Source organism: Osmia lignaria, chromosome 2 (assembly GCF_051020975.1).
Source record: "Osmia lignaria lignaria isolate PbOS001 chromosome 2, iyOsmLign1, whole genome shotgun sequence".
Taxonomy (NCBI): Eukaryota; Metazoa; Arthropoda; class Insecta; order Hymenoptera; family Megachilidae; genus Osmia; species Osmia lignaria.
In genome coordinates this window covers 2,896,065-3,884,247 of record NC_135033.1, presented here as the reverse complement: position 1 = coordinate 3,884,247, position 988,183 = coordinate 2,896,065, and the positions used below count along the sequence as shown (strand labels likewise).

Here is a 988,183-nt window from a genome sequence, read left to right as displayed (position 1 = left end):
GTTCCGACTACCATCTCTCCGTCTTTCCTAGCGGCGGTATTGTCTCCTCGGAAACATGTATTCCAAGAGTGGATTCCCTTACTTGGACAGGCCTGGCTTACGGGAAATGACGGGGGTGAGGCTCGAGGATTCGTTGGCGATGAATATTTCAAAAGTCGCGGTCGAGTAAGAAGGTCGTTTTCGATAATTGAACAAAAATGTCTGGTGGGAATCAAGATAAAGAACCCGCCCCATAGTCACTGGTCACCTCCAAGTACCAAGAATACCCTCAGGTGATCTGCTTGAGGCATTCCGCATGCAGGTAAGAACTTTATGAACCCCTTTGTTCTCACTAAATGGTGGTAAACATATTGTTTCATGAATGAAAAGATATAATCCGAAAAACCGTTTATCTTCTAACCGTCTGTCTTGTAACCGTGATTGTTTAGTGACTTTATTTTTACTTATTTTGGCTTATTTTTGTGATCGCGATTTTTTTATTGTATTTTAATTTAATTTATAATTTAATACTAATTTAATAATGTATTCGATCGAACAACGTATTTTTCTCGTTAGGGAATATTATAAAACCAGCTCCTTCACTGAAGCTAAAATTAATTTTACACGAGTATATACACAAATTAGTGCACCGTCAATAACATCAATTTCGAATCTTATAGAGAAATTTGAAAAAACCGGGAGTGCCGTGCCACAACACGGGGGAGGCCGGAAGACGTCCGATGAAACGGTTCAGAATGTGCGGGATCATTAATTAGCAGAGCCATCGACATCGTTGAGGCACCTCTCTCAACAGATTCAGGTGCCTTATTCAACGTGTCAAAGAGCTGCAAAAAAGGCAAAGCTGCATGCGTATTGCGTTACAGCGATGCAAGAGTTACTTCTGCCTGACCATTCGAAACGGGTGCAGTTTTGCCAGTGGTTCCAGCAGCTTATTGAAAATTTTTTCACGTATGAAGCTTGGTTCCATGTAAATGGATATTTAAACTCCCAAAATACACGAATATGGGCTGAAACAAACCCCCATGAAATTTTCACCGCGCCTTTACATTCGAGAAAAGTCGGGATATGATGCGTCATTTCTCGTCAGCGGATTATCGGTCCGATATTTTTCCGATATGTTGGTGAAGAGATGCTTCAAGATGTTTCAAAAAATTTAGAAAAGCCCATTCAAAGATGTCTGGAAGCCAAAGGTGAGCATTTTCAGCATACGTTGTAAAGATAGATATTTATAAATATTCACATTAATAACTATATAAACAATCCGTAAATATAAAAATTCACGTTAATTCACATAAAATTTTCTGGCTGAAATCGAGGTGGGTTTTTTAGTGGGTAAACCAAATTGGGAGTCCCACAGTACCGGATTACACAACAGCTAATCCGGTCTGCGTAAGGCATTTTTCCCCCTCGTTATAAACAAAAAAAATAAAAATAAAGTGATGAAAAATAAAAAGTGGCTGAAATCGAGGTGGGTGAAATCGTCCTGTGCGCACATTCTCAGGATGTTTTCTGAACGTCCGAAAGTAACATTCTCTGAACATTGTGTGAACGTTTATAAAACTTTGCAGAACGCTATGCTAACGTCTTGAAAGCCATATAAGGAATGTTTTCCGAGCATTTAAAATTACAAAACGTTTTCTGTACTTTTTTTTATAATTTTTATTTTTATTACATTTTCATTTTATTATTTGTACTATAAATCTTTTACGATGATTTTGTTGCGTTCCGCAGCTCTCCTTAGCCAAGACTGTATTTTTGCACACTTTTGATGTTTCTGCTGCGTCTAAACAACAGAAATTCAGAATAAGACTTAGCTTCCGGGATGGAGCCGCGTTGTTTGACGGTTTGTTGCCGACGTTTCGCAAACATTACAGTATGCTTCAACAGGGCGAGATACAACCTGATACTGGTTGCTCCCGTACAGGGTGTCCCTATTTAACTGAACCGGAGTCGCTGTAGCGTGACGTTCCAGTTAAGTGGATTTGACCAATCGGGTGGCTGTTTTTAATTGAATGGCCAGTCAATTAAAAAACCGGGAGGATGCTATTCCAAATTGGGTGTGTTTGGTATCCGGAGTCTCTATTGATGTTGTTGGGATGTTTGTGGATTTCAAGTGCTTCTCTATATTTACGTGGGAAGTATTGTTTTGAGTTCGCCAGGCTGGTGGTCTGGTCGAACCGGATTTGGTGACCTGTTTCTATTTGGTGTTCTGTTAGCGCTGAGATGGAGACATGTTTCAGTCTGACGCATCTTATGTGTTCCTTTAAGCGAGTGCTGATCTTTCTCCCGGTTTCTCCGATGTAGACTTTTCCACAGGAACACGGGATCCTGTATACCCCAGAAGAGCTGAGAGGAGAGCGTTGGTCTTTTGGAGATTTTAGGAATTGACCGATTTTTTGAGGTGGTTTGAAAATCGGTTTGATTTTGTTTTTGCGGAGAATTCTCCCTATGGAATCGGTAACTCCTTGAACATATGGGAGGAAGGCAGTTTTAACGAAGTTTTCGGTTGATGTTCCGTCTTGGGAGGTGTTTGGAGTTTTTTGATGGTGCGATTGATTTGTTGAGATGTGTATCCATTGGATCGGAGCGTCTGGTATAGAGTGGATAGTTCTTGGTTGAGGTTAGTTGAGTCAGAAACTGTAAGTGCTCTGAGTGCAAGGGAATTGATCACTGATTCTTTTTGTGAAGGGTGGTGGTGTGAATCTGCGTGTAAGTATCTGTTGGTGTGTGTGGGTTTGCGGTATACTCCGTATCCTAATTGTCCATTGGGTTTTTTGGTAACCAGAACATCTAATTGTAAGAATGGGAGTTGGTTATGGTGTTCAGTTTCCATTGTGAAGCGTATGTTGGGATGACAGAAATTCAGTTGAATAATATATTCAATTCGATACAAATAAATATAAAAAATAACATATGATGGATACCCAGATAGCACAGAAACATCGTTAAAACATCTTAAAGATATCTGTTCAAGATATTGAAGATATCTTATGAATATCCGAAAGGTCCTGCGAATGCCTGAAATACGTCCTGTAAATATCCTATGTTAGAAAACAGGTTGTCTTAAAGATGTCGTACAAACGTCACAGAAACGCCTTTAAAACACTTTAAAGATATCTGTTTCAGATATTGAGGATATCTTACGAATATCCGAAAGGTCCTGCGAATGCCTGAAATACGTACTGTAAATATCCTATGTTAGAAAACGGGATGTCTTAAAGATGTCCTACTGATATCCGACAGATGTCTTACAGACGTTTTAAAATTGTCTTATGAATGCCCTAAAGATATCTTATATATACCCTACAGATGTCATAAATATGGTTTAATGAAAGTATAATCGTTTTCAGTATAATAATATTTTATTTAAACGTAGTCCGTTGATAATATACAATGTTCGTTAAAAATTGTTTTGGGGTTACATGATTTCTGTCAAACGTTCTCCTCAGCCAATTTTGAATTGACAATGAGACCTCCGTTGTCCTTTTACTATCCCCAAGGTTTGCCGTTTCAGCAAAATCTTACCGTACCCATACTGCTATGCCACTTTCGAGCCGCTCTTGATCTGATAGTCAATTATAAAAAGTCTTTTCCGATTGTACTTTTGGCATTAGTAGATGCAAATTATAAATTTACTGCTGTAGATATAGGTTCATATGGAAAAAAAAAAAATATATATATACTGATCGAATTGAGTAACCTTCTCCTTTTTCAAAGTCGGTTAAAAAATAATGATATTAAAGAATTTCCATTAAAGAAATATTTAATGCGGCCTTATCTAGGATCAAAAAGTATAGAAGATATTAAAAAAAAAAATTTAATTATCGATTATGTAAAGGAAGAAGATTAATCGAGTATGCATTTGGGATTTTATCACAAACCTTCAAAGTTTATTGTAGAAAACTCATAGCTAATTCTGAAAATGCCACTACAAGGTGGAAATCAAACGAGGGAGCGCAGTCCCGTCCCAGGAAAATATTCTTCGTGAGAAATCGAGACCGGACCGGGACTGGAGCGTAATCGAACCGGAACTGGAGCGGACGCATATTGTGTATGCTCTCATAAGATTTACATTGGAGTATATTTTACCGGACCAAGAACGGACCGGGACCGAACCGCTAGTGTGTATGCGTCACCGGACTGCTGCTGGCGTTGCCCGGGCCAGTCAGTCTATCGTGATCCTTCAGAGTAAAAGGATGTATCTTACATGTATTCGTTTCTTTTTCTTATAATTGAATGTATATACTTTCATTTCCTTTTTATATCAAACCATTTGCGATTCATTCATTTAATATACCCTAACCACAACAGTTGCATTAAGTGGTAATAAAACTGTTGGACAGTGTTATTCAAGTAAGTCTGTTTGACACAAGTTGCAAGTAAAACTGATAACGTAGAAGTTTTGAAATCGAACGCGTGTTCTAGCGTGTAACGGGTACCTATAGAAAGCTCATATTTAATAGATTATTCTACACCTTTCCGCTCGATAGGCGTTATACTTGACACGAAAACAAACAGTTGTTACTTTTTCACGAATAAATCTATAACGCTAATCTATAAGTATGTATGTATACCTATATATGTATATCTATAATATAAAGCAATATTTACTAATTTCTAGAATAATGGAAGGGACTTGAAAATTAGTCCCCTTGTCAATTTGTTCTTTGCTCTCTTCTTCGTTGTAGAAGAATAGATCCCTAGTCGTCTAGACTCTAGATCACTGGTTCTTAACCGGTGTTCCGCGAGCTTTTTACAAGTGTTCCGCGAAATTATGAAAGCCGATATAATATAAGTATTAATTTAATAAAACGTGGATTCGTTCGAGACGAATACCCAGTTCTCTCCATAAGAGCACTGAAAATCTTGCTACAGTTTTCAACTTCATATTTGTGCGAGCTCGGTTTCTCGACAATTACAAATACAAAAACTAAGAAGACTTACCAATTTAAACGAAGAATTAAGAGTAGCTATATCAAATATTAGACCTAATATCGCAGAAATCTGCAGAAGCTCAGGTATGACATTAAACGACTTTAGCCTGAAATTTAAAATTTAAATTTAATTCGAGAATATATGTATATGTATATATTTTTAATTAATTTTATTTTTTCTGTTATGTAATAATCAGTTTAATTTCCATCTCAATGAGAAATAAACCACTAATAGAGATATTAAAGACAAATACGGAGAAGCAAACATGGGAACTAGGGAACTTCATAAAAAATGCTATAAGACTAACTAAGAGCATTCTGTTTAGAAGGAGACTGAATAGGAAAGGAAAAGAAGAATAGATACCAGCCAAAAATTGAAGATGTGATAAAAATAAAAAAAATAAAAAAAGAGAAATGAGTAAAGTAATATATTTTATATACATAATAGACAGTACTACAATAAACGTATTGTAGTAATGTATTATATTACAATATAGTAACTAAAATATATTATAGCAATCTAGATATATAAGTTAAATAAGTAACGTGCAAGAAAAATAAGAACAAAATTGTAATGGACATCAAGTCCCCATGCAATAAACTATTAACTAACTAACTCATCAGTTTAATTTTTAATAAAAGTCATGTCTGCATATTTTATTTCTGTTTATAAAATATATTATTTTTCTATTTCATCAAATATATAAACTATATATATTGTAAAATGTATTAAATATATTTAATAATATATTTTATAAAATATATTTATTTCTACGTGGGATGTTTTTGTTTGTTTTTTGAATCATTAATTCTGGTATTCCGCAAATTTTTCATATAATCAAATGTGTTCCCTGACTTCAAAAATGTTAAGAACCACTGCTCTAGACTATGGGCTCTATGAGACTTGACAACTCCAAAGGATTATTCTAACTCTACGTCAAAATACGACAATTTATTATTTATTTTATAAATTCACTTCTCATCTTATACGTAGATATCAAGGATCCAGCTTGACTTATACTTTCCTATTCAATTCCAAGTATCACGAATCATCCTTCCAGCTTGATCGTGAACGTGGTCACGCAAAAGTTGAGGGGAAAAAATTGACGATACGTGGTAACGCAGGAATGGACGCGTAAGGTCGTGGTCGTCGGTTAGCGACATTGACGCTCCTCGAGACGAAACAGTTCTTCTTCGCGAATACTCGACGACCGTCGACAACGACGACGATCCATCAGGACGAAAGTGTGCCGGGTCGCATCGCGAAATAAAATTCAGATCGTTTATCAACGATCTCTACATCGTAGATCACCGGTGATTCTTGAGATCTCAAGGTATGATCGCTCGATGATATTTCTCATCATCCTCCTATCGAAAAGTGAAAACTAAAGAGGATTCTATCTAATAGCGTCGCGATGATTACGCCAGGCTAATTACAGTGGAAATGAAATGAATATCAAACAACTAATTTATAAATCATTTACACGTATTTTTCATTGATACCTCGATCTTACGTACACGTTCATTTCAAGCTGGTTATCGTATTTAACGAAAAGCCGAAATACTCTTCGTACTTTGAACAGATGCAAGGTATTCAGAGTTTGATCGTCGTATATTTGATTTATCGTCAAACGATCCTGGATATTTTCTGGCGTTACATTTTTTATCAAATTACCTTTTTAGTTTCTATCAAGTTCCCAATGCTGCTTGGTTTAATATTAATTTCTTTTTCTATTTTTTTCCTTTTTCTCCACTTAACGTTATCTCCTCCTTGATCGTACGAATTCTGCTTTCGGAATTTCAGTTTGACTTTGACTTTGATTTTGACTTTGTTAAAGGAGTGGTGAAAGTTGGTTAGTATTTCTCATTAATTGTGATCTTTCTAGGGTGTTAATATGAGACCGAAAATATTAGGAATTGTCGGTGGTTCGATGCTTAGCTTTGGAATTTTCGTTTGTGCGGTAATTTTTCCTGCATTTCTAAGATCACAAATTAGGAAGGTAAGTTAGATTTTTCTTTCCCTCCCTCTCCATGTCGTCTTACAGATTTATTCGATATTCAGCAAAATATTTTTTTATTGATTTACATATTAAACTGGTTTGTTTCATAAATATTCATATTTAGCTCGTCATTATTTAAATATTAGTAATGCAAATAATTAGCACTTTGTGTGGTTGTCGTCCATCATCAGACGCGTTAATTCCGACTTTATATAATTGTTTCATTTTACATTTCATCGTGCCAGAATCTGCTATTTATTCGTTGCAAGTATGTAGATTTTTATTTTATTGTTTTATATTTTCATCCAATTAGAATAGGTGATACTGAAAGTATTGAAGAATCGTAACTCTACAAATAACCATTTTCATACAGTGATCGTTGAATTATTAACGAGTCGATGTTTGCATTTTGAAATAAATAATTATAAAATATGAAAAATTTTAGCAAGCGGCGCTAAAACCTGGCGCGGATATTCGCGAACTATGGGCCACTTTCCCGCTTCCGTTAGATTTCAAAATTTATATTTTTAACGTAACCAATCCTACGGAAATATTGGCAGGAGCTAAGCCAATTGTTCAAGAAGTGGGACCATTTTTTTACGAGTAAGCATGGAGCAAGCAGAAGAGAAAGGAATGACGAATAACTATTTATTATGAAATTTTATAGCGAATACAAGCATAAAGTAAATCTAGAAGATCGAGAAGAAGACGACACTGTCGAGTACAATTTCAAATCGACCTGATACTTTAATCCATCGCTAAGTAACGGTTTAACCGGCGAAGAAGAAGTGGTTGTGCCTCATCTTTTTATACTGGGCATCTTTAAAATAACGCTAATCGAACAACCAAGCGCAGTAGGAATCGTCGGTGAGTGTACCATTATCTTGTGTTTTTTCTTTTTCTTTAAAAAGACAAGAAAAAGAAATAGAAAAAGAGAAAAATTCAAATTTCCGAAAATCGCGACTTGTCATCTAAGAACGTGACCAGTTACGTTCTTATATAGTATGAAAAGTCGCGATTTTCGGAAATTTTAATTACTTGTAACTTCAAAGTGCATTTACCGATCTCGATGAAATTTTCAGTGTACTCATAATATTATTTGAATCTACGAAAGACATATTTTAAATTTTCATTATAGGCTCACATAAAAAAGATGAAAAATTACCCTTCACTATTTTCTTTCACGATTTCAACAAATAGTAATTTTTTAAAACGACATAAGCACATGTCTTAGTAAATTAATTTGTATAACTGCTCAAAAAACCTGAAGTCGTTTGGTCCAATTTTAAATGAGGTATTCTGTTTTAAACGGTGTCCAAACACTTATTACACTCACTGTATACTCGTTACGGTAATTATTTAGAAGTTTGCCCTCCTCACCGATTTTCGTGACCTTGAAATATGTTGTCAAAGTCATCATTCTGAACAACTTTTCCCTATACATGTTACCGCCGCTCGGCCTTAGTTTCCGAGATATTCGTCAAAAACTGTAGTTATACTTATGTCACCAGTACACTGTATTCCGGGAAAGATGGAGACTGAATAGTGATTGAAAGAGTGATTGAAGTGGTTTGAGGTTAGGGTTAGAATTAGGATTAAGTGTAGGTTAGGTTTAATTTTAGAGCGTACATGGCGTGATACGAGAGCTAATATTCCTCGTTATGAAACTCGTATCTCGTATGTCTCATTACGTGGGATATATAGCTTAATTTTTATTCTGACGTCAACATGATGTGAATGAACGTATAATGGCATTTTTTGACATGATGGTCGAAATGTTTTCGATTTCTGACGAAACACAAAATGAATAACAGGTATACAATGTATAAAAGGTGAAAGAAAGAATAATTATAACGTGAAAAAATCAAAAACAAAACCCTAACCCTAACCCTAACCTCAAACCACTTCAATCACTCCTTCAATCACCATTCAGTCTCCATTTTTCCCGGAATACAGTGTACTCATAATCTAAGTATAACTAAAGATTTTTGCAAATATCTCGGAAACTAAGGCCGAGCGGCGGTAACTTGTATTATATAAGGAAAAGTTGTTCAGAATGATGACCTTGACAACATATTTCAAGGTCACGAAAATCGGTGAGGAGGGCAAACTTCTCAATAATTACCCTCGTTAACTATTCATTCATTTCTGCGTCAACTTAATATTGCTGCTGATGTTTAATTAATTGCACTTTATAGGTAAAGCGGTGGATAGTATTTTCAAGAAACCCGGCACCGTGTTTGTCAGAGCGAAAGCGGAGGATATACTTTTCGATGGTTTGCCTATCGATTGTACAGTGAAAGACTTTGCCGGAACTGCGACTTGTAAGGTTTTAAAAGAAAAAGGTGAAAACAATGGGTTAATATCGGACGGCGAGGGACGTTACCGCTTCTCTTTACTTGGTTCTGTAAGAGTAATTACTATTTCTTGCTTAGTTCTGCTCTCCTGTCCGTGTAGGTAGGTGGTAAGTTCGACAAGATTAACCCTTTAATTAGCCTTAATTTATTGGCATAGAGAAATGGCTCGGCGGCACCGAAGCGCATTAGGGTTTTGCGCGGAATAAAGAATTATCGGGACGTGGGACGGGTGGTCGAGTACGATGGAAAAGCAGAGTTGTTGATTTGGAGCGAGAAACATTGTAATCGGTACAATGGCACGGATACCACGATTTTTCCACCGTTGATCAAAGAAGGACAGGAACTTATGACGTTCGCGGCGGATCTTTGCAGGAACTTAGGCGTTCAGTACAGTCACAGAACCACTGTTAAAGGTAAAAGCTAATTTTCCTTTCAAATTTTTTTATAATAGTTTGTTTGTTTCATAGGTATCAACGCGTACCATTATACAGCCGGTTTAGGAGATATGAGTACAAATCCAGAAGAGAAATGTTATTGCCCTACACCGGATACCTGCTTAACAAAGAATTTGATGGATTTGTACAAATGCCTAGGCTTGCCTATCGTTGCTTCTCTACCACACTTTTATGGCTCGAACAAAAAGTATCTGGAAATGGTCGAAGGACTTGATCCGCACAAGGCAAACTTTTCTTCATTTATACAATCTACCGTTTGAAAGGCAGCTACATACATAAAGCCTAGTAGCTAGGCCAGTACCCTAACAATAAGTTCAGTTTCTTTTTGCAGGAGAAACACGAGATTGCTATTGATCTCGAACCAATGACAGCCGCTCCGTTACAGGCAGCGCAAAAATTGCAATTTAATATGTTCCTTCATCCGATGGAAAAAGTGAAATTAATGAAACATTTCCCGGAATGTTTGTTGCCCTTATTTTGGATAGAAGAAGGTATATTGCTTGACGACGAGTACGTGAAAGTAGTAAAGACCTTACTCAAAGTGATAAGTATAGTTGGGTGAGTAGTTGCTTTGAAAAAAGAAAGTAGTTACTTTGATTTACGTTCATCGTTTACCGAATAGATTTTTAAAATGGTTAACGATATTCGTCGGCGCTTGTGCAACTGGAGCAGCTGGTGTTTTATATTTGAAGAACAAGGATAAGAATAAGTTGAATATCATCAAACTGACACCACAGTTTCAGAATGGCAAAGACGATGAGCAGAAAAAATGGCCACCTACCATGAATATTAGCACGATACGAAGTGTTACGGTACTGCCCAAACTAGACAACAATTAAGTAGGCCTTCCACCGTTGGTTCCCCGAAACTAGACAATTACTACGTATGTCTAATCGCAAGGGGGTGGATCTACGTTATCAGGTACGCATGTATGTACAGTGTACTTACATGTAGTTTCCGACTAATCGGGTCCGTTCGGAAAAAATCGGGCGGGCTCGGGCGGGTGTCCGATACACGCGTGACCCGTTTCGGGTTAGGTCGGATACTGTCGGGCAGATTCGGACGAGCTCCCGCGGGCCGCGGCCTAATTCTTATGCACTTGTTAATACTTGCAATAAGCATGTACAAAATCTGTTTCATGGGAAATTTTGAAATAAGATAATTTTTATGTGGAAAAATAATACTTGTTATTTGAAATGAATTTTATTCCATGCCACCTGTATGTTCATTTTATACAAAATAGATTTTGAACATGCTTATTGCAAACATTAACAAGTACATGAGAGTTGGGTTACGTGCCGCGGCCCGCGAGAGCTCATCCGAACCTGCCCGACTGTATCCGACCTGACCCGAAACAGTCGGGCCACCCGACTGCACGCATGTATGTATTAGATACCCGCCCGAGCCCGCCCGATCTTTTGCGAGTGTACCCGAACCCTTAATATCGGGTACTGGTATATCCCTAATGTATGTACATACATATGTATGTATAATAGAGCACAGATCCACGGTCTTTGGTCTTCGGTCTTCGCTCAAAACTTAATGCCGACGTAATACACTATATACAATACAATAATAATATATAAGTTGCTCAATCTGTTGAAATTTATTTAATTGAGATCACAGAATATTGAAATAGATTGTTAAAAGCAGTTTGTAAATTACGTATATACAGTTTTCTTTTTTTTCAGTTCTCTTTACTATCTAATAATAAGTAATTTTTCGCTTATTTTTGTAAACAATTTTACTAGTTTGCATATAGTGTTTTCTGTTATTGTTATTGTCGTCGTTACTGTTAAATAACATTTTATTTAAGTGCGTCTTGTTATTCATGTTTTTAAGGATTATTACAAAATAATATGTAATTAACTTATAAATTAGTTTGTAATTAGAAATGAGTAATATATTCTATATTTTCAACGTTCTCAACGTTACATTCAGATCGCATTGTTTATGAAATCTGTTAAGTTAACAAAGTATTGTGCGCTTATCAGCTGTGTGTACATATTTCATACATACATGAAATTACCAATAGCTTTAGTTATGGAATGTGCCGATTCAAATCCTAATTATTTAATATTAACGAAGAATATTAATGAGCTCTCTATCTAGTAATTTTCTTCAAATTCGAAGCAATTACATCAATTGATGTGGTAACATAAATACTATTTCATCATACTTACCTATATACGTAGGGACATACCATACATACATAGTAGCTGAAATAAAATGAAAAAGCAGCTGTCTTTTTTTATTCCAACGATTTCCGAGCCTCCTTCCTAACTTCATTTCTGCAAAATAACACATTTTTATAAGCACTTCTGTACTCGGAGCTCATTACCACGTAAACAACAGGATTTATACAGGTGGTTAAATAAATTAATATATAGCTAGCTATATTTAATCCTCTCCAATCGATAGCATCTTTAAAGGTTTTCGTAATAGTGATCGGTAAATAACAGATGAGAAACGATGAAAATATCACAAGAATCATTTTCAACAGCTTTCTATCTTTGTTACTCATCTTTACTGGACCGTCATGCTTTTTCCGTCTTCTTACGCTCTTAAATGTTGATTCCCTTGGAATAATCGTAGCTTGTTTTTTTGTTAAACGATCAGGGGAGTTTGTTCTCGAGCTTTCCAGCCTTTCAACCCAAATGCTTGACTCGATTATAAAAGAAGCTCTACTCGCTATTCTTTCCAATTTATTTCCCCTCTTACCAAACGATTCTTTCATTTTATTGTTAATCGCAAAAATTTCACTTTCCATTACTTCGCTTTCATCGTAACGTTCATCCGCGTATGGTATATCATCAATTTTTTCCAAAACATTTTCATCATTTTTCCAAAATTCTCTTTCCTTCTTTTCTGTATAATTCGATGAATGTTGTTGCATTTTGGATTCTTCCTCATTTTCAGAATTATTTAATTGATTTGACGTAGTCAGCTGTTTCAAGCAAACATCATAAGGAACAGTTGATGTGTAATTTGATTTGAATGTTGACGGAACTTCTTGCTTTCTGCCCGACGCAGATCGTCGCTGTAACAAATAACACGGATATATGGAATCGAATTACTTTATATTTGTGTATAGTGTATAGTTTATAGTGTACTGTACACTGAGTTACATTGAACTTGTCGCAGTGAAGTTGGCTACAAATTCACTAACGCATTCACGCCGCGTCGGTGAGTGAATGCGTAGCCAACTTCACTACGACAAGTTCATTGCAACTCACAAGGGAACATCGGGAACTGATACACTCCGATTTTGATGAAACTTTGCATAAATATTTATTAGACCTGTTTATGAAGATAACTGTAATTCGTTGGTGCCCGTTTTTCACTTTGAGGGAGATATCAACCCTTTTATCCGAACCGCCCTTTTTATATACGTGCTTATAAATCGTAAACAACAAAAGATATAAAAAAATAGTTGAAGTAAAAGTTATACCGTTTCTTGAGGACTATAAAGCTGTGTGTAAGTTTTTTTCTTAAATCATCCTTTTTGCAAAATTGAATTCCTCCTCCCCCTCCGTTTTGAAAAACTTTACGCAGCTTTATAGACCTCAAAAAACGGTATAACTTTTATTTCAACTATTTTTTTATATCTTTTGTTGTTTACGATTTATAAGCACGTATATAGAAAGGGCGTTTCGGATAAAAGGGTTGATATCTCCCTCAAAGTGAAAAACGGGCACCAACGAATTACAGTTATCTTCATAAACAGGTCTAAGAAATATTTATGCAAAGTTTCATCAAAATCGGAGTGTATCAGTCCCCGATGTTCCCTTGTCAGTGTACAGGATAGAATAGTATCATAGTAAGGTGAATAAATTTGCAATGTTCAACGACAAATATTAAAAATGATCATTTTTACCTCCTGACTAATATCGATAACGTCGGTATTGACATTATCGGCGGTAACATGTGGTTTCCTACTTTTAAATGCTGCTTTCCGAACGATACAAAAGATTCTTGCGTAACAAACGACGATAGCGATGCAAGGTATGAGAAAAGCAACGACGAAAAGAAATTCCTTTGGACTTCGACCGTTCGCATCTGGAAGAATGGAACAGGAACCGATTGCTATGTCCAATCCGAAACGACCCCAGCTACCAAACCATGTTACGATCAGTACACCAAACGCGATTATCCATGTACTCAGAACCATTGGAATTAAATACTTTCCTTTATATACTCTGAAAATAACAGCTGCTATAATATACATGCATACACTAGTGGAATTAATTCTGAACACTTTTTCGCATTTATTTAAATTATTTAATATATAATCCATTTATATTTTATATTCTAATCATTGCTTTCTAATTTTAGGGCGTTGCTTATATAAAAAAATCAGTAAAAAGACCATTTACAGCCAGTGCTGGTTTTAGGGATATTGGCGCCCTGGGCAAGATTATCTTGGCGCTCATTCAGGGGCTCAAAAGTTTTAAGAAAAAAAGCCAAGGTAATAATATGAAATGATGAATCTGTAGTTAGATTGTAAAAATTGTTAAAATACTAGGAACACCGGGCCGCGGCGCCCCCTATAGATCTAGCGCCCTGGACGATTGCCCCCCCCCCCCCCCCCCCCCCCCCCCCCTCCCAACGCCGGCCCTGTTTACAGCCATATTATTAATATAGAATAAAAATTATAATTCCAACATATCAAAGGAGGTGGAAAAAAAAAATATTTCGTTGGATATCCTTTCATCCTGTGACTGGCTATTTCACACCATCCGTCGTTTCGTGTTGCCAGACGCAAAAATAAAAATAACAACACAGTTTAGATTTTTTTAAATTACAATTTTAAAACATTTACAAACCAAATCATGTGAAAATATTAAGTATAAACATTATAGATTACAATAAAAATATTACGGTACCAATTTAGCATAGCAGAATATACATTTACTGCACAAATATGAAATAAAGAATATTTTTATGCAAAGTGTCCAGCATTACTTTCACCAGTGTATATTCGACTAACCATTATAAATTGTAATTATTCGAATAATTTCGAATAATAGAAAGATGTAACGTTTAGCTACTTACGTACGATAAAGTTTCGGATGACCTATCATAACGTAACGATTAATTGTGATTGATAATATTGTGAAGAGGCTGACTGCTACCAGGCCGTATCTTAATAAAGGAAATAATTGACACAAGAGTGCTCCATGATTCCAAGAACTATGCCAGAATGTTGATGTAGCAAGAGGAAGATTGAAACAGCAGAACATTAAATCTGAGATGGATAGGTTGATTATGAAGATCGCTGTTGCATTCCTTAGCTGTCAAATGATAATTAACACGGTAAATATATCATAATAATTGTTTACAATTATTTTTATAAACTTTGCCACATATATTCAATTGTAAAAATTAAAACAACCAAAAGAAAAAAAAAAGAAAAACTATTCTACTTACTGTATAATTACACACTTCAATGTCAATGTCAATTTTAATTTCATTTTCAATTCTAATTTTAAATAAATAAGTACTATACACAGATCACAAGAAGTCTCGCGTGACAGCATAGGGACAAGGGGATACTACGCACACATCGACTAACCCCCTAGTTTTACACGAATCTACATAGTAGACCACTTTAACCAATCATACATTGGGACTGAAAGCACGTGTGAGTTGAGGTGGGATGGGACCAATCAGATTACGTTATTCTCATGGGAGTTCTTGTGATCGGTGAACAATATTCTTTTTTAACACCTAATCCTGTAAGGTATGCAGTTTGATATACAGGAATACAAGTTTGGTTGCCTACCTACAGGCTCCCATAGCAGCTACTGTGCACCGATGGATTCATGAAAAGGCCACAGTCCGATTGGTTGCGCCCCACCTCAGCTCACACGTACTTTCGTTCGTGACGTATGATTGGTCGAAGTGATCACATCTACTAATCAAACTCGTGTAAAACTAGGGAGTCAGTCGATGTGTGCGTAGTATCCCTCTTGCCCCTATGTCGTCCCGCAAGACTTTTGTTCATCGGTGCACAGTACATATCTCTTTATTAACAAATTTATTATAATGTACTACACTGTTAGCAATAGATTTAATTAGAAATATAATTTCGATGATAAAATGAAATGGAAATGGGAATGGAAATGGAAATGGAAATGGAAATGTGAAATCGATCGGAATTTCGAATTTCAAATTTCGTATTGATCAACAAAATTCACCATTGTGCAATAAAACACAAAGATATTATGTTTCTTTCTGGTTTAATTCTAGTTCATCGATTGCATCAACTATCGGAGTTGGCACGAATATGTTTGTTGGATCTTTGAAATTTAGGAAAACAAAGTTGTGCATGAGATTTCCAAAGTTAACTTCTCAACGAGCAACGTCGGAATCGAAAGCCTGGATTTGTGAGAAATGAAATCGTGCGAGGTATCATGGTGAAAGAACAACTTATCAGTTATCAGACGAGCGAACGGTAAATATACTTTTTCAAAAGATAAATACCTGTGTGTCTGTAACTTATACTATATCATGCGTTTTGCAGAAATGTAAAATTCCATAAATTTAGTTTTTCTACCATTAAACGTTGTTTGTGCGAGTATTTCCAATATAATTAATTAAATAAAGATTTTTAATTGAAAATGGAAATTATTTTAGAAAAAAGTTTTATAAAAATAAAGAGTTACAGTAGATTTTAAGAAATAATACATTTATTTATAGAAATAGTAATGTAAATGAAATTTTAAGATTTTTATAAATAAAGTAAAGTTTTATCAGGGTTAATTAAAAAATTTTTCGAAATTAAGAGAGCTAGATACATAATATTTTTTTTGTAGAATTAAAATTATTAATATATATTTAGAAATTAAATGTTATTCAATTTTAATGATATCTACTTTTTTTGAATTAAATTTAATTAAAATTATTAGTTATTGTAGAAATTCGAAATTCAAGGTAAACCACTTATTCAGCTATTGTTTGGTATTAGAATTAAATCCCAAGAAGCTGGTTGCGCTAGAAACTCAAGCAACCACGACGCGGCGTGTAATCTATCTCGTTCCGCGTAAAAATATTTCAATGCTTTTATTTGCAAAACAAAAAGTTATATTGATTTTTCAGTAAAACATTAGCAACAGACGTATCGTAGCATGCAAATTGGGTGAAAGTAAAGAAACTAAAAAATAAAAGGAATGGAAAATATAATAATGTTATGCTGACCTTTTTAGTTCTACAGAGGGCAATAATGGTGAAGAGATTTCCAGGAATACCGACAAGCATGAATAGTATGCAACAGCTGGCGGCAAAGTGTAAAAGCCATGGTGGATAACCGAGGAAAAGGATAGCCGATCCGGGGTGTTTGAGGACCTCCTGGATTGTCTCTTCTCGGGCATTGTGACCGGTCTCGTTGCTCGCCATCCAGTACTCCATCTGCGAACAGCATGGTAGACAAGACAGGTGTCGTTTTGCGCAGGAGCGTAAAAAACTGGCGGAGACGAGTTACGAAATTTCATTAGCCAACCCATATTTAAGATTGAAAATCTTGAGAAGGGGGCTAAAACATTTAGATTTTCTGTCACTTTTGTACAGGACAAAAGCGTTATCGAAAAAATTCTTGGGTCAAAATTTCAAGGAATGGCCGAAAAAGTTTTTTTTGCCACTTCCGGTCTGTTCGGGGTTGGCTTTAGAGCGAATCTCGCTCTACTTCTACTATTGAATGGATATATTGGTCTATGGGAAGGGATCGATATGGTATAATCAATCTAATATTGAAACATATGGGAAGAAATCAATATAGTATTGAAATACATAGGTAACAGTATTGTTGAATAGATATATTGACTAGTTCTAATTATTCAAATATCTGAACCAACTTAATCCTTCTGACCGCGCCTCGCTTTACACGCGGTAAATACCAATTTCCTTCAATCATACTACGAATAAGCATAACTTTCAAAATATACTTGAAATGCTTCTTAAAATACTTGCAACAATTATCACGTGTATGGAGGAATCGCTATGAGATTAGCAATTAGGAAAAATTGAAAATGTCACTGCCATCGTTTCGAATCGAAATAATTCAACTTCTTTCATCCGATATCGAGTAGATTACATTACTTCCGTACGTTCGTTGCCATATTCCATGATATTTTCATTATTCAAACGTTTACATACTCTTGGATATTCATAGAATGTTACAAGAGGAGAAAAACTTTCATTTTGCTTAAAATTCTCATTTCATTTCAGTATTTTTTCTCGATTCTCATCCGTACGTTGCTTTCACCTTTCACCTTTATTTGCAGACCGCGAAAATGCATCGGAAATTCTTTTATTTTTTCACCGCAGGGCGTCGAAGAGGAAGACAGAAATCTATTTTCGTCACTCGAAACGATAAACTCTTTCGGGCGAAAGTAAACTTCAACGAGATACTCTATGTACAATGTATCTTCTTATGTATTCTGACTTTTCTCTTTTGATTTTCTTCTTTTCTCTCGTCTGTCGATTGCATTCTTCGGAAATTACGGATTCACTGCAATTTCTTTGATCGTTGTTCACGTAGATGGTGCACATCTACGCTTAACTCTTATACTGTATGTATACTTTCAGTTGGGAAAGTTTTGTTCGTTACTCACCTTCGTGAGAAGTAGACACTGTTGCTCCTCGATTCATTGATGCGACTCATTTACGGAATTTCACTTAATACCTTCACTTTTCTTCTCTTAATAACTCCACTATCCGCTTGCAGGGGAAAACTTGTGAAAAATTGAAAAAGTTTGTTATTTCCAAAAATAAATAGGATATTCTCTGTTTTCTGTTACTTTTTTTCGAAGCGACAAATAAATTACTAATTAAGCGTCGAATTGTATTTTACTTTTCGGAAAAGGAAAAAGAAGAAAAAAAAAGAGGAAAGAGAACTGTATTGTGATTGAAGAAGTTTGAATAATTAAAAGAATCGAAAGAAGAACGAAACGTTGCTCCGAAACTGACTAATTCCGCAAGTCAACTGACTGGAGCACCGAATTCACTCGTGGAAATTAGTTTTCCAAATATAAAGAGAGCGCAAGCGTGAATATACTGTTCTTGGTCAACAAGAGAACCTCAGGAAATCTATTTTATCGGTTTTAACAGAAGTATATTGAGTTCACGTAGAAATGTACTTTTCTGTATATCCACACATTTTATTATAATACATTTCATATTTGAATAACCACTTGCATCGTTTCTTTTCTTTTACTTTCATTTACGCTCTTCGTATAAATGAAACTATTAACATTCCTTGTACCATTGGCTAGCAGATTTCTTAATGCGAATTATAATGGCTCTGTTTCGTTGTTCAAGCGTCGTTAAGAAAATCCGAGGGCGGTAAAACCTTCCATGATGAAATCAGTGAACTCGCTTGACAAACGACGTTTAACATGCCACGCTACGGATGCATTTATGCTTAGAATGCATTACCAGTCTCTTAGCAGCTATAATTATGCACTATGCAAACATTTCTTTCGCTCATTGTCAATTGTTCACTTTAAAAGTGACGAAAGTAACGGAAAACTCTTTTCTTCGTTCGATCGTTTCTTTGCTTTTAAAATAACAATCATTCGTATATTCTTTTTCTTGAAAAGTTTAACCTTAAAATTGATGTAGTATAAATGGTATTGCATGTCATGAAATTCTGTCAGAGGTTCAACGATTTGAGAATCAATCGTGCGATGTGAAAGAATCCAATGGTTTGAGAAAAGATCCAAGTAGTCAATTTTTAACGACAACTTTCAATTTGAAACAGACTGTAGGTGTACGATTGCACGCAGAGAATGATTTATAGAAACAGCGATCGGACATATCCCCGGTCACTTACTTTTCAAGCACCTACGCTCGATTTGAACGACGCTGAAAACACGAACGGTCCCTACATCCTTTTTAAAAATAATTACATTTCGTTACCAAGCTACTGTACACCGTAGAAGGGGAGTAAGCAGCAGCTGGATACAAGCGTCCATACAGGAAGAGCGTACACCGCGCCCTTAATAAATCGGAAGTGGCACCGTACCTCTTCTTGTTTCTTTTTTCTTTTTTTCTTTCTTCTTTTTCATTTCCTTTTTCCTTTGGTTTTGAAATTTCACAACGATTTATAACTAATCTAATTTAAAATTTTCAAAATTTTCAAAATTCAATAGCAAAATAAAAAAAGTATTACTTTTCTGTTGAATAAAACATTATTTTAAATATTAACAATGACCTTGGCGGAAAGCATAGTCCACATCGATGATAATTTGAAGTGTAATTAATTAAAAAAGTATGTATGTACTTTCAAATTCGTTTGGGTCTTACCGCGCGCCCCTGTGAGCCGACGTTTACCTTATTGCGCATGCGCGAGTTTACGTTCGTGTCTATTCGTCCAGTTCCGCGGGCTGACCCCCCTCCCTTCGGCAACCGCCGGGCCCAGAACTAACGCGGTAAGGCAGTCTAGTCACGGCGACGGTGAAGCATGGATTGTTGCCGAATCGTTTCGCGTTACGGTTCGATTTGCTTGGGAATATTGTTGTTTCTTCTTGGATCGTTATCGACATCGACATCAACGAGCGGAGTATCAGGAAACTGAAAATTAAAAATCGATTCGTTAAAAATAAACCGTGATCGAAACCGTCAACGTGAAAATGAAGGAAAAGTGCGCCTCGTTAAACGTATTCGAAGTGACGATTTTTTGCTTAATACGATTATTGTAAATTTGATGAATTTTTGTGCAATAAAACTGACCTGTACGGATCGAAGCGTTTGGAGTATCATTCGATGAGTCAAAAGTCAAGAGGAATCGAAAGTACAATTTTCCCGTGTTTTCCTCTATCGCCGATGTCCCGGTGGTCACGATACGCAATGACGAATGAATCGTGAAAGGAATTAATGCGGTAAGTCGAAAACAAAAATGGCATATCATATATTCCATCCACGCATTCATCTCATACAAATGACACCGTTAGGTACATACTTTTATTTCAAACGAAACACGAACAAGGATCGGGCGCATTTGACATGCATTTTTATTTTACTTTTGTCAAATGTCGAGTGTTGGTTCTCGAGAACGAGCATTATCTCGACGACCGATGCCAAGATGAAAGCAAAAAATGTTCACATGGCTTTCGTACGACGCCGAACGTTTCTCGGCGGAGTCGAATGCATGTAACACGTGGTGTCTCGTGTCTCGTGGCTGAGAATTGGGAATTAAGAATTATGTATATCTACTAAGAGCCACCGACTCTTGAGAGCACGCGATATCGCGTGATTGGACGTTTCACGTTAACGATTGCTTTTAGCAGTTGTGAAAGTACGTTATTACGTTTCGTTTTTCCTTGAATGTTTGGAAAGTGCCAAGAAACGCGCTCCTTTATCTTATTTTATTTTATTTCATTTTATCCTAATGTTCATTATACAAATTGGTTAATAAAGTTGCAGCTCCAACTGGTACAAGTTTTTCAATGACTCAAATAGTTATTTAAATGAGTGGAAAAGGGTTCATGTATTGTATCTTATTTATTCTCATCTTATTCGGTGTGTCTAATCTGTCCATTTGCATAAGTCTCTTGTAATCCTCAGAAAAACCCACGTTGAAGTGTTCATAGCAAATAGACACTATTATTAGTATTCGAAATAATTGACACTATGTACACTTGATTAAAGTCAATCTAGAATTCTTGGAAACTGGTGGGAATGTTCAATTATAACAAAAAATTGTTGCATTTTCAAAATCAGTCTATTGTCCATTGCCTCCTACCTCGGTATATTAACCCTTTATATCGTCTAATAATAATTTAATAATAAGTCGTAAGTAGCTTAAGAGTACTCAACGAGTTATTAATAATGAAGAAATTTGCTATCAAATAAAAATAAAAAGACAATCGTTATCATTGTTTCTATGAATGAAAGCACCAAGAGATCGTAAATGATGGTAAAAGTACATTATGTACACAACGAAGTGGCAAGTCTATCGGTGCATAGTGCCGCGAATTGGCTTAGGGCTTAGGAACTTTCACTGTGAGTCAGGTTGAGTCATTCATTGACATTCGCCGTGTGATTAACTCGGAAATCATTCGGTGACGTCAGACGTTCACATTGGATTCTATGAAAGACGACGTGACACGTCTCTCGAAGGTTTTGTCATACTCCAGGATGCATCGTTCAAACTGCAACAATAGGTACTAGGGATGTGCGGGTACACGATATTGCGGGCTCGGACGGGCTCGAGAAAAATCGGGCGGACTCGGGCGGGTGTCCGATACATACGTGCAGTCGGGTAGCCCGACTTATTCGAGTCGGTTCGGAAAAAATCGGGCAGACTCGGGCGGGCGTCCGATAGATGCGCGCAGTCGAGTAGCCCGACTATGTCGGGCCAGGTCGGATAAAGTCGGGCAGGTCCGGACGAGCTCCCGCGGGCCGCGGCCTGCGACCCAACTCTCGTGTACTTGTTAATGCTTGCAACAAGCATGTTCAAAATCTATTTTGTATAAAATGAACATACAGGTGGCATGGAATGAAATTCATTTCAAATAAATTCGTTACAAGTATTATTTTTTCACATAAAATTTATCTTATTCCAAAATTCCACATAAAACAGATTTTGCATCTGATCTGATCTGATCTGATCTGATCTGATCTCTTTCGAACACTCTATGTCAAGAGGAAGAACAGAAGAGTATCATTGATAATCTTCTATAGGACTGCTATCAGAGAATAAGATTATCATTTATACGAAAGAAAGATTACTTGGTAGATAGAAAGATGAGAATCTGACGTATCCGGTTTTCGATTAGCGTTATTATCATTTTCTTATCTTATATGATGTTAGCCTATTTTATACGCCCTCTCTCACGTGATATCGTATACTTTTATGCGATGAAATCCATGTTTTCTACTAGATGTACCACCTTATTGTTTCTCTGATTGAATTACCCAACTACTCGTTAGTATGGTATCGATAAAAAGGACAACGCTATTAATTTATTTCGTTGCTACGAGAACACACTTGGATTCACCCTTGACGCTTTACGCGTCATTAATACGATTATGGGTCAGTATTATACCCATGTGATATATCATTTATTAGTCGAACAAGCTTCTTTTAATTTTTCCTTTCCTTTCTTCATTTATTAAAAAATGTAACTATGAATTATCAGGGCCGGCCGTGAGATTTCGGGACCCCTTCACATATATGACATCAAAAAAAATACCTCAAATAAAATTTATAAAATTAACGTTAAAGCTTGTATAACTAATTTAGATTTCCATTTACATCGATTAACATTCAAGTAAACATTATTCTTCTTGATGACACAAAATCGTCTTATGGGGACCCTGGACCTTGCGGGGCCCTAGGCGGCCGATCTGCTTAGGCCCAGGGCCGGCTCTGCAAATTATAACAAAATTATACCTATTTATTGTTGTCGTTGTTATTATCATTAAAAAGTCGAATAACAAATGGTAAATATGAAATTTTCTTATCATTTAAAAAATACTACAACTACTTGTAAGAATAATTAAGAAGGAATATAAATGATGTTTATTTTATTATAATAGTTATAAGTGGTTTTATAAGTGTGTCAAATAGTACTAATAGTAGAATTATAGTAAAAAAATTTTAAAAATAAGACAGCTGGTGTCGCAAAGCATATATTCAAGAAGATAACTGAACAAAGAGTTGAGTGTGAAAAGAAGAGATAGGGCAAACGAGGCGACATCATCCCATAATGCGCTGCTTCCCATGTCTCCCATGTCTCCCATCACTTTTGACGAGTTTTTTGTTACAGGGGACGCCTAGTACCGGGTATCCGTTAATTTCTCTTAATTAAGCTCAATCGAGGTTAATGCACCACAGTTTGACCCTAGTTTATCATCAAATCCAACATAGCCTGCACCGAGGATATCATTTCTTCATCGATATCTTCGTTTACCCACTTATCCTGTATTTTTTGTTTCAGCCATCGGAAGTGGAAATCTGAATGAATCACTGGAAAGCAATAAAAAAGAATTCGTCATCATCGAAATGGAGAATTTAACCACTTCCGAGAACGATGCGGAAAGCACGATCATCGATGGCGAACTATCTAGGTGAAATTCGGATGATTAACTTGAAAACTTTGAAATATTACGGAGCAAAAAATGACTTGTATCGTTATTTATTATTTTGCAGGTTTCCGAAGCAGCTAAGGACATTTGCAGCTGTAGTTGCCATTATAATCATGATCGTTGGTCTCGCCGGTAATTTACTCACTATCATTGCTTTATGCAAATACCCGAAAGTTCGTAACGTTGCCGCAGCTTTTATTATAAGGTAATTTATCTCGTTGACGATGCTCTACCTCGTCAATTTTCTACAAAAATGCAACAATCATAAAAGGAGTGTTTTTATCTCTTTTCCTTTTTCTATTATATTGCAGCCTCTGCGTGGCGGACTTTGTATTCTGCCTTCTAGTGTTGCCATTCGATTCCATCAGGTTCGTGGACGCGAGTTGGGCGAACGTACGATTTCTTTGTGTCCTTGTACCTTTCTTAAGGTACGGAAACGTTGGAGTGAGTCTTCTGTCTGTTGCAGCCATAACTATCAACAGGTGTCTATTCAATTTCTTAAACATTTCCTTTTTAATACTTTCTTTCCTATTGTTTTATGAATATTTGATATAAATCATTTGTTTCAGGTATATCATGATAGCTCATCACGGTTTATATAGTAAAGTTTATAAAAAATATTGGATAGCTTTCATGATAGTATTCTGTTGGATTTTCTCTTATGGAATGCAAGTACCCACCCTGTTAGGAGTTTGGGGTAAGATTGAATCGGAAAGAAAAGCGAAGAAATATTAAAACCATTTATCTGTTGTTTTCTTCATCTTTAGGCAGATTTGACTACGATTCAAACCTTGAAACTTGTTCCATAGTGAAGGATAATAATGGTCACACGTCGAAAACATTCCTTTTTGTGATGGGTTTTGTGATACCTTGCGTTATAATCGTTGGATGCTATACCAAAATATTTTGGGTGGTGCACAGGTTATTTGATATACTATACATATTAATCATACGGCAGCTCCATTTATCGTAATTTAGTTTTTCGATTTTTAATTATTTTACTTAATCCTGATAATTGATAGATCGGAGTCGAGAATGCGAAAACACGCAACCCCTACGATCAAATCGCCCCATACACCGAGAAGAGATGTCAGAGAGATTAAACAAAGACGCAGCGAATGGCGAATCACAAAAATGGTCCTTGCCATTTTTCTCAGCTTTGTTGCTTGTTACTTTCCGATTACTATTGTTAAGGTTATCGACGTTGAAGTTAAATATCCAGGTAACGTATCTCCAACTACATAATATTTTATATCATTTTGATACGTTGCCGTTTCAATTCAAGTCGAAAATTAATTGAATAATAATAACCACCGAGTATTTCTCGTTTAGAGTTTCACGTTTTGGGCTATCTACTATTGTACTTTGCCTCCTGCGTGAATCCAATAATTTACGTGATCATGAACAAACAGTACAGACAAGCGTACGCCGGTGTGATTAGTTGTTCACGGATAAGGACCAGTTTAACGCCTTACGGTAGCAGCGCGCCGGGACAACAACATCAACAGGACTACGGCCAAGGTAACTTCGAGCACCGTCGCGCGGTAACGCTCACCAAGCTCTGATCGAACGCGAGTTAAGCGACCACACTTGGCTCACTTCGTAAGTTAAGGGCACAAATTCGCTGCTTTCTAAGAATGTAATCGTGTAACACCTTCGCCCTCGCCGGCATATCCATGTTCTCGACAAACGTAACATTTTAACACTTTAACAATTTACTAATTCTGTAGGAACCCTTACTTCTGCTGTAGTATGTGCAACCTCATCTACTTTTTTTTTTTCTTTTATCACGAGATATTTATGTTAAAATAATCTTTTATTTGATATTTAATGTGAAATAGCTTATTCCACGATATTCTATGCTTTTAATTCATTTTCTGTACTTGCTTTTTGTTTTGTTTTATTTTCTATTCTTTTGTAAATGTCCATTCAGTGTACTCGGGAGGATTATCTCTGATTATTTTTCTTTTTTTTTTGTTACAGTTTTCAATCCTGTCACTAGATCAAATTGGAATAGATAAATGTTAATATATGTATTATACGTTTCCATAAGACTGTGCAAGGTGTTGAAACATTCTATCATTCGATTCACTGTGTTGGTATATAATAAATTTATTTTTTAAATATCTATGTAATATCGTCAGTCGATTTCAGAAGGTAAAATTAAACGTATATTGTCTGGAGAAAAATTACAAAGTTATTATAAAAAGAAAAAAAAAATGATTCAAAAATACAATGAGAATTGTATATTTATTAATTTTACAATATCTAATATTTTAACAGAAATAAATGAAAGAAACTTTTTTAATTGAAATGTATTCTGATTTATGAAAAGAATTGTAATTTATTTCTATTTAAAGTTTGATTTCAAACGACAGCAGAATAAAAGGTGTATCCTGATAGTAAGCTAATTATAATGATGAATCATCCGATTTAGCCGGATTTTCCTCGTTAATAATTTCCTGCTTGCTAATATGCGACTCATCGATTCTTTAAGCACGCGTTCGAAGGAGAACTTGTATTATAAATTATTCACCGTTTTGTGTAATTTCATTTTCAGATTATTCGAAGGATTTTAGTAGGACCATGGTGTCAACGGTATCCATCGCGATGAATCCTGTAAGAAATTCTCAATTCGAGGAAAGTCTCTGAATATTCGAATAACCACTGCCCAAGCATGCAATAAATAATATGTATCAAAATTATAATCAATGGTTAAAGTATGAAGGAAGGAAGAAAGGAAGAAAGAAAGACAATGACTGATAAGTGGTTGGGAGAAAACCAAAAATATGAATGTAAATATAATAAAATAAACATTAATCTTATCGTTAGTGAGGCACAGCAGAGCTATGCTCTTAGGTTCATCTCTCAGTAATTTACAGGTATGACTAAGTATTGTATAAATTATTTGTCGAATTAAGGGTTGTATAATAATATAAGAGAATTTTATCGTGTAGGTATAGAAAATGTTTGTACAAGACGTTTTTGTAAATTTTCAAACTTACTCGAGCAACGAATCACTATTTGTCGATAGACAAATTAAACGTTAAAGTATTATTTAATCCTTTAGTCTAGAGCAGTGGCAGCTCATAGCTAAAATTAGTTGGGGTGCTGCTCCAGAAAATTGTTAGTCTTTGTTTTAAAAAAAACCGGCACTGCGGGAGCGACAGTGCTCTTTCTCCCGCGCAGCCTCGCGCGCAGCTTCCTATGTGCGCATGCGTGCACAGTCAAACACCACGCTGCTGGAACTGTGAAGCGCACAATTCCATACAAAGATTTTTGTATCTTTTTCATAAACTGGGAGATGGTTACTGACATTAAGCTTAAGGATTATATATTGTACAAGTATAAAGAAAAAGGGACTCATTATATTAAATGTTATCGATAATATCAAGTGGAAATAGGGGGTGCTGCAGTTCCACAGTGCCTATACGCGAGCCGCCACTGGACTAGAATCTAGGTTCGACATTCTACCAAAGGTTAAACAGTAAAATGCATTTGTACATAAAAAAATAAATTATATATCGATTGTTGAAGACGTTTATAGTTTGGAGTTATGAAATCGTTTCATATTTATTTAATATTCTTTTAAATTAATCAATAAGCGAAGATAGTATTATAAGTGTATCTTGTGTTCTTAGGAATAAACGAAGTCACACTTTCTTTTCCTTTTTTAACTGACTTCGAAAAGGAGGAGGGTATTCAATTCGATCAGTATTTTTTTTTTTTTTTTTTAATGTGTGTTCACCGATTACTCCAAGATGGATGGACCAATCGGAACGAAACCTTTTGCATCTTGTAGGGTATGTCTTCCGATTGGTCCCATTCAAAAAAAATTTTTCATTTTTTCATTGTTATTGCAAAATACAGGAAGTTTTTAATCTCAAGATTGGACGATTTCAATGACCTTTTAATATGTTGTCAGGGGCATGATTCTAAACAACTTTTTCATTATGCATAATTAACGGAAAGCTTTACTTTCCAAGATCTTCGTGAAAAACTATTGTTACTACTACATTGAATTCTACGTATGCCTACGTGTCTCTACCGGTGTATGAGTCAGCATGCAGTCGCCGATTCTTTACTGTTTTTATACATGTATATTCTGCAATACCGATTGCGATGAAACCTTTCACATCTGATAGGAGATATTTCCGCGATATCTCACTTGCAAAAATTTATGCAATTTGTTATTGTTAATAACTATTGTTATAACCAAAACCCTATTCCTTGGTGTTATTTTGCACGGGATGTACCGATCGCGATGAAACCTTTCGCATTTAATAAGAGATACATATTTCCGCGATGATCCCTCTTGCAAAATTAAAAATACCCGAATATACGATGCTGCCAATAACGATTTGATAGGTTGCCGACGCCTGAACTAGGATCTTCCTAGTAAAAGAAAAGTTTTTAATTTTGCGCCGCCTCCGAAAAGGTTGAAATGTATTTAGTATACTATTTAACGAGTAAATAGGTTTAATTAATAGCTGTTGGGTATTTATATAAATGAAATAGAAATTATTTCATACTTTTTAGTGCATTTCGAAATCGGTTGTATTTTTTGTTAAAAATTATTTTATTTTAGTTAATTATTCTATATAAAATAAGGTACAGTCTCAGTTCCACGTATAAAAATTTGATAATTTTGTTAAAATACAATGAATACGCTAAGATGAATAGTAAAACAGCAAGTCTTTTGTGCGTGTATTTTTTAATAAAAATTATTTTAGTTACTTTAGTTGTTGGAAAAAATGAAGAAGATGAAGAAGAAGAATAAGAAAGAAAAACGAAAAGAAAGGTTTATGATTTGCAACATCCGTTCTTCTCTCGAATCATAGGTTTGTTTCGCAGTCTGACGGAATCTCGCATTCCCCCGTCGATTTTAGTTTTAAGAACATTTTCTACTAAATACCGCATCGCTACATCTATAACAAATTGAAAATAAAAAGTTGTATACATTGTAAATTCTGTAAAACTTAGAGTAGGAAAAGATTTTGTATCTTGAATTGTAGGTAACTTTCTAAAATTCGAAGGTTTCAAAATTGTAATACCTACCAACATTTGTATTTTCTTTAGCAGAAGTTATATACCAAGCACCGATATTATTCTCTTTACAAAATCTAGCTATTTGTTCAGTCGGAACTACAGGACAAGGTATATCACATTTGTTTGCCAAAAGAACCACAGGTATATTAGAACCATCTGGAAGTGTAACTTTTTCTCGGAGATCGTACAACCATTTTTTAATCGATTGAAAGGTTGCTATCCGTGAAATGTCGAAAACCAAAGCAGCAGCCACTCTGAAAATTATATAGAAAGCTATTAATTGACAAGAATAGAAATGCTATATTTATTAAATATGTAAGTACTCACGCGTATTTATAATAAACCCTTGTCATATATCCGAATCTCTCATGACCAGCTACATCCCTAAATTATCAGTTCAAAGTAATTTATTATACTATCCAAATACATACGTACTAGCAGGGTGCCGAAAGTGTTCGTTCGGGACTGAGATCAAGCCCAGTTTTTGTAGTTAAGGGTGCCGTCCCTGAGCCAGTGTTTTTCCTTTATAATTTAAAAACAAAGCTTCAAACAACATTTTCGCAAAGAAAAATGTTGTTCAGTATCACCCCAGCTACCACCCCCTTAAAGCAGGCCTGTCCAAGTAGGGGAATTCACTCCTGGAACACATGTTTTGGGTCTCTTTCCAACGCTGCTTCTTCAAGTAAAATGGGACGGTTCCGACTACCATCTCTCCGAGGAGACAATACCGCCGCTGGGAAAGACGGAGAGATGGTAGACGGAACGGTCCCATCTTACTTTAAGCAGCAGCGTTGGAAGGGGACCCAAAACATGTGTTCCAGGAGTGGATTCCCCTACTTGGACAGGTCTGCCTTAAAGGACTAACACTCTTTCTGGGACACCCTGTATACCTAAGTATCGTAAAAATTATTTTTCCATAATATACATGTACCATAATTGTAGATTGATTTTAGTATGCGGATCCCAATCGAGCGTTTTTATCGCAAAATCCGCTCCTATGGTAATTTTGTAATTCGACGTAAATTTTCCTGTAAACAAAGAAGAAAAAAAAAATTTACTCGTTTAATCACAATTCACGGTATTATTGACACAAAACGATTGCGATAATTAAAAAAAAATTTTTCTTTTCTCTTTTAATTTAATTACAAAGTTTCATTTACAAAGATAACGTGTTTTCTTTTACGTCAAGAGTGATTCGTTTGAAAGAGATTAATCAAATCAGATCAGGAATAAAAATAGAGGAGCGATTATTTCTGTTCGTTAATTACTACAGGTGTAGATGATACTGAAAATGAATCAAGCAACTTTTATACTTATTACGTGTCTTTCTTATTAAAACATTCTTCTATCGAGCAAATTTCAATTTTCAAATGTTAATTCAATGATCTTTGAAAAAATACTAGTACCTTCTGTATATCTTCTAACTAGCGCAGTTTTCCCTGAAAATAGTAAACAGAGAATTATTATTATTATGCAAAGTCAACTTTCGACAAGTTGGATGACAAACAGATGTACAATACTCAATTGTAAAAATAAAAAGCCGGTGAAACGATTAATGGTGAGCTACTATACAGGGTATCCAACGACTACGTCAACAACCGAAGAAGGATGATTAACAAGGTGATTCTAAACAACTTTTTCCTTTGCCAAAATGTTGATTAAGGCTTCGTTTTCGAGTTATTAACAAAATGACACTGGCCAATCAGAGCGAGCGTTTAGCGAGGGCCGAACTACGAGTGTTGAGTTTGCTCTGCGTTCAAGCCGTTCGGTCCGCGCTAAAGGCACGCTCTGATTGGCCAGTGTTTTTTGATAATAACTCGAAAACGAAGCCTTAATCAACATTTTGGTAAAGGAAAAAGTTGTTTAGAATCACCTTGTCAATCATCCCTCTTCGGGTATTGATGTAGTCGTTTTTCTCGTCCCCCGGAAAATTCGCGTTTTTGAAATATAGATCGTCAAAGTCTGAAAAAGCTACTGTTAGGCGCGCATGCGCCGCATAGTACCGACGCAACCCTTTCCAAAGACATTACGTACTGTTGGGGGCATGCGCGCGCAGCTAAAACGTGCGATCCATAGACTTTCTACAGGAAATGGAAACCCCTATAACTTTTCACTCCGGCCACTTAGCCGCACAAACGCAACGGTTTTGAATTAGTTTCGGTAAGACCTTTCTAACGACGCACAGTGGGGTATTTACCTCTCAAACGCGGTAAAAAGTCATTTTTAGAAAATTATCTCTAAAGTCAAAAAGTACTATGAAAATAGTTAATTGAATATTTGGCCCACTATGTAGTATACTTGTTTTTCACATTTATTAATTTTCAACGTGGGTACAGAGGTTTAAAGAAGGCAACTCCGAAATTCTTAAAAACTACAACTATTATTTATGCTTTTAATTGTAACTCAATTTAATTAATCTATGATGGGTTTAAACGTGCCAGGTATATATTTTAATTGTATCAAATTTCATTTTATTATCATTAATATTTTTGGAATTATACCGTATTGAATATTTTCCATCTTTATTGTTTATTTTAAAAAAAGTCCCGTGGAATCCCGCGTTCTGTTTGGTATTATTTGAAAGAGCAAAGTTTGGATGAAATTTAGCAATGTTATGACAGTGTGAAGATTGAGCAAATTTTAAAGTAGTTTTTACCGCGTTTGAGAGGCAAATACCCCACTGTGCAACGTGTATCTCTAACCTCAGTAGTTCTCGAGTTGAAAAGTGACACGGACAGACGTCTTTGCACTTTATACATATATGTATTTAGATACTTATGTACGTGAAAACGATTCACACGATATTGAATATAGATCTATATTAACAGGTCGAAAGAGAGTTGAATTTCACGTAGTTGACGATGACGAATGTTTTGAATAGGAAATTTTATTTAAAACAGCCTGGACGCACCCACGCCATAGTCACCGATAACGAGGAACTTGAAGAGAAGCTCCTTGTGACCAAATTTCGACAATAGAACGTCCGAGTCTCTCCTCGGTTTTCTTGAATTCATTCTTCCTCTTCTTCTTATTTCTTCAAGAGTTATTTAACGTTTGTATATTGTATAGCAACTGCCGCTTTACCGCTACTTGTTGTTCGTTGGTAAACTGTCAGTGTAAACCGGGACAAAAGGCTCGACCTCTGAGGTCGACTTGTGACTCGTGTCACCTCCTCTTATTCCCCCTCGGTTCCCCATATATCACTCTCTTGCTATCTTTCCTCCAATATTCGTGGTAAACACTGGGTCAAATATGGCCAAATCGTCTTACTTGAAACTTTCCCTTCTTCCACTTTATTCTTACTTTTGTTGAGTAGATTTTCATCTGGATTCGATACTTGGGCTATTGATTATCGACAGATACGATTTCTTCTAAGTTTGGAACGTTACAACGTTATATTTGTACATATACGTTAGTGACGTTTAATCTGCCTCTGGCACACAAGTGTTGTTCGTGTACGTAATTAATCCATCGCACCGGTTTCACGTATACACATAGTACGTTAATTTATTCAAAGTGTTTTTCACTACTTTTCTTACATTTGGTTGCCTTAAAAATTTCAAACTTAATTGAACGATTGACGATAACACAATGATAACATAAGAAAAAGGAGATAGGAGGGGTTTGTGTGCGTGGAATGTATAAAAAATAAAGATGAGGTTGTATATTTTAATATACATACAATAGTTATCATATAGGTAATATATGTATATATTTATAAATCGTCTGTTGATGTAAAGTAATACATAGATTATTATATTTCTGTTCAAAATGTACTTTATTTCTTGGAAAACTAAGAAATTACTTGTTCGTCTGACGATTTGTCGATTTAGGACCGCGTCGCAATTTCATATTTTAATCAACTTAGGGAAAATAAATCGATCAAAATTTTTATTTTTATATTGATCATAAAATAATTTTTACGATATTTGAATAGAATTTAATCTATTTTAATAATATTGACGTGTCGCCAGTAACTAAAAAGTTAACTAAAAAAGTTGATTTATAGTTTGCGAGTTTCATATTTAATAAGCCGATATTTACAAAAGTGTAAAATGTAAAATAAGATTTAAAACACTCTTGACGCTCTTTATTAACGATAAGAGATCATTAAAATGACAACCATGTCTTTGGATTATGAATCGTTATCGTATCAATTTCTTCTTGAGTAAAACCTTTTAGTATCATTTTTGGTAAAACGTTATTTAATATGTGAGAAAATCCATGACCACCAAATTTTATCTAAAAAAAGAAGAATGGTGAAACCTGTTTAATTAGAATACACTATGTATACATATGTTACGGTAAATGTGATTAATCCGGTGATTATGTATAATTGCCGGTTATTATATATAATTATCACTAAATTTGGTAAATGTGATAAACTGTTGAATATTTATCAAATTAACCGACGAGTTTATATAATTCCCAACTTGTAATGGCGAATGTGATAAAAGTCCATAACTTTAAGAAATTTCACCCAGTTAGTGCAGCTACTACGATTTGTAAAAATTAAGGTGCAAGTGTCCATTAAAACTCAATTAAAAGTGAATATTATTGATGTATTAGGGTAGGTTAAATAATATATTTAAATCCGGTTATTATTTAAACAACACTATTATTTTAGAAAAGCGTTGTCGGTCGCTTCGCGGTCGTATGTATATAATAATAATTAATAATAATAATAATAATAATAATAATAATAATAAGTTTAATATTTTATCTCCTACTGAACCCGAGGCGATTGAAGGTGGGTACGTTAATCTAAATATTTACCAACGATAATAATTACTATAACATTTATTCATTTATATTTTCTGTTAAAGGATACATAATAAACATTATTTCGAAAAATCATCCATGTGATTTAAAATAATCATTTATTGAATTTTTAATTGTAAATTGTAAAATATTGTTATTCACAGCCTCTCGCGCCATAGTGTCCAACAAAAAACTATCCTTCTGACTAATAACTACTCAAAATACTGCACTCCCGAGTTGGGAATTATATAAACTCGCCGATTAATTTGATAAATATTCAATAATTTATCATATTTACCAAATTTAGTGGTGATTATATATAATAACCGGCAATTATACATAATCACCAGTTTGTTACATTTACCGTAACATATATATACTTATGCATTAGATTTCTTCAATTGAAAATACATACCAATCTGTGCTTAGTATGAATATCCTGACTGAGAAGCACGCGATTTAATTTTCCATCATCCCGAAGAAGTTTTACGCGATCTATACGTTGTGCATCCGATTGCATATCGATCAGTGGATTCAACTGATAAAAGGAACATTCACTTCCAAATAGATCAAACTGACAATAACATTTGGTCGTGTCGGCAAACTCCAAAAGCTGTTGTTCGTCATGAATAGTTCCTATCAATGATACATTTCAAACAATTTTCTTGAATAATAGTTAACTTTAACGAAATAATAGCCGCTCTGCGTCGGGTCTATTTCTTGAAATAAAGTTAATTTTCGCTCTTCTCTTGATTTTTTCCCGAAAAAATCAGATAAAGGCTATAATATATCCGACGCGTTCGGGAAGACTCATCGAATCGTGACGAAACTTGGTATGGTGATAGACCTTGACCTCCACAGTAACCATCTTGAATATTATTCGGTGCACGCTTTTGGTTTCCGAGATATGAGGTTCGAAAGTTGGGTTTTGGACTTAGTCAAAATTCGATTTCATGGGAAATCTAGCACGACACCATGTATATCGGGTCTTGTTGCCATAGCGACTCTTCGGAGGAGATCACTGCGAACTTTTGAATCAAGAGAAGAGCGTTTTTTTCCTATCGGAAATGTAACTGGTTATCTACTTTTTACTTGACGCCCCCCTCTGATTGATTTCCTTTCAGAGGAAGAATATCTTTTGAAATCGCTCAATGAAACGTACGATCTAAATGAGAGAGAATCGCTTTACTGCCATCACCGCCTGCTTCTTGATAAAGCCTCATTATTTCGTAGGGTGCCGCACAATTTCTTCCAGGATGAAAACTCACGGGACATTTTAATTGCGCTTCAAGTTCTCCTGTTGCTTCGATTGCTCTTTTCTCAAACTCTGTTCGAAGAAATAACCGAAAAATAAAACAAAATTACAGAAACATTTTCATGTTTCACCAAAAATAAGTGCTATACGATGAAACGAAACAAAAGTTAACCTTCGATCGGCCAAGTACTTCCAACTTCTCCGATAAATCCTGTTTTCACGTCGGGACATTGTTCGCAACCAACGGTCATCTCTTTCAACATTATATTGTACATTTCTTCTTTGGATAAATTCAGATCACTTGCACTTTGAGTGGCAGCAACGTAATAGCCTTTCGTTTGTCAATAATAAAGAAAAAAAGGAATAGAATAAGAAAGAAACGAATCGAATGTATTATTGACATGTTTCTGATCATTTTACTTTACATTATTATGCTTAATAAAAAAATAAAAGACTGACTTTCACAAATGAAAATATACCTGTTCCAGCAATCACGTTAACTCCACTTTCTTTGCTAACTCTTTTCATCATTGGAATATCACGATTCAAACCGTAATTGCTATTTTCTACGATGCTACCACCGCCAAATTCGCGATATAACTTCACATCTTCCAAAATAGCATCAATTGTATCCGTATCGTTAAACGTTAAATTATACAAACTACTGTAACTGTAAATAACAATTACCTTTATCATTCCTACATACAGGGTGTTAAAAAATACCCTGAAGACCTCTACACCGCTGGATAGATCATGAAAAATCGAAGTGAAAAGTTCTGTAGCATTTTTCGATGGGCTCAATAGTTTAGTCATAATTCGCTGTTGAAAATTGAAAAATTGACCAATCAGCGCGCAGTTTGAGTGGCAAGACCCGCGGAGTAGGAGACCGCGTCGACGAGCTGCGCCGCTGAGCGTCGCGCTTACGCATGCGCCGAGAGCAAATAATTTGTCTGTTTGCTTGCTTAATCTTTTTTTTTTCGTTTATGGAAGAGGAAATACATTTACGTACGCGCGGTTGACCCCCTGTCGCACTATTCGGCTAAGGGAGGACTCATACCACCCAGAAGGGATGATACACTACCCACTAAAACCTCTCCCCTTAGTGTGAGCCGCCGGCACCTTTCACCGCTTCAGGTACCCCAGGACGCCACGCAAGCGTGAGGGATTACGCATCCACGTCGTTGTACCTCCGATCGAGCGGTTAGGACATTTTCAACCTGCACAGGCTGCGCACAGGACTTTTTCCTCGGCCACGGTCAGGCACGGGACATCTCATTTCCACGATGACCGGGCCATGTTTTCATCCACCTGGTAGGTTGCTATTATCCCTGATGTCACCACTGCCACCTGTCCTATTCAAGGATAGGCTTTTTCTTCGACACGGTCAGGCACGGGAGATCTCATTTCCACGGTAACCGAGCCGTGTCCTTGTCCACTTGGTGGGTTGTTTGTTTGTTTAATCTATTAGTGGGTCATACCCAGTTGTTTCAATTTATTAAACGGTTTGATAAATTGTACACGTACAATTTTCGGCTGTATCCTGTAGTAAATATTGCTATCAAACATATCCAAAAAACCATAAAATTGCTATCTTTACAATAGCAAACAACTCGACTCTCGGCGCTCCCCCTGTGGCTCGGGGGGGCTTAGAATACGGCCACGGTATCCCCTGCCTGTCGTAAGAGGCGACTAAAAGGGGTCACACAAACACATACACACACGAACGCATGCACGAGCACACACACACACACACATCGGCTCAGACAATTAAAAGTATGGAACTGATGATAGATGGAAAATGTACAAAGAAAAAGATAAGGTAATTCAAAAAATGCGCGGGGTTTGGTGCTGGCGGGGCTGCCAGCACATCCCCGAAGGCGCGTGGCCGATAAAGTTCATTGAGCAAAAAGGGGACAGATTAGTCCCCAAAAGCGCCGGCCCTTTAGGGGCGAAACGAAATGGAATGGAATGGACTCTCGGCGCATGCGTAAGCGCGACGCTCAGCGGCGCGGCTCGTCGGCGGCAGAGGCTAGTCTCCTACTCCGCGGATCTTGCCACTCGAGCTGCGCGCTGATTGGTCAATTTTTCAATTTTCAACAACGAAATGTGGCTAAACTACTGATCCCATCGAAAAATGCTACAGAACTTTTCACTTCGATTTTCCGTGATCTATCCAGCGGTGTAAAGGTCTCCAGGGTATTTTTTAACACCCTGTATATCTATACCGCATAGTTGAATCAAACGTTTCGAAATTAATGAATTTATTTAGTTTCTTTTCACGTTCACCCAAAAGTGTATTACTGTTTAAAGAGTTCACTATCATTTTATCGTATCTGAATTGTATAAGTAAAATATAGTAAAAAACAAATATATTGAATTTCTTCTACTTACGGATATTGTTTCAAAATTCCAACATTTCGAAGCTCGATTTTATCATTAAGAAATCGTTTTAAATGATTAGGCGGTTCAACATAGAAAGAGGTAAAAGACAAGGCCAGATGCTCGTGCGTAAGCGTTCTACCAAGCTTATTTGCATCTTTTTCACCAAGCACTAAGCAAAATAATAAGAAATATTAAATATCTACAATTATTCAAAGAACGAAAGTTTCAATACTATTGGAAAATACAATGATGCTCGTACAATGTTTAAACAAAAATTAACTCTTTATTATTTGTTAAATAATGTTCCCAATTGCTATGTGTACACAATTACGATATTACAATATTACATTTTAATTAAATGGAGAAAAATTATATGTAACTATTCATTTACAGAATTAAATACTTACCAGTTTGTACACAATTAGTTACACGTTCCATATTTCACAGGCGTACGTTCAATTTCACTTAATATTTCAAAAAAGAACTATAAGATATATTGACACTTGATATCCTTGATAAAAACACTCCTGTTACTCTTCATATAATCTCGTGCAACCTAGACTTCCTTTAATTAAGGGCACGCCCAGAAGAACAAATATTCCCTTTTTTATTTCTTTATATTCTTTATCTTAAGACAGGAGATTTTACATTAGTCTCTTTTATGGTTGAAAAGAAATTGAGAAGCCTATGTTGCACTGAAGTATACGATTAAAAGCATTAAATTTAATATATCTATTACGCTTATTAATCAGTATGTATGATCAAAATTTATAAGAAAGAAATGAACATCAAAGTGAAAAATCTAGAGGGAAATAAATACATTTCTTTTCCTAATTACTACAATTCACACAGAAATGTCGCAAAACGTCCACCTTTTACTTCCATCGAGCAAACACTGACTTAAATAGCATCCATGATAACGACAGTTACATAACAAAAATATGAATACACATCGTGCTAATGATATTTGAACAAGTTATGAAATATTAAACTTACATGGCTCAAATAAATAACATTAAACTAAAAAAGAAGAAAGAAAACAAGGATGTAAAATGAAAGAAAGAAAAAGCGTATCTTTACTTAAACCCATATAATTATTCAATTCTTTGGAAAAAATTATTAAAAGTCTACTTATCAGCCTTATTAAATACACATTTCTCTGATTAAATACCTCTGACCAGACTTTCTGTAAGACAAAAAACAAAATTCTGATCTCTCTACTTACAGAAATCTTAAAAGAAAATACAGCTCGTTTTCAGTTCTTCAAATATCAATAAATTATCATTTATAGTTTAAATTAAATTTAAATTATTCGAAATTTCATAGCAGGTGTAAAACCAAAGAACGTGTTAAGAACTCATAAGGAAATCAATCCTTATAAACAATATATAAAGTTTGAACAGTTAAAATACGCTTTAATTAAAGAAAAAATATATACCGTATATATATTATACACACATAAAATTTTAAATCAGCCATTTCGTCTCTGTTCTTTTCATCATCTTTTTCTTTCCTTTCTTATGCAATATAAAATGCTACCTTCCCGATAAAACAATTTCTTGCAACGTTATCATTCTACCAAGAGAATAATATAAGTCTAAGTATAAATTCTGGTAACACGTTAACGCATTTAGTATTTTCATGAACATTGTGCAACGATACAGAGATTTTTGGTCGCATGCAGTACGAAATAATTCGATGAACAATGGGGTCTCAAATAAAGTCTATAGCAGAAATTTATTGAATCGCCCAAACGAAAAAGTAGATATATTATAAAGAAGGAAAGAAAGAAAACATTTGAATGATTATCAGAAAAAAGATTGTCAAACTATGTGATAAGAGAGGAGATAATGTTGGACAATGTAAAGTTAAATTAATAGAAATAATTGATCAATTATTATACAGCGAATTCATAATTGTAGAATACATTTATTTAGAACAATAGCAGGGTTTCATCGATAAAGATATGCGATAGACTTTTGAGACACTTTGCTCAACAGTTTCGAATATGAATTAATTTTTTCCACTCGTCCATGGTATGTTTTTTCCCAGTGAGATAACGCGTACAATTTTTATATGATATCAGTTCCGATCAAGATTGACCCATCAATGAGTGTATACTTCATGACGAGAATTGCACGATCGTCCAATGGCCATCCACATGGCCAAAAATAGTTTTCGTAATCACTAAATCAACAACGGTAATTAGATGGATAATAGTACTGATAGCACTAATGATAATAACATTGATAATACAATAATAATAATAATATTAATAATAATTTACATTTACACTTTCTTCTTACTTATTTCACTTAATTAATTAATTATATTTCCTATCTACTTACGACATGCTTATGTGTTTACACTCATTCATACAATACAGTCTGTACTGAACCGTAAATCCTTAACGAAAGTGTGACTAAACACTATTATTTATGTATGTATGTGTATGGATGTATGTATATATATATATATAAAAAAATAAGATAAATAATCATAAAAAAATATACAGAGAAACGCGTAATGTACAAATCGATGAAACGGATGTTTCGCGGAATTTCTCTTTCTTTTAGAGAACACCGATCGTTTTGAAAGTATTTCCCTCTTTTCTTTTCTTTTTAAAAAAGAGTAATTCAGAAAAACGTGAAAAAAATAGAGTTCTAAATTTTTCAAAGGATGCAACTATGAGATTAAGAAAGATACGAATATCAAAAAAAGTCTAACGAGAAAGCGGTAATTCAAATGAAATTGTCGAGTGCACGCGAAAAGTATGAATCGAAGAAGTGGATCAAACCGATCAATACGAATAGCAACGCGCAATAATGCTTCATTTTATAGCAATTTTGCACACAGTTGGATATCTTCATAAACTATCGTCGCTATCGTCGGCATGAGCTTCCACTGATGCATTTGCGGCCAAGCCAGCGGCACTTCCTTCTCTATTAGTTTCAATCTCTTGTTCCATTGAATTATTTTGCAACTGTTGTTCGTCTATATGCGCATAATGAAAACCGTTGTGAACAATCACTGATAGATATTTCAACGAAAAGTTTCGTTTACAGAAAATTACCTGATTGAGGAGTCGGAGATTCTTCGTCACCTTGACCCGGACTCGATATAGCTTCTTTAATTTGACTGTTAACACCTTTTGGGTCCAGATCTGTCGCCCAACTAAAATACATTAACGCAAGATGCGTATTACCCAACTTTTTATGTACCTGTAAGAGAAACACGCGTAAGTAAAAGATAAAAAATAAGAAATTTAGAAATAATAAAATAAAATCATCAAGACGTTTACCTTTCCTATCGAATAATAGACTAGAGACTCTTTGGGTACAATATTTTTTAATTCTTCAAATTCCCTAAGCGCTTCGGTGTGCCGACCAATTGAAAAGTTTATAGTCGCACGATGAAATTTGCATAAAGTATTGTCGGGATCGTTTGCAATTGCGGTATTCAAAGTCTTTAAAGCTTGGTCAGTTTTCTTTAATGCATGTTGTACAACACCTATGTGGCACATTATCGCTGAATTTTGTGGATTTATTTGTAATGCACGTTTAAAATGCAATTCTGCCAAACTGTATTGTTCCTGTTTCGAGAATATTGTTCCCAATCCAAACCTAAAGCAAATATCGTAGAATATTTTACGATTATCTTAAATACCAAATGACTTTTCTCTAATTAGTGAATGATTTACCATGCATTGTAATGCCTAGGATCGAGCCTAATGGCATTGCGAAACGCAGTAATGGCCTTATCCAATTCTTCTGTCATCACATATTCATGGCCAAGTAGCGTATAGGCATACGGGAAGTTTGGATCTACCTAAACGTTTAAAACACACAATTTTCATCTGAAATATAACTGAAAAACAAAACTAGAATTTCTATCCATCTTAAAAGTATACATACCTGAATAGCTCTTTGGAAGAATTTAATTGCTGTCTCGTGTTCTGTTTGTGCAGAAAATAAATTTCCCGTTGAACACCAAGCAGCCGGTGAATTACGATCCTCGGAAACAAGTTCTTGTGCAAGAGTGGATAATTGCACTTCAGCATGTAAATGCCACAAAACAGTGCTATAAATTTCCATAAGTTCAGTCCTTTGAGGTTCCAAATGTCTCACTTCAGAAAAATAACTGTTGAAAAAAATATCAGGCTATAAATTCGTACCAACCAATTTTATAGGGTTCTATACATATTATATTAGTAGGACATTTATGTACCTAGCAGCTTTCTTATAATCTACCATTTCAAAGTGTGCACGAGCTAACATGGAAAGTACCCAGCCTGTGTTATAATGTTGTGCTGGAAGAACACTTAGTATCTCGACAGCTTGGGTACAATTAAATTGACTCAAGTGTTGATACGCCATTCCTAACTCACGTAACAGTGACATTAAACCTTCTAAAAAAAAAAAAAAATACACAAGATATTATAAAGAAGAATTTATCTCTTTATTCCAAAATAAAGTTAAGTTAACAACTTACCAGCACATTGTTTTTGAAGCGTTACCGCACAAATATTAGCATTGCTTTGATTATTTAAAGCATTTACACTAGCTACAGCCTTTTCTGATGTAATAGTTTCACTTTTCTCTTTCTCGTTTCGATTTCTCTCATTTAATTCGTTAAAATTAGTTTTGTTTAAATTAGTTTTCGAAAGTCTGGCTTTCGTCTTCCGAGATGGAGACTTAGGAGTGGCAAATTTATTTCTGTTTGGAGATTTATTATTTTCCTAAAATAACGAAACAATACATTTGGCAGACTAATACCTGTATAATCAAAAATTAAATGTTTATGAAATATAAAATTGAAAAACAATTAACTACCTTAACCGAGTAGCTATGGCTGAAGAGTCGGGATGAACGTCTGACGTTAGTACCTTGTAGTGTTGGTGGTGTCGGTGTTGGGGTAGTAGGCGTTACTGTTACAATATTCGCGCTGTTACTGGTATTTCCAGATTGTGAAAATACTGGTTTTCCTTGTTGCAAAGGTGTATCTTTCCTTGACATTAATTGCTATAAATTAAACAAATTACGCTGTATACTGTACGATACGTATACATATTTAAAAATATTATCATTACTACTCAAATCTTACCCCAACATGAGCCCTTAAACTACTAACACGTTTCGCTAAACTTTTCTGATCGTTAGCTTCTGTAAGAGTCGTATGCGAAGGTAAAACTGTTGGTTCAGGTGTATTGCTTTCCAGTGGTAAGATACCAAAACTCGGAGTAAGAGGACTCATCGTGTTACTAAACATACTACGGTATCGTGGAAGTTTAGCCCTTGGTGATATCGAAGAGCAATTACTATAATGTAAACTTTGGGGACTTTCATCTATGGAAGAATATAACCGTATACCAGAACCTATGCCATTTATTATAGTCGATGCTGTTGTCATTTGTCCAGGAGTTCTGTAAAATATTATTATAACAACAACAACAACAACATGATATATAAACCTAATTACATATAAACTTGTTATAATATACTTACACATTAATGCCATTTATCGTAGGTGTGCCATTCGAATTATTAATAGGTAGAATGAGATCAGATTCGGTCGCGTAATTAGGAGTAGGTGTACTACCATGGCACATGGCAAAATTGTCTAACTTATCTAACTGAAAAACTTTAGCAGGATCTACCACTTCGCCGACGTTGCATAATTCTTCAAACGAATGCCAAAGAAATGGATTTAACTTTAAAGCCAATTTATGGGCATCATTTCCCTTTGAGGTACGCATCATTTTATAATAAATTTTTGCTATAATCTGAAGAGAAAAACAAGCATGTTCGCCGAACTGAGTGGAAATTTCCTCTAAATTTTTCAACTGTTTATAATATCCCCCTATTATGGCTGCTTCCGCCTCTGCATATCTACAAATTTTAACATCAAATTATGTACATAATTAAACATACAAAACAATTTCATACTTACTTTTCTAAATCGTAACAACATTTCGCTAACAGAAATCTGCACTGCGCAGAGCTTGGAGCTTTTTTAGAAAGTAACGCATAAGCTTGCCTAATTCGACCTGATCGATAATAACAAGTCGCCAAAAGGAATAAAGTTTCTTCTGTATCAACTGTAAAATATTTCAAATGATCTTATAACTATGATTAAAGGATATGAAGGTAAATTAAAAAATCATAATTAGAAAAAATTCAAACTTGCCTTCTGCACATAATCTTTCTGCTAAAAATATTGCATCTGGATAAGCATAATGATTTAAACAATGCCATATGGCTGCCTGTAATTATATATGTACAAATATATATTATAGCATATTAAAAAATACATAATAAAATGACTCAGTTATAAAAACGTTTAATCACGTTTTTATAAACAAGAATATATATATATATATATACACACAGCACGTACACATAGTATTTGTGTAATTATCCGTCCAAACAGCAACTTATTAAACATTGTTAAAATTTAATAAAATAAGAAAGATTATAAATGTTACTTATATCTATTTAGTTATAACTCCTTCCATTTACCGTCCATTTCGCAAAAGCAAACAACCCTAAATAAGTTCACCCTCGAATAAATGTATTTAATGTAATATTGGATAAAACTTCGGTAAACTGATAAAATGAATGAAGCATCATAAATTATTGTAGAAAATTGGAAATCAATTTTCCGTTAAAGAAGAAACAAATGTATAAACGAGTTCGATTTCTCATGTCAGTATCAATAAGTGTGGATGCGCCCGGACAGAAAATTGCACGTCACTGGCAGTCCCTTTTCGTACTTCATTTACTTTACCTGCACTGGCTCCTGTACAATCATCCTTCACACTGCAAGCTTGGTCATATAAGAAAAATCTCGAACGTTTTAAGAAAATTTAACGTAGAAAATCCAAAGTCGAATGACTGCTGTGTATAAAAATTGCTTAGGAGTCCATCTTGCTCTGATTCTTTTGAAGTGAATGACTAACTTCAGAACGGAGGTTTACCAACATCGTGGAAACGTCAATTTAACGCGTCAATTTTATGCGTGAAATTGATAAAATTATCTTTTATACGTATACAATTATTTATATTTTTGCTACAAATAGAAGGTTTAATATTTTATTAAAATTTTGTAAGCTTATAAAAGTTCAAGTTTATTGTCTGTCTATTTACATAAACGTTTTTCATTCATATTATATACACTTTTATTTTGAAAAGAATAAAATTCAGTATGTATGTATTTATGTATGTACATACACGATTATTTAAATAGTAATTGCAAATTTATTTAGCAATTTTGCAAGATCTATAACTTTAGAAATTCAAATATATGTATACCGCAATTCACCAGAGTCCATAACTGCGACGCGCAGGTTGGAAAATGGTGGGGGAACGCAGCGAGCTCTTTGCTAATCGCTTTCCACTTCGTTTGGGAGTATCGCCAATCAGGGCGAAGATGCGTACTGGAGATGCGCGAAGAACGAAAACTGGTCTTTTCGCAGTTATGGACTCTGGTGAACTGCGGTATATGTATGTATGTAGGTACAACAGTTTACTGTTTGGTTGGTAACATGCAAAGACTAAGTAAGTAAAATTCTACCGGCAAGGTATGTGTAATGACAAATTAAATTATAAATTTTTTGATAATTGTGTATAAATGTTTAACGATGAAAATATACATTCCATCGAATATTTGACAAGTATTATCAATATAAAAATTACATATCAAATAGTGATCAAATAATATACGAGGTATCAATTATACAAAGTACTAAAAACAGTACTTTATATGTATAAAATGTATTATCAGTATCAATTGATAAAATGTATTATCAGTATCTTAAAAGAAGAGACTGAACTACTAATAAAAATATGAGTAAAATAAAATATATTTTAACAGTTAATTTATAAACTATATATGTAAGTGTTTATTCATATTTGTAAGTAATGTAAAAACCTACGAAAACGTAATATAAATATGTATATATACTGTTATTTTGCAGATTTTTATAAATAACAAAACATAAATTATGTGATTCTATTTTGCAAGGATGTATTGTTTATTACGTTCTTGTTTTCAAACGTGCGTTCGATTAATAAGAAAAATCAGATTAAAATATATCTGCATTTGTATCGGTTTTATCGCGCTGCTTGATTTTTTTGGTGTATTCACACATATTTTTGAAATCACGTACGATTCAAATTTTGTTTATCCATACGAAGGCGATGTACACGAATTCGTAAATGCATTAAGACATAACGAAAAACCCGTCGTCGATCCTATAAACGATTATAATTATACATTCTTGATTGATAACCAACAAAAATGCCTAGATCCGCCTTACAATACTTTTCGTGTTGTATACATAGTGAAATCTGCAATGGAAAATTTTGAAAGGAGATTGGCAATCAGAAGCTCTTGGGGTTTCGAGAAAAGATTCTTCGATGTACCATCAAGAACAATTTTTATGCTGGGCATGCATCCCCATGATGATGAGGTTCAAGCAAAGGTAAAAATTGAGGCTGCAAAGTATAAAGATATCGTGCAAGCAAACTTTGTAGATACATATTATAACAATACTTCAAAAACTATGATGAGTATTAAATGGCTAATCAAATATTGCTCTAATTCAAAATTCTATATGTTTGTTGACGATGATATATATGTTTCGGTAAAAAATGTTTTAAGATTTATAAGAAATCCAACTAATTATCCAAGTTACTTGAAAGAACCCAAGAAATTTGAAGCTCAAAAAAGAGAAATTAAGGATACCGATAATGAAGAAGGACCGCATGTTAATGATAACATTACAGAAAGAAATATTCGTACATTAAATGAGAAAGAAAATTTGAATGAAAATTTTACTATGGAAGAAATTACTCATGGATCAAAAGAAAAATTTCATAGTAAAATTCTATCCACAGTTATTACTGATTTTACACAAAAATATGAAGATAATAATAATACATTAAGATCTATTTACAATAAAGCTGTAAAAAATGAACTTCTATCGAACAGATTAAAAAGGCAAATTTTTGATTTTGAACTTCCAACAGATGTTAGATTATTTGCAGGATTCGTATTTTTATCTTCACCTCATCGTCATAAATCTTCTAAATGGTATGTTCCTCTTAGTGAGTATCCATACCACTTATGGCCACCATACGTTACAGCAGGAGCATACATATTGTCTAAAGAAGCCCTTTTAGATATGTATTATATTAGTCTTTATACAAAATATTTTAGATTTGATGATATTTATCTAGGCTTAGTTGCCAAAAAGGCAAATATTGAACCTTTTCATTGTGAAGAATTTCATTTTTATAAGAAAGATTATACAAAATTTAATTATAAATATGTAATTACTTCTCATGGATACGGAAATCCAAATGAATTATTAACAGTATGGAATGAGCAGAAAGCGCTTGGTAATGCCTAATTGTTTAATCGTTTTTACGAAATTTTATTTTAATGAACGAAATTTATGTTATACAAGAACAAAATTTAAGCCTTTGTAATTCTGTATTATTTATAAAACAAAATAAGAGAAGAATTTTTATTTTCATTTATCATATATATGTATATTAATTGTTTTTAAATCGTGAATTCAAGTAATGTAATAAATACGAATTATTAAAAAATAATAAACAGGGCGATTAAATGTAACATTGAAAAATTGATTTATTACAAAATACATTTAAAAACAGTTTGTTATTGAAAATGGACTTAAACACATTAGTCAGTCTTTATGTACATAACAAGTTATAATACCAAATATAATTTATTATGGTATTTTTATATAAATAATGCATGATACTGCTAACTGGAACAATCGATCGTAATTATTACTAATGTAAACATTGAATATCTTTATCAACGTATGACAAGAATTATTGTTTCATAAATCTTATTTGTAAGAAAAAATTATTACATCATAAGGTCAATTCTATTATAAAAATACCAGTATTTATAAGTGTACAGATTAAGAAAGAAGAAACTATGTTGGTATGTAAATATGATTCAAAGAATAAGTAGTTTACAAGTAGTGACTTTAAGAAATATTTACAATTTTGTAATTTTAGGATTGTTACTAATTACTTTGTTATTGAATATATAAGTTCAATAAACACTTTTCTTCAATTTATTTATGATATGATCAATATTGTTGTTTATCCATATTTGCTTTAAGTAATGTCTGGTCTAAATTTGTGGCTTCTTTTTTTATCATGTTTAGTAATAACTGTGAACTTTCCAAAATCTGAAATGATATTGAGATTTTTATACATTCATTACATAAAATTACAGGAATAGAATTGTATCGTAGTAATGATGTAAATAATAAATTAATATTTACAAGAAACGTTAGTTATAAATCGATATACCTTGATATAAGCTGTTTCTGTATCAGCAATGGTTCTGTCATATTCATTTCTAACAGCTATTCTTTTAGTTAGGCTATCATTTAAACGTGTCAATTTATATGATAATTTTTCTATTTCTGTTTGCAAACTATTTTTTTCATCTTCTTGAGCCTCAATCTGAGTTTGTAATTCCATACGTCTTAATTTCATTTCTTCTAAACCTGAAATGATAATACTGTATAATTAATCTTGCAAATAGATAACCTACAAATAAATTCATTAACAAAACAAGAAAGAATAGAATAGAAAACACTTAACGATTAAAATTTACTTTCTTATTATTATTTAGTATGAAATAATTAACAATTAACCAATATCTTTTGTAAAGTTCTATAAATTATAGGTTAGATACAAATTATTTACACTTTACAAGTTCTTGATTGTACGCTTGTAAAGCCGCACCGTGTTGAGACATTTCAAACCCTCCATACACAAACAATAGAATCACAGTATTTTCGTAACAATAAAAAAAATATTTTTTCGATATTGGAATGATTCACTTAAAATTTAATTTAAATCATTGTTACAGCTACACTCAAACCTAAACAAACGGTTCAGTTTTGGCGCGAGATTCAGAAAAACTTTTTTCTTTTGACGCATGCGCAATCGTTGATATAAAATTATAATTTAAAAATTCATAGTGAAAAATACTACTAATAAAAATATTTAGATATTTAGGTACATTACTTGGAATATGTACATATAAAGTATTTTAAAGAGAACGAACATCTTAGTAGGTATATTGTCCGAGCTATAATGTATACCCATTTATTATATCCAGATATATGTATTTAAACAATGTTTAATCATCATTTCGTAATATACGAATTTATATTAAAAAAATTGCTTAAGCAAACGATCCAACCAATGTCGTAATATTGTTAATAAAAACTACTTATGTATAAAACAATCATCTAATGAATACATATTTACTTTTATAAATTATTAAGTAATTAATATTTAAAGTACAATTTTTTTCACAACGATAAAATATGTTTCTAGAAACATGTAGCTCGTTGCCTTGCCTTGCCTTTTAAAGGCGTCACGAATCGTTTTCGTTCAGCAAGGTGCAATAAATGCACCTTTCCCTCGGAATCTTTCCGCCAACGTGAAAGCCTTCGAAACGCAGTTGTATTCTATACGCATTCATCGATCGAACGTGAATAAATCAGTATCTCTTGTTTTGCGTGTATCTTTCAAATTAAAAAACAGCAGTTTCTTTTGTTACATTGTATAATATACCGAATATTGTAGACATATTTTAAAAATTAAGTGACCATTATGTTCCAGTATTATTTTCTGTTTAGTCAACATTTTGCAACAAGAAAAAGACATTTCATGTATGAATTCATAAGTATCAGCACATAAAAAGTTACAAATAAAATTTACATAGTACTTTCAACAAGTTTCTTCAACATGGATATATTTTAGGTATGATTAATCATATTTAATATTATTATTTAATAACAGCATGCGAGATTATGTTGTCATTTGTGTATGCGATTTTCTCGTTCAAGTTATTGAATTTAATTTTTCAATTAAAGATAAATTTTCCACTTTTCTGGTCTATTAAAATAAATAATTGGAAGGAAAAATAAATTAAAAGCAGTATACATTTGGTTCTGTATAAGTTGACACGATTTATGGCGCTTGCGTAGGTAAAACTTTTAACATTATCCTTTCATGTTTTCATAATATGTTCATTGAATAATAGAATGAAAATGAAAAAAAAAAATAGAAATTATTAAAAATAAGAAAAATAAAAGAAAGCATTAAATTCTTTGATTTTGATCTTGATCTTGATCTCTTACATGCTTACATATAAGTATATACATACATCGTACGTTTAACGAGCTTTTATTCGTATAGAAATCAAACTTTCATTACAAATAAAATACAAATTCATCATATAATATATTAAAAATATGTAATTGTTAAAATTTAAGCAATTCAAGTGTAACAAGAAGAAAAAAATGATATAAGAATTAAGAAGGATGCATTTAGAATGATCCTGTTTTCGATTGAAGATGCATTCGACCTTCGTATTTAAATGACATCATGTCACCAAATTAGGATTTCTTTGCTGATATAAGCGTATTTCAATTAGGACGTATGACTAAAAGATTCTATGCTAATTAAATGTTTTACGATTCATTTTCAAAGAAGGTCACTTCTGCTGTGTTACTCTTATAAAATTTTAAACAGCAGTTTATACGTTTATTTTGTCAAATAGTAATTATAATTAATAAATCCCATTTGCGAATTAAACATATATTAAACATTACTGTTCATAAAAATAAATTTATAATATTCATCTTATGAATATCTATGCTATAAATACGTTTATTTGTTAATGTTTAAACTTTAATTTATTTATTTTTTATTTTTAGATTTTTAATTTCCTGTAGTTAATATGTATACAAGTATGTGTTTGTGTATAATATGTGATTTTTTTAAACAAAATATCTAAGCATAAGTATTATAATGACAAGTATTTCAAGATACCCTGGATATCATAATAGTATAAGTCAAGACTATTTAACAGATGGAAATGAAAGTCATTGTGCTCCATCAGATCGTACTATATCTGAATATATTGTATCCAATGAGCATACTACAATGGTAATTTGAAAAAAACATACTTATGTATAATAATTGTAAATCTGTGTATAATATATTTCTATTATATCTTAAGAATGATGAAAGCTTTTATGCTTATAATGTTTAAATCTAAACATGATTAACTTCAAGGTAAAACCAATGAAAAAGGATCATCCAGAAAGATATGAGAAAGAAAGAAGACAGTTGCAAAATATACCGAATAGTCGTGGTTCAGTATTATCTGGATCTTCAAGACATAGTCTTCATCCTCTCAATAAAAGTACTTCACACGGTAGTATATGTGACAATGGTTCAGATATATATGTTACAAGCGCTGCATACAGAACAACTTCAGACATAAGGTTGAAAATATGAAATAAAGTATAACAGTCTTTGCATATGCATTATGATACGTAAATAATAATTTTATAAACATTATTTTACACGTATGTTCATAGCCATATGTCACCTCACAGTTTAACTCCAAGTTCAAGATTGGGTCATCGAGCAGCTAGTCATTGTAGTTATGGTTCTGCAAAATCAGTAAAATCTCATACGTCTAAAAAAAATGGTATAATTATAGAAACTATGTCAACGCCTAATCCTTTTTGTCCAAACACCAAGGGGGTTTGCTGCCTTATGTTACTGATCAATCTTGGTTTAATTCTTGTCGCGTTAGGATTTGTTATAGTCATTCAATTTTTTCAACCATTAATAGTTTGGTAAGTATACTTTCTATTGAAACGTTATTGATTGTACATTATCAATATGAACAATTTATACTTCACATTCAATTCATATTCATGTTTAATTAAAATTAATCATTTTTAGGATTTTGGGAATAGTGTTTCTGGTATTTGGATTTTTAACTTTAGTAGGGAGTCTTGTATACTGTGTACATGTATTTCGAAATGCAAAGCATCCACATGATATTAATCCAGAAGATCTTTACTGGACAAGATATTGGCAAGGACACGTAGGTTCAACACCAGAAGTATATTATAAAGCAGAAGATAAATATCACGATGATGGATATAGCGATCGTTTGAGCAAGTATTCTAGTAAATATTACGACCGTCAAAAATATTAAAACTAATAACGTGTATTTAATGCAATATTCAGGGTGTTTAAATTATCTACCTAACTTTTGTACAAATTAATTTCAAAGTAAAAAAGGAAAAAAGGAAAATACATAACTGTACCTATAAATATTACTAACTTAGCAGTATAACATAAAAATATATTTTATATGAAATTATAACTGTTATTTATTTCATATACTTACAACAAATATTATTTGTATGATATATTTTTAATCATAATACAATCACATTTTTAGTTTATATACAAGTAATGGCAAAAATAAAACAATTATTGAATAAATGTCAGTTACTTAGAATTTATTCATACAAATTCTGCATAACATATATGTATTATATCTACCACCGTTTTTGCATACCAATTGTATGATCAAATAATTCTGGATTTAAGAATTTTCCGTCAGCATCGAGTAAGTAATAAAGCCATCTACCTTTAACTTTTATTGGTAAGTAATCTTTCATTTTGTTTCGTGAAGTAATAGCTGTTACCTGGAAAAAGATACATAAAAATTATAAAGAATATAAAATATTTGAATTGTAAAACCACCATATAGCGAGTAATATATTCATATTGTATTTATTATTATTATTAACAATATGTGTATTTAAGAATAGACTTACTTCCTCAATAGGAAATTTAGCCACATCTTGACTTTTAAATAAATGATGAGTGATTATAGATACATCTTTACCACCTTTGTGCAAAATGATATATTTTATAAATTTTTTATGTGCTGTGTATAGTAACCAAAAGGCAGATGGTCCTAAGCATCAAAATACAAATATCAGAAAAGAATATATTATAATATTAATTTAAAACATGGCACATTTTATAAGTGATTTTTAATATAGAATTAGGAAAGGGAAAATTGAATTTAAACATCCAAGATATGATATTAATATTTGGAAATGAAACAGATTATATTTTACCTATTATTAGTGCATATACAAAGTACAATAATTTTGTTCCATTTTCTTTTATATAATCCATCCAAGATATATTTTTTGAAAATGTTGATACAAATTTTGAATCATATGTATAATATGATATTATTGAGGCAAATAATATCCATCCAAAACAGAAAACTTTAAAGAGAATAAAATATCGAACATTTACATATTTATACAACAACACGTTATTTTGTATATTTGTATTTACATATAATGAATTTGACTTTACATTCTGGCTGTATTCCCTGTACAGGAATACAAAATATAAATAGTATAACAATTTGAAAATAATAACATGTTTAGGAAAATTTTTATTTATAGTAGTACCTTATGTTTTTTACTTTAAATGTATACTTAGAACGTACAAAATTTTTATGAATGGCATTATTAGCTAACAATTTATAAAAAGGGTATAATTTATTGGCATAATTTGTTGTACCCCTACAACACAAAGAACTAAACATTTTATGAGGTTATCGTATATAACATGTAAATATATTTTTATCTCAAAGTAAAGTTTATAGCATTTCCATTTTATTTCATACTTTAATCAAATTTAGAAATGAAAACAGGACGTATATTTTATATAGTGTTTATATTGCAACTTAAAAACACCACAATGTATAATAACATAATCTAATACGTTTATTTCATAAAATGAAATCAGTGACTACAGATACAACAAGACTATCTACTATCACCCCACAAAAATTCGACTCCTCCGCCATCTATGCAATAACGGTAGAAACTACTCAACAATTTACCGGTCGATCGATAAGCCGGCAACTTACCGACTGCGGAAGGTTGACCGATAAGCCGGCAACTTACCGACTGCGAAATGGTCGATCGATAAGTCGGCAACTTACCGACTGTCGGAGTAAGTTGTCGAATAGTTTAGTGTGTTTTTGTATAGATGGTACTGGAAGCAAATTTTAGAAATACGTAACTTATGACATGGTGTGTTCTACGTTTCTAGGGATTTTTCTAGGGACTGTCGGTAAAGTTTTCAACGTAGGAATGAGATCAACCCTTTCTGATCAATCTCCCTCCCCAAAATAGCGCTTTGTTGGGACGTTAGCCCCTCTTTTTGCCCAACGAACTTTTTGTCAATCATTTGCATTACTTTTTACATCACATTGCCTTATTCGTATTCATTATTCATTTTATTCGTCATTCCCTTTCCACTATTCGTTGCCAACAGTACACGGTCACCCATCTTTGGCGAGAACATTTTTATACTAGATAGAGCAGATGGCGCTTGTTTTCAAGGCACAATTTCAAGAGCCCTTGAAATAAAGCCGTATTCAGACTTGTTGGAACTGTAGCTACTTCGTGAAAATAGTACTTACACACAACAACATAGAAAATCCATAGAATGCATATTCAAGAGATGAAATATCTAATCTAAAATATTTAAACTTATTTCTTCTGTAATATATATACTTGTGTAAATTCGAATTTAACTTGAATTCATTCAATTTATAATTACATTTTAAAAAGCAGTATAATAACTAAAATTTGTATAATTTCTTTGAATTCATTTTATGCATATATAACACATTTACCTTTATCTTTTTTAAATGTTAGTAAGTATAATTTAAACGTTATGAATAATATTTTTATAAGTTTGTACTTTTAATTACATATATAAATTGTTAATATATCAATTTTTACAGGAAATCCAAATCTTTAAAATTTCTATTTTATGACCGACGCTTGCGCTGTACTGTTCTTTATGTGAAAGCACAGTTCTTTCACTCATAAACTTCTGCTTTGTACCTTTGTGTACTTAAAAAGCAGTGTGTTAAATTGTTTATATTTTGTGTGAAATAGATTATAAGCAATAAAACATTAGAGTGATTTTCTTAACAACAATTACTAGTACTAATTTACAAAAAGAAATATTAAAATAGTTTTCTATTCGTATTGCTGCTTCATGTTCCACCATGAGTGACTATTCAGCGGTTGCTCCGCCTCAGAATTTTAGCCAAAGCTCTGCATTTGCAGCAGCTTTGCAACGTGCGAAACAGGTAAGCAAATCAGTAAAAATTAATGTAATATAAATTTCAGTTAAATAAAAATTTCGTAAGTAGACTATAATGTACTTTGTACCTTTATAAAACCATATAATTTAGATTATTAATAAATAAATCATTTTCAGTAGTATTAATAATTTTAGTTTACACTTTTTTCTAATAGTAAACGTATACTTGAGTCATTATCTCATTTATTTGCGAAGTACTCTAAACTGTAACTTTCACTTCAGTGTTTATGGTAATATTTTACTATGCTAGAAAATCTTGAATTATCATTACTCTAATTATATATAATATATTTGTGTGGAAATACACATTATTTATCCTCTAAATTAACGAAGAAATGATATAAGCAATAAAATTACATTTTAATTGTTAAAACATTATGTAATATGTGATAATATCTATTAATTTAATGAAAGTATATTTTGCTAATATTTTATAACATTTTAATAACATTTCTATTTGTTGTTGAAATAACATTATTATTTCTTAGATCGCTGCTAAGATTAATCCAGCTGGTGCTCAAAATAATCAAGACACTAAATTGAAACGTCCCCTCGAGGATGGATCAGGTAATTGTATACATTCAAATAAAACTATTACTTACAGCTAATTTCTTTTATTCCTGTTAAATTAAAATGATAATAGCATAATATTATTATAAAGTAACAAATATGTTTATGTGGTATTTATATTATTTTTATAGAACCAGAAGCAAAGAAAATGGCGTCATTAGTAACAGATCCATTAATAGGACTTCGTGGCCCAGCAGGAAGTAATTCGTTAGGAGATTCAAATAGTCAAACTGGACGAACAGGGCAAACAGGATCTTCGTCTGGACCGATTGGAAATGTAGGAGGTATTTGTAATGAAGATATCAGAGTTCCAGATAAGATGGTTGGTTTAAGTAAGTAAATATGAATTTATAGATATTATTTTTGTTAAACAGGAATTATTATATACAAATGAATGTATTTGTTATGTTAAATATTTAAAAAAAAAAAATTATCTATACTTTATCTTGTAATTTAGCATTACATTTCATATTTATACTTTTGTCCAAACAATTTTACAACCAAATTAGTTTTATGTTGCGAAACAATTCATCAGCATTACAAATAATAAAATGAATTGTAAATTAAAAATAAATTATTGCATTTTCTTAAATTGATTATTGTAATTAATAATAATATATTTACAGTAATTGGCAGAGGCGGAGAACAAATAACAAGATTACAAAGTGAAACAGGATGTAAGATACAGATGGCACCAGAAAGTGGGCTACCTGAACGTGTTTGCACATTAACTGGCTCACGAGAAGCTGTCAAGTAACTTATTTTTCCCTTCTTATTTTGTTAATTTTAACTATTTTGTATGCAATGCAATTCTCCACTTTACAAACTTTTGCCTAGAAGAAAGGATTACTTCATGGTGTTATATCAACTGGCACTTACTGATTACACTCATAATGCAATATATATATATATATTCTACATCTGTACATATACTTATGTATATATATATATACGTAGAGTGATATGTGCATACATATAAATATATATTTACATATACGTGTGTACATATCTATTTATAAACACATATACAGGAAAACAAGCTGCTATCCTCCTTGTATTTGGTATATAGGAAATTGATTAGATTCTAATTTACTTAAATAACAAATTGACCACCTAGTTCCATTATAAAATCTCCTAGAAACACCTGAAAGTATCAACTATTTCATTCTGACAAAATGGTTTTGAAAATCACATTGTGGTGTTGTAGTATAAGATTATGATGCTTTTATATACATTGATTGTATTCATTTGAAAATGTGCTTGGAGCACACATAGTACTGGTGAAATATAGTTTGTGTGTGTTTAGTATACTCCATATGCTATCAATTCATGTTAACATGCATTTCTTAAGTGTAGGTTACATGCTTTTGCAAATTGAAATTGTCAAATGTTTTACAGAATCTTTATTTAGCTCCTGGATGCGAATAGCGGGCTCATACTTTATACATGCTTCAGAATATTTTTTCATTAAGAATTTATCAATAAGTTGTGGCTTTTACTTTAATAATTTTGTACTTACTAATAGTTTTTTGCTTTCAATAGGATATGGAGAGAAAGAAGGAAGGAAGGAGGATAGGATATGCATGGGGACGTGTTATTCGCAACAAGAAGAACATTGAATTTTTTATTTATTTGAATCTGCTTATAATTAAGTGTACAACATTTTAACATGAAATTTAATTTTATTATACACTTATGAAATAACTTCGTTGAACAAAAGAAATAATGTAACATTCATGATTTTTTATATTTTGGCACACAGTAGACATCACATTATGTGTTGCAAACAAATTACATTACCGTACATCAATAGATTATATTTATGTTACAGTCTATTCAAAATCACATTGCACGTTTAAATTATATATGTTTCAGTCGAGCTAAAGAATTGGTATTATCAATTGTAAATCAAAGAAGTAGAACCGAAGGAATTGGTGATATGAACATGAGCGGTGGGAGTAGCGGTGGAATGATGGGGCACCCAGGATTTGTCGAAATAATGATTCCTGGACCTAAAGTTGGCTTAATTATTGGAAAAGGTGGAGAAACGATAAAACAACTTCAGGAGAAGTCTGGAGCCAAAATGGTCGTTATTCAAGAAGGACCTTCACAGGAACAAGAAAAACCTTTAAGGTAATAACTGATACTATTTTTACTTCGTTATTTACTTCAAATAAATTTACTATTGAAATCTAAAAGAGTAGAAAGTAGCAAAAGCTATAGATGCATTTTTTTTTAAATAGGATAACTGGTGATCCACAAAAAGTTGAATATGCCAAACAATTAGTGTATGAATTAATAGCTGAAAAAGAAATGCAAATGTTTCATAGAGGTGCAAGGGGTAATGATAGGAGTGGAAGTTACTCGAGTGATAGTAGTTTTAATCATGGTTCTGGAACCACTGATGGAGTAGAGGTATAATATACCTTTTATAAATATGTCGACGATACGTGTTTAGGAAAATATTCAAGCATTTATGTCCTCTTATAAGTACATATTCATATCAGTAAATATTTTTATAAGGTACTCGTTCCAAGAGCAGCAGTGGGTGTTGTTATTGGTAAGGGAGGAGATATGATTAAAAAAATACAAGCGGAAACTGGCGCTAGAGTTCAGTTTCAACAGGGAAGAGAAGATGGTCCTGGTGATAGAAAATGCATATTATCTGGAAAACATCAAGCTGTAGAACAAGTTCGTCAGCGTATTCAAGAACTTATTGATAGTGTAATGGTAAATGATAAATTTGATGTTAGTTTATACTATCATATTTTATAAATACATAAGATTATTCTTTATCTTTGATTATTTTTTCTTTTGCAGAGAAGAGACGATGGTAGAAGTCCTATGGGGACAAGAAGTGGTCCTCGAGGAAACGGTTTCGGTAACAATCGAAATCCAAATGAATATGGTGGATGGGATAGACGTCAAGGAGGACCGATGCAAGATAAAATAGAAACGACGTTTACAGTTCCGTCATCAAAATGTGGTATTATTATTGGAAAAGGTAAAATTCGATTAATTCATAATTATGAAAACAATGTTTTAACAAGTATGTTTTAATTATTTTAGGCGGCGAAACTATTAAACAAATAAATCAACAAACTGGAGCACATTGTGAATTAGACAGGAGAAATCAGAGCAATGAAAATGAGAAAATTTTCATAATTCGTGGCAATCCCGAGCAAGTAGAGCATGCGAAAAGAATATTTAGTGAAAAATTAGGCATGGTAAATATTTTCATAATATAACATTTAACAATGTTAATTTCTCGGTTATTTATCGATCTTAATAAATTAAAGGCTCCAGCTAACACATCATTTAGTGGTACACAAGGGGCAATTGGATATAATCCAACATGGAATGCTGGAACAGCATATCAAGCGTGGCCAAGTCAACCACAAACTACTGATACAAGTAAATATATTGTTTATATGTGCAAACAAAAAAATACAGGTATTCTAACATTACGTATCGTATTTTAAACCTTATTTTAGATAATGCAAATCAAGCACCTGTTCAAGTAAATCCACAAACAGGACAACCAGATTATAGTGCACAGTGGGCAGAGTATTACCGATCACTTGGTATGCATAGGGAAGCTGACATGATTGAACAACAAGCAAAACAAGGCAAACAAGATCACAGTCAGCAATCAGGTTAAATATTCAAACCATATGCGATAAGCATAAGACTTGATCATGCGTTTCTTTAAAAATTTATAATTATCAATTTACATTTGTAGGAAATACGCAAAATCAATCTAACACATCGACAGCTGGTGCCGCTGGACCAACTCCACAACAACAACAACAACAAACACAGCAACAGCAGCAACAAAGTGGAGCTACTCAAAATGGAGGCCAAGCTGATTATAGTGCACAATGGGCAGAGTATTATAGGAGTATTGGTAAAATAAAAGAAGCCGAAGCTATAGAAGCTCAAATGAAAGCAGGGAAAGTATGTTCGTGATTAAAAAAAAACAATCTTCAACAAAATAGAAGAAATATTAATTCGACATGCCCGTTTGTTTTTAGTTGGGAATGCAAAACAATCAAATGGCTCAACAGCAAATGCAACAGAGTATGCAAGGTCAATCAGGTCCAGGAGGTGGAACTCCGAACGCATTTCCACAAGCTTATGGTAGTTATCCAACGATAAACGCTGGTTCAACGCCGACGGGTTATTATGCAGCGGGGGCTGGTTCTACCACACAACCACAAGCGGGTCAACAAAATCCATCGTTCCCAGCGGGCTATCAGAACTATCCATATTCACAGGCGAATACAGAAAGTTAAACTTCCATCATGAAAAACTAGCTGTAAGTATTTATGTTCATGTTTCATACTTGGATACGTAATTAAAAACTTGTATGATGTAAAAGGTTTTGTTTCAATTCCATATAACTTTTAATATCATTTTATATACTAAAAGATTAAATATTAATTATGTCTCTTTTACATCATGCAGTTTTTTTAAAAATCACTTACATTAAGTCAATATAAAATTGAGTGGAACAGAAACCATTTCTGAATATATTTTTGCATAAAAATAGATAAATATAATTTTTTACATGTAAACATTATAGAATAAAATAAATTAAAATTATATAAAATATTTTTTTGTAATTTAATATTAATAAATTTTTGTTTTGTCAAATCACTTATATTTATATTGACTTGATATTTGTTATTTATTTTGAAAATCAATGGTGTAAGAGTAGGGGAATGCCATATATGTGCTGATAACTGTTGATACTTTCAGGGAGTTAAATATTAATAAAAATAATAAATTTATTTTTTGATATACTTATATATATATACATATATATATCTGGATATTCAAATGATATATTTTACACCTTTGAAAGTATATTTACATTTATATCTGGTTCATATGTTTTATCATAATTATTTGTTTATTTCAGATAGTTTTCAGATAGTTTCCCATCAGGATGCGGTTAAATGCCTGCTGTAACTTCATATACTGTTTACGATAAATTACGATAGTTGATCGCTTCGCAACACCCATTAACTTTCAAAAATACCACTAGGCTCGACTATGTTCTATTTATACTATAATATTTTGTGTTTTTTATATACATAGATAATATACATATTGTAGGATACTCATGGTTTTTAATTTTAAGTAACGAGAAATGCCAGAAATTTATCATTATAATATAATATCATATGATGTCTACTTGTGTTCTACTTATATTATTGTATGTATTTTTGTTCCATAACGCCTGATTGTAACATAAATTGAAACTGGCAGGTGAGAAGCAGCAGGTCAGAAACAGGGACGAGGAATCTACAACAGTATATCCATATTATGCTTCCCATTTATCATTAAAAATACTAAAAGTTATCCTTACAAATGTATTGATAAGAAAAACATTTAGATACTTATTTCGAAATATCATTATTTATATTTCACTGGGTTATTCATGAAACATTTGTCTTTAGTAAATTAGGAAACGTTATAGTATAAATGGCTGGTGAAAACAGCTAGAATTCGTTTTTATTGTCGATCAATTGTTTTATCTATTATGTATGCAAGAGAATATGATACACGTATGATGGTCTACATATACATATATACTATTATAACAATACTAAATACAATTTTACCTTGGTTCCTTTGCTTTTTCTTGTCAAATACCACTACTATTTTAGATTTTTGGAGCTGCCAATTGTAGGAAACGTTTACCTGCTCTACGATTAATTTCATCAAGGGGACCTACAATTTTCAATCTTTCATTCAGCATTCTGTGTGTTTACATTCAAAGGAATTAGGACCTGCAAAACCGGAGAATAATGGATGGCATATCAAATCACTATATTCTATATAACTTACATAGTTATATGTATGTATGTATATTGTTTTTTATTTTATTAAATAGTTATTTACACAGATGTATTAATCACTAACAGATTCTACTAGTCATATATCAAATTTCCATTTCAAATCATTTAAAAATTGATCGGAATTACAATTTTAAATATTCAATTATATTAAAATCATAAGATCAGAAAACAAAACATCAAGGTATTATTTGTATGGTGTTAATATTTAAAAAGTATAATCTACAGATTTTTATGTATAATTTTAACATTTTTTTACATTGTCATATCATATTAGTAAGAAAAGATATACTTGCAGAAATGTTTAAAAATCTTATGTTACATTTTTGTTTTAATATTTTATGTAATAACTGAAACAAATCTAGGTTTCTTGTATAATTCAATTTTAAGTAGTGTGAGTAAAAGAAGACATTATTTTTTTTCTTATTGACTAATGCAATTTTATTGCTGAATATTATGATCAAGATGTAGGCAAAGTACAATAAAAATAGTTATTCATGATTTTTACATTGTTATTTGTAACTGAACAGTAATGAATTTACATTTTCATGACAGAAAAAGGTATTACGTTTTGTTCAAAGGTAAATCATAGTTATACATATCAGATATGTATGAATTTATAGAGAAATCATTTATTTTTTACTCATAAAATATTTTAGTGTATATTAATATTATGTTCTGTTAAAAATTAACATTTTGTTAAACACGTTTAATTTTTAGGATAAAAGGCTTGTTTATATTATATAATTATTTAGCTATAAACTTATTTAGTATATTTTATATGTTATACAAATACCTTTTTATTTATGTATTTCTGATAATCAATATATAAGTTTAATATTACTTCACATTTATTATAAAATTGAATATAAATAATAGAAAGAAAAATTATTCATATTATGATTTATCCTTTTTGTTTCAGTTATAGTTTTGACATTATTTTTGTTTATTATATATTTCTGCGTGTTGTCATTTAAGATTTAAATGAATGCAATTAAAAAATGTATGATTAAAATGTCAATATGATACTTGAATGTTAAAAAAAATTATTTTCATTTTATATTACAGCAACTGTACTTATTTTTTGTGTGTCAATTGCAGTTTATAATTACAGTAAGTAAAGATAAATACTTGTTATCAAATATTTCAATCAATTATAAATTTACCCTGTGTACTAACAAAAACATAAGATTATATTTGTAAAAACTAAATCTTATACAGGAACCTGTTAGAAATAAAATATATTTCTTATAATTGAAATAACAACTAAAATCTAATGAAAATGTTTCAGGAACAAGGATGATAAACTTTCTAATATTCTTAATGAAGAAAGTCAAGCAGTAGGTACAAATTAAATTTTTGTGAAGTACTGACTTCTATGATTTGTAGAAGAAAACAAATACAATTGTAGTGCAAGGTTGGTAAAACTATTACTTTCTGACTAAATCATATACGAATTGAAAAAAATTAATTAGTAATTATTTTTTAATACGCATAAAGAAATGGTCAGATTATTTCCAGAGTTCCAGCTTTAATATGTTTTAGTTTAAACATTTTAAATGGCATACATTTTTTTAATACACATATTTAAAATAACTTGTACTACACACATGAATTATTTGAAAATTCACTTTATACATATATACATATTTCATTAACTAATTAAAAGCTACATGCACATGTGTATGAAACAGTTGGTTTTACAGAATCATTTTTAAAAATGCATTTGCAGTTGTTGTAGAATAAATAATTTAATTTAACATTAGTAGATTCTACTTATATGTTTAATAAAATAGAACAATATACATGTATGTATATATGTATGTACAGTTAAACATGAAAAATTTGTAAAAAGAATATATAAATATAAGAACACGAAAATATATTTGTGCTTTTAAACTTTACCTTTCAGAACTCATTAAATTTAATACAATTTCAAGCTATCATTGAAATGTATACAATACATGTATGTTAGTTACAGCTTTTAAATTTTTTCATAAACATTATTTGCCAGCAAATAATAGTATTTGTTAATTGACTGAATAAGTAAATATTTCTTTCTAAAATTCTACTACATCAAATTAGATGATTAAAATAAATTCAGATTTCTGGAGGTGGACCATACATTGGATTTAACTGTTGTGTACAACGTATAAATGTAGCCCGACGCGGTAATTCACGCAATTTTTGAGCTCCTGTATAGGTGCAAGCAGAACGTAAACCACCAAGTATGTCTAATATAGTGTTTTCCACAAATCCTTTATAAGGTACTTCCACCGTTTTACCTTCGGACGATCTAAAAAAATTATAAGCTTGGAATTAAAAATATAAAATCACGCTGTATATGTGTGTACAGCATCAAGCAAAGTAGGCTTCCGCAGGGGAAATGGCGATCATACAGATTACAGATAATATTATATCGCATTATTTCTCTCATATAACTATCATATCTCTTTGTTGTACAAATATACATATATATATATAATAGAGAAAGAGAGAGGTATGTGGCTCCTCACTACTTATGCCTAAACGTTTACGCGGGAAAATTTGAATTAATATTTACTTTGTTATTTGTAAGTACTTTTCAGTTATATACTAAATTTTATAATACAATTAATAATACAATTAAAAATTGTTACTTTTTTTCTAAATCACATTTAATATTAATATCATCAAAATTAAGGTTTTTAGAATTTTTGTTTTCCCTGTAACGCCATTTTCCTTAGAAAAGCCTACTGTGCTCTAGATATACTGTATATACATGTACAGGGTGTCACAGAAAAAGTGGTAGCGCTTGTTTATGACTATATACATTTCGAACGTAAACAGTAACCAACGTCTTCACAGTTAAGTGCGCGCTTCACACACATTCTAATTGGACAGTGTCTTTCGTTAATAATTCAAAAATGAAGCTTTAAACAACCACGGAATTATCGTTTTTTCTGAGATACTCTGTATAAATACCAACCTGTACTCAGCAACACCTCCCGCATGTTTCTTCATTGCTGTACTTGAAGCCATACCATAGAAAAGTTTAACTTTTCTCCCATTCTTCTCTATAATTTCTCCTCCACATTCATCATGTCCAGCAAACATACCACCTGCCATTACAAAATCTGCCCCTGCACCAAAAGCCTTTGCTAAATCACCTGGACAAGTGCAACCTCCATCCTTAAGCAAAATGATAAAATATACATTATTTGTCTTTTTGTAAAAAGTTAGTATAGAAATATTTAATGCAGTCTTTTGATTCCTTACGGAAATGATGTGTCCTTTCAAGCCATGAGCAGCATCCGCACATTCAATCACAGCACTTACTTGTGGGTACCCTACACCAGTTTTCATTCTCGTAGTGCATACAGATCCAGGACCAATTCCTACTTTAATCACATCTGCTCCAGATAGTATTAGCTCTTCTACCATTTCACCTGTTACCACATTTCCTGCCTGCAATGGCGGTAATTAATCTTTACTCTTAAATAGAAGGCATATTAGTACTAAAAATTGAACAGTATTCTCTTTGTCTTCTGTTAACAAATTTTTTAAATAAACAACTACTTACGATTATTGTGTGCCTAGGATATTCTGATCTCACTTTTCTAACATATTCAACAAAATGTTGCGAATATCCATTGGCAACATCTAAACAAATAAAAGATAATTCAGGAACAGCTGCTAGAATGTTTGATAATCGTTCGAAATCTTCTTTCCCTGTGCCAGAACTTGCGGCTACATTTTTAAGACAGTCAGAATTTTTGGCAGCAAACTCTTTCCACTCTTCTGCCGTGTAATATTTGTGAACAGTAGTGAACAAGCCATGCTAAAATATAAAAATATGAATTTTATCAACATTCTATAAATTTAAAAAAATATAAGATTGTACTTAATTTAAATATAAATATTATATACCTTTGATAAAACTTTTGCCATTTCAAATGTTCCTACTGTATCCATATTTGAAGCCATTACAGGTATTCCTCTATAAGTTTGTTTTGAATTACGAAATGTAATTTCTCTATATAAATCAACCTAAAATTATAAATCATCATTTATTAAAAAATATTAGTAAATCTACTTAATTAACTTTTAGATAAAAATGTATATAGAATTATATGTGCTTGATCACTTATTACAAGATAAAGTGTGTAATAAACATGATATTAATTTAATTGTTACAAGTCTATGTTAATAATACAATTTTTAAAATAAGAAGGAACAGTTGCCAAAATGAATTATGCTAATTTTAGTAATTTCTATTAAAACAATATTGTTAATGTGGGCTGTGAATCTATGAGCTTTAATTATTACTTACTTCAGATCTACTTTTTAATGTACTTCTTTTAGGACGTAATAAAACATCTTTAAAATCCAATTTAATATCATTTATAATGTTAGGCATCTTGACAATAGATTATTTTTGCACTTCACTTCCAACAATTATTGTCGATTTCGAATGATTCCTACAAGCAATAAAGATCGTGTGAATGTGTTGTATCGCGATGATCTCCTTAAGTATATACGCGTATACTCTTGATCTGTTTGTATTAGTAATGCCATGGAAAGATACTATTGGTTTAAATATGTTAAATAACAAAAATTACCAATAAGGTGTATTTCAGTATTTATTAAATAATGTAAAACATCCAATAGTAAAACCGGCGTAAATAATACTGAACTACAGTTTAAACAATAATAGGCATTGTTTGTTTTAAATGGGTTCAATTAAACTATTCCGTAATCTTTAAAATTTAAACATTATACAACTTCACATTATCTATTTTTTAAATTCTCTATAAAGCAACTTAATAACAAAAGAAAAATTCTGTTACCTGCTGCGATAGTAGAGTTTAAATTAACTAAAATTATTACATACTTTCTTTGTCGTATCTTATTGCTGCATCGACATTTAACTGTTGCTAAGCGAGTTAGCAGAAATTGCTTACTGCTTAGGATACTCCTATTTATATCTTTATCTTACATTTGCAAAAATTAAACAGCAAATGTAAATATTCAACCGGTACATATATACATAAAGAAATATGGAAATTAATCTTTCTAGAAAAAAATGAATAGAATGTCGTTTACGCAAAACATAACATTACACCCCTACGCGAATATTAAAACAGATTTTTCATAATTGATTCCTGATTCTATTTAAAAATTTTTAATTATAAAAACTGATTGGGATAAGTAACTTTAATGTTAATAAAATAGTTACATTAAAGGAAGGTGTATGAGATTTATGTACTTAAAAGAAATTTATTTGTTGTAAAATAAAGGAGTCGATATTTAACAATAAACTTAATTTCCACAATTTTTAATAATATAATGTTTACAAAAATATTCTATTTTTATTATATGATAATGATACAGTTGCGTACAATATCATTTATGTACAGGGAAATGAAAGCAAGGAATATCATATGGTCAAGAATTATATATTATTAAGCTTTGTCATACTGTATTTACAATTGCATGAAATAAATCACATGTAGTATTACGAATGTAAACATCATGATTTAGAGAATTTATGAATTAATGCTACTGACACTAACCAAAACTATAAAATAAACATGAAATGAAATATTATATCACAATTAATGTTATTATGGTTTCAACAAAAGATAAACATGATAAATAATAAAATTTTATTTATTAATTATGTTAAGTATAAAATTTGTCGACTAGGTTGTATCATATATCATAAAATACTAATAAAAGTTATGAGATGCACTTTTATATACTGAGAAAATAATTACTTGGAAGGCATTGAAACTCGGTAGTTAACAGAATTTCAAATTGCTGGCAGTTAAGAGTAGGGCACTGTAAGCAGAGGAAAGGAGAATCTTTACATGTTTTGAAATTCACCAGTACCATTAGCGTTGAGCATGAGTATGTTAGGATTCTCCTTTTCAAAGGCAGTTGCATCCCTGCCGCCAGGTCGCTCTTCTTGACCCCATTCACCTAGAGCCCCACGCATCACATCTGGTTGTTCTCGCAGCTTCTCCTCCTCCTTCTATGACATTACTAAGAATTTATGGTGAAACGTATCAATATAAATATGGAATAAAAATTTTAAGTACATACTGGCTATCATATAAAGTTTAATCAACAATACTGTACATTAAATATCTTCTTTATTATAAATTATAAACAAAAGACACCTTGTTACCAATTATTAACATTACACATATGGAAATTAAATAGAGCTTATATAAGTAACAGTACAAAATTAAACACTTGTATTCCATATTAAATCGTAACATTATGGTTCTTTTTCACAAACCTGTTTATCCTCTTGAGCAAATTTGTCAAACATATTGGCATATAATTTTTTCTCTTTTACTAATTGTTTTTTAATCAAATTATTACAAACGCCAATTTGTTTTACAGCTGCTGTATTTTTTGGTTCAATCTTAAAAACTTCTTGGAAATCTTTAATTGCAATTTCAGGTGATGCCAGTGCAAGATAAGCTTGTCCTCTTCTAAACAGTGCTTTCTCGTTTTGTGGACTTAATTTCAAAGCTTCACTGCAGGCATCCTTCGCTTCAACGTTCTGATCTGTTTTTAAGTAACATAGTGCCAGATTCAAGTGAGCGGATAAAAGAAGGTTATTTCTTTCTGTTTTCAGATCCCCTTCAAAGCCTTCTGCGTATTCCAAGAACGAAATGACCTTTTTATACATTTTAATAGCTAAATTGTACTTATTTGCTTTGAAATATGCAGTTCCTTTTTCTTTGAAAATTTTAGCTTGCTCTATTTTTTCGTGAGTCTTTAAGGACCAGATTTCTACAGCCTGCAATGTGTATGTTAATCGTTATAATTTATTTCAAACTTATATTATAATATTTTAATAAAATAATTACCTTTTCAAAACTTTTCAATTCTACAATGTATTCTACAGTTGCATTTGGTGGAATGTCAAATGCTGGATTTCCGACATTTTTAAATGCATATTTACTCTTAATTTTAAGTCTTGATTTCTCTCCACTTTTAAAACTTTCTAGGGCTTTTTCTACTCCTTCTATAACACCATAATCTTCTCCTTCTCCAAGAGAAAATTGGACATCTCTATCTTCAAATACTCTATCATTATACATTCCAGTTAAATGTACTGGAAAAGAACGAATTCATTATTAATTTGCTATTTTCAAATCTGTTAAAAATAATATTCAAATAAATAGTTATATTTACCATTTACTAAAGCTCCTTCTTGTGGCGTAACATAGTCTTTTCCTTGTATCATCTGATATCTTTCGATGTTGCCATCTTTATCAGGACTCAAGTCTTCTCCTTTCCAATCAATCATTTCAATCTAAAAAATATTTATAATATTAAACAACATAAGTAAACATGAATTAAACATTTAAAATACTGAATATTTTTAATTAATTAAACAATTTATTATTGTAACTTTGAAAAACAACTTACTTCAAATTTAAGCGTTGCATTTGGAGGGATTTTAGGTGGACTGCCATTTTTTCCATATGCATATTCAGGAGCACAGGTCAATATCGCAATTTCACCTTTTTTCATAGTAGCTACTCCAATGTCCCAAGCTTTAATAACACTTCCTTTCTTTAATTCAAACTGAAATGGTTCATTGCGGTCCTTGCTTGAATCAAACTTTGTTCCATCCAGAAGAGTGCCAGTATAGTGGACTGTTACATTACTTCCGGGTGCTGGAGTTTCATCTCCAACACCTTCTTTAATTATTTCTTTCAGAACACCACCATCCTTATTAGGTGAAATGTCTACTGCAGCCATTCTAACATAAAACAAATATATTTTATAAATAGTACTTAATTTTTATTTTAATATTTTAATCTATCACAAATAACACGTTTCAAGATAACTATACAATAAATGATAATTTAAAACAAATTTATTTAGACATAACAACAAAATAAAGTGATCACAAAAAATAAGTAATTATGTTTTTTAATAGTAACGTGATTAGTGATCGTAATGATGAGAAGTAAAAATATAGGGCACATTTCTATTCCAAAATTTAAATGAAAATATTCAAACCTTACTGACAAAATTATGAAACACTCACATTTTTTATTTCCTCGTGTAATACTTTAGCAATAAGATGCACTTTATTAGTATTTTTCAAATACTCCGTCTAAGGATAGACGATTCCAGAAACCATCCACTCTTTTACCTCGTTTGAAGTAATCAATTTTATAGAAGTTACTAGAAACTCTATACTTGTGTATACTTCCATATCGAGATATCGATTATCAACTTCTGGTTATTATATCTCGATTTTAATATCGATATTATTCTTCTCGATTTATCGATAACATATTCAAAAAAATAATTTAAACCCGTAAGGGAAAGCATGTAATACATAATTTTACTTATAATTTTATATACAGCTTTTTCTAATAAATATCCTGTACAAAGTAATTTACATCGTATTTGTAACACAAATTATAAGTAATGAATAATAATCAATATATATTAGAATATTTAAACAGCAAAGAAATTTATTCATATCCTGTGTCAACCAAATATTTTGTAATATTTATTTAGTATAAAAGTTCTATAAAATAATGAAATTGGATTGTTAGTAACGAATTTTGAAATAACAGTTATAAAATATATTTTGTTAAAATACATCGATCGATAAAGAAAGTTTATAAATATTTCCCTTTCCCACCTATGTTTCCCGTTTAAAACAGAATAAATTGCGAACTTTTGCGTGAAAGTATTATTTGAATTCAATATGAAATATTATAAATTGTAGATACATATTAATAAATAATTGTATCTATAAGTTTAATAAATAAATTTTTGTTAATACTCGAGCACAAATTTACGTTAAAAGAATGTTGAAACTTATAAAAATAATTCGGATGAGAGAAACAAATTATATAATACACATTTAAGTTTTAAAAATTGTTCTTTATTTATTTCATGCTTTTTTATTTCCTTCCGGTGTACTCAAAATTGTATACCTTTATTTTGATTATTTCTACGAGATAAGGTGCAGTTTAATTGGTGTACAATAGTAAAGCACAAATAAAAAATATGTTACTTCATGTAGAAAATTACAGGAAATGTCACTACACTAACATAAGTACTTTTTTGATGAAAGATAAACATTATAATGGTACTATGCAATAAGTATAAATAGAGGTACGATCAAGCTATGACAGTCTTTTTAAATTCAACTATTTTGAGATGAAGTTGTTTAACATACATTTGTTTCTTTTTATATTGCTCTGCACGGTATATTATTAATATTATATGAACTTTTACTTTCATTTTTCTTATAAAAAATATTTGTTATAATTACTTTGTTTGAGTTTTATTGATTGATATTGAAAGTAGAAACTATTGATAAACGGTATAATTTTCAAAATTATCAATAGCGTTGAGGGCGTTCCTTTATCTACTGATATGATTGTATTGATACATTCATGAAATATTTTATTGTTTCAATAATTCAAATTTTATTACTATAGTAATCATTGCACGTTTTTTTTCTTTTTTATTAAACACAAATACAATTATTCATATGGTTCTTTATGTAATATTTTTATTCTCTACTAATAGACATGTGCAATATCTACAAATCTTCAACCTTCTGCGGTTGCACATCATGGTGATAAAGTAGGCTGCAGAGGAGGTCGTAGACAATGGCCAAATAATGGAAATCAGGGTGGAACTACTAACAATAGTACAGCTGGAGGTAATTCAGATGCATTAATACACCTGAAATTTGAAGCTGATTTATGTTATAAAATTATTAAATTTAAAAATACTTATGTTATATTGAATATTTAGTATTTAAGATATATATATATATTTTTTAGGATTTAGATGAAGTACTATTTTAATCATTTTATTTATTTACAGGTGGAGAGGCTACTGATCAGGCATAATATTTTGATACAAAAATAATAACGAGTAGAAAATGAGAAACAAATGAGTTTAGTAGAACAGAAATATGTTAATGAAAATATTATATTAGAGAAATGATAGTTTTAGGCAAAAATAAAGCATCATCATAAATGTGAATAAACTTTATAATTTTCAGTACCTTATCAGACAATTATATATAAATTTATTACATTTGTACATACATCTATATGTATAATAATATAACATTAACATTGTGTATAAAGATTCATATCATGAAATGTATTTATATCAAGAAATATTGAAGATATATAGATATATAATATAATCTTCCATATTCGTTGCTTATGCTTTAATAACTATAATATACACATATATATATTTAAAATACGTTGAATAACAGTGGCAGTGGGTTTAATAAGTTTTACTTATATAAGTTCTATATACTTTTCTTCTACATATAACTTACCATACAATTGCATTACAATTTCTGAATATATAAAACAATTATCAAATGTTTAAATGGAACTTTTTCATTGGTAGTATGTGTATGCATTTATATTTTTAAAATTATACAATGTATCTTATATTTAAGTTCACATTATTATTAAAATTTATGGTATCATTACTTTACAACTATGTATTGCAGATTATTTAATTTATAATAACAAAAATAATAAAAAGTAGATTTTCATAAACAACAATTATAATCTGTATAAATGTTTGTACATTTCTTATTACAATTAATCATTTTCAGGGAAATATATGTATAGGCCAAATAAGTTATGTTTGTATGTGTAATTACATTAATTTAAACTAAAACAAATATATATATAATTTTTCTGAATACATTTACTTAAAAAATTTGGTTTATCAAGTATAATTACATTTTTTAATATTAAGATATTTATAAAATAAATTGATCTGTTGTAATACACTTTATTGTAAATGATATAAAATGCATAGCAAAAATATCATATTAAATCATTACAATCAAAGTAATTTTTAAATAAAAAAAGCATTACTTTTAAAATCATATATATGTATATATTTATTCCTACAGTGGGAAACGTTTACTTATTATAATTCGAATAAACTATATTTTAAAAAATATAAAATTCTAGTTTTTATATGAAGTTTTTCCAATTTAAATGTTATTCAGAGTAATTTTCAATTTTTCAGTAACTTTGTTAAAATTCAATAATGACATCGAATTGTCATAAAATACCAATATTATTTATTTTTTACATCTGAATTTTTATCACAGTATCTTTTATAATTCTGGGTCCACTTAACAAAAAATTTATTTTAAACTTTAACAAAAATATATTGTTAAGATATCACTTCAGCAATTTTCATAGGAAAGTTGGAAATAAATTGACTTGATGCAAGCAAAGAAAACGATTTGCATGACAAATTCAACTTAAAATTTAAATATTTCATGTCATACGTAGTAGGTACAAAAGAAATGGATACTTGAATGAGTATGTAAGTGCATTATTTCTTTTGTGTTTTTTGCTGTAATATTTTACATCATTATAAATTATATTTTACAAAACAATACGAAATAAACACTATGTGTAATATTTTCCAGACTTAACTAAGGAAAGTAATGTTTTTCATACGATTACACAGAAGTTTACAGCTTTCGAATATGTGAAATTCATAATTATTTTCATTACAAATGTAGGATATTTATTTATTTTTTCAATAAATGTGTAAGATCTTTGTTTTGTTTCTGAAGCGTTATATCAGTATTTTCTGCTTTATCTGTTATATTATCAATTAAGTCATTTTGTAAATCTATTTCTTCAGATAGTCCTATTGCTAACCCTTTCAATCTAGCTAACGAACCACTCATTTCATCTAAATTCTTTTCCAAAACCTTGCTTACATTATTGCTGGGTGAATTAGTACCTTCAAAATCGTCATCTATGCCACGTAATTTCAACGCTGGACTTGTATTAGCTATATTAGTCTGTACTTGTTCCAAAGAATTAGATAAAGCAGGCGATGCCATAGATTCAGAGCTAGAAGATTCCGACAATATAGTTGACGGTATAGGTGCATCCAATGATTTACCGCTAAGATAGTTCTTAAGACTTCCAAAAACACTTTTTATTCCTTGAATATGTTTCTGACTAAATCTTAAGGTACTATTAATATCATCCAATCTTTTTTCTGTTCTTTCTAATTGTTCTCTCTGTCTAATAAGCTCCTGAAATAAAATCATTAATATTTATAGTAAGTAAAATAACTCTGTCAATAAACCAGAAATGCGCAAATTTTATAAAAATACTGTTTGATTATCAACTAAAATTAAATGAAAACAATTCTCTTACATTCATTAAACTGATAATTACGCGCGATATGACACAAGACAAAAGATTGCTTCAATTAGGAGTTATTACTGCAATTAAATTGTGATTTTTGGAATTACCTCAGCAGTGGCAGCTCCAATCTGTTCAGAATCTCTTAACAATGAAATAGACCTTTCTGAGGAATGTATTGTGCGTTCTTCTATTTCCTTTTTCCTTTGAAGTAATTGTTGATGCTTTTGTTCCAGATCATTATCGAAATTGTTATAATGATTGAAACCACGACCAGAAGACCTTGGAGGTGCACTGTTTAAAAACGTTTCGTCGTCGATATCATCCTCGAGAGAAAAAAATGGATTTTTTGGATCGCTTAAGTAATTTTGACTGGCCATTTCTCAGTGTAGCTTGCACTTAACGATCTTTGGATCAAAACTATTTCAACGTCTGGTTAAATCATCCGACACTGTGACATTTATAGATACATACTATCTCGTATTTCGTATGGAATGTATGAATGTATGTATATGCATAAGTGTTACAAGATATTCCGTCAATGGTTCTCAAGCTCAATACGTATAAGGTTGTTCTAAAAATTCCAATTGTGATTTTATTTCAATTACATAAAGAAACTTATTTATTTTAAATTGTTTTAAGTTACTAATTTAAATTGTCATTCTGGTCGATTATAACTTCTAAACAAATGAAACTGGTTTGAAAATATATTACTGAGATAATTGTAAATTGCGTGTAGCTTAATTTTAAAGTTGAGAGATGCTGTTCGGTGCAACAGTTGGTAAAACAGTTTCTATTCAGTTGTATATGATTGTAAGGTGCTGCCACCGAGTGACAAAATATTTAAATAAAATTTCTATCCACCTTTCAACGCTTTTCAAACTTCTCAGTAAGCGCATATCGATTCAAGCGCGAAGAAAGTAACCGTCGGTTTTCCACGAGCGTCCTATTAGTTACGGCTTTTTTCGTTTAAAATAATTTGTTATTTATAACAATTAGTATGGAATCTGCTATCGGTCATCTCGAACAAAGTGTAAGTGTAATTTTAGAATTAGTTTTAAAATATATACTGGAAATAGTCATTCATAATTTTAACGAATTACGTATCTGGTTAATTTGTAAATGTCAAGTGCGAAACGACGTTCATTGATGAATAGTAATTTAATTATTTTGAATTTGTTCAATGTTACAGGTTCAGAAAGCGGATGGAAAGTTAGATATGATTGCATGGCAAATTGATGCTTTTGAAAAAGAATTTGAAAATCCCGAGAACGAGGTATGTTTTGATTAGTACACTATTAAAAAATAAAGTGTAAATTAAACTTTCATTTCATTTGTTTATTATTCATTATTAATTTTTATCATCGGCTATTTAAAAGACAAACATATTTATACAAAAAATTATAATTTAATTTATTTGATGGATTTATGTTTTTTCTCAATTTAGCTTTTAAGTTATTTGTTTTCTTCAACTTTTAACAGATTTCTGTGCTTCGTCTGTTACGGTCTGTTCATCAAGTTACAAAAGATTATCAAAATCTTCGTCAAGAAATATTGGAGGTTCAACAATTGCAAAAGCAACTTTCAGATTCCCTTAAAGTGCAATTATCTCAGGTGCATGGACATTTTAATTTACTGCGCAATAAAATAGTAGGACAAAACAAAAATCCACAGTTAAAACAAAATTAGAGTACTTCATCATTTTTTATCTGATGCACTTTTTATTTCTGGTTAAATTATTTTTATAATTTTTAGGATATTTTGCAATTAGCAATTATTTGCAGTTACATGACTTTAAGAGGTTTAGAGATTTAAAAGAGGAAGTAGGTATCAGTAACAAGAGAAAAATTTTAAGTTTTTTACTTTCTTACTAAATAAAAAATTAGCTTTTCTGACCTTAAATTATTTAATTGATCTTTATTTCATAATGCAATAACAAGCATGATAAGTTATACATATATTCATAAAAGATATATAGTTTAATAGAAATAAAATAATTATAACTGTAAATATAGAATTTCTTGCAATTTAAAGATAGCTAATGCTATTGTATTTTTCAGTGTTTAGTCGCATCATATCATAAACATTTCTGAATTAGTGGGTTACAAAGTATATTAAAACAATTTTATAAATTATTTTCATCTCTGTTTTTGACAATAGTTAACAGGTAGTAATCACAAAACAATATATTTATAATTGTTAATTACTACTATTATGATTTATTTTTATTTGATTTATAAATAGCATATATAGGGATCAACAGGTATTATTGATAAATAATTTATTTGACTTCCTCTGTAAGTGCGATATTTGGGGCCAATCTATATGCTTGTACGTCCACCCAATAAGAGGACAAGTAAGATTTAAAGAGAGACAATTTAGTTTAACGTAGAAATGATTTATTTTAAATTCAAAACTTATTAAAAAATTATTTTAAAGTTATGAGAAAATCAAAATAACGTTAGTGTTCAAACATTAATTAACAAAATCAAAATTTCAGTATAATTTTGGGATATTTATTTAAATGTGTAAAATATATAATTACAGTACCAAATATGATATGTAATTTTCTTTTGTCCTATTGTATGGGTTAATAAGAGTTGAATATATATATCTATAATAGTAATATACTGGGTGACATTATGATAATATCTGTTTAAAAAGAAATTTTATTAATTGAATTTTATGATAATGGTTTATACTTTTAATTCAATATACGTAATTCATTAGTAAACTTATATATGTTTCATATGATCAAGTTATATCAATTAATAAAAGAAAGTCATAGTTTTGGATAAAAATTTAAAATTTAAGTAAGATTCTAATAGTATTTCATTACATACAGATCATAGTTTTCATCTATTAAGTAATATACAGTTATGTTGGAATAATTATCCGGTATGTAGATGGAATGTATTAATGCATACTAAACCATTTTCACTTTAATGAATGATTTTTGCATTCAATTTGTACAACTGAGAATTATTCTTTATAATCAGTAATTGAACCTTCTGACTTTTAGCATTTTAAAGAATGATTATCTATACAGAAGCGAACGTTGTTATAATTATATAGTTTTCTTTATACCACATAAAGTTTATTATATGTATGTACATCTGTAAAGTAGTAAAAATGGCAGGCATATTTTATGAGGTAAGGGTAAAGATAAAAGTGTGCCAAAGGGTGGCATAAATTAGAGTATGAAAAATAATATTGCCTTAAGACACAGGAGTGCATTTAACAAGCTATGTAAACTATGTTGGAGTTATACTCTACTATAATATATGTAAGTTGAAAGGTTCATTAATGATGTATATGACATCGTACTTTAAATTGGTCAATTACGTGCTTTTCAAGAAAATGTTTTTTTGACTTTAATCACATAAATTTATTTGATTTACCATTGTATTTGTAAATTGATATTTACAGTGGAATATATGATTTACGTTCTATATATTAAATCTTTTGATTTTTAGCATTTATATTAAATTCAAGAAAGGAAGTCAGAATTAAAACTTATGCTAAATGTATATTCTCAGACTTACACCTTTATTTTTTCACCTGTTCTACTTTCCATAAAAACAGGTAAAGACAGAAAGGTAGACGTGGGTTTGTGTGGCATTTTCTTGAACGGAGTAACTGAGTTTCATAATTGTAAACTTGTTAGATGTTTTCTTCGAACTTGAACAAGTTCACTTACCTATTAAATGTAATCACTCTTTGCGAGAAACTCCTTTAAGTCAATACTAATAATTCAGGAAAGAAAATATTTGTGATACTCAGTGACTCACACGTTTATTAGAGCTAATTTATATCTCAGTTAATTAGTGGTGTGTGTAATTAATGAGACACAAGTTTTGAACAGTCGCATAAAATGTGTTGTTAACTGAAAATATAAATTAGCTCATAGATTGACCTCTAGCCTTTATCTAAGCAATTAGATCTGGTCTATATGAAACTGTATCAGCGCATACAATACATACTTACGTGTATGGTAGTGACGTCAGTCACAGTCACGTGTATTTATTTTTTATTGCAGCAATACACGATAACGAACAATCTTTCTTTTTTATAGGATTGAAGGGTGTATTATGTAAATTCTTACCCAGCATCACGAACTATTGTGAATCTTAAATTCATTTCATTCGTACAAGGTCTTTTTGAATTAGCATTTTTGTCGATATGAATATTTGGTTAATTCCGACGCCATTTAATATTAATATTTTTTAATGACACAAGATATTTTTTAGTTAGTTACTTATCTTAATTGGCACCAACAATTATTATCGACAAATTTATAATTTATGCAAAGAAATACCTACGTGTATTTTTTAAAATTTTCAGATACACGTGACCCTGATTGTACGACAAATAGTGTTAATGCTCGTTAAAATTGTTTTTTAGAATAGTTGTAGATGATAAGCTAAGAGAAAAATGGTCTGGAACACATTTAAAACGTGCCAAAAATTTTGGTCAATTAGTATTAAATATACCACGTGTTTTATTTCTATAGAATTGAACGCAGATCCTTGGATGTCTGCTTTTACTGTCTACATATCACGTTCCCGCGTTTTTCGAACGCCTATTTCATCTTTTTACATGTGATACTTCTACAAATACTCACTGATCCTTTGTTCACTGAAAATCAATAGCAATTGCATATAAAAACAAAAAAAAAAGAATTAATAAAAACGAAGACTACAGTTGTTTAAAAATGTGGCGATCTTGTATCATTATTCTTGATATACATAGGATTTATTCAATTTGCAATATAATTTATTTCATTTCTTTATTATTCCAAACACTTCGTGTAATTAATTTATATAATATTTCAAATGTCTATAATGAAAACAATGAAATTAATTATCGCAGAAAATATAAAACAGATAAAAGTTGGAGAACTAGCTTCGTTTTTAATTGAAATTCTTGCATACTTCTTTTTACAAATGTTATCGATAAAACTTTAATGCATGTTGCACGCTTAAACACAATATAAATGCAAAAAATGTATCAAACATTACTTTACACAAATTTTTCATTGTTCATTCGTAATAAGCGTTCAAGTGGTTCGCAAAATTGTATCATTTTGATTCCAGTTTGAATTATTAACGATCAATTACAATATGATTAATTACCATTAATATAATTACGTTAATTGAAATTCGTGAAACAGAATATCTATCAATGAAACATAGTATAGATATATTTATTTGTTCCATTGTATTCCATTTAGATATTTTTGGGTTAATATGTTTTCCAAACATTCAGTGAAATATTTATGGAAGCATTCGTAGATTTGTTCAAATTGGAATTCATCCAGGACAATGTTCGTATCGAGCGTTGAAATTTACCAAATTGTTTACCATTGTATTATACACGATTGCTCAAATATTTCGATGTACATTATACAGAAATTATATGACACGATAAAAGAAATTGTATCTTTTTAGATATTTATCACACTATTATGTAATAAATTGTTAACTCTGTAGCAAATCATTAACGAGCATTTCTTCTTTGTCCCAATTAATTATCCCTGACGATGAGTATAATTAAACGATTTAACCCTTGCATGATTTCAGGGTTATTTTTACCTGGCTATAGAAAATAAATATGCAAAATATAGGAAGTTTATTAGTAAAGCTTATTAAATTTTTTACACAGTTCTTTATTTTATATTTTCGTTTGTTTTAAATGTTCTATGCAAGTAATTTAGAAAAATTAATATAATTTTTAATGATTACATATCAAATTCATTATATAATTACGACATTTGGATAATAAAATAAATATCGATTTAAATTCTCCCGCGTAAACGCTTATGCGCAAGTGGTGGGAGGTCACTGCCCTATATATATGAGGCTTTCTCTCTTACATCGTCATTCTTTCCGAGGCCTCCTATGGAGAGGGGTGGGAGTCTGTCGAATGAGAAGCCTACGGGGAGGCATTGTTATTTTCTCTGGGGAAGCCTACCATGCTCAGGACTGTACATGGTTACTCATTATCAATGGATTTAGTTTATGGTGTTATCTGGCGACTTTTACGAAATTTTTTTAAAATATTGCGACTAGACCGTATTAGGAAGTAGGCCACAATGAGAGCACTTACCTTATTATATATATATATCATTGTGTTGTTCTAGATTGTTATATTTAAATAATAAAATTATATATGTATATTACTGTGATTCTTTATGTTTCACTGTGGTATGTTAATTATTATGAAGTAGATTCTCAGAACGAACGCGTGTCCATGAGCTGTCCACTCTTGAATATCGAGACTATGAATCATACACAAATATCTTTATCATCAAACCGTTTTTATGATGAACGCTAATCTGATCAATAAAATAGATAGTGTTTAAATTTTTACTTTCAATTTTGGTAGATTAGATAAATTGTTAATGTAATTACTGTCCAATAGCTTTCAGTTCTTACAAGTGAGGTGCGGTCTGACATATCCCAATGATTTTATTAATCCACTTAACTATTACATAAAAATAAAATTACTCTATAAATGCAAATACGTAGTTATCAGCTAAAAATATTCTACAGAATATAATTAAACAGATATTTGATTGTTCTTTTTGTTTAAAAATCTTGTTCTTTAAATACCTCCTCGCTAGTTAAGGGGTAATTTATGGATACTAGGATGAGTTTTAATCCTTCGCGCACCATGCGGGATTAAATTAACTCCAGTGATTTATAGATTTGGATCTGACCTTATTATAAAATTGATGAAACATGATTTAAAAGTGCATTTTCATTCAAATGGTGTATTTGTAAATGAATAATTTTGGGAAGAAAATTAACCCCACATGGTCTGGATTATAACTTTTATACATCTGGTTCGTGAATGGTTAATGATTTCATTTAAGAATGAATATAAAACAAGGATACTATCCTAAACAGTTTGTAATTATGCAATTTATAATATTTTAAATAAAGGGTTCTAAAAAAATTAAGTGTTTTGTTTTTGTTTAGAAGAAAATTTATTATCCTTCGTCATTAACCCCTTTCGGTTAAAGTTTATTAAATTGATGAACGACGTAGTAAAAAAATTCTTATATAAAATTAATAAACGATTTAGCTGTTTAAAAAACAATGTATTAATATTGATATTATTAAACAGGTTGAATTTATGGCATTTGAATTCGAATGCGTCTTATGAAATGACTGAAAGGGGTTAAACCGTAGCAGAAAAGCGAAAGATCAAGCATTATCTTCACCTCCATTTTCATGGCAAGGAAAACCAAGGTTATTCATTCGAAAACCGCGTTTCAAACGCCAGCTACGAGGTCGAATAAAGCAACCTAATCAATTACTCATTTCCTCTTAACATACTCCGCAACGCGGTAGCCTTAAAGGCTTTTGATTAGCCTAGAAAAGCCACCCCATTTCCTTGATGAGAAATCTTTGGAATCATCTATTTACCAGGTCGGTATCGTGAATTAATATCGTTGCGAGTATTTTGCTGAAATAAAACGTTCGATTTTTCTGAAAAATTTAGCAAGTTTATAGGTCACAAAACGTTCTAGTAAAGCAGAAAGAAGCTCGAGGGATTTGAGAAAATTATCGTGTACTATCTGGGTTTTGTTTATTATAAAAAGTTCATGACAAAGAGAATGAAAGTTCTTGAATGATAATGTGATTGTAATGCAACAATCATTGTTCCTTGAGCACATAAATATATGCAATTATGTGACTAGAAATACTATCTAGTTTCGAGGATGAATAATCGTAATGTTTTTTATGTAAACAAAGACTTATACTCTTGTAATATGTATTTTACTCTAATACTCTAGTATTCTAGTACTTCGATACTCTGATATTCTAATACTCTAACACTTTAATGCTTTAATACCCTAATACTCTAATGCTCTAATGCTTTAATATCCTAATACTCTGATATTCTGGTATTCAAAGATCCTCAGTGGCAGATCAAGTCAAACGGGGGCCCCAAGCCATTGGGGCCCAAATGTCGGGGCCTTCAAACTCAAGATAGAAAAAAAAAGTTTAAAGAAAACTCAGATTAAGTTATCAACAAAAAAGAAAAGTAATTGGTGGGTATATGTATATCATTATGTTGACTATAATATTATGTGCAATAACAGAGTTTATGGTGAAACCTTCTTATTATTACGATATTTGGACAAACAAAAAAAAAAAAGAAAAAAAAAACGTAATTTTCCTCGAACCCTAATGAAAGAACATTATAAGACCTCAGGGCCGCTTCGGGGCCCTTTGGTATTCCGGGGCCCTTCGCGGCTACTTAGTCTGCTTACCGTTTAATCCGCCACTGAAGACCCTGATGTTCTAATGTTTTAATACTCTAATACCTCGCTACTAATACCTTAATACCATGGTACTCCTATACTCTGGTGTTCTAATATTCTAAGATTCTCTTATAAAATCTTGCGAAATGTATTTTTTATTTTGCATACAGCTAGATGCTATATCTTTATCAAACCATCGAAAGGAATTCTCCAAAATCAATTGCAATTTCTCAGAAAATGAAAATCTTAAGAAAGACAAAATTTATAAAAAAAATATTATGTGCATCTATGCGTTTCTACTTTCTGCACAATAACTTCTGAAATTTGAATTTTTGTACTTATTTGGAATGTGTGGGTACGGTGTAGTTATAGAATTTGTTTGAATTATTTATTTCAAAAGGAAATATATGCCATACTATACTCACAATCAGTATGACAACTAAAGTTAAATGTATCATTTTTAAACGAGGTTTCATATTTCGGAAGAATAATTTTTAAAGGAACAGTGTAAAATTTATAAAATGAAAATAATATGATATGGGCCCTCTCCATGGTCCGCCGTCCGAGGGTTTAAGTGTCGAAGACATAATTAAGATTAGAATAAAATAAATCACCGAAAGATTGATCTAAGATAAAAAAATGCAAAAAGTTAAAAAAAGTAAAAGATAATACTGTTGTGCTTTTTACAACGACACGAGTAACGGAAGGTTAAGGTAGTAAGATTATCATCACTGAACCGTTGCTCTACCGGCCAATTTTTACTTTCATCGAACAATATGGTCACCGCACGCTTTTCCTTTTAACCAGACGGAATGATTCAACCGGATGATCGGTTCGGAAGAGTCACGAGGATAGTGCATCCACAACCATAAATGCAGCACTCGGCCAACACCCTCTAGGCAAAGACCGTCCAATCGATTCCTTGCTCAAACCCTACTTTCTGTGGCTTTACCGTGCATCCGCTTTTGCATTTCGTCTCCATCGTTTCCGGGCCAACTTAAAGCTAAAGCCTCCAAAGAAATCGTCGACCGTTGATAATGTGAAAGCGGTTCTCTCACTGTGACATTTCCCAACGAAAGCGTTCAAATTGTACTATAAAAAAGTTTAATTTAATAAAACGTTGTTTTATTTCATTTGTTTGTTTTTTTACAGTTCAGATACTTTTGATTAACATGTAATAGGGTTAATATTTTTGTTATTAATTTTGCATGTGTCCATATAATGGCTTTGATTATTTAATGTTTAATATAATTAGAGATTTTCTATAGATTTATTATTATTTAATTATTTCAATATTTTGAATAATTTGTGTAAAATAAATTGCCTTTGTTCTAATTTTGTAACGTTTTGATCTTCTTTTGAGGCTCCTTTCAGGCTTTTACTATAAAAATATGTGTTAGTTGTATTATATTATGGTAAAAATAATAATCTTTTTAATACAAAAATATTAATGCTAATGTAAAAATAAGTAGTTTTATATTAATTTTAGCATGCAATAATAGAAGTCTGAAGAGGGCTTAAAAAAGAAGTCAAAAATTATACAAATATGTATTAGTTTTATTATGTTATTGTCATAATATTAATTACATTACATATTATATAAAATATTAATAAGATAATAAAAATCTGAAGAGAATCTTACAAAAAGTACAAAACATTGCAAAATTACAAAGGAAGGTGATTACCCAAAACTTTTGAAAAATTAAATAATAATTATATGAAAAATCTTAAATAATATTATTGTAGGGAGAGAAAAAGTTGTTTCGTCTCGGGATCGTCTGCCAGACTCGTCAGTGGGGCTGACGACAGACGATCCCTGCTCCAGACGCCTATAACACCTCTTTTCGGAACTCCTGCACGTGGCCGATACATTTCGTTGGGCAACATGGGGACAGTAAAGTTCCCAAAGAATGCCAACCTTTACAGATAAGGGATGCTAAAGCATCCCATTATCTAAAATTGGGTGAAATTTGAAGGAAGGAAGGAAATCCTGCATATTCGAATCGCATGCCGGGGGACTGCCAGCGAGAACAGAGTCCATCCCGCTGCCACCTGGCGGTCGCTGACCCGAGTTAAGGGCGTCCGGGGAGAGCCTTTCCACTCCACTAAACGCCTGCTCCCACTCTTACCGCTTCAGACTTCCCTCACCATCCAATAGTGTCAGTAGTGGGGCGGTCAGCGGTTTCTACATAGCTGCTTGGACTAGGAATACGCGTCAAATATTGGAAGAGTCCGGAAATCAACTGGAAGAGTGGGGGGAGCCGAGCGCGAGCTGCGTGGCAGGGGAAGGAGCCACGAGTGGCCCGCGGGCAGCAGATTAGACAGGCCTAGCCTACATTATATTACTTTTCCAATAATTTGTAATAATTTTAGTGTACAGTTAGAGGTTTCGTTTATTTCAATTGTTATTTTTAAAGAAGTTTAAACAAATTTTAATCATTGCAATCCTTTTGATTAACATCCTACCTTCGGACGGCGGGTCATAGAGAGAGCCCTAATTTTAATTTAATTTTGTACTTCATATTATTTTCATTTTCTAAATTGTACACTATTCCTCTAGAAATTATTTTTCAAAACTCTTGTTTAAAAGTTAGGTATATATTTAACTTTAGATTTATATATTTTATGTTTTGTAAGTTGAGTAATTATTTTTTAAATAAAAGAAGGAGAGTAATGTAACTTCTTTGGCAAAATACCATTTTCTTTTCAAACAATTGATGACTTGGAGACAGACCAAGAATCGAAATGAAATGGGGGAGAGTAAACATTTGAACGTATCTCTTGCACGTGTTTTAAGAGAGACTACTTTTCTGTGCAGCTGGAAAAAGAAATAAGGTCAATCTATCTGTTTAATGCAAAATCATGATCAGTCTGATAAGCAAATGCGGAAACTCTTGACCGAAATTCAAAACAGCTAATGATTTAGTAATAAAGATAACAGAGAATTTTCTACAGAAATCATACGAATATCTTTTTCAATATTAAAGGAGTGTATAAGTAAATACTGCTATTTCTAATTTGCAGATTGTAATAAAGAAATAAAATTTTATACCTTTTTGAAATAATTAAACAGATAAAAAATATTAATAGAAAAATTCATAACAATTAAATAATTAGAAAATATGTATATTCAAATGTAAAGGTGAATTTTAAAAAAGATTGAAAATAAAGAATAAAAATTTAGAAAGTCATTGTTAGTTATATTAAAAAAATCTGATTGTTATTTCAATATTTAATAAGTATACATAATGACTGATTTATATTTAATATAAATTTTAGAGAAATTTAATCTTTTTCCACAAGTCAAATATGTAGTATTATGCAAATTCAGGCTGTTGGGCTAAAATAAGCTGCACATTGATCTGAATCAACAAAAGACGAATATTTCGAAAAATTCCATCAATTCGAAGCCAAGAACGATAAATTATTGGTTCTCGAACGAGTATCGAGAACGCGATAAGTGCTCTCAACGATGGGGCTGCTTTTAACAGGGTTAACAAGTTAGCACAAGTTCCACAGAGCATAATTCAATATCGGAGGCTATATTTAGCAATAGTAAAATTTCACGAACTATTTCTTAGAAAATTTCTTAGAAATTCTTTAAACTTGAATTTTCTGTATTTAAAAAAAAAAATCGTTTGCAGCAAGAAAGAAATAAAACTATTAGCAAAGAAGGTTCTACGTATTCTAAATTAAAGTACCTCAATAATAATAATTAAATGCATTAAATAAAATATCAACAGAAATTTTATTGTTGGTAAACAGAAATTTCAAAATTTGTCAATTTTACTGCTTTTAAATAAGTGAAGATATAAAACTCCAATACAATTTTTTTAAAACGAAATTTTGTATTTTGCTATACATCAATCGAAGTATTTTTTGATTCTCTACAAAAAAGTATTAAGATACGTAGGTCAAAATTGATTAGTTCAAAAGATATATTAGGGAGACATTCAGGATCTCTTAATTTGAGAAAATTATTTTTTAATTTTGTATTTCCTTCGATGCCGATCTCTGCGTTTTGATATTTTCTACAAAAAATTACTAAATTACTTGGGTCAAAAATTTATTAGTTTAAAAGATATTTGAAGGAGAGACAAGGAGAGCCTATTAAACGAATCAGTATTTTACCCAAGTAGTTTAGTAATTTTTTGTAGGGAATAGAAAGATGATTAGATCATTTTTTAATATAGTTTCATTAAAAAAAATGAAGATGCATAAATTTTTTCTTCGTAATATTTATTATATTCGATATTTTTCAACTGGCATTTGAAAATAATCTCACGAAATTGAAACTTCAAAAACACGTTTCATCAATTCTCAATTTAATAACTTTCGGAAAGCAACTAATTGAAACGACGAAAAAAATTTTTAATTTTCACGAGAAAAATTCTAAAAATAGTTCGCTTCTAAATTTCCTATTCTAAATTGAAATTTTTTCATAGACTGGTAGCGGAACGCAATTAATTGAGTGCATCCATGTGGCTGTGCCGCGGAGTGCAACGACCTAGGAGCGTATCATCGACAAATCGAGCGGATCCGCGTCGATTAGAAATTCGCGAGAAATTGTGCAGAGAGGACCAACCTCCGAGACGCTTGCAATTTCCTTTTCACAGCGTCTGCTCAAGAGCAAAGTACTTTCCGTCCAATTTCCATCGCGTGAAGCGCGAAAGTGCCACACCATTATAAAATAAAATGTCAATGTGTGGTTGCCTGGTCAGGTTTGGGTGCATCAACCATCAGAAGCTGTAAACACGCTACTACCTAACACTTTCGTGCTCCATAATTGTTTCACTTTCCTAAAACCGGAAGTGAGCTGCAATCAATTTAAAATAGCTGGATGCTGTAATGTCCTGTCATTAAAATAAAAAGAACTATAAATTTTTCTTTGAAATATGCTTGTAATTATTTATTAAAAACGTCTAACAATAATTATCCAGTGATACATATTGTATTATACTTTTGAAGTCATTTTGGCAGTGCCGGATCAACGGAGGATTTAAGGAGGGTTACAGTCCCGGGCTTTATTTTTCAGGGGAGGTTCGTTCTAAGCCTTCCATTTACTATGTCAAAAAACATTAAATGAAATTTCTTTTACTGCTAACCTTTCGAAATAATTAGAAATTGCATCCAATGTAAAAGTAAATCGGCCTGGTATCTTTTCGATATTTATATTTTAATATTATTAACCTTTATCACTCCAAGAATATTATAGACTGATTTTTAACCAACTCCAAACAAACTTTATTAATTTCAAAATGATGAAAAAAAAAAAACGCTGCATACGTTTTATGAGGTAGTTCTTTATTTGTAAGAATATTTATTAAATGTTGGGTAAACATAAAGTAGTGATAAGGGTTAATTCGTAGATAATTATTTTTGGCTGTAGTTCCGAATACGACCGGTCGCCGATCAAGATGAAATTTTGAGGGGCAGAGGGGACCCCAAATACATATAAAGTGGTATCTTCGGCTTCCTATTAGTTTCCGAGATATTATATGTATTGTATATATATGTATTGTACGAAAGTTTTTAATTAATATCTCGGAAACTAATAGGAAGCCGAAGATACCACTTTATATTTGGGGTCCCTTCCTCCCTCTCCCCTCCCCCTCAAAATTTCATCTTAATCGGCGACCGGTCGTATTCGGAACTTCATCTTTATTTTTTTACGATTAAATGTTATTTAATTTTAATTTTGAACTAAGTTTATCAATCAAGGGGACTCTCAAAGGTTTGATAGCCCGGGGTCCCACAAATTTTTATCCGGTCCTGCATTTGCGTGTTGTTAAACGGTTTTGTTACAACATGCAATTCATCTTTATTTACAGATAACTAATTTGTGAACGTGGACCGTTCATAAACGTCGGATGAATATTCAATGCGGAGATTCCGTTTCGCGAGCTATAGAAAGAAATTCAAAGATATGGAATTAATGGAAGATCCAAGAGAATTACTAGGGACTCGCGATTCTTCTTTGACAAATGTTTGCGCTGTACTTTCGTTCACTTCCACGAGCTTTTAATAGCTTTTTGTTAACGGAAGCGAACGATGTATACGGAATCGTTTCGTTTTCATTCGAATGCAAGTTAACAAGTGAACCACAAATCTTTCAAACGCAATCACTGTGAATTTCATTTCGTCCATGAATTTTCCACTCGGCTATTCATTCGATAATATTTCAAAAGATAATTGGAAAAAAAGTTAAAAATCTTGAATGAAAATTAGAATATTCTAATAGATATCTTTTATTAAAATATTATGCAGAGTGCCTCAGATCGGGCAGTACTCCAGTCTATCCTTGATTCAGATGTAATTAGTTATGGATTTTATTTAAGTACGTAATCAGTTATACGTAATTAGCACCAGCTCTACAAATTCAATATAATGAAATAATTGAAGGGAAAAAATTAAAAAAAATAGTTAAGTAATATTAATATTATATTTTACATACAGAAGATAATAGACAATATGGACAACTGTAAATTAGTTAATAAAACGGGAATATAATTATTTTCGTTAAACTTTAAGTTTCAAACTAATACACTGTAAGTCTTATTTTGCGACACTTTCATGTCATTAAATCATGATAGATTTTACACTTTTCGAAATCAGTTATTGTTTGCTACAACTGTTGATTAGTTATTTTATATTAAGAATATTAATAAAAGGTTTTTGAAATCATTTTCATCAAACTTGAAACTATAAATTGATACATGTGTCACAAGTGTTATATCGATGCTTTTGTGTCATCAAATTATGTCAGACTTTCTATGTTTCGAAATTTGGCATTTAATATGCAACAACCAAATAATTAATATGTGATGCAGCAAATAGAAACAGAGTAAAGAGTGATGACCTCAAATATGTAGTTATGTATTATGAATATACAGGGTGTCTTAGATCGAGTAGTATAACTCGGCAGGGGGTGATTTTATAACCAAAAATAAACAAAAAAGAAGGGATAATATTCTTTTCTACATATCTCAAGAATGAATTGAAATTGTTTAATTAAATTAACAGCAAATTATTTATTATAAAAGGACTATATTATGGGCATTATTTTTATTCTAAAGAGTTGCATTTTCTATCTTATATGTAGGCGTTTAGTGGAAGGAGAAGGCGATGAGTCTCCCCGGACGCCCTTAGCTCGGGTCGGCGACCGCCAGGTGGCAGCGGGATTGGGTCTGTTCTCGTTAGCGGTCTCCCGGCATGCGGTTCGGATATACAGGGTGTTCGACAATAGGTGAGAGATTTTTTAAGGGGTGATTCTAGGGATCAAAATAAGACGAAGTAGCGTTTGCGGCTTTGTTTTTCAGTAATTAACATTTAAAAATTCGAGTAAAAAGCGCCTAAAACCTGCAATCTGCCCAGCACCGACTGAACGTCAGGTCAGCAAGGGTGGGTACAGTCATAATCACTGCGTCTTTTTGAAAAATAAAAAATGAGTATTTAATATCCTTTCTTTCGCAATCCATTTATATTATATAATAAGTGAAAAATGTGAAATTATCCAATTCAATGGTATTATAATTCAATTATTCATAAATATTATGTAAAATATGCGTAACAATTCCATTAATACCCACACCACATAACGTAGTAAATCAATTTAAATGGTGAATTTCGAAGCATAAAATTTTGACATAATTTGGATTTGAGATATATCAATTTAAAGCTTATAATTTGATAAAAGTAATTTCAAATTATAACTAAAACTTCTAGAGGTGATTAAAGCAAAAGTTTTAATTGATCAAAATTGAATTTTTACAGTCTCATATGGTCTATGATAAATTTTCTAACAGCAAAAATAATGATCTCATGTAATTTTCTTAAAATCACTGAAAATTTTGTTAAAATAGTCTTTTTAAATAAAGGGAATTTAGAATATCTTATTCTTATCAATATTCAACTGTGATCAAGAATTTTATTAAATTACATCTTTCAAATTTTAAAAGGAAACATTTTAGAACAAATAGTAGTCGGATGTAAATTAATGATAAATTCCATGAGATTTTTGTTAATTAAAGTTTCCATTACTGTTTTGTTTATTGATGTCCATTGGTGGTTTATAATTATGTTAAATAAATATGAACGTTTTTAATTAGTTATTTAATGTTGCATCAATATCATAAATAAATAATTGGTACCTACTTATTAAATAAATTAAAGATAACAAAATACAGAAAAAACATTACAATTCTTTTTTATCATTTCACTGATTTTCTTGGAAATAAATAATAGGAAAGTTATTGAAGGCTAAAATTAACACCTTTAATAAATTGATTGTATTTTATTATACACTCAAGTTATCATATTAAAAGATTTACAAACACCACTGATTACGTAATCATTATTATTGACCTACATATTTCCATAATTCTTTACAAATTTCAATTTTCTCTTTTTGTCCACTTTATTTAAATAATATTTTTTACGTGGTACTGTACCATGGTGTAAACAATTATACGATATATAATACCTGCTGATTGATGTATGGATATCACTATTATTTTTAAACTCTTTTTCATGAATTATTATTTTCGCAGATTTCATGTGGAACTTGTTTTTTAGAAACTGCAGTTCTTTCACTGCTCTACCATTTATTAACAGTCACTGCGAAAGCGAAACGAAATGATGGAAGTGACTAGAGTGTTCTATTCAAACGGAGAAAACTGATTGCTTTCTTTTCTTATGACAATTAACTCGTCATTATTATTCGTGTAACTTTGACATTGATAAATTATTCATTGCAAGTGTGTATACAGTAATTTATCTGATTTGAGAAATTGTAAAAATTGTATTCAATTAGCTACTTATCAAATCATTAACGTGCTATATATTAACAACACTAATTTCATTTTGCATAACTAAAACTCTTTATGATTTGTTAATTTATTGACAGTTTTCAATTATTAAGTATCAAGTGTTAAATCAATTATTAATTATCAGAGTAATTAATACACTACTGAAGGCAGCTATAGCCATCTATTACAAAATATATTTTTAAAAATACAAATATTTGAGCAATAAACTAATTGCAAATTCAGAGATACAAATATATCGCCACTTCGAAGGAATAATAGTATATTTAACTGCAAAATTGCAAATTTTAAGTTAAATGCATCACTGGTCCAAGGAGTACTTTCCCCTTCGGGCGGCAGACCATAAAGAGAGCCCCAATTTTAATTTAATTTTGTATTTCATATTATTTTTATTTTAAAAATTTTACATTATTTCTTTAAAAATTATTTTTCTAATCAGTGGCGGCTCGTAGCTAAAATTAGTGGGAGTGCTGCTTCAGAAAATTTCTAGCCTTTGTTTCAAAAAATCGGCACTGGGGGAACGACAGCGTTTTCTCTCCCGCGCAGCCTCGTGCGCAGCTTCCTATGTGCGCATGCGCACACGGTCAAACACTACACCGCTGGAACTGTGAAGCACAGAGTTCCATATAAAGATTTTTGTATCTTTTTCATAAACTGGGGGATGGCTACTGATATTAAGCTTAAGGATTATATATTGTACAAGTATAAATAAAGAATTAAAGTAAATAGGACTCATTATATTAAATGTTAGCGATAATATCAGGTGGAAACAGGAGATGCTGCAGTTCCACAGTGCTATACACAAACCGCCCTGTTTCTAATATATGAAACTCTTTCATTAAAAAATTATATATTTATTTTTAGGTTAATATTCTTGTATACTTATGGTAAGTTTCAGCCACGATTGACCCAGACTCCGCTGTTCATGGGTTAATCCCACTACTGCCACCCTAAAAGGGTTTGTCGTAAAGGACAGCTGACGCCCTATTAGGAAGTAAGAAACTTGTTTTTAAGAAATATTAGAATATTTTCGAAAATTTGATAGCATGAAAAAAGGAAAATTAGATTTAATATTATCATGATGCTAATAAGGTATGAAAACAAATTTGACCCCTCTATTAGATAATTCTGAGTAAGTTGTTACGTGGTCGACGGCTTGGCAGCGCGCGTGGCTATCAGAGGCTTTCTGATTGGCGGCCGCGTAACTTATTTTATTATCAATACAACCCGAGCGGTAAGATTGTATTGTGGTAGGAACCGTCACAAGGTTTCACTGGGTTTAAAGGAGAATGCTAATGTGGGTTTGACACAGCAATGTATATATTCTACAATCTTGGTCTATTACAGATGTTGTTGTCGCGAATATAGGTGTATAATGTGATATATTACCTATTTCCACTATGCTCGGTGTTCACGCACTGGCAATGCGGGGGTGTTGTGTGTGGTTGATTGTAATGCCAAATAGAAACACGACTCGCGGATTCTATAAGGTGAATGTTGCTCGAAGGGGACTTCAACCCGATCTCACTAATAGTAACCAACTCACTACCGTACACGATGTGCTCGACACGAGATGAACTCTGGTACTGCCCCCGATCGTTGGTACGAACGGGTTTATATACTAATTAAGAAGGGTGGTCTGGTTACTATTCGAGTGATTAGGCTGGGTCCACCTGCCTCTGCGACAGTTTAGAGTGGTTGCATCTGCTATTTGATTACGGCGGACCCATTGCTTTCCCAAGTGTTTGGTTCTGCTATCGGTGGGCCTTCTGTTTATTACGAGAGTAAATGGTCGGTTTGCCCGAGAGTTTTCCTTTCCAGATGTTTAAGCTTATTTGAAAGGAGACACGTTTGATAAAAACGGTCTGTCTACGTGACAAAGTAACTGTTTAGTTCATCAAATATAACAATTCTATAATTGTAATAATATACTTAGAATATAAATTTCCAATTTTAGGAGAAAAATAACATAATTATAAACAGGGGAAACATTAAAGGGTAAGGAATAAAAGTATTGTAATTAAAATAGGCTATTCATTGCTTTGTTTCCAACACTATCAAATATTTTTTTCATTATTTAATTATAAATGTAATCATAAATGAAGCATTCAGAACCAAAAGGATGCAAGCAACATTTTTTAACACATTTTAATTATGAACGGGAATAATTAGTTAAATCTAATTCTAAGTGTCTCAAGCGAAATTGATTTTTTTCAGTTCCGTAAAAATGAGTTTTTTGCAGATGTGTCATTATTTATCCGGACCAATAATACATCAGAACTAATTAAATTACATTTGTAACACCTTTCAATCAAAATCTGCTATAACGAAAAAATCAATATTTTGTTTTCAAGTAACACCAAGTGTAGCAAATAAAAGAATTGAAGAAGAATTTATATGCTGAATAATCACTTTCACATCCGGAATCGCGGACAAAATTTTTCACACAATTTCCATCTGGTCGTATCGAGAAAGTGCGATCGTTGAACCAATAAAAGAGACATAGTGATTCTGTAGAATGCAGTGCTATAGAATGTACATATCTGCATAAAACTGTGCAACACATTTCAACATTTTTTCGTATTTTGATGTTCCTTGTGTGTTTCGCACAGAACTTTGTACGTTGATTACGATTCTGTAAACATTTTTTCATTAGTTTCAATTATGGAACAATTCGGATTTGAAAAAATTTCGTATTTTCTGTATGTTGTGACGTAAATATAAAAAAATACTCAATTTTTATTTACACAAAAAAATTGTATAAATTTTTTTGAATATTTAAACAATTAATAAATGTGGGATAACACTGATCTTGTATAAATTTTGTTGGTATTACTGTAGGTATTTCACATTGCTGTGATTAAATAATATTTAATCACTTAAATAATATTTTATATTAATAATAATTTTTTTAGTAGTGTATTAATATTTTTTAATATTTTTGCACAGAAACTTTATCATACCTTATAATTGTATGTTTCTATATTTCTATCTATGTGTTTTCTAATTGGTCTTTGTTCATTATAACTGGAAATTAGTCATTTTGTCTTCACCCTTGAACTGCAGAGACTGGGTTAATCGAGAAACTTATCAAACATATCAAAAGTTGAATGTATAATTTTTAAGGGAAAGAGTTACATACGTTGGAAAGATAATTTTTAAAGAAATAGTGTAAAATTTAGAAAATGAAAATTATATGAAATACAAAATTACATTAAAATGGTGGCTCTCTCCATGGTCCGCCATTCGAGGGTTAAAAATTTCGGTAATTATAGAAAAAAATTTTATCTTTCATAAGGTATATTACACAGCATTGTTTGTTTAAATAATTTACTTTTAAAACTAATTATTATTAACAGACGAAATGATTGTTTATTGCGCTTTAATGAATATCCTGATGCATAATTCCTTTGATACCATATGTAAACTGAACCAGGATCATTTATTATTTCCGGTCAAATCACCGAGGGACTTAATAGAAGATCAATACAGACATATTCTCAATACTGTGTTGCTAATCCTGCCCATATTTAAGAACAAATTGTATTTGCATGATACCGGTTCAATATTTATTAACAATACATTCAGTTTAATGTTGATGTCTAACGATATTAAATTAATAGAAACTTTTATTAATATTTTAATTTTCATAAAAATATCTTTTCAAAATGAGTATGCAATGCAATGTGAAAATGTAGTCCATTTTGAACCATTTATTTTTTTCTAACGTCAATCAAAGAAAAGATATGGTTTATACCTTTTCAATTAGTTAGTTATTAAAAAAAAACTACATACACAGCAATAAAATAGGATAATATACTGTATATTGCTCCAGAGACTATCACTTTTTACTTGGACTTTTATGTGATTGGAGTTCGTAAATACTATTTCCGCAGTAATATTCATATTTTCGCCTCTGCATATCAAATTAATTATCACGGAAACACTGATGAGATGTTTATGCAATTTTTCTGTTATCGTTCATGTGTATTTTCTAATGTAATTTAAAAAAAATATGTATAAGAAAAATTTAATCTATTAAATGAAATCTTCAGTGAAATTCGAGGAAACTAGATATTAAATTTAAAATAAGTCATAAAATGAGTGAAAGTATGTTCTTAAGCCTTAATGAGACGGAGAAGTTTTCATCGAGCATGTGTATGTACAGACTGATAGGAGATATTTCAGTGAAATTTGTATCATGTTTTTATTTAATAGTTAATTTTGTTCAATTTGCATAAAACATGACATGATTAACTTTTGAACAGCAGAGTCTGGGTCAATCGAGATCCAAACTTACAAAGATATTAACATAAAGTTAAATTTATAATTTTTAAATGGAAGAATTTCATATGTTTAAAGAATAATTTTTAATGGAACAGTATAAAATTAATAAAATGAAAATAATGTAAAGTACAAAATTAAATTAAAATTGGAGCTCTCTTTATGGTCCGTCGTCTGATAGTTAACAAAATCAATAAGTTTATTATTTTTATTTCTACATTTAAATATGTAAAAATGTATCAAATGTTATAAAAAAAAAAATTGTTCTCGTTAAATATATTTACACTCGGCACGTTTTTCTTTTAAGCCTCATCCTTTACGCTTCGCTGCTTCAAATCGTTTCGATTACGGTCTGTTTCGCTACAACCGCGATTTTCCAGGTTTCTTTGCAGGTAGTCATTTCAATTTCCGCATAAACGTTTTAATCATTTGGACGAGCAAACAAAGCATTCTTTTTGAAACCGTGTAATACGGTCTGAAATACTTCTACACCGTCACTATTTAATTGTTACATTTATAATAATTGTTATTTTATTTATTCAAATTTTAAATATATTCTGCAATTTTTCAGAATGTTTTACACAGAAACGGACGTTATTGAAATAAATTTTTATGAAAGAAAAAAAAAGTAATTAAATTCGTAATATTCATTTTACAGAAAAGAATCCATTTATATACTTTTTTATTTGTATTCCTTTAAAGTACTGCTTCGTTCATTAATGTATATAGGTCGAATAAAAAATTAATTAAAACCCAACGTTTTACATACTCTGTTATACCGTTTGAATCTGTCCGCTCCAGAAACGCTTCTTCAGAACATTAATTTTTCATTAAAGAGTCTTAGAAGTGATTAGAAATCAAAGTAATTGTATAAACGTTTACAGTTATATTACAGTTCTTTTTTATTTTTTGAAAGAAGCGAATCAAATGCTTTTAGCACACTGATTGCAACCATTGGCGTAACTAGGACGTTTGTCTGGGGTGGATCGGGTCTTTTAACAATTTCAAGCATTCAACATTTTGCAATTCTAGAATTTTAGACTTTCAGAATTTTAGAATTTTAGAATTTTAGAAAGGGCTAATCAACTTTTTGGATGGGTCAGTGTTCTCCTTGGTTCCTATTTAGTTGCGCCACAGATTGCAACGCGAAATTTGTTGAAAGTACCTAATATGAATATTTTTAATTAATTAGTAAATAAAAACAGCTATTAAATTAATTTAAAAAATGTTTTCTTAGTAAAGAATTTCTAAGTACGTAAAATGAACCATTCACAGACCAAACTGATGAACTCCATTTTTTTAATTTTTTAACATTTAAATACAAATTAAGTTAAAATTTTAAATCCGCTACCCTACTTTTTATTGGCAAATGAGCGGATCATACGGGTGACGGATTCCTATGGAAATTCAAGCGTCACCCAGATATGAATGACATGGCAGTTAACATTTTTCTCGAACATTTTATATTCGTCATCGTCTATAATTTGAAAATTACTTGGAAAGTGCTTATTCGAGATATCGATGTACTTTTACAAGTATTTAAGAAATAATTAGAAATTTTCTTATAATATTAAAATATAATCCAAATTCATGAAAAATATGGTTAAATATTCTCAACATTTCACACTTTATTTGCAATCGTTTTTATTTCTATAATAAAAATTTTATCCACCGAAAGAATATTCAAGAAGGAATTGAAAATGTATTTTAATATATTAATTTTAAAGTGGATATTACAGTAAAAAAATTATCGTTTTGTCTTCGATATTTTATATTTTGTCCACCAGTATGCTTTTACAACCATTGTTCTGACAGTTCGAAGAATTGAACTTTTCTTACAACTGTCTAGGAAGATATTGGAAAACGATAGGATCCCAGTTTTACACACATTGGGCAGAACTCCAACTTTGAAGGAACGATTGAATGCCTTTAATATCTTATAGTTAACCTACATTTCTTGTTATCTACAGTACTGTTGCAGTACTGTTACCTCAAAGTACTTATATTGACAGCTTCGATTGTCCCAGGAGATATTAAAAATGTATCTGTGTGCTTGTTATTTAATATATTACAAATTCAAGTAGTTGTTAATATAGGTGTGATAATGTTAATTCAGAAGAGGTTAGGGTTTGCTTGTTGCAGTGAAAACAATAGTGTAATACATAATAATAAAATTACTCAACATGTATTATTTCATATTATAGTACAATATGAATAATATTTAAAAATTCCTTTCCTACTCTTTCCCATGCTTTTAATTATTCGCCTAAATTAAGTTTCCTACGTCAGTCACCAGAGGTAACTGTTAGGTTAGGTCGCTAGAATAACCATAGCTGGATAAAGTTATTACACCCTGAAAATTACCGAGACTGGTGCTTAATATTGTATTTATATTAAACATCTTCATAAATTGAATGAATAATGGAAGAAATTCTCAATTTAATAAAGAATAGCACCATATAATGTACTTGAACAAAATTATAAAATATTTTTTAACATTACTGATGAATGGACACTTCTTTATTTTGTTTTTATTTAATTTTTCAGTTCCTTCTCTTATGCGCACGTAAAAACTTTTAAATAACACACCAATTTTTTGTCATTTTGATTGCAATCTTTTAAAATATGTTCCTTCGCACCTTTCAATTGTTTAAATTATTTACTATAGCAAAATTGGGTACTTTATGGTATAGAATACAACCAGATGGTTAAAATTTGGCTCGTAATAAATAAATGCTCATCTATTTAGTTTGTTTTATTCTCATTATTAGATTTCCAATGTTGCAAACACAGTAGGTATGAATAAAGACAAAGCTAGAGCGAGCATTGGTTGGTGCGATTACAGACATATTTTAGAAGAAAATATGAGAACATCCCTATCATGCAATGTTTCACAATCTACTTTGGAAGATAGCGTAAAAATGGATGAATCGTGTATAACATTCATTCTCAGTCTTTTTATACTAAAAAAAGAATTTAAGAAAAGAAAACCATAAAATTAAGAAAGAATAAAAAACTTTGCATCCTAAAGAAAATTGATAAACATCTACACCCTTTTTCATTAAAATGATATTAGATCAAAGTCTGGCCTATTAAAAACAAATGTTATTTTTTTTTAAATTTACAAATGCATACCAGAACCCTATTGTAAAAAACAAGAATATTTTAAATTTTAAATTGCATATAGTTGAAGGAAGGTCACAAAGTTTGTTTTTCAAATATTGCAAATTTGCCTTTTTGTGACTATGATCATTTTTCCTTTGTACACTCGCGATTAAATCAGGTTTCTCCAGAAGAAATGGTCTTGTGTTCCCATCCTTCACTGTCAGCTTCCTCAGGTTCCCGAATTGGAGTTCTTCCTGTAGGCGTTGCTTTCCGCGGGATACAGGCCTTCCCCTAATGCGTTTCCGAGGAGAATGACCAAGAATGACGTTGGAACGCAGGAGGACCCATGGCGGCTCCACAGCCTACGTATATCTTTTGCGCGGGAAAATTTGAATTGAGATTTATTTATTATTCATATTTCTCAGTTATACATAAACTTATAATATATTTAATAATTAAAAATTATGTTATTTTGTTTCTAAATCATTTTCAACATCAATATCGTCAAAATTAAGATTTTGAAAATTCTTGCTTCCTCTATACCTACCGTCATTTTCTTCAGGGAAACCTGATTTGATCGCGAGTTCAATTATTATTATATTCTATAATTTATCCACATACCAGCTAACTGTCTGTTGCGACGACCAGCCTCCCAATCATTTTGGCTATACTAGTTTTGCTACATTTTCAACTCCAGGCTCGGACACTTGAACAGTTCAGGAAGTTGAAGACGCGTGTCAAAGTGATTTCACTGAAAGCCAAGCAGCAGGCGTGTTTTACCGTATAATCGAGGCGAGTCGTGCCGGGAATACGGGCGAATGCCTCGTTCTAATGACCTACTCCCACGACGAGTGGAGGGTCCGTGGTCGGCTTCGAGCGGAGCCGAGTTCAGTCGGTGCCTGACCGGGGTCTGGGCCTTTTCCGTGGGTCTGATACGTTCACGTCCGATGCCAGAGACTTGCACAGTCCTGTGAAAGCTGGGCCTTCGTTCCTTTCGCGCACACGGTACGTGTTCCTTTCATGCACACCTTTCGACCCTGAATACTGGTTCAGTGCCGGCTTTCCGGACACCTTAAGGTCTTCGCACAACTGTTCCTCTTCGTTACTTTCAATGTGATAGCGAACGCGGATGTTTCGATGGAAAGTGCGTCCTGGATTGAATCAGTGTATGGATTATCATCTGTTTCTGTATGTATAATACTTTTTTTTAAATAGAAGGGAAAGAGTGTGAGGAGACCTAAGGATAAAATGTTTAGACCTTGAACAGCGGAGCCTGGGTCAATCGTAAGGTTAAATATATCATTTTTAAGTGAAAAGGTTTCGTATATTAAAAGAATAATTTTTACAACAAATTCAAAAAATTTAAATACAAAATTAAATTCAAATTGGGACTCTCTCCATGGTCCCCTGTCCAAAGATTAATTGTTTGATTCAGGACCAGAAGATGTACAGAGTGTTAAGAAAGTAATGGTTATTGCTCATTTAGATGATTGTCTATATTAATCCTTCCTTGCATCGTGTTACAAATATGTAATTAATGTTACAGAAAATTACCAAAAACACAATAGTGCAAATTTGCGATATTAAAAATTTCACAAAATTATCCGATATCCTTTTATTATTACCGTTCGTAAGAATTAAATAATTATATATTTCTTTAATAAAAATTTAAAAAATTATTTGTAATGAATCATTAGTCTCGGGATTGAAGGAGACATGCTAATTAGCATAAAATAGGGTGAATAGGAACAACTGTGTATATATACAGAAACAAAACTTCATAAATTATCGTTAAATAGATGTCATCTATTTTTATGTTTTTGAAATTGCCTTAACCCTTTCACTTTAACGCGTTTGTAATAAAATACGTCGCTGACGACTCAGCAATAACATATGGAGTGCTGACATACTGTACTTCATGATTGGGTTATTACAATAATTAGAATATTACTATTGTTAGAAATATTATATTTTTTATATATGATGTCCACTCATAGATGACGTATGTCTATAGAGCGAAAGGGTTAAGACTACCTAAAAAAGTACAATTCAATATTTAATTAATAGCTGCTGTTGTTCTTGAATTTTCGGGTATCCGAGGCTCGGGTAATGACCGAGTCAGATCAGGTGGGGTCGGGTAGGGTTGGATACAGTTTCGTCTTCCGAGGTGAAGGCAAATCTCAAGTTGATATTCGGGTCCCAAAACTACGGGTACCCGAACAAAACGTGGTGAACAAACTTTCGAGAACTCAAAAAACTTTTTAACTCGACTCCAACTCGAATTTTCGGATACCCGCACATACCTAGTTGTCATTTATTACTTTCTAAAACTTGATGTTCTATTTCTGTAATTATCTCTAATATAATTGTGGTAAATAGTAATTGTACCAATTTGATAGATATTCTTAGTGAAATAATTAGGTATAAAAATTAATTCGGTGCCTTTAACATCACGTATTCATAATTATTTAGATTCTAATATTTTTCCATCCCTTCTATGAATTTCAGTTTATTAAAGTTCATTAATTTAATTTTTTAATTTTACTAAATTTTAGTTGGAGCTACTAGGATTAAATAATTTCATTTTCTCCATTTTGCAATGTTTATTATTAGTTGCAACTCGCCTGTGGCAGTTGTTTAATAGAATTCTCTTCAATAAATTAAAAAAATTGTTGCCTTTAGCACAGTTCATAAAACTAAAAAATAATCCAACATCAAAATCAGAAATATTAATATCCTTCATTTTTATTATGAGTGATCTTCCATCAGAAAAATTTCCATTGCTGATTAATGTTTCAAAAATGTGAATTATAAAAAGCAGCTACTGATATTATAAGTAATTGAAAGATGTTTTGGGACTAATGAACTGAAAGAAATTTAAATTCCAGGTGAAGCAGCTGTTTTGACAGCATGATTTTTCACAGTTCATTAAGTTCAAATATTTCTTATATATCTACATATGAAATAAAAAATAGATAGAAATATTAGGTTTATTATGCTAGCTGTTATTAATTATATTTTGAGTTACATCAAATGTGCTGTGTTGATTTTTCATGGTCTTCATCCTTAGTCTTTGGACTTAAATCTATTTATGATTATGATATGAATTAAAATTAATAGAAATTGGAACACACACGTGTGCTTTGAAAGATATGAGAACGTGTAGTACTTCATTTTTTAACCCTTTAACGCACGACTTTGTTTTACAACAGATCAAAAATTATTAATTTTTGTAATGTATGGAAATCAGCCCCGGATTAAAGAAAGGAATAAGCTGGGACAGAGGGCTCCATGTTCTACGGAATCTTGTTATAAGCCTTCCATTTATTACATTAAAAAACACTGAATGACATTTTTTTTTCAGTGTTTCAATTTTCAATTTTTGAATCAAGTTTATCAATCAAGGGTGCCCTCGTAGGTTTGAAAGCCCTGAACCTAAAAACCTTAAACCGATCCTGACGGATATTAATAATTGAAAATAATACGTATAATGTCAACAAAATATAATAATCTAATTAATTAACTAACTTTCATGCGAGAACATTGTAACAATTTATGTAGAACTTCTTATGTCTTGTATATTAATTACTTGAATTTGCTTTAATTGTTCTAATTATTCTCAATGGCTTATTATATTACAACTGAATATTCTTGACAAAATGTTTATTTAACACTTATGGATATCTGCATATAAATATGTCTAATGTAATTATTTTCTAATATAAAGTTATTACCTCTGACGTTTTGCATTCTTTTTAATATTTAAATTTTTTAACATTTAAACCTTAGGTAGATAAATAGTTTTCGAATTATAAATTTGTAAATAAATTACTACAAAACTTAATCAATTTATCTAAATTAACTACAGCCTGTATAATAAATTTTGTCAATGTAGAATTACCGGCTTGAGGAGTTAATAGGAGGGTCTAAATCAATTTAAGATTGCACATTAAGGGATTACTACAGGGTGCCTCGAAAGATAGATAGGAATCCTCTGATAGAAAGCGTGTATGTTTCAAAATAGCGGAAATACAATACTATAGATATTAAAATAAATAATCTTATTGCAAATAAGATTTGACTAACAAAATTATTTTATTCGTGTTTATGTATTTATATATTATTATTATTTTTATGCTTATATTTAAATTGAGCAATTTAACATATGAACGTATGGAAGCGTACAGAGGGGTTAAGCAACTGTGCAAAGAGCTCATTACAAGGTTGCAGATACCTATATGTACTTACACTTACACAAACGAATATATATGGATACGTATACTTAGCAAACACTATCGAACAGTAAGAGATTATTTACACTAGCCTTTGTTGCGTTACGAAAAAGGCCAAGAGTGAATGACCTCTTATCGTTTGGTAGTATTTGCTGCGTATGTGAAGGCGTATCTGTGTATATGAAATTCTATGTCTCACGTTAGTGTAAATTTCAAAGTTCGGGTGTGAGCTGATTGCTCAGTCGTAAGTACATGGGAGCACTCTGATTATTGGGCTGCAAAAATTAGGCCATATTTAGTGGAGTAACTAGTTAGGGGCCAGAGTGGGCCTGCCCCCTCCCCCCAAATGTGGACTTAAGAACCTTTACCATTTTAAAGTTAAAAAGTTCTAAGATTCCACAACTCCAATATTCTGTATATACATATAATCTAAAATTATATAGGTATACATTATCGTCTATGTATTTAATAATACAGTAAAAGCTGGATATATGCAACAAACATTGGGACCCAGACGTTGCATATATCTAGCCGAGGTGTCGATTCTGGGCATTTAAACGTTGCATATATCCAGTCGAGGTGTCGATCCTGCGTCCGTACACATCGTTTGTATTCAGCCGCAATACCTATTCTACAGCGGAGTTCACCAGAGTCCATAACTGCGAAAAGACCAGTTTTCGTTCTTCGCGCTTCTCCAGTGCGCATCTTCGCCCTGATTGGCGGTACTCCCAAACGAAGTAGAAAGCGATTAGCGGAGAGCTCGCTGCGTTCCCCCACCATCTTTCAACCAGCGCGTCGCAGTTATGGACTCTGGTGAACTCCGCTATATGTTCGTACACAACATGCGACGTGTTGCATGTTGCATGTTGCGTCTTTGATGCATCTTTGGTGTACGGCCTGCCTTATGTTTGGTATCATTTTAATCAGAAAAATCTCACAAATGCGTTAGTAAAAGTTTCATTAAGAAAAAGTTAAAAATAAAAAAGTTTTATCGTTGAATTAGTATTAGTCACACCGATATAACGGTTCGGATCGTACTACACGGCTTCCTCGTCGAGCGGCTCGGTTCGCTTAGGGCAGGCCTGTCCAAGTAGGGGAAATTACTCCTGGAACACATGTTTTTGGTCCCCTTCCAACGCTGCTCCTTCAAGTAAGGTGGGACGGTTCCGACTACCGTCTCTCCGTCTTTCCTACCGTCTTTGGTAGTCGGAACCGTCCCATCTTACTTGAAGGAGCAGCGTTGGAAGGGGACCCAAAACATGTGTTCCAGGAGTGGATTCTCCTACTTGGACAGGCCTGGCTTAGGGGGATCCCCCCAAGTGGAGGGGATAGCGATGTTGCATATATCCAGCTTTTACTGTAATAATTTGGGCAGTCAAAGACAATGTGCCATTTATGAAACAGTGTTGTACTCAGGAATATAAAATTTTTTTTTATGGACCTAATTCAATTTTGCTTATGTTAAATTAAATTTCATTGCACTTTCGTCTAATTTCTTAAATATGTTATTAATTTTCATGATCAAATTAATTTTAGCCACCTTTTTGTATTATTTAGATGTAGATATACATATACAGCCTATACATCGTGTTTCAGTTTTGTTATAACTTTATAATAAATTATTTATGAACTTTTTGACATTTTAGTCTTATTTTTACTCGCCATACGCAGTGGTAAAGTTTGTACGAAAAAACCTGAGACACCCTATATGGATCAGAATCAAATTAAAAATTTTGTAATTAAAAGTCGCAGATCAAATATCTGAACTGAGTAATTAAAAAAATTAAAACAATTTTGTTATGTATTGTGTACATACGGTGTAAAAGTTGGCTATAAAAATATGATTGCTGCTATAAAAAATTTTTAATCATAGTACTGTTACGTGCGGCCCGCGCGCGCGTGCGATTGTGACGCTACTGTGTGGAAGTGTAAGCTGATGTATGAGTGCGAGAGTATGAAATGTGGTAGTGTGTTAGTCGAGCAATGCAACTATCGATAACGTAACGCGCGTGTGACGCCGTAAAGCCGGAAAATTATACTAAATGTTTGTGAGTTCGGAGATACGCTAGTCCCATACGGGCCCTTTCATCAGATCGCTAATGTAATAGGATTTATGAAGGAGGCTAACAAAAGGTTATGTTAAGAAATATTAGATTTGATTAAAATGAATCAAAAATGGTAACGTCAAAATTGACTACCTGAAATTCCTTGATAAAATATTCATAAAATAGCCGGAAGAGTAATGGAAACGACTCACCGGATTATGTGGGAAAACTGCGTGTATGAGTCCCGATTTCTATTGCTGCTATTTCCTTTGACTGGTTTCTGGAGGAAGGAGAGTAGGACGCACACACCTTGAACTTGTTGCACCGGAAAACGATTTTTGAACACCCGAACTGTTGCGAAGTCTGTTAAACTAACTATCTGATTATATATATTTATTAAGAAATAAAATTAACTGGAAAATTAATAAAATGAGTAAAATAATAATCAAGATAAAATAAAATAAAATGGATACACGAAGATAGAGTCTTTTGCCCTATTTGCTACTTTGAACAACTAAGAACAAAACCCGTCTCTGAACCACTTCGCGGACCCGCCGACACGCTGCTCGCGATTGTACGTCGAAGAGTGTCGCAATCTGTACCTCTCGGAGAAGACCAGAGCGGGCCTCGTCCGAAATTGTTTACATTGCGTTATTGCGCGCCTAACGAATTAGGCGGCGGTGTCGATGCGTAAGGAGGCAGGATTCGCTTATCGGTGGTGTAGCCGGGATATGTGCGCTCCTCTCTCTGTTTTAATCTTTCTCTTTCTAATTCGAGTATATTCCTTCACTCTTCCTGCCATACTAAGGACTTTGATATTCATTAAAATATAATACATTTTACAAAATTGTTTCGATCTTAACGTTATAAGAAGAAAACATGTCTTTCAATATTAATACAGATTACTGAATTTGAACGAATGCTAAATAAAAGTTTGAATTCGCATCTTGGGCTGACCGGTGTGGAGGAAACACAATATTACAGTATTTAATGAGTTAATAGAAAATTCGGTTTATTATAATGTATGTATAAGGAATTTCGATCATCTTTGCGGAGCCGATAAGGAACGTTCTAGAGTGGTCAGGATTATCGGACCACACGAATGATGTTTCGGGTTTACATCCGGCGATACTCAGAACCAAAGACGACACGTGATTTTGAACCGTGGGATCACGCTGATTTCGAGGAAGAAATTTGTTACGCTAACAATCGGAATTATGCCTGGAAAAGATAGACTATCTCGAAATATCAAAGATCATTTCTGCGTTCAATCAGGGGAGGTCCAGAATGTAAAACAATCTATCGATGTTCGTGGTTTCCGTTTATACCTCCAACCAAGGTCAAAGGTACAACGGATCAAGATGACGGGGGTAGACCCATCAAAAAGAGGACAAAAAGAGGGAGGGGGGGGGAACACAAGGTGAATGTGTAAAAATTCCTGTTCGGAACGTAACAGTACCAAGAGTATAGAGAAGAAGTTAATTAAATCTGTATATTAAGGCCACGTATTGCTAATCTGACGCTCTAGAATTGATCCAGTTTCAACGTCCTTGTTTATGGAAAATAAGTTCTTTCATTCATGTCCATGGAGATATCTCGTTTTATGCAAATGGAGCTTGCTAGTTTCCTAGTTCATTAATTAAAACAGCTACATTTTTATAGATTCGCTAGATATTGCACAGTTAAATACATTTAAACGCCTCTTATAGATTTTTATTCGCTAAATATTAATCCATAACAATTTTTGCTTTATCATTTTCAGTTTTTGAAAAGTTCAATAAAAAAAAAAATGCAATTTTCAATTTGGAAAGTGCTTTGTGCTTTAAAAATAATACAGTGCTCTTTAAAATTATAGGTGCACCCCAAATTTTGAAATTTTAATATGTTTGACTGAATTTAAGGCTTAGCAAGAATTATTTTAGGAAAGGTGAACATTTAAAAGGAAAAAAGTACAATAATCTTTCAATATGTTGTTAAAGTCATCACCTTGAGTAGCGTTATGAAGGTTTCACTTGGTGATCGTTGTTTATTAATGAATTATGAATAAAGAAAATTTAAAAAATAGAATATTAATGATGGTATTGAAAGATGTACAGTACTGAGCATGGTAGTCTTTCCCAGGGAAAATGGCGATGTCCCAGGTTTCCCCCACACGTAAGCATAACCCCCCCCCAAGCACATATTTCCAAGATGAATGACGATGTAGGGTAGGAGGCCTCATATAAATACTGTTCGCCGGTGATAAGAAGTCCCGCGGGACGGCACAGGGGCGAGAGGGGATACTACGCGCACATCGACTGACCCCCTAGTTACACACGAGCCTAATTAGTAGATGTGATTACTTCGACCAATCATGCATCACGACTGAAAGTACGCGTGAACTGACGTGGAGCGCGACCAATCACGTTGCGTTATACTCATGGGATTTCTTGTGATCGGTGGACAGTAGGTACGTAACTTCACACCACTTGCGTCTAAACGTTTACGCGGGAGAATTTGAATTAATATTCATATTATTATTCATATTTCTTGAAGATAACATTATTTTATTTCTAAATCACTTTTAATATTAATATTGTCAAAATTAAAGTTTTGAGAATTTCTACTTACCCTATAACACTATTTTCCCTAGTGAAGCTTACTATGTCCGATATTGTAGTATTTAAGAACAACGCTATATACTTCTTATAAATATTGTGTTTATCTTTACCAACAATTTTGACGGACAAATTGTATTAACCTAACAAGTTGTGAAAATTGTAGAATTCTAAATATTTACCTAAAAAATGTTAACTGAATGTTACAAGCGTTAAAATCTTAGAATTTATTAAACAGTATTATCAACGAATTTATGTTTTTAAACTGAGGTTTAACCTAATTTAACCTAACCTAACAAGTTGTGGAATCTGTGGAAGCTGTGAAATTCTAAATATTTATTTAAAATCGTCAATGAATGTTATTAAACAATATCGCTACAATTTCATCATGTTGTTTCATTGTTCTTCGTTATTTATACTAAAAACATTTACACCACGGAATAAAGTATGTTCTAAACCAGCTTTTGCTCTCGTCTAAATGATATTCAAAGTGTTTTTTTAATTAACTCCAACCTATTCTGAATTTGAGACAGAGTCGGGTTGCTTTACATTATCGATCCTCTCTACTTCTCTCTTTATCTCATTTTCAGCGGGGATGGAAAGTTTGGTTTGCTTGTTTTCACTGGAACCTAGTTCGCTACTAAATTTCCATTTTCCTGGCACGCGCTGAATTTTCCCGCGAATTCAACGCAAACTCCCAGCACGGCTTTGACTCGTTCTCTGTTCGGGTTCGTTTACCTGCCACTGTTTGCAGCCACGATCTACAATTTCTCGTCGAGGAGATATCACGACAGACGTTTCGTTACGTTTAACTTATTGCGAATACTTTTCTTCGCGCAGTGCTTTCCACACTGTTAATTTTGTATTAAGATTGCGAATAGAATTCTTTCGCTGTTTCTCTTGTTCATTTCATTGAATAACATTTTAACTCCGCTGTTCTTTTTACATTCACGCTTTCATTTTATGTTGTTTGAAACATGTTATGATTGTATAATACATTTTTTGGAAATTTTTTAAATGACAAAAATATGTTTTCAATATTTTATAACTGGTGGGCTTGACGAGTCACCTCATTGATCTTTTTAAGGTTAAAAAACACAATTCATATACATATATAGAAATGTAATTTTCATTATGGCCGAAAGAACAGCAAAATTAACTGATCATTATTTATTAATATTAAAATAAACCCCTAGCTAAGTATTAACCTAAATATTAATACATATAACCTAAACATCTATTTTAAAAATATTTACCATCACTTCTAATTTTTTTACTAAAGTGCAACCATTATGGACCATTTAAGCTTCCATTATTTTTCTCTAACTTAAAAAATATCCTTTTAATTGTAAAAAGTAACTAAGAGGTTAACACCAGTTAACCCTTGCATGATGAATGCAGGTACATATTGACACAGCTGTAGAAATAAAATATACAAAATATGAAAAATGTATTTATGGAGATGTTGCAAAAAATATAATATTTACGCGTGAAGGTATATTTTAAATTTTCTGCATAATTTATTGTCTTTAAATCTGCATACTGTATATAGGTCTAAAATACCATAACCTAAAAGCTATCTAGTTTTTATTAATATTACTCTTTTTAAATGACTATAACTTTACTTTACTTTTCAATAAACCATTATTATTTTAATATTCCTTTATTATTGTTAGTCGCGATGAATGATCCTATTGTCCTGTTGCATTTGTTTCACGTCAAGGCAATAGATTTTACGAGTGAACTGTATTGTATGTATGTGAATTATGAGTTTTATTACACAGGCATCTGTGCTATTTCGCAATATTAATTTTTGCCATGGTGCAGTCTATACTCACATAGTTTCCCTAGTGGTTCTGATAAGGTGTTTATAGTAGTGGAGAACCTTGTAGCAACCGGTTTGCGAGTTTCTCCTTTGTGGCTGGTACTTTTCGTTGCCGTCTAGACCTGGAATGTCGCCGGGTTCAAGCTCAAACCTTTGTTAAAATTACGTTTTCGAATAATATTGTCTCTTGATGTTTGTCATTGTTCCATTTACATACGTACCCTGTTTTCTTGTGAATCTCTTGACGATATAACAGAAAGTATTTGAAGTGACTTTTATTTAAAGTAACAATACAGGATTTGAACAATGGAATGTAGACACTGAACGGACAATAATAGTATCAATAGTAAATAATAATTGAATCTTCTTGCTATAACCATTTGTACAACATTTAATTGTTAATCGTAAACAAAACTATTTAATTTTCTTTATTAAATTGTACTTGCAATGTAGCATTTTTCAGCATAAATACCTTTATTAATTGTTATTCTAAAATTTCCATATCTCCACGGTTTTGAAACATATACGCTTTGTATTACGTGTACAAATTAATTCGGTGCTTCTAGTATTACGCTTTCCTAATTACAATTTTAGATTTGGATATTTTCCCGCGGTTCCGTATATTTAAAAAGTGGCGCGAAAATATAATAATTAAAATTGCTTGAATAATTGAAGTTACCAAGATTTTTTTTAAATTAATCTGCAATTAATAAAGGAAGCGTGCAGAATTAATTTGTACACTTAATATTTAAAGGGTTAATAAAGATAAAATCTTAAAGTTAGTAATAAAAATATTATAATCAATCCTTTTTCAATCGTAAATATTACTTTATTCCAGGGGCTAGATAAGTGTCTTGGAACTATCTGATATATTCGAAAATTTCACTAAAAGAATATTTAAAAAAATTATAGTGTTCTAACCACTTTTACATAAATTTAGTTGAAATATAAATTAAATAAAATTATAAATTCGCTGCTTAGAAAATGAATTACTTTTTATTATATTTTAATATTTTATTACAAGATTAATTATTTACATTTATTTTAATTTTTTTATAGATTCATTATTTTTGTTATTATTAATTATTTTTATGAGATGTTCAATGAATAACATGCAAAATTATTTGAATTAAAAAAATGTTTTTTATGGAATGCTACATTTTAAATTGTCCCATCTCTGTTAATGTTAATTGTAACGGTAATTATTTGTCCTGTTATACCAGCGAGTTTCGAGTTGTGCCACTCTTACGTCATTATACTCAAATGCTTTATCATATTCACCTCACCAGTTCCTAAAAACTTTTTATACGTTCGTAGAAAACATTTAGTCACGTTAAAGGCGTCACTAAGGTGACTAACATTAGCAAAAAATAAAGAAAATGTGAAGGACCTTTGATACGTTCAAGAAAAGTCTATGGATTCGACTTTGCATAGAACTGCTTATAAAATATAACAAAATTTTCAAACAAATTATATGATACATAAAAAATAAAAAGTACTTTCCATTACAATCTGTTTATAACAAAAATCTCGAATTATCATGAAATGAAAATTTGAAGTTATCCTAATTTTTGGCTTTTTGTATACTTAACATTTTTTTGATACAGGGTAATTCTGATTATTCGACCAGGCTACTGTTCTAACTGAAATTGAAAATGAATTTAAAAAATAAATTTGTAATGATAGCTAAACGGTATCTACTAAATTTTCTTCTGTGATTTCTTCTTTTAAGTCATTTGAAATAGAGCTACATATAATTTGGTCGAGTAACTAGAATTATCTTATATAAACAGAAAATAGTTGTATTCACTGTTGTTATTCATACATGCCAATTATAAAAATTTGAAACTATAAGAGGACTTTTTCTTTCTTTTATTGTAGCACTCTTGGAAATGAATGGCCAATTAACTTAAAGGGAGATGGTTGCTTAAATAGCTGGTCGAGTTCTGCAATTTGAGCTATGAATTATTAAAAGAACGCGTTTCTACTTTTAGTTTTCTCCTCGTTAAATGTCAAGAGTTTTTCTTAAATTTTCTAGACGTTAAAATTAAACGTATCTGTAGTACATATTTCAATGTTTTGAAAAAGAAAATGGACAGACACTTAAGTGTTTTGGTACTTATACAAAATTATTACAATTTTTTTTTATTAAAAAATTAAAAATGTGGAACAAATTAAATTTGGACTATGATATAATGTAAAATTTATTTAAAAAAGTGTACAACAAAACACGATATCAATAAACTTTGAAATAATTAGATTTTTTACTGTTTAAATTTTTAATTATGTGGAGATAACCAAATACAATTTTTAGGTAATCGTTTACAGTAAAATAAATTTAAATACAAAATAAGTGTACAAAAAATGTAAAAGAAATCAGTATTTTTAGTTTCGAGATAAATCATTGAAATATATTATAGTAAATGGCTCTGAAAAGATAGTGGGGTAATTTTTATTATTGATAAAAATTATAATTATTGCAAACTTCTTTACGTACTTTACATTTATTAATCGTTTAATAATATTAAATAAATATATAATTTTAGATTCAATAAAAGCTTATCAGAGTTGCATGACATACTGAGAATATTCGTTAATTTTGGTGACACATAATTTCCTCATTAAGTACTTATGTAATTACACTAATTCAACTAATTAGATTCAGAGAATTAAACCCTTTTTGTTATTCACTTTTGTCCACGATTTCAGGAAAACGTTGCAGTATATGTACACCTTATGTGTATTTATGAACATTTATCAAAAATTTAGTTACAAAATTAATTAAATTTCTAAATTGATATTTTTAAATTTTGTACATTAAATAAACGAATAATTTAAAATTTTGTCAAATGGTCTTGTTTCAAGCTCTGCAAAACTAGAATCATGAGATTCACAGTGTCATTGACCTGGAAAGGACCGTACATATAAAATCGTAGTTTAATACGTGTGTCAGCTTCTAACATTTATTTTCTAAAAAACATCGCTGTTTGTTCAATTTACAGCCAGTCATATTGACATTCGATAGCTTCGTATCGCCTTTTTCAGGTCAATGGGGATAGTATTTATTTTGGCGGAGTTTCTTTGTTACTTATTGTAAGCCCTTTATGGCTCCATTAAATCGAATCTATTTTATCATAATATAGTGTACAGTACAAAGCAGCGATGGTTATTGAGTTTTGTGAAAACAACTTAATACACACCTGATCAATAGAGGTGTACCAAAACCCCAAAATAATCCTCACTGGGTCGAGAATTTTTTTAAATTGGGTCAATAATTGTGAACAATTGAAAAAACAAATTTCGGAGAACATGTTTCGAATCAGAGCCGTCCATAGCACCGTTCAAATGGGACACTTGTCCCGATACTTTCAAAATATTGATATTATCAAATTTCACAATAAATCATAAATATAAAACACATGTGTTATGTTAAATTTTATTACAGTAGATTTTTAAATAATTTATTTCTAATTAAATATTTTCAATAATCTCGACTTTTGACCAGGGCTCTGCACTCTTTAGGGACAGTTTTGTTTGGAATAGCTGGCTGCACAAACATGTGACCAAAAACATGTTATTTTAGGTCAGTATTCAGATACGGAGGCGTGTATAAAGATAAGGATGTATGGATGCTTATTGCTAGTCCTTTGTTCGAATAAAGCGATCATTGACCTCAGTCCTTTTTCATACTCTAGAAACACGTGAATAGAATCTTTCTATTCATTATCAAAATTGCCATTGTTAGAAATTTATTTTACCATTAATGTCTCAATGACATGTACAGCTTTTGAATTTTGCAATATATTGTAATTGAAAACAATTTTATTTTATACTACAAATTATTAAAATAAAATTACCTTATTTATTGAAATTCTACTCCCATTTGAAATATAATTTTATTTGCACTTTATACCATTTGATATTATAAATACTTTTTTGACAATGAACGTAAATTGTGAAACGAAATACATGGTATTATAATTAAAGAAATCACAATACATACAGGGTGTTCAGGGAGGGCATCCTTTGAAGGGGTGATAGCTGGAATGATTCTGAACAATTTTTTCCTTTACAAAAAATATTCGTTAAGGCTTAGTTTTTGAATTATTAACGAAAAACACTGACCAATCAGAGCGCGTAAGCTCAGCTGCGGGAGTGTTGGCTACGAGAACCGGTCTCGACCGCAGTCGCGAACAAACTATTCGACAGCGCCTCGGTGACTAGCTCAGTTCGTAACCTACACTCCCGCGGCTGACAATAAGTTCGTGCGCTATGCACGCTTTGACTGGTCAGTGTTCGCCATTAATAATTTTCCAATATTATTATTATTATAAACAGTATTGTTTATTAGTTTCTTCATGAAGAAGATAAAATCTATTATTATATAACTTTAAAAATAAAATGTTTCATTTTATGAAATAAGTTTTAAAAATGGTATCTAATAATAGTATTTTTTTTTTTAAATAGTATTTTAATAGCATTTTATAATAATAAAATTATTACCAATAATATTTTGTGGTAATTACTATTATATAATAATAGTGTTTTAAAAAATTACAGTTTAAAAATTGTAACTATTAAATAATAGTGTTTTAAAAAATTACAGTTTAAAAATTGTAACTATTAAATAATAGTGTTTTAAAAAATTACAGTTTAAAAACTGTAACTATTAAATAATAGTGTTATTTAATAGTAAACATATTAGGTGTTGCTATTATTTAATAATAGTATTTTTTTTTTTAACTTATTCCCATACATGAAACACTTTATTTCTCCAGTAATGTACATAAGTTACAATAAAATAAATTAGTTACTATTCACTTTTTAAATAATATATGCCCAGTACAGAATACAATATTGAAAATCATTTCTATTATTCGTGACTATTACTTGTTTAACATCCTGTACAAAAACTCACCCTCCGTGCCATCGATTTGACCGTAAGAAAATGGCTAAACCGCAAGTCCTCATAAAATCTACATAGCAATGTACCTACTAATGGACAGGTAATACAAAATTACAGAGGCCAAGTTTCATCGCTACAAACATGCATCCACGGATTATTAGCTTAATGTTCATTGCGAGTGTGCTAGTCGTAAAGGAAGTTTCATCTCATGGAAGACTGATAGAACCACCATCGAGGGCCTCCATGTGGAGGTATGGCTTCGATACTCCGCATGATTACAACGACCACGAATGTTACTGCGGAGGATTCACCAGACAATGGCAACGAAATAAGGGAAAATGTGGAATCTGCGGGGATGCTTGGGATATGCCAACGGTAAGATAACTTTTCTGCAATACTATTATTGTTACAAATGAATGTGCACATACAGGGTGGCCTGAAAGGAGCTTCAATTTTGATTTTAGCGCCATCTTTCTATTTTTATAGATATTCAAGTTATTATTTGATAAACAAGTAGACCAAAGTTGGAAATCTTCTCTACACATGTTTTTCAGTTTTAAAATGGCTACTATTATCATCGCTTAGCGATCAATGATTTCTTTCTTTGGGGTTATGTCAAGGATAAAGTGTGCGAAGTGAAGATCAGAGACATGGAACACCCCAAAGAAAGAATCGCTGAAGTCATGCAAGTGAAAAATTGAAAAAAGGATGAGTTGTATTCACACTAGGAGTGTGCAGGTACCCAATATTACGGGTTCGTACGGGTTCGGGCGGGTGTCCTATATATGTATACCGCAGTTCACCAGTTGGGAGATGGTGGGGGAACGCAGCGAGCTCTCTGCTAATCGCTTTCCACTTCGTTTGGGAGTATCGCTAATCAGGGCGAAGGTGCGCACTGGAGAAGCGCGAAGAACGAAAACAGGTCTTTTCGCAGTTATGGACTCTGGTGAACTGCGGTATATGTGTGCAGTCGGGTAGTCCAACTATTTCGGGTCAGGTCGGATAAAGTCGGGCAGACTCGGACGAGCTCCCGCAGGCCGCGGGCTGCGGTCCGGTATTATTTTATTGGTATTAAGGTGCTTGGGTCGAAAATTGATTAGTTCAAAAAATATCTTGAATGCATAAAAAATGTAAATAATATAATGATTTACGAAATTTTCAACAGATATGATTTCGTTAAAAATTATATTAAAGGACCAAAGTATGCTTCAAAAATTTTCTAAAGTTTTAAATTGTACAAAATTACGTATGCAATTTAATTGGATGAAAATTTAATTAGAATGAAAGCCTTTTATAGTGATTTGAATGAAAGTTTAAGCTTCAAATTAATGTATAATTAAAGTACCATTTTATCAAATTCTATCAGATGTTTTATAAGCATTTCAACATCCATCATTTTATAATATATTTGGATACAAAAATTGCAACTTCAATTGATTTTAATTAATTTAACCAATCAAAGATAAAATAAACAGCCTAAAAACATGGATATTAAATAATTGAATTTAAGTGACTGGAAAATTGAAATTTTACCAGTACAGTGATTTTTATTTTAAAACGGGATGAAAATCAGACTTTTTTACAAATATAAAACATTTCCTCTATTATTTAATAAAAAGTTGTATTAAATAAAATTGGCTTTCTTTGCCTTCTGAAAAATTACTTTTATCGCAGTTGTGTCATTGTTGCATTGGAACGGCGATGCGTAATTTAAAAGGAGGCGGAATATTAAATTGGAAACTTCAGAATATAAAATCTTTCGTTCTCATTGTCAGTCTCCCTATAGAATATTGAAATTCCTCATTGGGAATTTGCTAACGGTACATGATCACTCAAGAAACCTTAAACTCCTACGTAAATCAAGATCCGCTATATTAAATTCGAAGCACCTGAAATTTTTCGAAGGAAACGTAGCATAAAATGGAAAGAATAAATGACCTGAATCGCAACTCATAGAATATTTAACACCTTAAATTCATCGAGAGGATGAAAGACCCTAGCCCCAAGTTTGACCTGAAATGAGTGTTAAAAATTTCCTCAATTTAAACCTTTTAATTTAATCTCCTTTAATCTCAATTATTCTACTTGAAAGTATAAATATTGAACTTCAAAAGATGTTTGTATAACCTTTTTCGAAAGATCAATAGTTTTGGAGATACTTTGACTTTTAAATGAAACATTCAGAACCAAAGGGATGCAGTAACATTTTTTAACATTGTTAAATTAAGAATAGAAATGGTTAATAAATAAAAAAAATAAAATAAAAATGAAAATGTCACTTGCATCACTTGCCTCAAATCACTTGTTCTCTCTCTCCATTTTCCATTCTAAGAGATTATAGAAAGCGTATACTTAAAGGGTTAACAGAATTAAATTATTAAAAAAAATTATTTATGAAAACTATCATGTAGCATCTTTTTGCAGTAAACCTACATTTGCTGTTTTAGTTTTTGTTTGGAACAATAAAAGAAATAAAAAAGGAGATACTGAAGAGAAAACTTTAGAACATTCCAACTTTCATTTTAATTATTTCACTGTAGTCTATTTAATCCAGATCACATCTACTATCTCACAGTAATTTATTTTGTGAAATCTGTGTGTTTGTACTTGTTTCAAGTTTCGAAATTTAACAGTACAGCTTATGTATATATATAGATATCATTTAATTAAATAATTAATTATGTTTGCTGTAGTATCGGGGAAAATAACTTGTAATACTGTAATTGTAATTAATTAATTAGTTAGTGACTTTATGACCAGAGAGAGTCAAATGAAGTACTGCAAGTTGTTTTCTCTGAAATCATAGCAAACATCCCTTTAACTTACGTATTTAGTTTTATTAATTAAATAAAACAGATGGGTCTACATGCTTTCCTGCGGCAATTCACTTCTATAAAAACTATTTAAATAAAATAAAAAATTAATGTCTCATATTAAAAAAGTGAGGAGCCTTCTTTCGTTCTCTTAGCAGTAGTTTCAAAAAAATTTATTGTATACCAAATAATCAGTTCATCTATTCTATTAAATAGGAAACAAAATGATAAATTGTTTATAAATAAAAAAGGTCGCATTAAAGTATATGTAAATTCATTATTTTCTTAATTTTGGACTTATATCATTTTCAAAATAAATAATTTTAATTAATTAAACAAAAACAACAACAACAACAACAATAACAACAACAGAGAAAACATGAAATTGACATCTATTGTGATTTTGGAGATAACTACTTTTAATACTTTATTTGTACCACCGTATAATATTATAATGTAATAATGATACCTCCACATATGGATCGTGACTCATGGAGTTAGTCACACAGTTGAGGAAAGTCATATACCTTTGGTTATAAAAAGAAAAACATGAAGGAAAAAGTCAAATTTCTTTGGACTTATTTTATATTCTGTAAAAGGATATAACTGAAGATCTTCCCCTTTAATAAAGAAAGACAGATTTTTTGTATTATAGCTCTGTAGCTCTTTACTATAGCTATCATTGAATTGCAAAATTAGCACAATTTATGCTTTGCTTCCTCAGAATTTATTCATAATAATATAAAAAGAATTTAAAATATCCCGTATTATATTAATAAAACATGTTACTTCACAAATAGTGTTTTTATTCAACTATACAATTTTGGTTCAATTATAATTCATATATTTTTACCAAATTTGATTCAAACAAAAAAAAATAAAATCACCACTTTGAATGTTTTAAGGCACAACACGAAATTGAATGTGATCTAATAACTGAAGAAAATTAAAGCAAAATGAAATTGAGGAAAATTTGTAAGATATTAAGTGAAAAATTTAAATTGGAAATGGAGCAATCATAACTTTTCCTGTAAAACAATAATTTTCACTGTAGCATTCAATACTACAACATGTTTCTTTATTTATTTCATTAGTATTTATTTTTTCCCAAGATCTGTTTAATTTCCTTAAATTGTCCAATGTAAGTTGAATTTACTATAAAAACTTCTTAACTAAGTTCAAATTTGTACAGTGTTCTTGCAATTCAGTCTTATGACTTGTTAATTTAGCCCAGAATTAAGCGCAGTTGCCTGTTTAATTAACTACACTGTGTAATCTTTGTATATTTTGACTATTAACAACCATCTAATAAAACTTTTATCGCGAAAGTAAACCACAGTTTGAATTAATAAAAGTAACGCCTAACGAGAAGAAAGAAAAATGGTCAGATGGGTGAACCACGGCATCATCGCAAAGTTCGTTTAATTATCCCCCAGTGGTGTTCTTGCAACACGGAATAAATTACTGTTTGCGGCTTTCTGGTCTGTCAAGCAGATACACGTATACTCATATACACATGTGTTGTAACAATACCACCTGTTTCAACACCCCTTGGAAAATGTATCCTATTGCAGCTTAATTTTCAGAAATTTTAATTTTCCCGGTTAATTAATATAGAAATTATTTACAATCGTTCAGATATTAAAAATATAAAATGATTTATTCAGATTGGAGACGAACTGAGAACTAAATTTTTACTGAAAATTAATGACATGACGGGCTCCCTTGTAACGAATTTTAATTAATTAGATTCATTCTCATAACTATAATACGTAAGGGTCAGGGCGGGCCTTACCATTTTACAATTCTAAAATTCTAAAATTCCACAATTTGAAAATTTAAGTTTTATAAAATTTCAGATTTCCAACATTCTAAAATTACAGAATTCAAAAATTCGAAAACTCTGGAACTTCCAAATTTTCAGATTTCCTAAATTTAAAATTTATTAAAAAGTTAAATATAGAAATTGTTTTTATTTTTTCAATTACTTAGTTCAAATATTTAAGCCATAACTTTTAATTAGAACTTTTTTAATTTGATTATGGCTTACCGTTAAAAAGAGATTCGCCACCATTGTTCTACTGTATCATCATTTATTGCTGATATAATTAAATAATTTGTATTCTGTATCTTAAATATACATCAGTATGTATTTATTTCATTTCTGGTTTTTATGTTAAGCATGACCTGTTTTATAATTATTTTCCTCGTTTCTACCGTCTTACAGATAGCATGCCGGATTATTGGAATTCTACTGTAATTCATTTCTTCCGATCTTATTTTATCAGATTGCCCGCTTACATTCGTAACGAGAGTCTAACAATGTCTTTTTTGCACATGCAGCAATTGCTAAAGGAAATCATTGTTAGACAAGATTTTGTACTTGTTACGACGTAATAAAAGGCTTTAAAAATATAGAAAACAAATCTACTGTTGTTATTATTTTAATAAATATGAATCATTTTAAAGTTATATCAAAGACTTCATTACTGTTATCCACGTATTGCCAAATAATGTTATTTGTAATACCTTCATCTCCGCTTTCTGCAATCTACGGAGTTGATCCCGGATAAATACCCTCAATGGTTTGACCCCAAAACAAGGATAACACAAAACCAATATACAGGGTGTCCCAATTAAATGAACCAAGTTATGTTTTTTAAAAAGTAGTAGATGGAAAAAATATCATTAGGAAAAATTAAGTGATGTCCAATAGAGCATAAGGTGATATGTGTGTTCGTTTTGGAAGTGGAGGTGTTAAAAAGATTTCAAAGTCATCCACACTTTTTTAAATGGAATTTTATATTTTCTTAAATGTCATTATATAAATACTTATTAAAGCAATTTGGTCAAAAATTCATCAGTTCAAAAGATATCTTAGGGAGAGATTTAGGCTTTGCCAATTTGAAAAATTTTTTGGGGAATTTTATACTTTCCTTGGCGCTCTACAAAAAATTATTCTCTACAAAAAATTACTAACAATAAGGCACTTCGGCCAAAAAATAATTAGTTTAAAAGATATCTTAGGGAGAGGCAAGAAGAGTCTATACCGCAGTGCATCAGAGTCCATAACTGCGACGCGCAGGTTGGAAGATGGTGGGGGAACGCAGCGAGCTCTCTGCTAATCGCTTTCCACTTCGTTTGGGAGTATCGCCAATCAGGACGAAGATGCGCATTGGAGAAGCGCAAAGAACGAAAACTGATCTTTTCGCAGTTATGGGCTCTGGTGAACTGCGGTATAGTGGTCTCTCCCTGATGTTGATGATCTTTTGAATTAATCAATCTTCGACCTAAGCGTCTTAATACTTTTTTGTACGAAATGAAAAGATGCTTTGATTGACGTATATAAAAGTACACACTGACCTTGAAATCTTTAGAATATCTCCACTTCCGGAACCAATGGACACACCAGATGATGCTCCATTTGACACCACTTAATTTTGCTTTATAAAATTTTTCCCTATCTTCTATCATTTTAGAAATATAAACTACCTCAATTGCGTGGGACACCTTGTACACACCGCTTGATCCCCGGAAAACGGATAGATCATTCGAGTACATTCAAGAGGAACGTAGCTAGAAATCCTTTGGCTAAGGATTAGAATAGGAGGAGTATCTCATCATTTGTTCCTGATTTTGGATAAATTTACGGAAAACCTATAAGAATAGGTTCTCTTATCCTAACGAGAGAAATAAAGATGAAATAAGAACAGGGGTTTGGATATTCCTCTACAGTTTCAGTTATCAGGTCGTGCCCGAAGGCGCTCACTCTGTGAAATGGACCATAAATTTTGACAACGTATATTTACCCCTTTAAACACCCCGTATATATTTACCCTGTTACCAATTTTACAGTTTCAAGAACCCACGATAGACTCAGTGTATTAAAGATCGCTCGCTCTCTGATAAGGGTACAACTAGCCGAATAGGTTAGAACGTATTAACCAAAGAAAGGTTAGCCGGGTTACACAGCACAATATTTTTGGAAACTCGACTCAACTAGACTCGACATTCTTGAATTCTTTTATATTTCTATCTCGGATCTTAATAGACCATACGACAGTCACGCGACTGTTTTGATAACTCTTACCTTAATCCGTTTTCAGCCACGACCGCACGAGACTGGTGGGAAGTATGGAAACAGCGTGATAGTAAGGAAATACCGAACTGGATCGGTAATACCGGTCCACGTGGAGCTCACAGCGAATCATCATGGTTACTTTGAATTTCGTACGTGTTCGATGACCTACAAAGACAAAGAAGTTGACCAGAAGTGCTTGGATCAGCATCTGCTTCGTATGGAGAACGGATCGAGCAGATATTACCCTGGACCAGGGAACAGGATTTTTGAGGCATTTTACAAATTACCTGATGACCTGACCTGTGCTCAATGCGTTTTCCAGTGGAAATACGTGGCTGGGAATAATTGGGGCGATTGTGGAAATGGAACAGGTACTGTCTATTACACTTGAACGTATTTACGGTGCGGATGAAATGGGGCAACGATGTTATTTGAAGTTTTTGTTTATTCATTTCGATTTAGTATATTTTTCTTTTAGTATTTGATGTGCTATTCAAATCGCAACCTTTTTTTAGTAATTCATACATCCGAAGGCATCCTACGGGGAATATCTGAAAATAAAGATTGTTTGTTCAAATCCTACAGGAATTAGGAATCTGTCGTAAATATTCAGTTAAATTTTCAATATAGAAATATTTTAGAAGAATTTTTTAGATCTGGTGTTAATATTATTGTATTTTATTATGTACCTAATACCTTTTATGGCCATTGGTTTAAAAAATAACAAAGTTTAGTCATTGCATTAGTATTACTTTACTGATATACACCTATACCTCGCTATACGGCCGCTCTTTATACGGTCTTTTTTAATTATGGCACTTTTTCGATTTACGGCCCACAATGTTTCGTTATACAACCAAAAAAAATGCTGTACTTTAATTTTATGTAAGCATTTTTATAGGAAATAGAAAGAATAAAATGCTTTATGAACTAAAAACTATATTATTTTATACAAAATTGGTCCAATAAAAAAACAGATTTTATAAAAAACAGTTGAACTTGTATGGGTTTGTATCAAAATAATTGATTCGTTATACGGCTTTCCGCTTTACGGCCAACTTTTCCGGAACGTATGTAGGCCGTAAAGCGAGATATGGGTGTATCCGATCCCAGATCATGTTACATTACTCGACGAGCGAACTTTTTGGCATCTCAAGGGATATACCCCTCCAGTGGTGGAGCTGTAATCGAATCTTTACTGTAGTTATTTCTAAGAAATGTAAAATATAAAATTAAAATTCATTTTAAAGAAAAATATCTAAAAATCTAGTACGTATGGAAATGTAATTTTCATTGTGAATCATATCGACCCAAAAGAAGACAGAAGGGTTAATGATATTGAGAAGATTTTTCTTTCAAACTTCATCCTATAAAGAGGTCTTTTGTGTGTATTGAAATGTTGCGGATGCCAATGTGTCGTAATAAGACTCAAATATTGCAATATAATGAAAGACAATACTCTATTCAGAATCAATTAAGACGTGGGCATAAATAGAACAAGCAGTACCTATATTAATAAGAACGTGGACTTGGAGCTTTTTACTGATCGTGAAACTTATCAATTAAAATGCGTTTTATGTTCAATACAAGGTGTCCCATGCAATTGAAGCAGTTTATATTTCTAAAATGGTAGAAAATAGAGAAAAATTTCATAAGACAAAATTAAATGGTGTCGAATGGAGCATCATCTGATGTGTCCGTCGGTTCCGGAAGAGGAGACGTTCCAAAGATTTCAAGGTCACCTTCACTGTTTTAAATAGAACTATATACTTTTCTATACATCAATCGAAACGATTTTTTATTTCCTACAAAAAATTATTAGGACACTTGGTGTACACTATAAACTAGACTTTGGGTACTTGGTTATTGGTCGAAAACTAATTAATTCAAAAGATATCCTAGGGAGAGACGTAGGATCTTCCAACGTGAAAAATATTTTTGGAAATTTTGTATTTCGTTTGATGTCAATTGCTGCATTTTGTTATTCTCTACAAAAAAGTACTAAAGTGCTTGAATCGAAAATTAATTAGTTTAAAAGATTTTAGGGTGAGGCCAGGGGAGCTTAGTGGTCTCTCCCTAAGATATCTTTTGAATTGATCAATTTTCGGTATAAGCACCTTAATACTTTTTTGTAGAGAATAACAAGATGTAATAAATAACATTTAGAAAAATATATAATTCCATTTAAAAAAGTGAAGGAGATCTTGAAATCTTTAAAATCCCTCCACTTTCGGAACCGACACATACATATGTATATCACCTGATGCTCTACTGGACACCACTTAATTTTGTCTATTGAAATCTGTTTTCTATCTTATACCACTTTAGAGTTATAATTCGACCCAGTTGCATGGGATACCCTGTATAATATGAAAAGAGGTATTCTTCAGCATCTTGGTGCTTACTGATTCTGAAATTTCACCGGAAGCTTTAGATAAAGAATCTTGAGCACTTTGAATATTGCATTTCACTGCTATTTAACTTTAGACGAGCGTACTTCGCTTTTGTTCAACCAACGTTGGATGGATGAAAGGGGGTGTTTAAAATGAAAGATTTATTCCATACAAACATAAGTCAAAGTGAAGATTGTTGTTAGAAATTGAACGAATATTAAATGATTTATAAAAGAAGGGGAAAAAACTACATCCTGATTTACTTTCAAGGTTTAAAAACCATGGTTAATATTTAAATAAATTTAATGAATCTTAAGAGGAACAGTTACCAAATTACAATCCAATTAAACATTCTTTTGATTTGTCTAGTAGAACATAAGGAATTTTTGACAGTAGCTTTTGGATTATGTAATTTTATTAATTAGGACAACTTCTACCACAACAAAATAAAATAGTATTAGTATTCCACAAGTGAATGGATAGAAAGTTTTGTTGGCTTTTTGTATGGAATAATCATTACTCAATTTATGCAACTATTGCATGATTGCTTCATAATTATCAGTATTCTATAACAGTCATTAACTGACAGTCTATCATTACTTTCAAATCTTATGTACAAACATTGAAGAATAAACAATGCCTATTATTCTTAGCAATGCAATATTAATTTACAACTTACTGAAAATGCTTTTATAATAATAATCGTAAAATATTTACCCAAATAAATAATTTAAAAACAGCACTGTAAAAACTGCACTGTAGTAAAGGTAATACAATGGAATAAAATTTCATTCTACAATCTTTCTTGGTGTTCTTAAATTCAAACAATTTATTTACTGTTACTTTGTACAAAGTACACTCTAAGTAAACTATATGAGTAATAAAAATCATTAGTTAAATGCTATATAAAATATCAAATTCCAATCGCTTTCTCATTTTCAACTTTATATTATTTTACATCTTAAAGAATTGTGTATTGTAGTATTTAGTACATTGATTGAAAACAAACTGAATCTAATACGAAGAACTTATGCACTATATGCAATCAAATTAGACGTACTTACAGTATTAAATACAATTTTTCAAATATGTACTTTCCAGGGGCTGTAGGTTGTGGTCCTCAAGAAGAGTTTCGTGGTTGTGCAGACATCACCATAGGAGACGAGGTTGAACCTCTACCACCAAAGCCACCAGTGAAACCTACAACATCTGTACCTGGAGAAAAATCACCCACAGAACCAACTTTGGTACCAGAGCCCAGTCCTTATTGGTTATTCAGTATCGTTATCGCTGGTACGTGCCTGCTGGTTGTGCTGGCGGCTATGGCATTGCTTTACTCGTATTACTATCACGCTGGCAGAGCCAAAAAGTGGCTTATGACGAGTCGATTGTTGTCACCTGAAAGTCCACCTGTCGCTCCACCCAGGCATAAAAAACACAACGCGTTCAATGCACCACTGCAGCTATAGACAAGCGTTTGAAATTTAACGTAGGGTGACCAAATACGTGTGAAATAAAAAAAGAAAAAACATGGAATTTTGTGACAATCATTCTGTGGAAACTATTTCTATATATATTTTGATACATGAAAAGCAAATAATACAAATGGTCACCCTGATTTAGTGTTATGATTTCCTTAAAATAAAATTTTTCTCATTCGTTCTATTAAAAATATTTTAGATCAATTTTTCATATTATGTTTTGAGTACATGAGAGAAGTACCTTGTGATAAATGTATGACAGAGAAAGTTGCCTCTATTTACGTTTAGAATAAGGAGTGTTCGCATTTGTCGCACACGCATACACTCTTCTTTGCATTCTGTGTATATATAAATTGTTTTACATTAAACGTATTTATTTTCTACGAACTCGTGGTTCCTGGTTTATCCATCGTCGCTTTTAAAAAGATAACAGTCTTGTAAATATATATACAAGTGAAAGAAATCACATGATGGTGAGAATTCTCTAATAGACGTGCTTTAAGTGTAAGGAAACTTTGTTTAACCTTGTTACTTTTATGCTATACACACTGCTTTGAAATAAATAAGGTTTCAAAAAGAACCAGCTACCTTGTAGTCAGTTATTTTTTATTTAATAACATATTCCTAAAATCTTGATTACTCATCTTTTGAGGAACACTGTTTCCAGTCACACTTGCACTACCGTTTGAAGTAGCGGCTTTAACAGTACGTGGTACCATAGACAATAAGGTTCTAGGCATACCAAACGTAGTTCTGCTTACTGTACTACCACCTAAAGACTTAACCAAAGATGTTTCTTCGATCCCTTGAGTTTTCTTGCGTTCAGGTGGTTGACTTATAGCCACACTAATAACTTTGTCGTCGATTTTCATTCCATCGGTTGCCAGGAGAGCCTTTGCGGCGCTGTTTTCGTCTTGATATTCAACGTAAGCCAATCCTTTCGAATGACCATTACGGTAAGTAACTATACGAACCTCTTTCAATATTCCATGAACTTTGAAGATTTCTTCTAGTTCTTCCTTTGTTGTTGTTACTGGCAATCCTGTTTATTTTGGAAAAATAAAAATTGTTGAAGATAAATATTCAAATTTACATTTCTATAGCTCACAAGGGGAGTGCGCGGTAGTGGAAATCGCTTTATGTAAAATAATCTATAACGTATACTATATAATATGTATAATATGGAAGTATATTTTCACAACAAAAATTAGTAAAAAAAAAAGAAAAAAAAAATATTATTCACAAGTTTGAATTCGAACCCCAGTCGTTTCATCGTCACTAATAGGCTAGCGCTCTATCACTTCAGCCATGGAACCGTCTTTGAAACAAAATTTACCTACATGACATACCAGTTACGTGAGAATACCAGAAACTTTACATTAAAATATCTCAAAAACGAAGGCCCATTCTGAAGAAACCCATTAGGGTTTTGTAACCCTATATGTATACTACAACTTCCACCTAGTGTCATTCCAAAAGCGATTTCCACTACCGTGCACTCCCTTCGTCAGTTACCTTTAACGAAAAGTTTATTTTTCTCGAGAGAACAACTGTATTTGAATCCTGATCCTCGTATTCTGTTTGGATCGCATCGCGAAACAAACATTGGTCGTCCCCTTATAGGTGTTCTGTCCAACTGCAAAGCTTTCTCCACTGCTTCCTGTATAAATTTTTTTTATGCACGCATACTTATTTATATAATTTTAGTTTTAATTAAGAAAAAAGTGTTTCTTACCGCACTGCTCAGCTGTACGTAACAGAATCCTTTACTGCGACCTTTGTAATCTCGTATCATTTTAAACAACGTAATCGGTCCAGCCGCTTGTAAAGCATTCCTAACTTCTTCCTCCGTTGCAGTATAGTCTAAATTACTTATGAACACTGTGATTTTATCATCAACCTCATGTACATTATCTACGTCCATTTTGTCACTCTCTGGTGCCTTGAAACCAGGTGGTGGAGCAACTTTAGATTGCTGTTCTTTGCCATCACTGTCAAGTTTCGTTTCTAGATTCAGTTTAGCTTCTTTTGCTTTTGGTTTCACTTGGGTTTCAACTTTTGTAATTTTTGCTGGGGAAGTATTTAAATTTTTCCATTTACCGCTATCCTCTGTTTTTCTCTTGTGAGCTTTTTTGTTCTGCAATGGGGATGATTCATGATTCGAAGTTTGTTGGTTTTTCTGCCTTTCCTCGGCTACTTTATCTAATTTTTCCTTCGTCCGTGCTTCGCAAAATTCCATCTGTTCCAGCGTACCTTCGTCTCGTTCAAAGTCTAACCAAGCGTTTGCTATACTTTCTGGCCAGTCTTTTACTGAAGTTAAAGCTTTTTGATACAATTTTCTTAAATGCTTTGTATCACCGTAACATCTACATAGAGAAATAAAAATATATAATTCCAAATTATAAGTTGACGTAAGGTGACATGAGATAATATAATTACCTTTCTAATGAAATATATTCTAACCAGTAAGATGCTATTGAGGAATGTCCTTGGGATAATATATCTGCCCACAGTGATCTAGCTTTTTCCATATTATTAGCATGTACAGCTTCGGTTCTTGCCCAATATTGTAATATAACGCAATTGGGATCTCCTTCTAAGCCAAAATATTTTGCCAAGTGTTCGCAAGCTCTGTTGAAAGTGTTATGCAATATTTCTATTTGCTTTTCTTCTTCGCTGGAATCTCGGTCAATTTTGCGCCGTAAATATTCTAAATACGTCATCCACAAATTTCGGTAATCTTCTGCGGTAGAAAACCCAGCCGCTAAACCATTCTCTAACAATGCTTGAATGTCCAATGTTGGTTTCCCCCATTTCTCATACGACCTCATCCATTTCTGCCATACTTTTACACACCATGGGACATTTCTGGAAGCTCTCTGATATATCTGATCTAAGACAGATTCCATTTTGATACTTTCTTCTAAATATGTAAGATAATCAAACCAAAGTGACATTTCCAAGCTAAGATCACTGATTGCTCTTTCATACAAAACAGTTACTCGCCCTGGATCTCCATTTTGTTTTTCATACAGTAAATATGCTTTGTACGAATCCAAAAGTTCATTTTCAGCTTGCGAGGAAACAATCTTTTCTTCAAAGGGTAAACGACTATTAAGTTTTGCAAGTGCCCTTTCATATCCTCCAGCAACAATTTTATCATCAATAACAGCATCTGCGCCATCTCCACGACACCATGCTTCATACTCTTCATACGTTTTCTCCATATCTAACAGAGGACAAGCTAATTGTCTTTTGAATAAGTTTCCAATACGTTCTAATTGCTCTTTCCTTTCGGCTTGGTTTGAAGGATCAATCTAAATATTTAAAATTTGAGTATAAAAATATGATCAAAAGAAAATATAAAATAATTTTGAGTCTTTAATACCTACTAATGCATACAAAACAGCTTCAAACTCTCTGAATGCTTCCCATATTATTGCACCTTTAATAGTATGCAATCCGACATCTGTTAATGCTCTTTCAAATAATTGCCGGACCTGTTTTGCTGCATCTTTCTCAGTGCCCATATTACCAATACTAAATTGTAGATATTCTAACCATACTTCTACAGCTGTAACATAAAATTAAATTTATAATATGTAAATTGGTCAGTTTCTATGCTTTACAGTCGATATATATATAGTATAAGTGAATCTTACACAGATAATCTTTGACAGCTCGTTCACATAACTTCACTACTTCGGCTTTTTGTTCTGATGTGGTAGCTAATTTAATTTCATCGCGCATCCATGAGAGCCAGAGTTCAGGACTCAAAGGATACTTGGAACTCATATTTTCTCTAGCAGCACGCAATCGTTCTAATTCACCCATTCTTTGCAATTTGGTAATGAGAGCTACGTGACTAGCATAATCATATGGATTCTGTACAAGAGTGGTTTCTATAATTTTGACCTCTGCTTCGTCGGCATCTTCCTCCTCTTCTTCCTCGTCTTCTTCACCTTCATCATCTATCGGCTCATCGTCTCCACTTTCTTCATTTTCATTTTTAATCAATTCTGATTCTTCATCTTTATTGTTTGTTGAATTTTCGTGCAAACTATTATCGTTACTTTTATCACTTCCTGTATCCATCTCTTCCATTTTAATTCGAAATGAACTGTATGGTGATTCACTAAAACAAAGTTTAACCTAAGAAGTTTTCAGTAATCTATATTTACAAAAACTTGCAAAAACTAAGAAAAGACAATGTAACGTCAACAACTTTCAAACGTTGAAGGTTATGTTTAGATGTTTTTGTGTAATATTTATCCGATAAATCTCTGTGTTACGCATGCGCATTAATAGCAGCATACAATTAAAATTAAATGTAGTACTGCTTAGGTTTTAAAAAAAATTAAAGACGTTTCGATTTAAAGTCGATTTATATTATCCGTTTATTTCGGTTCAGAGTCTGAAGTTCAGACAAATATTGTTTTGTGTTATTAAACGCGAGTGCTTATATGTATCTACCGTGGTGGATCGGTTCAAACACGTTCCGTTTCAACATATGACCACCGACATTCTCGAAAAGAATAATTTGAAACAATCGAAACGCAACCAAACGGATGCTGTCGTATAATATGCATTCATTTCAGACAAAATCTTGCAACAGAACAGACATGTGAGCAATTTATTATAATGCAAAACGAAAAACTGATAAAGTTAGTGAGAAACTATACTTTTTTATTCCATCAATAGGATAAGAATTCGAATATTCTCCACAAATCTTTCTTTTCTTTAACATTTTATGAGCCTCAAAACGTCGTTTTCTTTTCTTATCCTCTTTCTCTTTATCTAATAATAATGCTATGATGCACAGTTCTTTTAAAGAAAAATGTAAAGACATTTTCGAACGATAACCATTAATGTTCGTTGCCTGTCGTTGTCGAACGTGAACTGATGGTAGGTATAAATACTACATTGCTTATGTCTGAACCGAACTGAATGGAAACGCTCCGTGTCTGAATAATATAAATCGACCTTTAAAGTCTATAAGCCACTTTAGGAATTAAAATAGAAAAAATTATAGAAGTTTATTAAAGATGTTTTAAACTATAGTGATTTATACATACTTTTTTAAATTCAATATCACGAATGTTTTCGTTTAAGGAGCATGTTGTGAAAAATGTAAATGAAATGAAAAACTTATATATACAAGGTATTTTTCCTGCAATCAAAGAGAAATGGTATAATTAATAGCAAGAATCTTTCGGTACATAGGTGTTGAATGTCTTTAAAAAGGAAACAGGGATTCTTAAAATTTTAATTTTATGGATATTAATGTTAGAAGTGGTTTAGAAATAAAATAATGTAATTTTTACTTATTAAATATTACAAAATTTAGTGTATATACAATTAAGAAATTTAAATAATAATATGAATATCAATTCAAATTCTCCCGCGTAAATGTTTGTACGCAATTGGTGGGGGGACACAGATCTACATATGTATATACCGCAGTTCACCAGAGTCCATAACTGCGAAAAGACCAGTTTTCGTTCTTCGCGCTTCTCCAGTGCGCATCTTTGCCCTGATTGGCGATACTCCCAAACGAAGTGGAAAGCGATTAGCAGAGAGCTCGCTGCGTTCCCCCACCATCTTCCAACCTGCGCGTCGCAGTTATGGACTCTGGTGAACTGCGGTATACATATAACGGGACCCTCTCCTATACATGTATTGTCATTCTCTCTGGGCCATCTGTGGGGTGGGGCGGGAGTCCCTGGGAAGGGGAAGTCTACAATAGCGAGGTATCGTCATCTTCCCGGGGAAAGCCTACCATGCTCGATACTGTACAATAAAATATTTCACCCAAGGGACTCTATTAGTTTCTTATAAGCAGTATTCCATGCAATCTCATATTTAATTGTCAAACTGTAATATAGATTGCGACACTGAAATTTAACACTTTGAATGGTGCACAAAATTTACAACAAAAAAATTAAATTGTAATGTTTAATTATGCTATATTTATTACATTTTTGTTTTACTTTTTTTCTGTATTACTTTACATTTTACAGCTTAACCCAAGAATATTTTTCCCCTTAATTAAAGATGTGTATTTAGTGAACATTGATAATTCAATGAACTCTGATTGATCAATCAGCACTGTTACGTACATAATACAAATTCAAACGACCTATTGGTACCTGTTCAATTTACAATTAGAAATCCAAACCCGAATTTACCATTGGCTCATCACAATACCGTTCTATATCCTTCGTTCCGTTTCATCGTTGAAAATTGACCGCAACTCATATTTGTGAAAATCAGTCATGTGTAATAAAAGTACAGACAGTCTCAGGTAGTTAATGATGTTGTTCTCAGAAACGGGGGAAAAGGGTCGCAAGAAAGGAAAACGGAAGTTCGTCAAGTATTCTGGGAACTGTATAAACAAGAAGACACCATTAAAATATGTTCACAAATATGGTACAGGTACTCAGGTGAGCCTCGAACGTGAGTCTTCATGTATAAATGATATTTCACGAGCTGTAACGACGATATTTACTTTGTGCTTCTCCCGTAGGTTGTGTTCAAAAGATGTCCAAATCTCGTAAAGTAACCTCTTCGATACGGTGCAAATATTATTTAGATGTTAGCAGAATTAATGGTAGCTACGATGAGGTGAGTATTTTGAAATATTTTATCTTAACCACGTTTACTTTTATATTGATCATTGATGAATAACACATGGCGTCGCGACGCCTCAAATGTAAGAAAATTAAGTAAATAGAAAAAGAAAAGAAGAGAGAAAAATTGATTATTATTATTATATTAATATTCTAAAATAGAAGATTGAGATCTTAAATTTGAAAATTAATTATATTTGTATTCTTAATAATTAGAGCTTCAATGTTTTAAATATTTTTAAATATTTCTCAATTCGTCTTATATAATATTATCAGACGCGTCGCGACGCGACGCCTCAACTGTGGGATACCGTTCAAATTAGAATTACCCTCAAATTGAAACCTAATATTTAATAATTCTTTAGAATATTCTATTTATGAAAAACGTACTGTGTTTTTGTTGAAGTTATTCAAAGAATACATTCATCGAATAGAATATTAATTAGCATTTGTTAATTATGTGCAGGAGGGTTCAATGTAATGTAATCGAATACTTAGAAAAGGAAAGAATAAAGAAAGATTAAATAGTAGGTATTTCTATTGTATTAATAAAATTAAATAAATTAGAAAATTAACTACACAATACTATACTCTGTAGTAATATACAGGGTGATCCTCTCGCTAGTGGACACAAAGGAACTGGCGACAATGAACCCCTTGATCGCACCATGAAGACACACAGAGTTGTCTCGGTCCGGGTAGGTCCCAGCTGGCACGTGGCAATACGAACCTCTTTATGGTGCGGCCAAGGGGTCCATTGTCGCCAGTGTTCCTTTGTGTCCTCTAACGAGAGGATCACCCTGTATAAGTAGTATAAAATAGGTATACACTGTACACATATACTATATTATAATTATATGTAAACTAATGAACTCTATTATACTGTATTCATATCCTTGATAATTAAAGCTTCATGCTAAGTATTTTGCAAGAAGAACAATTGACCATTTACTTAACCCTCGAGAGCTATAATTTTACTGACTGCCGTTCGAGGGTTAATTAATTCTTCATAATCTTTAACTGGTTTTCATATAATTTTATAAATTTTAATTGTAAGTCTACACGTTTAATTTAATTTAAATTAATTTTTCATTAATTCCTGACATTATCAAAAACAAACAGTTATAGTAATAAATATTTGACGGATTACTAACACATTTTCAGATCTTTTGAAACTGTGTAAAAATTATTTATTAGAATTTCTGATAGTAACCTACCAATATCATTAATGAAACGTGTTTTATTAGTAATGAATGAAAGGCAAAATGCTTGCTGTAAAGGAGCACACCTATTTTTTTTTAATAATGTACGTAACGTAATCGTATCGCAGATGCACGCAAGTTGGTGAACTAAGCATCGCGCACAAAGAATTTCAAAAGAATCGATTGAAATGCGGTGAACGTGTGTTTAACGTTAGCAGGAAATCTTGTTTGCTACTGTATCGCTTAAACAAAGAATCCTTGGCAATTTTTATCGCGATACCAACGCACGCGACATTTTCACGCAAGCGTGTAGAATCTATGCTAACTCGCATTTATATTCGTATTAGGTACAAGGGGGAAAAAGGAAACGGTAAGAACATTTGCGTGAAGATTAGGAATTTAGAAGAATAGGTACAGTTGCTCTAAAAACATTTCAGTAATTATTTTTTCCATTTAGAGGTTCCGAGTATTTTATAAATTAAAAATTTAATATTTTGTTTTAAATGTAATTTAATATTTTTTAAAATAGGATATCAAATATTTTATAAACTGAATTCTCTAAAAAACGCAGAACGAGATGCTTAAAATTCAAAATCGCAGTAATGAGAGGCATAAAAAGTTGCCAGTTTTACAATATGCGAGGTGGTTGTTTTGATATATTATACAATTTTTATTTCACAATTAATTAATTTTCTATATTTTATTATGTTTTCTTTATAATATAAAATATAAAACACAACACTCATGATACAGCTGTATTCAAATATATAAAAATTTCTTCAGTTAATCATCAACTACTTCCTGCATATTCACAGAAACTAGAATGATCAGATCCCAAGTTATTTCTATCATACCACTTGCGTCAATGAGCGTAGATGGTAATTTTAGATAAATTCATAGTTTTGTAAAGATTTATATAAAATTTTATAAACTGTACACTACTTGTTCAACCAACTCCAAATTTTTAAGAAAAATAAATGGAAACCATTATAAGCAATTACTTAATGCCGACGTATTGACAATTTATAATCTGCCTCGGACGGCGGACCATGGAGAAAACCCTAATTCAATATTATTTTCATTTCCTAAATTTTACACCATTTCTTTAAAAATTATTTTTTCAACATATGAAACCCTTTCAATTAAAAATTATACATTTAACTTTAAGTTAATACCCTTGATACGTTTTGTAAGTTTAGGTCACGATTGACCCAGGCTCCGTTCTTCCAGGGTTAATTACCTGCATGTATTTAATTTTGATTGGTTCAAGCAAATATCACCTAATTATATGAAATTATAAATTCATATTCAATCATGGGTAGTGAAAAGTTTGAATAGTTAAATTAATCACTGTGCTATTTTCATACTATGATTTGATCCATTATTTTTGGATCGACCTCGGTACTCTCCGGTAAACCTCTTCATGTTCATTTCCCATCTTCATTTGTTCATTTTGACGTTCATTTTGACCGTCATACTGACGTAGGTATTTATTACGTGCGTTCAAGAGTTGAATAAACTATATCACACAATGGGGTTTTCCCGTAAAGAGTGAGGTTCCCCAGTGATAGCATTCTTTATTAAAAACCGTATAACCTTAACCTCAATCTGGGGAAACTCCAGCGATAACATTTGGGGAACCTCAAAAACACCAAATTATAGCGGAGTTCACCAGAGTCCATAACTGCGACGCGCAGATTGAAAGATGGTGGGGGAACGCAGCGAGCTCTCCGCTAATCGCTTTCTACTTCGTTTGGGAGTACCGCCAATCAGGGCGAAGATGCGCACGAAAGAACGAAAACTGGTCTTTCGCTTATGGACTTTGGTGAACTCCGCTGTACATGAAAGTTTACGAGTACTTTCCTCACAAATTATATCTTAGATTCATTTGAAACTTTGAAAGTATTTTTTAATACTTATAAACAAAAGAAAGAAACAAAATAACAATTATTCGAATAATTATGTAAATAAATATCAGGCAGTTAGTTTAAAAAGTTGCTTATTTATTTAAAACTTTTTCCTGTTTCGGGAGGTACACAGATAATGAATCTTAAATAAGAAGAAAAATTGTAAAATTAACAAAATAGTGGCGGTTTGTAGGAAAAGTATGCCTTTTGACGAAGATTTCATTACTTTATAATTAAGTTAAATAATATCATTGTTTTTGGGACTTCATTACCTAAAGAAAATATTTATTTAAATTTCAAGATTGGTAGTGATGATTATTGGTTCAATATTCTTAGAAATATGTTGCACGCCAATTTGGAAAAAATTGCTTTTGAGAAAAACCAGTTTGGATAACTTAAATGTAGTCTTTCTCATTTTAATTTTCTAAACATTTAATTATTTCTTAATATATTCATTTTTTAATATATAAAGGTCTTTTGTTGAAAAATTCCAGCACTTAATTTTAATCGAAGAATTTTTATATGTGTAATAATATTTCATAGGTCTGGGTCACAACTGATCCAGTATTCGTCGCTCCACTATTAACACATTGAATGCCGTGGAGGTTATTATGCAAATTACATATATTCAGATAATTACAAGAAAAAACAGCAAAATATAATATTATTTTGAACAGCGTTCCTGTCCTTAATAATTAGAACTGATCATAGGGAGTTCGGAAAAACTGCCGATGGGCCGGTAGGGATTTAGGGCCCAATTAATTAAAATGAGGGCCCGTCAAAAGGGCCCTAATTTCTTGGTAAAAATTTAAGTTTCTATCCGCAACAAATGTCCATTTTCACTAAGAAAGTTAACGAATTAATAAAAATTTCAATAAACATACTTTTCAAAGGTCACAGTAGCTTTAAAATATTCTCCCATTTTCGTAGATAGTTTAATTTTATTGGTAGTGGTATAGAATAAACCGCAATGGTAAAAAAATGTGCTAACTTATTGATATTGACTTTTTTTGTTTTACTTGTGATTACTAAGATTTATGGTTTCCGGGTTCCGGGTGAGTTCAGGAATTCCCGACGTACTCGTTCAATTATCCAAATAAGAATTCTTCTGATGTAATCAATTATTCAATACTGAGAAATATTATCTTGAGTTTACGCTAAGAGTTTGATGACACATAAAGGTCAATTGGGCGATTGTTAATCGCTTATTATATCCTTATTATACATAACGAACGAATAATTACAAAATTTGTTGCATGAATAATTAGGAATTTAATAATTAATACTGAAATGATGAAACCACAATTTTTAATCGCGTAAATAAATTCATTTTGCAGATACAATTAATCTTCGAATCAACGCCAAATTAAAGGGGGGTCTAAAGGCCCCATTTTGTAGGGGGTCCCGTTCCAAGTCTTCCATTTAGGTACTATGCCAAGAAATATTGACCAAAATTCTTTGTTCTATCGTTCTTTTCCTTTACGGTTAAATATTATTTAATTTTATTTAGAATAAATTTCAATTTTTGAACCAAGTTTATCAAGCAAGCAGGCTCTCAAAGGTTTGACAGCCCTGGGGCCCAAAAATCTTGATATGGTTGTGCTTCAAATGGCAGTGGCTAAGCCAATAGAGATTCAAACTTTTCCCCAGATATGTAAGCAGCGTTACATTCACAAAAATTAAGCACTCAATTTTTTAAGCATTAAATTATACAAATCACCGAGAGATTAAAACAATTAGTCAAGAACGATATAAAAAATAAAAATCCTGTTGATTTATTCTAATTGTGTACACGTGTGCGCCGTCGTAATTACACCATGACGATGTGACATCCGTCCAGAATGTGACTCATTGGAACCGGGTCTCGGTAAAGTCGCACGGGGAGGGCCATAGTGGCAAACTCGTCAAACCGTGTCTTTTTCTTCGTCCTGGCTCGCGGTCATTACGCGGGATAGAGGTTCGGATCATACGAATGAAGCGTTCAAAAAGGAGGCCTCACCGGGGATGCCCCACTACCATGAAAGCCTGCGTCGCGAAGAAGCAATGAAGCGTTGAGACGCGAACACCGACAGTGTCGGGTAGTTTTTATTACGACTAAGATCATTTACGTTTGAAAAGGTGATTGACTAATAACGTAAATAAATTCACGTGAGTAGAATTTGTCGGCTGACCGGACCAAAAGGATCCGAGGAATTCCTCTGTGGTTTTCCGTCAGTTGAAGCGTAAATAACGATGAACGTACGCCGTTTCCTCGCAGTGAACACAGGAACGGTATCGAGAGAATCGTTCGGTGATTCGATTAGGTCGAGAGGGTTTCGTGTGTTCCGCACGTTAGAGTCAAGGCTCGTGCGATAATTGTGACAGTGATTGATTCGTGCAGTTCCGAAGAATCTACGAGGCTGCGAAGATTCGTCGGTTATGGGAACGGGAAAACCGGTTGACATGATCGTGCACGTTGAAGTACCTTGGTTATATCAGAGAAAGTCGGACAAAATGTGAAGAGAAAGCGATTGTAATTTTACCGATCGAGGAAAACGATGAATTGTGCCGATTTTCCTTTAAACGCGATTATTCATACTACGACGTTCGATCTTTGACAGAGGTTATCGTTTGTGAGGTAAGCATCGTCACATTTTTACGTGACACTTGGACCTGAAGATTCTTGACACTCCACCGTTCGCAGTCCATCGTCAATGACTCTTTGTTCTTATGTCAGTTTACACTGCGTTCTCTGCAGTTCCTATTTGAAGAAGAATTGTTAAGTGTTTGTTCAGAGCTTAAGAGAAGTACTTTATTTCGTTGGTTTTGCAAAAATTTTAATAAATTTTTGGAATATGTGGGAAGATACTATTCTTTTTTAAATAATTCAGGAAATCTTTGGGTATCCATGTTAATATCTAGATTATATAATTTAAAAATCATGAATTCTATAAAAAATTATATAGTTTCAAGGGGGGTTGTTACGTTCACTTTACTTGCAGTTGGAGGTACTTCAGAAATTTGAAGGTCAGCTTCTTTTTTAAGTACAAGTTTAAGGTCACATGCACCATTTGAGGCTATTAATGGGACAAATGTATATTTATATTATTATAGGTAATTAATTCGATTGTTTTTTTTTGCATGGTACTTTTTTGTTGTATATTTAGTGAATAATGAAAGTCAATTATATTTTAAGAATTCAGAAGTTGATCTTCAAATTTTCAAAATATCTTCATTTATAAATAAAGTTGATACTGCATATAATATGCCCTTTGAAACCAAGCAATTTTTCACATACTGCATAATATAAAAATTATACAATTTTAGGTGTCAATCTGCATATTAAATTTGAAAATTAAATTTTCAATTTATAATCGATAAAATGAAGCTTTAATGTAAAGCACTTATGAAGAATAGTTAACTTTGAAAAATGGATTTGTATTGTTAATTTAATTTGAAAATTATTCATTTATGTCACAGGGTACCAAGATGATCAGCGTAATCGTTCAGGTGGCGCTGTTGGTGCATTTTCTTCAGCTGATCGTCCAGGTAACGGGTCAATCGCCGTGTCCTAACTACTTCCGGTACATTCAGGATGATCATACAAACGAAGTGATTGGTTATATTGAGATACCATCGCCTCCGAAAGGAGTTGCTTTGCAATTAAGTGTCACTTTAAGCATCGCCGTTGCATTACCATCGGTAAATGAACTTTATTTTATGAAAATTATTTCTTATTTATTAAGTAGACTAAGTAATGATAATACATAAAGGGTATTCATATGACTAATGTATCTATTGTCAATATTATAAAATGTGTGAGAGAAAAAGTCAAAGTACTGACAATATTTAGAATATTGACAAAGTGGTACGATGAAAACAGGAAAATTTTCAACGGAAAAGTATTCTAAATTTTTAATTGAAAAATTCTAATAAGAAAAGAAAAAAATTTTGAATAGGAGAATGGGAAATTTTCAACGTAAAATTATTCCAAATTTCTAATTAAAAAATTCTAATAGGAAAAGAGGAAAATTTTGAATGGGAGAATAGGGAAATTTCTAGTAGATAAATATTCTAAATCTTCGATAGGGAAAATAGGAAAATTACTAATAGAAAAATAGGAAAAGTACTAATAGAAAAAATTTTCAAATTTCTGATAGGTAAATAGAAAAATTTCCAATAGAGAAATGTTCTAAATTTTCGATGCGAAAACATCTCCTATTTCCAAAAGTAGAATTATAAATTAACAGAAAAACAGAAAACAGAGAAATTATAATATTTCAGATTTTTAATACATAAATAGTAATAGTTATCGATAATGTTAAGATAATAGCTGCACGAGCTTTAGTTTGGCTATACTTCGTTGAATGCTAAATACATTTACCAATAAAATGTTAACAAGGTGCTGGATTAAGGGGAAGATCTAAGGGGGGCTGCACTTCCGGGCCCCATTTTGCGGGAGGTTCCATTATAATCCTTCCATTTATGATTTAATTTTATTTAGAATAAATTTCAATTTTTGACCCTTTATCAACCAAAGGGGCTTCCAAAGGTTTAATAGTCCTTCGCTTAAGGCGAAGCGCTAGGCCCCAGATTTTTTAATCCGGTCTTCTATTAATAGTAATTGATAATATTGTATTGATAATATATAATAATCATTTAGAGGTTTCTTGAAACATTTTCTCAGCATCATCGTTTTATTTTTAAATCTGATTTCAACTCAATACTTTGAAATGATAGTTCGTTGAAAATAGGTACAATAGAGATTCAACAAAGGATAAGACAGTTTTTGTTTGTTTAGTAAAATTTATTGCTATTTTTCCATTGATAATTGTTTTCAAGAAAATTCATTACTTTATAAATACAAAGAGTCTCTTAGACATCCGTGGGATTATAAGAATTGTAACATCATCGTAAGTACATGTGACGAACATAAGCTATTTTTCATTCAAACCACAAATGAAACTGTAATAAAGATGATCTTATTGTTGAAATTTTCCCAAAAGGAAGGTAAAACCACAACGGAAACCCAGAATGTACGTCAAACCGAGAGCAATATTTGCTTTATATAGTACAATGCAGTTTCCGTGTTTTGCTTAAAATAGAAAAACCAAAGAGGGGCTCAGTGAATACATCATTTAGAAAGTATTGAAACTTCTTTCATTTAAAAAATTGTTGACTGCGACGTCACCTATATTTAGGCGACATTTGAATTTTCATAGGAAATTATTACCGATATTATTAGGAATTATTTGGTTTATCGGGAATATTCGTATTAAACATTTGAAATCATGGCTTATTGGAATGCGGAAATATTCTGAAAATGGTAAATAAGATTTATTAAAAATTAAAATACTGTAATGAAATTTTCAATAACATTGGCGTGGCAGTCAACGCGTTAATACTGAAGAAGTGATTGGGATTAAGAATATAAAATACAAAATAAAATTAAAATTGGAGCTTCCTCCATGGTCCGTCGTCCGAGGATTAAAAAGTGTTAAAGAATTAAAAGACATCTATTGAATAAATATGTAAAATTTCAAATCAATTGATTTATTAGTTTTTGGGTGAGATTATTATTTCTCTCGTTTTTTGATAAAATGTCACAGTGACCAAATGTTCTGCTTTTCAAGTCTTTTCTGAAAAAAAAAATATCTATGAAAGCAGTGATGCTTATTAATTCTAATTCAGAATTTATAATTTTTATTTTAAGTGGAATTTATGTTAGTCAATGAGTGTGTTTTTATACCAGTACTTTATTCAAAGTGCAACATATAATACACAGTGTGAACCATTTAAATGAGAACACCTAAATATATCCATTATTTATAGTTTTGTGGAGAAAGTTTTCCGGAAAAAAATCCTACTATTACATCTGTCCTCGAAGTAGTATAATTTTGCCTTCGTGATTTTCTCTATAAAACCATAAATAGCAGAGATATTTAGGTGTTTCTATTTAAATGGATCACCCTATATAATAAATTTCTTCTTGGTCTTCTTGATTTTAAACATGTCCCAGGTATTTTAAGTAACAATTTGGAAATTACTCAGTTTTTAATAAAATTATTGTGAGAACCTTATTTTTGAATTTTTATGGCTACCAATTGGAAAAATACTGATTCTAGGAAATTGCATTTAAAGTTCTGAGCAGGTACTGTTTAATTGAATAAAAAAAAATATTCATCATGTTTGCAACTAATCAGCTATTCCAAGGCCATACAACACATCATCTATCTCTTAGAACTGCGAGGCAGCATTTGTATTTCTTTGAGTTTTTAGCGCCTCTTTTAACGCCTCATTATGTCTTCTCGGCAACCCTCAATCGTAGATTTTCTCGTCTGTCGGCAAATCCTTTTCATTTTTTATTTCTTTCAATAAAAGTTTAACATAGACTACTAATTTATCAACGAAGAGATTCTGTTTAAAGAGCGTTAAATTTTATGGTGTAAGTTTGTCTCGATTAAGTATTTCGTGGTATTCTTTATGTGTGAGTGGGAGATCAGGTTACTCAGACTTTATCTCCATAATCTGACACATTTCCAGGATCTGTAATTTCAACAATTTTTACTCCGCGATAGAATTTACTTTTTGTTATTTATTGGTGTAATATTGACGCTGTTCAAAATTTTCATTTTCTTCTCTTTTATTAATTATTCAATTGTTAAAAATTTTAAGCGTTGCTAACCGGTGACCACTACAGCAGTCAGGTGTTAACTAGGGATGTGCAGGTACCCGAAATTACGGGCTCGGGATCACTCGGAAAAGTTCGTGTTGGTCCCCGAACTAAACGAATGTTCAGGTAGCGCGATATTTTCCGGCTCTCTCGGAAGAAGTCGGGTAGATTCGGTTCAAGGTGTTGTCCAGCTACGATTTCGTTGCACCAGTACCCGTAATTTCGGGTACCCGCTCCTACTTACAAGGAGAACTACCCAAGTGTTACACTCACTTATTAATGAAACTTTGCCAGCCTGTAGAGCTAGTCGAGCTGAACACGCCTATACCCCCTTTTGGGGGCAGACGGCTAATTGTTTAAAAGATAATAACAATTACAGTTAGTTACTACTTACATTGAGAAGCATGACAGACTCACACATACAACTCGCAATCTAGAGATCCACGGTTCAAATCACTGGTTCCCAACATTTTTTTCTTTTTTTTAATGATAATTTTTTTTTCTGAATAACTATTACATGAAAATTATCATTAATAAAAAAAAAAAAAAAAAAAAAAAAAAAAATAGAAACCCAGGATTTGAACCGAGGACCTTTAGATTACGAATCATGTGTTTAACCACCGAGCAGATCCGTGACTTCTAAGTTAAAGGTTCTCGGTTTAAATCCTTGGTTCCTAAAAAAAATTTTTTTTTATGATAATTTTTATGTAATAGTTATTCAAAAAGAGACAAAATATCATTAAAAAAAGAAAAAAAAAATATTGGGAAAGGAAGGATTTGAACCGTGGATCTCTAGATTGCGAGTTGTATGTGTGAGTCTGTCATGCTTCTCAATGTAAGTAGTAACTAACTTTAATTATTAATATCTTTTAAACAATTAGTCGTCTGCCCGCAAAACGGGGTATAGGCGTGTTCAGCTCGACGAGCTCTACAAGCTGGCAAAGTTTTATTAATAAGTGAGTGTAACACTTGGGTAGTTCCCCTTGTTAGACTTAACACAATCTGAACTGGACCGTGAAAATTTATTTATACTTCTAATACTTTTAATATTAACCCCTTCCGCTACGCGAGAATGTCGTCCGCGAAACAGAACATTTACAAATAAAATAGTATTGTATATATTTTTTGCCATACCATTTTGCAAAGATATTTAAACATTCATTAAAGTTTTTACGTGTATTTAGTAATTTCTACCACGAATCAGAATCGTTTTTTTCACGTTTAACCCATAATCGGTCCCACAAGTCAGACTGGTGGTAATATCAAAAGGGGTTAATTAATTATATTCATTGTGTTTCAGAAATATGTTGGTCGACTTGAATTAGCGAAGTCGAGGGAGGAGTCGGTTAGAGCTGTAAGGCAGGGCAGGCCCCTGATGTACAAAATCCATTTCCCTCTTCGTCGACCAATTCCCGTCTTAACTGGTTTATGGTTCAATAATCAGTTGATCTGTTCCGGTCAACGTGGTACGTAGTTTCTTATTCATCATTACGAATAATAATTTTTCAATATTGCTCATTTTTAATTTTTACCAGCGTATAATATGTTGACTGTTATATTAGAAATAAAGAAATTAATTTTATTTAGAATAACTTTCAATTTTTAAACCAAGTTTATGAACCAAGAGGACCCTCGAAAGTTTGATAATCCCGGGCCCCAGAAATCTTAACGCGGTTCTGCATAAATTAAAAAAAAAATATTGCAAAAACTACGTACTACAGAGTGATCCTCTCGCTATGGGACACAAAGGAACACTGGCGACAATGGACCCTTTGACCGCACCATAAAGAGGTCCGTATTGTCACGTGCCAGCGGGGACTTACCCGGGAGACAACTCTGTGTGTCTTTATGGTGCGGTCAAGGGATTCATTGTCGCCAGTTTCTTTGTGTCCCCTAGCGAGAGAATCACCCTTATAGGTATAGCAAGCCTGTCTAACCTGCGGCCCGCGGGCCACTCGTGGCTCCTTCCCCTACCACGCTGCTAGAAACCTAGCTACTATACCTAGTTGACCGTACTGCACTGGACCTTCCTCTTTCGAATAAGCCCTCACCCAGCCCGAAATTCTCTCATATAAGGACGAAAAGTTGAATCCCGTAAACCCATGTTTAGGCCCATTTTTGCCGGTAAAGTCAACGCGCTACTATTACCCGTGTCTACCCCCTTAAGCGAATGTTCGTCACATCAGGGAAACATATTCTATTTTCTATGAATTCTCCTTCAGATTGACACTTGGTGCAAGAAAAATAGCCTGTATGCCCTTTCACGCATTTAATAGAGGCTTTAGCAGGGGCATCACATATGAAAGATTTAATTTTTAAACGATGTAATTTTCCATTTATTAAGAATCCGTTATTAATGACATCTACTGCCTCCTGCACAAAATCATTTAAAAAACTATTTATATTTTTGGGTTTCTCATAACCATGATAAATACCAACCATATCTACTACATTTTTATGCCCTGCAACGCTACATAAAATCGAATAAACTTGACTACTTGAACTTTTACATAATGGCAATCCGTCAATATTAATATTAATTTGAATTATATTGTTAATAATAGAAGACCTAACTATGGTTTTCACGAGATTTAAAATACTATTTTTTAATCCGAAATGGTAATACTGTCCCGGTTCAACAGACGTTGTATTTATTTTTCTTGTTGCTTTTAATAGTGTCCTGGCATCTGAAGGTAAATTTTGTGGAACTGGGTTTTTTAAAATGGAAAGTAAATCATTTACTTTCCATTAGGAATGTTATATTGTAAAATCCACTCCACTAACGAATATTGAAAACTATCATCTAATGTTTCTTCTGAGGCAAGTATATTATAGGTGTGGAGGTGTTCAAAGTCTTAAAATTTATTTTATTAAATATTGAAAATGTCGACTGTTTATTTGTAAACATATATTAATTCTTTTCATAATGTTCTGACGTACATCAGCCAATATTGTTGCATTTACTGACTGACAAGCATTTTTTATTCGAGTTTTCATATCTTCTTTTGTGGTTGGCAGAGTTTCTATTACTTCATGCTTCAAATATCCCCACAAGAAAAAATCGAATGCAGAATGCTTGTAAGCCAGTACCTGCAATAATGTTGTTCGATACACGATATTATAAAAGTTATAATATTGAAAAAAGAAGAAATGCCTGTTTACAAGTAAATTGTCGATATTTTCAATATTTAATAAAATTAATTTTAAAACCAAATAGTCTATTTAAATTCTTCTTCGATGCCTCCGTGTATTTGCTTCTTCAATATTCCCTTTGCCATAAATCGTTAACTATTAGGAATATCAAAAAATGGTTCCAGTAAATGTTATCCAGTTTGATAAAAGCTATTTAAATAAAAACAAATTAGTATAACATCTCATTTCAAAAAGGCGACGTCGAATATTCTATCCAGGTGGTAGCCATTTTAGAACAAATTTTTATACACCACATTGTCACGTCCGGAAAATTTTGCAAATTTGTCCACCTCACGTTCCCTTATTAAGCCTTCGGGTTATAGGGGTCTCCTCATGTAAGGAGCGTGAGGGGGATAAATCACTTCTACATAATTTCGATTTTCTCCTCAACTCTGTGCTTTCCCATCAAGCCTTCGGGTTGTGAGAGTCTTCTTCACGTGGGAAATGCGCAGGGAAGAGTTTGAGTTTACAATTATTCTACCTTTGTCTTTTCTATCCTTTCATTCTTTTCATATCTCTCAATTCTTTTCTTCAGTTAATACCCCTCCTTGAAACTATCGTCGTGCTCAGCTGCGCAGTAACAGAATTCGGGATAGAAAAACTCAGTTTCGACCGAGGAGAGGTATCGTAAACAGCGTTCGCTGCGCAGTTAGCCAGTGCTTCGCATTATAGGGGTCTCCTTAGGTTAACTGCGCAAAAGCGTAAAGATCAATTTATCTTTTAGATTTTCAACCGATACTCTCCTCTTTTTCACGCGTAGGCGCCAGTCGGTCCCAAACCCGATCGTATGTGCGAATTGAGTGTTGGAATGATAGTATGAAATAGCATGAAATTCAAATATTCGAATGAGTGCAAAGGGCGAGGATAGAGAACCCTCACCAGCGAACGTTAGCAACATGCGAGAACTGTTTAGAGACGAAGGGTCACACAGGGGAATAAAAGTCATTGTATCGAATTCCAAGAATTACCTGAAACTAAGACCCAACGGTACGATTTTGAACAGAAAGAACGTTCTCGAACAAAGTTCGCTGCGAGTACAGGAATGAATATTCGAATATCGAACAATTGAATACTATTGAAATTATCAGTTGAATCATCGCATGCTATTAGGATTTTTAACGAACAACTTGCGCTACCACCGCAATTCGTATTGTTGATCGATTTCTTGGCGAACAAAATGATTATGGACAAGCCAATTGTTAATTAGGGAACCCCGTGCTAGCCGGTCCATTATTCATACATAATAATATAGTTCAGGTTATAATTACTCGCATATTATTGTTCAATAATTCTGATTTAAACTATTAATTGATAATCGCAGCATTTTATATCTAATATTGGAATTATCGATGAGAATAGAACATTCCAGGAAATCTACGACGTAGAAACATCGAAAAGCCGTTAGACAGAGATGGAACACCAGAAAGAGAGAGAGAAAATGATCTAGAGGATTTCGTCTGGCACGCGCCCTTAACCAATAGCGACGTACGTGACGCTACCGTCGCACGCTTTGATTTGCCGAAATGTCCCCACGCAGGACATCGTCCTCGCGACGGGCCCTTCCGGCTAGGATCGCGATCGATTCTGATCACTCTTCGTCGAACAATCGAGTAAGTCGTGACGGGAGCCCGTGCGTTTAGAGATAGAGTTGTCGATTGTACTTCGTTGTAATTTAGCTGCGCGGCAAGTCCTAATCGTAGGCAGAGTGTCGCGAGGGTGAAATCTCGAATACGCGGCAAAGACTCAGAGACACGCACGTTAAACTCATTTTCATACTATTAAATCTCTATCATTTTTCTTTCTTTTTAATCCGTTTGATCGCGTGATTTCCGTATTAAATTCAAAATTGTAATCGTCTTGTGATACGTCTACTTAATTTTTGCAATAAACGACAACCGGGTGCGCGACAAGTGTTAGTGCGACATCAGCCTTCAACGATATCATAGCGAACCTCAGAGCGATTTTTGTCGTATATTACATTCTATAGTCACACGGTAAGCCTGTTCTGTACTAATTTGTCGAGCACGGCATTATTATTCAATTTCGACGAGGCAAAACGGGCGATTTATTAAGCCCTTTCGGGGGTTGTAAGAGTCTCTTCATTTTAGATCGTCTCGTTTCCACATTCAGGTACTGATTATAATTTATTTCGCTATCTTAATATTCCGAATTTTGAATCATCGCGAATTTGTGTGTGACGATTGTTTCGACTACGATACTTTATCAGGGACGACATGTAAAGCCCTTTCGGGGGTTGTAGGAGTCTTTTCGTTTAGGTCGTTACCTTGCAGATAGAAACCGCCAAAACCCTTAATTTTCTATTATATTTGGTCGAGGCAGTCGTCCTACATTAAAAACATATACAGTATAGACTCGTTATAAGCTAAAAAGATCTCTACGCTATTTGCAAAGAAACCATCCCCATCACTGGGGGGTATACCCCTCGAGACGCTGCGAAGCTCACTCGCGGAGTAGCGTAACATGACCTGGGATCAGATATCGGTGAGGCAACACTAATGTAATAACCTAACTTCGTTATTTTTCATTTTTTTTTTATAAAACTTTTTCCATGATATTTCTGAGATTTTTCTAATTGCAATGATACCAAACACGATATAATTCGGACCATATTTACTTGAAACAACTTATTATGTATCATCATTTCTATTACAGTAAAACCTGGATAAATGCAACCAAGATTGGGACCCAGTGGTTGCATTTATCCAAGCGAGGTGTCAAATCTCGGGTTACACGCGACGACCAGCCAAGCGTGAACGTAGAAAGGGAGAGACAGTGGCGGAAAGAGAGATGTCCGATGATCAAAGGAAAGAGCCGAAACGTATCGGTGTGACTAATACTAATTCAACTATAAAACTTTTTTATTTTTGACTTTTTTTTATTGAAACTTTTATTAGCGCATAGGTTAAATTTTTCTGATTAAAATGGTACCAAACACGATATATAGTTTCAATTATAATTACTTGCTAAAATTGATGTTAAAGGTTGGCGAAAAGGAACAGAGATCGAAAACAAAACCAGTCGCGGTGTCGGCTCTGGTTTCAAAGGTTTCATTTATCCAGGCAAGGTGGCGATTCTGGGCATTTAATGTTGCATTTATCCAAGCGAGGTGTCGATTCTGGGCATTTAATGTTGCATTTATCCAAGCGAGATGTCGATTCTGCGTCCGTACACATCTTTTGTATTCATCCAACATCATTTATATTCAGTCGTGGTGTCAATTCTATGTTGTTTATTCTATTACTATTGTTTATAAATATAATTCAAACTATATCGTGTTTGGTGTCATTTTAATCAGAAACATCTCACAAATGCGTTAGTAAAAGTTTCATTAGGAAAAAGTTAAAAATAAAAAAGTTTTATCGTTCAATTAGTATTAGTCACACCGATATTACGGTCGGATCATATTACACGGTTTCCTCGTCGAGTGGCTCGGTTCGTCTAGGGGGATCCCCCCAAGTGGAGGGGATAGCGATGTTGCACTTATCCAAGCATTCTTTCGTTGCATTTATCTAGGTTTTACTGTAAATTAGACATAAGTTTTATCTGAAGTATCTGTTCAATCAGCTACCGTATCACAATAACCAGTTTTTATTAGATTATATAAATATTTGCATTTCATTATAAAATGATAGTTTCATTTTATTGGATTAACCGACATAGAGCGATTTGTTTTCGCTCCGTTCTCTTTTTCACTCGCTGTCCTTTTCTACGTTCGAAGCAGTCGGCAAAATATCAAACAATGGTGGAACTACACGTTATAAGCAAAAATCCGGTCCCGAGCGTTTTGCTTATAACGAGTCTATACTGTCATTTTTACATTCCAAATCCGGTTAATATTATATTAGAAGGTCTCATTGTAAACCAAAGGCTAAACATCTTTTTCCGATTTCAATCACATTTATATCAAACAATAGGTTAAGCATCTTTACCCTTGTAAATCAGTATTGTTTTAATTGAATTCATTTAATAGTAACTAACAGTATTCAAACAGAATCTATTCAGTATGTATTCAGACAATAGTCGTTTGGAATTCAGTTTTCTGCTAGCTTCAATAATTATTTTGAATTAAATTTACTTTCTTTTTGCACACTAAACTGTATTAATATTTCTTTCAAATTCCGTTTTGTATCATTTCTTGTATCATTCTATATTTCAAATCTACGCACCCCAACACAAAGTTTCAAGGAGGGACCCATATGGGACCCAGAACACTGACGAACCCAACGGAAATAATTACTATCTAAATTTCCGTCTTTTAATTTGTTCTGACCGTAGAGGGCGCTTCCGCGTCATACGCGGTCAGAACTGGTGGCAGCGATACCTTTCTCATCGCCCAAAAATAAGAAGAATCAAGTTCAATATTTTCTATCTTAACATCTTACATAAAAATATACATTTTGCTTCTTTTACGTTGCGCGCTTGCCACGCGCAACGTAACAACATGATCGGGCACTTCGTACCATTTAATTGAAAAAGAGAATTAGGTCGATAACTGCTATATTTTCCAAGATAATAGTTTGTAACACTTTATGCAACTCGCCTAGTATTTATTTCATAAATCTGTATATTTTTCGAAAATGCAAATATTAACTGTAAAAATTTGCTACTAACTAAATATGTTCTATAAAATGTTAAATTTTGTTTTTGTTCCAGCAACCGGACCAATTGTAACATCTATCGTCTTGAACCACACCCTGTATCCACCGGGGGTATTGCCCCTTTCCGAGGATCAAGGGAATATGATTCCAAATTATCCAAAGATAGATAACGTATCTCAAAATTATCCGAAAGTAAATAACGTATCATCAGATTATCCCAAGGTAGACAATATACCTCCAAATTATCCAAAAATAGATACGTCACCTTCTCCGCCTGTTTCGCCTGAAACGCCAATTTTTGAACCCTTTTTACCGCCGAACACAGTGGTACCAAATGGTACACCTAAGCCACCTCCCAGCAACGGAAACAATAATTTCGAATGTGGACGTAGCAGTAACACGATCAAGATTAACCCTTTAGTTGCCGGAGGTGTGAAAGCATCCCCTGGTCATTGGCCCTGGCTGGTTGCAATTTTTATTGTGAAATTCGACTTTATGTTCCAGTGCGCGGGCACATTGGTGACTAATACTCATATTATTACAGGTAAGTTAATTATATTACAACATAGTGTAATTTTTTTTGGCATCTCTAAGGTTACCATTTGTTAAGTTTTCCTTGAATGGTGGAGTCAATCGTGACTCACAAGGAAATTCAAAAAATTATGAAACATTGTAAATATGTAGGGGATATCCTACTGATTAAAATGCAATTTTCGTTTACTGTCTGTTTTCAATCTAAGGGGATGAAAATCACCCTTAAAATTTCGGCCGTTTTACGTTTTTTCTTCTTTTCTCCAAAACCATTAAAGATATTAAAAAACTTTATCAACAAAAACTGTTCGTCTTAATGTATAATATTTTTTCATGTTGAAACAAGAAATTATTTAAACAATTACAAACAGTTATAAACACAAATGTTTAAGAATGATTACTTGTTTCAACATAAAAAATACTATACATTAAGACGAATAATCTTATTATTAACGACAATCAGTTTGAAAGACTTACCGACAGCATTTTTAGATATATCCTTTTTTTTCAGCTGCGCACTGTTTTCAATTAGATGACACGAACCTACCTTCTGGAACATTGTTGGTGTCCTTGGGTCGGTATCGTCTTCGAGATTGGAGAGAGAAGGGTTCAGTAAACCGGGAAGTCGCCGAATACAGGCTTCATCCTGATTATAATACCAGTGGTAACGCGGATGCTGACCTAGCCGTGTTGATTCTACGAGAAAGGGTGGAATACAGCGCGGTGATTAAGCCAATTTGTCTTTGGTCAGGAGCCATCAATCTGGAGAGCGTTGTGGGGAAGTATGGATACGTGGTGGGCTGGGGACGTGATGAATTGGGGAATCCTTATGTTCAAGAACCTCGGCAGACCAGATCACCGATAGTATCTCAGGTAAAGTTAGCTTCTGAATCAGTAGTACACTTATGATTAGGTTGATTAAAGGGGCAGCTGACCTCTCTATTACAAAATGAAAACAGTTTTTTTTAATAAAAAAGTATAGACATATGAGATACCAAGGTTTTATCCAGTACGCAGTACATTGAAATTTTACCAATGATTGAATATTAAGAGTAAAATACTCTCCCATAACAACGATCCTTGATAGGTACCACTGTTTTGTTTAACAAACGTGTTAAAACATAGTTTAGAACTTTGTAATTTGGCTCAACAAATTTTATTTTATAGCTTATCAGCATTATGATAATATTGAGAATATTTTCTTGATTTTTGTTTATTTCTAACAATGATATTTATTAACAAAAAAAATTAATTTCTTAAGAGAGAGATCAGCTGACTCCTCCACCAAAAATATTTTATTTATATTAAAATATCGAGTCAGATGGAAAATGGAATATAATTTTTGGAGTATAAACAAACATTTCTTTATAACCATCATTCATGTTCAAAATATTTTTCATTTTTTGAAATTTTCTTTTATCAAAGTAATAACTGCCTAAAATATTTTACTTATTTATTTTTAAAATCTGTCATAAAATAAGTTTCATGAAGTAAGTACATTTTAATTTTGGCATCCCATTCAGGTTAAATCGATCCAAGTTGAAAGTTCAATATATATTTAGTAACTTCTTAATAAGACTTATTTATTTAGGATTAAGTACTTCCGAAAGCCTCTCCCCCCCCCCCCGGGGGGGGGGGGCAGCCAAACATCGGATTTATGGTAATTGAGGGACGAGAAATCGAATGAGACCATTTTCAAGTCCGGCAAATAAACCGTTCTCGAGATATACATATAAACTATAGTCACATTCGGCTTGAAAATCAAACTGCGCATGCGCAGGAGGGAGTGAGTCTGCGTAGTGGCACTCGTGCTCCCTCGGAGAGTCCTTTGCTTTCTCACGTGCTCTCTCAGCAGAACCAGAATGCTCACTCATCAGTCTTCCACCGCTCAACGATTCAAATTTTAAAACTTTTATTCTTTGATTTTGAGTTTAGTTTTTCTCGTCCCTCTATTACTATAAATCCGAACTTTGGCTGCCGGGGGAGGGGGCTTTCGGAAGTTTCCCCTTTATTTATTAAGTTTTACTGAAGTTACTTGAAACATGTGTTCATTGAATAAAATATTTGATACACACAGATTATAATTAAATTTCGAATTGCGCGCAGAGGTAAAAAGAAAACTGATTTAAACATTGATTTATTACTGAATTTTTATATTCCTGTTTCCATCAAATTAGCATTCCTTTTGACTTATTTGTTAACGACGCAAAATCGTGAAAAGGCTTAAAAAGAGCCGAATCTCGTGCAGAATGAAATTATATAAATAACTTCGTAGTATAAATGTTGAATTTGAATATAAATAACTCAACATCCTAATGTTGAAACCATTCGACCGAAATGATTCATATGTAAATATAAGAAAGGAAAAATACAATATTCATATTAACATATGTACATGTGTATAATTGCGGAGAAGAAGTATTGTATGATTCATTCTATTATAAATATGTAGAAATCCTGTTTCGTTCATTTTAAGTAACGGAAAAAGTAAATTTAACTTCATTTATAAATCTACCTAGGATCGCGTTACGTGTAAGCAACTTTCAAAGATAGAGATACAACGCGTTTTAAATTGTGCTATGTTCATTGCTCTATATGTGCGTATACAAATGCGTTTTGTCGCACGAATGTGCTTCAAAATTGAAATTCTAATGATGAGATAATAAATGTTTAATAGGATATTCAATGTTTAACTTCTTCTTTTATTTCTTCTTAATGTTAGATACAGATTTGTAATAGCGTTCTTTTTATGTATAATAATTTTAAATTGAAACGCGTTTTATTTATCCGCACAGCTTGGCCAGGATTTTATTGGCATAGTATGACTGGTATTTAGTGACTACATATGCAAAAAGACTGGATATCCCTTTGTTTTCGATGGATCATGATTGTGAGAGTTCTAGTGATTTCCAGGCAATAGGTATGCTTGTTTTATCAGCCCCTTTTTTATCATACCTTGCACTGACAACTGAAAAGACACAATTTCGACTCCCTTTGATTCTATTTTTTGACAAATAAGACAAAATCAGCACAAGACCGAAAAATTATTAGAATAATTATTTGACAAACTTATATTTTAAGACCGCCTAGAATTAAGTATTTTTTAAGTTCCACCACTGCGCCATCTATACAAAAGCGGCGGAAACTACTCAATAACTTACCGACTTATCGACTGAATTTCCGACAGTCGGTAATCGACCCTTTGGCAGTCGGTAAGTTAAAGAATAGTTTGCACTACTTTTATATAAATGGCGCAATAACCGATGGCTTGGGGGTGTTAGGGACCCCCTAAATTATGACCCATCGGGAACAATGACATGTCCAGTCTTTTACATATGTAGTCACTGGTATATGTATAGAATATGGTATGTACACTGAGTTGCATTGAATTTGTCGCAATGAAGTTGGCTACAAATTCACTAACACATCCACGCTGCGTTGGTGAGACGATGGACGAGATCGACTCACCGACGCGGCGTGAATGTGTTAGTAAATTTGTAGCCAACTTCACTGCGACAAGTTCAATGCAACTCAGAGTACATACCAAAGTTCATCCATTTTCCAATTACTCTCTATAATGCTTTATCTTTAAATGGAATGATAATTCCAATTACAACTCAAATTAAATTGACATTTTTACGAACAAAATTACAGGAAGTTTGCCTCTGGAGCAACGAAAATTTCGTTTCATTTACCTCGAACCGGACGTTTTGCGCCGGTTTACGAAACGGAAGTGGTCCCTGCAACGGCGACAGCGGAAGTGGCTTCGTGATGTTCGATAGCAAAACGGAACGTTTTTATCTTCGAGGGGTCGTCTCGAGATCACTTTTGGACAGCAGTACTATGTCCTGCGATCTAAAGCAATACGTTGTCTATGTGGACGTCGCCAAACATTTGGACTGGATACGAAACCAGACCACCACGTAGATTAACGATCTGTAACAATAAATATGCTAGTCGACCAGCTTTTTTGTATAAATTATTTTAACGATATCAAAATCTTTGAATAGTTGATTGTAATTTGTAAGATACTGAATCGATAGGTCGATTAATTGACGATATTGTTATTCCTTTCTGTACCGGTGTCTTTAAATATATTTTGTCATATTAATGGAAGGATCGAAATAACTGCAACTCTTCTCGTAATATTAAACATTCTTGTTTTAATCATATTTCAATGGTGCTGAATTAATTGCTTTTCGTATCAGTATTTACGATATCGATGATCTAATTTGTACAAAGATCAAATTAATCTGTAAGAATAATGTAATTTAATAGTGCTTATATTTTATTCGCAAACGTACTATTTATTATTGACATAGTTTTCATTCATTACATTTTGTAAAATAAATTGATCACATTTGCATATAGTCAAACCGTTTCTCCTTCTCCACTTTAATAGTTATCCCATGTATCATTAAGTAATATTGTACATAGTTTTAAATAGAAATTTGTAAGTCATACTTTGTTACTTTATAATAAACATTTGTATTTTTTTTTTTTACGTTCATTTGATTTATTGTACAATAAAGTAATTCTGTTAAGTATGAATAAACCATATTTATACAATTCACATGATGTACAAACATTCTTACAAATGATTCCGATGATTTGTTCGCGAACAGTAAGAGGACACAATGATACGTATTTCTGGTTTTATTTGCAATTATACACTCTTACACATAAATCATTTTCTAAAGTGTAAGTGGAACATATAAAATGGAAGAAAATAAGTGTACAACAATACAAACTAGAATGATATGTGTATATTATATATTTGATAAAAGATGAGAAGTATATTCAGCTAAAGGGAGACAGTATTGTAGAAAAAAATAATTACAAAATTCTAAAATATTATATCTTGATTGATAATGATTGATAAGAGTATATCCATATGTTGAAAAACAATCCTATTAAATTGTTTGATTTCAAGCAGCTATAAAATATGTTATGTTGAAAAGTGAATCATGAAAGGACAGGTTTGGAATGTTATTAGTGAAAATATCTCTTCCTATATCATAAAATTATGCTCTTTATTGTCCCATTGAAGAAGGTAAGCAAAAATTTGTCATCTCCAAAATAGCTCACTAAGAATTTAGTAAGCTCGTATCAGGAATTAAAATGCAGTGTTTTGAAAACTGCTCTCTGTTTAGACTTGTTCTGCTTGGAAGTATTGTCGTGCAACTGCTCCTAATACAATTTCTGCACTGAACACACCTACAAATATTGTTAACGTAAGAAGATAAATGTCATTTTTCATATACACTATCGCTCAAAAGTATCTACTCATCACCACTCATGTACAATATTGTGAAAAACATCAAACAGGCAATATTTGTTTGTCACAGTAACAAAGTGTCTAAAGCTAATCAAAAAGACTAATGTTTTTTTATATAGTTTCTTAAATAATGTTTAAAATATTCATCAGTATTCATTGTGCATAATGTCTTACACCATCAAAATATATTGATAAATAATGAGAATGGAAATTACAGGTTAAAGAAACTTTATCAGGCCCCTTCCCTTGAATGGTAGAGCTCTGTATTCTTAACATTTTTCTAATTTAACAAATTGCATAAAAAACATCACTGGTTTTCATGAAACAGCATTCAAAGATTTCTAATAATTTATACCAAAAATTAGAAATCTTAAAGCATGGATGCGCAAATACTTCTGAACAATGATACAGTTGTGTTTTTCTTGGAAGATCAATTGGAAGGTTGACAAGGAACCACTTACTGATATTTGCACGTAAAACATCGGATAGGAGATAAAGATCGTTTTCGTGAGTGACGATGACATAAGTTAGTTTATTACTATTCAATTCTTGAATCTGTGAGATTGCTCTTCGTGTTTTCTCCATCGTTCCACCCGCACTTTCAATTATTTCTGCCATCGCCGGTGGCGAGGGTATTACACTTGGTGTAACATAAAATATTTTACCCTATTCAATAAAGAAAACTTATCAAATTAATAACCTTGCATTATTAACACCTTATATACCAATTGCAGATAACATAGATGAATATGTTTTATAATTAAATAAATAAACTTAGATCAATCATTAACGATCGAAGACTTATTAAATATTTGTCACTCAATAACTGTTAATGACCAAAAGTTCATTAGTAAATTTTCGGTCGATAAGGTATTAAGATAATGTTTTTAAATTTCAACATTTACAGTACTGGAAATTTTATTGCATCATTTGAATATTAAGCACATATCTTTTTTATTATTAGTACTAAAGAAATGTATTTTTGAGCAATTCAATACACTTGTTATATTTTTTGGAAAAATAGTTATACATCTTTCCAAAATAAATTAAAACATATTTATTACAAAAATGAATAGCTTATTATCTTGAACAAAAGAAGTATGAGTAATATTGCTATTAAAATTATTTGTACCATGTATATAAATTTAAAGGTGATGAAATAAATATTTTCAGTACTGTATTCGTGTTTCGTTGACATCTGATAATATTTATGATTAACTAATTAAGTTAACTCGTAACTACCATGGCTTAGAAATATGTATGCAATATCAGTTTTGAATGTATAAATAACAGTGTTTTATCATTTTTACTTTAAAGTTAAGAAAATATCATTTTTTAAAAGTATTTAAATATTCTAAAATATTTTAGTTGAAGTACTACTAATATCAAAGAATAGTAAATAATTCTTTGAATAACGTTTATCGTTACCTAGCTTTGAAGTTTAATTTTGACAAGGTCAAATCTGACCATGGTACTTAAGGGTTAAACAAGTATTATTACCTTAAGTACTGTTCCTCGGTTGGGACTCGCCAAAGCCTTTTCAATATTACAACCAAAATTCTTCTCGAACTCTGGATTCCCAAGCGTGTAACCGCTTTCTTCTAAAAACGTGTTCCTTGCGGAACAATCTAGTAACCACTGTAACGTGACAATATATTTACAACGTGACAGACAACACAATAATTTTACAGTTCTCATTGGTGTTGACATCACGAGATGTGTCGCATCTCGCCAACTGGCTGCCAGCGCACCACCTAATTCTCGAATTCTCTGTTAAACGAATAAATCATGTTAGTAAATCATACTGCTTCAGTCATTTTTATTATTTACATAAAAAATAATATACAGTCTCATCCAAATAAGTGTGCATTTGCATATTTTCTACACCGGTACAGTTATTAAAAAATTGAAGTCATAGAAAGATAAATCTTCTTATACCACTGAACTTTAATTGTTTTAAAACTATAGCCAATTCCAGTTATTAAAATCTTCCTGTATACTAAAAATGCAGCAAATAGTAATTTTTAGTCAAAACAAAACAGATAACTTTAGTTGACAGCTTGATATAATTTTGTTGGAAGTTTACCCAAAACTGAGGCTTGCAAGGCTTGTACGACATCAGCATATTGAACATTACCTTTGCATGTTTCCTAGGATTAATGCCAGAGAATAATATTCTCGGTTGTTTATCTGGAGCTGGTGGATCAGGATTGCTAACAACTATTGGTTCCTCTAATCCCAACAAATGTAGGTCTTTGTTTAGCAACGGTACATCTAATCGTGGCTTCTTGTATTTTCGTATCGAATTTGGACCCTGACCAACCTGTTTCACTTTATCATACGACTCCTGAGTAATATTTATCGGCATTTTCCATGCACCTGAAAGAAACATCATTTTAATACAATGGAATTAATCAATTTAAAATATTTGAGAGAAGATAAAGAAAAATGATTTGGCAAAGACTACTATACCCATTAAATGAGGTACTAGGGAATAATCCAATCTGAAAGGATTGCTCAGGCTGTACTGTTGATATTTTGGATTTTCGGTTTGATGGATAGCGTTTATTTGTCCGCATAACAAATCCGTTAACCATTGAGCATTCACCACTCCAGTTTGCCATTCTCGAGCTTTTTTATATTTCTGACCGTCTAGGCTGAAATGTTTATTGTTGAATCAGAAGACATTGGTTAATAAATAATCAGACTAGTTAACAGAGATGTAGGAGAACCCAAAAATATCGTATATAAAATTTAGTATTATAACTGAAAAGTACGAAAAACAAAGTAAATATCAATTTAAATTTTGCCGCGTAAACGTTTATACCGAAATGGTGGGCTGCCACCGACCTATATGTATGGGCCTCCTCCCCTACATCGTCATTCTTCTGGGGAGCGTCTACAGGGAGAGGCGGAAGTTCGGGGAAGGGAAAGCCCACAATGGGGGCCAGAAATCCCGGAACCCGGGAACCTGAGGGAGCCTACGGGAGAGGCCGAGAACCCGGAAATTTGGGGAGGCCTGATTTCATTGTGAATGTATACACGTGAATTTCTGAAAAAATGAGTATCCATTTTGGATGTTCATGATCCCCTCGTAAAAAGTAAAATCTGCTGATTATAATATTATTTTAATTAGTTTAAAAACAGAGGGTTAGGATAATGCATTCTAAATGTGAGGGATTTAGCGGAGTAATATCAGTTTACTACTTTATGAAGATGGATCGAAACGTAATATCTCTGCTCCTCTAAGATTAATAAATAAAATTAATTGGAAAACGTAAAAAGATATTTTATAAATTTTTTAATCACTTTTTAACGTAATCCTCATTTATTGCAATATGTTTACAATCGTTCGATCTTTTTAAATTTCATTGAAACAGAGTTTCTTACCTTGGTGCCGCAACCACATACAATTTAAATAGCAAGAAGCCATCAATGGAGTCTCTTGTACGTTACGATATTAAAAAAATATCCAGGGAATCAGATAAAGAAATAAAACATGTAGTTGTGGTATGTTGCAATATTAAGGCAAGAAATTCTTTTCCAACAAAATTTAAAAATATACTGTGTCATTAGAGTATATAAGGATTACATTAAAAAGTGATTAATAAATTTATAAAGTATATTTTTTTTCATATTTCTCAATGGATTTATTTACTTATCTATTCTAACCGGTTTTAAAGAAGAGGCAGGGATACTGTTTAATTCACCCTTGAATTAATAAATAGAAGAAGAAACTGTCGATTATTTTTCATAAGTTCTATGTAACTAACAATATGATACAAATTTTTTAAAAATAATTACTTATTCAATATGTTCATTAAGTATTTTCAGTCATGAGGAGAACAGCCTATACAAGTCTCCGCTTTCAGATTTTAACAAGCTTTTATAGGTTAATGGGTTATGTTATGGCAAATCTTCCTATATATGATTTTGAGCTAATAGTTTGAAAAAGATTTATGTCAATTATGTAGTACATTGCGACGTGTTCACAATTATATTGATCTTTTACTTAACACTTTGACGATGGCTATCACATATTCGTGACTTTGATACATAACCTTCTATCCTAGTATTTTTTTAATATTGTTTATTTACAACTTGAATACTGTTAATTAATTCTCTTAGTAATCTTTATTTTGACACAAAAAAAATATAAAAGTATAAGAATTACTAATTCCATAAAATACACTACCATCAAAGTGTTTAGAGCATTTTTTACAATGAAGCAGATACACCCATTGAAACTTTAATATTAACCCTTAGTTGATATGGTAACGTTTCGCTGAAATATCAAAAAAGTATTATATTTTTAATTATATAAAATTACATGAAACGAATAACAAGTTCAGTAACCATAGAACCAGCAAGTGAAGCAGTTGCAGGTCATTAAAGATCCAATAATATCAACTAAGGATTAAATACCTTTTAAACCATTGGCCATCTAGGCCAACAACCATACATATACATGTAATCTATTAACATACTAAAGCTTATTAAAATCAGTGGGAGACATTTAAACAGTTCCCGCCATTTTTGTACCATTTATGTACACTTAATCCTAGAACAGTAACATAAGTTTTTTATGTATTAACATGGTGTTGATTATTTGAATGATAACATATAAAATTAAATGTAACATCACCAATGAATTTACTGCAAGTGGTGTCACCAGCGATACCATGTTACTGTCCTAGAGTTAAAGTACCCTGAATTCTTTCCCTCGAGACTTCTGTATGTAATAAAAAATACTTTAAACGTAAATCAAGAAATAAAGACAGGTGCATAACTAACGTCTCTACCTTCTGCAAACGAGGAGAGTGTTGTGCCTGGTGAAGTAATTGGTAACCTTAGCTCCCAACGCTTCCAGCATATACTTCACTTTCGCGCGTTCCTCCCCTTCAAATCCAGACAACGATACAATTTGTTTCGCGCACGGAAGCTCTGTCAAGCTGAATGGCGTTGGAAAATGCAGCGCGTGCCAAGGTGGTAGTACCTGCTGTTTATTGACAACATCTGATAGCCAGTGAGCACTGACGCAACGTTTTCCTTCGCGTAGTGCCTGCACCACCGTCGGATGTTTCTGTGTGATCGCAAGCACGTGGGTCGCTCGGGTGCAGTACTGAGGCTCCACTTCTCCCCCGTGTCTTTCGATCACTTGCTTCCAAACGGACACGTCGTTCGGACGTTGCACGTCGTATTCGACGATGACAAAGATACAACCTAGCAAAAACAGATCTGGTGGCACTGGAAACACAAGTAACGAATCCAGTTATTTGTGAATGAGAAGAGGATGTCGAACAATGAACATGAGGAATGAACAGGACAGGAGTTTGTTTTATAGGACATTTGATAACCTACTGAAAGTTTGATTTACAAGCGAACTGTACAAAGTGTTGTACAATAATTTTAATGAAACTTATTTGATTTACCTTCAATAGTTAAAGCAACTCATTAATCTTGTAAGGAAAAATAACATGAAAGTACATCATCAATACTTCACAAGACAGAGTTAGACGGTTAATCCTGCCTCAGCCTTTTTTCAACTTTCAACTACAAAGTTTCATTCAAATTAGTACATAGCATTTATAAAAAACTGTTCAGATTAGGCAAGTAACTTAAAAGGGGGTTAGTCCAATACCAATAGCTTGCCAGGAGAAATTTTTCCCTCTTTCCTCGCTCTTGGATCTGAGCCCATCCCCCCTTTCCAAGTAACTTTCTTAGTCTGAATGGTATTTAATAACTCCTTAGATCAGTGATGGGCAGATCAAGTGTCTGCCAAAAAGTTCACAAGCTAGGCCAATCAGACAAATACAGCGCCTGCATCGGTGCCCGCGAGTGCAAATGTTGCCCATCACTGCCTTAGAATCTGTAGGGCCTAAAAGAGATACAGAGAAAGGATAAAGCAACAGCTTTGAAAAAACTGTATAAAAGCGTACGTTTTAGGTTTGGATTGTGACCGTAGAACTGGGCCTTAGCTTGAGGCATCACCGGAGCGTACTGCATCTTTATCGGGGCTCCCGGTGATGTCCCATTTGCGATGTTTCCAACAGCTCTCCGTTGGTAGGCAGCAAGGAGCTGCGGGTCCTGAGACGGTGGGGGTGGTGGTCTGTGTTGGGCAGTCATTAGTCTTAACTGGCCGGCTGCGCTACCTTCGGTCGCACTACCTTGTAATCTATTCGTCAGCATGTTTGCCAAGGCGGTTTTCGTTTTTGCATTTACGACCAACTGTTGATCCGGTGGTATCTGAGCGTTATTTGGCAAAGAAGTCAATGGTGGCTCTGGTTGCGCACCCTGTTGCTGTTGTTGCTGTTGTTGCTGCTGCTGTTGCTGTAGGTGTTGCAACTGTTGTAGCCTGGCCATTTGTTGCTGCTTCTGCATATGTAATTGCGCTATATGCTGCGGTGTTAAAGGTTGAGCTTGCTGGAACGGCTGGCCAGGTTGACCGGTTTGAGGACCCTGCACGTTTTGCCTGGTCTGCACGATCACCTGATTAGAAGAATTGATTGGCGTTAAAGCTGGTGGCTGAACTCCTGGATGTACCGGTTTCTGGCCCGGCGTTTGGGCAATTTGTGGCCCTATCATTGGCAACTGCGGTTGCTGGACCCACTGTAAACCACCCGGCTGTACGGGCTTCCCTGGGCTTCTTATAACAGCGATATGCGCTCCCTGCTGTGCTTGGCGATTTTGCATTTGTCTCTGTAGCAATAAGTTTCTTTGTTTCTGAATCTTTTGAATAAACTGAGCCCTCTGTTGAGGATCCATTTGCTGCAGTTGTTGATGAGTCTGAGCATCTAACTGAATCAATTGTCTCGGTGGTTGGGGCGGCTGTTGGGTCCATTGTCCACTCGGTCTTTGTTGCTGCTGTTGTCGTTGTACCTGCATATGATACTGTTGCTGTTGCCACTGAGAATCTCTTTGTACGATAAAACCTTGTTGATTCGGTCCCATTAGTTGTTGATTTTGAGGCTGCTGCTGTAATTGACCGTCTCTTATAACGAACTGCTGTGAACCCTGAGGTGCGGATTGTTGCAACTGCTGTGAAATCTGTTGAATTTTTTGTTGCTGCTGTTGTTGCTGTTGTAATAAGATGAGCTGTCGTTGTTCAGATGTAAGTTGCTGCGGGGGAGCTTGTTGTTGATTTAATTGATGCGGTTGTGCTCCAATCTGTTGCTGTGTAGGAAGTTGTTGCTGCTGCAAAACTATCTGTTGTTGTTGCTGTGGCGTTAATTGCACTTGTTGTTGTTGAACTAATTGTTGTTGAGTAGTAATCTGTTGTGGTTGTGGTAAATGTTGTGGTTGATTGATTTGTTGCTGTGTAAGTATCTGATGTTGATTTAATTGTTTTTGTTGTGTTAGTAGTTGTTGAGGAGATGATATTTGATGTTGAGGTATTTGTGAGTTGATTTGTTGTTGTTGTTGTTGTGGCATGAGTGACTGCTGTGTGAGTGGCTGTTGTGTATTTATGAGCTGTTGTTGAGACGCTAATTGTGGAGATTGTTGTTGACTTATAAGTTGTTGCTGAGTGTATGTTTGTTGTTGTAATTGTTGATGTTGCGTGAGTTGTTGTGATAGTTGCTGTTGCTGCTGTTGGTTTAATTGCTGCTGCTGCTGTTGTTGCAGTAATGAATGTTGTTGTACGTTTATTTGTTGCTGCTGTGGCGGTTGTTGGGGAGATAATTCGGATTGTTGTTGTTGTTGCTGTTGCAACTGTGTTGGCACAGGTTTCATTTGAGTAACATTATTTTGCTGAGAAGTTTGTGGCAGCCAATTAGTCTGATTAACATTTTGCTCAGATGCAGAAGACGAGACTGTAGATGAATTAGATAAACCAGTGGTTGCAATTGGTCGTAAAACATGCTGTTGTTGGGTATTAACACTATTTGGAGCATTAGTTGGATAAGGAACGGTCGTAACGGTTGCATTAGCAGTGTTCAAATTATGTGAGGTATTGGAAGATACAGGTGGACTTGGTTGATTCCAGGGCATGCGTTGTTTAAGTTGTTCCAACATAGCTTTAGTTCTATCTTGTTCTTCTTGTGCAGTACTATTTTCTGTATCTTCATCCATAAAACCAGTAATCAAAGCTGTTGAACTATTCGAATATATTAAAAGTCTTGGGTGGTATTCCACTTCATTTACGATTGTTCCTTTCCTACAACATTCTGTTACCCAATCTGGTGTTACAATTTGAATAGGATGCCTTATTGCAGTTTCATATTTCAATCCAGTAGCTTTTCCGGTAATTAAATGTGTACAATACCGGTCTAACTGTAATTGACATTTACCACCCTGCAAGGTGATCATTGCCCACAAGCTTTTACTATCTGCACGGCTTATCTGAGATATGCATGCTCTTACATTTGAAAATAACTGTGAATCTTCAGGTGAAAAATAGTGTGGTCTATATTAGTAATATTGCTAAGGAAATCAATCAGTTTATACTCTGAAAATAATACGAATACAAAAGCTAAATATTTCTATTAAAAAAAAAAAATTAATTGATTATATTGAAATAATAATGTTTTCAATAAATTAAAAATTGTATAGATTAGGATACGGTAAAAGTTTATTGCATCTGACAGAATATAAAATCCAATTCTGCGTAACTGCTGGTATTTCATATATATCCTTTGCAGCAGATATATCATTTTCCAATGCATCATAGCCTGCTATTAAATGTGTAACAAAATCACTAAAATAATTTGATCTTTCTGCTCCTCCTTCTTGTAGTAAATTTAAGATCTGTAAACAGTTAAAAAAATATTTGTTCCGATATTGTTCTTTGCTCAGGAATTATAGGCATGGATTAACACGATTATCAATAATTTCCTATTTTTAAAAGTTATGTCGATATATACAAAATTGTAATACATCCAGTAATTATTTATGTATTTAAAAATCATTAATTACTTAAAATTCTCAAATCTTTTATATTTTAATTACTCATTATAAATAATATTCAACTGTAATTAATCAATTACACGGATACATTATGTATTAAAACATAAGTATTATTATTCAAATTTTTAAAAGATTTCAGATTATCTTTACACAGCAGCTACAGTCTGTTAAATTTGACTCCATTTTATAACCTCTTTCGCATGTATCACGATTAAATTCAAATAATCGTGAACAAATTATAATTTCTAATAGCTGTATTATAATAACATCAGTTAAAAAATTAATGACATTATATTAGCGACAAAAGAAAAAACGCGGGAAACGGTAAAGTGCCATACCTTGGGATCACCTTCGCCGCTGACGTAGTATTTAACATCGGCGAAAAGGGCCCCGTCGAATTTTAATTCCTCGAGGCCGGCCCTTATGTCGCCCATCCTTTGAAAATTATAGACAAAATCACGTTTTCCACATCACAACAGAACAGTGTGTTTATTGGAACAGAACTTTAGCACACACAATATTTGATAACAAAACTCAGCCGCGACGCTTTTGTTATTATTATGATCGCAAGGTTATGTAGCTACTTCATAGCTAAACGATTGCACAGTGCGCTCGATATATATCGAAAGCTTCGAGTGCGCTCGATTTAAACGTCGAAAACGGTTGGAATAATTCATAGAATATTCATGGAACATTCCCGTTAAAAAAGTTTAAAAATATATTAAAATAATTATAATATAACTGTAATTTTATTACTAAACCTGAAAATATAGTATAATTGAAATGAAATGTGCAAAACAAATGTTTGTTAATTGTATTTTATTTAATTATGAATTAGTTTAAAAATTACTTTGAGTTATTTAAAGATCAACCGTTTTAGTGTCATTGATCTTGACATTTCTTAATACAAATATTAAAAGCACAATGCAAAAATATAAGGTGATAAATAACTTTAACAAGAAAGGAAAATTAAAATAAAATTTTTTACTTCCCTTAAGTTGAATTTTAAATAAAATATTAATTAAAATTATAAATTTTTGAAAATTGGAGAAATAAAGGAAACTGGTGATGAGGACGTTGTAATAAAATTTTACTTAAGTTAAATGCTTTAATCGAAGTTGATTAATTTGGTTTCGAAAAATTCCGAATAAAATACAAATTTCATTATTTTTTTTTCACTTAATTAACGTGAAATAATCAGTATATGAATTCGCATAAAGAAAAAAAATGATACGGGATTTGAAAACATTGTTTACTTTATTGTATACTCTTTCCATTCGCGTAGTAGGTACATATCAGCATCTAAAATGCTTTTCACTGTATATTCCATCGAAATCTACGCATTTCTTGAATTTCCTTCTCTCACTCTCTTTCACTCTTTTCGTCCCTTTCATTCGCACTCGCTCTCTATCTCTTTGTCTCTCCTTTCCGTTCTTCTTCTCTTTCTCTCTCTTACTTCCTGGCGTTCTCACGTTCTCTCTCTCTCTATCACACACACCACGTATCATTTCATTTCCCTATATCTTTCCTCGTCGTAGACATTCGCGCTATGTATCTCTCTCTCCCTCTCATTCATAGATAAATAAATTATAGGCTAGTATGTACAAGTTTTCTAAATAGATTTCCTCTCTTGTATTAATAGTTCATTTGTCACTTAACAGATTTATTTATCTTGTAAAGACTCTAGAAATATTGAGCTTGGTCTGGTCAGTATACGTTATATATTTCCATTAACTTTTTCTCGTTTTTTAATTAAATTATTATTATTATGTGTACATGTGTATGTATGTTTTGTTTATTTATTCGTCGAAATTGTTTCGTGGTGCAGGTTCTTGTAAATGAAAATGATCACATAAATGAAGGCAGATGGAAGAGGTTGGAAGGGATAAATCGCAGGCAGGTGGAATTCGAGGAATTAAAAATTGCGCCAAACCTTAGATCTAAAGATAATTTGTAACGTTCTTAAATTAATCTGTCGATATAGTACAATTAAAATCCTCGACTTACATGTACATATTTAATGTGTATGTGTACGCGTGTCTGTGTAGTCTCGTGACATATGTATATGCATATAGCTATAGTATATCTCATCGTAACAACAGATTTATAATTTATTTTATTATTTGTTATTTAACAAATATCTCATGAAACGATAGTAAAGGTACAATGGCGGCTGGTTAATTATGGCTGTTTTATAGATTGAGAAATAAACGTGGCTAACATTTTATGTACTCAACTGTTTGTATGGTAAAGTTGTAATTAACCCTTGAACAACGAATCAGGACCAATCGTGACCCAAACATGCAAAACGTATACAGGGTGTTCGACAACAGTTGGGCAAAATTTTAAGGGGTGATTCTAGGGATCAAAATAAGACGAAAATCAAGAATAACGAAATAGTGTTTACGGCTTTGTTTTCCAATAATTAACGTCTAAAAATTCGAGTAAAAAGCGCCTGAAACCTGCAACCCGCCCAGCACCGACGACTGAACGTCAGGTCAGCAGGGGTCGGTACAGTCATAACTAAGAATCGAAGCCGAATACCGCAGTACCGAGAAACAGAATAGCACGAGGTAAGTTTCTACTATTCAACGATTCTTGGTTATGACTGTACCTTCCCCTGCTGACCTGACGTTCAGTCGTCAGTGCTGGGCGGATTGCAGGTTTCAGGCGCTTTTTATTCGAATTTTTAAACGTTAATAACTGGAAAACAAAGCTGCAAACGCTATTTCATTATTCTTGATTTTCGTCTTATTTTGATTCCTAGAATCACCCCTTAAAATTTTGCCCACCTGTTGTCGAACAACCTGTATAATTAACCTAACGGTAAATGTATAATTTTTAAAGTTTTGTATAATGAAAGAATAATTTATAGAGGAACAGTTGTTTAGAAAATGAAAATAATATGAAGTACAAAATTAAATTGAAATCAAGACTCTATCCATGGTCGAGGCGTTCGAGGTTAAGAGATATTGACAATTTTTTAACATAATAAAAACATAATTCTATTGTAAATTTATAAGTCATGAATACTTTCCATATGTTTTTATACTGTTATGTAGCAAGTTGAAAAACAATGAAAAACTAATGTATATTGCATTTCATCAGGTAAAATTAAATGGTGTTGAATGGAGCATCACCTAATGTGTCTGTCGATTCCGGAAGAGGAGACGTTCCAAAGATTTCAAGGTCACCTTCATTTTTTTAAATGAAACTGTATACTTCTCTATACGTTAATCGAAGCGTCTTTTTATTCCCTATAAAAACGCACTAAGGCATTTGGATCGAAAATTGATTATTTTAAAGGATATCTTAGGGAGAGACTACTGGGCTTTCCCTAATTCTCCCTAAGATATCTTCTGAACTGATGATTTTTCGACTAAAGCACCTTAATACTTTTTTGTAGAGAATTAAAAATCGCTTCAAATGATAGGTAACACAGTACAAAATTCCAATAAAATTTCTTAAAATGTAATTAGACTAGCGGGCTTTCCCTGTCTAACCCTAAGATATCTCTTGAACTAATCAATTTTCGATCGAAGCGTTTTAATGACTTTTTATAGAAAATAAAACGATTCATCAAATGAAAACTAGAAAAGTATATAATTCCATTTAAAAAAGTAAAGGTGACCTTGAAATCTTTGAAACGCCTTCATTTCCGAAATCGACACACACAACACCTGATACTCTTTTGGACACTATTTAATTCCTTCTAATGGCATTTTTTTTACCTTATACCATTTTAAAAATACATCTTAACTTAGTTGCTGGGGACACCATAAGAGAAGACATAACTTCTAAACCCAAATAAATAACTTAAATAAAATTGTTGAGGACTAACGATAAAAAAATAATACATATTAATTTTGACAGACAGTACATATTACATTTTGACAGATGCGATTAAATTTTCGAGCAGTAATGTATACTTCCAAGTAATGTTTATACCATTTGATTCGTTAAATTAATCCCCCTTGATAACAATAATTTGATTTAGTCTTGTGAAATTTGTCATGTGAAAAGCCGTATTTTTAAAAAGACAGCCATGTCTGTTTCTTAAATTACAAAACAGTCTTAAGTAACTGGTCGCCATTGTACGTAGAGGTATAAGTTGATCTGTAACAAAAAAAAAAGGAAAACGTTCATTCGCTTTGGAAATTCATAACAAGTGGCTCGCAATTGGCTAAGGCAGATAATTGAAAAGGATAATCGCAGAAATATTCGAGAAACCCGATATTATCGTTAAGAATTAATTATCGTCCGTCCGGTGTACACAGTTACACATTTAGGTAGGTGCTTACTCATTAATTCTAATTACCCCAAGTATAATATCCTCTCAGGCACCTGTGATTATTTACAATGCAACGACAGTATATTTTAACTGAAAAATACATTTCGAGTAAGAAAATCAGGATAAATGGAATAAAATTTAATTTAAATTAATTTTGGCAGATGCAGGGTCATTTGGAATCAGCTGCAGGAATAAAATATGCAAAATGTAACAGATTTATTTATGAAACAAATGTACGTAAATGTACGTACCTATATGTTTATATTTGTTTCTTTATACAGGAAATACTCGGAAATAGGGGGTTGCTGGAGCGATTCTGAACAATTTTTTCCTTTACCAAACTGTTGGTTGAAGCTTCGTTTTTGAATTATTAATGAAAAACACTGGCCAATGAGAGTGTTGGCTCTCGACCGCGCTCAGTCCTGGTCGTGAACGATCGCATTGGCAGGGCTGGCCCTGAGATTTCGGGGCCCGAGGCGAGCTCCGAAAAAGGGCCCCTTCACAAAATTAACATTAAAGCTTGTATAACTAATTTAGATTTGCATTTACATCGATTAATATTCAAGTAAACATTACTCTTCTTGCATTCTTAGATGGAAAATCGTCTTATGGGGGCCCTAGGCGGCCGCCTACTCTGCCTAGACCCAGGGCCGACCCTGCGCATTGGCACAGCGTGGGTTATTCATGAATACCGAATAATGCCACATTGTTCTTAATTTAATACGATGTAACTTTTGTCACACGCTTCCCTCGATATCCACGCTATGCCAATGCGTTTGTTCACGACCACGACCGAGCGCGGTTGAGAGCCTACACTCTCGTGGTTGAGCGCGCCCTCTACGCCCGCTCTCATTGGCCAGTGCTCTTCGTTAATAATTCAAAAACAAATTATCAATCAACATTTTGGTAAAGGAAAAAGTTGTACAGAATCAACCGACCAATCCCTATTTTCGGGTGTAACGGGAGTTCTGAGACACCCTGTATACAGGGTGTTCGACAACAGTTGGGCAAAATTTTAAGGGATGATTCTAGGGATCAAAATAAGACGAAAATCAAGAATAACGAAATAGCGTTTGCGGCTCTGTTTTCCAGTAATTAAAGTTTAAAAATTCGAGTAAAAGGCGCCTGAAACCTGCAATCCGCCCAGCACCCACGACTGAACGTCAGGTCAGCAGGGGTCGGTACGTTTCTGCTACACGAGGTAAGTTTCTACTATTCAACGATTCTTGGTTATGACTGTACCAACCCCTGCCGACCTGACGTTCATTCGTCGGTGCTGGGCGGGTTGCAGATTTCAGGCGCATTTTATTCGAATTTTTAAACGTTAATTACTGGAAAATAAAGCCGCAAACGCTATTTCGTTATTCTTGATTTTCGTCTTATTTTGATCCCTAGAATCACTTCTTAAAATTTTGCCCACCTGTTGTCGAACACCCTGTATAATCAATTATATTTAAACGTAATATAATATTTACACACGGAAATGTATTGTAAATTTTGTACAAACCTCAACTTTCAAATTAGTGCATAATAATAATGTTTCAAGTTCAGTTATGGGTAAAAATGACGTTGCATCTGTTTGAGAGTTTAATTTAAAATAATAATTAAAAGTCTTGTCTTTAGTTGAAAGGAATATAATAAACGCTGAAATGAGAAACTTAATACATTAACGTTAATTAAACGTAATGGACCACTTCTGGAAACACGATCTATTTCTATAATGACTTTTTGTAATCAAGAGGATACTCATACTTAGCCACTTATTGTTTCTATCAGATGATAAAGTAAGTTGATCGAAACTGTAGTCTATTTGCGCGTGGACAAAGAGAAACTTTATTGGAGCTTAGGAAAATTGGATTTTATGAATTTATGGAAACGGAGAGAGAGAGAAGTTGTGTGTAACGTGAAAATATTAAGTCGGTGCACATAAAATGTTCATCCTGAAACAGTGGCGCAACTATAATTATTCGATAGGAGGGACTGAAGAATGTTTTCGATAACGTGATTTTCTCGAAGATTTTTTATTCCCCAAATCAGGTGATTTTTATTAAAATAAAACTGGTCGGTTAAGAACATGTAAAAAATTGAATGGAAATTATTTTGATTAAAAATTATAACACTTTATGTGCACCAACTTAACATAATTGCTCGACCCTTAAAAATAATATAATTGCACTTCTTATACTCTTTCAAGATATTTGGCTCCACGAGCGAACCTCTTCGTAGAAATGAAACTTTCACAGAGGTTTGCCAACACTGTTGCTGCTTTTACAGTATACGTACATTGTGAAAGTTACAAACTCCAAACTTTATAAATTATAATGGAATTATTACTTCATCGTGTGGACTGTTGTGGGAGACCATTAATGGTCGTCACCACAAATTGAATATATTCAAATAATTAAAAAAGGAGAAAATAAAAGATAATTTTGTATAATATTAATATCATGCTAACAATATAAGATGTTGAAAGCTTAAATTTAAAATTAGAATAATTATACAGGGTGCTCACTGTAATTGTGTGCATGATTTTTGAAACACTTTTGATAATGTAAGAGAAAAATCTTTCAAATAAAATTTTATCTGTTTCAGATCAACTACGAATTGCTGTATTCAAAATTCTCAAATAATGCTATTTTCAATAAAAAGTCAAGGTCACCTTGGTTTTCTTAAATAACATTATGCATTTTTGATTTCATAACATTGCAACTTATGTCAAGATGAATTCAACGATCTATAATACTGTGATCTTCAGATGACCTTGACGTCAGAAGAAAGGGTTAGATTCACAGAATGTCAAATGGTGAAATTTGGTTTAATAGGGTGTTAAATCAGATTCACAATTCAATATTTCTGTGAATCTAATCCGTTCTTCTGAAGTCAAGATCATCCGAAGGTTAGGATGTTTTAGGCCGCTGAACTCGTCCTGACATCAGTTGCAATGTTACTTAAAACATGCATTATGCTACTTAAAAAAGCCAAGGTGACCTTGACTTTTTATAGAAAAAAAGCATTATTTGGGAATTTTGAATACTGCAATTTGTAGTTGATCTGAAACAGATAAAATTTTATTTGAAAGATTCTTCTCTTACATTATCGAAAGTGCTTCAAAAATCGTGTACACAATTACGGTGAACACCTTGTGTATTGTACTATAGCAGGTGATTAAGTTATTAGAGGTAAAATAGGAAGAGTGTGCTTTTGATAGAAAATAATATCCATGGGGTTGCAAATTTGCAATTTGCGAATGTTAATACTTCGAAAGAAAAAAATAATAATAAAACTTAAGTGCAATTTTTAATTAAAAAAATTAAATTATGGAGGTAGCTCTAATAATTTCATCACCTACTGTACGTACTGTGGCAACTATCACGTTTTCTTGACACAATCAGGCTTCGGAATGATAATTAGACGAATACAAGATAAAATAATCGAAATTTGTACCATATACGCGATATTTCACCGAGGTAACATTGTTTAATCAAAGATGGCCATCCGGAGTAGAATTTGCATCCACTCCATGGTCATTCCTCTGGATGTCGGTAACAGTCGGTAAGTACGATTTCTCAAAAAAACAGTCAAGTAATAAGAATAATTACTTTTTACATACAATATCAGTTTTACATCTACTTTGATATACAGTCGTAGACACAATTAAATGGTTCATTGTAAAAGTCAAATTCAAATCTAAATTTTGATTGTAAAATACATAATTTTAATATAATATTGATGCAAAATGCTACAAAATAAATAAGAAATAAAAATTTATTCTATCAATCATTGGTTACGAGCTATTAACAAGCAGTGTACTTGAATTTTACAAGACTGCGGACCATGGAGAGAATCAAAATTTTAATTTAACTTTGTAGTTATTACTAAGGTATAATCAGAACTCAGTATTTAAGTTTATTCATATAAACTTAAGTTTAAATTATTATAAATTCTCTTAATGTTACATAAATAACTGAGGTTAGTGTCAATATTATAGCATTAATAAATAATGTTAAATCGACAATGTAACCAATGGAGAAAATTACATATAAAATTGAAACAGTTGAATAACGCAATACTTAAAAACAAACAAATGGAAAAGACATCGACAGTCCGGTACTCGAGAATTAGAAAATTATTTATGAAAAAATATGGTAGTAACAAAAAGAGAAATTTTAGAATAAATTCGAAATTTAATCCTATCTAGTTGCTGTAACGATTTGAATTACCGTAGAACAGCTCAAAAGTATAGAATATCAAAAAGGGCAGCTGAAAATATGTGGCCGTGACAAACATTTGATATCTAATACTTATTGAAAATTTGAGAATGACAACAATATCTGATGACTTTGTCTTCGACTGTACATCATTTGTTATATACAAACTTAATGAACATCATATACAATCACCAATTTAGATACATATACAATAATCATTCTTGTTACATAACTATATCTTGAGAAATCTTTGAGAAATACTTACTGACGATTATTAGTGTCGTATCCAGATCACAAGTCACCTGAGGGTATAAATACAGAGTAAGAACAAGCCAGATTTGATTCCGGATGCCCATTTTTACTTTATACAGGGTATTTAGTTACAAAGTGCGAGAGTATATTCTGTAGATCAAAAAAGAAGAAAAGTGTTACATAAACGTTTAATTAGCGAGTTAAGCAGGAAGTTATGCTGAATTTTCCATTGCAACGTATAAAAACTCGACTGTGTTTGCCTTGATTGCATTATTAGTATTATCAAAAACGATTATTTGCAAATAGTATTGTTAATTTTTCATTTCAAAAAGTTCGGGTGCAACATAGGCTTCCCAATCTTAGAAGAATCTAGGGAGAACCTAGAGATAAACTGGGGAGAGCCTCAGCTCTAAGACTTAGGGAAAACCAAGAATAACCTAGGGAAAAACTGAGAAGGGCCTCAGCTCTATGATTTAGAGGAGCCCAGGGATAATCAAGAGAGAAATTGAGGAGGGCTTCAGCTCTAAAATTTAGGAAGAACTTAGGGAGAACCTAGGGAAAAACTGAAGAGGTCCTCAGCTTTAAGACTTAGGAGAATCCATGGATAACCTAGAGAAAAATTGAAGAGGTCCTCAGCTCTAAAATTTAGGAAGAACTTAGGGAGAACCTAGGGAAAAACTGAAGAGGTCCTCAGCTCTAAGACTTAGGAAGAACTTAGGGAGAACCTAGGAAAAAAGTGGGGAGAGCTTAAGTTCTAGGACTGAGAGGGAGCCTAAGGAGAACCTGATCTAACCTCTCGTTTTGGCAAATAGAAAATATGGAGAAACAAGTAAAATGAAAAGAAGTCTAAGCTGCGAGAATGTACTTAAGTGCAATGGAGGTTTCCTTTGGCTAAGGGAAAAGATTGGAAGAGAAACCTTCCACCTTGGGAGGTTCACACATTTTCCCCTATTCATCTTCCTAATTAAGAGAAGCCTACTAACTGCACCCGACATTATTATGGAATTTATTATACTGCAAAGTTCCTGAGAATTTTGCTGAGTGTCAGTAATTGTGTTATTAATTACTTTTTTAAGAAATAAAACTAGAGATGTGTAATTTTTTTTTTTAAATGTTTACCTATAAAATAAACCAACGCACTTTGTCAAGACACCCTGTATAATCGTGAGGTCGTTTGAGAACTTCGGGAAGCTGTATAACCCAATGATATCCGTACGTCTGAAGCGAATCGACTAACTTCGAAATTCAGATGAAAACTTAAGAAACTGACTGCGACCTTATGAATAAATTAACCTTAACCATGAATATAATTCCGCTAACACATTTGGTGTAACATTCAAGAAATATTCGCATCTTCGCTCTTATTAACATAGCACGCAAAACATTACTTTTTAGTTTAAGTCTTTATCTTAGATATGAATATCTAAATACAGGATTAAATCACTATGAACTTGGAATTTGAAAAAGAACTTATATTGTAACTTTTTAGACACGTACAGCTATGTGTACTCTCCATTCCATTCCCTCGTAAAACCATGTCCATTATGATCTATTCGATCTAGAATAACGAATATAAAATTTTAGTAACATGCTAATGATCAAACCAATGATCATTATACAGCGTGTCATATAGTTCCAGGTACAAGCGGAACGTATAAGATGTATAAATCAATTCAGTACTTTTTAAAAATTTTAATAAGAAATATATTTTTCAAAAGTCACAGTAATTTCAATTTTTGAAATAATCATTATAGTTATCGATATTTTTGTAGTATTTAAAATCTGTGAAATATTCAAATCTAAAATAGTAATTAGCAAAGGTATCGAAATAATTTGTACACTTAATAAAAGTAAGTTGAAAATGTGTAATGAAATTTTTTCATACAATGTTTCGTTTCCAAGAAAATTATTTAAAAAAATTCAAATAAGCATTTAAGATTGTAAAATTCAAATTGAAAAACTAGGATATTAGTAGATAACTAATTATCATTAATTAAAGATGTAAAAAAAAAACTTCTATGAAGGTCTCCGTTGGTAATGTTGGCTAACACCTGATGTCAAAGATTGAAAAAAAAAAAAACAAAAAAGAAAATAAATTGTTATTTAATTAATAATTAGTTACAGTTAAACAATCTGATTGTAGAGAATATTATTTTTAATAAAATAATAATTAAAAATAGGTAAAACATTGTCCCAACAATATAAAATACTCAGGTAAGAAATAATTATAATAAAAAATTATAAGCATTTCGGATGTGGACTGATACCTAATACATATATTGGATCACTTCGACATTTTTTAAATTTTTTGAAGGAAAGCATTCTCCATGATGAAGTCAATATACCTGAAGAGATTCGAAGCAGTTTCCTTGTGTCGCTATCTAAAAGAACCTAAAATGTATTTTGCAACGGTCGGAAAATATATGCAAAAATCAAAGTATTTTATGCAAAACTGGGTTCAAGGATTCAAGGATTCAAGGATTCAAGGATTTAAGGATTTAAGGATTTGAGAAAAAACTGATGGAGGCTTAACAAGGGACACTACTGAAAGGGGATTACAAGCAATATCCTACTTTATCTTTGCAAAAGACCCAGGTTTATTTTTTGAATAAAAAAAGAAGAAAAATCTAGATATAAGTATTATGATAGTAAAAGTAATTTATAATAGGAGAATATTGGGTTATGCAATATGAATTTCTGCTTTTTCAAAAAAGAAAATAAAATTGCCTTGGGGATTTCATAAAATTGTTAATATATTAATATATTAAATTATTTAATCTTAATCAGGAGCTTTTTGGTGTTTTGCTCAGTTTTCATTTCGTGGGTAAAAAAATCGATATCTCAACTTTCAGCTGCCATCACTTCTTTCCAATTTAATTTTTCAAAGTACCGATTCAATAAGAACTATATAATTTAATATATTATCTAAAAATTCTTGAATTTTTTATTTCTGATAACCCAATTTCAGTTAACAATGGTCATTATAAAACGTCTTCAAAAAAACATCTCGTAAAAAATGAAGCAATATCTTTTAAATTTTTGATTATTTCTACATTAAAAAATGACTAGAAATTTCTAAAGATGTACTTAATAAAATAAAAAATAAAAAAATTTCAAATTCTTTTTTTCCTACCTAAAGGCATATCTCCTACAACTTTCAAAGTATATTTTCTTGAAAACGAAGTGTTGGATGATAAAATTAAATCCCATATTTTTACCTTACCTATGCACAAGAAATATTCTCTCCGCTTGTACCAGCAGTAACGCGACACCCTGCATATCAATAAATAAAATACATATGTCGCTCTTTTAAAGAGTTTCACTCGAAGGTGAAGAAAAATGAGACGAAAGGAACGAACAGGCATCTTTTGTTGGTGAAAGTGAAGAATAAACCTGGCGGACAAGCACTGGACGTCCATAGAGAGAGAGTGCGACTAAAACGTAAAGAGGTGACGATTTAACGGGCGAACACTTAACCTTAGTCCAGGCTTTAGAAACAAGCGTACACTCCCGCGGAGATGATACGTTTTGGCCCACGAATCTCGACACAGAAGCTCAGGATCATAATTAGAAAAGGAACGATCCCCCCCCCCCCCTCGACTAGAATTACTTCAGGATTACATCATAGTCTCCCTACAGCTGGTCATGCTCTCGAAGTCTAACTGTAAGTAAGGACAATCGTTCTCGCAGAAAGCTGCACTCCCAGCTGCAGCTGGTTCGTTGCACCAGCCTTCGGGATGCAACGTGCTCGTGAGGTAACACAGTACATCTAGAATCTCGTTAATGCGCTAGGAACCCGGGTTCGCGTTTTCGCTGCTCCTCCGTCTGGCCTCAAGTTCCTGAGCTAGCATCGCCACTTCCCAGTTATTGTGACCATGTCGACGCACATCACCCTCATCCTCGTCTTCGTCGTTATCGCTGTCGGTTCTGCAGCTAGCTCGCTCGTCGAATTCGTCGTCGGATCTGCTGCTATCGCTGTTCGACTCCAGATTGATCGCCACCTCGTCCTTCCACAAACTGTGAGGAACGATCGAGCTGGGTAACTCCTGAAGCTCCAGCGTCTCCTCCTCGGAATGCTCCTCCCAGGACCTTCTGTTGTGCGAGCCGGAGGGGGAGGAACGTTTGTAGGGTGGTCGAGTGGTCAGAACAGTGTCCACCGAGCCGTCCCTCATGAAAGGATGATCCTCCCGATCGTCGTCCAAATCCTCTTCGAACGAGGCGTCGTGCTCCGTGCTGTCCCCGGGGGAATCGTCTCCGTTATGCAGCTCTCGGTGCTCCAGCTCCTGTATCCTTGCCTGCAGCTGCGATATTATCTCGTCCCTTTTGCGGATTTCCAGCTCTAACGACGTAAACTGCCGTTCGAATTTCGTCTGGATGTCCTCCTGAAAGAGCGTCGGTATAGGTGAATCAACTGTTGGGCGGATGACTAGTAAACCAAGAGGCGGTAGTTTTGTTTTGGTTCAGACTTGGGGTACACGATGATTGGACTGGTTCTTTTAATTATAATCGTGCGGATATTGTTTAGAATTAGTCTGTTTGAATTATTATTAATCGTAAGCTGGGTAGAGAATGTAAGTACCGTTAGGGAGCTATAAAGATGTTACTCTGATGTTCCACTTCAGGTCAAGCGGTAATATCTACTAATTAGGCTTGTGTAATTTTAGAGAGCCGGCCAGTATATGCGGAGTACCAGGCGAAATCTTTATACAGCTTGATTCTCTTACCAGTGTACTCAAAGGAAATGCCGCAACACCAGTATGAATGGGCCCAAGCCCTTTTCTGTCATCGGTATCACGACGGGGGTGTATACTGCATTTGTGTGCGTGAAAATGTGTGTAACAAGAAGGAAAGTCCCATTTAAATGTTTCCTTTTCATTACACACATTTTCACGCACACAGCTGCAGTATGCACCCCTGTCGAGATACCGATAACAGAAAAGAGCTTGGGCCCATTCATACTGGTGTAGCGGAATTTCCTTTCAGTACACTTGGGAGAGAATCATATAGTACTCCACTCACAAGAAATATTGCGGGATGGCAGAGGGGCAAGAGGGGGTACTGTGTACAGATCGACTAATTGCAGTTCTACATAGATGAACCTAATTAGTAGATGTAACAACTTCAACCAATTCTACGTTACATCTGATTGTGTTATTTCCATGGGATTTCTTGTCAGCGAACGACAGTATTTTCCTTTTTAATTAAAGTATCCTATTTGCCCTTTTCTCATTATTTAAGATATTTTCAAATATTTGAAATTCTATATGTCTAAAGTTAAAATTTTCTATGTGGTTTGTAAAAATTTAGAAATAGTTTAATAAGTATACCGAATAGGGCACTCTCTCCAATGACCTTGACCGTAATATATAATATGGAGTTACCCTCCTGAGTAACTTTTCTTATGGCATAACCATCGGTCATTGTTTATACAAGAATTAGAAACAAAAAAAAAAGTTTAATTCAGAAAAATATAAAATCTAACTTGACTCAAAGTCGAAATGCTGTGATATTAGTTATATATTTTAGTACTGAAGTTGATGTATGGCCTCTAGAAACACCCTAACATAACTTAACCGTAACCACGTTTTTATTTCCCACGAGTATGATAACAAAATAGAAATCAGGTTAAGTTAGATTAGGTTAGGGTTTCATTACAGTTGGGTGTAATGGGTTAATAACGCGATAAAAGTGTTAATAACTTTTTAATAAACAACGACCGCCGGTGAAGTTGTAAGGAAAAGTTATTCAATAGGGTATTCTCCATAACGTATATCAAAGTCAAGGATTGGCGGGGTGGGTCCTATTCGGTACTTTCACCAATAGTTTAATAGTTTAACCTATCCCTAATGGTATTTCAAATGATTTTACAATAAGACCTCTCGGATCAGAATTTGGTAAATTGGATTAGTATTTCGTTGCTCTTTTTTGAATAGATTTAAATTGTTGACGGAAACCGGATAATATATGTATAATAATATGAAGAGGAAACGAAGTTATTGTCAGCTCTGGCAATCAGCCCCTTCTTATTCCAAACTACCTCTTCATCAGTAGAAGAGGGTTTCAGATATTTAATTAAAGAAATGGATTAGAATGGACTTCTCTTGAATAAATTTTAAATTAAATTTGAACATAATTGTTAATCTATTGAAGTATTTTATTAATCAAATTAAAATACTTTCAACCTTTTATAATTTTTCTTTGTTATGCTTTTGAATTCAATCCTTTCCATTTTCTGAACTATGTTACTTCTAATGCATCTATTTGCTAATTAAAATGAAAAATTTTGTATGCTATAGATCACAATTTACGATGTTAATTTGAATATCATAATTAGTGGATATAGTTTAAATTGGTGAATTTGTAAGTTAACAGGATTTGGATGTCGTTGGTTAGAGCAGGCAACCGAGTAATATATTAGTGATTTGTAAACAGGGAATAATATGCAAATAGAACGACGTTATAAGCGGTTTCGAAGCAAACTTGTTGTGAGTAAGGCGTGCAGAAACCTCATGTGAGCCACTAACTTCGGAATTGCTAACTTGGAAGCCAATATCTTTGAAGGAAATTACTTTAAATTAACTGTAAAGAATCTTGAAGAACTTTTTCTAGAGTGCGCTTCTTTTTAAAAAATATTTCACGATATCGGTGAAGTTTTGAAGAATTGCACATTTTCATCTTCGTAAATTTTAGTATAGATTTTGTGAGATGAAAAATATTATTCACTGTTAAATAAAAGATTATTTATATACAGAAATAAGGGTTTATGCAAAAATGTAATTTAATATTTGTGATTATTTTGGAATTTTTTGATTGCTACCTTTTTTGTAAAATTAACGAGGTATAAGTATTATTTTAAAAAATACCACGATATTTGTGATAATTCTAATACTCCTTGTTTTGTGCGCTGTATAAGAAATTATATAATTGTCAATTCTTTATGTCGTATCCATTTATAAAAAATTGTAAAAATTGATAAAAACGGTCAGTATTATTATTGATGTTTTCAGTTATTTTACTCATTTATGTGTGAGTATATTTTCATTGATTTCTCCGTGAATAATAAAATATGTAAAAACCGTTTATCTCAATGATATAGAAATTATGTGCAATAATAATAATGTCAGTTCGTAAAATATTCTATAAAATGATTATACACACACCTTAATTTTCGAGGAAAAGTGACATTATATTTTAAAGTATAAATTTTCAGTGGCGTACATACTATAACAAATATAATATTTTATATTATATTCTTTGATGTAATTAACATTTTTTGGTATCTAACTATTTTGACTTATACCACTTGACTTACACCTCAATTATTCCCTTGTATACTATAAAAGAGAAATTTATCTAAATAATTTTTTATTTATCTCTGTGAGTGAAAAATGAAAAAAATTTTGGAAAAGAGGACGAAAAGAATTTTGCTTATCATTGCACGCCAAAAGAGCGCCCGAATATTCAGCTGCACAATAGATAACTATGAAAGCATCTGTTTCACGCAGAGTTTTAATCTTTTCGTGACCAGTCGAACATATATGTTCCAGTTAATTTTTTTGCCGTTGCACCTAAAGGGACCATCAAATCCAATTCTTGTGTGATGCTATTTGGTAGAATGTTTAGGTAAATGGGGATTGTGAAATTTGGAATAGCTGGACTATTCGAATATGAATTCTTTATTTGAATAATTCTAATATCCCAAGTGTTTGCATTTCCAATTGTACCGAATATTTTATGCACTTCAAATATTTAAATATTTAAAATAATTTTGGAAAGGCAGGCCACATTCAATGTAATTCAATGTAATCTTATAGGATTCATGTTTATTCAAATGAATTTATTCCTAAGGATTATATATTCGAATATTCCAAATATAACAAAATACACATTTGGTATAATTCAAAATTGAAACACTTCGTGTATTAAAATGTCCATATTATTGAAGTAATTTAAAGGTCAACAAGACTTCCACTAGCACCTCTAGTGGAGTAATTGTGGAATACGAAAAAGTAATTCACTTTCTGAAAGAAACGTGTAATAATTATGATATTCATATTCAGGAGAAGTATACAGAGATTATTAGAATCTATTAGAAAAAAAAGTAAAAAAAAATTTGTCCTCTATGAAAATGCATCTTTTATAAGGTTTTAAAAATCAAATTGGAAAATTGGGTTCTGTAAGCCGCTATATAATTGTACAAAAAGTATTTTGAAAAAAGGAATCATCAGAAAATATTGCTTCTTAGCCTCAAAATCTTTGAACTACGAAACCGCTAAATTTCAGTCGTGTTATGTCAACATGACTGATTAATTATCGATCAATTTCGACTTGGCTCGTCACACCTGTTGAGCTTTAATTATTCAAAGATAAAATCGAAATTTCACTGGTAGCATTGGTGTAACTTGGACCCCTTTATGGGGCGGGTCAGGTCCCATAGAAATTTTAAAATTTTTACATTTTGAAAATTTGGAATTTTATAGTTCTGAAATTTTAGAATTTTAGAATTTTAGAATCACAGAATCGCAGAATCTTAGAATTTTGCAAGTTTAAAATCTTAAAATTTTAAAATACTGTAGGTTTTAATTTTTGGGCAGGTGTCAGTCTAGATTTCTAGAGGGCTCAAGTCCACCCTAGCCATCCTAGTTACGCCAATAACTGGTATTTAAATATCCATCTATTTGAACAAATACTATATAAAATATTAGGGGATTTTTGTATGAAAATATACTTGGAAGAAATCGAAATTCAGCTCAAACGTCGCTAAAGAGCCTGCAGTCTACGCCAGATTAAAGATAATAAAAAGAGAATGTTTTTAATATTTGACATCTATTTTAAACGCGATAGCCAGCAAATGAATTACAACTTCTTTAAGAAAGTTAATTTAGTTACGAAAGGGTTAAACTATCTATAAAGTGATTTACGAGGAAGAACTTACCAGACGACCTTTAACGATTTCTCTGATACCAGACACCAACTCTCCCAAGTATTCCTCTTCTCGTGGCCGAGATGATACCATTTGCAGCATACCTCCGCTGCCCAAAGGACGGAAACTGAGTTTATTGGGCGGTGGCAGTGAGGCCTGCTCTTGGGAGTCGGGCAACTGAGATCCAACCGGATAATTCCCTGGGATCTGCTCGGACGGTGGACTTTGCAACGTATACTTGTTAAACGTGACACTTTTCGACAGTTTCGAATGCCTCGCGGCGTAACCCTCAATAGTTGGTGCTCTCATTAATTTTCGAAATTCGGCAGTGGCCGCTTCCCGATCTGGAGTACTGGTTGCCGAAGTTTCTGAACTTCCCGTTCGACTTCCTGCCGACAATTTCTTTAGAATGCTCTTCAGGTTCCGCCTTTCTAACGTCTCGTTCTCAGGCGATAATGGATCCGTTGGTGATGTCGAACTTCGTCGACTCTAAAGGTGAAAAAGTTTCAAAGTAATTGTAATAAAAATTCAGTCGGGTTATGGTCAGAATTTTGAATATAACAAAAATAATTAAGCATAACGAATTACTTTTAATTTGGATAGATTTTTATTTCAATAAAAATTATTCGACATTTTTTTATTGTTGTATTATTAAAAGGAGTTTATGAAATTTTACTTCAATGAAACATGTAGAAAATATTTACAAATATAATACACCATACACAAAAAATTGAAACTAAATTTCTGGTTTTTTTTTTAATTAAAAAATTTGTATTTTAGGCATAAATGGTCTAGTTCATTCGAATTTCCTCATCTAACCTTGCACAGGTACATATATGAAGTTTGGAAGGATTAAGAATTAGTATTAATTATCATATTAGTTAAACACGATAACTCCTTGTCTGTTAGGTACACTGTTGTGGAATCATAATACATTGTATATGTATATGTATACAGGGTGTTCCATAAAGAGTGTTAGTCCTTTAAGGGGATGGTAGCTGGGGTGAAAAACACCGGCCAATCAGAACACGTATAGCGCGCGGGCTCAGGGACAGCAGGGTGCTGAAAGTGTTCGTTCGGGACTAAAGGCTGGTTCAGACACGGCTAGTAATTTAGTCGAGTGGGGAGTAGCTACTTGCTACTAAACCGTTTAGCGCATAGAAAAGTGCCCGGACTAGTACAGCTGAGCTTTGGAAATCGAGAGTACAAGATATATCGCTTGACTAAAGAAATGGGTCTGGACAGGTCGGTTCGGAAACCTAGTTAATGGTGGGGCAAGCCTAGTTAGTGGTGGGGGAAGCCTACCCGACCAGAAAAATCCAATGAAACGGATCGACTCGACTAAACCGTTTTACTAAACTACTCGACTAAACTCTAGTGTCCATACACTAAACTACTCGCCACTCGACTAAACTACCAGCCGTGTCTGAACCAGCCTTAAGGTCAAGCCCAACTTTCGCAGTCGAGCCCGCGCGCCATGCGCGCTTTGATTGGCCAGTGGTTTTCCTTAATAATTCAAAACCGAAGCTTCAAACAACATTTTTGCGAAGGGAAATGTTGTTCAGAATCATCCCAGCTACCACCCCCTTAAAGGACTAATACTTTTTCTGGGACACCCTGTATGTTAACGTCAATTGGCATAACAGTTCCATGTACATTACTGTTTCAATGCAAATTATTAAACTAACTTTACTTTTTTAGAATAAATAAAAAAGAATCTATAATTCCATAATTCAATAATTTCAAAATTTTAGAATCTCAGAATTTCAGAATTCCACAAATTAAAAAAAAAATTCTGTTAAAATCCTAGTTAGATCAATGCAAAGATGTATTGACTCGATCATTTACCTTGCTAATGTAAATAAATCAAAGCGCTGAATGCTAATATATGATGTATAATCATTAAAGTCATTATTTTTTTCCAATTGTTTCTACTTTTCTCTTTCTACAGTTATAATGATCATAAGCGACAACCGGGTGAACATCTCTGACGGCTCGAAGATTCGACGAAAACTTTGCCTACCTGATTCAGTTTCTTCAATTTCCTGGCATACTCGATAGCGCACGCTTCCGAATGACTTCTGGTTAGGTTGCCATCAAACTCGAGTTCGGTATTTTCGCCGCAGTCGAGGCTCGAACTTCTAACCGCTTTCTCGAGTTCCGCCAACTTCTGTCTCTCGTTCAATATCTTCAGCTTCTTGACGAATGGCAGACCGCAGTATTCAGGCGACAGGTCGTCTACAGACGCGTACATCTTCGTCTGCTGTCTGAGGTGTACCAGACTTTGCTTCAGCTGTAGCCTCCTTACAGGCGGGCTCCTCTGCGGTGAATTCTCTTTGTTGGTTATCGAAGCATCCTTCAGCATGGCCCATGGCTTCTTCGCGTTTGTACCATTGGAAACATCCACGTTGGAACTGGTGGATGGGGATTTAACCATCTGATCCACCGGGCTCTGTATGGGAAGTTGTTTGATGGCCTGTTTCCTTCTTTGGAAGAAAGGCAAATTCGGAATCGCTGGTGGCTGCTGCTGCTGTTGCTGTGGTGGGGGTTGCTGCTGCGGCGGTGGCTGCTGTGAGGGCTGCTGAGAGGGCTGCGGCAGCTGCTGCTGCTGGGGAGGCTGTGGTTGCTGTTGCGGTTCCGGAGAGTGTACCTGTGTTTCCATCAAGTTTCGACGTTCCTCGCGTTCTTCTTTCTCTTTCAACAATCTCAGTCTAGCTAGCAGAGGTAGCCCAGCACCGAGAGGTGATACAGGTGGTTCTTGGGTGTTCGATGCGGATGCAACCTGACCATCGTCGACCTTTTGCTGTCTCTTTAATGTATGCGTCTTTGACGTCAGCGGCTGAAGCTCCAAGCTCTCTTCCGATCTGGTGTTTCTTCTGCTTTTCCTTAAGGCATTCTTTAGACCTTTCACGTCGCTCTTCAGTTTGTCCACGATCCTTTTACCAGTGCTATTATCCGAGGAATCGTGACCCGGGGATGTTGGCTGCCGCGTTGTCCTCGTCACCCTCTGCGCCTCCATCAGTCGTTTCTTACCAAGGTTCTGCAGGATCTCCTGCGCTTCCGGGTAGTCCTTCATCGCGGCTAGGACGTCCTCGCGAGAAAGGCTGAATAGCTCGGAATAACCTACCGAACGAACGTCGGCTGTGCGTCTGGAATTGAAAGTTTACTCATCAGATGTTTTCTGGAAATTCTTTTTTCTTTAAGGTTGTATGGTTTGAAAATCAGTTTGACAGGGTTCTCGGCGACAGATGTAGGTGATTGATGCTACACTCGTTGCGTCTTCGGTGATTGATCGTTTCGCTATTTTTTCCTCGTTTGGTTTTATTGAAACCCTTCTAGTGTTATTACTAGCAAGTGTAACATTAATTTTGCGATTAATAATAAAAACGAGGTAGTGAATGGATTGATATAAAATTGATTATTTATATCAATATTATAAATGTTTCGAAAGTAGTTGTAATTTTATTGCCATCTTTTCATCTTTTAAAGAATAAGAATTAAGAATATTGTAATTCTTAAGCAAATTAGTCCTGCCAGTGAATAACTTAATTAATATTTCGGTAAAAGTGATTTAACATTCATTTATTAAAAATTTTTTTTTTCACTGTACTCTTCTCGGATCTTAAAACGTTTTTAAAATATTTTTCCTTTTAGGAAAATTTCAAATTGAAAGATTGTTAATATTTGAAAATATATTTTTTATTAACAAATTGTTTTGATTTTTTGAAAGAAATAAAAGTAATTATTTATACATAATTCAATGATAAAAACTGATAGAAAGAATAACAGAGGAAATTTGTATTGAAACTGCTAGACATAATTTTGAGCACTTGCTACAATAAAATTTCCTCTGTTAATCTTTCTATGAGTTATTTCACTCTGTCCGTCGATTATCTAGTTTTTATGAATTTTTTGCACTCAAAGTCACATAAAAGTCATAGTACTAGGTTGTTAGATTCGTCTTGAGCTCAGTAATCATACTATGATGATGAAAATATGTTGTCCCATTTAAAAAAACTTCAATGATTTTGAAATCTTGGATGAAACGAAAAGATTTCATAACCATCAAAATATTTGTCCCTTCGAACAAAATAATGTTTCTCTCTGACATTTTTCTCTATCATAAAAAATAAGCAAGATACAGTAAAAGCTGGATATATGCAACAAACATTGGGACCCAGACGTTGCATATATCCAGCCGAGGTGTCGATTCTGGGCATTTAAACGTTGCATATATCCAGCCGTGGTGTCGATTCTAGGCATTCAATGTTTCATATATCCAGCCGAGGTGTCGATTCTGGGCATTTAATGTTACATATATCCAGTCGAGGTGTCTATTCTGCGTCCGTACACATCGTTTGTATTCAGCCGCGATACCTATTTTACAGCGGAATTCACCAGAGTCCATAACTGCGACGCGCAGGTTGAAAGATGGTGGGGGAACGCAGCGAGCTCTCCGCTAATCGCTTTTTACTTCGTTTGGAAGTACCGCCAATCAGGGCGAAGATGCGCACGAAAGAACGAAAACTGGTCTTTTCGCAGTTATGGACTCTGGTGAACTCCGCTATACGTTCGTACACAACATGCGACGTGTTGCATGTTGCATGTTGCGTGTTTGATGTATCTTTGGTGTACGGACTGCCTTATACATATGTAACCGAGGTGTCATTTCTATGTTGTTTATTCTATTATTATTGTTTATTTATTCTATTATCATTCTCTTATTATTGTTAGCTTGTAAATTACTTTAATTTCCAATAGGAAGAAACTGTCCGGTTTCATGGAAATCACGGGCTGTTCCTAACATCATAAAGCACCTAATTTGCAGTCAATAGTTCAGCAGCATATTCAGAATTAATAAATAAATAAATGAATATAATTCAAACTATATCGTGTTTGGTATCATTTTAATCAGAAAAATCTCACAAATGCGTTAGTAAAAATTTCATTAAGAAAAAGTTATAAAATAAAAAAGTTTTATCGTTGAATTAGTATTAGTCACACCGATATAACAGTTCGGATAGTATTACACGGCTTCCGCGTCGAGCGCCTCGGTTCACTTAGGGGGATCCCTCCAAGTGGAGGGGATAGCGATGTTGCATATATCCAGCCAATCTTTCGTTGCATATATCCAGCTTTTACTGTATGTACTCAACGTGCTTGAGTTAGCATGGGAGCCTCTTCCATATATCGTCATTTGCCTCGAAGCCCCCCATGGGGCAGGATGGGAGTACGGGGAAAGGGAAACCTTCGAGGGGCGACGTCGTCATATTCCCTAGGAAAGTCTACCATGCTCGATACTATACAGGGAGGGAGAATTTAAGAGAATTGATTTTCAATTTATACGATTGCAGTAAAAATCAGTACTATGGACTTAACCAATATTATTTTATACTCGTGTTTTTCGAAAAACAAATAAAGAAAATTCCCATTAAATTAATTGTCAGAATATTGAATAAAAATTCACTCTTTTCTATCTTCAATAACATTTACATCATCGCACAAGAAATAAATTGCCATCGTTCTTTCGCTTACGAATGTTATCGAGTAACAATAACTTCAACGATTTTGAAAATTAAATTCTTCAGTATCGCCATAAATCTTCAAACAGCAAACAATATTTCAAGTGGATATACTCCAGAGGTGAGAAACAATAATATAAAAGAAAATCGAGGAAGTGGAACGAGTAAATATGTGTGTCAGGGTCAGGAAGCACGGAAAAACAAAAAGGGGGCAGGAATGAAATGTGACTTCATCGATTTCACTTTTCGTTCCATTGCCGCATATTCCGTCGTGTCCGATATTTCAACTATACGCTTTCTGCGTACAATTTTTCGCATTTTGAATCAGTGCACCAAATAAAACGATTGCAGAACTTGTAGCGGGCTCGCTCGCTGGAAACCAAAACAACCAGCCGGAACAAAAAAGTTTCCTGGAACTTTTATCATTTCGTTGGAATTCAGATTATTTTTGAAGTATGTGTGATCGAGCGTGAATTATGCTGAAAATTTTATATTAAGTTCAGACAAGGGGAGATCGGGATCCAAAGTAATAAGGGAAGAAAGTAAATTATAAATACTTCAAAATCTATTATAACCATTATTGCAAATATTCAATATTTGTAATGTAAAGTTGTAATTAAGCTACATACACCTACGTCCTAACCATATACAGGATGTCCCATACAACTGAGCCAAGTTCTGTTTCTACAAGGTGTTAAAAAATACTCTGAAGACCTTTCCATCGCTGGATAGATCACGAAAAATCGAAGTGAAAAGTTCTGTAGCATTTTTCGGGATCAGTAGTTTAGCCACATTTCGCTGTTGAAAATTGAAAAATTGACCAATCAGCGCGCAGCTTCAGTTGCAAGATCCGCGGAGTAGGAGACTAGCCCCCTCTGCCGCCGACGAACCGCGCAGCTGAGCGTCGCACTTACGGGTTCCGGACACTGATATATATACTATGGATACGAGATTCCCATAAGCCAGCTGTACAGCGGTTGAAGCGAATTGAAGGAGACTTTACTCGCCAAAGCCGCCACCGTTCGACCGATGTATTAAAGGAAATAGCCAATCAGCGGTAAGATTTTGAGTACCGCCACCGACGAGAGACTGTCGAAAGACAAGACAGAGTACCGCGGGCGGTCGCGGGGTGAGGGGAAGTAAAGTACACCGGTCGAACGATGGTGGCGCATCACACCAAAACCACCTTCAAATCGCTTCAAGCATCTCCAATCCATAGTATACATAACAGTGGTACCGGATCCCCACATCGCATCGGAAGATAAGCCCGACCTTGCATGTAAGAGCCCTCGGCAAGGAATCACCATAACTTGGCCCTGAGTTGTAACATGTGTCAGCCAATGACCGCAGTCGCAGAGTCGATCATATTGAAAGCGAGGGAGTTGTTTGATTTGACTTGGTGATTCGTCTCGGAGTCACGAAGACGTTGACACCATACTTCGTTGACCTGAGTATAAACCCGAGGTGCCTTCGTCGCCATTCTTTTTATACCCAAAAATTGTGGAGTAGAAAGAGCAGGGGGACGGACGTTACGTGGTCCCGAGGGATCGCGACCTTGCTGACTATGCTCGCTGTATACATCCAACTTCGAATAAGGAAATTTTCAAAGTCGGGAACGTAACACCCTACGTTGCAATTCTCCCTAGGGAAACCAACTTTGCTTGGAACTGTACTTTCTTGACAAGCGACTGTGAGTTTGAGACTGAATGTAGCACAGTAGATAGCTAAAGTTACTTACTTGTTTAAACCGTCGAGGTTCAGAATGCCAATCTCTCCGAAGAAGTCCCCGGCTTCCATGGTAGTTAGAACTCTTCCTGTTTCGCTAATCACTTCCAAAATTCCGTCGGCTATTATGAACATCTCTCTTGCCACTTCACCTTTGCGACAGATGGAATCACCGGGCGTGAATATGTAGGCTTTCATTTTTAAGACGAGGTCGTGCAGGAATTCTGGTTGACATTCCTAAAAATATAGAGTGAAAGATAGGTGTGAATGAAATCGTTCGAAAATAATTAACTTTATTGCTTGTTAATCTTTTGCTTCATGATTTTCTTGGCTGTTATATCTATTTGTAAGAACTATTCACTGCTATAATGTTAATTGCGCACGGGTTCCGAGATAAATGGTAGACCCTGTATGTACATACATACATACTGTGCACCGATTACATAAAGTCTCATGGGACGACATAGGGACAAGAAAACGTACTACGCACACATCGATTAATCCCCTAGTTTTACACGAGTCCACAGCCGACTCTAGTACTAGCCATGCTGAACAACGTGGCAACACCGCCCACGTGACAATCGGGAGTCCTATTTTCAAAAACAGAGTCCTGTGCTCGGAATTGTAATTAACGTCTCTTTTAATTAAAAGCTGTAGTAATATACACTATTTTGTGTTAATTATGTATAAACAATACATAAACGTTGCAACTATGGCAAGTAGAAGTGATGTGGTAGTATAAAATTGTTATAAATGTGATATATATTTTGTGTACTCTCGAAGTAGTTTGGTGTTGTGAAGCATGATATTTAAAATATTTACAGTGGTTTCAAGAAAATTTAGGTATGAAACAAAATGAAACCATCTTTGGATCAAATTGAAACATTTAAGAATTGATAAACGTGTATATAAGTTAATAAAAACCTTGAAACAAGCGAAATTATTGGAACGAAACCAAAGAGGTTATGTGAAGTCCAGAGAGTAGTCGGGAGTCTGACGACGTTGACTGGCTGAGAGGCTGGGAGTCCGGGAGGCAGATAGAGTAGGGTAGATGTTGATATATTCAGACCGGACTCCCGCGGTGTTGCCATTTTTACTTCAGCACGGCTAGTACTAGAGTCGGCTGTGACGAGTCCAACGAGTCTAAATAGTAGTTGTGACCGCTTCGAATTATACGTCAGGACTGAAAATACGTGTGAGCTGAGGTGGGGAGCGACCAATCAGATTGCGACTTCTTGCGATCGGTGAACAGTATATATAGGTTCGCGACTCCCCACCATTTGCGTATAAACGTTTACGCGGCAAATTTGAATTGATACTTATTTTATTATTCATATTTCTTAGTTATACACTAAATTTTATAGTATTTAATAATTAAAAATTATATTATTTTTCTTAGCAATATTAATATCGTCAAAATTAACGTTACGAGAATTCCTGCTTCCTCTGTAACTTCATTTTCTCTAGGGAAATCTACTCGATGCTGTACATTACATTTAATAGTCGTGGATTTATTCTTTAATTGTTATTCTAATTTTATCTTTTTAAATTATTAACATCCTGATATTAAAAATTTATCTATCAGATTTTGTGTATCTACAGACATTTTATTTACAAAATGGAAACCTAATTTTTTACGTTTTACGCCGTATATCTTAAAGTGCCTGTGTATTCTGAAAACTATAACCATGTTTCATTGGTGTTTGATCAAAGAAACTCGTGGATCGAACCGGAGATTCAACGGGCCTATAATTTCCTGTTTCGTCGAGCGATTTCTCTTTGTTCCCACGATTTACAATAGGCTTCGTTAAAATACGATCAAGGAAACCACATAGATTCACGTAAATACACGGTGGATGAGTATGGTACGGTAATAAAAGGACATTAAAAGATTCGATGTCGACCGATTTTTATTGAGGCGAATAGTAGCCGTAATTAAAAGTCGCATAAACGTGCCAATTACAGAGCATCGTAATGATAGGTTGGAAAAATTATTCTTCCTCTTTTTATTGCGGACATTTCACTTTGCGAATTTCATTTCTGCAAATGAAGAACTTGCAGCAATGAGACAGTTCCACCTTTTACATATTTTCTGTTATATACAAATTTTATTTTGTAAATAAATGTAACCTTCCCGTCGACGCAAGAAGGAGTAAACTTAATGTAAATATGTTTAGCAACAAATGGAGCTACGAAATTGAACTCATTAGAAGTTTTAGAATTTTGGAATTTAAAAATTTTTAAACGTTTGATTAATAGAATTTTTGAATTTTGAAATTTTGGAATTTTGTAATAGGGGATCTTCGAAATTATGATATTTTGATATTTCGAAATTCAGGAATTATAGAATTTTGGAATTTTGAAATTATTTTAAATCTATAGAATTCTGAAATTTTTACGATTTATAATTTTTGAATTATTTAGTCTCGGAATTCTGAAATATTGGAATTTTAAAGTTATAAAATGGTGAAGGACCACATTTTTGAGACCAGTCCAAATGTTTAGGGGGGCCAGGACCACTCTAGTTAATAAGGCCAGTGATAATTCTGAAAAATTGCATTTATTTTCATAATCTGTTATCAAATTTTGCCATGGAAAATATATTTATAGTTGCGGAAGCGTTATTAACAAAATATTAGTGTTTTTATGAAATAAAATTCTTGAATTATTTAAGGTGATAGACGAAGTTTAGAATTTTTCTGACGTTTAATACAATCTTTTGTGTCATATTTATCAAAGCACATGGTTTTAATTAATTAAAAGCGTCGGTGCTTTAATTAACTCATTAGGCGTGGCATCATGAAGCACTATGACATACGAAGAACATCTACTACCCGTACAAAATTTCATTACTTATACCTTCATGGTGTTTTTAATTGGATAAAAATATTACAGCTTACAATGCAACCTGCAAATTACATTTTAAGAAGCGAGAATTTTTATTTAGGACTGCAATAAATATGAAATTAATCATAAGAAAAGCACAAACATTATACTCTCAACTTTTTGAAAAATATTTTCTCATATTTACAATATATTGTAGTATAGAAAATTTTTCAGCCCAGGATTATAAACTTAATAATTCATAATAAGTTATTTTAAACAATTAGTTCAGCAACTTGAATTTTCAACGAAATACATGCATTATAATAAAACACTGCATTATATTAATAATGCCATTACAAATATAATTGCAAAATATGCAATTAAATTTATGATTGAAAAAACAACGGAACAAAAATCACAACAATTAAATATGTAGAAGCAATGTTAGGTGCATAAAATACACTATTTCAATTGTATTACAAATGAATCAAATCTTTTACTTTTTTTCAATGAATAATTCTTGATTGTTCAATAATGACCTAAAATAATATCACAATTAGTTTCTATGTCATACAATTTCAGTTTGAAACGGCAGAACACAGAATAAAAAGTGCTATTGTATTATATATACAAAAGAATTATCTTTAAAGTATTACGAGAAAAAAAATAAAATAATACCGCGAGCTCTATACAATTCTTTTCAATATTTTAACTACAGAATACATAATTAAAACTGCTATTATAATGTTACACAAAAGAATGAAGTTAAGAATATATTTTGAAATTATTATATTTGACATGAAGAAGGAATTATTCATTATGGACTTCATACTTATTAGGTCATTGCATATCAAATGATCAAAGGAGACATAAAAACTCTGACACGGTTTGATAACATAAAAGTACTGCAAAGTAGCATTTATGGCACATTAATTTGAAGCTTAACCCTTGGACAATGGAGTTTAGGTCAATCGTGACCCAAACTTTCAAAACATATACAAGGATTTTAATCCAAAGTTCAATGCATAATTTTTGAACGAAAATAATATGAAATACAAAATTAAATTAAAATTGGGGCTCTCCCCATGGTCCACCGTCTGAGGGTTAGGGATTGATAAAAATGGCTACATAGACTTCTCGTTAATATTCTTAATACAGAACAGTTGATTCTTCGCTAAAATGAACAGTGAATTATACAATTTACAGCTTGGAATTAATATTTTTTATTAGTTAACAAAAAAAAGGAAATGTTAATTTTTTTAAATTCCCAATCGGTTATGTGCGTAAAATGGTAATGGACTTTTCAGTTTTTGTGGTATAAAAAAGACTGCAATGTCATCTTATATGAATGATGCTTGAATTTCCATAGGATTCCATTACCCATATTACAGTAGGCTCTTGATAAGTAAGCGTCAATTTTCTATATGAAAAATTTTCCTTGATGGAAGTGAGTCATATTACATATCATATTGAAGCTCTTAATGAGTACTTCAAGAATATACATATGTATATATAGTTTATGGTGGGCTCTCTCGACTCATACAGGTGCATTGGTCAGTCGAAGTGGCGATATGGGGGATATGCTTAGGCCTATAGTATATGGGGGATATGCTATATCCCTATAGTGAGTATATCATTAAAAAAGTTGTTTTATCTTTAATCTTACATATTTTACATATTGTTCTTTATACAATTTCTATTTTATTGGGATATTATTTGCCAAGTGGAGCTAGCGAACAGGACTTGAAAGAAGAGGATGAAGAAGTTGGAAGTCAACAGGAAAGAATACCAATGTCCCAATAAAATAGAAATTATATTGTGGCGGACTATCGTATCATTTAAGGGCCTTTGTGTGTAGAAAGGCTATGTTTATACCGTGTATGACCGAACTCGAGGGCTGGCAATAAAAGTGACGATTGCCAGAACCGACGTCACATCTTAAAATATAAAGGGCAACATGTAAAATATGTAATACTGAAAGATTGAAAATAGAAGAACTTTTTTGAATAATATACTCATTATAGGACACCCCAAGCATATCCCCCATATCGCCACTTCAACTGACCAATGCACCTGTATGGGTCGAGAGCCCACCATAAACTATACATATTCTTAAAGTACTCATTAAGTGCTTCTTATTAAATGCTTAAGTTGCCGCATACTTTCTGTAAAGGCTTATTGCCATTCACACCTACTTTCACTAATACTATTCACGTATTCCCAGCACCTCGTTTTTCACGCGTGTGATTTGTTTGAAAATTCAATTGTTTTGGAAGTATTACGTTATACTTGCCTTTACCTCTTGCCCCTTAGCTGTTTCGCTAACTATCTAGTTGTCAGAAATTTCCTCTCCTACAGCCCCGAATGTGAACGGTTATCAAGTCTACTGTACCTACAACGAATTCTCTACTTATCTAATTAGAAATACTCTTATTATCTAATAAAAGAAATTATGAGAAGTATAGAATAATTTCATAAAAATTATGGACAGTAAAAGCAATGAAACATTGTAGAAATAATAAATTTGTTTAAATTAAAAATACTACTCCATGAAGCTTTCAATATTTTCAATGTAACTGGCGGTGAGTGTTCACTGTAGTTATTGTTGCTTCTTCTATTTTCTTGTGCCTATCGAACCTAATCTAATCTAATCTAACCTCCGACATACTAAATCTTTATATTTTGCTTTATCAGATGTTGCAAAAAAAAAACGCATGTTAAATTGTTCATATAGAATATTTGGCTCGAAGTCTTCATTACTGGATGAATCAGTGAAAGAGAAGCGAAGGTACCATCCACTTTATTTTCCAGAGGATGAGAGAATATCTCCACGTATATTAGCTGGTATGATCGCATACACAAAGTGGCTGAAATTAGCAACCCTCTTATTGATTCCTTGAGGACGACCTTGCGCTTTCTGCTCTCACACACGATATTGAGAGGAAGGTTTCTCAGTGCATATTACCGGATGCTTGGCGTCGCTGAAGCTGCACAGAAGCATTCGTCCATACTTGTTAACCATAAATAAATATTGGAAAAGTGAGCTCATGACGTAATTCATTCAGACACTCTTCCCTTTCATTCTCTTATTTTATATTGTGTTTTCTATTTTCTGCTTTACGGATTCATCTGATGTATACATTAAGCTTTACAATTACCATTTTAATTGGGAAATTAAATACACAATACAGGAATCATTATACTGTAATAAAATTATTATATGTATTTAATTTTTGCAAAAGATTATTTTTTCACAATTTTTCCTACGGATATGGAAACCTTCAAACACGGTTTAAAATTTATGTAAATAGCCACTTACGCAGTTATTTTATTATATTTTTATTATTAACAAATCTGTGGAGTAATTTTTGTAAAACAATGATTTTTTCACAAATTTTTTCTTAGATATATAAATTATTAAGAATGGTCTAAAATTTATGTCATTAATTACTTATGCAGTTGTTCCATTATATTTTTATTATTAACAAATCCATTAAATTATTAGTTTGTCATTAAATCACCAATTTAAGGTGAATGGTGATGTCTACTTTGAATGCAGCGGAAAAGAAAAATTTAGCATACTATCATTCAGATTAAGTAGATTAAACCTTTAGAAAATAAACTTTTTCGTTGAAAGAGACGTCCTTGAATAAATCAGGAACGAAAATGGTTTCAAATGATATTCATGAAGGAATTTATGAAATTCAGTAGCAAAGATCAATAGCGGAAGCGAAAGGTAATAAAAATAATGTATGTCTGATAACCACGAGAAAATTATTCATCATTGAATATTTATGGCAACTGTCATTACTTCATCGAAAATAAATCTTCATGTAGAAAATCCACGATATTTCTTACACTTTTGGACAACGTTCAATTTTTCTTGATTCTTTTCCAAACGAAGTTACCAGAAGCTCTGTATAATATTTTTGTTACAATGAAAATAATGATTAGGTATGTGTAAAAGGGATAAACATAATTATATGTTACAAACATAATTGTGCAATGAATTAAGTTATTAATCATCGACAGGTAATTTGGATAAAAGTGTAATTTGAATTTCTTCCTTTATTCTTATAGAAAGGAGTTTCAAACATTTGACGTAAAAAATGATTGTACTTTGATAAATATTCCGGAATTTTTTATTATGTACTTCATCTTCCTCGACTCGAATAATTTTGTATATGTGTTATAATATAGAGTAATATTATAATATAATATGCATTTCATAATATTACATATTTATAATAATATTACAGTATATTACACTGTAATATGTTATGATGTACTGTATTGGGAAAAGCAGTTCTCAATATTTCAACTTTCTAGGTTCAGGGGTTTCGGCTGGGCATTGATTGTTTCTAATTGTAAATTAATGAGTCAGTTAGGAATTTACATACGTATAGAGATTATGATCACAATTTAAATTGCAATAAATTAGAAGTCTCCTTTCCATATTAATTACAGTTAATTAATACTGTTTATACGTTAACCCTCGCACGGCGGACCATGGAGAGAGCCCCAATTTCAATTTAATTTTGTATTTCATATTATTTTCATGTTCTAAATTTAACACTGTTCCTTGAAAAATTGTTCTTCCAATATATGAAACTCTTTCGTTTAAAAGTAATGCATTTAACTTTAGGTTAATATCCTTGTATATGTTTCGTAAGTTGGGGTCTCGATTGACCCAGACTTCGCTGTTCAGGGATTGAAATCATTTTATATGAACAGAAGGTGCATCTGATTTTTCATGGAACATTTCTCAATTTTCAAATAGAATGAATTTTTAATCTTTCTCTTTGATATCCATAACGAGACTTTATGAAGTTTTAAATTTCTTTCTCTGCAAAATTACACTGAAAAGTCTCGCTACTTTTATTCCAGAACTTTTAACCGATTATCAGCAGCGAAAAATCACGTAATGCTTTGTCTTTTCACCATGTGCAGGAATTTACGAGGCGTTTGGGATTGCTCGTAGCAAACTTTATCGTTTCAACGTAATTCGCCTTTCCAAAAGCATATTTTATGTTTTCACCTTTGGCTTTAAATCTCTGGAACGTTGAAATTCGAAGATACGTCGAGCAGTTTTCTTTTTAGAATCTTTTATGCGATCTCGTGGATATCAAATGACAAATGTCTCCGCTTCCTTTGAAATCTTATTCAAGTCTTGCTTCTGATTTTGATACATTATAAGTATCGGAAAAAAATTTGGTACCTATAGGAATTTTATATTTTCATCTGGTGTCAAAAAACTCAACAGGGGTAATAATCTAATTATGAATCTAATATCATGATAAATATTGGACTATTGATACTTAATACCGATTTTATCAGTTGCCATTTATATTAATAAACGAATATATAAGTTAATCTTTCATTGTACAATTTTCTTAATTTTGATTTAAAAAAATACATTTTTAAATTCTTATGTATGCTAACATGTAATAAGAAAATAAGAACTAAATTGTTGCTATTTCAAGGACATATTTAAAGTAAAATCTCTTAATATTGCAAATTTGCATCTTGTGTTTTCTACAATTTTATCAAACCCATGTTGTTTTGAGACTAATTCTTGAAAAGCCTATCTTTCAGTTGAGAAAATGAATTTTTGTATTTAAATTATATTTAACCTTTCTTTTTTAATAGAAAAAAATTTTAGTGTCAAAGCATTTAATCAATGCTTAATTTGTAGTTATCACTTTATCAATTTCTCTACTTTTTGTTTTGTGGAATCAATCAATTCTGTAAATGATTGATTCCATAAAACAAAAAGTAGAGAAATTGATAAAGTGATAACTACAAATTAAGCATTGATTAAATGCTTTGACACTAAAATTCTTTTCTATTAAAAAAGAAAGGTTAAATATAATTTAAATACAAAAGTTCATTTTTCAAATATGTCAAATTTGGTTAGTAATTTTCAGTATGGTTGAATTTTGAGTTTAATTCATCAGTTAAGAATGGTTGAATGCTAACTATGCATGATATTTAACTTTTCTTTATTTGTTTTAATATTGAAGCAATGAATAGTTAACTCTGATTCACGCAACTATCAAAAGAATCATAGGCGAAGGGGTTAAATCAGCCATGATCCACGCAGCATTAAATTAAATTGAGCTATTTGAGCTTCTCTTCAAACTTCTCATTTAATAGAGCTAGAGGAAGAAGAAAGCACAGGCTTTATCATCGCATTATGAGAATCATGAACAGAGAATTCTTGGTTCACGACTCGTGTCTTCTTTCTTCCTCTATACGTCTCTGTTTCTTCCTTCGTTCCCCCCATAAATCGCTCCTGCAAGTGTGAGGATTATAGCACAGTCCTGGAAATTAGGCTATATATCTTGTTTCGTGCGTCTAAACGTACTTCCTGTAATGTGTTTCTAAGGATGAAGAAATAAGAGCTTACACCTTGAATATGATACTCAAAATAGTGAACATTTAAATTACTCTATTTACTTTTAATAAGAGTTTAATTAAATTGTTAACTTAATTTTCTAGATATTATATTAAAATCATATTCGGTATTTTATTCTTGGTTTTTGTACGTGTAGAGTTATTTAGTGTTACTACTAGATTTCTTCAACGTTCTACATCATTTTTCATTTTTTGAATGAGATACTTTGAATACTGTGGAGGCTATTGGTGACTACCACTACAAATTTAATATATGTAATATAATAATTGAAAGAAAATTCTAAGTAATTGGGGGATGCTTAGAAGGAGAAATTCTGCCTATCCGTCGATTTTCCTGAGTAGCATCGGATTACAAAATTTTAACGATAAAGAGGTAATAAGTAATATCACATTAATTTTACAAGGTGCCAAACAGAAATTTAAACTGAAAAATAAAATAGTTACAATTTGAATAATTATAATATTTATTCCTTTTGGAGTCCCCGCAGACTGCAGACTTTCTATCGGCCGATAGTTTGGTCGGGTTCTGAAGATATATGCAAGTGCGCATATTACAACGATTCGGTATCGGCCGATAAATAAAGTTTGATGGGCTACACACGATTGCATTCAAACTAAACTATCCCCCCAATATCTCTCTTTCCACCCTTTTTTTCTTTTTTCACCAACCCGAGATATTTTAGTTGGCCCAGTGTGCGCGTTAACAAGGCAACCCGACCAAACTATCGGCCGATAGAAAATGTCTGCTGCACAGCACAGTCTGCGGGGGATGATTATCTTTTTACTCTACCTCTCAAATTAAGCATAACACATTCCTATATTAATGTATTGATGCCGGCGGAAAAAGGCGTTTCTCGTCTTGGGATCGTCTGTCAGCTTCGTCAGTGGAGCTGATAACAGACGATCCCTGCCCCAGATACCTATCATACCGGAATTCGGAACTTCTATATATTCGAACCGCATGCCAGGCGACTGCTTGCGAGAACACTGTCACCGATCCTCTCGCCGCCACCTAGCGGTCCCCGGCCCGAACTACAGGCGTCCGGGGAGACGTAACCCTCTCGCCCCTCCACTCAACGTCCACATTAATATTTGTTATTTGAGATCAAAAGCTATCGGTTTAATGGTATCGAATAAATATGAACTTGCGTTTACATTGAGTTACAATGATAGAACTAAATGTAAACTTCTAACTTGCTCTAATAATGTCATATCGATGCACTGCTACTGACTATGCGTTTATAAGGCTCGATGGAGGCCGGCAACTTTATGTTATATATCTGCGATTGTACTTATATCGTTCTTTTTTTGTTCAATATCGCATGACAAAAAGTCGCTTGTCTGCATCGAGCCTAAGGTCACAAAGTTAATGAAATTTTTCTCTTCTAATCTTCATTAATTGACTACGTTGTAATTAGTACTGCATCATTAATATAATTTTAAAGGGAAAGATTTGAATACGTAAGAACATATGAGAAGGCCCCACAAACATATTGAAATTCTGGAACTCTACAATTTTGGAGTTCTGAAATTTTGGATACCTGAAATTTCAAAAATTTATAATTTTAGAATTTATGAATTTTGTAATTTTGTCATATTGTAATTTTAGAACTTCAGAATTTCAGAATTCTAAAATTTGATAACTGTGGAATTTTTAAATTTAGGAATCGTGGAATTTTAGGAATTTAGTATTTTTGAATTTTGATATTCGGGAATTATGGGATTTAGAATTTTTGAATTTTGAAATGTTAGAATCGTGAAAGATTTGCATTTTGAAATTTGGAAATTGAGAAATCTTGGTAATCTAGTACTTTGGAATTTTGAAATTTTAAAATTTTTATACGATGAGAGAATCAGTCTAGGCAGTCCACACATCTTTTACGAGTGCAAGCCAATTTCAAATACGACTTAAATGCAATTATTCACTACACTGCGTAAATTGCGAGATTGGAATGACTGTCAGTGCCATATATAGTATCAAACAGAGGCATAGTGAAGTGTTGAAAATAGATACATTCTAGACGGAAGATATTGTGTACATTCTACGACTCATCGCGATAAATAACACAGATGTAATAGCGATTAAATGCAAAAACACTGCACCTCTTGAAAGATCAAGGCAAGAGATTGTAAACAGGGAGTGCTAGATCTGGTACCTTACTCATGTATCAACCGAGATCGTAAATCATTAGCAAGTAGACAGCGTAACAGAAATGACGTGTTTTATGTAGCTGATTGTCAGTGTTGAATTTGAATTTAAATCTACAACAATGATGTGGTCAGTTTTAGAGATTGTTGGATTCCTTGTTGCAATATTGATTTTGCTGTACTATTATTCCACATCGATTTTGGAGTACTGGAAGAAACGAGGCGTGAAAGGACCGAAACCTATCCCATTTTTGGGAAACTTTAAGGATGTGTATCTTGGAAGGATTTCAATGAACGACTGTTTCGTGAAAGCTTATCGCGAGTTCAAGGGTGAACCGATGGTCGGAGTGTTTAGTGGTCACATCCCACATTTAGTTCTAAGGGACCCGGATTTAATAAAAGATGTTCTTATTAAAGATTTCCCTAACTTCGTGGAGAGAATGGTTGTCCCTAACGAGGTATGTTGTGATCACGACTTTGTCATAAATCGAGAAAATTGATTTCTCAGGAAAGTAGTTTGAATTTTATTTTAAAACAAAATAATTAGGTATATCCGATGAAGAACTATAAATATTATATTGAACACCCTTTATTCTTTTTCTACTGGGAAATTTATTTTCACAATCACTTTCAGTGTTAAAGCGTCATTTGTTAACATTTAATTCTGTAACATCTATTTTACCCCGTATACATTTTTTGTTTAATATAAATAAAACTAATTTTTATATCGTAACAGTTATAACAGTTTGCACAAGGAATATATTGTATGAACATATACCGTGTAATATATGTATGTATTTATGTAAGTAAAATGAGGGTTAAACTTTACTTTAGGGGACATCACTTTCTTTTGGATATGGGTTCCATCACTAGCTGAATTTAAATTACTCATAAAATTGATACAGTAGAAGCAATAAGCAAATGCATGGGCTGTACCCTCTCTCTCTAAGGTAAATATGTATAAACCTAACTAACTAAGCCAGTATCAAAGGGTCTAGCCGTATAAGCATAGTGAATCGGCCCCAGCAACAATTTCGGTTAATATTTATACCACATAATGCTCTTTACCTAAACAACAATTGTGTGCAATTTCAACCCCCTACCCTCTCTGATAAAGGAGATATGAGAGTAAAATCCCAAAACTTTACTATTTTTTTTCTCGGAAACTATTTAAGATATTTGAACACATTAAAGTGCAAATAGTAGGTATTCATTAGCTGTATTTCAAATGCACTGAAAGTGTCAAACTTTACATGCTCATAACTTTTTAACCACTGGATTCCTAAAGTTAACACATCAAAAACTATAAATTAAAGAGAAATGGTCCAAAATTTTGGGTACCCTAAAGTAAAGTTCAGCCAAAATGAGAATCTGCATTTCATAAGCTTGCACTTGCACTATTATATCAGGCACAATTGCTGCGTTGTGTCAACATGTTGATGAGAAATAATCAATTTCTAATCTAATGGTTTTTTCATACAAATGATAGAAAATAGAAAGCCACACGTACAGCAAAACCAATTACACCAAATTATGTTCCCTCCGAAAGAACTGAATTTCTTTCTAACGATCTTTTGTACATACACTATACAGGCACTAATATATCTACGTTATATTTTACAGGTTGAACCATTAGCAGATGAACTATTCAGCATTGAAGCAAAAAGATGGAAACCCTTAAGAGCCCGTCTCTCGCCTGTTTTCACTTCAGGAAAGCTGAAAGAAATGTTCGGTTTACTGGTAGAATGTGGAAATCATTTTGAAGAGTACTTAAAGAAACTGGTTGAGAAGAGCGAATATATTGCGACCCGTGAGATATCTGCAAAATATACTACCGATGTGATCGGTTCCTGTGGGTTCGGGATAGAAATGAACGCGTTAGCAGTAGAAGACAGCGAATTTCGTAAAATGGGCAGAGCAATCGTCCGAACAAGTGTGAAATCTGTTATTAAAGACAGACTGCGGGAATATCCGTTCCTATTTAAGATCTTCGGACGATTCCTTCTCGATTCTGAAGTCGATGACTTTTTCATAAGAATCACCAAAGAAAGTATAGATTATAGGATAAAGCACAATTTTCATAGACATGATTTCATTGAGACTTTGGTAAACATGAGAAAGGATCCTGGAGATATTAGTGATAAACGTAAGTCCTTATCCCTTTGACTACGAAAGACGTATATTTACGCTCTCATAGATCAATTAATATATACGAAAGGCGTATTTATACGCTTCACATTTCTATTAATATACAGGGTGTTCTACAACAGGTGGGAGATTTTTTAAGGGGTGATTCTAGGGATCAAAATAAGATGAAAATCAAGAATGACGAAATAACGTTTGCGGCTTTGCTTTTAGTAATTAACGTTTAAAAATTCGAGTAATTAAAAAAAAATTTTTGTTGAAAAGTTTAATTATTGTAATATTTATAAAAATTCAAACTTCTACCATACTTAAAAAAACACCCTGCATAACACATTTACTGTTTTACTAAATTGATCCAACACAGAATGTATTATTTTATGTAACATAGTAACTGCAAATAGTTAAATATCTGCAACTGTTTTGATATTTTGAATGTGCATTTTGGTCAATAAACATAATGATGTGCGAGAGCCAGTTATAGCGGGCATCGCGCCGTATATGTGGTTTGTTCCGTGGGGGGTGCGTCGCAATCAAAGGGTTACATTGCAGGCCTTAGTAATTTACTTATTAGCAACTGATAGATAAGCTGAATTTCTTGCAACATTTTACATCCTTCCTTTAAAACATAATTTCATTTATTTGTAGAGTTGAGCGACGCCTTCTTGGCTGCACAAGCCTTCGTCTTCTTTATTGCTGGTTTCGAAACTTCTTCGTTAACTATCACTCATGCTTTATACGAGTTAGCATTTAATCAGTCGATTCAAGACACAGTTCGAGCAGAAATTAAGGATGTTCTAAAACGCAACAATGGAGAGATCACATATGACAGTATAAGTGAACTGAAATATTTAGATGCAGTCTTTAAAGGTATGTATAGATTTTGCATTTAGTTTGTTGCTTAAATTAATATGTGCATATATTGACTAATGGTCATTGTTCCGTACCAAGGAACACGTTTAGAAGCATTTCGTAAGACAGTTTATGACGTTTTCTCGAGGAAAATAGCGATTTTTGAGTTTCAAAATTTTTAGTAATGCCGGCAATAGTAATTTCCCTTTTTCGTACCATGCACTTAGAATTTTCAATTTTCGCTTCGTTTTCAATAGCCACAATCATAAACTTGGTCTTTCGAAGGGTAAGTTCGAAAATGATCGACTAGCGGTGCTTGGCCTTCGAGGATCAATCTCGATGGAAAAACCGTGGCAATACCGAACTTTCGCAGTCCTCACGTACGTTTAGGTATTGCCCCATCCTCTTCAGACGAAGTCGCGCTAAGGGCGCAAGGAAGGGCGGTTGCAATACCAAGAAACACGCTGATTGGTAAATTAACTTCTCGTCTGAAACCAATCAGCGTGTTTTCTCCGGACACCAAAAATCGAGAAGGCGAGGACGACGCGACGGCGCGTCACTCAATTCAATTCGGCCAACGACAACGTTTCGTATTATCGTTCCACAACTTAACGTTCGATACCATATACTGCTGTCAAAATTAATTTCGCGAGACAACGCGTCCCGACGAACGCGTTGGTCATTGATGGCTACTCCGAGCTTTACAACCTCAGAAAGGAATATTACCTCGAAATAAGCAACTCGCTCGGGACAGAACATTGCTTATTACGAAGCAGGTAGAGCGGAGTTCACCAGAGTCCATAACTACGAAAAGACCAGTTTTCGTTCTTTCGTGCGCATCTTCGCCCTGATTGGTGGTACTCCCAAACGAAGTAGAAAGCGATTAGCGGAGAGCTCGCTGCGTTCCCCCACCATCTTTCAACCTGCGCGTCGCAGTTATGGACTCTGGTGAACTCCGCTATATGCTAATCGGCTTGACGAATGAGAGATCGTCAAGATACGTCACTCGTAGAAACGAGTAAGAGATGTAAGGTAGCGGCAAACGGATCTTTCACTCGTTTCTCGGACCTCTCACTTTGCGGGCCACTTCAAACAAAGAAGAGCGGGTAGCGAGTTGCTTATTTCGAGGCAATTGTATAATATTTACAAAATTGGCGGTTAGTCGCGACGCGGTGCGAACAGTATCGGTTCGTCACCATTTATGTTTATCGTCTTTTATAGAAACATTACGAAAATATCCGGTAGTATTATGGTTATCCAGAACAGCAATGACTAATTACACGTTTTCGGGTACAAAAGTCACCATTCCGAAGGGTCAACACGTAGTCGTGCCCGTTGATGCTATTCAGAATGATCCAGATATTTTTCCAGAACCGGAAGTCTTTGATCCTAACAGATTTCTTGACGATAATGCTAAGGGCAGACATCCAATGTTTTATATACCGTTCGGAGATGGCCCAAGAAATTGCATTGGTAAGATATTGTTTAATTAGAATTCAAATATGAATTAAAAAGTTCTAAAATAAATTTAATTTACTTTTTTTTTAGGCGCAAGGTTTGCTAAGATTCAAACCAAGGTAGCGATGATCAAAATTTTATCAAATTTTAAAGTAGATCCATGTGAGAAGACTTCTAAGTACAACAGAGATCCAAAATCACTGATGCTTTTGCAACCAGGGCATGGAATATATCTAAAAATGACAAAGATTTAAGCATAGAGTAAGAGGAATCATTTAGCACTAAGCTGCGGTAGATTTGAAAATTTGTTTTAGGGACTTCATATATTGGAGGTATATGAAATAGAATACATAGTTATTATAGTTACATTATTCTTAACCAATTAACCCTTGAACAACGACGCCTGGGTCAATCGATATCCAAACTTACAAAATGTATACAAGGATATTAACCTAAAGTTAAATATATAATTTTTAAACGAAAGAGTTTCATATGTTGAAAGAATAATTTTTAAATGAACAGTATAAAATTAAAAAATGGAAAATAATATGAAGTGCAAAAAATAAAAATTGAGGGTCTCCATGGTTCGCCGTCCGAAGATTAACAGTGCAGTAAAGATTCGATGAAAGCGAAACAGATCTGTTCGATGAAAGTGAAGAACTCGACCCTACAACTGAGGGGGGGGGGGGGGGGGGTCTTTTCTCGCTGGTGGTGCCCCGGCATACGATTCTATAGGAGTTCCGAACAACGGTGTTATACGTGTCTGAGGCAGGGATCGTCTGTTGTCAGCCCCACTGACGAGTCTGGCAGATAATCCCAAGACGAAACACCTTTTTCTCCCCTCTACTATAATAGTTTATCGCAGACAATGTAATATGTACATACACAGATGTGTAACGCTATGATTGTCACGACAAGGAAGAAGAGCCGCAGGGGGCTGTGAAATTCTGCGAATCATTTGTACATACACAATTTGTAAATACAGTAGATATGTAGTTGTAAATATAGTCTTCCCCTCTAAACGAGAGTTTAGAAGCTTGACAAATTTTTCACTTCTTTGGAAGTGGAAAATTGTCGTCTGTGGCAATGTAACAAGAGTCTACTGTAGGTCAACAAGTTCTGCAATTAGATATTATGCAACAGATCGTTCCTGAAATACAATTTCCCACGAAGCACTTTTTGTACCTTTACAAAGAAGAAGATAATTAAGGATCTTTCCTAGTATCTTATTAAGTGAAGGGGGGATCCTGTAAAAATGAACAAAATTTGTAGGATACAATTTTGAAAATACGTATTTTTATAGCATTTTTTACGCAGAATTCAAATACGCAGAAATTAATCTGTAACCTTTTTTTTACGTATCGGAGCGTGAAATCCATAACCTTACTTTTTCAGTGCCCTGAACATATGCTGCAAAAAAATGTTCAGCTCAGAACCTTTATTTTTGTGGAAGTTATAACGTTTTTTATATTGCCATGTTACCTGAAATGTTCCTGTTGCATATATTGAATCTTCTTCTTCCTGTAAAGTCTTTTCTATTATGATTTTGTATCATTTTCAATGGTTGTTTGCTTATTTCTATTGCTAGGGAGAGCTTTCACTGATTTAGTAAAAGAGGAACGTAAAAAAAGCGTTTCTTTAGGCGGTAAAGGACACGGTAGACTAAAAGATGTTACACTTAGAAAATTAGCAGATTATTATTGTGGGGGTTATAAGTGAAGCATAGCGCCTTAGGTGCTTTGGGCCTCTCTTTCCCGTGATGGCCGCAAGGTGTCGCGCGAGTAACACTCCATCCTTTCTCGCAAGTGCTCCATCACGGCGCTTGTCGATATATATAGGGTGATCCTCTCGCAGCCGGACACCAAGGAACTGGCGACAATGAACCCCTTGACCGCACCATGAAGACACACAAAGTCGTCTCGGCCCGGGTAGGTCCCCGCTGGCACGTGACAATGCGGACCTCTTGATGGGGCGGTCAAGGGGTTCTCTTTGTCGCCAGTGTTCCCTGTGTGTCCGGCTGTGAGAGGATCACCCTGTACATGTACAGGGTGATTCTCTCGGCGCGCAACACAATAGCCGTGCCGTACAATAGAACCCCTGCTGTTCCGTTTCTTGTCTTCGTCTCAGCCATAAACACACACAGAGCAGTCTTGGGTCCGGCGATATGGCCCCTGGGTCTCTTTACCCGCAACAACCGCAGGGTTCCATTGTGCGGGACGGCTATTGTGTTGTGCGCCGAGAGAATCACACTGTATAAGATCTGAGAATATACAGGGTGATTCTCACGCTACGCAAGACAAAAGCCGTACCGCACAATCGAACCTTGCTGTTTTTGTGGGTAAAAAGATCTAGGGGCCATATCGCCGGACCCAAAACTGCTTTGTGTGTGTTTATGGCTGAGACGAAGACAAGAAACAGAACAGTAGGGAGGGATTCTATTGTGCGGCACGACTTTTGTCTTGCGTAGTGAGAGAATCACCCTGTATGTAGAACCCAGGCGTCTGGGACAGGGACCGTCTACGTCAGCCCCACTGACGAATCTAGTGCCCGACGAAAAGCCATAAATTTTCCATCGACATCCTACATTATAAAAAAGCTATATTGCGAAATAAGAGCTATGAAATGTGTCATATACGCTACAATATACCATTCAATTTCAACGCATAAAAAATCATAATATGATAAATGTTCAGCAGGTGAAAATTCTTGGTGCTTTTTTCAATCTGCTGTTGGCTATTGCAAGAGCTAAAGAAGCTGGTTCTAAATAAAATAAGCAATGAAAATTTGCTTTGTCTGCGTGTACGATGTCTAACTTAAAATGCGAATAAAAGCTTACACAGCATGACATGGCGTAACTATCGAAAATATTTATTCTCATCAAAACATCATGTAGGATCTTCAGTTACACAGGCTATCAATTGCACAATGAATATAATAACAGATGCACCAACACCAATATTATACTCATTCAAAGATAACGCAATAGAAATAAGCAGACAGTCATTGAAAATCATTGAAACATGCGATAAAACTTCGGAACGTTATAAGCGTGCTAGAAAAATTATTTGAACAGCACACAATTATCAAGAGAACACGGTTTACAAGAAGAAAAAGGTTCAACGAACGCAGCAGAAAAGCATTTTAAATAACATAGCAATATAAAAAGCGTTATAATTTCCACAAAAATGAAGTTTTTGAGCTGAAATTTTTTTTGCAATTCATGTTCACAGCACTGAAAAAATAAGGGTATGGATTTCACGCTCCGATGATTTTTTTTTGAAACAAATTTTTCTTCTTACGTAAAAAATGCTATAAAAATATATATTTTCAAAATTTTATCCTACGAATTACTGGTTGTTTATTTTTACAGGATTGCCCCCCTCCCCCCCCCCATAAGTGAAATATTCTATATATGTAATTGATGAAATTTCACACATAGTAAATTTTAAATAGTTATAAATTTCAATAATTTGATTATTTAATTAACGTACCTTATTTTCGAGATGAAATTTGTAGAACCAATCCTGATAGTTTAATATATTCAGTACTTACGGATCGTGAATTTTATCAATGCTATCAATCTAGGTATCAATATTTGTTGTCTGAGATTAAAACTATCAGTTCAATGGAGTTAGACAAATATAAACATCAATACACGTGCTTAACTGATAATGAGTTAGAGACACTTCTTTTAATTTGTTTTGATGATGTTATATCAAAGCTTTCTTGCTGACTGTCTATTTGCAAAATCATCAGGTTTACATATTTCTTCGTTTATAATCTTTGTTTGTCGACTAAATTGCAAGCATTGGGTTATAGTGATTCAAATAAACACATTAGACTTCAGTATCTATAGTTATCAAATGAAGATAAGTATGTATTATCAGATTAATAATAAAAATACATAACGCTGACAATTGTATGTTTCTTTTATATTTTTGTAGTGTGATATCTAAATATACTTCAGTAACTACCATTGGCATAACTAGGATTTTTTGGGGGCTGAGACAGGTCTCACAGACATTTTAAAGCATTCAAATATTGAAATTTTGGGATTCTAAAATTCTAGAAGTTTTGGAAATCTGAAATTTTTGAATTTTACAATCTATAAATTTTAAAATGATGATAAGATCACTTTCACATTTACATATAAGGGGGGCGGGCGAAGTAAGTTCACCCAGGCCACTATCTAGTTGCGTCAATGGTATCTACATTATTGGATTACGAATAAAAATACATAACTTCTGTCATTGTATGTTCCTTTTGTCTCAATGTGATACTTATCTGAAAATTATTAATGAAGTTATGTTTGAAAATATCATTCCACATACGTTTTAAAGTTATTAATTTGTAAGTAATTTCTGATAAAATAAATAAACTGTAGAGGTAAATGTTCGGAATTGTCACTCCTGTCAACTAAAACAATGTCAATAAATATTTTTTTAAAGATTTTTTTTTTATCGCCCACGAGTTAAACAGTAACATTTAATTCGTTTTCCTGATTGCGGGGTTGAGCCCCCCAGACCCCCCCTAAATACTACACTAACTAATACCGATACCCATTTTTAATATAAGGGAATAATAAACACAGTTTACAAAGTAACATATTTATCGGTATTAGTTAGTGTAGCTATTAGGGGGGTTTGGGGGGCACAGCTCCCCAGTCAGCAAAACGAATTTAATATGTTACTGTTCAACTCGTGGGGGATAAAAAAAAATCTTTAAAAAAATATTTATTGACATTGTTTTTATTGATGCGCTGCCATAATAATATTAAATATGATGTTTTTTAACTGTAAGAAACTACACAAAAAAAAATCAGCTCGATTCTGACAGCAGTGACACTTCCGAACATTTACCACTGTAGAAAAGAATAATGGCTTTAAAAGCTAAGCATATATTAAAATCAAGAGTATTAAGAGTACAAGTGAGAGTGCAAGGGGGATGAAATTATACACAGCTTAAATTGAATGATTCTAACAATTGTTTGTTACGGCAAACAGTGACATGGCAGTAAAGGAACGAGATAATTTTTAAGAGTAAATTAAGAGTACGTAGATCTATAAACAGTTTCTTAAAAGTCATCCTGATAAACAAGAAGGTTATATCAAGAAATTGCAGATCATGCTATCAGGTCAGCTGATAGAATATGGGAAGCGATAATGTGGAAGCTAATACACATTTCACTCCAGACCGTTGAACACTCCAAAATAGAGCAGCGTGACAAGTAGAAGTGTTTTAGTCAACTCAATACTGAAATTGAATTTATAACTATGTCTTGGTCAATGTTTGAGACTGTTGGATTTTTTGTTGGGATACTGGTTCTACTGTATTATTATTCTACATCGGTTTTGGAGTTCTGGCAGAAACGAGGCGTGAAAGGACCAAAACCTATTCCATTTTTGGGCAACTTTACGAATGTGTTTCTTGGAAGGAGTTCAGTGAATGATTGTTTCGTGAAAGCTTACTACCAGTTCAAAGATGAACCGATGGTCGGAGTATTTGGTGGCCACATCCCACATTTAATTATAAGGGACCCGGATTTAATAAAGGATGTTCTTATTAAAGACTTTTCAACGTTCGTTAATAGGATAACTGTTCCTAATGAGGTATGTTGTGATAAAATAGGTTTAACTTATTCGCGATAAAATCAGGCTTTCCTGCAGAAAATGGCAATATAGGAGAAGTAGGAATTCCCAAAATCTTCATTTTCACAGTATTAACCCTTGACGCAAGTCACAGTTTCAATTTAATTTTCTGTTTCACATTATTTTTAGTTTCTAAATTTGACATTATTTTTATCTATATGTTTTCTAAATTTGGAACGCGATTGACCCAGACTCCGCTGTTCAAGAGTTAGTATTAAAGGTAATTTAGGAAAAAGATAATATAATTTTTAATTATTAAATATTGTAAAATTTAGTGTAAAATTCAGAAACACGAATAGTAGATAATTATCAATTCAAATTTTTCTACGTGTGCGATAGGTCCAGATTCCTATAATGGAGAGGATACGAATATCGGATACCTATTTTATTTTTAGTTGCAGAGAGTTTCAGAATAGAAAAATCGATATAAATAGAAAAATCCAACATAGAAATTTGGGAAATTTTATAGAGAATGTGCTGTATAAATATAAATATAATAGACTTTACGAAACTTCCGTTTTTTTCAATTTTTCTAGTTGATAGCAAATTCGGGCTAATAGAAATTCTGGTAGTGATATGAGACAGCGTTACTTTGGAGAAAAATAAAGTTATAACACTAACATATAACATTAATAATGATAAATTAAACATGTAGAGCATCAAATATAATTAGACAACCACAATTAAACTAGGTAAAAGTAGAGCGAGATTCGCTCTAAAGCCAACCCTTGGAAGTAAACTAAAACTTTTCATTAACTTATTTTGAAGTGACGAAAAAAAAAAAATTTTTGGCCATTCGTTGAAATTTTGACCCATTAAACACTTACCGTCTGGCCTATACAAAAGTGACAGAAAGTCTAAATGCTTTAGTCCCCTTCTCAAGATTTTCAATATTTAGATAATACTTTTATCTTTAATAAGAACGGAAGAATTTAACATACATAACAGTGGTACTCAATAGATCAATTAAATTAAGGGCATCATAAATTAAAGCTTAATTTATTATTAAGGCATAAATAGTTCTTGATATAAATACCACAATACCATTTGATAACAAAGTTATTTATATAAATTAAATTATTATTTATATAAATAATCTCCCTATTGAAATTATTCAATTTTTGTGTGATTCACAGTTATGAATTAAAATTGGACACCTTACATGTAATGCTGATATCAACCGTGATATCTATGTTATATGTTTACAGCTCGAGCCATTATCAGTACACCTGTTCAGTCTTGAAGCAAAAAGATGGAAGCCTTTAAGAGCCCGACTCTCGCCTGTTTTCACTTCAGGAAAACTGAAAGAAATGTTCGGTTTACTGGTAGAATGTGGAAATCATTTTGAAGAGTACTTGAAGAAACTGGTTGAGAAGGGCGAATATATCGCCACCCGTGAGATATCTGCAAAATATACTACCGATGTGATCGGTTCCTGTGCGTTCGGGATAGAAATGAACGCGTTAGCAGCAGAAGACAGCGAATTCCGTAAAATGGGCAGAGAAATCTTCAAAACAAACGTGAAAACTGTCACGAAGGATAGATTGAGGGAATATCCATTGCTATTTAACATCTTCGGACGATTCCTCCTCGATTCTGAAGTCGATAACTTTTTCATAAGAATCACCAAAGAGAGTATAGATTATAGGATAAAGCATAATTTTCATAGACATGATTTCATTGAGACTTTGGTAGATCTGAAGAAGAATCCTGGAAACATTAGTGATAAACGTATGTGCATACAGTAAAACCTGGATAAATGCAACCAAGATTGGGGCCCAGTGGTTGCATTTATCCAAGCGAGATGTCGAATCTCGAGTTACACGCGATAACCAGCCAAGCGTGAACGTAGAAAGGGACAGACAGTGGCGGAAAGAGAGAGGTCCGATGATGAAAGGAAAGAGCCGAAACATATCGGTGTGACTAATACTAATTCAACTATAAAACTTTTTTATTTTTGACTTTTTTTTATTGAAACTTTTACTAACGCATTGGTGAAATTTTTCTGATTAAAATGGTACCAAACACGATATAGTTTCAATTATAATTACTTGCTAAAATTGATGTTAAAGGTTGGCGAAAAGCAACAGAGATCGAAATCAAAACCAGTCGCGGTGTTGGCTCTGGTTTCAAAGGTTTCATTTATCCAGGCAAGGTGGCGATTCTGGGCATTTAATGTTGCATTTATCCAAGCGTGGTGTCGATTCTGGGCATTTAATGTTGCATTTATCCAAGCGAGGTGTCGATTCTGCGTCCGTACACATGTTTTGTATTTAGCCGACATGCCGATTCTGTGTCCGTACACATCTTTTGTATTCAGCCGACATCATTTATATTCAGTCGTGGTGTCAATTCTATGTTGTTTATTCTATTACTATTGTTTATAAATATAATTCAAATTATATCATGTTTGGTGTCATTTTAATCAGAAAAATCTCACAAATGCGTTAGTAAAAGTTTCATTAAGAAAAGGTTAAAAATAAAAAAGTTTTATCGTTCAATTAGTATTAGTCACACCGATATTACGGTCGGATCATATTACATGGTTTTCTCGTCGAGCGGCTCGGTTCGTCTAGGGGGATCCCCCCAAGTGGAGGGAATAGCGATGTTGCACTTATCCAAGCATTCTTTCGTTGCATTTATCCAGGTTTTACTGTACTATGCTCACTGTATCTTAAGGCTGGTTCAGACACGGCTAGTAATTTAGTCGAATGGCGAGTGATTTAGTAATTTAGTGTGCATGGACAGGTTATTGTGAAATTGCAGCCTTGTGGGGTTTCAAACCCGTTCTGCAGTTCCTAAGTAAATAAATAAATAATTCCGCTGCCACCAGGGATACTCGATATCCCTGTCTTACTTTGTCGCATTTAGTTTCGTTCGCGTATTTCGTCAGGCGGTGCGAACGCACGATTCCCCTTGGCCCTGTGACTTTTAAGCTTAATGGAGCTGTGCCTTCTTCTGGTGTATGGACAGTATTTTCACGCATGCGCCGTTACGGGCTCGAGGTGCGTAGTTGTTTCGGGCTAGAGTCGTTGGGAGTGTGCGGGTACTCGAAATTACGAGTAGGGTAGACTTGGGCAGGTTTCCAAACTATAATACTCGGGTATCCGATTTTCTGGCTCGCTCGAAAGAAGTCGAGCAGGTTCGTTCCAAAGTGTTGCCGGGCTACCCGAACATTCGTATGGTCCGGAAACCTGCCCGAGTCCGCCCGACTTCTTCCGACCTGACCCGAAATAGTCGGGCTACCCGACTGCACGCATTACGACTGAAAAAAGGTGTGTTCTCGTTTCTAGGGATTTTTCTAGAGACCGTCGGTCAAGTTTTCAACGCTTGCATCGCCTTAAGTAGAGAGGTTGCTTTCGTTTTATAGTATTCTTCGCTTATTGTTTGCTCGATCGGGTCCGCGCAATGAATATTATCCGGGGAGGTAGGTGTTTTGAAAACTGCTCTCGTCGATTCGCTTGTCTCAAAGAGCGAGCCAGAGAGATTACGAGTCGAGTTAAACAGATTTAAAATAAACGAGATGCGCTCGTTCGGCGGCGGCAATTTCAAGAAGTGGCCAGGGATGACTCAGCGAATAATAACCGGGGCAGAAAACCGAATAATAAACGGGAAATACTTTACATACCTCCTCCATTACCGATCGCTGATCGATAAATCGCACCAACACAGACATCGATGCCTGTAACAAATCTGATGACACTCGAGCGTCCGTGCGAGCAATTTTTTGAAAAGAGATAGCACTTGTAAAATAGACGGAAAAAGTTAACTTTGACTGCCGAATAATCTAAGCTTGAACGATCAATAACACTTACCACTTTATCTTTGACACAACAGTTTATCTTTTCATTTTTTGTTTTCTTTATCAGTATTTTTCTCATCATTGTAATCTGATCACATACGGTGTGTAATTAGTAATATGAGTTAATAACTTTTATTTGATTATAATTAGGATATATAAAAAGCATATCTGCGTCCATAGTAGTCAAAGGGTTAAATAAAAATCCTACAGGCTTGTGTAACTTACCTATTAACTGCTGTAAGATAGACTGCATTTTTTGTGATGCTTTATATATTTTTTTCAAACATAATTTCATTTCCTTGCACAGAATTGAGTGACAGTTTCTTGGCTGCACAATCCTTTGTCTTCTTTGCTGCTGGTTTCGAAACTTCCTCTGTAACGATCACTCATGCTTTATACGAGCTAGCATATAATCATTCGATTCAAGACACTCTTCGATCAGAAATTAAGGATGTTCTACAACGTAGTAATGGAGAGATCACATATGATAATATAAAGGAAATGAAATATTTGGACGCAGTCCTCCAAGGTATACCATTTGCGTTTAGTTTTTGAATACACTCTTTAACAAATTAATATGTGCATACATTGACTAATCGTTTTTTTTATAGAAACATTACGAAAATATCCGGTAGTATTATGGTTATCCAGAACAGCAATGACTAATTACACGTTTTCGGGTACAAAAGTCACCATTCCGAAGGGTCAACACGTAGTCGTGCCCGTTGATGCTATTCAGAATGATCCAGATATTTTTCCAGAACCGGAAGTCTTTGATCCTAACAGATTTCTTGACGATAATGCTAAGGGCAGACATCCAATGTTTTATATGCCATTCGGAGATGGCCCAAGAAATTGCATTGGTAAGATATTGTAGAATTAGGATTCGATCATAAATTAAAAAGTTCTAAAGTAAATTTGATCTAATTTTTTTTTAGGCGCAAGGTTTGCTAAGATTCAATCCAAGGTAGCGTTGATTAAAATTTTATCAAACTTTAAAGTGGATGTATGTGAAAAAACTGTTACCGGGTACAAGAGGGATATAAAATCATTCCTTCTTTTGCAACCAACGCACGAAGTATATTTAAAAATGACAAAAGCTTAAATATATAGGACAGGAGCAAACAAGTATATGTTAATCAATTTCTTATTGATTATTTTCTATTTATATTTAAGCAAAAATAAGATACTTAATATAAATGACATCAGCAGGCGTTATTTGTGGTAAAAGAGTTAATTGTTTCACTAAATATATTCATAACTGTTTTAAAGATTATTTCTATTACTGATATTATAATAGTGAAATTTTTTTTAGTTATACATCCATTTCAATAATTAATAGTAAATGTAATAATTAATAAAACAAAGAAATGCAAATTCAATAATTAATTATTTTCCCTTTTTTATTAATTACCTTAAAATACTCAATTCCGTATACTGATCAATAAATTATTTAAAATTCATACTTTAATTGATTTTACAAAATTTTATCTTTTACCTTTTTTTTGTTCTCTATCGTTCAATTCACTTCTACTCTTGAGATTATATAATATTATTACAAATAATCATATCAGTGTGTGCACAAAATTATAATTACATTAGGTGTAGAAATTAATTTTATACCCCCCGCCCCCTTCCCATTTTTAAATTGAAGATTTATTTTTAAAAAGCCATGATGACTTCAATTATTCAAGTAATGTTTACTATCATATTTTCGGGCAATTTTTCAGATACACAGAAGCACGAGAAAATATTCATATTTAATTAAGAAGTAACTAAGTAGACATAATACCAGAAGTATCGAATTAGTTTGTACACCTAATAATTTTCATTAATCTTGCATTTAAAAAAAATATATATTATCATCATACACTGTTTAAAATTATTTAAAAATGTATATTAGTTTACTTTCTCTTATTATTCCAGTTTTGTTTAGATTTAATAAAATGCAAAATTACACTTCTACTGTTTATCCTATTTCAATGAGTAACATTAAACTTTGAAAAAAAATGAAAACTACTGAATATCAATTCTTTTGATTTTCTACTTTAATTTATAAAATAGGTGAATTTCTTGTAACATTTAACTCTATTAGCATCAAAATAGATTTGTGTCAAAGCAGGAGATTCTTTCAAGACCCTTCTGCATCTTCATTGAAATTCTAATTTCCTTCTTTGAAACTATAGGAACGATGTTTTCGTTCAATTCAGATTACTGAGAAGATTCTTGTCGGATTTCTTTGCTGCAAAAGCACTTTATCTTAAATTTCTTTTTCAATTCAGTGTTAATTTGAAAATTTTCAAATGCATGTTTAATTTGATTCTAATTGTAACTTAAATTAACAGCTAATTTAACATCTTCTTATTATAAGAATTCACCCAGATTTATACATTCAAAATATTTGAATAATGATAGAAAACAGCGTTGATCCTTCTTTGAAATGCCAAAAAGGTAGCTCATATTCTCTTTTAAAAAGAAGCTTTTTAATTTAATATTTAATTATAACCATTTAAATTTCTTAATATTTATTGAAATTAATATTATAATGATTTTCCTTATCTGACAAACATTTGTTTTTTCAAAAAAATTTGAATTTTTCATTTTTACGTTATTTCAGTCTTATTGGGACTAAAAAAAATATTTTAATTTCAAAATTCAAAAACTTCAGAGTTTCCAAATTTTTAAAGAACTTGGCTCGTTCTGGAAAAATTCTGATTACGCTAACGTGTAGTCCAATATTTATCAATAACCGTTTAAATTTCTTATTATAACATTTATAGAAAATAATATTAGACCAACCTGTTTCTTTTTACTTTCAAAATAGATTGCTATTAAAAAATTGCTTTAGCTTAATATTCAACGACGAAAATTTAAACCTCTTTGTTATTGATAAAAAATTAATAACATAAAAAGCATATTTAATTGTTCATTTTAGCCATATAAATTGATATCACAATAGCAAAATTATAAAACAAAAAAATAAGAATTTTATTATATTACATTTAATTGAATGTGTAATTATTACAATTTTCAATCTATTATTATTTATCAATGTCAGTAACATAGAAGACTGGAAATTAATCCTATTCAAGTGACTTTTTCTGTACCTTTGGTTTACAGTATGCTATGAAATTGAGAAACAAATTAAAAAGCAAACGTGTATCTACGTCCCAGGTTAATTGCATCAGTGACTGGCACGAAACGATTGAGTTCGTGATCTGTCATTGCTCGAAGCTGAATAGAGCTCGCGTTAAATCGATTTTACAGTTTGGTTCGTTTGCCTCGAAAAGTTATTGGTTCACGATCATACACCATTTCATTTTTCAATCAATCTTTATCAACTTAACAAGATATTCATGTTAACGTTACGCATCATTTTTCATGTATTTACAATGTAATAAAAAAAGTTTTTATTCAATATTTACTTCGGTTGTATATGCAACGTGCAGCAATGATATATGTAGCAAAAATATATACCTTTTTTTGGTAAATATGCACATATTTCATTATGTTAAATTAGTAATTTTAACTATTTATTAAATGTAAATCATTAAACGTGCGAAATGAGTCGGTTATATGAATTTTTAGGGAATTTGTTAATTAATTTAATGATAAAAATTTGGTATTAATATTAAAGATGAAATATTATTTAATAAAAATTAAGGTAAAAGTAATTCAAATCAAAATACATCAAGCATTTATTATGTGTACGAATTAATTCTGTGCCTTTTCTTCTTTCTTTTTTTAGTTGAAGATTTATTTTTAAAAAGTTATAGTAGCTCCAATTATCGAAGTAATTTTTATTGTTATTACATTCTTGCGCCACTTCTCAAATACACAGAAGCGCCGAAAAATATTTGAAAAAATAATTATTAAGAAAGTGTTAATGGTAGAAGCATCGAATTAATTTGTTCGGCTAATATTAGGTTATCATGAATTACATTAACCCTTGGACCGCGTGGCGGACCATGGAGAGGACCCTTGTATGTTCTATGGAGATTTATTAATAGTTTAATCTACATATTTGGGCAAAATGATGTTTGGATGATTTTGTTATTTTTCTAGGATGTTTTGAAATATTAATTAGGATAATTAAGCTACGAAGGCGTCAACAAAAAATTTCGAGGTTCTTTCAGAATAGATCCTTCAGAATTATTTAATTTTATAACAACCCTCCTTTGGTCGTTCACTCTTCTGGAATCTCCTTTGTGAGTCGAATTTTTCATCGTTCTGGAAAATAATCCCCCTGCTTTGTCATGCAAGAAACCATAAACAAGAATATGACGAAATTATCCAAATTTAACTTAAATGCTTTAAGATCGTTTTACGACTTTATCATAGACACGAATTTAAGTTATCCTTCAAACTTTGTACACCCGAAAGCGATCTCGTGATCACGGAACAATTTTATCGATAAAACGAGATCAATTTTTTATCTTTTTCTTTTCCAAAGAATTTCCGTAACATCTTGGATCATGGAAGAAGTTTTCCTTCATCTATATCAAACTAGTTGCTGTGGGATTTCGTTCCTATTGTTAATAAAGTAAACTTTTCAAACTTTTCTTATCTAATTATTGCAACTTGCTCTTACTTCTTCTCGACTTTTTATTGATTAATCAGCAGAATATATAATTTTACAACAAAGTATTGAAAGCTTTCTCCGTTTTTTTTTTTTTTATAATTATTGGAAAATGTCAGTTATCTGGATAATGTAACGTGCAAATTGTTCATTTGCAATTATTTATTCGTGTTATTCTTTCCTACTTATTCGTATGCATCGGATGCACCGTGTAATGTGAAATAAAAGATGATAAAATGATAAAATGAGATTTTCATCTGCCACTTCGTGCACTCGCTTGGAGGGTTTATCGGGACACACTATATGCAATTTTATGAAAATCGTTTATACGTGGAATATGTACTCGATATTTCTCTCGAAAAAATTCTATATTCGTGTACCTATACATAGATTATTACAAGAGTTTCGGGAATTCATGTTCGAATATTCCCAATTGAACTGAAATTGCTACTAATGAATATAGATGAGATCTTCAAATTGCTTCATATTTCAGCATCGATCTTATCTACAGTAAAATGCCATTCCGGCCAGATAAATCCTCTGAGATGAGCATCGGGAATAATTGGTTTCTACGAAGGGATACACGCGCTTGTTCTTACCAACTGAAATTCGAGTAATTTTCTTACCGAAGTCTTTAGTTTGTTAATTGTTTCAAGAAATTAAAGTAGAAATAATTTACCACTGAACTTTTTCTTATTTTGTACCTTTCCATTATTCCCTATGTCCACTTTCAAAATTTCAAATTATTTTTATTATAAATTAATTAATATCTTATGTTACAGTATCGCAGATAAAAATTCATTATTATTAATTGTTATATGCCTCGGACAGCAGACCATGGAGAGAGTCCAACTTTAATTATTTTATCTCCCATACTATTTTCATTTTTTTAATTTTAAACTGTTTCTTTAAACATTATTTTTACAGCACATAGAACTCTTTCGTTTAAAAATTATACATTCAATTTTAGATTAATATCCTTTTGTTTGTTTTGTAAACTTGGGTCATACCTGACTCAGACTCCGTTGTACTAGGGTTAATAAGTGAGGGTAACACGTGGGGTGGTCGTGGAGTGATACTTTAATAGAACTCGAACTCTTTGTAAAATTTTTAAATTTTAACAAAAAAAAGAAAAGAAATTTCTCGGCTCTCAATAAAATATCTTTTTCAGATACTTATTTGAATTACAAATTTTTAATATTGAGAACTTTCAACCTTATATTTTCTATAATTTAGTTTTTTATTATTTTCAACAGAATACAATGAAGAGTTAAATACTGAAACGTGGGATAAATCTCAACAGTAGGCACGCCCTATAATATAAATTGTGCTGTATGTCACATACGGGTATGTATCGACCGGCTCGGCGCATTGTCAGTACAGCGGTGAAAAATGGACGGGAAGAAAGGAAGTAAAAGAAAAAGAAAAAAAGGTATGAGATGTACGTCTTCATGGAGTTGAAATATCCTCTTATTTCGCCGCCTACTTTCTCTGATCGGAGAAGGTGTATCATTGAAACGATCTGTGAGAGGTTGCTGATGTATCTTTCATTATCGAATTTCTAAGCCAACGAAAATGACTTTCCAGTCAATTTTACAGACACTTTGGGAGAAAATGATCATTTCGAACCATTACCTTTTCTTATATATTTTTCTGTATATATTTAAAAAATATTATATATATATATATAGTACTGAGAATAAATTAAAGAAAATTATCCAATATATTGGATATCTTTCTTTAATTTATTAAATTAACACATCATATACCGGCCATAAATAAAATATAATAGATACACACTACTACCTTATAATTAACAATAACTAAAGGTTAAAACCTGTATCCTGTCTTCTCAATTTTCTCTTAATTGAAGTACATCTAATTTTCATTACTTCACCTGAGTTATATGTGAATTTGTAGTACTGACAAGAAGCCTATTAACCTTTAGACATAATCACATAAGGTTTTTTATTCATCACATAAGATGTCCATATATGTGGTTCATAAGTGCCACACATTTTTTTTTGTGTCACAATACTTTTTTTTTTAAAGTAAAATTCCAGCCCTTTTTCTTATGCCCTGCTTAAGAGGGGGCGCCTCCTATTGTAAACAATAGAGGGGGTCATGGGGGACACAGTGGTGGTGGCTTCACTTGTAAGAGGCGTTGGAGTCAGGAGCTATGGTGGGATAAAAGATCAGAACATTCAAAATTTGTGAATGAAGCATTGATCTTCTTTTTTAATATAATAAGCAACCTTTCTTACAACTTTCTTGCAACTTTTTCTTTTTGTTTTACTGAAGATTCAAACGCGTGGGCGGGGGAGGGGCGCTGCACCCCCACCCCACAGGATATACCCTAACCTAACCCAATTATCCTTGTGAACAATTGTGGAAGAACATCAAAACTGTGTAAAAAAAAGGAAAGTTGTGAGAAAGTTGTAAGAAAGGTTGTTTATTATGTTAAAAAAAAGATCAATGCTTCATTCACAAATTTTGTATGTTCTGATCATTTACCTCCCCATAACTTCCGACTTCCACGCCTCCTACAAGTGAAACCACCACCACTGTGTTCCCCATGATCCCCTCTATTGTTTACAATAGGAGGCGCCCCCCTCTTAAGCAGGGCACATGAGAAAGGGCTGAAATTTTACTTTAAAAAAAAAAAGTATTGTGTCACAAAAAAAAAGATTTGTGGCACTTACGAACCACATATATGAACACCTTATGTGATAAACTACAAAAAGATACAGGATACACCCCTGCGGGGCATGTCCCATATTCTAAACTTGTGCCTTAACTACATCATCTTCATAGTCCCCGGAAGGTTTAGCAATAATAAAATCGACCGATTTTCCATTAAAATATTATTATGCTATCAAAAAAGTGATTTATATGTGAATCCCGGTCTCGTATGCGCTTTTACCGCCTGCAGCTGCGCACGCGCTCTTGCACCGCTGAAATGTAGTTTGAGAATCACCCACTAGATAGCGAGCGGTATTCCAGAAGAGAGTAGGCGAGTTCAGGCTATAAGATGAGCTTACCTGCTCGCCACATCAATTATTACTTCAAATTCTCGAAGTTTTCATTTATGAGAACGAGTGATGCCACGATAGAGATGCTAGTATGGCATAAAGGTAGTAGAGCGGATCTGAGAGATTAGAATCGTCATCTTTCAACAGTTTCTATCACGTATTTGTGATTTTAACGTTTAACTTTTTACGTCATTTATCTTTACATACCTTTGCATTCTATCAAATATTAATTACAATTTAAAGATTAATAATCCACTTTACTCTATCAAATACTAATTAGAATTGAAAATTAGTAATTTTGCAGCATACATTATATAAAATTTTGGAACATAATGATATTCAGTAGCACAACCATAATTATTTGATAGAGGGGTCAGCTAACTCTTTTGACTCCTCTCTCTTTTCAATTGTGCTACTACTGTTATCAATAATGTTCCCAATAAAAAAGAAGGTAAAGTTGCAAAAGTCATAGAGTTCACAGAACGTGCACTCATTAAAGTGTTAAGATGGTATAATTATCTGCCATCAAAATAGTTCAAAAGGAAATCCAAAAAAAGCTCACCTGAAAGATGGTAACTTTCTTCAAAACTGCTAGGTTCACGTGCAGAGCCAGCTCCGTCTTCAGTTTGTCGGGAAGTAATCCTAGAGCGGTATTGATATCACCACCACCTTGTATCCTTCCACGTGACCAGCTGTAGTCGTACCACCTGAGCACGCGTCTCTTCATGCCGCCGGGAACTTTATGATGCCTCATGTAGGTTTTCGCTCCGTCTAGAAGTCTCTCAAATTCCAGACGATTCGCGTTTCGATTGGTGATCACGTTGCCCACCTGGCCGACGATAGTGGCGAATATGAAGACACCGATTAGGTAGCTGACTATCGTGAAGACGTACCTACGGATCAGTAAGCGAGAAAAAGAGCCAATCAGTTCAAGGAGGATGTGATCAGTGTCCTCGGTTCATGGACGAGCGGCCCCCGCCGGAGCCTTTCTCTCTTTTTATTTCCCTGCTTTCTTATCCCTTTCGTTCTTTCCTTCTTACTTGCCTCCTCCTCATCCTTCTCCCTTTCTTTCCTTTGTTTCTGCTCCATCGCCTCCAGCCTCTCCTTCCTTTCAGCTTACTCCAACGATTACACACTGCTTCGACTCTATGCTCGTCCGTTCGTTTGTTCGTGATATTCATTCGCTCTGATTTGCATTAGCGTAATTTGAACTTTTTTTGGGGGTGGGCCAGGTCCCTTAGAAATTAAAAAATTTTGAAATACTGAAATTTTGGGATTTTAATATTTTAGAAACGTGAAGGTCCGCATATTTTGGGAGGTGCCAGTCCAAAGTTTTAGGAGCCAAGGCCGTCCTGGCCCTTACCTAGTTACGCTAATGCTTGTTCGGCTCAGAAAAATGTAAGATTTTTAAAAATCTGTTAAGCCCAGTGCTAACACCTATTATAATCGTTATTTGCCATTGTCAACTATAATCGGTCACGTCGTGAGAATTTATTGCACGTATAAACCCTCCGTTACGAGCGCTTTTGCCGGGAACTGTACTCGTACAATACCAGTACAGTACGCGGCAATGACGCCAGAATCGTGGAACGTGGGACCCCCACCATGACTGATCGTCATCTCCCACTTCACTCCTGTCGTGCTCACGCACAAGTACTGTTCGTTGCAGCTAAGTAGCCGAACACCGAAAAACTGAACCGACAGGGGGGCAAGGGGACTGTGCGTTTGCTCCACCTAATCTCCTCCAGGAACCCGTAACTTGAGAAGTCAGCGGTCACATTGCATAGGCGTAAAATTTCTATATTCGCGGAAGATACATTTAACTATATAAACATGCGATTTTTTCGGCGTATTAATGGATTTTTTATAATACTCGTTCTTGACAACAGTTGTTATTATGCAAAATTTATGGAAATTACATTATGGAAAGTGTAAAAACTCTCCTGTTTTCTTAATAATGTAAACCCCGAATCTACGTCTACGTTAATGCGTCCAAATCGCCGCCTGCTATCGCTTCATCTCATTCTGTTTCAATGTCTGTCCTTGGCGACGTTCGTCACGCGATGGATTTGTGGATGTAAAGGCTGGTTCAGACACGGCTAGTAATTTAGTCGAGTGGTGAGTAGTTTAGTGTATGAACACTACAGTTTAGTCGAGTAGTTTAGTAAAACCATTTAGTCGAGTAGATTCGTTTCATTGGATTTTTCTGGTCGAGTAGGATTCCCCCACCACCAACTAGGCTTACGAACAGACCTGTCCGGACGCATTTCTTTAGTCAAGCGATATATCTTGTACTCTCGATTTTCAAAGCTCAACTGTACTAGTTCGGACATTTTTCTATGCGCTAAACGGTTTAGTAGTAAGTAGCTACTCCCCACTCGACTAAATTATTAACCGTATCTGAACCAGCCTTAAAGGCCTCAGCCAATAAACATAATACGTGTGACTGGAGGCAGGTCAACGAATTTGATTGGACGGCAACTTAGCTGCAACGAACAGTACAAGTTTTCCTGTGCACTATTTGTTGACTTACCGAGTATTCAGCAAAAAGTTTTCATAAAATAATCTTATTTAACAAACTTATGTTTTTTTTCTTTTGTAGAAACATACAAATCACATGAATTTCAATTTTCTCTTTTGGTATTAGAAAATAAATTTGAAACAACAGATCGGAAATTATTTGAATATGAATTTTTTAACCTATCTTTTTTAGTGTTAATATCTTTATTTTTTAAATACTGAGACTGGTACTTTTTGCACCAAGCCACAGAATTAACAAATAAATGATGAAATCTTAATTTTTAGCCACGTAAATAAATTTATTTTGTAGGTAATTGACCTTCGAAGGCAGTAGCTGGATCAATAGAATATTATTTGATTTTATATTCAACAAATTTCGTTAGCAAATACAATCTGAAAACTATAATTATATTCAGGTAATTAATTTATTATTTGCTCGCCATCTCCGATGTTTTTCAAACTTTGATATATTCAAAAGGATTATTTAAAAAAGTAGAATATCATTTTAAAAAGTGTCGCAACTAAATCTATGTACTTTTAATACCATATTAAAACTGAACGTAAACCTAACCTAAAACTGTAGATCTGTAACGCAAAGTAATCGAAATACTGTTTGTAACACAAGTTTTAATAATATTTTTCTTTTTTAAATAGCGAAATTAACACTAGTTTTTACACTAAACAAGTTTTCAAATCAAAATGACATGTACTACTGGAGAAAATCAGAAAAGAATATTTCAATCTCAAACTTCCCCTCCTTTTCTTATTTCGCACGCGATTGACTAGCTGGCTTCCTCTCCTTCACAAGGCTTTATTTTTAAGTTAGGTTCGAGTCTAGTTTTAATATAATATTAAAAATACTTGGAATTGTTTGCGACACATTTTTTAACCCTCAAACGGCGGATCATGAAGAGAGTCACAACTTTAATTTAATTTTACATTTCATATTATTTTCATTTTCTAAATTTTACATTGTTCCTTTAAAAATTATCCTTCCAATATATGAATGTGGTTAAGATTCTTGTAAATATTTTGTAAATTTGGGTTTGCTGTTTAAGGGTTAATCACATTTTACGTTTTTAAGTAACCCTTTTCAACATATCCATTGAAAAAAGTCAGAGATAAATAGTAGACAATTACCCATAATTCAAGTTCCGTCAGAAAACGAAGAACCGTTTCAATCGTCTCCTACAATAAATAATCTCGAAAAGGTGCCGCAGACGAGCATTCGCCTATAACGGCGACGATATTTTGATAAATCTGATCGCGTCGCTGCCAAAGATCCTAACAAATCGAACCGTCTCACACGAACGAGACTCACAACAGCTCTATTCACGTTCTTTGTGTTCAAACCTTTCATCCTGATGTTCTCGCTTCTGCTTCGTGTTGATGTACATTTTTCTGAGCGATTTGTCTCCCTTTCCATTTCACCCTCGCCCTCTTCTCTCATTTCGATCAGGCATAACCATTTACACCTTACCCCAGACACACCCCAATGCACATACACTCGTACATAAGATACAGATCTATTCACATACTGGATTCGTTCGTTGATCAATGAAAATTCTCAGTCATTCATTTTCCTTTTCTTCCTTTCAACAATCTTGGAGGGTGGTCTTTATACCCTGCTTCTTTGTTTTTATATTTTTCAGCCATTCAGATTTTATTTTGATTAATTTTAGCATAGAGAGACACTTTTTTGATTCGGAGATTCATATTTAGATTCATATTAGGCACTAAGAAAGGGATGCAAGTGACATTTTTTGAAATTATTGAATTAGGTGCAGAAATGGTTAGTTGAATTATTAAATATAGTGTTGTAAATAAATAAGGAAAAATGTCGCTTTCTTCCCTTTGGTTCTAAGTGCCTCATATAATATTACGGTGGATACAAAAGGATATCCATAATACAATAATTCTTATTCAATTTAAAATTTAAAATATTGAAAAATAAAAAGGTATAATATACAAATTTAGTTGTGGATATTTATAAAAAGAATTTTACTATTAAATCACTTTTGACCCAGTATCCAGTGCGTGCACCTATCGCGCCATCCGTTATCCGATTGTTAATTCATCAGTGACCGTTGCATGCTTGCAGAATAATAGTGCGGTATGGAATTTGGGCGGGAATGGCGATTAAATCTTACTCTCTGAATATGGCGTAACCGATCGACAGGGTCGCCAATACGGTGACATAATGCAGAGGCCCGGGCATATCGCCTCACTAGTATATTGACACAGCGCATGCGCGATATTGATATAAACAGCGCATGCGCAAGTGTTCCCCTCCGCGGCCGGAAATTCTGAGCGAGGTGTGTGCCGATCCGCAGAACGGGCACTTGTCGAGTCTTCAATGCGACTAGACGTTCTTTCAGTTCAGAGTAAACGCTTGCGGTGTTTGCACAATTCGCAAGCTATCTACGAGCTACGGGTATCCCGTGCTCCGGAGTCGCTTTCGAAACTGTTCGTCTTTCCTAGATGCAACTTGGAGGCTTTTCTCGTATCTACCGGATTCTGTGAGTTTCCGCGAGAGCAGAGAATTTGTCAAAGCAAGCCAATGGGAAAGGAGACACGGTTGTGCGTCGCAAGAAAGATTTTTTAGAATTTTCTCCGCGTAAATTCCGTTGAAATTCGAAACTGGCGTTGCGGCGTGAGAGCGACGTACATACATATATCGCGTTACCGCGGATATGTTTTCGGTAGCGAACGTCGCGAGCTGGGGCCGAGAAGGTTATTCTACCTAGATGTCTCTATATCCCGTTTCTGCGAGCTCAGCCATGTTATCATACTGAATCTAGTCGACGAGTCCCTCTCTAACTGTGTAATTGATCCTTCGGCACCGTATTGAATAAGAAGACTCTGTCAACTCATTTGCCATTATCATTCTGAATCGTATCATTTCTTTCTGATTCTCACATAACGTAATTGCACCCACCTCTTGTGTAAGGAGGACGGTTACAATGGATTGCTGGAAATTTCACTAATTTACTCAGTGAACCATCTTTCTATTGGGTACATATTCAGTGGTTTTAATTGTTAAATTAGCAAGTTCTCTGTCGAATCGATGACGATCGCTAGATCACCGAGGAATCAGGGAAAGATATGCTTGTGATTTGAAAAAAAAAAAAAAAATTAGTATCATGAATAAAATATTTCATTAACACTGCAATGGCATACTTATTATTTGTTAGCTGTGTTTCCGAATGGCCCCACCAAAATTAAGAACTCAGGTTCGGTATATAACCTAAATTGACTACAAGAAACCGATTAAAGTTGGTTTCAGAGCTGGATATTTAACGTTTTCGAGATCTTGTGGTTAGGTTAGATTAGGTTAGGTTCTGTATATGCGCAGTATCGAATAGCATATGTTCAGTATCGAATAGCGCATGCCTGGTATTGAATAGCGCATGCCCGGTATTGAATAGTGCATACGTAGTCCTAAAATTGTACAAAAATTTCTTACCACAATATCTCAGAAACGGCAAGACATCCAGCTCTGAAACTAATTTTAATCGGTTTCTGGTAGTGAGTTTAGGTTATATACCGAACCTGAGTTCTCAATTTTGATGAGGCCATTCAGAAACTTATCCCATTTGTTAAAACAGTAAGTATTCACTAATGATCAGCTGAAGACATCTATCACTATTAGTAACGATTGTTACAACACCACCATCAAGAACTTCCTGTCACCTCAATTAAGTGAAGTGCATTTGGAAAACATATGCTTTTTTAAGAAAATGGTGCTACTATGTAATACTATGCTGTGGAATACTGGCATAAATGAAACAGAAATTATTTCATACGTTTTAGCGCATTTTGAAGTCGGTAATTTTTGTTAAAAATTATTTTGTTTTATATTCATATTACAAAATACATTTACTTTCTCAAATTTTAATTGAAGTGATATTTGTTTCCAGCTCACCATAAAAAACCCTACACTTATAATACTATAATTATGATAAAATCTATAAGTATTTTTTTAAAATAAATAAATAAAAGAAATTTTGAATAACGAAGAATACACTACAATGTTGCAAATATACAACTTTGGGTATTAATGGGTTAATTAGGAGATTATAGACTTTTGTCTTCTACTCATGGTGTTGATGTACACACAATGATTGATTAAAGTGTTCAGTATATTGTATATGTATATTGATTCTTTCTATTGTATTCCAAATTTTATTCCATAATGTTTCTGACCGATTAATCTCCACAAGCTGATGAGGTCTTTAGATTTAACCCAGGGATTGTAACCCTAATCTGAATGGGATACGATTCCCTAATATGCAAGATAATCTACCTAACCCGATTGTCGATGTTCTGTAACATTACGAGTAATCTAGTTAACCCTTTACCTCACAAGTTACAGCAGTGCTATGAACCTTAACCCTTGAACAGCGGAACTTCGGTCAATCGTGGCTCTTTACAAAATATATTCAAAAGTATTAATCTAAAGTCAAATGTACAATTTTTAAACAATATACCTTTAACATGGACAGCGGAAATTGTAGAAGATGAAAGTAATATGAAATACAATATTGAATTAAAATTGAGGTTCTCTCCATGGTCCGCCGTCCGGGGGTTAATAAATACTTCCATTGCATTTTGTGTTTGAAAAACATTTCGAATTCCAGTATTTACAGCTACACGCTATTTCAGCTTTTATTTTTTCAACTGAGCTACAGATCAATTGGTAATAATTGAATGAATTACTCATTGGGTTTTTGTCAACAATTAATGGTGTTGAAAAGCCTATTAACTCTGTACGAACTATATAGAATTAAATTAACCTCAGAGGTTTTGATACTGTTATATTTCAAAATTTGCGGAATTATTATGTTTGTGGTTTTAAATAAATCCCACATAAATTAATCCCACATGATTCAACGTGTGACTTTTATTCACCTGGTTCGCGGAGGTTAATAGATTTCCGGTACACATGACAGTTTCTTATATTTTGCAAAAATTTCAAAAGTTAATTCCTTATGCATTTTATCCTACTGACTTTAAAGAAAACTTAAAAAATTTCCATAATTATTGAACATCTGAATTGAAATTCCTTTCCACAAATAAATCCCAATGATTGAACAATTTAGAATACAATCGCCACGTCGATCGAACTTAAGCGATTCGAAGCGGCAATTTTCGGTAACAATTTCCTCGGACAGAGAAGTTGACAAACTATCATAGGAATCGCCCAGAGGCTTAAGGTTGCCTACGAACGAACAAGGAAATTCGATTTGAGATTCGTCGAGGATGCTCTCTGGCCAACGACAGATTAAATTTCACCCACCCTCCCAAGATCGTGATTTCAAACTGTCGATCGTACTCTCCCGCGTGCCCTCGATCGACCACCGCTCTCTGCCTTCTTGCACTTTAAGTTTCCTCGAGTGCAACTGCATTTCTGGTCATTAAGCCACCGCGTCGTTAGGCGTACTGCCAGAACTCGAATAACTGGAAATACGCGCTGGGTCAGCTGGATCTTTGTGCGGCTATGGAGTGCCACGAGATTCTGAGAGAAAAAAATCGATCTATGAAGATTATTTTGCTTTCCCAACCTGTTCCCGGTTCAACCTTCTTTCATTTTAATGATCGTGGCTACGAAACGAAGGGAGTCGGACCTGTTTTCGCCACGTGAAAAAGAAGAGGAAATATTGTTCAGATTATAATTCAATTTTTCGTTGATTATATTGTTGTATATTAATCCTTGAATAGCGGAGCCTGGGTCAATCGTGGCTCAAAATTACAAAACATATACAAAAATATTGACCTAAAGTTGGATGTATAATTTTTAAACGAAAGAGTTTCATATATTGGAAGAATAATTTTTAAAAGAACAGTGTGGAATTTGGAAAATTCCATGGTTCGCTGTCCAAGGGTTAAATGGCCGATTTTGGTCGATATAAAAATATTGAAAAGTATCACTTAAAGCACATCAAATCGTAACTTGTAAAATTTACTGAAAATAACTCCATTTTCTCATAGTTATCTTTAATACGAACTGTATGTAATTATGATTATCTCGCAATGAATAATTTTACATTAGGAATATGAATAAAAAGTTCATATGGTAATTTTCAAGTTTATCGTTTAAAACTTAAGCTTTAAATTGACATAAATGCTATTTTATGATAATTTTATAATATTATAATTTGTATCATATTCCATAGGTTCTGAATTTAATCAGTGTTTGTTATAATTATTTACTAATTATTTTCTATACTAAATATCAATGAAACGTTTACACAGTCATTTTCGTTATACTTTAAACTACAAATTAATGTATCATAAGTATATGATTTCAATATATTTATGTCATGAATTGCCTTAGACATTTTACGTTATGAAACTAAGAACTTGATATAGTACGAAAACATTGTTCGTTGCAATTCACAAACAGTCATCTTGTATTAAGAATATTAATGAAGTGTTTATATAAACATTTTCAGCAAACTTTAAGCTTTAAAGTGATGTATCATAAGCGCTATTTTGCAATACTTTTTGTCATCAAATTGGGCCGGACTTGCATGTTTCAAAATCAATCATTGTTTGCTATTACTGGCAACCAATCGTTTTATGTAATAAAAAATATTGATAAATCGTTTTATAATAATTTTCAGCAAACTTAAAATTTCAAATCAATGTAATTGGTTACATTAAATCAACATTGTTAAAAGAACGATTAAGTTATTAAAACAACATTGTGTACTGTACTTTGATTGCTTATAAGAAATTTGGAAGTGGTAATAAAATTTGTGCAGGGAATCAAAATCCTTTTTTAAGCAAAAAAATGTTTATTAATGGAGGAATATTCTATACGGTAATAGTGTTTGAGGTAAGATTGAATAGTTCATGACCACATTCTCTTGCTTAATTTAGCGTTGCCCAAAGGAAATTCATTTACCTAGAGTTGGTGTATGGTAATGGTGTGGGCGGTAACACTTAACACTGACTGCTTAAACATTTACAGTATTATAGTTCAAATATATGGTACATTTGCACCGTGTGCAAATTAAGCTGTAGTGGTTTTATGGTTCAATCTGTTAAATGACTGTCCACCCGTATAATCTTTAGTGTTCGTGAATTATTAACGCTTTATTTGCCGGAAGGATGCTTTTAGTAGCGTGTTTTGTACATACAATATTATTCTTTTATAATTTTTAATTTCTTCTTCATTGTAAATATTTTTAATATGCTATACAGGGTGTCTCAGTCGATTTTGACATCTTGATTTCCTCGGTATTGTGGCACGTAGTGAAAAGTGTTTCATAGGGAACTTAAATGGTATCGAGTGGGGCATATTCTGGTGTTATTAGTTTTTTCGTACGTAGACGCGTCAAGGATATATGAAGGTCAACTTTGTTTTTTTAAATGGAATGGGGTACTTTTTTATGCATTAAACGATGCAGCCAGACATTCTTGTGAGACACCCTGTATATGGCAATAATCAATAAATGAGTGTATTGGTATAATTAAGGTACCATTTAATAAGTTTATTTATAAAAGCAAATTTTAAATTATTCTAATACCTTTAGGTGCATAAATATTTCTGCTCATAAACAATTTTTGTATTGTTCTAAAAACGTTAAGTTACTAATTCTCCTTTTTTTCTCTTTATTAAGTTTTCATTTGTGGACATTTTTTCATGATATGAATTTATAATGTAATGATTCAGATTGAGAGAAGTGAAGAAATATTAATATTATTAATAAATTACAAAATTAAAATAAAATTGAAAATTATTATTAAAATATCAAAAAAGAACACTATTGATATTAATAATTGTGGATTTTTTATATAGATGTTATTTTATCAACAAATATTTTACCATAATTTCACTAAGGAATTCATTGTTTTGTTCAGTATATGAAATTTGCAATGTTTTATTATAAATGTTGAACAATTTTATTGAACCACCTGCCCTACAATTAAGAATATCCAAACTACAATTAATATTCATCAGTCTTAATTAATTACAGCTTCTTTCTGTAATTTCCTATGATTCATTAATGTTCACAAAAATAAATATTCTCTCACATTATCTTTCAAAAACAACCCCTAAAAGTATTAATCAACGAACATTCTGAAACTGACAATTCTATATATTTTTCCAGAGGATCTCTCATTTCCTCGAACGTTTTAATCAACAAAGAAAATATGTCATCATCAGAATTCTTGCTAATGAAACGTAACCATTTTACACAAAGGCGAGCCTGGAGAGAAACAATGTCAATCCTATGTAATCCTAATTTTATTCTCGTCCATCGCGAACGACAAGGATTAAGACGGAAGATTTAGCGAATCGTTAAGTTTTCATTCTCATTCAATTCGAGGCACAATATCCTGACCAACCTTGACCGAAGGAGATTCGTGCCAGATCTTCGATATTTTAATCCAAGCAATTTCCTCGGCTTCATTCCGCTGAAATTATTTTTCCAAGTGCAATGACGCGGAGAGTTTCGAAAGTAAGAAACCTCTCGAGGAACTCTTCCGTGGTTAAATAGTCGGACTTAAATTCTCCGAAGATCGGCCTTTTATAGGCTAGATCTACAGTGCTGATCTCATACAGTGCATTTCTATTCTTCATTTATACAGGGTGTACGACAACAGATGGGAGATTTTTTAAGGGGTGATTCTAGGGATCAAAATAAAACGAAAATCACGAATGACGAAATAGCGTTTGCGGCTTTGTTTTCCAATAATTAACGTTTAATAATTGGAATAAAAAGCGCCTGAAAGCTGCAATCTGCCCAGCACCGACGACTGAACGTCAGGTCAGTAGGGGTAGGTACAGTCATAACCAAGAAGAGAAAGCCGAATGCTGTTGTACCGAGAAACAGAATACAGTAAAAGCTAGATATATGCAACAAACATTGGGACCCAGACGTTGCATATATCCAGTCGAGGTGTCGATTCTGGGCATTTAATGTTGCATATATCCAGCCGAGGTGTCGATTCTGGGCATTTAAACGTTGCATATATCCAGCCGAGGTGTCGATTCTGGGCATTTAATGTTGCATATATCCAGCCGAGGTGTCGATTTTGGGCATTTAAACGTTGCATATATCCAGTCTTGGTGTCGATTCTGGGTCCGTACAAATCGTTTGTACCGTGCCGCGATACCTATTCTACGTTCGTACACAACATGCGACGTGTTGCATGTTGCATGTTGCGTGTTTAATGTATGTTTGGTGTTCGGCCTGCCTTATACATATGTACAGTTTTATTATTATTTTAATAAATAAATATAATTCAAATCATATCGTGTTTGGTACCATTTTAATCAGAAAAATCTCACAAATGCGTTAGTAAAAGTTTCATTATGAAAAAAGTTAAAAATAAAAAAGTTTTATCGTTCAATTAGTATTAGTCACACCGATATTACGGTCGGATCATATTACACGGTTTCCTCGCCAAGAGGCTCGGTTCGGCTTAGGGGGATCCCCCCAAGTGGAGGGGATAGCGATGTTGCATATATCCAGCCAAACTTTTGTTGCATATATCCAGCTTTTACTGTAGCACAAATTAAGTTTCTACTATTCAATGATTCTTGGTTATGACTGTACCCACCCCTGCTAACCTGACGTTGAGTCATCGGTGCTGGGCAGATTTCAGCTTTCAGGTGCGTTTTATTTGAATTTTTAAACGTTAATTACCAGAAAACAAAACCGCAAACGCTATTTCGTCATTCTTCATTTTCATCTTATTTTGATCCCTAGAATCACCCCTTAAAAAATCTCCCACCTGTTGTCAAACAGTGTATATCAGTAAAATCAGATTTATTCAAAGAATCGATATAAAATTTAAACGTTAGATCAATAAAAATCGAGTTTCGCCATCTTAAAGTTAATGTATCACAGGCTCAACCTTACAACAGGATAGATCGTAATATAGTACAGGATTAGTGAGTTGATCCTACTTTAATCCTTAATTCATTAAGTAGAATTGTATAACACGAGTAGCATTTGTTCGAGATTATAACTAAATTCAATTATAAGTAGCCCAAATTTACATTGGGATTTTCTGAACAATTACCCACGCAATTCTATTGGTACTAAAAACTTGTGTTTAATTTAAAAATTCTAATCCTTCATTAGAATAATATTGTCATTAATCCGAATGTTTCAAACTTGCTATATAAATGTGAAAATAGTAATTTTCATGTGAACATTGTAATTATATTTTTAAAAATATTTGAGTTTCTTAATCCTCGGACGGCGGACCAAGAAGAGAGCCACAATTTTAATGTAACTTCGTATTTTATATTATCTCAAAAATTATTCTTCTGGTGTATCAAACTTTTGGTTAATATTTTTTAAGTTTGGGTCACAATTGACCTACGCTCCGCAGTTCAAGGGTTGATGCATATCTTTCCTTTCTGTATTTACAAGAATTATTAGATAATATTTTGTATCGTAAAGTTAAATTCAAATCTTGTATAATAAAAATTTAGTTATGGATCAAAAGTGACCCGGTACTGTCCGCTCTTTGAAGGTTAACAACATATTAAAAAGTCATCAACATTTGAGAGTGCTGCGTATTTTCTAAATGTTTACCACGATGTGTAACAATTAGTATTTTAATTTGAGATCCAACAACTTAGCATTTATAATCAACTTGGTTTAATTTCACAAGTGGCACGAGCAAACGTTGTTAAAATCTCGGCGCGCTTTGTTCGCGGAAAATTCAGCAACGCGTGTTTTTCCACGTGTTATTAATTCGGTTGATGCGTCAGTCCAGTCGGCGAAACCGTAACTTCTCCGTTCGAATCTCGCTGGAAATTGTGGAAAGTTACACAAAACGGAAGTCGGTCGAAAGTTACGGCGGTAAAACTGGAAGTTACATGCTCGATTAATTTTATTTCTCTCTTGGCGAGGATTCGTACGCGCCAGTTTCTCACCGTTGAGATTTTTATTAAAACCGAACGCGATATATTGGACGGGACTGTCAATGGTTCGCTGATTCATTTTCTCCGCTTTTCGAAATTTTCTACGGAAAGAGGTTATTGGTTATCAAGATTGAACCAGCTTTATAGCAGGAACGTAACTAGTCCTTGTGTGGAGATTCTAAACTTTTAGAGGGTTTTATTTTGATATATTTAATTTACTTGTTTATTGGTTTAAAGTACAGAATATTTATTTATTGCTCTTTGAATAAGTGACATATTTATTATATTGACACTGGTAATTTTAAATTCAATTTTGACCCTATGTGATTTTAATTTTATAAATTTTATATTATTACTTCATATATTATCTATTATATGTATTTATTATATAATTTATTATATTGACAGTATCAATTTAAATTTCATTTTACACCTTATATTATTTCCATTTTCTAAATATTACGTTATTTCTAATAACCCTCGATTAGCAGGTCGTGAAGAGAGTCTCAATTTGAATTTAAGACTGGGTCTCGATTAACCCAGACTCCACTGTTCAAGAATTAAATATTATTCATTATATTTATTATGTAATATAATCTTGTAACAACGGTAACAAAAAGCTTCGCGAAAGCGACGCGGTCCGGAAGCGTCCAGACAATTTCGAGAAAAGTCGATGATAGGGTATCGCGGGAAGCAGAGACGCGAGGCGCGAGCGGAGACGCGGAACGCGAGCGCGAAAAACGCCAAATTCATTCTTGACGACGAGATCGTTGATTTCGGCGGCGGCGGATAGCAACGAGCGGATATAAATTAAGGGGCTTCGCAACTGCTAAGGCCTATTTTGCCTGCTGTTATCCGAGAGAGAGGACGAGGTAAGACCATCGGCCGCTCTTGGTCGGCAGGTTAGCGACTCCGACAGGAGAGTACGGCGATAATACCTGGACGCCTGTCGGAGAAGAGAGAGAGATATCCCGGTAGGAGAGTTCGGCGACAATACTTGGACGCATACCGGAAGAAGGGAGAGTGCGAGAGAACTGTTCCTGGACGCTCGACCGATACGGAGAGTACGGCGATAATACCTGGACGCCTGTCGGTCGAGAGAGTACAAAGCATCACCTGGACGCCCTAGTAGAGTTAGTTTTCTAGACGCCCGTTCGATATGGAGAGTTCGGCGATAATACCTGGATGCCTATCGAACGGGAAAAGTATAAACATGGCGCTCACTGTAGAATGTCTTGTACAAATAAATAAAAGAGAAAACTGTATCCTACACCTTGTAACCTCACCTAATCCAATAAATCCTATCTATTCAACAGATTTCCTTGTACAGGATTGCCTCGAAATAAGCAAGTGGTCTCTGCTTCAAAATAAGCAACTCGCAATCCCCTCTTCTTTGTTTGAAGTCGTCCGCAAAGTGAAAGGCACGAAAATGAGTGAGAGATCCGTTTGCTGCTACCTCGGATCTCTTACTCGTTTCTACGAGTGACGTATGTTGGACGATCTCTCATTCGTCAAGCCAAATAGCATACCTGCTTCGTAATAAGCAACTGTTCGGTCCCGAGTGAGTTGCTTATTTCGAGGCAATCCTGTATTTTCGCTTAACGATGGCTTCAATCTATTATATTGACAGTACCAATTTCAATTGCATTTTACACTCTATATTAGTTTCATTGGTAATTATTTAGAACTTTGCCCTTTTCACCGATTTTCGTGACCTTGAAATATGTTGTCAAGGTCATCATTCTGAACAACTTTTTCCTATACATGTTACCGCCGCTCGGTCTTAGTTTCCGAGATACATTTGCAAAAATCTTTAGTTAAACTTATTGTTAGATTACGAGTACACTGCATTTCGGGAAAAATGGAGACTGAATGGTGATTGAAAGAGTGATTGAAGTGGTTTGAGGTTAGGGTTAGGGTTAGGGTTTTGTTTTTGATTTTTTCATGTTATAATTACTCTTTCTTTCATCTTTTATATATTGTATACCTGTTATTCATTTTATGTTTCGTCAGAAATCGGAAACATTTCGGCCATCATGTCGAGAAATGCCATTATACGCTCATTAACATCATGTTGACGTCGGAATAAAAACTCAGCTATATACATATCCCACGTAATAAGACGTACGAGTTCCATAACGGGGAATATTAGATCTCGTATCACGCCATGTACGCTCTAAACCTAAACCTAACCTAACCCTAACCCTAACCTCAAACCACTTCAATCACTCTTTCAATCACCATTCAGTATCCATTTTTCTCGGAATACAGTGGACTGGTGACATAAGTATAACTACAGTTTTTTACGAATATCTCGGAAACTAAGGCCGAGCGGCGGTAACATGTATAGGGAAAAGTTGTTCAGAACGATGACCTTGACAACATATTTCAAGGTCACGAAAATTGGTGAGGAGGGCAAACTTCTAAATAATTACCGTTTCATTTTCTAAATATTATATTATTCCTTTGAATATTATTTATCATATATATTATTGACAGTGCCAATTGAAATTTTATTTTATATCCCATATTATTTTCATATTATTTTTACGAATGATACAGCTGTTTGACTATTAATAAGAAATGAAGTGTAATAATTATGAAATAATAAAAAGGTATTGCAATTTGCAGTTGTTGAGAAAATTTCAAGCAGTAACAAATAAAATGACTGAAATATTTATCAAATTGATAAACATGATATTGAAACAATTGTTGAAATTATTAATACTTAACAAGTCATGTTCAAGTTAGTTACATGATTCTCATCAGAATCGTAATAATCACTTTGTATTTTCAGCTAGATTGCGTGTAAGACTCTTAGAACTGAGACCAAGAACAATTTTTACCTAGTATCTAACTTTACTTGGTTCGGTGTAATAGCCTGCTTAACCATTTCCGCTCTTGAATGAACCTATCAAGCAGCAGAGATTGAAACGATTTTCATAGTTTCACGAGATTCCGTGATAACGGTGTGCTTACCTACGTTAATCGAGTCGGAGAGAATATTAACAATGCCGTGTACAGTTCACCCAAAGGTAGATTGAATTATTCAATTTAACAACTTGCACTTGTTTTAAAAGGAGGGATGGATATCGTTAAGCTAAGAAAATTGTCTACTGTTTGAAGCAAAAACATTAGTTTACGTTTGTATTTTGATCATTTCAAGAAACTATAGAAGGTATGGAAACTATATTTATTGTTAGTAAAATTGTTGGAAAAAATTGTGGACAGAATATTTTCAAAATAATTTACAGAGGTAACTATAGAGGTAACTGTAGAAAAATATAGAACATTGTTTTAAATTAGAATTATGACTTATGGAAGAATACATTGCATGACAGCTCTTGTGAAACCAGATTTACTCACTTAGGGATATAAAACCACACCTTACAATCGAGAATTAAAAATCACAACAAATTAATAAAGAATTTGTAACAAATCTTGGGTCTGTGGTGTACAGTAGGGAACATGATAGGCTTTCCTAGGGAAGATAGTGATGTTCCGACCCACTCCAAAGGCCATCCAGTAACTAGAATTTTTGGGATTGAACCAGGCCTAGTGGCTTTATTAATACTGTCAAATAAAGAGATTTTTAGAATTCTGGGATTTGAAAATTTAGAATATTAGCACTTTAGAACCTTGGAATCTTAGAATTTTGAAATTTTAGAACCTTAGAATGGTGAGAGGGCTAGTCCACACTTTTAGGTTGCCTCCTTGCACCCCTTCTTAATTACGCCAATGTCCAGCAGTAGTATTAATCTTCAATTTTTCAATTTTTAACAATTTTAATAACCATTCAATTTTTTCATACCTATCTTCTTTTCATTACTATATACCTATCTAATTTCATAAATATTTATGCAAGCAAAGTGTCTTTTTTACATTTTGCACTGAAAATGCATGGGATGCAATTACACCCCTGTAGTTTCTTTGAAATTTTGGCACAAATAAAAACTGCAGTATAGACATTAAAAATTTCCAATGTATGCTTCGGAGTGAAAAAATATTATTTAATTTATTATAAATAAAAATATTCCATGTGTAGACAGTATCAAGTTTATAAGTGTTTCCGTCTTCAAATGGTTAAAAGCGAAATTTGATTGCTCGTATCAGGAATTCTGCAATCAGGAACAGTGCGCTTCTCCAGAAAACTTTTGATAGCAGAAGACGACGATCTTCGCAAATCTCTTAGCGAAGATCCTTCCTCTCGGATTCCGTTAGTTCTTGAATTCGGTTAGATTAAATTTCGCCCTTTCCTCATTTATGCCGGAAAATTTTGAAACGTCTCACGGTTTTAGCGGCAAGGACAGCGGCACGTTCAATTTCTAGCTCGATACGTATCCCCTTTATCGTTAGGGGTTAGGACAATAAGGACGGTTCCTCGTCTAGGGTGAAATTATTATGTTCGTGCAGTAAATTTCTGAAGAAGCAGCAAAAAGCACAGTCGACACAATTCGACTAGCTATAGAATACTTTAGCCAGTTTTGCTTCTTCCGAACTTCCTTCAATTCTGAAAACAAATTACCTAAGCCAGCTTTTATTTAGCCGGTGAATTTTCCTGCCAGAACTGTGCCCGTTCTACGATTGCGGATTGATGAAAGATAAGGTTAACGATGTCAAAGATGTCCGGTATCGACGAACAGTCGAATGGTTCGTCGACGATAAATTACCCGTATCGGAGGTGTACGTTGTATTTCATCCAGAATTGAGTGGAGATTTCAGTTGGTTCAGGGCTCCATTAGTGATCTGTCCCAATTTTCATTCAACAATCTTCTCATATCTTTTCGTAATTCTTTCCAGAAGAATTTTTTGTTTGCATCTGTATTGGGTAGTAACAGTGCCTGTTTTAGCAATATTGGCGCCCTGGGCAAGATTATCGTGGCGCCCATTCAGGGGCTCAAAATTTTTAAGAAAAAAAGGCAAGGTAATAATACGAAACGATGAATCTGTAGTTAGATTGTAAAAATTGTTAAACTACATAGCAGCTTTACTAATCTAAACGGATATAAATGATTAAACGCATACGACACCGGGCTGCGGCGCCCCCTACAGATTTACCGCCCTGGACGATTGCCCCCCCCCCCCGAACGCCAGCACTGGGTAGTAGCCATTAGTAGCACAATTGAAAGAGCAGTAGACGAGTCAATTGACTCCCTATTAAGAAACAAAAAACTTTTTTTTTATAAGCAGTGAAATATTTTTGAAAATTTCAGAAAACATTATCAGAAATAAACCAAACTGAAGAAAACTAAAGTAAAAATGATCAAAATACTAATACATAGAGGTGTGCAGGTATCCTAAAGTACGGGCTCGAGTTATCTTGAGAAAATTAAAGGAAGTTCAGCAAAATTTGGGCGGGTGGGCTTGCGAAAATTCAGGTGAGTGCCCTTACTTTCGAGTACCCGTACATCTTTATTAATAAGGTATAAACAATTTTTTTTATCCCTCTATTAAACAATTATGGTTACGCCATTGGTATGGGGAAAAAGTTTTGTATCAGGTTGATGTACATATATTCAATTTCGCAAAATAGAATATTTGACATAATTTGATAAAAGCACTGTAAAATGGTGTAAATCAATTTGCAATTTAAGGTTTGATGCAAATAACTGAGGTAGGTGTGCAGAATTTAGACATTTTTAAAATAAGATAAAAATTACAATTACTAAACAACATTAATGTATAGCAGAAATGCAGTTTGATTTAAAACTTTATTTACTTGTAAATTTACTTGTTCGAATTTTACTTGTAAAGTAGAGTTGTTTCCATTAGGAAATTTTACATTATTCCATCATATATTTTCTGTAAAAACGAATTCTTCGGAAAAGATTAATCTTCTTTTGTGACTTACTTTGTCAATATGCAGTTTTCACTAAGCTGTTGTATCACCGAATTCATTTTCTTCTTAGGATTTAACATACAGTATCATGATATATTTTATTTACAGATTCTTGAAATAACTTAGCTATCAAATTGGTAAAATTCATTCCTGGGACTTCTTTTACCTTTTTAAACAAATTTTTATTGATCTCATAAACATATGTAGTCGTCCGTTTGTGATATAAAGTATAATGTGTTTTTTGCAATTGTACCTTTTAACAAATGTTGTATTGAAATTGGGATAAGATTGCGAATGTGCTGATTACACCATAATGAAAAAATATTTCTTTCAAATTGAAAACTTTTTTTATTTTTCCAAATTATTGTATTCTTATCCTCTTCCAATTTGTTACATTGAAAACGTTAATGCAGCATAAATTTTTATTAAGATAATTTCTCTAATTCTTCTTTGTGTTCGAGCCATTGATTTCTAGGAATATTTTTTGTTGCCTGTAAGTACTACTTGTGGTGGGATAAAAGTTTTGTACCTAGTTTGTGAAAAGTTGGCAATTTAATTAAATTTACATCGACGAAACGTTACAGAAACATTGTTTTTAAATTAAAACTCCTTTTCCTTTTTGCAAATTGAATCAAAAGGATTAATAGTCTGAATAAATTGATTCAGTTCGAATTTTGTTTTTAAATTAAAACCCTTTTTTCCTTTGCAAATTGAATCAGACGGATTAATAGTCTGAATAAATTGATTCAGTTCGAATTTTCACTGAGGAACGTTTTGTTTCATTTCTGTATTTATTTTGTTTTATTTATTTTTAACAATATTTTAACAATATTATTCCAATAGAACCTTCGTATCAAATTTGTAAAAAATTACATAGTATTTTTTAAACTGTATCTGCATTCAAGAAAAGTTACTTATAATATTACTTTCGAATTAAAAGCTATTGTTTTATTATATTGAATTAAAATGATATATTAGCATCTTGCAACTAATTCTTTTTATAAACATTTTTTCTTTTAATTTTAATGCTTTTCAAACGTTCTGTTGGAATACAAATTTTATATTGAATTTGTGGAAGGTTTGCAAATAATAAGTACCACTCATAGTATTCTGTGTTAATTATTATATCATCATTGTAAATTTTTCTGAAATCATCATCATTCTAAAAATATTATATTATGATTTTGGTTTTGTATTAATAATCTATTTCATATAAGGTATTTACTTTCAGTATTGCCTAATTTTATGAAGCCTACAATTCTATCACATGTTTTTTATGTTCTTTTTCTATTAGTTTATTTTTTACTTTAATTAATTTCTTTCAGAAATGCTTGGACTTTTAAACCGTTTTCAATTATTTTTATGTCAAATTGTATCAACCTGTTAACATTTCAAAATTAATCATTTAAGGGAGTGAAACTATCTTCCAAAGATTAGCACACCCTAAACCAGTGCTTCTCAAAGTGGCCGATCCCTCCCCCCCCCTTCCCCCTCTTGTGGGCGGTGGAACAATTCAAGGGAGGCGGTAGTAACCTGAGGCACAATTGGGGCCGTAAATTTTTTACTGCATTTTTCTGTCAGTTCACTTAAAGAAAGTAGATTTTCACAAAGGCGTTGAGTAAATTTTTATCTGAAAAAAAAAAATATATACTGATCGAATTGAGTAACCTCCTCCTTTTTCAAATAAGTTTGGGAATTTCTGCTATAGATCGTCTCAGAATCTATTAAAAATAGAAATATACTTTAAATTGCCAAATTGTATGTATAACAGTGAGTAAGATCTTCTAGAAAATAAAAAATACGTAAAAGATAACGAGGATAACTACCCTTATATAAAAGTCCACTTCTTTGTTAACAACTAAGAATTATTAAGTCATTGCATATTAAATTTCCTTAAGTAAAAAGGGACGTACCATCTCTTATTTTTGCCTGTTCTACAAACTTGCAAAGTTTCATCAAAATTGATAGGAGATGGTTCTATGTCATCCCTTATTAGTCGCTACTCTAATGATATTCGTTCTAAATGTTTTCTCTGATTAAGTTTCGTAATTTATCTACCTTCAAAATTGTGATTGCTCTGGGAAAGAAATTGGCAGGGCAGTGAATTTATATCACGCTGGTTATTAGAACGATAACACTGATCCCATTAACCTAGGCGGCCATTGGGCTATTCTGCGCTAAATTATCACGACTACATTTATTCGCTAATTTCTAGCAAGATTTACGATGCTGTTAACACAGCTGCTGTGTACCAGCTGATTCTACCCGCCAACACGAAAATATCAATTAACATGGATTTCATTCAGTAGTAATGTAAATAATCCATGTAAAAATGATGTATAAAAGAAACCTTTAAAGCTGAAGAGAATGTTGGAAAAGTTCTCAGAGGAATCGAAAGTAACACACTGTTATAACACTTTATATAAGAAATGCAATACATATTTAGGTGTATAGAAAGTTTGTAGCAAGATTTAATGATAATATTAACGTAAAACTTTTGTGTAATCAAATGTAGTGCTGTGTAATGTTTATGGAACTTGATAGAATTCAGAAATTTCTGTTTGTCCCATACACATATATAGGTTCGTGACTCCCCACTACTTGCGTATAAAAAGTTAGGCGGGAAAATTTGAATTACTATCTTCTTTGTTTTTCGTACTTTCCATTTATACATGAAATTTTATAATATTTCATAATTAAAGATTATGTTATTTTTTTGCTAAATCACTTTTAATATTGATATCGTCAAAATTAAGATTTTGGGAATTTCTGCATTCTTTATATTGCCAATTTCCTTAGGGAAGCTTAGTGTGCTCTATACTATATACAGTACATAAATTTGTAGCTGACTTGTAAGATTAATTATCTTATAAGATAATTCTTGAAATTCATTATACGAAACATAAGATATTCCAATTTTTAATTGTTTATATCTCGAAGACACAAGATATGTCGAGAGTGTAAAATAAATTTTTGCTTAACCTATATCGCCATATGTTTTGTTGAAAAGCCTACTTCGTTCTATACCGCAGTTCACCAGAGTCCATAACTGCGACGCGCAGGTTGGAAGATGGTGGGGGAACGCAGCGAGCTCTCTGCTAATCGCTTTCGTTTCGTTTGGAAGTATCGCCAATCAGGGCGAAGATGCGCACTGGAGAAGTGCGAAGAACGAAAACTGGTCTTTTCGCAGTTATGGACTTTGGTGAACTGCGGTATATATTGTACATGGTGGAAACTACATACATAACCTATAAATAACCTAAAAGTTTCTTACAAATTCACAAATATAATTGGAATTTATAATTGTAAATATTAATTAATTTTATCATTAAAAAAAAATATAGTATGTATATTTGTCATAGCTAATATTCAAAATTAAACCTGCTAAATAAATAAAAACATGTATGTTTGTTATTAAAGTAGTAAATTATGTTGTTCATTTATAACATCTATTACCTAATATTATAACAATTAAACGATCTTTGTATATTGTTATTTTAAAAGCCTCGTGAAGCTTTTAAAGCAAATTTTCTCATAAAATTATTAAATGCACCTAATTTGTTCCTTCGTTGAATTTATTATCATACTTAAACTCCCACCCTAAATTGCTTTTAAAATATATAATTTCACTACTAACTACATAGCAAAAAATTTTTAATTACTTTATTCTACATTTTATGACACGAAGCAATTGCATAAAAATGTCAGTGTCACAATTATACTGCAGATGTTTATATCTGCAATTAGCAAAAATTATAAAAATTATATCATAAATTGTTCATAACCTACAAAGTATATAAAATGTGCAAACGAAAATAATACTCTGAATCATTTGAAAAAAGAAAATAGTTTATGAAAACCTCTATTTGCATAAATATCCAAAGTTCAGACATAACATAAAAAACCATGACTTTCAATGTCGCACAAAGACATGACTTTTTTGACAAGACATTTTATGCTATGATAGTAATTTACTGTCAAGTGAAAAAGTACTTTCAAGATAGGCATACTACAAATGAGCTTAAACGAAGAATACACCGATCTTGTAATACAGCTTTGGGGAAAAGGGCTTGGACTTATCCAACTTGTCGGACTTAATACGATCCATTGAAGAATGGAAGAAAATTCCGTGACAAAGGGGGAGACTTTCTTCGACCTGGCTCACAATCAGTCCCCTTCCCTCACGCGACAGAATATTCGCCGGGGTATTATTGAAATTAGGTTGAACCGACTGTCGTCGTACGAGGGGCAGACCGTTTGTAATAGAGATATAGGCTGGAATTCCAAATGTCACAGACAAAGCAATGTTTCAGCTATGCATTTTCTGGTCAAGACGTTGTTCATACACGTTTATTACTATTATTAATACGGAAATTTTTGTGCAGAGAATTTCATTTTAGTTTAAGATAATGTAAATTTGTCAAATCGATTACCTTCACAAAACAAACAGAAATGAATGAAAGTTAAGCATCAATGAATTATTTTGGCATTGAAATTTTAAAAAATTTAGAAAGAGAAGTAAATCACGCTGATCTGTGAATAGCTTATACCTTAAATCGTAAAAAATTTGTGTTATATTAGATTGGCAAGAAAGTTTTGTAGTTTTGGAGAAAATTCAGTTCTTTATATTTCAGTCTTGAATGAAAATTAATTAATGAGGTATTAATCAGTCATGACTAAAATTTGAAAAATATAAACAGAATTATTAATATAAAGTTAAATATATAATTTTTTAACAAAACGGTTTCATATATTGAAAGAAACATTTTTAAAGGAACAGTACAAAATTTAACAAATGAAAATAACGTAAAACACAAGATTGAATTAAAGTTGTCTCTCTAATCTATCGCGTCGTTCGAGGGCTAAAGAAAGCCTTATCCTTTGAAATCAGAAAGAAGCTTCTTACCAATCTAATATTTAGTATGAATAAGTGTGAATATTTTACTATGAAATTCTTGTATTTCTTGCTTTTGTAATCACACATTTTATTTTATATCAATGTTGACGATTATTAATATTAGGTATATTATTTTTTTTCAAAAAAAAAACGTTTAAAATAGAAAAGTATTTTTTATTATCTAAAACTGTACTTCTATCGAAATTAGAAATAATATCATGCAACGAAGGGTTAAATAAATATCTTCATTAAAGCTATTTAAAAACTAAACGCATGTTTTACAAATTTTATAAAAAAGTTCAAAGAACAGATATAAAAAAAAAATTAATGCACCTGTGAAATGTACGAATATAATTGCGCTCGTAAAAAAATATGATTTGGAAAATGTAATTCATATTTCTTTTTTAACATTTTTTCTAAGTGCAACCATAGAAGAGCTATAGGGAAGGTGGTACATAGTAACATGGAACGGTGCGGCGTAGTGATATATGTTGTCATAATTTTCAGCTAAATACAGACATTGATGTGAAACTTTTGTGAAGTACATGTTGTAATGCTTACAACGTTTCAAAATAACTGCTGGCTATTCTTGTTGTTTCGGTGTAGCGTAATTAATGTCTGTTGTTAACATTGCAGTAAAAGTTTGCGTACACTTCTGTTGAACAGTGATATACAACGGTTTATATTGTTTTTCTTGGGAAATTCAGAAGCTCTTATAATTGCTATTATAATTTCAAATTTCAAGGGCAGTGGTTCAAATTTTAAACCACCTACATTAAATTTCTCAATTAAAGCACTCACAACCACAAGGATGAAACTGACATTTTTTATATTTTTGTATTAGGAACAGAAATGGTTAGTTAAATGGTTAAATATAATATAAATAAATAAAAATAAAAATGAAAATGTCACTTGCATTCCTTTAGTTCTACATGTCTCAATTCTAAATTACCTTTATTAGTTATAATTATGTAATCAACATTAAAAGTTTTTCTCCTAGCAAACTTCTTTAAATAACAGTAGTATTGGAAAATTCATTGCTTAAAAATGAATTTCAACTGAAGCTTCTTTCCCTTCTAAGGATATTTCTGCATCAATTTTCTTGCCTTTTGATTTTAATTTTAATTTGTACTAATTGAGTGAAAATCGAATTTTATTTAACATTAAATAATTAATTAAACCAATAAAATTAAATCTTCAAACAATTATCTTTCATTGCAATAATTTCAATGTTCTAAAATTTGATACTGAAATAAATTAAACAAGGTTTTTGCCACATAATTATTTAATTTTATAGTCAGTTCAATTAAATAGTAAATATTGATATTTTCAATGCAACATTTAAAATCAAAATATTCTATTGAACGATATATCTAAGATGATGTAGCCACTACCGCCATTTCAACTGATAGCGATATTGAAAACGTGATTACTAAGGTGTTAGGATGTCACGTATCAGCCTGGAATCACGGAACAAACAGTAATTAACTATACTAGTGTCTCTGGTTGATTCACGAGCTATTGAGGTATTCATGACTAGCAGTGATGAATAATGCTCCATTGATTCGTTATCTCTCCATGTTGTCAAGTTGGATGTTCAATGAATCCATTATTGCATTAAATACCCTATTATTCTATAACAACGTGCTGGAAATGTCACTAAAATATCAATTAATAATTTGTCGCGTTTATCTACGTTGTATTATATAAATACAGGGTGTTCGACAACAGGTGGGCAAAATCTTAAGGGGCGATTCTAGAGATCAAAATAAGACGAAAATCAAGAATAACGAAATAGCGTTTGCGGCTTTGTTTTCCAGTAATTAACGTTTAAAAATTCGAGTAAAAAGCGCCTGAAACCTGCAATCCGCCCAGCACCGACGATTGAATGTCAGGTCAGCAGGAGTCGGTACAGTCATAACCAAGAATCGAAGCCAAATACAGCAGTACCGAGAAACAGAACAGCAAGAGGTAAGTTTCTACTATTCAACGATTCTTGGTTATGACTGTACGTTCCCCTGCTGACCTGTCGTTCAGTCGTCGGTGCTGGGCGGATTGCAGGTTTCAGGCGCTTTTTACTCGAATTTTTAAACGTTAATTACTGGAAAACAAAGCCGCAAACGCTATTTCGTTATTCTTGATTTTCGTCTTATCTTGATCCCTAGAATCGCCCCTTAAAATTTTGCCCACCTGTTGTCGAACACCCTGTATATGTAGGATCGGGAAATCGAGGACGAAGCAATTGGAACAACCCTTGATCTTTAAGAATGTTTAAGAATTTAATAATGCGTGCATAGAAAAAAAAATATAATCGATCAACGTTCCACCGACCTTGTCGCACGGCGGCTCTCTCCAGATTAAAAACAAAAAATTGACGTCGATCGTAACCGACGCGATCGCTCGAGACGCGACATTCCCCGCGATACGTCTCCTTCGGCCCCTTCAAATAAATTATGAAAATAAAATGTGTAGGCGTTTAAATGGAGGGGGAGAGGAGGGTTTCGTATCCCGGGTCGCCTTTAGTTCGGGTCGGGGACCGCTAGGTGGCGGGGAGATGATCGGTGACAGTGTTCTCGCAAGCGGTCGCCCGGCATGCAGTTAGAATGTAATAGAAATTCCGAATTGCGGTATGATAGGTGTTTAGGGCAGGGATCATCATTTGTCAGCCCCACTGACGAGTCTGTCAGACGATCCCGAGACGAAACGCCTTTTTCTCTTCTACAATTGACAGTACCAATTTAAATTTCAGTGTACACCTTATATTATTTCCATTTTCTAAATATTACGTTATTTCTAATAACCCTCGATTAGCAGGCCGTGAAGAAAGTTTCAATTTGAATTTAAGACCGGGTCTCGATTGACCCAGACTCCACTGTTTAAGAGTTAAATATTATTCATTATATTTATTAAAAATGCCTTTTTCTCTTCTCTCCTACAAATGTAAGTATTTTTCTATTAAACAATTTCTTTTAGCTTTTCATAAATTGATAATTTTTCATAATATTCAAAGTCTGAATATTCTCCAGTCTGATTATACGAATCTTCTTGATATTTCCATCCATTTCCTGTACTTATTACTTGACATTCGCCCGTATAATCTATCATTTCCAAAACAAACCATCTTCCATTATCCACATCCCCTCGTAAGGTTCCTTGCTGCAAAGCAGAGGCAGAATTGCGTATTTATTCGTGAATTTCATTCAACTTGAGCAGCCTTCGCTCGAATCAAATTTCTTGGGAACTTAATCACAGTTCTGAGCATCTGCTTACTCTATTATGTGTTTGTGAAACAAGACGATTGTCACGAGAATGACAAGGGATGTTAATCACGTGTCATCCTTCCATTTTTATGAGACTTGGATATGAAATAATCAATATTTGATAGATATTTCTTTTTAGAAAAAGAGGTTAACATTTAGGGGGTAAGAGTAGCGAAATTAGTGAAAATTGAGGAGGAGGAAAAATAAAATATTTTTACAATTTTATTTTGCAACATGGTATTCCATTTTTTAAAATTCAAATATTACGCAAATTATAAATTAAGGTCCTCTAAGACCATTTTACCTAACTGATAAATGCAACAAATATTTAAAATCTTGTGAAAATAATAAAAAGTTACATAAATTCAACGTTTAGATTTGGATTTAGTTTTAAGATCGAATTAAAAGTATTTACAATTGTTTGAGACATTTTTCTCAATAATATCGTACGTTTTTAAATATATTTAAATTTAAAAAAAAATGTAGATACCGACTAGATAGTAAACAATTATCAAAGCGAAAGCAGTTACGGTTTAATTCCACGCATGAGATTATGCCAAATTAATTTGTACTAATTGACTGACAAGTAGAATAGTTCATATGTGAGCTCAGGATACATGTATTACAGAAGTCCCCTTTATGCGATGAAATTAGAAAAAGAGGATCATCTCATTAACATTAATAAATTCTTAGATATTATAGGTTATAAAAGGTTTACCGACACACCCTGTAGATTATGAAAGTTCCTGATGAAATTCTTTCAGAACTTGTTCCAAGACGTGTTTTTAGTAAGGACTCCTCCATTATCATCGAATATCATCTACCAACTCTGCTCCACTTTCCGCGTATCTCGTCAAGGAACCCTCGTTTTTCTCATCGAGGGATGCGCAAAAAGTGTTTTCATCTAGAAGAGATTGACGTATACGGTTGCTTGCTTACCTTTCCTTCTGTCTTACACAGACACGGTATCTCTACCTCTCGGGGAGTCTCGTGGCTTTGCGTAATTTTTTCTACCCTCGTGGCTAGAATGACCGTTACTACTTTTTCACGTGAGGGTAGACGTTCATCGATCACGAGGAAGAGGATTCCACACTTGTCACCGCAGGATCGACACCTATTTACCGATACCTCTTTCGACAAAGAGTAATTGCCAGCTCTGGAACCTCCTGTCTTATCATCAAAGGCTTCCTCTATCATGAATACTCTGATTTGCAGGCGCGTGCCTCGCATAAATTCTCCAATGTAATCTCAGAATGGACTGGAGGTTCGTTTTAGATAATATGATTGGAAATTTTTCGTACACTTGTTATCCAATTATTTTGGCTAAGGAATGGCTGAACCAGGAATTCACCAGGCTCTGGCGCGACCACAGTCGACTCTATACTCCGTTCAACGAGACGAGTCACTAAGCACGTGAATAGGTCAGGGCCGACTTACGGGTTCCGAATCCCCACATCACATCGAAAGATAAGCCTGACCTTGCATGCAAGAGCCCTCGGCAAGGGACCATCATAACTTGGCCCTGAGTTGTAACATGTGGCAGCCAATGACCGCAGTCGTAGAGCCGATCACGTGAGTTGTGTGTTTTGACTTGGTGACTCGTCTCGATGAACGGAGTATAGTACTAGCCGTGCTGAAGTAAAAATGGCAACACCGCGGGAGTCCGGTCTGAATATATCAACACCTATCCTACTCTATCTGCCTCCCGGACTCCCGGACTCTCAGCCAATCAACGTCGTCAGACTCCCGACTACTCTCTGGACTTCACATAACCTCTTTGGTTTCGTTCCAATAATTTCGCTTATTTCAAGGTTTTTATTAACTTATATACACGTTCATCAATTCTTAAATGTTTCAATTTGATCCAAAGATGGTTTCATTTTGTTTCATACCTAAATTTTCTTGAAACCACTGTAAATATTTCAAATATCGTGCTTCACAACACCAAACTACTTTGAGAGTACACAAAATATATATCACATTTATAACAATTTTATACTACCACATCACTTCTATTTGCCATAGTTGCAACGTTTATATATTGTTTATACATAATTAACACAAAATAGTGTATTTTACTACAGCTTTTAATTAAAAAAGACGTTAATTACAATTCCGAGTACAGGACTCTGTTTTTGAAAATAGGACTCCCGATTGTCACGTGAGCGGTGTTGCCACGTTGTTCAGCATGGCTAGTACTAGAGTCGGCTGTGGCGCGACATAAACGGTATGGAACACACGAGGTCCCTTTTTGAGGGACCGTCGCAGAAGCTGGGTGATACATTAATTCACCTGGACAAGACGCAGTTGCGCTTGCTCGGGGGACTGGTGACAGGACACTGGTATACGAGGAAACACCTTGCACGCATGGGGCTCACTGTTGAGTCGGTATGCCCCAGGTGTGAGGAGGAGGATGAGATACCCCTCTACGCGCTCTTAAGATGCAGGAAGCTAGGGGCCTTTAGGGGATCAATCCTGGGGACCGTAGAGCTCTCATCGTTAAGCATCTTGGCTAGCCTGGTGCCGGTGCTTTTGCAATTTGCAACGGAAGCCCAGCTGCCAAGGCACAGCCAGTAAAGGGCTGTCTCGTGGCCCGGGTATAATGGTTCCTAAGGACTGAGTGCCTGGTTAGCCTCAAATTCCAGTAATAATAATCATTTGAACGTTATGGGTACTTTGTAAGGATTAATTAAATTATCCTGGTCTCTAATCTTGATACGTTTCATCCTTCCTTTGTAGCCCTTTTTAGACTTTTATCATAGAAATGTATATATTAAATATTTTACATAATTTCAATAGTAAAAAAATATTGTTATTTAATTCTTAATTACCGTGGCTTAAAAATGAGGCACTTAAAACCAAAGGGATGCAAGCAATATTCTGAACAATTTTTTAATTAACCTTTTCTCCTATGATTTATTTTATAGTTGCATCAATCAAAGCTAACTATTCATTGCTTGAATTTTGAAATAAGTAAAGAAAATTTAAATATCGTGTATACATGGCATTCAACGATCCTTGATTAGGCAAATTAGAATTAGAATTAAAATTCAGCCATACTAAAACTACCAGCCAACTTTGACACATTTGAAGTACAAGTTACGTCGTAAGTGTGACTTGATATTATATACTTTCCAATAAACAAACTACAGAATTTTGACAGAATCAAATGTGACCCTACCCTGACACTTCAGTTTTAATAAATTTAAATTTATCTTGATATTTATGAGAATACAAAATTGAAAAAAAGAAAACAAAATATAATGTTTCTATTCCTCAACCCTTGAACAGCGGACCCTTGATCAATCATGATCCAATTTTTCGAAACATACCCAGATATTAACTAAAAATTAAATGTATCATTTTTAAAGAAAAGATTTTCATGTATCAGAAGAATAGCTTTTAAAGGAACAATGTAAAGTTTAGAAAATGAAAGTAATATGAAAGAAAATAAATTAAATTAAAATTAGGCCCTTCTCCATGGTCCACCGTCTCAGTTCTATCCAATATAAGGTATTTTTATGATTTAAAATATTTATACAAAAATTAAAAAAATAATAGTTAGTAATAATCTATCAATGTAGAAGGATATATTATGTTTGATTCGAGGGATTAAAATGTGATGAAGTGGTAAGAAGTGATCGGTAGTGTGATGCTAGAGCTCTTTCGTGTTCTCCATTTTTGGTTCAACACATAACACTGATTTGAAAGAGATTATAATAGTAGTGATGGAGATTCGAAACTTCCTCTTACAAGTTTTCAAGAAACTCAAGCACGTTCGAGCTACAAATCACTTTGAATTTTATTCGAATCCTAAAAGTCTTGAAAGTCTGAAAGTCCCGATGATATCGAAAGTCTTGAAGAGTTTATCTTAGATTGCATTTGTCTATATTAGCTGTGCATTTGATTGCATAAATGCTTTAAAACCTTTTAATATCAAGCCATATTCAAAATCATTCAAATCTACGAAATGGGAAAAAGAAATGAAATGAAATATTTAAAAAATTAATAAAATGAAAATGTTTTTTCATAATTAATACAAAATTTGTGAAAAAAAACAGATTCTATTTTGTATTACATTTATTTAAAACTGTTCCTTTTAATCCATTTCTTGGTTTTGTTTTATTATTAATCGTATTACCTATCTTAAAAGAAAATGTATTTTCAGAGCAAGACTTTCTTAAGTCTTTAAATTTAGCGAAAATGTCAATGTCTTATATAATTAATAAAATTTTCACACACTAAATATTAATTATATTTTCTCAAATTTTGTTTGCAAACTTTTTTCTTGTATTCTTTGTTAAAACAGACTGTAAATCCTTGGAGTCTATTAGCATTAGGTATTATAGAATCAGAATAGAACTACTATTTTCACATAAATATGTATTGCAAAGATTTTAATGTATTTCAGATGCTTGAAAATTTAACCGAGGAAAGATTATGAATGTTCTAGTAATTTCAGTATAGAAGACCTAGATCTAAGGCTTTTCTTATGACATATTACTTGGCTTAATTATGGTTTCAAATTGATAATCTTGAATTGTAAATTTTTAGCTGTTTTAGATCAGTTGTTGAATTTAACTACTAATTTACTTATTTTATTCAATTTTTTTCTTCTTTTCAATTAAATGTTAAATTAAAATTAGAATTTGTCATTACTTAAGAAAAATGTTTTGTAGAAGAACATTTATGCATTTCCAATTTTATTTTAGCACCATGAAACTTATTTTCCCACAAACTTCCATAAGGCCATGAAAAATTTCAAGTATTAATTTTTCTAAATAAAATCAATTATATTGATATATTAAATTTAGAAGTCGTGGCTGTAATCTTTGTTCTGCTCTATAATAATATTAAAATACGAACAGAACATTTTATGTATTATAGAAAATACAAAGTAACTTAAGTAATCCTTCGTATTATAAAATTGTGTACCTAAAGATTCAAAAATTACCCAGCAATCAAACCATAGATCGCTATATTTTCATCAACCACCTATAAGTCCAAAATGTTAATATCTACCACACGATGCACATGCATTTCAAGCTACAAAATAAGAAAAAGCAAAACGACCTATCCGTGATACCAGATATTTCCCATCAATTAATATCAACTTTTCCGCAGCAACATTTCACCTAGGTATTTCGTTTAATCCTCGGATGGCGGACCATGGAGAGAGTCCCAATCTTACAAGTTTAATCTTGTATTTCATATTATTATCATTTTTTAAATTCCACACTGTTCCTTTAAAAATTATTCTTCCGATATATGAATTAAGATATTATTCTTGTACATATTTGTAAGTTTAGGTCTCAATTGACCCAGGGTCCGCTGTTGAAGGGTTGATACGAGAAAGTGGCAAACACCGTAAACAACACGTATCTAAAACGTACACAAATTCCACGTATCTTGAGCTTCGTTTCCCTACTGCGAACATATTGGAATCCCCTCCGAGGTATTAGCGCTGTAGATTGAATTTATTCCACCTATAGGTATGCAAATTTTTCTAGCTCTCGTCTCGACCGAGTTCGACGCGGGAAAGTCGTAATTTGTCGGTAGTACGCGACCAATAGCTTTCTTGCTCGTTCTTTTGCCTCCTAACCCCTAACCACCCTCTGCTACGAAATTTCATTCACCCTCGCTCGCACTCTACTCTTTGTCTTCGTTCATCGGTTCAACCTTTCTCCTCACGTTCTCGGCCGATCGCTCTTCCGTCACTTTCATCCCCAATTGCTTCCCTCTTTTTCTCCTCTTCTTTCATCCCTCCCAGCATTCACTTGTTATATCGTTCAATCTCAATTTGAATCGCAAGCCCAGTCTCGCTCTCGTCACATTTTCCTTCTCATTCGCGCCCAGAGAAACTGCACCCGTTCCTTTTTATCTCTCTCTCTCTCTCTCTCTCTTTTAGTCTGCTCTTTCGTAATTTCATTCTCTTTCGTTCGTCCCTTTATTCTGGAAACGATACAGATACCCTCCGTTATGCTTGAACTGCAGAAGCCGGGACAGTCGGCCGCGACGAGCGAGGCTCCGGGGATTGCCGCCCGCTACGACTCTGCCAACACAACAACAACAAGGCCGCTTCACGAGTCTAATTCCTAGGCATCTAGTTCGCTAGAGACTCGAGAGAAAATGGAAATTCGAGTACGCGAATGTTCTCGCCTTTCAACACCTTCTTTATAGCATATATTCTTTTTCAACTTTTTTTCGCTGGTCGATTGCGTGACTGTGTATCCTCGCTTTTTTATTTGCATTGAAACGCAGAGGTATAACACCGAGTATGGTAGGTTCTTTAAAGGAAAATACACTTTAACGGGAAAAGGCTTCTCCTTTCGCTAATAATACTGGGCAGTTATCACCTATTATGCCTGCAAAATTTAATATATAACTAAAGAAATATTAAATAAAATTTTCTTGAGTAAATGTTGATACAGGAATAACAAGGCTTCCTTACAGAGGTACAGAATTGAGTATGGAAGGCTTCCCTAAGGAAAATAGCGATGCAGAGGAATAAGGACCCTTCACTTGTTATAAAACTCGAGTTACCACTTACTATGTTTAATTTGTACTTATATAAATAAACAAGATTACCTAAATAAAATTTTGTAGAGTAAATTATTTATAGGCGAATGATGAAGTCTTCTTCCACTATATGTATCAAGTCTGGGTGACTTGCGGCTCGAGAACCAAATGCGACTATTGTAAGTACTTTCCCCACTTCTCAGAGACTCTCGCCATACGTGTGTACAGCGTGGTAGGAGAGAAGGAACTAGAAATTCATACTTACTTACATATAGGAGGTACGTTAATAGTGGGGGAATCGGCAAACTAGTGGCGGGGGTCGCGTATAGACAGCGGAGAAGGTGTTGCCCCCGACTGCACTATATCAGTATTTTCCTTACAGAAGCCTAACATACTCGGTGCTGTACAACAGACCTATCTAACCTGCGGCCCGCGGGCCACTCGTGGCTCTTTCCCCTACCACCGAGCTCGCGTTCGGCTACCCCCACTTTTCCAGTTGGTTTCCTGACTCTTCCAATATTTGACGCGTATTCCTAGTGCTAGTTACTAGAAACCGCTGTCCCACTACTGACACTACTGAATGATGGGGGAAGTCTGAAGCGGTAAGAATGGGAGCAGTGGCTCTTTCGTTTCTAGCAGTTAGACAAGCCTGCTGTATAGTATTTAAGTATCCTAAGATGGCGTTCTGTAGAGGGGCTCCCCCCTATATTGCCCTTGGAACCCGTGCTTGCGCAAACTCATGAATGTGGCAACAGCGCTAAAATTCAATAAATGCGCCCTCTGCAAACCATTGCTGAAAGTATAATGTCATGTAGATAGCTGTGGGGAGCGATGTAAAAATCCCTAGAGCTAAGTTGGTAATCGACCGAACTCTGGTCCGAGATTCGATTCGGGATACAAGTACAGTAAAAGCTGGATATATGCAACAAACATTGGGACCCAGACGTTGCATATATCCAGCCGAGGTGTCGATTCTGTATTAGGTGTCGAGGTGTATTCAGCCGCGATACCTATTCTATGTTCGTACACAACATGCGACGTGTTGCATGTTGCATGTTGCGTGTTTGATGCATCTTTGGTGTACACTGAGTTGCATTGAACTTGTCGCAGTGAAGTTGGCCACGCATTCACTTACCGACGCGGTGTGAATGTGTTGGTGCGCCAACTTCACTGCGACAACTTCGATGGAACTCACGAGGGGAACTACCCAAGTGTTACGCTCACTTATTAATGAAACTTTGCCACCTTGTAGAGCTCGTCGCCCTGAACACGCCTATACCCCCTTTTGGGGGCAGACGGCTAATTGTTTAAAAGATATTAACAATTAAAGTTAGTTACTACTTACATTGAGAAGCATGGCAGACTAACACATATAAATGCTTAGCTCCGCGGTAAAACGCTTGACTCACAATCTAACTGTCCACGGTTCAAGTCCATGGTTCCGAACTTTTTTTTTCTTTTTCTTTTTAATGATAATTTGTCTCTTTTTGAATAACTATTACAACTGTGCTATAATCATTGCATTTATTAATAGGTAATTAATTACATGTGCTGAAATTTTTATAGAATTTAAGTTATCTTTTCTATCCAATACGTACATTAACACCCTTACCGGATTCAGAATTTACACGCGTTTATTTGTTATTATTTGTTTTTACAAGTTCAATTTATTTAATTATATTTATTTAGTTACATTCATTTATACTACTGTGCAAATTTATAATTTATATTTACAACATTAGAAGAAGACGCAGAAGACATTAGTGAAAAATCCAAAACAATAGGACAGAAATTATATTCGTATTTTATGGAAATTAATTGTGTGTGTATAATAACAAATAAACGCTAGTAAATTTTGAATGCGGTAAGGGTGTTAATGTACGCATTGGATAGAAAAGATAACTTAAATTCTATAAAAATTTCAGTACATGTAATTAATTACCTATTAATAAATGCAATGATTATAGCACAGTTGTAATAGTTATTCAAAAAGAGACAAATTATCATTAAAAAGAAAAAGAAAAAAAAAGTTCGGAACCATGGACTTAAACCGTGGACAGTTAGATTGTGAGTCAAGCGTTTTACCGCGGAGCTAAGCATTTATGTGTGTTAGTTTGTCATGCTTCTCAATGTAAGTAGTAACTAACTTTAATTGTTAATATCTTTTAAACAATTAGCCGTCTGCCCCCAAAAGGGGGTATAGGCGTGTTCAGGGCGACGAGCTCTACAAGGTGGCAAAGTTTCATTAATAAGTGAGCGTAACACTTGGGTAGTTCCCCTCGTCAGTGTACGGCCTGCCTTATGTTTGGTATCATTTTAATCAGAAAAATCTCACACATGCGTTAGTAAAAGTTTCATTAAGAAAAAGTTAAAAATAAAGAGGTTTTATCGTTGAATTAGTATTAGTCACACCGATATAACAGTTCCGATCGTATTACACGGCTTCCTCGTCGAGCATCTCGGTTCGCTTAGGGGGATCCCCCCAAGTGGAGGGGATAGCGATGTTGCATATATCCAGCCAATCTTTCGTTACATATATCCAGCTTTTACTGTGTGCACGACGAGCAGTGGAACTTCGAGTTGGCTCGGCTCGGCAAAACTCGGGCGTGATCGGCAAAGAGGCAAACATACTCGTATCCTGGATCGAACCTCGGACCAGAGTATCGCCGATCATGCCAAATGTTGCCCTGTTGCCACATTGATGAGTTCACGCGTGCACGGGTTCCGAGATAAATGGTAGAGATTCGATAAAAGCCAAACGATCGGGACCAAACTTTCGTTTACATCGTGCAGATCTTTTTCGCTTTCATCGAATCTTTACTGTATATTGGTCAGTGATCCCCCAACACTTTTACGCGGGAAAATTTGAATTAATATTTATGTTATTAGTTATAATTACACAATATTCTGTATTTTGTTAACTATATATATTGAAAATAGAGGTTGCAAATATCCTTTAACATTTCATTTCTACACTGCTGCCTTAATGACTCTTTTCAACAGAAACGTGTAAACGCGTATATTTTATTAAATTTTTTATCAATTCGCTTCGTTACATTATTCTCTGCTGAAAGCTATAAAACATTTGTCGAATAACTCTTTTCTCTCTACAATAGTCATTGAGATATCATCAGAGGGGTGAAACTTTTCTGAGGGTGGTCATTTTAGCCAAGAATAATGCGTGTTCTCATACTTTTAGCTGTTCCATAAACTTATACGATGATAATATTCAAAAATTATGCATTTTACTAATGCTCTCTGCAAACAATCTTTTCAAATTTCAAAAATTATTGTAAAAGTTCAATTCTTTTTAGAACAACTTCAATTCTATTATCATTTTCTTATGCAATAAATTGGATTTTACTTCCTTTTACGCATAAGGATACGTACCGGAGTGCCCGTCTTCAATTTTGATAAAACTTGGCAGATATATTGAGCAGGTGAAAATAAAAGACATGTAATTTTTTGTAGGCGCCAAATTACAAGTTTAAGAGTTGCAACTTTTTTAAACTACAAGAATACGTCATCTCGTAAACTAATCCTTTTGACTGTTCAAAAAAATTCAAATCATGTAGTTCAAATTAAAAAAATTATTCTCTTTCAAAAGAAATGTTGATAGTTTTCAGACGTATTTTATCTATTATGATGTAAGATCAGTTTTAAGCATCGGTCAATAAAAATCTTTAATTTGGTTGATTGATTAACATCTACGATTAAGAAAACTTATTATGCTGAGAATCGCAATTGATTTAATCAGTTGATTGAATTAGTCGTCAATCATTAATTATAAATATTAATGGTTAATCAACAATCATTTATTACAAATATTAATTACTAATTATGTACACATTGTTAGTTTTTAATTGAAACTTAATTATGATTCTATTTAATGTGTGCGTCTTGTAAATCTTGGTTATCCTAGTTACTAGGACCTAGTAAAAATAATATTTAGGTAAAAACAAGTTTTTTTTATTATAATTCTATTATTAGTTTCATCCCTCAATATCCCTTTTTCAAAGTTAGATAGTTTCAAAGGTATTTGAAAATGAACGACAATTTGTATTTGAATATTAATTTCACGACTAAGAAAATTTTAATAATTAATTGTTACTTTAACTAACGATGAAACACCTACTACTTTAATCATTTATCCAATTCTGCACGAAATCTTTACTTTAATCGTTAATTAAATATTTAAATATCAACGTAATAGTTGATAATTAATTGTATTAATTATTACGCAACACTGTCTATTGAAAATAAAAAATAGAAAGGATGGTATCGTACTAATAATATAATGTGCGGTACCAAATTCAAAGCTTGATTTGGATAATTAATTAATAATTAACACGTTGATTACCATAATGATCACCGGTGATCAGTGTCTCAGATTTCATGTAATTGAATCATTAGACAATAAGAAAAAGAAAAACAAATCGTAAATATCATTACCATTATTCTAATATGTAATACAAAATACCAAACTGAAATTTTTAATTTAAAAATTCACCCATTTAGAGCGTAACACTTGAGCTATCGGCGTTCAATGTACATTGAATTTAAATTGAAAGTAAAGTAGAAAAATAAATAAATAAAAAATGCAACCTAAACTAGCATGTACAATAATTCTTTATCTTAACAAAAGTCGACGTAGATTTAAAAAAAAAACAGAAACATTTTAATAAATTCCACAATTTAAAATAAGAAACTTAAAACCTGTTATTTTGATCTCGTTGGTAGTTCTAATTTTTAATAATTAATGTTTTAATGCGTCTGACCTGAACACGTCCATTTCTACTATGGTAGTCAACGTGTTAATAATTTAATGTCTTAGGTACAGATGTCCACCTTTACCTTCAACGTCTTAAACACGACGTTATTTTAAAAAATTTATACGTCTGACCCAAATAAACTATAACGCTTACTTGAAAATATTGAAAAAACATAAATTTTGTATAGCCCATTTTGAATAACAAATATCACTTATAACGAATTTATAGCTGATATAGCTTCATGAATAAATTGCCTATTCCATCGGTAATAACCTAATACGTATGAGTTATTTGTTCTTCAACGGTTTCGTTCTTTTTTTTTTCATCACACTGTCCTGCAACTTCAGGGATTGATTAATGGAAAATTTGAACGCGTGGCGTTATTAAAGTGCCTTCCTGTTATCAAATTTATCGGAAAAACCATTTGGACCGGTGACCAGCAAACAAAGGACCTCGAAAAAAAGCTGGTAGCTGGATTTACTTTTCCATATTCATTAGTTCTATCCGATTGTTCCAGCTTATTCGAGCTTGTTTGCTTTTTCACGATTCTACAGCGGGCTAACTTTTCAGCTTCAGGAAATATATTCCAGGTAGCATCGAACGTTTTCTGCGATACTTTGCAGAAGATTGTCCTTTCAGCGAATAATACTCATCGTGATCTATTATCGTGTAAATCTGTTCGATAGCCGTTTTATAAAAACGAACGCTAATAACGCTATTATCATCGACAATGAATTTTGATTTCACGCAGGAAACAGGAAACCGGCGAAGAATTTTAAACAGACAGATATTTTATCGTTAGAAACCTCGACACAAATGGGCAATAATCTTTATTCATTTTATATTGTGTTGAGAAGAGCGAATTTATATTGACTTTGTTAAACATTTAATGCAGAAATTGAAAATATTGTTAACCCTCGGACAGCAGTCCATGAAGAGAGCTCCAATTTTAATTTAATTTTTTATTTTATATCGAAGCTAATGTAATACTATTAGCAATTATAATTTCAAAATTATTATTTTTTAAAAATTATTATCTCTTTTTTAAATTGTTGGGTTACATATCATGAAGTGTTGAATTTTTTAAAAAGGAATGAAAATTGTTCTTTTTTTTTTTATTCAAGCTAATATTGTAGGATGCCGGGGGAAAAATTATGACGTTTCGTCTCAGGAACCGTCCACTAGAACTCGTCAGTGGGGCTGACGTGGACTGTCCATGCTCCAGACGCCTGGATTCTATATTCTCAGATGTTATAAGGCCCGTGATGGAGCGCTTGCAAGAAAGGATGGAGTGTTACTCGCGCGACACCTTGCGGCCATCACGGGAAAAAGGTCCATATTTCGCTTATAACTCCACAATATTTTATTTCATTGTATGACTCTTTTCTTAACGCGATTTCAACAAAAAGTTTCTTCCACAAAGAAGATTTGAATCTTTTAAAGACACAACGTTTTCGCATTGCAAAATGTTTTATTTAGTCTGCAAAATTTCAAACTGCCGTTCAAGTGATAATTCATCGGCCATTTCTCAGTCCAAATCATTTAATTTTTGCAAGATCATACTAGCTGTATTTGTATTAATTAATGTAATATCCGTTATGGTAAATTCATAATTTATAACTAATAATATTAATGCGTATTCGTATTGCGATATTGTAAAAATCAATAGAGAACTATTCTGACCTAACCCAATATTTCACTAAACTTTAGTGACTAAGGTAAACCACTAGGTGCTAGACAGTAAAGAACACCATTTATGGGTGTCTTACTCGTTAAAAGTATTTAGCGCCGAAAGGATTAAGTCCGTGTCATCATTTGTCAGCGATAACGGCAGTAAACGTTTCGAGGATGAAAAATTTAAAAGGCTGTAATCTTCCTTTAATAAACTGTTATAAATATTCCTAGTTACTCTTATCTCTAATGCTGGGGCCACATCTGCGTTAACGTTCAACAGCCATAAACATTTATGCAGTAACTACAACAACGCGACGCAATATGCGTGAAGTCTCTATTAATATTAACGAAAAATTTTGCATAATAAAATTTCCGCAAAATCAGAATCGTAAAGACGCGTCGTCATTCCATTCTCTCTCAAGTCTCCGCGTATCGATAGGTGAGATCTAGCTAGAGGTGTCCGCCGGCCTGGCGAGCGCGCCATTTATCCGTCGAGCAACCGAACTAGAAGAAATGCGCGGGAAGAGGGAAAAACAGAAGCAAGAAAAGTGTGCAAAGAGAAATTATGCGATGGTAGAGATGGTATTATCACTCACTCGGCGTTGGTTTCCGGCGTGGGTAGATCGCCGATGGTGGTGAGGGTTAGGGTAGACCAGTACAGCGAGCCGAGGTACTTCCTGGTGAGTGTGGCGTACTCGCCCGGTCGGTACGGGTAGACCCAGTCTCCTTGGAATCCTTCCGCTTCGCTGAGCAAGTAGTAAAAGCAACCGAACCAATGGGCCAGTATCAACAGTATGTGTATCAAGTTCAGCACGCGCCACAGGTTCGGATAAACAGTTCGCGACTCGACCATGTAATAGTAATTGTACACACGGTAGATCTTCAAGAACCTGGGGAACCGTAGCATGGGATTGCTGCCCAGGTTGACTTGAAGCAGATCGAGCGGCAACAACGCGAGCAAGTCCAGAATGAACGACTTGGACTTGAGGTAATGGCCGGCCAGCTTCTTGCTGTCGTAGACCATCAAACCTTGCTCGAGGTATCCGGTACGGAATTGCACAGCCACGTCGAGGAAGAACACCAGGTCCGTGAAGCCGTCGCACGCGAGCCAACCGGCCGGCGCCAGCGCCTGTAGTTCCGGCAGGCTCTGTCGCACGATCAGCGTCCACAGATTGTATAGCACGCAAGCGGACAGAAGCATCAGCCAGTAATAATAGAAATTCTCGTCCGGATTCACCACGGTCTTCGGTGGTTTCTGAGGTCTCCTCGATCGTCTACGACGACGACCATTCGAGTCCTTATCGTCAGCCGCGTCACCTTCGCCCTCGCCAGTGTCCAACGTCTCCTGGCTCTCCGGGATCTGCCTGGTGGAGAATCGTTTTAGAAACGAGTCTTCGCGTTTCAGGGGTGGCTTCTTCTGAATCGTCGAGATCGCGGACGATAGCTGCACCGTAGTGCGCAGCTTCATCCAACGCTGGTTGCTCTTCGTTCTGCGAACAGAAAGAAGAATAGATCGCCAGTGAAGGACGGAATGGACGGTGGTGAATCGATGTCCTTACGAGGTCAGAGAAGTTGCCCTCGATTCTGGCTCGAAGAGATTACAAAGGACGTGTTTACGGTTGTTTAACGAGAAACGGACTCGTTACTTTTTGGATAACGCTAACATTACTTGGAGAAAGTTCGCGTCTCCTGGCGCTGATCGATTCGGGGATTGTCCCTGTTAGGTTTGTTGGAAAGTTCTATTTGTTTTCTAACAGGAATTGGAAACCAAGTTTCCAATCCTTTTTCTGGTTTCACAACTACTACAGAGTAGTAGTTAAGAAAATATTTTTTTAGCCACCGAGTTCATAACTTGGTGGGAGGATAGACCATTAAGTTGAAAATCAAGAAATATCTGTATGGTTCATTTAAATTCATTTAAATTTAAAAGTATGGTTCATTTAAATTGATTCAAAGTTTGTTTAAATAGAAAACATTTTATAACATCAATTTAAATTAAATTCTGGAATTGAAAGAGAAACAATGTTTGGAGGAATAGAAAAAGGAAAATCTATTTGGTAAATAGGAAATAAAAGAAGAATATAGAAGAATAAAAGAAATTATATTGTTATTATTAAGAACAGATAGAACTTTCCAATGAGCCTATCAGTTTTCAATGAAAATTGAACAAAATTACTTGCTTCACCCATTAAAAAATTTAAACCATTTGCACCGTTCCATTTTCAAATAATCACGTGCATTCTAATGACGTAAAAAAAAAGCAACAGTAGAGTAAAATAAAAATGAAATTCAAAATTGTTTATAACTGAGATTCAACATCGCGAGCCGCATATTTAATTTCCACTTTAATGGTTTTAAAAAATTGTATTTACGAACGTAAATTAGAGTTCACAACGAAAAAAATTTGTCTTTAAACGTGGTAAATTTCGGTTGGAAGAAAGAAATAATGTATGATCAAAGAAATTTCAAATTCTGCAGTGTTCTCGAGCACAAAGACGCATATAATACATGTACTATCTCCAGAGAGTTGTCGCAAATGCTCAATATTCACCATTCTGGTAAATAGCGATTGTGTGCTGGCCGAATTTCCAGTTTATCGTTGTTCATGTTGCAATCGAGGATTCAACTTGGAATCCTCGTGTTTTGCGTAATATCAGATCATGTATACGCAATGCTAGGTCATATATTATTTGAAGCATTTAGAACCAAATGGATACAAGTGACATCTGTTTATTTATTTGCGATATTATATAATGTCGACATGCGATATGCGATAATCTTTTCTATTTTTTACCAAAAATTTACAAAAAATGTCACTTGCATCCCTTTGGTTCTAACAAGGGACATTACCCAATCGACACACGCCGATTTTGATGCCCTTTGAGTATGACATAGAACTCAAAAAAATATTTGACACGTATTTTTTTTATCCTCAATCGTCCATGCTGAAGGGGTGAAAAAATGACAAAAATAGATTATTTTTCAATATATTTTTTAAACAAATAAATGTATCAAAAAGGTGGCTACATAGAAAAATTTGCTGTTCAAAAACACACAAATTCCATCTTGAATTTTTCGCGTACACCTAATAGTTCCTGAGATATTCAAGAAAATATGTTTTGCAACCCCAACTTTGAGGGCTATTTTCACCCCTTCAGCATGGACGATTGCCGATAAAAAAAATACGTGTCAAATATTTTTTTGAGTTTTATATCATACTCAAAGGGCATCAAAATCGGCGTGTGTCGATTGGGTAATGTCCTTTGTAAGTGCCTCTTTTCAAATTTCTAGCAAATAGTAAATAGTTTATTTTATTTCAAATCTTGTCTATAAGTTTGAAAATAAAATATGTAGTTTTCACAATTATGCAGACATTTTATTTGTACAGTGGACTCTCGTTATATTGCCACGTGAACGAGCTGACTTTCACACAGATTTTCAAGCATTTTATAATGCTACTCTTTCACCATCATAGCCTATGAACAATTTAATCCCTCTTTACCACTCCAACTAAAAGTTTGAAAATTTTCCGCCCCTATGGTCCCGTCCGCGACAATGTAACGAGAGTCTACTGTAGTGCTCAAATATGTATGTGTTAGGTATATGTATACTTTTTTTTCTTTCTGAAAAAATCAACAGATGGTACAATTACTTGCAATAATAGTAATATTGTGGAATTAGAATTAGTGCAATATTTAGGCAATAAATAGTGTTTTGACTTTGTTTCTCTGCATGTTTTCTTGCATGTGAGTTCTGATAGTGGATACAAAATTTATGAAAAGTAGGAAATATGCAACGAAATTATGCGGAAATATTAAGAAATTAACCCTTCAACAGCGGAACTGGGATCAATCGTTATCCAATCTTATCAAACAAGGATATTAACCTAAAGTTAAATGTATAATTTTTAAACGAAAGACTTTCATATATTAGAAGAATAATTTTGAAACGAACAGTTTAGAAAAAGAAATTAATATGAAATACAAAAATAAATTAAAATTGAGGATCTTTCTGTGGTCCACCGTCCAAGGGTTATAAATGGCGTACATGTATGTATACGTGTAAGCGTATAACATATGTAAGCAAGGCATCAGGCCCGCGATATCGCGTGCTGAACAGTGAACGTGTTACAAATACTGATTAGCTATAATTGTACGGAATCGGTTTGATATTTTAAATCAATTCTTTAACTGTACAACGGCATAAAAAGAACTCTATGCAAAATCAATTATTATAGGTACATCATTTTATTATTTTGATTACTTATAACATGATCTGATACAACGCTATTTAATGCAATTCAAAATTGTTGGAATTGAATTTGATAATATGTATTTGATAGATCCAATATTGATATCCCAAGAGGTATTGCAAACCTACCTTCCATTTTTATTAACAGTTTTTCATCGAGCTGTTCTTTTTTTGTGGTAAAAATACAAGCTGGTGAAATGTGTATTTTAAAACAATATAGTGAATTTTTATTTAAATGATTTAATTGTTTATGTGAAAATATAATTTATTGCTTTTTTTTGTATGTACAGAAGGAAACATCTAAAAGTTTTATTTCAATTTATAATTTCAAAGGAAAAACAAATTTGTTTATAAGTATAGTTTCCGATATTCTCAAAGCTCTCAGTATTCTTTTTTCTTGAGCTATAAAAAATGTATATTAAAAGTGATATTTAATATAATTTTAGTGTAATTTTAAGTTTCTTTGTACATACTACTCAAAGTAAAGAAAAACAAAAAAAATATAGTAAGTAAAAATTAATATCTAATATATTAGACATAAAGTATATATACTTACATATATAGAATGCAATAATATTCTAATTTAATTATTTACTGAAATTCAGTGTTCTAATTTTCACCTGATTTCAATATAAAAATAAAAAATAAGGATAAGTTGGTGTACGAATCTAATAATTAAAAATTGGACTGTTTTAGTATTCTTGGTGTCATATTTTTGTACCAATAAGTTAACCATAACAATCATTCAATCTATTTTCCATATTTTTCCTTTCTTTTTTTAATTTTAATAAGCAATCTCAAAGATTTTGTCATGCAAATTTTTACAAAAATATTTAAACGCTTGCATTCTACATTATTAACAAACAAAACACACACGTTGAATCATATTAAAAAATAATACCATAACCAGTGGCGGCTCGCGTATAGGCACTGTGGAACTGCAGCACCCCTTATTTCCACTTGATATTATCGATAGCATTTAATATAATGAGTTCATTTTTCTTTAATTCTTTCTTTGTACTTGTACAATATATAATCCTTAAGCTTAATGTCAGTAGTCATCCCCCAGTTTATGAAAAAGATACAAAAATCTTTGTATGGAACTGCGCACTTCACAGTTCCAGCGGCTCGGCGTGGTGTTAGACTGTGTACGCATGCGCACATAGGAAGCTGCGCGCGAGGCTGCGCGGGAGAGAGAGAGAGCACTGTCGCTCCCGCAATGCCGGTTTTTTAAAACAAAGGCTAAAAATTATCTAAAGCAATACCCTCACTAATTTTAACCACGAGCCGCCACTCACCATAATCAAAGTAATATACGAGTCTTGCGAAGGTGAAGAATTAGTAGAATATTGTATGTGAAGATACTATTCACGAAAGCTACAAATGTCTGCATTGGTTCATGTTCATATTTATGATTAGTTGAATCCCCTTTGAGATTAATCATCGTCTAAACTGACTATTTGTCTTATGAACAGTATCAAGCAAATCAGGCTTCCCTAGGAGAAATAATGGCGTTAGAGGAATAGTAGGAGCCCTCAAAATCTTAATTTTGACGATATTAATATTAAAAGTGATTTAGAAACAAAATAATGTAACTTCTAATTATTAAATATTATAAAATCTAGTATATAATTAAGAAATATTAATAATAATATAAATGTAAAAAATTCTTCTGCGTAAATGTTCTTACGCAAGCGGGAGGGAGCCACAGACTATCTTCCTCACATTGCCATTCTCCCTACGGCTATGCATGGGGAGAGGCGGGAGTTCTGGGAAGGGCTGGGTACCTTTTTCTGTAAGGTCCTTTAGGAAAAGTGGCTTTTATTACCAATATTTTTGATTTATATAGTAAATTTTATAACATCTCAAATTAGTAATTATATTAATTTTTCTAAATTAATCTTTATACAATAATAATAAATATTTTCAAAATTAGGATTTTGAGAATTTCCTCTTCCTGTTATTTTCTACAGGGAGCCTACCATGCTCGGTATTGTACATACCACAACTTTTTTTATTTGCAACCATATACTTACATACTGTAATTACAATTTATTTTTGAAATGTGAGCACAATGTGTACACTCCATTTGTTAGCAATTCAGAATGCAAACTACTACAATTCTTTTATAAACGACATTTAAATATCTTCTCGTATACACACAATTAAACACGTCCAATGCACTATTGTACCACTGTTCTAAGGAGCTTTCGAGACAATTTATAGGTGTCTTTGTAGGTCTCAAGAATTTCAAAGCTCGCTTAATGTAACCAAGATAAATTGGTCCAAATCAATTCACCAGCTTCATGAAAATAATTTTTCATAGAAAGAAAAAGAGAATGTTAGATCACGTATGTTCATTAGACAAGAAGATTAACTAATAGAGATTCTAGTCAAAAATCAGTTTCATTTGCATTTTAGTAAAACGCATTCCACACTGGGTTCCTTCGCTCGGTGCATCGTGCAATCCGTAATTGACACATTAAAATAAATAAGAAAAAACATAAAAATGGTTCACGTTCGCTTGAGTGGCCGAATCGTTGTCAAACCATACCCATGCATTTCATAGGATTCGTAGTCAAAGGGGCCATGTCTCTTTGAAATATCTCGTTGCACACTTTTCGCTATCAAAAAAACGTGTAACTATGATAATCGTTTGCAAGCAGACATATCAATCCTAATTTCGTTCCATTCGCTAAACCCAGTGAAATGACAATCTGTTCGCGCGATAGACAATCAACGATCTCTTCTTTCCAATTCACTTAATTAGTTCTCTAATTCTATGAAAAGACAGTAGTAGTAGACAGTGAGTGATTCTTGCTTGAAAAAGTAAGAAGTGAGCGAGAATTCGAATAGATTCAGTTGAAGTAATCAGAGCATCAGATGGATGAGAGGCAGACAGACAGACAGACAGACAGACAGACAGATATAAACAAACAGACAGAGACAGAAACATCGAGAGAGTTGTCAAGTTAGACAGAGGTAAGAATGAAACTAAAGGTAAAATTTTATTATGCCACTACGCATTCTTTAATCGTTAATACACCCATGTTTAGTGTACATATTGTGATGTATAGTTTGCACGTGTGTGTTTGAGAGCATACAGAGTGTCAGGAAAAGGGTTCATGGTGTATCAGTTAGATAATAATGTTTAATAAATGTGTGTCGATAAATAAAACCTTCCAAAGTCGTCTGTGAACTTTTATTTTTTCTTTTATTTTTAAACAAATTTTATCTTATAATAAATGATGCTTAAAATGTTCTATATTCAAATTCAACATTTTAAGCACCACCTAATCTAATATTTTTATGATACTTATATAGGCTTATTTATTATCTATGTTTTCAAATTTTTGGTAAAACTATTAATAGTTTAATAGGTAATACTGTCAAATAGAGGTGAAATGACAGTCAGAGTGTTCAAGGATATTTGTTTAATAATATCAGATTATTTTTATTAGAATAGTATTAGATAGTTTACTAATACTGTTTTAATTGGTAACATTACTATTAATACTATTCTATAGTAATATTATTAGTTAATGATATTAGATGTTATTTAACGCTAATATTACTTAAAAGTAGTATATTCTAACTAAAAATATGTATTACTTAATATTAGTACTATCTGATAGTAATATTTAAAATAGTATTACCATTAAGTAAGCCTAGTATTAAGTAACAGTATAGTTTAAAGTTTAAAATAATATTACTATTAATTAATACTAGCAATAAACAGTATAGTTATTACTTAGTATAGTATAAATAATAATATTACTTATTATTGTAATTATCCTAATCAGAAAGTGGTGGATCAATAACTTTGTTCACCTCAAACATTTACATTATTTGTTAGAACATGGATAAATGTTAAACATCAAAGTTGTATAGAATAGATTAAAGAAAATATTCTTTGTGGTGAGTGATCAATTCTATTTTCTCAGTTGGAGTAATATACCTGTTATTTTACATTTAAAGCAATGGCTATTACTTTGGAAGCACTGTAGTCGCTACTGACGCAACTAGGTAGGAGTCAAAGTGGGTCAAAAGTGGGACCTTATCAAAACTTTAAGATTCTAAAAATCCACAATTCCAAAATTCCAGACTTCTACAATTTCAAAATGAAATTTTAAAATTTCTATGGAACCTGCTCCACTCCGAAAAAATCCTGGTTACGTTAATGGTAATCGCCTAAATATAGGGCTACCTTTGAGAATATTTGGTAAACATACAATCCAAACAAATCAATTCATTATTTATTATTGTTCTTATGAATGTATTTAAAATTTTAAACGAAAGCCTGCAGCTAAATTTTAATAAATTTTTAGTAGACCCCTCGCTGAAATGTGTTACGGTACGTTCATTGTTACAACATTGACAATGTTTATACTGTACAATTAATCTAGAGTCAAATTAGAAAACTGTTTAATATCTAGAAACTTATGTCTATTATGGTAACAGAAAAAGGTAGATATTTCAAAAAACATGGACTGCTAAAAAGTTCACAAAAAAACGCAGATATGAGGTTCTACACAGTAGAACAGATTTTTAGGTTCTAAATATTTTGATCTAGATTACAAATCAATCATATAATATGATCACTGTTAACGTTATTAATCAATTAGTGAATTTGATTCAAAATTTTTGTTCCCATTTTTCAATATTCTACATACATCAACCATAATAAATAATAGATTGATTTATTGGCATTATTTGTTTGAGAAAAATTCTTAAAAATGTCCCTACTTTTCAGACCTTTATTTCCAAAATAATAGTTACTGCGCTAAATATAAATAATATATCACTCCACTAAAAAAAATTCAATTGACCAACTCAAAAAAATTATTTTCATTACTTTATGTAATATAAGTTTCATGTACGAAATTTTTCCATATTATCACAAATAACATAAATATTTCAAGTTCCAAACGAACAAAATTATTTTCCCTCCCTCTATAAGTAAGATCATAATAGAACACTATTTTTTATAGCTCTGAAAACGTTCCTTTTCTCGACACACGTTCAATAAATATTGCACATCCAATTCAGCAATTGTGTGCCCTAAACCCTTCGTTTGAACACTCTGTATAGGTGTGATAGTTTATACGCAGTGTGTGCAGGCGTTTAGTACATAGTCGCTCTAAACACGGTACACTTGAAAATCAGTTGTTCTTCTCTAATCATTCAAAAGATAGCAGTTAGAGAAGGGGCGCTCAAACACGTTGCATACACGGGCGTCTGACTTGTTGCGGGTATCGTGTCTACTACTGCCATTTATCGATCGGCGATTGGCAGTGGGAAGGGAAGCAACGCGAAAGAAGCCCTCCCCACTCTTAAAGATCCTAGCCTGGGACGAGGACGTACTGTGCGCTCGTGAAGAGATGGTCCGCACTTGGAATGTGGGTCATATTACGAGTCATCCTTTTCTAATACAGGTTCTACCATTTATCTCGGAACCCGTGCACGCGTGAACTCAGGAATGTGGCAACAGCCCAACATTTGGCATGATCGGCGATACTCTAGTCCAAGATTCGATTCGGGATACGAGTATGTTTGTCTCTCTGCCGATCGCGCCCGAGTTTTGCCGAGCCGAGCCGACTCGAAATTCCACTGCTCGTCGTGCATACTCGTATCCCGAATCGAATCTCGGACCAGAGTTCGGTCGATTATCAATTTAACTCTAGGGATTTTTACATCGCTCCCCACAGCTCTCTACATGACAGTATACTTTCAGCAATGGTTTGCAGAGGGCGCATCTATCGAATTTTAGCGCTGTTGCCACATTCATGAGTTTGCGCGCGCATGGGTTCCGAGATAAATGGTAGACCCTGTATAACTGCGGAACACATGATTCATGCAGTCCTGACATTTGCCGAAATGATCATATCTACGAATAAATTGATGCATATATAGTGGAAATCTCCTCTTTCTTCTCCCAGAATGATCCCGTATGCCATCTCGTCGCGAGCGGACAGTAGATTAATTTCATACTGATTGGGCTAACTTTACACGATCACAATTTTTCTACAAGCTTCGGTGATCCACGGTATAGGACACGGCTTGCCAGTAGTTTGACAATAGGCACTAAATCTTGATTCACGAAATCATAGAAACGTTCGTTAAAAAACCTGTGGTCATGTAAAGTCAGTCACTAGCTGAAGGTGCCCAGTCGAAATCGTTACAGCTAGGAGTACCTAACGCTAAAGCTACCTCCCCACTCTTAATTACTCTCACACGAAGCAACTTGTACAGTCCACCGATCACAAGAAGTCTCGCAGGACTGCACATCGACTGACCTCCTAGTTTTACACGAACCTAATTAGTAGATGTGACCGCTTCGACCAATCATATGTCACGACCGAAAGTACGTGTGAACTGAGGTGGGGCGCGAACAATCAAATTGCGTTATTATCATGAGACTTGTTGTGATCGGTAGATAGTATGCACTTCGAGCCCGTAACATGCACGCGTCCAAATATGGGCGTAGACGGGCACCCGTGCCCAGCGCCCGCGCCCAGCGCCCGCGCCTGGCTTACCACTTGCTGAGCGCCCCTGGGTCAGAGAGTGAGAACAGTGTTAAGCATCAGCATTAGAGGTGGGCGAGTACTCGATTTATTCGAGTACTCGAATTTCGAGTCACACAATGATCGGTCGGACGAGCCGAGTCAAGCGCTTGAATTTGCCGAATTACTCGAAATCGACGAACTGCTTGAAACAAAAGCGAGCTACTCGAAAAAATCGAACTACTCGAATATTCGAGCTGAAAACTCATCTTCAAGTAAATCGAAGTTTTACGACCAGTTCGTCGATTTTGATTAATTCGGCAAATTCAAGCGCTCGGCTGAATCGAAGCGAATTCAGCTCGGTTTGTAAATTACGAGTACTTGCACACCTCTAATCAGCATACGTTGAAAAATAAACATTATTATTACTCCGTATCACCAAATAGAACTTCTAATCTAAAATAACACTTACGATTACATAGTCACCGATATTTTCACTCGTTCTCTTCACTACTTATTGAGATCCAACGTTTCGCCTTCGCTGTTTTAGTTTCGCAAGATTCCTAGCAGCTACATTCTCAGAAAGAGAATTCTACGTTTCTTGCATTCTAACGTCTCATGCAAAAGGTATTTGTGCAACGAGGACGATTCGAAACGAAAGCTTTCAATACATTACCGATAACGTTGGCTTCTTTCGCTTGCTACGAATTGCGAAAAGTACGTAAGTCGATCAAATACAAACGAGACTCTTTGCAAATATCCTTATTCGATTGCATTTACTAAAGAACTTCATGGCAATTTTCTCCCTAGCTTTTACTACCAAATTGAATATGTTGATTCATCTTTGATTTAACTCTTCATGGGCAAACATATTTTTCCACATTTGTAGGAAAATTTTTACTATTTTAAATTTCAAAAATATTTCAAAAAATTCTTCAATATTTATCAAAGTTACTACAACATTATACAATCATTTATTGCTTTAAATGTTCAAAATGTTTTTATTAATAAAATATATTTTATAAAGTAGTTTAGTTTAATAAAATATATTAAAAATAATTTTAGTCTTTTTTAATAAAAATAAAAATTCGAGGGAAGGTTAACTTTTGTTTGTAGTACCAATAACCCAAATTGTCTATTTTTTTTTTAAGTTTTTCTATTTGACCATCATTTAAAAATTTTTGTTCCTGTTTAATACCAAAAATTATAAGAATGTACAACGTTCAATAAATATTACAGCATCGAACTAATGAATTAGAGTGAACTGCTTTCTTAGTTTAAATTGTATAAACTCGTCATCAAATTATTAATTACTATAATTATTTGTAACTGAATTATTATGATAATAGGGACAGAAGAAAAAATACCTTGCAACTCGTATGGAAAGAGTTACATGGTCCAAATAAATTATAGTGTCAAGGTGATAAATCTGGGTCATCAGGAGAATGTGAAGTAAAGTTTTGACAGTGATTGAATAGTTCTCCCAACGTCTATTGCATTATGCCGGCGATATAGATCCGCACAAATGCACCAGGCACTTTCCGTTCTACCATCCTACTTGTTATAAGAAGAAAATTGGTGTTCAACGAATTTAATCCATTAATACTCTAAGTTGCATCTACAAAACATTTTGCTGTGCCTTTTGCAGTTGCAACTACAAATGATTTACATGCAGTTCAACACCTTTATCAGCATGCTCATTTGACTTTTATATTTTTTATTTATTTTTAAAGTTCAATTTAACCCTTTGCCTTTGAATTTTTGCAACATTTGCATCAGTGATAGCTAACTGCTGCAAGGTTAAATAACAAAATTGAAATATTATGGATACTTTGCATTTAATGATGCTTGATTGTAAATCTTATAATTAAATTTAGAATTCATCTAATATACTAAAGAATCCAACTAAATTTGTATATGCATTCTTTTATTTCAGTAAAAGACTTGAAACAAAGAAATGAGGTAAGATATTTGAATTTAACTAATGTCTCCTCTAATTCTTCAATTTAAAAAAAAAACATAAAGAAACGGTTTGTTAATTGTGTATTATGTCAAAGTGGAATATTTAAAATAATTTGTGATGTATAGCATCAGGCAAAGTATGCTTCCTTAGGGAAAATGGTGATGCAGAGTAATAGGCACATTTAATTTTGGCGATATTGATATTTAGAGTGATTTAGGAAAGAAAATAGTAAAATTTTTAATTACTATGCACAAATGGTGGAGAGTCACAGATCTATACAGGGTGTCCCAGAACTGGGGTAGGATCCGTGGAGGAATGATTGCCGAGGTCATTCTAAACAACCTTTCCCTTTGCCAAAATGTTGGTTAAGTCTTCCTTTTCGCGTTATTAACGAAATCCTATTACACCGACGTGGTGCCGATGCACTTGATCACGACCACGGTTTGAACGCAGAGCATACGCAACACTCTTGCGGTTCGGCCCGCGCTAATGGCGCGCTCTGATTGGCCAGTGTTTTTCGTTAAAGGAAATACATTTTGGCAAAGGAAAAAGTTGTTTAGAATGGCCTCAGCAATCATCCCTCCACGGGTCCTACCCCAGTTCTGGGACATCCTATACATATATGTCTATAAGTGGGGTCTTCTGGGAAGCTCTGGGAAAGGGAGGCTTATGAAATTGCCATTTTTTTTGCGAAAGTCTACCATGCCTCGTACTGTACAATTCATTTTCTTAATACCTTATTCTAATACGTTATGAATAAATCAATTTATGTGAAAAGAAAAACTGCGCTTTTCTGCTGTATTATTGCACTTCTGGAAAAAGTACGATCGCAGAAACATACACATTGTTATTAACTAACTAGCCTAATTGGGTGACACTCTGTATCACAGAGTTGGGCATTATTCAAATAATTTTCAAATTACACAAAATTACTAAAAAATAATAAATAATTGTAACGAAAGCTGATTGAAATTAAGAATTATTTGATATTCTCGAATATTTTTGTTTCATTCGAAATTCGTATTCAAGTATTACCCATTTTATAATAATTTACTAATTAATTTAATTTATGTTTTCTAAAAATTTTTTCATTTTTTCTGTCATTGACTCAAAATCAAAGAAATATTTAACAAAACCAAATAATAATTACCATTTAAAAAAGAGAGACTTATGTCTATAACAAGAGCATTTCAATTATTTTGTCCATTCGTTGCAGGTCCTATATGATTACTCAAAGCAATTACATCCATGTGTGTTTCCATGATTAGCAGTTTACACAAAAGGTCGCGTTTATATTTGATCAATCGTTGTAAAAGCAGTTTCCTTTGCCAATAATTCCGTGACATTTGTTTTCCATTCTACCGTAAACATTCTCTCGAACCCGTGCAATCGTCCTCGATTCGTTGGTCGATAATGCGTTAAGAGTTGAGCAGTGAAACACAGTTTCTAAAATTCTCTCGCGTGTCGGATGCAAGTGAAACGGAAGTAAAAGGAACATTCTCGTTGTCGAATAGTACGATCTCTTATATCGAGTTCCATCTCCTTCGTTTCCTCTCCTTTCCCGCAGCGATAGCGAACCGTTTCTTAGAAAAGTAGGTCATAAATTCGATAGATACGAATAATTCGGGATAAGAAGAAGAAACGAACGAGAATTTATTAACACATGCCAAATGCTAGGGAATGCTGCAATCTAATATTATTCAACATAATAATATTTTTCTATTGTTTTCTTTGAATTATTCGAGGATGTATAATTAATGATGGTGGTTACCGGCAACCCCCGGGACATTCAACGTCTTACGATTAATGTATCAATATGTAGCGCAATTAACCCTTTCGGTACTAACGTCGCTTATAGTCGGCATCCACGAAACGTTCTCTAGGTACGACCGCCGCCTATAGTCGGCATCCACGAAACGTTCTCTGGGCACGACTGCCGCCTAAAGACGGTATCCACGAAACATAGTACATATATAGACAGTGCCGGTTTTAGCAATATTGGCGCCCTGGGCAAGATTATCATGGCGCCCATTCAGGAACTCAACATTTTTAAGAAAAAAAGCCAAGGTACTAGGGACACCGGGCTGCGGCGCCCCCTACGGATCTACCGCCCTGGACGATTGCCCCCCCAATGCCGGCACTATATATAGATAAGCTACGGAAAAGAAATTGGTATGTTTGCTTATATCGTAAATGTTTTGAATGTTTTACTTAAAAGTTGGTTTAGGTCTCCTTTTGCGGCTTTCACTGCCGTATAGTGCAACCACTCTCGTGGAAAACTTTCTCGTACAGCTCTTCCGTACCGAAAGGGTTAAGGGAGTCGGAAAGGTCGACTAACCCTTTCTAAGCAACTATAATATATTTCCAAATTGTTTATTTAGTATGCAACAATCCTCATTTAACTTGACCAATTTTTTATGATAATCTATTTTTGATGATGACCAATGATAATCTATCGAAATGCAGTTTGAAAAAAAAAAGTAAACAAACATAATTTTTATATTAAACGAACGATGAAAGCATTTTAAGCAAAATCTCTAAGTAACACGATCATTGGAGATTTTCTCATCTACCAGTGATTTTCAATTGCGCAAAAAGCGGACATATTCAGAGCTGTTAAAAGTAGATACAGCGATCGGCCATCAGCCGTGTCATCTAATACAACGTCTGCAGTAAAGTCGATGGTTACAGACTAAAATAGAGTGAGAAAAGAGGATAGAATTGCGGTGACCAGTATGTACATAGCCAATACATTGCAATTGATGACATGTTCACGAGGTAAAAGGAACAAAATCAAAGTCAAATAGCATTCTTGAACTTCTGCTTATTCTTTAACCAGGAGCAGACTGGAATTGAAATTTTTACCAAAAATTATAATGAATAAATTTAATTAAACTATTTTGACAGCCATATATTTTATAAAATTGATGACTTTTCAATTTCACGCTTTTTTTATATCTAATAGAAATTATTGATAAAAACTTATATTTGAAAGCTTCATTTTATGCTGGGAAATTAGAGTAGATAAAATTAAGGCAATTTATTAATTATTAATTTATTAATTAGATCTTAAATTCCTATTGGTCCACAAGGAATTTTTCCAAACTTTTTGCACTCCCAACAAAGGGTGGATGGCCAGTTCATTTCTGTCGTTAACCCTTTCGATGACAAAAGTGATTCTCCTTCTCCCCCCTCTCCAGTTCCTCAACTTTCTTCCATATCATTTCTATTTTCTATTCCATATCTTTTTTCTATTCTATCCATTTATCTTCTCTTCTTTTTATTTCTTCTTTTAACTTTTCTATCTCCCCTCTTATTTCTCCTTTTAGATTTTTCCCTAGTACCCTCATGTTTGATTCCATCCTCTTTCCTAATTTTTTAATCAGCTATTTTATTTCCCCTATTCCTCCTTCTTCCTTTTTCTCTTTCTTCTTTTCTGGGGATCTCCCTACTACGTTGCTTTCTCTGAACATCCACCCCCGCATTTGACTTTTCCCTCTCTTCCCCCTCTCCTCCCCCTCTTCTCCCCCTCTTCTCCCCCTGCTTTTCTCTTCCTTTTCCATATTTCCTCCAAGTTTGACATACTTCCTACACTCATGCTCCTTTCTTTTCTCAGTATCCCCACATTCGTCGGTCTACCTCTTCTTCCACACTCGTCCAGTCACCCTGTTTCATCCCTCCCTTCCTCAGCTTTCTTTTCCTCCCTCATGTCTTCCGTCTTTTGTTATTAGTTCCTTTTCTCTTTTTCCCTATCTCTTCTTTACCGACTTTCCATCCTCTTCTATGCTCTTCTCCCCCTCTTTTCTAGATGTCTCTCCCTTCGTTCTCTTTCTTCCCGTTAGCCGCGTCTTCCTTTCTTTCGTTTCTCACCTAACCTCAAACTGTCTCGTCTTCTTCACACTCCCTTTTGTCCTCCTAATGTCCTTTCCTCAACTTCACCTATTACTTCCCACCTTTTCCGGGCTTTTCAGTCTCTTTCTGTTACTATCCTTAACTCACTCTAACTCCTTCTTTATACTTTTCTACACCAGAATACATACTCAATCTCTCACACGCTTTGCCATGACCATTTCCACAGCGGGAGTCAATAATAAACATGTATTTGAATATATCTTGAATATATCATAAATTTGACTGTACCATTTTTTATTTAATCACTTCTGGGTACTATGAATATATCTGCTCAATCATTGCATGCTTATAAGCAGAATTATTTTCCACATATCAATGCAATAAATAATATCAATAGTTTAGAAATCATTTCTAATTAAAGTTCTAGCTAGAAACAATAAAATTTTAATTCTAATTCTAATTTATCAAACAAATAATAATCAGCTGTGATAATAGCAATAATTATCTACATTTTATACAATTCCTCTCAATACTATTTTTCAAATACATACGTAAAATCATTCCTTGAAAAATCCTAATTATATTCAAGATATTATTGCAAATATTTAGTACGTCTCTGTTACTGTTGGACATCAACTGATTAAAATTCTTAATTTGGATGTATGATTAATGTTTACAATTAAAATTAATTAATTGTCTGGAAAAAACGTGGCTGATATAATCGACTGATAAAATTAGTTATCAATCACTAATTATAAATGTTAATCGTTAACGTAAATATTAATCATTAATCGGTTGTCATGTTTTAATGAAGATTTAATTAAAACTTTCATTGTTAGTTTCAGAAAACATTCGAAAGCAAAAGACATATTTAATTGTTAGGGATTTAAATACTAATTTCATGATAACGAAAATTGTAATAGTAGTTAAAGATTAGTCCAATTAATTCTTTATTTGCAATTGATAATTTCATATTTCGTTTGTGATCATTAATCAGCACCCACATTATCCATTAATTTCGTCCATAATTGACCCGATTTTGTTGTTTCTCAAGATTAATAAAGCACTACAAATAATACTGAAAGTTGAAGAAAGCAATCTCAGAATGGTTCTTTAGAAATCTTTCCTTAAGTCTCTTTGGAAAGCTTCCCTCAAGTTTGAATGAAAGGGAAATTCCACGGCCTTTTGGCCAGAGTTTAAATATCAACCACGAAGCAACGCGACTGCAGATCAGAGGGAAAACAAAATACCCTAAGGCTGGCTGTTCCTGGTTCCTTTTATGAGGTAAGTGACCCGTATCGTTGGTCGGGTTCACTGGCTTCCACGCCGGTGAATCTTAGCCTAGTTTTACCTCGTGAACGAGGCCAAGTGGAACATGTAGGTATGCGTATGTGATTTGGTAAGAGAGAGAAAGAACTGTGTATATACAGGCGTCTTTCTATACGTCACAGTTATTGCGTGAATTTTCATCTGGATATTAACCTGTTAACCGAGTCATTTTTTAACCAGAAAAGGAAAGTCGTGCCAGTGATTCTACAAGTAAATGCTTTTTTATTATGATATAGTACACATTGGCGAAGCTTGATAGAGGCCAGGAACGCTTTGCCCCGTTAAAAATGCAGATTCACCCTCCTTCATTCTAAAATTCCACAATTCCAAAATTCAGATTTTCAGAATTCTAGAAGCCTATAATTTCAGATTTAAAAAATTTTGGAATTTCAAAATTTCTAGGAGATCTGACATTTATTTTCCGACCCTCTTTTTCTATTAGCAAGCATTTATTCTGATGGGAAGAAAATAGTTCTTGAAATTGGTGTTGCAAAATCATGTTTAATTGATTATTTTGAAAAGTGTTTAATTGTATTTAAATAGTTTAAAATGATTTATATACTGACAAGTTTATTTATGAGAATAGATTTTTAGAAAAACAATTTGTTTTTAAAAACAACACATTTTGGAAAATTTCTGGAGTAAAGTGTTGAGTAATTTTCAGGGAAATTTGTGTCAGTGTCTGAAATATTAATAAATTAATAGATTTGTATAAATGTGTATCTTTTAAATATATTTTTAAGTGAACTACGTTTTTTGAAATCTGTTTATTTATGCGAATTTGTCATTTAAAAATATATAAACCATTTTTCTACAATAAATAATTTTCAGGATATTCGACAAAATACGTTTTATAATCTGAATTTAAAAGGCTGTTTTCATTCTTAAAGGGAGGTCTAAGAGAAGCTACTGCTCTGGACCCCACTTTCCAGGTAGTGGAATAAATTCTTTTTACTATTGCCCTTTTTTTACAATTAAATGTTTTTATCCAATTTCATTTAGAATAAATTTGAATTTTTGAGCCAAGTTGATCAACGAAGGATCTCGAACGTTTGAAAGCCTTTGAGCTCAAAAAATTTAAATCCAGTCCCGATTTAAAGTAGTACTGATATACATTTTTTTTTTTTTTTTGAGTAATGAACTATACTGAAAAAGGATAAAAGTCAGTTTCATTCACGTGCATAACAATCAACCTATTTGAATTGTATAACACAAAAAGTGTATTAAAGATTGGTGATATATAAGATGTTTGAAATAAGTAGGTCTTATCAAGCAATTTCAGGACTTTTTAATAATTTATAAAAAATTGTATGAAATTGATAAAAGTTGAACTATATATTTACATCTGCATATATACGTATGTATGTGAATTATTCATGCGACAAAATGATTAACGCGACTATTTAAATTTTCTAAAATTTTAGTGTCAAAGCACTTAATATTTCTCTTTTTATACTTAATCAATTTCTCTATTTTCTTTTCTTTTTGATTAATTGATTTGGCAAATAGAAGGATTATAATAAGGTTGGTCTCTGCTCTTTTCAAAGATGTGGATATTGTGTTTTACTTTTTAACTGAAATTATACCATGGTTTAAATATTTGTTATCAGAACATTTTTATGAAGTCTTTAAATGTATTGGAATGTATAATATTTGCTGAATTTCGAGATGTTACATTATCAGCAGCATCAGGATAAATGGAAATAATTAGATTTGGTTTATTTGTTTTCTGTAAAATTTCCAAGAGCTTTTAAATTATTTTCAATTTTGTAAATCCTTTTTGTATACAGGAAGTGTTTCTCGGATATTCATCAAATATATGTATACATGTAGCACATGAATCGATTTAGTATGTATACTAACACATTCCGGCTGTGCACGGAAACATTTTCAGCTAGTGTTGTTAAAATAAGCTGCGTCTTGAGCTTTGAAAGCTCGAGCTTCAGTTGAAACCGTACAGACTGAAACCGTCTAAATTCGAAGCTAAAGCCGGCAGAGCTAGAGTCCTTAACGCTCGAGCCTTTAAGCTCCAAGACTCTTCTTTCTATAGGATCTTTGATTTTCGGTATTTTTCTTATATCTAAATTTTTTTGTATTATTTTTATGCTTGGGAAAATATTTAAATGCACTTAGAACAATATACTAATTAGGAAATTTCAATGTTAAAGATCATCTTAAAATTTTAGATCTTAACACATATCGTCGATTTGCAAAATCAGTGACAATTATGGAATACTTGGAAAAATAAACTCTAACAACCCTTTTTATTTGGAAAAGTGTTATTAAAATTAATCTACAAAATAATAAAAATTAATTATGTCCTTTTTATTATTATTTTTTTTATACATTAACTGTAGTTAATTAATATTTTAATAAATAAAAGCAAGGCTGAAGACCCTTAATACAATTACCTGAACAGAAAGACAATAAAATAGTAAATTTATTGACAAATAAAAATTCAAACTACTTTACTGAAAAATTAACTTTTTCGACTGAAGTCACTTTTCTTGCAAAACGAGGACCTACGTCTTTAGTTATATGAACGTTTTGCATAAAATGCATATCTGTGTTTGTAGTACCAAATAGGCTAAAATTATAGTTACGGTTTTCAGAAAATAAGTAATACATAGTACCATATAAAATTAGTGTTAACTTCAAAGCTTGTGTTTTATATCGACACCTGATATGAACAACATTGTAACTTTTGCTATAGTCTTTCATAACTATAATATAAACGTATTAAAAAAATAACATCTTTCCTGTCTAGGAATCATACTTTTATTATAACTATTTTTAACAATCAAAAATGAAACACTGTAACTCTGCATTTTCTAACTTTTGATCTCAAAACCACTATATTTTGAATTAGAGAAAACATGAATCATTCAAAAGTACTCTAAAAACAAGCTATACTTCAGTTCTTGTTACACTATCGGAGACAAATAGCAGATGTAAAAAATAGAGTCAGCAAATTGTAAAATGCTCTCCTGTAAAGCTAGCATAAACTAGTTACGATGTTGTTCGTATGAGGTGTCGATATGGTGTTAGTTTTAAAAGCTTAGCTTTTAAGGTTTAGCTATAAACTTTCGCTTTATACACCATTGGTTTTAGTGTCATGATAGATGCAGTTGTTTATTGTCACCTAACTAATTAAATCATTTGTTCTCTCAATGGTATATAAAGCAAAATCTTTCTTTCGCACTATGTGTGTGGTTATTAAATTTTCCATGGAAAATTTGAAACATGAATTTAAAGGATTTAGTTTCATCTAAATAACAAAACGCTGCTCGTTAATGATAGTGACACAAATAAAAAAATTTCAAATTTGTTTTAATTGCGTTTCTATTTTTATCATGTAAAACGGTGTATTTGTTATAACACCAGTTTTCTAATAATAATAATTAATAAGACCTGTATTTAGTATTTTCAAAAATATAAATTTTAAAGTCTTTCTTGTTTAAGTTTACACTTTTTTAGTTATACCACCATCATTGCTAAGCAGTAAAAAGGTAACATCCATATCCTTGCAGAAAAATGTAAATATAAGGATTTTGATTTACAAAAATGATGAAAACTTACAATTAGATGTAGTTCAACTTTTTTCTGACACAATTTTTTACCAAATTCATGGAAAATTTTAAAATTTTGTGATGGCATTTAAACAGAACACCTTATGTTTGTGTTTTGGTAAAAGTGCAGATCAAAAAGTAAAATTGAAAAATTTTTCTGGGAAAGAACAAATTGGAACGAATATATAATATTATTGCCATGTTTGTAGCAATGGCAAACATTTTCTTGCAAATAAGAAAAAGACTGGTGTTATGCTTTGTTGGGTTTCCATCGTGTTGTAGTTTTTTATGTTTTTATCGACGTTTCGTAAGCATTGCAATTTATTACAGCGCTGACCTAAAAAACACTGACACAATGGAAATTTGAAAAGTTATAACGAAGGATTCAAATCATCGTGAAAGTCTCAAAAATGAAAAAAAAGTTATTCGTTATCAGCGAAGGAAGCGGAAGTTTCATTCGTGAAGGTTTGTTAACTTATACATATAGTGCATAATGTGACTTTTAGATGAATAATTAAAAGCATCATTATTGTATCATTTATCAAGATTTATTGAACGTTTATAGGTAATTAACTCGTTATACATAGGCACTATTACCATATAATTTAACATAACTTCAGATTAAAAAGTTTAACCCTTACTTTTAACTTTTATTATTTTAACTGAAGGAATTATAGGCCAATTTGTAATAAGTAGAAGATTGTTCATTGAATTTTCGTTAACAACTGATAGTGTCGAAAGGCCTATTAATAAATTCCCGGTAGGTAAAGTGTTAATTATTTTTTTGTATTTATACTGGATTGTTAATACTTAAATAAGATGAATTATTTTTTCAAAAACTGAAATAGATGAAGTTGAGTTTAAAGACTGTACTTGAAGTTGAACTTAAAGGTTATTTTTCTTATACATATTTTAATATTTTATAGTTTTAATATATTATTTTATTCATTCGTACTCAATCCTAACAATTTTTCGCAGCAATAATTCCTTTATATTTTTAATAATTTAAGAAATGTACATTGAATATATAAATATCTATTGATGCTAAATGTAAGATATTTACATTTTAATTACATTTTAATTGGGAATCTTTTCATTTAATACCAAAATAATTTTAATTCTTTATCGATAATAAACTTAAAATCATGCCAACGTTGATTGGTTTCCTATTGCAGAAGGAGGTCCAATTATTTATATTTAAATTTTCAACACATATGTGTATTAGCATTTTGATAACAAATGCCGTGTGCGAGTTAATTATTCCAAAGAACTTCAAAAACTTGTACCATTTTAATTTATGTCCCTAAATATGCGCGTTTACTACGATCTCCTTAAAACGAAAATTGATTATCAAGAAAATCAGTCGAACAACAATTTATGCCATCAAATGTTTGGGTTCACTAAATTCTATTTAAAATTAGCATTAGCAATTCTAATGCCTTAATAAATAATCATCTCATTTATCTTGGAGCATGCACCGCTCGTAAATCTGCTCTGTCTTTTCTAGTTTGTAAAGCAAACAATTGATCACCACGGACCAAACAAAAATTACTAAAACGGGTACTTTATAATAATAAGGCACCGTATCAAAGGCCACAGACTTTCCACAAAAATTCCACACTTTTACCAAAACCTTGTGTAAATCTATAAATTCCCCAGACAGCTCACGCTATAACCGTAACGCACGCCTGTTCCAGAACATCAGACAGATAATATTCTCTTTCTAAATTGCAAGATTTTATCTTTTTATGTGGCAGGGTTTCTATCTCTGTAACAAGTGTAACTCGTCATTTCCACTAGATTCTACAAAAGTCTTTAATATTCATAGTTATACTAGACTCTCGTTATAATATATTGTCGGTAGGGTGAAAAATTTATCAAGTTTTCCTAGTTTTCTCTTGGAAGGGAAAAGGGAGATAAAATTATGATAGTGGCAGAGTAGCATCACAAACAGTATTCACTTTCGTCCAGCAGTTACTTTCTATGTATTTACACTTGTAATAAAATCAGATTTCCCCAGGGAAAATGGCGATATAAGGGAAGCAGGAATTCTCAAAAGCTTGATTTAGACGATATTAATATTACAAATAATTTAGAAACAAAATAATATAATTTTCAATCTTTAAATATTATACAGGGAGATTCTCTCGGCGCGCAACACAATAGCCGCCCCGCACAATGTAACCCTGCTGTGTTTGCGGGCAAAAAGCCCAGGAGGTCAAGTCGCCGGACCCAAGACTGTTCTGTGTGTTTTGGGTCTGGCGACTTGACCTGGGCTTTTTGCCCGCAAACACAGCAGGGTTCCATTGTGCGGGGCGGCTATTGTGTTGCGCGCCGAGAGAATCTCCCTGTAGTTGAATTAGTATATAATTGTGAAATATGAATCACAGATAAATATTAATTAAAACTTCCCTGCGTAAACGTTTACATGCAAATGATAGGGCAGACTTCTACAAAAGCAGCCTTATTGTTGTGGTAAGTGCCACAGCGGGGTCTCGCTAGGAACGGCGGACCCAAAGATTAACCGTTGTGGCACTTACCGCAACGATAGGGCCGCTTTTACGAATAGCCATTCAAACCGAGACGTATCCACTGAAAATCGGGAAATTTGTAAACGTTATATCTTGAAAACTAATTAAACTCGGGTGTATACATTATAGCTTAATGGATTCGCCTTGAAAAGCACTATCACATGATCTGAAAGAAAATATGGGTGTGTTTCCGAATGGCCCCGTTAGAATTGAGAACTCGGGTTCGGCATATAACCTAAATTGACTACCAGAAACCGATTAAAATTGGTTTCAGAGCTGGATGTCTTACCGTTTTTGAGATATCGTGGTAACAAGTTTTGTAAAATTCTGGGACTAAGTATGCGCTATTCGATACTGACCATGCGCAATTCACTACTGCGCATTCGGGGAACGTTAGGCGCATGCGTATTGAGGCTAATAAAATCATATAGACGATTCTCGCGCATTTTCTGATCATTACACTTCAAACTTTGAAGTGAATTTTAAAGCTTCAATTATCTTTCCGTATTTTCTTAAATTTTTCTTATAACTCCACTGTAGGTTTATTAACGGGGCCATTCCGAAACTTATCCGAAAATATATAGTTCCATTTATAAAAATAAAATTTGATCATCATATCTCTTAAACTAATAATGCAAAATATTTTCACTTCAGCCAAAACAGAGGCCCTCTTTTTCCATGCAATTTTCATATCAATATTTTTTTGTATCATTAATAGTTACGGAATAAGAGCTCTGCAACAGTTTGGTTGGAACATTCTGTATGTATGTATATTGGGCCCTGTATTACCATTTTGCCCAGAGATGCTTATGGAAAGAGCGAGAACCCAAGAGATTACTATTTTCCCTGGGGAAACCTGATTTGATTGCGACCGTCCACGTTTATTGCACTGAGGTTAACAGATCCCACCAGTAGCATAACTAGAGGTGATCAGAAGGTTCAATTTATCCTCATATTAGCAAATTAAAAACGGTGTTTCTCGATGTTTGTTAAAAACAAAAAAAAAGGAAATTACCCTTACTGATTATAGGGATAAGAATTTGTTTTTGCAATTTATTACATATACTAGTTTCACAAAGTTAGTTGTTTCAAATAGCGTTAAAATAAAAAAGATAAATTTTCCACACTATTTGCTATAAAAAAAAAGAAAGAAAGGGAACAAATTTTGGAATCTTTAAAGTAAAAAATAAGTGTAAGTTTAGGGGGTTATATTTTTTGAATTTCTGGAATAAAGACAACTTATTACCAGAATATATTTAAAACGTACCCACGTTGACAGTTTTGATTTAGAATGGCTGTTATCACATATTGCTTCCTTAATTCGAAAGGCAGATGCTATTTAAAGGACATTATATTCCCATTAGAGTGTTGGCTTGTTCCTGCACAGAACATTACCCCTTGTTATTATTATTTCGTTTGATCTTACTACTTCGCAATGCAAACAGGTAATCTGTATCAACATTTTAGTTTTATTTTTAGTAACAATGAGATATATCGAGAAAGACATTGAAACTTCTAGGAACAGTAATGTAATATCTTGTAACTTAAATAAACTAGTTCGAGATGCAACATGTTACCTCAACCCTTAATTACCATGACTTAGAAATATAACATACAGATGTATAATTGATTTTTAACCCTTGATCAGCGAAGCCTAAGTCAATCGTGATCCAAACTTCAAAACATATACAAGGGTATTAACGTAAAGTTAAATGTATAATTTTTAAACGAAAAAGTTTCACATATTAGAAGAGTAACTGTAAAATTTAGAAAATTAAAATAATTAGTAATAATAATTAGTTCGGGTATTAATCTAAAGTTGAATATATAATTTTTAAACTAAAGAGTTTCATATATAAGAAGAATAACTGTAAAATTTAGAAAATTAAAATAATATAACACAAAATTAAATTACAATTGGGGTTCTCTACATGGTCCGTCATCTGTGAGTTAATCCATAAATACCCCTGTTTTATAATTTTTATCTTACTTTAAAAAATCATAAACAGTGTTCTAAATAACATATAGGTGTTATCTATATTTGAATAAAGAAATTATAGATTTAACATTAAGTACCTCAAATTAATGTCAGGTATCGAACTTATTTATTTGAGCTACAATATTCGCTTATTAAATTTATTAACCCTTCGTTGTATTATGTTGCAGATCTGTTACATAAAATAATATATTGTGAAATTCTTATATTTTTTAAACATTTGTAGTCCAAAATTGTTTTTATATAATGTTGAAAATTTTTAATGTTATATTTTTTTTCAAATAAGTTTTTAAGATTGAGATATACTTTTTATTGTTTAAAACTGTATTTCTTTTTAAAATTAAAGAAAAGTTACAAAACGATGGGATAATTTTAATTTCATCAGTAAGAGCGCTAACTTTCAAGTTAAAACGTATTACAGTTTTATCACTGTTTTAGTAAAATAAATAATAAGAATAACTTTTCTATGAGACCAAAGGATATATAGCAACAACTGGTAACATTCCGTTTCAAACCATATTGTTGCGTGTATGAAAGTGCTTTCTAGTTTCTACCTAACTGGTAACCAATGTGTGCCTTGAAATGAGTACTTTTAGTGGAAACGAAATCTCTCCACTAACTGCCGCAAGCAGCTTGTTTCTAGCAACAATTCGCAATAAATACACGTATGTACTTTCATGTTCATTATACATCTCGGACTCCTCGGTTACTTTTAGTTAGGACGTTGTCTAAAACTGTTTGTCGAATTATGTTAATTTGTTTTGCGTTGTAAATTAAATAAAAATCAAAATTCTAAATCTTAGATTAAACAACGAAAAAATTTGTCACACCTTACAGCACACGTGCCTCAATATATACACCCTATACTTCTCATTGCTTACAGAAAGTCCAATGTGAAATACTTTGTAGAATTTGTAGAAATGACGGATATTTTTTCAATAAATAATGTAAAAATTATTTCTTGTTAAAACCTGTATTTAAAAAAGTTAAGATGTAGAAACAGGAGTTATAGCATTAGTGTAAACCTGATCCAGGAAGTATATCGGTGAGATCAGACAGTTCCACCTATAACTTAGAGAGAAAACACTCGAATACTCAAAAGTGCCAATAGCACTGAAAGGGTTAAGGGTAGTTTACATCGGTAGAGTAAATGGTTGACTACCTGGACGTTAGTATCCAAGGACAAAAGTAAAACTCTTCTTCCTAAGCATGTTTTTTGCCTTTGGATACCCGTAACTCTAGCTATTCTGTCACTTACTTTACCCATGTAAACTTAGCCTAACCACAAGAAGTAAGATATGGATCCGACATGCTCGTGTTACTTAGAGAGGTAATAGAATAATAGAAAAGAAAGATAGCCTAATAGATAAGAGAAATAGCTTTCTCTTTATTTTTCTTTTCCTTGAATCTTGGACAACAGGGCTAGCTACTACTCCATTTACTTTACTAATGTACAGTATTTTTCACGAGAGAGTAGTACCATCGGATGAACGAATTTTGGTTTTGTTTGCGCATGTTGGCTCTGATTGGTTCTGCCACGCTCCGCTAGCAAGGTAACTCGCATGCGCCGTACAGCTGTATGTTGTAAGCCACGCTGGGCAGAAAGTATATCCGGTGATCATAAACTTGTGAATTATGATTCACTTATTCACTACCTCTGTCCTATAATAAGCTGTTCCTATATTAGTATATTTTGTCCATCGTGTATATAGCGGATGCAATGGAAAGTAAATCATGGTGGGGTAGCAGTCGAACTGCGCGAAATGCTACTACTCTCTCGTGAAAAATACTATATACTTGACCTAAGAGACAGGATATATGTAGATCCTAGGAGCTTGTATCACTTAGAGAGGTAATAGAACAATAGGCAAGAAAGATAGGTTGATAGATCAGAAAATTAGCCTCTCTCTATTTTTCTTATTCTTCGACGCTACATCTAGCTACTCGATGACTTATTTTATTAATCTAAACCTAACCTAAAAAGCTAGGTATAGATTCTACGATCTTATGTCACAGAGAGGTAATAGAACGATAAACAAACAAATAGGGTTATAGATAAGAAAATTAACCATCTATCCATCTTTCTTGCTCTTACAATTAGACAGTCACTCTACCTACTTTATCTCTTATTTTATTAATTTAAAGCTAACCTAAAAAGCTAGGTATGGATTGTATGAGCTCGTGTCATATAGAAAGTTAATAGAACAATAGACAAGATAAATAGCTTTATAGATAAGAAAATTAACCATCGATCTATCTTTCTTGCTCTTACAATTAGACAGTCACTCTACCTACTTTATCACTTATTTCATTAATTTAAAGCTAACCTAAAAAGCTAGGTATGAATTCTATGAGCTCGTGTCATACAAAGAGGTAATAGGACAATAGACAAGAAAGACAGTTTAATAGATGAGAAAAATAGTCTTCTCTTTATTTTTCTTGCTCTTGGATACTAGCCTAATCTAAGCCTGACCTAAGAAGCAAGGTATACATCCAACGAACTTGTGTCATTTAGAGAGATAATAGATATACTGTAGCATATGTCTATGTGTAACCATTGTGTATGAGTGTACGCGATGTACGAGTGAGAGTGCAGTTTCGAGGTTACGGGGGTACCTCTTGATCTTGCGTAGAGAGGAATATAGCGCCATGACGGCGCGTACGTTACTCCACTTTTGCGAGCCCCTCGTACTACGAGGTCTCCTGGCTGCAGCTGGTATCTCGGTATCGAGGCCATTGCTCTCCAAGGATTCCGAGGTCGTTGAGGTTGCGCTGAGCCGTTGGACATCCTCCTCCAAGGATCCTGCGTGGCTCGAGGAGGTGCCTCGATGGTACAGCTCCGATAACCTGCGAAGAAGACAGAACCCCGACGGGTTGCCTCTCTCACTCTCTTTCTCCCCCTCTCGTTTAACCCATTTCCTCGACCCTCCGGGAATTCCTTTTTCTCTTTTTCCCTTTTCCTTTTTCTATTTCTCCCCTGTATCTTAACACCTCTTTCAACGCTATATCCGCACACACGCTTTGAATCTGCCTATTGTTCCTACCGAAGAGAACATACCTTTACTCATTCATTCTGGCTTCTTAAATGCAGGCCTGCACAAATGGTGCCCTTCTTTATACCTACTACATCTATAAATGATAAATAATATAATTTAGAAGTAAATATGTACAAATACTTCTAAAGCTATTCAATTTTCCTTTCCTCTTCGCTTTTTTTTCCTATCCTTTTGATTTCACATTATTTTTATAAAAATTCCATATTCTATTAGATTTTGATATCTATTGAAAGTAATTACTATTCTTTTATTGAAGCAATACCCTATCATATAATTGTCTTTCAAGGTGTGCTTTAATTGCTCAGGCAGCATCAAGTTGTGCAAGCCTGCTTGAGTGTAATTGAAGACTTAGCTGTTCATAGTTAATTAAGTACTTGATTCAAAATTTGGGTCGAATGCGACCTCTACTTTTACGAAGCTGTTTAAAATTTGTGAGACCTTATAATCCTTCGTTGTAAATATTAAAACAATTTGGGGTTAATAGGGATCAATCACTACTATGTAATGAATTTCATACTTTTCTATTTCTTGTTTTCTACAATAAAATGCAAGTACGTTTCTTAAAAAGATATTGTAAAGGCAGACTTTCTAAATGGAATCTCAATTCTAAAGGGTTTTAGTATCAGCTCATCCCATAAACAAGTGTAATTATTGATCAGTGGTATTTTCAAATTTGATACAAAGTTACTGTGAATAATTTAAAAATCATCCATATTTTCAAAAAATATACTGTAAAATACCTAATCCCATTACAAATCTTAGTGTATTATTATGTTGTTTCGTTATTATCCCCTTATTATATATATATATTTTTCTTTATTACTTTATTCGAATACTGCATGTAAAATCTATAAAAATGTTTCTCAATAAATTTGTCTATTTTTACAACTGTATACTGACATCTCAAAAGAATTGGAAAATTCAGCAAACTGAAATATGTAATGGGTACAGTATGAGTTACAATGTCCAAAGGACATTATAAACAGAGAGAACAGAAGTGTTACGTTTTCCTTTTTTTCTTTAAAATAGGAACCATACCTGGATAGCATGGTTAAGGGAAATGAAAAATGGGTCTTCTAGTGTAATATCAAACGTCGAAAACAGTGATTGACCCTCTAAAGACTGATTCTCTGAAACTGACACGGCAAACCAGAGATACCATTTAAAAAACGATGCAACTGCACTTTTTTGATGCACCCGTGCAAGTGATTAGTCAATCACTGAATTCTTTTCATTTCTAATGATTTTAAAAATATAATTTGTCCTAAACATATATTTTTAATTTAATTTCTTCAAAGTTATCGAAAAAAAAAAAAAAAAATAAGATAGAAGACAATTGTTTTTCTATAAATATCATATCTTCTGCTTTCCTATCTTTTTTTTTATTAAGGTCTGAAATTTCAGATCAGATCAAAAAGTTTAGTTTAGAAATACATTATTTTTTACCAATAAGGAGAGTTGTTAATAAATTATATCGAAAATATTAAAATCTTCATCATTTTACACTTTGCAACTCCGTTTCCAGGATTAAAAATAAACAAAATTGACTTTCACTGAATACTCACATTGCTTATGGGATGACCTGATAACATTCAACAAAATTATTTAACAAACTACTGTCTTTTGGTATATTATAATTAATTGGTAACTAATTTAATTTCTGCTTGATACTTTAAACACATGCATGTTGGTATTTTACATAAATAAAACGTTTCTTCTACAGAATGTAAAATTATTTTTTCTTACCAATAAATTCCAGCAAAAGATCCTTAAATGTTCGAACATATGTATATCACATTGGGATACGAATTTTAATACAGAATGGCAATGAAAATAATTCTATTTGAATGCAAGATAAACGAGGGTCAACTAATTACTACTAATTTTATTTAATAAAGTTATTTTTTGGTTTCAATTATTATTTGTGCCATTACTGTAAATTGGTGTACCTAACATGCTATTAAAAATTCATTTATTATTCAAAACACTATGTATATAGTTTGAATGTGTTTTCTTAATTTAAAATATTTATTAATAAGAGGTGCATTTATTTCTCAAAGTCATCTGCACGGAAATTAGAAAATCAAACTCTATTAAAAATAATTTTATAATATGAAAATACTTCCTCATTTATTATATGATTACTTGCACAGTATCGTGCACATCAAAGGATCCATCCTTTAAACTCTAAAGTACTTACATACTTCGCTTCGTGATATCACTATCTTACGAAACCATAATCGAATTGCTCCCTTTCCAAGCGGATTCTAAACCATCCCGATGAAAAATTTCCTATTCTCATCTAGTTTCAAATATTACAAATAAAACGAAAGCTATTGATTTAACTTTCCTGTAATATATATTTCTCATTAATTTTTGATTCTTCAACTTAACCCAGTAAGTCCCAAGTAGTGAAATAGGGTGATTTTAATACATATAATTATTTAACACTCATAGAAGTATATAAAAAATAATAGAAATGCTGTCAAAAAAAATGATTAAATATGTGACTTTTGTGTAATGGAATCAGAGGCGGATTGGGATTTAAATTATTGGGGGTTTAACGACAGAACGGGCCCTAATTTTTACCTTTAACTTCTACAGAGGAGTCCTGCAATACTCCATACAATCAGGTAACAGATGATACTATGTACCTTAATAATCGAAATAGGTGTTGACCAAGACTTTTTTTGGTAATTAAGAAAAGACTTAAAATATCCCATCAGAATTTAATTAAATTTTGCCTTTGCAATTGTTCAAATAGTGTCTGTAATTAACCGTACCAATTAAAGGTTAATTAATTAGACCTCAAATTCTTACTGCTCCCCAGGGAATTTTCCGGAACTCCCAATGGCCGGCCAGTCCGCCTCTGAATAAAATGTTATGTTTACGCAATTTTGGGCCTTAATGGGTTAACATAATCTATCATTTTCATTTTCTCCTCTCATTCCTACTTCTATTACTTTTTTCATTTATTGAAACGCACACACACACACACACACACATACACATTTATGATCTCTGTGTCCGTCTGTCCATCTCCATCGCATTATATAATATTGAGTTTCCTTTGTTATGGTAATGAGACTTTTGTAAAGTTATTGTAAATAGCGACATCAATGGTGGATCGCAATGAACGAAACCAAAAGAAGTTCTTCATTTTTTCCATACAGCTTGAAGAGTGTAATTCTGTAGGCTGTATTTTAACTGCACTTTCTTTACTGATATTCTAAATCCAAAGAATATAGAGAAAAACGAACATTTCTCGTGAATCTTGATGAAAAATTGAGGCAGTTGCAAAATAACTGCAAAATAATTATTCTTGCTGAAGAAAAATAATGATGTAATTTAGATTTGGAGTAGCTTTTAGTGATTCATAATTGTTAATAAGAATGTTGTAAAGTGATAAATAAAGATGGGAATTTCAGAGATACATAAATATTCCTTTAAATTTGAATAAATGTTGAATACAGGAAGAGTATTTTATAAAGTGTGACTATAATTTGTGGAATAAATATGGAATGTACAAAGAAGAAGAAAATATTATGAAATTACTACAATTATTTTTGTATTAAATTGAATCCTGGATTAGTTTTATTCATTTGAAATCAGTGGTACATATGTAATCTGTGAATGCTTTTGTAGTATTTCATAAATTATTTTAATTAATTTCATTAATTTAATAAAGAATATTAATAAAGCATAGCAATAAAGCATAGCTGATCTTTAATAATTGAAAAGCTCTGTAAATAATTACGTTTATTTAAATTGTTTAGCAATTTTCTTACCACTAAATTTGAGAAATATAGTAAAAAAAACAAACAAATAATCTGTTTTTAGTAAATCAATACAAAAGCTTTATTTTTGTAAGCAACAAGAGTTCCACAAATTATAATCCACTTTTCAAGAAAGTGACTTAAAAAAAGGAATATTTGACTATTGCATAGTTGTCCTTCTTCGTATTTTTGGAAATATTTTAAAATCGATTGAAGAAGCAAAGTATAATCATATTGATAATAACTTTATAAGAACTTAAAATGAGCATGTCGCAGTGGATACTATAATACAGGGTGTCCCGTAACTCCGGAAATGAGGGGTTGCTAGGGTAACCCTGAACAATTTTTCTCTTTGCCAAAATGTTGGTTGAAGCTTCGTTTTTGAATTATTGACGAAAAACGCTGTCCAATTATAGCGCGGACTGAATCGCGAGAGTGTTGGGTATTGATTACGTTCGAACGGTTGTCATGAACAAGTGCGACGACACCACGTCGGCACAATCTGCGGCTTCGTTTTCGAGATATAAGCAATTGAAAATTGGAATATCAACTTCCAAAGAGCGTGTTTCGCTTTCCAACAGCTAACAGCTGAGCAAATCCTAGGCAGATGTGCAACTTTGTCTTTTTACATCTCCGTTTGGCCGGACGCTGACCCCGGACACTAAAGAATGGGCTACTTGCTCAGCTGTCAGCTGTTCGAAAGCAAAACACACGCTTCGGAAATTGACATTCCAATTTTCAATTGCTTATATCTCGAAAACGAAGCTGCAGATTGTGCCGATGTAGCGTCGTCGCGCTTGTTCACGATCACCGTTCGAGCGTAATCAATAGCCAACACTCGCGATTCAGTCCGCGCGACAGTATTTTTCGTTAATAATTCAAAAATGAAGCTTTAACCAACATTTCGGTAAAGGAAAAAGTTGTTCACTGTCATCCCAGCAACCTCCTATTTCCGGGAGAAATGGGAGTTACACTCTGTATATTACCTTTTAAAATATTATTCTAGTTCTGCTCTTTGGACTCGACGTGACATCCTAGTCCTGGTGACATCATAAGACGCCTCACTCAACAGGGAAAGTTTCGGTAAAAATATTAACCAGCCATTATACCCATTTGATCTGAAATTCTAAACTAGAACAACAGTTTAACCCTTTCGACTCCGGTAGAGCACATATGCCCCATCGAATGTTTCTGACCCTCTGTGGGCCAATCTGCGTCACACGTATGCGTTATTTTGTATTTTGTTTAAATTTATATAAATATACACTTACTACTATGTTTAATTGACAACAATAACAATAAACAACATAGAAACGTGCAGGGTAATCTTTATTTAAATAATAAAAAATTAAGATACAAATAGGAAATAGTCGAGTCAAAAAGGTTAACTATACATGGATACTGAAGGGTCCTCCTAGTGACCAAGGCCACGTTTATCCCTAGCAAAATAGACTGGTGTCTAGGGTTCGGTGAACAGAGGTGTTTTTCATTACTGCACGCAATAAATAAATCCCCTGGCTCTGACTTCAAAATCCAATAAAAATTCAATTAGTTCGATTCATTTATTTTTTCAACGCGCAACGTCTCCTGCTATACCGGCAGGGTGCCGAAAGTGTTCGTTTCGGTAGTCGAGGCTGCCGTCCCTGAGTCTGCGCGCTCTGATTGGCCAGTTTTTCCTTAATAATTCAAAAACGAGGTTTCAAACAACATTTTCGCAAAGGAAAATGTTGTTCAGAATCACTCCAGCTACCATCTTCTTAAAGGACTAACACTCTTTCTGGGACACCCTGTATATGTATAATATAAAAGGACTCCAATTTACGTTCATATGTCTAATGTCCGAAAAGCACTAGACATAGTCCTGCTAACGACTTATAGTTTACCCGTGACAATTTAGGTTTCAGATCCTTCGTTTATGTGCTAAATGTGTTTAACAGATGTGATCGTTTTTTAGGTATCCTTTGATCACGTTTAATTTTCACATCTTCCTGACACAATTCGAGGAATAGCCAATTTCAATTTCTTTGCAGCAGAAATTCTGTTGTCACGTATCGTGGCTTTCTCGCGATTCGTTATCATTTATCGGGCAATAAATTGCAAATGCATTTAGATATATCGCACGGTAGGGAAAAACGCACAAGCAACCGATGCGTCGCACGAAGCACGGAAATGGAACATTCCTGGGTAGTAAATTCAATTTGCTTTTGGATAACCGGAAGTCTTATTTCCTTCCCTTCGATCTTCGTTCCTCTAAATCAAGCATCAAGAAGGAAACTCGGAAAGTACGAGGAATAATTTTCTTTGAGTTCATCTGCCTTCAGGTGTACTTTTACTCTTTGAAGTGTCCCACTTTTTTGGTGAAATATTTTTCATATCTCTGAAAAATTAGAATTATTCGAAGCATAGAAATTTATTATATGCATATTTCATTAGTTTAGTTTAATTAAAAAAAATTCTTCGTATACTTTTACATTCCTAATAATTAGAATCTTCATAAATAATAAAGAATAATAATAAAGAATCTTAATAATAAATAAAATCTTATATATATAAAGCGCAAAGACATCCGTCAAATACGCTCTATAGGTCGTTAGAAAGGTCTCATCGAACTAGCTCAAAACCGTTGTGTTTGTTGACCTTAAGAAACGGTATAACTTTTATTTCAACTATTTTTTGATATCTTTTGTTGTTTACGATTTATAAGCACGTATATAGAAAGGCCGGTTCGGATAAAAGGGTTGATATCTCCCTCAAAGTGAAAAACAGGTACCAACGAATTACAGTTATCTTCATAAACAGGTCTAATAAATATTTATGCAAAGTTTCATCAAAATCGGAGTGTATCAATCCCCGATGTTCCCTTGTTAGTGCGTTTGTTTTCATTCTAGCTAAGGTTTATTGAAGTCCATAGAATAATTATAGAGTATAGATATAATATTTATATAATATTCCATATAATAATAGATATAAGTTTTATAACAAAGAAAGAGCATAAGAAATGCTTTAACTGCGATGAGAAATGTAGTGTAAATCATATTCTATTGCGATGCCCAAAATACATATTAGATTAGAGCAACTATGCCTTACTTGTGGCTATATTCGCGTAGCCGTTGGTGGTGTCAAATTAGAATTTACATTTATCGACTGATTTGTGCTTTTATCGACCTTGATGATAACGTTGTCAAATATACCATAAATGCCTCTGACGGAGAATCATTGAACTATTATTATGTCTATTTTACGTCTGATGCGTGCAAATCGTAGAATCGATTTTACGTCTTCCAGAAGTGATAAATTGTGAAAAATCGAATTTCAGTGATACATATTGTGCTAGTTCAAGGAAGGTCGGTCTGGTGTGCTATCGGTGAAAAAACCATTAAATCGTCCAATATTTGCTAAAATGCAGCCGAACGCAGCATTCGGCAGCCATGTTGTTTGCTTACAACAGCGTCTGTCTCAATCTTACAATTTCAAAAATACAATTTTTCTCAATATAAAGTGTTTATTAGCGTTCAAGCGGAACAGACCGACCTGTACCGAAGTCTACCCGTGTGTGCTGTACTCGCGAAAATTACCTCGCACATGGCGTATACGTGCATGCTTTCCGTTGATTGTGTGAGTGCACGCATACAGGACATGGCACAAGGAGTCTGTGCCCTGCTCATACAACACGTGTGTGATAGCCGGAACAACTGTTAGTGGCCGATCACACATGTGTGTGATGCTACCGCCGACGGTTATTGGCCGGTAACATACTCTCTGTGTGATGATTTCTCTAAACGTTATATACGGATAACATAATACATATAATATAATTTTTATTTAAGCCATAAAATGTTCTCCCTCTTCTTCCTCTCTTGCAAATGTTTTTATATTATTGGCAGCATAAGTTCATATTGATGATATAATTTCTATTGTTTTTTTTATTGAAAATGTGTGTGTTCGCACATGTTGAATTATTTCGTGAATTTATATAAGTTTTTTTAAATTAATTCTTTAAAAATATTGCCGGACCCTGGCAAAATTTAACTGCGTACACGTGCGGCCATTAAAGTGTTAATTGGTTATGTAAGTAAGTATGTTGTTAGAACATATTTGTACATACTTTAATTGTAATTTCGCATTGTATTATATCTATAATTTGCGATAATAGTTATAATAGATTTTGAGTTATCTACAACGGCGAGAGCCCCCGCACTCCCCTGCACTAGTTATAACATACCATAATTCGTAACTGATAACATAAATCTTATAATAAGTAATAAATTAATGAAAGTACATATTTCGCATCCACGAGTAACAAATTGCAGCAAAACAATTAACCATAGATTTTCAAACGGTATTATGTTACAATCGATAAATACAATTATTGCTGGGCCTACATTGGTAATTCAATAATAACAGAGTTAAGTAATAAAATAACCATTTCATTTGATTTCGCGTGTAACGCTCGTTACACAAATATATTCAACAAGGAAATAAAGATGATTGATAATAAAAATAACTTTTTATTGAACGAAGAGTAATAGCGCATGGTAATTCATTAGGCTAATGTAGAAATTATTAGCGCCCTTCATTAATGGCCAGACGAGTATCGATTCGGAGAACGGCTTTTAATTTATCTTACGTGTACAATAATTTGTATCAATTATAATATATTCATTATTAGGAATGAATATATTTTTATTATGTCATGAAAGCTAACAAATTTTCTAATTTTCGGATTTTTGTTTAAATTTTCATTCAAAAAAGTTAAATAATAACAGTATTGTGCAATACTGTCATTTTCCAATATACATCGTTTTTTTATAACAGTAATTGTAACCTGAAGAAGACCAAAATTATGGTCAAAATATCTTTTAAATAAAATAAATAATTTGACAATCACAGCTGTTTGTTTAAAACTTGATAGGACGAAAAAAAAAATATACACATCGAATTAAGTATCCTCCTCCTTTTCGAAGTCGGATAAAAAAGGAATTCTTATTGTAATCTGTATTTTAACTAGCAATCAACATCGAATTTTAAAATGATCATTAAATAAAAACTGAAATAAAAAGAATAAATTCTGCTACACAATATTAACAGTTTTGGAAAAATTGGGAATTGTTTTTAACAATGCTGAACGCAGAATTCATAGTAGTATAAATTTCATAAAAATTTGTATTTCTATGGAAATTGTAAATGATATGGAATAGTAATAATTCTAACAAAATAAAATTGAATAAATAAATTATTTGTTGTTTAATATACTAAACTTCATCCTGTTGAGATTTTGAATTTTCTAAGAATTCTGTAGGAACTTTTTAAAAAATATAGTACGTCGTTTAGAAAGTTACACAAAGCAGAAACTTTCAGTGTAAAAGAAAGAACCTCTTGCATAGCTGAAGTAGTTGAATTAAGAAACGGTGTGTAAATAAAAAGGTAAAATAAACAGAAACATAAAAGCCAAATGAGACTTGCACAGAAACGTAAAGTTCTGATATAACATAGTCAAAGAAAAGTTTCATTAAGCCTTGAGAATGAAAGAAACTAACTTTTGATGAAATATGTAAAACCCTGTTACTTAAAAAGTTTATCCCGATGTTAAAATTACTTTAGAATGTTTAATATCAAAGTAAAGAATTTTTTAAATACTTCAAAGGGTAATAATTTTTATTTGCTATCCAGACTTTAAATTACGAGGAAATTTTATAAAATGTTTAATTGGTAACTGTATTTACACTTTACAAACTTTTTAATTTTAATAAGATAAATTATATATTGATACTTTTAGATCTGCATTTTTTTTTTATATCGAAGCAAAGGGCTTCTTTCAAGGGTTATTTTTATTGTTATTTATAGTTTACATTTTATAAGCTTCTTAATTTTTGTACCATATTGATAATTTTGTTGTTGATAATTGATAATTTTATGTTTTTAATTATTTCTTTTTCAATATCAGAACAAAAAGCTTTCTTTAAATGCTTTAAAGTATAATAATTTTATTTACTAGTAAAAATTTAAATTATTAAGCAACATTACAAATTTATGTACCTAATTGTATCTTGTATTTAACAAATTTCTTCATTTGTTACAAAATAAGTTCTATTTGATGATTTTATGCTTTCATCTTTAAATTTATTTTTCGTCTAATAATAACATACTATTCTGCTGTTTACTTTTTAATACTTTTAATCTTGTCAAAATATGCTTTTATTTTGAATTTCTTGTACTTCATACGTCAGTTATTAAATTGCAATTTACTGTCATCTTGGCTCGTTCATTTAACAAACTTTAATTTTCCTAAGTTCCACTGTGTTTTGATCTCATCGTCCATTTGTCAAACTTTTTAATCTGACCGTGCTACATCTTATTTTAATCGCACTGCACATCCATCAAACTTTTTAATCTCGACAAATTGCATTATACTTCGATCATCTTCAGTGCCTTAAACACTTTCTATACTCTACAACCGTAACCACATTTCACGTCAATTATACCGTACACTTGATAAATTATTTGCAATTTGTCAACATAATAATTGCGTTCCACTTCAATCGTACCTTCTACCGTACAAACTTTCCGCAATCTACAAAATATTCGTGCTGTTTCAACAGCGACTAATACAATAGACACTCGACATTATGATGATACAAAGTTATATTACACTTATAATTGAAGAAAAGGTGGAATATTAATTGGAAGACGTCTAAAATATATGAAAGAGAAGATCGATTTTTTCATTAACTATATAAAAATAATTTTAAGCACACAAAAGAGGTAGAATTTTTCAGTCAAAATTAGGCGCAAGCACTAATTAATTTCTCAGAATTGTGTGTTTGTAAAATAATTCTTTTTTTAATATTAAGGCACCTGTTCTTGGCAATAAAAATTTGTAGCCACATTGAATGTGTAGTTTAAATTGAGTTACTTACTCAGAAAAGGTTTGAACACTTTTTCAACATTTCAGCAAATCTTGAGAATGTTGAGAATATTGAAAATTTCATTAGTTAATATACATTTTATTTTAAATAAGTCTTGTCTATAATTTTCACAATATTTCATTGTATCCACAACCTGCAACTTCGTATATGTAATAGGACTATTTCTATTGTAATTAGATAAATCAAAGAATTTCTAATAAAATGGATGATGGATTCGTTGAAGGTTCAAAATTTTAACAGTAAGTTTAAAGACTCTATTCTATTAAAGATTCTAAGGCTGTGTTTCCGAATGGTCCCACCGAAATTGAGAACTCAGGTTCGGTATATAACCTGACTACAAGAAACCGATTAAAGTTGGTTTTAGAGCTGGATGTTTTACCGTTTTCGAGATGTCGTGGTAATGTTAGGTTAGGTTAGATTAGGTTATGTACTGTGCATGCGCAGTATCGAATAGCGCATACGTAGTCCCAAAATTGTACAAAAATTTCTTACCACGATATCTCAAAAACGGTATGACATCCAGCTCTGAAACCAATTTTAATCGGTTTCTGGTACTCAATTTAGGTACCGAACCTCAGTTCTCAATTTTGGTCGGGCCATTCGGAAACTTATCCCATTCTAATCCTCAAGTATCAATACGTGTATACATCCTTGCCCCTGTGGCTCGGGGGGTTTAGAATACGGCCACGGTATCCTCTGCCTGTTGTAAGAGGCGACTAAAAGGGGTCACACAGCACATACATATACACATGCACGCACACACACACACACACCGATTAAGATGAGCGGACACTAAAAGTATGGATTGAGTATAGGATCTAAAAGTATAGACAAGTATATAGAAGTAAAAGTATCGAGAGAAAAAGAGGGAGAAATTTAAACAATGCGCGGGGTTTGGGGTTGGCGGGGCTGCCAGCCCATCCCCGATGCGCGTGGACGATAGCGTTCATTGGGCAATATTGGGACAGATAAGTCCCCAAAAGCGCCGGCCCTTAAGGGCGAAATTAGTGAGAGAGTATACATCCTCTTAAAAATATTCTTTGTGAATCAGTGTACGTTATCCAATACTCCACACTCTTTAGTACATTTTCCAATTTGGAGAAAATCAACACAGCTCGGAAGTAAAATTCTGGCAAATACAGTGAATTTATCTAAGCCTTATCCGGATAGCAAAGATACATTGCATCTAGGTCGGTGGAAAATTCTTTTTTTGGGTGTGCTGACTATACATAGTGGCATAGATGTAGACTTTCTGAGTCTCTTTTGTCAGGATGAGATTACACTTCGCTCAAGCAGTCCGGGTGAGAAATGTCTTAGGTACGAGGAGCACGTAAGACTTCAGGTCAGCAATTTCGTTGCAATTTTGAACACTGGTGAATTTTATCATTGTGTTTACAAATATATCCTACTATAAAAATAGATATACGATATTTCTTGAAATATTTATGATGCAGATTTCGGTGCATTTCCATTTAAATAACTCATTGACAAATTAGTCAGCTGTGATTCAGGACAACATGGTTAAAATTGTGAACAGTTCAAAATTTCTGAAAGACAAAAAGATTTCAATTTCTAGAAAGCAAATTAAACGACAGAAAACCCTGTCAAAGTGGTGCAGAGATTGCACTGAAAAACCAACTTTACGTACCTATAGCATCAGGTATTGAAAACTGGTACAATAACCAGTAGAAAATCAAATATACGATAATTAGATTCTGGATATTTATACAAATACATTTCTATAAAATATTTTCTCATTTCATATTTTTGAAAGTGTTACTTTAATTCATATGTTTTGTATTTTATAAATATTCTGAACAATTTAATTGATTCTCTTCTACATGTTATGTATGTAGTTTACATATTTATTATATAATCTGTTATTATCTAATATTATAAATGCATAAATGTCCACAATCTAATGGTACTATGGCAGGATTTTCTTTTTATCTAAAACACTTTTTTTTGGAATATGAGTTGCTAGGGTTTGTTTTCTTTTGTTATGTCAAATAATGATAATTTATCAAAATCTTCGACAATCACAAAGGTTTGGTATAGTCAAATACCATATTCATCTGATGGAGTAAATGTGTTCTGTTAAAAAGAAATACAGTAGACCCAAATTCGACACAAATTTTCAAGCACACTAGTGGTGCTCTTGCATCATTATAGACTACAAAGGTGATACACTTCTATCTCTTTTCCCTCCTTTGGAAGCTTGAAAAATTGTCCGTTCTTACAATCCCCTTCGCGGTAATATTTAATAACTAAAACCTGTGCTATTAATTTTTAAATCATTTTTTGTATTAAAATCGTCAAAATTAAGATTTATAGAATTTCTGCTTCCCCTGTAACACCATTTTCCTTAGGGACGATTAATGTGCTCAAAACTATACAATAGGTCGATAATGGGTCCGTTTACTAAATTATGTTAAAGTCAATGCCGATTTTAGCAATATTGGCGCCCTGGGCAAGATTATCGTGGCGCCCATTCAGGGGCTCAAAATTTTTAAGAAAAAAAGACAAGGTAATATGAAACGATGAATCTGTAGTTAAATTGTGAAAATTGTTAAACTACATAGCAACTTTACTAATCTAAACGGATATAAATGAATAAACGCATACGACACCGGGCTGCGGCGCCCTCTACAAATCTAGCGCCCTGGACGATTGCCCGACCGCGCCCCCCCTAACGCCGGCACTGGTTAAAGTCAAACAAAGTTTTTATAAAATCTGTAAAATTAAACTATCATAAAGAGGAATATGAATGTTTTGCAGGAATTATAAAATCATCCAACCGAAAGAAAGATGACTCAATATGAAACAGTGAGAGCAATGGAAATCTCGAGGAGACAAGTAGTCCTTGTTACGCCTATGCACCAGTTTCAATCGACTTTCCACTTCAACATCGAGAGAGCTTGTTAAATCGAAGTTCGAAGAATTGTTGCGAGGTCTTTCGAGAGGTCGACTTTTGATTAAGGATCCCAGATCCCAGATGGTATGTCCTTATTGCGTCTGACTGGGAAACGTAACAACCCCCACCAGGTAATTAAACCCTTTGTCCGGATAATAGCTACCAATCCTCTCTTGATTACAGCGTTATTTAATACATTTAATGCAATCTGATTTTGACCGTTTATTTTTCTACTTTTGTTACTTTTATCTTGAAATAAACAGATTCTTTATAGGAGCAAAAGAAAGGTTTATAGATGTTGGAAATTTCAAGATACAGAATTTAATTTGTAACTGATTGTTGATTATTAAGATAGAGTTACAATGAGTTACGTAGATTTACGGGATATAATAAACCTCGAGATTTCTGGAGAACAGGAACATTTATAATAGATTCCGACGATTATAAATCACCCAACTTTTTCCAATTTAAAATTAAAAGTCAATGTAAGAAGCATTGAAAAATTTATTATTGGTGTAGCATGAAATTAAATGATATGGATATAGAGATATAAATATTGTAATTATTTTACAATTGTATTATATTGTAACTACTTTTATAGGTGTAATAGTTGTAATAGGTATTACGAAAATTGGAGACGGTTTACTTCGTAAGAAATAGTTAGTTTTTGAGAAATGTACATATTTAAGTTTTACTAGTTAAAAAGATTTTTTATTGCTATTATTCTAAACAATTAAAAATATTATTAAGTTTCAGTCTTTAAATCTCAATTTAAAGCATTCGATATTACAATGAAAAAAGTTAGTCTTGAAATTTTTTTAATTTAATAACCGATGCAACACATGTCTTGGAAAAATTTCAGAAAAATTGACCATATCGTTTTCGAAGTGAAAAAAAGACCAAATCTTTGCCTTTTACACATGAAATTTGTAACAAATTACATGTAACTTTCGTAAAATAAATTACAATGATTCAAAAAAACTTTGTACTCGGTAGATGAAATATTGTAGAATATTAATATCCGAAGAAATACATGCACTGATCGTACTGTTTCTTATACAAATGAATGGAAAGAAAATAAAACATGCATTTGTAATAATATTAAATTAAAGAAGCTTAATTTATTTTTTTGATAATTCCAGAAAATTTTCAGGAATATTTTTTTGTAATGATTAACATCGATTCGGTTTTATCGTCTTGGTCAAGCCGTAATTTCGTTATCTTTTTCGCATTATGGTATGCTGGTCAAGTCGTTTTAATGCCATTAACGGGATCTAATAACGTCAATTCTGTGTCGCCCCCGCAACGGCTCGCTAATTACTTTCAAGCCAATTACATTTTGCATTCGAGTGCGGCGAGATACGCGGTTTGTCTGCGCTTTGATGCAAAGCAGTCTTTTGACATCAAATCAGTAGCTATTTGGAAAATCCTTCGATCTTCTTGGTAAACAATTTTGTAGTATTTCTCAATTATTATGCATAATAGTTCCTCCAATTCCGAAAACTGCACGCGTAGCAAGTGATATAACATTCGACGGTATTAAATTTTTCTTAACATTTTTCTCTATCCTATACCATTTTAGAAATATATCTTGGCCCCGTTTTAGGTGATACCCTGTATAATAGTAAGACCACTTCATTGCACAATTATCACTCAAAAAAATAGACAGAGGATCTCCAGTAAAGGAAGTAGAAAAGAACAAATTAGTTGCTTCGCAATGCGCAATCTTTGAAACTCAATTTGAAACCCGTTGGAAATTATCCAGACGTTAAATTTATTTCTATAATAAAAATTTTTCTACGTTACACTTTTATAAATCAAAGTGGTCTCTTTTAAAGTAATTCCTGCTTCTTGAAGCGATGCTGGAAGTTCTTGTTCGTAAGAGTATCCACTTGATTGATTACGACCTTTTGAACGCTTTCCATTGCATGAAAATGATGACCCTTAGGATCATTTTCAATATTGGAAAATAAAAAGAAGTCAAGAGAACTGACATCTGTAGAATATGAGAATTGCAGAACCACTGCAATTTGTTTGGCTACAAATTCGTTGATCATTTTCAACCGCAAAGGGTTAATAATCTTTTTAATATAAAATAATCATCATTTTGTCATATTTGGTTGTTTTAGTGAGCATGTACAAAAATCACATCAGTAAGTCCTGATAGATTTCTTACTCCCATTCGTCTCACTTATACTGAAAATTGGAATCTGTGCCTTTTACAAAGTTAGAAAGGTACACTAAAAGTAAGTATAAAAGGTGTAGTTAAAGAGATGCGCGATACGAAAATGGTGATACAGAGAAAATAAAAATTCTCAAAATTTTAATTTTGACGATATTAATATTTAAAGTGATTTAGAAACAAAATAATATGTTTTAATTGTTGAATATTATAAAATTTCGTATGTCGGGTAACCATCCCCACCCTCGAGTTCAATCAAATGATTATTTGTACTAAATATAATTTTTAAATTTTGAAATATATGAAGTTTCGAGTTTTTTATTTATACATGCTTTCTATTTTACGATAATGAATGCAATGAATTTTAATAGTCTTTCGTTGAATGTTTTCAGAGTATTTTTCTATAGTTTTATCCAAGATCTCCCAAAATATATTCACAAATTTTGTTTTGACGTGGAGTGCTGTTTTCCTTGATTTATCTAAAAATTTCTCAGTAGAGATCTAACAATTGAAATAACCATCATTAGTAATGTAATGGGTATTTAATAATTAGTACTTAATAATTAGTAATTGGTGATTAATTAGTCATTTTCGTTAGTTAATAATTTCAATAACTAATATTCTTTCTTGATAATATTTAATCCTTCCTATTAAATAAAATTTTAAATGCATAACAAAATTATTTGTAATTGCTGCGTAATAGATTTTCCACCAGAACAGACGACAGATCTCTTTGTGAAAATTTATATACATATAATTCACGGACGAGTAATAATTTAATCCCTCCATTTTATTATAATTGTTTTGGATAATTTTGATATTATAATGCATAAGTTCAAAATAATTGTTAATACATAGTGTGAAATAGGTTACTAAATATGTAACATAATTCAATTGTTATTTTAAAATAGTAAAGTGTCCTACAACTTACGGACAGAAGTGTACGTAACGTGACTTTTTACCTCGAACCTTAGCCCTCGTTACGTTGCTTTTCAGCTTTCTGGCTGATGGAACGAGCTTTGCACCTGCAAACACGTAACCTCCGATACGTGATACGTATAAAACGCGTTACTAACCTTGACAAGTTTCTTCAAAGCTTTTTGTTCCTCTACCTGACTGAAAATCTTGTTTCTCTGAGGCTGTGACAACAAGCGGACTTGCAACCAGCCAACTTCCAACGAAAACACGTTAATTCGATGTTGGATACGTGATAGGAAAGACATTTGGAATATTGGTTTTTGAAAGGAGGTATAACAAGGTAAGAAAGACATAACTTTGCTCGCATTTTGACATGGTGATTCGACTTGGTTGTAAAATTTTTGTAAAGAAAATATGACATATCCTCTGCAGGAACAACTTGAGATCTGCACAACTTGAGTTGGTAAAAATGGAAATGGAGGAAACGGAAGAAAAATCAAATTATATGTAAATATTAAATATGTTTTATAAAGGTTTTTTTTATCTCATTTGACAATAATATGAAGCAAATAAATGTTTAAACCTCGATCGGCGGACCATGGGGAGAGCCACAATTTTAATGTAATTTTGTATTTCATATTATTTTCACTTTCTAAAAACATTATTCCTTTAAAGATTATTCTTCCAGTATCAAAAACTCTTTTGTTTAAAAGTTATACATTTAACTTTAGGTTAATAGTTTTAATTTGGGTCAGGATTGACCTAGATTCCGCTGTTCAAGGGTTAATCATTTCTATATTTTGTTTATATTATAAAAATGCGAAGAGCAATATCTATGTATATAGACTGTGCATAATAATAATAATGGGCACAATAATTTTATATTAATTTTATAAACAAAGTATGAAATTTTTAACAAATATAAAAAACATATTCTTCTTTCTTGTTAATACTGTCAATTGAAATCAATTAACCAAATTTCAATTAACCTAAAAATATTTTTAACTTATTCTTTACAATTATTGCTAAATTTGAAAGTGCCAGAAGCAAAAAAAATTCTTTTATTAGTATAATAAATTTTTAGACTGCAATTATTTTGAAAATTAATAAAATTAAAACAATTAACCAACTAATGAAAGAATCTTAAAAGTGAAAATAAATAATTCCTTTGTTTCATTTTGTGGTTGGAATACAAATTCAAACGACGAGACCTTGGAACAAATACAAAACAAATTGGCGTGCGTTGGCAATATTGAAATTGGTTCTTCATTGAAAAATCTGGCCTAACGAAAATTCGATTACAGAGCATTCTATTGCTCATGAATGTATTAAAATATTGCGCGTCGAACCGTGACCCGGTATCGAACAGCTTTTGAATATTTAACATTAAAATTAAAATTCATAAGACTGTGAGCTTAAATCGTTGCTACGGTTAGTGACAACTAAACCAAGAATATCTTAAATTAAGAATTTCCACGTTGAAAGGGTTGCTCGTTAGCCCAGGCATCCCCTTCAATTTAATAACGTTTATCTTTAAAAGTTGTACAATAATTAAGTTACTGTTAATTTCTTGTTTTCTAGCAAACTTTTATTCTGACAATGAGTGATAATTGCGTTTATTTTTATTCATTTAGAAATCCCAAGTTTCATACGTTAATTACATGGAACATTGATAATTGTAGATCTTGAGTCGAAGATGATTAATCATAATTCAAGAACACATATTATTATCACTTATGACTCTAATGTTTATTAATAAATGAAATTGCATAACAGAACACATTTAATGCGTTTGATTTTTCTTCTTACTCTATTAATCTACTAATTAAAAACTTTATATGAAAATTAATACCAAAATAATAAAAAAATTTCAAAATCTAATGTTACTGTTTCGAATAAAAATATCTCTACAATAATTATGAAATAAAATATCACAGAATTACAAATTTCCATTTATAAAATACCTGAATACTTTTGTTATTAAATTACAATTTCTTAATTTATCTAAATCTTTGTTCCCCTAGTTTTAAATGTTTCTGTTAAAAAACAAAAACAAAAACAAAAAAAATACCACTAACAGCATAACTGTAATTTGTAATACCATGATGAAAAATATCCTCTGCATACAGAGATTCAAACTTAAAGATCTTATAAATTAAAAATTTAATAACTACCCATTTCCATCATTTATACAATTTTTAGTCATTATCGACCTAATTCTCAATCTAATTTAAAAATTCTAGTTTTTAAATATCACTGTCAAATAATAGAAAATATATTTGCAGTTACAAATTTACGAAATATGCTCTGAAATATTGTTTAATATAGCTTAATAAAAAATATTCTCAGGACACAAGGACTGAAATTTAAAAATGCTATAAATCAATGAAAAATTCAATAACACCAGACTATTAGCTTATGTTGCGTTTACCATCGTCTTGAAAGTACATTTCGATTCGTTGGCTAACAGTTCGTGGTTTAGAATTAAAATTCACCGAAGTGTTCCGTGCTTCGTGCGGATCATCGTTTAGCTGGTTGGGTCAAATAATTCGATACACGTATTTCCTAAGGAATTCACTTTTACCCCCCCCACTTTCAAACTGCTGTTTTCTTTATTTCAACTTTTCTCAATAACACAGAAGAAGGAACAACTATGCTCAATATAAAAACAAAAGGAAATCTGAAAATTGTATTATGAACGTAATCCATTACAGGAAAGACGAGTTTACTCGTTTCTCCAGATTTATCTTAAAATCTTGTTCCCTCCAGTTATACCACTTATTTTTATTACAGAAAGAAAATACCATAACTCGTCTTTACTCATGGAAAATAGGAATTTTTTGGGTGGAAAATGATTAAATTACATGAACACAATTAGCCTCATTAACAAACTGTCGCTAATGACAATGGGGTAAATGATATTTGTCAGGATGATAGATTTATAATAAACATAATTGTAATTTGAATTACAGATAGTCAGCAAATTTGAAGAAAAATGTGTTTAAAATTGGCAGAAACCCACAATTGGGTATATCCAATAATTACAGTGGCGTAGCAGTAAAGGTAAATTTCAAATTTTTGGTCTCGGATTCAAATTTGGTTAGGTAAACATTTTTTTCTTTTTAGTTTATGTAACTGGAAATTTGATTAAAAAATTTTGAAATCTACGCTTTCTGTGAGCATTGCGCCATAGCCACTTTGGGATGAAACCAGGGGCAGACTGAAGATTAGTGACACAATGGGCTCTCTTATAGCATACGGCCTCTAATTTTAATTAATTAGGCCCTAAATCCCATCTGACCCACCAGTAATTTTCTCGTGCTCTCGATGGTCAGTCCACCCCTGGATGAAAGGATCTATTACCTAAATATACCCGATAGTGCTGTTTCCTAAATTCTAAACGTATTCTTCATAAAATTGATTTGGCATCTGTGGCTTACAATTAGTATAAATGCTGGTCCATCATCCTACCAAATTTTATTAAGATCAGTGAGAACCACATTTGAAGCATCCTTTGTAAGACATTCATATTCATAAATGATAAAACTGGGTACTTGAAATTGCATTCTTGTAGATCAAATACAACTTTTATTTTTCATTTCTTTTTTTTTTGAAGATACAATGTGTGGCTAGTAAGTAACAAGACTAGAATTCTGTGGACTAATTACGTTGCATATATTTTAATAAAGCGAATAAATATTGTTATTAGATAAACAGAAACATTCCTTATGAATTTTAAGAAGGTTAAGTTATAATTTCACTGGTCCACATTGTTGGAACTTATTACTGACTTGAAATTTTTACTGAAAATATCTCTTATGCTCATCAGATTTTTTATTTTTTTTCGTCTCTATTGAGTTTTTTTATTATTGTAGACAAAAAACATTAACAATGTTTTGAAAATAAAAAGGAATCTTTACACAATTTTGTATACATATTTCTAACGAATCTGTACTACACATTTTATAGTTATCTAAAATTTTCTAATTTCATACACGTGATAGAATTAAAAAATATTAACTGAGATACTTTCAGACTTTTACTTTAAACAGCAGTTTTTATATTGGGAATGTTAATGAAATGTCTGTGTAATCATTTTTATCAAACTTTACAGTACTCTTATGTTATCCAATCATGTCAGATCTTCTCTGATTAGTCGATGTGTTTTATTAATAATTTGAAAATTAAGCTTTAACTAGCATTTTGGTAAAAGAAAATTTTGTTCAGAATCACCCCAGTTACTACCCCTTGGAAGAATACCCACCCGTAACAGAACACCCTGTATATGTATGTACATACAACACCCTAATACTTGCCCCTAAAAAGATTCAAAATAATACAGTAATGCCCTGATAGTAAATGTAGTTTTATCTCCGTAGGACAGGCCTGTCCAACCTGCGGCCCGCGGGCCACTCGTGGCTTCTTCCCCTACCACGCAGCTCGTGCTCGGCTCCCCCCACTCTTCCAATAGAGGGTCTACCATTTATCTCGGAACCCATGTGCGCGTGAACTCATGAATGTGGCAATAGTGCAACGTTTGGCATGATCGGCGATACTTTGGTCAGAGATTCAATTCGGGATACGAGTATGTTTGTCTCTCTGCCGATCGCATCCGAGTTTTGTTGTGCCGAGCCGAGCCGAGCCGACTCGAAGTTCCACTGCTCGTCGTGCATACTCGTATCCCGAATCGAATCTCGGACTAGAGTTCGGTCGATTACCAAATTAACTCTAGGGATTTTTACATCGCTCCCCACAGCTCTCTACATCACATTATACTTTCAGCAATGGTTTGCAGAGGGCGCATCTATCGAACTTTAGCGCTATTGCCACATTCATGAGTTCGCGCGCGTACGAGTTCCGAGGTAAATGGTAGACCCTGTATTTGACGCGTATTCCTAGTCGTAGCTGTTAGAAACCGCTGCCCCAATACTGACACTACTAGATGGTGGGAGAAGTTTGAAGCGGTAAGAGTGGGAGCAGTGACTTTTTCGCTTTTAGCAGTTAGACAGGCCTGCCGTAGGAGACGGAGGGTAATTTTATCATTTTTGAAACTGCTTTGGACGAGCGAACTTCCATGGTTACTTTTTTACACTTCACTGACGACGAGTCACCAACAGTCGAACATCGACGTTATTTCTTTCACATTCCTTAAGCTTATTGTTTTTTATTTTTGCTAAAGAACGAACCGGCAATTCCTAGAACACCTACGTCTCCCGTTAGTAGACGCGATGTGGTTCCAACAGGCGTCTATTATAGGGGCATTACTGTAGTACTTAAATTTAATCTAGACAAATGCAACAAAAGTCGATTTTCAATGAAAGGTGTATAAATATTAAGACTGTGATAAACTTGAAATAAATTTTCTTATTGAAATCAACAGTATCAGTCTCGTTATCTACTAGTCATACTTCATGTACCTAAATATCTTCATTTTAATGTTCTGAGTATAAATCAGTCCAACTACAATTGTATAGGTACCACACAAACGTTTCATAGTTCTAGTTTATTGTAGACCCAGTTTCGTTCAATCAATAATTAATTATCCTATCGGGATATAATAGACATCAAACGAAACGAATAAAGACCTATGAGGAAGTATAAATCGAACCTATGTACCAACTTCCAACGTGAATCAACACGTGGAATCCACACCGAATGACACATAATCTCGAGAGACGTGCGGGTACCCATAAGGGTTGAGCACTCGTATCGAGTTGGGTAAAGTCGAAATGTATCGAGCACCCGAACAGGCAAGTATCCGAGCCCCTTCGACTTTACCAAACTCGAATCGAACCCGAAATTTCGGGTACTCACATATCCCTAATAATCTCCTTATACAGGGTCTACTATTTATCTCGGAACCCGTGCGCGCGTGAACTCATGAATGTGGCAACAACGCAACGTTTGGCACGATCGGCGATACTTTGGTCCGAGATTCGATTCGGGATACGAGTATGTTTGTCTCTCTGCCGATCGCGCCCGAGTTTTGCCGAGCCGAGCCGACTCGAAGTTCCACTGCTCGTCGTGCATACTCGGATCCCGAATCGAATCTCGGACCAGAATTCGGTCGATTACACAGCCGACTCTAGTACTAGCCGTGCTGAAGTAAAAATGGCAACACCGCGGGAATCCGGTCTGAATATATCAACACCTACCCTACTCTATCTGCCTCCCGGACTCCCAGACTCTCAGCCAATCAACGTCGTCAGACTCCCGACTACTCTCTGGACTTCACATAACCTCTTTGGTTTCGTTCCAATAATTTCGCTTGTTTCAAGGTTTTCATTAACTTATATACACGTTCATCAATTCTTAAATGTTTCAATTTGATCCAAAGATGGTTTCATTTTGCTTCATACCTAAATTTTCTTGAAACCACTGTAAATATTTCAAATATCATGCTTCACAACACCAAACTACTTTGAGAGTACACAAAATATATATCACATTTATAACAATTTTATACTACCACATCACTTCTATTTGCCATAGTTGCAACGTTTATATATTGTTTATACATAATTAACACAAAATAGTGTATATTACTACAGCTTTTAATTAAAAAAAGACGTTAATTACAATTCCGAGCACAGGACTCTGTTTTTGAAAATAGGACTTCCGATTGTCACGTGAGCGGTGTTGCCACGTTGTTCAGCATGGCTAGTACTAGAGTCGGCTGTGTCGATTATTAACTCTAGGGATTTTTATATCGCGCCCCACAGCTCTCTAGATAACATTATACTTTCAGCAATGGTTTGCAGAGGGCGCATCTATCGAATTTTAACGCTGTTGCCACATTCATGAGTTCGCAGGCACACGGGTTCCGAGATAAATGGTAGACCCTGTAGAGTCGTCGACTCTCTTTGTGCTGACACACAGAAAAACTATGAAGTAATTATCTTGATGAGTGTAGTGCTCATCACTCGACGTACAAGGAAGCGTGCTGTGCCGGTTAAAAAGGATTGTCTAGGGTACACGAATGTCCATCAAAAGGAAGAAATCGAATTCACTCACCGCGATCCTGTGTGACCATTGGAACGTCTGCCACTACTTTCTTTGTCTTCGTCGTCTTCCTCGTCTCTCGAGGTAGCCAGCGAGTGGGGAGCGGAAGAGGGAGCACTGCTACCGGAATCGGGCCCAGGGCCCATCCTCGAACCGGAAGCACCGCTGCAGCCCGCCGAAGACGTCGACAGACCACCCCCTCCCTGGCCCTCCTCGTTCTCCGCACGATCCACCTGGAAAATCATTTAATTATCATTTAAAAAGTGAGTAGATAAACACGTTGACATCTGTAATAGGCTCAATCAGATTTAATAAAAATGTACAATAGAGGGTAAAAATTTAAGAGGATTACAACAAAATTTCAATATAATAGTGAAATATGACAATGTATTCAGTGATGAATATTTCGCACCTTCTATTGCAAATTTTTTAATACAATAATTCAAGCAGGAGCGGATTTAGATTTCTGAGACCTGAGACTACAAAACTATCGAGGAGCCTCTTGATTAACAAGCTTGGTTCGAAAATTAAAATTTATTCCAAGTAAAACATTTAATTTAAAAAAAAAATAATAACCTATAATTAAATAACATTGCAGGAGAAATATCGAAAAGAAATATTTTAATAATTTAATGATTTAAAAGTTTAAAAATAGTTTTATTTTTGTAATAACAATTAGATTCAAAATTTTCAAAATTGTGGTGGATTTCAAAGTTTGAAATTTTCTAAATCATCATCATAAAACAATGGAAAAATTATTATATCGTCAAATCTTCATTATGAAAAAGCATTACATTATCATTATATAATTATACAAATCTCCATTAGCTATATAGTTATAGGCACTTATATCACTGTACATATAATGATGATTCATAAAAATTAAGAGAAAAGAATTTATTTTTGCAATAGCAATTGTCCACACAATTTGCAAACTTATAATAGAATGCAAACTCTGGAACTTTTGGGTGTAATAGATGGAAAATCCCCCACCCCCGAAAGTTTGCCCAATGTTGTAGCCACCCTTACACCGTTTTTGAAAATTTTCAAAAATATTAAAAAATACGATTTAAATTTCTTTAAGGAATAGGGAGTCAACCCGCACTTGTGATTCCCAAAGGAAATGGTCAATTACATAACTAAAATGTAATTAAAATATAACAATAATTTTCACCAATTTTTTAGTAAAATATTACACCATTAAATGTTAAGCGAGAAGTAGGAGAAATTTTTATTAATCATTGAATATTCTGTTAACTAGAAATGATGTAAATCTTTTGCGATGTTACAGTTAATTGTTGGTAGTCTTAATTAACACTTCTAGATACCAATAGCACGCCAGTTCAACCACCTGAATGACCGATTTACCACGAAACATCCATCCAAACTATCGTAACTTTAATCGAATTCATTGTGTTGGATAGGAAAACGTATTGTTGTATGTGGTTAGATGGTTAACCACATCACGAATGAAATTCATCTCATTCGGTAGATACTAAATATTGTTCGAAACGCATCACAAACTTGATGTATACAAATTATTATATTTACTCGATAAATAGTTCTCTCCGCTGAATTCGAATCGGAGTTTCTCTTCATAGTTCTCAACTCTTTAGAAATTTAATTCTAAAAAAGAAAATTAATATTTTACGCGGTTAAATAAATTTTATGCTGTATTTATACAAACTTTTGACATTGTAAATTGCCTATTTACAGGAAAAATTTGTATAAAATTTAAAAATTCATGAAACTGATATAACTATTAAATAAATCAATATTTTTATTCGAATCAAAAAAATTTTGAATATTTGTAAAATGCATTAGAACATATTTATGAAGTTCAATAATTAAAAAGCTGCATTAATTTCTTTTAAAAAATTTCAAAAAATTACTCTTTTTGAGGGTCATTACACAATGAAGACTCTTCAAGAACTCGTATCATTAATTTTTCAAGCTTTACGTATACACCGACGTATTCTAAGTAGAGATAAAAAATATAACAGAAGATGCGCTGTTCGACAAGAATGATGTTGCAATTTAATTGTCGCTCTTTCAGATCGCACAAAACGCTCGAAACAAAACACGCTTGGCTCGTGTTCTCCGCAAGCTTCTTTCCTTTGTCTTGTGTCTCCGGTTCCCCGTCGTTCAGTGAATTAATTATTCCTAGCAGATGCTGATAATGGTCAGGAACTAATAGAAACAGGATGCTGCCTGAACTTCTAATGTGTTCAATTAATAGCCTCGCATAAATTGGGTCAACGGGTTAAAGCAATTTAATTGTTCCGGTCAACTATCAAGGAGACTCGCTTTTCATCGAAACTCCACCACCCGTCGATCCTCTCGGGACTAATGACAATATCGGTACGAGAGTAGTAGCCGAATAATCAGGCACGATAGAACCTACCGAATATTCTACTATGTAAACATTCTGCTACTAAAATATGCAGCACCAAATATGCATCGACGCTAGTAGTGTGGAATATGCATCGTCGTTAGTGGATCCTAGAGCCCCTTGGGCTCGTAAAGTCCAAGATACATTTCGAATAGGACCCCCACTAGACAAATTAACATAAAGCGACTGAGTTTCAGAATGTTAGAACATCAGAACTTTAGAATTTCAAAGTTAGAACTGTGGAATTTAGAAATTTGAAAATTAGATTTTCAGGATTAAAAATTTTCCAGAATTTTAGAATGTTAGAATTTTGGAATTCTGAAACTTTGGAATATGGAATTTTGAGATTTGGAATCTTGGAATTTTGGAAATTTTAAATTTTAAAACTGAAATTTGTAAATTTTTGAACTTTGGAATTTCGAAATTTTTGAACTATGGAACTTTGGAATTTTGGAATCTCAAAACATTGGAAATTCCAAAATTTTTGAATTTTGGAAGGTACTATTTTCAACATAATATATTTTCCATCTCTAACAAATAATAGGTTAATAGTAATACTAAAACTGAACTCCATTTTTGAGGTCAACTGTATGTATTAACATATATACAGGGTATTCGAGAACAGGTAGGCAATATTTTAAGGGGTGATTCTAGGGATCAAAATAAGACGAAAATCAAGAATAACGAAATAGCATTTACGGCTTTGTTTTCCAGTTATTAACGTTTAAAAATTCGAGTAAAAAGCGCCAGAAACCTGCAATCCGCTCAGCACCGACGACCGAACGTCACGTCGGCAGGGGTCGGTACAGTCATAACCAAGAATCGTTGAATAGTAGAAACTTACCTCGTGCTATTCTGTTTCTCGGTACTGCAGATTCTTGGTTATGACTGTACCGACCCCTGCCGACGTGACGTTTGGTCGTCGGTGCTGAGCGGATTGCAGGTTTCTGGCGCTTTTTACTCGAATTTTTAAACGTTAATAACTGGAAAACAAAGCCGTAAACGCTATTTTGTTATTCTTGATTTTCGTCTTATTTTAATCCCTAGAATCACTCCTTAAAATATTGTCCACCAGTTGTTGAACAACCTGTACATACAGGGTCTACCATTTATCTAGGAACCCGTGCGCGCGTGAACTCATGAATGTGGCAACAGCACAACGTTTGGCATGATCGGCGATACCCTGGTCCGAGATTCGATTCGGGATACGAGTATGTTTGTTTCTCTGTCGATCGCGTCCGAGTTTTGCCGAGCCGAGCCGAGCCGACTCGAAGTTCCACTGCTCGTCGTGCATACTCGTATCCCTAATCGAATCTCGGACCAGAGTTCGGTCGATTACCAACTTAACTCTAGGGATTTTTACATCGCTCCCCAGAGCAATCTACATGACATTATACTTTCAGCAATGGTTTACAGAAGGCGCATCTATCAAATTTTAGCGCTGTTGCCACATTCATGAGTTCGCGCGCACACGGGTCCCGAGATAAATGGTAGACCCTGTATATCGGTAACTGTCTCTTGACTGTACCCGGATTATGGGGATACAAACGATCGCATGGCGTTTGAAACGAGATTGTCCGAAGTTTCAACTGTGAGATCTCTCCGAAGGAAATCCAAGATTCAAACGGCTCAACAGACGGAAGAGAGATGTTACCTTCAAATAATCCAAAAGATCTGAGAACTAGTTCAATGTTAGATACGTTCGACGTATCACTAATGGATGCAAATCGAAAGCAATTCGATTCGACAAGCACAAACAACCACAACTGTTCAAAGATACGTCGCGTCAGGGCAAATAAATCTGTGGATGAATATTCAAGTTTTTCTTGCTCAAAGGAATCGTTTCACCTGACAATTGCTTTACAATTCAAAACGAGTCTTCATGGTACCTTTCAACGTAGATTCAAACAAAAATATGGATTTGTTGACTTGCCTTTTAATTCTTTTTGGTTCACTGAATATCTGTGTTAACTTGTAAGAGGTAAAGCTTTTCCTTTGTCAGACAATATTTCTTTTTACAATCGTTTAAATTTTATATAAAGAAGTGTACATACACCCGTGATCAAATCAAGCTTTCCTGGGAAAAATAGCGATGGAGGGGAAGCAAGGACATGCAAAATCTTGATTTCCACGATACTGATTTTAAAAGTAATTTAGAAAGAAAGTATGAATAATAAATAAATATCAGTTCAAATTTCTTCCGCGTAAGAGATAAAGCTACCCTCCCATGTGTATGAGGTCTCCTCCCCCTGCATTGTTATTTTTCCCGGGAATGTCTACGGGGAAAGATGAGAACCAGGCACATCACCATTTTTCCTGGGAAAGCATTATTTCATCGCGAGTCTGCATTACATACAGGGTGTCTTAGGTCAAGTAGTACAATTGGGCAGGGGGTGATTCTACAAAAATAAATGAGCCAAAAAAGGAATACATTTTTTTTGTTTGAACTTTTGTTTTCGAGTAAATTGAATTTGAAAAGTCGACGAGTGTACGTGCACTAATAAGAAAAGTATCCGAGGTATTCCTCACCAATTTTCTTCATTCTGTGATATGTATTTTTTTATACGTGCTAATTCGTTCATTTAAGGTTCATTTAAGGCCCGAAAAACCTTTTTTTTTACATATCTCGAGAATGAATAGAAATCTTTTAATGAAGTCAACGGAAAATTATTTGTCATAAAAGGGCGATATTATAGGCATTCCTTTGATCTTAAAGGGTTGCATCCCCTAACTTATATAAAGAAAAACAACCATTTATAAGAAAAAGTTTAATCCATATTTTAAGTAGTTTATAGAAAAAGAATTTTCTTCTGATCTCGTTTTTTTAAAATTATTTTTAGTAGAAACAAATCGTTTGCCAACTAATGCCACACAACTTTAAAATTATTTCAAAGCAGGATAGAAAAATTTAGATAAAGAGTACATATGTTAAAAAATTAATAAACAAAATAGACATTTCAATGCGGCTAAAATACAGTAATAATTAAAATCTAATAGTTTTAATCAATTTAATTACTTTCAAGTATTTGAATAAAGCAGTGTACAAACTTGTGGTATTATAGAATAACGAAATTTTAGATGTTTGAAAATGTTAGATTGTAGCATTAGGAAACCGTAAAACTGAAACTTGGAAGAATCGTGCAATCTGGAAAATGTAAAACCATAATACTGTAGATTTACAAAGCTATAAATTCTTGAACCGCAGAACTATCAGATTGCAGAATTGTAAAATCGCTAAACTGAGGTATAACCATAAAACTGTACAGTTATGGTAGCACAGAATTATTACAACGCTATAAAATTACGCATTTGTTGAACTATACAATTTTTGTTAACATAGAACTACAGATCGATGTAATATAAAGATTGCGAGATTGGAGAGTAATAGCAGCATAAACTGAAATAGTGGTGAGGAATATTTAAGCAGTAATTCACTAAAGTAGCTATACAGCGAGTTGCATATGTAGATTAAAACAGTGATAGTAAAAGAAAGATGGTAGAATACAGACACTACAATATCAGTAAAATAATAGTAATGTGTAGTATTTTTCACGAGAGAGTACGAGTGTTTCGCGCAGCTCGACTGACTAGGGAACATCGGGGACTGATACATTCCGATTTTTATGAAACTTTGCATAAATATTTATTAGACCTGTTTATGAAGATAACTGTAATTCGTTGGTGCCCGTTTTTCACTTTGAGGGAGATATCAACCCTTTTATCCGAACTGCCCTTTCTATATACGTGCTTATAAATCGTAAACAACAAAAGATATCAAAAAATAGTTGAAATAAAAGTTATATCGTTTTTTGAGGTCTATAAAACTGTGTGAAGTTTTTCAAAACAGAGGGGGAGGGGGAATTCAATTTTACAAAAAGGATGATTTACAAAAAAAACTTACACGCAGCTTTATAGACCTCAAGAAACGGTATAACTTTTATTTCAATTATTTTTTGATATCTTTTGTTGTTTACGATTTATAAGCACGTATATAGAAAGGGCGGTTCGGATAAAAGGGTTGATATCTCCCTCAAAGTGAAAAACGGGCACCAACGAATTACAGTTATCTTCATAAACAGGTCTAATAAATATTTATGCAAAGTTTCATCAAAATCGGAGTGTATCAGTCCCCGATGTTCCCTTGTGAGCTCAAAAAGTTCCCCCACCACTAGCGCTACCCCACCATGATTTACTTCCATTGCGATCCGCGATATACACGGTGGACAAAATGTACTAATATAGGAACGGCTTATTATAGGACAGAGTTAGTGAATAATCCATAAATTTCTAATCACCCGATATACCCCCTGTCTAGCGTGGCTCACGACATACAGCCGTACGGCGCTTGCGCGTTACCTTGGTAGCGGAGCGTGGCAGAACCAATCAGAGCCAACATGCGCAGACGAGACCAAAATTCGTTCATCCGTACTAGTACTCTCTCGTGAAAAATACTATAAGTACATGTGACTTATGCAGGATCAGATTAAGATTTCTAGGAGACAGGACTTTCAAGTCTTTTAAGGCCCTCTTGGTTGACAAACTTGGTTCAAAAATTGAAATTTATTCTAAATAATATAATATTTAATTATAAAGAAGTAAGACAATAGTAAAAGCAAAATTTCATCCAATATTTTTTGACATAATAAATGAAAGGCTTAGAACGGGATCCGGAGCTGTAGTCTTCCCTAGGCCTCCCCTTGATCCGGCACTGCTTTCGACATTGTACCTCAATATTTTTTTACGTAGAATATTCTGAAGAAAGGAATCAAAAGTGACTTAGAAATCTCTAAAAATCTTCCAACTAAAAAAAAAGTGATTACTACCATGTTTGTGATTTTTTGTTGGAATATAGATTTTTCGAACTTTTGATAGAAGATATTTAGTTATTTTGTTTTTTGTAAATCACCATAACATATTTAGATTTCATAACACGAAACAAATTCAAAATTTCATAAGCTGAGTTTTATTTTTATTGTTTTAGATTTTGGAAAATTATTTCACAGAAAACATATTGTAACAAACTAATTAAAAAAAATAGGATACTCTAAGTAATGTAATTTCAAATAAAGTATACAAGAAAACAATTGTAGCATAAAAGTCTTCTGAAAATGTTGAAAGGACGAATAGCATTGAGAAAGCTGAACACGAATTTCAAATATTTGATAGTTCGTTATCTTACTGCGTTGAAATTGTCGCAGAAGTGCTCTCGCAAATTCCACGATTCACAAGAATAGCGAGCGACGATGAAATTGGCCGCAGTGGCCCTTAGAATCTAGGATCCAGCTTTAGAGCCACTTCTAGAAATGATACGACTTCGAAACCTTGAATACGTATGTATGTATATGTTAGAAAAGAAAATCCTTCGATCAATTTAATTTTTTATCTTCGAACTGTCTCCAATTTTAGAAGTAATGCTTTTAATGCTTCGAAAGAAAATGGTTCATCTATTAACCCTTGAACAGCGGAGACTGGGTCAATCGAAATCAAAACTTACAAAACATATATAAGGGTATTATAATATTTAAACGAAAGAATTTCACATATTGGAAGAATAATTTTTAGAGAAGCAGAGTAAAATTTAAATTCGGCCTCTCTCCATGGTCCGTAGTCCGAACTACAGTATATAACGTTGTTTGAAAAATATTGTAAAAGTAATAGTAAGTCAAATATATTTTATCGAAAAATTTTAATGAATTTGTGTTCTGAATAGTAAATAAAAATATACCAAAATATAAGTTTAAGATAACACATAAAAATATTAAACTAAAATAAATAATTAAACGAAATTGATGAACCTCCTAAAAAATGTAATTATTTTTATCCACTGAAAATTAATTCATTTGCATTTAACTGAAAATATACTGTGTTCTCTAATTAAGAAGTTCTAATTATGATACATTGTTTGAAAAACAGATATTTCAAATTCTAATTAAACGTACCATTCTAATATTAGATTTAATTTTCGCAATTAAAAATGAAAATTTTTCAAATTTAATTGAGCCATGCGATAATTTCGGACGTTATTTCATTTATGATCTACTTGAACTACTTCCTGCGAAGGTCTACTCATTTACCTATACTACTCAGAAATAACAGATTTGCCGTTGTTACAACGAAATTAGGACACCCTATGCATACTAATAACTACCATTATGAAATCCAGACAAATTCCCAGCTGTACTAATTCTGTGTACACATTAGAAACTTAAGACTCATTAGAAACTATAAAATTGAAACGTATTACGTATTCCAAACACGAGTTAGTTGTTTCACGGAATTATGATTCGGTTCAAATAACATTAAATATCGATATTACGAATTGAACAAACACTGCGAACGCTAATACGAAATTAAGATGTATCATAAATCATGATAATTATTCAGTTTATCGCGCCAAATGATTGATTTTGGAATCTAGAGTGTCTGACGTGATTCGACAAAATAAAATTATTGCAAATCTTTTATGAGTTTCAGAAAAGGAGCAACTAGACTAATTTGAAAAGGATTCTTTCGTACAAGAGGTTCAAAAAGTTTCAGTTAAGTGTACACAAAATTTTCAATACTGTCGGGTCTCAAGCTCGCTCTAAATGGCAATTTATTTTTGGCTACCCAATTATTTTCTTCGCAACAGTGCATTTGCACAAAATACTGCGCATACATATAATGGCACAGAGAAATCTCGTTATATTACTGATTTACTGTGTTCATTTCTCATATAAATTAATAGCAGGAACTGGTATATAATAATGTTATATATCGTGGTCGCTAATGAGCTTGCTGTTCATGCGACCATTATAAATAAACAATATAAAAAAAAAACATTATCCATTCATATTACACGTATCGGCACATAAAAATATTTATATACAGTGTATCAGAATAGTAAGTATATGGACATAAGTAGTAAATTCAGTATACATAAATAATTAAAAACACATTTCATGTGAATATGCATTCCATCTGACCTTATTTCTGAGTTACAGGTGTTTCAGTCTTTCAATCACATTTATGATAATCTGAACTTTTCAATCAATTGTTACTTTTACACTGATTATTATACACTGATTACACTGATTATTATTTAAACATTGTTTCTTTGAACGAAAAATTAATTGGAGAGCCACATACAATTTAACACATTAATTTCTTCGTATGCCTGAATTAACCCTTTGATTGCTATAGACGCACGTATGCGTCAGGTGAAAGCTGTCGGTGCCGCATATCTACATCCGTAATTTGTTTCTTCTATATATTCATCAAATAAAAGTTATCAACGTATATTACTATTTACACGTCATATGTTATCAGATTATGTAACGGGGCGGTCTGATCGGTGCGCACGGTGTTGCGCACCGCAGTCGGTTTCCCCGTGCCAGGGTTCGCAGGGTGGTCGGGTTCGTGAAATAACGAGGCAGGTTTATAGCAGGTTTACAGTAAAAGCTGGATATATGCAACAAACATTGGGACCCAGACGTTGCATATATCCAACCGAGGTGTCGATTCTGGGCATTTAATGTTGCATGTTGCATGTTGCGTGTTTAATGCATCTTTGGTGTACGGCCTGCTTTGTACATATGTAGCTGAGGTGTCAATTCTATGTTGTTTATTCTATTATTATTGTATATTTATTCTATTATCATTCTGTTATTACTGTTAACTTGTAAATTACTTTAATTTTCAATAGGAAGAAACTGTCCGGTTTCATGGAAATCTCGGGCTGTTCCTAACATCATAAAGCACCTAATTTGCAGTCAATACTTCAGCAGCATATTCTGAATAAATAAATAAATAAATGAATATAATTCAAACTATATCGTGTTTGGTATTATTTTAATCAGAAAAATCTCACAAATGCGTTAGTAAAAGTTTCATTAAGAAAAAGTTAAAAATAAAAAAGTTTTATCGTTGAATTAGTATTAGTCACACCGATATAACGGTTCGGATCGTATTACACGGCTTCCTCGTCGAGCGTCTCGGTTCGCTTAGGGGGATCCCCCCAAGTGGAGGGGATAGCGATGTTGCATATATCCTATATTTATATTTATATATACATGGTGCGGCCACCTGCCGCAGCCCCTCGGGCTGTTGTCTAGGATGGCGGTGTCTCCTGCCGGGGTCGCTACAACAAAATATGTCTGACGATGAGCTGGCGATGGAGCCGTGTCGCACTTCGCCTAAGTTTACGGGACTTATATACTACGGTCGGAACCCGGTCAGTTACAGGAGGTTCGCGGAACTTACAAACTAACCAGTCTTACGAATTAGCGCGGTTCTTATACTTTACTACCGCCTTACAAACTAATGCGTGAGCGCGGAGTGAGAGCGCGAACGCGAGCAAACGAGAATCTAACGAAAGTGACGAGAAACCGTCGCGGGTGTCGAGGTACCGGATGCAAGCGCCGGGAGGTCAGGAAGGTATCTAACCCATTCGAGCCGGTGTTCGTTTATTGAAAACGTCGCGCTGCTGTTGAGTTGCTGCCCGCTTGCCTTGCGCGGCTGCCTCCTCGTACGCCGAGGTAGAACCGAGCAGTGAACGCGGCGACGACCAATCCTGGCCGACCCTGAGACAAATCTCGGGATTGAACGGAATCGGTTGCTAAAGGCCGGGTGCGGTGCTGTGCGGGATAGCATTCGGAACCCCGCAGTCAAACCTGCGGATGTTACAAACGCTCACTAGTTTCGTCATCCCGGGACAAACCTCGGAGACGGCGAAACTAGGCTCCCGCGGCTGCTGGACCTACTGGGAGCTGCCAGATCGTGACGTAGTGCAATGCCACGTTCCGACGGCCGGTGATCTCTTCGCCAGGTCAAACCATAGCGTCGAACTATCGGCGCTCCGGTCCGGACCTCCTAGGAGGTCTACTCGGGGCCGAGGCCCCGAGGCAACTCGTCGATCCTCGCGGCGATCGGTCCTACTTATAGTCTCGTTCGCGGGAGTGGGAATGCCGCCGTGGTGGGGGTTCGCGATGCGCGGCTGTCGTCGCAATTGTAATAATGTAATAAAATAATGGAAAAAACCTGAAAAATAAATTGAGAAATGGAATGAAATAAAAAAAAAAGAATGATAGATGTTATTGACTAAATTATTATTTCGTACACACACAACGTTTAAGTTTAGAGTACTTAGCAATCAAAGGGTTAAGATTTTTGGAGCTCAGGGCTATTAAACCTTGAAAGGGCCCTCTTGATTGATAAACTTGATTCAAAAACTGTCAAAAGTTCTAAATAAAATGAAATCAGATTTAATCGTGAAGAAAAAGGACTATAGTAAAAACAAACATTCCCTTCAACATTTTTTGACATAGTAAGCGGAAGGCTTGTAACTATAGCTCCCCTTACACCTCCCTTATCATATTCTCACGTCACTTTACAGATACACAGAAGGGAGAGAAAATATTCAACTTTAAAATAGTAATTAAGAAGGTGTAATACCAAAGGCAACGAATTAATCTGTGTATCTAATAAATTAGAATAATAGTATTTAAAAAGAATAATGCAAAAATTAGAGAATGAAAGTTACAAAGAAACTTTTTAGTTAAAATTTGGTTAAAACTGACTTTAAATTACTAAAGCCATTTGAAACAAATTTTCATTGACATTATTTAACGTAAAAATGAAAATATTAAAAGGTATTCAATTTCCACTTGTCAATCAGTGAAGAAACATTCTTTTATCAGTAACAGTAAAGGAATCATCGCTACATAACGTGGGAGTTGGACAGTCTCTGTCCTCTGTTTTTTATGGAACTGTATACCATGTGAAAGTTATTTTGTTGTACAAGTTCGTTTTAATTTTCTTCATGTATTTCTGTTTTTGAAATGAAGCTTTTACATGTTTCTGTTTTATAACGTGTATACGCGTTTTATAAATTGGAGTTAACGTGTAGATTGATATTTGAAATTTTGTTGAAGAGAAATGTGTAAACTAGTTTATGCAATTAATACATGTCAAACGGTGCAAAGGGAATATGTTAAATATGTAAAGAGAATATGTCAAACATGCACACGTAATATATGAATATATATTGAAATATCATGTGTATTTAAGAAATATGTGATATGCAATTATTAAAAACTGCAATGTATGATAAGTATTTGTTTCATGATAATTATAGTTGAATTACAGCTACTATTTATCTGTTAACATGTTAACGTTTCTAAGATGAATTTTCAATACTAATGTTATTCGCATCATCTGTACATTTTTATAATCCACACAAGTATAATATTAGAAGCCTGACTAATTGTAAGTTTTTTTTAAATTCTGGAACTTGAAAATTAAAAAGTTAGAAAATTGAAAAGCTAGGAAACGTGGAAATTAGAAAACTATAAAATTAGAATTATCTAAAACCTTTTATTATTTTTAATTTTTGTACCATCAATCTTAAGAAAAAAAATATTAGTGTTGGAGAGATCAGTGTCAATACACATATGTACCAGGAGGTTTCAAAGAGTTAAATGACGTAGAGCCATTGGTGGACAGCGTTTTAAATTCAATATTTTCAAAATTTTCACCAAGATATTCTAAATAATTATAATGTCAATGCGTGTTATAATAACTTGAAAACATATCTACTGTTTGTAATAAATTTATCAGTATGAAGACATTCGAATATTTAATAACCATTACCAAATTGTATAAAATAAATATAATAGAAGCATATAAAATATGTAACATATTTTTAAATATGTAGCATACAGGGTGAATCGCCTTAGGCAAGCCACCTGAATAACTTCTACATTTTTGGAGATAGAAACAAATGTTTCAGACAAAAGTTGTTTGGTTTCGATGAGCTCATTACGTGATGTACATAACTTTTCTTCAGATGGAGGCGCTTAGGAGATTTGAAGGTTAACTTAGTTTCTTTAAATGGAATGGGGTAATTTTTTATGCATCAAACGATGCAGCTAGACATTCTTTATGAAAAAGTGCTGACCTATGTATGTCGAAAAGCTGGTAGTTTAGGAGATATTTCAATTTAAATAATTCTAAAATTCGTACTGACATTAGCGTTTATTTACAAGTATGGTTCAACATAACGACCATTTGCATCACAGCATTTTTTAAATCGATGAAGTAAGGACTGCCCTACGTTGTTTGATGTAACAGCTGATATTTTGCTACATTCGTCAATAATACGCTGCTTCATATCAGTCACTATAGTTGAATCTTTCGCGTAAACTTTAATCTTTAAATAGCCAGTCCTTACTTTATCGATTTCAAAAATGTTGTGATGCAAATGATCGTTATGTTCAACCATAGTTGTAAATAAATGCTAATGTCAGTACTAGTTTTAGAATTATTTAAACTGAAATATCTCCTGAACTACCAGCTTTTCGACATACATAGGTCAGTACTTTTTTATACTGACTTTTATAAAGAATGTCTAGCTGCATCGTTTGATGCATAAAAAAGTACCCCATTCTATTTAAAAAAACTAAGTTGACCTTCAAATCTCCTAAGCGCCTCCATCTGAAGAAAAATTATGTACACCACGAAACCAAATAACTTTTGTCTGAAACTTTTGTTTCTATCTTCAAAAATGTAGAAGTTATTCAGGTGGCTTGCCTTAGATAACTCACCCTGTATATTAAAAAACGAAAAATACGAAAACAATACGAAAAAAATATTGTAAAAACATCATACATATTAAAAATCCTTTAAAGGAGAAATAAATTTTCTAATTAGGCCTAATTACCAAGTTTCTAGAAAAATATAGGTGTAGCAATTATACCAATATTTTCAGTCTGGACTTTAGAGACAGTATTAATATGCAGACATGTCGTATCATTGAGATTCCATATGAAACCGAGTTCGAATGAAGTTTCACTGACATCAATTTCCATGTTCTCACTTAGCCCTTGTTTCTTTTCACTGCACTTCAGTTTACCATTAGTGGTGCAGGTGCAACACTGCTATATACTCTATACAGCTACTGTGTAAGTGAATGGCGTGCTTTAATTAATTTACGATCAACTCTAAAGATATCAGTTCGTTTATTTGCGAGTTTCTGATTCTACTTAACTTCCGAATACAGGGTTACTTTGACCCATAACAATGGCATCATAATTGTATGCAAGGTTTGAAATATATTTCAGTGAAAAAAGAAAGAAGGGTCAACAAAGATTATACACTTTGTATTATGCAAAATTTAGTTTTTTTAAAGGAAAACATTGAAATTTCGTTTGTAACATTAAAATTGCTAAAACATCTTATAGAAAATATATTTTGAAGTGCGTACATTCTTCACATTTATGCATTTTATGCAATTTTATGCATTTCCATTCTTTTTAATGTTAAATTATTTAGTTATAAAATTTATTTTATTTTAATATTAAATACAAAAGTGTTGTCATTCACATAATGAAATATTTATTGAAAATTTATTACTTTAAATTAATTTTTATTTGTTTAATAAAATTCATAATAAAGGTAAACTGTTAGTATTAATTAATACAGAGATCATTCTAACGAAAACCAAATGTAATAAAATATATTACAATTTTCCAGTACAACAATTTCATTTGTTACTTTTTATTATTTAGTATAATAGTAACGTTATGTATAACTTTTATTTTTTATTTTTGCTAATATTCGGTTGTAGGTATATTATATCAGTGACTGGTGGTCCCTGTGACAATCAATGCGTTAAGTATGCATTGATTAGTAAATTTTATGAATTTCTAATTAATCATTACCGGTAAAATTAGAGAAAATTTTGCAAGCTTCTAAACTTTCAGTTGGAAGGTAAATGCGAGGTAAAATTGTATCATTTTCGTAGGCTATGGTGGTGAAAAAGTAGCACTATCATGCTTGAAATTCTGTGAGAAAGTCAAATCGCTCATGTGGCAATAAAACGGGAGGCTACTATATTAGCAAAAAATTAACTATTAATGCTATTAGGTCGTTGTAGATCAAATAGCCTATTCTGAATTATATGTAGAAATTCTGATACTATTTCATGCAAGTGAAGTATGTACCGTCAAATAATACTTATGCCATATCAGTGAGAAGTTTAAATTCTGATGAAAATTACTGCAAATTGTAAGTATGAAATATTTTATTCAAATTCTTGATACAAAGTGGCTGATTACTGCTTAATGGAACTGAGCGGAACGCATTTAAACCAGGATATTCCGCAGCGCAGGCTATTAGTAATTCAATAGATTTAGAGAAATTACAGTTAATTAACGCATAATGCAGCATTAATTTGACAACTTTCGATCAGGAAATTTGAATCACCAAACGAGTCGTATGATCGACATAAACAAATAACGACGATTAACTAAAGTGTATAATTTTGAATATTTGCAGAAAATGGATGATTTAGAACACGTTTTAATCAGTAAATATTATTTTTAACAAGACTATAGTAGTTAAGAAGTTGATAAATATATTCACAATTTTATCTACAATAACTATTATATTTTTAATATTATTTTTTTAAAAGAAAGTATTGTATGCAAAAACTATAATCTAAAAAATGTTATCACATTCTAATCCACCACTGAAACATAATAATAGATCATAATTCTATTGCTACAGGGGTTTTGGTGAATTTAGATAACGCAAAGGACGATATAATTAAAATTTTAATTAACATCAAACAAACATAAGTATAATACAAATGTTTTGAAAATGCATATGCAACCTATATTTTAAAATATTGCATATAACATATTATTATTACATCACAATGCTTTAGAATAATATTTCATGTTATTTTAATTATTAGAACAAGTTGCATATTAAATGGCCAATTTAAAAACATAAACATTTAACACAATTGGATGATATAACGGTACTTCGATACTATAAAAGACCGAGTTGAAATTTATGGGGCTCCGGGTCTATTAAACCTTTAAGTACACTTTAATTGATAAACTTGATTCAAAAATTAAAATTTATTCTGTGGTGATGGACCGATGTTCGTCACTGCGTCGCGAATGATTGCCGATGGATTTCACGTGTCCTTCCGAGGTTGTAAATCTCAGAACAGCCCTCATGGCTAGCAGTCCGTCGCGACGCGTTGTTTCGTCAAATTAATTTTGAAACAATATTTTGAATTTACGATAACTGAATTTCTACTACTTCTTGTATGTAACGTATGACTTCGAATCATTGTCGCTGATTGAAACGTAAAAAAAAAAAGTGTTCCTCGGTACGGAACATTCTGAATAAAATTAAATAATATTTAATCGCAAAGAAAAAGAACAACAGTAAAAAAATTTGCATTTCATATTTTTTGATATAGTAAATGGAAAACTTATAAGGGGTTGTGCAATGTGGAGCTCGGGGCAGTAATCTCCCTTGATTTAGCGCTGGTACTACAAAACAACACTTGTATTGTGTATATCAAGGCAAAGCTTAAAATTTGCCTAAACTGCTGGCGCTTCTGAATGATTTTAATACATTAATTTTTATTCTCGATCAATTAAGTAACATTTTTTCAAGTAAAGATTCATTTACCCCAAATTTTAAAAATCGTAAGAATTTTGACTATATGAAACACTGAAAATTTCACTAAATATATATTTAAAAACTATTCCTTTGTTGTATAATTTTCTCAATTTTAAATTTCAAAAAAATACACTTTCACATTCCTGCACCTACTAAAACAATAACAATAATTAAATGTTTGTCTATTTTAGAGACTTTCATTGAATATTACAAATTTGCAATCCTATGTTCTTTATAACTTCATTAATACTAGAATGTATACATTTATTTATTATTTTATGAAGCATATTGGCAACAGAATGTAACAAAGGTTATAAAATATTGTAAATGTTAATATAGCAAAATAGCGCACATATTCTTTAGAAGAAGTGTTAATCTATGTCATTCAAAAGCTGCCATTTAATATACAATACTTTAATAATCATTTAAAACAATACAACATCAGTAATTAAAAATTTCATAATTACGTTTTCAAACATGAAATCAAACCTGTAATGTTTATTTTTCTCCCAATCAATTGTTATTGCTCAGCAACATTAATTTGTAACATAGTGCAACATTAAAACAGAATTAATAAAAGTTTTGAGCAAGCGGTGCAATTTGCACATGTTTGCAGATGTAAATCTCGCGGCTGAAGCGAGCAGTCGTGTGAAATGGGCCACAATGGCTGGCGAATTACCGATTAGCCAGGATTATAGACAGTTCTCGAGACGATACGATTCTGAGCCATCTCTGGAATACGCTTCGGCGCGTATACGCTAAAAAAGAAACATTGTGTTTCCTGTGTCAGCGAGAGAGAAGATTTAAAACCGTGCCTCATTGTTCGAACAAAGCCTACATGCTATTTATCCCTGGATAGCGAGGACGAAATCCTCGTGTTTTTCTTTTTGTGAGTACATATGTAACAGTTCCAAGTCTCTGCTGCCGGAAAATTATGTTCTGTAAAACAACTTTTCTGTCAACGAATGGACATTTCTTAAAAAGAGAAAAAGAAAATACACGTAAGGTGCAAAGGTATAACGAATGAAGGTCAGAAAATAAAAATGAACACGGATTTTTAGTAGAATCACTGTAATGTAAGAAGTAGACATTTTTAATGTCACTGGGGGGGGGTTAAAAAAGTTTATTTTTCACCTTATTAGTGTCGTGTCTAATTACTTCCCACAACGTTATATGAAATTTTTGTAAACATTTCAATATTTATTAAAAGAAAAGATTAAAATTTTTTTAATAGGGAGTTACTCTTTACCTCCTCACTCCACATGCACACACTTCCACCACTGGTTTGTATACTATTAGAATTTCAATAAAATTTTGTTTCTTTTAACTAGACTTAAGATATTCCTTAAAAATAAGCTATTAATTAAATGGAACAAATGGATATTTATTAGGTGAACTTTTCAATAATACCAGGACAAGCGAAACGAAAATATGGTAAATATGCATATGTTGGCACGAGATTTCGATAGGCCGTGCTTTGCAGTGGAGTTGGCCACCCTTTTGTTTTTTTGGTAGTTGATCAGTTATGGCAAATCGCAATGCGTTGCACGCGTCCTCGTTTTTTTCTTTTTTTTATTTAAATTATCGTTAGTATTGTAATATTAGTATATAAGACAATTCAACGCATCAATTTTATACTCATTCATGTAATCTTTTAAATTAAACTTTATTTTGCATAACTCTGTCAATATAGCATAATCACGGTTTTGTATAATTGAATGTGCGACGACAGCCGCGGATCGGTGTCGCGCATCGCAGGCTCCCACCAGGCCGGTACCCCGACTCCCGCAAGCGATGGTATAAGTAGAACCGATTGTTGCGATAAGACTAAAGTCGCCTCGGGGCCTCAGCCCCGAGAAGATCTCCTAGGAGATCCGGACCGGAGCACCGGTAGCTCTGCGCCATGACTCTCTCATGGCATAGAGATCACCGGCTGTCGGACCGTTGGCATTGCACTACGCCACGGGCTGGCAGCTCCCAGAAGGTCCATCTGCCGTAGGCGACTGGCTTTGTCATCCCCGTAGCTCTTTCCGGGAATGGACAAGCTAGTGCGTGTTCATAATGACCGCCGATTTTGCGGGCAGCGATTCCACACCGCAGCGCGTAATAAAACACATCGGCCCGAACGGGCCACGTACCCTCCTGATTCTCGACTCTTACGTCCGAGATCGCGATGTCTCGTGATCATTCTCGGTCTCGCGCCACCCGATGTCTCTCTTCTCGGTCGCGCGCTCCCGCGTTTATAGTTTGTAAGACCGCGTTAGTATGTAAGACCCGTGTTAATTTGTGAGACCTGTCTTAGTATGTAAGGACCGCGTATCGCCTGTAAAGGCCCGGGTTTCTGCTGTAGTCAGTAAGTCTAAATTGTAATCTAGGTTAAGTGCGATACGGCTCCACACGTCATTTCACATCCCGGTTATATTCTGTTGTATCGTTCCCGGCAGGAGACTCCGCCGCAGCCAGGAGTAGAGACTTAGGAGACTTAATTAATAAACATTCCTATTTTTCACCTAAAACCGACTCATTATTTACGAGACCTTTCCAGCTTGCGAACCCTGTTACGGGGAACACTGCCGAGGTGCGCAACGCCGTGCGCACCGACCAAACCACCCCGTTACAAACGTTAGAATTTAATTTTCTGACTTGTTTTTAATATAACATTTAAAGTTTTAAAAAATTAATTATGCGACTTTAAATTAAAAATGTACTTCAAGAGACTCTCGTTGTTCATGCAACGAAAAACTATAATATAATATTCTACATTTTATTTTATGTAGGAATAAATATCAGATAATTACGTTATATAATTATTAACGTCATATAATTATTACAATTTAAAATTCGATACACGGAAGCTGCCAGTAAATAAAATATAGGTAAATGTTAAATACATTAACAAATGAACTAATTGACAAATTTAGCATCAATTATTTATTATTATTTTCCTCACATACCATAAATATTCTTATTGAATTTTCGCAATTATAACTGGATTTATAGTAACTGGTTATTAGAGGAATGAATACAAGCTCCAAGTGCTAATAATCACAAAATCGATAAAGATTTCGTGAAATACACGACAATCTCGTGAAATACAAAATTATATGCTGCAATATGAGAAAGCAGTTTGTAAATCTCTTTTAGATCTCTTTTGAATGTGCTCCAATGCATTTTCTTTTCGTTATTTTTTTCCAATTATATAAATGTACCTTGTACGCTTATTTCTTTCCTTTTAAAAGTAACACCTGCGTTCCTTTTTTTTCGCAAATATGTTCGTTACTTTTTTCTTTTATTCACCGTTCACGATTTTTTTTTCTACTTAACGTATTTTATACGTTTTTCCCTTTTTGTCTTTTGAAGGTAATGTATGCACCTTTCTGTGGTACCTGCTTTTGTATATATTACACTCATCCTTTTCTTTTCCTTTTTTAATGCATTCCATTCTCTTTCGTTTTGCTATTAAAAATTTTATCCATATATCTTCCGAAACACCCGATAAATAGGGCATTTGAAATAAAATATTTTAAATAAATTTCTATAATAGAAAAATAATTTGTATTACTCAAAACTATTACATTTCAGAATTTTTAAAAAATTGTGCAATGAAGGGTTAAATTCCTTATTTTGCAATATTACAAAAAGTGGCTAATTAACATATTAAATATTTTACAAGTTCTCTTCATCCAAACTTTCGTAAGTTTCTTTTATTACAGTTAATACAGCGTTAATGTACTTATACTTTTATAAACTAAACATTCTTGAAACGAAATTTACAAATTTGAATATACGACATTATATTTAAAGGAATATTCAAAAGATGTTTTCCCGAGGTACTTTGGTTTTAAAATGCAAGTAGGATTGGTTCGAAAATTTTCTCAATCACGCTTCGTTCATGAATGTTAAAAGGTTCTTCTGCCTTTGTATTCCTTCGCCACTGTTACATTATCCTAATTCAGAAATTAAATCATGATGCTTCAGTACAGTAGCTCGAATCTCATTTAAAATCCACAGAGAAATTGTAACCCAGAGCGGAAATAATAGAAAGACATGACATATTTTCCGTGACCTGATATTGAAAAACATTTCTATTTTTACAGGTGGCGATGAATCCAATAGTTTTGCTGTTATAAATTGCTCTATTGTTTTGACAATGCAGCTGTCAAAACATGATGATGTGTGAAATGAATGGAGAATCAATGTTTTCAAGAATTTTGCTTTCAATCAATTTCACTTTAACAATTATAACAATTCTAACTTTCTAACTTATAAATTAAATAACAAAATAAGATGAATGCATCATTTTCTTCAAGTTAATAACGTGTAGGTATGATATTAATTATTATTCAAAATAATAGAAATAGAAAGAGTAATTTCTTTTTTAAAGTTTTTACAAGTTTTTAGTTTTTAAAAACTGACCAGTCAATTGTGCAAATTTTTTTAGAAATAATTTTGCACTGAAATTTTGTATTGTATAAATGCACAATAAATATGTATAAATACAATATAAATATGTAGGAATATTCTTATGAAGTTTATTATTTATTTTAACCATTAGTAACAATTATCAGTTTAGAGATAATTATGAAGGATAGAATTGGAATTGAATACGTCATTCTAATTTTAATTTAATTTGCATAATTACAAAGTATAATTTTTCAAATTTAATTGAATCGTGCAATGCATAGTTTCTGGTTCTGTTTCATTTATGGTCTACTTGTACTACTGCCTGCGAAAGCCCGCTTATTTATCTATACTATTAAGAAATAACAGGTTCACCATTATTACAATGAAAATATAATACCCTCTGTATAATTGCAATTACTATTGCAAAATTGAAACAAATTTTCAACTGTATTAATTCTGAATATTATATAATTACGAGGTATTAGGAACTACAAAATTAAAATGTATCATTGAAGACAAAAGTTTGCTGTTTCATAAAATTAATATTCAATTCAGATAGTATTAATCATTAATATTATTAAATGAAAATACATTGGAAACATAGTTGTATTAATTAATTGCTTGATGTTATTTCTCAATTTATAATTTTATTGAAAATTGTTAATAATCAAGCTATTTTATTATTAAACGATATTAAAATATTACAAAATAATTAGTATACATATGTGCCAATATTTTAACTTTTACACTTAATAATATTATTCACAAAATGCTTCATTTTCCAGTTTAGACCAACCCATTTTTATCTTTATGGTGCTATGAGTTTAATCCTGTAATTTTTAAAAATGTTTGTAATATTTTATTATTTCTTGTTAATTAAACAGTGCAATTATTAACAATCTCCAATAAAATTGTAATTAAACAAAGGGAAATATGAAACACGCTATACTTTGCAAGTGACCATTTAGACACCCTGATTTTTAATGTTAATACAATTTTGAAGTTATAATATAAGGCTTAATTTTTTTAAATTTCATTAAAACATTTTCGATCAAAACAACATCAAAAATTTTTGAATACCATAAGATCGTTTTGTTCTACTATACAACTATAAAACTCAATGCAACTTACAAGTACACTAGCGTAGATTTTTTATACATGAATATACATTTACAGAATTACGAAGAAATCTAAATCATGAAAAAATATTGACATCGATTGAATTTATACCTTTCAAAACGACAAGAGACTTTAAAAGATTCTACAATCTTTCTTTGAATCGATACGAAATAAAGTTTCTTTCTTAAATATAAAATTTCCCGGGTTAGGCCAATCAGACACGAAACCCGTTCTACCGGAAATGGCTCGGCCTACAACTGACAGAGCGGCAATAGGTACACGGAAGTTTCGTGGCTTTGCTCGATTTATATGGTTCCTTTTATATCCGAAAAGCTAGCAACCGAGTCGCGGTAAGGAGTTTCACGAAAATAAAGCGTTCTTTTATGGTAAAAAAGCCGATACCTACGTTTAACCGACCTTTCGTCCAGTTTACGAGACGAATCCCAAATCCATAAAACAGCATCGGTTGTTTGTCGGTTAAAATCTGTACAACTTGTTAACAATAGAATTTATAAATCTGCAAAATTTTATAAATGTTAACCCATCAATTTGAAATAATAGATTATTATATAAATTCACGCCGTTTCCCATATTAATTTTATGCTATACAGTATTAACGCACATTATCGCCATTTTGCATAAAATGCTTTTGCACTTTCAAATGATTTTTGGTAATTGTTTATTATTTGGTTAGTGTTTCCAATTTTTATTAAATTTTAATATATTGAAGAGCCTTATTTAAGAAGGCGAATAATCATTGAAAACAGTGTTACAAATAATTCTAATTTTACATTAAAACTAGACCCAAACCTAACCTAATATTAGCCACATGAACGCAAATAAAGTAACAAAAAGTAAGCAACAGATAGTTAAGAGGTTTAATTTAATGTTTATTAATAATAAAAAAATACAAAATGAATAAAAGATGGGTTGCTATCAGTATCTAATTTAATGTTTTTGCTTGGTAGTTTTTCAATAAGTTAATTTTAGGTTAGGTTTAGATTTAGTTTTAATATAAAATAAAAACTACTTACAAATATTTGCATCACTGTGTTTGATGACATTTTACATCTTTAAATATCGGTACTGTCATTTGTTTCCACTCTAAACGAATTTCTAAATAAATATAATGAAATTCGACGTAAATTTTAGGTTAAATTTGGATTTAGTTTTAGTATGCAATTGAAAATACTTAGAATTGTTTGCGACACTTTTTGCAATAAAAACCTTCCTTTTTAAATATCCGTTTTCAATATATTGTATTTAAATTTTTAAAAAGTCAAAGATATTGATCGTACAGTAAATCATTGCCTGATTTTCTTTTATTTTCATAAAAATCTTTCATTTTGAATTTAACGAAATGCAAGTAAATTATAATTTTGATATACTTATTTATTAATTAATATAGAGGATACTTTAAATTAACAATATATTATATTAGACATTAATGTACTAGCTTATATCTATTTTTCAATTAAAACGCAATCAATTTGAATGAAACTATTGTTTGATAGTTTACGAAAAAAATTATATTAACCTACAATTTCAGAATTTTTGCCTATTAACAGTACATTGCAAAAAGGTATCCATATAAAATATTGAATTTGTGAATACTATAAGAGAATTTTTTCATTTCGTAGAATTTTTTCAAAGCTATTTTGATTTTATGTCAAAATATTTTGTAACTTTCCGAAATTTATATAACTGGAATTTTCACTGTAGGCATAACTTTTCTTTTTGTTGTTTTATAAAGTTTGATGTTTCTATGTACCAGTTTGTAAAAATTAAGTGCATTTTCTACAAAAAATGTATTTAACTTTTTTCATTTCAAATCAGGATTGCACATTTTATGGCTTGCACCCCGGAAGCTTAAATCCAGGAAGCTTAAATAAGCCTTTGTCAATTTAACTTTTGCACCGCCATTGTGTTTCTTTTTTTACAATTTTTAAATTTGAAATTGTATTTGAAAGTCTTTTTAATTAACACGCATAAAAATTCCTTAAAAGTCATATCTCCAGGGCAGCATTGAATCAAGGGGAGGTTTAAAAGAGACTTAGGCAACAATTTCCAGGGAACTTCTTTCTAAGTATTACTTTACTGTGGCAAAAAATATTGAATAAATTTTATTACGATTGAATATTAATTAATTTTATTCAGACTAAATTTTAATTTTTCAACCAAATTTATTAACCAGAAATCTTAATCTGGTCTTATATGAAACATAATCCTCTAGCTTTATAATTTATTTTAGGAATAAATGTTTAAATATTATTTGATATTTGATTTCAATTACGTTGAAATAACTTAGTTAGAGAATAAGGGTATATGATATCTTTAGAAGATCATATTTTCTGAAGGTTCTAATATTACTTTCCGACTAACCCAATATTTCTCGATTTAATATACTTCATCGTCAGTCTTGAAGCTTCCTCGATAACTTTCTTACACCATGTAACCGCTACACAAGGTATAAGCCGTATTTTAGACTTTATCCCGCGCGATCAACTTCTCCAATGACGCTAGGAAGTTTCCGTCGCAACTTCAAACATTGAAAAAAAACAATTCGAAAGGTGCCATTGAACGGTGAGTTCAAGGAGAGATAAAGAACAGATCCGGGAGCATCGTTCTTCTGTCCACCTTTGATCTCGAACAAAATTGCGGTCATGATAGTAAGAAATTTGTTGCACCGGTCTTGGAATGAAACTTAAATTGTTGAGAGGACACCATTTCTCGCAATGCAGTTCGCCAACATTCCAAACTTGACCTATTGAAACCTGCTGGTGCATGGATATGTACCCACGCTGATCTTTCAAAGACATCTTTGAAAGATCTTTGTAAGGCGCTTTCTTTTTATATATTTTTTATGTTATTAAAGAATTGTAGAATTTTAGGATTTTAGGTGCTTAGAATTTTTGCATGTTACCATTCTCTAGTTTCCTAGCTTCCTAATTTCCAATTTTCGTACTTTCCTAATTTTCTAATTTTTCATCTCTCTAGTTTTCTAATTTGCTAATGTTTTAATGTTTCAATATTCTAATTGAAAAGAGAAAATTAGTAAAGTCAGGACAGTAATCATGAGTAATCTAGATAATTAAAGACACGATTAATTAAATAGTCATTAACTACAAAATGATTACACTTTTGATTATGATCGAATTAGCAATCTAAAAATAACTGTGAAGATTTTTTAGAAAATACTCACAGTAGATAATTAAATAAGGAAATAATTTATTTACATAGTGAAGAATAGCAAAATAGTTATAAAAAAGCATTTTATCTAATAGACAAAACAATATCTCGACTGAAGTTAATGATAGCATTACTGGCTCTAGTAAAATATAAATTAATCGTTGAACGATTAGTAATTTATAATCAATAATTTATAACCGTAGAGAAATTGTAATCGTAATAAATTACTAATTTATTGCAGAGTTATTTATGGTTACTGATTCATCTCAACAATGTTCATTCAATTATTTTCAACAATCACTTATAGAAATAATTACGAAACAATTAATTACAACTTTGTCTCATGGATCTGACATTGTTTGTATTGTATCTGATAATTTCAATACCGTTTGTAATAATCGATTCTCAGAGACATAGAATCTGCTGTATTATATCCTATAATCAAAGGGATATCTCTTGTTGAGCTCTACGAGATGAATACATAGTATTTGCTTCTTGTACCAGCATTGATTGCATTCAATTCTCTTCTTATACTATTGTTTATATCAGATCTCTACAGAGAAGATAGTCAACTCGTTCATCAAATTTTCAGCAAATATAAATTCATCCAAAATAATATTAAAATAATCTATAAAATCAAATTGTGAGGAGTACGAGGCCGCGAAACCGCGCGCACCGCGAACTTGCGAGGCGAACGGCCTCGCGAGCGAAGATATACCGGGTCGCGAGACACCGAAGGAGATCGGTACTCGGAAGCGAATCCTCGGATGAGCACTACGAAACACGATCAGCTACGATTTTCCTCCAGCAGCGTTCGTTAGGACGGGTCAGGGGTCGGAAATTCTCAGTGATTTTGTTGGGTTTTTCAGTTTTAGTTCCCTGATGACGGACAATACGTAGATAGCGCTACTACGACGACGACAATCAGCGCCGCCTACATTGGCGTTGATTGGCGTTATTTGGCGTGGTTTGGCGTCATAGCGTCATATCGTCCGTTTTGGTGGAGTCCAAATAATTAATAATTATTAATTTATTTTCGTATCCCTGCAGGTGGCTGCTTTAAATCACAGATTTATGATTTAAAGATAAGAAATCGGCTAAATCATAAATCTCTGATTTTTAGCAATCACTTTATGACTATCCAGAATTTAGTATTCTATATATATACATATATATATCAGTCTGAGAAGTACCTATATATATCAGAGACATATATAGTATATATATATATGTCTACTTTTAGTACACTCGTGACGGATGGTTAGTAGATGGCGCTACAGTCAATGTTAGACTTCTTGTAGAGGGGAGTTTCTGACCCCTGGGACGGGTTGTGCTTACGGTCGTCCGGCGATACTGTCCGCTGTATCCCCGGCCACTGCCGAGATCTCTCTCGGCGGCTTTCCGACCGCCGGACCGGGCGTAGTGTCTACGGACGCCCACCGGATCACGGTCTTCTTACTGCCTGGGTGAGGACGGGTTGTGTGTACAGCCGTCAGCCCATGAAGGCATCTAGCACCCGATCCCTGGAATCCCTCTGCCTCCGCCGCTCTGCACCGTGATCGAACCGTACCGTGGCCGCTCGACACCGCGACCGGGCCGGACCGAACCGTGACCGCTCGACACCGCGGGCGAACCGCATCGTGACCGCGACCACCCGATACCGTTAGTTGTAAGATCGTTACATAGTTATAAGAGCACTAGACTGATAGGATACCCAGGGCCGTAGTTTCTTTTCACCCATACTCAACCGACTTTGCTTCATTCGTTCATCTGAACCCCGGCTTTACCGGCTGAGTCGGCAAGCCCTCGGCGGTAACCCGTCACAAAATGTTTATATTTTTTGAAATTGGAAACTGCTTAAAATCATACTGTTATGAATAAAATAAAGTAGATACTATTGATTAATACCAGATAATAGTGCATAATGACTTTCTAGATAAGTTGACTTCGATTCAGATAAGGTGAACGTTTATTATCTCATAATAAAATACTTTTTAACAAAAAATACAACCGACTTCGAAATGCACTAAAAAGTATGAAATAATTTCTATTTCATTTATACAAATACCCAACAGCTATTAATAAAACTTATTTACTCGTTAAATAGTATACTAAATACATTTCAACCTTTTCGGAGGCGGCGCAAAATTAAAAACTTTTCTTCTACTCGCAAGATCCTAGTTCAGGCGTCGCGTCGGCAACCTATCAAATCGTTATTAGCAGCATCGTATATTCGGTATTTTTAATTTTTCGCCACCTCCAAAACGGTTGAAATGTATTTAGTATTTTATTTAACGAGTAAAAAGGTTTTATTAATAGCTGTTGGGTATTTGTATAAATGAAATAGAAATTATTTCATTAGGAAATAAAAATTATTTCATACTTTTTAGTGCATTTCGAAGTCGGTTGTATTTTTTGTTAAAAATTATTTTATTTCACACTTTTTAGTGGAACGAGCAGTATTTGTAGGATGCCGTAAGGTGGTTTACCGTTCTTATTGGTTAATTGCAATAACGATAGTTATTAACAATAACAAATTGCATAAATTTTTGCAAGTGAGATATCGCAGATTACGACTTTTGTAGTAATATTTCTGGCTATTTTTCGATCGAACAGTTTTACGTTTATATTGTAACATGCACAGCAGTATCTTCGGATTTTATGTGCCTTTTCCCGAATACTCTATATGTTTTAGAAAGAGATTCGAACAGAATAGTCGCGTTGAGTGTTATCTTCTGTTTATATTCCGTATGATCCAGCTTGCGCTCATAATCAGGCGTTGGCGGAACGGAAAGCATACCGAAATTGGCTGCGCACTCAATTTGTTAAAAATGAAATGTGACAGTTATTCAAGTTTTACATTCTTTACTTTTATTTGAACCACCCTATATGTATTACCACATTTCTACAAATATATGAGCGATATATTATTTAGTCTTTGTCATCCTTGCTTCAGAAAGGATTCAAGCAAAGGATATTTCAAATCGATAGAACCTTAGAATTAAGCACCACTTGACCTCAACTTCCACTCACCATTTTTTAAGCACCACTTTGCCCCGTTTCCCTTCGACACTTAATGATCGTTACGACCTTATCGAAGTTCGAACGGGTTGGAAACGTTGTTTTCTTCGGGTCTTCCGTTTGTTTCAATTAATTGAACGGAATTCAAGGTGCTTGAAACGGGAAGCAAATTAAAAAGACGAAACTCTTGTGAAGGAACAATATTGTACAGGCTGGTTCTTGTAATTTGTTACAAGTTGTTTTATTGAATTTAATTTTTAAGGTAAGTATAAAACAAGAAATTGGATACAACTGTGAATAATGTGTACGTTAATAAATTACGTTTAATAAATTTGTAATAAATATGATAACAGCAGAATTTTATATTATAATAGTGAAATAGCAATTAAAACATTAATAATTAAGAAAATATTAATATTAAAATTTTGATTTTTTGATAATCTGATTTTAATAAAATATAAATTTATATATTACTAGCCTGTAAAATATTAATGTTACTACAGTATAATTTACAATGATGGGATGGTGGCGAAAGGTCGATAACACTTCAATAGCCGAGTCTAGATCAATCGTGACCCAAACTTACGAAACGTAATACAAGGATATTAACTGAAAGTTACATATATCATTTTAAAAAGAAAGGGTTCCATATATTGGAAGAATAATTTTCAAAAGGACCAGTGTAAAATTTAAAAAATGAAAATGATATGAAATACAAAATTACATTAAAATTAGGGCTCTCTCCACGGTCCGCCGTCCTAAGGTCAAATGACAGATTTCATAAACGTATAGTTCGTCAGTTCCAATCCCTTTACGATAATATAAAATTTTAATATTAATGTTGTAATGTATTAAAATATATCTAAAATTATTATTATATAATAATATTTGCATAATTAATAATACCAGTAATATTTAAATTATTATATTGTAGGTATAATAACCTAGTAGTAGATATTAATCAGTATTAATTAATATTATGCTTAATACTAGTAATAATTAATAAAATATGGAATACCTATTTAATAATTTGTCAAAATAGCATTACATATTCAATAAAATTATACAAACTATTAAGATGTCTCTTAGTACTCAAATGATAATTAAACATACTAATTAATCAAATTATCATTATATAGTAGAATTATAATACATAATGAAAGATAAATGTAGTAAAAAATTAATGCAGCAAAATTGTAACCTAACGAAGTTTAATATTGATCTTTTAATCATTCAATATCAATGAAATCATGCTGCTTCACTAATTACACAAATAAGTAATTAAAAGAATTAAAATGTAAAGTTGAAAAACAGAGCCTGTTTTGTCGCGTGAAAATTAATGCCTGAAATATCTCATTCTTGTGCGATTCCATCAACGTTCTAGCAAGCACAACTGCCACGTGAAGAAAGAGATAAATGCACTCTCATTTTAACGATAATTAAAAGGTGCAAGTTCACCCTTTTAAAGACACCAGTTTTATTTTGCTGGAAAAGGTTGAAAGCTTGATTCAGAGATGTCTAAAGAATAACAAATCAAATATTTCATAGTACAAAACAAACTGAAATAGAATGTTTTCGTATGAATTTTTCAAATTTATAAGTCTTCACGAGACTTCTAGTGATATTTTCGTTTTCCTTTGTACAAACATCTAACCCGGCGCTTTGAACAGGGAACAACATCTGCAAATCAGAACGCGTTTCTCAACCGGAAGTAAATGGCGGAACAATGTAGTTTCCTCGAAATAGAGAATCGTCTTTTGTAATGTCACGAATTCACTAGTAACGTAAACACAATAGGAGCTACATAATATGAAAAATGGAAACAAAAGTTTAGCTTGAATATATAGATAATAACAATGTGAAAATAAAAGAAAAGGAAAAAAATACAAAAGTTATTTCTTTATAAATTTTTGTTCAATTAAAAATGTTCAAAATTGAGTCCTTTTTAAATTAATGAAACAATTAATGTACAATACAGTCTAATTTATTAGAAACTAGTACTCCAGTTTTCCATATAATAGCACAGCTGGGGGGATTAAGAACTGAATAACTTTTTTTTTAAACAATGAGCGGAATATTATTGTAATTTTCCAAAAGCATACAAAAAAATTAGATTTGATTAACCCTTAGACAGCGGAGCCTTAGTCAATCGTGACCCAAACTTATAAAACGTGTACAAGGATATTAATCTGAAGTTTAATTATAATTCTTAATCGAAAGAACTTCATATGTTGGAAGAATAATTTTTAAAGAAGCAGTATAAAATTTAGGAATTGAAAATAATGTGAAATGCAAAATTATATTAAAATTTTGCTTTTCTCCATGGTCCGTCGCGTCGTTTGAAAGTTACCGAGATGTGAGACAAAGTTGACCCTCTCCTTGAACAACTTTACAATAGTTTCACATGAAATAATTCTATAAACTCTCCCGAATAAAATATCGTAAATAATAATTATTATTTCATTAAAATTTAAGCGTATTTAGACAATGATGAAAATTAGAAAGGATGTCCACAACACACGAATTTTTGTGAGTAATTTTCACTATATTTTAAAAATTAAAAGTTCTGGAAAAAGCAGGTAATAAAGTAGTTTTCTTTCTGCACAAAATATTAAGAAAAATTACAGATTGTTTTTAATTTTATAAAATATTTAACAAACTGCATAAAAAAGCAATTGAATAATTATTAATGTTAAACTTAGAATAAATTATTATTATTATTATTTTATTATTCATTCTCTACTCTAAAGTGTTAAAAGTTGAAAAATATTGTCTAAGAACAAGGTGACTGAATGAAGTTTCTTAAAAGCTGAAAAATGATTGTAGTTCTTTACTCCTGAATATAATTTATGAAGTAAAGTACAGAAGAAAAACAGAAAAAGATAACGAAGGTAAACGTGGAAACAATGAAAATGTGTTATTATCTATAATTTATGTAGAACAAAGTTGTCAAAACTTTAAGATAAATGTTTGAACAGAGTAACGAGTGTTAGCATGAAAATAATTAAACCGTGTATGTAATCATCAGTGAGCAAGGGAAACAGCCAAAGCGTTAAATAATTGAATCTGATAAATTAAAAATTAATCTCGTATTGAATATTAAATTAATCTATCAATTAACTTGTTTTACCCTCTTAATAGAGTAATTAATAAGACTCATTAATAATCAGAAAATGCTTTCTTTGTATTCAAAGCTTAATATTATTTAGCTGTTTAATACCTTCCTAAGATATAACTTTTCATGAATTGTATTTTGAAAATGTTAATTATTTTATTATTATTTTTATGGTATTGTTATTTCATAAATCAAGACTTTTGTTCCTCTTTAGTTAGCCAATTGAACTTTCAAGCTCAATTCATTTCATATTATAATAATTTTAATATTTTCTGTATTAAATTATTTGATTAGGTGCACAAATTAATTCGGTACCTCTAGTATTACGTTTTCTTAGCTACAATTTTGAATATTTTCCCGCGCTTCTATGATTTCGAAAAGGAGCGCGAGAATATGATAACTATGAATTGCCATGACATTTTAAAAATAAATTTTAATTTAAAGAAAAGAAAGGCATAGAATTAATTTGTACACCTAATATATACCTTTCATATCTTAACATTTTCAACATTTTTACAGTGTTTTTAATATAGTATATGATATGACATATCTTTCTTTAATTTCTTAAAGACAACAATTCAACTTTTGTTAATATTTCTAATAGTAATGGTAAAATTTCATTGATATTGCTGTTCGCATTGTAGAAGGAAAGCACCTTTCTTTATGACATTTATTTTATTTTTAAAAATACTGACCCCTGATATTTTCTTTCACCCAATAAATTGAACATAATTGACGTCAACAGAAATTGGCAGCAAACGGGCAATCACGTAGAAACTGAAAAATATCGTTTCTTGTTTAATGTGTAATGTTCGACCCTCGTTCTGGTCCGTTTCGATATTTCTGACAATGAGTTTCTGTGGGATTGCCCGTTTGGTGCCAATTTCTATTCACGTCACTTCATTTTATTTATTTTATAATTCTATAATGTCTTACATCGCGCTTGAAAAAGATAACGATATAAAGAAACGGTCCCCGTTATCATTTTACAGTAGCATACATATTGAACTAATCAGATCTAAGGTACTTTATCTTCTTCTATGAACTTGAAATAACAGAATTGTTATGTTAAAATATTACGGGGTGGGAAAGTTCGTTTGTTTTTTAATGGAAATTAAAATTTAATAAAATTTTCATTACCAGTATATTTATAATAACTTAAATTGTAAATTGTGAATTGCAAAGCAGTAGGTATATACAGTTTTTGTCCAAAAGTATTAGGCATCCTATAAAATATAAATTATTTAAAATTATTTCTGCATCAGAATAAAATTTAGTTACTGAAATGTACAAATATACATTTCCTAGTAAATTTTTCAACATTTTTAGGGGCAATAAAAAGATATCAAAGAAATAGTTTTCACAGTAAGTTATAATAATAATAGTGCCTAATACTTTTGGCCAAGACTGTATAATCAATAAAAAGAGTAATTACCCATTTTGAAAATTCGACAAGATCTTAGCAGTATCTATAATTTCGATTTTTAAAAATTATTTTTTAAATTTGAATAATTTATACTCTACTTATTAAATTGACTGTACTGTGGTTGTTTGGAAAAAATCTTATCATTTACCTTAGTGGTAACATTTCGACTTCTAAAAGTTAGTTTCCAAATTTGAATAAATTGAATCGATTCCCTTAATATTTTGAGAAAATTGTTTTCAATTTAACAGAAGTCTATTGTGGAAAAATTGCTTTAATTTAAAAGAAGTCTATTTTGGGAAAATTGTTTCTAATTTAACACAAGTCTTAACATGCCTCGAAAATTAAACAAATAAAATTCTTATCAAAATAAAACTTTTGAAAAAACAATAGATATTCGCTAATACTTTGTCTATAATCCGAAGAAAAAAGCTTTCGATCTGGAAAAACAAGCCTAAAGTGCAATATGACATTTATTCCACGCACTGGATTGCATGGAGCAAAACTTATCTCATTTTTAAAAAATTTTTAACCATTTGTTTGTATTAGATACGGTTGGCTTGTGCATGAGTAATTCAACTGATACTTTGATTAAATAAAACTGTTCTTTTGTTCCTTATTGATTTTCGCCTAATTAAAACCAAATAAGTAAGAAAACGCTATCTACATATGTATGCGATTTCTCTTCATCGCACAAACATTATTGTTATCAGCTGTGTATTAATAATTTAATTTATCATTGTGTAGGTAAAAAGTATAAGAATTATTTTTGAAGCATCAGTGTACAATTTAGAAAATTAAATTAATGTGAAACACAAAATTAAATTAAGATTGGGGCTTTCTTCATGATCCGCTGTCCAAGGGTTAAAGCAGAAAGAACAAAAGGATGATGAAAAGAAATACCAATCGATCAAATTTAAGATAAAGAAAATTCTATAACGGTAATAGATGATCAGTAGACGGGTATACATCGTAAAAATTGGAAAGTACGGATGTCACATCAGCAAGAAGCTTTTTGCTTCATCTGTTGTTTTTCACGTCCCCTAAAACGAGGAAAGGGGAAAAGGACGTTAACTTACGCGGCGGGATATGTCGGTCGGAAGAAAAAGGGAAGCAATTTGTTTTAACGTAACGTACCTTCACCGTACTTCACGCCCCGATAACCTACTTCCTCGTAAATTTTTTCCCTTGGTACAAACTATGCTATGTTCTTTTTTCTACAGAAAGATTCCCCGTCGTGTTTTGCATGAAAACTTTTCTTTGTCTTCTAAGATAGGAATCGGTAACTTTGAAAAGATCTCGGAGAATAAACCCAGAAGTATAGTTTTTATACTAAAGCAAAAATATGCACACGGTTTTTCGTTTTAATTATACCTGGTTACTTATTTCATTTTTTGTTTATTTTCTTTTCAATGTTGAACTGCACTATTGGTAACACTCAAACGACGGGCCACGGAGAGAGCCCCAATTTTAATTCAATTTTGTATTTTGCCTTTTATAAAAAAAAGATATCACGAAACGAAGTTTTACCTAGTTTGACGTTCTTTGTTTATTTAAAAATTGCGTATTTTCTGTTCCATATGCATACACATTATAATTTTTGTAAAATCCGAATAAACAAATCATGATAAAAGAAATTGACTAAAAGTACTTCGGTTTCTATTTAAAACAAAGTTTCCATTGCCAACAGATAAGAATAGACATTTCTACAAAAACATTATTGAAACTTTCAAATAACTATTCTTCGCTGAGTGTTCTGACTATTATCACGTTTAAAATGATGCTAACAGTTTCGTTTCTTTTTGAAGCATTGTTTTCTTCGCGAACCAACAAACTTCACGCTGAGCAAGCCACCTAATTGTTTTTTGTTCTGTTCAAGAACTACCACCAACAAAATGTTGAGTAACCTCGTTACGGACAAAGAAACGGAAAAGAACTATTTCTAGGGAGCGTATAAGCGAGCACAGAAAACTCTGCCACTCGAAAGCGTGTAAACTGAAAGATAGCCAGGCGCGAGTGTCTTGTGCAAACTGTTGTTTGCATTTCGTGCCAACTGCAGTGAAAAGGTGTACATATGTGCAGTCGCTCCAAGAATACTTAAATTAGAAATTCAGATCATTGATTTTTCACATAAAGGGACATATCCATCTAACAATTGAAACAATATCAAGTCACTTTGAAAAAAATTAATTCTGAACGTTTTGAAAATTTTGAGAACTTTTAAAATTATTAAGATTTTTATAACTTTTTATTACAAAATATTAATAATGAATAAAAATAGCGATCACTCTTGTAGTATAACTAGGATTTTATTCTAGAATAGATCAGATCCCTAAGAAATTTAAAAATTTTGAAATTGGAGTTTACCTATTTTAGAATTTTGGAATTCTGGAATTAAAAGATTCTGAAATTCTGAAATTTCAAGGTTTTGATATTCTGGAATTTTGGAACTCTATAATCTTGCAAACCTGGAATGTTGGAATGTTGCAAGTGGTAAGCATCAGTTCCTAATTTCACCCATTCATATAAAACAATAATCAATTTACGCCTAAGGTATTAGAGTTGATGCTGAATTTCGTTAGAAATAAATAAAAAAGGATCATCAATCCTCTAATGACAAAAACCCGCTGCCTTATTGCGCCTATTGATCTCCGGATGCGTGATTGATGGCCCAAGAAAAAGATAGCTGACATATTTCGACAGAGAATCGCCACCTCATTGTCAACAGGCATCACCATCACCGATCGATGATTGATGAAGCTTCGAAACCTGAGTTCGAAAAATCCTGCTCGATTTCTCGTATTGCTCGTGACAGTACACTTTGCCAACGGTCCACTGAGGTACCAGAATTTTGTTTTTCGTCGATCGAGAATAAATCATCCGTGCAAAACTGTCACTGCATTTCGAACTGTAGAAAAATCCTGCTTGTTGCTATACTCCCATGTAAAGCTTGGTTTTAAATTGTTTCTTTCATCTGATACATTTTGATAAAATATTAACACCTCGGGGATAAATTCAACCCATTCGATTAGGGTGATGCTTAATATTCGAAAATTTCAGATTTTCGGAGTTATGAAAATTTATGTGTAATGAAATTTCTATTGACGATGTAAAGCATAAGGTCGGAATGTTTTGCATACCAAAGCTTTATGTTTCCAAACAAATTTAATTCACATTCAGTTCAGATTCAATGCAATTTATTTTGATTCAACTCGATTCGATTCAATTTTATTTATGAATGTAGTACTTAAGAAAACGACAATCTAAATTAATTTTATACTCCATATCATCATTTTCGAAGTTTTACACTAAATGCAATAATAATAATCTCCTTCACCTTTAAAAGACGAATTTTTTATACTCGTGTTATTCATAACATTTATACATTTCTACACTCGATATAAGTATAACAGGAAGTCTGACTAGGTTTTTCTAGAATTCTAAAATTCTAAGATTCTAAGATTCTAAGATTCTAAGATTCTAAGATTCTAAAATTAGAAAAGTAAGAAATTAAAAACTTAGAAAATTGAAAAATTAGAAAAATTAGAAAATTAAAAAAATAAAAATTGGTAATTTGGTAAACTAGAAAATTGGAAATGAGAAAATGGGGAAATTAGAAAATCAGTATCAATCACATATATGTACCAAGAGGTTTCAAAATGTTAAATATTACTTCCCACTGTATGAAACCCTTTCGCACTAAACCTGATGCGTCTATCTTCAACTAAAATATCGTTGGATAGTAGTTCTGGGTCATGATCGGATCACTCTACTATCCGAGGATTAAGTAACAAAGTAGCCAAAAGTGTTCCAGTCAATGAACAGGCTAAAAAATTAAAGACACTCTTAACTAAGCGACAGTAGTGACGAACGTTGATAGGGCTGTCCATTTAATAGATTACAAAAGTGTTGTAATTGCATTAGCCTGTACAAAAGAAAGTTCACGGAGGAAGCTGTGCTCGACGGGTATGTACGAGCTATTCCTTTGTGCTACTATGTTTCTACCTTATCTGTAAAGAAGAAACGAGCCAGTCATCGATACACCGAAAAAGTTCTTTCCGGTTTTCTTCGTTTTAACTTGAGACATCTAAAGAACGATACAAGGATTCGGCTTCTTTGAAAACCGATAAAGACATTAGTCACTATTTGTACAATAAATTTTCCAATAAATGTTTAAAAGTAAACAACTAATACGGTAATTTAAATTTAGAAGTAAAATATATATTACACAAAATTTGAAATACTTTTCTCATGAATTTTGACGTCTTTAATATTGTACTTGTAAATAAATTGCAAAGGATGCTTTTTGCAATTTTTTAATAACATGAACATGTAACAAAGATTTCATTTTTGTATACATATTAGTGAGATCATTAACACGTTAATTGCCACACAGATGTTTTTATTTTTAACGAACTATTATTTTCGTTACATTTGATTATTCTTTTTATCCATAATGTCAAGTAAGTATCTAATATAAATATTTCTAATTAGGTAAATAATGAAATTTCTAATAATACGGCTGATAGATCCTCACGGAAATCCATGTTCAAATATGATATTCCGGTGAACATGTTAAACATTGTATGTATCTTCAATTACAAGTGACAGAAACTCTTATGTCCCTTTTCAAATGTCTTCGGCTCATGTATTAAAGATATCGTATGTTTCCCTCCACACGTCTATATTAAAAGCATTATATCAGGTTACATTTTAATAATAGCGTTGAGATTATGACATTGAGTTTTTGTCCTATTACATCGTTCATTAAAACCGATCACATTACAATCTTAGGTGGTGTACACATTAATCAGATCAATACATGTGGATTTTTGTCTTAGTACCTGGATTAAAGTGGTTGAATTAAGTGTTTAAATTAAAATTTAGCAGGATATACATATAATAATGAGATCTAAACACTGATGAAATTTCAACAAGGTTCATTATACCTAAATGGAGATTATTACCTATGTTTACCATTTATAGTATGGGGAAAGCATTTGCTAAAGGTATATTGTTTTTAATTATAATTCAAGAATAATATAATATGATATTCCTTTTAAAGAAACGGAGATGATTTATCGTACAGTTTAAGAATCAATAGTTTCTATTTAATAATTGATAAGAAAAGTATTTCTTTTTTATTTATGTTATATAGCTAAGGTACGTTATTTGCTTCACGTCGATTATTATTAAGTGTATAAATTAATTTGGTGCTTTTAACAGAAAAAATATTTATTCTTTGACATTGGTATAATCAGGTAGAGGCCAGATCTCTCTAACAATGTGGACTGGCCCCCCACCATTCTAGGATTCTAAGATTTCAATTTTGGAGGATTAAGATCCCAATTTCTGGAATTTTCCGGAATATCAAAACTTCAAAATTTCAAAATATACAAATGTTAAATCTCCTACATTTTATAAACTCCAAATTTCAAAATTCCGCATTTTGAAATTCTGAAATTTTTAAATATCAGAATTGCAGAAATTCAAAATTCCAGATCTTAAAAATCTAAAAATTCCAAAATTTCAAACTTTCTAAGGGACCTGACCCACCCGAAAAGAAGACTTAAGCTACGCCAATGTTCTTCGGTTACTATACATTATTGAGGCGTTTTACTTACTTTACACCAATATTATATTACAAGTCACATATGTAGGTACTCTACTAATAAAATGTCATACCTGCCATGTCATAACTTTTGAATTTATTTTCCACAGTCCAATCACGTTAACTCTTTTATGACCCAATTAATTTTTCTCACAATTTTTAATTATTTTGCTAGTTATCGCGTCCATAGTAAATACTAAATATGGACTGATTTCTAGTTTGAAATTAAATGGGGCTAAACAATTGAGGATTTTTCTAAATATGTACTAAACTGGTTACCCATTTAAAAAAACTAAAGAACAAGTAACCTTTAAAAACCATAAAATTAATGTTGCAATAGCGTAAAGAATCTTTAAGTCTTTAACATTCCTTTCGACGAATATCAGTATTACCCATGCTATACTAACAATAAATAATTATAGGTAGAATATATGTCTGAGAATACAATAGAATGAAATGTGTAACAGAGAGAGTTTAATGACAAAAAGGGTTGCGAATTTCTGAGACGTACAACACTCGGCAAAATAAACAAGAAACTTTTGAGTTTCCTGTGTCAGTTCCGTGGCAGATGTTCCATATGATTTCCTGTTTCCTTAGAGAAGATATTTCCTTGTATGTTGTAAGAAGAAAATGAGTAAATGTTTTGTTTTTTTAATTTTCAATTTTATTCAATGATAAGAAAAATTATATAGATTAAAAATCTAATTTTTTAATAATTATCAATTAATCTGCGATCGTCCAATTACTGGCTTGCTTACCCTAAACATAAGTGGGGTTCTGTTCTAAGGGCATACGACTTAAATTCTGTCGAATTAACACATGCTTAGGACCTGTACATCGCTTTAAGCGGTATAAAAAGCACAATGTGTTTAACACGTTACCCTTCTAACTTTTGGATTACTGGAGCTATCGCTTCAAGTGTACTATCTTATTAATAGTAATTGTAGTATCTTAGAATACAACATTGCCCCGAGCAATAAGAGGTTGCCATAAGGCTGAATCTTTATTCCAGCACTTAAGGCTGGTTCAGACACGGCTAGTAATTTAGTCGAGCGGCGAGTAGCTACTTACTACTAAACCATTTAGCGCATAGAAAAGTGTCCGGACTAGTACAGTTGAGCTTTGGAAATCGAGAGTACAAGATATATCGCTTGACTAAAGAAATGCGTCCGGACAAGTCTGTTCGGAAGCCTAGTTAGTGGTGAGGGAAGCCTAGTTAGTGGTGGGGGAAGCCTAGTTAATGGTGGGGGAAGCCTAGTTAATGGTGGGGGAAGCCTAGTTAACGAATGAAATGGATCTACTCGACTAAATTGTTTTACTAAACTACTCGACTAAACTATAGTGTCCGTAAACTAAACTACTCGCCATTCGACTAAATTACTAGCCGTGTCTGAACCAGCCTTTAGGCCCTAGGACTTGGGGCCTAAGATAATGATTAGTCACGTTCTGTCAAGCTAAATACCTATTACGTCAAGAACATAACAAAATCCGTGTAAAACAGCCACTTGTCGACAACCTACTTCTTAAAGGTGAAAAGCTCAAGACTGACGTGTGAAAGGGTAGCTGTTCGTATTTGTGGAATAGCTTTAATCGTTTAGGAAGTACGCATTCTCTAGTCGCTCGTTATAAAACTGCTTAAATAGACCTAAATGCTATCTAATTCGAGACTCGGTTCCCCTTTAAACGAGGAGAAAACATAACGCTTTGACATCGAACCACATTTCACCATCACCGGAATATTAAAGCTGCCAGTCTCTTCCTCTTTTTTCGCTTCGTTCGCGAGCTTTAAATGCAAATATTCGCCGTTGCAATTCGAAACAAAGCTGGAGAATAGGTAATTTCCGTGTAATAGCGTGTTAGAACACCATTCGAATCGTTTAATGTTTAAAGGAGAAATGGTGTTAGGATGTTACATATTAAATGGCTGATTTCTAAGCATATTTGATGACATAAAAATACAGCAAAATAGCAATTATTATTCATCAATTTAAAGTTTAAAATTTGATGAAAATGACTAAATAAACAGCTAGTGACTAATTTTGAAACACAGAAAATTCAAAATGACTTGATGATATAATGGTTAGCAAAATAGCACTTATAGTATATCAATTTGAAGCTTAAAATTTTCTGAATATTATTCTGTAAGCCTTTCATTAATATCTTCAATAAAAAATGACTAGTTGCCAGTTATAGGAAACCATTACTACTTTCAAGACATATGTAGTCTAACACGATTTCATAACATAAAAGTATTGCAAAATGGCACTTATGATACATGAGTTAGAAGCTTCAAGTTTATTGAAGATGATTATTGTATAAGAGTTTCAATACTATTTTTAATATAAATCAATTTTTCAAGGGGTCTAATTTTGTGATGGCGAAGCAAGATGATATTTGCAGGTACTTTTTTGAAAGTGTGTAAAATACACAAAACACAATGTTTAATCGCCTCTGAAAGCAACAGAGATATTTGTAATTTGATAATTATAGAAACAAAAACAGCTTCTATATTATAAAAATTGTATTTTTCAGTTTTGTTAGAATCTTTACAACAGCTAATGGATTAAAGTAATTTTCAAAAGAAATCCGCTGGTGAATAAATATTTGCTTATATTTGCTAAAACTTTGCTTGAATATATAGTTTATTGGCGTAGACACAGTATCTCTAGAGAACGTGCCACAGTTGTCTCTGATTTAGCAATATCCCAGCAATATTGGCATTCCAATAGTGGCTCTCGAGTTTAATGACACGGAACCCTCCGTTTCGCGCTTCTTTCGGAAACGACAATGTATCCTATGAAAGAGAACAGCTCTTATTTCAATTTTTTGCATGCTATCTAAATGCTTTTAGCAATTGCATCCGCCAGTTTAGCATGCTGTTACCCATTGTTCTTTCTGTCACCGTTTCTCTAACCTTTTTCATTTAACGAAAAAAAAAATGATAGATTATTGTTAGAGATAATTGTTATAATAACGAGATTCTAAGATATAATGTTTGTTCAATTACTATACAGTTTACTTCTTATGAATCATATTACGTGTAAAAATTATATTTTATTTAAACTGTATTTCACTTATTTGTATACCTATAAATAGAGCAACCTTTGCATTATAAATCTGCTAAATAAACAATCAATCGGTAAACGAAGATTATTTCTGTACCAAACACATTTTACATTTTGTCTGCTTCTATCGACTCCACATACAAATCAAACAATCTCATGAAAGGATTCATTTCATTTTTTCCACAACAGTAACATAAATATTACCACCAACAGAAGCAGTATCAGAGGCATACGATGGAACATCGATTGAAAACGAGCTCACAACGGAATGCGACTGTCGTTGCACAATGTAGAGAATTTCGGATTTTCAACTAGCAACGTCACTCAACCGAAGGAGCTAATTTCTGCCACGAATTTCTACACTTCCCCTATTTGTTGCGCTCTGGTGGTCGTGCGAGCGATCAGCTTCAGTGTAACTTTATTGCTGTTTGCTTCAAGACGACGTCATTTTATCGACTCTAGTAGTGGTAATACTAGTCAAATTTCATTTTCCACTTTGTATGCTTTTACTTTGGAACTCAGATTATCGGTTTGTATAAGGGTAAGCACAAATATTATATCGCTTCTTGGTAATTCAAAAAACGTAAACTTTAAAAAAGCTTTTCATAATTTACATTTTTGAACATATTAAATATAGGCCGCATTAATTATTGTTATTATTACTATTATTATAAAAAATTGATGGAATTATAATACGATAAAAATAGAAACATAAAGTAGACCTTGTATCATTCAATAAAAGCAAATTTGAAATTTTTTGAGTTGTTCTATTCTCATTGCCGAGTAGCGATACAATAAAAAATTAATATTAGTAATAGTAATAATAATACATTTTTGTTAGTAATTTTTTCTTTAGTAATAATAATATATTTTAACTCTTAGATACCGAAGTTATGCAAATCTGAGACTATAATGGGGACACTATGGTTCTCCATGGATTTTTATAAAATTTTGCTTTTTGAATTACTTCAAAATATAATAAAAATTTTAATAACGATCTACGAATAATCAGAAGCAAAGGAGTCAATTTAAATGTATGGAACACAAGTTTCCCATTCAGGGATCTAAGGGTTGATAAATTAAACGTGCACAGTGATTTCTCGTCAGGTGTAATATGTGTTAATTTATTATACGTGCTTAAAAAGATAAAATGATATCTAAAATTTATTTTTCTTAAAGTCGCGAGGACTCCCGGCAAGAGAGCAGTATTGTGAGCGTGGTGTTAAAGACAATAAACACAAAAGGAGTGTAAGCGATGAATATATATATTTATAAAACCACGCCTCATAAACCGTCAATTTTCCTACTCCGTTCGATTATTTTTATTCTTTCTACATATACCATAATAAATTTCTTTCATTATCTAAAATCTGAAATTCGTCTTTCTTTAGACAAAATCTTGAAAAGTTTATTACCACTTTTATCTAGGATCCAGAATCTGGCATTTCTTCCACAAAATTTCAGACGTAAAATTCAAGTTTTTCCGCGTAAAACCTCTTTTCAGACATATCTCTAGTTTTCTTTGTTCTCGTTTCAAACGTAACTGGTCGACTGTTCTCATCTTGGATGCGTCAACAGTTCTCGTCGAGGCTACGGCGTGGAATCGACGTCACTGTGACAATGGAATTTTCGTGCACGGCCATCGAAATGCGGTTATTTAGAAACGCTGCACTGTTCCGACTACTGCTTCTTCGATCGAATAACATACCGAGACACGCGTGTTCAACCGTGGAAATGTTTTTGTCGATGGCGAATATACTCGAGAATATTTACTAACAAACAAAAAATGAAAAAAAAAAATATAATGTTGCTTATTTCTTCGCATCACAATACCTTGTATTACATTATATTAATAATACTATCAACTTGAAAAACAAGTATGCTATTTTCAGACGTCTAACAATGTCAGATAAATAGGGGGCTGCAGTTCCATGTTTCACCGTCCGTAGAAACAAAATTAGAATACGTCCCCTGATAGATCTCGACGAGTCCTATCGAATGAGCTCAGTTCCAGGTTGCGCAAACGAATAATAAGAAAATTATAACCGATTGAATTTTTGTATTTTTTACTTAAAAGGAAGTTTATTAGAACCAAAGACATGCAAGCGACATTATTATTTTTATTTTTATTTATAACATCATATGTAACAATTTCTATTCTTAATTCAAAAATTTTAAAAAACATCACTTGCATCCTTTAATTATAATGATAGTTATTAATAATTCCTCATAAAGTTTCAAGAAAATATAACTAGTTAACGTACGATATAATACTAATTTAATATATTTATGAACCTTCAAAACGAACTAAATTATAATCGACTTAAACAGGAAACTGTGATTAACTGAACTAATTAGTTTTAAATTTGATTTTAATGAATAAGCATTGCTTTTAACAACGTTGTAGTTAAATGTTAAACGTTTTATGAGTAAATTCATTTCCAATAATTTAGTATCTATAGGAAATTCTTGAATAACCTGGCTAATTGGTTCCTTGTTGTTTGAAACTGTATCACATGAAACCTTCAATTAGAACTCGTACAAGTGGGACGACTGTGTTTTGTGTATTGTAATTGAAAATCATATTAGTAAAGCCATTTTATAGAAATCATACAATTAATTGAAATTGCCTATTGTACAAGAGTTATTAATATTATGTGTATGCAAAACATTTAATTCTCTTCTTCAATACTCTTCATTACTATTTCATTTCATTTTCATATTATTCCATCCCTTTTATAGATTTGAAATGTAACTATTGATGATAACTATGATTATTTCAGTGATTCAAATCACAATAATTTTGTAAAAATAAACCCTCAATTAAAGAAAAGAAAGCATTGAGTTAATCAGTACACAATTTAATATTCTTGGTAATTAAGTCTGAGAAGGTTCAGAACACTGAAATCATATGTAAAATAAACAATAAGGTAAAGAACACTGTAAATTTTTTCCAAATCAACAATATTATGTTTATAAGATTAAATAAAAAACATTGGAAAACGACGCTCATGGAAAATAAAGGACAATATTTTTTGATTGTTGAATTGTAGCTACCTTATATTATATACAATAATATATATAAAAATATAACGAAAACTTGTAAAGAATACCAAAACTTTTCCATATCCCAAATACATACACGATTTGCAAACATCATGTAAATTCTATAACACGTACAAAAAATGAAATAAATTATTTAGGAGCTGTCAAATATACAAAATGCGCAAATTAAAGAAATACTTTGAATTGCCTGGAAGAAACAATTGACTTATAAGAAGATGTATTTGCATAAATATTTAGCTTCTCAACAATAAAAAAATCACCTCAAAAAACGAACAATAATGGAAAACCTTGAATCCCTAGTTTCCCCAATAAAAACGTTTTCAAAGTAACCTTTGAAAAAACTGTTCGCTGTAACATCAATCCTTCGTATCTGTTTCATTCGACGTCAATTCCAAAAGGATCAACTGAAAGCGAAGCGCCCTATGTAACGCTATAACTGAAGCTGTCATAAATTTCCGTTCCATCCACGTTTTCATCGAACAACGCGGTCCTGAGTACCGTAACCATCTACCATTTATCAATCGTCAGTTTAAAACATCACAGTCCACGAAACGTGTCATAATTTAATCACCACCGCCCCTTATGACAGGGGTGGGTTATTTAAACGTAACCACGATAATCCATCAAACAGGATCCCCAGCCGAGAAACGAGACTCTCTAACGAGTGGCATCCCTCGGAAGTTCGTGTCGGAAATCTCGAACCTACCACTAGCGTTCTCGAGGGTGAAAAGCAGCGTCAGTCGTCTCGACATATCAATCAGAGATTCTCCACGGACAAATAGCCCTACATCCGTACCAGATACGATAGACATTAATTCGTGGAATTCGCTTTCAGGGGTTGAAAGGTAGTGATTCATCAATGCGTTTCGCGAGAGTTGAAGATTCACTCGAGAAGATGAAATACAGTTCCTAAGATTGTTTTTTGTTAAAGATCAATTTAATCCTTGATGAAAATGAACTAATATATGTATGGTGGTTTATCAATTTGTACACCATCTTGCATGGTTGGTTCCCCTAGGAAAATGGCAATGATTCCTCCACTGTAGGCTTCCCAAATTCCCGGAGCTCAGGGATGAGCTCACGCCTTTCCCCATAGGTGGCTCACAGGGGGATGACGATGTAGGGAAGAGGATCAGGGTGGTTCTATAGCTAAAGAAAAAAAAAAAATGCTGATCGAATTGAGTAACCTCTTTTTTAATGAAGGGTATTTGTTTATAATGAGATTCCCCTCCGGCAAATAAAAAAAAGTAAATTCCCGGTACACCAGTGCCAACTGCTGCGAGATTGCGAGTTAATTGAATTAGAAATTAGACGATACCTAGGCGATTGTTGAGTCTTGAAAATTAGCGGAGTGAATGCATTATAATTATTTATAAATTTAACGTACGGAAAAATATACCCCTTTTCGACGTGTCTACAGTCCACACAGCCACACGGTGAATAAAACTACCCCTAATATTTTTACAAATATTAAAATTAAAAAATTGACCAATAGGTCTTTGGCTCCCAACACTTGCGTGTAAACGTCTAACACAGGAAAATTAAAATTAATATTTACATTAATGTACGTTTGTACATTTAGGTTGTACGTTTAGGTACAAAACTTTATGATATTCATTAATTAATAATTACATTACTTTTTTTTCTAAATCATTTTTAATATTAATATCGTTAAAATTAAGAGTTTGAGGATTCCTGCTTTCCCTGCAACACCATTTTTCTTAGAAAAGGCTGTTTTGCTCGACATGGTACATATAATAAAATGTGAAGAATTTCATTATAATTAAAATGTTTCAGCAATGATTTTGACACTTTAGTTTTCCAAGCTGTTTTTTAGAGTACAGAATAAATTCTTGAAACGAGAGGAAGAACATGAGGCACTTGAAACTAAAGTGACGTTTTTTGAAATTTTTGAATGTAAATAGGTAGTTAGAAATTAATATTATAAATAAAAAAGCTATTTGCATCCTTATAGTTCTAAGAACCACAAACAAAATCAAATAGAGAAATGAAATGAACAAAATAAAAGAACTATTCAATTATTGAGATGGATTTTTGTAAAAAAAATAAGTTCATTGCTTTTATAAAATTGTATTTAAAATGTGCTTTAATTAGGTGAGCCTTGATAAAATAAAATAATTCCTACACTGTTTAATTACTGATACATGTACATAAAAAATTTTGTTTCCTTACTAATCACAAGTTAACCAATTTTGCATTTTCATAAAAATATTATGGATTTTTATTTAAACACAAGACATTTTAGAAACAACTTTGCAATTTTTTACATTTTATTCTTCTTCAATAATGAATTTTAAAAGTGACTTAGATGAAAAACTTAATAAACATACAAAAAATATAAGAATATTCTTTTTTCTTTTTCTTTTACTAATCTTCACCAATTAAGTAATTTTGTGATTCCATAACGAAATCATACATGTTCCTTCGAAAATAAAGTCAATTTGTAAATTTAATTTATTGTATTATAACTTATAGAAAAAATGCAACTGAGATATTACTATGAAATGTCAATATCTCGTGTGACACGACGAACAATGGTTAACCACTTCTCAACCAAGATCTCGTAATTACTCCTGGCACTCCTAATTAACTGAGATTAACGGACTTTTAATGCCATCTCACCAGCAAGATTAAACTTCAAATCATGCGCTTCCGTTCCTGCACAATTTCTCCGTCAATTTAGTCGCCGCGTCGCGTCGCGCTGCTTCGTAATTTGTAGAACTAAGTACCTTTTAAAGCTAAACGAGCATTAGACTGTTGCCATTCGATGCATTTGAAAACATAAATAACAGATTCGGATACAAAATTAGCCGGAAAAGAGGGCCTGAACCAACTTTTAAGTAAAATATTCAAAACATTTACGATATAAGCAAACATATCAATTTCTTTACAGTAGCTTGTTTCGTGGATGCCGACTTTAGGCGGCGTTAGTACCAAGAGACCGTTTCGTGGATGCCGAGTATAAGCGGCGTTAGTACTTTGAGAACGTTTCATGGATGCCGACTATAGGCGGCGATAGTACCGAAAGGGTTAATATTATAACGAGTTCGCGCTAGATGAAAATATAAAGAAAAATAATATATCAGTAGTTGAATATTATATACGTGGCTTAATCTAAAGGTACGGCCGCCACTCTGTTTAATTGTTCAATAATCTAATTAATTGAAAATAACTATAATCAATGACTTGTACGTAACCGACAGAAACTATTAAAGGAATTTTCCTAGCTCTATCGACGTTATCCGCACTTGTTACTGATATAAAAATGAAGAATTAACCCGGGTTCTCTCTGCAGCTGTTGCTTTACCTAAGTAAGCTAGCGCTGAGACAACCCTTGGTCGTAGCTGTACGATCAGAGTGCTGACTGTATTCAACCTAAGCCGAATCATACCTGAGCGTGATCGAAACCAGACTGCTTTTCTCTGCGTGGCACGCCTCTATTTATACTCAGATTTTGCTGAGCCAGCGCTTTTTTTCTACGTAGACTTTTGTCTATGGGAATTCCCGGACTTTGGACTCCCGGTACACTGAGTTGCATTGAACTTGTCGCAATGAAGTTGGCTACAAATTCACTAACACATCCACGCTGCATTGGTGAGACGATGGACGAGATCGACTCACCGACGCGGCGTGAATGTGTTAGTAAATTTGTAGCCAACTTCACTGCGACAAGTTCAATGCAACTCAGAGTACATACAGTGAGTTGCATTGAACTTGTCGCAGTGAAGTTGGCCACGCATGAATGCGTTAGTGAATTTGTAGCCAACTTCACTGCGACAAGTTCAATGCAACTGTAGGTACAATGCCCCGCGAGTATCGCTACCTCTCTCACGTAAGCTACCCTACTCTTAACGCGAGCGCACACGCCATCTAATTCTATAAAGGTTTACTATAATACAATAATTATCGACTACACATTATTTAATTCAATATTACGATTTATTCTTAAACTATGTTACCGCTGGGACCTTATATATTATGTATATTGAAGATAGTTGTTCTACTACGTTAATACTCATATTTTCAAGATAATATTATTCTACGTTTATTTAATAAATCCAACGTTTATTATTGGATTAATATACTCTACCTTTTATTTACAAAGTTTTTTTATTTAATAGCAAATATTCACTTGTAAGTACAAAAACAAACTGCTGTACACTCGCGATCAAATCAGGCTTCCCTAGGGAAAATAGCGATCTGGAGGAACCAGGAATGCTCAAAATATTAATATTAAAAGTGATTTAAAAAGAAAGGAATATGATTTTTAATTATTATGCGCTATAAAATGTAGTATATAACTGGAAAGTACGGAATAAGAAAGTAAATATTAATTCAAACTTTCCCGCGCAAACGTTTATACGCAAGTGGCGGGAGGTCACAGATCTATAGTATTCAGAATGATCCTCGCACTAGTGGACTCAAAGGCAGTGCCGCCATAGTAACATGAAGAGGCCCATGTCTCTTTCTTGTCATCGATACCTCCACAGAAAAGAAAGTCTTGTCTCATTTAAATGTTGCGGAAAACAAAATAAGACTTTCCTTTTTGTTGCACACAACCATCTCCGCTGCAGAAGACGTTACTGTCGAAGTATGGATGGCAGAAAAAGAACTTGGGCCTCTTCATGCTATCATGGCGGCACTGCCTTTGAGTCTAGTAGCAAGAGGATCACCTTGTACAATATCAATCATAGTGTCAGTTCGTCTAGTGGAAAAGCACTAAAGGGGAAGGTGCCCCTACCACCTCATTTGAATGAGGCATAATGGCTGCGCACTCGCGCGTGATTCCTCATTCACATAAGGTAGTAGGGGCACCTGCCCCTTTAGTGCTTTTCCACTAGATGAACTGACACTATGATTGATATTGTACAGGGTCTACTGTTTATCTCAGAACCCGTGCACGCGTGAACTCATGAATGTGGCAACAGTGCAACGTTTGGCATGATCGGCGATACTCTGGTCCGAGATTCGATTCGGGATACGAGTATGTTTGTCTCTCTGCCGATCGCGCCCGAATTTTGCCGAGCCGAGCCGAGCCAAGCCGACTCAAAGTTCCACTATCCCGAATCGAATCTCGGACCAGAGTTCGGTCGATTACCAACTTAACTCTAGGGATTTTTACGATGACAATGTACTTTCAGCAATGGTTTGCAGAGGGCGCATATATCGAATTTTAGCGCTGTTGCCATATTCATGAGTTCGCCCGCGCACGGGTTCCGAGATAAATGGTAGACCCTGTATATGAGATTCCTTTCCCTATATTATTTTCCCCCGGAGATGTCTGCGGGGAATGCAGAAACCCGCAACATCACCATTTTCTCATGGAAAGCCTAATTTGATCGTGAGTGTACTTTCAAAATAAATGGTACATCTTCTAAATAAACAATTATTCGTTTGCAACCACAAGAAACATAACTGACTGTTCCTTTAGAATAAATACATACATTACAATAATTTTCAAAATAAACTCCAAATTTAATAAACCATTATTTGGTTTCAATATTGAAGACCCACATTGTAAGCTACGAAGGGTTATATTCCAAGGTTGGCAATTTTCCAAGAATCCTTGCGCATCCCTGACCAGCTTACCCTTAAAGCGTCGTTTATTTCGTAAATGCTCCAACCGCCAGTCAAATAAGTTCTCTAGTAAACCGTGCGATCGCTCGGATGTCGTAATAACGAAACATTATAGCGAATCTGTTTCTATTAATGCGAAATATTCACTTAATACGACGTGCTTCATAAACAGCGTTTTGGCGTCAGCCTCACTGGTAAATTAAAATGCGTATGTTTGGAAAATCCTATTTTCTACTACCATTTACTTTAGTATTTCCAACTTCAATTAATAGTAATAATTTTCTGATTTTGTAATTCTTTATTTTTCTAATTTCCTCATTTCCTCATTTCCTGACTTTCTTGTTTTTTAATTTTCTAATTCCCTAATTTCCTAAATTTCCAACATATCAAGTCCCTAAATTCTTCATTTTCTAATTTTCTAATTCTCTAATTCCCTAATTTCTTAAATTTTCAACTTTCCAATTTCCTAATTTTGTAATTTCCTGTTTCACCGATTTTTCAATTTTGTAATTTCCTAACTTTTTATGTTTATAATTATATCTGGATAGTGAGTGTATATTATGTATTTGTTACGTGTTTAATATCAGATAAAATTCAATGTTGTGTTTTGAATTGAAATTTAAAATTTGTAAAATAATTGATCGTATATTTAGTAATTAGTGTTTGGATATGTCCGACCACACACACCCATTTCTACTGTGGCAATCAACGTGTTAAAATACTCCCCCTTTAAAATTTGTATTTGCGAACATCTTGGCAACTAACAGAAAGTATAAAGCATTCGACGGAAGCAGGTCTGAAGCAATCGATCAGAAAGTTCAGCATTTGACGTAGGAAGTAAAAAGCGATCGATCAAAAGAGTTCAAAGCAAAACAGTTAATTGACATTTAGAAATACAAGCGTTACCTAACATCTAACAGGATTTACTGGATATTTTTGCCATTGATTATGGCGAGCGAGAGAACAAGAGACCCAGAGATGATATTGGTTCGTAGAGTTGCGATTGAGAAAGCAAATGAGATGAGAAAGTGAACTGACGTGATTGATTAGATGAATTTAAAATCTCGTTGCTGTTGTCTAGAAGAGTAAGATAGTGGTGATGAAAATGGCCGCAATTTTTCATGAACCAAGAATTTCCGCGCCACGTGACTTACTCACGTTACTCTATTATGCATGAGAAGTTTACTTGGGGATTTTAAAGTCAATTGAAGGGGAGTGCTAAAAGGAACTTCACCCTATAACTGTGCTATAGAAACAAAAGAACTGTGAAAAAGACACGTATGCCATTGACGCCCGAGAATTGCGTTTCTTAGGAATGCCCATTTCCACAGTCCAAAATACGGGGAATTATCGAGCGCTTACTATACTGATAATCCTTTTTAGAGCACGGTTTACACCCAAAAGCATCTGCCAGTAATAATTTTCTAACTCTGAGCTATGAAAGTCTTGAGACTACGATTTACCTATGTTGGGTACGGGCCTTTAAGACTGGTTCAGACACGACTAGTAATTTAGTCGAGTGGCGAGTAGTTTAGTGTATGGACACTACAGTTTAGTCGAGTAGTTTAGTAAAACGAGTTAGTCGAGTAGATCCGTTTCATTGGATTGTTCTGGTCGAGTAGGCTTCCCCCACCATTAACTAGGCTTCCCCCACCATTAACTAGGCTTCCCCCACCATTAACTAGGCTTCCCCCACCACTAACTAGGCTTCCCCCACCATTAACTAGGCTTCACCCACCATTAACTAGGCTTCCCCCACCACTAACTAGGCTTCCCCCACCATTAACTAGGCTTCCCCCACCACTAACTAGGCTTCCGAACAGACCTGTCCGGACGCATTTCTTTAGTCAAGCGATATATCTTGTACTCTCGATTTCCAAAGCTCAACTGTACTAGTCCGGACACTTTTCTATGCGCTAAACGATTTAGTAGTAAGTAGCTACTCGCCACTCGACTAAATTACTAGTCGTGCCTGAACCAGCCTTTAGGCATCGCACACGAGCAGTCTGATCGGCAGCGGCATGTGGTATTAAAGTCATTCGTGTGTAACATTATGTGTAACATTATATGTAACAATATACATACATGTATTCGTCTTATGTGAGATCAGTGTGAATCCTTGGCTCCTTCTCCAATCCGACCTACGGACATAACAACCTGCAAACTATTCCACAAGCTTCAGGTCCAAGGAATGAACGCGTTGTCTATTTTAATACAGTCGTTTTATCGAAATGTTCGTAATACGGTCACGGTAGAAGTGACCTACCTGTTGAATCGATCAAATTGAAAATGTTTGACGAGAAAACGTTTGGAAAAAGATATGAGCACAGATTTACCTACGGGTCGAGAGACATATGGACTGAATAAAGGCTCCCCTTTTTTTTAAATATGTACAGAAATAAAATTATTTTCCAGAAATTTGCAAAAATTTGTTACTTTTAAATATGATATTTGCTCTAAACAAATTACTTTCTTGAAAATTTGTTTATAGAGATGAATACGTTATTCGAAAATACACTGCAGTAGAATTCCAATTAGCCGGCATACTCGAGACCGAAGCAATGTCAGCTAATTAAATATGCCAGATAATTGGACTATACTTATAAAATGATAAAAATCGAGAAAATAATTTTAAGAAATGATCATAATATAGTAATGTAATTTATTAACAAAAATAAAAAATAAATTTAATAGAATATACAAATGTAGAATATATGAAGTATACACGTAATTAATTATTAATATTTCTTTTTCAATGAATACATATATATATTTCAAATGTGGTGGTTAATTGGAACTCTACTGTAATATCGTACATTTTCACTTTTTTTCTATAATAAATAGTTTGTCAGATATTTGGAAACAGCCTAACTTCGATGGTTATTTTAATCCTTCCACTGCCTTTCTAGTCTAATCAAAATCAGATAGTTGCAAATATAATATTTTAAAGCCAAATTTATAATTACTTTTCTCATTTTAATGATAGAACTGTGAAGCATTCAATTATAAATTTATGTATATTTTATTCAGCTTCCGATTTCCAAAAAGTGAAAAATTATAGCTGTCATGAAGACCATGTTATTGCTACCAGCAGTCAGCTATAAACTTTAATCCTTCACTGATAAGGTGGGATCTGACATACACCAAATATTCTATTTATTCAACTAATTCTTGGATAAAAACACAGTTATTCTAAAAATGCAAAGCCATACAAAATAAATAAACTTTATAAGTTAAAAATAAACAAGTTTTTATTTTTATTTCTGAAAAATTTCTCAAATGTGGAGCTGTCCCCAAATAAACAAACAATAATAAATACAGGTCCATAATATGCATTTCATCGGTCATTTCTTATCAAATGTGCACCAAACGACATACACTCCTTTTTTAGATATATTAAACATCCTTAATTATGATCTGACAAGATAAAAATTTTTGACAAACTTTTAATTCTCATTTTATATTTTATCGTCTTCCATTGATTTTCAAAAACACTAATTGTTTTTCTTATTGTACATGTATAGATAGAAAATTTATAATTAATTACAAATTTCAGCGATAGAAAATCTAAAGAATCAACAAAAAAGTTTAATGCATTGAGCCCTCTAGATTGCTAATTACAAAATGTAATATTTATGCGCTGCTTTAAAAGAATACAAAAGAACGGATCATAGCTATCTGAAAATAGAATTCATGATTACATGTGCTTGTTGCATATTGCAGGTGAAATGCAAAATTTGTTCCTTTGTATGAACGATTAAACCCGAGTAATGAAATCGGAGATTCAATTGCGTAAAATGCATTCTGATTGCAGTCTCTGAAAAACTTCATTCGACGCATTGTTGCACTACTTCAAACAACAATTTTACAAAATGCAGAGAATTCAGTGAAATAAATGTCCTCTCTCATTTTCATAATTCAAATTTTCTGTGCTTGCAAAATAAATAATAAATCACAACGAATAATTGAAAAATGCAATAGTGCACACGATACATGAAAAAAAAATTAATTTATGCAATTAATTCTGAATATCATTTTTTATTTTTGTAAATGTATGAATTTCAATTTTTTTTTTTTTTTTTAATAATAAATGAAACAAAATAATGACTGTGATTTCTTGAAAAAAATATTACTAAACAACCAAGAATTTGGCGATAAAATGTTAAATACAATTTAATAAAATAATTATAGTGCAAAGAGTTAATAAATGTAACATGTTCATTAATAAAATTAAATGTCAATTAAAACCTGTATCTAAGGTGCAAAAAAGGTTCAAAATGCAACCATAATTTCATGATCATTTAATTGTTCGTATAAGAATTTAAAATCAGACAAAGATTGCAAAATATTAATTTCAAATCTGCAAAATTTTCATGTCATTTTTTTCTTTTCTTTTTTTTCTAGAACATGGTTAAAGGAAAGAAGGGAAGCTTGTTTTTTCCCTGCGTAGCGTAGGTTGCAATGGGCTGACCCTGCTCTTTTTTCACGCAAGTCAAGCGAGATCAAAGAGCGATCCATGGCCGTGAAAAGGTGAAGCCCTTTCCAGGAAAACCAGAATCCTATTTCCTTTGGAATAAATAAAAATTTAATTTGAAAGAGGATGATAAATTTTTACAGATTGTAACATATTTTAAATTCCTGAATCTCATCAGACAAAGTAAATATCTAAAGGGAAATGCTAGTTTATAGTCAATTTTGGTAGGTTAAGAGGAAATAAGAATTTCTACATACCATTAATCTACATGTCCTGCGGAATCAAAAATGGATGATGATATATCCCAAAAATGAAGACCATAAAATTACAAAAATGGTTATAAGCGTTTCGCCTTATTCCAAAATCTTTGTATGTAAAATATAGAAAATGAATAAGTGTATTATATCCTAAAAATTATAGAAAATTTAGTGTAAATACAAAAATGCAATGAACATTACAACTTACTGTCAAATACAGGACGAATTAGTAAAAACTATTATTTATTATAACTTGAAACAAAATTTCATTCAATATTTTTTAACCTAGTAAATAAAAGATTTATAACGAGGCCCTCTGCAAAATGGGGTTCAGAACTGTAACCTCCTTAGACCTTCCCTAAATCAGCTGTTGATCCTGACTACTTCAGAGGATGCGATTTTCAATTTTTAACATGTTGACTGTCGCAGTGAAAATAGACACTTATTGGGATACTATTAAATATCCAATTATTCAGAATAGAAATAGTTGACTTTTAAATTTTACAAGTCAATCTTTCTACTTGCTACCTCGTATCATTAGTGCGACAGCAATATTTTTCAAAATAATATTTTTCTATTGTTCCCCTTCAATTATTCGACTATGCGTAATTTGTAATGCCAATCATCGGTGACCCCTGGGACGTGTTGAAGCTAGGGCGAAATGGGTATCGGGAATTCGGAAAAATTCCCAGTGATCTGGTAGGAATTTGGGGTCTAATTAATTAAAATTAGGGCTCGTGTTCTATAAGAGGATCAATTCTATAACCTTTCGGTAAAAATTTAAGTTCTACCCTGTCTCTGTAATAACCCTTGTACAACGAGGCCCGTATCAATTGTGAGTCAAACTTACAAAACATAAAAGTTAAGGACGAATAATTGTTAAAAGAACAGTGTAAAATTTAGAAAATGAAAATAATATGAGATACAAAATTGAATTAAAATTGAGGCTCTCTCCATGGTCCGCCGCGCCGTTCGAAGATTAAAATGAATATGTGCACTTAAAAAAATCGGTGTCTAATATTTTTCAATTCTCTATCCACTTGAAAAATTAAAACAAAATGGAACTGATGATTAACCAGCTTCTTTTCTTAAGTTTGAAGAACCGCAAACGCTACATCAGCTTTAAAACAGAAGTCTACCAACCTGCGAGCGCGATAGAGCTGTCGCTCGATCGCCGCTGATTTCTAACAACGGCTCCGTGGTTTCAGCTACAGATTACCACGAATCAAAGTCCTGGATCATCGTCCAGCGAGCCAATTACGGTAGCAGCGTATTATTTGTACAAGACACCAGGACCCTGTTCCTGATCCACTGGCCAGTCTGATCGTCCTGTCCTCGCATTAATGTCAGGAGGCTGAGCATTCGATGCGAATAATTCCAGTAATTCTCTGGGGGCGACGTTTCGTTGGTCTGCATCGAACATGATAACTTGATGCATGCAAATTCCAAATCGGATGGAGACGAGTTGAATTCATCGTACACCAGCACCGACACTTTGTCTATTAATTGTTTCGACCTTCCAAGATTTCACAGTTTCAATGCTTTAGACGAAGAAGATTGTCTTTGACAAGCTTAACAATAACATTAATAATCCCTGAGTTTGATTGTAGGATACGATTCTCCTTTATATACATCTCTTGTACTTATAATATTATTGATAAGATTAATCTTGATGTTTGAAAAATGGTAATGAAATGAGGTAGGAAAGACCTTAAGTACCTTTTTCCTTCAATTATCGATTGATTGATTAAGGAGACTTTAATTAGACTTTTGAACGGGGCTCGCTTTATTTCTTTTATCGATTAGTATTGCGAAGACGGTCTTTTCTAAAACGTGACGGGGATTTTAAGTTTCTGGTTACTTCCGATAGAGCGCTGTCTTGAATATTGTGTTTATCCAGCTCTGATTGCGGAAATGCAAGTTTGATGCATTCAAAACTTTGTCGATGCTTTTCTCCTCGATTTTAAATTATCCTGTGCACACTTCGCGGCAGATCTACGTTTTCTCCTTGCAAATTTAACGCACTTATTTTTTCGCTATTGCATTTTGAATGATCGTATGAACTCGCAGAAGGCACAATAATTTTCTCTGTTTTTAATTTGCAAAATGTTTCGATTTCACTTCTATATTATCGCATACGAAAAACAAATATTTGTCCACTGTGTCACGATCAAAACACAACTGACCCCATCTCACGCATCACTGAAACCTTTCTCCCAAACAGCATCAAACCCACAGTTCGCTAGCATCCTCTACGAATCACCTGTTTTCATTCCAACCCCCCCAGGGAACACACGAAACGTGACCATAAAATTCGACCACGCGAATCGTTTCCGCCAATAACCGTGAAAGTTTATTCACACTGTATGCACAAGAATGGAAAACAACAAAGCACTTCGGGTTCCGGTCACTCGAACGCTGTCAAACTCCAAACCACTGACCCTTCGAATCGAATGAAAGACGCAACAACCGCGTGGAATCGATCTTTCGGAGAAGTAAACGAATTAATCGGTAGACATGTTTACTTAAAGTCCGTCCAAGAGCCGGAAAGATCGAGAGGATTCGTCCGGAGAGCGTTCGTCACGTGGATTGCACGCGAGCTCGGAAAACGCTCGAGCGCATCGATCGTCCGCGCGATCCTCGACGGAAACGGGAAGCTAATAGTTCGAAGAGGAAGAAAGAAGAGGCAAGAACGACGGCAGAGGCGACGCCAGCACTTTTGGACCACGCAGACACGACGGCGAAGGCCAGACTGCACCACCCTGCTGGAATCGATACGTCAATCGTCCCTGTGGACGGGACGAGAAAAGCGGCCGTGGGTAAGAGACGAAGAGGGACACGGGGATAGATGAGGAGGGTCGAGACTGACGGAGAATAAAGAAAGAGAGGGCAGTTGGTGATACACATTAAAGCTCTGGGCATTCGGCGCTCCCGTTGCCACGGGACTCGTTTCAACCCCCATCAACTACTCGGGGATGGCTTGTTGCTGTCAACTAGATAAGGCGCTCTTTGTGTTTTCAATTTTCTTTCTTGACAGCATGCTTTCGAATCCTCCGTCTTTTTAAATGTTATTTTAGATTTGGTTTCTATACAAGGTTTTATGTGGAATTTCTTACCATCAATTTTGTTAAAGCTAGGGAACCACCACGATTGGTTTAAACTCTCGGACGTGGGACCATATTATAGAAAGCCTGGATTTTTTAATTTAATTTCATATTTCATATTATTTTCATTTTTTAAATTGTGTAGAAGAGGGGAGAAAAAGGCGGTTTCGTCTCGGAATCGTCTATCAGACTCGTCAGTGGGGCTGACAACAGACGATCCCTGCCACAGACACCGCAATTCGGAACTTCTATATGTATATTCGAACTGCATGCCGGGCGATCGCTTGCGAGAGCATTGTCACCGATCTCTCGTCGCCACCTAGCGGTCCCCGGTCCGGACTAAAGGCTGGTTCAGACGCGGCTAGTAATTTAGTCGAGTGGCGAGTAATTTGGTAACTTGCTATGTATGGACACTACAGTTTAGTCGAGTAGTTTTAGTAAAACGATTCACAAGGGAACATCGGGGACTGATACACTCCGATTTTTATGAAACTTTGCATAAATATTTATTAGACCTGCTTATGAAGATAACTGTAATTCGTTGGTGCCCGTTTTTCACTTTGAGGGAGATATCAACCCTTTTATCCGAACCGCTCTTTCTATATACGTGCTTATAAATCGTAAACAACAAAAGATATCAAAAAATAGTTGAAATAAAAGTTATACCGTTTCTTGAGGTCTATAAAACTGCGTGAAGTTTTTCAAAACGGAGGGTGAGGGGGAATTCAATTTTGCAAAAAGGATGATTTAAAAAAAATACTTACACGCAGCTTTATAGACCTCAAGAAACGGTATAACTTTTATTTCAACTATTTTTTGATATCTTTTGTTGTTTACGATTTATAAGCACGTATACAGAAAGGGCGGTTCGGATAAAATGGTTGATATCTCCCTCAAAGTGAAAAACGGGCACCAACGAATTACAGTTATCTTCATAAACAGGTCTAATAAATATTTATGCAAAGTTTCATACAAATCGGAGTGTATCAGTCCCCGATGTTCCCTTGTTAGTCGAATAGATCCGCTTCATTGGATTTTTCTAATCGAGTAGGTTTCCCCCACCACTAACTAGGCTTCCGAACAGACGCATTTCTTTATTCAAGCGATATATCTTGTACTCTCGATTTTCAAAGCTCAACTGTACTTGTTCGGACACTTTTCTATACGCTAAACGATTTAGTAGTAAGTAGTAAGATGTCCGGGAAGACGAAACCCTCTCCCCCTCCACTAAACGCCTACAATTGTATACCGTACCTTTAAAAAATTATGCTTCCAATATGTGAAATACTTCCATTTAAAAATTATGCATTTTATTTTAAGTTAATATCCTTGTATAATATTCTGTAAGTTTGGATCTCGATTGACCCAGAATCCACTGTTAACTGTGTTTCCGAAATTTACTTCTATGTGACAAAAATATTTAATACAATTAAAATTCGTCAACCCTCATCGATGATTAAGGGATGCTTGTTGCTGTCAATTATAATGGATAAGCTGTTCTTTATTAACAAGATGCTTTTCAATCTTCTATTTTTTTTTCTTATTTTTCTATGCTTGATTTTCATTTAACTTGTGATATAAATCCATGAAGGAGATATGTCATGTTAGAAATTTCAAAAAGTTCGATTTTTAAGTTTTGACGTTTTCTTATTAATGCACAACATCTCCAGAATGTTTCTTGAAAGTTTCAGGTTATTTCGATTGAATTCTGCGAGTTCCTTCAAAGTTTATAACAAACTTTAAACGTAATTTTTTCGAAACTACGTTTTTAAAATTAGAGATCAAAGTATCTCAAAAACTTCTAAATTTTGTAGATTTATTATGCAGATGAAAAACTAGTTCTTCAATGAATGATTTTTATTTGTAATTATCAGTTTATTTTATTGATTAAAATCAAAGGTTTCTCATGTTGAAAATCAGTATCTTGATTCTGAACAGCCGTCATTTTGTCCCAAATCAATTTATCGAAACGTGCTTTGATCAAAAACTAGATAACTAAATCTTAATATTAAAATCTAATTTTATTTTTTAAATATTTTATTTCAAATGATTCAGCTATGAGTAGCATAGAACGTCTAACAAAAGGACATCTAGGAGGGTCATTATCTTACGAAATTATTAATTTTTGTTTTAATAAAAAAATTCTGAAAGTTACCTGAAATCATGATCTCTCATATATCGCATGATCTATTGCAAAAGGATTTCACATTTCTTCGACACTCCATTTTCTATTACTGAATAGATTATATACCCGTCTAAATTGCAACACATAGGGTCAAACACTTACTTAAGTTTATAAAAGATACCAAACTGATAGAACAGATAATGTAAGTTTTACCTACTCCTTGATGTCGCTAATAACCTTGTAGTTGATGTGACAAAAAACCCTAAATAAAGAAATAAAAAAAACTAATGAGTATTCACGCCCATGGTGAATCACAAACTTTCTTATGATCGTGACTTATGGAAACGTAGTAAGTACAGTAAAAATTCGATAAAAGGGGAAAAGATCTATACGATGAAAGCGAGGAACTCATCCCCACCACTGGAGGGTATACCTCTTGAGATGCAGGGAAGTTTGCTCGCCGAGTAGTGTGATATGACCTGTGAGATCAGATATATCAGTGAGGTAATACTGATGCAACGACTGAACTTTGCTATTTTTCATTTTTTTCTTATAAAACTTCTATCTTTGTATTTGTGACATTTTACCGATTAAAATGATACCAAACACGCTATAATTTGAATTGTTAAATTGCCGATAATAAGTTTCGGACACAAGGAAGGATAGTAAATGAAAAAGAAAGAGACGCTGCTATTGTGACAATCGGCGTCCAACTTACACTCGCTGTCCTTCTGACAATGTAGGAACTAGACGGTGTAAGCGAAAGTTCCATTCCGAGCGTTCAAATGAGGTTCAAAATTAATTTGTGGTAAATAATAAAAACATATTTAATTTTATTTTGTACACGGAAGTGTTATGTAAAAAAATATATACTGATCGAATTGAGTAACCTCCTCCTTTTCGAAGTCGGTTAAAAAAGAATAGATGATACTTGAATTTCCATGGAAATGCATCATCCATATTACAAAGGAATTTTTTATTCACCTAGTTAAAAATAATGGTATCAGTACATTAAATTATGAATAATAAACCTAGCAAAATATTGTAATAACAAACATAAAATTTGTTAAAAATAAAACTTTCTATGGTACCAGTATGGTAATCAACGTGATAAACAGAAATTTTTCGACAGATATAAATTACAACATATAAGATTTAACAGTCTTCTTTCAACTGCGAAAACTTTTGTTTCAAGTATCTTTTGACGTAATGAGTGATGCACGAGAAGCTAAAGGTGGTAATTATAAGTGCTTTTTCATTATACCTAGTTACATGATAAAACTTTAAAATTCTGTAGAAGGGTGCTTAATATTTCATTGTGCAAACTTTTGAAAGAAAGCTGGACTTTATGGAACAAGCATTAACGAATGCATTAAACATAATGAATAATCGATCCAGCAGGTGCGTTTATATTAAAATATGCAATAATTTTTAAATATAAACTGCTGGAATGGGATCTTTAAATTCATTAAACTTGAAGAGTCACAATGATTTAAGTTTCATTTGATTAATCAATGCCCCTAAAAATATGTACTTGCATAAATTTTTGTAATCTAACAATTAAGATTCGTTGGATTGCAAAAGACAACTAGGCCACGCAAATTAGACTGTTGATTTTGAAAGTAAGGTGAGCCCGTTTTTAAAAAAATTATAAATTGTTTATGTATAAATAAAAAGTACATGTCAGTTTTTCCAAAAAATAAACTTAATCAATTTTGAAATAAACGGTTCAATTTATCTTCTTTTCATAGTACAAGGAATGACACACTTTAGTGTGTAAGCACCTACTTGCTCTGAGTCTGAGAAAATAGACTTACCAGATCATTTAATAGGGCAGTAACTGGTAACATTATCACTGTAACCTCAGCTTAACTCTACCATTATCCTTCTATCATTCTAATGTACTAAAGGTAGTATAAAGTCTGTTCAACTTCCGATATAGCTGTCTTTTCTAAATTTTTTTGAGTTTTGTAAATTTTGTTATAATAGTTATAAAGATAGATATATTAATAATATTCGATAAAAATTTCAGCTTTCAATAATAATGCCGTTAAAAGCAACAGTATTTTGAGGACGTTGGTAAAAAATAATTATACTTCATCATCTATAATATTTTCCTGCTTTGATTCTGACCAATTATCTTGCATCTCCTGCTTATTAAGCGATCTAATGTTTAGTTTTTATTATTCAAGTTTTGGTTTTATTCTACCTAATACATACTTAACGTTACGACGCGACGGCGGACCATGGAGAGAGCCACAATTTTAATTTAATTTTGTACTTCAGATTATTTTCATTTTCTGAATTTTACACTGTTCTTTTAAAATTACTCTTCCACTCTATGAAACATATAAAATGTTTCGTAAGTTTAAGTCACAATTGATTCAAGCTGCGTTGTCCAAGAGTTAATTATTAAAATGAATATAAAAAGATTACACCTTTTCTTTACTATTTTTCGTAATCTTATTAGACTATTAAAGAATTAAACTTACATAAGAAAAAAAACAAGTATATAAGATAAGTCACGTAATTTACATTCCTCAAATAACTTTTAAATTATGCGTTTTATGAAAAGTTATTAAATACTAAAGTTAGATAGTTTCAAGGGGAGCAAATGATGGCATATTATTTTCCTTGGGGAGGTTTAAAAATTTTCGAGGTCAATTTTCCTTTTTTAAGTGAGAAAATGTATTTCTCTTATCTCAGACTGAAAGAATATTAACCCTTACAGTCCTGCTGCTGGCAATTGTCACCTTCATATTTAGAGCTCTATTGTATCTATAATAGAGCTGGTAGTAGCAATGCCAAGACGTCGTGGTTTTCTTATGGCAGTTATAAAGAATATTCCGTGCCAGAAGAATTTTTTCATAAGAAATATCGAAAGCTCCAGTCTTAAAACTTCAAGCAAATTAATTTAAATCTAACTGATAGGAAACCACCATGGATGAAGACATTTCACCTGAATTTCATGTCCAGTATTTAAAAAAATTGTAAAAGATAAATGACACTAGCGAATAAAATAAATTAACTACAATGCAGAAGACCCAAAATTTGATTTTCATGCCAGCAATTTTCATTTTTTTTTACAAATTTCTATAAAATTGTATTTTTTCCATTTTCTAATTAAAATTTTTATTAGCGTGAATTGAATGAATTAAACTAGATCTAAAAAGATGAAAATATATCGACCTTCAATTTGTCTACGAATACTGAAACATACGTTCGCATATCCAAAAGAAGAAAAAGATGTTGAGGAAGCTAATTGAACGTGGCGAAGGATATTTACTTTCAGGAACTATCTGGGTAATTGGAAACGAAGTGGAAGTAAAAAAGAATGTCACGTGAAGGAAGAAAGAAGAAAGGGGAGAAAAATACAAAGACAGGGTAATGTTCATTAAAACTTCTCAATTCCGAAGCATACAGAGACAATAGAGAGAACACGAAAGCAAACTTCGACAAAGAGCATCCAAGCTTAATCTACAATTGCCAGGGTAATTAAAACGAGTAGAAAAAGTAATCAGTTGTGTGCGTTCTTTGCATTTTGAAAATTCCTCGAAAGTTAGCATCGTTCTGCAAATTGTCAAATATGTACAGTATTCCTGTAGGTACTCATAGTCGTTTCTAGAAAATAAATTAAAATTGTAAAATAAAACTTTTTGTATGTGACATTACTTTCGAGAAAATTAAGTCTGAAAATTTTCAAAACTTCTTTTATTAATTTAACGATCTTATAAATCAATAAACACTGCTATAACATAAACTGAAAATACCTTTAACCCTTATTTTTAATAGAATTTTCATATTATAAAAAACTACTTTCAAATCAGTTCAGGCAGAAATGAATTTTAATATTTCATCTTACGTGAGTTCTTATAAATTAAATTAAAACCATTTTGTTCATACTAACTTCATATATACAAAAAATGAAAAGAATATGTAAGAAGAGAAAGTTTTTCTATAATGATGAGACATGAATACAACATTTTATTTTAATAAATACCAGTATGAAAAACGGTACGAATTTATGGGATAAGCTGATACATAAAATGTGTCAAAAATAAAAAGTGCTGTATAATGAAACTTTCAACAGCTTCAGCATGCAGGTCAACATATTGCAATTGCTCTTCTATTTTGTAAAATACGTAGGGTGGGTCGAAAAAGTATTTGAACATCGTTTAAAACAGGTATACAATTTGAAAAGATTTGTTAAAGAATATTTCTTGAGGGGCTATACAAATTTCAAATCATTTAGTCCAATTTTAAAAAAGGCATTTTATTTTAAACGACGTCCGAACAATTTTCCAATTCACTGTACATTTACATATACGTTAATAGGTGGTGAATGAGGTACCTTATAATTTTGTCCATCAGTGTAGAACAGGGTTTAGCCTTCGATCGCATCGATTCCAATCACGCCGCAAAACACTTCCACCACGTATTTACGAACACGGCTGGCAGAGCTCGAGCGTGTCGAAGACAATCCCGTATAAATATCTCATTTTTAATAGAATCAGGGTTAGTCGAAGCAGAAAATCGATAACGCGTGCCGAACGACCTGCATGAAGGCTCGTTCGTCGATTTACCTGCAGCTCGCGAAACAAAAGTGAACGCGACAACCTTGGTAAGCTCGGCACTCCGTGAAAACGATAACTTATTCTGCGATCAACGAGGAGCAAACCGAGAGAAATCATTGTGATTTCAGTAAGAAACGAAGCCAATTGGTAATATATATCGTTAAAACGAAACGTACCGCTGCAGTAGTTTCCCATTAGAGAAAAAGAAGTACAAAGCTGAAACAATTTAACAAAAATTTATGGCGAGGAGCTAATTCAATAAGACACAATTGCTGAAAATTTAGACACACTTTCGTAAAGTAAGAAGAATAGCTTTTGAATAGCTTCGGAGGGGATTTGGAAAATTTGGTAAAAGTGCTGAAAAATGATAGTGTTAAAGGATGATGTACACTCGATATGCTCAAATCAGGCTTCTTTAGGAAACATGGTGATATAAAGGAAGCAGAAATTCTCAAAATCTTAATTTTGACGATATAAATATTAAAAGTAATTTAGAAAAAACATAATATAGTTTATGATTATTAGATATTATAAAATTTAGTATATAGGTAACTAAGAAATATGAATAATAAATATCAATTGTTGAAGAAGATTGTACAATGTCGATTACATAGGCTTCCTTAAGAAAAATGGGAGATAGGTATCACCACTAAGGTATAAATATTTATTCGAGAAAATTTTGTTTAATATTTATTTCATTACCAATATTTTTTAGTTGTGTATTTGGAATTAAAAATTATATTAATTTTTTTCTAAATTAATCTTAATCTCAATATTTTCTATATTAGAAATTGAAAAATTTCTTTTTCCCGCCATTTTCTCTAAAGAAATCTACCGTGCTCGATAGTAAGAAATACAATATATTTTAAGGGGGTAGACACGGGTAATGCAGCGAGGTGACATTACCGGTAAAAATGGGCCTAAAAAGGGGTCCGGGATTTTTCGCTTTTCGTCCTTATATGAGAATATTTCAGGCTGAGTGAGGGCTCTGGTCATCGTTTGAGTCACAAAACTCTTTTAGTGACCTAAAAATACCTTGGATTCTGCGGATGTATTTTCTCGATTTTCCCTCTACTTTGGACACTCATATTATTAGATATTAACAAAATCTCGTTGAATCATGACCAGAGCGCGCTGCATTGAACCTTCCTCTTTCGAATGAGCCCTCACCCAGCCTCAAATATTCTCATATAAGGACGAAAAGCGAAAAATCCCGGACCCCTTTTTAGGCCCATTTTTGCCGGTAAGGTCACCTCGCAACATTATCCATGTCTACCCCCTTAATGGAATCAAAAATTATTTTCCATAAGAAGAAAGTACTAGACATCAAAATGTCGTCGGCAATGACAAAGCTTAATAGTTCCAAATTAAACAGCTCTGGAGGCTGCTAATGGAAGAGGGGCGTTGAAAAGGCACCTCAGGCTTCCGCCAACGTCTCCTTCCCTTACATCGTATCGGCACCAGAATTTTCAATCGAGTGAACCCACTTCCGTTCTCCACGCACTTCTGTCATCGACGTTTTCAATGACTACTCGAAAGACACTTGAGCGTAATGCCGCATGCATATGCGCGCATTCCTATGCACCCTTATTCAGCCATCGATTAACCGAGACCTACCGCCGGAAGCTCCAACTATTCCGATAATACCGATATCGGTCGCACGGAAACGAACGATCATTGGGGATACGGTGGCGCACCGTGTTTTCGTTCGACAACGGGATTAATTAGAGGGAATAATTGCGGTCAACGGCATGCTAGAAAATAGAGGAGGAGACGAAGGTTGGTACGCGTTGATGACACTTTCATGGAAAGAGAAAGATGGCTTTTAATGTAACTTTCTGGGGGTTTAGGGTAGCTTTGGTAATGTGAAGATACAAAATGTGGTATGCGATGTTAAGAAATTGGATATTGAATGCAATAATTGAATTTAAATAATACATACATATGTCGTTACTATGTACGGTGACTTAGCAAAAATAAACAAAATAAAAAAAAAATTTTCTTGTTTTCGAGAAAATGTTATAGTACATTAAAAATGTTAGGCGTGTATTTTTTTATACGTGCTAATTTGTTCATTTAAGGGTTAAAATCCACCGTCAAGGGTTACCCCGAAAAATCGTTATTTCTACATATCTTGAGAAGGAAATGGAATTTTTTAATAACGTCAATGACAAATTATAAGCATTATTTTTATCCCAGATGATTGCATCCCCTAGTTTATATAAAGAAAAATAAAATTCTTTTAACGCTTTTTTTGAAAACGAAAACCTAAACAAAAGATGTATTATCTGTTTAGTTTATTTTTGCTTATAGAATCACCCCTTGTCCCGGTGTACTACCCGAGATGAGACACCCTGCATATATGACATGCTTTCCTAGTGAAACTTCTTTCTCCAATGAGACAATACTCAGGGTACCTTATATTGTCCAACGAACACTATGGCGTATTATAAAATAATCCTGTGACCTGTTTTCTTCTGGGCTTTTAAATCTCTCTTGTTTACTATTTGCCTTTTGTATCCGAGGTGAAGGCGTTACAATAAACAATTAATTGTTTATTTAATATCATATTTGAAAATAAGTGTAAAGTGCTTTCCTCTGACAGCAAGGAGCTCGTTAGCGGAAATTATAAATTCAGCTCACAGATTCGTGTACATACATCAAAAAAAGGATGAAAGGATCCTTAATTAGACACATAAATTGAAGCTTAACAAAATGACGCTTATTCAGAGTTTAATTACCATAATTTTTCATTTTTCCGAAAATTTTGCGAGGAAAAAGAAACATAATTTTCAGCATAAAAGTGCAAATCTGATACTTAAGAGAACCGGTGGTATGCAGAATAGCGTGTTAAAATTTTCAGACCAGCCGATTGGTTATTTCCTTTTATTTTACTTTCACCAGTTTAAAAAAAGGACATTTGAAGAAAAACGTATCTGGGCTGGCATATCGGTGGCACTCACTACAAAAGACTGTAAAAGATAAAATATTGCACATTTTTGCGTTAAAAATTCATACTTTTAGAAATGTAAATTAGATTTATTTAAAAACTACACGTTTTGGAAGGCAGTAACCTTAGCCAATTGCTCCTTTGAATACCGTAAATATTTGTGTGACACAGTTTCGTAAAGTAAGAAGAATAGCTTTTGAATAGCTTCCGGGGGGATTTGGGAAGTTTAGTAAGAAAGGATGAAAAATGATATAATGCGAGGATGTTGAAGGATGAGGATCAATCGCGATCAAATAATACTTTCCTAGGAAAAATGGCGATATAGGGGAAGCAGAAATTCTCCAAATCTTAATTATGACGATTTTAATTTTAAAAATAATTTAGAGAAAACAATATAATTTATAACTGAGAGATATGAATAATAAATATCTATTCAGATCTGCGTAGGTCTGCGTATAGCGTGCAAGCTCGGCCGCGAGTGTATTGGCTACGACAGGCCTGTCCAAGTAGAGGAATCCACTCCTGGAACACATGTTTTGGGTCCCCTTCCAACGCTGCTCCTTCAAGTAAGATGGGACGGTTCTGACTACCAAAGACGGTAGGAAAGATGGAGAAACGGTAGTCGGAACCGTCCCATCTTACTTGAAGGAGCAGCGTTGGAAGGGGACCCAAAACATGTGTTCCAGGAGTAATTTCCCCTACTTGGACAGGCCTGGGCTACGAGAACCAGGCTTGATCGTGGCCGCGAACTAAACTATATTCAGCACCGCGTCGGTTCGTAGCCAACACTCTCGCAGTTGAGCCTGCACCCTATACGCATTCTGATGAGTCCATGTTTTTCTTTAATAGTTCAAAGACTAAGTTTTAACGAACAATTTGGTAAAGGAAAAAGTTGTTCAGAATCACCCCAGCTATCATCGCCTCTTCGAAGGATTGCCACGTATCGCCCCCCTTCCTTATATCGTCATCCTCCCCGCGGACGCCTGTGTGGAAAGGCGAAAATTCTGAATGTCTCCATTTTTCCTGATTTGATCGCGAGTATACAATAACACGAAGTTGGAATTTTGATAGCCTGGTGAATTAATATCAATTTGTACACAAGTTTTTTCTACTATTTATACTAAATGATTTATTCATTAATGAAATAAATAGATTAAAACGATGAAGAGTTCCAGATATGCTGAAGACACCTTTAAATGAAACCAATGCAATTTTAAGAAAAGCATAGTATTCCCTGATGAGAGTAAATTTCAGCGCTGGATCAATAGATGATCTAAAAGGGGGATTACAATCCTTAACCTTACTTTCCAGGGGGTCCCGTTATAAGCCTTTAATTTACTATGTTGGAAAATTCCAAAGTTTAGAATTCACTATAATTTTGTACATTTTGTATCCAATTGCTATTACAAAAATATATCCTTTTTTTTAAAACTTTTTAATTCATTAAATTATATACAACTCCCAGAATTCGGGGACGCCTCTAAAGCTGCTCAGGCTCTAGGCGCACAAATAAAACAATTTTGTGCTTATCAAAATGTTATGTTTCATTTTCGTTTTATTGCTTTTGCATCTTAGAAATGCCAAAAACTGTACAAATAATTATAATACTGCTTACACCTCTATTTACTTACCCATGTTCATTCGAATAAATATCCACCTTCCGACAAATTTTTTTTTTTGTTTTACTTTTCAAATATCATGAATTTCATATAACTCCTTAAAGATACATTTCTATAAGATCTAAAACAGTTTTGAAACTAAAAGCTCGCTTCTTTGTTGGACACTTTTAAATTCATCATTTGGGAAACAAAGCAAAGCCGTACCGGTGCTAAACAACGTTGTTCTTCAACGACAACGAGAATGCCTTTTGTAGAGATCTCAATAGGAAGTTTCAAGTCCGTTCTCATTATTCTTCGTACGTTGAAAAAGGGAGCATGTCAGAGTTTGCTCTGCATTGTGCTCGCGATCTTCCACGATAGAAGGTGCATTCGTGGTGCAAATGTCTCTCCAGAGTCGATGATTGCTACTGATATCGCGACACCTTATGTAGCTAGGTAATTTCCGAAGTAGGAATTTTTTCTAGCTCCTTCGCCCGTTATCTGAATCGATCTCTTTATTTAGATATCGCTCGTGTCAAGGCTAATAGTTTTGCAATTTTAATCGAGCCATTAATCGGTCGACGGTACGCTAACGAGTAACAATTAGATATAATTTGAAAATTAAGTCGATTGGAGATAAACATGTGGCTGAGCCTGAGTGAGAGACTGATTTATTGATGAAGAATAATGTTAGACCAAGTTTATTGTTAAATATGTATGTACAATTTAATTGGTAAATACGTATGATACAAAAACTGATAATTGTAAAAAAAATTTTTAGCTTTTGAACTTTAGAATTATTTTATCCTATTCCATACTAAATTGTAAATTGTCAAAATTAGCCAAAATACACATTCACAGGTCTGACTTACTTTGATTTTTTCTTCTCTTTTCAGTAAATTTTATCAGTTTAACTGCTGTAGTGATATTGGATATTTATTGTGGAACGTACTTAAGCTGTAATTATTGAGTGTACCTACAAATTAATTTGCTGCCTCTATTATTACGTTTTCTTAATTGCTATTTTAAATTTGAATATCACACTCTGCAAGAAAAAATCATCGGATATCAAACTAAATAACGTGGTTATCCCTCAAACAAAACGAGTAAAATATTTATGGTTCCACTTGGATTCAAGATTTACATGGAAGCGTCACATCAAAGCAATAACAGATCGCATACGAATTAAAAGACGACAAATGTATTGGTTAACTAGCCAGAAATCTAAACTCAGCATAGAAAATAAATTAAAAATCTATAAAGCAATCATAAACCCAATATGGACTTATGGAAAACTGCTACAATGAGTCATACAACAAAATTAGAGTCACTACAATCAAAAATACTGAGAACAATAGTTAATGCACTGTAGAAATTCTATGTAGAAACGACGACATACATAAAGACCTAAAAATCCTAACAGTTAAGGAGTAAATAAACAGATACGCAAAGAAACATAAAGAGAAAATCGAAACACACCCCAGCCAGCTAGCTGCAAAGATACATACAACCTACATTGTAAGAAGATTAAGAAGGATACATTCTGCTGACGTATATTTAAAACCATAATAATGAAACAATCACCCTGCGGTGGCATTTCATTGGAAACTGTCACCCACGTGCTGTATAAACCATAATTTATATAAGAATTTACCAGATGTAACAATTAATAAAAAAAAATTGTAATCTGAACATTTTCTCACGCTTTTGTACATTTGAAAAGTGGCACGAGAATATAATAATTACGATTACTTCAATAATTATTTTAAAATAAATGTTCAATAAAAAAAGAAGGTACAGAATTAATTTGTGCACCTAATTAACCCTCGGACGGCGGACCATGGAGAGAATCACAGTTTTCATTCAATTTTGTATTTCATATTATTTTCATTTTCTAAATTTTACATTTTTCCTTTAAAAATTATCCTTTCAATCTACTCGTATGAAACCCTTACGTTTAAAGTATAGATTTAACATTAAGTTGATGTCCTCGTATACATTTTATAAGTTTGGATCACTATTGACTCAGGCTCCGCTATTCGAAGGTTAACAATAAGAATAGTTAATTTTCAAATTTCAAGCTTCCTATTTGCTGCCTTACATTATTAGTATAATAGTAATGCTATTCAAAGCATTTTTCTATAGTTTTCTTTTAATTATTTGGGTATGTGTAATTTGCAGTTCTGGTCACCGATTATTCCCACGGCATTTAACGTGTTAAGTAAAATGAAAGCAGTTCAGTTTAAAAAATGTTTAAATCGCGACGGGAAACGAGCAAGGATGGAAATGGGTCACGGATGCAGGCAGCAAGGAGTCGCGCGTGTGACGACTCGACAAAAGGCTGGTCCACATGAAATAACATCGACGCGACGCGACGCGACGCCTAAAACGGGTATCCGACCGGCTCGCTGTAAACGAGTGGATTCATTCGTGATTTAACGTCGCGCGTATTAAGGATGGTTCACACTAGAACTCGAAAGAATACTATCATCCCTGATATTTCTTGTGGAAGTTCTTTCCTACCCAGAATGTTCAAAACATGAGTGTCTTCTAAAATTTAAGTGGATTTAAAATTTAATTGTCTTTCTATCATTATTTTGTCACATTTAACACAAATTTTATAGAATTTTTCTACACCACTTTAAAAACTGTATCCGTTAGATAATTATTCCATTTTTGTCACACCGATGGAACTTTTTAAAATTTCCTGTAAAACTTATAAAATTTTTGCTTCTTAACCCATTTCTATTCAAAATGACGTAGAAAACCATCATTATGATTAAGATAGTGATATAAAAACATTGGTTCATTTGTTATCTTCTCAGCTTTCCTCTTAATCAGAAACAGAACAAATGGTCAGTTTTCTTCATTTGACAAGTACCATTTATCTTGAAAATTCTGAACCCATTTTTACTAAACATTTCTATATGTAATATCAATATAACGCAAAATTTATAAAGTATAAAAAATAAAATAAAACTATGTATTTGCATGGATATTCCCTGTCGAATAATACTTATTGTTTTACAACTTGGCTAAATCAATAACAAATAACTGTGTAAAATATCCAATTACACACTGCATTTTGTTCATAATTCCATTTATAAAAACTGAATTTGCAACACTTTATACAGCACCGAGCACAGTGGGTTTCCTTAGAGAAAATGGCGATATAAGAAGAAGATCACTACTTACTACAATACCAGAAAGTCACAATAAATTATGAATAAAATAGTACAAATGTAAATAACGTATAAGTAATTAAATGAAGGAATAATAGTTCTGAAAATCCCAATTTTAACGATAATAATGTTAAAACTAATTTACAAAAACATTAATATAACTTTTAATTACTACATTGCCATTTTCCCTAGGCAAGCCTACCATGCTCGGTACTATATTCAAATATTAATTGAGAAATACAAACACTTTCTGATTCACTGTATAATATGAACTAAGCCTTACATTCGCCCACACCACTTCTCGTTCCTTGTTTCTCGCCATTGTATAGTATTTCGGATGTAGGAGCCATGACCCCGTTGTCGATCGACGTGACGACTACTGGTAATAAAGTTTTCGCTACTATGGAAACACCGCTTAATACGGGCTACAGGCGCAACGGGATGGAAGTGGATATTCCTTCCGCTTCGAGCGTAGTTCTCTGACTGATTTATACATATAATTTGCTCTCTAGCTGATAAAAATCGGAGGGAGGTATACATAGAGGGTGAGGTATCTAAAGAGGGTGCATCTAAATATTTCGTAAACTAAACGAGATATCCAGGAATGTTTCGTACGAATGATTGTTTGGGGGACGGTCAACTGTGTAGTTCCCTTCTTTTATTTGCGGAAGCAGTGAGGTCCGATGTAGATCAATTTTGTTCTTTTGTATCCATATGAGTTCATTATACAGGGTGTACAGTAATTCGCGGAAGCGGAATAAACGACTCTATTCCCTGCAAAAAACTAAGATATATACGTGTTCTCAGAATCACAATAGGATTCTTAAAGTTTCTTATATTCGACCAATCAGAACACAGTTACAAATGGAATGCAGGATGCGTGTGTATCGATTGATATTTGAAATTGAACAAAAGATTGCGACATTCATTTACTGATTTATTAGAAGCCACTTTTTGCAAGTCATTTTATTCCTTTATTCAATATTACCAGATCTCTTATTAAGTACATTAGTTTATTAATATTTCTTAAACTTTCGATTCCATATTGAAAATATTTAGCTGCGTTATCAATAAACTTTTATTTAAAAAGTAACGATCTCTTAATTCTTAGAAGAACACCTGAGCAATATGCTATCAGGTAGATAATTAATACCTGTAACAATACAATTGGGATATCTTAGGTCAGTGTATCCATAAATTCGAAATTCAACGCTTTACTAATCAGGTGAAATTTGAAATTGTGGTGTTCATTTAAAATTGCTCAAAATTGTCTCCTTATTGATCGACGCATAATCTTGCACGTCGCAGAATTTCTTGTACTTCATTAAGCATATCTGGCGTTATTAGCGCTGTGACTTCATGCAATTTCATGATGAGTTCTTCACTGGTCTGAGGTGATTTTTCATAAACGAAGTCTTTCATTGTTCCCCAGAAAAAAAATCGAGTGGGGTCAAATCTGGAGATCTAGGTAGCCATGCTATAGGACCGCCACGTCCGATCCATTTGTTGGGAAACATATCATTTAATGTTGTACGAACATCGATTCTGAAATGTGCCGGAGCTCATCTTGTTGGTACCACACCCGTTCTTGAATATGTTCTGGTACTACTTCATCGATGAGCACTGGCAAGAAATTATTATACGCTTCGCCATTTAAACGGTCTGGAAGAATGTGTGGCCAACCAAAGAATCATCAATAATTCCGACACAAACATTAATTCCCTATCTCACTTGATGATTCCGAATCCTAATTTCATGAAGATTCTCGTGGCTCCAGACATGGCTGTTGTGGTAGTTGAAAATATCATCTCTTGTGAACAACGATTCATTGGTCCATAATATGTTGTGTGTAAATTGATTATCTTCTTCTTGTCTTCGGAGAAGCCACCGACAAAAACTTTTTTGATTTTCGAAATCAGTTGCCTCTAGATTCTACACTGGAATATAATGAAACGGGTCTAAGTGATCCCCTTTCAGTACCTGGTGTACTGTCACATGACTTTTTAAGTCGAGTTCTCTTGCTATTGAACGAGTACTTGATCTAGGATCGGTGTCAACCAATCGCAAAATTCATTCTTCTACCTGTACAGTTCGTACGCGTCTTGAACGTCCAGCATCTGAAGGTTTCCTATCTCTGCTGCTTTGAAATCTACTCTGCCGTCTTCGAGGATAAAGTTCTGCGTACTTTACAGCTGCTGGATCAGCCTGATTATTGCAAACACCTAATACTTTTAACATATCCCGATATTCGCCTGCTGTGTATGCGGACATTTTTCACACAATTACAAAAATGTTCATCAAAGACCGACGTTTATCAATAAATAAGCGAAACAAATCTTCATTTGTTCTGTTGAGAGTGAAGTGACGTGTTAGTTAACTTCAGTTTATTTATTGACAAATATGTAAACACATCGGTCTTTGATGAATATTTTTGTAATTGTGTGAAAAATGTCCGCATACGAAGCAGAAGAATATCGGACACACACATACACGAGGCATAAATCTAACCGAGCAACCTCCACGCGGTATGCCTTGGGTGACGCTAATGCCAGTGGTACTGCATCCATAGCTGTCAGGCAGTCGTTGAAGTACTACGAGTGATGCTTCTAGCGAATCGGTAACATTGAACGTAGTAGCCACGGGTAAAACATTGTCACAGTGCATTCGCTTGGGGCTCAATCGAATCGGCAAATTCCCTGCTTTAAAATGAACTTAAAACCATGATACTACGACTATCCTTTGCCGAGATACCGAGTTGAAGATAAAGTGGAAATTGTGCGGTTTTGAAGCATGTCGCTAAAAAGACCTGATACATCAAAATGTTCATCAAATCGAAAAAGCAAGAGACGCATCTTAAAGAGAAAAGTCTCCTCTTTCTACTACTTCTTTATTAAATAATCTACGATGATTTCATTGTTTTCTAGGAGCGGTTAAAGTCAAAAGGACGACTTTTACTTCAAAGTTAAATAACTCAGCCAAAAACAATCGTACATCAACCAACAAATACTGATTTTACATAGGAAGGTAGTCGCTTTCGACTGGTACAAATATAATTTGCTAAAAAAATTTGTTAGTTCCATGTAACATTACAAAGTTGAACAAAATTTTTAAAAATTTTCAAAGTGCTACTTATATCACTATAACTTTTATAAAATTCAACATAGCTAAAATCTTGAAAAGGTATCTGAAAACAGAGATTTCACAGCTTCGAATGATCTTTCCGCGATATCGATTCGACCATTTTTCTCGAAGTTATAACCATCTCAATCTCGCCCTATTTTTCGGGTTCGTAGAGGTGATCCCTTTTGTTTCGCGGAATGTATGTACATATGTATAAGTATGTGTTAATGCAAACATTTGATGGCAGTATATCCAAGCCCATTCAGTTTTTATTATAATATTTGTTTCTTGTCTCTAACAATTTCCAAGTTAACAATTCAAAGGCTGAATTATAAAAGGTAATTCTACAATTTACAACTGAGCTCTTGTGGTTAAAAAAGAAGTACATATATGTTCTTTATCTTTTGTTCTATCAATCTGAGTCTGATTATGTAAGTGAGATTGTTTAATTTTTTAAATAATATTTTGCGCAAAAGACATTAAATTTGATTTGATGTCTACATATTGATAAATCGAATCTCCGATGGGGATCTTGTGGACCACCCGTGCTTCTAGTGTCACGTTCGTTCGCACTCAATAGTAATTGACACATCGTAAACCTACAACATGGACGAACAAGTGGTCGCATTGTATTATTTGGGGAGGGTTTCGACTTCCTGGCGCCAGTAACCCTTCACTCCATATAGCACGAAGGGCGGAAAAGCTCGTTTTGAAAACTATCCTGATAAAAACTAGTGTGATTATTATTAAAATATTGATTTTAATTAACAAATCAGTGATCGTACTAGTAATATCAAAATGTTGATTAAATTTTAGGCTGATTAAATTTTGCCATTTACCAAAATTCGACGTTACCTACATGAAGATGTGATTAATAGAAATTAATAATCTACCTGTTACATAAGAATATTAAAAATTAACATATTTTTACAAGTTTCTTTAATGAAATATTGAAAAATTTGCGTGAAACTCTGTATCTAATGTACAAGTCTGCACAAAAATACGAATAAATTGAAATTTTTGGTTTGGGATGTGATGCAACAAATATGTATGTATATATTTAACTCTCGGATGGTAAACTATGGAGAGTATCCCAATTTTAATTTAATTTGTATTTCATATTATTTCCATTTTCTATACTGTTCCTTTAAAAATTGTGCTTCCAATATATGAAACTCTTTCGTTTAAAAATTAAACATCTAACTTTAGATTAATATCCCTATATATGTTTTATAGATTTGGATCTCGATTAACCCAGACTTCGTCTTTCAACGTTAAATAGTGGCGGAAAATGTTAGACAATATTAACACGATCTCTATCTTATCTATATTAATTAACGGGGGCGCCATGTAAAGAACAGGGAAAAAGCTTTGAAAATGTAATTTCTCTCAGAGACTACTTTGAGTTAGAAATAGTATAAGAATAACTGTGTATTTCTTAAATATTAATGTGGATATGACTGATCATCAGAAGGTCGGAAAAATTTCCGGCAAGCCGAGACCGAGTTTTGAGACTTAATTAATTAGAATTAGAGACTGTATTCTACAAGAGAGAATGTCACGTCACTAATTCCTTAGTAAAGATTTAAATTTCAATTTACCCCCGAACATGAGCATTATTTCAAGAAAAAAAATTTTTTTATTTCCTATATCTTAGAAATCCTTTCTAACTTTATAGGTTCAAGTTTTATGTGATCTTTTTTTGGTAATAAAATAACCAATAAACAACAAACGAAGAAAACGAAGAAAAAACGTTGAAAAATATTTTCTTTAGAGGAATACTATCACTAAATAAAAGATAAACGAGATTGAAACGAATATAAAGAAAGAAATGAAGCATAAAAAGTTTCATATAAAAGAGGATTAAATTCAAATACGATGGTTCGGCTCATTTTAATTAAGCTTGCTCGACTAATTCGCACGTAATTAGCAAAGTATGATGTTAATCAAATAGTTCTGCTCGTCTGAACAACTTTAACGCCTTTTTGCACACTGGAAGCAGTGAACCTTGAATTTCTTAAATTAAAATTGTTTAACTTTCAAGAGAACAATAAAGTTTTTCTGTAGAAGAACATTTCTTGAAAATGAAATTTTAGAAATATATTGCAAGATTTACAAGTGAAAACTATAAAATTGAAGTATTACTTTAGAAAAAAAATAAATTACAAAAATATCCAATGCTTAATAAAATGTTTAGTCTTTTTAGAGCAATGTAAAAATAAATGTTTCCATTAGTAACCTTTCGTACCCATTAGTAACCATTAATATTCTTTCGCGAATATCTCGCAAACTTATCGAGTCCAACATATAGATTAAAGGAAAAAAATTGCTTAAAATATCGAATTTTACAACATATTTAAAAATCATCAAAATTGGAGGGGGAGTACCTCATCTACAAGTTCACCTTAAATAATTAATAAAACAAAAGGGAAGTTAAAGTTTAAGTAACGTTAGTATTATACTAATAATACAAGGTTCCAGTTTAAAAGCTTACATTTGAATGTTAACCAATCACATCTTTTATAATTAGTTTTGATACACATGTCTGACTATACAGGGTGTTCGACAACAGGTGGGCAATATTTTAAGGGGTGATTCTAGGGATCAAAATAAGACGAAAATCAAGAATAACGAAATAGTGTTTACGGCTTTGTTTTCCAATAATTAACGTTTAAAAATTCGAATAAAAAGCACCTAAAACCTGCAATCTGCTCAGCACCGACGACCGAACGTTACGTCGGCAGGGGTCGGTACAGTCATAACCAAAAATCGAAGCCGAATGCTGTAGTACTGAGGAACAGAATAGCATGAGGTAAAGGGTATAGCAGGATAAGATGGTCAAAAGTGCCCTTGAGCCGAATTTGCTTCGCAATGCACCATTCGATAGCATATCCCAAAAAACCATGGTACACCAAGTTTCAACCCTGTACCTCAACCGGGAGGGTAGTTACAGGGTAAGAAAGAAAAAGTAGTTTTTGCCATATTTTCCCTATTTAATGGCATTCAAAAAATCTGAAAAAATTCTAGAATATTCTAGCCATGTATCTTTATGATTGTGAATTTTTTCAGATTTTTCGGTTGCAAATCCTAGGCGTGAAAAATCAAAAACGCAAAAAAAAGTCGAAAAATAGAGATTTCGGGTAGAAGCTTTCGAGACACTAGATTTTTACTTTTACAGTAGTTAGATATTAGCATGACTGGTGTCCTCAATTTTTTTCAGATTTTTCATTCTGGTGCGTCAAACCGAAAAAAATCAAAAACCGATATTTTCGACATATTTCGTGCGATAACATGAGAAATACTTTCAATTTTTACATTTCCTTTACACACTTAGTGCATTATGTGATTTCGAATATTTTTGCACTGGATGAAGTAAATTCTGAATGGAGAGAGTAAAGTTATTATAAATAATTGAAAATTACGCACCTTATCCTCTAAAATATTAGAAAGTTTTTCAACGTTGCCGATGGGTAAGTCGGTAAGGTGTCCGACTATGGAACTGCTGGAAACTTTTTTGTCACGAGTTCGCGCCCCATGAATGTACAATTCTATTTTTCGTCATAAAACAATTTTTTTTTTAAATTATTAATTACATAAGAATACACAATAATCATTTAATAACGTATGAAAATAATTTTGAAATATTTTATTATTAAGTATACATAAAAATAAGTGGTGCACTACCGATTTTCTGATTACGTATTGTTCTAATTACGGATAGCTCCCAATATTTTGTTAATTGAAAAGCTGTGTGGTTGTTGGTTTATGATGGATATTGAAAGCAATATATGTATATTTTACCTTAATTGTACATATAGCCAAAGAGTCGGTTGTGTATCACTTATTTTTATGTATACTTAATAATAAAATATTTCAAAATTATTTTCATACGTTATTAAATGATTATTGTGTATTCTTATGTAATTAATAATTTAAAAAAAAAATTGTTTTATGACGAAAAATAGAATTGTACATTCATGGGGCGCGAACTCGTGACAAAAAAGTTTCCAGCAGTTCCATAGTCGGACACCTTACCGACTTACCCATCGGCAACGTTGAAAAACTTTCTAATATTTTAGAGGATAAGGTGCGTAATTTTCAATTATTTATAATAACTTTACTCTCTCCATTCAGAATTTACTTCATCCAGTGCAAAAATATTCGAAATCACATAATGCACTAAGTGTGTAAAGGAAATGTAAAAATTGAAAGTATTTCTCATGTTATCGCACGAAATATGTCGAAAATATCGGTTTTTGATTTTTTTCGGTTTGACGCACCAGAATGAAAAATCTGAAAAAAATTGAGGACACCAGTCATGCTAATATCTAACTACTGTAAAAGTAAAAATCTAGTGTCTCGAAAGCTTCTACCCGAAATCTCTATTTTTCGACTTTTTTTTGCGTTTTTGATTTTTCACGCCTAGGATTTGCAACCGAAAAATCTGAAAAAATTCACAATCATAAAGATACATGGCTAGAATATTCTAGAATTTTTTCAGATTTTTTGAATGCCATTAAATAGGGAAAATATGGCAAAAACTACTTTTTCTTTCTTACCCTGTAACTACCCTCCCGGTTGAGGTACAGGGTTGAAACTTGGTGTACCATGGTTTTTTGGGATATGCTATCGAATGGTGCATTGCGAAGCAAATTCGGCTCAAGGGCACTTTTGACCATCTTATCCTGCTATACCCTTTCTACTATTCAACGATTCTTGGTTATGACTGTACCGACCCCTCCTGATGTGACGTTCGGTCGTCGGTGTTGAGCGGATTGCAGGTTTCTGGCGCTTTTTACTCGAATTTTTAAACGTTAATAACTGGAAAACAAAGCCGTAAACGCTATTTCATTATTCTTGATTTTCGTCTTATTTTGATTCCTAGAATCACCCCTTAAAATATCGCCCACCTGTTGTCGAACACCCTGTATAAAGGGTACGTATTTTCTCCCTCTGAGGTGGTGGTAGGTGGAGTGATTTTGAACAACTTTTTCCTTTGCAAAAAAGTGGTTTGAAGCTCCCTTTTTGAATTATTAAGCAAAAACACTGACCAATCCGAGCGCGTACAGCGCGCGGGCTCAGGGACGGCAGCGTCGGCTACGAAAACGGGGCTTGACGTAGATCGCGAACGAACGGCTCGGGGTGCTCGATCCATGGGGTGCTGAGCCCGCGCGCTGTACGCGTTCGGATTGGTCAGTGTTTTTGCTTAATAATTCAAAAAGGAAGCTTCAAACCACTTTTTTGCAAAGGAAAAAGTTGTTCAGAATACGTTACGGGACACCCTGTATACAGTTTAGACTCGTTATAAGCGAAAAAGATCTGTACGCTAGTTGCGAAGAAACCATCCCCACCTCTGGAGGTATACCCCTCGAGACGCCGCGCCGCGCCGCGAAGCTCGTTCGCCGAGTAGCGTAAAGCTAGGTACATACTGACGCGCGCGCCGCGGCTGCAACGCGGCAGCGACGCTGCATGGAACGAACGTATTTGGGCGAATATTCGTTCGTTCGGATGGTAGTGTGAACATGTCACGCGGCAATACTGTAATGCCGCGCAACGAACCAATTTCTGTCGGTCTTTTGCGCGAACACAAAGGGATTCCTTGCCGCAGTGTGGACGGTTTTCTTCGGTTTGCCGCATTCGAGCCCAGATACCGAAAACAATAAACCGCTTTATCCGCGCACATTATTTTATTTCGGGAAAACCGCATCGGGTGTTTCGTGGCATTGCGAAGTGTCAGTTATTAGTTGGTGTGTATTGAAAGTGTTGTGTTGATAATTGATATGGAGTGGACTGAAGAAGAAATGATCAAATTAATTGAACAATATAGGAGATTCGAAAATCTATGGAACCCTACTGACATAAATTATTTTAAAAGAAGTGAAAAAGTTGATGCGTGGGAGAAAATAGGCATCGAAATTAACAGATCGCCAGATGACTGCAGGAAGAAAATAGTTAGCCTGCTCTCCTCTTACCGAAGAGAAAAATCGCGGACAAAGATGTCCATGAGAACAGGAAAAGGTAAGCTTTCTAAAAGGTATTCCTTTTCTATGGCTATAAGGTAGTGAAATTGTCCTTCTGATTAAAACTATTTATTTTTATTTTTATTTTATTTTGATACAGGGACAGCCGAGATTTATCGTAGCCGCTGGTTTGCGTATGATTCATTAAAATTTTTAGAAGACCGAGATACACCGCGGGAAAGACTAGACACGGTAAGGAAAAAAGTTAACGAATACGTTTATATAAATATAAATTTCATGCGTATTTATCTTGCCACGGAAGAGCCCCCTCATGAATAGTAATCTGCGAGTTCATCACGAATTTTTTCCACCGCAGTTGCAGATCTTCTGGGTTTCCTCTGTAGTGAAAGCATAGAACTCATTTTGTCTGGGTCATTTCTCCATGAACTATCCATTTGTTTTCCATTTTCATCTTCATAGTCTACACCTCCGTGAGGTGTATACAAGGTTTTTGAATGTTGTCGCAAATAATTGTGTAAACAAAGAATTGTTGTGACAACTAATTCGGTTTTCTCCGGTTCTAATAGTAATGGTTTTCTTAAAACCCTGAATACCAAACTTATAATATCAAGAGCATTTTCAACCACCCTACAAGCTCTGCTCAGTCGGTAATTGAAAACTCGTTTACACGAGCCCTTGCGATGCTCCCCTCTATACGGTTTCATTATATTTTCTTGAAGTGCAAAAGCACTGTCTGCCGCAATAAAATAAGGCACTTTGACTTGTCGTCCCGAAAGTTTGATTGACGCTGGCAACCTTAAGGAATTGTCCTTTACCATTTCGTAGAGTTTGCTGCTATTGAACACGCCACTATCAGAAATTTTCCTTTGGCACCCAACATCAGCAAATAGTAAGTTATAATCTCCATCAACTAATGCGAGCAATATGATACTAAATTGTAATTTGTAACAGAAGAATTCAGAACCGGACCTAATTGGTGACTGCAGTAAAACGTGCTTCCCATCAATTGTAGCTGTACAGTGCATAAAATCCCATGTTTGTTCGAATACCTCGCATTTCGCCATCCACTCTGAAGGAGTTCTAGGAAGCTGAAATGCATATTCATTGGGCTACATTAGTAGAGTTAATAGAGGTTTTGTCATTTCTTACTTCTGATTGTTACTAATTGTTATTTCTTCTTCTCCGTCCAGGAGTCCCTATCGAATGCGTTGACTGATGGAATTGCTGGGAATAAGGACGATATAGATAATGTGGGGGATAGTTCCCAGGTGACGCTAAGTACGTCAGTTGGAGAAATAGAAAGGACGGCATTTATCAATCCGCGACCACTAAAGCGAAGAAGAGGAAGAGCTGACAAGGGTACAGAACTATTAAAAAGTGCTGTCAATATCTTGAAAAGTACAGCTGGAAGACCACATGCGACGTCGACGGTAGCGGATGCTGAAGTACAATCATTTTGTGCATTCTTGTCGTCGAAAATGGTGGGCTATCCGCGCAATACACGGCAACGAATACAGCATGAAATCTATGGTCTTCTCATGAAAGCAGATCTTGGACACTTTGAAACACAGCCAACTCTTACTTCTCTTTCACCTATGGTTTCTCATACCTCACAGTCTTTTCCACAATTTTCTCCCTCAGTACCACAAATTACTCCTTCAATGCATAATGATTCCCATCTAACCCCGCTCCATTGTTCTCCTCCATCTTTTGAAACCCATAATTCTCCTACTCCTCCTGTTGCTAAAAATCGTAATGACACAGCTAATTTGTAATGTAAATTATTATAAATTATCAACAGACCAGTTTTGTCATTTTCACCTGAGTCAGGAAATCAGCTCAAAGTTGAAATAAATATTTTGACATGTACCAACCTGTCTTGAACCGGAATTGCTTCTCGCATATTAGTATCTTTCTTTGTGATGTTCGGTGCAATTTTGGTCAATAAATCTTCGAAACACCACGATCTCAATCGAGTAAAATTTTTATAATGTCCACTAATTTCTTGAAATTTTAAATCCCGCATTAACTCATTATAAGCTAAAATTATCACTGCAATACTAGCTATAAGCAGAGCTTCATCGTTTTCTATCTTCACCAACAAACACTGAACTGATGGCGAATGTACGTTGAAATTCATGGTTCGTTCCATGCTCGGCGCGTGTTTGTGGTAAAAACGAAACACCGCGCACGCTTTGTAAAGGCTGGTTCAGACACGGCTAGTAGTTTAGTCGAGTGGGGAGTAGCTACTTACTACTAAACCGTTTAGCGCGTTTAGTCATGACCAAGAATCGTTGAATAGTAGAAACTTACCTCGTGCTATTCTATTTCTCGGTACTGCAGTATTCGGTTTCGATTCTTGGTTATGACTGTACCGACCCCTGCCGACGTGACGTTCGGACGTCGGTGCTGAGCGGATTGCAGGTTTCTGGCGCTTTTTACTCGAATTTTTAAACATTAATAACTGGAAAACAAAGCCGTAAACGCTATTTCGTTATTCTTGATTTTCGTCTTATTTTGATCCCTAGAATCACCCCTTAAAATATTATATGATGTATGTAAATATGTATATAGAATGGATGTAGTAATAACAGCCACCTGTTTCTATTCATAAATGCGTCAAAACACACTTAACCTTACCTTTTTATTGTAACTTTACAGCAAATTTTAAAAGAACACACGAATTTCCGCAAAAAAAGCAACCACCTCAATAATTTACTCAAATAGACGAATTTAACGATGTATAACACGTCAAAATCGGTGAACGGGCCATTTCCTAGGAATGTTTCCCAAATCCAAATTTTTCCAATATCGGACATCCGAAATTCGACTACTCGACTCGATCCGATCCGACCCGATCCGACCCGACTCGACCTAACCTAACTTGAATAATAGGTACCTGAAATTTTGGGTCCTTGCACACCTCTAGTTCTCAATAATTAACATCTCATACTAATATCCTTATATGTTAGAAAAAGACAACTATTTTCAAAGGATCACATAATTGTATGTCTGCTAATCGAGTCATTTACCATATCCTGTTATAAAAAAATCGAAAATTCAAAGAATATCATATTTAACAACATACGTCGCAAATGGTGGCGATCGTTATCGAAAGACACGACAATCGATACGACATGTTTGAAAGCTGACTCATTCGATCAACTAGTAAAGTGCAGTGTAAGTAAAATAGGAGCGTTTCTCGCCAGCCATGAACGGACGATTACTTCGTACTTGACCATCTAATTGCATCCCCTATGCTCTTTAATGGTCCCGTCTGTTCATTAATTCTTGGGAACTATTCGAACGTGAAAATGTTCGAAGGATTATTAAATACATCAATCACAGTTACTCGCTCAAAAGAAGTTAACTTAAGAATAAGGTTCTTAAGGGGGTCAAGGAAGTTTCTTTTTCGTATCTTATTGGTATAGTGACAACATTAAGTCTAATTTTTCAACTTTTTATTTACTCCCGACAAAGTTTTCTGAAATTTTCAAAAATATTAAAAGAGAAAAGATTAAGAAATTAAAGTAAGAGGGTTGACCTTTTCCAACAACCATAAAATTATAGTTCTACTTTATTAATACTGAAGAAAATTCAATTTTCTTTATATCCAATCAATAAGATGCACGATACAGTGAATTTTTAGAAAAGTAACATTCAATTATTATTGTTTTTGAAAGCTTCGTCCGCTTGTTGTTGGTCTTCTTCAGACTCATTTTTGAATTACTTCTTAATGTACGTTTTATCATATTTGTAATCAGTACCGGCTTTGGGTAGGATCGATTTTGGACTACTACGCCTGAAATCTAATTTTCAAAAAGGTGGAATAAAAAATGCACCATGTTTAAGCCGGAAAATTGTTACAAGCACAATGCTGTTATTGAGCAGTTATGAAGAGGGGGGGGAGGGGCGGGGAGGGGGGTCTCGCTCAGGGTGGCGAACACCCTAAAGCCGACCCTGACTGTAACAGATAAAAATGCAAAGATCAATAAATATCGAGCTATATAAAGATAAAAAAATTTCCCAAAAATATGAAAATAAACGATAAAGAAATAATTCACAATATTTTAACGATTGTGATTGCAATTGCTATCTTATATCATATCTATAATGTAGGATATTTGGATGCCGTGCGTCGTAGCGAAAGGGTTAATAGAAAGAGAAAATTCATGTTTTAATTAGAACCTGAAAGATTCAAAGATTCAAGAAGCTTATTGGTGTTCATAATAGCAACTGATGTAACGTGTACAGTCACGAGAGCAACAGATTCGGACGCATCTCGGGAGTAATGGATTTCAGGATTTACGAGGCGGCTTTCTCCGAAATTACTGACGTGTACAACGATTCTGCACCGCATACTTCCACGCCTGATGGAGGATTTTGCAAGGTGTGTGCAAAACCCAGCGAACTATGCATGAACTCCTATTGATTTCAGCCTCCTTTCATTCCCAGTTTATTAAGAATATCACGGAAAAAGTACTAGCAATTCCAACTTTTAATATTACGTTTATCACGTTTTTTTTTTTAATATTACATATAACTGTAATTGAATTCAACTAATAAAAGCAATTAGAGCATTTAAGAGAAAGAAAAAATTAAATAATGATTTTGATTAACATGTGGTTCCTCATATCACTACTTTAATTTAATAAAGCTAATGTAAGTAAATAATAAACTTTTTTTTAGTAATTTTAATTAAAAATGTAGTATTTAGTGATTTAGTGATTTTGGCTATTAAAATAAGTAATTTTAATTAAGTTAGAATTTTATTAGTCATTTCAATCACTAAAATTATTTTTAGTCATTTTTAAAATTATTTTGAGTAACTTGCGACTCATTTTAAAAAAGTCTTCTACATTTTAAAAAATCATCACATACTGTAAGAAAAGTTTTCAAGTAATGTAGTTGAATAATTATACTTATAATTAATATCATTGTAGGTTGTTTAAACGTTTAATGACAGTCAAAAAGTTTACTATTTTATTATTTTATCATGATGTTTGTAAAAATTTTAATTTATAACATTTGTTATATTCCTTACAACATTTCCAATAAAAATATATTCAAAATTAATCTTACTAATCATTGGTAGGTAACTATATGTATGAAATAAAACAGAAAGTTCGAAGGATTGGTCTAGACGAAAATTTAGAAAAGACCTTCATTGAAGTACTAATGCGTGTAAGTACGTCCCTGCTATTCCGTCTAATAGAGTCTTATCTGGATCTGAATGTGACAGAAGATGGATATTATATCATAACACTGAGCGTAGGAGACAATGGCTCGAGCCATTACAAACAGAACCCAAGTTTGCACCCAAAAAACATTGTACCGAGTACTAAAACTTAGTTGATTATGAGATGGAAGCATCATACAATGAAACCTTATTCGTTCGAATTAATTTATTCGAAGAAGAAGTTTCATTGAGAAAAGATGATTTATTCAGAATGCTTCCAAAAACTTCAAGCAATATATTGATGTGTTTTTTCAAACATTTGCGGTATTATTTATAAGATAAAAAAATGACAGTTTCATTAGTTCAACTACCATCCAGCAAGCCAGGTCCGAATTAAGATTTCTCGCGCTCAGGGTTATTAAATAAATTAAAAGTAATTGTAGCAAACTTATCAATTATTGGAGATCGTTAAGTCAGCAGTCTTATCGTTAATCAAAATCATCTGAATCGCAGTGATGGCAAATATACATCGGTAATCCTGGCGAATACATGTGACGAATAACCCCAAATGTTCTGTGACAACTTGACCTACACCGTTAAATAATTTTAACTATCCACTCATTTATTACGAAGTTCGAAAAATGCAAAAAGATCGTCAGAATAAGTTAGATAAAACTCTAAACTATCGGATTTTAAAGTCGTTATAGTCGATACTAAGAAACCAATATACCTACCTAATAGACCAGTAAAATTTCCGAAAGAAAAAAAGTCACTCTTCTTTTGATTTTCATTGAATTTTGACTAACAAGGAGAACTACCCAAGTGTTACATTCACTTATTAATGAAACTTTGCCAGCTTGTAGAGCTTGTCGAGCTGAACACGTCTATATCCCGTTTTGTGGGCAGACAGCTAATTGTTTAAAAGATATTAACAATTACAGTTAGTTACTCCTTACATTCTGAAGTATGACAAACTCACACATACAATTCGCAATCTAGAGATCCACGGTTCAAATCCTTCGTTCTCAACATTTTTTTTTAATGATAATCTGTCTCTTTTTAAATAACTATTACATAAAAAAAAAAAAAAAAAAAAAACCGGTGACCCGGGATTTGAACCGAGGACCTTTAGATTACGAGTCATGTATTTAACCATGGAGCAGATCCGTTAGTTGCAATTTGAAGGTCCACAGTTCAAATCCTTGGTTCACAAAAAAAATTTTTTTTTATGATAATTTTTATGTAATAGTTATTCAAAGAGAGATAAATTATCATTAAAAAAAAAAAAAAAAAGTTGGGAATCAAGGATTTGAACCGTGGATCTCTAGATTACGAGTTGTATGTGTGAGTCTGTCATACTTCTCAATATAGGTAGTAACTAACTTTAATTATTAATATCTTTTAAACAATTAGTCGTCTGCCCACAAAACGGAGTATAGGCGTGTTCAGCTCGACGAGCTCTACAAGCTGGCAAAATTTCATTAACAAGTGAGTGTAACACTTGGGTAGTTCCCCTTGTAAGTCGAAATTCCAAATTTGGATGTTCATATCTCAGGAACTAAAAGAGTCACCCAAATAATATTGCAGGTGGTTACTGAGGGGGTCAAGGTCTACTAGCATACCAGGTTTGGTCAAGATCGCAGGTGTCGGGACACGCTGTAGCGATATATTATAGCCTTTCTGATTTTTTTTCCCGAAGGAAAAAATCAAAAGAAGAGCGAAAAGATATTGCAAAAATTTATTTCAAGTGTATAAAAACTAACAATGACCTAGTCTTGATACTAATCTACAGCGAACTGAGCGATCGTGGGGGAGAGGCGACAATATGTCCACGCGTTGCCATGAGTTATGAGTGCATTTCTATTGTTTAGTTTCTTTTTTATAACAATTGTGACAACCATACCCGGTCTCCCCTATGACTCGAGTACATGACCGAGTCTGTTCAGCTTTTCCAAATCTTTGGAGTTTGATACCCCAAGTCGAACTCAAAACACAACATAATTGCAGTTAAATTTATTGAAATGTTTAAATTCGTTCAATTTCTTTTGAATACCTGATAGATGGTATAGTCGATGCTGTGTATCATGGAAATGGTATTGATACCTCACGACAGAAATCCTGTTTCCACGACGACGCGCCGGTTACAGTCTTATCGGCGTGTTTCCGTTTGATTCTCGTTTACAGACGATACATACAAGACTACGTTTCGCATTGGTATACGTAAGTATGATACGTGGGTAGAATGACGAGGATCTACGAAGTTCCGTCTGCCGGGACGAAAGAACAGCACCACGGTTGAAACGATAATGACATTCTACCGCGTGGTAGGAGCCTCCTAATTAAATGGATATCAGCTTAGCCGGGTCTTGACGAGCACCGATAAGCTGGGTTTCATCTGTTCCTGCTGCGGAATTAATTAGCGATTACACTATCCACTGTATACTTGTACGATTCCTTTGTGAACCGTATTTCATACTCGCGAAATTGCGGCCAGTTATGATAATTGAAAAACTGAATGTTTCTTATCAACCCCATATGCCTCAAAAAGATTTTAAAAATTTTTTGTACGCTCTTACTATATAATATTTTGGAAATAATTGCCTGAATCATAGTACTTACGATATTTTACACCATATTTTCTATTTGATTTTAATTTGTTCGTACAATAATATTAAATATTGTAAGTAGGTGTTTGAGATATATGTATATTATCACCCCTTCAAACCCAATGCTTCAGGTGGCTAATAGAAATGTTCTTATTTATAAACTATCATAACTTCCACGATACTTACAATATTGGGTTGTGATGTTTTCAAGTTATAGACAGAGTAATTACTTATCGTGTATATCTATACATTTAAAATTCGTACAATACAATTTTGAAGAACGCTGTGCCAATCGAAGTTTGTATTAGGTGTATAAATTAATTCGGTGTATTTTCTGTTTTCAATTGAAGATTTATTTGCAAGAAATTATGGTATTTATCATATTTTATCATATTTTCGTATCACTTTTCAAATTCATTTAGAAGCGTGGGAAAATATTCAAATTTAAAATAGTAACTAGGTAAGTGTACTAAACTAAATTGTACACCCAATACCGAGGTTCCTAAACTTTTTTGGCTTATCGCCACATTTTCAGATAAAAAGTTACTCAGTGTCCTCCTAAAACCTTCTTTAAGAAAAGACACGAAGAAATGCAGTGAAAAATCCCCCCATTGTACCGAAGGCCACTATTAGCAATATAAATAAGTACGTACTACTACTACTACTATTACTCCCCCCCCCCCCCCCCCCCCCCCCCTCAATGAATCGTTTTAGCGCCCACAAGGGGGGAAGTATCACCCTCTTTGGGAAGCACTGACCTAATATGTATATCCAGAATTTGAAGAATTAAATAATTATATTAATGTCAAACTATATTATTATTATGAATTATAGTTGGCATAATAATAATAATAATAATAATAATAGTAGCAGTTGTAATAAAAACCGCAACGATAATAGAGATTAACGGTAGTGATAACAGTAACGTCTTTTTGTTGTTTTTATTAAATTTAAGGATTAGGTATCTACAGAACGTAGACTTAAATTACCTAACGTAAAAATTTTGAATAGAAATACATATCTATATATGTGTGTAAAGTTTTTAAAATTCTGTGTAGGAATATTAAAGGTATTATTATTATTATTATATGATAAATTCTTAATATTTTAGGATTTCTATTGAAATACTTGATGATAACATGAAGATCATGACATCTATTTGATATGGAGGGAAAGTCATATCCTTTACAAATTACCTAGACTCCTTTCAAAGTCCTTTCTACAAATTATTTATAAGAACTTCCTTTTATCTTCAGCTCACTGGTCATAAATATTCAAAATCTTCTCACGTAAGAAAAAAATCATTATAAAGTCATAAGACTTGGGAGAAGAAAAGATTCAAATAAGTTAATTACCATTTTTAGCCACTGAATTATAAGGTTCAGTGTTACTTTTATTGCTTTTATTTAATATTCTCATCGAATAATTTTATTTCTACTTTTAATTCTAAAGTTCTGAAATCCTAGAACTTCGGAATTTTTTAATTATAGAATGGCAAAGATCTATGTATATTTTTTAGTAGGGGCCAGTCCAGATTTTTAGAGGAGCCAAGCTCACCCATGCCTCTGCCTAGTTACGTCAATCCTTCTATGTATATAGTTCTTCTTTGATTAGTACATTAATAAATAATATGAATTCAAAGTTCAACGTGTCACTCAATTATTAAATTTAATTTAATAATCTCTCTAAATTATACTTCTATATAATTATTAATCTTTCACAAACAATTTTCTTATCCTAGATCATTAGGAACATATAAAAATGCATTAATCATTAAAGTGGTTCGTGTTTGCACGACAACGTGATTACTCTTGTGCGCTGTACAAAACATTCATCAATGTGCCGTGATTTCTCAAGTGTTACAAAGCGGATACTTACAGATTCGAAACATCTGAAGAACCGCATATCGTAACTGGTCCCTGAAATTCATTAATTCATATCTGAATTTTGTTAATTGTCATCACATTCGTTAGTTTTTACGCACTGAACGTCGAGAAACTTGATTCACAAACGAACTCTGGTGTTTTACAATTAGCTCACAGAAAAGGTTCATATCAATTAAATTTGATACTTTAACTTCACTGCATTTCGATCCAGGACAAGACTAAAATTTCTGGGACCCGGGGCTACCAAATTTTTGGGGCCTTCCTTGGTTGATAAATTTGGTTCAAAAATTGCAATTAAATAACATTTAGTAGTAAAAATAGGCAACAACAAAAAAAATGTCACTTAATATTTTTTTACGTAGTAAACGGAAGGTTTAGAAAGGACTTGGAAAATGGAACCAGATCTTATAGCCCCTCTTAGACTTTCCTTTGATCCGGCACTGTTTCAACCTTTCATAAATCCTCCAAGTAAACCAAAATCTTTTACACGCCTTATATTTGAATAAAATTTACAAAAAAATGACACAGCTGTAATGTTCAAAATTATTATTCACTAAAGAACGACAATGAATCTTTGAGAAAAAGAGAAATTTTTGATCCCCTTTAAATTTGAATGGAATTAAAAAGATTACACAACTGTAATTTTCATAATGATTATCCACTCTTTAGTTGGTCTTTACCGATGACAAACTGACGAACTGGCTGACTACCACAATATCCGGTGAAACTTCAACCTCACTGCTTATATTGAGCGGAATATCGAGTGTAAACAAAGTTTGCATAGCTACTAAACATACTTGCATACCATGCTCTTTAACGACCACCTTAAACCTGTCAACCATTTTGATAAATACATAGAATGTTTGAGGTTGTTTAATAATTAACTGTTTAATTTATAGCAGTATCTAGCATTTCTTGCTTAACCCTTAACTAGTACGCTTCATCAGAATAACATTGCTGACACACTGGGACGATTAAGACTCCAACCACTAAAATATTTCTTGCGAAGAAGCTATTCATTATTTTAACTTGAAAGAATTCCTAGATAATCTTTGAAAGTTGTTTTAGCATATTTCATAGCTAATTGTAGTAAAATTAAATATTGAATATGAAAAAGAAAAAATTGAAAAATGTAGGAAAATCGAAAAAATGAGTTTTCACAAAAAAATTCATAACTTTTTCAAATTTTCAAACAAAGAGCCAATATTTTAGCTGGACACTCCTGAGATTGAACATTTTAAGGGAAAGAATAGTACTAAAGTCGTGGTTTCCAAAAAGGTATTTATTTGGAGAGTTGAAAAGACAAATTTTAGCCATAAGTGGCTTAAATTGAAGTTGAATTAGCTGGGGTCGTCTGATACCCCACAGTGCCAGCTAAGGGTTAAAACGTATGTTTCTCAAAACAATAACTAAAATCGTTAAAGTAATTAAGTAAAAGGAATCGCTTCTCATGTTTTATCAATTAGCGTTGTGTAGGATAACACGAATGTGTAATAATTTATTTAAAACCTTATCAAAGTTAGTACAGCATCGAACAGAACAAGCTTCGCTAGGGAAAAGGCGTTGCAGAGGAAGCATACTAATATTAAGAATGATTTAGAAACAAACTAATAAAATTTTTAATTATTAAATATTATAAAATTTAGTATATAATTAAGAAATATGAACAAAGATTTAGACATAAATTCAAATTCTTCCATGTAAACGTTTGTACGTAAGTGCCAAGTGGGTACAGATTTATACCTTCTCCCCCTATATCATCTCTTTTCCCACGGGGGGGGGGGGGAGGGGCACCTAAAAAGGGATGTCCATGAGGAGGGAAAGCCCAGAACATAGCCACTTTCCCTGGGGAAGCCTATTATGCTCGCGACTGTACTCGTCTTACTAATGATACACAAGGGACAACTGGATGGTACGTGAATAAATTGTGCAATATACATTATAACAATTTCAAAATTGTTTCGTAAATGAACAAACCTATCATGCTCAGTATTATACATCTTAAATATTATTTTTACTAATTTCATCCTTCTGATAATAATTAGTATGTATCGTTATCATCTCTGCATCAATACAAAATGGAATATACAAACAGCAACTGCGGTTTTAAATGAAGAAAAAATTTCTATCCACCTTCACCATAACGAACCGTTTTGCCTTCACTTTAAATATGCTTTCCGTTGTTTAAAACATTTGTATAATTAAGTATTATATTTTCTTTTACTTAAGTAATATTGAAGATATGTACACCGCAGATCATAAGAATACGAATATGCTTTAAAACAGAATGTAGGCGTTTAGTGGAGGGGGAGAGATGGTTTCGTCTCCGAGCTTTAGCTCGGATCGGGGACCGCTAGGTGGCGGCGAGATGACAGTGAACAGTGTTCTCGCTGGCGGTCGCCTGGCATGCAGTTCGAATATGTAGGAATTCCGAATTGCGGTATGATAGGTGTCTGGGGCAAGGATCGTCTGTTGTCAACCCCACTGACGAGTCTGACGAGTCTGACGAAACGCCTTTTTCTCCCTTCTCCTACAAGAATAGCCTTCCTATAATTTGGTTCAATCTATTTACTAAAAATTTTTGAGAAGCTGAAAGATTAGTTGTCTAGATGACCCATTTTCATCATTTTGAAAAAATTGCAATTCGTCGAAATCCTGAAGTAAACGACAAAGATTGCTTTCTAGAACTTTTTTGTGACTGTAATGGAAATTTAAAATATACTTTTTGTAGGTATACCTGAAAATTTCACCAAGAGCAGTGAACGCATCTACAAGTCACAAAGTATTCAAATTGCCAAAAATCACATTTTTTTTAAAATAAATATAATTAAAAATATTTTCAGTATATAATTACAGTTTATCAAAACTGGTAAGGGTTTTAAGACTTTTGAGACGACAAAAGGATGTATAATGAAAAACATATTTATTTCAATTAATCATTTCAAGTTTAGACTAAAAAATATTCATTACACGTTAATAGAATTAAATAAACATTTCAAATTAGAACCTGAGTGATATAAAAATACTATTAACACATTCAAGAAAATAGCTTTTGAAATTATTATTATTTTTTATTTCAAATGCTGTTTTACTCAGGGCCGAGTTTATTAACGATCAAAGTCATTACAAGTTTCCTTAGTTCGCTTGCCGACCAATTTCCCAGCAATATTAATTAACAACCCAAGCGTACAATAGAGCATCACATATCCTACCTGCGTTTGCATTAGCAGGCACGATATTGAGGACTTTGCCCAGTTCCGTAGTTGCTTGAGCACCTGTCATGCACTTTCCACTTTCCTCGAAACGGATGTCTTTGAACTACAACTCCTAGCTACGAAACCAACCACCTTTAAAGCTTAATACGAAGAACAATAGCTATGTAGTGGTACTTCCGACAATCGCCACTAGAAGAGTACCCACAAGAACGTTCTCAGAAACCCATACTCAATTATTTCTATACATATAATTATCTCTATAGCTTATACATATATGTATATGTAGTAGGTAGCACATCCTCGTGCATAAGTCAGTGGACACTCGTACAAGTGAAAAATAAATCAGAGGTATGAATTATAACAGCAATTTTATTATTTGGTTCTGTTAAAATCAAATGTATAATACTATTTTAGGATCATTGACTTAATATTCATATTTGATAAATAATAAAACTCAGTTAGCAGAAGGAAGATTTTTTAACATTTTGACGTCTCCTGATACATAAATGTACCTACATTGATCTCACAAGGGCTTTTTTTTCTTCACTTTGAAACTATATAAATATGTAATTACTACGTAATTTTTTAACCCTTGAACAGCGGAGTCTGGGACAATTCAAATTTACAAAACACATATAAGAATATTAACTTAAAAGTCGAATGTATAATTTTTAAACCAAAGAGTTTCAAGTATTGGAAGAATAATTTTTAAAGGAATAGTATAAAATTTAGAAAATAAAAATAATATGAAATGCAGAAACAAATTGAATTGAGGAGAAAACTCTCCACGGTCCGCTCCCGATGGTTAAATTATTCTATCAAAAAAAGAAAGAAAAAATGTGGCTTCAATCGATGGTACAAATATGTACCAGAACCCTTTTTTAATTCCCAACTCATTTTTATATAAAAGTCAAAGAGTTTCATACAGTGGAAAGTAATGTAACTTTAACCTTTTGAAACATCCTGGTAGATATGTATATGTGATTGATATTGATGTCCTCATTTTCCCCATTTCCCAGTTTCTTCATTTTCAAATTTTTCTAATTTTCCAATTCTTTCATTGTCTAAGTTTTTAATTTCTTAATTTTTTAATATTCCAATTTTTTAATTCTAGAAAAACCTAGGTAGACCTCCGATTATGCTTATATTGGTTGTGAAAATTTATAACAATTGCAACCAACATGAGTATTGAAAATTCATCTTCAAAGAATTAAAAATGTTTAACTCTTTTAATCCAATCTTTGTTATTTGGATTTTATTCTTTTGTTTTTTATTACCTATACAAAGATTATTTTGTACATTGTTATGTCGTTTATTGTTATAGTTGCCAATAAAAAGATAATAGTATACAGCCAAATAAGATAAAGGAAAAAATATAACATAATGCACATATGTAACACAGATTGTCCCAAAGGGAATCAGAAACATTCACTGGGACGTACTATATGTGTACCTCTAGATCGAAAAGGATAACACATTATTTACTGTTTAAACGTAGTTGATGGTGTCATTAAATCGTGATGTATTATACTAGCTATAAAGATCTGAAATAGGGACTACAATTTGCAGTACTCTTGACACTTCAAGAATTATGATCCTGTTAGGTCTTAAATCACAGCTTGCAATATTGACCAAACTTTCTCTACTTTTGAAAACTTTCATTTATAATTAATGCTTTCAAGTTTAATAACTCAATTGCTAAACTGTCAATAAGTAAATTTTAATCGAGATTTATATACAAGAATTTGCCTCCGTCGATTTACGATAAACAACATTTCACGATTTTGCCATTAATTAATAAAAAAGGCAAGACTGTTATATAATTATTCTATTTATTATTTATAGTATTAACCCTTAATTACTATCATCTAAATTAGTATCTCATGACGCTTCTATCACACTAATAAGTATGAAAGACTATATATGACTGATTTTTATAATACGTACATAGAAATTAGACATAAGATCTATGTATTACAAATTTTTATTACAAAATATTTCATTGTTGCATTACGAAATAAAAATGTGTTTCTTTTATAATGTTGACTTCATCAACAAGGGTTAAAATACAATATTGACACTATTGATGAAAATAAAATGAACGTGCAATTTTGTAACGTACTACAGAAAAATATAAATATTCATATTCATCTAACAATTTGCCAAACTATGTTACACCCCTTCTGAATATACTGATTCCCTTATTAAAAAATGAAAATCTTTTTTTTACAATAAGCCCCAGAATATTTTCAATAATTTCAGATAACGTTGTCGGCAATTAAAAAAATATATGTACAAAATTAGACTTAATATTATCATAATAGTAATACGGTATTGTGGGGGTTATAAGCAGAGCATGGCGCCCCAGGCGCTTGGGCCCCTCTTCCCCATGATGGCCGCAAGGTGTCGTGCGAGTACTCCGTCTGTGGGGACTCGATTCCCCCACCCCTTAGCCGTGAAAAGGGTTTTCGGTCGGCGTGAGTTGGCACGCCTGCCTTCGCTAGGAATCCCTATTCGTTCGGTAACCGGCCTCGAGTGAAGCAAGCTAAAACGCATTACGAGCACGTTATTTTCCTTCATTGGTAGGATTCCATCCCTACACATCCTTTCTCGCAAGCGCTCCACCGCTTATAATAAGATCTGAGAATGTAGAACCCAGGCGTCTAGGGCAGCACCGTCCACGTCAAGCTCCACTGACGAGTTTCTAGTAGACGGTTCCTCGAGACGAAACGCCATCATTTTTCCGCCGGCATCCTACAGTATCAAACAAACTTGTTGACCTCCCGTCCCCGCCATCATCATACAATTATAATTGCGCCACTGAATCTCATACTTTAACAGTCTTAAATGCTTAGAGATTTTTCAAAAAGTTTCTATCCCAACCATCTACTTAAACTTTTAAACGAAAAGCATCGCTGCTGTTCCCTCGCTAATGAGAACAACCTAAGATCTTCCGTTTCAAAGGCTTCTCTAAGTAGTGAAGTTTATCGGAAGATACAAGATGACGGAGGTTAAGGAGGAAGAATCGGGCCAACGTTGTCGACGTTATCCTGTCGTATCTTCGTCGTCTCCTATTATTCCCGTAAGTCGACGTTGGATACTGTCTGTGTGCTAGAACAGCCGGGTTCTTTTGACTGCAACATTCTTCGCACGGTAATGAGATGTAGTGTACTTAACCCGTGTGCACGCGTGCCTAAGGGTTTATTTGGGTATGGCTCGTCGCCTGGTTGTGGCAGTTTAGTTGCTAAACTTTCAACCTCGATAAAAATCGACTATAGTCTATCTTATCAGACGCTTTATACGGGCAAGGCTTTATCCTTGGTTCCGCTTCTGAAATCTCTGATTGACTTCTACATCCTCGAGAACGCAAGACGGTTTCGGGATCTATGGAAACTTTGTTGGGAGCAAAGGAGGGTGTAAGTCTTGGCTTAAAGCAATTTCTAGGTGTAACATGGTACAGTAGAATAGGATGTTAACTGCTACTTCATCCTCATATGGGTAAATTTCCATTAAAATCTATCATCTAATTAAAAGTATCCTATTAGGATAAATTAGGTAAATATTAGGTACCTTATTGAAATTCTGTGTAATAAAATGATGAGGTATTGTTTAAACAAAATAGTATATAATCTTTTTTCTTAATATTAGTGCTAACCATTGATATCAGTTCTAATTATAATCATTAGGGTTCTATTCTTTACAACGGCTCAACAGTACCGCTGTCTTTTCACCATCAGTTAGCCCGTACTTCTACAAATCCCTGTCATACAGTAATTCGGGGATGCTTTCGACGGTGACAGGAAGGTAGCATAAACAGGGAGTAGGTATGGTAGGGGACCTTCTCCTATAGTTTACTGGAGTGAGAAAGTAATAAGAATAGAGCAATGGGGCTCGCGAACTAATGCAGGATTTCCCGCCTAATATGATCATTTTAACCTTCGGACAACGGACTATGGAGGGAGCCCCAATTTTAATTTAATTTTGTATTTCATATCACTTTTATTTCCTAAATTTTGCATTGTTCTTTTAAAAATGATTCTTCCAATATATGAAAGATTTTCGTTTAAAAATGATATATTCAACTTGAGGTTAATATATTCTGTGTAAGGTTGAGGCTTGATTGACCCGGACTCCGCTATTCAAGGGTTATACCGAGATATGACTGCGAATCTGAAGATCTGTAGTTCAAATCCGGATTCCTTATTTTTTTTTTTTATTTACTTGAATTTTTTTTCAATAAATTTATTTGTTAGCTTGTTTTGGATTAACTTATTAATTACATTACGTTGGTTATAAAATTTAAATTATTTGTACATTACGTACATACATTTGTACGTACTATTAATTTTCTACGATGCCGTAATATATAAAGCTAATGTATGTACGTAATGGATAATAAAAATAAAATAATTTTTAACAAAATATACAATCGAGGTGCGCTAAAGAGTGTAAAATAATTTCTATTTCACTTATACCAATACTCCACAGCTATTAATGAAACCTATTTAATCATTAAATAGTATACTAAATATATTTCGATCTTTTCGGAGGCGGCGCAAAATTAAACTTTTCTTCTACTAGAAAGATCCTAATTCAGGCGTCAGCAATCTATGACTCATTTGATAATTTCAAGTAAACAATATTCAACGGGAATCAACTCATCTACTGCGGATTAACTACATGTACATCAGATGTGCGGCCAATTTCTGATACAATCGTTACAATTAAAATGTTTTCTGCTGTATCTATAACGTTCCGTACTTTTTCTTACGACTTATTAATTACCAAGTTCGCTGTACTGCAATCAAATCGTTATTCGCAGCATCGTTTATTCGGCTATTTTCTTGATTTTTCGCCCTTCTCTTGATTTTTTCCTTAGGGAAAAGAAATCAGAAAAGCTTTAATACATCGCTACAGCGTATCCCGACACCTGCGATCTCGACCAAACCTAGTATGCTCGTAGACCTTGATCCCCTCAGTAACCACCTGCAATATTATTTGGTAGACTCTTTTAGTTCCTGAGATATGAACATCCAAAGTTGGAATTTCGACTTACAATTAGTCAAAATTCAATGAAATTCCCCATAACTAGTCAGAACCAGTTGCAAATGCATGAAAAGCACGGATTTTTACTTTCCCAAACAAGAGAAGAGCGACTTTTTTTCTTTCGGAAATTTTCCTGGTTAATTTTGCGCCATCTCCGAAAAGGTTGAAATGTATTTAGTATAAAATAGATTTTATTAATCGATGTAGAATATTAGTATTGTCACGTCCTGTGACGCATTCTATATACATATAAATAAACATAAACTTCCTTAATTTTGCAATCGATTTCACAATTCAAATCAGGACAACATATGTATTGTCACGTCCTACGACGCATTCTTGGAACTCCTATTTCATCAACTAAATTGCACCATCCAAATTCATCGTTCCGCAAATTCTGAGTGAGCAACTCAGCCGGGTCGTCGTACGGCGAGAACGCTGACGATCCGAATGAGGTGGTTCACCCGAATTGCCAAATCAAATGTCGACCTCATTTGTCAATATAAAATAACGCGACCGGGCCCGCCCGTACACAGTCAATATTACCAATAGTTCTCGTAAGAAGTTCTCGTAGGCGCAGTTCGAAATTCAAGTACAAGTACCAAAATCCGCGAATATAATCCGCGAAGTACCGTTCAGAGTTCGATACTCTAGAATCTACACGACTCTGCTACGAAGCTCAGGACTTCGACAGAGCAAGATTCCGGTAATATCGATAAATTAACTAAGTCTAGCGTTTATGACTCTGCTACGAAGCTCAGGGCTTCGACAGAGCAAGATTCTGTAAGACTCGATTGTAACCGCGCGCGAATCAAGAACTGTACCAGTTACGAATAAACATTCATTGTGATCGAAAGTGCGTGATCTTCACTCGAACATCTACCCTACCGCTCCAACACTTGGACGACACACACACCACAGGTTCAGTCCATAGATAGGTTCTACCCAACCCAGCGAAAGGTAAGTGAGAACCTCTATCTACCTGACAACGCAGATCACATTTCATAAAGTACGCCGAGGACTCAGTGAGAGAGAGAACTCCGCGACTTTACAGTGGTTCCGGTACGAATCGAACGCCAACGAACGCTACTAACCTGTAATATAGGGTAAATTCAAGAAAAAAATCTAGCTAGAGAATATAAATCTTTGCCTGCAACTTTAGAAGAATCCAAGTCATTCACTTTCGAATCAATTTTATATACAACACAAGCAATTTATTGAAATACTGCTACAAAGCATACATAAAGAAATACTTAAACATAAAACGAACTCACTTACTCTCTAAATAATCACAAATAATGAAAATTTCAAATGAATAATAAAAATTTTAAACCAACGGATAACAAAAATACTACGGACGGAAATAGATTAACAAGAAGCAGGACACAAGAAAATCCTGAACTTAAAAGTATCGTAGAAGATCGTAATTACGCATCAGCTTTTTTACAAAGCCGTAAAACACCGCGTTCACCAACAGAACGAAGAACATTTGACTTCACACCAGAAGTCACAGCCGAGGTGTCAAACGCGAATACAAATCTAGGTGCAATACCCAAAACAAAGAACGTTAAAAATCTAGCAATAAACACTAACCAAACAGAAAACGAAAGTGCCAACTGGCAAAACAAGAATATAGGATTTACAATTAATCCAAGTAACGAAGCCGATAATAACAAACAAACAGGAAGTTTCGCATCCCCACTAATCCGAATAAGTCCCCAGGATAACAGAAATAATACCGAAACATTAAACGAAACAATAAACAATAGCTACAAAAACGACATATCCCTACTCGAAATCGAAGGAATCACAGAGCAACCAAGCCTAATAGGAAATCTGGACGGAGAGAATAGCAAAGAAAATTTAACACTCATCTGCGCAAGTCCGAAAAAGAAAATGACAGACCAACAAATTCAAATCCAACCCCTAAGATTACCCCTAAAATACGTAGCAACCCTAGTACCCGAATTCGACGGGAAAAATATGTCAGTCACAGAATACATAGAAAAATTAAAGCACGCCAAAAACACCATAACACCCACAGACGAACCAGCCCTAATTCAAATTGTGAAAGTAAAACTAAAAGGCGAAGTATACAAAGCATTAATAAATACACCCTTAGATAACTTAAATGATTTTATCACAGCAATAAGAATACTATTTCCATCCACTGAAAATATACACACCCTATATGGAAAATTAACAGAACTAACGCAAAGACCGGACGAAACAGTGCTCAGTTACGGGAACAGACTACAAGAACTAGTAATCCAGATCAAAGAACTAAAGAAAACAGAAGCAGGTATAACCCAGCAAGCTATACAAGAATTCGACAAAGCCATAAAAACCGATGCAGAAAAAAGCTTTAAAAACGGACTAAGGCAAGAAATCAGATTAGAACTAAAACAAAAAGACAATATAGCTGCCCTTATAAAGGAAGCAATCGAAGTAGAAACAAAGTTAGGAAAACAGGACATATTGAGAAACAAACCGGCTAACATACTGTACAGTCTCGGGAAACACGACGCAAACTCAGCAATATATATGTGTCAAATATGCCAAGACCTAAATCATGAAGCCTTATTTTGCAAGAACGCGGCATGCGTATATTGCAAAAGCAAGGATCACATATCGTATAACTGCAAACTGGCCAAAAAGAAAATAGAACTCATTTGCAAACATTGCAACACTCCAGGACATTCAACAGATGCATGTAAGATGAACAAAGTAAAGGGACAGCACTGCCAATACTGCCAAATAAAGGGGCACACGGTCAGCGAATGCCCGTTTATAATCGAATACGAGACATGTTGGAAATGCGGAGGAACCGGTCACGAACCAAACACCTGCACGAAATTCCCAAAAATTACAGAACTTTGCGAAATCTGTAATAGCAGGTATCATACAACAAAAGATTGTCCAACACCTACGTGCCAACTGTGCGACGAAGCGGGCCACACAGCAAAAACTTGCCCAACAACAAAACCCAACGATCTCCAATTAGTCATGTGTACAATCTGTAAGGAAGAAGGCCACAGCGCGGCAAATTGCGAGGAAGCAAGAGTTTTCCAAACCAGAACAAATCAAATTAAATGCCAACTTTGTAAGCGACTAGGACACTCGGCAGAAGACTGCCACGAGCCAAGGAAACCTCAACAAAAATCAAATGATTCATATAGGAGTAACTACCACAGAAAATACAATCACAACGATAGTAATTATTTTAAAAATAGTAATGACAATAGGGCCAATCAGAAACACACAAGCGAACTACGAAGATTCTGCGAGTATTGTAAAACCCCAAATCACACAATAGAGGAATGTAGGAAACTAAAAGCCATCGAACTACGAGCACAAAAAAGAGATATCTGTTCCTACTGCAAAGAGCCAGGACACCAAATAGACGCATGCAGGAAACTAAAAAGCCTGGAAAACAGCGCCGGAAAAATCTGCAACCTATGCAAAAGTACGAATCACACAACAGAAGAATGCTACAGAGGGCAAAACCATCAACAGTACAGATCGGGAAACGAATAAACTCCTCCTGGAGAGAGCGCATAGGGAGGAGCAAGGATGAGCCGCTCAAAACACATAAAATTAACGACAGTACGAAGCCAAAGGAATCAGAACAAGAAAAAACGCTAGGACCCAACTTGCCCGATGATCAAATCATAAAAGAAGAAAGAATAACAACAAGAATGGCAACGTATTCACTGAGATTGGAGAACCTATTACAATACATTACAATAGAAAATCCTTACACAAGAAAGGAATGCAACCTCCTTATTGACAGCGGTGCACAACTAAATATTATAAAAAAAGACCAAATTCCTATAAACGCAATATTACAAGACAGAAAAATATTACTCTCAGGCATTACAGACAAACCATTGCAAACTTTAGGAGCAGTAAGAATACCGATAAACTACCAATATTTCGATTTTCATGTAGCACCACAGGACTTTTCAATACCATATGACGGAATATTAGGAATAAAAGTACTCCTGGAACAAAAATTAAGATTAGACGAGGGATACGTAGAAATAAATAATGGAAAATTCGAACTAAAATCAGGAGAGGCAAATATAACAAGTCAAACATTAGCTTTACATCAGTTACCAAAACTAACAGACGAACAAAAATGCTTCCTCAACAAAATACTTCAAGACACGACTCACGCGAACGAGACACTGACCCCTGTACATACGGACGCAGGAACCTTGCACCAAACAGAAATCAGCGAAAACACGAGCGACAAAGACAGTGCAAGCCAAGACCTTCCGCAACCGGATAATATGACAGGAAACTGGGACGTTAGCCTCAATAACGACACACTACATTTATTAAACATAGTGGACAAATTAAATAACGAACCAGGTAACGTGACAATAGATACAGAAAAGACGACGTCATCAAATCCCGAGGAACATTTAGAAACAGATAACAAATACATAGAACAGATAATAAACAGTATAAATACAGTACTCGACAATCAAGAAGAAAAATGTGAAATAGACTCTTACGACTATACAGAATTTCTAACCAAAGTGGACGAGAATACAAACATCAAATTCAAAAACGAAACCGACCCTTTAGAAAACAAATATAACTATGCTTCGTACGATGTAGAAGATATACTGGAAGGATTTCAAGAAACAGGAAATCTACCAAAAATAAACGAAAGCGAAATATTAGAAGTAGGAAAAATCAGTTTTGCCGAAAACAAGGAAGATAATATTGCAATGGAAAGCAAAGAAACGGAAAATCGACGAGACAAACTATTAGGAAAAATTCGATTAGGAAATCTATCAGAAGGAAACAGAACTATAATGAAGGAACTAATTGAGGATAATAACGATATATTTTGGGTAGAAGGAGATAAAATAGAATCATATAATACAGAACAACACGAAATTAACCTAACGGACGAAAAACCTGTATACGTAAAACAATTCCCTTTACCACATAGGCTAAAAGAAACGGCAGTAAAGGAAACAGAAAAATTAATTGCAAACGGTTTTGTCAGACATTCAAAAAGTGCTTTTAACGCTCCAACTTGGGTAGTCAAAAAGAAAGAAACAGCTGAAGGAAAAAAAAGATGGAGACTAGTGATAGACTACAGGAAACTAAATGAAAAAACGATTCCAGACCCATATCTACTTCCAAACATAACCGAAATTTTCGACCAGTTAGGACAAGCAAAACTATATCACGTAATAGATCTAAAATCAGGCTTCCATCAAATCAAAATGAACCCAAGGGATATACATAAGACAGCTTTCAGCATACATCCACTAGGACGATTCGAATTCAACGTCCTACCTTTCGGATTAAGAAATTCACCACGAACCTTTCAGAGAGTAATAAATACAACCTTAGGAGACTCAATTGGAAAAATCTGCTTTGTCTTCATTGACGATATTATAGTATTTGGAGAAAACCTAGAAGAACTCAATATGAGATTCAACATAGTCGCTCAGAAATTAAGAAAAGTAAAATTAAAACTCGAACCCGAAAAATGCGAATTTCTTAAAGCAGAAGTATGCTTCCTAGGTCATATAATAAGTGGGGAAGGGATAAAACCCGACCCAGCAAAAACGGAAGCTGTCCAAAAATTTCCTACTCCCAAGAACGTCAAGAACATAAGAGAATTCTTGGGACTCGCAGGATACTATAGACGATTCATAAATAATTTTGCAAAAATTGCAAAACCTCTAACGAGTTTACTGCAAAAAGACACGAAATTTTCCTGGAACACGGAACAGCAAGACGCTTTTGTAAAACTCAAGGAAATATTATGCAACGCACCCATCCTACAGTATCCACAATTCGAGAAACCATACGTTATTACGACAGACGCATCTAAATACGCTCTAGGTGCAGTATTATCACAAGGAGAAATCGGGAAAGATAAACCAATTGCATACGCATCACGTGTATTGCAAGAAGCCGAAATTAAATACGACACCTACGAAAAAGAAGCTCTGGCAATAATGTTCGCGATAAAAACATTCCGAAACTACATTTACGGGAATAAATTTACAATAGTCACAGATCATAAACCATTACTTTGGCTAAAAACAGCTGACAATAATACCAGAGTACAAAAATGGAGACTAAAATTATCGGATTACGAATACAATATAGTATATAAACCGGGTAAGCAAAACGTGAACGCCGATGCATTATCGAGAAATCCAGTAGACAACGTACACGTTTCCGTTACAACAAGAGCGCAAGGAAAGAAAAAAATCAGCGAAAAATCGACACCCGTAAAAATTCCAAGTCAAAATAAAGTAGAAGCCCCAAACGACAATCACACCAAAATCAAAAGAGGAAGGGGTAGACCAAGAAAAAAGATCCAAGAACCGTTAAACCAAGAGGCAACTCTGAATAGCAATAATAAGGGAAAAACGACTAAGCGCAAGAAACAGGAAAATAAAGGAAAAAAAGACAATATAGAAGAACAGGAACAGGAAAATTTGATTTACACAAAAAACTCAATTCAATTTAGAAACGATAACATCGTACAAATAATTACTCAACAAGGCATACCTCTAGACAAAAACACCAACGCGTTAATGGAAATCAAGAATATAAAAGTAAATCCCAAGCTATCCGAAAACGAAATTGAATTAATAGAAGTAAATAACAAAAAACTCTTTATCTTATGCTTAAACGTAGCAACATCATCGGAAAAAATAAAACAAAATCTGATAAAATTATTTAATACATTAAAAGACTTACTTATACGGAAAAATATAAAAATCTTCAGTATTTCAAAAGACATTAAAATATTAAATATAAACTGGCACGAAATAGAGGAAATATTAAAAAACACCTTCAATAAAACAAACATTAAAATAATAATATGCCTAAACAGTATCGAATACGTAAAACCTGAAAACAGAGATAAAATATTTGACCAACTCCACTCCACAAAACTAGGAGGTCACTCAGGCGTAAATAGAACATACAATAGAATAAAAGACAAATTCTTTTGGGAAAACCTAAAACAAGACATTCAAAACAAAATAAAAAAGTGCGAGGAATGTCAAAGAAATAAATTAAAAAGAGTTAAAACTAGACAACCGATGGTTATAACAGACACACCAATAAAAACTTTCGATAAAATCGCGATGGACGTAGTTGGTCCACTCAACGTTACAAAAAATAATAATAAATACATCTTAACCATACAAGACCAATTATCGAAATTCTTAGTAGCAGTACCTCTAAAAGATCAGACAGCAGAATCAGTCGCAGACGCTTTTGTAAAAAAATTTATATGCACTTTCGGCTCACCTAAAATAGTACTCACAGATAGAGGAACAAATTTCACTAGCAAAATAATGAAACAAGTTGCAAAAAGATTTAAATTCTCAAAAATCGAAACAACAGCTTTTTCACCCCAATCAAATGGATCATTAGAAAGAGCACACCATCCACTTTGCGAATATTTAAAAAACTTTTCAACAAAAAAATGTGAATGGGATGAACTTCTAGAGCTAGCACAATTCAATTATAACACAAGCATTCATTCCAGTCATAAATTCACACCACATGAACTGGTTTTCGCTTATCCAGCTAGGCTACCTTCGACTGAACCCCTAAAGAAATCAGAACAACTACCTACACACAGCGATTATTTGGAAAATTTAATAAAAAACATGAGAGATATAGCTAGTATGGCACGCGAAAATCTAATTGACTCAAAAATGAAATCAAAAGAATACTACGATAGATTCATTAAATCGGTAGAATTCAAAACCGGAGACAAAGTATGGTTACTCAAAGAACCCAAACCGGGAAAATTAGGAAAAGATTGGTATCTAGGGCCATATGAAATACTAAAAATAGGGGATAACAATAATATAACAATCAATTACAAAGGAAAGCCAAAAACAGTTCATGCGAACAAACTAAGCATTTAGCAGCACAGAAAATAACATAAGCCTTCTTTCTAGGAAAAGAGCCGACAATGAAGTTAATTCTATTAATTTATATCAGCACATTCAAAATTAGCCAAGCAATAATCGGATTCGATTGCGGCGCAACCAACCCGATCGTATCGACATATTCTTTACTGGACACCGGGGAATGCGACTTCCACCATGCAGACGTTAGCGTAACCAACACCACAATACGGCTACTACAATTAGCAGAATTCAGAACGGTCCCAATCATACAATGCAAAATAGAAATTCAACGCACAATTTTCCGATGTGGAATGTTCAGTCACTTAGTACCAGTAGAAAACGCGATACAAGAATACCTTTTAGACATAAGCCATGAAAACTGTAAATCCATACATAATACCGGAATATTTAGATACGACAACTTTCATACAATCGCGAATTTAAAAGTAAACTCTACAAAATCCGTAGGAATAAGTCTCGCGGGAAACGCAATAGAAAGCTCATGTACAGGAGCGTCCTATTCTGATAGCTACGGAACATGGAATAAAGTATACGTACAGGGCCTTATAAAAATCACGTTAATAGAATACACCGCGCAAGTTAGTCTTAACAGCGATAAATTACGCTTAGCATCAGGAACAGTTTGTAAATTTTCGGATGAACATTGTATCGACATGGAAGGAGGACACACCTTCTGGTCAGCGCTACCGAGAGAAGACTGTTTAAAAACTAGATACGACGTACTATACCGAGGTCCGGTAACAAAACTAACATCTAAAAATCGCGAAACATTATACACAATAGAAACAACCGACATCTCATTCGCGCTAGCAGCGAAAGGAGACATCAAAACTTGCAATAGAATACTAACAAAAACCGAACACCCAAAATTAATTATATACGAAAGAACACAAAACAATATACTATTCGATAACGACGTACAACCGTCAAAGGAAATATTAAACCTAGACATTCTTACATACACTAACTCAAAATTCGTATACGTAGAAAAACACTTCAGGGCTCAAATACAAAATCTATACTTAGACATTTTAAACGAAAGATGCAAACTAGAAAAAAGAACAATCTATAATTCCCTATCCATAGCCTCTATTTCACCAGACGAATTCGCGTACAACCTAATGGAAAAACCAGGATACATTGCTAGAATTGCAGGAGAAGTAGTGCACATCATAAAATGCACACCCAAGGAAGTACAACTATTTCACACAGACAAGTGCTACACGCAACTACCAGTAACCTCCGGGAACAAAACACGATTTCTAACGCCTAAAACACACATACTAATGAAAGCAGGAACGCAGATAGAATGCAATACAATTATTCCGCAATATTACAAATTGAACAACAATTGGATAGCACTAACACCAACACCAAGGAAAGCGCAAAACCCAGGAATTCTAAAGCCAAATACGAACATCTCCTGGGAATACAAGGAAATAAATTCATTAGCATCAAGCGGAATTTATTCACAAGAAGACCTCCAAGAACTCCAACAGCACATTATGTTCCCCCTAGAAAAATCAGCCTTGCTGAACACAATAGCGAGGGGCATGCTAGGAGAAGAAAGCGTACAAGGAGGACTAATCAACAATCTTTTTACAGAGAACACGCTATCCCATATCGCAGAAAATACGTGGAATAAATTCGTGGAAAAATTCATCAAGTTTGGCTCTATTAGCTCTGCAGTAATAATGATTTTCATAATCATTCATATCTGCAAGCTAATAATTGACACGATCATAAGGGGATATACATTACATACACTATATGGATGGTCCATACATCTATTGGCAGCCATCTTCAGCTCAATTACATACTTACTAGTGACACTAAAAAACAACAAAACCATCAAAAAACTCCCAAAGAAAGGAAACTTAGCCAGAAACGAGGACATCGAATTGAACGAAATAAAAATAGAACGACCAAACACCTTCAATTGGAGAACGCTACCACCCGTTCCACTACGACCACCTGCAATTAAACCACCTATACCGCAACCAATAATGCAGAAACAAATACAGGTGTTTACGTTGGAATAATCGAACTAAAAATAAGGAAATCAGGGAATACGCATAAATAAACACATGCAAATTCAGAAAAAAAAAAAATAAAAATTTATTCAAAACAAGTAAAACCAAAGGAAGGGGAAGATTCACTATATAACAATGTACGATAAAAGGAATTTATTCAAGAAGAAATAATATAATCAATATAATCAAAAAACACAAAAAAGATATATAAATTTAAAGAGGAAAATATTTTTTTCTCTTCTTCTCCTCTCCTAAAGGGAAACCTGAGCAGCGTGTTCATGGCCTACTTCTCCCCGAAAAGAGGGGCGATGTCCAGTATCCGGTCTTCATCCCAAATATACAGTTCCTCTAAGTACCGTCGGAAGTTCCGACGGTACTCACGCACCGTGCGCCGGTAGGACAAGTTTATCATTCCCGGGCACCATATAAATCGACCATCAGTGCGCTAAAAAGATAACACGGAAAAACAAGATAAAAAAAAAAAAAAAAAAAAAAAAAAAAAAAAAAAAAACCAATAATAAAATAAAATAAAATAAAATCAAACCTACTCACCCAAGAGATAAAGATCTCCTTCCGTGGCCTGGACAAATCCATAAATACTGGGAATGGTATAAAAGACGACATAGTGATCAAGCGAGTAATATCAAAACGAACAATAAAAACTGAATAAATCATTCAAAGTGACGGTACCATCCGATCGACCGAAATATATATCAAACACCCCACCAGGTGCGCAAAAATTTCCAAGTAAAGACGGGACATTAACCGACGAAGCATCAATAATACTAGGAACCAGCGCATGCAAGACACTTGCTGTCCCAGCGCGTACCCGTCACAATAGAAATTCCAAGAATTACCAACTTCATTCTACAAACCTTAAAATTAAAATTAATGAAAGAAGCCCAGAAGTGTCGGTCTACAAGATTATTTAGTACACGCACTAGAGTTACGTTACGCACCCCTACCGCTTCAATCTCAGCGGGGAGGGAAGTAAATGGTCAGCCAAAAACCATTTACTCTTTGCAATACACCGATCCGCGGACGCAAAGAAACACCAGCAACAAAATTACTCAGCGCAACAAATCCACACCAACTAATAAAATATTGTAATTACACTCACCTCAAATCTGTAAAACCTCATCTAACTCATAAAGGTAGAAACTATGAATTTGGACAAATATAACTGCTCAAAATCTTTTTTTTTCTTTTCAAATCTACTTGTTGATATCGTACCGATATGCAACAATCTAGGCGGCCAGGTGTCACGTCCTGTGACGCATTCTATATACATATAAATAAACATAAACTTCCTTAATTTTGCAATCGATTTCACAATTCAAATCAGGACAACATATGTATTGTCACGTCCTACGACGCATTCTTGGAACTCCTATTTCATCAACTAAATTGCACCATCCAAATTCATCGTTCCGCAAATTCTGAGTGAGCAACTCAGCCGGGTCGTCGTACGGCGAGAACGCTGACGATCCGAATGAGGTGGTTCACCCGAATTGCCAAATCAAATGTCGACCTCATTTGTCAATATAAAATAACGCGACCGGGCCCGCCCGTACACAGTCAATATTACCAATAGTTCTCGTAAGAAGTTCTCGTAGGCGCAGTTCGAAATTCAAGTACAAGTACCAAAATCCGCGAATATAATCCGCGAAGTACCGTTCAGAGTTCGATACTCTAGAATCTACACGACTCTGCTACGAAGCTCAGGACTTCGACAGAGCAAGATTCCGGTAATATCGATAAATTAACTAAGTCTAGCGTTTATGACTCTGCTACGAAGCTCAGGGCTTCGACAGAGCAAGATTCTGTAAGACTCGATTGTAACCGCGCGCGAATCAAGAACTGTACCAGTTACGAATAAACATTCATTGTGATCGAAAGTGCGTGATCTTCACTCGAACATCTACCCTACCGCTCCAACACTTGGACGACACACACACCACAGGTTCAGTCCATAGATAGGTTCTACCCAACCCAGCGAAAGGTAAGTGAGAACCTCTATCTACCTGACAACGCAGATCACATTTCATAAAGTACGCCGAGGACTCAGTGAGAGAGAGAACTCCGCGACTTTACAGTATAAATGAAATAGAAATTATTTCATATTTTTTTAGCGCATTTTGTTAATGCAGAAACAGGTTTTATTAATAATTGTCACGTAGTTGTATAAACGAAATATAAATTATTTTACACTTTTTAGCGAACCTCGAAGTCGGTTGTATTTGAAGGCTGCCGTAAGATGGTTTTCCGTTCTTATTGGTTAAGGTGGGATTTCCGATATGCGTCGATTGCATGCGGTTGCATTCGGCAGATGTGCTTGTTCGATTTTTTCTACTGAATGCACGCGACTTAAAAAAATATAGCCGCAGGTCACTAGAAAAAATCGAACAAGCACATCCGCCGAACGCAGACGCATGCGATCGACACACAAAGGTATTCCCGCCTTTAGGTAATAACTGTAAACAAAAAAAACATATACCGATCGAATTTAGTTGGTTACTAACAAAAGAGAACAACTTGGATATTAGTTTCTTAAATATATTTTCATTATGATTAGGAAAAAAAAATTACTTGAAAGAAAAATGATTTAGCGACCAATTAGTAAAGACACTGACGATGTCTACTTCCAGAGACAATTTTGAAGAGTAATGGAGACTTCCTTGCAGAGTAATGGCTATACATTGAAGACACTAAACAAGAAGTATTTTGCAATAACAATTTGGATGATTTTGCATTACGTTTTTTGCAATAAAAATCGTTAGCAATGAAAAAGTGCAAAATTCTTTTTGCAGAACTAATCCGGAAACATACTCTACAAGATGCAAAGGGTTTCGTTCCGCTTGGTTCATCCGTCTCGAAGTAATCGATGAACATACATACAAGAAAAAAGAAAAAAAATACTGATCGAATTGAGTAACCTCCTCCTTTTTCGAAGTCGGTTAATAACTTAAATTTTATAACACATTCAACGCAATCAATAAATTAATAAAAAAAATAAGTTCGTCAAATAAATTTAAACCTTAAACAATTAAATTAAATTAAATTAAAAATAAAAAACTTTACTTTTCCTTGAAATAAATGCGACAGGTGATATGACGAAATACTGATACCTATTTTTGTTTTAAACTCTTTCGTTTAAAAATTGTTTATGTAACTTCATTTGATGTGAAAGGATAAATATTATAATAAGCATAAATGTTACATGTGCTTTCATTGGCAGAAATCAGCTTATCCTACCACCTACGTTCCTTTGACGTATATGGATTTGCATACAGAGACCCTTTTCTCCCATTACACTTATAATTAGATTCCTTTGATATCATTTGTATGTTCCTTTGTAAATTGAACATTTTTCCATATTGAAGTCTTTGCCTTCTGCTGTATTTAGATCCTTTTGACATATTCTTCTGCAAAGTGAAGTATTTTCGTTCTACTGCATTTAGAAATCTTAGATTCCTTTGACATACCATATTCTTTTACATATTGAAGTTCCTTCTTTTCCCTTTGTTACATTTATATAGCTTTCTTCTGGCTATTCACCCCTTACACTTACTCATGGATTCTTTTCAATTTTTCTAATAATATATGGTGATATATTATTAGGTGTCTATCATCAGTATTAATAATTTCACTAATTTTTATATTGCATCACAATGTCTAACACTGAAGTCCTCCTCATTTTTAATACATCTATAATTTGTTGAAATGATTGCCCTTGTTCATAATAGAAAATGATTATCTGCCGCATATGCAAAGGGGTAAGTGTCTTCATTTTTAAAAAGTACTATAAGTGTTTGAAAATCATGATTTTATCACAACCACATTATTTGATTTGTCACACTTATACATGCATTATTAATTCATGTTCATTGTGTTTTCAAAAACCATAATTATTTAAGTAAACGTACCAGAAAGAAATAGTTACCCTTGAGATGAAACAATTATTTCCAAACATAGTACAGCAGTGTTTGACAACTAAAGGTGACAGTTTTGAATAAAATTAAATAAGATAACTTTAAATAAGAGAACAAGAAACATCATCCCTCTTCGTTTCAATAATAGTTTCTTTTTGAAAAATTCTGAATCAAAATGTCCTTTAGCAATATTACATCTTTAATAAAACATAATCATTTTAATAAAGTTTTTTCAATTTTGATTTCAATTCACTGTTATACATATAATATTCATTGTCTTATGTAAACATGTAGGACTAATAGTATGGAACATCAACAATAGCGTAAATTCCCCAGAATTTTTTACTGAGAATCATTTTATAGGGATCGTTTCGACAAAAGAAATTTTTCTTCTCAGTGGGTACCAGTCGTTCTGAGTAAAACCCATTAGGATCCTCCTTCTAGCCGAGGACGAACTTCTACCAATAAAATGGTTCCCATTGAAAAGTCGAGCATCGATCTTCAAGTAGATTCCTTCGAGGGTGAGTTGTTCGCTCGATCGAGTATCCCTTTGGATTTTTCCTAAAGTCGGTCAACGAACATTCCCAGATAATTATGATTAATTGTTGACATTTTGTAGCAACTTGAATTACTATATTATTAGTAAATAATATTTTTCATCTACCTAACATACATATTTTATAAAAGTTTGTATATTTTGTAATTATACCATCTTTTGGAAGTAATGATGGAAATATAATTGTTTTTAATAATCTATAATTGTTAAATTATAATTTCTTATAATTGTTTCTTTCCTTTATATTCGAAATGGGTTAAATAAATTTTAATACACAGTGAATTTCACTGACACGTTGCAAATAACTTGTAAAAATCTTGAAATTAAATTAAATTCATCACTTACTAAAGATTCATCAAAATAATTTAAATTATATTTAATATGCAGAATAAACGGACCATAAAAGAATTTTTACTCTTCAAAAGACGGACCGCGGAGAGAGCCGCATTTTAATGTATTTTGTATTCCATGTTATGTTTAAAAATTAACTCCACGGTTTTAAAATTAAACATTCAATTTTAATGTTAATATCTTTGTTTGGGTCACAATTGACCCTCGCTCCGCTGTTCAAAGATTAAGACCTTTCTCTTTTATGTTAGTCCATTAGTTCGTTCGAAGTTTATAGAGCATGGAAAATTATATAATTCAATAAATACACATTTAGTTAAACAATTATGCGTTAATTAACGATGTTTTACTATTCGATTAACCATTTTTATTTTATTTCTTGTAATGGGACCTAAGCGAATAAAATATAAACGAAAATACGTAGGAATTTATGAACTAACCTGATATAATAATACGAATTCCATCAGGTTTTTGCAGTCTGTATCTATAATTTAGAAGCACCCTGAATATTACAATAAGCAAAGTAAATCGCTATTTCATTAACCACCGTCGTTTCTCTAACGTCCAGAAATTAGTTCGTAGAATGCAATATTTTACGTTGGCCTGCGTTTAAAGAATGTCAAGTGTCTTTATTTAATGACACTCATTAATTAACGTAATTAACCGAAGAGCAGGCTATTAGTCTGCACAGAAATGGTGAATGAAGTTTCACTGCTCAAGGTAGGTATGACTCGCCCAGATGAAAAATGTTGAAAAAACGAAAACCACAAATGCTGGAATTATTTTTTCATTCACGCTTCACTTCATTCTAACTTATAAAATTCATTGTAAACTATGATCATTGGTGTAACTGGCTAAGGAACAGGGTTCTTACTCCCACGTGGACTGACCCCATACCCATTCTAAAATTTTAATATTCTTGAATTCTAGAATTTCAAAATTTCAAATTTCCTACATTTCAAAATTACAAAATTACACCCTTCAAAATTACGAAATTCTAAGAGCCTAAAATTAAAAAATTTCAAAATTGTGGATATTCAAAATTCACAAATTTCTAAATTTCTAAGGGATCTGACCTACTCTAAAAGAAGAGTTACGTCAATGAGAGATATATTAAAAATTGAAAGAGTTGAATGTTTTACTGACAAAATAAAACGTAATCAAATTTTAAATGCTTCGCGATAAAAGTGATAACTAATAAAGTAGTATTCAAATCAATTTTTTTGTTAAAAGTAATTCGTATCATATTCGTTATAACAGTAGGTAATTTTAATTCATTAATAACACGTTTTTTTGAGAGGCTATTATACACTGGTTCGCTGTTAATCCACCTATGAAACACGTGTATCGACCGCTGTTCGTTAATTAATAAACAGCTGCACTCGGAATCATAGATGGTGCCATTGCGCCAATTAATTAGGCCCAATAATTTACGCCCCCGTCAAGACCGCTTTAATCAGATTAAAAGCATCGAATGACACGGTGTGCTTTGCCGACGTAATCCTGCTAAGTAGCAAAATATATGAGAGGGAAACACCACGGAAGAAAGAGAAAAATTGCACATGGTTGCAGAACACGGAAGTGAACACAATCAGGATTAACCCAATTCAGAATACAACAGTTTCGTGAACGAGATAATAGACTGTAGAATATTTTAGTACAAAATCATCTATTTGTGACTTGGCTTTCGTGATATAATTTCTTCCACGAATTTAAGTTTTTCTGAATACATGAAAACAATCTAACCCTTTGCACTCCGCTCTCCCCTCTGAGGGGACATCAAAGTTTATTAGTGATTCTCGGGAATCAACTTATTCCAGCGCAACTTTGTTCAACAATATATGTTTCCCTGAAGTTTTCTATTGAAATGGCAGAAGAAATCAAGTCAAAATATGGTACAATTACTAAGATATATAAAAAAAATATCAGCCGGTTTTACGCCGGTTTTTCGGCGGACAATAGGCTGGAAAATAAACTATATATTCTCAATGTGGAAGAAAGAAAACGGGACTGTATTGTTTGTTCTGATAGGAAAACATCAGGTGGAAGACGTCAAATGTCTTGTTATTGTGAAACGTGCACTGATCACCCAGCAATGTATATTGGAGAATGCTTCAAAATTTATCATACTGTACAAAATTATAAGAAATAAAATGTTGATTTTTTTGCAAATATATGTTCCTCGATATCTACAAATTCATCTAATCAAATACCATTATCATATCTTACTTAGTTTTAAAGCTATACTGTATAATATGACGGTTCATAAGTGCACGTTCGCGGGAGAACGTGGCGCGGAGTTGTTGGTAGCCAACGTCCGAAACAGCGCGGAGTGCAAAGGGCTAACTATTGCAAACAAATTAATTCAATAACAGGAGATAAAAGACCTGAAGTTCACGGGCAATATTGTATTAACTTATTAGATATAATTTATAGAATATTTGTGAGGAGTATGAGGCCGCGAAACCGCGGGCCCCGCCGGCACGCGCGCCGCTAGTACCCGCGCCGCCGACAGGGGGCGACCGCGCGCACCGCAAACTCGCGAGACGAACGGCCTCGCGAGCGATGATATACCGGGCCGCGAGGCGATAGAAGCCAGATCAGTACTCGGAAGCGAATCATCGGATGAGCAATACGAAACACGATCAGCTACGATTTTTCGTGCAGCAGCGTTCTTCAAGACGGGTTGTGCTTACGACCGTCCGGCGAAACTATCCGCTGTATCCCCGGCCACTGCCGCGAGAACTCTCTCGGCGGCCTCCCGACCGCCGGACTGGGCGTACACGTGCATACGGACGTCCACCGGATCACGGTCTTCTTACTGCCTGAGTGAGGACGGGTTATGTCTATGGCGGTCCGCTCATAAAGGCATCCAGCACCCGATCCCGGGAATCCCCTCGCCTCCGCCGCTCCGCACCGTGATCGAACCGTACCGTGGCCGCTCGACACCGCGACCGGGCCGCACCGTACCGTGACCGCGCGACACCGTTAGCTTTAAGGACCGCGCCGTGACCGCGACCGTTCGATACCGGTAGCTTGAAGATCGTTAGTTTTAAGGACACATTAGACTGATAGGGCGCTTAGGGCCGTAGAGTAAGTAACTTGTAGATTTAGAGCGAAATATATCTATTCTTTTCCCACATACTCAACCGACTTGAATCATTCGTTCACCTGAACCCCGGACTTACCGGCTGAGCCAGCAAACCCCCGGCGGTAACCCGTCACATATTGTAGGCGCAATCACGTGCCAAACCCCCTTTCAAAAGCCGAAAGGCATGAAACGAAGTTATCTATCTAATTCAATAACAGCTCTTGTCTATTAAATTAGAAACTAATCAATATTTTCAACATTTTTCATTTATTTTTAGTGCAATTGAAAGGCCAGAAATTTTGTTTCTAAATCAAATAACGTGGTAACAAAAATTTGAGTACAGTAGACTCTCGTTATATTGCCACACGACCGATTTGTCGCTGACACGTATTTTGAAGCATACTAGTGCCATCCTTCCAACATCACATACATAGATCATACTTACTTACACTTCTGTATCCCTTTTACTCTTCCAAATGAGACTTCAGAAGCTTGAAAAATTGTCCGCTTTTATGTATAGAAGCCCCCATTCACGGCAATATAACGAGAGTCTACTTACCGTGTGCACCAAACATCGCTCACGAAAATATTATTCTTAGAATTAAGTGAATGTAACTAAATTAGCTGGTTATATATACACTTATTTATTATTAAAGATTAAAAAGACTTAACATACTAACAAAGAAAACTTAAACAGAACAAATGATGCTTCGATAACTGATTCAAAAAGGAAAGAAGCTAAAAAAACTACTCTATACCAGTTTTACCACTCGCTCATATATACTACCAACCATACTGATTACAAATAAGAAACTGTTAAAGTCGTATCTATATGTGTCCATATATATTTTAGGTATTATTATTTAACTTAATTGGCTGCAGAGTGCGCCGTAGTCGATCGTTCCTTTTTATTTTGTGGTACCCCTGGTTCTTTTCGTCTTGCCAGGTCCATGCGTCACGCGATAGAACGTTTATTTCATTCTTAATTATTATATCACATTATATTATGTATTCTTCTTGTCTGCGCGTTCGTTTTAAAATATTTAGAAAACGTGGTTGACGCGAGATGCCGGGCGGTCTCTTCGGAGAACCGAAGGGTATCGCAACGTTTAGAGAGAGAAGAACGGGGCACTCATGCCTCGATAAAGGATTCGTTAACGTACCTCGGGCGCGACCGGTCGAACGGGTGATTTTGTATCGCGTAGTTAAATTCAGTAGTATTTTATTAATTCAAGCTCAGGGCCCTGTTAGCAACAAAACAATATCATTTTGACGTCTCTAATGACGTCCGGACGTCTCCTTGTGCGGGGGACTCTAACGGAGCCTGGTTTCCGTATCATCATAAATAGACGTCTTCCCGCGCAGGAGTCTCCGACGGAACCTGGTTTCCGAATCAACAAAATTCAAACTAATAGGGGAACTGTTTCCCAAAAAATCCGGAGTCACGCGATTATTAATCGCTGACGGGCGCCCACCATACGTGTACACGTTAAAATCAAAGTTCACATGCGACACACTCACACATACAATTACATTCCAATACGGAATATCAAATTTGTAATCAATAATCAAGGGTTTTTTATGCCTTTTGGCTTTTTCCCTTTAACAAACGAATCCAAGGGTTTTTTATGCCTTCGGGCTTTTTCCCTTGTGAAATAAACTATTCATTTTACAACGTAATTCTAATTCATTATTTGACAAACCTTCGTAAGCCTACACATCCTACCATAGCCTCAAATAATTGCGTTCTTTTCCCCGAATCGTCACCCGGCCTTATCGCTTTCGAGTGTTTAGAAAACTCGAGGTTCGAAGCCGAAGGGTAACCGCCATCGAAGAGCTGAGGACGAGACGATCGTCATTCCTTTTTAAGCCACAGATCAGAGATCATCGTGCATCGGAAGCTTAAAATAAATTTTAAAAGAGATTACCTATTATCGAATAGTTTGGAAGTGTTCATGTGGAACAGTTTCGACCGTACACTTCTATATTACTAATGTTAATCTAGTGTAGTGTTTGCGTACAATAATAAACTGTCAGAAACTAAATATAAAATCACATTCAACGAACAACTATAAATCTCAGAAATATATTATTAACAATAAATTTTAAAATATCATTTTACAGAAATAAATTAACTAGTAGGATACACAACATAATTTAGACAACCAAGAACAACTTGTCATTTGTTACATAATATTACAGTGAGAAAAGTAGAATTTTTGCATATGGTGTGCCAAACAACTGAAGCTCTATTTTTTAAGTACAGATCCACCCGTTAAAAGAGACACGGAACTCGAGAGAGAACTTACTTTACAAAGACCTATGAAGAGAACGCAAACAAACGTAAGTAAAAGGCTTCTTAAAGAAGTGAAGTATAAAAATGAAGATTTTGCAGAAGAAAGATAAAAGGATAAGGATATTTTGTCGGAAAACACTCTCGTTTATCTCTTGGAAGAGGAATTCAGGGTCATTTTAATTTAGTATATATTGTACGTTCACATGCATATTTATCTATTATGTATATTTATATACTACTTATACAGCTATTTTGTATAGCTACTGTGTTATACTTAAAAGTGTTGGGAATGTAGCCAATGTCGGCGTTGAGAACCGGCTCACGGTTTGGAGCAACGGGTCGAAGTGAGGGTATTCCGGTCATGATTTTCTCACTTCTTCCGGCTCTCGACCATAAACCGTCGATATGAAAATATATATTTTCTTTATGTGTTTACAATATCTTAATCGATCCTCTTATTTGTGTTAGATATGTATTCTTAAGCTCTATTAAAAACCGAAGCTATGTGTAAGATTATTATTGATATTAATATAATTTAGTTTAAGTTACAAAAACTCGTATAATTTCGTAACCTCTAATAAAAAGCACACCTGTATTTAAATATGGAAATGTATTTTAAATTGTATGCATAATTATAATGATATTACCGCCAAATGTATTGCGATAAAAGATGAAGTTGATATTGCTCTTAACAACACCAGCTCTTGTAACCATATTTTCTCCGACTCCCTTAGCGCTCTTGAGAGTCTGTCAAATCCTGTGTCTAATATTAAAACCAATCCTTATATACTCGATATCAAACAGAAATATCTCGAATTTTCACGTAAAAAATCAGAGGCAGGCTTCATTAAATTTTACTGGATTCCGTCCCACCATGGAATACATGGGAACGAACTTGCCGATTATCTAGCTAAGACAGCGAGCAACTCTAACCCAAATACAATCAACTCGTACGAAATTCCATTCACAGATGCACGCCAATCATTCAAAAAGACCATGGTTTCGAACACGAGGAATTGCATAACCGAGCTAGGAACAAAGAAGGGTATAAAATTTTTTCAAAACTTCTACAATGTAAGCTCGAAACCCTGGTTTTTCAATAAAGAGCTCTCACGTGAACTGATTGTTACAATTAATCGCCGCAGAACTGATCACTATAACCTGGCTGCGTCTCTCGCTCGAGTCTCCACAGCATCCTATCCAAAATGTACATGCTCGAATAGCCTTCAAGACATCGATCATATCGTCTGGCAATGTCCTCTATACGACCCTCAAAGGATCAAGTTAATTAAGGAACTTTTAGATTTTAAGCTTCAGTTGCCTCTAAAAATGACTATGCTACTCAGGGAACCCCATATTGCAGCGTGCACTTGTATCGTTTCTTTTCTTAAAAGTTGTAATCCCAAAGTATGAACTGTTTGTATAATTCCTTTTTTTTCACACTGAAAAGCGAATAAATCTGTACTATAAACTGTACTAAAAACTTTAGATTAAAAAAAAAATTATAATGATATTATGGGACCGTCAGGACGGTTGCCCGGCGTTCCGTCTAAAGGCTGGTTCAGACACGGCTAATAATTTAGTCGAGTGAGGAGTAGCTACTTACTACTAAACCGTTTAGCGCATAGAAAAATGTCCGGACTAGTACAGTTGAGCTTTGAAAATCGAGAGTACAAGATATATTGCTTGACTAAAGAAATGCGTCCGGACAGGTCTGTTCAAAAGCCCACTGTCGGTTACTTCGTCTCCCGCGAAGCTATTTCGCTCTTTGGCTTGATAAAAAAATCGATGTTGCAACTTTCTCCGGGTGATTTTTCAAGATAAAAATATAATTCGATTTTACGCTAGACCTCTACTTTTTCAGATAAATTGAAAAATATCCTAAAAATTGGTGCCAAATCGGGGTCTCTCTGCGTTCAATGATCGTTTAAACATACTGAAACATTTATAATGTATTAAAGATAGGTATCGTTGTATTCAAGAAAGTCTACAGAATCTTTTAGTATAAATAGAATTTCAATATCTTTTACAATTACGTCAGAAAATTTGTTTAAATCTGAAAAATGTTTTTTTTTTTCAAAAACGAATTTCTCAAAAATTGTACGTATAGGAGCAAAACGGTTTACAGATTCGTAATCAGCATACAAAGCACTATAAGAATCACCAACTGGGGATCGGAACCCAAAAAGAAGTTAAAATTTGTTGGACAGCTTAATAGAAATGAAGAAAAAGAATTATTGTACATTTTTTAACAATAACTCATTATATGTTTATACATTAATTATTGATACCTACTCTTAATAAACATATTTCTGATAGATATACAAGAAAAATGGTGCAATTTTATAAATCTCTTTAAACTAGTGATAAATACACTTCCAAGAATCTAAAACTGCAGTGATACAGGTATCGAATTTTAGAAAACCCGTTACATGAGGAAGATTGATGACTTTACAAAATTTCGCCAAACATTTTCGATGTCAGAAATAATTGATGATTCTTTGAACCTCGAAGTTTAGTGTCAGTGCAGCCGGAGTGTAAGAGCTTCAAAAATTGAGGAAAGAGAATATATCTAGATTATTTATAATTTATGTATTGTTGTTCCATTGTAATAATTTGTCCAGAGAACCCACTAAGGTGTACCATTACCGCTCGAGATGCACCGATAATTCAAGTTACGAGACCTATTACTAACATTTCCTGCGGTTCCCTATGTTAGCCATACATACTGTCGAGAGATGGAAAGAACATTAGGAAAAGGAATGCGGGTACGATTGGTCGGAGTCGATACGTCACGCCTAATCGCACACTAATCGCGTCGCCTGACAAAGAAGAAAAATGAGCCTTTGCGACAAAGCGTGATGGTACGAAGTCAGCGTTGTGGCGAACTTTGAACATGAGGATCAAACGTGGGGACAGGGCGGAGCGTGCGAAGTGCTCCCTTTGCCCCTGTGCCGTCCCGCTAATGTTCTTTCCATCTCTCGACTGTAGGTTCATCCATAACTAACCTCCTGGAGCTTCCTGCGTTACCCGTACGTAGGCTTGTCCCAGTCTTAACTAACAACACCGTAACCCAAAGAAAACCGCGGCAATGCAGCCACCCCCTCCGATACGTAACATAATAAATAATTTTAATACACGGTCAAAATTTCGTCTGAAAGGAATACGACGATCAGGATGTCGTTCTGCATATAACAGTTGTGCATGCGTTGAGTTCTTCCCTGCTTCTTTGTAGGTTAGAATCATTTCAACTTTTTCGGCTGTACTGTATATACTATTAACCGATGAGATGTTAACGAGACTAAGGAATGCGGGTACGATTTGTCGTAGTCGGTACGTCACGAATGGGGCATTGATTCGCATAGAATTAGTTGTTACTTTGCCATGGATGCTGCGAATATGATAAAAGCTATAAGACTTACCGAACAATGGGTTCGTATCCCATGTTTCGCTCACACTTTACAGGTAACTTATTAAATGTGCATTTGATGAACGTATTTCAGTGAGTAAACATATTCATTGTAGGAGAGGGGAGAAAAAGGCGTTTCGTCTTGGGATCGTCTGTCAGACTCGTCAGTGGGGCTGACAATTCGGAACTCCCATATATTCGGACTGCATTCCGGGTGACCGCCAGCGAGAACACTGATCCACCGATCATCTCGCCGCCACCTAGCGGTCCCCAGCCTGAACCAAAGGCGTCCGGGGAAACGAAACCATTCTCCCCCCTCCACTAAACGCCTAAAACATATCGATTACTTTAACTCGAGAAAATCATTATCTCTAATGATTTTCACTAATTATCGAACATTTACAGCTGGTTGTTAAAGATGTAATGAAAAACACTACAATTCTTGATGAATTATGTAAAAAATGTAGAGGAATCGCTTCTTTTTTTCATCGGCCTACTACCGCACGGATAAAACTTGTGAAAGCACAAGAGAGGCATTGCCCAGATAAAGTACCACTTCAGCTTATTGGAGATGTAGACATCCGCTGGAATTCCCAGCATATTATGCTCAAACGTTTAATGGAACTTAGGCTTCCTTTAAGTATCATTCTTTCTGAACATGGAATGCCCGATAATTTAACAAGTCGAGAGTGGGAGATATTAAATTACTATGTCGAAGTATTGGAACCATTTAAAGAAGCCACCGAAATAATGAGTGGCGAAAAATATCCAACTTTTGCAGAATAGTTGCCGATAATAATTGGCATAAAACAAACAATGGAATCCATTTCGACAGAACATTCTAACGAGTTGTTTTAAGATTTCGATACGAATATAACGACAATTTTTAAACAAAGGTTCGAGTAACAAATTTTTAAACAATGCTCATTGATCCACGTGTGAAAAATCGACTATTACATGATACACAGAAAAAAATGGCATTCGATATTTTATTGAATAAAATATCCTTGTTTTCTAATAACGAAGAAAGATAAATGATAAAATCATCTGCAAATGAATTTACAGCGACTAAAAGCATTACAGGTAATATTACGATAAACGCACCTATCACCACATTTGCTCCTTCGAACCAAATATTCTATTCCTCTGATATTTTTTCCTAACATAAAAAATAAGTGAGATATTTAAGATGGTCAAGTTAGGTGAAATACCCTGTATATGTACATACAAATATTAGGCTGTTGCAGATAAAATGGCTAATTTATCTTCAAAACTTCCAACAGCTATAATTTCATCACAAACAATACTTATCTATTAAACAAAATGTGTTCTAACAATCTATATGCACTTACCTAATATCAACAATCACAATCATAAAGAAACATGGCTAGAATATTCTAGAATTTTTTCAGATTTTTTGAATGCCATTAAATAGGGAAAATATGGCAAAAACTACTTTTTTTTTCTTACCCTGTAACTACCCTCCCGGTTGAGGTACAGGGTTGAAACTTAGTGTACCATTGTTTTTGGGATATGCTATCGAATGGTGCATTACGAAGCAAATTCGGCTCAAGGGCACTTTTGACCATCTTATCCTGCTACACCCTTTGTATCTTGAATATTATAATTAAATTAGTCAAAAATTAATCTTCAATGTTTAGATGATATAGTTCCATAAGACTCATTATGTTTCCAAGTCAACTGTTTAATATGCCACGATTGTATAGGTACTATGCAATACGTGTCTGAATATCTATGTGCCTACCTTACGTCAATAAAGAATTCGAATAAATTTAAATCACCAATAATGATAGCAGTATATAGTGCTAGACACCACAATTGAATCGCATTTCGATCGAAGTTGCACTCGAATTACAATCAATGACCATGGTACTTCTCACCCGTCTGGAACACAGCATTGTAATTAAAACGTCCATAGTGATTAATGAAATCGATACGTGAGTACCCATCCACTCTCTATTCTCTCGTAATTTTCGACATCTTCGAGTGGCTAACTCTACCATGGTTGAATAAATCTCTCTATTTGCTGAATTAACCTGTTGTAACTGTTCTTGCTTTCAATATTTTTATTTTTGGTGAAAATGACTGCAACTACCAGATAGGTAAAAAAATGATGACCATCAATCAATTACTACTGTATAATCCAAATAAATTCAAAAAATGTAATTAGACAGTTGAAAAATCTATTGCCTGAATACCTAGCATATATTCATATGTATAAATGTAACGATACCCTTTAAGGGGGTAGGCCACCTTGGACGGTCGAAATTCATATTTAAGTTTTTTAGAGTTTCAGTCAGACAAGGTTTACGACACGGCAAGTCAGAAACAGTTATTTTTGAAAGACCCTTAGTTTATTATCCGTATCATTTGCGTGCCAAGGCTGCGATGGTATGTGACAAATTCCAAAGTCTTGGATTAGTTGATTGCAGCAATTTCGCAGAGTTTTAGACTTCAATATCAAGGCCATATCATAAACCCCGCACACCTGAAGGGTGAGGCGGTCGCGAATACTAACGGTTTCGTCGGTCACGGGGAACCGCTCGGTGACTTTGGGAAAAATCTCAGAGTTGCCTGTTCGCCACCTACCCCTCATGCGAAGATCCCAGTTCCCCCTCCAGAAGGTACCGCGCCAAGGGCACACTGGAAGGGAAGAGGATGTATAATCTAAGAAAACTCGCGCCAAAAAAACATTCTTGTATAGAGCAGTAACACAAATGGAATCAGAACCATAAGTCAGTAATAAAGCATCAGTACATTAAATCAGCACAGTATTTAGTTTTTATTCAGTGGGTTGTCCTTCGAATCAAACGGCACGAAGTTGCAATATCCAAGGAATCGAATAATCAGAGTTCGAGTTCTTAACACAGTTTGTGATCTTTTTTTTCTAAAAAATGGTAAACGCAATGGAAATTCTGTTTGAAAAAGCTTGTTTTACATATGTACAAGAGTAAAAAGCAATTTCTTTCTTTATATTATTATTACACCATGTTAGAGTTATGAGCCTTCTGTCAGAACACCTATTTTGTCGGATCTGTATCTAATCAGCGTTAATTACTTTTTACATGTTAATTTACTTTTTTTGTTGCACAATTATTCGATTAGAAATGAAAAAAGAAATTGTATTCACTCAAGAACTGGTATTCTGACCATAATTTTTTGACAGATTATGAAAAATTTATGAAACTTTTCAAAAATACGTTAATTCGGATGCTTCATTATATGTATACAAGTATTAATACAATCATATCTTTCTAGTAACTCTCCAAACATCAATATTTCAGGATGAGATTATAGACCTAAAACGCACTTTAGTTATTTCTTTGTAAAAGTTATACAAATGTAAATTAATTTACTTTTTTAGGAAGTAAAATTTTCTCACTGCCCTTAAAGATATCTTTAGAGCTTCTTTGCTACTTTTTTGCTAATGTATACCATATGAGTAATCATATTCTAACACAGTGTTTTAGTTTTAATACACTGTAGACAGTAAAATTAAAAATACAAAAATTTCAATAACATCAAGGAAAGTAGGTCCTGTACGTAAGAATTGAAAAGAAATTACTGAATTAGATTACTGTCATAAATTTCTTTTTTCGTTTCTAATCGAATAATTGTGCAACAAAAAAAGTAAATTAACATTTACGATTATCAAACAATATTAAAATGGTTACATTGTATATTGCACAAATTAACCACGTATCATGCAGCTGTCATTCGAGTACTATTAGCGGTACGAGTACAGTATCGAGCAAGTCATCTTTCGTCAGGGATAGGGGCGATACCCCCACCCCACAAGCTCCCCCATCACCAGCCTTTCCCCAATTTTCACAGGTGGCTGTAGGCAAAGGGTCCCATATCATAACATACAAATAGGTCTGTTGGTCTCCTACCACTTGCATATGAATATTTACGCGGGAGAATTTAAATTAATATTTGTGTTGTTATTCATATTTCTTACTTCTATACTAAACTTTATAGTATTTAATAATTAAAAATTATATTATTTTATTTCTAAATTGCTTTTGATATTAATATTATAAAAATTAAGGTTTTGAAAATTCTTGCTTCCCCTATATTACTATTTTCCCTAGAGAAGCCTACATTGCTGGATATTGTACCACTAGTTGAAAAGCACCGCTGTAAACAATTACAAGCGAAGTAGAAATATCATTAAGCAGTCATCCATGTTTTCTACTCTCAATCTGCCTTTTGCACATAATAAGTTCAATAGTATAAAAAGTTACTTTCAATTAAATTGTATGTTAGAAAGTTATAGTTGCTCCCTCAAAGTCTATTAACAATTCTCGTCACTCCTCTGAATTGTATACTATTTTATTGTTACTATGTACCTATAAATTTTATATCTACCATAAAATATTGGTGTAGTCGCGTTAAGACTGCAACTTCTAAATTAAGAATCAGTACGAACTGCGAGCTGCTTCAACTTGAGAGAAACAGATCGAATGGAATTCCGTGTAGTCATCAATTATTCCAATCCCGTTCCAATCCTCTTTTCTCGTAGTCCTTGAGAACGAGTATAAAAGTTACCATAATATCGACGACCATCTATGGCTATAACAACGGAATGCAACGAATCAGCTGCTTTCTTCGCTTTTCTACTACGTTGATAACAGTTTTCGTGAAATTTCTATCTTATTGATTAAGAGTTCTATTTCCTCTTCGACAAATAAAGGGATTTCTTTGCGTTCGCGGCAGAATTATTTGATCTTACCGCGTTTTACTATTTTTTCCATTTCTCCAGGCGATTGAAAATTTACTTATTGGTTTGGGTTTTCTTTTTCATTTTCATTTTCATTATCCATTGACATCGAAACTGCATCACGTTGTGATTTTGCAGATTATATGTTATCGATGAATTCTTTGTGATATTCAGGAATAATTCCTTTGTTTTGTAGATGTACGAGATCCTTTACCTTTGCGATTGATATACGAATTCTTTTATTAAATTTTTTATTTAATATTAAATATTTCGAAGAATATTTGCTTCCAGCTTTTGAAGATTGTGAAATATATTTATATTGCACAATTAATGGTTTATATTTTTCAAACCACTTGAAGGACATACAATATTTGTGCAACAAAAATAATATATATGGGCATATAATAAACAAAAGTATTTTTTTCTAGATTCATAAGATAAGTTCGAATATGATTTTTATACAGCATAATGAAACGGTTAAAAACTATTTCTTGCGTATGAGAACTCAAATTTCATGGAAAGAGGACAACGAGCCATCGACATATTACGCGTCATAACTAAAAAATTATCAAAAATGGAGCTGCATCACTCTTGATGCAAAGTCCTGAATTGCAAATGAGGATACGAAGGTCCACATGAAAGTACGGAAGACTCGTGAATCCAGTCAAAGCGATTACAGAGTCATGAAACCCCACACGATTGACTTCAAACTTGACACCTGATAAAGACCACCCCACCCCAGACTTGGGAAACTGGGATTCTCAAGATGTCCGATAGCCTCGGGGTCGTCTCTATCTTGGGTACTATGAGTTCCAAATTGTCCTTATTAGGTTTCACGAGTTTGCGTTCCAGTTACATCCCTCAAGTCCAAAAACATTTCGATCTAATTCCAAGAATGAAATCGTCGATACTTCTTTTTATCGTTATATTTTATTTTATATGTGTTTTTATTTTATTTTATTCTGTCTACTTTAATAACTAATTCAATTAAATCTGTAAAATAGCTAAAATTTTGTTAAATACCTAATACATTCGAGAAGCCTATCAGAAAGTTTGATGGATGTAAATAAGAATTTTAATATTTATTACTCATAATAGTAATTTGTTATATTTAGAAAGGCTATCTAAAGTTACATTATTTATATAAGATGATAAGTAAAAAATTTAATTTAAGACAGAAAATGATTGTATGCTGAATATAGTGGACTCTCGTTATATTGCCAATTAAGCAGTTTAGCTTCCACACAGATTTTCAAACATACTAGTGCTACGTTTCATCGTGATAATCTACGAAAATGATACACTTTTACCTCCTTTTTCCGTCCACCTGAAAGTTTGGAAGCTCGAAAAATTTTCCACTCCAACCGCGACAATATAACGAAAGTCTACTGTAACCGTAATTGTGGCACTTAAAACCAAAGGGATGCAAATGATATTTTTATTCTTTTTTTGCTCTTATTTCTCACATTATATTTCTGTACCTGAAAGCCAGACTAACTGAGGTCTATTTTTTTTTAATGTACAGCATTTTACTCTTCTTTCATTACTTTATAAAAGTTATAGGAACATATTCATATTGCATTTTAAATAAAGAAGATATAATCATACGGACTACTTCGATTTTTATACAAAGCAATGTGTGATCGTTTATGTTTTTCTACTCTAAGTACTGAAAAGTAATGAAAATGGACTTGGGCTGGTCTGGCTCTCAAATACAGGTTTAATGATTTATCTAATCATTTTTGTTCTGTGTTGAAAAATTTCTACTACTGTCAATCGCAACGCTTTGGTTCTAAATGACTCAATTATAACGTGTCTGACGATACAAGGTCTTTTCTACTGCAGCAGTCAACATGCCAAATATTACACTACTTATTAAAATATCGCAGAATACGATTTATAAAAATATTTCAATCCTTTTGTGCAATTATTACCAGGAAACGAAGTGTGTGCCACTATCTTTTTTAAAATACTATAAAATTCACCTGACATATTACGTCTTAATTAACACATTGATTGCTACAGTGAAATTGGGCGTATTTGGTCAGACAAGATTTGAAAACGTTAATTGCCGCAATCGAGATTAACGCATTTAATGGGATACACTATATTAAAGATATTTATTAAAAATTAATCTTTTAATACAATTGGTTCAATTTTCTGTTTTAAATTATTAGTTTGATGTAACAACGATATTCATTACTACCATCTGCTTTTGTTTCTTAGAGAGAGCCCTAATTTTAATGCAATTGTTTTATATCATCTTCATTTTCCAAATTTTACATTGTTCCTTTAAACATTATCCTTGCAGTATATGAAAATTTTTTCGTTTAAAAATTATACATTTAACTTTAGGTTAATATCCTTCCTTATGTTTTGTAAATTTGGGTCTCGACTGACCCACACTCCACTGTTAAAAGGTTGTTAATTTAACCAAATTTGAAAACCAAGAAGGCCTTCGTCGAGTACACCAATTAGAAAATATTGGAAAACATTATTTTCTCATCCAAACAATTTTCGGAAAGTTATTTATTTTCAATTATACTTTCAAGATTAGTACTGAAAAAGTAATTTTGAATTAGTAAAGATGTTAAAAAAAGGAAGCATTAACTTTATAAGGTTAATATCATGTTATTTACTTAATTTTTATAAACTTCCATAAATAATAATTATTAAATCCTACAAATGTGTATATATATTTTAAGAAGGATACATCCTGCTGACTTATACACTTAAAATAATACAAATGAAATAATTGCCCTGCGGTAACATTTCACTGGAAACTGTCTCCCGCATGCTATGGACAAATTGTAAAGTAACAATTTATATAAAAAAAAAAAATAAATAAAAAAATATTTTTGCACATATTTATGAAACCATTTCTACTAAATGATGCGAACGGTTTTAATTAATTTTAGAAACTTTTTCATTCATCTTTAACTGTCATTATTTTAATCATAAACTTCTTTTATGAATACGATGTATAATATTTTAACTTATGTTTAAACAACATACGATTAAGGTGAGTACAATGTAACAGAAGCCACTAATGATATAAAAGACAGTGCTCGACAAATATTTTTCGAATAAACAGAGTGATAATATTGTGATACCTAAATGCAAAGTAGTTTACCTAAATATATACATGAATACCCAGAACTCGTAGCTCATAAAAATAAGTAGCTTATATTCTTCAGCAATATTTCATTCAAGTGAAAATTTCTCAGTAGTACAATCTTCTTTTTAACTTTTTAACTATAGTATGACTTAAATACTTATTTTGATAATTATAAAGCAATTTTTATTTAAGTAATTATTGGATAAAAGCTGCTACTTGTTGCTTTTTCAATCCAAATGTGTAAAAAGTTTAATAGAATTCTGAAATCTTTTAAGGAGAAAATTTTTGTGACATACTGATTTTTTTTTTATCGATAAAAGTTCATATCTAGAGGTTAAAAATAATCTTTACATCTTATGTACGTTATAACATTATATGTTTACAAGTAAATGGTCGTCATTTTCAGTATTTAATCAAATGAATTTTAAGGCAAAATACATCTGTTTTGATTTTCCTTCGAAGCCTCTGTATATTCGCTCCTTCAATGTTCCCTTTGCTATAAATCCTTAACCCATAGAAATATCAAATAATGGTTCGAGTAAATGTTATCCAGTTTGATAAAAGTTATTTTAATAAAAAGAAATTAGTACAGCATCCCATTTAGAAAAAGATGACGTAGGTTTATTCTGACTACATTTTATTTTTCTGAAATTTTCTTTTATTCTGAAACATTTTTTATACACCACACAATCAGGTATTTCGTACCATTTAATTTAGGAAAACGATTAGGTCGATAGCTGCTATAGTTTCCGAGGTAATGGTTTGCAACACTTTATGTGATTTACCCTCTATAACAAGATCCTCAGCAAACACATAATATAGCAATCATTACCTATAACCAGCTCGTATCATTTCTACAACTGGAAAACCCTCAATAGCCATAAAACGGATAAAATCTTTCGGTAAACCTACTGGTTACTACGTATCAAATGGCCGATTTTGAAATACAGAAAATCCAGCAGAATTTGATAACATAAAAATACGATAAATGCAAACACCTGTGGTAAATACAAACGCCTCTGGCAAGTTGGACAAATTTTATTGCACAATTACGTCTATTTGCTCTACGAGCATTTCTTACCTAAATATTGCCACGGTAAAAAATGCACAACACAAACTTTTATACATTGTAGGTATAATAAAATTCAAACAGTGTGTCAATATTGATACGAATTCTTGCGCATTTTTATTCTTTTGTTCGACTTGAAAATGTCGAGTACATATATCGTAATTTTTACATTGTAGGTACTATAGGAAACTGGAACATTTCCCGGTTCATCGATATAAAAATTCGTTCGATAGCTTTTCTACCCGCATAGAATGCATCTCTATGATCCCTATTTTCCACATTTTTCCACCGTATCGCCAAAGTCGACTATCCATGATACGAGTTTATAATGAATGTTTCAGCGTCACGCTTCTGTCTACAGATATAAATATGCTACGTACTCTCATCTTCATTTCGCTTGACAGATATCACGATTGTCTCACGCGAATGTTATATTGTATGAAACGTTTTATGGGTTGCGTTGTACAGGTTGGCCTAAATAAAATATAAGCTATTTTTTTAAAAACAAAAACAGGTATAGTGGGACCTCGGTATAACGGACCAATGCGGGCGGGGGGTGTTCAATATAGCCGAATGTCCGTTATATAAAAATAAATTTTCTGAATAAGCTATTTATTAACAATCAAATAAAAATACATACAAACGAAAGTTTACATTTTAATTACACTTTAAAATTGCACTTTATTCGTCTTCAGATGATGTCACTATACGCCCGTTGAGGAGAGTCGTCAATCTCTTACTCTGTCAAATTCTGCTCGAGTCAATTCTCGGAATACAGTATTGCCTCGAAATAGGCAAGTGGTCTCTGCCTCGAAATACAGTAAAACCTGGATAAATGCAACGAAAGAATGCTTGGATAAGTGCAACATCGCTATCCCCTCCACTTGGGGGGATCCTCCTAGAGGAACCGAGCCGCTCGACGAGAAAACCCTGTAATATGATCCGACCGTAACATCGGTGTGACTAATACTAATTGAACGATAAAACTTTTTTATTTTTAACTTTTTCTTAATGAAACTTTTACTAACGCATTTGTGAGATTTTTCTGATTAAAATGACACCAAACATGATATAGTTTGAATTATATTTATAAACAATAGTAATAGAATAAACAACATAGAATTGACACCACGACTGAATATAAATGATGTCGGCTGAATACAAAAGATCTGTACGGACACAGAATCGGCATGTCGGCTGAATACAAAACATGTGTACGGACACAGAATCGGCATGTCGGCTGAATACAAAACATGTGTACGGACGCAGAATCGACACCTCGCTTGAATAAATGCAACATTAAATGCTCAGAATCGACACCTTACTTGGATAAATGCAACATTAAATGCCCAGAATCGCCACCTTGCCTGGATAAATGAAACCTTTGAAACCAGAGCCGATACCGCGACTGGTTTTGTTTTCGATCTCTGTTGCTTTTCGCCAACCTTTAACATCAATTTTAGCAAGTAATTGTAATTGAAACTATATCGTGTTTGGTACCATTTTAATCAGAAAAATTTCACCAATGCGTTAGTAAAAGTTTCAATAAAAAAAAGTCAAAAATAAAAAAGTTTTATAGTTGAATTAGTATTAGTCACACCGATACGTTTCAGCTCTTTCCTTTCATCATCGGATCTCTCTCTTTTCGCCACTGTCTGCCCCTTTCTACGTTCACGCTTGGCTGGTCGTCGCGTGTAATCCGAGATTCGACACCTCGCTTGGATAAATGCAACCACTGGGTCCCAATCTTGGTTTCATTTATCCAGGTTTTACTGTAAGCAACACGCTATCCCCTCTTCTTTGTTTCAAGTGGCCCGCAAAGTGAAAGGTCCGAGAAATGAGTGAGAGGTCCGTTTGCCGCTACCTCGGATCTCTCACTCGTTTCTACGAGTGACGTATCTTGACGATCTCTCATTCGTCGAGCCGAATAGCATTCCTGCTTCGTAATCAGCAACTGTTCGGTCCCGAGCGAGTTGCTTATTTCGAGGCAATACTATACAAACGCTACCCTGCTCGCGAGAATTTCACTACTGACTCCCGAACGTAGTGAATTTCAACCGAGCATTACTGTATTCAGCAGTGGGGCAAAGCAACTCGAGTGATTCCCTGAGTGTGCGGTCACGTGCAAGTTACGATCGCTTACATGCTGTCCGTTATATCCGAAGTCCGTTGTATCGAGGTTCCACCGTATTATATTATATTATACTCTTATTCATCATTGCCAATATAGTGTTTAGTTTATCATGAATAGGCGTTGTTTTTCATTAAACTGTGCCATTTATCCTTGCATTATATGTTTCATAGTTATTTTTACTTTACAATTACTGTAGATGAAATTCTTTGGAAATACTTTCTCGTTCATCTTTATCGTAGCTACATTAGGAATATTTCTCAAAGAGAACCGTTTTCCCCAACACTGAAATTAATTCAATATTCCGGAGGTGTAGTTTTGAAGTAATTCCCAGGTGAGGCGAAATGCAATGTGTTACCAGGTATAACGGGTAAGTAAATTCTGAACGGAACAAACGGCTTTGTGGCTTTCAACAAGCTCGAACAAACGGCGAGCATCTTGAAGCGGAACGTGACTGCCTACGCTGCGCTGCTTCTGACAAACAGGAACACAGAAGGAATGCTGCGTGGCGTCGACGACAAGCCGAAGATTCATGGAAAAGAGGGCGTTCTTGTTCCTTCTTCGAATCTGCCAGAAATCCTTGACGCTGCTCGTCCAGCTGCTGATTCTCAAGAACGCGGCTGGTGTCATGCTCTTATCGCGAAAATAAATGATGTGGAAGTAACTTCCGTTCTATCGAGCGCGTATTTACCTCCTTTGGGATTTTAAGTTATTCCATAGCTGGATCTTAGTACAAGATGATCCATGAGAACCACAATTTATTTAAAATTATAATTATCAGTAAAATTAAGCACGACATAAGTTATATTTTATTCAGTGTTCAAGTATTTATGTTATATTTTATTATGTTTATTATGTTACCCTTTATTCACCTACATTTTTATTTTGTAGGTAATAAATACATACATATGTACTTATGTTTCTAAACCCCACATTTGCATCAAAACTAATTATAAAAAATAATTTTTAACAAAAAATACAACCGACTTCGAAATGCGCTAAAAAGTATGAAATAATTTCTACTTCATTTATACAAAAACCCAACAGCTATTAATAAAACCTATTTACTCGTTAAATAGTATACTAAATACATTTCAACCTTTTCGGAGGCGGCGCAAAATTAAATACTTTTCTTCTACTAGGAAGATTCTAGTTCAGACGTCGGCAACCTATCAAATCATTATTGGCAGCATCGTATATTCGGGTATTTTTAATTTTGCGCCGCCTCCGAAAAGGTTGAAATGTATTTAGTATACTATTTAACGAGTAAATAGGTTTTATTAATAGCTGTTGGGTTTTTGTATAAATGAAGTAGAAATTATTTCATACTTTTTAGCGCATTTCGAAGTCGGTTGTATTTTTTGTTAAAAATTATTTTATTTCACACTTTTTAGTGGAACGAGCAGTATTTGTAGGATGCCGTAAGGTGGTTTACCGTTCTTATTGGTCAATTGCAGTAACGATAGTTTTTAACGATAACAAGTTCCATACAAACAAAAAATCTCCTAATAATATTAATAGAAATAATTTGCTAATAATACAGTTAGATTGAATTCAAATTCAAAGTCTTCGGTATTAATTATCGAGATATTTCACGTTTGCCTGGAAGAAGCTATACCTATCCGGAGGAAAGTAATCTAAGGTAATGCAAGAAGGTTGGAATCAGTGTGCACACTTAAAAAATTGACTTCGAGGATTGCTTTTAGGACTCCGAAGGATTACTTAGAAAATTGGATTCTTTCGAGCTGTAATTTTTGAACGTTCCTCCTCCAAACCAAGTAACGGTGATGTTCATTATATCTTCAAACGACGATGTGGAATCTTAAAAAGATTCATACGTGTCATTTTCTTTTTTAAACGAATCGTCAGTGACATCGTGAACTTATTTCTTCAAAATGAAATTTAAAAGTAATTAATAAACGACCTCGACATTTGCATTATATCTATGTATGTCCTGAAAGAATTACATTCTAATAATAGTGTGAACATTGTCCTCAAGTCATTAAATTTTACTAAGCGTTTTTTCATTAATTTCATAAATATTTATACTATTAAATTACTCTACTATTATTATAATAATATGAAGTATCAAGCTAAAAGAATTAATTAAAAATAATCAATCAAGTTTGACTAATTGTGTTATTTATAATTCGTATTATTAGCAAATAATCCTCTCAATTCCAAAATAATACTAATTTCTAAATAACATTTACTTTAGGTAGTATTTTCCTTGCATTTGTGTCATATCCAAATAAGTGGAAGATTCTGGTATGTAGAATTTCTGAGATATAGTTTATTTGTTGTTTCATCGTGCTTGTTTGTAGCATGAAGGCACACCTATGTATCACTTCCGGAAATCCGGAGCATAGAAGTTAGAATACATTCCGCTGTTAGTAAGCATCGTCGACAGATAGTTACTGAATGCTCGTGGATTATTTCGTGAACTCTCTATGAATTTCAATATATTGCGAGCAGTTGGTGACAGTTGATTTTCGTAGAATTTTTAATACCAAACTCAATGTGCAAGTTTTAATTGCCCACCATTCGTGTTACATTTTACCAACAATCAGATGCAGAATAATTTTCTGTAGTTGCAATGATAAGCGTGTTGAATAAAACCAAAATAACACCGAGATTCTTTTTGTTTAGATTCATTATTTAAATGAGCCTTGTGTAAAGAAAGTTGAAAATGCAAAATAAAGTTCAAGCTACAAAATACCATTCAAAGGGTATATCAGGATAAGGTGGTTAAAAGTGCCCTTGAACGGATTACCAAAAAAAATCATTGTAAAAATTCCAACCCTGTATCTCAACCGGGAGGGTAGTTACAGGGTAGGAAAGAAAAACGGGTTTCTGCCATATTTTCCTTATTTAGTGGTATTCAAAAAATCTGAAAAAATTCACACTTATAAGCGAACGTGTCTAGAATATATTTTCAGATTTTTTGAATACCACTAAATAAGGAAAATATGGCAAAAACCAGTTTTTCTTTCCTACCCTGTAACTACCCTCCCGGTTGAGATACAGGGTTGGAATTTGTTGTATTGCCGACTAAAATCCACTCAAGGGCACTTCTGACCATCTTATCCTGCTATACCCTCTTCCTTATTAAAATTTAATTTTAATTTCAGAATTAAAAATAAGCATAAAAAAATTTGTTATATTTTATGCTTTTGTTATATTTGTCAATGATATTAAATATTAGTTACACTCATCAAAGTCAATGTGTTGAAAACTAGCCAACGTAAAATATTTACAGTTTATTAGTTCCCAAGCAGTAGAATTGGATCAATCATCACCTAGCCTATAAAACACGTTCAAAGATACTTCGATTAATTATAAAATTAAACACTTAAACGAAAAACTTTCATGGATTAGAAGGACAATCCTTAAGGGCACCGTCTAAAGTTCAGAATATAAAAATAAAAGAGAACCTAAAAGTAAATTTAAATTGTCGTTGTCTGAGGATACGCGTGTCTCCAAAGATTACTCCTCCCTAAGACAAGACAATTTTTGTCACTGTTCAAAACGAAACAGGATGACAGTTATTCAATCCTGTTCAAGGAGTCACGTGCTGCGGCGGTTCCCTCGACGAAGAAGCATTCGAATCTGAAGAAAAATGCAAGTGGACGGAGTAAAGGAAGCAAGACAGTCATATCGTGGCAGCAAGGAGAGATAGCGTGCCATAGTCAAGAGAGAAATACGATTGGTAGGGATATTGATCTTTCCTTGGGAGTTGCCATGTGCACCGTCGCTGCTAGTCGCACCAACGCAACGACTTAGCGATTCTTCTTCCAAGACGACTCTTTGCCCCAGTTGTTTCCTCCTTCCTCTTTGTCCACCCTTTCCCGTGCCTGTTCGCTAACTTTTTCCAGCTTTGCTCATATTTCGTCAACCGAATCGTTTCGTTTTTTTAATGGACCAACCGGGCCATTTAACGCCCTCCTCGCAGAGCAAAGAAAGGACCAACTAACGGAAGACCAATAATCCAACTGGTCAATATTTCCTTTACGTGACACTGCCAACTTCTCTCGTTTCCGGATTGGAAAACAAAGATCGAGAGCACGTTCGGGTGTGTTTGAGGGGTCTCAAACTGTTCCGTTTGCGGTACTTCCATTGAGAGAGTGTAGGAAGCTTAAGATGAAGTGTAGTGTGTGGCTTAGACCCTAGGGTACTTATGCTTCGATTGGTTATCGAATTTTTACAGAAGAATGATGACTGTTCAAATCGGAGTAAAATGTTACAATTAACCAGGCTATGGTATGGTAGGCAATGGTACAACTATAACTGTCTCGCCCCTGTCAGCAATCCCTCTGGATTAAAACACTTTTTTTGTTCATACCTTATTAATACGTTGAATGCCGCAGTGAAAATGAGTATTTGTTGTGGGACGTATTGAAGCTCTAATTATTGAGAATAGGAATAGTTGATTTTCAAAATTCGAATTTCAAGCTTTCTATTTGCTATTCTACATTATTTGTATTATAGAGGATCGACAACCAATAGCGATCCGCGGCTCTGATCCGGAAGGAAGAGAGGCAGCACTCCCTAGCTGAGCCAACCTTTTTCTAGAGTTGCTGCACTGACTCTTTGAGCTAACGATGAGTTCAGTAGCTTGCGACAATGGTTCTGATGCCCAGTAATCAAATTGTATTGTCATATACATATAATAATAAACCTTTTATTATCTCTAATTGTTTCCCATCTGTAGGCCACGACCTTTCCAACATATATAATTGTTTAAAATAATGTTTTTCTATTTTTCTCTCTTAATTATTTAGGCATGTGTAATTTGCGGTGCTGGTTACCGATGACCCCCAAGGTATTCAACGTGATTAATATCGTGATAATATTAACTAAGTCTATTTTTCCTAATTTTTGTGTATTTTCGACAAAATTTTAGAAAATATTTTCATATTTACTAGAAAGAAAGTTTTAGTTTTCTTAATAGGGGGTCAGCTGATCCTTTTGACCCCTCCTAACTGCGCTACTCGCGAAGTATGACATAGTCCAGCACTTTTAAAAACAATATCATATTAATCTTTTTTATAAAATATACTTGGTGCTGTAGGTCTTCAGTATCTTCAGTGCCACATTCTTTTTTTCTTTTCATTTGTGTTTAATGGCGGATTAGTTATATTTAAAAATAACATATTTTTACCAGGTTTCCTCATAAAATTTTAAATTATTTTCATAAAAATTTATACATATGGACCATCTGTCAGTATCTACCAAACATATGCATACATTGGAATTTATTAGTTTATTGTGGAAATAAATATTATTAATTACGTAACGCTCAGATTTCTGTCCAAATGAATAAATTCGTATTCTTTGAAAATGATAACATGTGAAATTAAAAGATTGATTATACCTACATACAATACATTGTAATTATAATCATGCAAAACTCGAAGCTATTATTAGGTGTACAAACTAATTTTGTGCATTCTTTCTCTTTTAACTAAAGATTTATTTTAAAAAATTCTAAATATTGAAATAATCGTTATTGTTATTATATCGCGACACTCTTCATATCCACAGAATTTTAAAACACTAATAAAGAAGGCGTTATACTAAATGCAGCAAATTAATTTACCTAATGATTAATACACCTAATAAAAAGAAGATTTCCTCAATGTACAAAGGATAATATATATGTCTTATTTTTAGTATAAAACACCACAACTTCGATTTATACATCAATGTCTAGATTAAGAAAATCGCCAAGTGACGAGTGTATCAGGTGTTGTCATGACTGTCACGGGCTTGCACAAATTGGACGTTTCAGCGCGCCCGTATATGTCATAGGCGTTAAAGGTTTAAATGTGTATAACGTCTTTTGTGCAAGACGTCGAGGAAACCCGTTACGACCGTCTCCATTGTAAAGAGACACTCAACGCGTTTACTGCCGAAGTAAAAATAGTAATACATGTATGTAATCTTATATACGATAATATGAAATGTTTAAAGATATTTAAAATTAATATCTTACTCATATACACTGGTGAAATTAATTCTGGACACTTTGGATAAAAATATTCTTTATTTCATACTTGTGCAGAAAATGTATATTCTGCTATGCTAAATTGATACCGTAATATTGTTATTGTAATTTATAATGTTTATATTTAATATTTTCACATGATTTGGTTTGTAAATATTTAAAAATTTTAATTTAAAAAAATCTAAACTGTGTTGTTATTTTTGTTTTTGCGCCTGGCACCACGAAACGTCGCATGATATGAAATAGCCAATCACAGGATGAAAGGATATCCAACGAAATATTAATTTTTCTAATATTTAGGCTACGTCCTTTGATGTGTTGAAATTATAATTTTTATTGTATATTAAAAGTATGGCTGTAAATGGTCTATTTACTGATTTTATTATATAAGCGACGCCCTAAAATTAGAAAACAATGATTAGAATATAAAATATAAATGATTATATATTAAATAATTTGAATAAATGCGAAATTTAAGTAAAAATTTAAAAGTGTCCAGAATTAATTCCACTAGTGCAGGTACATATGTATAGCATTACTTATACTTATGACCAATAATTACAATCCAAAGTACTAATTATCTAATATCTTCGAGCTTTGAACAATGGTCTTAGATCATAGCAGAATCCCATAAGGAGAATAATAGTTCTTAAATAAAATAGTTGTAAAACAAGAAAAGAGAAGTGATTCTGAACACCAATCAAATTTCATTAGGTTATTATGAGCCAAATAGCCAATATCAAATCAAACTATAAAAACTCTAACACGATCTGATGACATAAAACTAACATAAATAAGTACTTATGGCATATCAATTTGAAGCTTAAAATTCCATAAAAATGACCACAGAAACTTTTTATTAATATCGTTAATACACAGCAGAATAATTCACAGCAGAATGCTATTGGAAATTCAATAATTCAATATTTAGTTCAGCAAATTTTGATCAAAAGCCATGAACGATGGCTTAAAAAGGATAGATATTTTGGAGTATGTTTTAATTAATAGTGAATGATGAATAAATAGTTTATAGTTTTAATTAATTTATAGTTGTGAAATTTCTGTACATAAATCAGTTGTTGCATCTGCAAAAATGTAATACTAATAACACAAAATATGAAACTGAATACTCAAATAAAAAATAAAAAATACATAATACAATTTGATGGATGTTGCGTTCCAGCCTTCTTTATTTGTAATTCCGCGTCTTATTGTTTTTGAGTTTGGCGGGGCGCCGACTAGTGCTGCCGCCTACAATCTATGCTGGGCCCGTTCGTGCTAAGCCTACATTGTTCATTGTTCTTTTGTCGGCCATGTTGTACCGTTCATAAAATAGAGTGTCGATACGTGTGAGCTCATGGCAGATTGCGCAGTTACAAGCGATAGTATTATTATTATTATACAGTGGAACCTCGATACAACGGACTTCGGATATAACGGACAGGATGTAAGCGATCGTAAACTGCACGTGACTGCACACTCGGGGAATTTTAGAGAGTTAATAATTAAGAAACAACAAATTTCAAAAATTCAAACAAAAATTGATACATTTTTCAAACCAGTGTCATCGAAACCAGAAAGTTCAAAAACAATCATTGACGACTTTCCTCAACGGGCGTATAGTGACATATTATGTGAAGACGAATAAAGTGCAATTTTAAATTGTAATTAGAATGTAAACTTTCGTTTATATGTATTTCTCATTGGTCCGTTATATCGAAGTTCATTTTCATTATCGTTCATTATCGAGGTTTTTGTATTCATTTATTATTTCATTCTTATATTAAAATATACATATACAGTATAGACTCGTTATAAGCAAAACGCTCGGGACCGGACTTTTGCTTATAACGTGTAGTTCCACTATTGTTTGATGTTAGCCGACTGCTTCGACATAGAACGGTTTGTTTTCGCTCCGTCCTCTTTTGCACTCAAGGTCCTTTTCTACGTTCGAAGCAGTCGGCTAACATCAAACAATAGTGGAACTACACGTTATAGGCAAAAGTCCGGTCCCGTGCGTTTGGTTGTAACTAGTTTACATGGTAAATATGGTCCGAATTATATCGTGTTTGGTATCATTTTAATTAGAAAAATGTCAGAAATATCATGGAAAAAGTTCTATAAAAAAAAAATGAAAAATAGCAAAGTTAGATTGTTGCATTAGTGTTGCCTCACCGATATCTGATATCACCAAGATTATGTTACGCTACTCGGCGAGCGAGCTTCGCGACGTCTCGAGGGGTATACCCCCCAGTGGTGGCGATGGTTTCTTTGCAAATATCGTACAGATCTTTTTAGCTTATAACGAGTCTATACTGTATTAAGGGGGTAGACACGGCACGTGACCTCTCCGATTCGGGACGTCGGTATTACAGCAGTTTTTTCGTTGGGCCTAGTGGAGCCACTTGCGTGGTCTGGTACGAACTTGAAAGGTTTAATTCTCAGCTAGCGTGCGCGCAACACGATCTAGGAAGGCAACAGCGCCTCAAGCATTTTTACAAACACATTCAAACGCTCATCTCGCCAGAGGCATCGCGACGATCCGCCTGAAGAACGAAAGCGAAACATTGGCGCGTGGTTAGAGTGAGATGTAGGGTGATCATGCTATCCTTCTTTCAACCTAAATGATAGAATTGTCTCGCTCCGATAAATTCTGACTGACTGAACGCGTGGATTTTATATAGCGCACCGTAGCACCCCTCGCTGCTGAAAAATATATGCCTACTCTGAAGAACCGAAGGAACGTGCAATCTGAGAAACTTTTTAGAAAAAGTTATTAACTTCTTTAAATAAATGTTTCTTAATTAATAAAAATATACAGGATACGTCATGCAATTTCTGACGGGTTATATCTTGAATTTGATAAGAGATAGGAAAAAGCTGTTTATGTAAAAGTTCAATGGTATGATAATGTCTATTTTTCTGTGATTTCATCTTCTCCGTGAATGCAACGATGCACTCAAAAATGCAAATCCACTTTTTATTTAAATGGAATTGCATCAATTTTTACTTGTGTCAACTCCTTGAAACATTCTGCATAAAAAAGTACTAAGTATGGTACTATTAGAACTAATAAATGGAGGGACCTCGCATATATTCAGCCGAGATGTCAAATCTCGAATTAGATGCGACGACCAGCCAAGCGTGAACGTAGAAAGGGACTGACAGTGGAGGAGAGAGAGAGCGGTCTAATGATCAAAGGAAAGAGCCGAAACGTATCGGTGTGTCTAATACTAATTCAATTATAAAACTTTTTTATTTTTGACTTTTTTTTACTGAAACTTTTACTAGTGCATTGGTGAAATTTTTCTGATTAAAATGATACCAAACACGATATAGTTTGAATGGGGCGAGGTTTGTTATGGGGCGCTGTGGAAAATCCAGCCGGGCGGCAGTCAAATCTTAGCGAAAGGGGACAATGTCAACATTCAGAATGAGAGAAGGACAGCATGACTGTAGTGCGTCTCACTCAGCGTTCGGGCGATGTTGCCTTTTTCGCTTGCCTTCGCAGCACAGTTCGAGTGACGTAATCAAGCTAACGCTTGATTCTGACTACGATTCCAAATCGGCAGCCTTTCTACTTAGACGCCACCTTATAACTACTAGCTGAACTAAATTTGTCACGTGACTTGCTCTGTAGTATCCAGATAATGGCGGAACTCGTCTTTGGGAATGCTTTTACGGGAATCGGTTATTCGTCCTTATACGAGAAGATCTTGATCTGAATAAGGGCTCATTCGAAAGAGGAAGGTTCAATGCAGGGCGGTCAACTCACCGATTGAGTCACAAAACTCTTTTAGTGGCCTAAAAATGCGTCCAATTTGCAACTACATTTTGTCGATTTTTTCTTCTACTTTCGACACTGATATTATTAAATATGCACATAATCTCGTTAAACCATGAGTTGACCGCCCTGCATTGGACCTTCCTCTTTCGAATGAGCCCTTACCCAGCCCTATGTGTTCTCATATAAGGACAAATAACCGATTCCCGTAAACCCATTAATAGGCCCGTTTTTGCCGGTAATGTCACCTCGCTGCATTACCCGTGTCTACCCCCTTAAGACTTTATCAAGGTTATGGGCCTGTAAGCGCGAAGTTAGCGGCAAACCGCCGTCGCCCCCTCTCGAACAACGCTAACGCAAATGCGAGACGCGAAAAGACGGATTCATTAGTAATCGAGCGCGTAATAGGTAAAGGACGGCCATTGCGTACTTACTCTGCGAACGAAGGACTGTTCGAGATTGCTAATCGTTTTCGTGAGATCATTACGAGCGAGGGATTGTTCTTTTCTTTGTTAATATTGATTAGTTCAAATTTAAGTTTGTTAACAGCGCGTTCCATAATAAATACATTGTTTAATCTCTTCTTTAATATTATTTATTTAATTCGTTACTCAACATGTGGTCTGGGTTGTTCGACGGTACGGTTCCTACAGGCCCAGGATGTTTTTCGCCACGCTACGTTTGGCATACTAACTGCGTAGGAAGTGATTTTTTCTAGAAAAGCAGCATTACAATGGCCAGTGCAAGCGTGATAAATAAAATAGACAGGCTGAATGGCAAGAATTACAGAACCTGGAAGTTTTTTATAAAAATGCTGTTAATACAAAGTGAATTGTGGCAATACGTCGATGAAACCACAAAGCTGCCGGAAAACCCCATAGTCGCTGAAAGGCTAGTTTTTCTCACAAATAGTGCAAAGAGTTTTTCCACGATAGCTCTATCAATTCAGTCAGATCAACAAGTGCATATTGTGGATTGTAAAATGGCCATGGATGCTTGGAAGGTGCTCGAATTGGTATATGAGCCAAAATCAAGACAAAGATGAGAGGACAATTCGTTCGTGTACGACTTACAGAAAATGAGACTATGGCATCGTACCTCTCCAGAATGAAAGTGACTTGTGACTACTTGAATGCAGCAGGTTCAGAGGTCAAGGATGAAGACCTAGCCTATGCAATGCTCAGTGGGCTGTCAGTCAGATTCATATAATGCATTAACAATGTCATTAGCCAGTTTAGATGATACAAAGTTTACTTCAGCGGAATTAAAAAAGATTCTGTTGATGGAGTATGAACGACGTTTGGATAAAAATGAGAATCAAGAACAAATGCAGGAGGTGGTTGCGTACCAAGTAAAAAAGGGCAACAAGCAAGTACCAAACAAGCAGAAAACTTGTTTTAATTGTGGCAAGGCAGGCGATTTTGCACGATACTGTCGCAGTAAAAACAAGACACAGAAAGAGGAGTTCAGGAGCAATAAGAAGAATTCATATGCATGTTTGATCATGGCAGATTGCGTAGTTATAAGCGATAGTATTATTATTATTATGAGTTATATATTCTTTTTGTATTCATTTATTATTTCATTCTTATGTTAAAAAAATATATATTAAGACTTTATCATAATTATATAAAATAATTTTTAATAAAAAATACAACCGACTTCAAGGTGCGCTAAAAAGTATAAAATAATTTCTATTTCATTTATACCAATACTCCGCAGCTATTAATAAAACATATTTAATCGTTAAATAGTATATTAAATACATTGGTTATGATTGGTCCATCCGTCTCATTGTCACAGTAATCGACGAACATACATAAAAAAAAATTACTAATTGAATTGGGTAACATCCTCCTTTTTCGAAGTCAGTTGAAAATTAAATACAAGAGAGTTCTATCAAATACGGTTGTCAAATTTTTTGAATTTAAGATAAAAAAAGAACTAACAGCACGCGGAGTTCCCAAGCGGTCACCCATCCAAGTACTATCCGCGCCGAACTTAGCTTGACTTCGGTGATCGGACGAGAACCGGTAGTGGTCCTAAGTCGTATGGCCGTTAGTTGAAAGTAGATGGTTTCTTAGAGGAGAAAACCCTTAAAAACCGAAGAAATACACAAGGTAATTAACAAAATAATTGTTCATGTCCGTAGTGTTCCATTGGGCTGAACTTTTTCTCAGGAGCTCAAAAATTATTGTCTTTTTATCTTTTTGAAGTATTTAACGAGTGGAATCTATAAATCCAAGTTTTAAGGTGCGGAATCCACCAGTTCAGAAGTTATGCATGTGTACAACTGAGCGTTTTTAGCGTATTTGACAAGTCACTTTGACGCCATATTGACTTGTAGCCTGTTGTCGTCCAATGAGTGGAGTCGCCGTCGGTAAAACAGAATTATGTACATATGTGGCGGCCATTTAGGCGAACATTTGAATCAAATGTCTGTCACATTTTTCACGTGTTTTATTTTACTGCCTGTAGCTTGCATTGTTTCTCCGCCTGTACCTTGCAATTCATTATTTTTTATGCGTACGAAACATTCTATTCAATTTGCCTCAGTCGAAGGAAGCGATTGTTGCATGGGCTCGCAAACATGAGTTATTGCGGGTGACCAAAATGTGCTGTGTTCGCGTCAGACCACGGAATTGGTCGCTTTCGATGTGTCGTTGGTCGCGACAAATGCAAACAATTTATAGCGACAATAGATTCTTTTTTTGAAAATGTTCACCCACCGTTAGACAAAGCAATGAAGTAATATTGAACTGATTTTTGTAATTTCGACGATTAATTAATGCATTCTTCAAACTGTTTCTAATGTTACTTATTTTTTTAAGATTGATTTATTGCTTTACTCGTGATTTTTCGTATGAAAGTACGATACATGAGCTATGCGATATCGGAGAGAACTCCGTTTTGTTATCGTCTGCAACAATTGCAGCATGGTTTCATTACTGTCGGGAAATGGTAGTGGACCATTTCTCCAATATTCAAACGGGAAAACCAAAATTAGGGGAAATTACGGAATCAGGGTCTCCTATTATCGTTCATGTACTTTATGTTACAATTCGATATTCTTATATTTTTGTATGATTTCTTATTCCGTTTGATTACTGCAATTTTTATGTTATTTGAAGATTGACGAAGCAAAATTTGACAAAAGGAAGTATAACCATGGCCGGAAAGTTGAGGGCCATTGGGTCTTACACGTGGTTGATACTTCTACTAACGACTGCCGAATGATACTTATCGAAAATCGTGAAGCGGCAACCCTAATTAAAGAGAACGTTACCACCGGTAGTGAAATTCATACCGATTGCTTCAGAAGCTACGCAGAACTTGCTGAAGAAGGCTTTATTCATAAGTCAGTAAACCATAGCGTGGAATTCGTAAATTAGTCTAAACTTGGCTTTGATTCGATTTCTGTTATAATTGGCATTTTTTACTATTTCATTGTCATTCACTAGTATAATATACCGGAGTACAGCACACCCGGTACACCTAAGGTTGGTTTTTTTTTATACAGGGTGTTCGACAACAAGTGGGCAAAATTTTAAGGGGTGATTCTAGGGATCAAAATAAGATGTTTAAATATTCGAGTAAACAGCACCTGAAACCTGCAATCAGCCCAGCACCGACGACTGAACGTCAGGTCAGCAGGGGAAGGTACAGTCATAACCAAGAATCGTTGAATAGTAGCAGAATAATAGCAGAATACCTCGTGCTATTCTGTTTCTCGGTACTGCAGCATTCGGCTTCGATTCTTGGTTATGACTGTACCGACCCCTGCTGACCTGACGTTCAGTCGTCGATGCTGGGCGGATTGCAGGTTTCAGGTGCTTTTTACTTGAATTTTTAAACGTTAATTACTGGAAAACAAAGCCGCATACGCTATTTCGTTATTCTTGATTTTCGTCTTATTTTGATCCCTAGAATTACCCCTTAAAATTTTGCCCACCTGTTGTCGAACACCCTGTATATAGGCGTTTAGTGTAGGGGAGGGGTTTCGTCTCCCCGGACGCCTTGAGTTCGAGCCAGGGACCGCTAGGTGACGGCGAGATGATCGGTGTTCTCTCGCAAGCGCTCGCCCGGCATGCCGTTCAAATATATACAGGGTGTCCCAGAACTGGGGTAGGAACGGAAGAGGGATGATTGGTGAGGTCATTCTAAACAACTTTTTCCTTTGCCAAAATGTTGGTTAAGGCTTCGTTTTCGAGTTATTATCGAAAAACACTGGCCAATCAGAGCGCGCCGTTAGCGCGGGCCGAACCACGAGAGTGTTGGGTATGTTCCGCGGGGTCGTGATCAGGTGCCTCGGCACTACGTCGGTATGATGGGATTCGTTGAATAGAAGTTGCATCGGATAATGAATAAAAAAAAGAAAAGAATAATTGTATCGAATTATTGATTACTCATGAACAACGAATCCTATTACACCGACGTGGTGCCGATGCAATTGATCACGACCGCGCGGAACATACCCAACACTCGCGTGGTTCGGCCCGCGCTAACGGCGCGCTCTGATTGGCCAGTGTTTTTCGATAATAACTCGAAAACGAAGCCTTAACCAACATTTTGGCAAAGGAAAAAGTTGTTTAGAATGACCTCACCAATCATCCCTCTTCCGTTCCTACCCCAGTTCTGGGACACCCTGTATAAGTTGATGATAGGTGTCAGGGGCAGAGATCGTCTGTTGTCAGCCCCACTGGATGACGAGTGTGACAGACGATCCCGAGACGAAGGAACGCCTTTTTCTCTACTATATATAAACAATATCCCATCGGATTTGATAGGAACTATTATAATGGTACTCACACCCAACGAGTAGAGAAAGAGAATCCAACTGGCGGCCGGTAAAGGGAGGGGGGCATATTGGATGAGGGAGGAATAAGAAGATTTGAAAAATCTTCTCGATGCTAGAACACACACCACAGTATAATTAAAAATATTGCTTATTACTGATAAACATTATGAAGACTTTGGTACTAACTGGAGAAGGAAAAATTTGCAGGTCTGTTATCCATTTTGTCGCGGAGTGTATACGAGAATATTAACCTAAGGTGAAATGTACAATTTTAAAACGAAAGGGTTTCACATATTGGAAGAACAATTTTAAAAGAGCAGTGTACAATTTAGAAAATGAAAATAATGTGAAATAGCTACAAAATAAAATTAAAATTGTGGCTTTTTCGTCCGGCTTCCGAAGGTTAAACTTTCCACTTAATATATTATAAAATTAATGTAATTTTATCCCTATTTAAAATTTTCTTATAATTACAAATGTTAAAATCAAAATACAATAAAATAAAAATTATATTGAATTACATTATATTAAATTTGTGACACTAATCATTAACCCCCCCCCCCCCCCCCACATTAGTCGTGTTAATAACCCTTATTAAAGTATTACCGTATACTACCCTTGTTTTTACACGGATAATCCACGTGATAAACATATCACTTCCTTAAATTCCATTAGCTCAAAATGCTGAATTCAAATGTCCCTGAAAAGACAACTTATCGAAGTCGGTAGGTAACCGAAGAAGATTGATGGAGATTGATGAAGCTTCATATTGAATGTACAGTATGCGTAAGTGGATCTGTATTCCTCAATTTCTGAGGTTACATCGGGGTAAGTGGCCCTTTGAATCATTTTTTCTGGAACCATTGACGGCTGTATTAAGAAGAGCGGCGAGCAAAATAGAGGGGAAATAGCTAGCTAAGCGATTCTTGAACCTTTGGGGCGATATTCGTAATGAATAACTAATACAAAAAAAAAGAGAAACACTTATCAAATGAACATCTCCAACGAATTTTTCATGGAAACGTTTGAAAATTGCTATATTTAGAGATAAAACGATGTCAATATACAAATTAATATAGATTCGAAGATTTCCTACTCAGTAAATTATATTGATAATTATAAATAATATCACTCAGTCAGAGATTTGTCAGAGATTTTTTGTTTATATTCGAGCAATCATCTTTTAAAAATATACAATCATTAGAGTCGTGCAAGAATTCGAAAATGTTGAGTACCCGATACTTGGATCGGGTTAGAAATTATTTCAGTCAATTCGAGATTCCCGAAATATGGAGAACTGTGTTTTGGGACGAATTTGTTTGACCATGACCATGAAGTGGAAATATTCACAAAAAACTATCTAATTCACTTTGGGTTGACCAAAACAATTCCCGACCCGATCCGGGTATCGAGTTCCCGAAATTTTCAAACTCTTGCATATCTATGTAGGATGCCGGCGTAAAAATGATGGCGTTTCGTCTCATCCCGTCCACTAAGAACTTGTCAATGGGGCTGACGTGGACGGTCCCTGCCCCAGACGCCTGGGTTCTATATTCTTAGATCATACAGGGTGATCCTCTCGCTAGTGGATTCAAAGGAAGTGCCGCCACATTAGCATGAAGTGGCCCAAGTCCTTTTTGTGTCATCGATACCTCGACGGGTGATGTCTCCTGCAACTAAGACGGCTATGTGCGTGAAAATATGTGTAACGGAAAGGAAAGTCCCATCTAATGGGAACCGAGTCCACTAGCGAGAGGATCACCCTGTATATCGACAAGGCCCGTGATGGAGCGCTTGCGAGAAAGGATGGAGTAGTACTCGCGCGACACCTTGCGGCCATTAAACCCCCCCCCCCATTAAAGAAAGAGGGGCCCAGGCGCCCGGAGCGCCATGCTCCGCTTATACCCCCTACATCTATGCTTTCAAAAACCCGATTTGCCCCGAGCCGACCCGATCCAACCCGATTTGACCTGAGCAATGTACCCGACTTGAACAACCTAGATCGGATCCGACCAGACTCAACCCCTTCAAGTTCCCGCCCGGATGTGAGCCTTTATTAAACATTTTAATTTTAAATAATTAAATTTTACAAAAATAAGATTATTATAGTATTTAAGAGAAAAAGAATTTGACCTAAATTAGATGTAAAAAATAATATCGAATTGAGAATCTAACGATCGTTGATGATAAACAATTAATATGTTTCAAAAAACTTTAACTTTCGGTATAAAAATGAAAACACTGAAAGCGTTTCAAGCCTTGCAAGCATAGTGGCTACGAAGAAATTTAAATCCAACATAAAACCAAAGTTTCAGAGAATGTAAACTGATTTTAATGTGAGGAAGTATTACGGATTTGTTTTATAGACTATTAATTTAAAATGATTGCATTAATAGCGAGGTTACACTGTTCAATAACTTTCGATTATTATTCAATTTTGTATCTTTTAAAACAATAGAGGAAAGTTGCCTAATATTGGGGAGGTGGTTTTTTTAACTTTGAACACCGGATCTAAACTTACAGCGGATCGTGATCTAAACTTACAAAGTACATATGTACTGTACAATGTATCATTTTTAAACGAGAATTACGTATATTGGAAGAATAATTTTTAAAGAAAATGGTAAAATATATAAAATGAAAATAATATGAAACACAAAATTAAATTAAAATTGGGGCTTTCTCCATGGTTTGTTGTTCGAAGGTTAAAAGATCATAAATTCAAATAATATTGAAGTAAGCAATATTTTATGTCGAAATTACAATTGAAAGTTATCAGAATTGCAGTTTAAGAAACATTATCAATATCTACAGGAAAAAATTTCCACTAAAGCAAGCCTCTAAGCGTCCATTTCCATAGGCCACGGTTTTGTCCTGCAAGTTTATGCACCTACCAATGCACCACTAGAAACGTGCACACACGTTGCAGAAAATTTTCCAGAACTACGTAAGAACCACGAGTCGATACGAAAGGCCATAAAATTTTCCAAGACGGATGACCATGTGTCTACTACATACGTACATGAAGGAACGATGCAATAAAACTTAACCATCAACAAAGAACACATATTTCTTTCTTATTAGCATTTGTCGTTCAATGAACTGTAATTATAATTGTAATTATGACTAAATGTATTTATTAGGCGTACAAATTAATTCTATCTTTTTCCTTTTTTTTATTGAAGATTTATTTTTAAAATGTCACGATAACTCCAATTACCGAAGTAATTTTTAAGGTTATTATATTCTCCCGCTACTTTTCAAATGCAGAGAAGCGCGGGAAAATATTCAAGTTTAAAATAGTAATTAGGAAGCCGTAATACTAAAAGCATTGAATTAATATTTATATACTTTAATAATATGAAACAAATTAAAAACTTGATTTAAGATGCAAATAGAAATAAAGAATATAATGAGGTATCCAATGTAAAGTGCTTTGGAAAAAAAGAAATTACAGAAAGATTTAATTGTGTTATGAGTAGTAAATTACCAAAATTACAAATAAATAATATAATTACTTTAATTTATCATCATTTGCGTCACAATATGTAACAATGGTTTTTAAATATGTATTTCATTATGAACTTGTACAGAAGAAGGTAATTCAATATTCTATTTTAGGCTTTTCATTACCATATCAATTAAAGTTCATAACGAAACGTTTAAAAACCGTTGTTACATATTGTAATGCAAATGATGATAAATCAAAATAATTAAATCGTTTATGTTGCATAATTTTAGCAGATCTATTTTCATATACTTGCATACATTTTAATTAATAATAACAAACTAATCCAAACAAATTTCCTACATATTTTTTACAACTTACTGCAAACATTATAAGTTTGAGAGATTATAAATATAATATTTCCATCACAGTCACCTAATATTTTTATTATGTAAAACAAACTTTAGATAATTAGAAAGAACATACGAACATACAGTATGGGAACCTATACTTCATAATCTGATATCTTCCAATTACTATCTTACTATTTTGAACTACTATTCATTACTATCTAATTAATAATATACTATATAGTATTATATCTAAGTATAGTAGACTCTTATTATATTGCCACGTGAAAGATTTGTCAGTGCTATTTTTTCACCATCATAGTCTACATAAATGATACAATTTTATCTTCCCTTTCTCTTCCAACTGAAAGTTTGGAAGCTTGAAAAATTTGCCACCCCTAGAGCCTCGTCTTCTGCAATATAACAAACGTCTACTGTGTAGTATACGATGATATAATACCGTGCTATAGTATTATTATACATATCACAGTATTAACATCTAATATTTGTATTATATAAAACACATTTTAGATAACTAGAAACAACGTATGGATAATAAAAACGATTAAATATCTTTTTCACTACCAATAGTAAAATAATACCTGTACATAGATGTAACCTCATTATCTGATGCTTCACATTAATTACCTATCTAAAATGAAACCAAAAGCTTAAAATCTTTTATCATAAAGGTAATTAAGAATTCTAATATACAGTCTGTTTTACTTTGAAACATTATGTTTAATATCATTCAAATATTCGAGATCTTCAATTGCCAAATAAATATACGAACGACGAAATTTGTATCCTATACCGTTTCCTATATACAAGAGCTATCGTCAATTTACGGACAAATAAAGTTCGAAGCAAAGGATATTGGGATATCTCACAGTTCTCTACGATATAGAAAGCATTGTGAGAAAGCATAGAATACTCGAACGCTTCCACGCTGTTAGGTTACTAGTGAAACATCAACTAGATCGTACAATATGATACTCATAAAGCAGCATTGCTACAGAAAGACCTCCAGAGTGGTCTTCTGTGATCTATAGAAATATAGAACTTCCCATCACGTTACAGTAAAGTTCAAATTATAACTCACTGAAATACTCTCTACCTCCCTATATTCTACCTCCTATGAAAATGTTACTATTATTGTTGCTATCACTAAAACTACTGTCGTTTTCATTGTCGGTATTATAGAAATTCGTAAAAAATAGAAACTGCTATTTTTCTAAATTAATACTTCCACCTCTAAAGTAAATTATTGAAATATCTTATTATAAAACGATTTTAACAAAGAATTATAACGGAGTCATTTTTATTGTCATATAATATTTCTATTCCTCATTGTAACTATAACTGCAAAAGATACTAAATAATATTAAACTAAAGGATTAAAATATTATTATACCCTGTGACAGTTTAACTCTCGCATGACGGACCATGGAGGGAGCCACAATTTTTATTTAATTTTGTATATTTTGTAATATTTTTTCTAGAGAAGCCTGATTTGATCGCGAGTGTGCAATTCGAAAATAAGTCCAAAAAGTAAAACTAAATTCATTTTAATAATCATTTTTCATTAAATAATTTTTATTTCAAAGCAGATGAATAAATTAATTCAAATTTCTTGACTGAAAAGTAGTTTGAGTTGAGGAACAATAGTTTGATTTCAATTACTGAATTAATTACTAATTCATCTAGATCAGCTTAATCGTGTCTAAAGAGAACTCTGAAGTGAATGGTGTTGATAATACACGAATACTAAAACTATTTTTTTAAATATCTCAGAATCTCATTTTTGAGTTTCAACAGGGTACTATATCTCTTTGACTTTGACTTTCGTCCATAATTTTAAAAAAATGCACCATTTGCGACGTATTTGCCAACGTCGAGAATTGGATATCACGTTCACTGTACCATGGTCAGCCGCTGACATCCCTAATCCCACGATTCCTTTTAATCCCATATTCGACCATCCTTGCCTCCGCATTCGTCCTCAAATGCCTCTGTCTTCGTCTCTCATACATTCAGTGCTCTATGTCTCCCTGATACCGTTTTTATCTCGACGAACATCGCTAACTCTTACACTCTGTCACAGGCAATTAATCTTTTCTTGTTTTATTGGATCGACGCCGTATTTGTTTTTTCTTACGGCAAAATCATTAATTTGTATTTTTTGTTATATCGTGACCATTATCTGTGAAGCATCCTTATCAAAGGGTGGATTGGGACTTAAACTTTTGACGAGATATTGATGACACGACTAGTCCTAATTTTAATCAATTAGACACCTAATTTCTATCAGCCCACCGGGAATTTTCCACTATTCCCGATGACCAGTACTTGATTCCTATAATCATATATCGGTGTTTTTCCTCTGGCCCGAAAGAATTGTAACAAATTGTAAGATTTTTGAAGCTTTCATGTAATTTTTAATATAGGCGTTTAGTGGAGGGGGGAGAGGGTTTCGTCTCCCCGGACGCCTTTAGTTCAGGCCGGGGACAGCTAGGTGGCAGCGAGATGACAGTGACAGTGTTCTCGCAAGCGGTCGCCCGGCATGCAGTTCGAATATACAGGGTGATTCTCTCGCTGCTGGACACAAAGGAACTGGCGACAATGAACCCCTTGTTCATTCTAAACGACAGAGTCCTCTCGGCCCGGGTAGGTCCCCGCTGGCACGAGACAATGGGGACCTCCTCATGGTGCGGTCAAGGGGTTCATTGTCGCCAGTGTTCCTTTGTGTCCAGCAGCGAGAGAATCACCCTGTATAGAAGTTCCGAATTGCGGTATGATAGGTGTCTGGGGCAGGGATCGTCTGTTGTCACCCCCACTGGACGAGTCTGACAGACGATCCCGAGACGAAACGCGTTTTTATCCTCTGTCCTGCAATAGTTCATTTAACCAGTGTGCTACATCAATCAACTGGATATTCCTACTCTCATAATTTCTTCAGTAGTAGGTTTCATATCTTGATCCGACACCATAATGTAACTACTATATACATAGCTTAGTCATTTTCTAAGGATCAGTTCCTAATATGGGTTAAAGATATCCCTACTTCCAGGATTCACAGTCCTTCATTTTTTAATCGAAAGTTTTCCCAATTTCTCTAAAAGAAACAAAAGAAATCCTTAATTATCCTTTAGCGACTATAGTGAAGCAACGACCACTGCCACTTTTTTCGCCACTGCCTTTATTCCTTTCTATGACATTTGACAAAACTTTGTTTTTCCTGTTCTTCTCACGAAACTTGTTCATATTTGATTGATATCAACATTGTACAGTTGACAAGCGAACTGTTCCAAATCTAAATTTTCTAATATTCCAAATAAATTACACCAACTGACAGCCTAATGTATAAAACAAATAAACTACAAAAACTTGAATCCGTTGTATAACCATTATAAATTCAAATAAGAAAGTCTTATAACGTTTTTAAGTGCATAAGAAATAATGAAACTATTTTTGTAGTCAAAAGATGTATATTATTACACACATAAATAGAAGGTGTATTCTTTCATTTACTGATGATTTTGATGGGCTGTCAAACAATTATCACTGCATAGTTTATTATCGATGGAAAGCTGTCCCTTAATCAAAATCAGCTGGTAATTCTCAAGTTACGAGCTCATTATGAAAATTCACATTCACAACACGTACCCTTGATCATCGTAGCTGACAGCCACGAAATCAGATTATTCGACCATCGACGGAAATTCCGTGAGCTTGTGACACGTTACACGATACAGGACAATGTGTTATCCAGACTAATTGTACTTTCGTAAACAAGCCTTATGAAAGAGTAAAAATTAAATAAAGATAGTTGTCTATATTTACAAATTAAATAATTATATCACTGTGCATTTATTTAGAATTATCAAACTTATAAAACAAAGAGTCACTCCCAAAACAGGCGTTTTTTCGCCCATTTTCTCACTGTCGAATGTCAAATCAAACTATGTGCCGATCAATTCTATATAATGGTACATTAATCTCAGAAAAAATTGAAATTGAACATAGGGGTAGTTTTAGAGATACGGGAGGTCAAAGTGACTAAATTCTCACTACATATTCTCAATGTTGTCCAAGCACTGTATACACAAAAGAAGGTCAATACTTCTTTGATAACACTGGGGATTTTACTAAAATTAGTCAAAATGGTTTTGTGACTCCGCCATCCCTGGAGTCTGTGCCCTTAAGGGGGTAGACACGGCACGTGACCTCTCCGATTTTGGACGTCGGTATTACAGCAGTTTTTTCGTTGGGCCTGGTGGAGCCACTTGCGTGTTTTGTTACGAACTTTAAAGGTTTAATTCTCAGCTAGCGTGCGCGCAACACGATCTAGGAAGGCAACAGCGCCTCAAGTATTTTTACAAACACATTCAAACGCTCATCTCGCCTGAGGCATCGCGACAATACGGCTGAAGAACAAAATCGAAACATTGACGCGTGTTTAGAGTGAGATGTACGGTGATCATGCTATCCTTCTTTGAACCTAAATGATAGAATTGTCCCGCTCCGGTAAATTCTGACTGACTGAACGCGTGGATTTTATATAGCGCACCGTAGCACGCCTTGCTGCTGAAAAATATATGCCTACTCTGAAGAACCGAAGGAACGTGCAATCTGAGAATTTTTTTAGAAAAAGTTATTAGCTTCTTTAAATAAATGTTTTTTAATTCATAAAAGCATACAGCGTGCGTCACGCAATTGGGACGGGTTATATCTTGAATTTGGTAAGAGATAGGAAAAAGCTGTTCATGTAAAAGTTCAATGGTATGATAATGTTTATTTTTCTATGACTTCATTTTCTTTGTGAATGCAACGATGCACTAAAAAAATGCAGATGCAATTTTTATTTAAATAGAATTGCATTTTTTTCTTTACTCGTATCAACTCCTTGAAACATTCTGCATAAAAAAGTACTATTAGAACTAATAAATGGAGAGGCCTCGGCTCCTTCTCTCCTCTTCCCTCGCTACTATTCCCTCTCACTATTTTGCTGATGCGCCTATATCTAACAGTACAATGTTTAAAAAACTAATATTTCGTGAGATATCTCATACTTTTCATATGTCTTATCATTCAACTTTTACATCAATAGTTTTTTCCTATCTCTTACCAAATTTAAGATATAACTCGTCCCAATTGCGTGACGCTTGCATTTTGAGAAACCTATAGTAACTTTGTTTTTACGAAACTAATAAAAAATATAAAGGAGTCAATATTCTGAGTGAATGCAAATAATTTAAATAAATAAATATCCCGTATACAACTTATATAAACGTTTGCAGAATTATTGCAAAGAGGAGGTATAATCTTCTCTTGTTATACCTCCTTTTTGAGCGAGGTTTGTTATAGGGTGCTGTGAAAAATCCAGGCGGGCGTCAGTCAAAATCTAGCGAAAAGGGACAATCTCAACATTCAGAATGAGAGAAGGACAAAATGACTGTAGTGCGTCTCACTCGGCGTTGTTGCCTTTTTCGCTTGCTTTCACTTGCCTTCAGTCGAGTGACGTAACCAAGCTAACGCCTGATTTTGGCTACGATTCCAAATCGGCAGCCTTCTTAGTTAGACGCTACCTTATAACTAATAGCTGAACTGAATTTGTCACATGAATTGCTCTGTATTATCCACAAAATGGCGGAACTGGTCTGTGAGAATGCTTTTACGGGCATCCGTTATTCGTCCTTATTTCGCAACAAATAAAGACAAAATAGATCTTAATTTACAGGTAAGGGTTGTGGCTAGACCGCTCAACTCATGATTTCAATCACAGCACTCTTTTAGTGGCCTAAAAATGCTTCGATTCCGCGAATGCATTTTGTCGATTTTTTACCTCTTCTTTGGACGCTTATATTACTAAACATCAACATAATCCCACTGAAACATGAGTTGAGCGGTGTGCATTGGACCTTCCTCTTTCGAATAAGCCCTCACCCAGCCCTAAATGTTGTCATACAAGGACGAATAACGGAAGCGCGTAAACCCATGTTTATGCCCATTTTTGCCGGTAATGTCAACGCGCTACTATTACCCGTGTCTACCCCCTTAAGGGTTGTTTAATATTTAGAACTACCCTCAAAATAGTTTTTATTAAATTTCTCGAAAGCAAATGCAAATACGAAAGAATGTTTTAGACAAAAAGGTCTCTTTTATTTTTTCGATAGGACCTGAAATCGCAACTGAAAAGATATAGTTTCTGAAAATAACATTGCAATATAAGCAGCGAATTTTTTTTATATATGTACTTGATGTAGAAAAAAAATCAGTTTTTCAATACAGCAACTAGCAACTCTATTTTAATCCTTTATATTTTTATAGAATCAGATATGATTTTCGTAATTTTTGACTAAAGGATTAGTTCTATCTATTCTAGTATATAGTGACAAAAAATATAATAATTTAGAATTCTTTCCTTACATCAAATATATATAAAAAAAAAATCGCTGATTATTGCAATGTTATTTTCAGAAATTTTCAGATTAGTCCTATTGAAAAAATAAAAGAGACCTTTTTGTCTAAAACATTCTTTCGTATTTGCATTTGTTTTCGAGAAATTCAATAAAAACTGTTTTGAGGGTAGTTCTAAATATTAAACAACCCTTAAAATGTTAAATAACAGGGATGGAGGAGTCACAAAACCATTTTGATTAATTTTAGTAAAATCCCCAGTGTTATCAAAGAAGTATTGACCTCTTTTTGCATATACAGTGCTTGGACAATATTGAGAATAGTGAGAATTTAGTCACTTTGACCTCCCGTATCTCCAAAACTACCCCTATGCTCAACTTCAATTTTTTCTGAGATTAATGTACCATTAACCGTGAGAAAATGGGCGAAATTTGGGGTGACTCTTTTAAGATTAATCCATCTGATAAAATAAAATCAAGGGGAGCAGCAATATAAATATATTTTTAAACATTATTAATGTCATATACATACTTTGAAACAAGGATGGACGCATGAGCTATTATTGGAGATATTATTATGTTGTTAATACCACCCACATTGTTTAATTGCACTTTACTTAAATGACAGGATTTTACTATCGAATTATCCCTTGAACAATGAAACCGAAACTCAATCTTACAAAACATACACAAGGATATTAACCTAAAGTTAAATGTACAATTTTTAAACGAAAGAGTTCCATATATTGGGAGAGTAATTTCTAAAGGAACAATGTAAAATTTTGAAAATGTAAATAACGTGAAATACAAAATTAAATTAAAATTGGGGCTCTCTTCAAGGTCCGTCATTCGAGAATTAACGTTCATATATTTATGTGTATTTATAAATATTAAACAAAACCAAAAATTAAATTATTTAAGTATACAACAATTTTTATGACTATAATGACAGCTATAGCTGGACTGAGAGCTAAAAGGCTAAATATTTAATTGAGATAATTACATATAATTATACGTAACATAACTTGCAGTGTCATAATTATATGCTTATATCATTCAGAATTTTGGAACCTTACGGAAGCACTGAATTTCTAACGTAATTTTAAAATTATCAAGTGTCTAATTGAGAGAAATAATTATACATAATTATATACAATATAACTACACACAAAATATAATTATTATAATAACTATTGTTTAAAATTTTGCGAACATATAGAAGCAGTGAATTTTTAAAAGGGGTTTTGAAATTATTAAATATTCATGTTAATATTACTTATTACTTATTAATTAATTTACATGTAGCATAATAATTACGGATAAAATAACGTTTGAAATTTTGTGACTTTATGGAAGAGTTTATACGAGGAAAGTAAAATAATTATAATTCATTATTGTGTAAAGTATTAATGACAAATAAAATAATTTTTGAAATTTTTACGATCTTATTTTATTACAAACAGTAATAAATAAATAGATTTTGTATTTAAAAAATCACCGAAAAAAAAGGTTACTTAAAATAATTAAGGAAATGAGAATGTGGTCATATCTTCTACAACACAATGAATAGCACTGTCCCATCTAAGATCCATTTTTCACTGAGGTTTCATGCAATTTTCAGTGAGATTCTTAATGAAAACCGTTCTAACAAGAAAACAAGAAAGATTCATGAGTAGCTACCCCGGTGGGAGTAAGGACACAAAATATTGTATAATTTGTATAATTGTGAAAATGTAAAAGAGAAGCGATCAATCACAAAATTAAACAAACTTATGTTTATTTATACGTATGCAATGCGAACGAAATGGCAGGTAATCGCTAGTACCTAATAAAAATGATTAATAAAAAATTATATTTGAAAACTTCATTTATCATACGTTGCGAAATTACAAGATATAAAATATTTTTATATAATAGAGTAGATAAAAATAAGAGGAAGAATAGTATTAGAAATCACGAATGCAGTCATTAGAATCTTAAGTTATCAGAAACTGGGTCTTTGACGATATTCGATAACCTACAAACCGATTATTGGTTACTTTGAATTCAATTGAGAACACGAAGAGCATTGAATTCTCAGTCGTTTATGCGATCTGCAGTATAAAACCTTTCCCTGAGTCGAACGATGGGAAGGTGCAACAAATTGAACGTAGCGTTGCGTAACACGAAGTCCCGAGGGTTCTAATCGGGAAGTACAGCCCTTTAAGCGCCCCGCGTTATGTAAGGGACCCACTTCCGTGTTTGTCGACTGAGCTGCGAGAAAACTCCTTCCGAGACGAAATAAGCTGTTCAAAACGGGGAGGGAGATTTTTGTACCGGGGATGGTAACTGAAATTGACACGAATCGTCCAGGCATTTCTATTAGATTACTGTGTCAGACACTGTCAGAACTTGCGTAGAGAATGCAGGTTCAAATCTTAGTCGCTTCGACAGGTCCTTAATACTAATATTTCGCTAATCCTCGAGTAACTGACTGGTTCGTGATAAATTACACCAACATGGCTATCACAAACGCAGACAAACGATAAAGCGATGTTCTAACTTTGATTTCTTAATTATATGAAATTTTTAATTTGATAATTACCCTTATTTTCTGTGCTTGTTGGAATAAGACAATCTAAATTTAAATGTTGACGCCAACCGACTAGTTGCGCCACTAGCGAAGGCAGCACACCTTAAAGCGTAGATTATTGTAAGTTACTTCCGGTAGATATTGAGAGAGATTAGTACTGTCCACCAATCACAAGAAGTCCCATGAGAATAACGCAATCTGATTGGCCGCGCCCCTCCTCAGCTCACACGTGACGTCGGCCGTGATGTATGATTGGTCGACGCGGTCGTCACATCTACTAATCAGGCTCGTGTAAAACTAGGGGGTCAGTCGATGTGTGCGTAGTATCTCCTCTTGCCCCTCTGCCGTTCTGCGAGACTTCTTGTCATTGGTGGACAGTAAGTACTTACTTAGGTAGTTAAAAAGAAGATTTAGATTTCATTTTGTTTTTTGTACCACAAAACATGTGTTATATTTTGAGTATAATTAATCGTAGTCATACGTGTATAATAAAGTTATATTATAATAAAATAATTTTTAACAAAAAATACAACCGACTTCGAAATGCACTAAAAAGTATGAAATAATTTCTACTTCATTTATACAAATACCCAACAGTTATTAATAAAACCTATTTACTCGTTACATTGTGTACTAAATACATTTCAACCTTTTCGGAGGCGGCACAAAATTAAAAATACCCGAATATGCGGTGCTGCCAATAACGATTTGATAGGTTGCCGACACCTGAACTACTATAGACCGATGAGATGTTGGCGCAAAGGGAGCACTTCCACACCATCCGCCTTTAGCGGCACGCTCTTACATAGGCGTAGCAATTTCGTATTTCCGAGGGAGACAATACTATTATTCTTGCATAACTTTTCATGAATGAAAACGTAAATACGGAAACTGTGCTGTATTGTTAATAGAAGTCAATTATTGGGTATAGTTCCGAATAGCCCCGGCGGAGGGGGTGGTCCCCCTTTGGAGGGAGGAGAGGGGTGAGGGGGAAGACCCCAAATGTCAAACGGTATCCACATCAGACCAGTAGTTTCGGAGATATTAATTAAAAACTTTCGCAGAATACAGTAATGCTTCGAAATAAGCAAGTGGTCTCTGCTTCGAAATAAGCAAGTCGCTATCCCCTCTTCTTTGTTTGAAGTCGCCCGCAAAGTGAGAGGTACGAGAAACGAGTGAGAGGTCCATGAAAGCGCGAAGCCGATGTTTAGGGTAATAAATTTCACGCTCGACTGAACAGTGACATCGGTTAGTAGAAGAAGGATGGAATATATATAATGCTTTCTCAGTCTGGTATATTTGCTTCGAAATAAAGCATAGTGCGAGAATGAGAGGGCATGTTATATTCTATCCTTGTCCAAAAAATAACATCGCTGCTCGGCCGATCACTTTATGATTTGCCGCTACCTCGGATCTCTCACTCGTTTCAAGAACAAAGTCAAGCCGAATAGCTACCTGCTTCGAAATAAGCAACTGTTCGGTCCCGAGCCACTTGCTTATTTCGAAGCATTACTGTACATAGAATTCTGCCTATACAGACATGACTAACACAACCATCCCCGCTGTAGAAATCGTGGTCGTCGAGTGTCAAGTAGCCGATGACACAGTAGGGGGCCTCGACCTGAGTATCTATAGGGTGTCTCCTTCAGTTGTGATCATTGTACCATTGTATTTAAAGTAATTATTCTTGTGTTTTAGGCTTTGCCCCTCCCCCGGCACCCCCGCCACAGAGAATATAACCTAACCTAACCTACTACGGTTTGATATTCGTAGACGAACAAAGTGTTACCTTCTGTTCGTATATGTATAACTGGCAAATTCGCCTTACATATGCCTTACATTATTGGGTAAAAGTCTGTGTAAAGTTGTTTGCGAATATTTCGACAGCTTGTTATTTCCATTAAAAACAAAAATCATATTCGTATTCAGCATATCAAAACGAGTAAAACGGCGAGATTAATGTAAACGTGAACCACAGTTTACAAAATAATGCGCTTTATATATATACGACACCCTGTAGATACCCAGGTCGAGACCCCCTACTGTACCATCGACTGCTTGACGCTTGACGACCACGGTTTCTACAGCGGGGATGGTTGTGTTAGTCATGTCTGTATAGGCAAAATTCTATGCATTCTGCGAAAGTTTTTCATTAATATCTCCGGAACTACTGGTCTGATGTGGATACCGTTTGATATTTGGGGTTTTCTCCCTCCCCCCTCTCCCACCTCCAAAGCCCATGTCGATCGGCCACCGGGGCTATTCGGAACTACAGCCCAATTATTTTTCCTTACATACATATAACAAAATTAAATGTTCTTAATATTTGGTTTGTACATGAAACTCTATAATACGATCCTACGCCCTTGCTTTAAAGTCCACCGCAACGCAGACGTCGTCTCATCTCACTTTGTCTCGAAGCATCTTTGTCGGGCGACGCGATTAGTATGTGCGATCGCATCGGCCAATAGCGCGCGACGATCTAGAATGCGTGTGCGTGAGGTGTGACTTACCGACGACGAGCAATCGTACCCGCATTCCTCAGCCTCGCCAACATCTCATCGGTCTATAGTAGGATCTTCCTAGTAGAAGAAAAGTTTTTAATTTTGCGACGCCTCCGAAAAGGTTGAAATGTATTTAGTATGCTATTTAACGAATAAATAGGTTTTATTAATAACTGTTGGGTATTTGTATAAATGAAGTAGAAATTATTTCATATTTTTTAGTGCATTTCGAAGTCGGTTATACTTTTCGTTAATTATTTTATTTCACACTTTTTAGTGGAACGAGCAGTACAATTTGTAGGATGTCGTAAGGTGGTTTACCGTTCTTATTGATTAATTGCAATAACTATAGTTGTTAACGATAACAAGTTCCATACATTTTTGCAAGTGGGATCATCGCGGAAATATCTTTTATTAAATGCGAAAGGTTTCATCGCACTCGGTACATACCTTGCAGAGTATACATATGTATATAGAAACATGCTGACTCATACACTGGTAGAGACACGTAGGCATACGTAGAATTCAATGTAGTAGTAACAATAGTTTTTCACGAATATCTCGGAAACTAAAACTTTCCGTTAATTATGCATAATGAAAAAGTTGTTCAGAATCATGCCCCCGACAATATATTAAAAGGTCATTGAAATCATCCAATCTTGAGATTAAAAACTTCCTGTGTTTTGCAGTAACAATGAAAAAATGAAAAATTATTTTTTAATGAGACCAATCGGAAGAGATACAAAAAAAAACATATACAGGGTGTCCCAGAACTGTCAGGTAGAATGTACGGCCCAACGATAAAATCACCGCAAATTCCGGCCCATATGTTAATTTACCAGCGCACTTGTCCTGCTCGTGTTCGAATCGCGCGAAACATACCCAACACTCTCGTGGTTTGGCCCGCGCTAACGGCGCGCTCTGATTGGCCAGTGCTTTTCGGTAATAACTCGCAAACGAAGCCTTAACCAATATTTTGGCAAAGGAAAAAGTTGTTTAGAATGACCTCACCAATCATCCCTCTTCGACTCCTACCCCAATTCTGGGACATCCTGTATATTAATCGAATTGAGTAACCTTCTCCTTTTCGAAGTCGGTTAAAAAAGGATTCACAATAATAGTAAAATTAATTTTCTCCGCGACCCGCTGCGCAACAGTGCTACATTTGGATCCATACCCGAAGGACGAAGTGTAATTCGACTTTCACTCCCTGTATATGAGATGTTCCAAAAGAATTACATAACATGAAAATTACACATTCCTGATAGCATAACAAATGGGAAAGTCCATTACCATTTTGAAATCTAAGTGACTAGAAACTGGATATTCATTAATGGAACAGTCTTTTTGTATTCAAAATATTAACAGAATGTTTATATAATCATTTTGATCAAACTTTAACCATAGAAAGACTGGGAGTTTACCAGTTAGAAAATGCTGACAATTTATTACTTTTTCCATTTAGAAAATTTTCAAAAAATTAGCTTGGTTTAATGAGAATATTAGAATGAATGATTACAAATCTGCCATAAATACTTACTGTTTTACAATGCCTTTATATCATCAAATCATGTAAACTTCCTATGTTCCAAAATAAGAATAAGGTATATTTATTTTATAAACATATAAAAAATTACTAAATAATGCAACAAACATTCAGCACCGATTTAAAGACGGCTACAGCCGTAGACCCTACTTTCCAGGGTGAACTATGTAAAAAAAATTGAATGAATTTTTACTGTTGCTCTTTTCCTTTACAATTAAGTGTTATTTAATTTTATTTAAAATAAATTTCAATTTTTAAACAAAGTTTATCAACCAAAGATGCCCTCAAAAATTTGATAGCCTTGGGGCCCCAGAAATCTTAACCCTTTGAGGACGATCGACGCATATGTCCAACCATAATTGTCATAATAATTCATAATTCTGTACTTGTTGCGTTATATTTTTGATACAAAACACAGCTATAAGTGTATGCAGTAAAGATTTATAATGTATATTATGCTGGATGGAATTATTACTTCTTTTACTTTAAATTAACAATACTCTGTGCAAACTTAGGAATGCTCTGTCCTCGAAGATTTATGGACAGTGGGCATATTTTAGGGTCAAGAAATCGAATTTAAAAATTTTTTTTATTTGATAATGGACAATATTCGGAATCAGAACCTGTAATTGAAACAATTTTTCGGACGCTATAAGTAGGCAAAAACTGCTTACAAAATTGAGTCCGACGTACGAATTGATAGAGGTAAGATTTTAAAAAAATACTACCCCTGTAAAATTACGTTTTTCTGCATTCACATTTCTTTTTTTCCAAAGTATATATTTTAGCCAAAATCTTCTTTTAAATGCTGCCAACGACCAGATTAACCGCATTTTCTAGGTTAGAATAACAGTACAAAAAAGTGAACACATTGATAGGCTTGTAAGTACTTATGTAGGTATAATTTTTTCTATTCGGTATTTCAAAATTCTCTTGAGCTAAAGTACACATCTAGTATAATACTAGATGCTCTAAAAATTTGATGTTGATAACTATAGAGATAATTTATTATTTAGCTGATGTATTATTCTATATGTATTATACTATACTACTTCTACTTGTTCTGCTGTCTATTAACGTGCAAACAAAATGAAAATATCCCCCTAAGATATGTAAGAGACATCTTATTAGTCTATTATTTTCAAACGAAGATAGTTAGAGGGTGACAACTTTGATCGTTAAAAATATAACACATACAAGCTATAGTAAATATAGCATCATTATTTTTGAAATACATATTATGGTATTCTTCCAGCAATAAAATATCAATGCAATGCAGGATTACAAATAGCCATCAACGAGGGTGAACGAAAACTCTGGTTGAAGTAGTTACAGGGATGCGGTAAGATGGAACGATTTTACAATAATCTCTGAGTAGAACGCGATATAACCATTATGCAACAACGAAGCAGACACTCGGATCACGAGCGTGATTTCCTTCGGGGAACTCCCCACGAACCACTATTTCACCTAGCTCAAATTGTCTCGAGTATTTCTCGGTCGCGTGCGATGCAAATGTAATCGAATAATAATATAGCGCACCACGCTCCCAACGGATCGACGTACTCGTAAATAAGACGCTTGCGTTTATTCCGGGATAACGTGGGTATCAAAGACAGTGATTGAGATCGAGTTTATTATATTGGCCTCATTTTAATAATATTAATAATAATATTTATTTAAATATGCAGGGAAAGAAAATCCTCTGATATAATACAAATAAAAGGAAGTAATTAATAAGAGAATGTAAAAAACATCGGATACAGTGAATATTGTTAATGTAGAAGAGGGGAGAAAAAGGCGTTTCACCTCAGGATCGTCTATCGACAACAGACGATCCCTGCCCCAGACACCTATCATACCGAAATAAGGAACTTTTATATATTTGAACTGCATGCCGGGCGATCGCTTGCGAGAACACTGTCACCAATCATCTCGCCGCCACCTAGCGGTCCTCGGCCCGAACTAAAGGTGTCCAGGGAGACGAAACCCTCTCTCCTCCTCCACTAACGCCTACATTAACAATACATGAAAATATACAAAAATATACCAAAAAAAAAGTTTAATGTAGAAAATTTAATATGTATTTACATATATGTAGAAATTTTCAATATACATAATTCAATAGTAAAGCAGATATTATGTATACTATGACTTGAAATGCTTAAATGAATAAGTATAAAAATGGCAATTTACGAATTACGTATAAACAATTACATTATTTCTGATGTTATGTACGATTTTTCAAAATACTGGGTACTGTTCGTCTGCCAAAAGATGGCAAGCGAAAGGTATTTACGCTTTCATTCTGCCACCACGCTCGCGTCACACGTGTTGCCACTATTGGTCGAAGACCGTGACAAAGGTCGACAGCGAGTCATACGAGATCGAGTGAAACAAAAGATTTCATAGCAAAGTCGTTGGACTCGATGCCATCAACTGTCAATCTTCGTTACCGAACTGGGCCAATAGTGGCCAGTTCGGCCAGTGACGGCTGGAGAGGTAGTAGAGTGAGAGCATAAATACCTTTCACTTGCCATCTTCTGGCGGACAAACAGTACATCTTGCACAAGATAACCCCAAACAAGGACGTAGAATTTGTATATTTGTTCTGAATCAATGTTAATCTAGACTTGCACCCGTAAACACCTCAAAAGATGGTGTCCATTTACTTAGACCTGATTTCGATTTTTGACTTGTTCTTTACGCCGTATATTTGTAGTTTTGCAACTATTGAAATGGCTGATATTAAACAGCAAAGAGCTCAACAAAACCGCGGCAGAAACCAACGAAATGCTGAAAGAAGCTTTTGGTGACTGAGCTTTAAGGCGACTAAGAACATTTGAGTTGTTAAGGAGTTACAAAGAGGATCGAGAAACTGTCGAAGATGACGAATGTTCAGGTCAGTCGTTATTTTATATGAATATCACAACTTTCGCGGGAATTCGTGAAACTGTTCTTCAAGAGAGAAGACGGAACATCCATGATATCTGTGAATCATCAGATTAGTTTAAGATCATATTGCAGCTAAAATCATGACAATACACCTTCACACACCTTTCACGTTGCAAGGCAGTTTCTAGTAATCAACTATATAGCTAATAATGGTTTGGGTTAAATTCGGAATCTAACAGTCCTGATTAACAATAGTGTGATTAGGTCCAGATTAGGTTAGTCATAGTCATTCACAAAAATATGGACCATAAAAAATTCTGAAGTTTTAAAATTTCTAAGGGGCCGAACCCACTTCAAAAAAAGGTCCAACTTACGTCAGTGATCATAGTCAATAGCAGCCACATTGCTAGATGATAGAAACTGCCCTCAATATAAGCAAGATATGCGAGAGTATACATACATTTCAACCATCACAGAATAATAGAAATACTGTGAAAAGGAAAGATCCAAATTCAAGATACATATATTTATTTAGAAAAAGTTTTAAAAGACTTTATAAAGGAATATTCAAATGTAGAACATTTTACTGACATCACGTATTTTATTGCAAATAAGGTCACAAAGGATTATAGATTCTTAGCAGTAGATCTATATTGGTAGATTTGGATATACGTACAAGGGTGCAGTTAAAGGAGAGGGAACGAAACGGATCGCACAGTGCTGAACACGATCGCCTTCCCTAGGGAAAAAGACGAGGTAGGGAAAGATCCCACCAATCACCTCGATAGTCAAGAGTTACTGCCCAGATTAGGGCTAACAATAAGTTAGGTTACACGAGATGAGTATTCGGTTTAGTATTTATTTCAAAGCGAATTGGTTCATTTAATAACGAATAAAAAATGTATCAACCCACAAAGACATATGTATTATGCTTAGACATAACTCTGGACTATTAGTTATGACCCATCACTGGTAGGGTATCTTTCCTTTGCATCGTCTTTTTCCCTATAAAACACTAATAATTCCCAAAGCAATTCTTTTAAATAACAAACAATACGGCTCATATACGAGGGATGGAAACTCACATATTACTAATTACTGTTACTAAACTACTCAATTATTACTAGTTAACCAATTATAAGTAACCTCTTGCTAATTACTCAAAGATTAAAAATTACCCAGTTATTATAAATTGTCTAATTATTAACAGTCTGTCACGAATTACCCAATTATGCAGAATTGCTCAAAATTACTTCATTATTATGGAAAATTACTCAAAACTATCCAATTAATAGTAGCTCAATACTAATTACTCAATTCTTATGCTAAATTGCTCAAAACTATTCGATTATTATTAATCATGCAATTATTAGTAACCCGTTACTAATTGCTCGATTATAAAAAATTGTTCATAACTGCTGAATTGTCAGAGCCTATTATTAATTACTCAATTACTAGCAACCTTCTCCTAATTATTGAATTATGCAAAATTTGAGATATGTACCACCAGTTAATTGCTATAGCAACTAAAATGTTACCTATGAAAACATTTTGAAGGATCCCTTGACCACCCTTAGAATATAGCGCATCAATACGATTCTCGGGACGGATAAACCGATAATGTGCATCCGGCTTGGGTCTGCAATATTCATCGGGAAAGTTTCATTACGTCTAGCGAGCATAGAATCGGATTTTCCGGCCACACGAAAATTCTCGTCCTCTGGCTGGTAATTCGATCTGCTCGATTGGAGAACGATATTAAGGGGCCGCTTCGACGGGATGATTCATCTGTTCGAGGCTGATAAACAGAGTACAGGGATTAGAAGAAATTCTAGGATAAGAGCTACTCGAGCTTCGATTCTGGACTATAAGTTGAAAAATGCAAATGTTTGCGAGAGACTTGTTCGTCGTTTTTATGGAAAATACAGCAAAAGAGGATAAGAGAAATCCTCGATACGAATAAAAACTTACAAATACCTGGAGGAATAGGTTTGTAGGCTTAAAGGAAATACATTTGATATAAAAATAACCTGAAGAAGAATGATGTTTGACTATTTGCTCATATTCTTTCAAACTACAGAAAATACAGATACGAGTTGTTGAGAATAATCTTACAGAGCGTATATTTTATTGCTGAACTGAACAATATGTAGGCGATAAGATGTAGGACCTCTCTTGAGGATCCCTTTTGAAATCACCGGCACACAGTAGGACAAAACGGCTTTCGGCGATCAAAATTCTATAATTTCGGTTCTATTGGAAATATGTTAATGAAATTTTGGAAAGATTTTGCTTACATTATGGTACTTAATTTGTATCAATATAAATCGTATTGAATTACAGGATGGCAAAATATTTGAGTATAAAGTGTAGCGTGTTCAATATCCTTCACTTGTTAGACATATTTCATGTTGTTTAACAAAAATTTGACTCAAAACTGTTAATAACTGTAAGAGAAACACGTGTTATTATAATACAGGATGTTTCCGAAATCATGGTACAACCGGAATGGAGGTAATTCCTCATGCAAAAATAAGTAGAAAATAAAGAATACAATTTTTTCATATGACGTTTACTTTTTGAAAAAATCGAGTTTGAATATTTGTTAGGTACTATTTTAATATTCTGAAGTTCAAAAATTCTAAAATTTTGAGGTTCTAATATTCTAATCTTCTGAAGCTCAAAAATTCGAAAATCCTAATATTCTAATATTCTAAAGTTCAAAGATTCTTAGATTTCAAAATTCTAAAATTCGGAGTTTCGAATATCGTAATATTCTAAAATTCTAAGCTCCTATAATCCTGAGGTTCTCACATTCCCACTTAATACTGTTAACAAAGCTAAGAGACTTGACATACCCAATTTAAAAATCACAGTTACACCAATGCATAAACTATCATAGAAACTACCCGAATTTAACACCAACCATACGTTGCAGTTGTTATCACTCAAAAAAAAAAAATAATAATATAATAATAATAAAACCCCATTTGACGCCCTTATCTTTATAAGATAAAATTTTGTAATAAATTTCCTAATGTGCTAACTTTCCTAATTTCCTAATTCAATATAGATTGTATTATTCAAATAGTATGAAATTTAATTCTATAATCAATGTTTAAATACAATTACTAATTTTAAACTATAATTATTCATAGTTTAACACAATTATTGATATTCGACTAGCAAGGAACTCGGGATATCATATTTAATTATTTAAACATAATTGTTAGTATTTAAACAATACAGAATTTTAATAGTATAATTAGTACTTCAATACAACTAATATATTCTTTCAAATAATTTATAATTATAACATTCTCTCATTAATTACTTCAGTAGAATCAATTATGTACTTGCTTCATTAGAGATAATTATTCGTTGCTATAACATTCAAACAAACGAAGAAAATTGATTTACTTTAGACACTTTGTCCTTCAATTGTGAAAATTATAATTAAAACTGTAATAAATTGCCAGATATGTTATATTCGAACTGTAAATTATATCACGAACATAACTCGATATTATTCAATAAAGAGTTAATTACATTACACATCATTAATTTAATAAGATATAATTACGTGAACACATCTATAAGCTATGTCATTGCTAAAATTATACAAAATTCTACAGTAGTATGATCAGAAAGGGATGAATAATGAGAGAAAAAGTTTTATAATGGCAATCATGACAGATTACCCTCAAATAAAAAGAATGTCGAAAATATTGAATTGAATTCAGAGTTGCTAGTAATCCTACTTATTCCAATTTCAATAATTGTGAATAATTACGATCAGCTTTCTAGAAGAATATCAATTTTTTGTTATCAAACTTTCTTTTCTTGTTTTATTGGCAGAAAAAAATACTAATTTTGCTATTACATATTTAAATGATATAATTTGCTATTGCTATACAATATTATATTGATTAGTGTAGTACTACTATTTGTAATATTACTTGATTTACGTGATTATTGATATTTATATTTATTAACATCCAAATAGTAGGAAATTTAGGATACTATGACTCATAGTTGAACACAATTGTGCATCTGTAAACATAATTAATATTTGAATTCAATTATCGACATTTAAATAATAAGGAATTTGGAATACCTACTTACTACAATCACAAAATATAATTGTTAATATCTAAATAGTAGGAAACTTGAACAAATTTCAATACAATTGAGGACTTTGTATCTAAAATGGTGTAGTTCTATTTTCTCCAATTCGGAAAAAATTGTTTACAAGATAATTGCTTTGACTTGATATTAAAAAGAGAATGTTTACTCGATAAGTAGCAGGTATTGAATGATAAGATTTTCGTTATATTTTTGACAAATTTTTTAGAACTATGAAGCTGTTAAAAATGGAGCTGCACCCCTCACCTTAGCGTATTAGGTAGAAGTCAAGATGCGCCTGCCCTCTTAAAAATGTGGATTAGCTCCTTCATCTTTTCAAAACTTTAAGATTCTAAAATTCCGGAATTCTACAGTTTCAAAATGAAATTCCCGATTTTCAAAATTCAAAAATCTCGAAATTTTTATGAAACCTAGCCCACGCCCCAAAAAATCCTAGTTACCCCAATGGGTCCTGAGTTAATATTTAATTGCACTAGTTGGTATATAAACATTATAACAAAAAATCGATTATTATCCAAATTTACAAAAGAAGAATTAAAATTGACCTCTGATCATACTTTATTCAGCGCCTTACAATTATAAATTAAAGTAAATTAATAAAACCATATAAATTTTAAATTACAAAGATCAATAATTTGAACCTTACAATTCAATTGTGCACCACAAATTAAAATATGCACCTTGCAAGGATAAATAACCGAGCAAAATCCACCTTGACGTTCAAATAAAAAGACTGTACTTTCTCAAATGAAAACTTTTCATTGAAATCACAGAAGACTTATCTGAACTTTCTTCAAATACATACATATGTACCTACCCAAAGTACCTAAATATTAACGAACTGCTCCCTGAGTGAATATTTACAGAAGTTGATTCGCTGAGGAAAAAAAAAGAAGAAAAGAATGGAAATTAAGGATGATTCGTTAGATACAGACGCAATCGGAGTAATCATACAAAGGTACAGAATCAAGGTACATTCAAACATTCGGGAAGATATTTAAGCGTGTGGCGATATCGCAACGGGTGGTGAATTATACGTGGGATCAATGCTTTTAGCAAGATTAACCGGCGTTTAGCGAGCACACATTAATTCGAAAATTAATTAACGAAGTAAGCGACGTCACCGTGTGCAGACATCGTTTGCCGAGCGTTATAGCACTTACAGTCAAGCGTGTTTCAAGCTTTAGTCGGGCGTGTCAAAGAGAACACACACGGTCGATGCGTTTCAAACAGACACGTCATAACTTGACCCGGCAGAACGTACGATTCACAATACAAACTTCATTAAGCGTATCAATGTGGAAACGAGTCCAACTATGTAGATCGAGTAATTAACTCTTGCACGCCAGGAAACTGCTCATACCTGATGCGTTTTAACTCTTTCGCGACTTATTACATTTATGAACGTCTGCGAAAATTACTAATTAACGATTGTAGGGAAAGAAATCGCAAATATATGAAACATTTCAAGAATCTTTAAAGAGAACAACATATTTTTTTTTAACCCTTAAAACCAATCGTAAATGAAATGTTACCGTAATTTTATCGTGAATGAAGTTCAAAACATGCGGGCATAACTTCAAAGGGAGGTTCAGTATGTTAACCCTTTCGGTCACGAATTATTTTTTCTTGAAAAAAAAAAAAAGATCGAGACTTTGCTAAGCAGTTCTTTGAATTAAATTATGATTTTTCAGTCGTATAAAATAATCACAGAGATCTCCAAGGGGGGATGTAACGTGTCCATATGAGGACAACGTTTACAAACGGTAAAATTTACCGAATTTATTGGGTTGAGTCATAAGTAATTGCCGGTGTCGGTACTAAATCATAAACTTTTTCGGGAATTCCAAATGACCTGCAGTCCCTTGTCGCCATAATGGTCCCTTTATTTCTAAGATTAAAACAGTCTAAAAGCAATAGCCAGTGAGTGTGGATCGACTGCTGTACAGTTGAAAAGGAGAAATCAAAGCAACATATTCATCATATAATGTTGTGGGAGTTCCAAAATGGTAATAATGCGGCCATTACCGCAAGGAAGATATGTGACGTTATCGGCGAAGCTGTAGTGTCAGAACGTACAGTGCGAAATTGGTTTGCTAAATTTCGTTCTGGAGATACAAGCTTTCAAGATGAACCTAAGCCTGGACGATCAACTGATGTCGATGACTACGTTCTAAAGGTACTAGTGAAACAAAACCCACGGCAAACGACCAAGAAATTAGCAGATAAAATGATAACATCTCAACCTACCATTTGTCGTCACCTAGAAAAGCTGGGAAAGATCAGCAAGCTAGGCGTATGGTTTCCGCACGAAAACATTATCCGGAAAAGAACATTATCCCAAGCTGAACATAAAGCAAATTTGCATGGAAAGAAAATTCTGCTGTGCGTATGGTGGGATCGCAAAGGGATAATCCATTACGAGTTATTACCGCGTAATGAAACAGTTACAGCAGCCTTGTACGTGCAATAATTGGCAAGAGTACAAGAAAAATTACAGGAGAAACGAGCGGCACTGATTAATCGTAAGGGAATCATGTTTTTACACGACAACGCTCGACACAAGAAAAAATCCTGGAACTGAAATGATCAGTTTTGCCTCACCCCCCCTTATTCACCAGTCCTTGCCCCAACAGACTATCATATGTTTCGATCCCTCCAAAATTCTTTGAGTGGGAAAAAATTCAGTAACGATGATCAAGTGCGACAGTTCATCAATACGTTCTTCTCGTCAAAAGAAGATTTTTGAGTTAAAATTTTTAAAAAGGGACAAGTTCTTCCCCTGTGTAAGTGTTCCAATCATTTGTATACAGCTACAAATGAAGGTCTTAAATTAATATCGAGCTACAATAGAATACAAATTCTTTTTAAAAGATCAAAATCAGTAATGATACATATGTATTAATCAAAAAAATACTGACAAAATTTTTGTTATTAATAAGACAAATTTACGTAAAAATAAATATACAGTTTCTACAAATCTAGTACTCTTTGAACTTATATTTGTCTAACATTCTTTTTCTAATTGCACTGACAATGGAAAAAAGCAATGACTTGCTACAGTTGTAAAAATTCCACAGTACCATGAAAAATGTTTACGATTATTTTCAAAATAAGAATTTCATACATTGAGAAAATTTATAATCAATTAATAGACAATTTACTATACATATATGTCAAATACTTAAACACTAAATTCTGTTTAAATTTTATTAAATTTACTTGAAACAATCTCATTTTCACAAAATTAAATTGAAATGTGTATAAATTAGTTATATATCTTCCAAACATGCAATAAAGGTTACAAAAACATTACATAATATTATTTAATATCTCTGATGACGAAAATTTACATTTTTTAAATTTCGTAACGAAATGAATCGTAAAGGTAAATGCTGCAAAACTGAAAATCACAGAATTATTAATGATGAAATTTCAGCGTTAGAAATCCGTAAATTTGATTTATTAACAACTACCTACGCGAGTTAACATGAAATGATCGCAAATTCTCCTTTAACCTAACATTTCAAGGGTTGATCTATCAATTCACGTGTAACCTAATGAACCATTTCATCCAGCAGTACGGAGTTTAATTATTTACTCGTTGCAAATGAATACGCTATGACAATTATTGCGTTAACTAACACAAATTACAAACATATTTCAGTCTCGTACCGTATAGAATATTTCTTGGTAGCGAACATTAGAATATCATATCAGGGCGAATAAATGCGATGCACGTGAATAGAATCGAACCCCATTGAATTTGCGATACCTCTCAACCGTTTTACACAAATGGCATAAATCAAGCACTATTTAACCGTGTTAACCGATCAATCCAGCAATGATTTGGAGAAATGCATACAAATTCTTTTTGCACCTTGAACAAACAATAATTTTCTGTTATTATTTAAAACAAAAATTATATAATATCGAAATGTTTAAAAAGTAGCAAAGCAACATAATAGAACAAAGAGTTCATTATTAGGTGCATAAATTAATTCTGTGCCTTTCCTCTCTTCTAATTGAAGAAGTTATAAGAGTTTTTTTCTAATTGCAGAATCACCATAAAAGTTATGGTAATTCTAATTATTGAAGTAATCGTTATTGCTATTATATGTGGCTGGCGCCCAACGAAATCGAAGAGACATTGTACTGCAATTTTTGTATTTGATAAAATACAGAGTGAACCCCCGAAAGGGTCACAACCTAATAAATAAATAATTGTTTCGTTTACCAAGGAAATGAAATGAAGAAAGTTTTTATGGAAATGTATTGAATTTAGAGCAATCAATATTTTTCTATAATCAAGTGTCGAAACGTAATTTTTGAATCTGGTTTTGAATTTCTATCCAAAACATGAAATTAAAAAACAAAAAATGCCTCTATAAGAATTAATAGTTATTTAGATTAAATATTGTGACGAACTTAGGCCCTCAATAAATAAATTATTCAAAACATGAATATGCACGTTCCCTGTGATTAAGTATATTTAAATAAAAAGTACGTAAGTTACTTATGAAAATTTGCAAATACCAGAGAAAGGGTTAAATTGGCAACCACGTATTAGCCATATATTGCAGTTATTATCACAGAAAAATAATAACACCCCATTTGACCCACCCTTATCTAAATAAGAAGTGAATAAATGATTGATCTAATACGAATAATCAATTCGCAGTATTATATCATACAAAAAAAAAATAAAATAAAATATCGTAACAAATCCAGGCTCGTCTAACGTAAGTCGAATCCCCCCCCCCCCCCCCCCCCCCCCCCCAATACTCGTTTAGCCAAAAGCCGTGATTTTCGCCTAGGGCCTAAGGAACTAACGCACATATACAGTCGGTGCGATCCAAATATCAACATCGGGGAATTGCGCGATTCCAGCGCAGTGGGAAGAGTGAATGGAAAATATGAACAGATCGAATCGAAATTATATCGATCCGATTCGGCGGTTATGGATGTATCTGTACACGAGTAATTGAAGCAGGATGGTGCTCGTCACGCAAGGCAAAACCGACCCCTGCCTGAAACTTTTCCCCCGGGGACGCTTGTGATACGGCAATGTTCAGGACTACGGGCAATTAGAAGTAATTGGGAATCGGTAAATGGACCGCACGACGTCCTTATTTCTGAAAGGGCCGGCTTATTTATTTGCGAAACCACCTCTGCCGCTGTTAGAAGAAGAAGGCCGTAAACAGCGTACAGCACGAAAGCGGCTGGAAAGGGACGTTAATGAGCTTTGGTCCGCGTAATTCTACGGGATGATTTACGATTGGATCGTTCGTGTTTGTACACGAGCGATGCAAAAGGAAACCTGTTTAAAAGTTTTCTTGCAAAACCGATAATAGTTTTGACTCTTCGTAAAGGAAAAAAATGTAATACAGGTAGGTTCCTTATTTGGCACTAATTTAGTTTTGCAGAAAGAATTTATCAGGAAAGCGCACACGTGTCGCAAAACGAGAATTCTTGTTTCCCGATGACAACATTTATTTTTTTAAAACGAGAATTCTTGTTTCCGGATGCGAATGTGTTAAGGAAATAATATTTTATATTGTAGCTTGGGGTTTAAAATATTTATTAGATATTAGATAGTTAACCTCTTTCCAATATGTATATACATATACGTCGTTAGAAAGCTCTCACTGATCGTGAGACTAGCTCAAAATCGTTGTGTTTGTGCGTCTCAGTGGTCGGAGTCAAAAGTTACAGAGGTTTCAATTTTTCTGTATAGAAAGTCTATGGGTCGCACATTTAAGCTGCGCGCGCATTCCCTCAACAATATGTAATATGTCAGTACGGGCACTAAACCCAGCCAAAGTAAAAAAAATAGCGAGTGAAAAAGAGGAAGAAACGATCAGGGTTTGATCTTTGCCAATTGTCAGGATCGCGGCTTCTCTTTCTTTTTCATTCGCTGTTCTTTATTCGGATCCGGGCTCTAGATATGCGAGGGAAAAGCGGGTTATATCTAGTAATAAATAATACACAGTGCAGTAAAACCTGGATAAATGCAACCGAGATTGGGACCCAGTGGTTGCATTTATCCAAGCGAGGTGTCGATTCTGAGTCCGTACACATCTTTTGTATTCAGCCGACATGTCGATTCTGAGTCCGTACACATCATTTATATTTAGTCGTGGTGTCAATTCTGTGTCGTGTATTCTATTACTATTGTTTATAAATATAATTCAAACTATATCGTGTTTGGTGTCATTTCAATCAGAAAAATCTCATAAATGCGTTAGTAAAAGTTTCATTAAGAAAAAGTTAAAAATAAAAAAGTTTTATCGTTCAATTAGTATTAGTCACGCCGATATTACGGTCGGATCATATTACACGGTTTCCTCGTCGAGCGGCTCGGTTTGGCTTAGGGGGATCCCCCTAAGTGGAGGGGATAGCGATGTTGCAGTTATCCAAGCATTCTTTCGTTGCATTTATCCAGGTTTTACTGTAACGAGTAAAGTAGACTTCCCTAGGAAAAATGGCATTGCAAGGGAAGCAGAAATTTTCAAAATCTTAATTTTGACGATATTAGTATTAAAAGTGACTTAGAAACAAAATAATTTGCAGTTATTAAATATTATAAAATTTAGTACATAATTACAACATTTGAATAACAACAAATATCAATTCAAATTCTTCCGTGTAAATGTTCGTACGCAAGTGGTGGGAGACTACAGACCTATTACATGTATTATATGTATAGAACCCTCTCCTCTACATTGCCATTATCCCTTGACCACCTATGGATAGGGGGTGAGAGCTCGGCAAAGAGAAAGCCTACGAGCAGAGGCGGGCACTCGGAAACCTACGGAGGGAGGAGAGCCTCGCTATTTTCACTGAGAGTTAAAAAGTTCTAAATTTGCAAATGAAAATAACAACAAAAATATGGGTAATGAAAGAAATCTTTTATTAATTCATGATTCTAACGCTGGATTAAGGGAAGATCTAACCGTAAGTGGAGTTACAGCCTCGGTCCCCACTTTCCAGGTGGCAAATATTGTGATAATTTATTTTTAAAGCGTTATGAAATTGTTGATTAATAGATTATAACTAATGTAAAAATAGATTAAAATCTATTCAAATATTGCGATAATTTATCTCGAAAACGTTATAAAATTTGATGGTCTATAGAACTTGCCTCAGCGGCCTGTAAATTAAATAACGAATATAAAATATTGTAGATCAAAATCTAGTTAAATAATTTATTTTTAAAGCATTACAAAATTATTGATTAATAAATTTTAACTAATGTGAAAATAGATTTTTGCAATAATTTATTTCCAAAGTGTTATAAAAATTATTGGTTAATAAACTTTAACATATAAACTTTTGATAAAAGTCTATTCAAATATTGCGATAATTTATAAGCTAATATACATAATTATAATCCCACCATTTATAATCTCAAAAAATATTAAATAACATTTTCTTTTATTGTTGCCCGTCTAGTTTTGTGGTGATTAAATTTCAATTTTTGAATTAGGTTTTTCTATCAAGAGTGCCCTCGAAGGTTTCAGAGCCTCGAGCCCCATAAATCTGATGCTTGCATATGTATATTAATACGTTGATTGCCGCAGTGAAAATAGATATTTGTTATGAAACATATTGAAGCTCTAGAACAGTTAATTTTTTAATTTGAAACGTCAAGCTTTCAATTGGCTGCGATACAAATTAAAAAACATCGAATATAAAATATTTGAAACATATAAAATCATATTTCAGGTTCACATTAATATCATATTTTACTAGGATTGCAAATCAGACCTCGCTTTCTTGCTTCGCTAGAAAGACTCGGTATTGGTTTGCAATAAATGCGAAGTGAGCTACTATTTATTAAATTTCCTAATAGTGAAAGGTTTGAACTATTCAGTTGCTTTTCAGATAACAACAAATTTCGGAAATAATTCATAACCCTATTATTCCTTGAGGACATTCTCGATCAGAATCAAATATAGATAGACTGTTAGGAGTGATTTTGACACAAAATTTCAAATTAATCCGTCTGGTGGTTTCGGAGGAGTAATGCCTCAAAGAGTTAAAATCCTGACCGTAAAATATTATGAATAAGGAAGAAAATATTGAATACAAGGCAACGATTATTAAAAAATATATGTATAAATAATATTTTTTACAATTTTATTCATTTTTCTGTTCAGAAAAGTGGTGGTCATATGAAGGTGATATGAATAATTACTCGATTTGTTATTGTAAGAGTTTATACCGAAGATCGTTCAATCGTTTGTTATTGGTAAATGATAAACGATAATTGAGCAGTAACAGAACTTAACGCTGTCTATAAATTCGTTCGTGTAATTACTGTGCAACGTTTGCCTCGTCGAGTTTGATCTCGTGCGACTACTCGCTGGAAACTCGTTAACGGGACCGAAGTTATTAATTTCCTAGGGATGAATATTTCATACTCGATCCTGGCTTCGGTTCTACCTATCCTGGGATCTTGATTACCTTGCGTTTCAAAAAATAAGACAATCTTTTACAAACTGTTCACTTACTTCTCTAATTACTACAGAGCCTGCAGAACTTTTCAATTAATAAAAACTTCAATATTACAATAGTTAATTATTAATTGTTTTTATTTCAAATTTTGGATCACATAAATTGCATATAGTAGTTATTAGCGGCATTATTAAATATTGTAAATACTTTATATCTCATACAGGAAGTTACATATACAGGCAGCGCCGGAGGGGGGTCTAAGAGGGTCCTGGATTCTGCTTTCCCTTCTAAACCTTTCATGTACTATATCAAACAATTCCAAACTTTGAAATCCACTACAATTTTGCAAATTTTGGATCAAACCGCAACAATAAATCCTCTTCTTTTAAACTTTGTCAACCATTAAATTATTAAAATACGTATCTTTTCGATGTTTGTCCTTTAATATTATTTATCTGTAGATCATTATTTTCCTTTACAATTAGATTTTATTTAATTCTGTTTAAAATTAATTTCAATTTTTGATCCAAGTTTATGAACCAAGGAAACGCTCGAAGGTCTGATAGCCCCAGGCCCTAGAAATCTTTATCCGCTCCTGCGTACAGGAAGTAACTCATGTACTTACTAACCAAATTTTTATTATACTCGTATGATTTGGTTTACATATCTACAACAACATAATATTTGTATTATTAAAACTTTTCTTTAATATTTCTCTCTTTTGGATACTTCATAGCGTTTGCTTCGTGGCGCCGGTCGCTGATGACCCCCACGGTATTAGACGCGATAATCACAAACTTGAGTAATCTATCATTCACGAAGTCACCAGATTCGATTCACTTGAAAAGCATCCTGCTGTTTTCCAAAGCGAATTGACAATCGCATCTTCGTGATAGGATCTTCGAAGTTTGCCATAGTATTGCAATCGCATTTCGAGGATCATTGGAATTCTTCCTACTCTGCGAAGTTGATTCTCTGTTGAAAGAGACGAATCGATCTGACACCTTGATGGCAACCCCATCCACGCGTTTAACTTCTTCGAGGAAATTCGATCCTATCAAAGATTCGATTTTCCATCAAGAATTGCCGCGAACGACCAATACAATTCGAGGAATCGAAAGGAAAATAAAGGAACGACCATCAAAGAAGCGTTAATACAGTCTGTTTAAGTTTTAAATAAACGGAGACGCTAGAACTATGTGTTAAAATCATTTGATAATTTAAAATTTTTACTAAAAAAACTGTTGACATTTTTTTAATATAGAATATAGAGTGAGCGCTCGATAATTCCCCGTATTTCAAAGTTTGCAAGCTGGCAGTTCTAGGAAACGGGGAATTATTGAGCATCAATAGCATTTGTATTTTCTCTATAATTCTTTTGTTTCTGTTGCGTTCCTAAGAGGGGAATTAGTGAGGGCCTACTAAATTAGGCACTATACATATTAAGTATTTAAATATTACTTATGAAATTTTCAGCATACACATAACTTATTTGAATCTACGAAAGACGTATTTTAAATTTTCATTATAGGCTTACATAAAAGAGTTGAAAAATTACCCTTCACTATTTTTTCTCACGATTTCAACGAATTGTAATTTTTTAAAACGACAAAAGCACATTCCCGAGAAACCTCAAGTCATTTGGTCCAATTTTAAACGAGGCACTCTGTTTTAAATGGTGTACAAATACTTTTTGGATCCACTTGAAAATATGTAAAATTTTTATTTCTTTTAATTAGATACTAACTATTATACTTATTCTATTTTATTATAAAAACAAAAATGAATAAAAATGTATAAAGAACAAATAGTACGAAAAATATGTACACAGGTACATGAATTTCAAATAACAATTGTATTTACAACTGCAAAATCAACAATAAACATTTTTTTCTTCTAAAAATATCAGTTTTAAAGTGACCTGCACATCAAGTTTACTTGATTTAAGTATCATCGAAAACGTTTGGGATTAATCCAGCTAGAAATATAGGTATATGTTTGAAAATATAAATAATCTAAAAAACCAAATTATTAAAAAATAGAGCAAGTTTAAGAGGATATATGTATATATCTACAAATGAATTACAATTTTATTATTTCTTTTTATAATAAATATTATACTTCTAACCAAATTGATAATTAACATTACTAATTTATCATTTTTTATAAATATTAAAATGAAACATCGTCAAATATTAATTCAAATAATAAACTGTTTTTGTCTGTTTCAGTATTTCATTGCATTTTTAAGAAAAATAAGGATAAACATTACTTATTTATTATTTTCTATGCTGAAATTATATAACAATAGATAAAATATAATAGAATCTGAAAGACACATTTCTTCGAAGTCTATACATGCTCAAGAAGGAAACAAGATCGTTAAATTTTCTTTGATAACAAGTGCATCCAATAGAAACTTTTCGATCTTGATCATCCCCTATGAAGTTACGAAACACACCCAGGCATAACCATAAAAGACAACAGTTGCAAGTTTTATATGTTATGGTTGTTGATTTCCTGCCAGACTAGCATTATACAATTATGTAATTTGATTAAAACCACCTAACGGGACAAACACGTGTGGTTAATAGCTCTCGGGAGTATTTGAAATTTTGCACGCAGCAAATTATTGATTGTTAGATTAAAAAAATTATTGGACTTTAGAATTCAATTGTTGAAAATGATTGAAAATTAACACATTGACTGCCACAGTAACAATACACATTATAATATAGATTCTTATAAGTATTAAAAATTAATTTTGTAACATAATAATTCAGCCCGATGTTTCAAATTATTATTAAGATCTTACAATTAGTAATACTCAAAACGATCCTACTAATTTCGTTTATTAATTATTCGATCTCATTACATTCTTACGATTAGTGCCGGTCACCGTTGTGGCGATTCACGTGTCAATTATTGACTGACTAAAATAATTATATTTCGGCTAAAATTATGGAATCAAATTTTTTAACGAAAGACATTGGAAAATTACCTAATGCCTAAAGATACAACTTTTATAGCTTAAGAAATGACAATAAATAGAGTCTGGAACTGATTTAATATTTTACTTCTGACAACTAATTTATCAATCTACTGTGCACCTACAAGTCTAAGTAATGATTACCTAATGTTGAAACTCTACAAAAGCAACAATGTAGAAGGATGATGTGATATAACCCGAATTGAATTTTAAATTGAACAGGATACTATAATTCTTTCGTGAGGAATAAAAGGAACCCATATCAGTCCATGAAACTGTTAATTTACTATTTCTCTACTGAAATTCATAACATACAGTCTGCCCGAGTTGAATGTAATTTTTTTTAGAACCCTTGAACTATGGAAAAGAAGCCCCAATTTTGACCCAGACTTCGTTATTCAAGGATTAAACGATGAATGAATACGATATTTATAAAGATAAATTGATAACATCTGAAAAAAATTTCAATTGCTATACTGATTCTATTATTATCTAATAACTGCATTGAAAATTTATAGTATTTGGTAAAAGCAACTGTTCGAAGGTATTGCAGTATTCCATATTAACTTAATTTAGTCCCGACTTAAAATTGTAAAAAATTAATTCTTATTCGGATAAAAGCTTTAATAACTTCGGAATGTTTAAAAACTTCATAAGATAATAGAGAATTATACAAACGGAATAATTACATAAACACGCATTAGGTATGCTCACAGTTAGTTTAACAATTTGTAGAACTGCTATGTCCTTCATAATCCGAAGAATTAAAATTAAAATTAAAAAAGACACCTGTCTTAAAAATATTTTTGCTAGTAAAACTGTCTAACCCAATAGAAGCTTACTAAAAGTATTACAAATAAGACATTTTTGTAACCTATTCCTTTAATTTGCAACTGACTTAATTGGATCATTTAGTAAATGTCCGTTCTATTTTAAATTAAATAAAAAGGAAAGAACAGAAAAATCTTATTCTAATCAAATTGGAACTTGGACAGATTAATCAATTATATTCATATTTTACTGTATACATATGCTTCATGCAATTACAAATTAACATACCAAACAGAATATCAAATTTAATATTTAAAAATTTTGTTTGGACTGATAATGTCTTTAAGATTCAAAATAATTTCTAATTCTTAAGGTTTACATATTCTATTTGGTCAACAAAGCTTAAGGGAACTACAGGACGAACGTACACCTTTTCTAAACAGGGATAATGATTAATTTAGTTCATTTTATTTCGATATACGAATAATACTTTTGCATATACTCGACGAGAGTAAATGGCAGTAACACTTACGGGGACCGTAATACGAACCACTGGCAGTTTATTCGACATTTTCTACGACTCCTTGGCGCATTCAGAGCTGCATCCATACAAAAGAAAAAACATTAATTATCGTTGCTTTTGCTGATAGAATTCTTTCTCTCACTAGCTTCTACAAGAAAGTTCAAATAGAATCAAGAAAACAGAAAGGAAAAGTTGCGTCTGTATAGGAAAAATTCTATGTATTGTACGAAAATTTTTAATTAATATCTCGGAAACTAATAGGAAGCCGAAGATACCACTTTATTTTTGGGGTCCCCTCCCCCCTCCCCCCTCCCCCTCAAAATTTCATCTTGATCGGCGACCGGTGGTATTCGAAACTACAGCCATAATTTCGACTAAGTATTCTGCCTTAGACAGATTATGTTCTTTCTGATTAACTTCAAAAATCATTTATTTATTTCATTTTTATTTTATTTATTTATCTCATTTGTCTCTTCGAATTCTTTAATTAATCTAATATATCTGTATGAACCTAGATCTCTTCAAGTCGGTAAATATATACCCTAAGATCGAATAACAGTATATGCCAATTTCCAAACTCTTTATTTAACAATTGATTTATTGATTCATGAAATTAACCTCTAAAGATCTTAATCATGAGAATATAAGAGGGTCTGTCGAGATTTCTTTAAAAACTAAGCAAAGTTTTTGTCCGAATACTTAAGTGGGTAGATTTGTACTTGTATGCCCACATAAGGGTCAAGAGTTCGCCGGCTTGTTATTAGCAGAAAGAAGTAGATTTGTTTTTCTTTCATTTCTTGCAAGCACGAACTTTGTAAATGCAGTTAGAAAGTAAATAAGGTACGAAGGAAAGTATGGAGTCGAATAAGTAATATCCATTAGCGATAGAAACCACGAGATATTCCTAGCAATTTCAAAAAAAAAACTTCACGTTAATGAAATTATACCGAAGAAAGAAAGGAATGGGTTGATTATGCGGGGAACACGCAGAAGTACGAAATGTTAAAAGAAATAATAGAGTAAGGTGGCAGTCGATAAGAGTACGCACTGAAGCTAAAAGTGAAATAGTTTGCATATTGAAACTAACGATAAGTTCAATCATTTTTACTGGCGTACATTGCGGGTGTTTGTACCAAAAAAAATTAAAAAGTGTTAAGAACTGGTAGGGTCTGATAAGTATGAAGTTTTTGTTGCATTTAGTTGCTTATTTTTTACATTTGTGAAATATATTTACGTTGTAATGCGATGTAATGCTTTGAAAATAAGTATTGGTGTTTATTAATTATGCATCTTATTCTTAATGTCCGTAACGTTCATTATGCTTCGAAACAATACTCTTTTCGAATATTTGTCGTATTCTTACCCAACCGTACGTATAACGCAAATAAGTACGCAAATGACATTCTGTGATTTTCTATTAATTATTTCAATAATGTTTATAACTGTTAATTGTTACTTAAAATTTGATTATCTAGATCGATATTCTTTCAAATAAAACAAGTTCTGATTAATGAAACGCATTACTCTGTTTTTTACAATATTTTAAAGATTAAGTGCGTACTCCTATACCATCTTACCCTAATACTGACGCAAAAGGTAGCAAAAAGTAAACCTCAAAATTAATTAATAGTCTGACTAATTATTATGGTTGTGTGATTAAAAAAATTCGAACTTTATAGACATGAAGAATTACACAGGAGGCCATCTAAATATCTCCATTGTTTTTAATATTATGAAAAATGTTTATAGCACAATTCAAATAATTTTCAAAAGGAAAGATTGTTTGTTCTTTTTTAAAGTTTTTTTCCAGATTATTGTCATTTTTTATGTAGGAAAAGTGTATCGTTTTCTGTTGCATCTTGTAGATAGATATTGTATCTCCAGATAACCTTGAACACTAGTAAATAAAAAAAATTAAAAAGAGAGCAAACAAAAAATCTTTCTTGATCACATTTACTATTTTACCAAATTAATATAGATATATGGGCTGAACTTTACCACAGGGGCCCAAAAATTATGGCCTATTTTTTTTATCTTCTTGAAATATTTAACGAGTAGAATCTAAAAATCCCAGTTTTAAGGCGCGGAATCCATCGGTTCGGAAGTTATTCGTGTGTAAAAGTGAGCGTTTTTAGCGTATTTCACGGGTTAATTCGACGCCATGTTGACTTGTAGCCTATTGTCGTCCAATGAGTGGAGTCGCCGTCGGTAAAACAGAATTACATGAGTGGCGGCCGTTTAGGCGAACATTTGAATAAAATGTCTTTTGTCACATTTGAATAAAATGTCTTTTGTTACATTTTTCACGTGTTTTGTTTTACTACCTGTAGCTTGCATTGTTTCTCCGCTTGTACCTCGCAATTCTCGTCTTTTCCTAAAGTTTTCCTTTATCATGCAAAATATTAAATGGAATTTTACCAATTTGCCTCAGTCGACAGAAGCGGCTGTTGCATGGGCTCGCAAACAGATTATTGCGGGTGACTAAAATGTACCGTGTTCATCGGAAAGCGATGAAATTGTTTGCATCAGTCCACGGAATTGGTCGTTTTCGATGTGTCGTTGGTCGCGACAAATGCAAACAATTTGCAGCAACCATAGATTCCTTTTTTGAAGACATTCACCTGCCGTTAGACAAAGCGATAAGGTAACATTCAACTGAGTTTTGTAATTTCGACGATTAATTAATGCATTCTTCAAACTGTTTCTAATGTTACTTATTTTTTTAAGATTGATTTATTGCTTTTCACGAGATTTTTCGTATGAGTATACGATATCGAAGACAACTCCACTTTGTTATCGTCTGCAACAATTGCGGTATAGTTTCACTACTACCGGAAGATAGTAGTGGACCATTTCTCCAGTATTCAAAATGGAAAATCAAAATTAGGCGGAGTTACGGAATCGGGGTCTCCTATTATAGTTCAGGTACTTTAAGTTACAATTCGATATTCTTATATTTTTGTATGATTTCTTATTCCGTTTGATTACTGCAATTTTTATGTTATTTGAAAGATTGACGAAGCAAAATTTGGTAAGAGAAAGTATAACCGTGGCCGGAGAGTTAAGGGCCATTGGTTCTTAGGCATGGTGGATACTTATACTAAAGATTGCCGAATGATTCCCATAATTAAAGAAACCGTTATCACCGGTAGTGAAATTCACACCGATTGCTTCAGAAGCTACGTAGGACTTGCTGAAGAAGGCTTTATTCACAAGTCAGTAAACCATAGCGTGGAATTTATAGGTAAATTAGTCTAAACTTGGCTTTCATTCGATTTCTATTATAATTGGCATTTTTTACTATTTCTAGAGTTAGGGTTAGGGTTAGGGTTAGGGTTAGGGTTAGGGTTAGGGTTAGGGTTAGCACCAGAGTATAGCACACCCGGCATACCTAAGGTTAGTTTTTTTTTATAAATAACTAGCATCCCCGTTGCGGCTTCACCCGCTCTCATAAATAAAAACTTCGAGAATTTGAAGTAATAATTGTTATATTATTTTTTGGTGATCAAACTCTAGTATTTCAGAAAAGTATTGCTGCCTGCAGAAACAGTAAGAAAGCGGCGATCCCATAGTAACGCGTATGTTGTCACGATCGCACACGGATAGGCAGAATTCAATGCGATAGTTTCCACAGTTTTTCGAAAATATCTCAAAAACTAAGGTCGAGCGGCGGTTATATGTATTGCAAAAGGTTGTTCAAAATGTTGATTTCTACACCATATTTCAAAATCATCGAAATCGGAGGTGCGGTCCGTAATCTAAATAATTATCTTCACCCCTGAATCTAGATTTGCGCCTTCCGAGGTTGATTAGAACGAAATCCTGAATTATGTTTTTAATCATTTGTATGGGTGACCTTCGTAAGCAAAAACTAAGTCCTGTTTGTGTAATCCGTGTAAATAGATTTTAACCCTTTTTACACTCTTAAGGGTCCAATTTCTAAAAATTCCTTCTTCGTAGGTGCTTACGTCATGAGAGGAATACACTACTCGAATTTCATGTTTCTAGGTTCAGGGGTTTGGGCTGGGCGTTGATGAATCAGCCAGGACATTTGTCCTTCTTGTCCGGTTAAACTTCGACACCTTCAGTGTGTATATGCAATGTTTTGATTCAATCTCTCTGGCTTTTCGCCAACTTTTATCAATTTTAACAATTATAATTCAAACTATATCGTGTTTGCTGTCATTTTCAATCAGAAAAATCTCACCAATGCGCTAGTAAAAGTTTCATTAAAAAAAAATAAAAAATAAAACAGTTTTATAATTGAATTGGCATTAGTCACACCGATACATATCGGCTCTTTCCTTTGATCATTGGACCTCTCCCTCTCCTCCACTGTCTGTCCCTTTCTACGTTCACGCTTGGCTAGCGTCGCGTGAAACCCGAGATTCGATACCTCGACTGGATATATGCAATGTTTGGGTCCCAATTTCTCTTGCATATATCCAGGATTTACTGTACACGTCCAGAAACCTTCGCGGGCGTTTGCACAACAACTCACCAAAGTTTCATCGCAATCGGATGAATGGTGTAGGAACGCATACGGGACAAACAAAGAAACATTCATTTATTTATATATAGATTTCATTCAAATCCGTTTAGCCGTGCAAACGTGAAAGAGGAACAAACGATCAGCATTTTCACTTTTATATATTAGTAAGGAGTAGGGATATCATGCAAACTTTGCGAGTTCTCTTTTGGATAGCCACGAACGTGCAGTCACCTAACGTTTGGGAGCGGTAGTTAGGGAGTATCGGGCATAGGCTTAGAGTGCTGAGCGCTCAACATATTCTTACGTACTTTTACGCGGATGTAATATCATTTTTATTAACACGTTGAACGCCACAGTGAAATTGGGTATTTTTTGGGGGGGACGTATTAAAGCTCTAATTGCTAAGAATAGTAATAATTAATTTTCAAATTTCAAGCTTACTATTTGCACCATATATTTGTACCATAGCAATATTACTTAAAATAATGTTTTTCTATTGTTTTCTTCTAATTATTCAGGCCTGTGTAAATTGCCAAGTCGGTCACCGGTGACCCCCATGGCGTTCAACGTGTTAAAATAATATAGCCTAAGTCACTCCAGAGAAGGCAAGGAAGCCATTGTTAAAATTTGGTATCAATCGGATAAGTAGTTTTTGAAATTTTTCTGTACATACAAACAAACGCTGTTTCTTTATATAATAGTATATATATGAAGTATGATATCCCCCGGATTTGATAGGAACTGATGGTACTCACACCCAACAAATAAAGTCCAATTGGTCAGCAAAGGATTGGATGCGGGGAATATGCCGTTTTCATTACGAAAATTTTGCTCACCATATTTGCGAGTACCTGTGGCGTAAGTTCTGCCATCGAAATCAAATTGATTTGATGGAATCAACGATGGATGCCATCAGAAGACAATATACTTTTTAACCGTTTGAATTAAATAAGGTAAGCAGAAGTCGCGAGTATTTTTAATACTCATTTCTACGGACCAATCACATTACAGATAGAAGTCAATATGGCGTCGAAATAACCTGTGAAATACGCTAAAAACGTTCACTTTTACACACGTATAACTTCTGAACCAATGGATTCTGCGCCTTAAAACTAGGATTTTTTGATTCTACTGGTTAAATATTTCAAGTAGATAAAAAAAAAGGCCATAACTTTGGGCCCCTGAGGTAAAGTTTACCCGATATATGTATTGTTACATACGGTATCGTACAGCAATCAATCAAATAAACTGAATAGCAAAAACTGTTTTTTTATTTTCAACAAAGCAAAATTTTAATTTTAGAAATATCGAACCGTAAAACGATAATGGTTTCATTTTAGGACGCGCCGCAATTAAGAGGTTAATGAGTTGAAAAGATGATTAATTCAAAACGTCTCCACTCTTTGGACCAAACACGCAATGCACGATTCGACACTATTAAATTTCTATCTAGATACCGAATTTTTTGTTATCTTTTACTCCTTTAAAGCTGCAGCTTAATCCAATTGTGTAGAACACCTTGTTTACATACTTGCAAAGAAACAGAATAATGCTGGAACGAACGAGACCATTTTATAGAAACAAACAAAATTAAGATAAAACCCAGCACGTAGGTTTTGCTATGTTTTTGTTCCTCTCTTTTTCGATCTGACCTAAATTAGTTTCTTTATTTTAACTATTCGTGCTTCACGTATTTTCTCAGTCGATTTCAAAATGTTCCTTATTTTATTTTACAAAGCTTTCAGCTGAATTTTATGCGCAAAATCTCTATTACTTTTCTGAAAAATTTTTAACGCAATATACGGAGCTTCAATTTTGAAGTAAAATATTTAATAGAACCATGTATGTTGAAAGTGGTGTAAAGTGGTTCATTTTTTGAAAAAGTAAGAAAACGAAAAATTGGTGTATATTTTGATATGATCTTTGTACTTACAAACAATTTACAACTTTTGTATAAATGGTCTTATACCACTATTTTTTACTAAATGGTTAATGTCAATTTCTGTTGGATTACAATATTACTTTATCTAGATACCGAATTTTTTTTAATCTTTTACTCCTTTAAAGCTATAACTTAATCAATCCAATTCTGTAGAACACCTTGTTTACACTTACAGAGAATTTTAATTAGTTCATTCTACGAGATACGACTGCTATTATTTTAACTTCTCGTTGCATAATTTAAAAAAAGTACAGTTTCAAATAATAAAACGTATTTTTCTATTTTAAAAATTGATTTAAAGAACATTATATAACATCGAAAATTTGCAACATGGTGTAAAGTAAAATTTATGATAAATAAAAAAACTTCATATCACATTAGTTTATGTAGCATCGGAAGGTTAAATATCACTGAAATAATAGTCAAAAACAATTTACCTTTAAAATATTGTGATAAGCAAAATATTTTTCATTTTTTAAATTATTTTCTTTTAATTCATAAACTGTAACTGTATGTCAGCAAAAATTGACATTATGAATGTCAATTCATTTCAATAAAACAATAATATTTCAACTAAGTCAAGAATATATCATTTTAATATTCTTGAATAATTTACAAATTAAAACAATGCATAATTAATCCAATTTGGGATCCAGTTTCTCTTCATGTACCAGTTATTTCTATATTACATTTAATTAATATTTTAAAATATTATTATACTGGGAGCAGAAATAATATAAATAATTAATTTCGTCTTGATAAAAGTAATGTGGAATGTCTTTTAAACAATCGCTTGAACGCAACTGCTATCTTTATCAAAATATAGAAATAATTATTCTTCCTAGAATTCAAGAATAAAGTCTGTTGGAAGAAATCAGATCTTCTGTAGTCTCTAGGTACATCTACTTATTAAGATGCAAGCTGCTTTAAGGTCCAAAAAATTATTTTTAATTTTATAAGCTAACTGTGCCGGATACCACATTTTTCTTTTTTTAATTTTCTATTATGTTCAAGTTACAAAATCTCTGTCTCAATAAATTTCCTTCTTAATTTCATTATTATTATATGATGTAAAAACGTTTTGTATTGTTATACTCCCTATTGTAAACAACCATGTTTCTTTAATAAAAATTATTCAGTACATCCTTTATTATCTCATTATGTAACATTACCTATGTATATTTTTATTCTTCGTGAATAAACTTGGCCAAGAATAAGCAATGAAGGAAATTAGACTTAATGTCATCGTGATGCTAATAAGCGGCGACAAATATTTTTGTAGCCCCCTATCTAACAATTATAGTTGCGCTACTGATCAAAAGTATTTGAAGTATTTAAAATCTTAATCTTTTACAGAACATCGGTTGTAAAAAATAAATTGTGTACGACACAATTGTATCACACAATGTGAATAATAAACATACCTATTTAAAATTCTTAATTTTGAAACTCTCAATTTTTTTTAAATTTAAAGAACCTTGATTTTAGATAACTAATACAGTATAATATTGTGAACAATATTGTAATAATATGGTATTAATATTCAAGAAAACTTATAGCCTTTACAAATACAAATTAACCCTCGGACGACGGGCTACGGAGAGAGCCAGAATTTTAACTTAATTTTGTATTTCGTATTATTTTCATTTTCTAAATTTTACACTGTTCCTTTGAAAATTAATCGTCCAATGTACATACGAAACTGTTTCGTTAAAAAAATTATATACTTAACTTTAAGTTAATATATTTCTATGTATATGTTTTGTAAATTTGGGTCACGATTGACCTAGGCTCCGTTGTTCAAGGGTCAAATCTAAATTTCAACTGAAGAAAAATCAGCAGAACTCCTATATCATTAGACAGGAGGTAGGTATATATGATATATAATACTAGATTAAAATGGATCAAAATGACTCTGTATCCGATCACAGTATCGATCATAAAGCATTCATCTTCCAATGGTTAAAAATAATGATTAGATCGCACAACAGATAATCTTAGATCTCAGAAAATTTTGTTATCGTGTTATTAAATATATGAAGGATTCAACGTCCAGTTTATAGCCCTCTAATTTGGATCATCTGGCTATCAGTGGCCTTCACAACATGTGACTTTTGTCTTTACTCCCAGAGAACTGTGTCTTTAAATACATATATAGCTTAGAATCTGATCTAATTACTGATTATAAATACCATAAATATTTCTTAAATAAACTACGTTTATCGGTTTCAAAAGTATACAACTTTGAATATCTGTCAAAGTAATTCGGAGCAATGTTATTTCTACTCGGCGAATACCATCACTGAACACCATTAACATTGGCATGACTAGGCAATGGCCAAAATGGTCTCTCAAATGTAAACTGACTGACATAAACTTACTTCGTAAAAGTACCTTAATAAAAATAAATAATTAAACCAAAATGCTAATGTGAAGTTATGAATAAAGGGAATAAAATCAAGCAATATTAGACGCCTGATATTCATATTAGAGCTAGGAGAGTGGCTCACAAGGGGAACGCACTTTTGGAATGGCACTAAGCGGAAATTGTAGTATACATATAGGGTTACAAAACCCTAATGGGTTTCTTCAGAATGGGCCTTTGTTTTTCAGATATTTTAATGTTAAAGAAAAAAAAAATATTATCCACAAGTTTGGATTCGAACCTCACCCCCGTCTCGCTAGTAGGCTACTGCTCTACCACTTCAGCCACGGAACCGTCTTGGGAACAAGATTTACCTAGACATGACATATCAGATACGTGAGAATACCAGAAACTTTATATTAAAATATCTTAAAAACGAAGGCCCATTCTGAAGAAACCCATTAGGGTTTTATAACCCTATGTATACTACAACTTCCACCTAGTGCCATTCCAAAAGCGATTTCCACAACCGTGCGTTTCCCTTGTCAGCCCAAAAGAGAATCCTAGTTACACCAATGGCCACTAAACGCGTGATCGAAGGAATGCAATAATTAGAATGAAAGAATAGGTTAAATGGTACTCACCTTGAAGCCAGTAAGGAACGTTGCGGGATCAGAGGGGGTCCGGGCCGAGGACGCCTGAGTGGTGGCCCCGTAACTCAGCTGATGTTGATAGTTGGAGAGGATCTTTTTGTGAGCGCAGGCCTGAGCTCTATAAGCCGACACTGATAACTTCATTTCTTCCCGATAAAGGGTCCGATACTCCAAATGCTCCAGTTGGTGCACATCCTCGTTTCTTCTTACACACTTTAAACCTCTTTAAACGACGACACACACGCGGCCACGGGGACCCGTCCGCAAAGGACGAGGATAGAAACAGAACTGCGTCGGATCGCGCGAAACTTTTCCTGTTATTTACTTTGAACTTCGACAACACCGGCCGGCCTTCCTCGATAATTTCTGTTTCGTTTCCAACGATTTTCTCTACCTGACTCGTGTCTACAACGAGCCTCTATTACCGGCAGCTGTGAAACTTTGTAGAAAATTTGAGGAACAAAACGCAGGGAAATTGAACGATAGCTGCTGCTGGAATCTTCTTCTTAATTTACTTGCTGCTTGTTAACTCTCACTTCGATGATTTCCCGCGAGATACGTGACCAGCTTTGTTTCTTCTCGCCTTTCGACGGCTCTGTATGCATTCGCCGTTTCGGGTTGAATAGTTTTAAAGCTGAACAGATCTACTCTTAAAACTCTCTTAAAACTCTCTCAACGATTAACTCTCTTTCGATTCATTTATAATATTCATAGTAACAACGTGTAATGTATCAACGCAACAGTGGAGTACTTTCTCCTTATCCATCCTGGAGAAAAAATCAAGTCCCGTGAAAAATTTAAATTCTACTATTCCTCGGGGTTGTAGAACGCCAACACCATCGAGTCGCCTTCTTTCTGCTCCTTTTGATTCCCCGTCGACAGACGCTGTAAGGCCACGTGCCGTTGTTCATTAAAAGGCGAACTCGGTGAACGACGCAAGAAAGGAGCTTTCTCGTAGCCGAGCGACCGTGACAAGGATATTTACGTCCTTCCTCCGCTGCCACTTCCTCGTTTGGATGACTTCCACGTACTCCGCGACTCCTCACCCCTCTCGCGCCCCTTATGACCGATTCTACGCTAGCCACCCTGGCACCCAACCATGAAAAGGATCGAGCATCGTGTTCAAACAGTCCTCGAAGAACCATTGAATAGAATCCTTCGTCCCCGGAGGGAAGGTTCCTCCTCGATCACCTCTCTCCTAGTCTATGCCTCGATCATCATCCTTGACTCAACATCCTTAGTCATCTCGGTCACTGATCTTGTTCAACGACTTCTTCGCTATGAAACTTTGATGATTCACACTCTGTACGTCGCTGGTGATCACGCACAACACGAAGAGAACATTCACTGTCGTAATGAGTAGCGTAAAGTAGTAAAGATTTAAAAGCGACGCTCGCTGCTGATTTTATGGCACAAGACACCTGGAAACGTTAAGAATCATCACGGTTAGAGATAAGACTCCGCCAACGCTGCTCGATTTGATTCAATTTACACGATCACGAAACATTAGGGCAAGTTTACGCCCGGAAGCTATCGATCGCGATGACCTTCTTCAACGTTGTTATCCGTCGTCCGAACAAACTTCGGTTACGAGACTGATCGCGGCAATTTGCTCGATGGAAGATCAAAGCTGTCTATCGAGAGAACATCGCTGACCAACGCGTAATTCGCTTAACCATAACGGAAATTAATCGTTCCTCTGACTGTTCGACACGCTCGGATCTATCGTTGCGATTTCGAAAGAGGTTGGAATTTTTTTGTTGACTCGCCGAGAAGTAGACGTCGCGGAAGAGAAGAAAAGTCGGTCGAAACGTTAGTGGAGCACCGTGTAACGTCCGTAGCTCGAGTATAACTGGATTACCGCAACCAACGACACCGTGCATCGGGACATCGACTAACCACCACGAGGTGGTCCCGACTCTTCCGTTCTATATTCACCCTTCCCTATAACTGGATTAAATATTATCATAAACTGTGCGCGTGAGCGGACATGCCACCTACACGGATTCTACCTCGCGTGATTTTAGCTGGCACGTTGGCGATTCGTGGGGCGAACCGGATCCCCGATGGTTTTCATCTTTCAATGTGGTTATCGTACGTATTCCCATGTATCGATAACGATTATTCGTCGATATTTATTGACTCTGCAGGCTCGTATATTCTGAATTATTATTTTCACCAGGGTTTATGACATTCGGTAATTGTCTACTATTTGGTCAGTATCTCCGATTTTTTTCAAACTTCAATATATTAAAAAGCCTTATTTGAGAAGGTAAAATGTTATTGGAAAAAGTGTCGCAAACAATTGTATATTGAAACTAGACCTAAACTTATATTAAAACTGTACACATATCTGTAACGCAAAGCGGTCGCAATACTATTTTTAATAATATGTTTCTTTTTAAATATTGAAATTTGTATTAGTTTTCATACTCGACGAGTTTTCAAATCAAAATAACAAAATTTACGCCTACAACTAATATTGGAGAGCTATCAGGTTTTAATTTTAGGATAGATATGGGACCAGTTTTAATATAATATAAAAAATGCTTAGAATTGTTTGCAACACCTTTTTTAATCACATTTTACATTTTCGAACAGCCCTTTCCAACATATTCAAGTTTAAAAAAAATCGGACGTGGTGACCAAATAGCTTTCTTTTGAGTGTTGGTAATTTCATAATATTATAGGTAAGATTTTTCAAGATTAGATTAGTGGTAAATTATTATCATATTTGATCTATACAAATATGTAAAATATGTGCTAACGTGTAATAGATATAACAAAATAGAATGCAATGTTCAGAAAATGCAAAATGTGTAAATTCTACATTATAAATTGTAGAATTTATTATCAAGAAATACTTTTATATTATTAGAAGAACTTATATATGCAATGTTATTGAAGAATAATAATTATTTAGAAGAATAATAATTCTTCTTCTTATTAGAAGAATAATAATTATTAATAAAATATTGATTTCTTTATCTATTAGATTTTACTTAGAATTTTGACAGTAAACTACATCGTTTTTAAAGAAATAAAATCAACCTGCAATCCTTCATACACCTACAAACAATGTTACTATGTATTTCACCTTGTATGCTTTGGATGTATATCTACATTTAAATTGAAAGCAAATTGAAAAATCAATTAAACGAAGGAGGGAAAATAAATTACGACATAGAATCATCTAAATACTTCTGTGAATAATTCTTTATCTTTATCTAACGTTAATGTACAAGGTGAACCAACAAGCTGTAATAATTGGAAAAAAATATTGTTAAATAAAAGTTGTGCAATAAGAAAGTCATTATATAATAATTAACCATTGCTTTCTATTTTCTTTTTCCCTTTATTAGCTAAGATATTGTGTGAACACATCAAGGAAGAAAACATGAGCAACCGTGATATCTTTAAAAAATGACCACGAAATAAAAGGTATTTTGCCTATCAAAAAGGTGCAACTTTGCACTGAAGTATGCTTTCATAACTTTGTATGAAAATACAAAAGCTTGCCTTATAACGAGTCACACTTGTGACACAGATTACACTTTCAGAATAGATCGTCAAATTTTAATTAAAATTCCAAATGCCATTTGCAACGTGGAAGATTTCCAAATAAAAGTTCTGCATCAATTATCATCGTCTGCATCAATTATTATCGTCTCTCCTGGCGTTCAAGCCAAGGGTAGCAAATTCCAGAGTATTCAATTACTAGAAAAACGGATTAAAAATCAATAAATCATTTTCAAAGTAAATCGTTATAAATAAAGTGATTCTTGTGAAAGTCGAAAATGTAGAATGAAATATTTTTATGTAAAATTTCAATTACCACTTTGAATAAGTAATCATTTTAATTAACCTTTTAACACATTTAATGTCGCATGAAATTTAACACTTTGATGATTCATTTTGACATTTAACTTTTCACGCTGTTATACTAATAATTACAATTCGAAAATAATGTTAATCAGTTACCAGTTAAAAAATGAATCATTACTTTTTTTTTAAAGAAAATAGTAAAAACCTCCCTGTAATGCGTGGTTGCAAAAGTGTTAAAATTTATAGCGAATGCTTAAAAATAAATGATTATTATACTTTCGTTTCGTTTTACCCTCGCTTTATTTCAAAGCTCAATGGAAGAATAACTTTCCTCGCTTAATTAAGGATGCCTTTGATAAAAGTGCCCCTGGCCATCAGTGACCCACGCAACGCGGAACGTATTAAAACCGAATGTAGTGAAGTATAAATAACTACAATAGAATATCAAATTCATTGGTTTATCATTTATAAAAGAAAATATTGCAAGGCGAGGGGTCAACAAATAATTTCGTCTTGTAAAATAAATATATTTTGTTTTACCTAACAGGCAGGATATTATTCACAAGAGAAATTAAACAGAAAAATATTTTTTAAAAAACATTGACACCCTTCTTTTCTTTTGTCCACTGATTTCTTGAGTGAGAATTGAGAGGACAATTTCAAATTTCTTTTATCTCAACTACAAAATTAAAATATGCAAAATATAGAAAATTAGTTTGCAAATGTTATGTAGAAACTATAATATTTACACATAAAAATGTGTTTAAAATTTTCTACATAATTCAACCTTCAAATTTGCATATAATGGCGTTTTAATTATAGGTCAAAATTACCATAACCTAGAACCATCAATTTCCGGGGGTTAAATGCGGATGTTCACCAGAGATTTCTTAATGAGATAATTGTTTTGGAGCGTTCGATTCCAATATTTATTGGATTACCCTAATGAGATTCGAAAGATTAGAAAGAATGGAACAAGCCAGAGAACAAAGTATCGATATCACAACATGATACTTCTTTTTATGAATGTAGATAAAAAATCGAAACTGAAATGTAGATAAATAATAGACAGATAATTTTGGAAAATACTATACGATATGAAATGGCAAAGTAAAAAATTAAATGTTGAACTTAAATATTCAAATATAGTCATTATTCTTCATCTCATCAAGAGGATAAGAATCCTGAAACGTTAAAGATTTTGCACAAATTCGTCATGAATATCATAAATTAATTATATAGAATATTTATGGTAATTGCCATTACACTTTTTCACATTTGACACCGAACGAAAATAAGCATTAAGTTTCGGTGTTAAAATTTGTCAACACACTTCTTCAATACAGAATCAAATTGATAAAAATCAATTGATATTAAATAAAATGTCTTTTTTTCAATAACTTGATTGAATTGGAATTCATTGCCAATTCAGTGCCAATCATTGGAAAATGTGCTATTTTTTAATGACATGTAAATCAAGAATTGTCCATTAAAAATTAATAAAAAAGGAACATCAGAGTTACAATAAACACTCTGTACATGAAAAATTGTATTAAATTTTCAATGGGGGATATTAAATATTAATATTAGGGACAATTCTTATTTTAACCCTTTATATTTCAAGTGCCAATCTGGCTGACTTCAAAGATTATAAAGTTCCAGGCTTTATTAATTAGTATTAAAAATTAAGTTGTACTACACTTAAATTACTAATTCGTTATAGAAAATGTTAATAATAAATGGAAAATATTAATGTCTGTAGAAAATATCGAAGAGTACCTAAATTAAATTGTTAAGGGCGGAGAATTCTTCGGAGCCTACTCTTTAAACAAAGGGGTAGTGCCAAAAATATATAATAATCAGTAAAGGTGAAATTTGATAATGAGACATTTAACGTCATTATGCAGAATAATGAACGAAAAGTGTCAAGACATAGTGTAAATATCCGAAGAAGCCCAAAGGATTGATCTACCCGTATGACAGTGAACGAATTAATGCAATTCAAAAACAATCTCTAACATTTAAAATACTCTTCAAAATAACCTTAGATTTAAAACCGTTTATATTACTATTTGCAACTTCCCTTTCCTGAGAAACTCTAGAAACATCCCAAATTAATAGGTATTATGCAACCTTGTAATGATTCGAGAAAATATTCCTATCACCCTTCGAATAACTTTCCATTCTGAAATAGAGATTCAAGGAAACGGTTGAAATATTTCAATCTCCGTGCGAAGAATTTTCTACGTTGAAATTAAAGTTCGAAGAAACCATTTCCTTATACTCTCAGCTAAAGCCCCAGTATCCAATTCTTTTAAAGGGTTATCCTACTGTGACCAGCTTGAAAAGTGAATATTCTCTGAATTTCAAATGTAAAAAGGTAAAATTGTAATTCTTTTGATATTCAAAAATTTATTGAATCGTATCTTAAGCTTTTTGCATTAGAAAATAATGCAATTCGGACGATAATAAGTAGAATTATAAGATGAAAGATTTCCTCTATTAGGATAGAAATTAAATTCGCTACCTTTAGCAAGTTTTACTCATTAGCGTAAATTGGGTATTGTTCTCAAGTCGGCTAAGTCTCTTAGAAATTTTAGAATTTTGGTAATCTGGAATTTTGTAATTTTACAATTTTCAGAATCTGGAATTTTGGAATTCTGAAATTTTAATATTTCGAAATATAAAAATTTTAGAATCTCAGAATTTTGGAATCGTAAAATTTTAGCATGGTGGAGGTCCACGTTTTTGAAGAGAAGCTAATTCAGATTTTCAAGGGGATCAAACCCACCCTACCTCGTTATATCAATCGTTTTGCTTCAAAATTACTCGAATTCTATCATAAAAACATTAAACATTATCATGGGAAAATTAAAATTAATTACAAATATAACAAACAATTATCGAGTCAAACGGTGTGTATCTTGACTAAAAACTATTTTTTCATTCCATAAAGAAAAAAAGAAATGCGAAGAAAACGAATTTAATTACCAATCTAATGGAAATGTTAAAGAAATTTTCGACTTCGTTAGAATTTTACAGCAGGATAATTCTGTAACGATCACAATTATTTGCCAAGCTTGGTGCTTCTCATTTGGTAGCATGCCTGGCGGTGTTTAACGAGCACACACCATAATGCACAAGTAAGTACACGTCGTGTATGCAAACCGTGCAGAAACAGCAGCGAGAAACAGCATAACCTGCTCGTCAAATGCATCGCCCATTATGTTCTGACTGCATTGCTGTCTCTCTCATATCACCTTCCAGCCCTTTTCTGTCGTTTTGCTCGTGCACAAACACATACAAGAGTGTCATACGGCTTATCGATCATTTCAATTGGTCATTGTAAGAGATCATTACCAGAAAACATCGTTTTATCAATTCACATGCACATTTCCATCCTCCATCATATAATTTCAAAAGTCTTTGTAACTTAACATCCATGTCTTATTTGAAATATGGAAAAAGGTGATGGATAATGACGATAAAAGTAACATTATTTTTCATATATTGTATAATACAATAGTTTGGCATTATATTTTTCGACACGTTAAGAAACATGCTTATTGGTGTAAATAAGACTTTTCTGGGGTGGCTTAAGTCACCTAGTTTTACTAAAAGTGTCGAATGCCTAAAATGATTTAATTCTTACTGAATTCTTTTTGTTCATAATTTCACATAATACATACGTTTTGTTTTCAGTTACATTGCACATTGCATTTCGACCTAAATATTTATTTCTACTAAAATAAAACTTTATGAGGCCCACCCTGACCCCTGTAATGTGATCATTATTCTTATTTACTACATTTAACGTAGATATATATAAACGTCTACAGTAGATAGTGCAAAAAGAGAGGATGTACAACACGATCCCTAATGGACTTTTTCTGTAACCCACTATGGTAATAAACACTAATAAAATTCACTATTACATTATGTACTTATTTTGCACATATAACAAAAGTGTGAATACCACTCGAATTTTTAAAAACATTAAGTAATTGAAAAATGGCCAGTCAAGATTCTTCAAATTTTACAATGGTATCTTTAATCTTGAAGAATGAGGAAAAATATCTAGAGTATCCATTACACGTTAATAAAGATAACCAGTGTAATTTTTGAATCAATAGATCATAAAACAATTCAAAGAAATAATTTAAGAAGTTAGAATTTATATTAAATTAAATGTAATTATTTGAATGCTTGCTTTATAAAGTATCTAGAAAAATGGTTTTTGAAATGACCTAGTATGAATTATTTAAAAGTGTATAAAATCGATTCAGTTTCAATAATATTATATTTCATCAATTTCTTAACTCAATTTTTAACTTCAACTTTTAACTTCAAACAAAATTAAATAAAACAGCCGGAATTTTTCTAGTGCATAGACATTGAGAAAGATAAAAATTACAATAACAGTTAAATCTATTCGTGAAGTCCCCCAAAAAATATAAATGACTTTTACAAAACGATATGTCAAATATTCTGACAAGCAAAACGAAAAGAAATTTCGAACGTCATTAATGTGAGACATTTTTTGATTGGTAAATTTCACAAATGTAGTAATTCAATCTGCATATCTTTCCTTTTGCCCAGTCATAAATTTCAAGAGTTCTGACACATTTCGAATACAATAAACCAAATTAATTGCAGTGGCTATCATGCCTCATTCATTGATCAAGCCAAGGATACATATAAAATAGTATAAATGAATACGGATATAATTGGAATATAAACTTATCACAAAACACAGCTCTATTTAAACATTCGTTCGATTTTCAAAACCCAACTTTGAGCAGTAAAAACAATGTATAGAAAAGAATATTATTGAAAACGCTATATAAGACACGTATAAACAGTCTAAGTTTTACATAATTAAAACGTTTAGTGCAACATGTGCCACTGATAGTCCACAGCATTTATTTAAATATAGTTCCGATTAATCGGGGAAAGTTACTTTTTGGTTTAACACATTGACTGTCAAGTTAAAGCTGTTAAATGGATTATTGGACAGTACTTTTATTATTAACAAATTTTACCTATTATTTTCACAATATTTTTTTACTTTTGTTATTTATAATTTGAAATTGCTAATATGAATATTTTCCGTTAGATAGATAAACAAATGGATTTTTATAGGAATTTAAACAGTTAACGTACTAACAAGTTGAAAACCAAATGACGAAAAAGCGAGATGAAAGCGTAATAAGTAGGTATAATATAATTGTAATTTTTCAATAATTAAGCAGCATGATTTTGTTTTAATTTCATAGAATTATTATAAATCATAAGTGCGATGTGACACTGAACTATTAATATAGAATATATCAATCGTTCTCCTTAGTAACACATCAATCCCCCGCACATTTAGCATTTATTCTGAAATAGAATTTAAAATCCAACACAATAACAAACCCGTTCAATAGCCATACACAATAAAGTTAATTAATTACCACCCTACGTCCATGATACAAATAAAGTAAACAAGATCAGTACAGCCTTCTCATCAATTGTTAGATTTTCATGTATATGCAACCCTTATCACTTACAAATTTCTTTTAATAATATACTTTTACTCATCACACAATTATCTCATGAAATCTTCTCTACTAATATATGTAACCCTAATGAAAGCCTCAAAAAACTTAAAAAACCGACTCAATAACAAACTCCTTTGACTGCCATAGACAAATAATCCAATTAATTACCACTCTCTAATCATAGCACACCTAAGTACAATAAAAAGTAAAATTGAGATTTTTCAATTTCCATACATGTACAACCCTTAGCACTATTATATTATAAAATATTAAGGCAAGTAACCCCGATGAAAGCCCTCACCATAGATCAAAACGTTGGTATTTGGAAAAGGATCGAACAGACTGGTTTTTATTAGCGTGAAATTCGCTGTCTCGCGAATTTTCACTGGTAAGCTTTTCAAGCAAGCTTTCCTGAAAAGCGGTTGTGCCTACTGAAAGATGAGCGTGTCCCTTTGATGTAAATCAGACAACCAATCCCGGGGAGCCTTGAAAATTGAGCCATACCGTCTCGGCTGGCGAACGTAAATACACCGTTTACGTCCTTGACGAGAAGCACGTACAGGGTTTATAAAGTTTGCCGCACAGAACGCAACGACCGCGACGTTCGTTCGCTAGATGAGAAACAACACACAGACGGGTTACAAGGGTAAGTTACGAGACACGTCGCGTGAATACGGCGGCGTCACGTAGGAAAGTCGCAAAGCGTAATCTCAAACGTTGCCTGGTAAATTGAAAAAAGAGAAACGGAACGGGTGCAGTCAGTAAAGAAGGCTGTTGTCGTTCGGAGCATCCGAAAATGGAGAAAATCGCTGAGAAACAAGCTGGTGATAGTTCAACGATAAATTTCTTTGCGTTTTAATATCGTCGAGCACCGTTAATCGTTTCACTGCCACTTTTATTATTCCTCAAGATAATTATACACAATTCTATCAATTATCCGTTTACCACTTTAATCAATTCGTAGAAATTCATTAATCTTGAATTAAGGCAGCAAATAACATTTTTGTGGTTAATTCAAATTTAACGATAAGACTAATGACCCTCTGCCTTAACCATCGGACGGCGGACCATGGAGAGAGCCACCAAAAATATACCAAAACCTATGAAACTTTGTTCTAAGTCCATTTAAATAAAACCTAAGCAATTTTATACCCCGTTTAAAAATTTAACATAACCAACCCTCAACCAACATTTCACACGATATTAACATCGATGACGGTGTCTAAACAAGCGAGGAACACGATGAAAGTGTATCAGGGTAGGGTCCCAGTGGACGCGATGGTACTTTTCGATGACACGCAAGGATTGTGTTGTCAGAAGGCCAACAGCTCGGCGAATCTTTTGTCAGCACTTCCTTTTCTATTTATTAACTGCTCTCGGTTCCTGTTCCTTTCCCGCAACCGACCAAAATACACATCAATCGAGCAACCCCGTTTAAGATGGTAAAAGCTCCGTCGAACTAATCCAAATATAGCATTATTCCGGTTCTTCGATCTATTTCTCCTCGTAGGACACCGATAGCTATGGACACTATATTTCTAGACGCGTCTCATAAATGAATTACACGGTTCCAAATCGGGTCAGCAGGAATTTGTGCAAGAAGGTCAGAGCTTTTCTCGTTTTCCCGAACGATCGTCATCACTGGATGCGGGTTTATTAGAACGGCATTCCATCCTTGACCGACTGAGAATTATCGTTAACTGCGATGATTAAAAACTATAGAGACACTTTGTCGTGCTTAGGCTGAACGCGGGTATACTTACTCTATACACTTCACGAACCGTAAGTAGAAACGAAAAGCACCATCAATCGAAGACTGATCACTCGCGGAACAATTAAGTCGAAAAACAAAACCGATTATTCTTTGATCTTCCAGCGTGCAGAATTTCATCTTCCAAACGGTGTCGTTCACAGACACTAAACACCCTATCCATAGTTCCTTCGCGGATCAACCGATCGACTCTTCGATAACGACCTCCCAACTGACCGAAAGCGATAACTGTAGAATTCGAACAGTTCGGAAGTAAACCGAGTCGAACCGAGTAGAACCGAACGCGATCGCGAACTTCCGCGATGGTCAGCTGACCAGTAGACTCCGGGAAAGTGACACGAGGAGAACGACGATAGGATCACTCGCGAGACGGTAGAAATATTTGACGATTCGCGATTTATACGTGGGTACAGACCGATCTCGAGGTGTAGGTGAGGAACACCGGTCACGGACCGGTAGTGTTTCCTCACGCACGTGTTACTCGATCCCACGAAAGTCACTAGGAGGCAAGCAGCAACCCCCGCCAGCCGTGTGAGGACAGTGGGTGTGAGACAGAATGCCGGAACGTCTGACGATGGGAGGGATGATGGGCTGGTAGGGAGGGTTGTTTTGGTGGGGGATGCAAGAAACGGGGGCGAAAAAGAGAAGAGGGAGAGGTGCGGAAGGACGATCCGCGGCTTTCACCCCTATGTTCCCCTAGCGAAATACTCCCTACTTTGTTCTCCCCACCACCTATCCACACCCACGGATTAAAAACCGAAATCCTTCCCCTACCTACCCCCGCCCTCTTCACCCATCAGGATGCTGCGCAGTCTCTCGGCTATATACATGCAGGAATGAACGGACTTCCTGCGATATACACTATCACTCAAAAGTATTTACCCGTCGTTTAGCATATGCGATGTTCTGCAAGTACAACTTGATACAGTAACAGAGTATTATGAATCTTATTCAGAACTCTTTAGATTTTGTTTTTTATAATTGAGCTTCGTGTTGCATTGCTATCTAGGTCATTAATGACAAGTCTGGGTCGATTTTCTTTGGGTACATAAGAATGTCTTTAATGTGATCCTGCGATGTCAAAACGGTGTTTGGATTTAGTTTAAACTTGTGCCTTTAGGTTCGATAACTTCTATGCTTATATATGCTGAGATACAATAGGTATATCTCAGACTTTTTATACTTCCTTTAATAAGATGTGAATTAATTTTGTTGATAGTATCTTGACGATTGTTAATAAAAAAAGTTTTAAGCACGAAAAGCTTAATGACAGAATTTTTATAGCTAGTGCAATTTATGAAATTGAAAAAAGATCCTAGGTTATATATTATTTGCACTGTGTGAAAGATAAATTACTCACAATTTCCCTGTATTTCCACAACTCGTGTAAAGAAATTTCACCACCTTTCATAAAGTTGCATAAGAATTTTACAGGATCCTTAGTACCAGCATAGTTGAAATAGTGGATCAGATCGTAGGCTATTTGTTATTTTTATTGCAATAATATTGTCTTATTATAAGGTCCAAAAATTCGTGTTAATAATAGGTTGGATTATATCACAAACTTCATGAGTTCTACTGTTTTTTAATATTTCATAACACTTTTACGTAAATCAAATTTTTAACTTTACCGCCATCGAATGTTAAGATAAATTCATTTTTTTTTATATTCTAAATCTGAGATATCCAAACACTATTGAATAGCTCCACTACTATCTTCTAAATACGAAAAAGTATAGATGAACAAATACTTTTGAGTGATAATATAATTTGACATTGCTTTCTAACTAAGTAAGGCGTTAGATGTCCCCAAAATGTGATTTGAGCAACGGGGTGAGCATGGGTGTTGAGTACTAGATACATATACGAAAAACTATTGAGATCGTTTCGTATAGAAGTTTCTTATCTGGAAACGAATGATTGATTGAAACTGATCAATGGATCGTTTTACAGAAGATTCAATACTGATACATAAGATAGAGACTAGGACTTTTGAAGCGAATATTTAGAGATCATTCGGGATTAGTGTCACTGTTGATACACTGAAACGTAAATGGAAAAGTAGTGAAGAGGAAATCAGAGGATGAAAGAGGATTGACGGCGAGCAACAGAACAAGATCGTCTTATGTCCTGTAGCAGATATTCTTAAAATTTACTTTGAAATGTTAAATAATAATTTATTATTAGGGAAATTGCGAGTAGTGTGCAACATCACACTAGCTGGTTATCCGGGCTTCGCACCGGACTAATATAGCCTAATTTAATTTACCTAATCAGTGAATTAGGTTGGATTAGGCTAAAGTAATATTCTGGTCACCGTTAGGCGATCACATACATACGCTGAGATTCAAAATTATTAAAATTAGTTAAATTTGATTTTTAAGCCCACCCGTTATGTCGCCGTGTTGCTGCATGCAGAAACAATAGAAAAGCGGCGATCCCATACTAACGCGTACTTACGTTGTCACGATCGCACACGGATAGGTAGAATTCAATGCGATAGTTTCGACAGTTTTTCGGAAATATCTCAAAAACTAAGGCCGAGCAGCTGTTATAAGTATAGGAAAAGGTTGTTCAAAATGTTGATTTCTACAACATATTTAAAAATGATCGAAATCGGTGGTGCCGTCTGTAATCTAAATAATTACCTTCACCCCGGAATCTAGATTTGCGGCTTTAGAGGTTGATTAGAACAAAATCCTGAATTATGTTTTTAATCAATTGTATGGGTGACCTTCGTAAGCAAAAACCAAGTCGATATCTCATCAGGCCTAAGAGATATTGATGAAATCCGTGTAAATAGATTTTAACCCTTTTTACACACTTAAGGGTCAAATTTCTAAAAATCCCTTCTTAGTGGGTGCTTACGTCATGAGAAGAATACACTACCCGAATTACATGTTTTTAGGTTCAGGGGTTTGGGCTGGGCGCTGATGAGTCAGGACATTTGTCTTTATATATACCTATAAATTTATCATTTTTCTCATTTTTTACAATCGCTAACAATATTATGAAATATGCAGCAACTTAATCTTTAAAATTAAATTTAAAAAATGATGAATTAGTCATGATGATTGACAGTTTTTGTTTATGCAAATTGGTTTCTAAGTTGCAAATAAAATAGAAAGATAAACAGATAAAGTGACATTACCGGCAAAAATGGGCCTATTAAGAGGTTTACGGGAATCGGTTATTCGTCCTTATATGAGAAGACTTGCGGCTGGGGGAGGGCTCATTCGAAAGAGGAAGGTGCTGATATCTAATAATATGAGTGTCCAAAGTAGAGAAAAAATCGAAAAAATACGCCAGCTGAATCCAAGTACATTTTAGGTCACTATAAGAGTTTTGTGGCTCAAACGATTTGTTGAGCCCCCTGCATTGAACCTTCCTCTTTCGAATGAGCCCTTATTCAGCTCAAAATCTTTCTACATAAGGCCGAATAACCGATTCCCGTGAAAGCATTCCCAAAGATGAATTCAGTCATTATCTGGATAATAATTTCCTGACGCACATCACTATCTATGCATCTTCTGACCCCTGAAGAAGCTAGCTGCAATGCTGGCGAAACGTTGGTAACATCTCCCTTCTGGACACGGCTTACACCCGAAAGCCTCAGAAAGTATTAATTATAACTCAAATTTCATATTTTTATCTGCCTTTCTCAATGAAATAAAATGATCATAGAGGTAATGAAAGTTAAGTATTCAGTTCCTCTTGACTTAAGAAGAGTTTAAATAAAGACAGGTTCTTTCTGTACTAAAAATACTAAGAATATGGAAAAGGATTATTAAGAAGGATATATAACTAGACTGTGAAAACGTTAAACGATGCGATCTAATATGTTTTGTCAACTGCAATCCATACATGAAATCAAAAAAAATTACAGATAATTTCTGTAATATAATGTAATTCGAATTTGAAAGTTGTTTAATTTTTGTACATTTTTATCTTTGTCTAAATAATTTTTTGTGTATTGTTTAACATTCTCTGTATATAAGGGTAGAAATACATCCCAGACTAATACAAATTTTTTGATTGCTAGCAGTTACAGTTTTTTCCTTACATTTTACACTGGAAATGTATAGGAGATAATTACACCCCTGTACACGGTTAACTACTCAGAGAGAAGGTTCAAGAATTGCTTGATTCATTTTGCCTCTACAGATGCCTGTCATTACCCCAATCTATGGACAATGTAGGCTAAACCAATTTTTTTAATAAAAAAGTGTTATAGTTTAATTAGCGTTAATTACCCCTGAAAAAGGATGTTTTCATTTGATTGTTTAAAAAATTCCCAAAGGTTCTGATAAATATTTTTACTTTTTCTTAAACTCCCTTAACATCTTAATTCAATGTAATTGAATAAATAAAAGAGAAAAAATTAGAAAAATAGTTACACCGTGCCTTAATACATAGAGCCATTTCACCTATAGCAATCAACGTGTTAATTTACTACGCCGGTTGGCTGTTTCTACTGAGAGAGTCAATGTGTCAACACGCTGACCGCCACAGTAGAATTAACCACATATAGTCAGACAGAGGATAAAATGGATTATTGAAGATATTAAAAATGAGTGTTTTAGTACAATACTTCGATTTGTTATTTAGGTAATAGTATTAATGCTATTTTTATAATATTTAGAATTATCGTATTGTTTATATTCCTTAATTGTTTCTTAGATGTAGAAATTAATTCAGTGCTTTTTCTTTATTTTAATTAAAGATTTATTTTAAAAAAATTAAGATCATTTGAATTACTAAAATAACTGTTATAGTTATTATATTTCCGCGTCATTTTTCAAGTTCATGGAAGCGCGGAAAAATATTCAAATATAAAATAGTGATTAAAAAGGAGTAATGCTAAAGGCACCGAGTTAATTTCTACACCTAATAACCAAATCAAGTTTGTAATGTCACCGGTGACCAACATGACAGCGAATAGGTTAATAGAAATATCAGTTAAGGCTTCTTACGAAAATCCAAATACATGTTTGAACACTAGTATTTAAACATTAGTAGAATCAAACACAATACTACTAGAATACTAGTAAATTTTAAAACTGATATTTGAATACTAGTAGAACCAAAATGAATACCAATCGAATACTAGGAGATTGGAATATTAGTAAATTTGAATATTAGTAGAACCGAAAAAAATAAAAAAGAATACTCGTATTCTACTAGTAGATTTAAATATTAGTAAAACCGAAAACAATACGAGTAGAACACTAATAAAACCAAAAAGAATATTAGTAGAATATTAATAGATTTGAAGATTAGTATTTGAATACTAGTAGAATTCATATGTCAAGTTTTAATATTTTAGTAATTCGAAGCGTTTAAACTGTGTATTGTACTAAATGTACCGTTAAATTTCGAATAATCGAATATTTGAACACATAATTCACGAATGGCGATAGATTGTCCATATTGCTGGTGATGAGCTACTGATGAGTCACTAATGAGCTACTGATTACGACCAATGCCTTAAGCTAAATTTACACGCCCATGCAATTTCCACAAACTTCCTTGTATAATATAATTGAATTTGTAATAGTAAATTATTACATCTGTAGGGAAATTTTAAATTTATATAAGCGAATGATTTATTTTGAATACAATCTATTCTGCTAAAGATAATTTGCATGAACTTAACACAAATAAATAATTGTAAACGTATATTCTAAACAAAAAACAATCACATGAAACCTGTGTTTTATTAACTTTAATTTCCTTGTCTCATTTTAACAGTTATAAGGTTTTTGTTTAAAGAATTACTGCAAATGTGATTTGCAACGATTTTTGAGTTTCATTCTTGTGAAATATTTAATTAAAAACTGTTTCAAATTAATAAACACAATACGCTCTCTAATTCCTTTTTAAAAGGGCCTCGTGCTAAACAAATAAATAGTCAATAAAATTTCGAAAAGGAAAGTTCTTTTATAATATTCAAAAATACTTTCAATATTTTATTTTAAATGTTAATATAAAAAACGGCATGAATTTTATAACACTATACAATAAAATTGATCGTCTTTTCAAGTGGACGATGTTCATCTTTCTCCACGGTCAATCAACCCTTATTGAAGAGCAATATTTAGCAGACCGTAATAAAGTATAAGGAACTTTCGAAGTTGCCACAGCGTACTTTATTCCCCGACCGTAATAAATTTCTTTATATTATAGATTTCAGTTACACTTTGAACGTGAACCCATAGCATTATCTACATAGTTTACAACACGGATAAGACAGGGTTTATATTGTTAGTTTATTACGAGCAAAAAGATAACCTCAAATGAACTTTTAAATATTATGAAACATTTACGAATGACTAACAATTTCAGATCCTAAATCACATTAAATAATAAGTACACTCATTCTGATATCATACTGATCATATTGATAATGATAATTAATAACAATAACTAAAAGTTCAGTACAACAGTGAGATACACGTCAGGTACTCCTCTTGTAAGTGCACATGTATTTGAATTTTCGAACTCAATTTTCTCAAAAACGAAAGCTCAACCGAAAAAAACATTTTTGCTTATAGAATCACCCCCTACCCATTTGTCCTACCCAATTTGAGTCACCCTGTATACTTTATACTTCCAATTAAATTTTAAAAGATATAATCAATAATATTATAAATAACCAATATTTCGTTTACATTTCCATATTATATTAACAATTTTGTACATATATAACAGTTATAATAAATAACAAAAATGCTAAATAAAATGAGAAAAATGTAAAATAAAGATCTAATGATAAAAATTTATCGATCATTAAATGCAGGTATCTATACATATATGTACTTTTTCTACAGTCCTTTAACCTAAAAACGGACGGATCACAGAATATTTTTTATTCTTAGGACAGTCCTTTTATGTTATCTTTCATGCTTATTGTTAGTTTACGATTAATATTTATGAAAACATTATATATGTGAATCTTTGTCTAAGTGCTGTCCATATTTCACTTCGTAGTAATAATATCCTCACTCATATAATAAAATTCTAATAACCTCTATCGTAATAAATCCTTTCTTAATTACGCCAATGATGTAAATACGTGTTCAAAGGATACGAAAATTATTCAAGGAAATTGAAAATACTAATTTACACAAGTACAATATTTATATTACATATTCCAAAAGGAATTGTTTTGCAACGACTGCTTATTGTTAAAACGAATATAATTGTTCATAATTTCTTTAAACTACTAATATTATCATAAAATTAAGGATAATAAACTCACCCATATTGTTTGCTTCATAAATATGCCTCGTAATCTATATAATGAACAGTATTGACACTATGAATTTAATTGAACAGCAAAACTTTTTGAAAAAGTGCAACGAAGTAAAAGCCGGTACTTCCCGCCGAAAAAAGTAATTCTCCAGTGTCAACTGTATCTAGTGTTCTCTTACGACGAGCTAAGGAACTAGTTTCCTGCTTCAGTCACGGGCAATTGGCGCGAAATTTTACGAAAAATGATCGTATTGATCGTTCTGTGCACGTTTTAAACTATCTAAGGTTGTTTAAAAGTATGTAAAGTAATTCATCGTGTAAAATAGTATGTAAACTGAAATGAACTTTTTTACTCCGAACTGTTATACTTGGAGTGAATTGCATATATGCAATATTGCATATTGCATATATCGTTGCAGGTAAAATAACATAATTTTGAATGCCTTATATTTCTTTTAACAAAAATGCGAATGTTAGCAATTTATATACGAATATCAGAGAAATAATATATTTTTTTTCTGTAATCAACTTCTGTGTTTTTTTTTATTGTTAAGAAATATTGATCATTATTTTTGTACTATTATTTAACTATTTTGCTATCAAATTACAATTCAACTAAAACGGCAAAATATTTGAAATTAATTTAGGAAGAGTAGTTTCACAAATACATAGAGTGTCAGGCTATAGCTCTAAACAGTCTAAACTGAGGCATGAAAGAGCCTAACAATAAGCCTCTCCCTAGAATATTTTTCAAACTAATTAATTTTCAACCCAAATACCTTAACAGTACGAACAGTATTTTATTTCTTTTAATAATAGTAATACTAAATTTCCTCTGATAATCGAAAATATTGTGTTTATTAACTAAAGAGACGTTTAATGTTTGCAAATCTTAAAATATTACTGAATTTAATTGAAATTAATTTCAATTATGACCACACAGCAACAAAAACTATTTTAATAGTAGATAAATATCAAAGCTTTCCTCATAGTTATAATTGATACAAAGGAATTTCAACAATTAATATATCATTATTAACATTACACCAAATTAGAAGTCAATGTACTCGGACAGGCGTTGGAATAAAAAACACATCAAATACCCTCCACAGTGTATTTGGTGACCTAGATTACAATGAAAATAGTAGATATATAACATCGATGTACGAGATACTTTTCAATACGTTACTTAAATATCTATTAATAAGATACACATATTGTATAAGTAGATGACATAATATTACTTCATAATATTCGACTCATTCGCTAACAAACAACATTTAATATGTATCTTTACTTTATCTTTTTTTTCTGTTTTTCTTGTATCTTTTTTTTTTATACACGTAGAATATCATAACGACATTGACAATATATATAATATATATATCTGCTTTTTATTATAGTATTACAGAATATAATAACGCGTGCGTGATTCGAATGTCGCGAAATCTGTTGACGATTGAAATAAAGCATCTCTTCCTGATTAATATCGCCTATTAGGCTCGTATGAGTACGCGTTGACCATGTTCTCCCAATCATTATCAATATTTGCTTGGAACGACACGCACGATGAAGATACACGTTAAACACTCTTCGTCGCTTTACATAATCCTAGCGAAATACAGGGATAAGGATGGAAGTCAAAGGAAAAAAGGATAGCGCAGGAGAAAAATAGAAAGCAAGAAGAGTAAAAATCGTTCATATTTAGCTTTTCTTGAAATGATTAGGAGTTAATCTTGGTCAACGACGTCGGGCAGACATTTCATGATCCTGAGTACATATAAGATTTGATCTCGCATTGAAACACAACATATTCTTTAGCTACTGTATACGTTGAAAAGCATTAAAATCTGATTGATTAAAATCACGTGGAAATGAGCCAATTATCGTGACAGGTTAAAATTGAATCGATTTCCGTTCATTGATCGTGTTAAATGTGAAACTATACAGAGACTGTGCGAATGCATTGTGTTTCGAGTGTTTCGAGTGTTTCCAGTGTTTCGAATTGCCTTGAGTCTTCATTCGTTTTTCATCTTCACTGTCGATGGTAATGTTTTCATGCCAGCAACGGTGATCGACGTTGGCGATGTTCCACGAACGATCTAATTGTCTAACGGAAATCCTTATCGATGTGCTAGAAATTAATTTTAATACGCATGGTTTGCGACGAAAAGTGCGGCATCGCCGGCAGCTCCCGTTACGCCACCTGCGTACTTGCCAAGTGCCGATTCACTGTTAGCCTATAAACAGAAAATTATACTTATTAGATGTTATTCTTTTTAACGTTTGAGATAGTTAGTTATACTAGATATTATTGATTATTGACAACCATTGCTGATTTAAATTACAAACATTAATTCAATCACATAACTGTTAGTATTACAAAGTAAAAGAATAAGAAATAAATGTAGAAACTAAATACTTACTATGTATTGTAATAAGAAAAGTAAGAGTTTAATAGGCATGAGATTTCACATAGAGAGAAGTATTTGCAGCTGCGCTGACAATGCTGCCAGCAACGTATTTGCCTTGGGAAGCTGCACTATTGGCCTAAATGAGCACACAATATACAGACATGCAAAAATAAATGATAAAACAAAAAGGAAAAAATAAATCAAGAGACTAACTAAAGCTAAGACTAAAATCTAAAACATAAGAATAACTTCTAAAATGTAATACTATGGAAGCTATAATTAAATGAATGGAACGTGTGAAGAAGTAACAGATGCAGAAGAGAATAATAAGATACATACAAAAAATAAATTTAAAAAAAAGTAATTCAGTCAAAATTCATGCAAAAAATTAATAAAAAAGGAAACTGGTTAAAAAAATAAAACAAAAAGTTTTATTCACGAATATCAGTTGAAATAATGAAATATATGTGAAAAACAGTTACGTTAGCACACAACAGTGTATAATAAAAAAAAAATTTTTTTAAAAACAGAAACTATTCTAAAATTAAAATAATAGAAAACTTAAGGAAACCTGAGATGTTGGTATCAAAGTTACCTTAGCCCTCTTGATAAGTTCTTGTTGGCCAGCATTAATTTGTTCCTTCTTGCCTCCCCATGCACGGAGGACAGAAGCTTGGAGAGCACGACCATAACTGAAGGTCAGTGCCCAAGGTTTGTTGGCTGGGAACTTGTTGATGGCGTCCAAGTTCACAGATGCCTCCTCCTCAGATTGTCCACCGCTAAGGAAGGTGATACCAGGTACTGCAGGTGGCACAGTGCGCAACAAAGCAGTCACTGTGGCAGCTGCAATCTCTTGAGGAGTAGCTTTCTTGGGGCAGCTCTGACCTGGGGTAACCATGTTTGGTTTCAGCAGGGTTCCCTCAAGGTACACATGATGGTCATTGAGTGCCTAGAAAATGTATCATGGAATTTAAATAAATACATATATAGAATAAAGTTTACTTAACTATAAAAGGATTGAAATACAAAGTAAGAAAATATATACAAATGAGACCAATTATAATTTTAGATGCAACACCAGAATGGAAGAAAAATGTATAGCAAACACAAAGTTTGAGTGTTACTAGATCAATATACCACTTTAATTTTATCTTCCAACATCTTTCTTGTTATTTTAAAGTTACAATTTATATCAATGACGCAAAACACTTTACATGTCACTATTTATGAAGCAATGAGCTCAAAATGGCTTCAACCGAATTAATTCCAAATCAATACAACTAATGTGCAAATTGCTACACCCACCTTGTAAACGGCGGCCAGAACTTCCTCTGTAACCGCTTGGCAACGAGCAAGGTCGTGGTCACCATCAGGCAAAATTTCAGGCTCGACGATGGGTACGATCCTGGCACTCTGGCAGATGGAAGCGTAACGAGCCAAAACATTGGCGTTTTCCAAGATAGCCAGTTTGCTTGGGGTGTCTTTCTTGATCTTCAACACACAACGCCACTTAGCGAAGTGGCATCCATCCTTTTTGTACTGGATGCAACGTTCCTGAAGACCGTCGAGACCTTGGGTCGTGCACTCGTCGTTGGTGCCAAAGAGTGGCACGACACCCGTGTCGACCTTGATACCGGGGAGGATGTTACGTTGCTTCAGAAGCTCAACGAAGGGTGTTCCATCATCGGCTTTCTGGTAGAGAGTCTCGTGGAACAAGATGACACCAGAGATGTGCTGGCCAATAACGTCCTAAATTGATGGAATAAAAGAAATCATCAGTCAGAGGGAATAAATTAATTACTTGGTTGGAAACTAATCAAGAGGTCCTTGCTCTTTATGTTTCAGTAAGATGATTATTAAACTGAATAATTTGAGAAATTTGATGATAAAATTAATAGATCAAAGCATGGAAATGGCATTTCTGAAAATTGCTGAAATCTCATTTACCATTTATCTTGAACGAGTAATCAAAGGAAATCCTTAATTAAATTATCCTTTGGAAGAACCATTGATTACAACCACAGATTTAATGGAAATTATGTAATCAGATAAATTAAAAAGTATCTAAACATATTAGAATAAAGATTTATTTTCCTTAAATTTATCGTTTAGAAGACAATTGAAAACAACTAAATCATTAGAACAGAAAAACTAATTCTAATTCTATTGTTATTCTAATTATTATTGAATTCTTCGCACTTAAATTTGTTATGCAAAAGGTGATTATCTTCTTTTTATTTTAAATTTCTACTACATTGTTAAGTTTCGAATTACACGATAATGAAAATGGAAGGTGACGTTAATAGACTATACCTTTGCAGAGGTGAAAAGAAGTTGTCTGTATGCTTTACGATTCTCTTCAGTGTTTTCAACATTGATGTCCTTTAAACGTTTGCCAATTGTTGTTGTCGATTCATCAGCAGCTAGGATTCCCTTTCCTGGTGCCACGATTTGCTGGGCAATGTTTTTGAGTTCTTGTTTCAGCTCAGGTTCGAGCTTATCGTACTTTTCCGCAACCATTTTCTGCAACACAAATAACATTTAAAGTTAAAGCACTGTTTTAAAAGAATTCATCTTTTTCAAATAATGTCACTAACTCATTTGGTTCTTCCTTATGTAATTTGTTCATTTTGACTAAAAAAGTATCAGGCTATAAATATTTCAAGATGGATCACTGTACGCTATAATTGGCTATTAGTTATTGTATATTAAAATCATTAATAAACGACTTATGTAGTTATTTTCATCAAACTTCAAATTTCTAATTGATATATAATAAATACTATTTTATTATATTTTTATTTCATCAAATCATATCAGACTTTCTATGCTTCGAAATTTGCAATTTTATGTCTTGTCCAAAGAATCGTTTAGAAAAAATCAGTTTACGAGATATCTTGTTTGTGAATATGAAGGGGTTAAGAAAACATGATCTGTAAGTTACGATTTTGTAATTTACTTGAAATATATGTACCTAATATACGTAATGAATTTTAAGTGCAATGTTAAAATTGCAAAATTGAGTTTTTTATTTATTTATTAAACTGTAATGTTGATGAATAGCTTATTTAGCGTATAGAGTATTTTAAAAATGCCCTTTTTCCAATTAGTATACAATTAAATTGGAAAATAATATTTTATTAAAAATGCCTTTTTCCAGTAAACTCTTTTTCTTATTTATTAAATTATTTCACTATTGCATTAGCAATTTATGGATACGTATAATTTAATCTGTATATTTACAGAAGTTCCTCAATTCTACCACCCTTAGTTTAATTTTCCTAATTAACATTTCAAACTATATCAGAAAAATTAATAAAGGAATTTTGTAATTCAAATAAATTAAGTAAATAAAGTATGTAACTTTTCTTAAAAGTTGAAAAATATTTTCAAATACCTTGAAAAATGAAAGATGATAAATAGGACGGTTTAACTAAAGTGGACAGAATTGCAGTTGCTTCAAAGAACCTCATTCTGCTTTATTTCGCATCAAGCGTAACAAAGTAGTTACACAAACAATGTTGAAAGAAATATTGTCAGGGAATATTGGAAAATTCTTGGCAACATCTTTTCTCATTTCTCGCCGCAAAGGCCTCGTTATTTATTAAATCCGCGTTGGTGGACTGTAGAATTTCAAGTTCAAAGACTACAGCTGGAACTCTTTTAAGCCGAGCCTTTCGACGCTGCACAAGGCATTGTGCACATGAAATATCAAATATCCACTAAGGCTTCCGTCGGCGTAATTGAATTTCACAGTCTCCCATCAACGTCAATATTTCATAAAAAGAAAATGTTAGTTTGACCCATTTCTCCACCTTCGTTGGTTCCACTGCTTTGATACGGAGCTAATAGGCCGCTATATTCGTAACTAATACGACGCGAGGGTCGCCGATGTAGCATACATCATTTATAGTTATATTAAGGCACCAAGAAACCTTTAATAGAGACAACTTGTTCGTTCGTTCAGGCTGATGGATGAAGTTTATAATTGCTGATAAATAATGCTTTGCAGCCTGCACAATTCATTAAGTAATTAGTCTGTAACGTCACTATGGTAATGAGAATTATTAACACTTTAACAGTTGTATATTTTGTAAAATTGATGACTTGCAATTGCAAACTTATTTTATATCTAACAAAAGTTATTGATAGAAAATTATATTTCAGAGCTTGATTGAACTTTACTCTCGGGCATACAAAATTATTGACGTCTTTTGTATTCGACGAGAAAAATTCAAAAATTCAAGTTTTACCTTTGGGAATTCATCTGTTTAAAAATACATATATAAAAATCATCATTTTTAACGTACTTTCCAGGTTAGTTGACGCCATATTGACTTCTCTTTGTAATTTGATTGGCCCGCACAGACGAGTATCAAAATGATGTCAAAAAACTAACCTAATCTGACTCAATACGTGCGAAACACATCTATGTATACTCATTTGAGTTATTCCGCCAAAATTTATAGTTTTGAATTTTTCTCATCGAATAGTATTAAAATGTATAAACAGAAAATTAATAAGGTTGTTTGCCCCAAAGTGAAGTTCAGTCTAGAGCTTCATTTAGTATACGCCGTGAAATTACTAATTTTCAAATTGCAAGTAACATCTAATTGAGCAGATGGAAATAACGCGAAGAATAGTAGTGTGAAGACACAGCGATCATTAAATTGTCAAGTAATAAAACTGTAATATGAAAGCGTTAATTATATCTGTTCTAAGTTAAACTGGCTGAATAACAATGAAAGTTTTTAAAGAATTGAAAAACTTGCTGAAGCAACTTGTACGACCTTTCAGGCTGATGAGTAAAGTTTGTAATTACAAATAAATAATTTTCTGCACCTCATAAACTTCATTAAGTAATCAATGTATAATATAAGTTTCGTAATGAGAAACAGTGTAAAAACGTTAATTAATTTTTTATGTTGAAATAGTTAAAATGAATCTAAAATAACATTAGTAATTCTTTTACAATTTGTATTACTGTAGAAAGATTAATTATTGTCATTTTAATTATGTAATATTACTCGCTCGTTGTTACAAGCATCGCACTTTAAAATCATACCGAGTAATGTATGCCTTTGACATACCGGTAAATATTTTTTAAGAAGTGATTTTAAAAAAGGTTTCAGCAAACCAACGGAAAAGCTCTGCAAAGAAACCAAGTGTTCTTACATCCTTTTCGTTTTATAATCTCTTAATTAAGACTTCTGAAATTTCACTCAGCTGATAAGATTTATGTATATTAGGCTGAAAACAAATTCACGACTTTCTTCAACATTTTACTTCAAAACTAGTTAAATTCTACTGCAAAGAAATAAAAAATTTAATGCTACTAGGATAAAAAATTATTAATTCCAGTGATGTTTACTTGAATTAAGCATTGTAATTTATGGAATACTAATAAATAATTCTGTAAAAAATTATAATTTTCCAAATAATTTTAGCAAATATTGAATTTTGGCAGATAACAGCTTCAGTTAGCAATAAAAGTTACTTTATCTTGTAATTAATAATTACTTTATCTAAACGATGATAGAATTAATTTAAAGATATCCATTATTCAATTATAACTTCAAAGATAAATAATTGACAACCTTTATCAAATAAATTGACTTCATTCATAGAACACATTTTATAGCTTTTATCACCTGTTAATAAAATAACATTGACGTTTCTTTATTTTTTTAATTCAATTGATCAACGTTAATTTTACATGTCGAATGGCACAATAGAATCAGTCATAGATAAGACAGCACGCGATAATATAGATTATTACAGATATTAGGGATTAATTTTCTAATCTGATGACTGAATTCTGTTTCCAATTATTAGTACAATTATGTATATAATCATGTTCAGAATTTTCCTACTGTCCTCCTTCAATTTATTTTAATTACTTTGTTAAATTATAATCTTCAGAATTAAATCTTAACTTTCTAATTAATGTAACATTACTGTTATTAAACATTTCTTTCTTTCTTCTATTTATTTATCAATTGATAAATACTGCATTTGCTCTGCTGGTTATCTTTGACCGATATGGCAGTTAATGTGTTAGTTAAAGAGTCGTAAGAATCATCGGTAATCAGCAAATATAATACAACCGAATTATTATAAAAAGAAAAAAAAATTCTTTGTAGCATTAATATTGTACTTTTAGTTTTAGATTAAATAAATGTAACTTTATCAGCCTGCATCATAATCATAATACGTATATTCTACTTTGAATATTCATTTTTATTATTAAGTAAGTAGAGGCTAAGCCCCCCCCCCCACGTGGGCTGGCCCTCTCACTATTTAAAAATTATAAGATCCTAAGGTTCTTAAATTCTAAAATTCTAAGACACTAAGGCTCTAAAATACTAAGATTAAAATATTAAAAAATTCTAATATTCTTCTACTATTATGTGGACCTGATCCACCTCAAAATTATTCCTACTTACGCCAATGCGCAAAACACGAAAAGTATTTAATCAAATACCCAAACACTAACATGCCTAATGTGAAAAATATTTTGACTAATAACAAAAATAACCAAGAAAGTACGGGAATTATCTAGTCTAATGTGTGAAATTAACAGTATTCTATTCAAAGTATTCCATTTAATAAAAAAAGCGTTACGTCATATGCAACAAATATTCAGCACAACGTAAAAAGTATTCTCTCCAACACGAAAAATATTCCGTTAAACAAAAATTCTCGGCCCAACAAAGCAAAGCAGTGTACTGAAAGTGTTGGATGTGTTTTCCAATGGACCTTAATCAGTGCACCCAATACTCTTGTTGCACGACAAAATGAAAAATGTCTTCATTGCTAGAAGACACTCCAACCGTAAATGGAAGTCAATTTATCTTACTAGAGTGTAAGGTGCAATATGGTGAACATTAATCTTCATCCGCGAGATAACATTTGAAGAATAAATTTACGAAGGCAGTTGGTAAGACAAATTATCAAGAGTGTCGTAAAAAGTTTCATAGGTGTTCGTCTGTGTAAATGGAGCTTATGAGGGGTAGCTTCTTGATAACTGGTCGACTTTATGGGAGTTTGACAGCCCGTCTAAGTACAGGAATAAAAGACTTAACTAATGATACATGTCTCTTTGTGAGATATAAAATTATTACCTTACAATCGTATTCCTCGTAATAAAAGAAAGATAATAATTATCAGTCGTAGACTTCTAACTCGTTCATCATTTAATCTTCATATCTTGACCTAAGAATGATAGTTTCTTTCTTAAGCCTTATGTTAATAATAAGATACCCATTTCCACTTTGACGTTAAAAAACATATTATATTTCTATGAGAATATTTTTAAATCTCTATAGATTTCTATGTTAATAATAAAATACCTATAATAATACTTTGACATTAACAATTTTTTTATGTACCTATTACGATATCTATTTTAAAATCCCTACAGATCCCTATTCTTTGAAGAATTTTACGTTCACATCCGTTTTCTAGATAATGATTTTTATAGAAATCAAAATCAGAAAATAACAGTTTCTGAAAATATTCTAATATTTCTTAGAAAAAAGTGTTTTCTAATTTCTTAATAGAGGTGTCAATTGACTTTTCTGATTCCCCTAGCCCTAGATGCACTATTGATTTCAAACATGTTCATATGTTTATTCTACAATTGTAATACTAAAATACCCATATGAAATAAAATATACTTAAATGAAATATAAAAAGTTAGGTATATGATCTATTTATTTATTACGGTGCGTTATAATTGCAAGTATTTAGAATGCAATCGCTTCATTGTTCAATTTAAACTTTCTATTTGCTACCTTACGTAATTATTATGATATTAATGCTATTTAAGACTTTTTAAATTTTTCATTTAATTATAAAATTATATTAAATTGTACCCCCCCCCCATTTGTTCACGCGTCTAGTACTCTATTCTAAGTTATTCATGTACAAAAAAGTTCTATTATGCAGGACATCATTTTATAGAAAATTGCATAACACATCTTTTTGCATTATAAACAAGTAATTCAACAGTAGATCCCCGCCTAAAAAGGGGAAAGGTGTTAGAAAGAAATCTGTTACATTTGTTTATAGTGCCCATTAAATTTTGGATGATTTCCATTCTACGTATATTTATTTATAAAATAGAATTTCGTTAATTATGGAAACGAAAACGATAAATTTTGAGAAATTCATAATAATCAATATGCGTACACAACAAACTGGTAATCAATTTTAACGTCAAAGTAGTTTGTAGTTGCAAATCATGTCTTCATTCAAATTAACAAAACAATACTTAGTTTGTGACAAAAGAGAAAATTAATGAGTTTTGGAAAAATGTCAACACGAAATTGTATTGAACAACCGTCGACATTTTGATTAGTTATATATGGATTAATTTTTTTGACAATAAAATGATAAAGTATTTATTAAATTTTGAATGGAAAATAACTTTAGATAGATACTAAAATAGAATGAATTTTAAATAATACTTTTGTATTAAATACAGAGAAATAAGAAATTGTTCAAGAACTTTAAATGCGTAAAGAAAGTAATTCCATAAAATAAATTTTATTGAAAATTACATTGTCCTTTGATGTGACGATAAATGAAATACTTATGAAATATGACGTTAAAAATTATGTAATGCGATAAGTCGTCAATTTTTACACCTATACCTACTACGAAATTATCATAAATTGATTTCCTTTGACTTAAAGCGATTACTTTTATTATACAACATGATGTTACGAAAGCTCGGTGTTAAAATATGAAAAATTAGATATTTCGCGAACGTGATTTATTCTTTTAACATTAAGGCCTATTTTCATTCCCTCAATATAAAAAAATACCAGTGGCCCTTTATCGCTAAAAAAAATGTGTCGAACAGTTTTTCGAGTAGGCATTGCATCGTATTTGAATTTCATCAAAATCGAGTGGAGGACACTTGTAACCCCTTAACGCGTTGACCGCCAGAGTACAAAAAGTCATATCTAGTCAGACACACAATGAATCACTGAAAATATTAAGGATTAATTTTTTAACACTATCCTATTTTACATTATCAGTGTAATTTTAATGGTGTATTTAAAGTGTTTTGTTCCTTAATTCTCGGACGGCGAACCAAAGAGAGAGCTCCAATTTTAATTTAATTTTGTATTTCATATTATTTTCATTTTTTAAATTTTACAGCGTACCTTTAAAATTATTCTTGTTTTGTTTAAAAATTATATATTCAACTTTAGATTAATATCGTTGTACATGTTTTGTAGGTTTGGGTCTTGATTTTCTTAGATTCCGCTGTTCTAGAATTAGTTATTTAACCAAATTAAATTCCTAATGACGGTCATCGATAAAAACCTTTCATGGTTATAATTTTTTGCTTTTTTTCTACTACGTATTTGTACCAGCTATTTTTATAAAGTTGCCTATTTGCTATACCTACTTTTATTAATAAATACTTATAGTGTTACAAATAAGTAATCACTTTAACTACCCATTTACTTGTATTTTAATTTATAATACATAGAAACTATTATATTAAAAATAACGTGTTTCCGGTCTCTGGAAATTGATGAATTAATATTCCTTATTAATGAGGCTGTTAAATCAAGATAATAATTATCCTTTAACATTTCTATCTGTATTTTAATGTTAAATTCCTACGTTTAAGTAAAAATCCTAAGTCTGATTGAAATTTAAGGACACAAAAAAAATGATTTTACCTAGCCGAATAATTAAGGCAATAAACTCAATATGATTATTTAACGTCATCATACTTCAGTTACCAGCACAAAAATAAATCATACCTTATTTTATTCGTTTATTTACATAGAATTTCTACTTTCATTCAGCATGCGACACACACCAAAATATTATAAATTATACGATGCAGACGGGAGTTACAAAATCGATAAAACGGATGCAGTGAAAGTCTCCATTCAACAGCGATCGTAAACAAGCTCCGGAACACGCGTGTACATAGACTGCAAATTATCATAATTACGTTACAATCTCAATTAACATGAAATTTACCTGATACACGAATTGATTTTCTACTATTCGTGCGGAATTGTAACAGACACCTCTACATTGATAATTAGACTGCGGGTATTTATGCAAATACATACAGTGGCTCACAAAAGTATTAACGTACCGTTTATAACAGAATAGCTTTTATTAAAAATGGATTAAATCACTTGAGATTTTTTGAGAAACTATAAAAATTAATTTACTAACTGATCGCGTGCAATCTAGGCTTTCTTCGATTCAGGCAAAATCTAAAAAAACTTAACTTTTGAACGGCGAGACCTAGGTCAATTGTAACCCAAACTTACAAAGTATGTACTAGGATTTTATCCTAAAGTTGAATTTATAACTTTTTAACGAAAGAGTTTCATATGAAACACAAAATTAAATTAAAATCGTGGCTTTCTCCATGGTCCGCCGTCTGAGGATTAACCAATACCCAGCGTTGGATTAAGGGAAGGTCTGAGGGGAGCTACTTCCCCCGGCCTCACTTTAAGGGCCCCCTTTTAAGTCTTCCACTTATTAGATAAAAAAATATTGAATGAAATTTTGTTTACTATTGCTTTTCTTTCTTTACGATTGAATATTATTTAATTTTATTTAAAATAGCTTTCAATTTCAACCAAAGAGCTCCCGAAGGTTTGATAGCCCCGGAGTCCTAGTAACCTTAATCCGATCTGTCACTGTTCTAATTCATTCTTGTGTGTGACATATAACGGTAAAAGGGTCTACATGGCCCTTTTAAATTATCATTTATTAAAATCTCTATTACAGCACCTGATAAATATATGGTTCAATTGAATTGACGATATCCAAAAATGCCTGGACGAATTTATTGATTCGAAACCACCGTATTTCTATCCCAATGGAATTCGCAAACTGCCAGAACAATGGCGAAAGGTCATCTATAATAATGGAGAATATTTTGATCGTTAAAGCGTTTCGGTTCCTTTGAATAAAACTTTGATTTTATTTGAAGATAGAAAAGAATTTACATGTAATATATAACGTTGCAGAAGATTATTTATATATTAATACAGAGTAACAGAAAAACTCGATTTGTTTATCTAAACTATTTCAGCTTAAAAAACAATTAATAGTTCAACCTTAATACAGTTAGTTTGTTAATGGTAATATTTGATTTCTGACTCATTGTGAATCTTTTTCATCAAACTGTTACTATATTGATAAAATTTTCAGTATGAAATATATGCAAAAATATTTTTATAAATAGATTCAAAACTAGCTCAAAAGGTATCATAACTAATAACCTGAAGACAATGAAGCCAAAATATCAACTATTCCTTAATCTGAAATAAATACAAAATTATATACAGTTCGAATGTTCACTGTAAAAATTTATCAAATTATAGTTCAATAACCTAGAATTATAAAATCAGTCACTTATGAAATCAGGCACAAAGCATTCACTGTATAGAATTATTCATATCACAAAAGATGTACCAACTCGTGTGTTAATGCAGTGTCAGCTGCAAGATAGAACGTTTCTTCCTTGCAAACAGAATAAAATGAAGGCTGACGAAACCGGTAGTAGCTCAACTCGATTCTTATAACGACGTTATAACTGATTGACTAACGGAGGTCTTTATTCCTTAAGAAAAATCCGGTTCAGTCAGTTGGTTTCGAACCAGCGGATTCAGGGGGTTGCAAAAAGGCGGGAAGGATGGATAGGGAAGTTAAAATCGATAAAAGGCTGGCCGACGATTAACAGTATCCTTAACTCATCTTCCAACGCCAACCATAGACCGACGATGCGATACCGTTCTCAAGATACAATAACGGCAATAATGAGTCTCTTTCGTGCCACGTCGATGGTAATCACGATAACGATAATGACTTGCTAAATTGATACGGCGACGCTAATGGTACTCTGGTTTTAATGCGCCCGAACGAACATCGAAGAATCACGAAACAATCAAGAACTTCATCGGTTCCTGACATTCACGACTTATTTAGATACTTTCGAATATTAATTATTTAATCAAACAATAGCTTTTTTTCCTTCCTACAAAATAGAACCATGTTCTAGAAAGACGATCTTTCTGTTATTTTTTTAATATCTTTATCTTTCTGAAAATCAATAATATACAAGGAGAAGGAAAGGAATTTCACATAAAATATATATATTTATCATATTACCAGCTTCAACATAGAGCAAGTTAACCCTTGAACAGTGGAGTCTGGATCAATCGAGACCCAAATTTATAAAACATATACAAGGACATTAAACTAAAGTGAATATTGCAAAAATAATTTTTAAAGGAACAGTGTAAAACTTAGGAAATGAAAATAATGTAAAATACAAAATTAAATTAAAATTAGGGCTTTCTCCGTGGTACGCCGTCCGAGGGTTAAAACGAAATGCAACATTAGGTTAAACTGAACATTTAGAGAATAGGAAGATTTTAGAAACGTTCGTAAAGAATTAGGCGGCAAAGGGATGCGTAGAAAGGTATCGTGCAAAGTAGCAATTCATCATCTTGCAGAACGGATGCAGGGTATATCTACGTACGAATTAATCAAAGGAACTTAGAAAAGGGAAACAAGGATGATTATCGGTTTTCGAATCCCTCTACTGTCTTACCTTTTCACTAAATGATGCAGCGTTGACCGTAAACAAAGCTGATTTCACGACTCGCGTATCACGGCACACGTATATACAGTGTTAATAAATATAATGACGGTAATAATAGTAACGTTAATAATAAGAATAATAACAACGAGAATAATACGTTTCTTTGGTGTTACTCAGTCCGCTAAATATAGGTTCTGGTATCTGGAGTCAATTTAGTATACGCTTTACGATATAATAGTTGTACCATCTCTTAATATCACTGACAATATACGAGAGATTTAGATAGATAAAAGGGCGAAGGCAAAAAAGTAAACCGATTCGCTGCGACACAACGTTCCCTCGGCTACGCTGGTAACGGTTGGGTCCAGCCGAGAGGACCCAGTTTGCCGTTTCAACTACATCTTTGCGGCTCGTCGAAAAGAAAACAGCGCCGGGTCGCGTGTCCCGTACGGGCACGAGACGACGACTGGTTTTATCCGGCCAGTTCGCCCCGTCCAAGAGGCGGCAGGGGTACCTGGCTGCAGTGCAGTGTCGTAACTGCAAAACAGGGGGGTAGTTGCTACACTCTCTCTCTCTCTCTCTCTTTCTCTCTCTCTCTCTCCTCTATTTTCTATCCCCCTTCGCCTCTGTCTCCGCCACCCTTCTTTATACGAGTATCTTTCCCTCTCTGTCTCTACCCTTTCTTCGGATCTCCCTCTACTCGCATTGTTTCACCCACACCAGCATCCTCTCCCTCTCTTCTTTCACCTGACGACTCTCTTCCTATTTCCCTGTCGCTCTCTTTCCCTACCGCTGTCTCGCTCCGGCCCAGCTATCAAACCACCCTGTCTTCCGCCATCGCGCTGCCTGCCGCCCATACAGCGTGGAACTAGGGAGTGGGCTAGCCGCAATGCAGCACGCGCAGACGTTCTCGAGACTACGCCTGTATTATTCCCCTGCGCACCCTGAATTCGTGACCTGAGACATCGGCATCGCCACGCGAGACCCGTACTCGTGTCGCCGGGGATAGACGTTCCGTCGTACTCCTAAGGATGCCTGTTACCAACCACCTATCTTCGACGCGGCACCGAGCTAGCCGTTGCGCTGCGCTATTTGCCTTTTCGATTTAGTCGTAATGGCTCGGCCGGAAAGACGATAACTGACGATTCGACGTTACAAAACTATTGGCTAGCGATGGAGTTAGAGAGGAATAGTTTGGAGATGACGTGATTCGATGTCTCACTGTCTTTCAGAAATAACATCGCTTTGAAGGGGCTACCCACCGAGTTGGATGATGCCTCTGATAAGGCATTGAGGACAGTGTGGCACTTACTTCAGAATCTTCATAACGAACGTTTCAGTTTCTATAGGACTTATGATTCGAGGTTTCTGGATGTAGGAGAATGTTCTTAACGTTCCTCTACCGTTGCAACTAGGTTCATTAGAAAGCCGAGAACCGAAAAGTGTAAAATAATGAGTATTGTAACAAACTGAGTAAGCAACTATAATAGTATACAGTAGTTTGCTTAATGTATGAGATTACATAAAACTTTTGCTCTTACACTTTCTTGTCCTCTTAAACATTACAATTATTGCTATCCATGAATCGTATGTAACACAAACTATGCTTCTATAAATATATACTGCCAATTATAGACCTCCCATCACCTCGGGTTCCTCCTACTCGATCCAACACTTATAGCACTATAACAAAAAAAAGAAACACAATTCCATACCCCCACAATCCTGACCTATTCTAACACATTTGTATTAATAACATATTTATATAGACTAGATATGTCAGTGCTAAAAGAAGACAATAACCATCCTCTAAAAAGTGTTAGATCCGTAGACACTGCAGGTTCTGAGATCAGGAGCACAGAATCAGCTTCAACTGAACGCATCTCGTTTTCTGCATAATCGTTTAAATAAATCATTTTTATACACAGCAGTCTAACCTTTTTCATCACGAACTCTGCCATTTACGTAGCAATCTCTGATCACTCGGCCGATTACGTAGAATAAAGTAAATTTCGCTCAATCGATCAGAGATTGATTATCACAATTTGCCTAACTTCTGATTGAGTTTTCCCTAGTTTCTCAATCATCTGATAAACGAATAACAAACATGCCTGCCTGTTAGAAAATTAGCCACGATGAGAGGAATCGACGGTGTTCCGTAAATAATCTAAAGGGTTTTGGCACGGTACGCAGAATTAAGGGAACGTTTAGGCAACTTGTTAGGTAAATGAAGGCACGACGGAAGTTATAGCTGGTTGGTAGTTCGAAGTCACGTAAAGTTACGTGAATGGTGTTGTTTGCTCTGTTCTGCGACAATTGTCCTAGGTACACTATTATCCTAATGAAGGTTAATTTTTTTCCTGCAAATACGCCTTCAAAGATAACTTAGTCCTAACAGAACACGTAATTAGTCTTCCGCGGTCCATTTGTTCTGCAAGTTTGATTCTGTTTATCGATAGATTTCATTTATTTGTAACCCATCTCTGATAATGAGAGTCTCGCAACTGACTCAAATTTTAATCAACTTTTACATATTGATAGATCACATTATTGAGTATAGAAGGTCAATAGTTTAAAAGATACTCATAGGATTTGTTTAGCATAAATCAATCGGTTAGAATTTTAGAACCCTAAAATCTTAAAATGGTGAGAGGACCACTCCACATTTGGGAAGAGGGACAAGCCCATAGTTAGTTACACCCTACTTATTGTTAGTTACACCAATGAGTAGCATTATTATTTTTTTAGGTTAAGTTAGGTGTACTCTTTTCTGTACTCTTTTTTTGACTCCAAAAGAAAAACTCTTCAAAGAAAACAGCTTTCTTTTATTGTCTAACTAACAACAGTCTGTCTTTCTTTATAAAATAGTACACATAAGGTACTATCGGCGTTCTAACATTAAATATCTTTTAAATTATTATTGATTGCCTACACCCAAAACCGTATAATAATCATATGCAAAAGCTCATTAAAATCTGAGTGAGCTAAATGAGAAGTGCTCTTGTAAGTAAGGACTATAGTGAGTACTTTAGAATGCTGGATAATACCTATAGAGTTAAGAATAGAAAAACTATTTTTTTTTAGATCTTTCAAAGTTTATAAATATTTTAGCTTTTAAAAGGCTGTACATACGTGCATGTTTAATTGACATCCGAAATAAAATAAATATGATATAAAAGTCCTAAGACTTTTAACACCAATTGGGATATTTTGCAAAATGCCTCAGAAGTAATAATTTTGCAAAATAAGAAAGAAATTCACAAACAAAGATTCTTAGCTATAGGGTGCTACAATTAGAGTAGTTAGAACCAGGGATGAATTGGCTATCAGGATTTCATGAAAATTCAATTGATTACAATTAGGGTCCGTCATGTCACTATTCTCTCCAGAAACATTTAAGTTTCAGTCCGCCCTTATACAGTACTATTAGATACTAGCTATTCTGCCCCAAGCGTTTATCGGTTTGCACGTTCATAAGAGTTAGTTAGCGCCTTATCACTAGACTATAGTGATAATCGAAGGGGTGAACATTATGATTTTGCAGAATTATTATCTTTGGGGTTCCTATTAACCGCGTGGGAGCCCAAAGGTTGTGCACCTATTAGATGATCGCGAAGCAAATTGGTGAAAAATTTCTTACGAATCTGTAGATGTTCTTAATAAAATAAAAAAAATCTGTAGATGTACGAAGGCATGCAAAAGGGCTGACGTGAACAAAACGCTTTAAAGCTCCCACGTTTTCCTTCCCCTCGAGTGCGTCTCTGAATGGGTAACATAGAAAACGTCTCCTTTTATTTTAGAAAGCATTTACGATTCCCCCGTGCGATGGAGGGTACTCTTGAAGAATGCATGGAAATGAAAGTCACGATTCGGGAGAAATATGGCAGAAAGGCGTGTAGGTGAAAGCTTTTTGGCCGCGTAAATGATAAAGAAGCTGCTCACTAGGGACTGGAAGGCCTGAAAATTTCACGGAGCCGGAAGCAAGTTTCTGTCGCTGAAGTTTCAGTGAAAAAGCCACGTAAGTAGATCGCACGTATCCGTAATTGATTGAACCTTTTGTTGCAATGGCGTAGCCAGCAAGCCACGTATCTTTCTTTGTACTGGACGAGATAGTTTTTGTTGCGAGACGACATTTGTAAAGTACATGTCAAACTTTTGAAAAATCTCAATAGCTAAAGAAGACAATTTTCTCTTGAACGAGTTTGAAGGGGACGTGAATTTATGACTCTGAAGACTACAGGTCTATAAGGTCTTGGATGAATACAAATAGTTTGGGGAAAATCATTGGCGTAACTAGGACTTTATTCTAGGGTGGGCCAGGTCCATTAAGGATTTAGAAATTCTGAATTCTGAAATTTTTTACTTCTGAAATTCTGGAATTTTTGAATTGGAATACTTTTAACTTCTAAATTTTGGAATTTTGAAAGTTTAGAATAATGAGGGTGCTGGTCCCCATTTTTGGGACCCCTACTCTGAACCCTACCTAGTTAAATTAAAGATAGTCTTTAATTTTCCAATCTCTCATTAGCTAAGACAAGTTTTTTTATTCTCTTGTCTATGTTCTAAGCAAAAAAGTCATCCCATACAATACTAATTCCCTGCGCATGCGCAGAACGTTATATAGAGTTAAGTCAATTAGCGGGAAATTTTTGATCTCTATAATGAACTTAAATTAAATATCTCACAGTACATGTACAATGTAAATTGATAGAATGTTTGAAATTTATTTTGATACTTGAAATAATTTTCAAATCATCTATAAATGCTTGTCTCAAGCAAATGTTGCAAGTACATTCTTGTGAGACTGTAGAACCATCGCAAAGGTAAATTGAGGTGGTAGACAAATATCGCGCAATCGTCGGTGAACGCTGAATACGTGTATTTATTTTACGAATTTACTGAAAAACCACAAGAACATCTAACTATGTTTGAATAATTTATGCAATTTCCATTTCGCATGGAATTTCGCTTTATGTAGATATGTACACACATACCTACACGTAGAACGTAATATTTTAGACACGCGACAGCGACGCAATCCATGCTTAAAATTCATTTCGTTACCTCACACTTGGCGTAAAACGGACCAATTAAAACTATTCAAATGATTGTTCGCGACATTTTCACGGGTCGTAAATAGAATATGCTTTTAATGGTCATGTTCTTCTAACAATAACGAAATGTTAGAATTTTGCCGACATATTTGTCAATCATGTTTCAAATAAAATAGTTTAGTGTAACACGAATAACATCTACTCTGTAAGTATGGAAAACTTTCCACGTCGCAGAATTTCATTTGAAGAAACGAACGGGATCCAATTAACGCGTTAAACACAGCGCGACGCGAGTCAATTGCTTAAAATCAACCTCAATATAAAGGGTGTTCACCCTACGTTATACTCGGTTTTCAACTATTTGCATCAATATAATAATAAAAATAATTAACCAAAATTTATTTATGTTAAATGGAAAGCATAATCTTTCTAATATTAGATGTACAAATTAATTCAGTGCCTGTAGCATTACGTGTGGTCAATTAGTATTTTAATTACTATTTAATTACTAATAAATACAAGAACAGTTTAAATATATTAAATTAATCTAATCTTGTTAAGATTATTTACAGAACAAGCTCATAATGCTAAAAATTAGAAAAGTATAAGTACAAGTTCCAAAATATTTTAAATACTGTAACGTTGCAAGTAATTGTAGAATGGTTTAAAAATATAAAATATCAAAAGATACAATTTTTTAAATTTATAAACGATATTTAGTGTGTATTAATTTTGAAAAATGCAGAAGTGATGAGCTTAATTCCAAAATTAATAGAAACTGAAAAAACGAAAAAAGATTAAATATACTATAAAAATTATAAAACAAACGCGTATTTTTAATTAAAGTACTGAAAATCTATATATAAATAAATGATTACTAAAACAAATAAGAAGAAATGCTTACAAAAATGTATGATACAAACAAACAGAAATATTGTTTTGAAGAAGAAAAATATGGAATGATGAAAACAAATATGAGTTATGACAAGTAAAAAGTAGATGACAAGACTGAAGATCTCATAAAGCATTCAAGGAACAATTCATCACATCCACTGTAAAGTTTCGTGAAGGATCCTTGATGGTTTGAGAATGTTTTTCATAGAAAGGCGTTGGAACTGTAGTATTTATAAAGTTACTGACATTATTATTCAGATGCATCATCTGTGAATTTCTTGCTTCGTATAAACAAGGATTATGTGAATTTCGTGTTATTTATATTTTGAAAATATTAATCATTAGTTTTAGTTCATAATTACATAAACAATTTCTTCTGAACATAGTACTTATCACTCATAATTGACATTAATGAGCTCTACCACTTTAAAATTTAATAATAAATGAGTATTAAAAGCAGCAATTTTAATTTTTAATTTCCCTCTAATTATAACATATCTAATTTTTAAATCAAAGGTATGTTAGTCAATTTTCTGTCAACTATTAATAGTATTAAAAAGCTTATTAATAACCTTCAAGCAAATAAAGTTAATAATACTATTTATTTTTATAATTTTGTCTTTAAATCTCAAAACTGTGTTTTAATACATAATAAATAAATATTATACATAAATAATAATAAATAAATATATCATAAATATTAAGAAATAAACATTTGATTACATGAATATTATTAAGAAGAAATTGTTTATGGGCTTACAAACTACCATCAATGGCTAACATTTTCATAACATAAAAATAAAGTTAATGGTCACACCAATGGAACCTATATATTTTATTCATTATTTATTACTTATTCAATCAATTTTGTCCTTAATTCGAACGACGCTACGTTACGGCACAAATGTAAACAAATGGCATAGCATAGTAATTATTCATATAAAAAATACGTATTTGAAAGAGAGTATATAGTTATATAAAATATACAAACAGTAGAAAATCACCTCACATTTGCAATTGTAGCTAAAATGGAATGAGTTAATTAATATGTCGTCAATTATGTCGTACTTGTGTTTTTTGTTAAATTTAATGCCATTATTTAAATACTTTTAGGTATAAACTGTAATGTATTTATGAATCCAACACAATTTTCATAAATCGAGTATTCGTTATCTTTATATCAGTCTCGAAATAAGGGAATGTCTATGGGCGGCTAAAAAATATTGAATGAAATCTTTTTTCTATTATTGCCTTTTCTCTTTACGATTCAATTTTTTTAAAATCTTATTTAGAAAAAATTTCAATTTTTGAACCAAGGTTATGAACCAAGGAGATCAAAGGCTTCATAGCTACGGGCCCCAGAAATCTTAATCCGCTCTTGCTTTGTATAATCATATATTCTATATAAAATACATACTCTGTTTTACATAAATAATTTCAATACTGTGTGATTTCTGTACATTTAAAACTTAAAAGAAACGGCGTTTGAATATTGCAAGTAAGAGCATCCATTCGTACATATCAGTATGTATGTATGTATATGTTTCGAAGATTTTGATGTCACGGCTTCGATGAGCACCAAAAATAACATGAGAATTGGACTAAATTAGAATTATTGGTTAAGCCATCACGCGTGATGTCTTAACCCTCAGTATTGGATGAAGCAATAATAAAATTGTTGTTTTTATATCCGCAAAGAAATATTAGACATTTACTTTACTGGATAGTTTAGCTTATTAAATTATACTGGTAAATGTAAATTTATTGTATAATTAAGAAATTATTATTCTTTTTCTATACAAATATCAGTTTCAACTCAATATAAAATAGATTCAATGTTTCATAAAGGTTAAACATTTGAAAGTAACTATAATTAAATTCATAAAAATGAACAATGATTATCAAAAAATGTTTAACAAGTCATTCAATCCCTTGGTAATTCCAATAAATTTTTCAAACACGTAATCTTTCTTAAATAAACTACCTTAAAATAAACAAAGAACATCTGATTTAAATATTATCAAGTATTTAGTGGATATTAGCCCATGTTGTACAAAAAATTATTTAGAAAATCCAACTGAAAATTTTTAATAAAGATACTTCCAGTTAAATATATATAATACATATTAAATCTTGCATCAAACATAAAGAATTGAAATTTTCATTTTAATTTTGGATGTGAAATGAACACGTTCAAACCGAATTGGATAAATCTACTCATCGTAGAGGGATGACGAGATTTAAACCTACATCCTGGGCCCAAACCTGGTAATTTGAAACTTAGTGAATTCGATTAACACGAGAATAAAGTATTTGACACAGCATTCGTCAGTTTTTTAATCACAAGTGTAATTTATGTATTGCAATTCAAATTTTTCTCCGACTCCGTTTTGAATGCGGTCTCGGTGTGTTAAGGCGATAACGTAATTTTTGCAATCCGTGATAAATACCGTTCAGTAAATCATCACGACAGGGCGTGATAAGGCTGTTTACTAAGGAGACGGATACTGCATATACATATCTGAAAAATGCAACCTCGTTTCATAATGAAAAGTACCACCCCTTGCCGTTATTATGTTATCAATAAATTGCGATTCATTGACCCGTATCTTGGCGTCTAAGCAATCGGTATCTCGTACCCAACCAGCCAGAATAAAGTCTTCGTTTCATTAAATCAAACGAATCTTTCAATATCCTTCAAACGTTTACAACTTTACGAGCTTATAAACATAGTGTTCTCCTCGTCTGAAATAAGCTCATTTTAGATCGGTCAAAAGTACTCGTTAATTAACTCTGTTCGATTATGTACTCAGTGGAACATCAGAAACAGAACTCTTAATTATCTGATTTATTGCCGCAAGATGTACAAGTATTCGATAATACGAGCTGTTATTTTTTAAAGTGGTATCGTTGACATAATTATGTAGGGGTCAGGGTGGACTTGGCTCCTCCAAAAATCTGAACTAGTCCCTTCCTAAAAATATGGACCTTCACCATTCTACATTTTAAGATTACAAAATTCCAGAATTTCAAAATTTTTTAATTTCAAATTTTTCAAATTTCAAATTACCAAATTACTGAACTTCCGGATTTCTAAAATTCGAGATTTCCAGAATTTCAAATTTTCAGATGCCTAGAATTCTGGAAGTACAAAATTTTTTAATTTCTAACGGTTCTGATCCACTCTAGAAAAAATTCTAGTTATGCAAATGGTATTTTCTCTATTTCATTTGAAATATAAATTTAAATCTTGTATCTATCATTTTTTTAAATTTTTAATTTTTTAAAACAGTTTAAATCTATTTTCCAAAAGTAGTGACGTAGCAAAATTAAACATATTTTAAATTCTAACATTTTCAAATAAGATAGAATGTAACACATTAAGTATCTTAAAATATTTAAAAAATTAAAATTTTACTACTCCAAGAAAAAAAAACGATTCATATAAAAATATATTTTTTTTTTATTGTAACAATTAATCGTATTATCTTTCATAATAATGACTCCTACAGTGCTTTTGAAAAATCTGAAATTCTGTTTATTCCATATTTTCTATTTCTTTCAAAATTTATAAAAAACATTATATACAGAATAAAGTTTTTCATCTCAATTCTTCAATATTTATCTCAAAAATTTTATCGTTTTTGAACAGCAAAGAAATATTGTTATAGTAATTCTTATCCTCTTGTTTTAACAATCACGATGATAAAATTTTATTCGTGTTAGTCTTTTGCACAATCATGTAACAACTCGTAAACAGGCTATAATCTTTAAAACGTTCGTTGATAAACATTTCAATATTTCACGGGATGTGGAAAATTTTCATTTACGAATCTCTCAGAATTTGGAAAGATTAAGTAGTGTAAATCATAAGAAGAAGAACATTCCATTATAAATAGTGATATCAATTCATACGCAATTTTATAGCCTGAAAGAAGCAAATATGCAAGATTTGTGGTAAAAGAAAAACATTCAGTTCTTTTCTTGTTTTCTTTAAACAAGTTATCATATTACATCCAATTAACTATAGAATCTTGTTCAAAATCCCCATTTTTCATTAGAAAATTACTAAAATCATTCTCCCTAAAGCACTGATAGTAGAAACACATGATAATATGAAACTAAGGCTTCAATTTTCTGTCTCATATTAGTTCAAAATATGTATGTGTCCTTTCCTGGTGTTTTAATTACTTAAAAAATTAACTACCATAAAGCTCACCGTTGACCGGTATCGTGGATTTACTGTGATTAAATAAATAAAAGAGGAAAAAATTCAAGAAGATTTGAAGTAGAATTAATATTAAGTTAGATTAAAAAAAAAAAATGATATGTTTATAATCTAAATAAATTGGAATACTAACGTCCTAAACTACACATGACTATTATAACTATCTCAATAACGCATCAGAGACCCCTGTGTGGCAATAAATATATCAACAAAAGCAAACGTCTTTAGAATATTCACGAAATACAAATATCATTGAATTACCAGTAATTTTGCAAAAAGTTTATACAGATTCTCTGATCGCAGCCACTAAAAAAGTCATCTGCGCAGCGACTCTAACTTGTCGGCGGGCGGTCAATAACAGCCGCATAATTTTGCTGCGGTTAAAGGTCCGTTCATACTTACAGACACTAAACGCACCAGACACAATTTCCATAATAAAAAAATAGAGAAGCTAAGAGATTCTTGCATAGAGAATTTTAAACTAGCACTAACAAAATATCATTTGTAAGAATGTCGCGCTGACGCAAATCTCATATATAATGTATTACCTAATGGGTAAATGGACCATACTTTTAGCAAGTAATACACTGTACAATTTCTAAAATAGAATAATAAACTTAACCTAACGTAATATAATCTACATAATAGAAGATACGAGATAATCGATAGAGTTTTATTTATCATACATCGAAAAGTTACTAATTCCTGAATTATAATTTGTATTTAATAGTACAAAAAGATAATTAGTAAATGTTGTAAAAAATTCCAATTGTAGCAATCTTACATCGCTAATATGATACTAACGCTATTCAAAATTCGTTTTCTCTTTCTATTAATTATATTAATTATACAACTATACAAAATTTGAAGCACAGGATTGACTAATGCAGTCAACGTGTGTCGGTCAAGTTATACGTCTGATGCATATGTACAATGTCTGTAGGTGTGAACGAACCTTAATCAGTAATGGATAAGTGAATACGCATGCGCGATCATGTACGCTTTATTTGACTCGTGGCATTCAAACAAGGTGAACGTCACGGCAATGCACACCTGGGAACGACCACTGACATAACCTCAAACTCTGTCGGTGCGCGATACAGTTCACGGAATTTATTCTCGGTATGCTACTCGACTCGATAATAAAGATAATTAGTGGATGCGAAACAGTAGATGGGGTACGATCGTGTAATCAAGATTGTAGTTCGGTGATGAGGTTCAATTGAAAGGTGACGTCAGAATGTTCGTGACGCGTTAACTCTCGAACGCTGACACATCAACTGCCGTAGTGAAAAAATCACAGTGTATTATGATACATTATAAAACTGGAATTGTTCAAAATATGATCGCTTCATTTTTCAGTTTAAACTTTTTACTTGCTAATATATTATTGATACTGTTTAACATTTTTTAACTTTCTCTTGTAGTTATTTGATTACATATATGTATATTCGTAGTGCTAATCACCAATGACCCCTGTGACGTCAACGTGACGCGTGACACGTGACATAATGTGACACGTGATGGTGCTCAGTGATCGATTGTCATATTGTATAATTGAAATTTGGAATTATTGTATGTTATATTCTTGTGAAAGGTGTTTCACAAGGTATTTCAAAAGTGAAACAAGTGTTTTGTCAGACGGAAGTTATTTGTTGTAGATAACATTGAATTCTAAAATTTTATTTTTCTCTTGAAAGTTTAATAAAGGATTAATTTATCGCAATTACTATAGTGTGAACTTTATTAGGGGAGATTTATATTTACGATCTTCCTATTTTTTCCCTTTTTCTCTGTCATATCAAATACTTATTTGTGAGTAATTTATGGTTTCATTTATCGTGTGTAGATACGCGCGCACAACGCATTTTTCATGGAGGAATGTTAACAATTTAAAAACATATTGATAATGGGCGTAAAAGAATATTAAACTTCAAGAACATAATTATAATATTTTATGAGAAAAAGAGAAGTACAATAAGAAGAAAAATGAAATGTGGTGAATTGTTACTGTTTATATTCAGTATATTTTACTATTTTACAGACGTAAAATTGTTAATACAAATGGTTATTTATGTACATGATATATTTAATTTTAACTCTATGTAATACTTTCATACAAATAATAAAGTATACGCTTGTCAGTATTATTTAATTAAATCAATTAATTTGACGATAGGATTTATTATCTGGACCAGTTGTAGTGAGTGATAAATAATGTTTCATAAATGCTTGAATTTTATAAATTAGATTTAAGTGTTTAAAAAAAAATTTTATTATGTTGTATTTTATAATCCAAGTAGTCCATGATATTAAAAGGTAAGAGGTAAATATTGAAACCTCAATGATGAAAGTAAGTTCTCAGAAATCTAGGTGAAAACTAGAAATACACTTTTGAGAAGTGAAAGTTACCATGTATTGAACTCGTTAAGAAATACCAATCTACTTGTACCGCATACGAACTACAACCGGTTTCTATATAAAAATACGATATACAAAAATCGAATTTGTCATTTATATGATAAGTCAACTCAATGTATCGCAACATATGATGAATGACTATGCAAGTTTTCAAATATGTTACTAGATCTGAAGTGCGTTAACCTCCTTCCTCGTAACCCGGAGTCACAGATTACGTTTGTATCAAATTTCTATTTTTAATCTATTACTTTTTTCATATCTTTTCTAGCATACTCGACTGATATGAGATCGTAAAGCAAAGAATTAATTAAGCTTAATGATTCGAAATACGAACGTGAGATCGCCAGAAACGGATGTAACGTTAGATGTTGGGAAGCTGGTAGAACGCCAAAACTTTATTCGCATTTATGAAACGAAAGAACGTATGATGAAACGAAGGGGAGAATGACGTATGTGCGTGAACAGCAGATGCATCCTGATCCTATTGTACATACACATGCATGGTTATCTGTTTTTCGTTGTACATACACACACGACACCTTTCTTCTGTCAATATGATCCTAGGCACGTACACAGTCACGTACATACACCTATGTTCCGTGTATAGTATTGCATAAGTTCTCGCCATCATTGAACTATGCCTGTAAACAACTGATCTAATTCTAACCTACGAACATCACTGATCGCAACACCGATCGTAGTCAATGGATGACGACAAAATTAAATCGTCATTGAGCAACAGTTAAAATAGATATCGAGAAGACCTAATAAAAATTCAGACGCAATTTAAATACTACACGTGTGACTATTCGTTGAAGGGTGTTCTTTTTTCTGCTATACGCTAATCGCATGTATTACTTGGAGCCATGTAAATTTTATTTAAAGTAACAAACGTTATGATACACGTGTCGGTTATGTAGATAAGCGTAATAAAGGTTAGGATCGAACGATTTTAAATAGACAGAATTATTCGTATGATTAGTTGATTATTTGCACTTGCAAATACTTATGATCTTTTGATTATAAATATGTTCAAAAAGATGTATTTAAATATTTAAAAAAGCATGTGCGTTTCTGATATTATGGCAGGTATACTTTATCGGTTAAAGGTTATACTGGATAACACGATACTAAGAAGTTTTTATGCTCTGAGAAAAATAAAGGTACATAATTATAAACATATAACTCTGTGTATAATAAATTAATGTATTGTTGAGTTAACTCTAATTTTCGAAATACATTTATTTTAATCGTGCTGTAAAGCATTTCTTGCTCTCCTACGAATCATGTGTCAAGGAATCACGTGACCGATGTATTATTAGACGAAAGTGAATTCTTCCGATGTTTATTTGAACATCTTAATTTTAATAACTGCGGTTTTTTTTAATGCAAAAAACCAATTCAGCTGCTGCATACATTTCTTTTTACACTACTTAAAGTTTCAATTTAATTTCGATGAACGAAGTTTATCAGTTTAGATTCGATTTAAATAACGTGTAATTATTGTTTTATTAAATACAGTAGATGTATCTTTCAAAACTAAGATTACTTTTCTATTCGCGTGACCTGAACTTGACCTTTTCGTGTGTATTTAGCCATACACATGAAATGAATACATTTATTTCATTGAAAATTTGTTTATGAATTACATTACAAAAATATGGATCAGTATCATTGTAAATTTACATAATTTAAAGTAGCAAGGAAGCTATTGGGTGTCGACTAAATGTCAGTCAAGGTCGAATCTTATTGTAGGTCGAATACTCCTGACAGTATTTCCCATTGATTTTTCATCTCTCAAGAATCAACTTGATCCATGGGAATGCATGACAATTTTTGTTTAGTTTTTTGATTGAATTATTCATTCAAGAACACGTACAAACGTAACTTACCTGATATTGATGAGGTGATTCCTGACCCAAAACGCGTACCAAAGGACGTTGTATCGTTCGCTGGTTGAAAAGCGACTGAAGTAAACCTAGGGTATTCGTCGGTTTCAAAGTCTGAACCGGAATGATAGTGACGCATGCGCATTAGCCTTAACCGTGAAGGTTCTCAACCTTGATTATATGACTGTCCATTTCAGGGAACATGCGTAAGGTGTGTATATATAAAACCAAGCGCCAGGGATATTTCAACAATCAAAATGCAATTTTAAATATTTGATTTTAGAAGGATTTTTATAAAATTATATTAATCTATAATCTATAATCTAAAATTATATTATCAAAATTGTAAACATGAAAGAATTTTTTTTTCTCTCTTTTCATACAGTTTCGATTGCTATACTTTATTTTTATAAATGCGTTCCTTAACATTTGAATTATAAACTACTTTTCATATTACAAAAGAATTTAAAAAATACGTTTACATCGGTATTCGTTTAGTGCGCAGAAAGTTATTTCGAGTACTCATATGTTTGTTTTAATTTTATAAATATGTATTATGTATACTGCTCAGAATAGCTCATCGATATAATCAATAGTTAATAGTTAATAGTGATCAATATATCATTGATTCTTAAAAGATTGTAATTATTGTTTTGAGCTCTGTTACTCTTAAAAAGTTTCATTTCAATAGTAACTGATGTTAATCATAAATACGTTCGAAAATATATGCGCAGGTGTTAAATACAATTTAAAAAGCGATTCAACCACACGTGGTATTAATCGTATGTTTTATTTTTATTTGTTCACGGTTCCGTTACATGATCACCGGTGTATCGACATAAAAATAAATTCAATAAGTGGCACTTGATTGTTTGATCGCTACGACACTGGCGGATACACGTGCTGACGATCACGACCCTAAAAACGAGAAGGATGATGGAACGTGGTTGGAGGGGAAGTGACGACATATCGACCACTGGCAACGCAAATTTCCGAACGTATCGTACAGTTGATTGTTTCGAAACCATCCAATTGAGAGCCGCTGTTTTAAAGGTCAGTCAAGGGCACCTTGCCTGACATTCGCCGAAATTGCTGACGGCATTTTTCATCGGAAGGTTTACGTACTCGTTTTCTCTGCTATTACGTGTAATGAAACATACTCATCATTTTTCGTTTGGATAATATTTTTATCTTTGTCAGATGATTCTGTTGATAAAGTAGGCTTGGCTTGTTGTTATCTCGTGATTCAACTTCAGTTTCTCTGTTCGAAACATTTCATTAAGTTTAGAAATGTAATTGAAATTTGTCTGATGAAATTGAAGATGGATTTTTAAAATTGTTTCTATGGTTAGTTCTGTATTGCAGATTGTGATATTTAAATACGTGTGTTAAGAACGAGTTACTTTTATATTTTCATTACTATACACTGTGTATAGTAACGTATTGTTTAGTAATATATTAGTGCAACAAATCAATATATAAAGCTGACTTCCAAATAAATTTCGTACTTTTTTATAATTTCTATTTTACATTTGCATTGCTGTATAATGTTCTTATTCAAAAAGAAAATCTGTTAAAAGTTCTTCTGCACATACATTATTTAATTATCAAAAGAAATCATGCAGAATAAGGAAGTAGTATTAAATTGTTGCAAGTGAAATGAAAATTGTCCATCATTTTTTTATAAAATAATATTTTAATTGATGCTTGTACAATTATTCTTATTCATTTTAGCACACTGAATACCTTAGTGATTATTGATGATCATAAATTTAGTTTAGAGGGTCAAAATTTTCAACAGCTATAACTTTGTTAAATAATAATATGCATTATGTAAAACGTATTTTAAAATATATTTAATTTTTATAACCACGAATTTTTAAAATTGTATGTTATAATTTACTCTGGAGGTTCGTATATATTCATATATACCTACACTGAAATTCATAAAGAGACAATATATATAATTACAAACAATTTCACTTTACTTCATTGCATGGTACGACCGACAACTAGCCATTTTATATTAAAAATATTAATGAAGGGTTTTGAGTTATTTACAGCAAACTTTAAGCTTCGAATTGATACGGCATAAATACTACTCCATAATACTTTTATGTTAGCAATTTTATGTTAGCCTTTTTATGTTTCGAAATTAATCATTTAATTGAAGGGAGCTCTGAGGGGGGCTACAACCCCAAGTCCACTTTGCTGGAGGACCCCTTCTAAACCTTCCATGTACTATGTCAGAAAATATTAAATGACATTTTTTTTATTGTTACCCTTTTTCTTTACAATTAAATGTTGTTAAATTTTAGTCAGAATAAATCTGAATTTTTAAAGCAAGTTTATCAACAAAGGAATCTTTGAAGGTTTGATAGACCTGGGGCACCAGAAATGTTAACCCGGTCCTGTATATAACTCTTGTATAATAACCTCAGAAAATAGAATACTGATCGAAATTCTCTATACTACAGTGATTTAACTATGATACACATAATTATTTCAGAAAATCATAAAACAATAATTTAATATGTATAGCTTAAATGATTTCTATAATTGTCTACAAAGAGTTTGTTTTTCTCCTGGTGCATACACCATTATTTAGTTGCGCTTGTCCTAAAGCCGCTTCAGAGCAAAGTTTTGCCCTCTCTAGAAAGGTTTCTTGAGCTTTCTCAATATTTTCTGCATTTCCACTCCAAACTTTCATCGCTTCGTTCTTTGAAAAAATAAACAATTAATTGAAGAAATTTTGTTGAATAAACGTTTGAGCTATAGATAACGTTTTTTATTGTTTGCATGCTGTTTACTTGTAAAGCACGTCCGTAACAGAAGCTGAGCGTCCATGGTTTCTTTCCTTCGTAAGTATTGATAGCGTTCAAATTTAAAACGGAATCTGTATCCGACTGTCCGCCGCTCAAAAATAAAACCGCTGGCACTGCTGGGGGCACTGTCCTCTCCAAAGCTGTTAACGTATACTCGGCAACAATCTATTAATATTTTTAATCAATTTACAATTCAAACTTATAAAATGACAATTAGATATAAAAATATCTGAGAGAAATATCATATTACAAATAAAATTTAACAAAAAATAATATTTAGTATATTAAAATACAAAATTTAATACCCAAACATATAGAAGCCTTATTTAACCCTTGAACAACGGTGCCTGGACCAATCATGACCCAAATTTAGAAAACATATACAAGGATATTACCTTAAAGTTAAATGTAGAATTTTAAGACGAAAGAGTTTCATATATTACAAGAATAATTTTTTCAGGAACCGTGTGAAATTTAGAAAATGATAATAATATGAAATACAAAATTAGATTAAAATTGGGGATTTCTCCATGGACCGCCGTCCGTGAGTTAACCGAGATGGCCATAGCAAAAGGATTGAAATTTTTTTATTAAAATGCATTTTTCCGATTTTGTTGTTATACCGCAGTTCACCAGAGTCCATAACTGCGACGCGCAGGTTGGAAGATGGTGGGGGAACGCAGCGAGCTCTCCGCCAATCGCTTTCCACTTCGTTTGGGAATATCGCCAATCAGGGCGAAGATGCGCACTGAAGATGCGCGAAGAACGAAAACTGGTCTTTTCGCAGTTATGGACTCTGGTGAACTGCGGTATAGATACCAGTTTGGCTGATATTTTTAGTTTGAACTTGTGTTAGTTTTTATAATGCGTTTGTTAAAAATGTTAGTTTTGAAAAATTCGTTTATTTTAGATTTCCAATAGAGAAACAATTAAAGATCCATGATCTTAAGAATATAGTATGCAGTCATAGGTATACTTCTAAACAAAAACATTTTTATACCAATTAGAAAAATCTTGTTGCTATTCTCAACATCTTGAAGGCTAAATGAGAGCTAGCCTGTTTATTATATTTTAGTAGCACATTTTTTTGTAAACTTAACTTTTTACCTTTTTATCGAAACAAGAATTGAAATCGTCTGCCATTAAAACATTACATTTTTTTTAGATTGTTAAAAGTAAATGAAATCGGCAGACATTGGTTGTTTATACTTTAATTGATAACGTATTACGAAAAAATGACTTTTTATCTTCTGAAATAAACTGTTATTTAAGAAACAGCATATAAATAAAAAGAAATTCTTGTAACGGGACAAATAGGTAGTCCCAAAATATTTGTACGTAAATTGAAAATTAAATAAAAGTCAATCTATATTTAGTATTTATTAAAAGCGCGATAAACAGTAAATCGATTAGAAATTCTTCAAAAAAGTTACAAAAAGTTGAAGTTCACACTTTCACGATTGGCTAATTCTAACGCCATTCGGAAGCTGATACTAAAAATACAAATAAAAAAATAGTTTCCAGAATAAAGATTAAAAATTGATGGAAAAACATAACACTACGTCAGTGGCTATTTAATGAATTTAATTTAAAAAGAATCCTTTCTTATTATAGATATTAGATTATCATTGGATTTCTCTTTTTATACACAGAACCGAATTAAAATTTCTGGGGCCCCAGGTCTAATGAACCTTCAAAGGCCTTGTTGGTGGATAATCTTGGTTCAAAAATTGAAATTAATTCTAAATAAAAATTAAATAACATTCAACTATAAAGAAAAGGGGCAACAGTAAAAAAAATTTTATTCGATATTTTTTTACATAGTAAATGGAAAATTTAAAAAAGGGCCCCCTGCAAAGTGGGACTTGACACTGTAGCCCTTCTTACAATTAGACCTCCCCTTAATCCGGCGCTGTTTATATAGTATAACTGTCCTCTAAATATAATAGTATTGGCACAGTAATTCAAAAATAAATTACTGTACAAATACATGTAACATAAACGACAAGTATACATCCTGAATGTTTTATTGAAATGTCTTTTATTAATTTAACGAAATGGATTTGACATCTTTGACTAGTTCTTATAAATTCAACCCTTAATTATTAAAATATGTGACAGCAATAAGACTTGAAGAGGGCCACAGTATTGTTGAAAAGGTATGATGTTTTTATTAACATCAATGCTACTCATATAAAACTGGAATAGATAAACAAACAATTTTAAGATATATTTACAAATTACTGTACCTGAGATGTGCAATTCATGGTATTCTGTATTCCTGACAAAACCATCGCTGGTTTTAGAATTATCCCTTCAAGATAGACACGATGTTCGTTCAAAGCGCGAAATAAAATAGACAACACATCTTCGTGGACTTCTAATGCCCTATTTATTCCATGATTACCGGTATTCAATATTTCCGGTTCTACGATTGGTACGATTCGTGCACTCTGACATATACTGGCGTATCTTGAACATAAACAAATCATTTATAAATATTAATTAAGAGAGATACAAACTAATGAATAAGTGAAGAACAGAAAATCATTGTATTAGTAGATGTAAGGTACAAGCACGTGAAAATCTACTATTTTTCAACGACTGCCACTTACATTAGTACCAACAATAAATATAATTCATTATATAATAAAACGTTAAAATATTCATTTTAAGCGAACTAGTCATCGTTAAATAAATACAAATTATTTTTATTTCACGAATAAAAAAATTAACCATACAGCAAACATCATATAATCATATACCAAAAAACTTTCTTAACTGAACTTATATTTTTCTAAAAAGAAAAAGTTATTAACATTTTTAACCCAAAAAGTTACTTAAGACCTTCTATTAATCTTTCAGATAATCTTTGAATAAATATTACTAATAAAACAAAATTAATTCTTTATTTGAATAAATTTGTTATGTATTCGAAGGATATTCAAATAATGCGCAACTCTGAAGATGAGTAGCAATCACTAATTCATACTATTTGCCATGGGCGGGCTGGGACTTACATTTTTACCAGAAGGTTAGTGACATGACGGTTTTTTTTTGTAATTTTAATTAATTACACCTCGATTCCCTACTGGCCTACTGGAAACTTTTCCGAACTTCCGCCCCTACTATGTACCATCAAATTTTTTTTCAAATATATCATTGGACACTATCACCCTAGCGGGGAGGGGGTTTGGGGGCGCATAGGATGATAATGATAGCGCAATTAGAAGAGATTAGAAGGTTCAGCTGAGCCCTCTATTAAGAAATTAAAATCCTCTTTTTAATAAACAGCGGAATATTTTCGGAGATTTCAAATAACATTACTGCGAATAAACAAAAATGAAGAAAATTACACCAACTATTAGATAACTATGCATAAAAGGTCACACATCTCCGATCCTAACGCCATCCAGATATGTTACAGGGGAGAGTGCTCTGAGCAACTCTCGAGGCGGTCGACATTGGTTTAGGACAAATCAAAGTTTACGACAAAAGTAAACCTGTTGTTGAAAAAATATCCATGTAGTTATGTTTTAAATAAAGTAAGTAATAGCTTTGTTATTTAGAGGTCATAAACAGATGACTATGACGTAGATAAACACGACTGTTCCTAATATCTATTTATAATACCTAAGCAAAAGTATTAAAATTGTCAAACTTTGATTTCTTATACCTCCTAAACTCTAAACCAATGTCGGCCGCCACCTAATTATTACGAGGAATCACTCAGAACATTCCCCCCTACAACATATCATTATGCATATTTATCCAAATATTAAGTTAGATTAGAAAAACAATTTGTTTGAGCCCTCTCTATCGGAAAATTTTAATAGCACAACTGGATTGATGTAAGGCCAGTCTTCTTAAGACTGAAGAAGAAATTCAAAAAATCTGAAAATTTACATGACTCTACTTTCTAGATTCACAAACATAAGTAAACAATTTAAGGATTTATTGAATTGAACCTTGCAAGGACGTTCGCATTCGCAGCCATGGCCAGTTGACTCGGCGTGCTCTCTGAGATCGTGTACGTGCATCGCCATTTGGCGAAGTGGCAACCATCTCGTTTATATTGAATGCATCTCTCTTGCAAACTGTCCAAGCCTTCCGTGGTGTTTTCGTCCTTGGTGCCAAATAGCTGGACCAAACCTCTGTCGACCTTAATGCCGGGTACGACATTTCTTTGGCGTAGCAGCTCGATGAACTCAATGTCGTCCGTGGTTTTCTGATAAACTGTCTCGTGGTGCAGAATAACACCGCTAATGTATTTGGAGAGTCTAGACTACAAGAAAGTGCAAATATTTACGATTGACACTTGAATCTCGATGAATTCTCAAGAAATATTTCTCTTTTTATTGTTAAACATATTATTATTATTTTCTATTTGGGTTTTGAGAAAAATTAAGGATTATAACCAATGACCTTGTCAGCTGTGAATAGCATTTGCCGATAATCACGCCGAGTGGTTTCACTGTTTTCGATGTTGAGTTCATCGAATCGTTTTTCTAAAGATGCTGGAGACTCGTCGCTAGCTAACAACCCTTTTCCTGGTGCGATTAGAGTGTTCACGATTTTTCGCAGCTCCAGACATAGAGCGGGATCTAGCTCCGTGTATTTTGTAATGGGTGATGATATCTGGTCAAATATCGGTCAAATGGAAAAATTTCCATAAGTTCTTAATACGTATATACATATGTTCGTTACGGACGTTGCGAATCCGCGTTGATTGTAATCTTGGCAATATGTGGACGATCCGATTGGTATTATAATAGTATTATCCGACTAATATTAAAATAATAATATTAATATTAATATCGCACGTAAATTAAATTGACGCAAATCCGTAGCATCTGCAGCGAACGTGTTAAATAATTTGCACGATGATTCCTGTATTAATTTTTGTTTCATTTTACATAATGTTTAAAGCCTCATTATCATTTCCTCTGCAACAGTGAGTTACGTATTTTTAATAAATGAAGTTTTACAGAGGAATAAAGCAAATTGTATTTTCTTTTTTCTTTTTTTAAATTTATTTGGAATTGCTAGTAGATTTGGAACTAAATACTGACAATGAGTGAAACTAAAAAAGCAACAATCGAACTACTTATATTTAATTATATATGTATAACGATCATTCAATATTCTGATTTTTCAATTTTTATACTATGTATAATTTTTGTTATCAGCTACTGATATTAGGGTGGCAAAGTCCAAAGACGATATCAAATATTATACCACAACCGTAGTTACGTTTTTCAATCTTCATTTCTCTTTTTAGTTTAAGATAATCTAGTACTGATAAACATTATCTGGTATGTCAACAATGAACCATTCGTTTTGCATATTTTTTGTTTTAATTAAGATATATGTTTAAATTTTTGAAGTGTAAATTACATTTTTACAGTGTATAACAAAGTGTAATATATGTTTCTACAATAAACAGCATTTTTCTTATTAATCGGATATGATATATTGTAATCAACTCATTAAATGATTTAAATACTTCTACATTTTGTTTGGTAATATCTAATCAGTGATGAAATTATTAATAGAATGTTATAACAGCTTACTTTGTCCTTACAAGTACATTTATCTCCTAACCGCATCATTTCTTTTTTTTTTGTAATTTAAAATGTATAAAAATACTGGTCAATTTGAAAAATATAACAGAATGTCGAATATATTTTTATGTAATTATAGAAATCATGTTTGCAGAAATTTCGATAGAAATTCCTGCCTTCTTTCAGAAGTAACGAAACAGTTGAATATTTGTTTATTATCCAATAAAGTTACATGATTGTAACTTAAATCTGATATGAAACAATAACTTAATTAAAACAATCTTTTTAAAGAATCATTAAGATATTAGTAAAATATTTTCTTTTTTTGAAAAAAGAGTATGACTATATACTTATAGTATAAAAATGTTATGTTTCAATTAATTCTTACGATATGAAGCACGTTTCGTAATTGACCGCTACCAATTACCGGAAGAGTCGCGGTAAAAAACCCTAAGTGTCTCGCATCTAATTCTTTCATGAAAAGTTGCCTTAAATTTCAGCAAGTTTTTGAAATGAAAATCGATGAAGGGAACTGTTACAAGTTATTAGAAGGAGGTTAGTTGCGGTTACGTATGAGCAGGATGTATGCGAGCATTGATACTGAGCAAATATTCAATAATTATATTGCATTATTATATCGTTAATGCGTCTGTTTATATGTGATTCTCATCTGGCATTCCATATGAAAATATTTCATAGTGAGAAACCTTTGATTGCGATGTAGAAGGTTAATCATCGATGCGACGAAACAGTAAATACACGTTGGAAAATACGATAATTAAATCTAAGATAGATTTAATTAACTTAGAAAATTAGTGAAATTTTATGATGAGTAACAGAGAGAAAAGTGATTCACGATCAGAGCAATGCTCTAAAGAGAGAGAGGAAAGAGAAAGAAAGCAGTCGGTCTCTTCGCAAAGCGATGATTCCAATGGCAAGAAAAAGAGGCGTAACACGTGCAGTAAGGATAAAAGAAAGAAATCAAGGCATAGAAGTAGCTCTAGTGGCTCAAGCTCGTCTAGTGCCTCTAGTCGAGAGGCTAAACATCAAAATGATAGAGACAGGAGAACTGACAAATGGGATAAAAAGTATGAGAATGGAGTTAGACCATACCAAATGAATACAAGGGAAAGTAGAGGATACTATAAAGGACGCAGTGGATTCTTTGATAATCGAAAGCGTAACTTTGGCTATCGACCTTATAAGCATGGATTTTACGATAGGAATAGAATACATAATAATATGCAATATAATAGATATAATAACGAAAGAAGAGGCAATAGATTCTTTAATCATAATAATAGGAGACCACCTTATGATAGATCCAGAAGTAGAAGCATTCAGGATCATGATCATCAAAGAAGCTTAAAAGAATCCAGTGAGCATTCAAGAGAAAGTAATTCAAAAGAAAGACACGTGAAACATTCGAACACTGATAAAATAGAAACTAAAAAAAGAGACGTAGATGACACTCCTGTGAAAGGAAAAGAAAGAAAGAAAGATGAAGACACGCAAGAAAAGACTGATCATCTTGTTCACAAAAAGTCGAAGAGGAAAAGGTCTTTATCCTCTTCAAGTTCCTCAAGTGTAAGCAGTACTAGCAGTGACAGTAGTAGCAGTAGTTCTAGTAGTAGTAGCACTAGCAGTAGTTGTAGCAGTAGCAGTACAGATACATCAGAGGATGAAAGAAAACGCAAGAAAGCAAGGAGAAAAGCAAAAAAATTAAAGAAAGCTATGAAAAAACGTAGAAAGAAGAAGAGAATGAAGAAAAAGTTGAAGAAGAAATTAAAAAAGTCTAAAAAGAAGTCACGTAATGTTGATAAGTCCAAAGAAAGTATTTCTAAAGATACTACACAAGAGATATCAGAAAAGTCTAAGGCAATGGCACCAATGACAAAAGAGGAATGGGAAAAGAAACAAAATGTAGTACGTAGAATTTATGATGAGGAAACTGGAAGATACAGGTAGTTGTCACAAGAATATAGATCTATTTTTATTCACAGATGTACAGCATATAATAAGAATTAATTATAATTTACTGTTCTCACAGATTAATTAAAGGTGATGGAGAAGTGTTAGAAGAAATAGTGAGCAAAGACCGTCATAAAGAAATAAACAGGCAAGCAACTAAAGGAGATGGAGAGTACTTCCAGGCACGCCTGAAAGCCAATGTTTTATGAACTATTTTTCTATGTATGCTAAAAAAAAAAAATATCCTTATATAATAATTACTTTATTCTCAGTGTTAAAATCCTGTATGGCAGTATGTTTTTTAATGTCTCAGAGAAAATACTTATGTGTTGTACATTAATGAACTTACCTACAGTGTGATTTTAATTATATTACATACACAACCTTAATGACCAAATGTTGAAATATAATCAACAACGAAAACAATTTAGATTTAAGCCAATTTTATAGTCATTTCTTTTCATACTGTGACTATGGATGTTCTCTGTCATATTGAAAAAAAAGACTTCTCAATTTGTTTAAGACATTGAACATAATTATATTAATTTGAAGAAAACTTGTAACTACTTATAAGTTTCATAAATTAGTTACATTATTTTCGTAAATAAAAAATAATAATCGGTAAATCATTTTCAAAATATAAATTTTATTCTTTAATGCAAGTAGTTCTATTATTTCTTATATGCAGATTATTTTACAAATTTGTAAAGTTTATAGTACTGTTTAATAGTTTCTTTAAGTAATGAATATATAAAAAGTATTTCGTAATGAATATTAACATTATAGGTAGTTAAGTAATTCATATCAGGATAAAAATCTTACAAAACCCAAATGAAAATATTTCATGTAAATTAAATGCTTAATTGAAGCTCTTGGAGGTTAACAGTGGAAAAGATACAGTTATATGTACTATGCATAAAAATCAATACAACTGAATAAAATGAGTTGTATGACCGTCTCGATAAATAGGATCATCCGTAATTTCTGCACGACATAGCGGACATGAACGTTCTCTGTCTAGCCATGTTAAAACACATGCTTCGCAGAAGATATGTTTACAATACAATTTTATTGGCATTGAATATTCCTCATGACAAATTGCACATATACCTCCAGATGCTGCTATTTGGTCCTTTGACGGTGTTACGCCTAAACTCTGTAATAATATTAATTATTTTATGAATTAGTTTTGTTAACATTTTTAATTTCATTTTTTTTCCCAATAAAAATACAAAACGTACCGCATTTTGAAATAGATTCCAAATAGCCATGTAGAACAACTTTATACGAGATAATAAATCATTCCTTTTGCTTACTCCATACAATGCAGCAAAACATACACCCAAAATTTTTTCTGGACCTTGATAAGCTTCAAACAAATAATATAACCATGGTTGGATTGGAGCAATACATCTGTAAAGTTGAGATGTTGCTTCCACCATAAGATAACATTTTCCCTGAAATAAAAATTTTCCTTGATTTTCAATCAACAAATGTTATTAAAGCATTACACGTTAAAACTTACCCTTCGTCGAAGTGCCAGAAGTTTTAAAGGAATACACGTTAAAACAACTTTACAAACAACGGTAATCAATTTTAAAATAAAATCAGTCACCAAAACTGACCACAACAGTTCCCAAATTGTTGGAGGCTGGGTGTATGAAGAAAATAAATATATATCATATTCGAAATTAATGAACACTATACATGCAATAATATAACATGTAATAACTAATAGTGATATCCAACTTTTATTATGTTGTTTTGCAATTTCACGTTTTACAACATTATTAGCATGATTAAATGTAACAAGTAATACTATAAAATTCAATATTCCAGCTCTATGATCATAAAGACCTTTAGTAAGAAGGATAGAAACAAAGGGGATATATTTTTGAAATACTCCAAGTAATGCCCGTGTCTCTGAGCTAATTTGTAATCCTTCTGTAGGGTTTTCGTCTATATTATTATTGTTGTTATGATTAACAACATTGTTGCTGTTATTATTTTGATTTTCACCCACAACCTCATTCGCAGCTTCGCGAATATTGTTTAAAAAATTATCTGTTGCAGTTGTTTGATGATGTTGGTGATGACTGTCATGAGTTGAAACATCATGTAAATTTGTATTGTCTGCTGGGTGATTTTCAACATTAATCACATAATTGTCAGATGATGTAAGAGGAACAGTATTTATTGGATTTTGAATTCTTTGAATGTTTAACAATGAAGATAATGAAACACTGGGCTGCTGCAAACAAAAATAGTCGCAGTATTACGATTAATTTTGACAATATAAGAATTTATGAGATCTATGTTGTATGTATACTTACAATACGTACATGTTCTATAAAAGGTCTGATTTCTTGTATAGTGGAGGATATATTATTTGTAAAGAGTCTAGAGTGTTCCATAGTCCTAGCACTGAAATTAAAACCTCTTATGTTAATAGATGGAGCAGATCTGGTTGCAGTCGTTGAATGTGTCATTAGCAACCCTGAAGATTGCCCAATATCATTATTGTTTGACATATGAGGCATTGTAGAATTAGGAGGCACATTGATGATCTCTTCCAGTCTCACATTATCCGCCATTCTATTATATACAATAACAATAATTCGTTATATTTAAACCAATATACATTCACACAAATTGTTATCAAAAATTGATTTCAATTTATATAAATATAAACACAAATAGTTCTTAAAATAGTATTTTGAGAAAGATTCTAGATGACTACAAATAACAATTCCTCTAATCGACAACAATCTTGTAAGATATAATTTTATCTATTGATGTAAACACGACAATGTTTTTTATCGATGACACAGGTCAGAAAAGGGTTTACATACGGCACAAAGTTTATTTTTGTTACGCTCTCTCGAGGAAGCATCGATTAACGTCAAGAAGAATTAACAGAAGTCTTTGCCCATGTAATCATGTGACTAACATTGACATAACATATGGTAAATTGTAGGAACAAGTAGCGTATATAACGACAAATAGGGATCAACACTCAAAGCTTTCAGGGGAAATCCATTTTAGGTTGACGTTCGTTAAGCTTCTAGAACGCGTTACAAAACACTAATTCTTGGATTCTTTATAATACTAAAATTTCATTGACGCTTGGGCAAAACTTTGATTCATAATTTTTGAGATACATATATATAATACACATCCATAATCTCTTACGCCATTTGCTTTAGTATTATATTATACATACATATATATGCTCCAGTACCAATAAATTACTAACATTAAGCGCCACTTTCGAAATTATATTTTATTTGATTCCGGTAAATATTTTAAATATAATGACATATAATTATATATATTTGCAACATTATTTAAAATTACATATGTTTTTGTACTATTTACTTTAGAATTATTTTTTTGTTAAGTTAAAATAATATTCAACTTCTAATTTACTGAAAATTTAGTATTATAAGAACTAAGAAGTCTGAATGTTGGATGGTGTTAATACCAATTGTACTTTATAAAAAATTTAACCCGTCCCTGACCAAAACAACTTTTTTTATTTTGTAATTGATCTATTGGTCATTGTATCCTTAATCGATGCTAAATGTAGATTAAACATTTGCTAACCAAATAGCTAACCAAACAGCTAACAATATTTGCGAGTAGGATTTTTGGCAATTCGGAGGATCCAAAATTTTGCGGATGTTCTCTCACGGTAATGTCATTCTCTGCATTACCAGTATTTTTGTACAATATTTGGCTAAACTTCCGAAAACCTCTATGCTCCGAATTGGCTCAAATTATGACAATAGATTCTTTTTTGATAAAAATGATGATTGCGAGAAGGATTTTTAGCGACTCGAAAAAAATTTTTAGCGGCGGTTCAGTATAATGACAACGTCTGAGGGGGGCGGGGAGGGGGGAGGGGGAGTAATACGAAATTTAAAGAATTGTTTTGAGGAAATAAACGCTTCCCGAGATATTTGTAAAAAACTGTTACTGCTACTGCATCAGGATCTTACGTCTGCGTGCACGTCCCTGGCAGCGCATGTGCTGGCATGGCGCGGTCGCTTACCTACTGCTTTCGCGTACATACACACACTGGCGGCCGATTCAAATATTTTGAACGCACAAATCTCTCATGGATTGGCGGTTGCCTCCTGTCGGCCGCTATTAAATTACGCTAACCAAACCTTATCTTAGAAAAATGTATCGAAAAAAGTTGTTGAAAATACTAATTTCTACAACATATTTAAAAATCATCAAAATCGGTTAGGAGATACCACTTCTATAGTGTGATTCTCTCGCTACGCAAGACAAAAGCCGTGCCGCACAATGGAACCCCCGCTGTTCCGTTTCTTGTCCTTCGTCTCAGCCATAAACACACACAGAGCAGTCTTGGGTCCGGCGATATGGCCCCTGGGTCTCTTTATCCGCAAAAACAGCAGGGTTCCATTGTGCGGGACGGCTTTTGTGTTGCGTTGCGAGAGAATCGCTGTATCTGTATCTGTGTTTCACCCTGTATTTGTTCCCGAATTTGACGAATTGTTGCTTATTACTTGTTCTACATTACTTGGACCAACAACTGGCTCTTGAACTGTTGGAGAACAACCCGGCTCACTTACGTTTACGATAGGAAAATTTGGACGATTTAATCTAGATGTTCGAATTACTCGCATTCTACACATGTAGCACAAATTTTCTCCTAATATTATATTCTGATATTTTTAATGAAACGCGATTGTAACTGAACGAAGATTTTTAGTTACATTTGAATGTCGAGGTAAACTAAATGGATTGGAACAATATCTTCGCGGCATTTTTGCTTTCCACCAGTACACAATTACAGTTTTAAACTAAGAAAAACAAGAAACTGAAAAATACACAGCATAGTTATGCACAACACTGAACGCTTAACTGAAACCGCTTGTCCCGTTGCTTTCCCTAATTAAAACTGAACGGTGTTCTGGAAAAGTGAACCGTCGAAATCGTTTTGCCATACTTTTATTGCCTTTTAAGGGTTTGTAGACAAAAGTACCAAAAACGTGTCGACCTATTCCGTAGTTGTTAACCGATGACTGGCTATTTGAAAAAATGTAGAGTAGCGGCGCATGGGGATCGGACGGCAAGGTTTGAAAATTATAAACATTATTTACAACAATTTGAAGATTGCATTGACACATGTAGTAATTTTTTTATTAAACTTTGAAGTTTTACCTATAAAATTCGATATCTATAATACTTTCCGAGTTATGATTTTTTGAAAAAAAAGTGACCCTAAATTTTCAGTTCTTATAATTCGAGCATCGATTTTTTGTTCGTACATTGGGTTCTACAAGCCTACAAAATTTAACAAAAATCCAAGACCATGCGGGAAAAAGTGTGATCACTTTGCGTGGAATGGCCCATATAATGATCTCGAAAGTATTCCCGGCATGAATTACAAGCATAAAACGGTCAATCATAGCCAAATGGGCACTGGCCGATTTGTAAATAAAGAAACAGGCGCAAATACACAAAAGGTTGAAGGGTCCTGGAAGCACTTGAAATAGAAGATAACAAATGTAGGATATAGAAAAGAAGATCTTGCAGGACACATGTGTGCCTATATGTATGTGGCACAGAATAGTGCGGACGAAAGGACTCGATCCATTCGAACAGTTAATAGAAGACATAAAAAAAGTATATCCAGCTTGTAATAGTAACATTTAGTGATAACAACTGTGACAGATAAAAAAAACTGTGATTTTTGCTTGAACATAAACAGTTATGTGAGATTTGTGTAGTTAAAACATTTTAAGATTCGTTCCTTATAAACATTTGAAAGAACCGCCGGAATTGTGTGTGCAGGGATAGTAAGTATGTACATACATACATTCATAAGCGGTCGCACCATGCCCACGCATGCGCTGCCAGGGACATGCACGTACAGGTAAGATCCCGATGCAGCAGTAGTAGCAGTTTTTTGCAAATATCTCGGTAAGCGTTCATTTCCTCAAAATAATATTTTCGGATCTTTACACCCCTCGACCGCCTCTTTATAACAGTATATGCCATACCCCTGTAAGGCGTTGTCACCATACTAAACTTCAGCCAAATTTTTTTATCATTTTGGTGTCCATCCCTACTTTACCGACGCAATTATCGGATTGAACCCCAAGCAACTGCTAGGCGAATTGAAGTGTGATATATGTATTCGGGGGAAGATGACTCACTTACCTTTTCCTAAGAATTCAAACAGGAAGACGGAAATGCTGGAAATTATACACAGCAACGTATGTGGTCCTAAGCGTGTACGATCGAACGGGGGATCAAGATATTACGTAACATTCATCGCTGACAGCACGCGTTGGTGCGAAGTGTACATGTTGAAAGGAAAGGACGAAGTACTGCGAGCATTCAAAGAATTCAAAGCTTATGCGGAAAATCAAACGGGGCGAAGAATTAAAAGTCTTCAATCAGATAATGGGACAGAGTACAAGAATTCTGCATTTGACGATTTTCTGAAGAGTCACGGAATTAAACGAAGGCTATCCGTCACCTATTGTCCTGAACAAAACGGACTGGCGGGGAGGAAGAACCGCACTCTCACGGATATGGCCAGATGTCTGCTTCTGCAATCTAAATTACCTCCCTCCCTTTTGGGCGGAAGCCGTATCCACGGCGAATTACATACGGGATAGATGCCCAACTAAGAGTTTGTAGGGCAGAACGCCCTATCAAGCGTGGACTGGAAAGAAGCCGGATGTGCGAAATATGAAAGAATTTGGTTGTACCGTTTATTTTCTCGATGGAAAACCAAACAAGGGAAGTTCCACGCGCGCTCGAAGAAAGGAATCCTCATAGGGTACCCTGCAGACGCGAGGGCTTACCGGGTTTGGGTCCCCGACGAGAGAAGAGATTCATCGAAGAATTCGGAACAGATCCTGAGCATCAGTACGAAGATTTCTTCACGGAAGACGGGCAAGAGTTCTCCACGGAAGATACGACGGGAGATGAAGAACGTCGAGAAGTAGAAATACAAACTCCCATTGAAACCGACCATGACTTGGAAGATTGGGCCGAAGATGACAACATAAGCGAACCACCGCATCAGACAGAGGAAACTCTCAGAAGAGGTTGCGGAAGACTCAGGAAGGCCCGAACAGGATTAAGGGGAAGGCCTCGCAAGGAATTTATCCAGGTAGGGTCCCACTACGCCAACGAAGAATTTGCACTAGTCGCGGAAATAGCAGTGAAGCAGGCTCTATCTGGAGAAGACAAAGAAGAATGGTATCGAGCAATGGTATCCAAAATCGAGTCAATTTTGAAAAACGGTATGTGGGATCTGATAGATGGACCAAAGGATCGCGACCTCTTGAGCGAAGAAAGGCCAGAGTGGTTGCTCGAGGTTTTGCGCAACCCACGGACCTGGCCAAATGTACTGGCTGGGCGGGGAGGTGATACTCCGACGTGGCGCATCCCCAGGTGGCGGATAGGGGAATGCTCACCATGTACTTTCGGAGTGCATGGAGGGTAGGAGTGAAATAAAACAGCTCCCGCGGACCAAACACCGAGGGAAGGAAACTCATAAAAACCTCCCCTCTGACTAGGGGATAGAATACAGACACGGTAACCCCTGCCTATCGTACAAGGCGACTAAAAGGGGGGCGCTCGCTGCTGTCGAAGTAGCGTAACAGATGACCCGGAGCGATGCCGGTGGGATCTACGGACCCTGGCAGGGCCTCCCTTACCGGCAAGGCCTGGGTCGGAGAGGCGAAAAGGTGGCTGCGGCGTCTTTAGTTCTTCAGGGGCCAGGCTGCGTGGCAGTCTGGTGCGAGTAGCGAACCCGGAGTGCCCTAGCAATTATACCGTAACCCAGTGGTCATGTTTCGCTGGAACGGGGGGTTTGCCTTCATTGACCGGCTAGCGAGGATGACAACCTCTATAAAAATCTCTAGCCCCAAGCTGCGATGCGCAGTGAGGGGGGCGCGCCCAGAGTAAGCGCCGGGCATGGCTGATGGGTGTATCAGTCTATAGCGGCCAACCCCGGGGTACCTGGCGACCCCCCGGGTGTATCCACGGACCGACCCACTCGTGGGAATAACATGGAGGATTTTACATTTAATAAGCAAGTTTGTTTACATCAAGAAGGGTTACACCTATGACGACAACAGCGACGGACCGGGACATGGAACAGGACATGGCGGTGCTGACCAGCGCCGAGGGGAATGCGAACTTATTCGCTGCTGCCCGCCCCCAAAGGGTTAGAAGAGGGTCCTTGCGACCTCGCGGAGGTAGGAGCTCCTCTGTTTCAGGGAGAATAGGTCCGAGTTCGGTCGACAGTGGGTAGGACTCGGATGAGTCCTTTGTATCCGCTGCCTCACTGGACCGCCCGCCAGGGGGGGGGGGGGGGGGGGGGCGTGGAAGGCCAAGGAAAAGCTCCTCGTGGCGACAAAGGATGAGGCGGGGGTTAGTGACGAGGAGCGGGTCCTTGACCACTCTCTCCCTCCACCCCCCCAAGCAGGGGCAGTATTCCTTTGCCGGAGCAGGAGCTGCTTGAGGTGGAGCTCTGCTACGAGCCACCAACAGTTCTGGCAGCACGGACACTGGAGCTGACCGCGGACGTGGAGAGGGTTGCCTCTGTGTCCAAGGGGCTCAAAGGGCTTCCAGAGATCCCTCCGACTGGCTGCCCGGCGCATTAGGGCCATCAATGTGGAGATGGCCAAGAGAATGTGGCTGGACAGCGGAGCGGAGGAGATTGCGGGGCTGAGGCATCAGCTCCGCCAGCGGGAGGAGCAGATCACCAAGCAGGGTGAGCAGCTGTTCACCCTGACCAAGGAGCTGGCGGAGGTGCGGGCTCGCCTGGTGGCGGTAGAGACCCCCATCTTCACTGCCCCCGCTCGCGCCGAGAAGGCGGCTAGGACGGCCTCCCGCTTGGCAGAGCAGGGAGGAATCAAGAAGAGGAGGCCGGAAGGGAGGAGGTGGTCATGCCCGAGCCAGTGGCTGGCCCCTCTTGGCTGGAGGTGGCCCCGTCCGCCCCCATCCTGGCCAAGAGGGCTGCCCCCGCTCCATCTAAGGGGGTACCTAGGATTTCCCGGGTGGAGGCGGTCGACCCTGAAGGGGGGACATCAGGGTGTGCCTAGCTGCCCTCATGCAGCAGGTCTCCTCCCTCAGGGCTGAGTTTATGGAGGCCCTGGAGTCCAGAGGGGGGAAGGAGGTCCCGCCCCCTTAGGAGAAGGGAGAGGTGGCTGTCAGTATTAAGGCCACCCCCCGGCCCAGTACAACCAACGGCAAGGGCCAGCAGGTGGAGAGAAGCCCGCTTCCCCAGGTGAAGAGCGAGTCCCCGCTGGAGGCGAGGATGCGGGGCATCCAGCAGGAGACCCACCTCGCCGCTCAGGGGGAAAGTTGGGACACAGTGGTCGGCCGTAAGGCCAAGAGGGCCGAGAAGAAGAAGAAGGAGGGGCCACCACCGACACCCGGTGACACAGTGGTGCGAGGGACGCAGCAGGGCGCCAAGCCCCCCCCCCAGAAGCCAGCTGCCCCAGTCGCCGCACAGAAGAGGAAGGTAACCAAGCTGCCTAAAACAGCGGCCGTCATCTTGACCTTGGCCCCTGAGGCCAAGGCAACGTACGCTGAGGTGATGGTGACCGCCCGGGAAAATGTCAGTCTGAAAACTATGGGGATAACCGAGATTCGATCTTTGCGGGCAGTAACGGGCGGCCTGGTGTTTGAGATACCGGGCGAGGAGCGCACGGTGAGAGCGGCCGCGCCAGCCGGCCGCCTTCAGGAGGTGTTCGGAGGCACCGAGGTCCGGGTGTCTCGCCCCGTCAAAATGGGCGAGATAAGGATTTCGGGCCTGGACGACTCGGTGTGCCCAGTGGAGGCTGCGGTAGCTTTGGCCGCTGTGGGGGGTTGTGCCCCAGCCGACGTTAAGGTCGGGCAGATAAGAATCTCCCCGGCCAGGCTAGGCATTGTCTGGGCTAAATGCCCTCTGACGGTGCTGGCAAGGATAACAGCCTTCGGGAGGATCCTGGTTGGCTGGTTGTCAGCCAGGGTCGAGACGCTGCCTTTGCAGTGTTTCCGCTGCCTCGAAGAGGGCCATGTGAGGCAGCGGTGCACATGCGTGGTGGATCGGTCCGATCGCTACTATGTTTGCGGCGAGTAGGGCCATAAGGCCGCCACATGCAGCGACTCTCCGCGGTGCCCCTTGTGCACTGACTTAGGGCGACCCGCGGGGCACCGGTTGGGGGCGAAGTCGTGCGCCCCCGAGTCCCGGAGGCCCAATAGTAAGAAGGGAGCCGTTCAGGGGGGAGTAGCAACCCCCCAACAGGCGTAGCAGCAGCCAGCCGAGGCTGCCGCGCCCAATAAGAAGAGGGGTGGCAGGACTGCTACCCCAAAGGGAGGTATGGGGCTACCTCCGCTAAGTAATGGGGGCTTATGGGCCCATAATTCAGGGCAACCTGAACCACTCGGTCAGGGCGCCAGATCTTCTTTTGCATCACCTGGCCGAGTGGAAAATTGGACTGGCAGTGGCTGCAGAGCCGTACAGAGTCCCCAACAGACATGACTGGTTCGGCGACGATGACGGCTCCGTGGCAGTGATTGGCACCGCCTTTGCCCTGCCCTCTACGCTAATAAAACGGCGGTGGGGGTTTGTGGCGGTGCTGTGGAACGCGATCGCGGTGTTGGGCGTGTATTGCCCGCCCAGTTGGCCCCTCGCAGCTTTTAAGAGTGGTTAGGTCGGGCGGGAGACGTTGTCCCCCGTTGCTACCCTCGGCCGGCACCCGTCCTCGGGGATTTCAACTCCCATGCCCAATCGTGGGGGTCCCCGAGGACTGACGCGAGGGGTGGGGTACTCAAGTGGGCGGCGGAATTCGAGCTCCAGCTGTTGAACCTGGGCTTGGTCAGCACCTGCGTGCGGGCTTCGGGGGAGTCGATAGTTGATCTATCGTTCGCGACTCCCTCGGCCGCACGCATGGTGCGGAGTTGGAGGGTGGTGGAGGATGCGGAGACGCTCAGCGATCATCGCTACATCCGCCTCGGATTCTCCACCCCCGACCGTCGCCCGCCGCGGAGATGGGCGCTGAAGAGGCTTGACAGGGACGCGCTGATGGCTACAGCCCTCGCTGTGACTTGGCCGGAGCAACCGGTCGGTCCGGTCGCGGATAGAGGAGACGAGGTGGTTCGGGGGCACGATGAAGGCGATCTGTGACATTGCCATGCTCCGGGCCAAATGCCTTCCCAGATGGGCCGTCTACTGGTGGTAAGGGGAAATCGCCGATATTCGGCGAAACTGTAATATCGCCTGACAAAGTGGCAAAGGGCCCGTCGGAGAAGGATCCGCGACCCAGCGGGGGAGGAAGAACTGTACGGGTGCTACAGAGTGTTAGCGGTAGCCCTGCAGCTAGCCATCAGAGAGGCCAAATCCTGGGCGTGGCATGAGCTCCTCGGCTCTCTCGACGATGAACCGTGAGGGCGCCCTTATAAGTGGGCGATGGGCAAGCTAAGGTCCTTGGTTCTCCCCGTGACGGAGAGCCTCGACCCCCAGTTCTTGGGTCAGGTGGTGGACACGTTGTTCCCTCGTGACGACGGTAGTCACCCCTAGCCCCCGCCATTCCAAGTCAAATGGACCGACGACATGGGGTTCACGGAGGGAGAGCTGGTCGAGGCCGTTAAACGCATGAGGGCACGGAACACCGCTCCGGGCCCCGACGGCGTCCTCGGCCGAGGCTGGGTATTGGCCCTGCGCGTCCTTGGACCGCAACTAAGGCGCCTTTTCAGCGCATGTGTTAAGGAGGGGGTATTCCCCTCGGGACCTACCTACGGGGTAGGTACATTACGTATATGGGCCGGAACGGACGTGTTTATTGGAGGAACGTCGATGAGGGTGTACCCCAGGGGTCCCATTTGAGACCCCCATTGTGGAACGTGGGGTACAACCCAGCTTTGCCGGTCGTGGTCTCGGACGGTGTAAGCATCACGTGCTTTGCTGATGATACGCACGTGTTTGCCACCGACCGGACTGGAGCAGGACCAGTCGTCTTGCAGAGGTTGGAGTGACTGCCGTCGCAACGGCGGTCCGGAGGCTGAGGCTACAGATAGCGCTCCACAAGACCGAGGCGATGTGGTTTCACTCGCCCCGGCGTGGGGTTGCACCACCGCCCCAGTCATGGATCCAGGTAGGTGACACCCGAGTCCAGGTGGGTGAAGGATTCTAGTATCTTGGCCTCCACCTGGACAGCCACTGGCACTTTGAAAGGCATTTCGACCGTCTTGCCCCCCGATTAGACGGGGTAGCAAACGCCCTTGGGGGGTCGAGCGAGAAGATTCGCCGCCTTTATACGGGGATCGTGCGGAGCGTGGCCCAATATAGGTCGCCCATATGGGCCAAGGCCCTGATGGCGTCTCGCCGCAGCCAACTCGTGCTGCGGCGAGTGGAGAGGAGGATGGCCATCAGGGTCGTGAGGGGATACCGCACGGTCTCCCACGCGGCGGCGATGACTCTGACGGATCCCGTACCTTTTAAGTACGAGGCGGAGCTTGCGCCACGATTTTCTGGCGCTTGTGCGGCCTCTGCCAGCCTGGAGAAGACCGGCAGAGCAGACGGTCGAACGGGAATGAAGGTGCCAAGCCCGACAAGATGCCCTGGACCGGTGGCGTCGCGAGATAATTGCGAGCGGCGCCGCTGGCCAGCGAGCGGGCGGGACGGTCCTGCCCGTCATCAAAAAATGGCGGGACTGCGGCTTTAGTCGGATCACCTACCAGACCACATAGGTGCTCACCGGGCATGGTTGCTTCGGTGACTTCCTGTGCCGGATTGGTCGCGAGGCGACGGCTATATTCACTGGAAAACGGAAGTGACAAAAATAAAAACGACGGTGCTGCTTGAAGTTCAAGGGTAGAATTCTGGGAACAAAAATAAGAATTCCTAGTCAAGACGATTTTCCTCTAGCTTTCTCAAGAGTTGCCATATTTTCTCAGCAAAAATATGCGTCCATTTCTGTGGTTGTAAAGACGTACTTTCGTCTGTTAGTCCCGTATATGTGTTTCACAGGCTTTATTGACATCCATTTTTCTTCCGAAATTATAAATTTTAATTTTTTTGTCGTCAGTTGAAAAATAGAAGTATTATTTAATGTATTATAAGAACAATCTTTGGAATCATTGCACATATTTTCTCTATTTATAGAAAATATTTTTAACACAGCGCTGTATGTACATGCCGTTTCTATTGGTTTTTAAAATTGTATAAATATGTTTTGGAGTAATATGTGATCCCCTATTTGTAAGCATTTCAGATATTAGGGAATAGACAACATGAGACGGCAAAAAAATTTTTCCGTCATCATCAACGGTTTTATATTCATTAAAATATCACGCAACTTTTCTTTGTCATACATAATGAAAGAAGTTTATTTCGTGAGGCGGCCGGTCACATTGGTGTGATATTAAATAAATGTTTTGTGTATCTTAATTACAGCGCCTGACGGAACTCATACGCAACAAATCGAAGCGAACTGGCGACCGGCAAAGGATTGGATGCGTGGAAGAGGCCGCTTCCACGACGAGGATTTTGCCGATCGCCTGTGTGAGTATTTGTGGAGGAAATTCTGCAAAACTCACAACATTCATCTTATGGATTCCTTGATCGCAGTAATCAAGGAGCAGTACGTTTTCGAATAAGGTAACTTGAACTTACAACTTAAACGAACCAATCAGATGATGGGTAGAAACAATATGGCGTCATTCTAACCTCTCAAACGTCACTAAATACGTACATTTTTAAACACTTGTACATATTTCTTAAACTATTGGTTTCCTGAACTTGTAACTTGTATTTTCTAAAATTTCAGGTCAAAAACTACAAAAAAAAGGACCCCTTAATTTTTGGTCCCCCAAGACGAAGTTTTACCTAAACAAATCTTTGTACAAAATCAATGTGACTCGGAATCCACTCTATCAATGTGGTTATATGGAACATAACCTTATTCATGTTGTGTGGCAGTGCCTTCTCTTAACGGAACATAAGCAACATCTCACTACGACAGTCACGCGCAGAAATTGGGTAACTCCCTCGCTCCCTGATGTATTAAAACTTTCCTTTCTAAACCTTATAACGAACTAAAAATCATTAGTCGCTTTTTACAGGTTCACAACATTTCAGTCTAAAAACACACGCTTCTATGAATTTTGGAATTGCAAACGGACACAGCTAACGTCATACATTAGTAAAACTCTTTTGTATAATTAGTAATTAGTTTAGGCAACTATATTCTAGTTAGTATGTAAACGAGCTATACATAGCTTTTTTGTTTTGTTAGTTCCCGAGTTTGCCGCTAGATGGAGATGTTTGTACCATTATTGTGGCGGCCGATGTCAATAAGGAAGATTACGCTGTCGAGATTATTCTCATCGCCACCTTCTTCAAACTATGTTCATTTGTTATATTTAAAACAAATTGGAATTAATTTTATGAATATTCATTCCCCCAAGAACCTTCAAAGCCAAAAGACGTGTATACCTTTATATTATCAATTCAATTTAAATATGGAATAAGCCCCCATATTATTGTGGGGTGATGGTAATGTAGAATGTGTGTTCGGTATGAATCCACTGTCGGTAATTGCGTGCTCTTTTTACCTTTACCTCACTTCACGCATATGATCGTACTCGACTAAATTGTAGAGTCGACTAAATCGCAGAGATCTCGGAACAGATCAATGAATTAAAATCAAGCTTTTAGAGTTTATACAACGCAATAATATTTAACAACAACAAGAACAACCAAAGATATTACAGCCGAGAAGGCGAAGGCGTTCAAACGCGTAACACAACTAACTTGGAATTAAACAGTTTAAATGAAACACGATCAATAGTTGATTGTGTGTGTTCCTCTTTCTTCAGGATCCAGCCATTTAAAGGAATTAACAATAGATACAGCTCCAATACCATAATCAAAATCAGTCAATTTTCCAGTGATATTATTATGAATATTTTGGCAAGTAATGTTACATGCCATGGGCAGTAATTCATTTCTCGCTGAGATTCTGTAACATCTGTTCACCGTCATGAACTAAGTAAAAGTTTCATCGTTGTCTATACCCATCTGGAAAGTCCCAAGTCATCCCAAGATGGCATGTGCCGCGCAGACATGGGACTTTTCCAGCCGCGATGCGACCCTCGGCCAAGGGGCCAAAAAGTCGCATATTCATGGGCAGGTCAGTGTGACCATTGCAAAATGCCCCACCACCCACGACCACTGACTCGTCGAACTGGGGGACCAGTCGGAATGGAGTGAAACTTAAAAACACCCCTGATTGGTTCCTCAGCCGACGAGCAAATCAGGATACACCCCTTAGAGTGTCTTCAACGCTGACAACGTGTCAAGAGAGCCTCAATCTCTGCATTCAAGTCAAGGTGAAACATCCTAGTCCACTCGCGACTCCGTTATTCACCGTATACAAATCATTCACATTTTACATACATCAAAACCTCTTGTAATTTCTGTTAATAGTTTTCTGTCAAATAGACATTTAGTTAAGTGACAATACAGTTACAATTATTTCCCTTATCACGAGAAATCGTCGTAAGGTCATACACGAACAGCGGTGTCGATATTTATCGAAACGAAGACTTACGACCTTCGTTGAACTCGGACCACAAGCTACCCATAGTTGCACCGTGAACGTGTATTCGTCAAAACAGTAATTTCCAGTAGTTAGTATTTGACTGTGGGATATCCCTAACTGGAAATTCCTAAATTTTATCTTTTTAATAATCGGTTTCTTTTGTAACCTGTAATTGTATGTTTCAACCTTAATTATTCATGAGCTAAAGTATTCACATTTGTTCAAAATTGATTACTGTAAACCACATTTTATTAATTATCTTGATAATAAACTATTTTTCGTTTATCTTAATCAATTTTCATTTTCTTTAACATAACCTTTGGGTCAAACTTCGTCTTAGGGGACCAAAAATTAACGGGTTCAAAATATGTGTTCTTGTAGTTTTTGACCTGAAACATTTGAAAATGCAAGTTAAACGTCCAGGAAACCAATGGTTTAAAATATACAATTGATTAAAAATGTACGTATTTAGTGATGTTTGACAGGTTAATCCGACGCCATATTGTTTCTATGGATTCTCTGATTGGTTCGTTAAAATGACTGTAACTTTGTTTACCCTATTTAAAAAACGTACTGCTCCTTGATTGCTGCGATCAAGGAATCCATAAGATGTATTTGGTTAATTTTACAAAACCGACGCCACAAAAATTCACATAGACGATCGGCAAAGTCTTCGTCGTGGAAGCGACTCCTTCCACGCATCCAATCTTTTGCCGGTCGCTAGTTAGCTTCGATTTTTTACGTGTGGGTTCCATCTTGAGCTATAATTAAAGGTTGTACAAAACATTTATTTAATATCACATCAATGTGACCGGCTGCCGTAAGGAAATTTTGGTATAGCCTGACCAAACCGAGAGGAAATAGCCAATATACAGGGTGTCCCTCGCAGACGCTCAACCTTGCGACGACAGCCGCGGATCTGCGTCACGCATCGCGGGCCCCCACCGCGGTGGCATCCCCACTCCCGTGCGATTAGACTATAAGTAGGACCGATCGATGCGCGGATCGATGAGTTGCCTCGGGGCTTCGGCCTCGAGAGGACCTCCTAGGAGGTCCGGATCGGAGCACCAGAGCTCTCGACGCCATGGCTGACCTGGCGAAGAGATCTCTGGCCGCCGGGCCGTGGCATTGCACTACGTCACGACCTGGCAGCTTCCATAGGTCCAGCAGCCGTAGGCGCCAATCCTCGTCATCTCCGTGGTTGACCCGGGGTGACCAAACGCTAGTGCGTGTTCATAATCTCTGCCGGTGCTTCCACAGGGATTCCGAACGCTACCCTACTCGGCACCGCATTCTGCCTTTGGCAGCCGATTCCGTCCAGCTTCGTGGTGCTACCCAGGCTGGCCAGGATTGGTCGTCGTCTCGGTCGCTGTTCGGTTCTACCTCGGCGTACGAGAAGACGAGCCGCGTGAGGCAAGCGGGCAGCAACTCCATCGCAGCGCGAAATACCGCAGCGCGTTTGAATAAAACACCGTCGGCCCAATCGGGCCAATCCTCTCCCGACTTTGCGTTTGCGTTTGCGTTTGCGTTTGCGTTTGCGTTTGCGTTTGCGTTTGCGTTTGCGTTTGCGTTTGCGTTTGCGTTTGCGTTTGCGTTTGCGTTTGCGTTTGCGTTTGCGTTTGCGTTTGCGTTTGCGTTTGCGTTTGCGTTTGCGTTTGCGTTTGCGTTTGCGTTTGCGTTTGCGTTTGCGTTTGCGTTTGCGTTTGCGTTTGCGTTTGCGTTTGCGTTTGCGTTTGCGTTTGCGTTTGCGTTTGCGTTTGCGTTTGCGTTTGCGTTTGCGTTTGCGTTTGCGTTTGCGTTTGCGTTTGCGTTTGCGTTTGCGTTTGCGTTTGCGTTTGCGTTTGCGTTTGCGTTTGCGTTTGCGTTTGCGTTTGCGTTTGCGTTTGCGTTTGCGTTTGCGTTTGCGTTTGCGTTTGCGTTTGCGTTTGCGTTTGCGTTTGCGTTTGCGTTTGCGTTTGCGTTTGCGTTTGCGTTTGCGTTTGCGTTTGCGTTTGCGTTTGCGTTTGCGTTTGCGTTTGCGTTCACTCGCGTTCGCGCTCCGCTCCGCGCTTTTTCACTCCACATCACACCGTTAGATTGTAAGACCGCATAGCAATGGCTACGAACCGCGCTAGTTTTAAGGCCGCGTAAACTTCTGTGACGGACCGGGTTCCGACCGTAGCTAGTAAGTCATGTACATTAGATTAAGTATGAATTGGCTCCACGCGTCTAACCACCAGACGATACTCTGCTTGTAGCTACCGAGGCAGGAGAATACCGCCGCCCAACCAGCCCGGCAGGGATAGACACCGCGCTGTATCATAGTCAACTATAGTTCCTACCTTATTGAATAAACGTATATTTTTCTACTATATCTGCCTCATTATTTACCGACCTGTTCCCTTGCGAACTCTGGCACGGGGAAACCGCCGCGGTGCGCAACGCCGTGCGCACCGAACCGACCGACCCCGTTACAACCTAACAGTCCCATTTGAAGTTGGAAAGGAAGGTAAATATTTACAATTAGGGCCTTACTTCCGATGACCTTGACCTTCACATATGTTGTCAAGGTCACCCTCCTGAGTGACCCTCAGAAGGTTTTAGTCGGGGCTTGCTTTTTATTAAAAAGTTATAAACAAAAAAGTTTGAAAAATATAGCAGTTATTTTGAGTTAAGTTGATTGGAAGGCATAAATGACTAATATTACGTTTTTTTTTAAGCAGAGAATACTTTATTTCGCGAGAAAGTCGCTGCTTTATTAATTATTACTCATTGTCGGTTGTATTCTCTTCTATTCTAATTCTGTTGTTAAACTTGTATCATCGTTTAAAAAAAAATTCTGCCAGGTATCCGATGATTCCGTATCGTGGAATGTTGGCTCGAACTTCTCGCCATGTTCGTTCGATCTTCTGAGTATGAATTCCTATAGCAATATAACATTTATGCCCTTGTATAGATGTGATAGGTTAGGTTAGGCTATATATTTAAAAAAATTTATATTTAAACGCTTTCCTAAAATAATAGTGGTGTTTAAACAATAACGAAAGCGTTGCCGGCCGCCTTATGGCGCGCGGCGTCCAAAAGGAACGCGTCCAATCGGCACGGCGTTCAAGTGGGCATCACTCGTATGAACTACCGCCGGACCCATGTCCGATGACAGACATAGGGTTCCGATATCAACACCTTCAATATCCTTGAAGGTCGACTTTGCCTCGTGTTGATTCTTGCACGCGTGCTGACACTAATAAGCAATATGACGTCGTACTAACCTGTCAAAGTACACTAAATACACTTTTTTCACACAATTGTATTTTTTAAACCATTGGTTTCCTAGACATTTACCTTACATTTTCGAATTTTTCAGGTCAAAAACTATAAGATTTGATACTTTTTATTTAAATATTTTTATCCCCTGAGACGAAGTGCAGCCCACACGCGGGTTACGTTTACCGGCAACCAATAGTTCGACTACCATACTACCACAATATCATACACGTTACACATATATCCGGTAGCGTTCCGAGCGCTATTCTTGGTTATGACTGTACCGACCCCTGCCGACGTGACGTTCGGTCGTCGGTGCTGAGCGGATTGCAGGTTTCTGGCGCTTTTTACTCGAATATTTAAACGTTAATAACTGGAAAACAAAGCCATAAACGCTATTTCGTTATTCTTGATTTTCTTCTTATTTTGATCCCTAGAATCACCCCTTAAAATATTGCCCACCTGTTGCCGAACACCCTGTATATAGTCGAGTCAGTAGGGGCATACCCCTTAAGGGCACAGACTCCTTGTGCCATGACCTGTATGCGTGCACTCACACAATCAACGGAAAGCATGCACGTATACGCCATGCGTGAGAGAGACACTCGATTTCGTAGATTTCGTTTTTCGTCTTGATAATTGCACAAATGCAATTTTCGCGGGTACAGCACTCACGGGTAGACTTCAGCACAGGGTGGTCTGGTCCGTTTGAACGCTAATAAACACCATACGTTGAGAAAAATGATATTTTCGACACTGTAAGATTGAGACAGACGCTGTTGTAAGCAAACAACATGGCTGCCGAATGCTGCGTTCGGCTGCATTTTAGCAAATATTGGACGATTTAATGGTTTTTTCACCCATAGCACACCAGACCACCCTTCCTTGAACTAGCACAATGTCACTGAAATTCGATTTTTCACAATTTATCACTTCTGGAAGATGTAAAACGAAATTTACGATTTGCACGCATCAGACGTCAAATAGACGGAAGAATAGTTCATTGATTTTCCGTCAGAGGCATTGATGGTATATTTGACCACGTTATCATCGGGGTCGATAAAAACAGAAATCAGTCGATAAATGTAAATTCTAATTTGACACCACAAACAGCTATGCGAATATAGTCAGAAATAAAGAAATGAATAATGAATTTTAATATAATTCTGTCACACTTGGACTGGGACACCCTGTATATGCAGGTACAATTATATTAAAATTCATTATTATATTTCAAATGAAAAAGATTTCAATAACACGTGGCTGGAGTGGCTATCATGGGAATCGACGATGTAGACGGCGCGGAGAAAGAAGAGGCATTTTTTATATTTATTGATTATATTTCAATCGATAAATATTGTATATTATAGATCAATTTACATGTCTTTATTTTTCATTCCTTTCCTGAAATTATTAATGCCATATAGTTTTTATTCCTATAAGTCTTATAGTCGCGTACGTTATGTGTATTACAGAGTCTCATCGAATCGGCGTTGTTACATTCATGATACTCCTTCTCTCTCTCTCGCGCTGTCCTTTTCTATGTCCGCCAGGAATCAAAATCTCGCTCGGCTCGAGCAAATTCATTTTGCTAGATGGTCACAGATGCGGCAACACCGCGATAGAACTCTCAAATGATGTGATTTGGCAACTATGCCACCTCACTTTCGTTTCTTATTCTGCATAATGACGTTAGATGTCACACCGTCAAATGTCGAATTTCTCAATTATGTGTTTTCACGATTGCCCGATTCTTTCCAATGGCGCTTACATCGATTCGGAGGAGGCCTCGAAGGAGTCTGTGCCCTTAAACGACGACGATTCCCACTCGCCTAAGATGCGTGCGCATCGATCCCCACGCGGTATCAATCCCTACCTAGATCGATCGAAGGAGGTCGATGCGAGAGCGATGATCAGGCACTCAACGTTCGATAGCGCTAGCGTTAAAGCCGAGTATCCACCTGTATCAAACGCCCGTATCGTATCACCGTTCCGAACCCTTTTGAATAGGCAGACGTTGCCTCGTTGCATGCCACGGCGTGCTACAGCTCGGACAATATTTCTTCGTTTCTTAAAAGAAACTCCTATAGGCGAGAAGTTTCGATTTCCTGCATGCTGTTTCTTTATTGTAATTGTCCTAACCATATCGTGCTTGGTATCATTTTAATTAGAAAAACGTCACAAATATCTTGGTAAAAGTTTTATAAGAAAAAAATGAAAAATAACAAAGTTCAGTCATTGCATTAGTATTATCTCACTGATATATCCGATTCCAGATCATATTATCTCGAGCCTCAAGTGTCATGTTTCCACTTGACATAGCATTTCGGACCTTCGCCTGGGTATGTTGTTTTTACGTTTCAAGTGGTCTCCGAACCTATCCTTTGAACAGCAAGAAACCGACAATTTTCGGATCGGCCCGTTCCTTCACCTCCGTATCACAGCCCAATAGAACTTTCGATATTCGGCAACGGAAAAATCTCTGGATAATTAACATTGTCCTTTTTCAATAATCACAGAGGTTCTTATTAACATTGCTCTTTTATGTACAGCGTATCACCGAAGATAATTGATCTGTTTAAATATATTTAGACGATAAAATTTGTCTAAATTAAATTAGATTAATTTCATAAATAATTTCATCGATTTTGAAATGAATCCAATAATACTGCAAGATTTCAAATAAATTGAAACCCAAGTGACGGCATGAAACGCTATGTCAAGTGCAAACGCATAAACCTTTCCTTCGATGCAACGGCAAAGAATCGACAAATTTTTCGGATGGGTCCGTTGCCTCCGTTCCTTTGGAACGGCACGCAGCAAAACGAAACTCCTCGCCTGTAGTGGCCCAGTCCTATTGCCGAACCGTTTCTATCAAGAAACGAAGAAATATTGTCCGAGCCGTAGCACGCCGTGGCATGCAACGTGGCAACATCTGCCTATTCGAAAGGGTTCGGAACGGTGATACGATACGGGCGTTTGATACAGATGGATACTCGGCTTAACACGCGAAATACGAGGGTCCGTTGGGCGAGAAACGGTACGCGAAGACGAGTCAAATCGACTCAATAAAATCGTCAAACTGCCGATCTACTGTTTTCGTGTACGCGCCTCAAACCGAGGAGTCGCGTGCACAAATTGAGCCGCGGCACTGCTTTAATGTGACATCCGTTCGCGAATAACCTAAGTTTCGTCGTAGCAGTCAATTTGAAGAATTAAAGTCAGAAAACATGCCTTCAATGTCCTTCAACTTATTTTTGCTTATTTTTGCGTCAAGATTATTTCCAGATAATCCAACATTCAAGATGTCAAAATCGGCTGAGACACCCTGTATAAAAGGACAGCCCTTTTTTCGTTTGGAACCGCTAACCGCAAAAACTACTGAACCAATCGCTACCAACTTTTAACTATATCATCTTCATGGTCCCCGGAAGGTTTAGTAATATTAAATCTATCGATTTTCCATTAAAATGTTATTATGCTATTAAAAAAGTGATTTATGATATGTGAATCCCCGTCGCGCATGCGCTCTTACTGTCTGCAGCTGCGCACGCGCTCTTGCATCACTGGAGTGTAGTTTGAGAATCACCCACTAGATAGCAAGCGGCATTCCACAAGAGAGTTGGCGAGTTCAGGCTATAAGATGAGCTCACCTACTTGCCACATCAATTATTATTTCAAATTCTCGAAGTTTTTATTTATTTGAGCGAGTGAAGCCGCAACGGGGATGCTAGTATTATTAGCTATCAACACAATCTCTTTGAACCATGGTCAGACCGCCCTGCATTGGACCTTCCTCTTTCGAATAAGCCCTCACCCAGCCCCAAATCTTTTCATATACGGACGAAAAGTGTATTCCCGTAAGCCCCTTTTTAGGCCTATTTTTGCTGATAATATCACGTGCATGGCGTCTATGTGTATGCTTTCCGTTGTTTGTGTGAGTGCACGCATAGAGGTCATAGCATAAGGAGTCTGTGCCCTTAACTTTGGTAGAGTGAAGTATATCTGTTTTGTCATGATAATCGATTATCTTATCTTTTGTATGTCTTTAACGTTTTGACAGCACATTAGAAACACCGTGTTCTTTGCTTATTACACAGATGCCAAGTACATTTTACGGTATGCACTTTTACTTTTCCTATTTTTTTGTATCGTTACGTTTTATTATACTTTTCGTTTATTTTTCACACCTTAAAAGATGATGAGTACAAATTATAAAAGGAAACGAGATAATAGGCGATGCATCGAAAACACGAACTCCGTAATGAATAGTGGATTCGTCAGTCTCAACAGAAACGGCTGTAAGAAACGGCTGGTAAGCAATCGAAAGAAATGTATTTTCAGTACATCGGAATTCGAAGTAGATTTCAATGATAATTCGGCAACAAGTAATTCCAGAAATATTTAGTGGACTAAAGAGGATTTTCACCTATGATTTTACAATTTTGATTCCTCAAACTTTGGACTTAAAACAGAACATACAAATCTTTCTTCTGAAATATTAGGCTATTTCCAGTTATTTTTTTCATCAGAATTTATACATTTTGTTACAAATCAAACGAATAATTATTGTGGACACGTACAACAAATAATAACACTATTAGCAATAAGATTGGAACAATTCTCGATGAAATGTACTGTTTTTTTCTCAATCAATGTTTAGAAACAAAAAATTAAGTTGTGTTGAGTATTGGTTTACAAATAAACTTTTGAAAACTTATATTTTTGGACAAATTATGAGCAAAGATAGATATTTAATTCTATTAAAAATGTTGCATTTTACAGATGATAATCAAAGTTTTGATTATTTGCAAAAAATTAACAGTATCACAAGCCGACTTCAAAATTTTTTACCGACACTTCTTAACCATTTCAAAATTTATGCGTAGATGAAAGTCTTATGTTGTACAAAGGTTTTGTACATAGTCCAGGTATAAAGAGGGTCATTTAGTCATATACGAGATCTGCTGGTATTGCTTTGAGACCAGCGCGCTGCAGCGGTATAGACAAACGATCATAATAGCGGAGCGCACGATTCGGCTACTTGAAACGGGGGTACACTGATGTCAGTACACATATACTGTGTCCTCTTCCAGCTCATTGTGGCGCCAATTTTCAGTTTTTCATCCTTCCGAAGGACTCATTTTGAAGGGAGAACTTCAGGGAATGTGATGATGTTTGATCGAAAAAAACGCAAAAAAAGAATTTGTTTATATTTTTCGACATCACAAAGTTAATTATTGAGGTTGAAAAAATTATTTTGTAATAGCCCAATCCCTTCTGAATAAAACAGAAAAAAAATGTAGCTCAATCGGACAAACAGATCCTGAGATAAAAATTCGTAAGTGAAGCCCGTTTTCGCCAAAATGGGCAAAAGTTGCAAATTACAAAGGTCTGTAATTTCTAAACAATTCGAAATCGGCAAAATGATGATTTAACTCAACCCCCCCCCCCCCCCCCCCAATTTTACATGGACTACAACACATTTCATTTAGAACAAAATCACCGATGGTGACGTCAAAATGTGATCGATTTGGTATGGAATAACCATATATTAATTTATGATAAAGAATACCTACAAAATTAGATGATAGAATTGAAAATGTGTTGTATGAAATATATCGATATTGATTGAATCACTGATATTTATTTTTGTGGACGTTTAACATATTTTCTTTGTTTATTCTTTCTCCGCGATCCTTGAATGGAACTTAAATAAGTGTAAGTGCATTTTGATCCTGGATGCTCAACCGGTGCATTAATAGCTTTTGTCCAAATGATAGATGCAACTGCACCCAATGCTCGTGACATGCACAACAGTACTTGATTGAATGCCATGTCTTTCATTCCGTAGAACTTGAAGAAATACAATAAATAATTAAACACACTATCGGAAAGGTAAAAAAGAAGAATAGGATTAACAAACAAAATAAGCATACAGGGCTGAAGAAAACACTTCATGGAATTATTAGAAGGAAAAGAACGCAATTACCAAGAAAAAGAGAGATCAAAGGAAACGGAGAAACAGCAAGATCCAAGTGAAATTATAACGGAACAAGAAGTGTAAATCAAGAAATTGAAAACAAGAAAGCAGCAGGAGAAGACGGCCTAGAAAACGAGGTCTGGATACATGTAGGAAGAAAGGTACTCACCAGAATCACAATACTGATAATCAAAGTATGGAGGGGAGACGGAATGCCAAAGAGATGTAAAGTAGGTGTAATTAGCCCTATATTTAAGAGGGGAGACAGGGATAATGTAAAGGATAAGGGATCGCGATAAGGGATAAGAAACAGAGATAAGGCTGCTAAATACGGCATACAAGATATACGCGATGATTCTGGAGAATGGATTAAATGCAGAACTAGAGACCAGAGACGCAAGCAGGCTTCAGAAAAGGAAGAAGCACAATGGACAACATTTTTATACTGAACTACGATATACATACTGAGAAAGGAGGAAAGCTATGCTTTCTTCCCCAGAGTTAATTCTAAACACTGGAAAGTCGAAGATAATAATTTTCAAGAAAGGAAGAAGCCAGAAAAAAAAGGTGAAATGGAAGTGGGAAGAAGAGGAATTAGAAGAAGTAAAAGATTTCAAATACCTAGGGTATCACTTCCAGAAAAATGGAGAAACGAGGATGCACTGGAGAGGAACTGCGAAAAAGGCGATGATGGTGATGAAGCAAACAAGCGGAATAGGAGAAAAAATATTTAAAAACAACTTTGAAAGCAGGATGAAGATCTATGGAAGATCTATGGTGAAAAGCGTCATGATGTATGCAGCGGAGATATGGGAATGGAGCGAATCAGAGAGACTCGAAAAATCACATATAAAATATATAAAATGGGTATTAGGTTTGGACGTCAACGTACCAACATGTTGAACACCTTGTATATAGTAATGGACAAAAATAAAAAAGGACAAAATAAAAATAGAAGCAGGCAGAAGAGCGGTGAGATACGAAGAAAAAACAAGGACGAAAGGAATAAACAAGATAATACTGGAATGTTGGAAAGAGGTAGATACAAAATGCGGAAGAAAAAGATCGAAATGAGAAGAGCAGAGAAGAAAATACTACGAAGAGGAAGGAATAGAAATAAAGGACGTTAAATCTAAATGTACAGGAGAGCTAACGCTAGCAGAAAATCTGTCACAGTTAGACAAAGCAGAACAGTGTCAATTTTTCTATGACAGAAAAGTAATAGGAAGGTATAACGGAAAATACAGAGGAATAAGGGAGGAAAATGATTGCAAAGTTCAGATGTGGAAACGAAGAAAGAGGCAATAGATACTGGAAAAATAAAGAGGATAACGTCTGTAGAATGTGTGGACAAGGACTGGAGACAATAGAACATTTATTAAAAGAATGTAGGGAAGTGGGAAGAGATAATGAATTAACAAGGTCGAATAGTTTGCAGGGACAAGAGCAGGGGAGAAAATGGATGAGGGAAATAATCCGAAGAAGGAAGAAGATAGACCAGAGACAGAAGAACTGAAGTTCACGGGCAATATTGTATTAACTTATTGTATATAATTTATAATTTATAAAATATGGTAGGCGCAATTACGTGCCAAACCCCCGTTCAAAGCCGAAAGGCATGAAATAAAGTTATCTATCTACCTATTAATCACACTATTAAACAAAATAATTAAACACTCTTATTTAATAATACCTAACAATACAGAAGAAAAGAATAATTGACGTATATTATTTAATATTAATATATCGTATGATATGTTTAATCAATTATTGATACTTTTAGTATGAATTCTAATAGTGACAAAAAGAAAATACTGCAGTTTTGTTAATTTTTGAAACTTAACTTTGTTTTTTGCATTATTTATTTACTTCGTATAATACGAATTCTTACGAAAGGGAATTGTTTTTTAAAACATAACGATTATGTTATATGAAAAAAAGTCATTACTTCAAATAAAAAATAATAATAATAATAATCCCTAATAGTTTCAGAATAATAGAAGAAAATCCTGATTTTAATATATCAAAATATTTTTCAAACGAAATTTAGATGGAAAATAATTTCTTATGATTGTAAAGTTATAATTATGTGAATAAATACAAAATAGAAGCATTTAAAACAATAAAATATACCTGAAAAATCGGTGCCGCAATTGCATTTTGTTCAGGATAAATTTTCTTTCCTTTCGAGGTCTTCATCATCATAGTAAGCATACGAGTGATAGCTTGTGATAACTTGAAAATTATTCAAATGCATTTTATTGATTATTTAAAAATTTCAGCAAAAAATGGAAAAGTTACTTCATTTTTATGTAGAATAATTAATTACATTCTTCTTTCTTTAAAAAAGATGCATAAAAATATGTGCATACTATTATTAAAAGAAAAAAGTCATATTTACGTACAGAATTGAGCAAAGTAGGCTTCCCTAGGAAAAATGGTGATAGGAAGTAAGAATTTTCAAAATCCTAATTTTGTCGATAATAATGTTGAAACTGATTTAAAAGCAAAGTAATATAATTTATAACTATTAAATATTATAAAATTGAATATATAACTGAGTACGAATAACAAAGTAAGTACTGATTGAGGGCCGGAAGCTCGGACATCGCCATTATCTCTAGGAGAGCCTACCGTGCTCAATGCTGTACAGTAAAAGCTGGATATATGCAACGAAAGATTGGCTGGATATATGCAACATCGCTATCCCCTCCACTTGGGGACCCCCCTAAGCGAACCGAGATGCTCGACGAGGAAGCCGTGTAATACAATCCGAACCGTTATATCGGTGTGACTAATACTAATTCAATGATCAAACTTTTTTATTTTTAACTTTTTCTTAATGAAAATTTTACTAACACATTTGTGAGATTTTTTTGATTAAAATGACTCCAAACACGATATAGTTTGAATTATATTTATAAACAATAGTAATAGAATAAACAACATAGAATTGACACCTCGGCTACATATGTATAAGGCAGGCCGTACACCAAAGATACATCAAGCACGTAACATACAACATGCAACACGTCGCATGTTGTGTACGAACGTAGAATAGGTATTGCGGCACGGTACAAACGATATGTACGGACGCAGAATCGACACCTCGACTGGATATATGCAACATTAAATGCCCAGAATCGATACCTCGGCTGGATATATGCAACGTTTGAAAGCTGAATCGGCACCGCAACCGGTTTTCATTTCCAATCCTCCTTTGCTTTTCGCCAACTTTTAACATCAATTTTAGCAAGTAATTATAATTGAAACTATATCGTGTTTGGTACCACTTTAATCACAAAAATCTCACCACTGCGCTAGTAAAAGTTTCATTAAAAAAAAGTCAAAAATAAAAAAGTTTTTTGATTCAGTTAGTATTAGTCACACTGATACTCTCTCTATCCGCCACTGTCTGTCCCTTTCTACGTTCACGCTTGGCTAGTCGTCGCGTGTAACCCGAGATTCGACACCTCTGCTGGATATATGCAACGTCTGGGTCCCAATGTTTGTTTCATATATCCAGCTTTTACTGTACATACCTTTATTTCAGAATCATCTGGCATATACTCTCTCGAGTAATTCATCAGTGCATTGTATCGTGGATCACCCAGTTCTGCTTCTTTGTAACCAATTAATGCGTTCCTTTTTATCAAAGTGCCGAGATAATCTTTTAATTTTTCTTCTTTAGGCTCATGACCCAGAAATTGTTGTATTTTATTTTGGAATTCCATATACTGTAGATTTAAACAAAAGGTCAAATAGATACAATTAGACAAATCAAAGTTGGGTAGAATTTAATGTGATTAAGGATTAACTATGTACTTTGAAGAATTACAATTGAAGTAGGAATCAATAATTAAAATTGGAACTTAATCGTCGATTGGATCAATGATTAAAAGAAATTAATCGTCAAAAAATTGCGATTGAATAAAAATATTGAACTGATTCTAAATATTAATCGGTAATCACCAATTGATAGTTTTTAATTTAAATTAAAGCAAAACTCTATTTGATATAATATTATGCATTAGGTACATAGTTAATTGTGAGAATTATTTTTACCACACTTATGATTCTGATTAATTTTTGTAAATTGTAACAAAAAAGAAATTTCCTTATTTTATATTTGCTTTTGGTACTACTCTTTTTTTAAAATTAGTACCTCATACCTTATGCGATTTTGGTAAATATGTTTCTGTTGGAATATGCAGATTCTTTTTCTTTTTTTATTACAATTTAAAAATTGATCAAAATAATACAAGCAGTGAAAATAATTCTTAGGTATCAGTTTTTTCAATCAGTAATTGATGATTATAGATTAATACTTTTTAATCAACAATCAACGATTCATGATTCATATTTGCAATCAACTAATGACTCAACTCTTTTATTAATTAATTTATTCGTGATTGATGATTAATTTCTATTAACGATGCTTAATATTATGTGAAACATATTAATTGAAAATTGGTAAAACATGCGAAAGTACTTGTGACAGTGTGCCACTTTTTGGTTCATTGTTGTATGCTAATACACCAGCTGCTAAAGCTTGATTGATATCTAATTGAGAAGCACCAAGTATCTCTGTAACATGAACAGCAGGAATTCCTCCATCCTCGTCTCTGGAAAAGTAATTTTGAAAAAACTCAGTTCTAGTAGCACAACAGTGGAGAGTTCCGGAGAGTTAGTTGAATTCTCTACTGAATAATTGAATTTCTTAATAAAATTTCAGATAACATTGCCGAGAATAAACGAAAATGAAGAAAATTGGATTTATGTAATACAATTATAATGCTGATAAGATATAAGACACAAAATTATAAAATATTGTAAATGTTACAGAAAATGTACAAATATTGGGATGGATAGATTTTCAATTATTTTAATAAGTTAGAAAAGAAAAAAAAATATTCATAACATAAAAAATGATGAAATAAAAATAAAAGTTAATTGTACAAAATGAAAAGCATATACTCGATTTACTTACGCATTCAAAATGATAAATAATCGAAGGAAATCCGCTATAGATTTTGTATGACTTCCAGAGATGTTGGAGGCTTTGCTCAAGCATTCCAAGAAGGACTGCACCCAGTCACCTTCTTCTTTCACATTTTTAAACTCTTCAGCCTTAGCAATTAACCCAACTATTGCAGGTAACGTTGCAAGTAGCTCCATTCCATCTTCATAAGTGTACTTGAAACAAAAATTCATAACTATACTTTGTTCATAGCTATTTTATGTAGAGGCATGATAAATGAAAATCAAAGTTTCTCTTCCAAAACATTATCATTTTGCTCAATATTTTTCTTCGATAATTTATTCAAAGCGGAGTGGATTTGTAACAAATTTGTATAGTTACTTTAACCCTTGAACAGCAGAGTCTGAATCAGTTACTTTCGTCCTGGATACCAAAATTGTCATGTCTACGGACATTTATAGAGGAATATTAGGGCTACATATAGGTATAACTTTTTTCAAATTCATTCTTAACACTTATTGGTAATAAAGCCAAACATGAAAAATGTTACTTTTGTCCCCGGTCTCCCCTACCCATGGTAAACTTCGAAAAGTCGTCCAGGACTTAACGTATTAATCAAAAGAAGCCTACATTGCACCCACCTGTATACCAACACACTATGTTTTTCATCACGCCCTGTTTTACAACTTACTTCCCAATGAGTGTGACTCGGAGCTCCATTTCTTAAACCTTCTTTCGTGTGTTTTCCACAATCAAAGACAGTGAGAGCCATTGACAATTTTCCCAAAGGTGTTGTTGTCTTTGGGAGAGTCTGAAGAATGGAACCAACGATTCCACCTCCTGGTCCTGACCACCAATCCTTTCTATTTTGACGTCGTATCGACCAATCGGCTATTAAAGAAGCTGTTTGTTCTCGGGTTGGAACATCGCCTGTTAATAGCAACCAGAATACAGCTTCAGCACTAGGTGACTTTCCTTCTCGAGGTAAAAGCATGATCACTTCTGGTATTGTCAGCCCTCTGTATTTGATCTATAAAAAGCAAAAGATGTTATTCGACTCACTTCTGTAAATATTATTTTGAACTTACAGTAAATAAAATATACAGGGTGTTCGACAACAGGTGGGCAATATTTTAAGGGGTGATTCTAGGGATTAAAATAAGACAAAAATCAAGAATAACGAAATAGCGTTTACGGCTTTGTTTTCCAGTTATTAACGTTTAAAAATTCGAGTAAAAAGCGCCAGAAACCTGCAATCCGCTCAGCACCGACGACCGAACGTCACGTCAGCAGGGATCGGTACAGTCATAACCAAGAATCGTTGAATGGTAGAAACTTACCTCGTGCTATTCTGTTTCTCGGTACTGCAGTATTCGGTTTCGATTCTTGGTTATGACTGTACCGACCCCTGCCGACGTGACGTTCGGTCGTCGGTGCTGAGCGGGTTGCAGGTTTCTGGCGCTTTTTACTCGAATTTTTAAACGTTAATAACTGGAAAACAAAGCCGTAAACGCTATTTCGTTATTCTTGATTTTCGTCTTATTTTGATCCCTAGGATCACCCCTTAAAATATTGCCCACCTGTTGTCGAACACCCTGTATAATATTTATTTATATTGATACTCATAAGGTAAGCGAATAAATTGAAAATAAATTATACTGCAAGGGACCATGGAGAGAATCCTTTTTCCAGAAAGTATTGTAAATTTTTGTATAAACCTTTTATTGCATTAAAGAATAGGGTGTCACAAAATTTTAGTCCTTTTTTAATCTTTCTTCCTAACTTATTAAAAAAAAAATTCTTTCACAGACTCAAAATTCCGTATCAAAACAGATAGTGTCAAGAAATTTGTTTCTTATAAAGTACGAAACAATGAAATTGGATAAATCGAAAGATATGGGTAGGTTACATCAGGACCGAATTAAGATTACTGAGGCTCGGGACAATTACTGTTTGAGGGTTATAAACTAGGTTTAAAAATTGGAATGTATGTTATAAATAAAACTAAATGTCATTCAATCGTAAAGAAAAATACTGATTTACAAATTAATAATATTAAAGGACAAACATCGGAAAGATACATATTTTAATGATTTAATAAATTCAAAAGGAGTGGATTTGCAATGGTAATTAGGTTAAAAATTTGCAAAATTATAGTGGACCCAGGGCTGTAGCCCCCGAAGACCTCCTTTATCTTACTGCTGTACTCGAACACAGTAAAAGGATTAGTATGTGCAAATACTTACTCCGTACTTCGGATCAAGTTCAGATGTTTCCCTAACCATGGTGTTCACTCCGTTCAACCCTTGGTACATATTTTCTACCGTGATACGACTGATCACAGAACACCCATGTTGTTGACGAAAATTTCTTAGCAAATCATAGTGTATTGGAATCTTTTCGCACAGGGCTTCTTTCAAATTTGTACTCGTACTAGGAACCCCTCTTACTGTGCTTACCTTAATATTAATTTAACATTTTTATATTTTTGCAAAAATGGCTAATTTTAAGGTGTAATTTTACAGTTAAAAATTGCAAAATTGAATCTTTTTCAAAACTGTCTAATAAAGTAATTAGCAAAATTAATTTTAATTATAGCCTACTCAGGCCCCTTTTGCACAAAATCTTGAAATGTAGAAAAGTATACATTTTAACATTGCATATCTTTTATTATGTATTTATTATTTGCATAATATCTAAAAAAAGATCTGAATACACAATATGGTTAAATTCTTATTTAGACTCACTGCATTCTCTGATAATAATATTTTTCTGTTCAAAACCAGAATTAAACATTTTTTTTCATTATAAAAAAAGAATTTGTTTTGCATCGGTCACCACAAATACACTATTATATAAATAGAATATCTATCTTGATTGTTCATTTATGTCCGATTTATTGTTAGGTACGAGTTAGGGTGAGTAGGTTAACATTGATTTATAAAATTTGTTATAGCTTCGTTAATTTTGAAGATGCAACAATGAAATTTCGAATATATATTTTTAAAAAAATCAGAAATTATGCGTTTTATTCAAAACGGGCCTCAGTGCAATTTTGAACAGCAAATTGGCTGCGAGTAACCTCGTACATCGGTAAATCAATTCCAACCGTCAATACGTGTTGTCCTTTGATATTATCACTGCCAGTCGGGTATTTCCTGACATTCCTTAAAATCATCGTGTACCCATTCGTACGTTGAAATTTTCTGTAACCACAAAACATTTTCCCTGATTTCTTCCGGTGAAAAGAGCAGTTTTCAGTGGTGAACAATTTTCACAATTTAGGATCATTAGATTAGAAGATAAATGTCATTTTAGTAGATTACTGATGACTGTTTGTATGTCTATTTTTTTTTTTTTTATTTTAACTTAGAATTTAGTCATTGCTAATGAATCCTGAATGTAAATTTTTATTGTATACATATCGAGAGGTATTCTTTTCTTTTTTGTTTACATATCGATACCTTCTCGTTTGGCAATATTGCGCCATAAATCTGTTATTCTCGGTAACCGAGAGTAACGGAGAGAGGCTCGTGTTGACCCTTTGAATATTGCCGAACGTAGAAAAGGACAAAGAGCGAAAAGACCTCACAGACCCTCAAGCTAGCAGTTCCATTTGAAGTTGGAAAGGAAGAGTAATAACGTCATAAAAACGTTAGAAAGTAGTGCCAAATATTACATGTTTTTCATTCGTGTCCAGTGCAATAGCAACAAGACAGTGGCCGCACGAACAGTGTGTTGCGGCAGAAGGGGAAGTCACTGTTATCGGCATCACACGAAATGATCGGCCCCTTTCGGGGCTACCCATTATTTAAACATTTGAGTAACTATGGCGAATGTCGCTGAAAAATGAATAAAAATGTTTATTTACTTGAAACAACCAGTCCTTTTCGGACCACGGAAATTTCAATTTGGAATGTTAATTAATAAATTCTACAATTTTATTTTGAAATAACTTGTAGTACGTGTTTCTTTTGCAAAATAACCTCTCCTTTTAATTGCTGTCATCCGGTGGAAAAAAAGATTAATCAAAAACGTTAATTTTGCACTTATTTTATTATATAAAAGATTGAACAGCATGTTTACCAGTAAACTTTTGATTTTCTTTTCTGATAACTAAAAGAGCATTTTTCAACGAAGCTAGTCGGAAGCGAAAATCTATCACGGCTCCAGTATACGTAAGGTGTTAGAATTTCGGTAATACGTGATCATTAAAATGCTGCGCTGCTTTTAAAAGTTTCTTTGTCATAAAAAATTTTGATATGTTCTGTATGTTCATGGTGTGAAACTATTGAATTGATTGTGAAAGGCATGGTACAGTGACAAAAGATGGATTGATAAAAAGCAAGGACATTGTGGGAACGAGTTAAACGGAAAAATTCCGTATAAAGGGTGCTCGAAAATGGCACCGTCAGCAGTATTTGGGATCTCTTTTGTTTCACCCCAGTTCTTTCCTCCCCCTCTCTCTCTCTCTCTCTCTCTCTCTCTCTCTTCTCTTCTCTTCTCTTCTCTTCTCTGCCTACACTTTGAGTTCGACCTCCAATACAACCACCTCTTTTGCCTTACATACCCGATAACCTATATTCGGAGAAGAGTTTCTTCTTTCCGAAGGAAAGAATTTACCTCTTAACCTGCATTTACAGTAATGCTAGTAATTGATTTCTAAGACCAATAGATCGATCCCGAAAATTTTCTCAGAACTCTGTTGGTTTATCTTAATTTATTTTAATACATAGTAAGAAGCTGAATTGAATTAATATAAGCACTTTTTAAAAAAGTAATAATATATTTACAATATTATGACAGGATTTGAGAACAACTTGTTACATGTATAAGTTTGCACTTGTTTTACTTGAACAAACGCGTAATAATTTGATTGTAAACTATCTGCTTTTATCGTTACTTGACTTTCTTTGACTCGGTTCTGCACCGTTATAGAAGGTGATAGAAAGTAACATTTAAAAATAAATTTAATAGTTTATTTATGAATCATTCACAGTCATAACCAGAGACGATATGGGACTTATGTAAATTTTTACCGGAACATTAATGACGTGACGGGCTTCTTGTATAGGATTTCAATTAATTAGGCCTCATATCTTTGCGGGCCCACCGGGAATTTTCCCGAACTTTCAATGGCAAGTCCATATCCCTGGTTATAACTATAACGATTTATTTATACGTACTTTCAACTAAATTATGCGCAATTCTTCAAAGATTGAATGCCATGTTTCTTGAACTCTTTTCTATAATTGATTAAAAGTAATCAAATGTTAATATATCACATTGAAGAATTGGAAATAAAGAATAACATCGCCGAAAGCGAGGATATTAAATGCATATCTACACAACAGAAATTTAGACGTTCTCACGACTGAAGAACTAACTTACTGGCTTGTAGCCTATCAGTTATAAGCCCATAATAATTACGTATCAAACAAAATTTACTCACTATAAAAACCCATCACCATTATGCAATAAGAGCACAAACTGGACACTTAAAAAAAAATTGAATCTAATCTCAACTGTAACGTTCCTTTAAAGACTCCCAAATGAATTAACAAAGCAGTTAATAAAATAACGGATATTATACAAGAAGCTGCATGGACGTTAGCTATACAAGATAAACCATTCATTCAATGGGGACCTGTATTACCCAAACAGCATCCTATAGAAGATCAAAGAAAAAAAACAAGGTAAAGTAAAGTGGTAGTGAGACAAAACGAGGAATAATAAAAGAATACTAAACAGACTGATTAAAAAATTGAAACAAAACTTGCAAGACTACAACAATTCAGAATTCGCAAATTACTTGAAGTCGCTTTCACCGTACGTGGGTATTAACTACTAGAGATGGCGTGCAAAATCACTAACGGTGATTTATCACAGTGATCGTAGAATCACGATCACGATCGTGAATGAAGTTAAATCACAATCGTGATCGTGATTTTCTTATCTTGGATAATTGCTCTTTGTAGTTCTTGATTAAGTGTTTTTTTTATGGATGAGTCTGCTGCCCTTTTTATCGTCTCAATAAATTTACTAAGGATAGAGTTAATTGTATAGAAATTGATTGTACTAAAACGGATTGTACTAAGATGTTTTTTCTATGGATGAGTCTGCTGCCCTTTTTATCGTCTCAATAAATTTACTAAGGATAGAGTTAATTGTATAGAAATTGACTGTACTAAGACGGATGGTATTTGATAATCTTTTGGATATTTCTTGCCGATATTTTGTCCAACTTGCATGTTGGAATTTCCATTTTACTGGTTTGTAGATCCTATTTGAAAATCGGATATTTCGAGAAGCGATATCTTAATCGGAAAATAGTCGCTGTTATACAGATCTGGTAATGTTACCCATGTAATGCTCTGCACAATTCTAGGGCTACAGAGAGATAAATCAATCGAGCTCGGCTGTTCGCAATTTTAAAGTGTGTGAGTGCATTAGCGTTTAAAAGGATAAGATTATTGTTATCCATTATTGTTTCCATGGTTAATCCTCTAAAATCTGTTTTTTAGGACCCCCATATGGGGCTGTGGCTGTTAAAATTGCCCACAAGAGTAAAGGGTTCTGATAGCTGCTTAATTATATGTAGAATTTCGTGTTCTTCAAGTCGTTGGGGGAATATAAATGTTACATATATAGAACGTTCTCGGTGACATTATTTTAGTAACTACTACTTCCAAATCCAAAATTAGTTATTAATTTTAATTTGTATTCCACTCTAGCAATTACTCCTCCAAGGGACTATCACTTTATCTGGAACACCCTATTAATGGATTAAGAAAGAATTTCGCTTTTCTTTGTTATTACAGTAAATCTTCTCATATCATCTCTATGTTGCTCTACCCACATTGTTCACCGGTTTCTTCCTACACCTACGTATATCTCATCCGACGCCTATGTTCTCTTCATTGAAGTCAGTACCGCAACAGGCGACTTCGGCCCTCGATTCTAAAATCAATTTTTATCCGACTTCGAAAGTAATGAAGATACTCAATTCGATCAGTATATGCCTTTTTTTCTGGCTTTGTTCACCGATTACTCCGAGACGGATGGACCTATCGGAACGAAACTCTTTGCATCTTGTAGAGTGTAACTCCCCATTGGTCCCGTAAAAAAAATATTTTGCATTTTTTCATTCCTAACTTTTCATTCCTGACTTTTTTTTCTAAATGTATATTCACCGATTACTTCGAGACGGATGGACCAATCGGAACGAAACCTTTTGCATGTTGTAAAGTATATATATATATATACTCCCGATTGGCCTGGTTAAAAAAACATTTTGCATTTTTTTATTGCCACGGATTATTATTGCAAAAAACAGGAAGTTTCTAATCTCAACATAGGATGACTTCAATGATCCTTTAATATGTTGTAGGGGGCGTGATGCTGAAGACCTTTATCATTATGCATAACTAACTGAAAGTTTTAGTTTCCGAGATATTCGTGAAAAACTATTGTTATTACTACATTGAATTCTACGTATGCCTACGTGTATTCTACCGCCTACTCTGGCGGTGTATGGATCAGCATACAGTCGCCTATTCTCTACTGTTTATATACACATATCGTGTCGACCGAAAACCAGTATACAAGTGAGTCTCGATTAATGATAGTTCACATAGTGCGATATTCGATTTACTGCCAATTTTAAAATTATACCAGGTCGCATTTAATGCGAACAAAAATTCAGTTAGTGGGAGGCTTGCGAGGCTTTTATCGATCCAGACACGGATCGAAGCATGCAAGTTAACAGAAACTTGGATAAAATACTTGGGTTTATCATCACACATACGAAGATATGAACAAGCAGAAGAAAGTGCCATCAACACTGTTAAAATACTTAAACATGTTAAAAAATAATAAACATGTTTATGCTATTATAATTTAATAATATACGTATGGAAGGTATATTTTAAAATTTTGATCGTATATTTTCTTTAACTAAGAACCAATTCCTATATTTCAAGTATTCGAATAGTACGAATTCAAATAATGCGAACAATTTCTGGGATTTATTACTCGCACTAATCGAGACCTACCTGTACATATATAGGGTGTTCGACAACAGGTGGGCAAAATTTTAATTTTATATTTTCTTTAACTAAGAACCAATTCCTATATTTCAAATATTAGAATAGTACGAATTCAAATAATGCGAACAATTTCTGGGATTTATTACTCGCACTAATTGAGACCTACCTGTACATATATAGGGTGTTCGACAACAGGTGGGCAAAATTTTAAGGCGTGATTCTAGGGATCAAAATAAGATGAAAATCAAGAATAACAAAATAGCATTTGCGGCTTTGTTTTCCAGTCATTAGCGTTTAAAAATTCGAGTAAAAAGCCCCTGAAACCTGCAATCCGCCCAGCACCGACGACTGAACGTCAGATCAGTAGGGGTCAGTACAGTCATAACCAAGAATCGAAGCCGAATGCTGCAGTACCGATAAACAGAATAGCACGAGGTAAGTTTTTACTATTCAACGATTCTTGATTATGACTGTACATTCCTCTGCTGACCTGACGTTCAGTCGTCGGTGCTGGGCGGATTGCAGGATTCAGGCGCTTTTCACTCGAATCTCTAAACATTAATTACTGAGAAACAAAGCCGCAAACGCTATTACGTTTTTCTTGATTTTCGTCCTATTTTGATCCCTACAATCACCCCTTAAAATTTTGCCCACCTGTTGTCGAACATCCTGTATAATAACTATCGTTATTGCAAACTCCTATTCTTTAGCGCTACTCTACAAGGAATGCATCGACCGCGATGAAACTTTTCACATCTCGTAGATCTTTCCACGATGGTCCTATTTCCAAAAATTTATGTAACTTATTATTGTTATTGCAAAAAAACCTATTCTTTAGCGATACTCTGCAAGGAATGTACCGATCGCGATGAAAGCTTTCACATCTAATCGGAGATATTTTCGCGATGATACCAATTGCAAAAATTTGGGGAATTTATTATTGTTAATAACTATTGTTATAGCAAGAAACCTATTCGCTGGTGTTACTGTGCAAGGAATGTACCGATCGCGATGAAAGCTTTTCAATCTAATAGGAAATATTTCCGCGATGAGCTCGCTTCCAAAAATGTATGGAATTTATTATAGTCAATAACTATTGTTATAGCAAAACGCCTATTTCTTGGTGTTACTCTATAAGGAATGAACCAATCGCGATGAAACCTTTTGTAACGGGCAATGTGTTTAACGTGGGCATTTTGTAAAATGACCGGGCATTGTGTAGACTGCCCGTTTGAAAAGACACTGTGCAAAATGTCTGTAACAAGTTTCGGTCAATCTATAAAATGTCCGGTCATTATACAGAATACTTAAAGGGTGGTGGTCAATGTATTGAAACGCTCTTGTTACATAGATGTGATAAGTTAGGTTAGGTGAGGCTACATATTTAAATCCCAGGCAACGCTTTCCTGAGATAAGAGTGTTAATAGATAATTTATGTGTGTGGGCTATCCTAACCTATCACATCTATGTATGGTTTTAATAATAATAATAATAATAATAATAATAATAATAATAAGTTTATTGTCAACGAACCGTGGGTATTATATAAAATGTCCAAGCCATTTGTGAAATAGCTGCCCATTATACAGGGTGTTCGACAACAGGTGGGCAAAATTTTGAGGGGTGATTGTAGGGATCAAAATAAGACGAAAATCAAGAAAAACGTAATAGCGTTTGCGGCTTTGTTTCCCAGTAACTAACGTTTAGAAATTCGAGTGAAAAGCGCCTGAAACCTGCAATCCGCCCAGCACCGACGACTGAACGTCAGGTCAGCAGAGGAAGGTACAGTCATAACCAAGAACCGAAGCCGAATGCTGCAGTACCGAGAAACAGAATAGCAGGAGGTACATTTCTACTATTCAACGATTCTTGGTTATGACTGTACCTTCCCCTGCTGACCTGACGTTCAGTCTTCTGTGCTGGACGGATTGCAGGTTTCAGGTGCTTTTTCCTCGAATTTTTAAACGTTAATTACTGGAAAACAAAGCGGCAAACGCTATTTCGTTATTCTTGATTTTCGTCTTATTTTGATCCCTAGAATCACCCTTTAAAATTTTGCCCACCTGTTGTCGAACACCCTGTATACATTGCTCAAAAAAATGGGCAATCTACACAATGGTCGGTCATTTTACAAAATTAAAGTAAAATTAAGTAGATTTTATTAATAGTTGTGAAATACTGGTATAAATGAAATAGAAATTATTTTACACTTTTTAGCGTATCTCGAAGTCGGTTGTATTTTTTGTTAAAAATTATTTTGTACTAGATACACTTTGATGAATGTTTACGGATTCTTAAAACAATAATAATCAGTAGAAACAACAAATGCGACAAAACGTTTAGATAATAATTAGTAGCCGACGAACGGATTTCTATTCATAACACTCTTCTTATCGTATATCCTGATAATCAATTTGAGGTTATTTTAACGCAAAATATTTCACATCCTGAGGAAATTGTTTTAATTGAAAACAATTCAATATTTAAGCAAAGTGAACTTGATACAAATGAGCAAAGCAATATTTCAGAAGATAACCATGATAGTAATATATAAAATACAACACTAAAGAAGAATATTAGTAATTTACAAGGAAGTGTTCCGTCTGACGCGGAAGACAATGACTAAGCTTTTTCGAAGGTTTTCGAAGATAAAACACATTATTGCAGAGCTTAACGTTTCTCGAATTTTCTGATTTTTTACAACCGGCAATTTCACTTTCGCGACAATAGATTTTATTTTCATGCTTCTTAATCCTGGTACAATAGTTTCAAATTTTGCGTCGCGCCATTCTAACAACTGAAAGGCATGTTATAAACCCGGAATTCTGAAAGGTCGACCAAAAATGCATGCGTAATGGTGTTCCCCGATAAGGGTCGATTTGGAGGAACTACGTGACTTTGTCGAGCCTTCGAGGACCCCCTCGTTTTCGTAGAACTTGACCTCACTCTCACTCGAAAGGAGGCTGGCAATTACGAGGTGTGCCACGGCGAACATCGGCCGGTTCGCTCCTCACTCTGCATTTGAACATTGTACGGCCGAAACGGTTCGTATCGGTGCCGAGTCGCCAGCGCTCAGTGCCGCCAGAAGAAAAAAAGACTCGCAAAAACGTTCGGTTCCATCGAGCCTCTCACGCGAACAACATCGGCATTTCGTAGTGTTTTCGAACGGTTCGGGGCGTGGAAGAATACACACTAGCGGTTCGGTCCCGGTCCGGTCTCGGTCTGGTAAAATCTTACTGCACGACTAGATCCACACTATGGCGGTTCGGTCCCGGTCCGGTCTCGGTCCGGTAAAATCTTACCGTACGCCTAGATCCACACTATTCGGTTCGGTCCCGGTCCGGTCTCCGTTCGGTAAAATCTTACCGTACCCATACTGCTATGCCATTTTCGAGCCGCTCTCGATCTGATAGTCAATTATAAAAAGTCTTTTTCGATTGTACTTTTGGCATTAGTAGATGCAAATTATAAATTTACTGCTGTAGATATAGGTTCATATGGAAAAAAAACATATATATATACTGATCGAATTGAGTAACCTCCTCCTTTTTCAAAGTCGGTTAAAAAATAATGATATTAAACAATTTCCATTAAAGAAATATTTAATGCGGCCTTATCTAGGATCAAAAAGTATAGAAGATATTAAAAAAAAAATATTTAATTATCGATTATGTAAAGGAAGAAGATTAGTCGAGTATGCATTTGGGATTTTATCACAAACCTTCAAAGTTTATTGTAGAAAACTCATAGCTAATCCTGAAAATGCCACTACAAGGTGGAAATGTACAAGCTGAAGCGTTTCAAACGAGGGAGCGCAGTCCCGTCCTAGGAAAATATTCTTCGTGAGAAATTGAGACCGGACCGGGACTGGAGCGTGATCGAACCGGAGCTGGAGCGGACGCATAGTGTGTATGCTCTCATAAGATTTACATTGGAGTATATTTTACCGGACCGGGACCGGACCGGGAGCGAACCGAACAAGTGGCTCAAGTGGCTACTGTTCGAGAGCGATTGGGACCGGGCTGGGATCGAAGCGAGATCGTCGTGAGACTGGAGCGTGACCGGACCGGAGCTGGCAAGTGTGTATGCTCTCACAAGATTTACATTGGAGTATATTTTACCGGACCGAGAACGGACCGGGACCGAACCGCTAGTGTGTATTATGTACAGTATCACGCGTATTATGTACAGTAAAACCTGGATAAATGCAACCGAGATTGGGACCCAGTGGTGTCGAATCTGAGTCCGTACACGTCTTTTGTATTTAGCCGACATGTCGATTCTGCGTCCGTACACATCATTTATATTCAGTCGTGGTGTTAATTCAATGTTGTTTATTCTATTACTACTGTTTATAAATATAATTTAAACTATATCGTGTTTGGTATCATTTTAATCAGAAAAATCTCACAAATGCGTTAGTAAAAGTGTCATTAAGAAAAAGTTAAAAATAAAAAAGTTTTATCGTTCAATTAGTATTAGTCACACCGATATTACGGTCGGATCATACAGGGAGATTTTCTCGGCGCGCAACACAATAGCCGCCCCGCACAATGGAACCCTGCTGTGTTTGCGGGCAAAAAGCCCAGGAGGTCAAGTCGCCGGACCCAAGACACACAGAGCAGTCTTGGGTCCGGCGACTTGACCTCCTGGGCTTATTGCCCGCAAACACAGCAGGGTTCCATTGTGCGGGGCGGTTATTGTGTTGCGCGCCGAGAGAATCTCCCTGTATTACACAGTTTCCTCGTCGAGGTTGCACTTATCCAAGCATTCTTTCGTTGCATTTATCCAGGTTTTACTGTACGTCGAAACGCGCATTACATTGGCAATCGTTTTCACGACTCAGGTGGCTGCTCACCATAAAGGCGATCGTGTCTCTCCTTGAGCCGATCCGTTTCAACGACTCAGGTGGCTGCTCACCATAAAGGCGATCGTGTGTCTCCTTGAGCCGACCCGTTTCAACGACTCAGGTGGCAACTCACCATAAAGGTGATCGTGTCTCTTCTTGAGCCGATCCGTAGGAGTCGAGCCTCCTCACAATATTCGCGCGATCGTGCTGCAGCCGATTTGCCTGCGTCGAGACCGTGCCTCCTATTAACATTACTCATGTGTCGACACACACACACACACGCGCGCGCGTGTAGGCGTTTAGTGGTGGGGGAGTGAGGGTTTCGTCTTCCCGGACGCCTTTAGTCCGGGCCGGGGACCGCTAGGTGGCAGCGAGAGATCGGATCGGTGGCAGTGTTCTCGCAAGCGGTCGCCCGGCATGCAGTTCGAATATATAGAAGTTCCAAAGTGTGGTATGATAGGTGTTGGGGGCAGGGATCGTCTGTTGTCAGCCCCCCTGACGAGTCTGACAGACGATCTCGAGACGAAACGTCTTTTTCTCTCCTCTCCTACACACGCCCATATTCGACCTGACACAGTTCCACGACTACGTCTCCCTTGTATTATGAATTTTCTAATTTTGAGAGCCTTTCTTTCTGAGCCAATAAATTTTCCTCATTATTGGCTCAATTGACTGTGTCTTCATTTCGTTGATCCTTATCTTCTATTCTCTTAATTCAAAAATATTTAATTTGAGTTCGACCGGATCCTTGAAACAGAAAAACGGAATCATTCCATGTTGGAAATCTCTCGACACTACAAACATCGTTCGGTTCAAACCTGCAAAAATCTAAAAATCTAAAAGAGGAACGGTCTATCCACATTCAAACAGTCGGGACGAAACGATCGCGCTATCGACACAAGTGTCTTATATTATAATTGGACGGACACGTGTCGTACAAAATCGCGGAACCGAAAGGTTTACTTGGGTCTTACAAGCCCCCAACGAGGAAGCAATCCGCGCGGTTGTCGTACCACACAAGTTTCCACGAGTACGAAGAAACAGAAAGTATTGTGTGACCGGGGAAAACACCGGTTCGTAAAGAAATATACGACTTTCTAATAGATCAACGTATGTCTTGACTAGTGCAGAATAGCATATGAACAAGAGGAAAAAATTAAATGAACACAATAAGAAAGAAATAGAAAAAGAACAACGAAAAAAGAAAAGAGAGGAAACAACGACGGAAAATAAAGAAAAACAAGATTATGAAGAAAACAATGAATATGAAAACGGTTATCAAAGTCTAAAAAAGACAAGAAAGTGTCTATTGTAAAAATCAGACACACGAATATAACCCACATCCACCTTCTAACAAAGAAAGAGCCGAAGATATGCCCTGATTGTGACGAAAAATATAAAGTGAGAAACACAATATCTTTAATGAAGTACATATCTTGCACAATAATCAAGAACAGTTAAAAAATGTAGTAAATTTTCTAAAAGACACTAAATTGCATAACTTACTTTAGTTACCTAATATTGTATAAACCTTTCACCGAAATGTACGTAAATGATGTACCTGTAAATATCAACTATTGCAACAGTGGTCGCTAATAAACACGAAGACATATGCGATCTTAAATAAATAAATTCTGTCACTTCTTTAATGTAAAATATAGCTTTAGCTTAAAATGTCGATCATTGTATAGTTTACCCTAAATCTGGAATACATTGATACTTTCATAGCACGAAACAGAAAGTGATATTTTCATTTAATTGTAAGTATCAAAGCAATATTAATTATTTTTTATTCTTATATTATGTCTTTGATATTAAATACTCGATTCCAGATCAAAATTCGTAGACTGTTACGATATCAGTTTCAACACTAATAAAAGTGCGTTAGGTAAACTATGTAATATGAAACTTTCACATTTTATATTCAAACATTTAATAAGGTATTGAAAATTCTATGTGTATGTTCAGTTTTGTTGCTTACGATATGTGCCTGATATCTCTGTTAAAAGTGGTAGGGAGCGATAGAACATCCACTAGCGGGGTACAGAATACACGTGGAAGCAAGAGGGAAAAAGTGGGGTGGTTAGAGCGAAGCTGCGACCCTTCGTCAGCTGTCCTGTAGCAGTCAGTACGCGTCGTGGCTCCGCCACGTGCTTTTCGTGTCTTGACGAAGTGTATGTTAACAACAGTGAACAGTGGTTTCTGCGGCAAAATAATTTATATTGTGCTGACAAGAACATTTAACAACACTTTTCTACGATCACAAATATCATCGTTCTTGTTACTATGTGATGAAGAAATCTTTCTACTGTCTAGCATGTAGCCTAATGATTTTATAATAAATCGAGCTTAATAGGTGAGTGATACAAATATGTTGTTATTATTATTATTATTGCGAAAATAGTGGACTGCGATTGATTTTTTTATGATTACTTTATGATCGTGTTGTATTTTGACAATGCTGTATGAATAATTATTGACGGTTACTTTTAAGTGTTCTTTTATTGTGTATGTATTACGTAAGTATTTCGCACATGATCCATATGCAGATGTATAATTAAGTGTTTGACTTTATTTTGTGTTAAAGTGATTTGAAATTAAATCATAGTATAGGTACAGAAAGTATTCGAACACCGATCGTTTCCAAACAACACATCGTAAAACTGCAGTTTATTAACTAATTTTTATAAAGCAACGAGTTTATATATTTTTGCAGAGATCCTTAAAAAAAGTCATGTAAAAAGAAATTAACCGGAAAAATTTGAAAATTAAGAAAAACATAGTAATAAGTATTTACAGTTAGTTCTTGAACAACGCGATACTTGATCTGAAATACTCAAATGTTACCTGAGTCGAAATAAGATACTCACTATATCGCCTCTTCTTTGTTTGAAATCACCCGCAGAGTGAAAGATTTAAGAAGTCAGAAGTCACTTATTATTAGTGTTAAAATGACTGGGAATGTTTATTACATTCTACTGTTTTTTGGAAAATCACATCGCTATTCGACTGATCACTTTATGATTTGCTGCTACCTCGAACGTCTGGCTCGTTCTTCGTGTTCCTTTTTGTTTCGTTTCTAGAATAAAGTCAAGTTGAATACCTGATCCATAATGAGCAACTGGTTGGTCCCGAGCGTGTTGCTTGTTCCGGAACAAAACTGATTGGAATACTAAAATGCCGCATAGTTGAAAATCCATTAAAAATTTTTGACTCTTCAGAAACTTACAAGGAAACATACCCAAGTGTCCGTCTCCGATTTTGATGAAATTTGGTAGATATATTAAGCGGGTGAAAATAAGATATTTCTTATGTAAATTTTATAACATATCTTTTGTATCTGCTCAATCGCAAATTTACGGAGTAAAATCACCTCTTAAAGTTGTAGCTGAAAAATGCTATCTCTTAAAGAAAGGTTTCATGACTTTTCATGGATTTTCTAAAAAACAAATTTGTTTATCACAAAAATATTTATTCATTGTAACTTTTGTTACGGTGCTTTGCAACTATATAATACAAACATATTAACAGAAAAACTTGCTTTTTCTGTTTAGGAACCATGCTTTCATTGTAGTTAGAACGTCATCAGCTTCTCATGTTCTTATCAATTTAACTAAACTATAACGATCGTGTTTATTTAATTTGCGTGATCAACCACTCAATGATTTGATACAATCTGGGAGATACTTTCCGCGAATTCTACTTGCATTGGAATAGTGAATACCCTTTTTGTTTAACGACCTGTCGCATCGATAAAGCTTGTTGCAAAAGGTGACCACCACTATTTATTTTCTTTTTTAGTCTTTTAGTTGTTTAGTCTTTTAATCAACTCTTTTCTGTGTAGACATATTTCATTTTATTTTTTCTAAAATGATTTAATTTAAGTTGGATTTACCTGATTGAAAATATATCAGAAAGAATAACACGAAGCAAAACTGTTGCAAGTGATGCATAAACTCTGATTAAGAGGCCAACTCCTTGTGTCTTGAGCTGTATGCGCGCACTCACACAAACAACGGAAAGCAGGCACATATACGCCATGCACGAGAGACACTCGATTTCATAGATTTCATTTTTCGTCTTGATAGTTGCATAAACGAAATTGTTTTCTGTTCCATTGGATGCCAATAAACACCATATGTTGAGAAAAATGGTATTTTACGAAACTGTAAGCTTGAGACAGTCGCCGATGTAAGCAATCAAGATGGCTGCCGAATGCTGCACTCGGTTGCTTTTTAACAAATATTGAACGATTTAATGGTTTTCTTCACCGATACCACACTAGACACCCTTCCTTGAACTAGCACAATATCACAGAAATTCGATTTTTCACAATTTATCGCTTCTGGAAGGTAAAATACGTAATCTACGATTTACACGCGTCGGACGTAAGAATAGTTCAATGATCCTCCGTCAGAGGCGTTTATGGTATATTTTAGTTAATTTGGCCACGTTATTAACACACGATGGAAATACAAATCGATAAATTCAGTCAGAATAAAAGTTCTATTGTCACACACATTAATATTGTTTTATCAATCTGTTTTGTTCAATATGACCCTTCGTTATTCTTGATTTTCGTCTTATTTTGATCCCTAGAATCACCCCTTAATATTTTGCCCACCTGTTGTCGAACACCCTGTATATATTGACAAGGCCCTTGATAGAGCGCTTGCGAGAAAGGATAGATTATACGCGCGACATCTTGCGGCCATCACGGGAAAAAGGTCCAAGGGCGCCTGAGGCGCCATACTTCGCCTATAACCCCCACATTAGTAATTGGTCTCGTAACTTGAATTATCGGTGCATTTCGAGCGGTAAAGGTACACCTTAGTGGGTTCTCTGCACAGGTTATTACAGTTGAACAACAATATATAAATTATAAATGATTTAGATTTATTCTCTTGTACCAGGATTTTACAACTGTTACGTGTAATTGTCGCGGTATTGAATGAACGAGTCTAGATTTACAACCTTATCAAGGGAACAAAGTGAATTGAGGTAAAGTGTTGAATTTCGATTTCGTGGAGCAAGAATCTAATCCTTCTCGATTTTAACATACACGAACAAACGGAGGACTTACTACAACGGTTAAAAATGCCTAACAAATAACGTACTGTATGATTACGTGTAACTCGAAGAGCATTTGAATACCCGATCTTTTAGAGTTTTCTCATTGGAGAGATTTTCCGTAAGAGAACCGTACTGCCGTGTACTGAATTTTTCTAAACATTAACTAGACTTGAGGTGCCTTTGCCGCCACCATTTTTATACCCGAAAATTACAGTAAAAAGAGTGGTGGGAATGAAGGTTACGCAGTTCCGAAGACCGACTATGTTGGGTATACGCATCCAACTCTGTTCCGACCGTAACAGGTTTAGGGGAAACAAAATCTTTGACAAGGCCTACCGTGGAGGGAATGTCGTGGTAAATAATGGTAACTCGACTTTCTTCTCGCTCTTCGATAGTGACTCGACGTTATCGCAATGCCAGAATAGCTTTTGTACGTTCACGATAGCTGTTACACGACTAGAAGCGAGAGAATATGTACGTTGGAAATCAAATGGAAAAGCTTTCTTGCTTTCTGTCATCCGAAAGTACGATACCGTTCTTTTTTTTTTTTAAATTGAACGAATTTTATGACTATTTGTCTTTCTTTCTATCCTTTCATAATTGCCAAATGCTAAATATGTATAATGTTTTCTTTTCTTAGCTATCTGATATTCTTTAAAGAAAAATGCTTATTGTTTTATTTATCTTCAACTTGTCTGAACTTGTATTCGTTTCTGTAAAAAAATTGACATGCAGTTTTTCACCAATGGGTGAAACTGGAAGAATAGCCAATCAATCGGTTATAAAAAAAAAAAAAATAGAGAAGTGAAGTTACGTTAAAATAGCTAAATTTTAACTGAACACCACTTATATACATATAATAGAAACAGAAAAACATACTATACTTTTCAACAAATATAGCAGTTCTTTCCAGTGAAATATTTTGAAAAAATCGAAATACGTACTACAATACCTTAACAACGTTAATAAGGAGAAGGAATATAACGTCAATAATTCCATATCGTACTTTATTTTGCCTCAAAGGTAAATTACTGATGAAACCATAAGATGTGAAAATCATTACAGGGGCGAATTAAAGGGACAACAAGTAGAGAAATAACAAAAATTTATATAAATATATGAGCTGCTCATCTGTTAAATCAATTAAGTTCACAAAGCAGAAAATAAAGAAATTAATAAAATATAGAAAGGTAGATATCAATCAAGTGTTTTGACACTTAAATTTTAAGAACTCAGAAGTGGAGTTGACTGCTTTGGTCTGTAAACGGCTCATAAGGTACATACATAACAGGCCCAGTGGTTAGATCAGTGGTTCCCAAACTTTTTTTACTCGAGGCGCACTTTACAACAAATGAAGAAATTTCGGCGCACCTATTATATACAGTGGGTGATCAAATTTATTAGAGCCACTCACATAAATTGATGATTTTACATAAAAATGATTAATTCTTAAATGAAAACCGAATTAAACAGAGTTTTTGTTACTTTTTTATGATTGTGAAGTTATGATACACAGTTGAAAAAAGTGAAAGTTCTTGATTGGCCTGGAAATCCTCTGGACCTCAACCCCATCGAAAATTTCTGGGAACATTTATTATTAATAATGAATGTCAATTGATTAAACATCTGATAAAAGTATGAGCCAGCAGTAAAGCAATCAAAATGAGTTGCTTAAATTGCATCGAAAGTACGCCGAAAAGAATTGAGGCAGTAATTGCAGCAAAAGGTGGCGTTACGAAATACTAACATACATCTGTAAATATAATCTTTTAAATGTATTTGTTTATTTTTATAAGTATCTTTTTGTATATTAATAGTGGAGGATTATTGATTAAAAGTTACACAATGTAAAAACCTTTAAATTGTGGCTCTATTTCTACACAAACATTGAAAAACTCACTTTTCATACCATGACTCTAATAACACTGTGCAACAAATTTTAACTTTTTTTTTGTGTTCCGATTCCCACTAGGTGATTCTTATAGTGTTTTACGTCAACCTTATTGCAACATGATGTAATCAACTTCTACTAACATAAGAAAAAGAAATATTAAACAGACTATAAAGAAATATGGGTACTACTTAAATGAGATGCAGTCGCTGAAGATCGTGGTAGTCGATGCGACTTGAACCACCACACAAAAAAAATGAGAAAAAAACTACTGAATATTCTCAGGATCAAATTGAAAGCTTAAGAATGATATCTACAAAATTACTTGGAAGTATTCCGCATAAAAATTGTCTCCTAACACAGTATTCACAAGAAAAGAAAGCGACGAAAACTGCACGAGTTGATGTCCATGGAAAGTTTGGCTACAGAGAAAACGCCATTGGCTAAATCGATAAACATCAGAAAGCTTTAGCCATACGACTACATTGAAAAATGTTTTGCTTCAAGGCTTCCGTCAGATTCGAGTTAAAAAAATCCTTGTAAAAGTTGCTTTTCAGGGATCGCAGAGCTGGTGCTCATGGAGATAAGGTTCTTTCTTACGAATAAAAATGCCTATGTTGCACTGTGATAGATTCCCTGTTCCATTCATTCCATCAGTGATATTTCACCCTATTCCATGTGTGTAACGGTTTTCTATGAACTTCCTCATTGTAATTCATCGGTATCATACCTAATTTGTTTGACAGTGGTGTACTGTAGCACGAATTATAGATTAGTTTGTTCTTTTATTATATCATACGAAAATGATTTTCTAGATAAATTGAACGGTAATTATGTACTTATTTAGAAGTACGATCTCATCACCAACTTCAATAACTTAGAAACATGTGTAGGCGTTTAGTGGAGGGGGAGAGGAGGGTTTCATCTCCCCGGACGCCTTTAGTTCGGGCCGAGAACTGCTAGGTGGCGGCGAGATGATGTAGTGTTCTCGCAAGCGGATCTGATAAAATCAGATCTGGTAGATTGTGAATGATACAATAATTAACCAGTTAACTGCGTTCGACGTGTATACACGTCAATCCAAAACTTTATTTCGGCGCGGTCGACACGTACACTCGTCGTGTAAAATAAAAAATTACTATTTATTATAAAAAATCCAAATTTCAAGAAGAAGTGATAAAAATGTTATTTTGTATGTTTCCTTTATATTACCCATAAAACTGCTATGTATTTTATAAAAAAAAGTTTCATTATTCTCTTTGGTATATCGCACATTCCTTGTACAATGTATTACTTTTTACAAACTGAAATGATTATTTTCCCAAATGCATCTGGTATTCTCCGCATTGTTTTGTATACTTTACTGTATATTTTAACTTCTTAAAATGATTTTTTTCTTTATATTTTCCTTTTATCAATTTTATTATTTTTTGACAATTTCTAAGTTTTTAATAACAATAACCTTTTCAACAATGAATTGTTAATTTTTTATGGAATATAAATATAATCCTTCCCCGTTTTACTCTTTTCGTAAAAATAATAAGAGTATTTGCGTTGCGTTCGACGTGTATACTGGTCATTGCTTGATTTTAATTACGCAAGCCGTGAGGGATTTCTAAAACTTTCGCAGTTAACTGGTCAAGTTGCAAAATGGGAAAAATTGTGAAAGTGAATAGATTTTCATTACGTTCGTGCGTGTGCAATTTCCATCGCTGTGTGTATTAACACAAGTCTCTGAAACCAATTTTGTTGTGTATAGCTTGCCTCGAGGTCTTCCAAGCAGTTTCAATGATGTATAATAAAAGTCATGCACGCGATTTTCGAATGAAAGGAGAACTGAAAGGAAAATGTTTTACAGATGTGAAAGAGATTAAACTGAAAATTACGGAGGCGTTAAAGGATATTAAAGTTGAAGAGATCCAGAACTACTTTAAAAACTGAAACGAAAACATTGGGATAAATGTAGTACGTCTAATGGGAAATACATTGAAGGTGATTAAATTATGAAAGTCTTTTATTGACAATACACGATTTCTAAAACCGTAATTTCAGCTTCTTTTGGATATTCCTCGTATAGAGGATGTTTACTGTAACCGTGTGCACGATTTTTGAAGTATTTCCAATAATTTAAGAGAAACATGTTTCAAATATAATTGAATCTGTATCAGACAGCTATGAATTGCAGTACTCAAAATTGCCAAAATATGTCCTTTTTTAAATATAAAGTCAAGGTCACCTTGGTCTTTTTTAAATAACATAATGTAGGCGTTTAAGTGAAGGGGGAGAGAAGGGTTTCGTCTTCCCGGGCGCCTTTAGTTCGGGCTGGGAACCGCTAGGTGGCAGCGAGATGATCGGTGACAGTGTTCTCGCAAGCAATCGCCCGGCATGCAGTTCAAATTGCAGAAGTTCCGAATTGCAGTATGATAGGTGTCTGGGGCAGGGATCGTCTGTTATCAGCCCCACTGACGAGTCTGACAGACATCCCGAGATGAAAAAACGCCTTTTTCTCCCCTCTCCTATAATAATATATTTTTGAGTTCATTACATTGAAATGCTACATTACATTGTAGCTGATATCAAAACGAATTTAACGACTTATAATATCCTAGCCTTGGGATAACGTTGTCTTCAATAACCAACTTAAATTCACAATAAAAGTCTGCTTTATCGTATGGTATAATTCGATTTTACGCTGCATACCTACTTTTTTAGATAAATTGAGAAATATCCTAAAAAGTTGGTCCCCTCGGATCAAATCGGGGTCCCTCGGTGTTCAATAATAATTGTTTAAACACACTTAAACATTTATAATGTATTAAAGATGGGTATCGTTGTATTCAGAAAAGTCTACAGAAACTTTTAGTGTAAACAAAATTTCAGTATCTTTTATAGTTATGCCAGAAAATTTGTTTAAATATGAAAAATATGTTTTTTATTCAAAATCAAATTTCTCAAAAACTGTACGTATAAGAACAGAACGATTTATAGATTCGTAATCAGCACACTAAACATTTTAAGAAACATGTAGTAATAATCAGAACGTTGAAAAAAAGATTGAAATTTGTTGGACTCTTCCGGCTACAACCAATCAGACTTGCATTTCCAATTCCGAGAGGTCATTATTTAAGTTTATCTTCTAAAATACTCATTTAAACATTTTTTTTATATAAAAATGACAAGTAATAATTAAGGATTGTATGATATCGGTATAAAGTAGACGAAAGTTTATTCAAATTTAGTGACCAATTTTCCGACTATAAAAAATCATTTGGTTACGTGAAAGGACAGTGACAGTTTTACAAAGTGCTCCCACTTTCGCTGTTCCCAGGTTCCTGATCTAAGTCATCTCGATCAATGATTTTACAGTCGTCAGAATCACTTTTACTGCTTCCGTTGTCGTCGTCTTCGTTGTATGAATATTTCGGTTGCAGATAATGCGACTGTTGTTTCTGTTGGCTGCAATTTGGAGAAACTGATCTTTTACTAGATTTTCTATCATTCTTATATTTACATTCTTGACGGGCTGGTGTTTTCCTTTTTACTGAAAAATTAATTTCATTTAATTGCTCCTTTATTTTTCTAAGAAGTAAGAATAAATTCTATTAAAATTGTATAGCGAAGTCTTGTATAATGAAAAGAGTTCATTTTCTTTATAAGTTAGAAGAAATTTGAAATTATGGAATTTATAAAAATGTTTTATATTTCTGTATTAGTTGTAATAAAATCGAGTAAATATTCATAAAACGGGAGCCATCTCCGATTTTAATAATTGAAAGTAGTATATACAATACAGTAGTATTATAAAGTAGTAGTAGTAGGCCTGACTAGTATTGTGAGAAGTTTAGTTGACAATCGCCATTTAGTAAATCGAATAATTTTTTTTACTTTTCTCACTAACGATATAATCTAATGCTATTTGTCGGATTGAGCTACAATTTTTTTTTTGTTCAAAGGATTGGGCTATTATCAAATAATGTTTTTAACCTCGATATTTAACTTCATAATGTCGAAAAATGTAAACAAACTCTTTTCTTGCGTCCTTTTCGATGATGAGGTTGAGTGGTTTGAATTTTGAAAAAAATATAGTCATATTCCCTGAAGTTTCCCCGTCAAAATGAGCTTTTTGGAAGGATGGAGGTTTGAAAATTGGCGTTACAATGATGTTTCTTCGATCGCGTAGAAACTGGTGTTGTATATCACCGCGCGGGATATTGTAAAATTATTTTTCGTCGCGTTCAATTACGACGTAAAATTGCCGGTCAGCAATGTGTTAAATGGTGCATTGCCGACTAAAATCGGCTCAAGGGCATTTTTGACCATCTTATCCTGCTATATCCTTTACTAGTTAGGTATAGAACGTGTTAAATTATGTAGGCGTTTACTGGAGGGGAGAGGGTTTCGTCTCCCTGGACGCCATTAGTTAGGACCGGGGACCGCTAGGTGGCGACGAGAGATCGGTGACAGTGCTCTCGCAAGCGGTCACCCGACATATGGTTCGAATATATAGAAGTTCCGAATTGCGGTATGAATTTAAAATATCAAAGTGGAGAATATACATTCAGAAGAGAAATCACTCATATTCTAATTTCATAAGAAATATTATTCATTATGATTGAATCTATTAATAAGTAAGTGTGTAATAATATTTCAATAATAGTTTCAAACTAAAGAAATACTTTGCAGACTACTTCTTTTTTCAGATACATCGTATAGGTCAGGCCTGTCCAAGTAGGGGAATCCACTCCTGGAACACATGTTTTGGGTCCCCTTCCAACGCTGCTCCTTCAAGTAGACGGAGATGGAGAGACGGTAGTCGGAACCGTCCCATCTTACTTGAAGGAGCAGCGTTGGAAGGGGACCCAAAACATGTGTTCCAGGAGTAATTTCCCCTACTTGGACAGGCCTGGTATTGTGCGCTTACGGATTCTTACCTTTAACCTTTTTGTCATCGCAGTAGTTTCTATTCGGTGGAACTGAGTAGTTCGTTCGACCCTTTCGTCTCGCGTTGCTTCTTTCATGGTTAGACAAAAATCTACAGGCGTTTCTGATATTCGGTTTGATTCTCCTATCGGAACTGTTATATCGCGGTAACCGCTCCTCTTCTTCTTTTTCTTCATACTTGAGTTCCCGCATTCCTTTCGAATGTTTCAGTGGATTATGGCGTCTTCTGGATTCACTTCGTCTTGTTCGTCTTCTCTGCCTGCTCTGGCTGCGTTTCCGTTTCCTCTTGTAATGTTGCTTATCACGTTTCTCTCTGTACGATTAAATGAACACTATTTATTGAATTAAATGTTATAAAATTTGCTTAATTTTCTTAATATCTGGTCTTGCAAATTCATTATCGTTGTTCACGACTATAAATTGTATGTATTAATATTAATTTAAGCTCTGTATATTGGTCACGTTGGAACGAAATTTTCTTTTTCCCTTGTTCATAAATGAATGTTAGTATCTGTATTTTGCAAAATTTTGTTATGCATTTTTACATATTCTCCTAATTGTATGATGAGTGAAAAAAGTATTGACGTAAACAGATCCCGACTTAATTTCGTCATTATATAATAATTATGGATCGGTGTGAAATACAGGGTGTTTGACAGCAGGTGGGAGATTTTTTAAGGGGTGGTTATACCGTCCCACGGGACGTCTTGTCATCGGTGGACAGTACTATTGACCGATGAGAAATTGACGAGCGGGACGGCACAGGGGCATAGGGAGCACTTTGCACCCTCCGCCCTGTCCCCACGTTTGATCCTCGCGTTCAAAGTTTGCCGCAACGCTGACTTCGTACCATCTCGCTTTGTCGCGAAGTCTCATTTTTCTTCATTGTCAGGCGACGCGATTAGTGTATGCTCGCATCGGCCAATAGCGCGCGACGATCTAGAACGCGTGTGCGTGAGGCGTGACTTATCGACGACGACCAATCGTACCCGCATTCCTTAGCCCCGTCAACACCTCATCGGTCAGTAGTACTTAGGTACCGTTTTTCACATGAGCACCCGCGCTTCAAACCAAATATATGATCGAGTATACAATGTAGATTATGAGTATACATATAATCCTATCGAAATTGCAACGCAAGATTGTTGGATTTCTAATGGGACAGTAAAAGACGCGATTTCCATTTCAAACCTGTATTGAGATAATTTTGATACTCTCGATCATTACATCTGGTTTCTTTTGGACCTGTATCACAAGTGTTTCAGCTCTATATCTGAACAGTACAGATAATCAACCAACTAACAAACCTGTTTTTCTCTTTGTCATCGGAGCTGATTTTCTTAGGAGATGGTTGCGTGTTGAATCTGCTCGTTCCTTTCACTAATCTTTCGTCATTATTTTCATTCACGAGCTGTTTAAGTGGAGCAGGATTTAACGTGAACAGTGCCTTGTAACGACCACTTCTGTGCCGTAGAAGTCCAGCATTTACTGCATGCTTCAGAGCTCGATGAACCTAGAATATTGTTTCTTAAAAAACGGAAAAGGAGAATATCTATGGATACGTATATGTATTGTTCTATTTTATATTCTATTTTGAATTTTAATTTAGTGAGGTTGAATATAAAAGATGTAATTAACATAAAGCCATTTCACATCGATCACTTTTTGACATTAATATAAAAGATCCGTTCTGAATGCAATGTAATGAAACTACTACGTGACGTGGATGGGGGGAGGGGTATTTGGACCTCTAGAATCACACTTAAAATTATTTTGCCACCTGGTGTGGCATAACTCCTGTATAACAGTTATTGCCAGTTACTTTCGAAACCGTTTCAACTGTATTCATAGTTTTTAAATTTTGAAACCAGTTCTTATCTATTGTTCGGCAATAGTGAGAAGTTTCTCTGAGATTTGACGTGGTTGATATTCTCACTTCAGGTAAAAAATGGCGAGTCCGGAAGTCCAAAAATAGATTTTCAGAAAGGTTTTTCAATGCTAGTTTCATAACTGGTATTCTTTCTATTCTAGGACGAAGTTTTTTTTCTAAAATTTTTTGGTTTTTCGTCATTTTACCCAACTTCCGGTCTAGACTGGAAATCGAGTCACGGGTCCTTTTGTAACGTTTTTTTTACTGATTCTAAATATCACATTGATTTTAAGATCTGACATGATCAGTACCGGTCAGTACCAGACATGGTCAGTCACTTCCGGTCAGAAGCGGAAGTCCAAAACCCTTAAACGCACGGTTTCAGGCCATGGGGAACATTATAGCGAAATGCGTATCCGTTTATCTCTTATCGTTTTTGCCCCACAGAACGACGGAAAGACAGACAGACAGGTTATTGTCGATAAGTGAGCCTTGTGGAGTTCATCACCCGCTTTGCCGTTCCCAAGCTTTTGCTTATACCGGCGGTGGTATTTGCGCTAAAAAAATAAATCCGCTCCCCAGCAGCCACCACCCTCCAAGTGGGGTACGTCGTTTTCGGGTACGGAAGACCCAACACTTGACTAGTTATCGGCGTAAAGAATGTTGATATTGGGACGAAAAAGCTAACCTGAGTGGGTTAACCCACCAGGCGCCTTATGCCCGTAGACAGACACATCGGATAACCTATAGCAGCATTGGGAATTAAGTGCTCTTTTTTTTTAGTTAGTTTTCAGAGGCTACACCCCTTTCATTTCACCGCTCGCCGTGCCCCGCGAGAGGGCCCTAGTCCTCGAGACACCTTAGGCGCGTGCCATACGAACTTTCCAGAGCTACATTGGGGCTACACCCGTATCAGTAGGTTTCCACATCACCCATAGGGTACGATTCATACGGCACGTACCTAAGGTGCCTCGAGGTCTATGGCCTTCACGTGGGGCACAGCAAGCGGCGGGAGAAAAGAAGCATAGCCTCTGAAAACTGGCCGAAAAGAGCAATTCATTCCCAACGCTGACCTATAGGAAAGAAACTTCAAGAGAAATAGTCTGACGGGATTTAATAACGTAAAAGTATTGCAGAATACTATTTATGCCAAATCTACTTGAAATTTAAAGTTCGATGAAAATGTTTCACAACAAACTGTCATTAATGTTTCTATGGGGGTAATGGACAGGTTGGCTGGTTTTCGTCAGCGAAGTCAAGGTGAACGTTTTGGGTCACACGGCTCGCGTACCCTTAGAAGGTATTTTCGTTTATAGGAGAAAACCCAAACTTTCTCCTCCGACCGTGGAGGGAAACTTTCTTGTTGACGGGCATGCCTGGCACCCCCTTAAAATGGAAGGTATTCTGTCGGGCGCATTAGCTGGTGCTGGTCGAGTACAAACTTGGATAACGTCGCGTAATAAATACTTATTAACGAAATATAGTGGCATTTATTCACTCACCCTCGTCATCACCTCATTTGTAATACCTGCAAAATGAATGCAAACCGTATATCGGAGTGATATTCCTGTACTGTAAAGCCTCTCACATTATCTGTAAGCTGGAAAATGAAAATTAACAATACGAGTAGAATAGATACTATTTCTCAATCCTCGCGGCTGCTTTTGATCTCTGACGACGAGTCGTAAAAGATGCTTGGCAATAGGCTGATCGGTCGATACGAAGTTACTTCGTGTAACGGTTTCCAGGATTTGTGAATGTTACGAGCCGGAGGGGGCGGCTGCGTAGCCGGGGCTTAATTTCGGTATATGGTATTTGTTAATGGCTTGACCAGTGTTGTTATTAACACTGGGAGCCTAAGGAAGTAGACGTGGAGACGAACCTACGTATGGCTAACGTAGGGAGCTCCAGGAGGTTGGCTATAGTGGACGAACCTACGTATGGCTAACGTAGGGAGCCACAGGAAAGGTGAAGAGTGGAGGACGAACCTACGTATGGCTAACGTAGGGAGCCTCAGGAATGTGATATGCGGACGAACCTACGTATGGCTAACGTAGGGAGCCGCAGGAAACGTTAGTATTAGGTCTCGTAACTTGATTGATGTACCTCGAGCGGTAAAGGTACACCTTAGTGGGTTTCTGGATAGTAAATATAATTGAACAATAGTATGTAAGTTAAAATAATATGAGTTTATTCTCTATTCCGGGACCTTACAATTGTTGTGTGTAATTGTCGCGGTGTTCAATGAATTAAACTCTAGGTTGCAAGTTTTAAATGATTTGAATAAATACAAATTAGTTTCGATTCCGTGAAGCAAGAATCTAATCCTTCTCGGTTTTCACGAACCCGAGCAAACGGGGGCGAATTACAACGATTAAAATAACTGTGAGTGCTTGAAAGGGACTTGAATACCCGATCTCGCAGAGTTTCCTCGTTGCAGAGATTATCCGTAAAAGAACGTACTGACGTGTAACGAACTGATTCTAGACTTCAACTAGACCCGAGGTGCCCTTGTCGCCACCCTTTTTATACTAAAAAATTAGAGTAAAAAGAGTGGTGGGGACTGACTCTACGAGACCCGTAGGACCGCGCCTTTGCTTTGTGTTGGTCTCGAATTTTCTAGAAAACGGTTGGTGTCGGGTGCACACATCCGATTCCAGATAAGGAAATTTTTTGAGAAGGGTTTGTATCACCATATAAGGAAATTTCCGAGATGGATACGTAACATGAATAAGACTACTAATTAATAATTTCCATGAAATCGGATAATGTCCTAAGCGAAGTATGGCGTTGAATATGGAAGTTATTAAGGCTATTCCTTTCTTCGGTAATTCCTTAATTCCTTAATTTCTAACTTCTGATGATCATAAAGGTTCAATTTGGAGAGACATTTGAAACGGTGATTGGAAGTATTCCAATATTTCCAATTCATCAGTGATAGATTTAGAAGGAGATGGTTTAAATACTTCAGCTAGGTGATAAGCGAACAAGTTTGCTTTATCTGTGAGACTCCTTGCTCAGCCACCTTGTGGGAGACGAAGGAGAGGTACTTCTTGCTGAGGACGTGAAAGCTGTTTGGCTGCTTTCCAAAGAGAGTAATTAGTGTCTGCTGTAGGAGATAAGTTTACTAGAAATTTTCGAAAACAATCATTTTTAAAGTTCCGAAGGATTTTTGATAAGTTTCTAGTGGCTCTAGTTAGTCTCCGTTTGTCATCTAGCAGTTTGTTGTTATGCCAGATTCTTCGAAGCTTTCGTTTCTCAGCAATTCTTTTCTTTATAAACTCTGGGTAGTCGTAACGAGTTGGGTATCTAAGATTGGGGTAGAAGTCCGAACCGAATTTATTATATTGCGTGTAAGATAATCCACTGCAGCATTTATATCGAGGTTTGTTCTTAAGGGTACTGAAGCTATTGTTGAGGTATTTAATGTTTCCCGAAAATGGGCCTAGTTTGTGAGTTTGTTGTAGATGAAGGTAGGGGGTGCGTTTTCGATAATCATCGAATTAACTGTTGTGATGACAGAAGAGTGATCCGAAGACAAATTCAGGGAAGGACAAATTTGAATATATTTTGGGGTTACATTTTGCATTTTAAAGAAATCGTGTAAATCAGGCCCTTTTTTTGTATCAGATGACCAGAATGTAAACCAACTAAAACAGACATGAATGTGAATATGTTCAAAGAATGAAAATCGAGAGCCATTTTGAAATGTTCCAGAAGAAATATAATACATTTTTTCTGTCGATGTTAAAAGAGGTATTCGGATGCTCGCTTATTACACACGGGTTAATAAAATTATAGGTATTAATAGTTTCGTCAATAAGTTGATGATTTGATTTGTAATGACCTAATATGTACCAATAAAGATATTAATTATGAATTAATAAAACAATAATATAATTAATTAATCGCAATAAGTATTTTATCTCTGTCACCTGCATCGTCAAATTTCTTGGCGTAGACTTCGATGTTTGCCGAAGGAAATCAAGGACGTCTCGAGCAGTGGATCCTTTTCGTTCGCAGAGATGCACCACAGCATCGAGAACACGATTGATTAGTCGTGGTTTTGACGCGTGTACCATGTTGATCCAGTATGGAACTTAAATTGCTGGTGACTACGAAGCTCTAATAACTGCGTACAACCGATAAAAACAAAATTAAAATATTAATGTATGTGTATAGTGTAAAGTTTTTATGCGAAGAAAGAATAATGTTTCGATGAAATATTAGTGTTCGTTTATTTGCAAAGAAAGCATGAATTGCAAAAAGTTAAATGGTATATAAGAAAACAACAATAGATACAGATTCGAATAAAATTCTTTTTATTTATAAAACAATCTGTAAAACAATATTAGGTAATAAAGTAAAAAATATACATAAAACATTTTTGATGAAAATGAAATATAGATGTATGATAAACGCAAAGTAAGTGTACAGCTATGAAAAATAAACAAATTTCAGAAATTAAACATTTTGTCATAATGTTATAGTAGCAGTCGATGTTCTTATTCTGAAGTATCGAAAAAAGGGAAACCGGTTTTGTTAAAATAAAGATAGACTTAAAGATTAGGATAAACAGAATTTTTATATAATAACTTTGTGAATGATATTTGAAAAATATAGTTAAATAACCTGCGTATTTTACAATCTTTGAATTATGAAAAATTTGTAGAGCAACACTTTCGCAAATACACTGAAAATGATGTTTAAGAAAGTACATAAGAAGTCTATTGAAATTTAAAATAAAAATCTAAAATTAATACATATGCTCACTAGGTACTATAATTTGTCAGTATTATGTAATAAGGTACCTGCTAAGAGTTTTATGCAATATAAATATTGGGAGACAGGTATTTCTTCATCGCTGAAGAACAATTATACCGAAGAGAAACGAAAATTACTTTATAAATGAAGGACGATATGCACATAAAAATGTCTCCAAACGGCAAATTTAATTATAATATTTTGAATTTTACTGGAATCAACAGTAAACTGGTATGTAATACAATTCGTTGCTTAGCATTCTTCTTATTCTGTTTTTATTAACCTTGATTTATAATGTGACGTTAGTAATTTCACTGCATTTTTATCATTTCTTTGGAATATTACAAATTTATTGTAACTGTTAACAATAATTGTAATGAAATTTCGAGAAAATAGATGTTAACTGTGACTGAAGCAGACGAATTTATTATTTGAAGTTGGTACAAAACGTGCCAGGAAAGTATAAAAACCAAATGTGACGTAAATTTGGAGCAAAACGCAGAAAACGTGGATGCTTGAGAGTGAAGTGTGTCAACGTGATTTTCACTTTTTCAGCTGAAATACGATGTCTTCGAAGTAGTGCATCTTCAAACTCTGAGAGTCTCTATGTGTGTACTTTTGCGGACAGTCTCCGTGAATTAAAACTAACAGTCCGCTTATTGCGAGCATTTATCATGCTTGAGAGATGTATAAAAATGAATGTAACATTCCTTTACAGACTGTTTAGTATAACTCGTTTTCACTGCTTTTATCTACAGAATATATCCCTATATTTTGTCGAGAAAATCTGGAAGTTAAACTTTGTAAAGCGAAGTTTACAATAAACGGATCTATTAGTGAGCAAAAATTTGTTAAAATTTGTATATTTTATACACTCCGCAAAACAATTAAGGGATCACCTCTACGAACCCGAAAAATAGGACGAGATTCGGATGGTTATAAATTTGAGAAAAATGGTCGAATCGATATCGCGGAAAGATTATTTGAAGCTGTGAAATCTCTATTTTCAAATCCTCTTTTAAGATTTTAGCTATGTTGAATTTTATAAAAGTTATAGTGATATAAGTACCCAGATAGCACAGAAACATTTCATGTATGTCCATCGAACGTCCATGCTGGACGTTTCGTACATACGGAGAATGTCCCGTTAACATCCATATGTCCCCTATATATCCTGGTTATGTCCTTTAAAGATCCTAGGAAGGTGCCTGTTAAAAAGTAGAACGTCCAGGGGATGTCCTGTGCGCACATTCTCAGGATGTTTTCTGAACGTCCTAAAGTAACATTCTCTGTACGTTGTCTGAACGTTTACAAAACTTTGCAGAACGTTATACTAACGTCTTGAAAGGCGTACAAGGAACGTATTCGGAACGTCCGAAAGTAACATTCTTTGTACGTTGTGTGAACGTTTACAAAACTTTGCAGAACGCTATGCTAACGTTTTGAAAGCCATATAAGGAATGTTTTTCGAGCATTTAAAATTATAAAACGTTTTCTGTACTTTTTTTTATAATCTTTATTTTTATTACATATCTATTATTTATTTTATTATTTCTACTAAAAATCTTTTACAATGATCTTGTTGCGTTCCGCAGCTCTCCTTAGCCAAGACGGTATGGACACCTCCGTTTCTTTCTTATCTTTGCACACTTTTGATGTTTGTGCTGCGTCTAAATAACAGAAATTCAGTTGAATAATATATTCAATTCGATACAAATAAATATAAAAAATAATATATGATGGATACCGACTATACGTTTTTCATATATATATATATATACATAGAATTGTACGCACAACCATTTCATAAAGAAGAATAAGAAATCGGTATGCATCGTATACGAATAACATATGTGTTGTCGTCTCAAAGAAGGCATTATTACCTATTATTAAGAAAAATTAAGAAAAATTAAGGAATTAAGTTAATTAAGAAAAAAGTGACACTTACCTGAGATGGCAGAAAAACTCGTCAACACACTATAAACACCAGTAAGGAATACTAATATTCACTCGTAATATGACGATCGTCAACGCTTGAAATTCACACTCAAAGTGTATGGAGACTCGCTATACGTCTTGTCGCAACAGCGTTTCACGAAAAAGTGTCGATGGTGGCTCGTCATATTCTCAAGTTGGGAATTCCGCCAATCGTTTGTCAGCGCCCGGGATCTGTTTTCTGTTTAGGCCTTGTCATAAAACAGCAGGCCCCAAACTTCGGTCGTTCTCGCCGCGCGGGTGACGTACGGGTCATTCTACCCTATTTTGGACATACGTCTCATCTATGTCCGTAGGACCTTCAAGACGGACGTTCCTAGGACATACGAAATATACGTCTTGTGGACATCCCAAGGATGTTCAAAATGAACGTTGGACGTTCGGACATAATCTGGACATGAAACGGACGTCCCTGGGATGTACGGTGCTATCTGGGTAGCATTTCGAAAATTTTTTAAAATTTTGTTCAACTTTGTAACGTTGCATGGCACTAACAAAATTTTTTTAGCAAGTTGCATTTGTATGTACTTACAGGGTAATCTTCAAATCTACTGCTTCGATTTTGATCCGATTTTTTTAGATGTGTTCCTTATAACCTTGCGAAGGACATAAGCTCAGTTTTATTACGCTGTTGCATCGGGAAATGTATAAAATATTGTTTATTTCGTTTGTGTAAATTGTAGCGCAGAACAGTTCAGCAGGACTGCTAATCCCCACCGCTGCAATGTTGACATAGTACATAGTGGGAATACCGTCGTACCTCAGGGGTGGGGATGGATGGCGACGCTGTCGGTGCTGCTTCCCGCATTCAGCATTCATTTTTTATGATTGAAAATCACTTACAGATCGGTCAGTACACGTAGTGTTTGGCAAAATGTCACAGTCACAGTCACAGTCACACTTGTTGAATGTTGCCAACCGTTGCCAACCAAACTGAACATTCGCTTGGCGCGATATGATCGGTCAGTACGAGCAAAATATTAATATATTATATTAATTAATATACTAATATATTATATATATATAATATATATATAATATACTAATATATTAATAATATAAATATTAATATACTATATTAATAGTATAATATAGATATATACTATAGATAGTATATTAATATATTCATGTATGATAACATGATTAAAAAGTATCAATACTCGTTTAAATATTTATTTCTTAGGTAACTTAAGTTACATTGTTTAACAAATTTAACATTATTTTTCCGTTTCCATGTTAATAAATAAAAAAATAAAATTTTTATTCGTAAAATGATTTTCAATCCCTTGATTCTTACGTTCATCGTGAAATCTGTAAATTTTTTTCTCATACACTGACAGACAAAATACCACCCGGGCAGCGCCGGGTAACATAGCTAGTTTTATATAAATGCAACTTTGAACGTAGTGGCCATGGGTAAACGATTATCACAGTGCATTCGCTCGGGGCTCAATCGAATCGGTAAATTCTCTGCTTTAAAATGATCTGAAGACCATGATACTACGACTATCTTTTGTGTTACGCGGCATGGCAGCTTTCACAAGTATATTGCACCAATTCGGAAAACACGATCGGTCACATTTAACATGGTTCTTAAAAACTACCCTAAGCTGGCCGGAGTGGTAGTTCATCACGTATTAATGAAATTACCACCCAGGGCTTAGAAGGTTCCAAACCATAAACTCAGAACATTCATTCCCACTGCCTAAACAAAGGCCCAAAACTTCTTCTCTTCCGGGTCTTAGACGGACCCTGTGTGATGCATGTGTCTGCGCAGTCCAAAAGTCGGTCCCAGGCACCAACGGTCACCTTGACCATGAAACCATTCATTCATTTATTGCCTGGGGTACAACCGATCCTTCAAAACCAAATGGTTCCCATGTGCATCGCGGCTGTTAGGTTCGGCTGGTTCGCTGCAGCTCCTAACTGACCGTTCTTGAGACCCGGGAGAGGGAAAATAAAAACTAGAGACAAAACATGAAACGCAGGACACTTCTTGTCGATCCTCTGACCAGATCACTTCGTTCGTATTCTAAAGCCTCCGTTGAGACTCCGATCAGTTTACTTCATAAGCATTCGTTAACTCACATATACGAACAACTGTTAACACTCGAGTCAGAGTAACTCATAATATCATTAAATCCTTGTGCAAGCATCAAACACATCTAAACATCACAAGCAGTCTATAATTAATTACAACCTTACCAACCCTATCTCCTTAATCGGTCGTAGGGTAGTACGCGATTCGCGGCGTCGATAGAAATCGTAACGAGGATTTACGACCCTTGTTGACTGGGTTCTGAACGCAACCGTTAGTCTCGTCGTGAATGTGTACTCGAAAAACATTTGCGAGATACAGCGAGTTAACCCTTTGACTGCTATGGACGCACATATGCGTCCGATGAAAGTTATCGGTGCAGACTATGGACGCAGATATGCGTTTCTTGTATATCCTAATCATAATGAAATAAAAGTTATCAACGCATATTATTAATTACACGTCATATGTTATAACATTATAATGATACGACAAAACACTGAAAAAGAAAAACAAATGAAAGAATAAACTGAGAAATGAAATGGAATAAAAAGAAAAGTGATAAGTGTTATTGACTTGATTCTTATTTTGTACACACAGAACGTTCAAGCTTATCGTTACAGTGCTCAGCAGTTAAAGGATTAAAGATAAAATGGTAATTGTGCGGTTTTGAAACATCTCGCTAAAAAGACCTGGTACATCAAAATATTCAACAAAATGAAAAAGCAAGAGACGCATCTTAAAAAGAAAAATCTGCTCTTTCTACTACTCCTTTACCGAATGATCTACGATGATTTGATCGCTTTCTAGGAGCGGTTAAAGTCAAAAGGACGACCTTCACTTCAAAAATAAATAACTCAGCCAAAAAAAATCGTACAACTACCAACAAATACTGATTTTACGTAGAAAGGTAATCGCTTTCGAATGGTATAAATGCAACTTGCTAAAAAAATTTTGTTAGTGCCATGCAACGTTACAAAGTTGAACAAAATTTTAAAAAATTTTCGAAGTGCTACTTATATCACTATAACATTTATAAATGTCAACGTAGCTAAAATCTTAAAAGAGGATTTGAAAATAAAGATTTCACAGCACCAAATGATCTTTCCGCGATATCGATTCGACCATTTTTCTCAAAGTTATAACCATCTGAATCTCGTCCTATTTTTCGGGTTCGTAGAGGTGATCCCTTAATTGTTTTGCGGAGTGTATTACTGTACTTGCTAATATACTTTTACTAAAACTGAAATATAAAACAGTAACATTTCTCGGCTGTGTTTCCGAATGGCCCCACCAAGATTGAGAACTCAGGTTCTGTATATAACCTAAATTGACTACAAGAAACCAATTAAAGTTGGTGTCAGAGCTGGATGTCTTACCGTTTTTGAGATATCGTGGTAAGATTAAGTTAGGTTCTATGTATGCGCAGTATCGAATAGTATATGTTTAGTATCGAATAGCGCATGCGCAGTATTGAATAGCACATGCTCAGTATCGAATAGCGCATGCGTAGTCCCAAAATTGTACAAAAATTTCTTACCACGATATCTCAAAAACGGTAAGACATCCAGCTCTGAAATCAATTTTAATCGGTTTCTGGTAGTCAATTTAGGTTATATACCTGAGTTCTCAATTTTGATGGGGCCATTCGGAAACTTATCTCATTTCTCTAATCTTTCTTGTGAAAATATTTCGAAGACTCTTCTCGAAATGTTTACTTCAATTCCAAAGATACTGTAAAACGATTGCGATTAATGAAAAGCCAACACCTGAATGAAAAGCAAGCTGATTATCAATCAACACCGCGTGGTCGGTGAAATTGCAAGTTAAACGTATCCTCGAAAACACCTTTCTCGTTGCTTTGGTTTCGTGTAAACGTTTGCACGACGAAGCAGGTATTTGATGGTCGGTTTGTTTGCTAGAATTGTGGTGTCTGTTCGTTTCCCAACATCAACGAGGACGTTAGAAAACGTTGTTTTGTGTCCCGTTTAGCTTTCAAAGGATAAGGACTGTTTCTTCCTTTTTCCTCGTCTTCACAAAAAGACGGCTACTGTACCAAACGAATTAATTCGTTAATTCAATTGCTTTCTGTAGCCGTCAATTAGCTGCGCCCTAGCTGTCCATATAATTGCGGTTACAAAATGGTATTAATTATCGTCGATTGGCTACGTAATCGAAGCGTTAGCGTTTCTGAATGCACTTACTCGAGTGTAATGTGGAATAATCGTTGAGCAGACGTTATTAAAGGACAATTTTATGACTTGGTAGGGAGCAGAGACTGTTCGATTGCATTATGCTGATGTAATTTACAATGAGTACGTACTGATGATTATAAAGAAATTTTTGGGGAGATAATGAAAATGATTCAATACATAATTATTATGACGAACGGAAATTTGAATTGTAAATTCACAATAGGTAAAACATTTCGGTCGTTAATGAGGCTTTTTATTCTTATGAAAAATTGTACATTAATGTCAAATCAGGAGAAACTGGAGAAAAGCCTGAGAGTCATACTTTTAGAATTATTTAAACAAAACATTTATACAGGATGTCTATTTATGCCTTGTAGAGGGAGTTCCTCTAGTGCCGAACACTTAAAGTTTTTCTTAAATAAATAAAACAAATATAGATTTATTTTTACTTTTTTTTACATTAATTACCAGTTAATACTAATAGATATCAACATATAGTATCAAAACAAGTAACATTATTATAATACTTAATTTAAATTAACATTAATTAACCGACTTCAAAGAAGGAGGAGGTTACTCAATTTGATCAGGGTTTTTTTTTTAATGAACAAAACCTTTTACATTTTGTAGAGTATGTCTCCCGATTGGTTCTATGAAAAAAACATTTTGCATTTTTTAATTGCTAACGACTTTTATTGTAAAGAACATAATGCTTAATTTATATTTTTCGGCATTTACTCTGCAAGGAATGTACCGATCGTAATGAAACCGTTCACATTTAGTAGGAGATATATCCGCGATAATCCCACTTGCAAAAATTTATGAAATTTGTTATTTATAAACCATCTACATTCGATCAATATATTTTTTTTGGTTTATGGTTATTAGCTAATCAATAAAAACGCAAAAACACCTTACGGAATCCTACAAATACTGCTCGTTTTACTAAAAAATATGAAATAAAATGATTTTTAACAAAAAATACAACCGACTTTGAGATGCGCTATAAAGTGTAAAACAATTTATATTTCGTTTACACAATTATGTGACAATTATTAATGAAACCTCTTGCTACATTAACAAAATGCATTAAAAAGTATAAAATAATTTCTATTTCATTTATACCAATACTCTACAGTTATTAATAAAACCTATTTAATCGTTAAAAGGTATACTAAATACATTTCAACCTTGTTGGAGAAGGCGCAAAATTAAAAATATCCGAATAAATGATGTTACCAATAACGATTTGATTGCGGTATGGAGAAACTAGGTAATTAATAAGTCGCAAAAACATTTGTAATTGTAACGATTACCTATATCAGAAATTGGCAGCACTTCTGATGTACATATGTACATGTAGTTAATTGAGTATGTTGATTCCCGTTTGAATATTGTTTACTTGAAGTTATCAAATGAGTCATTTGTCATAGATTGCCGAAGCCTGAACTAGGATCTTTCTAGTAGAAGAAAAGCTTTTAATTTTGCGCCGCCTCCGAAAAGGTTGAAATGTATTTAGTATACTATTTAACGATTAAATAGGTTTTATTAATAGTTGGAGTAATAGGTGGAGTGATGGTATAAATGAAATAAAAATTATTTTATACTTTTTAGCGCATTTCGTTAATGCAGTAAAAAATTTTATTAATAATTGTCACATAATTGTATAAACGAAATATAAATTATTTTACACTTTTTAGTGCATCTCAAAGTCGGTTGTATTTTTTGTTAAAAATTTTATTTAGGTTACTGATTTTAATGAAATGTGGAGTAGCACGTAATATCAGACACAGCAAACATCTTTAAATTATAGCATGATAATTTTAAAACAACTTACAACGATTACCGACATAATCATCAGAACACTCAGATATGTCGGCAAAAGCTTCGTGAGCCCATTCTTGGCCCTTTGAGCATTGTATCCAGTCCTTATTTTTCTTGTCATGACTTTGATGCAGTTCTTAAATCCTCTTCATTTCACAAACTTCGCTTTTTAATATCCATGTCGTTGTTCAGGTATATAGTATACAGGGTGTTCGACAACCGATGGGAGATTCTTTAAGGGGTAATTCTAGGGATCAAAATAAGACGAAAATTAAAAATGACGAAATTGCTTTCCAGTAATTAACGTTTAAAAATTCGAGTAAAAAGCGCCTGGAACTTGCAACCTGCCCAGCACCGACGATTGAACGTCAGGTTAGCAGGGGTAGGTACAGTCATAACCAAGAAGAGAAAGCCGAATGCTGCAGTACCGAGAAACAGAATTTTACTATTCAATGATTCTTGGTTATGACTGCACCCACCCCTGCTAATCTGACGTTCAGTCGTCGGTGCTGGGCAGATGGCAGGTTTTAGGCGCTTTCTACTCGAGTTTTTAAACGTTAATTACCGGAAAACAAAGCCGCAAACGCTATTCCGACATTTTTGATTTTCATCTTATTTTGATCCCTAGAATCACCTCTTAAAAAATCTTCCACCTGTTGTCGAACACCCTGTAGATAGCACAGAGTGGATCGAAATACCATTCAGGCACCATTTATAACAGAATACCTTTTTTAAATTGGACTAATGACGAAGTTTTTTGACAAGCTATAAAAATTAATTTACTAAATGATAATTTTTGTTGCTTTAAAATATAACTGTGTTGGAATCGAGAAAGAAAAAAATAGTAAAGGTACCTTTTGTAACCTTTTTTGAAAATTTAAAATATACGTTTTGTAGATTTAAGTAAGTTATAAGTATGCATGCTGAAAATTTCATCGAAATCGATCAACGCACTTAGAAAGTACAAACAATTAAAACTAACGAAAATGAAAATTAGCCTTTCGCTTAAGAATATTTTGTTTTAAATAGTATCTGGATACTTTTTCGACCCACTGTAGATACATGAGGAGCGAATCGCGTGTATACAAATATTATTGGATAAACAATCAGTTAACTCGGTACGACAAATCACTCGTTCTCCGAAATGCCCACCGAACAAATATTGTTTTTCTTTCATTACTACATGCATCAAAGAAGCCAAATTAATTTCTTTTTTCTTATTTTTAATGAAACCACTTATTCACCAAACTGTTTCCCCAAACTTGTTATCAGTGAATATCTACGTACCTACTAAAAAATGATTAAAATGTTTTTTGTTTAAACTTTATCGTACGTAGGAGCCTTTTAGATTATGTGAACAAAGAAAATTAAATTTGAACAAAGAACCTAATTTTTGTAATGAAATATGCAGTACGTTTTTATATATTCACGCAGCTCTTATTAAAGTAATCTTTACTTGAAATATTTTTCAAAATGTTTACACTAAAATAAATCGTTTCGCATTTTGCAACTTACGGCTTCGTTTTCGAAATATAAACAACTGATAAGTGGAAAAGCGACTTTCGACACGCACATTTCGAACAGATCACGGCCAAACTCTAACATCATGTTATCCTAAATCAGTATTTAGACAGAGGAGCACGTAAAAAAAACGTTGAGGCATGCGTACTGTAAGCGCCTATCAAGGAAAGAAGTTTTCATTTTTCAATAACGTATTTTAATTAACAAAAGAGGCGTCGCGTATAATATTGTTGCGACGGTGAGAAGTTTCCGCTGTTTCGACGCATCGACCGCTTCTTGATGTATCGAAAGAGCCATCGACTGCCCTGCCCGAAGCTGTCGACGAATCATGATGAGAAGCTATTCCTTGTTTCGAGCGGAAACACGTCACCGGATGCTTGAGGTCCCTTAGACAACCGCGCGTCTTTTGAATATCACTATGTATCGGGAAACCGACCTGTACGGACCTATTGCTTAAAACTCCTGTGTAACTGAAATATAGACAGTCTAGTCTGCTTCGTGTTTATTTATTTGACTATGGAATGTGCGAGCTCCACTCCCCGGCGCAACAATATAAAAAGAGGAATGGGGCAACCCCTCGCGTTCGCGCACTCCCACGCAAGCCAGATATATGATCTATATTTCGACAATACCGAACAGCCCCTTGTTCGGTCAAATGCTCTGGATTTTCGGAATCAAGCAGTCCTTCGCTGACTCTCTCTTACCACGTAACACGTCTTATTGCCGCTGTGTCAACGCTCGCGGGAACAATTCTCGATATGACACCTTGCGGCCGTCATCGGCAAATCATGCGCTTACAGTACTTACAATTAGTCCTCTAATGACGCAAGACCAACGTTGACCATAGTTATTTTCAAAACTCTGACGATGAATGAGCGGAATTTCTTTTACTGAATATTGTTAGAGATTCATTCACGACAAATGATTAGACACTGTAATTGATTGCTTATGTAGAAATTTTGCTCATTGTGAAGTTTTTCATTTCAAGGACATTGTTGGTTACTTCAGCCGAAATCGGGATAAAGAATGCTTGGTAAAATCTCTTTATTCAATATTTAGAGTTCCGTTATAATTTAAAAATCTGTGTAAAGAATAATGAAAACAACTAGAATTAATTTATAAAAATGAAAAATGTAACGGAAGATTGATACGATTCCGGGATTCATTTCTCTATCCTCTATCTCGGTCAATTCTCCTATCATCAGTATACTATTCATCGACTCGTTAGCGGAGTGCCAGCGTGAGTTTTTTTCTTTTCTTCTTTTTTTACTCTCTGCACACATCACGTTTGCCGTGCAATTAAGCCTGAATAATTTCGAATTTTATTTTCAATCATCAATGTGAATCGCGATCGACGACACACACAGTGAAGCTTTATATTAAAATTGTATTTCGAATAATGCTGTCGCAATTGTTGAAACTCGCTTGATTGAAAAATACCTCCTCCTTCCTTTTACACGTGAATAGTTGCCATAATATAGAAGCACATTCTTTTAATATAATAATTGCGTTTCTTATACGAAGAATTTATACAGATGCAGTATGTTTTTAATGGAAGAAGATCTATGTCAAAATACACTTTATAAAATCTTAACAGAAAAATTGTTAATGTCTTTAATTTTAGTAGAAGTTCTTTATAATATTCACTGCTTTTTTTAAAATTTCAGTTGTAATAGTGAAGGGTATCTATACACTGGATGTTTTAAAAGAATTGATGAATGGATTAGGACAGTACTGTGAGCGAGGATTAGTCTCAAGACATCATGAAGCAGCGAGTCTTACTGACTCTTGTCAATTTGATCACCTCCTATACATCTTTTCTGTAAGTATGAACTATTTTTTTAGATAAAAACTTGATAAAAAAATAAGAAAAACCTCTAACATAATGCTAAACACAAGTAGGTTATACAAGATGTGAACATAATTAGACCAAATTACACAGAGCAAAAATAATGGCCAAAATTCAAGCTGTCGTTGAAATGATGAAACTAAAACTTTATATGTACTTAGGTACTTATATAGGGCTTTTGGGGCTAGTTATTCCAAATCTGATGCCAAAATTGAAAAATTCAAGATGATGGACCCAATTTTGAAAATTAACAGGAAAGAAAAATGCCTTTGTGTAAGAGCGAACGAATACTTAAAGGGAGTGGGTATTTTTTGACGTCAAAAAATTCCTTTTTTATTATGTACTTCAGTAATAGAAAATATTTTGGTAATTATTTAGATTACGGACGGTAACTCCGATTTCGATGATTTTTGAATATGTTGTAGAAATCAACATTTTGAACAACTTTTTCTTATACATATAACCGCCGCTCGGCCTTAGTTTTCGAGATATTTTCGAAAAACTGTCGAAACTAACACATTGAATTCTGGCCATCCATTTGCGTCCGTGACAACGTACGCATTAGTATGGGATTGCCGCTTTTCTACTGTTTCTGCAGGCAACAGCACGGCGACCGATGACCAATATATACCTTGTGTACTTCTGCATTCATGATTTCAATGTTCGTAGCTATGATGGCAGCTGGGAACCTAACCCAATCTACTCTACCTAATCAGTGAATTAAGTTAGGTTAGAGTAAAGTGATATTCTTGTCGCCTAACGGTGACCAGACACACATACTGAGATTCAAAATCATGAAAATTAGTTAAATTTAATTCTTAAGCCCACCTGTTATATGTATATGAATATATATGTATATTGGCCTCGGTCACCGTGCTGCTGCCTGCAAAAACAATAGAAAAGCGGCGATCGCACACTGACGCGTAAGAAGTACTTACACGGACGCACACGAACAGGCAGAATTCAATGCATTAGTTTCGACAGTTTTTCGAAAATATTTCGAAAACTAACGCCTATATGTATAGGAAAAAGTTGTTCAAAATGTTGGTTTCTACAACATATTCAAAAATCATCGAAATCGGAGTTACCGTCCGTAATCTAAATAATTACCAATATTTTATATTTATACATATTTAATCCATAATTAAAACAATTTTTCATAACTAGGGGGTCCTAAAATTATGTCGAGTCACAACACTATTATAAAACAATCTCACATCATAGGATAGGTTGTCCTCTTCGTTTTCTTCAAATTCTTCGCAGATATGAAGTATTTGTACTCTTCAAAACGGGGTGTCGTCTCGCTAACTGTATTGCCAATCGGTGCCTGTCTCATCTTTTGAGGAATGCCGATTGGCTCTTCATGATCAACTCCTCCACGGCCGACGCACCCCTCGAGGTTCTCTTCGTTGATAGTCTTGTCAACGCTGGTCAGTCTTGTTTAGAATTCCTCGCGAACCACTACGGTTCATTCGGCGGCCTTCGTCTTTAGGAATTCTCGGGAATATCAGTTCACTCACAAGCAACCGTCTTTTGACTCGTGGTAGACGCTTGTTCCACCACTCCATCCTTAAATACTTAGAACGGGGTGCTTCGGTCGGTTTGACCCATTCAATTGTCAAAGGGTCCCGTCGTGAGCAAAAGCTCAAAACACAGAGCTATTTTTATGTAAGCTATATTGAATTCAATCAAGATCAAGAATTACAATCAAAGTGAGCAATTACTCAAAATAAAAAAAAATCACGATCGCGGTCGTAAATAAAATTGAATCACGGTTATGATCATGATTTTGCGATCACAGTGATAAATCACTGTTGGTGATTTTGCACACCATCGTTATTTTTTCTTCGTGTAGGTGCCGGTGGTATATTGATCGTGAATCGTATTGATTTTACTAATACTGAAAGTTCAAGTTCATGGATGGCGAGAGAGAAGAACAACGTGTATATGAAAGTAAATTCTTTAATAAACATTATAGTATATAGTAAAATCACAAAATTCAAAAACTTGCATATCTAAAACGTGAAAAGTGGCACGTTTATGGGATAATCTAATAGTCATGTTATAAAATTTGTTTAAATACGAAAAACATCATTTTCTGTTTACAAGTAAATAATTAGCACACGAAGAAGCTCCATAATCTATAAGAGATATACTAGTGTCCAAATGTAAGGTGCAACCGAATTCTATTCGGTTGTATGACGTAAAGTCTTCTTTATTACGTCTCCAACTGTCGTTTTTCCTAAATTCCAAACTCGCTAACGATCGGTATTCTCTGCACCTGTCATCGACAATGCCGATTTCTCATTCTATAATTATGACACAACAATATAACGAGAGTCTGTTGTATTCTAAGAAGTATACTACAGGGTGATTTTATCGCAACGCAAACCAAAAGCGATGCCAACAGTTACTCGAGAGTCGTTCTTTTCATACGTACACACCTACACAGTTCTCTCTGCTGTTCAGACATCGTCATACAGGTCTTCGCTACGATAGACGGAATCAAATCAGCTTAAACCACCCAGTATGTAAGGGTTTAGATCAGACATTCTTAAGGGCACAGACTCCTTGTGTCATGACCTGTATTCGTGCACTCACACAATCAACGGAAAGCATGCACGTATACGCCATGTGTGAGAGAGACACTCGATTTCGTAGATTCCATTTTTCGTCTCGATAATTGCATAAATGAAATTTTCGCGGGTACAGCACACACGAGTAGACTTCGCTACAGGTCGGTCTGGTCCGCTTTAACGCTAATAAACACCATACGTTGAGAAAAATCGAATTTTCGAAACTGTACGATTGAGACAGACGCTGTTGTAAGCAAACAACATGGCTACCGAATGCTGCGTTCAGCTACATTTTAGCGAATATTAGACGATTTAATCGTTTTTTCACTGATAACAGAGCAGACCAACCTTCCTTGAACTAGCACAATATCACTGAAATTCGATTTTTCATAATTTATCACTTCTGGAAGACGTAAAATGGAATCTACGATTTGCACGCATTAGACGTAAAATAGAGGTAAGAATAGTTCACTGATTCTCCGTCAGAGGCATTGATGGTATATTTGACCACGTTATCATCAGGGTCGATAAAAACATAAATCAGTCGATAAATGTAAATTCTAATTTGACACCATAAACAGCTACGCGAATATAGCTACAAGTAAGGCATAGTTGCCGCAACGTATTAATACTTCTGTCACGTTGTTGCCACATCTGTTACAATTCTAACCATCAGCACAATGAATCAGCTCGAGAAATAGAAAAGAATAGTGCCTTCGAAAGAGAAAGAGGTCCGAGAATAAAACAATACATACACTAATATGTACAACCACAAAACTTTTTTATTCGTATTTATAATCATATTTTGTTATCAATGAAATTTCAGAGGTATGCCAGAGAAATGAATTATAAAACTTGCACATTTCGCAATATTTCGCATATTCTACATGCAAAAAGACATTAGAAGGCAATATAAATGTGCTGTTTGTATTCATATTTATCTATCATTTACTAACGAGATTTTGATTCCTGCTGGACATAGAAAAGGAAAACGCGAACGAAAGACAAGTAGTAAAAACGAAATAATACACATAACGAACGCGACCATAAAACTTATCAGAATGAAAACTACAGGACATTAATAATTTCAAGAAAGGAATAAAAAATAAAGAGACATATAATAATTTTTAATTTTTATTTATTTATTATATTTTTCATTTATCCATCTTAAATTTCCATTTAATAAATATGGATCACGTAGGGTCGCCCGCGACCGCGACCGCCACCTCTTCTGCCGCCTCTTCGTCTGCCTCTTCCTCCACGGCCGCCACGGTATCCGCCGTACAATATCTTTTTAATAAGTTTTTTCATCTGAAATATAATAATGAATTTTAATATAATTGTACCTGCATATATATTTGATTATGTGACATTATTAAAGAACAAAAAATAATCGTGGTAATTCATTTGTTACTATTGTAGAAAGGATTTCCGTTTCACGAAAATCTAATTCTGCCACATTTATTACATAGAAAAATCAACGTTTTTACTTACTTGCGAATACGACGGCTTCTCCTTTTTCTCCTCTTTCTTTTTCTCCTCATCTTTGTTTTCTTTGTTTTCTTCTCTCTTTTCTTCTTCTTTCTTTTCTTCTTCTATCTTTTCTTCTTCTTTTATGTTCACTTCTATCTGTAAAGAAAGTAATTTATATATAAATAACGCAATATTAATGATATAATATTCTACTGGCCGATTATACGCACCTCATATTCTGACATCTTGCAGTATGATTGTCTTTTGTCGTTGATGCTGAAACCACTCGAATGGTGGTAGGGGATCAGGACCGTGTTCACTGTTTTATAAAATAGACCCTTTCCTAATTTCTAATTTTACCGATTGAAATTTTATTTTCATTTTATATTTTTTTTTATAATCTCAAATCATAATATTATAAATGAAGACAACTTCAAAACAGTTTTTTTTTTTTTAAATAAATATCAACCTCATTGTTCTTGTCTATTTTTCTATGACTTCATTTTCTTCGTGAATGCAACGATGCACCAAAAATTTGCAGATACAATTTTTATTTAAATAGAATTGCATATCTCTTTTACTCGTATCAATTCCTTGAAACATTCTGCATAAAAAAGTACTATGGTACTATTAGAACTAATAAACTGATGGGCCACGGCTCCCGAGATCAAAATTCAAGTTCTTTAACACAAGACCTGAGATTGTGTTGATATCTAATAATATGAATGTCCAAAGTAGAGGAAAAATCGAGAAAATACACCCGCAGAATCCAAGTATTTTTAGGGATATGTACATCTAATTCTAAATAAGGAAATTTAAAAAAAAAAAATAATAAAAATACAATATACACATGTATATACTAATCAAATTGAGTAATCTCCTCCTTTTTCAAAGTCGGTTAAAAATGGAAGCATAGCACTACATATGTGTATTATACTACATTTTGAAAGTATAATTATTATTTAATTATTTATATCTTTAAAAATACCAGGTATCTGTACTTAATATTTCATACCCATGATCGGAATCCTGTAGTATAATCTTACAAAAATTTACAAAAGTTTTGCCAAAATTGTCTTCAAAAGTATAGAAGCTTATGTGTACGATTTAATGATTTATTTTGTGCTGTTGGTTTCAAAATGTAGAAAGATAGGTTTTGTTATCAAAAAACATGCTATTATATACATATGTACATCATTGTGCGTTCCCATAAATTTAAACAATGAATAATAATAAAAGAGAAAGAGAAAAATTTAAATGACGTTCCAGTCATATGTGTGTGCCTTGTTTTTAACCGACTTCGAAAAAGGAGGAAGTTACTCAATTCGATCAGTACATATCTTTTTTTATTTTTTTTTTATTTTATTCTTTTTTTCTGTGTGTGTTCACCGATTACTCCGAAATGGATGGACCAATCGGAACGAAACCGTTTGCATCTTGTAGAGTATGTCTTCCGATTGGTCCCGATAAAAAAAAAATTTTTTCATTTTTTCATTGTTATTGCAAAATACAGGAAGTTTCTAATCTCAACATAGGATGATTTCAATGCTCCTTTAATATGTTGTCGGGGGCATGATTCTGAACAACTTTTTCATGATGCATAATTAACGAAAAGCTTTAGTTTCCCAGATATTTGTAAAAAACTATTGTTACTACTCCATTGAATTCTACATATGCCTACGTGTCTCTGGCGGTGTATGGGTCAGCATGCAGTCGCCGATTCTCTACTGTTTCAATACACATATCGCGTCAACCGAAAATCAGTATGCATATATAATCACTATTGTTATTGAAAAATCCTATTCTTTAGCGCTACTCTGTAAGGAATACACCGATCGCGATGAAACTTTTCACATCTCGTAGATCTTTCCACGATTATCCCATTTGCAAAAATGTATGTAACTTCTGATTGTTAATAACTATTGTTATTGCAAAAAACCTATTCTTCAGGGTTCATTTTCGCGATGAAACCTTTCGCATCTAATCGGAGATATTTTCGCGATGATCTCAATTGCAAAAATTTGTCGATTTTGTTATTGTTAATAACTATTGTTATAGCAAGTAACCTATTCGCTAGTGTTACTCTGCAAGGAATGTACTGATCGCGATGAAAGCTTTTACATCTAATATGAGGTATTTCCGCGATGAGCTCGCTTCCAAAAACGTATGGAATTTATTATTGTTAATAACTATTGTTATAGCAAAAAACCTATTTCTTGGAGTTACTCTGCAAGGAATAAACCGATCGCGATGAAACCTTTTGTTACGGGCAATGTACATATTTAACGTGGGCATGCTGTAAAATGACCGGGCATTGTGTAGAATGCCCGTTTGAAAAGCCATTGTGCAAAATCTCCGTAACAAGTTTCGGTCAGTCTATAAAATGTCCGGTCATTATACAGAATACTTACGTTAGAGGGTGGTGGTCAATGTATTGAAATGCTCTTGTTACGGTAAATGTGATTAATCTGGTGATTATATACAGGGTGGCCCATATAATTCTTAACAGCTCAATATCTCGAAAATTATGACATCGATTTTAAAGTTTTTGGTCTTAAATCTAACTATATAAACATGAAGTGGCCCCCCTTTCTTCTTTAATGGGGGGCGGGGGTACCTTTATGATTTTAAATGGAACCCCTTATAAAACGTTACATATTTAGATTTTACAGGAAAAAACAAGTAAATTTTGTCTGAAACATTTTTTTGTCAGATATTTCCATGATGAGATTATAACAGTTTGAAGTTTCGACTTGTAGATACTTACTTGAAGCGCTCGAAAATAGCGTTATTGAATTGCGTCTGTGAAATTAGCACCTCATCTTCAAAAAACAAAACTTTGAGCAACAGATCTATTTGCACCCGCAATAGTTCTATAGTTCCTGATAGGTTTCAGAAATAGTTCCGGCGAAATACCTGAAAAAATAGCATTTTGAAAATATGAGGTGCCAACTTCGCGTGGCACCGCATCATGCGAAAAATGTTATTTAAATCATCGTATTGAGAACGTTTTCATGGATAACTGAGTCAAACTCAAGAACTGTACCTACAAGTAAGTATCTACAAGTCGAAACTTCAAACTGTTATAATCTCACCATGGAAATATCTGACAAAGAAATGTTTCAGACAAAATTGACTTGTTTTTTCCTGTAGAATCTAAATATGTAACGTTTTATAGGGGGTTCCATTTAAAATTATGAAGGTACCCCCGCCCCCCATTAAAGAAGAAGGGGGGGCTACTTCATATTTATGTAGTTAGAAAGGCCCTTCAGATCCATGCAATTTAAGACCAAGAACTTTAAAATCGATGTCATAGTTTTCGAGATATTGAGGTGTTAAGAGTTATGTGGGCCATCCTGTATAATTGCCGATTATTATATATAATCACTACTAAATTTGGTAAATGTGATAAATCTTATCTTATCTTATATACAGGGTGTCCCGTAACTGGTGGTACAAGTAAGTAGGGGGTGATTCTACGTGAAAAATTGAATCGAAAATGTTTTCATATGACGCTTTATTTTCGAAAAAAATAAGTTTGAAAATTTGTCGAGTACACGTGTAAATACTTGGACCAGCTTCAGCTCGACGGATTTCATTGTAGATCACCTCCATTCTTGATCGATGGACAGGTTTCCAGAATTCGTCTAATTTATGAACTGTTGGTAATGATGTCCACGTTGTTGCAAACATAACTGTGCTCTCCTTATTAAATTGCATCGAACGTTTTCTAATGTGTCTTTGTGCAATTTTAATTGTTGCTATAATAATTTTTTGTTTTAATTGTTCAACGCTCGTGTCTCGAGTAAATAGATTTTATTGATAGCTGTGGAATATTGGTATAAATGAAATAGAATTTATTTCATACTTTTTAGCGCATTTTGAAGTCGGTTGTATTTTTTGTTAAAAATTATTTTTCTCCTTAACAGATCGAATAGATTAAATTTTCAGTAATTTCAATAATATCCCAGCATAAGCATATGATGTATCTAAACACAAGATCGTTCTTCCCCAATTTGTTCAACGGTGCCTTAAGAACAAATCGGAAGATCGAAAGGCAAGCACAGTGTCAGCAAACAAAAGGAACCAAGGTACATATATAGGAAAACTAGGGAAATAGAGTAGGCAGCAGCAACAATGTGTCCGATCAAGCAATGTTTTCATCGTGACCTAAAAGAACAGAGAGGTATTAAAGTGCCGTTTTATTTCGGTTTAAAAACGATTCAGCCGCAATTTTCTTTGCCCACCAAAATTCCCTCGTCCCAATTTCCAGATGGTCGGTTGTGTACACTGACACCACGTGTACACACGATACTCATGTCGCGAAACATAAATGAACCAGCATCGAACACGCTACTACAAACAGAAAGAAAACCCAGAGGGAAGGGAATTGGAAGTTTGCAAACTGTCATGAATACTGATATCTAGTGGATATGTCATAACTTATAAAATATATGTACAAAGATAACAACATCTAAAAAAATATACGAAATATGCAATAAGTAGCGTGGATGTATGTACATTGAGTAGCATTGAACTTGTCGCAGTGAAGTTGGCTACAAATTCACTAACGCATTCATGCCGCGTCGGTGAGTGAATGCGTGGCTAACTTCACTGCGACAAGTTCAATGCAACTCACTGTATGTACATGGAAGTTATGAATAATTTTAAGTTTATTTTTCGATTACAATCGACGCGGGTGGCGTGAAATTTAAGATGTATACAATAAAATGAGGTTGTTGACTTTAGGACTAGGCAGATGTGCATCCTTGTCTTTTGCCCGGACACTGACTCAGGATCTGCTCATCTGTCGGCTGTTCGAAAACGAAACGCGTGCTTCGAAACTTGATATTTCAATTTTCAGTTGCTTATATCTCGAAAACCAAACCGCAAATTGTGCCGACGCACTGCCATTGTTTATGACCACAGTTCGAATGTAATCAGTAGTCAACACTCTCACCGCTCAGCCTGTCCTCTACACGTGCTCTAATCGGACAGCGTTTTTCGTTAATAACTTAAAAATGAAGCTTTAATCAACATTTTGACAAAGGAAAAAGTTGTTCGGAATTACCTCAGCAACCACCCCTCCTTGGATCCTACGGCGGTTCTGAGACATCCTGTTTAACGTATACAATAAAGTGTCCTTAGCTGACCTGAATCGTGCCTGAATCGACCCACCAATTTTTGGAATTAGTTTCGAACAGTAAGCTGGGGTTACATCAATCGGTACCGCTATACTTATGGCTGGGTGGTTCGACATCAATTTCTCATTCGCACACAACAGAGAGGAAACATACGCCCAAATATACATATACCAGCGCCAGTCCTGACAATGAACCTCGGTCAGTTAGTGAGAATTTCCTGCAGGCACGTTCAGCAAGTACAGGTTACTTTAGCGTTACATCCCCCCCGCCCGTGATTACCGATCGATAAATCTGACAGTAATACAGACAACGATACCCAAAATCTAGCACTTAGGAGCACGAATAGACAACTTGCTCGAGCTTCTCTGTTTTACTATACGTACTTTACTAAAGGTAAGAATCTTGTTAATTTTATTAATGAAGTAGCTTAACTTTTTTCACGTGTTAGGTTTTTGTATGTTCCCTCTAAGCTATATATCGGACTCGACTAGTTTGCGAGATATTCGCGAAAGAACATTGTTAGGTTAGGTTAGGGAAGGGATAGCGAATGAAAACGAAAAAAAATACGGTGATCGTGACAATCGGCAAAAATCAAAAGCCTATTATATTGTTCTAAATACCAATGGGATGATAACTTTTTTATTCTTGTAGGCGTTTAGTGGAGGGAAAAGATGCTAATCTCCCCGGACGCCCTTAACTCGGGCCGGCGACCGCCAGGTGGCTGCGGGATCAGCATTGTTCTCGCTGGCGGTCGCCCAGCATGCGATTCGGATACAAGTTTCGAAAAGCGATGTTATAGGCGTCTGGAGCAGGGATCGTCTGTCGTCAGCTCCGCTAACGAGTCTGGCAGAAGATCCCGAGATGCAACGCCGTTTCTCCCCCGGCCCTCTACCCTCAAATTGTTTTTTATATAACTTTTACCAGCAAATTTGTGGAATTTTCCTGATTAAAATGAGACCAAACACGACGTAATTCAGGATATTTACATGTTATGTAGCATTATCGTATCTATTGAACTAGAAAAACGAATTGTTACCCACATTTAAAATAATTACAGTAATATGAAAGATAAGACATTTACACTTTGAATTATTTATATTTTTTGTTATAATGAAAAATGTTTTGCATCTCACTTCTGTTCTTCGAATGTTCTGTTATTTACGTGTTTAAACTTGTCTCGCCTAAAAAAGGAAGAATTTTTAACATTTTGGACACCGTTTTAAATGGTGTCCAAACATTAATGAGAATAACTACTATAGATAAGTTTCTTGAAAGAGAAAAATTTTATTTTACATTTTGGCTTACTTTCCCACACAAGAAAAAAACAGAATTATCTTCTACAATGGTAGCAATAGTTACTTGATATCCTACATAAATGTGTACTATATAAATTTTTATGAAAGGAAAGCATTGTAGTTTCTTTATTGAAGATTTTATAAATGTGTTACAGAGCGGCTGCTGGTGCGAAAACGTCCACGAGGCAAAGAACGCAAAGCAACAATCACAGTAACATAAGCGAACTACTGGACAATCTGCTTCGTGGTTATGATAACAGCGTTAGACCAGACTTTGGTGGTCCACCGGCTACGGTTGAGGTCGATATCATGGTACGCAGTATGGGTCCGATTTCTGAAGTCGACATGGTTCGTACCTCGTAGTTTCTCTGTATTAAGCAACAAATTATTTATTATTTATTTTTCTTCCCTATCAGTTATTGTTATAACAGCTTAACCGCGTGTGCAGTGTCTAATCGTTCAAAGTGGGGAGATCCCCCCCAATCGGTTGAGTAATCATAAGCGTTAAAATATAGTTTTATACATGTGTTATACATTAATAGCAACAATAACTATGCATTAATAAATACAATTCATTTACTCTTTTATATTTTTACTAACAATTTCATTTGTAAATTTAGTACTTTTAGAGATGGTACGGCTAACAAAACGCTTATAATAAATGTTCAATGCGATTTACAGGATTTGTATTTGCGCGGGTATCGATCACAGTCAATACTTTACATCTGCGGGGCCTTCTCGCCCTCGGTTGGCGGGCGTATGAATCTCTCTCGACAAAGAACGTCCCGCGCCGAGCAGAATGTAATTCTCTTTTTGTTAACGATAAAGTTCATTTTCGCTAAGATAAAACTCGGAGTTCCACTTCTGTGCCCACCAACCACACCCATAATTCAACAATAAATTATTTTGTCTCCGGCAAAAAATTAGCTACGTAGTAATAGGTGTCTTAAACATCAAATTACAATATTCAGTATTAACTTAAAAAAAAATGAATGCCGAATCAGAAATATGGCATAAAATATCTTAAGTGGTGTGATTTGGACAAATAGATATAAAAGAAAGTACCCTCTTTTTTTTAAAATTAGGTTTTATCGTTTTGCAGAACGATTTTGTATAACACTGTGTCAATCAATGAAATAGCAAGTAGAACAAATTAACTGTTGCTGCATAAGTTCTCTTCACTAATAATATGCAATTACATATTTATAATATGTAAATTTATCTAATTAGAGATAACTTCCTGCGCAGACTTACTCGATGGATTGCTACTTTCGGCAATCATGGGTGGATCGACGTTTGGCATTTCAAGGCGGCAAAGAAACTTTGGCACTCAGCATATCTATGCTTGCGAAAATCTGGAAACCGGATACGTACTTTTATAACGGCAAACAGAGCTACTTACACACGATAACCAGCCCAAACAAATTTGTCAGACTCTATCAAGATGGCAGAGTACTCTACAGTTCTAGGTGTGTCACCATTTTATATAGAAATACTTATGTTACAATTGGAATAAAAGTTCCTCTCAAATGTTGACAAATTTTCACAATCAGTAGTTCACAACAATCATTGTTGTGATGGAAAAAATTACATCGTCACATTGCTTTTTTATCCGACTTCGAAAAGGAGGGGGATACTCAATTCGATTAGTATATATTTTTTTTTTTCTGGCTTTGTTCGTCGATTACTCCGAGATGGATGGACCAATCGGAACGAAACCTTTTGCATCTTGTAGAGTATGTCTTCCGATTGGCGCCGTTAAAAAACATTTTGCATTTTTTCATTCCGAACGGTTTGTATTGCAAAAAAATGTACTATTTCATGTACGTTTGGCGTATGCTCACCGATTACTCCTAGACGAATGGACCAATCGGAACGAAACATTTTGCATCGTGTAGAGTATAACTCCCCATTGGACCTGTAAAAAAAACATTTTACATTTTTTCATTGCCAACAATTATTATTGCAAAAAACAGAAAGTTTCTAATCTCAACATAGGTTGATTTCAATAACCCTTTAATATGTTGTCGGGGGCATGATGCTGAAGAATTTTTTTATTATGCATAATCAACTGAAAGCTTTAGTTTCCAAGGTATTCGTGAAAAACTATTATTACTACTACATTGAATTCTACGTATGCCTACGTGTATTCTACCTCCTACTCTGACGGTGTATGGGTTAGCATGCAGTCGCCTGTCTCTACTATTTCTATACACATATCGCGTCGACCAAAAACTAGTACATATACAGGTAAGTCTCGATTAATGCTAGTTCACATAGTGCGATATTCGATTTAGTGCGAATTTTAAAATGATACCAGGTCGCATTTAATGCGAACAAAAATTCAGTTAATACGAGGCTTTTCTCGATCCAGACATGGATCGAAGCATGCAAGTTAACAGAGACTTGGATAAAATACTGCGGGTTTATCATCACATATACGGAGATATGAAAAAGCAGAAGAAAGTGCAATCAACACTGTTAAAATACTTTAAAAAATAATAAACATGTTTATGCTATTATAATTTAATAATATACGTATTTTTGATCGTATATTTTCTTTAACTAAGAACCAATTCCTATATTTCAAGTATTCGAATAGTACGAATTCAAATAATGCGAACAATTTCTGGGATTTATTACTCGCATTAATCGAGACCTAACTGTACATCATATCATGATATATACTATTATATAAAGAGACAGTGTTTGTTTGTATGTACAGAAAAATTTCAAAAACTACTTAACCGATTGATACCAAATTTTAACAGTAGCTTTCTTGCCTTCTCTGGAATGACATAGGTTATATTATTTTAATAAAAATTATATTACATCCGCGTAAAAATACGTAAAAATATGTTGAGCGCCCTGAGCCTATGCCCGCTACTTCTTATCTACTGCTCCCAACTGCTAGGTAGCCGCGCATTCGTGCCTGCCCAAAAGAGAATTAGCAAAGTTTGCATGATATATACAAGTCCGTTTCAACTGGTAAATCGTTTATTTTCGTCTTTATAAAGAGACAGCGTTTGTTTGTATGTACAAAAAAATTTCAAAAATATCATTAAAGCTACTATCTTAACAGGACCAACCCAAGCGAGATCGCCCTTTATGTACCGTGCATACCTATGATCCCCAGCGACTTACCATTCCACTTTAAACGTTTGCAAATCCCTATTAAAGTTTCTTTTGCTATAACAGTAAATAAAGCGCAGGGGCAGACATTTAAATATATAGGACTCGATTTACACTCAGATTTTTTTTCACGCGGACAATTATATGTTGGACTTTCGAGAACGAGTAATTCCAAAAACCAATTTCTTTTACTACCAAATGAAAAAAAAAAACAACAAATAATCTATACTTCTATACTCTATACTAATATAGTATAAAGCTGTAAGCATTTTCTTTGTTCGGGGTAATCTCCAAATCTACTGCTTCGATTTTGATCCGATTTTTTTTTATGTGTTCCTTATAACCTTGCGAAGGACATAGTCTCAGTTTTATTACGCTGTTGCATCGGGAAACGTATAAAATATTGCTTATTTCGTTTGTGTAAATCGTAGCGCAGAACAGTTCAGCAGAACTGCTAATCCCCACCGCTGCTGTGTTTACATAGTAGTAGCGATGAAACTTTTCACATCTCGTAGATCTTTCCACGATGAGCCCATTTGCAAAAATTTATGTAACTTCTCATTGTTAATAACTATTGTTATTGCAAAAAACCTATTCTTTAGCGATACTCTGCAAGGAATGTACCGATCGCGATGAAACCTTTCACATCTAATCAGAGATATTTTCGCGATGTTCCCAATTGCAAAAATTTGTGGAATTTGTTATTGTTAATAACTATTGTTATTTTAATTATCCAATAAGAACGGTAAATCACCTTACGGCATCCTACAAATACTGCTCGTTCCACTAAAAAGTGTGAAATAAAATAATTTCTACGATACCTAAAATGCGTTTCAATTACGTTGAGAAATTGTGAACCTCGGGAATAAGTTCCTAATTCATTCTTGAACAGTCATCGGGAGTTCTTCTAGCATCTACAATAGTCTCGTTTAACATAAATGTATGTGGCAGAAGAGAATTCACGATCTGCATCGTCGTGCTTGATGAAGTGAAAAATGCTTGAGAAACGAGGCAGCGATAATAGAACTCACGATCAGATAATGCTATAAATTTTACGAGCTGTTTGTTGCTGATTGAGAACGATCGGGTAATCTTTTCTATCATTTGTTAAAGTATTATTACATTCAACTTTACTTCCTTTATCGACGAAGCTTCAGAGAAGAGATGAACAAGAATTTTTTCTTGGTAGAGTAGTACACTTTTTATGTTATGTGCAACAGAAATTTTAAGGTTGGATAAAATATTATTCATCCTCGCGGTTTTGTGTCGTTAACTTGTGTCGTTAAGTAATAATTTATTAAAATTTCACTTGTCGAGAAGATAATAAATTTGACCATTTTCTTGTCATCTTTCTTTGAAGTAGCCCAACGTCGAGGGACGATGCACTTTTTGAAGAATGATTCTTAGTAAGACCGCAGAAGTATGCACGTATAGCGCCACCTTGAGCTCAAGGGTTAATTCTGACGTGCACAATAGAGCCGATCCAGAAGACTAGGTCAAGAGAAAAGGAATGGGTTAACAAAGGGGAAATGTACATCCCTTGATTCCGCCTACTTGTTTCTCTCTGTTTCTGTTTGTTTTTCTACGAATTAAACTAAACATTTTATTTTTCATGTTCTATTGAAAATAGAGTAGACTGGTTCTAAGAGAATAGCAATTTAATGAAGTATCGTGAATAACGTAATCAATAACTGATCGTGTATTATACGAAAAGTGATAACGGATAATTTAAGATCAGCATATTGAAAAACAACACGAATTCAGAAATAATATTTGAAAACATAGCTTTAGTTTTTGTGTACCTATTATTAATGTTACTGATTTTGCAGCTGTGTTCTTATAAGGGTATATCTGACAAGGAATGATCCCAAACCCGGAATTCAGAAAATGATGAAACCTTGCGAATATGTAGGGGATGTTCTGATTAAAACGAAATTTTTTTTCTGCTGCTCATTTCCAGTCTAAGAGGGTGAAAATCGCCCTTAAAATTTCGCCCGTTATTTTTTCTTCCTTTCCAAAACCGCTAAAGGTATCTAAAAACTTCTCAAACGGAAATTGTTCGCTTAAACAATTACAAAAAGTTATAAACAAAAAAGCTTATAAACTATTGAGAAGTTCTAAAACTTGTTATGATGAAAATAGGAAATGATCTGTAACAAAAAGGAATACAATATCATATGGTAAAGCTTCCACTGTTCAATAACTGTTGGCAATGACTGTACAAGCCCCTATTAGTACTACGTTCGTACGTCGGTGTTGTACCGATTGCCGGTTTTAGGCGCTTTTCAAACAAATCTTTGAACGTTAATAATTAAAAAACATAGCCGTGAACGCGTTATCGTTATTCTTGATTTTTGTCTTATTTTGGCCCTCAGAATCATCTGCTCGAATTTGTCCTATCTGTTGTAAAACATATAAGTATACTTAAGTAAAAGTATTTAAAATTGCGAAACTTTAATTCGTTATATATATGTACATACATATATCTTCTAAACAAATGCCGTCTCCCGCAAAATGCTTGCAGAGAACTATTTAGAATAGGTATGCTTCTGTACAACATATCTAAATTGTAAGTACAAACAAAATCGGTGAGGTGTACTTTTTTCTGCAATTGTACCAATTTTTAGATTTTTCTTCGCCCTGCAAACACCAAGTGCAGCTGTCAGTGACAATTTAAACCAACGAATATCAAATACTGTTAGTCTTTAAAAAATAAAAATTAAAAAAATATAGCAATACGAAAAACAATACCATTCAATGATATTGACAAAAAAGGTTAGATATTTATTGAACTTGCAATAAATCTTTATGATATTTCTGTATACATATTCTCTTCAAATGCACTTATGGAAGAGTTTATACGAATCTGTTGGATCCGAATAGCATGAAAAATCAAATTTTTTTGGAAATCGTACGCTTTTATGACCATCAACAATTAAATATCGATCCCATCTGAACTGTTTGCTCAACACTTTATTAGCTACTACTCTAGCCTTTCGTAAATATTTATTCGAGCAGCTTCTAGTTACTTTTACGTTGATGGAACATACCCGTGGCTCGTATATTCAGGTATTCTTTCTTTTTATTTAATCTCCAAAGAAAAGTTCGCGTCCACAGTCATTGGAGAATAGTTGGAAAATTTTCTTAATCTTTCATGGAACAACAAATATTATAACACAAAATGTAACATGAAAAAAGATGTTGGAATAAATTTATTCCAAATAAAAAAACAAAATAATAAAAATATAATCTATATAAAGTTTCTATTGTATTATAACACAACCTAACTCATTTTCGATAACTATTTTCAAATCACATAAGAAAGTAAAATTAATGTAAATATTTAAATGTAATACATATGTATATCGGATATCATCTACAAGCGACGATATCATCTACAGGGGAACCCACGTAACACCCAGAAATGGGGGGGTTGCTGGGATGATTCTGAACAACTTTTTCCTTTACCAAAATGTTGGTTGAAGCTTCGTTTTTGAATTATTAACAAAAAACACATCAATTAGAGCGTAGCTCAATCGCGAGAGTGTTGGCTATTGATTGCATTCGAACGGTGGTCATACGATGGTGGAACGGTGATCGGAGATGGCGTGCAAAATCACTAACGGTGATTTATCACAGTGATCGAAGAATCACGATGAATCGTGATCGTGATTTCCTTATCTTGGATGATTGCTCTTCGTAATTCTTGATCTTGATTCAACTATTTTTTTATAAAATGCTTCGATATAGCTTGTATAGAAATATCTGAGCATAATGTGCAAAGAACGTTCAGTTAGTCATAAGTTTTGGCTAATCAAAGGTTACCAGTTAATTACGGTTTTTACTTTCGACCAATCAGAAGAAAGCATGGAAAATCACGAATCACTGTGAAAAATGATTGTGATTAGGAACAAACGTGATCGAATCACTCGTGATTCACAAGTAGCAGTTCTAGCCATCACTAGTGATCGGTACAATCTGCGGCTTCGTTTACGAGATATAAGCAACTAAAAATTAGAATATCAAATTCTGAAGAGCATATTTCGCTTTCGAACAGCTGACAGTTAAGCAGATCCTGAGTCCGTGTTCGGACAAAGAGAGCCGTGAAAAGACAAGGATGCACATCTGCCCAGTCTTGACGACAACGACCCATTTATGGTTTTGAAATACGAGACTCATAATTGAATCTCTGCAATTAATTTGCATTTATATGTTTAATAGCTCGCATTTGACTATTCCAATCAACGCTAAAGATATAAAGTATCTAAGAGAAACAGCTTTCAAATACTAACAAGGAGAACTACCCAAGTGTTACACTCACTTATTAATGAAACTTTGCCAGCTTGTAGAGCTCGTCGAGCTGAACACGCCTATACCCCGTTTTGTGGGCAGACGGCTAATTGTTTAAAAGATATTAACAATTACATTTAGTTACTCCTTACATCCTGAAGTATGACAAACTTACACATACAATTCGCAATCTAGAGATCCACGGTTCAAATCCTTGGTTCCCAATATTTTTTTTTTTTTTTAATGATAATTTGTCTCTTTTTGAATAACTATTACATAAAAATTATCATTATATAAAAAAAAAAAAAAAAAGGGGGGGAACCCAGGATTTGAACCGAGGGCCTTTAGATCACGAGTCATGTATTTAACCACGGAGCAGATTCGTGACTTGCAAGTTGAAGGTCCTCGGTTCAATTCCTTGGTTCCCAAAAAAAATTGTTTTTTTATGATAATTTTTATGTAATATGTAGTTATTCAAAAAGAGACAAATTATCATTAAAAAAAACAAATGTTGGGAATCAAGGATTTGAACCGTGGATCTCTAGATTACGAGTTGTATGTGTGAGTCTGTCATACTTCTCAATGAAAGTAGTAACTAACTTTAATTATTAATATCTTTTAAACAATTAGTCGTCTCCCCACAAAACGGGGTATAGGCGTGTTCAGCTCGACGAGCTCTACAAGCTGGCAAAGTTTCATTAATAAATGAGTGTAACACTTGGGTAGTTCCCCTTGTAAAACTTAATGAATTGCATAGAACGGTTGTATGAAATAAAGAATATCTATGAAATAACTTGATTGTATCATTACTATTCTAACTAATTATTCATTTTAATGATCAAACTGTATGTTTTGAACGATTTTTACTTTATAATTAATGTACAACATTAAGCTTAATCATTATAGCAGAGATTTACAAACTTATGTGATCCACCTTTTTCAGATAAACAATTGCTCAGCGCCCCTGAGCAAGGTTATTAAACAAAAAGGTGCAATAACAAATTTATACCACCCCTACCCTCCACTGCACCTGATGCTATTACTTCCCTCCATGAATCGATCTAGCATCCACAAAGGGGCGGTATCGTCTACTCTAACAAGCACTGATTTATAGGATTCTTAATTCAGAGATGGAATTTGGAACTTTGATAGGACTTAGAGATGTTAACAAGAATTGTGACAATAAACAATTATAGTTAAGGCCTCTTAATTTTCGCGCAGTACATGAAAGTTCCAAAACAGTTTTATTCCAAACGACAAATAATTTTCGAAATAAAAATTCAAACATACAACCCTTTTTTCATAAAAATGAGCAAAAATGGTAAAGTTCAAAGGCTTCCAAAACGGTTTCGAATTTAGTAAAAATTCCCCAATTTTTCACCTGATCAGTATCATATCTCAATTTGATCAAAATTCAAGACATCGAAGGAAAAAGGTGATCGATTTGACGTGAAACGGCCTTAAACGTAAAAGAGCATTTATATGTGGACCGTATGAATATCGAATAGCCGTATTGGATACCAAAGATACACACCATTTGTTAACGAAAAAAAAAATTCCATAGAACTATGGAATGCGAACGGTTATAGAAGATTATTTCACACGAAGTATCGTATTCCACAATTCATATCTACCATACCTGTCCGTCGTGTCGAAAGTACAATGGCTAAACCAGGCCTTTGCTTCCTCTTGTTGTCGGTTGCGTTCCAAAATGTTCGCTCTAACGACGCTAAACAATATTTTCCGATAGGGCGATTCGTTCTACGTCCGTTGCGTATTGTACAAAGAGAATTAGATAGGCTGTGCTCGACGGAGCAGAGCAACACGTGGCGAATATTTTAGAGATTTCGTGATTTCCTGGTATTTAACGTCTGTATATTCCCTGTAACTTATAACTGCATGTGATACACTCTATTGGTGGAAAATTTGAAAATTGGTGGAAGTTCTGCTTTTTAGTACCTACTTTAAATCATAAAGTTTAAGTTAATTATAAACGATTAGTAATTTTATTCAATTTTTTATTGTACTCTTTCCTTTACTTTTGAATAAAACAGTAAACATAGTAAACACATACAAAACGTATACAAAGTTAATTGTATAATTCTTAAACGAACGAGTTTCATGTCTTAAAAGAATAATTTTGAAAAAATGTAAAATTTAGAAAATGATAATAATATTAAATACAAAATTAAATTAAAATTGAGGCTCTCTCCATGGTCCGCCGTTTGAGCATCAAATACTATTTTACACTAGCGGTCACAGTACAGTCAATCTTTTCAAACCACTGTGGCCTCCTATAGCTTATCTACTCCTATCTTACCAGCAGGTCTTTTTATGTACAACTCAATGGTGCACGTTCATCTTACCACAACATCTCCGCTGGTGTCCCGCAGGGATCGATCCTAGGTCTAATTTATATTAACGATATCCCCATATCAAAGATATGTGAAATTGCATTATTCGCCGACGACACAGCCATTTACACCACCTCCTTTCGTTTCCTGCCCGCTGTCACAAGAATACAGGCATATTTAATCCAAATCCTAAAATTCTTTAAGGACTGGAAGCTGACCATCAATGTTGACAAGACTGAAGCCATTTATTTCTCACACAAAAAGCACCATAACAACCACAAAAGCTTATGTTCCGTTGTCGTTGAGGGCACCCCGACACCGTGGTCCAAAAACGTCCGATACCTAGGTACCTTGCTCGACGAGCACCTTAGGTGGAACGAGGAGGCGTTAAACCGCATTGTAAAGGCAAGCAAGGTACTCCATTTCTTATATTCTCACCTCTCGAAAGGCTCTGCTCTATCTGTCAAAATTAAATTAAGCATTTACAAAATGTACATCAGACCAGTGCTCGCATATGGTGCTGTCATATGGTGGTCTCTAATACCGACAACCACCAAAAAGAAATTCCAAGTTTTCCAGAACAAGACCCTTAAAATCATCTTCAATAAACCTCGACGTTTTTCAACAAAATCACTCCATACCATGGCCTCAATTCCGACCGTACATGAATTTATCACCAATATCTCACAAAACTATAGCGTCAAGGAACACCCTAACCCGCTTGTGGAGGGAGCCTCTAATTACGTTCCACACAAAATCCCATACAGGAGGATCAAAGTCCCTTTCCCGATAATGTGGTTATCATAAGCATCGCCTTATTATTTCTTTTATTTCCTTCTCTACGAATACTTTCCTTATTTTACAGGTTAAAAGTAGCGGTTGTTTTTGAAAATTTTTCCGCATAAATTCTTGTCATTCTAAACACTACATTTCTCCGGTAACACCACCCAAACCATCCTACTCACTGCCGGTAAGCAGGCCCTCGCCTGCAGGTACGGTACTTAAAGCGGGACCGCGGCGGAATACGTTCCCCGTGTGAACGCAAACTTCACGCCAATTAAAAAAAAAAAGAAAAAAAAAACAGTCAATCTTTTCAAACCACTGTATTCCTTATCGGATCAAGAAATCCCTCCCCCGGACACGTTCTCTAAACGCAGCTATCCTCAGTCGTCAGGTTTAAAATCTATCTCCCCTACCTCTTAAATCGCTCAGAACTCTTTTTGAGGTCTCTCCACGATCTCTACACGTTCACCTCTCCTGAGGGGTGAGGGTGCTGTCCTATGGTGACTCTTCTTCTCGTCCTTTTTGTTTCTTCCTTTTACTTTGACGAATGTTTCAAGTGTCGGGGGATTTTTTGAAAATTTTTCTCCTCTGCTATATCGTATACATTTTTTCCCAATTTTCTTTCGGTGATTTCATTAATTATTTATTTCGCATCGTCGGTAAAGGGGCCTGCGATCTTGCCCTCAGGAACGGCTCCCCCTACTTAAGCTAAAAAATAAAAGGCGGATGGGTCACAGTACGGTCAAATCACTTCAAGTCAGACCCCGGTCAATATCACTGATACGCAATCCAATTGTAAACATATTGTTATCGTTGAGTGTGAATGGGTTGATAAAATCCTAGACTGTAATTGATCATGATTTGACTGTACGTTGACTATACGACTGCACAATATAGGACTTGCGGGATAGTTTTTCAAATAGGAACAATAGCGAAAGACATGTGTAGGTGTTATCCCACACCAAATCAATCATTTTTTGACGTTGATGTCAGAGGTTTTGTTCTAAAAGAAATATGATGTAGTGGATGCCAAATTGAGGAGTATAAGTTAGCATTTTGCTGGTTTTGAATTTGTTTTAAAAACATAAACTTCAAACTTTTGTAATTTTTGCCTATTTTCATAAATACAAACTGTATCAAGAATTTTTATCATGAAAACTATTTATCTAATTGACAACATTTATTTTATTTCAACCTAGTATGATTGACCCATTGTATTACCATTTTTCTAATCTGAACAATTGATGTTGTAATATCAAAAATATTGCTTTTTGTTCTTCTAGTATACATATACGTACTTCAAAAGAGTTCAAAGTATCACATGTGTAACGTCCCAGCGGTACCTTAGTTTAAGAATAAATCGTAATATTAAACTAGGTCTCTTGTCCGCTTCGCTGCTAACACAATAATGAGCGCAACTCGTATTCAGTAAGGGCTAGTTTGTAGTGACAAGCTTAAATGGTGATATCGATATGCAATCAAAAGGAACTTTCTTGCGCGTGAATTTTTAGAGCGAAGCTCTCCTTGGCGCGTTCTCAGATTTAAATCTGTCATCCATCACGAAACAAGGGTGTTTACGTTAAATAAATTCAATATTTAATCGAAATCAATCAATACTGACAGGTACTTACGGAGAAAATTTTTATTGTTCACTGGCTCGAATGGATTTCATTGTTGACAATGTGCAAACCTTGAGAGAACAATAACACTTTATGTTGTTAATTATGAAAGAAATCAGCTCTGAAACGTCGAAAAGAAAAACGTACTTACTTTGGCGAGTTGAAAACTCTCAAGTGGAGAAAGCGGGCAGTTTTTGGCAATTCTCGAATCCTCGAGGCGAAAGCTGTAAAGTTACGAGGGCCATTTTTTCTGACTTCAAGTGGAAAAGTCTTTTTCCTTTTTACATTGGCAACTTTTTAATTTTCCATTGCACGCATCCCTCGAGGAAAATCTACGCGACCAAAAACACCTTTCACTATTTATTAAAAGGTACTTTATTATTCGATTCTTAATGTTGTTATCGTTATTACTCCTTGTTAAATAAACAGTTTACTTGTTATATATTCTTCGCTTTTACTTCGTATTTCCATCTTATTTTATTTAGGCTTAAAACGACTGAATTAAATTCCGTATCAAAGAACAAATCACACTGTTTTCTACACCTGTTAATTTTCAGCTATTCTTTGACTGACAAATGGACGCTTAATTCTTCTGCCACAACAATTTTCGGGTATAAAGCTCGAACTTTACATGGATGTAGTTAAATTGTATGTAGAATAATATTTACAAGATTTACAAGTTACACGCGTCACAGAATTTAACCCATTATGAAGTGTATTTTATTTAAAAAATCATTTCCATGTATTTCCGTACATAATTAATTGGCCAAAATCAATATGTTTACGAAAGCGGAGCCTCGTATAAAAAACCTTATTCCTTATTTTCGTGTATTTTTGTTATGTGTATACAGGGTGTTCGACAACAGGTGCGAGATTCTTTAAAGGGTGATTCTAGGGATCGAAATAAGACGAAAATCAAGAATGACGAAATAGCGTTTGCGGCTTTGTTTTCCAGTAATTAACGTTTAAAAATTCAAGTAAAAAATGCCTGAAACCTGCAACCTGCCTAACACCGACGACTGTACGTCAGGTCAGCAGGGGTAGGTACAGTCATAACCAAGAAGAGAAAGCCGAATGCTGCAGTACCGAGAAACAGAATAGCACGAGGTAAGTTTCCACTATTCAATGATTCTTGGTTATGACTGTACCCACCCCTGCTGACCTGACGTTCAGTCGTCGGTACTGGGCAGGTTGCAGGTTTTAGGCGCTATTTACTCGAATTTTTAAACGTTAATTACTGGAAAACAAAGCCGCAAATGCTATTTCGTCATTCTTGATTTTCGTCTTATTTTGATCCCTAAAATCACCCCTTAAAAAACCGCCCACCTGTTGTCGAACACCCTGTATATCGATCCCTACATACTAAAAAATAAGCTACTTCTTTTGAAACAATAATTTATTCATTGTAATGTAGAATTATTCGTTATTAATATAAGTATATCTAAATAGCGAGATAAATAGGACATAAAGGAGGTTATAAACAATTGTAACTTTTTTATTTTGAAGTTAATTCACAATTTGAACTATTATACAATAGTCTAACTGTTCACATTTGTAATAAATGATTCCATTGCTGAGTCTATAATATTGTTTCATTAAAAAAATTTATTTTATTTATTTAATTTCTCATTAAGTGCCTCGTGGAAAAGATTCTTTACATCTGTGAACTTGAACATTGTATTTTTGTCTGCAACCGAATTTTTTATTTGTGCCCATATCATCTCAATTGGCTTCAGTTCGCAATGATACGGCGGCAGTCTTGAGACTGCTGTTAAAGAATGCCATAAAAGACTGACATAAAAGAATGAATTTTTATACGGATTATTTCAATCGATTTTACATTAGAATAATTGGCAACGTTTTACTATTCGTCAACGTTCTGTTATACAAGGAACGAATTAAAAAGTCTGCAAATTAAAACGCTGGCTGCATTCCAAATGAGCATACCACAAATTGAAACGAACCGCAGGATCGACTATTGGGAATTTTTGTAGTTCAGCGTTGGGTTTAATACTTTCTAATGGTCTTGTTGGTGCTCTCAATGTATCTCGTATAATTAGTAAATGGTAATTCAGCTGAAATTTTATTCTATTAACTAATTAGATTTTTCATAGTTTCCCATTACGATATTATGAATCATTTTATGATAAACTTGGATATTTAAGCAAATGCATATTTTTTTAGGAAATAAACAAGCAATGCGATCGATATCAGAAATTTGTTGTGACTAGAAAATTCTAAAAATGCATGTTTTATTTCGTATTTTTGAAATATCTATCTCGTCACATTTATTTAGCCTACAAGTAATTTATAAAACATTCATATCATAACTGAGTTTATTATTTTTTTTTGTATGTGTATAGGTACCTCAAATGTAAAAAAAGATGCTGCGGAATTTAAAACCACACAAGATGGTTAAATCCTTTTCTAATTAAATTACGATTCGCTTTTTATAACGTAATTACGCCAATGCGTTGCAATTTTTCTTTAATTGACCCTGATATTCATTTCTTCTTCATTTTTAATGGCATGACAGCATGTTATCCTCTTCGATGTAGTATCCAAAGCTTAATTCAACATCTAATAAGATTAATGTCTATCCCTTCGTTTAGCAATCAACTCACATTAGTGTTTAGAAGAAGCTCGTGGAAAGATAAGGCGATCTAGTCTCCCATCTAGATGTATCAGTTACATCTATCCAGAATCCAATCATAATCGTGATCGATATATCTTTGTTTATTATCACGTTTACTGTCACAGTGAAAATGGACATTTGTGGTACGACATGTTAAAGCATTAGTCACCAAGGATACGAGCATTCGATATTCACATTTGAGCTTTCAAAAATAATCGAAATTAATTGTTATTTTTTAAAAGTACATATACCATTTTTTTAAATCTGAACATTTTTATTTGATTTCCTTTTTAAATTAAACTTCTCAAAAATTGAAGGGGCTGAAAAGTTCATAATTTCTTAAACAGAGTATCAAATAAATAGTTGCATTGACGAACATGATGAGTAATTGATTTTAAATGTATTCATTTTCTGTATAGTATCTGCAGAAATATAACAACTTGTAAGACATATGAACGTGTTTCGCTCATGTTTAACCGACTCAAAAGATAGAAGAGACGATTTAACTGGCATTGTTTGAAGAGCTCGAACTGACGTTCAATACCGTACGATAGGCATGGCCAAAGTTCTCTGTTAGCAGCTGAACAGTCTCCTCTATTAGATAGTCTGCCTTTCCACCATCAGTTAGGCAACCTGTACACCTACAACCGTGTGTCATACAGTAACTCGAAGATGCGTTTGACGTCGAGAGAAAGACAGCATAGGAGAGTAGCAAGTACCTGCTTATGATGGAGAACCTTTTCCTACGGTTTAATGAAGGGAAAAAGTAGGGATGATAGTCAAAATTGGTTCGCGAGCTACAATTGGATCGTGTCTTTATGTTTTTCGTAAACATTTTAAGTCGAATAACTATCAAGTTTCTAGCGATTAAGTATTTCGTCAAATGTAAAAATTCTTAAGTAACCGAAATTATCTATAACCTAAATGCATTTGAGTTTCTAGGAAATATAGATTTCGAAGAAATACTCAATTTCACTTCTTTTTTTTTACTACAATTATTTGAATCTTTAATCATAAATTTATCAAAGAATATTTATCATTAACTGTAATTAAGAAAATATGTATGTTCATAAGCTAAGTAAAATGATTTTTCTTTATTTTAATCACATGTAGGGGAAAGGCGGGTAGCCCCGGACATTTTTATATCTTTATTGTTACGTCATATAGAAATACAAATGACATATGACAACATGGCTTCTGTGCTTAAAAAACAATTGCAAACCAGTAATTGTATGCACGCCAAGCAAATTAGGTCATTATATAAATTTTAGTTTCGCTGAAGGTATCCGGGGCTACTCGCCTTTTCTCGAATGAGTAAAAATAGAGGTTCCAGTTTATTGCTTGTTGTCTTAAAGTTATTTAAGAAATATGTTTTTTTTTGTGATATAATGAATCAGATAGACCCTATATTTATTACCTGAAAGAGAAATTTGATTAAAATTGATTGATTCTATGTTTTTTTTTTGCATTTTATTCAAGTGTCCGGGGCTACCCGCCCTTTCCCTACTATAAGAGGAAAAATCTTTAATTTTGATTAAAAAATAATTGAGTTAACAATAGGACCGTTGAAATCAATGCCAAAACAGGTATGTTTTCAATATTCTGTTTCGAGTGAAACTGATGGTCTTACAAAAAAGTAAACGAGGGGGAGCTGTGAGAATTGGCCCGAGAAGAGCCTGTTATAACGAGAGGAAACGAGTTTAACAAACTATAAAGATCAACAGCCTGAAAATTGCCTGTTTCCAGATTCGAGGAGGTTACGATCGAGCACTGATTTCTGCGAGTAATTGCCACCGGTAAGTTCAGATAACGTGAATAATCGCCAGGACAAACACCAACACAAGCCAGAGCAATGTCAGATATTGGAAACTGTCTGCTGGCACACGAGGATTCCAGCCTATTGTACACGCATGGACGAGCGAATCGCTGCAGTAACCCAGCATTTTGAGATCCCAAACTCCGTTCGTGAAGGGTACAAATCATCTAGAGCGTAAAGTGTACACATGCTTTCGAGTTACGAAAGCCCATCATATTTACTAGCCTCCTTTTGGGTAGTCTCTAACGCATCGTAACCTTCGTCTTACTCTGAAACGGTATTTGCGAACTTGTTTTCGGTTCAAAGAAAACTCAACCCTTTACGCGTACACCGTTTTAGAAGCAAGACCAATTACCCCGTTTAATAGGATACAATTTTTGTCTGCTTTGTGGCTGATGAATTTCTACTGAGTGTAATTATGGTACAAAATGCATGATTCTATTTGCATAATGAATTTTGTTTGATAAGATTGTATTTTTTTTAAGGGTATCATTGAAATTAGTTAACTTTGATTTTAAGCTCACCCGTTATATGGACAGTAGCCGGGTAATGTGGTGCACACACGGCCATGGATATGTACGTATGTACAGGCGAAATTCAATTCAGTAGTACTCATAGTTTTTCGCGAATATCTCGTAAACTAATGGGATTCGACATACAGCTTATTGTTAGAGGAAAAAAGTTGCTTAAAATGTCGAATTTTACAACATATTTAAAAATCATCGAAATTGGAGGGCAGCGCCTTTTCTACAAGTTCATCAAATTAATTTATTCGAAAGTGAAACACGCATTTTGGAAGTTGATATTACAATTTTTAATTGCTTGTATCTCGAAAACGAAGTTGCAGATTGTGTCAACCTAATGCCGCAGCGCTTATCCATAACTACGGTTCGAACGTAATGAGTAGCCAACACTCCCGCAGTTCAGCCTGCGTTTCACGTGCGCTGAACAGTAAAGCCTCTCACATTGTCCCTTTGTTGTTCTACCCACTTTGTCCACCGGTTTCTTCCTACATCTACTTTTAGTACATCTCATCTGACGGCTATGTTCTCTTCATTAGAGTCAGTCACGCAACACGTGACGCGTGCAAATCTTTTTTGATGAAAGTTCAGTTTATAATAAAGCAATATAACTTTCTTAATTTTACTATTTGTTACCCACAAATTTTTTTAACATATTGTTGAAATTATTTCGGTTGAAATGAGACCAATCATATTTACTTATTTTATGTACAAGGAAACATCCCTTTTTTTCCTCCCTATGTTTGGTCTCATTTTAATCAGAAAAATTGTACCAATATTTTAAAAAAATTTGCACGCAGAAAAATCTAAAAATAAAAAAGTTGTACTGTTGTTTTTCTTATAACATCGTTGTGCATTTGTATTAGCATGCCGATAGGCTGGCATTTAAATCTCTTAGCTGCTATGGCTCTCATGTCATCCTTCTCTTTTATGACTTGGCACTAGAGATCAAAAGCAGCTACGAAACTCGAGAAATAGTGTCTCTTCCACCCGTATTGTCCATTTTCGCTTCCCAGTTTACGGACAAAGTGAGAGGCTTTATTGTAATTGGACAGTGCAGTTAATGGTTAAAATGTAATTTAAGAAATTAGCGATCAAGAAAGGGTAATAGAAACGAATGCCAAAGAAGCTGTTGGTATTCTCGAAAATATAGAATACTAATAATAAAGTATGATAACTGACAGTGTAATAGTTTCGATCGTAACGACACAGGTGCCGTGCATAACCAATTTTTACAATACATATTATATTAACTCACACCATATATTCTCTAATCTAAATATCCTCGTTGCATTTATAAGGTAATTAAGGTTTATTACACAGTTTTCATTGAGAAGCCAAGTAGCAGGCCGTAGAAAACAAGTTTTCCTTTTTTGTCTCTTCTATTTCTTTATATCTCTTTTGCAACATTAACATTATAATCTTATGATTTAGCTTACAAAACGGACCTAAAAGACTATCTTCAATGCTTAATAGTCAAAATTTTCTAATAACGTAATGGCAAGTTATAATCAATATGAATCAAGACCAATCAATAATTTCTCGTAAATTCTGAATAAACGCATATAACATTTTTTCTTCAATGCACATTGCCCAATTATGTTTCATAGAAATCTGCAATACTTTCCTAAAACGATTATTCAATCGCAGTCAAATCCTACAAGTTCTACTCGAATTTCCATAGAGTAGGAATAAGTTAACTCTGTTCTGCACATCGATTCGTCTGTATGTATTTAGGTGAATACTTTAAACGAACGAAACGAAAAGTAACCGAGATCGCAACGCTTTTTAACCCCACGAAAAATTCATGAAATACAAGAAACTTGAAAACAAGTGGTTTATATAGAAAAGAAAGAAAATAATGGATAAGTGGAAGCTTTGTTAGTGGTTTACCTTTATTATGACGTATTTTTAACAGCTTTCGTGGACAGTCTCGTTTGCATAAAAATAACGAACCTGATTAGCATACAGACAGGACGAAATTTTAAAACTTCTTTGTCCCTAAGATCGCACATATCTTCTACTTACTACGTATGCAGATACTAAAGTCACGGATTTTTCAAGAAGAATCCTGGTGTTAAAAAGGATGAAGAAAAGGGTAGATTATCTGTGATGGATAGTATCACCTTTAAGCTTATTCTGTCCGGGAATGAGCGTATCTTAGCCAGAGCGAATGCATCCTGCTATGTCCTTACTTCGCAATTCATAAAATCGTATCTTGATTTCGATATTTTGTCATCTATAAATGCTTAGATTTTGTAAATGCTTAGTATTCAATCATTATCTATATACTAATTTCTACAATACTTTATTTACGGACATACAAGGTCTACCATTTATCTCGTAACCCGTGCGCGCGCGAACTCATGAATGTGGCAACAGCGCTAAATTCGATAGATGCGCCCTCTGTAAACCATTGCTGAAAATATAATGTCATGTAGAGAGCTGCGGGGAGCGATGTAAAAATCCCTAGAGTTAAGTTGGTAATTGACCGAACTCTAGTCCGAGATTCAATTCGGGATGTGAGTATACACGACGAGCAATGGAACTTCGAGTCGGCTCGGCTCGGCAAAACTCGGGTGCGATCGGCAGAGAGCCAAACATACTTATATCCCGAATCGAATCTCGGACCAGAGTATCGTCGATCATGCCAAACGTTGCGCTGTTGCCACATTCATGAGTTCACGCGCGCACAGGTTCCGAGATAAATGGTAGACCCTGTATAGGCTGCGAGCCACTCAGAGGATCTGTATGTTTATTGTTCATCAGAAAATTAAATGGCCTATTATTCTGTTCCTGCAAACAATTAGTTACAACAAATACAATTAGTTAAAGTACAGTATAAATCTGAAGACGATACCGAAATGGTCTTTATACCGCTGCAGATACCGGCTGTCACCAAACATCGTAATGTCTAATTTAAATCATCATGGAAGTTTCAAATATATTTTGATGTTTTGCAGAAGAAGAAGACTGGTTCAAATATATGAGGTGTGATTAAAAAGTTCGCGTAAGTTTTTTTTATTTAAAATCACATTTATTTATTCGTGTAAGGACGAATAAAAAATCCGCGCCACGCCAAATCGATCACTTTTTTCGGCTGTAGTTCCGAATACGACCGGTCGCCGATCAAGATGAAATTTGGAGGGTTGGTTGGGAACAGGTAGACGACCCCAAATATAAAGTGGTATCTTCGGCTTCCAATTAGTTTCCGAGATATTAATTAAAAACTTTCGTACAATACATAGAATTTTTCCTATACAGACGTAACTAACGCAACCGTCTTCGCTGTAGTAAGCTGACATCGTGAAGTGTCGTAACAATGAAGTATCAGACAGTTGTACACTGACAAAATCCATCGAAGTTGTCGCAGTGAAGTTGGCGCACTAACACATTCACGCGGCGTGAATGTGTTTGTGAATGTGTAGCCAACTTCACTGCGACAACTTCGATGGGACTCATTGTCAGTGTAACACTGAGTTGCATTGAACTTGTCGCAGTGAAGTTGGCTAGAAATTCACTAACACATTCACGCCGCGTCGGTGAGCCAATGGCGAGATCGGTTCACCGACCCTGCGGCGTGATTGTGTTAGTGAATTTGTAGCCAACTTCACTGCGACAAGTTCAATGCAACTCAGTGTACATCCTGCACAAAGTATAGTCTAGGTCGCAGAATACGAAAACTTACCTAATAATAGACGGCATTTTCGAAACGATTGCTGTTTCATTTCTTACGTAAATTTATTGAAGATTTTATATAGTACACTATGAAAATGCGGACTTACGCGACGCTGCACTTAATTAACAATAAACAAATGAATAGACCTCAAGAAACGATATAACTTTTATTTCAACTATTTTTTGATATCTTTTGTTGTTTACGATTTATAAGCACGTATATAGAAAGGGCGGTTTGGATAAAAGGGTTGATATCTCCCTCAAAGTGAAAAACGGGCACCAACGAATTACAGTTATCTTCATAAACAGGTCTAATAAATATTTATGCAGTTTCATCAAAATCGGAGTGTATCAGTCCCCGATGTTCCCTTGTCAGAAGATAAGCCCCGGCACGGCAAAGAGACGAATTATGCACTTGCAATTGGTAGCAATAGCCAAGCTCTCCAAACTCCCGTATTTCGTGCTGTAACGCAAATTAGTTGATGCGCAGGAATACTTGGAGCGTTGATGTCGCTACGAATACATAGATATACATTATATCTTATATTTACTTCATAATACATATACTTATAAAAACTGTATTTAGGAAAATAATGAAATTTATTGCATTAATACATTATGTAGCCATGATAAATCGGAAAAACAGGGAATCTGTTGGACAGACAAGATTTATTGAATTATATAAGTTATGATAGTAATCAACATTCCTTATATTTGTTTGTCAGTTGAACACAATGCAAAACAAAATACAAAATAACGATGATACAAACAAAATGTTAATCGATAATGGCAGTATATTTATACCTTCTGTTAGGGTGGTAGACACGCCACATGATCTCTTCGATTTGGCAGGTCGGTATTGCAGTAGTTTTTTCGTTGGACCTGATGGAGCCACTTGCGTATTCTGTTACGAATTTGAAAGGACTACTCTCAGCTATCGCACCATATGTTCATCGGAATCATGCATGCAATAGCAATTTGCCTTCCTGAAGGCAACAGCACTTCAAGCATTCTTACGCTCATCTGGCCTGAGACATCACAACGGTACGCCTAGAGAACAAAAGCGATACACTGGCGCGTGTTTAGAATAAGATATACTGCGATTATGATATCCTTCTTTCAACCCAAATGATGGAATTGTCCCGCCCCCGCAAATTCTGACTATTAAACACGTGGACGGACGTAAAGCGCCTGGTGGGTGTAGTCTCTAATCTACTCATTGTCAGCTTAGTTTGTTCGGCCCAATAACAAGATTCCTTACGCCGATGAAGAGTTAAGTGTTGGGTCTTCCGTACCCAATCCAATGATTGACCAAGCCCATGAATACATATGCAATTTATCCATACCTGCTGCCACTTGGAAAGTGGTGGTTGCGGGGGAGTAGATACTTTTTTAGCGCTATTGCACCCTTTAATACCGCCGCGCCGGTATAAGCAGAAGCTTCGGTACGGCAGAGCAGGTTTATAACACCCCCAAGTCTCTGAAATTGACACATCAAACGCATGGATTTTGTATAGCGCACCATAGCACGCCTCGCTGTTGAAAAATACATGCAAATTTTTTTTTAAAACAGTTATTAACTTCTTTAAATAAATGTTTTCTAATTGATAAAAGTACATTTTTAGAAAGCTATAGTAATTTTGTTTTGCGAAACTATAATGCTAAAAAGTACAGGAGTATTATTTAATACTAGCTGCGTTACCCGGCTCTGCCCGGGAATTTTAATCAACTATTATTATCCCTACTAATATGTATATAAAAGTGAAAGTGTCTGATCGTTTGTTCCTCTTCACGTTTAAATGGCTAAACGAATTTTAATGAAATTTGCACTATTGGACAGCTCATTCTTTCAAGATGGACATAGGGTATGTCATATTACGATCTGTTATGTTTTTGACTAACAAAGAAGCATTAAAGAATTGGTTTGGTAATACTCGGCATTGCCACCAAGAACCCTCAGTATGCTACACTCATAAAATATAGGAATGATCACGAATTCTCGCGTATTTATACAGATCGCAGCCCGTGATCCCCGCTGCGATTGATGTAGCCAATTAATAGGAAGGTGACGATCATAGGTAGGGAGAGAATCATATTTCGGTAGACTAACAGCAGTGACGGTTGGGGAGTGTTCGACGGTGTTCTCGTAACGTCCCCAACAATTAAAGAGCACTTTCGTAAATTCGCCAACAGTTCATTTTAAATTGAATATTAAAAATGGAAAACAAATCAGCTAAAACAGACTTTAATACAAACAGAAATACTATTAAATGCAAGGCGCATTTTTTTTTAATGACAAATAATTCTTTGTCATCTAATACAACATGAATAAGAAAACGAATGCCAAAAAAAAAACAAAAAACTGATAAATGTATATTATGAGTGTAGTATACTGATGGAGTCTAGGTTGCAATGCCGAGTACACTGGGTTGCATTGAACTTGTCGCAGTGAAGTTGGCACACTAACACATTCACGCCGCGTCGGTGAGCCGATGGACGAGGTGCCGACGACGCGGTGTGAATGTGTTAGTGAATGTGTAGTCAACTTCACTGCGACAACTTCGATGGGACTCATCGTCAGTGTACATATTATCAAACCAATTCTTTAATGCAATATGACATAGCCTATGTCCATCTTGAAAGAATAAGCTGTCCAACAGTGCAAATTTCATTAAAATCCGTTTAACCGTTTAAACGTGAAAGAGGAACAAACAATCAGCCATTTTCACTTTTATACATTACTAGTTGGGTTACCCGGCGCTGCCCAGATGGTACTTTGTCTGTGAGTGTATGAGAAAAAAAGATGAATGCTGAATGCGGGAAGCAGCACCGACAGCGTCGCCATCCATCCCCACCGCTGAGGTATGAAGGTATTCCCACTACAGTAAAACCTGGATAAATGCAACCAAGATTGGGACCCAGTGGTTGCATTTATCCAAGCGAGGTGTCGAATCTCGGGTTACACGCGACGACCAGCCAAGCGTGAACGTAGAAAGGGACAGACAGTGGCGGAAAGAGAGAGATCCGATGATGAAAGGAAAGAGCCGAAACGTATCGGTGTGACTAATACTAATTCAACTATAAAACTTTTTTATTTTTGACTTTTTTTTATTAAAACTTTTACTAACGCATTGGTGAAATTTTTCTGATTAAAACGGTACCAAACACGATATAGTTTCAATTATAATAACTAGCTAAAATTGATGTTAAAGGTTGGCGAAAAGCAACAGAGATCGAAATCAAAACCAGTCGCGGTGTCGGCTCTGGTTTCAAAGGTTTCATTTATCCAGGCAAGGTGTCGATTCTGGGCATTTAATGTTGCATTTATCCAAGCGAGGTGTCGATTCTGGGCATTTAATGTTGCATTTATCCAAACGAGGTGTCGATTCTGCGTCCGTACACATGTTTTGTATTCAGCCGACGCACAGTGGGGTATTTGCCTCTCAAACGCGGTAAAAAGTCATTTTTAGAAAATTATCTCTAAAGTCAAAAAATACTATGAAAATAGTTAATTGAATATTTGGCACACTATGTAGTATACTTATTTTTCACATTTATTAATTTTCAACGTCGGTACAGAGGTTTAAAGAAGGCAACTCCGAAATTCTTAAAAACTACAACTGTTATTTATGCTTTTAATTCTCACTCAATTTAATTAATCTATGATGGGTTTAAACGTGCCAGGTATGTATTTTAATTGTAGCAAATTTCATTTTGTTATCTTTAATATTTTTGGAATTATACCGTATTGAATATTTTTCATTTTTATTGTTTATTTTGAAAAAAGTCCCGTGGAATCCCGCGTTCTGTTTGGTATTATTTGAAAGAGCAAAGTCTTGCCTTTAAAATAAAAAAGAAGTTAGCTGCTACTAGCTGCTACTCAGGTATCTACAGTGATTTTTACTATTATTGACACCGATGTGAGTCATCGGTCTCAACGCCAAATCGATCACTTTTTGACATCACCATCGGCGATTTTGTTCTAAATGAAATATGTTATAGTCTATATGAAATTAGAAGGGGTTTAAGTCATCATTTTGCCGGTTTCGAATTTGTTTAGTAATTACAGACCTTCGAAGTTTGCAATTTTTGCCCATTTGAACGAAAACGGGCTTCACTTACGAATTTTTTTCTCAGGAACTGTTTGTCGGATTGAGCTAGATTTTTTTTTGTTTTATTCAGAAAGGATTGGGCTATTACAAAATAATTTTTTCAATCTGAATAATTAACTTTATAATTTTTTATAGCTATAACTTTGTTAAAAAAACATCCTAATGCGATAACGTTAGACTTATTAAAAAATGGAAAGTGTAAGCTTTAAAATCATATTTGTTTCATCAAATTTGGATGAAATTTAGCAATGTTATGACAGTGTGAAGATTGAGCAAATTTTAAAGTAGTTTTTACCGCGTTTGAGAGGCAAATACCCCACTGTGCGACGTGCCGATTCTGTGTCCGTACATATGTTTTGTATTCAGCCGACATGCCGATTCTGTGTCCGTCCACATCTTTTGTATTCAGCCGACATCATTTATATTCAGACGTGGTGTCAATTCTGTTGTTTATTCTATTACTATTGTTTATAAATATAATTCAAACTATATCGTGTTTGGTGTCATTTTAATAAGAAAAATCTCACAAATGCATTAGTAAAATTTTCATTAAGAAAAAGTTAAAAATAAAAAAGTTTTATCGTTCAATTAGTATTAGTCACACCGATATTACGGTCGGATCATATTACACGGTTTCCTCGTCGAGCGGCTCGGTTCGCCTAGGGGGATCCCCCCAAGTGGAGGGGATAGCGATGTTGCATTTATCCAAGCATTCTTTCGTTGCATTTATCCAGGTTTTACTGTACTATGTCAACACTGCAGCGGTGGGGATTAGCAGTTCTGCTGAACTGTTCTGCGCTACGATTTACACAATGAAATATAAACAATATTTTATACATTTCCCGATGCAACAGCGTAATAAACCCTTCGCAAGGTTATAAGGAACATATCTAAAAAAATCGGATCAAAATCGAAGCAGTAGATTTGGAGATTATCCTGTACAAAGAAAATGCTTACAGCTTTATATATTAGTATAGATATAGATTTTTTTTTCTTTTTTTTTTAAAACAAAAGGTAGCCTATGCCATTCCTAAGGATGCAATCTACCTCCTTGCCAAGTTTTATCGAAATCTGTTCAGCGGTTTAGGCGTGAAAAGGTACCAAGCAGACAGACAGACAGAGTTACTTTCGCATTTATAATATTAGTATGGAAGTATGGATTCTAAGTGAATGCAAATAATTGAAATAAGTAAATATCTCACATACAACCTATGTAAAAATAAATCATTTTACGAACAAGAAACGCAAAGGCTTGATATCTATTCCAGTTTCGTATTAGAAGGTAGAAAAAATCATACGTGTGTTTTGTGGTTAAGAATAATTTGAATTACTTTCACCGTATTATTTTTTGTTTAGGTGTTTTTTTAGAAAAGGTTAAAGAACCTTTAATAAGTGTGTCGCGAACGTTTTGGCGCTTTTCTGCATGGCTCCTGACCCGTTTTCCGTTCTCTAAACGGACGAGTGGGATGACTTGTTGAGATCGCTTAAATTTTCGGTTGTTTTTTATAGTTCCTATCAAACTTAAAAATAATGTTGGATAGCTGAATTTTTGTCTCGTGTAGAATAATCTTTTACTATGTTGCAACTTTGTGAAATTTGGATCAATCGTTGTGAAATCTGAAATTTTGCTTTAAATTCCTTAGTTTTCCCGTTTTCTTTTTGTTGACCTCGTTTGACTAGTTCTGGATATATTCTAAAAGCTCATAAACAGGAGAGGCTTCCCAAGCGGTCTCGTGTATTTCCTTAGTGAGAGTTTCAACGGAGTTTCCCTCTTTCTATTGAGCCTTTGTGACCTAAAATAAGTGTAAAATAAAATAATTATGAAATAAATACAACAAAATGATGAAAACGGAAAGTTATTGAAATGTAAAACAGGATTGATGTAAATGATATGTAAAAATTAGTGCACAGAACAGGACATCGTTTCTCCCCTCCCCCCCGGGGATAACAACCCTAAACTTGAGTTGGTTGTCACTACTCTCACAAGGGGAACTACCCAAGTGTTACACTCATTTATTAATGAAACTTTGCCAGCTTGTAGAGCTCGTCGAGCTGAACACGCCTATACCCCGTTTTGTGGGCAGACGACTAATTGTTTAAAAGATATTAATAATTAAAGTTAGTTACTACCTACATTGAGAAGTATGACAGACTCACACATACAACTCGCAATCTAGAGATCCACGGTTCAAATCCTTGATTCCCAACATTTTTTTTTTTTTCTTTAATGATAATTTGTCTCTTTTTGAAAAACAGAAAATTTTTTGGTGAACCAAGGATTTGAACCGAGGACCTTCAAATTGAAGGTCACGGATCTGCTCCGTGGTTAAACACATGACTCGTAATCTAAAGGTGCTCGGTACAAATCCTGGGTTACCGTTTTTTTTTTTTTTTTTTTTTTTTTTATAATGATAACTTTTAGGTAATAGTTATTCAAAAAGAGACAAATTATCATTAAAGAAAAAGAAAAAAATGTTGGGAACCAAGGATTTGAACCGTGGATCTCTAGATTGCGAATAGTATGTGTGAGTTAGTCATACTTCAGAATGTAAGGAGTAACTAACTGTAATTGTTAATATCTTTTAAACAATTAGCCGTCTGCCCACAAAACGGGGTATAGGCTTGTTCAGCTCGACGAGCTCTACAAGCTGGCAAAGTTTCATTAATAAGTGAGTGTAACACTTGAGTAGTTCTCCTTGTCAGACGCTCCTCTCAGTCACTACTCTCACAATCTCCAGTTAATATTTATTCTTTATCGCAACTTAAATTTTAAAAAAAAATATTGAGCTTGGACGCAAAAACTTTTTGATTCATATAATAATTTTTATCTCGGATAATAATGATTAAGTAAAAAAAAACCATAAACAAAAGAAACGTGTATCATGACAATTTTTTAAACATTATATATTTTTTTAAATTCATTTTAACAATATTTAATTTTTCAATATCTTTTACCGCTTAAATTCGTTTTAATGTAACGAATTCTTCAAGTTCTTAGAGCCTAAATCATTATTGAAGGTTATTAGAAAAAAGATTGGAAGAAATGAAAGGCTGATAAGTTGAACGTTATCGTGTTGCAGAATCACTCCCAACCGAATCGTAGCCGGTTACTATTATATTTCTGATTTCTTATTTTTGTCTTTCTAACAGCTAGCTCAAGTAAACGCTAAAACTGTGACTTTAATAGAGAATGGTCCACCCTAACAGATAATCTCGATGCAACTCTTTTTAGGAAAAATACCTAAAGTAGAGAGAACAACACAGACTTATGCATAAACCTGATGCATAAACTATTCGTGCCCCACTGGGATTGTAAAACTAAAGGACACCTTTCATACTACTATGTTTTGTATATTTCCTGATCCTATCACCTTCTGAGGGCATGTAGATCTCTTAGAAAACAGGAATATACTTGATGTATATTTTAAGGTATTTTCCACTGTTTTATATAATTTTACTTTTTTCATTAGTTATAAAAATAGAGATACTTTATATTCTATTTTATTACTATATATATTTGTATCATGATATTATCAGAATTTAATCAAATACTAAACCATGTATCGAGATATCTAAAATTAACACAATATGTAATTTCTTTTTAAATGATGGTGATTATACATACAATTTTTAAAGGCAATATAACCTATTAGTGCTTGTGACAATTAATCTTTAACGTAATAATTACACGAAATTTTTTGTAAAACATCTTTTACTTGTAAATACAGTAGGCGCTTGCTAATTCCCTACCACACAATTCCCCGTTAACGATACCACGTTTTCATATACGTGTACTCGACTTTCTCGCCTAGATGACTAACAAGTTTATAGCTGTGTCACATAAAAAATGCATAACCAATAAATGTACTTCTACACCTCCGAAGCAAAAGAACTATGGAAGAAACACACATTGATGGTCGATAATTCCTCTTTTCTTACAAATGCCCGCTTCGAGAGCTCGAATGCGTTTATTCTACTACTGATAATAATCTATTTATATTATATTTAATCCTAACGTAAACAAGTAAAAGTATAATTTTCCGTACAGATATTTCATTGCGTAGGTAATTAAAACTCAACGAGACACTCATCGAAGATTTAAATGTTGTTAAATAAATATAAAAATAAGATACAAATTTCATGTTTCTATAAATGATTAAAAGTAAGAAGAACAACATTATCAATATCAATTCAATACTAATCCATTACAACTAATCGAAAGTAAGAAGAACAACATTATTTAGTTAATTAATGGACTTCATATTTATTATATTTTTAAAAATTCTATATTCAAGCTAGAATTTTATCCATCATTCGTTCGTCGATAAATATACGCATTTTTGTTTTCCTAAACTTGAACCCCTTTACCTTAAAAAGGAAGCCTGTCCTAAGGATGTTCGACAACAGGTGGGAGATTTTTCAAGGAGCGATTCTAGAGATCAAAATAAGACGAAAACCGAGAATGGCGAAATAGCATTTGCGGCTTTGTTTTCCAGTAATTAACGTTTAAAAATTTGAGTAAAAAGCGCCTGAAACCTGCAACCTGCCCAGCACCGACGACTGAACGTCAGGTCAGCAGGGGTGGGTACAGTCATAACCAAGAATCATTGAGTAGTAGTAGTAGTAGCTGCAGTACCGAGAAAGAGAATAGCACGAAGTAAGTTTCTACTATTCTTGGGGTAACTCTTGAGGTAAAATGACTTAGTATTTATGCCCTGCGGATCTTGTCCGGTACTTCGTCAGATTCTGCTGAAGGAAACATGTTTTTTTTTAACATGCCGTAGAACATACTTTTTACATAGATTAATACACACACATACACATATATCTATACACGTTATAGTACAAAATTTTGGACTTGGCTCATTGTCAGACATTAATACATTATTGTAGCAAAAACAAATGCTAAATTTATTTTAGTTGAAAAATCATCTACGGTTTCAATTACAATGTTTAAGTTAAAATTTACTCTATTACTAACCAGACAATATTATAATTGCAGGCTTACAATCAAAGCAGGATGTCCGATGAATCTTGAGAACTTCCCGATGGATACACAAAGATGCCCGCTACAATTTGGCAGCTGTACGTTTGCGACCTGAAAACACTTTCAATTAGTGAGGATAATTTTAAACAGTAGTTAAAAATTTCCTCATTTTTCTTTTACATGTAGAATAGAATCTTCTTCTATTTTTTTATACCCCATTTTGTTTCTTTTTGTGTAAGTTTTCAATTTTTTCAGAAAATTTTATGTACAAAAATCGTAGATATTGTTGCGCCGGGGAGTGGTACTCGGAGAACTCGTATTAGAGTTACTCAATAATACAAAAGAGTAGAATGATATGTAGACGAATTTTGTATTTGCCTCGTCTTTCGGTTCGAAATGAATTCGAGCTCGTAATCCAGGTGGCGATGTGTATACAAAACCGTCACTTGTAGTATACAGGGTGTTCGACAACACATGGGAGATTTTTTAAGGGGTAATTCTAGGGATCAACATAAGACGAAAATCAAGAATGACGAAATAACGTTTGCGGCTTTGTTTTCCAGTAATTAACGTTTAAAAATTCGAGTAAAACGCACCTAAAACCTGCAACCTGCCCAGTAACGACGACTGAACGTCTGCAGTACCGAGAAACAGAATAGCACGAGGTAAGTTTCCACTATTCAATGATTCTTGGTTATGACTGTACTTTCCCCTACTGACCTGACGTTCAGTCGTCGGTGCTGGGCGGATTACAGGTTTTAGGCGCTTTTTACTCGAATTTTTAAACGTTAATTCCTGGAAAACAAAGCCGCAAACGCTATTTCGTCATTTCTGATTTTCATCTTATTTTGATCCCTGGAATCACCCCTTAAAAATTCACCCACCTGTTATCGAACACACTGTATAAATAGCGAGGGCTCTCGGCAAGGAGAGAGTACTACGAGCGTGGTATTAAAGGCAAAATCAAAAGGATAGTAAACAGTGTTAATATACTATATCATGCATGCAAAAGCATGGGCGGTTGTGGAAATGGCCAGAGACTCCTGATGTACTAGATTACGAATGGGAAAATGTAGTTTCTCACATTAATGAGACAACCAGATCAAGCAAAACTCGAAACATTAACTCTGTTCCTGAATTAAATTTTATATGAAATTAACTTCTTTTCATTTGTATTGGTCCTGTTACTTGTAATTTTTCATAATTGTTACAAATAAATGGTAACAAAATAAGTATTTTTAGTGTTTTTAGTTTTACTATAAATGGTGAACTACTAACTAACATATGGTCAATTACTAGCTTTCTCGATTTCAAGGATGGTCAACTTCTGATGCAATGATTGAATTTTCAAAAATGTGTATAAAACTTGGATAATATAGCTGTTTCAAAAAAGTTAACTTTGTTATATAATGTTCGAAGTTCAAACAGCATTTTCACGCATAGAGTCTCTCTATTTAATAAAGGAGCAAGCGTCGACTGTTATTTGCACCAAAAATTTTTCTCAACTGTTCAACAACTGGTGTTTTTACCTTACCATGTATTTTCTATAGGGAATCAAAGTATTTATTTCTAAAACATTGTAAATGTATCAAGTTATTGTCAATGTCAATTATCAATTATATTTTAGAAAGAGATAAAAGATGAAAAAAGGAACTAAAAAGCTCAGCTAGAAAAGAGATAAAACCTAAAGAAAGAATGATGAGCTTCCATTCCTTAGGGACACCCCCGTAATTGCAAGGGAGCATCGAACAAAGGATCGATTTAAATATCCGAAGAGAAACTGTTCGCCAAAAAAGAAGAAAATAACGCTTACAATCAACCCACCAACATATTCAATAGTTTCTATGCTTTGTCCGTGACGAACAGGGTGTTTCACTATGAAATGTCATCAGCTTAACCACATATTCTACAAGAGAGTTTAAGAAACAAAATAAGAATAAATTAGTGTCCTCATGTTTCAAAAGCAGACGGTTATGCACACGTACTGTCTATTATACAAAAGCACAATCACAATATTTTTTTTTTATTTTATAAGAAATATTGGCGATGAGACTACGTATTATACAGGGTGTTCGACAACAAGTGGGAGATTTTTTATGGGGTGATTCTAGAGATCAAAATAAGACGAAAATCAAGAATGACGAAATATCGTTTGCGGCTTTGTTTTCCATTAATTAACGTTTAAAAATTCGAATAAAAAGCGCCTGAAAGCTGAAATCTACCCAGCACCGACGACTGAACGTCAGGTCAGCAGGGGTGGGTACAGTCATAACCAAGAAGAGAAAGCCGAAAACGAGAAACAGAATAGTACGAGGTAAGTTTCTACTATTCAATGATTCTTGGTTATGACTGTACCCACCCCTGCTGACCTGACGTTCAGTCGTCGATGCTGGGCAGGTTGCAGGTTTCAGGCGCTTTTTACTCGAATTTTTAAATGTTAATTACTGAAAAACAAATGATATTGATTTTCGTCTTATTTTGACCCCTAGAATCACCCTTTAAAAAAGCTCCCACCTGTTGTCGAACACTGTATATAGCTATAGAATCTCTTCAGTATCTTTTGAAATTCTTGAAAAAAAGCATTTACCATGAAGAGTTCACCGTACACTTAACAATTCGAAGAAATATTTTCGTGCTACCATTCAAAGGCTCTAAAATGTTTTTTATAGCAACAACAACATATATACATAAGAATACATAGTTATATACAAAAAGAGAGGGAGTAATGATTCATAACACCGATAAAATGGTTGTCTAATTATAAAGCAAAAGTATCGAGAAAAACGTATTAATAATTTAAGGAATTTAATTTTAAAAAGTTTCTTCATTAGGCTGCCTTTTTTTTATAAATGTAGCATGCGAGCTCTTTTGTTGCAAACTGTATATATTACAACTTCTTTTGTTTAGATTATCTATAAAATACATGCGCTAATAATATGTAAACTTTATCTTTATTCATTTAAATTATTTATTACAAATTAATTCTTACAAACACGTTTTCTCGTTTTCACATTCATTCAAAGACTGATACCTCAGTCACTTCTTTGCTACCATGCAACCCTTTTAACTTACTCCAATCAATGCTTTTTCTAAATTCATGTAATAGATTCATACAGATTAATACTTTACTACATTCATCCATAAATTCCTACTTTACCACAGTCGTTCATCTAATCATTCACATATGTACGTTCATTGTTTCTTTCATTCCTGTCATCATTTGTCTATATTTACTCTTACAAATATTATAAAACAGCACACCCTATATTTGGAAAAGAAATATTCTGTTGATTGCAGTTGGTTACTCGAAGAGGGACGTGATCTACAAGTGGAATAGCGCGAGACAAGTAGCTATCGCCGAGGACATGAAATTATCTCAATTCGATTTAGTTGCCAATCCGACTGCCAATTATTCTGCGTCTCCAACCCTTTCGCACGGTAAGTGAAAGATACCTATGCTTTTCTCAATAATGTACTTTATAATTGTATTCACAGTTTTGTGCATCAAAATAATTTCTAAAACATATGATACCAGTTAAGGAATAAATTAACATATCTGAAATTACCACAAAAGCTATTAAAGATAAAAATATAGTTTAAATTTTAAATTTGCATTTCACAGCATTGGTAAAAGTTCACAAAATGATGGTCTAACAATAACTAGATAAAAGTAGAACGAGAGTCGCTCTAAAGCCAACCCTTGGAACTAAACTAAAACTTTTCATCAATTTATTTTAAAGTGGCAGAAAAAAAATGTCAGCCATTCGTTGAGATTTTTACCCACCAAACACAATGGCGCAAGAATTTTTTCGATAACTCTTACTGTTTGACCTGTACATACAAAAGTGACAGAAAATCTAAATGCTTTAACCCCCTTCTCAACATTTTCAATCTTAGATACGGGTTGGCTAATAATGCTGCGAATCTAACATTTTATATTATGCACCAATCAAAAATCTATAATATCAACCTTAATATTACTATAAATTAAAAAAACATTGTAATGATTTAACGTGCTAAAAGAACGGTATGAACTTTTGAGTATCTATCCACGGATGAAAGGATACGTGACTGTATTTATGAGACTACTGCAACGTGTTTCACGAAAAGAAAGTGTCCCTTTTTCATTTGTACTACATTTTCTACAGTATATTTGCAAAAATCAAGGAAAAAGAGGTAGCACTAACAAGAATCTTTGAAATGAAAGAGCATGAATGATCAACGGTTGCTCAAATCAGAGAAACAATGAGAGAATGAAAGGAATGGTTTCCTAACGACTGCAAAGAAACTTGATTCGAAAGTTTTAGCAGCACGGTTACAGATACTCGAGGAATATCGAGAAACGAGGCTGGTCCGGAAGTAGTGGAAGGGATTCGAGCGGCCAGGAAGTGGTGCGAGAAAACGAGGAAGGGAAAGACAAGGTTTCTAACGTTGAAAGATGGCAACGAGAGAAAGGGCGACTAATTGCAGTATTCTCTCTGACGAGAGAACTCGTTCCTCTTGCATTTTCATTCTGCGCTCGAGGAAAGGAAAAGGAAGACCGAAGACGTTCAGTCACGGAAACTGCGACTTTTAATTGGATTAGCATCGATTAATGCTTCGCAAACAAGCGTCTCAACCAACTGTAGAGATTTCCAATCTTTTAACTGTACACTAATTAGAAGTAAACATCTACAGTACTTCATGTAGCAATACAATGCAAGGCTAATCTTTCAGAGAACACTGACACTTTAGACATTTATTTATTCTTGATACTTTAATTATCAAAACTTTCAGCATATTCTTATTCAACTAATAGCGCCCTTTAGAATCCCAATTGATATCGTATGTCAAATTTTGAAATTTCAGTGTACCAGTTAATTTATTAATTGAACCACTTCATTAGTAGAAAAGTATTAGGTACTTATTTACATATTTTTCTTCCATTACGTATAATAAAAAGTTAATAACAAAGAATTAGTTTCTTTTATATGCAACTAGCATCCTCGTCGCGACTTCACTCGCTCTCATAAATAAAAACTTCGAGAATTTGAAGTAATAATTGATGTGGCGAGTAGGTGAGCTCATCTTATAGCCTGAACTCGCCAACTCTCTTGTGTAGGGATCTACTTGTAGCGCGCAGGCGGATTACCAACCTACGCTAGAGACTCTCAGAACAAAAAAAGAAGAAAAAAAAATTTAACTAACATTATTTCAGAGAAGTCTAATCGTTTGGTAAAAGTAACGACGTTGTGATACAAGAATAAACGGTGAAATACAAAAGAGTCTGGTATTCTATCTTAACGACGAGAACCTTTCCTCCGGCCTTATAAAATCAGCGAATAAAAGATATAGACGTAGATGTACGCTACATTTGTGGAATGCCGCTCTGGTGCCCCTTGTGGCTCGGGGGGTTTAGAATACGGCCACGGTATCCCCTGCTTGTCGTAAGAGATGACTAAAAGGGGTCACACACACACATACACCGATTCAAACGAAAAAGATGAGAAAAAGTATGAGTAATGAAATTTTAAAAAAATGCGCGGGATTTGGGGTTGGCGGGGCTGTCAACCCATCCCCGAAGGCGCGTGGTCGAAAGCGTTCGTTGGGCAACATGGAGACAGAAAAGTCTCAAAAAATGCCAGCCTTTGGGTGAAATTCGGGGTAAGGGTAAGGGTGGAATGCCGCTCGCCATCTAGTGGGTGATTCTCAAACTACACTCCAGCGGTGCAAGAGCGCGTGCGCGGCTGCAGGCGGTAAGAACGCATGCGCAACGGGGATTCACATATCATAAATCACTTTTTTAATAGTATAACATTTTAATGAAAAATCGGTAGATTTTATTATTGCTAAACCTTTCGGGAACCATGAAGATGATGTAGTTAAAAGTTGGTAGCGATTGGTTCAGTAGTTTTCGCGATTAGCGGTTCCAAACGAAAAAGGGGCTGTCTTTTTATATAGAATATAGTAGGATCTGTGATAAATACGGTGTATTATGTTGTTGCAGATGAAATGACTGATCTACTTACATAATCTTCAACAGTAATAACACCGTTAAAGATAATAATTATTCGAGAACACATATAATACTTCAAAAGATCTATCATTTTAAATTATAGTCGTACATACTGGTTATGATTGTTCATTTGAGTCTATCAATTGGTTCACTTTGAGCACACCTAAGAAACTTGTGCCCCTGAAGTATTTTACTTCCTTACTTTTAAGGGGGTAGACACGGCACGTGACCTCTCCGATTCGGGACGTCGGTATTACAGCAGTTTTTTCGTTGGGCCTAGTGGAGCCACTTGCGTGGTCTGGTACGAACTTGAAAGGTTTAATTCTCAGCTAGCGTGCGCGCAACACGATCTAGGAAGGCAACAGCGCCTCAAGCATTTTTACAAACACATTCAAACGCTCATCTCGCCAGAGGCATCGCGACGATCCGCCTGAAGAACGAAAGCGAAACATTGGCGCGTGGTTAGAGTGAGATGTAGGGTGATCATGCTATCCTTCTTTCAACCTAAATGATAGAATTGTCCCGCTCCGATAAATTCTGACTGACTGAACGCGTGGATTTTATATAGCGCACCGTAGCACCCCTCGCTGCTGAAAAATATATGCCTACTCTGAAGAACCGAAGGAACGTGCAATCTGAGAAACTTTTTAGAAAAAGTTATTAACTTCTTTAAATAAATGTTTCTTAATTAATAAAAATATACAGGATACGTCATGCAATTTCTGACGGGTTATATCTTGAATTTGATAAGAGATAGGAAAAAGCTGTTTATGTAAAAGTTCAATGGTATGATAATGTCTATTTTTCTGTGATTTCATCTTCTCCGTGAATGCAACGATGCACTCAAAAATGCAAATCCACTTTTTATTTAAATGGAATTGCATCAATTTTTACTTGTGTCAACTCCTTGAAACATTCTGCATAAAAAAGTACTAAGTATGGTACTATTAGAACTAATAAATGGAGGGACCTCGCATATATTCAGCCGAGATGTCAAATCTCGAATTAGATGCGACGACCAGCCAAGCGTGAACGTAGAAAGGGACAGACAGTGGAGGAGAGAGAGAGCGGTCTAATGATCAAAGGAAAGAGCCGAAACGTATCGGTGTAACTAATACTAATTCAATTATAAAACTTTTTTATTTTTGACTTTTTTTTACTGAAACTTTTACTAGCGCATTGGTGAAATTTTTCTGATTAAAATGATACCAAACACGATATAGTTTGAATGGGGTGAGGTTTGTTATGGGGCGCTGTGGAAAATCCAGGCGGGCGGCAGTCAAATCTTAGCGAAAGGGGACAATCTCAACATTCAGAATGAGAGAAGGACAGCATGACTGTAGTGCGTCTCACTCAGCGTTCGGGCGATGTTGCCTTTTTCGCTTGCCTTCGTAGCACAGTTCGAGTGACGTAATCAAGCTAACGCTTGATTCTGACTACGATTCCAAATCGGCAGCCTTTCTACTTAGACGCCACCTTATAACTACTAGCTGAACTAAATTTGTCACGTGACTTGCTCTGTAGTATCCAGATAATGGCGGAACTCGTCTTTGGGAATGCTTTTACGGGAATCGGTTATTCGTCCTTATACGAGAAGATCTTGAGCTGAATAAGGGCTCATTCGAAAGAGGAAGGTTCAATGCAGGGCGGTCAACTCACCGTTTGAGTCACAAAACTCTTTTAGTGGCCTAAAAATGCTTCCAATTTGCAACTGCATTTTGTCGATTTTTTCTTCTACTTTCGACACTGATATTATTAAATATACACATAATCTCGTTAAACCATGAGTTGACCGCCCTGCATTGGACCTTCCTCTTTCGAATGAGCCCTTACCCAGCCCTATGTGTTCTCATATAAGGACAAATAACCGATTCCCGTAAACCCATTAATAGGCCCGTTTTTGCCGGTAATGTCACCTCGCTGCATTACCCGTGTCTACCCCCTTAAGGCATGAGACTGATTTTCACGGGACACTGATCATACGTAAAACTCTGCTTAAGCGAATCACCATTTTTTGACTACGCAACTTTTTGGTCAGCTATCTCTCTTGAGGGAATACTCGAGCATTTCAGTTCGAGCAAAGAGTCCCGAGGTGCTGATTCTGCATATTTTTTAGTAAGATTGCACTCAGGGCTAATGGCGGCGATCGTTAGACCTGTGTGCAAGTTTACCGCTTCGCTTTGCTTGCCCTAACTTATCTCCTATAGTACATTCGTCTTAAGTACTATGAGAAATTGAAGCTGTTCATCTTAATCTTGATAAAGATTTTAGGAGTTTATCATAAAATGAGGCGAATAGAATCAAAACTTTACATAAAAGTAAATAATTCGTTAGAAATCGTTATTTGACGTATATTATTTATCTTCACAAATGACATAGCTTAGTATTTATCTAACTAGCAGCCATTGTTGAAAATTTGTGTTGAACAATTATCTGAAGTGTCGTCTATTATTTGAGCTAACGTCTAACAACTTGTAAATATGTAGTAGGGGCACAAAACAAATACTACAAACAATGAGGTTGAAATTGTGGAAGGCCGTGATGTAACATCAATTTCATGTTATATAAATGTTGATAGTACGAAAATTGTTGAATTGCTTAAAAGTTGGATGAAAATGTTCGTGGTTTTGAAATTTTAAATGATGATCAAATTATTTCAACATGACACAAAATAAATCCATCACGATAACCCTTTAATTTTCAAATGTATTAATGCATTTTGTTCAATAAATATAGTTACTAAATGGTGGAAAACATAACTAAAATCAAAGATAAACTACTTAAAAGGTTTAAACAGACCGACGTATTTATAAAATCTTTAAATGAACAAAATTAATTTTCATTATATTCAGCACACTAATTGATTACTTAATTAACGAAGTATTGAATCAATTTCATATAGTAAAGAATTTAAAGAGAATAAAAGAATTTGAATAAGTAAAGAATTAATTGATTACGCATTACAGAATTACTGTGCTTGCTAATTAATTTTCCAATTTATGTATTTAAGAGCATCTGTCTTGTGAAACCCTCTTATATGAACACGAATTCTTATTAACTGAATACAAAATCGTAGGTAGTAGAAAAAAAATAGGTAAACATAAAGTAGCCATAAACTAAAAACTTATAGTGCAATAATTTAAACTTAACCCTTTCATAGGTAGAATATTTTGTTTCATACAATTTTTTGTTAATTTATTGATTATCACCTCTCTATTAAATACCAAATCAAGATGAATGTTTACTTTTTCTGAGCTTCTCATATTTTAGCAAAAATTTTATGTGAAACAAATCCCTCCAGTTTGCACAATGCATAATTTTAAACGCTATGTGACCAACAAATACAGGGTGTTCGACAACAGGTGGGCAATATTTTAAGAGGTGATTCTAGGGACCAAAATAAGACGAAAATCAAGAATAACGAAATAGCGTTTACGGCTTTGTTTTCCAGTTATTAACGTTTAAAAATTCAAGTAAAAAGCGCCAGAAACCTGCAATCCGCTCAGCACCGACGACTGCTGTAGTACTGACGATGAGGAACAGAATAGCACGAGGTAAGTTTCTACTATTCAACGATTCTTGGTTATGACTGTACCGACCCCTGCTGACCTGACGTTCGGTCGTCGGTGCTGAGCGGATTGCAGGTTTCTGGCGCTTTTTACTCGAATTTTTAAACGTTAATAACTGGAAAACAAAGCCGTAAACGCTATTTCGTTATTCTTGATTTTCGTCTTATTTTGATCCTTAGAATCACCCCTTAAAATATTGCCCACCTGTTGTCGAACACCCTGTATAACCATTTGAAATACATTCTGATTAACAAATATCATTATACACAATAAAATCATAATTATTGAAAATTGCTTAAATAAATTTCAGACAAAATAATTCTTGTACTGTAAAAATTGTTTGTATAATATAAGTTTTATATGACAACAAGGAAAAATAATTTTCCATGATGTACTAAACATATTGTCTCATTCTAGCGGAGTACTCGATGCTACTGGTATATTTCCATCTGCAAAGGCACATGGGCAATTTTCTTATACAAGTATATGGACCATGCGTTTTACTGGTTGTCCTTTCCTGGGTGTCCTTCTGGTTAAACAGAGAAGCTACTGCGGATCGTGTGTCATTGGGTAAGTTTGCAATTGAAATCAGTTTCATGTATTATTTAACATAATCAGAAAAGCTTATTTTTTAAGATATACAAAAACATTTTAAGTGAATCTGTAATTCATCATAAATCTAGAAATTTGAACATCTGATAATTAGGTATTAACGGTTCACACATTAAAGCTCCGATTTGGTAGGTCAGTATTACAGTAATTTTTTGTTACGAATTTGAAAGGACTATTCTCAGCTATCGTGTCATATGTATGTACAGGGTGATTCTCTCGCTAGTCTCGACGGGGGTGCATACTGCAGCTGTGTGCGTGAAAATATTTGTAACAAAAAGGAAAGTCCCATTTGAACCTTTTCTTCTGTATGACTTGTGAATATGAAGTTAAGAAATATTATTAAAAGAAAAAGAAATCATTAACACATATTTATTTAGAATATTAAGTTATTTTCTTCGAATTTCCCACAAAATTATAAATATTCATACTACTGTACTTATGATATGATATTTAAAGATGAAAACAGTATGAAGTCTAAAAATAAGCTTCGCGCCCTCTAAAGGTTAAGGACTCATCCCTCGATGTTTTATCGTTTGTTTAACAATATTTTATTAAAGTACATGTTACGTTGCGCGTTGCGCGCTCGCTCACGCGCAACGTAAAAGGGAAAAAAGAAATATAATTAACTATTATTCCTCTTATTTTTGGGCGATGAGAAAGGTATCGCTGCCACCAGTTCTGACCGCGTATGACGCGGAAGCGTCCTTTACGGTCAGAACAAAATTAAAAGACGGAAAATTTAGATAGTGATTATTTCCGTTGGGTTCGTCAGTGCTCTGGGTCCCATACGGGTCCCTCCTTGAAACCTTGTGTTGGGGTGCGTGGATTTGAAATATAAAATGATAAAGGAAATGATACCAAATGGAATTCGAAAGAAATGTTAATGCAATTTAGTGTGCAAAAAGAAAGTAATTTTAATTCAAAATAATTATTGAAGCTAACAGAAACTGAATTTGAAATAACTATTGTTTGAGTACTAAAATGGTTCTATTTGAATGCTGTTAATTACTATTAAGTGAATTCAATTAATAACAATACTGGTTTTACAAGGGTAAAGATGCTTAACCTATTGCTTGATATTAATATAAATGAAATCGGAAAAGATGTTTAGCCTTTGGTTTACAATGAGACCTTTCAATATAGTATTAACCGGATTTGAAATGTGAAAATTATATATATACTTAATGAGGGACGACTACCTCGACCAAATATAATAGAATCTTGAGGTTTTTGGCGGTATCTATCCGCGAGGTAACGACCTGAACGAAGAGACTCTTACAACCCCCGAAAGGGCTTTACAGGTCGTTCCTAGTAAAGTATCGTAGTCGAAGCAATCGTCACACATAAACTCGCGATGATTCAAAATTCGAAATATTAAGATAGCGAAATTACTATGATCGGTACCTGATGGTGGAAACGTGACGATCTAAAATGAAGGGACTCTTACAACCCCCGAAAGGGCTTAATAGATCGCCCGTTTTGCCTCGTCGAAACTGAATAATAATGCCGTGCTCGACAAATTAGTACTGAACAGGCTTACCGTGAAACTGTAGAATGTAATGTACGATAAAAATCGCTTTGTAGTTCGCTATTTAATCGTTGAAAATCGCTGTTGAATCTGGAACACCAAGAAAGATGATAGGACTGGTGCCTCACTAACACTTGTCGCGCACCCGGTCGTCATTTATTGCAAAATTAAATAGACGTGTCACAGGACGATTACAATTTTCGGAATTAGTATCATGATAAACGCGAATGAATTTAATACGAAAATACGCGAACAACGGATTAAAAGAAAGAGAAAAGATAGAGGTTTAATAGTGTGAAATGGCTTTACGTGCGCGTCTCTGAGTTCTTGCCGCGTATTTAGAATTTCACCCTCGCGACACTCTGCCTACGATTAGGACTTGCCGCGCAGCTAAATTACACAAAGTACAACGACAACTCTATCTCTAGACGCACGGGCTCCCGCCACGACTTACTTGATTGTTCGACGAAGAGTGATCAGAATCGATCGCGATCCTAGCCGTAGCAAGGACGATGTCCTGCGTGGGGACATTTCGGCAAATCACAGCGCGTAACGACGACGTCGCGTGCGTTTCTATTGGTCGAGCGCGCGTGCCAGCTAAATTCCTCCAGATCATGCTTTCTCTCTTTCTTGGTGTTCTTTCTCTGTCTAACGGCTTTTCGGTGTTTCTACGCAGTAGAATTTCTGGATTGTTCTATTCTCATCGATAATTCCAATATTAGATTAAAAATGATGCGATTATCAACTAATAGTTTAAATCAGAATTATTGAACAATAAATATGCGGGTAACTATAAACATGAACTATATCTGTTGTACTATTATGTATGAATAATGGACCGGCTATCACGAGGTTCCCTAATTAACAATTGGCTTGTCCATAATCATTTTGTTCGCAGAGAAATTGATCAACAATACCAATTGCGGTGGTAGCGCAAGTTGTTCGTTAAAAATCCTAATAGCATACGATGGTTTAACTGATAATTTCAGTAGTATTCAATTGTTCGATATTCGAATATTAATTCCTGTATTCGCAGCGAACTTTCTTCGAGAACGTTCTTCCTGTTCAAAATCGTACCGTTGGGTCTTAGTTTCAGGTAATTCTTGGAATTCGATACAATGACTTTTATTACCCTGTGTGACCCTTCGTCTCTAAACAGTTCTCGCATGTTGCTAACGTTCGCTGGTGAGGGTTCTCTATCCTTGCCCTTTGCACTCATTCGAATATTTGAATTTCATGCTATTTCATACCTTCATTGCAACACTCAATTCGCACGTACGATCGGGTTTGGGACCGACTGGCGCTTACGCGTGAAAAAGAGGAGAGTATCGGTTAAAAATCTAAAGATAAATTGATCTTTACGCTTTTGCGCAGTTAACCTGCGGAGACCCCTATAATGCGAAGCACTGGCTAACTGCGCAACGAACGCTGTTTACGATACTTCTCCTCGGTCGAAACCGAGTTTTTCTATCCCGAATTCTGTTACTACGCAATTGAGCACGACGATAGCTTCAGGGAGGGGTAATAAACTAAAGAAAAGAATAGAGAAATGAAAGAGAAGCTAAAGGAAAGGAAAGACAAAAATAGAATAATTATAAGCTCAAACTCTTCCCTGTGCATTTCCCACATGGAGAAGACCCTCACAACCCGAAAGCTTGATGAGAAAGCACAGATTCGAAGAGAACATTGAAATAATGTAGAAGTGATTTATCCCCCTCACGCTCCTTACATGAGGAGACCCCTATAACCCGAAGGCTTAATAAGGGAACGTGAGGTGGACAAATTTGTAAAATTTTCCGGACGTGACATACATATTATAATTGAAAAGTGAATCTGTTCTCGTTTGTTTCAGGAATAACAACGGTGTTAACGATGACATTTTTGGGATTGGAAGCACGAACCGATCTGCCGAAAGTTCCTTACCCAACAGCCCTAGATTGCTTCGTTTTTCTCTCGTTTGCCTTTATTTTTGCCACCATTATACAATTCGCGGTGGTTCACTATTTCACAAAATACGGATCTGGAGAATGTTATTTCAGTTCAGATCTGAGCGAAAGCGAAACCTCCAGCGATGAGGAGGAACCAGACACGAAGTCGTTGAAGAGAGAACCGGTAATTTTCGTACTTTTCATACCTTTTGTTCGGCGTATTAAACAAAAACTTACCTATAAACAAAAATATTCAAATAGTTTCAGTACAATCAGGATTGCTTATGTTGCCGCGCGAACTTAACAGTACGCGGTAATTAGTCGTTCGACTACATGCTTCCTCTTTATTGATGGTCACCACCATAAACTGGGATTCTTAGCCAGTCTTGACGTACTTAGCTGCACCACTGTGTCAGTTATATGTAATCATTTTAATTTCGTCAATTTCGTTAAAGACTGATTTTGTAGAATCCCAGTTCATAGTATAAAATTTAAAAGGGATAAGATAAGACATTCTCACCTTTGTTATCATACCACCTCCACCACGTGCCTTTCTACATCGTCTACTTCCCTCTTTCCAAAATTAGTAAAACCAATCAAATCTGATTCCACCCAACTCTCACACCACCCTTGAACATATCTTCCATCAAGCAAAAAAAAAAAACAAGAAATAAAAATCTTTCTATCGAATACACCATATTATCAACATAAATAATAACCATACAGGTTACCTACATACACTTGTACTGTCCGCGCCTGCTAACAATAAGTTGATATTCGGAAGGAATGCACGTTAGCTCACATCTACTTTTCAGTCGTAATATATTATATTATTGGCTGAAGCGATCACAGCTACTAATGAAGCTTGTGTAAAACTAGAGAGCCGTCCGGTGTATGCGGAGGCGGTACGTGCATATCTTGTGTAGGCGTTGAGTGGAGGGGGCGAGAGGGTTTCGTCTCCCCGGACGTCTTGAGTTTGGGCCGGGGACCGCTAGGTGGCGGCGAGAGATGATCGGTGTCCTCTCGCAAGCGCTCGCCCGGCATGCCGTTCAAATATATGTATATATATCGCAGTTCACCAGAGTCCATAACTGCGACGCGCAGGTTGGAAGATGGTGGGGGAACACAGCGAGCTCTCCGTCAATCGCTTTCCACTTCGTTTGGGAGTATCGCCAATCAGGGCGAAGATGCGCACTGGAGAACGAAAACTGGTCTTTTCGCAGTTATGGACTCTGGTGAACTGCGGTATAAGTTCCGAATAGCGGTAGGATAAGTGTCTGGGGTAGGGATCGTCTGTTGTCAGCCTCACTTACGAGTCGGACAGCCGATCTCGAAACGAAACGCCTTTTTCTCCCCTCTCCTACACTTGTAAATTTTGCACAAAATATCCTCCATGAATTTAATTATCTAACAAGGAAGTTAGTTACACAGTCAAAGTTCAGAAATTCAACGACGGCGGTCACTAATAATTGAATTGTTCATTTCAAAAACGGGTCATGTTTATTCTTTTCAAATTGGAGACGACCGCTCTTCAAAATGACCAATTCAATTAAACAGTTTACCACATACTTAAGTACTCTAACAATATGATTTTTTGCATTCTTGGATGCTATAATACTTCGATTAAAGTTCAAAACATTTTTTGCTTTTCCTCTTAATCTAAAAACAAGAAATTAGTCGGTTAATTTAAAATTACTGTTTTATCATGTTCTATAACAAGCAAAAAGAAGAGTCTTTCTTAACTTAATGGTACCACTACTTTTTATATAAAACGTTCACTATTCTAAACAATTTTTATAATGTATTTTCTATACGATCTTATAAAATATAAAACTTTTAATGAAAGTAGAGATATCATTAAGCTACGAAATTTGGTATAAAATGACTACTTTCTAAAAAGTGCCAAACATTATATTAATAATGTCCTATTATTATGTCACTTTTAATTATACTATAAAAATTGAACCAAATTTATTTTCAAAAAAAGAATGTATATTTTTTAACACAGGTTCTATAAATATAAATAGGAATCATTTTATCGTTTTTTATATGGGGTCGATTTTCTTAATTCAATGATATTCCTCCCCTAGGATTTATGATAAAGGTTTGAAACTACATAAAAAGAATATATTGATTAAACGCAGCTATAACTTTAACATGGTAGAAGATTTAAAGAAGCACTGCGAATCAAAAGCTTCGATACAGCTAGTTGTGAAAAGGTTTAAAAGATACCTCTCTGTTTCAGATACCGCAAACTCATAGAAGAACTTCAGAAAACCTAGCCGCCAAAGGACATCCTAGCCGAAATTTCACAATGAACGAAGATGGGATGATCGAAGTGATTCCATTATCTGCGATTCCAGAACCCATCCGGGATCCCGAATTGGGCCACTGGCAAATGCCATGCGTCTGTAGTCCCACTCCTCCTCGCCAGCCTCCTCCGAGTGGCAAAACTTCCGGAAGGAAGCGACGCAAGAGAACACCTAGATATAATTCCGTTTCAAAAATCGATCGGGCTAGTCGTATCGTGTTCCCTATGTTCTTTATGGCAATCAACGTGTTCTATTGGTACGCCTATCTGTCAAGGAGCGAGCGCATTAATTATTATAACGTGAACTCGAACGACACGTGAGAATAGTTACTGTCGAACGAAGCAAAGGCAATCCTGTTCTTGTCACGAAAACTGGATGAAAAATTCATCCCATTGGTCGACGAATCTACAATGCCATAAGCGAGTGTGTAAGAGTAATTATTTCGTTAATCTCGCGTCAGCAAGAGTGTAAGCTAAATGAGAGTCTCGGCGAACAAGGTTTAAAAACAAAAAGTAGGTACTGTCCATAAGCGGTTCAGTTTACTACTTACATCAATCTTCAGTTTCTGTAACATGAACTTTAAAACCGTACAGTTCCCTCCATTTTAACTTCAACGAACAAGTACACACTTAATGGCCCATTTATACAAAACAGAAGCGGTTGCGTATTGTATCCCCAGTACATATCTATTTCCCACATCGGTTTCAAACAAAAGTCAAATGTGCCCGACGACGCCACAGTGTGCCGAACAATGGAAAAAAATCAAAAATTCAAAGTGTAAGATCTACACATCTTTTTGTTTTGAAATGTTAATAATAGAACATAGTTTGTAATTTGACTTATAAATTTAACTAAACATATTAATTTATTATTAAAATTGTGACGTGAAATTTACTGCAATAATCGGTGCATTTTTTCAAACACGTGCCACTTGCAAATCATTTGCTATTTCTATTTAATTTTTACAGCGTTTATTTAGTATCATAAGGCCTTTCGAATGACAAAAAATTCCTTTACAATATTAACAATTTGTCCTAATTTATTATGTTAAATGTTTATCAACTTTGACTTGAGTTTTAAAATAAGTACCAAAAGGTACCTCTGTGAAATTTCCTATTGCACAAAACGGAGAAAATAATGAAAATCCTCGTCAAGACGTTCTGCGTCAAGGCCTTCTCCATAGTCTCTAAATTCTTACCGTGACTATTGCAATTGTGCTGTAAGCATCATATAACATCTAATTAATTTGAAAAATATATTTTTAAAAATTCCAAACGAAAATTAACTACTGATCCTAAACAATATACAATCATACTTAACAATATTTTCAAATTGAGTTTTAAAAGAAAGTACCATTAACGTTGACTTCAAGTGCATAAATATGCACAAATGGAAGAAAATAGTTGAAACCATTATTGACGTTCAGATGCCGGTGTCTGGACGTTCGGCGTCCATACCTTTAACGTAGTCTGTCAAGCCCCACTTATATTCTCGCGAAGTGATAAAACACTATATTCGCTGTTTATGTTTCTGTAAATATTCTACCCCTTCTTTTCAATTTTTTATACTGTAGGAAAGAGAAAGGGTGTTTCGTCTCGGGATCGTCTGTCAGACTCGTCCAGTGGGGCTGACAACAGACGATCCCTGCCTCAGACACCAATCGTACCGCTATTCAGAACTTATATGTATACAGGGTGTTCGACAACAGGTGGGCAAAATTTTAAGGGGTGATTCTAGGGATCAAAATAAGACGAAAATCAAGAATAACGAAAAGCGTGTGCGGCTTTGTTTTCTAGTAATTAACGTTTAAAAATTCGAGTAAAAACGCCTGAAACCTGCAATCCGCCCAGCACCGACGACTAAACGTCAGGTCAGCAGGGGAAGGTACAGTCATAACTAAGAAGAGAAAGCCGATTACATAATGCAGTACAGTAAAAGCTGGATACAGTAAAAGCTGGATATATGCAACAAACATTGGGACCCAGACGTTGCATATATCCAGTCGAGGTATCTAATCTCGGGTTACACGCGGCGAGCAGCCAAGCGTGAACGTAGAAAAGGACAGACAGTGGTGGAAAAAGAGAGGTCCGATGATCAAAGGAAAGAGCCGGAATGTATCGGTGTGACTAATACTAATTCAACTATAAAACTTTTTTATTTTTGATTTTTTTTTACTGAAACTTTTACTAACGCATTGGTGACATTTTTCGGATTAAAATGATACCAAACACGATATAGTTTAAATTATAATTACTTGCTAAAATTGGTGTTAAAAGTTGGCGAAAAGCAAAGGAGGATTGGAAATGAAAACCGGTTGCGGTGTCGGCTTGGGTTTCAAACGTTGCATATATCCAGCCGAGGTGTCGATTCTGGGCATTTAATGTTGCATATATCCAGCCGAGGCGTCGATTCTGGGCATTTAAACGTTGCATATATCCCGTCTTGGTGTCGATTCTGCGTCCGTACAAATCGTTTGTACCGTGCCGCGATACCTATTCTACGTTCGTACATAACATGCGACGTGTTGCATGTTGCATGTTGCGTGTTTGATGTATCTTTGGTGTACGGCCTGCCTTATACATATGTACACTGACGTGAGTTGCATTGAACTTGTCACAGTGAAGTTGGCTACAAATTCACTAACACATTCACGCCGCGTCGGTGAGTCGATCTCGCCCATTGTCTCACCGACGCAGCGTGAATGTGTTAGTGAATTTGTAACCAACTTCACTACGACAAGTTCAATGCAACTCAGTGTACAGTTTTATTATTATTTTAATAAATAAATATAATTCAAATCATATCGTGTTTGGTACCATTTTAATTAGAAAAATCTCACAAATGCGTTAGTAAAAGTTTCATTAAGAAAAAGTAAAAAATAAAAAAGTTTTATCCTTCAATTAGTATTAGTCACACCGATATTACGGTCGGATCATATTACACGATTTCCTCGCCGAGCGGCTCGGTTCGGCTTAGGGGGATCCCCCCAAGTGGAGGGGATAACGATGTTGCATATATCCAGCCAAACTTTTGTTGCATCTACAGTAAAAGCTGGATATATGCAACAAAAGTTTGGTTGGATATATGCAACATCGCTATCCCCTCCACTTGGGGGGATCCCCTAAGCGAACCGAGCCGCTCGACGAGGAAACCGTGTACAGTAAAACCTGGATAAGTGCAACCAAGATTGGGACCCAGTGGTTGCATTTATCCAGGCCCTCCAAACTCCCGTATTTCATGCTGTAACGAAAATTAGTGTTACGCCTCACTACCAGGATTGTTGGTGTCGCTACAAACACATATAAATGATATCGGTGAGGTACACACACAAGCACATGGTCCCTATATACGTGTGCATGGTCTTACTTATTCAAAACTTTGAAAAATAAAAATAAAGGAAAGGAAAAAATTACAACAATATATGTGCAGTAATGGAAATATATTAAATTTTTACTAAAATATAATAAATATATATATATATATATATATATATATATATATGTCAATAATAATATACAATAACATACAATTGAAAATCACGTTCTCCACTCCCCTGGTGCAGTCAAGTTTAACTATAAGAATAAAATTATATAATATTATACATACACTTCATGTAAGAAGTATTATTATGTATACTTAGTGTATTAATACCATGTTAATGGTTTTATACATATATTGTATATGTAAACTGAATACTTACAATCTTCCTCTTTTTCTTCTTTTCATTTGCATCCAGATGTCTTGTTGCTCTATTTTAATAGAGATAGTCTCTGACACTGTAATAAATATTTTCATTAACAATTATTTACATATGCTATAAAAAGTATACATAAGAGTAATTACCAAGTAAGTTCAGTGTTGGAACTGCTGATGTTAATCTTTTCCTCATGAAGTATTGTTCTTAAAGTAGCTACTACAGATCACCCGGAATTTCAGTTTTCAGGTGAAAGCACTGACTTTGGATTGTCACATACTTCCATCCACTGTGCCATCCTCTTCTTATCCTTCCTCTCTTAGGGGAAGGAGAACATCCTGCTGTTTTCGTTAATGCACCCTCTGATGATGCACATTTTCTTCCTCTTTCCTTAAAGATACATTTTAATAATTAAAATTAAATATATTACTAAAATAGCAATGTAAACAGTTATGTTTTCAGTAACAATTTTTAAAAATTCTGTACTTATTTAATTTCTATCTTCTCCTCCTGTTACTGCATCTCATCAGCAGAAGTTATTGAAAAACCTAAACACTTAGAAAAAACTTTAAAAAATATCTTTTTCAATAATAATAATGGTAAAACTTCGTCTTGGGGGACCAAAAATTAAGGGGTCCTTTTTTTTTGTTGTTTTTGACCTGAAATTTTAGAAAATACAAGTTAAATGTCCAGGAAACCAATAGTTTAAGAAATACAAGTGTTTAAAAATGTACGTATTTAGTGACATTTCAGAGGTTAGAGTGACGCCATATTGTTTCTACCCATCATCTGATTGGTTCGTTTAAGTGACTAAGTTCAAGTTACCTTATTCGAAAACATACTGCTCCTTGATTGCTGCGATCAAGGAATCCATAAGATGAATTCTGTGAGTTTTGCAGAATTTTCTCCACAAATACTCACACAGGCGATCGGCAAATTCTTCGTCATGGAAGCGGCCTCTTCCGCGCGTCCAATCCTTTGCCGGTCGCCAGTTCGCTTCAATTTGTTGCGTATGAGTTCCATCAGGCGCTGTAATTAAAAGATACACAAAACATTAATTTAATATCACACCAATGTGACCGGCCGCCTTGCGGCGCACAGTGGCGAATTTGCCCGAAATCGTGGACAAAATTAATATCTTAAAATGTGAGGTAAATTAATCAAATAAATTACAATATTATAATTGCGGAAGGATAATAATATACTTTTCTAATGAAAAATATTTTATTTTTATATAGTGTGACTTGAAAGTTACATTTAAATTGTTAATTAGAATGGCACATCTTTTTTTATACGTGTAATATGAAAAAAATGAAAAGAAATGCACAATATAATACATATATACATTAATCTATACAAAATAGATAATATTCACTGATAAACATACTTATATACATAAATTATTCTAAGTTACTTTCCTGTTCATCTTCTACTTCTTCTACTTCTTCTTCTTGTTTTTCTGCTTCTTCTTCCTCCTCTTCTTCTTCTTCCTCTTCTTCTTTTTCTGCTTCTTCTTCTCATCATCATCATCATCATCTTTTTCTTCTTCTTCTTCTTCAGATTCGTTGATATTAGCAATATCGAAAAATTGAATTACATCTCGCAGATATGTTTTTGCTTTTTTCGGCTATACCTTCCTCATACTGCTTATGTATGGATCTGATGATACCAATAAATAGTGGTAAATGTCCTCCATAGTTTTTATCCTAGAAAACATTCTAGAATGATGCTCCCGAAATTTTTTGATATCTTTATTCCGGGACTCTTGAGCTTCTTCACCCAATTGTCCTATTGAAAGGATTGCATGATTAATTATGTCTGCAGACTGAAACAATATTTTGTGGACAGTTGTGAGCATATTGTACCATGGATAAAGTGCCACAAATTTCTGTGCAGTATCGATGCAATACATTTTAAAAGTTTCTATTTTTATTGAATATGTACTAGAAATAGTGGCTAAAATAACGTGAAAACATTGTATTATTTCTTCATCTAATCCTGTAATGTTTGCAAACGATGCAGAATTTGTAAAAAATCGGCGAACGGTGTTACCATCGTTAGTGGTACCAAATCCCGATTTTGGTTTGTCTACAATCAAACCTATGTCGGTTCTGAAACATTTCTCTATTCTCTTCTTGTTTTCTAACTCCTTTTTCTTATTATCATCTCCACGAGCTTGCCATTGACAAATACTTAACTTATACGATAAATGTAATAAACATTCAAAAAATCGAATCTACGCATGTAATGGAGATATGCAAAGTTGTAATGCTGATTCGTTGCTAATAGTTTGATGCAGTACTAAATCTATATTAATCTATATTGCTAAGACCTTTAAATTGAAAGAATAAGAATCCGGTACCGGTAAAGCGCAGTACTCGACGCTCTATGTCATAAACGTACTGCACCATTAGCCGGGCGGTTTATAAACAAATCATGATAACTCATAAGATCGCAATTTATCGCAACTAAATTAAGCAGAAACTAGTTCATTAATGTTCAAAGTTTCTTTTAAAAAAAAGAAGACCGCTTGATCTCGATTGATGAACAACTATTTTAGTAAAGAAATAAAAAAAATGTACAGGTCTCGTATTATTATCTAGCATAGCTTTAATGACCTAGAAAACGTAATAACACTATAATATATATTAATTTGGAACACGTTAGATTACATCACTACTGATAAATTAGCACCATAATACGATAATGAGTCACAAAATTACTTTTAATTACGATTTAAAAAACCGGTATTATAAAAGTGTCAACTTTAAACTCAAATATCTTTAAGACAATTACGTGTGAAGAAATGTTAGTAAGGGAAAAATATACTCTGATAGTTCATAAATGAAGTACATTGCATAGATTTTTAAAATGAGCAACAAAATTTTTTTACTTTTGTCCACGATTTTCGTGAAATTCGCCACTGTGCGGCGGCCGGAAATTTTAATATAGTCTAACCAAACTGAAATAATTACCAACAAATTCGACGCTATGATTCACCATCTTATGGATGAATCCTTCAGCAGCGAGACCCATGTAACTCCTAAATGAGTCCGTATGGATCTCACTGCCTGCAGCAACGTTTTCTTTAATTAGGGGGATCAAGGTTGCCGCTTCCCGGTATTGAACGACAACCATTCTACAATCGTTGGTCGATGTGTCGACCATGCCAAGTACCCAGTGGCCGTCGAGTATAAATTTGGCCTCATCGATCTGAAATAATATTTAAAGTGTAGTAGTACAAAACAGGAATAATAACAAAATTAATTGAAAACAGTATAAAAATTACCTGTACAACGATTGCAGAACCTCCTTCATCGATCCCGCCTAATTTCGGCTTGCCCGCTTGCATTTTGCAAACGTGGTCCACTATCATCTCCCGACAGTAGCGGAACCACGCTGCAATCGTGTCCGTTGACAACACTTCCTCATCTTCTCCTACGTCGGATACCTCCGTTGCGGTAACCTCGTAGGAGAAGTCGGAAGTGAAGCAATACATAAGCCTTAAAAAAAAATATATATATAAGAACCGATTATAAATTTAATTGAAATTAATAATCAAATGATTTCAAATGAAAATTTACTTTATTGCCTTATGTAAGGGCAGACGGACATCCTGAAAGAAGGAATCGACTGTGGCCGCGTACTGTTTGCAGTTACCGCGGCCAGCAGGGCATCGGAAACGGCCAAGACCGTGTTCCCCGCTTGCGTAAAGCTTCATGGGCCGGCGATGGGTACTACAATTTCTTATAGTACGTAGGAGTCCTTTCTCCCTGGCCCATGAAACAGCCGATTCCTTCGAAGCGGGCAAGCTGCATAAATCATATTAAATGAAATTCATAAAAACACAGATACTACATACAAAATATACAGAAAATTAAAATGTATAAATTATATTAAAGAAAATAACACATAAAATTCAAATACCTGCATAAATTATATTTTATCGTACTCATTATATAGAAATATACAAAAAAACACAAAAAATATAAAAAACACACAAAAAATAAATAAAAGATACAAAAAACACAGCAACAATAAAAGACAGTTCCGACAATAATGCTACCAAGAATATAACAGTTCCATAAAAAAATTGATAGAGTTAACAAATGATACCTGAAATAAATGAACAGATTGAAATTTACGCGCGAACCTTCGTGCGAACCAATCAGAAGATGGGTAGGAGCAACATGGCGTCGTTGTAACCTGTCAAACGTCACTAAATACGTACATTTTTAAACACTTGTATTTCTTAAACTATTGGTTTCCTGGACATTTAACTTGCATTTTCGAATGTTTCAGGTCAAAAACTATAAGATTTGATACTTTTCATCCAGAAATTTTTGGTCCCCCAAGACGAAGTTCAGCCATAATAATAGTCATAATAATAACGGCAATAGTAATAATAATAGTAATAATTATAATAACGGAATTTACGAACCTGGAAATTCAGTCACCTACGCTGCCACCATCACACCATCACACACCATGTGCGCCATATTTCTTTTGTCTCTTTAAATTTTAAAACAATTGAAAAACGCGGCGACAAATTTCGCGGGAACATGACGTCACGATATCTTTAGTTGTGTGTTAAAATCAGTGATACAAGCTATGCATGTAGTGAAGTGACATCAGCGCCTCCTGGTAGTGAGGCGTAAACCTAAAATTTGCATCAAAATCACAAGAGTGGAGCTTGGAGGGCCTGCATTTATCCAAGCGAGGTGTCGATTCTGCGTCCGTACACATGTTTTGTATTCAGCCGAGATGCCGATTCTGTGTCAGTACACATGTTTTGTATTCAGCCGACATGCCGATTCTGCATCCGTACACATCTTTTGTATTCAGCCGACATCATTTATATTCAGTCGTGGTGTCAATTCTATGTTGTTTATTCTATTACTATTCTTTATAAATATAATTCAAACTATATCATGTTTGGTGTCACTTTAATCAGAAAAATCTCACAAATGCATTAGTAAAAGTTTCATTAAGAAAAAGTTAAAAATAAAAAAGTTTTATCGTTGAATTAGTATTAGTCACACCGATATAACGGTTCGGATCGTATTCCACGGCTTCCTCGTCGAGCGTCTCGGTTCGCTTAGGGCAGGCCTGTCCAAGTAGGGGAATTCACTCCTGGAACACATGTTTTGGGTCCTCTTCCAACGCTGCTCCTTCAAGTAAAATGGGACGGTTCCGACTACCATCTCTCCGAGGAGACAATACCGCCGCTAGGAAAGACGGAGAGATGGTAGACGGAATTGGAAGGGGACCCAAAACATGTGTTCCAGGAGTGGATTCCCCTACTTGGACAGGTCTGGCTTAGGGGGATCCCCCCAAGTGGAGGGGATAGCGATATTGCATATATCCAGCCAATCTTTCGTTGCTTTCCTGTAAATAAAAATTGTTCAAATTGTCGTTTTCAACTCGTTTTCAACGTATCGTTTTCGAATCGCTGTTAAATGACCAAAGGAAAGTCTGTAAGTGTATAGGGTTAAGAATTTTTCCTATAAAAAAAAGTACTGTGATATGGTATCTGTAGTACTTTTTTTTTTATTAGCCGGAGGGGAAATACATTTACGTACGCGCGGGTTGGTCCCTTTCGCACTACATATTCGGCTAGGGTTCGCTCGGGTAGTACCTGTAGTACAGTAAGTCCTTAAAGTCTTAAATCCTCTTTTTAACTCTTTCTATAATTCACTTAAATCTGTAAAAGACATTTTTTTAATTTTTATTACAGGCACAGATAAAGAAGTTACAAAAAATATATACTGATCGAATTGAGTAACCTCCTCCTTTTCGAAGTCGGTTAAAAAAGCGATCTTCACCATTTCCTTCATGATTTTTTTATTTCTAATATTTTAGTTTTACAAGATATGCAATACCAATATATACTCTTAATGTTTATTATTGTTATCACATACATATGTATGTGAATCCTTATCCTTATCCTTATCCTTACTAATATATAAAAGTGAAAATGCTGATCGTTTGTCCTTCCTTCACGTTTAAACGGCTAAACAGATTTTAATGAAATTTGCACTATTGGACAGCTTATTCTTTCAAGATGGACATGGGTTATGTCATATTGCGATTCATTATGTTTTTGACTAACAAAGGAGCATTAAAGAATTGGTTTAGTAATACTCGGCATTGCAACTTAGGCCCCATCAGTATACTACACTCATAATATGTATACATTTATCAGTTTTTTTTTTTTTTTTTTTGGGCATTCGTTTTCTTATTCATGTCGTATTAGATGACAAAGAAATATTTGTCATTAAAAAAAAATGCGCCTTGCATTTAATAGTATTTCTGTTTGTATTAAAGTCTGTTTTAGCTGATTTGTTTTCCATTTTTAACATTCAATTTAAAATGAACTGTTGGCGAATTTACGAAAGTGCTCTTTAATTGTTGGGGACGTTACGAGAACACCGTCGAACACTTTCCAACCGTCACTGCTGTTAGTCTACCGAAATATCACTCTCTCCCCACCTATGATCGTCACCTTCCTATTAATTGGCTACATCAATCGCGGCGGGGATCACGGGCTGCGATCTGTATAAATACGCGAGAATTCGTGATCATTCCTATATTTTATGAGTGTAGCATACTGAGGGGTCTTGGTGGCAATGCCGAGTATTACCAAACCAATTCTTGAATGCTTCTTTGTTAGTCAAAAAACATAATAAATCGCAATATGACATAGCCTATGTGACGTAAACGTGAAGAGGAACAAACGATCAGACACTTTAACTTTTATGTATTAGCAGGGATAGGGATAGGGAAGTAGGGATAGGAATAAGGAAGTAGGGATAATAATAGTTGATTAAAATTCCCGGGCAGAACCGGGTAGCGCAGCTAGTGATTACATATATCAATTATAATCACATTGCTAAATTGGATAATTTATATATTAACTGCAGGAACCATGCATATTATTACAATGTTACCAAAATATTTAAACAAAAATTAGCTATTGATTGATAATTCTATCGCAAACATTGATCTTCTTGATAATATGTATTACTCTTTGGTAATTCTTTAGTTTCTTTCAGAAACAATTATAAAAATAAGAACTATTATAAATACAGAATATGAAATTAATTCGGAAAATTGCATTTGTACCTTCATTTTGTGTTTAATTAATATAGGATATTTTTAATAATAAAAAGAATCAGTTTTCTTTAAATATATTAGGTAATTAATTATTATAAAAAATACTGCAATACTCTATTGTTGTGTGCAAACTGTTCTGTGTAAATACAATCAAACAGTTATAAATATTTTAAAAAATAACATTCAATTGATTAAAATTAAGTAAAATTATAAATGTAAACAGTATAAATAATTACAGAATTGAAAACGATAATTTATGTTATAATTCTGTAGAATAAAGGGATTAATTTAAATAATATTGAACTGTTTTAAAATTGTTTCTTAAAATCATCAAGATGGTATCATTTTTAGTACATCACCTAACTCATCTGCATAATAATCCGGAACTATCCAATTTTTTAAATCTACATTAGGTGCATTCATAGCACCTACTTCATTTTTTGTAGTAACACCCGTTAATACAAGAAGAGTTTTAAACCCACATCGTTGTCCAAAAAGAATATCCGTGGAACAACTGAAACAAAATAATTATATTTTCTTAAAAATATAATAAATCAAATTAAAGCATCATTGTGTTAACAATATGGTATTTACTTATCACCAATCATAAGTGTCCTTTCAGGTTTTAAACCATACTTCTTTGTTATATATTCAATTAGGAAAGATTCTGGTTTTCCTAGCATCACTGGTGCCCTGTTACATGCTGCTTCTATGCATCTTATGAAGCATCCAGTTCCTATAATATAAAACATAAATGTATCGTAAGTCTAAAAACTTTATAAAATAAAACAATCTGATAAACAATTTCAAGTAAATATTTCCTTAACCTGGAAATCTATTAGTATTTGGGGAAGGTCTTTCTGTATCACAATTTGTTCCTATGAAATGAACGCTTGGATCTTGTAAATAAGTAGCAGCTTTTGCAAGCTTAGGAAAACTAAAATATTTGTCAAAGCCTACAATAACTGCTCCAACTTCCGGATCTGGCTTAAAATTTTTTACCAATTCCACCTCATCGCCATCCATGATATCAGGCTAAAATAAGTACAAATATCCTATAGTCAGTTTGTACTAAAACACATGGTTAACTGAAAAATTGTAATGTAAAATACTTACTCCTATGCCACAATGTTTAATATTTACTGCTTCAAGCTCCTTAGTAATACCAATACTGCCAACTACGTATGCTTTTTTATCAAATTTTTGTTCTTTAAGGTACACAGCAGCTAAATACGAAGTACACACTATTTCATCCTAAAACAATGATATGAATATGTTCTATACAATATGCATTATGTTTATTGTTAACTCAAAATAAAAATGAATTTATTAAATTTACCATTGTTGCGTCATACTTGAGATTTTTACACTTTTCTATAAATTCAGATCTGGTTTTGGTATTGTTATTTGTTATGTAGAAAAACTTTTTACCCATTTGTTTGAATTTATTTACTGTCTCAGGTGAATTCTGTATTACCTCTGTTTCTCTCCATAGTACGCCTAAGGTTTACTAAGATTAAAACATCATTTATCACATTTTATATAAAATTATTCATCTATCATTTATTATTCCTGCGTTGAAATATTTCAATACTAAAAGCATAATATATAGATGACAGAAAATAATCACTTTTATTTAAAAAATTTATATGTCAGAAAAAAATAAATAATTACTTACCATCACAATCTGATAAAATCACATCAATCGATTGCATGAAATTGTTAAATTCTTCCTGAGATAATGACGTTATGTGTTTCGCTGTCATTTTGAGAGTACTAGCAGACACGAGTTTTCGAAGAAAAATGTAGTTAACTTTAACTTTGCATGGAGAATACCCTCTTTACCAATTAACCACTGTAAGAACTAAAAAGAGAATGTGAAATAGAGAACCCTGGCTGAGAGCCACGCATTTGAAGCGTGTCCTTGCGTGCTTGTTATGTAATATATACAGGGATATAAATTGTTCCTATTTCATTCATAAGTACCAATAAATATAATTGATGATTACGCTGTATATAGATATATTACTACCGGTATAAATAAAATGACATTTTGCTTCGTTTATTGCAACATTTCATTTATCGTTTGCGAAATTTATTTTACATAAAACTATATTTTACATAAAATTAAATGTTTAAAAGCAAATGATTAATATTTAATGTTATAAAATCTATTGAAACTAAAATTTTTATGTTATTATTATGTATGTTTTAAGAAATCATTGATTTCTGTGAAAAAATCAAAAGTATACAGTGGGTTACAAAATTATTCGCTTACCGTTTAAAACAGAATACAAATGACGTAAGGTTTCTCGAGAAGCTATACAAATTAATTTACTAATGTAAGATATGTGCATTTGTTGTTTTAAAAAATTACAATTTATCGAAATTGGGAATAAAAAGTAGAAGGCAATTTTTTAACTTTTTTATTTGAGCCTGTAATGACAATTTAAAATATAACATTTGCAAATTTAAATATGTTATGTGTATGCTGAAAATGTCATCGAGATGCAATGCACTGAGATTCACTGAAATTTTCAACATACACATAACATACTTAAATTTACAAATGTCATATTTTAAATTTTCATTACAGGCCTAAATAAAAACGTTAAAAAATTGCCTTTTACTATTTTTTCCCCGATGTCGACAAATTGTAATTTTTTAAAACGACAAAAGCACATATCTCAGTAAATTAATTCGTATAGCTTCTCGAGAAACCTCGCGTCATTTGGTCCAATTTTAAATGGGGTATTCTGTTTTGAACGGTGAGCGAATAATTTTATAACCCACTGTATATGTGTTTACTTGAACATGCATAGGAACCAATCAAAGCCGATAGATGCAAAGTGAACAAAAATAATCATTCAACAGATCTGTTTCTACGTAATCATAAATGTATAAAGTGTATCCCAAAAATAATGTATGTACAATCGGAAAACTACAACTTTATCACGTAAAAATAAATACAAAATTCCTTTATCGTTTTGTAATTTGAGGCTTCATTTTCGAAACATAAGCGATTGAAATCGATTTCCGACGCGCACACTTTGAACAGTTACCTACTGAGCAAGTGAGATAAAAAACACTTGTTCGCTTATTGTATTACCGGAAACAGGATACACCGGTTCTTTAATAGTTTACAAAAAATGTTCAATAACTCAAATTCTATGACTTTTCGCAGCTTTACAAGTTTATTATATAATTAAAATTTAATTTTAATTTATTGTTTAAATGAATAGCTTCCATTCTAATAACATTACTTTAAACATTTTTGGCTTGTTTATCAGACAAAACTAATGCAGAGTTTCACTATAAGTACAAATGTATTTATTAAACCTATCTGACAATACAGTAATTTGAGAATTTCGTACAAGTGTACATACCTGGAGTACTCGCCGTTACAATTCGGATGAGACGTTATTGGTGGAAATATCAAGAAATCGGAATGTTCTAATTACGGATTGCAATTACTCTAATTGCATTTCTTATCAATGCAACGTTCATTTAAAAGATATCGTTCTAACAGAAAATAAACAAGTTATATTTCTCTTAAAAACAATTATCTGGCCTTCAAGTAGAAACTTACATAATAAAAGTTTATAACTTTCAATGATACAAAATCAGTTTTTCAAATAAAATGAATATTATTACAACAAGTCAATTCTTCTAAATTAAAAGTAGGAAAAAAGGGAATTCAATTCGACAAATAGTTCTCTATTGTAAGATAAAAATTCATAAGTACAGCCTGTAATCATGAAAATAAGTAAAACTTGCAAAATTCAAAATTCTATACTTTTTAAATAAAAACTCAGCAAAATAATGATTTAAACTTTCCATAATTTTATTTGGAATAAAATTGCTGGTATCGATGTCACAAATAAGTCGAATCGACGTGGAATGAGTCATTGAATCACTAACAATCCAACCACTGAATTTTTCAGTTACTGTTATACGTTAAACAATATATGATAGCGCTAATGTAATTTTAATCTCATTTTTAGTTACAATTTTATTTTATATTATTCTGTGTTATAATTTTAATTTCAATTTTAATTGTAAGTTGTACATAATATCTCTAAATTAAGATTATTTTCACGTTTCTGTTTTATGTTAAGTGCAATATTAGTATCAAAAGTGTGAAAAATATAAATTTAATGGAGATTATAGTCCTTGAATGAATTTGTTAATAATCTCATTTCTTTCAATAAATAGAGAAATCCTATTCATGTATTTTCAAAATTTGAAATAAGATTGGGATTAAAGACAGCTTATGTTGTCTAATTGTAAGAATTAAATATATGGGCATTCTCTTATTTTCACATGCCTCTCTCTTTTAATATGCACCTATAGAATAACATGATACATATTGGCTACTTGCTTGGCTGTCAACTGTTCAAAATGAAGGGAATCTGTAGTTTTTCTATAATATGTTTTTTATATACATACTATGTTTAAAACAACCAGTATACAAGGTGTATTATAATATGGAAAATCCATTTCAAGAATAGTCAGGAGATACAAAAACAATAATACATGTATTCTGTTTGATCTTGTATCAAAGTTATAAAAATTTTGTGTTTCAACAATTCACAACTGCTTACTTTCATAAAAGATTCAAAGAAGTTACTCTTAACCTATACTTACAAGCTAAGCTATGTATCTTCTGAATATTTTCTGACTTTATTGATTGAGTTCGCTCATTTTAGTTTGTTCTCTTGCTAGAAACTCTCAGAAATAACTTGCTAGAAATTCAATAACTATGTCAATGCTATGTGTTAAGTTAAGAAGTGCGTAATTCTATAAATATGCAGTTGCAAAACTGCCTATAATTTTGAAGCTAAGTCAAGTAAATTTTTATATGAACTTCTTTCATTGTGTTTGTTTTCTTACCACTTCTAAAGTGGGTCCAGCATATTATGATATACTCTGTATATACAGGATATAACACTAATTGGCATACCACTGAATTTTTTAAGAACCTAATGACTATGTTATGCAGGGATACCTGTACATGTGTATATGCAGTTGTTGTATATATATTTTCAATAAATACAACTATTTTAAGTAATAATATTTTAATCACACTATCAAACTAGTGTGCAGTTTTATAGAAAACAATGTTATCTATATTTAATATTACATTGCAGATTTATTCTTAAATTTTTCTAAATGAGGTAGCAGATCCCCAATTGATTCAATATAGTAATCAGGAATGAAATCTTTTTCTTCTGAACACTCTGATCGTTTCCACCTATTCACATCTTCCAAACTAGTTATTCCTGTTAAAACCAGCAATGTCTTAAAGCCACAACGACGTCCTAATAATATATCTGTATTATGTCTATCTCCAATCATCAATGTACGTTTAGGATCTACTTGAAACCGTTTCATAAGTACATCTGCTAGATAGGGCTCTGGTTTTCCCATTACAACAGCTTTCCTTTCTGCACAACTTTCTATACATCGCACCAAACTTCCAGTACCTATTTAAAAGGAAATTATTCTCAAAGTTCAAATTTCAAGTAATTTACTAAAAAAATTAAATTTATGTACCAGGTATAACAACATTATTAGCAACAGGAAATCTTTCGTCTGTATTTGTAGCAATGAAATGTACATCAGGATCGCTTAAATATGAGGCTGCTTTTACCATCTTAGGATAATTAAAGTGCTCATCAAAACCAACTATAACTGCTCCTACATCAGGATCCTTGATAAATGTAGTATATGGACCATTTTTATTAACAGGATCTGGTCCTACACCAATGTGTGAAATACCAACTTCTTCCAATTCTTTTCCAATTGCTATAATAGAAATAATTCTATATAATTATTATATATTGAAATGTAATCTTTAGTAATATAGCTATATAAAAATATAGAAGAAACAATTTTTACCTTCAGATCCTATGATATATACTTTCTTATTAAAACCTAGATCTTGCAAATAACATGCAGACAGATTTGCAGTACACAAAATCTCTTCTTTCGATACTTTGAAATTTAAAATTTTACATTTGTTTACAAATTCTTCTCTAGTCTTTGTACTATTATTAGTTACATAAAAGACTCTTTTACCAAGAGAACGAAAAGCATTCATCACTTCCGCTGCATTTGGTAAAGGATTCATGTACATCCAAAGTACACCTAGGAAACATAAAATTAGTAGTGCTTTAAACTATATTGTTTTAAAAATATATTAAGCACGTGACTTACCATCACAATCAGTAAGTACGGTGTCAAAAGAATGAAAAAATTTGGTTACATTTTCATCGTTGAGTGTATTAAAATCTATTGCAGCCATGCTATAAAACGTAAGTTTTAGTACAGCAAATTGTAAATAAATTATCATATAAACATTTAAATTTTATTCATAGATTAACATATGTAACAAAGATCTGTATTATAAAAATGTATAAAGTTTATTTTTAAAACATGATGAATGAACATAAAGTGATAAAGATCTGTGTATCATGCAAAGAAAAAATAAAATTCAAAATTTTATTTTAATGATATCCGGAAGTACTTAGATTCGTTTCCGATCAACTCATAATTGATAGGGTGGGACCTATCAGACTTCAAGCAGGTTTTATTTTCTTTTTAAAATCTAACTTGACTAACGTTTAAATAAAGTAATAAACATAACCAACTAGTACTATCCTTTTCTTTTTATTTTTTTTTTATTTTCATTGTATATAGATCTCTAAACACATGTACGGGGTCTTGTAGGCCCCGCTACATTGTCTAAATCCTTGACAAAATAATCATACCAGTTACGAGTTAAATAGTCCCTAAAGAGTGTTGTTATTTTGTTAAAATATTTTATGTTCCTGTTAAACTAATAAATTATTATTTTTAGAAATGTTCAATTTCTTTAATAAAGATTACACTAAATAATGAATTGTTAAAAAAATAATTAGTTTTGTTTCTAATATATAGGTTAGTTTTAAATAAATTTCCGTCAATATAACTTACTATTTATAATTTTGCTTATATCTTAGTTTCAGCAGTACTAATGATACTATAACCCTAATCTCTTTTACTAACAATATCCGTAAAACTCACGTTTTTTAATAAGATTCAATTCTTTATCTATATAGTCCAGGAGTTATAGATTTTTTTTTCTTACCTTGCTATTTCCGTTCGTGCGATTTTGAATTTTAAAAATAAATCTATTATATGACACTAACAAATAAGTTAGATTCAAATTAGAACATTAATTTTATAATTATTTTTAATTAATTAAACAATGAGCGTTGAAGCAATTGTACAATTCAACGATTCTAATTTGACAAATGAATTTAATGACATGTAATATTCATGAGAAAATGATTTATATAATAGATAAATGCTTAGACGTAAATGATTATCATTCAGACATTGAATAATCGGAAGTTTTATCAGTATTGTACAATATGTTCCGGGGCATTCTAATCAAACATTATACATATTATGGAATAAGAAAAAGATGTTATATAAATATAAGCCATTTATTAGAGAATTATAATACAAATATAAATTACGAATCTTATAAACGATTTTGAAAAAACTGAAAAGTAAAATTTAGTGTGTATGAAATAAATTATTCTAATCGGATAACAGTTTTTTTTTAGTTTAAAGTTCTATATGGAAGTCACCTTGGATTCTTTTCATAAGTTTATATTTCTTTTTTTCCTGATGATGTTTTTTAAGGTCAGGAAAATGAACTATAAATATTCATCTTGCATGGTATGTCTTGCAATACTTTATTTAATGATTCAATATTAATAACAATTTCTCTTTAAGTGAAAATTTGTTTAAAACTTTTATAGGGTTTCACATAAATATGAATTTTAAAACCAAATTTTTAAATATACAATAATATGTTATTGGATTTTTGACCTTGAATAATATTAATTATGCCACAAATTGTTTAAAAAATCTCTGGCGCTACCAGTTCAAGCTTAACTGCGTTTGCGAAATTTAAAAAGTTTCAATTTTACAGCACAAAATATCTGTTTTATTATTATTGTTCTTGTTTTTGTTCTTGTTCCTGTTCCTGTTCCTGTTCCTGTTCCTGTTCCTGTTCCTGCTCCTGCCCCTGCTCCTGCCCATGCCCCTGCCCCTGCCCCTGCCGCTGCTCCTGCTCCTGCTCCTGCACCTACTCCTGGTCTTGCTCTTGCTTTTGTTCTTATTAAGTACAGTGGTACCTCGGTATACGACCTTAATAATCCGTTCCGGATGTTTGGACTTATACCGAATAGGACGTATACCAAACAAACCTTTCCCATAAGAAGTAATGTAAAAACGATTCATCCGTTCTCATGTAAAAAAAACTCCTATTGATACTATACCGATATTATGGGGTTGTAAAATAATTTAAACACAGTTTATGTCATGAACAGCATTTAAACGATTTCCTAGAAATTTATAAAAAATATTCACTAGTATATTTAACATAATTAGTTTGTAAAATATAAATGTAACCTAATGACAGATTCTAAATTAACAAACCAAATGGAATAAACTTTATTGCCTCCTATTTGGCGGTTATACAGGGTGTTCGACAACAGGTGGAAAAAATTTTAAGGGGTGATTCTAGGGACTAAAATAAAACGAAAATCAAGAATAACGAAATAGCGTTTGCGGCTTTGTTTTCCAGTAATTAACGTTTAAAAATTCGAGTAAAAAGCGCCTGAAACCTGCAGTCCGCCCAGCACCGACGACTGACGAGGAGAACTAACCAAGTGTTACGCTCATTTATTAATGAAACTTTGCCACCTTGTAGAGCTCGTCGCCCTGAACACGCCTATACCCCATTTTGGGAGCAGACGGCTAATTGTTTAAAAGATATTAACAATTAAAATTAGTTACTTCTTACATTGAGAAGCATGACAAACTAACACATATAAATGCTTAGCATATAAATGCATATGCATATAAACGCGTGTAAATTTTGAATGCGGTAAGGGTGTTAATGTACGTATTGGATAGAAATTCTATAAAAATTTCAGCACATGTAATTAATTAGCTATTAATAAATGCAATGATTATAGCACAGTTGTAATAGTTATTCAAAAGAGACAAATTATTATTAAAAAGAAAAAAGAAAAAAATGTTGGGAACCATGAACTTGAAAACCGTGGACAGTTAGATTACGAGTCAAGCGTTTTACCGCGGAGCTAAGCATTTATATGTGTTAGTTTGTCATACTTCTCAATGTAAGGAGTAACTAACTTTAATTGTTAATATCTTTTAAACAATTAGCCGTCTGCCCCCAAAAGGGGGTATAGGCGTGTTCAGGGCGACGAGCTCTACAAGGTGGCAAAGTTTCATTAATAAGTGAGCGTAACACTTGGGTAGTTTCCCTCGTGAACATCAGGTCAGCAGGGGAAGGTACAGTCATAACCAAGAATCATTGAATAGTAGAAACTTACCTCGGAATACCTCGTGCTATTCTGTTTCACGGTGCTGCAACATTCGGCTTTCTCTTCTTGGTTATAACTGTACCTTTCCCTGCTGACCTGACATTCAGACATCGGTACTGGGCGGATTGCAGATTTCAGGCGCTTTTTACTCGAATTTTTAACCGTTAATTATTCGAAAACGAAGCCGCAAACGCTATTTCGTTATTCTTGATTTTCGACTTATTTTGATCCCTAGAATCACCCCTTAAAATTTTTTCCACCTGTTATCGAACAGCCTGTATTTTGTTACATGATATCCTTACTTGTATGATCAGTCAGTTAATAAAACATCAACTCCGAATATAATTGATTATTAATTTAATTTTTCCTCTGACAATGAGATAATTATTTAAAAATGACGCAAAATTCACATAAAAAATTTATGTCGTATACCGAAAAGAAATCGTACATCGAGCAAAATTTGTCACGTTCAAACAGGACATGTTCTAAATTGAACGTATTCCAAAGCAGACGTATACCGAGGTACCACTGTAATTTAAATCAAGAATCCGAGAAAAACCATCAGTGAATGTGATAGAACTCCAGGAAGATAGAACGAAGTTGAATTTGGGTAAAAGCAAGGAAATAATCATTATGAATTCGTATGATAATCCGTTTTGCGCAACTTCGACGCAACCAGTATGACATTCGACAAATATTGAATCAGAGAGAAATGAAGCGAAAGAAGGACGGACATTTAAATGCGAGAGAGAGAGGACATTATGCCCCTATGTTCTTATGCCTCATGGTGTGAGCGACTGCCTGACTCCGAGGTACGGTTTGAACGATCTTTAAAGGGGTAGACACGGGTAATGCAGCGAAGTGACATTACCGGCAAAAATAGGCCTAAAAAGGGGTCCGGGATTTTTCGTTTTTCGTCCTTATATGAGAAGATTTTGGCCTGGGTGAGGGCTCAATCGAAAGAGGAAGGTTCAATGCAGGGCGGTCAACTCGTCGTCTGAGTCACAACACTCTTTTAGTGGCTTAAAAATGCTTCGATTCCGTGACTGCATTTTGTCGATTTTTTCCTCTACTTTGGACACTCATATTATTAAATATCGACACAATCTCGTTCAACCATGAGTTGACCGCCCTGCACTGGACCTTCCTTTTTCGAATAAGCCCGCACCCAGTCCCAAGTCTTCTCATATAAGGACAAATAACCGATTCCCGTAAACCCATTAATAGGCCCATTTTTGCCGGTAATGTCACCTCGCTGCATTACCCGTGTCTACCCCCTTAAAGATAGAATCCCATTAATTTCAGCGTAGTAAAATGTTGAACAATATAATCAGTCTTTTTGACACACGATCATCGTATCTAAATCAGCGTAAGTGATGGCGCGATAATTAAATCCATCGTCCTCTAACATTAATACTCGCGTTCTTCTATCCGAATCTTGACGATCTTATCAGTAGTTTATCAGTAGTTATACAGTGATACTTCGGTATACGTCTGCTTTGGAATCAAAGTCAAATTCAGAATACGTCCTGTTTGGATGTGACAAATTTTGCTCGGTATACGACTTCTGTTCAGTATACGACATACATTTTTTGTGTGAATTTTGCATCATTTTTAAATAATTATCTCACAAGAAAAACTAAATTAATAATCAATTATATTCGGAGTTGATATATTATTAACTAACTGATCATACAAGTAAGGATATCATATAACAAAATATGGGGAAGGTTGGTTTGGTATACGTCCTACTCGGTATAAGTCCAAACATCAGGAACGGATTAAGGTCGTATACCGAGGTACCACTGTATTACATTTCTGGTGGGCTCAGATTCTTTTTACAATCAATTATCTTGATCAATTTTGTTCGGTGGAGGTATATGTACACCGGTAGTCCTCACTTTACGACTTATCTGCTTAACGACCACTCGCACTTACGACCAATCAAGTTTCGACCTGCAATTCGGGGAATCCCCTTTCTCAGCTTAAGTGTCGGTCAGTGGCGAATGGTGACATGCGCACTCGTGAGCGTACTATAGGCTTGCTATGCACGTTTTCAGTCAGTTTCATTTAGTTTCATTCCGACAAGCAGTCAGTGTGTAATCTCGTTGATGTATAATTTTTATAATTTTATAACGATCCTATATTCCCGGCGCAAGCTCCTCGCTTATCGACCAATTTGCTTAACGACGTAGTCGTCGGAACGGAACTTGGTCGCAAAGTGAGGAGTACCTGTACTTAAATCCCAAGATTATCATAACCTATAGTCCGTCCAACGAAGCGAGTCAGTAAATGTAAACAAAACAGCTGCGTGGTGATCACGCGATGAATGTTAGCGGCTCTTACTATTGGCTGTCAAGGGTCGAGTTCAGGGCCAACTTTCGGCGGTCTCTTGCCGTGGGCTCTTGCTTAGAAAGGCAGGGGGGAACTTCGCATTTTTCAAATACGCACACCGCGATCATAGCAAAATCCCGTATGTAGGGTGCGCAAAAATTATTTGTCATGATTATGGGAGATGACTTTACACCTATTATTATTGTTCCAAAAGAAGAAACTTTTTATTTTTTAGTATGCAGGGATCGATTTACCGTAATCCGATCCTGCATCGCGCCCGAGAATTTCTATCCATTTACTGACTCGTCTCGTTGGACGGATTATAGATTGGCGTCATATTAATAAAGGAGGAGTAAAGTACCTACAGTGGGTCACAAAAGTATTCCCTCATTTAAAATTGAACCAAATGATTTGAAGTTTCTCGCGAAGCTAAAGAAATTAAATTACTAGCAAGATATATGCTTTTGGGGTCCACCCCAAAATCCCGAAACCCAAAATCCCCACAGCCCAAAATCCCGACAGTCCAAAATCCCGACACCCAAAATCCCGACAGCCCAAAATCCCGACACCTAAAATCCCGACAGCCCAAAATTCCGACACCCAAAATCCTGACAGGCCAAAATCCCGACATCCAAGATCCCGACAGGCCACCGTGGTAATCACGTCTTTCGAATTTTGGGATAATACCACGACAATTCCAGATGAAAAACAAAAAACAGAACATCCCCCTCGAGTTGAACAGTAACATATTAAATTCGTTTTGTTGACTGTGGGGCTCCGCCCCCCAGACCCCCCGATATAGTACACTAACTAATACCAATACCCATTTGTAATATAAGGAAATAATAAACACAATTTACAAAGTAACATATTTATTGGTATTAATTAGTGTAGTTATTAGGGGGGTCTGGGGGGCACAGCAAAACAAATTTAATATGTTACTGTTCAACCGAATATTTTCTATTTCGTTAAGTTCTCACCGTGCACAGTGAACGCGTACATAAAATCTTTAAAAAAACATTTATTGACATTGTTTTTGTTGATGCACTGCCATAATAATATTAAATATGATGTCTGTTAACTGTAAGAAACCACACAAAAAAAATCAGCTCGATTCTGACAGGAGTTACATTTCCGAATATTTACCATAAATCCACAATACTAACCTAACCTAACTTAACCTTACAAAAAGTTACACAGAACTACCCTAACCTAATCTTCCAAAAAGTTACACAAAACTAACCTAACCTAACTTAATAATAAATGCCAATAGTAAATCCATAAATTTAACCGAACCTAACTTGACCAAAATACTTCGTACTACACCAGTGTGGCAATAGATACACAAAACTACTCTAAACTTATGAAAAATACTCAAATCTAACCTAACCGAACATAAACTTATGAAAGTCACTCAAAACCAACCGAATCCGACATAACCTAACTTTTCAGATATACACAGTATTAACCTCACCTAATAAAATATACACAAAATTAACCTCACGTGTGCAAAGAACCACAAAATCAAACCGACACAACCTAAATACCAAAAACTAACTCAACCACGCCACATAACAAAACTATCTTAACCTAATCAAGAACACGGAGTTTTGGCTGTCGGAATTTTGGTGGTCGGGATTTTGGGCTGTCGGAATTTTGGGTGTCGGGATTTTGGCTGTCGGGATTTTGGGCTGTCGGGATTTTGGGCTGTCGGGATTTTGGGCTGTCGGGATGCCACCGATGCTTTTGTCGTTTTAAAAACTTAAAATTTTGCAAAATCGGGAAAGAAATAGTAGAAAGCAATTTTTAAACTTTTTTATCTGAGCCTGTAACGAAAATTTAAAATATGACATTTGTAAATTTAAGTGTGTTATGTGTAGAGATCAGTCACTTAGATGAAAAGTCGTGATTTTCGGAAATTTTAATTAATTGTAACTTCTAAGTGCATTGACCGATCTCGATGGAATTTTTAGCACACACATAACTTATTTGAATCTACGAAAGACATATTTTAAATTTTAATTATATACTCACGCAACAAAGTTGAAAAATTACCCTTTACTATTTTTTTTCACAATTTCAACAAATTGTAATTTTTTAAAACAACAAAAGCACATATCTTAGTAAATTAATTTGTACAGCTTCTCGAGAAACCTCAAGTCATTCGGTCCAATTTCAAATGAGGTATTCTGTTTTAAACGGTGAGCGAATAATTTTGTGACCCACTGTATGTATTTATGTTTGCAGTTTTTGTTGGTAACTGTAAATTAAACGCAAATTACATTTCTTAAACATAATCTCTATTCAAGATTGAAACAAAATGAAGCCCATTTTTTTCTTATCGCTTTTGACAACGAAACGAATACTTACCTAGCAGTGATCAATCATTATCGAAATGGGAAAATACGTGGCTTCATCAGTTTATCACATATCAATTTCAGATGATTTTTATTGCGAACAGCATTACTTATCCTAAAACCTTTCCTTATTCGTTTGAAATGATTTGGAGTAGACTCGAAATTTTAGTGCATATTTGTCGAATGAAAATAAATATATATCAAATTTAATCTGAATGAAATAGATTTCAGATTAAATATTTCGTACGCAGTTTTATCTCTTCTTCTTATGTTGCGTATAAAAATATTAATCAATAACTTTACACATTTAGTGGGTCTATGTAAGTACCTGCTTTGTTAAATAGAAATATTTTTTTTTCGTGAACAATCTTCTATACATATATACAGGGTGTTCGATAACAAGTGGGAGATTTTTTAATGGGTGATTATAGGGATCAAAATAAGACGAAAATCAAGAATGACGAAATAGCGTATACGGCTTTGTTTTCCAGTAATTAACGTTTAAAAATTCGAGTAAAAAGCGCCTGAAACTAGCAATCTGCCCTGCACCGACGATTGAACGTCAGGTCAGCAGGGGTGGGTACAGTCATAACCAAAAATCATCGAATAGTATAAATTTACCTCGTGCTATTCTGTTTCTCGGTATTGCAGCATTCGGCTTTCTCTTCTTGATTATGACTGTATCCACCCCTGCTGATCTGATATTTAGTCGTCGGTGCTGGGCAGATTGCAGGTTTTAGGCGCTTTTTACTCGAATTTTTAAACGTTAATTACTGGAAAACAAAGCCGTATACGCTATTTCGTCATTCTTGATTTTCGTCTTATTTTGATCCCTATAATCACCCATTAAAAAATCTCCCACTTGTTATCGAACACCCTGTATAAAAACTCTTCAACACCCAGCCCAAACCCCTGAACCTAGAAACATGAAATTCGGGTAGTGTATTCCTTTCATGACGTAAGCGCCCACTAAGAAGGGATTTTTAGAAATTCGACTCTTATGAGTGTAACAAAGGTTAGAATCTATTTACACGGATTCGTCAATATCTCTTAGGCCCGATTAGATATCGACTTGGTTTTTACTTACGAAGGTCACCCATACAAATGATTAAAAACATAATTCAGGATTTTGTTCTAATCAACCTCTAAAACCGTAAATCTAGATTCAGGGGTGAATTATACAACCCTTCGTATCTCCTGTCTATATGCAAATGAATATAGACCAGAATCTAATTAAGAGTGAGATATATTCAGTATGTATCTATTATGTATTATTATGTATCTGCAACTTACAATGTAATTATAGTAGAATATTTCAATTATAATTTTTACTAATTGTAAGTTAATTTTAGCAAAATTACAAAATGCAAAAAACAGTACAAGCTCATATCAACGTGTATATTGATCTGTACATTCTTATTTTGATTTATACATCGCTTAATACCCGTTTATTAAATAATATATATAGATTACAGGGTTTTTGTCTGACATTGGGTAGTTGTGTTAAATTTAAATTGTTTATTGCAATTAAATGAAAGAGTATTGGAGTCATAATGTATTTAAAGTAATTAAATACCGGAGCAAAGCACGGGTATTAAGCTATTTTTCTTTATGGTGGAATAAGCATACTGGGGAAACAACTAAAAAAACAAAAAACGCATTCATAATAGAACCTCAAGGGTGATGCGGAAATTCACCTATTTGCGTGTTTTAATTATTACATATGTCCTTCGGGGCGAAGCCGGGGTAATCAGCCAGTCTATTATATCAGTAGATACATCTTATTCAAATGGTGTTTCAATTAAACTATGCTCAGTATCTTTAGATTACACAAATACACAGTTAAAGGTATATTCAAATACAGGTATTTAATATAAAATTATGTAATTAGGTAAGAGTGATGATATGATTGTGTAAATCAATAAAATATTTCGTTTTAACAACAGTGACAATTAATACAAGGTCATCAATGAAAATTATCATCTACTGATATAGTATGTAGCAATATCTTTTAAAGCACACTTGAAATTTCTAATTTTAGTACACTCTGATTAATTACTTCTTTTTTATCTAAAACCTCATCATAAAGCTACAGCTCTCTTTAGCTGTCAATTATATTACATGATTCTAGTGGATTGTTAATCAGTAAGATTTACTGGCTTGAGCAATATTTTATTATTAAATCTCTAAGAACAGAAAGACAAAGGATAAATAAGAATTAAAAACGATTTCAATTTGATTCTGTATATTTCATTACATGTATTCATTCGTCAATAATAATTAATTAACAATAATAATAGTTGACATATATAATACAATAAGATTAATAATTAATAAGAAACTAATTATCTTTCTTTCCTGTGACAGCTGCCTCAATGCCTTAAAAATCCTAGCAGTCCTACAGAGTTTGTTTTTGATATTTATAACGAAAAAAAGGAAAAAATACATTAAGAAAGCAGAAATGTTCGTGTTTTCACCGCGACACATATGCTGGACATATACGTCACCTTCGCTGCTACTGATTATATTTTCCTCGCCTCACATTTTCATTTTTTTTCGTTAATCATAAGGTTAAATTACAATGAATATTTCAATGATTTACAATATAAATAATTCAACATTCAAACCTTTACACAAAAGTACTACTTTTTTTATATCTTTCATATAAATCATGTAAGCAGTATTTGTGTTAAAAAAGGAAGTATTAGAAAACCAAATGTGACATTTTTTTACCAACAACATGGACATCAAGTCGTTTACAACAATCATAAAATCCGCAATAATTTCTTTCATACAAAACTGTTTTAGTAACTCATACTTATATGATTTATATAAAAATGACTTCAGTTTTTTTCTATATTAAACGTGCAAACTGTAGATATTCTCCCAAGATTCGATAAACATTTTTCTAAATATTATGAAAGTTCGTATGTAATATCTGAGAAACTACGGTTCTAAAAAGGTATATATAAATATTTCTACGTAAATATTTCATGCAGAAGAATGTCTACTTTAGCTCTGCAGTTAACTTTTTTAACAGTAATCTGAAAATCTGATTATATATCATAATTTATAAATATTACCCCTTGACCATTTAGAAACAAGCACATGTACCTGCATCATTCCAAAAAATAATGTAATTTGCACGTCTTTAATAATTAATTAAAATAAAAAGTATGAGCATTTCTTTTTTTTTTCGTTTTGACTTTATAGTACCAAATACTAATAAACCTTAAAGCTTAAAATAAAAACGAAAAATCAAAAATATCCTTAGTATTATGTTTTTCGTTTTTAAGCTAAATGAGTTTAATGTTATAAAATATACGATTAAAAGTTGCCAATCGTAAAACAATTTAGTTAGAATTTTTGTCATGACTTTATATGTATGTTCCAAAAGAAAAATGTGGTTTTTTGCCCGTAATGTCATTTCTTTTTTTTACGTTCACCATCGCCGTAATGTAGCCAAATTAATTTAATGGATCAACCTCAACGTAATCATAAATGAATGATGATCGAGAATTAGCAGAACCAGCCAAAATTTCGGCCGATGTCAATTCAATGGTTGGATTGTGCCATGCGTTTGTATCAGTTCCTCCAATATCTAGACCAAGTCGCAAATTAGCTGGTGTATTACCAATGACAAAGTGATCTTCGGTCAAGGGCAAAGCACCTTTTAACAAAAACCTGCGAAACGTAACGCTAGAATAGAAAAACTTGCTTCATTTTAAGCATTTAACACTTTGACGGTTACAAATTTGATGTAACAACGACCGTCAAAATGTTAATAACCGCAATTAAAATGTATCAAAGAATCGTTAAATAAAGTATAATCGGAGGAAGAAGCATTCTACATAGTCTTACCAAATGTTTTCATCAGCAACGATATGCACTTTGGGTACAGGAAATCCGTTAAATGGAGAAGCGACTGGTAACGTGTACGCGCCCATATTTTCAAATATTATCCAATCACCAAGATCCATTTCATGCAATAAAACATTTTCCACGACTTGATCCAAACCGTCACATGTTGGTCCCCAAATACTTGAGGGAATCATTTTTCCACAACCTTTCTGTTAACACCAAAATATTTACTATTAGAAATCAATCATCTGCTGAAAAACTTCTGTTAATGCCAAAATATTTATTATTAAAACTGAGTTCAAAATCTACGAATATTTTATGAACTGCTTACCTTTAGAGGTATAGGAGTTACATGTTGATGATCATAGAGTAGACAATTGAAGGAGCCATAAACGCCATCATTGATATAATACATGTTATGAGTGATTACATTTGGTGAATTTTCATCGCCACGTACGGAACGTTTACTATGAATACTGGTTGCGAGTGTAAATGCAGATGCAACATAAAAGCGACCGGGTTCGGCGATAACATGAACGGCATCATCTAAAAATTATCATTATAAACAAATGAATATCAAACTAGAACAATAATTGAAAGTTATCACTCGTGAATAAATATTACTTACTGTCGAAATACTCGACAAGCGCTTTGTTAACAACGTCAGCAATTTTATCAATGCTGCTTCCTTTGTTTCCAGGATAGCCACCGCCAATATCTAACAAATATGGTTTGAAACCAAGATCCGTGGCTAAGTCAAATAATGATTTAGAATGACGTATAGCTCGATGAAATACGGGTGGATCCTGACAACCAGATCCAACATGGAAGCTGATACCAATAACATTGAGTCCTAATACACGTGAAAGACGCAGAAGATTAGGTGCTTCGTATATTGGGTCACAACCAAATTTCATGCCCAATTGGCATTGAGCTACTTCGGCATCGCAACGGATTCTAATCACAATCTGGAATTAAAACATTACAAGTGATATACATATAGATTTATCAAATTTATATGTATCTTGATAAAAGTATTTTTTATTACCTTAGCATCAGGATGGAGTTTCTTAATCTTATGCAATTCGCTTTCATTGTCAACTGTCATTACATCTACACCAACAGTAGCAGCATGACGAATATGCGATGCTGGCTTAGCTGGATTGGCGAAAATGATTCTTGACGAGTCTACTCCAACACTTAAGACTTTATTGATTTCTGACTGTAAATAAAAGTACGTAATGATGTTAGATTACATAGATCAGGTATCTATTATACAATATAAATGACAATATCAAATTACACTTACTTTTGATGCGCAATCGAAACCGATACCAAGAGCAGCTAATACCTCGATTACCACTAAGTTATCGTTACATTTTACGGCTAAAATTTCAGAAACGAATAAATTAATGTTTAATTCACAATAAAATGTAACATGTAATATTTATTATCTTACCATAGTATGGACTAACGCGTGGCATTTTTTCTTTCCAAATTTGATGTTTACGAACAATATCACCGATATCGAGTACATAAAATGCTTCTTCTTGTAATCCACTCAATGCAATATCTTTGATGACAGTCATAACGTTTGACTCATTGTCCAAGACATGGATACGTTCATCTAGATTTGTTACCTTCATGTTGATTGTTTTATTAGTTTTTAAAAGATACTCTGTAGGTGCTAGGCAGCAAACTAAAATTAAAACATTTATTAAATTACATGTATAATAAGAGAAGGTAGTTAATTCTTTAATGACTTGTTAAAAGTACGACATACGAGGCAGCTGTCAACGAGAATTGGGTAAGTCGTGAGGAGGCGGGTTAAGACAAGATCACTATGGGGGTGCTAGCAAAGCCACGGGGGCTCTGCGTTCAGGGTCAACTTCCAGTTGCCGCAGTTATTCACACACCCACTAATAGACTGGCCTACCAGCCTATAGCAGATAGAACCCTGCAACATAACAAAGAAAAATACATATATTTAATGTTGTAATTTATAATGTAATATTTAAATTTTTTCAAAGTAATGTAAAACTTAAAAGTATTAACACTTAAATATTCTATTATGAATTCATTCATTTCTTAAAAAACATTTACATATTTATGCCATGTAGTCAAATACACTTATTCAAATATGTATAGTTCATTCATTTTAAACAGATCAATACATTTCGTAACATATGTCACATGTTCCTTTTTACACTTCAAATTCATCTTATCATTTTTAAATATTTTTTTTGGCAGACTTCAAAGATATTGAATATATGTATATACTATTCTCTCTCTCTCTCTCTATATATATATAACTCTTATATTAGATATTTGCATAAATTCAGTATTAAATTTTGAGCAACAGCTGGTACAATTAAATTAATTAAAAAATCACATTTAACAATTTACTTTTCTGCAATAAATTTTCAACACTTACCTGGCTTTTAAAAGTAATTCTCGTAGCTTTTATAACACGTTATAGGAATAAAATAATTGAATAAAAAGTTGGAAAGTGTTTTAACTTTATTAAAACTGCTCTATCTTTATAATAACTTGAAATGAACAATAACACAAATAAAAGAAAAAATTACTAAATGGTTGCCTGCTTTTTTATTGATATAATGTTCAATGAAGAACAGTTATGGACAACCAAGAATACAGAATGATACTGAACCTGAAGTAACTATTTGGGCCAGTATTTATACGAGAAAGATAAGTACTATCAGGCAGCCTTTGCGTGGTACCAAGTCTACTTCATGGAACAAAGCTTATCTGACGGCCAAGAAATACATAGTTCACAGAGATCCAATTGGACATGGAGGGGTAATGCACACGCCACTCAGAGATCAAGTCTTCATTGGGGGCATGAAAATACGATGTTTAATCTATGCTACACTGTTGAAAGTAGTAGATTACTATCATTCATCAAAATCATTTGACAGACAACTGATAACATCTGTGTAACGTAGTCATGGTTAAAATTCAGGTGTGTATTGAAACATTACATATGTTACTGTTAAATCAATGATATTTTTCTTTATTTAAAAATATATAAGTGAAATTGCATTTGTAGGTTTATAATATACTTTATTTTTATAAATATATCTCTTATATTTTATATAACATTATAATATACCTTTTGTTACATAATGTAAAAATAAAAAATTTTACAACCCATATTGAGCAGCATTACATTATGATTAATTAAATATCATAATTAATTAACATATAATTGAATCTGATAACAACTTAAATAATTTCCTGTGCTGCCAGATTAAACAGCTATAAAAAAGTAATTTATTATTAAATTCGAAAAATTATTTATCATTAGTAGAAAAATAAAAAAAAAAAAAATTATTGACACACTAATGCACACGTTATCAAGAAGTGGACAAAAAATTTGTTCATTGGTATATTAAAATTTAAATAAAATCCTTATCATTATCATTTTACTGCTTTATACAGGAAATATCGGGCCAAGTTAGGTAGCAGCAACTTGAAGATAATATTAGCATTGAAATATAAACTGCTCTGCAAACATGATGTTACCGAGATGGATACAATGTGTGCAAATAAGCTAAATCATTGCGGTAACATTATGTACTGTACTGAAGGAATAATTTAAAATCGAATTAACGTCATTTATGATATGGATACGGAACACGAATAAAATTATCGAAGAGCGCAGCAGATACCGGTGAAAGATTACGATAGGAAATCGGCGAAGCAGTTGCACATGATGAGGAAATATCTTAACAAGGAAAATGAAGAAAATTGTGTGATTCATCGGTCAAAAAATATTTAACGTTTCGCTAGCATACGTTATAGTGTGCACTGTGATTCATCAATCACTAAATTTTCACGTGACAGAGGTGCCTTACCAAAGATTACACCATACACATTTTGGGGATAACATGGATTATACATTAGCGTAGGTACATACCTTATCAAATGATCGCCACCCTGCGGGTCGGCACTCGGTTTTTGACGGAATGATGGAAGTTTACGGTGACTGGATCCCAAAAATCAGTCAAATCAGTCGATGAAAGTTGAAGATTCGTTCGTTTGAAGACCAGTGGCTGTCGAATTTTTTCGCGACCAATTTTCCGTAATAAATGTCGAGAAAAAACATTCGTTCGTAACTACTGTTTAAGCGTTACGAGCGAACATTGAAGCGCCGGTCGAATAACTCGTTAATCGTAATTTATTTCGTTTAAATATCGTCAAATCTGGCAAACCCCTGAAGAACTTCCTCCTACGGACACACCACCGAGCAGGAGCTCCCAGAGAGGTTCGCAAATGCATCCAGTACAAACCATAATCGACTTCGTAACTCGAACTTCGAGTTCGAGACTTCGATTATCGTGTGCAATCGATCACTCGAATAAAATTTAAAATGAATTACAATTATTCGATAGTTAAAAACGAGCAACACTATCTAACACGAATTTTTTTTACGAATTTGTGATATTCATTGTGTGATCCTTCTTTAATTTCTCTTCCCAAATATAAATCTAGAAGTGGTTAATTTTTTAACTAATATTTTATATTAACTACCTTGAAAACGTTTTTGAAAAATATGAATTTTTATAAAAGTGCACAATTTTAATGCTAGGAAATTCTATTCAGTACTAAAAGATAGAGATAATTGCCTGTAGTATTGCTTGTGGAAACAGTGCTAAGCCTAATCTAGGTGGGAATGTTCCCATTCTGAACCTTTTTTCCTCTTATTATCAGTGATGTGAGCGAAAAACACGGAAAATATTTCCATCAAAATATTTTCAAAATGGAAAAAACGATTCCGTATGAGAATATGACTAGCAGAATTTTTGCAAACTGAAATTGATTACAAAATTCTTTGTAATTATGTGATTTGTATTCAAAAATACATGAAATTGGACGGTGATGACGAGCAACTACGGCACTGATAAATCGAGATAGACAGTCGATGGCCGCATGGCGGGAAATGTCTATAGAATCTCAATAGTACTATGTAGTACATTTATACTAGATAAAGAATTTTATATAAAAATGTGAAAATAGTACGTGCATCCGTTTTTTTTTTATTTTAGTGGTTATTTATAATTTAAATAAAAACTAAAGTGTTCTTACAAAAGTTCATGTTTTTACAAAACTGAAGGCGTTAAAGTAATTCTGTTTCCGGATTCAAAAAAAGGTTTCAATTTGATAGATAATACAATTTAATAAATAAATTAATCTTTCAATAGTTAGTAAGTAAAAGTTTGTTAAAATAATTTCTTTTTAATTGTTACAAATACTTTTTAAACAAAATTTTATACACCACTGGTATACCTACTTTTTTATATTTATTCGATTAAAATTTATTCTCATTAACATAATGATTATGTGAAATCATTATCAACATTTTATAACGAAAGATATTTTGTACATATGAGTAAAGATCAAGTTCGTGATCTATATTATGAAATGCTCTATCAATTTTTAAACTTTGTAGGATAAACAAATTGCAATTATGAAACCGATTATCATACAAGGGTACTACAACCAATATCATATTAATTAATATCGTAATAATAAACATTTATACAGCTTCAAATAAAAATTATTTTATATTATTTATTTATCTAAAGTATCGCAAAACGCGATAACAATTTATTAAAATTAAAAAATCTAAGCTAAATGATGTATGTATGTATTGCTTTATTGTACTGAGGCTAGTACCTATTACAGTCTTTTTCTAAGTTATTGCACGTTCGGTTCCTCTCTTAATTACTTCTATTTCTGAGTGCAATTTTTCGATTTCTAGTCTTATCATATAGCTTGATGTACTTCTGGCTACCCCTAACATCCTCTTAATAAACTCTGCCAGTACTTTTTCTAATACTGCAGTGTGATTTAACGCCCATGCCAATATTTATATAATTTATAATATAAATCGAACATAATATCGTGGTTAGTGATTGCAACTTAATTTTTTTTTAAGTGAGTAATAACCACATTATCATGGCACATGTATTAACTGATAAAAGTTACTAAAAATAGCGGGTAATATTTATTCTATGATATTAGGATAAAAAATATTGATACAGACGAGTTTCATATTTTATTAATCATTTCAATAACTAGCGCAAATACCTACATAGAAATAAATAAATGTAATTTTAAGGACAAATCATAAAACAATCCAAATAACATTTAAATAAATTGTCAATACATTTAAAATAAAAAATGCATTATCTGTACAATCTTAGTTCTCTTTTGTGTAATATAATAACAGCAATAATTACATCGTTTCAGATTAAAATTATATAACAATTAAAATAGTAATATGCTGTCCCTTTTGGAAGAATATATTTATGTTTAAAATGCATGTATCCATATAACCCATACAAATAATATTATACATATACCTTATATATCTTATATACATATAATTCAAACATTCTAGCGTTTTAAAAAAGAAAATAAATTCTGGAACATCATTAAATTATTTATTGTACTTTCATAGATGTTCCATAATATTTTACAATATTTCTGACCACCATTAAAGCACTGAAAAATTTAATAATATTAAATTCAGAAGTTTCATTTAATCTTATTATATAACTAAATCATTAAGAATAATACCTGCACACAGCTATTATTCCAGCTGGCATCAATTTACCAGTGGCTTGATAACGATAAGCCATTATTCCACCAAGAACTAAGCTTGTTGCCACAGAGAGTTTAATGTTAGTGGGATCTTGCGAGGTTTGGTATGCTCCGTAGCCCAAAACAGATCCAAAGAGAAGCCCAGCACTCAGAGAAGGAATCGAATCTTTAAAAAGTTAAGTACATTTCGTTTTTATTATAAAAATATTGTGTTTGTCAAATATTTTCCAATTAAGAAAACTATAAATAAAGAAAATAGTCTAATTATTTATTTCAGAACAAAATGCAGGTGAAAACATTGAAACTTACGTGCTTTTACATAACCGAGTATACCACCAGCTGCTACTGTAGCAGCATAAACATATCCATACACATCAACAGGCATTTTTTATATAATTACAGTACTTTTTGTTAAATATCTTCAACGATCGAATCAAAGATATCAAACAGAATACAAATATGTATATATATATATATGTATATTTGTTTTTTGCAGATCACAGTTGTAATCACGGTGTATGCGTTTTATAGAGTGGTTTTTTAATTTTTGTATTACAACGATTGTTGCGCTACCTGCTGTAGATAAACAGTTTATCAACGTTTGACGTACTATGCCCAGAGTGCAAGATGTCCCGCACAGGGGCAAGGGAGGGACCCTCGTTCGCTCCGTCAGTTCCCCACCATTTGACGCTTTCGTCACGCCAACGTTTGGATGTGACGTCGCACGCTACATAGGCGTAGGATTTCTGTATTTAGGGGGAGGGAGATAGTTACACACCAGCTTATACTGACTAATATAAAAGATGTCATAAAGTTGCTCAAGCACAACGAAAAATGAAATTCGATCCTCTGGGAGGAAGATAGGAATCTGAAATCAATATTTCTTAAAACATCGATATTTTGCGACTGTTCTTTCGTTATGCGCTGAAAATATGTCACTTCTTGTTTAAAAAAAACTCAAAAACTTCTCACAGGAAGTCTCGCGGGACAGCACAGGGACAAGAGGAGGTACTACGCACACATCGACTGACCCCCTAGTTTTACATGAGTAGATGTGACCGATTCGACCAATCATACAGCACGACCGAAAGTACGTGTGAGCTGAGGTGGGGTGCGACCAATCAGATTGCGTTATTCTCATAGAACTCCTTGTGATCGGTGAACAATACTGTCCCATGAGAATAATGCAATCTGATTGTTCGCACCCCATCTCAGTTCACACGTACTTTCGGTCGTGCCGTATGATTGGTCGAATCGGTCATATCTACTAATTAGGCTCGTGTAAAACTAGGGGGTCAGTCAATGTGTGCGTAATATCCCCTTTTGCCCCTGTGCCGTCCCGCGTGACTTCTTGTCATCGGTGGACAGTAAGTATATCCACACTATTGATTTTGTCGAGCAGTATCTGTTTATGTATTGAGTTCCGATACTATACATACACAGTGACTAAAGATACCTACAGATACTTTGGATCTGTAGTCACTACTATACATATTTGAAACTTGGAGCTTTTTTTCGTTTACCTTAGCAAATTGATCATTATTTTGTAATCGTAAACTTTATATATTTTACATATACAAAAATAATATTTATTCGTATAAATATATAAATGTAATTTGATGTCGAACGGAAATACGCAAAAATTCAAATAACAAATTGTATACCGAATTTTTATAAAACTAATTTAAAAATTGATTTGTAAAAGTTATGAAATTATTAAAATAACATCTTATAATAATTGTATAATATGCATGATATGCAATATCAGAAATACTTTTTAAAAATATACGGCTGTGCAAAACGTTAAAAAATAAAATTTCAGTACAATATTAAAAAGTATATAATTTTATATAAAGAAATTATTAAAACTCATACATTTGAAACACTCCGTTAATCATTACATAATACATGATATAAGGAAATCGGTGATACAGTTATAGTCATGTAATTGTCAATATTTTTGTACGAGTAATCGAAGAATATATTATGCTTATCAGACTTGAGCACAAATCAAATGTGATCAAAATAAGACAAGATCGGGGAAAGCACATGCACATTTAATGTAAATGCTTTCATGATGAAATGTATATGATACTATCTTTAGATTAAAAATTGCCTAGTCAGAGACGAGTCATCTACGATTTACTCATCATGAGCAATTAATCGCTCGACTACGATCTATGTTATCAGTTTGCTAAACGTTTCTTAGTAGCCATCTGCTACGTGTTACCTAATATTTTTGTACATTTTTTGGTATACTATGCTGTCGCAAAACGTATTAGTACGCACTGGAAATATACTTTCCTTGAATGAGGCAAAAACAAAAGCAAGTCAAAATTCCACAGACGAGGTAAGTTTTAAATATACTTTAAATAACATTCCTTAAGTCAAACTTGTTACATATCATTATCAGGATTATTATCCTTGAGGTTATGTCATTTATAATATTGAAGAATAATATAATACCTTTAAACGTTATTTTCAGTTAATAGAAATATTGAAGATTGTGCTTCGAGACAATAAAGGTAGTGGTGAAAATCCAGTGATTGTAAGTATGATTACTCTGCTTTATTGGTTTACATTCCTTAATATATTAAGGAATACAATATTTTATATTGTATGACAATATATTTATTAATTAAATATATTTGTTTATAGATTCAAGGAGTTGAAGATAATTCTTTAAAAGATATTAATAGAGAAGATGTTAAAATAACTGTAAAAGTATTTCTTTCTTCACCTGATGTAAATTTATTAAAAGAAGCAATAGATCAAGGTATAAAAATTCACATTTCATATTGTATGTTATTCATTATATGTGTATTGATTAAATCCATATTATGATGTATGATTCTTTTAGTTTGCAATGCTCTAAATATAAGTGCAATTGAGTCTTTGGTGATTGCATATTCAGACAAAGAAAGTCCTGAAGAATTATTAACATCTTTGAAACATTTATGGACTGGAGTAGAAGAATATGTTAAAATTGGTAAATTGTCAAGTGTTGGCCTAAGTGATATCAGTACAAATGTATTTATTGATCTATTTCAATGGGCAACTGTAAGATCATTAATGTTTTTGTATAATTATTTTCACAACATTATATATATATTTCATTAATGTATGTAAAAATATATTATTATACATATATTATAAGTATTTACATATACTTGTTTCTTTCTGCTTTATACAGATAAAGCCAAATATTGTACAAATTAGTTTAGCCACATGTTGTGTTGTACCACCAGCTCTGCAGGCATTTACTAAAGAAAATGATGTTCAATTATTAACCCACAATGATCCTGGACGTGAGTTGATTATTATATACAATAAAAAGCATTGTAACTGGAATTTTTCTAAATGTCATATTTTTTGCTCATAGAAATTCTTCCAGAAGAAGATTTAAATGAACTATTCAATGCTGAAACAAGTTTGTATTGGGTGACAAGATATCAGATACATTTAAAATGTCGTGGTATTTTATCTTCAAAGGGTTATCTGGTATATGTTAATAAGACAATAATTTAATGTTATTATGCAATAATAGCTAATAATTTTAATTATACGTACTGCTTTAGTATTCATAAAAATGCATTCAGTTTTAATGTATTATACACATATTGATTTACTGTTGTACTTATAACAAACTTATAATTACCTCATGGTTACAATAACTATTTAATTTAATATCGTTAATTTGAATAAATTTCTGCAACCCTTCATAAACAAATTTTTTCCTTAATTGAAAATTAATTTTCTACTAATATGACAGCAATAATTTTAATGATATGTAATATTTTTGTCGTTACACCTTTTTCTAAAACTTCAATTAATTGAGACTTTTTATATGACACTTGAAATAATATGTCACGTAAACGTGTCCAAATATGTGGAATTTCAAACGTAAATAATAATTTTTGAATAGTAGCTACTGACGTTGAACGTAAGATGAAATGTGAAATGGTAAAGTGGCGTAATGACATTGGTTAGTGTTGGGCACGCGTAACACTTGAGTTCGTAAAAGGGCATTGTTCAAAGGTGTTCGTTAATACAGTATTTTATATTTTTTTCTAACAATAAGTATATTTTAACTCCAATACACGTGTGATTACATGTTCTTTTTACCGAAAAAAAGCATTAAAATTTCTGTCATGATCAAAATAAAAAAGTATCGTTAAAATTGTCTATTTATCAAAACGCAAATTTATAGTTTGTAATTTTCATAAATCTATGAAATCTATATTTATTTTATCTTATATTTTGAAATTTGAAAGGCAAGTTTCAATATTTCTCTAATTAGAAACCATATCATAACACTAAACATTCCGAGCTTAGAATTTTTTGAAAATGTTTTGTATTATATTTAACAAAAATCTAAAGCAGATAGAATCATAGAGAAAATGAAAGATATATGTATATTTCTAGGTAACGTGATGTGTACAGCTTTGAATCACATATCTGGCAGAGTTCGGAGCCCACACTAGCGGTAGCTGATCGGGAGTCCTCTAGGCAGCGGGGACACATGGAATCCTTCGTTTTATGTGTGTGTCCCACCTTCGTCGTCGTCGTCGTCGTCGTCGCTGTAGCCGCCACGATCGTCGTCGTCGTCGTCGCCGTCGCAGGTCGGCTCGATATATGCGGGCCGATTTTTCGTTTTGCCACCGACTTCACTGCTGCCTTCGGATCTTTCCTTTTCCTGCGCGTTCTGTTACTCCGCTCCCGCTCACAGTAGAGCCCTTTTGCGTTAAGCCGCACCGCGTGGCACACACGGGGACAGCGAAACGATGGAACGGGATGGGACGGAACTTCGGGGGACTTCGGATAGCGTAAACGTTCCTCTCTGTTCCTTTGGTTTCTCATTCTCTCGCTTTCTCTCCCGTCTCATCTTTACCTATCTCCCTCGGTCTCTTCCTTGCTCCTTTTCCGCAGCCACGCACACCTTTCTGCGTTCATCATTCCACCCTCTCTTTTCTGTTCATGTTCGATCGTTTTACTCCCTCGACACACACTGAACGGTGGCTTTACCTCTCTCTCCTTTCGTCCCTGATCCTCTGTTCACCGCTTTCGGGATCGGTCTCTTTTCAATGCTTTCCCGTTCCTGCTGGTCACTGTAAAGCGGGTGGGGTATGCGAACGCCGCGATACTATGTTATGCCTGCGGACCGCGGGTCTGACATACTTTGTATGTTAATGCCACATAATGTCGGTTTTGTTCCTCTTTTCAGCATTTATTTGTTCGGCTCCTCGGAGCCTTAGCAGAGGCTTTAGCGTACGGACCATAGTTCGTTCCGCGTCTTCGATCGCTCGGCTGTTTGGCGAATCGACTTTCCTTTTCTTCTTTTTCCTCATGTCTCACTACGTCCTTGTCGATATTCATCCAGAAGTTGTCAGATCTTGGACTGATGTCTCGCCTCGAGATAATCGATTCCATCGATATGACGTTGTGCCACTTGTCGCCAGGTAAATGTGGAGACGATCCACGATCGTTTGATAACACAAATTCATGGATTCCTCTTCTATCAGGTTCCAGTATTTATCAGTTCTACGTCGTGATCCACTTCTCTTGAGTTTTCCTGCTCGGGAATACCCACACGTGAAACTCGTCAAGATATTGTATTGTTTATTTTCATCCTTCTTTTGTCGAGGAGAAACGTTAATCGCCAGTTACGTCGTATTCCACGAGACGAGGAATTAGCTTATCAGAAGATTGCACTTGGGCCAACGTAACACTTCCCAGTTGTATAATTATGCAATATGCGTAAGCATCTATGAATTTCAGTAAAAGCTACAGCTGCTGATAATAAATCTCGTCGAGATGATGCAAGTCCTTTTTGAACTTCGTTCTCTAAATAATTGATGCAGTTTACATTTCTACGAATCAACGACGTCCTTGCTGTGCCAAGTCATTAACTGTTTACGTCGACCAATATCTTGAATAATCGTAGCCAATCGATGAGTTCAAAGTTAATTTCGCAGTCAGTAATGAACGCGCGAGTTAAACAGCAACCAGCGTGGCGTCGATAAACCTGTAAGAGCCATTTCTGTTTCGTAAGCAACCTGTTGAATCGGTGGAAAAAAAGAAGGTAACCGTCATAAATTTCTCGGTCGACGAATTAGCGTGGTGGTGCCGAGTTTGGTTACCGATTACGACCAGTAGCCACTAGCCACATGCCGCATGTAATATAGACCTGCTGGAACGCGATCCCGCGTTGACAGGTGATGCAGTTGCGGAATTGGCTCTCGCATCGAGCGCATCTCACGGTGTTCGTGAGCGAAGTGCCTCGCCGTTGATGTTTCGCTAGAGTACTTACGTAGGACGGTGGAAAAGAGAGAAAGAAAGAGAGGGTGAGGGAGAGGGAGGGAAAGGGCAGAAAAGCAAAGTATCGGCGGAGCAACACAGAAGCGGCAGGGAACGGCAGTAGCGAGTAAACGCAAAAGCGCCCTCGCTCGGTCCCGCGCGATGCAAAGACGGGGTATAAATAAGCGGCTGTCGTTTGCGGAAGCAGAAAACGGGCAAAAGGACAGAAATAAAGAAGAAGTCCCAGAAGAAAGGGAGGCAGCGACAGAGAGAGGAATAAATAAGCTGGGCCGGGAGAGCGAGAGGACAGGTAAAAGTAGAAGGAGCCCGAGCAGTAGCAAAGGCAGAAGCAGAAGCAGCAACGGTTCCACCGTTCAGTCCCTTGCCGCTTGGTCGACCAACGTCCCGATCTACTACTTTTGCGGTGTACGACCGTCCTCGCATTGAAAACTTTCCAGCGTGTCCTGCCTCCGCTACGAACGCGGCAGGTGTACTTCTGTCTCGTTATCCGGAAAGTCTCTTCCTCCTCGACGGGGACACGTTGTCGAGTAGAACTCGTAGATCACTTCTCGAGGATGTTTCGAATGGATTTTAGAGGACAAGTGATTTTGTCGTGGGAGGAGAACTGAACGTAACGGAAGGCAGATCCATTTAACGATCTTTGTAACGTTAATGAATGTATTAGGTCGGTAAATGAAAGAGTGCCGAAGGGAATGGAGCTAACGATTCAGTCCATCCGACCCCCTTCAACACATCCTTGCTACTTCAATTACACTCGAATAAGACGATACGATGCTTGTGCTTAGATCTCCATGTATACTTTGTGCTTCGTTTAAACGATAGAAAAAGAGAAAATGAAACACCTCTTCCGGTGTGCGCGCATTTCTAGAAATCCGAGAGTTGGAGCTCGAATCTCCATAGTATCGCGCTGGATTATCCGCCGTTGGATCTAGATACTATTCATGCTAAGCCGCATATCTGCATACGCATCGAGACACTTTTCGAGAGCACGTTACGCAGCCATGCAATGGCACCACGTGCATACACGAGGAGGGTCAACCTGCATCCGCGTGTACAGCGGCACCGTGTGTGCTTCTCGCCTTCTCGTACATGCACACACGTATACGCACTTACTACGTTACCCCCCAATGCTGGCTGTGAAACGGAACACAACAGAGCAGAGTAGAGCAGAGCAGAACAGAGCAGAGCAGAGCAGAGCGGAGCGGAGCGGAGCGGAGCGGAGCAGAAGAGAACGGAACGGAACGGGACGGAACAGAGCGGAACCGAATGAAACGGAACAGAAGCGAACGCAGTAGAGAAGCGCAGGCTGACTGCATGGCCGCAGCATGTTTATTGGCGCATCTTGGAGTCTTAAATCTTTATGTTGTCTCCACGACGGGGTCTGCTATCTCCCTGTCCCATTGGCGGGACGGGAAGAGAAGGGAGAATCGGCAGAAGCACGGAAGGGGTAAGAGGAACGGGAACAAAGAGAGAAACAAGGGGGATTAGTGGCGAGAAGAGAGAGGAAAGCGCGACAGATAAGAAAAAGAAACGAAAAGAGAAGCGGTGAAGGAACGAGAGGGAAGAAAATCGGGAGAGATATATCTCTCGGGTTGCGGTCGCGAAATCGAGTCAAGCGTCCGACAACCAAACGACCAAGACGCATCCACTGCATTACGCACACAGAAGCCGCGATTTCAATGTGCCTCTAGAAATGGTCGTTTGCAGTCGTACAGAGAAAACCCACGTGGTAAAGACCCCAGGCAGGAATTATTAATGGCCGTAGGTGTTACCAGCGCGAAGATTACCGCCTTTAGCCAGATGCGATAGAATTGCATCATATAAGGTTGACTCAACACGCGCTCCTGGTTCCTCCAGCCTTTTGTTACAACTTAACGGCTATATGGTTTAGAAAATTATCAATCGATAAATTTCACGTTTATCACAATTCGCTTGTTAATTTTGTTGTAACATGATTCTTAGGAATCATGCTACTCATTTTTTCCTTTAAATGAATATTAATTTTACCTATCACACATGCCCTTTCATTACATTACTTTTGAAAGATTTTGGATCTTTGATCGCTTTTTAGGTCCTAACGATAGGTCCTACCAATTTCTATGCAAGATGCACACGATGCGTTGTCTATAAAATTATATATATACATATAACGTAGAAGACTCACACGGTCAATTATTATTAGACCCGAACGCATTGATACTGTCTCATTCTTTTAGTTTCTATTTATGTAGTATATTAAATAGCTATTAAAAACGTCAAATTATATATATTCAATTTTTCTTTTTTAATTCATTTTTGTCGAATTTTAAAAATTAATAATGTGCTCTGCTCAATAAGTGGAAATGATTAATATGTTGAATGATATGGGTGCCACCGGTGACATGTAATTGATCCATTGTCAAATTTTTTTATTACATTTATAAATAGAAACTTTTTGTAACGCTAATAAAATGGCGTACACGTATACTTCCTGTTTCAGCATAAATCAAAGAGGTAAACGAGACATGGCAAAAAAAAGTAACTATCTTTTGATCGTGAATGTGAAGAGATTAGTTATTAGTCATCTCTAACAGATGATGCTAAAATTTTAATTTTGATTTAGAGTGAAATACAATCGTATTTCCCTTGTGCTTTTTATTTAACCCTCGGACGGCGGACCATGAAGAGAGCCCCAATTTTAATGTAATTTTCGATTTCATATTATTTTCATTTTCTATATTTTACATTGTTCCTTTAAAAATTATTCTTCCAATACCTATATGAATACTATTCATCTTTTGTTAAAATATTATACATTAAACTTTAGGATAATATCCTTGTATATATTTTGTAACTTTGGGTCTCGATTGTCCCAGACTATTCAAGAGTTAAGCTATTATATCAATAATTTATTGATAATGTTAAACGCCATTTATGGTGTGATAAAGATGAAATAATATGTGTTAAATTTTTGTATAACGCAGATTTTTTAATTTATTTATAATTTCTTTTGCGATAAGGGTATATTACTCAACTGAAATAAATAGAAAAAGAAATTGATCAATATACATATGGTAACGTTTATCTGATATGTAAAAACCTGATTTTATGCGTAAAAAACTATATATTTCATTGAGTGTATTAACTTGATGAAATTGATAATCATTTAGAATTGAAATTTATGCTAAATAAATGTTATTTCAGCGTTTTTTTAGCATTTCTTGTAGTCTAGAGAGATTATAACGAAGTTAAAATTAGTTTCGGTTTGGAAATCAAGTACACTTGTTTCAACATAAGCGTTTAACACTCATCAATCTGGTAAAACTGTAGGATACATCTATACAGTATTTCTCTTAAGCTTATTATATAATATAAAATAATGAACGGTTTTTAGATTATATAGAGCGGCACGTATTCTTTGGTTCTTTGCTGAAGGGGTGAAATCATTTCTTAACACGTTAATTACCACAGTAAAAGTAGACGTGTTTAATAAGACATTTTTACTTAAATTTTACTTTTTACTTAATATTATTAGTATAATAGTGAGGCTATCAGAATTTTTTGTTCCTTTTTTTAAATTAATTATTCGATACATATATTGGGCTGTTTGGAAAATTTAGCCAGAAGGCTGAAAAGTTCTACATGAATAGAATTATATAGTTACTTAAAAGATGGCAATAAGTTATTGAAAAAAAAAAAAATGGTGCATATCTTGATAAATAATATTTAGGAGTGTATGGGTACCCGAAAATTCGGATAGCCTACGAAAATGATACAATTTCATCTCCCTTTTCCCATCCGACTGAAAGTTTGGTAGCTTGAAAAATTGTCCATTCTCACCGTTCTGTCTGCGGCAATATAACGAGAGTCTACTGTAATTTCAAATTTAAACCAAATTTGCGTTTTCAGTATTAATCTTGAAGTAAATGTTAATAATATTAATCTCAGTAAATGTAAATAAATAACTTATTGGAAATACATATTTTAGATGCAAAAATATAATATATTTTCAGTATTTTTTAATTGATGAGCTTGACAAACTTCCTCCTTGGTCCTTCTAGGGTTAACAGGTTAAAAATACGTGTATCGCTTATTTTCAGTTTATAAAGTTTTATCAAAATGAAACTTAGCAAGAAAAAGTCAGTATGCCGGCTTAAGTTATTAGAAACAACATCCATGTTTCGAAAAGTGAACAGATTCTCTGCTGCGAATGCACTATTAAGAATAAGAACAGTTAATTTTCTGATTTCATATTGCAAGCTTTCTATTTACTATTTTGTCATTGGTGAAACTGGAACCTTCTTCAGGGTGAGCCAGGTCCCTTAGAAATTTTTTAATTTTAGGGTCTTGGAAACCTGAAATTTTTGAACTTTTAAGTTTTTAGGATCTTGAATTTTGTAATTTTAGTAATTTGAATTTTTTAATTCTGATATTTAAAGTGAAATTAAAGCTCACATTTTTAGGGCTCATCGTGGCCCTTCCTTTGTTCCGCTCATGTACATACTTTATATCAAAATAGGAGATATAACGGAAATATGGACCATTTTTCTTCATTAAAAGTGTAAAAAGCGCATGAGCGAAAGACAAAAATGGTAGTTCATAGTTCTGAGATAATGTATCAGTAGTTTCAAGTAAAAATTCAATTAGTTTGAAGTTATGTCATTTTTACGAAATATTGTCAAAGACGCGGTTTGAGAAAGTGGGTGGTCTTATGGACCAGAGCATAAAATTGAGAAACACGTAACAAACAGATAGTTTCTTTTTATAGATCTTGTATTTTAAAATTAGAACAAGTGTTTTTGCGTCTATAGTAATTAGATGTGAAATCTCAAAATTATTTGGACACTAATGATTAAAAGATTTGATAATCAGAAATAATAAGAAATAAATAATTAATTAATGAAATTTAAGATAGTCTTTTAATGGTGACACCTCATAGCATTTCGGTCTAATCGTAAGATAATCTAACAATCTCGCTCAGAATGAGAAAGATATTTCCAGATAATTAAATAAAGAATTTTGAAGTTTAACTTTTTATCTAATTATATTTTTATAAATAACATATTACATTTGTTAATTAATATGAGAAAAATATTGACTAATTTTACCTTAAAAGACTTTTCAAGTGAACAAAAACAGACGCTTTCCTTTTTTAGCCAAAGTAAACATGCAAATCACACCAGCTCTATCTGGTGGCACTAGAAGGCACTAATTGTTGTTTTTATTGCAGCTTCTGACAGATTACAACACTTATCTAACAATATAAGAATCCGGTCCATATTTTCTACCTTTTCTACTAATATTTTTTTATTTTAATTATTCCAGTACAATATCAAATTTATTGTATCATTCAGCAGTGATCCTCCCAATATTCAACGTGTTAAATAATAATCCAAGAAATAATTTTAAGATATTTCTGATATCTGTAAGAGTACAAAATATATCAAATACAGGAATTTTTAACCCATTGCAACAAGGAAGACTTTAACTCAAAGTTATGAGTTAATAAAAATCGTTCTTTCCGTAGGGGGTGTCTGTTGGCAATGTTGTACGATTCACCACATGTACACACGTACACACGTGTATTTATTATATGTATGTATGTACACCGTCTTTCTTTGGTTACAGGGAAACGTGGGCGTAAAGGTGCTTTCGAGTATGGCTGCTGACATAACAGTGGGTAAGAAAAACCAGGAACGATAAAATGTTATCAGCAGCGTCGAAGGCGGTGGTAAGTTTATGGCTGATACGTGCTGTTTATCGAACTATGCTGCGTTTAGTTAATTAAACGGTACGAATGCCTGTCGCTACCGACCAGAAACTAAGTAAGCATAGCGCGGACGAATAATTATTGGAAATGCAAAAAGGAAAAGGAAAAGGAAAAGGAAAAGGAAAAGAAAAAAAAGAACAGAATCTCAAGATCAGTTTATAGCATGTTGAATGGCGCTATGAATACACGCACTTGAATTTCTCTTTAATTTGCAAGAGGTGGCGCCACGAGAGCCTAAACAGTTACAATACGTAGATCAAATTCGATCAAATTGGCATGAATATTTTTAATTTGTACAAAACCCTCTTTTATTTTTATATCATAGCAAGTCATTATAACAACGAAGCTTGGGTCAATCGTGGTTCAAACTAACAAAATATGTGCAACGATAATGTCAACCTAATTATACATTTCACTTAAACTCTAAACCTAAAGTGAAAGTCTCACATATTGGAACTATAATTTTTAAAGGAATAGTGTACAATCTGAAAAATAGAAACAATATGAAGTATAAAGTTAAATTAAACTTGTGGCTCTTTCCATGGTTAGCCGGGCAAAAGTTAATACAAGTAATTATCTTTACGATTGATGCCATTAGTTAGTTACATATTTTTGTCAGACAATTTGGTGTAGTACTAAATTTCATTTAAAAAAAAGATCTTATAACATTTTATGCAAAAAAAGGACCGAGAATGCCATAATCAAAATTAACTTCATTGATTAATTTATTACATAATTTCATTTGAAATAATGAAGCTACACATAAGAAATATTAAATTTTTAAATATTACGAACAATTTTATAATAATTTTACAACGTATACTAAAGTATTTAACGCTTTTGCTTAAAACTGACTTTTCACGTTGAGGTCCTTGCATCCAACAGTCCTAAAAATTTAATATTAAAAATTGATGTAATCCTTCAACAGAATGTGTTCGAGGAAAAAATGTATTTCACTTATCGAAGCTTGTGTTGTTTTATCAATTTAATTAATATAGTGGATTCTCGTTATATTGTCATCTGATTCATTTGACCATTTCACGGATTTTCAAGCATACTAGTGCTGCTCTTCCGCTATTATAACCTACAAAGATGATACACTTTTACCTCCCCTTCGTCCCTCCAAGTGAAAGCTTGAAAGCTTGAAAAACGTTCTGTTGTTACAGTCCTTTAACGATAATATAAAGCGAGTCTATTGTAACTTGAAGAATAGTGTATGTTCAAAATTAGTAATTTTCAACAATTTTAAAACCAAATGCGAAAAGCATAGAAATTGACACGTTGAAACCAAGAAACATTAGAAGTTTACAAAACTGTAGGATCATTATAAAATCAATGGCACCAATGATCAAGATAAAAACCTAAAGCTATATTTTTATATATCTTAGAACGTAGTTTTTGGAGTTGTACCGGTCTTCAATTGACCGATTCGATTGTGCTGAAACGGTGTAGGAAGACCGGTACCAGAGGGTTGATGCAGCGAAGAAGAAATTCCTGGTATAGGAAGGAGGTAGCGGCGGACTTTGACGATCCCTTAAGTGAAATATCATCGACAATCACTCACGTGAGATGTTTATCGGCCGGTAACGTGATCTCTGACCCCACCAAACTCGGGAGCAGTTTTATGCGAGCTCCCGCGGTGCGTGAATATACACCCGGTGGGTGCTGGCTGCCGGTGCTTCGTGGAGGAGGACTCGGTGAGATCGTTGGAAGATCGAGGGAGGAATGTAACGTGGTTCGTGGCTTCGGGATGGTTGGGAATCACAGAAAAGTATTTGGCCGGCTTCGCGTGGAAGCTGAGGCACGACGTTCCACACGCAGCTACGCGACTGCCAATAAATAAGCATCGGCATTTCGCGCGCGATTCGCGCGTCTTATCGAGCCACTTGGACCGCAGAGAGGATGGGCTACTTCCGATCGAGACGATCGAATCGATGCTCCCTTATCTCTGTACGGTCGCTGCGCTGAAAAGGCTCTTTCATGGATCAAGGAAAACAAGGTAACTCTTCGAAATGATGCGATACCATGTTTGTGTATTAAGCTCGCTCGAGAGCTTTCGAAATCTAATAGGTTGTTAGGACTTATTAGTAACACCCCGGAGTATGTATTTTGCAAAGTTTCGAGAATGTATGTAATAATTACATAAATGTAATTATACATAGTCCGAATAGGATAGTCCGAAATTCATGGTGCAGATGGGGTCAGGGTGATTCTAAGAAGGCTTAAAAGAAGTCGAAAATCAAGAATAACGAGATTGCGTGGGAAGCCTCGTTTTCAAGAAAAATGCATTTGAAAATCAGTTTAAGTACACGTGTACTTAACTAATAACCGATGTTACCGATTCTACTATGGAACGTTGCTGTGACTGTTTGTACATACACATTAAACGTAATAAATAATGATAATAAAATAACAATTGCACTGTTAGTTGAGCTTAGTTTATTACTTATTCGTTGTTGAAAATGTTGACCATTTTCCCGTATGCAAAGTCGTAGTTTTTGAACTAAATTTTGTCTTACTGTTTACTGCGTATCCCAGATTTTTATTTCTTCAAATGAGTCGTTGTTTTATTTTTTAATGTTCAAGACTTACAATGTCTTCGGAATAAACTATTCATTTTACGTTCTCCCACAGATACCTAATCGAGAAAATCGAGAAGATAATAAAAAATAATCTGTAACATCGGTTATATTATTAGTTAAGTACACGCGTACATTTTTCAAATGTATCTTTTACATTTTTTCTGCAGCAAACAAAGTTTCCTGCACAATTTCGTTATTCTTGATTTTGTCCTATTTTGAGTCATAAAATCACCGTGACCCCATTTGTACCACAAATTTCGGACCACCCTGTATTTTTAAATAAAGAAATATTAGTTACTAATGTTATAATTTGTTATCCAGTAAGGTATTATATGGTCATTATGCGGAGGCATTTAAACCCTAACTTTGATGGTAAGCTGTGATCTATAAATTTTTCTTAATTCTGATCTATAATATTATATCTTGGATGAAAACGATTTTAAAAACAATGATCACTTATAATAAGGTCCGACTTTTTTCAAGTTGGTGCAAAACAACACACGAGGACTAATTCAGTGATCACTGTCTTCAAAATAATTCTCATTCAAAATAAATTAAAATTGGTAAACAGTTTAGAGATTGCGAATTACCATCAAAGTTACCATTTAAATATCTCTATATAATCATTTATATAAATGTTAATAACCAGTATTTATTTATTCATCATTAATTGTTTGAAACTTTGAAAGTGTTGTGTGAATAGAAGATAATCGTTTTCTACAAATTTTTTAACAAGATTTGACCTAGTATACTGACCGATGACAGTTTTCTTATGCTATTACAAATCAGTTCGAATATTTTATTATATTTCAAACCATCCTCTTGTATGGATATACTTTGCAATTTTTGATGTGAATGGATTAATGGTGTGTAATGATGTCACATAGATTGCGTTTTCAAATTGCGTTTTAGAAATGGAGGTTGAAAGAGTTTTTTGCCATATTTGGTAAATCAGTGATTATTAATTTGATAATGTAAAATGGTAAAAGAATTGGCGTACTTGATTGCCGACAAAAATAGTTTACAAGTGTTGAAGTAATTGGAGAGTTTATTATTTAGATGACTTTATGGTTTTCTGTACAACTATACCCTCGCGATCTTACAAGGGTTAAGTCGAATAGTTTTGATTATGCTTTAAACTAGAATTCTTGAAATTTAGAGAACTGTTTCGAGGTGAACTTTGTTGAACATGACTGTGAATGAGAGTGTTTACAGAAAACTGTATATAATTCACTTTCAGCCGATCAAAATAATTTTCGACCTGATCCGAGTATCGGGTACCCGAAAGTTTTGAGTTCTCGTACATCGATACTTTTAAGAACTCAATACGACCCGATCTAACCCGATATTGTAGGGTTTTCGTACACCTCTACTTTTCATTATTTGTTTTTAAATTGATGAGTTTTTTAACTCTCGGACGGCGGACCATGGAGAAAACCACAATTTTAATTCACTTTATCATTTTTTAAATTGAACACTGTCTCTTAAAAATTATTGTTCTAATATATGAATCTCTTTCATTAAAAAATTAGATATACATTTAATTTTAGGTTAATACTTTTATGTTCGTTTTGTAAGTTTGGATTACAATTGATTCAGACTGTGTTGTTCAAGGGTTAAAATACGATTGTAATTATTAAAGTCGTGTTTCGAGATATTTGAAGTTAAGATTTCTTTCATTAATAGAGCCGCAATATTGATAAAAAGTTTCTAAAGTCGATATACTAAATGAACTTCATTATCAATGCAGAATAAAATATTATTGAATAAGAACTGGTAAAATATTTCTCAATTTAATTTTTATGTACCAAAATTTAATTTTCAATAATTTTATACAATTTTTTCTATTCACAAACAATAACGAACTTTTAACATCCTTAATCTTGGCATTTTGTAAGATAATGGGAGGAGGAAAATTCAGTGTTAATTTTGCAAACGTTTCCTTTCTTCTGATGTCACATAAAGAAGAAAATAAAAAATCATTAGATTCATATATTTATTATTATTTTATATAAATTAAAAATCCCGAACTTTTGACTTCGTACTTTTTTAATGCATCTTTGTAATTATAAATCAAATATGCTTCATATCTGACTTTGAAAGCAAGAGGATCTTTTCGACAGGGTTTGTATACTCCAATGTACCGAAGAAATGTTTTATCTTTTTCAATTAGCAGTTTCTCGAAAAACTTTATCTATTTAAGCAGTTATTACAGTATTTCATTGGTTATACATATACAGTCATACACTACTGATGGAAAGTTTGGGAGCAAACATTGCGAGAATTTAATATGTACTTATAATACATTCCTTTTAGTGAAATTTCAATGCCGTTCCTAGTTTTTCTTACCGAATATCCTTTCTGTATTAATGAACAAATTTGCACTCATTATTCAATAGTTGCCTTTTGTCATATTGTAACCTTTTATAACAGCTACACCACACTTGATTACACTTTTCAAAATCTAAAGTATTTTTAATGTAAGAACAATTTCTAACACCTAATTACTTCATAAGTCGTTAAATAAATGTACAGATTAGTACTAGAAGTCCTAACAAGATTTGTAGGAGTAATAAAAATGGCCATTGTTACAAACGTGTACGCGAATAGAGTCAGGAAAATGGCTACATACTGAAATTTTCATTCAAATAGTATTATCGATTTATTCGAAAGTTATTCGAACGTTACCTCAAAAGATAGACGCGTTTCTGAACTTTCTGTTGATAGCATATACATATAGTTAGGTCAATAGATTCTAACAAATCGAAGAAAAGCTTATATTCATAAGAGCTTCTGAACTTCACTTAATTGGTCATCGTCGACAGGGTGTTCCTAAGCGGGTAACAAGGTACCATCGTTAAATCGCGAATTACCCTGTTGTTTTTTTCTTTCTGTTCGTAAAGGAAACAGGCTGACGTTTCTGGAAAGACGTCGGCTCGTTTCGAAAGATGATAATTACGCTTTTACGGTACACGGCCAAACCCAATCTACATTGTGTCTACGAGGCGAGTTCTCTCGCGGCAAGACGTAGGAAATCGCGCAACACTTTTAGGCTCCCCGGTACACGGGTTGCGAAAAAGTGAAATGTGTTGTACCATTGCGTTTCCATTGTTGTGTAGAGACGTAAAACGGGGCAAGGTTGAATTTTCGATTGTCTGAAAAAAGGTCCCACAACGTTCGAACATGGGCCTTGGAGTTTCATACTCTACGCCGAGACACATCTTTCTTTTTCCCGTTTCGCGATCATCGAACCTATGTATATCCAACGGTCTCTAAATCTCCGGAGGCTCGCATCTTTATGGCACGTTGTAAAGATTAACCCACGATACAATTGTGCTTTTGCTCGGCGATGTGGCTCGTAATTTTACACGTTTGCAATCACCAGTCGAGTCCGCTGTTCCGACTTGAAGCGTACACGATAATCTCTCTTGTGATGTGTTGTTCATCTGAGAGAAAGACATTGATTCGTTCGTGGGATTACCACGTGTTTAATCGAACTTTAATGCACGATGGGATTTGCCAGTTAACAGTGGAGTCGATTTGACTTGACGATATAGAGAAATATAATACCTTCGTCGTATACTTATGACGTTACGTAACCATTTAACACCCACCAGGACGTTAAGGATCCGTGGCTATTGTAGAATCCTGAACGAAGCGAGCAGAGGGAGAATCTGAGGGGGATCCTGGTCGGTTGAATTACGCCGATGGAAACGGAAAGGGGAGAGATCGAGGGGCCAGATAAAATTACGAGGACACGGTGATGAATAAGAGTGCAGCAATGCGTCCCAAAATGACTGGCATAAGCGTCTGAATGAGTCCCGTCCAAGACATTCCACGTACCGTGCTCACGGTGACGAGCAAACGAGCAACGACGCATCGTTTCCCATTGTGAAAATCCTTCTCGCCCGTTTCCTGGAGGGGCCAGGGGTTTCTCTGACCTTACCTCCCGTTCTCCGCTTTAATTACGTTTGTCATTTTGCGGTTGGGTGTCTCATTACAAAGAAAGTTCGAAGTTTAACTCGACTGCTTGCGAACCTAGGTGGCCTCTTTCTGGTAACGGCACTAACCAACCCAGACCAGACAGTCAGCCAACAACAATAACAACAATAACAACAACAACAACAACAACAACGACAACAACGACGACGAAGAAACGAAGAAACGAACGAACGAACGAGCTAACCAACCAGCCAACCAACCAACCAACCAACCAACCAGCCAACCAACCGACCGACCAACCAGTCATGAGCCCCCTTTTACCTTACGTATAGCCCTCCGCGTGCCTCTCTTCGCATCGCCGCTCTAGATCTTCGGATAAGAGCGAACACCATTTTAGCGGTTCCTTACACACCAGACATCCGTTCCCTTCCTATATATGTATATATGTGTATACATATATATATATATATATATATAATATGTGTGTATACATATACCTCGGCCACGGGGAGAGCTCGCTGCGCTGCATTTTCTCCGCGCGAATGTGTCAAGCGACCGGGAAAAAGGAGAGAGACAGAGGCGGTTTTGCGATGAACGTGGGTGGGAGGACAGAAAAAGGACAAAGAGGTCGGTGGGAAGGGGAAAGGGGAATGGGGGAGAGGAATCACGGTGAGATAGAGGAGAGAGAGGCAAACGAGTGGAATAGAGAGAGAGGGATACGGAGGCATGTCAGCCGAAACCTTCTAATCCCACGTACAGGTGTTTAATTCGTTACGTGAGACCGGAGGAAGCAGAAAACGGGATACTGTACCGTTTTCCGTGATAACGAATAAGGGTTTCGTTCCTCGTTGGTGTTAATTAAACGTTGCCTTCGGTAATTCCCTCGGAAACGAAATTACTCGGATGAACATCGTTTTCCACAGAAATTTCGATGGTCTTTCGATGTTCTTGACGAAACGAATGAATGCGGAAGTTTGGTAGTTTTGTAGATCGTTAGTCGTGGTGGGGAACGGGTCGCATCCGGGTTAACGTAATTACAAATTAATTTGGTTTTATTAAGTAGCTCGCCACCACGCACGTACGCGCCGCTTATCTTCGATGTTGTTTCTAGAAACACTGTATTCGGGTTAATTCTGCATTTAATTGGCGACTTAACCGTACATCCACTTTTATTCGGTACACCGTGAGAAGAAAGATATTAATTTTTCACGAGTAACTAGAATTCCCGCAAGAATTTGCACTTTATGGAAACACGGACAGATGAAGATAAGGTTGGCGATTGTGCGCGATGGCGGCGAGGATGATCTGAAATAGTTTACTTGTGAAATACGAACAAGGCGTATCTTTTTCTTATTGAATACTTTGTTATTTTATTAAAATTTATCATCACTTAAACTTATATAAATAAAGTACTTATATATTTAATACGACCATTTTAATTGATCTTTGATCAGCGAAGTCTGGGTCAGTATAGACCTAAGTGCACTTAAAAACAAATATGTAAAAGGATATTGATCTAAAGTTAAGTGTATAATATTTAAACGAAAGTTTTATAATATGTTGGAAGAATAATTTTTAACAGGACAATATCAAATTTAGAAAATGAAAATAATATGAAGTACAAAATTAAATTAAAATTCAGGCTCTCTCCATGTCCATCATTCATGGGTTAAAGGTATTCTAGAACTCGAAACTATCGGGTCAGGGTTATCGAAAGTATAGATGTTCGAAAACTTTAAAATTCGGGTACCCGAATCAAGTGTTGGGTACTCGAAATTTTCAGGTTCTCGTACATCTCTAATTTTAATTATTTACAAAAGTATGCAAAAGTTACTCTATTATAAATACAAGAAGAGGGCATTATAACGCTGCCTTGTTCTTTCTTTTGCTCTTTTTTATTGTTAAATTCTGATTGAGTTATTATTAAATACAAGTATGCAAAATTTTAGTCCTTTTTTAACGTTCCGAGTAATTGTCTTAAATTCAAATAAATTCCTGTTTTTGCGTTTTTGAAAGTTGTCCATAGCATCTATGAAACGCATTAACTGCATAAAACTGAATAAACCAAATTGTATAATATTACCAAAAAAGGTCAGAAAATAAGGTAAAATCTTAAAAAGAAGGGTGAAATGTATGTAGAAAACTGCAATATTGAACCAATGAATAAACTATTCATTATTTCCTATAACCATTAATTCTATTGACAGACATCGATTCAGAAACGTGACATCGTCCTTTGCACGTAAATTAAACATGATTTCACACGAATGGAATTTAGTTAAATAATTTTTCAGCAGTTATTAGTTTTAGGGCACACGTGCTCTTATAATCTTTTAGTTGTTTCATAATTCTTTGAATTATGTAATGAAAAATTTTAAAAATCGAATGTGATCTCGATATTTGTTTTGAAAAATTGAAGCATATTTTTTGCTATAATGGACGTTATGTGGGTGACGCTTGAATATCTATAAGCATTCATCACTTATATTGTTAGAAATTCTTTCACTTATCTAACTAATTGTAAGTAGAATTACTCGTATTGGGTACTTGAAATGATAGTAATAAAAAATTACGAAATATTGTGAAAATAATAAATAAGATTTGTTAAAAATGAAAAGATGATCAAGTTATGTGCTTTTCTCTGTATAAAAACTTTTCAATTATTAAATTAAGGTTTTTCTTTTATATGAAATAGTAGACCAAAGAAACAACAATGTTTGTACCTGTCTCTACAAATACACTATAAAAAAAGAAAAAAGTATTCTGTGTGTCCTCACCATGTTAGGTGTCAGTGTCTGTTGGACATACAATTTACTAATTACCCATAGCTTGTCAATATAGAATTTAGAAGATGAACAATAAAATTGAAAGGTACACACAGTAGAAAAAGAGTGGCTTATCTAATTATGTGTCCGAATGCTTCGAGACTTGCATAAAAATAGTACGAATTTGTAATGGAAAGAAGATGCGAATATAATTGCCACTTTGAATTGAACATTTCTAAATGTCTATGATCTCGTTTGGAAGAAGGTCCGTCTAGAGCGTAGAAGGTCGGTAATTCGCAACAGAGAAGTCGATTTCTCGTTAGGCTGGTACGCAACCGAGTCGATTGCAATTTGCGTACGAATCCTTAGGCCAGCCGATCGCACATAAAATCTAGCTTTGCATGCTGATAAGGGGAGCCCGTTCTTGTGTACGTTCTCGTATAGGTGCAGGCCGCAAAGTTTCCTCGGAGTGTATTGCGCCTCTTTTCCCTCTTCGTTCGCTTACTCGCTCGCCTCTCTTCTCTCTCTCCCTCTATTTCTCCCTCTGTTTTCTCGGTTTTCTTTCTCTCGTCTAAGCGTGTACACGCGCACCCAGATGTGGCCGCGTGTCGATGTGAGTAGGGTTATTAGCCCAGAAAGCAAGGCCCCTGCTTCCGGTGTAGGCACTTTAGTTGGAGAGTTTCTTAACCCCTTCTTACACGACTGCTGGCTGGCCTGGCCTAAGACTCTGCCCTGGCCTGGCCTGTTGTCGGCTGCGGGTGGTAGAATGCCGTCCAGGGACACGACAAAACTCTCTCTCTATGTGTGTACGCCTCTGGTAACCTGTGTACGCCAGGGTTGCTAGGTCGCCACGGTGGTGAACCATCATTTTTCACCGTTAAGGTGGACCCGACCGGGAACGATCGTAAATTTTAAGAAAGACCAAAGAGAGCGCACGATTCTGACTCCGGTGCATGCGACCTTGCTTATCGTACGCTGAAATGATATCGGTACATGTAGCACGGATGCTGCTCACTTTCAACATTTAACAATGGTACAGTTTTTTAAGTTCTTTGCCTAACCCTCATTTACAAAAGAGAAATTCAACAAATCTCTTCTGCCTTTCGACGTGGTTGTAGTTCAAAGGTAATTCAAAGCATACAGCTGCTGATTTCGTTAAAGTGACACTTATTAATGAAATGTGAAAGGAAACAATCTCTGGGACATAAGTGTGATGATTTTAGAGAAGTTTTTAGTAGGAGCCTTTGGTTATTTACTAGAGGTGTACGAGTACTCGAATTTCGAGTCAAACAATGATCGGTCGGTCGAGCCGAGTCGAGCGCTTGAATTTGCCGAGCTACTCGAAATCGGCGAACCGTTTGAAACAGAAACGGGCTACTCGAAAAAATCGAACTACTCGAATATTCGAGCTGAAAATTCATCTTCAAGTAAATCGAAGTTTTACGACGCGACGGCTCGAATATTCGAGTATGTAGTTCGATTTTTTCGAACAGTTCGTCAATTTCGAGTAATTCGGCAAAATTCAAGCGCTCGACTCGGTTCGAACAATCGAAGCGAGTTCAGCTCGGCTTATAAATTACGAGTACTCGCACACCTCTATTATTTACCACGAAAATTTGCTTAAGTCTTCGCATTGCGATAGGAAGTGTTGATGGTAATTTTGGACAACGAAACGAGCCGAAAATATAGAATAAGATTTTCACATTTAAGCTTTTCTTTACAAAAAAAAATCGGTATCAGAAAATTTATTTCTATACTTATGTACTATGTGCCTGATAATAATTTGTTAGATAATAATCAGAGAAAAATATCAGAGGGGGAATGATTTTTTTCTACTGCGTACTCATATGAATACAATGTAAAAATACTGTACTGTATCTCTTTGATTTATTAAATTTGTTTATTTATACTATCAGATACGTGACACTCCGTATAATGTGGTTACGTTAAAGACCAAAGCGATACGAGGCAGGACGATGATAGATATGGTTTAACCGGTCGTAATTGTTTTGCGTTCGCTCTTAATTGGGGCTACTGTTCGTTACGTCTGTTGTAAACGAGCGACGAGGGTTGAAGTTTTAATAAATGGTTTGATTGGACTGTTAAGATTTGCTCGATAGTGGTGGGGGGGATGGAACTTTTTTAAATTCAATTTTGTTTGCTATGTTTGTATGGAATTCTAAATAGACAAAAAATAAAGTATACTACAATTAATATAGATTTATGATTTTATGTGTAATCGTAAAACATTACTTTTTGTTTCTTTCATTTTATTGCTTCTAGAATTATATTTTTCATACGAATTCAGAGAATGCGGTATTTCTTAAACAGCTTCAATAATTCAATTTTTTCCTCATCGATCATCATTAATATGATGTGATGAATTTTGTTACTCAACCTTCGCCTTTCCTCATAATTTATGGATTAGATAGCAATTCTTTGGTGAGTGAGTAAAAGAACAAAAATAAAATTTTGATCAGAACTGCGTAAGCCGTTATTTAAAAAAAAAAAGAAAAAGAATCTTTCTAAATCGAGTAGGATGATTTTGTAATCCCAATAGAATGAGACACAAGTAATTGACTTTCACGCCCAAAACTAATACCTGATCTAACATAGTATTGTACTTTAATTCTCTGGTGGCGGACTACGGAGAAAGCCCCAATTTTAATGTAATTTTAAATTTCATATTATTTTCATTTTCTAAATTTTATACTGTTCCTTTAAAAATTATTCTTCTGATAATAATTAATATATTCATTAAGTATATGCTTTGTATGCTTGTGTCGCGATTGACCCAGGCTCCGCTGTTTAAGGGTTAAATATATTATTATAAGTGCTTCTCTACAAAACTAATAATTCTCACTTGTACTTTTTTGCACAGCTAGTAAAGGTGTACGGGTACCCGAAAATTCGGGTTGGGCTTGAGTAAATTTGTTCGGGTACCCGTAATTTCGGGTCCCGAACTCGACTCGAGACCCAAAATTCAATTGTACATGATAATATATGAAAAGACTTTCAAGCTTAAAAATTTAAGGTAAATTGAAAAATCATGGTCTGAATACAGTGTCGGCTCCGGAATTGAATTTTGCGTTTTGAGTCGAGTCCCGGTACTTGAGAAATTCACGTGCTAGACAAACTTTCGGGGTTCCGCTCGATCCGACCTGACTCGACCCGATCCAACCCGACCCGGTTGTTATCCGATCCAACATTCGAACACCCTTACTGGCCTACCAGACCAGATAATTAGAATAAAGCGATTGAATTGGCACCGAGGAACAAAGTATCTTTCGAAAGTGATGACCCCTGGAAGATGAGTGTAGGTGCCTCCTTCTCGGCTGAACATTTATACATACATGTACGTATGTATGTACGTATGGAAGAACACTAATGCGATGGAGATTAGTCTAGCTGGGTTCCCATGAACTATTTTTGAGCTTGATCGTTGTGCTGATCTGCTGTTATACGAGTTCTGTACGTACGTAGGCTAAGGTTGTAACAGATAATTAAGAAGGGGATAGAGAAGAGGTTGTTGGATCGCTAATGAGCTTCTGGAATATTATCGATGCTCAACGCCGGTGCTTATAACTGCTCTTCAACTGGGATTGTAAATTTTCCGTTGTTCACTGACTTCGAGGGAAAGATGCTCGGATTACGGGTCGGGAATATAATGGCGATTTTAAAAGGTGCCTTCGGTAAGGTAAGGTGCGAGCGGATTGAATGAAGCCCGAGCCGAACGACGGGACGCGGTGTGGCGTTCAAAAATGCAAAGCTATTCAAATAATTCTTTCCTACGAGGTTGATTGATGTATAATTCATAGCAAGAAATCGTACGTTTCACAGTTTCCTTTTTTCTGCACTCGCGAGGGCGGTGGAGGTGCTTTTCGTTCTGGCAACAGCGTTTCCGTGACTTTTCAATTTATTCATCGCTGACGGTCACACATCGTGAGCTGCTCAGGTCACAGGTGAAGGATTCGAACACTCCCTTCTCTTTTTTTCTTCTTCTTTCTAGTCACTGCCGAACGGTAGCGAGTTATTAAAATAGTTTAGCAGAACGCGATTTAATCGCGAAATTACAAAAAAGATTACCGTCAAGGTAATAATACGTGACCGAATAATGAATTTAAAACGACCAGCTCGGAGTTATGCACCTGTTGAACGCGATTCGCGGATGGAAATACACCGCGAGTGTTTATCTTGTCGAGAAACTTATTTCGCTCGGAATCGGCACGTTTTATTGGACGACGATCTGGTTGCTTTCAAAATATTCCTGGTAGATAGCCCGTGTGAAAATCAAGTCCTACATGCGCAACGTCAAGTCTCAATCGATCCGCCAAGATAAGAAATTGCATGGAACTGTTAGACGGATGTTCTGTGCCCTTTAGTTTGATTCACCGTCTGATTGTAACAAGAATGCCACTAGAAGATTTTACATTTATTTTGTATTTTAGTATTTTCTCTAATAAATTTTTATTTTCAAGGAAATAATCAAAAGAATATAATTATCATCCTGTTTTATTTTTATTAACTTTTGTATTTCATATTATTTTCATTTTCCAAATTTTACACTATTCCTTTAAAAATTATATAGATAATTATAAACTTTAGTTCAATATCTTTGTTTAAGGATTAAACTTCAATGTTCAAGTTCTTTTAGGGAACCAAAAGGATAGAAATATTTTTTTGAAAATAATTACTTGATTGTTTATTCATTATCAAATAATCCAAATATTAATCATAGATTCACGTCCTATGATTGTGTAATGAAAAACATTGAACCGAGGCATTTTGACGAACTCGAAAAAATTACATGGCGAAAACTATTGCAACGTCGGAAGTGGCAATGCCCGGGAAGCGTACGGTTCTCAAAGGGTTAATTGGGCATAGTAACTCTTCAGGTGACCAAGCTCCATGGGAGTGGAACGAAGAAAACCCAGTTTTATGCCTTGCATTAAGCACTTGTATATATATCTTTATGTTGTATCAGCTAATTTATAAATATGTAATCGTCCATCTACGACTCCCGGTATGATATTACCTTAAATGTTTTTTGCAGATACGTTATCATCGGCACTTTTATGCAACGACAGGGGTAGGCTATATTTTCTCGTGGAAAAAATAAACGTTGCGTAATAAGGCTGTTATTTTTTAAAGAGTTTTTCTTTTCAAGAAAATTATCTTTTCCTTATAATACATTGGTTGATATGAATAAACTGAAACAATAACTTTTACTTTGATAAAATAAAGGAAGTGCTTTACTTTTAATGAAACAAAAATAAGTATACATACATATTACCTCTACCTGATCTTTGCTTTTCTGTAAACAAGATTTCATATGGTTTATTATTTTTTTTATAAATATTTGACTATTGATGTCTTTAACGAATAATTCTTTATATTTGGCAACAGATGGTGATTACGACTTTTTCTTTCCGTTGTTGGATTGCCAATAATTGTGACTTACAATTAGAAAGGATATCTTTATTATTGCAAATTCCGTTTGACTAAATAAATTATTTTCATTTTCTAATTCACTTTCACTCATTTTTTGGTTAGGTTTTAATCTTTGTAATGAGTAAAAACAAAAGATGCAAGTCTGCTTATAACTAAACAGTTAGGTTAGGTTCGGATTGGTTATAATCTACAGATTAGGTTAGTTACATGCAACGAAGCATTTACTCTTCTAAATACTATCAAATTCTATTACTCTCAACTTTTTACATAATTTTTATTTATACCAACCATTATTAATTCTATAAATCTAATATTCGAAACACATACAATACTCATCATATAGATATATTCTAAAATAGAAAGGGGATAATTAATTGTCATCTATCATTTTCTACATATCTGTAGAAATGAAAATAATTAAACCCTAGATAACTTCTGTTGCATCATATAATTTTAAATAAATATGGTAATTGGAAATTAACGCGATAATTTGTAGGAAACAGTATGAACCGTAGATGCATACAAATTCAACCTTGCAATTTTATGAAAATCGTGTTTTAGGCGTTTCCTTATGTAATTAAAATTGAATGAAGTTCCACATAAAAAGTTAAAATATCGTAAAATGAATATAATTAAACAATTGAAAATTATAATTATAATTGAGTGAGAAAATGAAAAATAATTTTATAAAGTATAAAGGAATATCCTATTTCCAGTCGACGATCATTAAATGATGCGTGATAGTATTTTATTTTATTACTTTCCATTATGAAGCTTTTAATTTCTATAAAAATACCAGATTAGAGCTTTTTCAATTTAATTACCTATGGAATTTTATAATTCTCGTCACATAAAGTATATTTAGACCTTGTTATTTAAAATTGAAATTAATTTCATATACCTAATAGAAACAGTATCACGTTTCATTAACTCATTCATATTAACTTTATTTAAACGGCTCCTAATTATGCTACCTTTGTTCAGTTAATATACTTCAGCCATTTAATTATATTTCATTAGGTAGAATTGACTTTTTATGAATATGCATTCGACGCTGGTTGTTTTAGTGTTAAAAATTAACGGCATTATAATTCCCTCTGCAGTCTCAACGTCAAAGTTGCTTAATTTATTCAATTAAAGCGTGGATATCACGGAAGTTAGCGTAATTAGTAACCTCGAAGAGATACGCGTCGTAAAAGAATGTTTGATTGCATTGCAAAAGCTAGATCAGTCGTTACTAGAAATTATTTCTTTAAAGTTCCCCATAAATTTTCCTGGGTTTCAACTATATGAAAAAAGATGATGATACATCTATTTGTAACATTCGCGTCGCGTATTTATTGTAAAGACAAACACTCTATATCGCTCTTCATTTAAATTAAGATAACCCGTTTCGAATCATGGAAAATGTTTTTCTTGAAGACTTGAGGTTTCTTATATACTTATTATTTTGTGATTTGTATAATTTTATTCAATTACTACCGTTCTTCGTTAGTTTTGTAACGTTCTGACCTTTCTAGAGATCCTTCTCAAGTATCTCTTATAGGAGGTTTTCTAAAATACTAAAGGGATTATGTTGAGATCTTAATCATCGAATTAGAATTCATAGATGGCAAATTGTCTTTGACTACTAAATTGATTACTAAATACATAGATGATTAACCTACCTAGCTACCTATGAAACATTTTCACTTTACTGCTTCTAAATACGTTGTTCCTTCATTTGTAATTTTCAGGTAAATTAACCCTCGGACGGCGGACCATGGAGAAAGCCCCAATTTTAATGTAATTTTCGATTTCATATTATGTCCATTTTCTATATTTTATACTGTTCCTTTAAAAATTGTTCTTTCAATATTAATTGAAATGTTTTGTAAGTTTGGGTCTTGATTCAGCCAGGCTCCGCTGTTCAAGGATTAATGTAAAAATGTTGTTGATTATATAGAATATAAGTAACAAATTTAATTAATTAGACATTAATATTGACAAATGATAGGATATCCTGGGTAAGAAAAAGACTTAAATTGTAAATTTTTAGGGTGCAATATTTTAGCATTTAGAAACTTTGCTATTCAAGTTCACTTACGTTCATTAAAAATACTAGCAATAAGCTGTCCTAATTTGCATGACCGAACATAGGTATAACTAGATAGGAATCAGGGTGGGCCTGGTTTCCGCCTAAATGTAAACTGGCCCCTTCATAATAAAACCTTAAGATTTTAAAATTCTAAAATGAAATTTCAGATTTCTAAAATATCGAAATTTCAGAATTACAAAATTTCCAAATTTCTATGGAAATTTATGAACCCACTCCCCCAAAAAATCTTATTTAGTTACGCCAGTGTAACCAAAAACAGATTAAATTAAAATAAGATTTTCAAATTCTAAAATGAAATTTCAGAATTACAAAATTTCCAAATTTCTGTGAGACCTGGATCACCCAGGCAAAAAATCTTAGTTACGCCAGTGTAACCAAAAACAGATGAAATGTTTATAATATCTTCCCCTTTGACCGGTGTTCATTTGAAAATAAGAAAAATATCGTGACTACGCTCTTGTGTAACAGACTGTACGTACCTGTTCCGAACCGATTGTGCCCTACTCGTAACCCGAGCCTTCATTATGCTCTCTGTCTCCAATCGCGTGTGACAAATTATTCCTGCGTCATATCCGCCTGTGCCCGCTGCGAAAACACTCTCGTCGTCTAAAATCATTCTCGACATTTCTTTCGTGGCCGTCGATTTTAAAAGGGGAAAAAGAATCGAAAACTCGAAGCATCCCGAATCGAACGGAAAATTTCGAGGAATTAACCGAGTAGTTATCTCCGATCGGTCAGTTGAATCGCGAAAAGAGAATATTATCAAGGAGGGAGATAGGAAAAATTCTCACGGTTAGATTGGGCGGAAGCGTGGCTTCAGAAAACATAAAAATAGATGCATAGGGTGGCGAGAGGATAGGAAAAAAAGTATCATCCTTGCGTGTCGAGAAGGGGCTGAGGTCGCGAGGAGTCGAAGAGCAACGTGGACGAGGAAGGAACGAGGAGAGGCCCAAGCCAGGCACACACGATACGCCGCGCCGCGCCGCGCCGCGCCGTGTATAAGTCAGCACTCAGGATATTTCGTCATTTCCTGCTTCTCACGCGATACAATCTAAATTAACTATGTTCGCTTGGCTAGGCCTCCTCCCTCGCAAACGCTCGCATCTCTCAAGAAAATTTCTTATTTCCTAGCGAGGAGGAGGGCATACGGCCGAGGTGAAACGACGATGGGAGACCCCTCTCGACGAGGTCGACAGCTAGAACGTACGTCGACGATGTTGAAGAGAAAAATAAAGAACGTTAGAAAAAGGTCGTGTTAACGACGAAAGCGATGCCCGTATTCAAGAATGAACAAAAAAGTTTCGGAGATGATGATGACGATATGTAATGAATTTATACCTAATCAATATTCGGAAACCTGCTTGCACGATTTTATCTCTTTATACAGTTTTAATATTATTTTTTTCTCGAACATCTATATTTTTTGTTTTCATAGGCTTTATTGCCACTGTTAGGCTATTTGCTTTTATGCTCATTGGCAGAACATTAATGAGCGGTTTATACATATAATCGTTTGCATCGAATTTTAGATTTGAAGTTGATATATAAGTTATATTTTAAAATACTGTTATTTTAGTTATTTTGAAAAAGGGAAAATGACTGAAAAAGATTACTATTATACTAACATATAATATAAAGTAGAAAATTTACTATTTCTATCCCTAGTAATCAGAGTCTGAATCTTGTACTTTATATTATTTTCACTTTCTAAATTTTGCATTGTTCTTTTAAAATTATTGTTCCTATATATGAAACCCTTTCGTTTAAGAATTATATATTTAATTGTACGTTAGTATCTCTGTTATATATTTTAAAGTTTGAGTTACCGCTGACCCAGGCTCCAAAGGATTTCACAATATTAAAAGTATCAATTACTAATTTATTGACAATTCAATAGTGATTTTATCCACTTTAAAAGAGTGGCGAAATATTATAATTAAAAATATTTTATGATCTGCAAAATATTAACAGAGAAAGTTTCCTTAAAAATGATGAAAATTTTTATACACCCCTAATATGTATATAACCTCTCTTGTCATAAAAGCGATAACATCTCTCATAAACTGACGGAATTGCGCGTTGCAAATTTTGCTTTTGATATATTAGATTAACAATGAAATCGGCGGATAGCGACTTTTGGTGATGGAGGATTGGCGAACCTGAGTGAAATGAAAAAGAGACGTTATGTTTTTTTCTGTTGAAGCTGAAGCTTGTCGCGTTTTAGTTCTTTGTCTTATTAGAAATTATGGTTTTACGTTTTAATGTTCATGCATGATACAATTTATATTTTGTTCCAATTATTTTAAGAGTTTAATATGTGTTTAATTCCAAGTATATAATAAATAATATATGTATACATCATAGAAGATGAAAGTGTTTAATTTTTTCAATCCCACAACACAAACCTACCAAAACTTTTAGAATCATCTAACACATTTAACGTTAATTAATACAAGAGCGTTAAAATCTTTGTCTTCGCAATTACACGATGCAAGTATACAAGTGAAATAATGAAGAGTAATGAAGAAACAAGGAGATCGATGAAAGTCGCGATAACGAATCGAGCTGATCATCGTCGAAGAAGATGAAAGAAAATAAAGGGGGACCGGTATGATACTGCATAACGATCTACAGAATAAGGCGAATGATTGAAATGGCGACGATGAAAGTTTGAAAGAGAGGCCGAAGACCTGGCTTTCACGAGCAGGCACGTAAATAATTCACCTGGAAAATCCGACTTGAACATTCCCGCGACCGGAAAAGGCTCGCTAACGTGTTCCACGTGTCGAGAAAAAATGGATTCTCGGAACGAAAACGTCCGTCACTGGTTACAAGGAGCAATTGGCCGTTCGTTATATTGGGTGTGACGTTTGTGAAACCTCGCAGATTCTAATTCGTCGCGTTTCACCTCAGGGGAGAGGTTGCCGTTACGGTTTGAAGGTACGAGCGTCGGAGGAAGTAGGGCGTAAAATGCCGTGAACTTTGCACTGTGCGTTTTCGAGGGGAAATGAAGTGAAGAAAGCTGCGGAGAAAGAATCGAAAGGCTGATGTTGCTAATTAAACAGTCTAATGAAATGTGAGTGGAAAAAAAAAGATAGCTAGAAATCATATAAAGACTGCAAAAAAAAAATAATTTTTTATCTTATGTTTAAAATATAGAAACGTCCAAATCATTGAATTAAAATGCAGAAATGGGAAATTTATTAAAGATATTCAATTTTTCATTTATCAAATAACGAACTTGCAGTGGCCTATATTACAAATTTGGACACTATAATTATAATTATTAATTATTAAAATTTCTTATATTGTTGGTCTAATTTAAACGTCTCTGTAACGAAATTTGTGAGAAAAAATTTGTGTCTCACGAGTGGGCCTTAAACGTTTCATCAAGTCATCGTACTTTCAAGGAGGTATTGATTGTGGATGATTTATCGAAGTCATTAAGCGTCGCGAATCGTTATCCAAAGATATACATCAGTGGTTATGCTTTATAATTCGTCACGCTTGTAGCTCTGCAGTTATTCTTTTAACATCGTTTTCACGTGTGAACGAATTGTTGTTTTACTTTCGACGGATTGATAAAATTAATAAAAAGCTGGAAGAATATCATTGTAGAATTTCGAATCACTTCAAAGATTTGAAAATTTTATTAAACTTGAAAGCTTTTAAAAATCTAATGATTTATTAGTTTTGGAGTGTTGAAACTTTTTAAAACGTAATACCATCTTTGAACTACAAAATATTTCATTTACAACTCACAATCAGTCGTCTTGACCTACTCATGATTGAATTTTTATATCTTTAAGGTAACGATTTTCATTATTCCATAATTTTTTTTTTGCGAGGATGGTCCCTGTTGATATTTTCAACTAGAAATTGTTGGGCAAAGTACCTATTAAATATATTGAAAAGTGACTCTATTGACATAAGTATATTGAAGCCAGGGTGAGCTTACGATTCTCCTATTATTCTAAAATTTCAACATTTAAAAATTCCAGGTTTTCAATATTTTAAAATTCTAAAGACCCCAAAGAGCCCAAAATTTCAAATTTTCTAAAGAACCTAGCCCACCCTAGAAAAAAGTGTTAGTTACACCAATGAGTGGCTCAAAAGTAAAATATAACTAACAAACTGAAGACAGTGAAATTGAAATTTTAATAATTTCTTTAGCTAAAATAATAATCAAATTACAGGAATAATAATTTTTTTTAAAACAATATCATTACTTTGATTTTGCTCTTCAAACCATCGCTAACACCGCGACGCTCTAACGAATTTGGTGTCCGTCTGACCATTGCTGGAGCGCACTACTAGCTCCGTTCATTATTCGGTGATTTAAAATCCACTTAGAAAATCATCGATCTCTATTCCTCCATCCAATGAAAAATCTACACCCTTGCAAGAAGATTGTATTTTACAGTTTATCCGATAAACTAGCTGCCTTCCCAGACTGGTTCGTAGAAAGAAGAAACTCGAGGGCCGATCGAATCGCCGTTTCCTCAAGTATTTAAGATCAGGAAGTACAGGCGAACTTCAAAGAACCTGCAAGGCGAATAGAAGAAAGGAGATGATATCGTGGCGTGCGGAAATGTTATGGCGTGCAAGAAACACGCGAGGAAGGTGTAAATGACCATGGCTAGAGCAAATGCAGACAGGCATAGGAAAGCAACGATAGGTGCCGGTGTTTCGCATCGACGCGACGCGACGGGCAACGACGATCCTCTTTTTTTTTTTCACGGTTGAACGCGTACCGTGACGTAATTTTACTTTCTCTGTGAGAAGGAAATTTGAACGAACAGACTCCAGTTAGGAGGCCGGGGTACGGGAAATATCGATGCGTAAACGGTATACTCAATTATCATTCGACGCGTAGACATATTAGGGAAATGAATCACTTGGTTGTACGCCTTATCAACATCGGCTTCGTGCGGGGAATATAACCGATTCCTTTTTACAGTTCGTTTGATTATCCTACGATCGTGAATCTATTACGATGGAATACAATGCCAGTGTACTAGACGCATCGCGTTAACGGACAATGTCGGAATACGTACGTTGTCTTGAGTAACGTTCATAGAAAAATTCGCGCGAGATAGTCATTTCAACGAAGCGAACCACCGCTTTACACTATAGGCTTTTGATATTTTGTCACGTAGCAAACGTTGATTTAGTTTGTTCCTTGAGACGTAGGTATGGCGTTGGTAATCATCATGGTTACTTAAGACGGTGAATTAAAAGTCAGAATACTTATTTCGGTGTGTGTTTTGTATATGAAACACAGCCAGTACAGAATTGAGATTTCTGGGGCCTGGGGCCATCAAACCCTCGAGGACTCCCTGGGTTATAGACTTGCTTGAGAAATTAAACTTTATTCTAAATAAAATTAAGTAATATTTAATTTCAAAGAAAAAGGGCTACAATAAAGAAAATTCAATGCAATATTTTTTGACTAACAAGTAAATAGAAGGCTTATAATGGAGTTCCTTGTAAAGTCAAACCTTCCCTTAATTCGGCGCTGAAAGCAGCCTCATAATATTTACAAAAGTGATTATTCTGAGCAATTTAATCGAGATTTTAATATTGGTTCTATGAGGGAAGAATGCAGTAACGTAGAATATAAAGATTATAAGTGATATTTAAGCTGATAATGATAGTGACGTAGAATGAAGGTATCAAAAGTGTATCAGAATGGAATATGAATATCTCTTCCTAAATAATTTTTAGAGGAATGGATTTGGAACAAACAAAAAGAACGTAAGGGAATAGCTGAAAAAAATAAAATAAAATTTTAAGTAACATTAATATTGTTGAATGTTTGCGGGTACCCGAAATTAGCTCTTGAAAATCTTATTGAAAGCTCGAAATTTTCCGATCGTAAACGAACGCAGGTACTTATTAGACGTGTGCGAGTACTCGTAATTTACAAGTTGAGCTGAACTCGCTTCGATTGTTCGAACCGAGTCGAGCGCTTGAATTTTGCCGAATTACTCGACGTCGACGAACTGTTTGAAACAAAAGCGAGCTACTCGAAAAAATCGAACTATTCGAATATTCGACCCGTCGTAAAACTTCGATTTACTTGAAGATGAATTTTCAGCTCGAATATTCGAGTAGTTTGATTTTTTCGAGTAACTCGCTTTTGTTTCAAACAGTTCGTCGATTTCGAGTAGCTCGGCAAATTCAAGCGCTCGACTCGGCTCGACTGACCGATCATTGTTTGATTCGAAATTCGAGTACTCGCACACCTCTAGTACTTATAATACAATTATAAGAATCTTGAAATCTATATCATACAACACGCAGACATATACATTTGTATGTATATTAACAAATGAGCTTATACAGTAGATTACTTTCGGGACCCGCTAGATATTATATTTTTGGGGAACTCGCACATCCCTATAGTAGCAAGCAACAAGCTTAAATTATAAAATGAAACGATTGTATCATAAGTGGTTGTAGTTATAGACTGCAGTAGAATTGGACATAAGTGATAAGGCTCATTGAAACTCTATTTACAGTTTACAGCATTTTGCTTTACAATAACTAACGAGTGGTTCTTGTACATTTTTATGCACTGATTATAAATCTGAAAACCATTTTTCTCCATCGGTCTCTAACATTCGAAAAATTGTGTTTTGAAAAAAAAGGTCGAATTTTCAGATGCAAAAATGTTCATTGTTAATTGTAAAAATTATTGAAATTTTTCCTGTAGGAAAAGATTATACAGGCCCCCAAATTAAAATTATATCTATTTCTATAACGTTATAATCATTTGAACACGTTTAAACCATTTTTAGAAAGACGCTCGTCAAACATGAATTTCTTCAAATACTCTTTAGTTCATATTTGATATGTGCTAATGAATAATATTAAGCTGTAAATTCATTCATTTATTGTTTATTCCAATGAAGAATCATTCAATTTATATTGAGAATATTGATGAAACCTTTATGTAGTTTTCATCAAATCTTAAGTTTCGAATTAATATATTTCAAGTACTATCTTGCGGTACTTCTGTGTCATCGAATGTTTTAGAAGACACCATTCAATATGCAATAACGTAATATAAAAAATGTATTGCATTATATCTGATTTACATATTTACTTTTATATTCAAGTTGGACGAAGTATAGTAACATATTATTATACATAACACTCGAATTACCAAACAGGTCAAAATTACAGGTTTCAATTACCACAATTTCAATTATAGAATTTATTAGTTTTTTTTGTTGAAATATACATTGAATTTTGGCATGATAAAAAATGATTGTATACGTTGGTTTATGTTGCATTCGTTATCTACTCTTTTTTTTTTTCAATTTAAAATTCAATGTACATTGAACGCCCGAAGTTCTATGTTAAACGATCAGAATTTATTGAATTAAGAGTATAATAATTAATTTTCAGAAACTTAACGTCGTTAATAACAAGGTATCGAAAGAACAGGTCAAATAAAACTAACAATAAGAATTAAGTCTGAGGGTAAGTTGACGGAATGTTAGAAGAAAATTTGAAGAATTCTTCCGTTTCTAAATTACTAACTCCTGTGTATCTCAGTACATATCAATGTTACGATTGCCTTATACTCTAATTTCAATATCGATCGCATTCAAATGCAGCAGAGGTCTATCGAAGTGCTTGGAACCGTTTCCAGGAGCGTTGTTCGATGCTTCAGAGTCGCGGAATAATCCGCTACTGTTCGAGTCCCGTTGTTACCGGACTATCGGAGTCTCACTCGCCATTGTCTTCTGTGAGCCTTTGAAAAAAATTCGCATTGATGTCTTCATCGAAACGGCCTCGAACTTACGAGTTGTTTCATACGTGTGGCAATTATACAATTTAAAGGACACTCGTTTAATAACGTCATTTTATTACTTTAATAATAATTAGAAAATTACAAGTACTCAGAGCTTTTAATTATACCCATAATAAAAAGAGTATTACTTAATGATTTTTAGTAACTGTGATCAGGACCGAATTAAGATTTCTGGGGCCCTGGGTTGGTAAACTTAGTTGAAAAATGTAAATTTATGAGGATTTATTTTGTAATAATAGTTGAGTCTAAAATTTACAAAATTGTAGTTAATTCCAAACTTTGGAATTTTTTGATACAGTAAATGAAAAAGTTAAAAGGGTGCTTCTTGAAAATTGAGGCCAGAGGGTGCAGCCCCCCTTAGCCCCTTCGTTAATTCGGCGTTGAATGCGATTAGTGCAACAATTACCGGAATCCAAAGTAATAATCATGACTTCTGTCGTAGCGTTGTTATCTAATTTAATTGATGACACCGAATTATGCAAAATCAACTGCCCAAAAATGATACCATGTCGTGATAACAAATGCCATGGCTTTCAATGTTATATAAAAACGACTCGACAGTTTGTGTGGTGGTAGTAAAAATCACGATTTGAGATACGTTTTCATGCGGTAGTAAATCACGACATTTAATGCCATGACACTAGGTTCAAGCATTTACGTGAATACATACGGCAACTTAGGATTAAGTTTCACTCTGCCAAGTTCTATGTATATGTTATATTTCTAAGCTGTGATAGTTAGGGATTAAAACGGTAGTTATGGGTAGTCTGAAAACATAAATCTCCAAGAAAAATGCCATAGCAAAAGCCATCACTTTAACATCAGGTGAATAGTCTACCGTCATGTAGATAGTCTTATGGACGAGGTTGTACACTTACATTAGGTGCAATGTAATCTTTCTTTAGCCAAGGGTAAGGGTAGGGGGAAGAGCCTTCTACCACTTACCTTTGATTTTGAGAAAACTTAAGAAATCTTAACGTAGACTTTTCTCTTCTCATATAACATACAGTGGGTAATCAAATTATTAGAGCCACTCGCATAAATTGATGACTTTAAATAAATATCATTAATTCTTAAATGAAAACCGAGTTAAACAGAGTTTTTGTTATCTTTTTATGATGTATTGATATTTGTAAAATTATGATACACAATTGAAAAAAGTGAAAGTTCTTGACTAGCCCAGAAATTCTTCGGACCTCAACCCCATCGAAAATTTGTGGAAATATTTATTATTAGTAATAAATGTCAATTGATTGAAACTGATTGAAATAAAGCAATCAAAATGAATTGCTTAAAATGCATCGAAAGTATACCAAAAAGAATTGAGACAGTAATTGCAGCAAAAGGCGGCGGTACGAAATACTAACATACATGTGTAAATATAATCTTTTAAATGTATTTGTTTATTTTTATGAGTATTTTTTTGTATATTAATAGTGGAGGATTATTGATTAAAAGTTATATAATGTAAAAACCTTAAAATTGTGGCTCTATTTCTACACAAACACGAAAAACCCATTTTTCATATCATGGTTCTAATAATTTGATCACTCACTGTATATTATACATAAATATAAAAAGGACAAGTACCAGCGTTGGTTCGATTATAAGAGCTCCAGAGCTGCAGCATCTCCAGTATAAAATTACTTTATTATACATATTTATATCGGAAAATCTATCTAAATATTAATTACCTTTACTTTTATCGACGATATAATTTTTTCAAACCATATCGATCTTTTTTACATTTGTTGCTGCAGCTCCACCACTATCTAGGAGTCGCTACTGGCAAGGACGAATAAGTTACAGCAGTGAGATCCATCTTTTATACCCTAGGAAAAGCTAGGTCCGATAAGGACTAAAAGAACAACGGATATTCTGAGCATATCACGAAACTTTTCCTAACAAAAGCAAACTAACTGATCGTAGCGAATACCTGCCTTCCAGTATCTCTAGCACTAACTAAGTATGTACACGGTTGCAATCGTCCGTGCCGGTGGCGTTTCTAACAAATTAACGGCCGATATGTTGTCGGTGGTCTGCTCCAACCATTCTGACTCCACCTCCCGGCCGATACGGGCCGGTTTGAAGGAGCGAGGCACATTCAGTCGCCGTTGCCGCCGTCGCCGCCGCCGCGCCGCGCGGAGAGAGATCATTTTTGCCAGGTATTTGCAAACTGAATAATAAATACGCAGATATACGCGAAGAGGCCGCGTTCCGCCTTCACGCAGCTCGCGCTACGCGCGGATTGGTCGCACCGTTCGCGAGGGGACGGCGATATTCATTCGCCGTCTCCTCCGCTCTCGTGGACCTACTTTGTACACGCACACGTGCACGATACCTACCTTTTTGCACGTGCACGCGAGCACGCGAGCGTTCACGCTAGAGGGGAGGCAGCGTGTGCGCGAGAATGCATGCCACTCGCTGCGCTGTACCATATCCCTCTCTCGTCGCTACTCTCTCTTCCTTTCCCCTTGCTCCTTTAGTCTTCTCGCTAAACTAACCATCCCCCACCCCACCTGCCCCTTTTTTCCACGCTGTTTTTCACTCGATTCCACGTATCCCCATTTTGTTAATCCACGTTTCACCTTCTTTCACCACGTTTCTTTCTGTCTGTTTCGTTTTCGACCGAACCTACTGTTTCCGCAGAACGTCTACGTCCTTGTAACGACTTTTCTAAATCCCTTCGACATCATTTCGATCTCACAGAGGTAACTCGCTGACGAGAGTTATCAGCACTTGTTGGAACAACTCTGACGATTGTTTGCTATACGTATTGAATGCTGGAGGAGCATTGATGCTGTTCGAAGAACAGAGCTGACGATGTTAACGTTACGACCGCCTCCTAGGTATCGGACTTGGTTAAATAGAATAGGTCTCTGGGTTTCTCCGTTAGAAGTATGATTCTTTCCTTCTTTTAGTTATCGCAAAAATGTTTATATTGACTTCTTTTCAGGCTATCTCTGGGTTCTCCTAAAACTGAAGGCGAATGGTGGAAGGCTCCTACCCCTACGCTTAGTCCAAGAGATTGCATAGCGAGAAAATTAAAAAAGAATAATATCGACGCAATCGTTACAACAGAAAGCTAGCTTTGACGATGCGTACACATTTACATTCGCTAAGGATCCTCTACGCAGCATAGGTGTCCACAGCATATTATGTTTTCGTATAATTGCCACTGCAGTACAGCGAGGTCGTAACTTAAACCCTCTAAAAGTGGCATCGAATGTTAGAACCACCTAGGTTCCGTTTCAATATATTGTATAAAGCACAATATTACTATGAAATAGTTCTTCATGTGCTCCTGATTGAAGTTGCAAATTTTACTTTTCCCTATCTATAATTTAACCTTTGAATAGCGCAGTCTGGGTCAATCGTGACTCAAACTTACAAAACTTATACAATTAATATAAACCTAAAGTGAATTTTAGGTATATAATTGTATAATTTTTAAGCGAAAGGGTTTCATATATTCGAAGAATAATTTTAAAACAACGGTGTAAAAGTTGTGAAAACAAAAATTGTGACTCTCTCCATGGTTCGCCATCCAAGGGTTAAAGTAGCTAGTACGGATATTTTTAATTAGACAAGTGATTCCGCCTTTAACTGCCTTCTCGCGTTGTTCGCAGATGACACTGCAATTCCTTCCTCCTCCTCACAGTTACATATCTACACTCGTCACACGGCTGCAAAATTATCTAAATTCCATTCTGGACTTCTTTAAGGCTTGGAAGCTAGTCATAAATCTTGATAAAACGGAGGCAATCCTGTTCATCCGGCGTTCCAAGTTGAACGCAGGTGAACTAAAAACTGCGCTTACCATTGAAAACCATACCATACCATGGTCATCGGAAGTTCACTACCTAGGGGTTGTCCTGGACCAAAGATTAAACTGGATGGCAATGATTAACGACCGTATCATCAAAACGATCAAGGTGGCTGGCTTCTTAATTCCTCACATTTGTCACAAATTAAGTGTCAATCAGGTTAAATATTTAGAAAATGTGCATTAGGTCGGTTTTAACCTATCGCGCACAAATCTGGTGGAACCTCATTTCTATGAAAACTCGGGAAAAATGTCAGATCGTTCAAAACAAAATCTTAAAGATGATTCTAAATAAACCGCGGGGCTTCTCCACCGTAGTCCTGCACGAAATATCATCTATGCCAACTCTTGGTGAATACATTTCTAAAATGATCATCAATTATAACGTTAATGATCATGCAAACTCCCTGGTTAGATCCACGCTTTCCTTCCATAGGGATCCATACCCTTCAAAATTAAGGTTCCTTTTCCAATGATGAGGATGTAGCTTAGGTGACTAACATCCATGACTGTTTTAAATCAGTTTAAAATTTCGTACTGACATTTGCGCTTGGCTATTATATCATGCGCGCAGCTTAGAATATGTATTCTTAAACTCACTTTTATTTTTGTTTACCTAATCATGTTCCGTTAGTTTCAGGTTAGCGGTTTTTTTGAAAATTTCTCCGCACACTCTGCCATGCCGTAAAATCACTTTATGTCGGTAACACTACGTTTCTACGTGTTCTATCGGTCAAATGAGGAATCGATTGGCAGCGGTACGACGCTAATCAACCATTTCTCTACTCATTGCTAAAAATTAAAAAAAAAAAAATTTTAATTGCTATGGAAATTTAAGCATCACACATGTATAAATTAAGTCAACGTGATAAATTGAAAAATGGAAGGATTATTCTGAATAATTGTAATTGGACAGTGGTTTACTAGACACGATCGTTTTCATTGCGGCATTCAAAGTGTTAAAGACCATTAGTGGCTTAATACGGAATTTCCCAAACAATCCTTTAGTAGCTAATCCAGATCTCTAATATAATACTACAAGTTAATTACTGGATTGTATATAAGATATTATAAACAAGATATTAATTTATTATCGAAATCACAGTTACTCAACCGCATCTTACAATTAATACGTTTACCCAAAGAATTATCAATTTCTTTTATCTTATTAATACGTTCGCCTCAAGTCTCACCTCTAAGGCCGTAGGTATCCCATGTATAAAAACGGAATTGATTTGTCGTTATTCGTGCAATAAATCACCAACTCGCGGTATGTTAATTTTACCGATAAGCCTTTTCTCCGAGTTGGCTGGTATGAGTAATCGTTTTTTCCATTATGCTCATTTTCACGAGATTCTCCATGGCGGGCTACTGTTGTATCAGTTCTTTTTTATCACGGTCCGTCTGAATCGTATAAATATTTATATCCATAGACAGACATTATTCGCTTCCTAACGCATTAACGAGCACACTACACTTACTCGCTGTTTTGTCCGCGTACAAGCAGGTGAACGAAGGCCGGCCAAGCGTGATGTTTTTCTCGGTTTACTTTACGGTTCTTTGAATGTCGTTCTTCTTCCGTTTATTGTTTTGATTTAGACGCGTTGACCCCCTTCACGCATACCTCTTTTTGCTGTTAGCTCGGGCTATTTGTAATACACGTGTTGCGAACAACAGACTCGTGCAATGCTTTCTATCATTCAAATTTTATTCCTATCTTGACACATATGTACATACATACAACTTCGTAAAAGTTTTACTTAATTGCATACATTTATGCACTTCAGTTATGTCAAAATATGCAAATAATAATAAACAGATACACTAACGGAATTATGTACTCAGCATTGCTAGAGAAATCTTATGTGTAGAATAGTCGCTGATATTTAAATACAAAAATTAATTTATTTTAACGTCTGATAATAGCAACACTAATAAACATAATTTATGCAAGTGCTATGAAGTATACAAAAATGGTAATGGATCCATGTATTACACTCGCGAACAGATTAGACTTCCCTAGGAGAAATGGTGATATAGGGGAAACAGGAATTCTCTAAATCTGAGGTTAGTAGCCTTAGGTGCTACTAGGGGTGTAAATTTGTCACTGCACCTTTCTGTTTGTTCACTTAAAGGAGGTAGATTTTCAGGGGAGCGCTGAATAAAGTATGGGAACGCATCCCAAATAAGTTTGGGAACCTATGTCCTAGTGGCTAAAGGGATCCATGAAGTTTAGTAGGGAGAGTGGGAGGGGGTCAATGAGGACTTTTATTCAGCATTACTGAACTAATATGTCTCAAAGCTTCAAAAGGTTTAACTGAAAGGCTTTTGCCATTGATTTTATCCGGAATTTTCTGAAAATAACCAGCTGTATTCTTAGTAATTACAGTTTTAATATGTCTGATCACATACGTCCATATTAATCATAATGAATATTACGGAAAATATTTAGTAGGTACAGCTTAATTTATGATGTAATTTTTTTATTATAATATGAAATTCCAGTCTCTATTTTCGTTTATAATTGCTTGACATCTCCAACATATGCCTTCCACCAGACTGACGTTATATTCTAGGGATAAAGATTACTATGTAGAATGACCTAGTATCACAAATAAGCTATTTCATCTTGCATACTTTATTTCTTCAAAGTTTTATTTTTATATACTACGATATGTTTAATTGAATGATTATCTGACCAATATCCGGGACATTAACGCCATTTTCACTCCTCCGTTGTGTGTAATGATGATTTCGACAAATCATTTTCTCGTAGAACACATCGAGAATCTCATAAATCCTAACAATTGTACACAATTTTGCCTACAAATCATATTTTGATATTTTGATGTAGTTAAAACTAGGTTACTAGTGCCCTTGAGATTATATCGTGCATAGATACAAAACTATTGCCAATACAACATATGAAATTGTAAACAATTAAATCTACGGTTCAGATTTTAGTGCTCTAGTGGAATTAATTCTGGACACTTAAATTTTTACTTAAATTTCGCATTTATTCAAATTATTTAATATATAATCATTTATATTTTATATTCTAATCATTGTTTTCTAATTTTAGGGCTTCGCTTATATAAAAAAATCAGTAAAAAGACCATTTACAGCGATACTTACAGTTAATATACAATAAAAATAACAATTTCAACACATCAAAGGAGGTAGAAAATAATTAATATTTCGTTGGATATCCTTTTATCCTGTTATTGGCTATTTCACATCATGCTACGTTTCATGTTGTCAAGGGCAAAAACAAAAATAACAACAAAGTTTAGATTTTTTTAAATTAAAATTTTAAACCAAATCATGTGAAAATATTAAGTATAAACATTATAGATTACAATAAAAACATTACGGTATCAATTTAGCATAGCAGAATATACATTTTCTGTACAAATATGAAATAAAGAATATTTCTATTCAATGTGTCCAGAATGAATTCCACCGGTGTACATGAACAACATATTAATTTCTTTTATTAAAATAATAATATCTCTCAAATACTGACACTTCTATAATCTATAGTCGAATTGAATTACAGTTGGCCATGGCTGTCGCGGGTTTCGTGTTTCCCGATAATTAGCGCGCTCGGCCAGACCGTTCTTACTTTCGTGGAACAAGGTTCCCCGTAACGAAGCGTTCAGCGTTAACGAAGCGTTAAAGCGAGCCAGGTGTGTGTTGCGATAACGCAAGAAAACGGGCTGAATATAAAGCGTATAATTACCCCGTGATCGTACTAATAACGGGATAAAACATACGATACGTTCGATCTACTCCGATGGAAAATCGTAATTCCCGTCTCATTGTCACGTCGTTTCTTCTTTCCGCGATATTGGAGAAGCCACGTCGTATATTGCAAGCGGAGACGGTTCAACCAGCTACAGCCCATTATAATCTCCGCTAGCGGTTAAATGTATTTTTCTTTTTTTCGCGCGCTTGCGATGACACCCACGTGGACTCCTAGAGTCGTTGGTTCTCGCGATTCGCATAAAAGCCACCACCAATCTATATGGATGCAACCTTTCTCCTCTCGCGTGTGTTAATCAATCCGCTTCCTACGCTTTCAATTATGTAACACCGGCATTACTGGGCCCGAGGAAATTCAAAAAGGACAATCCCGAGGCTGGGCGTGTGCGCCCAGCCTTTTAGACCTCGTTCATTATCGAACGGCTCTCGTTAACCTCGTGTATCCTCGATAGCTGGAAAATTCCGGGCTTACCGTCTCTCGATGATTCGACGGGATTCCGAGCGAAAAACTCAACTCGCATCCATCGATTATATACCTGATTTTGCCGGGAAATTAGCGAGAATGACGGCACGTTATTTTGCGGAAACCTACTGATTGATATCATAGTAATGAGCGTATTGAAAAGGCAAATAAGGATTCGATCTCGGAGACGCATCAATTTTGACGAATATGACGTTATTATTGTTGCAACTAAATCATTCTTTATGTAAATCGACTTTTCAGCTGATCTTATGAACTCGAACACTGATTATATATGTCACTAGAAGTGATCGAACATTTCACTTTTAAATAGACGTGCGACTGTTTTGCATGGAACACGTTTCATTGGCCATACTTTCCTGGAACAATGTGAAAGAAAGTAGTCGCGGGACGGAATCCGCTAATCCTTCTTAAATAACTTACAACCGGTTATTTTCATTGCTTCCATTGTCTTGTAATGTTGTACAATAGATACTCCACTACAGTATTTCGTTTTTCTTTGAAACCTTCAAGAATGCTGGGTTAAACGCATCGTATCAATGCTCATGCAATAGATACTTTTTTCTTGCCACTTTTCAACTCTCTTTGTGGTGTAAGTATGCTCCCCAAGCTCGAATTTAATCATCTGTTATCAGAATGTCTGTCAAAGTGGAAAATAAAAAAAAAAATAGGTATTCCAAGATAGGTGTACTTGATACTTGATATCTACGTTATTAGTTTCCAATAAATTGGATTTGTCAAATCAGTAAATTCATTAATAATTTTAAATTAAACATCCGTAAAAGAAAAACAATTATTATTTGGTCAAAATTGAACAATTAGACATTGTAGACATAATTAACTCTTGAACAGAGGAGTCTCATTCAATCGCGATTCAAACTTACAAATTTTTAAGATTAAATGTATAACTTTCTAATGAAAGGGTTTCGTATATTGGAAGAATAATTTTTTTGAGAACAGTGTAAAATTTAGAAAATAATAATAATGATGGTCCGTCGTCTGAGGGGGACGAGGGTTAATTGATTTTGTTTCATAATAATATGTAATATTCATAGGTAATTCACAACACATTCAATCCCATATTTTTTGCAATAAATATATTATGATACATTATTTGGAAATAAGTTGAAATAAACTTAATTGATGTCCAAGCATATTTCGAATCTAATTGAATTGCGAGTATACTCGAGCCTAGTCAAGATAAATTTGAGAAACATAAGAGATACTTTCAAATATCGAATTGAATCTCCATCAAACACCTATTACATTTAGAAGATTCAATTCCTTTAAACCTGAAAATACATATTATTTATAAGTATACACTTGAATCCTATAGATATTCATCCTGAGTTTCGAAACCAGCTTACATAATCCCAGTACTTTGTAAGTATAGGTACATAGAATGAAACATCGCCTCTAGTGAGTAGTATTCGAATCCCAGTAATGGAAACTTTTGCTTTGGGCCCGACTCATTGTATCATTAAATTCTATCATCGCGTTCTTCAAAATATTTTGTAATTTCGGAAAGCCCTCGATCTACCCATTCCGTCGTGGAAAATTGCAACCCCCTGGATCCGGCCAAAACTGATCGAGCGATGCGATGGCGCGGAGATGCCGCCTATGCACGGGCGTAACCACGAGGACGTGGTCGCGCGACGCGACGCGACGGGACGGGGAGAGCAGACAGAACGGAGCAGCCAGAGAGAAGGCCGCGAATAGAAGAGAGATGCGACAAATCTCGAGGTAGGGTATAAGTAGAGAGAAGGATAGGTGTGCCAGGTGATGCGACAGAGAGTACGGGGCATACTTTGGTGGTGGTTACATCGATGCACGAGTATACCTGTGCGCGGTATCGGTGTAGAGGAGATCGCGGGAGAAACATAGAATGCCGGGGCGCCGCCACTGTGGCCGCTGGTGGTTCGGACCGGGCCGAGTCGAGTCGATCGGAGTCGAGGGGAGTCGAGCAGAGTCGAGTTAAGTCGAGTCGAGTCGAGTGGCAAGTCACCTCCGCTCACCTCACGGCGCGCTCGATTTCAGTCCGCGCTCGAGTCGTGCACCACGGAACACGCGAGGGACAGCCGAGCCGGCTGCCGGGAACGAGTTGGACACACGCGCCTGACCAGCACGAAGCGCACGTTTCCACCTGTGGATCAGCTAATCTCGATAAATTTCAAAATCTCATCGAGACAGAGGACAAGGTGCACCGGACGAGGCTGTCGTGTCGTTGATGTAGCCAAACAATTCGGAAGTGGCGTATATCTTGTGACAAGCGGTTAAAATCGAGTCGCAACGATCGAGAAATCACTCGACGCTATTGTATTATGTCACACTCCCACGCGAACGACGGCCGCTGCTGTTGGCGCGACGGTGAACCGAGCCAACATCGTCGTCGTTTGACATTTGCATTGGCGTGGAGCGGTTAACGCGGGACCCGGTGGCTGTCGTGCACGCATCGACCACCCAGTGTTATGCTCGGTCGCGATCGTCGTAGCCGGTAACAAGCCGTGGCTGGGGGTCGCGGTAATAACCTGTGTCCGCGGGTCCGTCCGGTCTAGTGACTTAACTGGTGACCCGGAATCCAAGGATCCCTCTAGTGTACCCGTGTTTCCAGACGATCGGTAGACGCGATTTCCTGATAACGAACTTGTTGATTACAAACAGCTTCGTAGAAGATAAACTGTTTCGTTGGTGTTATCCGATCGCTGGACTTCCTTAAGGAACAACGAAAATCGAGCCGAGCACTAAGCCTTCTCTATCTCAGCTGTATAAAAAGGTAAGGGAGATGGGAAACAGTTTTGGCGCGAAATGCAACGAAACGTGGACACTGGTCGTTCGGATTTGAAAGTTACGCCCGTGGCAGGATTGATCGTGACTGTGGGCTATGAAATCGGTAATGAGCTGTAAATCTTTTGCGGCGAGTACACGTGAGTCACACATCGAAGGTACAGACGATACCGTCGATACGTACCGCCAGCATCCGAGCTGTATTCTTTTTCCTTACGGTAGGAAATCGAAGGAAAGGATAATAAGCGAGAAATACACTCTCTCTTAGCCGGCGGCCGGTTTCGTTGTTGCGCTGCGCGTGGGTGTACTAAAGTGAGAAAGAGAATAACGTGGTTGGAAAAAAAGAAAGAGAGAGAACGAGGCAACGCGCGCGCTACGAGTCGATTTTTCGAAAATCCACCGTGAAACCTTCGTTAACGGCGATCAGAGAGTCGATAACCGAGTTCGTGCGCCGATCGATCGTTCGCCAGATACCGGTTGATTTCGATCGAACCTTCGTGTGTCGAAAATTGAAACGCTGCACTGGACGAAAGGTCTCTTTGCCTTTTATTTTATTGTGAAAGCTATGTTTTAATACTTTCGTTCTTTTCTTTTTTTACTTTTAATTCCGAATGATTTAGAAGTAGAACGTTTTGTTACTTGGAAAACTGCAGTCCTATTTAATTATAACAGTTCCATGATATTAAAGAAAGGGTGGTTCTTGACCAAAAGATTTACCAACTAAACAGATAGGGAATTTATTATTTTATTTGTTTAATCCTGTTATTGATAGTTAGTGAGTTGGATCATATAAATGTAGAACAATTGATCATACAAACAGAATAACATCAAATATAATTATTATTTTCTTTTTTTTCATTCTTATTACTATTTACAACGATGTATGTAAGAAGGTTAAGATTTACATGATCCAACAATTTCTCTTCTGCAAACAGTTATTAATGCAAAGAATAATAAAGAATCTATTGTATTAAGCTTACTGCAAATTTTTCTTCGTTTTGCGGTCTTTGAAATATTTTACTTTTAAGTAAAATATTACTATATGACCATAATTAATGACTATCACAGTAGGTGTTTCACGTGCTTCACGAATTAATTCATCTGTTTAATAAATCAATGACAATAAAACAAACAATATTAATAAAAAAAATTCATTTATGCGATTGCGTTCTTAGCCGATATTAGCAAGAAAATGGTTGTTGCAAAACAGAATTTTTATCGTCTATTAGGAAAGATGAAAATATTGGAAAATAGTATTTAGCGATTCTTTAACACTTTTAGAAATGAGGATTTAAATTTTCAGGACAATTGAGCTATTCACAGCCTAAAATAATTAATTTCACTTTTTGGATTCTTTAAAATTTCAGCGTCAAAGTATTTTATTAATGCCTAGTATTCTAAATTTTACCAATTTCGGCATAGTTTATTTTGTGGAGTTAATCGATTTGGTAATTGAATGACTAAAATTTAAATCACGAAGGTATTTAACATGCTAACTGTTACAATAGAAGTGTAGTAAGATGTATTAAAAGTGTAATTATTAACCCTCGGACGGCGGATTATAAAGAAAACCACAATTTTAATTTAATTTCGTATTTTACATTATTTTCATGTTCTACATTTTACATTGTTCTTTTAAAATTATTCTTCCAACGTAAAAAACTCTTTTGTCTAAAAATTATACATTTAACTTTAGGTTAATATCCTTGTATATGTTTTGTAAATTTGGGTCACGACTGACTTAAGGCTCCGTTGTTCAAGAATTAAGGGAACGATCAGTTAATTTCTAAATTTAAGATTTTACCTTCCTTTCTCATTTATTAATTATTCAATTACATAAAATTCGAAGCGTCGGTTACCAGTGACCACCATTGCAGTCAACATGGTATTGTTTGGAATATTTTAAATGAAAACTTCGTTTTAACACGAAAGGCGCTAGGAGAGCAGTTGCAAGTTGCCTAATTACATAATATGTAATCACATTCATCAACTATTCTTTGTATATGTATAATTGTTTGCAAGGGGTACCAGTTGTATATTTCGTACGCGTAAACAGAACTTCCCGATGAACCTAATATTTAGCGTTGAAAGTTACTCTGTAACTTGAAGTATTTATTCTTTTCGATTGATGTTTCTAATACTTTTTCTTCTTCATTTCTATTAATAAATTTTTGATATAGAAAGTGTTAACCAATCAGTGAGACCAACCTCTTAGTCCTTAATAGGGCCTCTCATCAGGACTTATACAAAATTTTAACACTTCATCCATTAGAGAAATTTAATAGTTGAATATAAATAGGTATAAAATATTATCTATATTTTAACATAATTTTTTTACTAGTAGTATAGCGATGCATTTGTACAATTGAACTTGTGTAGGTACATATTACAAATCTTTACGAGTGAATGGAGATTTGAAAATTCTGCAAGCCGAAAAGTTCACCTTGAATAAGACTTTTTTGTCATCTTATAATTTGCATGATGTTGGTCCAAGTAACTAATAAATTGTAACTGCCCAGCGCATACGGTTTTGATATTTTAACGTGATAGTACAAAATTTACCAGTCTATAACGTATTTAACCATTTCGTTACTACAGATGATAGTCACTTACTATGAAAAAACATTGGGTATCACTGACGATCATAGTTGTCCAACATAAAGCGTTTATATTTCAAAATGTGTATCAGGCTTCCAATAGAAATTTTCATATAACAATTATTGACACATTTCGTGTCCGAGTGAAAATAGACACATGTAATCAGACATTAAAATTTTACTTGAATACAAATAGTTAACCCTTGGACGGCGCGGCGGACCATGGAGAAAGCTATACAATTATTTCAAGTTAATTTTGTATTTCACGTTATTCTCACATTCTAAATTTTACACTATTCCTTTAAAAATGATTAATTTCTAGATTGCTACCTTACATTATTAATATAATAGTAACATTATTCAAAATTTATTTTCTCTTCTTTTTCTTAATTTATTCGATGAAATTAAATTGGCAGCATCAACGACTGTCATAACGTGGCGTTTGAAATGATGACAAAAAACTTCTACGGTGAAATATTTCTTATTGCAAATAAAATTTCATGGTCTAAATTATTTTATTTACGTTCAGGTATTGAGTAAGATAATTCCAGATACAAACGTACGGGAACAGTTTTCTGTTGAGGCGATCGTAGCAAAAGTGTTCAATACCTATTGTTTTTGAGAGAAACAATTCCTCACTAAATTTATTGAATTTTATAAATCATTTTCTTATGTTTGAAAAATTAATAAACCAGTGTATTTTAATGATATTGAAAAATATGTAAGTGTCTGAATACTTTCTGCAGGTAGTTTTGATGCTGTGATCTTCGGTAGATGGGTGCTGCGGCAGCGATTTGAAACTGATCTTTTTCAAACCTTCAACATATCGCCGGTATTTTCCAATTTTCATACGATAAGTGTTAAACGCGTGCCATTAACGCAGCAATTTCGCAGTGGATACAACAATAAGCAACAATTTGCACTCGGGGCTCGCGTCATTAACCAACCATTGATAAATGACTATAGACAATAGGCTTTTCCTCAAAGGTACGTCGACCAATGTTCCCACACTCACTGTTACGATTAAGAGGAAGTGGACGTTGGAGTCGGCCACATCCTTTTTAATTTGACCGGTGCATAATAAATTCAGATGGCTTGCGCCATCGATACGTGCATTCGTCATAATAATCGAACGGCCTCGTCGTCGTACGCCGACGTGACAATCTAGTCGATAATAGCGCGATTCAAGAGGTTAGGTCGTACCAACGGAAGAAGTCGAATCTATAGTGAGTTGCAAAGGTATTCGTACCCTGTCAATTAATTCTTGAACAACGGAGCCTGGGCCAGTCGTGATCCAAGTTTATAAAACATCTACTAGAAAGTTAGGCTGTGTTTCCGAATGGCCCCACCAAAATTGAGAACTCAGGTTCGGTATATAACCTAAATTGAGTACAAAAAACCGATTAAAGTTGATTTCAGAGCTGGATGTCTTACCGTTTTCGAGATATCGTGGTAAGGTTAGGTTAGATTAGGTTAGGTTCTGTGTATGCGCAGTATTGAATAGCGCATGCTCAGTATCGAATAGCGCATACATAATCCCAAAATTGTGCAAAAATTTCTTACCACAATATCTCAAAAACGGTAAGACATCCAGCTCTGAAACCAATTTTAATCGGTTTCTGGTAGTCAATTTAGGTTATATACCGAACCTGACTTCTCAATTCGGAAACTTATCCGAAAGTTAACCTAAAATTAAATGTATCATTTTTAAACGAAAGAGTTTCATGTATCGAAGGAACATGTATTCAAAAGAATCATGTATTTAAAGGAACAGTCTAAAGTTTAGAAAATGAAGATAATATGAAATATAAAATTGTTCGAGGGTTAATGACTGGTCATGCATAGCAGAGGCTGCATAAAGCGTTAGGGGTTAGATGTTTATAAATTGCATTTACACTGGCGGACAAAATTATAAGACTCTCTGAAGTTTAGCGGGATTAGAGCCTAATATTGAATTTATATTAACCCGTGATTACAGGGGGGTGGGGTTAGAAAGATACTCCGTCATACATAATTACGCAAATATTTTTCACCTCATATAACTTATGTTCCTACAAGTTCTATTTTTCGTTATATTTGTAATACATCATTATTTTTCAGTTTAAAAATATTTAATTATTATACCCGACTAAAATAGCATCAACCTTTATTTCATTTCAATTACGACTCGTATGAAAACTTGGGCTAAATACTACTCCATAGCTGTAGTATAGGCCAAAATTTATTTGGGTTAAACAGTATTAAACAGTATTGTATGTGAAACGAAACAATTTGATTTTTATCCAACAAATTTTGGACAAGAATATAAACTAATATATTTACATAACTTGGACAAAAGTATAAGACACTATTTTTCAAAATTAAAACAATATGTACAGTGATAGTGACACAACTAAAAAACACAAATGTAAACTTTAGAGACTTTTTAAAATTTATATTTTTAAAAACATTAAATACAGGCCTTAATAATTACTTTTAAAAAATTGATGCAATTACAAATACGTTGTTCTATATGATAGAAATAGAAATATGATGTAGACCTTATATGCAATTGAAGCAAATTTGAAATTTATTAACTTGTGCCACTATCATTCATAGGCAGCAAAATATTTGTTAGCATTGACAATCAGTAAATCGTTAAACATCATTCGATTAGACAGACTTTTATATCATTTTAACCTCCAACGTTCTGACTTTTTAATCTCTCTTTTTTCGTCTAACGACGGATTTATCCGTTCTAAATGATACATTCGTTACAATTCAAGGACGAATGTATGCTTTGAGTAATTATCATATCGATTTATTGTTTTGCACCTCCAAGTGGAAAGTGATTCTTATAAATTTCCATGGAGGAGATTCTAAATTTGACGTCGCTCGAAAGAAATAATTCTCAACCATACTATGTACATTAACCGTTTGAATGCCATGGGTTTTTGCAAAAATCTGGTAGAAAAATGCCACCGCCGATGATCTAACGCATTAGATCATAATGCGTTATGCAGCGCAGTAACTCTCTCATTTGATTTTACAGTTTTGTTAATTATCCAATTATTTGCATTCAAAGATAGTCAACTTGCAAAAATACTGGTGTTCAATCATGTAACATTAACAGTGTATTGCCATTAACGTTAAACGTACTGATAGTTGGGTCCACTGAGCCGATTTCGTGGCATTTTTTGACAACGTAGAACAAGTGAAGCGCGATCGCGTCGGTTAAGGGATAACGTAGTACATATTCTTGTTATCCAACACTTAATAAAATGTTTTCGGAAAAAGCATCGTACGCGTTTAATTAATAATTTATTGACAACGTACGAATACTTACGTGACTCGATCCAAGTAGTTGCATTGAACGTGTCCGTCGCACGATTTAGGGGTACTCAATCAATAGTATTAAATATTTCTATTTATTTCTACAAATAATTACACTTTTTATATAATTTATTTAATGTGATAACGGAAAGATTTCGATATTTTTATTAATAATCCTTGGAGAAGATTTTTATTGTTTTGATTGGGATGTATAAGTACGTGGTTTTTAAACCCTTTCGTTACGGTAGTCTCTACTGGGAATTGTACTCGTACCATCGTATATTAAATTATCTAACTCAATCAACAAAATAATTTCGTTCATTAAATTTTATTTATTTTTTAGTGTACGTATTTTTGTATCTAATTGTTATGTGAGCGTTTCTATTGGATTTATGATATTTTGAAATATGAATCCTTTTCCTTGGACGACAATATTTGCTCATAGTACCTAGTGATCATTTCATAGCAAGCGAGTATAGTTGTCAATAGTAGCGAAGGGGTTAATTATTGGAAGTGAGTAAATCAGTAAAATGTTTCCTTTTAAATCTTTTGGAAAATTTGGGTATCGTGGTAACCACGGCGAGATTTCTTCATTTTCGAATAATGAAAAATAATCTTAAAATATAATATTGGTACGACATCTTACAATTAGATGTGAATTTTGTCCTTACGAGAGATCAGATCGTATTAATGGAAAACGTTAAATCTATAGTAAGCTGCAAACTATTGGTACTCTATCAATTAAGTCAGGGTCAATTATGACTCAACTTACAAAACATATACAAGGATATTAACCTAAAGTTAAATCTACAATTTTTAAACGAAAGAGTTTCATATATTGGAAGAGTAATTTGTAAAGGAACAGTGTAAAATTTAAAATACAAGATGAAATTAAAATTGGAGCTCTCTCCATGGTCCGCCATCCGAGGGTTAAAGAACAATAATTGCGTGTGGAATGTTTTTTCAATTTTCATTCAAATCGAAGCAGGAGGAGCTAGTGCTTTAGGTATATTGTAAATGTTCTCGATATTTTACTCGTTATATTAACAATCTGATTACCACAACGAATATATTTTGTACCTTCAATTTTAAGGATTACTTCATCCCCCCCCCCATATGAATCTACACTACTAAACAAAACTTGAGGACAAAGGCATTATAGAATATTGTTTTTTAATACTTCATACGCAGGTTTCTTTTATTTTGAATACAATCAACAAATATATAAAGTATCATTTAATTTGAATTTTTAAATGAAATGAAACAATAACTATTGATACTTACGATTAGATTCTCATCAGAGTGCAGAAAATATTAATATTGAATCGCATTTTATTTTGGCCATATACATACACATTTTTTGTTTAATGAAATATTTTTCTTTTGTTTTTGATTGAATGTTAATTTAATAAAATAACAATTCATTTTATTTTCTTACTTTGTTATTTTCCAACCTTTGACATTAGATGTTAGCCATAATGTTACCAACCTTTCGGTTCTTAATGAAGGCTCTCATCAAAGTTTGATTTCTACACATCCTCCAATTAGAATTTAACAAACTTTTTTCTGCTGTAATAGCTTACGACCATAATAACCGAAAATCGCTTTGGAGGAAATAAAATATTGAAAACTAAAAATTAAATATTGGAGTTCACATCTAATTAAATATTGAATTGGAAGGTCACTATTAAACTATTTAGACACACGTATTTGGTAAACATGAAAGTGTTAAACCTTTGATATAAATAAAATAGCAACTATTCAGAAATGAACATATTTCAGTAGAAAGTGAAATTCTCTGAAAAATTAATCTCTTGACGCCCTTGGGCACATATATGGACATTTAGTTTGTATGGAATCATTTCACTTATAAATTACTATTAATGCTCAACGGACACAAATGTGGACGTTATGGTTTTTTGTGCATTTTTATTGTTTTCCCCATATTTTTTTTTTAAATTAAGTAATTCTTTTTTTACTATAAAAAAACGTCCCTGAAGAGGTTAAATATGCTTATCAAATAAGAGTCATCGAAATATGAATGATTAAAAGTACATTATTTATGGGTTGACCTAATAACTTTGCACTGACGTACTTACACGTATATCTACATCCGATTGGCGGCAGCAGGGGAGGGGGTAAAATTGAAGGAAGCAAAAACTGATTATCATATCTTATTAGAGATTCTTACAACGATAGGAAGAAAAAATTTCTTGAAGAAAAAAGCAGCTAGCATCTCGAATGATACGACGATTTTCACTGTGCATCGTCCACGAGACGAGCATAAAGTTAGAATCGAAGGTGCGCACAGGTGTGCGTGCGCGATACGTGTTGCAAACGAAGGTCTCAATCGTGGCAAGGCATAACGCAATAATAATCATAATGCCAGATCGATACGCGATATTCGTTGTATCGCACGGCGTATGTCATTACAAGGATGGAGGCACGAAAGCACACGGAATGCCGTGCGGAGTCGCGTAACGATGTCACGCTGAAAAATCCGTTTAAATTATCGGTTTCTACGCGAGCGGCTTGTCCCTTTTTCTCTGCAACGTATTTTTTTTTTTCTTCCCCTCTCCTCCCTAACCTATCCCCCTTCTCCACTAAGAGGTTTTCATGGCGATATGCATCTTCCCTGGGATGCTAGCTGGCTCGCGAGGAAAGTAAATAATATGCAAGCAGCGTAATGAGCGTACCATTACCCGCGAGATTGTTCGATATACCAGCTGCAAGAAAATCTGGAAATTGTAAATCAACGTTCCGAGTCGGCGACTTTCTAATGTTCGACGCTTTTGGAAATTCGACGGTGATAATTGGATGTGATTCTAAAGTCTGTTGTTCTTTGCATGTTTATTGGGAATTCTACCATTTTCGCTTGCCGTAAGATTGTACCAATTCGCGTTATTTAAGAGGAATAACTATTTCACGGGTGGACAAAGTTTTCTTTTGATCATTGGAAGGAATGATTCAATAAAGTACACAGACAAAAGCTTTAATTCAAATAATATCTGTATGCGAAGTAAATATTTTCAGAATCACAAACTGATATTCTTACTGAGAATTTTAAACAATTGCTTGACAGTTATTTCAGTATACATAACCTCTATCAGTCACTTATCTCAAAAGAAACCGAAAACAGGTGGTAGAATTTTTTTAAATTAAATTAAGCAATACAATGAAGTTGATTAAGAAAGTAACTCAAAAGTTAGTCTTTTCATATTGTCCAGTTTTCGTCGGTATAATATTTACAGCATTATAGCACTAGTAACTCAATTAGATTATGTTTATCATACTGTCAGTCAATTGTTTTTGTTTATTTTAACCCTTTCGGTCACAAATTATTATTTTTTTTGAAAAAAAAAAAATCGGTATTTTACTAAGCAGGTATTTGAATTAAATTATGATTTTTCAGTCGTATAAAATATCTCCAAGAAAGTTCCCAAAGAGAGTGTAACACGTCCCCAAATAAGGACATTATGATCAGGTGGGTGCGGTATAAGTTAAAAATTCAAAGTATTGAACATCTTGTTGGTTTTCACCTTCAAAAACGCACTTTTCTACCTAAAATTACAGGTTACTACATAACCTCAGAAAATATATATCGGTTCATAGGAGGCACAAAGACAGCAGGGCATAGTCCACTTGAATGCGCGTGGTTAATTTCTTTTTGTGATCACACAATTTGAAAAGAGAGGTCGACACCGGTGTCAAATAGAATCTATGGTTGTGACCATACGAGGACAACGCTTACAAACGATAAAATTTACCAAATATAGATGTACCAATCATTTATATATTTAGTATGCCCTCATATGAGGACGCCATGATCGAAAGGGTTAAATTAATATCAATCGATAGCAACATAATTTATAAAATTGAGTGTATTCAAATGAGTATAGCAGATACTAATGAATTAGTAATGACAGCTCCTGTTGAAAAGAAAAGTAGCATTTCCAAAATTCTTTTTTTAAGTCGAAAGCTTTTTTCCAAAATTTTATTGATGCAAGTTTGTAACACTTAATGTACCATGAAACTTTCATTTGAAACATTTTCTTCTTATTTCTTAAACTTTAAGAATTATACGTAAGAAAGTGAAAGTGTTCATTTGATTTTGAGAAATTTTCACATCTTTGAATAGGGGTTGGACATGTCGTTATTTTAAATAATTAAGAATTATTTTTGAGGATTAATAATTCGTGGTGTTTCCTTAATTTCGAACTATATCTGTGGCTTGGTGCAAGAAATACGAAGGTTAGTATTTATGAAGTTGAAATATAAGCACTTAAACATATGTTAAAACATTCATATTCAAATAATTACTTACATAGAAGTTTCTGCTGTTTCAAATTTCTTTTCTAATACAAGAAAAGAGAATTAAAGCTTATGGTGTTTGTGTACTTTTTGCAAAGACCATAAGTTTCTTTTATGCCAAATTTTGATATTGACATATGGTAATACTAATACAAATACATCTACTAATTCTGGATGTCATTTCTCATATAGAATATACAATTATTTACAAATTCAATCTCGAATGTAACTTATATTTGCAAAAACGTGACATTGGCATTTCGTACACAAAGCCACTGAATTATAGAAATTGTGTATGAGTTTTTTTTCTTTCTCGCAGATATGTCGTATACGTTCTTATATTATTATTAGAGGCTGTATGTCATGACAAATGAATCTCTACTGTTAGAGAAATCAGCTTGATTAAGTGATCCTGCACGCTATCTTTCTGTGTTTCTACTTGGCAATCAATCAGGAACAACGGACGAGATAAGTCCGTACACGTGAGACACACGTTTTCTTATATTCGATAATTATTTATTTTCTCATTGTTACGTCTGACGAACGATCCAATTATCGTGAAATGGACCGTCAATGATTTGGCCCGATAACTGACATCGCTTTTAAACTTATCATTTCTTCTGGAAATGACTACTGGGTTGGGCAGGGAACGTCGTTTTCTTCGTGGCTTAAACGATTGAGTGTTAATCACACCGGTGACCACGGTATATCGTATAACAGCCAATCGACGATAAATTACTAACAAGTTATCTGAACGAGTGGATAGTAAGACGCTGGGTTTCACTTTCTTCGTGATGCAATTAACCGTCCAAGCTTTGCATACGTTTTAACCTCGGAAAATTATGAAATCAAATGAAAAGGTCCACGGAAAAGGGGGGAAGGTCAATTTTAACAAATTTTCAGCGAAACATTTTTTCACATGCGCCTGGGCGTATCGATGATTAATGGCTATGTTGTCAGTCGATAATTATGAAAAATTCAACTGTACAACGAAAAAGTGAGGCGTATAAAAGAAAAATAATTAAAAAAAAGGGAAATTCGAGCCACTATTACTTTTATTCCCTTTTTTACAAAACCTAAAGTTAAATGAGGGACAGTGTAAAATTTAGAGAATAAAAATTATATGAAATATAAAATTAAATTAAAATTGGAGCTCTCTTCATGGTTCGTCGTCCGAGGGTTAAATATTTACTTATTCGATTATGAATACGACTTCACTATTTTTTAATTTAATAAAAAATAGGAATATACTTTTTCAAATCAAGGTTTATTACATAAAATGAAATTATATTTAACAATCTTCTAAATATGTTTCACTAAATTGTTTAAATTATTAATACGTCTTTGCTGAATAATTCGTTCATAATTACTTATATATTTGCTACTAGATTATTCAATTGAGATAATCAATCGATCATAATGATACCGATCAATCGATTTGGTATTTTGAATCGTTATCTTATTTAATCTAACCTAACCCATTTATCATTATTCGCTTTTGCACCACTGATGACCGGATGTCGGGGACTTTTCTAATATAATTAAATTATTTTCTGTGTATTGAATTTTTTTGTAAATACATAAGGTACCAAGGTTATGTCGATTAAAGCAATTTCAATTTGTGATGAGTTAATTTCCATTTGCAGAAAATTATTGTATAGAAAACATACTAAACTCAGGTGTGCGTTTAGCAAAAATGTAGATAGTAAAATTTTCTGTCTTAAATGATAATTGTAGTTTTCATGATTTGTACAGAGACATTTTGCCTCTATTCAGGACCATAGACAAAACTTCATGTTATAAATATTTGTTAAAAAGTCTCATAAAGCTATTTATTTTGAGATCTTCAGGGTGGTCGTATCCTTTAAACTAGATGGAACTTAACAACTCCAATTTAATGGACTTATAGTTGTCCCATAGATTTACGTTGAATCGGTATTCTTTGAATAGAAACCGATCGATATCGAAGTCACGGCATCTAATAGATACGATCATTTTCATTGCAATAGTCCATGTGTTAATGTTACTATCAAAGGTCTAGTTATTCCTTTTCCTATATTATACTAGGAGCAATTCAACCAATTTAGTTTGATAGAGTTTACTATTGATCACAGTTATAACTGTGCTCTGAATTTTTAAATAGTACTGACTGATGTTAAATCATTATTTTTTGAATCGAAAGGGTGTTAATGATGTTGATACAATGGTACAAAAGCCTTTCCATTATCAACTCTAAAAAATTAAAAGGGCGGGCTTATTAAAATATGTTATTTCTATAAATTATTTATTTTTATTTAAGTCTTCGAGATGAATACCCAAAAAGTGACCAACATCGTTTTATAACTGAATATAATAGACTTTCGTTATATTGCCGCTAACGGCGCTATGGCAGCAGAAAGCTTGTTAAACTTTCATTTGGAAGGGCGAAAGGTAAATAGAAGTGTATCATTTTCGAGATGATAAAAGGGTGACGCTTGTATGCTTGAAAATCCATGTAGGAATCATTTCGCTGACTAAAAATTAAAATAATTTCTTAATTATAGCGTATAAATGAATCAATAATAATGAAACATTTATTTACTGCTTTTATCAACAGAGTTGATAAAACCGACTATTAGTTACGCACTATGTGTCATCTCTCATCATATACGTTACGTTAGACTGCATCATATCCAATTTACTATCTATAACATCTCCAATTCAATAGGTGGAAGTACATAGGTTTAAGCACGGAGTTTAGAATTAAATACAGATTATTTTTAGTGATTGTCAGTAAAGTGATAAACTTTGATATAAGAACTATAATTTACTTTAGAAACTTTTGAATTTTTGGAAAAATTTTTGGAACCATACAATTTTACAATTATAACTATTAGTTTTCGAGGCAATAATTATTTTGCTTAAATTTTTATTACACTCATATCGTTTGATTCATATCTATCACAAACAATACGAAATAATATTTTATTTCATGAATACATATATCATTCAAGTACTTCTATTAAAGATCAGTAAGTTTTACTATTTTAAATATTGAATTTTTATATTAAGTCAATTTAACCCCGAATTGTGTACGAGGGTTAAACATTACGGTCATCAAATATTTAGTAGGATCACTGCAGTTATTAGAGGTGTGAGTGTGCTGCAGTTATAGAGGTCCTGAAAATATTGGGTTGGGTTCGAATTGTTCGAATGGGGCTGGATCGGGTCGCGTCGGGTCGGGTTGGAATTGTTCGGTTTGTGTCGGGTCAGCTTCTTAAAAGAGCCCGACCTGACCCGAGTATCGAATGCCCGAAATTTTCGGAAATCCTCGCATACTTCTAATAGTTACCCTTCGATTGGAAATGGACATCAAAGTCACGGTACATCGATACGATCCTTTCTACCATAACAATCAACGTGTTAGTAGTACAAATCAGGTTGCTCCTTTTCTTATATTAAACTAACAGTAAGTGCAACTCAACGACTCTGATTTGATGGACCATATTACCGAGAACAATTATAGTCGTGCCATGGATTTCTCGTACAATAGTGATTAGCGTTGTTCCTAGTACAGAAACTGATCAATATCGAATCACCAGATACCGATGATTATCTGCTATCGCATTTTCAACCCTGTATTAGTTGAACCTGTCTACCGTTGTTCAGTTCCGTTGAAATTAACTAGACACTTTCATTAACCCGGCCTTTAGACCATGATTAGTTCGAGCATTACCTAATGAATACTGCAATTTCTCTTCGTATCGTTTCGTCAGCTTCTAATCTCATCTATCTTCTCAATTTTTTTCTTCAGAAGATTCGCTACATTAATGGAACAATCGTTTCATTTTGTTAACAGAGTCACGGTGTTGGAGGAAGAGGATCGTCGTTAAGATTCAAGTGCAATGTTTCGAACCGTGAAACAAACAATAAACACGCGAGTGAGTTTCGTTGAGATTTATATTACATCCCGGTTTGTTTTTAAGAAAAAGTGAATTGAAATAGTGCGAGAGAGAGAGAGAGAGAGAGAAAAAAAGAACAAGTAAAAAAACGTGAGGAAGGACCAGGAAGAGGAAGTGTTACAACGCGTGTGAAATGGATGGTACGCCAAAGAAAATCGAAGCAGTGTTAATATATGGATGCCCATGGGTGGAATTTGGCCGAAATGTGCCAGCGTTACCATCACGCTGTACCGGCAGCCCAAAATTCTTCTCCAGCTAGGGATCCTTCGGCTGCCATTGTGCAAGGCTTGTCAACGGCTACGCACATTGAACAGGCTAGCCCTTCTTATTCTCATTACACGTAAGTATGTCAAATTTTTTCTTTTTCTTCCACTTCTATCTATTTATTATAGGTAGATTGCTCTGAAAGTATTGAGAATATATTTAATCTCAAGCACCGTTTATACCCATCACTCTACTTGCATCGAAAGAATGTTACATAGTAAAATTCGTTTTGGTGCGTTTTCAAAATTTTAAACTGTTATTGAGTATAATAAAAAATGGGTCTTTCTCATGTATTAGCATCTACTTTAGGATACTGACGATGAATAACATTTCTGATGTAATTTATAGTTCAAATCTATTCATTCAGTTTATTTTTTTTTTTTCATTTGAACAGCTTTGAATAATCTATCAAACACAAGTGATAGATATACAAAATTAATTTTTCGTCAAGCATGAATTGCAATAACTGGGATTTTCAAAAAGATAGATCACTTAAATCTTTTATTAACTGTAGTTTTATTATGTAATTTTGAATACTTAATTAAAAATATTTCTATTAATTGCTATTGGCGTTAGTAGGATTTGGGGGGAGGGGGGCAGATCCTATAGAAATTTTGTAATTCTGAAATTTTGCAATTGTGCAATTTTATAATAGAATCTTAAAGTCTTAAATTGATGAGTGGGCAAGGCCTACCCTGGTTGTTATGTAGTTACGCCAATGTTAATTGCTTGAAAGCAATTTTATAAGCAACGTACTAATGAACGTATTAACCCTCGAACAACGAAGCGTGGGTCAATCCTGACCACAATTTACAAAATATGTGCAAGGATATTTACTTAACGTTAAAGGTATTATTTTTAAACGAAAGAGTTTTGTACTTTAAGAGACTAATTTTTAAAGCAACCGTGTAAAATTTAAAAAACGAAGATAATATGAAATACAAAGTTATATTAAAATTGTGGCTGTCTCCATGATCCGTTGTCCGAGGGTTAAAACAACTCCAACTGAAACATCTTTTAAATTAATGTTAAAAGTATCTGATATTAGAATTTGATTAAAATTGCTAGCACTGAATGCGACGTAAAAGAAAGCAACGTCAGAACCGGAAAAAGAAAGAAAAATGAAGGTGGTTCGATCGCGTTTCGATGTTTTCGCACGTGCCTCGATCGTATACTCACGTTATCGCAGGCACGAGACGTTCTCAATTGTATTATATATATTAATAACGATACAGCGAATTAGGGATAAGTATACGATTCCGTGGTCAGGTCTCGGTAATCCTGTTATTAGCGCGGCGATTAGGGGAAGATGATCCCCAGGCAAATTGTAGGGGCGTATACCGCGGTGTTTGGTTAACGTAATCGCCAATCACTATCGTTGATCCTTGCCAAGTCCATGAACAGGTTCGATGCGTTCCTTCGACAGCCCACGGCTGTATTTCCCTTCTTTCAAAGAATTTTCTCGTTTATATGTTGCCTTCGAGCCGGCAAACACGAAGATCATCCTCGTGTCCCGTCGAGCCGTCGTTGTTTCTGCACGAGACTCGATTAAATTGCAGTTTACGCTCGTATTCAATATTTCACTGTTATTACGTGGAATTGGCGTAACCAAACGGCAGAAGAGTCTCTTCTTTAAACATTCGAGATTGTTAGGCGGACCACGTTGCCCGGGATCCAACGTTATGCTCTGTTCCGTGATACGATGGATAATTTCTACGGGTTTAGAGTTGCTACTCTGGTGTTATCGTCCTAGCTTTTCCGTCCATGAACTTCCTTATCCTTCTATTTTACGATGATGCAAAGGATACGTTCGAAGAACCGCGGTACATCCGGGTACGAGGGAGGAAAAATACACTTGGAGAGATAGAGATTGTATTTGACCTTTGAATTTTTTTCTTATCAGTAGTTATTCAAAATATTAACTATGTTCTCTGATTAAAGAACTACAGTGGATCAAAAAGATGTTGGCATCCTCAATTTGGCTGTGTTTCCGAATGGACCCACCAAAATTGAGAACTCAGGTTCGGTATATAACCTAAATTGACTACAAGAAACCGATTAAAATTGGTTTCAGAGCTGGATGTCTTACCGTTTTCGAGATATCGTGGTAAGCTTAGGTTAGGTTAGGTTCTGTGTATGCGTAGTATCGAATAGCGCACGCGCAGTATTGAATAGCGCATGCTCAGTATCGAATAGCGCATACGTAGTCCCAAAATTGTACAAAAATTTCTTACAACGAGATCTCAAAAACGGTAAGACATCCAGCTCTGAAATCAATTTTAATCGGTTTCTGGTAGTCAATTTAGGTTATATACCTGAGTTCTCAATTTTGGTAGGGCCATTCGGAAACTTATTCCTCAATTTTATTAACCTTTAACTGGTGTGGTGGAAAATAGGGTACGTAAAACCCTACCTCACCAGTTAACGATTAAGATAATTATATTAGTATAATACTTTAAAGTAATTGCAAGAAAACAGTGTGCCAATATTTTTTCATCCACTAATTGCAGTAATAATCGATATTACAAATTTAATATAATACAGGAACTGACAAATTAAGATAGATAGAGAAACTTTTGAAAACAGACTAAAAAATTAATATTGGATATTCGTCACTCTTTAATTGGGGTAACTAGAATTTTCGAAGGATTTTATAATTTTATAATTTCATAATTTTGGAGTTCTAAAAAATTGAAATATTGAAATCCTGAAATTCTGCAATTTTAGAATCTTGGAACCTCAGAATTTTAAAATGGTGAGGAGGTCAGTCCACATTTTTAAAGAGTTCAATCGAACCCTGGTCCCTGCCTAGTTACGCCAATGAGAAGCACGCGTTGAAACATAGAAAAATGAAAATAAAACAGTTCTGAGATTGACTTTTCAACGGCGGCACTTCCTGGCGACGAAAATCATCTTCATTAAAATTATTCCGGTCGGTTCCATCCGGTGCTCGCGGCCGTCGCATAGATCCCTAACCATGTCACGATATTCAGTCACATGTCCCGACGAGTAACTCTCGTAGCCTAGATTTAAAGTGTCAAGCAACGATGCTGTATTTTCATTATTTCTTCACCATAAAAGCGATTGTTTGAAAGTGTCTACTGTCTTTATTCTAAAATTTCATTTAGCAAATCATCCGAATCATATGAATCCGTTTCTTTTTTTTTTCATTTTTAGGGATCGTGCTAAAAGGCTTAACGATATTTAGACTTCTTTTATGGAAAAATACAATAAATAACAATATCAACATGTTTTGGCCTAGGTTACTTGTGAATTTTGTATACAATTTTTTACCGTTCTCCTTTTCTTTTAATTTTAATTGTTTATTTAGAGGTAAAAGTGGCACCTTTGAAAAGAGATAGCTCGCTAACAAACGCTTTTTCTCTGTCACGATTTCATGACATAAAATATTACAAATCTGCACTTGAAACATATCAGTTTGATGCTTATAGTTTGATGAAATTAACTACATAAACATTTTATCAATATTTTTAATAAAAATTAGTTCATTCTTTGTTGGAACAAACAAAGTCAAGTATTGTCCGCTAGTAAATATTGTTTATCCAACTTATTATAAAACCGATTATTTTGTGTTAAGAATATTAACTACGTTTACGTAGTTACATATTTTTATTAAACCTTAAGCTTTTAATTGATATATTAAAAACGTTATTTTCTGTTATGTTTATGTCAGATCTTCTGTATTTAGAAATCAGCAATTTAATAAAACTTAATATCATTCTAATATTATAATCAATATCATAAATCCAATACTCTTATTCACCATATAACAATGATGTCAACTATAGCAACTAAGAATTAATATAAAATAAGAATAATAATCAAGAAAGTTGAAATTAGTGTAAATACAAGTATCCGTAATGTATTATCGCTAAAATATCTGTGGCTTGGTTCAAGAAATGGTAATGTCATATTTTTGCAAAAATGAGTTAAATCCGATATTGAGTTTATAAACAATTGTATATTTTATATAAAGAAACGGTGATTTCAAATTCTATCTAGAAATTACTATAACGACATTTGTATATGGCAACGTTAAAATTTTTTATAAAATAAACTTATTTTTTTTTGTAAAACAACACAAATGGCATAAGCTTGAATTCCCCCTTTTTATGTTCAAAAAGAAATTTGAAACAGCAGAATCTTCTATGTTAAAAATTAGTTGAACGTGAATTTCCTTAACATATCTTTAAGTGGTAATATCTTAATTTTATAAATACTGACATTTATATTTCTTGTACTAAGCCACAGATATATTTTCAATGTTATAAGTGTCTTGTGTGCTTGAAATAATGGAACAGAAGACGAAAATAATTGCGATGATATCGTATTTTAGCGTTTTGAAACGTTTGAGTGTATAGAGCAGGGGTTGGTACGAGACACAACAAGAATGTTACACTACATATATTTAGCGGCTAAGGAGATTTAGGATCCATAAATTGTACTAAACCACAGAATAATCTTATTATTTCTTACTTCTCTCATTAACCTTTTCACAAGGGAATTTATTCAGGCTAAGAAATAAAATTCTGGTGATATCTTATTTTTTATTTCAACCACAATGGTACCTATTGAAATGTTAAATTCTATCAATTTTGTATTCAACTTTTTATCATAATTGAAGAAAATCCATGAATTGTGTGTTTTAGAATCATTCGAATAATAGTAAAGCTAAACATACAACTATAATAGGCTCTTGTTATATTGCCACGCATGAGGCGAAAAAGGCGGAAAATTTTTCAAGCATTCACCTTTTCAGTTGGAGGGGAGAGGGTGATAAAATTGTATTTTTGTTCTTTGTAGCATTTTTGTAGGCTATGATGGTGGAAGAATAGCACTAGCATGCTTGAAAAGTGTGAAAGTCAAATCTAACCCTTCGTTCTATTATGTTGCACATATGTTAATTACATAAAACAATATGCTATGAAGTTCTTGTATTTTTTAAACATTTGTAATTATAAATTGTATTATACCTAATGTCGAAATTTCAGTATTGTACAATTTTGATTTATATAAATTCCTAAAATCAAAAAATATTTCTTACTGTTTAATGCTGATTTCTTTTCAAAATTTCAACTTACGAACGGCGACAGATAATTAAATTCTGCAAGTTGTGCTGAATTGTGTTATTTACAATCTGCGAGATACATGCGTTAAAAGTGGATATTAGCTCGAGTGTCAATAAAAATTAACAAAAAAGGGTGGGGCTGATTCAAAAATTTGATATTTTCGAATTTTCTTTGATTGTGCCGGATTGTCCTTGTCTAGTACAACAACTTTTCCTAATGACAAAATTTCGTCAGATCGCCAGATTTTGCAGCACTGGCAAAGTTAGGAATCATACGTTAGGAATTTACATGCGTTTAAAAGCTAGATAAGTGCAAGGTGGCTATTCCCTCCACAGGGGGGGGTTCCGCCTTGGTAACCGAGACGCTCGACGTAGAAGCCCTGTAATATGATCCGAACCGTAATATCGGTGTGACTAATGATAAAATTTGTTTATTTTTGACCTTTTCTTAATGAAACTATTCTTAATGCATTTGTGAGATCTTTCCGATTAAAATGATATCAAACACGATATAGTTTGAATTATATTCATTTATTTATTTATTTATTTATTTAAAATATGCTGCGGAACTATTGACTGCAAATTAGGTGGTTTATAATGTTAGGAAAAGCCCGTGATTTCCATGAAACCGGACAGTGTCTTCCCATTGCAAATTAAAGTAATTTACAAGCTAACAATAATAACAGAATAATAATAGAATAAATAAACAATAATAATAGAATAAACAACAGAGAATCGACTCCTCGGCTGAATACAAACGATGTGTACCAATGCAGAATCGACACCTCGGCTGGATATCTGTATACAATGTTTGGGTCCCAATCTCTCTTGCACTTATCCAGCTTTTAAACGCATGCAAATTCCTAACCTATGGTTCCTAACTTTCCCAGTGCTGCAAAATCTGGCAATCTGACGAAATGTTGTCATTAGGAAAAGTTGTTGTGCTAGTCTAGCACAATCCGGCACAATCAAAGAAATTTCGGGGGAAACTTCCGAAAGGCCCCATCACCCCAGGACCACCAAACTTCGGATTTATAGTAATTGAAGGACGAGAAATCGAATCAGACCATTTTCAGAACTGGCAAATAAACCGTTCTCGAGATGTACAGGGTATTCTAAAAGTGTTCGGAAACTCCCTATTATCTTGATAAGAACCCTAACCCTAACCCTAACCTAGGTTAGGTTAGTCATTTTTCGTGAAAATGCGTTCTTATCAAGATAATAGGGAGTTTCCGCACTTTTAGAATACCCTGTACATCTCGAGAACGGTTTATTTGCCAGTTCTGAAAATGGTCTCATTCGATGTCTCGTCCCTTAATTACTATAAATCCGAAGTTTGGTTGTCCTGGGGTGATGGGGCCTTTCGGAAGTATACCCAAATTTCGCAAATCTCAAGTTTTTGATTCACCCCCAAGCTTTTTCGTCAATTTTTATTGACACTTAAGCTAATATCAACTTTTAACGATTGTGTCTCGCAGATTGTAAGTAGCACAATTCAGCACAACTTGCAGAATTCGATTATCTATCGCCGTTCGTAAGTTATACGAATATTAAATTTCGTATTTACTAAAAGTTCAACATTTTTTATCTACAAAATGGATAGAGATATCGAGTTTCTATCGACGGCACAACGTAGCACAAGTTATCACAAATTATCTAAAAAGAAAAAAGTTCGTATCGGCAAAAGTGCGGGGCTAGTATAATTTTGTTTTTATTTATTTTCTTAATTGTTATTGATGTTATCGATCTCTCGTTTGCGGCACAATTCAGCACAAACATAGCACAATACGGCACAAAAAAGAAAAATACAAAATTCGAAACGTGCGAGTCTAACTTCACATACGTTCGTCGATTTCGAGTAATTCGGCAAAGTTCAAGCGCTCGACTTGACTCGAACAATCGAAACGAGTTCAGCTCGGCTTGTAAATTACGAGTATCCGCACACCTTTAAGGTATGCATACGTGTGCAAAAAAAAAATGTATGATTTACAGTATTGACGAGCCAAGATTTTGTCAGTTTATAAGTTGCTGGTGCCAAGTTTGAGTGTTTAACTATCGTATTTCAGTGTTGCTTTTGTTATCGCTGTTTTGCTTTTGTTAACGAGCGCGTTACCACGGTATTGTTCTCTCTAGAAAACTGCAAATACACATATACTGTGACAATCGCCGTTTCTATCAAACTCTAAAATTAACTGAAAATTAAATTTAAAAATGTCTTACGTTGTTACTTTGAATTATAAAAATTTATATTGTCAAAAAAATAATATTATTGATTGGACTGATTATTTCGTATTTTTCGAATAATTAAATCCTAAACAACATCTTAGCAGAAGTTTATCAAAGGTAATTTAAAAAATTTAATTAATTAAAACAGCAAACAATTCTGTTCTTCTTATTTATATCATTTGACTGGCATGTATTTAAATTTTCAGACAAACAGCGTATTAGGGTGGATAAAGAAAAAATAATTTTATAGGATAAAATTCCAATAATAAGAGGCAATGGTACACTTTTAATTTTTTTAAAAATTAATATGTTTTGACTCCACAACCTTTTAACCTTAATAAATTAACACTTTCGCTACTGCACGATTCGGTCTCGTCGTATAACTTGGTTTGAACAGGAGGTATATACATATGTATAACATCTACTGAAATAGGTACAAACGCGATCCAATCAGGTATCCCTTGGAAAATTGGTGGTGTTTCGGATTTTCTTTCACAATATGGACATTCCTGGAGAAAATGACAATATAGAGAAGCCTGGCCCTATCATTTATGCGTAAACGTTTACGCGGGAAAATTTGAATTGATATGTATTTATTATTCATATTTATCAGTTATACCTATACTAAATTTTATAATATTTAATAATTAAAAATTATTAAATCATTATTATAAAGAAATTAAAATTATTGTTATATTATTTCTCTTCTAAATTATTTTTAATATAATACATTGTCAAAATTAAAATTTTTTGAATTTTTACTCCCCCTGTATTGCGATTTTCCCTAGGGAACCATGTTAATTGTTAAATACACATAAAGAAACACTATTAAAACTTGAATAGACCGTGTAGAAAAATCGAAAAATTTCCAATAAGACCTCGAGGTCGATAACCCGACATCGAGCAACGCGTTCGATTTCCAAACATCAATTATACCGTCGAAACGTCAATAATTCCACGAACGATATACAACACCTTGTACGACGGTTTTTCTCGGTAGCCACGTCGCATAAGGATTCGTGAAGCTTCTTATGTACGCCGACACTCTGGACAATACCATGGACTTTCCCCGAATTTCCAACCGGTAGTTTTCTATCGAACGATAGAACGGGAAATAATAAGAATCTTCAAAGGGAATCGCTCGCGATGTCATCGTGGACTATCCCTCTGCGTCAGACTATGCTCGTAATTACTACGATAATCACGATGACTCAGATTGGTGACTTGACGACTGGACGATGACTATGTACTAATTACGGGTACAGATCGGTTACGGTAATTTCGAAGGAATCGCTTGTTTCAACTATGTTTCTGTGAATTGGTTTCAAATATTGAAAGAATCTAAATTTATACGTGTTTCAAGGGATTGATTATTGCGCAAAAAATCAATTAATTAATTTACGAATTTTCTAGGATAGTTCATTGTTTAACCCTGAAAGGGTAGACCATGAAGAGAGTCACAAGTTTACTTTTATTTTGTATTTCGCATTATTCTCATTTTCTAAATTTTAGACCGTTCCTCTGACAATTATTTTTCCAACTTTTATGTTTAAAAATGATACATTTAACTGTAAGTTAATATCCTTCTATATATGTTTTGTAAGTTTGGGTCACGATTGACCTAGGCTCGATTGTTCAAGGATTAATATGGTATTTATTCTTATTTTTTATTGTTAATTTTATTATTTAAATTGAAAATTGATACTAAGAAATGTACAATAATAATTAAATTTTAATTTAACCTTCTAACTAATTTCTGATCAACTAAACCATTAAAAAAGAAAAAAAAGAATAATTTTTTATTATCAATTTATTATATGGTATTTGTACATTAAAATGACTAGAAATTTGTTTCTTGAGAGAAATACTCATAAGAAAACTCTTTAACAAAAACAGATGCATTGTTTTTATGTCTAAACAGTCTGATATTCTTAGTTTTTTAACTCGGTGATTGTCACTTCGCTCCTATACGAGTGACACTTGAATTTCCATACAAATCTATCATCTAAATTATCAGGAATTCTTTATTCATTTAAGTAGAGATACTCGTATTAGATATTACCTTAAATTATGCATAATAAACATAACGAAATATTGTGAAAAAAATATATAAAATTTGTCAAGTGTAAAAATATTACCTATTCACAGTTTCAAAAGATTTTAAATGTATTAATTTTCTCTAAATTGAAACTGAAGAAGTGTAATTGAAAAAGTTGTTAGTTGGAGTTCTAAAAAATGCAATATGTAGGACGTTTCAGCTAAAGCACACAACGTTTTTTATTATATAAAATATTATTATGGCACAATTTTAATGGTTTCAAAAAAAGCATAATCATGAATAAAATTTATTGTCAGGCCATTTTTTCTTTGTTTTTTCAACGTCATTGGTATTTCTTACATGGAAAACGTGTAGTTTTTTATTAGATCCAGTAGCGGAGGATAAAATGCATTTGAGTATGCCTGAATCATACCTTGAAAGAAAAGTAAAGAAACAATTTGTTTTTCCAGATGATTCCCTTTTTGGAAACATTTGAAACATTTTTTATATGATAAAAAAACAAAGGAGATATTTAGGTGGCCTGCTTTGACTGGGATACTTTGTATAAAGAAACGAAAATACATGCAAAGAAAATTTATTATGCCTTACCCGCGAGTGAATTTGAAGGTAATTATTAACGATGTAACTCTTAAATTCCCTTGGTACGTGAAAGGTTAATTTATTACAAACTTGCAACACTTATCGACGGCAAGTTAGCGTAACCAGCCGTGCAAAATTTCAGCCTGTCGGCTCGAACTTTAGCTTTTAAAGTATTGCCTGTTCCACTAAAGTAAGTTGACGTGACACAATTTCCAATTTGACGTATACTGTACTATAGTTGAAGATAATAATTTCAGCACAGTTATTTTGATGTTTAAGCTTGAAGTGAAATTATTCGCTTATTTGCGTAATCGATAATGTTACCGTTCTTGAGAATGTCGTGAATGTATCTCGGTAAAATAGAATTTCTTCATGTAAGTTTATTTTCTGGAAAAGATTTTATAAGTTTTAACCTTTATAAAAATAGCGAAATTTATGTTAAATACCAACCATAGAAAATTTTGCATACCTCTAATAGTAATAATAATAATAATAAAACAATTAAGCATAAAAATATAGAAACACCTTATTGGTGATATTATTTTGTAAATAAATTTTGACGAAGAAAGTTATTTTATTTACGTTTTTATTATATGTAGTTAGACAATTTAATTCTTTGGTCATCATTTAGTTTAAGTGGGCATTATTTTACTAAAGTGGCATTGTCATTACACAGGGGCTACGATTGGCTCCCCACCACCCATGTAAATTACTCCCTAACCATCATGAAATTGTAACATTCCGAAATTGTAGGGTTTTAGAATTCCAAAATTCCAGTTTTTCTACATTTTAGAATTCTAAGATTCCAAATTATCAAAGTTCAAAAGTTGCAAAACCCCAATTTCAAAATTTCTAAAACACCTAGTCCACCCTAGAATAAAGTCATAGTTACATTAATGTGTACAGAAGCGATTTTAGGCAAAGGGCCACTGTAGAAAAGGTTAACCAGATTTTTCTTACATTATATTTCTTTATAAAAAAATAGCCTATAAAAAATTCTGCAGTATTTATCTTGAAGATATAAGTGAAAATATATAACTTGTTTGTAAATTTTATTTTAATATCTTTTTACTGGTCTTCCTAGAATAGGAAGTTATTCTGGCTCCACCAGAATAACATTGGAACAATTAAAACCCCAACCACTAAAATATTTCCTGCAAAGAAGGTATTTATTATTTTAACTTGAAAAAATTCCTAGATAATCTTTGCAAGTTGTTTCAACTTATTTCATAGCTAATTTTAGTAAAATTAAATATTGCACATGAAAAAAAAAAAATTGAAAAAATGAGTTTTCGCAGAAAACTTCATAACTTCTTCAAATTTTCATATAAAGAGTTAAAATTTTAGCTGGACGCTCTTGAGATTGAACATTTTACGGGAGAGAATAGTACAAAAGATGTGGTTTCAGAAAAGGTATTTATTTGGAGAGTTGAAGGGATGAATTTTAGCCAAAAGTGGCTTAAATTGGAGCGGAATTAGCTGGGATCGTCTCATACCTCACAGTGTCAGCTAAGGGTTAGGAAAGAAGAACAAAAATTACTGCTTTCTATAATATAAATTATATAAAGTAAATACTAAAAAATTAAAATGGTCATTTTTTGGACAAGAAAAACTAACAATAAGACATTTAAACGAAGTTAAATTAAAATCACAATTGCTCATGTACCTATCGGGGCAAAGAAGAATGGGCAATTTAATATTTAAATATAGTGGATTTTCGTTATATTGTACAGTCGGCTACAGGGGCGGAAAGATTTTCAGTTGGAGGGGAAAAGGAAGGACAAATTGCTCATGTGGCAATATAACGAGAGAATTATTGTATTTATTTAATATTTCATTCGGGCAGCATAAAATGTTTCAAAGATTCAAATAATTTTCAACTTAAATAATGCAAGGTTAATTGTTACACGATTTTCTATATGTTGTCGATGTAACGATTATATACACAAGTATATAATATAATAATTACAGCACAAAAGTCATGGCACGAGTGAGAGAATGATTTGTATAAACGATACGTGTCGTGTGTTCGTGCACTGGATTTGAAGGAGGGAGGTGAAGAGGAAGAAATGGGGGCTTTAAAAGGCCAACAATGACGCGGACAGACAATGACAGTGATTTATTAGCAAATCAAAATTCACTTGTGCACGAGGAAATTTGCTTTTGACGAAAACAATGGAGGTGAGAGTTAATGAATTGAGGTGGTCGGATATTACTTCTCGCAAGTGTTCCCTTTGTCAAAACTCCCTCTCGCATATGCACATGAATCAATCTTTCATTCTAGGTTATTCGGTTTTTTATATTAATGTTTTATTCTGTGTTTGTTTTACATAGATTATTATTATTACCAAGATCTCTTGAAATACATCATTGTTGTTGAAACATTGAACATTTTGAAATGGATCTTAATCCTCCTAAAATATTCATATTTGCAAATATAACATAAGATAAACGTTTTAGCGATATATAATTAAGTATTTAATTACTGAACTTTCTTCAAAAATTGAAATTTATTCTAAATAAAATTAAATAACATTTCATTCATTCAAACATTCAAGAGATCCATATTTTCATAATTTAAATATTTAAAAAGTTTAAAAGAAGAAGATTTATTTTTGCAATAGTAATAAGGTAAACATTTGCAAAATTGTAGTGGGTTTCAAAGTTTGGAATTTGTTGACATAGTTAATAGAAGGATTAAAACGGGCCACCCTTGAAAATGGGGTCTGGGACTGTAGTGCCCCTCACACGTTCCTTAATCCAGCGCTGGGTGTATCAATTGATCATGAGTACAAATAAATTTTAAAGAGATAATTGTAAGTATCTTTCTGAATTTTTTTGAAATGTTGCTGGATGAATTTTTAAAAATATAGATAATAGGAAAAGCAGATTGTAACCTAAAAAATAAAATGCAAGAAAACTATGAATAACATAGACTATTATTAAATAATTAGAAAAAATAGTTTTCAGGAAATTTGTAATATATCATATTCCTCTGTACAGTTGTAGCATTAAACAACGAAATTAATTTTAAAAGTTAAATTTTACTGCCTAATAAATGTTAAACGGGATAAAATTTGACATTAATTAGTAAAATGAAAATTAATTAGTAATTTTTTACACCATTCTATTCTTCTCGTTTCTCACGCCTCTTTACAATTCCAAAGATCCATCAAATCAGTTGCTAATTTGAAAGAAACGAAATCGTTCCGTTTGCTATTCACCTTTAAGTTTTCTCATGCTTTCTTACTTTTCTCATGTAAAATAATCAATTTCTAATGAAAAAGAGAAATATTGAAGTGAGTTAATCATAGATTAATCTTTAATTTTATTTTTATTCTACCATTCTAAGAATTTATAAACTTGACTTAATATAATTAGTATAACTAAACGAAACTCTAAATTTTTGTGCTTCCCCTTAGTATTGCAAAGGATCTGAAAAATCTACTTTTAATATAAAAAAAAAACTAATAGTCTGTGGAATTAATCTAATAAGGATGAAAAGGCGGCTTTAAACAAAAATCATCTCGCATCCAAGTTTTTTTATGTTAATTTCATTTCCATTTCTTGAGTTCTTTTGCAACATTAAAATCTTCCATGCTTGTTTTAACATTATTGAAATAGACTTTACAAAGGAGAGTCCAAAAAACAACAGTTGCCTGAGAAATTAATCTAATAGAGTCCAATTTTCTCTTACACTCTTAAAGACTAAAAAAGTGAACTTCTAAGGTAAAAGAAGAAAGGGAAATTATTTTAATTGCTCACAACTGAAAAATATATTGATAATTCAACTGGAAACAATGCTGTTTAGTATCGTTTAACACATTAACTACCATCGCGGTCACTGGTAATCAATACAATCCAATCTAGTTAATTATAATAAAAAAGGAAGAAAAGTTTAAACAGTATTGGTATTATCTTAATGATACAAGATAACAAATTAAAAGCTTTAATTTGAAAATCAATTGCTCACATCCACGTGTTAGGTTTTTACAAGATTAATATGTCAAATGCCACGGGGTCACCGTGGTCGGTATTTTAAATTTTATACTATTTAAAAATTAATAGAAAAAAATAAACAAAACTGTATTATACTAATAATCTTAAGGTAGCAAATTAAAATCCTCTACATCTGAAAATTAACCAATCATATTTATGACTGTTAATAATTAGTGTTTCGTTGTGTCTTTATAGCCAAATTCATTATGGTAGTCAATGTGTTAACCATGCTTTTACTTTCTTAAATTATTTTCAATGGTAATACTTAAATCTGATTCGAAAAACCAAACAGAGGAATTAGTGCAGCTTATTCAATGACTTGAAATTTTCCTCGAATATGAAGAACGAGTACGTACAAGTCACTAGGTCGTCATGAAAGATCTTCGATTTTTTTTAACCGGTTACCGGAAGTCTTACGTAATGATCGTACGGTCTGAGGTCAGAAGAAGGTATATAGGGTGTTCATCGTAATGATTGCCACATTTTTCTAAACACTTCCAAAAGGCTGACCAAATATGTTACGTGCAAGAATTGGTTAATATAATATTCATTAAGTAATAAGTTGTTTATTATCAATTATAATATCACAGTTACCTATACAAGATTATATAGTGCTATTAAAAAAGAGAAAAAGGAAAAAGAGGAAATAATTTTAATTTCTCTTTTTTTTTTAGAAGGAAATATGCATTGCAATTTTTTTGGCGATTGATTACTAATTAATTTTTATTTCTTAATATTATTTTTTTGTGAGATTAAAAAGTGATGGCGACTATTATGGTGGACACCCTGTATAGGTAACCAACAACGACGTCCGTTCCGCAATCTTAAACCCGTAAAGGTTTCGGGGATGCGCTTTCTTCGTTCTCAAATCTGAAACGCGCCGGAGCGTTAGTAGTGCAGAGGTGAGCGGCTGGGGTCGTCACTTCCGCTTACCAAGTGAACCGCATTGGTCATTCGATTTAAAAGTTTAATCAGGGGCCTATAAAATTACCAGTTCCTCCGCGAACCATTTCTTCGTTCGATAACTACGCGATTTTAAGCCGTTTACATTTACATCTACATTTGTGGAAAAACAGCTGGTTTACTAACATTCTCTTAGTAAAGTCATAGGACATTTAATAAAATTTAGAAAATTTCATATAACTTAGACTTAACATCTTTGTGCAATAATTCATTTATGATAATTAAAAGTTGAGATAACACACTTCTTTTCTGGTTTATAGTTTGCCGTTTGAGTATACAGCTTTTGTAAGCTACAGATTATTTTCTTTTTAAAAGTAATCACAAATCCTAATCTTGTACATTCGTGATCAAATCAGGCTTCCCAAGGAAAATGGTAACAGAGGAGATGCAGGAATTCTTAAAATCTTCATTTCGACGATGTTAATATTAAAAAAGTAATTTAGAAAAAAATAATATAATTTTCAATAAAATTGAATATATAATTGAAAAATACAAATAACGAATATTTAATTCAAATTTTTCCGCCTAAATGTTTATGCGCAAGTGGTGGGGAGCCACAGACCTATGCATATAAAACGGGACCACTTCTATATCGTCATTCTTCCCGGGGATGCCAATGGGACAGGGCGAGAACTCAGGACATAAACTGAATTTAAAAATAATGTAGAGTATACAGTATTATCACTTATGACTCTAATTTATAAAACGTATGCAACGGTACAGTGACTAAAATTACGCACTTAATTGTTAAATGAACAACTCTCTCACACTGGAAAAATAATATCCAAAAGAATAATTTAAAATATATAAAATGGAAAACAGTCTAAAATTTAGTGGCTTGCAATTCGAAAATTAAATTTTATGTTTTTAAAAGGAACAGAATACATTGATATTATATCTATCGTCTTGAATAATAATTAGAGCGTATCCTAACATTATAGTGATTAAAAATGATCATAATTTACTTGCAAAGAAGAAAATATGAAGTAAGAACGCATAAATATACTGATCCAATGATATCGTCAGCAACTTGTCGCTGGTAATGAATATTACATGTTTCCAGCGTAAGTCATAGTTAAAATTGGCTTAAACCAGTGGCTCGCATTTATTTGTTATTTATCTGTTTGAACCCATCTTGGTGGAACAGGTTATAAAACAGCGACAACAAAAGTACGAAATTCTACCTGTAATAATCAAGATGAAGAAGTTAAAATCTCGACATGCGATAATCTTATAGGAAATTTCAATTTATGTTTAGGTATTTCAAAGTTATTTTACTTCTTTTTTTAAATTAAAAATAACAATAAGAATTAACAATTGCAAAAGTTGTTCATTTTTTGCTACAAGTTTTATTATAAACTAAGTATATAGTTAATAATTTGCATAGCGTAAATTTCGGGCATTCCTAGATTTTTTTCTATAATAAATTTGTAAAGATAAGAAATTAAATTTATTTGTTTTTGGTTAATTTTAGTAAATTTTATTGCTGAAAGAATATCTTAAAACATTACCTTAATTATTTCACATGCCGTCAGCACCGGATTCGGGGGTGTAAGGGGGCCTCACCATAAGCCTTCCATTTACTATGCTAAAAAATAGTAAATGAAATTTTTCTATACAATTAAATTTTATTGAATTTTATTTAGAATCAATTTTTGAACCAAGTTTATCAACTATGAAGGCTCCCGAAGGTTAGGTAGGATCGAACTACACAAATTTTAATTCAGTCCTGCACACCGTTCCATCAAATATAACAATTATTGACAGCAGTTTTGTGTTTAGAATATCTCAAAAATATGTGGTTTGCAAGAAAATAGAGCGATACAATAAATGGCTATCACAGTCATTGGATCTCAACTTACCTCGTTTTTCCTTTCGGAAAAATGTTTAAATGAACTTTAGAGAAGTATTCAAAAACAGTATCTTACATTAGAAAAAAAGATTTGCGCACATATTTGGAGCGGTCATTAATAGATACAGAATTAAAACAGGCTATTTGTTATTCCTTAACCCTTTCGCCTATGATTTTTTCGATAGTTGTGTCAGTCAAAGCTACTTCAATTTTGAAACAAATAAAGAAAAAGCACCAGCCAATTTTGTCACATTTAAACTGTAAATTGCATCGCGAGTGCGATACGATGGTGTATAGCAAAGGGTTAATTCACATTTACATTATCAAAAGATTGCAAAATCGTTTTTAGGTACATAGGTTTTGTTTTCTTATTGCAGCAACACGTCACACAGGTGACGCTCTAATGATAAGAATTAGCCAGGACCCAGCGTTGCATATCTGTGACGAAAATTACATTTCAGAAAACATGGAACATAATATATGTAAAATTATAAAAATTTGGGATAAGTTTCCGAATGGCCTCACTAAAATTGAGAACTCAGGTTCGGTATATAACCTAAATTGACTATTAGAAACCGATTACAATTGATTTCAGAGCTGGATGTCTTACCGTTTTTGAGATATCGTGGTAAGAAATTTTTGTACAATTTTGGGACTACGTATGCGCTATTCGATACTGCGCATGCGCCATTCAATACTGCGCATGCGCTATTGGATACTGAACATATGCTATTCGATGCTATGCATATACAGAACCTAACTTAACCTAACTTTACCACGATATCTCGTAAACGGTAAGACATCCAACTTTAATAGGTTTCTTGTAGTAAATTTAGGTTATATACCGAATCTGAGTTCTCAATTTTGGTGGGGTTATTCGGAAACACAGCCAAAATTTGATACTTAGACTATGGAACGTGACCGCGGTAGCGATCATGTTAATATAGTGTTCTTAAATGTATATTTATATATAATTCCGCTAATAGTGAACGTAACATAAAATATCTTAAATGGTTTAGGCAACTCTCCCCTACATCTTCCATCGCGCGAATGAAAAAAAATTCCACCGACAGATCGGTCGCGAAGCGTGTTGGCGAGCGGCGAGCGGTATGCGCGGAACCGCTCGGTTGTCGCTTTCGAGGCCATTGCGTCGAGCAATGCAAGGGTGTGTTCGGTCGTCGCCGATTATTTGAATAAAATGCGCCACTACGTCAGCCGTCAGGCGTCCGCGACTCGAAAGCTTTCTCTGCTTCTCCTGCCCCTCGGAGTCTGACCCGAGGGGGGAATAATTTACTCGTGGAACGACAAGTGTGTCGTTGACGGAGGCCCGTTCCCGTCGCTCGCATGCGTATCGAACCGTGCACCGAGTTTTCTCTGTTTCGCCGAGATTCATGAGCCTCGACGGACGTGCCGATTTAGAGCAGGAACGGGCATCAGGACAATCTCACGGAGTAACATGAGCCATTGTAACCCAAACAAACCAGGCTGACGATACAACTATAATATTTTTGTAGTATAGCAAGGAAACGCATTGTTTTAATTTAGATTTCAAAAAATTAAAGTAGTCTTTTAACCCTTTGATAGTTTATCCTGAGCGAGAGTCAAGCACAACGACATATCAAAATTGTTTAAATCTATCAGAATAATTTTCATTTATTAAAAAGGAGGGTGTGGTAAAACTCTATACGTAAGAAAAGTTGACATGATGTCACTGATCAGGTTTGTACATATGATCTAAGGTTCAAGAAAAAAAACAGAAATAAGAACATATACATAGAAAGGGAGCTTAAGAAATAATAATGAGTGTAATGTCATGATAAAGAAATAGGAAACATTAACCCTTGAACAACGAAGCGAGGGTCAATCGGGACCGAAACTTATAAAAGATATATAAGGATATTAATCTAAAGTTAACTGTACAATTTTTAAACGAAAGAAGACTCTTCATGGTCCGCCGTTCGAGGGTAAATTGACTGCATTCTAAAAAAAGAAGAAAAAAAAAAGACAGAACACATGTCAAGGCTTTTTTAATTTCAATGACTACATTCCTATTTTAATTTTCATTTACCAAATTATATTTAAACGTATACTTATTGTTAGTTACATTCTAATATTTTACTTACATCAAAAATGCAAGATAAAGTTCACCAAATATGTATATGAATTGTTTAGATAAGTTATAATAGCAAGCCATCATTCATATTATTAGAAATTCTTTCATTTACTTAATTAGAAATACATCGATTAGGTTCCAGAAATGATAGATAATAAAAGTAACGAGATATTGTGAAAATAATAAATAATAAATAGTAAACATCGAAATACTACCTGATAAAACTTTTAACAATAATGACAATTAACGATCTCATAAAAATCATCAGCGATGTGATTAACTATCTAGATTTCTTAAATTAGCATCGCTTAGAACTATCAAAAAGTGGTCAATATTTTTTTTTCGACTAGGGCTGCATAGATGATGTCGATTTCTTCTCTGGAAGTACATATTATTTCATTTAGTAATAATCTCTTTAGAGTTTTAACTAGATAAAATATCTACTGTTGCAGTCTAAGAAATATGTTTAACCTTTTCTCTCTGTAGATGGGTTATAACAATTTTTATAGGGTAATAACAATTTTTAATACCTATCTTTTTAAATATGAATAAAATTTCACAAATAGTCACGCAGCTAAAAGTTTTTTTCATATTTTGCACTGAAGATGCATGGGGTATAATTACACATGTGCACGATTAATGTTAAAACATTTGCACACAAAGAGAAGGTTAACAAAACTTGTGCTAGCATTACTTATATCTTATTGAAAATTTGCTCATAATCCAATAAATAATAATAATTCTTGTCTGCGTTCAACAGTGCAAGAATAAGTCCACGGCAAGTTCCGCTTAGGAGATAACCCTTTACAGGGTTAATTATTCTTAAGTATATATCACCGATTTTTAAAAGAAAATCTTAAGACATGGACGAACGATATAATCAGAAGCATTGTAAACATGTTTTATCCGGGTAACCGGCAGCCACTAAAGCGCAAATACCTTGGCAACCTTGGCCGGTAGGGACTTCAGGCCTAATTAATTAAAATTAGGGCCTGTATCCTACAAGAGGGCCTGTCACGTCATTAATCTCCCGGTAACAATTTAAGTCCCATTTTGCCCTTGCTGGTAATGCACAAATTATTTGTATAAGATATTTTGAGAAATTTTCAATTAATGTAACAAAACGAAGGTAGACATTTTACTCTATAACGCGAAACTTATGTTTGTTATCCTGCCCAATGCACTTTTCTCATATCAGGCTCTAATTAACCCTTTGACTGCTGAATCAAGTCAATAACACATCACTTTTCTTTTTATTCCATTTCATTTCTCAGTTTACTCTCTCATTTTGTTTCTTTTTCAGTATTTTGTCATATTATTATAATGTGATAACATATGATGTGTAATTAGTAATATGCGTTGATAACTTTTATTTGATTATAATTAGGATGTACAAGCTAACGGTCTGCACCGATAATTTTCATCGGACGCATATGTGCGTCCATATCAGTCAAAGGGTTAATCCTATGAAGACTAAGTATTTCTAAGCTTGACGCAGTGCGTATACGGAGTATTATCAATTTATGTAAATTAATTAATAATCCTATCCTCCAAAGTGTATACATATATGTACATATAATAAATATCTACTGTCCGTACTGTCTTCTGCTAACAAGAAGTCCCATGAAAATAACGCGATCTGATTGGTTGCGGCCCATTTCAGCTCACTCGTGACGTCGATCGCAATGTATTATTGGTCGAAGCGGTCACGGATACGGATCTGGTAGATGTGTGCGTGATATCTTCTCTTACCCCCGTGCCGTCCTACAAGACTTCTTGTGAACGGAGGACAGTACCAGCCCTCCAAACTCCCGTATTTCGTGCTGTAACGCAAATTAGTTCGTGCTCAGGAATACTTGGAGCGCTGATGTCGCTATGAATCTATATAGTTACTTACATTATATCGGTAGGACATCTAACCTTAGATAAGGCACGCAAGAACATGGTTCTTACATATGTGCTATGTGCTATTATTTAGTTCAAAATTTATTTAAATAATAAAAATACTTAAAGGGAACAAATAAAGACTGTATTTAGGAAAATAATGATATTTATTACATTAATACATTGTTATTTAAATTTGAATCAAATATAAGAAAAGAAGGCAATCCACAAAGTCATACTGGCACTCTGCAATAACTTTTGCTTTGTAGATATCCCTGAATGTTACGTGTCATCTCTATTGAAAACACAGGATATTGATTAAACATGGTAGTTTACAATGAATTGTAAGAAAAATGATAAAACCAAAAGTAATATTATTTTAAAAAATTAACCTCTGGATGATTTAAGAAGTATTTTATGTATTTAACTATTTATGACATCAGTAGATCACTGTAGAAAATTCCACTGTAATCAATTAATTCACTGAAAACTCAGTCGGTTGGTCTACTAAAGAAGTCATAACAAAAATTCTAAGAGGAACATGATGTCACAAAATCTTAAGTAGTGTGCAAAATTGACAAGAGATGCGTGTAAAAAAACGACATCAGCGCTGCAAGTATATCCGCGCACGAACTAAAACCCGCATAAAATTCACAAGAGTAGAGTTTTAAGGGGCTGGACAGTACTTATAGCTATGATTTGTATCAAGCACGTAACACAATTACAGCTACTATAATGATTATATATGGATGCAAAGGGTTGCTATCAATTTCAACTAATTACTTTGATAGTATTGTTTCTTTTATATTAATAAATGTACTTTCGACAAATGATTTATACATCTAATGCTAATATATTACGGTACATTGTACATAAGAAAAAACCAGCTTTCATACTGTGACTGTAACGTGTCTGAATATTATTATAATGATCCTTAAAATGTACGATCCGCGTGTATATTAGTGGCGAGACCTTCGATGACACCGACAGGATTTAATATTTCCGATACGACACAAGCTCATTGCATTTGCAGTTGGAAACTGCTTCCTCTACTCTTGGTACAATCACCCCATATGAATCATTAAAGAAACAATGCTGAAGGCAGTGGCGTATCTATCATATGCGTGGGTGGTGCAGCTGCACCGACGCTGGCTGAACCTGAGGAATCTTGACCGTGAGTTTTTATAGTTTTTTCATTGCCTCGCAATAATCTACCTGAAATTCAGACTTTGCAATGCAATTAAGAAACTGTTTTTGTTGTCTCTGTTGTTGCCATCAACTCATTTCGTTCTTAAGAAATTGGTGGGATTAAATGACGAAGCGTTTCAAGGCTTTAAAAATTCTTTAAATCGTTACAGCTTAAAATTGTAGAATCAAATGAAAGTAAAAAAAATTAGATATTAGGCTTGTAATATTACCAGTTAAGTTTGCATAAATTCTTATAGAAGAGGGTTTTAGAAGAGGACGAAAAAGAATGCTTTATGTTATTTTTTAATTTGGGAAATTCCACGCAAAATGTATTAAAAAATTAATTTGTGGAAAAAAAACATGTATATAATTCCATTAGAAAATCAAGAGTTACTGTGAAATCTTGAAATTTTTCCTTGAAATATAATAACTTCCTATCGAAACATTTTTCTTTATGTCTTCACAAATAACATAATATTATAATTACGGGTGGTCGAAGTAGTTAAGACACTCTGAGTATAAGAGAAACGACGATTTTTATCATTGAGAGGAAGAATGAAAAGTATACATATACATATGTACCCCAGCAACTTTCAAGCCCAGTAGTGAGAAATAAATTTCACCACATTGTTAAGCGTCTGTTCGAAAGCAATTGATACAAGAATCATGTAGGCAGCCTTACACTCGCAATATTTGCATAAAATATGCATGTATTTATGCACATATCATACATTCTTTTTTATCACTTCTTCATATACACTTGGACGTGTGCTGAAAGATATTTGCATTTAACACAGAACGATGTAATTTACATTCATGGATAATAATTCGCAAGAAATTTCCAAACATAGAGAAAATCTTTGAACGTGTCACAGGTATCAGGGAACGAAATTATTAGGGGTATGCGGAAACTCGAAAATTTCGGGTACCCGATACTTGGGTCTGGAATTATTTCAGTTGAGCCAGGATTCCCGAAATTTGGAGAACTGTGTTTCGAGACGAATTTTATTAAACATGAACGTGGATTAAGTATTCACAAAAAACTGTATCTAATTTACTCCGAACTGATCAAAACACAATTTCCGACTCAATCGGAGTATTGGGTAGCCGAAACTTTTTAGTTCTCGAGTATCTGTACTTTTGAGAACCCAATTCGACCCGACAAGATATTTTCGGCTTCTTGCATACCTCTAAAAATTATGACAAATATCTTATACTAATTTTATTGTTACATGTTTTGAAAATTACGACTGTAATAAAAATAATGTTTGTAAATGATTTATTGAACTATATTCAATTTATACAATATATCATTCAAAATCAGGAACAAATTTAATGAAAAATGTTAGTAGGTAAATCTGAAATAAACCTGAGAATTTAATAATTCTAATAAATTAGTTATAAATTGTATTAATAAACGAGTTTATTTAAAGTTTGGTATCTCAATTTTATTCAGTAATCTGTTCTTTTCGCTTAATCTAAGTACTTGGTTGGTGTAATATGTTTATTGTGTATGAAAAGAGATTACTCATAATTATTTCTGCATATATTTATAGAACACAAAACTGAATATAAAGTACGCATTTTTTGATAAAATTATTTTTACACAGTTTTGTAAATATAAACAGAAATGCAACTTTTGCTTAAACTTTCTGTCGATATTTCACACCATTCTTGAGATATAGGTACTAAAAAATCAAATTCTGTATTTTTTTAAGAAGTGATTCTACTCTGTAAAACTATGATATCGATATAAATAGGTTTATGTTAGGATAAATATTTTTACCTGCACTTCCCATGATAGTTTTGAACAGAGGAGCCCTGGGTTAACCGTGACCCAAACGTATGTACAACATATATATATATATATATACATATAAGGATATTAGCCTAAAGTTAAATGTATAATATAATTTTTAAAGTAATAATGTGAAATTTAGAAAATGAAAATAATATGAAGTATAAAATTCTATTAAAATTGTAGCTCTCACCATGGTCCGCCATCCAAGGGTTGAGTGGTACAAATCACCCTCCAAATCATATGCGTAGTTGATCTTATTGTTAGTATGTCAGAAGCCATTCAATTCTTGTTAACATATTTTTTACGATTTCTAACTGTTTTCGAATTAGACTATAAGGATCGAACTTTAGTGGATTAGTTTCATTAAACAAACTATTTCTTCCCTGAAACTTGATAAATATTTGTACCTATGTAATTACTTTTGGCTATTTTACAAAGTCTCATCTAAATTAAACCTATTCTTATAAGGAATACTAACAAACTACATTTTTGCAATCTATTATTAGATAGAAAAGGAGGTTGAACTTTACTTCGGGGCATATATAATTATTGTCTTTTTAAAATGTATTCTGCTAATATTCATCGAGAAAAATTCATATATGCAAATTATAATTTTAAGGATCCATCGGTTCAAAAATGATGTGCATGTAAAACTGAACGTTTTTCGAGGTTAATTTGACGCCATATTAACTTCCATTTATAATCTGATTGGTCCGCGCAGACGAACATTAAAATGCTGTTGAAAAAACTAACCTCGCTTAAGCGGACACGTGCAAGGCACATTTATACATAAAGACATTTGAATTATTTCGCCAAAATGAAATACGAATATTCTAAATTAAATACAAAAAATAAGCATAATTCTATCAATAATCCTTTATCAGTTATATAAAAAGTAACATAAAATTATAAGAATCGAAAGTTTTTTTTAAACGAATGTAAGTAATTTTAATTTAATTTTAAATTACATTTTTTTAAATGAGTGCAAGTTTTTTCTTCGGAGTGTTAAAATGACACCTTGTATCGATCTCATTTATCGAATGATATATCTGATTGTCAGTCGAATGCACAGTAGCCGGCTTCCTTCTCGGAGGACTACTAGCAAAAACGTGGTCGCTACTAGCCAGGAAACTTTATTGAATGAAAATGCCGCTACGTTTTTGCCCTACGTCAGCATCTCTCCTCGCGGGGATCCGAATGAAACAATGGCTATTATGTAGAACACTCGCGTGTCCATTATACATATATGCATGCGCACACGTGTGTATTACATGTTTTTAAATTTATACACATCCACGCGTAAGCCTCGTACACAGTCGCACTTACGTAGTATCGTGTTTCGTATATAAATGTAGGCATGCAACAGAGGACAGCTGTTGATACTATTATACCCGGCACGGTCGCATTATGCCTTAAGGACAATCGTGGGAATTCCATTAAGTGGCCTTGAATGGTTCATTCATGTCGATCAACTCTTTTCCTAACGGGGTTGACAGATCAATCGTGGCTCGGGCACGAGCGACCCACGGGATTTCTCCCGCCTTCCTCTCTATCTCCTCCTCGTCCACGACGAAACGGAGACACGCCAAAGTCAATTACCTCGGTTGTGTACGCCGTACGAATCCATCTCCTCCTGTTTCTTGCCGGTGCACTCGCGTTGCTCTGCTATCGAACGAATCGAATGCTATTCCATCCGCGTCGTTTAAGGTCGTCTTTGTTCCCCTTGGATTACCGTTTCGACGCGACGCGACGCGACGCGACGCGACGGTGTCGACCGACAACGAGCCATGCCAGAACCAGAATAATTGACTTTTGCCTCGTCGGAATATCGTTCGGTAACCTGATCTCCTCCAGTCGATTATATTTTTTTATGTTTATTTTTAAGAAAGAATTCTGTCCGCACACGCGAGTGTGACTGCTGAGATTATTTTCATAAGGAAACTTTGTTTTTGTACAAATGAAATTGTACATATACATACTTATCTATCTTCTATATAAATAAAAATTAAATGCTGTTCGTTGGTAACCGCATCACTTGAGAACGGTTGGACCGATTTGTCTAATTTTTTTTTTTTTATGTTCGTAATAGTCTAAATAAGGTTTTTGGGGAAAGAAAAATTGGAAAAGTTGCCCGGAAAAATGGAAAATTCGGGAAAAAATAAGTGCTTTTTTCTATGGGATTTTTGTATGAACTAAAGACCATAACTCACGATTCGAACGATGGATATGTGTAATTCTTTTTTTTTCTCATTTTTACTTTGTTTACACATTTCCAATAGCTTTTCACAAATTCACAAAACGATCACAAACAAATTTATTGCAAGGACAGGACAACGTCTGTCAGGTCAGCTAGTTTGGTAATAATTATATCAGGTGGTACCTAAGTACAATTGGACCTAGGTATAAGTTTAACCCATTCACTGACACAGTAGAAGTACATACATATAGTGTGTAATGCAACGTACGATAATATGGATAATTAAAAATGTTTAAAATTAATTTTATCATACAAAATAAAAATATGGTCTTTTTCAAATTATTTTCTTGATCATAATATTTAGAATTATTCTACTGTTTTCATCTCTTAATCATACGAATGATAAATAGTAACTGAGATGAAGACAAATTGCAACGGTGTTATTGTTAGACGGATATAAAATCTATGTACAATATTTATAATTTTCCTTTCCTTTTTCTATTCAAAATGAAAGTAGATATTAACGTTGTAATTGCAACGTTGAAGGTGGATAAATTTTCATTAAGTAATATCTTTATTTTTAATAAATCTTACCTATTATCTTCAGGACATTTAATTATTTTTATTATCCATAACTTCAAGTACTTATACTTGTGATTAAATCAAGCTTTTCTAGGAAAAATAGCGATGTCCTAAGTTCTTCTCTTTCCCCATAGTGAACTTAACCATTTACACGGCAAAATTTGAACTGATATTTATTTATTTTTGATATTCATATTTTTCAGTTATACATTAAATTTTATAGTATTTAATATTTAATAATTAATAATTGTATTATTTTTTTTTAAATTACCTGTAATATTAATATCGTCGACATTAGGATCTTGAGAATTCCTGATTCCCTAATGTCGCCATTTTTCTTAGGAAAGCATTTGATCGCGAGTATACCTAATACAAATATTTTTAATTAACCCTTGAACAGCGGAGCGTACAAGGATGTTAATTTAAAGATAATTAAACGAAAAGGTTTCGTATATTAGAGGAATAACTTTAAAAGAACAGTGTAGTATGTCGAAAATGAAAGTATAATGCAAAATATAATGTTAAATTAAAATTGTGGCTCTCTTTCCATGTTTCTAATAATATAGGTATTGGATTTCTATGAAAATTCAAGTGTAAATATTGAATAGAGTAAAGAATAATAATATAAACATTCAAGTATTGAAATGATGCAGTGATATAATAATTGAATGAAAATTGATTAGTATAGACTTTAGAAGATATTGTAAATTGAATTTGTCAAAATTGCACGTGGACCTATTTTTATGTCCTTAGTCGTGTTTATTAACAACTTCATGATGTCTGAAATTAAATTTGAACACAGAATATCTTAATAAATGAATCAGTACTCACGTTTTTCAGATTTAATATCTCTGAATTATGGTTCTATAGTTCTAAAGAGTACGGTGTATTCGTGTACCGAAAAGAGAATATTTTGTTAATTTAAAACGAACGCGTTTCCATAGCAAAAAATTTAATTATCGTCTCCTGCGCTCTCGTGCTCTTTTCTTCCTGGGTCAGCATTTTAATTGCGATTTAATAACGTGAGAAATGCTCATGATGTGTGAAATTTAAATTTCCAAAAGCCTAAGAACTCACAATAAATGATTATATCGAGGTTGTATCCGTCATACTAGTTGGTTCAATTATAAAATATAATTCTTACATAACTGTATTTGTATATTTTCATTTATCAAAATTAATCATAGTTTCATTTATTCCTGTATGAAATTCAGGACGTCGTAAATGTTGCTTGAAAGTTTACATTAAGATGCAGGATTTAATTAGTCATTCGAGTGAATAACCTAATAAATAAATACATTTACTAAAGATTTTTGTCTTTGATTATATTATTATACTTTAATTAAAAGAAAGATGTATCATATCGTAAATTTAAAAATAACTGTACATAAAGAAAAATGTGTAATTTAAACAAATTTCTTATAAAAGAATCTTTATTTTGTTACGCATCGGTAAATTTCTCGAGCATTCAATTATTACTGAAAGTGTGTACTAAAAACTGTAGATAACTTAAGTGATTCATGATAAAAGGATATCATTTTCGATAAATTAACTCTTATTTTTATTATACGAGTGAGGGGGAAAAAGATTTGTTTTCTGATTGCAAATGATTCAAGTTCACAGGTTAATACGTTGACTGCCCTGCTGGTTATCAGTGATCAGTTTCATTAACATAATTTCACTGAATAATAAGAAAATACTATTAATGTACTAAGGAACTACGACAATAAAAAATATATAGAAATAGCATAGTGAATAGCATATAGAAATAGCACAATTTTAATTTAACTTTGTATTTCATATTATTCTTATTTTCTACATTTTTTATGTATAAATGTATTTTGTTTAAAAATCACGCATTTGATTTTAGGTTAATATTCTTGTATACGTTTTGCAAGTTTGGGCCACAATTGACTCAGGCTCTTTTCAAGGGTTAATAGGGAGGGGTCACCAAACATTTCTGGCCTCTAGTACACTACTGCATGCTTTCACCTTTTTTCTGCAACACAGTCGAGATATTTGATAAAATATTAGATGTATAAATTAATTTGGTGCTTCTATATTTATTTTTTCTTAAATTATATTTTATATTTAAAATTCTCATTCAATTTTCAAGAAGAAACCAAGTAGATTCACCATCTTTTGAATGCCAAAAAAGAACCCCTAATTTATTTGTGCAAGGCTATTTTCAGCCTTGTTTTCAGCCCTACTAGTAAAAGCAAAACACATATAAAACACATATAGTGGTATATTATATCAACTAAAATGACATCAAGATCTTCACGTATCACTTGCATAATATTCCTTATCAGTCTGAATCTCAATCACCTTTGCGTCACATTAGTCCGCGTTAAATCTTTGGAAAATGGAATGAATCGGTTGAATTACCGAGATGCTTGAATACCTCTCAGACTCTGGATCTGTTTCATGCCTGAACGTATCGAAGAAGAACAGTATAATGTGGTTCGCATGACAAACAAGCGAGCATTCGTTCGAGCGAAACGGTACGCAGCTCGCTATTTTATTGGCCGGATGTATTGGTGATTTTACCGTTAACTACTCATCGAAAACAGGATAAAGTTTATATTTCAATAACTTATGTTAATTAATGAATCATAAGTGAAAAGTAAGGTTATAGTTTTAAAGGTAAGAAGATACGAGGTTGTTGGATGTCAAATAGGGAATTCGAAATATAAAAAGTTTACCATAATTTGATGTTTAAAGTTTAACGAAAATGAGTATGTAAATCCTTCTCATAAAAAATTGTAATCTACTTGTTGTTAGTCAAGACATACATGAAGGCATCATTTAAAAGAACTCAAAAACAATTAAAAAAAGTATGCTAGATTATAGAGATATGTGAAGGTACTATTTAATCAAAGTAGTAGTACAAAACAGAATGATTTATTCTATACTGAAAACAAATATCCTAAGTACAACAGAAATTATGTAACAGTGCAATGTAGGTTTCTCATGGGAAAATAGCGTTATAGAGGAAGTAGAAATTCTTAAAATCTTAATTTTGACAATATTTGTATATTAATTATTAAATTTTATAAAATTTAGTATATAATTTAAAAGTATGAATAATAACATAAATATCAATTCAAATTTTCCTGTGTAAATGTTTATACTCAAGTGGTGGAAGACAACAAATCTATATACATGTATGAGCCGATCATGAACTGTTAAAATTTTAGTGCCTTAACTTTTTATATTTTATCAATTTCTTTACCTTTCGTTTTTTTGGAGTTAATCAATTTGGCAAATATAGTTCATATATCGGTCCTCCTTTCCTATATCGTCATTCTCCTTGGCGACGCTTAAGGGGAAAGGCGGGGGTCTAGGAAAGAGAAGTCCTACAGCGAAGAATAGGAATCTCGGAACCCGGAACGCCGAGAATCCGAGGAAGTCTAGTCGGTGCGGTGCGGTGGTTGGAAATCCGGAAACGGGGGAAACCGGGGGGGGGGGGGGGGGGGGAGGGAGTCGTCGCCATTTTTCCGGGGGAGCCTATTATACTTAATACTGCATATCAATAGTATTTTATAGGATGTGAACCAACAATGAATGAAACATTGTGGGGGGCCTAAAAATATAATTTAGACGTGATAAATATGGATAATTGAATTTTATTTTTCCAAAAATGTTTAATTAAATTTTATTTAATGATATAGTTGGGCTCTACAGTAAAAACTAACATTTATAATGGCATACTGAAGCTTCATAATAATTTATTAAATGTTCGCTTCTCTACCTTATATTATTAGTATATTAGTAATGTTATTTAATTTGATCCTTTTCTTTTTTAATTACTTAATTACATATGTTACATTTGAGACGTACACCGCGGCAGTCAATATGTTAAATATTTCACAGTGACAGGATTAAAGTATTAATTTCTATGAAAATTCATTTAAATTTACAGGATGCTGGATAATTATGACAGGGGTGAGGTGACACCACCACCGGTGAGCAGTTACGGCGGTTCCCCCGGACTCTTGGCACTTCATTCTTCGCTTTATGCGACACCCACGTCGAGGACCTACGACATCGAGTCGAACATCGACGGCAATGACAGTTCCATGCCCATCGATACCCAAATCATTTCGGTACGTGTCGTCTACGTTTGCATCGCGTTCAAGACGCGTTTCTTCGAAACAGGGTCGCGTATATTTTTCTTCATTCATCGAACGTTGTTTCCGTCCGAACGTGACGCGTGCACACCTACGTTCCAGTTGTTTTACAGCGTTCCTCGCCAGCTCCAGTGAAATAAACGGAGAAGAACAGCGCTTTGAACGCGATATTCAACGTTAGCTTATTGCTCTAAAGAGATTTTCTTTCTTTGAATTTGCCAGATTAATTTGCAAGATTTATTTTTCATTATTTTTTCATTGCTATCACTGAATGGTTAACAGTTATTACGTAATCTTCAGAACAGTGATTGAGTCCAAATTTTGTGCAATAATGAAGAACTCACCGCAATGAGGATTTTAGGACAGCCGGTCATTGCATGAGTGAAGGCTTGCAAAAATTATTTATAAACGGATATTCCAGTGACTCATGTCATGGAACTTCAAGGAAATTTTTGACAGGGGAAAAACCCAAATCCTTCGAACCGATATCTCAAAAGCACAATCAGAGAATGACACGTCCATCTTCGTGTAGACTTTCAGACCAATAGAAACGAAGTTCTCGTTTTAACAGATCCTTATTTTCGAAAACTAAAGTTAGATTTTCTCTAATACATTTCAATTCAGCGTTAACTTCTTCAGTAACTTGATACAGAATAAAATAGGACTATTCCTAGGCTTACGACATACGCATGTGGCTCGGTAATCGTTAAATTTCAGTACCAATGATATTAGTTAATAAAGGTGTACAATTATCAATCATATTATCCTTTCGTTTAGTGTATTTTGTAATTTCAAGGAAATTATTGAAATTCTAAAAATTATTGAATATTCTAAAGTTTTTATCAGATGATTATGTTAATTATTTTAACGCTTTTATTAAATAATTTAGATTTATGATATGTGCTGCGGTTGAAACTTGGACTCCAAAGTCAGTGCTTTTTTACTAGACGAACGGACACTATGATTAATATTGTACGAGAACCCGAAAATATCAGGATAGATGTGTGAAAATTGTCGAGACGGGAATTGTTTCGGTCGGCTCAGAGTAAATTTTAGATATAATTTTTTGTGAATACATACTTCTGTAGGAGAGAGGAGGAAAAGGGCGTTTTCGTCTTGGGATCTGACAACAGACGATTGCTGCCTCAGAGACCTATCATACCGCAATTCGGAACTTCTGTACATATATTCGAACTGTATGCCAGGCGACCGCTTGCGAGAACACTGTCAAGGATCATCTCGCCGCCACCTAGCGGTCCCCGGCCCGAATTAAAAGCATCCGGGGAGACGAAACCCTCTCTCACCCTACACTAAACGCCTACGCTTCCAATTTCGGGAATCCCGAGTCGACTGAAATAATTCCCAATCCGATCCGAGTATCAGGTACCCGATATTTTCGAGTTCTCACACCCCTTTACTTTCGAGAACCCTTTACTTTACTCTCGCTTGTTCTTGTCCACTTCCGTAACGCCACCGATTTGCAGAAGTCTTTTTATCCGCCTTCAGTGAATCTATTAGCAAGCGTGTTTAATTATCAAGAAAAGAGGATGAACGATCGTTCGAAGATTCCTCGTCTGATTGATACTTAAATATTTCAGATACCGGGAATGTTAAGCGGTCCGGCGCAACAGCGGCTGGAGGACATGTCTTGGCTGGCTTCCGGCCCGTCTCTGGAATATCAACAAGGCATCTCACCGATTCCTGCTGGGGTGAAGATGTGCCATCCTGGCAGTACAGCCCAGAGAAGCCTGAAGGAGCAGCGGATACGTCGTCCGATGAACGCCTTCATGGTCTGGGCAAAGGTCGAGCGCAAGAAATTGGCCGACGAGAATCCTGATCTCCACAATGCCGATCTCAGCAAGATGCTTGGTAAGTTCACATTCAGGATATCTTTTTTATATAATGTTGTATGTATCTTGATCTGTTTCTTTCAATCTGTAAGTACATGTATTTGAATTGATCATACATTCGTGATCACTTAATTTTCAGCAACTATTTATTCCTGCGATTATACTTTTCAACATTGACATAACTAGGGCTTTTATATATCTGGTCTGATCTTTTAGCTTTATTTAACATTATTCGGTATTTAATATTGTTAATCCTAACTGAATTTTTCAGAATCTTAGAATTTTTTAATCAGTCCCCCCCCCCCCCCGAATCTATTTAGTTATACCCTTGTTTTCAAGTTAATACTGAAACTTTTAAACTTATCAATAGGATGGTTTTAACATTTCTTGTTTAAAAATAATTAGCATAGTACTGGTATCTTTTATAAAAAATTATAGTAAAACGATTTTCAACCCTCTTAAGACAATGAACTTTATGTACATCAGTGTACATCCCGAAATGTTAAATCAAATAATAAATAGTCAATTATTTATTTTATTTTATATCACGCGTATAGCTGAAAATAAAATTATAAGCATTAGATTCTTAAAATGAAAATTAAATTTCGATTTAAAACATTATTTTATTTGAACTTTGTAGAATCTAATGATTAACCCTCGGACGGCGGACCATGGAGAGAGTCACAATTTTAATGGAATTTTGTACGTGATATTATTTTTGCTTTCTAAAGTTTATACTGTTTCTTTAAAAATTATTGTATATGGTTTGTAAGGTTGGGTTATTGTTGACCAAGGCTCCGTTGTTTAAGGGTTAAATAGCATTTGAAATATTTATTTTCTGAATTTTACGTAGCTCTGTAACGGTGGTACTTATAAACTGAAACCGATTGCTTCCTTTTTTCAGTCGGTTTTAATTTTACATTTAAAAATAAACAATTGTCGCGTGACCTTGGTATCAAACATGAATTATTCCCAACAAGCATAAAGATATTCCTGTCGTTTCATATTGAACTTTAGCGAGCAAAGGATCATTGTTGGATGTAATCGAAAAACAGCGATGACGATGGAAGGCTCAATCTCGGTTGGCTTCCAATCGCGCGTATATGCCTTTTAATATTAATGCAGCAACGTTGGCACCTACGTAAGGAAGCGAATACACTCGAAGTCGAGACGGTGAATTTACGACGTATTAAATTGCGCTACTCGATATCTTTGTAATTTTCTCGTACAGGCATAAAACTGGCTGCTTACGACTCGGCGAATCTTATTGTCAGCCGGAAGGATTTGACGTTCTATCTTTAAACCACTAATTAAAACGATCGAAATAACAGGAGGTTCTAGCTATAATTTTATTTACCGTCTTTCGCGGATCTTTATTTCTTCATTCTAGTTTCGATGAAACTATACACGTTTCTACTCATCGCAATTTGAAATACTCCAATCTACATGGAAGCTCCTAAACACAAAAAATAAAACAAATTTTTCAGCTTACTTCAGGATCTAAGAAAATGAAACAGATTTTTTAGTCAAAATGATCAGTACTATTTTCAATAATTCTAATCTTACAATAGGCACATAGTTTTTTTTTACCAAATATAGGGCGCATTGGTGTGAGACCTATTAAAATGTGTTATTTTTTATGTCAAAACAATTAACTAGAACAATGATGAACACTAAAATATTCGTCCATTCTGTCATTAAGAAGGCCACCCTAAGAGACCTCAAAATAATAAATAATTTAAAAAGCCATTTCCTTGAAAAATATAAAATACAAAAAAATATGTTTTCATAGAATTTTATAAAATGAAATCTTATCCACAATTTTAAATATTAAGAAATGAAAAAAGAAATAAAATGGCGATGCAGGAGCTGGAATAACAGATGACAATACTTGATACAGACTTTCGTCGTATAAACTGTATCAACAAATTATAGTATTTTATTTTTATTTAAAGCAAAATATGTATGCTTAACTGTTTGATATCTATATGAAAATTAACTGTAAGTTGTATATGTGTTTCATAATCTCAACTTTAAAAGCATTGATATAAAGATTTTTTCTGGGTTGGGGTTAGGTCCTCCAGAAATTAAAAAATTCTGGTATTTTGAAATATTGAAAATTTGAAATTTTAGAATGGTGAGAGGGCAAGTGAGAGGCAATATTTAGAAACTGTTTAAATAGTATATAATCTTATAAAATATCGTTTCAAGTTCTAAATCTGTCATTAAAGAATGAACTTTCTTTATAAGTAATTTAAACTATTGTTATTATACTTACCGACTGATTGATAATTACTTCATTATTTCTGAATTAAATTAAATGTATTATATAGACATCTTTTAATAAGAGAAAGAGCGGCCTTCTTAACAAAGAAAATTCACTGACAAAGGCACTGATTAATTCCTGCGTTTTCTCCCCATTCGGTTCTCCATTCACGTGACGAGTAATTAAATTAATAATGTCGGTACAAAGAGAATTTTCCGACTTTCTTATTCCCAGAGCTGTTTCGCGACTACTTTCAAGAGAAAAAGCTTTTTATACAATTCTTTTAACGAATATTGACGATTTTTTCTATCCTTATAATCTTAAATCTCAATCTGCTGATACAGTAGTACCTCGGTATACGACCTTAATCCGGTTCTGATGTTTGGACTTATACCGAATAGGACGTATTTTCTGATATTCTTACTTGTATGATCAGTCAGTTATAATATAATTGATTATTAATTTAATTTTGTCTCTGAGATAATTATTTAAAAATGACGCAAAATTCACAGAAAAAATTTATGTCGTATGCCGAACAGAAGTCGTATATCGAGCAAAATTTGTCACCTCCAAACAGAACGTATTCCGAATTGAACGTATTCCAAAGCAGACGTATACCGAGGTACCACTGTACCTATATTACTATCTAATTATTATTATCATCGTACTAAATATTACATATAAAAAATTATCATCTTAAATTGAAAAACTAAATAATTATATTTCTACTAACGGTTACTATAGTGTATCTACTGTATCTATGTTATTGAATATATGGGCAATTTTATGGAGACAGCCGAGGCGTTATTGTGCTCTTTGATATTACGTGAGATATTAATATTTGTAATTAAGTCCAAAAGTATTTCATATGCATCGCAATATGATACATTAAAAATTGGTCACAATTAAAGGATTCATAATTTTCTAAATTTTCTTTGAAATATTTGTTCATACAGAAACTGATTTGTCTAGTTGGTTACCTTATTATTATCTTTTGCAGTTTTTCGAATATTACACATATAACATACATATCACCTCAGATAATAACAAGTATCATAAATTTCCAGGGTGAATCCCATTTTTAAAATTCAGTTAATTAATTATCTCAATATGTTATAAGAAAAAAGTTTATGTCATTGACCCTCGGTCGGCAGACTATGGAGAGAGAGCAACAGTTTTAATTTAATTTTGTGTTTGAAGCTTATAAATTAGGGTTAAGATTAACCCAAGCTCTGCTGTTCAAGGGTCTACGTACATCAAGATAATTTACAAAGAAAGTTCGGCAGAAATTTTGGAAAACGTTAACAACTAAATCATTTTTTATTTCGATAATGAAATGATAGTAGATATGGGATAAAAAATTGAATTTGCGATAATATGCAAACTGGGAATTTCGACGGGAGGGGGAGGGCTCGATTCATTGTTGCAAAAATGGTAAATATTCAAATTCTGCTTTTAGTGTTCCACTTGCTTAAAAGCAATATAATAATTAAAATATCTTAAGAGATTAAATACTTATAAATAATTTGTAACCTTGATGAATGCCTTTATCAAGGGTTCTATCAAGGGTTGAGAAATAATTAAAAAGAAAAAACGAGGAGCGAGATCAAACATTCTTTATTATTTATGGGATAACCTAATGCTTCACAAAGAAATCAAAACCAACGTCTTCGTAAAAGACTCTTTGGTGTATGTAGGTTGTTGGAAACGGCGCGAACAAGATGCGCCGAAACGTGGCGCGTTTAAAAGAGCCTCGGCGTCGAAGAGTGCTTGTACCGGTACCCGCCAATCTGTCAGCGTCGTGGCCGTGCGTTATATCGTGGGTTGGTACACCTTGAATTATCGGCAATTGGCATCCGCAACGTTACAGGCATTCGAACGAGCGTCGTGCAGAAAATTGTAAACTCTACTCGTGTGTTAGCCACCTACCCGTGCCAGTTTTAGCACGGCCATTCGCGCGTGTCTTCGTATACGGCACACGCTCCCTTACCTCCTCTTTATTCTTTTCTTCTTTGATTCCTCCTATCGATCTCTTCATGTATATTTTCAACCTTCTTTACATTCGTTCCAATCTTAAATATTCATTTTCAAGATTTTTCAATCTTCTCTCACTTGATTCTTTCTTTATATCAATCACTTCGTATATATCTTCAATCTTCTCTTCGTTCCTTTCAATTTTGAATATTCATTTTGAACATTTTCCTCTCCTTTCTTTTTCTTTCATCCTTTCTTCTTGTACATCTCCAATCGTCTTTTCATACATTTCCATTAAATATTTATTTTGAAAATCATTCGATTCTTCTGTGATTCTTCATATTTATCTCTTCATATGCATCTCAATCTTCAATATTTGTTTTGAGAATTTTTTGTATTGAAAAGAAATTTATTAACCCGTGAACAGCGGAATTTGTGTCAATTAAGACCTAAAGTTGCAGAATCTAAAATTAAATGTATAATTTTTAAACGAATGGGCTTTATATACATATTGGAAGAATAATTTCTAGAATAATTTTCTAATGATATGAGATATACAAAATTAAATTAAAGTTGAGACTCTCTCCATGGTCCGCTGTCCGAGGGTTAACAGTAGAACTACAAGCGTTCGATCCGTACTTATTTTCAAGCTGAAAATCAAATAACAAGTAATTGAATAAAGGATAAATCATAAATTAACATATGTACACAATTATTCTTTATCTCAACAGAAGTTAAGGTTTCCACAGAAAGCCGTTTATAATTACTGTAATGTAAAATAAGAAATCTATGACCCGCCATTTTTGCGAGTTCTAATCTAGGGCTAATGTTAAACGAATTTTTGAATGATCTATTATTGATAGTAAGTAGAAAAAATAGTGGTTCTAATTCGCAGCACTTCTATGTTTTATAAAATATGCAAACATAATAATCTAACTCAGCACCCGATTAAGGGAAAGTTTAGAATGGACATTTACTACGTCAAAAAAATATTAAATGAATTTTTTTATTGTTACCTTTTTTCTTTTGCGATTAGACGGTATTTAATTTTATTTAAAATAAATTTCAGTTTTTCAACCAAGTTTATCAACCAAGAAGACTCTTGAAGGCTTAATAGCTCCAGGCTCCACAAATTTTAATCCAATCCTGGCACAACACTTTCAAATTATTTAATTATTTGTCAACAATCAGTACCAATTTGGCACATTTTTATCAAAAAGTGTCTCCGTGAGTAACTTTTTTGAATATAATATAAGGCATTTGTTATACACTCAGCAAAACAATTAAGGGATCACCTCTACAAACCCGAAAAATAGGACGAGATTCAGATGGTTATAACTTTGAAAATAATGATCGAATCGATATCGCGTAAAGAAAAGTTATAGTGATATAAGTAGCAAGTCTAAATTTTTAAAAATTTTGTTCAAATTTGTAACGTTGCATGGCATAACAAAATTTTTTTAGCAAGTTGTATTTGTACCAGTCGAAAGCGACTACCTTCCTATGTAAAATCAGTATTTGTTGGTTGTTGTACGATTTTTTTTGGCTGAGTTATTTAATTTTGAAGTAAAAGTCGTCCTTTTGACTTTAACTGCTCCTAGAAAGCGATCAAATCATCGTAGATCATTCGGTAAAGAAGCAATAGAAAGAGCAGATTTTTCTCTTGCTTTTTCATTTCGATGAACATTTTGATGTATCAGGTCTTTTTAGCGACATGCTTCAAAACCGCACAATTACCATTTTTTCTTTAACTGTATTTCTAATACTGTTTAATTCAGATGTTCATTTGATACATATACCATTAATTAAAACAGTGGGGTCTTTGTTCAATTTGCTAAAAGCGATCGAACGCAAATGTAAGTACAGTCATGTATAGGGAATGTCTAGATTAGGCTTTCTTCAAATTTTCCCTTTCGGTTCTTTCCGAGTTCTCCCAAAGCAGACGGTGGGAGTATTAGCGTAACTAATTGTAAGTACGGGGTCAGGCCTACCCGAGGCCTGGTGAGACCTATTTGCAATCAACACCCTAGGGTGGGCTGGCCCCCTTCGTTATTAGAAATTATTCAAATAAATAAAAAGTAACAGTGGTCATCACAAATTGTCTTCTAAAGATAGGGTTCACAAACATTCATTAATGTCTCCTACAATTTTCATTATTTTACTTGAAGTTTATAAAAATATATATTTTCAAAATGAAAAATCGTTTATTCAAAAAGATTCTTAAGTTTTTCTTGAAAAAATTTCTAAACATACTAAATTTTTACCTAAACTTTTAAGGACGAGAAATCTATTACCGATCTTATGTCCAGTAGGTACATTTGAGTGAGAAAGAGTTAATTTAATCCTCCTGTATCGCTAAAGAAATGTGATAAGATTATAAAAAATAAATCCAGGGAAACTGTGTAGCCAATCGATCGATCGGACATTAGGTGATCGCCAGGCGATGTTATTGGCATGACGCGGCTTCGATTACTATGCGCGTCGAGTCTTTGCCGCCCCCACTTTTCCTCATCTTTTTTTCCAGACATCCTACATATTCATGCGCGCGTGCTGTGTGTCGATCCGTCCCCGTCTGTCCGTTCATCCGTTAGCCCATCCGTACCCCAGCACGGGGCCGTGGTTTGCGCCAGCGAGCCTGTTTTATGTCCGAGTTATGCACGTGGACGTGGACGTGCGTCCTCCACCTCTTAATCCTCATCCTCTTTCTTCTTCATTGGGCTGCATGCGCGTATTCCGGCCGAGAGAGGATACACGAGCACGCGTCCCGACGGCGGACACCGCACCGGTTCGGTTCACCTACCGCCGCCCTATGCCGTGTTTTCTTCTGTACTTGGCGAGAACCAACCGATACACAGAGATTTACCTACACGTCTACGGTATCTGTGTGGGCCTTATATCCGGTGAAACGCGTGGCCGCGCATCTTTATTAATCATTCCCTAACCGTTAGCCCCTCTTTGCTGCTCGTATGTCAACAGTGGAAATCGATCGACCGATCGTTTCTGCGAGATCTTTCTCATTGGAATTTCGAGCATCGCCTGATAAATATTATACAATACTGAGCATACCAGCCTTCCCTAGGGAACATGATAGTCCTGCTGGGTTAGAGCTTTGCAATTATACAATTTACAATCGGGGCAGCGATTACAGAAATAGGGGTATACTTCCGAAAGGCCCCATCACCCCAGGACAACCAAACTTCGGATTTATAGTAATTGAGGAACGAGAAATCGAATGAGACCATTTTCAGAACTGACAAATAAACCGTTCTCGAGATATACAGGGTATTCTAAAAGTGCGGAAACCCCCTATTACCTCGATAAGAACGCATTTTCACGGAAAACGATTAACCTAACCTAGGTTAGGTTTAGGGTTAGGGTTAGGTTAGTCATTTTGCGTGGAAATGCGTTCTTATCAAGATAATAGGGGGTTTCCGCACTTTTAGAATACCCTCTATATCTCGAGAACGGTTTATTTGCCAGTTCTGAAAATGGTCTCATTCCATTTCTCGTCCCTCAATTACTATAAATCCGAAGTTTGGTTGTCCTGGGGTGATGGGGCCTTTTGGAAGTTTCCCCAGAAATAGTAACATAAGTAAAGGAATCTTTTAACATCCTTCTGTTATATGACATTGCCATGAGTGATAAGATCACTGCCACCAGGGCAAACTCACCGGTATAAGGGAAGGAAGCTCCACAACTGATAGGTCATTACTAATACTCCACAGTCATTTGTTAATTGAACATCAAATACAGGAGTGGGTTGATACGCAAAAATTTCCCAATTCGAGTCTGGAATTACTGTTTCTGTCAAATCGTTTACTCGAACGTTACATTGTACTATTAGGGTGTGTAATAAATTCCCCCGTTTTTTGTTTTATTTTTTTCCCGCAATTTTGTGTTTTGTTAGGTAAAGTAATTCGCAAATCTTTTTCTTGCTTTACAAACCTATCTGCTTCAATTTCTCGAGTTAATTAATTTCAATCAGTTTTCAGGCTTTTGAAATGGAAGTTCCAGGAGGCAAAAAAAATTCATTTTCGACATCTGTTCTATAGCATCTGCTCCATACACGTTACGAATGCCGCGAGCTGCTTCCGTAGCTTTTTGACGACAACGAAAGGCGAAATAGAGCAGATGTCGAAAATGTATTTTTTTGCCTCCTGGAACTTCCATTTCAAAAGCCTGAAAATTGATTAAAATTAATTAATTAATTCGAAAAATTGAAACAGATCGGTTTGTAGAGCAAGAAAAAGACATATATATATATACTTTACCTAATAAAACACAAAATTGCGGGAAGAAAATAAAATACAAAAAATGCAGGAATTTATTACACAACCTAATATATGTAGAATCATTCCCTACCACCGTGATCAAATACCATTTTTTAGTTTTTCGTTGTTAATATAAAAAATATAGCTCTAATATAAGAAATCTTAAACTAACATTTTACGCGATATACGTGTAACCTAAATGCATCACAGACTTATGCATTAACCCTTAACAGCGATGTCTGGGTCAATCGAGACCCAAACTTGCAATACATATACAAGGATATTAATCCAAAGTTAAATTGTATAATTTTTAAACGGAAGAGTTTCATATATTGGAAAAGCAATTTTTGAAGGAACAGAGTAAAATTTAGAAGATGAAAATAATATGAAATACAAAATTAAATTAAGATTTAATTGGGGCTCTCTCCATGGGCCGACGGCCGAGTGTTAATCTAATGCGAAACAATATAACTAGTCAAGTACAGGAATAATGAAGATACCGCTACGAAATACCTTTAATTTGATTTTAATAGAAAATATAAACAAATGAATGATATTAAATAAAATTTTCGGTAGATTATTATCTGAACGCTGAATATTTCCAGTTTATGATCCATTCGAAGGAACGATCAAGTTCTACCTTTACACGTATCGATGGTAACGCTGGAATACTTTATACCTGAGTCAACGAAGATCTACTTTCATCGCGACTTGCGAAATTGTTCGACCACGTAGGAGTTTCGCGGGAGGAAGCGTGTTCGATTGTACGTAACGACTCCACTCCCATCGATGCTCTTTACGCCGTCATCAATCTCGCTCGTGTCCCGATTATGACGGACGTAACCAGACCTACCATACATTCTATCTATTATCGGCATTACGTGCACATATAATTTACAGACCATTACATTTAAAGGAAACATAATAACGACACCATTAACGTAAGAATCTAAGAAACTTTCATGCACAAAACGGTGGACCCAGCTACAGTTGGGGGCAAAGTGGGATAAATTTTCGAATGGTCCCACCAAAACTGAGAATTCAGGTTCGGTATATAACCTAAATTGACTTACCAGAAACCAATTAAAATTGGTATCAGAGCTGGATATCTTACCGATTTTGAGATATCGTGGTAAGAAATTTTTATGCAATTTTGGGACTACGTATGCGCTATTCGATACTGAGCATGCGCTATTCAATACTGCGCATGCGCTATTCGATACTGAACATATGCTATTCGATACTGCGCATACACAGAACCTAACCTAATCTAACCTAACCTAACCTTACCACGATATCTTGAAAACGGTAAGAAATCCAGGTTTCTTATAGTCAATTTAGGTTATATACCGAACCTGAGTTCTCAATGTTGGTGGGGCCATTCGAAAACACAGCTGCAAAGTGGATTTTTCTTAGTTAAACGTAAGTTTAGGGGGAAGTGTTGCTGCGCTACTTGCCTGTGGTCTTTGATAAATTCCGAGGAGACTCGGGTGGATTCTTAGGAGAGCCCAATTCAAAATCTCTTGTCCTTACACAAAAAATGACATGGCGAGTGATGGGACGCTAACTAAGGAAAGCCTAAATTGTACACCACTATACATTGAAGCCATTCGATCAGGAGATGCCGTAGAAGATATCGGCTGCCGTTAAACTCCATAATTCAGGAATCGGTTAACGTTGGCCATAAATTTCGCCGCTGCCACGGGGCGTTAATCTTTGTTAATTCACTCGTTAATCAGTCACGGTGGTAGAGATGGTAGATGTCGTGCGGATCGGAGCCTCTCGGAGGCGTTCGTTATCCGCGAGATCGCGGAGAGGAGAAGGCGAAGGAGAACCACGGTGTGCCGTATAGACGGCGTCGTTTATACGGGCCGCGCAACGCCACTGTCGCAAGACCACCTACGACAAATGTGGCAGCCTGCAAATAATACCGGGCGTGTTGTACCACCAACGACAGGAGAGATAGAGGCCTCTAACTGCCAGCATGGTATCGTGGTTTAGTGCCTCTGATTACCTGTCTACCCCTCTCCCTCGGCCCTCCTTCCTTCGACTCTCCTCCCCCGCGATGTACGTCTAAGTGGTCGCGAGCGAGCGAGAGCATTCTGCTTCCTTCATTCTTCTTTCTCTCTAGTAAGCGAAAGAGAACGAGAATCGACTGCCGAACGCGTGAGATTCGCGGCCTGGATAGGCTCTAAACGACGGATCAGGACGTACAGTATCTCACAATAATGGCGCACGGTGGAAGGGCCCCGATAAGGTCGGCCTCGTTGCTGGATTTAAGGGACGCCGCGAACGGCCCGTAGCAAACGTTCGGAAACGCCGATTGAGAATTATTGGCCCGCCTAAGGATCTACATACAGTCCGTCTAAAATAAGCGTAAACACTGAAACCTCAAGTGTTCGCACTTGATTACTTGACATTTTTTTCCGAGTCGAACGATCATGGAATTTTATTTTATGATGTATTATGAGTAACATAAGAGTGAATCAAATAGTCAATTCGGGCAAATAAGAAGAATGGAATATAGTTAACACATCTTTCTGTTTGTAACGTTATATATAATATACAGATCAAAATTGTTTCATGTAAAACAGTAAGAACATAGTATAAAAACAGTTTAAATTTACACATATTGTAGGAGAGAGCAAGGCGTTTCGTCTTAGGGTCGTCTGTCAGATTCGTCAGTGGGGCTGACAACAGACGATGCCTGCCCCAAACACCTGTCATACCGCAATTTGGAACTTCTATATGTATGTTCGACTGCATGCCGGGCGACCGCTTGCGAGAGCAGTCACCGATCTCTCGTCGCCACCTAGCGGTCCCCGACCCGAACTAAAGGCGTCCGGGGAGACGAAACCCTCTCCCCTCCACTAAACGCCTACAATATTAAGGTCATAATTTGTTAAGTTATAAACAGTGTTGTATACTTTACGTATTTGCTTGCTTCGTCCTCTGAACCAATATACAGTGGTACCTCGGTATACGTTTGTTTTGGAATATGTCCTGTTTGGAAGTGACAAATTTTGTTCGGTATACGACATAAATTTTTTGTGTGAATTTTGCGTCATGTTTAAATAATTATCTCAGAGGAAAAATTAAATTAATAATCAATTATATTCGGAGTTGATGTATTATTAACTGACTGATCGTACAAGTAAGGATATCATATAATAAAATATGGGAAAGGTTGGTTTGGTATACGTTCTACTCGGTATAAGTCCAAACATCAGGAACGAATTTAGATTGTATACCAAGGTACCACTGTAATCGTTATGAGCCCAAAGGTGCCATAAAAAGCACTGAAACTATAGTTCACCCTTACAATCATCCTTGAATAGCTTTTATCATAAAATCTACATTGTACTTTCTGAAACGTTTAGTTTCTTTATTTAATTCTCTTTTTTCTCATTAGAAATAATGATTGAAATTTTGTTTTTTGTTTATTAATCAATTTTTAAAATTGATGTGAAATATTTCGTATTACTATCACACATGTGGCTTATATTACGACAGTAGACTTTAGTTATATTGCCATGGACGGGACTGTAGGAGCAGAAAATCTTATAAACTTCCAAGTTCTCGTTGGGAGAGAGAGGGTAATATCTTCATAGCATGTGATGGTAAATAAGCGACATTAGTGTGCTTGAAAATCTGTATGAAGGTCCAATCGCTCGTGTGGAACTATAACAAGAGTCTCCTGTACCAATACATCATTCCACTTTTAGATATTATATCACAACCAAAAATACAATGTATTTTAAATTCATCGATATTTTAGAATTTCAATTATCATAGAATAATTAATTTCTTTTGTATCTTTGCAAATCACAAATTACAAAACTGCAGCAAAGATCATAAAGTCTTACTGCACTGAACTTTTGTTTGTGATTCTACGCAGAAAATAGTCTAAACATCTGCAGCTTAAAGATAGAATCGTATAGTCTTCCGAACAATTAAATCAAGGCATCATGACCTTAATCCATAATTCTCTGATTCATAATGCAAGGACTTATACGCGTCATCAAAGATATTTAGAAAAATATAATTTAATAAAATCGTTAAAATATGTATTATTAATATCTATCGTAACATTGGCATCATTTATTCATCTTTCTTTAGAATATAGAAGCAGCAGCCGCACCCCAAATTAAACTATAAGATTGCGTCTATTACTTAAACTATATAATGATTCCAGGAAATCATTTATAGAATTAAATCTGAAAATCTGAAAAAGGGTTAATAAGTTTGGAGATAGTTGAGCTGGAGAAACTCCTTAGAACATTTTCCATTACTGTCGTTGGTTTACTTTTACATTAACCCATGGACAGCGGACCCGTGGTCAATTGCGACCCAAACTTTCAAAACATGCAAGAATATTAACCTAAAGTTAAATATATAATTTTAGAGTAAAAATAAAAGATTTTTATATATTGGAAAAATATATTAATTTTTAAAATAACAATGTACTCTCTATCGTCCGCTGTCTGAGGGATAATATAATCACCCTCCACAAGGTTGCATTACCTATCCCTACCATACCTTGTATATTTCTCTGATCCAATATATTAAAGGACCAGAATTTCAATTTCGTTTACTATTTCAAGTTTTTAATTATTTTGGGTCAAATAGCCACGAATGGTTCTAGGGAATTCCTGAAGAATAGTTGGCAAAGATATCATCCCTTTCGATCTGAGTGATTTTCATTTGGATTTTGCTTTTCTTTCTTTAAGAGCTTAAATGAAAATTATCCTACCCGTTGGTATGTTGTTTACTATCAATAGTTATCAATCAAAAATAATACTACATAGTCGAATAAATTTAAAAAAAAACAAAAAAAAACGCAAACATGTGACATATTGTCACTCTCCGCAGGGTCGAAAGGGTTATATTCGTTTAAGAATTAAATTTTGAAGTGGTAGTATTATAATTTGAAATTGAAAACTGAAAAAGCGAATGACAGCACAGACTTATATGTTCATTTCAGAAAACAATTTATTAATGTTTGACAAAACGAAATAAAACTACATCAAAAATTTCAGTGCCATAATGATCTTCAACAGAAAACAAAATGTGAGAAATGTAACTTATTCCACAGGAATATTATTCACTTTTTGATAGTCTGGAGAGCGTTGAAAATGTACATACATATATAATTACCTTTATAGAAAACTTCTGCAACTGTGAATTTCTATGATAAGAATGAGAGGGACAAGGTGTTGTCCATTCAACACACAGATTTTTGTATTTATTATATTGTTGAAAATATATGAAAACACGTGCATATTAGCGTTTGTTTTAACACTGACGGTCGCACAGTTTATAAAATTTATGACTATTACAATTTACGTTTTTTTAGATATCTAATAAAAATGATCGATAGGATTATGTTTGGAAGCTTTATTTCTCTTATTCTACGAAATTATTAATTTTCACATTGCGAGTAGCATCTAGTTGAGTAGATAGAAATAAGTCAAGGGATAGTAGTGAGAAAAATTAAATAGAATAGATTCTCGTTATATTGCCGCGGACAGGGCTGTAGAAGTGGACAATTTTTCAAACATACTCATTCTTATTTGGAAGGTAGAGGGAAGATAGAAGTGTAGGTTATGAGGGTGTAAGAGCAGCATTAGTATTAAGAATCCGGGTAAAGGTCAAATCGTTTACGTGGCAATGTAACGAGAACCTACTGTATGTAGATTACCTTTTTAAGTGTCTTATTTCATTTTAAAAGGGTACACTTGTGTGCTTAATTATTTTTAGAGGGTGACGAGTATATTCGATAAAAGCAAAGTAAGTGCTCATGCTGTAAAATTGAAATAAATGATAACGAAGTGATAAATGCTTTTAGTTACTGTTTAAAAATTCATTAATATAAACATCTAAAGGGTTAAGTATGACTGACATACTTAAAATGACCGGTCTTTGATTTTTTATTTTAAATTACAGAAATTATTATTCTTTTGTTGAATCGTGATAAAGAATAATTTTATGTTTCATCATTTATTCATTTATTTTTCTAACTTATTTTTTCAATGTGTAAATAAGTGCTCATCGAACGCCGGTAGGTCTAGTGATAGGAATGAATGTAACTTCGATTTTGGGAAAAACCGAGGGAGAGCCTAAGACATTCCTTTTCCTATACTTCCTATTAACTAACGAAAGCCTACATTGCACCTTAATACCTAGAAAACATTCGATCAGTTGTGTGAGTCACTGTACGTACACGTGGTAAGTTCAGCATACTGGCGCAACCTTTCCACAGTGTTCATTATTATACGTTCACCAGGCTGATTCGTTCTGTGAATCACGGCGTCGTTCGTCGGGCAGCGACGAAAAATCGCCGGACAAAAGGCGTTTTCTCTGTCCTGACCCGGCTCGTTACACCCCAGTCGAACGATCGGTTTTGATAAGCGCACCCGGTGGGCGTGTGATGTTCCTTAATCGTCGGTAACGGGATACAGCCGGTTTGTGGACCCTTGTTATTGGAATATTTATTAAGTCAATGATGCTAAAAGGGTAGTTGATACAATTGTAGGAGAAAGCTAAGGTTGGACCACGATAATGGGCTTCCTTGATACTCGAGTTTACTAAATGGTAAGAAGTTCCAGGGAATAAGGGATTTTTCCACTGATTAATCAGACTAGTCTGAAAATGTACACCTTGTTTCATAAATTCATAATTATACAGTTAAAGTTGAGCTCGTGAACTGATAATGAATTCTAGGGAATGTTTTCATGTTAACAATTATTTTAAACATTTATAATCTTCTTTGCACAATTTCCACTAGAGGTGTGCGAGAACTTGAAAATTTTGGGTACCTGATACTCGGGTCGGATCGGGAATTGTTTTGGTCGGCAATATTAAATTAAAATTGGGGTTCTCGCTATGGTCCGCCGTCTGAGGGTTAAAGCACGAACGTGGGGAAGATTTCGACTGATCGTGCAGTCTAAAATAAATTCTACAACTATTTCTAAAATTTATAATTTCTCTTATAACCGGATAGGATCACTTTAACCCTTTATTACGGAGGTGAAATTTGAAAGATTCTGTTGATTTCAGTTTTCTTATTTTCTTCTATTCAGGGTACAACTAAGTATTCTTATCTTATCTACCTTTCAACAGAACTACGATATATTCGCTCACACAGTTTGACCTATATAGCTTGTTTATCTTAACGCTTTGACGGTTGCAGATTTCGTGGAATCTATGACCTTTGTAATTTAATGTTCCTTGTTATACCAAAGTATGAGGATATTTAATAGAATTATGTATTAATGTTTCATTTAACATGAATACTGCGAAATTAATCATTTTAAATTGTTATTAGTATCTATGTAATAGAGTAGATAAAGATAGCTAAGGAGAAAATAATAAACAATGTTTTTTAAGGGTGCATATTAACCTTAGGAAATTGAAAATCACATTTGTCAAAATAATTAAAATACTGATTTTACCTACTACAGTGCCTATCTTAGAAAACACGGTTTTCAACCCTTAAAGTAAATGTACGTACTTAAACAAAATTTTGTATATTTCAACAGACTGCTTAATTTGTCAGAACATTACGTGAAATACTTGTTTTTACTGTTTCAAGAGGTAGATTTTACCCCTATGGTCAATGACAAAAATATTTTCTCCCCATCTGTAAAGTTTTATCGATCTGCTTCCCCTTCTAAATAAGATTTGAAGATTTGGTTATAGATCATACTAGAGGTGTGCGAGTACTCGGAATTTACAAGCTGAGCTGAACTCGCTTCGATTGTTCGAGCAGAGTCGAGCGCTTGAATTTGTCGAATTGCTCGAAATCGGCGAATTGTTTGAAACAAAGGCGAGCTACTCGAAAAAATCGAACTACTCGAATATTCGAGCCGTCGTAAAACTTCGATTTACTTGAAGATGAATTTTCAGCTCGAATATTCGAGAACATAGTTTGATTTGTTCGAGTAGATCGCTTTTGTTTCAAGCAGTTCGTCGATTTCGAGTAATTCGGCAAATTCAAGCGCTCGACTCAGCTCGACCGACCGATCATTGTTTGACTTGAAATTCGAGTACTCACACACCTCTAGATCATACACTTTTCTATTAAATTAACATTAGACGACGGTCTGGACTATAGATACAAATCTATGAATGCAGTCAGTAACTTATTATGAAAAGGGAAAATATTAAGGTTTATTTTTTGTGTTTGAAATTTTATCTTTTACAACTATGATCATTTCTCCCTTGAACTTTTCAACCGGGTATGCTGTTTCCACGACCTGTGTAAAAATCATTAATCCTTTGGATGTAGACAGTTTACGGAGGAAGCGTCTTGTCCGATAACGATCTTGAGAAAATAATTATCAGGCGAGTGCGAACCTGGGGCTCGATGACCTTTGCGAAATAGACTGTGACGAAAAGTTTGCGCCGCCGATTGAAATTAACGTGTACTCGCCGGCGGTGCGTAAGAATCATTTGAACTCCCAGGGAAAGACCTACTTTTCATCAATGTGTACATCTGCACACACACACACACACCACACACCTTCACCCATAGATTCGATCATGGCACACGTGTATATATAATAGATAGAACTCTTTCTCGATAACTATCCTCCTCCTTCATCTCGTTCCCTGGCTTCTCCTCCTCGTCTCCGTCGGCTGGCTCTCGAACAATAGCACCTCGGCTACACGGTGGATGAACTTCTGATGCTGGAATCGGCTCTGCCCACTCTGTGAATTTCGTTTCCGTAAAAATGACCATAGAGAAAAGAGGTCGGCCGATCTAAAAGGCAACCTACATCCTGCCGAGGTAAACGTGCTCCAAGTACAGGCCTCGATAATGTACTTTGCTTCTCGCGGCTGGTTGGGAACATCGGGTCATCCTGGAAGTGATGTCGTCACTCGTCTTGAATCGAGTAAACGTAGAATGGATGATGTATCATTCGTATGGAATTTTGATGCGAGTATCAAATGGTAATTTGATGAAGTTGAGTAGCATTGGTAAAGAAGAAGATGATTAGTATCCGTGATAAACAGCGAAGGAATTCTATTTTATATCGGGTGTGTTGCATACTTTTTGATTGAAAATAAATAAACGAGTTCAGTTTCTGAAGGGAAGAAAATACGTTGCGAATTCCCGAAAAGAGAAATTCCTATCGCTATCTGTATATAGGCGTTGGAAACTTATGCATACCCCTCATAGCATATAAAATAGAGATATAACGGTTCGTGGTGAAATGTCAGATGTGAATTGTTCCTTTCGTGGTCCTGGATAAAACTTAGATAAGCCTTGCAACTTCGATCGCGTGTTGCATACCACTTATAACCAGGAAAATCTCGAATTTTGTTGTTAAACATTCCTTGACGAGCCCACGTTCTTCAGGATACCAAATTATGCTGGGTGTTTTGGGATCCATTCTAAATCGAAAAGAATAGGTACCCTATGAATCTTAATGCAGAATTATTGATTTCTTTTACGTATTTCTGAATTTCCTTTACTTACATTTCAAGAAGGTGTTACTTACGATTCTCCTCCCGGAAATATAAAATGCCACGTTTAAACGGAATTTCAAAGTTACAAACTATTTCTTACTAATAAAATATTAACAATTTGATGTTAATTACTATTTTATATCTAAAGATTTGCTGCTTATACGTTATTTAGTTTTTTAACCCCCGAACGGCGGACCATGGAGAAATCCACAATTTTAATTTAATTTTATATTGCATACTATTCTTCCAATACATGAAACTCGTGTGAAAATGGTAGATTTAACTTTAGGTTAATATCCTTGTACATATTTCGTAAGTCTGGTAACGATTGATCCAGGTTCCGCTGTTCAGGGGTTAATCACAAAAAAAAAAGAAAAATTGGATTATAGAGGACTTCTTTCTTCTTACACTATATTATCTCGCGATTTGTGTCCTTTATTCAGAAAACAATGCATCGCTTCGAGCACACAGTCTCTCGAACAACTTAATCTCATCGGAAAAGACCAGTCAGAGTTCACCGGTACAAAGAAAAAGGGGATGAAGAGAATCAATGTTTCTCCCCCTCTCTCTCTCTGTATGCTTAACATAATGCAAAAGTTTGTCCCCGGTTGTTCGAATCGTACGCGTAACATTATTCACCCTCGTCATTCTCTTCTCTCCTCTCCTCTGATCGTCGGTTGGCCTGCGATTCACCCTGCGAATCGTTTCTTCTGTTCGTTTTCTACGGCGTTGCTCGATTAACCCAAGACAAGATCGGGCTCCTCCGGTACGATCACGAAACTCATTTGTTCCTTTGTATCGTCCGCACACTCTTTCTCCCTCTTTGCCCTCCTCCGCTGTGCATTACTTACGTCCGTTTTAGATATCCTACCTGCTGAACCTTGTTCCCTATATCTGCGCTTAGGATCTTTCGGGGAATATCGGGATTATGCGTTCGTGGAAACTGTTATTGACAGAAACGTGCAATGGGACGATCCTGTCGAAGTCAGACACGAAATTTCACGCGCATTTCACCGTATACGTTTGGTACATACCAAGGAATCTTGATCGGTAATCTGATTGTTGGACCTCGAAGATTTGACTCTGAAACGCCTGATAGAGACGCGGATTTTAGATGAATTCATCGATAAATCAGCGCTGCATTTTCTTGGAAAAATATTTCGTTGTTGAGAGAATTCTGTTGAGGATATTAATTCATTCGCTACTAAGGGTGATTATAGTCACCTGCTAAAACATGATCAGTGTATGTTATAGACGATTACTATAGTGGTCTGATACAAAATGTGTAAATAATGGACATTCATTAGGAACTTTTTAATAAAAATTAAATGCAGAAACATCCATTGTCGTAACCAGGTAGGGGCCAGGTGGGTCTGGTCCCTCTAAAAATTTAAACTGGCCCCTCCTCAGAAATCTAGACTTTCATCATTCTAAAAATTAAAAATTAAATATTCCAGAATTTCAAAATTTTAGATTTCCCACATTTCAGAATTATAAATCCGGAATTCTAAAATTTCAGATTTTCTACATTCCAGATCCTAACGTCAAAATTCTAGAATTTTTAATTTCAAAATTTTTAAGGGACTTCACTCACTCCAGAAGGTCCAAGCTATGCCAATGTAAACATTTACCGAGAAAAATGTTACATTGTGCATAATCTTACAATTAGTATACAAACGCACGAATACGTTTTCAACAGAGACGGCTAGGCTGTAGCAAAATGGTTATGTAAGGCACACTATAATTGCAACTATTCAAAATACGATTATTTCATTTTTCAATTTAAGATTTTCTCTTGATAATTTGTTTAACAGTAGTGATATTAAATTTTTTTTAAATTTATTTTTTGTTAATTATTCGGTCGAATTTCTTTAGTTAAGGGTAAGAGTAAAGGGAGGAGCCTTATTAGTGTAACTAGAACCAGGTCCATTGGAAATTTTAAAATTTTAGACTTTTAAGATTTTAGAAATCTGAAATTTTGAAATTTTGGAAATTTGGAATTTTAAAAAACTGAGAATTTGGAATTGTAAAGTTCTGAAATTTTTAAACAGTGGGATCTTAGAATCTCAAAATTTTTAAATGATGAGGGATCCATTCCACATTTTTTGGGGTGGCTAAGTTAATCCTAGCCTGTATCTAGTTGTGCCAATCAAAAGCTTCTCGCTATTTGCTTTCGGCTTTGTGAGAACCTGGGAAAAACCTAACGTACTTGAATCCTTTTGATCTTACAAGATTTATTTTACCCATTTCATCTTCTCAATTTTTGTTTCAAAAATTAGGTATTAAATATTCCAAGAATATTAAACTTTCATTTAGAAATTATCATTAAATATAAACTTTCCAAGCAATCTAATAATATGCCCTTTATCATTTTTAGAAGTAATGTTGATTTTCCTATGGATAAAGGTGAAGTATTCTTTAGGTCAACTGTATTAAAATTATCTTTCTCTTCGATATTTTTTTTTTGTTATCATCTGTGAAGGTAATGCTGATTTTCTTATGTAGAAACGTGTAATTTTCTTAGATCGATCATCTTAACATCTTATTTATTGTTCATAGATGAAGTGGTTACGTACCATTGCTCTGTAACTTGATAAAAAAGACTGGAAAGAGAAATGTATGTTATCGATTTCTTCTTATTGCAATACATTTAACTATTTCAAGAAAGTGGCTAGGAACAAGTGTCTGATTGTAAGGGGAGTGTTCTACTCTTTAGGGATGTACTATATATCTGCATTTATGGTTTCGTGCAAATAGTACTAATGTTAGTATTTTTTAAGTTGAGATATTAACACTTAAAAATATGTTCAAAAATTTCCTGTTCAAATAATTTCTAACACAGAAGTTTCTGCTATTTAAAATTTCTTTTCTAACATACAAAGATAGAATTCAAGCTTATGCTATTTATGTATTTTACAAAGAAAACATAAGTTTATTGAATGACAAATTTTGATATTGACACACCAATGTCATTACAACCATTTATAGATAGAATTTGAAACTTCCATTTCTTGCACCAAGCCACTTTTATAGTTATTTTTTGAAGTGGAAGTTGGAGTGAAATGAAGAAAAATCAAAATTATGACTATTTTTGAATAGGGTCTTTCAAATAAGTCTGTGTACAAAACACTGAAACATGGAAGTATTTTTCCTACTTTGATAAAGATCAGCTATTTTAAAATCTGAAAATTGTTTGAATGCTTTTTGTGTGGATTCATTATCTTGGAATAATTTATCTTTATATAATGCCTCAAGACTCGGTCTTTATAAAAGTAAGCTTTAATAATATAAATATTATTTTGCAGTACGTTTATACAATGAACCCGTGTGAATTTTTTTCTTCCAAAATCGGTAATTTGACACATCGAGTACTGTAATAACAAGCGCGGTCAAGCCCATAGTAATATCAGTATACGAGTCAAAACATTTCGAAATTTTAGTATCTTAAACCTCAAAGCAATATTTTAAAGCTTTTGATTGAAAAGAGATCATAAATGTGTATCATTCTCCCCTTACAAATAAATAACAAGTTCAATTTTCGGCTATAGAGGTTATTTTTGATGAACAATTTGAAAACTGCATCGAGAATACGAGAAAATTCTGAGAAATTAATGATCTAGGTGAAAAGTGTCGCGCTTTATGGTGCATGCGATTACATCTACATTGTGGATTGCGCATGCGTGGATTACAGCCACTTTCTGAAATGCGCATGCGCGGATTACATCTACATTGTGGATTGCGCATGCGTGGATTAAATCAAATCTGACAGACACACAGAAGTGCTGATATAAGCACACTCTATGAAGCGTGCTAATAAAAATGGACATTATTAACCCTTGAACAGTGGAGTTTGGATCAATCGAGAACAAAGCTTACAAAACATACATACGGATATTAACCTAAAGTTAAATATGTTTAAACGAAAGAGTTTCGTATATTGTAAGAATAATTTTTAAAGAAACAGTGTAAAATTTAGAAAATGAAAATAATATGAAATACAAAATTAAATTATAATTGTGGCTCTCTCCATGGTTCATCGTCCGAGGGTTAAGAATAGGAATGTTGATTTTATAACCTCAAATTTCAATCTGTCTTTTATCATCTTACTGCTATTGAAAATAAAATTGTTGTTTTAATTATTCGTGATGACTCCCACGGGATTGAATATATTAATCTTTGACCTGGGTATAACGAATTAACTCGTCGTAATACATTTGTCGAGGCGCGGATAAAGGCGCTTTGATGAGCTAATTGCTCATCATTTAAAAAGTTAATATGCAACAATCTAATAGTCATTTCCGGTGGTTAACGCTTTTATCGCGAAAACTTTCAAATCAGAAGTAATCTCCGTCCTAAACGTAATACTACAGTAGACTCTCGTTATATTGCCGCGAATGGGTCGGTAACAGTGGACAATTTTTCAAACTTCTAAACCTTCAATTGGAGGAGAAAAGAGAGGTAAGAGTGTATTACTTCGGTAGGCTATGATGGTGGAATAGTAACGCTAGCATGTTTAAAAATCTGTCTGAAAGTCAAATCGCTCATCTGGCAATATAACGAGAGCCCACTGTAATTGCAACTTAGGATTCCGATTGATCCGTTAATCGTAAATATCCTCCGCGTAGCGATCTCCACGGAGAAGGTAGAGCTCCACGATATTCCGGTGGTCACCCTATCGAGGGTTAAATCTCCGACAGTGTCGTTTTTACGAAGCCACCAGGAATCCAGCGAGTAGATAATACCGACAAAGTCGTATCGGGAGCATTACGCACAACTGTGTGGAGTAGAACTCGGCTGGTACCTGTTAGGCGATGCTACATAACGAACCTTCAGACAAGATCGGACCGAATAATTGCACGTGTACATATAAAATGAGAATCAGTGCGGGGATCGAGGAACGTAGGCCGACGGATGAACGTATGTACGGTCGAACGAGTGGCTCGCAATGAAACCACACCTAAACGCGCTCAGGACGAACCATATAACTTGATCAACCTGATTATCCTCATCGTTGCTCGATCAATCTGGCATTTTACAGTTCAGACTCCAAGCTAATTGTGATTTACATGCATTACGGCTTCTTTCTGTCTTTCTGTCTCTCATGAAGATATTACAACCTCTTTAATCCCCCTCGCCATATAATGGGACAAAAATCTCAAAAATTTTATTTCTTACTAGCGATTACCCGCGACTTCGTTTGCATTGCATGTATATAAATAAACATAAGTTTGTTTAATTTTGTGATTGATCGGCTCTCTCTTCGATTTTCACAATTAAAATCAGTATAATATATATGTGTAACTGGGTGAACTGCATAAACGGACTATAAAAAAGTTGCCGCATTAGCGCCTGATTTTTACAGTTTTTCTAAATTTATGCGAGAACTCTGAATATTTCCAGAATAAAAAGAAGTCTAAATTATTATTCTATAAATTCTGAATATGCCAATGAAAGTCTCGTCAAAATCGATTCAGTCGTTTCGAAGAGCCCGTTTAAACAGAAAGATAAACAGACAGACAAAAATTTTGCAAAAACGTGTTTGGATTTTAGCAAGGTGCGAAAAACCATATATGAGCTAAAAAAAAACATTATTTCGAAATCACAGACAGACACTTCAATTTTATTTATATGTATAGAGTATAGATGTAAATCACCATCTAAATAATTTAAATGAATTTAAATAAATATAGAAAATTTATTATCTTATGAAGGAGCATCTTTAATACTAATTTTGTAGATGTTGCTTTATATTTCCAGGTAAATCAAGTATACTCACTGAGAATATGTATTTTTACATACGTATAGGCATATAATTAAATTATGAATCTTTGTTATTGTTTGATAAAAAAAAAAAAAGCCAGAAAGTAATCGTTTTATAAAATCATTGACACACTGACGTCTTCGATATCTCATGCACTGTACATAATTTTAATTAAAAAATTGAATTTTTGATGTCTCAATATTATCTACAGTACCGAATAGAGAAAAAAAAATGGTATGATGCTATTTAAAAAAGTAGTGATTCTGATATTTTTTATTGAAAAACAAATTTATTTGAAACAGAAGAAAATCTCAATAAGCAGTGAAATTCAACGATAAGCACTTAAATGCAAACGAAACGAAAAAAAATAATCGTAATAATTTCAAGAAAACATAAAAAGTCAGCAGGATTGGCAATTTCACGCAGAAACGAAGCAGAGTATGTAAGTGGTTAACGCGTGAAGGTGTACGAGCACATGGGTCCTCGCAAGAGTTGTGCGCGGTGTAGTACACAGACGAAGAGCCGAGGAAGCAACGGGTTAGCTAAGCTAAGGCAATAATAAGCCATAAGCGCAGTCTCTGCATAGAATGCCGGGTAATGAGGTGGAGTCTCGAGAGCGAAGTCTGGCCGCACCCTTACCTTACCTTCGGACGATTCCGACCCACCTATATCCCCAACAACGAACTCGAGGACCGCGAAGACGACCACGGGATGATTACAACATATCCTCCGTGTGGATTTACCTCTAGAGAGATATAAATTATTATATTTATGAAAATACACACGAGGAAGCTCGCGGTTGAGATCGCACGTTGTGCATGCAAGAGGAAGAAGGTGGGGCACCACGAGCATCGACTGGCGTGTTCCACCGACGACTTTTGTCCCTCTTGATCGTCGGTCTGCATCGTGCACCACGCCTGCACAGCTACGATCAGAAGTGACGGGTGCGATCGAGCAGCTCGAACGAAAGTTTCCGGCTCGAATAGGCCCGTTTCGTTTAACTTTACTTCTCCAATGAAACAAGCTTTGTGCGTGTTCCAGCGTATATACAAGCTGGTACAAACAATTTTTTAAAAGGAATTTTAATTTGATTCTTTGTTTCGTATTGTTCTCATTTTGTAAATTTTACATTGTCCCTTTAAGAAATATTTTTTCAACATATGAATCTCTTTCGTTAAAAAATTGTACATTTAATTTCAGGTTAATATTCTTGTACATGTTTTGTAAGTTTGGGTCTTGATTAACCTAGACTTCGCTGTTCAAATGTTAAGGGATCGGCTCAAGTTCTTGACATTTTTAAATATTCGATACTTGGATTGACTCGAGAATTGTTTTAGTTAATTCAGAGTAAATTTGGGATAAGTTTCTGAATGGCCCCACCAAAATTGAGAAATCAGGTTCGATATATAACCTAAATTATAACCGAAACTACCGGGAACCGATTAAAATTGATTTCAGAGCTGGATGTCTCACCGTTATTGAGATATCGTGGTAAGAAATTTTGGTACAATTTTGGGACTACGTATGGACTATTCGATACTGAGCATGTGCTATTCAATACTGCGCATGCGCTATTCGATACTGAGCATGCGCTATTCAATACTGCGCATGCGCTATTCGATACTGAGCATGCGCTATTCAATACTGCGCATGCGCTATTCGATACTGAGCATGCGCTATTCATTACTGCGCATGCGCTATTCGATACTGCGCATACACAGAACCTAACCTAAGCTAATCTACATTCGTAGTCATATTCAACAAACTTCTCCCAAAATACAGTTCTTCTTTTGGGAATCCTGAACTGATCGAAATAATTCACAATCCAATCCGATTATTAGGTACCCAAAATTTTCGGATTCTCAGACATGTATACTTTCAAGAAACCGATTCAATTCGACCCGAACAATGTAGACCTATCCCGAATATCAGGTACTCGAAATTTTCGACTTCTCGCACACCTCTAGGAAATATGCATACTTATTATAATAAATTGGTATAAATCAATATACTTGGGCATACTAATTTTCAAGTGAATCGATTCAGTGGATGAGAATTGTCTGAATACTTTCGCTACTGAAAAATCTAACAATTCTAGAAAACTATGTCCTCTATCAATCAACGAGATCCACGATCGAGGCATATAAATCGCGTGAACGGTCATCGATCCTCGGTGTCGTTTAATAAAAAGCATTGTCCTCGTATCGTTAGAATTCTTCCCAGCGACGAGTATACACGTTTCCAGACGTTCGTTACCTCGAACCAGTAATATCACCTTTTTACTTGAACCACCCGTAGCGGAGCCGAAGCATTGTGTTGCGTGACAGAATTTTATTGGCTCGTTTGAAATAGGTTTCTCGGCAAGTTTCTTGCCGCGCGAACAGGACGCACGTTAGAGAAATTGACAAACGCTTCTCGTGGTGGATTCCCAAGCGGATCGTTTCAGAAAATGTACGCGGTGCGAGGAACACTTTCGTCCGGCTTGAATACGTACCTACAATGTACATGTACACGCATAACGCAGCACGACAATCGTACTTTCGTAGCCGATGATATTTCTCACTTCGAGACAGCCAAGGTAACGGGGGATGAATGATTTTCCAGGAAGAGACTGCCTTGCGCCCACCATGCAATCAGGAACGTTTCGAAACTGATGTTTATCGTTTTATGGACTTTCGTCGAGCGATCATCGGACCCTTGGGATCGGTGTAAATGATCAGTGTATAAGATCAGGTGAAATTCAGATTATTCGAAATAAAAGAAATTGAGGAAGACACTATAAAACGATTGAAATCAAAATGCATCCCTTAATATTTAGAGGGATGATTTTTTGCTTTAAATTACGGTGACTAACTGCTATGAGACACATTGTAAAAATGGATAAAATAAATTATGAGTATAACTTTAATTAATTCGGGAGGACGATGTTTGAAGAAAAGGTAACTGAAATAGTGTGCGAGTGAAATCGTCGTGAAGGAAAATAACTAAATCTTAATTCTTGAATAGCGGAGCCTGGGTCAATCGTGATCCAAAGTTACAAAATATATACGAGGATATTAACTTAAAGTTAAATGTATATTTTTTAAACGAAAGAGTTTCATATATTGGAAGTAGGGTTAATATATGATTGAACCAAAAACGGATTAAGATTTCTGGGACCCAGGGGTATCAACCTTCGAGGACTCCCTGAGTTCATAAACTCAGTTGAAATATTGAAATTTATTCCAAATAAAATTAAATAACATTTAATCGCAAAAAAAAATAATGATGTGGAAACATCGAAAAAATATATTTTTTAATAATTTAAAACGTTTAAAACGAAAAAATTTATTTCTGTCAGCAATTGTATCCAAAATTTGCAAGCTTCGGAATTTTTTGACATAATAAATGGAGGGTTTAGAACAGGACCGCCTAGAAAGCGAAGCCCGGGGCGGTAGTCACTCTTATTGTTAGATCACCTCTTAATTCGGCATTGGACTTACAATAAATTATTTTGCTTGAAAATCAGAAAATGTAAAGTGACAATTTGGGCTTGAAACTATCATTTTCAACTAACTAAAAAGATTCATAATATAATTATTTATTACGAACGATATTAAAAGAAATATGTAGGTAACTTGAAATTCTTATCTTTTCTTAAAAATTTATTATTAAAAAAAAAATTGAAACTGAAATAAAAATTACACTTGAAACAAGACATTAACATTTTGGAACTTTATAAAGTAGTAGATAAAATACGGGAAATATTCTACAAGGATTAAGAATAACATAAAAAAATAGAATGAAAGAAAGTAACGTGAACGTGTTACTAATTAGCGCAATTTTAATTAAAAAAGAACAAGATATCAAGACGCATATAATTTTTAATTAATAATTCCTAATGAATGATCAATTCTGTATAATTGATTTTATTGTTACCGTTTGATAATTACATAAATTAAGTTTAATTCTTTCATGTACTTTTAACAGATAATTGTTAATTAGAAATTATTAAATGCAAAAAATGTTTTATTGTAATTTTCCTTTTTCATGAAAACAACTGTTGACTCTAATAATTTAATCACCCAATATAATCATTAATAAATGTTTTCTTACTAATTGCTTCAATTGCTTCGTTTTTCAATAATAATTAATTATTGGAAAGTAGCAATTATCCAAGTACGTTTATCGAATTACCTAGAATACTGTTAATTAAAACGTTCATCGATAAGAAAGATAGAAAACAATCCTAATTAATTTACCATCCAAATGCACTAAATTTGACAGAATGATCTGCTAAAAAATACACTTAGAAATGAAACATACAGTATCATAGAACGAGATTATACCGTGCAGCGTACCAATCAATGAATTGTTTTCAAAATTTAATTAGCAGAAATATCTTGGGCTCTTCGAACACGTAGAACGATTAAACTCTTCGACAGCCTTAGAAACCCTCAATTATCGTCGATCAAACTTCAGTATTGATTCTCTGCATCATTTCCTTCTCAAGTGCTTTCTCTCTCTCTCTCTCTCTCACCTGAAGGTAGCTAACGTCCTATCCCGTCATTCATGAGCTACCACGAACTCGATTACAGCTACCGAACGCATCAGATAATCCATTAAGATCAAGAGAGGCCTCGCCAGGTTGGCTGATCGCTGGGGACAGATTACTTTTCCGTCGGGCGAAACTCGGGAGCCAGGAATCTTCTCGATGAGATTGTCGAGGGGTCTGTTTTGTCCACGTGCCCGGTTACTTATAAGCTTAACACCGCTGGTTATTCTGTGTCACTTCACCATTCGTCTCTAATACGAAGCTGCCAAACCAAATTAAGTTAAAACAAATACTGATAGATAAGTGACTTATGTACCAATGCATTTCCAACTAATGCAATGTTTTCTGAAGGACGATCTAGAACAAGACGTTTTTACTATTACCAATTTTTTTACTACTATACATTGACAATTGATGTCCACTGAGCACCGATTGTGCCAATAATAAGAACTTGCAAGTTCACGAAAAAAAATTTACATCGAACGAAAATTTTCACAGTACTACAAAATTAAAATTATAAATTTAAATACGTTGTTCACTATACAGGGTGTCTCAGCCGATTTTGACATCTTGATTTCCTCGGTATTGTGGCACATAGTAAAAAATGTTTCATAGGGAACTTAAATGGTATCGAGTGGGGCATGTTCTGGTGTTATTAGTTTTTTCGTACGTAGACGCGTCAAGGATATATGAAGGTCAACTTTGTTTTTTTAAGTAGAATGGGATACTTTTTTATGTATCAAATGATGCAGCTAGACATTCTTTATAAAAAAGTACTGACCTATGTATGTCGAAAAGCTGGTAGTTTAGGAGATATTTCAATTTAAATAATTCTAAGATTTGTACTGACATTAGCGTTTATTTACAGGTATGTTTCAACATAACGACCATTTGCATCACAACATTTTTGAAATCGATGAAGTAAGGACTGGCTATTTAAAGGATAAAGTTTACGCGAAAGATTCAACTACAGTGACTGATATGAAGCAGCGTACATATTATCGACGAATGTGGCAAAATATCAGCCGTTACATTAAATAACGTAAGCCAGTCCTTACTTCATCGATTTCAAAAATGTTGTGATGCAAATGGTCGTTATGTTGAACCATACCTGTAAATAAACGCTAATGTCAGTACAAATTTTAGAATTATTTAAACTGAAATATCTCCTAAACTACCAGCTTTTCGACACACATAGGTCAGTACTTTTTTATAAAGAATGTCTAGCTGCATCGTTTGATACATGAAAAAGTACCCCATTCCATTTAAAAAAACAAAGCTGACCTTCATATATCCTTGACGCATCTACGGACGAAAAAACTAATAACACCAGAACATACCCCATTTGACACCATTTAAGTTCCCTATGAAACATTTTTCACTACGTGCCACAATACCGAGAAAATCAAGATGTCAAAATCGGCTGAGACACCCTGTATACATCATTGCTGATGAGAAATTTAACACTCTAAGAGATTTGATTCTTTGAGTTCTCCCAAGCTTAACATTGTGTACACATGAAGTAATTTTTATTTAAGATGAATTAAATATTTTCCTAATGTCTGCAGTTATAATCTCTATTTCGATGTAGAAATTAATTCGATGCCTCTGGTATTATGTTTTCTTAATTACTATTTTAACCACTGAACAACTGAGTATAGGTCAATTGAGACCCAAACTTACAAAACATATACAAGGATATTAAACTAAAGTTAAATATATAGTTTTTAAACGAAAGCGTATTGGAAGAATCATTTTTAAAGAAACAGTGTAAAATTAAAAAAATGAAAACAGCATAAAATAGAAAATTAAATTAAAGGGGCTCTCTCCATGGTCCGTTGCCCGAGGGTTAAAATGCTTTTTTGTCAGATCTTTAGAAGTGCTTGAAAAAACATCCTGTATAAAATTGTACGGTTGTATGCAAATAATGATTTTCTTTGAACACATATGTAAATCTATTGCTTTGAAAGCATTAGAAAAGAAGCAATATTCGATCTAACAATTATTGACACGATCTCACAATAAAATCTCACCTTAATGAAAGATCCTTTACATTATCTTAATCTTAAAATGAATTTAGTATTTCTTGTCACTGTTCACGAGATCTGTAAGCGTGTGCCATTGAGCAATAGAACGTCTCGGGGTTGCCAACATGTCGGTCCAGTGTCTCAGTTCTGTTCCACTCGCGTTGTACTCCAAGACAACCTACCCAATGGATTCTGAGGTGCCGATACGATCGTAATCGACTACCGTGACAACCAATTGCACTTTCTAAACGTGAAACCACGTATTAGTCGTCCATCTTGGACCGTGTATTGCCATGTCTTCCGGACCGTTAGAGTCTGGGGACAATTTGTACTAGGAATACCAAGAAGAGAAAATGTGATCGCAATGTATAAGATGTTTCTTCAGATAGAATAAAGAGAGCAAAACGAAATCGTGGAGAAAGCAATTTGTAATTATTAAAAATATTTAATTAATCTTTTTTTATTTCATTGCGAAATTCAACTTTGTTTTTATCGAATCAATAGAACATTTATATTGAATTTTTCGAAAAATGAAATTCAATTGTTTCTTCTTTCAGAATGTTTCTAGGAAATTTTCTACTTGAAAAGTATAAGTTAGTCTTTCTAGAATCAATATAAACATAAATACAGCTAGTCTCAAGGGTTACAACAATTTTTAACCGTTAAGGGTTGAAATAAAAAAACATTCTTGTCTGCTTTTTAATCTAATAATTTGAACACCTATGTAAACTTTCAGGAACTAAACGAACAATCTTTTGCCTTCATCTACAAACTGTCGTCAACTTTTCATATGAAACACTTTCTTATGTAACATATAACTCAAAAGCTATTCAAGGTGATCAAGTTAAATGTCTTGGCCAGTATACGCTTGATGGATGTATGAGTATATCGAAAAGTTAATATTTTCAATAAACTTTATATATATTTCTTAGAAACAGATTTGATTTATAATTTAATAATCGCATAGAAAGAGAGAAAGAATACTAATTTCATTCTATCATTTACATACTTTAGTGACATTTTATGCTTACTGCAGATTCGTATTGTTGGGAGTAAGTTGGCGTCAGGACGCGTTACCTGACGTCTTTGTCCTAAAAGTAACTGTCAAAGTTGAGAGGCGCGTGTCGCCGTCATCATTGTGGTTACAACCGAGGCGTGCATGTGCATCGTAACGATCTCGCGCGCGCAACCCCTCCTAAAATACGTGTGGGTGCGCCTGCACTAGTATGTATCCCCATGTTTCAACACACACACTCGCGTACCTGTGAGAATGTGTGCTATTGTCGACAAGAGAGCAGGACAAAATTATCGAGATGTACAAAAAGGTGTACAAAAGATAAAGCAACATACAGTCTGTGAAGAAGGTGAGATGAAAAGGAAATAAAGTGAGATAGAGTAAATTGTAAAGAGAGAATATATAGCAGCTTTAAAATTTACCCTGGAAATTCATTATGGACACCCAATATTTTGTACAAATTTCAATTTTGGAAACTCCATTCATTTATTATATTATGATACATTTTTCAATTTTTATTAAAGGAACACAACAGTTTTTAATATTTTGTGTGATCTGAATTTCTCGTCTTAGGGTAGGGTTCCATTATTGATAAATTAAACGTTTTAGATCAATTTTAGGTTAACTGATTCTTTGGTAAACTAAACATATTCAGTCGGATTTCATTCACAGAAATTAAGGGACCCAAGGAGAACCTTGCGAAAATAGCACTTGTGTTATGTGTACTCGCGATAAAATCAGGATTCCCTAGAAAAAGTGGCGATATAGGAAAAACAGCAGTTTTCAAGATCTTAATGTTTACAATATTAGTATTAAAAGTGATTGAGAAAAAAAAATAATATAACTCTATTACTTGTTATTTCAAAGCAGGATTTGATCGCGAATACACATATGTATGTGTATCAATTCAATGTGTAACCAATTGACGGCTTATTGTTAATCCAATTTCCAAATGATTAAACAAATTTTCAATTTATTTTGCCCTGAAGAACCAAATGAACAACCGATATACAACCCAAAAACTGTATACCTCCGAAACAGATTCAGATAGAAAAAATATTTACACAAACATTTTTTATTATTTATGTACGCAGAATTTACCACTGAACCTATATATTACACTCTATTTTACTTCCTCGTTTCAAACCATTATCCTCTCTGAATATGTAACATCCTCAAAGCCAACGGATTTTCTACGAATTTCATTGGATGTTCCTCGTAGAAAGTCTTTTCAAAATCCGACTACAGATTTTTGAGTAGCCGATAGCAGGCAACGTCGATAATCCGATCCGATCTACGAACGAACTATGTATTACTAAACGGCAAACGCCGAAATGTCTGTCTCGAATCGAATCAGAGTCGAGGGACGGTTACGAGGCAGAAAATCCGCTCATTTACCTCAGGATACGGCGTGTTCGCATGGTGTGTAATAGTTAATATAGGCAGCAGCGAAGAAAGAAGAGCAAAGGGATAGAAAGAGAAAGGATGAGAAGGAGAGGAAGAGGTCGAAAGCTGGGCCCACATCGGTGGGACCGCATCGTGCACCCCGCCCAACCTGGGTCGCCCACTGTCACCATTAATAATACGTCTCCCGTCTCGTGATGTATCTCATCTCCGTTGGCGTCGTGTGTTGTGGCCCCGTGTCCTGTCGTGTCGGTGTTTAGCCTTCGTTGTGCTAGCGTACCGCTTGGTCACGCACACGTGCGCGCGCGCCAAACGCAACACGTGCGCGTACACGCGCATTCGCGTTATTTTCTCTGTATAAAGGGTGCGGCGAAAGAACCTGGTACCAACCGGCCACCAACTGAATTCTCGTGAAAAAAATCAATCGAAATTATATTGCGTCTATGCAACAGTTTCTATGATTTTCTTATATGAAAAATGCACTTCTGTTTTGTGTTATACATTTACGATCAGTGTGGGTTTTTTGACCTCTCATAGAGCTACACTGGTGTTCCAAAGATTTCTTTCCTTTCTGTTTTATGAAGAAAATATATTTACCTTATATTATACATACAGAATAGGTCAGAGTATCAGTGCGTCTTTTAACCCCTGACGATGCTACTGGTGTTCCAAAGTATTGTAAAGTATGTAATAATTAAGAACAAAATAAAGAATTTTAAATGTGAGTCAATGAAATTTGATCTCTTATGACAAAGAAATAGACACTCTTTCGGTTGAACAGGTAGTTGAAGGTATTGAAAATTTAATTAAAATCAGTTTCATTAATTATTATTAATTATTAGATAAAATTCAATATTTTTATTTATTCAACCAAAATAATTAAAACACTACATGTTGCAGTCACTATCACTACACAAAATAATAATTTCCGAAAGGTCATAAATAAATAGCTTATCAAGTGTGGTCTATAAAATCAATTTTGAGTCAAGGTTTATAAATTCCCATCCTATTTGAACACCTACATTCCCAAAAGTCGGTCCTCTAATTTTTGTACCCTTTGATAGTCAATTCTGTACCACACTATGTATTTTGTAGTAGGCGTGCATAGCTTTGGAATACCACTGTAGCTGTGCCTAATGATTGCGAAAGGTTGAGAACATTTTTTTATTGGACAAGACTTACACTTGAAAGTCTTAAATAGTAGATATTAAAAGTTATTAACATTAGTAAGAATTTCAAACTTCTTCAGTTGAAGTAAACTGGGTACATTTTTGTAAATCCAGAATTTTTTTTTAATCAAGAAAAATTTGTTAAAAAATGGCTGTAAGCTCAGAATCTTTTAAAAAATTTCTTCCAGAAACTAACAAGGAAGGGTTTTTAGGTGACCGCCTCTGATTGTTTTGATTTTTGGATATGTTTTAAAGGACCGAAAAATAAGGCATACGTGCTTTTTATTTGGGCCCGTTTTCATATTTAGAGGGTGAAACGCCCCCTAAAGTTTCGGCTACAATAGGCTATCTCGAAAACTATCATAGATAAAAAAAAACTTTTTAAAGAAAAGTTTCATGGTTTTTTATGAACATGTAACAGCTGGTCATAAATTTTGTAAAAAATAATTTGTTTATAACATTATTTTAAAAGTAATCACAATTTATATAATAACACGAAAGAACATAAATTTGTTTCTGAATCTATTGATGTATTATATACTATGTTTGCTTCTTACATTTTTGCATAGTTTAATATTATATTATATGTATATGCATCGCGCACATACGCTGGGTCGCGGTCATACCAGACATGGATGTACGGTTAATATCCATTACGATATCTGGTGTTTGCCATGTATACTAGGCATTAATAAAGTTATTTAAAGGTTACAATATTAATAAAGATTACATTAGTATCTACGTATTAATATGCAATACAGATAGTAAGGAATACAATAAATGTAAATTAATTTCCGATACTAGTAACATGATTGGTGCAATTATATTTCACGTGTATGTTAGGTATGTATATGTGGTATAAATTTATAATTTGAATCTTTTATAAGATGATAACCAGTTAACTGGTTATCGTATTTGGTATTGCTTTTCCATCATTCTGCACAGCGGTCAATATGGATATAATTTAATTCAATCGCCATTTTCTTGAAAAGTTGCGCGAAGTTGCACCCAATTTTTTTTGATTCTCATAGAGGAAGGTTCACCCTTTCCTGCAGTAATAATTAAACCCGTCGTAAGTTGTTGCAACTTTTTAAAATCCTGCACAAAGTCAAGATTTTAGTTAAATGTACTTTGTTTCAATCAGATCCTATCATTTAAAAAGTTGTTAACATTTTAACTTACTTTATGCACTGAACAGAATCTATACTAATCTAGTAAACTTCATAATTCATTTGAATTTCATCTTTCCTAGTAAAGTTCTTTAGAATCGTACATTGAAGTTACGGGTAATATCATCACCGTTTTGCTTTGACGAATTTCTACTGACTTTGAGTGCGGACCACAGCAAAACTGAAGCAAATATGAGAAAACGAATTACACTACGTTAAACAACAGTTTGTTCTGTATCCATATGCGCAAATAGTTTTTCAATTTTCGAATTCACAAAAATCCACTTTCGATCGCCGAAAGCCGTTTTGTCCCATTGTGCGCCGTCCAAAAATTAAACAGAATATAATCATATTATTTAGATAAACAATATTAAAATTAATATCAATAGAACGTGATTATACGAATACTATCAATGACATTCTCAGTATAACATGTATGTACATATTCTAATTTCGAAGTGTTCTCTGCCATGCACTAGACTGAACTCGTAAGTCTCAGGCGCAACTTTATAATTCAACGTTCATAGTCATATGACTTCATGTGTGTAACTAGAATTTCTTTTTCTAGGGTGGGCCAGGACCCTTAGAAATTTTGTGATTTTAAAATCTTGAAATTCTGGAACTTGTAACTTCTGGAATTTTATATAATAGTTTCTAAATTAAAAAATTCCCGAATTTTAGAAATCTCAAAATTCTGGATTTCTGGCATTTTTAAATTCTAGAATTTTAGAATAGTGAGGAGACCGGTCCACATTTTCGGGGTGGCTAGACGCACCCTGGCCCCTACCTACTTATTCAAATACATAATTGTCATCAATAAATCATCTTTATTTTCATCATATTTATATTTATAGTAAAACCGATAAAATTTTGTTATTAAATAGGCTAATCTACGTATAAAAAAATACGGCGCTGCTTGTGGTAGAACTAAAAGAACAAACGGTAAAATCGTATGACGTGTATTTAAAGCAGTGGATTTTAAAACATCAAAATACTACAAAATAGAACTTCAGTATATCAATTTGAAGTTTAAACCTCGACGAAAATAAACCATAATGCGCGATAGGGGGTCAACAAATTTTTCTCATACCTTATTAATAACGTGATAATATTATGAAATTTTTGAGAATATTCCGATATTTATTACAAAGAAACTTTATAATGTTTTAATAGGGAGTCAACTTTTGACCCCTTTCCGTAGTTGCACTAATACTACACAAACTTTTAATTAACATTTTTTATATAAAATGGTTGATTATTAGTTACAACAAACAATCAAAGTATTTCGAAATAGTACCTATGGCACATGAATTTGAAACTTAAGAATTGATGAAAATAAGTCAAAACGGCTTATTCTTCGCTGGAACAGAAGATTAATTAATCAATTTTTAGTAGATACATATTGTCCATTGGGATGCTTGTATCCCAAACTGATAAGAAACTGTTCGATTTGTTATTCTGTGGTACAACAAATTGAAAATTTCTCGATTATTTCGATATGTAATCTTTTAGATATTGGATATTTGTTAATGGACAATACTAGAAAATGATTACATTAATCGATTTAGATGAAAAATATTGAAGAAATGGTCAACAAACCTGAAGCTTGAAATTGATATAACATAAATGCTATTTTGCGATACTTTTCTATCATCAAATCATTCGGAATCGGTTGATATGCAACAATCTAGTATATTGGCCTTTCAATAATCGAAGGGTTAAAGGATCCCAGATCCGATGGACAATACCAGCGTCGCGAGAAATACGTGGAGATTTATCGCGTGAAAATCGATGGCAAAAAGGGAGAAGGGACCCGTGTGAGCGTTAACTGATTCTCCTCACGGTATTCTAAATGCCGACGGAGAAGTTTCTCGCTCGATTCTGGAAATGTCACGTGCCAAAGATGCCACGTCCACAGGAGCACAACGAAATTCCCCGAGTGCTTGAGTTTCTCGTGAACTTCGTTCGTACATACGCGTTGGAAACGCTGCTTAATCGACAATTGCGATCGATTCGTCGTGAATTAGCCGCAACAGCTCCACGCGTACGTAAATCACCGTGGTGGAATCGTTAATTAGCCAACAGAGAGAAAAGGAACTTTCTATACAAAAAAAAAAAATAAGAAAAATGTCAACGATCGAACCCACTTGACAGATGTAAAAAGACATCTGGGCACGAGTTTAGATGCCGAGGGAAGGCAACGTCGAGCCGTAATTTGTCGCGATCTCAGCTGGCGTTAATTTATCACGCTTCGAGAAATTTGCTAGTCGCTCGTGTACACGAGCGTATGGGGGGCAGATTAGGCGGCGTGGATAAGCCGGCCCATTAGCATCGCTTCAAATGAGATTTCGTTACTATGCTCGCTGCTGATCGACTTATTCTGACCCGCATGTGTTTTGCATACATTTGCCTGTCGCGTGCTTGCTGCTCGATGGACCGTGTTTTTAAATGAATACGATCCATGTTGAATGAATTTTATGCTTGTATCATCACTGATTATTCGGAAGAAAACAATTAATGGAGAACGCCTTAGCCCTCGGATGGCGATCTAAGGAGAAAGCCCCAATTTTAACCCTTAGAGAGCGACCAGGTATTTTCCTAAATTTTTATATGTATTTTTGAATTAGAACTTTTCTATACGTACATGATAAACTAGGATAAGTTTCCAAATGGCCCCACCAAAATTGAGAACTCAGGTTCGGTATATAACCTAAATTGACTACCAGAAACCGATTAAAATTGGTTTCAGAGCTGGATGTCGTACCGTTTTTGAGATATCGTGGTAAGAAATTTTAGTACAATTTTGAGACTACGTATGGACTATTCGATACTGCGCATGCGCTATTCGATACTGAACATATGCTATTCGATACTGCGCATACACAGAACCTAACCTAATCTAACCTAACCTTACTACGATATCTCGAAAACGGTAAGACTTCCAGCTCTGAAACCAACTTTAATCGGTTTTATGTAGTCAATTTAGGTAATATACCGAACCTGAGTTCTCGATTTTGGTGGGGACATTCGAAAACACAGTCAACTGTTATTCTATGAAAAATAACATAGCTCTCAGGAGCCTAAAAATAGGTTTTCAGTCTTCTTTTAAACGTTAATATAATTTTGGATTTCAAATTATTTTTATTTTCTCAATTGTACAATGTTCTTTTAAAAATTGTTCTTACAATATACAAAATACTTTCGTTCAAGAGTTGTACACTTAACTTTAGATTAATATCCTTGTACATGTATTGTTAGTTTTAAACTCAAGGGTTAAATAATGGACTCGTTATCAGATTTTAAAGAACTTGGGTACGCTGATAGATAATGTTATCATAAGTAATTATCATAATGTCACGGTCGGGAAGAAAATACGTTCTCTGAAAAAAATCAACTGAAAAAATAGAATACGAATTTATTTTTGAGAAAATTGAGTTTGAAAAGTCTTCAAAATGTTTGTAAAAAATTTTTCTGTAGCAAAGGAGGATCATTTGGCATTTGGTTAGGATTCGAAGATTAATTAAAGATTGTTAGACATTTCGGAATCTAACCCCCTGAAGTCTCCTTGTACTTATATATGTGTACCGATACTGATGTTTTAAAAATTGATATTTTTTCATTTATAACAATATCTACCATATTAGATATCTACCATAACTAACCGTCTCTACACCATATCTCAAGACTGAAGGTACAAATATGTGTCACAATCCTTTTTTCATCTCCTACCTCATTTTTATATCAATAAACCTAGTCAGACCGCCGGTTATACGTATATTGTTTGTCAAAATTGATAAAAGTTGCGAATAACATAAGTATTACAAAATTGTCTTCAAAGAATTAAAAAAACGCTAAATGGAGTAATAGAAAATTATGTAAATTTTGAGCTATTCACGAACAAACGATTGTTTTAACACACTGTGCAATCAGTTATATAATTCAGCGTTTAAACATGTAATCAACAGCTTTCCAGCTATAATAACATTTTATTTATGGATCAAAATAACCCTGTATACATCTGTTGTGACATTCTCCAAATATCCATACTTCAAGGAATTGAGTGTTTTTAAAATAAAATTTGTATACATAGATATTGTTTAGAAATATTTAAAAATATTATATTTAAACATGTAAGGTATTAACTATTGTAAATTAGTATTAATTGCTTTAAAAATAAAAATTAAAGTACAAGTAACACCCACATACGAACGAATATCTTAATTACATAGATCTTCTTACACATTAAAATATTTAAAACATTGATGAGATATTAGAGAATTACATAAATTTTCAAATAATTATATCAGTTCTCATAATCCAAAGAAATCTTAATATAATAACCAAATAATATTAGTAATAAAATAAATATTAAATAAAATGTTTTCGTGTTCGCGTTTACTAACAAGCAAGTACATCGTCATTTTTCCTAAGTAAATCTACTGTGCTGGATAGTAGAGCAGGTTTTACAATTACAATTGACCAATATTACAAATAAAAAAATACAATGGTTCGCCTAATTGAACAAGGACCGTGTGTTTCCGATCCGCACGCGGTCTGCTTCCGAGCGAAACATTGAAATTAATGAAGTCGTCTGACTAGGGCCGAGAACAGAGTAAATTAGAGGTACACGGCAACCATTAGAATACTTAACGAGGACGTCATGGTGAGAAGCAGTGCGCGGGTGTGATGATGAATCACTGCCGGCTAGCTCACCGCGGAGCGCGCCCAGGAATATTAAATTAAGTTTACTTATTGTTAGCCAAAAAGTCTCAGGCGCCGTCTCTTGTCCCTTCCTTCGTCTACGGTTGTTTCTCCTTTTCTTGCACGCTTTCAACCGATGATTTCACTATTTCCGCGAAATACGCGGAAGCGAATGGACAAAGTCTGACCACGAGGGTGCAAGGGCAGAGCCGGTCGGGAGAAAAAGAATTGCGGTTTCATCTTTTTCGCTTTCTTTCGTCGGTCCCGAAATTCACTTCGCACTCTGTTTGTTGTAATATACTAATGTATACAGCAGAATATTTCACGATTGTTTGCATTTTATTTCGTGTTATTAATTCATTCAATTTGTTGATTTTTTTTTTATTAAGATTGGTTAGACGAGGCTTTCCAGTTCATCATTTTATGTATAGAAACATTAATATTTTGCACAGTAGTACTACCATTGATATGCTTTTCTTTAACCCTTAGACGGCGGACCATCGAGAAACCGCAATTTTAATTTAATTTTGTACACTGTTTTGAAACCCTTCCATTAAAAAATATAATTTTAGATTAATACTCTTGTATATTTTATGTAAGTTTGAGTCGCGATTGACCCACGCTCTGCAGTTGAAGGGCTAAATGTGTAGACTGATTAACAGTAATTCAGGTCAACCTTTTGATTTTGTTTCATTAAGATGAGGACAATACTTATTAGCCTGTCTTTGATATACGAAAATATTAATATTTTGCAAAGTAGTAACTGAAAATCACTAACATGATTTTATTGAAATCTGTAAACTGATTAAGAATTTTATTTTCGGTATTATTAATTTATGTCAACTTATTAAATATCTTTTAGTCGAAAGGAAACAAAACTTTTAAACGTTTCTTCTTTTAAATTTAATATTTTCTAGAAAAATTATCTGTTTGCAGAAAAATTAATATTTTTCATAGTAGTTATAAAAAACAATTGACATTAATAAATGAGCATTAGTAAATTTATTAACGGTTTATTCTTTTGTGTTATTTATTTACATCAACCCATTAATTTTATTTTATTGAGACAATTCTTTTTTATATGTAACAAGACACAAGTATCGAAATTTTGCAATGAACAATGTAACGTCTAATGAAAAATCATCAATGTAAAATGACTAATGTAAAATCATTAGTCTGACTAAAATTAGCAGATTTATTAACAGTAAGTGCATACAATGAAATTGTTATACTAATTGTAAGATTTACACAGTATAACCAAAAAGATGAAATTAATAAAAAATATTAATGTTATACTGCTAAAACAGTTAATATTAATAGATTTGTTATCAGTTTGTACAGTTTGCATCACTTTGTACAAATTATTACCCCAATAAAGTATCGAAAATTAAATTTTATAATTTGTAAACATATGATTTTAAATAATTTGCCCTTATCAATCTTCATAATTTGAAACATTGGAATAAGGAAGGTATTATAATATTTTTCTTCATTTAAATTAACAACGCTAAATGAATGAATTAAAGTAGTAGCGCTATTACAAGTTACGAGTATATTGAAAATTAATAGAAGAGAAAATTAACTGATACACTTTGTAGACACATGATTTTAAACTATTTGTTTTTATTAATTTTATAATCTAAAATATTTCAGTAAAGAGGTTATTTGTATTAATAACAGCAAATTATTGTGTAAAAAATGGCAATGCTATTACAAATGAAATGCGATATATTGACAGGATACTAATACAACATTAACATCTTGATTATATTAGCAATTTGAAATATTTAGTTAAAAAATAAATTTTTAATATTTCTGATTATTTCTAGTGTAATAGTCACTCAAGATTATGCAAAGTATGATAACAAATAGTATTGAAACAACAATTAACGTTTCATATGCATACGATGTAACTAACAAAATGTTTTAAAAAATTTAGCGTCTAAATCATATCTACAAATTTTCTAAGAGATATCGATACTAAAACTTCTTTCTACTGTTGTCCAAAATTATTATTCCCTTACGTTGAACGGTACAAATTATATATACTATATTCTCCCTTTGCTATAATCTAAAATACTATAAGAAAAAAAAGAAAATTACAAATAAAGCACGTTTATTTCTAAAAATTGTCGATACTCACAAAGAAATCGTCAAAAGTGGATGGTAGAGTTGCTTGTCTAATCTATGTTTATTCGAAAGGGCATGAAACGAAGAGTTTATAGTGCAATTTTTGGATGCCATTGGCAACGGATTCAAAAGTTATGAGACTTTGAAATTTTTATATTTTTAAGTGCAAATGATCACACAAGTGCAAATTGCATCACACATGCAATTTTCCCTGAAACTCATCTTAATTGTTAGTAAACATCATCTAATCATCTCAAATTCATGCCTTTGTCACTTTTATACTTAATTTTCATTTTATATTTCGATTTCTCATCTTTTCTAATCATTTGCACTTAAAAATATAAAAATTTCAAAGTCCCATAACTTTTGAACCCGTTCTCAATGGCACCCAAAAATTGCACCATAAACTCCTCGTTTCATACTCTTTTGAATAAACATAGTCTGGACGAGCAACTTTACCATCCACTTTTGACCATTCCGTTGATAGATCTCATTTTACTGTTATTTGAATTTATCGTTTCCTTCCATCAAATCGTACAAATTATATACATACTTATTAGATGTAAACATAGTAGGTACTTTCCAATTTTTGTACAAATGAACAGAGCAATCAACAGAACTTTATCGGAAGGAACTTAATCCTATATCTAATATGTGCTTCTTTCACTAAAACTTAAAATAAAGAAAAAAATAAATAAATAAAAAATAAGAATCAAGCGTCGTCAAGAAATAAACCCTCAAAACGAAAATTTCGCAATAAACATTGACTCTCCTCCATGTTATCAAAAAATCGAACCACGTAAGTGCGCTAGCGACATTCCATCGACTCTGAACGACTTGAAGCCACCATTTCGATTCGATCCATCGCAAACGAATCCCTTACCCACCCTGTCTGTAACGAAAACGCGTATCGCAAAAAAGGGGCAACGAGGGGGACGCTGGAAGAAAAAGGAGGAGAAGAAGCAGAAGAAGAAGAAGAAGACGAAGACGAAGACGAAGACGAAGAACTCTGGGCGACAAAAATGGACTTTGCTGGGAGATAGAGGATGCGACCCCTCTTCTCCTCCTTGATTTTTTTGCCTCTTCACCCGTTCCGTTCGTTTTCTCTTTATTTTCTATCTTCCTCCCTTCGTCGGAGTCGTTCAGGTTTACCGTCTCTCCTCTGGGAGTTGAAATATACAAAATGAAATATGAAATAATGGTTCGTGCCTTGTGGCTGGCTGAAGGCACGGGCGCACCCATATCTACGCCCCCATGCGCCTATGTACCCATACGGCTCCGCGGTGTATGTACGCCGATCCCCCGTCTACATATGTATGCATCTATGTACACGGCCACACCATATACATCCGCCTTGCTCAACTTTTTCGTTCTTGTCGTGAACATCTTACGTTCGTATTAACCCTTATCCTTGCTTAATGATATTCCAGCCTACCATACGCCGGTATATATTGAACTAAGGCAGATTCCAACCTGGCCGTCTTCGACTGGCCAAGCCCCGTCTGTAATTCGTATCTTACTAGCTCGTTCGACCATTTTTCCGCTTCCTCCGCCGATTATGTAGCCAAGCGATGGGCAATTAGGTGGTTCGAACAAGCAACATATCGAAAGGGTATCGGCAACGAACCGCGGTTACTTTTATTGATCTTTAATCCTACTACGGCATTCCGTCTAACCCTTGACTGGCAGACCCCGGAGAGAGCCCCAATTTTAATTAAATTTTCTATTTTCTATTATTTATATTTTCTAGATTTGACATTGCTCCTCTAAAAATCATTATATGTTTTGTAAGTTTGGGTCTCGATTGACCCTGATTCCGGTGTTCAAGGGTCAAAGTTAAATTATCTACATATTCATAGACATCCTTTTGGTCAAAAAAGATTGACTTTCATTAAAAGTTTGTTTTGCAAAAAAAGGATATAAATATTCAGTGTTGAGAAAATGATGACTGATCTTCGGATAGTTTTCCTTTTGGATGTATCAGTTGTGATCGTTTTCAAAATTATCATGTATCAACGTACCTCGGTATCAATTATCTTCGGACTCCTCTATAATATTAGAATGAAGAATGGTGATTTGGAGGATAGAATTTATGGATACGTCTGCGGTGACGGTGCTCATTGAGAATCTTTTAAATTTATCAGTGAATCTTGATGGTGGGTTAGTTATGGTGTAAACTTTGTAAAAATTCAGTGATAAAAACTAAGCAAATTATACATATAAATCTTATTTCTAGGATTATAACCCTAAGCAACAGGTAGCTATTACATATTAATTGATGCAATAATAACAATTTGATAAAAAGCTATCCCATTGTATAACTACCCTCTATTTATAAATAGTTTACATTTACTTATACAATTTTTTCATTATCTTTCATGCAGCTTCAAATTCCGGATACTGGGTGAGCACTCAAATATCTGAGTACTTTAAGAATGTAATACGAAATAATTGTAACACCGTTTAACAATTAATGGGCATTTATCCGTGAATTTCAGGAAAGAAATGGCGAGGGTTAACCCCGCAGGATAGAAGGCCGTACGTAGAGGAGGCGGAGAGGCTGAGGGTTATACACATGCAGGAACATCCGAATTACAAGTACAGACCACGTCGTAGGAAACACGCGAAAAGGGCCCCAGGTGCACCCTCCTCACCTCCATCCGCCACCAATACCACTGGCAATAGGTCCAACCCCTCTGGTACCACGATTCATCATTCCATGTAAGTCGATATCTCAGTTCGTATCGATTTTTCAAGAACATCTCGCCCTGATCAAAAACTCAATCAAAATTTAATACCTTTGCATTCAGATTGTTCTAAAAATTATTTAATCATTGATTTTGATTTCTTTTGATACTTAAAAATAATTATCATTTAATAAAATATACGAAAATTTGCAATTAGAATGGATATAAGTTGCTTTAATACCTATCAAATATTTTTTTCAACAAAAGTGATATAATTTACAGTCTGCTCTTGTTATATTGTCGCCGACGAGACTGTGGGAGCAGGAAAGTCAAGCTGTCAAATTCTCGTTTAAAGGGGGCATAGATAGGAGGGGTAGATAGAAATGTATTATTTTTATAGATTTTTCATAGACTAATATGCTTTAAAATCTATGTGAACATTAAATTGCTCACGTGGCAATATAACACGAATCTACCTTTCATTATTCAGTCATTGCTTGCTTCAAAATTACATTTTCTCTTCAATGTTTCGTTTAATTTCGAAGCCTTTTCACGTATCATAAGTCTGTGTATCGACATATATGTATTTACTGTAGACACATTTTGTATTACTTGGCTTCCCTATACCATATCGCTTCTAATAAGTTGACTTCATTAGATAATATTTGTGACCTTTAATTAGGACAGTATGAAAACGTTGACCAATTAGCACGAAATGCTGGTCAAATGGGAATAATGAATTGCTTCTCTTCTTCCTTGAACATCAATTCCAAGAGCTATATATTCTTGCTAATTTTGTGACAGTTTGACAGTGCAAGAGTAGCACTAAACTAATGGAACAAAATTCTTAAATTGGTTCAATTGTGCACGAACAATACAAAAGCATGTGTACTAGGGATGTGCGGCCCGACTAGTCGGGTCGGTTCGGAAGAAGTCCGAACATGCGTGCAGTCGGGTGGCCCGACTATTTCGGGTTTGGTCGGGTACAGTCGGGCTGATTCGGACGAGCTTCCGCGGGCCGCGGCTCGCGACCCAACTCTCATGTATAATATTTGTTAATGCTTGCAATAAGCATGTTCAAAATCTATTTTATATAAAATGAACATACAGGTGACCTGGAATGAAATTCATTTCAGATAAATTCATTACAAGTATTATTTTTCCATATAAAAATTATCTTATTCCAAAATTCCACATAAAACAGATTTTGTACATGCTTATTGCAAGTATTAATAAGTACATGAGAGTTGGGTCGCGGGAGCTCGTCCGAATCAGCCCGACTGTACCCGACCGAACCCGGACCAGTCGGGCTACCCGACTCCACGCATGTATCGAACGCCAGCCCGAGCCCGCCCGATTTCTTCCGAATCCGCCCGAGCCCGCCCGAACCCGTAATATCGGGTACCCGCACATCCCTAATATGTACCCAAATTTTTGATCAATAGTGTAGAGAAAAAGGTACGAATATGAGATAGAGTAGAAACGATTTTAGCCCGTAATATCAAGTATTACGACGAGTAAAATACTCTTCCATAACAATTATTCTTGATAGGTATCATTGTTTTAGTTAACAAACGTTTTCACTTTTGCTTCTTAAAGTGTAAACTTTGGTTTATTTTGTGAGTTTTGAAAAAACAAAATGGATAAGTTATATTGTAATAATCATAGTATTAGTATATCAAAGGATATTTGAAGTATTTATGTTTTCATTATGATAAATAATAATAATTGATAGGAAAATGAGATACTTGATTGGTAGCAATATGAAAGAGTCTCATATTACTACCACATTCTTAAATTTATTACTAAATAATAAAATGAACTAATGAACATATAAAATGTGTATATTTTGCAATAAAAGATTTTCTTAAGATTGTAAATGCGAATTGTGGATTTAATGTCTTTCGTTTAATTGTGGTTATCTTATTATATTTGCGTTCTGTTATGTTTAATTTATCATTATTAATGTTCTTTATTTGTCTCAAAAGTAGCACTATCTCGTATTGTTGCCATAAATTAGAAAAAGTGAAAGAAACAGAAGTTTTGTAAAATCTATAATATTTATTTATACAGCTCATTCCGCATGAAATTCGCCAAATTTCTGTATTTGATTTTTTTTATTTATAACTATTCGCAGACTCTCTACGTCTAAAAATAAAATGGGTATCTCAAATTCGTACCCTCTTCACTAAAAGTTTTTTTTAAAAGATTCAAGAGATTTTTTATAAAAGTAACGAAACTTTGCATATGATATCTTTAAGGTCCAAGATGGATAGTTATCAAGGCATTCCTCAGATCCCATGGGGTGGCCATTCCCCGATCTCATCCCTGTATCACCAACAACAGCAGCAACAAGGTATCCAGGAGTACAAATCGGAGAGCAATTCCTTGTACGGCAGCCCTTATACGCCTATTATTCACACACCGGACATATCTCCAGTTGCCAGTCCCGAGCCAGATGGTGAGACTTAGTACTCGCATTAATTACCCCTTCAGACAGACTTGGAACTCCAAGAATTGAATTTCCACGATTAAATCACGAGTTCCTGAAACAGTTCTTTGTTTATCGTATTGTTTTCTTCTTTTTTTTTAAGTATAGTTTGAATTATTTTCTTTAGTTCCTTATAACAAGTGTATGGAATGTATGTATTTATTGGTAACTATAAATAATCACTTGTCAAGTTTTAGCAATTGAAACAGAGATGACAAATTTTTAATTATTCTTTAGGATAATATCGCATAATATTCAACCAACTGATTAATTGATGCTTAGGTGACGGTACGCATTTGTCGTCTACGCAAAACCCAGATGCAGAACGAGATCTAATGGAGGGTGGTTCGTCGAAGCAGCACAATGAAATGAACGAGCAAACGAAACGGTACACTTTTATGAATACCGATAATCAACTGCACACGGATCATGCTGGTACTACTAGCATATCGTCGTGTCAGAATTCTGGTGGTTACACTGACACTTTAACTTATAAGAAATCGGTAAGTACCATATGAAAACGCGAATAAAATATAAGTTAACATGTTGACTGTAAAACTCTAATTATTATATTAACCTTCGAACAGCAGAGTCTGGGTCAATCGCGGCACAGACTTATAAAACATATACAAGGATATTAACTTAAAGATAAATGTATAATTTTTAAATAAAAGAGTTTCATATATTAAAAGAATAATTTTCAGAGAAACAGTGTAAAATTTAGAGCATTAAAATAATATGAAATACAAAATTAAATTAAAATTTGGACTCTCTCCATCGTCCGCCATCTGAGGGTTAAAGATATAAACAATTAATTTTTAAATTTAAGATTTCAATTTATCTTATATCATTACATCATTTTTATTGTCTTTCTTCTTTGATTTGATTATTTAATTATATATATTAGGTACATTTACGACACGTTTTGGATCCTACAGCCATCAACGTATTAAAATATAATTTCATTATATATTTTAGTAATTAAAGATGTTTGTGCGTATGTCAAATTTCAAATTCTTTTAATCAATAATTGATAAATGTGTGAAAGTATCTAGCCTTTCATTTGCTAATTGTAAGTCAAAAAATTCCAACATTTAAAATTCATTATAAATTTGCACATTTTTGACCCAATTGCTATTGCAAAAATAAATCTCCTTTATACTTTTTACATAATTAATTAATTTATTAAAATATGCATCTTTTCGATATTTGTCCTTTAGCATTATTATTTTTCTTTGCGTTTAAATGTTATTTAATTTTGCAAAGGCGTTCTGGAAGGCCTTAAAAATCTTAATCCGGTCCTGATAACATATTAACGACAGCAATTGATTTGTTTTGAAATAATTTTAGCAAAGTAAGAAGCAAATTACTTATAAAATGTCCTGATATTATCAATAATTCTATATTAAAGTCAATATCCTGCTTCTATAGTTAAGAATCATATAAAATGCATTTCATTGTACGCTTTAAATATTTATTTTTTCAGGTGAGCTATTTAAATTTCGAGAGACAGCCGTCGAGCATCGCCGCGGTGGGCATAGCAAACGGTATGATGGTGTCGTGCAATAAATTGCGTTCAGGATTTGAGAATGTTGGCTCTGTGACGGGCACTTTTTATCCACCAGTCGCATCCCCTCACGATCAATCGTTGCAGCACTACACGAGCAGCCAGTCCTCGAAGACTGCCAACTATTCGATGCAGTCCACCGTTGAAAACAACTACAATCCTGTTCAGTGTGCCAATCGACAACAATCCATGGGTATCCGTGGAGCCGCTGAAGGTTGTTCCGGTAATAGTTCATTCATTTTTATTTCTTCTACCCTGTTACACTTGGACCGATTCCAAAGATCAAGGATATTTAAAATCCTCTGGTTTCGCTTGTTCTCTATTTTACTGCAAATTTATTTAACAATTTCAATTTCTTTAAAAATTATAAACTGATGGATTCTAAGAGTGCACTGTGCTTTTCTTTACATTAAATACGACAGAATTGGCATACACATCTAGCAAATCTTAACATTCTTACATTTCAGCATCACGCGTGTGCAGAAGAAACTAATGTCAATTAGCAATTGAAACACATTTCAGGTGTATCTCACCGTTACCAAATGACCCATCATCAAGAGTACCAAACCGAGAGCACCAGTACGGGTCAACAGCACTCGATACTGGGCCACATGGACCCTGGCATGACTGCGGATGACGATCAGCAACAGACGCTGCAGCTAGAAAAATATTTCAAGTATTCTCATTCGAGCAACGTGGCTCATAGCAGCCTCTCGTCGCAGAATTTGCTCGATAGCAATCACAATTACGCCAGTGATTTGCGTTACTATGCCCCTCAACAAACTCAGCTGGACATGTCGAATTCGCAGTGCATCGTTGATGATCAAAACAAAGACACTCGGTGTTCTAACGTGGGTATGGGTCATGCGATGGACCAGTATCATCAGGCTATGGATGTGACAAAGTATCAGGAACACCCCTCTCAGCAACAACAACAGCAGCAGCAACAACAGCAACAGCAGCAGCAGCAGCAGCAGCAGCAGCAGCAAGGACAGCAATCTCAAAATATGGAACACGTGCCGAAACCGGACGACGACTTCAGTGTAATACTTGCCGATGTGCGTAAAACGTGTTACAGTAGCTAGTGCCTCTTTAGACACTTTGACACGTGGCAATTTGTAAGCTGTAGTACGAAGAACCTTGTACGGTAGTGTATTCAAAGAATCCGGTGCTTATACACAATTTGTAAAGAGTGATAAGATGATGGTCACAGTCTGACAGTGATTCTCTACATTACGTTGGATGGGCACTTGCAAAAATAATTAAAACTTAGAAATTAAAGGTCTTTTTCAAGTTCTTTCAAGTTTAAATCAAGCTTCTTTAGGAAAAATCACGATATAAGGAAAGCAGAAATTTTCAAAATGTTAATATTAAAAATCATTTAGAAACAAACTAATGTTATTTTTAATTATTAAATATTATTAAATTGAATACATAATTGAAATGTACGAATAACAAATATTAATTATAATTTTGAATGAACGTTGACACGCAAATGATAGGAGACCACAGACCATAGTACATATGTATATGCAACATATGGGGCTCTCTTCTCTAAATTGTCATTTACCCTGAAGAGCCTAATTTGATCACAAGTGTACAATACCACATGGTAGACTTCCCTTGAAAAAATGGCAGTGTAAGGAAGGGAGCAACTATTACTCACAGTAATACCCGAGACTTACACATCATGAATAATTAAATGAAAAAATGATAATTCTTAAAATTCTAATTTTTAAAGTTATTGAGCTTAATTATTATCATAAAATTTAATGTAACTAAAAAAATATTAAAATTTTCCCTAGAGACGCATCTCTATTATACACTTTAATAGATATTCTACAAAAGCGCCTTAATAAATTCTGTGATTTATTAAGTAAAAAAGAAAATCCAAAGTCAGTCATTTTAACTGGTTTAACAGTTTTGGTATTAAAAAAAAATCTTAAGCCTTCAATATGAGAAACTTATAAAGTTTGTGATTAGGTCCTTTTGCAAATGTTCATCCAACATCAAACAAAGAATCACTTGTGTGAGCCATTACTTTCTTAACACGTTGTACTCTGTACACACTTCCGGTGCTGAGGTCCTTGATCCTATACAAGAGCTGGTCAGAAAGTTCAATTCTATTCCCTTTAAACACAAACTGTTTTCCATTCTTTTTCTTCTCTATTAATTAACCAGAAATTAACCCTTGTACTTTATATAAAGTTAACTTTATATGTATAAGATAACGGACCCGGTGGTGAAACATGTACACCCATGATCAAAGCAAGCTTCCCTACAGAAAATGGCAATATAGCGGATATATGTATATGATAATTAATATAATTTTGACAATACATTAAAATAATTTAGAAACAAAATAATATAACTTTTGAATATTAAATACCACAAATTTTAGTATATAACTGAGAAATATAAATAATAAATGAATATTAATTCAAACTTTCCCACGTAAATGTTTACACCCACGTGATAGAGCCAGGCTCCTATACATATATACAGAAGGTCCATTCCTTACATTGTTAATTTCCTCAGGAATATCTATAGGAAAGAGTGAGAACCCGGACATCGCGATTTTTCTTGGATAAGCCTGATTTGATTGCAAGTGTATAGTCCTAGTAATTAAACGCTCTTCACCAATCAGAGGCAAGAAAAGCGTTAAATAACTGGGTCCGTTCAATTAGTCGTATTCATCCAACCACTGGGCCCGATACCTTATTATATTATCTTCATTTTTGAAATTTTCTAAATATTACTTTTCCAATATATAAAATTTCTCAGTTTAAAAATGATAAGTACTACATTTAACTTCAATCGAAATATGATCCCATACGTTTCATGAATCTGGATCATAAGTGACCTAACTTCCCTCGTTTCTCCCTTATTTCAGAAAAGCGCGCACTGGAATTTTGCGAAATTATTGCTTTTGGAATTCCGTACAACTGTTCTCTGTTTGGACCAAATTGCTGTTCCAAATCACACGCGCTGCTTTTGCAAGGAAATTATTATAACATAAAGTAGAATATTAATGTTTATCTCGCTCATACAACTAATATGAGATAGTAAACTACCAATGCACGATACTTATTATTATTTCCAATAAAAATTAAGCGATATCTCTCGATGAAATTTCTGACCTCACCTCGTTGAACCCTCACTTAATTCGATTAGCGATAATTCAGTAGTTAATTGAATCGTTTCGAAACTCTTCATACAGTTAAGTTGGAGAATAGAAATCGGTGATTAGTTGAAATATTCCGATGAAATGTTACATACAGTATGTTTATTTAATTCACGTCACCCATAATCATGTTCAGTGATGGAATCGTTATTGAAGGCAACCGCATTATTGTTGAGCTATTCTTATCCACCTATATGCACTCGTGGTACAGCACGGCACTGTATATTTAGAACGTACCAGCATATTTTCACCGCGAGAATAGATTGTTCAAACAAGTTTTCTGTAGCAAAGTGAAACACATCTGTTTTTCGTAGCAAATCAATCCTGTCACTAGGCAGACTACTTACAACACTGTCGCTCAAAAATCTTAAGCCACTCTAATTTATACGAAACCTGACAGAGAATCGTTCAATCATTAAGAGACATAAAGTAACTACTTTATCACTTGATGTTTCATAAGAGGGCTTTTAGATAATCAGTGCAATTAGATCAAGTTATATTTCTAAAATAATAGAAGATAGAAAAAATAGCATTAGGAAAAATTAAATGGTGTCGAATGGTGTCAAAGATTTTAATGTCACCTTTGGTTTTAAAGTGCATCAAATGACGACACAAGAAGTACTTTAAGCATATACTACTTTAGGGGAATTGATTTTTCAGAATATTCTACGCACTGGCGTAACTTGAATTTTTTTTTAGGGTGAGCTATATTCCTTCTAAAATTTTGAAACTTTGGAATTTTCGTAATTCTGAAATTTTAAACATTTGGAATTTTGAAATTCTAAAATGTAAGAAATTTAGAATTTTGAAAATTTTGAATTTTAGAATCTTAAAATCTTAGAATGGTGAAGATCTTTATTTTTGGGGAGGGCCAGTCCAGATTTGGGGGAGGGTAGGCCCATTTTGGCTCCTATACATAATAGTTACTCCATTCACTTTATGTAAAAAAGTATTAAGATGGAATATCAAAAAAGTCAATGATTCGTGAGATATTACAAATTTTCGTATAAAATATCTTACGAACTGTTCACTTTTTTTATATTTTACCTGAGAAGTTGATATTTTTTACGCAAAATGTTATACAAAATCAGTTGCAATTTCTAAAAGATATTGATTCTTATAATAGCATCAATTCGAACAGTTATCACTAATAAACGACATACTGTTTATATTGTTAATTCCTTACAAAGCACATGTTAAGAAAGGTAAAATCAGCAAGCCGGACGAGGCTCCTCACAATACTGGGCGAGATGTTGCTAAAAAGAAGTATATAATGCTATTTTTTTTATATCTAATATCAACGATACTTAAAATAATTTTTGAAATTGCACATTATTACATAAGTAATCAGAAACAACTTGATCGTTATGTCGCCAAAAGGTTTATGTATAAAAAAAATAAGTAAAATTGATTTTAATTATAGCCTTCTCAAACCCTTTTTGATTTATGTTTAACTTACAATTACATACATATTAGTCGGTCAACAATAATTCACAAAATTTGGCATAACTCCGTGAATATTGAAAATTAGACAATAGAAAGAAATATCGAATATAACTTTTATGCAAGAAGGGTCTAAATATAATTCTAATTATTAAGATTGAGATTCTGATTTGTATAGCTATGCACAGCTAATTTTGAAATTTAAGCTTACAATTGTCCATCTTACAGTATCGAGATAACATTAATGCTATTCAAAATTTGTCATCTCTTTCCAAATTTTAGGAGTTGGTCACTGTTGACCTCCATGGCTGTTAACGTATTAACTAACAAATTTACCCCAGAATTCTCTTATGGGTAACAAATGTCTTAATACTTTTGAGCGATAATGTACATATAATTATAGAACTTCACTGGTATCACAAAGAAGGTGTCCATATTTGAAGGACGACAACGTGATATTTAGTTGTTTTAATTTATAACAAACGCTTTCGAATGTATCGAACACGATTGAGATACTTAATGTAAATGAAAGAATTTATATTTTTACAAGACATATTCCTTCTCTTTTTTAAAATAGGAATCTCCTGTGAAAAGTACTTATTGTAAAAAAAAATCGTTAAGCACGGCAATGAAGATATTATCGAAAGTACCTTTATCTTCAATAATTAATTATTTAAGTGTTTTCGTTGATCATTGTCCGTGTATAAGCACGATCTCTTTATTTCTTCTTCTCTTCAGCCGACTGAATGAATTTCTCGCTGTAAATGTAGCGTAAAATAGCAGAACGGATTATCTTCTTTCTTTTTTTACTCACGTAAGCTTCTTACTTTCATAGTTTTTAATACTCTATTGTAGCATTCGATTATACATTGTAGCGTGGCAATAAACGTGATTAGTTTTTATCGTTCCGATCTTCAAGTTGAGAATACATTTCTAAGCGATGGAATTTAGGTATATGTGTAAAGAACGTTGAAGAGTACTAAATTATTATAATTATTGTATCGTACTTAATAGAAAACGATTATCAACATTCATGTGAATTCTATGTTTCTCGATCATCTGTTTTCGTTAAATTATTTAATTTTAATTGCTGCGGTAAGAAATAAAATATACAGGGTGTAAAAATAATTTGAAAATGTAGAATACAATTTTTTTTTTAATGAAATTTCATTTCTTTCGAAAAATTATTGTACTTTTGTGGTAAAAAGAAGTAGAAAATTATTAATAGTACAAGTTAATTGAGTTCTACAGATATGATTTATTGGGATAAAAAAAAATCATATGAAAAAATTTTGTTCTACGTCTTTTATTTTTACAGAACAGTTTTCTGTCCACCTGTATCACTGAAGGGCATGAATACAAATAGGATATTTATTTACTCCTCCTTTTTATTAAATATATATAAAAAATATGTATATAAGTTACAATGTTGTGTGTAAAGCTGAAATCATACACGGTGAGTAACATCCAGTTCTAATTTGTAGTGTTGATAGAAAAAACATTTAAATGCTATGAGTTATTATATATCCCTTCCCTTGCCCTGTTAAACAACCTTCCAATCATATTTACCAAAACAAAATAGGTTTAATCAGTACATCTGTTACCAGAGAAAAAAAGAGGATTAACATCAAGCAAGACGCTTTTTAAACAGCAACAACAGTTTGAAATATTTCGTCTACTTTTGGACCATATTATTAATTTATGCCTTCATTACTCTTGTGTATTTCTTTGTTTTTGTTTAAATATTCACATTTGAATGACACGTATAATTTATCAAACTGCTAACAATAACATTTGAAATGATCTGCAATTTATCTATACCATGGGTGTGTGTGTTGGTAATTAAGTATATAAGGTGAGCTGTAAGAAACGAAATGGTCAAATTATTTTTTCAGATTTGATAAATGGGAATACGTATTATTTCATAATTTTCAACAAAATTATTTGATCCGTTTCTCACCACTCATCCTGTAAATCACGCTCGAATATGTACACAATGTACAAATTTATATTGCTGTTTGCAAATTTAATTCGTTACTCAGTCCACTTATAGAATGCTGGAGAAATAATGGTCATGGATTACATTTTCCATGTTGTTTAAATGAACTTTTGCAAAAAATACTCAGTCATAAAATTAATAGAATTTTAAAGATATATCAGAATTTTGATGCAATATCAGTGTATTCTCATCAAAGTACTGATGAAATATTAGTGCACTCATACCTCTCATATAGTTAGTCTGTTAAAAGACTGATCGCAAGTATTAGTGGATCCTCAGTCTCTTGATGATACTAACATAACTATGGGAAAACCTTCCTGAAAGACACAACCCATTTTTAAAAACCCCAGATACTATTTACTTTTATCTATCCAGAGAGTACAATACATAGAATTTAAAACAAAAAACACTTTTGATCTTTAATTTGAAGGCTTTGAATCATTTTCAGACTGGATTCCTTTGCAAATGTGCATTCAAGTGTAATGTAGACTTCCTAAGATTTCCATAGGATCTCCCTGAATTTTCCCAAAACCAAAAACATCTAGAGGAAAGTTCTTCTCCCAACAATTACTCTTTCAAAGGGGGATAAACTAACCTTCTTGAGTTAGTCTCAAACTTTGTACAACAGCAGAAAACCCCAAAATTAGTACATAACAATTTTGCAAAGTCGTAAAACATACCCCACAAGGAAATTCTAAACATGAATTTTGTCCTTATCTCTCAGAGGTACGCATTGTGATTTAAGCAAAATTGTTAACCTTGAGGTCTATTATTATGCAAAGTTTAAATTCTTAAGAAGCCTTTGTTGCAGTAAAGATATAAACCATGACGTTCAACATATAAACCATGATCATTACTTTCTTAACAGGCTATGCAAGTTACTCTATTGAGTTGTCTCACATTGACTTGTTCACATAATTTAACATTTTAACTGCCATGTCACCTATTTCATGGAATAAACTTACATAGCCAGTTATAAATAATTTTACCAAATACTTGAAAGTATATTCACTAAGATGAACTATTCATCATAGAAAATAATTTAATAATAATCGAACATGGCAGTCAAAGTGTCACCGAATTTTACACGATGATGTATCGCTATATTTGTCTATTGTACAACTATTTAGACAAGTAGAACTATTGGTTGCTGTTTCGACGTTTACAAGTCTGACAGATGTCGGATTACAAGCGTGTATGTGCAATTATTTCTCGCATTCAATTCATAATTCGCTTACTCTAGAGAGTTAATTAGATACAAATTCGTGTTCGTGAGGAAGCGCGGAGAATCGCAACGTGCATTTACAATACGTTTATTATTAAATTGGACAGATATTGCAGTCTTGTTTATAGTGGTTTTTGCTATGAAACGTATACACGGTCGTTTCGTTTCTCTCATTTCAAGTGATCTCTTTATACAAATAGTGAACGCAAGTTGTTTCGTACAAATTCAGTAACTTTACTCCCAAGAGTAACATCGTGAATCTTATTTACTACAAACTGTACACCATTCAATTATTAACATACAATTCTTATATACAAATTTATCTTTGCGTGCCCCTAGTTATTTATATTTAACGTGTGTGCCTCGCACTATGTACAATTGGTGGAAATTAACTTACACATATATATGGCAGCTTTACAGGTCATGTATAAAATTCTGTACACACACGTACGTATTTCTATTAGTGTGATTTAAATGCATACAAACAGTGTTTAAATTACGAAAAAAATGGAAATAAAATTGTTTCGCTTGAAAAAAATGGATATACATAATATTAGACTAAATTTAAATGGAATATCATTTTACCATATCCATCTTGATACGTGGTAAAAGTAATTCCATTAATATCTTCATAAACAATATTCTTATCAAAATTGTTAATCTAATACCATGCTTCTCCTTGAAAATTGAGCAATTTTTATGGAAAGTGTCAGTAATAAGGAAAATAACTATGTATACATTTAAATCAAACAATCAGTATTATGTACTAAATACATTATACGTATAGTTTGTTTCCAACTTAGATTTCAAAACTTCAATCCCATCACTTTTGAGATAGACATATAGGTCATCTTCACATCACTTTGAATATGTTATTTGTAACCCACTGTTCTCAGTGTGTGTACATTCGAATGTTTACTTTAGGTGGCAACTACTTCTATACGAAACTGTAAATAAGAATAAGACAGTCGTGTTTGAACCAGCAAAGAGATCGAACGTTCTCAAAGGACTTAACGAAGCGTTATTTCTGTGACAAAGTATGTAAAGTGACGCTAACATAATTGCACAATTAACGTGTGTGACAATACACGTACGTATATGTATCCTATTAGTATTGTTAAGACACATTGTGCATACAATGTAGCAGATACGCATTAGGAATTAATTAGATTTTCAATAAATGCACTGAAACTTCAGTTTGGAAATGTGTCATGATAAAAAGAGTCAAAGTGATCTTTGCTTTGTGTATAATAAGATATGAGTCTAAGTCTTTCAGAGTATAATGTCATATTTTTCTAATTTCCTTTGTTTGAGAAATCTCTTATTTTTATAAAGTATTTGATCGTTACGCTGATAATGGAATACAAAATATTGCTGTTAAAAATGCATCCATTCAATACAGTCTATAAAGGTGAGAATATATTTAAAAATCTTATGATCATTGATTTTAAATTATTTGATATATTTTAAATTTTCTTTTTTTTGGATTTCTATCACAAAAAATATATTAATTATAAATCAAAAGAATTTTAATATATTAAATAAAAAAATATTTATAAATAATTATTAATCAAATTTTTGTTCGAAATATTTCTATAGTAAATTAATATGTACAATTTGATAAAAATAAGCTACAGAATTATTCAAATAATTTATATGTACACGTGCAATAAGCCTTAGAATTTGATGAGATCAATCATGATCTGTTTAATGTACATAAATTATAAAAAATATTTTTCTGAAATTATTATTTTCTTCTGTAGATGTTAAGTGATTAATGTCAGATAAATGCAACTTTAAAACCCCAAAAAAATCTTTTTTAAATATTAATTAGAAATGTATTATACACCTTTTCCTGTTGTTATGAAAATAATAAGTTATTATATAGAAGATAATTTAACCTTCCCACATTTTAACTAACTCTACCTTTTTCTATTCACAGAATCCTATATACCTACAGATTTCTTATGTGTCATTCATCCCATAAACAGTTCTGTTTCATTTTAGAATAATATGAGAATATAAAACACTTCTTACAAGTTTTAATGCCACATTTATAAGGTGTAACTGCCTTTTTTCCATCACCTTTCCCCTTGCAAAATTTTAAACCACACGGATACCAACCGATACATAATTCTAATGAACAGGTACAAGGTGCCCACATATTTGATGTGTCAGCACACCTTGTAACAAACAATGATTTCGAATCATTTGTACCTTGTTGCGTTAATGAATTTGTGCTGAAGTTGTATACAGCTGCCATCAATGGAAGTTCAGAAGAACCTAATGAATTAAAGACAAATATTTTAGTAAATGAATTTTAAGATGGTTAGGTATTTATTTATTTATTAGCGCATAGCTTACCAGGTCTCTGAATCCATTGTTTTATGTCTTCATTTCTGGTATAAGCAGATCCTGCTGCTTCTCCACAAAGAGTTGCAATATGTTTTGAAATATCTTTTGATTCTGATACATCTAAGAACAAATCCATGGTATAATTCACATGGCCTTTGTCTTCTTCTGCAACACGTACTGTGCCTGGATTCTTTTGTCGTAATTTAGACATTGCATCAGAGGATATAAAGTCTACTTTGAAAAAATGATTAACAAAGCACAAGACTTGATATTGATTTTGACCACGTTCTTCTTCTCCAAGAACTAGTGCTTTTATAATCTGTACTTCCTACAGAAAACAAAAAATATCTTATTACTATTTATGTAATATATTAAAAAGACAATTATTTTCATATAATAGATTACATTTTTAAAGTCAATAAGTTGTGTCACCAAAGTGCCATCTGAACATTGAAATTCTAAAGTGATAACATCTTCAGTTACATTGGATGAAATTGTTTCTAATAGAATATCACCACCCTGTAAAATGAAAATAAAAGGAATGATATATAATTATTTATTCTAAAATTCTTTCCTGGTGAAATTTATTTTTCTTTTAGGTTAGCATGATAAATTATTAAATATTCAATTGTATGGAAATCATTTTTACACAAATTCATTTCAAAGATTACACTCTTCTTAAGTTTTATCATCAATAAATGACAGATACAAATTCTTACCTGATTTTTAACGTTTATGAGCAAATGAGTCGTACAAACACCATACAAACAGTACAACAGGAAGCAAATTGAGAATAATTCGTTGAGTTTCTTCATTGTCGCATGTTGTAACTACGTCTGTCACTATATAGAGCACCGTTACAATTAACTACGATGAATCGACATTCAATTAATAGATAAATACTTTAAATATAACCTAATCGTATGAACTTTCTACTCCATACATTCCATCGCGGTCGAAGCATACGCTCTTTGTACACCATTGGGTACAAAATTATTTAGAATAGTATACTTATTTATTATGAACATTTAGAATTCTCAATTTTTTTAAAAAAGATTTGATTGTTTACACTTTATTAAAAACTATATACATATTTATTGCCTAATATACAGAAGAAACTATTTTTCAACAGAAGATTGTAAACAAAAATTTCCTGACAAATAGAATATAATTGCTAAACAGAATTGCAGATATAGAAATGATTAAAGATAAGAAGAAGGGTTTATTGTTTAGAGTGTTGTACGTTTGCTAGGTAATGGCCTAACCTGGTCCAAAACGTACTTTATTTTCAAAAAACCGCCATTTCCTAAAAGTGTTATAATCACAAATGAGATATGAAACAGACCAATCGCCTTGTGAGGATTCGTGTCTCACGATTTGAAATATCGACATTGCACAAAACCTAATTTTTGTCGATTGTTCTGTTATACATTCCGATTTAGAATAATTTGAGGAATTGCATCAGGCGAAACGATCAATGAATCACACTGATTGGTAATAAATGTAAATAATCACTGTCCAACACGAATTTTGTTCTGCAACACCCGTTGGGTGATCCTTATAGAGCTTCTCGTCCTGAACACAAATCCGAAAACGGAATTGCTTGATCACCCTGTTTTCAAAAAACAGGAGTTTTTGTAAAAATGCGTAATTTTGGGAGAAAATGAAGTATTACGCGGAAATTAAAAGTGCTAGGAAATTTAGGCTGGTCTCAAAAGATAGGGGAGCGTTTTACGAATATTTTGATATATATAGTTATTATAATAAGTGATTTTTAATAGCTGTAAATGACGATGAAAGTTTAAAAAATAGCCGATGCGCGTATTTTCTACTTGTTACTTTTGCATTTTTACGAAAAGTTTTTGATCCAGCACGAATTCGCTGTACAGTACCGAATTCTGTAGACATTTCCGAATAAGAAACTGTGTTGGGTAAGTACTGGAGCAGTATGCAATTCGAGTAAATCGAAAAAATATCTGGCGGTGACACGTACACGGCGTTTTGCCGCCAGGTGGCCACAGCTCGCCCTCTTCTTTCAGTCGTCGGTGTTGGGCGGATTGCAGGTTTCAGGCGCTTTTTACTCGAATTTTTAAACGTTAATTACTGGAAAACAAAGCCACAAATGCTGTTAAGTTATTCTTGATTTTCGTCTTATTTTGATCCCTAGAATCACCCCTTAAAATTTTGCCCACCTGTTGTCGAACACCCTGTATGCATACTCTGCAAGGCATGTACCGATTGCGATGAAACCTTTCACATCTAATAGAAAATATTTCCGCGATATCTCACTTGCAAAAATTTATGCAATTTGTTATTGTTAATAATTATTGTTATAACAAAAACCCTATTCCTTGGTGTTAATTTGCACAGAATGTATCGATCGCGATGAAACCTTTCGCATTTAATAAGAGATACATATTTCCGCGATGATCCCACTTGCAAAAATGTATGGAACATGTTACCGTTAAAAACTATCGTTATTGCAATTAACCAATAAGAACAGTAAACCACCTTACGGCATCCTACAAATACCGCTCGTTCCACTAAAAAGTGTGAAATTATTAGTGTGAATTATTATTAGTTGTGAAGTGTTAAAAATTATTTTATTATATCTGTAATGTTTGATTTTTCTTGTTATTGTTATTATTTCATAATTCTTCTTTCTCTTTCGTTGTTATTCATTATTATTTGTAAGTACCAACAATAAACTGATAACATACTTTAATTCAAAATTAAAATCTTTAATAAAATTTTAAAAGCATACAAAGACCTTGGATGTAATATGTCTTTGAAGATGCACTTCTTACATTCCCACCTGGACTTTTTTCTGCCAAATCTCGGTAATGTGAATGATGAACACGGAGAACGTTTCCACCGGAACATTCGGACACTTCGGATTCGTGTTCAGGACAAGAAGCTCTACAAAGATCATCCAACGGATGTTGCAGAACAGAAAAAAAGTTTTAATTTGTTGCACAGTATAATTATTGTGTTCTAATATAAATATGATGGCTATACATTGTGACCCTTTTCGCGGGGGTGCACTCTATACAATCGTATACAAAAATTTTGAAATCCGTTGAGCGCTAGCCACGTTCGCGTGGGGAATATCGGGGTTCTTCACAATAAACGGGGACTCGTGGCTCGACCTCGTCGGCCGTCACACACTACGCGGGGGAGTTCGCAGGAATGGGAAACTCTAGAGCTGGGAATTTCAGGGTGGAAGGGTTCTAGGTAGGTTCTTACGTTAAGCTAGGTACAGACGCGTGCGCCGCGGCAGCAACGCGGCATGGAACGAACGTATTTGGGCGAATATTCGTTCGTTTGGACGGTAGTGCGAACATGCCACGCGGCAATACTGTAATGCCGCGCAACGAACCAATTTCTGTCAGTCTTTTGCGCGAACACAAAGGGATTCCTTGCCGCAGTGTGGACGGTTTTCTTCGGGTTTGCCGCGTTCGAGCCCAAATACCGAAAACAATAAACCGCTTTATCCGCGCACGTTCTTTTATTTCGGGAAAAGCGCATCGGGTGTTTCGCGGCATTGCGAAGTGTCAGTTATTAGTTGGTGTGTATTGAAAGTGTTGTGTTGATAATTGATATGGAGTGGACTGAAGAAAAAATGATCAAATTAATTGAACAATATAGGAAATTCGAAAATCTGTGGAACCCTACTGACATAAATTATTTTAAAAGAAATGAAAAAGTTGATGCGTGGGAGAAAATAGGCATCAAAATTAACAGATCGTCAGACGATTGCAGGAAGAAAATAGTTAGCCTGCTCTCCTCTTACCGAAGAGAAAAGTCGCGGACAAAGATGTCCATGAGAACAGGAAAACGTAAGCTGTTTATTCCTTTTCTATGTCTATAAGGTAGTAAAATTGTCCTTCTGATTAAAACTATTTATTTTTATTTTTTTTAAACTATTTATTTATTATTTTTATTTTATTTTGATACAGGGGCAGCCAAGATTTATCGTAGCCGCTGGTTTGCGTATGATTCATTAAAATTTTTAGAAGACCGAGATACACTGCGGGAAAAACTAGACACGGTAAGGAAAAAAGTTAACTAATTCCTACTTCCCTACTTCCCTTCCCTATTAATATACAGGGTGTCCCAGAACTTGCGTTGGTCCTGTGAAGGGGTGGTAGCTGGAGTGATTCTGAACAACATTTTCCTTTGCGAAAAAGTTGCTTGAAGCTTCGTTTTTGAATTATTAAGGGAAAACACTGACCAATCCGAGCGCGTATAGCGCGCGGGCTCAGGGACGGCAGCGTCGGCTGCGAAAGCGGGGCTTGACGTGGGTCGCGAACAAACGGCTCGGCATTCCGTTGGAATAGCACAATAAAAAATTGAACTGGTTGAACATTTTTAGTTATTTAAAATGAATACGAATCTTGTCGCCTGTCATAATGTAAAAAAGGAAATTCTAAACATTCTAAACAACAAATAAAAATCTTTGAAATGGAATAATCAATAAAGATTTAAAAACAATTTAAATGAAACTTACCGATTCGTTTCTAAATTAACTTGCTATGCTGAAAGCAGATAATTCCTGCTGGGTCACTGTGTCGATCTTGAACATTCAAGGAGGGAACAAATTACGAAGAACAGCTGATTTCCAGACGAGATCATTGAATTCACTCAACCACACGGTCACTATCACTTTTCACAGAATTTCCTTTCAGGTAAATAAACATTTTTATTCACTGTCACGTTACAATTTCACTGGACACGAATGAAAAACATGTAATATTCCGCACTACTTCGTAACGTTTTCACGACATTTCTTCCTATCCAACTTCAAAAGGGACTGCCAGCTTGATTGTTGCGAGGTCAGTTTATAAATACAAACTTACATGTATCTAAAGAATATGTACAAAACATACAAAGAAATACAACTAAAAGTATATGTAGATAAAATAATACACAAATACAATGTGTAAGTTACTTATTAACTGGTTTCGTTCAAAAATTAAATTTTACATTCAGTTACATAAGTTTAATATTCGAACACCGCAGATACGTGACAATCGAAAACCCTTAATGTCGGTGCCCTTCGCCAGGGGGCGAAGCGGATAGTTCTCAAAGATGGCGATTTTGAAACATCGCAGAGTACGGCTATGCTGAGACATCGTATACCGTATCCAGTTATATAGATCAGTGAAGCTGGCAGTCCCATTTGAAGTTGGATAGGAAGAAACGTCGTGAAAACGTTACGAAGTACAGTAAAAGCTGGATACAGTAAAAGCTGGATACAGTAAAAGCTGGATATATGCAACAAACATTAGGACCCAGACATTGCAATATCCAGCCGAGGTGTCGAATCTCGGGTTACACGCGACGACCAGCTAAGCGTGAACGTAGAAAGGGACAGACAGTGGCGGAAAGAGAGAGGTCCGATGATCAAAGGAAAGAGCCGAAACATATCGATGTGACTAATACTAATTGAATCAAAAAACTTTTTTATTTTTGACTTTTTTTAAATGAAACTTTTACTAGCGCATTGGTGAGATTTTTGTGATTAAAGTGGTACTAAACACGATATAGTTTCAATTATAATTACTTGCTAATGTTACGCGGCATGGCAGCTTTCACAAGTTTATTGCACTAATTCAGAAACACGATCGGTCATATTTAACATGATTCTTAAAAACTACCCTAAGCTGGCCAGAGTGGTAGTTCATCACGTATTAATGAAATTACCACCCAGGGCTTAGAAGGTTCCAAATCATAAACTCAGAACATTCATTCCCACTGCCTAAACAAAGGCCCAAAAACTTCTTCTCTTTCGGGTCTTAGACGGACCCTGTGTGATGCATGTGTCTGCGCAGTCCAAAAGTCGGTCCCAGGCACCAACGGTCACCTTGACCATGAAACCATTCATTCATTTATTGCCTGGGGTACAACCGATCCTTCCAAACCAAATGGTTCCCATATGCATCGCGGCGATTAGGTTCGGCTGGTTCGCTGCAGCTCCTAACTGACCGTTCTTGAGACCCGGGAAAGGGAAAATAGAAACTAGATACAAAACATGAAACGCAGGACACTTCTTGTCGATCCTCTGACCAGATCACTTCGTTCGTATTCTAAAGCTTCCGTTGAGACTCCGATCAGTTTGCTTCATAAGCATTCGTTAAATCACATATACGAACAACTCGAGTCAGAGTAACTCATAATACCATTAAATCTTTGTGCAAGCATCAAACACATCTAAACATCACAAGCATTCTATAATTAATTACAACCCTAATACGCTCTGTCTCCTTAACCGGTCGCAGGGTAGTACGCAGTTCGTGGCGTCGGTCAAACCGTAGCGAGGACTTACGGCCCTCGTTGACGCGGATCGTATCGAAACCGCTAGTCTCGTCGCGGACGTGTACTCGGAAAAACAGCTAAAATTGATGTTAAAAGTTGGCGAAAAACAAAGGAGGGTTGGAAATGAAAACCGGTTGCGGTGTCGGTTCTGCTTTCAAACGTTGCATATATCCAGTCGAGGTGTCGATTCTGGGCATTTAAACGTTGCATATATCCAGCCGAGGTGTCGATTCTGTCCATTTAATGTTGCATATATCCAGCCGAGGCGTCGATTCAGAGCATTTATTGTTGCATATATCCAGTCGAGGTGTCGATTCTGCGTCCGAACACATCGTTTGTATTCAACCGCGATACCTATTCTAAGTTCGTACACAACATGCGCCGTCTTGCATGTTGCATGTTGCGTGTTTGATGCATCTTTGGTGTACGGCCTGCCTTATACATATGTAGCCGAGGTGTCAATTCTATGTTGTTTATTCCATTATTATTGTTTATTTATTCTATTATCATTCTGTTATTACTGTTAGCTAGTAAATTACTTTAATTTTCAATAGGAAGAAACTGTCCGGTTTCATGGAAATCACGGACTGTTCCTAACATCATAAAGCACCTAATGTGCAGGCAATAGTTCAGCAGCATATTCAGAATAAATAAATAAATAAATGAATATAATTCAAACTATATTGTGTTTGGTATCATTTTAATTAGAAAAATCTCACAAATGTGTTAGTAAAAGTTTCATTAAGAAAAAGTTAAAAATAAAAAAGTTTTATCGTTGAATTAGTATTAGTCACACCGATATAACGGTTCGGATCGTATTACACGGCTTCATCGTCGAGCGGCTCGGTTCGCTGACCAAGTAGGGGAATTCACTCCTGGAACAGCTGTTTTAGATCCCCTTCCAACGCTGCTCCTTCAAGTAAGATGGGACGGTTCCGACTACCATCTCTCCGAGGAGACAATACCGCCGCTAGGAAAGACGGAGAGATGGTAGTCGGAACGGTCCCATCTTACTTGAAGGAGCAGCGTTTGAAGGGGACCCAAAACATGTGTTCCAGGAGTGAATTCCCCTACTTGGTCAGGCCTGGCTTAGGGGGATCCCCCCAAGTGGAGGGGATAGCGATGTTGCATATATCCAGCCAATCTTTCGTTGCATATATCTAGCTTTTATTGTAGTGCAGAATATTACATGTTTTTCATTCGTGTCCAGTGCAATTGCAACGTGACAGTGAATAAAAATGTTTATTTACCTGAAAGAAAATTCTGTGAAAAATGATAGTGACCGTGTGGTTGAGTGAATTCAATGATCTCGCTTTCGTAGCCGACGCTGCCGTCCCCGAGCCCGCGCGGTATACGCGCTCGGATTGGTCAGTGTTTTTCCTTAATAATTCAAAAACGAAGCTTCAAACAACTTCTTCGCAAAGGAAAAAGTTGTTTAGAATCACCCCAGCTACCAGCTCTTCACGGGACTAACGCAAGTTCTGGGACACCCTGTATAAAAGTGAAAATGCTGATCGTTTGTTTCTCTTTCACGTTTAAACGACTAAACAGATTTTAATGAAATTTGCACTATTGGACAGCTTATTCTTTTTAGATGGACATAGACTATGTCATATTGCGATTGGTTATGTTTTTGACTAACAAGGAAGCATTAAAGAATTGGTTTGGTAATACTCGGCATTGCCACCAAGACCCCCTCAGTATGCTACACTCATAATATAGATTTATCAGTTTTTTGTTTTTTGGCCCTTGTTTCCTTATTCACGTCGTATCAGATGTCAAAGAAATATTCGTCATTTAAAAAAAAGATTGCACCTTGCATTGAATAGTATTTCTGCTTGTATTAAAGTGTGTTTTAGCTGATTTCTTTCAATTTTTAACATTCAATTTAACATGAACTGTTGGCGAATTTACGAGAACGCCGTCAAACACTCTCCAAACGTCGCTGCTGTTAATCTACCGAAATATGACCCTCTCCCCACCTATGATCGGGCGACAAATAGATAGTCAATTTTCTATTGATTGGCTACATCAATCGCGGCGGAGATCCCGGACCGCGATCAGTATTGAAATTCTCGGGCAGAGCCGGGTAACGCAGCTATTACGTTTATATAAATATAAATTTCATACCTATTTATCTTGCCACGGAAAAGCCCCCTCATGAGAGCAGTAATCTGCGAGTTCATCATGAATTTTTTCCACTGCAGTTGCAGATCTTCTGGGTTTCCTCTGTAGTGAAAGCATAGAACTCATTTTGTTTGGGTCATTTCTCCATGAACCATCCATTTGTTTTCCATTTTCATCTTCATAGTCTACAGCTCCGTGAGGTGTATACAAGGTTTTTGAATGTTGTCGCAGATAATTGTGTAAACAAAGAATTGTTGTGACAACTATTTGGGCTTTCTCCGGTTCTAATAGTAATGGTTTTCTTAAAACCCTGAATACCGAACTTATAATACCAAAAACATTTTCAACCACCCTACGAGCTCTGCTCAGTCGGTAATTGAAAACTCCTTTACACGAGCTTTTGCGATGCTCTCCTCCGTACGGCTTCATTATATTTTCTTGAAGTGCAAAAGCACTGTCTGTCGCAATAAAATAAGGCACTTTGATTTGTTGTCCCGGAAGTTCGATTGCCGCTGGCAACCTTAAGGAATTGTCCCTTACCATTTGGTAGAGTTTGCTGCCATTAATCTACATCAACTAATGCGAGCAACATGATACTAAAGTGTGATTTGTAATTGAAGAACTCAGAACCGGACTTAATTGGTGACTGCAGTAAAATGCAATTGCAGCCCATTCAATTGCAGCTGTACAGTGCATAAAATCCCATGTATACCTCACATTTCGCCACTCTGAAGGAGTTCTAAGAAGCTGAAACATATTCATTGGGCTACATTAATAGAGTTAATATAGTTAATAGAGATTTTGTTATTTCTTACTACTAATTGTTATTTCTTCTTCTCTGTCCAGGGGTCCCTATCGACTGCGTTGACTGATGGAATTGCTGGGAATAAAGAGGATATAGATAATGTGGGAGATAATTCCCAGGTGACGCCAAGTACGTCAGCTGGAGAAATGGAAAGGACGACATTTGTCAATCCGCGACCACCAAAGCGAAGAAGAGAAAGAGCTGACAAGGGTACAGAACTATTAAAAAGTGCTGTCAATATCTTGAAAAGTACAGCTGGAAGATTACATGCGACGCCGACGGTAGCGGATGCTGAAGTACAATCATTTTGTGCATTCTTGTCGTCGAAAATGATGGGCTATCCGCGCAATACACGGCAACGAGTACAGCATGAAATCTATGGTCTTCTCATGAAAGCAGATCTTGGACACTTTGAAACACAACCAACTCTTACTTCTCTTTCACCTATGGTTTCTCATACCTCACAGTCTTTTCCACAATTTTCTTCCTCAGCACCACAAGCTACTTCTTCAATGCATAATGATTCCCATTTAACTCCGCTCCATTGTTCTTCTCCATCCTTTGAAACCCACAATTCTCCTACTCCTCCTGTTGTTAAAAATCGTAATGTCACAGCTAATCTGTAATGTAAATTTTTATAAATTATCAACAGACCAGTTTTGTTAATTTCACCTGAGTCAGGAAATTAGCTCAAAGTTGAAATAAATATTTTGATATGACCTGTCTTGAACCGGAATTGCATCTCACAGATTAGTATCTTTCTTTGTGATGTTCGGTGCAATTTTGGTCAATAAATCTTCGGAACACGACGAACTCATTCGGGTAAAATTTTTATAATGTCCACTAATTTCTTGAAATTTTAAATCCCACATTAATTTGTCCCCATTTCGTTTACAATATAGATCTGTATGCCACCATCTTCACTGCCTTCTTTTCGTTTTTTTTTTGACTCTTTTAACTCATTATAAGCTAAAATTATCACTGCACTACTAGCTATAAGCAGAGCTTCGTCGTCTTCCATCTTCAGCGACAAACACTGGACTGATGGCGAATGTGCGTTGAAATTCATGGTTCGTTCCATGCGCGGCGCTTGTTCGTGGTAAATACGAAACACCGCGCACACTTAGTAATGCCACGTTGCTGCCGCGTTGCAGCTGCGGGTAGTTCGTCTGTATCCAGCTTTACGCGATCGAAGGGGGGTCAAAAAAAGGGGAAGTTTTAAGGGTTGGAGGAGACAGGGATATGCAATATCGCGATTCGCAATTACGCGGACGGGGAAAGTAGCCGTTACGCGAAATCAGAATTTACAATATTAATTTGAGGGACTCACCAATACGCTGGATTCGCACACTCACACTCTTTATCTGTATAATTCTCCCAATTGCTTTCGCAAAAGTCTCTGTTACAAAATCGGATGGTTAGCAAAATCTCAATACTCAATAATCGATACTCTTACTGTGTCGTCGAAACGCTAATTGCTCGCTCGTCACCGTTACGGCAACGGCGAGCCCGTCACAAGGAATTTTGGGGAGAAGGTATAGGTCGGGGATTGGGTCGTCTTCTGGGTCGGGCGCTAATTGGGCGAGGGATGTATCAATTAGGGATTGGCCGGTGATCGGGATCGATGCTGGCTGCGGGCTGAAGGTCTTCGGGTTCGACGGGTAAATGGCCCCACGGTGTCCTTTTGGGTCGTACGATTGTATCACTCTTTCCATCGCAAGACGCTCTTTCCCTGGGTGTCGTCGGCCTCGGGACGGGGTTTTCCTTGGTGGTGGCAGCGTCGTCGTTCCGGGTCCTTCCGTCGCATCTATCGGTCCGATAACGGCGGGTGGACAAGGGAACAGGGTTAGGGAAAGGGGTGGTACGGGGACAGACCCGTGGTGGGCGAAAGCCCGCTTGGCTTGACGATTGTAACGGGGAGGGGGCACTCGTGTTATCACGTTACAATATATATGTACAATGATAAATATATATAATTATGAATTATAAATGTTGTTTTATTTTCAAATTAATTTTAATTTCACTTATCAGCATATTCGCAGACATTATGTTGTGGCATTAAATATTTTAACTGTATTTAATGAATTGTATTAATAAAACTAATTAAATTTTGTGTTGTATTTTCCAGCTTTGATCATTTTCCCGCGATATCAGTTAGAGAACTTCTTTTTTTACTTGTTCTTCCTGTCGAGGGTGATGCTTTGGAAGATCCCTGAGATTCAGGAACCATATAATCGTCTCTGTAACTTTGTGAAATGTTGCAATAATTAGTACTTTATTTTGACTGAAGATTATAACGTGGTGTCGCGTGTGCCCCCCCCCCCCCCCCCCCCCCGTTACAATCGCCTTCTTTATTGTTGTCGTAAGAATAGCTCCGTTACAAAATCTCACAAAACTATCGTTTGCTCGCCAAAATCTGTCTTTCCCCCACCTCCCGCTCCGCTACACCGTAACCTACGAAAAACCCTTCCATCACCTTACTCCTTTTCCCACCCGCCGGTAATGGGCCAATGGAGGCGACGGAGGGAACCCCAGCAAGCTGCCACCATAAAAAGGAGCTTCGAAGCCGGCGGCAGCCCCAGCACCCCTCCCCAGAAAGGGGGCAACGCGGGACCCACGACAAAGGTCTACCAGCCCAACAACGGCGGAAGAACAGCCAAATGGAGCAATCTGTCGCCGAGCCCGAAGAACACAGCCCGCAGCCATCACCGTCGAGTCTCCGTCAGCCCCATCGATCCCGATTACCAGCCGATCGATAACAGATCAATCCTAGACCCAGAAGATGTCCCAATTCAACCCCATCCCCTCCCCAAAAATTCCTTGCGACGACGAGCCGGCAATTAGCGTTTCGGCGTCTAGAGACACAGAGCGAATTATAGAGAGTAACGAGCGATACAGAGAGTGAGATTTATAGAGTGAGATCAGTAGCGAGAGTCATACCGTGTGTGAGTGTGTGGAGAATCCGGCGACTGGTGAGTCCTTCCGATTATTACAATTGTAAAGGTTTAAGTCTGGTAACGGCAATTTCTGCGTCCGCGCATTATACTTCCGCGAATCGCGCCCGCGATAACTCGTTGCTCCCCTTAAAGATTCCCTTGAACCCTTTCCCTCGATCGCGTAACGCACACGAACTTTCCTGCACACCCTCCACCCTGAGATTTCCCTTCCCTCGACGATCGTCCTTGCGAACTCCTCCGCGTAGTGATTGTTACGGTAGACCCCGTAACATTAGGACGTACCCGTCCCCTCTAGATCCCCGATTTTCCTTTTCCTTTATTTGCCACCGCGAGTGGCTGGCGCCCAACGGATTTTATCATTGTGAAGGAAACCAAACATTGTAAATTATAGAGTGCACCCATGCAATTGTGGGTCACAAGATATATTATGACCCTCGGTTCGCGGGGGTCACTTTATATTTTCGATACTTAATAATACAGAATTCGTTGGGCGCCAGCCACTCGCTGTGGCAATCTAAAAGTAAAGAAAAAGGGTAGAATCGGGGTCTTTACAGGGAAGGGGACTCGTGGCTTTTCCGGGGTGCCGTAACAATCCTATGCGGGGGAGTACGCAGGAAGGATTGTTGAGGGAAGGGAAATCTCAACGGTGGGAGGGCTCACAAGAAGGTTCACTACGTTACGCGTTCGAGAATGGGACAAATGGGAAGGGAAGGGGCTTGGACGAAATCGCGGAATACCGTGCGCGAACGAAGGGTACCCGGGCGCAGAAATACACGGCCGGAGATACCGTTGCCGAATCCGCGGGACAATATTACCGGGGCACGCCACACACACACTGCACACTCCGCAAATCGTACTCTATAATTAATGCTCGCTGTCGAAACGCTAGGCGCTAATTGACGACGAGACCGTCGCAGGGAATTTTTGGAGAGGGGATTAGCCGGTGATCGGGATCGGCAGGGCTGACGGGCTCGGCGATGCTGGTTACGGGCTGAGGGTCCTCGGGCCCGACAGTAGATGGTCCCACGGTGTCCTTTTGTGGGGAGCTGAAGGGTCGTCGTCGGCCTCGGGACGGGGTCCTCCGGGGGTTGGGGTTGCAGCATCGTTGTCCAATCTTTCCGTTGCCCCTACCGGCCCGATACCGGCGGGTGGGAGAAAGAGATAGGGGTTAGGAAAGGGGTATTAAGGGACAAGCGCGTGGTGGGCAAAAATCTGGATTATTGTAACGGGGGGGGGCACTTGTGCCACCATGTTACAATATATATTTATTTAAATAAAGTGGTTAATAATTTATGTATGTACTTAAATGCATACATACAGTATTGAGCAAAGTAAGCTTCCTTAGAGAAAATGGCGATATAGGGAAAGCAGAAATTCTCAAAATTTTAATTTTAACGATATTAACAATAAAAGTAATTTAGAAAAAGAAATAATATAATTTTTGATTATTAAATATTATAGTATTCAGTTTATAATTAGGAAATATGGATAATAAAATAAAGTTTTAATCAAATTCTGCAATGTAAACATTTGTACGTAAGTGGTGGAAAGAATCTAAAAAAAAAATAAGTTTCACCAGGACAGAATTTTAAAATAAATAATTATATATCATTTCTTTTATTTTCATTTTACAAGGTGGTATATGGGGCTTCCTACTCTACATTATCACTTCCCCCGAGGTAACATTTGGGGAGGAGCGGAAGTTTACGGTAGGGAAAGTTGGGGAGAGGCGACACTTTTCTTGAGAAAGCCTACGATGCTCGGTGCTATACTATTATATAAAATTGTTATACATATTTAGATTTAACCCTTTCAATACTGTAGATCTTTATGCGTATTAGGAAGGACGTTTGTATGGTCCACAAATGTATATTGATGACTTCATTCAAATACCACATATGAATCAGCATTTATAAAAAAATGTGGATTCTGAATTTTGGAAAATTTCTGTGTCCACTTCTGATGCTCGATCGAATAACTTGAATTCGTAAGATTATAACTATTACAGTTTTGACAATTACAATATACAGAGTGTTCGACAATAGGTGGGAGATTATTTAAGAGGTGATTCTAGGGATCAAAATAAGACGAAAATCAAGAATGACGAAATAGCGTTTGCGGCTTTGTTTTCCAGTAATTAACGTTTAAGAATTCGAGTAAAAATGTCCTAAAACCTGCAATCTGCCCAGCACCGACAACTGAACGTCAGGTTAGCAGGGGTGGATACGGTCATAACCAAGAAGAGAAAGCCGAATGCTGCAGTATGTACCGAGAAACAAAATAGCACGAGGTAAGTTTCTACTACAGTAAAAGCTGGATATATGCAACAAAAGTTTGGCTGGATATATGCAACATCGCTATCCCCTCCACTTGGGGGGATCCCCCTAAGCCGAACCGAACCGCTCGGCGAGGAAACCGTGTAATATGATCCGACCGTAATATCGGTGTGACTAATACTAATTGAACGATAAAACTTTTTTATTTTTAACTTTTCTTTAATGAAACTTTTACTAACGCATTTGTGAGATTTTTCTGATTAAGATGGTACCAAACACGATATGATTTGAATTATATTTATTTATTAAAATAGTAATAAAACTGTACATATGTATAAGGCAGGCCGTATACCAAAGATACATCAAACACGCAACATGCAACATGCAACACGTTGCATGTTGTGTACGAACGTAGAATAGGTATCGCGGTTGAATACAAACGATGTGTTCGGACGCAGAATCGACACCTCGACTGGATATATGCAACAATAAATGCCCAGAATCGACACCTCGGCTGGATATATGCAACATTAAATGCCCAGAATCGACACCTCGGCTGGATATATGCAACGTTTAAATGCCCAGAATCGACACCTCGACTGGATATGCGCAACGTTTGAAAGCAGAACCGACACCGCAACCGGTTTTCATTTCCAACCCTCCTTTGCTTTTCGCCAACTTTTAACATCAATTTTAGCAAGTAATTATAATTCAAACTATATCGTGTTTGGTATCATTTTAATCCGAAAAATTTCACCAATGCGTTAGTAAAGGTTTCAGTAAAAAAAAGTCAAAAATAAAAAAGTTTTATAGTTGAATTAGTATTAGTCACACCGATACGTTTCGGCTCTTTCCTTTGATCATCGGACCTCTCTCTTTCCACCACTGTCTGTCCTTTTCTACGTTCACGCTTGGCTGCTCATCGCGTGTAACCCGAGATTAGACACTTCGACTGGATATATGCAACGTCTGGGTCCCAATGTTTGTTGCATATATCCAGCTTTTACTGTACACGGTTTCCTCGTCGAGCGGCTCGGTTCGCCTAGGGGGATCCCCCCAAGTGGAGGGGATAGCGATGTTGCATACATCCAGCCAAACTTTTGTTGCATATATCCAGCTCTTACTGTATTCAATGATTCTTGGTTATGACTGTACCCACTCCTGCTTCAGTTGTCGGTGCTGGGCAGATTGCAGATTTTAAGCGCTTTTTACTCGAACTCTTAAACGTTAATTACTGGAAAACAAAGCCGCAAACGCTATTTCGTCATTCTTGATTTTTGTCTTATTTTGATCCCTAGAATCAAAAAATCTCCCACCTGTTGTCGAACACCCTATATAAATAATTCTCCACAATAATTAAAAGAGGACGCAGAAACTCTCGAAAACTCAAAATTCATATTTTCTTACAAATGCTAATATGTATCGATATGTAAGTCATAATAACATTTTGAAATAAATGTTTAAACTAATTTTTTGCGTCAGTCATCAGTAGCTTGCACTAGATATGAAAAGACGGTCTGATCACAAAACATTATACACTACTTAATAGAGTACACCTAGCCTAATCGTGCAGTGCTGTGAAGCTCAGTGTCGATGGTTTAATATTTCAAAATATATATATAATTATAGCTAATTTCTTGCTATATCTAAAAATATATTTAAGGTATTAATTATTTTATATAAATACAATATAATACTTACGAGCCCTTCAATCGTAATTCGCTTATGATAGGTGGAGTTGTAGGTCTTTCAATGGGTTTCAAATCGTGTATTTTTAGATGTGTATAGACTGGAATCTGGAAGTATAATTTTCACGCTAATCTTTTTGCGAAACTAAATATTTACCGTTTAAAAATGAAATGTCATTTGAATAAGAAAAAAAACAATTGGAGCTATGAATGCTAAAGTAGCACAAGTCCATTTTGTGACATTATATGAGTTATTTAATAACATTTAAAATCTAAAACAATGCAATAATAGGGTGTTTTAAATAGATAATGGCGTAACAGTTAATTTAATCATTTAATAAATTTTGTGGTAGTAAATACACACTCGCGAACATATCGGACTTTCTCGGGGGAAATAACAATATCATCCCCCGCCCCACTCGGCGTACGGTTCGCCGGGTTTTCGACCTTCCCCGTAGACTTCCTCGAATTCTCGGGTTTTGGGGTTTCTGGTCCCCGCTGTTGGCTTTCCTTTTCTCGGACTTTCGTCTCTGCCTTTAGACTTTAGGTGTTCTCGAGAAGAAGTTCCATATACTATAAAGGTCTGTTGCGGCTCACCACTTGGGTATAACGTTTGCGCGGAAAAATCTGAATTAATATTTACTTCGTGATTCGTACTTTTCAGTCATATACTAAATTTTATGAAATTTAATAATTAAGATATACTTTTTTTTCTTAATTACTCTTCATATTAATACCGTATTTTAAAAATTCCTACTTCCCTTGTATTGCTATTTTTTCTACAGAATCCTAATTTGATCGCAGGTGTACTATGAAAATTGATGAAAATGCTAAAGTCCCAATGTATCATATTATTATTTCAAATTATAATCAATAGCTTATTATTTAAATCGAAAAAAATCATTGTCATTACTTAAACAAAATAAACAAAGAAAAATGTTTGCTTTTCAGACTTGGACAGCTTTGAAATTAATCGGGTCCAATATTTAAATAAACCCGCTTAAAATATAAATCACCAACTATCAAACTATCAATAAAACTACTTACGTAAGGTAGGGATGTATCAAGAACCGTGGGTTCGATGTACCTCTTCGGTATATCCGGAGCTCGATAAGACCTCCCTAATATAGAGGATCCTAAGCCCTTTCCATAAATCGATGCGGACGATATTTCGTTTTCAGTATCATTTAAGCTCGATTCGTCTCGCAAATTGTTTTCAATTGCTTCCGTATTATTTTCCATGCTGATAAGCAATCCTTAACAATCGACGGGGGTTAGTAAGATTTTAAGGCGCAACCAGGCCGAGGTACTTTCGTTGGAATAAAACTGGAGACCCACTCGAAGTCGAGCACTAGCCTCTAGATAATGATTCGAGGATGCTCTTCAACGTTACGTTGGACGAAGGGTTCACAAACTAGAGTTTCATGAGTCGATATTTGGTCGATAACTTCTTCCGCTCCGTTGAACGCCAGACACCATGAAGCTTCAATCTATTCCCTTAAAAATGTGGAAATTTCTCTCTTTTCTTCGTTATTTCTCTTCCCCTGATATTTCATAATTGAGGATGATACTTGTTCATTAAATCCTCAAGTTGCTAATAGAATACATACTCCCATTTATGGCATACAGTGCGTAATTAAATTATTGGAATCATCTGCTTACTTTGCAATTTTATTTTTTATAATAATAGAAAATAAGTGTAGATAATTTAATTTATCCAGTGTAAAGACCTTCACGTTGTGATTTTTATTTCTACAGAAAAACAAAAAATATATTTTTTGTAGTATAGTTTAGATATGGTACATGGCGTGATTTAAGTGAATTTATTAAATTTTCTAGAGATTTTTTTAGTTTCATAAAAGCAGAACTACTTGTTCGATTAATTTCACATTTTGAAAGAAAAAACGAAAAGTGGAACAACCAATAACTTTATGCCGACGTACGTGGATATGTCGAACCAGTAGGAGCATTTAATGTTCTTATTTTCCTTTTTCACTTTTATCATTAATTTATTGTCGCAAGGGAACGTGGAATATACGAAAGAAATGTAAACAATGTGTTTTTTCAGCATTTATACTATGATATAGTTATACATTTTCTTCTGCTATTAGATTTTAAGGATAGATAATTTTTTAGACACTTTTATTCTTGTTTATAATTTTTAATTTTAATAACAAATGTGTTTTTATGACACATAAAGAAATATTTATAATAAGCGTATAATAATACTTATTTAAATATATTAATATACACATTGACGTAATTAGGTGAAGGCCAGAGTGAGCTGAACCCTCCTAAAAATGAGAATTAGCCCCTCAGCATTCTAAAATTCCACAATTCAAAAATTCCAGAATTTCAGAATTTCAAAATCAGATTTCAAAACTCAAAAAATTGTAGCATCTAAATTTCCACTATTTCAAAATTCCAGAATTTTAGAATCTTCACATGTTTAGGACTCCAGATTTTGAAAATTTCAGATTTCAGATTTCCAAAATTCCCAAGTTTCAGATTTCTAATATTTTGAAAACCCAAAATTTCAGAGTTTCAAAGTTTCAAAATTTCTAAGGGACTTGAAAAAAAAATTGGCCCTTCATAGGGGCGCGAACTTGCGACAAAACAGTTTCCAGCGATTCCGCAGTCGGAGACCTTACCCACTGACCCACCATGATCGCTTAAAAACTTTCTAATATTTCAGAAGATAAGGTGCGTAATTTTCAATTATTTTCAGATCTTGCTCTATCCAACGCAAAAATATAAAAAATCACACAATCCACTAACCATATAAAGGAAATGTAAAAATTGTAGGTATTTCTCAAGTTATCGCACAAAATATGCCGAAAATGACGGTTTTTGATTTTTATAAGTACGATGCACCACACCTAAAAATCTGAAAAAACTTGGGGATAATAGTCATGTTAATATCTAACTACTGTGAAAGTAAAAATCTAGTCGCTCGAAAGCTTCTACCCGAAATCTCAATTTTTCGACTTTTTTTGGGGTTTTTGATTTTTCACGGCTGGGATTTGCAACCGAAAAATCTGAAAAAATTCATAATCATAAAGAAACATGTCTAGAATATTTTAGAATTTTTGCAGATTTCTTGCGTATTGTTAAATAGGAGAAATATGGCAAAAACTACTTTTTCTTTCTTACCCTGTAACTACCTTCCCGGTTGAGGTACAGGGTTGAAACTTGGTGTACCATGGTTTTTTGGGATAAGCTATCGAATGATGCATTGCGAAGTAAAATCGGCTCAAGGGCACTTTTGACCATCTTATCCTGCTATACCCTTTTATTCTAAAATAAATTTTCGTATACTGTATAATTTTAAGCATAATAAATCGTTTGGATCCTTCTATACTAATATTCTTGTATTTATCTTTAAGCTTCATAATTAATTTATGTTTATAATGAATAATGAGAAATATATTTATTGTATTGCTGCGCATAATATATGTAGTAAAATTTTAATGTATATTGTTAATGTATCATAAAAATTGCTAAAATTACTAAAATGATTGCAATTTACCATAGCACAGTAGAAGCTGGATATATGCAACAAAAGTTTGGCAGGATATATGCAACATCGCTATCCCCTCCACCTGGGGGGATCCCCCTAGGCGAACCGAACCGCTCGACGAGGAAACCGTGTAATATGATCCGACCGTGTCGGCTGAATACAAAACATGTGTACGGACACAGAATCGGCATGTCGGCTGAATACAAAACATGTGTACGGACGCAGAATCGACACCTCGCTTGGATAAATGCAACATTAAATGCCCAGAATCGACACCTCGCCTGGATAAATGAAACCTTTGAAACCAGAGCCGACACCGCGACTGCTCTTAACATCAATTTTAGCAAGTAATTATAATTCAAACTATATCGTGTTTGGTACCACTTTAATCACAAAAATCTCACCAATGCGCTAGTAAAAGTTTCATTAAAAAAAAGTCAAAAATGAAAAAGCTTTTTGATTCAATTAGTATTAGTCACGTCGATATGTTTCGGCTCTTTCCTTTGATCATTGGACCTCTCTCTTTCCGCCACTGTCTGTCCCTTTCTACGTTCACGCTTAGCTGGTCGTCGCGTGTAACCCGAGATTCGACACCTCGACTGGATATATGCAACGTCTGGATCCCAATGTTTGTTGCATATATCCAGCTTTTACTGTACCAAGACCGGATTAAGATTTCTTGGGCCCGGGGCTACCAAACCTGTGACAGTCTCTTACAAATAATTGATCTAAGTTAGCTACGCCTCCTACTAGGGTAGGAATGGGAGACTTCTATAGACATCTTTATTCGCGAAAACCGGAACCGGAAGTCACATGACCTCCAAACTTAGGACGAAGCTAGTTATGGTTATAAGCTTTAGTTTAAGATCAACCTTGACTCTCTAGCACGTTTGGTTCTTGAGATACACGAGCTAACATACGGACGGATGGACGGACAGAGGCGGACTATAAGACTTTCTTTAAAAATCTAAAATTGGTTCAAAAATTGAAATTGAGCATGAATAAAATTTAATAACACTCAATTGTAAAGAAAAAGATCAGCAGTAGATAAAATTTTATTTAATATTTTTTGACATAATAAATGGGAGGTTTATAATTGGGCCCCCTTCAAAGTGGGATCGAGGATTGTAAACCTTCTTATACATTCCCTTAATTCGGCGCTGTGTAGGAATTTTTTAAATATTAATCAATAACGTATTATTTATATAATACTTAAATCGAATGAAATTACTCTCGCTGTGGAGATATATTGATTAATATATCAAATAATAATACAAGTATTTCGTTTTGATTTATTTAATATTAATCAATGGTTTACTGTTTATATTTAACTCAAATGAAATCATTCTCATTATGGAATGTCAATTAATAAACACACACGTAATAATATTTCTCTTTCGTTTATTCCACGGAAAAGCATGCAAGTTTACTACCTCGAGTAAAGGGAATAAAAAGTAAAGGTACATGAAATTTCTATTGCATTTTCCTAGCTTTGAGGTGCGCTGGATGAAAAGTAAAACGACAGAAAAATGATATTGCGTTCTCGCTACTTTGAAAACTCAAAAGATGAAAAGTAACATAAAAATAATATTATGTTTTTATGACTTCATGGCATGAAAGGTGAATAGAATAAGATGAACATTTCTTCCACGTGTGACATTACAAAATAAGGGATGAAAAATAATATTTCAATCAAAACAACGAGGTAACTTGGATGATCCTCGGAAAATTACGCCTACTGCGTGCTTTTTATGGACATGAAAAAACATATTGATTATAGTCCTCCAGATTTAGCGTTATTGTAAGGATATTCTGAATGTAGCCACTCTTACGCAATTGTTTTACCCGCGCAAGGGCGTTCTTTGTGCCAAGGTTCACATGTTCCTGGATGTGAATGAGTCGAGCTTATGAATCGATTTCCTCTTTCTGCAAAATTGTTGAATATGACGTTTTCTATGGCGATAAAAAGAATTCTCCATTTCTTCTGTAGCTTGAATTCAATCACGCTTTTCGCAGACACTCTTTTACTAAAGCAAATAGAAATACTTTTAGAACGTATAATATTCTATACGATTTTTGTTGATGGTAACAAATGAATTATTTCTTTAAGCATCGAAGTACAGGTACTGGGATAAATTATGACCCAGACTTACAAAAAGGACACTTCGACTAAAAAACTCTCAAACCTTCTGACAGTAGATCATCATCTATTGGAAAAATAATTTAAAATTTAAAGAATGAAAATAAAAAGGAATTTAAAATCAAAGTTGTATTATTGCTACCACAGCGATCCGTTTCCTGAGGGTTAGTAAGAATTTAATTAATATTTTTAATTAATAAATCATGCAATTACTATTTATTTTATCTTAATAAAAGAACCGTGTAAAATTTATAAAATGAAAATAACATTAAACACAAAATTAAATTAAAATTATTGAAGCTCCCTCCATGGTCCGCCATCCGAGGGCTAAGTGTTCCAGCAGAAATGGTTGTGAATAGTCAGACGTACTAAAGACATTAACCCTCCAACTCTGCTGGGACACATACGTCCCAATGAAACAATGTATGTGCTAGGTTGGCTAAGGGTACGTTTATGTTGGAGCGTCGATAAACGATAAGAGCATCGATCATAGCAATGTGAAGTTGTCTTATTATCAGAGCTCTACTATAAACAAACCAGAGATATTTTTTCGCAGCTATGATCGACGCTCTTATCGACTAATAAGTAATGTCGGACTTTTACGTAAGTGGCGATTTTTGTTATTTTTTAAAACAAAAGGCTATTCAAATTTTACAAAACGCACGTATGGACTAAAAGCTGAGATTTTAAAGGTAATTTGAAAGAAAGTTCATTATATTTAATTAAATTTTGATAATGTTTATTTTGATTTGAAAATAATAACGAGACGGTACACTTTCAAGCAGCTGTTCTTTTTAATTGTTGCAAAGGTAAAAACTTATTCGAAGGTACAAATAGCAAAAAAAATTCTCAATGCGTATAATAATGATGCTGTGAATAAAAGAATCTTCAAGGTTTACCAAAGTGTTTACGTAATTTAGGTTTGTAAATTCTCGTGCTTTGGTTTTATTAAAGTTATTGCTTACGTGACCATCATTATCCTCCTCTACCCCATTAACTATTAGAATGTATAAAGACCATTGAAACTTTGAGATATTAAATGTCTTCTAAATTAACAATCTTTGTCGCCAAAAGAAGTTTCGGAATACCAAGGACTGAATATATTACAGTAGACAAGAATATAGCAAGTTTCAAAATATCAAGATTTATCAATATTCAACATCTCCCCTAAATATCATCCGAACACTTACGATAACTTCCTATTAGCACACGATATATGTTATTAGTATTCAATCAAAAAAATCTACAGAATTGAATTGCCAGAACATATGTTCATATTATCTATTCCTTTTCATCTCATTTCAAATTCTATAGATTCAAAATATCAATATTTATCAGTGTATAAAATTTCAGTTAAGGTGGTTGTATTGAATGATTAAATTCATTCAGAGATATCTCAATTGTAGAATACACAACCTTTAATATATTAGATATATCAATTATTTCACAGCTTTTTATTTTAATTGAAAATTTCTTCTCTGAGCTCATATTAGTGCTAATTTTTTAAATAATTGTTAAACTCATTGTTAGCATTTGAAATCTAAAAGAGGTGTAGAAAAATATATATAATTGTAGCAATTAGAAAGAGATAATGTTAAAGGCATTAAATTAACTTGTACACCTACTAATATTAGTAAAAAAAAAGTAAAGCACCTCAACAATATAAAATAAAAAAGGAATAAATATTCATAGTAAGTATCCCTATTTTTTTTTAGTATTATATTCCCTTGTAACGCTTTAGTTTTTCAAGAAAATTAAAAATAGTATTCTTGGGTTATAATTAAAAATGTATCTCCAGCAAATGTTTATCCTGTACTGTACCTAAGTACATATTTTCGATTTAGTACTTTTAGTCTTTTTGACATTTCACCAGTGTTTAATCCTCGGACGACGGACCATGGAGAGAGTCACAATTTTAATTCAATTCTGTATTTCATACTATTTTCATTTGTTAAATTTTACACTGTTCTTTTTAAAATTATTCTTCAAATATATGAAACTCTTTTGCTTTAGAATTACATATTTAACTTAGGGTAATACCCTACATATCATAATGTACTCCAAATAAATTATGTGCAATTTTATAGTATAGGACTTTTGTAATATAACCGCATTAAGTGTCTCCATAACACTTGGATTCACTTTTTATCAATACACAGAGAACATAAAAATTTGTTGAAACGAGTCGTAAAAACGATTCAATTGGAAACATCTCTGTAGGGTTAAACCGTGAATACGTGTTTCTGAAGGAACGTTCCTTATCGAAGGGGTGAGTTTCATCAAACATCCACCATCGTGACGTCGACTTGTACATACGATCTTGGACGGCGTTTGCTTGGATCGGCGCAAGCGTTTCTCTCGCGAATACAGAGGGGGTGGAAAATCGTACAGCGTCGGCTCCGTCGAAACGGCGGAAAACGTAACGTGTTTTATCGATTTCGTTGGGGTCGGCCATGTTCGTGTCCGCTAACGGTCAGGCGCACTCGTGTCCCATCGTCGAGAGACCGTGCCACCGATAGATTTTCCGCCACCTACACCGTCGTCGATGTCGCAGGGCGTATAATGATGCGCTTGTAAAACGCGACGTTTCGTGTTTTCATCCGCCGTTTCTATCGTGTTCACGTCAAAACAGCAGCTTCATTTTTTGCATCGTTCGGACCACGTAGACGTAGGATCGACGAGCTAGTAGATAAAAGAGGAGGAACAACCCCCGTTTCAGAGCAGGCAGCCGACGAAAAAGCACCGTGAGTAGTGATTTCCTTTTGAACAACCATTTCTATATTGTTCTTCAACTCCGCCAACTTTTCTTTAAAAAGCGTTCAAATTTTGAAGAAATTATGCCTAGAGGAAACTCAGACCGGAAGCTTCTACGGTTTCCTGAGCCCTCTCGAGAGGGCTGCATTTTCACCGCCACCCGTTTTAACTCTGCTCTCAAATTGCCATAACTGATAAAGTAATATCTTTATATTTTCACTATTTACTTTCTTGTAAAGAAATTTTAACTCTGAAACAGCGGAGCACGAGTCAATCCACTGTCAAACTTACTAATTATATACAAGAGAAACAGTATCATATATTGGAGTGATAATTTTTAAAGAAACAGTGTAAAATTTAGAAAATGAAAATAATATGAAGTTAAAATTATAGCTCTCTTCAAGGTTCGTCGTCCGAGAGTTAAAAGTAAGCATGCTTTCGAGTTGCTACCGTATACTGGTGAATAGATAACTCTATATTTCGACCATTTTTGAAAAATATGAAACCTCTTTTTTTAAACATATACGTGCTCGTATTTCGAATCCCAGTGTATCGTGAGTAGATGTTACTTTTAACCAATGATCAATTAATTTTATAAGAAAATTTTTCAAATTACTGAAAATTATGTCCGTTTGTACATAAGTAAAAAAACAGTGTATAAAAATAATGACTAGTGCAAAGGGTGAATAGTGCTTCCTGAATTTCGACTGTGATCTAGTTTTCTAGTTTCTGTGTATCGTTCTCATTATGGGTCATGCAAGGATGTCAGTCTTCTCTCGTTTCAATTTTCCTACCCGAACGAAGCCCATGAATTTTTTAATCATCCCCTGTATCGAATCCGTATAAATTGAATTACTTTTCAGAAACAATTATGAATTCTGCAACAATGGGGTGTTTGATTCCAATAGATGGCGTATCAGGGGAGAATTTTGTATTGCTCGACGGACCGTGGGACATTTCGTTTGTAGTATTTTTTTTGAAGGAATAGAGAATAAGGAAAATCTCACCCTTTAATCTCATTCTTCGATCATGGCACGCGTTTATCCCTCGCTTCGCTCGAGAACTATTTTCAGGTAGCGTCGTTCGTCGAACCTTTGAACCCTTCGCGACATTTAACCGTCCATTTCTATCGAAGGAAAGTCTCCCCTAGTTTTACCTTTGACTTCTACGTTTATCGTTGGGGGTAAACGTGAACGAAACTTTTCTCGAGTTTACGGTCGTTTCACAAATCCCTTCATTCCTCCATGCCAATAATTTTTCTTTGTGTCAGCTAGCTTTTGAACCCCTTCTCAATGACAATGTCCATCGATCTAGAATCCTATTTTTTTTTTTTTAATTGTCCATTATTATCCGTTATACTCCACCATCAACTGATCGATTCTTGTTCAGCATGAAATTTTCTGCTTCTAATTTCCTCGAGTGTTCGGGACGGGCCGATCTCTCACGTAAAACTACCAGCATACTGTACGCTGAATAGAGACATTGATGAAATCCTCTTTTCAACTAGCAGTCTTCTTTGTTATTACGCTGTCTGAAACGTTGGCACGATTCTCGAGCGTAAATGCTTCCGAGATGATTTGCGAAGCGTTGGCCTACCGCCTTCGAAATGACAACTCTCGCCAGAGAAATTTGGAATGACTTCCCAGAAACAGCTCAGTTTCATGGACATGCTGTTTATCAGGTTGATTGCAACGGGGATAACCAGTGACCGGCATCTCAAATTTTCTATAGCCGAGTAATTAATAGAAGAAGAGAGTACATTTTAATTCCACTTGAACACTCTTTGAATTGTTTTTCTTTTGAAACGTTTTCTGGTCTGATTGTAAGTAGGTAATTAAGCCTTTTATACTGACTCTTACAGGCGCTTCAGATATTCATTCACCTTGTTATTAGACGCCTTTATTAATCATACAGTATGATCATTTTTAAGTTTACAACAGGAATTGTTTAGACTAAAATAGACTAAAACTTAAAAATTATATGTTAGGATATTAATCTACAGTTAAATATACAATTATTTAATGAAAGAGTTTCATATATTGGGAGAATAATTTTTAAAATGTTAATTTTGAAATACAAAATTGAATTAAAATTCAGTTAAATTTCACTACTTTAATCTTCCAAATAATTTTTCTATCATAAAAATTAAATTATATGTATATAATTTATCTGTCTCCACCATATTTATTTTTAAGCGCAATTTTTAAGCTATTAGAATTAAAGAATAGAAAACAGTGATTTCAAGTATTTTAAAAAATATTTTGAAATTTTTAAGAGCTATTTTAAATTGTGCATAATAATGACTATTGCTACTTTGTAGACAGTTCGCCTTTTACTTCTGGGTGGACCGCAGTCAAAGGATTAATTACTCTGTTTCCTCTTTTAGGACTTTTAGTTTTCCTTTGTAATATTTTTTGATGATAGCACAGCTTACAATACCTATTTCATTTTATCTTCATATTTTAATGGCTGTTAATACGTTCATTAGCAGCGTAATATTCAAAGGTTATGTTTGCAACCATTATAAAAATTATTATACTTTCGAACGTTCAATTTTGTAACCTTATTTTTTAACAAACTGCTTCATACGATTCGTATGATGGTAATAGTATTATCGGTTCTATTCTTCTTCTTTGATGAATTAATTAATGAAATTAATTTCGTTCTCTAATTGTTCTTGAAAGAGACCCGTACGAGAATAGAATAAACATTTTGTTTTTAAACTCTTGATGATTCAATAATGCTAAAATCAAGTGATCATGCTGATCAGGGGTTGGAAATTGAACCATAATTCTTTGAATTTCTTAGTGTTCCAATTATTTAGTACATCCTCTGTATGTGTGATAATTTGGTTTGTAATTAAAAAACCATTACGTGTAAGTCTGTAAATTTCCGTTTTATACGCTTTCAAAAGAAATGAAAATCGTTTTACATGAACGTAAAATGTAAAATATAAGTTAACACACGAAGTTGCAATGCTGTACAGCATTGAGTAATTGTACAAAGAATATTTTTAAAAAAAAATCAGAAAAGAATGTTGCCTCTTCGCCTCAAAATCTTGAATAAAAGAGAATCGCAAAATTGGAATCTTTGTCTTTCAAATACAAGAATATGCAGGGGAGATAAGAATTGTCCGGAGCAGGGGCGTACTTGGACTTAAATTTTTACCGGAAAATTAGTAACATGACCGTATTACTTCGAATCTAACAAGCCGACCTTGAATTTAAACCGTAGTAAGATTTTAAAATTGGAAAATTGGTAAAAACAATAAAAATAAAAATGATTTTAAATCATGTATTGAAAAATAGAAAAAAATTAAATTAACTTAAATAAGTGCAAATATAAATATAATAAGCTACCTAATTTATTGAGAATCTTCTTCGAGATATACATATTATCACTTTCGACATCTTCACTTTCAGAACTTGATTTCTCACTTTGAATTTAACCCGCGCCCTAATTTTATACGTCTTAAAAATTTGAATAAAGAGTGTGGCTTAAATTCGAAGTAATACGGTAATTAGGTAATACGGTAAAAGCTATTGGGAAGTTCCTTGAACTCCCAACGGACAGTCTGCTGCTGGTCCGGAGTTTCTCAGTTTCCCCGCATGGGGTCAGCAAGATCAATTCAGACTTGAGCCGTTACTCTCCTGTTCCGAATATAATAAAGTCTATTGAGATGAACAATCAAATTGTTACGTTTTCTTTCACGACACAAAAGAACGACAAAGCTTTCCGTGGGAACTGATAAAGAATCTCATGAACATAGTGTAACAAACGTAAATCGTGCAGCCTGAAAACCTAGTCTCGTCAGCTTTTACGCTTCTCTTCAATTATTGATGTAATAACATAGAACACTCGGTCGAACTGCTTTCAACGCCGAAGCGGACAGTTTACAGACGAGACGAGAAGAGAAAGTGCACGCGATTTTCTTGATTACAGAGAGCTTCCTCTTCAAGAAGCTTCCACGATTCTTTGCACTCGCCTAAAGAAAATCACAAGGCTTTTAGGAATCGACTTAAATGACTGCTTTTGAAATTCTCAAGAGACTTGAATTTTCTTCTGTTTAATAACAATTTTTGTAACACAATAGCAACGTTGTAGACGAACTCAGACCTTTATTAACAGGATTGTTTTGATGATTGAGAAGGAAATTCATGATCATTCAAACTGGAATATTCATTTGCATCGTTATTATTCAAATAGTATTTCCCTTTGATGGTGAATCGCAATAAAATAAAAAGGTATTTTTTTTAATATTAGGGCAATTGTTTTTTACACATTGAATATTGTAGAAGTCACCAGTACTAGATCAAGGGGAAGTCTAGGGGGAAAGAAAATTATAAGCTATTCTTATTTTCAATAACTACAATTTCAATATTTCTTGCGACAAACATCTATTTTCACTGCGCCAATTAACGTATTAAATATAATTTTTGTTATTATCACTTTGAAATAAAGCCATTGAAAATTGAATTTTCGCTAATGGACGATACTAACAATAAGCTATAAATTGATTGATGCTATAAGTAGTGTTTTGTGGTACTTTTATGTCATCAAATCGTATTAGAGCTTGCATGCTTCGAAATCGGTCATTGTTTGCTGTAATTAGTAACTAGTCATTGGATTCATTAAATCTATAGGTAATTGTAAATTAATACAGCAATTTATACGCTTATTTTTAGCTATTTTATATTATTTTTATGCCATCAAACCATAGCAGATTTTATATGAAAGAAGTTAATAACTTTGATTCAAGAGTGAGCGGGCACCCGAGTGTTTAAGCCGAGTAAGAAGAAATCAGGCGGGCTTGGGCGGGTACCCGAGTAGACCGATACAATCAGGCCAATTCAGAAAAAGTTAGACGGGTTAAGGCTAGTTGCCTCAATAATCGAGATTCATGGAGATCTGTAGTACAATTTCAAACACAATGCTGATTTGAATTTCGGCTATCGAGGCAACTCGTCCGAGTTCGTCCAACTTTTTCCAAACTGAACCGATCATATCGGATTATCCGAATGTTCGTATGTCTCGGGAATTCTCCCGTGCCTAGCCGAACCTGTAATCTTGTGTATCCGCACATCTCTGTTCTGATTGTATGTTTGAAAATTCATTTCTTTATATTTTTAATGGGTTCCTGCGATGTTCAAAGGTTCTATGGGGAATATTGATTATAATGAAAGTTTCAAACATTATAGAAGAAGAATTCTCTCTTCTATCTCAAAATTAAAGGAAGGAAGTAAAGAACGTTCAAATTTGAGAAACCTATTAAAAACGGAATAAAAATTGAAGTTCTTTTCTGACAGTTACACTTTTTAATGTTTTATCACGATGACATTTCTTTTGTGATTATAAAAAGTGTAATTGATAACTTCTTTTGTAGTATGATAATTTTCTTATTTTTACAATGTTTTCCTTTCAAAACGCTCAAGTAAGTTAAATTTATAATATTGGATAGTATTATGCTCTATTTGATTTTCAAAGCTTGTATAACTTCCTTTATGAAAGCACTCTTTGAGTAACTTAAAGCAAAAAGAACTGTGGAATTTCAATTTTCAGATAGGAATATCGAATAAATCTTCAGGTTATTTAAAATTTTAGAAAGAGATTCAAATATTTCTCCATAAATGGAGTCTTGTTTCAGAATTCTTATAAGTGGATTTACAGATTCAACTAATGTTCAATTGGGTATAATTTCGTTCTGGGGGATCAACAATTAGTGGTTCAAAAATATCAAGTTTTCAACCTGAAATATCAAAAAGTATAAATGCAAAGTTTAGGAAACCAATGGTTTAACAAATGTAAAAATGTACGTATTTAGTGGAGTTGGACAGGTTAATACGACGCCATGTTGTTTCTACCCATACTCTGATTGGTTCGTTTACCTTATTTAAAAATATATGTATGAAAATTATTTCGCATTAATGTGAACGGGCGCACAGTGGTCCGGATTGGGAAATCGTGTGCTTTTTCTTTGTAACTTTTAAACCGTATCTGATATTGGCATGCAACTTCAATCAGATAATGTGGAAATTCGAGGCTGTGGACAGGTTAAAGAAAAATTGTATCACAATTGTTATTGTTGTTGTTATTGTTACTATTATTATTATTATATGCTTTACATTAATTATTTATTAATTGTTTTAAATTAGTTCTTAATTCTTTTAAATTTTGAGGCGTGATATTAATTTCTTCACGTATTTTATTATACAAAAATGAAAAATCATTCATTTCTCTATTTGCACTTTGTAATATAAAGAATAAATCTTTATTTGTGCGAAAATTCTCCATTTATATTAAATGAATATCTGAATAGCAAATAAAGAAATGCTACATATAGAAAATAATCGTGTAATGAATCTTGAAGTGTTTCTCTACTTACCAGATAGAAATTTAATCGATGTAAAACAAAACAGAACTTAAATATAACTTAAACTTTAACTATATAGGAGAAAATATAAATAAATACATAAACAATAAAAAATACAAATTATAAGAAATAAAACATAAAACACAACGGAACACAGTAACTTTTAACAATGTAAAAAATATTCCGAATGCTTACTATGAATGCTTGAATGGTTCTGATGCATCTAAATGAACCAAGCTTCGAAAGAGAGTCGAAGAACTCTTATTTAAACCATAGCATCAACATCCTAAGTGTCATAATCTAAACAGTTCTATCGAAGAAAGCGGATATTCAGCTAATAATTTGAACAGTGGGACGAGGGGAGAAGCGATTCTTGCATGATTATTTAGAGCAAGGTGTGCTGAAAATATTCCAGTTTGTTGGAAGGCGGAACTCTTCGGCACTTTAAAGATATCCCTTGTCAAAAAAAAAAAAATTTGAAGAATTTGTTGCATGTCATTCAGCATCACTTACCTAGTACATTCTATATGGTAATTAATAATGTAAGGAGTGATTTCTTATCGCAAAAGAATGCTCTTTATTGCAAAAAACGAATGAAACAAAAACATTAAACAAAAACATCAGCACATACTTCTAAAAGAAAAGGTCTATTAAGCTATCTGAGCCAAATCATCATAAAATAAAAAAACGTATATGAAAATTTTTTGCTAATTATTTGCAATTTTTTGCCGTAAAAAGTAAATTTTTTGCTCCAGCCATTAAAAAGTTACAAAGGGCTAGATAGCTTAATATTAAGCCATCTAGCCATTCTAAAAAATAGCATATAGTAAAATAAAACAAAAAATTAATAATACATAAATTTTTTGCTATATTTTACATTGAAAAGTATTTCTTTTGCTCCAACTGTTACAAAGTTACAAAAGGTTAGATAACTTTTTAGACTATTTTTAATTTATTTCGCAAACAAATTTAGAACTCAAATATTTTAATAGCAAATAATTCAGGGAACATTTTGACATGATAATGTACAAGTAAATAATTTTTTAAAGCACCTCACTCTTATAGTTTCGGTGGTGCTCTTATCCATTTTTAGTCTTTTCGTGACATCAAAACGTCTCCTGAATTATTTGCCGTCATAATATGTAAGCTTTCGAATTTTCTGCTCATAAAACAAGTTTAAAAGACTAAATATCAATCAATAGCAGTTAAACTAACAATAAATGAGTAAGATGCTTTAAAAATAATTAATTGCGAGCATAGTTATGACATTAGAATGGTTCGCGAATTATTTGTTCTCAAAATATCTAGATTGCGATTTTATTTCTGACGAAATAGGTTTGAAAAAATTTATATTTATTTTTTACTTAATAAAAAAATAAACGATGCAGAATCTATTTTATGCAAAAAGGATATATATAAAACTATGCTCGCAATTAATTATTTTTGAAGCATTTATATTAGTCAATTTAAACACAATATATTAGGCACATGTTAAAAGTTTGTGTCAGTTTTGTATATCTTGTAGGTCGGAATATTCTTGGTCACTGTTTATTACTTCTTGTCATTGTTCAAGCAAAATATGGATACAGTGATACATAGAAATCTGGACTTTTACTAATTAACAAATGAAGCAATCAGTTAATTATCAGTCTTCTTCAATATGTCAAAATTGTTTACAAGAAAGGTTGCCAAATCTAAAGAGTATGTTAAGTTTGATAAGACTATCTATTGCAGCTCCATTTGCAGTTGCCAAGTTGGCATTATCATGCACCAGAATCAGTTTGCCTCATTTGTCCCAAAAAATGGCTCTTATTCTCAATTTCTCCTTGAAGTTGTCTGCAATGTCTTACAGTCTTTCCTGATTTCAGCAGCTTTCATTATAAAATTCTATATGTGCATGTCCCACCAAACACACAAGAGTATATACTTTGTAATTATGAATATTTTGCTAGATTCATTCATGATTTTTTGCAATTAGGATAATTTTAATAAATCTATTCATCATTTAAAATCACAGTTTAGAACATGAATCAATTTTGCTTAATGGCTACTTTATTGTTAAAGAGCCAAGTACTACATCTGTTGGCAATAGCATTCTTACAATTAGTTGGATACATTTCTTTCCCTCTAAATCTTCTTTATTTCATGTTATAGTAATATTACAATATTGCGATTAACGCTCAAAAAAAGTCGAAAACATGGGATAGAATTTGGTTTTTATTTAAATTGAGTGAATATACATACGATAAAATTAAGTAAGCAAACAACTCAAAGTTTACTACTGGTAACTTAATTAGGTTATTTTGTTTTCACCGTTGCTCAATTATTTTTGTTTATTTTAAATTAATATCCATGGGTAGCAGTACCACTTATGAAATAGAATATACCCAAACGAGTTCAAAGTTAATGGGTTAATATGGTACTTATTTACAAATTGTACATACACTCAATTGGATTGTCTCCAACTCTTGCAAACAACATACAGTGCCATCTACATATGTGTGAATAATAGAAACTTTGAAAGACCTTATTGACAAAATTAGATAAGAGACACTGTAAACCAGCTCTGCCCCAAAATGTGGAATGCTCATTCTCATAAAATCTTATCTTAATAAAAATGAAGACCTGTACATATAGCTTTGAAAAACGATTCTAGTTACGCCAGTGGTATACCATTACCTAGTTGCTAATTTCCGACCTTACGGACCAGGGGCACCAAATTAAAAATTGTAAACTGTTACTGTGTTTTACTCATTTAGGAGCCAAGTATGGGTCCTATTTCTTTAACTTAAATATCCTAGGAGGAGAAGTGATTTCAAAAAAACGGCTTTCTTATTATATATAGATACAGATATTTAACACGCCTCATGCTACGTAAAAGATAATTTCATCCCTTAAAGTCGCAGCTTAGAAAATAAAAAGATATACATTTTGTTTAATAAATCACCAAACTTTCCACAAAGTTTCAGCAAATGCTGGTTGCGTTATGAAACTACTGCGAGTAGATTCAAGCGCAACGGCTAAATCCTATTGAAAGATATCCCTATTGATTTTACGCGTTCGCCCTGTATAAGATAACGCTTCCTTCGCAAAGACGTCGAACACGAGCAAGCACGCGCGAAGCAGTTTCTTGCACGATTTTCCTGCCTTTCTCAGCGATCATTTCGCTAATTATTAAGGATTCGTAAGTCAAACATAATTAACGTGCAACGTGAATTCCAACCACGTTCGAGGGCTATATTTATCTTGCAACGTTCGCTGCGCATGGTTTCATCGTTATGGCTCGTTCGACGTTAAATTGTACGTTTTCTCGTTTCGTTGACGGTTTAATTGCTCTTCGAGTGATTATAGCCTGCAAAAAATTAATATATGAGGATCAGTAAATAAATGCTATGCGATAAAATTTGAATTAAATAAATATAAGTATTTTAAATGAAACATATCCTTTCAGAGGTAAGCACTTTCCAAAAAGTCAATCCAGTATTGTTTAATAAATCATTTTATATAATATAATAAGTATGGCTATATAATATTGATTATATTTAAACCTCAGACGATGGAGCATAAAGAAAGTCCCAATATTAATTTGATTTTGTATTTCATATTATTATATAATAATAATTACTTACTTATCGAAGGCACTGAAACCTATTATATAAGTTTTTAATATTATGTAATGGAATAATAGTAAGAGATAAATAAAATAAAGAATTAAGTAAAAAAAAATTACTTTGCATTAATTTCAAATACATACGATCCAGAATTTAAAAATATTTGTTGTTTTTCAAAAACAGTGTATATAAGACCTGAATTTTTTCATTTCCATTTCAAGACTGGTAGGGAAACATAACTCTAACATCTTGACTTCCATAAGCATCACTATGTAATTACCTGCGTCTCAAATTTTGTACAGTTTAATAGTTAACAAAATAAAAAAGTAGATAAACTTTGAATGGAGTTAGTATTGTACTAATAATAAAATTTAAATATTGTATAAATCCATCATATCATTAATAATTAATATTTTGATGGATCTGATGACAAATGGCTATTTTTACTGTGATAGTCAGTATGTTGGGATGTAAATGTTGATGAAACTTAATCATTATTTCCCAATGGTCAGTATTCTGCTGTTCTGAGTAAAAATATATCTACCGATTCTCATTTTTCAAAATATTTCAAAATATCTGGTCAAGAATGATGATCTAACATTAAGTCCGAATTGATTTTAGAGGCCTCATCTGAGGAAATTGAAAAACTTCGAACGATCCTTGTCACTCCTGCATAGAGAGACAAAGACAGCGCAACAGTTGACACAAAACGTTTCAAATTCTGCAATTTTTTTGTTCAAAGATTGTGAACCGAAGAAGCAATATTTTCTCATGATTCTTTTTTAAAAATATTCTTTGTACAATTACTCAACGCCGTACAGAGTTAGATTTTGTAATTTAACTTTTAAAGCTTTTTAAAAAATATATTTTTGTGGAAGAAATTTTTTTTACAATTTTCCCAAAAATCGTTTTGTTCCGTGTTAGGTATATTTATCCTGGATATGAATATGATATTCATTACTATCTCTTCTGTGAACCTTTAAATAAAGTTGGAATATCTTCTATGCTCTGTAGAGATTAAAACGCAGTTTAATTTATTTGCACTAATTGATTTTCAGATAGTATTATTATTTTTTTTCAAATGAAAAAAAGAACGTAAAAATGACTGCAATATTTTACAAGGACAAACGAATCACTTTCGCACAATTAAACACATTACGACTTTAAATGCTGATGAAGCGTGTATAAACGTATTGTGTTACAGATTCGTGGGTATGAAGGGGAGTATCATGTATCCAAGGTTTCACGTGTCGCTCAACCCTTCAGGGATTGGCAAACCACTTAGTCGTAATGATAGTTTCTCGTCACGATCGCAGCTTGTATCTAAAGTTGCGGAACAATCGCATCGATTTCTTATTAATCGTTCCTTCCAATTGATGCACGCATCTACACTTAAGGTCTTTCACCCTGAAGGGTCAAAAGAATCGAGCCTAACTTCTGCACTGTTTGAAAGTATTAAGCTGTTGCATATCAACGTCTTCAATAATCCATTTTATTACGTATCTGACTACGTATTCCTATCTTTACTGCAAAGGTCAAAATATGGTGAACTTGTAGAAAAGCTACTCCCCCTCCAATTTCGATGAAATCGATCGAGTTTCTCGCGAGGCCTAAATCCGCCCGTACCGCGGTCTGCGAAGGAATGAATCCTAGACACCTCATCTCACTAATTTCGCCCCTAAGGGCCGGCGCTTTTGGGGACTTATCTGTCTCCATATTGCCCAACGAACGCTATCGTTCACGCCACAGCCGACTCTAGTACTAGCCATGCTGAACAACGTGGCAACACCCCTCACGTGACAATCGGGAGTCCTATTTTCAAAAACAGAGTCCTGTGCTCGGAATTGTAATTAACGTCTTTTTTAATTAAAAGCTGTAGTAATATACACTATTTTGTGTTAATTATGTATAAACAATATATAAACGTTGCAACTATGGCAAATAGAAGTGATGAGGCAGTATAAAATTGTTATAAATGTGATATATATTTTGTGTACTCTCGAAGTAGTTTCGTGTTGTGAAGCATGATATTTGAAATATTTACAGAGTATTCAAGAAAATTTAGGTATGAAGCAAAATGAAACCGTCTTTGGATCAAATTGAAACATTTAAGAATTGATAAACGTGTATATAACTTAATAAAAACCTTGAAACAAGCGAAATTATTGGAACGAAACCAAAGAGGTTATGCGAAGTCCAGAGAGTAACCGAGAGTCTGACGACGTTGATTGGTTGGGAGTCTGGGAGTCCGGGAGGCAGATAGAGTAGGGTAGGTGTTGATATATTCAGACCGGACTCCCGCGGTGTTGCCATTTTTACTTCAGCATGGCTAGTACTAGAGTCGGCTGTGTCCACGCGCATCGGGGATGGGCTGGCAGCCCTGCCAGCTCCAAACCCCGCGCATTTTTAAATTTCGTCACTCATACTTGTCCAAACTTTTAAATCTTTCACTTAGTCCATACTTTTAAATCTTTCACTTAGTCCATACTTTTAAAGTCTGCTCATCTTTTCGTCCGGATTGGTGTGTGTGTGTGTGCGTGTGCGTGTATGTGTGTATGTGCACGTGTACGTGTGTGCATGTGTCTGTGTGACCCCTTTTAGTCACCTCTTACGACAGGCAGGGGATACCGTGGCCGTATTCTAAGCCCCCCAAGCCACATGTGGATCCTAGACACCTCGCCTCGCATGCAAATCCACCAGCGATAGTCATTTATTGACCAAGAAGAACGTCACCCATATCTGGGTGATGGGGCCCTCGCGGAAGCATACCCGTCACCCAGATATGGGTGACGCGGCGACGAACATATTAAATATGTTGTAAAATTCGTCATTTTAAGCAACTCTTTTCCTCTAAGCTATATGTCGGACTCGATTAGTTGGCGAGATATTCGCGAAAGAATATTGTTACTACTACAATGAATTCTGCCTATACGTATGCGCCCGTGGCCGTATGTGCGTCGGCTCGCTTGTCTATTGTTTCTGTAAGCAGCATCATGTGCTTCAGTTCCTATTCATACAACGGGTGAACTGAAAAATCAAATTATAACATCCGATTCGCGTAGCCGGCCACCTAAAGGCGGCCGGAATATTAATGTGGCCTAACCTAACCTAGACGTATAATAACAGAAAAAAGAAAATACACCGTCAACATTAGTACGAACGGCAAATAATCTTGTGGTGTACAATGATTAATATCAATTTTGAAGGAATATAATTCTTTTCGTTACTTATATGTATGTCTAGATTAGGTTAGGTTATTTTAATATTCCGACCGCCTTTACACGGTCGACCACCCAAGTCCAATGTCAAAATTATTGAAATTTGATTTTAAACTGATCCGTTATATGGACAGTAGTCGGGACATGTGGTGCTGTTGACAGAAACAGTAGATAAGCGAGGGTCTCTTACCGACGCACACACAGCCGCGGACGTATACGTACATTGAGTTCCATCGAAGTAGTTGCAGTGAAGTTGGCGCACTAACACATTCACGCCGCGTCGGTGAGCCGATTGGCGAGGTGCCGACGAATGTGTAGCCAACTTCACTGCGACAACCTCGATGGGACTCACGAGTGTATGTACAGGCGAAATTCAATGCAATAGTACTCATAGTTTTTCGTGAACATCACGCAAACTAATCGAGTCCGACGTATAGCTTATTGCTAGAAGAAAAATGTTGCTTAAAAAGACGAATTTTACAACATATTCAAAACTCATCGATGTTGGAGGGGGAGTAACTTTTCTACAAGTTCACCCAAAATATTAATTATAAAAATATGAAACTTTTTTGTTGGGTTGACAAATAAAATAATTGTTAAATATTGTACTTCGACATTAGCCAAAAATCTATCGCAGAGAAATTAAATATGGTAAAATATTATTAATTTTAATACACAATTTTGTATGTACAGAAAAATATGAAGGTCATAAATTATTTGTCCACCTAATAAATTTCAAGCTTCACCATTAATCCTTAACGAACAAAGTTACGACAGATTTATAATCTCTCTCAAAGTCTACATTAAACCAATATTTCTCAATTAACTTAATTCAGAGAAAACTAAAGTACATATTTTCACGGATTCTAGGAGATCTAAAGTATTCCAACGCCCACAAATACTGTTGCACTAGGAACTCTGATATTATTCTTGAATCAAGGAACAATGAAATATAATTTAAAAAATAGAGCGATAGAAAAAGGCATAGGCAGCAACATCCATCGAATCCTTTGTTTCCTGAAAATGGCTACCAGCTTGTGGTAAATGCGGGGAAGTATCGTGTGCGTGGGTGACGCGTATCTGACGTCAATTTATCGTTCGCGCGACGATAACGATTATTGTGTCGGCTAGTTATGCCTCCGTTATCGCGTTATCGAATTTTATTGGAGGCCAATGTCGGATCTCGAGCCAAGGAAAACGTGAAATTGTAATGCTGATGTAACGATCCTTCCTTCAGGATTTTATTGCGCAGCTTGGCATGCTTCAAGGGTTACGTTAACTTGACCAATTTAAAAAGTACCACAATTTTAGAATCTTATTTTATTAACATTTTTAAGTAAAGACAGGGACGTATGTACATAAATAGTACTTATAATTTTTTTTAAATTCTGTAAAGAACTTTTTTCAGGTTTTTTTTGTAAATGAAATTTTTATAAGTAAAATATTAAATAAATCTAAATTTTGTAGAATTTTTTCGATATCTTAAGTTTTATATGAATTGTGTCATAAAGGGTCAGAACAGTATATTTATTATTTCAAAGCTTATTTAATATTTTTTTAAATCAATGTTTCAAGCTTAATCTTTAATTCGCCATAGTTCCTTTTCTTTATATTTATTTAACAGTTATAATTTTAACAATACGCTTCACATATTTTCAATAATTATAGTTAACCCTTGAACTTTAATTTTAATTTGATTACGTATTTCATATTATTTTTGTTTTCTAAATTTTACATTGTTCCTTTCAAGAATGATTCTTCTAAGATATGAAATTGTTTGGTTTAAAAATTACACATTTAACTTTACGTTAATATCCTTGTATATGTTTTGTAAGTTTGGGCCACTCAGGCTTCGTTGTTCAAAAGTTCAAAGATTAAACAAACGGTTTCTGAAATCTGTTATTATAATCTTTGTTTGAGCTGCATCTATACTAAATAACAAAACGGTATTATATAACAAATTATAATACATTCAATTGTTATTTTATTGTTATATTTTTATAACTTTGCTACATAACATGTTATGTTGTATGGTGTGGACATATTTGTCCAAACTTCTTAAAACTTTTATCTGTCCTCACGTTTTATAAGTATCAAAAATATCTTTATGAATAGTGGATTAGTATGTATCGACGAAGTTTTAATTTAATCAATGAACACTTAACCTATAATTAATTATGGATTTAGCTATCAAACTCATGAGATAAGTACATACTGTATCCTCGGAGATAATGCTATTCACCATCCTATGAAAGGATAGACATTATTCGTGTAACGTATAGTAACAGGAAGTGGTTTGGCTTTAAGCGGAAGGGCCACTGAATCAAGTAGTTCAATCTTATCAATATCAGCCACCATGTTTGCTGACGTAACAAACTTAATTACACATTCAACGATTTCTTTTCCAACTTTGATCCTTTATTTTTTATTCCTTCTATTTTTAACACTTTATCCTTCTATAGACTGTGGTAGGTATATCGAATGACCGATTTTGAAACCTGATAAGTCTAACGTGATTTGGTAACATGGAAGTATATACTAAAATGATATTTGTCACATTAATTTGAAGCTTAAGGTTTGCTGAAAATAATTATAGAAACCTTTCATCAATATTCTTAATATAAAATGACTAATTGTCAGTTGCAGCAAATAATGAATCAAAGTATTACTTTGTAAATATACAAATGTAGATAAGTAAAATATATAGTTATAAACAATTTGCAATCTTTAAAAATGTAAAGATTTTCAAGTATGTTTTAATAAATGAATATCTATTACTTTTAACGAAATTTTAGCCATTCCATCTTCAGCAGTTTAAATTAACATTTATGATCAATTCTTGAAGAACGTATTCTGCTTTTAATTATTTTTTAAATAGAAGTTGAGGTACTTCAAGTCTTAATAATTTTGTTGATTATTTATTTAACCTAATCAATGTCCTTCTTAATGCCACTGGTAAAAATGGACATTTACCTATATTAAAAGTTTAATTATTAAGAATAAGAATTATTAATCTTTAAATTTCTGGTTTTAAGCCTTCAATTCAAAGTAACAATACCGTTTGAAACAATATTTTCTTAGATAAAGCAGATCTAATTAATTAATGACCTCCACAGTATTTTACGCGTTAATCCTCAGACGGCGGACCATGGAGATCCAATTTTAATTTAATTTTGTATTCCATATTATTCTTATTTTCTAAATTTTACACTGTTCCCTCAAAAATTATTACTCTAATATATGAAACTATTTCTCTTGTATATATTTAGTAAGTTTGGATCTTAATTGACCCAAGCTCCGCTGTTCAAGAGTTAGACAGGAATTTATAATGCAATGAAAGTAATGTATCAGGGACAGCACGTTATATGTTTAATAATACACGATCATTTCAGTTTTCAATTTAAATTTTTTAATTGTTATCTTACAAACTTAATATTAGATTAATATTGACTTAATTACAGTTTGTCAATTTTTAATTTCTAATACTATTATACAGTGAAAACAATATCATATAACTAATTGAAGCACTTAATTAAAAATTTCTAAATATTGCAAAAAGTATTTTTCAGGTAAACCTAACTCACAAACTTAAATAAGTTTGTTATTGTTAATGACCTACTAGATTCACAGAAAATTTAAACAAGATTCTAATATTTGATTTAAGCATTCACATTTTTTCAATGACAACATGTTCCTGACGCTTCTTTTTTGGAAATAGATTCAAGGTGACATTTCGACAACACCCTTGGCATTCCGCCATTTTATTTTGGGCGCCAGCCTGTCTTCTACCCTGGGAAAAGCTTCTCCCTTCGAGATATATTAAGTTCCTGTATTTTGTCGTGAAAAGCTGGGGTATTCATGGGGAAAGAGGGTTCGATCAATGGAATTGATTTTGTATTAAAACGTAGGGAAAAAATCATTTCTAAAGTACTTATTTATTAGAGGAAGTGCGGCATACAATTTGAGATAGATACTGTTGGTAATTGAAAATACCAAGATATATAAAAAAACTACTAACTATATATCTAAACTAATGTGGTATCTAAAACTACAAACTATTAATTTGTAACATCGCAAATAAGAGTGGACGCAATGTAAAGGCAGTTCTGACTAAATCTGTAAAGTAAAGAAATGTCAATTAGCAAAAGTTTTTTAGCCAGCGCAGCGTTTCAATCGTTGCAATTATGGTTAAAATACATCAAAATTTTAGAGTAAATCATTTAATTAACTCGTTTGCATATTAATTCCGTGATTTTGTGTTAATTGTAAACATTTTGAAAATACCAAATGTGACATGAAATTTTAAGTTTCAATGCCATGTTGCTAATTTTATTGAGAAGGATGCTACATATATACTTCTTCTACTTTTATGTGTGAGGTGCGGGTACACTGTAAATATACTGGTTACGACTCCAGATGTTACACATTTGACTACTCTAAATTTAAAACTTAAAATTAATATTTACCTAAGATAAATGTTTCTACAACTATGCCATGATTTTTGTGCTTGATTAGATCATAAGAGAAAATAATTTTATTATCGATTTGTTTGTTTAATTTTATAAAACGAAGCTAACTTGGAATATCGCTATTCCAGATTACCTGCGCCGTAACAAGATCAGTACTTTGGGTCATTTTTCAATTGCAACAAAGTTTCAGATATTTTTTGTTTTTCATTATTATTAAGAGTTCGAAATTTAAAAGTTTATTAATTTTCCTATGACATTATGCAGACTTATTTGTTCCAATCCTCTGGTGTAATTTTTTATTCATTTTAAACAAACTGGTATTTCAAATATGCTGCAGTTCCTCTATTATTCTTACTATTATCGATTTATATATTTATTTATTCGGAACTGCAAAGCGATTTAAATCAGGCAAGTTGACATTGTAACATTTGATACGCATGCGAACTTAATCTACGAAACGAGGAAACGAGTCTGCTGATTGCAAAATCTCGCAGTGCGCATAAAGCCACTGTAATTATAAGTTTCTGTGCTTCGATCGGATTCAATCAAACCTTATGGAACGTGTAAAATATTCATTGTCAAATTTTCATGTTGAGTTCTGTGATTGTATATTTCATGATTTTATCATTTCTACATATGTGTATATTTTGATTAGTGTTCTCCATGTGTTATAAAATTGAAAAATGTGGTAAGGATGTGTTACAAATAGAAAGATACATTTTTAAATATCGAATTTATAAAAATTAAAAGTTTCTTATTTACTTATTTTCCGTAATAACAAGTAATCTCATGTACTGCAATCTATTATCAAAAGCAAAATTAACAATTTAAATGCCATTGTAAAATTGTAAAAAAATCCTTTCAATTAATAATTTTGTTTCCAATAAATCAAATATCATATTTTATTCGGTAAATTTTCAAACATTTAATCAGGAATTTAAGGTTTCTGAGATTCGGGGCTATCAAATCTTCAAGGTTTGGTTGATACACTTGGTTAAAAAATTGAAATTTATTTTAAATAGAAATCAATTAATAAGTTTAATTTTATTTATTAAAGAAAAAGGACAATAGGAAAAACAAAATTTCATTTAACATTTGTTGACATAATAAATGGAAGGCTTATAACGGGGCCTCCTGGAAAGTTAAATTTATAAATTTAAAATGCTATTGTAATAATTAAAGTTGCCATTACTTTTTAAAAATAAATCCTCAACTAAAAAATAATGGTGCCAAATTAAGTTTGTAAGCCAGAATCTGTTATAATCCAATTATGTTGTGTATAATTTTGCTAAATATGTAGGTACATATCTGTAATTTTTGTTTTTGAACCGTATAATGTGGCGACTGATAATAACTAAACAAGCGATTTAAGCAGATTTTAGCTATTTTCAATGACATTCAAAATTGTGAATTGTCTAACCATAAGAATTCTACCGACCTCAAGTAATATAAATAGATATGTAAATACCTTATTTCGGCTTGATGGCCTAGAAAAGGGATTGGTTAGTTTTACAACGATAAATTAAGCTCTCTCATTCCTTATAACATTTAATTCTTAAAAACGACCAGGTACAGTCGAGAGATGGAAAGAACATTAGCGGGACGGCACAGGGTCAAAGGGAGCACTTTGCACGCTCCGCCCGCCCTGACCCCACGTTTGATCCTCGTGTTCAAAGTTCGCCGCAACGCTGACTTCGTACCATCTCGCTTCGTCGCGAAGTCTCATTTTTCTTCTTTGTCAGGCGACGCGATTAGTGTGTGATCACATCAATCCATAGCGCGCGATAATCTAGAATGCATGTGTGTGAAGTGTGACGTACCGACTATGACCGATCGTACCCGCATTCTTTTCCCTAATATACACTCAATCTCTGAACAGTAGCTAGGTGTGCTTCTCTCTAGGCCCAAAATCCATCTGATATATTTTACCTGAATACTTTCTGTAGTTGCTCTCTCTTTCCATTCCCAAATTTCCACCCCATGATCGATGATTCCCTTTACTAAAACATCAAATAAAAACATTCCCGCTTTATACTCATCCTTGAACTACCTTTCCCCATCCCCCACACCTGCTTGACATTCCCTTTCTTGCTATATTTCCCTTTCTTGCAAATTCCCTCAAATGACTGTTAAAATCTCTGATCCTCCTAAGCAAATACCCTAAATATTTGAACTCTTTTACTTTCTCTATTGGCTAGCTTTTCCACTCTCATTTTCTTCTCTTATCTCTGCCTCCTTCTTTTCTGAAGACCATAGCCCTTGATTTTTCCACACTGAGGTTTAACTTCTTTCTTCATAAGTATCTCTTAACCCTCTTTAACATTTCTCTTAATTCCTCTTCCGTACTGACCAATATTAAAATGTTATCTGCGGATGCAAGGGTCCAGATCTTTAATTTTTCTATCACTATTCCCTCCGTTTAACCCTTACGCAGCTCTTCTTCTAGACCCGAGATAAACGCCACAGACAGGCTTGGGCTTAACGAACACCCTTCTCGTACGCCTTTTGTCATCCAAAATTGTTCTGTCATGCTTTCACCTATTCTCATAACGTTTTTTGTCTCTGCACAAACTTCTTTTATTCTGTCGATGCGGTTCCCCTTCACCCCTCTGTTTTTCAGGGTGTTTCACAGCTCTTGTCTATCGACCTTATCAAATGCAGCCTTCGAGTCTATGAAGAAAGCGAATATTTTTCCTGCGTTGTTCGTTAGTTCTCGTTCCATTATGTGCTGTAGAATAGCTATAAGATATTTTATATGCCGTGTTAAGAAGCGTAATTCCTCTGTAATTTCTAACCTCTTGTGTGTCGCCTTTTTTGTACAAGTGTGTAATCAATCCCAATCTTCATTCGTCAGGGAATCCTTCCCCTCTCCATACATCCTTTAAAATCTTCCGTATACTGTCCTCACCTCCTCCTCCTTCCAGCAACTGTTACATCTGATTCGTCAACCCATCGGTTCCGGGAACTTTCTTTTTCTTAAGCTTCTTAATTTCTATGCCAATCTACTCGTTGGTTATGTCATCCTCTCCGTTTTCTTTCGTTCTCTGACAGTTCTCTTCTTCACATCTTTCTATTGTTCCCCGATTTCGGGGCATATTTTGGATCTGACCTTTCTCTCTACCATATTTCCATATCTCGTTGCTACCTCTAACGATTCTAATTATTGCTAATTCTTCTTTTCGTTTTTCCTCTCTAATTCCTCTCTTTCGAACAAGAGACGCGAGATGATATTGGTTCGTAGAGTTGCGATTGAGAAAGCAAATGAAATGGCGACCGAAAAAATGCACCCACAAACACCGTAAGTGAACTGTCCACATAAATCACTACGGTGAACTGATGTGATTGATTAGATGAATTTAAAATCTCGTTGTTGTTGTCTAGAAGAGTAAGATTGAAAGGGGGTGTTAAAAGGAACTTCACCCTTTTGAAATATTAAAATCTCAGAATTTTTGAATTTTTGAATTTTAGAATCTTAAGACTTTAAAATCTTAGAATAAGGGAAAAGAGGGCCAGTCCATATTTTTGGAAGAAGCCGAGCTTACCCTATCCCCTACCTAGTTACGTCATTGGTTGAAATACTACTACGTATGTATGTTTCATAGGTCTGGGTTACAACTGTCCCGGTTTGGCTACACCAGAGCTAAAAAGAAGTGTAAGAAAAGAAGTATTTCACCACGAAGGCATGTGGTGTACTGAAATACGTGTTAAACTCTATTTGTTCGTGTACTTCACGTAGGAGAATAGGAAGTCGTAGGTTAGATTTTTCCTATGATCTTCTCAAGCTCTTTCTAAGCTTTTCCTCGATTCTCCCAAGATCGTAGACAAATGGATGCATAATTAATGTGAATAATTATTTAAATAGTATATAAAAATCCTAGTATTTAGCAACATTTTATACAGTTAAATACGATAACTCCATTTATGACACAGTATTATGATTATAAATGTGGAATTTTTACATATGATCTCAATTTCATGACCAAATAGTGTATATTTTATTTTTACCCACAAGTACTAAAGTTTTCTTCTACATTTTGAATACAGAAAATGCCTGCCATAAAGAGAGAGGCAGAGCCCTTGCCAGAGGGCGTAACCGAAAATGATAACGACTCGACGTTCAACTACAGTTCAGAGGAGCCAGAAACAGGTAAGCGTTATTGTTTTTTGTTCTTACCTCAAAGTGAAACAGTGTGCCCTAATTAATGTTTACATGTAGGAACGGAAGCGGAAGTGGGGACCGAATCTGTCGCAGAAACGTTTGAAACTGAAGTACAGAATTTGGGGAAGGAACTTGCGGAAGAGATGGGAATACCAACATGGGGACTAGTCGCAATTTTAATAGGTAAAATTAACTAATAATTTTGATTTTTTTTAAACCATCTAAACTATGACTCATTGCTATTACGATAAAAAAGTGGATTTTTAATTTGAAACATTAATATTCAAACATCGCGACGTTAATTAATATGCTATATAGAAATAATTATTGCAATAAAAATTTAATGTCCCATTGTTCGAATAGTAGTACTTTAATTGCTATAACAGATAAAAATAAATACTACTTTGAAAAGTATTCAATTGTTATTCGAAATTCGACACACGCTGATTGCTACGCTAAATAAAAATGGTCCGCTGTCCGAGGGTGAAAATATTAAATATTAAAGATTAGACACTATTAATTTAATTATTCCCTTACTGTGAAACGAAATTATTAAATAGCTAGTATTTCGATATTTAATAGCGTTTAAATAGAAATTTAATAAAATTATTAATTGTAACGGTTTTTAATTCGTCTTTTGTACTCAATGAATTCATGTAAATTAATTACTACTAGTGTCTTAAATTTTGTTACTGCATAATTACCGACATGAAAAGTTAAATTACTTTCACTAATAATTTTTCTGTTTTATTAAATATAAAATTTTATTACAAATATTCATATGTTTGATATCGCTTGAGTAGCTGTAGGAGTAGTAGTTCTCGGGATATGCTTCTGCTGCATAAGAAGATGCTGTCGCAAAAGACGATCCAAGGACGGCAAGAAAGGGTTGAAGGGTGCAGTAGATTTGAAATCGGTGCAACTGTTAGGAAGCACGTACAAAGATAAGGTACGTTACTCGATGTCCGTGTCATTATGTAGATATTAGACGCACATTCTACACTCGTGGAATCCACTTCCACTTGTTAAGGTTCAGCCGGATATGGAAGAATTGACCGACAATGCTGAGGAGCCGGACGAAGCTGAAAGCAAGCAGAGTGAGGTGAAACTCGGTAGACTTCAATACAAGGTGTGTATCTTTTAATTTTTTAACGAGTTTTGTTTGTAGAATTTTGTACACTGCACTTCTTAAGTGTTTTGTCCGGATAAAAATTGTTTCAACGAATTAAAATTTTAATATAGATAGAGTTAACCAATAATTGCTACCACTATAATTACCTTCATTATTTTCAGACACGTAAGAATTGTACAAATATTTCTTACACGTCTATTAACACTATTTTTTAAATATTTCTTTATGTTTATAATATGTAGATTCTAGAGAATCTGCACATTTATTTTATACAACTGATACATTATACCGCGCTTCCCCGTAGGCATTCTCGGCGAAAATAACAACGTAGCGAAGGGGGTCCCCATACACAGTGTCCCGGAAAGGGTGAGAACCCCTTGGAGGGATGATTGCTGAGGTGATTCTGAACAACTTTTTCTTTTATCAAAATGTTGGTTAAGGCTTCATTTTTGAGTTATTGAGCGCGGCCTAAACCGCAAGAGTGTTGGCTACTGATTATGTTCGAATCATGGTTATGAACAAACGCGGCAACAGCACGTTCTAAAGCAACACCCCTCCAAGAGATTCTTACTCTTTCTGGGACACCCTGTATATATAGGTCTGCGACCTCCCACCACTTGCGTATAAACATTTACGCGGGAAAATTTGAATCATTATTTACTTTATTATTTATACTTTTCAAGTATACAGTTTTTATAACATTTAATGATGAACTTGTAGAAAATCTACTTCCCCTCTGATTGCAATGATTTTTTTAATAATTGAAAAACATATTATTTTGTTTGTAAATCATTTTTAATGTTCATATCGTCCAAATTAGGATTTTGAGAATTTCTGCGTCCTCTATATCGCTATTTTCCTTAGGGAAGCTTGATCTGATCACGATACACAATTTCTTTTAACATTATTGCTTGTTTCTATAAGAAAGTTTAAACATAAGAAACAAACAAATGACGTTTGATGTCACAAAAGTATTCTGATGCTTACAGTGAATTACAATTGACTTCTTGTAATTTATCCAGTAGCTGGTATGACAGTCATTTAGTCATGTAGTAAGTACTTATGTGGGTCCTAGAAAATCCAACAGAATTGTTCAGAGAATAAATAACAAAAAAATATATATATGTACAAAATTAGGATTGTGAGTTATAGCTATTTTATTTAAAAACTAGCTATACTTTTTTTTTAAGTGAAAATCGTTGGAGTCTCAGACTCCACCTAACCGGTTACAGGCTATATTTTTTTAAAAGGAATATCACAAAAATTACGAAAAATACGAGGAAATACAACTTGTCCAACATGCACAATGTCTGCTGTCAGTGCCATTAGCGTAACTAACTAGAGGCTAAACTGTTCTTGGTCCCACCTAACATTTGGGCTAGCCTCTTCACTATTGTGAAATTTTAAGATTTTAAGGTTTTAAAATTCTAAAAGTTTTTAATTTTTTAATTCAGAGCTTCCAACATATGTATTAACATTCTAAAATTCTAAAATTTCCAAATTCTGAAATTCTCTCATAAAATCTTACGAAATGCAAGATATACAACATTTGACATTGTTAATAAAACTAAGAGACCTGGCCCATCTTAGAGAAAAGTCCTAGTTACGCCAATGGTCAGTGGCACAAAATTATTTATAAAAATGTTAAAAACTATTTGCAAGATTATTTCATAACACATTTATTCAAATACAAAATAATAATTGCTTAAGAAAACGTTTATAAAATGCAGGTATACAAAATCTTCATTTTAAAAACACAGAATGCTTCAGAACAAAATTTTGTTTACAATTTTTCCATTGACGAGACCGAGTACCTTTTAACAGATTGGTTGCCAGTGTGATCGCTTGATCACGTGGAGTATGATGTTCTATACCGCAGTTCACCAGAGTCCATAACTGCGAAAAGACCAGTTTTCGTTCTTCGCGCTTCTCCAGTGCGCATCTTCGCCCTGATTGGCGATACTTCCAAACGAAGTGGAAAGCGATTAGCAAAGAGGTCGCTGCGTACCCCCACCATCTTCCAACCTGCGCGTCGCAGTTATGGACTCTGGTGAACTACGGTATAGATGCTGTGTGACCGACTGGTTCCATATTTTTATTTCTTTTTTTATTTACTATACAACACTTGAAATTTAATAGTAGGATTATATTATTGAAATGTTGGCTCTTAATAGTAGTATTCAACTAAAAAGATTTTGGCATCAGACCAGACTTTTAATAGTGCAATACATTAAATAGTGCGGCAACGAAAGTGTTAAAGAATAATTATTTCAATATTTACAGCTCGAATACGACTTCAACACGAACAGTTTGGCAGTGACGGTGATACAAGCTGAAGACCTTCCAGCATTGGACATGGGTGGTACGTCCGACCCGTACGTGAAGGTGTATCTGTTACCGGATAAGAAGAAAAAATTCGAAACGAAAGTGCACAGGAAAACTCTCAGTCCGGTTTTCAATGAAACTTTCACATTCAAGGTTAGTCAATTGCGTTTTCTCTTCAATTCTTTTCGGACAACCACCGAACGAGACGACCCACTTTTTCTTCAATGGAAAATGAACGAGGCTGCTTGTTTCCTAGGGTGTTCCTTACGCAGACGCCATGAACAAGACGCTCGTTTTCGCGATCTTCGATTTCGACAGGTTCTCGAAACACGACCAAATCGGTGAAGTGAAGGTTCCACTCTGCCAGGTTGATTTGGCTCAAACGATTGAAGAATGGAGGGAACTGCAAAGTGTCGAGGGTGAAGGTGGTCAGGTAAATTTATTTGAATATATAACCTTTGAGCGAAATAATAACTTTCCGTTATTAGAATTCTATGGCATGGTGCAAGAGGTATTTATGTCAGTATTTAAAAAGTTGAAATATAAGCACTTAAAGATATGTTAAAAAATTCACGTTTAAATAATTTATTACATAGAAGTTTCTACTGGTTTAAATTACTTTTCTAATAAAAAAAGAGAAAATTAAAGCTTATCCTATTTGTGTTTTTATTAATTTATTAAATAAGTTTATTTCATGAAAAATATTGACATTAATACATACAAATGCCATTAAAATTTTATCATTTCTAGATAGAATTTGAAATTGTTGTATTTTACTATTATTTACTAACTAAATAGCAGGTTTAACTTATTTTTGCAACAATATGACAATAATTCTTATACTAAGCCACAGAATTAATATCTTTATCCTTCACTATTTCATAATTGTGACAACATATTGTTCTCCTGTTTTTTTAAGGTTTCATCATTCCCATTCACTCTAATTTCAATTACATACTCTTTGAATTATTTTCCTTTTAAACACTGCCTGTTCCAACTAATTAAAATATTGAACTTTGTTTGTACCTCTGAAAGTGGTAAGTACTTACAAGCTTTCTAGAGAACTTAATAAACACTTGAAAATAGAACATTATAAATGAGTTAACATTAACTGATTAATAGTCTGAAGATATTAATTAAGTAATTAGATAAATTGATTTGAACATCTATTTTGAAATAATTCAAATGTAAACGTTTGAAAGCAGATCATTATAGATGAATTAATAATAATAGAAGATATTAATAGATCTGTCAGGTGAGTTATATTAAAAAACAATATCTGAGGATGTGAATAGGGCAAATAGATGAATTCATTTGAGTACATATTTTAAAGTAATTAAATTAAATTAAAATAAAGCTTTATAAATTCCAAAAAGAAGTATTAAAATTTAGATATATCCTCGGCATTAAAATATTAAATTCTTAATGAAAAATATGAACAAGGGAAATTAGATTAGACCTTTATACATCAGAAATGTTATTAACTTCTGATACAAACGTTACAAATACAAATGTTATCAGCCATATCTACAACGTTCCATATTTTCTCTTATGACTTATTAATTACCAAGTTCGCCATACCGCAATCAAATCGTTATTGACAGTATCGTTTATTCGGCTTTTTTTAATTTTGCGCCGCATCCGAAAAGATTGAAATGTATTTAGTATACTATTTAACGATTAAATAGGTTTTATTAATAGCTGCGGAGTGATGGTAAAAATGAAATAGAAATTATTTAATACTGTTTAGCGCATTTTGTTAATGTAGCAAGAGGTTTTATTAATAATTATCGCGTAGTTGTATAAACGAAATATAAATTATATTACACGTTTTAGCGTATCACGAAGTCGGTTGTATTTTTAGTTAAAAATTATTTTATTTTACATTTTTTAGTGGAACGAGCAGTATTTGTAGGATATCGTAGGATGTATTTGCGTTTTGGTTAGCTAATAACCATAAACCAAAAATATATATATTGTTCGAATTTAGATGGTTAATAAATAACAAATTCCATAAAGTTTTGCAAGTGGAATCATCGCGTAAATATCTCCTATTTGTTAATATTTTATTCATAGACTAATCCCCTTCGACGGTTCTGGGGTAAGTGCCATGCCGTTCCTCATGGTCCTCCTACCAGAAGATGCAAGATCTTCCCCACTCCGTGGCCAGATCCTTCTAGATCAACCTTATCTTTTTACCTTATCTTAGGGTTAGGGTTAGGGTTAGGGTTAGGTTTAGGTTTAGGTTAGGGTTAGGGTTAGGGTTGGAAAAACAGTATAGGTTTTTCCACTGAGCGACAGATAGATTTCAGAAACTTTTTTCTAAACTCATTTCATACTTCGGTATAAGCTTCTTTAGGCTATTATCCTTGGGCGGGTTGAACGGACTCTAGTAGACCTGCTATTGACAAGAATCGGTGATATAGAAGGTACGAGGGGTCTACGGGTGGTTTTTTGACGTTGAAGGTTATCATAGATTATCGACTAACGTCTGTTAGTACACCAGGCGAGGGTGAGCAAATGGATGGGATGTTGCCCCACACCGGGCGTCCCTGTGGGCGAACCATGCGCGTGGCGCAGGTCCCCTCCAACGGCGGGGCAATCATCGATCCCGCCTTGCTCGAGAGGTTGGACGCTATGCGTCGCAACATGGAGTGGGACGGGCTCGAATTAAGCAGTGAGGACGAGGGGTGTTCTGACGCTGAGCCGTCACCTGTCGCGCGTGTACCTTTAACGCAGCCAGCAACGGTAAACAAGCTACCAGTAGCTGTGGAGGTAGCTGGTAAGCCGGTGCGTCCATGTGAGGGCAAGGGGAAAAAATTCTTCGGAGGGGACGTCAACGGTTACATAGGCAAAGCGTTTAAGTTTGCGCGCGACGAGACCTCTAGCCGAGGGACAGAGTATGATCGCCTAACGATCTGGACGGCATTGACAGGGGCGGGTGCGCCAGCAGCATCCGAGGTAAACAGGAGAAAACCGACGCGAAAAGCATCGCGCTTGGAATCAGTGGAAGAGGAGGATAACCAGGCTTCCCGGAGTAAGGTGGTTTATTCCGGGAGTAAAGATAAGAATCGAAAGGAGGAGGCTCAAAATAAGCCGAAGGTGCGGCAGCGAAAATCCAAGAGGGTGTTGAGCCTACGGGCTGCTCAAGTAGCAGCACAGATAAAAGACGATCCCATCCGTATTATGGGAGTTTTGGGAAACGGAGGGGGTAATAGACAATGGGCAGCCGCGGTTGCCCAAGCCTTAAAAAAACTAGGAGTGGGAGACGGCACGGTCAGCGTCTGGAAGTCGCACGTCATTGGGTCCCTGGAAGACAGGCCCGTGGTAGGAGCGCAAGTCGTCAGAAGTGCTGTAGACTTATGGGCATTGAACAACCCAGATGTGGCCGTGTCCGAACGAGTGGAGGAGATCAATACTGCACTGGAGGTCAAAGGGGGTAATCCTACAGTAGTGGCCCAGCTGAGCAAGGAGAGGGCTGAGCTCGAGGCAGCACTAAGCGTCAGTGTAGAGGCGGAAGATGAGGCGGCTTACGCGTTCAGCTACATGCTGGCTTCCAATCGGGCCGTGGCGTCGCTGAGGGGAGAGAGGGTCTGTCCGTTCTGCGTATTCTTCGAGTTAGCTGGCAAACAGTGTAGAGAGGTAGCTGAGAAGAAGCAGAAGCACAAGAGGTTGGTGTGGGATGCCGTCGATAGGCTGACCAACGGAGAGATGGGCGCACAGTGGGTTAATGCGGCAGCCGAAACCCATAACCGTGAGATGCACGCACTGAACGGCAATATAGATAGTGTAAGCAGTGAGGTGGCCTTCCGGGAGGGAAGATTTAAAATTCTGCTTGATCTATTCTGGGACCAGGCGTGCGAAATGACGCATGAGGAAGGTCCTAGTGGTGTAACTACATACGATACCTTGCTATCGAACCCAGTAGTATACTACGCGCGGGGGCCCGATCGGTCTAGCAAGGCACTTACCAACGCGGGGACCCTACACCAATATTTTTGCCCTGGCGTGCGGGTGGTGGACGGCATGTACATAGTGGACGGAGGGCCGCGTATCTTGGGAGAGACCGGGAGCAGCGACGACGGCACAGACAAGGACGACAACCAGGGTCGGGTTCCTGAACTTCCGCAACCAGTGGCGGGCCCAAGTAACCAGGCGGGAGGACAGGTCGCGGTAGACATCCACGACCAAGAGGCCGGGCCGTCATGTTCACAGGTGATAGCGAGGCAAGACGCCTTGGAAGCAATCGCCACGTCTCAAAAAATGGTGCGGCAGGGAGCGGTTGAGGTAGCAGGGTCCGAACGTGACCGTAGGTCAAGCGAACCAGCAGGGGCGCAGCCCAGAAGCGTCGTCAGGGACCTAGACGGCAGCCACCGTCCCCTGTGTCTGCGGGTGCTGGGCATACGGGAGGAGGCTCGAGGTTGATTGGGGGTTTGGAAGCCTGGGACAAGTTGAAGTGGGTCAGCCTGGGGGTGGACTCAAGGCTGCGGCAGGGGCGGTTACATCGTACTGAAGCCGCCATCTATACGTACGGGTATATGAGTAACACCCCATTGCTGGCCGCAGGTCTTGATAGCTATATAGGGAACAGCAGGGCAGATTTCCGGAGCCTGGCTATCAAGATAGATCTCTACGACGAACTGAGAGAACGGAGGATTGTCCAGCCTTCAGGGGTGGGATATGCCTGGGCTGCAGCCGATGAGCCGGATAAAATCGTCGTGTCCACGCGGGAGGTAGAGGACTGGGACTACAGGGCCATATTCATCACGGCGGATGTCGTAGAGGCTTCCCTTCGTAATAGGGGTGACTTGCAGGTCGGCGGAAGGGTAGGCGACACTTGGAATATTTACCAGGACACTGTGCGTGTGATCCCCTTGGCAGATAATAGCTTGCCTGATTGCGTAGGACGTGACGCGTGGGTTATATCTCACCTAGCTTACCCACTGGCGCAGGTCTTCGACATATACAGTATGGCGGTAATAGGAGATGTCGAGGGCCACGGAAAACAGCGCATCCGGCGGGAGACCTTTGCCCGGACGGCGGGGTTGATTGACATCACTGACCGGGTGTCAAAAATCATATTTATATTGCCAAAGAAAACAACATCCTCAGTGTCGTTCGGCGCAACCAACTATGAGGTACAAAGCTGTGACCACCGGGGGGAACTTCCCCGCAACAGAAACATCACGGCACATAACATCGGTGGAGATCTGGATATCGTGGTGAGGCGTCTTCTCACCACGACCAAATCCCTGCGGTCGGCCTTCTCCGACTATACGAGCGGATACTTTCCTAAAGGTATCAATTGGCTGGAGATCAACTCCCTCACGGTGGCTCTGACAGTACGGTGGCACCAAAAGATCGAGGGGGTTAACATGGGAGGTGGAGAGAATTCTGCCTACTACGGTGCCCCGAGACCGGTACTGGTGGCGATGGGCCTCAATCCTGGGGCGGAGATGACGGGCCTCAGCTATAGAGCATACGGGGGGTGGTCGGCGGTCCTGGGTATGGACCAGAGGGTCACACGGCGGCAGAGGGCCCGTAGATACCCGGTGCTTAGGATAGGGGCCTGGAATAACATGGCGTCCTTGGCACTGGGTACCGGCTACGCGTACTGCGACACATTTAATGTTGAAAACGATGTGCAGATCGCGGCCCGGTGTAAGAGCGGTGGTCTGGATAGACTTACCCGTGGTAGGCTGCTCAGGCGAGCCTTTGAGGTGTTCAAACGTTCCGGCGCACAGCAGGACCGGATAGCCTTCCCGGCCGGAGCCTTAAACACAGAGAAGTACTGGAGCAGACTCATCAGGGATCCGGTACACGGAGTTGGAACCACCACGAGCTGGTTCGCGGGATGCTTCCTAACCGAGAGGGTGACTTTTTCGTGGGCCGTAAATTATCACGCCCAGGGGGGTGGCGGCACCTTGACGGGGATACGTACACCTAGTTCGTTCTGGCGAAGCGTCATCAATACCGAGTGGAGCTCTTTTTGTATCCAGGGCAGTGGCAGGTCGGGGGGCGAGGCATATACACTTGACACCTCACGCCAGACATGGACGACTATGTCATATGCCCAATTCGGCCACGGTGAGGATGATGCTCAGTTGGAGGACGTCCTAATGAGACTCGATATGAACCAGTATGATGCCCACAACTGGGATTTAACATACAGAACCCATCCACACGGAAATAGGATGGATGGCGTAGTATGGGCGGTGGACGAGTCATATGGAGGCAACCTCGCCCGCGAGCTGGGCTGGGAGCACACGGGTAGCAGCCCCCCCCCCCTTTGACACCTGGGGTTGGGGGGTAGCCGTTAGGGTAAAAGACTACACCAACGAAGTGTTGAAAACGTTGGTCATTCCCAGGGGAACAGCGGGTGTCGCCACGAGTAGTCAATACTCCGACGGGACTGTGCTGTTTAGAGGTGATATTGACGAGAAGGCCACCGGCTTGCAGGCGTGGAGCAGCCCCCAAGAATTACGGATCCTACAGCTCGAGAGGCAGCTGGAGGAAGCGTACCTCGCCCGTCCAGTAGAGGACAGAATAACGCGGAACGGCGAGGACGCGGGCCCTTATGGGACGGAGAATGTGGGGGTGAAGAAGATAGGTACAGTGAGGGGAACGGACCCCCCTGTTCTGCACAAAATGGAGGAGGAGACCTTGGAGTCTGCCCAGCGTGCTGCGACAAAGCCTGCGGTCTTGGAGGAGCATGGAAGACGGGAGGTCCAACATGCTCTTGCGGACGCGAGGCATTAAGACGTATCAGGAAGGAGGACTAGCGGGGGGTTCTTCAGGTAATACCTGAGAGCCAGTGGTCCCCTGCTCTCTTCGACAGGATGAGGGACGTGGCAATCGGAGAGTTGCGGGGGAAAACTAATTATGACCTAGATTGTGGTTGTGGCTTACAAGAGTGGGGCCTGGAGTATAGCGAATTCTTGACCGGTTTGCGTAAACCTACAACTAAACACCCACGTTGTGAAGGTTGCAAGCTGGGAAGTGGGGTCTTCGAGGACCATATCCACTTAATATTTCGGGCAGCGTACCCCAGAATAGGGCGTGCTATCATCGGGCGTGCTACTCAGATGAAAAAACAATTTCCCCGGGCGTGTATGCACGGCATACAGGGAGTGTTAAAAAAGGAAACCGGATTATACAAGATGGGGGGGCAAGCAGTATCGCCATATTGGAGGGAATTCTGCTATTGGGAGTTGGGCTACGGGTTTGTGCCATACAAACAAGTGTCCGAGTTGCTTCCCGAGGCACGAGCCTGGCTGGGTGACCGCATCGAACTAGGCGGTCCGCTCGGTGAGCATTTTTATTTTTTATTTAGAATGTTTAAAATTTCCTTGTTTACATAATAACAGGCGACAAGAGATTAAATTCCGTATTCCTTTTCAACAACAACAAAAAATGTTTAACTACTTCAATTTTTTTATTGTGCTATGCTAACGAGGCGCCGAGCCGTTTGTTCGCGACCTACGTCAAGCCCCGCTGTCGTAGCCGACGCTGCCGTCCCTGAGCCCGCGCGCTATACGCGCTCGGATTGGTCGGTGTTTTTTCTTAATAATTCAAAAAGGAAGCTTCAAACCATTTTTTCGCAAAGGAAAAAGTTGTTCAGAATCACCCCACCTACCACCACCTGAGAGGGTGAAAATGCGTTACGGGACACCCTGTAGAATGGTGAAGATCCACATTTTTGTGGAGGGACCACTCCAGATTTTTAGAGGAGCTAGACCTCTTGGCCCCTACTTTAATTACACCAATGTATATAGTAATCGAAAATTTATTGTATAACAAAACATTAATTATTCTTTTTGTATAAAATACTTGCATAAAGTTTCTTTATCAATTATTACTCAATTATAACAATATCCCACAAGTATCACAGTCCTTACCTAATATAAAATAAATTTAAAGCCTGGGTCTTGAATGACCTAATATCCGCCATCTAAAAATTAATTAATTCAAGTAATAGAAATCGAATTAACCCTAATTAAAACTTATTAATTACAGGATAACAAATTGGGAGATATATGCTTCTCGCTCCGATACGTACCCACAGCCGGTAAACTGACGGTGGTCATCTTAGAAGCGAAGAACTTGAAGAAAATGGATGTCGGTGGTCTGTCAGATCCCTATGTGAAAATTGCTTTGATGCAAAATGGCAAGAGATTGAAGAAAAAGAAAACGTCCATTAAGAAGTGCACTCTTAATCCTTATTACAACGAATCATTCACGTTTGAGGTACCCTTCGAGCAGATACAGGTACGTATCATTCACGTTTTCCTTCTTACCACCCATTTGTTTTGTTATCTCCGTTTGACACAGTCAACAAACACAGGTAACAACAATGGTACACGTTGTTCACAACTTTTTCTAACATTCTTATTAATTTAGTTAGCACACGATTTCTTTTTCAATTTTGTTTTAGACAAAAACAACTGCAACAAGTTTATTTATCAATTTTTTTGTATCCTTATTATGTAAGATATTTTGTAAATACTATTTAAAATCTATCACAAACGGATAAGTAAAAACTAAAATTCACAATTATTATTTTGAGGTGTCTTAATTGCCTTTTCATTAAAATTATTAAAACAAACAAGAGTTGGGAACAATTATCCGTTTGTAATGTGATGCAGTGGAGTCTCGTTATATTGCTACGTTAGTGATCTGACTTTCATACAAATTTTCAACCATACTTATGTCACTCTTCCACCATCATTGAAAATGATATATTTTCATCTCCTTCTTTTCCTCCAATTAAAAATTTAGGAACTTGCAAAATTTTCCACCCCTACAACCCCGTCCGCGGCAATCTAACGAGAGTTTACTGTAGTTAAAGAAACTTTCGTAAACTGACAGAACATATTGAAACATATTGAATATTCTGTTAAAATACATAAAATAGAAAATTCAATGTAAATGTTGTTTAAACAACAAAATATTTTTTCGATTTTTATACGTCGATATAATACCGATAGTATAAATTAAAAAGTTAAGTTAATTAATAAATACAGTGGTGTCTGTTATTCTATGTTGTTCGATTTCTGTCACTTTATGAAAACTTTAAATATCTGCTAACTTTTTTAAAATAATATTTGTAAACCTTTTTTAAAAATACCATGCTTCCAGACCGTAAGATACTTTACTGCAACCTATTATTTACTATTTAAATTATATTCAGATCATGCTAGCTTGAGGATGATTTTTCAGTGCTTTGCATGCTCTCAGAGCTGAAGAGCAGATACATCTTTTGAAAGTGCTTATTTAATGCTACAAATATATTCAAGCTCGTTAGGCAAATGTTGCTTATCGCTTTTATTATACATTCCAATTTTGGAATTATCTTAAATATTCCTTTCTCATCCTAAATCATATATATCCAACTGTTTTCGTTTACTTTTATTGTCGAACAGAATTTTTCAGTTGATTAAAAAACGAGTGATTGTTTCATTAAAAATTCAGAATAAATAAGAATATATTTCTAATTAGTCAGAAAATTAATAATTTAATTATTATTTTATGTATTTTAAGTATTCAAGTATTTTAATATTTTATTACGTATTTCTTTTTAGTAATCAAATTTTAGACGTTTCATATTACATATTTGTTACTTTATATAAATACAATTGGGACAAAAGAAAATAGCATCTTAATATTTTTACTGCAGACTGAGAATATATACACTTATTTGATTGAATAAAGTAATAAAAATAATGTTCATATTAAAAATATGAAAATTAATTAGTGATATTAATTGAGTATAACGTGGATCTTGAGGGTACAGCGGTCAACAGAAGTGACAGTAGCACCTCTGGCGGAGTAGAAATGAAAGATGAAAAAGTAATTCGTGTTTTTCGGACATAGTTTTGAGAGAAACGCGTAATGATTACAATATTTATATTCAGGAAAAATATACCAATCGACATACAGAACGTGTAATAAAACAGTTTTTTTCTACAAATCATATTTTTGTGTATGTAAGGTTTTAAAGGTAAATTGCAAAATGGGGTTCTGTACGACGCTGGATAAATGAACAAAGAATATTTTTGAAAAAGGATCATGAGAAAATATTGCTTCTTTGCCCCAAAATCTTTGAACTACGAAATTGCTAAATTTGGATCTTTTTATGTCAACATATAGCTGTTGAGTATTACGCTGTCCTTGTCTCTTCATGGAGGAGAGACAAAGTTCGTCCGCAGTTTCTTAGTTTCTCCGCATGAGGCCCTCAAGATCGATTTGAACCTCTGTCGTCGCTCCTGTTGACCCTTTTCCAATATCGTAAGATTTTTGCGATGAAATTAACACTCTAATGGCCGCACATTTTATAAAAGCTTTGATTCTTACAATATTAAATTCGTTTTCACACCTAACAATAGAGTACCAATAGAATTATATTTGAAAGTGTTATCTTGAGAGCGCTGTAAAATTATTAATTTTTGAATTGTAAATAGCATTCAATCAAATATCAAAGTGCTAACAAATAAATTTCTTAATCATTAAAAATTTCCTTTTCAATGCTTTCATTCCCTTTACGCTCTTCTACCATATATTGTACATATATTGCCAACGATTTTGCTCTTCTTGGAATGCCTTGTACAGATTATCTTTAGATTCTTACGGTCCGGAAGACATGGTAATACACGATCTAAGACTGACAACTAACACGTGGTTTCACGTTTAGAAAGTGCAATTGGTTGTCACGGTAGTCGATTACGATCGTATCGGCACCTCAGAACCCATTGGGAAGGTCGTCTTGGGGCACAACGCGAGTGGAACAGAGTTGAGACACTGGACCGATATGTTGGCAACCCCGAGACGTCCTATTGCTCAATGGCACACGCTTAAAGATCCCGAGGACGGCGACAAGAAAGACTAAGTTCGTTTCGAAATTGTCCAGGTTTAAGGTAATGCACACCAAAGGTTCTAAGCAGTTACGACAAATGTACAGAAAAAAGCATTTCTTTCGTTTTTTCGTATGTTTTCCGTTTTACGCTTTTTGCCATCCCTCCCTCCCCCTTCCCATTACTCGACAAACTATATATATATATAAATATATGTATATTTTCCAATGATATCCACGATTCCACTGTACGAGGATGCAGGATTTCTCTGGACAAACGAAAGAAACGAGAGATGTGCAAAAGAAAAATTTGAAAAAAATGAAAAAACATGATAGAGAAGAGACATAAAATGAGATGCAACGATCTCTCGATGTAGCTGGTCGTTCTATTTAAAAGAAAAAAAAAGAAATATAATCGTGCACGAGAATGATAGAGAGAACGTGAGACGGATGAGAGAAAGACAGAGCGAAAGGTAGAATGAAAGGATTAAATACTAAGAAAGCGAGAGAGAGAAAAAAGAAACAAAAGGGGATAACTTTAGTAGATATTAATAATCTATTGCTAACTAAACAATAAACACCACCAAAATGGTTTTAGTATTAAATATGTTCTCATGGAGTGTAGTGTCTTGTATATACGTATATCTACTATACTTTCTTCTGTAGATGTAATGTCGAATGAATTCAAAATAACGCGTCTCCTCCTCGAGGTATCTCGATGAAGCATTGAGTATTTGCAACGCGTATGTATTTTTTATTTTCTCAAATACGAGTTCTAAATAGTAAGATAGCATGTTTTTTGTTCGTTGTTTCAATTGATGGCACGTTTTTTGATGAGATGTTTATAAGATAGCGATGCTGTTAATCTTATTAGAAATTATATTATATATATATTCCGCGTATAATATATACGACGTAAATCGTGTTGGACTGTGTGAGCAGTAGTGGAACATCAACGACGTTTGTACAAATCGATAGTCGTGTTCGTGCAAAAAAAATAAATGAACAAGTATAATTACCTATAGTTATAATTATATTGTAATCAATACATATAATAGAAACTGAACGGTTTCGTCATTGTAACTTACCCGATCGCCTTTATATGATTTCTTTTGTACAATTCACATGCGAACTTTCCTACTGTTTCTCTTCTTTGTATTAATATTTATTTGCTAATATTTCAAGGAACGATGCATTGAATTTTTTTGCAAAACGACAATGCTTAGATCGCGATACCTTTGTACTGGTAACGACCATAGACTATGCGCTACCTGTACGGGCAACTCGTCCGATCAAAACGAATCTCCTATCAACACAGAGGACGGGAAATTCAAAAACTTCTCTAATAAAATACAAGTTTCTACGGTTTCACTAGCGAACAAACTCCACAGAAGTTTTTGTTGTAATTGCATCGTTCGATTATAATACTTTCACTAGCATAATTTCATAGTTCACTTGTTTTATCGATAAAAGTGTTATAATCGATGACTGCACGAATGGTGGTTTGTCCGTAGAGCGAGACTGAAATAGAACAAAGGAATACGATTTGATTAGCGAGTTACCGAGATTGAATGTGCGGAATTGTTGGTAAACATTGTATCTTTATCCACGGGTGTTCGTTTTTCCCGCGATTCTGCATGTTCGTTCAAAATATACATACATGTGTACGTGAAATTGTAAACATATTGGTGTACACGGTGTTTCATAACGTATGGGGCCCTGTTCAGCAAAAGATTAGAGACACGGACATTGTAAAAGGAGTTCCTATAGACATACATATACTCGTCGTCAAATCAGACTTCCCTAGGGAAAATAGTGGTATAGGAAAAACAGGAATTCCCAAAATCTTAATTTTGATGATATTAATATTAAAAGTAATTTAAATTAAAAAAATATATAATTTTTAATTATTAAATATTAAAAATTTGGCAAAAGAATAAATAAATATCAATTTAAATTTTCCCGCGTGAACATTTATATATAAGTGGTGGGAAGCAACAAACCTATATATATATATATATATATATATATATATGTATATGTATATGAGATCCTCTTTCCTACATCCTCAATCTTCCTGTGGCTACCTAAGAGGTGGGGTGAGAGCTCACGGAAGCCTAATTTCATTATGAGTGCTCATCATAATTTCAACCTAACCTCCAAATTACATCGTTTGATCCTTGTTTTTTGAACAACTCTGTAACTTCAAACAGACTTTAACATTATTAAATATTTGTTTTAAATTAACTATTCAATTATATTAAATCTCTGTTCTCTTATCGCATTAAACGTCTAAATACATTACTAAATATCTGTGTCAAGACAATTATTTAATTAATTCTCATAGTAAAATAAGTTAAAAAATAGATTTATCGTTGGAAAATATTAAAATAAAAAAAGTGGCTATAACTTAAAAATAAAAGTAAATAAATCTATACTTTTTTCATTGTCTTTGTGTTTTCTATCAGTCATTGAAGCGAGTCCTGTACATTATGAAACACTCTGTATATATTTACCACGTGTTATATACATATATATAGATACTGTTATTGTTTTTCAAAACGTAATAGGCCTACCAATTGTATAACTTGCGTCATCATTTCGTTGAACTGTTTCTCGGATAATGAGCGTAAAGAAAGGAAAAAGAAGAAGGTTAGTGACGAGTCCACGGTGATTCTTTATTGTATCTTGGGAATTGAAGGAAGAACATAAAAGAAGAAAAATGTTACGCGGCTATTAATGATACGTTCCAGGCTAAACTTTACGAAACAATTACGAACGTCCTGAGATCTACAAAGCATTATATATTATATATAAATATATTATATATATTATATGTATCCTTCGAGAAAAAGATAAAGAAAAACGATTGTTAGAAAACTGACTTTATACAGTATTAACTGAGTTTGACTGCTATCAAACAAAAAAAAACTAATGTTCATATATTTTATCGCATCGTTGACTTTGAAGCTTCGAATTCGACTGAAAGAAAGGAAAAAGAAAAAAGAATGGGTTGATAGGTACAATAAATGTAGTTTTTGCGTGGGTACGTGTTTTAAAGCTAAGAAAAAGCACGTTTTATTAGAAGTCCTCGAAAGAAATACCTTCCTTCGACGCACCGCATTTTTTTTTTCACTCAAAGTCATCGGCTAACATTGGTGACTTTGCGAACGAAAAGAATGAGCATCCATGTAAACGGGCCTTAACGCTTTATCGAGTTCTCCTTCCCTCGTCCAATCGTGGTCGAGCAAATGCATCGTAACTTTGTAAATATCACGCAGAGATTTTCTCAGTTGTCGTTAAATCTTCATAAATTCCATTCGAATCAGCATCATCGTAGTAATTAGAAACTTTTGATTCCCCGTGCGATTCGATCTTTCTTTTTCTTCTTCTTTCGAGCATAGTACGTGTACTTACTCTACGTTTCACGCAACCTTCACCAGATAAGCATTGCACGTGATCAAGTTGTAATAAGCATGTAACGATATCACTACCGGTAACGATATTAGTAGTAACATTAATTATTCGTAACAAAGAAAAAGATATCATGAAGAAAGTGTTAAGGTGTACTCAACAATTTCGTAAAGCTTATCAGTTTAATGCTGATCAGATAAAAGTCCTACGCCCCTTCGAGTTTGAACAGGTACGGTGTTTATTAGATTAGTACAAAGGGTTCGTTGTATATTTGGATCTAGGTTAAAATTATGTTTATCAAATCAACTTTTTACTTATAGTTATTTTTTGTATTTCGTTTTTATGGAATTTATGAACTTATTGTTAGTTCAAATGGGACGTTGTACACCGCCGAGCAAAGAGGCTTTCCTTAGGAAAAAGTGACGATAGAGGAGAAACAGAACTATTGCTTACTATACAGGGTGATCCACTCGCAACCGGACACAAAGGAACATTGGCAACAATGAACCCCTTGACCGCACCATAAAGAGGTCCGCATTGTCACGTGCCAGCGGGGACTTACCCGGGCCGAGACGACTCTGTATCTTCATGGTGCAGTCAAGGGGTTCATTGTCGCCAGTTCCTTTATGTCCGGCTGCGAGAGGATCACCCTGCAGACTGGCTATCGAGTTCGGGTAGATTCTCAATGGGCCGGTAGGGATTTGGGACCTAATTAATTAAAATTAGGGGTGAAAACTTAAGTCCCAGTCCGCCTCTGATTACAGTACTCGAAAATTTCAATGCATTCTATGTACTTTTAGTTTATCAATACTTATTTTAATATGGATTATTTTTAAAATACTGTTAAGCAAAAAATTTAAAAGGCGAAACTTTTATTTAATGGATGAATTTAAGTACAATCAACAGCCTCATATGAATGATTATCTTGATTATTATTTTAGTCGTTATATTATCATTATTAAAAATAGTAATTTTCAAAGTCCTAATTTTGAATAGTATATTAATATTAATTTTTAATGTTTAATTATTAAATATTATAAAACTTTTATCGCAAGTGATGGGTTCCTTCCAGCAGGCGCGATGCTGGGTATTGTACAAATACGACAAACCATTTGTACCAATGTGATAAAACAGAAAGAGATCAGAGGAAGAGCTACATATGTATGTTAATTTGAAAATGTCTTCGACGGATTTCATTCCATGTATTTCCAGGATTTCAATGTTAATACGATAATACATTTAATTGTGTACCTGTTATATCATGCACGCTATACAAAAAAAAAATCAATGTTGCTCGAAGTATAAAATTGAGAAACGTTTCATACAATTCTGCTTCGGGGAACAATGCGCACCGTCGAATACATGAACGAAGTACTCTTCTGAATTTAGTTATCTCTCTGTACATTACAAAACGCGAAAAGAGAAAAAAAACAATAGAAATATTTGGTTAGAAATATATAGAAATTCGTATCAAGATTATTTTTTGTACGTTATGAAAACGATGAAGTATCTTCGTCAAATGTCGACTGTTACTTATTTAACAACGGTGTAACGTTAATTTAATGTATCGCGTATAAATTTAGTGTAACGTTAATTTAATATACGGAAAAACGAAACATGGATAGATAACGTTTCCCATTTCGTCAGTATCTTGTTAAGTTTCTCGACCCTTTGAAGGGTCGTACGAAGGCTCGATGCCAGAGTACCATCGCCGATCAGAGTATCTAGTCCAGAAATAAAAAAAAGTACGTTAAGACACTTGAGAGAAGAATGCATACAAGTACAACTTTGCCGACAGAATATTCCAAAAAATACGTAAGCACGCTTGCATTAATCATTATATCCCTTGGAAACTACATTCACTATCTATATAACACCTCAAACATGCATATCAAACATTGTTCCAAGCTTTCCTTATATTTTTTTAACAAAGCTTTAGAAACATCTCATGCTTGTATACATAATGCAATCATAACTTAAGTCTTAAATAATACACTTTATATGCTAGAATTGTACATCAGCACTGTCCATAAGAGAGATCCTTTACATGTTTTGCAATTTCACTGTTTGGCTCGCCCTTCAGCCTCCTCAGCACTCATGAAGTCACAGGAAACCCATCAGTCCCATTTTATGGACTCTGTGATAAGTGTCAAATAAGCCATAGTAGGAAGTTGCTAAATTTTATAAAATGTAAACAGTAGCTCTAGTGGATAACACTTCAGTGGTCTATAATGATATCACCTATGGGAACATTGGTCTATGATGACATTGTCCATGAGAGCATTAGTTTATGACAATGTTGTCCATGGGAGCATTAGTCTATTGTGATGCTGCTATGGGAACATTGGTTTACAATGACATTATCCATGAGAGCATTAGTTTATAACAATGGGAGCATTAGTTTATAATCCATAATGATACTATATGTTGGAGCAATAGTCAAGAGCTATGCTGTTCATAGGAGCAATAGGCTAGTAACAATACTGTTTGTGGAAGCATTGATTTATAATGATACTGTCTGAGAAATCACTGGTCTATAACTATGCTGTCTATGGAAGCACTGCTCTATAACAATATTGTCTGTTGGAATAGTGATGTATAACAATGCTATCCATGGAAACACTGGACTGTATCAATGCTGTCTAGGGAAACACTGTCTATCTAGAAAACCACTGGTCTATTTCAATGCTGCCCATGGAAACACTGATCTATAACACTGTTATTTATAGAAACATTGTTCTACATCAGTGCTATCCATAGAAGCAATAGTTCATAATGATGCCAATCATAACATGTATCCTTAACATGTTTTGGTTTTCCATCACCCAAATTCTGTATTATGTCCAAATTTAAATACATCCATAATCTCATGGTCTGTTCGGAATCCCAATTTCTAAACTGTAGAAGCTGCTTTGGAAAACATTGACCTATCATTTGTATTTAGTCTCCCTAACTAACCATCTTAAAATATATGGTTCTCCAAACTTCTCTTTAGTAAACAAATTCTTATCGAAAATCCACTCATAAACCCATTAATCCCCTATGAGCATACATGGATAGGTAATCCATAAAAATTTTCCAAGGACTCTTGTGGACAAAACTGTATATCCTGCAGCGATAGTTTATAATAATCATCGATAACTGCGATTTAATTATTCACAGGTAATTCGATAGTTCATGGTATTGATGCTGATTACAGCATTTCAGTCGGCAAAGTGGTACATTGATGTATTATCTAAGAGGAGCAGTCATTAATATGCATAAAATCGATCATCACGAGTAATATAGGAAGCGTAGGATAGAAGTGTATAAGTGTTGGCACGTAGAGAGACAAATTCTTGGATAATATCATTCCACTTACCTCCCGGATTCTAAAGTGAAAATCGTTTCTTGAATCCGGTTTTCTTATCGCGCGTGGATACCGCTTGAATCCATAACCGCAACACTTAACTAGATTTGGTTCTATCATTTTTTCAGGACCAATTACCATAAACGATTATATCGGTAGCATGTTCGAATCGTGTTATTATGCAGCATTGTACTTAAAACTTTCATGAGAAAAAAAAAAATACGCCGTGAGCCCGGCATCGATCGAAAAGCTACGTGTTACTTGTATCAAACTACTTATATAGGAACTAAATCAGCGTTTGTTTTTTTTTACACATTATTACATGTGTGTTCATATGGTTTTTGTTTGATTTCATGTTAATGTTAAGTGATATCAGACTCGAAGTTTAAATTAAAAAGTTTAAAAGAATGTTGATGTTATAAGCTTCACAATAACAATCATTAAAATACAATGTTACTTTACAACTGATTTTTCTGAAGTTACTCTATTATTTTTTAATGTTTTATTAACCAACCAATAGTGTACGAGCAAACAGCAGCGTTGGTACAAAGTGTAATCTAAGAACATGACTGACAACGAGACTTTAAAATACATTACACTCGCTTCACTCGATGTTTTTCTACGGTAAAGGCCCATTCACATTAGAACACATGTCCAGCACGAACCAAAATCTCGATCTAGTAATTCCTTCGTACCTGATTGTTGATTGAACCTTCAAAATCGTTAGCAGATTCGAAAAGAAACTGTCTAGAAGAGTTATGTAGCCCTCGAATGGCGATGGCTGAGTTAACTGTTACTTATACCTGTTTAATGGTGCATCGACTAAAATTAAGCAAACAAAAGATTAATATCTAAAGAGAAATAATATCTAAAGAAATAGTATAAAATTAAAAAAATTAGAATAATAAAAAATCATGTTGTCATTTGATAGCTGCTGCTTTTAGGTTATTTTAGAAACCAATTGCGCGTAATTTTGTTTATAAGTAGTAGTTTAATATTAATTTTAACATGGAGCGTAAAAACGAGTATTTTCGACATATTTGCATTTTTATTTTCGTAAAGGAAATAAAGCTGATGAGTCTCACAAAGAGATATGTGAAGTTTATGGCGTTGATTGCTTAACAGAACGCACGTGTCAGAGTTGGTTTCAAAAATTCCGTTCTGGAGATTTTTCACTGAAAAATGACCAACGTGCTGGTCGACCTACCGAAGTTGATGATGACCAGATCAAAACCATAATTGCATCAAATCGTCATGTATCTGTACGAGAGATTGCAGAGAGATTAAATGTATCACACACAACTATTGAAAATCACTTAAAATATCTCATACTTAAAAACCGAAATTACTTTCTTACCGACCCAATAGATTCGCCTCCACCATTTGAGGGTTAGTATAATGATCTTCAAATCATTGCACGTAAATGATGCCATAATTCACGCAGTAATGCCGGGTCTACACTACTGTTCGCGAACAGCTCGCTATAGAAATATCCAGTGTAGACCTGGCATAACAAGCTTGCTGCAGACACGTGAGACAGAAGTATGTATTATACCATTTGATGATTATTATCGGCGCTACCTGTGTCCACGTAACATCAAAATAGTGCCTTTCATTGTTTTCGAAATGATTTCCATATGTAGCGCCACTGACATATGACAATCGATCGATGTCGCAGTTCCCGACGTGATCTTAACACTTTCAGCACGGACGTCATCATAAGACAACACGGTCAGCATAGTAAAGTCGCTGTAAAAGTATCGGCTGCACTTTGTCTTAGGCGATCAAAAATTTTTGGTTAAAAGTTATCAAATCTTGTAGTTTTTGACCTGAAAAGTCCGAAAATGCAAGTTAAAAGTTTAGGAAACCAATAGTTTAAAAGATGCGAGTACATAAAAATGTGTGTACTTGGCGTGCTTTGACAGGTCAGTACGACGCCATATTGTTCAATGAATGGAGTTGCCGTCGGTAAAATAGAATTACGTAAGTGGCGGTCTAAACTGCCCCGTATACCTAAGGTTAGTTTTTTTTTTTTATAAAAAATATCCCCTCGGATTTGATAGGAACTGATGGTACTCACACCCAACGAATAAAGTCCAACTGGCGGCCAGCAAAGGATTGGATGCGGGATAGAGTCAATATAGCATCGTACTGACCTGTCAACGTACGCCAAGTACACACATTTTTATGTAGTCTTATTTTTTAAACCGTTTGTTTCCTGGACTTTTCACTTGCATTTTCCACATATTTTAGACCCGTTAATTTTTGGTCCCCTAAGACGAAGTTTGACCAAAGTATCAACCGGTTTAACGATCATTAGACAATATTAAGCATCGTAAGATCAATCAGCACTGCTTTTCGATGCTTTAATTTACGATATCGTTATATCATAGTCATTAAAAATTTGTCACTCGGTTTCTGGATTATTTACCGGGCTGAACGTGTTAAGGAAGTTATAGCTGCGATACGAAAGAGAGAAAAGGACGTACGGATAACTGTCATGCAATTCGTATACTCATTACGTATACAAGGATAACGCTGAAACTTTTGAGAATTCATAAATAAAATTGAATATCTACCGCGATATTTATCACTGTTCCATCTGTGAGTAATTTTAGGGATCTGTTGCCATTTTCATAAGAATTTTCAAAAGTTTTAAAATGATGTACGTGCATAAATTACACCGAATACATCGGGTACACTTATTGACAAGATTACCAATAATGAGCAGCGCTATTTAAACAAATCGGTCGTGGTATGAAAAATAATAATAAAATTACAATTAATACTAATAATAATAATTCAACGAGGAATACGCAACGCGTAGTTTTTTAGTTGAATAGACGCATGAGAAAATTTTAACGAAAAGTGACAATCGATCCGAACTGGCTCACGAATGTGTACGAAATCAGATCGAAAAGTAGTATTGAAGGAAATTCAATAAATAATGAAATTTTTGATTTAAAAAGAAAATATAACATCGTAACATATTCAACACTGTGCTTGGCGATTGGAGCACGCTCGAAAGCATTTGGCGAAGTTGGGATATTGATCTACAATGATAAGAGGAGTGAACAAAATGTGCCTAAGACCTCGATGCCTGTGCTTTTTTACGATATAGTTGCTAATAGAAGTCGTAAAATACACCTAACAAATTCAAATAAGAATTTATTTTTACTAATATTTTGAACTTAATTCTTGTAAGTAATTTCAATTTTGTGTTTCATCTTTTTTTTCTATCATTTATTCGTCATTTAGACATTTGTTATAATAGTGAATATTATTTTGATATAGAACATCGTTTGGTAGCGATCATTACCGATCATCGACGACACTCGTAATTAGTTAACACATACGCAGTCATTGAGATAAAATTATTATTTTCACTTCAAAATAATCAAATTAAGCCTGAACAAAATCAAAATCAAATTAAAATCTAAAGTTAAAGAAACTTGTTTCTTCATAGGTGTTTTATTTAGGAGCAGCTCATCCATGAATATTTCATCTTTTTCTTTTTTCTTTTTTGTTTTATTAGTGTATAAGTTTGAAATAATTAAAATACCTCTGTCTAGGCTGTTCATAACGGAAAACTTTGTTTTAATTCAAAATAATAACTACTTACCAACATAATATGAATACTACTTTGCAATACAGTGTTAACCCACATAACCTAACCCTACCTAACCTAATCCATATAATCGCCATTTTGCGTAAAACACATCTGAAGTTTAGTACGATTTTACTTTTTATTTTTATAACAGTATTTAATTTGGAGATTAATGAGATGTTGAATCATTATTTCAGTGTATTTATTTATTCATTATTATTATGAATTCTTTAAATTAACAGTTCATTATATTGCATTAATGTATGTTTATGTTTGCTAAAAGCTCAATAGCTTATTTTTAAAAACATATTATGGCACTTAACATTATTGCAAAATTACTTACGATGAAAAAATAACTTATAACGATCTCATAAGTTAACAGATTATTTACAACACTTGCCAGAATATGGCGCACAAAAAATAATAGTATTAGATAATGAAAATTTATAAGTCAGTCAAAAATAATCATACTATAAAAAATAATCACCACAATGGTCAGTAGCTCTTAAAACATTACAAAATTTTATTATGTGAAAATTTAAATTTAAATAATTTTCTATCATTCATGTTATAACCTTTTTTTTATTTTATTACATTTGAGTTGCGTATAATTTCGGCCGATTTTGCCGCCTCGTGCAAATGCACCATCGGTAGAGTCGGCCCTGCATCTTACTGCAAAATACAGTATGACGTATATTAGTTTTAACTTTTTCAATTACAATGCAATTATATTCAATGAAAATTATATAAAAAAATGTTCTTTGTGGGCTTAAGAAAAGAATTATATTAAAATATCAATTTTCGAATTTTTGTGGGTTAACATTATAGGACATATTTCAAAGCAAAATTTGTAACGTTCATTTTTATCTTAAGTATTGGCTGCGAATGTGTTAAAATTGTACACAATTAAGTAATTTTCTTTTTATTATCATTTAAAAAATGACGATTACATAAAACTCCATCGAAAAGGGCAGCGCCAGTCTTTCGAGCATGGTCGTTTCTGTAAACAGTGACCTGATTTTTTAAAAATTGTTTTTTGAATTTCGAATCGATCCAACCGATAAACGTACGTGTTAGCATTACATATACATATAATACGAGAGTTCAGAAATCGTAGATCTATAAATCGGTCCAAATGGCAGGAAGAGAAATAAAAAACATAACGATGTAAATAAAGAAAAAAGGAGGAGCAGTGAATCTTTGTAAAGTCTTTAGCTTAGTTTGACTTCTGTTTCTTTTAAGTCTCGTTTTTTCGCGAGTAGAACGATGCCACAGCAGAATATGGATAATAATTATTGAGCGTTGAGTTAAAACAAAAACCAAAAAAAATTTTTTAATTCTTCACTGTGATTTATTATTGAAAGAAAAATCTGTTAATGACACTATAAATTGTTTCAACTTTTTTGAGACGGTTTTCAAATTTCCTCAAGTCAGTCAGTGATAACGAAATCATTGAATTATCATTTTTAAATACGACCTTTTCTTCCAGTGGATAATTCACAATTTCTTATGGTCAGAAAAAATGTCACAGATGCATCGGAGATGTAAAAATATTAGGTGTACAAATTAATTTGATGCCTGTAGCACCGCCCCTTCTTAATTACTATTTTAAATTTGGATATTTTCCCGCGCTTCTGTGTATTTGAAAAGTGGCGCGAGAATGTATAATAATGAAAATAAATCCAGTAACTGGAGTTATAATGATTTCTTAAGAATAAATCTTCAATTATAAAAAAAAAAAAAAACAGGAAAAGCACTAAATTAATTTGTACACCTAATATTACTCAGAAGGATTACTGCTTCGTGTTACAATTAGTTGTGATAAATAATTTTATAAATAGAATGAAGTAAAAGTAGTTTTCCGAACATTATGATGACAGCAATTCATGTAGAGTGTCGATATTGCCGTCGCGAAAGAGTCAAGAAACATTCAAAACAAAATTAATAATGATAAAGCACCCGCACTAAATGTATTGTAGTAATATTACAATGATATACTCGACCGACGAGTTAATTTGTCTTCCACCAATTAAGAAATTAACACTTCACTTAACCATTTACAGATGAAATACAGTAGACTCTTGTTATATGGTCACGTAAGCGATTTGAATTGCCTACGAATTTTCAAACCTAATAGTGTTACTCTTCTACTATCATAGTCTATGAAAATGTTATATTTCTATCTACCCTCCCTGCTTCAAATAAGAGTTTGGAAGCTTGAGAAATTTTCAGCTCCTGGAGTCCCAGGAACGACAATATAACGAGAATCTACTGTACAATACAAATTAAAAATTGGAAAAACTAATTTAAAAACTAAATCCTATTATTTCAATTGAATTATAAATAAAAGGTTTATCAATTGGTTTTTAATCGATAACACTGTGATTAGAATGAAACTGATTAGTGATTAACAATTTAAATTTAACTAAATGCCTAATGAATTCAGTGCCTTTTCTTTAATTGAAGATTTATTTTTAAAAGTCATAGTAACCCAATTATTAAAATAATCATTATCGTATTCTCGCCCCACTTTTAAGTCCACACAAGCGCGGGAAAATATTCACATTTCAAATAGTGATTAAATAGGCATAATGCTAAGGGCACCGAATTTATTTATACACTTAATATATTGAACAATTAAATAATTATATCTTTGCTCGTTACTATACATATGGTACTAAATATCTTCATTTTTATTACGGTAATCAAGGTGTTCCTACTTTTCTCCTTAGTTAAAATGTTCTATTTGAAGTATTTAAATCTAATTAATTGCTGTGTTAACTCTCGAACGGCGGACCATGAAGAGAGCCCCAATTTTAACTTTTGTTTGGTGAAGTGTTAATAAAGCTTGAATATCTTCCAAAATCTGAGCACTCATAAGCACTTATTATCACAATTTTTAAAATAACTTCGATCAGATTTTGGAAGATAAATGATAATAAGTACTCTTCTCAGATTTTGAAAGGCGTAAAAAAAAAAAAAAAAAAAAAAAAAAACTAAAAAGTGACTAACGCACAATTCGTTTTCAAAACTGATGTTGAAGCATCGTTCTGACTCTCGAATGAAATACATATGTCCACGCTAGAAATCAAGATATTTAGTTATTTTTCATAAAAAAATTGAGGCTGTCCATTTTTTATGGATCCTACGTTGTCCGCCATAAAGTGTAGAGAGATTATTCTTAACTCTGTAATCTAAAACAGATATGAATATCCAATATATACTTACGTGAAATCGAAGTTCTACATTTCGATACGATGTTAATCAGAGCGAATTGATCTTTTTTGGTCAAGCTCGAGCATCGTTCATCTGTTGACAGTGCAACGATCAAACGTGGCGCAGACGATGGGAACGCGTTCCCTGGACAATTGCATTCGAGCCACAGAAACCTGAGAAACAAAATCCCGTATGCCTCCAAGCTTGAAACGTGGATGTATTAAGAAACTTGTAATCATTCCATTGCATATTAATACATAATTAAGGTTTAGCGCGACAGTGTACTGTAAATCCATAGAAATTATTATTATATCGTAATTATTATGTAATAAATATTGTTGTTAACATAAAACTGGTGTGGCTGTGATTCTACTTTTGTGTTTCTTCAGAGTACGAGTACAGTACATATACGTGCAATTTACGTATACGTGAAATAGAGACCTCTAGTAGGGACAGGTGAATCTTGAATTTTTAATAGTCTAAATGAAATTTTAATTTCAAAATTACATTAAATTTGTTTAAAAATATGAGATTTACAATCAGAAAAAAAGAAGTCGATTGCTTTTAGTTTAAAAATGATATTAAATAGTAAAGGTTTTAATCTCTGAAAAATTAAAATTAGTATTTTTTGTCCTTAATCAGAAAATATCAAATCAAACCTAGATTTAATGTTCATGGATAAGAAACGAAAGTTGAATTATTTTATTTGATATCCAAGCCTTATCTATAATTTCATGCCAATTAAAAAAGAAAGACATTTGAGGCCTAATAGACAGTGTTTTTTGGCGGTATGATCACTGATTTCTATGGTCACCAATTCTGTTTATGCGAAATCCACGAAATCTTAACCTCGAAAAGAATGCTATGGTGTTGAAAGGATCAACAATTAAAAACATTTATCAAAACCTTTTATTATTTACGTCATAAAATTTATTTGTTAATAACCCTGTATGGCCCTTAGTAGCGACTATAACACCCCCCCTTTTCCTATAAATAGAGTTTAAGTCAGAGGATAGAATTACAGTAAAAGTTGGATAACTACTCGAATACTGACAATGAGACCAAAACGTTCAATTACGAAGCGGAGGTCTCTTTTTGGTTCTTAGAAACGGCTCGAGCCGAGTGTTTGAATGTTGCTGACCTTAGAAAAGGACAGAGAACGAAAGAGAAAGAGGTGTAATAATCAAAGGAACCGAGAAAAAGATGATTAGTGAGATAATACTAAATCAACAATAAACCTTTTTTAGTTCTTATTTTTGCTAAATAAAACTTTTATCAATGTAATTGAGGTTCTTCCAATTAAAATAAAACTAAACACGTTATAATTTGAGGCATATTTGTTTATTTAACGAGTGATTTTCTTTCACTTATTTAATACCTAAATGTGATCTCAACTATTTTCCCTTTTTAAAATAATAAGTAAATATACTTCTAATTATATCATGTTTGGTTTTGTTTTAATCAAAAGAACTTCACAATTACATTAGTATATATTTCATTAAAAAAAAAAATCAAAAAGTTTTGTTGTTGCACTAATATTGTTTCATCGTTATTCCAGTTCTGATCAGGTTACACTATTCGTTCGTCCAGCTTCGCAGCCTTCAAGGGGAATCCCCTAGGTGGTAGGACTGATTATTAGGCAATTATCCCATGGATGTGCTCGGGTACTTATCTAACTTTTACTGTAATAGAATTTTCGGTAAACTTGTAGAAAAAGCCCCCCTTCCTTCTTCTGATTTCGATGATTTTTAAATATGTTGTAAAATTCGACATTTTAAGTAACTTTTTCCTCTAAACTATATGTCGGACTCGATTAGTTTGCGAAATAATCGCAAAAGAATATTGTTACTACTACAGTGAATTCTGGCTATACGTATACGCCCGTGGCCGTATGTGCGTCGCGTCGCGCCGGCTCGCTTCTTGCCTACCGTTTCTGTATGCAGCACCATGTGGTCCGGCTCCTATTCGTACAACAGGTGAACTAAAAAATCAAATTATAATATTTGACCCGTGTGGGCGGCCTAAAGTCGGCCGTAACTTAACCTAGACATATAAATAACAGAAAAAATAAAATACCGCCAACATTAGTACGGACGGCAGACAATCTTATGGTGCACAATGATAAATACCAGTTGTGACGGAATATAATTTTTCTCTTATATATACTAGTGGAACGCCCCGTGCTATGCACGGGGAATTAATCAGTTAACATATAAATTTGACTTTGCCCACTATCCACCCCAAGCTCCAATTCCATGATATTAAACCAAATGAAACTTTTAATTAAAAACTTCGTTGTAAACTACATTGTGTTGTAAAAATGCATCAATTTGATTTGTTGGAAAATTTGCGCAGGATCCGCTATTATCTTATGGAAACGTTGACCCTTGCGCAGTTCTAAATCGTAAGAGATAGACATGCGCAGTAAATTTTTACAAAAAAAGTAATCAAAGAAAAAGTAATCGAAGCACCCACAATGATGACGTAATTAGTTTTTATGTATCCCTTAAAAAGTGTCCCTTAATAAGGGTTTTACTGTACTATCATTGTAAGAGTACACTGAGTTGCATTGAACTTGTCGCAGTGAAGTTGGCCACGCATTCACTAACACATTCACGCCGCGTTGTCGGCACCTTGCCCATCGGCTCACCGACGCGGCGTGAATGTGTTAGTGCGCCAACTTCACTGCGACAACTTCGATGGAACTCACAAGTAAACCTACCCAAGTGTTACACTCCGATTTTGATGGGCTTTGAATATTTTGTAGTCTAGGTCCAAATAAGAAACACGTATTTTTTTATACGTGCCCATACGGCGATTAAACGGGTGAAACACCATCTTTAAAAAAATCGGTTTTTATATTTCTGAGCTAATACCGCCGAAATGGTACAAAATATTTAAAAAAGTTTCAAACAAAAGATATTTAATGTACTTTATAACTGTGTACTCCGATTTTTTTTAATTAAGGGAGGGGGTAAGAATTTTGAAAAAAATGATATTTTCAAAAAATCGGAGTACACTGTTATAAAGTACATTAAATATCATAAATCTTTTGTTTGAAACTTTTATAAATATTTTGTACCATTTCGGCGGTATTAGCTCAAAAATATAAAAACCGATTTTTTTAAAGATGGTGTTTCACCTCTTTAATCGCCGTAGGGGCACGTATAAAAAAATATGTGTTTCTTATTTTGACCTGGACTACAAAATATTCAAAGCCCATCAAAATCGGAGTGTAAACACTTGGGTAGGTTTACTGTACACATATAATATTTTTCTGCCTTGTTTTCGAGCATGCGTACAACGTCTCAGCGTAACTCACGGACATGTTTCTGCGTTATAATATGATGATAATGATGATGTCTAGATTAGGTTAGGTTAGGGCACAGTAATATTCCGGCCGCCTTCAGGCAAATTCGATGTCAAAATTATTGAAATTAGTAGTTAATTTTGATTTTAAGCTGACCCGTTATATGGACGGTAGCCAGGCCATATTATGGTGCTGTTGATAGAAACAGTAGATAAGCGAGGGTCGCTTGCTGACGCACATACAGCCGCGGACGTATACGAAATTCAATGTAGTAGTACTTAGTTTTTCGCGAATATCTCGCAAACTAATCGAATCCGATATATAGCTTAGCGGAAAAAATTGCTTAAAATGACGAATTTTACAACATATTCAAAAATCGTTGAAATCGGAAGGGGAGTAGCTTTTCTACAAGTTCACCTTTTAAGTAGTCTCGCATTAACATTTCGTCTTCAAGTATTTACATTTTTCAGCAAACTCATCTTATTATTTTTCATAATATATTTATTTTAGAAATTTATTAATTTCATTATACGTAATTCTATGTTATTCATACGAATTACAAATAAATCTCCTTTTCTGTATAAATACTACCTCTAAACTTAACATTATCATTCTTTTCATCCTTAAACACAATTAACAACAAGATTCACTGCATTAAAAGTACAACTATAACATCGACCAATTACAAACGATGAAGAAGCAACACTGTCACAAAACGATGAAGGATTTGATAGAAAGATCACCATGAGAAAGGTGAAAGTTCTTGGTTCGCTATGACGATACAATCAAATGCAACAAAAGCTTTAATCACCGACAATCGTTGGGTTATGGAGGTTCCACGGTAGGTTGCGTAGTAACTTAAGAATTAATTATAGAAACTATACAACGAAACAACAAGGACAAACATAACAGAATGTATAGGACTAAATTAGGAATTGGCTATTCTATAATTATGTTAATCAGTTGTTTCAGTAGACTTAATACTGGCGGTAGGACGATCGTTTCCTGTTTGTCGTTTGTTGACTTTTTACGGGGAGGCCTTGGGCGTATGGTTTGTCTGCGTTTGTTGATAGATAATAGATGCCGCGTGCTCTGAAAACATTTTGAATGAATTTTTTCCAGTTCTTTTATTATCACATTCCTTATCATTAACCAGGATAGGTATAAGGGTAATCTTTTGGGTAATACGTTGTATTAGAGGTATGCAAAAATTTCCATTGGCTACATTCATGGACGCGTTTACCTTTAAGCTCAGCAAGTAATAAAGATAGGACTTCTTACGCGTATCTGACGCACGCGTCAAACGTACTGTACGTCCACGAGAAGATGGCATGGATAAAACTTGTAGGGATCTATGCCCCACTATCCGATATCCCTACTTCGCATCACAAGTAGGTAAGTACTTATTTTCGTAATTGGTCGAATCGCTGGACGAAGAAAACAGTCAAGTGTGACTGGAAGAAAGTGATGCGGGGACGATGACTTCAAAGCAGTAGCACAACCTCCAGAACCTATGGATGGGGATTAAGCTAGATATTAAGAGTGGGGTCAGACGGAGCATACAAGGATCCCTTGTTACCTTTCTGCCATTTCAGATGCCAAATTCTCGCGGAGAACAGTATGCGTCGGACGCATTTAAACTGGTATAATGGAGATACGTGCATTTATTTTCAACCGTCTGCTTCCAAAGCAGTCTAGAAATAGCCATACGCGATCGGTTTCGATCATATTAAAATTCGAACCGTTCGTCCAGACGCACACGTTTGAACCTAACCATTGCATATACCGTCTGCGTCTACTAACAATAAGTTGATACTCGGAAGGAATGTGGGCCTGAGTGGTCGTGTCCCACCTTAACTCACACGTACTGTACGCGTCTGCTAAGTTGAGACTCCTAAGGAATTGGGTCTGATTGGTCGGAGCTAGATGGGCCAGGCTAAGACACGCACACTTATACAGTTGACCCACACGCATTCTCGCTATTCGCTTCCTAGGTTACAACTACTAGTAGAAATAAAGTGTGTCGCGTGACAGAGAAAAAGAACGGTAGGCGCCGCCTCGAGTCTCAACTTAGTGGACGCATACAGTACTTTTGACCATAGTGTATTATTGGCTGAAGCGGTCGCGTCAACTAATAAGGCTTGTGTAAAACTAGCAAGCCGGCCGGTGTGTGTGGAGGACCCCCCTTGTCGCTGTGCCGTCCCACGTCTCAACTTAGCAGACGCGGGCGGTACATGTATATAAAAAATCTTATCTGTGTTCGAACGCAGCGTCTATAATAATCTAGTCACATGTGGTGAACGCACGTGTCCTGTCGCGTACGTCAGACGCGTCTGAGAAATCCCACCTGAAGAGGGACACGTCTGTGCCCTGTTACGGGCTTAAAGTATACGTATACAGGGTGATTCTCTCGCTACGCAAGACAAAAGCCGTGCTGCACAACGGAACCCCTGCTATTCCGTTTCTTGTCTTCGTCTCAGCCATAAACATACACAGAGCAGTTTTGGGTCCGGCGATATGGCCCCTGGGTCTCTTTACCCGCAAAAACAGCAGGGTTCGATTGTGCAGCACGGCTTTTGTCTTGCGTAGCGAGAAAATCACACTGTACTTACTTACGGGGATACTTCCGAAATCCTCCCATTGTCGGAGAGGTATGAAACTTCACTAATATACCCATTTTGGAGTAAAAAGTTGAAAAATGTAGTGAAAATGTGCGCATACGCAGAAATTTCCTGTTGTTGAAATTTTACATTTTTAGCATTTTTGAGGAGCTGTGCTCCACAAAACCGTGCTCTTTTAATTTTAATTAAAAATAATACCCATTAAATGATCTACATATATGTACAATTTAATGGTTAATTTTGGAAGAACGTGAGAGTGGTGAAAGACTGATAACTTTATATAACAAACAACAATTATATATTTTAAACGAACAACAATAATAACAATGGATAACAAAAACGAACATCGAATATGTTTGATGCTGACTACGAAAACTGTACGAACATGTAAGCTCTGTCCTTTATGAGGGCCGGCAAGGATCTGCCCGTTTTTTCCAGCTTTCTCCAGTCATTAGGAAAAACCAGATGTGGAAAACTGTCCTTGCGAGCATGCAAGAGTTTACAATAAGTGTCCGGCCAGGCCTAGCTTCTCAAGGACCTTGGACCTAGGAGTACAGGCTTATTACCGTAGCCGTAACCGCTACATAATTTTTGAAAATTGCACAAAATTTCTACACTTGCGCAACATGTGACCACTCCCAACGTTCTCTATGCACGATAGGAAATATTTTAAACCAGGTAGCTCATTGATTTGACGATGGGAGATTTCCAGAAGTACAGCCCTTACTTACTTACGTCTTCATCTTGCGCAAGAATCGTTTCGGAGTGGGGAGGCTGCTTCGGTGTTACATACCATCCCACTACTGATCGATAAATAACAGTAGTAGAGACGATTTCTGTCCATCAGCACTCTGGCGCCCGTGCAACTGTTTTGAGCGTCTCTGACCAAGTTTCCACCGAAACATTAATTCGCACCTAATGCGGCGTAGAACCAAATTTAAGTCGATGGAAATGTGACTGACGGCGCTAAGTTCATTTCTGTTTCGATCCACGAGCTTTGACGGAGTGGTAGCGATTTCATACAAAATTTAGTCGGTGGAAACGGTTGAAACCGATTCAAAACGGATAGTGCTAACCTTTACTTTTTATTATTCAGTTACCAAAATGGAAAATAAACGTAATATATGGTCATATGATGAAACTTTGATATTAATTAATATTTTAAAAGAGAAGGAAATTTGGAAGATCATGGACAACAAGAGATTTCGCATCGCTTATGAGTTTGTGTACATTTAGCAAACAAAAGTTAAGTTGGCTCTACTGAAATATCAATCTTCCTTACTTCTACTCTACTTCCAGTGGAAACAGTACATTAAATTCGATGCACACCGGAGCAGGATCGGATTTAATGCTTCGGTGGAAACTTGGTCTCTGATGTAGTACACTCGTGACAAAATCAGGTTTCTATAGGGTAAACGACAATATGAAGGAAGCAGGAATTCTCAAAATCATAACTTTGACGATATTAATTAAAGTAATATAATTTTTAAGTATTATATAGAATAATAAGTAAATAAATATAAATTCAAATTTTCCTGCATAAACGTTTATACGTAAATGGCGAGAGATCGGGTCCGCAAGTTGAATATTATCCGGGGAGGTAGGCGTTCTGAAAATTGCCTGGGCTTGCCTTTTATCGGCTCGAAGAGCGAGTCGAGTGAAACAGATTGAAAGTGAACGAAATATGCTCACTCAGCAATGGCAGTTCAAATAAAATAATTTTAAAAATACAATATGTATAACCGACTTCGAGGTGCGCTAAAAAGTGTAAAATAATTTCTATTTCATTTATATCAATACTCAATAGCTATTAATAAAACCTATTTAATCGTTAAATAGTATAGTAAATACATTTCAACCTTTTCGGAAGCGGCGCAAAATTAAAAATACCTGAATAAACGATGCTGCAAATAACCATTTGATTGCGGTATGACGCATTTGGTAATTAATAAATCGTAAGAAAAAATACGAAACGTTATAAATACGGCTGGTAACATTTGTAATTGTAACAATTGCATCAGAAGTTGGCAACATCACTGACATGAGTCCCATCGAAGTTGTCGCAGTGAAGTTGGCTACACATTCACAAACACATTCACACCGCGTCGTCGGCACCTCGCCTATCGGCTCACCGACGCGGCGTGAATGTGTTAGTGCGCCAACTTCACTGCGGCAACTTCGATAGAACTCAGCGTACATGAAATTGAATCGATTTCATTAGTATGTGAAAACCATAGGTCTAATTGTAAGAACCTATGGACGGAGCCCTCGACGCGGAGGTTGCCTTTGCGGCAGGGGGGCTGTCTCTTTCTAGAATATGCCGCGGAATATGTGTGGTACGCCAACCACACATTCTATACGCACTAATACGGACTCCGCATTGTGTTGTCTAGAATGTGTGGTATGCCGACCACACATTCTATACGCACTAACACAGACTCCGCATCGTGTTGTCGAGTTATATAGGAAAGAGACAGATATATACCCTTCGTCTATATTCGGCTACTCAAAGGTTGACAATCGGGACAAGTTGAAGAAAATTTTTTAATTTTGCGTCGCCTCCGAAAAGGTTGAAATGTATTTAGTATACTATTAAATGGGGATAAGTTTCCGAATGGCCCCGTTAGAATTGAGAACTCGGGTTTGGCATATAACCTAAATTGACTATCAGAAACCGATTAAAATTGGTTTCAGAGCTGGATGTCTTACCGTTTTTGAAATATCGTAGTAAGAAGTTTTGTAAAATTCCGGGACTACGCATGCGCTATTCGATACTGACCATGCGCAATTCATTAGTGCGCATGTGCTATTCAATACTGAACATATGCTATTCGATACTGCGCATACACGGAACCTAACCTAACCTCATTGTTTTGTGAGCCTCGTGGGGTTCATAACCCCCTCTACCGTTCCCAAGTTTACACTTACATATACCAGCGCTATTAAAGGGCGCATTGCGCTATTAAATCCACTCCCCAGCAGCCACCACCCTTCAAGTGTCACCGGAAATGGAAAAACTATCAACTCATGGATACCAATCATTGTATTCAGATACGGAAGATCCAACGGTAAAAGTTCCGAAGCCGTACCCAGATTATAGTATAACGTTAACATGCCAACACGTCACTATTCCATCATATTGTTGAACAAATGGGCGGGGGAGGGGCGGAGCCCCTCCCCCTGCACCCCGACCCATAAAAAGTAGCATAACCTAACCTATTCACTATTCTTATAATGTAGGTACGGCTTCGGAACTTGTTTCGCTTTTTCGGACAAAACCGCCGAATTGGGAGAAGCCCCACACGTTGGCACCGATGTATCAAAGTTTCTCGATCTGGAATTATCACGCGAAAAATACAAGACATATACCACTTACCATTCAATGTCGTTCATTTTGTAACCTATGTTAATAAATCTACAATCAATCTACAATCTATATAGATAAACCTGTATTAATTTTTAACCTACCTATATTAATAAACGTAAAAGCTATATTAATAAACCTACAATGGAGTTATAAAAAAAATTTAAGAAATTACGGAAAGATAATTGAAGCTTTGAAATTCACTTCAAAGTTTGAAGTGTAATGATCAGAAAATGCGCGAGAATCGTCTATATGGTTTTATTAGCCTCAATACGCATGCGCCTAACGTTCCCCGAATGCGCAGTAGTGAATCGCGCATGGTCAGTATCGAATAGCGCATAATTAGTCCCAGAATTTTACAAAACTTCTTACCACGATATCTCAAAAACGCTAAGACATCCAGCTCTGAAACCAATTTTAATTGGTTTCCGGTAGTCAATTTAGGTTATATGCCGAACCCGAGTTCTCAATTCTAACGGGGCCATTCGGAAACACACCCTTAAATGGGAACTATGTTTACTATATAAGAATGGGAACTATGGACATCACTGATTTTTCCCGGGGAAGCCTGATTTCGTCGCGAGTACTGTACGCGTCTGCTAAGTTGAGACTCCTAAGGAATTGGGTCTGATTGGTCGGAGCTAGATGGGCCAGACTTAGACACGCACACTTATACAGTTGACCCACACGCATTCTCGCTATTCGCTCTCTAGGTTACAACTACTAGTAGAAACTACTACTACTACTACTAGACGAGGGTTCGAGGTAAGGATTAGGCGGAACGTTTCACACCTCGAGTCTCAACTTACGATTAGTAGACGCTTACAATACACTATAGATGTATAGTGAGAGGTAAAAGTGAGTAGACACTGTTCAAAATAGAATACCTCGGTTAAAATTGGACTAAATAATTTGAAGTTTTTTGAGAAGCTATCAAAATTAATTCACTAAAATATGTATTTTCATCGTTTTAAAAAATTACAATTTGTTGAAATTGTGAAAAAAAATGGTGAATAGTAATTTTTCAACATCTTTATGCGAGTCTATAATGAAAATTTAAAATATGTATTTCGTAGATTCAGATATGTTATGTGTATGCTGAAAATTTCATCGAGATCGGGCAACGCATTTAAAAGTTATAACTAATTAAAGTTTGCGAAAATCACGATTTTTCATCTAAGAACGTGACTAGTTCCGTGTCTACTCACTTTTGCTTCTCACTGTACATCAACAATTTTTATGTTGCTCTTACCCTCATGTTGATCTCTGCATTATAATCTAACGTATTATTCCAAAAGATTGCTCTTTTAGTCTCTCTACCTATTTTATTTATCATTTAACTCGTTTTGAGTCAGTTATTGATTTAGTGATAAAGTTTACTTACATATGAGGGGTGTCTTCTCCCATGAGAATATATTCTTCGAGTTTGGGATTGCACCATCCGATGAGGTAGGAGAATAAATTTCCGCATGGAGCTGCCCAGAATCCGACTTTCGTCGTAATTGATTCTATGTAATACGGGGTCACTTTGGTGTGATCGCATGAAAGCGTCTCTGCGGACAAAACATATCACTAATTTCATTCACGGTCAACTATCTGTTCCCTGTAGCATAATGTTTAACGATAACGGTAGTAAATGTACCTAACAATTCGCAGTAAACAAAATCATTCCTCTCTAAATTTAAATTTGTTATTACTAATGAAAATTATTATTTTTCAGTAGCAGCTCGAAGAATTGATAGTAATGAAACTGTAGCAATAAAAGTAAAGGAGATCAATATGGTTTGAAAAAATTATATCTATACATTTAAATAAAATTGAAGTGTCTGTCTGTGATTTTTGCACCTTGCTGAAACCCAAACTCGCTTTTGCAAAATTGTTGTCCGTCTGTCTATCTGTTTAAACGGGCTCCGAAACAACTGAACCGATTTTGACGAGACTTTCATTGGCAGATTCAGAATTTATAGAATAATAATTTAGACTTCTTTTTATTCTGGAAATATTCAGAGTTCTCACTTAAATTTAGAAACACTGTAAAAATCAGGCGCTAATGAGGCAACTTTTTTATAGTCCGTTTATGTAAATAGTTCACGCATTTACACATATGTATACATATTATACTGATTTTAATTGTGAAAATCGAAGAGAGAGGCGATTAATCACAAAATTACACAAACTTATGTTCATTTATACGCGTGGAATGCGAACGAAGTCGCGGGTAATCGCTAGTCATTAATAAACCTAAAAGCGATTAGTTAGAGAGGTTTTTAAATAAATATTCTGTAAATTTAATGGTGAGACTAATAAAATAAAAACTATAGCAATTGTAAAGAAACGTCGCGAAGACACGGGTAGACACGGGTAATGCAGCGAGGTGACATTACCGGCAAAAATGGGCCTATTAAGGGGTTTACGGGAATCGGTTATTCGTGCTGATATGAGAAGACTTGGGACTGGGTGAGGGCTCATTCGAAAGAGGAAGGTCCAATGCAGTACGGTCAACTCATGATTTCAATCACAGCACTCTTTTAATGGCCGAAAAATGCTTCGATTCCGCGAGTGCATTTTGTCTATTTTTTCCTCTACTTTGGACGCTTATATTACTAAACATCAACATAATTCCACTGAAACATGAGTTGGCCGTACTGCATTGGACCTTCCTCTTTCGAATGAGCCCTCACCCAGCCCTGAATCTTGTCATATAAGGACGAAAAGTGTATTCCCGTAAACCCCTGTTTAGGCCCATTTTTGCCGGTAATGTCACCTCGCTGCATTACCCGTGTCTACCCCTTTAAAAACTCCGGCAGGAGAGTACGCCTGCCGGTAAAAAGGAGAGAGAGACACCTCCTGGACACCTAGTAGAAATAGTTAACTCATGGACGCCCATTCGATATAGTGAGTTCGGTGACAATACCTGGACGCCTATAGAACAGGAGAGTACAGAGCTGTCCATTACATAATTGTAAAGCGAACTGTTAAATTAGTTAGAGAAAATATGAATTTTGTAACCTTGTCAATCCTTATCCTTATAATTCCCTCTAATCCTAATATAATAAATCATGTTCGTTCAATAGATACCTTTGCCTTTTATTAAGTCATGACTATAAAACTTTTATTTTACACTGAAGTGGCAGCGGCCTTAAAGCACTTATGAACGAGCGGCCACTGTTATTGTTTAAAGTAGATATAATGTGCTTGGCAGAGAAATCAACAGACTGAAGGAGAAAGAGGCAGCGAAAAAAAAAGCTGTCGTTCTTCTAACTCGCTGTGGATCAAGCAAGTAGGGGCACGGGCCTCCAGTTCGTCACCCCTGCTCTAGGTAGTGGTATACAGTTGTAGTGATTCTCTCGCAACGCAAACCGAAGGCGATACCAACTGCTACTTGAAGCCGTTTCTTTTTCACATGTACACATCCATACAACTGTCTTCGCTGCTTAGCCACTGGCACGCATGTCCACTTTACGGTAGACGGCTGCGTGGATGCGTACGTGTGAAAGGAAAACAGCGTTCGAGTGACAGGTGGTATCGGCAAAAAAATCACTCTTTGTTATGGAAACACCAGTCTGTCGCGCTATTTATCGTCGGCCCCTACGCTGGACAGGTAGGCCATACTACATGATATGCTACTGGATGACCAACGCGACTACTCATAGCACAACAAACATTCATCCTCAGCCAAACATCCTAATCTCGGTTCCTAGTTCCTTAATTATCCTATCCTTCGTATCCCTCCTTTACAACATTCTTTCTCGACCACTGTCCTGACAATTACTCACAAAATCCCATAAAATCAAGAACCTGCCAGAATTTAGTGGTCACTACCGGGGTGTGTAGAAAATAACCATATAAATAAAACCTCCTGTCTTTCAAAAGCTGTGTTGGCAATTTTCCTCGTTTGGAATCCAACAATGTATATGAATTTCTTTCGGAGGAACAAAAACATAATTTGGAAGATCGTACTTACGAAGCAAGGAAGTAGTTGCGCATCCTGGTTGACTGGAGCCTCCGTTCACGTAGAAATCCACGTGACCTGTAGGCCCCCATTGGCCCAAAATCCCGGCACCCGTGTGGATAATGTCGACGAAATGAGCATCCGTATCGTCTAAATCCATCGACCGGTTTCCATTCATGTAGAAGAATATAGTAGGATCCAATCCTGTTCGTTGTATACATAGACAAAACAGATTTAAATAATCATGTAATGAAATATCAAATCATTTTATATGTTGTTTTTTATCCTGTGTATTTTACTTATTTTATAACTCACTTGATTGTTTTATAATTGGTTCAATTTAAAATCGCTGTTCAGACTATTCTATTGTTTTACTTCGTGTTTACAATAATTTGTTGAAATAACCTTTGAAAGGAAGAAATTAACACTACAAATAGTGTTAAAAGCATTTATGAAATATAAGTACACTATCGAGTATCTAAATTAATGATAATATTAATATTTTCAAAATTACGATTTTAAAAATTAAAATTTTTCATCGGATTCCATTTCCTTTCCTCAAATTTTTACTTAATTAGTTCTTTTTAAACAATTAATTTAGCAAACCAGGCATAGGCAATAGACAGTAACACCCGTGTATTATAACGACTGATGGGGCCTCCTTTCTCTACATCGCTATTTTCATTCGGACAGTTTTCCATGCTCAGTACTGTACCACGATTTACAGTCTACTCCGTACATTTATAAAAAAAATCCAAAGTCTAGGGTCAACAGGAGTATCAATAGCACTTCGAGCGGAGTAGAAGTGAAAAACGGTAAAAAATTTGTTTTTTGAATACAATTATGAAAGAAACGCTTAATGATTATATTCATATTCAAGAAGAGTATACCAATCGACATACAGAGGGCTTTCTGGGAAAAATTATGAAAAAAGATGTTCTTCTGCAAAAATTATATAACTACCCTCGGTCTTAGTTTTTTTCAAGATATTTTCGAAAGACTGTCGATACTATTGCATTGAGTTCCGCCTATTTGTGTTCGTCCGTGACAACGTACGCGTCACTATGGGATCGCCACTTTGCTACTGTTTCTGCAGGCAATAGCACGGCGACAACCAATATACAGGGTGCCCCAAAATTAGGGGAAATCCCGTGGAGGGATGATTGCTGAGGTCATTCTAAACAATTTTTTCCTTTCCCAAAATGTTGGTTAAGGCTTCGTTTTCGAGTTATTAAGGAAAAACGGTAATTATTGAGATTAGGTTATACCTCACCGATTTTGATGAAATTTAAATATGTTGTAAAACTCTACATTTTGAACAACTTTTTCCTATACACATAACTGCCGCCCGGCCTTAGTTTTCGAGATATTTTCGAAAAACTGCTGCTACTACTACAATGAATTCTACGTATACCTATGCATCTACGGCGGCGTATGCGTCAGCAACGGACCGCCGCTTATCTACTGTTTTCACAAACATATTGCGGCAGCCGAAAAACCATAGATATAACGGGTAAATGTTTTAAAACAAATGATTATGAAATTATATTATTAATTATATAAATGGTTACGAAACCATACTTACAAGGAGAACTACCCAAGTGTTACATTCACTTATTAATGAAACTTTGCCAGCTTGTAGAGCTCGTCAAGCTGAACACGCCTATACCCACGATCCACGGTTCGAATCTTTGGTTCCCAACATTTATTTGTTTAATGATAATTTGTCTCTTTTTGAATAACTATTACATGAAAATTATCATTATAAAAAAAAAAAAAAAAAAAAAAAACCGGTAAACCCAGGATTTGAACCGAGGACCTTTAGATTACGACTCATATGTTTAACTACGGAGCAGATCCGTGACTTGCAATTTGAAGGTCCTCGGTTCACAAAAAAATTTTTTATTTTTTATGATAATTTTTATGTAATAGTTATTCAAAAAGAGACAAATTATCATTAAATAAAAAAAAAAAAATGTTGGGAATCAAGGATTTGAATCGTGGATCTCTAGATTGTGAGTTGTATGTGTGAGTCTGTCATAGTTACTAACTTTAATTATTAATATCCTTTAAACAATTAGTCGTCTGCCCACAAAACGGGGTATAGGCGTGTTCAGCTCGACGAGCTCTACAAGCTGGCAAAGTTTCACTAATAAGTGAGTGTAATACTTGGGTAGTTCCCTTTGTTAGTCAGTAGAACAAATTTTTCGGGACGAATAGCAGGCATTGAATTCTTAAAGGCGTGTGCGGGACCTCACGCCTGCCCCATAAAATATAACCTAACCTAATCTTACCTAATTATTCTATTGATGGAGGATGCACAACTGTGTAAATATGTAAATAGGATAATTAAGTTAGGTTAGGTTATAATTTATGGGGAAGGGGTGCCAATGCGTTTAGATTTTGAACTTTTTCGGAGGCAATATATATCTATAGATTAAAGAAATATAAACCGTCAATACCGTGTTAAAAAGGTCACTCGTTATATCTATGGCTTTTCGACCGTCGCGATGTGTTTGTGAAAACAGTACGTAAGCGACGACGGGCCGATGGTGACGCATACGCCGCCGTACATACATCCATAGGTATACGTAGAATTCACTGTAGTAGTAGTAGCAGTTTTTCGAAAATATCTCGAAAACTAAGGCCGGGCGGCGGTTATATGTATAGGAAAAAGTTGTTAAAAATGTTGAATTTTACAACATATTTAAATTTCATCAAAATCGGTGAGGTATAACCTAATCTCAATAATTACCGGAAAAACACTGACCAATCAGAGCGCGCGTAGAATGCGAGCAGAACCGCGAGAGTGTTGTTTATTGGTTACGTTCGAACGGTGGTCATGAACAAACGCGGCGACGCCACATCGGTACAATCTACGACTTTGTGTTCGAGATGTAAGCAATTGAAAATTGGAATATCAATTTCCGAAGCGTGTGTTTCGCTTTCGAACAGCTGACAGCTGAACAAGTAGCCTATTCTCCAGTGTCCGGGGTCAGCGTCCAACCAAAGAGATACGCAAAAAGACAAGGATGCATATCTGTCTAGTCTTAAGGTCAATGACCCATTTATGGTTTTAAGGGACTAAACAGATGTGCATCCTTGTCTTTTCACATCCCTCTTTGTTCGAACACTGATCCAGGATCTGCTCAGCTGTCTGTTGCTCAATAGCAAAACGCGCGATGATTGGTCGAAGCTGTTACATCCATTAATTACGCTCGCGTAAAACTAGAGGGTCAGTCGATGTGTGCGTAGTATCCCCTCCTGCCCCTATGCCGTCTCGCGAGACTTCTTGTGAGCAAAAACAGTATGTATTTAAACGTAAAGCTACGTATGGACTGCGCGAGTGTTCACGAACGAGTACAAAGGAGCTTTAGTTTTGAAAAATTCATTATAAAAAAACTACAAGAGATATTCAATTCAAATAAATTGCATTTTATTCAGAAAAGTTGAAAATTTAATGAATGAGATTTTCAAAGTGTTTTCCCTCAGTAACCACTAACTAAGTGGCAGAGCCTTGTTTCAAACAATTCGATTCGAAGACAACATTATCTCTACTGGCCATTAAAAAGAGAGTAAAACACGTGTGAATACAAATCGACTTTTTCTCAATTTTTCAACTGGATGACTTCAGTGATTCATACACTTTATCCTTGACATAACTCCAGAGAAAGAAATCATTGATCGCTAAGCGATGATAAACAAACGTTCTTCGAGGCTGTATGTAATCTTTACAGTCGCCATTTTAAAACTGAAAAACACGTGTAAAAAAAATTTCCAACTTTGGTCTACTTGTTTGTCAAATAATGATTTTAATATCTGTAAAAATTAAAAGATGGCGCTGAAATCAAAACTGAAGCTCCTTTTGGGCCACCCTGTAGTACCTCCTCTTTGATGGAATCACAAGTGGTTCATAAGTAGCAGTTCACGCCATCTCTAGTCATTACTCCTGTTGACCCTTAATGATAACCAGCTGCTGGTAGTCGTTATGTAAAGCATTAGAATTGCAACAGAGATTGTCGTTATTCATTAGTGTATCTTATCATTAACTTAACATAGAAAGGGAAACAGAAATTGCATGTTATCTAAACCAGTATGATTAAGTAATTGAATAAGATAGGTTACCTGTAATTCTTCCAAGTTTGTCATCGGGCAAATAATTGGCAATCAGGCCAGCAATGTGTGCTCCTACACTGTACCCAAGTACGTGTATATTTTCCACTTTCGTTCCCCGAGGATGATCCCTCAAGTACCTTACCAATTGAGCAATACATCGCGAACAGAAATCTGGACCCCATTGTATTTGTGACAGACAGGGCTCGCGTACCAACGAACCGTAATCGACGATTATAATATTGTAATTGCCTCGCGTGAAATACGCTGAAATCGAAAGTTTGATAATGTCTATACATAAATATGCTAACATTGGTGACTAAATTATTTAAACTTCTTCCATCAGTAGTGCAACTATAATTGTCCAATAAAGGGGTTTAAAAAATAATTAAGTCTAACTTTCTCCATTTTTGTTTATTCTTAAAGTTTTCGCAAATATTTTAGTATTTATTGAAAAAAAGGATTTAAATTTCTGAATGCGAGGAAGAGAGTCAGCTGATTCTTCTGACCCCCTCTAGTTACGCTACTGTCTTCCATTGAACTAATATGAACATTTAAACCGGCTATAAAAATTTATTACTGAATATTGAGTGATAAATATTAGGCTGTTACATGTCAAATGGCTGATTCTGAAACAAAAACTCTGACACGATTTGAAATGTAAAGTTCGATAAAAATGATTATACAAATGTTCTACTAATATTCTGAATGCAAAATAGTTAGTTGGTAATTATAGTAAATAACAAATCAGTATTATAGTCCAAAGTAGGACTACCTTAAATAAATTTTGAATACTGAACAAAATAGAGGCTTCGAATGTTAAGGAGAAGCCGAAATGTTAAAAAACAATGCATATAGTCAAAGTTTTGAGAATGGTAGGAAGTTACACCAAAGGAGATTAGAAGATGAGAAACTCCCAAGGAAAGGCATGAATGTGTCCCCCTCCGATTTTGATGTAACTTTCGAGAAGTAGAAATATGTGAAATCTGTTAATACTACATTATTGTACATAAAAAAACCATGAAATCCGTTTCAGTCGATATAAACGAAGTTTTATCAAAATCGGAGGGGGACACTTCCATGCCTTTCTTTGTCAGTGGTGCAATCATAATTATGAAATAGGGGGGCCAACAAATTTGGTTATACCTCATTAGTATCATGATAATATTAAATCTAATTTTCTTCATTTTTGTTTATTCCAGATAAGTCTTTTTAATCTTCGAAAATGTTCTGGTACTTATTAGGAAAAACGGATTCTTAATTTCTTGATAGAAAAGGCAATAATTGACCTCCTACATGATCGGATTAAAATTTCTGGGGCCTCGGGGCTATCAAACCTTCAAGGGCTCGTTTGATTAAACTTGGTGCAAGAATTAAAATTTATTCTAAATAAAATTAAATGACATTTAATGTTAAAGAGAAAGGACAACAGTAAAGAAAATTTAATTCAGCATTTTTGACATAGTAAATGCATGAGTTATAACGAAGCCCCGTACAAAGTGAGGTCTGAGGCTGAATCCCCGTAGACCTTCCTATAATTTGGTGCTGAGTCCCTAGTAACTAGGGCCTAGTTGCAGTATTTGAAAGGACTTCTTATGCTGGAAAAGGAAGAACCTTCAGATGTCTGGGAGCGATCGGGTGTTATATCATACAATTCACATGGTCATTATTGTTAAATAAAAAAAAAAACGCAATTTAGTGCCCTTCATTTGGGATTACTAATTGGGATTACTAGGATTACTAATTGGAATTACTAATTAAAGAGCTATGGCGTTTCCTAGTTCATAAAATGCAGATATTAGACAGACACAAAATAAATACATCCTAGAAGGTAAAATAGATTTAAAAAACTGGAATAGGAGCTCAGTAAAATACATTTAGATTCTATCAGATTTTAAAATAAATAAGAATAAATTAGTAGATATGATAAATATTATTTTTACCAAAATAATAGCTGTTGAAAGCTTTATAAATTAGTTGGAGATTTCATCAGTAATAACTTAATACTTATATTATTTGTTTTAAAGATTTTATTTGACTTTAAAAATTAAAGCAAACTGTTTTTTGATAATATCTGCATTTAAAAGAAAATATCTTATTGTAAAAACCTTAATGTTTTCTTTTTTCGAAATACTTCTAAACTACGAATATTTATACAAATATGTATTTTCATAAATTTATATTTCATTTTGTTCTGTTACGTGCAAAAGAATATGGAAATATTTTATATACATTACATTTTTTAATATGTTTAATCCATAAATATCTACAATTCAGGTACTGAACATGTGACGTTACTTTAATTTTTATTACACTTCTGATGTTAATTGCAAAGTTGTTTATTATTACCAGCAGACTTTCTACGTAACAAATAGAAAAGCATTCTGTGTTGCTTTCACATAGATTTCTCGTTGAAATTTTTAACTTCATTAAATCATTTTAAACTAACATTTAATTGTTTAAGAATTTGGAAGAACTACGTTTTCATAATTTAATTTTCTAAATTTTGAAAATATTTATTCTTTTTAATTTGATTTTATACTTTTCAAGAACACTGATACTATAATTTTATTTTTACAAATTTTTGACAAACTCTTTAACCCTCGGACGCGGACCCTGGAGAAAGACCCAATTTTAATTTAATTTTGTAGATATTTAATATTATTTTCATTTTCTAATTTTTATACTGTTCTTCTAAAAATTATTCTTGTTCCATTAATATCCTTATATATGTTTTGCAAGATTGGATCTCAATTGAGCCAGGCTCCGTTGTTCAAAAGTTAAAGGATTAGTTCTGTATAGTTAAATTCTTCAAACTTCAAAAGCTTTGCTGCTTTTTAATTTAAGTTTCTGCGTTTCGAAAATATTAATTTTTCACAAGTTTACCTTTTTTTAAATAGTGATTCCACTGTTATAGATTTATAGAAAATTAGTTCAGTATACTGAAACTCTAATAAAAAAGTTCTTTCTATAGAAATTTTACCTCTTCGAAGATCTGGACTAGGTATTAAATTCCTTCCACCTCCAAAACCGTGGATGATAATCTTCGTAGGATGAGATTTGTTGAATTTAGAATAGTGAAGGGACTCAAATCTTCGAACGTCTAAGCGAAATGGTTTCTTTTGCGTGTCTCTGAAAAATCATTGAACACGAACATACAATCAAAAGAAAATTGACCATTTTTAAATTATAGAATCTTTACCATTAATCAAGAAAATGGTTTTGAATGTAAACAATATTTCATTATGTTTATTAGGTTTATTATGTTCAAAATTTAGGATCTTATTAAAAATATTTAGAAAACCATAAAATCTCTTTAAAAGTAATATTATGAAATGAACATTAATTTCAAACTCTGTATGAATACAAAATTTTTCACAAATAGAAATTCATATATATACGTGTTATAGAAATGTTACAATACAAATAAAAAAAAAATTTCATTCAAGAAAAAAGGAGTACATATGTACATACATATGACCTTGAACTTTCAGAAAGGTAACCTTAAATTAACCTTGACATACGACCATTGTGTATTTCAATTGCATAACCTACAAGATTTTCTGTTCCGAACGGGGTATCTTCATCTCTCAAAAGAACAACAAATATATAAATAAAAAAAAGTAAATAACAATGATAATATGACATAAATAATTACATTGATATTAATAATAAAATGTTTAATTTGCTTTTTTATGATAGTAATCACATGTTTACACATACATACATATGTATATTTAAATGCACTATTTACAAATAATTGTAAAATTATATAATGAACAACGATATAAGAAACCGAAACGCGATTCCGGATAAAAGGGAAAGTGTTAAAACAGCTTGTAAAAGAAAAAAATTAAAATCAGTTTCATGTTGGTTTTAACGTGCAACGTTTCTAGGAAGAGAGAACAAGCTTGATGAAGAATAAGGAGGCGAGCGAGTAAAAGTATTCAAGACATGCCAAAGCACCTATAGCTATCGGAGAAAGGTGAGCCTCGAAACGAGGCCACTTTCAGTACCATACGAAATAATCGTGATCTTGAAATCGAGAGTCTTACGTCGAGGTTCTTCCTTAACGGCACACACCGCTCCAGCTCGGGGTGAACCTTCTCGAACGTCGAAGGAAAGCGGAGGAACTATGCTGGATGGAATTATGCTGATGCAAAAACAAACGGGAAACTTTTTCGAAAGTCCTATTACCATCAATCGTATGAATGTTAACGTTATTAGATAATTTGGTAGATTCATTTCATGTCACTAGACAATTTAAATCTTTGCCATTTTATATTAATTCTACTAAACTATTCGGTATTGAAAATTTGATACTTTGTTATCATAGCAATTCAGACGAATTTTGATGTTATTAGAAAATTTGAATTTTTGATATCATTAGAGAATTTTGAATTTTTTTTAGTATTTTGATTCAAGTGAATTAATTGACTCTGCTGAATAATTTGATATAGTATTTTCGTATTACATAGATAATTTTTATTATTATTACAGAATTTGAGATATTGTTATCAAGTCTAATTAAGTAGATTTAGACGAGAGCCACAATTTCAATGTACTTTTGTGTTTCATATTCCTTTAAAAATGTATGAAACTTTTATATTTTATGCTTTTATATTTTTAAGAATTATATATTTATCATAAATTACTATTCCTGATACATTTAGTAAGTTTGGATCACAATTAACCCAAGCTCTGCTGTTCAAGGGTTAATCTCATTCTGTATTTAAATTATCCTGCGAAGAATTCATTACTATAGTACAATCCAAAAATTTTGATATTTACTTTCTTTGTTATTGATATACTAAAATATATGAATTATAAAGTTCACTCAGTTTATTTGATCTTAAGTGTACCTGGATGATTAACAAGTTAATCTTTTTCAATTTGCACCGAGATAACAAGAAAGTAACAGTCAGAAAGTGATTTTCAAACTGTATATCGTCTCAGTCGAGTGATATCGAATCCTAATGTGACAGGAAACACGAGACAAAATAAGAGCAATAGCGATAGAAAGTTGATATTTCTAGATGTCGAACCTTTCGTGCTACTATTTTTTTACTATTCATATTATACTCTTTTAAATAACAATTAGCGCAAAATGACTATTATTATATGATTTTTTTTATTCATTTAAACAAAAATATTTTAAATAATACTTTTTGAAAATAAGTTGATCTAGTTCATCGAAATTGGTAATTATTTAGAAGTTTGCCCTCGTCACCAATTTTCGTAACCTTGAAATATGTTGTCAAGGTTATCATTCTGAACAATTTTTCCCTATACATGTTACCGCCGCTCGGCCTTACTTTCCGAGATATTTGCAAAAATCTTTAGTTAAACTTAGATTACGAGTACACTATATTCCGGGGAAAATGGAGACTAAATAGTGATTAAAAGAGTGATGGAAGTGGTTTGAGGTTAGGGTTAGGGTTATGGTTATGTTAGGTTTAGGTTAGGTTTGGGTTTAGAGTGTACATGGCGTGATACGAGAGCTAATATTTCTCATTATGGTACTCGTACATCTCATTACGTGGGATATGATGTTAATGAACGTATAATGGTATATTTCGACATGATGGCTGAAATGTTTCCGATTTCTGACAAAACACAAAATGAATAACAAGTATACAATATATAAAAGGTGAAATAAAGAGTAATTATAACGCGAAAAAATCAAAAATAAAACCCTAACCCTAACCCTAACCCTAACCTCAAACCACTTCAATCACTCTTTCAATCACCATTCAGTCTCCATTTTTCCCGGAATACAGTGTACTCGTAATCTAAGTTTAACTAAAGATTTTTGCAAATATCTCGGAAACTAAGGCTGAGCGGCGGTAACATGTATAGAGAAAAGTTGTTCAGAATGATGATCTTGACAACATATTTTAAGGTCACAAAAATCGGTGAGGAGGGCAAACTTCTAAATAATTACCTCGAAATTGATAAAATTAAAACTTTTGTTTAATCTTCCGTGGGCAAGCATATTTTTTACAAAAAAAATATCCATGAGCAATATAGGTCGTTACTGGTTTTCAAAAAATCTGAAAGTATTCTGTGGTACTGAAGACTCCACTTTAATATACAGTATACTCTCGTTATATTGCCGCGGACGGAGCTGTAGGGGCAGAAAATATTTTAAGCTTCGAAACTTATCGTTGAGGGGGAAAAAACAGATAAAAATGTATCATTCTCGTAGGCTTTGATGGTGGGAAAGTGGTATTGCTATGCTTGAACATCCGTGTGCAAGTCAAACCGCTCACATAACGATATAACGAGAGTCTACTGTATAATCGTTCTTTGAGTCAAATGTTTAAAGGATTGCACAATTGGAAAAAATAAATATTCAGAAGGAAGTTCAGGAAAAATTGGAATTTCTTGCGGATGTAAACGATCCAGCTAGCCCATGAAGAGTTATCTTTTCTAAACGACATAAGGTTTCTTTTTCAAGGATCTAGTACACAACCTTGACGATCTGGTATGACCACAACAATTTTAACACATTATTAACCGACTATTTTACAAAAAATAACGTATAACTTATTTAAATAAAATTCAATATTGCCCAACACAATGAAAAATATTAATAATGATATACATACTTTAGTATATTAACAATTGTTTAACTTAAATGAATGCACAGATACGAGTATATATGTATATTACCAGAACCAGGTCTAAAATTTCTGGGGCTCGGAGCTATCGACTCTTCGAAGACTCATTGGTTAATAAACTTGACTCAAAAATTGAAATTTAATCGTAAAGAAAAACGGTAACAGTAAGAAAGCATTTCATTCAATATTTTTTGACATAGTATGTAAATGGAAGGATTGTAAGAGAGGCCCTGGAAATTGGGGCCCGGGGCTGTAGCCCCCTTAAATCTTCCATTAATTCGACGCTGTTTGTCACCAATTAACAGTCTGTTAAAATTGTAATTACCCTATGCAAGTAGTTAAAGGTTTATAGAGAGAAGCTTACCTTGTGTACAAATAAAATTCAATTTGTGGGTGCGGGCACACATAGGGTGGTTTCGCGCAGGATGTGCTGTTGAACAAATCCTTGAATGTCTTCGTTTCCGCACTCACATCATCTGTAACATTAAAATCACATTAAACATTATTGTGTACTCAAACAAGCTCATTCTCCTAGTAAATTATCTTCTCATGTCTAATTGACTGCCTGTCGTTCAAATCGTGAATAATACTTTTCAACAAGATTTGATAGGCGCAGTGTCGGATTAAGGAGGGCTCCAACCTCGGCCCCAGTTTTCAGGGGTCCTCTTCTAAGCCTTCCATTTGCTATGTCAGAAAATTCCAAAGTTTGCAATTTACTATAATTTTATAACAGAATTTTTTTATCCAATTGCTGTTACAAAAATGAATTGTTTTATATTAATTTTTATGAAGCATCGTTACAGGATCATGATTTTTTATAATAATAATTTAATGGTTGTGTGTGATGATAATTCGATGATTTGTTGATTTTTCGTGCTGGTGTTTTGATGATTTAATAATTTTTCATCATTAAGTGATGTTGATATACTTGTTTTTCATAATGATAGTTTAATGATTTTTTCATGATAATGATTTAATAATTATTCATGATGATGATAATTGAATGATTTTTCATTATTTTATGAAGTTATTTTAAAACATTCCAAATTTTGTAGTCAACTTTAGTTTTACTAAAGTTTAAGGAAAGGCCGCGAAGTGTCCCCCTCCGATTTTGATGAAACTTCGTACATTTGTTAAGCAGGTAAAAATAAGGGACACGTATTTTTTTATATCGGCTGAGACGCGACTTTAAGGGGTGAAACCACCCCTCAAAGTTTCGACCTGAAACTGCTATCTCGAAAACCAAAGAAGATACGTGAAAACTTCTAATGGGCGGATTTAATGGTTTTTTATATACAATAATATGGCGTTAACAGATTGTCGAAAATACCATTTGTTTATAACAAAAAAAATGTTTATAACATTATTTTACAACTTATTTAAATTTATGTAATGACAAAAAATGTAGAGCATTTTATTCCAAATCCATTGATATATATGTTTATGAAATTCCCTCCTACAGTTCCGCAGATTTTTATTATTTATGACTCGCGCGTACGCCCGCTAAGTCAGCGCGTGATACTTTAATCGTATCTGACGTTATACACCGATGTTATTTATCCGCATAAGTGGAAAACAACTATTTTTATAACATACAATGGTTAATTTTGTTAAATTTGTATCGCATGATATAAAGTAATTAAAGCTATACATACTCCAGGGTGGATGTATGAAATTGATAATTTTAATATGCTACATGGAATTTGAATAACTTAAGGAACATAGTTGTGACAAAAATGATACTCTTCGAAGAAATGCTTCAAACATAAAGGCTTTCGACCACAAGTAATAATAGCCATATGTGGTTCATTTTCAGATTGATAGTCAATACTTCTAATTGTTTATTATCTGATGTAGCTTTTTCCATATGTCCACTACAGCCACTCAACGAATGGAATAGTAAAGCGATTGTTTATAAAACATTTACTTTAAAAATAAAATTATTGTTAGAATAAATTTCGATTTTTGAACTAAGCTTATCAATCAAGGAGGCTTTGGAAGGTTTGATACCCCCCCCCCCCCCCAATCCAAGAAATCTTAATCCGATCCTGGGTGAGCGTTTTTTCATAAATTTTTGTACGTTGAATAATTTTATTTTACAATTATTGACAAATTTCATTTAAAAAAAGAGTGCAAATGTTTAATATTAACACGTTTGCTACCAAATATCGTTTGGAAAATGATGTTTCCCGTGTTTGCTATGGACATATAACTAATATTTTTTTATAAAATACAAAATAAAATTGCAATGAAATTTTGAAACTTACATATTGTATACATATTATGCTATTTTCAAATTGTATACAAGTTGAAATTATTTTGAAAACTAGTTTATAGAAAAAACCGAGTTACTGATTTGAATTGTATATACAAAAATCTATAAAAAGCAAGAAATTAAAATTGGGTGAACAGTATCTGTGTTTTTTGTAGAGAAAACTATTGGACCGTTGTGAGAAGTTGGGAAAACAGGTGAAGGTCGTAAGACTCGTTATACAGTACTGATCTAGTTTATCTTACTCGTCTATCGATGAACAGATTCCTGCGTTAAAGTGTACAGATAAATGAGGTAGCAGTTTTGCAAGAATTGAATTAAAGATGGACATGATTTGCTCTCGAAAACGACCTTTGATTCTTGTTACCTCGTGGCATTTAATTGCATGCTTACCAATTTGCATTGAAAATTACAGATCAATATATCCATATTAATGTTTCTCTTGACTGATACACAGGTCAATGAATCTTTGATGATTGTTTGTAAAAATGAAAAAATTGAATTAATAAATTAATACTAGAGTTTTATTATCTCTTGAACAGCGAAGCGCGGGTCAATTATAGTACTGGGAACAGTTCAAAATATAAAAAATGATAATAATATGAAATATAAAATTGATTTAAAATTTATTCTATGAATAAAAGGAAGCCTCTGGCACAATTAGTGAAAATGAGTACAATAAATTTATCACCCACAATCAGAGAAAATAAAAATAAAATACTATAAATGGGTATTAATTTTAGTCATTTTGTTAGGTGAAATTATATTAAAAAATTGTACTGTTGTAAGAATACCCACTATACGTTTTGAAAACTAAATTTAATAAAGAGGTGACAAAAATGTAGGAAATTATAAAAATATGAAATATAAAATTGATTTGAAATTGGGACTCTCTCCATGGTCCGCTGTCCAAGGGTTAACAGGACCGCAATCATTAACGAAACAGTTTAGTTTTTCCATGAAGAAAACACCATGAAGAAATTGAAACATTAAAGCATCCCAACAAGGTTAATAGACACAACAAATATAATATTAATCCGTAATACATTTAAACTAATAAATGTTAATTAACATCACTTAAACGTCAGTAGATAGTGTATCTACTGTGTAGTAAAGCATCACATTAACACGTGGACTTCCAACCACGAGTTAACTTGTGTTTCAATTACGGAGCAACAAAAGGAAAAGTTATATTAAAATAAATTAAAATTATATTATTTAACAAGGTAGAAAACGGAGAGCTTAATTTAAGAAATGAAATAACTACACATGACCATTTTCACTGTAACAGTTAATGTATTCAGTTTTATAAACAACAATTGTTTTAAAATTCGTCAGATTTAGATTAGCCCTGAAGAAGTAAACTACAGTGTTTATGAAAAGTCATAAGGATATGATAATTTAATCATAAAAACAAACAGAACGTTTTTTCTTAAACGATAGGCAATCCAGAAGTCAATTTAAGAAGCACAGTGAGAAAATTTCAACGAAAACACTTGCAAACAATTTATGAAATATCATTTTCTAAAATAAAACCTTAAATGTACACGTTTTTCTTTAAAATACTTCCCAACAATTAACTAATTTTTGATTCATTATCATTGAATTCTTGATAGAGTTTGTTAATGAAAACGTATTAACTTATTAATTCGCTTATTAACAGTTAATGTCCACGTATTCTAGGCAACGGATTTATGAAATTAAAACTTTCGAAAAATAACATTTTAATACACCAAATTGATATAAACAAGTAGCAAGTAAGAAGTTACTTACGGTACTGCAGGAAAGCAAGGAAGACAAGAACGAGGTATCTCACGACACTGACCGCCATCTCCCGCACTCCCGTGGCTTGTGATATAACATTCAGCCAAGCGGTGGTGAAAAATCAGTAAAAGTGATTCCCGCCGCTTCTCGTAGTCGATTGTAACGTATACTCATTCGGGGAATCCACAGAGGGGACTTTAGAAAGTAAGGAATTGTGACCAACAGGAGGCTCCTCTGCTCTGATGCGTAGCGTGCACGCGTGTGCATTAGTGCCACGGGTACGTTGCCATGCAATTACAGAAATAAGTATTTTTTAAACATAGACGTACCTAACCCTTGATTTACACGCTACTCTAATTGCACAGTTTAGAATTAATCCTTGGGTTAATAATCAGCTATCCAAATATCCATTTCCACATTGAAATTAAATATTTATGATGTTCTAATTGTAATATCTCTTTTTATATTTTTATGTTCACATGTGTTTTTCTCATGAAGATTTTTGTAAAAGATTCTATTGACCCTCGGACGGCGGACCATGGAGAGAGTTCTAATTTTATTTAATTTTGCATAAAACGCTTCTGAAGTTTAGAACAATTTTATTTATTTGTATAACAACGTTTAATTTGGAATTGAGGAAATGTTGTTTATTATGTTGATATACTTATTTATTAATTATTATGATGAATTCTTTAGATTAACAATACATTATATGTACCTATATCTATTTTGAACAAAATGTTATGGCAATCTATCTTATTGAACAATTACTTATTGTATGCTGTTTTACACATGACACGTATAAAAAATAGCGCATTAAAAAATGTTGTGGGACTTAAAATACACTTTTATAATATAAAATGCAAAATACAATTCTTTAATTTTTCTCAATTTTTTTTAAACTGTTTTCAATTAAAATGCAATCACCTTGAATGAAAATGTATAGAAAAATGTTTTTTGTGGGCTTAA

At 34.2% G+C, this 988,183-nt stretch overlaps 42 protein-coding genes, 7 long non-coding RNA genes and 1 other non-coding gene across 112 annotated transcripts; 19 read left to right on the top strand and 31 right to left on the bottom strand.

The window, feature by feature from the left end:
- Positions 1-4,148: 4,148 nt before the first annotated feature.
- Positions 4,149-10,965, top strand: LOC117605901 (sensory neuron membrane protein 1). Its single transcript, XM_034327700.2, is given in 9 exon segments — positions 4,149-4,353; positions 6,821-6,934; positions 7,380-7,537; positions 7,602-7,801; positions 9,133-9,341; positions 9,449-9,704; positions 9,759-9,970; positions 10,078-10,304; positions 10,369-10,965. Coding segments are annotated over 8 exon segments (1,584 nt in total). The 5' UTR covers positions 4,149-4,353; positions 6,821-6,829; the 3' UTR covers positions 10,586-10,965.
- A 933-nt stretch (positions 10,966-11,898) lies between these two features.
- LOC117605902 (G-protein coupled receptor moody) lies at positions 11,899-18,500 on the bottom strand. 2 transcript variants are annotated; one of them, XM_076689512.1, is made up of 6 exons: positions 18,359-18,500; positions 16,947-17,156; positions 14,802-15,040; positions 13,624-13,945; positions 12,111-12,786; positions 11,899-12,037 (listed from the first exon to the last, which is right to left on the bottom strand). In XM_076689512.1, coding segments are annotated over exons 2-6 (1,449 nt in total). In that variant the 5' UTR covers positions 18,359-18,500; the 3' UTR covers positions 11,899-12,035. The 2 variants fall into 2 exon arrangements, with proteins under 2 accessions (XP_076545627.1, XP_034183593.2); XM_034327702.2 differs by having other exon boundaries at positions 11,998-12,786.
- Positions 18,501-20,175: 1,675 nt separating this feature from the next.
- On the top strand, positions 20,176-28,277 carry moody (G-protein coupled receptor moody). Of its 5 annotated transcripts, none has more exons than XR_004581832.2 (10): positions 20,176-20,626; positions 23,690-23,819; positions 23,902-24,042; positions 24,149-24,319; positions 24,407-24,534; positions 24,605-24,758; positions 24,860-25,059; positions 25,170-25,358; positions 25,821-25,932; positions 26,398-28,277. XR_004581832.2 is itself a non-coding variant. In XM_034327718.2 (9 exons), exons 2-9 carry the CDS (start codon positions 23,755-23,757, stop codon positions 26,487-26,489), a joined length of 1,140 nt encoding a protein of 379 aa, XP_034183609.2. In that variant the 5' UTR covers positions 20,176-20,626; positions 23,690-23,754; the 3' UTR covers positions 26,490-28,277. The 5 variants fall into 5 exon arrangements, 3 of the variants coding, with proteins under 3 accessions (XP_034183609.2, XP_034183610.1, XP_034183611.1); XR_004581833.2 differs by having other exon boundaries at positions 25,821-25,936; XM_034327718.2 differs by lacking the exon at positions 25,821-25,932.
- A 226-nt stretch (positions 28,278-28,503) lies between these two features.
- Positions 28,504-31,953, bottom strand: LOC117605777 (ras-related protein Rab-38-like). Of its 2 annotated transcripts, none has more exons than XM_034327485.2 (6): positions 31,813-31,953; positions 30,293-30,325; positions 29,818-29,914; positions 29,214-29,270; positions 28,896-29,140; positions 28,504-28,765 (listed from the first exon to the last, which is right to left on the bottom strand). In XM_034327485.2, exons 1-6 carry the CDS (start codon positions 31,898-31,900, stop codon positions 28,641-28,643), a joined length of 645 nt encoding a protein of 214 aa, XP_034183376.1. In that variant the 5' UTR covers positions 31,901-31,953; the 3' UTR covers positions 28,504-28,640. The 2 variants fall into 2 exon arrangements, with proteins under 2 accessions (XP_034183376.1, XP_034183375.1); XM_034327484.2 differs by having other exon boundaries at positions 31,798-31,933.
- LOC117605774 (phosphotriesterase-related protein) lies at positions 31,804-37,874 on the bottom strand. The gene is made up of 7 exons (XM_034327479.2): positions 37,692-37,874; positions 37,294-37,453; positions 35,382-35,572; positions 35,075-35,233; positions 34,810-34,974; positions 34,063-34,283; positions 31,804-33,128 (listed from the first exon to the last, which is right to left on the bottom strand). The coding sequence occupies exons 1-7, from the start codon at positions 37,720-37,722 to the stop codon at positions 32,997-32,999; spliced, it is 1,059 nt and encodes a 352-aa protein (XP_034183370.1). The 5' UTR covers positions 37,723-37,874; the 3' UTR covers positions 31,804-32,996.
- Positions 37,875-38,019: 145 nt separating this feature from the next.
- On the bottom strand, positions 38,020-44,242 carry Cdc27 (cell division cycle protein 27). 2 transcript variants are annotated; one of them, XM_034327475.2, is made up of 13 exons: positions 44,071-44,242; positions 43,471-43,546; positions 43,234-43,381; positions 42,789-43,172; positions 42,388-42,706; positions 42,117-42,305; positions 41,776-42,022; positions 41,512-41,692; positions 41,199-41,424; positions 40,985-41,112; positions 40,586-40,907; positions 40,358-40,505; positions 38,020-40,278 (listed from the first exon to the last, which is right to left on the bottom strand). In XM_034327475.2, the coding sequence occupies exons 1-13, from the start codon at positions 44,092-44,094 to the stop codon at positions 40,151-40,153; spliced, it is 2,520 nt and encodes an 839-aa protein (XP_034183366.1). In that variant the 5' UTR covers positions 44,095-44,242; the 3' UTR covers positions 38,020-40,150. The 2 variants fall into 2 exon arrangements, with proteins under 2 accessions (XP_034183366.1, XP_034183365.1); XM_034327474.2 differs by lacking the exon at positions 44,071-44,242 and adding an exon at positions 43,681-44,015.
- Positions 44,243-44,814: 572 nt separating this feature from the next.
- brn (beta-1,3-galactosyltransferase brn) lies at positions 44,815-46,989 on the top strand. The gene is made up of 2 exons (XM_034327476.2): positions 44,815-45,176; positions 45,260-46,989. The coding sequence occupies exon 2, from the start codon at positions 45,308-45,310 to the stop codon at positions 46,694-46,696; it is 1,389 nt and encodes a 462-aa protein (XP_034183367.2). The 5' UTR covers positions 44,815-45,176; positions 45,260-45,307; the 3' UTR covers positions 46,697-46,989.
- Positions 46,990-47,242: 253 nt separating this feature from the next.
- On the bottom strand, positions 47,243-48,173 carry LOC117605778 (microtubule nucleation factor SSNA1). Of its 2 annotated transcripts, none has more exons than XM_034327486.2 (3): positions 48,042-48,173; positions 47,640-47,839; positions 47,243-47,515 (listed from the first exon to the last, which is right to left on the bottom strand). In XM_034327486.2, exons 1-3 carry the CDS (start codon positions 48,091-48,093, stop codon positions 47,414-47,416), a joined length of 354 nt encoding a protein of 117 aa, XP_034183377.1. In that variant the 5' UTR covers positions 48,094-48,173; the 3' UTR covers positions 47,243-47,413. The 2 variants fall into 2 exon arrangements, with proteins under 2 accessions (XP_034183377.1, XP_034183378.1); XM_034327487.2 differs by having other exon boundaries at positions 47,937-48,074.
- A 553-nt stretch (positions 48,174-48,726) lies between these two features.
- On the top strand, positions 48,727-51,508 carry LOC117605775 (uncharacterized). 2 transcript variants are annotated; one of them, XM_034327480.2, is made up of 5 exons: positions 48,727-49,109; positions 50,069-50,300; positions 50,430-50,641; positions 50,738-51,001; positions 51,111-51,508. In XM_034327480.2, exons 2-5 carry the CDS (start codon positions 50,163-50,165, stop codon positions 51,367-51,369), a joined length of 873 nt encoding a protein of 290 aa, XP_034183371.1. In that variant the 5' UTR covers positions 48,727-49,109; positions 50,069-50,162; the 3' UTR covers positions 51,370-51,508. The 2 variants fall into 2 exon arrangements, with proteins under 2 accessions (XP_034183371.1, XP_034183372.1); XM_034327481.2 differs by lacking the exon at positions 48,727-49,109 and adding an exon at positions 49,264-49,336.
- A 67-nt stretch (positions 51,509-51,575) lies between these two features.
- Positions 51,576-52,982, bottom strand: LOC117605776 (transmembrane protein 223). 2 transcript variants are annotated; one of them, XM_034327482.2, is made up of 4 exons: positions 52,658-52,982; positions 52,310-52,575; positions 52,001-52,143; positions 51,576-51,868 (listed from the first exon to the last, which is right to left on the bottom strand). In XM_034327482.2, exons 1-4 carry the CDS (start codon positions 52,792-52,794, stop codon positions 51,719-51,721), a joined length of 696 nt encoding a protein of 231 aa, XP_034183373.1. In that variant the 5' UTR covers positions 52,795-52,982; the 3' UTR covers positions 51,576-51,718. The 2 variants fall into 2 exon arrangements, with proteins under 2 accessions (XP_034183373.1, XP_034183374.1); XM_034327483.2 differs by having other exon boundaries at positions 52,310-52,465; positions 52,658-52,800.
- A 1,088-nt stretch (positions 52,983-54,070) lies between these two features.
- On the top strand, positions 54,071-60,582 carry Psi (P-element somatic inhibitor). Of its 2 annotated transcripts, none has more exons than XM_034327688.2 (14): positions 54,071-54,360; positions 54,863-54,941; positions 55,076-55,276; positions 55,571-55,697; positions 56,820-57,077; positions 57,188-57,359; positions 57,468-57,692; positions 57,765-57,948; positions 58,014-58,171; positions 58,244-58,358; positions 58,439-58,600; positions 58,687-58,901; positions 58,979-59,262; positions 59,869-60,582. In XM_034327688.2, the coding sequence occupies exons 1-13, from the start codon at positions 54,277-54,279 to the stop codon at positions 59,237-59,239; spliced, it is 2,241 nt and encodes a 746-aa protein (XP_034183579.1). In that variant the 5' UTR covers positions 54,071-54,276; the 3' UTR covers positions 59,240-59,262; positions 59,869-60,582. The 2 variants fall into 2 exon arrangements, with proteins under 2 accessions (XP_034183579.1, XP_034183581.1); XM_034327690.2 differs by having other exon boundaries at positions 54,073-54,360; positions 57,468-57,674.
- A 1,385-nt stretch (positions 60,583-61,967) lies between these two features.
- On the bottom strand, positions 61,968-65,780 carry LOC117605922 (GMP reductase 1). Of its 2 annotated transcripts, none has more exons than XM_034327737.2 (7): positions 65,682-65,761; positions 65,121-65,268; positions 64,718-64,837; positions 64,371-64,628; positions 64,067-64,255; positions 63,777-63,979; positions 61,968-63,104 (listed from the first exon to the last, which is right to left on the bottom strand). In XM_034327737.2, the coding sequence occupies exons 2-7, from the start codon at positions 65,205-65,207 to the stop codon at positions 62,909-62,911; spliced, it is 1,053 nt and encodes a 350-aa protein (XP_034183628.1). In that variant the 5' UTR covers positions 65,208-65,268; positions 65,682-65,761; the 3' UTR covers positions 61,968-62,908. The 2 variants fall into 2 exon arrangements, with proteins under 2 accessions (XP_034183628.1, XP_034183627.1); XM_034327736.2 differs by having other exon boundaries at positions 61,969-63,104; positions 65,638-65,780.
- Positions 65,781-66,442: 662 nt separating this feature from the next.
- On the bottom strand, positions 66,443-69,028 carry Fkbp59 (FK506-binding protein 59kD). 2 transcript variants are annotated; one of them, XM_034327729.2, is made up of 6 exons: positions 68,868-69,028; positions 68,240-68,576; positions 68,003-68,123; positions 67,675-67,922; positions 67,095-67,604; positions 66,443-66,824 (listed from the first exon to the last, which is right to left on the bottom strand). In XM_034327729.2, exons 2-6 carry the CDS (start codon positions 68,573-68,575, stop codon positions 66,657-66,659), a joined length of 1,383 nt encoding a protein of 460 aa, XP_034183620.2. In that variant the 5' UTR covers position 68,576; positions 68,868-69,028; the 3' UTR covers positions 66,443-66,656. The 2 variants fall into 2 exon arrangements, with proteins under 2 accessions (XP_034183620.2, XP_034183621.2); XM_034327730.2 differs by having other exon boundaries at positions 66,695-66,835.
- Positions 69,029-69,958: 930 nt separating this feature from the next.
- On the top strand, positions 69,959-70,864 carry LOC143306104 (uncharacterized). Its single transcript, XR_013063519.1, has 3 exons — positions 69,959-70,048; positions 70,376-70,511; positions 70,679-70,864. It is a non-coding gene; the product is annotated as an uncharacterized LOC143306104 (long non-coding RNA).
- Positions 70,865-71,834: 970 nt separating this feature from the next.
- Snap29 (Synaptosomal-associated protein 29kDa) lies at positions 71,835-73,522 on the bottom strand. The gene is made up of 2 exons (XM_034327657.2): positions 73,122-73,522; positions 71,835-72,899 (listed from the first exon to the last, which is right to left on the bottom strand). Exons 1-2 carry the CDS (start codon positions 73,389-73,391, stop codon positions 72,381-72,383), a joined length of 789 nt encoding a protein of 262 aa, XP_034183548.2. The 5' UTR covers positions 73,392-73,522; the 3' UTR covers positions 71,835-72,380.
- Positions 73,523-73,886: 364 nt separating this feature from the next.
- LOC117605871 (uncharacterized) lies at positions 73,887-77,703 on the top strand. The gene is made up of 3 exons (XM_034327658.2): positions 73,887-74,044; positions 74,204-74,287; positions 74,494-77,703. The coding sequence occupies exons 1-3, from the start codon at positions 74,012-74,014 to the stop codon at positions 74,698-74,700; spliced, it is 324 nt and encodes a 107-aa protein (XP_034183549.1). The 5' UTR covers positions 73,887-74,011; the 3' UTR covers positions 74,701-77,703.
- Positions 77,704-95,106: 17,403 nt separating this feature from the next.
- Positions 95,107-108,314, bottom strand: LOC117606011 (uncharacterized). 2 transcript variants are annotated; one of them, XR_004581857.2, is made up of 3 exons: positions 108,213-108,314; positions 98,122-98,651; positions 95,107-97,872 (listed from the first exon to the last, which is right to left on the bottom strand). It is a non-coding gene; the product is annotated as an uncharacterized LOC117606011 (long non-coding RNA). The 2 variants fall into 2 exon arrangements; XR_004581858.2 differs by lacking the exon at positions 108,213-108,314 and adding an exon at positions 103,990-104,394.
- On the top strand, positions 98,319-123,861 carry LOC117606010 (uncharacterized). Its single transcript, XM_076692520.1, is given in 6 exon segments — positions 98,319-98,412; positions 98,415-98,468; positions 98,471-98,505; positions 113,223-113,480; positions 120,025-120,370; positions 123,494-123,861. Coding segments are annotated over 6 exon segments (1,155 nt in total).
- Positions 123,862-124,472: 611 nt separating this feature from the next.
- LOC117606008 (spliceosome associated factor 3, U4/U6 recycling protein) lies at positions 124,473-128,773 on the bottom strand. 2 transcript variants are annotated; one of them, XM_034327946.2, is made up of 7 exons: positions 128,556-128,773; positions 127,536-128,008; positions 127,266-127,447; positions 126,313-127,190; positions 125,609-126,239; positions 125,389-125,533; positions 124,473-124,915 (listed from the first exon to the last, which is right to left on the bottom strand). In XM_034327946.2, exons 1-7 carry the CDS (start codon positions 128,720-128,722, stop codon positions 124,473-124,475), a joined length of 2,919 nt encoding a protein of 972 aa, XP_034183837.2. In that variant the 5' UTR covers positions 128,723-128,773. The 2 variants fall into 2 exon arrangements, with proteins under 2 accessions (XP_034183837.2, XP_034183838.1); XM_034327947.2 differs by lacking the exon at positions 128,556-128,773 and adding an exon at positions 128,347-128,462.
- Positions 128,774-129,336: 563 nt separating this feature from the next.
- Positions 129,337-130,517, bottom strand: LOC117606012 (uncharacterized). 2 transcript variants are annotated; one of them, XR_004581859.2, is made up of 3 exons: positions 130,382-130,517; positions 130,023-130,258; positions 129,337-129,595 (listed from the first exon to the last, which is right to left on the bottom strand). It is a non-coding gene; the product is annotated as an uncharacterized LOC117606012 (long non-coding RNA). The 2 variants fall into 2 exon arrangements; XR_004581860.2 differs by having other exon boundaries at positions 129,337-129,663; positions 130,081-130,258.
- Positions 130,400-153,011, top strand: LOC117606009 (serine protease gd). 9 transcript variants are annotated; one of them, XM_034327950.2, is made up of 7 exons: positions 130,400-130,497; positions 137,071-137,292; positions 141,564-141,729; positions 148,130-148,618; positions 149,117-149,269; positions 149,357-149,478; positions 152,260-153,011. In XM_034327950.2, the coding sequence occupies exons 1-7, from the start codon at positions 130,414-130,416 to the stop codon at positions 152,530-152,532; spliced, it is 1,509 nt and encodes a 502-aa protein (XP_034183841.2). In that variant the 5' UTR covers positions 130,400-130,413; the 3' UTR covers positions 152,533-153,011. The 9 variants fall into 9 exon arrangements, with proteins under 9 accessions (XP_034183841.2, XP_034183839.2, XP_034183842.2 ...); XM_034327948.2 differs by having other exon boundaries at positions 149,117-149,478; XM_034327951.2 differs by lacking the exon at positions 130,400-130,497 and adding an exon at positions 135,498-136,228 and having other exon boundaries at positions 149,117-149,478; positions 152,260-152,932.
- A 479-nt stretch (positions 153,012-153,490) lies between these two features.
- Ptip (PAX transcription activation domain interacting protein) lies at positions 153,491-163,385 on the bottom strand. Of its 3 annotated transcripts, XM_034327943.2 has the most exons (9): positions 163,126-163,385; positions 162,444-162,628; positions 159,823-162,287; positions 158,686-159,130; positions 156,356-156,540; positions 156,021-156,262; positions 155,384-155,653; positions 154,345-154,549; positions 153,491-153,822 (listed from the first exon to the last, which is right to left on the bottom strand). In XM_034327943.2, the coding sequence occupies exons 1-9, from the start codon at positions 163,219-163,221 to the stop codon at positions 153,755-153,757; spliced, it is 4,161 nt and encodes a 1,386-aa protein (XP_034183834.1). In that variant the 5' UTR covers positions 163,222-163,385; the 3' UTR covers positions 153,491-153,754. The 3 variants fall into 3 exon arrangements, with proteins under 3 accessions (XP_034183834.1, XP_034183835.1, XP_034183836.2); XM_034327944.2 differs by lacking the exons at positions 153,491-153,822; positions 154,345-154,549; positions 155,384-155,653 and adding an exon at positions 155,671-155,882; XM_034327945.2 differs by lacking the exons at positions 153,491-153,822; positions 154,345-154,549; positions 155,384-155,653; positions 156,021-156,262 and adding an exon at positions 156,734-156,935 and having other exon boundaries at positions 156,402-156,540.
- A 6,281-nt stretch (positions 163,386-169,666) lies between these two features.
- On the bottom strand, positions 169,667-528,194 carry LOC117605966 (uncharacterized). Its single transcript, XM_034327865.2, has 10 exons — positions 527,247-528,194; positions 508,838-510,267; positions 313,768-313,988; positions 261,584-262,477; positions 253,994-254,074; positions 221,175-221,505; positions 187,722-187,945; positions 182,485-183,610; positions 180,474-180,950; positions 169,667-175,920 (listed from the first exon to the last, which is right to left on the bottom strand). Exons 2-10 carry the CDS (start codon positions 508,988-508,990, stop codon positions 175,327-175,329), a joined length of 4,101 nt encoding a protein of 1,366 aa, XP_034183756.2. The 5' UTR covers positions 508,991-510,267; positions 527,247-528,194; the 3' UTR covers positions 169,667-175,326.
- Positions 199,124-204,235, top strand: LOC117605968 (putative cytochrome P450 6a13). The gene is made up of 5 exons (XM_076690990.1): positions 199,124-199,557; positions 200,723-201,245; positions 201,890-202,111; positions 203,315-203,566; positions 203,642-204,235. Exons 1-5 carry the CDS (start codon positions 199,222-199,224, stop codon positions 203,803-203,805), a joined length of 1,497 nt encoding a protein of 498 aa, XP_076547105.1. The 5' UTR covers positions 199,124-199,221; the 3' UTR covers positions 203,806-204,235.
- Positions 208,724-214,340, top strand: LOC117605967 (putative cytochrome P450 6a14). The gene is made up of 5 exons (XM_034327866.2): positions 208,724-209,160; positions 210,408-210,930; positions 213,309-213,530; positions 213,613-213,864; positions 213,940-214,340. Exons 1-5 carry the CDS (start codon positions 208,825-208,827, stop codon positions 214,104-214,106), a joined length of 1,500 nt encoding a protein of 499 aa, XP_034183757.2. The 5' UTR covers positions 208,724-208,824; the 3' UTR covers positions 214,107-214,340.
- LOC143305806 (uncharacterized) lies at positions 395,599-397,612 on the top strand. The gene is made up of 3 exons (XM_076690838.1): positions 395,599-395,620; positions 395,723-395,814; positions 396,774-397,612. The coding sequence occupies exons 1-3, from the start codon at positions 395,599-395,601 to the stop codon at positions 397,356-397,358; spliced, it is 699 nt and encodes a 232-aa protein (XP_076546953.1). The 3' UTR covers positions 397,359-397,612.
- Positions 459,916-460,036, bottom strand: LOC117606042 (5S ribosomal RNA). The gene has a single exon (XR_004581867.2). It is a non-coding gene; the product is annotated as a 5S ribosomal RNA (ribosomal RNA).
- Positions 528,195-528,339: 145 nt separating the features above from the next.
- On the bottom strand, positions 528,340-556,898 carry Ald1 (fructose-bisphosphate aldolase). 3 transcript variants are annotated; one of them, XM_034327868.2, is made up of 6 exons: positions 556,747-556,898; positions 531,967-532,176; positions 530,959-531,402; positions 530,249-530,602; positions 529,666-529,789; positions 528,340-529,479 (listed from the first exon to the last, which is right to left on the bottom strand). In XM_034327868.2, the coding sequence occupies exons 2-5, from the start codon at positions 532,171-532,173 to the stop codon at positions 529,694-529,696; spliced, it is 1,101 nt and encodes a 366-aa protein (XP_034183759.1). In that variant the 5' UTR covers positions 532,174-532,176; positions 556,747-556,898; the 3' UTR covers positions 528,340-529,479; positions 529,666-529,693. The 3 variants fall into 3 exon arrangements, with proteins under 3 accessions (XP_034183759.1, XP_034183760.1, XP_034183761.1); XM_034327869.2 differs by lacking the exon at positions 556,747-556,898 and adding an exon at positions 542,267-542,669; XM_034327870.2 differs by lacking the exon at positions 529,666-529,789.
- A 595-nt stretch (positions 556,899-557,493) lies between these two features.
- Grd (GABA-gated ion channel) lies at positions 557,494-698,484 on the top strand. 4 transcript variants are annotated; one of them, XM_034328006.2, is made up of 9 exons: positions 557,494-557,796; positions 639,577-639,731; positions 650,402-650,594; positions 651,495-651,715; positions 680,189-680,271; positions 683,471-683,611; positions 690,155-690,307; positions 693,730-693,989; positions 696,051-698,484. In XM_034328006.2, the coding sequence occupies exons 2-9, from the start codon at positions 639,673-639,675 to the stop codon at positions 696,435-696,437; spliced, it is 1,497 nt and encodes a 498-aa protein (XP_034183897.1). In that variant the 5' UTR covers positions 557,494-557,796; positions 639,577-639,672; the 3' UTR covers positions 696,438-698,484. The 4 variants fall into 4 exon arrangements, with proteins under 4 accessions (XP_034183897.1, XP_034183896.1, XP_034183895.1 ...); XM_034328005.2 differs by lacking the exon at positions 557,494-557,796 and adding an exon at positions 589,972-590,055; XM_034328004.2 differs by lacking the exon at positions 557,494-557,796 and adding an exon at positions 611,852-612,153.
- Positions 558,501-565,329, bottom strand: LOC117606037 (fructose-bisphosphate aldolase). Of its 2 annotated transcripts, XM_034328014.2 has the most exons (6): positions 565,142-565,329; positions 563,994-564,206; positions 563,537-563,853; positions 561,818-562,040; positions 559,554-559,733; positions 558,502-559,462 (listed from the first exon to the last, which is right to left on the bottom strand). In XM_034328014.2, the coding sequence occupies exons 1-6, from the start codon at positions 565,178-565,180 to the stop codon at positions 559,307-559,309; spliced, it is 1,128 nt and encodes a 375-aa protein (XP_034183905.1). In that variant the 5' UTR covers positions 565,181-565,329; the 3' UTR covers positions 558,502-559,306. The 2 variants fall into 2 exon arrangements, with proteins under 2 accessions (XP_034183906.1, XP_034183905.1); XM_034328015.2 differs by lacking the exon at positions 565,142-565,329 and having other exon boundaries at positions 558,501-559,462; positions 563,537-563,848; positions 563,994-564,196.
- On the top strand, positions 565,635-567,369 carry LOC117606036 (uncharacterized). Its single transcript, XM_034328012.2, has 2 exons — positions 565,635-567,096; positions 567,183-567,369. Exons 1-2 carry the CDS (start codon positions 565,958-565,960, stop codon positions 567,310-567,312), a joined length of 1,269 nt encoding a protein of 422 aa, XP_034183903.1. The 5' UTR covers positions 565,635-565,957; the 3' UTR covers positions 567,313-567,369.
- On the bottom strand, positions 567,332-570,302 carry Rnft2 (ring finger protein, transmembrane 2). Of its 4 annotated transcripts, none has more exons than XM_034328011.2 (5): positions 569,956-570,302; positions 569,446-569,698; positions 568,629-569,351; positions 568,345-568,560; positions 567,332-568,259 (listed from the first exon to the last, which is right to left on the bottom strand). In XM_034328011.2, the coding sequence occupies exons 1-5, from the start codon at positions 569,994-569,996 to the stop codon at positions 568,026-568,028; spliced, it is 1,467 nt and encodes a 488-aa protein (XP_034183902.1). In that variant the 5' UTR covers positions 569,997-570,302; the 3' UTR covers positions 567,332-568,025. The 4 variants fall into 4 exon arrangements, with proteins under 4 accessions (XP_034183902.1, XP_034183899.1, XP_034183900.1 ...); XM_034328008.2 differs by having other exon boundaries at positions 568,629-569,354; positions 569,437-569,698; positions 569,956-570,301; XM_034328009.2 differs by having other exon boundaries at positions 569,437-569,698; positions 569,956-570,301.
- On the bottom strand, positions 591,563-600,298 carry LOC117606033 (putative citrate synthase, mitochondrial). Of its 2 annotated transcripts, none has more exons than XM_034328000.2 (8): positions 600,010-600,298; positions 599,147-599,359; positions 597,592-597,930; positions 596,910-597,115; positions 596,412-596,544; positions 595,462-595,656; positions 594,053-594,154; positions 591,563-591,792 (listed from the first exon to the last, which is right to left on the bottom strand). In XM_034328000.2, exons 1-8 carry the CDS (start codon positions 600,121-600,123, stop codon positions 591,583-591,585), a joined length of 1,512 nt encoding a protein of 503 aa, XP_034183891.2. In that variant the 5' UTR covers positions 600,124-600,298; the 3' UTR covers positions 591,563-591,582. The 2 variants fall into 2 exon arrangements, with proteins under 2 accessions (XP_034183891.2, XP_034183892.2); XM_034328001.2 differs by having other exon boundaries at positions 599,990-600,297.
- LOC117606038 (uncharacterized) lies at positions 619,760-627,654 on the bottom strand. 2 transcript variants are annotated; one of them, XM_034328020.2, is made up of 4 exons: positions 627,508-627,654; positions 623,010-623,215; positions 621,693-622,015; positions 619,760-620,217 (listed from the first exon to the last, which is right to left on the bottom strand). In XM_034328020.2, exons 1-4 carry the CDS (start codon positions 627,652-627,654, stop codon positions 620,099-620,101), a joined length of 795 nt encoding a protein of 264 aa, XP_034183911.1. In that variant the 3' UTR covers positions 619,760-620,098. The 2 variants fall into 2 exon arrangements, with proteins under 2 accessions (XP_034183911.1, XP_034183910.1); XM_034328019.2 differs by having other exon boundaries at positions 619,763-620,302.
- Positions 643,480-644,173, bottom strand: LOC117606039 (uncharacterized). Its single transcript, XR_004581862.2, has 3 exons — positions 644,038-644,173; positions 643,829-643,963; positions 643,480-643,645 (listed from the first exon to the last, which is right to left on the bottom strand). It is a non-coding gene; the product is annotated as an uncharacterized LOC117606039 (long non-coding RNA).
- Positions 650,402-652,732, bottom strand: LOC143305424 (uncharacterized). Its single transcript, XR_013062347.1, has 3 exons — positions 652,091-652,732; positions 651,501-651,601; positions 650,402-650,614 (listed from the first exon to the last, which is right to left on the bottom strand). It is a non-coding gene; the product is annotated as an uncharacterized LOC143305424 (long non-coding RNA).
- Positions 671,048-693,742, bottom strand: LOC117606040 (uncharacterized). Of its 3 annotated transcripts, none has more exons than XR_004581863.2 (6): positions 691,890-693,742; positions 680,168-680,284; positions 676,570-676,979; positions 672,421-672,610; positions 671,879-672,124; positions 671,048-671,587 (listed from the first exon to the last, which is right to left on the bottom strand). It is a non-coding gene; the product is annotated as an uncharacterized LOC117606040 (long non-coding RNA). The 3 variants fall into 3 exon arrangements; XR_004581864.2 differs by having other exon boundaries at positions 671,048-671,537; XR_004581865.2 differs by having other exon boundaries at positions 680,195-680,284.
- Positions 698,485-699,278: 794 nt separating the features above from the next.
- On the bottom strand, positions 699,279-704,246 carry LOC117605923 (uncharacterized). Of its 5 annotated transcripts, none has more exons than XM_076689066.1 (8): positions 703,396-704,246; positions 703,101-703,314; positions 702,787-703,024; positions 700,546-700,840; positions 700,298-700,470; positions 699,961-700,201; positions 699,818-699,893; positions 699,279-699,689 (listed from the first exon to the last, which is right to left on the bottom strand). In XM_076689066.1, the coding sequence occupies exons 1-4, from the start codon at positions 703,530-703,532 to the stop codon at positions 700,638-700,640; spliced, it is 792 nt and encodes a 263-aa protein (XP_076545181.1). In that variant the 5' UTR covers positions 703,533-704,246; the 3' UTR covers positions 699,279-699,689; positions 699,818-699,893; positions 699,961-700,201; positions 700,298-700,470; positions 700,546-700,637. The 5 variants fall into 5 exon arrangements, with proteins under 5 accessions (XP_076545181.1, XP_076545183.1, XP_034183630.2 ...); XM_076689068.1 differs by having other exon boundaries at positions 699,280-699,689; positions 700,637-700,840; XM_034327739.2 differs by having other exon boundaries at positions 699,281-699,689; positions 700,298-700,840; positions 703,396-703,623; positions 703,928-704,246.
- Positions 704,247-705,058: 812 nt separating this feature from the next.
- Positions 705,059-710,461, bottom strand: LOC117605867 (glycerol-3-phosphate phosphatase-like). 5 transcript variants are annotated; one of them, XR_004581801.2, is made up of 8 exons: positions 708,606-708,874; positions 708,267-708,427; positions 708,044-708,181; positions 707,755-707,962; positions 707,522-707,663; positions 707,287-707,441; positions 705,394-705,515; positions 705,059-705,199 (listed from the first exon to the last, which is right to left on the bottom strand). XR_004581801.2 is itself a non-coding variant. In XM_034327653.2 (7 exons), exons 2-7 carry the CDS (start codon positions 708,691-708,693, stop codon positions 707,258-707,260), a joined length of 921 nt encoding a protein of 306 aa, XP_034183544.2. In that variant the 5' UTR covers positions 708,694-708,791; positions 710,314-710,461; the 3' UTR covers positions 706,099-707,257. The 5 variants fall into 5 exon arrangements, 4 of the variants coding, with proteins under 4 accessions (XP_034183544.2, XP_034183545.2, XP_034183547.2 ...); XM_034327653.2 differs by lacking the exons at positions 705,059-705,199; positions 705,394-705,515 and adding an exon at positions 710,314-710,461 and having other exon boundaries at positions 706,099-707,441; positions 708,606-708,791; XM_034327654.2 differs by lacking the exons at positions 705,059-705,199; positions 705,394-705,515 and adding an exon at positions 709,206-709,363 and having other exon boundaries at positions 706,099-707,441; positions 708,606-708,791.
- On the top strand, positions 705,200-705,963 carry LOC117605869 (uncharacterized). Its single transcript, XR_004581802.2, has 3 exons — positions 705,200-705,288; positions 705,369-705,459; positions 705,549-705,963. It is a non-coding gene; the product is annotated as an uncharacterized LOC117605869 (long non-coding RNA).
- A 608-nt stretch (positions 710,462-711,069) lies between the features above and the next one.
- LOC117605866 (glycerol-3-phosphate phosphatase) lies at positions 711,070-714,217 on the bottom strand. 5 transcript variants are annotated; one of them, XM_034327651.2, is made up of 6 exons: positions 713,906-714,052; positions 713,147-713,235; positions 713,009-713,077; positions 712,829-712,924; positions 712,484-712,735; positions 711,070-712,413 (listed from the first exon to the last, which is right to left on the bottom strand). In XM_034327651.2, exons 2-6 carry the CDS (start codon positions 713,232-713,234, stop codon positions 712,067-712,069), a joined length of 852 nt encoding a protein of 283 aa, XP_034183542.1. In that variant the 5' UTR covers position 713,235; positions 713,906-714,052; the 3' UTR covers positions 711,070-712,066. The 5 variants fall into 5 exon arrangements, with proteins under 5 accessions (XP_034183542.1, XP_034183541.1, XP_034183537.1 ...); XM_034327650.2 differs by having other exon boundaries at positions 711,074-712,413; positions 712,829-713,077; positions 713,996-714,039; XM_034327646.2 differs by having other exon boundaries at positions 711,074-712,413; positions 712,829-713,077; positions 713,906-713,961.
- A 9,200-nt stretch (positions 714,218-723,417) lies between these two features.
- LOC117605783 (ornithine decarboxylase 1) lies at positions 723,418-729,188 on the bottom strand. 3 transcript variants are annotated; one of them, XM_034327493.2, is made up of 9 exons: positions 728,830-729,188; positions 726,673-726,846; positions 726,349-726,588; positions 726,199-726,275; positions 725,938-726,111; positions 725,518-725,857; positions 725,221-725,435; positions 724,890-725,098; positions 723,418-724,727 (listed from the first exon to the last, which is right to left on the bottom strand). In XM_034327493.2, exons 3-9 carry the CDS (start codon positions 726,533-726,535, stop codon positions 724,496-724,498), a joined length of 1,434 nt encoding a protein of 477 aa, XP_034183384.1. In that variant the 5' UTR covers positions 726,536-726,588; positions 726,673-726,846; positions 728,830-729,188; the 3' UTR covers positions 723,418-724,495. The 3 variants fall into 3 exon arrangements, with proteins under 3 accessions (XP_034183384.1, XP_034183386.1, XP_034183385.1); XM_034327495.2 differs by having other exon boundaries at positions 723,418-724,712; positions 728,830-729,186; XM_034327494.2 differs by lacking the exon at positions 728,830-729,188 and adding an exon at positions 727,324-727,462.
- Positions 729,189-731,166: 1,978 nt separating this feature from the next.
- On the bottom strand, positions 731,167-732,213 carry LOC117605781 (transmembrane protein 14 homolog). Its single transcript, XM_034327492.2, has 3 exons — positions 731,829-732,213; positions 731,496-731,685; positions 731,167-731,420 (listed from the first exon to the last, which is right to left on the bottom strand). The coding sequence occupies exons 1-3, from the start codon at positions 731,902-731,904 to the stop codon at positions 731,360-731,362; spliced, it is 327 nt and encodes a 108-aa protein (XP_034183383.1). The 5' UTR covers positions 731,905-732,213; the 3' UTR covers positions 731,167-731,359.
- A 1,158-nt stretch (positions 732,214-733,371) lies between these two features.
- On the top strand, positions 733,372-735,185 carry Gclm (Glutamate-cysteine ligase modifier subunit). The gene is made up of 6 exons (XM_034327489.2): positions 733,372-733,869; positions 734,005-734,067; positions 734,178-734,295; positions 734,380-734,579; positions 734,713-734,827; positions 734,902-735,185. Exons 1-6 carry the CDS (start codon positions 733,780-733,782, stop codon positions 735,045-735,047), a joined length of 732 nt encoding a protein of 243 aa, XP_034183380.1. The 5' UTR covers positions 733,372-733,779; the 3' UTR covers positions 735,048-735,185.
- Positions 735,186-778,303: 43,118 nt separating this feature from the next.
- On the top strand, positions 778,304-881,578 carry LOC117605770 (uncharacterized). Of its 5 annotated transcripts, XM_076691137.1 has the most exons (10): positions 778,304-779,094; positions 793,164-793,606; positions 823,988-824,171; positions 825,794-826,064; positions 870,439-870,661; positions 872,889-873,088; positions 873,401-873,621; positions 874,605-874,665; positions 874,744-874,908; positions 875,208-881,578. In XM_076691137.1, exons 2-10 carry the CDS (start codon positions 793,440-793,442, stop codon positions 875,768-875,770), a joined length of 2,055 nt encoding a protein of 684 aa, XP_076547252.1. In that variant the 5' UTR covers positions 778,304-779,094; positions 793,164-793,439; the 3' UTR covers positions 875,771-881,578. The 5 variants fall into 5 exon arrangements, with proteins under 5 accessions (XP_076547252.1, XP_034183358.2, XP_034183360.2 ...); XM_034327467.2 differs by having other exon boundaries at positions 874,605-874,908; XM_034327469.2 differs by lacking the exon at positions 778,304-779,094 and adding an exon at positions 779,112-779,638 and having other exon boundaries at positions 874,605-874,908.
- Positions 881,579-884,147: 2,569 nt separating this feature from the next.
- oaf (BRICHOS-like domain-containing protein out at first) lies at positions 884,148-885,720 on the bottom strand. The gene is made up of 4 exons (XM_034327740.2): positions 885,611-885,720; positions 885,297-885,410; positions 884,901-885,219; positions 884,148-884,819 (listed from the first exon to the last, which is right to left on the bottom strand). Exons 1-4 carry the CDS (start codon positions 885,704-885,706, stop codon positions 884,509-884,511), a joined length of 840 nt encoding a protein of 279 aa, XP_034183631.1. The 5' UTR covers positions 885,707-885,720; the 3' UTR covers positions 884,148-884,508.
- Positions 885,721-888,255: 2,535 nt separating this feature from the next.
- LOC117605803 (uncharacterized) lies at positions 888,256-894,767 on the top strand. The gene is made up of 3 exons (XM_034327530.2): positions 888,256-888,730; positions 888,851-888,942; positions 894,183-894,767. Exons 1-3 carry the CDS (start codon positions 888,493-888,495, stop codon positions 894,765-894,767), a joined length of 915 nt encoding a protein of 304 aa, XP_034183421.2. The 5' UTR covers positions 888,256-888,492.
- A 1,508-nt stretch (positions 894,768-896,275) lies between these two features.
- LOC117605802 (WD repeat-containing protein on Y chromosome) lies at positions 896,276-902,388 on the bottom strand. Its single transcript, XM_034327529.2, has 3 exons — positions 902,110-902,388; positions 901,076-901,170; positions 896,276-896,381 (listed from the first exon to the last, which is right to left on the bottom strand). Exons 1-3 carry the CDS (start codon positions 902,302-902,304, stop codon positions 896,276-896,278), a joined length of 396 nt encoding a protein of 131 aa, XP_034183420.2. The 5' UTR covers positions 902,305-902,388.
- A 6,818-nt stretch (positions 902,389-909,206) lies between these two features.
- Syt1 (synaptotagmin 1) lies at positions 909,207-958,982 on the top strand. Of its 5 annotated transcripts, none has more exons than XM_034327465.2 (9): positions 909,207-909,466; positions 931,189-931,291; positions 931,361-931,486; positions 932,107-932,252; positions 932,334-932,432; positions 934,719-934,913; positions 935,017-935,193; positions 942,777-943,028; positions 945,451-958,982. In XM_034327465.2, exons 2-9 carry the CDS (start codon positions 931,192-931,194, stop codon positions 945,643-945,645), a joined length of 1,290 nt encoding a protein of 429 aa, XP_034183356.1. In that variant the 5' UTR covers positions 909,207-909,466; positions 931,189-931,191; the 3' UTR covers positions 945,646-958,982. The 5 variants fall into 5 exon arrangements, 4 of the variants coding, with proteins under 4 accessions (XP_034183356.1, XP_034183357.1, XP_034183355.1 ...); XM_034327466.2 differs by lacking the exon at positions 909,207-909,466 and adding an exon at positions 927,629-927,832 and having other exon boundaries at positions 932,340-932,432; XM_034327464.2 differs by lacking the exon at positions 909,207-909,466 and adding an exon at positions 927,629-927,832.
- A 3,194-nt stretch (positions 958,983-962,176) lies between these two features.
- LOC117605911 (phospholipase A1 member A) lies at positions 962,177-987,364 on the bottom strand. 2 transcript variants are annotated; one of them, XM_034327717.2, is made up of 7 exons: positions 985,844-986,079; positions 983,543-983,654; positions 979,539-979,687; positions 976,568-976,822; positions 972,455-972,646; positions 969,875-970,043; positions 962,177-963,597 (listed from the first exon to the last, which is right to left on the bottom strand). In XM_034327717.2, the coding sequence occupies exons 1-7, from the start codon at positions 985,851-985,853 to the stop codon at positions 963,483-963,485; spliced, it is 1,002 nt and encodes a 333-aa protein (XP_034183608.2). In that variant the 5' UTR covers positions 985,854-986,079; the 3' UTR covers positions 962,177-963,482. The 2 variants fall into 2 exon arrangements, with proteins under 2 accessions (XP_034183608.2, XP_034183607.2); XM_034327716.2 differs by lacking the exon at positions 985,844-986,079 and adding an exon at positions 987,224-987,364 and having other exon boundaries at positions 962,178-963,597.
- Between the last annotated feature and the right edge of the window lie 819 nt (positions 987,365-988,183).

Excerpts from the sequence above, each read along its gene's own strand:
- LOC117605802 (XM_034327529.2), bottom strand. The coding sequence starts at position 902,304 with ATGGAAAATAATACGGAAGCAATTGAAAACAATTTGCGAGACGAATCG. Across the intron at positions 901,171-902,109 it reads TTGATACATCCCTACCTTAC|ATTCCAGTCTATACACATCT; the intron begins GTAAGTAGTTTT and ends TTATACTTCCAG. Across the intron at positions 896,382-901,075 it reads GAATTACGATTGAAGGGCTC|AGACGATTATATGGTTCCTG; the intron begins GTAAGTATTATA and ends ACAAAGTTACAG.
- LOC117606036 (XM_034328012.2), top strand. The coding sequence starts at position 565,958 with ATGATGAGTAACAGAGAGAAAAGTGATTCACGATCAGAGCAATGCTCT. Across the intron at positions 567,097-567,182 it reads GAGGAAACTGGAAGATACAG|ATTAATTAAAGGTGATGGAG; the intron begins GTAGTTGTCACA and ends CTGTTCTCACAG.
- Psi (XM_034327688.2), top strand. The coding sequence starts at position 54,277 with ATGAGTGACTATTCAGCGGTTGCTCCGCCTCAGAATTTTAGCCAAAGC. Across the intron at positions 57,360-57,467 it reads GAACCACTGATGGAGTAGAG|GTACTCGTTCCAAGAGCAGC; the intron begins GTATAATATACC and ends TATTTTTATAAG. Across the intron at positions 58,902-58,978 it reads CTCAAATGAAAGCAGGGAAA|TTGGGAATGCAAAACAATCA; the intron begins GTATGTTCGTGA and ends GTTTGTTTTTAG.
- LOC117606008 (XM_034327946.2), bottom strand. The coding sequence starts at position 128,722 with ATGTCTTTACATTTTTCTTTAAAAGAACTGTGCATCATAGCATTATTA. Across the intron at positions 126,240-126,312 it reads GAATATATTTCATTAGAAAG|ATGTTACGGTGATACAAAGC; the intron begins GTAATTATATTA and ends TTCTCTATGTAG. Across the intron at positions 124,916-125,388 it reads AAATAAACTTTTCGTTAAAG|GATTGCCAGTAACAACAACA; the intron begins GTAACTGACGAA and ends CAAAATAAACAG.
- LOC117605783 (XM_034327493.2), bottom strand. The coding sequence starts at position 726,535 with ATGAAGGTAACAAATCTAGATGAACGTATCCATGTCTTGGACAATGAG. Across the intron at positions 726,112-726,198 it reads GTTTCGATTGCGCATCAAAA|TCAGAAATCAATAAAGTCTT; the intron begins GTAAGTGTAATT and ends TTTTATTTACAG. Across the intron at positions 724,728-724,889 it reads GTTGCTGATGAAAACATTTG|CGTTACGTTTCGCAGGTTTT; the intron begins GTAAGACTATGT and ends TTTCTATTCTAG.
- LOC117605777 (XM_034327484.2), bottom strand. The coding sequence starts at position 31,900 with ATGAATTCAAGAAAACCGAGGAGAGACTCGGACGTTCTATTGTCGAAA. Across the intron at positions 30,326-31,797 it reads TATCGGTGACTATGGCGTGG|GGAAAACTGCGCTAGTTAGA; the intron begins GTGCGTCCAGGC and ends TACTATTTTCAG. Across the intron at positions 28,766-28,895 it reads TAAAGAAAATACAAATGTTG|ATGTAGCGATGCGGTATTTA; the intron begins GTAGGTATTACA and ends AATTTGTTATAG.
- LOC117605871 (XM_034327658.2), top strand. The coding sequence starts at position 74,012 with ATGGAATCTGCTATCGGTCATCTCGAACAAAGT. Across the intron at positions 74,045-74,203 it reads TCGGTCATCTCGAACAAAGT|GTTCAGAAAGCGGATGGAAA; the intron begins GTAAGTGTAATT and ends TCAATGTTACAG. Across the intron at positions 74,288-74,493 it reads TTGAAAATCCCGAGAACGAG|ATTTCTGTGCTTCGTCTGTT; the intron begins GTATGTTTTGAT and ends AACTTTTAACAG.
- LOC117605911 (XM_034327716.2), bottom strand. The coding sequence starts at position 987,281 with ATGGCGGTCAGTGTCGTGAGATACCTCGTTCTTGTCTTCCTTGCTTTC. Across the intron at positions 972,647-976,567 it reads CAAACTTGGAAGAATTACAG|GATTGGATCCTACTATATTC; the intron begins GTAACCTATCTT and ends TACAACGAACAG. Across the intron at positions 970,044-972,454 it reads CGCAACTACTTCCTTGCTTC|AGACGCTTTCATGCGATCAC; the intron begins GTAAGTACGATC and ends TTTTGTCCGCAG.
- Syt1 (XM_034327465.2), top strand. The coding sequence starts at position 931,192 with ATGCCTGCCATAAAGAGAGAGGCAGAGCCCTTGCCAGAGGGCGTAACC. Across the intron at positions 932,253-932,333 it reads GAAGCACGTACAAAGATAAG|GTTCAGCCGGATATGGAAGA; the intron begins GTACGTTACTCG and ends CCACTTGTTAAG. Across the intron at positions 943,029-945,450 it reads TACCCTTCGAGCAGATACAG|AAAGTGCAATTGGTTGTCAC; the intron begins GTACGTATCATT and ends TTTCACGTTTAG.
- brn (XM_034327476.2), top strand. The coding sequence starts at position 45,308 with ATGTATTGTTTATTACGTTCTTGTTTTCAAACGTGCGTTCGATTAATA.
- LOC117605867 (XM_034327653.2), bottom strand. The coding sequence starts at position 708,693 with ATGACAGCGAAACACATAACGTCATTATCTCAGGAAGAATTTAACAAT. Across the intron at positions 708,428-708,605 it reads GATTTTATCAGATTGTGATG|GCGTACTATGGAGAGAAACA; the intron begins GTAAGTAATTAT and ends AGTAAACCTTAG. Across the intron at positions 707,664-707,754 it reads AAATACTAATAGATTTCCAG|GAACTGGATGCTTCATAAGA; the intron begins GTTAAGGAAATA and ends TTTATATTATAG.
- LOC143305806 (XM_076690838.1), top strand. The coding sequence starts at position 395,599 with ATGTCCATGAGAACAGGAAAAG. Across the intron at positions 395,621-395,722 it reads GTCCATGAGAACAGGAAAAG|GGACAGCCGAGATTTATCGT; the intron begins GTAAGCTTTCTA and ends ATTTTGATACAG. Across the intron at positions 395,815-396,773 it reads CGCGGGAAAGACTAGACACG|GAGTCCCTATCGAATGCGTT; the intron begins GTAAGGAAAAAA and ends TTCTCCGTCCAG.
- Cdc27 (XM_034327474.2), bottom strand. The coding sequence starts at position 43,728 with ATGTTTAATAAGTTGCTGTTTGGACGGATAATTACACAAATACTATGT. Across the intron at positions 42,023-42,116 it reads GCCATAGCTACTCGGTTAAG|GAAAATAATAAATCTCCAAA; the intron begins GTAGTTAATTGT and ends TCGTTATTTTAG. Across the intron at positions 41,113-41,198 it reads TCTTCCAAAGAGCTATTCAG|GTAGATCCAAACTTCCCGTA; the intron begins GTATGTATACTT and ends TTAAACGTTTAG.
- LOC117605770 (XM_034327467.2), top strand. The coding sequence starts at position 793,440 with ATGGATGCCCATGGGTGGAATTTGGCCGAAATGTGCCAGCGTTACCAT. Across the intron at positions 793,607-823,987 it reads CCTTCTTATTCTCATTACAC|GATGCTGGATAATTATGACA; the intron begins GTAAGTATGTCA and ends TTAAATTTACAG. Across the intron at positions 870,662-872,888 it reads ACCACGATTCATCATTCCAT|GTCCAAGATGGATAGTTATC; the intron begins GTAAGTCGATAT and ends GATATCTTTAAG.
- LOC117605866 (XM_034327649.2), bottom strand. The coding sequence starts at position 713,234 with ATGGCTGCAATAGATTTTAATACACTCAACGATGAAAATGTAACCAAA. Across the intron at positions 712,736-712,828 it reads ATATATCATAGGATCTGAAG|CAATTGGAAAAGAATTGGAA; the intron begins GTAAAAATTGTT and ends TTTCTATTATAG. Across the intron at positions 712,414-712,483 it reads TAATAATGTTGTTATACCTG|GTACTGGAAGTTTGGTGCGA; the intron begins GTACATAAATTT and ends CCTTTTAAATAG.
- LOC117605966 (XM_034327865.2), bottom strand. The coding sequence starts at position 508,990 with ATGAAGTTATCAGTGTCGGCTTATAGAGCTCAGGCCTGCGCTCACAAA. Across the intron at positions 180,951-182,484 it reads AATTGAAGAAACTGAATCAG|AGTCGACGAAGTTCGACATC; the intron begins GTAGGCAAAGTT and ends TTTCACCTTTAG. Across the intron at positions 175,921-180,473 it reads AAATCGTTAAAGGTCGTCTG|GAGGACATCCAGACGAAATT; the intron begins GTAAGTTCTTCC and ends ACGCTCTTTCAG.
- Gclm (XM_034327489.2), top strand. The coding sequence starts at position 733,780 with ATGCTGTCGCAAAACGTATTAGTACGCACTGGAAATATACTTTCCTTG. Across the intron at positions 734,296-734,379 it reads AAAAGAAGCAATAGATCAAG|TTTGCAATGCTCTAAATATA; the intron begins GTATAAAAATTC and ends TGATTCTTTTAG. Across the intron at positions 734,580-734,712 it reads ATCTATTTCAATGGGCAACT|ATAAAGCCAAATATTGTACA; the intron begins GTAAGATCATTA and ends TGCTTTATACAG.
- Snap29 (XM_034327657.2), bottom strand. The coding sequence starts at position 73,391 with ATGGCCAGTCAAAATTACTTAAGCGATCCAAAAAATCCATTTTTTTCT. Across the intron at positions 72,900-73,121 it reads TTGGAGCTGCCACTGCTGAG|GAGCTTATTAGACAGAGAGA; the intron begins GTAATTCCAAAA and ends ATTTTATTTCAG.
- LOC117605778 (XM_034327486.2), bottom strand. The coding sequence starts at position 48,093 with ATGTCTCAACACGGTGCGGCTTTACAAGCGTACAATCAAGAACTTGTA. Across the intron at positions 47,840-48,041 it reads CAATCAAGAACTTGTAAAGT|GTTTAGAAGAAATGAAATTA; the intron begins GTAAATAATTTG and ends TTATCATTTCAG. Across the intron at positions 47,516-47,639 it reads CAGAAACAGCTTATATCAAG|ATTTTGGAAAGTTCACAGTT; the intron begins GTATATCGATTT and ends ATATCATTTCAG.
- LOC117605775 (XM_034327480.2), top strand. The coding sequence starts at position 50,163 with ATGACAAGTATTTCAAGATACCCTGGATATCATAATAGTATAAGTCAA. Across the intron at positions 50,301-50,429 it reads CCAATGAGCATACTACAATG|GTAAAACCAATGAAAAAGGA; the intron begins GTAATTTGAAAA and ends ATTAACTTCAAG. Across the intron at positions 51,002-51,110 it reads TTTCAACCATTAATAGTTTG|GATTTTGGGAATAGTGTTTC; the intron begins GTAAGTATACTT and ends AATCATTTTTAG.
- Ptip (XM_034327943.2), bottom strand. The coding sequence starts at position 163,221 with ATGGGCGACATAAGGGCCGGCCTCGAGGAATTAAAATTCGACGGGGCC. Across the intron at positions 155,654-156,020 it reads ATCCTAGGAAACATGCAAAG|AGAATTCGAGAATTAGGTGG; the intron begins GTAATGTTCAAT and ends TTCGTTTAACAG. Across the intron at positions 154,550-155,383 it reads ACCGAGGAACAGTACTTAAG|GGTAAAATATTTTATGTTAC; the intron begins GTAATAATACTT and ends TTTATTGAATAG.
- LOC117605968 (XM_076690990.1), top strand. The coding sequence starts at position 199,222 with ATGATGTGGTCAGTTTTAGAGATTGTTGGATTCCTTGTTGCAATATTG. Across the intron at positions 201,246-201,889 it reads TGGAGATATTAGTGATAAAC|AGTTGAGCGACGCCTTCTTG; the intron begins GTAAGTCCTTAT and ends ATTTATTTGTAG. Across the intron at positions 202,112-203,314 it reads TTTAGATGCAGTCTTTAAAG|AAACATTACGAAAATATCCG; the intron begins GTATGTATAGAT and ends CGTCTTTTATAG.
- LOC117606038 (XM_034328019.2), bottom strand. The coding sequence starts at position 627,654 with ATGGTACACGCGTCAAAACCACGACTAATCAATCGTGTTCTCGATGCT. Across the intron at positions 623,216-627,507 it reads CAAGAAATTTGACGATGCAG|GTTCATCGAGCTCTGAAGCA; the intron begins GTGACAGAGATA and ends ACAATATTCTAG. Across the intron at positions 622,016-623,009 it reads GATGACAAAGAGAAAAACAG|AGAGAAACGTGATAAGCAAC; the intron begins GTTTGTTAGTTG and ends TTAATCGTACAG.
- LOC117605781 (XM_034327492.2), bottom strand. The coding sequence starts at position 731,904 with ATGCCTGTTGATGTGTATGGATATGTTTATGCTGCTACAGTAGCAGCT. Across the intron at positions 731,686-731,828 it reads ACTCGGTTATGTAAAAGCAC|ATTCGATTCCTTCTCTGAGT; the intron begins GTAAGTTTCAAT and ends AACTTTTTAAAG. Across the intron at positions 731,421-731,495 it reads GGAATAATAGCTGTGTGCAG|TGCTTTAATGGTGGTCAGAA; the intron begins GTATTATTCTTA and ends TAAATTTTTCAG.
- LOC117605774 (XM_034327479.2), bottom strand. The coding sequence starts at position 37,722 with ATGGAACGTGTAACTAATTGTGTACAAACTG. Across the intron at positions 37,454-37,691 it reads AACTAATTGTGTACAAACTG|TGCTTGGTGAAAAAGATGCA; the intron begins GTAAGTATTTAA and ends TATTTTGCTTAG. Across the intron at positions 33,129-34,062 it reads TTCATACTAAGCACAGATTG|ATAAAATTTGGTGGTCATGG; the intron begins GTATGTATTTTC and ends TTCTTTTTTTAG.
- LOC117605923 (XM_076689066.1), bottom strand. The coding sequence starts at position 703,532 with ATGAAGCTTTACGCAAGCGGGGAACACGGTCTTGGCCGTTTCCGATGC. Across the intron at positions 703,315-703,395 it reads CCCTTACATAAGGCAATAAA|GCTTATGTATTGCTTCACTT; the intron begins GTAAATTTTCAT and ends TTTTTTTTTAAG. Across the intron at positions 703,025-703,100 it reads GTTCTGCAATCGTTGTACAG|ATCGATGAGGCCAAATTTAT; the intron begins GTAATTTTTATA and ends ATATTATTTCAG.
- LOC117605967 (XM_034327866.2), top strand. The coding sequence starts at position 208,825 with ATGTCTTGGTCAATGTTTGAGACTGTTGGATTTTTTGTTGGGATACTG. Across the intron at positions 209,161-210,407 it reads GGATAACTGTTCCTAATGAG|CTCGAGCCATTATCAGTACA; the intron begins GTATGTTGTGAT and ends ATATGTTTACAG. Across the intron at positions 213,531-213,612 it reads TTTGGACGCAGTCCTCCAAG|AAACATTACGAAAATATCCG; the intron begins GTATACCATTTG and ends TTTTTTTTATAG.
- LOC117605902 (XM_034327702.2), bottom strand. The coding sequence starts at position 17,156 with ATGGAGTACTGGATGGCGAGCAACGAGACCGGTCACAATGCCCGAGAA. Across the intron at positions 15,041-16,946 it reads CCCTCTGTAGAACTAAAAAG|CTAAGGAATGCAACAGCGAT; the intron begins GTCAGCATAACA and ends ATCATTTGACAG. Across the intron at positions 13,946-14,801 it reads CATCCGAAACTTTATCGTAC|AGTATATAAAGGAAAGTATT; the intron begins GTAAGTAGCTAA and ends TGTTATTTTCAG.
- moody (XM_034327718.2), top strand. The coding sequence starts at position 23,755 with ATGGAGAATTTAACCACTTCCGAGAACGATGCGGAAAGCACGATCATC. Across the intron at positions 24,320-24,406 it reads GCAGCCATAACTATCAACAG|GTATATCATGATAGCTCATC; the intron begins GTGTCTATTCAA and ends CATTTGTTTCAG. Across the intron at positions 25,359-26,397 it reads TCAACAGGACTACGGCCAAG|ATTATTCGAAGGATTTTAGT; the intron begins GTAACTTCGAGC and ends TTTCATTTTCAG.
- LOC117606009 (XM_034327948.2), top strand. The coding sequence starts at position 130,414 with ATGTCCAAATCTCGTAAAGTAACCTCTTCGATACGGTGCAAATATTAT. Across the intron at positions 141,730-148,129 it reads GATCTGTTCCGGTCAACGTG|CAACCGGACCAATTGTAACA; the intron begins GTACGTAGTTTC and ends TTTTTGTTCCAG. Across the intron at positions 148,619-149,116 it reads TAATACTCATATTATTACAG|CTGCGCACTGTTTTCAATTA; the intron begins GTAAGTTAATTA and ends CTTTTTTTTCAG.
- oaf (XM_034327740.2), bottom strand. The coding sequence starts at position 885,706 with ATGAAGAAACTCAACGAATTATTCTCAATTTGCTTCCTGTTGTACTGT. Across the intron at positions 885,411-885,610 it reads TCATAAACGTTAAAAATCAG|GGTGGTGATATTCTATTAGA; the intron begins GTAAGAATTTGT and ends TTCATTTTACAG. Across the intron at positions 885,220-885,296 it reads AACTTATTGACTTTAAAAAT|GAAGTACAGATTATAAAAGC; the intron begins GTAATCTATTAT and ends TGTTTTCTGTAG.
- LOC117606033 (XM_034328000.2), bottom strand. The coding sequence starts at position 600,123 with ATGTTTTGTGGTTACAGAAAATTTCAACGTACGAATGGGTACACGATG. Across the intron at positions 594,155-595,461 it reads CAGATGATTCTGAAATAAAG|TTATCACAAGCTATCACTCG; the intron begins GTATGTACAGTA and ends ATAATTTTCAAG. Across the intron at positions 591,793-594,052 it reads TTGCGGCACCGATTTTTCAG|TTCTACGGAATGAAAGACAT; the intron begins GTATATTTTATT and ends TATTTCTTCAAG.
- LOC117606037 (XM_034328014.2), bottom strand. The coding sequence starts at position 565,180 with ATGATGCGGTTAGGAGATAAATGTACTTGTAAGGACAAA. Across the intron at positions 564,207-565,141 it reads AATGTACTTGTAAGGACAAA|ATATCATCACCCATTACAAA; the intron begins GTAAGCTGTTAT and ends ATATTTGACCAG. Across the intron at positions 559,734-561,817 it reads CCATGAATTGCACATCTCAG|ATTGTTGCCGAGTATACGTT; the intron begins GTACAGTAATTT and ends AAATATTAATAG.
- Fkbp59 (XM_034327729.2), bottom strand. The coding sequence starts at position 68,575 with ATGGCTGCAGTAGACATTTCACCTAATAAGGATGGTGGTGTTCTGAAA. Across the intron at positions 68,124-68,239 it reads ATGCAACGCTTAAATTTGAA|ATTGAAATGATTGATTGGAA; the intron begins GTAAGTTGTTTT and ends AATATTTTTTAG. Across the intron at positions 67,923-68,002 it reads AGAAGGAGCTTTAGTAAATG|TACATTTAACTGGAATGTAT; the intron begins GTAAATATAACT and ends GTTCTTTTCCAG.
- Rnft2 (XM_034328008.2), bottom strand. The coding sequence starts at position 569,996 with ATGCTTCCTCGAGAGAGCGTAACAAAAATAAACTTTGTGCC. Across the intron at positions 569,355-569,436 it reads TTATAGAACATGTACGTATT|CAGCCCAGTGTTTCATTATC; the intron begins GTAAGTATACAT and ends TTTTGTTTGCAG. Across the intron at positions 568,260-568,344 it reads GGAATCTATTTCAAAATGCG|AGTTTAGGCGTAACACCGTC; the intron begins GTACGTTTTGTA and ends ATATTATTACAG.
- LOC117605922 (XM_034327736.2), bottom strand. The coding sequence starts at position 65,207 with ATGCCTAACATTATAAATGATATTAAATTGGATTTTAAAGATGTTTTA. Across the intron at positions 64,838-65,120 it reads CATTAAAAAGTAGATCTGAA|GTTGATTTATATAGAGAAAT; the intron begins GTAAGTAATAAT and ends TTATAATTTTAG. Across the intron at positions 63,980-64,066 it reads TGAAAGGACACATCATTTCC|GATGGAGGTTGCACTTGTCC; the intron begins GTAAGGAATCAA and ends ATTTTGCTTAAG.
- Grd (XM_034328006.2), top strand. The coding sequence starts at position 639,673 with ATGAAGCAGCGAGTCTTACTGACTCTTGTCAATTTGATCACCTCCTAT. Across the intron at positions 650,595-651,494 it reads CGATTTCTGAAGTCGACATG|ACTTACTCGATGGATTGCTA; the intron begins GTTCGTACCTCG and ends CTTCCTGCGCAG. Across the intron at positions 693,990-696,050 it reads AGTCGTTGAAGAGAGAACCG|ATACCGCAAACTCATAGAAG; the intron begins GTAATTTTCGTA and ends TCTCTGTTTCAG.
- LOC117605776 (XM_034327482.2), bottom strand. The coding sequence starts at position 52,794 with ATGTTTAGTTCTTTGTGTTGTAGGGGTACAACAAATTATGCCAATAAA. Across the intron at positions 52,576-52,657 it reads TTTAAAGTAAAAAACATAAG|GGAATACAGCCAGAATGTAA; the intron begins GTACTACTATAA and ends ATTCCTGTACAG. Across the intron at positions 52,144-52,309 it reads TGTATATGCACTAATAATAG|GACCATCTGCCTTTTGGTTA; the intron begins GTAAAATATAAT and ends TTTGATGCTTAG.
- Ald1 (XM_034327868.2), bottom strand. The coding sequence starts at position 532,173 with ATGGTTGCGGAAAAGTACGATAAGCTCGAACCTGAGCTGAAACAAGAA. Across the intron at positions 531,403-531,966 it reads TTCTTTTCACCTCTGCAAAG|GACGTTATTGGCCAGCACAT; the intron begins GTATAGTCTATT and ends CCATCAATTTAG. Across the intron at positions 529,790-530,248 it reads AACTTATCAAGAGGGCTAAG|GCCAATAGTGCAGCTTCCCA; the intron begins GTAACTTTGATA and ends GTGCTCATTTAG.
- LOC117605803 (XM_034327530.2), top strand. The coding sequence starts at position 888,493 with ATGGAGTGGACTGAAGAAAAAATGATCAAATTAATTGAACAATATAGG. Across the intron at positions 888,731-888,850 it reads GTCCATGAGAACAGGAAAAC|GGGCAGCCAAGATTTATCGT; the intron begins GTAAGCTGTTTA and ends ATTTTGATACAG. Across the intron at positions 888,943-894,182 it reads TGCGGGAAAAACTAGACACG|GGGTCCCTATCGACTGCGTT; the intron begins GTAAGGAAAAAA and ends TTCTCTGTCCAG.